The following is a 1,153,433-nucleotide window of genomic DNA, read 5'->3' as shown; positions in this document are numbered from 1 at the left end:
GTTAATAAAAATAGAGACAGTTTATGAAATCAATTGTAATATAGAAGAATATATTTTAGTCTTGGGTTTCGGCATGTATACAGGTTTTCGAGCTATTCGTTGATGGTACGTGGAGAGCATGTTTTCCGATGGGCACAGAAAAAAAAATTAGGTTACCCAGCATGAACACAGACCTAAACGTGAAGTAAAAGAATTTCGTATTTGGTTGTCTGTGATGGTGGTATATAGTGAATTTTTGTAGTGTTCCTCTTGGATTATAGATGAAGTTTTCGTGAGTTCTGTGCCATTCTTCATGAATATAACGTGTGTTATACGTCGTAACGAATATTTTCCCTCGTGTGTCATGATGCACGTACACTCAGTAAGCGACTGAAACTATAAATCTTCGGTGACGGTAAAATACCAGTTAAATTTTGCTGATTCAGTTTAGGTTAGGCTTTTTAAGTGAAAAACAAATAATGCCAGTGTATTTTTGTGGAAACCATGACTGTACTATCACGAAGCGTCACCGGGTGAAACTGTAAGTACATTGTTTAAAATCTGCTCTAGATTAAGTTATGATGGTGTCGTCACTACCGTGAATATCAATTTGGAAATGTCTACGAGTGTGTGGTTGAAAATATTTTTGAAAGACCTTTCTCAGGTAGACCTATCCACGAAAAATGCAGCCTTATAAAATGTAATGTTGACTTTAGAGATTGTAGTGGGGCTACGATTGCTTATATTTGAAAACAATGTTTACAGCTGGGATAACGAATGTGTTCACCGCACGCCACTGCTCCATACAACACGCTTCGTTCTTTTACACATCCTGTGGCCGCCGTCAAAAGTACACAATGTGTTCCTACTTCGCACTGTACGAGAAATAAAACACATCCCCTGGTGCTATCATTCACGTATCCATGTGTAACCTTCTTTCACTTTGCGTGCGTCTGGTCTAGCCAGATACGTCTGGGTGGGACACTGAACCGAGTGGAGTGACTCCCTTATTACGTCAGTACATTAACACATGTATAGTGGCGCTACCATCTCCCACAGTGTTACCACGCCGGAAGAACTTCATAATATGGAGGAATCTTATAGAAGACTGATCATCGTACAAGCTGTCTAAAAACTACGTGAAAGAAAAGGCGCAGGACTGTATTATTAGTGGAAGATAGTTACGGATAACGTGTGATTGGTTCCTAAGGATAGCTACTGACAAGAGGTGAGCCAAATAGTTACTTTCAAATATCATGTTTCAACATTCCATTTCCACTGAGGGACCAGTAATGTTTTATAAAAATAACTTGTTCCAAGTTGTTAAGCGTAGGTGATGCTGGAGTTGCCAGCTGGGTTATCAGACGTCTCGGATTTTGCAGGACAGTACAGCATTCTTGCTGAATGTCCCGCGTTCCGAACAGTTCCTATCTGGGACGACAGTTGTTCTCTATTTTGAACCCTGAGAGAAATATGCCGGTGTTTTAGAGATTTCTTTCTTTCAAAGAGGCCAGATTTTTTCACTCTTTGGATTCTTTCTCTGGTGTAAGTTCCTTGGCAAATTTGTTGTTGTTGTTGTTACGATTCTTGGGTTGTCCATCCTGGCGAATACGACGCGTAATAGCGGACAGCTGAGGTAATCTTGAGTGCAAGGCGCATTCATGTGACATTGTTAGATGTGAGAAATATTATGCTCTGTTGACTTACTTAGGTCTGAGCTGTTCATTTTTGTATTTTTTCTTTAATATCATGCAGGAATTTTATGAAATTGATTTTTAAAAAAAGACAAACTTTTAACAGCTGTTCAGAGGAATGAAAAAAATATATTGAAATCGCAAAACTGGTATGAACAATGAAGTAAAATATAAGTTCCAGGCTGTGTTAAGACATTTAAGACATTAAGACGTATGTATTAATAAACTGCGCTACGATGTCAACATAATAATAAATACAGCATTCTGAAACGAAATTGTCCGCCTCTGTGGCGTAGTGGTTAGTGTGATTAGATGCCACCCCTTCAGGACCGGGTTCGATTCCCGACTCTGCCACGAAATTTGAAAAGTGGTACGAGGGCTGGAACGGGGTCCACTCAGCCTCGGGAGGACAACTGAGTATAGGAGGGTTCGATTCTCTACTCATCCATCCTAGAAGTGGTTTTCCGTGGTTTCCCACTTCTCCTCCAGGCAAAAGCCGGGATGGCACCTAGCTTAAGGCCACGGCCGCTTCCTTGTCTATCCCTTCCAATCTTCCCATCCTCCCACAAGGACCCTGTTCAGTATAGCAGGTGAGGACGACTGGCCGAGGTACTGGCCATCCTTCCTAGTTGTATCCTCACGACCCAAAGTCTCACGTTCCAGGACACTGCCCTTGAAGCGGAAGATGTGGGATCGCTCGCCGAGTCCAAGGGAAAAACCAACCCTGAACGGTAAACAGATTAAGAAAGAAAGAAGAAACGAAGTTTACAACTTGTAGAATACGGCCCCCGTTGATTTTCTCGACCGCACATCTATCCCATATGGCAACCCTGGTCGGCAGATGAAAAACCTACAACCTGTTTTCCAGTCTTTGACCGGGTCAGGGATGTAATGAATGAATCATACATAGGCTGTTATTACGATGGGGTCGCCACTCCCAAAGTGATTTATATTAATGAGTGATAGATGCTATGACATGAGAATGGAGAGTGTTGCTGGAATGAAAGATGACAGGGAAAACCGGAGTACCCGGAGAAAAACCTGTCCCGCCTCCGCTTTGTCCAGCACAAATCTCACATGGAGTGACCGGGATTTGAACCACGGTATCCAGCGGTGAGAGGCCGACGCGCTGCCGTCTGAGCCACGGAGGCTCCTGGTCGGCAGATAACACAATGAAAAAAGTATTAGGAACTAACCCTTACCTACCCGGGTCCGGTTTTTCATACCGTGCGAATTCTCTTTCACTCCAAAAACTCTTCTTTGTTAGTTAATATGGACCCGTTCGGCAATATAATAATTCAGAGTGAAACTTCAAATAAAGTGCCCTTTGGAACGCAAAAATCACGCAATGGTTGCTAGATACAATTTGTTGAACACCTGTGCGCGTCTTACAGACTAACACAGGTAATATAAGGTGCTTGCAATTCGCGTCCACAGGTCATTACAAATGCCCAACAAAACTTCTTTGGCCGACCATGGTAGATGATGTAACATAGAATACTGGATTTTATGTTTCCCTGGCGCAGTGTTATTGTTTTGTTTTAAAGCTTGTTGGAATTCGAAATACCGGGCGAGTTTGCCGTGCGGTTAGGGGCGCGCAGCTGTGAGCTTGCATCCGGGAGATAGTGGGTTCGAACCCCACTGTCGGTAGCCCTGAAGATGGTTTTCCGTGGTTTCTCATTTTCACACCAGGCAAATGCTTGGGCTGTACCTTAATTAAGGCCACGGCCGCTTCCTTCTCATTCCTAGGCCTTTCCTGTCCCATCGTCGCCATTCGTCCTATCTGTGTCGGTGGGACGTACAGCAAATAATAATAACAATAATATAATTCGAAATAAGTAAATGACTAGAGAAGAAAATGGTTCTTGTTCTGATGAGGAGTGGAACATGAGAAGTGGTTAGTAGGTACTGCTGCCGGAGCAAGGTAGTTTAAGATATCGTCCATGCTTGCTAAGTCCTGAGGAGGTTGATACGGCTTGTGAATGTATGATCCCTTCAGAGCTCGTATTTTAGACCGAATTTTTGTAAGAGGGGTATCTTTATTGATTTCTTCGCAATATTTTCACCAGCTGCTGCGCTTCTTCTGTTTCGAGTACCTTTCTACCTGTACATTTATATTTTGAAAAAAAAAATAGTGGTTGTCCCACGTCTCGTTGGCTGAATGGTCAGCGTACCGGCCTTCGGTTCAGAGCGCCTCGGGTTCGATTCCCGGCCGTGTCGGGGATTTTAATCGCTTCAGATTAATTCTTCTGGCTCGGGGACTGGGTATATATGTCCGTCCCAACACTCTCCTCATCATATTCAGGCAACATACCACACTACCAACCACCACAGAAACACGCAATAGTGATTACATCCCGCCACAGAGCGTTGGCGTAAGGAAGGGCATCCGGCCGTACAACAGGGTCAAATCCCCATGTGCGACGCATTTTGCCCCCGCGACGCCACAGGTGTGGGAAAAAGCGGCAGGAAAAGAAGAAAAAAAAGAAGTCCCACGTGGAAGATCGTCGGAACTGTGCAAAGGCTGCTTTCCTCTTCGCGATCATCTGTGAACAGTCTTTATTCCACCATGGCGTTTCATTATATATATATATATATATATATATATGCCTGGTGTAAAAATAGGAAACTACGGAAAAACTTATTCAGGGCTGCCGACAGTGGGGTTGAAACCCTCCATCTCCCGAAGGCAAGCTGAAATCTACGTCACCCAAACAGCACAGTCACTTGCTCGGTAATTACAATTAGTAACACTGCATATCTGTCAACCGGATCTGGATATTTGGTATATTCTGGAGTTCATATTTTATTTTTCTAGCATGCGGCACCCAGTCAGCATGTGTAGTATTCCATTTCGCTTTTGGATATATTTTGAAATGTTCTGATATAGAAGCATTAAGCAAAATGCCAATAGGAAAATGGTCCGAGCTTATTGAATAGGGTATAATTGCCCTGGACATGTCAGTAGCAAGTTCTGGTGAACAAAGTACCTTTACCACCTCTTACTACCGCTGAGGGCTGTTGGTCGGGTTGAGGTATCAACGTAGGTAATCCATCACTCGTAATGACTAGAATGTCATTGCCCAATGCTTCTTGGAGTGCATTTCCTGCAAGATCGTTTATGGCGCACCCCCACACTGTGCTGTGGGTATTAACATCTCCAGAAATGACAAAGGATCCTTCAAGTTGTTGGAGTAACTGATACCAATCCGCTTTCTGGATAATGACGCAGGGTGAGCAGTATAATATGTAAAGATATTAATATGTAGGCAACTGGTGATACATGGATCCACGCTGCAATGACTTGGAAAGCTTGGTTAAAATTTTGTGAAAGTGTAATAGGCAAATAAGATAGATTTTGAGCGAGTAATAATAATAATAATAATAATAATAATGGCGTGTGACTTTCGGAGAGGCCTGGTGCAGGTATTTCGAGTTGGCGTCTGTGAGGGTGGAGTCCTAGCTGTATGAATTCTAATGTTGAAGACTGTACACACACACACACACACCCCGAGCCATCGAAATTAACCAACTAAGGTTAAAATCCCCGACCCGGCCGGGAATCGAATACGGGACCCCTTGGGCGAAAAGCCAGCACTCTTAAACATTTAGCCATGGAGCCGCACGAGCGAACAGTTGGGCACTGCCTCCGACACTATTTGATCTCAGAAATCGAACCACAATATTGGTTTAAAACCATGTCTCAGATATTGCACCAATGGTAGCATTTCTTTAAAAAACTGTCTTTATGCCACACTGTGAAATGCGTGTTCCATTGAAGTAATTTAAGTTAGAAGTCATCATGAATATTTTGTGTTATCTGGTGTCGTATTTCGTCCGGTAATGGGATGACTTGTTTGGTAGTACAAATTCCTTGTATCAGTTGAGTAATCAGGTTGCAAATATTTGTCACGAGCGCACCAAGCGGCAGTAAACGAAGATTCTCTTCGTAGGGATCGGAAGTAGAAGTCGGAGCAATTACATGGTGCGGTTGGGGTGGGTATGGGTTCGGTCCAACTGGGCCACTAGGTAATTAATGGGATTGGTAGAAAGTTATAAGGCTTGGCATTAATGGCCGCATGGGTGCGGGGGAATGCGCGATTTTTGTTGCGATAAGGGAGGGAAAGACTGAGGGCTTCATCACATCCTTTACAGTGCACACAAGTAGATTGGGTTTTTTTTTTTTTTTTTGGCTTTACGTCGCACCGACACAGATAGGTCTTATGGCGACGATGGGACAAGAAAGGGCTAGGACTGGGAAGGAAGCGGCAGTGGCCTTAATTATGGTACAGCCCCAGCATTTGCCTGGTGTGAAAATGGGGAAACCACGGAAAACTATCTTCAGGGCTGCCGACAGTGGGGTTCGAACCACCTATCTCCCGAATACTGGATACTGGCCACACTTAAGCGACTGCAGCTATCGAGCTCGGTAGATTGGGGTTCGATGCACTGAGTCTGGTAGTGTGTGCCACCACATTGGACGCATCTACCTTATGATCGGCAGAGCTTGCTAAAGTGATCGAACCGGAAACAGTTATGGCAGATACGAACCGGGGCCACATTAAGGGAATACTGCACATCATACGCTGGATATTGATACGCTTTTCGGTAAGACTTGAGAGTCGAAACTGAGAACACAAATCTGTAGTGGGATTACTATTGGTATATTATCCTTGAAGGTTCGTTTAGTCATACGTCGAACCGAGCGAGTAGGCAGGGCGTTTAGGGGTACGCAGCTGTGAACTTACATTCGAGAGATAGTGGGTTCGAACCCCACTGTCGGCAACCCTGAATATGGTTTTCAGTGGTTTCGCATTTTCACATCATGTAAATGCTGTAGCTGTACCTTAATTAAGTCCAGGCCGCTTCCTTCCCACTCTTAGCCCTTTCCTATCCCTTCGTCGCCATAAGATCTCTCTGTGTCGGTGCGACATAAAGCAACTAGCTTATACGTCGAATACGGAGAATTTTCACTGGTGAATTACTGTAGTAACTCGTTTTCCTTTCGTGAGTCTGTAGACACATCTCGGATAACTACTTGACGAGTAATCATATGCTAGGAAATGTAGAATTCAAGATGTTTATCAGTAAATAAATGTGAGCCAACTGCCATATTAGCAGCCCGAGCGGAGTCGAATTCAGTTTTAATCCTATTACGTCCGATTGAAGAGATGTCTTTAATTGTGTATCGATTAGATGGAATAACTGTATATAACATTTTACTTGGGGCCATCGAATGTAATTTTCAAACATTACTCTCCTTGAATATAATAAGGTCTGTCAGAATCAGGCTGGTAACAATATTTACTTCATTGTAATGAAATGAAATGGGAGTGTCCGAGGACAAGTTCGGCTCCCGTAGGCGACCTGCGCATCGTGATGAGAATGAAATGGTGATGAAGAATACACACACACACACACACACCCAGTCCCCGTGCCAGCGGAATTAACCAATTATGGTTAAAATTCCCGACCCTGCCGGGAATCGAACCCGGTACCCCTGTAACCAAAGGAAAGCACGCTAAACATTTAGCCATGGAGCCGGACTTCATTGTAATGGGAAGCAGTCATTCGAGGTGGAACTGTAGTGTTTGACAACATGGTAGAACCTGTTGAGGCATTTGAACTTGGTGGATCACCTGTTACCGTATTAGAACTAGTCAAGAGAATTGAACCATGCGAATTGTTATTCACTTGCGTTTGAATTAACACATTACCTGTTGAATCTTCTGGTAGACGAACTTGATTCTTGTTCCTGTTTTCAGTAGGGTCTTCTATTGTACGCTTGTTTGTGTTGGAAGAAGTTTCCATGGCTTACAGGAGAATTCAACACTTGCAAAGCACTCGCTACACTGAGTGATAAATATTGCACATATTGTTTGTCAAAGTTTTGACAAGATTGAATAGGGAGAGGATCAGCCTCCCCGTATAAACCGCTACCCATAAAGTAGATATTATTATAAACTAAATCCTAATCAAGACTTATGTCACTTAACACAGTAAAAAGTAGCAGAAACTGTCGTAAAACGAGGCCAAACGTACTACTGTGCGTATCAGAGGCTCGCTCACACGACCTTACTCACTCGAGGACAACAGCGAACTCAGGTGCAGAAGTTCAAACTTACCGAAGGCTGTCCATAACAACTGAGTTCATCGAACAGGAACAGGGAGCAAAATATGATACTATGCCTACGCGCACTCGTTTGCATTTTCCGTTGTGATAGCACATTACAACATGATTATAAGTATTGATTCTACCAGGAAGGGTGCCAAGTCATAACCTGCTAAAATAGCCGAAGTAATTGTCAAATGACGTAGGATAACGAAATGCAGGGTTGCGGAAGAACTGTCACCTGTTACAAATCTAATAGAGTTAGATGTATAACCAGTTACTGTCCAGATCCTTGGACTAATGGCCAGCGAACTGGCCTTCGGTTCAGAGGGCCCCAGGTTCAATTTGTGGCCAGGTCTGGAATTTTAGCCACGTCTGGATAATTCTTCTAGGTCGGGAAGTTTTCCCTGTAGAAAATCCAGGAAGAAGAAGAACCTGTAGTACGACCTGTTATGAGCAGGCTGGAACACGGTTATCTTACGTTAAATACCGCCCATCTCTACCCTTTTAATGTAGCTACGACGATGGAGCTACCAAACTTTTTGGAAATCAACAGGAAGTTAGGTTATGTTTCCTCGAGCTAAGACTCTCTTTGAAATACGATTGTGACCGAGTAAGTGGCCGCGCGGTTTAGGTCGCGTAGCTGTCAGGCTGCATTCGGGAGATAATGGGTTCGAATTCCACTGTCGGTAGTTCTGAAGATGGTCTTGCGTGGTTTCCCGTTTTAATACCAGGCAACTGCTGGGGCTGTACGTTAAATAAGGCCACGGTCGCTTCCTTCCCACTCCTAGCCCTTTCATATCCCATCGTCGCCAGGAGCTATCTGTGTCGGTGCGACATGAAGCACATTCAAAAACAAACAAAAAATACGGCTGTGTAAATCTATCTAAAACAGCTCTCTGGAATGCGTCTCTTTCGTGGTCGGGTTATGTTTGGCCTTCGTTCTCGGTTGTTACAAGAGCAAGCATAATGTCTCTCTTTGTGTTATTATAACTCAGTCGGCAAATTACTGTTAATAAATCTGTACAGTACAATACAAGTCATTGTGTTATTATTTACATTTATTTGTTATCACAACGTTTGATTGTACCATTGTTATTAATTAGTGTGTGTTAGTGAAGTAGTTCTTCTTCTGTAGTGTAATATGGTGTTAAGACAAGAACATGATGTATGACTCTTGCATGCTCATACTAAATATGGAGGGGATTTGACGACTTCTAGAGAAATTTCCACCGTAGGAAACAGTACAAACAGGGGCGTAGCCAAGGGGGGTTACTGGCGGTTAGACCCCCCCCCCAATGGAAATTTTACAAAAAGAAAATAAGCAGAAACTGACAATGAACAAAATAAACATTTAGAAACATAATATGGTAGAATCAACAGATTTCTTGAATCTATTTTCTAAGAAACCTCGAAAGTTGTATTTTAGACTGTAAACCTAACATACCATTCGCTGTCAAACTGTTGACCTTGATCATATTGTTCTTGTCCGACTCGTTGGCTGAATGGTCAGCGTACTGGCCTTCGGTTCAGAGGGTCCCGGGTTCGATTCCCGGCCGGGTCGGGGATTTTAACCTTCATTGGTTAATTCTAATGGCCCAGGGGCTGGGTGTTTGTGCTGTCCCCAACATCCCTGCAACTCACACACCACACATAACACTATCCTCCACCACAATAACACGCAGTTACCTACACATGGCAGATGCCGCCCACCCTCATCGGAGGGTCTGCCTTACAAGGGCTGCACTCGGCTAGAAATAGCCACACGAAATTAATATTGTTCTTGTTCTGCATTTTAATGTAAGATTTAGTAATGCACTGCAATCTGAATATTAACATAAATCACTTGTATCATTGTCCTTATAATGACAACTCATGCGCGCACCGCACACGCACAGTCACCTTCATTGTGTTCCACCATAATTTTGTAATTATACCCCACTCACCCCCATAGGCCGATCCTGGCTACGCTACTGAGTACGAAGACTTGTTTCTAGTTACAGGAGAACTAGAAATCAAAAATATAGAACTCCTAAATAATTTTTTACAGAAATAAATCTCAGTCAAACTAAAGGAATTGTAGAAGGTTTTCCAAAAAATAGATTTGTGGTCTTGCACAGGAAACAGACAAAGTGAACTGGTGTCTTCTGATGAAGATTCTGAAAGATATTATTGTAGACTGTGAAGACAGAAGACTGATAAAAGAGCTGCATAAGAATCAGAAAGTGATAGAGTAGAAGAATGTGAGACAGAAGTAGTGGGTATCGGAAGAAGAGTGAGAAAGGGATGTTGCATGTTACCGGCGCTGTTCAATATACGAGTACAGCCTGTGCCAAAAAAATGTTAGGGAAGGTTCTGGAGAAAGCAAAGGGCGTTTTAGTGGGTGGAGAATCAATGGAGACCATAAAATACGTGGATGACGTGGCGGTATTAGCAGAATCAGCGAAGTATCTAGGCCTACAAGTCATGATGAAAAATATTGAAAGAGTGGGCGAAGAGTTCGGAATGAAGGTCAACAGGTGATGAAAGTAGGGAAGGAGGAAACTGCTGTTAATATAATACTAGAGGGAAACAATTGAAGTCATTCAGATATTTGGGGAGTTTGCTAACATGGAGTGTAAGCAGTACAGAGAAAATAAGAAGCAGAACATCCATGAGGATGGAAGCTTTCAGAAAGGTGGGAGCGCTTTTGACATCTAAGTCAATCTCTATTAATAATTTAAGAAAGAGGTTCGCAAAGTGTTTTGTGTGTAGTGTGATGTAATACGGAGCTGAAATATGGCATTAAGAAAGACAGATACAAAATATTTGGAAAGTTTTGGAATATGGTTGAGGAGAAGAATGGAAAAAGTGAAGTGGACAGGTAAAATGAGAAATGAGGAAGTGCTAAGAAGAGTAGGAGAGAGAAGACTCTTGATGAAAACGATAAGAAAGAGGAAAATATCCTGCTTGGGTCACATACTACGCAGAAATTGTCTTCAACAGAGGATGATGGAGGGAGAAATAGTTGGAAGAACAGAAAGGGGGAGAAGAATAAGAATAAGAAGGAGGAGGTTTGGAATGTTAACCCATTATCAGCCAATGTCCCATTTATGGGACGCAAGTATTGTTGGCTTTTTTTTTTTTTTTTAAACTCTGCTTACAAAGTTAGGGATATTTTTTCTGTCATATTGGTCAAACTGTTTGCTGTTGCACTAGAAAACAAAAGAGCATTATGTTTAGTTTCATAGTCTTTCACCACGAGTGTTCTATCTACATATGTTCTTGATAGGTTCTGCAACTGTTCTTTGAAGATGAGCATATTTCCTTAGAGTGAATTTCTGAAGCCCATGCCGGTATCAGCGCTATAGTTCTAAGTTTTCAGAGTGCAAATGGTGCATCAGTTGCCCGTTATTTTTATATAGGTAAGAATCACATATGTTTCTTCACGCCGTCCCAATTTTGGGACATTGGTATAAATCAGTAGCACTTACATTGCTTCACTGTTGAATGCTTCATCACCTACAATGCTGCATTTCTTTGATTTTAGTACATTATATTAGCATAGTTAGAGAATATTTATTCAATAAATGTATTCTTGCCTTTAAAGTACAACACTTCGCGTTACTTTTCGTCTTTTAGGCAAATACAATGTCATATAATACACTCCTGACAGTTCCAGAGATAAGAAGCTATCTCGAATAGCTGGAAAATGATTCTCAGGAAGTGGATGATATCGGAGTAATAATTTTACCGCCTGATCCTGACGAGGAAATTGATGAGGTGGATGTGCTAGACAATGAACTTTTGGACGCTGAAATACGTGATGTAGCAGGGACATTAGAAGTATTTCGTACTGATGCGAATATAAAGAAACGGAAATAAACTTTGATTATCCACCATCGCCTTCTGCAGCTAGAAAGCAGCCTAAAAGGCAGAAAACATGCCATTTAGTAGAGATGAAGCCCACAGATCAAACAGAACATACTCAAAGTGTAGCTACAGCCAGGTGGGAAATATGTCAACCAGAATACTCTATAGAAGGCTGCTCACCAATAGAAGTTAGTCATATCATTGACAATTTACATGAAAAGTCTGTTGCTGATGTATTTGAAAAAAAAAATCTTTGGTGCATTTGGGTGTTTACAAACAAGAATTTCTCTCCAAAAACTCGTGGTGGCCACGTTTTATCCAGATGTTGGATGTTACAGTAGTAAATACTTGGAGAGCATACCAAAGTGCCAATCAAGAAGATAATGTATCTCTGCTACATGTACGAAGGAAGATATCGCTAGCGTATCTTTCTAAAACCTCAGGTTCAATACCCAGACGCAGAGGCCCTCAAAGCAACAAACTCCTAGGAGGTAGAGTAAGCAATGAAGTCAGGTTCCATTCAGGAAATAATTTCATTACACAAATTGAAACTCAGAGAAGATGCGGACATTGCAAGAAGAAGACCACAAGGGTTTGTGTACATTGCGATGTGCCACAGCACGATAAATGCTTTGTTCCATTCCACACCCGATGAACGTTAGCTGCCATAAATTTGAGTGCCTAACTCATGTTGCACATTTCATTGCAGCCGAAGGTTTATTTCTTGTGGCAGAATTCCGCTTCGTGACCAATTTTCTGCGATGCTGTGAAAATCCTATCTCAACTTTTTGTATATCCTATGGTTATAACATTTGTCAGTGAATAGATGTAGAGTCATAACATTTGTAAATATGTTTTGAAGCAATAAATGAGTGCATAGGAATGCTAAGTAACTTATTTTGCTTCTGCTATCATAAGCTGACAGTATGGGAGCGACGCATTATTGTGCGATCGCCATGAAAAGAACCGTTCCGAAGTGCTGCATCCATCGCTACAACCTCACTTCAAGGTCCAACAAAACGGTGAGTGTGCAAACTATAATGAACGTACTTCACAGTGCGAACCTGAGTGGCTGTCCACGAAAGAAGCCACTTATAAGTGAAATAAGTAAGCAGATCCTACAGTTCGCGTAAGAGTATTGTGGAAAGACAATGGAATTTTGGAACACCATTATTTTTTCTGATCAAGCGAAGTTTACACAGTTTGGAACTGGCAGGAGCAGGAAGGTATGGCGCAAGCCAAACATCGAACTTGCACCTCAATACGTAATCCCCACGGTAAAACACGGAGGAGCGAATGTGATGCTTTGGGGCTGCATGGCTGCGAATAGAGTGGGCAACCTGACATTTATTGATGGTATTATGAATGCCAGAAAGTGTGTTGCATCATAATTTAAACAGCAGTACACACAATCTTCATCTGGAAGAAGTCTTCCCCTTTCCAACAGGACAATGATCCTGAGCACTGCGCAATGATAAGCAGTGAATGGTGGTTGTACAATGCCCGAAGAAGACTTCTCACTCCACCGCAGAGTCCAAATCTCACTCCCAGAGAGAACCTGTTGGATCATCTAGGCAAAAATGTGAAAAAACGCCATGCTACTAATAAAGAACATATTAAAGAGAGACTCTCCCATGCACGGTCCAGCATATCTGAAGAGTACACCAAACATTTAGTTAACTCAATACCAAGACGTCTGGAACAGGTCATCAAAGCTAAAGGCATGCATACAAAGTATTAAGACTGTGTTTGAACAAAGACTTCGGCAAGTGTTTGAATTATCTAGTAGTGTACGAATACTTTTTGTTGTGTTAAAAGACGGGTTTAATTGTTTATTGTGTTGTGATGTAAATCTGATAGCAAATGTAAAGCGAGGTGTCTTTTCTTTATACATGTGTTTCACTGGATGTGTTAATAATTTCGTGTGGCTATTTCTAGCTGAGTGCAGCCCTTCTAAGGCAGACCCTCCGATGAGGGTGGGCGGCATCTGCCATGTGTAGGTAACTGCGTGTTATTGTGGTGGAGGATAGTGTTATTTGTGGTGTGTGAGTTGCAGGGATGTTGGGGTCAGCACAAACACCCAGCCCCCGGACCATTGGAATTAACCAATGAAGGTTAAAATCCCCGACCCGGCCGAGAATCGAACCCGGGACCCTCTGAACCGAAGGCCAGTACGCTGACCATTCAGGCAACGAGTCGGACACTGGATGTGTTTATATTAGTTCATGGTGCTTAATATATGAGCTATACGTTAAAATGTTGGTGTATGAATAGTTTCTGTGGCTACTGTACCATCGGACTGAGCAAGAATCGAACCCGCCAACTTGAGCTCTGAAGGCCAGCTCTCTACCGCTACTCAGCCCGGCAGAGAGATGATAGAAAGGGATACGATGATGATATAGCATATACTGTAGCTAAATCACCTGTATGCAATACGACGGATAGACAAGGAGTCAATGTAAGAGGAAGTGCTGCAGGATATTTAGACACGGGAATCCCCAACGCCCCATTTAACACAAGCAAAGGATTGAAATACTGTATTAGTCACGTTCATTTCGATAGACACTTTACATCTAGTGAATATGCATTTGTGTGTATGTATTGTGGGAAAGGGGGTAGGGGAGTTCAAATCCTGGTTGGATCCCAAACAGTTCCACCATCAAATAAATAATAAAATAATAAAAGTAATCGTATGGCTTCAGCTACCGTGGGCAAACATTTTAATTTGACACCGTCTGGCTGTCTGCTCGTTAGAGTCTAGGCCTACTAGATGGCAGAGTAAACGGAGTTTTAATTAATTTAATTTTAATTTAATTTAATTTAATTCATTTTCCCCTGTAAACACCAAATGTGTCACCAGAGATCTTTTGCATGCCGACATCGTACGACATGGAGCGTCAAATGGACTTTTCTCCGCCCTTCAAAAATCCGACTACCTCTGCCGGGTTTGAACACGCTATCTTGGGATCCGGAGGCCGACACTCTATTACTGATACACAGAGGCAGCCCAGTTCTACTATCAGTCATGGCAATACTCGAACAAAAAAAGGAACATAATAAGAAAATTGGGAGCAAGGTACCTTCCTTTCGTTTTTCGCACTGAGCCACAGATGCAATTACATACCAATTTTCCAAGTCCAAATAGATGTAAATACCGACTAGCCCTACCCTATAAGCCATACTTTCACACCATTTATCTCAGCGACTGGAGCTAAATGACGTTAAGCCGCAAATCCAACTCATCTCTCTCTCTCTCTCTCTCTCTGTGTATTTTTTATTTTTATTATTATTTTTTTTTACGATTTGTTGATGAACAACTTAGTTACGTCCTGTTTAGTGCCAGCTCGAAATAGGGCTACATAATTCACTGGGGGTTCTGTCATACCTATTCTTATTGTGTGTGTAACCTAATCTTATAGTGTAGAGGCGCGCGGCTGTGAGCTTGCATCCGGGAGGTAGTAGGTTCGAATCCCACTATCGGCAGCCCTGAAGATGGTTTTCCGTGGTTTCCCATTTTCACACCAGGTAAATGCTGGGGCTGTACCTTAAATCAGGTCACGGACGCTTCCTTCCAACTCCTAGGCTTTTCCTATTCCATCGTCGCCAAAAGACCTATCTGTGTCGGTGCGACGTAAAGCGCCTAGCAAAAAAAAAAAAAAAAAAACTTATAGTGTATAGTGTGCCGTGAGCAAAGCGAATCCCGACGTGATTAAAATCCTCCAAGAAAAAATAATTAAAATCAAGGCGCTGTGTTGTTTCGTGCAACCGTGCAATTGCCACTGTTTTGGCCCGAACGCCCAGCGCTATGGTTTGTATATATTATTATTATTATTATTATTATTATTATTATTATTATTATTATTATTAACAAATACATTGCAAATGGGAAATATTCCGGTGGCAATGGTCACTTACAGTAATGTAATAATAAAGTAAAGTTACCATAATTACCCAACAACAAAAACAACAACAACTACTACTACAACAAGAAGAGTATAACAAACAACTCCATAGAATGAAAATATTACAAGAAATACCACCAGTTTAACATTCTAAATCCAGCATCATCGTATACAAATCCACACACAACTTAAGTATTTCCTGTGCTTAACACTTGCGGCTTACAATACTATAGGTTGAGCTTACTACTAGTTTAACTTTACAAGTGATAATAAAGTTAAAACATAACTACCCAACAACTACAACAACAAGAGTACAAAAAGCAATTCCATGGAAAAATAATATTACAAGAAATACTACTAGGTGGAAGCACAATTTGAAATCTCGGGATTAACAATCGAGAGAACAAAATTCAGCTGTATCCTACCACAACTCGAACGGAACGCCACGAAAATCGAAGACATGATTGCATCACCGGATGAGCAACCTCGACATGAACTTGAGGATGAACTTATTCGCCGCACCGAGTGAGTGGTCCGTGCGGTTAGGATCGCGTAGCTGTGAGCTTACATTCGGAAGGTAGTGGGCTCGAACCCCACTGTCAGCAACTCTGGAGATGGTTTTCTGTGGTTTCCAGTTTTCACACTAAGCAAATGCTGGCGCTGTACCTTCATTAAGGCCACGCTCTCAGCCCTTCCTATTCCATCGTCGCCATAAGACCTATCTATGTCGGTGCGACTTAAAACAAAGTGTAATTATACACTGACTTAGCAGATGTCATGGGATAGTCGCGTAATAACGTGTGGGGCCTCCTCTGGCCCTGCGAACTGCAGTGAGACGCCGTGGAAGTGAGTCGACAAGTCCCTGGTAGTCCTCTGGACGCAGCTGACACCAAATCGTTTGCAGAGCGGCCGCCAATGCTGGTCTGTTTGTGGGTGCAGTATCCATGGCACGGAGCCTGCGTTACAGGACATCCCAGATATGCTCGATAGAGTTCATATCGGGGCTCATGGGTGGCCATGGCAGTCGTTCCATCTCCGCTGCATGTTCCTGGAACCATTCCCGGGCGACGTGGGAGTGATGTGGCGGCGCGTTATTTTGAAACACCGCAGAACCGTCTGGGCGCTGGAAGGCCAAAAATGGGTGGAGATGGTCTCCGAGCAGCTCAATATACCACGTGCCATTTAAAGTCTCTTCCAGAACAACTAGGAGGCCCATTCCGTACCAGGGAAATGCACCCCAGACCATAACAGAGACGCCAGCGCCCTGGACCACACCTTCGAGGCAGGGGGATCCATCGCTTCATGTGGTCTGCGCCATATACGGTGCCTCCCATCGGCATGGTGCAGTTGAAATCGTGATTCGTCCGACCATATCACGTTACGCCATTGTTCCAGTGTCCATCTCTCGTGACTGGCGACAAATGCGCGTCGTTGTGCCCGATGACGTTGGGTTAACAGTGGCACCCGTGTGCGGCGCCGGCTCCCATACACCATAGAACCCATGTTCTTACGGATTGCCCACTGGGAGACGTATCTAGCACGGCCTGTGTTGAATTGAGCCGTGATTTGTTGCACGGTTGCCCGTCCGTCACTATTGACAATCCGCCTCAGATGTCGCCGGTCACGGTCATCGAGGGTGGCTGGACGACCGGTCGTTCGTCTGTTGTGGACGGTGACTCCCGCATTCAACCATTCACGATACACCCTGGACACGGTTGATCGTGTGAAGCCGAATTCCCGCACCACTTCCGAAATCGCACTTCCCATCCGTCGGGCACCGACCACCATACCCCGTTCGAACGGTGTCAGCTCACGACGACGTTCCACGTTACACCTGTCACATGCACAGCTACTGCTCACAAGCTCTCCTATACAACTGCCGCTGGCACAGGGGGCGTGTGGTGCGCAGACAACACACCTGCGCATCAGTGCTCCGCTATCCCATGACATTTGCTCAGTCATTGTATATTCGCCGCTTGTCAACATCAAAAGAACACAGAGTGCGACTCGTGTAGCAACTCGCCTCAGTACATTTTCTCTAAATTTCACTTTCTTTCCACCTTGTACGTTGGCTGATCAACAAAGACTGGGACTGATTTTTTCACAGATTACTCCATTTCATTGTTTACATGATATTTTTCAAAGTAGTCACCTCCTACTTCAATGCACTTTTTATAGCGTCTCTGCCAGTCTTTGAACATATGCTGCAGACCATTCTTTGTCAGGTCCTTGAGAATCGCCTCACTTTTCTTGAGCACTGCAGCATGTAGTTCCCCCTCACACTGCTATTACAGCAGCATACTACGTACAAGTCAGTATTGGCTACACTGAGGAAGCACATTGCAAAGAAACGACCAGAGCTTTCTCGGACTGGGTGGCGACTTTATCATGACATGCACGGCCTCACGTCACAAATCAAGTCATGCAGTTTCTGGCTCGATTCAAATTACCTCTGTACCGCATCCCCCTTATAGTCCTGATCTTGCAGCCTGTGATTCCTTTTAATTCCCATCACTAAAGGCAAGGCAAAGCTTGGGGGGATTCGATTTGAGAACTCTGAAGCAGTCAGTGCTCAAGAAAAGTGAGGCGATTCTAAAGGACCTGACAAAGAATGGTCTGCAGAATGTGTTCAAGGACTGGCAGAGACGCTATAAAAGTGCATTGAAGTAGGAGGGGACTACTTTGAAAAAGATCATGTAAACATTGAAATGGAGTAATAAACATCTGTGAAAAATAATCATTCTCAGTCTTTGTTGATCAGCCCTCGTATAACTGCAACATTCGCTTTAGCACTACACTTCCTATTCCTCTTCACCATCCAACTATATATAACAACTCGCTTTTGATAGTAGATATCTCCGCCCCCAATTGCTCTTCTTTAGTAATGGTCATTTGGAAAATTACTGTGCCGAAACGGTTCGTCGTACCACAATAGGGATTGCAGCACCAGACGGCCCTTTTAATGTCCTACATGTTTGGTCCTACAATATTTTCTCCTATATAGGCGGTTTATGGCATAGATAGAGGTAAACGTTTCGATCTGGGGCAAATTTCGTACGTTTTTTACAAGATGCTAAAGTATTTTCCTCACCTAATGGACAGCTATAGTCTTGAAACCTGGGAGGCGTATCGTGGATTAAACGATCAGCATTTTGGTTCTTTGACATTTTATGGTATCTGCATCGGGTACACCTTAGATTTGTACAGTTTCTACATATTCCTTTCGTTTTTCCATACTTATTTACATGGCAGCTAAGATCATGTAATTCGACTCACATAATGACCCACGGACGTGCCAATGAACCTGCTGAATTTCATGATAACATCGATCTTATAAGTTTCCAAATAGTAAAAGTAATTATAGAAAATGTACAAAATTGACGTAAAATCGGAAAATGCAGCTCTGTCTAAGGCATACGACTAAAAGTCATAGAACCAAAGTTGAAGATCTTTCCATGGTGGGTACGGAAAGTATTGTCCATATTGCGATACGACTTACCGTTTAGGCACAGAATACCTCGAAACGAGGGTCTGCACCGTCATGATAACTGCCTCTACACTTCAATACTTTTCAGAGGTTAAAAGTTACACATTGGATTTTTTGTGGAATTTCTCCGTCAGTTGCAGGTCAGGAACTATAATATTTCCAACTTTCAGTTTTCTAGCACACATGGAAATTTCCGTCAGCCATTCTGTTTGGTGGGAGGGAGGTAAAATTTAAAATGCAGACTTTTGGAATTTTTCCTTAGGTTACAAATTAATAGATATCAGTTTGAAGAATTTCAAGGTTCTAGCTGATCTCGAAGTGGTTAAACATTAATTTCAGTGAGTCAATCAGTTAGCCTTCTGGCTAATAGTGATTCTTTTACTCTGACCAGTTCTAGACTTGGGAATTCCTTACCAGTCAGTGTCAGGGACAATGATTCTTTAGCTGAAACTCATCAATGATCTGCATTTAAGGCTGTCTCCTTTTTCCCTATCAGTTTCCCTGGTAGTTTCCCTATCAGCTGTTTATCTAAATATTTCCAAAAAAACTTGGAAATTATCGAACATTTCCCTTGATAAATTATTCCATACTCCTCGTCCTATAAATTAATATTTGTCCCAATTTGTCCTCTTGAATTCCAACTTTATTTTCATATTATGATATTTCCTTTTTCTGTCTTCTTGTGTGCTATTTGCTTTACATCGTACCAACACAGATAGGTCTTATGGCGACGATGGGATAAGAAAGGGATAGGAGAGGGAAGGAAGTGGCCACGGCCTTAATGAAGGTGCAGCTCCGGCATTTGCCTGGTGTGAAAATGGGAAACCATGGAAAACTATCTTCAGGACTGCCGACAGTGGGGTTCGAACCCACCATCTCCCGAATGTAAACTGCGCCACTTTATCAGAATAAATGTGTGTCGTTGCTATGCTAATGGTCTGTTGATGAACACCTTAGTTACGTCGTGCTTATTATGATATCGGGGTCAAGCAAAGAGAGTTTAGAAACAACACTACGGTCGTTATCCGGGGTTTCTTCATACCTATTCTTATTGTATGGGTAGCCTAATTCCATAGTGTATTGTGTTGTAGCGAGTAAAATACTACAACACTTTTGTATGATCTGGTAGTATGATGTGATTATTGTGTATTTTGTCTGTTCACTGTGTGTGAGAGAGAGAGATGGATAGATAGATAGAGAGAGAGCGTAAGTTTTAAGGTCTGTGCGTTCGTGTCCTTGTACAACCTATCTCAGAAAGGTTCTAGGACTGAGGTCGTAAAAAAATATAAAAAGTTACACTTGCAAAGTAATGATCCTAGCTCCTGTCGAAGTAGTCCCCTTGCTTATCTATACCCAATTGCCAGCGTTTCATGAGGTCTTGGAAGCAAGCAGGGAAATTGTCAACTGCGATACTTGTAAGCTCAAGTGTCACAGCCCGTTGGATGTCTGCGATATCTTCATGAACCTTTCCTTTCAGTCGCAATTTCACTCGCGGAAACAAGAAAAAATCACAAGGAGAGAGGTTGGGAGAATATGGTGGAAGTGGGACGACAGTGACAGAATGTTTGGCCAGATACCCAACAGATAAAGCAGGGTGAGGTCTTGCATTGTCGTGCAGTAAGAAGCAGTTCTGTGATTGCCACAAATTAGGGCGGCGACGTCGAATTGCTTGTCGCAAACGTTTCAAGACTTCGCTGTAAAGAGTTTGGTTCACTGTTTCACCTGGTAGAACGTACTCATGGTGAAGTAACACTTTACTGTCAAAGAATGCGATCAACATTGTCTTGTTCTCGAAGGCTGACGTTTGGCTTCTTTCGAGGCTGGTAATCCAGGACTGCACTGCAGGATTCTGCACTTTGATACTTCGTGTCGGGGTCATACTGGTAACACCAACTTTCATCCCCAGCAATAAACTTTGTTGGAAATGTGGGATCACGTCTGGCTCCATCCAGCATTTCCGCATAAATTCTTCGGCTTTCCACTTTCTGGTCGTCTGTTAGGGTGTGCGGGACGAGTATTGCATTCAGTTTCCGTTTCCCTAAATCGTCGCGTAAAATCTTATGACACACGTCGCGATTCAAATTAAGCTCTTCCGATATCGCATGCACAGTTACACTACGGTCTTCTTGCAATAATTGCCTTACATGCTGCACATTTTCATCAGAATATGCTGTAGACGGGCGCACAGTTCTGGGATCGTCTTTCACTGAATCTCTGCCTTTTGTGTCACTCGAACACATGACTTCTTGACAGTGCATCGCCTCCATATGCTTGTGGAATCATTGTCCACGCTTCACTAGGAGTTTTCCCGAGCTTAACGCAAAACGTAATGTTCACTCTTTGTTCACAATCAGCGTCCATTTTGTCACCGTCACTAAACCAAACAGTGTTGCTAAGCACAGCCCTGCCACCTAGTGCGTGTGCGTGGAATCATGGCCAAGTCCAACTCAGAACGTACACATACCAGGTAACATAAAACCAACATTTGTTCCTTTGTTCGTATTGCAGCCTCAGAAATACAACACTTGTCCCGGAACTTTCTGACAAAGGGTGTATATGGTTGACAATTGAAGGATTCTGTGATATTTTTGAGTGCTTTGTTATGTTATGTGTGTTTCTTAGAGGATGTACGGGTAAAACCTGAACCACCTGATAAGCATTCCTCATAGCCAGCAAACACCACATAGACATGATATAGGCTTTTGGGCTTACGCCGTGTCAAGAAAATAAGGTGAAATTATTTACGTTTCGCAGAGAACTGTGCTCTGTGTCATCAGAAGAAAATCTCGTCTGTCCACGGGAAAGGCTTCTTAAACAATGAATTTTTGAATTTAGACGTTATAATAGAAGTGGAAATGGTACGTTCATTCGTCACCAGATGGCTTCCCGGACGCGGTACAGCGCTAGTGTTCGAAGCGGAAGCTGACAGAACCATCAGAATCAGTATAAGAGGGTCACATAACATGTGACATAGACAGGTATATGATATTGTCACAATGTCATTGTCACAGATATCTTCAGGCATCTAAGAACCCATATTCGGCGGCGACCTTCAAGGCAGATATGATTTTTCCTAATTATCATTACAAGAGACTGGTAGAAATTATCACAGAGAGTAGAACGTGTGTCTTATTTATTGGATGTACTGGAAACGTAAAGAATTTCACCTTATTTTCTTGACACGGCATAAGCCCAAAAGCCTATACCATGTCTATAAGTACGGGCCGTGAAAGCATCAATGGCAAACACCACATAGTTCGGAACGATCCGGTAGATTGAGGTACAAACAGACAATGAGTGCAGTGACGATTGCTGGTTCTTGAAAAAAAAAATATTGATTACGGTTTATATATATATACGTTAGACTACAGTAAACAAATAGTAAATCCCAATATTTTACTCTTATATTTCTTTTGCATTTGTAATTATTTCACTGAGATCTGGGATTATTTTCACTTAAAGCTATTTTCAGCTGCGCCAGTTAGTCAAACGGGATCTGTATTTTTACTTGATATACCGGTAGTTGATTGATGAAAACAGTTGCTCACACAAATAAGTGGAATTAAACATAAACAAAATTTTGGCTGCAAATATCTTAATTCCATGTGTTTAGAGCAACTGATTTTATAGAATAAATATAGGCCTACAATTTAAGGCGCTGATTTCGATGTGCCGTGACGAATTTCCAGTGGAACAATGCCGCTACCCGCTAATGACTGTGTTTCAAGTTTGCGATACAGAAGAGTGACGAACGAATGAGCTTCTACAGTACTATATTTTGCAATGTTTGCGAAGGTCAAGAACCACTCGTAGTTCGTGAATCATTAAATATCCATGCATGCCTTAGAATAACTTAGAGTAAAATGGTAAGACCATTGAATGAACATTGGTTTCTTGGATGAGGTCTGTACCATGAGCACTGAGGCAATGATTAGTAAACGTAATGTCGATTGGCCGACCATGTCATCCGCCTGCCTGGCACACGCCTTCCAAAGCAAATAATGTATTCTCAATTCAAGAATGGACAATGTAATCAGGGATGACAGCAAAAACGACACAAGGACGTTCTTAAGTCTAATAAGAAGCGCCAGATCGACATCACAGCTTGAAGGATGCAGTGTCTGATCGGCCGACATGGCGACACGACTTACTGTCCACGAGACAGACAGAGGCATGTGTCCGATAAAAACATAGAAAAGAGCGATTAGAGAAGAAATGACTATCCGGTTCCATAACAAGTGACAATTCTAATTTTCCAGTATTGTGGAAGAGCTCGTTTCTAAATGACTATCCGGTTCCATAACAACAAGAAATGTGACAGTTCTAATTTTCCAGTATTGTGGAAGAGCTCGTTTCTGTAATTTATTTCTTCAGGCATCTAAGAACCCATATTCGGCGGCGACCTTGAAGCACTTGGAAGACATTATATTCGCCAACGAGTGAATGCTTATGGTGATATTGATCATGATAGGATTCTATGTACTTGTTTTGAAATTTCAACTTGTTTGACATAAAGTGTTCCTGTCCCACAAGTCAGTCTCTGACAACAGCCGATCAAAATTGTCTGAAAGAGGTAGTTTGTTTGCCACAAAACGGTAGTGAAATATCTTCATTGTTTATTCTTATCACCACTACGTTATGAACGTTAACATTTAAGAGGGACAATTAATCTTGTTTCAGGACATTAACAACGACTCTGGGCCAATATTGTTAATTGCTATGGGTCATTAGTTTGTAGAATAAGAAAGATACTTACAATATATCCTCATCATTCTGTTCATCAGCGCTTGTCCCGCCCAGTGGTAGGGTCCGCTCCATTTCATTCATTCGTCGGCTCTGTCGGAGTATATATTTATTCTTTTCATCTTGTGTAATCTGTAGGCCATCGTTGGTCTCTTTCTGACGACTTCCAGTGAGTAGCCCATGCTTCTGCTCGTCGCACGTGTCTTAAAAACCCGAATCGACTTTCGCGCATTTTCTCCCGGATCGGCGCAATTGCGAATTGTTTTCGTATGTCTTTGTTGGAAACGCAGTACAATCTAGACACCAGATGACCGTCCCGGCAACACACTTCATGACACTTAGTCGACGTTCTGCCTCTTTTATAGTTGGCCAACATTCTGTTCAATATAATTCTACAGGACGGACAATAAATAAGGCTATAGATCTTCGAGTTGAGGTTGTCTCCCCTACTACGACCGCAGGTGTGATGACTGTCGTCGCTTGCCACTTCAGCCAGGCCGCATTAATACTCTATTCACTTCTTCACTAAGTTGGCCATCATTACCAATCATAGATCCAATATATTTAAACTTCATCGCACGCGGCAGGTCCACGGCATCAACTTGAATGGCTTCGATTTTTATGAGTCTGACGTCATACATTCGGTTTGGAGGCCGACGGAAAGACAGGCCGTAGCGTGCACGTCACACATTGAACGTCACGTGACTGCCGGCCTGCCTAAAGAATACATTCTGAGGCTGCCGTGAGAGACTATAGTAGCATGGTAAATAAAATAAAATGAAACATAGTGTGTCTTACTATCATCAGTTGACAAAACCTATCTTACTTAAGTAAAGATACGCACACTCATAGAAATAAGATGTTGCTAATGTAACTGGTCAATGTACAAGTATATTTTGAATAACATTCTCGTTGGAAATACTGTATCTTATTGAATCCACGATTAAAGGTAGGTCTATCGTAAGCTATTTACAAGTCTTAAATTTGTTTCACTCCACATCTGACTTCAACATCGTACCTACTTAATTCTTAAGTTTATCGACATTTGTGGAAGTCACATTGGAACAACATGATTTAACATTCGACTTCTTCTCGAAATTATTGAGTCGAATTTTGTTTGCACAGAGATAGACACTTTCATGTTCGTTTAACAGTGTGTTGTTATGAGAACACTTACATTCAGCATTATTAATATCCGATTTCTCTAATTTTGACATGCTTATCTTTTGAGCAACAAAGCGCTGATTCCCAGATGACATAAAGTGATGTATGGAATCTTTTACAAGTAAAGATACTGTATGCCACATCAATCCAACTGTAAATACAACTATCTCAGATGGCAAAGTTAATTTACCCCTGTCCATTTCCTTAACAAAATCATATGATTAATCCACATCAACTTCCTTACTTAACCGAAGCCATACACTACATTATATCACATTTAAATTTTTGTATTTAAAACCGTTATATCTGCATAACCTCCTAATAAGTCAATATGGGCAAAGTGTTGCAAGAAATAACATCAATTACAAATGCTTAATCCTACTTTCCAAGTAGGAACTGCTTTGTAGTGATGAGCTGTCTAGCTGATGATTACAAATTACACTAATATTCTTAAAAACCAGAGCACCTTAAAAGACTAGAGATAGGAAGTTCATATTCAGAGGACATATGCATTAGTATGTTCCTGAAGAAATGATTAGCATTTGACCCATGTCGGCCCTCAGGTTCAAGGTCCACATCGATATCTCAGCGCACCACCACTGACTGGTAAAATGATCCTACGGCTCTCATTGTCGCTATAAACCGAAGGTAATGGATCAGTGTGACTTAAGCAGACGTGCAGGATGCCTCTTCTTCTCCTTCAGCGTGGCGCGTTTCCCTTCCGCTAGGTGTAACCGGGCCTGAAGGGTGAGAGGGGAGCGGTCATAGCCTATAAAAGGAACTGTTCCGGCATTCGCTGTATTGAGGAGAATGGAAAACCACGGAAAAACATTCTCAGGACAGCTGACGAGGGTGGGGCCAGTTCACTGTCTCCCAAATGCAGAGCTCTGTTTCAAGCCATAGCTGTTCGGCCCTTAAGGAACTTTGTAGACAAGAAATTACAACAACAACAAAATTGCTTTACATCGTATCGACACAGACAGGTCTTATGGCGACGATGTAAAGGGAAAGGGCTAGGAGTGGGAAGGAAGCGACCTTGGCCTTGATTAAGGCACAGGCCCGGCATTTGCCTGGTGTGAAAATGAAAAACCACGGTAAACCATTTTCAGGGCTTCCGACAGTGGGATAATCTGCATACATCTGTACTACTTTCATGTTTACTATCTATACGAACCTTTGGAGCAATCCAGAAGATAATCCTTATCTTCAACACTGTCATAATAATAATCTATCAGCTTGCATTCAATAGATAGTGGGTTTGAACCCCATTGTCCACCGCCCTGAAGATGGTTTTTCGTCGGTGGCAATTTTCACACCGTGCAAGTGGGTGGTGCTAGAGGCTGCTTTAATGTTTTTGTTTGCTAGTTACTTTACGTCGCACAGAGGCATATAGGTCTTATGGCGACGATGGGATAGGAAAGGCCTAGGAGTGGGAAGGAAGCGGCCGTGGCCTTAATTAAGGTACAGCCCCAGCATCTGCTTGGTGTGAAAATGGGAAACCACGGCAAACCATCTTCAGGGCTGCCGACAGTGGGATTCGAACCCACTATCTCCCGGATGCAAGCTCACAGCCGCGTGCCACTGACCGCACGGCCAACTCGCCCGGTGCTACTTTAATTAAGACCGCGGTCACTCCTTCCCACTCCTAGCGCTTTCCCATCCCATTTTCGCCTTAGGACCTATCTGTTTCTGTGCGACGTAAAGCATATTTTTAAAATATATGTACGATATTTTCATCCCTAATGTCTCTAGCAAAGGCATCCCCCTCCGAAATAAAAGTGAACTTGACAAATTTAAACAGCATATACGGGTTTTGAAATAGCCTACAATAAATTAGAAATATTATAAAAAACAAGCATTTGTAAAATAAACAGTTGAATTTAACCCATAAAATCTGTGCCATCTGTGAATATAAATAACTAGCAGAAGTGCCCGTTCTTCGTACGGGTTACCAGAAACTGGCTTTAGTTACTCATACTATCGGTGTGACTGACTTCATTAGATATTTATATCACTGGTGTATTTACTTACTATAAGTACGTAGAAATTATTTGTCATGTTTGAAATTATAGTGTAAGTATACTGCCGCTAGATAGCACCACAAATATAAATATTATTGAATGTATTTGTTTGATCCGACATTTCGTAACTATTACAAATATAAGAATAAGATTAGGTCTATGTTATTGACGGGCTGGTCGCAGTACTACGGAGATCTCCGGGGCTATTATCTTTATACTTCACTCCCTTCCCATCCCCGCCCAAAGGAGTGCTATGATCGTCTTACACAACAGTTTATTTTTTCCAGATAGTAAGTCATACAGTATGTGTATCAATTTTGGTTGGCAGTTATGCCCAAACGTGCATGCATAATCTCGCTGCTGTAGAATCCTGGAGCTGACGTTGCCATGGTTACGGCCGTTCGTTTCTTTATCAGATTCCTAGAGCAGGGGTCGTTCCAATATCTCCATAACGGTTGGTTTTAGAGTATTAACGTAGGGTTTACCGAGTTTTGTTCTTTGCGTCAAGGGGCTTAAAATGAGCTTTGTCTCGCCTTTGTACGACAAATTCGAGTTCGCCTATATTAGCCTATTATTTTTATATTTTTATATCTCTCCCGTCGCCCCCCCCCCCCTCGAATTGTTTTGAAAATGTAGCTTTCTGTAGGTGAAGTAATTTTTAAAATCGGTTTAGTAGTTTTTAGTCTATCCGTTACAAGCAAACATGCAAATGTTTTCTCTTTAAAACATAGACCAGTATAGACAAAAATGTGCTGAAAACATAAATGGAAATTTGAATTATGGTGAGATATGCGGATTGTCTGTTTTTCATGTTCTTGATACATTTCCCACCATCAAAATCAATTTCAATAAACATATAAAAAAAAGTGTTAGAGCGTGTTCTGACCACCAGACCGCTATGAATTTACCTTTTTACTTCACCCGTCGAGTTGTAGAAGGTCCATCTTTCTTTCTGTCTTTCTTTCTTAATCTGTTTACCCTCCAGGGTTTTTTTTCCCTCGGACTCAGCGAGGGATCCCACCTGTACCGCCTCAAGGGCAGTGTCCTGGAGCGTGAGACTTTGGATCGGAGAATACAACAGGGAATGAGGACCAGTACCACATCCAGGCTGCCTCACCTACTATGCTGAACAGGGGCCATATGGGTGGTGGTGGTGGTGGTGGTGGTGGTGGTGGTGGTGGTGGTGGTGGTGGTGGTGGTGTTGGGAGAGGGAAAGATTGGAAGGGATAGACAAGGAAGAGGGAAGGAAGCGGCCGTGGCCTTAAATTAGGTACCATACCATCGCGGCATTTGCCTGGAGGAGAAGTGGGAAATCACGGAAAAGCACTTCGACGATGGCTGAGGGGGGAATCTACTCAGTTGACCTCCCGAGGCTGAGTGGACCCTGTTCCAGCCCTCGTACAAGTTTTCAAATTTCGTTTGAAAGTGAAAAAAAAAATTACTATAGTTTCTGTTTACGGACCCCATCCCTCCTCTCCTTCACAAATCATAACCCCCACCGAAAAAAATTCCTGGGTACGGCCTTGGTCTCTAGCATCCATTTTGGAGAGAGAAACGACCGAGGCATTTACTCTGCAATGAATATGACCTTTCCACACTTCTCCAGTTCCATGGAGTAAATCTGACTTACTTCGCTGTTCTTCCAAAAGAGCAGTTGTTTCTCTTCAGTTGAAACTTTTACTGCCATCTGCTGAGTACCATTTAACATATCTATATTTGTACAATTTGCTTTACATCGCACCGCCACAGATAGGTCTCATGGCGACGAAGGGATAGGAGAGGACTAGAAGTGGGAAGGAAGCGGCCGTGGCCTTAATTAAGGTACAGCCTCAGCATTTACCTGGTGTGAAAATGGGAAACCATGGAAAACCATCTTCAGAGCTGCCGACAGTGGGCTTCGAACACACTATCTCCCGAATGCAAGCTCACAGCTGCGCGCTCCTAATCGCACGTCCAACTCGCTCAGTCCACTTAATAGACAGAGAACAATAAACTATACGCGAAAGTTCAGGGTGGCGAATGGGAACCGGATGTTTTTCAAATGAACAGTACTCAGCAGATAGGAGTGGTAGGGAGAGGGAAGAATAAGAATCACCCGTTGCGGGATAACGTACTATTTCGGTTATAATGGGACAGTGCTCGGTGCAACACCGCATGTTAGCGCACGAATCCCATGTTAAAACTGGCGAGTCGTTATCACAACACAGCGGACCTTTCGGCGCCATTTCAATATGGCGCAGTTATTGGCCGTAATACGATCATGAGATGGGTTAAATCTTACAAAGAAACATGAAACATAATGAAGAAGAACCCACCAGGTCCTACACGAACTGCAAGGACACCCGACAACAATGGCAGAGTGAGAGGGGCGTTCATTCGAAGCCCGAGTCGATCCCGGGGAGTAAAGCATATAGGGAGCTGCCTTGGAGCTCCGAGAGTGAAGCCCAATGACAGTGAAGTACATAGAGGGCGTGGTCAAAGGAAGGCGCGAGAAGGCGAGTTCTTTTCGGCAGTCAAATCTATCATAGCCCATTGAAGTGAGTTAGGGGAACACAGATTGTAATTGCGGAAATTTTCAGACGTGAACACTGTACAAAACTGAAACGTAAAATATATATTAAACATTAAGTTGGTGCTGTAGCTACAATAATGTCGTGTTGTGCGTAGCCTAAGTTTGCTCGAATCGGCAAAGCAAATATGTTTCTAGAATAACATTTCACACCTAATAAGGTATTAATTATGTCATATAATATGCTGTATATTATGTATATTAACTGCACTGTTATTGTGCTACTATTTTGAAGTCTAAGAAGCACCGTCCATATTGTGTAAGGATGTTTAGGTTAAATTTATGTTGTTGTCAATGTTTGCTCAGGTTTCCTGCTAATGAAGAAAGGAGAGCAGAATAGATTAAGGCCATAAGCCGGAAAAATTGGATACCTAGGTACTCATACACCAGAATATGTTCAGCACATTTCAAATTGGAATTATTTGACTGGTCCATTAAGAGAGTTATTTTGAAGGAAAATGCAGTTCCAACAATTTTTGACGGATTTCCTTCTTACCTGCATAATATAAGTGGAATTTAACAGTGAAAATTCTTCTAAAATAAAATGAGTACCGGTATATTATAATACTAGTCTACATCATTCAAGATTTATTAACCGTGGAACTTTTCAGGGGCCTAAATGATCACTCAATGGAATTTGAGCCATCTGATTCATGCTGTAGTTGAGACTTACCTTAACACAAGAATAACGCTTTTTGCCAAGTTATTTGTCAGTTGTTATACCTCAAAAGGCAGTTGCACAACAAACTTGTTCTCCTCCAAGGTCAGTAAGATAAAATGTTCATAGGTTAAGATTATGACTAATAAAATACTGTACGTAACTAGTAAACAATGTTGCTAAGTCCAGTTTGGTGATTTATTGCACATTTCCCTCAAGTTTTCAGATTGCGGTATGCCCTTACTAATAGCCTATTCCTTGTCTCTTCCGATATCTTGATGTATTTTCAGAATACTCGATTTATAGTACCGGTAGTCAGCTAGACAGAGATTTGATTTAAGCCTGGGAGTCATGAGAAACGCTTGTCCTACTCACTGGCTGAATGGTCAGCGTTGAGGCCTTCGGTTTGGAGGGTCCTGGGTTTGATTCCCGGCCGGGTCGGGGATTTTAATCGCGTCTGATTAATTCTTCTGACCCAGGGACTGGTGTTTGTGTTTGTCCCAACACTTCCCTCTTCATATTCAGACAAAATACCACACTACCAACCACCACAGACACACGCAATAGTGATTACATCCCTCCAGGAAGGGCATCAGGCGTCAGGAAGGGCATCCGGTCGTGAAACAGGGCCAGATGCACTTGTGCGATACAGTTCGTACCCGTGACCCCACAGATGTGGGAAAAGCGGTAGAAGAAGAAGAAGAGTCATGAGAAACGCTTCTATAAAGTGTAGTAATAAATCGAAAATAGGTCTGCTGGCCAGAACATTTTGTTATGGTTAATCGCGGTGTAGAAGAGCCTCCGTGGCTCAGACGGCAGCGCGTCGGCCTCTCATCGCTGGATACCGTGGTTCAAATCCCGGTCTCTCCATGTGAGATTTGTGCTGGACAAAGCGGAGGCGGGACAGGTTTTTCTCCGGGTACTCCGGTTTTCCCTGTCATCTTTCATTCCAGCAACACTCTCCATTTTCATTTCATAGCATCTATCACTCATTAATAAATCACTTTGGGAGTGGCGAACTCATCCAACTATTACCCTATATAGGCTATGATTCATTTCATTACATCCCTGACCCGGTCAATGACTGGATAACAGGTTGTAGGTTTTTTCAATCGCGGTGTAATTTTGAAAACTATTGTACATAAGTTTGCAATTTAAAGTTTCCCTTCTCCCGATAAAATACATTAGTTTGAATATATCCGAAACGTAGGAACTGCCGTGTTTTAAAGTATACCATGGTGGATGTGCCCGTTGGCTTTAAGCGATTACCACAGGGAGCAGCTCCCTGCATTTTTTTTACTCCCTGGTTGATCCGTGCGTCATCATGCGCGCGAATTAAGGATGAGCTGTGAAAGTGTAAGAAAAATGTTACCGTACGCTTCGATTTACACTTCCACCCATATAAAATGCTGTCGGTTCAGCAGCTCAAAATTCAGGACTATGCAGCCCGAAAAGACTTCGCTGGGCGTATGAAAGTGGTTATGGAAGAGGACTCACATGCAGTAATGATGAGCGGTGAGGCTCATTTTCAGTTGAATGGTTCAGTCAACAAACAGAACATCCGTTACTCTCCCCAACCAACACCTTCGCAGTATCCATGAAAAACCTCTTTACTCTGAGCGTGTGACAGTTTGGTGTGTTGTCGCCCATTTTGGAGCATTCGAGCCGTATTTTTTGAAGAGGCCGGCAAAACGATCACAGTGACTCAGAACTATGCATCCACATGCTGAATACGTTTATGTGATCGGAACTTCAGAGACGACAAATGAATATTATAACTGTTTATTTTCAACAGGATGGTGCCACAGCACATACCGCCAGAGCATCCATGCGAATTGTGGGAACATGTTCCCTGGACGCCTCATTTCGCGTTTCGGTGACGTGCCACGGCTCATAAGGTCGTACACAATTCTTGTGACAGAGATGGGAGATCCAAGGATTTTGATAGGATAGATCATAGGAGACTACGGACGAAAATGAGGGCTACTGGACTAGATAAAAGAATGATTGAATGAGTGGCTAAATTTATAGAGAATATAACTCAGAGAATTAGAGTAGGTGAAGCGTTATTATGATCCTCTAACGATTAAGAGGGACGACGACGATATTATTGTACCTTTGTATTTTCTTACGTACCGTATATAAATGCTATGATTAAAGAGGTGGAATTAAAGATAAGGCTTTTATCGGAAGATGATGTACTATATCGAGTAGTAAATATATTACAGAATTGTGAGAGACTACAAAAAGACCTCGACGATGTTGTGTGATGGACAGCAAACAATGGTATGATGAAAATGAAATGTCGTATGGCTTTTAGTGTCGGGATATCCCAGGACGGGTTCGGCTCGCCAGGTGCAGGTCTTCCTATTTGAATCCCGTAGGCGACCAGCGCGTCGTGATGAGGATGAAATGAGGATGAAGACAACACATACACCCAGCCCCCGTGCCGTAGAAATCAACCAATTAAGGTTCAAATCCACGACCCGGCCGGGAATCGAACCCGAGACCTCCTGAACCGAAGGCCAGTACGCTGACCGTTCAGCCAACGAGTCGGACAATGGTATGATGGTATACGAGGTGAAAAATCAGCTTGCAAGGTTCAACAAGGGGAAAAGAGAGGGCTTACAAGTCTGTGGCAATACCTCAGTTAGACTATGGTTCTATTGTATGGGACATATATCAGGATTACTTGATACGATAACTGGGAAAGGTCCAAACGGAAGCAGCACGATTTGTTCTGGGCGGATTCCGACAAAAGAGTAGTGGGCACGGGAGACTTGGGAGTAAGGAGACGAGCTGCTCGACTAAGCGGCGTATTCCGAGTTGTCAGTGGCGAAATGACGTGGAATGACATTAGTAGACGAATAAGCTTGAGTGGAGTTTTTAAAATTAGGAAAGTTCATAATATGAAGATAAAGATGAAATTCAAGAGGACAAACTGGGGCAAATATTCATTTATAGGAAAAGGAATTAGGGTTTGGAATTTTATCAAGGAAACTATCCAATAAATTTCTAAATTCTTTGAAATTTAAGATTAGTCCAGGTAAACAATTGAAAGGTATCTGCCACCTGGGTGGCAGTCCTAAATGCAGATCAGTGATATTGATTTACTTCTAATTTTGCCGATCAAGTGGCCGCGCGGTTTGGGTCACGTAGCTATCGGCTTGCATTCGGGAGATAGTGGGTTCGAACTCCACTGTCGGCAGCCCTGAAGATGGTTTTCCGTGGTTTTCCATTTTACACGAGGTAAATTGTGGGACTGTTCGCTAACTAACGCATCCTTCCCATTCCTAGCCCTCTCCTATCCCATTGTCGCCGTAAGACCTATCTGTATCGGTGCGACGTAAAGCAAATCGAAAAAAATCATTTCTGATGATAATAATAATAATAATAATAATAATAATGTTATTACCTTTACGACCCACTAACTACTTTTTACTGTTTTCGAGACACCGAGGTGCCGGAATTTAGTCCCGCAGGAGTTCTTTTACGAGCCAGTAAATCTACTGACACGAGGCTGACGTATTTGAGCACCTTCAAATACCAGCGGACTGAGCCAAGATCGAACCTGCCAAGCTGGGGTTAGACCTGAGCCTCAACCGTCTGAGCCACGCAAAGAAAACTTACTCCGAACAGCTTCGAGAGCTTCCTGAATGGAACACGCCTTTCCACGTTCAACGAAAAAGATCGATATCGGTCAATATTTGTAAATAACATTGCAGCCATTGAGAAGGACATTCCAAAAATGACTTCAGAACAACGCCACGTTAGGCGAAACTGAATTTTGTGACGAAAGTGATTACATCAGTGAAGATTGTTCACCTAAAACTAAACTTGGTGTTGTAAATGATAACCACGTTGAGAGTGATGTCAGTCATGCCAGAACTGTGGCGAGAAAATGTCACCGAGCGAGTTGGCCGTGCGGTTAGGTGCGCGTAGCTATGAGCTTGCATTCGGGAGATATAGGGTTCGAACCCACTGTAGGCAGCCCTGAAGATGGTTTTCCGTGGTTTCTTATTTTCACACCAGGAAAATGCTGGGGCTGGACGTTATTTAAGGCCACGGCCTCTTCCTTCCCACCCCTAGCCCTTTCCGATCCCATCGCCTCCATAAGACCTATCTGTATGGCGCGACGTAAAGCAAATTAATAAGATAAGAGAAAATGTTCAAATATTTCCAATATACCAGATATTGAGACTGCTGATCTCGATGTCGTAGGTACGTTGAGTTATTATCAATAACTTCAGTTTCCAAAATATTACGAGAAGTTTCTCGGTTTGTGTACATGTGAATGTTATTGAGTTTCCAAAGGGTTAAACGATCTCAAAGGCCAACCGTCCGTGTAGGAATCCGATCACGGAACCTTTATCGCTGACCGCGATCGCTACGCAAATGTCAGTCAGTACATGTGTATCTCTTCGATACTAAAACTAATGAGTGCTGTTATAGAGCCGATAAATGTGGTCTGCCCCATATAAATAAAGCGTCAGGTTGACTCATTGTCTGGCTGTACCGGTCGATCACATGCGATAACTTACGACTGCCGGTGAATGAGTCTGCCGCTGTGATCCTTGGCAGTGCCCCTCAGAGCTGCGCTGGTCTGGCCGAGTTAGTAGGCCTGCAGGGTTATCTGCGGCTCGACGCGATACGGAGTCTCATTCGGCGAGTGACTGTGGAGGTAGTCGGACGTTCGTTGCTCTCTCTGTATTCCTCCGTGAAGTTTGTACCTACGTCGTGTAATAAGTTGGTGTTTTGTTGTGGAAAATTCTGAACCCGTGTGTGATACTAAATACGTTTTAGGTGTGTATATCAGAATATTAACGTGTAATAGTGATGAGTGAATAATGAGCAAATTTATCAGCAGGTGAAATTTGCCGGCTTCAGTTTATGTTTAAAGAACGCATTGTCAGCAGCGGTGTGTGATACTGTAATTTAGCTGACATTACATGTTTGTTGAAGTCTCGATGGTGTAATGTGATAGTGAAAGTAGTACCGTATTTCCAATTGCTAGTCTTTAAAAGTTAAATTTACCGTTTAACGCTTTTTTCTCATATCTTGTCCTAGAACTATGAGTGTATCACGAAATCTTCCCCTCATATCGTATTGATTTGTGCGTTAAAAATATTTACCCTTATTTTTAAAAGGAAATATGAGAACTTAGCAAGATGAAAACCGAGAACAAGGTTTCTTGTTTGGTGGTATCAAGTTCATTTCTTGGAACTACCATCAACATATTCAGTACCGGTACATACAGTAGCTACATACCAATTTTATCGCGCGTAGGTTAGAATCTCGTCATAATGAAACTACCTTTTCTCACCCTCCTTCCTCTTCACCTTACTGGCCGAAATGATGCGGTATGCTAGAAATAAAAATAAAGAAGCTGTATCTCACCTGTCCATATCGTCATGAGTAATTGCATGTCCCATCAAAAGACCAAAACTGATTCTGTAGCGGGCCACAGTTAAAACTGGAGCAAAACTCTTCGTGCGTTGTTTCTTTCTCTGAATTATCCCACATTCATTCCTTGTAAATAATTGAATTACTCCTTATTTGCTCTTCCGCAGTGCTTTTCTCCTATCCTAGCACTATTTATGTATTTATTTATTCAACTTACACGAACTCCATACGAAAATAGTAAATGCACGTAAGCTAGATGTTACAACCCTTACATGAACTTTCAGAACTGTATAGGAATATTGCCTCTTAGCAATTACTCCAACTTACGTAACGGTACGCTGTAGTGTACTTGTCGAGTCAGTTTATACCTGCACTCGTCCTTCACACTCCCGTCGCGTACGTTACAGGGTCATATATTACTCATGCATTTTACACCTAAACCGAGCGAGTTGGCCGTGCGGTTAGGGGAGTGCAACTTTCATTCGGGAGATAAGTGGGTTCGAATCCCTCCGTCGCAACCCTGAAGATGATTTTCTCTGGTTCCCCATTTTCACAACAGGCAAATGCTGGGGCTATACCTTAATTATGGCCACGGTCATTACCCTCTCTTTCTTATCCTTCCGTCGCCAAAAATCTTCGATATGTTAGAGCGGCGTTAAACAAGTACGAAAAGAAAAAAAAAAAAACTAATAAAAGCCGGAGCCTAACATGAGTATCGAAATAGGCTCTTCGTTTCTTTGCAAGGAGAATAGTTCAAAATTTAGCGCCGACTCTAGTCTTCTAGATAGGCCATTTTTGTCATAGCTCTCTTCATTTAACACGTGGTAACAATTACAAGGTAGGTTTTAGAGAGTAGAGGGAATCAGTTCGTACCCTACCACACCACCATCAGACTCGACTCAAACTATATATATTTGTTTTAAATTTGAGTCTAGGCTGTTGACCAAGGAGATCTAAATCAATAAATAATATTGTTTTTACGTCTAACTACTTTTACGGTGTTCGGAGATGCCGAGGTGCCGGAAGTTTGTCCCGCAGTAGTTCTTTAACGTGTCTGTAAATCTGCCGACACGGTGTTGACGTATTTGAGCACCTTCAAATACCACCGGACTGAGCCAGGATCGAACCTCAACTTGGGCCAGGAAAGACAGTGCCTTCACTGTCTGAGCCACTCAGCGCGTCAAGATCTAAATGATTGATCAATAATAATAATAATATATAGTTAGTCGTACTCTGCATTTTGTATAGATAAATGTTGAAACTTGATAATATATTTTATTCTCGGAAACTAATTCAAGGAACGATTGAACTAATGTGTAATTATAAACTTGTACGTTAAAATAAGTCATTCAAATATTATAATTTCATACTTATTACTATTTGCAGGTCTTGGAACGTGATCGCTGGCTCAAGCCGTTATGCGAGACTTCAGTGCACCCAACAGCGTGCCCGAGGATGCAGTTTACAAGGAGGTTGTTGTAGTGGGTGAGTTATGTGAATGAAGCTGGTTTGTTCATTGAGAGGCCTAATGCTAACTATGTGCATGACGTAATGAAGTAAAGCAAACGTTAGAAAAACTAACAATAAGACGAAAAGAGAGTAGAACTGGTTATACAGAACAAAGAGAGGAATGAGACAAAGTTTCACCTAACAAGACAGTATTACAAAAAGAAATGAAAAAGTAACCATGTAAGGTAAGACTTTGTTTTAATTCACTAGTGGTGTCGGCATTCTTAGTTGCAAAATAGCACTGGAGAACATTTTAGTACCAGTATCTAGTGTGCGTTACATTCTTTAACTGCCCACGACTATTATTATTATTATTATTATTATTATTATTATTATTATTATTATTATTATTATTTCTTTTCAGAACTCAATTGCCGTGCGCCAGCAGGTTAAGAACTGAACATATTTTATTAGCGGGCACACCCAGGAAATAAACTTGTAAATGGTCAAATGAGGTATTAGATCCTTAAATCCCACTTAGATTTTATTAAAATTCTCTTTGAAAATGTTATGTTAAATCTGGCTACTACGGGCATGATTCAAACTAATGTTAATTTGGTTTCAAAGGTTTGGTGCCAAGTGGAAATAACAACCCTGCCCCTATTCATTAAGTAGACATTCAGTTAGTTCTGAATTACATATTATTAGCTACGCTTTTATCTCTCATCTCTTACCTTAAAATGATAAACTTATTTATTGGTTAAAATCCCACAGTCGGCAACACTGAAGATGGTTTTCCATGGTTTCCCATTTTCTTACCAGGCAAATGCTGGGGCTCTACTTTAATTAAGGCCACGGCCGCTACCTTCCCATTCCTAGCATTTTCCCATCTTTGCATCGCCGAAAACCTTGATGTGTAAATGTGAAATTAAGCCACTAGCAGAAAAATCTTATATTTATTCAAAAGTGTCTCGTCATTTTTCGCTATTATATCCTGTGTGTTATAAAGTGAATTAAGTGAGAGGAATGCATATTGTCCGGCAGTGAAAATTATTAGGCTGCCCTTTAGAAACTATTTGGTTCTGTTTAGCACTAAGCACAAGGTGTTGCAAAAAGAAGGTATTAGAAGTAATCTGAATTATAGCAGTTATCACTCGATCTTTACACGCAGTTCAAGGGAATGTGGTTGTACCGGGGTGAAACTGTTTCTTTACCATGTCTGTCTCTTAGGTCATCAGCCCAGAGGATGGCTGGATCCTCAAATAGCACCACCAGTTATAGAAAAACCACAAACCAATGTCAGTACCAAATGAGGCATACTAGACAAGATGAAGAGTAAAGTAGTTTTTCATTGCTTTCTTCATTGGACCAGACAGTGCTATTGTAGCACGACTAACCCTATGAGCAACATCATTCATAACACTCGGATGCACTGGCTTGCTGCGAATGTCATTACTCAGCACCATCCATACTCCAGTAGCTTCCATGTTATCACAGCCATGAATGAAACTGGGACTTCGGTGGAAGGTACATTTTTCTCTGGCCTGTTCCAAGAGATGGATGCAAAAGTACAGTATCCATCAATAAATGACATCAAGCAGTTCTTTACCATACCACACAAAAAGCGTCGCACACCGTGAGGTCTAGGCTTCTGGCAGGATAAGGAAAGGCAGATCCCTTCTACACGACCCTATTCGGATAGAGTTCCTGTGGAAATGCCAGATTGCCATTGTCGATATGCGGAGAAGCCCCGTCCTGCTGAAGGACTTGCTGTTCGAAATTTAAATCATTGATCTCACAAATGTGTGTAAATTAGACATGGAAGTGGATAACGACTTTTAAAAAAAATTTGGCTTTTGGTCCCACCAACCATACAGCCAGCAAATCATTAAAAAGTCACAAGTCACACAGTAATATATATGACAAGCACAGGAAAGAAATGACATAAATGGCATTCTGAAAATATCGCCAGAAACAGTTTCTTTCACTCCATAAACTCCCTGGATGTTCCGACATTCACAATATTTTTTTTAACGTGACTAAAATCAATACAAATGTCGGATATAATAAGAGCGATACAAAAGACAAATTATATATTTAAAACACTGTTTGAGAAATTGGGCTGAAGTCGCTTATACTCTGACAGGAGAAGGAAGAACTGGCACGCTGGTTGGAGACATTCTCGTTCACACCACACACTCCTTGGATGTTCTGACACTCACAATAATCATGATTTGTACTTTTTATAACTTGACGAAAATGAATTAAAAAATTTGAGTAAGTAAGAGAGGTACAAAAAGAGAAAGACACAAATTATTATTTAGATCAGTGTTTTTGAGAAATTCAGCTAAATTCGCGTATACTCTCTGGTTGGCAGGAGAAAGAACTGGCACACTGGTTGGAAATGGAGCGCCAATTTTAATCAACTTTGAGAACATTACTGTTCTTTCAGCACTGTACTTTGAACAAACAAATACAACGTGGTTTAAATTTGCGACACACGGAGGGTCTTACTCAAACGTGGGGGAGTCCAACACTTTTTTACGGTAGAGATGGTCAGCGTAACATCCGTGTCCGAGTCACATGCGTATAAGGGATGCAATGTGACGTCTGACAAGTTCGATGCTGTCGAACTATGGGTTGTTAGGGATATTAGCTTGAAGTGTGGCATAATATCGTCCTTTGTGCAGATCTTGTGTATTCCATTCCATTTACCATTTTCTTTGAGCTTTCATACGGATAATGGGGAGAAAGTCTGTATAAGGGAGTTGGATTGCTCGTAAGTTGGCTGCAGTTGTAGAGTACTTTCTTTAGGGAGGTGGTCTGCTGTTTCATTGTGTTCGATTCCAGCATGTCCCTCGATCTACAGAAAGTGAACTGTTATTCCTCGGAGTTCTGCGTTTCTCACTAATTGCAGAATGTCAGTGATGTACTTATTGGTCTTCGTGCTCCAGTCAGGTTGTTTTAAACGTTGTAACACGCTGAAGCAGTCTGTTAGGATGAGAATTTTCTGGAATTGTTGTGAGGTACCATAAAGTATAGCTGCTTGAATTACTAGCATTTCCGCTGTGTGGATGGAGGTTGGCTCTGGTAGAGACCGGTGTTCAGTATCTGCTGTTAATGGGTAATAGTAAGCATATCCTACTCCTGAAGTTTTGGAGCCGTCTGTGTAGATGCATGTGAACTCGGACCAAGCTGTTTGTAAGAGTGCCTCGACTGTAGTGTTCATATTCGTTCCTGAAATCACTGCATCAGATATAGAGAAAGTGTTCGGTGGTGATGATATGAGCTCATAGTCGTAGCAAAATCCAGGTACTGAGGTGCCCTTGAGTACAAGGGGGGAAATATACGTAGTTCGTGCAAACTCGTCACCAGCAATGGAGTTCGACAATTTCGTAAGTGCTGATATGGATCTATTAATCTACTAAGGATAAGTACTTCTGTAGAAAGAGGATGGTTGATCTGGGTAGCTAGGAGTAAGAAAAATATATCTGATAGCATCGTTCGTCTGATTGAAAGTGGCATTTCGATGGCTTCGACTAAGAGAGTGCTCGTGGGTGAAGAGTCCATAGCACCTAAACAGAGCATGATAGCCCGACACTGAAGGACGTCAAGTTTACGAAGAACGTATTTTGGTGCGTTGCCGAAGAAAATGCTTCCGTAATCCAGGACCGGTCGAAGAAGTGCACGATAGAGAGTTAACATAGTGGACGGGTCTGCTCCCCACCACGCGCTAGTAACAGCTCGAAGAACATTGAGCACACGTCCGAATTTTGTTGTTACGTGGTTCATATATCGACTCCCAAGTCAGACGTCTGTCTAGATACAGACCCAATATTTTTGCTGTTGTCTGAAGTGGAAATAAATATGGACCGATTCGAATGAAAGGTGATGCAATTGACTGTTGTTTCCTGGTAACTATTACCACTGAAGATGTAGCTTCCGAGAGACTGAATCAGTTTTCAAATGTCCATGTGGAGAGAGAATTTTCTGCATCGTCAAGCCATATATATATATATTGCTAGTTGATTTACGTCGAACGGACACAGATAGGTCTTATGGCGATTACGGGATAGGAAAGGACTAGGAGTGGGAAGGAAGCAGCCTTGGCCTTAATTAAGGTACAGCCACAGCATTTGCCTGGTGTGGAAATGGTAAACCACGGAAAACAATCTTCAGGACTGCCGACAGTGGGGCTCGAACACACTATCTCCCGGATGCAAGCCATAATCGAGTGAACCAGAAGCAGGATGAGTAGGCGTAGAGGCAGATATTGTCCGCATACTGGAGGATCTTAAATGTTTGGTTGGAGTAAGGTGTCTAGGTCGGCCGTATACAGAACGTGTAGGAACGGACTGAGGATGGCACCTTGTGGTAAGCCTTTCGTTACTATTCGTGGTCCGTAGTGTGAGTTATCACGTCAACGGATATATATCTTACGTCGTTGAAATAAGGCATGAATCCCACGAAGATAAACTTCGGGCAGACCCCGTCTGTGTATTTTGCGCACAAGAATTGATATAATGACGCTATCGTAGGCTCCTGATATGTCTTAAGAATAAATCTGTAAGAAATCCTTGCTCAAGAAAGGTCATCTCAATACCTGCTGTGAGGAGGCTTAAATTATTTAGTATGCTGCTTGATTTACGAAATCCATATTGAGAGGTAGATAAGATGTTGTGTTCTAACCACCATTCTAGTCTAAATTTTAATAGCCTTTCAAAGGTCTTACAGACGCAAGATGACAAAGCTATCGCTCGATAGGAAGCAGCTTCCTCTGGATCCTTCTCTGGTTTCAAGATCGGTACAATGATCTGTGTAGTCCAGTCATTAGAGAAAATACTTTGCGACCAGAAGTCCATAAAAAGTAGCAATAGAATAATCTTAGCATTTAATGGTAGGTGGACTATCATGGCGTATCGGATAAAGACTTGCTCCCAGTATCTTTCAGCGTTGAATCCTAAATATAGTTACACCTTTACCATCTGAATGAAGTAGGCCTGCGGACTGATGACAACACGACTGGGTATCGCCCGCCTACACGATGACTCAGAAAATAGGGTCTCTACGGTTTGGTATGGCTTTTGGGCAGGCGGCATCATCGGACAAGCTGTGATAGTTAATGGGAACCGATACAGAGAGATAAGAGGCTTTATTTAAAGTTTAATTTCAATGGAATGGACGTTCAAGACTTGTAGTTTCAACAGGTTGGTGGTACCTTTAAGTGCTATAGGCGCGCTAGGTAAGATCATCTTCTGTCAATGATCTCTGAATACTAACGAATTAAGTTGCTTTAAGAATAGAAGCGATAGTAATGTAAAATCTTTGTACACAGGTTATATCAGATTGACACCTGTATTCACCATGGACGACGGAAAGGAAGCGTGGCAAAAATTCATCCAAACTACATGTTCTTCTCAGACTAAAAACAGCAAAGTGAATCCCCATTCGTTATTTTATATTATGCAACTTGAAATGTCGTACAAAAACTTGAGTATAAAATAGTACCTACTAAAAATAGCAAGCTTATAATCTTGGCGCGACTGATAATATCGTGTGCTTATGGTCACTAAATTTACTATTTTTCATGGAACCTAAATCACAGGGACGTGACTTTTCATTTCAATACATCACACTTGCATTAGCCGTGATTTCGAACAAATTGCGCCTTTATGAAAAACGTGTGAATATCACTCGGTTATCGCCAACTCGGGTGTATACGTATTACATGTAAAATATTCAGATTTATAACATTATCCTTCATAGGATATATTCATATTTGCTGTACTGAATTTGTATGGGGCTTTCAGTCTGAGTTCGATAACCTCAGGGACGCCTCTTACAAGCAAGCCCTTTCCGAACGACACAGTAAATGGACGTAGATATGTAGACTATTTGTCCAAAATGATAGCCTTGTCCTACAAAACAAAGCTCATACATTTTCGAAGATACATTTGAGCTTTTCCAGTCTCGTGACGAGTGCAGTGTTTCTCTTCTGTAAGAGGTTTCGATTTATACACTTAGATTTCCGTACAGGTGAACAACCACATGGTGTTAATGATCTGGGTTCCATCGGCTTTACATCACACCGACGCGGATAGGTCTTATGGCGACGATGAGATAGGAAAGGGCTAAGATTGGCAAGGAAGCAGCCGTGGCCTTAATTGATTCGGCTATTTCTGAAACCACACATGTGGCATTTTTGTCGTTTTGAGAAAACTAAAGGTTTTATTCCACCAATAGTGGTTTTCAAGATCTGAAAAAAACGGACATGTTAAAGTGGACATTTGCCAACCATAATGGCTCTGGAAGATATAGGTCAGCTTTGAATTAAAAAACGAATTAAAATATTTGCACATGTGTTGTTTCTGCATTAAAAAACTTTTTCAGTATCTGAAGTACCATACACTTTTTAAAATTTTATACACATGAATATGATAAATAGGCACAAATATTTCACTCACTATAGGGATACTACAGTAACGTGAAAATCAGAACAGTTCCATAACACTATTCTAGTCTTCATCTTCAACATCTGAGGGAATGGCACGAACCAGTTCTTTGTCAGTTGGCTAATTGAGAATCTGACTGTAATACCATTCATAGCCACGAGTGTATATTTCCAGTTCCTTCAAGTCCTCTGTCTTGTTTTTATTAATGTAGACTTTTCCTTCGGGGTATGCTTTCGTGCTAGGAAGAGGAGTACTAGCTGTTTTAGAAAAGCTGAAGGTATTTTGCCGTGGTGTAGGGGTAGCGTGCCTGCCTCTCACCCGAAGGCCCCGGGTTCGATTCCCGGCCAGGTCAGGGATTTTTACCTGGACCTGAGGGCTGGTTCGAGGTCCACTCAGCCTACGTGATTAGAATCGAGGAGCTATCTGACGGTGAGATAGCGGCTCCGGTCTAGAAAGCCAGGAATAACGGCCGAGAGGATTCGTCGTGCTGACCACACGCACCTCGTAATCTGCAGGCCTTCGGGCTGAGCAGCGGTCGCTTGGTAGGCCAAGGCCCTTCAAGGGCTGTAGTGCCAAGAGAGAAGGGGGTTCGGAAGGTATTTTGACAGTCTATTAATTAACGCATTGGTAACTATTATCTGCGCACTTTTTATCGATAGATTTGTGTACGGGTTTGAGGAGTAAGGAGGGAGCAGTTCCGGTAGTACTGCCAACTGAATGTAAATGAAATCTGAATTGAATCGATAATATGATCGATCGATATGAATTTTGCTAAACCTTTGTTATCTTAAGCCAACAACTGTGTCACACACACATTATATAACATTTCTCGATGCAAATCTTATTCCTAGAGTGAATTTTGTAGTTTGGCTTTGCTGTGTAAATAACAACAGTACTAGTACGTAGAAGTGTACGCCAGATGTCGCACAGCGATGCATAAGCGATTCATAGTTTGTGTTTCAAAGGTTGCCAGTACGAATCTCGAAGATTGCCGAGGTCGACCAATTCAGCAATAGGGTGTAAATCTATCCAGAAAAGGTGCGCAGATAATACTTTCCCGTTCTTCTGGCAACTGTAAGAAAATGCCTTGAATGCAGAGATCTTGAAAGGCACCCTGTTTTCCTTGGGCACTCCTCGTCCAGACGAACTCATATGAGGTCTTTGAATGACAGAATATCATTGGTCACTACTTCACGAACGCTGAACCTGTTACTACATAACACTCGCTCGTTTAATGAGTTCACCGTACTGTTCGGGAGTGTACATCCTCTCTACCCTTTCGAATAACTCGTTTGATTCTGCCGAAGTCATGATCACAGTGTAGGAAGGAGTGTCCCCAAACAGGGAAAAAGTGCTTCATTGATTCAAACCAACTGACTGTCATATAAACATAATAAAACTCACAACTATGGTGTTTTTGTTTTGGCTTGCAGCCCCATCACTAAAAAGCAAGAGTTTCTTCTCAGTAGGGGGTAGTTCGCTTTCTATGTAGTCCAATAAGAAGGTATACACTTCATAGAGAGATTTATGAGCCTGTTTCTCATGATATGCATAATATTCTTCTGTATTATTTTTCAAGTTGTGTATACAGAATATGTTGACCCACACTTGGCGGAGGTAAAACACTTCTTGTACAGGGATTAGTGGATGAGGTTGATTTTGCCTATAATCGAAGGCTAGGGCGGCAGCTATCATCCTCATCAGTTTGAGGTGCTGCTTTCAATGTACCGATAGTGTAGAACTTCTTGGCACGTCTACGATAAATAATCATTTCTGCAGTCGCATTCCTTTCCACATTGTCACTTAAGAGTAGGATAACATCTTTACTTTTACATGGGCGCCCGCAGGATCTTTTCCAGGGGGGGGGGGGGGCACATTAACAATTTTCTTGAATATAAAAACCAATATAACGTCAGCAACATTAAATTGTTTACAGAAACTTCCAGTTATAACATATGCTAGATGACTGTCAGTAATTTCAGTTTATGAAATAATCTGGTATGATATTAAACAATTGAACATCAACATCTTTAGAATTCCAGGGGGGGAAGGGGCAAGTGCCCCCCCCCCCCTTGCGGGCGCCCATGCTTTAAAAATTTCACATTTGCTGCACACGTCTACTTGTAGTCTGCCAAACGTACGAGTATAATAAAAGTTTTCTAAGTATTTTCTGTAGAAACTGTATTTAACCTTATTTACATATTCGGGGTGACCATTCTCATGCATAATCTTTACATTTACATTTAAATAAAACTTCAGTCTCCCACCATAGTGACTCTCCTTAACTTCAAGTTTGGAAATGTGATTATGAATCATTACACAAATCTCACAAGAAATAGCATTGCCACTTCTGTTCATCCCTCTTAGATCTATAGGACTGTTCCCAACAACAAGTAGATTACAATGTCTGTGAACTCTTATTTGCTGTAATGCCATGCAATTTTATAAATGTAGTTTTACATACCGGTACCGCTTGGATTTTCCCATCTATTTTCATATGGTAAGTAAAGAAGTGGCTCTTCACCTTACGTCCAGAATCCGGAATAGCTTTGTTAGGACCTGCTTCACCTTCCTCTTCTGTTTCTCGAGGTTTTGGCATTTTACGCCTCCGTTTACACTCTTCTCAACCAGGCTCTGTAAATATGTATCTTGTACATTTTTACTTTCCATGGAATAAAAGTAAGTCCATAAATCAGTCTTAGTTTCTTCTGTGACTCTGGAATAACATTTGCTGGCACATTTGCACACATAATTATGAATCTTGAATCCTTCCAGGAATATATTTGCCTTTATATGACTTGTAAACAATACCTTCCACCCTTGCATTTCGAATGATATTTATCTGATATTTATCTTCATTTACTACAACTTCTGAATCAGAATCACTAAAGGTAAGGTAAGGGTTATACTGCCCGAAGGCAGGTCCGAACCTCCGCAGAGGTGTTCCTGAGCCGGAGTTTACGTGCGGTAGGGTGGCCAGTTCCTTTCCGCTCCTCCATTCCCTCACCCCCACCAACAGCGCGTGGCAACCCATCCAGCTCCTGACCACGCCCAATGTTGCTTAACTTCGGAGATCTCACGGGATCCGGTGTTTCAACACGGCTACGGCCGTTGGCAATCACTAAAGGAAGAAATCATTAATTTTATTTGACACTCCCTACAACTAAACCCAAGTAATTTTAATGAACTACTCAAGTAAATAATGAAAAATACTAATAATGCGTGCTGTTAACTTCAACAATGTATTGTAAAGTCAGGGTAGCAGCTATTGGTCACAGAACAGGGTAGCCAATGATGACAAACAATTCCCATTTACTGCAGAAATAATATATTTGCTACACATGTGTTGTTGCTGCAGTAACCAGAAAGTTCAAAACTCATAAAATTATGTGTAGAGATTTCTGTACCAAATGATGCATCCTGGTGTACTCTATACGGATACAAGTCTAACTCAAAACCGCCAAAAATGTCGCATGTGTGGTTTCTGAAATAACTGATTCAATTAAAGTACATCCCTAGCATCTGCCTGGTGTGAAAATGGAAACCACGGAAAACCACCTTCAGTGTTGCTGACAGTGGGGTTTGAACCCACTATCTACCGAATGCAAGCTCACAGCTGCGCGCCGTCAACTACACGGCCAACTTGCTCCGTATGGGGAGTCTTAAATAATATCACTTGTCATTTTTCATCCTTTCTTAAAACAGTTTACTGATACTGAATTCAGTGCTGTGCGAGATATTGCTGAATATTTCTGAAACCAGGGAATATACCGCTAATGTTATGTTCCTGTAGCTCTCCTTAAAATATCTAAGATCTCTACCTCTGCTTTTTTTTTTTTTTTTTTTTTTTTTTTTTTTTTTTTTTTTTTTTTTTTAACCGGCATCTCCTTGGGAACAACCACTCACTGTGTTTACCAGTGACATAACAATAAATAACTTTAAGCCCGTTTTTTTTATTGAAGATGGTTCAAACGAGTCGAAACATGTTTGACATTTATTACTCCATCTAACGATGGAGTTAAGTCATGTATTGAATAGGAGGACACATTAAATTTTCCTTTGTAAAGTAAATAACGATGATGATGATGATGATATACTTTTTTACAATCTGCATTACGTCGCCCTGACATAGATAGATCTTACGGCGACGATAGAATAGGAAAGGTCAGGGAGTAGAAAGGAAGCTACCGTGGATTAAGGTACTGCCCCAGCATTTGCCTAGTGTGAAAATGGAAAGCCACGGTAAACCATCTTCAGGGCTGCTGACAGCGGGGTTTGAACCCACTACGTGACACAAACCGCGCAACCACTTGCTCGGTGGCTTAATAATATACCTTTTATGTGCACTCTGTTCCTCCAGGGATTCACATCAGTGAAATCGTAGAGTGGTGACCACTGGGATTCCAGCTGTGTATGGCATTGTTTCTATTTACTCTAGCATCTTCCCTGTCCGATCTCTCCTACAACTCTTGTTACCTTCAGACGGCATTAGCTTTGAGAAGCCATGCGAGTGTTCCATTTTCACACTTTTCCCAGCCCATCCCCCCCCCCCCCCCCTACTGCTCCATCAGTCACTGTTTCGATGTTGCTGTTGCATTGTCATCTAGTAGTAAAAGCTGAACTATTGTGGAAGTTTATTAGGCTGATATTGGCAATGAGAGCCAAAGCAAAGATTTATTCCATTCCCCGGCCTTCAGTCTGTAACTGACTCAGGCTCATGATTCGGAGACTGGTTCATGGAGGCAGCTATGGCGTTGTACAAAATTTCACTAAAGGAGAACACATGCTTGGGCCATGAGACCCCCTGGTAATCTGTATACTCGACCTATCTTGGAGGGATAGGTAGTTTGTGGCGTACCGATACCAGTACTCCCATCGGAGCTCCTCTGTCGGTCTGTAGTAATTGTGATCTGTTGTGTGTTTTGTCGTTTTAAGTTATTCCAGTATAGGTGATTTGTGTACAGTATTTGTGATTAGTAAGTGTTATTGTGTACTGTCACTGGTCACCCATCCAGTGGGTGACCACGCCTAATGTTGCTTAACTGTTGTGCTTGTATGTATATTTGTGTTACGTGTAAGTGAGCTACGTGTTATATGTGTTTGTTACTTGTGTGTGACCAGAGAGATTGCGTCATTCAGTGACAATGGTTAGCACAGCATTTTGGGAATAAGATGTGGCTTGCCCTGTGTGGTGGTCCATTCTGGGTTTGCCTAGCGTAAGTTGCGTTCGGAAATTTGCAACGCAGCATCGTATGTTGTGGTTGCAGCTTAATCTTTGAGTTGGTGATTAAGTTTCTGCAGGTGTTAGATTTTGGGGGTCAGCATCTTGTGGTTTGTAGGTATGGCACTTCGCCTCGACTGTCACGGTGACCCTAAGCGGATGACCGTGCCCAATGTTGCTTAACTCCGGGGACGTGAGCTGCTGGTGATGCAGAGGTTGCAACAGCGGGCCTTATCTTATGTGTTAATTGTCTGTATGTGTGTTTGTTACTTGTAAGTACATTTAGTGTTTTATTTCATTGTTGGAAAGTTTAGTCAGGGTTAGTGAGCATGTCTTTTATTATGTATTTGGGCCGTCTGTAAATTGTCTGCTCTGTCTGGGTCGTATTGGCCAAGGGTATTTATTAATGGGTTGTTGTGTGGAATTGTAGAAATTTGTGGTTAGTATGAGTACATAATCCTGTAGGTATAGGACTTTAGTCATGTCATGTAGTTGTACTGTGGGTACGGTGTAATCTTTTACAGCTAAGTGTAATAGCCAGTTCTGTATGCTTTGTAAGCGTTCGATGCTTGTTGTAGGCAAGAAGCCGATGGCTGGGTATGCATATGTAAGGATTGGTCGTATGAATGTGGTGTGGATGAGTTTAATGTTTTTCTGCGAGGGTGGGCTTTTTCTGTGTATGAGTGGGTAGAGCATTAGTGTGTGTCTCTTGGCGCGTTGTATTGTGTTCGTTACGTGTTCTTCTAGGTTGAGTCTTGAATCTAGTGTGATCCCTAAGTATTTGTGGTTGTTGACTTGTTGTATGGGTTGGTTGTCTAGATGGTGTTGTGGTTGTTTGCGTCTTCGTGTGAAGTGAACAACTTTGGTTTTTTGCAGGTTGACGTCAATTTTCCACTTGGTGAGCCAGGGTTCTAGTTTATTTACGTGCTCCTGTATTCGGTGGGTGGCTATATCAGGGTTCCAGCTTTTTGTCATAATGGCAGTGTCGTCGGCATAGATGGCTGTTAGGGTATGTTTTATACGGCGGATGTCATTGATGTACTGGAGAAATAGGATCGGCCCAAGAATACTACCTTGGGGCACTCCGGCGTGCATGTCTCTTGTGGTGGAGTCTTTATTATTTAGGCTATTGAGACATAAAATGTGCGGTTTAGTAGGTAGTTGCGCATGAGTTTAATGTAAGTGGGGTGTAAGTGTAATTTAATTAATTTGTAAATAAGGCTGGGGTGGTAGACTTGGCCAAAAGCTTGTTTGTAGTCTAGGAATACTGCTGGTGTACTTTGGATTTGTTGAAAGCCGTGTGTATGTTCTGTGTCGCACAGTAGTTGATGAGTGGTAGTGTTGCTGTCTGAATCCGAATTGCTCGTGGATTGAGTTGTTGTTTATTGTATTTCTAATGCGTGTGTAGATGAATTTCTCAAAGACTTTGGAGATAATGCTTAGTAAACTGATAGGTCCTTAGTTAGCTGGATTTTTGGGGTCTTTTTCTGGTTTAGGAAAGCATATAATTTTAGCGACTTTCCACTGCTGTGGAAAGTTTTCTAACTTTGGCATGGCGTTAAAAATGTGAGTAAAAAAAATTACCATTTCTGCGTTAAGGTGTTTTAGTAGGGGTGCGGGGATCTAATCTTGTCTCGGGGCTTTTTTGTCGGAAAGTTTCTTGATTATGTTTTTAATTTCTGTTGATTTAAATGGTGGGGGGGGGGGGGGGGAGGGTAGGCGAGTGTTTGGGAGTGTGTAGGAAATTGCTTTTTGTTCTGTTAGAGTTTGGTTCGAAGTTCTTTTAATGTGTCTGCTAGTAGTTATGGTTTTTTTCCTAAGTTGGAGGTTGCTTTAGAGCCAAATGGTTTGGTTAGTGGGGGTGAAGGGTGGTCTGATTTGGTAAATATTTTTGTTGTTTTCCAGAGGTTGTTTTTATTATTATTATTATTATTATTATTATTATTATTATTATTATTATTATTATTATTATTATTATTATTATTATTATTTGTCAGTGAGTTTTTGTTCCAAGTGTCTTTAGTGTTTGGTTAGTTCCTTTTTAGTTTTTGCGTGTAGGCGATTGTAGTTTATTTTGCTTTGTAGAGTAAGAGTTCGTTGAAATGTGGTTCTGGCTCTGTTTTTCTCTTGGATTAATTGTATAAGATGTGGTGGTAACGTATTAGGTTTGGTGTGTTGCGGGGTGTAGCTGGCTTTTGCTGCTGTACGTAGGATGTTGGTGAATAGTGTGATAGCTGAGTCTATGTCGTTTGTGGTTGTGAGTGGAGGTGCTCTAGCTGTGAGGTGTAGGTGTCCTAGTCTATGTAGTTAGTGTTAATTATTTTGTGTGTGTTGCGTTGGTGTTTTTGGATACCTAGTTCAAGTAGTACTGGTCTATGGCCTGAGTGTAATTGTTGCATTGTGTCTATTTTTGCGTTGTAAGGTATGTTTTTGAGGAGTGCAATGTCATTCGTGTCTGAGTGTAGTGTGGCGTTTCTGGTCCAGTAGAAGGTAGGTTCTAGTGGGGCGACGATGAAGTAGTTATGTTGTATGCTGCGGCAGGGTGCGAAATCAAAAAGTGGTGGTGGAGGAGAAGGAACGTGGGGCTTAACTACTACTGTAATGTTTACTTCAGGCAGTACCCGGCGGGGCGAGGGGTACAAAATTCCCCTGTAATTTAATTACTCTCTCCCACCAGAAAAATGTAAATTTGAGATCTTTTTCTCTGAATTTTATTGTTATAACGAGAATGATAAACATTAGAACGTTATCCCAATCAGCTGAGAATTTTATGAGAGACTGTCGCTTTCTTAAGAAAAGCCAGACGAGGCGCGGTTTGTCATGATTTATTGCTTTGTTAGTGGGACCTTCCTCTACTAGGGCTATGTGTTGACTGAACAAATTTCTCGGTTTGTACCCTGCTTAAGTGAATATTGTCCTATTGTTACCTATAGGAAACACACCCTCTCCAAGAAGTACAGGAGTGGTGTAAACTCGAGCTACTTACACCAATGACAAGGGAGGACATCTTCAAGTAATTTACATTTTTGCCCGGATTTTAGATGGACTTGCCAGAGTGAAACATGAACAGTAGGCTGCAGGTGCGGAGTTGCCACTGCTGCGTTTTTTTATTGCTCAAGATCTCGCAGTCATTTGAATTATTGCTGATGTTTTTATGAAAATATGCCCAGTAAAAATCATTATTAATTTCAGTAATAAATTGTGTGTTCTACATTTTCCTGTTTATTTTATAATGAAATAATCCCCGCCGGGCAATTTTAGTGGGAGGGGGCACCTTTGAGATAAAATCGGCGGAGAGGGGGAATCCCTCCCTCCTCCCCCCCCCCCGTGATTTCGCACCCTGTGCTGTGGTCATTTGAGCGGTAAAAGCAGTAACTACAAGGTGCGCTGCATTGCATAGTTGCCTCCTCCTGCGATAGCCAATATCAAACCCCAATACAGTCTGGGTGTTTGATAAAAATAGCCTATGTAATCCCAATAAAATTCAGAACCTTTTGATCCATTCCTAAGCTCGTATTAATCATTTTAGCATTAAGACAGAATACGTCATACCCATTTTGGTATTTGTATTATTTAACGCTGCTTGTCAACGGTTCACTTCAAGAATAAAACTAAGAAAAGTATAAACTAGCCACTGATTGACTAAGAACAACAGTATTATTCAGAACACGAACACTTAAAGCAATAAAACTAACACAGTAGGCTACCACTCTGAATAGCCTATCACAAAAGCTATTGAGAGCAAGCCAAACCATGTGGCGATAGTGTCCTTAAAATGTGGCATCGTTGGGATCGTTGCCATGTAAACAAACCATTTTCGATCAGCGTTAACTCAAGTTTTCTTCGCTGCTAGCGTTAAACGTCAGACTCAGATTCTCGTGGAACCTAGTATAGATTCTAGCGGTTCCAGTTAAATATAGTAGTGAGTAGGCCTTCGTGACGTACAGGTCGTACTGCAGCTCGGATGATGTTACATGAAGAGGCGAAGAGTTTCCTACTTCCGATCCGCGCAATCCGAGCAAATGATACGTCTGTGCCTTGTAGTTAAGAAATACTCTCAAATTATGTATTAATGAGACCATGAACACCTGTAATCGTTGGATATCTCGTAAGTTACGTCTATGTTAGGAGAAGCAGGCTTAAAATCATAATTATTGTGCATTAAATAAAAATACGGAGACAACGATTGTACACAAATAATAATAATAATAATAATAATAATAATAATAATAATAATAATAATAATAATAATAATAATACGAAGAAGGCGACGAAGAATAATAATATGAATATGGTGGTGGTGGTTACTGATCATCTATGTTAGGATTGTACAGTACTTCATCATCAATAAAATGCACTGCCATAAATCTACACAACAAAGAAAATGTCAAAAGCATTACTCACCTCAGCTCGGAAAAATGCGTAAAACACACTCCTGTATTCCTCGTAATAGTTACATTTTCGGTTAGGATTTTCGTCTTGCATAAATTTCTCCTGCCCTCTTTCGAAAGAAATGGGAATATTGGTGTATAGTCACTTGCATAGTTGGATATTCGTGATGCGCACACCTTTTTTGGCATTGTGGCAATTTATTAAAATGATTAACATTATATTTCCATAAAATATGCTATATGGTTAAATTTTCAGTGAACACATTCCACGAGAAGCATTACATTTCTTGAATTTACATTACTGGTCACATGAAAATAACATACCTAACCTACAGGATGAGATATTACGGTATCTCAGTAGGAGCTGTTCATGTAAATCTTGATGTGATACATTTAGAGAACAAGTATGCAATATACTTAAAAATAAAGGTCTGTCTTTCCACAGTCACAATTATCGAAAGAATGCTCTCAATCAGTATGTATTTCATTCACAAGTGCAATTCATAACATTCATTTAGACTGCCCTAATCAGTCAACTAACGGGCTTGGCGGCGCGCTACACACAGCACGGTCTGTAGGCTACAGCACGAAGGCAGCGTGTCCATCCATTGCTTACGGTCCATCCATGCCCTATCAAGTGTCTGGCCATCTCGGCTTTGACTCAGGTAGTACGGTACCGTATCTGGCAGAAGACTCTCGTCCAGTTCAATGCGTAGTAGCCATTCAAACAAAATCAGAATAATAATAATAATAATAATAATAATAATAATAATAATAATAATAATAATAATAATAATAATAATAATAATAATAATAATAATAATAATAACAACAACAACAACAAAAAGTTAGATATTGTCGATGAATCCTGTTATAAATACTGTAGAGCATTTAAATAACTAGATTAGATATAGGCCTACATTATATTTAAACTTTTTTTTGCTAGTTGCTTTACGTCTCACCGACACAGATAGGTCTTATGGTGACGATGGGACAGGAAAGGCCTAGGAATGGGAAGGAAGCGGCCGTGGCCTTAATTAAGGTACAGCCCCAGCATTTGCCTGGTGTGAAAATGGGAAAGTATGGTGGAAGACCATACCCCCTTCTGAAAATATAGAAAATATAGAAACCTAGAAATTAACACTCGAAGTTAGTGCAGTACCATGGCTTTACCAACAACCATTTATAAAAACTCCATTTGAAAATGTTCAATGGGAGCTGACAGAAATCTTGATCTAATTTATTATATAAGTGTTATACTTTTAACACCATATGGAATTTTTGAGCTCTTTTTTTTTTTTTTACCTACACCACGGCATATTGATATGAGTGACCTGGTACCATGAGGTAGGCCTATGTATGGTGTTCTGACGTACTGGCAAATCATTCATATAAATATCAGAAGATTCTTTCTTTCTTTTTCTTTCTTTCTTTCTTTCTTTCTATCTTAATCCGTTTACTGTCCAGCGTTGGTATTTCCCTCGGATTCGGCGAGGCATCCCACTTCCCCCATGTCAAGGGCAGTGTCCTGGACCATGAGACTTTTGGGTCGGGGATAAAACTGGGGAAGAGGACCAGTACCTCGCCCAGGCGGCCTCACCTGCTATGCTGAACAGGGTCCTTGTAAGGGATTGGAAGAATGGAAGGGATAGACAAGGAACAGGGAAGGAAGCAGCCATGGCCTTAAGTTAAGTACCATCCTGGCATTTTCCTGGAGGAGAAGTGGGAAACCATGGAAAAACACTTTGAGGATGGCTAAGGTGGGACTGGAGCCCCCCTCTACTCAGTTGACCTCCAGAGCTGAGTGGACTCCATTCCAGGCCTCGTACCACTTTTTGAATTTCGTAGCAGAGCTGGGAATCCAACCTGGGCCTTGTGAGGTGGCAGCTAATCACACTAACCACTATGCCACAGTGGCAGACAAAAAGATTATATACCGGTATGTATAAATTGATTACGGTACTATTAAGGCAGACAGTTCAATAAATGGTGGTTTACAGTGAGTGTGAGGAGGAATGTCAGCAATGGTCTAAATAGCTTTCTTTTGCAACTTCAAAATATGACTTATGTGTGCACTGTTGCCAAAACATATTAGACCATACCCAAAATATACCCTGAAAAATTCAAAATGTACAGAACACACACATGCTTTAGTTACTACATGCTTCAGATGAATGAGTAGGTATACTACTCAGAATAGCCTGACACAAGAAGTTTATTATACATAAGTCACTCTTGATTTCTGAGGTTAAAAATTAGGTTTTGAGTTTTCCCTTTATTAAGGAGAAAACCATTTATTTTAAACCATGATTTAGCTATCTCAAGTGTGTGTTTGGTCAATAACAATAGTTCATAAAGATCTTTACATGTGCTCAGAAAAGTAAGGTCCTTCTGCATATAGGGCAGTACGGTATTTGTTTGTTCATTCTAATCTAATTCATCATGATCAGAAAGAGAAAGGGATCAAGGACGGACCTTAGACACCCTGTATTTCAGCACAGATGCCTTTGAGGACACCACATTTACTTCCACATACTGTGTTTGACCAGGTATGTAGGATCTAAAAATTTTAAGTTAATTTCCAGAAATGCCATAATATGCTAATTTATGAAATAGAATATAATGTGGTAGGCCTACACAATCAAAGACCCTTCTAAGGTCATAATTTCCTTCCTCAAAATTACTCATTATATAACTAATAAAATCATCCAGTATATTCATTGTTCTTCCTGGTATAAAGCCATACTGAGATTTAGACAAACGTTTATTAGACACAAAATTATGTTCATAAATTTGTGCTAGCATCACATATTCAAAAACATTGAAGAGAATAGGAACAACAGAGACTGAATGGTAGGTGGTACATTCTGTCCTATCTCCCTTTTTTGTACATTGGAACTACCCTAGAAACTTTTAGTTGCTCTGGAATGTAACCAGTTTGAAGGCATTCGTTTATGACCTTTGTCAGAACTAATGAGTGATTTTAAAATGTTGTTGGTAAAGCCATACTGATCCTTGCTGTTCGAAGGTTTCATATTATTAACTACTCTTTCCACTTCACAGTTAACCATTCTCCATTTAAAATGTAAGTACTTCTAACAGCCAGAGAGCAGGACAATTTGTCAGAATTTTACCCATAAGCAAGTTCTTTAGCCTAACTTGTTAGTAATATCTACTGTACTAATATTACTCTCTTGTATTTAAATATTATTTGCCAGATAGTTTCTGCATTCATAAAAAGGCTACTTGGAACTGACGATTTGATTATACAGTAAGTTCCTAGCATTAATCAGGATCAACAACATTCTTTTTGTGTAGTTATGTAATAGCATTTGAAACATTGGAAGTAAATTGCAAATGGTACGGTATACCGGTACCAATTCAAATTTATGTCGGTAACATATTTCAACATTCCCAACTCTTTTGGCTGGATTTTAGTATAAAAATTAAAAGCTTAGTTTAACAGTTCCACCTTTTCAATACACAATTTATGTAATGCGGGTTACATTACTAATGAAATATTTATTTGGAAACTAGTTTTGAACTAAGGTCATCATCAGCCAACAACACGAATTGCACAACATATTGAATAGTCCATAAACAATGTACATATATCACAGAAACATTGTGGTTTGACGCTGTAAAGTTGAAGATGAAACAATCACAATGGAGATAAAAGTTTTAAATTATGCATAAAATTGCATTAAAGTAGAGCACTTAGCTGCCGTTTAAGAATGATTCAATTTGATCAATCCTGATGCCGAAGATTCATGAAAATTTGTGTATCCTTCGCTACAGAGTTCTGACAGCTGTAAGTTATCATATGGTAGCAGTAGCATTTAGAAAACAATTTGTGCACAATCGGTGAACAATGTAGAATCATGGTACAATGTCCTTAAAAAAAACTGAAGGCAAAAGTTGCGCTTAAAAGTCAAATTATTTCTGTGAAGTAGGTCGAGAAGATTCGCAGTTAAATGCGGAGCGGAACAAGTGAACTGATAAATAATAATAATACCCACATCCCTCAGCCCCGCCATAAAATAGCCCCTCCTCAATAATAATAATAATAATAATAATAATAATAATAATAATAATAATAATAATAATTATTATTATTATTATTATTATTATTATTATTATTATTATTATTATTATTATTATTATTATTATTATTATTATTATTATGAAATGTCATTATTAATAATAATAATAATTATTATTATGAAATGTCATTAATAATAATAATAAGCTAAATTAGTACAAGGGTTATTGAAAATGGGGCCGATTGAATAGTAAACATAATAAAAAGAAATTAAAAATAATATAATCTGCGACTCGCCTTGCTTTGTGATGTGTTGGGCATATTGCATAACTAATATGAAGGGAAGGAAGATCAGGAAGGGAGGGAAAAAAACGGGGTAGAGCAGATCAGAGAGAACGGGGAAGGAAGGGGAAAGTGAGGAGGGGCTATTTTATGGCGGGGCTGAGGGGTGTGGGAATAGGGGTAAATGCTGTGGAAAGGTACCATGAATTGAATAGAAAATTGATTTTTGATTTGTTAAAATTTCTACAAATAATAATGAGAAGGTCAAATAGAATGTTGGATTTTTCTGAAATGTCATTAAGGTTGTAGTTTAAATTGAAATACTGATCTAAATGTATATAATAGTTTTCCATTATATCAATTATGGGGCCTTTGTTTAATATCTTAAGGATTTCCATATCTTGCTCTATGTCAGTAAAATTGATTGTAATCTTGCATGTGTTGACCTACTGCTGAGAATTTGTAGGGCATGAATATGGTCCTGAATATCTTGTGTTGAAACCTCTCCCAGTCTGTCCAACATACAAAAAATTACAATTGTTACACTTGATTCTGTAAACTCCTTCCTTCCTGATCTTCCTTCCCTTCATATCAGTTATGCAATATGCCCCACACATCGTAGCACAAGGTGAGTCAGATTTTTTAATTAATTAATTTTTTATTATGTTTACTATTTGATTAGCCCCCCTTTTCAACAGCCCTTGTACTAATTTGGCTTTTTATTATTATTATTATTATTATTATTATTATTATTATTATTATTATTATTATTATTATTATTATTATTATTTATCAGTTCACTTGTTCCACATTGAACTGTGAATCTTCTCCACCTACTTCACAGAAATAATTTGACTTTCAAGTGCAACTTTTGCCTTCTGTTTTATAAGGACATTAAACTAGAAGCTCTCTGGACATCAATGTATCATGATCCTACATTGTTCACTGCTTGTGCATAAACTGTTTTCTAAATGCCACTGCTACCATATGATAACTTACAGCTGTCAGAACTTTGTAGGAAAGGATACACAAATTTTCATGAATCTTCGGCATCAGGATTGAGCAAATTGAATCATCCTTAAACGGCAACTTAAGTGCCCTATTTTAATGCAATTTTATGCATAATTTAAAACTTTTATCTCCATTGTGACTGTTTCACCTTCAACTTTACAGCGTCAAACCACAATGTTTCTGCAATATATGTACATTGTTTATGGACTATTCAGTATGTTGTGCAATTCGTGTTTGTTGGCTGATGATGACCTTGACCTTAGGTCGAAACTAGTTTCTGAATAAATATTTAATTTAATTTAAGTATTTATTACATAAATTGTGTACTGAGAAGGTGGAAATGTTAAACTAAACTTTTAATCTTTATACGTAATCACAGTTCAATACGGACCATTCTACATGAAGTTTATATCTCTTAATGGATTTTAGTATACCGTAGTATTCTATTTTCTTGATTTTATTTCTATTTTTCTGAGATTCTAAAGTTTTCTGTTCTAATAGGTACTGTTAATTTATTGGACTGTTGATAATGTTGTTTTGAATCTTTAAACCACTATCAGTTCGCCTTCTGCCAACTAGAGTATGTTCTAAATACAATGTTCTTCTAAATAGAATTACCGTAACTTAATTGAAAAGGAGGTTGTATTGCTGGAGTTCAAACTCAAATCTACAGATTTGTTAACACCTGTGTTAACTATTACATCAACAGTGTCCAGAGCACCTTCTAGAATCAATAAGATACAAAGAGTTTCACACCAGGCAAATGCTGGGGCTGTACCTTAATTAATGCCATGGCCGCTTCCTTCCCACTCCTAGCTCTTTCCTATCCCATCATCACCATAAGACCTATCTGTGTCGGTGCAACGTAAAGCAACTTGGAAAATAAAGAAAGAGACACAGTGAATTAGTGTTGAAGATGTATTTTGGGATGCTTCTTTTTAGATTTAATATTCAAGACCATATTGGATACATTCAGATTTCAGATGCATCCTTAGGTAACAATAGTTGGCACTGCTATCGTTGTTGTAATGCACTATAGAAGCGAGTTTTATTAAAGCCGGAGTGATTTTATCTTTTAAGCTGGTATCCATTTTAATAGAATACTGGTACTCACAATGAAGACTGTTGTAACAAACTAGGTGACTACCTACATAATTTACATAGGCTACATTGTACTAAGTATTGAACTCTGTTGCAGGTAATGGCCCCTCCGGAATTGCTGTATCCCACTTACTGGCTGGTCACTGGCCCTATTATAATGGAGAACCCCATCCGGACGAGCTGCTCACAGCTAGATTGAGAGCTGCACCCCCCTCACGCTCCCTCTTGGAGCAGGATCTCCACTTCCTATCACAAGTAAGACCACTTTGCTGCAAGGTTTACATTTGCTTATTCTACGTACAGTAGATGGTTTACTCACATTATGCTGGTATAAAAGTTTGTGATATCTGAAGTCATCCCTTTTCACTTTTGACTCAGTTAATTTATAACTGTTAGGTTCTTCAGTCTACCAAAACTAATTTTGAATAAGTAAATATAAACTGCTTGAAAAAGAAACAATTAAAATAGAATGACGTGTGATGTTCTTGAAGGAACATCATCACATTCTATCAAATCACACTAAAAGTATTTAGAAATGTATAAACAGTTAGGTTTTTCTGTTTAAATCCTTTAAAACTTGAAATTTGGAACTTATCTTAAGGAAGTCCTCATTTCAACAACTATTATTATTATTATTATTATTATTATTATTATTATTATTATTATTATTATTATTATTTCCGATGAGGCTTGATGAGGACCACATGCCAATTTCAATTCAGTTCTTCATACTTTGTAGTTTTCTCTTCCGCTCCTTCCAATATTCTTTCATCCTTTCACTATGCTGTTTCCTTCTGTCCTCGGACCACTTCGCACCAGGCTTCTTGTTCAATCTTCCTTGGAATCCTTCCATACTTGCTACCTTCTTTCAAAAAATGTCTCTGACCATAATTTCTTCTTCTCTTATATTATTTCTTTCTAAATCTTTCTTTACTTCTTGAATCCAGCTAGTTGTTGCCTTTTTGTCCCAAAGGTACTTGAAAATCTTTTCTGTTAATCTGGAATCATCCATTCTGTAAAGATGTCCAAAAAATTGCAATCTCCTTTTCCTTATGGTTTCTGTTATGTTTTCTATGTTCCTGTATATTTCATCATTAGATCATAATTTTCATACTTCTGTTTTTTTCACAGGGCCTAAGATTTTTTTCATGATTCTCCTTTCTAGTACCTCAAGTTTATCTAATCTATAGTTTAGTACCAGACATTCACTTGCATATACGCATTCCAGTTTTACCACTGTAGTGTAGTGCCTTATTTTAAGGTTTTTAGACACCTATTGTTATAACAATTCTTTGTGATACCATTTGCTCTTTCCATCTTGTGTACCATTTCTTCTACTGCAGATTTGTCTAAATCATTTTCTTGAATTGTTTCTGCCAGATATTTGAATTTCATTACTCTTTTCACTGGACCAATATCTGTTGCCAAAAATTTTGGAGCATTCTTGATGTTTGTAATAAATTTTGTTTTTTCTATGGAGATTCTCAAACCTGTCTTGTTGGCTATTTCTTTCAAGAGTGATTTGTGTTGTTGCACTTGTTAGGTTTTCTGAGAATATAGCGAAATCGTCTGCAAATGCTAGGCAATTTATTTCAAAGCCTTTTTTTTTCTCCCCAAAGTTACCGGCTAAATGTTACGCTCTTTAAGCTATACGTTCCAAATTCTTACAATTTTCTCTGAAACACAGTTGAATAGAAGGAGTGACACTGTCGCCTTGCCGTACCCCTGTATTTATCTTAATAGGTTTGGATATCTCACCCATAAAGTTCACCTTTGAAATTGTGTCGGTAAGGGTTTCATGCATTAGGTTTGCCAATTTAGTTTTCACTCCAAATTCATGAATTGTTTCATCTGTGATTTCTCTATCAACCGAGTCAAAGGCCTTTTTAAAATCTACAAAAGTCGCATCTTTTGAATTCAATATCCTATGGTGAATTATGGATTTTAAGTTAAATATTGGTTCTGAACAAAATCTACCTTTTTGAAATCCAGCTTGATATTCGCCCAGTTGCTTGTCAAGTGATGTTTCTACTCTATTCAGCAATATTTTTGAGAATACTTTGTATGCAATTTGCAGAAGAGAGATGCCTCTGTAGTTATCAACCTTTTGTTTGCCCCCTTATTATTACTATTATTGTTATTGTTATTATTTTAAGGCTTTATTTTTAAGTTTCTTGTTTCCTAACTGTTCTGTATTGGTGCTACCGTCACTCCCTTGACCTACAAGCAGAACCTGTGTTAACCAGAACAAGAGGGGAGGTAGTTTTGGATAATGAAAATTTTGGATATTAATTAAAATACCATTTTTATAGTTAAGAAAAGTTTTTTGATATTTTAGATTAAGGTAAATAAGGACAATAAGTTGCAAATGCAATACTACCAAAGCGTGTTAATAAACCCAAATTTCTGTACATGTTTAGAATGGACAATGTTCCATAGTGCCTATATATTGTACTATCATTTTGAAAAAATCTTCCACTTTCTTTTGCCTTTTCTTTTCACATAGTTTCCTAGCCACTATGTCACACCACCATTTCATTAGCAGAATGTCAGAAAGTTTTGATTTGTCTTATCACAAACTGAGTTGGCAACAGAGAAAGGAAGGAGGCAGTCAAGGTTGGAATCCATGCATCCAGTTACTCATCCCCTTTGTCAAACTTAACAGTGCAAACAATGGAACTAATGAGAGGTAAAACGAACTGAGTTGGCAATAAAGAAGAGGAGGCAGCTCTCAAGTTCAGAGTCCACATATTCTGCTACTCATCTGCCTTGCCGTAATATAACAATGTTCCTTTAATTAATTTTCACGGAAAATATTTATTTTCGGACGTTTCGGTTAGATGGAATATTGGTTAAAATTGTTCTGGATAACGTAGGTTCTACTATATTACCAGAAAAGCACCTTGCCAGAAGTCTTCTTTATTATCATAAAAGTAATTAGACTCCAGAATTTTCAAAGACTGATCTCAGTATAGTTAAATGAAAATAATTTGAAAAGTGCAAGAAACCTTATTCTATGTACCCCTTGATTGTCTTTATTTCTTCCGGTATTGTCAGGTGTTTCCATGGTGATTGCAGGGCTTAGAAGGCCGATGTAACAACCCGGTGTCACTGCTGTTGGATGCACTGACTCATCCATGTGCCGATCTTGGCCTGGAGCTTCCTTCACTGCTTGAGTGGATCCACCATCCTGAGCGTTTGGTGGAACATGTGGTCCTTGGCAAGGGACCACCTGGAGGGGCTTGGCAGGTAACACAACCTATTTTATAGGTAATTGGGAGTAGTTAAGAAAATGTTCTCCTTGAAGTCTAGATAAATTTTAAAACTTTTTTTAACTTAAATGTTTATTAAGGGAAACTGGAGCAGGATATCTTTGCAGAGTTAATTTTGATCGACTGCTTGAGTGGATCCACCATCATGAACGTTTGGTGGAAAGTTAATTTTTTGCTACTTGTTTTAAGTTGCACTAACACAGTGAAGGTTTTTAGCAATGGAAGGATGGGAAAGGGATAGGATTGGGAAGGTAGTGGCATTGGCCTTCATTAATTTATAGCCTCATGTGAAAATGGGAAACCACGGAAAACCATCTTCAGGGCTGCCAGTGGTGGGATTCGAATAAACTATCTTTCGAATACAACCTCACAGTTGCGCACCCCTAACCGCACTGCCAACTTGCTTGGTGAAGACCTTTGCCTTCAACCTACTAAAGATAGATTAAAATTTTTCAGGTTTGTTCTGTGACCGTTTGCATACTTCAGTGTTGAATATTTTTATTTTCCTATTTTTTGCTTTGAACTATAATTTTTGTATATAAACTGGTCATAATTTGTTGCATAAAACATAAACAAGTGTTGTTTTCAGTGTCACATTAAAACATGTACAAGTGACTGTTTTATAACTCCTGTAAGTTTAATTTGAATATCTTCAGTAGGTTAGAGGGAAATTTTTAACTTGCGTAAAAATCTTTGCACCATACGATGGTTAATCAATGTTGGATTCTTTATTTTTCATTGTTATAATCCTGTTTACTTGGTGGAGTTCTGTAGGTCTTTCAGCCTCCTGTTTACACTCCCTTTTTCCTTTGGTAGTCAAGACTTCATTGCTTGCACCACGTTAAATTCCAAACAAGGTCTGATACTTCAGAACACCACACATTTTACAACCTTGCCTTTCATATGCGCTATTCAGTCAGATCCTCCAAAATGCAAAGTTTTGCTTGCACACACCATTCTCAAATTTATCTCAAAGACTTCTCTGTCCCCATCTGGATCTAAGGATATTGACACAGAAACATAGATAATATTCCGTTTCCTGGTACTTACTACAAAAAATATCTATGAAACATCTGTTCCAGTGCCCTGCTCATTGTAACTTTTGCATAACATAGAACTCAGAAGACTGATATTGCATAGATCCATGTTCATAACCAAACCTTTGATCATTTAACATGCTTAGAATTGAACCTTGTTAATGTAACATGGCTTCTATTGAAGCTGAACGTGTTATTTATCTTTCTTCACCCCCAAAACCAAAAAATTGTAATTTTGGCACAACCCTGCCCAGCTCTCCGTAATTTGCTCACAAAGGATCAGTAAGTAGCCAAGTACTTTTTGTCCAAGGAAGAAAGAAATATTTGCAAGATTGCACCTTTACCAGAGGTTCCAATAAGTAGGCCTAATGTAAATTAGTGTCCTGATTCTGAGGGGATGCAGCTCTTTTCAGGCACACCATCAATGAAGGTAAGCTGCATGTAACTTTCTAACCACATACCAGCCCTTCTGCCAGTCTTAAATTTCTGGTAGTACTGGGAATCGAACCTGGGCCTCCAGAGATACAGCTAATAGTGCTAACCATTATATTTTGGAGATGGATGTTTCAATAAGTGAATTACAAATTACAGATGTTGGCAGTACCTGTTAGTGAGTTGTGCAGTGATGTTTCTTTTTTCTTTAGTCATTTTACAAATTTGACTTCTGCAGGTTATGGGGGTTAATTGTCATAATTAAATAGATGCCTTCACCTTGCCATAGTATAACAAGTTTAGCTGTGTTATTTATTTGTTGAATTTTTGTGAAGAGAGGAGGAATGTAATGAAAAGAGAGAATCCCCCTCCCCCCCCCCCCCTCCTTCCTTACCATTCCATTTTGTTACCTGTTTAAAATTGCACTTACGTTTCAAGGTTTCAACAACCTTGGGAAAGGAGAATGCCAGAACTAGGAGGGTAGTGCCTGTGGTCATAATTAAGGTACAGCCCCAGAATTTGCATAGTGTGAAAATGAGAAACCCTGCAAAATTATCTTCAGTGCTGCAGTGGTGGGACTGAATCTAGTGATGTACCCAAATGCAAGCTTTATAAGCACATGATCCAAACTGTGTAACCAACTCGCACATTATGAAAAGTACAGAGACTTCTACTAGAAATGACAAATTCGGTAGATTTGCTGGCATGTAAAAGAATTCCTGCAGGACTAAATTCCAGCACCTCAGCATCTCTGAAAACTGTAAAAGTAGTAATTAGTGGGACTTAAAGCAAATAACATTATTATTAGAAATGACAAATTCTCATGGACCATGCAACATTGCCTTTGTTCATTATACTGACTTATTGTCTCATGGAAACTTGACCTTTAGAATGTGGCATCTGAAACCACAAGGACATTTTTATTTATTTAAAAAATATATAGGCTAAAATATAATTTCCTACAAACACATACCACATTTCTGCTTCTGTGTTCAGATACAGTCTGCTATTAAGTGACATTGAAGGAAATAATTTTTATTACTAATTCATTCATTCAGCATGTAATTGTGAAAAAAGAAATGTATTTGTTTTACTTCAGGAAATGGATGGTAATGTGCTGACCATCAGTTTGGGTAGTTGGATGGAATTGCCCGGACTTGATTTCCGAACATGGGAAACTTGGGATGGTGGACAAGCTAGCTCCAGAAATAGTCGAGCTTTGGTGTCATCTGTGGCTCGGTACTATGAAGACTATGTCGAGGCTCGTGGTCTGAGCAGGTTCTTCCGCAATGGTAGTGTTGTTACATCAGTTCGACCACTTAATATGGGGAACACTGTGGTGAGTTGATGTTCATTTTTCATGTATGGCAGAATTTATATATTTATGTTAAGGTTAAAAAGTTTGAGCAGAAATTTAGATTCTCTCCTTATCCTCGCTTTACATACTTGTAATTCAAAATACACTTGTTTATTAGGCTAGAGTATTATTGTATTCAACTTAGTTTCTAAATGATTTTATACATGACTGAAGTCTGTACTCACAATAAGTTTGTATGGTATGAATGGATTTTGATGCTGAAAATAATTGTGGTAATGTTCTATGATGAGAATGTGAAAAACCATTCCAGTTGATTGAATGCAGTATTATATTATAAATTAAAATGTAAGAGATGAAATGTAAGAAAGTACAGGGTGTTTCAAAAAGAATGTACGTATTTCGAATGCATATATTTATTAAACTGTAAGACGTACGAATATGAAACTTTACACACACATTTATGAACCTCTCAAGTTCAGATTACAGATATTCAATATGTCCTCCATCAGCGACACGAACAATATCACATCGATAGTCAAATTCCTCCCATACTCAGGCAAGCATGTCCTTCGTCACTGATATTATGGCAGTACGGATTCAGTTCTTCAACTCTTCCAGGTTCTGTGGGAGGGGTGGTATATAAACGTTGTCTTTAACAAAACACCACAGGAAGAAGTCGCAGGGTGTCAAATCCGGTGACCGTGGAGCCCAGCTGAGACATGCTAAGTCGCCGGCTCCTTGATGACCAATCCAATGGTTCGGTAGAGTTTCATTCAGATATTCACGCACTTGGCAACTTGTTGAAAAATGTTGTATTCGTGCAGCCTCGGTAAGAACCAGTTTTGTAACATTGCAAGATACTGCTGACCATTAACAAGGGTTTCCATCAAAGAAGAATGAGCCGTAAACAGATAATCGGGATATCGCACAACTCATTGACTTTGGGCAAATCGTGTACATGTTCAGTGACTGCATATGGGTTCTGTAGGCCCCAAATTCAAACATTGTGTTTGTTCACCTGACCACTAACATGTAAAGTTGTTTCATCACTGAACGCGATGCATTGTGCGAAAGTGTTATCATTGTCAATAGCATCAAGAATCTCATTACAAAATGCCACACATTTGCGTTTCTCATCAGTTCGCAGAGCTTGTAACAGCTGTAACTTGTACAGCTTGATAACCAACAACTGACGCCTCAAAACATGCCAAATTGTTGTTGTAGGCAGTTGTAACTCCCGACTGACACGACGAGTTGATTTTGAAGGACTATGTTGGAAAGCAGTTTCAATTCGTGCAACATTTTCTTCAGGAACATGAGGGCGGCCAGGACTCTTTCCTTTACATACACATCCTGTATCTACAAACTGTCGATACCATCTGCGAATGTTCCACCCATTCCGAGGATCAATTTGGTACCTCAACCTGAAATGTCTCTGCACTGTAATCATGGAAGTGCACTTCGCAAACTCGAGAACACAAAATGATTTCTGCTGCGGAGTAGCCATTTTAAACATACGACGGTTACCAAGCAAAACAGAAGACAACTGACATCTAGCGGCTATTAATATAAACTAGACTATGTATTCATTTCTCCAATAGCCGAGCCAAGGCGCAGCGATCGATAGTTTGGACAAAATAATACTTTGTAATACTTACATTCTTTTTGAAACACCCTGTATTTTATTCAACCTATTATGAACCCATACTAACTTATGCACCTGTATCGTGGACTTCAACAGAATGAGAGGAGAGAAAAATACAGGCAGCGGAGATGAAATTCCTAAGAGGTACTGAGGGCAAAACCAGAAGGGATAGAATTAGAAATGAAAAGTTCAGGAAAAGTACAGGAATCTTGAAACTTCAAGACAGGATAGAACAAAGCTAAATTGGTATGGGCATATGGTGAGAATGGGAGAAGAGTGTGCCAAAAAGAAGCTTTTTCAGAGAAGTTAACAGGAAAGAGAGCACAAGGAAGACCCTGAAAGAGGTGGACAGATTCAGTGTGGGAGTGCATAAAGAAGAGGGGAGGAAAACCAGAAGATGTACTTAAAAAAAGAAGATTGGTGGAGAGACAGGCAGCAATGGAGGTCCTTGATTCACAACCCGACCCAGAAAGCTGGAAACGGGAAATGAAGAAGAAGAAGAAGAAGAAGATGATGATGATGATGATGATGATGATGATGAAATTGTGAAATTGTGAAATTGTATACAGTAGACTGGAAAAATTTTTCACTTTTTTTTTTTCACTTGTTTACAAGTATGTACTGATGAGCATGACTTCTAACCTATCAGGGGTTTGAGTTTTGCCCTCTCTGAAGGTGCATACCATCAATCGGACACATACACCAGTGATGCCTTTTCTATTTTTTTAAATTATTTGTACATAACAAATGGCAAAAAGAGCCCTTCAACTAAAGGTACTCCTTCCACCCTGTCAACGTACGGTCGTGCAAGTATACTTACGCCTTGCAATACATACCCGTGGCCAAGTAGGCATTACTGATAGGTCTTTAAATGTTAAAAGATAAGCGTAGTTGCATTGTAATTCTACCGGCAGGACAACCCAGAGGGGTGCGGGCCAAGGATCTGAACTAACAACCGTAAGGACCAACCCAGAGGCTACAATGCTCAAGACAATAGGTTTAACAACTTGACTAGAACATTTATTTTACAAATTAATAACAACAAACAGGTTTGGAAGCGCTTGCGAATTAACATGCTTTTCATAATTCATAATTCACCTGTAAGGGGGACCAGCCCCATATAAAGGAGCAATATAATTCTCTTCTCCTACAAGAAGGACTAACACCAACGTAAACTACTTGGCTTGATAATATTCGAACAATGAGACTACTGGGCTGATATCTAGTTCACAAATTTTCTCAAATTATACATCATCTAAAAGTCAATATGGAGTTGACAACCCATTTAGGTACAATTCCAAGTGAATCACATCGCTTCTCAAACTGAACGCCCAGAACATTCTGGCACTTTACATTTCATTCTCTTGAGCGAATTCTTCAACTCCTACCGTGACTACAAGGCAAACATCGATAACGAAGGCTGAAGTGCCCACCAATAGCTAATGAAAACTTTAAAACAAGACGTCGAATTTAAAAGAAGTTACACTTAGTTTCAAAGTACGTTTCACAATGATAGCTTAAGATCAAGCTTGCTTGTTATCAGCACACAAACCAAAGATGCCAGATACATGGCTTTCCATCACCATTTCTTAGTTCCTCCCATTATCCTAGCAGCATTATGAAAACCTTAACATCTTACCTCCCATGCCCCCTTACGGTCTTTGGGTCGATGAAAGACAAGTGATCTGCTCAAAATGCAGCCCGGCGAGGCTTACCCTGGAGTATTATAACACACTGGAGGGTGTGATGCAAAAGACATAAGCATAATTAAATAGATACCAAACTAGCTAATTAGCACACCAACATACACCAAGATTTTAAAAAAAAAGGGGCGGGGGGGATAAAATTCATGGCTCAGTAGTAATCAAAAGAGAGAGAGAGAGAGAGAGAGAGAGAGAGAGAGAGAGAGAGAGAGAGTGAGTGTGTCAAACCACATTGCATACAAGGTATTAGCTCCAAATATGAACTATTGGTAAAACTAAGACTCTAAACGCATATTGAAATTTGAAGTTTGAAATTTTCTCATCAAACTTCTCAAGGCACTGGCAATATGTTATCTGCCTTACGTTGGATTCGGGGGTGAAGGTGTTACGGATGAGTCTGTTCCTAAATAATGTGTACGGTAAACTATTATAGTTGACTGGATGAATCAAATGGTGACTTACAAGATTTATGAACCTATCATAAATATGTAGTATACATATGCATTACCTTTCGTGAATACATATAGCACCACTTTGAGATATTTCTTTCCTACCTTCAAGAGTCTCTTAACTTTTACCATTCCTTACAGTGTTCAAGATTCTTTTAAATCACAAAAAGAAAAATATTGACAAGCATTAAATGGAGATTGTGAATTTGCAAATATTTTTTATTTATAAATATCCAAGCAGTTTGAACCCTATTGTACATGAGTATATTAGGGCAATAGTTTTGATCACTTTTTAAATTATTAAACCTTGACACAAAATTATGAAATTAAATTATTGAAGATGTTATGAATGAACTTAAGGGACTGTTTGTAACAGCAGGATTTCCTAAACAGATGTTTTTAAATATCATTTTAGTATCAGATACATCACAGTTGATGCTATGTTGATTGAAGAGCCTAAGATACAGCATAGATAAACCTGAACATTTTTATATTTAAAAGTTATCAAATGACAAATATAAAATATAAAGGTGTTGAACACAAATTGCATTGTAAACATCTTGTCAGATTTGGTGCTAAGAGAGTGAAAAAAATAAAAATAGTATCGATTATTATGATAATTTGACCTAAGGAAGCTCCTCAAGTTAATTTCATTACATGATAATCTTTCAGTATAGTTGTCTGTATTTAATCTCTGTTCTGAGCAAATCGTAAGATGGGAGAGATTTTCATGAGAATTCAAATTTGTTACTTTTACTGCATATCTGCAGAATTAGCAGTCATATTGATCTGTCTTGTGTGCGTTATAAGTGATTGGCATAAAGAAATCGTGTATATTCCAGGACAAAAAAATCACTGATCCAGAGACAGGTGTGGAGACATGTAGTCCTCCTGTCTTGTGGTGTGTGGAAGGTTATGATACAGCAAACTGCAATGCACCGTTCTGCTATGTAAGCCGCTGTGTGGTTCTGGCCACGGGTTCGATTGATCTTCCTAACCGCCTACAAGTTCCAGGAGAGATGGACAATCCTGAATGGGTTTTGCATGATCTACGAACATTGGAAATAAAGTTGGATGAACTGGTTGACCGTCATGGGAAAGACCGTGAGGGTATGTATGACTTTGCTTAAATACTTTACTTGTGGCCAATGCATTTGAAAATTGGTGCTGAGGATTATATCCTTTGTGAACATGAGAGATTCATCATTTTTTTTGTTGATTTGTATGGGTGCTAGAAGAGTATTTGTAATTGGGATAATCAGAATATGATTCTGGCAAATGCCAGCAATGTTGACAAGTGTGTGCACTGGGAGAAGGTAAACAAGCAATTCAGCTGGATGATCTCACCAAAGCACGATTGATGTTATGTCATCATGCTTATAAAGGCAAAACTTGACCTGAACTTCTGAATTCAGTAGATACATTATTAAAATAATTGGAAAGATTGCACTCTGTAACATTTTCTTGTGTCAACTTAACGATTGAGTCACATTTCTTGTGTGTACAGACTTACAAAATGAGTGCTTGTGTAATAAGAACTTCATATATTTTAATATAACTATTCGTATTACACTGGTCGTGAAAGCTAAAGGACAATTATTTATATTATAAATTGTGTTTGACTGAATGAAAAAAGGTTTTCCACATTCTTACTGTTAACAAGTGAGCACTAAAAACTATGGCTTCTAACCAATCAGGCAACTGTATTTTGCTAATCAAGTTAGAGTTTTCGAAGGAAAAGAAATGTATTGCTTGTTGTCACACTTTCAACATCTGCTGTTCACATGAAAAGTAGAACCAAAATCCTCTGATCTTAATACTGAATCCTTCTTTAGGGATGCCAACAGAACCGGATTGTGACCCAGTGTTGATTGTTGGAGCTGGACTGAGTGCAGCCGATGCCATCATTGCAGCACGTTTCCGCTCGTTGCCAATCTTGCACTTGTTTAGGCGAAGGCATAATACTCTGGATAAGCAACTACCTGAAAATATGTATCCTGAATATCACAAGGTTAGTGCACCAACAGAATTTAATTTATTTGACTGCATATTGTTAGATTATCCCCTCTGGGTCTATTGGGAAAAGAAATCATGGCCAGTCACTTGCAAGTGAATATGAATATCCTACTGATGTCTCTTCAGATGGCTCATCAACCCAATTTGCACCTTACCCCATAATGGCAGATAAACCTTGGAGTTGGTTGGTAACAGGCCATTTTTTCCCTATGTTTTCTTCTAGTGTGCTGTTCCATTGCAGTATGATGTATTCTTTCTTGATGGATGCTACTTCTCCAGGTTGGGCAATCTAGAGTGGTCTTGAGAATTCCCATTTGTCCAGTTGTCAGTATGGATGGATTTTACACTGCTTTGTGGTGGCTTTAAAGCACCATTATATCTGACCTCCAACAGTGTTTAACTTTGCTTAGTTCAGAGTGGAGTACTTGTTTTGGGACACAGTGATCAGGCATGCAGACTGTGTCTCCAACCCAACTGGAGCTTATTTTGAGTTAGCATCATCTCCATGCTCATACTGCTGGCCTACTCAAGAACGCTGACATTTGTATGTTTATCCTTCCAGGTAAAAGATATTTCTGAGACATCTTTGATGGAAGGTTTCAATCATTTTCATGCAGCACTTTTATATTGTAGAGATTAAAATGTATTTGCACATGAGAAGTGCACGTGCATGCACACTCGCTCTGTTTTCTTCCTTTCCCAAAGTCTGGGGTGTGACTACTTTCATGCAGACGTTCCTACTTTACAGAAACAAGTTTGAAATAATTTTTATTACAGTTTTTGAGACAAATTTACCTATGCTTTTTTTTTTGCTAGTGGCTTTACATTGCACACACACAGATAGGTCTTATGGCGAAGATGGGATAGGAAAGGTCTAGGAGTTGGAAAGAAGCAGCCGTGGCCTTAATTAAGGTACAGCCCCAGCGTTTGCCTGGTGTGAAAATGGGAAACCACGGAAAACCATCTTCAGGGTTGCCAACAGTGGGATTCGAACCCACTATCTTTCGGATGCAAGCTCACAGCCGCGCACCTCTAACCGCATGGTCAACTCACCTGGTAATTTACCTTTGTATGTGTAGGTCTACCCCTCTACCCCTTAGTCCCATTTCCAGATATGGAGTTGGTGATGAGACGAGATGTAACCACATGGCATGTTTTTTTGATGAGATGCCCTTCCTGTTGCCAGCCTCAGTTGAAGAGCTAGTGAAGCTGAAATGAATGATGGTGAATGAACTCAGGGTAAAGAGTTTGAAGGAATAGGTGTGGCCTATGAATAGGAATTGTCCTGTCATTTGCCTGGAAGTGAAAATGGGAAACCACAGAAAATCATTCTCAGGACAGACAATAATCTCCTGAATGCAACACTTGGCTCCATAGCCATTAACGCATGGCCACCCTGCTCAGTACAACTTTACCCATCTTAACCTCTCGTAATTCTTGACCAGTCTCAAAGGTAACGCTCTCTTACATTACTTTAAAGCTATTCTATCCAAAAATCCCTTTACAGACAGAAACATTTATCAGTGGGTATCCTCCTAGTATCTCCACAACCTTCCTGTAAAAGAGTTGGAATACAGTAATTCCCTTTCTGTAGGTTTGGGACATCTATTTCTGTCCTTGTTACAGTTTCTCACATTGACTGTTTTTATGCTTGTACATATACGATGCTTATTAGATACATCCACAATCCATAGCATAGTAATGAAAATAACAAGAGCACCCTAAAACAGGTACTGTATTAGTTATACAAGGATGTAAACATTTGAAAAAAAAACAGCAATATAATTTGTATGTTCATAGTAATAATAGCAATAAGGGTTATAGTGGTGCATTCTTAAGCTTGTTTTGCTGACATTCTGAAGTGTTACTGTTGCACCTTCACAATAGATTTTATCTTCATAGTGACTTACAAAGAATTACTGTACCATACAAACTCCTAACCTCACTAATAATCATGTTCATACAAATGTGGAGCATGAATGTTTCTTAAATTGTCTTTGTTTCTCCTGTGGTAAGTTCAATTGCCTGCTCATTTGGCCTCTGCAAGCTTGCTGCTCTATCAGCACAATTCTTCAGAAGTATGACAGTGAAATATTTTCTCTCAAATTTTTGCCAATTTACATCCTCTAAAATTGGAGCAGTTATTTTTCCTGATCCTTTTTTCATTATGATAAAATGACATTGACTTTGTGATGCAAGTTTTAGATCTAGTAAGATGGTATTCAAAGTATTTTTACTGCATTAACATTTTTTTTTTGAACAGTCCTTTCTGTTAGCTTGAAGTTAAAGCCTAGCATAACAAAACAGATAGTTCAGTTTGGATTTATAAATGATTATTGAAAATTATTTTTGAAGAGGAGCCCTTAAACTTCAGGCTGATACCAGAGGCATGATTGCCTATTATTAAACATACCTGTGTATGGTGAAAATATTTGCCTAATTTAGTTATTTAAAAAAAAACTTATTCCGTGTATCTTTTGCAATTTAAATTTTATTTTGTCGGTAAGTTCACTAAATTGTATGCTGGGCCTGTACCTTAAGGCCATGGATGCTTCCTTCCCACTCCTAGCCCTTTCCTATCCCATCATTGCCATAGGGCATATCTGTGCCAGTGCGACGTAAAGCAAATTGTAAATAAAAAATAAAAAACCCACTAAATTGCATTTCCACTTTTCAGCAATAAAAGCTAAACCGCAGGATAGTTGATAGGCTGATTGCATATTTGCAATAAAATCACAAGTTTTCTTTTTATGTACAAGAAACGTGAGAGCTGTTTCTGCTGAAAGCACATATCACATAAAATTTTGTCCTGTCACTTTATCAAGTATGGCCTAGCCTTCGTAAAAAATTTACACATTTCTCTGAGAAAGAATGATGCCATGAGTTCCATAATGCTGCGAGTCATAGCTGTTCTCCTGTTGGACATTATTTATTATTTTACAATCCATTATAATCCATTATTTATTATTTTACAATACAATGGCAATCACATCAGTGTCTTCACCTATTCTACATGAACTACAAACTAGATCCCTAAAAACTGTGTGTGGTTAATGATATTCTAATGTTGAAAGTTCTTGTAGGATGGGAATTTGCTTTATTAGATGAGACCCATCACTTTTTAAATAACATTTCATTGTACTTCTTGGATTAAGAGTTTACTGAGAGAAGAAATTAAAACTTTTCCTGTGTCAGATTCCATTAAGGGGTTCAGGTTTTTCACAGTGACACAAACGTGCATTGATGAATATCTCGTTTCAGAGGAAGCAAAGTTAGCGATACTCAATACTATATATTTTTCTTCATTTTGTATCAAAGGGGGTGGAAAGTAGATTGTGGCATCGATTTTCGGATTTTATTGCTACAAATCACCTCGAATCTCCTCTGTTAACTTCAAACTATGTGGTCCCAGATTATTTCATCAATTATTTTGCTATTTTCCTCTGGTAGTTTTGAATTTTGAGCCAAATTTGTAAAATTTCACAAAATTTTATGATTTTTCACATTGCCAAAAACAGGTGCCTCTATCAATTAACTATGAGATTGTCCTAGAATTTCCCCAGGGATCCAATTATGAGGAAGGCAAGAAAGTATTGGTTAGAGTTGGTAAATTTCAAGTCTTTACTAATTTGTGGATTAAGTAGAAGACTCTTCTTAGTTTTGTATATTGATGAGTTTTAACATACTGAAATAAATTTATGAAAGTGTGGAAATTAATACAGTTTTAAAGATCATATTTATTTAAGCACTTTCATATTAAACAAATAAGTCATAGCCACAAATGCATAATAGACCTTGTAAAATTATTTTAGGAGACAAGAAAGACTACTAGTGAAAGAAAATAGGTAATTAGACTGAAGTTAATTCTTCCTTGTTATTTCACATGGTCACTACACCTGTTTGAAGAATGTACCATGTTTATGTCTAAATGATTTTACAAGATAGAAAGAAACTCTCACCATAAACAAATTTAACTACAGAAGATATTATACCAATAAAAATGTGCTCAAATGTTTATTTTTCCACTTATCTCGCTTGAATTTAAAAATAAAATTAAATATACAAAATCAGAGTTCCTCTAAAACATCCACTTGAATAATTCCTCACTTAGACAAGTTACAAAAATCAATTCTAAGAACTTGCCTTTGTTAAAAAAGGGTATTTTTGCTGCAGTTTATTTAGTTATAGTGCTATTAAAACAATGTGCATGTTCTGACAGCTCTCAGCTTGGTAGTAGGAGGTGGCAGTTACTATGGCAACCAGTACACGCCTCCCATTTCAGCCAATCCCAGCTCGGCATGCACTCTCCCTTTTCCTACCCCCGCTGTCTTAAAGCTTCGAGAGTCGGTCGGTCCGAGTTCCACGTTGCTACTATAGTATACCGTAGCACATGTGGCTGGGCTAACAATGTCTACTTTGAGAGATATCATTGTCTGTATAGTGTGTTTTTTAAATCAATTAAATATTATAGTGCTGTTGTGTTCGTGTTAATAAGTGTATCGTTATCGAGGCTGGCATTCTAGTGTAGTGTAAATTATAGTATTGTGTAGTATAGTGTAATTTTAACACCGTCTCATTTACTGAACTCAAAATGTTGCAACCCGTTCAGAGCACCGCTAAACAACGAGGGCGACCTAGAATTCATTCACCTAGAAAAAAGGCAAGCGTAATGGGGAGGTATGGCTTCGCTATTCGTGGTCAAGCTCGCGATATGGTATGTGCCTTACAGGAATATTTTGAGGCTGAAGGGAAAAATTGAGGCCCACTGACAGACGTTAACAAAGTTGTAGAAAGAACAGCAGCAGCTTTAAAATTTCTCAAGCTATAGTAATTAGAATAGGGAAAGAAAAAGAAAAGAAAGAAAAGGAGCCTTGGGAAGAAGGTGAAGGGGAAAGAGAGGGAGTGGATGTAATTGGACCATCACATGACAGGTTATCAACACCGGGCAAAAGCCGACTCATTAAAGCCTATGAGGAAGGGGAATGAGGAGTTTGTCTTACGATATTTGAGCTGATAAAATTACTGCTGAGCCATCTTGCAATAATAGCAATGATATTTAACGTTTTTCTAACTCTTTCATGATCGCCATTAATGGATATTATTTTCCGCAGAGCCTAGCGCAGAACGAGAGCTGTTGACTGTGATGTAGTAACTCCTGCCGGATCATGTGGCAACACAGCGCTCCCACTCCTTTGCTCGGCGCCAAGTGCTGCGAACTCTCAGAACACGCACATTGTTTTAATAGCACTATAGTTGCCTGTTCATTTTACTAAAACCTTTCTAGTGGGTTGAGCTTAGATCCTAATTAACATATCAAAACACATAATTTAATTTGCATTTATAGATCTTAAATTGTTATTTCTACTGTTTCAGGTGTACCAGATGATGTCTGATGGAGGAGAAAACTATTCCTGTTACACTGCTCTACCAGAGCACAAGATTCTGGAGATAACTCCGGACCACATAGTGTACATAGAGAGTCCTGATGGTAAGGTGGTTTCACGTACTGTGTCTGCTGCTGCAATCCTTATTGGATCTCGTCCTGATCTAAGTTTCCTGCACCTTGGTGGGGATTTAGGTGTTGTACCATCACAGCCAATTGACTGTAGATCAAATCCTGTGGACGTTGATCTCTTCACCTATGCTGTTAAACGAGCACCTTCTGGACTATATGCCCTTGGACCTCTTGCTGGTGATAATTTTGTAAGGTTCATCCAGGGTGGAGCAGTTGCAATCGCGAGTAACATTCACAAGGAAAGAAAACATCACACAGTTTTGTAAAACAAATTGCAAAACATGGTCTATTACTGTGAGGAAATCTGCTGTGCAGATCCTCTACGTACACCTCATCTAACAGCCTTAACTTAATGGTGCTTGGTTCGGTGGGCTCCGAAATAAAAACTCCCAATGAGGATAAAGCTTTAATTTCACCAAAATAGAATTTTTCATCTGAAGTATTTTAGGTTAGGTTTTGTATTATTACATTAGTATAACCAGTTTTATGTTTATACTACTGTTATTATTAATAATCATTTATAAACTTTTAATCATAAAGAAACTGAACTACTGTGTGTTGCATAATTCACAAACTGGATTGTCTGTCATCTTGAATGTTTTGTGATTCAAGCACTGAATGGCACACAGACTAAACTTTTGCCTCAGGTTTGAACCCATGAATCAATTTGAAATTCAAAATTAACTTCAGCATTTCTCAGCAGACGTAAGAATTTTTGTAAATTGGCTACCCATGAATTAATCCTTATCATATTAAAAACTCTTGTCAGAAGATTAAAATGGTTTAAATACCTACTGTAGCCTAATATGTCTTTGAAAATTAAAATCCTGTGAACCAATGTAATTTTCTGCTGAAGTCATTCAGGGTAGCCATGGTTTTGATTAAGAGTACAATGCATTGTGCATTAAGATAAATTACCAACCTTTTAACTTTCAGGAGAAACAGATTGTCACAATATTAAAGCCTTGACAATTTGTTCATTTCTAACACATGGGCCAAATGAAAGGAACAACAGCAGAAGAATAAAGATGATTTTTCAACCACTAACAAGTAGTCTACATTCACTTCACTGTGTGGACTCAACTGCACCTTTAAATATTTTAAATGTTTTCATGCTAGAGACCTTGACCAAAAGCATTTGCATCCAATTCCAATGTTAACCCTCTCTTTGCCTGACTTGCATTATTTACTGTCTGCTAAATTTGGTTCTGTTTTATTCTGTTCTTTACAAAGTCTACAATTTATTTGTTAAATTATTTTTCAAGCATAAATTGGGGAATGCTGTTGAAAATTAAGGGAATATTTTAGAAATTAGTAGAGGTGTGCTGTTCTGGAATTAGGCAAACATGACAAGAGATGGTGGGTAGTAAAATGGAATCAATCACTCTATGCATGTTTGTCCACCATCTAAGGTACCGTACTTATGTCACCACAAAGCATTTTCAAGAAAGTAGCTTTAAGAGTTGGGATCTTGTATATGAAATATTTTGTTATAGTTGTGAAATATTTATATTTTAATGAATGTTAAATTGGTATTAATTATTAGGAATTTAAATTTTTCTCCAAGTGTTCAGTTTCTTTGGATATACTAAATAAGTCAGGGAAATGGGGAATGTATTTATGAAATTGAATCTTACATAAAAGTTATCTTAATATACTGTACTTAGTAAAAATTTGGTACCATTACTTTGAAGTACCGTACTGATGCTTGTAATTCCTATTCGTACCTGAACTTGGCTATATAAAAGCAGTTATGTTTTATTTTTCATTTTATAATCCTGAATAATAAATAAAGACATCAGACTGCTTTACAAAGGCACTAACAGCATGAACATGCTTAGTTTCTGATTTTTTTTTTTCAAATTATTGTTAAATAGTAAGAATCTATTTCATAATAAGAATTGTCTCTCATTTCTCTGATAAAATGTGACTTGCATATAGTGTGAGAGAAGCTGCTGTGCAGCTCTGTTTAAGAATAAGAATGATGGTGAACATTCTATCAGATCTTGGAACTGAATACAGTACTGACTGATATTCAGACCAAGAAGACATAAATTAACTGAGAGTGTGGTGGTTATAGGGGAACATTCAGAATTGTTGGCTGTGAGTTAGAATGAAGATACTGATGTCCCCAGGTGCTGTATAACATTTCCACCCTTCAAGGACTTCTAGAAAGATGTTGCATGACAATTCATTATATAAATAGTAGTTATTTTTTACATATATATTTTTTACAAAGATCTGAATTATTACGTAGTTACATATTTGTTTCAAGAACACAGTTATGTAATTGATCAGGTGGTTTTATCGAAGACTGACCAAAAACATGTATTTACTGTGTTCTTTGCATTTAAGATGTGTATGATTGTCATATTAACAATGTTAGGTTAGCAAAAAGAGACAAGAGGCAATAAATTTTTTTGCAGAATATAGAAAGGCATTGCAATTGTGGAAGGAAAATGTTTAAATTAAGTACTGGTAAAGAAAATATTTGGTTTTGTGGAGAGATAAACATCACAATATCTGCTGTTTGGTACAGTAGTATAAAGAACAAAACATAAATGGACAAAAATTTCCTGAACAGAGTTGGCAGTACCTGTTCAATCTCTTTTTGATATTTTGTGCAGTTGGTTTTAATGAAACACACTGCAGGCATGTTGCTGCTTTGTGTTCTGATACTGTAAATAACTTGCTGGATAATCATTATGTTACTACTCGTAATGTGTTTGGAAGACTGAAAGTCACACTGCTTTGTACACATTGGTTTTCCTGCATTTTTGTAGGCTTGTAAACTTCCAAACATTTTTCCAGTTTTGTACACAATGGTTTTCCTGTCATATAATTCACAAAGTACTTGGTATATAATTACATATGATGCAAATATTACCGTTAAATTTGTTTAAATATTTGTACTTGGGTCAGAAGGAAATGTAATGTACGGTATTAAAGTGTTTTATGTTTATGGTTTATGCTTGATGTGCTACAAATGTCGAAAAATATGTAGAACATGAGATGAATAAAGTGTAAACACAAAACCAAGATTAAAATGAAAATTAAACATAGCAAATTTTGCAACACAGGTGCATATGGAAAGCAGTGGCTTACCTAGGTAATAAAATGCAATAGGGGAAGATAAAACCCCACTAGGTTATAATGTAATAAGAAGGATACCTTGTTGAGAAAAATCACAGCACTAAATGAATACCTGACCTGAAGTAATCCTGATGTTTCTAACAAATACAAGAAAGATTAGAGACGTGGGAATTTTGAGAACGGCCCTTAATCAGTCCTAAACCAATTATCCTGTCTAAGAGTTTTGAACATCACATCTCTCTAGCTTTGCACATCCATCAATTGCTCCACTGTTAGAATAAATGGCCAAAAATGCCTTAGGTCTGATCAGAAATATATTTCTTCCTCTTAAACTAGATAAGGAGCCATTTTCAGCAAGACTTCAAGCAACCATTACTTCTTTGGGCTTTCATAAAAGTTCACGATGCCAGAAGTGTCTGCTGCTTTCTACATGTGTGCTAATATATATATAATATGTGTACTCTGATCTTTCATTAGTCTTGAAACTCTTAATATTTCAAGGAGAAGTTACAAAAAGGCTGTGATATAGTATTAGTAATGTAAAGAAGTAATGCTAGAATTATATGGATTATTATGTAAAATGATTTATATTGAGAGAAAAGGGTGACGATATCTAGATTTGTAGTCACATAATCAGAGACAAGGAATTATAGATATGTCAATGTTTTTCTTTTAAATATAAATAACTGTTGGGTTTTTCAGTCTAACAAAACTTTGAGTAATAAACTAGATAAGGAGCCATTTTCAGCAAGACTTCAAGCAACCATTACTTTTTTGGGCTTTCATAAAAGTTCACGATGCCTGAAGTGTCTGCTGCTTTCTACATGTGTGTTATATATATATATATATATATATATATATACTCGGATCTTTCATTAGTCTTGAAACTACCTGGAAAAGAAAGCATATGGTAACAATATTATACAGTAAAACCTCATTAAGACATTTCTACAGGGAACAAGGAAAAATGTGTTACATGAGAAAACATACTACTGAATACACAAATAAAAACTGTCCAACAGGGATATGGAAATACTAGATATGATTTTTACCACCATGACTACATTTTACATCATATATCTGTGGGTACAGTGAAAACTATATCTGTTTCAAAAGATGAGAGGAGAGTATTAATAGATGTGAAGAACACGAGAGAACAAATATTAAAAGCATTTCTGCTGGGGGTTATAAAATAACAGTGTATTGAAAGGTGTGAAAAACACCCGACTACAAATATGAAAACATTTGCACAGGGGCCCACAAAAATATAAACGTTTTATTGTAGATCACACTCTTTCCTAAACAAATGTTAGTAGAAGCCTTATATTTTGGACATGTGGGTTATTAAACATTATTTCCTGGTCATACTCTTACACAATGAATTGGAGGTTACACTTGACCATGTATGAAAGTGAGAGAATTACTTTGGCTGTCATTTTGAATCCTGACAAAACTTTGACCAACTTGAGTGATAGTCGATACTCATAGGTGACAAGTTTCAACATTTGCGCAACCTCTGCACACTTAATGATGCAGATGTCAGTCCACTTTCTGAAATATTTTTAATTTTGTCTTCATTAGTAAGGAATTTTCCAACTGTTTCCATATCCATAAGTGGGCTGTCACAAGGCATATAGGCACCATGCTAGTCAACTTCATGATTATGCTCCTAATTCAGATGTAGGCTACCATGCGACAAATACCTATTCACTACCCTTCACTGAACTACTTGGCACAAAATAAATTTCTAACATCTAACTTCTGAACGGAATGCAAAATACAAGCACAAACAGGCTGTCTGTGTTATTCCATAATCTCGGCAAACAAAACTAAACATTCCTGAGACTAAGTGTTTGCTCCCCGAAGGTGCAACTTATGTATCCAGTGAAGTTCAGGAATTCGTGGCCTTTTCCCATTATCACGCAACTTTGGCAAGGGCTCTTACTCAAGCTGGCAATCACATTACTTTCACAAGGGATGACAAATAACATTTTCAGGGTTTCAAAAAATGTGATCATACTAAGCGGCAATAGCGAAAATTTTTGCCGTGATAAAGCGAGGTAATTTTATATAGATTTAATATGATTAGAATCTGGGGCCGATGACCTTAGATGTTAGGCCCCTTTAAACAGCAAAAATCATCATGATGATTAGAATCGGGACTTCAAATTTACGACGTGCTATGCGGGAAAACATGTTTATGAGGAATGCACTAGTGAGGTTTCGGTGAAGTTTAGAAAGAAACAACTTTCCATTTCAAGTATAATAGTTTTCTTTTTCAGGCAGTTATAAATTTATTACTCAAAATTAGTTTTGGCAGACTGATGAACCTGACAGTTACAAAGTAACGGAGTTGAAACTGAAAAGAGATGGCTTCAGATATCACAAAAAAATGTAAGAAATAGAAATAAGGTCATAATTTACTTTTCAGTACAGCCAATATAAGGAAGCATTTATCATAAGAAAACAACATTAATATGTTTGTATAAACTTCATGTAAAGAGGAGAGAATACATATTTCCACAAAAATGTGTACTTAAGCACTTGAATTCTCAGAACAAAGAACAGAAGAAAGGAACTTTGCTACTTTTGAATGAGCCAATGAAACTAAACAGCTTGCTTGTTTCATGTTGTATTGTACTTGCAGCATTGAATTTACAGGTGTTAGTGTTAACATGTTTACTTTCTTCTGTACATTGGACCAGCTTAAGAGAAAACACCATCTCTACATTCATAATATGTCCAGGAACAGAGAAATAATACCCTATAATTTTGAGCAGTCCAGAATATTCTTCTTCAGAAAGACATTCCTCAAAAACAAACTACCATTTCTTGCTGGACATAATATTCTCAAAATTTTGAACATTTGTGTCTGCCAAAAATATGTTCATTTTACAACCTGGTCAAAGAGAAGATTCTCATGCAATTGCAAGTTACCAGAAGTTGAGCTTAAAAACTTGTGAACTTCCACAATAAAATATTGTGGGCTTTTGTCTCTTTGGCCTGGATGTTCTTCTTAGTTTATAAAATCGCAGACTGGTGATGAAATCCATGACTTATGATAATCCTAATTTAATTCCACTGTGACAAAATGTACAGTAGGCCTATATATTTTTAACAACTTACCTTACATCGCACACACACATAGGTCTTATGGCGACGATAGGAGTAGGAAGGAAGCAGCCGTGGCCTGATAATTAAGGTACAGAAAACCATCTTCAGGGCTGCCGATGATAAAATTATACAGAATTAAATGCTACACTTTCTTAAACAGTAAATAAACTAGCTCATTGGAATGTTTCTTACATGCAGATATGATCCTAGCAACTGAGGAACATTAAACACTGTGAATCCATTTCTAACAGTGCAGTTAGAAAGGAAGCTCTGTATGAGGTGGTCATATGAGGCATCTAGATGTGAACTCTGTAAAGTCGAAATCAACAATTTCAGGAAAGGAGAAAATTTGCTTTGCTTTCTGGTTTGTATTTGTGTGTATTAAACTAATTTAGAAAGGTTTTGAGAATCACATAACTGAAAATAAAATAAACATACAACTGTTATTTTCACAGTAAAGAAAGGATTTAATTTTGGACTTATTATGTTGCAACCTAAACCTACTGGCAATTGCCAATTCAGGACCATATGATAGAAATATAAAGGAGTTGTTTCATCTGTTTAATAAAGTATTTTGTGTTGGTAATAGTAGTACAAAGCCTTATTACAACCAAAAACTGAAGAACAAAGTATTTATGATATATCAAAACAAAGATTTTGACGATTCCTGATTTAATACCTACTTTTTCCTTGTAAAAGTCTGGTTTAGAAACAAATTTATGAATTCCGTTCCAAATTGCTAGAACTGTGGAAGCTATACAGAATAAGGTGCCAAACTGCCATGTGTGGTGCATGAGGAACTTTGGCTCCTAGAAACTTCAAAGTTTCTGCTTGCTGTAGGTTGGTATTGGTGGCATTTGCTTTAAAGGGCAAATATTTGTATCAAGTGGAGATTTTCAAAGAGCTATTTATTGCATGCATAATGACATATATCACTAAAATATTTCAAAAAACTGAATTGGCAGCTTTTACATCTAGAAGTCTTGTACAGATCATGGGATTTTAATTATCTGCAAATGCCGGGCTGAGTGGCTCAGACGGTTCAGGCGCTGGCCTTCTGACCCCAACTTGGCAGGTTCGGTCCTGGCTCAGTTCAGTGGTATTTGAAGGTGTTCAAATACGTCAGCCTCGTGTCGGTAGATTTACTGACACGCAAAAGAACTGCTGTGGGACTAAATTCCGGCAACTCGGCATCTCTGGAAACCGTAAAAATGTAGTTAGTGGGACGTAAAGCCAATATTATTATTATTATTATTATTATTATTATTATTATTATTATTATTATTATTATTATTATCTGTGATTAAGAATGTTTGTTTTTAGTGATTTTCTACATTTTTATAAATTAAACTGTTCTGGATTATTAAATGTGTGTTCTTTAAGGCCAATGTAAAGAATATATGTGAATGTATTCTCTATATGTTCATACTTAGTGTTTACTAAGGATTTGCTGAAAGCGAATTCTGTGTTTTCTTTTAATGTTCTCAGTACATACAGCACATCAGAACAAGCTGGACAAAATTTCAAAATAGAGTTCAGAATACAGAATAACCCAGGTTCCTCAAGTTAAACATAGAAACAGCATTTGCCATCTATTTACATGACTTCAGGCATGTGCATGTAAATATCAAAACAAACATTGAATTCTCGATATCAATTTTAAAAGATATATGTTAAATGCCAACATTCTCACTGATGACCATGTTCAAATCCCATGTATTATAGTAGCAGTCTATAGAAATGCAAACTGCGATGTTAGTAATAAGACGCTAGGCATAAAGTGTTCCTGTACTGCAAGTCAGTATGACTTCATCCACATATCCAATTCGAGGTGGTTCACTTACTATTAAAAATGTGAAGTTATTAACAATTCTGAGTATTTCTATCTTGAAAAACTTGGCGAACTCGTACTCTTTTCCATTTATAAAACCGAACTGGAACTTGGTTTCTGATGTCGATTTGTTCTTTTGGAATAAATATGTTCATAGGTATAACTATAAAGCAAAAAGAACTGCTTACTCTTGCAAATAAACAGAGACAGAACTGGGGAGGTTTTCTGTAAAAATCCACGTGTGATTTTCTGTTATAATATACTATTGTACAATTCTGGAATTACGTAATTCACTTTGTACTTTTTGTAATAAATCAATAGTTTTGACTGTACTTCTGTTGGTAAGTGTTTATTTCTCCCAAGTGAGGCTGGCTGAGCAGTAGCAATTGGTTAGGTATTTATAACCTGCATTCAAAGTTGTGAGATCTGATTCCAGCACTCATTGTTTACACTTAAATGTACCGGTAACCCCTTTTCAGGACAAAATGCAGCAGAAGTTCTAGTATCATTCAAAGCCAACAGAGGCACACATTTTATCATATAAGAACATACTTACTAATTTTGGTAAACAATTTAACTATACACTTAGTAAGATGGCTAGATGGTATGGGTTGAATTCAAATCATGCTGTCAGCAGCTCTGAAGGTGATTTTCTGTGGTTTTCCATTTTCATGATGGGCAAACGTCGGGGCTGTACTTTAAGACAGAGGTCACCACCTCTGTGTACCAGCGTGATGACAAGCATGTTTACTCTTCTTGAGCATCATCAGAAAGAAATGGAAGCCCTTGAGCTTCTCGAGACATGTGCTCTTGTATCTCAGTCCTAGCCCTTTTCTATCAGATTTTCATAAAAGAAATGGAGGCATTAAACATATTGCAAAGGAATGACTGTACCTTTATTGTCTGTATTCACACCCGCACTTCTATTTCTCAATGAATAGACATTTGAAATAGTCTCGCTGTAAGAGTATGATGTAACATCATTATCATAATATGCAGTTTCCAGCTGTTGGCCAGGTCTGCTTGGAACATCTCCTTTTGTCTTCCCACCACTTCTCCCTCTTCACTCTGCCTAGTCCTCTCCTCTTCTCTGCACACACACTCTTCCACGCCTTTTATCCACCTGTCTCTTGGTCTTTCCTCTTTGTCATTTTCTTGTTATCTCTATATCTGTATCCTCCTGGGTGTCTTTTCCTCTGCCTTTATCTTCATGTGTCCATATCATCTAAGTCTAGATGCCCCTATCTTGTTCTTTAGTAGCTCCTCTTTTACAATATTTCTAACCTTTTCATTTCTCCTCTTATCCATTTTTGTTACTCCTATCTTACTTCTCAGAAATTTCATTTCACTTGCCTGTACCCTAGTCATGGCTCTCTGCCTCATTACCAAAGTTTATGCTGCATATGTAAGAACAGGTACAGATTACATCCTATATATCATTCCAGCCTTCTGACACTCTTCAGGAATGCTCCTGCTTGTCTTCCACACTCTATTATTTCCTTATAATTTCTTCCACTTTCCTCTATGAAACTCTCTACCTTCCGAAGCTGTTCCTCTCCAAGTAATATCCCTCTCATAGTTCTCCCCTTTCTAGCTGCGATCACAATCTCGCTCTTTTTGGCATTAAATTTTATTCCGTATTGTTCCACCTCAGCTTTCCAGGCGTCTAACTGTTCCTGGATATCCTCATCCCTTCTTCTGAGATTATTAAGTCTTCTTCAACCTCATCACTTTCATTTTTTCTTCCTCAATTTCCCTTGTCACTTTTCTCATTAACTCGTCCATTACTACAATGAAAAGCAGAGGTGACAGAGCACTTCTTTGTCTTAATCCACTGTTTTGCTCAAACCAGTCTGTTCTCTCCCTCTTACTTTCACACAACTGACACTTCCATAGTACATCTCCCTCGCTCTTTCTATTGTCTGCTTCTCGACACATGATCATATGCTTTCTCCAAGTCCAAGAAGGACATTGGCAGATCTTTACCCTACTCATAACGATGCTCTTGTAGTTGTCTTACTGCGAATACAAGGTCTACTGTTTTCCTACGGTATGACAGTATTGTATAAAAATAGTCTGACTGCAATAGTGGCAATGATTTGAGAACTTCAAGTATTCGTGTTCCTGGGAACCAGTTGTTGATTATAATCATGTTCATGACAGTGTTCCAATGAGGTAACTTGTTTATGTACATAGTTAATTGGAATAATTGTTTCTGCTTCTGTAATGGACATCATTGTTAAATTTCTTTTTATCTGGTATCAGTCAATGCCTTCACAACCCTGAATAATAGAGAGGATGATCTTTTGGGTTTATGCTGTGCAAACTGATAGAGTAAAACTTGAAAGTTTCATGAAGCCCTTGATGCTCTTCCTCAGAAGTGAACTGCTACTGAACAAGACTCTTCTTATTACGGTATACCAAAGGGTTAGATTTTTTTTTTAACCTGATGTCCAAGGATGGCTATGTTTACACGAGAAGGAAGAGAAAAAGAAATGTATTCTGTGATTTAAAAATAAAATGGAGCATTTCCAGGGTGAGAACACTCACTAGAAACCTTCAATGTGCAATGCAACAGAGAAATGACTGGTGTCCCATGTCAAAAATTTGTGTACTTGTTGGCATTGATCTCATTAACATGAGTGCTGTTTCGAACAAAATGCAGCATTTCTGTTTCATGCTCTGCAAGTTTTTTATTTTCTTTAATATAGGCTATATTTTACATACATTTATTATAAAATAGGTACTATGTTGTATGTGAATATATGTTACATGAATTTATTTTACTCTGAGATGGTCTGCATTTATTAAACTACAATTAACGCTAGATTAAATGCATCAAATTTATCTAGGTACTTTTGTATTCACGGATTTTCCTTGATCAGAGGGTTTGAAAATTGTTCAGCTAGCATTTGAAGAGTTATGAAAGACATTAGTACTGAAAGCTGGTAATAACAATGGTGACATTTCCCATGCAGACCGGTTGACAAATAATCTACCATCTTTCAATTGTAGGAATGTAGATTGTAAGCTACTGGTACCTTTTGCCCTTTTAAAATTCTGGTGTGCCATGAATATCCTTTAAATTCATTTTTGGCTTTTTGACATTTAATTGAGTCACTGATACATTTTTTTAAATGTACGTTTACAAACCATGAGGCCTGATATATCTAGAATTCCTTCTGATGTTTTCAATTTTCATTGTTATCATGACTTACCTCAGTATCATCTTAGGCTACCTGTTAGTTCTTCTGAATAAGGATAACCTTGAAGATCTATCAAATATACCCTGTAAATGTTAAGTTTTTGAATTTAAGATTTATATGCCATATAAGGTAATGATGTTTAAGAGAATGAAAAGTAGAACTATATTTACATTTCACAATCTGACCCAGAAATGTTTGTATTTAGCACTCCAAGACTTAAATGAATTTGATGTTGATCTATAACATTTAGCAGAGAATTCAAAATAAAATATTGTATTGTGCTTACAACTGATGTTCAGTAGATGTAATCTATATTATCAAAGAATAACAAATTGTTTGTATATAACGTGAAAGATTATGCGTGCCTTATATGTGTATATAACGTACGTGTGAATAAAGGTACGTTTGTTGTCTTTTTAAACCACTGCATTTCATTTTTAATCATAACCTGCTTACTCATTATCTAATATTATGACAGGTTATTAGGAATTCGAGGCATAAGGCAAATTTTCTTTTTAAATCAACAGCATATAAAGCACATATCATTTATGAACAATTGTGAACAGACATAGTGCATAGATGTTGTTAATTGCAACAAATAGTTCCCAGGACAGTGATTAATGAGTGATGGCATTAAAGAAACTTGGCAACCAAAAGCTTGCCCAATAATTTGATCAGCCTTTCATTTTTGGCGTCCAAGAATTTAGATCTGCCTTGAGAGTGATGCACTGTCATCCATTAGGAGGGAAGGTTTGATCTATAATATGTAGGGATATACAGTGAGTCAAAGTGAAACTCGTACACCACTGTAACTTTTCTTAAGGAATGGCTCTTTTCAGGGTTGAATTTTGAGTTATTTAGTGAATTGTTGAGCTATAATTTGGAATAGGCCTAAATTGTTATCATAGACCAGGCCATACTATTACTACTACTACTACTACTACTACTACTACTACAAAATCAGCCTCTGCCTTAAGAATGCACACTGCTCATTCAAAACAGCGCATCAGAGTAGGGATCGAATAACTGGAATACTATGAAGAACCAGTGTGTTACGTACCAGCTGTATCAGAAAATGTATGAACCAGAGGAATGGCATGCTAAAGAAAAAAGTTTTCTAACTCCCCGGCTATTTCTCGCCAGTAAATGAGTTAATATTAATTCTTTCAATTACAATGGGCATAAAGCTATGATTAGCCCGTCAGGCTATTATACTCGGTACACAGCAGTAATCCCATCTATCGGAGTTCAGAGGCAGCATAAGAGACAAATAACATCACAACAAACAATGGTCAATGTAATGTTATTGTTGCTCAATATTATGCGCTTTCGATATTGTAGGCCTTCACATATAGTTTTCTTCTGACTCTGAAATACCACTCATCATAGTCTGTATGGTAAGACTGAATAAAACATAAATGATCGGAAATTGTATTCTCTGTAACTTTTGTTATGTAGTACTTTTCGATAGGGCCAAAAAATAGGTATTTAAAAATTAAATTTTAGACGCTTTCCCTAAATTACAATTTCATCCAGGGTGAATTGTTTATAGCTTAGACTGTAGTTTCTTATTCCCAGATTCTATATACCGATTTTCATTAAATTCTGTTAACCCATTTTCTCGTGGATCGGCGTCAATATGGACTTAGCAACAAAAATACAAATTCATGAATATTTGTGTTATCATAGCCGGTACGGTAAAAATGTATAAGACATAAATGGTTGGAAATTTAATTCTATATAACTTTGGTTAAATAGTATTTACTGACGCGACCACTAATAATATAAATATTTGAGAATTAAATTTTAGGCCTTCCCCTAAGCTACCATTTCATTCAGAGTGAATAAAATGATTTATAGCCTAGATTGTAGTAGCTCATTCTCCAACTTTGTATGAACATTAAAACAAGAATACCAGTTTTTAATGAGATAGGACCACTAATGACGTAAATATTTAAGAATTAAATTTTAGGCCTTCCCCTAAGCTACCATTTCACTCAGTGTGAATAAAATGAATTATAGCCTAGATTGTAGCGACTTACTTCCCGACTTTGCATACCAATTTTTATTAAGCTAGGACCACTATTAACATAAATATTTGAAAATTAAATTTTAGACCTTCCCCTAAACTACCATTTCTATCAGCGTGAATAAAATTATTTATGGCTTAGATTGTAGCGACTTATTTTCTGACTTTGCATATCGATTTTTATTAAATTCTCTTTAGCCGTTTTCTAGTGATGCGTGTACATACATACAGACAGACAGAAATTACGGAAAAGTGAAAAGTGCATCTCCTTGTTACTGTGGACATGACCGATGCAGAAATACCATTCTTTTCCAATTCTGAGAATTGTACAGACAAAACTCTTATTTTATATATATAGATTTTTATGTGTAGAACAATAAGGCTATATCTTGAATTATTAAGTCACCAAAGGCCAGTTAGCGTATCCCTTAACTTAGCAAGATATAACAGATTATTTATCTATATGTTACTGGGGCATGTCAAAAAGACTCATATAGTCCCACATGGGCAGATAAGAGGGCAGTACAAATGCTGTATGCTTGTTTCAACACCACATTCAGTTTGTTGTGGAGAGTTGTGAAGTACAGATAAGTTCCAGTGCTATCATAGGGCATGAAAGAGGACAATCTTCGAAAGAAGAAAGAGAACTGATGATTTTTCATCATAAGAGAGGAAAATCACTCTGAGAAATTGGTAAACTTGTAGCCTAAACAGGAGTCATGCAACTGTACAGTGTGTTATAGATATAAAAGTACACACAGCATTGCAAATAAAGACAAAGTGAGCGGGAGAAGAGTTTTCAACCTCAGGGAGGAACGTTGGATAGTAAGACAAGTGAAGAAAAATCCAGTGATTAGTGCTCCAAACCTGGCTGTGATGGCTGAGGAACATACCAGCAAGAGAGCACATCCAGAAACTATTTGATTTATCCTAAGGAAAAGTAACATGCCTGGATGAATAGCTAGGAAAGAACCATTTGTTACAAGATAAATAGGAAGAAAAAGTTGAGCTTTGGTAAGGTGTGTATATAGAAAAAGATTTTGACTTCTGGAAGACCGTTATGTTTGCATATGAAAGCAAATACAATCTCTTCAGATCAGATGGAAAGGTTAATGTCTGGAGGAAACCAAATGAGGAGTTGAAATCTAGTAAGTGTCAAACATGGTGGCATCTTGAAATTTACGGTCCCTTCTTCTTCTTCACTGAAAACTCCATTACAGGGCACATCTACCTGGATATGCTGGACAATTGGCTCATGTCATGGAGACCGATAGCATGAACTTCATCTACCAACAGGATGATGCTCCACCTCATTTTCATGTTGATGTTCGTGATTTTCTTAACAGCAGACTTCCAGAAAGATGGATCAGTCGTATCAGGAATTAAGATCATGCCCTTATGTCATGGCCTCCACGCTCTCCTGACCTCACCCCTTGCAACTTATTCGTATGCGGTTATGTGAAAGACCTTGCCTTTGGTCAAATTGGCAGCGACATGCTACGTCGGGTGTGGGACGCACTTGACTATAGAGTTGATGTGTGTAGAGTCACTCATGGAGCACATATCAAGCACTTGCAGGCTCATAAAAAGACTTGATGAGTTTTTCTGTCTGTCTATATAATTTTGTAATGTTACAACAAATAATAAACAAACAGAAATTTTTTGAAACCGCTCCAATAATTTGTGCGCACCCTGTATAACATTGGCAGGTGTATGACATTGACACAAGCCTGGAATGAAACATCTGGAGATGAGGAATGTATGGATTTGGAAAACACAGAGACGAAATAACTTGGAATACTTGATCAATTTACGTATTGCCAAGATAACAACCCGAAGCACAAAGCTCATAAAGCATGCATGTGGCTGCTGTATAATTACCCAAAAGTACTCGAGACACCTCCACAGTCACCAGACTTAAATCTGATAGAAAATCTATGGTATTACTTGGAAGTAGCGATAAGAAAACCCCAGATTTTGAACAAAGATGATCTGAAAATGGCTTTATGTTAAGAATGGAATCTTATTGCAAAAAGTTGGTACAATCTATGCCTAACCATTTAAGAGCTGTGAAAAGTGCTAAAGGGTATCCTACAAAGTATTGACTGTTAAAAACATTGTGTTATTAGAGATTGCTCAGGAACTACTTGAAGGTATGAGTTTTACTTTGACCTGTTTCATGCATGTTTAAGAATAATGTATTAATTTTCTTTGAAAGTATAAGAAATAGGAGTTGATTTACTTTGTAACTTAGTAGAGAAATGTGTATTTGTTAAACCAGAACAAAGACTAAAATTAAGTAATAGTTTTTTGTTGAATCCAAATAAACAAGCTTTCTTCTAGTGTATGAGTTTCATTTTGACTCACTGTAGCTGAGTTCCAATTTTGAAGTTGAGACTGAACTGGAAATGTTAAGGACAGCTTTCGAAAGGGTGCCAACTAAAGGTGAGGAAAGAATAGAGAGCAATAACTAACCAGGTATGAATACCCTTGTAGAGAGTAAAGGATCTAACTGACAACCTTAGTATGATCTTATTAGGTAGAGGAGACAGATAAACAAATGTGTAAGAGAAAAGAGTAGAATTGATGAACAGATATAACAACAATTGACAGACAGAAAGAATATGCATTGACTTTCCATGAATGAAGATTTTAGTGGAAATTTTGAATAATTAATTTTTTTTATGTATCTGCTCTCATTCACTCTCTTCACTATCTCCCTGGTGACTCCCAACTTGTTACGTATGTTACAACAACAGGTCCCCAGCCGAAAATTACATTCTTCTTATGGCAGTCTCCTTACTTATACCTTTCCTATGTTTTTCCATGGCAAATCTCCATTGTCTTCTGAATGTGATATTTTATTTGCTACACTTTCCATTTCTTCTACTTTTTATAGCTCACTCCATTTTTAAGCCAGGTCAGACCTCTTTTTCTGTCTCTCTTGAGTTATGTTAGCAGAAGTTCATAATTTCATTGTTTTATCCCTTAAAACAACAGTTTCCATTACTCTTAACTTGTAAGCTGCTGTTGTCCATCTGTTTCCTTATATACTTCTACTTTTTGCAAGCTCTTCTAGCCACATTTTTTAAAATTACAAGCAGTGGTGTGGCAGCAAGCCCTGCAGTGCTGGAAGGGCCCTGAACTACAAGGGGCCTCTGGCCATCAGGGCGCCTGCTTGATTCAGTTCATTGACAGAAATGAATACATAGGCTTCAATGATGCCAGAATTAAATTAAAAAGAACTTTATTTTAAATGAGTTATTAAATAATGTTGCAGACTTGCATTTTCCGGTCCAGCAGTTAAAGGCCAATGTGGGACTAATCTGAATCCGCTGAAATTTTTCTATTAAATAAATATAAACTGATAATGACTAATAGAATTTGGGAGCCATAAATATACAAATAAATAATTCTTAAAATTTGCCGGCTGTTGAGACTCATTTTCCAGGGTCGTTGCCTTGTAACAAGGAGATCTGAATCACTGATACCTGGAAAATAATATTGGAAAAGTAGTCCATCTGGTACTTTCCCCCACCCATAAAATTAAACAGAATATATCTTAATATCACACAAATTTACTTAATCAATTAAACCAGAATATATCTTAAAATTTGAGCATAGCTCGTCGTAATACACCCTTGAACACACATATATATATAGCAAAATAAACAGAATATAATATGAATAATTAATGTCTCTATATTATGAAGTAACTCTCTCTCTATAGGAACTCAGTTTATCCTGAAACGCATATTATACACATGCAGTCATGACCTTTTCGAAAATGGACTCCCTTTTGCTGATACCGTTGATATACTGTATTTTGGAATGGCCCAACACGTTACCTGATGTAGATATTCTTAACCATAGAATATTGTCCCACTCCAGCATCACTCTTCCTGGTTCCGTCAACTGAAGATCTCCAAAAACTCCCAACATGGCATGGGACCTCTTCCCTCAACTCGTACCAAACACTTCTCTCATTACCACAAGTATCACCTCTGCACACTGCAAGCTGCCACTTCAGACTACTGACGCGTGCTTGCACCACACTAGCCCAAGCCAACACAACAGCATCTTAAAATAGCCCAGTTCCGGGAATTTCTCTACCTCAGCTCCGTCAACACGTAAACATCCACTCGGAGAATCGTCACGTAGGTACACAACCAGGAGATAAACTGAGTGAACTAAACACGCTAGTCCCAAATAAATATCGAGATTATATACAATAATGAGAGTTCCAAAAAGAGTTACTGAGCTGCGACGGCTAAATACACACATAATTGAAATATACACATGAATAAATAATAATAATAATAATAATAATAATAATAATAATAATAACAATAATAATAATATCTGACCGGGGTTTGTCAAGTTACAATACTCCCCCTTTGTTTTCTAACAGATGCAAATGTTGGCAAAACAACACAAATCAGGTGGCTGATGGCCCAAGGACAGCTCCTCAAAATACCCATCAAATATACAATATACAACATTAGGGATCCCGATGGTATCTCCTCTAATTGAACACATTATAAGTTCCAATACATTTCCTATTAGCATCAATTAAGGAATATGCACACCTCCCTATCCTTCTTGCAACAATAAAAGGACCCTTAAACAATTGAAAAAACTTAGACATGGTCTTATCCTCAGCGTTAGATTGGTGAGGCACTCGCAACAATACTTCATCTCCTACCTCTAAACTATCAGAGCACCTATTCTGAACTATCCTAGCACGTTTCTGACCAGACTTAACCAGCGTCTCCCTAGCAAGCTGTACAAATACGTCCTGAGGAACCTCCTCCATGCTCTCCAACCTCAATATCTTGGCCAACACCTGACTTTCCGATACCATACTGTCATTAATTCTGATACTTGCACTATTAACTTTAACATCGACTTCATCCTCAACAATTTCCTCAATAACGTGAATATGACTACAATGAAGCACAAAACTACTCCTATCCACCTGATAATTAAGCTTAATCAGTTTACGTTCTTCACCAACAAGATATTTCAAAACAGCAGTATCATAGTCAATCACACACTTGGTTTCAGATAGCCAGTCATTCCCCAGTATAACGGAATATACCAGATTAGGCACAACAAGACAACATTGCAACATGGTCTGACCACCAACCTCAATAGGAACAATAACCTGACTATGAATACGATTACTCTTAGCACCAGCTGCTGTGATAATAAATGTGTTCCTCACAGGAATCTCCTCAATAATCTCACCTCTGCGACGAGCTTCCTCACAAAATTTAAAATTTACACAAGACTTATGACTCCCCGAGTCTACAAGTAATTTCTCCTTAACACCCCATATGGTAGCCTCCATAGCTGGGTTGATCAATAATTCAGACGAACCACCTTCCTTAGCACTATCCTGGTCACACAACAAATCCTTACCAACATCAATCTCAAAAGCCTCCTTGAGAACATGGATTTGCACATCAAGTGGGGATCTCCTAACGGACCTATTTAGGACATCCCGTTGGAGTTTAAATTCTGATTCTGCTGATTACCACTATTATTACCTCTCTCATCCCTTCTCCCCCTATCATTCAAATCCCTAGACTGATTACTAGAATTAAAATTCCTACTATCTTGATTCCTGAAATTAATCCTGGTTTCTTCCTGCCTATTCCCATTACCCTGATCCCTTCTGCTATAGTCATTCCCATTCCTACGATTACTTTCAAATGCTACTCCTCTCCTGTGATTATTTTCCCCCCACACTCCTATTTCCTACCTGCCTACCCAAAGAATCGAAACGTTGCAACAGCCCTTCCATTCCCTTAATGGTCTTAACCTGCTGGATGCACATGGCCAACTGAATATCTTCATTAAAATGTCTAGCCATCCTCCTAACAATATCCTGCTCTGGCAAACTCTCTTCTAAGTTCTGACTAATAGCCACGTGCACAAGAAAATACTCCGTACGAGAAATACCCTCATTACCCTTATACTTCCCACCCATAATCCTATCTCTTTCCCTACCCTGAATCTCCTCATCCCAAAACTTATCCATAAACAACTCCCTTAAACCCTTAATCTGACCTCTATAAACATCATACCAACTCCTAGCTTCACCCGTAAACGCACTTGCTAACATATCATCTACCAAGTCCCACTCTAACACACCTTCTTCCAAGCTCCTAGTAAAACGTTTCTCCACTACCTTGAGAAATTCCAGAGGGTTGAACTGCTTACCATTAAACTTAGGCAGCTCAATTTCCTTAATAATATGCCTTTGCATGCTAGAACTCTGAACATGACCTGAGGACCTGACTGATTGAATCTTTTCGTCAACCCTCTGTAATACATTTGCCTTCCATACATCAATATGACTAGCGTTCTCTCTGACCTGATGTTCAATTACACCTTGTTTACTTATCACATTGTGAATACTCTTAAAGTTATCTAAAATTTTATCCTGACATTTAGAATTATTTTCAACAAGTTTAGCTTCAAGATTATTAGCAACGTTACAAATTACTCAGTTAAATTCACTTTTATTTGATTCAGATACACCCCTAATTTCTTCAATTTGCCTATCATGCTCAGACAATTGACCATTAATTTCTACACATTGAGAGTTTAATTCCTTCCTCATCTCAATAATACCTGAATCGACTTTCTCACTTAACCTCTTTACTTGATTATCCATCCTATCACTAATTTTCTGAACTTGTTTTTCAATTTTAGCAACATTAATTTCCATTTTCTGATTATTATCCTCAAGTTTACTTTCAAGTTTCTGTGTTAACTCATCATTCTGCTCTCTAAGTTTACTTTCAAGTTTATTTGTAAATTCACTCAAAATATGAACTAATTGGTCTAGCTGCTGGTCACTACTATCGCTACTCTGCTCTGATAGAGATGACGAAGCATTGTCCCCGGTTACCATCGAATCTAACACAACATTTAAATTATTATCGCCCATTGTGGCTTCACTCTCTGAATTAATCATGTCAACGGTATAGTTTGCTCCCCCTGTTCTACAATTTATATGCACTTTCCTTTCCACACTCCTATTTCTTAATTTTAACATTAATATTTTCTCTCGTCCAACTCATCACCTTGCGTCTCCCACATACGCAAAATTTCCACAAGACATATTATACACTCCACAGCGAACAAGAAATCTCCACAACAACTGTACATATCATGAAATCTGAGAGCAACTATACCATTTCTGTGTGCATACCCTTTCGTGACTCAGATCAGTCTTGCCCCACGTTGCTAGCGACATTGAAATCTTTCTATTAAATAAATATAAACTGATAATGACTAATGGAATTTGGGAGCCATAAATATACAAATAAATAATTCTTAAAATTTGCTGGCTGTTGAGACTCATTTTCCAGGGTCGTTGCCTTGTAACAAGGAGATCTGAATCACTGATACCTGGAAAATAATATTGGAAAAGTAGTCCATCTGGTACTTTTCCCCACCCATAAAATTAAACAGAATATATCTTAATATCACACAAATTTACTTAATCAATTAAACCAGAATATATCTTAAAATCTGAGCATAGCTCGTCGTAATACACCCTTGAACACATATATATATATATAGCAAAATAAACAGAATATAATATGAATAATTAATGTCTCTATATTATGAAGTAACTCTCTCTCTATAGGAACTCAGTTTATCCCGAAACGCATATTATACACACGCAGTCATGACTTTTTCGAAAATGGACTCCCTTTTGCTGATACCGTTGATATACTGTATTTTGGAACGGCCCAACACGTTACCTGATGTAGATATTCTTAACCATAGAATATTGTCCCACTCCAGCATCACTCTTCCTGGTTCCGTCAACTGAAGATCTCCAAAAACTCCCAACATGGCATGGGACCTCTTCCCTCAACTCGTACCAAACACTTCTCTCATTACCACAAGTATCACCTCTGCACACTGCAAGCTGCCACTTCAGACTACTGACGCGTGCTTGCACCACACTAGCCCAAGCCAACACAACAGCATCTTAAAATAGCCCAGTTCAGGGAATTTCTCTACCTCAGCTCCGTCAACACGTAAACGTCCGCTCGGAGAATCGTCACGTAGGTACACAACCAGGAGATAAACTGAGTGAACTAAACACGCTAGTCCCAAATAGATATCGAGATTATATACAATAATGAGAGTTCCAAAAAGAGTTACTAAGCCGCGACGGCTAAATACACACATAATTGAAATATACACATGAATAAATAATAATAATAATAATAATAATAATAATAATAATAATAATAATAATAATAATAATAATAATAACTGACCGGGGTTTGTCAGGTTACACCGCTCCTTTCCAATGAGTGTCACGTCCTGCAGGGCTTGGTTCAGTGTCATGATATTGAGGCTAATTTGACTTCTACTTTTTGGAAACAGCTATAGTATGGTAATACATATCCTTGTCCATAAGTATTGCTTAAAACATTCCCATTTCAAGCCTCTTGTCTTTGGAATCTCCATAGGACTGTTCAGTTTGTAATATGAGTGTGTTGCTATTGGTTTGGTCTTCAATACCAGTTCTTCAGATGTCGTTTTCTGTTATGCTGAAGTCGCATCTTTAAATGAAGTACAACCAATGACGTCTTCTTAATTTGTGTGCTGTATGAGTAAATAATTTAATTTTTTTCTGTGCAAATACTGTCATCATCATCATCATCTGTAACTCGATCTGAGTATATATAACTTCTTCCTGCATACATTAACCAGTTCAACTCAGTTTATGGATGTGTTTATGATGACTAAACAGACCAATCTTGGTATAAAACATACACCCACACAAATCACACTGAATGGATGGAGGAGGGCAGGGTTGTAATTGATGGAGTTTTCTTGCTTAATACCAATATAAATGGTCTGTTATTGGACATTATAAATTTTCCAGCTACCTCATTCCTGGTTGCCAGCATTTCGTCCCTGTTGCTAAGTTGGACTCATCAGTTGGTACTTGGTACACCCACCAAGACACATGGCTAGTGCATACCGTGGAGGCCTCTGTGTAGGCTACTTGGAGCCACCTGCAGTGCCAATGCACTATGAGAGACTTTGTCTCATTACCAAAAATTGATGCCTGCTTGGCCATCAGATGATACAGATGTTGATTTCCATAGGGAACCTGAAATATTTGTCCTGAATGAGTCAATTCTTTTTTTTTTTGCTACGGGCTTTACGTCGCACCGACACAGATAGGTCTTATGGCGACGATGGGATAGGAAAGGCCTAGGAGTTGGAAGGAAGCGGCCGTGGCCTTAATTAAGGTACAGCCCCAGCATTTGCCTGGTGTGAAAATGGGAAACCACGGAAAACCATTTTCAGGGCTGCCGATAGTGGGATTCGAACCTACTATCTCCCGGATGCAAGATCACAGCCGCGCGCCTCTACGCACACGGCCAACTCGCCCGGTGAGTCAATTTATAATACCAATATACAGTAAATGGTCTGTTATTGAACATTATAAATTTTCCAGCTAACTCATTCCTGGTTGGCAGCATTTTGCCCCTGTTGCTAAGTTGGGCTCATCAGTTGGTACTTAGCACACCCACCAAGATGCATGGCTAGTGCATACTGTGGAGGCCACCGTGTAGGCTACTTGGAGCCACCGGCAGTGTGGCACTATGAAAGACTTTGTCTCATTACCAAAAATTGATGCCTGCTTGGCCATCAGATGATATAGATGTTGATTCCCATAGGGAACCTGAAATATTTGTCCCAAATAAGTAAATTTATAATACCAATATAAATGGTCTGTTAATGGACATTATAAATTTTCCAGCTAACTCATTCCTGGTTGCCAGAGTTTCGTCCCCGTTGCTAAGTTGGACTCATCATTTGGTACTTAGCAGACCCACCAAAACGGATGGCTAGTGCATACCGTGGAGGTCACTGCGTAGGCTACTTGGAGCCACCAGCAGTGCCAATGCACTATGAGAGAATTTGTCTCATTACCAAAAATTGATGCCTGCTTGGCCATCAGATGATATAGATGTTGATTCCCATAGGGAACCTGAAATATTTGTTCCGAATGAGTAAATTTATAATACCAGTATAAATGGTCCATTATTGGCCTACGCAGTGGCCTCCACGGTATGCACTAGCCATGCGTCTTGGTGGGTGTGCTAAGTACCAACTGATGAGCCCAACTTAGCAACAGGGGCGAAACACTGGCAACCAGGAATGAGTTAGCTGGAAAATTTATAATCTCCAATAATGGACCATTTATATTCGTATTATAAATTTACTCATTCAGGACAAATATTTCAGGTGCCCTATGGGAATCAAGATCTATATCATCTGATGGCCAAGCAGGCATTAATTTTTGGTAATGAGACAAAGTCTTTCGTAGTGACACACTGCGGGTGGCTCCAAGTAGCCTACGCAGTGGCCTCCACGGTATGCACTAGCCATGTGTCTTGGTGGGTGTGCTAACTGATGAGCCCAACTTAGCAACAGAGGCAAAATGCTGGCAACAGGGAATGAGGTAGCTGGAAAATTGATTATGTCCAATAACAGATCATTTATATTGGTATTATAAATTTACTCATTCGGGACAAATATTTCAGGTTCCCTATGGGAAGCAACATCTATATTATCTGATGGCCAAGCAGGCATCAATTTTTGGTAATGAGACAAAGTCTCTCATAGTGCATTGGCACTGCCGGTGGCTCCAAGTAGTCTACACAGTGCCCTCCACGGTGTGCACTAGCCATGCATCAAAGACTCATTTTGTACTCAACTTTTCTCGTTTTTCTGTCAGCGCCATAGAAGAGGCCACCCCTTATGTCTCATTTGTACATTATTTCCTTGTATTTCTCTGTATACAAATGTATCTTTCTTTGGAAAATAAACGGGGTCTAGCAGGGGGAAACTATGGTGAGTGCGATGCAGGCGCACTCTGGGGGCTCACTTGGGGGTTGTGGTGATTCCTGGGCCAGAAAACCTCTATTACCTATTCTCCTTACGTATGTACAAACATACTTCCTTGTATAATCAACACTCAATATACTTTTCCAATTCCGAAGGCTGAAGAGCCGCTCGTTCGGCTGATGGCCAGCCTCCACCTTCTGGTGAAGGAATTGAACAAACAGGCATGCAGGCATATGAGTGTATTGGAATATACACATTATCATTCTGGTGTAGACCAAGAGATTTCAACATATTCAGACGTGTTCGCGACAATCTGTTGCCAAGAGTTAAGACTGTCATAATGGGTAGTATTATTTCCTTGTCAAAAGCTAAGAGGATTAAATCTAGAACTCAGAACAACAGTCCTAATTGCAACAAGGAAGTGAGCGAGCATTTATTCTTGAACAAGAACCCTTCAGCGTGTCACAAATACGGAGAATATGTCACATTAGAGTTTCCCACACCTCGAGGCATCTTGTTGTTAAGATGTCAGAGGAACATATTTAAACGAACCGCTGCAGTGTTAGCCAATGACAAAATTAGTAAAGGACTCACAGATGCGCCAACATAACTGAAGTCAAAATGAACTCCAGTTATCTCCAGTAATAATAATTTTAAAAATATTCCAACCACCGAATTGAACAGATGGGATTTTTGTGATATCATCCCATGTTGATTAATTGTAATCTTGATGAATTACAATATAGAATTCTAGGAAAAGCCCAAGCGGTACTCCTATTGGTTAGCAATATTTCACCAGCATGGACGCTGACTTAGCGCGCGAAAAATGGAGGACAGAAATCAAGTAATATCTCCGTGATCGCCGAACGATATGAGATCAGAATATGACACGTGAATGTGTATCACCAGTTTATTAAGTAGGATAAATTAAGAGATCCGAATCCACCTGCAAGTGCCGATTTAGGATAACCAAACCCCTCCCTCTGGTATGCCCGCGGATGACCCCGGAGGGAAACCATATCGTCCATAAATAACCCGGAGATGCACCCTCACATCACCAGTTGTTACCAATCACCAGTTGTTACCAGTCACCAGTCGTGTCAGTCGTATGAAGTAGTTGAGACCCTGACAGGTGGACTCTGTAAGTCAGTACCTCAAGACGCATTCAAAGTCAGTTAGAGCTGAAAGTACGTGAGTTGTTATGAGAATGAAGATGAACAGTGAGATTATTCATAGTACCGAGTGTAAGTAATCAGTACAACTGTATGTTGAATTTAATACATTTCTAAAAGGTTTCATGTGATTGAATATAAATAATCAATGGAATGCCGACAGTACTTTTTGAAGGCAGTGTGCGGAGCCTGAAGTCAATAGTTCAAGATAGACGGTGAATAACTATCCGAGCAGGGAACTGTAGGAGCGAAGCGATCACGAGACGGCGTAGAAATACGCCAGGACATGCCGTTTGACTACCGCGATATGTGCCGGGTCAAATAAAACAACACTCGTAAAGTGTCACGACTTGTGGTTCGGGCTCAAGGAAGAATATAATAGTGAAAGTGTAATGCGTCTTTAGGCACCTATAAGTGTTTTCTTTTGTATAAATAATTGTAAATTCTTTAGTAAGGTGTTAATAATGGATAATCGCCCAGAAGTGTTTTGTTAATATTATAAAGTCCGACATGATGCACGAGTAAACCAATATGGGGGCATGAGGCTTCTCCATCGCCATGAGACAATGGAAGTCTACACAGGAATGAGTACACTAATTTGATATATTTGGGGATGTTATCGCGACAAAACGAGACTCCGGATAAATTAATCATGGTTACTTAACGTAACACATGGATCGCTTCCCGAATCCATGATTTATTTAAGATAGACGGACAAACTAATTTACATTAACATAATTATGGGTAAGACTAAATAATTTAATATTTGTTTGTTGTATATAATGTAAATATGGGATATTTCTTTCAATTATTGCATGCTGTTTGAGAATATTTTGATTTAAGTTCATTTCAAGTGTTAGATTTTTCTTTTATGCTAACCCAGTTTATTTTAATTTTTCAATCACCACGGTGATTATTTGTACCTTAGTTAGGCATATTTGTTACCAGACAACCAGATTATGAAAGTGCCAGGGTGTGTAAAATTTGTGTTTGCGTACAGAAGGTCATAAATAATAATAATAATAATAATAATAATAATAATAATAATAATAATAATAATAATAATAATAATAATAATAATAATAATAATAATAATAATGCTTTGTGAGTATGCAAGTTAAAATGAAGGAAATAATAATAATGCTTTATAATTTCACAAGTTAAAATGTAATAATAATAATAATAATGCTGTGAAAGTTCGCGGGTGAAAGTAATAATCAATGTAGAGATAACATGTGGCGTAAAAGACTTTAATTCAGGCAGTAAATTTGATTTTTTTAATGTAAATTGTTGATTTAACATTTTGGACTTTTTCATAACCATAAAAATTTGTTTAGAAGTGATAGAGGTACGTGTATAGGATGGTCACGTTACGTTGAAAGCTCAGAGTGGTTTGAGCCCATTTTTAAGGTCGGAAGCCGTGCGGGACGAAAATCCGACATCAGGTGAGAATTGAACCGTACTGTTTTTGATGATGAAATAGATAAATCTCGATGCCTAAGATGATGTAAGGTCGATTCCGGTGTTATGAGTGGCAGAATCCATGCATCGAGGATTAATTATTAAATTACATGTTTGAAGAGTTCCAGTGGAATAAAAGGGACTTCAAATGAAAAGGAAGGAATAAGTTAGCAATCGCAGGCATTGGATGTAGTTGCCCAGCCGCGATGTGCCATGGGATTTGAGATGTGTCTTGGGAGGACATGTGTCCCCATGAAATTAACGGCAGTATGAGAATGAAGGTTGCGGTTCCGAATACTGTGGTGTCCCAATTGATGTAAATCGGATCTTGGTGGGTCATAATGGGACTCAACATATGTGACTAAATTCTAAAAAGTGGAAATGAAAATATAAAACTTTCAGTTTAATAATAATAATCCAGGTAAATCTTGTCTTAAATCAACTGCTTAGTGCCAAACTAGACCGAAATTGTAAAAGCTTATGCATTAACCATAAATATCGCTAACGGTAGTGTAACACATGAAATAAAGTTATAATAATAATAATAATAATAATAATAATAATAATAATAATAATAATAATAATAATAATAATTCAAAGAGGAATAATAGGAAGAATTTATTAGATTAATTTGAGAATAATTATGGTGAGATCAATGTAAAATATTAAATCCATCATGAATAAATGATACGATAATGATAATCCCCACTGATGAAATAATAATAATAATAATAATAATAATAATAATAATAATAATAATAATAATAATAATAATAATAAATTGAAGAGGAAGAAGAAGAACTTGCAATATTAATTTTGAGAATAATAATAATAATAATAATAATAATAATAATAATAATAATAATTTATTATGAAACTGATCATTAATTGGTGCGGATTAATTACGAGGAAAATGACCCTTCATTTGAAACGTTAGCAAGTGATAGCATAAAATCATCCTGGATGATAAATGATAATAATCAAATATAATTAATGAGAATAATAAGATAATTGATGGTAATCACAAAATATGATAATCATCAGATAAAGAAGGATAATGATAATTATTTAATAATCATAGGAAGATATGACAGGGACAGTTGTCATGTGTCGAATTGGTCAGAACCAGATGTTGGTTTTCCACGTGGGAGATTGTTGGCGGTATGGGCGGACTAATCCACGGGCGGCACATGTCTTCATTGTGTGAGCATAGTAATGAACCTTTCCGTATGTCTTGTCGTAGTGACAAATGTAAATATTGTGATAAGCTTTGAGTTAAAGAGCTACATCTGGCATGTTTGTGAATCTGGAAATACAGGCTAGAGTTTGTCCGTACAATAAATTCCCGTTTTAGATACGATAACATTTCCACGGTGGGGGTCCGGCCTGCTAGAATGTACATACCGGAAGTGACTCATGTCCAACGGAACGTGGAGATGACAGTAAATAGTTACTCTCATGCCCTCATCTCCGAAAGAAGATCTCCAGCGGTGAAAAACGTCCACTCATACGGATGTGGATTCGATCCCCAGTAACCAATGGGGCGAATTCACCAAATATTTTACACTACCAGAGTAGTGAGGTGAATCCAAGTATTATGTCTTATCTTTTTCAGGATGGAAATTTCTAAATGTAATAATTGTCATCATGTGCAGTTTGCAAAATAAGTAAATAAATTGCTCCTTATTGCAATTTCAATAGGAAACAGTTTTCATATCTTTTTATTGTAGTTAGTCCAGTATGCCCATGGAATGTAAGTTGTCACTTCCCAGTCCTATTGTGGAGTCTATAATTTGTATCTATGAATGAGCCGTCCCCCTTACCTTAATTTGCATGCCCCGTTCATCCCTGTGTTCATTTGGTGCGCATATATATTTTTTTGTTATTGATTGAAATTTTTAACATTTTTTATGAACTGATCACCTCTGAGTTTAAGGCTAGTCTGGGACTCAGGAGGTGAGCGGGTGCAGTATGGTGCTAAAAATGTTGCATAATGAAAGTGAAATATTATGTGTGACAATAGGTGAGCCATATATAATACAAGTACACAAATATGTTAAAAGGTGTGGGTATAGAAGTACAAATGAGATGCTCTATGTTGTGGATCGACTTTAGTCGAATATTTTAGACACATGGTGTTTCAGATAGAATTCAGTAGGTCCTGGCAATACATTTTGGTTGTGGAATGAGTACTATGGTATTAAGAATTAACACAATATAACGTGACACTTATAGTAAAAGTATACAAGTATGTCAAAATATTCATTGAGTACATGATTCTTTCTAGAAGAATCTATGAGAAGTTGATTATATACTGTATCAGCATAAGCAGAAGTTTTGAACTTGGTGTATTAGGTAACCAAGCTATGTTGATATGAGTGCAAGACTGATTGTTGGAATTGTGCAGACTGAATATAAAGTTTTATAATTCTTCTGGAGTTGTAAATAGACACTGCGCGTGGTGATATGAATGAGTGGAACTCTCAGTTCATAGCGGAACAAATGGGACCTATTAAAATGAGAAAAAGCCAGTAAAAAAGCAAAGTATGCAGAACGAAGAATAGATAACAATGAAGCGAATGGACACTCACCTTGTGCGGCGGTGTGTGCAGCTTAACTGGTAGTGTGCAACTGATGTGAAGATGTTAGTGGCGGAAGGAGACTTTTTAATGTGTTTGTGTACTTGTATTATATATTATATTATATATGGTGAAATTTCTAGATCCTAATGGGTGGGTAGGAGATAGGGATCTGCGCTCAGATGGCCTTCATTTAAACCTCAGTGGTACGTGTAAGTTAGGAAATTTGTTTGGAAGGGTAATAGGGAGGTATATTCAGGGAAACGGGATGGCCTAGGGAGCAGTGATAAGGGAACGGGGAACAGGAAATCAAGTAGGAATGACATAAAATTGTTAGTGTTGAACTGTAGAAGTATTGTAAAGAAAGGAATAGAATTAAGTAATTTAATAGATATATATTTACCAGATATTATAGTAGGAGTTGAATCATGGCTGAGAAATGATATAATGGATGCAGAAATGTTCTCACGGCACTGGAGTGTGTATCGTAGAGATAGGATAGGAATGGTGGGAGGGGGAGTGTTCATTCTGGTGAAAGAAGTATTTGTAAGCTACGAAAAAGTTAAAGATGAGACACATGAAATTCTAGGTGTAAGGCTCATTTCTAAAGATAATAGGCAACTTGATATATTTGGAGTGTACAGATTGGGAAAGGGTAGCACTGACGTGGATTCAGAATTATTTGATAGGATAGTCAGCTATGTGGGAAACTACATGGAAAGAAATGTGATTGTAGCAGGAGATCTGAATTTGCCAGATGTCAATTGGGAAGGAAATGCGAACGACAGGAAGCATGACCAAAAAATGGCAAATAAGTTAATATGGGAAGGACAGCTGATTCAGAAAGTGATGGAACCAACCAGAGGGAAAAATATCCTGGATGTGGTGCTGATAAAACCAGATGAGCTCTATAGGGAAACTGAAGTAATAGATGGTATTAGTGATCATGAAGCTGTTTTTGTTGTAGTTAAAAATAAATGCGATAGAAAGGAAGGTCTTAAAGTAGGACTATTAGGCAGTACCATATGGCTGATAAAGCAGGCATGAGGCAGTTTCTAAAAAGTAACTATGATCGGTGGAAAACGGTAAATAAAAATGTAAACAGACTCTGGGATGGGTTTAAAGAAATTGTTGAGGAATGCGAAAACAGGTTTGTACCTTTAAGGGTGGTAAGGAATGGTAAAGACCCACCTTATTATAATAGAGAAATAAAGAGACTAAGAAGGAGGTGCAGACTGGAAAGAAATAGAGTTAGAAATGGCTGTGGAAGTAAGGAGAAATTGAAGGAACGTACTAGAAAATTGAATCTAGCAAAGAAGACAGCTAAGGATAAGATGATGGCAAGCACAATTGGCAAATTTTAGTGAAAAATGGAAGGGTATGTATAGGTATTTTAAGGCAGAAACAGGTTCCAAGAAGGACATTCCAGGAATAATTAATGAACAGGGGGAGTGTGTATGTGAGGATCTTCAAAGGCAGAAGTATTCAGTCAGCAGTATGTAAAGATTGTTGGTTACAAGGATAATGTCGAGATAGAGGAGGAGACTAAGGCCAAAGAAATAATAAAGACATTTACAGTAAGATACAAATGTTGAAAACTAGAAAAGCGGCTGGAATTGGTCAGATTTCTGGGGATGTACTAAAGACAATGGGTTGGGATATAGTACCATATCTGAAGTTCTTATTTGATTATTGTTTGGTCGGAGGAGCTATACCAGATGAATGGAGAGTTGTTATTGTAGCCCCTGTGTATAAAGGAAAGGGTGATAGACATAAAGCTGAAAATTACAGGCCAGTAAGTTTGACATGCATTGTATGTAAGCTTTGGGAAGGCATTCTTTCTGATTATATTAGATTTGTGAAATTAATAACTGGTTCGATAGAAGGCAGTTCGGTTTTAGGAAAGGTTATTCCACTGAAGCTCAACTTGTAGGATTCCAGCAAGATATAGCAGATATCTTGGATTCTGGAGGTCAAATGGACTGTATCGCGATTGACCTGTCTAAAGCATTTGATAGGGTGGATCATGGCAAAAATGAGTGCAATTGGACTAGACAAAAGAGTGACTGAATGGGTTGCTATATTTCTAGAAAATAGATCTCAGAGAATTAGAGTAGGTGAAGCTTTATCTGACCCTGTAATAATTAAGAGGGGAATTCCTCAAGGCAGTATTATTGGACCTTTATGTTTTCTTATATATATAAATGATATGAGTAAAGGAGTGGAATCAGATGATGTTATTCTCTATAGAGTAGTAAACAAGTTACAAGATTGTGAGCACCTGCAAAACAACCTCAGTAATGTTGTGAGATGGACAGTAGGCAATGGTATGATGATAAACGGGGTTAAAGGTCAGGTTGTGAGTTTCACAAATAGGAAAAGTCCTCTCAGTTTTTAATTACTGCGTTGATGGTGTGAAAGTTCCTTTTGGGGATCATTGTAAGTATCTAGGTGTTAATATAAGGAAAGATCTTCATTGGGGTAATCACATAAATGGGGCTGTAAATAAAGGGTACAGATCTCTGCACATGGTTATGAGGGTGTTTAGGGGTTGTAGTAAGGATGTAAAGGAGAGGGCATATAAGTCTCTGGTAAGACCCCAACTAGAGTATGGTTCCAGTGTATGGGACCCTCACCAGGATTACTTGCTACAAGAACTGGAAAAAATCCAAAGAAAAGCAGCTTGATTTGTTCTGGGTGATTTCCGACAAAAGAGTAGCGTTACAAAAATGTTGCAAGGTTTGGGCTGGGAAGAACTGGGAGAAAGGAGACGAGCTGCTTGACTGAGTGGTATGTTCCGAGCTGTCAACAGAGAAATGACGTGGAATGACATTAGTAGACGAATAAGTTTGAGTGGCGTCTTTAAAAATAGGAGAGATCGCAATATGAAGATAAAGTTGGAATACAAGAGGAAAAATTGGGGCAAATATTCATTTATAGGAAGGGGAGTTAGGGATTGGAATAACTTACCAAGGGAGATGTTCAATAAATTTCCAATGTCATTGAAATCATTTAAGAAAAGGCTAGGAAAACAACAGATAGGGAATCTGCCACCTCAGCGACTGCCCTAAATGCAGATCATATTGATTGATTGATTGATTGATTGATTGATTGATTGATTGATTGATTGATTGATTGATTGATTGATTGAGGAGCAGCCTCATCAGCTGCTGGCAGCAGCTCTAAAATGCCTTTGGAACTGACAAACCCATCATAATAACAGCCTAAAAATGAGTGCAAATATGGTGTAGCCTCGGAAAATGCTAGGGTGTCTCTTTCAGACGATGCACAGTTCTTCAGTTTCTGAGGGAGCTGTGACAAGTGGGTGACCACTGTCACAATGTATCTCTATGGAGACAGCCAACATCCTAACCCTGACAGACAAAACTGAATAGCTGACAGAGTTTATGAAAGAGGAGGACATAGCCATCTTTGGTCTTAGTGAAACAAAGTGGAGAGGAAGAGGGGAAACAAAACTGAATGAAGGTTAGAGGCTGTTTTACAGTGGAGGACAGGATGCAATAAATGGAGTAGGAATGATCATTAGAAAGGATCTCCTGGAATATGTGGAGGAGGTGAAGAAGATCAATGGCAGAATGATCATAGCAAGGATACAGTTTGAGACAGGAACATGAGATGTTCCACGTACATACTCCACAAACTGAAAACAAAGAATACAGAATAATTCCTTGAAGAAGCAGATAAATACATTGAAGACAAGGAAGTAATTATAATGGGAGATCTGAACACACAAGTGAGAAGAGAGAGACTGGGAAGAGAAGAGATTCTGGGGCCACACGGATATGAAAACAGAAAGGGGATATGTTCATGGACTTCTGCCAGAGCAACCAATTAATAATAGAAAAGAACATGGTTCAGGAACAAAAATAGCCAGAAGATTACCAGGTATGGATTTGGAGATAGAAGAACTAAAATATTGTTTGATTTACGTATTAGTGGGAAACGGACATCGGAAAGGTCTTATGGATGTTACAGCTTTGCCTGAGGAAGACTTTAGGGGTGACTATAGAGCAGTGATAGCAAAGTTTGAAAGTAGGCAAGGTCACAAAACTACAAGAAAAAAAGAGAAAGAAAGATTAGGTCCTGGAGATTGAAGAGAAAGGAGGTTCAGGAAGATTTCAGGAAAGATTTACAAAAACTGATACCAAAGACAAGATATTAGCCATGTTGAACAGGAATGGAATAATTCTGAGAGTGCATTTGTAAGGTATGCAGAGAAAACCTGTTGCAGAACTCAGGAAAGGTAAGAGAGAAAGAGACATGATAGAATGAAAGGTGGAGTAAAGAAAAAGAAGAAATTTTTTTTTTTTTTTTTTTTTTTTTTTTTTTTCTAGGGGCTTTACGTCGCACCGACACAGATAGGTCTTATGGCGACGATGGGATAGGAAAGGCCTAGGAGTTGGAAGGAAGCGGCCGTGGCCTTAATTAAGGTACAGCCCCAGCATTTGCCTGGTGTGAAAATGGGAAACCACGGAAAACCATTTTCAGGGCTGCCGATAGTGGGATTCGAACCTACTATCTCCCGGATGCAAGCTCACAGCCGCGCGCCTCTACACGCACGGCCAACTCGCCCGGTAGAAGAAAATTTGGAAGGAATGGTAGAAACAAATGACTGAAGAGAGAATAGATCCAGATACATGGAAGCAAAAAGAGTTTGCAAAAAAGTAGTAACCGAAGAAAAGTTGGGAAACATTCACCCAGGAAGTAAAGGAAGATTTGAACTTTGAGGTAAAAATTATTATTTGGAATTATAAGAAACTGTAGGAATGAAATGGTGAACACAGGTTTTGTGAAGATTAAAGAAGAAGTAATACTGATAAAACCAGAAGAGATAATGAACAGATGAAAAGAACATTTCAGTGAACTGCTGAACGTGAGAAACCAGACATGTGGAGACGGTATCCAGGCACCAGAAATAGAAGAAGTAACAGAGAAGGAATCAGACATTACAATGACAGATGTGGAATGGGCAATTAACTGAATACAGTACTCAAGTGTGTATGGAGAGAGAAAAAAGTGCCAGAGGATTGGGAAAAGGGGACTGTAATACCAATATTCAAGAAAGGAGATAAGAAGATGTGCTGTAACTATTGAGGAATCACTACCTTCTCCTATTTTGACAAGATGATGGAAAGGATATTGGAAAGAAAAATTAAAGAAAAGGAGAACAGTCAGTTACAAGAGGAACAATTTGGATTCAGAAGTGCAAGGTCAACAGAAGAACTCTTTTCATTCTGAGACATATCATGGAAAAGAACCAGAAATATGGAAATGATATATTAATTACTTTTATAGGCTTAGAAAAGGCATACGACAGCATCCCCAGATCAAAAGTTTGGGAAAGCCTGACTCACAGGGACATTGGCAAGGAACTAATACAGTAACAATGATAAAAACAAAATATGATAACTGTTACGGTGGTGTGAAGACAACAGTGGGTAGAACTAAATGGTTTGGAGTTAACAATGGGCTAAAACAAGGGAGTGTGTTGTCACCTTTACTGTTCAGAATGGTGATGGATGGCATCATAAAAGAATATCAATCACTACTGATCTGCATTTAGGGCAGTCACCCAGATGGCAGATTCCCTATCTGTTGTTTCCCTAGCCTTTTCTTAAATGACTTCAAAGAAATTGGAAATTTATTGAACATCTCCCTTGGTAGGTTATTCCAATCCCTAACTCCCCTTCCTATAAATTAATATTTGCCCCAATTTGTCTTCTTGAATCCAACTTTATCTTCATATTGTGATCTTCCTTACTTTTAAAGACGCCACTCAACCTTATTCGTCTACTAATGTCATTCCATGCCATTTCTCCGCTGACAGCTCGGAACATACCACTTATTACAAGTAACAACTCTGATTATTGTTCCATAATGAAGATGACGCTAGGCATAGAATCTCAAGGATAATTTAATAAAACCACCTATTCAATACTTCCCACGTTTAATGTGGTTTGAATCTACATGAATTTATGTAGACTTATCAGGTCAGGTACATGTTTCACCCATTATTTGGGCATCTTCAGCCTGTAAACAACCTTCAGGTCAAGGTTTGGGACCTTTTTAACCATATATAGTATAATATATGAACGTAATCTCTTTAAGATTAACATGACAGGATAATGATTTTAAAAATGTGAGCAAAACATAACTCTGGGTAACATAAATTATTGGTGTTTTAACACAATTAAAACTTGTCGGTCCTATTCTATCTAACTTAAAAATATATCCAAAACTAAAATGGATCTTCTTCCTCTATCATAAGTCTTGGGTAAAGAGGATATTACATACCGGGGTTCATCTGACCCTCCTATATCATATCATGTTCTTGATGTACTGTAACTAATGTCAGAATGTGTTGTCAACCACAAGTGGAGATTTAACATTATATGATATAGTTGGGTCAGATGAACCCTGGTATGTAATATCCTCTTTACCCAAGACTTATGATAGAGCAAGAAGATCCATTTTAGTTTTGGATATATTTTTGAGTTAGATAGAATAGGACCGGCAAGTTTTAATTGTGTTAAAACACCATTAATTTATGTTACCCACAGTTATGTTTTGTTCACATTTTTAAAATTATTATCCTGGCATGTTAGTCTTAAGAGATTATTAACGTTTATATATTATACTATATATTATATTATATATTGTTGAAAAGGTCCCAAACTTTGACCTAAAGGTTGTTTACAGGCTGAAGATGCCCAAATAATGGGTGAAACATGTACTTGACCTGATAAGTCTGCATAAATTCATGTAGATTCAAACCACATTAAACGTGAAAAGTACTGAATAGGTGGTTTTATTAAATTATCCTTGAGATTCTATACCTACCTACCACTTAGTCAAGCAGCTCGTATTCTTTCTCCCAGTTCTTCCCAGTCCAAACCTTGCAACATTTTTGTAACGCTACTCTTTTGCCGAAAAATCACCCAGAACAAATTGAGCTGCTTTTCTTTGGATTTTTTCCAATTCTTGAAACATGTAATCCTGGTGAGGGTCCCATACACTGGAACCATACTCTGGCTGGGGTTTTACCAGAGACTTATATGCCCCCTCCATCCTTACTAGAACCCCTAAACACCCTCACAACCATGTGCAGAGATCTGTACCCTTTATTTACAATCCCATTTATGTGATTACCCCAAAGAAAATCTTTCCTTATATTAACACCTAGATACTTACAATGATCCCCAAAAGGAACTTTCACCCCATCAACATGGTAATTAAAACTGAGAGGACTTTTCCTATTTGTGAAACTCACAACCTGACTTTTAACCCTGTTTATCATCATAGCATTGCCTGCTGTCCATCTCACAACATTATCGAGGTCATGTTGCAGTTGCTCACAATCTTGTAACTTATTTATTACTCTATGTAATACTTCTTTAGCATTAGTCCATCTGGACATTATCCTTGTAACCAACAATCTTTACATACTGCTCACTGAATACTTCTGCCTTTTGAAGATCCTCGCATACACACTCCCCTTGTTCATTAATTATTCCTGGAATGTCCTTCTTGGAACCTGTTTCTCTCTTAAAGTACCTATACATACCCTTCCATTTTTCACTAAAATTTGTATGACTGCCAATTATGCTTGCCATCATGTTATCCTTAGCTGCCTTCTTTGCTAGATTCAATTTCAAGTTCACTTCCATACCCATTTCTAACTCTATTTCTTTCCAATCTGCACCTCCTTCTTAGTCTCTTTATTTCTGTATTATAATAAGGTGGGTCTTAACCATTCCTTACCACCTTTAAATGTACAAACCTGTTTTCACATTCCTCAACAACTGCTTTAAACCCATCCCAGAGTCTATTTACATTTTTATTTACTGTTTTCCACCGTTCATAGTTACTTTTTAAAAACTGCCTCATGCCTGCTTTATCAGCCATATGGTACTGCCTAATAGTCTTACTTTTAAGACCTTCCTTTCAATCACATGTATTTTTAACTATGACAAAAACAGCTTCATAATCACTAATACCATCTATTACTTCAGTTTCTCTATAGAGCTCATCTGGTTTACCAGCACCACATCCAGGATATTTTTCCCTCTAGTTGGTTCCATCACTTTCTGAATCAGCTGTCCTCCCCATATTAGCTTATTTGCCATTTGTTGGTCATGCTTCCTGTTGTTCGCATTTCCTTCCTAATTGACATTTGGTAAATTGAGATCTCCCGCTACAATCACATTCCTTTCCATGTTGTTTCCCACATAGCTTATCAAATAATTCTGAATCCGTGTCAGCGGTGCCCTTTCCCGGTCCGTACACTCCACAGATATCAAGTTGCCTATTATCTTTAGAAATGAGCCTTATACCTAGAATTTCATGTTTGTCATCTTTAACTTTTTCATAGCTTACAAATTCTTCTTTCACCAGAATTAATACTCCCTCTCCCACCATTCCTATCCTATCTGTATGATACACACTCCAGTTCAGTGAGAGCATTTCTGCATCCATTATATCATTTCTCAGCCATGGTGGGTATATATTTATTAAATTAAATTTCTTAATTCTATTTCTAGCAGCAAGGGAAGACTAGAGAGGAGAAATAATAAATGTTTGCAGATGATGTGATCTGGGAAGAAGATGAGGAGGTGGTACAACAACAGCTGAATGTACTGAATAGAAGGATTGAACAATGGAGATTGAGGATCATTGTCAAGAAGAACTCAACAATGGTGATAAGTAGAGGAAGTAAAGAAGGAAAAGAGCTCACCATCTCTCCTTCACTTCTAGTGTTTCACATTCCTATAATGTGCCTTACACAGAGTGGGAATTGTGGAGTGCACTTGCGCTGTGCAGAGACATGGCTCCTGGACCAGACAAAATCCGCAATCAAGTGATTAAACATTTGAGTGACTGATGTCTCAAGGATATTCTCACCCTATTGAACAGACTATGGAGTGAGAGAGTATTTCCATCTCAATGGCGTAAGTGTATTGTGATACCAATTCCCAAGCCTGGTAAAGATCCAAAACTTCTGGATAATTACAGGCCAATATGCCTTCCGAATGGCCTTTGTAAGCTATTTGAAAGGATGGTTATCTGGCTTCTTGTGTGGGTCATGGAAAAGGAAGGCCTCTTGTTTAACTATCAGTGTGATTTTCTCTCTCATCGGTCTGCCACTGATCATCTGGTCAGACTAGAGAGTGCCATTCAGGAGGTCTTTCTCCAGAAGGAACACCTAGTTGCCATGTTTTTTGACCTGGAGAAGCTTACGATACTACCTGGTGATATGGGATTCTCTCCACACTACACCAGTGGGGATTTAGGAGAAATTTGCCAATGTTTACTGAGAATTTCATGTCCCTCCAGCTCTTTAGAGTCCAAGCAGGGAATGAATTTTCTCAATATTACGTTCTAGAAAATGGAGTATCTCAGGGATCCGTACCGAGTCATGCTGTTTACAATCGCCATCCACGGCATAGTTGCCGCTGCTGGCCCACAGTCGTTCCATTGCTGTATGTAGACAATTTAGCTCAATGTTACAGCTCTGGAAGGGTGGTGTTTGCTGAGAGACAGCTATAGTAAGCTATTAACCGTGTGAACAGATGGGCCCTGCAACATGGTTTTTGATTTTTAGCAGCGAAAACCTCAATTGTACACCTCTGTCGACGCCGGATTGTGCATCCTGAACCAGAGCTCCGCTTGCAAAACAGTGTGTTACCAGTGGTAGATACCTGCAGATTCCTGGGTCTCCATTTTGATAAGGGACTAACGTGGCAGCCCCACATCCATCAGCTGAAAGTTGCCTGCATGAAGAGGCTTAACATGCTTAAGTTTCTCAGCGGCACTTTGTGTGGGGCTGACCGTGCTGTGCTGCTACGTTTCTACACGGCAACAGTCCTCTCTCAAATGGACTATGGTAGTGCGGCTTATGGCTCAGCAGCAAAATCTACGCTGGCCCTTTCAAACAGTGTTCACCATAGTGGAATTAGGCTGGCAGCGGGAGTTTTCCATACTAGCCCCATTCCCAGCAGCAGTTACTTCTCATGTACGCTGCCAAAAGTTGTAAAACGCTGCTACATCCAAGCTATCAATGCATCTTTAGTACCCAATTCCACCAGAGGTACCAAGACTAGCTGAATGCCACACAGCCGGTTGGGTTTTGAATTAATCAGATAGAAACAAGACTATCAAGCCCAAGAACATTCTTGAAACACCAATTTTTTCATATCATTATAAGTGTTTCATGTTGTATGTGTATTTTTTCAACAACATATGTTTCCAGTGTTCCATGTTCCATGAACACATGGCAATTTAAGCCAGAACTATGTCTTTGTACATTTTATTTCAATGTACATATATTTCATCCAGTTTATTCAGATAGAAACAAGACTATGAGACCTAAGAACAGTCTTGAAACACCAATTGTTTCATATCGTTATAAGTGTTCATGTCACATTTATGTATATTTTCAACCAGTGCATGTTTCCAGTGTTCCGTGTTCCATGAACACAAGACAGTTTAAGCCAGAACTAAGAACTTTTTAAGTTCCAAGTACTGCTTACCATGTGTACGTTACATTTCAAGGTAATGTTTTGCAACCCATTGATGTGTTTCCAGGCAATCACCTTTAGGTATATAATTTTTTATTATGATTGTTATCAAATTCCCCTTGATTTGATTTTCAACAAGAACTGATGATGACTCCAAGGGAGTCAAAACTGGTCTTCTTATAAATGAATATATTTTACAATGTGTTGAATGGTGGAACATCCCTCAAACTCTATCTTATTAATAGCTTGTGTCGTGATTTAAATATAGATATTGGTGGTTATCTTGAACAGACTTTTAGCAAGGTACCTCCATGGTTAGTTCCACGACTGGATATACGTCTAGATCTACTCCGTGGAGTTATTTCCAGGACTTCGTTCTCCAGTATTCGGCCGCGAGACAAATCTTCACAGATGGTTCTAAAATCGGAGAAAATTTTGGTTGTGCATTCGTCACCGATGATATGAGCACAAAGATCTTGTTTCGTAGTGTGTGTACCATGTATACTGTGGAGCTTTACACCATCATAGAAGCTCTGCAGTTTGCACTGGGTGACAAAAGAAACCATTTTCTTATGTGTACCGACTTGTTAAGTTCTCTGCAGTCTGTTGAAACCTGTTTCTCACAACATCCACTGATACAGCAGATTCATGACCTTAAGTGATGTTGGCACTAGAATTGCTTTTGCATGGCTTCCAAGCCACGTTGGAATTGCAGGAAATGACCTAGCGGATAAAGTTGAATAGGAAGCGGTACCTTTACCTCCAAGACCTATTAATGTACATGCTAAAGATATTTGTTCTCAGCTACGTCGAACCATCTTGGCATCCTGGGAATCAGAGTGGTTAGCTATCTAAACTCCAAACAAGCTGAGAGCAATTAAGAAGACAACTGCCGTGTGGCGGTCCTTTTTCTGGCCTTCATGGAGAGAGGCCATAGTATTGTGTAGGCTGAAGATAGGTCATGGACGATCTACGCACTCTTATTTCCTAAAGAGGGAAGAACTCCCAGTGTGTTCTTGTGGTGCCGACTTCACCGTGGCCCACATCTTCATGAAGTGTACCAATTCTCTCACCTAAGATGGAGCCTCGGCCTGCAGGAAACACTCAAACGCATATTAGCCGATGACACGACTACTGCTGATCTCATCATCCACTTTATGTGTGACAGTGGATTAATCAAGGGTATGTAAATTACAAGTGTACTGTTACTCAGGGAACGCACGTTCTCTTTTGATTCATTAGTAATTTTTCAGCTTAATACAATAATTTTTTGTTTTATTTTTTACTTTGTTTCCAAATTCCTTCATTGAATAAATAAGTTTGTTTTATTTTAAATTTCTATCAAAACAGGAGAAAAGAAACTGCAAGCCAGAAGGGTTGTGGATTTTGAGTTTTGTTGATTAATTCCACAGGCTCAGGGGCAGGGCTTGTGTGCCATCTTCAGCATTAGAATTGATCATAGGTAGATCCCCAACCTCACAGAGGTGTAAGTACCTATAAGGCATCAAAGCAAAATCTCTACACCAGGCCTTTCTGGAGGCCACATGCTATTATTGTTTATTATTACTGCATAAAAATGTGGGGAAACACTAAGGTTTACATGTCTTGAATATTGTACTCAGCAGAAGGATGATCAAAGTGACACATGGATAGATGGCACACGAGTCGAGGAGGAAGTTTGGATTTAACTTATTTTCTTGCTGTTTGGTGATAAGGCCCGAGGCTGAATGGTCAACGTAATGGCCTTTGGTTCAGAGGGCCCCTGATTCAATTCCTGGCCAGGCCAAGGATTTTAACCATGTTTGGCTAATTCTTCTAGCTCAGGTGCTGGGTGTTTAATACAAATATTCATTTACACACAACACATCACACTAGTAACCACCATGGAAACATGCAATAGTGAATACATCCCTCAACACTGAGTTGGCATCAGGAAGGGCATTCTGTCATAAACTAGGCTTTACCCGTATTAGTGCTGACCCTAGGTAACGAGGGAAATGGTCAGGAAAGAATAATCACCACTACCTCACCTGACCAGAACTCCATTTACAATTGAATTAACTTTTCCTTATTCTAACAATAGCATGATAATGGCAGCATTCAAGCTATCAGCAACTCTTGGGCAATATACATTCATATAGTAGCAGTTCATGATCTTTGGAATAGATGTTTCCCGTCAAGACAATGAGCCACTGAACAGAAAGCCACACTCCCTCTAGCTGCACACTCAGAAGATTATATGGGACTATGCTCAGTATAGAAACAGATACAACAAAGAAAGAGAGAAACTCGCCTCACCTTTTCAATGAAACTAGGCTTTTATCAAGATGTTTGCTTTGAGACGTACTATACAAAGGATAAAAGTAATTAAGAGAAGCATGCCTAAAAGTTCTGCATTTCCATAATTTATATTATGATGTAAAGCTTTTTATTCCAGTTTGAGATAAGTATACAAACTTTTTAGCTCTAAGAATGAATAGGAATATACCTATACTTTTCCAGAAAAATAAATACAAACAAGGTTATGTAACCAGCCAAACTTATTTGAATGCACTTGAATAATTGTGCTGGGCAGAGGAGTTCAGGCAGTAGAGCGCTGGCCATCTGAGCCCAACTTGGCAAATTCAATTCTGGCTCAGTCCAGTGATATTTGAAGGTGCTCAAAACATTACACTCGTGTAGGTAGATTCACTGACACGTAAAGTAACTCCTGTGGGACAAAATTCCAACATGTCGGCATCTCCAAAAACCATAAATTTTTTTTTTGCTAGGGGCTTTATGTCGCACCGACACAGATAGGTCTTATGGCGACGATAGGATAGGAAAGGCCTTGGAGTTGGAAGAAAGCAGCCGTGGCCTTAATTAAGGTACAGCCCCAGCATTTGCCTGGTGTGAAAATGGGAAATCACGGAAAACCATCTTCAGGGCTGCCGATAGTGGGATTCGAACCTACTATCTCCCGGATGCAAGCTCACAGCCGCGCGCCTCTACGCGCACGGCCAATTCGCCCGGTCCATAAAAATTTAGCTGGTGTGATGTAAAACCAGTAATATTACTATTATTATTATTAATGTAAATACAGTACTCTTGATAATTTAAGTAGGATGGGACTGAGGCTATCTTGAATACTTGAAAATTTGGATTATACAGTAAGGGAGAACAATTTCAAAAGGGTACATAGTATTGCATATACAAATTACATCTACTGTATATAGATTTATAACCTACAATAAACCTTTGAACTAAAACTTGAGAGGAAATTGAAAGACTCTTACAATCAGAACTGGACTGAAATTCCCAAGAGTGGTTAGTACAAATGAAGAATGCTTCAAATTAAACTGCCCATCATTCTTTACCTCTGACTCCAAACCATTACTGATGATATACAACTTCCTTCTCTCTTTGTGGCTTGTATTATACAAAACTGGCTTGGTGATATTTTGCTGTATCTCTACCATATGGACATCCAACTAAGGGACAAACTGGCATTGTTTGGAATTTGTAAGAAAAAGGAGATATAGTCAACTCAAGCTCAAGCAATTTATTGAAACAAATGAATGCCGTCTTATAAATATGACCTGTTAGGGACAATAATGACAGCCAGCATGCAACTTGGCAGTTGGTCATGGAGAAAAAGACAGAACTACTTTCTGTGCAGTTGCCACATTCTCAAGAATGATGTCTCTGAGTTGTGCATTTCCCGTTTCCAGCTTCCAGGGTTGGGTTGTGAATCAAGGACCTCCATCGCTGCCTGTCTCTCCACCACTCTTCTCCTTTTTTTAAGTACATCTGCCGGTTTTCCTCCCCTCTTCTCTATGCACTCTCACACTGAATCTGTCCACCTCTTTCGGGGTCTTCCTTGTGGTCTCTTTCCTGTTAACTTCTCTGAAAAAGTTTTTTTGGCACACACTCTTCTCCCATTCTCATCATATGCCCATACCACTTTAGCTTTGTTGTTTCATAATAGGTTGAATATAATACTTTCTTAGATATCTTCAGGACATCTTGGTTTCACAAAATACCCCTTACACTCTGGTAGAAGTTGTTTCCTTGTTGTATTCTTTTCCCAATTTCCTCGGTTATCTTTCCATCTTCTGTGATCACACTTCCCAAGTACTTGAATCTTTTAACCACTTCCAGAATTTTACCATTCAGTTTTATCTTTCCCTCCCCTTGTCATAACTATTGTTTTACTTTTCTCTGTGCTTACTTTCATCCCAAATTTTTCTCTCTCTTTATTCCATACATCAACTTTTTTTTGCACTTCCGTTTCATCCTCACCCCATATCACTATATCATCTGCAAATAACATGGCTTTGTTGCCTGTCTTCTCGATCTCTGTTTAATGTTCTTATGAATTTCATCCATGACTATGGCGAATAGTATGGGGGATAGTATACTTCCCTGTCGGAGACCAGTTTCAACTTTAAACCATTTAGTTTTTCCTATACTAGTCTTCACACTACTAACACAGTTTCTGCACATAGCTCTTATCATTTGCACTTCCACTTTGTTAACTTGTTTTTTCCTTAATGTGTCCCATACCAACTGTCCGGGTACACTGTCATAAGCCTTCTCAGTGTCAATGTCATCATTGTCTTTTCCAAACTCCCACCTTTTCTCCATCATATGTCTTAATGAAAAGATCAGGTCAAACGTTGATTTGTCTTTCCTAAGACCATACTGTTCTTCTATTTCTCCTTCTAGCTTCCTCCTTAGTATTCCTTCCAATACTCTCTCAAAGATCTTAGCAACATGGGCAATAAGGGTGATCCCTCTGTAGTTATTACATTCTTTTTTATCACCTTTTTTAAATATCAGGATAATTAAACCCTTTCCCCATTCTTCTGGGATCTCTTTCTTCCTCCAGATTATTCTAAATAATCTATACAGCCACTGAAGCTCTATTGCACCTGTTGCTTTTATCATTTCCGTAGTTACCTCATCCACTCCTGCTGCTTTACCACTCTTCATCTTTTGTATGGCTTCCTCTATTTCTAACATCAATATCTCCTTTTCTTTTCTTTCCCCATTGTTTCTTCTTGCTCTTTCTCATCGACCAGTTCACGTATTTAATATTGAGCAATTCTGAATACAGTAGTATTCTTCCCATCTTTTCCGTCAATATCTGCCCTGTTTCAGTTTTTACAAATTTTGTATCTTCCCTATTTCATAAACTATTCTTCACCAAACCATACAAAACCTTTTTAATTCCCTTTATATCCTCAAATTTCTGTGACACTTTCCCAGCTCTTCCGTTTCTCTTCTTGTACTATTTTCTTACATACCTTTTTGGCTTTTTTATATTTCTGCCAATTCTCTGTACTATTGCTGGGCTATCCACTTCCTCCAAGCTATTTGTTTCTCTTTAACTGATTCCTTTACTCTGTCGTTCCACCAAGGAGTCCCCTTTTCCTTTTTCCTCCCTGATAGTCTTCCACAGGTGTTTACTGCACTCTTCAGAAATACATTTCTGAAACATGTCAATTCCTCTTCCACTCTGTTCATGACATCTTTGGGAATTTTTTTCTTCAGATCCTCTTGAAACTTTTCCCTTATTTCTTTCTCTTTTAACTTCCATTCCTTTATTTTTTCCCCTTTTTTTAAAAAAAAATTTCGTTATTTTACCAAGTCTTAATTTAGCTACAACCACTTTATAGTCTCCTTCGAAATCTGCTCTTGGCATTGCTGTCACATCTTACAGTTGTCTACGTTTCTCTTTCTCCACCAGAATAAGATCTTTGCATTTCTATCTCCCCAACCATATCTAGTTATTTTTCGACCGGGCGAGTTGACCATGTGGTTAGGAGCGCGCAGCTGTGAGCTTGCATCCGGGAGATAGTGGGTTCAAATCTCACTGTCGGCAGCCCTGAAGATGGTTTTCCGTGGTTTCCCATTTTCAAACCAGGCAAATGCTGGGGCTGTACCTAAATTAAGGCCATGGCGGCTTCCTTCCAACTACTAGGCCATTTCTATCCCATCATCGCCATAAGACCTATCTGTGTTGGTGCAACATAAAGCGACTAGCAAAAAAAAAAAAAAAAAAAAAAAAAAAAAAGTATTTTTGTGAGTTCCTTTTTATAAACCATGTATTGCCAACAAGTAATCCATTCCTTCTACAAAAATCTATTACCAAATCTCCTTTATCTTGGTTTCCATAACTATAGGGGCCAATTATCTCTTATTTTCCCTATCTGTCTGTTCCAACATGTGCATTCATGTCTCCCATTATTACAACCTCTTTGTCTTCAATACAACTTTCCAGTTCTTCTAGAAACTCTTCTGAACATTCATCTGCATTCCCCAGTTAGGGTGCAGAAACTTGTATAAAATTCTTGTTTCCACTCTCAAGTCCAAGTATAACTTTAATTATCCTGTCACTGATCTAGTCAATTTTGTCAACATATTGCAGTAAGTCTTCTCTCAATCTAACACCAACACCATTTCTTGCCATCTTTCCTTCACTCCAATATAATCTATATCCTTTCTTCAATTCTTTTTGACCTTTCCCCTTCCATTTTGTCTCACTTATTCTCATTATTGCTGATACTCTATCAGTTCTTCTACCTTGCCATTCAAAGTCATGACTTTGATGATACCATTTCTTGTGATGTCTGGCAGCCCAGTTCTCACAGTTCCCCTAGAGCACTGGGAACTGCGCGTCACTTCAGGGTGACACCCTAGCATTTTTGAGGCCTCGATTCACTCGCACTCATTTTATAGGCTGTTTGTACGATGGGTTCGCCATTCCCAAAGGCATTTTATTACCTTCTGCCCGGTTCAAATTAGGCCGCCCCTAACACGGAGTCAGACGCCTTTTGTAGCTGCTCCTCTGGAGTACAGGCGCTACGGGTTTGCCCCTTCCACCATCTCCACCATACCGAAGTCCATCTTCTCCGCCATAGATGCCATTGAGGTCTTCACCCATAACCCAGAGCAAGGGCCCACCATATTTATTACCCCTGGAGAGAGGGTGTCCCAGTATTTTAAAGCCCCCAGGAATTGGGCTACCTGTTGGTCCACAGGTTGTATTGGGTATTTCAACCAGCCCTACGTACTGTAGAGACCCCCTATCCGCCACCTGGGGACGCGCTTTGTAGGGGCCAGGTTCCCTTGGTTACTTATTGGAAGTTAACCCCACCCACAAAGGCTGAGGTTATTTGCAATATAATACAATATTACAATATAATATTTTGTTATTTGTAAAACTATTTGTTATTTATTCATCTGCTAATTTACATAAACTGTTTAGCATGTCAGATAAATTTACCCAATTCTATGTTTACAGGTATTTTGTTTTGGTACTACTTAGATCACATAAATCTCAAATTTGATGATAGTAGTAATAATAATTTACAAAATAAAACTGACTTTACAGTATTATCTGCAATAAAAATTCTGAATAAAACATTTAGCAATACATAAATGTTGAAAAATAGAAAAAGAATACAAGAAACAAAGGAAGAGAAAGAAAAATACTAGATCATGTTATGATAACTTCCCTCCATCATTGCATGGGTTTAAGGCTTATGTTGCATGCTGAAACTGTCCCTTCACCCCATTTGGCAACTGTACATATTGAGCCACTGGTATCCATTTCTCTCATGAAGTAAGCAAGCATCTTGTAAATTAATTCCCTTGCCTGTGTAAAACTGGCTGCACAAACATAAGTCACTGAATGCTAACCTCTCTGTACAAGAGGGTACAATTTGTGGATTCTTAAATGTTGTGTATTGATATTAGTGTGCATTCCAGCTGAGCTGCCAAGTTATGTGCCAGCCTTATTTTTTATATAAATATTTTTTTACAATTTGTTTTACGTTGCACAGACACAGATAAGTCTTATAGCGATGATGGGATAGGAAAAGGCAAGTAGTCACAAGGAAGCAACTGTGGTCTACCCGGCTATGTCTCAAAACTCACGGGCTAAAATTAGTTACAAACAATATAAAAACTCACGACGACAAACTGGTTGCTAAAGTAAACATTCTAATGAGTCTCAAAATTCACGACTCTGGACAGCAGGTGCTTGCGATGACCCCAGGAGGGATGAGGTGCACGGTGACTCACGCTTACCGTACGACAGGCAGGGTATACTGTGGAAGTTAATCGCCATCCCGACCCACAGGGGAAGAATAATGGCTGGTGAATTAGAGAGACCGATGTGTATTATTATTATTATTATTATTAACATATTTTGCTGTTGTCTTAAAGCTCATTTTCTTTTTTTTTTACTTTTCACCCAGAGGTCTGGTGCAGGTCTTTAGAGTTGACGCCGTACAGGCGACCTGCACGTCTGTGAGGATGAGGCCCTACCTAAAATAAAGTCTAATGCTGAAGGCGGCACGAACACCCAGTCCCCGAGCCATAGGAATTGACTCATGAGAGTTAAAATTTCTGACCCGACCAGAAACCGAACCCGGGACCCCCTTGACCCCATGGACCAAAGGCCAGCATGCTAACCATTTATGCATGCAGCTGGAAGACACAAAATTAAAGTAGGTATACAGTATTGCCCGCTGCAAGCTAAAAGAAACGGCCAGTTGATAGTACTGCGACTTAATTCCATTACGCGGCCAGAAGGCAGCAATTACTTGAATAAGGAAATTCATTTAGAGATATTTAATATCAAGACAGTTAATTCACTCATTTAGTTTCAATACTTGGATATTCACTTGGAAAAAAAGCGTACTTCTATTTTTCGTAAGAGTTCATCTATTAGCTTATTTCAATAGATCATCTACCCGACCCACTTAAACCGAAAAATATTATTCATGACGCATCCGATTATTCTGCGCAGAATAACTGAATGATATTTGAAACTCATTTGATTATTTAAATTGAATATTCATTCGATTATTTAAATAATCGGAAGGAAGGTATTCGATTATTAAAAGTATTCCATTATCCTATCACTAATAGGGTGGACATTTATCCATTCAAAGAACAACTTGCCTTGCTCGTGAGTTTTGAGACTGGCCCAGGTAAAGAAACCTGTTCTTACAAATCCTCTTCCTGGAATTCGTGAGTTTTGGCACTCGTGAGTTTTGAGACGACACGGTCTACCCAGCATTTGCCTGGTGTGAAAATGGTAAACTACAGAAAACCATCTTCAGGGCTGCCGATAGTAGGGTTCGAACCTATGATCACCCAAATGCAAGCTGGTAGATACGTGACCCAGCCATTTCAGTTGAAGCCAAAATACAAAGGTGAGTGTAATAACAACAAAAAGAGTTTCTTGCAGAAAAAATAAATATACACTTTATTATAACATTAAATAAATAAGAAGTGTAGAACAATTACATCTGAATAAATATTTACCTAAACAAAATAAAGCTATGCATCAACAGTATTACTTGCACTATATGGACATACTGTACCCTAGGACATCAATATGTATACTGTACATGCAATTAAATAAAACTTGCATACATACTCGATCACATTCACTGGATATAGAGAGATGGAAGAGAAACACAGATTATATTTAGTATAACTTACAGAAAAAAGCTTGGTTTTAGGTCTGAATTATTTTACCATGCATAGATATGTGAAATTTTCAATAAATGATGTAATCAAATGAACTTTTGAAGGTAGGTATATTTCCAAGATAATTATGATTACTGTACTTTAATGGAAACTTTCATCTACTGAAGACTTCACTTGGATGATTCTCACCACTACTATGCTACTTGACTATCAGATCCTCCAGGTCAAAATCTCACAGTAGTTTAGAAACATAATAGTTTTCACTGTTCAACAATTTTTGGTTGATGTTGTGGGTTCTGCCTGTCACTTGTAGAAATCATATGGACATTGATTGAACAATAAATTTAAAATCTAAATTCTATATTTTCTTTTAAGCAAACAGATTAAAATTTCACTTTGTGAGCCCTGTCTGCTTACAAAATACCAATTTATCAATATAGCAGCCCATTTAACACCAGTCAATTTTGGAATAAGGGACTTATGCCAGAATGACAAAGATACACAAATATGCTATGCAAGACATCCAGAGAAAAAGTTCTCTTAAGAAATATTGCCACCGCAGTACTGTCATGACTGTAAAAGTGGAAATAATATTTTAACATTTTTCATCTTCCTGACAACAAATTGAACCCATGTCTTGAGATGGGCTGCTGACATCCTACTGATGTTCAAATTCAAAATACAGTAATTTTAAATCCATAATCATAGTCAAGGAAGTTAAAAATAATGCTCAAAAGTTCCAGATTACACTGAATATACAGTGTATGTTGGTTTTTCCTACAGTTTTTGCACACTAACTCCTGAGAAAAAATGCTGAGATAGTCTCACAACCCATGTCCAAGTCCTAAAGATAGACAAATTGATACAAAATAAATTGTAGCACAAAACTCTCAGAAAAGGTTACCCCAATGTGTGTGATATGAAAAAGGGTAGACATTTACATTGGAAAAGATTGTACCTAATATCATTAAAGACTCCCTCAGCATCCTTCATTATCATAAGAGAAAATCCACAAGGGAGAGCTGCCCTAGAACAAGGGGTACCGTATGGTAACAGCATCAACTTGATAGTTATTTTCACACTATTTGGATAAAATGAGCTTACATATTTTTAAATTATTGAAATTCCCCTGTTGTACAGCTATCCCCAATCAGGAAAATTTTATGTATACATATACAAAGGAAGGGCGCATACGAGGGAATCACAGATTATAGGTAAATTTTGCACAAACGTTAAATGAGCCAAGAATAACACAACGGCCAAAACATTTCTTTCAGAAATGAATTTATGCGACCTACAAAAGGCGTTAAAGTTTGTATGTTTGAGTTGGCGCGCTTGGCTACGCAGGACTGAGACTTGTCAAGGGACTGCGCCACTGATCTTTCTTATTCCATTAGGAATTGCGTAGCACGTCATGAAGATGACGAAGTGGCATTAAGAGAAATAATTTAATTCCTGCATTGATTGTGGGTCAATAAACGCAATAGAATAGGATTGTTATGGTGAAAATAAAGGTCAATCAGTATAAGAAGGGATGTTACACACAAAAGTAAGTTACTTCTTATACTGTAGTTTATGCAACAATGATGCTCGTGGTAGAAATATTGAAAGCACAAAGTGGTTCTACACCAACCACACCTAACAAAGAAAGGATAAGGGCAAGTGGAACTTTTTAAGTCACTGCTGTCAAAACAATATTGCAAAGGATGCTCAAAGTCTCCCAGGTTTTTGGACAAGTTGATAGTTGGTGATATGTCAGAGATTGAACTTTCAAGATAGTGTTCCTCTGTGCCAAAACGATACCCATATTAAATAATTTCTTTATTAATTTATTAATGACTTTTTTTCAGTGGCGAAGTTAAGGCTCGAAGCCCTCTCTTCCACTTAACCACATACTAATCAAGATCTTAAATAAAATACTGAGATATTTAAAATAGTTAAAACTACAAAAATTAGTAGAATTGAGAATAAATTTAAATACATTACTAAGTTAATACTAAACCTAATTAATATTAAAAACTCTTAATAATTACCAATCCTCTGGTGCGCACACATTCATACTTCAACCATTCAGTCACCTGTCCTCAGCAAGTAGTCTTGGCAGGTGACCTTAAATCTTTGTAAAGAGCTAGTTTCTCTGACCTGAGCTGGCAGGGAATTCCATAATCTAGCGCCGGTCACTACAAACAATCTATTAATTTTATTTGTGCGGTGCACTGGAATAGAAAGAGAGGATCTGGAATGTGTATTTAAGTTGTGAAATGATGATAAAAAGGTGAATTTAGAAGAAATATACAGTGGCTGGCTTTCAGCTAGTACTCTAAACACCATCGTTAAAATGTGTAGCTGCCGATGTTTATCAGGCTTCAGCCATGAGAGAGCCTTATAGTATGAGGTGATATGAACATCGTACCCGATGTTGTAAATAAATCGCAGGCAAGAATTCAATGCTCATTGAAGTTTAAGTTTTTTCTCTCGTCATATCAACTAGAACAATGTCACAATAATCAAGAATAGGGAGAACCAGTGTCTGTATTAGTTTGGCCTTAAGCTCAAATAGAAATACATCCCTTTGCCGTTTAAGAGGGTGAAGTGCCCCAAAAATCATTTTAAAGCTTTTTTTTTCGTGTGATCAGACCAATCAAGTGTTTCATTCATAATTACGCCCATATTTTTAACTGTTTTACTGTACGGAATAATGTTACCATTCAGTAGGATAGGCGGGATTGCAACATTGTTTGAGCAGTTCAGTAATTTTCGTGATCCAATTATGATTGCCTGAGATTTTGTGGAGTTAAGTATAAGAGAATTTCGTTGTGCATATATACTGAGTCGTCGGAGGTTATTGTTAATATCTTGTATTGTTTCATCTAAGTCTGAAGTCTTGCAGTGTCGATAAATTTGAAGATCGTCAGCATAGAGGTGGTGTGTGTTATTTTCTGTCACAGATGGTATGTCAATGATATAAATCAAACAGTGTCAGATAATCTACGCACAAAGCCTTTCTATACTCTAAACCCATACACATCTAATGGCTGACAGTAAGCTATAGCACCAGAAGACATCATCATCAGCGGTACGGTATCTTCATTTTGTGTAGATTTAAGTCCAGAAAAGGAATCCAGAACGAGCGCATGGTATATTTTTCTTGAATACACCATTAAACCATTCGTTCACTTTTGTAGATCCGTTTTTTAAACATTTTTAATTAGTGCAACTAAATGTTCTTTACATGCTTTCCCCAGAAATATAATTTTTTTTGCTTTTGACACAATGGAACTTTTGTTTCACTGACGAAAATGGGCCCCACTTACCACTTGTCCAATACTGAACAGCCTTCCTTTTTAAGCGTATGTCAGCATGGTCTCAAATCAGATGTTGAGGGTAGGGTATGGAGTAGCGGCCTGTTGACAAATTAAGCCAGCAAGCCGTGTATACTGTGTAGCCGAGCGCGCCAATTCAAACATACAAACTTTAACGCTTTCTGGAGGTTACATGAATTAATTTCCTAAAGAAGTATTTTGGCCATTGTGTTATTCTTGGCTCATTTAACATGTGTGCAAAATTGACATAGGATCGGCGATTCTCTGGTACGCGCCCTTCCCTTGTAAGATCTCCATTCTGACAGTATTGCACATTTTTATTAGAGACTATGAATTACTGTATTCTATATTGTTTCATATTCATAGCATTATGTTCATTTATCTTTTGCAAAATTTAGTTGAAACAATTAAAAAGAATTCAGTACCCTTGAGATCACTCCTGGTAAGGAACTGATGTCACTAAGAAAATATAAGTAACAATTATAATTTTGCATGCAGGTCCAATATTGTAATCTTAAAGATAACTTTATACTGAAGCAGACTATATGCTGGCACTAGGATCCAACCTCTCCCTTCCAAATATCACATATCGTATTATATCATTAATTTCATCTCATTAACTCCTCCAATGAGCTGATGTCAGGAAGGGCATCTAGTTGTCGAAACTCGTTATGAAGATTTCATACCTGACCCCGTACAGAAACAGAACAAAGATTGGACACACACAAATGATATAACTTTACATTACCTGCAGACAATGTAATTAAACTTATCACAAATATATCTCAAAACAGAGTTTAAGACAATGTAAATCAGTTATTATTTTTATCCAATTATGTTTATCAGATGATACTATTTTACTCAATACTGACATTCCCTTCACATATTATTAAAAGTGCTGACAAGACTTATCTTTGAAACTATACTGAAGAATTACAATACTGTATTCTTAGTAGAATCAGGAGTATAACAATGTTATACTGACTCAGGTCTTTTGGCAATAATGACATAGGAAAGGGCTAGAACTGTGAAGGAAGCAGCCATGGCCTTAATTTAAGTTTATCCCCAGCATTTGCCTGATGGTGTGAAAATGGGAAACCATGGAAATCATCCTCACCATGTCTCAGAAAAGAAGATGTATGAAGACAGGAGGAGGTGGCGAGTGCTTGTACACCACACCGGCAGTTGGAAAATGATGATGACGACGATGATGAATACTTCCACTCAAGGGAACATACTAAGCATTTAAAACAGTTGTTTCTCTTGTTAGGCACCATCCCCTTTTAAATACAAGTAGAGGATGAACTGTTCTGCATACAATATATAGTTTTTGTATTATTATTTTCAAAAGGGGTTCATGCCACTTTTAACTGGGCTTATTAAGTGAACTGAGAAACAATTTAATAAATGCAATATTGTGTAATTCTTCATGCAATTTCAGCCTATTCCCCTCATCCTTTCAGCATGGTCATCACAGCACACAATATCTAAAATCTCACTAATATAAGCAAAAATATTTAAAATTTCCTTTACAGAGAAGCCTACAAATATATTACAATATTTATGGTTACAGTTACATTCTAGTTAATACATTCTTCTTTTCTTCCCAAGGAAATTGTAATATGTTTCATATAAGTTAAGTGGAAGAGAAATACATCGACTTCTATTTATTAAGAAACCTGATACAATCATAGCCAGTAATACCTGTCTCTCAGTTTGCTGGAAGACTGCTTTTTGGATGACGGCACCCTGTGTTCCGCATGACAACTCCAAGAACATTTGTTTCAGTTAGTGCATCATTCCTCATTAGATAAGTTTGAGAGTGTAGTGATGATGAGCTGTTCAAGGAGCACCAGTAACTTAGAGAAATGTGAACAACTGAAAATTTATTTGGTAGGAATGTTAAGTGAAATGCACTTGCAGATTTTCTGGCATAGGAATTCCCTACACACTAACAACAAAAAATCAGGGAGGATTTAAAAAAATTTGAGCCCCTAGGCTAGGCTCAGTTTTAGTCACTACTATTATTATTATTATTATTATTATTATTATTATGACCTTGTGTTATAATGATATTATACTGTCACTAATAGTGCAGATAAACCATTCTGTACTAAATAGTAAACTCTTCAAACATATCATACAAACACCAGGCATTCAGATTCAATAAAACATTCATTTTATTTTTATTTACAAGAAAACTCACCTAAAACTCTTTTCTTCTACACTTTCTAATATAATGATGATATTGTTTTTTACATCCTACTAACTACTTTTTGACGGGTTTTGGAGACACCGAGGTGTTGGAATTTTGTCCTGCAGGATTTCTTGTATGTGCCAGTAAATCTACTGACACGAGGCTGACATATTTGAGCACCTTCTAATACATTCTTGTCCCACTCAACTGAACTTCTGCTTGCTCCAAAACATCCAGCAACAAAATTCTACCAAGCTAGGAGACAACATCTAGTAGCTAAACAAAACATTCATGCCAATAAATGCAGTAATTCTGCTACGGCATCTAAGAGAATGTGACAGAAAAGACAGGGTGCCCGCTAGTAAACTAAATTTATTTTCCCTGTCCTTTTCCTGTGTTTTACCTGGGATATTCCACTTTTCCCTGAATTATATTTAGTGGAACATGGTACTTAAGAGTGACGCTCGAGTATGTTTGTTATACTCTGGAATCATCATCTTGAAACATATTTTGCATGAACACTTACAATGGCATGTATGTATGTATGTATGTTCAAAAGAACTTGAAATCAATGATCATAAGTCAAACATGCTAACACCTTAAAATTGAAAAAGGTAATAAATAAAGAGGTTCAACCTATTCAATACAGAAGAATAAGAAATGCAGTGATTACATTCTTATTTAATAATAAGTAGAAGTGGTACCGGTTTCGACCCTAGTCCAGGTCATCATCAGCCGATTAAAACATGAAAAACAATGCATTGGAAAAAGAAAATAAAAGATCAAGTTCTCTGCGGATCAGTAGAAGAAGCAATATAAAAATGACGGGGGTAGACACTGTAAAATTCAGAAGAAGTAAAATGTAAGTCACTTAAAAGAAACAGCGCGTAATTTTCTGAACGGCAGTATGGCACACGCAGTGTTAGGCAAAGTCTTATAATGTTTATGAAAAGTGGAGAACGTTCTTTGTCTGACCAATGAAGCAGAGAAACATACCTAAAACTGCAAAGAAGTAAGAGGGCTGTTAAGAAAGCGAGAATATGGGTAAATGGTGTGAACAGAGCGCTCACGGGAAAGGAGCCATATTTTATCAAGAACATTTGCTATCAAACTGTTGAATTGAAACTCCAAACAGTTTGTTGATATCTGAATGGACAAAAGCCTGTAAGCTACACTATAATGTCATTCCAGTGAGCACCTTCCCAGGATGAAGCCAAGATGGAACCCACAGCAGCTAATGCAGCAAGACTGAACCTCTTGCACATGTTTGTCCAAGAGGAGAGCTCCTTAGGAACACCAGATATCACAGAATCTGGACAAAGATTGCAACTGCCCTTTCCAAGCAAGGCCTGGAAGTGTATGCCACAGACAGATAGACATAATCGCCATCGACTGAAGAAAGGATCCAATTAATTAATTGAAGGAACAAGAATCCACCTGATCGATACTTTCACTTTTATTTAGCCTTAGGCTATTTCAATAGACATTAAATTAAAAGTTCAGAACATGTTTCGAATGCAGTATATAGTCGATACAGATATGAAGTGGATAGTATGCAACATGAAGAAAGGATAGCGCTGTGATCTTGGATTCAACTATCAGATTTGAAGCGCGCTCCAACCACCCTGAGGAGATAGACTAGGAAAAAAGAGCCATCTGTGAGTCAACAATAGAATATTTCAAACACTCCTACAGAATTTATAGCGTTGTTGGACTTTTAACCGGTGCCAAAGGAACAATGCCAAAATTTTGTGTGAAATACTATATCTGCAAAATTTGAGGGTTCCTAATATCGGTAGCATCCTCCTAGATGTATCAATATTAGTAATCAAGGTATCACTTCAAATTCTTCGTAATCACCTTTACAACCCACTTGGTATACTATGTCATGTTTGGCAACCCATAAACTGGGAGTCAATAAAAAAAAAAAATGTAAAACTTGAAACATAGTTGCATATCTAAACCATTTTAGATTTCAGTTTACATTTCATTTGTTGAAATCAATTGCAAAATCTGAGTCCAAAAAAGTTCTTCATAGTCAGGTAATAAAGGGTTTCTGTTTCACTCCACTCTGATAAATTAAAATGTGCAATAACCCAAATATCACTGGTAATTATTAAAAATATATTTATAATGCCATTTATTTTTTTCTTCAACGTGAAAGGTCTGTGCCTCCTACGACGTCAACCTGACATAGGCCTTTTACTGCTAGGGTTTACACCACTTAACTGGTTGACTGCCAGATTTCTCTACTGTGGCTCTAAACTTTGCATTCGGGAGATGGAGAGGGGTCGGTCCCCATCAGCTGTCATGATTATGGTTTTCTGTGGTTCTCCATTCTCCTGCAATAAGGCAAATGCCAGAACTGTTCCTAGTATAGGCCATGGACGCCAACCCTCTCATTAATAATACCAATATAAATGGTCCGTTATTGGACATTATAAATTTTCCAGCTAACTCATTCTTGGTTGCCAGCGTTTCGCCCTCGTGTGCTAGGGTGGGCTCATCAGTTGGTACCTAGCACACCTACCAATACGCTGGCTAGTGCATACCGTGGAGGCCACTGCGTAGGCTAACTGGAGCCACCGGCAGTGCCAATGCACTAAGAGACTTAGTCTCATCACTAAAAATTGATGCCTGCTTGGCCATCAGATGAGGGCGAAATGCTGGCAACCAGGAATGAGCTAGCTGGAAAATTTATAATGTCCAATAACGGACCATTTATATTGGTATTATAAATTTGCTCATTCAGGACAAATATTTCAGATTCCCTATGGGAATCAACATCTATATCAACCCTCTCATTCTCAACACATCTCCATGACCTCCACAAATCTCCTGGCCTGTGAGACAGCATCACTATCTAAGAGGCCCATCTTACCCTTAGGGAGGAATGAAAACAATTTAGTAGTAGTAGTAGTAGTAGTAGTAGTAGTAGTAGTAGTATATCAACAGGTGCTAAGATCTGGGAAGCACCTGACCTGCTCCCTTTTTATTTTTTCCATTCTCTTGTCCTGCCCTCCCTCATTTCATTCACAACAGCAACTACTTGTGTCAACAATATCACCACTATTCTCATTAGTGATGGGACATTCGATTCATTTTACTGAATCGATTCATTTGATTCCATTCACGTTACTGAATCGATACAGTGATCCGATTCACGGCAAATTAGTCACCGCTCCTACTGCATTTGTGTAGTATGTGCTGGTAAGACAGCAGCAACAGCATTCAGTGCTTGCAGCTGCCATCTGGTCTTCATACTATGAACTCCTTTCTTAAAAAAAAAATGCTAGTCACTCTAATACATCGAAGGTTTCCGGCGATGCAGGGTGGGAAAGGTTAGGATTAGGAAGGTAGCAGCCATGGCCTGAATTAAGGTACAGTCGCAGCATTTCCTGGTGTGAAAATGGGGAAACTACGGAAAACCATCTTAACGGCTGCTGATGGTGGGATTCGAACCCACCATCCCCGGAATGCAAGTGCATAGCTACGCGATACTAACCGCACGACAACTTGCTCAGTCATTTTTCTATCAGCTGAGGATTTTTTAAAATCGTCATATTTTGTATAGGCTACCCGAGATGTACAGTAGCCTGCTGGTTTTCTGATTCAACATAATGATGGTTAAGTTATTGCGTCTGTCCACATATGATTGAAGTCTTGTGCAACGATGTGACATATGAACTCAGAGAATACTGAACCGTTCTTCCCAATATAAAACAGGTACTTTTGAGTGGTCATGAGCATGACTCATAGTCATAGGGCAGGCTAGAGTCGAGTTTAATTGTCAAATGTCAACTAAGTTATAATACTAAGATTCATTAAACTAACAAATAGTATAACCTAATAGCCTACCTACTTACTAGCTACTTCATAATTATGTTTTGACTACCTTTTTAACACTGCAAATAAATCCATCTATTATTTAAACCTCTCTATAAGAAGAGGACAGTGAATGCAAGTGGGTATTATTTTCAAATGAGCTGAGCTCGAGAGTCCATTATAGCACACAATTCTTTCAGTGTACCATGGCTCACTGTATGTCTCGCTGCAGCGGAAGCTCGGCTCTCCACCAGTGTCCAGTGAGCCGATAAGGAGCCATGTGTATCTTGTGTCTCACTGAGCCGTGCTTGTTCACGATTCTTTCGCTGTGCCATGATTCACTGTCTCGCTGCAGCGGAAGCTCGGCTCCCCGTCAACATCCAGTGAGTGCGCCACTCAGCACTGTCCACTGGGAGTAAGCTGAATCGTGTGCCGTGAGCTCGCCGTTCCTGTGAATCGATTCACTTGGACACTTGAATGAATCTATACACTGCTTCGAATCATGCATTCAGTAGCCAACACTAATTCTCATATTCTATCCTGTACTGACAAAGGCTGCAGCTGAACATTTTAGCCCCATGTCTTTCTTTTATGAGTACTCTATATACACTGTCTTACATAGTAAGTCACTGTTCTCCATTTGTTTCCAATACATATAGAGTATATTTTGCTCCAGTTAGCTTTCTTACCCAAGCATTTATTTTTTTATTCACTGTGTTGACTTAGAGATCATTTTACAAACTGCCTAGAGATTTCTGCTGAACATGTTGCAAGTGAGAACAGTTGATGAATGTTAAAAGAAAGATTTTCTATCCTTACAGACATGATGTAGGTTTTTGGGCTTATGCCATGTCAAGAAAATAAGGTGAAATTCTTTACGTTTCGCAGAGAACTATAAGTACGGGCTGTGAAAACATCAATGGCAACAATTTCTATCTTTAATAAAGTAGTGCATGTTAAGACGAGTATGATATTCAGAAGGGGCACTTTAAAGTGCAAACAATTATTTAGTATTACGGTCAATACAGTAACTAGTTTGGCACTCTTGATGAATCTGTGTACATACATATTTTTAATTTTTAAGGACATATCATTATTTTACTCTTTAATTCTTTACTGAAGCAGTAACAAAGGAACACAGCCACCCAAGAAGCAGTCTTGCTGAATGCATGATACGACCATCCACACAGCAGTAAACATTTAGCTGGATGTAGCTACTGCAAGATTACCATGAATGTTTAAGGCTCTCTATGTATATTTCTTGAATATACAGTCAATTCTAAGGGTAGAACACATTCCAGGAATAGTTTGTATCTCCAAGGAAATCTATCAAATCTCTTACACCAGTGGAAAGCTACATCATATTTGTTTGTACATTTCTTCTTTGCTGTACAGCCAGATGGCATCAAATCGAAATGTCTGCACACGGTAGCTGAGGCCATACGATTATTAGTTTATTATTTTCTTTGCTGTACACATAAAGTAACAAAATATACAACTTATTACTTTAAAGAATTGTAAATCTCCATGGCCTCTTAAAAGGCCATATGATTTCAGTCTTAGAAAATATCAGCAATCCATATACTTAACGGCAAGAACCAACATGAAATTCACATTTCAACCAATTCATTTCAGCTACAACTGAATCTTCCTAATGTCACACATGCTGAACAGTTTTTTATCATTCTTCAGTTTCTTACACACCAAACATATCAATAAAATATTAGCTGATCTACAGCACCTCAGTTTTACGATTTTACAACAATAAGAATAATTAGCAATACAATTGTGACTGATGCTAAACATAGGATACACATCATTTTTCGATTCTTTCTCTGGTATGTGTCTGCTTTCTGTAGTTGTTGGTAGCCTTGCTGAACTTGAACTTGGCACATTTCTATGTTATAGTCAATTCGATCAAGAACAGTACCCTGTAAACAAAGACAAAATAAATTAAAATCATACAAAACAGATTTTAGAATGAACTCTGTATGTATATAATACATACATTCAAATAAACTTTGTGGAACCTCCCTTGCCTTAGAGGAACAAGAGCATTTACGAACCTGCAGTCTTGTATTATTAAGAAGAATATGGACTTGTTCATGGTGTGGGTAGCTGCAGTCATGTCTTAGTTTGTGAACCATGTGCAAGGCTAAGAGTCGGAATACCAGTTGGTACGGAATAGGATTGGACATCTCGGACATATTCTGAGTCACGGCCCTCCTTGTGCTCAGGTGGCAAGGACTATACAATCCACTGGTGGTCCCTAACCTGTTAGTAGACAGACTGTCATTGGGACTATGTGTTAGTAGGGTAGCATCATGCTTCACAGAAATTTTACCAAAAATGCTCAGAATGTTTTAAGCAAGCCTCGGATCTATGGGAGTAACGAAGTCCCACTTTTATTTGACAGGCAAGGGACTCCTTGGAAACAACTTGGTGAATGAAATGGAATTCGATGGGGCGCTATCAATATTAATGGGGTTTATGAAAGAACTACCTGAGTCATCTAAGAAGATGGCATCTGGATATATTAGAAGTTAATGGCATTCAGGTAAGTTGAGATAATGATGAAGAGAAGCATATCAACCACTGCTGACAGTGTTACGACATCAAAACATTCCCTCACTTCCTAAGTCACTGCACATACAAAGAAATGTAATTAATGCCAGACATCACAGCATTTGTTCGATCCTAGCCATGAGCTTGATAGATTCCAGCACGGTGAGGCATGAAGAAATTCACAGTCTCCACTACTAGTAGCATTTGTCGAACAGACATCTTTGCCTTCAATGAAAAATTAAAAAGCAAGCATATGGCATATGAATGACTCAACCATCAGATTTGAGACTGATGCAACAAAGCCCGCAGAAGTTGACGGAGGGAAAATGAGTAGATACAATCTGTGTACCCTCTACTATCTTAATAAATATCACACCACCGAGCTCGATAGCTGCAGTCGCTTAAGTGCGGCCAGTATCCAGTAATCGGGAGATAGTGGTTTCAAACCCCACTGTTGGCAGCTCTGAAGATGGTTTTCCGTGGTTTCCCATTTTCACACCAGGCAAATGCTGGGGCTGTACCTTAATTAAGGCCACGGCCGCTTCCTTCCCATTCCTAGGCCTTTCCTGTCCCATCGTCGCCATAAGACATATTTGTGTCGGTGCGACGTAAAGCCAATAGCAAAAAAAATCATACCAAAAACCTTGAAGTTGTAAGACTCTTGATTGGAGCCAAAGGCACGATCTTTCCTTACATTAACACCGAGATACTTGCAGTGATTCCCATCCATCAACACTGTAGACATCCCCACTCTTCCAAAAGGGCATCTGCAAGGACTTGTAGTGTTTGGGGTGGTTGCTTACATGAATCTCTGAATGATGTTGACATAATGCGCTCTAGCATTATCATGCATTAATACTGTGTATTCTCCAAGTTGAATCGTGTGAGAATCACATGAGGCACTAAGATCTCATCAATGTACCGTCTAGCAGTTAAGGATCGATTACAAATGACCAGGACAGGACAGATACCAAATTGTATGCTGACCAACCCTGGCATTCTGCGAGTAGCCTTCTTCTAGCAGTGTAAATGCAAATGACTGGCTTAATTCAATGACAACTGCTTCCCTGATTGCCTACCTCACCCTGCATGATCTGCCATGACTTGAAAACACTCCACTCCACACAGATTAACCTTTGCAACATTTTGAATTGAGGCACTCATACCTTTCATCTGATACTGACACTCATCCAGATGACAGTGAAGCCCTCTGTTAAACAGGACATGTTGTTGCCATTATAGTCCAATCCTCATCCCACTGTGCATTCATAAAGTCTAGTTGGGAACATCTAATGATATGACCAGATTTCTCTTTTGATCAATGCATTATTAATCTGCCTGAAATTACAGGTGACCACAAGGATCCATAATACAACAAATTTATAAGAAAGTAGGCTATAGAAGTCCTGAATAATGGAAATGAAATATAAATACCAAAACGGAAATGTGTTATTAGTTGTACATTGAGTACGGTAATATGAAGGTGAATTTGATGGACACTGCTGTGAGGGTGATGGCAGAGATGTCATATTTGCTGATATTGAGTGTGTCGCTGAAGTCGACAAAGAAAGATGTAATCGTGCCTCTGGCTCCAATCAAGAGTCTTACAACTTCAAGGTTTTTGGTATGATTTTTTTTGCTATTGGCTTTATGTCGCACCGACACAGATATGTCTTATGGCGACGATGGGACAGGAAAGGCCTAGGAATAGGAAGGAAGCGGCCGTAGCCTTAATTAAGGTAGGTACAGCTCCAGCATTCGCCTGGCGTGAAAATGGGAAACCATGGAAAACCATCTTCAGGGCTGCCGACAGTGGGGTTCGAACCCACTATCTCCCAGATGCAAGGGTTAACTACCATACATGTTTCGAGAGCTAACTACTCTCTTCTTCAGAGGTGCCAAAACATCAAACTAAATCTTTGGACTTGATACATTTGTACAAATACAGTTACCAACAGAACAATTAAATTTATATCTTGAAATAGTTAAAATATATCTTTGTGTCTCAACTGTTTACTTACTTACTATGTCTTTTAGTACAAATTTAAAATACAATAATTTCAAATCATAAAATGAATAAAACCTATTAAATTAGTCACTAAATACTAAAATTTGAAATCTGCTCTGTTCTTGGATCGTAAGTCCTTATTTACACTTAAAAACGAAATAAAATGTTTCTTTGTGTCTAAATTTACATTTACTATGTCATTTAGTAAAACACTTTAAAATAGAAAAATTTTCAATTCATAAAATAAATAAAACCTATTAAGTTAGTCACTATATGTTGAATTTAAAATATCTTCTGCTCTCTTCTTGAAATTTCTCCTTTCCATAAGTTCCAGAAAAGAAAACATTATATTTAAATTTATAATCTGCAATTCAATTACCGTATCTTATTTATTCCAATAATTGTCAATTAATCGGAAATTTCTCCTCTTAATCCTGTCTGACCATGCGAGCCATTTTAACCATCAAATTCGTTTAAAATAAACAACCAACAAGCCAACTTTTAGAGACATTTTTAATGAAAAAGACGACAACTCAGATGATTAGAGAATTTTTTTTTTTTACTTACTTCAGTTTTAAAGAAATTAAATATAAGTCAATATGGACAGGATTGAACCAACATGGTTAAAATAATAAATTTTTTGCCAACTGTCAGCATCATCACTGTTCTCGGATTCTGCTTCTCCGCACACTGCCTGCTATGTGATATTGCAGCGTTCCTTAAAACGCTGAATACAAAAGAATTATGATTTTACTCAAACTTAGTAAATATGAAGCACAGTGTAGGCACACCGAAGTGAGTGAAAATACGGAAAGCTACTGCAGCACATTCTGGAAGACGCATTCTATCATGATGCAGATAAATTGTTAATTTAAATTACTCTGAGAAATACTATTCTTTTTTAAATGTAAAGGCAGTTTTGAATTAAAAGTCTGAATTTCGGTAATGGGACCGACATTGTGCTTTGAATTATGAATTATCCATATTTCGAAGTAAACAATTTAAATAACATGCAAAACTGTATCACATGTTACCGGGAACGAGAGCTTCTTCGCATTAGATGGAATTCTGAATTAACCGATTTTGAATTATGAAGGTGCTAATGTATAATTATAGTCACTTTTTAAAAGTACCTGGTCTGCCACCATGTGAGCCAAGTCTTTGAAGATATGATTCAGATCCACAATCGATCTCACAATCTGTCGAACTTCTTGGTCCCTCTGTGCAACCATTTTGGTGTTTTCCTCTTCTAGGAGTAAGAGCTGCTGCTGTGTCATCGTAGAACCTACCCGACCACCAAACTGCTGATCAATGTTGTCCACTTCATTGTCCACCTCCCAATCGTCAGGTGACATGAAGTCTTGGCCAAAATACTGTCTGGAACGTTCTTCTCTTGAGTTCAATGCTGAAAATAAAGAAAAAAAGCAGAGAATCTGGAATTACTAATTCACCACCACTGTCTGGAGTAAAAAATTAATAATAATGATAATAATATGAGAACTCTGGTGCGGCGGAAGAAAGAATCAATGAAATGTAAAGAGGTGATGTATAAAATATACTACTGCACTGCCCAATGTTGACATATACAGCGGAGACACTGGCAAGAAGAATAAAATCCAGCCCAGTGAAATGAAAACCAGTAACTCATTTCCCTCTACAACCTTGTGGCTTGGGAGCTACATAAACATGATTCTAGTGCCGGCATCCAAACACCCGGCCAACAGGTCCTGGATCCGTTGCACCAGAGAGTGCCGAGAAAAACAGGTATCAATAAACTGTAGTGAGCACAATGAGTCAGTATAAAGCAGAAATTGTCTGCGCTCTTCGGACAGTGTGTACTGCAGAGCTTTACAGATAGCATAGAGAGCTCTGCTGTGTACACACTACAGGTTTCCAGGAGAGCGAAAAGAAACCTATCATTTTCGAGAACAAACGCACAGCCCACCTTCGTTTCTGCCCTCAAACATCCATGTAAATGACAACTGAACCTGGATACTGGCCAACAACGGACAGGAGGAGCCTCCGATAAATCAAAGGGTCCATGTTTTCCTTCGGGCCAGTGTACAGATCTAGGATTATTTCAGGTCGTCGTATTATCCACGGAGGTACCCCACTTGGTAGTCTGACAAGGCAGGGAACCGAAGGTTCATCAAACAATCTGTGACTTCTATCCATGCGTATTCCAACCGGCCACATTGCTCAAGGATAAGCAGCACACAGCTGGCGGTTTCCATTGTGGAATATGCAAGGGCAGCTTGGGTGAAGTGACATCTGTTGCAAATTTGCAGCATAGGACAGAAGCATTTGCTGGCGCCTCAGGTGTAAAGGTGGCACACCAGATTCAGCGAGCAGGCTGGCAATGGTGCTTGTAAGAAAAACTCCCATTGCCAACCTAACCCCACTGTGGTGGATGCTATTCAGTTTTGCAAGGACGCTTTGCCTTGCTGATCCATATGCTGCACTGCCGTAGTCTAACCTGGGTAAAACATGTGCCCTATAAAATCGTAGAAGCACCGTGCGGTCAGCCCCCCAATTAGTACTGCTAAGAAACTTCAAAATATTCAACTTCTTAGTGCACTGCACTTTTAACTGCCGCACATGTGCCTCCCACGATAATATGCTATCGAAAAGGAGCCCAAGAAAGCGGCAGGTGTCAACTACGGGAAGAGCGAAATTCCCTAAATAAAGCTCAGGATGTGAGTGAAGAGTGCGCTTCTGGCAAAAGTGCACAACAGAGGTCACTGCAGTTGAAAACTGAAAGCCATGTTCTAAAGTCCACTATTCCACTCTCCTAATAGATTGCTGTAATTGTCGCTCTGCAACTGCCATATTATAATCTATTAGCTTCATGTCCGTATTGATAGATACTACAACATAAAAGTAATTAATAAGTCTCCACCTTATCAATACATTAATTTATTTACTAAAGTAGTAAATTCTGTCAGTACCGGTTTCGATCCCTAGGGGATCATCCTCAGCTGACACACAAAAAGATTTATATAATTACTAAAACATCACATATGGGAGATTGTACCTTCATTAATAGTCCAATTGAATCAGACATTGAAAGACTGTTTGTTGATATATTATTTTTTTTTTGCTAGGGGCTTTACGTCGCACCGACACAGATAGGTCTTATGGCGACGATTGTTGATATATTAGTGGATTCATCTATTGGCTTAAAAATACCATTGTGTGAGGTATGTAACTTTGTTATGTCTAGGTTATTGAACATCAAGTGGATTTTACACTTGTTCACGTTAATAACATTCGGTCATAGCATTGACCAAAAGTATAGAACCTTTTAAAGAATTTTTTTTAACGGAATTTGAATTACATTTTCCAAAAAAACTTGCAGTAATTAATGAATCTTCAAAAAAGCCATGGATCACGAAGGGTATACGGATTTCAAGTCAAAAATGTAAATTACTAAGTAGATTAGCACAGCAGAGTTGTGACCAGGTTTTTTTGTAAGTATGTTAAAAACTACAAATCAGTCTATCGAAGAGTTCTTAGGATGGCTAAGATAATGCACAATAACAAGAAAGTTAAAGAGTCGTGCAATAAATCACGAACCATATGGAAGGTAATCAAGGGAGAAACCAACAGACATGCAATTGGAAATAAAGTTGCTGCCATAAAAAATGATAAGGGAATACAAATGAATGACCCTCATCATTTGGCTAATTATATAAATGATTTCTTTCTATCCCTACCATACAAACTTGAAAATGCAAATAAATCAGAACTCCCAACCTTTGTGCAAAACTCTATGCAGTTAACTCCAGTAACTGAACTGGAAGTTTTTAAAATCATACAATCTTTGAAGAACAAAACTTCCACAGGTGTAGATGAGATTCCCACAAAACTCATTAAAAAATGTGCTCCCTATCTGGTACAGCCTTTAACTTATCTCATCAATGAATCATTTTCTAGTGGTCAGTTTCCTAATCTCCTAAAAATAGCTAAAGTTATCCCAGTCTTTAAAAGTGGAAACTTACACGATTTACATAACTACAGACCAATATCAATACTTACTGTTATTTCAAAAATATTTGAATGTGCTATGAAAGATCGGCTTACTAAATTTTTAATCAAATATAACTTGTTAAATAATGCACAACATGGGTTCAGATCTGGCAGAAGTACTTTGTCTGCTTTATCACATTTTACACAGTTGGTCGTAAATGCTCTTGATAATGATGAAACTGTGATAGGACTATTTCTTGACCTTTCAAAGGCATTTGATACTGTTGATCATGAAATATTGTTGCACAAATTATATCAGATTGGAGTTAGAGGAATTGTTAATGACTGGTTTAGATCATATCTGAATAAACGATCCCAGTTTGTTGAAATTACACATTGTAACAGTAAAGGGCATAATGAGACATATCACTCTCAGGTAAAAAAGCATAGACTTAGGTATTCCGCAGGGTAGTATTTTGGGGCCTGTTCTTTTCTTGATCTATGTGAATGATCTTCCTCACAATAATCAAGTAGAAACAGCAGTTCTGTATGCTGATGATACAAACATAATTATTAATAATCCTGACCCTACATCTATAGAAACTACAGCAAATACAGTCCTGTCTAGGTTAGAATCATGGTTCAGGAAAAACAAATTAACATTGAACTTTAAAAAGACCCAATACATGGAATTCAAGGCATCTAACTACCATGACAAAACTGCCAAAAAACACAAACTTATATTAAATGCAAATGCAATTGAAAATACGTTGACCACAAAATTTTTAGGTGTCCATATAGATGAAAAATTAAGATGGGATTGTCATATTAAAAAAATAGGGAAGTCTCTGAGTTCTGTTTGTTTTGCCTTAAGGATTTTGTCTAATAGTTGTAGTGAAGAATATGTTAGAATAGCATATTTTGGATATTTCCATTCAGTCATCACTTATGCTATTGGTCTCTGGGGCTGCTACAAATCAAATCTTGATGTTATTTTTCGAATACAGAAACGAGCTATCAGAATTATATTGAGACGTAACAGGTTAGTTCATTGCAGACCATTATTTAAGAGACTAAGGATACTCCCAGTACCAAGTATATACATCAAGCAATGCATTCTACACGTGAAAAAAAAAATACTGATCACTTCAGAAAGAATTTTGACAATCACAATTACCAGAAGCGAACAAGAAATAATATTTTTATCGAGCACAAGAGTAAAACCATTGCCTTGAGACATGTAGACTCTGTTGGAATCAGATTGTATAATAAGCTTCCAAATACGATTAAAGATATTAGTCCCGTCAGTTCATTTACCACAGCTTTAAAAAAATCTCCTGCTGAGTAGCTGCTTCTACAGTACAGAAGAATACATGATGAAGTGCTGGTAATGATGCTACTACTTATTAACTTGTAATCTAGTATATAGCCTTAAAAATATGTTAATGTCACATTGACTATGTTCACATTATTAACACTACACCAATATATTTTTATTTTGTCTTGTAAATATTGGTTATTAATATTATTTAAAAAAAATTAAGATGTGCTGTCCTAACATTGAGGTATGTGGTATTTCTGTTTTTCTTCTTTTTCAAAATGTTCATTGTTGTGCATATATTATTGTTAGTATTAGGAAATCACTTGACAACTCCTATACTGTTGGCATATTTCAAAATATGTAATTGTACAGTCTATGGAAGCTAAATAAATGAATGAATAATTATAAAACTGAGATAAAGTTTACACTTATATACACTAGTGTTTGTAATTGTTGTACAGGCTTAAAAATCTATAGTATTGAGGCATATTGTTTCATTGTATCTTAAGATCTTATCTCAGTTTTATAATTAATGTGAACAAGTCTAAAATCCACTTGATGTTCAATAACCTAGACATAACAAAGTTACATACCTCACACAATGGTATTTTTAAGCCAATAGATGAATCCACTAATATATCAACAATCAATCTTCAATGTCTGATTCAATTGGACTATTAATGAAGGTACAATCTCCCATATGTGATGTTTTAGTAATTATATAAATCTTTTTGTGTGTCAGCTGAGGATGATCCCCTAGGGATCGAAATCGGTACTGACAGAATTTACTACTTTAGTAAATAAATTAATGTATTGATAAGGTGGAGACTTCTCAATTACTTTTATACTGCCATATTATGCGAGCTATAATGCAGAGCAAAATCGTCCACATATAGTGACGGTATTACTGCTGAACCAGCAGCAGTGACAATACTGTTTATGGCAATCGCGAACAGAGTAACACTAAGTACCGATCCCTGTGGGACTCCATTTTCTTGAACGTGGTATTGCAAATATGCCCTCCCTTCTCGGACATGGAATAAATGGAGGGACAAAAAATTTGCAATAAATACCAGCAAGTTACCTCAAAATCTCCACCGATGCAGGATTGAAAGGATACCATATCGCCATGTGGTGTCATACGCCTTTTCTATGTCAAAGACAGTCACCAAATGCTGTTTGTGGAGAAATGCATCATGGATAGAACTCTCCAGGTGTACCAAGTGGTCAGTGATCGAGCGAGCAGCACGAAAACTACATTGGTACTTGGACAAAAGTCCTTGTTTATCCAGACACCACACAAGTCAGCGATTTACCTCTCAAATAGCTTACACAAATAGTTAGTAAGACAAATAGTTCTGTAACTTCCTGCATACTTAGGATTTTTGTCAGGCTTGAGGACAGGAATTTCTATGCCCTCTCACCAGCGAGACGGAAACTCACCCTCTTTCCAGATTTGATTGAACACACCAAGGAGATATAACAGACTATCCTCACTAAGGTGTTTCAACATCTGGTTATGGACATTGTCTGTTCCAGGAGACATGTCCTTGCAAAGTGCCAAGGCGCTGGAGAGTTCCCACTCCGCAAAGGGCATGTTATAGTCCTCTGACGCTTGACTGGAAAAACTAAGGTGATGACATTCTGCCTCCTGCTTCAGAGCGAGGAAATTACAATGGTGATTCCCAGAGCCAGACACATCCGCAAAATGACTGGCTAGGTGGTTTGCAATTGAGAGCGGTTCAGTGACGATACTGCCTGCAATGGAAATTCCCGGTACAGAAGATGATCCTTGGATGCCCGAAATACATCAAAGTTTAGTCCACACTCGAGATGATGGAGTATGTGACATCACAGATGACACATATCTCTCCCACGAAGCTTTCTTACTCTGTCGAATAAGAATTTGCGCCTTAGCACGGAGTTTATTAAATGCTACCAAATTGCCCACAGTAGGCTGCCTACGATAGCATTTATGAATATGATGGTGTCTTTGATAGCTGTTGCAATTTCTTCGTTCCACCAAGGAATGAGTTTTCGGTGAGGAGTCCCTGAAAATGATGGAATAGACTCCTTAGCAGCAGCAAGAATAACTTGTGTTATTTAATTGATATCACCGTCTATGCTCCGCCTGGTCACGTCGTTAAAGACAGCTAGTGATGTGAATTTTGGCCAATCAGCATGTTTAAGAATCCATCAAGGAGCCTCGATGGATTTCTGTTTCATCAAAGTAAGAACAATGGGAAAATGGTCACTGTCACAAAGAGATCATTGTGTGTATTCAACCGAAACAGGGGAACCAGCGTTCTGCTGCATAGACTGACATCTATGCAAGAGTATGTCCCATAATGTACACTTAAATGAGTTGGTTCACCTGCATCCAAAATACACAAATCCAGCTCTCTTACTAATGTTTCCAACTCCCTTACCCTGGGGCAAGGCATTTCAGAGCCCCTTATATGGTGATGGGCATTAAAATTGCCCAATAGGAGCAATGGGGGTGGAAGCTGATCTATAAGGTCAGTTACATCATTTATATTAAGAGGCTGGCCTGGTGGAAAATAAACATTACAAACTGTTGCTATGACAGGCAGTGGAACGAGAACTGCTACAGCCTCCAGCGGGGTTCTTAGTGGAAACTCTTCACTATAGGTATCAGAATGGACAAAAATGCCAACGCCACCGGAAGACCGGTTAGCACAATGTCGTTCTGTTGAGTATAGTCTGAAATTTTTCAAGACCATATGATGACCAGGTCTGAGATTAAGTTCCCGAATGCGGACTATACTCGTCGAATGCTCACTAATTAGCTGGCGCAACTCAGCAAGATGCCTATCATAACTGTTACAATTCCACTGTAACAGTGACACAGTGTGGACTAAGAGAGGGTGAGTGTTAGGTTATACTTAAAACCTAAGCACTAACATCAACATCTACATTCGTAGATGTAGACGAAAGCTCAACGTCCATCCCGTCGTTGATGGATGAGGGGACCGACGCCCAGAACTTCGACGCTTTTGGTGGGCGGGATGTCCTCCTACGAGGGGAGTGCACAGGTTTTGGAGCAAGCGTACCTACTGGCGTTGATTCACACTCTTCAGATAGAGGGTGATTTCTCTTTCGCAGGAGAAGTACGAGAGTGCTCCTCTTCTCCGCCTTCTTTTCTTGTTTAGACGGGCTGGGAGATAATTTTGCAGCCCTGGTCGACGATGCTGCCTCTGCTGTCTCGGGCATGGCTTTCGTCTACCTCTTGGTGGGGGAAGACTTGGCCTTCCCCCTTGCTATGCTGGCTTAGGAGTCCCAGCTGTCATAGACTTGTTTGTGGTCGAAGGTGGGGGTGCCCCCCCCCACCCCCTTGAGCTTTTACTCTTTGCGGCTTTGCTCACAGGAGCAACAGCCGCCTTGAGCGCAGTGATCGTAACAGGTTGAGAAAATGTAAACGATGACTCTGGAAGACTCTGTGCTATCTTCGTGTAGTCTAGCGTCTTGCCGGGAGCATTCATAGAACTGAACTTACGGCGCGCTTCTTGGTAGGAAAGACCATCCCGGGTCTTGATCTTCTGGATCTTCTTCTCACTAAGATATACCAGACAGTTCTGATCTTGGGGTGAATGAAGACCAGGGCAATTAGTGCACCTGTAATGAGTTGTGCACTCTTCCGCGCCGTGAGTTCCTCTGCCACATGTACCACATATGGACGGATTCAAGCAACGAGATACCATATGCCCGAACCTCTGACATTGATAGCAGCACATGGGAGGTGAGATGTACGGCCTCACATTGCAGTGATAATTTGTTACCTTGAATTTATCTGGTAACACTGACAATTTGAAGGAGACAATGAACACACCCGTGGTAACGTCTTCGCCATTGACTTTGCGCACAATACGCCGGACATGTGTCACGTTACGGTGCTTCATGTCTTCCATCAACTCATCGTCAGTGCTCAAGATGAGATCTCGTTGGAAGATAACTCCATGAATCAGATTCAAGGTCCTGTGCTCCTCCACTTTGACAGGTCGCACTTGAGCAACCGATCAGCTTGCATGGCAAAGCACGTCTTCAGCAACAAACTACCATTATGCATTTTTTTCAGATCTTCCAGTTCACTGTAGACACCTTCTATGTGCCTATTAAACAAAATAGACTTTACCAACTTGAAGTCACTCCCATCAGTTCTGGTAGCAACCAGAAACCTAGGGAAGCTGGATCCCATTCCTTCACGCTGCCCTTGTTCCCAGGGAGTTGAACCCCTCAAGGAATCAAAAGTTAAAGACTTCGGTCGGGGACCACCTTGGGCAGGCTGAAGACGTTTTGAAGCCATGCCCGAAATCATACTCCCCGAATGCCACCCACTCTGATCAGGGGCCTCTGTAGCCGAACCAAACAACCAAGGCAATACCCACCTGGTCGAAGCAAGTATTGCCCAGGGTCCAATGTTGGAAGATGCCTAATACGGAATGATGGAGGCAATGAGCACTAGGACTCCCTTCCTCTAATCACCCGCAATAGTATGTACCCCATAGCGTGTACAGAGTAATAAATACAGGGCAATTCAAAATGATGGACCCAATTTCATAAATTTATTCTATGAAATCTAATGAACATATCATACTGTGAGATATGTGCAAAGAAAGGCACTCTCAAAGTTTAGTTGAGTTTAGATTTCATCCCACATGGTTTCATTTTCAGCCATTACGAGCGCGCAGGAAGCAAGTACAGAAAATGGCTGCGGCTGGAGAGCAGAAGTCATTCTGTGAGCTTGATTACCATGTAAACAAGTCCGTGATTAGTGTTCAATGGCATTTCCGTACCAGGTATGGAAGAGACCAACCTACTGGAAAAGCCATTCGTGCGTGTATGCAAAATTGGGCGAGACACGGGCTGCATCTGTAAGCAAAAGTCGACTGGCTGTCCTTCGACCGGGGAAGAGACAGTGGAACGTGTTCGTGCCAGTTTCGTGCGGAGTCCGCAGAAGTCCACCTACTGGGCATCGAGGCAACTTGAACTTCCACAGGCAACTGTTTGGTGCATTCTGCAAATGAAACCCTACCATTTGCAACTGGTGCAGGCCTTAAAAGACACTGATTATGCTGTTTGAGCGTCCTTCTGGGCTGATTTTCTCACATTAATGGAAGAGGATGGGTTCTCCAAAACGGTAATTTTCAGGGATGAAGCAACTTTTCATCTTTCCGGGACTGTGAATAGACACAACGTAAGGATATGGGAAACTTCTAATCCCCATCAAGTTGTGAATCACCAACGCGATTCTTCCAAAGTGAATGTGTTTTATGCCATTTCCCATGAGAAGGTTTATGGACCCTTTTTCTTCATTGAACCTACTGTGACAGGAAATGTTTTTCTTGATATGCTGCAACAATGGCTCCTGCCACAGCTCAAAGAGGATAGTGCAGATTTCATCTTTCAACTGGATGGTGCCCCTCTGCATTACCATGGCAATGTTCGGAGCCATCTCAACGAGACATTGCCACAACGCTGGACAGGTCATGCATCTCAGGAGGATCGAACTCTCATTCATTGGCCATGGCGTTCCCCTGACTTAACCCCATGTGATTTCTTCTTGTGGGGTTTCGTAAAGGATCATGTTTACATACCACCTCTTCCACTAACACCGGACGACCTTTGTGCCCGCATCACAGCAGCCATCGCAGAGATTGGCCGCGACACACTACACAAGGTTTTGCAGGAGATAGACTATGGGCTTGATGTATGTCGTTTTACGCGAGGTGCTCACATAGAACACTTGTGATAAGACTGAAAAAACTTTGAGAGTTTACCGTTCTTAGCATGTCTCACATTACAATATGTTTATTAGATTTCACAGAATAAATTTATGAAATCAGGTCCATCATTTTGAATTGCCCTGTATACAGAAAAAATAAAAAAACCAATTAATAATGTCCTTCTGGCATTCGGCTGTGCGAGGACCTATGTTGTCAGGCGCATACTACTGCACGGGCACATGGTGCTCCCACCTGCAGGCTTCCTGGGCGGTCACGAGCGGGCTTTCGGGCATAATCGCACACGTAAGAGGCCCATCTCCGAGCAGGACGCACATCAAGAATTTTGAATTGGTCTACAACTAAACCTAAAAAAAAATTTTTAAAAAAAATTAATAAATAAAATAAAGAGGGGACCGATGGTCACATGACCCTTTTAGTCACCTTCTTCAACAGGCAGGGATTACCTGTGAATGTATTCAGCCCCTTCCATCCACAGGGGTCCAACACATAATAGCAAACCACAATCCATTCCGCACCTAGGTCGCTCCTTTTAGTCGCCTTTTACGACAGGCAGGGGATACTGGGGGTGTATTGTACATCTGCGTCCCCCACATACAGGGGATGTTACCTTTTTAGTCGCCTCTTACGACAGGCAGGGGATATTGTGGGTGTATTATTCGTCTGCGTACCCCACCCACAGGGGGTCAATCTACAGAGCTTTTCTTTCTGCCACCTCCCCATTTTATAGCCATTACTGAAAATACACTTTCAGTATATGCATTTGATGGAAATATAATAAACACAAGCTTAAGTACCATCAAATGTTCTTCAGCTTCTCTGGGCCAATTAAACCTGTAATATATAATATTGTTTTACTAGCACCATCCTCCCCAGAAACAAATTTTTGCTATTTCAACAAATTCTGAACACGTCATTCATATTCAGCTTTTGCACTGACTAGAGTAATACAATTCATCAATGTAAAACTATTTACATAAAAAATTAACACAAACTTCACAGACATGTTTACAATCATTTTCACAGATCTTAACTTCTCCAGTAAACAAATCCTTTGATTTATATCACGTGTGAGTCACTTTGTTACAAAAAAAATGATTCCCTCAATTCTTTGCTCTACATGCACACTAGTACCGTTAGCACACTGCCAGAGGCGCTGTTCTCACTGTGATGACTGATCTTTTCAGTCAGAATACAGATTTTGTACTCGATCATAATCACGCTTTTTTAATACTCTACTATTGTCTAAACAGCGATATTTTAAAAATGGAACATTCGGCATATGATTTAAAGGGTGCACCATATGTGGAACAAAATGAGAAAAAGCATAATGTTCCAGGCAAAACCATACATTTGGCAACCCTATAATAGTAGTAGTAGCAACATACCCATGATGCGAACAGCACATTAAAAGTCCTTGGCTTGCAAAGGTGACTGCTGCATAGTTAAATGATCTGCAATACTGAAGTGTCACATAGCAAGTCTGACAGCATCCTTATTGTTTCACTTCATGACCTGATGTGATACCTCTCATATTAGACAGCTTTTCAGCTGGTCTCAGAACCACATTCTAGAACATACTAACTTCATAAGCTTCATCAGAGTAAGTTAACATACATGCTCAGCATTCTCTAGAAACAGTTAGTAGCGCTTCAGCTTCATATTAAACTAGGAACTAAATGATAAAATAATACTGACACTAAATATTTTGATATCTGTCTATAATTTTGGTGAATAAAATTAAATCCTTGAATTGGCCACGAACTGAATCCATCTGGGTAAGAAGCAGGCATGCTACCCTTACCCAGTAGTAGTAGTAGTAGTAGTAGTAGTAGTAGTAGTAGTAGTAGTAGCAGTAGTAGTGAGGCTATTTATTCTTAGCTGCTGCAGCCTTTGTTAAGACAGACCCTCTGAGGGGGTTGGGGATCATCTGCTATCCTTGAGAAACTGCATGTTTGTGGTGTACAAGTTGCAAGAATGTAAGGGGACAGCACAAATACCTAGACACCAAACCAAGGGAATTAACCATTTAAGGTTAAATCTTTCGACTTAGCTGGGAATCAAACCTGGGTCGTCGACCATTCAGCCATGGTGCCAGATGAAAGAGATGCAGGAGTGTCATAACAAATATCCTGAAAAATTAATCTTGATGTAACCATAAAAAAAGCATATAGGTCTCACACATTTAAGACCTCTTACATGTAAACCACCAAAGCTGGAATCTGATCTATACCCTTGAGGAAGGTGAAGTTAGCTTTCAAGGAGGAGATCACTACATAACCCTGCACTGCAACTAACTGCAACTAATTAGATCGGTACTGTGCTTTACCCATTTAGTTTCCCTGTAGAACTCTACAGTTACTCATGAATCCTGTGAGACTACTAAGAGAGACATTAGGGTGTCTACTTGAATCAATAAAGTAACTCTTAAAGAATGATATCTCTTAACGTACCTAGGTTTCATATTCACAAAGTATGGATTTAACAGTTTTATCTGCTTGAGGACATCTAACACAAGAAGGATTCACAGGTCTTGTTTCGATGCCACCTTAGTCCACCATCACCACTGAGCAGATCAGTTGTCCTTCTAAGATTTCTTCTGTGCATATACAGCAGTTTATTAGCTCTGTTGATCTGGCTCTTTTATATGAGCTTATGAGTGTCCAGCTCCTGGACTGAATGGTCAGCATATCGTTCATTGGTTCGGAGGGTCTCGTTTTTCATTCTCAGCTGGGTATTTCAGCCTATCTGGCTAATTCCTCTGGATTAGGGAACAGGTTAATACACTTCCTTCACACGCACACAACACATCACACTACCAACCGTCACAGAAACATGCAACGGTGATATTCATGACTAGAATCAAGATAGGTACCCGGCCGTAAAACTGGACTTAATCCGCTTATAGCCCTTACTCCAAGCAACTGGGAAAAGGACAGGAAGAAGAAGATGATATGAGTTGTTATGTATTCAACTGATTTCCAGTACTTTTTATGACAGCTCATCATCTATCTATTAACATTTGCCTTAACTGGTCCACAGGTAAGACCAAATACAGGCTTGGGTCCTATAAATTTTTGAGAGCCCTCTTTGGCTAATCTACCAGCACCATCATTTCTCCAAATCCCCTCGTCCTGGCACCCACATCTTCATGTCTAAACAAATGCACTACATTGCCAGACTGGCCGAAGTATAGTGTTTTATCCCTTTACACTTCTGTATTTCTTAGTATACCTTCCCATTTTGAGGTGTCAGGTACAACACACCAATTCTATTAATATCTTTTTTTTTTTTTTCAGGAGGGTTTATACAGAATTGCATGCTACGTAGCAGAACATTTACTTACTTCTAAGATACGAATTTTGGGACCGTCGAAATGCAGTAGATAGTTCTTGGAGAGATGTAACTAAAGATGATACTACATTGTACGAGAGCCGTTTTTCTTGTCGATTGCCCTCGTTACTTTGGTGCCGAACCTGTTGTATTAACCTATGAATACCACCAAACATCTGAAAACGCAAACATACAGTAATCTTATGAAGTTGTCAACCACAACGGAAAAAATAAATAAATAAATAAATAAAAATAGATGAATGAAAAAGAATATCCTAAGTTTTGAGAATGAGAACACACAATACTCCATTCCTTTTTCCTTTTTATCACTTTAGTGAAACCAAAGAAGCCTTTAATTTTACATGACTCTTGCTATTGTGATCATAACTGCAGGTTTAATGTGGAATCTAAACCACGAAGGCACAATTTATTTCAAAAATCCCACATACGTTGACTGGGGTTCAAACCATGGCTGGTTTGATAAGAAGCCAAGACAATGTCACTCAGCTACCATGTCCCTCAACAATCTTGCTAAACACCATATAAACACAACAAGAAAGTCAGAAATAAATCAATCACTAATTGTTTCTACTACATTATCGAGACTAAAATTTGAGTAGCATGCAATTGGCTATGGTGGCTGTTTTACAGATTCAAAATTAGACTTAAGGCCATACTGGCATCAGTAGTAGATGACAGTTATTAGCTCAAGGACAATGACAAATCATGGACACACTTTTCTTGATCTTTAGGCTTCTTCTCCCATCATCATTAAGATGTATATGTGGAATATAGGGGAATTTCTTAAAATAAATTCATATTTTAATCCAGTTTAGACATAAAATTTTAGTAAAAAATAAACAATGCCATATTTTATTTTTATTAATAAGAAATGATTAGGAGGAAGTAATTATGATTATAAATAGACAAAAATGTAGACTGAGAGGACAACTGGGGCAAGTGAATTCCATCATCACCAAGGAATGACAAGTATTTTATCTTCTCCAATGCTGATGGCTTGCTAAACACTAAAACATCGAATACTGCCTTACCCTAGTAATTTCTTGTGTAAGAGCTTCAATCTGTTGTTCTTCTTCTGATGAATCATCCAATGTCGGTCGATGCAAATGCCTTGTATGTAAAGTCTCTAGTTCCCGTAATTTAGCTCGCAGTCGTGTGAGGGAATACTGAGCTTCTTCTAAACCATCAACCCACTGAGGAGGCATCCGAGATTCACTACTTCTTCGTAACTCTAGACCTGCCTCAGCGTCTCCCCCAACAAGAGACATCCTGTCGCTCATATGCTGGAAATAAAATATAGTACAGAATTATAAGAAATGAAAAGGATACAAATTGAGCCTTCAGCAGAAAGACAGGAACACAAATAGGGTAAACACAATGATGGGTCAGTGAGAGAAGAGAGAGAAATAGAAAGAAAAAAATGACACTTCCCACAACTTCATACACTGCTGTCTTCAAATAGATTTGGCCTTCACCTCATCAATCCCAGTTCGTCTATGTACAATTCTAATCAGCCTCCAATGAGCTTGTTTCTGTTTCCCATTTTAATGAGGAAGGTGGGCTCTGACACTCACAGAGGGTCCATTGTGACAGATCTTCAGTCTTGATGTGGGGAGTGTACAATAAGAAGAAATACAGGAAACGAGAAAAGCCCAAAAAGTGTAGAAGACTAGGACCACAGGAAAAAAACAAAAAGAGAAGAGGAAACCAACAGGTTAATACAGTGAGTTTCTATCATTGGTTGGCCGGCAGGTGCACCCAGCTTATCTGCCTCCCAATGACTCATCACCTCCCGTTACACAGCACAGCGACAGCACTTTCTAGTTTAGGTCTATGCTTAGAACGTGTATTAAGTGTTGATCTGTCACTCCAATAGTTCTTGAGTAGTGAAGTGTTATTTTGGAGTATAATTCTCATAATGCCTCCACATGTGTACATGGCAGAGGAAAGAGTATTTATGTACAATAATTATGTGAAAACAAGAGTCTTGCAGGAAGTTGTTAGCCGATTTGTAACACAAGTTCCTGGTGTTCGCCCTCCACATAGACAGGCTGTGCGGAAACTCGTAAACAAATTGAGAGGAACTGGCTCTTTACTCGATAAGAAGCAAAGTGTTAAAAACCGTTGTCTTAACGGGGAAAAGTAAATGAAATTGCAGAAAGATTAGAACATATTCCTACAAAATCCCAAAGACAACTTGGACAAGAAGCAGCAGTTTTGAAGAGCTCAGCATGGCAGGCTACGAAAACGTTAAAATTGAAACAGCTAATGACACATTAAACTTAATTGAGGAAATTTTTGAAGAGTGTATTATTAGTACTTATGGCCGTCACGGTTTGTGACTGTTTTAACTGTTTATGACTTTTATTTATGAGGGAGCTTAAAAAATAGAGAATGCCAGAAACCCTAACATGTTCGACGAACTGAAATAACATATCCGGAGAGAAATATCCTTAGCTTTTTTCAAGCGGTCTTGCCGAGATTACCTATTAAATGTATAACCAGCTTGTATGAATGGAAGAATGAATGAGGTTAGGATTTATATTTTGTTAAATTATTTCATTATTCTGTTTTATAAAGTTTATTAGATATGTGGTTAAGTGCAAGAGAGGGCCGTGAGTCTTAACTTTGAAATAAATAAATAAATAAATGAATGAATGAATGAATGAATGAATGAATGAATGAATGAATAAATAAATAAATAAATAAATAAATAAATAAATAAATAAATAAATAAATAAATAAATAAATAAGAACTTACGCTTATGAATCGGAATGTCCTAAGATGATGCCAGAAATGTGTGGATGCAGGAGAACATTTCCATCTCCTGTCAAATGTATGAGCTTATTTCCTTAATTCTTAGCTACTAATTTTCTTAATTCCTATTTTTAAAATTTAATTGTTATCTCATGTCATACACGGATAAAGTGAGCAAAGTGCTGTTCTTGTTGCTATGCCGCAGAGCGGTGAGTGATGACTTCATGGGAGGCTGATAAGCTAGGCGCGCCTGCCGGTCAACCGATGAGAGAAACTCATTGTATAAGTAATGGAAAGGAACAAGTAAGTGCAACCAAACCATAATTAGAAAGATAGGAACATTGAAAGGATCACGTTCAGTAACAGGATAAATACCTACAATGACAAGTCAGTGTGGGAAGAGGCAGAAATAGAAACAAATCATAAGAGGACAAGGACAATCTCCACATCTACAGCTGGGCTGAGTGGCTCAGATAGTAGAGTACTGGCCTTCTGAGCGGAACTTGGCAGGTTCGATCTTAGCTCAGTCCGGTGGTACACTTCCAATAGATTTTCTATCACATAAAAGAACTCCAGCAGGACAAATTCTGGCACCTCGGCACTGTCCAAAACCATAACAATGCAGATAGTGGAATGTTAAATCAATAACATTATTATTAGAGCTGTTTACAAATAGATTAGTATTTCTGGTGACAACAAACTAGAAAGATTATAATAGTTATTTACATAACAGCCATGGAAACTGATGTTTTACCTTACAATTGAAATGCTTACGTCCAAGCCACACAGAATTTCAAAATGTCGAGTAAACTTATCACTTTATTGGCTGAAGCATACAGTATTTTATTACATACAATGGCAAATCTATTTATTTTAAGTTAAAGATTTTACTATAAATAATTTTGACTTGTCACCACTCAGACCATGCATGACTGAGGCGGCAATGACCAACACAATCAATACAACAGTAAGTGAACAAATGAAAAGCATGGAGTGTCCAAATGAACATGTTGGGAAGTTCAGAAATTCAGAGGAAATTTGAACAAATCAGAGAAGGTGTTGGTTGATAAGCAAACTGGAATTCAATCAATCAATCAATCAATCAATCAATCAATCAATCAATCAATCAATCAATCAATCAATCAATCAATCAATCAATCAATCAATCACAGATGCTTGTTAAATAAAAGTGTACAGAAAGTAGCCACTGAAGCATTAAGTGTGATTTTCCACACACTTCTGAGTCAGGAAAGAAGTAAAATTTATCATAGTATTGAATAAAAAAATATATACAATTCATGGGCAATACATACATTGAGACAGCTTGTTACACACTTAGTGTGGAGCAAGGTGGCTCAAAATATTAGCTTCTCAGCTGAAAATATTAGGATACTGCTCCAGTAGACAATAATTTATTCACTTCTTTCAGTCTGGTTCATGGTTAACCAGCTGTATAAAAAAGCCCCGAAAGGATACTCTCCAATAGCAGATTTTCTTTGAGGGTGAAAACTATTGTATTGTCCTACTTACAACATACACTAATACAAGACAAGGGATACATTATCCATGCAATATGTGCAAGACAAGTTTACTTGTAATATACTAGCTTTGTATACGTGGAATTTCTTCCAGACAAATATGAATTTCAACCAACAGTAGTTCATGTCTGGTTCCCCATAAGAGAATGGCAGTGCTTCAGCACCCATTCCAACAATTTGTGAAGATTGTCAGCATGAGCATAGCTGGCGGAAGCGACATATGGCATAACTCCTCGAGCAGATGAATAAGAGAAACATGAGGAAATTTGAACCTTGTGGTGGTAGTTCACCTATCCTTACTCTTTGCCTCCCTGACCACACCAGTAGGAAGGGTAAACCTTCCATCTCATCTTGGAGGTTTTTATAATATTGGACTATAAATTTTACCTACAATTTTTCAGACTTTGTGCTGGACATGTAAGCACCCTACGTCACAAGCTAAAAATGCTCCTTCAACAATATAAAAGTGCTATTTTCTGGAAAACTGTTAAGTAAATTAATATGCACCTTTTTTTAAATAGGAAATTTAATTCTAGATCATGTATATATGCTCCTTTTGTTTGCAAGACCAACAGTTTGCTGGTTACTTTGAATGTCTTCAGATAGGAAGGAACACTGAATTCTAAGTACATCTGGCAGCCTTCATTCTTTAGTAGGACTAATGGCTCACACAACGCATTCACTTTTAAGGATTCTTAACTCACACTTTTCTCCAACTTGTGCTTCTCTTTTTAAAAAACCATCTACTCACCTAACCAAGATATCATAAATACATATAGCCTATAAAATCACCACCATGGGTTCTGCCCACAGGCAGGTTTTCACACAGCAGCTCTCCGTGCTCCCCTGTCTTCTGCCATCCTCTTCAGATCCTTGTAAGTTCCTCCTCCTTTGATGTCATCTATCATCTTGTACCTTCTCCTTCCGCAAACTAATACTTTTAGTGCTTCCATTAACAAACACTCCCGTCTCAATAAGTGTCCCATCCAGTTCTTCTTCTTCTCTCTTATAACTTGCAGCAGTCTTATTTCCCTTTCCAATACTTTTTTATTTCTCACTCTTTCCATCCAGCTTATTCTCTCCATTCTCCTCCACAACCACCTCTCAAACGCTTCTAGCCTTTTTTCTTCTCTTCTCAATGTCCACATCTCTGCTCCAGATAATGCCAAGCTCTTACTTGACTGATATTAACTTGCCCTTTCTTGATATTTGCTGGTTTTCTTCCTTTAACAATCACCATATTCTTTGTTTTTGAAGTATTGATTCTCATCCCATACTACTCGCAAGCTTCGTTCATATCTTTGGTTTCTGCTAATAATACCATGTCATTGGCTAAATACAATCTATTCTCTTTCTGCCAATACATATTCCTCTTTTTCCTTCTAAGCATTTTCCAATAATCTCTTTGAGGTATAAGTCAAACAACAAAGGGGATAGGCAACAACCTTATCTCCATTGTAGCCTATCAAAAACTTTTTCCAACTCAATAAAAACAACATAGATTTCTCTTCTTTCTCAATGTATCTTTCTTAGCAGGCCAGTGGAATGTCTTGTTCCTTTTCCTTTTCTAAATCCAAACTGTTCGTCTCCAACCATCTATCTAATTTCCCATCAAGCCTTCTATTCAGCACTCTCAACAAGACTTAAGCTTCATGAGAGTTTAAATTGATAGTCCTATGCTCTTTACATTTCTTGGTATTCAACTTTTTCTCAGTTGGTATCATAACTGTTGCTAGCCTATAACAATCAAGAAGAAATAAGCTTTCTTTTAGTAAAATGGTGGCTAGCAGCCTTTCGGAAGTTCCACGGGTGGGAGTGTAGACGACTTAGCTGTGTTGATACTGCTACAGGGCTGAAAGCAACGGGAAACTAAAGCCATAACTAACTCTCAAGGACATGCAGCTCTCTCTGTGTGAATGAATTAATAGATGGCAGGCAGAACAACAGGGAGATGCTCAATAAATTTCCAATTTGTTTGCAATTATTTAAGGACTGCCCTAAATGCAGATCAGTAGTGACTGACTGACTGACTGATTGATTGCTTGATTGATTGACTGAATGATGTACTGATTATGGCTTCCTCCCAGTTAAATATTCCAGAGCCATTTGGATCTCCAGGTGGGGACTAAACGAGCGGGGGTAATCATCAGAAAGATGGATACTGACATTCTGCAATTTGGAGTGTGGAATGTTAGAAGTATGAATCGTTGTGTTTATATTATTGTACAAGTCGTCGTGGTAGGTTAGAAAATCAGAAAAGGGAGACGTATACACGAAAGTTAGATGTAATTTGTATAAGTGAAGTACGTCGGCAGGAAGAGTAGGAGTTTTGGTCAGGCAACTACAGAATTACCATCACCAAATCAAACAGGGGAAATGCAAGAGTTGGTTTAATAATCAATAAGAAAATAGGGCAGCGGGTAAGCTACTATGACCAGCATAGTGAACAAATTATTGTTGTCAAGATACACACCAAGCCAATGCCCACCACAATAGGGAAGGTCTATATACCTACTAGCTCAGCAGATGGTGAAGAAATTGTAAATAACCTTCAAATACCAGCGGACTGAGCCAGGATCGAACCTGCCTAGTTGGGGTCAGAAGACCAGCAGCTCAACCGTCTGAGCCACTCAGCCCGCCAATCTAAATAGGAACAAGGCACCTGGAATTGATGACATTCCCCCACAATTACTGACTACCTTAAGAGAAACCAGCGTGGTGAAGTCATTCCATTTAGTGTGCAAGATTTGATACAGGAGAACATTTTTTTTTACAATTAGCTTTACGTCGTACCGACACAGATAGGTCTTACGGTGATGATAGGTCAGGAAAGGGCTACGAATAGGAAGGAAGCAGCTGTGGCCTTATTTAAGGTATAGCCCCAGCATTTGCCTGGTGTGAAAATGGGGATCCATGGAAAAACATCTTTGCTTCCTTTCCCCTTCTAGCCCATCATCGCCATAAAGACCTATCTGTGTCACTGTGATGTATAGCAAATTGTAGGGGTAAAAAGAATAAATATATATATATATATACTGGTATTCGTGATATATGAGTATATCATGGCTCTAATAAGGAAGCTTGGGACCACCATTAAAGAAACAGATCACGAAAACACAGATTCTTTTGACTGCTGAATGCTTTATCAGTTATATGGTTGAAAGGGGAAGGGAATATCATAAAACCATAGAATTTTTTAGAAATTTTTGGTAGTGTCAACAATTGCCTACATATGTGAACATGGGTTTTCTTATTCAATTTATTTTAAAAATAAGTACAGTAATAAGCCGAATGTTAAACATGATGTGAGAAATTGGTAATAAGCTGAATGTTGAACATGATGCAAAAAATTAACTCACTAGTGAAAACCTACAACCTGTTCTCCAGTCTTTGACCGGGTCAGGGATGTAATGAATGAACCATATATATAGGCTATTATTACAATGGGGTCATCACTCCCAAAGTGATTTATAAATGACTGATAAATGCTATGAAATGATAATGGAGAGTGTTGCTGGAATGAAAGATGACAGGGAAAACCAGAGTAGCCGGAGAAAAACCTGTCCTGCCTCCGCTTTGTCCAGCACAAATCTCACATGGAGTGACCGGGATCTGAACCACGGTATTCAGCGGTGAGAGGCCGACGCGCTGCCGTCTGAGCTACGGAGGCATAACTCACTAGTATCCTGACAAAAATTTGTTGGATACAGCTAACAAGCAGAACTTTCTTAATGAAATGAAAGTGTAAGCCACAAACTAGATTTTCAGAACAGTATACACTTTTATACAGAGAATAAGTGTATATTTCTTTTAGTTATAGACCTAATCACATATTTTTTTTTTTTCTGGCAGCCTTCAGTAATTGTTCACTTAGGCTACTACCGTATTTAGCAAATATGGATGTTATACTGGGTACTGTGTGTTACAGTATGTTTAAAGGAATCGTTATTTTATTGGGTGTCAGATCTGGAACTAAGATTATGTGCTGTGAAGGTGATGAAATCATAAATTACTTTACAGGTAGGCCTACACTTAATGTTGTAAATGTCAAATGGTGGTACACTGTCAAAATAGATTGATAACTCCTTACCTAGACATACCATACTACAAACAATGATAATGTTATTTTCTTAACATCAGAGACCACTAATAATTTTATCCTATGTTCATTACGTCAACCTGCCAACCTGAGTGGTACAATCAATTACTTATTGTTCTTCTGTTTTCATTGTAAAGAGTTTGGTCCCAGATAAAGCAACTGCATTTGAGAACGCTTAAACATGAAATTGTTAGTCATTAACTACATTTAATATGCTTGAGTCGTGTTCACTCATGGGTTGAAACAAGCAAGATTGCAGTTTTATAAGACTGTTGATATCGCAGCCATAGCCACAAGGGTGTGACTTTTTATTTCATAAATCCCACATACACTGACCGAGATTCAAACTGTAGCCATTATGGTGATAAGCCAGATGATGCAGCTAGCAGCATTACTGCTCCAATAACTCCTTGCTATGGTTTACAGTCAGTTACTTCCTATCAGCAATCCTACAACACAGATTGAATGCAACACCCCTCCTCTGATACCATTATGCCCCCCCCCCCCAAAAAAAAACCCGCCAAAATACATTCATCAATATGTGTTGTTAAGGTTAACCTAACAAAATTTACTTTATTTCCTATACGCTGTCCAAGGTGTTCATTAGCAATCAACAGGTCCCAAGAAAATACGCTTACTAAAACAGTTCAACACAACAGCCACTAAGTACATTTTCTGTAAAATTTCGATAGGATTTGAAAATTATTAACTCCTATTGCAGGTATGTGTCATGACAGGAGATATGTGATTGGAAATGTAATAAAGCCTGAAGATCCTAACCTATAACCAAAATAACATATTCCTTAGAAACTTACTTGCTCTGAATATATGTGCCGACTTTGCATGGCATTATTTCGCATCAAAATAAATACTTCTGTCAGGGTTCGAGTAGCCATGGTTCCTTTCCCAAATTACAACAAGTTCATTCAAGATGATAAGGTTATTCAACTTATTTGACGTACACCAATCCAACAACTGTTTATTCGGCAGCCATATTGAACAATATCACAGCCTTCTCTACTCCATGCAAATAATTACTGTCTAATAATCAAGAATATCCTGTACCGAGCGGAGTGGCTGCGCCTGTTAACACGCTAAGGAAACCTAATCTAATAATTTTTTTTTTTTTGCTAGGGGCTTTACGTCGCACCGACACAGATAGGTCTTATGGCGACGATGGGATAGGAAAGGCTTAGGAGTTGGAAGGAAGCGGCCGTGGCCTTAATTAAGGTACAGCCCCAGCATTTGCCTGGTGTGAAAATGGGAAACCACGGAAAACCATCTTCAGGGCTGCCGATAGTGGGATTCGAACCTACTATCTCCCGGATGCAAGTTCACAGCCGCGCGCCTCCACGCGCACGGCCAACTCGCCCGGTAATAATATTATTTACTATATGCTATCCTACAGAGCTCAGTTTCCCCGGCATTTTCAAAATAAGTACCGGTATACAGTGAACGACAATGATAGATGTTTTTAATGTTGCCATTAATGCTTTCACGACCCGTACTTATAGGATTTTGGGCTTGTGCCGTGTCAAGAAAATAAGGTGAAATTCTCGATCGACTGTCCACGAGAAAGGCTTGTTTTCTTCTGAGGACGCAGAGCACAGTTTTCTGCGAAATGTTAAGAATTTCACCTTATTTTCTTGACACGGCACAAGCCCAAAAGCCTATACAATATCATGTCAAGAATGATAGAAGATTCTTGCTATCAATCTGCAAACTTGGGCTCACAAAGCCAGCTGTCTGAGTCATTCAGCCAGGTAGGATACCGTTTAACGCGTTTCACTGTTTCGTCAGTTCTTACAAGAAAAAAAAACACGTACGCCTACTAATTCTTTTCGAACTACCCTATAAACAGCTGATCGTGGTGTTGGCGTCGCTCCGCAATTTGGATGAAGTGGCGCTATTCGCACTCTAATTAATGCTCTAAGCTTTCGGCTAACACTCTTTAAGTTTACACTAGTGATTTTATATAATGCGTATTTTGAATATTGTTCTTCGCTCGACAGCCACGCCCCCTTGCTTTCCACTGAAAACATGGTGGACATTCATTCTGTTAGCTTCAGCCAAGCAGCGCTCCCACCTCTCTATGTTATCCTAGCTCGTTGATTAAAAGAAATGCACTATAAGCGGACGAAACTGTATGGTTGGTGCTTAAAACCGCCGTCTCAATCTCTATATACTGCCTGCTCTGTGCTGCGAGATTTGCGTTTACAGCGACATTGCAGATTGCAGCACTTACCGCACCCAGAACATATGTCAGTTGAATGAGAGTTCGTCCGTAAGACCAATATAAAATGAGAAATAATCCTTAACATGCTGCTAATTGAGAAGATAATGCACATACATAAAGTAACATTTCACTGTTGAGCCTGATTTAAGTTAAAGAAATGTAAAGTATATAAAATACCTTACCAGTTACAGTAGGTATATAAGGATCACCCCACTGCTGCATGGCGCATCACAATTTCAGAATTTTTCTCGACAGGGGCTTGGAGTGACACGAGTAGCGGATCACCTTTTTCAGTTCTCTTCTTACCGATATTTACTAGCAGCTGACGTACAAATTTTTCTGTCACGATTTCGCTGACCATTTGCTCGTGACCTGAAACATCGCATTTCAGCAAAGCGCACTGTGAGAGGGATGGTATCACAATGTCACGTATTGTTTTCAAAACAGGACTTGATTTTTAAAAATACGGAACAGCAGCTTCAACAAAGTCTTGCAAACACTTCACAAGGCCCACAAAACACTGTTTAGGGTATCGAAGGCCTCCCCTGTCTTGATTTCTAATGACTTGGATTAGCGCTGATGATGAGACGGGCGTGGATATATTGCTTACGCACGTGTCACATCCTAGCCTTTCTTCAACCACACGCACTAAACACCCACAAACCAAAGCTTGGGAGGCTGTTTCTAAATTTATTTCTACCGTAGCATCTGGCACACGAATGTTTTCCAGAAGGACGGTGACGTCATCGGTAAGAGCAATTTCGTCCTGGTGTTTGATTTTTTCTCATTAGGTTGATTGAAGTATTCAGTCGTCAAGGTGTCACCGCAGGCACTAACATATGCACTAGAAACATTCGCACTACGAGAAGGTATCATAAGCCCAGATTTAAGGATACGTTTAATAGCACATACTGCAGTGCGTGCGTCCGTCATATCATTAGATCCACCGCCTAATCTTACTGCACTAAACAGAGCTTCCACTGCGTCCCCAGAAAATCTTCTAGTGAGAACATAAAAGAACCCATTCTGTAACAGATAAGTCGCACATTCCACTGTAGATTTCACAGTTAGCAAGAGAGCATCTGTTGTCTCATTAGTTAGACCCTTTAGCTTTGCACGTTTTGATTCCAACTGAATTGTTTTAATGTACTCAATGAAATCATTATTCAGCCATTGTAGTCTTTTATCTGCGGGTGAATAGAAATGCATACAGTCTGGATTATTTTGCCGAATATACTGAGTTCTGTCACTGACGTCGTGGAACGTGAAAAATTTATAAATTGATTCCATAAAGCGCACTGTAGATTCCGCGTCTGAAAAGTCTAAACTTGTATTTAAACGAGCATTGTTGTCTTTCATGAAGCGAATAGTAGCAGTAACCGCTGGGGAAAACATTTGTACAGCAGAAAGAACATTCATCTTTTCCAAATTACTCGGTTCGATGTGTTTTCTCGTCAAATACCGAACAGGCTTGACAGTCAAGTCTCTCTGGAGGCGATAAACTTCTTTCACGTATTTCGAGGTGATGATGCCATTACCGCCTGTCATTTTTCTGTCTAGAAACTGAGATCTCACATTTTTTATCAAATGGCAATAGTCGAAAGTGAAAAAAAGTTTACGACTGGGATCACAAGGATGAGTCACACAGGTTCTCAGTTTTCCCCCTCCAAAAAGTTTAAACATAGAAACATTGGTTCTATGATTGTCAATCATTAATCTAAGCACATAAAAACCTGTTTCTTCAACTGCATTAATCACTTTCTGGACCAAACGGAATAGATCGGAGCCTTGTAAGCCTTTCACAAGGAAGTAAGCAGCAGGAATAGTGTTTTTTGAAAGTCCGTTTACAACAAAACACAACAGTTTATTCGCGAGAGCTGGAGATTTTCCGATATCTGTGTCGTATACACCATCAGCATTGACCACGCCTACGAACTTGTCACTGGTTCGGTCGTAGAGGAGCCGTTCCTTAATAATCATTTCGTCGGCAATCACGGTTACGATCCTCTCTGTTGGTTGGAGAGTTTCACATTCAGATTTAAGTCTTTCCTTCACTAAGTTAACTGGGAAATCCCGACACCACACTCAACATTTCCCATGTACCTGTCCAGAGTACTTCGCGATGGAGCTGACACTAGACTAGAAGTCCTCCCATATTCGTAACCTTTTGGTGATACTATTCTCCACGCCACACAGTACCTTATTGTTTGTTCTGACCACGCGGGTTTTGTCCCGTGGAAATTATTGATTTGATCTAAAATAAAAACGGCCTTTTGATCATTGTTTTTAGCTGCTTCCTTTATTCTCTTCAGATGATCAATTTCTGGGTTGTCTTCGAATTTCCTCTGTAGTCGTTTAAGTTCATTATCCTTCTTCATCAGTTTTTCTTGCAATCTCAGAATTCTCGATCGGAGCCTCTGATTTATGATTTTCTGATGACTGCTATCCTTATTACTCGGTGGAATATCGACTTGGATTGAGACATCATTGTTCACACGAATTTCGTGTTCGATATCCAAGGTATTTCCGGTTGTTAAAGAGCGCTTTTCCTCAAGGATTTGTTCTGAAGAAATATCTTGTCGCTGTCTGGTCTTTCGTGGAGCTATTTTTCTCGTTTGAAGGTAATGGGGATAATTCGGAAACTGGCTAGGTACAACATTTGGCTTCAGCATCTTTCTCTTACAGTTTTCTCCGTAATCCCCATCAGTAAAATGCAGGCTACAAACACGAGAACAATCGGATTGAATCCATTCACTACCCTTGTTTGATCCTTGCCTTGATATAGCATTTAGTCACTTTCTGCGAAGTTCTTTGTTTGAGGGGATTTCATGAAACCTCACACCTGAAGAATTTGGATTCCCTTGCTTTGATTTGCAGAGAGGAACACAACAATTCACAATTTTACAGCCAGAAGCACACACATAAACACTCGAATAAACGCGCGGGAACTGAACAACAACGGGGGTACGGAGATGACCTGGGTGCGGTAGCTGGCGCTCCTAGCGGAAGTTTGTGATACTGAGAGCTCACGCTAAGTTGCATGTAAACCGTATAGCATAGAGCAGGCAGTATGTAGAGATTGAGACGGCTGAGACGGCGGTGGTGCTTAAACTTAAGGCCTCACTCCACCGGCTGCGCAGTAGCGTGTAACTGGGGAAGATGTGTTCATGCGTGTACAGCCATGTTGAGATCACTCCTGAGGTCGCCGAGGAAATCGTAGTACGGAATACATGCATTAACTTACATTAACACACACATGAAAACACCTATCGTTGCTATTACTATTCTAAGACACGAGATAACACGCTAAGAGGTATATCTATAGGCCTATATATATTACATGTCCTGACTGACTGACTGATTCATCATCGCCGAACCAAAACTACTGGACATAAAGAAATGCAATTTTGGGGATACATATACAGTATATCAGAGTGTAGGTGCTAACTAAGGGAATTTTTTATATTCCGTCGCTAAAGGGGTGAAAAGGGGGGTGAATTGTTTAAATGATTACCTATATGCTATATCTATATCTCAAAAACTTAAAAGTTTACAGACATAAAAACTGGTATTTGGAATCTCCTTTAAAATTGAATAATGTATTTTTTCTTTTCGGAAAATCCCATTAAGAGGGGTGAAGAAAGGTGAAAAAGGGGTTGAATATCTTTTTCGAGGATACTTATATCTCAAAAACTGAAGATGTTACAGACATGAAAATTGGTATTTGGAATCTCCTTCAAAAAGAACACGTATTTCTTTGCTTTCAGAAAATCCAATTAATGGGGGTGAACAGGAGTGACAAAGGTGGTGAATTTTTAAAAAAGACTATAGGCCTATCTACAGTATATCTCAGAAACGTAACATGTTACTCGCATTTTGTGTGTGTGTGTGTGAGTGAGAGGGGGGGGGGCGTGAAAATTGGTATTTGAAATCTCCTGTAAAAGTAAAGAAACATAGATTTTTTTTTTCGGAAAATCCACTTAAGGGGATCTGAAAAGGGAATGAATTTTAAAAATGAGCATATCTCCAGTATATCTCACTAAATGAGGATTTTTGAATATTCCGTCGCTAAGGGAGTGAACAGGTGGGGGGGGGGGGGTGGGGTTAAATGTTTAAATTACTAAATATGTATCTCAAAAACTTAACAGTTTACAGACGTAAAAATTGGTATTTGGAATCTCCTTTGAAAATAAAGAAACCCATATTTTTGTTTTCGGAAAAACCGCTTTAGGCGGGTGAAAATAAGTGAAAGAGTGGTTGAATTCTTTTTATGAGGGTACTTATATCTCAAAAACAGAAGATGTCACAGACATGAAAAGCGTTATTTGGAATCTCCGTTAAAATTAAACACGTATTTTTTTTCGGAAAATCCACTTAAGGTGGGTGAAAAAAGTCAATAAATGGGGTAAATTTTTAAAGTGAGAATATAAAACCATATCATGTTACAGACCTGAAAATTGGTGTTTGGAATCACCTTTAAAAATAAAGAAACGCGTAATTTTTGTTTTCGAAAATCCATTTAAAAGCAGGGGGAGGGGGAAGAAGTGAAAAAAATTGAATTATTTTCATGAGGATATTTATATATCATAAACTGAAGATGTTAAAGACGTGAAAAGCGTTATTTGGAATCTCCTTTAAAAGTAAAGAAACACTATGCCCCCACAAAATACACTTAAGCGGGGGGAGGGGTTTCAAAAGAGACTACAAATTGGATTGAATTCCTTTAATAAGGATACTTATATCTCCAAACCTGAAGATGTTACAGATGTTAACTTTGGCATTTGGAATCTTTTTAAAACAAAGAAAATGTATTTTTTTGTTTTTTTAAAATCCACTAGAGGGGGCGGGGTAAAAAACTGGAAAAATGGTGGAATTCCTTTTTATGAGGATACTGATAATTATTTTTCAAAACTGAAGATGTTGCAGACGTGAAAATTGGTATTTGGAATCTCCTTTAAAAGTAAGAATAATGTATTTTTTGTTTTGGGAAAATTCATTTACGGGGGATGAAAAGAAGTGAAGAAGTAGTTGAATTCCTTTTTTTTTGCTAGTGGCTTTACGTCGCACCGACACAGATAGGTCTTATGGTGACGATGGGATAGGAAATGCTTAGGAGTTGGAAGGAAGCGGCCGTGGTCTTAATTAAGGTACAGCTCCAGCATTTGCCTGGTGTGAAAATGGGAAACCACGGAAAACCATCTTCAGGGCTACCGACAGTGGGATTCGAACCCACTATCTCCCGGATGCAAGCTCACAGCCGCGCGCTCCTAACCGCACGGCTAACTCGCCTGGTTGAATTCCTTTTATGAGGATGCTTATATCTCAAAAACTGAAGATATTACAGTTGAAAATTGGTATTTGGAATCTCCTTTAAAAGTAAAGGAATACGTATTTTTTGGTTTTTCGGAATATTCATCTATAAAATGATAAATTATTGAAAAATTGGTGGAATTCATTTTATGAGGTTGCTTACATATCTGAAAGACTGAAGATGTTACAGATACGAAAATTGGTATTTGGAATCTCCTTTAAAAATAAATAAACACGTGCTTTTGTTTTCGGAAAATCCATTTAAGTGGTTGAATTATATTTATGAGGATACGTATATCTCACAAACTGAAGATGTTACAGATGTGAACGTTGGTATTTGGAATTTTCTTTAAGAATAAAAAACACGTATTTGTTTTCGGAAAATCCACTAAATGGTGTCGATGGATCAACTAAGCGGAATTCAGTAGACCGAATATTTGAAGAAATTATCAATACCACCATCGATCCTTAAAGTACCAAACCTACCAAGGAACCGAAGATTGGTAGGACTGACCAGACCGTCACCAGATCAGGACGCATGGTTCATCTTCCTGCAAATTTCCTTGAAATTCGCGCGATTAAAGCCGCGGTTAACGGGTAGTCGAAAATATTTTAAATAGGGACTGCAATAGGAAACAGAAGATCCGTACGGATATTCTCATCAGTTCGCAAACCAAAATCACTCATAGCTAATTTTAAATCAAATGCCACCGGGCAAGTTGGCCGTGCGGTTAGGGGCGCGCAGCTCTGAGCTTGCATCCGGGAGATAGTGGGTTTGAACTCCACTGTCGGCAACCCTGAAGATGGTTTTCCATGGTTTCCCATTTTTACACCAGGCAAATGCTGGGGCTGTACCTTAACAAAGGCCAGGGCCGATTCCTTCCCACTCCTAGGCCTTTCCTATCCCATCGTCGCCATAAGACTTATCTGTGTCGGTGCGACGTAAAGCAAGTTGTAAAAAAAAAAAAATGCCAGGCAGAAGTAGTATACAGGGAAGTGATCCGATGTCTAAAGTGGTAAAAGCGAACCGTGAAGTGTGGAAGTCTGTGTGTTCTTTCAAATTGATTCGTGATAAATGTCCGACAATGTATCCTTAAGGTCTCAGGGAAACTTATCCATTCCAAGTAATTGATAATGAAAGGCAGCCTACACCCACTACCGTGCAGCCGTGCACACATAAAAACTGAACATACAGTATTTTGCATTGTTATTTAACAATTAACTTAAATGAAATTAAATTAAATTAAGAGAACATTCCCCGAAAACAGAAAAAACCTATCATATGCCAGGTTTATAATACGCATTTTATAGACTTGAGCATAGTAAAAATATTCGGAATTACACACTAACCATTCTTTTACAATGGAACAAGAAAAGGAGAAATTATGACTCACGGTAGGGCCTACCTAAAAAGAATTGTTCAGATAATGTTTACTAGTTTGAAGCAATACATTGTCCTCAAATTGGAAGGTTTTATGTAGCTTTATCAACCACATTTTCCGAATTCTACGCACAGGTTTTTCCAATTATTAGTACCGGTACACAGTCTGTAAGAAAAATATGAACATTTTTTCAGAGTAGCTGTTCATTTCTTAAGAATTATCCTTCGCTAAATTGGAAAAAAGGCCAAGAGTAAGAAGCCTACACGTTTAAAATTCCACGTCCACACGTTCTCTGAATCCACCATCCTATAGCCTGATTAGTTCACGATTATGGGAATTGTAAATAATTTCATAACAGTTCAATTTCCACTCTCTTATGAGAAGGCATACCAGATCCCTTCTGACAGCCATCTGTACAATTAAGAGCCGCACAAGAGTTCATAATTTTTCGCTCCACACTTAGGGCGTATCTTAACTCTCCTTTAATATTGCCCATCAATTTAACTACTGCAAACGCTCTCACTTATTCACTGAAAATATTTGACAATGTATTATTTATTACTTCTGTAGTGTATTTGCTACAACAGATCCAGTAACCGACACGATTCAATACGAAAGCACGCAAGGAACTGTAAACTTTTTCACGTGCTAATCATGCATTCAAAGCTGAAGTGCCCACAACATGGCGGTGCGTGAATGTATTCAATATTCCTCATAGCATCTGCGCACTCTGTGCGTCTAGATCAGGGCCATCCAGCCATTGCGCTCCGAGAGCGCGCCCGCGCTCGGGGAGCACTGGGCAGTCAGACTAGCGCTCCTTCCCCTACCACCACTACAGAGTGGCAGCGAGGAGACCCGAGACAGACGATGTTCGGACCGCGCTGACCAGATACGTACGTACAGTCGTGCGTCCGACGGCTTTTGTGGGTTTGTTGACATCATATTGATAGGGCTATTTTGCCGTAAAAATATACCGCATCTACAAATCGAAAGGTACTCCGATGCAAGGAATATGCAGGAAACGAAATCAAGTGCTAAGTAAAGAATACAGCAATGTGATTTATTCAAAACTGAAATTTGAACATATCTGAGAGGAAAATTCAACAACGTTTTACCGATATGAACAGATAGTACAGACATTGAGTGACTTTTGGTCAGTCGTTTTCACGAGCTTTTACTTTTGGAGCAATTAATCATCTCCAAATTGAGTAGGCCTACGATATTTCTGGACACAGCTATTCTTAAACAATTGCGCAAGTTTCTATCGCTTATTGTTGCACGATGTTTACTTTTGGTAAACTTAAGAACCGAAAGGAACACTCAAAAATGCACGTTGAGCCGAACATTGACAGAACTTTACATGCATGTTTATACAAAAGGGGGTATTCTTCTTGCGGAAAGCCGCTGCAAAGTTCTTCTAAACTTCGTGACATTACAAAGCGGTCTTTAATACGAACATTGCACTGCAGTTCAAGCAACTCTAATTGAAATAGCTGTGGAGCACTGTCTGCACTAAGAGAAAATGGTCGAACAAATACATCTAACACCGCTTGGAGTTCTGTATTCTGAAAATCTCTCTTCAAACTCTTTTTGTAATTGGCGAATTACCTGCAAATACTCATCAAAGTCGACACCGTATTTCACTGTTTCAAGCAATGGAAAATGTCCTGTGTTCCTTGCACGCAACTGGTTTTCCCACAAAATCAATTTTATTTCGAACGCTTGATTTTTTCCACCAAATCGGAGATAATGTTCTTGTCGCTCTGAAGCGAAGTGTTCAAAGTATTCAGATGAGCAGTAAAGTCGCTTAAAGAGGCCAAGTCCGCCACCCACTTAGGATCACGCAAAAGAACGTCGGGCCACCCTTTCATGTCATAAAAGGTATATATTGCATTCCGCAAGCAAAAAGCTCGATGAAGCGCTTCGCGTGGCTCAGACATCTTACTATTGCATGGTACGGGATATCCGGATACTCCGCTTCGATGTCGTCCAAGAACTCTGATTTTTTTCTTTTGTTACTTGCTTTACGTCGCACCGACAGAGATAGGTCTTATGGTGACGATGGGACAAGAAAGGCCCAGGAATGGGATGGAAGCGGCCGTGGCCTTAATTAAGGTATAATTAAGGTACAACCCAGCATTTGCCTGGTGTGAAAAGGGGAAACCACAAAAAACCATCTTCAGGGCTGCCGACAGTGGGGTTCGAACCCATTGTCTCGCGATTGCGAGCTCACAGCTGCGCGTCCCTAACCGCACGGCCAACTCGCCCAGTACTCTTTGAATTGACGGTGCGTGAGTTCATGGGAGCGAATAAAACTTACCATTCGCACAACTGTTCCCATTATGTCTTTAAGCTTGGCGACTTTTGCACAGATTGCTTCCTGGTGTATAAAGCACTGGATCGCCGCCATTAGGGTACTACCGCTCTCAGCCATGTTTAATTTTACATAGCTGAGGAACCCCGTGCGTAGACCACGAAAAGCAGGAGCTCCATCCGTCGTTACACTCGTCAACCGCTCCCATTGTAATCCCATTGACTCAAAAACACCCTCCACTGCTTGGAAAATATCGAAACCGATAGTGGTGTCTTTGAGAGCCACCAAGTCTACGAAATCCTCGGTAACCCCAAGATCGTCATCCACCCCTCAAATGAAAATAACGAGCTGAGCTTTGTCCGCAATGTCGGCTGATTCGTCGAGGGCGATGGAAAATGATACCAAATTTGCTGCCTGCTCCATTAATTGCTGTTTCATATCAACGGACATGTCGTCTATTCTGCGAGCCACAGTTTGTGGAGAAAGAGAGATTTTATCAAATTTCTCAACTAGCTCCATAGGACAAATACATGCCGCCGCATCCATTAGGCACTCCTTGATTACATTCCCTTCCGTGAAGGGTTTCCCAGCTTTGGCAATTCGCGGCGAACATTTGTAGCTTGTTCGTAAAATGGGTCCACCAACCTCGCTCTCCTCAATCATCTGTCAGACAAAAATACGGCAAGTCACAATTTTAGTATTTTTCAGATAATTCAATCATTTCTTCACTCCCATTTGTAAACAAGCATTTAAAAATTAAAATAATATTTACAGAACAGTGCTGCTTGAAATTTTCTTTCAATTCTTCCAACTTCGATTGGCGACTGGCGTCTGTCAAATCACCGTAATCATCCCTGTGGTTGGCACTGTAGTGCCGTTCCAAATTGTGCTTTTAAAAAAACACATTAAATCTCGGTGGCACACTAAAAATTTGGCATGCCCTTTATAAGCTGTACAGAAAAATGAAATTTCCCATTCTGCTTTGAAGGCTGCTGCTTCACCACTCTTTTTTTTTTTTTTTTTGTATGATGTTCAGCCATCACAACTGCGAAACTGATTTAGTTAATTAGTTACACGCTGTTAACAAAGCGCATTGGACTAGACTACAGTGACACTACACTATATGTATAGAGTCATTGTAGACTAGACTACGACTGATAGATCGACTGCTCTCTTCGGCGCGGCGGGCAGACCGCTCGCTCAGCCAGCCAAGCTTCTCCCACCACTACCTACCCCAAAGCGCTCGGAGCACTGGCTTGGAGCGCGACCAGAGCGCTAGCGCTCTGGGAGCGCTGTTTGGATGGCCCTGGTCTAGATAAGTAATATTTAAGTTTTAATTTTAAGTAATATGACTCATGTCCTTCTTGGTGTTGTAATTTTAATGGCCAACAGTGTATGTGTGGTAATGGTGTGGTAATACTGTAGTAGTAGTAGTATACTGCTAATAATAAGAGTTGGCATCTGACATTTCTTAGAGGGAGGTCCGTTTACTGCCTGCCGAGGCGGAATAAAGGGAGTGGCTGTGTGGTTGCCATGGAAACGAGGGTGGGGCGACTGCGGTTGCCATGGAGATAAAACTTCAGGGCAGCTCGTCTTGCTGGGAGTTGCCAAACCTGTCACTGTCACTGATAAGAACCTGATTGTTTGTATAAGAGTGATCGCAAATGGGACGACACCGCCTGGCCAGGTAGTCTACAACAGATCATAGCGGTCAGAATGAAGGAGGGAACAAGTGAGCCGGATGCGAGGGGTAAGAGTTTGTAAAAAGGAATGCTGGAATGTGGCAACATCGTGAAATGGCACGTGCAGTGCTCCTCCCTCCAACCTTACCTGTCAGACGCCAACTTTAGTTAAGTCTAGTATAGTAGCAGTAGTAGTAGTAGTATCGCTCGTAAGGCCTTGGTCGCCAATTATAAGCGTTTTGAATTGATGCCTCTAGGACAATATTCCACATTCCATTTTCTTCAACAGATCACATCATTTACTAGCCACTTCCTGCTAACAAAACAGAGAAATGTAATTCGATTAGAATAGGGGGAGGTGAAATTTTACATCTCTATCCGCTTTCTTGAAGACATAGTCCTACCTCAAGTTTCAGTCTCCTCTCCTAAAAACTCTATCGTTTGAAAAAGTCCACACCTTCATTCTCAAATCTCGAAAATACTTCATTTAGATTCATGCCTATTTCCTTCTTTTCAGTATACTATTTCTGTAGTTGTACTTCCTCTTAAAACAACAATCACCACCACCACTATACTATTTCCGTACACGAAGGTGCATAAACATTGCCAAACCTGCAACTAACTACAGTAAAGCTAGCAGTTCCCTACAATACCTTTGTCAGTTTATTTTCCTTGTTCTCTTTTGATTAGTGCTGAGAGAAGATGATTGCCTAGTTGTACTTCATCTAAAAATAATAATCACCATCACCAGTTGATACTGAACCGAAACTTCTTTTTATTCATGTAGACTAGTATTCGTACATTGCCGATAGATATCAAACCAACGATGTGGCTGTTGAAAAATTTATTTTCGTCGTTGCCACTATCCTCAACTGTCTTTTCAATTGGTTAACCACCACCTGTACTTTATTTTTGTGATAAACAAGCTCTAAACCACTCTTGCACATTCTCTTCGCCCTCATTTATTGTCATCGTTCCTATGATCATGGGCGCCCGCAGGATCTTCTCCAGGGGGGTGGAGCACATTAACAATTTTCTTGAATATAAAAATCAGTATAACGTCAGCAACATTAAATTGTTTAGATAAATTTCCGGTTATAACAGATGCTGGATGGCAGTCAGAAAGTTCAGTTTATGAAATAATCTTGTATGTAATTAAACAATTGAACATCAACCTTTTTAGAATTCAAGTGGGGGGGGGGGCGCTTGACCCCCGCCCCCCTTGCGGGCGCCCATGCCTATGATTTCGTACGTTTTTCGTTAGGAATGGTGTCGTATTCTAAAATATGATTCTTCACGTATATTGTGAAAAACCATCGATATATATCGAGGATGAGAATGTTATCGAAAGGGACTCGCTTCTGTATTAGTGATTTCGGATGATTCGTAAAAAGCTTTGTTAATATTCTCGAATAATCAAAAGTTTGTTGCACGTGATATAACTGCTTGTAGAATATATTTTAAGACACATACTAATACCCCCTTACTAATACAGGGCCTCTCTGCTAAACCCAGACCGTCCAGTGGCGTTTTTACTCTCGGAGACCTAAGCAGCTGTACGGGAGACGCGAGCATAGTTCTTGACCTAGTAAGGAGCGTGCACGTATTCGACCTAGCATCAATAGCCAGTCTGAATGTAGCTGTTAACATGGTGAGACAGTTATCAGTGCAACACCGTATTTTCGTTTGTAAAAGTTATTTTATTTTATTTTTGTTGCTGGGGGCTTTACGTCGCACCGACACAGATAGGTCTTATGGCGACGATGGGATAGGAAAGGTCTAGGAATTGGAAGGAAGCGGCCGTGGTCTTAATTAAGGTTCAGCCCCAGCATTTGCCTGGTGTGAAAATGGGAAACCACGGAAAACCATTTCCCGGATGCAAGCTCACAGCCGCGCAAAAAAAGTTATTTTAATTACGACTCGGCTCGACGGATGCGCGATGCATTTGTTCAGCAATTTCTTGGTGAAGTGCCACCTTCACGAGCACAGATTCACGAAATATTTGAAACTACTGGCCCAGGGCTCAATAAAATAAAAAATAATAAAAAAACATGCGCGCACACGAACAGTTTTAACAGAGGAAAAGCTAGATGACATTGGTGAGAATCTTGAACGGTCATCGAATAAATCACTCACAAAATTAGTACAACCAGTAAAGGTTTCGGTTTCTTCTGCACACAGAGCTGCAAGGCTGTTACACATCAAACCGTAGAGGTTGACACGGCCCCTTGTTTAAAATCTGCTGATTCTGCGACAAGAGTGAGATATTGTGAGTGGTATCATCATTGAATGATCGTTTATTCGATTTTCGATTTGACCACGTTGGGTTGACTTCCGGTTCGTCTTCACTTTCCGTTTCAGAATCAGCACTTACTTCACTCATAAACTCATCATCACTGCTGGACAAATCAACACTACAATGAGCCATTACACAGTACTTCCACAATCATAAAAAATCACCAAAAGATGTGAGCGACGAACGACGAGCGAAAATATATCACGCCACTACTACTCAAGGTGCGTACAACATACGATGTGTCTTCGTCAAGAGCTGAGCTCACACGGATTGCTTAGAAATGGCATGGGAACGCGGGCCGGCGCACTGGTGGGAAGCGCACTAGGGGCCGGATCCGCTCCCTCAGCATTGAACGTGTTATGGTTAGTCCACACCAAAGTTAATAAACAATGTTAACGAAACAAAGTTAATGAACAATGTTAACGAAAACATTTCTCAAGATGTTAATAAACTTTTGTTAACAAACCTTTTTAACATTGTGTCCACATCAAATAAACTTTTCTTAACAAACTTCTTTAACATTGTGTCCACACCAAAATATCTGTTTGTGAGGTTACAATGGATAGGGTCAGGAAGAAGAAAATACAGCTGTAGCTTTCACTATTTTAATGAGTGCAATTACAGAAAAATGCAGACGCAAAAGTGTGGCAAAGAAAAATATTGGAAAAGTGTTTAAAATTAAGTTTGGAGAGGACACTTAGGCCTATGTCAGAACTTTCAATTCATGATGCAGCCGGCTTTCAAAACTTTCTGAGAATGTCCCCACAAGACTTTCAGTTCTTGTTGACAGTAATTGAGTTTGAAATTGCAAGAAATGATACAAATTTGTTGGAATGCCATCTGCATTAATGTTAGACTAAGTATAACTTGAAGATTCGTAGCGACTGGTGATTCCTACCAAGGATCATGTAAGAGTGTAAGAGAAATACTCCTACACTTCACTTATGTATTTGTATGGTGTATGTGAGTTGCTTGCGATTCGACAGTCTATTTCGAAAAATTAATAAAAGAATTGTATTCCGCGCTACGAATTTGCGTGTTCTAATTGCGTCTTTGCGCATGTGCGAACCGAAATGTTAACGAAAACACGAAATGTTAATGAAAAGTTTCATTCACAAAAGTTAAAGAAATTTTGTTTATCAACATGCTCGAAAAGTTAATGAACACGCTATTTTGTTTATTAACAGACAGAAATGTTCATGAACATTGTTCATTAACAATGTTTATTAACAAAGTGAACGAAAACATCTTGGTGTGGACGCACCTTTAATGGTCATGTGAACAGTCATAACTCTCTCTATTGGTATGCAGAAAATACTCATGGTGTTTATGAAGTACCTCATTATGAAGGATGACACTTGCAGCATCTATTAGAAGGTAAGATTTTATATAAGAATGTATATGCCTAGACGCTTAAAGCAGGGCGGCCGCCCGCGACATAAGTTGGGCTGTGACAGCTGCTGCAGCGCAGAGTACAAACACCGTGCGCTTGGTCTGGGTTTATAAGACAGACCCTGTATATAAATCTGCATGTTGGTCTGTTTGTCTTTCTTTCTTTCTTTCTTTCTTTCTTTCTTTCTTTCTTTGTTTCTTCCTTTCTTTCACGTAAAATATTCGTACGGATCAAATTCGAATTTGGTAACCTTATACAGTAGCTACTTATTATCACCGTATTTCTTAAGAGGGCCATGGAGCGGTAGAAGATGTGAAGCAAGTCAGAGGGAAATGTTCACCTGGGAACCTTATAAATGAATACGCTCCCTAAATGGCTAGTCCTCTTTAAGAAATGGAGCCTACCAATTTCACTTAGAATTCAGTTTCGTAGACATTTATTGTATGCATCTTCTTCCTAACCGTAACAGTTTTCCGGGATAAATTCTGTGTTTCAATGCAGGATTTACCTGACAAAAAAAGAAAAAAAATGAGCAAACTGTTAGTCTTATCAGAAAAGAGAATATGCGTAGGATTTAGAATTAAATTTCCCATGCATATATCTATCTGCGTTTTCTTTCAAACTATACCGATTTGAGTAGGCTGTCTATAAACCAGACAGGAGGCAGAGTGTAAAGGCGTGCTTATTCACCTGGTAGGACGTGCATTCGATTTCCTGACACAAAGTCGAAAAATCTAACTTCAAATTTTAGCGAGGCACGTGTTCTTAGAGTTCACTAGACCTTCATCAGAAGTGAATTTTAGGTTAATTACTGGAATAAATGCGGCCAGACATAGAGCTAATCACTCCATCCCTCTAAGTGCCGCGGTTACACATGGTAGAGGCCTTCACTTTCCACTCCTGCAAAGGCTTTCATGGCGAGTGTGAAGATGCCTTTGCTTTCAAACAACAGTCATCATAATCTACCTGGCAAGAATAAATATGTGCTTTAATAAGTAAATAATATTTTTAATTTCCTTTTTAAACTAGGAGAATAATTACTGGTGTGAGCAGTTGAGAAGAATGTCAGGACGACACTCAATATGAGGAGATAAAGGCTAAGTTAGGAATAACCTCGATATGTGAAACTGTGGAAATGTTCATTCACAGAAGCTTGCAGACAGAACAATAAAAGGCATTACTATCGTAATATAGCGAAGATGTATGTATGTATGTATGTATGTATGTATGTATGTATGTATGTATGTATGTATGTATGTATGTATGTATGCATGCATGCATGCATCATATGAGGGCGTGATAGCCGAGTGACATTATCATTAGTTTCTCACCAAGGCGGTCGTGATTTGAACCCCGGGCAATACATGTATAAAGGTGGTTCGGTTTCCACGCAAAATTTGGGACACTTTACCTATGATCACGATGTCAACAGTCACGTAAAACTACAAGCTTACGTGCTTTCTTTAATCTATCATGTATGATACGTCGGGATTGATTAAAGACAAAAGCCGGACTGAGTGGCTCAGATGGTTGAGGTACTGGCCTTCCGACCCCAATTTGGCAGGTTCGATCCTGGATCAGTCCGGTTATATTTGAAGGTGTTCAAATACATCAGCCTCGTGTCGGTAGATTAACTGGCACGCAAAATAACTCCTGCGGGACAAAATTCCGGCACATCGGCGTCTCCAAAAACCGTCAAAGTAGTTAATGGGACGTACAAATATTATTATTATTATTATTATTATTATTATTATTATTATTATTATTATTATTATTATTATTATTATTATTAAAGACAAAAGTTGACGACCGTAGTATACCAGAATATAACACATATCCAAAACACATGTTTCACGTTTTGTAGGAAGGATATTGTAAGATTCTCCTACCTACGCTTTCCCCCGTCGGTGGGGTTGTTAGAATATATTCACGGTATCTTCCACTCGCCATAGGATGCGACTGACAGAGGTAACTCCAGGGTCTCTCTACTCGGGAGCGTGGGCTGGTGAAGTACGAGGTGCCTAGCTGTATCATACTTGTATCAGACTTCTCACTTTCAGTTGTCCTATCCGACCTCGCTTGCTGAACTCCTGTTATCCTCTAACCACGATGGTATTAGGTTTGCTAGATGTAAGGAGTCTTTCATCTCACGCTCTTGATAGTCCTTCCATTTCTTTTGCCGATACCTTCATTTTCTATGGACTGGACTTCATTTTTTTCCTCTGGTAGTATGAAGAGAAGATGATTATAACTTATCTCTTCTTGAAACAATAATCACCACTATGTAGCATATTACAACTCAAGCCTGAAGGGATTAAAAATTACACTAAAAGCTCATCTACACTGGTCAGTGAAAAGAACTTGACTCATGAAACATGATGCAAGCACGTTTCAAACTAACACAGGACAAAAAAAGGAGCTTTCCTCGCAACAGTTGGAGATAGTAACCTAGTTCAGTAATTGAATTAATGGAGGGCGAATCTAACTTCCTGACTTGGACGTTGATTGTGAAGTCAAGTGGGGAATCTTTTCTCTTTGGGAACTATTCTTAATATGGAGATGGTCCGGTACCTGTACTTTTGTACAATAAGTATGATCGACGATATCTCCATGAACACTTACTTTCTTTTTAGTGGCTTATGCGTATATGTGGCATGGCCTGTATCATATAATTTGTAACATTTTTCCACGTGACTGCATTTTACTTTCTCTGGCATGCGTTTGGCAGCGAAAGTCTTGAGATCTCTCAGAAAATATGAAGCACTAGTATTTGAGATGTTCTAACTTGAGATGAATAGTGGGGAGTGGAAAAAGATCACTGATTACAATACTGGCAGAACCAGTGATTAGCTTTCTTTTATACCTTGTACATTCCTGTATTGTTCCTGTTATTCTGTACTTTATCTTCCGGCTTTACTAAGTCGAGTTCACGAACAACTTTGAACACTTCAGTATGGACTATAGTGAAACTCTTCTCTTCGTTATTTAATTAATTTAATTATTTCGCAATTAACGTGTTTTTATTCATGACTAAGCATACCACTCAATGAAATATAATTAAAATAAGAAACGTTTACTATTTGAGGTACAAAGTGTCCCAGAATCACAGTTAAATTTTCTAGAATAGGCAACCCACAGCACATCATTAGGGTGCCGGGCTGAGTGGCTCAGACGGTTGAGGCGCTGGCGTTCTGACCCCAGTTTGGCAGGTTCGATCCTGACTCGGTCCGAAGGTGCTGAAATACGTCAGCCTCGCGTTGGTAGGTTTACTGGCACGTAAATGAACTCCTGCGGGACAAATTTCCGGTACCGTACCTCGGCGTCACCGAAAACCGTACAAGGTGGGATGTAAAAAACAATAACATTATTTACAAGATTAGGGTTTGATAAAGCAGCAGCTAATTTAAGGGCCATAAACACCTGACTATCGAACACGTGCTACAGATAAATCATACATTATAAACCGCATGGCACTACAGCCCTGACGGGCTTAGTCCTACCAAGCAACCGCTCCTCAGCCCGAAGGTCTGAAGATTATGAGGTGACAAATAGTCAGTCCGACGAATCTTCTCGGCTATTGTTCATGGTTGTCTAGACCGGGGTCATCTCACTGTCAGATAGCTCCTTAATTGTAATAAAGTAGGCTGAATGGACTTCGAACCAACCCTAAGGACCGGGTAAATATCCCTGGCCTGGCCTGGAATCAAACCCGGGGTCTCTGGGTGAGAGGAAGGCACGCTACCCCTAGACCGCGTTGCTGGCTTATTCATATATTACGGTCTTTCATGTTCCTGTTACTTTATTTTAAAGACTATCATTGGATGGCTGTATTATGATTACAAACAAAGTTGTAGGGGGTCCGCTGTCTGTAATTTCGTTTGATTTGTCAATTTTTCAGATTTCTATCCGTTGTAGGTCAACTCAAGACCGTATCATTGGCTTTTAGCTTCGTGTCTGTCTGTCTGTCTGTTTGTCCGTCTGTTCCAGCATTACGGCGAAACGGCTGGATAGACCTCGACCAAACTTCATACAGTATTTATAGTATACTCATCCAGGGGCAGGTTTAGATATGCATATCATTTAAAAATCCTGAATGAACTGACGGTTTATAAGAAAACCAGAACAGATTTTTTCAATTTTCTCTTATTACTATAGATTTTATATAAAATCCGCAGACTACCGGTATATGTGAAATGTACCTTCATTTTAAACAACTTTTGTTATGTACATAATTTCGCTTACTCTTCAAATCACGGAGAAAATTACCATTTTCTGCAGGTTTCAGGCTCTGCATTGAGTGACCGACAACCAACCCACTGTTTACCATGGCAACTTCTCTGGCTGCATGCAAGCGGGGAAGTAATGTAATAGCGTTTACGTGGTCATTGTTGTTGTTCGTTGGGTAGAAGGCAAGAGAGACGCCAAGCTGCCATTATGCGGTGTATTTCTCTCTTTATAATGAAACTTCCCATCTCCTTAGTGAATGACATTAGGCAAGTGAGCCTGCCGTTATAGTAGAAATTCCCGAACTGGATTGTGAATAGCAGTAGGAAACGTGGCCTGCCATTATCATAAAAATTTTCCAACGCGCATCGTACGTCGGAAGCAACGTATGCGGTCCTCCCCGTGGTGTTTTTCGGATAGCGCTAAGAGACATGCAATTTAATATCATCTTTTTCACGGTGTGTACAGTAATTTACGTAGAAATTCGTATACAATGTAGAATACCGTAGCGAAGCATGGGTACATTTGCCAGTAACATGTAAATTTGTTTCATTTCATTATTGTTTCTACATCGAATAATATTATTATTGATATTGTTATTGATATAATCATCATGCTTAGTATTACAGTAATAATTGCGGCCTCGCGAACAGCGTTGGTAGCAGCGGGTGACGAACTTGCATATTGCACCCGTCCACCTCCCGAGTCCCAGACTAGCATTTATCTCAGGGGTGTCGGTTCATTATTTAAGTCATCAAATATAAATATAGCGGCATAAATGAACACGGGAATGAACGGAGCAATTTAAAAATTAAAATGGGGAAGGCTCGATTGTAAACTTGAATTTAAGGACTCCATGATAGGACTAGGAAGTGACTGTTAACTTTAAAAAGGGCATCATCTAACTACAATAAAAAGATTATGAGAATGGTTTCCTTTGAAATAATTTGCCAGAAAAAGCAGTTTATTACGCCATCCGACGTACGGAACTTTGATACATTTGGCAACGATATTTAAATTTTCCACACATGTTACATAAACAAATCACTTGCTATACCGCAAGTGGTATCAATATCGTGCTGGGTAGCTTCTGAAATAAAATTACAATTGGAGTATAACTTATGGGTCGATTCCATTTGAATCGAACCGTTGTTCAAGGATATAGCTTCCTTCTATCGGGAGCCCGAGCATAACCCATGTTACGGTCGGCTTCACGATTTAACTAAGATGATGTACTCCGGCTATATACATTTTTCCGAGACCGGTACTCGGACTGGGTAATGTTTCTCGTGAATTACGAAAAATGGATTACACGGACAGTTCCTATCTTACGATGTCCAGCTGATGCTATACCACTGAATTAGTATTTATATTTTATTTACATATGATCTGAAATGTTACAAAGTAGCCTCAGTAGACTACTGCCACAGATGAGATAACGGGAAGCGGTGGGAAATACCGTGGCAATGACCCCCCTCGCATCGCGGGCGAAGTAAACAAAATGATTAATATTTATCATTCTTATTATTCAACATACGAATCGAAGGATGTTGTCACCACATAATTTAATCCACTATCGTCAGAAATATTCATTTATCCATGAAATTATCATCCTCGAAATTATTATTATTATTATTATTATTATTATTATTATTATTATTATTATTATTATTATTATTATTATTATTATTATTCAACGGTTCCTGGCACTGCCACGTTTGATTAATATCGTCATTATTATGCGGGATGCAAACACAAATGGTTATTAATGTTATTATTATTATATCCCTCTTGTGGTTATTATTATTATTATTATTATTATTAAATAGGTGACTCCAGATTTTATTATTATTATTCACGTCACTCAAGAGGTTATTATTATTAATGAACCGGTCACTTCCGCCAAATATATTAAGATATCGGTCGCAATTATAATTATTTCACTGATCAACCAACGGCATCATTACTGTTATTATTATGACAATTATTATTAATCTGACCGCGATGATTTAACATCGTCCTTACATTGTTATTATTATTATCGGTTGCATATTATCATTTAGATTCCCGTTTAACATCTTTATCAACGCTCAATTAATTAAGGCGGTCCAATCCTTTATCTGCAATATTTATTATTATTATTATCACGACATCATGATTGTCATCGCTCGTCATTACAATGATTATAATATACGATCATTTATGTGGACTCTGAACTCTCATTATCCTTAGATCCGTAGTATCTCGACGAATAGCAGTGCAGTCTATTTATTTCGTACATGCTGTCACGGGTCCGAATTCTACCCGCTATGTAACTCAGTATTTCTCTGTGACACTGCCCGTACATTTTACACTCATTTCAATATCCTAAGTGTCTCTCGTACGGAATTTATTTCCTTTTCTATCTCAATATTCCTTGATTCATTTATTTCTCACAGAATTATCAACTGACTTATTTATTCCACTTTTGACATCGTACGACCTTTTATTATCTGACTGCAGATTCTTTAACATTTTCTATCTCATTTTGATCTACGCCTTAGTTCGTTCTCCACAAATAATCGTAACAATTTGCAATTATATTTACCAAAATTTGACAATCATGGTTTCGTAATATTAGTCCTACGTGTTCCGGCTAATGAATTGCAACTTTAAGACACGACATTTATTCGTAAAGAAAAATATTGGACCGTAATTTAAACAACACGTTCATTAACATGTACGGATTATTAGCACCGATCTACTTTTCAATATTATTAATTTATCAAGTTAAATTACCACACACTTTAATTCCGAATTAAAAACGACATCCCGTCATTAAATGATTTCACCGGGCGAGTTGGCCGTGCGTGTAGAGGCGCGCGGCTGTGAGCTTGCATCCGGGAGATAGTAGGTTCGAATCCCACTATCGGCAGCCCTGAAAATGGTTTTCCGTGGTTTCCCATTTTCACACCAGGCAAATGCTGGGGCTGTACCTTAATTAAGGCCACGGCCGCTTCCTTCCAACTCCTAAGCCTTTCCTATCCCATCGTCGCCATAAGACCTATCTGTGTCGGTGCGACGTAAAGCCCCTAGCAAAAAAAAAAATTAAATGATTTCCGACAAAATCAACACCTGATCACTTAAATTTACTATTACGCACGGCTCACTAAAAATGTCCAATATCTCATGAATGATTATTATTTCCAAATTATATAAAAAAAATTCTTCTAAAAAAGTAGTTTTATTTTTATTTATTATTATTATTAATTTTAAAAAAATTAATTTTCGCCTGTTACACGGTAGTCCACTCTTAATATGTTTAACGCATAACCCCTTTTACAATTTCGATTCATTCTGGCACTAATCAATCCAGATACGGTTTACTTGGAATATTATTATTATTATCGCTTCTCACAAATTTGAACAACTTCACTTTGAAAATATGAACATACTAATCACAACAAAACACAACTGGTATGGCGAAGCTGGATTTTCCTTCAGTGTCATTACATAGCTCGTTAAAATGACAAAACAGAAAAGCACATATCGGGTCTTATTTAACTATCATAACCAAAATCAAATGAAAGAAAATTATTCTACAAATAAATATGAATGCATGCATGACTTAACGTACTACGCTATATATACAAATTTACATCTCCAACAAACTGAATACATAAAAGACCCGATTATTTACATTGTTATATTTACTACTGTCCGTGCTACAAATTTAGGATGGGGTCATTAAGCGACTCATCTTGTTACAGAAGGTAACCAAGTATGATCAAATTATTCCCATTTTTCCCAATCACGCTAACATTTCCCAAATATTATATACATTATGTACTCATCTTAGTTTCTCGGTATTCCATTACAGCTTTGCAGATGAGAGGCTCCTTTCGGCCCCTCTCTGCATTTTACTCCTCCATTCTTGATGGCGTAGTTCCACAAAAGATTTCCTGGCACATTACCATTTTACACTAATACCTTAATTATCACAAACGTTCACCATTGACAACGTTAACACTGAACACTTTAACTTTTATACAACAAATTAATATCCTAGACCCCAAAATTTAATATTTACACTATTTTAATCTTCGTCCAGTTACCGCACAATGGATCTGGACACGTACGACGAGGTGTCAAATTTTACGCCCGTCGCGATTTATGTCGTCCGACGCGATACGCCCGTTTCATACGGCACTCTTGAAGTGTTCATGATATCGGTTCGATATTGCAAAGTACAGGCTACTATTCCCTTAAAGTACTGTTCGTCACACAGTAGGTTATTTACGTACTTATTGTGGTACAATTTATATTACTCTCTTGCAGTGCAATTAATTTACTTCACTGATATTTATAACTGACAAACACTGTCCTACGTTAACTATTTCCAGTTCATGTTGCTTGAGCGCGATCACATCTTATAAACACTGGCGGATGCTCGCGCCATTAAATGTTGAGTTACTGTATGCCCGTAAAATTCGAAGTTAGCTGCGACCGACGGTTCACCTCCAGAGATTCATTTCAAGTGTGTGTTGGCGAGGATCCCTTGTCCCGTATATATGGATGAAGCTTTCTCCCGCGGATTCATTGACGTCATACCCCTGAGGGAGGGGGTGGATTTTTAATATCGGTACTTGCACTCTGAATTGGACGTTAAAATTTACATCAAATTAATCCACTCCGCTAGCATATCTCCTGGATTAAATATGAACTCCTGGTGATCACAGATTTAGAAGATACGGGTGGATTTAGCTCCTCACATTTCGCGCCTTCGGAAGCGTCCCTTACAACGTGGTCTTCGTCCAGCCAATGACATTCAAGCTGTCTGGTTTCCAAGAAATCCAGCCTCCAATTTATTTAATTTGCCAATAATTATTGATTATTTTTCCATGCGTGACATCTAATAAATTCATTACATCGATCCGTGTACTCACAATAATTTATTATTAATTACTTTTGAAGTTACGAGAATATCTCATCCATCATTCCTTAAGATGGTATCCCTGAGTCTTCCGTCAAATTTTTACGATTGGCCGGCAAGCGGTCACGTGATTTAAATCTCCACCTGCCCGAATCTAGGCTAGCGAATGTCCTCGCAGCCGCTGTAGCTTTCCATGACGTCACGGAATTTCCGTCCTGCCAAAAATATCCCAGTGCATTACTCACGTAGCGAGCTTCCTTTGTATTACCTATCCCTTTCTCTTTCTGACCAAGACTTATTTGTAGACTTGTATTTCGTTGTTCGCCAACTAATGAGATCCCCTGCTGTGAAGTAGCTAAATGTTGGTGTGTCGAGCTAATCCGTCAGGCTCCAGTCTGTCGTCCTTCCTTCGCTCCTATTTCGACATTACATATATGAAATGTTTTCAACTACACTTCTGTATTTCAATAAATGTACCATATATTATTTTATCAATCAAATCATGATTGACTATGGGCCTAAGTCACTCGGGTTCATCATATTGACTTGCCTCTACATCTTTACTTGGTGTACGTTGCGGTACCATACAAGGGGTCTAGGGTTTGATTCCCGATTCAGAACAGGTTTTTAAACGTTAAACGTGATGTTTCAGGAAGTTCCTAGAAGCGTGTCTTCCATTTTGTTTGAAGGTATCAGAATACATTTAAAAATTAGTAGGCAATACAAAACAGAAGGAGCTGCCTGGCCGAGGCGGTAAAGGCGTGCTCGGTTCGCCCGGAAGGACGTGGATTCGAATCCCCGTCAGGAAGTTGTAAAATTTAAGAAACGAGATTTCCTCTTCCGGAGGTGCATATGGCCCTGAGGTTCACTCAGCCTACACCAACAATGAGTACCAGGTTAATTCCTGGGGGCAAAGGCGGCCGGGCATAGAGCTGAGCACTCTACCCAATCACGTGCCGAGGTTACGAATGGTGGAAGCCTATACCTTCCACCCTTCCAAGGACCTTCATGGCCTGTACGGAGATGAATACAAAACAGTACTGTACATCTAAAAATACGAGAAATTACATCTTTCATTAACATACGAGCACACACAGCGCAAATCATCGAGGTATTTCTATAATATTGTAACGCAAATCATTGACCACTGAAATGACACTATGCGAACACACCAGAAACTCACTCACTCACTCATTCACTCCTCACAGACTGACTGACTGACTAACATAAAAGGGAATTACATTTAATATGGGTACACACAAAATAGAGGAAATGAACATTATCTAGTAAATGCGTATCGATTTAATGCTTTTTAAAAACTTAATTTACTATGAACATAGTACAGCGAATATTACAAACATATAAAGTACCTTCTTTAGGGAAGGTGGTGGGGTAGAAAACATCTACGATATCCCCTGCCTGTTGTAGGTAGCGACGATGAGGGGGAAAAGGGCCCTATACCTGGGAGCATGTGTTGGTGACCACGCAGTCTCTAACTTAGCCCGGAATTGTTTTGCCTTGCTTGAACTATACACCACATTTTCATGTTTCCTATCCGACCTCCCCTCTTGATGATTACATGATTAGATAATGCTTCTAAATTCTCTGAGTTCTATTCTCTAGAACTGCACTGTTGTGAACGTCGTATAGCGCAACTAACTACTGGAATATAATTGATTAATACTGAACCCATGACCTTTGTGCCCTAAGAACATTATGCATAAATTGACAATTAAATTAAAAGTTCGATTCTTGATGGCATGGATTTGACACGTGACGAGGGGGTGATTACCTTCGGTCCCACGCTCTGGGATACGTGACGTCAGCCGCACGTGTCCACGGCGGAAGAATCTCAAGTCATTTTTGTGAACTATTTCAAAGCGCGTGTACATGGCGTGACCCAAGCCAAGTCAAAAAATATAGTGCCTATCAAAGGAGGTCATTTATCCCACAAATCGAACCCGTATAAATTTTAAATGTCCATGAACACTACCGCCAGAAATGTAGCAAGTATGCTGTCACTTTCAAAACTCTTGTAATTACAGTTTAGTTAAGTCAGAAAATTTATAGAAATTTTCTTGGCGACAAAGGGAGATGCCCGAAGAGAGGGGGGTAACTGCTATAAATATGAAGGGACGCTATGACGGAGCCTCCTTCTCCTGCATTTCATGTACGAAGCGGACGATGAAGGGTTGAGCTGCTCGGTGAAATCAAACAACAAAAGTAGACTGAGTTCAACTGCAGATTTTAGCCATTGTGGCTGGGGTCTTGACTCCATGAGGAGATAGTTTTCTTGAGTGAAATAATTGTATCAGATAGAACGGTTAAGGTACCGAATAAATTTGTAAAGAAAGTAATTCGTGTGCGGAAATAAATTACAGTCCATCGTGTGCGCTCAACCAGAAAATGAAGGGCATTCCTGTTTTTATGCTTTATTCCATGAAACCTGAAGAAATATAATAATGATCTGTAAATCCATGAATGTAAAAATGGGTAAATAAAATGCCAGGGTCGCAGGTGAGCCCTATGACGAACAATGGTGTGACTACATGAGGTAGGTGACTTTCCATCTTACTACCTATTATATCTTGTTTCATGATCTCTAAAAGTGTATTTGAATGGGGATATACGACGCAGTGGTCACCCCTATTAAGTTTTGTAAATGTGAGAATACGACTAAAAGAGTCATTTGTTTTATTTTCCACTTGGATAAAATTTTGAAGTCTTGCGAGTGCCGTATAATGTTGTAAAAAGTTATTGAATAGGGTTGCGAAGTGATATCATGTCCAATGTAGATCGCCATTCCCGTGTGTGTGTACTGCCTGTATTTTGTGATGTCAAATTAAGATGTTCATTCGACGTAAATTTTTTCTGTCTGTAATTTTGACGTAAATAATTTAGAAATCCATGGTTACTCATTTTCAATCGAGTGGAAGCGCGCTGTCGGGTGAGAGTCTAGTGTGATGAATTTGGTCACGGAGTGAAACGTTTTTCTAGGTCCATTTTAAACTGTGTATGACTGACAATAAAAAGATCTAGTGGAATGTTTCAGTCATTTTTTCGTAAAAATCAAGTTATTAAAAATACGATATCATGTTATGCGAAGTTATTCATGATTAATGCATTGTGCGATATTCGACGTCGAGATTTCTAGTAAGGATTTTATTGCATTGTGCGATATTAGACGTCGAGATTTCTAGTAAGGATTTTATTCCAGTTCTTTTGTTGGTGATAGTTGTGAGTAGGGAACCGAGGTTGGTTGCCGTGGGAGTCGAAATGAGATTTGTGAATCAGGTTAGACCTGTCATTGAAGCCGGGACATGGAAGCCCGAGGAATATTTTATAATGTTGGGAATGGAAAGAAATATATAGAAATCCATAGCGGTATTAATTTGCGACGCGTATATTTATTGTGGGCATCTTGAAGCATAATCTGTGCATTTTGTCGGTTAGAATGTCGTATTTGTTTAATTGTCGGCAGAGTTTAAAAGGGAGCATTTTGTGAAGCCAGTCAAGTAGAACAAACCAGGTGTTTCATGTTACTGCCAAGCGAACTTGGGGACGAGAGGCTTCAGCTGAGAGGGTTTCGCCGTAAGATAACGGGACACACGTGGAATTGAGATTGTATTCTCGGCCGGGGAGAACTTTAAAAGTTGAATTTAGTTGAAATTCATATCCGGTAATAACCTGAGTATTGTGGAATACTGTAAATTTGTTTAATTGGGGACGTAATGAACATTTGAAACCACGAACTTCGAGTATAAGGAACAGAGTAACCAAATACAGGGTTGTCCAAAATATAGAGCGATGGTTGTGATTATGGTTTGTCTGTGAGGGGTGCGCAAAATTTATAAATGGTGGCAGGACCTAGTGTTTACAGTGCACTATGTCTTCTGGTATGGGCTAGAGCAATTTTGTTACTTTCATTGACCTGTCTCAGCTTTATTCTTGCTTTGACAAAATGAAAGTGACTGAGGTATGAGTAATGCTAGTAATGCCATTCCTTCTGCAGCCAATCCCTGCTATGAATGGTGTGAAAATATTGCTCATAGGGTCAGTTGGTGCATGCATTTCAGTGGGCTTGGCAGACTGATGTGTAATAGCAACTTGTGGCTCGGTGAGGAAAGCAACGGGAAACTACCTCACTCCTCATTTCCCTAGTACGCCTCTTCAGTGATGCCTAGGCCATCTATGACAGCTGATGGCGGAACTGTTGAGGATCCAACCAGCCTTCGGGCTGAGGACTAAACATACACATACATACATGACGAGATATGACATCGTAATTATATGGCGAGTTGTTTGGTTTGTACGTAGGTTATTAGGATATCCAAGTGTTAATAATGGCTAGGACTAGATTAGATTTAAAGTGTGAGATCATGAGACAAGATATATAACTGGACATGAATTATGTAACAATTCTTTTCCAGCCAGATAAACATCACATGATTGAATTTACATCACAGCTGCGTAGGCATTTATGAAGAAACCAGAGTCCGCGGGGATAGAAATTGTTGTTCTTTAACATTTCGTTAAATCATTTAAATTTATTTAATTATTAAATTCAGTGAAACAGCATTTTGAATTAACTTTAATCAAGCGAATAACTTGGAGATGCATTCTGGAAATCTTAGTTTGTTTTCTGGGGAATATTTAAATGGTAAAGTAACGATTAAGGGCACATATCCGAAGGAAATGGATTTTTACTGCCACAAAGTTTGTGGGCATTGCTATTGTTGTAATTATTTAACTTTGATTGATTAAGCAGTGAATGTGCTGGTGATAGTAAAGTGGAAACTTTGGTCATCAACCGATGTAACTTAATTGTGTTTAGCCTTCAGCCTAGAAACTTGGATGGTCAGGGGGTCATCAACCTCAGTGACTCAGATTAGGGCCATATGCCACTGTAGCATCATTTTCCTTGCGGTCATCATCCACAATGACTTTAAAGTAACTTAGAAGTTTAGATGTCGGTCCATGACATAGACGCAGATCACATCGATTCAATTAAGGGTCCATGTTGTATAACCACTGTGTGGCACACCGATTGGACGGCATTAATTATACCCAGAGTCCAGAGTTCGTGTTACGAGGGCTGGACCATAACGAATCACTATGATGGTACATGTGGTCTCACATGGAAGCCGAATTTAAGGATTTCCAGACTCTCCTTTCTTAAATAATTAATAATTGAGACAATGGTTTCTAGTAAGAACGCCCATAAGGCAGTTACGTCAAAGTCTCACACCAGTGTTCTGACCTTTATGTAAAAATGATTGTGGTGTCCAGTGGACACAATTGACTTCTATGATACCGTTGACATATCAGAATGCTTCAAATTTTCCTGAATAAATAGAAATCTTTTAAACAGACCTTTCATTCCAGTAGATAGATTAGAATTACTGAACCCTACCTTTACCTCAGCAAGTGACGAAGAACCCGATACGACCCAAGAGACAGATCTCATGAACTTTGCTGATAGGTAAGAAAGGTAGGTATCCCTCAGTATGGACCAAAGGGTTCAATACATTACATATTTTAGGATTACAAGTTGGGTTCCTTAGCTGAAGGATCAGCGTACTGACCTTCGGTTAAGTGATCCCAGGTTCGATTCCCGTCCAGGCTGGGGATTTTAACTTCATGTACGTAATTCCTCTAGCTCAGGGACTGAGTGTCTGGGTCTTCATGTTTATTTCCATGCACTTCCCTTCATATACATAGACTACAACACTACGAACCGCGCAACAGCGAATACATCCCTCCACATAGGGTTGGCGTCAGAAAAGGCATCAGGCCGAAAAACTGTGCCGAATCTCAATCAAGCCATGAAGTAGAAGATGATACGAACATAAGACCCACAAAAAAAGCAACGAATTAATAGTTAAAAACCGATATAAACAGAGTGGAAAACGAATGATATCGAGTTATCCCAATTGTTTTCACTGAAACGAAAATAGTTAACATTGCGGCCGACTTTTGAAATTCGCTTCGTCAGATATCCCTTTCCAGAAACATTCAATTCGGTCCTGGTGATCCGCATGTGGTCTCGAGTTCAAGATGACCGGGCTCGGGACACTTGGCACATTAGTCCATGACGTGTATGTGTGTGCTATACAATTCACTTGTAGCCTAAGGTGTAAAGTGGTCCTTCTGGGAACCTCAGTATTTAATGTCAGATTTTAGTATCCGAAACACGAGATAAACTACTGGTTTTATGTCTTTAATGATATCATTTATGTGATACTAAAACATTACCTGTTGAATTGTTTCGTAATCAACTATTTATTATGGACACATGTTTTTGGCAACAGTACTATGACGATAATGAGTTGGCTGTTGTCCCAGAGGAGAGTCAACCTCATACGCAGCGATGAAGTAAGACGTCCTAAATGTGAGAAAAATATGATGGCTCCATAACTGGGATATGAATTTCAAATCATTTGAGTAGGCAGAGACGCGTGCGAAATCCAGGGCTTAAGTAATGGGAAATAGGCTATGAAAATATAAAGTAGAATAGAGTAAAATGGAACAGAACATAATATTCTGTCCCTGACACGAGCAATTGTGAACATAAGTAAATGATAAATTATTTTAATATAGTTTCTGAGAAGGAAATTATCGAGAGGGGAAAAATTAAGGCAATTTTATTTCTTCAAATATTGCGACTGCTGAAGACGAAAGTTTGAAATTACCGAGCTCGATAGCTGCAGTCGCTTAAGTGCGGCCAGTATCCAGTATTCGGGGGATAGTAGGTTCGAACCCCACTGTCGGCAGCCCTGAAAATGGTTTTCCGTGGTTTCCCCATTTTCACACCAGGCAAATGCTGGGGCTGTATCTTAATTAAGGCCACGGCCGCTTCCTTCCCGCTCCTAGCCCTTTCCTGTCCCATCGTCGCCATAAAACCTATCTGTGTCGGTGCGACGTAAAGCAACTAGCAGAAAAAAAAATTAAAATTTGCACTTGTAATGTCATTTACTGAGCTTAGTGAAGGAAAACATATCGAACGAAATATCATTGCATTTTTCCAGTGCTGCGTTATAAGATGGCCTTAAATTCATTTCCCCTGTGGGTGGGGAGTGGTAGAACATGCTGTTTTTATTAATCGACTTTGGTGGTAGGGTAAATGAACGAGGCGGATAAAGCAAAATTACCTACGACACTAAAGGAGGGAGGGAAAGGGAAGCAAATGGGTGACAAAGACAGTTAGTTTATTATTATTATTATTATTATTATTATTATTATTATTATTATTATTATTATTATTATACAAGTTGCATTACGTCGCACCGACACAGATAGGTCTTATGGTGACGATGGGACAGGAAAGGTCTATGAGTGGGAAGGACGTGGCCGTGGCCCTAATTATGGTACAACCCTAGTATTTACCTGGTGTGGAAATGGAAAACCACGGAAAACCATCTTCAGAGCTGCCGACAGTGGGGTTCGAACCCACTATCTCCTGAATACTGGATATTGGTCGCACTTAAGCTACTGCAGCTTTCGAACTCTGTTATACTGAATTTAATATCCTTTGATATATTATTTGTATAGACTTCAATATCAGGAACACATATCACCTCAAAGCAAAGACGAAGAAACAGTTTTTGAAAACAATGCATATTAGCCTCTAAATTATGAACTTCTGAATTTGCACCGCATGCAAATAAAGGTGCAAAAAGGCAATGTATTAATATAATGTAATAGTAGTAAGATTTATTAAAAAATAAATTATCCGTCCTTCAGTGAGTATGACCGTAAAGAACCGGAAAACTTAAATTATATAATTATAATAATGAAGTAACTTTTTCTGGAAAATTTTCTGCGAAATTTTCGTTCAGTTATCCGTTTCAGGTGTAATAATGACACACTGTATATCTCTTAACTTTGGTGTCTGTTTGTCTTTTTGTCAGATTTCTTATAACTTGAAAACTATTGGATAGTTCGCCTCTGTGGTGTAGTGGTTAGTGTGATTAGCTGCCACCCCCGGAGGCTCGGGTTCGATTCCAGGCTCTGCCACGAAATTTGAAAAGTAGTACGAGGGCTGGAACGGGGTCCACTCAGCCTCGGGAGGTCAACTGAGTAGAGGTGGGTTCGATTCCCACCTCAGCCATCCTCGAAGTGGTTTTCCGTCGCTTTCCACTTCTCCAGACAAATGCCGGGATGGTACCTAACTTAAGGCCACGGCCGCTTCCTTCCCTCTTCCTTGTCTATCCCTTCCAATCTTCCCATCCCCCTGCAAGGTTCCTGTTCAGCATAGCAGCTAAGGCCGCCTGGGCGAGGTACTGGTCATCCTCCCCAGTTGTATCCCCGACCCTATGTCTCACGCTCCAGGACACTGCCTATACATGTATTTTGCGAACAGAGTTGCAATTAAGATTTATGTATCGTTCAAGGTACGTAACGCATACAATCAACTTTTTGGTAGAGTAGAATGTCTGTACGTGTATAAATTAGTGAGTTATATTCTATGAAACATTATTTTCTGCATCTTTGGCAGTTTACAAATACACCGTGTTAGAGAACTGGGGCCTGTTCCACGAACGAACTTTGCAACTTTTCACTTTACACTTTGCACTTTTCAGTTCAAATTTTGTTCCACCATCACTTTTCAGATTTAGCTTGCTAAGTGAAAGGTGAAAAGTTAGGAATCTTTTCACTTTTCAGGCCTGTTATGTTCCTCCCTTGGTACAGAAATGCAAAGTGCAAAGAAATGGAGTGAAAAGTTTTCATAAATCTTGCAAAGAGATGATTCTCTTTTCATTTGTTAATTAACAAGTATGTACGCTAGTTTCTCGGCGTATAATTTGGTTTAGTGATATAAACACGTTACGACGTGAGCTTTTGTTAGCACGAAGTAGGACAGTGATGAAGAATCCAATAAGAGAACGTACAAAGACAGGATTAATTTTCATAACCTCTTTTCGACGGAATTTCGCGAGTGATTTCGTATTACCCCAACACAGGCTGACTATATTCTTGAAATGATCGATCATTTATTGAAACATGCCACAAAAAGAAGTCAATTCCTTTCCGAAAAAGAACAAATTCTTGTATGCTTACATTGGTTAGTAAATGGTGCCCAGCTGCACGGTGTAGCAGCAATGCATGGGACATCAAAATAAATTATTTGCAGAACTGTTACCAAAATCGTAGATGTTATAGTAAATGTAATATTTCCTAACAGTACGTTGGCCTGATACTCCAGTTAATATAGCGACGGGATTTCTAATGAAGGGTGAATTTCCTTCTGTATGTGGATGTGTTGACGGTACTCTCGTTAACATTGATGTGTGTCTTCATTTGAGAGGTTATTTTTAAAGTTGCCAAAAAGGATGTCACGTTTCTCCTTGACAACTTCCAGCACAGCCAGCTTCTTGTAATAACCTTTCTTTCCCATGATAAAAACGTTAACGGTACAACAATTATACCGTCAAATTCGCTGCGAAAAGTAAAGCATTACAATCATAGAGCATTAGGCCTATACAGCTTGCTCATGGATTAAACTCATTCGGATCACTATTTGGCAAAGACGTTTCACTTTGCTAATAAATTGAAAAGTACAACCTAGTTCATGGCGGAAAAGAAAGACTTTGCACTTTGCAAGAATTGAAAAATGAAAAGTGCAAAAGTTCGTTCGTGGAAAAGGCCCCTGGTGTTGTATAAATGACTACTATTTGTTTCAAATCCGAAATACAGCACATTGTAGCACTGCTTTGTAAACCAGCGGTTAGGCATCCCACTCATCGGTGTTGTATGCGGGACACTTATAAGTAGAAAGTACGGGGCTGGAGGGCCACGTGGTGTAATGTGCATCAAACACTAATTACGGGAAATACGTCATAAATTCATAATTTATACAAGAAAATACATGGAAGTAAAAGTCAAAGGAGAAACAATGATCTAGGTTAGCATGTGAATATCTTCTGCCTACTGCACAAACAGTATCGAGGTAACTTGAAAGCACAAAGAGGTCTGGCTCTGTGGCTAATTGGTTTTTATTTTGGCTTTTTTCCAAGGTGTCCCGGTTTTGATTCCCAGCAGATTCGAAGACTTTAACCTTCATTGTTCATTTCCTCCAGCTTGGGGACTAGGTATTTATGGCACCTTCAGTGTTAGATTTAATCCTAAGTAGAGCCCCATCCTCACATACGCGCAGGTCGTTCTTGCGGGTCAACTCGAAATACCTTCACCAGGCCTCTCCGGAGTTCATACGCCATTCATGAGCCAGCCTAGATGGGTTATATGTGGGGGATTCACGTGTTCTGTTGTTGTTTGTCCAACCCTTGTCCCATTTCCCTGCGGGATCGGGTATGAGGTGAGATGAGTCTCTCGTGGCGGGTTTTTATTACCGGGTGCCCTTCCTGACGTCAACCTCATCAGAGGAGTTAATGAGATCAAATGAATGACGTGATATGTGATGGTAGGGAGAGGGTGAAACCCGGTGCCGGCACATAGCCTACTCCTGTCAAATAGCACCAAGGGGTCTGCTCAAGGCTTAACGTCTCCATCCGACGGACGAATCACCATCAACAGCGTCATATGCCCTCACTCCATATGAGCACTGCGGAGAGGTTTGGAATTTAATCCAGGCTTTTGGCACGCAATCTAGTGATTAGAAATTTTATACCACAACCTCCCCTACCCTGACGGCCAACATTCTGATGGTGACTCTTTTCGACCAACGGGACTCGAACCGGCTAACCTCGGTGTCAGACCGTTTAGACTTCAGCGCCTTAACGATCATGGCCACCAGGTGGGCGTGAGGGATTCACGTGTGTATAAGTATAATTATTTGAATGTACAACAGATCCTGTGAATATTATGTAAATAATACGTCTATGTAAGTACGGTAATTGTACTGTATACAGGCACATTCTGCAGTCTATGTAATTATTTAATACTGGAATTTTAAGTGGGGAAAGAGGCACCTTCGTGTATGTGGAGCAATGCCCTTTCTCCATTCAGAATCCCTGAATTTCGTCTACAATTTGTGGGAAATCTTAATAATAACAACAATAATAATAATAATAATAATAATAATAATAATAATAATAATAATAATAATAATAATAATAATAATAATAATAATAATACGCATTTGAATTTGCACGCAGAGGGTATGCATTTGTGATGTGCCAAATCGGGAGAAATTTTGAAGCCCCACTGCGAAGTATGAAGGCATATATTCCACAGTTAGTGCGGAACCTGTTGAGAGACGTCCATATTCCTGGAAGCTAAAAACCAACTGGGGCATGGTTTGAATCAAAGAGAAAAGATTCTGGAATGAAATCTGATTACGTGACTGTTCTGCCTCTGCTCTTGAACCTGAGTGTACGTGAGCTCAGAGCTTCGGAATGGGAACTTCTGTTATCGGAGTTTACAAACGGCAGCTTGGCAGTAAGTGCTTATAATGCTTGTCTCAAACTTCACGCTTGTATGTTTCAAGGAAATACAAACTAAGTGTTGAGGAATTTCAAGCTCAAAGAAACGAGCGCGATGCACAGATTGAAACAGTAATTCAGGTAAGGTGAAGTAACAGGTGGTGATGTATTGATTGTAGCAGCTTGAGTACGTGGAGAGCAAACATGGTAGGAGATAGTGATAACTGTATTGTCCATCAGTGAGAAATACAATAGGTACTGCCAAAAATATCGTGTCAGTGAAACAAATCAGTAGAGGAATTAGCTATTTAGAGATTGGAAAAATATTAGATCTGAATTGCAGAATTTATTGTAAGAACCGAAGGAATGACGTTCCTTAACATTTCATCAATTAATATGGAAAAGCTAAACAAGAAAGAGAGAAACAAACCGAAATAAAGGAAGGATAAAATAAACAAACAAATGAGAAACTAAAAACAAACAAACAAACACAAACCGTTACAGAGAGACACATATACAGGGTGTTAGGTGTATACGTGCAGATATTTATTGTAGCAATAGAGAACGATGTGACGAACCACTATATATCAAACTTTTAGTAATCCTCGGAAGTTATTTTCGAGAGCAAAGGGGTACGATGTTTTTAGAATAGGTAGTATGCCTTGTTCTTGTGAATGAATAGCTTTCCTTTGATAACAGGCAAGTCACGCGCCATCCCTGCCAAACTGGTTTCTGTTCTGTTTATGTTTAAGAGCAAATCTACTACTGTGACAGCTGAGCGCTCCCTATTCAATGCCACGAGATGTTACGTAATATACTTGCCAAACTGGTTTTATGTTTACGAGCAACTGACCTACGGTAACAGCTGAAGGCTACCAGTCTACAACATGTTACGTTACATTATCGCCAGACTGGTTTGTTGTTGTTAGTATTTAGTTTTCGTCTTAGGGGTTTCAGACAACACTAGTTATCGGTTTCGGACCCTGGAGATGTATTGAATTCTCAGCGTTAATACTGGTTCATTTGCTGTTACGTCCTTTAGGGGATAGGGATATCTGTGGTCGTCAGCCCTGTGATCTAGTGAGTATGGAAATGACCTGAAAACCTGTGTCGGTGCGCGACCTGTACGAGCGTGTGATATAATTATTGGTTGGGATACGCACGCCGGGACGTGAAATGCGGTACGATCCCCGTTGTGCATTGCGTAAAGGTAGAAGAAGGAAGACAGTTCCTTGCGCCAACGAACAAATGCATGGCATAGGATATCCATATGAGTAGAATCAGAATTGAATTATCGAAGCACATCGAACGTTTTGTTTCAAACGAAAAATGGACATATTATACAACTAAGTAAATTAAACGTACCTACATTTCGTGCTTCCTGCCTGGTTGAGTGGCTAAAACGGTTGAGGTGCCAGCCTTTTGACTCCAACTTCGCATGTTCGAACCTGGCCCCGTGCAGTGGTATTTGAAGGTGCTCAAATACGTCAGCCTCGTGTCGGTATATTTTCTGGTACACTGAGCTCGATAGCTGCAGTCGCTTAAGTGCTACCAGTATCCAGTATTCGGGAGATAGTGGGTTCGTACCCCACTGTCGGTAGCCCTGAAGATAGTTTTCCGTGGTTTCCCATTTTCACACGAGGCAAATGCTGGGGCTGTACCTTAATTAAGGCTATGGTTGCTTCCTTCCCACTCCTAACCCTTACCTGCCCCGTCATCGCTATAATACCTATCTGTGTCGGTGCGACGTAAAGCAACTTGTCATTCGAGCCAAGACACCACTGTGGTTCAGAATATCCTCTGGTGCTTAAACATACGTTCACGGAGGTCATCCGAAGTGGTTACCTCAGTTCGGTATACTTTGTTTCTCATGTCCCCCCAGGCATAACAATCCACTGGAATAAGGGCTGGCCAATTGATAGTTCCACATCGTCCTGTCTACCGTTGAGGAAATGTCTGCACCATCGTGTAAAATCCACGTGGTTCGGCGTAGTCGAAGCGACACGTCCTCTGAAAGCTCCAGTAACGTACTGTATCTACTGTACAGGAGCAAGATAACATTAATAAAAAGATGTAACCGACCTCCAACTACACCCATCCTGATATTAATTAGAACCGGTGCTGGAAACTGCCTTGTCCTATTGAATGGGGATATTCCACAGCTCATGAGTGGAATATAGTGGGTTCCAACCCCTCTGTCGGCAGCCCTAAAGGTGGTTTACCGTGGTTTTCCATGTTCACACCAGGAAAATGCTGGGGCTGTAACGTCATGAATGCCACGATCACTTCCTTTCCGATACTAGCGCTTTCCCGTCCCATCGTCACCATAAGGAAAGCTACACCGATCAAATTTATGCAAGTAAGGTGATTGGTACCGGTCTGAGTGTCTGAGACCGTTGAGGTCCTTATCTTCCGACCTCCAACTTGGCAGGTTCAATCTTGGCTCAGTCTGATGATATTTGATGGGGCACACATACGTCAGTCTCGTGTCGTAGAAATACTGGCACGTAAATGAACTCCTGCGATATGAAATTTCGTCACCTCAGCGTCTCAGAAAACGGTATAAATAGTATGTGGGACGTAAAGCAAAACAACGCTAATAAAAAGACGATTGGTCAAAGAAACAGACTTCCCACTGCATCCATCCAGATATTAATTGAGAGCCGGTGCTAGAGGTTGCCTTGGTATACTAAATATTAAACACTCCTTCTATAAAAATTGCCTCATGTGTCACTAATACACTTGACAGAAATTCTGGATTGAGTGCTTGATCAATTAACCAGCGGCAGAAATCCAATCTTAAATCATCACCGAGCTTGATAGTAGCAGTCGCTAAAGTTCGAACAGTATCCAATATTCGGGATGTACTGGCTTCGAATCCCTCTGTCGGCAGCTTTAAAGATGATTTTCCGTGGTTTTTCATGTTCACACCAGGCAAATGCTGGGCTGTACCTTAATTAAGACCACGGTTGCTTCCTTCCCGATCCTAGTCCTTAGTTATATCTGTCGCCATAAAACCTATCTGTGTCGGTGCGACGCACCGATACAGATAGGTCTTATAGGACGATGGGATAGCAAAGGCCTAGGAGTTGGAAGGAGGCGGCCGTGGCCTTAATTAAGGTACAGCCCTAGCATTTGCCTGGTGTGAACATGAAAAACCACGGAAAACCATCTTCTGGGCTGCCGACAGTGGGATTCGAACCCATCGTCTCCGGGATGCAAGCTCTCAGCCATGCTTCTCTAACCGCACGGCCAACTCGCACGGTAATAATAATAATAATAATAATAATAATAATAATAATAATAATAATATTTTTTGCTGCCGGGCAGAGTGGCTCAGACGGTTGAGGCGCTGGCCTTCTGACCCCAACTTGGCAGGCTCGATCTTGGCTCAGTCCGATGGTATTCGAAGATGCTCAAATAAGTCAGCCTCGTGTCGGTAGATTTACTGGCGCGTAAAAAGAACTCCTGCGATTCTAAATTACAGCACCTCAGCGCCTCCAGAAACAGTAAGAGTAGTTAGTGGGACGTAAAGCAAATAACATTACCGCTATTATTATTATCAGGTCATTAGGAGCTGAAAGGCAGGGAAGAAAATAGTAAAATATGCGTGGTGTAGGAGGAAACAAAATGAAATGTACTTCACCCGTGCCTACATCGCTCGCAGTAGTTTACTACAGGATAGTATGCGTAGGACAAGAACCAGGTCTCTTTGCGATGAGTCAGGTGTATCTTCGTTTTGTGGTTAGCACTAGAGGACAAAGTGTGACAAACAGGTTTTGTGTATAAACATCAAACATGCACAGCAACAGACACACACACGCAATGTACCCAAACCAGTACAGTGTAGAATGAAGAACTGCCATGCTGTGTTCAAGGTCAATATCTAGCGTTTTAACAAGCACGTCTTCCGTGTGTTGTGTTCAGCTTGCGCCACGTACAAGGCAATCGCGAACTGAAACTCTAGATTTATAATTTTTGTTACCGGTACTTCAATTTTTCTGCTCGGATTTATGAGAATATCGAACTATCGAGACTCAAAAGACTACATCGATTGAGAACTGAATTCCCAACTCAATACGCTGCAGAAATGGTGTATCATCTGACATACCAATGTGAAACACGTAGCAGTTGTTCAAGTGACCTCCCTGGACTACTCTGCAGGCTTCACTTCTCCGTACCCGGCGAGTTGGCCATGCGGTTAGGAGCGCACAGCTGTGAGCTCGCATCCGGGAGATTGGGGCTTCGAACCCCAATGTCGGCAGCCGTGAAGATGGTTTTCCGTGGTTTCCCAAGTTCACACCAGGCATTGCGGGGGTTGAACCTTCATTAAGGCCACGACCACTTTCTTACCATTCCTAGGCCTTTCTTGTCCGATTGTCGCCATAAGACCTCTCTGTGTTGGTGGGACGTAAAGCAACTAACAAAAGAAAATCACTTCTCCGAATCCAGTCTTCCGTAATATCCATTGGAGATCTGGCGGGCCATTTGATGGGTCGATGTAGTTCTATTCGCCATAGACCAAAGGACTGATCCAAATGATCACGCAGTAAGCGGCTTATATCAGGTGGTGGACCATCGTGTAAAAACCACATGTTTCGGCGTAGTCGAAACGGAGCGTCCTCTGAAAGCTCTAATAACGTACCTATGAGAAACTCCAGGTAAGATACCCCTATGAACTGTGCAGGTAAGATGATGATAATAATGTCATTGGCTTTACGTCCCACTAACTACTTTTCACGGTTTTCGGAGACGCGGATTTGCAGGAATTTAGTACCATAGGAGTTCTTCACGTACCAGTAAATCTACTGACACAAGGCTGACGTATTTGAGCACCTTGTCAAGTCTGGACTCAGAAGGCCAGTGCCTCAACCGTCTGAGCCACTCAGCCCGGCAAGATGATTGGTGCAGCACTGCGTAAAGTGCTGGCCTTCTGAACCCAACTTGGGAGGCTTGGTCTTGGCTCAGTCCGGTGGTATTTGAAGGTGCTCAAATACGTCAGTCTCGTGTCTGTAGATTTATTTGCATTAAAAGACACTGCGATAAAAAAATTCTGGCATTTCAGCGTCTCCGAAAACCGTGAAAATTAGTTAGTGGAACGTAAAGATATTATTATTATTATTATTATTATTAGTAGTAGTAGTAGTAGTAGTAGTAGTAGTAGTAATATTATTTTTACGGAAGTTCTAATTAAACGGGTCCATTACAGTCATCATTTTACCTATCGGTACTTGCTGTTCAGTAATAAGCCTTCCGTCCGCCTCTGTGGTGCAGTGGTTAGTGTGATTAGCTGCCACCCCCGAAGCTCGGGTTCGATTTCCAGCTCTGACAAGAAATTTGAAAAGTGGTACGAGGGCTGGAACGGGGTCCACTTAGCCCCGGGAGGTGAAATGAGTAGAGGTGGTCCGATTCCCACCTCAGCCATCCTGAAAGTTGTTTCCCGTAGTTCCCCCCTTCTCCAGGCAAATGCCGGGATGGTACCTAACTTAAGGCCACGGCCGCTTCCTTCCCTCTTCCTTGTCTATCCTTTCCAATCTTCCCATACCCCCGCAAGGCCCCTGTTCAGCATAGCAGGTGAGGCCGCCTGGGTGAGGTACTGGTCATTCTCCCCAGTTGTATCCCCGATCCAATGTCTCACGCTCCAGGACACTACCCTTGAGGCGGTAGAGGTGGGATCCCTTGCTCAGTCCCATGAAAAACCAACCCTGGAGGGTAAACAGATTAGGAAAAAGAAGAATAAGCCTTCTATTAGAAATGCCCGGCGGCAATTCCACAGTAGGTCTTTTTCCTTCGAGCAATGTTCACGATGGATGCAACTACGGTTTTTGAAATTTGTCTCATTAATAACAATTTCACTGAATACTTATAGCCTTTTCTTTCAGTGTCCACCATCCTTTCAATGACCTAAAAAGTTTATGAATAAGCATCGACAACCCGCATTGTCTATTGTCAGAAATTCATCGTAGACTGTCGCAATAACAGCACAGAAATGTTGCGCCCATATTTCATTTACTTATTAACCATTTCCTTTCATTTTGTCAGCTTGGATCACTGAGTAATGCCATTGACGTTTAAAAATCGCACACAAATACACAACACTTGATTCGCACGTATGTGCTTGTACGGATCTTCGACGTCACTGTAAGGATTCTGTGTACTTTTCACACAGAGTACCCTACACCGGTTTTCGAGTACAGCAAGTGACCTGGCACGTGAGTCATCCTCTTCTACTTGCCAAGCCTTGAGGGGAAGTGCACAACAACATGTGTTGGCCTGCGATAAGAAACAGGTTCAACAAGCTCTATACTCGGCTACTGTACTTCCGCTACGCGTGGACAGAATGACATCACCGGCGTATCCTGCTACGGCTGTTCAAAACACATTAGGTCCTGAAATATTTGGCTCAGTTATGGGCAAACTAATAGGACAAGGTAAAAAGTACATAGCATATATTATGAGATGTATTTTTCTTAGCCGACTAGCTTAATATCTGCACGTATACACCTAACACCCTGTATATTATGATATAATTGTGCTTGTATATTTCAAATTTTGGACTCATACTTCAATTTTATCTCAGATTACGTATATAAAAGTCGGCAGTTGGTTCAGTTCAATGTTTGTTTGTTTGTTTGTTTGTTTGTTTGTATGTTATAACATCACGGGCAATTTGAGTACGAAGAGAGTGAGTATGGTAGGAGATAGTGATGACGATATTGACCACAACGGCGTCAATGAGGAATACATAATTTATCGAAAATCGGAATTGAAGTTCATACATAGCCGGGTTGTGTGTTAGGCTATGTATTAGTTGATTAGTATGCAGTGGCGTAGCAATATTAAGGGGACCAAAACAGAAAACATCACATTTCTCCGATAATGTTAGTTATATCGACAAAGTGTTTGTAACAAAGTACATGCAAAAACAATTCTCCGATCTTTATATTTCATGCGTTTTAACCCTATGAATAATAATAATAATAATAATAATAATAATAATAATAATAATAGTAATAATAATAGTAATAATAATATATATATTCGTGATTGTTATTTTTTTCATGACTTACAGTTAACTGGATGTGATAATTATCAACAAAATTATTTCACAGACAGTCTATCGTTAAATGAGTTGTTCTCTGTCTCTTCTGCCACAACTCGCCTCCGCTGGCCTATGTAATTAATTAAATCCAATTTTCTTTTAATGATTTAGAAATCACGTACTGTTCACTAAGAAGACACAGGAGCCATGTACTCACACTATTTTGAGACAAACAAATCGTGTTCAAAAACTATTCTGTGTATTAATTAAGTATATTAAATACAGTATAATAAAGATTGGCTACCGTGCCTATGGTTGGCGAGAATTACTGATGAGATGGGAAATGTCTTAGTAAGCAACTTCCCACTATCGGCAGCCCTGAAAATGGTTTTCCGTGGTTTCCCATTTTCACACCAGGCAAATGCTGTGGCTGTACCTTAATTAAGGCCACGGCCGCTTCCTTCCAACTCCTAGGCCTTTCCTATCCCATCGTCGCCATAAGATCTATCTGTGTCGGTGCGACGTAAAGCCCCTAGCAAAAAAAAAAAAAGTAAGCAACTTCGGCTGGAGGCGATCATAGGTACCTACTACCATTGAGTATTCCAGCCTATTCATTAATTCAACCGTAAATCCTAAAGCTTTCCTGATGAGGAAACAACAATAAAATATTGGCTATATATAGATCAGTGAGTGCGAGGAATATGTAAGGTATGTGATCTTCTTTTAGAATATGGCCTCATGGTTCCGAGGATGTGTCGTAGAATTGACAGTGCTCTTTGGAGAGTGGTAGTATTTGATAATATTTTTGATTAGTAATTGATCTACCGGTATTAAAAGAAGCTATGCTCTAATAAATCATCTTTAAGGTATAGTTAAAATTTGTCCTTCAGATCTTTTACCTGAGGTGAAGTTTTACACAGTCATAACAATTGTACAATTAGATTTCGAGGTTGGTCTGTGGACTAAAAGTATGCATGTTACAGAGTTTGAAAATATGGTGATTTTTACACCTTGCAAGATTGTATTTAATTACGCGTTATTTGGAAATTTGGCAGGAAAAGGGTTTATATTGCTTTAATTGTATTCAGAGGTTCTATTTGCATATTTAGGAACCATACTAATGAACCTCCATTAGTCACGTACCTAGACATCCGAATACTTTCAAACTACACTGGCGGAAAAAAATATCTAAACACCAAGAAGGGGTTTGCGAGATTAACAAACGTTGGTAGGCATGTTTATACATCTGAGATGACGTTGATTCAAATTTCCCGCAAATCTTATTAGCGTGGCGCTAGTAGTGGCCCCATGACCGTGCACATCAGGTTTACTTTAAATATGGGCTATATTGTGCGAGAGCGTTAGTTACCTATGATATTGGACGGAGTGACTCTTAGTGGGTCAGGAATGCCTTTATGACGACGAAGAGGCCAGTATCACAGTTCACTGTGGTTGAACAAGGCCGTATAATAGGGCTACGTGAACATGGATTTTCCTTCCGCGCTATTGCAGAACGACTTGGCAGGAATACCTCCACTGTGCATGCGTGCTGACAGCGGTGGTCACCTGAAGGTACGCTCGCCAGAAGGCCGGGCTCCGGACGTCCCCGTGGCACCACCGAGAGAGAGGACCGCCGTATTTGGCGTATGGCTGTAGCGAAGCGGACTGCGTCTGCAGCACCAATTCGAGCGGCAGTTTGGCACCACATTGACGCAACGAGCTGTTCGAAGTCGGTTATTTGAAAGACAGCTCCGAGCCAGACGCCCTGCGGCGTGTATTCCACTTACGCCAAACTACCGTCGTCTGCGACTTCAATGGTGTCAAGTGATAGCTCAGTGGAGGATGGAGAGGAGGTCCGTTGTATTTTCCGATGAAAGCCGGTTCTGCCTTGGTGTCAGTGAAGGCCGTGTGTTGGTTAGAAGGAGTCCAGGTGAGCGCCTGCATTCCACCTGTCTACGGCGTCGACACACTGGTCCTACACAGGGAGTTCTCGTCTGGGGAGCAATTTCTTGTGACAGCAGGAGTACTCTCGTTGTTATCCCACGCACCCTGAATGCAGATGTGTACTTCCGTCTGGTGATTCGACTTGCTGTGCTGTCATTCATGAACAGCATTCCCGAGGGTGTTTTCCAACAGGATATGCACGCCCCCATGCCGCTATTGAAACCCAGCGTGCTCTACAGAGCGTCGACATGTTGCCTTGGCCTGCTCGATCGCCCGATCTGTCCCCAATCGAGCACGTATGGGACATCATTGGGCGACAACTCCAGCGTCATCCACAATCGGCATTAACCGTCCCTGTATTGACCGACCAAGTGCAACAGGCACGGAACTCCATCCCTCAAGATGATATTCGGCACCTGTACGACACAATGCATGCATGTTTGCATGCCTGCTTTCAACAGTCAGCCAATTACACCAGTTATTAATGGACCAGCATGGCACATTTTCGACGGCTTTCCTCGCGCTGATATTAACCTGTATTATTGTACCTTTAATAAATTAAATATGTTACCTCGACAAATATATTGCCAATATTTCCATATTCTACTTTGCTTATTTCATGGTGTTTGGATATTTTTTTTTCGCCAGTGTATTTACTTGCACATAATGGATGAATGACTTTATATTACATGCTTTTTGTCATAATGAATCAAACCAAACCAAACCCCATGGCACTATAGCCCTTGAAGGGCCTTGGCCTACCAAGCGACCGCTGCTCAGCCTGAAGGCCTGCAGATTACGAGGTGTCGTGTGGTCAGCACGACGAATCCTCTCGGCCGTTATTCTTGGCTTTCTAGACCGGGGCCGCTATCTCACCGTCAGATAGCTCCTCAATTCTAATCACGTAGGCTGAGTGAACCTCGAACCAGCCCTCAGGTCCAAGTAAAAATCCCTGACCTGGCCGGGAATCCATCCCGGGGCCTCCGGGTAAGAGGCAGGCACGCTACCGCTACACCACGGGGCCGGCATTTTTGTCAAAATGGCAACCAGTAAATACTGAAGTAAAATAAATATTTTCACCTGATTTTAAAATGTTATTTATATTAACTTTTTACATTATTTGTAGTTATTACCGTACATTATTATATCATAGACAAACCTGGTAATAATCTGGACAAATAGTTCTAGACATGCTTAGGATCTTATCTTCTGGAGCTGGCTTATCAGGCATTGAGTTTCCCATCTCAACATGTCCAGTAGATTCCCCTATATTTACCCTTTAATAATCATACATTTTAATTGAAACACCCTGAACCGGGAGAGTTGGCCGTGCGCGTAGAGGCGCGCGGCTGTGAGCTTGCATCCGGGAGATAGTAGGTTCGAATCCCACTATCGGCAGCCCTGAAGATGGTTTTCCGTGGTTTCCCATTTTCACACCAGGCAAATGCTGGGGCTGTACCTTAATTAAGGCCACGGCCGCTTCCTTCCAACTCCTAGGCCTTTCCTATCCCATCGTCGCCATAAGACCTATCTGTGTCGGTGCGACGTAAAGCCCCTAGCAAAAAAAAACCCTGCATGATATTTAAAAATCACGAACACAAATAGAAATTGCAGACTAAGATAAAATATTTGAAACAATACAAGAATGCTGTATACAAATACCATAGACTCTGGGCTTGAATGGTCTTCACACAGATTTACTACCAGTAAACAGGAATCCGAGCAAGTGGCTGCATGGTTATGGTTGCATTCGCTTGCATCAGCTTGCATTTGGGAGATAGTGGGTTCGAATCCTATCTTCGGCAGCCCTGAAAGTGGTTTTCTGCGGTCTTCCATTTTCACACCAGACAGATGTACCTTAATTAAGGTGATGGTCGCTTCCTTACCACTCCTAGCCCTTTTCCATTCTATCATCGCCATAATGCTTATGTATGTCGGAGCGACGTAAAGCAAATATTAATACATTGTTAAAAAAAAAAAACGTAAACAGGAAAAAACTGTCCAGCCTCAAGAGCTCAAGAAAACGAACTGGATACATATTTATATATACTATTCTGCTTTCCATCATTTTGTCTAAAATAAAGGGTCAGTTTTTTATTAAATGAAACAATAACTTTTAAAAGTGCACAGTATTAAGATACGAATACAGGATAATTTCTTTCTTAATATGTTTATCCTCCAGTCTTGAGTTTTCCCTCGGACTCAGTGAGGGATCCCACCTCTACCGCCTCAAGGGCAGTGTCTTGGAGCGTGAGACATTCGGTCGGGGGATACAACTGGGGAGGATGACCAGTACCTCGCCCAGGCGGCCCCCACCTGCTATGCTGAACAGGTGCACTGGTCGGAGATGAGAAGATTGGAAGGGATAGTCAAAAAAGAGGGAAGAAAGAGGCCGTGGCTTACGTTAGGTAACATCCCGGCATTTGCCTGGAGGAGAAGTGGGAAACCACGGAAAACCACTTTAGGATGGTTGAGGTGGGAATCGAACCCGCCTCTACTTAGTTGACTTCCCGAGGCTGAGTGGACCTCGTTTCAGCCCTCGTATCACTTTTCAAATTTCGTGGCAGAGTCGGGAATCGAACCCAGGCCTCCGGGGGTGGCAGCTAATCACGCTAACCACTGCACCACAGAGACGGACCAGGATAATTTCACTGAATATAATAAAGTAAAAATTAACAGTAACTCTTATATTTACACTTTTATTGAAAGTTTTGCGTTTTCGAAACCAGTTTTCAAAGAAAACTAAGGTTTCAATGAATTAGTATTGGAAACGTCATCCTTTATGTTAGTAGCACTGTCATATAAATATGGCCTCCTGTAGCGGTATTTGGTTTGTAATTCAGTGCTGTGTTGTATAAACTCTTACTTTTCCCTTGCATTTTTTTTCCAATTAGTCGCTTCAGTATTCGGGAGATAGTAGGTTCGAATCCTACTGTCGGTATCCCTGAAAATGGTTTTCCGTGGTTTCCCATTTTCACACCAGGCAAATGCTGGGGCTGTACCTTAATTAAGGCCACGGCCGCTTCCTTCCCACTCCTAGCCCTTCCCTGTCCCATCGTCGCCATCACGGTATCCCCTGTCTGTCGTAAGAGGCGACTAAAACTGGCCCAAAGGGCTCTGAACTTTGGAGCGTGGGTTGGTGACCACGGGGCCCTCAGCTGAGTCCTGGCATTGCTTCCACTTACTTGTGCCAGGCTCCTCAATTTGATCTATCCTATCCGACCTCACTTTTTCAACTCTTGTTCTTTTCCGACCCCGACGCTATTAGGTTTGAGAGGGCTAGGGAGTTTTTCATTTTCACGCCCTTCGTGGCCCTTGTCTTTCTTTGGCCGATACCTTCATTTTTCGAAGTGTCGACCCCTTCCATTTTTTCTCTCTGATTAGTGTTATATAGAGAATGGTTGCCAAGTTGTACTTCCTCTTAAAACAATAATCACCACCACCACCACCACCATCGTCGCCATAAGACTTATCTGTGTCGGTGCGACGTAAAGCAAGTAGAAAAAAATATTTTTTTCCAATTATCTGGGGTCGGCCTAATGTGGGTTAAGCTCAGTTTTACGGCCAGATGCCTTTCCTGTGTGAAAGGATGTATTTACTCTTTTGTGTTTCTGTGGTGGTTGATAGTGTGACGGGTTGGATGTAAATAAAGTTGAGACGATCACAAAAACCAAGCCCCCGAGGTGGAGGAATTAACCAAACGTGGTTAAAATCCCCATCCTGTCCGGAAATCGAACCCGGGGTCCTATGGACCGGATGCCCCTACGCTGACTATTCACCCAATGAGGTGAATGCTTTGATGTGTAAATATTCAGAATGAATTACTTCAAAAGTTTCAGAGATACACAGACACGAGAATTACAGTATGTCTTCTTTTGTTATGAATAATCCAATTAGCAAGCAGATGACTTGGAGAAACATAGGCGGTCAGGGATTCCTTCAGGCTTATAAACCGGGCGAGTTGACCGTGCGGTTGGGGGCGCGCAGCTGTGAGCTTGCACCCTGGAGATAGTGGGTTCGAACTCCACTGTCGACAGCTCTGAAAATGGTATTCCGTGGTTTCCCATATTCACACTAGGCAAATGCTGAGGAAGTACCTTAATTAAGGCCACGACCGCTTCCTACCCACTCCTAGCCCTTTCCTATCCCATTGTCGCCACAAGACTTATCTGTGTCGGTGCGACGTAAAACAAATTGAAAAAAAATCAGTCTTATAAAATGTTTTATTAAAATCAGCAACGAAGTCTGGGAGGAGGCAAATGTTCTTCTTCTACTTCTAATCCCTATCCGTTCCGGATGTCGGTAACCATATCGGCTGTGCTTTCTCTGCTGTGAGATTCTTGGATTAATTCTGTCGATGTCTTGAGAGTCCAGTCTCTGATGTTTTTTTAAGTCAGGTGATTCGTCTCCTGCCAACATCTCTCTTTCCGGGTATCTTTTCTTGCATAATTTCTTGAAGTAGATGGTATCTGCTTGTTTCTCATGATGTGACCGATGGTTTGAAGCTTTGTTGTTTTTACAGTTGTCAGTACTTCCTTATTCTTTCTCATTCTTCGAAGGATCTCTGCATTTTTGACATGATCTGCCCATGACACTCTTACAATCCATCGGCATAGCCACATCTCAAAGACTTTATAGTTAAGGTCCAATGTTTCAGCACCGTTTTAGAAAACAGAAAATCCATTAGCAGCGAAGAAGTCTCAATTTTGTGGCCAGTGTTAAATCACGTCTTTGAAAACGTTTTCCCATTTTGTTGAACACCGTCTTGGCTTTTCACAATGCGGAACTTCACTTCATCCAAATATCATAAGATATCTCATTAGAATTTTGACATCAGGCCCGGATTTAGAGTGCTTGGTGACCAGGACACTGCGCATTTTGTTGCCCCTCCTATAGTGTTATAAGTAAGCTGAGGACCTTTAGCCATTACGAATCATGTTGTAGCTCCCTAAATATGCCTTAAAAAGGTTAAAATAGGCACTATAAACATTTGCATGAAATGAGTTAACTACTGATTCTTCTTCTACCCCGGTGGGGTCGCGGCTGTGACCTGTGAAACACACATCGACTTGGTCCGATTTTACGGCTGGACGTACTAGCGCTGTGTGGAGGTATGTGTTTAGTATTTCTGTGGTAGTTGGCAATGTAGTATGATAGATGTGTACGAAGGGGACTGTGTTGGGAAATATACCCAGTCCCCGAATCAGAGGAACTCGACCGTGATCCGAACCTTAATTTTCTGAACCGACGGCCTCGACACTGACCATTCAGCCAAGGAGACAGAATTTGTGTTAAACATTTAAGTAAAATTTAAATTATCTCCAGAACGATGTTAAATAGGAGTATTACTCTATGTGGAAATGTCAGTTTGTTATTCTGAGAAGACAAAATGAAACCGTGCTGAAATAACTTATTCTCCAGTTGCATTACAGTCGAATAATGCGTATTTTCTAATTTTTTCGGGTTGTAAATTCATGCCTCGTTTCAGTCAGGGTATTTCTGAATCGAGAGGATGTCCCTTCAACCTCACATAATGTTTCTTCGTGGATAGTATAGTCCAATCAGAAATCAACTACATTTAATCATTGTATATAAAGTTCTGTTTTATCGTTTAGAATTCACTTATACGAGGGCTGATCAACAAAAACTGAGACTGATTTTTTTCACATATTTTTATTACTCCATTTCAATGTTTACATGATATTTTTCAAAGTAGTCCCCTTCTACTTCAATGCACTTTTCATAGGGTCTCTGCCAGTCCTTGAACACATGCTGCAGACCATTCTTTGTCAGGCCCTTGAGAATCGCCTCACTTTTCTTGAGCACTGCTTCAGAGTTCTCAAATCGAATGCCCCTAAGCTTTGCCTTTATTGATGGGAATTTAAAAAATCACAGGGTGCAAGATCAGGGATATTAGGTGGATGCGGTACACAGGTAATCTTGAATCGAGCCAGAAACTGCGTGACTTGATTTGCGACGCGAGGCCGTGCATTGTCACGATGACGTCACCACCCAGTCCGAGAAAACTCTGGTCGTTTCTTTGCGATGTGCTTCCTCAGTGTAGCCAATACTGACGTGTGGTATGCTGTTGTAACAGTGTACACACAGCTGTAACATACCATTGTCTGGTATGCGAAAGGCACGTAGAGTCTACACAATAGAGCATTACTACCAACCTACCGATACGAGAGTGCTGCCGCCTACGGACATTATACATAAAAACCCGCTCTTTTCAAGTATTTATATTACAAATAGGAAACAATCACGGAAGCTGCAAAAAAAAAATCAGTCTCAGTCTTTGTAGATGAGCCTACGTAATTAAGCTGAAGATATTCCCTAAAATGCCTATTTATTTTCATAATTGCTAAATAGAGTAAAGTTAACATATGTCCGCCTCTGTGGTGTAGTGGTTAGCGTGATTAGCTGCCACCCCGCAGGCCCGGGTTCGATTCCCCGCTCTGCCACGAACTTTGAAAAGTGGTATGACGACTGAAACGGGGTCCACTCAGCCTCGGGAGGTCAACTGAGTAGAGGTGGGTTCGATTCCCACCTCAGCAATCCTGGACGTGGTTTTCCACTTCTCCTCCTCCACGCAAATGCCGGGATGTTACCTAACTTAAGGCCACGGCCGCTTCCTTCACTCTTCCTTGACTATCCCTTCCAATCTTCTCATCCCCGACCAGTGCACCTGTTCATCATAGCAGGTGAGGCCGCCTGGGCGAGGTACTGGTCATCCTCCCCAGTTGTATCCCCCGACCCAATATCTCACGCTCCAGGACACTGCCGTTGAGACGGGAGAGGTGGGATCTCTCGCTGAGACCGAGGGAAAAGCCGAACCTTGAGGGTAAACAGATGATGATGATGATGATGATGATGATGATGGCGTAAAAATGTAGTATAGGCCTACTTACTTACTCCTCGGCGCTACAGCCCTTGTAGGGCCTTGGCCTCTCTGACGATTGTAGCCCAATCTTCACGATTGTCTATGAGTTTCGTAACGAGTTGTTTTTCCCGAGTTGTTAGCCCCGTGATCAACCCCCAACCTGGAGGACCAGGGTATCGCTCTTCGTCTGGCCTATCACCTTTGACCTGTCCGGCTTGGGTGGCCCTACCAGGAGCTTATGCTCCCGCCGGTATAGCTTTCAGGATCATTTAGGCACGCAAGCTCCCACATCGCACAAGGTGAAGATACCAGCGTGGGAGAAAATGTAGTATCAGTGAAATATGTAATATTCATAAATGTAATAGCATTAATGCACTGAATTTACAAAAGTGTTCGTGTATTCCTTTTAACATCACTTATGGTTATGATATGAGGCAGTAACATTGGTTTAAATACCTTCACATTTTATGACAAAGCCGTCGTTGTTGCTTTAGATAATGCATACAGTCTACTGTTTTCTATTTTGACAGTATTAAAATAATAATCAACTTAAAGCATAATCAAAATAATTCAGATATTTAAACATAATGTTATGCACTGTAAATCGCGGAGTATATTGCACAAGGTATTGTTGTAGCTAATTTTCTGTTGCCCTCATGCCCTGAAAATAAAACTAACAAATGCTACTAAATATTTAATGCAGAATTTGTATTTAAACCCCTATTGTATCATAAATAGTATGGTAACTTGCTTTTATCGCGATGAGCAGTGCGTCACCAAGTACTTTTCCAGTTTTCCATTGTCATGGTTTGGGGCTCATCCGATAAAATTCTCTTGCACACTGAGAAGGCCCGTTTAACATCGCAGGAAGTCACCGGTGCTTATTTTAAAAGATTATACTATAGCTCATTCCACGTTAAGAAAACAGTATTGATTTTATGGACCTACAAGGAGTGAACACACCCCCTCTGAGACAACTATAATTCCTCGTGATTAAGGAATATTATACTGTACTTTGTAAGGTATTATGACAGATTAAAAAAAAGGATGAGGAAATTTTTCCCGTGAGTTATTAAAATAACTACATAAAATTTTCCTTTTCATAAATGCATTCGTAGGGAGGAAGCACAATGGCAGTAACAGCCATCGCTTCGTTGCCTTCCTTCATTTTCCTCCTGTGTTGCTCTGGTACAAGCCTCGTGTAGTCCTTCACTCTGTGAACCGCCGGCAGCTCACTTCTGTAGTGTAGTAATTTACAGTATTTATTTGTTGCGTCTATTTCCCAGCCTTTATTGCCTGGATTAATTTATTAAGTTCAACTAAATGCATCTCCTAGCCCTCGAACCCGTAAAAATTGTTGTCTATTTTCTTCCCCAGTTTGCCTTACACTTCTGTGTTGTGGTTTTTATGTGGTGTAGTTTACCTCTGATTCTGTACAAACCGAGCTCCGTAGATGCAGTCGCTTACGTGCGGCCAGTATCCAGCATTCTGGAGATAGTGGGTTCGAATCCCACTGTCGGCAATTCTGAAGATGGTTTTCCGTGGTTTCCCATTTTCACAGCAAGAAAATTCTGGGGCTGTACCTTAATTAAGGCCATGGACGATTCCTTCCCACTCTTAGCCCTTTCTTGTCCCATCGTCGCCATAAGACCTATCCCTGTCGGTGCGACGTAAAGCAACTTGCACACACGATTCTGTTCAAACCAAAAATAGCCCCTGTAATCCCGGCGTCCCCTTTAGTTCATAAAAATAATTTGTAGCTTAGTTTCTTCCATTTTTTGTCTTAAACTTATGTGTCGCCGTTTTCCCGTGATGGTATTTAGAAGAGGCGTTCGAAATGGCAACCCCGTTGTCATAAGAGCAGTATTCTTAACATGGAATGAGCTATAGCGGGGGGGGGGGGGGAGAAATATCTTCCGGGGGCTCTTCTTGTTCGCCACTAATGATCTTGCAAACAGATGGAGAGCTTGAATAACCTAGATTATGTTTCAAGACTCCGTGGAGTTTGTTAGAACCTCGCACCAACGAAAGGCACCTAGACATCCCAGATTCTAAGAAACGATTAGTGCTGTTGTATGCAGTTGAGGCACTTCGACCTACTGTATTTCACAGACAAAGTGTTCGAAATCCCACTTTCAAAGGAATTTTAAAGCCAACTTAAGCCATTGAAATTTTTATACTAGCAAGATACCCGTGCTTCGCTACGGTATTATACTGGAATTTATAATTGAATGCTTAACATTTTATATCTAATCTGCCAAAATTCGCGATCTGACGGCAAAGTTCCTACCCTTTTTCAAGCTTTCTTTCCAGCAATCGATTTCGTACATCCCTGGTTAGCTCCAGGTATTCCGCCTTGTCAGTTGGGTCCGTAAATCATTGCCATCTTTTCCTATAAGTATTTTTAATATGGATCAAATCCTTGAGGAGATCCAGCGTGGTGTCGTCTTGGGTGCCTTGGCGGTATTGAACCCGCGGTCGGACTGCATTAGTAGTCATTACCCGGCTAGGAGCCGTTTCCAGTGCGGTCCTCACATTTTGACGACGGTCCAGAACATTATTATTATTGTTATTATTATTATTACTATTATTACTATTATTATTATTATTATTATTATTATTATTATTATTATTATTATTATTATTATTATTATTGTTCTGGACCCCGCAGAAAGATGTAAGACCGCTACTTAGCGGTAAATTACTTCTGTTAAAACTGTCATTGCTGACAATGTGACCAGCACCATTGTCGCGCGTAGGCAAGTGCCCGGGATTTCTGGCAATACGAATGATATACTTCCGTGCATTATTGACCTTATTATAGAGGCGAACAATTGCACGATCAATATCATTCCTACGGTTTATTTCAAATGTGTTAAAATTTGTATTTATATGCCAGGAGAATCTACTGTAATCTAACTTTAAGTTCTCCAAAGGAAAACAAAAAATGGCTCTTGAAAACGAACCCAGGAAAGATTAAAAATGATCGGTTTATGATCAGAATCAAGTACGTCATGAACAGTAAAATCAGTTGGTCTCAACTCCTTTTTCACCCCAGCGCCGTTAAGTTGATTTCCCTCCCCCCCCCAAAAAAAATAAGGCGTGTTTCTTTATGTTTAAAGGAGATTCCAAATACCATTGTTCACGTCTGTTACTTTCACTTTTGAGATATAAGTATCCCCATAAAAAGAATTCACTTTTTTTCACTTCCTTTCACACTCCCGCCCTTAAGTGCATTTTCCGGAAAAATACATTTTTTATTAGTAAAGGATCTTCTAAATACCAATTATCACGACTGTGACATCTTTTTGAGATATGTGCCCTCATAAAAGGAATTCAACACCTTTTCACCTCTGCCCCCCAAGATGATTTTCCTCCAAAAATGTGTTGTTTCTTTGTTTTTAAAGGAGATACAAATACCAATTTTCGCGTCTGTAACAACTTTAGTTTTTATTAGATGTAAGTATCCTCATACAATTAATTCAATTAATTTTTTAATTCTTTCACCCCCTTAATTGGATTTTCCGAAATCAAAGGAATACGTATTTCTTTACTTTTAAAGCAGATTCCAAATACCGATTTTCACGTCTGCAACATCTTTCGTTTTTGAGATAATGGTATCTTTATACAAATAGTTCAACTAATTTTTCAATTTCCCCTCCCTTATGTGGATTTCCGAAAACAAAAAATGAAGTTGTATTTACACGTTTCATGTATTTATAAGGTTAAAAATGGAGGTCCTATAAGGCCTAAAAATGCCTGAAATGCCGTTAGAACCTATATTTGCCTATATTCCTATAATTCCTATTTTTATACCTAATTTATTCCGAGAAAGTAAAATATTTGCCGATCCGTTTTACGTATCTTGAACAGTATATTCCTGAAATAATTTTCAAACAAATTCATAAAATAGGATAGCTGTAACTTTACTCCCGAAAAATCCTTAAGGACCTTCCGCAGTACTACATGCGCGTAGTCTGTGTCATTAATGTCCATTGACCTGCTAAAAACAAGATAGTGTCAGTTTTCAAGTAGTATTTTATTAAAAGGTTACATAAGTTTGCCGACTTCACGTCGGATGGTAAAATTATATTTTGCGTCGTTTGTAGCAAAGAAGTGAGTGAAATTTATTTCCTATCTTCCCGCTAAAGATTTATTATCAATTTAGTGAAACACAAATGGTATTTCAATTGACAAATGTCTATTAAAATACGTAAAACTGAAGCTGCCTAAAATATATTTTTGTAAACTATTTTTGCACTTTTGGGAGCCTATTTATAGCACTTAAATATCCGGGGTCTAAGTTATGAGTTATAATAAAGTTATAGTGCAACATTCTCTGGTTTGTGAGAAACGACGATAAGGAAACTAAATATACGATTGGATAGAATTTGGTACTATAAGGGTTAGAAACATTGAAAGTGTGATGTTGCGACGCATGAAATAAAACACGGCGCATCGCATTGAAATGTACATGACTCGGACAATCGATATTCACAAAATCTATTGTGATGTGAACAAAATGTTACTCATGAACCAACTACAACTTGTGCGATTGTAACTCGGTTTATTCATTAATTATTAAGCAAAACGTTGTGTTTATTTTTGTGGTAACCATAAAAAAATCTATGCTTAAACGTTTCCAACAAATATATCTTTGATACTCAACTTCAGAGTAATTATTGAGAAATGGGAGGGAAGAGTACTGTGAATTGCGAATTTAATACGATTCACGGGTTAATGTTTGAACAATGAGTTAATCGCAGACATCTGTAAAATTAGGATGGTGGTTGTGCAAATGTACGTCTCGTTTAGAAAGTGGTCCTGCCTGGTGTCGATTTCGATAGCAATTAGTATAAAAGTGTTCTCTTACTTCACAGCACGTGTCTCTGTCGTTACACAATGGAACGGGAGCAATGAGGCTTGTCGTGTCGTGTCGCGGCGTTAGTTTCCGGCCTGTGGTTTGGTTACTCACGTCGCGCTGGATGCCTTCCGTACCGGAGGCAGGTGGTAACGACTTTCACCTCCCACTACCCTACACTCACGACAAATACAGTCGTGAATACTGCGTTCTTGTACAAAACATACCCCCTTTTACGACTTTTTATATTCGCAGCTATAATACAAGCCGCACACACTAATCGTAAATTTCTGTGTTCAAAATGATGTTTTCTAAAATGTTACAAATAATTGTATTCAGTGCTTTATTTCTGTAAAAGAGATGCCAGAACTCTCAGGAGATAAACAGGAGAAAGAGTCAGGATTTTGTTTAACGATATGCATAATTTTTCATGCAGCACAACTTACACTAATAACACTGGGTAACATCATTTTCGGGCTTTACATGAAAATGGGTGTATTTAGATCAATTTCTAGAGCTGTTTACAAATATGGTATCAGATTTCTTGTAACACCCACAGTTTTTATGTAATTACGTAATTTTCCTTTTTTTATTTGTGCGAAACAATGTGCACTGATCGATAAAATATGTACATTAGAGTAATCGAAAACGATCAATTGCGGTAAAATCGATAGTCTGATGTCTATGTTTACAGGGGAACACTGCAACTGGTTTAGTTTCGTTTGGAAACGTGCTCTAAATAGCCATTTAATGCATATTACAAGTGCAAATCAGTCTACAAATGGTGAGTTCCTCAAGACGACAGTGTGTAAACAATCCCAACTCCTTTTGTTTCATTTGAGGCTCATTGACTTTGAAATCGAGAAGAGAGAACATAACCTCATTCGTAAAGAAAGCTTACCTGGCATATTTCGGTGTCAAGTTAGGCGACCAAGATAAAAGGTTTGCGCCGCACAGCGTGTGTCATACGTTTGTTACGGGATTAAGAAAATGGACTCAGGGGAAGCAGAAGTCGTTACCTTTTGGAATTCTGATGGTGTGGAGAGAGCAAACAAATCACACCGATGATTGTTATTTTTGTATGGTAAAAGGTGAAGGCCATAACAAGAAAAGTATTAAAAGCATTGCATATCCAAACCTGAAATCAGCAATCAGACCTGTATCACATGGACCTGACGTTCCTGTGCGTAACCCACCAGCAATCCTGCAATCATCATCGGTATCATCATCATCATCATCATCATCGTCTGGTTCTAGTGACAGCGATGAAATCTTGATAACCACAGAAGAGCTACAACCAGAGTTGCTTACTCAATGTGAACTAAACGACTTGGTAAGAGATCTGGGTCTCTCAAAGGAGTTGTCACAAAGGAGAAAAGACTGCTAGCTCCAGGTACAACATTTTCCTGGTACTGAACAAGAGAAGAAGAATTTCGTGAGTACTTCACTGAAGAGGGTCCTCTTGTTTACTGTAATAACATTGAGGGAGTAGTATCAAAATACGGAATTACATACAACAAGAATTAATGGAGGTTATTTATCGATGGAACCGTAAACAATATCAAAGCTGTACTCTTACACATCACCAATAAGTATGGTTCGATACCTGTAGCGTATTCTTACGTCTTGAAGGAAAACTATGAAACCCTTGCAATGTTATTAACGGCAATTAAGTATTCAGAGCACGAATGGATTGTATGTGGTGATCAGAAAGTTATAGGAATGCTTCTTGGACAACAGTCAGGTTACACAAAGTATCCATGTTTCCTCTGCCTGTGGGACAGCCGTAGACGTGATGCACACTGGGTTAGAAAGGAATTGTCATCTAGAACAACAATGGATCCAGGAGACAAGAATATAATATCATGTTTGGTGAAACGAGAAAAAATCATTCTGCCACCTCTCCATATTAAACTAGGGATCATGAAACAGTTCATAAAGGGATTGAATAAAGGTGACTGTTTTAAGTACATCTGTCAGAAATTCTCCTTCCTGTCTGATGCGAAACTAAAAGAAGGAATCTTTGTGGGACCACAGATACGGAGCCTTACGACAGATGAACAATTTGAGGCGTTGATGACCTTTGAGGAAAGATTGGCTTGGATAGGTTTCAAGAATGTGATAAACAGTTTTTTGGGGAACAGGAAGCACCCGGATTACAAGAACATCGTAGAAGATATGTTGATGGCTATGAAAAATTTAGGTTGTAATATGAGTATCAAGCTACATTTCCTTCATAGTCATCTTGAGACCTTTTCCCTGAAAACTTAGGAGATTTTAGTGAAGAACATGGGGAGCGGTTCCACCAGGACATGAAAGTGATAGAAACACGTTATCAGGGCAGGTGGAATGCTGTGATGTTAGCTGACTATTGCTGGTCTATGAAGAGGGACAATCCGGAGTTGCAACACTTCAGACGATCACGAAGATCACACTTCCGCAGCAAAAGGAAGAGAGTTTAAGTCATGGAAATTGTATCCTGGATTTGCCATTTGTAGAATTTAATTCTATATGTTCACAAACCAGGTAAATAATAAATTGTTTTCTGGATTCTTTTTAATTTAAGTTAGTTATATTTACTTTACTGGTGTTTAATTCCCAAACTTCGCTGTAAGTGATATTATAGATTAAGTAAATACTTAATTTGAAATTCTGTAAAATCCTTACGTGATTCATAAAATTTGATTTCAGATTAATAAACAGGAGGCAAAATTACATTACAATCACCCATCAAAACTAAAAGCCTTGAAAAAAAAAATTCATTTTGTAACTCAGTGCAATTTAAACCAGCTTCCAAACTTTAGATATATCACCATCCTCCTCGGCTTGTTTCCAGGTCTTTAGGTATCTATTGCACAATAATAACCTTGAAGTATCCATGTTTTAACACAGTTGGATCAAACTCGGTTAGAGGAGGTCCAACAGTTTTTAATGAACAACAGTGAGGTTAATGATTTCACTCACCTGGAAGACATTTTTGGAGGCGTGTTGAAATTTATCTGGGAAGATCTCTGTTTACACACACTGAAAGAAATAGCTACTGTACTCCGAATCTTAAATATTCCTTTGGGCATTTCTCCCCTGAATTTCAGATGATCTTCGAAGGTGGGAATATCTTCCCTTTCATTGAGATGAAATGTTCTTTTCAATACATGTACGTGGACCAATACAGACGCCAGGCGGAAGAACGTCCTGTTTCGAGAGTCGAAACAACAAACTCGATATGCGATGTCTCGCATGATTAAGATACTTCAGCGCGGGAACCTCATACACTGACTGACAGAGCAAATGCAACACCAAGAAGGAGTGGTCAGAACTTTATGCCAATTGCAGGGTAGACTGACGTCACTGAGGTATGCTCATGATGTGAAATGCGCCGCTGTGCTGCGCACGTAGCGAACGATAAATGGGACACGGCGTTGGCGAATGGCCCACTTCGTACCGTGATTTCTCAGCCGACAGTCATTGTAGAACGTGTTGTCGTGTGCCACAGGACACGTGTATAGCTAAGAATGCCAGGCCGCCGTCAACGGAGGCATTTCAAGCAGACATACGACTTTACGAGGGGTATGGTGATCGGGCTGAGAAGGGAAGGTTGGTCGCTTCGTCAAATCGCAGCCGATACCCATAGGGATGTGTCCACGGTGCAGCGCCTGTGGCGAAGATGGTTGGCGCAGGGACATGTGGCACGTGCGAGGGGTCCAGGCGCAGCCCAAGTGACGTCAGCACGCGAGGATCGGCGCATCCGCCGCCAAGCGGTAGCAGCCCCGCACGCCACGTCAACCGCCATTCTTCAGCATGTGCAAGACACCCTGGCTGTTCCAATATCGACCAGAACTATTTCCCGTCGATTGGTTGAAGGAGGCCTGCACTCCCGGCGTCCGCTCAGAAGACTACCATTGACTCCACAGCATAGACGTGCACGCCTGGCATGGTGCCGGGCTAGAGCGACTTGGATGAGGGAATGGCGGAACGTCGTGTTCTCCGATGAGTCACGCTTCTGTTCTGTCAGTGATAGTCACCGCAGACGAGTGTGGCGTCGGCGTGGAGAAAGGTCAAATCCGGCAGTAACTGTGGAGCGCCCTACCGCTAGACAACGCGGCATCATGGGTTGGGGCGCTATTGCGTATGATTCCACGTCATCTCTAGTGCGTATTCAAGGCACGTTAAATGCCCACCGCTACGTGCAGCATGTGTTGCGGCCGGTGGCACTCCCGTACCTTCAGGGGCTGCCCAATGTTCTGTTTCAGCAGGATAATGCCCGCCCACACACTGCTCGCATCTCCCAACAGGCTCTATGAGGTGTACAGATGCTTCCGTGGCCTGCGTACTCTCCGGATCTCTCACCAATCGAACACGTGTGGGATCTCATTGGACGCCGTTTGTAAACTCTGCCCCAGCCTCGTACGGACGACCAACTGTGGCAAATGGTTGACAGAGAATGGAGAACCATCCCTCAGGACACCATCCGCACTCTTATTGACTCTGTACCTCGACGTGTTTCTGCGTGCATCGCCGCTCGCGGTGGTCCTACATCCTACTGAGTCGATGCCGTGCGCATTGTGTAACCTGCATATCGGTTTGAAATAAACATCAATTATTCGTCCGTGCCGTCTCTGTTTTTTCCCCAACTTTCATCCCTCTCGAACCACTCCTTCTTGGTGTTGCATTTGCTCTGTCAGTCAGTGTATATATTTTTATTTCATTAACCTGGAAGGTGTTTTTATGAATCTATAATTTATAACACATGTTTCAACATAGATGTTCCGGTGCGTTACACCAGAAAAAAGTCAAATTTTATTTTTCATATTCGAAAAGCAAAAATATTGTAATAATGCAGTTTTTCGGATGAGTCAATGAAGTTCTTTGTATACAGAGGGCATAGAATGTTCTTTTACTAAAAGCTCTTTAAATTATATTAAAATATATTATATTATATGAGCATATCAGATGAAATAATAATAATAATAATAATAATAATAATAATAATAATAATAATAATAATAATAATAATAGAAATTCACCTCAAAAAATGTAAAAGTGGGACGTAAAACCAATAGCTTTATTAACAATTCACAATTATTTCTGGTGCTTAAACACTAAAATTTACTATTGATTAACTGATGCCATGGCGTATTACAACTTTGCATTCTGTTTACAACGATATCACATCCAACCTCCCCTTGCCTGAACTAACTGCGGCGAGGTGGCTTGTGTGTCCCAGTGAAGCAGATGGCGACGGTGGGGTAAGAAAGGGCCAGGAGATGGAAGAAAGCGACCGAGGCCTGAATTAATTAGGGTGCAGCCCCAGTATTTGACTGGTGTGAAAATGGAAAACCATCTTCAGGTCTACCCACAGTGGGGTTGTAACCCACTATCTCCCGAATGCAAGCTGACACCTACGTACGCAAACAGCGCCACCACTTGCTCGTTCTTTTGAAGTCTCCAAGAAAAAGACAAACGAATGTTTTTTAAAAGAAAAACAGTAATTTCAATTACGCAACTTCCTTCGGAAGCACACACGGTATATTCTGTTCTAATCTATATAAATAAAGTTGTAGGGGGTCCACTATCTGTAATTTCGTTTGATTGGCAATTTTTCAGATTTCTATCCGTTTTAGTTCAACTCAACAACGTATCAGTGGTTTTTAGCTTTCGTATCTGTTTGTCCGTCTGTCTGCTTGTCCGTGTGTTCCACCATCATAGCAAAACGGCTTGATAGATTTCGACTAAACTTCATATTTAGAGTATACTCATCCAGAAGCAGGTTTAGATGTGCATATAATTTTAAAATCACTGAATAGACTTGGGGTTTATATGAAAACCAGAACAGGGATTTCTATTTTCTCTTATACTATTGATTTTATGTAAAATTCGCAGACCGTATGTGAAACTTGTCTTCATGTTAAAGAACTTTTGTTAAGTACGTAATTTCACTTACTCTTCAAACGACGGAGAAAATTACTATTTTATGTGGGTTTCATGCTCTGCATTGAGTAATAAAAATTCGTGTGGCTATTTCTAGCCGAGTGCAGCCCTTGTAAGGCAGACCCTCCGATGAGGGTGGGCGGCATCTGCCATTGGTAGGTAACTGCGTGTTATTGTGGTGGAGGATTGTGTTATGTGTGGTGTGTGAGTTGCAGGGATGTTGGGGACATCACAAACACCCAGCCCCCGGGCCATTGTAATTAACCAATGAAGGTTAAAATCCCCGACCCGGCCGGGAATCGAACCCGGGACCCTCTGAACCGAAGGCCAGTACGCTGACCATTCAGCCAACGAGTCGGACTCTGCATTGAGTGACCGACAACGAACCTACGGGTTACTATGGCAGCGTCTCTGGCTGCTTGCCAGCAGGAAAGTAATGTAATGTCATTTTCATCATTATTCCTGTAAACACGTGGTTGTTCGTTGGGTAGAAGGCGAGAGAGACGTCAAGCTGCCATTCTGCGGGATATTTGCGGAATACCGTTGGGGGTTACAATCGTCTTCGAATAACATTAAAGGAGGCTGTTCATATTTCAACAGCACTGCGGATTTTAGGCCTTTATTTCGCACCGTAAGGTGTTTTCGGCGTTTGCTATACATTTTACTGCATTTCTCTTCCACTTACGTTTTCTCCCTTTTATTTCTTGCCTCTGCCTTGCCTCTTTAGGCTTAAGTAGTAACACCATAAGTGATTTTCTTATCTAAGATTCCCTGCACTATATCCTCTGTTACCGCTTTCTTAAATCCGTAACTCATATATTTACAATTTAGGGAGGGGCATTTCATTTCTCAATACACCCGTTTGTTATCTACATAAGTATGTGCAACATTTTGGCCCCGAAATATATCGAAATATGCAGGAAATTTTATTGACAGTACAGTTTTTTTTTTTTCGGGTTATTGGTGGCTGGATGAATGGTAAGTTGTATCACAAAACGGATAACACAATCGTTGCTCAATTTGGTCCTATGACTTTTGGTCATATATCGACCCCTTACACGTTAGACAGAGCTGCATTCCTCAATTATAATCAAATATCTCCAACTCGATTGTGCATGGCATTAGCAAAAGGGGTCTGTATTTATAATGAAAACTCCCGATCTCGATTGTGAATGTCAGTAGGCAAGTGACCCTACCGATCAATCTATTAACATACATCTGCATTTAGGGTAAGTGCCCAGGTGGCAGAATTCCCTATCTGTTGTTTTCCTAGCATTTTCTTAAATGATTGCAAAGGATTTGGAAATTTATTGAACATCTCCCTTGGTAAATTATTCCAATCCCTAACTCCCCTACCTATAAACGATTATTTTCCCCAATTTTTTCTCTTGTATTCCAACTTTATCACATTGTAATCTTTCCTACTTTTAAAAACACCACTGAAACGCATTCGTCTAATAATGTAATTCCACGCGATTTCTCCACTGACAGCTCAGAACATACCACATAGTCGAGCAGCTCGTCTCCTCCCCCCCCCACCCAACTCTTTCCAGCACAAAATTTGCAACATTTTCGTAACGCTACTCTTTTGTTGGAAATCACCCGGAACAAATCGAGCTGCTTTTCTTAGGATTTTTTCCAGTCCTCGAATCAAGTAATCCTGGAATCATACTCTAGATGGTATCTTGTCGGAGACTTACATGCCTTCTCCGTTACATCCTTACTACAACCCCCAAAATATCCTCCTAATCAATAGCAGAGATCTGTACCTTTTATTTACAATCCCATTTATGTGATTACCCCAATTTCCTTCTATTAACACCTAGGTACTTACAGTGAAGGAACTTTCATCCCATCAACGCAGTCATTAACACTGAGAGGATTTTTCCTATTAAACTCACAACCTGACTTTTAACCCCGTTTATCATCATACCAGTGCCTGCTGTCCGTCTCACAACATTGTCGATGTCGTTTTGCAGTTGCTCACAATCTTGTAGCTTATTCATTACTCTAAATAGAATAACATATATGCAAAAACGCTTATCTCTAATTCCACATCTTTACTCATGCCATTTATATATCTATAAGAAAACATAAAGGTCCAATAATACTGACTTCAGGAATTCCCTTCTTTATAATTACTACAGTAGAAACTCCCGAACTCGATTGTGAATAGCAGTAGGAAGCTTGTCCTGCCATTATCATTAATACGGTACTTCCCAACGCGCACTGTACATCTGAAGCAACATATGCGGTCCTCCCCGTGGCGTTTCTCGGATAACGCTAAGAGACATGCAATTTAATATAATCTTTCTCACTGTGTGTACAGTAATTTAAGTATAAATGCATATACAATGCAGAATGCCGTAACAAAACACGGGTACATTTGCTAGTACATAGTAAAATGTAACAACAATATATTATTTTATAATCTCTTATTTTTACAGCATTATGCATTGTTGTGAACTACTGTTGAGTGGACTGTATAAAGCAGGGCCTCTCAAACGCCCAAAATCTCACGCGTGCAAACAGCGACGCAGAGTTCCTGTGCACAGTGCATCGGTCCCGCTCGTCTCGGCCCAACGCTTCGTCTCTGGGCTACTCGGCTAAGCTTGGCTCAACTCGGCTCAACTCAGCTCGGATTTGGAGCGCTACGGAGCAAGTGAGGAAGAGGGAGACAGGGGGAGCGAGTGAGACAGGCGTGGGGAAAGAGAGAGACAGCGCTATTGCTCCAAATCGAGGAGTGGTGGGGGGATCTGCACTCTGGTCAACCAAGTGAAGTCATCTTTTGCACCGTGCACAGTGCATGCACCAGGCGCATGCATCCTGAGAGGCCCTGGTATAAAGGTTGCATTGCATGAGGTGGGCTGGTTGAAAATCACTCGGATCAAAAAATAATCACATGTATGAAATATACTGTAAATAACATACTGTACACATTGAACATTTTTCTTTTTTTATTACAATTTGCTTTACGTCGCACCGACACAGATAGGTCTCATGGTTACTATAGGATAGGAAAGGGTTAGGAGTGGGAAGGAATCGACCGTGGCCTTAATGTTCAGCCCTAGCATTTGCCTGGTGTGAAAATGGGAAACCACGGAAAACCATCTTCAGGGCTGCCGACAGTGGAATTCGAACACACATATCTCAAATGCCGGCGCACGCATTGAACATAAATTGGATGCCGTTATGCATCAGTAGACTAAGCGCCATTTCACGAAAATTGAGATTTTAGCGCCATATTGTAGAGGAAGGCTTGAACAATTTATAAAAAATTCCCCACTGCATTATAAGAGGCCGTTAATTGTTAGTAAACAGAAAACCTAAGCGACAAAGCGGGAATCAGTAAAAATGTAAATTGCATCAGTAGACTATGCGACGTTCCATTTTGCATCATTTTCGATAGTGCTGACATTTTTACGTGGTAATACATTGAGTGGTTTATCAAGTGACGAAGTTCAGCGATGTATCAATTACTTCCAAAAGTAAGAAGAAGGACAATGCTACTAATGCAGCTAGCTATGAAGGTTGCGTCTGAAAATCATTCTCTAGAATTTGATGGTGAATCTCAGGAAGTAAATCTAAATAAGTCAAGACAGGGACGACCACGGGAAAGTAGAGTTCCCTTTCACCAGGCATTAATACCTTTGTGGCCAAAAGGAAAACCTATCTCTGAAGCCAAACTAAGATACTTTGGTTCGCTGATGCACTTAATACCTGCAGATGCCAAACAATTTTACTAGAATCTTCAAGCAGATTCTGACATCGTGCATGACGTAGATGGATTTAATGGAGATCCTGATTTCGAGATTGAATGAACTGAGAGCAACAGTCTTATTACCTGTCCAATGATTTGTGTGTATTTATGGGAGAAAATATCTTTAATCGCATTTTCTGTCTCAATCAGAACAAACCTTACCCATAGGCTTAAAAATATCACGTCAATACTGTACTCTCAGAATGTAATAGGCCTATCGTGAAGGAAAATCCATTCAAAAATTGTATAGACTACAATGGCTCATGTCTTACCATTTGTATTTGACTCAGATAAGTTGAAATTCCTCAAATCAGTAAGTCATTATAGCAACGACTTTAGAGAAGAGATTCCCTTCTAGAATTTCTCCATCTAAAACTTAAAATAATGTACCGGAGTTGTGGCGCGGCTCGTGGTGGTTCAAGCACTTTGCGGGCCTTTCCAGACAGTAGGAGATTCAGTTTTTAATCATGGCTGCCGCCACATTATATTTTTTGATGTTTTACTCAGTAGATATTCAACAGTTAGGTGTTATTGGTGTAGCATCGTGATACATTATTCGCATTTGAGAAAAACCTTAAATTGCATCAGTAGACTAAGCGCCATTTCTTCAAGAAAATCTATATAGTGCAAGTATAAAAATGTTGAAATTTGGTGAGAAGGTACAATCTATTATCCTACAACACCAGTAATACCATATTTAGCAAAATTATGTTCGCTCGAATTTACACATAGAACCAAATTTAAACGCGATTATCTCGCAACCAACTTTTGGCGCTTGGTCTAGTGATGCATAACGGCATCCAATTACACCACTTAATATGCACTTGATGTATAAAATGTTTTAATCTACATGGATGTGGAGCTACAGTAGATTTGTGTTCGTCCACATGTCTCGACGCATGTCGCACCATGTCTCTCAAACCTAAGCGGAAGTACCTCACTCGCAGGTAGGTTGCCCTGCTGTTAGCAGCAAGTGCTGCCTGGCACTCTGGTGTGGACAAGTGCACTTAATACAGGGACATAACGATATTTGAACACACAGTGTACGTAGTGATAAACTAACAGAGCTCCATCTGTGATAGCCAGATTCAACACCTCCATCAACCTCACAGTTGTGTGTGCCGGTTAGATATTTTGCCTTCATTGTTGTCATTCACATTACACGTGCCTGAGAGTTTTCCTCCTAAAGATACCAGCGGAAGTTCAACGTAAAAGATGTGAGAGTATAATCGTGTCATGTTCCAAATTTGGTTGTAGAACCATGAAAAAACTTAAAATTGTTACCATCAAATAGAGAAAACATATTAGGATCCCTCTGAACATATTTAAGGAATTTAACATCAGTAGTTGAATTATACAGATTTTTTAAATCTTGTGGACTGATTACCTTTCTTGATAAAAGAGGTTTACAACTGAGTGGCATAAAGGTAGGGCTTCAGTCCGGACCGAAGCCCTTTCCTTACAAAACGCTAACTTTCCAATCACTATATCACAGTGAAAGAGAGGCTGGACTGATCTCTTTTCTTCATATAACGATGTGATGAACTCAAGATGAGAAATTCAATGTTAACTTAATTTCGAAAAAAAAAGTTTGATGCCGTTTCTTTATGAACCAATTCATTTGAAATCAAACAGTTATTGGAAATGAATTCATTGTGTTACTGTATTGTCTTACTGTGGGGAGGAGATGAGGATGAAGTTGACAAGTCTTATGAAGCATTGAGTGACATCGAGTCAGGGGCGACTGCGAGGATAGGATAGTGCTAATGGGCGGTTTAAATGCGAGAGTTGGAAATAGAACTGCAGGATACGAAAGGGTGATTGGTAAATGTGGGGAAGACATGGAAGCTAATAGGAATGGGAAGCGTTTGCTGGACTTCTGTGCTAGTTAGTGTTTAGCAGTTACGAATATATTCTTCAAGCATCAGGCTAATCACCGCTATACATGGGAGGGTAAGGGTACCAGATCCATTATAGACTATATATTAACAGACTTCGAATTCAGGAAATCTGTTAGGAATATACGTGTTTTTCGGGGATTTTTCGATTATACAGACCACTATCTGATCTGTAGTGAACTTTAGGCTTAAGTAATTACAGCATAATTCATCTTATCTAAGAATCCCTGCACTTAAATTTATCCTCTGTTACCGTTACTCATATCATCACAATTTACTGAGGGGCATTTCATTTCTCCAATATATCCACTTGGTATTTGCATATTTGTCCTATCCGGCTGTCCTCAGTTATCCTCTCTTCAGTTAATGTCAACTTTCTTAACTTTCTTCCTTAATTTCTCCATCTGTATCCGAATGCTAATCCCGAAAACTAGATTCTCTTCCCTTTGAGGAGAAATATCGAAATATGGAGACAATTTTAATTAAGGTTCAGACCTTCGTTTCGGGGTAATTGGTGGCCAAGCGGTAAATCGTATCACAAAACAGATAGCACAAACACCGCTCAATTTGGAGAGATCAACAACTTTGGTTGATAACACTAGAAGACATGCAATTCAATATAATGTTACTCACTGCTTGTACAGTAATTTACGTAGAAATTCGCACACAATGTAGAATACCGTAGCGATTCACGGGCACATTTGCTAGTTATATATAAATTAGAAGAAGGGAGAAATGATTCGTAACAGGAATTAAAATATGATAATTCCATGTACAGATAGATGAAGGATGTAGAAAACGTACGTTATAAAAACAAAAGTGGGAGAATTTATAGGCTTGTAAATGACATAAGAAAACGCTATATCGAATACACGTAACGCCTATTAGAATTAAATTAAATTAAATTATTATTATTATTATTATTATTATTATTATTATTCCGCCTTTGCTGACAGGACCTAGTGTTTACAGTGCACTATGTCTTCTGGTATAGGCTAGAGCAATTGTGTTACTTTCATAGATATGTCTCTGTCTTATCCTTGGCTTTGACAATATGAAAGTGACTGAGGTATGAGCGATGCTAGTAATGCCAATCCTTATGCAGCCAGTCCCTGCTATGAATGGTGTGAAAATGTTGCTCATAGGGTGGGTTGGTGTATGCATTTCAGTGGGCTTGGCAGACTGATATGTAATAGCAACTCTGGCTCGGTGAGGAAAGCAACGGGAAACTACCTCATTTCCCTAGTACGCCTCTTCAGTGATGCCTAGGCCATCTATGACAGCTGATGGCAGAGCTGTTGAGGATCCCACCAGCGGCATCGCTGACGGACTGAACATACATTATTATTATTATTATTATTATTATTATTATTATTATTATTATTATTATTATTATTATTATTATTTGGCACCTTTGATAAATGGTCAGCGTAATGGCCTTTGGCTTTTATGGCCCTGGCTTGGATTACTGCCTGGGCCGGGAATTTTATTTCTTAATTTTTAATTCTTCTCGCTTGAGGACTGAGTATTTGTGTTCGTCTTATTACACATTCTCTTATCAACATACAGCACACCAATTTTCTAAGCACCACCGAGCACGTAATAGTAAATACATCCTTCGACGTAGGGTTGGAGTTGGAAAGGGCATTCGGCCGTATTATTGGACCAAATCTACTTAAAGTGCTGACCCAAGTAAACTGGGGAGGAGGCCAGTAAAATTTACATATTCTTGGGGACTGAACGGTGAAAGGCATAACAGTCAATAATGAAGTTTAATGCTTAATATTATTATTTTATTATCAATTATATTATTATTATAATTTTAATCCCAATACTTCACAATATTACAATTGGTACTGAGTTCCTCTTCGGTACCAGATACAAGGAAGCAGCCCTATCTACGTATACGCATATTTACATATTTACATATTAACTATTTACAAACAACTACTGATCATTCATTCATTCATTCCTCATGCATTCATTCATTCATTCATTCATTCATTCATTCATTCATTCATTCATTCATTTGGTGGAGTCATGCAGTGGACGTTCCTTCTCCAAGAACTTCCATACGGTGTGGCAGTGGCTAATATTTCGGCTTTTTGTAGTTCTGTGTAGCTGAAAAGCTGCAGATTGAGATCTTTGAGGCTGTTGTGCAACGACTTTCAAACAGTGGCGGTGGGCCCTTAGGGGCACAGGGGCACGTGCCCTGTCAAGTTTTTGCACTCAGAATTTCAGGAAATAATTTATAATTTAGTTGGGCTACAGCCGAACAACAGAATTATTTCTACAAATATTATCACGACGAAATGTTATATTCTTAACTGGATTACGGATTTTGGTAGGTATTTAAACCCACCATGTCTTTAAGCACGAAGAGAGGATACCTTTTGTATTTAAAGAGACAAGATGTTGCTGTCAGTACGACAATAATAACTGCAGGAGTCTTGCGAAGCGAGTGGCAGGCGAAATGTGCAGCTCTGGGCACTAGACCGTCTTGTGCCCAAACGACGCGCCTGCGCATTAGAACACAGTATTTGAAGATGGTGAAAGTCCATGACAGCTGTGGGCTTGTGTGGGTGAGCGGGCGACGGGGAGTACTTCTGGTTGGGCACTCAGATCCTTGAGGCCTTCTGCAGCGCATGCGCATAGAGCAAATAACAGATCACGAGAAATATCCGCGCTTTACAAACATCAGTGTAGCCAATTCACCAATTCTGTAACTAAAGTAAATCCAATAATATTTTAGTCTTGTTTATTTAAAAATGCGTTCATATCGCTCATGCAGGGATTTAGTTGCTTTCAGATGTTTTCTTTATTAAAATAAGTTATCTTAAATGAGTTTGCCGTGTTTCTAATAGACCATTTAGCATCTGCCAACCTTATTCTTTTATCAAGTTTTGGAGAATTTTGTACTCTCTTTCCGGAAAAAATTTCGCGTCAACCGTAAACAAGTACCCGAAAGTGAACAAAGCCAGGCTCAGGACCGAACTTGAAGTGTTATATTCCAGGGTAGACGTGCGTGCGGCAGATGGTGCTGCGGCGCTTTTGCAACTTTTCCTGCGCAACAATATGCAAGACACTTTCAATGAATGCGTTAGGTTACTGAGCATCATTGTTACAAACCCGATGTCGACAGTGGAAAGTAAAAAATTTTTCTCTACTCTAAATCGAATAAAGACCTTCATGAGGAATACGATGAGCCAAGACAGACTAACGGCCCTGGCGATGCTTTCAATTGAAAGTAAAATGGTACGTTCGATTCCCGACTTCAACCAGCGAGTTATCGAAGTATTTGCTCAAGCAAAGGATCGAAGAATAGACTTAATCTAAAAATGAGAAGGTTAGTATATTCATTATTACTTGACTTGTAGGGGAACAGGTTATAAACGAAATGTGGATCAGCTTATCCCTTGCCATTTAGCTCAGTGAAATAACACTTGACCGGAAATGGAGAGGTCACGGGTTCGTGTCCCGTTTCCTTTGACCCTACCTTTCACTGTCTTTTTCCTTGGTGTTAATATCTAACTGGCACCAACTGTAAACGGGATAAGCTGATTTACAAGTCAGTTGTTAGTGTATTTATTCACATGCGCATTATAGTTATATTTTGCAACCGATACCTTAAATGTCTACTTGACTGTCCATATTATTTTATAAGTTGTGCCCCGCCGGATAATTTGGCCACGGGCCGCCACTGCTTTCAAATAAGGTCATTGCAGGCTACCATTATTGCTACTGTGACAACATATTTTCCTCTCTACGTCGCTTTACTTTACACCAACAAATCAGTGTATTTGGATATTTTCTCTGTATTATTATTATTATTATTATTATTATTATTATTATTATTATTATTATTATTAAGCAGGAAGAGAACAAGAATTGACCAAATTTCGGATGGGAAAGATGAAGAACCTGGAACAAGCAAATGAAAGCAATATCAGATTCTGGTTGGAGTCCTTTGGTGGCCACATCACGCTCCTAAAAGGAATACTGATCGAAGGGGATGAGAAATAATGGAGAAAGGAACATTGGATTCTGACTGAGTGTTGCGATTCTCTGACATCTTTGTTTGCGTGCTTTTCATGAGAAACTCCGCGGTGTGGACTTATTCTGAGAAGTTGTAGCAGCTGTTCTCTTACTTAGCACGTGAGGTGGAGTAAACAGTGCTTGAGCTCACGTCCTTCATTTGACAGGATGTCAACAGGAACGTTCTTGAACTTTTCTTCTTCTTCTTGCGCCAGCTGCTCTTACATGACAGGCGACTGACATATTAGCCTTCCTAAAATTCGTAAATAAGCAATACTAAAGTACATTTGCCAATATTTTTCTCAGTGCTAAGGCTGGACGGTGAAGCGCAAATGTACGTTGAGTCTTCTGTCTGAAAGCTACTTGAATCCTCAATAGCTACACTATCATATGTCTATACAGCCTACGAGTCACCGAAGGGATATACTAGGGAAATATTCGGAGACACTTATCTGATTCTTTCCTGACTGATCCAGAACATTTTGTTTCATATCAGTCTGCTAAGTCCACGAAAATACCAGAAGGAATTGTCGTGTCGATGTGTGAACACCTGAAAGAAGGGTTTGCACCACCTGGTAGTACCTCACCTCGTAATATATCACCAGTGAAGGGGGATCACTATTGAGCATTTATTAGGTCATAAAAATCCGAGTCCTTGTTATGACCCAAAAGGAAGTATTGGAGAAACATACAGAACATATGTGACGAATAATATTATTGCGTTAATAAAAACACAAAATGACGAAAAACATGAAGCATCTTCGCCAAAGTGCATCTGCCTATCAAATCTGGAAATCACAACCTGAATTATCTGCACGTTGAGGTATACTCTGACTGTCCACCACGTGGTTGAAGGTATTTTGCTCTGTCTTGTCCCTCTCTTCGACAGTAGCCCTCCGCGGGACATTTGAGAGGTGGGTTCTTGCGTCTTTGCAGCGCTTGTTTAACCTCGTCAGGAGAAAATCAGGCCATTTCATTCGATAGATTTGGGCCTCCCTGAGGACGATATTAGTAAGACGGGGGTATTGCGCTTGCACATTGTCGTCATGTAGAACGAATCCGTTACCCATACACCCTTGTTGATATGGTCGAGCAATGTGTTCGCTACTGTCGACTGTCGCTGAGAGCACTATGACAAGTGTATAGTACCGGAAGAGAGGGCCGACATGACGTTTCTGGTTTCCTGTTGGGCGAACGGGATGGTGTACAGGATACGTCTGGCGTTACCTTACCCTCTTCTGGTGTCAGACAAATTCTTTACTCGTCCGTGAAGTGGACCTAACGCATTGCTGTTAACTTGAAGTTCAAATGTTATCCATCTGCAGCTTACGCCACGGTGCTGGGATGTACTTGAATATGCCCTCCTTTTTTTTTTTTTTGCTAGGGGCTTTACGTCGCACCGACACAGATAGGTCTTATGGCGACGATGGGATAGGAAAGGCCTAGGAGTTGGAAGGAAGCGGCCGTGGCCTTAATTAAGGTACAGCCCCAGCATTTGCCTGGTGTGAAAATGGGAAACCACGGAAAACCATCTTCAGGGCTGCCGATAGTGGGATTCGAACCTACTATCTCCCGGATGCAAGCTCACAGCCGCACGCCTCTACGCGCACGGTCAACTCGCCCGGTAATATGCCCTCCTAGCGGCAACTGGGAATTCTTTCCCGGCTGCATTAGAGACATAAGTAACCTAAAGCTATTCAGTGGAAACTGTTGGATGTTGGATTGTCTGAGTAGACGCGGTCCTCCCAATTGCCACAAAGAGGGTATTACGCAGTTCTAGTGCGGGGTCTTTAGTTTCCTGCGAACCCTGATTCACAATTAGTGGCCATCAGTTTCTTTTGTTGACCGTGGGCGACTACTGCGAGGACGTTCTTGAACATTTTGTGTCACCTGTTTGCAGTCTTATGTTTTAATAATAATAATAATAATAATAATAATAATAATAATAATAATAATAATAATAATAATGTTATGTGCTTTACGTCCCACTAACTACTTTTACACCGAGCTCGATAGCTGCAGTCGCTTAAGTGCGGCCAGTATCCAGTATTCGGGAGATAGTGGGTTCGAACCCCACTGTCGGCAGTCCGGTGGTCCTTGAAGGTGCTCATATACGTCAGTCTCGTGTCGTGGCACCTAAAAAGACTCCTGCGAGACAAAATCTCGTCACCTCAGCTGAAATAAAAAAGGCGGCAATAAACAAAGGTACCGTACGGTAGAATTTTAACTACGACTATGCGAACAATCTCATTCTTGCTGCTTGTGAAGCTAGGGAAGATTCCAGCATTTCCCCGTAGCATATAACTGATAGGTCATCCGGCGCTTCTTTAAATTTAATGAAGGGCTTACCCTTTCAACTTTAACTAAAGCAAGTTTATCTAGTTAGTCTTCGGACTTTTAATGGGGATTTGGTAAAATGTAAGAACGTACGAGTGTTTACGCCCGTTTTCCTTCTTCTAATTTCATATTGGATGACTATTTTCAAAATTAACATAATCTTTCCGGGTACTCCGGTTATCCCTGTCATCTTTCGTTCCAGCAACACTCTCCAATATCATTTAATTTCATCTGTCAGTCATTAATCATTGCCCCAGAGGAGTGCGACAGGTTTTGGTAGTCGCACAGTTCCTATCCTCGTCGCCAGATGGGGGCTCCCTTCATTCCGTTCCTGACCCAGTCGAATAATTGGAAACAAGCTGTGGATTTCAAGTTTTCAACGTGCGAGCTTATCCTCTTGGTAGTTGATACTTAGGTTAAGTGAAAGTTCCTCTAAAGAAAGGACAATGAAATCTTATAAATAACATTCTTCATTTACATGTTTCAGTAGTTCGTTGGTAAAACATATTTTTTCCCTTTCTTTTGGTGTTGGTTTTACGCCACACCGACTCAGTTGCTTCCTGTGGTGAGTGTGGGATGGGCCTTAATTAAAGCACAACCCCAACATTTACCTGGTGCGAATATTGGAGTTCAGATCCCGCCATCTCCCGAGTGCAAACTAACAGATACGTGGCTCGAACCGTGAAACCAACTCACTCTGTTGGATATGTTTAGTTTTGCAACCCGCCTTACAATTTGTGCCAAGTTATTATTTCTAAGGAGTAGTCAAACAGTAAGGAGCTAATAGATTTGTAGCAGCTAGAGATTTTTCACGGTTTATCTATGATTGCATGAATGAAATGCGTGTGAAAAAAGACGTCATGGGGATTTTTGGAATACAAACGGAAATGACCGTGGGGCGACACTTGAGACTTGACTGCGCAAGTGTGGAAGACCGTGAAGGACAGTTTAGGATAACAATAAAAGAAATTGTGATGTTGCTCAATAATACCTACCGGATATCACTAATTTATTGAAGATATCTTGAGGCACCAAACACCAACATCAGAATTCCTGCACCCAATTTAGAGACTGTTTTGATTCCCTAACTGTTGTCATTGGTAAGCTATTACTAGAACGAACAGAAAAACTGTTGCTGAGCTAATAATAGTGTTATGACGACATAGAATACCACTTACAAATGACCAATTAAACTTTTCTGCGACCGAGAGAGATGTGTGCGCGGTTTCGGTCACGTAACTGTGACGTTGCATTCGGGAGATGGTGGGTTCGAATCTTACTCTCTGCAGCCCTGAAGATGGTTTCCCATTTTAACACCAGGCAAATGTTAGGGCTGTTACTTTGATTAAAGCCACCGAGCTCGATAGCCGCAGTCGCTTAAGTGCGGCCAGTATCCAGTATTCGGGAGATAGTAGGTTCGAACCCCGCTGTCGGCAGCCCTGAAGATGGTTTTCCGTGGTTTCCCATTTTCACACCAGGAAAATGCTGGGGCTGTACCTTAATTAAGGCCACGGCCGCTTCCTTCCCACTCCTAGCCCTTCCCTGTCCCATCGTCGCCATAAGACCGATCTGTGTCGGTGCGACGTAAAGCAAATAGAAAAAAAAATAATTAAGGCCACGGCCTCTTTCTTCCTAGTCCTAGCCCTATCCTAACCCATCTTTGCTATAAGAACTGTCTGTGTCAGTACGACATAAAACTAAGGGAAAAAGCAACCTTATCTGTGCTATTCGTATATTGAAGGTCGATTTAGGGAATGACCTCCATCTAACTGTTCAGCGTTCAGCTCTTTGGATGAATGGCCAGCGTATTGGCCTTTGGTTCAGAGGGCCCTGGCTTCGATTCCCAGCCGTCTTGGGGATTTTAACCTTAAATGGTTAATTCTCTTGACTCGGGACTGGGTGTCTGTGGTGTCCCCTACATCCCTACAATTCATACACCACACACAACATTATCCTCCACGACGCTAATACTCAGTTCCCCATACGCGGCAGATGCTGCCCATACTTGTCGGATCCCCCTGTCGGTGGGGGCGGTAGAATAACACCCACGGTATCCCCTGCCTGTCGAAAGAGGTGACTAAAAGGGCCCCCAGGTGCTCTTAACTTGGAAGCGTGGGTTGCTGACCACGGGGCCCTTAGCTGAGTCCTGGAATTGTTCCCACTTACTTATGCCAGACTCCCCACCTCCATCTGTCCTATCCAACCTCCCTTGGTCAACTCTTGTTCTTTTCCGACGCCGACTGTAGTAAGTTTACGAGGCCTAGCGAGTCTTTCATTTTCACGCCCTTCATGCTGCTTGTGTTTCATCTGCCGATACCTTCATTTTCGAAATATCGGACCCCTTCCGTTTCTTCCCTCTGATTAATGTTAATAGAAGATGGTTGTCTAGTTGTACTTCCACTTAAAAAACCACCACCGCCACCACCACCACCACCACCACCACCACCACCACCACCACCACCACCACCATCCTTGCCGGAGGATCTGCCTTACAAGGGCTGCACCAAACTACCAACAACCACATGAAATAAATTGTATTTTAGGATTTGTTTTAATTTCGTGTAGCTATTTCTAGCCGAGTGCAGCCCTTGTAAGGCAGACCCTCTGATGAGGGTGAGCGGCATCTGCCATTTGTAGCTAACTACGTGTTATTGTGGTGGAGGATAGTGTTAGGTGTGATGTGAGAGTTGCAGGGATGTCGGGGACTGCACAAACACCCAGCCCCTGGGCCATTGGAATTAACCAACGAAGGTTAAAATCCGGGACCCGGGCGGGAATCGAACTTGGGATCCTCTGAACCGAAGGCCAGTACGCTGACCAATCAGCCAACGAGTCGGACGTATTTTAGGATTAAATAGTGATATTCCTTTTATTAACGGCGGATGCATTTTGAGGCGATAAGGTTGCTTTCGGTTCAGTGAGTTCATTTTCCGCATGGCAAATAATTTACTATTATGATTGGTATTACTTTTGCGGAGGCACATGGCAGTAGCTGATTCCACTGGGAAGGGGGAGTGGGGAGAGGGCAAAAGTGGCCGGCGAAAGAGCTAACCTCTCTATTCCATTTAGTTTTACCGAGCTCGATAGCTGCAGTCGCTTAATTGCGGCCAGTATCCACTAATCGGGAGATAGTGGGTTCGAGCCCTACTGTCGGCAGCCCTGAATATGGTTTTCCGTGATTTCCCATTTTCACACCAAGCAAATGCCGGGGCTGTACCTTAATTAAGGCCACGGCCGCTTCCTTCCAATTCCTAGGCCTTTCCTCTCCCATCGTCGCCATAAGACATATTTGTGTCGGTGCGACGTAAAGCAAATAGCAAAACTAGCATTTAGTGCTGAGATTACTATTCCAAATCAAGCTTTTAGTTATACAGTGTCAAACTCCATGGGTAAATGGTTAACGTGCTGGCCTTTGGTCACAGGGGTCCTGGGTTCGATTTCCGGCAGGGTCGGGATTTTAAACATAATTGGTTAATTCCGCCGGTGCGGGGACTGGTTGCATGGGTCGCCTTCATCATCACGACGCGCAGATCACCTACGGACGTCAAATCAAAAGACTTGCATTAGGCGAGCCGAACTTGTCTGAGGACACTCCCGGCATTAAAAGCCATACGCCATTTCATTTCATTACTTCTACAGCCTCCAAATGCTTGAACGGGAGCCTTCAAATGCTTGTACGGGAATAGTTTTGTTTCGTTAAGAGATGGACAACTCTGTATATGTTGTTTTACTTCTTACGTTTGTAAGCTCTGTATATGTTGTTTTCTCTATAAGAAGTCCAGCTCTGGCTGAATGGTCAGCGCCGTGACCTTCGGTCCAGATGATTCTAATTTCGATCGTTGGTCGGGCCACATCTTCTTAATTGTTCTGGCTTGAGGACTCCGTTCTTTTTTTCTATCTTGACATATCATTTGCCTTTTCTTTAACAAGGAAAACAACACATTATACTGCTACTCACTTCAGAAACCATAGTTAACGCCAGTCGTCGAGGGTGAGCGTAGAGTTGCCACATTTTACGTGATGGTAACTTTCTATTTTTGCTCTTCTTGCCTGGTCCTTCACAGCCATCAAACCAAACCAAAGCCCATGGCGCGACAGCCCCGAAGGGGTCCGTTCACGCTGCATGTCCTTGGTCCTTGGGGTTCGAATTCCTCAAAGAAAAATGGACCAATTATGAACTGTAGAGTGAAGCCACTGAAGTGACCGCTGCTCAGTTCGAAGACCTGCAGAGTATGAAGTCTCGTGTGATCAGTACGACGAATCCTCACGGCCGTCATTCTTGACTTTCTAGGCCGTTTACCACCATCACCTGCAAAAATTATCCCTGTCTGATAATATACTCAACTTGGGAGCAATGTTTAAAAAGCTGACTCTTACTCTGACTTACAGCTGTGTTCCTATTTAGAACTAACGACATGTCGGAGGTGGTGCGAACTGTATTGACAGCCACGCCGGTGCTGCGATCTCGCCCCCACATTTCTTCGGGAATAGGTTCTGTCGGCTACTAACGCCATAGTTCCTCATTCTATAACTTACTCCACTTCCTAAAGCCCTGTACGAAGACTCAACATTTTCCACAGAATACAGGGTGGTTATAATTAAACTTGCGCTACTTGAGAGGGTCCTCTTGAAAAACGAGTGATCGTAAGACAACGAAGCTTTGTGGAAACATTTGTAAGGATATTTGGAAGAGAAACAATTGAAATAAACACATTTTAATTTCGAATGAGAGGGTAATATTTGTTAATTGCGTACCATGTTTGCGTTCCAGGTTACAGACGTTGCTCAATGTGATGACCGTCTCCATCCACGACAGCCTGGAACCGCACTAAATGTTGCTCTACTGCTGCCCGAAACATCTCAGATGGGATGTTGGCTACCTCCCTCGCTATGCTTATCTTCATCACCCAACGTGCGTTAGTGTCCTCTTGATTAACCCTGAACTTCAGGTAACCCCACAGCCAGAAATTACACGGGTTCAAATCTGGTGTTCTTCGTGGCCACGCAGTTTGGAACGATCGGCCAATGTTTCGATATTCTTCAAATCTGTTACGGAGTAACCGAGTGACCTCACGATCAATGTGAGGTTGAGTTCCATCGTGCGTCGAAACAGTTGAGTCCAAAGCACCTCTCTTCCGTAGAACAGGAATCACATGTTAGCGAAACAGATCACAGTAACGTGGTCCGTTCACACTGCATGTCCTTGGTCCTTGAGGTCTGAATTCCACAAAGAAAATGGACCAATTATGAACTGTGTCGCGAAGCCACACCACGCAGTGATTCGTTCACTATTCAGGGGAACTTCATGAACGTTCGTTGTCGTGACTATCCCCAAATGCGTCAATTGCGAGCGTAAAGGGTGCTTCATCACTCCACAAAATGTTCCATGGCCACATGTCGTCAACTTGAACCCTTGCAAGAAACGTTAGAGCAAAGTTTACTCGTATGTCTACGTCACGTGGCAACAGTTGCTGAGTAGGTTGAAGTTTATACGGATATAATTTCACAATTGTTTACAGCATTTTTTGAACGGTGGATCATGGAACGTTCAGCTGACGCGACACAGCTCATGCACTGCTTGAAGATCGCACACCCCATCCAGCATTCGCAGCCATGGCAACAGTAACTTCTTCAACAATTTGTGGCGCAATTGGCCGTTGGCCTCTTCCAGGAGCAATTCCCAAATAGCCAGTTAATTTGAACTTCCGAATCATTTTCTTCAAGCCCGGTATTTCTTTAATGGGTCGATACTCGAGAAGAGCAGCAGCTCTATTGCTTTTGTTTTGATGAAACAGCTTTACGAGTGAAGCCCTGCTCACCTTGTCCAGAACCATATTGACTGCGCAACTGTAATGCATACTGATGTCCGTGTTTCAACACTACGTCACCGTACCAGTATCGGCACCTAACGGCAAGTCATGACACTAACAATACAAGCAACGCAAATCCTGTAGCGCGCACAGTCTGAACATCATTCCTGTAAAGTTGGGTACCCACACTGTACATAGTTTTCCGTCTACACTGGCTCAAGTAGCGAAAATTTGGGTACATCCAAAAGGTGAGCGCCACGGTCACCCCTCGACCAACGTGCCACAATGGTGAATTGTCTTCTTTTGCTCCGAACTGGTGAACTTCCAGCCTTCACCATGGTATGCTATATGGTCCTTTCAGCCAATTCCGAGCAAATAAAAGGCAATTCACCATTGTGGTACTTTTACGCTTTTCCATTTTCACTCTTCAGTTTTATCAGGCCATAAGACTGGGTGTTAATGGTGGTGGTGATTATTATTTTGAGAAGCACGACTACAAGTAGAACAACCATCGTCTCTTAACATTAATCACAGAAAAATTGAGATGCACGATTCAAAAAATGAAGGTATCGGTAAACAAAGAGAAGGGGGTGTGAAAACGGAGACACCATCGACCTCAAAAACCTAATACCGTTGGGTTTGGAAGTAAACAAGAGTTGGCCAAAGGTGGTTGGATTGGAAGGATGAAAGTGATGAGCTTGACACTAGTAAGTGGTACGTAAAACTGGGACAAGTCCACGTGTACGAGACAGATCGCACCCGCGACCTCTTCAGAGTGTAGAGGAAGAGACTGAAGTTAACTACATGGTGGAGTGGATTCCACAAGAGAAGTAACAGCATAATTCAGTGTTGATCCTTGAAGTTACTCCGCAACTACTCTGCATGCAACGTCTAGTTCGCGGCATCGGACTAAATAATGGATTACTTCCTCCATTCCAAAGGATTTACATAAAACACGATACCTTAGACACTTGATTGACATGATGATGGTTTATTAAGAAGAGGGCCGTGAGATAATCCTGTTCATCTGGAAGAACAATGCAAAGTTCGACAAGAAAGAAGATAACAACCACTCAATGTACACGAGGAGAATTCTGGAGAGGACAGTCTTCACATTCTTGACTTGGTTGGAACGAAGATTTTGTGCGATGAGTATTCTTTTCTTGTCTGTCTGACTCTTGGCTAGCGTAGCGGGCTTCAGCTCAGTGGGTCCAAGCTTCGATACCTGACGGATCCGGGGAGCTTAGCGCGTCTTAATAATTTCTCTGGGTCGGGTACTGGGTTTTTGTGTTTATATTTATGCAGATTTCTTCACTTAGACTACAAACCGCACTACCATCCACCACAAAATCATGTAATAGTTAAATTTATCCTTCCACATAGGTTTGAATTCGCAAGGGGCATCTGACCATAAAACCGGACTAAGTCCACATGTGTGACACAGATCGCATCCACGACCCACCAAGGCGTGGAATAATAATAATAATAATAATAATAATAATAATAATAATATCAATTTAGAGGATAGCTTTCCCTAAAGTGGTCATTAACTAAGAAAAACGTAGCCTTTCAAAAATTGACTTCCTAGGCTGGGATCAAACCCGTGCACTTAGGGACATCAGTCGAACACATTATCAATGATTTACTGAGGCTGCCGAAATTTAAGAACTGCAGGGCTGGTGCGTGGTTAGAATGGTACATGCAGCTCACCCCTATTGGGGGTGTGCATACAAAGAACTGCGCTACCTCAGGGCGAGGACACGAGTTTACTTACTGAGGCAGCTAGTCCGGCGTTAAATAGTTAGGAAAATAAACAGAATGCAGGAAGGCAGCATTAAATTCTTGCTCTGACCAATCGTACAAAGTCCGGAGCAGATGAGGAGGCCAGAGAGGTCAGAACACAGCACTTCTATTGTCCTTTATCCCTAAAAAGAAAAGAAGACGATGATGAACGTCCTTCATTCTGATATCTGGCCGAGTCGATCAGGACTGCCCAGAAAGCGAACCATATTTTTTATGCTGCTGCCAGTACCGCAGATCTTATCTCCATTTTTTAAATTTAGCAGGTAATATTATTTGTTCTTATTTTCGTGAAGAAGATAGTTCGTGTAGTTTCATTAGATGGAGCAGAATTTTTCAGGTGCATCTCCAATGGACAATAACTGCTTATACTTTTCAAACATTTACCAGTCCCCTTCGAGAACCTTAAATTTCTGACACCGGGAATCGAACCCAAATGCTTGAGGAAGACAACTAGCCATTATGTGACGGAGGTAATACGTGAATAAAGTTGTCTTATAGTCTTTAAAGGAATGTTCGTTTTAATTTATAAACGATAGTTTAAAAAATGCAAAACTCCATAAGCTCATTCGCTTTAATTTAATTATTTACTTCATTTTTTTTTTTTTTTGCTACTTGCTTTACGTCGCACCGACACAGATAGGTCTTATGGCGACGATGGGACAGGAAAGGGCTAGGAGTGGGAAGGAAGTGGCCGTGGCCTTAATTAAGGTACAGCCCCAGTATTTGCCTGGTGTGAAAATGGGAAACCACGGAAAACCATCCTCAGGGCTGCCGATAGTGGGGTTCGAACCTACTATCTCCCGAATACTGGATACTGGCCGCACTTAAGCGACTGCAGCTATCGAGCTCGGTCTTCATTTATTTAAGGAAGAAAAAGTCCGCCTGTGTGGTGTAGTGCTTATTGTGATTAGCTGCCAGCCCCGGAGGTTCGGGTTCGATTCCCGGCTCAACCACGAAATTTGAAAAGTTTTTTTTGCTATGGGCTTTACGTCGCACCGACACAGATAGGTCTTATGGCGACGATGGGATAGGAAAGTCCTAGGAGTTGGAAGGAAGCGGCCGTGGCCTTAATTAAGGTACAGCCCCAGCATTTGCCTGGTGTGAAAATGGGAAACCACGGAAAACCATTTTCAGGGCTGCCGATAGTGGGATTCGAACCTACTATCTCCCAGATGCAAGCTCACAGCCACGCGCCTCTACGCGCACGGCCAACTCGCCCGGTAATTTGAAAAGTGGTACGAGGGCTGGTACGGGGCCCACTCACCCGCGGGAGGTCGTCAGATGAGTAGAATAGGTTTTAGTTCCCACCTCAACCATACTAGAAGTGGTTTTCCGTGGTTTCCCCACACTCCTCCAGGCAAATGCTGGGATGGTACCTAACTTGAGACCACGGCCGCTCCCTTTCCTCTTCCTTGTTTATCCGTTCCAATCGTCCCATCCTCGCACAAGGTCCCTGTTTGGCATAGCAGGTGAGGCCACCTGGACGTGGTTTCGGTCCTCCTTCCCGGTTGTATTCCCCGACCCAAAGTATCACGCTTTAGGACACTGCCCTTGAGGCGGTAGAAGTGTGATCCCTCGCTGAGTACGAGACATAAACGAACATTGGACAGTAAACAGATTAAGAAAGAAAGAAATATCAATTACACTTGCATCCTTATTGATAAATACATTTTCGATATCCACACACCACAGGATATCAATCATTACTGAAAGTTATTTTTCACTAGCAGAACTATATGATCCAGGAGGTGTGGTCTTGAGACATCCATTTATCAGTCTGTTTTCTTTATTCTGGTACTTCCTACTTTCGTTCAAAGGAAGCAACATTTGCGGGAACAAAAATCAGAATTCTACCGGCAGTAAACACCGCCTGTTTCAGTATAAATCTCTCATTAGTTAGAGTGGACATGTTCCATGCAGCTTACTAGACTAATTGATAGTTCTGTAACTTTTCCTATTTCTATATTCAGATTCATCCATTTGTATTGTCAGTTTATAGTGCACCCGCTCACTTCCTGAGTCCCAGACTAGCATTTATCTCAGGGGTGATCAGTTCGAAAACGATAAAAAAATTTATATAAAGAAAATCAATTATATATCGGCGCATCAAATGAACACAGGGATGAACGGGGCATGCAAATTTAAGGTTACGGGGGACGACTCATTCATGGATACAAATTTTTGACTCCACAATAGGACTGGGAAGTGACAACTTAAATTCCATGGGCATACTGGACTAACTACAATGAAAAGATATGGAAACTGTTTCCTATTGAAATTGCAATGAGGAGCAATTTATTCACTTATTTTGCATACTACACATGATGACAATTTTACATTGGGACACTTTCATCCTGAAAAATAAATGACATAATACTTGGATTTTACCTCACTACTCTGGTAGTGTAAAACATCTGGTGAATTCGCCCCAATTGGTTACTGGGGATCGAATTCACATCCGTATGATTGGACGTTTCACCGCTGGAGATCTTCTTTCGGAGACGAAGGCACGACAGTAACTTTTTACTGTCGTCTCCTCGTTCCGTTTGGACATGAGACACTTCCGGTATGTACATTCTGATGAGCCGGACACCTACCGTGGAAAATGTTATCGCGTCGAAAAAACGGGAATTTATAGTACGGACAAACTCTAGCCTATTATTACCAGATTCACAAACACGCCAGGTAGAGTTCATTAACTCAAAGCCTATTTTAATATTTACACTTGTCAATACGACAAGACGTACGGAAAGGTTCATTACTATGCTCTGACCATGAAAACATGTGCCGTCCGTGGGTTATTTACGTATCTACCGCTAACAATCTCCCCGTGAAAACCCAACATCTGGTTCTGAGCACTTCGACACAGGATGACTGTCCCTATCATATCCTCCTATGATTATTAAATAATATCATTACCATTCTTTATCTGATCATTATCATATTCTGTGACTACCATCAATTAATTTATTATTATCATTAATTTCAATTATAATCCTATTTTTGATTATTATCATTTGTCATCCGGGATGATTATATGCCAACCCTTGCCGACGTTTCAAACGAAGGGTCGTTCTTCCTCCTAATTTATCCGCACAACATAATGATCAGCTTCCTCATAAATATTTTTATTATTATTATTATTATTATTGTTATTGTTATTATTATATTCGTAACAATGAATCATCGCCCATTAAATATCTTAATTTCCTTTCATCATAATTATTATTTCAAATTACTATTGCAAGTTCTTCATCTTTTGCTTCTTCAACTTTTCATTATTATTATTATTATTATTATTATTATTATTATTATTATTAACATTATTATTAATAGTGGAAATCGTGATTATCGTAACCCGTAATCATCCTCGTTATAATACTTCAACTTCTCGCTCTTATTATTTTCATAAAAAAAAAGTAGCTTCATTGGTTATTCTTCTTCTCCTTCTTCAAATATTTTATTTATTATTATTACTAGTTAAAAATCTCAAATTTTTCATTTCAACTCCCAACATCATTATAATGTCCAAATATATAAAAAAAATCTTCTAAAAAAGTAGTTTTTTAAAATTATTATTATTATTAATTTAAAAAAATTAATTTCGCCTGTTACACGGTAGTACGCTCTTAATATGTTTAACGCATAACCCCTTTTACAATTCCGATTTATCTTGGCACTAAGCACTTGATTTAAGACAAGATTCACTTGGAGTATGATTATTGTTATTATTATTATTAAAAATGGAAAGATGATATTTTAATTTCCACTCTTTAGAATTTAGTCACATATGTTAAATCCCGTTATGAACCACTAAGATCTGCTTTATATCGGTCGGGACAACACGGTATTCGGGACCGTACCTTCAATTTCGTACTGCCGTTAATTTTATATGGGGACACACGTCCTCCCAAGACACATCTCACAACCTATGGCACATCGCGGCTGGGCAAATACCTCCAATGCCGGCGATTGCTAAACTATTCCTTCCAATTTGAAGTCCATTTCCTTTTTCGGAACTCTTCAAACATTTAATTCATAAATTAATCCTCGGTGCGTGGATTCTACCACTAATAACACCGGCATCTGTATTTTATATCATCTTAGGCCTTGAGATTCATCTATTTCATCATTACAAACAATACGGCTCAATTTATTTCACGCCGGATATTCGTCCCTCATGACTTCCAAGTCTAAATATGGGCTCAAACCATTCTGGGCTTTCAACATATCGTGACCATTCTAATTCACGTGCCTCTATCGCTTTTAAACAATTTTTTAATGGTTAAAATAAAGTCCAAAAACGTAAAATCAAAAATTTACGTAAAATCAAACTGATTACGCGAATGAAAGTCTTTAACGCTACATGTCATCTCCACATTGATTATTATTTGCACTAGCCAACTCACGAAGCACTGTCATTATTATTATTATACTTTGACTTGCAAACGCACAAATATTATTATTATTATTAATTAACTTTCCTTTGTCAACTCACAAACATCATTATTATTAGTATTTTAATGACCTTCCGTACGCAACACAAATTTTACATACTCTGGCTCTTTCATAACCTGGCTGTCAGGTAGAAAATATTCCTAATTAAAATACAAATGATCACCGCAGTGATTGAAAATCAAATAAATGGGTTAGCACAAAAAAAAAGAATTTAACACCTGAAATGAACTTAAGTCAAAGTATTACGAACAGCATGCATTAATTGAAAGAAATATATCCCACATTTACATTATATACAACAAACAAATACTCAAATTAATTAATCTAACCCATTATTACGTTAATATAAATTAGTTCGTCCGTCTACACAAAAAAATAAAATCATGGACTCGGGAGGCGGACCATGTTAAGTAACCATAATTAATTTACACTGAACCCCGTTTAGTCGCGATAACATCCCCCAAATATCAAAATTGTGTACTCATTCCTATGTAGAATTCCATTGTCTCGTAGCGGATGAGGTATAGGCCTTACGGCCCCACGGTGATCTACTCGTCCATCATGTCGCACAATACAAATTTAACACAATAAAACTCTTCTGGGTGACTACCCATGATTAATACCTTATTACACTATTTTACACAAGAATACTAATAACAAAAAAAACACTTATAGGTGCTCCTAGACCCCTGACACTCGCACAATATACTCTTCATATACGCCCGAAACACACGTCGTGACACATTACGACGAAATGTCGTTCATTTGCACCGGCGCGTATCGCGTCTTCAACCGGCACTTCCTGGTTTATTTCTAAGCCGTCTTGATAATCGCCTAGCTCCTATAATTTCCTGCTCGGATAGTTATTCACCGTCTATCTTGAGGTGTTTACTTCAGGCTCCGCACACTGCCTTCCAAAGGTACTATCGGCGTTCCGTTAATTATTTATTATTCAATCACATGACATTTATTAAATTCAACATACAGTTGTACTGATTATTTACACTCGGTACTATGGATAATTTCACTGTTCGTATTCATTCTCCTGATAACTCACGCACTTTCAGCTTTAACTGACTTCGAATGCGTCCCGAGGTACTGACTTACAGAGTCAACGTGTCAGAGTCTCAACTACTTCATCCGACCGGTCACAACTGGTGACTTCAAACGACTGGGGTGATGTGAGGTTCCACTACTGGACTTTTATGGACGATATGGTTTCCCGCCGGGGTCATCCGCGGTCACCTCCTGGGGAGGGGGGTTGGTTATCCTAAATCGGCATATGCAGGTGGATTTGGATCTCTTGCTTTATCCTACTTAATACACTGGCGATACACATTCATGTGTCGTATTCTGAACTCATATCGTTCGGTGATCATGGAAATATCACTTAATTCCTGTCCTCCACCTTTCGCGCGCTAACTCGGCGTCCCTGATGGCGTGCTCATCTCGACCAATGGCGAGATAGCGTGGGTCATTTCCACGAATTCATTACTTGAATTTATTACGATTACAATTAATCAACATGGGAACGATATCAGAAAAATCCCCTCTATTCAATTATGTGGTTGGAATAATTTAATTATTGTTATCGGAGAAGCTAACTGGAGTTCACTCTGAGTTTTTCTTATGTTGGTTTATCTGCGGGCCTATGATAAATTTTCTCATTGGTCAACACCGCTTCGGTTAGTTTGAAATCTCTTCCTTGTAACGTGACAACACCAAACGCCTCGGGGCGTGGGAAAACTGGTACGTCACATTCTCGGTATTGGTGATACACCTGCTCGCCCTTGGTCCGAAATATATACTCTTTCACTTCCTCGAAGTCATTACTTCGTTGTTGTGAGCTCTAGCTTTAATCCTCTTATCTTCTGGCCAAGAAACATTTTCCCCCTAATGACAAGCTTAAATGTGGCGACGGTTTGTCGCGATCACGCCGGGCTATGTTGAAATTCTCCCGTCCACACAAAACTGACACTGTATTTCATTTAATATTTCTATATATCTGTATTTATCTTCAAAAAAAACAAAATCATGAAACTAGGGCCTATCTCATCAGGGTACAATAGATATCTGCAATTTGCTGGGTGATATCCACACTAATGTCCAAAGGGTCGGTATCCTTTATTCTGAAAGTCCTTATTATCGTAATTAAAGGTTACAACTTAAAATCATAAATATACTCGAGTTCTGTGGGAAAACGTTCCAGAAAATAGAAAACTAATTGTAAAATGCTCTACTTCAGAAAATTTCTACTTCACATCACTAGTGGGAACTATCATGTAACACCTACCGGTACGACATCTCTTCGTAATATAATAAAGAGTAATGAAATACTGACCGTTGTAACTTCATAAGCTTTCTAAAGACATTGAACACCATACTGATTAGGGCAATTGAATGCTCAAAGAACTTGACCGCGGTGCGGAGTAGCAATGAGAAACAATACACAATGTCTGTAATGAGGAGATATACTGTATTTTCAGGATGAGATGAATGTAATCGTGTGGCGTGTAATAATGTTACCACGTTGTTTAAAAATGATGATTAAATATTTGTGTGATTTTCTGACACTGTAAAGGGGAATAACAATAATAATAATAATGATAAAGGGAGGAGAAGAAACATATGCAGGATATTTCTTAATGTTGTACTAGTGGGAGCGATGCTAGTCGAATGGTAGCCTTACCACGTGCAACCGTAGTAGAAGAGTTACGCTAATCCTCAAGCCAGCAGCTGAGCGCGTGATGCAATGTTTAATATGTGAGACCGAGAAGATGTATCATTTAATGAAGTCATCGTATTGAATTCTAGTATCATTGCAGCGAGCGAGTGGCTGCGTGGTTTAGGTCATATAGCTATCAGCTTGCATTTAGGAGATAATGGCTGTGTCGGCAGCCCTGAAGATATTTTTCCATGGTTTTCCATGTTCACACCAGGCTGTGCCTTACAGTAATTAACGCCTCGGACACTTCCTTGCCGCTCCCAGCCCTTTCCTATCTCGTCGTCGCCATGTGTCGGTGCGCCGTAAAGTAAATTGAAAATAATGAAGGTGATGTTTGCGTCAGAACAACGTGTTTTCATTGCGGAGTGCTATGCAAGGTGTTCTTTTGTCATGGAGGCCCTAATGTTGCAAGGGGTACGCTTGATTAGTTCCGCCAACGATCATGACTTCCGTTTTTGTTTCTAATAGAGATGTAAACCGTACTTTTGACTTGAACTTTGGAGCTTCTGCACTATTTCCTCGAGATGTTTTTGAGATGTTTCTATGATGACAATATCATCAGCGTACCTGAGATGACCGAGCTCGATAGCTGCAGTCGCTTAAGTGCGGCCAGTATCCGGTATTCGGGAGATAGTAGGTTCGAACCCCACTGTCGGCAGCCCTGAAAATGGTTTTCCGTGGTTTCCCATTTTCACACGAGGAAAATGCTGGGGCTGTACCTTAATTAAGTCCACGACCGCTTCCTTCCCACTCCTAGCCCTTCCCTGTCCCACCGTCGCCATAAGAACTATCTGTGCCGGTGTGACGTAAAACAACTAGCAAGAAAAAAAAACCTGAGATGATTGATCTTTCTTCCTTTATATCTACTGTAATGTTCAAATTAAGTCGGCTCCAAAATTGACATTACATTTAATCCTTGGCATATCCACAAATACATGCGTAAACATTGCATCATTAATATGCAAACCCACCATCATTTGGAATATGCATTTGATGTTCCGTGACCAGAAGAGTGACCGGAATGCGCTGAATCCGCGGTAAGTATTTGCGACACTTTCAGCGCACTCGTTTACGATGCCCTGACTGCTATTCTGTTTTACGACAAGAAAGAGTGACGGATGAATGAATACTGACCTCCTGTATTTCTCGGGAAGGTCAAGAATCACTTGTGTTTCGTGAACCAGTAAATGGCCATGTATGCCGTAGGGTTTCACCATAAGCTTGCAGAACTTGAACCCTTAACTAACAACAGATATAAATATGTAAATGTGGTACTCGAAACATAGGTGCATCACAGGTTCCTACTACTACGAACGTTTTGATCCTCTAGGATACAATTTTATTCAGTCAATGTGCGACAACGATTACTTCACGGCTGAAAACGTTTTGTTTTCGAACGTGAAGGAATTCTCAGAACTGAGTTGTTGTTATAGCACTCATGCCATTCCTCGAACAACCAAATTTTCGGGAAGCCATACTTCCTGGAACATCAATATATACTCCGTGGTATATCAAAATATGTGTTTAGAAGCTCGTCTATTTTTATTCATCACCGAGCGAGTCGGCCGTGTGGTTAAAGGCGCGCAGTTGTGAGCTTGCATTCGGGAGATAGTGGATTCGAACCATAGTGTCGGCAGCCCTGAAGATGGCTTTCCGTGGTTACCCATTTTCACACCAGGCAAATGCTAGGTCTGTACCTTTATTAAGGCCACGGCCGCTTCCTTCCCATTCCTATTCAGTCAATGTATGACAACGATTACTTCACACGGCTGAAAACCTTTTGTTTTCGAACGCAAAGGAATTCTCAGAACTGAGTTGTTATTATAACACTCATGCCATTCCTCGAACAACCAAATTTTCGGGAAGCATACTTCCTGGAACATCCATATATACTCCGTGGTATATCAACACAATATGTGTTTAGAAGCTCGTCCATTTTTATCGATTTTATTTTTATTGATTCCTATCCCGTTGTTACCATAAGATCAATGTGTCGGTGTGACGTTAAGGAACTTGTAAAAACAGAAATCTGATCATTCTCTTCTTATATTACTTTCCTTATTGTAAAGAAAGCAGTTTCAGGAGATCAGATCACATTTTGTAAATCATGTTAATTGGGTGCATCGATTCAAATAAAATTCATAGAGAATAGGATCTCATCTCTCTAGTATCATGGCGTCATATCCTTTGATGATAATCAGTACAACTATGCCCGACTCGTTGGCTGAATGGTCAGCGTACTGGCCTTCGGCTCAGAGGGTCCCGGGTTCGATTCCCGGCCGGGTCGGGGATTTTAATCTTCATTGGTTAATTCCACTGGCCCGGGGGCTGGGTGTTTGTGCTGTCACCAACATCCTTGCAACTCACACACCACACATAACACTATCCTCCACCACAATAACACGTAGTTACCTTCACATAGCAGATAGCGCCGACCCTCATCGGAGGGTCTGCCTTACAAGGGCTGCACTCGGCTGGAAATAGCCACGCGAAATTGTTATCATTAGTACACCTAGTACAACTATCTCCTCTTCGGCAGTTTTCCCACATGCACATGTAGATTTGGCCCTGTTTTACAGTTGGATGCCCTTCTTACCGCCGAACCTATATAAGATATATTCACTATTGCGTGTGGTTGATAGTGATGGGTATTTTGTTTATGCGAAGAGGAACATGTTGGGGTAAACACGAACACACAGCACCCAAGCCAGAGGAACTCAACGGACGTAATTAAAATCCACGACTTGTCTGGGAATCGATCTCAGAATCTTCTGAACCAAAGACCTCAATGCTGACTGTTCAGCCAAGGAGCCAAACCGTCATTAAACCAACTATTTCAAATTAACAATTATAATTTTAATTCTTTACTGAATATTATCCAAATTTTTTATTGAAAAAAGTCCAAAGACAGACATTTACAGAAGTGAAGGCACATATCGCCTAATACACTGCCTCTGCATTGTCCTACGAAGGAGGCTTGCACAGTAGCGCACTAGCCACCTGCATCTTGGAAAGGTATGGCCCGCAATCTGACGATCCAGCTGCCACGCTAGTGTCAAATACTATTAATTTCTCGATTAAAAACGCCTAAAAAGCTCGAATAGCTCGAATACTTTAATTCTAAACGTGTTACTTTATGAAATCCAAGCATGGAAAGTAACTGTTGCGGAAAGAAAGGAAAATAAAGATCTTTGAAATAAGATGTTAGCGAATAATATAGGGAGTGAGATGGCTAGAATGGATCACAAAAGAAAAGATACTGCGTCAAGTTGGTAAGAGTAGAACAATGTGATGAAATTATATTAGGAGAAGAGATAGATTGAAAGGACCCGTCTTGAGACATCCAAGGCTTGTTCGGTGGCTTCTGGAGGGAAGTGTTGAGAACTGAATAGTAGGAGGAGATCAAAATATGAATATGACGAAGGATACACATAAAGAGGAGAACTACACCAAATAATTCAATGAACTGATGATCTAAACGATAGCACATTACAATACATCATTAAAAGTCATTCCTAAGCTCTGACCTCAGAAGCGCAGTCGCTTAGTTGATCAACTTCCGTTCCCAAAATAGTTGGTTCCATCCCAGATGAGGTCGGTGACATTTGATAATGTTTCGCAACTACTTGGGGTCGGCACTATATGTGTGGATTAATCCCAGTTGTACGTGCGGATACCTTTCCTGACGCCAAATCTATGTGCAGGGATGTAGGCACTATTGCGTGTTATTGTGAAGAATTGTTGTGATATGTTATATGTAAACTCTGAAGTGTATCAAGACTAATACAAGCTCCTAGCCCCCGAAGTAGAGGAATTCACCAGACGTAGTTTAAGTCCCTTTCCCAGCTGGAGATCGAAACTGGGGCCGCCTTTTCCGAAAGCCACTATTCGGACTATTCAGCCAAGTAGCAAACTTATGTCTTTCTCGTACACGTGGTCATAAATTTCTCTGATATTTTAGGTTGTAATATACTTAGATAATGGATACTATATTTTGTTTTTTCGATCTAACGAGTGGTCTAAATATGCACTAGAACTTGGATATAATAACATTCAAGGGACCTGATAAATTGTGTCGTTATAAACGAGTGTCGTTTTAACGGAGGATTATGCCATCAGTCGAGTGAGCTGGAAAATGATATGTAGAACACAACAATATTAGGATTATTTTAGACTGAACATATTTACACTGCCTCTTGCCATTTCTTGATGGATACAGTACTTATGCATCCATCTCTTGGAACAGGCCAGAGAAAAATGTAGCTTCCAGCGAAGTCCCAGTCTCATCCATGGCTGTTACAACATGGAGGCTGTGGGGGTGTGGGTGATGCTGAGTAATGACATTCAGAGCACAACCAGTGTATCTGAGTGTTATGAAAGGTGTTTCTCATAGGGTTAGTCGTGCTGCAATAACACTTTCTGGCCCAGCGAGGAAAGCAATGGCAAACTACCTCACTCCTCATCTTTCCTAGTACGCCTCATTTTGGTGCTGCCATTGGTTTTTGTGGTTTTCCTGTAACTGCATAGCCTTTGGTGGTGCTATTTCAGGATCCAACCAGACAGACAGACAGACAGACAGACAGACAGACAGACAGACAGACAGACAGACAGACAGACAGACAGACAGACAGACAGACAGACAGACAGACATTAAAGCGGAAAATAGATATACGTGCTACATAAAATACAGTATAACATTTAATTAAAATGTGTGTTGGGGTTGGACTTTCCTGGAGCGATTTCTGAAGGTCAATTACAGAACAGGAGACTAAGGAATTTGTCTGGACGCCAACACCGACTTATGAATGTTGCAGTGACAATATAGAGCTTAAAATACGATGGGTGGTTCTTGGAAAAGCATAATCCAACCTGAGGTTAAAATTATGCTATATACGAAATGGACGAATATGTGTTTTTCGTACTGAGCAAGGCTGAAAGACACTTTCCTTATGAAGAGCATGCTGGTACCACACAACACTTGACGCTACAGACGAGGTCTTGCTTAAACCGATGTCACTATAAGTAAGTTCTATTGTACTTTAATTTGGTCACCCGTTCAAAATTAATTCAGAGCTTTATCTCTTGTTGACAAAAAAAAAAAAAAAAAAAGACTGGAAAAAAGAAAAGGAAAAAAAGAGATCCCAAGTTGTTAGTTTAAACTTGACTATATAGCGGACAAATGCAACTTCCAAATAAACTCCCTTGTCATGTGAGGCTGTCTAGCGCAACATTTACCTGTTCCAGGAGAAGTCCTACAAAGCAAATCGTACAAAGGTGAAAAATAAAATTGTTGATGTTATTTTCGTGTCAAATAATACAGTCAAACATTCATAATGTCAGATCGCTTTCTGTTAAGTCTTCAGTCTGAAGGCTGATTGGATCCTCAAATAGCACCACCAAAGTTTGTGATGTTATAGGGAAACTGCAAAAAACCGATGGTGTACAAAGCATGATCAGGAGCTATGTAGTCCGCCATTGCTTTTATTTCTGTACCAGAAAGTGTTATTGCAGCACGTCTGTCCCTGAGAGTAGTTCCTTCCATAACATCCAGACGCACAAGTCGTGCCCTAAATGTCATCACTCAACGTCATCCATACCATAGCAGCACCAAAGATGTCACAGCCATAAATGAAACTTAGACTCAGGTGGAAGCTACCTACATTTTACTCTGGTCTGTGCCAAATAAATAAATAAATAAATAAATAAAAGCTGCAAACTCATTGCATCCATCAATACATAGGTAAGCTAGGTGTCAGAAATCATACTGAGGTAATTTGATGGCAAATACATATTACATTTTTGGATGTCGAGTTTTGTATGTGACATTTGTGGATAAGACAGTCTTTGATGAGACTACTTTCAGGTCATAAGTTTCAGAATTCTCATACTTACTGTTGTTCTTATTCTACAATATTATATGACACTTTTTCTACTTTTTACAACAGTTTTTCATAATCTTAGCAGTTTTACAACTATGTAAAATGTCTATCAGCTGTCTACATTCTTATTCTCTTTTCCAGATATTAATTTTAAATTGTGAGTTGATCCTCTTCTTTATCCATATAACTTGTGCAAAATATATTGTCTTTATTGGCATTTCCTGTACTGTTAAGGGAAATATTATTTTGCAGAATCCATGCTATTGATATGAATAGCTCTGTCTATAACAATAGATTTTCGGGCTCGCTGGAACTGATATCAAACAAGTTTTGCACAATCAATACATTTTAGCAGGTAGAAGACACAAAGAAGCATTAAATTCCATTCTCAACTCTTTCTCAATTTTGGGATTGGCGAGTTTTACACTTCTCAATCTCTAGTAGGAAGTATGTTGATTCCAGAAGAAAATAAATTTCCCTTTACGTTTGCACTCAAGTTCCGTAACCCGGAAGACAGCTGCATGCCACGAAGGTATGCCAGGACCTAAGTCTCACCAAGGCGTCAGACTATTTTTACCTATCTTTTTAGAGCTCTCTGTTGACTGCGTGATTGTGTTATATAACAAAAGACTGCTCCGATTTAATCAAAGCTACCGTGAGAAGTGAAACTGCAATGGGGATGTGTCTAAAAAAAATGATCAACTTTTTCTTATCGAGTGGATCACGAATTTTATTTCTTTCTCATCACTGAATAACCAGAGCGGAATTTCTTCACGTTTAGTCTTTGACAAGGAGAGAAACAGGTAGTATTTTCATTCTCCTCTCCTCTTTTCTTGTGGAATGTGAAAGAATTTAGATGTTATGACCAATGGCGATACCTGTTTTTGTAGATATGTAGAATGAAGCTGTGGAGAGAGGAGATTACTAGGAGCTAGGCCTATATAATAATTTCGTGTGGCTATTTCTAGCCGAATGCAGCCCTTGTAAGGCAGACCCTTCGACGAGGGTGGGCGGCATCTGCCATGTGTAGGTAATTGCGTGCTATTGTGGTGGAGGATTGTGTTATGTGTGGTGTGTGAGTTGCAGGGATGTTGGGGACAGCACAAACACCCAGCTCCCGGGCCATTGGAATTAACTAATGAAGGTTAAAATCCCCCACCCGGCCGAGAATCGAACCAGGGACCCTCCAAACCGAACGCCAGTACGCTGACCATTCAGCCAACAGATCGGACGGAGCTAGGCCTATAACATATACACAACATTTTTTGTATATATTTTGTCATTTCAAAATTTTTAGCGAAATAAAAGCAGCAATGTGTTCCTTTGTTGATGACGCTTACGCATAACATTTCCTATATTATTTAAATCCAACACACATTTATTGATCCAAATATATTTTTAATTACGAAACAATAAACAAGGCCAACAAACAATTTATTGAACTTTCTACACCCCCACTTAACCACGCTATTTCCATAAAACCATAAAAAATTGTTTAAATTTTAACACCTGTTTTGCGAAACTGAATGATATTGGGTAAGGATGGTGTAGGTTGCCCTTTGGGGACCTTTGGTTTAGGAGAGTTTAGGTCGCGCCTTGGAAACCATTGGATAAGGATGGTATACGACGCGCTTTTGAGATCTTTTGGATAAGGATGTTTTAGGTTGCCCTTTGGAGATGTTTGGGTTAGGATGGTTTAGATCGCCCTTTTGAGATCTTTGTGTATGGAAGATTTAGGTCGCTCATTGCAGACCATTTGGTAGGAATGGTTTGGAAACTACTTGATAAGGATGATGTACGACGCCCTTGGAAAACGTCTGATTAAGGATGGCTTAGGTCGCCCTTTGAAAACCTTTTGGTAAGGATGGTATAGGTCGCCCTTTGAAAACCTTTGGGTAAGGATGGTGAAGGTCACTTTATGGAGGGCATTGGGTAAGGATGGTTTAGGTCGTCCTGTAGAGACTAGATCCCTTTTTCTTGGTAGATAAGAAATTCAACCGGGTGAGTTGGCCGTGCGGTTAGGGGCGCGCGGCTGTGAGCTTGCATCCGGAAGATAGTGGGTTCGAATCTCACTGTCGGCAGCCCTGAAGATGGTTTTCCGTGGTTTCCCATTTTCACACCAAGCAAATGCTATGGCTGTACTTAAATTAAGGCCACGGCCGCTTCGTTCCAACTCCTAGGCCTTTCCTATCCCATCGTCGCCATAAGACCTATCTGTGTCGGTGCGATGTAAAGCCCACTAGCACCGAGCTCGATACCTGCAGTCGCTTAAGTGCGGCCAGTATCCAGTATTCGGGAGATAGTAGGTTCGAATCCCACTGTCGGCAGCCCTGAAAATGGTTTTCCGTGGTTTCCCATTTTCACACCAGGCAAATGCTGGGGCTGTACCTTAATTAAGGCCACGGCCGCTTCCTTCCCACTCCTAGCCTCTTTTTATCACACTAACCCGTACTATACGAAATTTCTTCACGTACACTCTCTTAAGATTTACAAAAGTTGTAAGATGGATGAGCGGTCTCATCCGCATTGCTCGTTTCCCAAAACCGCACCATTCTTCTCTCCTTTCTACCCGCACTACTAGCCTTTTATATGCCAACACTACGGGTCAAAGAAGCTTATCCTTTCAGTTATCAACCATCTGGCTCTTTCTTTGAATGGTCAGTGTAGTAGCCTTCGTTTCAGAGGGCCCGGAGTTCGATTCGTTCGATTCTCGGCCAGGTCGGAGATTTTAATTTTAAGTAATTAATTTTCTTGGCTCAGGGGCTGGGTGTTTGTGCTGTCCACAAGATCGCTGTAATTCATAAATCATATGCCCGCTATCTCCCGAATGCAAACTCACAACTACACGCCCCTAACCGCACGGCCAACTCGCTCGCTAATAATAATAATAATAATAATAATAATAATAATAATAATAATAATAATAATAATAACAATAATAATAATAATTGTACCGGGAGGTACGCCTGAATGCCGCGCATTTAAAACTAGCGCCGGAATGAACTCCCCTATTGGCAAAACAGTGAAACTGAAACTATACCAACTTGGAACGTTAATCAGAAGATGTCACCACTAAAATATTATGTAATTTTGTTATTATGCAGTTGCATAACCTAAGTGAATTTCTCCTTGTTTTGTTTGCCATTCATCAAGAAGTTTGGACATTTTCCCACAGATGACACTACAAAAACTATGATCATTCACCCTGGTGCGAAGTGACATAACTTTTGATTTAAAGGTTTTGTATTCATAAGCTTTTTTTACTAATTGATGTTCATTTATTTTTGGGTTGGCAATATTTACCTTTTCTTTCCGCCAGTTTTGAGTCCAACCAATCACTAATCTCTGTAATTGATTTTCCACCTATCACAGGCTTCTTCTCGGATTCTGAGTGTTACTTTTGAAATCTACCAATAAAATTCTGTGGGTGTGTCTTGATTATTCATGAATGATCTCGAACCTTCCCTGAGGGTTTATAAACTGCGGCTTTTCACGTCTCTTTTCCAATTGATCGTCATATTACTGAGTGTGTGTGTCAAAGCAGGAGGCGGGCGGCCTCTTTCATCGGTCGGCAGTACATCAACAAGGTAATGGACACATAACATCTTTCTTTCCTGCTTACTCCGCAGTTTAACCCGAGGGAAAGGTCCGAATCGTTAATTATGTAACCTTCTTTTCTAAAAATATAACTTTCTTCCGGCTAATGTAAAAACCTTCATAAATATTTAACTGTAAATCGGAGATAGAGAGTATTATACCCTCTCGAGCTCCCCTTCATCGTGGTTTGAGGTGATTACGCTTCATAACTATTTTTTATTCTGTAATTGGTTAATGTAATTCCTATTCGAGTAGTTTGGGAATAGCCCCTGTTTCAACGGCCTAGAGCCCCTTAGGTTCTCTTAGTGTTCATATCTAGGAGTGCAGGTATACGCCTTCATTCAGTTTGTGTTTCGGGCCATTTACTTGACCTGTTCTTTTCCGCAAAGGCCCTGTAGGTTGGGTACTAGATACCCCTGTATAACATTACCTTTCAATTTGTAAGTTGTGCCTTGATAGGCGAGTGATTGTAATTTGCTGATATTGCCTTGAATAGGCTAAAAAAAAACTGAGAGCCTGTTCGCTCTTTTTCAAGGTGTTGTAATGCCTCTTGAATGCATCTTGAAGACTAGATGTTGTAATTTTGGGAGCAATTGCTCTTTGAATTAGGGGATTTCTGCCCTTGTATAAATTTGTGCTCTTTTGTACATTTGAGCTAGTAGCTCAGGAAATGTAAAGCTAGGGGCTTAAAGCCCAAAGTGTTAAGATTCTGAATCTTGGATTTTCCCCATCTTGTTTAATGATTGCTACTTGTACCTGTAAACATTGTTAAGTTTGAAGTTTTTGAAAATATAACCTTCAGTTTAAGTTTTAAATTCAATTCTTGACATTGTAGTTAGACCCATTCACACCGGCACCTTCTTTCACCTCTGCGTTCCACAGATACCCTGGAACAACAACAATAATAATAATAATAATAATAATAATAATAATAATAATAATAATAATAATAATATCATTTTATGGCCTTAGCTACCCTGTGCAGACAATGTCATTTAACGCCATTTAGGCTGCTTGCATGTCAATTTACCGAGCTCGATAGCTGCAGTCGCTTAAATGCGGCCAGTATCCAGTATTCGGGAGATAGTGGGTATGAATCCCACTGTCGGCAGCCCTAAAGAGGGTTTTCCGTGGTTTCCCATTTTCACACCAGGCAAATGCTCGGTCTGTACCTTAATTAAAGCCACGGCCGCTTCTTTCCCAGTCCTAGCCCTTCCTGTCCCATCGTCGCCATAAGACCTATCTGTATCGGTGCCACGTAAAGCCAATAGCAAAAAAAAATGCATGTCAATTTTGACGTTCTGTTCAGATGGCAGGGAAACCGTAACTCTGTTGGGCGCCTTATGGCTGAGTTTTATTTGTCTTTTGTCGGCTACATATCTAATGGGACATTGTACGGCATGGAGTACCGAAAGGAATTCCTCCCCCCACCCCTGCCCCCAACGTTCAAAAATGAGACAATTGCTGTCGGGTTTGAGCCCGCGATCTCGGGATCCAGGGCTCGTCACACCCTACCATTGACCCACGGGAGGAGGTTACTTGTTTGAAAATGCTGCGAATGAATGGTTTCTACGTTTATTTTCTCCCACAAATTTCGTATAAATCATAATTGAAAACTGCTAGTAAGAATATCTGCGAAAAATTTTAAGCGCTATCGTATCGGTGTGGTACAATATCACCACGGCAAGCTATGTTCTTTCTGAATTCCAAAGTTGACGTAATATAATAATAGGTAGATATCTCCAATGTAAGTATTTTGAAAGTCTATATGATATCTTAGCCAAAGAGGCGGCGATTCAATCGTACTAAATATCTTGCGGGAATGTATACAAGGAGTTGAGAACTTGAAGGCCAATAGTGGCTCTTTTATGCAGCGTATCGTACAGATGATCCTGTTCCCTTAAACAGCTTGGAAGAATCCACTCATTGAATATGAAAGTGCGTTTGGTGGTCTGCCAATGATAAGAGACAGGAAGATCTCTGTATTCGTTTCTCGTGTCTGATCCCATCTTGTTATCGTGTTCACGCTTCCAGTGAAGACTAGCTTTTAAATGCCAGTTATCTTTAAAGGGGTAGACAATGACCTTCGCAGATTTTTCCCTGGACCTCTGAACCCCGCCCCCTTTGAGGCTAACAACCTGATAGACCTGCGTTGCTGCAACAGGGCACGGGTTGAGTCTGGTTTTGTTTCTATTTGCCTACGCTGGAAGCGTGTCGTCTCAAAACTCACGAGTTTCAAAACTCACTAGTCTCAAAAAACTCACGAATTCCAGGAAGAGGATTAGTGAGAACAAGTTTCTCTACCTGTGCCAGTCTGAAAACTCACTAGCAGGGCCAGTCCTTCTTTGAATGGTTAAATGTCCACCCTATTAGTGATGGGTTAATCGAATACTTTTAATAATCAAATAATTTCCATCCGATTATTTAAATAATCGAATAAATAATCAAATAAAATAGTCGAATGAGTTTCAAATATCATCCAGTTTATCGCGCGGAATAATAGGATGCGACATGGATATTTTTTTCGGTTTCTGGTAGATAACCGACTGAAGTAAGCGAATAGATGAACGCTTGCGAAAATTAAAAATACGCCTTTTTCCAAATTAATCTCCAAATGTTGAAACTAAATGAGTGAATTAACTGGCTTGACATCTAATATCTCTAAATAAAATTCCTTATTTTAGTAAATGCCGCCTTCTGGCCGCATTATGGAGCTAAGCCCCAGTACTAACAACTGACAGTTTATTTTAACTAGCAGCGGGAAATATACCTACTTTAATTTTATGTCGTCCAGCTGCATGCATAAATGGTTAGCTTCTGGCCTATGGTCCAAGGGGTCTCGAGTTCAGTTTCCGGTCGGGTGGGAGATTTTAACTTTCATTAGTTAATTCCTATGGCTCGGGGAATGGATGTTCGTGCCGTCTTCAGCATTAGACTTCATCTTCGGTAGGGCTTCATCCTCACAGACGTGCAGGTCACCTATACGGCGTCAACTCTAAAGACCTGCACCAGACCACCCCGGAGGCTACATGCCAGTATTATAAATTTATGTGAAAGGTAAGAAATGCATTATATTAACTTTAAGACAACAGCAAAATATTTTTAAAATAATGATAATAATACACCTCGGTCTCTTTCATTCACTAACCATTATTTTCCCCCCGTGGGTTGGGGTGGCAGAATAACATTCACAGTATCCCCTGTCTGTCGTAAGAAGTGTTACAATTTTATATCTTGAGCATAGATCAGTTCTAAAACACGTTTTCTCAAAAAACGAAGAGGTAGGGAAAATGGATAAAGAAAAAACAAAACACAGGTAAGGGCATTAAGGGAACAGGCAGGGATCAGGCTGCAAAACCCCGTTGACGGTTAAGTTCAATTCAACACACGATGTAAGGTTCGAGCTCGCTTATTGGTCTGCCAAGGAAAACTCCCCAATCACAGTTGTCAATGTTCACAGAAATGAAGGAAATGCTCCATAGTGCAAGTAAAGTCCAAAAGGGACCGAAATTTTAAAAACTTGATATTTGTAACAAAGTCTGTGAGGAGCTAGAAAGAATATCCACATGAATATGTAAAAATGAAACATGAGTCTGCTCACCCAGCGAAACGTAGAAGGTTCCCACACAGGTTAAATAAGTCAGCACGGACCAGCCGCGGGCGATATAAATCTCCCACTGCTTACAATAGCATAATGCACACACCTGATCCCCTCTCAAGGCGAAACGGCAAGTTTATATAGGCCGGAGAGCCAGGCGTGGAATGTGCGAGAACAATGATGACGTCAGGGGGTGGCGGGGAGAGGAAGGCAAGCACACACACAGTCGTGAGGCAGACAAGGCAACAGATGGATGGTAAATGTAGCAGTCCAATCTCACTAGCGATGAATATGCACGAGGTAAGAAAACATATATATATATATATATCGGGAGCACGTTACAGAAGCGACTACAAAGGGCCCCCAGGGACTCTTACATTTTTTAAGAAAAGACTAGATAAACAACTGATAGGCAATCTGCTACCAGGGTTACTGCCCTAAGTCGGTGGAAAATCATGGGTTGTAGGGAAGCGTGAGTCACCGCGCACCTCATCCCTCCTACAGTCATCGCAAGCACCTGCTGTCAGGATTCGTGAATTTTGAGACTCATTAGGATGTTTACTTTAACTACCAGTTTGTAGTCGTGAGTTTTGATACTATTTGTTACTAATTATAGCCCGTGAGTTTTGAGACGTAACCCGCTGGAAGTTCTCTTTCATGGGTAGATTTTGACTGTTTTTTACGAAGATGGACATTGAGTCCCGTAGAACTTGGAGCAGGTTCCATGTATTGTCTAGACTGTCCCAAATTACTCCAGTTACTTGCAGTTTATGTTCCTTCCCATAACACTAGACAGATTACCAAAGTGCAGAACTGAAATACGCAGAAAATATTGCTTTAAACAAGCCCTAAGATCACTGATTGAAATCAACGGGATGATGGATGTAGGCCTATTCTAGTTGTTGGTTGGTGAAATTCGCAGACATCTTACGGATACCTCACAGATAAATTCTTCTAGACTTCTGTTCTGTGTATTTCGTAACTGGTACCCCTCAATAAACTAGGCAACTTTTAATAGAGATATGTTTTTTTTAATGAATTGTTGAGCGGTTATAGGTTGTTAATTTAGTTTAGTACACTTCATGAACTTGAGGGAAGATAAACTATCGAACGAAACGGCATCAGTACTTTGGTTTCAAAGCCACCTGAACTCTCAAAATAAATAGTTGGCGATGTTGATTGTTTACTGTCGCTCTTCCAGATGCAGAAATATGGCAGTTTTTGATGCGGAGGTAAACGTAATTTTAGTACTAGGTGAATGCAGGGGAAATTATAAAGTTGCATCGGCAGTGTTCATTGAAAGATATGACATGGAAAAGTCACATACGAAATTCAAACGACTGGAAATACGGCTACTTAAGTATGAAAGTGTAAAGAACAAGAATCGCTTAAAGCTGAACTAGCAAGTGAATGACGAAAATGCTATAAATATTGTTACGGGGATACCGTGGTGGACAGAGGTGAAAGAAGGTGCGGGCATGAATGGGTCTATCTACTACAAACAAAAGGTTAATTAAAATCTTTAAAATTAGAGTTATATTTATTTTGGGATATTTTTTTAGAAGCTAAATTTTAACAAAACAAGTCGCTCAGCAACGGAACAAGATGTCAGGCACAGAACTAGCTGGTTAGCTTAGATACAAGATAGGAGAAATCAGAAAAATCTACAAAATTGCCAATTAACGACACGAGCTTAAAGCTCCCAATTTTACAAACGTTATTTGAGCACTATTGCTCCATCCACTCAATAGTCAAGGAGACAGGTCTCCCGATTTCATTTACAGAGTATACTAACACCTCTACATGAATAGAAAGAGCATCTATGCTCTATGACTTTATCTAGGAGACTGCGCTCCGAACCTTATGCCCTTACTGCCTTCTCAAGGCCACCTTAAACGTTTACATTTATAACGAGAGCATCTTTGCTCACTAAAATGTACACTTTCCAAGCCTCTCGAGGCACAACCTACATTTTACAATTCAGACAGTATTCACTGTCTTAAACACTCAAAAGTCTGACCTCTTAACATAAATGATTGAATTTCAAAGGAGTATCGAATACTCATTCTACCGGGCTTTTGTGGGAGAAAAACAAAAACACAGGTTAAAGTTACTGGCCCAAAAATCAAAATGATGCGAAGTGGACAATTGCACTCCTTGGAATTTACACTTAGAAGCTTAAATCCCTAATTGGGCTCATGGCCCGATGTTACGGAAGCTAATCCTATGCTACAGAGGTGACTAGATGGAGAAATTTTAAGTTACAAAAGTTACAGACAGAAAACGATTATAAGGTCATAGTCACCTCGAGGTCAAGTTGATAGGGAACTCGACAGGGTGTCATACCCTCTATTCCAGAATTTTAGCTAAGTGCTTTTCGGCTTGTTTGAAATTTATATTAGAAATAGAAATTTACATCTTTGAAGATTGGAAATTTAAGATTACATTATTAAGATAGGAAACTTTCCCCTCGAGCTAGCTTTCAGAGGTTATCACATAGTTATTAAATGGCTGCCATAACATTTGATTTGCACTCCAAAAGTATTGGGTTTTCAATCTACCTTACCTTAAGCTGATGGATTACTCGATGATGGACGAGACGCGTCCGCCTCCTCTAGTAGCACACACTCAGTAAACTGGACGATCAATAAGACAAAGTGACTCGAAAAGGTGCCAGTTTTTATACCTGAGAGGAAGGTTCTAGAGAGGTCTGGGCTAAGGCTCGACACACCTCCAAATTTTATTGGATAATTAAATATGTACCAGAAAACATTGTTTAAAAACTAAATACACAAACTTTTATGTTGACTAATATCACAAGTTGGCGGGAAGAGATAGAAGTGTAGCAAACTGTGATGCACAAAGAAAGACTAATCAACTCAGTTTAGGTGACCTTAAAATAAAAAATTACTTTGGGATTTTAATAGTTCCTATTCACACCAGAGGGCATAAGTTTTTATCTGGTAGAGACATCTATAGAGAAAAGTCCAAACTTTTTGCACTAGTTGTTGCAACCTTCATATATAAGATGGCATTCTTCAAGATGGTCCATTTGAATGAACTGCGCGGGTGTACCTCTCGGTACCAACATTATTGACACTAGAAGTAAATTCACAGATAAATCAGCGTGAATTGGCCACAGTGGTATTAGCCGCGCTTCAGGACAGCGGAAATTATAAGCAGCAACATTATTATCCTGATCACATGTGTTCGAATCAAGACCTCACACAAAGAGATGTTCAGGTCAGGGTTGCGTTTTGTGAATGGTTACGTCACGTTTTTGCATAGAATGGTTCATTCTTGGAAAGCATTTATTTCGAGATGAGCAACCTTCTCGAACGTTATACGTACGTTTTAGTGGGCATAATATGCATTAGTTGGCACCTGGAAGCAACTAATTGATGAGAATTGTGCCTTTTCCTCATTGCTGGTCAAGAATGTTTGGTGTTGGATTCTTGATAACATTGCCATAGGTCCTTACTTCTTTGAAGACACAATTACTGCTGTGAACCATGAATTTTTGAAAGAAAATGCCTCTCAGTGTGAGAATAATAATATGGTTTGCTAGTGTACCCGTGAATTGCTAAACGAGACACTCGGTAATAGGTATATTAGACGTGTGAACTGTCGCCAGCTCAGATAGTGGTTTCAATGGTTTCCCATTGTCACACCAGGAAAATGCTGAACTCGTATTCGGCTTTAAACCCAGTAGCTGAAGCCATATGACTATTTTTATTCCCTGTAGTAATAGGTTGAAACGCAAATGAATTTGCCCGTTCTACGGTTGCGTAGGCAGAGTTGCATAAATGATATGGACTTTTAAAATGTACCCTAAAATACTGTATTTACTGGCATATAACTCACCAACACATACACCAAGCACTGTAATTTGTGATATGGAATATGGGAAAAGTTCCCATTTATATCTCGGATCAGCTTTTCTTTAGGTGTCAGGATCAACAGGGCAAACTGCGGCATGTATGCTTGCTCTCAGCTGGTGAAAGACAAGTAGGTAATTTTCGATGGTATGATATTTTCTGAGTCCGCCTCTGTGGTGTAGTGGTTAGCGTGATTAGCTGCCACCCCCGGAGGCCTGGGTTCGATTCCCGGCTCTGCCACGAAATCTAAAAAGTAGTATGAGGGCTGGAACGGGGTTCACTCAGCCTCGGGAGGTCAACTGAGTAGAGGTGGGTTCGATTCCCACCTCAGCCATCCTGGAAGTGGTTTTCCTTGGTTTCCCACTTCTCCTCCAGGCGAATGCCGGGATGGTACCTAACATAAGGCCACGGCCGATTCCTTCCCTCTTCCTTGCCTATCCCTTCCTTCCAATATTCCCATCCCTCCACAAGGCCCCTGTTCAGCATAGCAGGTGAGGCCGCCTGGGCGAGGTACTGGTCATTCTCCCCAGTTGTATCCCCGACCAAGAGTCTGAAGCTCCGGGACACTGCCCTTGAGGCGGTAGAGGTGGGATCCCTCGCTGTGTCCGAGGGAAAAGCCGACCCTGGAGGGTAAACAGATGATGATGATGATGATGATGATGATGATATTTTCTGGCCTAATGAGTTAGATAGAACGTGATACTGTTGAACTGGCTACAATTTCAGGATACCAGTGTAAGGTATGTGCGAGACGTAAGCTATTAGATCGAGTCCAGTGTATTACCATACCGTAATTTGCTTCCCAGCGTGACTTCGCTTATAGGTGAGTTATGGAAAAGGGTTCAAGTTGTACGGCAAGTTTTAAAACTCAAATGATTCAATTTGCGAAGAAACACGGTGATGGTGCCGCGGGGAGAGGACTTAATGTGCCGGAGTTTAATGTAACAATGTGAATATTCAACGAACAGTCACAAGTATACCCGTAAAAAAAAAAAAAAAAAAAAAATGCGTATTATCTGACGAGTGTCCGCCTCCGTAGCTTAACGGTTAGCACTATTAGCTGCCACCCTCGCTGGCCGGGGTTCGATTCCCGGTACTGCCAGAAATTTAAGAATGACACGAGGGCTGGTTTGTGGTTGAAATGGTACATGCAGCTCACCTCCATTGGGGGTGTGCCTGAAAATAGCTGCACCACCTCGGGATGAGGAAATGAGTTTTTTCATTTTTAATCTGACCAGTAGTGGTAGTAAGCCTAATTCCGCTCTGAGTTAATCATGCTACCTCCCTCCATAACATCACATGCTACCTCCCATTTTAGTCCCGAAATACTATCGTTAGGACTTTACACGAAGGAGGTATTCTATTGATCCTTTTTGAGTGGTACAGTTTTATGATACCATTCTATGGACTGTGTCTTCATTTCCGAATCGTAGTGGCGAACCCATGTCACCATGCACGACGCAGAATTTTCTCCCTCTGCGCCCTGTTCCAGAAGTTTGGAACACACGTCTTTCTGATCCTATACAGGATGGTCGAAAACAACGTCAACCCGATATATGTGCGTTAAAGGTTTGGTCATACTAATACATAATTTTACCGGGCGAGTTGACCGTGCGGTTAGGGGCGCGCAGCTGTGAGCTTGCGACCGGGAAGTGGGCTCCAGCCCCACTGTCGGCAGCCCTGAAGATGGTTTCCCGTGGTATCCCATTTTCACACCTGGCAAATGCTGGGGTTGTACCTTCATTAAGGCCACGGCCGCTTTCTTCCCACTCCTAGGCCTTTCCTATCCCATCGTCGCCATAAGACCTATCTGTGTCGGTGCGACGTTAAGCAAATTGTAAACAAAAAATTGCGCCGTTATTATTTTATTAGCTTCTGAAGTTAGCCAATCAGATCGCTTCGCGTCTGCATCAAACACAAACACACCGTGGGTTTCAGCCGGTGTCACGGTAGCGCACTTGCTATGGTGCGATCCTATCAGCTCGGGGGTCTGTATTGCAGTCTTTCCCCGGTGGAAATGTCTTTCTTCCATCGGTGCTCTCCAGCCAGTCTTAAGCCACGTTCAGATTGAGCAACACCGCCTCGTAAAGCCCATTTGAATTCGTCCGCAAAGCGAGCTGATTGGTTAACTTCAGCAGCTGATAAAATGGAAACGGCGCGAGATATCGAATTAATTTTAAAATTATTTATCAGTATGACCAACCCTTCAACGCTCATAACGCTCACGTTGTTTCCGACAACGTATAAGGTTATCAATCAACATTTTCACGACCCACTGGGAACAACCAAGCTTGTTAATAATAATAATAATAATAATAATAATAATAATAATAATAATAATAATAATAATAATAATAATAATAATAATAATAACCGAGCTCGATAGCTGCAGTCGCTTAAATGCGGACAGTATCCAGTATTCGGGAGATAGTAGGTTCGAACCCCACTGTCGGCAGCCCTGAAAATGGTTTTCCGTGGTTTCCCATTTTCACACCAGGCAAATGTACCTTAATTAAGGCCACGGCCGCTTCCTTCCCACTCCTAGCCCTTTCCTGTCCCATCGTCGCCATAAGACCTATCTGTGTCGGTGCGACGTAAAGCAAAAAAATAAAATAAAATAATAATAATAATAATAATAATAATAATAATAATAATAATAATAATGTCCGCATCTCTGGTGTAGTGGTTAGTGTGATTAGCTGCCACCCCGGAGGCCCGGGTTCGATTCTCACCTCAGCCATCCTCGAAGTGGTTTTCCGTGGTTTCCCACTTCTCCTGCAGGCAAATGTCCGGATGGTACCTAACTTAAGGCCACGACCGCTTCCTTCCCTCTTCCTTGTGTATCCCTTCCAATCTTCTCATCCTCCACAAGGCTCCTGTTCGGCATAGCAGGTGAGGCCGCCTGGGAGATGTACTGGTCCTCCTCCCCAGTTGTATCCCCGACCCGTTGTCTGACGCTTCAAGATACTGCCCTTGAAGCGGTCGAGGTGAGTCCGAGGGAGGGTAAACAGATTAAGAAATAATAATAATAATAATAATAATAATAATAATAATAATAATAATAATAATAACACAGATATTCGAAAAAAGCAAGAAATAAATAAAGAAAAATAAAAACATCTCACCCTGTAGTGACTCTAGATAGAATTATGACACTGCTACGGGGAAAAAACAATCACCATCTTGAGAATGCAGAAACAATTTATTATTTCGATAAAATTATGACAGTGCTACATAGAGAAATCACGGGCGTATATGTGACCTGACTAATGAAATGTATCGTACCTCCTCTGTTACCTCCTTCGGGTGAATGTACAGTAGGTAAGGGTTATTCTGTCCGAAGGCAGGTCCGAACCTCCGCAGAGGAGTTCCTGAGCCGGAGTTTACGTACGGTAGGGTGGCCAGTTCCTTTCCGCTCCTCCATTCCCTTACCCCCCCCCCTACCAACAGCGCGTGGCAACCCATCCAACTCCTGACCACGCCCAATGATGCTTAACTTCGGAGATCTCACGGGATCCGGTGTTTCAACACGGCTACGGCCGTTGGCAATGTACAGTATGCAATGTTAAAAGAATGCGTCAGCAAGTATGCACTGGTCTGTGTGCATATCGCTATGTTGTCAGCGGTTATTCTTTGCTCTTCAAACCGGGGCTGCTATCTCACCGTCAGATATATTCTCAATTGTAATCACGTAGGCTGAGTAGACCTAGAAACAACCCTCATAAACAGGTAAAATTCCCTGACCTAGTCGGGGATCGAACCCGGGGCATCCGGGTAAGAGACAGGCACGCTACCCCTATACCCGGGGGGCCAGAAAATAAATAAATAAATAAAAATAAATAAATAAATAAATAAATAAAAGAAAGAAAGAAAGAAAGAAAGAAAGAAAGAAAGAAAGAAAGAAAGAAAGAAAGAAGGTAATGGAATTCGAATCAGTACCGGTCGGGTAGTGAGCCAGCAGCTAAGTCACTATCACGCTCCCCCCCTCCCGCCCACCAACCACCCCCACCAACAACACAAAACTTCAAAATTTCAGCAGGTTATTCCAGATATTTCTGAGTACGCTGGAGTCGTCCAGGTTTATTTTTGTTTTGACGAGGAATATAAGGAACATACGAGTTTTCTGGTGAAAATTTAAACCCGAAACCGACTGAAATCCGGACCTCAATAATCCGAATGGAAAGCTAGAATCTAAGCCACAACGCTAATTGCTCGCTCATGATATTTAATATTACAACTAAAAGATGACTTCCCTCTGTAAGCAAGTTCGTGACTCGCTGACTAACTTTTGAAACATGTAATACTGGATTTATATTGAAAAATCTGAATATCTGCATTTAAAATGGAAATTAACATTCATTAAATAAAATACACAATCGTCGAACCTTGTCCTCACACTTCTTACCTGCTTACTTACACATACGTTATTTGAAGGGCGCCAGTTACCACTCAGTGCAGCAATAATAGAATGACAATCTTGACTATCTCTAGGGTATGGGGTAATAAGCTTACTTTTGACAACATACCATATAAGTTCTGGGAAAAGGAGATTGGCGTTCGGTTTCCCCATTAATTTTGAGGTTAAGGTATTTTACTGTCATTGAAATAATACTATGAATTCATTTGATAAAACAAAATATATTCTTTAAATAATATATAAAAATAGTGAGTCTTGTTGCGATAAAACAGATGAGAATATGAAATTATGACATTGCAACTGAACAAAACTAGGCATGAATTGGAATTCTTCTTGACCGGATATTTAACAATTTATACAAAATATATCCCTCACTGTTTCACTTGACTGTACCTTCAACACTTTGAGTGTAATTACGACGTGTTCCTTAAATCTGGTGTTTACTGTAGATGTGTCACGAATTTGGTGATGTATCCATGTGACTGCTTCTTCTCCATATCATATGACTTCTTTGTAAGTCTGGATGGTATTACTTCATTGCAAGTGGTATCCTTCGATGACTCCATGGTAAGCCTTTGCGTCTGTATCTTCAACTAGGTGACCGACCAACTTTGGCCTCACTCTCTCAATGACCAACAACTAATGGCTCATTGAGTCTTCATCTCGTTCACACAATGGCCAACTGTGGCCTCTGCTTCCAGTAGAATAATGACTGTCTACTTATCCATTTGACTTCTTCACTGTTCAGCTTCCGTTTAACTAATGACTGACGCTACAATATGCAGCCACCTTTTAGAGACGTTGCATGGTACAGCTACGTAACCTCCAGAAATAACAATGACCTGCTTCCACAACGCCTCACATATTACATGTAATGGTGTAATGGGGCTCCCTAAGAAAATCAAAGGAACAGAGCTCAGTGCTAAGTGAGCACGATGACGTAGCCATGACGTGGCGATGACTTGACAGAAATGTCAGCAGTATTGCACAATATAGCAATGTCATATCCAACATCTGATATATATAAATTCTCACTGTACATGTCTTGACTGTTATTCTACACATACGTATATATTCATACATCTAAGTACAATCCTGCAAGCGACAAGCATTGCAAAATTGAATTGAATAAGAATGATAATTACAATAATAGTAATAATATCACAGATAAAATAATAATAATAATAATACTGACATAATAATAATAATAATAATAATAATAATAATAATAATAATAATAATAATAATAATAATAATAATAATACAGATAAAATCATAAAATAATAAAAATACAGATATCATCTTGTAACGGGATTTGAATCGTTACACCTCCTCCTCTCCTCACTAGGTTGACAAGATGCATTTTGAACAAGTTATTAAACATTCATCTTCTCATCCTGCCGGATGCTCGAGAGATAAATACATTTCTAGACCAAAGATAATTCAAATGAACTGAATTTACTACTTTTATTTCCGATAGTTCGTGTTAGCATTAACCTGGTTCTTGCGAGGCGCACGATGAGGCGTGAAGCAGAACGCTTTCTCCAGGCGGCTGTGGAAACAACGGAGTGACATCGCGCCGTGCGGCTGACGTCACTGATGGGAGGAGAGGCGAGACGCAGGCATTGCGGTGGAATAACTAGCGACCACCGGACTCACCTCAATGAGAGACAATCATAGGACAGCGGTAATATCTGTGTTTTGTTAATTAAAATTGTAATTCCAGTATTTATTTTTCATCTATAACTAAAATAGAGTCCACCTCTGTGGTGTACTGGTTAGTGTGATTATCTGCCACCCACGGAGGCCCGGGTTCGATTCCCGCCTCTGCCACGAAATTTGAAAAAGTGGTACGAGGGCTGGAACGGGGTCCAATCAGCCTCAGGAGGTCAACGAGTAGAGGTTGGTTCGATTCCTACCTCAGCCATCCTGGAAGTGGTTTTCCGTGGTTTCTCACTTCTCCTCCGAGCAAATGCCGGAATGGTATCTAACTTGAGACCACAGCCGCTTCCTACCCTCTTCCTTGTCTATCCCTTCCAATATTTCCATTTTCCACAAGGCCCCTGTTCAGCAGAGCAAGTGAAGCCTCCTGGGCGAGGTACTGTTCCTCCTCCCCAGTTGTATCTCCCCGAACAAAAGTCTCACGCTCCAGTACACTGCCCTTGAGGAGGTAGAGGTGGGATCCCTGGCTGAGTCCGAGGGAAAAACCAACCCTGGAGGGTAAACAGATTAAGAAAGAAGGAAAGGCTAAAACAGAGTTTATGCTGCATTGTCAGTACCATTGCCTAACATATTGATGGTTTCCTCTGTGGATCAGTGGCAGATGATTCGTCGCACCGACCATGCGTCATCTCGTAAAGTGCAGGTATTCGGGCTGAGCAGCGGTCGCTTGGTAGGCCAAGGTCCAGCAGGACTGTAGTGTCGTGGGAATCGCATACCAATAACATAAACATCCACAAGAATGCATTAGACATTTCGTAATGTTTATATTGATAAGAACATATACACGACCACGGCCCTGTAGGGTAGGGGTATTGGGTCTGCATCTTACCCAGAGGCCCCGGGTTCGATTTCCGGCCAGGCCAGTGATTTTAACTTGGCTCTGAGGGTGCTTCGAACCTAAATGATTACAATCGAGTAGCTATCTGACGGTGAGAAAACCAAGAATACTGGCCGAGAGGGTTCTTCGCGCCGACCACATGTCATCTCGATCTGCAGGCCTTCGGGATGAGCAGCGATCGCTTGGTAGTCCAAGGCCCTTCGGGGACTTGCACCATGGGGTTTTGATTTTCTTGAGTAATCACAAATAACCAAGATTTACTTTTGTTCATGTTCAGGAAGTAGAAAATTTAGGTAAGTATTTATTATTAAATAGATTTCGTAAAAATTTAAACATACATCATACACGAGGCTAACTTACTTTGCTCCGTAACTAACTGGTTACCATGTTGGCCTTTGGCCCAAGGGATCCCGGATTCAATTCCTAGCCGTGTCTGAGATTTTAACCTTCATTGGTTAATTCCTATAGCACGGGGGTTGGATGATTGTGCTGTCTTCAATATTAGATTTCGTTTTAAATGGGGCCCGATCGTCACAGACGCGCAGGTCACCCATGAGCGTAAATTCGAAAGAGCCCGCAGCAGGCTTCTCTGGAGGGCGGACATCGTTATTACTCATTTTGTTTAGGTTTTTTTTCTCTCCACAGTTCAGGGAATATTTGGTTTTATATTGATTACAATGCAGGTGCCCGCCTCATGGCCAAGATCGTAAAGGCGTCAAGTCTGTATTGTCTGACACCGTGATTAGCTATACTGCTAATAATAAGAGTTGGTGTCTGACATTTCTTAGAGGGATGTCAGTTTACTGCCTGCCGAGGAGGGATAAAGGGAGTGGCTGTGTGGTTGCCATGGAAACGAGGGTGGGGCGACTGCGGTTGCCATGGAGATAAAACTTCAGGGTAGCTCATCTTGCTGGGAGTTGCCAAACCTGTCACCGTCACTGATAAGAACCTGATTGTTTGTATAAGAGTGATCGCAAATGGGACGACACCGCCTGGCCAGGTAGTCTACAACAGATCACTGCGGTCAGAATGAAGGAGGGAATAAGTGAGCCGGAAGCGAGGGGTAAGAATAGGTAGAAAGGAATGCTGGAATGTGGCAACATCGTGAAATGGCACGTGCAGTGCTCCTCCCTCCAACCTTACCTGTCAGACGCCAACTTTAGTTAAGTCTAGTATAGTTCGACACGCGTTGGTCGAAAAATTTTCACCATGTGAACATCGGCCGACAGGGTAAGAGAGGTGGTGGTATATAATTTTTAATCACTAGATTGTGTACCAAAACACCTGGAATAAATTCCAAACCTCTCCGCAGTGTTCATAATGGTGTGAGGCATGAGAACTGGTTTCCGCTCATGTGAGCGTCCACATAATAGACTTTGTATTTTTTTTTAGGAAAGGGGGTGGGAGGGAATGACACATGAGGGAGGGATAGGACGGGCCTATCCCAAAGGTTGTTGACAAAGGTGAATAGATGGAGGTCGACAGGGTGGCCTGTAATCAAACGGAATGGTGAGGATATAGCTTTGTTAAGAGGGCCGGACGTGTCGTTCCACGGAGGGCGGCTCCTTTTCTTCCTCACCAGAGGGAGACGGCACGGCCGGTCATTAAGATAGGTAGTTATAAGAGTGGCGCTCACATGTGGATAGGTTTCGCGCCCATGTGACGTCCACAAAGTAGATTTAAGGTTGCACTTCCTTTTGGCCCGGTTTTCCGCCCATATGAGCGTCCGCATCGTAGACTTAGTTTATTTTTATTTTGCGTCCACATGGTAGATTTAGTTCATTTTTGCTCTTTGTAACGGGAACATGTATTTGGGCCAAAAGCCTGTAATGTTCTTCAATAAATATCTGTTATCTGTTAATAAAAAGGAAAATATAAGAAATCATGTATGTCCGAATATGGAGTGAGGCCATACGACACTGTTGATGATGATTAGTCCGTCGGATGGGGGCATTAAGTCTTGAACAGACGCCTTGGTGTTATTCGACAGGAGAAGGCAATGTGCCGGCACCGGGCTTCACCCTCTACATTCCTACTGTCATATATCACGTTATTCATTTCATCTCATTAACTCCTCTGATGAGATTGACATCCGGAAGGGCATCCGGTCGTAAAAACTCGCTACGAAAATTCAGCTCATTCCGTACCCGACCCCGCAGTGAAACGGTACAACGGGTGGACATTTGATTTTAACGCAGCATCGCATCATGCAACCTTCTTGTCACACCTTTCATTGCGTTGTGCGAGTTACGATAGAGCTGTCTGCCAAGCCAGCCACATTAGAGCAGCCTGACCACGCCTCTCGCCTATGGCTCAGTTTGCAATGTCTACGTGTGTTGTTCCTCGATAATCAATAAATAGTTCATTTTGTTGAGAACTATCTAGCAAATATCATCCCAGTTCCATGGGACTAGAGACCGATGACTTACATATTAGGCTCCTGTAAACAAGCATCATCATCAATGGGACTAGAATTGTGGACGTTCAAAGAGCGTTTGTGTGAAATCTTGTGCTGCCGAAGCAAAACGCTACGATATATGCATAAAAAGTGAAATGATAAATCGATCGAACATCAACATCGTTTATATTAAATCATGAGTAAAAAATCTATCATTCTCCTATGTCTAAGGTTACACACCTTATTTAGAATGTCCGCCTTTGTGGTGTAGTGGTTAGTGTGATTAGCTGCCATCCCCGGGGGCTCGAGTTCGATTCCCGGCTCTGCTACGAAATTTCAAAAGTAGTACGAGGCTGGAACGGGGTCCACTCAGCCTCCGAAGGTCAAATGAGTAGAGGGAGGTTCGATTCCCACCTCAGCCATCCTGAAATTGGTTTTCCGTGGTTTCCCACTTCTCCTCCAGGCAAATGCCGGGATGGTACCCAACTTAAGGCCACGGCCGCTTCCTTCCCTCTTCCTTGTCTATCCCTTCCAAACTTCCCATTCCCCCACAAGGCCGCTGTTCAGCACAGCAGGTGAGGCCACCTGGGCGAGGTACTGGTCGTCTTCCCCAGTTTCATCTCCCGACCCAGAGTCTTAAGCTCCAGGACACTGCCCTTGAGACGGTAGAGGTGGGATCCCTCGCTGAGTCTGAGGGAAAAACCGACCCTGGATGGTAAACAGATGAAGAAGAAAAGATTTAGAATAGAATAGAATACTCCCATCCCCCAGTTTCGGATCTCCTGCTGCTGGCGAGGGAGTAATCATTTCTTGTAATCCAAAATGTGGTTTGATACATACATTCTTCTCCATATTCATCATCATCATCATTATCTGTTTACCCTCCAGGTTCGGTTTTTCCCTCGGACTTAGCGAGGGATCCCACCTCTACCGCCTCAAGGGCAGTGTCCTGGAGCTTCAGACTCTTGGTCGGGGGATACAACTGGGGAGTATGACCAGTACCTCGCCCAGGCGGCCTCACCTGCTATGCTGAACAGGGGCCTTGTGGAGGGATGGGAAGATTGGAAGGGATAGGCAAGGAAGAGGGAAGGAAGCGGCCGTGGCCTTAAGTTAGGCACCATCCCGGCATTCGCCTGCAGGAGAAGTGGGAAACCACGGAAAACCACTTCCAGGATGGCTGAGGTGGGAATCGAACCCACCTCTACTCAGTTGACCTCCCGAGGCTGAGTGGACCCCGTTCCAGCCCTCGTACCACTTTTCAAATTTCGTGGCAGAGCCGGGAATCGAACCCGGGCCTCCGGGGGTGGCAGCTAATCACGCTAACCACTACACCACAGAGGCGGACTCTTCTCCATATTACAACATTAAACCTTACAATTAAACAAATTAACTACTAGCAAATGTACCCGTGCTTCGCTACGGTATTCTACCTTCTATACGGAGTTCTACGTAAGTTACTGCGCACTCAGTGAGTAAGATTATATTAAATTACACGTCTTTCAGTGCTACCCGAGAAACAAAACGGGGAATACCCCATACCTTGTTTCCGATGTAAGGTGCACGTTGAGGAAATTTAGATGATAATGGGAGGCCGCATTTCCTACTGCCATTCACAATCGAGTTCGGGAGTTTCTACAATAACAGGAGGCTCACTTTCCAGCTGCCATTCGCAATAGAGATGGATAGTTTTCATTATAGTGGCAGGCTCCCTTTCCTGATGACAGTGGCAATCGAGCTGGAAAGATTTTATTGTAACCGAGAAATGTTGCGCTATCTAAAGTAAAAAAGAATCGAGATACGAAAATAAGGCATAGGATCAAAAAGTTGAAGATCACTCCAAAATGAGCAGCAGTTGTGTAATCTGCTTTGTGAAGTGACTTACCATTTACAGAACAGTTACCACGAAACGAAAGTCTGCACCGTCATTGAAATTGCCTCCATATTTCGATATTTTCCGCGGCCTAAACGTAATACATTTGAACATCCTGGAATATTCCCTCAAAGGAAAGAGTGTCCAGTGACCAAGCGAAATTATGTACATAACAAAGGGACGTAACATATAAGGGACGTTTCGTATGTTGAACACGGATTTTACAGAAAATCAATAGTATAAGAGATATGGAAGAAAACTGTTGTGCTTTCCATTCTATTCAGTGATTTTTTTAAATCATATGCATATCTAAACCTCCCTCTGGATGAGTATTACTCTACATAAGACGGTTGGTCGAGATCTATCCAGCCGTTTCGCCGTGATGGGGGAACAGACGGACAAACAGACACGAAAGCTAAAAACCACTGATACGGTTCTGAGTTGACCTAAATCGTATAAATATCTGAAAATTGGCAAAACAAACGAAATTACAGGCAGCAGACTCCCTTCAACGTTATTTATACAGATTTCAATCTCATTTCTAAATTGTAGTTTTTCCTTTAAAGTGTATATTTATTTTGTCCTAGACAGTAACAGAGTTATATAGTTTAGAACAAACATGTATCTTACCATCCCTAAGTTTTATTAGTGCTTAATTGTCTCATCAGTTTTATAGAGTTATTGTACACTTACAACCTACATTTTGAATGTATTGAATGACTGAAAGAATAAACTAGAGCCTATATGAATTGATGAGTGAGTTATTTCGTGTTTGAATTGTGCTCGTGCTTGAATGAATGAATGAATAAACACTCTCCTCGCCCAGCCACGGATAACCACCAACTTGGGAGAGAGTTTCATGAATAAGTTGATGAATTGAATTTAATGATTGGGTGAATTGGATCGAATAAATTCTCTTCTCACACAGCCACGAATAGTACACGCCTGATAGTGGATTCAAGAAAGCCAACGCTGCAGAGGTGGAAATGGAGACCACTGCGCAATACAATATTGAAACGCAGCAATATCTTCTGTAATAACCTATCTGCAGAGCACACCATCTCCCAAGTAAAAGCTTGCAGTCTGCGTATCCAACTCATTCTCTACTACTACTACTACTACTACTACTACTACTACTACTACTACTACTACTACTACTACTACTACTACCATCGAATTCGTTTTAGATATCGATTAAACATGTTTAAATTCTTTCTTTCTTTCTTTCTTTCGTTCTTTTCTTTCTTTCTTTCTTAATCCGTTTACCCTCTAGCGATGGTTTTCCCTCGGACTCAGCGAGGGATCACACCCCTCTATCGTCCCATCGGCAGTGTCCTGGACCGCGAGACTTTAGCTCGGGGTGGGGGGCATACGACCGGGGAGGACGAGGAGGGCCAGTACCTCGCCTAGGTGGCCTCACCTGCTATGCTGAACAGGAGCATTTTGAGGGTGATGGGAAAATCGGAGGGGATAGACAAGGAAGAGGGAAGGAAATGGCCTTAAGTTAGGTACAATCCCGGAATTTGTCTGGAGGAGAAGTGGTAAACCAAGGAAAAACCACTTCGAGGATGGCTGAGGTGGGAATCGAGCCCCACTTCAACTTAGTTGACCTCCAGAGGCAGAGTGGATCCCTTTACAACCCTCGTACCACTTTTCAAATTTCGTGGCAGAGCCGGGAATCGCACCCGGGCCTCCGGGGGTGGTAGCTAATCACACTAATCACGACACCACAGAAGCGGACTGTTTTAAGTCATTTCCTCTCAAATTTCTCATTTGCCACTACTCCATTTCATAGCTCACCCCTGTTTGTTCTTTTTCCATGGATGCCCTATTAGTTCTCCTTTCTTGGTTTCCTTCCTCCTCCGAAAATTGTAAAAGCAATTAGTGGGACGTAAATTAAATAATACATTTCTTTCGGCGTCACCTCAGAAGTTTTCGTTCTGTACACTCGTCTGTTGTCTGTGTCTTCCTAGTCTCATATCAGTTTACATTTGGTGGACTTCTTTCACCATGGAAACTCTATATTTTTATTCTCCTGAATGGTTAATTCTTGTTTCCTGACCTCTCTTGTCCTATTCTTGTAGTAAGTCCATAGAAGGCCATTGTTTTTGTCTTCACGATGGTCAATATCTCTTCAGATTCTTCGTTTTCTCAGCCGGAATATAAATTCAACTGCTTTTCCTGTTTAGGATTCCAGTGACTTCCTTAGATAGATCTCTTTTTAATATATCCGCGACTCCTTTATTGGATATTTGCTCCGCTGCGAGTAGGCACTCGGTTTTATCTACTTTACCGTAACTTCTGAATTTTCCTTGATGAGGGAGGGATTTGAGGGGCTGCCTGGCCGAGGCGGTAAAGGCGTGCTCGGTTCGCCCGGAAGGACATGGGTTCGAATCCCTGTCAGGAAGTCGTAAAATTGAAGAAACGAGATTTCCACTTCTGGAGGTGTATATGGCCCTGAGGTTCACTCAGCCTACACCAAAAATGAGTACCAGGTTAATTCCTGGGGGCAAAGGCGGCCGGGCGTAAAGCTAACCACTCTACCCCCATCAAGTGCCGCGGTTAACAATGGTGGAAGCCTTTACCTTCCACTCCTCCAAGGGCCTTCGTGGCCTGTACGGAGGTGTCTTTGTCTTTTGAGGGAGGGATTTGAATGTGTGTTTCTTCTGGTTTAATCTTTTTCCCATAGCTGTCTTTAATTTTTGCAATTATAATGCCCGGTTCCTTGGGTGAGTGGTCGGCGTCGAGGCCTTTGTTTCATCAGAGGGTCTCAGGTTTGATCCCTGCAGGGCCGGATACTTAACTAAGTGTGGTTAATTCCTCTGTCTTGGGAACCGTTCTCTTCGTCCTGCTACACAAACAAGACACCACAGAAGCATCCAATTGTGAATACATCCCTCCAGATAGGATTGGTGTCACGAAGGGCATTTAGCCATAAAAAAAGGTCCAGCCCACATTTGCGACAAAGTACGCACGCACGATCCCACCAGGAAGTGAGAAAAACGCAATAATAATAATACTAATAATAATAATAATAATAATAATAATAATAATAATAATAATAATAATAATGAGAAGATTACAATTTGCTCCAAGACGCACCGACACACATCGATTTTACGTTGACGATGGGACAGTAAAGGGTAATGTGCGGGAAGGAAGCGACCGTGGTCTTAATTAAGGTACAACCCCAGCATTTGCCTGGTGTGAAAGCGGAAAATCACGGAAAACCATCTTCAGGCAGTGGAGTTCGAACCCGCTGTCTCCCGAATGCAAGCTGATAGCTACGTGACGCAAAACCGCTCAGTCACATGCTCGGTACAAGAATAATATTAGTGTTATTATCATACAATAGTTACTAGCAAACTGTCCCATGACCAACGCCTTCCAAACCCCAATCCATTCGACTGCCCGCGAAGTGTATAACGGGTTGCATACTGGAAGCTAATCGCCGTCAGCAGAATAATATTGTGCCCCACACTGGTTGCATTTACTTTAAAGTACATGATATCAAAGCATACTTATTATTCTTTATCCCGAATATTATCACAAACATTTATTCTCATGGGGTTAAGAGGTAATATTTATATATTTATCTCTTTGAATTCGTTCACATTATCACTCCAGTACTGTGATAAGTTATTCTACATGCTCCATCATCTCGTAGATATATGAACGTACCTCGGTCTTTCACACTGAAGTCCAATAGACCACAGATGAATGATTATCTTCGACCTTACAAACATGCCAAGTAGAGATCCACAAACACGCGTGAACGTTCTCTGTTTACCTGTCGTGTGAATGCTCAGAGTCTTGACCGTTCCCAAGGTCTGGCGTTTCTCCCGGGGCGAGTGTCGAACTCAGGACGTGACCACACGCCTCCACATCCCAAAGCACGCAGAAGGTCACTGTCCGACAACCTTCTGCTCAAATGATGCAAGAATACGCTGAAGGGGCAATTTCTACTTGTTGACTTCCTCGTAGTAGACAATGATGTTTGAAGAAATATAATCATCTCTAACGTTTACTAGGCATGTTCTTTTTTTTTTTTTTTTTTGCTAGTAGTTAACGTACCACTAACTCATGTTTTCGGCGACTTTGGAATAGGAAAGGGCTAGGACTGCGAGCCGACCCCACGCTGTAGGGTTAGCGTGCCTGCCGCTTACCCGGATGACGCGGTCTCGATTCCTGGCCAAGTCAAGGACTTTTATCTGGATCTGAGGGCTGTTTCGAGGCCCACTCAGCCTACGTGATTACAATTGAGGAGATATCTGACAGTGAGATGGTGGCCCCGGTTTAGAAAGCCAAGAATAACGGCCGAGAGGATTCATCGAGCTGACCACACTGTACCGTACCCAGGGGTAAATACCCTCTAGGACGATGCCTCCATTCCTGTATGAACATCCGACTAACTCAGGGTTGGGCAGAGTGTGGGTTGGTTGTCGATTGGGTCAGGATAAAGTCGAAGTTCTACACTAAAATAGTAATCAATGACAGGAAATGGAGGTATAACACGAATGAGAAACAATCATAGGGGGTAAGATGGATTTATTAACAAATATCCCCGATCAAATCACACGAAAATAATTGAATAAAAAAAAATAACTTGTAAAAAATGAACTCAAAGTAATAAAATGAATCGAAATCAGAAACGTTAAATGAGTGATAATACAAATCTGACATAAAAAGAAAAACAAGTTCAATAAAGAACATATATAAAAATCAAGACTGAGTATCTTCTCATAGTCCAATGTTTATGTTGTATGGCAACAAGTGTATGCAAACACTGCCATGTGGTGTTTCGGTATGGAGTTTCACATTATCGCATCCCAACGATACGGTTTCAAAATTAAGTTACTCCCGAGAATCATCAATCTATTTCCGTAAAATCAAAGTTACATTATATAAAAAAATTACGACGGAAAGAAAAATAATTAAGACGCACTGGACGCTATGTAAGAAATGCAAAATACTAGGGGCAAATCCTACACTATATTTACAATAATTCAAATAATCAAACTAAACATATATATACATCGGATATCGAGTAAAGTCTTAAATGCTACACTGCTTCTAATGTGAATCCCGGTTCACTACAAAAGATCTAGACAGAACTAGATGAACCAACAATACATCAGCACTCGGGCTGTTCCCTTTAAAAAAACAACGAGACAAGGTATGCAATCACAAAATAATAAGGTAAAACCATCCTGTAAGAGAAAAACATATAAATAAACCTTGATGTCATGAAGAAAGCAACGGGCAACATTGCCTCCTTCTGCTGCGTTTGAGCGCTCAACAGCGCGGTCATCCGTCATGTACTTCCGGGTAGATTACGAGCTGTAAAGAAATATTGAACTCCACTACGCTAAAGATTGGATTTTGTCTCCCGTGGCCGCCGCAAGGAAATACTGTCTCTTTCACACATGCCGATAACACAGGCCAGGACTCAACTTGCCATAAGATAACGCCCATCATCAACTACACGGAAACTCCCGTATATTAATTTCTTCTTAGCATGCTTGGGCCATTTAACAACATCAGACTCAATAGTCTGGAATTAACACTGTCCATTCTGATCACAATATACTCAGAAGACGCTAAGCAGGCACACACACCTCTGCATAATTTCTCTCTATCTTGTCAAGCATACAGTACAATCGGCCTGCACCAATACATTATAATTAAGCATGCAATTATTATCTCATCATTCCTCATGAATCCTACTGGCCTTTCCACATAACGAGACGCTGTTCAAGTCCTTGGCAGACCATCAGGCAAACAGAATCCAACTTAACTTCAAAGATCTTAATTTAACAACGACGTTCCGCAGCTCCTTCTGGCAGCTTCTGTAAAACCATGCATCATGCAAAATAGCTATACCTGTCTCTCTGAATAACCGAAATAAAATGAATTGATACGTGTTTGACGTAATATAGAAATGAACCTGTCGATCTAGCCCTTCTAGCATATGTTTAAGGAAAACTCGGAATATCCTACTCTAAGTACTATATTTACAACAATAACTGATCCTATCAATCCCTCATTTTCCCAAACACCTAATCATAAATCAAAATGAAAATAAAATAAACATGCATTAATCTCGTATCCGAATCTACCATAGTGACAAAATTAAACAAATACATGCCGTCAGGCTTACTTTAAATGAAACTGAAAATTCTATCTACACTGCCCTAGTACCTTAACATAACTTACATATCATGCCATATATAATACGTGCATCTTACTTTATGATGACTCTCGGGATACCAGGATAGCAGCTTACATCCCCACTAATTTTGGGATCTACACCATGATAATCACATCCTTAACATGTGGGAATGCGCTTCCTTCCTCTGCAGGTGCATCCATCATCTTGCTGGAAAACAATTCACTGGAACACAGAAGACTATAGTTGATAATCTCTTCGCTGCTTAATGCTGCGAGCCGAAATACCCTTTCTTTTACCAAATCAGCTAACACACTGATTCACATATATATAACACACTTCACTATAAGGGTAAAATTACAGTTTTAAAAGCAGCCCACGGTTCGGTACGGAAGTTCCACGCGAATACGCGCCCGTCGCGAAATAGTGAAACACTGGCACGTTTCTACAACACTTGTTACTCAGCGGTCACTACACCGTCTTTATCGATTAAAAGTAAACTCTGTCAAAGCACAGTAAATATTACGACTGCACAATTTGAAGTATCAATGAGAACCAGTTACTATTTCTGGAATATCGCCACGTTAATTACAACCACCAGACACAGAGTTGGTACATCCGCAATGTTCAAACTTCCTACAGAGTGCCGAGTTAGTACAACCGTACTGCTCAAATTTCAACTACAGAGTGACGCTCTCCAGAGCTTGAGTTACTGAGGAAGCTTCGGTGACGCTAATAATGTTGGGGTTCCCGGGTATCTGAACCAACCACCAATCAGAGAGTTCGTCATGTATGATGATACAATACTTATTGTGATATATTTATGAAACACAGCTCAAACATTAGCAAATCTCTTCCACCAATTTCTATAATACATTTCCAAATATATCTAACTTCAGAAACTGTGGAAAACCGATTGTCTACAAAAACAGACTTTATCCACAGAACACGTTGGTCACCCTGGAATTAATATTTAGCGCGGTGTAGCCTCCAGGTTTGCCAAATCCTTAAGTTCCCATTGGCTGAAATATATTGCTTGGTCAGCATGTAATACACGTGTCGATCCTTGCCAGCGCGTGGGTAAGCTTACTTTCTCACGGTCATACGAAAATATGAAGCAACATCCAGCGACTTACAGTCTTGCTCAACATCCGGTATTAACTATCTTGGGATACGATACTTTAACATATTGGACTGTAACCTTTATAAATAAATTTCACATATTTGGTCAAATAATATTCCAATTATTATTATGGGCCGGTCGGATACGGCTCATCCTCCTCTTACCAGGGGAAAAAAATGAATATGGAATATTTATTTTTTTCTTAATGTATTATTTGACTATTTATTATCATCTGGATATATGCAATCTCTTTCCTTTAATACTATTTGCCGTCTCGCAAATTTGTATTCTCTTCCCACAGTCTATCATTATCTTGGCGGATGTTGTAGTAGATGTCAAGTAACGCATGAAAACGTCTCTGCACACCACCACACTCTTCACAATCTTCTTCTTCTGAATAATTGTCTCTTTCCATCTGCGCGAAGTTGACATTCTCCGTGTCTTCTTCCGGGTCATCTGCATCCACCATCACAGGTTCATCATTCGGGTTTTCTTCTTCTTCTCCATCATCTTCACTCTCATCTTCTGCCACCTCTCCTTCTTCTTCTCCTTCTGGGATGTCGTCTATTGTGCTTTGTTTTTGTTGTCCGTCCCTCGGCTTTCATAATTGGGAGCATTGGGATTCAACCTGTTTTCCTGTTGCCTTACACGGTATTCCCTGTACGCAACACTTTCAGCTCCGTGACATTCTTCGTTACCATTAGCTTGTATGGCTCCTCTCCACCGGTCTTCCTCCTGCCTTTTTCCTCTCAACTCTTCAACGTATTGTCTTGATTCTTCTCTTCTTTGGTCCCGATTCTCCTGGTAATTGCCTCTTCCTCCTCTGGGGTTTCGCTCCTTCTCGTCCCATCGATAATATGGTCTTCTCGGTCCACCATAGTTTCTATACTTGTATCTATAGGTCCTCCCATTATTTCCGTTTGGATAGCTATATCCTCGCTGATTTAGGCTGTTACCTTGATAATTATTTCTTCGAAACTGGTCTCTTCTGTCTCTCCGCTGCCAGTTACCATCCTGATGTACAGCACTCCTATTGGCTTGCTCATGTGTAGCTGTTTGAGTCCCTAAGCTTTGATAATCATTTCTCTTCCTTACTTTCGGTGGATTACTTCCTTCTTCCACCCCTACAGTATGGATAGCCTCAACATGCCTCAACCTAGGCTGGTTTTGACTAGATGTTAAGTCTAACTGTCTTAAAGTCAATTCCGCCTCTGCTGCAGTTTTAGCATTAGCTGCAATTAACGTTCTCTGCACTTCAAGAGGTAGTTGTCGAGAGATTGCCGCTATAATTTCGCTCTCGCTTGGGGGCATGTCTAAATCACGAAATTTTAGCATCTGAGAAATGAAAAAAGGAGAATACTTCGTTGGCGTAGTTGCCGGATATCTACGTGAATACAATTCCATCCTCAGTGATTGCTGCGTAGATACGTCCCAAAACTTTTTAAGAAATGCCTCCTTAAACTCCTCATATGTAGTAAATGTATAACGGAAAGCATTCGCCCATTCAGCCACGGTTTCGCCTAGAAATCTTTCTACTGTCCTTAATTTACGCTCTGGTGGTACCTTGTAATCTGCTAAGAAGTCATCCATTTCACGCAAGAAAGCTTTAGGTGTTCTCTCATCATTCCCTGTAAACTTCCGTGGTTTTTCTTCATTGCTCCTCATAATATTGTAAATAGGAACATTATGTGTTTCATTCGGAGTTGAACAGTGGACCTCCTGACGCGGTAACTGTAAAAGATCGCTCAACGCTACGTTATCGCTAACTTGACTGGGTGCCTTCTCTATAATGGTTTGTTGCACTGTACATTTTAATTTACTGAGTTCTTTATCCGTTCGTAAATCCAACAATTCTAACTTATCCTTCATGTAGGCGATTTCCTTCTCAACAACCTCTATCTTCACTTGATTTTTCTGTGAAACCTCTGTCCACGTCTCCAGACTCGAACCAAGTACCTGTAGATCTTCCTTGTTCCTTTCCCGATCAGCCATTATCATGTCTTTGACTTCCTTGCCTGTCTCCGCGATGTCCTCCTTCATTTCCAATCGAATCTGAGTTTCTATTTCCTTCATTCTTTCCTCAGTCTCCTTTTGCTTCATCTTAAGTTTCAAATTAATTTTGTCTTCAGTATTCTGCTGAGCTTCAGTAATTTGTTTACTGATGTCCACGGTGAACTCTTCCAACCTCGTCTCCGTGTCAATCCGTAACTTGTCAATCGCGCCTCGCTGGAGTGTAATCTCTGCTGTAGCTCCTTCTACTGTATGCGATAAGTCTCCCAGCCGCTTATCTGTGCTAGTCATGTGTTCTGTAACCCGATCGGCGATTTCCTCAACAGAATCTCTAATCTTTTCAATTTGCGTCTGTGTTTTAAATTCTACTGTATCTAACTGTTTCTCTAATTTTCCCATGCCTTCTAAACAGCATGTACGAACGAAGTCAATTTTCCCCTGTAACTCATTAGTCGCCACCTTAAGTTGTTCCTCAGTTTTCTCCGCCGCCTGTGTTAATAACTGTCTAGTCTCTCTGGACTGTTCTTCGCTTTTTTCCGCAGCCTGTTTTAACTGTTCGTCAGTCCTATCTGCAGCTTGTTTAAATTGTTCGTCCGTCCTATCTGCAGCTTGTTTAAATTGTTCCTCCAACTTACTCGAAAGTTCATTCATACGCTCCTGTTCCCTCATCTCGGCCTGCTCTGCCCTCTTGTCCATCTCCTCCAACAACTCCTTCATCGTCATCGCCATACCAAATACGTATTCGAGAAAACGCAGGGATGCTCGCCACTACCTAGTATCCTATACCGTATCTTGTGTACTCCATACGAAAACCATTTACTTTACTGAAAAGCTTCTATGATTTACGTTAATCATATATCAAGAAAACATGGCCTCAAAAATTCGCCATATAGAAGCTTACTATGATTTGGGATATTTATCTTCTGCCGCGCATAACAAACAAACGCGTTATCATAACTTTAAAAAGAAATTACAAGTATCGTAGCCCCAAATTCTTTAAATCCAAACATTAATAATTTTCCTGTCTTTTGGGCTCTAATCTAAGTACTAGACAACAGTACTGGACCATATTTACGATAAATACCTCCGACTCCAGACTAATATTCCAGCATAGGTTTACCAGTCCTGAATCATCAGCATTCATTGCAAATATCACCACCATTTTCTTAAGACTGAGGCGATCTTAAGTTCCTAGCCTTACTCTAAATCAAATAAAATTATCATTACTGGCAATTGAAATTTGATCTGCACACAAATTCCAGGCTATGTCAAGATCAACACATGTCTAAAGGACACGTCATCGACCACTTTACCTCATTAGAGAAATCTTTTTATAGTTCTCTGACTCAAATAGAGTTCCTTTATTACTACGACACGCCTTACTTATCGGCTATGTTCCTCATTCTTCCTAACATAATTTAAATCAAACTTTTTGCCGATATCCCTAACGTAATGCATTTAGATTTTACTCTGTTTTCTAAACACACGATTTCCGATGAAATCTTGCCCTTTCATGTCCGCCTACTATCATTCGTAGTACTGAACATGGGACTCTAGACTCAAGTTGTCTGAACGTTAGGTTGCCAGATTCCTAAGTTACGCCTATGGTTCGAAATTACCTATCTACCTTTCTTAAATTTAATCATTATCTGGATACCAATTATTGGTCTCTTCCAGCTTTCGAACCATGATCCTAATCCTATCTAGCCTTCGGAATAGCTTGTCAAATCACATTCACTCTCGCAAATCTTAATTTGACCTGCCCAAGTTTGTAAGAACAACCTAGACATCTTTGGGTAACACAAAAATACTCCCAGTGGGATACGAACATACGCCAAAGTGTCTATTTGCCCTTAGTTGCGGCGCCAAATATATATGTACCGTACCCAGGGGTAAATACCCTCTAGGACGATGCCTCCATTCCTGTATGAACATCCGACTAACTCAGGGTTGGGCAGAGTGTGGGTTGGTTGTCGATTGGGTCAGGATAAAGTCGAAGTTCTACACTAAAATAGTAATCAATGACAGGAAATGGAGGTATAACACGAATGAGAAACAATCATAGGGGGTAAGATGGATTTATTAACAAATATCCCCGATCAAATCACACGAAAATAATTGAATAAAAAAAATAACTTGTAAAAAATGAACTCAAAGTAATAAAATGAATCGAAATCAGAAACGTTAAATGAGTGATAATACAAATCTGACATAAAAAGAAAAACAAGTTCAATAAAGAACATATATAAAAATCAAGACTGAGTATCTTCTCATAGTCCAATGTTTATGTTGTATGGCAACAAGTGTATGCAAACACTGCCATGTGGTGTTTCGGTATGGAGTTTCACATTATCGCATCCCAACGATACGGTTTCAAAATTAAGTTACTCCCGAGAATCATCAATCTATTTCCGTAAAATCAAAGTTACATTATATAAAAAAATTACGACGGAAAGAAAAATAATTAAGACGCACTGGACGCTATGTAAGAAATGCAAAATACTAGGGGCAAATCCTACACTATATTTACAATAATTCAAATAATCAAACTAAACATATATATACATCGGATATCGAGTAAAGTCTTAAATGCTACACTGCTTCTAATGTGAATCCCGGTTCACTACAAAAGATCTAGACAGAACTAGATGAACCAACAATACATCAGCACTCGGGCTGTTCCCTTTAAAAAAACAACGAGACAAGGTATGCAATCACAAAATAATAAGGTAAAACCATCCTGTAAGAGAAAAACATATAAATAAACCTTGATGTCATGAAGAAAGCAACGGGCAACATTGCCTCCTTCTGCTGCGTTTGAGCGCTCAACAGCGCGGTCATCCGTCATGTACTTCCGGGTAGATTACGAGCTGTAAAGAAATATTGAACTCCACTACGCTAAAGATTGGATTTTGTCTCCCGTGGCCGCCGCAAGGAAATACTGTCTCTTTCACACATGCCGATAACACAGGCCAGGACTCAACTTGCCATAAGATAACGCCCATCATCAACTACACGGAAACTCCCGTATATTAATTTCTTCTTAGCATGCTTGGGCCATTTAACAACATCAGACTCAATAGTCTGGAATTAACACTGTCCATTCTGATCACAATATACTCAGAAGACGCTAAGCAGGCACACACACCTCTGCATAATTTCTCTCTATCTTGTCAAGCATACAGTACAATCGGCCTGCACCAATACATTATAATTAAGCATGCAATTATTATCTCATCATTCCTCATGAATCCTACTGGCCTTTCCACATAACGAGACGCTGTTCAAGTCCTTGGCAGACCATCAGGCAAACAGAATCCAACTTAACTTCAAAGATCTTAATTTAACAACGACGTTCCGCAGCTCCTTCTGGCAGCTTCTGTAAAACCATGCATCATGCAAAATAGCTATACCTGTCTCTCTGAATAACCGAAATAAAATGAATTGATACGTGTTTGACGTAATATAGAAATGAACCTGTCGATCTAGCCCTTCTAGCATATGTTTAAGGAAAACTCGGAATATCCTACTCTAAGTACTATATTTACAACAATAACTGATCCTATCAATCCCTCATTTTCCCAAACACCTAATCATAAATCAAAATGAAAATAAAATAAACATGCATTAATCTCGTATCCGAATCTACCATAGTGACAAAATTAAACAAATACATGCCGTCAGGCTTACTTTAAATGAAACTGAAAATTCTATCTACACTGCCCTAGTACCTTAACATAACTTACATATCATGCCATATATAATACGTGCATCTTACTTTATGATGACTCTCGGGATACCAGGATAGCAGCTTACATCCCCACTAATTTTGGGATCTACACCATGATAATCACATCCTTAACATGTGGGAATGCGCTTCCTTCCTCTGCAGGTGCATCCATCATCTTGCTGGAAAACAATTCACTGGAACACAGAAGACTATAGTTGATAATCTCTTCGCTGCTTAATGCTGCGAGCCGAAATACCCTTTCTTTTACCAAATCAGCTAACACACTGATTCACATATATATAACACACTTCACTATAAGGGTAAAATTACAGTTTTAAAAGCAGCCCACGGTTCGGTACGGAAGTTCCACGCGAATACGCGCCCGTCGCGAAATAGTGAAACACTGGCACGTTTCTACAACACTTGTTACTCAGCGGTCACTACACCGTCTTTATCGATTAAAAGTAAACTCTGTCAAAGCACAGTAAATATTACGACTGCACAATTTGAAGTATCAATGAGAACCAGTTACTATTTCTGGAATATCGCCACGTTAATTACAACCACCAGACACAGAGTTGGTACATCCGCAATGTTCAAACTTCCTACAGAGTGCCGAGTTAGTACAACCGTACTGCTCAAATTTCAACTACAGAGTGACGCTCTCCAGAGCTTGAGTTACTGAGGAAGCTTCGGTGACGCTAATAATGTTGGGGTTCCCGGGTATCTGAACCAACCACCAATCAGAGAGTTCGTCATGTATGATGATACAATACTTATTGTGATATATTTATGAAACACAGCTCAAACATTAGCAAATCTCTTCCACCAATTTCTATAATACATTTCCAAATATATCTAACTTCAGAAACTGTGGAAAACCGATTGTCTACAAAAACAGACTTTATCCACAGAACACGTTGGTCACCCTGGAATTAATATTTAGCGCGGTGTAGCCTCCAGGTTTGCCAAATCCTTAAGTTCCCATTGGCTGAAATATATTGCTTGGTCAGCATGTAATACACGTGTCGATCCTTGCCAGCGCGTGGGTAAGCTTACTTTCTCACGGTCATACGAAAATATGAAGCAACATCCAGCGACTTACAGTCTTGCTCAACATCCGGTATTAACTATCTTGGGATACGATACTTTAACATATTGGACTGTAACCTTTATAAATAAATTTCACATATTTGGTCAAATAATATTCCAATTATTATTATGGGCCGGTCGGATACGGCTCAACACGGCACCTCATAATCTGCAGGTCTTCGGGCTGAGCAACTTGGTTTTACTTTATCTTGGACTGCGAAGGTAGCGACTGTGGACTTAGTTAATGTGAAGCCTGTCCGACTCGCTGGCTGAATGGTCAGCATACTAGCCTTCGGTTCAGAGGGTCCCGGGTTCGATTTCCGGCCGGGTCGGGGATTTTAACCTTCATTGGTTAATTCCAGTGGCTCGGGGGCTGGGTGTTTGTGCTGTCCCCAACATCCCTGCAACTCACACACCACACATAACACTATCCTCCACCACAGTAACACGCAGTTACCTACACATGGCAGATGCCGCCCACCCTCGCCGGGGGGTCTGCCTTACAAGGGTTGCACCCGGCTAGAAATAGCCACACGAAATTTTAAAAAATATGAAGCCTGAGTATTAGTCTTTTATGAAAATGGAAAACCATATTTAGGGCTCAACGACTCGTACCATGCAGCCAACTCCTCGATATAGGCCAGGTTATTTAGTTAGTCAGTTATTTATTGTCCGGCTCCATGGCTAAATGGTTAGCGTGCTGGCCTTTGGTCACAGGAGTCCCGGGTTCGATTCCCATAAGGGTGGGAAAATTTAACCATCATTGGTTAATTTCGCTTGCACAGGGGCTGGGTGCATGTGTCGTCTTCATCATTTCAACCACAACACGACGTGCAGGTCGCCTACGGGAGTCAAATAAAAAAGACCTGCACCTAGCGAGCCGAACATGTCATCGGACACTCTCAGCACTAAAAGCCATACGCCATTTCATTTCAGTTATTTCTTCTTCTTCTTTATCTGTTTACCCTCCAGGTTCAGTTTTCCCCTCAGACCCAGCGAGGGATCCCACCTCTATCGCCTCACGAGCAGTGTCCTGGAGCTTCAGACTCTGGGTTGGGGGATACAAATGGGAAGGATGACCAGTACCTCGCCCAGGCGGCCTCACCTGCTATGCTGAACAGGGGGCCTTGCGGAGGGATGGGAAGGTTGGAAGGGATAGACAAGGAAGAGGGAAGAAAGAGGCCGTGGCCTTAAGTTAGGTACCATCCCGGCATTTGGCTGGAGGAGAAGTGGGAAACCACGGAAAACCACTTCCAGGATGGCTGAGGTGGGAGTCGAACCCATTTCTACTCAGCTGACCTCCCGAGGCTGAGTTGACCCCGTTCCAGCCCTCGTACCACTTTTCAAATTTCGTGGCACAGCCGGGAATCGAAGCCGGGCCTCTGGGGTTGGCAGTTAATCACACTAACCACTACACCACAGAGGCAGACCAGTTATTTATTTATTTATTTATTTATTTATTTATTTATTTATTTATTTATTTATTTAGTTAGTTCATTAGTTAGTTAAATAGCTTGTGGATTGGTATGACCATACCCAATATGAAGTTTCCTCAAATTTTACTCACTCGTTAAAGTTATGAATGGATGAAAGTAATGTATATGAAGAATTCTAGAATTTATTCCTCTAAATCCCTAGAACCGCTATTACAAAGAGCAATCGAATGACTGCTTCTTTTCTAGTCCTTTCATGACGTCTATTTATTCGCCCTATCTCATACAGTAGCTTAAAATATGTGCTGCTTATTTCATTTCTTACCATTTGTTTTCATGTAGCGCGAAAAAACAATATATACACAGTATATATATTCATCTGTTTGATAACAGACGTACGCGGTTCTTCAAATTGGTAACGATCGAAAGACATCAAATTTTCCTGTCCTTATAATCAATTGGTGAGAAAAGCCGTTAAAAAGCGGTTAAAAGTGATCCACCCGTATAATCCAATCACCATTTAAGATAGTAGGTGCCATTTTGGTTGGAAATATTTTGGTATATCAGGAAGTATCAGTACTCTGTGCTTTGTCCACATTGACAGCGTGCCCTGTCCCGCCTTCCGCCTTAGAAAGAGGATTAGAACGCTGTTGGTAATAATAGTGAACAACCTCTCCATCACGTTTCATCTCTCACCGAGCGAGTTGGCTACGTGATTTGGGTCACATTGCTGTCTTGTTCCATACGGAAGGTAGTGAGTTCGGCATCTCTGAAGATGATGTTCACACAGGGCTGTATGTACCTTAATAAAGGCCACGATCATTTCTTCTCAGTCGTGGGACGTAAACAAATTGCAAAAATAGCATTCATCTCTCTTCTTAGCCTCTACATCAATTAGCGTGTAATTCCTGTAGCCAGCGAACATTACTTGTACTTTTAACAGACTTTCAGAATGGATGCCTATAAAATGTTAACCTAAATCCACCCAGTTTTACCACGCTGGACGTGCGAGCTCTCCGGGCAGTATGCTGGAAATAATCCTTTATCGCATAAAGCGTAATTATCTGACAGACTTCGAGAGTTACAAATAAAATACTGTTTATGAATATTGAATTTTCACGACCGCACTGTAATCAAAATCGACTTTCAACCTATTAGCCGGGCTGAGTGGCTCAGACGGTTAAGGCGCTCGCCTTCTAACCCCAACTTGGCAGGTCCGATTCTGGCTCAGTCCGGTGCTATTTTGAAGGTGCTCAAATACGCCAGCCTCGTGTCGGTAGATTTACTGGCACGTAAAAAACTCCTGCGAGACTAAATTTCGGTACCTCGGCGTCTCCGAAAACCGTAAAAAAGTAGTTAGTGGGACGTAAAACAAATAACATTATTATTTATTATTATTATTCAACCTATTAGGTCGTGTTACGTACATTTTGTTTTGCTATAGGCTTTACGTCGCACCGACACAGATAGGTCTTATGGCGACGATGGGATAGGAAAGGCTTAGGAGTTGGAAGGAAGCGGCCGTGGCCTTAATTAAGGTACAGCCCCAGCATTTGCCTGGTGTGAAAATGGGAAACCACTGAAAACCATTTTCAGGGCTGCCGATAGTGGGATTCGAACCTACTATCTCCCGGATGCAAGCTCACAGCCGCGCGCCTCTACGCGCACGGCCAACTCGCCCGGTGTTACGTACATTTAGAACGTGTTGAAGAGATGTTAAGTACAGAATAAAAATGGCCAACCGGACACCAGTGGAATCCGAACCCACAACCTCCTGATTTCGCGTCAGTTCCTCTACCAATTGAGCTATGGTGGCCTAGGTCATCCTTGTTCTGTTGGAAAGGATCTAAGCTACAGGTCTGGCTACTACTGCCATCACACTTTACAGTGCGTGTAAGTTGACCGTTGAGGGTCAACCTAACATCGATTTCCATTATAATGCGGTTGTGAAAAATCAATATTCATTGACTTGGCCCTCAACTTACTAAATGCACGTAACACGACCTAATATGGTGAAAGTGTATTTCGATTAAACTGTTTCATACCAGCGTGTCGTGGCTACCTTCGATATCTCCTCGAAGGAATTAGTGAGGCTCTCAGCCGGCCTGGAAGACAAGGACAGCCTCTCCTTGCATTGTGTTTCGTCTGGTTTTCCTACGGATATTGGAAAACGACAATATTCCATCTCTAGGTGAGCCCCGAAGTTTCTAGTACTCCAGCATCAGAATAATAAAAGGATGCTGGCCGCAATGAGGCTGTTGATCAGTTGGACAGGGGCAGTGGTAATACTGGCTGTCGTCAGAGTGCCACCAGAGTCAGTGTCTGAGAAACGTCATGTTGGAGTTCGGAGTGCTGTGAATATTACAGTGGATGTAGATCGCCGTGGAGTCAATGTGTGGAATAGAATTGGAGCAGTGTTAATTGTCGTCGTTGTGAGGAATATTGTACTGCTGGCTAGCACTGTTGATTTGTTGCTTTTGTGTGACTGCTGCGTTGTTGTCAGTGTTACGTAGTTCACAGTATGGAGTGGCCACGGGAATTGACAATGCTGCCTGTGTGAGAGGCAGACTTTTTCTGAAATGGAGGCAAGGAACAGTTGTGTTTTGTGATGGCCAGTAGCCCTTGTTCGTATCTGTCTGCATGCAGCTGTTGAGTGAGGCAACTGAGCGTGCGAGGCGAAAGTAAAAGGTGGGTTGTCAATAAGAATTACGGCATTTCGGGTAATACCGGAGAGCTGTACTACCTACTGTGAGGAGAACAGTGGAGTATGGCCGATCATGGTTGTATATATATATATCCAATTTGTTTTACGTCGCACTGACACAGATAGGTCTTATGGCGACGAGGGCTCAGAAAGGTCTAGCAGTGGGGATAAACGGCCGTGGACTTAATTAAGATACAGCCCTAGCATTTGCCTGGTTTGAAAATGGGAAACCACGGAAAACCATTTTCAGGGCTGCCGACAGTGGGGTGGTTCGAACCCAGTATCTCCCGGATGCAAGCTCACAGCTGAGGGTTCCTAACCACACGGCCAACTCGCCCGGTTGTTTGTTTGTTTGTTTTTCAGAGTTCTTATAACTTGAAAAAAACTGGATGTATTTCTACCAAACTTCATATTTAGAATCAACTTGTCCTTGGGGTCCGCCTCTGTGGTGTAGTGGTTAGCGTGATTAGCTGCCACCCCCGGAGGTCCGGGTTCGATTCCCGGCTCTGCCACGAAATTTGAAAAGTGGTATGAGGGCTGGAACGGGGTCCACTCAGCCTCGGGAGGTCAACTGAGTAGAGGTGGGTTCGATTCCCACCTCAGCCATCCTGGAAGTGGTTTTCCGTGGTTTCCCACTTCTCCTCCAGGCAAATGCCGGGATGGTACCTAACTTAAGGCCACGGCCGCTTCCTTCCCACTTCCTTGTCTATCCCTTCCAATCTTCCCACCCCCCCACAAGGCCCCTGTTCAGCATAGCAGGTGAGGCCGCCTGGGCGAGGTACTGGTCATCCTCCCCAGTTGTATCCACCGACCCAGAGTCTGAAGCTCCAGGATACTGCCCCTGAGGCGGTAGAGGTGGGATCCCTCGCTAAGTCCGAGGGAAAAGCCGACCCTGGAGGGAAAACAGATTACGATACGATTGTCCTTGGGTAGGAATTAGGGTCAATATTGTTTCTAAATCCAAGAAATGACTAGGCGTTTATACGAAACCGAAACGGTGATTTTGCACTCCCACAAAATATACACAACCAAGTATAACGGAAATGTACCTGCTTTAATGGAAATCAATTTTTGTAAAACTTTTTTTTCGTGTGCATCATTTCGATAAGAGGATTAATGAGGGAGATGCTTTACACCAGTCGTTGGTTGGATATTAGGGCTCATAGGAAGTCTAAACAGTGATTCAATCCTCCCACAAAATATACATGACCAACCTTAATGGAAAACTATCAGCCTTAATAGAAATCAATTTCTAAGAATGTTTTTCTCATGCGCACCTTTTCGATAGGTGGATAACAAGGGAGATATAATTAACGGACTACTTTACAGGCTGTCATGTCATTTCAAGTTGGATTAAATGGTTTAACTAAAGAACCATTTTACTCTTTTCGATATAACATGTAATAAGAGAGGTACCGAGCTCGATAGCTGCAGTCGCTTAAGTGCGGCCAGTATCCAGTATTCGGGAGATAGTAGGTTCGAACCCCACTGTCGGCAGCCCTGAAGATGGTTTTCCGTGGTTTCCCATTTTCACACAGACAAATGCTGGGGCTGTACCTTAATTAAGGCCACAGCCGCTTCCTTCCCACTCCTAGCCCTTTCCTGTCCCATCGTCGCCGTAAGACCTATCTGAGTCGGTGCGACGTAAAACAACAAAAAATAAGAGAGGTTATCGTAAACGATTGGTTGCATGAGTCTTCAACCACAGTGAACAAAAATATGTAACCGAGAAATGGGGTGAATCACGCACAACTTCAGACCAGAACTGTACTTTTCAATAACTGTTTGATCTGCCCCATTCTGTCTCCCTCCACTTTGTTCAGTTTTATCGTACTTCACGTTGCTGCCACGAGCTTTCTTAGAAGAATATCAGTTTAATATGCCATATTAAACGTTTGATTACAGGAATGTAACTTCGCATAAATTCATGAAGGAATCGTGAAATCGACTAACAATTTCCGTGCAAAGATCGGGTATATATGCCAGTCAAATATTAAAATTGGTGTCCTATGAAAGAGTATTTCCACAAGGTTCATTCCAAGCATGTATTATCCTTTTATAAGCGGCTTCTTCTAGGTAGCACAAGTCACACGATCGAGTAGTTCTAATCACCAAATACTTGGCAGATTACAGAGTGAGGACCTGTGCTCGTGTACCTCGTGGACTTCCCCGGGATTATAAATATTAAATACAGTTTTCCAGGACATTGCAATAACTATCGTTCATTAGAGAAAAATTACTACTTTGAGAACTCTTGATATAATTTATTTTCTTAATAGCCAGGAGTGCTGTGGCTCAACTAACATCATACATACCTTTAAAGTTTTCTGGAAATTGTGAGACTAGACAATGCAGAATATGTTGTACTATTTGAGTAACTTTAACTGAACTACACATACTTTATGAACATGTATATACAGTGTAATTAATAGTCAGCTCTACAGTCCATGCAGATCCCTGGCGTCCTTCGTCACCTTCCTCCACTCCTCACGGTCATCTGATTTCCTTCTCCAGCCTTCGGTACCTGGCTTCTGGACATATCCTTCCACAGACAGCTTTTCCTAGGTATACCCTTCTCCTTCTCTCATCGCGTTTCCCAATAAATACACTGACTGACAGAGCAAATGCAACACCAAGGAGGAGTGGTTCTAAAGGGATGAAAGTTGGGGGAAAAAACAGAGTCGGCACGGAAGAATAATTGATGTTTATTTCAAACCGATATGCAGGTTACACAATGCGCACGGCATCGACTCAGTAGGATGTAGGACCACCGCGAGCGGCGATGCACGCAGAAACACGTCGAGGTACAGAGTCAATAAGAGTGCGGATGGTGTCCTGAGGGATGGTTCTCCATTCTCTGTCAACCATTTGCCACAGTTGGTCGTCCGTACGAGGCTGGGGCAGAGTTTGCAAACGGCGTCCAATGAGATCCCACACGTGTTCGATTGGTGAGAGATCCGGAGAGTACGCTGGCCACGGAAGCATCTGTACACCTCGTAGAGCCTGTTGGGAGATGCGAGCAATGTGTGGGCGGGCATTATCCTGCTGAAACAGAGCATTGGGCAGCCCCTGAAGGTACGGGAGTGCCACCGGCCGCAACACATGCTGCACGTAGCGGTGGGCATTTAACGTGCCTTGAATACGCACTAGAGGTGACGTGGAATCATACGCAATAGCGCCCCAAACCATGATGCCGCGTTGTCTAGCGGTAGGGCGCTCCACAGTTACTGCCGGATTTGACCTTTCTCCACGCCGACGCCACACTCGTCTGCGGTGACTATCACTGACAGAACAGAAGCGTGACTCATCGGAGAACACGACGTTCCGCCATTCCCTCATCCAAGTCGCTCTAGCCCGGCACCATGCCAGGCGTGCACGTCTATGCTGTGGAGTCAATGGTAGTCTTCTGAGCGGACGCCGGGAGTGCAGGCCTCCTTCAACCAATCGACGGGAAATTGTTCTGGTCGACATTGGAACAGCCAGGGTGTCTTGCACATGCTGAAGAATGGTGGTTGACGTGGCGTGCGGGGCTGCCACCGCTTGGCGGCGGATGCGCCGATCCTCGCGTGCTGACGTCACTTGGGCTGCGCCTGGACCCCTCGCACGTGCCACATGTCCCTGCGCCAACCATCTTCGCCACAGGCGCTGCACCGTGGACACATCCCTATGGGTATCGGCTGCGATTTGACGAAGCGACCAACCTGCCCTTCTCAGCCCGATCACCATACCCCTCGTAAAGTCGTCTGTCTGCTGGAAATGCCTCCGTTGACGGCGGCCTGGCATTCTTAGCTATACACGTGTCCTGTGGCATACGACAACACGTTCTACAATGACTGTCGGCTGAGAAATCACGGTACGAAGTGGGCCATTCGCCAACGCCGTGTCCCATTTATCGTTCGCTACGTGCGCAGCACAGCGGCGCATTTCACATCATGAGCATACCTCAGTGACGTCAGTCTACCCTGCAATTGGCATAAAGTTCTGACCACTCCTTCTTGGTGTTGCATTTGCTCTGTCAGTCAGTGTACTTTTTTCAGAGTCTTAGAATCTGGCATTCTGCGAACATGCCCAGCCCATCTTATTCTTCTGTGCTTGATTTTTGCCAAGATATTTGATTGTACAAACAATTTTCTGCATCTCTGCACTGGTTCTAACTCTCCAACTATTATCCTCTCTCACTGCTCCAAATATCTTCCTTAGAATCTTTTTCTCCCATTTCAGGAACCAGCCATCTTCTCAGTTGGTTATCACGCAGCGTTCGGAACTGTAACTATTGGTCTCAATATGATGATATACAGGTGTAAAGGTGTATCCGTGATGATAATTGAAGGGCTCGGTGGAATATAGTCATAACTTAGTTCTGAGTAAATGACAAATTAAAGTTCAGCGCAAATCTGTAAATCATCCACCAAATTTGTAATAACTTTCCTTGTATAAATGAACACTTGTATATGTTATAAAACATATGGGAGACAGTGAAACAACTCTTTGCCCTAGAATATGATTTAAGAGCATTTTTGATGAATGAGGTAACTAACATGGGCTTATGACTTTATTTCCCGGAAATAAATTTAAGTACTTGAGGGCGAATAAATGTTTATTTATCAAGAATAGCACAATATTAGAGAATTAATAAGACTACACTTAATTATAAAGACACAACATTTGAGAATGAACACACTTAATTTAAGAAAACACAATATTTGCGAATGAATACACATACTTTAAAGAAAAACAATGTGTATCTCAAGGGAATTCTTCCACATCATTATCTTCAAAATTATATCCTGTAAGGGACATGAAGATAAGTTGATTGGCTACAGGAATGAATGACATGAGAGACATGACATCAGTAAATTTCTTCTGGTTGACAGGGAGTTGATTTCTGTTTTTTTACTCTTAGCTGAAATGGATCATGTTCCACAAACCTTCTTTTCTTCTTGGTGCGAATGTTTGCATACTGAACTGGCCCTAATGTAGTATAACAGTGCTTAACACCTAGCTGAAAAGCAAAGCAAAGTCACCTCTGTACAGGCCATGAAGGCCCTTGAAGGAGTGGAAGGTAAAGAATTCCACCATTGTTATCCTCGGCACGTGATGGGGTAGAGTAGTTAGCTTTACGCCCGGCCGCCTTTGCCCCCTGGAATTAACCTGGTACTCATTTCTGGTGTAGACTGAGTGAACATCAGGGCCATATGTACCTCCGGAAGTGAAAATCTCATTTCTTAAATTTTACGACTTCCTGACGGGGATTCGAACCCACGTCCTTTTGGGCGAACCGAGCACGCCTTTACCGCCTCGGCCAGGCAGCCCCTGCCTAGCTCAAAAGGGTCTTTGAAATTCAGTTGAAATTGTGTAGCTTTACTGAAGTGAACTGAATCTCTAGTTGTGAATTTAGTGGGTATTGATAGCAATGACTTGAGATCATCTAAAGTTTTGAAGTCATCTCTTTTGTCACAATGAAGTTTTTTGGACTTGCTGACTTTACAATATCCACCCATTCATCTGGGGCATATACTATTGGTGATTACTCAGGCATTCTACTAACTTCAAGCTATAAAATTAGGAGTAACAAATTCAGACAATTTCAGATGAACATAGTTATAAGCCACATCAACAGAAATTTAACTGCCAATTGCTTTCACATGATATTCTATGTAAATATTATTGTTAATATTGGTAGTTCTACTAAATTATTATTCTATGGTTATTAAATCTAACGCTATTGTTCATGCATTTTCATAAGATACGAGTTATTTGTAAAGTAAGTAAAATGAGTAAAATACAGTCACAAGCCACAAACTAGAGGTTATCCATGATAAAATGTGTCTATACTCTTACCAAGTTGTCATTAGAGCTGGAACTGTTGCTTGATGGGTGCCAAGAATCATCACCATCTGTATCAAATGGATCTGACTCTTCACTTTCAGCTTCATTATTCTCAAAAGTCCTCTGAACAGGAGATAAATCCTCATTATCTCTTGATTTCGACGCCATTTTGGTGTGGCTTATGACTGTGTTAGTTCTGAAATTGTCACTACATGGCAAAGTAAAGAACTTCCACCTAACATATGCTGCCGTCTTTTATAAATACAAGAAACTTCTTAGTGTGATATTAAAGAGGGAAATTTAAAGAATACGATGGCATGAACATCTCAAAAACAACAAAATGGTGGCTTATGACTATATTCCACCGAGCCCTTCAATTAATAACATGTATTAAACACAATGTGTACATGAGAGTTGTATATTACACAATAATTTTATCATTGTGAGCGACTTTGTCCTTGCTATGCAATCGAGTAGATGATGCTGTTGTCCACGTAGAATGCAGGAACACTGAGGTAAATGAAATGTCGTATGGCTTTTAGTACCGGGATATCCCAGGATATCGCCAGGTGCAGGTCTTTCTATTTGACTCCCGTAGGCGACTTGCGCGTCGTGATGGGGATGAAATGATGATGAAGACAACACATACACCCAGTCCCCGTGCCATTGCAATTAACCAATTAAGGTTAAAATCCCCGACCCGGCCGGGAATGGAACCCGGCACCCTCTAAACCGAAGGCCAGCACGCTGACCGTTTAGCCAACGAGTCGGACAACATTGAGGTGACGCCTGGTGAAATCCTCGTTGGATGTAGATTCTGGAATGAAATGCATGCGCTGCCATTCTCGTATAGACGTGTCACAGTGGGAAGTGTCCGGCTCCATGGCTAAATGGTTAGCGTGCTGGCCTTTGGCCACAGGGGTCCCGGGTTCGATTCCCGGCAGGGTTGGGAATTTTAACCTTAATTGGTTAATTTCGCCGGCACGGGGACTGGTTGTATGTGTCGTCTTCATCATCATTTCATCCTCATCATGACGTGCAGGTCGCCTACGGGAGTCAAATCAAAAGACCTGCACCTGGCGAGCCGAACTTGTCCTCGGACACTCCCGGCACTAAAAGCCATACGCCATTTCATTTTTTACAGTGGGAAGTTGGGTCCCTCCATTCATCTGTGTTCATGGCCGCCGTGCGAGATAAGGAACCATATTCCGGAGAAGTTAAGCAAAATTCTACTCATTTAAGTCCGTTTGCCTGAACAAGTTTTACAAGCTGCTCCATTTACAACAAATGTTCCCCCGCGTCAATGCAAGCATGGCATCGGCGCACAAAGTTATGTCGTAGCCGTTCGATTCTCCCCGGTGTCGTTTGAACAGTGTCGCAGGCAGGAAGAGTTCTTGCCGAAAGATCCTCTTCAGTCTCGACAGGTGTCTTGTACACAAGGCTTTTCACATGGGTCCGGCACGTTGAGGAACTACTGTGGGACGAAATTCCGACACCCCGGCGTCTGTTAAGTACGGACAGACGTTAAACAACTCGGATTGTTAATAATTTTTGACTCGAACGTTTCCAGACTACAGTTTGTATCTCAAATTGATCTTTTTTGCCGTCCTCCATCATCCCTGAAAGTCTGTAACATCATCACGGGTACACCCGGTATATTTTGAATTTTGTATTCCTGATGATATTTCTACTTTTAAATGCAAAGCAAAATATGATCGGTTTCCACATGCTATCATTTATTTAATTTATCTTGCTATTTTATTATCTTCCGTTATTATTATCCCTAGATATTTGTAGGTTTCAAACACCCACGGTAGCCCCTGTCTGTCATAAAAGGCGACTAAAAGGGGCCCAGGGGCTCTGAACTTTGTAGCGTTGGTTGGCGACCACGGTGTCCTTAGCTGAGTCCTGGCATTGCTTCTACTTACTTGTGCCAGGCTCCTCACGTTCATGTGTCCTATCCGACCTACCTTCGTCAACTCTTGTTCTTTTCCGACTCCGACGATATTAGAGCACTCGAGGCTTAGGGAGTCTCATTTTCATGCCCTTCGTGGCCCTTGTCTTTCTTTGGCCGAAGCCTTCATTTTTCGAAGTGTCGGATATCTTCTATATTTTCCCTATGATTGGTGTTGTGTATAGGATGGTTGCCTAGTTGTATTTCCTCTTAAAACTATAATCACCGTCACTTTAAAGGTTTCAACTCTGATATTTGTTTTCCATTCAAAGTTACGCCATATTCTCTTCTTTTGGCTCCCACTACATCTCTCATTATCATACATTTGGTTCCATCTTCGTTCACTCGAAGTTGTACTTTCTGACAAGCTATAGCAATCTCTTAGTCCTCTTCTCCTTGCAGCGAGTGCTACATTATCTGCACAGGTCACCACTTGTACTTGTCTATTAAATACTGATCCCCCTAGTTTGATGGATAGTTCTCGAATCACTTTTTCTAGAACTAAATTGAAAAGGAGTGTAAAAAGCACATCTCCTTGCCTCAATCCTTTTTTTAACCTAAAACTTTCCAGACATCTCTTGTTCCATATACATGCCAGTGTTTATAAGCTAGCATGAATTGTTCTTCACACGTTGACGGGCAATACCGACTCAGAGGCAGATAGGAAATAAAACAATGCACAAATATTCACAGTGACATTAGGAAACGCAGGTTAAGATTCTATGGACACATTAAAAGTTAGCACCCAGACAGACTTACGAAACAAATAGTGGAATTTTATGAAAACAAGAATAAAGCTAAAACACACACGATGAAATGGACTGGCCGGTGAAATCAAAACTGACCTGAAACGGGCAGGAATTACATTACCAGATGTCGAAAAGTGGGTAATCTTCATATCCAAAATTCACAAATGGCAAGTTGACTAAGAGGAATGACCAAAGAAGAAGACCGGAACAACCGGGTCTGAAGGCAGAAAGGAAGTCCACAGTAAAATAATGAAAGACATATGGGCACAAAGGAAAGCAAACGCACGTCTCAAAGTACTCTGCGTAGTCCTAATGGCTTTATTCGCAAATAAATAAATAAATAAATAAATAAATAAATAAATAAATAAATAAATAAATAAATAAATAAATAAATAATAGGTCAAACTCAATGGTGCAGTATGTTTGTCGCTACCCAAATGTTTCTAAGATAGCAGATTCAATCCTGACTAAAGCGGGTGACATTTAATGTGCCCCTGTTCTTGAATGCAACACTGCTATTGGCTTCCGTCACGTTAAGTGACTCCAGTGGGATAAAATTTTGACATCCCGGCGTCTCTTAAAATCCACAATAACTGAACTGACGCTAAATAAATGACATAATAATAATAATAATAATAATAATAATAATAATAATAATAATAATAATAATAATAGAAGATGAAGAAGAAGAAGAATGGGTAATAGTACCTCACGGGGATCACTTTAAGTACCTAGTATACCCCACAGGGCGTAAACAATAATGCATTACCGAACTTACCTGCTTACCTGTCAGTAAATAACTGCAGCAGCCTAGCTGCAACCGGTAGATGGGCGTTTTGGGTTCTTGTGACGAGAGTATGTTAGGACAGGAATTTTATTCTACTACTTTAAATTACGAAATGAGGAACTCATTTACTATTTCAATATGTAATTTGGACCAAGCATATGTTTCTGTTTTCACAAATGATTTTCATTACAATAGATCGCACTCGTAGTGCAAAATATAAATGCCATAAAGGCTTACATCTATAATTTTCAGATAATAACATGAATGACGTTACAAAAACAAAATAAAATATCGTGATGATGCTTTGCGTAGGAGTCTATCTGTGAACACAAATAGGTCCCGTATATGGAACAGCACCAATAGACTTATAAAATAAAAACATGATGCCAGGATTAAGGATGTTTCGCAGAAATAAAGCTATTATTAAAGGTTCCCTCATATTGTGGGGAAATATTTACATACAAATAGCAACTCCGCGTGTTACAAACGACGACTAAGATAAACCAAACACTGAAGCTAATGTTACCCGACCACATAAAAAATACATAGGGATGTGAACCCATATCCTCTGAGCAATCCTTGTACATACTAGATAGACTAACAATACTAATCCCTTAGTACCAAGACATCATATATACAAATACACATCAATATTGACAAGTAAGTGGAAAAGAAAAGGGGAAACAAAAAGAAAGAACCGCTGTCACAAATAACTCTCTGCCTGAAGAAGAATATCTTACCACACTTGGCTTTTAAAAATGGCTGCGGCTCCCCGGGGTGCAGGGTTGGGACGTTGAACTGGTCGTCTCCCCAGTAAATCCTCCCCCATCCCACACAAAAAAATCATAAATAAGGGTGCCAGTGGCCTGGTTTCTCTGCGTTCTGGACTAACATCACAAAAGGGCTTTTAATCACGTCTTCTCTTGACAAACCAATAAGCCTGAATAAATTAGGAACCAATTCTCATTCTATATATCGGGCTCTAATAATTGACCACCACGGGCCTAATTTATTTCATATAAAGTACTATACCGTGCTATTTCTCATAAAATCACCATCGTCTATACTTTTGACGTGCTCTTGGTAGCCTCTAGGTCCAAGGTTCAAGTCCACGTTTGGGAGAGTAAAACGGAGTCAAAGATTTTAATGACACAGCCTACGATGTGGTTTAATTTCACCCGGAGTCGATCAAATAAATACATGCATATAAATCATATTCAGGCAGCATGCAAACACTACGTTACGCAGACCTATCGATCCTTCCAAATAGAGAGAATGATAGGCTACTCCAAATAATCCTCACTTACAAGAAAATTTTGTCCGATGACAGACACTAAGGAATATACTGATCTAATATTCACTAAACAACCTTAAGGAACATTAGGCACTCTTCTTCCCACCACGTAGCATACGTCGGTATCTGCTACATAAAAATATTTATACTTAACCATTTTAGTACTTTTAAAACCATCTTAGTAAATAGCCTGATGGGCTATAATCAAGTCATATACTAATACTTACAAATTTAACTACTACATTTCTGCGTAACGAACCCCCAATCCTAACACATGTTTACAAGTGTAGTTCACTTATCTATCAATTGGTGATCTGCTCATCCCTCCTTTGGGATTAGGCTATTCCTTCTTAGCCCAACATGGTGGCGATATGGTCCTGGGTCGATCCTCTCGGTCCGGTCTCCATGGATAGCTCGTTCATGAGGCCGACTTCTTGAGGGATGGCTCGTTCATGAGGCCGTCTTCTTGCAGTTGCGGTTGGAAGGTCTCGTCTCATGAAACACGGCACAGGTCTTCACTGGAATGAAATACCTAATTTATTAACAGCACAGCACTCCCGGTACTGTTATTTAATTTTTGAGACAGAAATCAGTACTCCCGATCTGCGACGTTAAAAATCATTGTTCCCCTTTATCTGCTTAACCGCGCACGAATGTATATAGGCAATATATCTACTATCTGAAATCAGCAACCTAATCGGTCGAAAAAATTGTCATTTTCTCATGCTCGACTGATTCAGACTCATAAGTCTAGCGGGAATAACACAAATGGCTTTAGTGTATACTTGAACTTCTTCCGCACTTCGCAATATATTTGCGGGGTTACCCGTGCCGCTTCATGATGAAGTCTATATGTACGGCATTGTCTACAGTCGGTTAATTAGGCACTCGCGACCTCACTGTAAAGCGTCTAAATACCATCATACAATTGAATAATTACTGGATAGTTATGGATCACCGATCCACTGAATAAACGTTAGCACAACTGCACTAATCACAGTCTTTGTCCTAAACAAAGGTTTCTGGTGCAAATACAGACACGCGACACGAACTAGCAGCAATCTCACCGTCGAATGAACAACCTCCCTCCACATCTCTCAGCTCTTATAAGGAGCAAAAGCAAAGTGACGCTCGGGAAACTCCCTCGAGACCCTCTTGAGTTTGGTATGCGGCCACTAAACAGTTTCCTACGGTGGTCGGATTATTACGTAGTTATTAATCTCGTTACTTGTTAACAGCGTTAAACGTATCATTGGCTTCTTAAAATTCTGGAGATAATTTTCATCTTTTTATTATTCTGGAAAGCCTTCAGATAGAGGAGATATCACTCAATTCCCGTGATGTGGTGAACCTGACTAATCCCGCTTAAAATATTGTTAGGGTGGTATGGTACTTCCCAAAACAAAATTCTTATCTCTCTTTCCTTCTCCCACATATCTTCTGTTTCACTTGTGCATAGCCACACCCTGCCTAGGGAATCACCTCCTGAGTTCCCGCGTTCTATATGGCATCACGCCCTTACAGATGGCGTCATGTTGCGCAATATTACTTCTGCGTTAAATATCGCTTATTAATGAATGAACAGAATGGTACACTAGGTTCAGAGATCCAAGGATGAAAATTGGGTATATTTAACATCAATGGGGTAGGAAAGTTCAAATCTCCTTAACACCATTGGACAGAACATGAATCGAACCCAAGTCTCCTAGTAAGAGGCAAGAACTCTGCACCATGGAGCTTACGCGTGTGGTGATGACACGAGAGCAATCCTATTCATAGGTGAATATTTAATAAAATAAAATAAGAGTGGACAAGAAAGGTATGCCTGCGTAAGAAGAGACTTCAACAAGTGAGTGGATGAAAGTTCATCTCTAGTCTCCATCTGACCGGGCGAGTTGGCCGTGCGCGTAGAGGCGCGCGTCTGTGAGCTTGCATCCGGGAGAGAGTAGGTTCGAATCCCACTATCGGCAGCCCTGAAAATGGTTTTCCGTGGTTTCCCATTTTCACACCAGGCAAATGCTGGGGCTGTACCTTAATTAAGGCCATGGCCGCTTCCTTCCAACTCTTAGGCCTTTCCTATCCCATCGTCGCCATAAGACCTATCTGTGTCGGTGTGACGTAAAGCCCCTAGCAAAAAAAGTCTCCATCTGATCTTCGTAATTTGTAATCTCCCAAGAAACTCTCATTAAATACTGTATATCTGTTCTTGACCTGGACTGGATATTATGAGAAAGGCCATCCGATCTGCGCTCACTTAAAGGTTACTTGTCCGACTTGACACTCAAGAAGGAAGACAAGAGTACCGATAATATTTATTCTAAGACCCAAACCTCTTAGAAATGAAATAATTATATTGCAGTGTTGTAGTACTATTCACAGGCATCCGTAACTTAACCCCTTTTCGAAAATAAAGTTGAACTGTTCCGTTTTCTTTATCTTATTAAAGCATGTAGACATTTATGGGTTAGAGAACATCATTTATATTTTTTTCTTCATGGAATAAATACACTTTCCTCTTTAATATGGTGAAAAAATGACTCTGTCTATTACTTTGAAAGTTATACATGTGAATATCCGTGTATGCCACTTGCCACATTTCTCTGTGTTCTATGTTTGTTGCTCATAACTTTCATTTTTAAATGTAGTTGTAAAGAAGAACACGTCTATGCTTTCAGAACCGAACTTGCGCCAGTGAACGTCACAAAAGCATGAGCCTTAAAACTGAAATAATTTCGAGGCAGCACGTCCGACGACAGTGTACGGTATATAATTTTAAAGAGGGAGGGCAAATGTACCTAGCATCGATCACGGTATGACGTCATCGGGTTATATAATAGTGTTGTATGTCCGGCGCTCCCTTTCTCGCTCCGCCAGCCAGCTGCACGCCCGCCTGTGTATCATTCTGCTAGCTTCGACGCGCAGCCCTCAGTGCGCGTGCCTGACCATCGAGTGTACTATAAATAGGAGCTCCCTGCCTGCTCAATTGCCCACTTGCCCGGTGTCCAGCTCCAGAATACACCCTACGTCGAGCACGGAGGCTACTCCTCTTGAAAATGTGCTTCGACCAGGTGGACTGAATTTCTGGCAGTACGAGGTTTCACCTCTGGTCACCGTTTCCTTACCTGTTTCCGCTGCCTATGTTCCGTAATTCTTTTACAAGCCATTTTCATTCCCTAACTTATGCAAGCTCCATTAGTTTCGCTAGGTGGAATTTCTTCAATCAATTGAACTTGCTTTTTAGGAATTCAGGCACTTCAACAAACAAGGACTCTCAAAGACATTTATGTTAGTGTGCCAGATAGTTCTCGACTATCAACGTGTCAATTCACAAAGACTATCTTTTCAAGATAGAAGTGTATATAAAGACTGTAAACCTGTACATATTGTATAAAGACAGACTTTTCTCAAGATTCAATATTCCTTTTTGCTTCAAAATAAATTTCAGTTATTTGTGTAAATATCATAAAGTGAAGCAATAAAAGTTGTGTTCTGTAAACTTCAACCTTGGTTACAACAAATAGTGCTGTCCATTTCTTGTACTAAAAACGCCATGTCGCACGGCCAGCAATTAATGCATCTCTAGACTCCAGAGTGGTAGCATACTATGGTCCGAAGAAGTACGAACCATTTCATTCTTTCGTATAATGTCACGACATCTAGATAATATTGGATTCGAAACTATCGAAACCGCATTCGAGACAATGGAGCAGCTTATCGAAATTCCAAAATGACCTAAATCAGCAACGTAGTTGAAATTTTTTTCGAAGCTGGAGGGTTTTGGGGAAAAATCAGGCATTTGTGAACGAAAACGAGTTAGACATTGGTTCTGAACGGGAAATAACATTTTCTTTCGTATGGTGAAACAATCTGGAAGCTTCTTATAGTAGCCATTGGAAGGAGCTGTCTTTGTTATGTATTTGGAGGGTGAGGAAGGGGCAGATACTGGAGCTACTTTCTTAACCAAACAGTTTGACACTTCCCGCCATACGGCAGTAACTGATGGATAAATTCAGCTTCTCCCATGTTTTTGTTCGTCATTCAGTCAGCCTGTGTTTGTGATCACGGCTAATACATGTGACATAACTGATTTTTCTGCTTCGAAGAGTGATTTGTACCATCTGAGGACTCTGGATCTGAAAGTGATTTGGTGGAAAAGACAAGGAAAAGGAAGCGCAATCCAAGGATATTGTCGAGTAACATACGAAAAAGTATGTAATTTCCTGTGGCTATTTCTAGCCGAGTGCAGCCCTTGTAAGGCAGACCCTCCGATGAGGGTGGGTGGCATCTGCCATGCGTAAGTAAATGCGTGTTAGTGTGGTGGAGGATAGTGTAATGTGTGGTGTGTGAGTTGCAGGGATGTTGAGGACGGCACAAACACCCAGCCCCCGGGCCATTGGAATTAACCAATGAAGGTTAAAATCCCCGACCCGCTCGCGAATCGAACCCGGGACCCTCTGAACCGAAGGCCAGTACGCTGACCATTCAGCCAACGAGTCGGACATACGAAAAAGTAAAAGAAACAAAGGCATAGCTTGTGTTTCTAAACCGGAAATATCCATTCCCGCGTGAACTTCTTGCCGTCTGTGTAAGTGCAAAAGAGACTCTTTGAGCATTACAAAGTAAAGGAAAACCAGATGTCTGTAGTGTGATAACTGTTCGGTAGACATCTCATTGTCATCTAAAATCTGGTGATGGAATCCTCCGAGATTACACTGATTTACACAATGAAATGAAATGTCGTATGGCTTTTAGTGCCGGGATATCCCAGGGACGGGTTCGGCTCGCCAGGTGCAGGTCTTTCTATTTGACACCCGTAGGTGACCTGCGCGTCGTGATGAGGATGAAATGATGATGAAGGCAACACATACACTCAGCCCCCGTGGCATTGGAATTAACCAATTAAGGTTAAAATCCCCGACCCGGCCGGGAATCGAAACCGGGACCCTCTGAACCGAAGGCCAGTACGCTGACCGTTCAGCCAACGATTCGGACATTTACACAATTATAGTCATAGGACGATAATAAAATACTTACTTGTAAAGCACCACGGATTCGGATAGTAAACTGAATCATAGCGATTATTTTTGTCAGTATCTTGTGAATGTATGGAGTACATTTACATGAAAGGTTGCTATTCGCTTATTTGGTGGAAAACGCAGGTAGATCCAAGGATTAAAATCATTCAATATACATTAGGTGTTAATAATGTGATATAAATTTATTTCCAAATTAGGAAGAAACATTCAGATCTGATCTGCTAGTGATAAAACCGGGCAAGCTGGCCGTGCGGTTAGGGGCGCGCAGTTGTGAGCTTGCATCCGGGAGATAGTGGGTTCGAACCCAACTGTCGGCAGCCCTGACGATAGTTTTCCGTGGTTTCCCATTTTAACACCAGGCAAATGCTGGGGCCACGGCCGCTTCCGTCACATTCCTAGGCCTTTCCTATCCCATCGTCGCCATAAGACCTATCTGTGTCGGTGCAACGTAAAGCAAATAGGTACCGGAAGTGATAAAATTTTGGATTCATGGAAGCAATGTTGGTGTTTTAATCCAGTTTTCTTTGACTATCTCAAAATTTACGAAAGTGAAGCTACCTGGTTATTCTCCAACCTTATCTATTATAAAATATTGCACGAAGGTAATGGTGACTGATTTCCAACAATTTGTTCGTTTCTGTATTGAATCAAGAGCCGCCTTCCTTAGCCTGAGGCAACACGCCTGACAGCACTGTAAGGCAGACAGCCTGAGTCGTCCTTAAGGCGCTCTTATTGAACTACGTGCGCTGGAAATAAAAAAATATAACAGTATCGTTTAAGGAGAAATATAATATACTTTGTACTTCTTGCCAGCTCAAATTTAATAGAATTCATATATTTATAACCCAGAAACTAAAAATGTTACTTAAAATACGTTCATTGGCATTCATGAAATAATACTCAGATTTTTTAAAAGCCTAATAACTTACTGTAATTACTTGCAATCAATTTTGTATACTCATTTTTTGGAGTTAAATGGGGTTCCGACTATAAATATTACTATTCATCGAATATTTTTGACACATTTGCTTATATCAAAAACATACTGTAGAATCTGCTATACTGTCCTGCAGAAAATATTATTTTTCTTCATAGTTAAATTTCATGTAATTTTTTGCACTATTTATGACTTTTCTAAAGCCAAATTACTTTTGTAAAGAAAAGAGCCTATAAAATGTTAACATCGTCTAGTAATCTAGTAGTAATTAGTTCAAATATCTTCAATAGTTTTTGGGTTAACTGCTGCCATCCTCAACGGTTTTCTGCCTTTCTGAGGTGCCTTCTTCATCTGATCCATCTACTGGGTGTCCTTTCACGTGGTCTTCTACCTTGAAATTTTACTTCCATAAGCGTTATTTTCAGGTTCGCCCCATCCGTTCAAAGAATGTGGCCCAAAACCTGACGAATTCTTTAGCCGACGTTAGTGGAAAGGCGTTTTGCGATATTAAGCTCGGTAATAACGGACGAACTCACACAGACGCAGCATTCTGTACCAAAACCACGTCTCAAAGTTTGTCGCAAGCTCTAAGAGTCTAGGTATCACAAGCATAGGAGAAGACGGAAAATGGAAGTGTTTTCACAAGGTGGATCTTGGTGTTGTTTGCAGTCCCCTTATTCTCCCAGAAACTCGTTAGCTCGGTCAGGAGATGATGAGTTAGAGCAAATACAGTAGAGACAGTACGCGACACTCAGTGAGATATCGAGGGACAGCTATTAGAGCTCTCTCTAGCGGGTAGACCTGAGAACTACTGATTCTGTCATAAGAGCACGTGTATTTGTGTGTGAAGTTTTTGGTGTTATTTATGCGTTTTCCGTGAGTTGACATAATTAAATAGTAGCGTGTGTCATTCCTTGATATCTCCTCTCAACATGAGGGGAAAGATATGTGCTGTGTTTGGCTGCAGTAACTATGCAGTAGAGAAGAATGCGCGGTCTTTCTTTCGCTACCGTCGTGACAAGAAAATGTAAGTAAAATTGTGTTTGCATATTGTACCCGATGCATTTACTGGACGTATTCAAAATGGCACCTACGGAAGGTAGAGGCCAGCCAAGGCAAAGAAATGTATAACAAGATATCGATATTGATGTATGCTAGGAGGCCTTGACTAACTTAAACCTACCACTATGAAGGCGGTGTACAATGGTGCAGAATCGATAGAATTGTTTTTTTAAAAAAATAAGAAGGATAAAACAGATTATTACAAAAACTGACTTGAAAAATTGACGCGGTGAGAACAAGACGTATCGAGCTTCGCACTCTAAAATAAGCAATATTGGCAACATTTAGCAAGAAGTATTACGCTGAGAACAAGAAAGTATTGAGCGAATTGAACAAATAAGCGTTAAAATACTGGAAGGAGCAAGTAAAATCCTGAAGCTTAGAATAATACGTCCAGATACTCAGACGCAAAGCCGTTTGAAAATAGGAACTTGATTGAGACGAGAGAGCTCGAGATTAAGCCACGCTGAGTGAAAATAATCACTAGGAAAACCAAATAAGGAAGCAATCACCATAAAATATATATTCTACGCAGAACTATGATGAGCTTATATTTTTCAGAATCATCGCATTTTGTCTACTGTCTTGCTGAGCAGATGATGGCTTGCTAAATCGGCATAGACCAACCTGGAGGGAGATGTCGTCCTGGCCATTAAAACCACCCGACCCGTGCGGAGGAGATCATTCTACCTGACATCCCACTGGTGGAATTTCTACCCAGTTCCTGACCCAAGGACTACGACCGCACCGAGAAGCAACTAAGGCCCGAGATATTGAATGGCGAGCTAAGTAATAGTATTAAGTAATATAATTTCTTATGTGGAGTATTACCAGTATATACAGTAGATCTGAATAGCCTAAGCATGAGATAATTAAGTGTGCTTATGAATATAAGAAAGTACAATGTGAAATATTTAAGTTGACATCTCGTTATGAGGTGATAGCGTGTTACTACATTACTTTATCCAAGGATGAAGGAATACCATTTAAAAATACGACATAGTGCAACAGCTATTTTCAAGGAATCCCGGTTAGTTAGGAAGGTTCATGCGTGATGTAGTAATAGTCAAACCCGGTTACGTCACAGAGGGACGCACGTTGAATTGGTTAAGACTAGTTACCATATTCTTTGCTGTATGATTTATTGAAAGGAAAGATACTGAATTTGGGGTTATATACGGAATTGCAAGATTAAAAATGCGTTCTGAGGAACGAATTCTGCGCTATTCATGGGATACATATCGTTGTATAATTAAGTATTGGAGGTTAAACGCGCTAGTTGTGAATGCTAAATGAGTTAAATATGAATTGAATTGGAGGTTAATGGTGAGATTTTGGAAGTGTGTATAGTATTTGAAATGATATATTGCGCAGAGTAATAGGAAGTAAAGCATATTTGATATGTTTAATATGTGATGTTGGAGCACATGCAGTGCCATTACAGAATATAAGTATGCCCCAGCGAGGAACTACAGCAAGGTACGAACAATAATATTTCGTATATTTTATTGATGTGTGAAAGTGGTTTGACTGGAATAACAACCGGTGATGAATAAATGAATACGTGATTATGTCATATTCTGAATGAATGGTTAATGCATGGAAGAATAAGCTTGTATGCAAGTAGTAACGTAATGTAGTATTGAAATATCTTTGTGTTGGCATTAGCACACATATACATATGATAAATGCTTACTGGCTGTATGTATATTGAGCTGGTATACGATACATAAGAAATTATTTAGCTAGAATAGGGAATTTATTTGACATTTACGTAGGACATCATCGATGTTTTGTTTATATGGAATATTATTAGAGTGAATACTTAGTTAGGAGCCGTAATTTATGTGGCAATAGGACCGAGGTACTTAGTGCGTCATTCAATATTTCATTTTCTTCACGCTAACCTGCACCAACGAACTCAGATACTTTTCAACATAATATAGGTCACTGATATTTGTATTCAGGACATATTATTCAAATTCAATTCATTTTCGTAGAGACTTGAACAACGTGATGGTTGTATTTCAATGAGGTATATAATTATATCGTGACTGATGGAATAATTTATTGAAATAACGAATTTCGACCGTGGCCAAAAGACTGTGAAATAATATATTCTTGTGATCAAATGTAATTTTTAAATGGAAGATAATTCATTTCAGGAATACGTTACTCAATGTATTAAGATGAAAGCTTAGTTTAGGAAATAGGCAGCGCTGACCTAAGATATTTGACTCATTGATTAAAATATTTATTTATTAAGTTGATAATCGAAGCTAATGAGACATACCTGATATTAACCATTTCTTTTGCGAAACTTGACAATATAGTAAATGTGTTTCTTGATTAGTTTCTTATATAATGAAGTGAGTTTTCATTTATATTGATAGTTAATAGTTTTATTTAGTATGTAAGGTTCTCGTTGTGCGAATATATATATATATTTTTTAATTATTTATTTCTAAAAGGATGACTGAAGTTTGCGTTCTCGAAACAATTACTGAGCGTATGGTATCGTTACTGTCTCTGCACCGCGCATGGCATCGTTACTTTCTTTGAACTGCCTATGGTACCGGTATTTCTCCTCGGACACACGTAAAACCAAACATAGAAAAATTAACCATTTTTCTGGAGGCAAGGATACCCTGAGATCTGTTTAACTGACTAGTTGGGAATTACTGTGGTTACCCTGACCCGTAGGGTGCAATATATATTCTTCCAGTGACAAAGAGATTTTTATAGTACTTCATAATCTTCTGACCTTCTCGACCCATATTTTAACTGGCTTAAAATATAATATGCATATTTTGTTGTATAGTGCAGCAGTTAACCTTCAACACCGAGGTGTTGTTGTAGGTGTGATCTGTGGGTTTTGAAATGTCACAGAAGTGATTTGGATAAGGTGTACAAGAAAGAAGGGACGTTACGCTTTTATAATAATTATAAGATCTGTTCAGATCATTTCCAGGCCAGCGACTTTAAAAATCCTCGACTATACATCCAAGGGTATGTTACATTTTTACTCTAATTGTACGTAAATATTCCCCAAAGCATCACTATCGACAACATTTTCATACTTTTCTTTCTTTTATCCCTCTTCTCCGATTAAAGCCGGGATTTTATAGATTTTCTTTTTGTTAGTAGGCTTAATGTTAAGAGGAAAATTGTCCTGCTTTAAATGTTAATTCATTGCATTATGTGTGTAACGAATGTGCCAATATTTTTATTGACAAGTGTCTTAATGTGATGATACAATGTTTTTAAACGAGAAAAAAGGCAAATATAACCGTAAAAGTTCAGGCAGGAATGCTAAAGCAAAAAACTAATGCATAAATGAAAGATCAACCCATTTCACAGCAGTCCATTTCACATTTTGTTTATATGTCTAATTTCAGTCTTTAAATAATAACCTTTTAAGTAATTCTTCATTCATTTATCCAGAATTGCTTTAGCAACTTCGAAGTTAATATCTCAATAATACTTTCTTTCTAGACGTAATGTATTTATCCATTTTCGTATATGCATTTCTATTGATATTTGAATTTAGCGCGACTTTTCAGGTCAAGTCACTAGGAGCGCCACCGTCGAATTGTCTTCCATTTTAACAAGGCTAAATCCGTAAGTGTCGCGTATTGTCTCTACTGTATTTGGTTAGAACCCCACTGTTAGCAGTCCTGAAGATAGTGTTCCGTGACTTTCCATTTTCCCACCATGAAAATTCTGGGGCTGTTTCTCAATTTCACTTAAGGGAGTGTCGAAGGCCTATCCTGGTAATGTTCAATTTAACGGATTTTCATCCCGGTTTCTCTAGAACTGTCCAAGGTAATAAAACAACATTTTGATATGAGATGGATTCGTATCTACGGTAATACATTTATTGATCTACTTTCTTGGTTCTATCTTCATTACAAATCAAGATATGTATTTTTAAATCAAGTTCTTATCTTTTAAATTTATTTATGTTTAAAAAATATTTACGATCAACCATGTGCGATATCTCTACCATTGTAGATCCATATAAAAACAATAATTCTATTAATAAATGGTAAACTTTTCAGAGCTCTAGCTTAGGTAGTTTCTGAGAAAATGGGAAACATTGGCAAAAAATGTAGTTTTTTAGAAATCACACTTGAAAGTGTACTGCCACCTACAAAACGTGGATGCTACCATGACTCTTGCCACATAAACACCCGATACGAAGTGATATAACAACGAATGTAGGCAACTTATGCAGCAGGATGCGTACTATAAATCAACATCAATTTCCACCCTCTAGAGCACGGGTTTCCAATTTGTAAGGGCTCGAGGGCCATTTTGGAAAGCTTAGTCATCTTCGCTGGCCGCACTTGAATAGGCCAATTTTTGTAAAATTCTGCGAATAGTTCAGAAGCACCATTATGAAATAATATGCATAGTTCAATTGAAATGAGGGTGTGATCATTTTAATTTCTTAAAACATTATTTTAAAATTGCATAAAAGAGTGAAATTTGGAGCCGGGATGAGTGGCTCAGACGGTTGAGGCGTTGACCTTCTGACCCCAGCTTGGCAGGTTCGATCCTGGATCAGTCCAGTGGTATTTGAAGATGCTCAAATACGTCAGCCTTGTGTCGGTAGATTTACTGGCACGTAAAAGAATTCCTGTGGGACAAAATTTTGACACCTCGGCGTCTCCGGAAACCATCTAAAGTAGTCAGTGGGACGCAAAAGTAACAACATTATTATTTGAAATTTGGATTTTAAATGTTTAAAGAAAATAAACTGTTGAGAACAAGTGAATACTTAAAAGAGGAACTAGTATTAAAGAATAATTCGTTCTGACTTGGGTCTATAAGGTGTATAAAAATTAATACGTTTTTGAACGAGCTAATAAATATTTTTTGTGACTTTTCTTCACATTATTTCTTACAGTGCTCTCGCGGGCCGCAATTTGGAAACCCCTGCTCTAGAGCAAATAGTTTCCGAGATATCTTATCTTAACTGAACAAGTGGTCACGAAATCTGGAGAAATGGTTTGTGCAGTAATATATATATATATATATATTGCTAGTGGCTTTACGTCCCACCGACACAGATAGGTCTTATGGCGACGATGGGATAGGAAAGGCATAGGAGTTAGAAGGAAGCGGCCGTGGTCTTAATTAAGGTACAGCCCAAACATTTGCCTGGGGTGAAAATAGGAAACCACGGAAAGCCATCTTCAGGGCTGCCGACAGTGGGATTCGAACCCACTCTCTCCCGGATGTAAGGTCACAGCCGCGTGCCTCTAACCTCACGGCCAACTCGCCCGGAATATATCTTTTTAAAATGTATAAATACTTGTAGTAATGCAGAATAAATGAAACATGCGTCAAATTAAAGAGGGAACTCCAGATAATAATTATTCATAAAAACTAAAAATCGACATTATTTTACCAATACTCCCGTTAAACCGCCTGTAAGTTGGACCTGGGCTGTTCGATCGATCACTCTAATTTGGACTTCTGTAAATTGATCTCTAGTCCATAGGGAAGTCTTGTGCTATTTAACCTTATAAGTAGGTCTGCAAGTTCACCTTCATCGCTCACAAAGAGAGCAGTGCCATCAGGTTGTGGTATCGCAACGTCCCTACGTATCTCTGTATTTATAGTCTACACTCTTCGCCGTGGGAGTGTTGGAGTTCTAACGCTGTCAAGCTCCCGATGTATATCGAAGACTACAATGTAACAATTACAATTTTATTTCAAGAAGTTAATTAGATTTGATAAAATTACAAGGAAAAGGATACTCGAAATATATTTATTACGATTAATTGGATTACTTTTATTTCTTCATCATCATCATCATCATCTGTTTACCCTCCAGGTTCGGCTTTTCCCTCGGACTCAGCGAGGGATCCCACCTCTACAGCCTCGAGGGCAGTGTCCTGGAGCTTCAGACTCTTGGTCGGGGGATTCAACTGGGGAGAATGACCAGTACCTCGCCCAGGCGGCCTCACCTGCTATGCTGAACAGGGGCCTTGTGGAGGGATGGGAAGATTGGAAGGGATAGGCAAGGAAGAGGGAAGGAAGCGGCCGTGGCCTTAAGTTAGGTACCATCCCGGCATTCGCCTGGAGGAGAAATGGGAAACCACGGAAAACCACTTCCAGGATGGCTGAGGTGGGAGTCGAACCCACCTCTACTCAGTTGACCTCCCGAGGCTGAGTGGACCCCGTTCCAGCCCTCGTACCACTTTTCAAATTTCGTGGCAGAGCCGGGAATCGAACCCGGCCCTTCGGGGGTGGCAGCTAATCACACTAACCACTACACCACAGAGGCGGGCCTTTTATTTCTTACTATGACGTAATTGTCTTCTTCCCGTACTCAAAAGAGTATGGAAAATGACACTTTACCGTACTGTAATTATTTTAAGCACTGTTTTATTAGACATCGCCTTTGATTGGTTGAACTCTACTTCAGAGTAATGTCAACACAGGTAGTCAGACAGATCGTGAATCAAGGAACACCAAACTTAATCTTGTCGAACTGTTTCTCCGCTTGATTGCAGCACTGTGGTTCCGTAATCATCTACAAAGAAAAACGTGTATCTGCAGTTCCCAGCTCAAGTAATCTGCCACTCTCACAATACTGATTAATGTATTGGACAATTCATTTCCAACAGAAAAATGTCGCACATATCATAAAGTTCGTATTACCTTCATTAATCCAGGACTAGAGGACCATGTTTATGACTCTGGTAGCTTAGCTGACTGTTCGCAGCTACAAATAACATCAATTTTTATGTTTTATTGTAATATAACCCCATGTAAATATCTCTTATATCTTTCATAAGAAGACAACAATAACAAAACAAGAAACCATCAATGCATGGATCAAACATGGATGATTTGCGTCGTGACGTATCAAAATTTTTTATCATTACTTTAATTCAAAATAAGTAAATTTAGCTTATAGCTCACTCCACGTTAAGAAAACCGTACTGCTCTTATGGACCTACAAGGAGTAAACACACCCCCTCTAAGACACACATAATTCATCATGATTGAGATATATTATACTGCATTTTGTAATGTATTATGAAAGATAGATAAAAAGGATGAGGCATTTTTGCCTGTAAGTTTTTAGAATAACCACATAACATTTGCTTTTCTGAGAAGTACATTTTTAGGGAGGAAGTACAATGGCGGGAACAGCCATCGCTTTGTTGCCTTCCTTCATTTTCCTTCTTCTGTGTAGCTCTGGCACAAGCCTCGTGTTGTGAACCGCCGGCAGCTCACTTCTCTAGTGAAATCATCTACAGTATTTATATTTTATGCTGGAGCTGTACCACTCCTAGCCCTTTCCTATCCCATCGTCGCCATAAGACCTCACTGTGTCGGTGCGACGTAAAGTAAATTATATATATATGTCCGTGTGTGTTTTTAGGCTCTAAATGAGTGCGTAATTGTATAGTGTTGAGAGAGAGTTATACGATAAGCCTACGTGTGTAATTTCTTTTTTTAACATTAATACTGTGATCTTTTGTAGAGACATCTACAGTATATATTTGCTACGTCGGTTTTTCTGGCCTTTATTGCCCGGAGAAATTTATTAAATTCAGTTAAGTGCATCCCTCATCCCTCGAGCCCATAAAAATATTTGTCCATTTTCTGCACCAATTTGCTTTACACTTCAATGCTGAGGTCTTTTATATGCCGTAGTTTACCTCTGATTCTGTAAAAACCAAAAAGAGCTCATGTAAATCACCCGTCTGCTTTAGTTCATAAAAATAATTTATAGTTTAGTTTCTTTCGCTTTTTGTCTTGAACTTAAATACTACATTTCACACATTTATATGCCGCCGTTTTCCCGTGATGCTGAGGAGCAGAGACGTTCGAAATATAGTATAAAATATGATATTGTACGTTTTTTCTTTTCGAAATTCCGCACGTAAACATCTCACTCGTAACGTGTAAAATCACTTTGCGTGGCATAAATGACTATTACTCAATTACTTCCCAACATTGAATATGAAAAGCATACTGAGGATGATGTCTGTTCATATTCAAATAATAAGAAACTGGATGGTAAGAAGTTTAGAAGTGGAAGGAGAACTTGTGAAAGTGCAATAGGAACTGGTTGACTGCATATAGTTTCCGCTTAGGAAGTCTTGTACCTGGCGAATAGCCGAGATAATAGGCATTTCTAAATGGACAATTGGAAACACAACCAATGACTCATCTGAGGATCACGCTTTGGGAGTAAATCCTAGATGAGGGGAGAATTGTCATGCTATCTGTCACTTTCTATTCTGCAATATCAGCATGGTGTGAAGTTTGATTTTTACTGAGTTTGGTCAGTGAAAATGTAATGGAGTGCTGTCGAATGAAGTCTGGTGATGCAGGGGGTATTAAATGAGGAAATGAAGCCTTAAAGGAATTATATGAATATTGTTACTTGTATAGTAGAATAGCTAATGATGATAGGAGTAAGGAGGACATAAAATGTAGACTAGCACAAACAAGGTAGGTAAGGTAAGGGTTATTCCGCCCGAAGGCACGTCCGAACCTCCGCAGAGGTGTTCCTGAGCCGGAGTTTACGTGCGGTAGGGCGGCCAGTTCCTTTCCGCTCCTCCATTCCTTTACCCACAACCAACAGCGCTTGGCAACCCATCCAACTCCTGACCACGCCCAATGTTGCTTAACTTCGGAGATCTCACGGGATCCGGTGTTTCAACACGGCTACGGCCGTTGACGCACAAACAAGAAAGGCCTTTTATAAGAAAAAAATGCTCTTTTCGAACATTGATATAGAAATTAGAAAGACGTTTTGGAAGACTTTCGTCTGAAGCGTGGCATTGTATGAAAGTGAAACGTGGACGATAACGAGCTCAGAAAAGTTTAGAAGCTTTTGAAATGTGGTGTTACAGAAGAATGTTGAAGGTGCGATGATGAGTCGAAATGGTGAGAGAAAAAAGATTTGGAGAAGTTTGACCAGAAGAAGAGACAGAATGATGAGACATATCTTAAGACACCCGGGTCTTGTTCGGTTTAGTTTTTCTAACCGGTCTGTGGCTGATGACCCAAACAACAAACAACTTGTTCAATGACTGTTCTTGTTCTGCCCAGCCCTAGTCTCAGGCTTATTTTGGGTTCGCGATTAAGAGGGAGTGGTGGCCAAATTGAAACTATCGTGGTGTAATTTATTGCAATGCAGAATCCTATTGACAACCACTATTCACTTCACTCTCCGAAGTTGCCAGCCATAACTTTTGAGAAAACGTTGAGTGAATATTCAAAGCATGATATAGGATAGCAAATCTAAAGAATGTCCTCGAGATTACTCGAGTCAGCACCAATTCATACATGAAGAGTATTTGGAACATCCCAGGGGTAAAAATAAACATGAATCCGAATAATGATGACCAAACGAAAGCACCCCTTCACAAGCCAATTTTGTGTTGTCCATTCTTAACACGAAGGGTACTTTGTTACATCTTAAATCTAAAAGGGACTAACATCCTCGAATATATCTTTGATCTAGCGAAATATCCCTGGTTATAAATTGCAATTATTTTGGATGAAGAAGAATATTTAATGATAGATTATCTGGAATCTGGTTACACTGTCATGGGGCTAGTATTTTGTAGATTTTCCGACTCGACATACTCATAGCTGAGGAATCATGATCCTATTACCCAGTTACATCTTCTGCTTCTCTGACTGAAGTCTATGGAGGTATTCTGGTGAAACATTTAATCTGATCCAACCATATAATTTCTGTTCTACCACCGTTCCGCTGGTGTGCGGACATTTGCGGTCACCACAACATCACGGACTTTTGCGGTCACTGAGATATACATGTGCTTACTCACATAAATTCCCCAGGAGTCACAGGAGGTGGGCCTCATTGGCTTAATCTCCGGGTATTCCCGCTAACCTGCCTGGGCTTCTGCTCGCACATCTCGAAAACAACAATTTTCTCTCGCGCGCATTATTTAGAGACAAACACCATTCTATACTTAGTGTAAGTGTTTAGTGTTGTGTGGTGTCATGGAGTTGACAGTTACTAATAAGGCAAATCGTTGTGCACATTACAACGGTTATATGTATGGAAAGTATAGGGGAAGTCAACGCGGGGCCGATGACCTTCGATGTTAGGCTCCTTTAAACAACAAGCATCATCATCATCATCATCATCATCATCATCATCATCATCATCATCATCATCATCATCATCATCATCATCATCAAGAAAGTCAACGCGGAATCGTCACCTTAGTGTGTCTGAAGGAGAAGAACAAGTCATGTCATGTTTTTGGAAACATACAATTCTGCAATTTATAAACAACGTGTAAAACATCCCATTGTATATTGTGTTGAAAGTTGGATTAGATCGGATGACGGGTTTTTGATTACCAATGTCTTAAAATTGACGCATAGTTGAAACACGTTAAGAAACGTGTACTTCTTGCGTTCCCCCTGCGATAAAAATGTTGAAATAATTACAAATACAAAACCCAACTAAACCAAAAAAGAAACCAAACCCCATCGCACAACAGCCCTTGAAGGGCCTTGGCCTACCAAGCGACCGCTGCTCAGCCCGAAGGCCTGCAGATTACGAGGTGTCGTGTGGTCAGCACGACGAATCCTCTCGGCCGTTATTCTTGGCTTTCTAGACCGGGGCCGCCATATCACCGTAAGATAGCTCCTCAATTCTAATCACGTAGGCTGAGTGGACCTCGACCCAGCCCTCAGGTCTAGGTAAAAATCCCTGACCTGGCCGGGAATCGAACCCGGGGCCTCCGGGTAAGAGGCAGGCACGCTACCCTTACACCACGGACAAAACCCAACATAAAATGAAAATGAAAATGAAGCGAGGAAAATGATGACATCATTGAATTTTCTGTAGGCCTATCGGTTATTTGATGAAAAACCTCCAAACTCGAGTACATATAACAATTTGGTAGACAGTAATCTAGAATGTTGATCTAGAACTAGCGAGCAGGAGCCCAAACAGGTTAGCAGGGATATCCCGAAATTAAGCCAATGAGGCCCACTCCCTGTTGCAGTGATCGCAGATTTTCTGTGACTGCTGGGGAATTTCTGTGAGTGGGAACACTTATTTCAGTGACCGCAAATACTCGGCAGCCGGTCCGCTTTCCGTGTACGTTTCCTTAGAAAACTACTTTCTCAAGACTAATGCCATCACGACGAATCACATGCTCAAAATATTGTAAAATGAGACGTCCAAAAATTTAGGATAGTTTGTACTGAATATCTAGTTCATTTAAAATAGTAATGTTAGGTCTTCTGGTTGTCGACAGCACCACATTTCAAAGGCATCTATCCGATTTATATCTGATGCCTTCATTGTCCACGATTGAATACCATACAGAAAAATACTGAACACCAGCATTTTCATAAGTATTAGTAATAATTAGTAAATTCTATAGGGAAGAGTTAAATTAAAAAGCAGATTAGTGATGATTTGGTGGTAATTATTATTTTAGGAGTAAGTACAAGTGGAGAACCATCCCCAATTCGAAAAATGAGGCCATCGGTAATCAATAGGAAGGGCTAGGAAGAGTGTGAAAATGCAGCATCCCCTAAGTCTTCAGACCTAATACCGTGGAGATTGGAAGAGATCAAGAGTTGACCGAGGAAGGTCGGATAGAAAAGTTGAAATCGAGGAGCGTGAGGAAAATAAGCGGGAACAATGCCAGATGAAAACTATGAACTCTGTCCCCATTAAGCTACGCTCGCAGTTTGAGAGCCCCTTGTGATTATCCTTTTTTCCTTAGTCTCTTATTACGAAGGGCAGGGACATCCCCTTCACAAGGGTAGGGATGGGGGAGTAAAGAAAAGCGGATCCGCCTGTGATTAGGCTTTGAAGCCCCTGGAGAAGAGAAAGAAAGGAAAACGTTTTTCTTGTTTTATTCGGACGATTAATTCCTTGTAGGTCAGGAGATGGAAATTTCCGAAAATACACATAAGCACTTTATACTGAGGACATCTGCTTTGTCTCTCAGTTTCTCTGTGCCAGACCGAGCGAGTTGGCCAAGCGGTTAGGGACGCGCAGGTGGGAGCTTACATTCGGCAGCTCTGAAGACGGGTTTCCGTGGTTTCGCATTTCCACACCAAGATGATGCTGGGGCTGTAGCTACGACCGCTTCCTTTCCACTCCTAGCCCTTTCCTATCCCATCGTCGCCATAAGACCTATCTGTGTCGGTGTGACGTAAAGCCAATTTTAATTGTCTCTATGCCACAATACTCCAGGCCCTATGTGGTTCAATTCGGCTCGTACAAAGCGGGTGGATGTAGCTTTGAATGAAACCTCCAGAATAGTTATAGGATGCCTGAAAGTAACCTCTTCTGAGAAACTTTACTGCCTGACTGGGGTCGTTCCCCCTGATATTCGGAGGGAAATGGCGGCAAGGTATGAGAGTTCAAACGCAGAGAACAACGGGAGATACCCTCTATTTGGACTTCGACCGCCTTCTAAACGATTAAAATCAAGAAAGTGCTTCCTCAACGTCTCTACCACTTTAAACAAATCACCAGCTACAGTCCGCCGAGAGGGTAGAATACAACACCTTTCAGAGTGGATGGTACCTCATAAACCTCCACCTCCTGGACATCAGCTCAGCTGGGCTACTTGTAGATGGTACTGGAAGATCTAGGGACAACCTCAAGAAGTAGGGGTATTTAGGAAAACAGACACAACTTTGTGATTGCGGGGGAAAACAAATTACCCCGTACATGTACAAGGTGGTCGGAAACAACGTAAACCTGGTATATGAGCGTAAGAATGTTCGACATGCTGATAAGTAATTTGAAGAAAATAATTGCATACAGTATCTCGCACCGTCGTCATTTTATCAGCTGCTGAAGTTAGCCAATCAACTTCAGATGGACTTTAGTGATGGGATGTTCGATTCATTTTACTGAATCGATTCATTTGACTTCCTTCGCGTTACTGAATCGATACAGTGATCCGATTCGCGGCATATTAGAGACACCGGTCATATTGCATCTGTTTAGTGTGTACTACTCAGACAGAAGCAGCAGCAACATTCAATGCTTGCTGCCATCCAGTCTTCTTTCTATAAACTGGTTTCCTATGCCTCATTAAACATTAAGATTCAGGTTTCTCCTGCAGCCTATCCTTCACGTCTAGTGTTGATGCTACAAACCTTTTCGCCCACAGTGACAATTCCATTAAATAAGTATATAGAATTAGATGAAAAAATATATCCAAACACAACCATCAGTAATAATTTCGAGCGGCTATTTCTAGCCGGGTGCAGCTTTTGTACGGCAGACCCTCCCATGAGGGTGGTGGCGTCTGCAATTTATATGTAACTGCGTGTTATTGAGGTGGAGGCTAGTGTTATGAGTGGTGTGTGAGTTGCAGGGATGTTGGGGACAGTTCAAACACCCAATCCCCGAGCCAAGGGAATTAAACCATTAGGGATTAAAATCTCCGACAAGGCTGGGAATCGAACTCGGGACTCCTGTGACCAAAGGCCGGCACGCTAACCATTTAGCCATGGAGCCAGATACAATCATCAATGATCTAAATTTAGAGCTGTCGTCCAGGTGGGAGATTCCCTATCAATTGTTTGCCTAATCTTTTCTTAAATGGTTTCAAAGAACCTGGAAATTTAATTGTGTTCACGGTAAGTACACAATATGAAATACATAAGTTAAAAATGAAATGCATGAAAAAATAGGTACTTGTGCAGTACTATACATGCTTATTACATATATAAGAGTACAAAACTTACGTAGTTAATAATAATAATAATAATAATAATAATAATAATAATAATAATAATAATAATAATAATAATTATTATTATTATTATTAATAATAATAATAATAATAATTATTATTATTATTATTATTATCATCATCATAGACATAACTCAAATTTTATACACTAACTTATAGTTTTCCACTCTGAAAGTCACAACTCTTTTATATATAATTACTGTAGATGTAAAAATACCTGTGTTCACAATAAGTAGCCTACATATTAAATATAAATCAAATAAATTCTCAGGCGAATTCAAATGGCCTTTACGAGGCGGTGTTGCTAAATCTACACGTGGCTTGGTCGGGCTTGAGAGCCATGCCGAGAATTGAGCATCAAACACTAACACACCGTGGGTTTCATCCAATGCCACCGTAGAGTGCTTCCTGTTCATGTCCCTCCCCTGGAGAAATTTATTTCTTTTATTGGCGCTCTCAAGTAGGTCATAATCCATGTTCGGATTTAGCAACATCGCCTCAGAAAGCCCATTAGTGCTGGCTACTGAGTGTATGATTTGAAGCAGTGTATCGATTCATTTAAGTGTCCGAGTGAATCGATTCACAGGAACGGCGAGCTCACGGCACACGATTCAGCTGACTCGCAGCAGACAGTGCTGAGTATTGCATTCACAGATCAGTGACACACACACACACACACACACGCGCGCGCGCGCGCGCGCGCGCGCGCACGGCTCATTGTCGGTACACTGGACATAGGCGGGGAGCCGAACTTCCGTTGCAACGAGACATACAGTGAGCCATAGCACACTGAAAGAATCGTACACTATAAACGACTCTCGTTCTCAGCTCATTTGAAAATAATATCCATTGACATTCACTGTCCTCTTCTTACAGTGAGGTTTAGCAGCTAATAAAAAGATAACGACGTGAGATATCGATGTATTTTTTTCAAATTACTTATCAGTATGACCAACCCTCTAACGCTCGTATACTCGGTTCACGTTCCTTTCCGACCAGCCTGCATAACTGTCAAGTATGCCCTGTCCATTGTACACTTCAAGACCTCATTCAAGTGACCAAAGAGGGAATTGCTGTCGCTGAATATATTGGATGGACTTAGTATGTCCGCACGAATTATATCTGTAAAGTGCCTTGTATTATATGTAACGTAACATGCATGTTAAGTATATTTGTATTGTATCAACGCTCTGACACGAACTAATATTAACAATAGAGAAAGATGGAGAAATAATAACGAAAATCCACAGCCTGCTTCCAGTCATTCGACCGGGTCAGGAATGGAATTAATGAAGCTCCCATCTAGCGGCGAGGATAGGAATCGTGCCGGCTGCCGAAGCCTGTCGCACTCCTCTGGAACAATGATTAATGAATGATAGATGAAATGAAATGATATTGGAGAATGTTGCTGGAATGAAAGACGACAGAGGAAACCGGAGTACCCAGAGAAAAACCTGTCCTGCCTCCGCTTTGTCCAGCACAAATCTCACATGGGCTGACCGGGATTTGAACCATGGAACCCAGCGGTGAGAGGCCGGCGCGCTGCCACCTGAGCCATGGAGGGTCAGAGAATTAATAATAATAATATTAATAATAATCTTAGGACCAAAACGCGAAAATGAAATTTGGATGAAAAAGAAATCACATGAAATCTATCAAGTCACAGAAAAAAGTCACAAATTCAATCAGGAAACGGCGATTACAATTTTATGGTCACTTATATAGAATGGATAATAACAGGCTCACAAAAACACTTTACACTTAGCTTCATCTACGAAAAATAACAATAATTGGCTAAAAGAAATCAGTGAAAACCCAAATGAAATTTGCATTCGTGGAGAAAACATTCAAGATAGAAGAAAATTCAGAACCTTAACTTACAAACAATTTTTTTTTGTAAATTCCACGCGACTAAATATAGGGTGGACTGAAGAACGTAAAGGGAACACAGCGTGAGGATGAAGAGATATTGGGAAGAGGAGAAAAACAAAAAGAATGTATTAATGAGTTCAAACGCGCTCCTTAGTTGGGCATAAGGAATTCATAATAATAATAATAATAATAATAATAATAATAATAATAATAATAATAATAATAATAATAATAATAATAGTTGTACCGGAGGTACATCTTCTCCGTACATTTAAACTGAGCGCCTTTTGGAAGGCCATCTGTGATCTGAACGTTGAACTGTGTATTGGCAGAAGTTTTGAACTTTAATCTTCAGATGTCTCTACTATCGACTTAGGTGCCCCCTTTGGTGGGAGGACGGACAGTTAATTTTCAAGGGAATTTTGGTATTTCTAAGTTTTCTAAACTGAAGTGTTTGTAGATTGCTTTTTGTGTTCTAATGTTACTAGCACTTCTATCTCTTCTTCATGAAATGATTAGCCAATCAGATAATTTGATATTTATTCGGTTAGCCAATCAAAACTGAGGTGTGGACAGGCCATCGGCCTACAGATTTCTAGAACCTTCCCCTCCGCTATAACAGCTGAGAGCTTTTGGACAATGTGGTCTTATTCATCGCTCCAGTCTAGAAGTCGAGAGTGCAGTAGTGGTAGAGGCAAGGGCAAGGCAAGGCCCACCAGCTCAAGGTAATGGCAGACATTTCTTAAATATGTGACAGCTCCACATAGCTGACTTGAGGGGAAGGTTTCAATATTCATTCTCAATATTCATTTCTAAAGCCTAACATCATTTTTTGATGTAAAGTTTCAAGAAAATCTCGGGACTTTATTCAAATCCCTGCTGGGAAACATGTAACCTAGGGAATAAAGAGTGTTCACCCTCTTTTAATTCCAATTCAACTTGGTATTGGGGTGACTATAATTTTTTATAATTTATAATAATAATATATAGGCTAGTATATAATTTGTATAATTTAAATTTTATCTCTGCTTTTGGAACTTCATATTTTTCTTCATGTGGTCACCTTCGGTAGTATAGACTCAGCCTCTGTAACTTATGGCCATAAGCCCAGATAGGATTTTAAGTTTTTACAACTGTATTTCCAAAGGAATGCAAGTGTTCGCCTCATAGACTTTTGTTTGGGGCCGATATCTTAGACCTTTTCTTTTGACCACTCAGGCCATTTAGTATGGGCACATATTGCCCCTATTTTCATAATCAAGTGTGCATCAAACTATCGAGCGGGTAAGACAGTAAAGATTGTTTTTGTAATTGTCTAATGTAAAATTTGGTGTGGAAACTTGTGCTTTTGAGAAGCTGGAATATTGTACATTTTTGAGCTCAGTCTCCTAGAGTGTAATTAAGTGGAGCAAAAGTGCTCTTTGTAATAGTGTAACTATAGAGCGACAAAACTCATCTCTTTGAAATCAACATGTCAACAATTTTCTCTACAATATCTGATTGTTTTAGGTTTTCAAATCACTATTGTTGCGAGAGTTGACGTGCTCACCATTATTCTATCCAACTGCTATTTGTTGATCGCGTTTGAAGTTAGAAAAAAGAAAGGAAATAAAATTTCAAAATTTTAGTATTTTAAAGTATGCTTCGATCTTTCTCTGTCTACCCACTCACCCCAGTACCTTCTTACACCTCTCTAATCCACGGTATCACCGTAATAATAATAATAATAATAATAATAATAATAATAATAATAATAATAATAATAATAATAATAATAATAATAATAATAATTGTACCGGGAGGTACACCCCAACGCCGCGCATTTAAATTTAGCGCCTAAATGAACTCCGCTATTGATAAAACAGTGAAACTGAAACTACACCAACTTGGTACTTTAATCAGAAGAGGTCATTACTAAAACATGATGTAATTTTGTTATTGTACTGTTTCCTAACCTGAGTGAATTTTCACTTGTTTTGTTTGACATTCATCAAGAAGTTTGGACATTCTTCCACAGAGGACACCACTAAAAACTATGTTCATGCACCCTGGTGTGAGGTATAAGAAGTTATAATTCAAAGAAGTTTTGTATTCATAAGTTTTTTTTTTCGGTTGATGTTCATTTATTTTTGGGTTGGCAATATTTCCTTTTTATTTCCGCCAGTTTCGAATCTAGCCAATCCCAAATTTCTGTAATTAATTTTCAACCTATCACTGTCTTCTTCTTCTTCTTCTTCTTCTTCGATTTTTAGTGTAACTTTTAAATTGACCAATAAAATTGTGAGGGTGTGGCTGGTTTATTTGAAAGATCTCGAACCCTCCCTGAGGGTTCATAAACTGCGGCTTTGCACGTCTCTTGGCCACTTGATCGTCATTTTATTGAGTGTGTTTGTCAAATCAGGAGGCGGGCGGCCTCTTTCATCGGTCAGCAGTACATCTACAAGGTAATGGCCACATAACATCTTTCTTTCTCGGTACCTCCGCAGTTTAACCCGAGGGAAAGGTCCGAATCTTTAACTATGTAACCAACTTTTCTAAAATGTAAATCTTCTTTCGGCTAATGTAAAAACTTCATAAAATCTTTAACTCTAAATCGGGGATAGAGAGTGATGTTCCCTCTCGAGCTCCCCGTCATCTTGGTTTCAGGTGACTACGTTTCATAACTGTTTTTCACCCTGTAACGTGGTAATGTAATTTCTATACGAGTCACCTCAGTAGTTTGGGAATAGCCCCTGTTTCATCGGCTTTTAGGTTTTAAGTGTTCACATCTAGGAGTGTAAGTTTTCGCCTCTATTCATTTTGTGTTCGGGCCATTTATTTAACTGTTGCTCTTTTCCATGAAGGCCCAGTAGGTTGGGTATTAAATACCCCTGTATAATCATTTTCCAATTGTAAGTTGTGCCTTGAGAGGCCAGAAATCGTAAGTTGATGTTGCCTTGAGTAGGCATGGAAAACTGAGAGCCTGTTTGCTCTTTTTCAAAGTTTTGTAAGATTAATGAATGCTTCCTGGGGCAAGTGCACTTTGAATTAGGGGATTTCTGCCCCTCACTAAATAATACCTCTTCCTTTATAAAATTGTAAAACTAGGGGCTTGAAGCCCAGAATTTGTAAGAACCGCTAATCTTGGACTTTCCTACCCTTGTTTCAAGATTGCTTTTGTACCTGATATGTTGTTAAGTTTGTTTTGGAAAAGAAATATAACCTTTTAAAGTTTTAATTCAATTCTTGACATTGTAGTTAGACCCATTCACCCCGGCACCTACTTTCACCTCTTGCTGCTCCACGGGTAACAACGTAATAATAATAATAATAATAATAATAATAATAATAATAATAATAATAATAATAATAATAATAATAATAATAATACGTGTCTTAAAGAAATCGAAATGCCACTCTGAAACATAAGATCAGTGCAAATAAAGCGTGAGAACTGGGGAAGATGGTACACACCAGATTATTTCACATGGTGTCTTCGTAAATACTGATGTACTTTCACTTTCTCCGGTGTATATGATGACGTTCTGTTTATAACATTTAAATTGTCATTATCTTAATCTGAGATCAGACCCTTAAACTTTCACACTTCACTCGGTGTGCACAACGCATTGCGACAAGCTTGGTGAGTGAGTGTCCCTGCGAGACGGTGGTTTCTCTTTATGCAACACAATTTCGATGTGTTAATAACTACGTAAAAATGAAATGGAAATTCTCTGGATATCATTTACCGTGATAGACAGTAATCCTACCATTACATCTTGAAAGCTAACATGGGGGAATGGTGAATTCAAACCCCAACGTCGGAAGTCCAGACGATGGTTCTTTGTCCCTTCACATTTTCATATCAGGAAAATGCAGGGACACTATATTCCTTGTCTTAGCTCATTCCTACACTAGCGTCGCCGAATGTCTGATTGTGTTAGTGCGACATTAACTCGCTAAAAATAAATTAATGAGTCTAACATTACACTTGGCTGTGTCAAAAAGTAAGAGTTGCATTATAAGTGACTTCAAGGGCATTTTGAACATAACAGGCACTTGAATTGGTTCTCCCTCACTCTCTCGAACTTTTTGATTCTTTTTAATTTTCAATATTGGGTTCTCTTTAGTTTTCGTCCGTTTCTGTTAATTATTTTCTTTCTTTCTTTCTTTCATTCTTTCTTTCTTTCTTACGTACCTTCTTTCTTTCTTTCTTTCTTTCCTTCTTAATCCCTTTACCCTCCAGGCTTGGTTTCGCCCCCGGACTCAGCGAAGGATCCCACCTCTACCGCTTCAAGGGCAGTGTCCTGGAGGGTGCCTCACATGCTATGCTGAACAGGGGACTTGTGTGGGGATGGGAAGATTGGAAGGGATAGACAAGGAAGAAGGAAGGAAACGGCCGTGGCCCAAAGTTACGTACCATCCTGGCTTTTGTGTGAAGGAGAAGTGGGAAAGACAAGGAAGAAGGAAGGAAGCGGCCGTGGCACTAAGTTACGTACCATCCTGGCATTTGTGTGGAGAAGTGGGAAACCACGGAAAACCACTTCGAGGATGGTTGAGATGAGAATCTAACCCTTTTAACTCAGTTGACCTCCCTGGGCTGAGTGGAACCCGTTTCAGCCCTCGTACCACTTTTCAAATTTCGTGGCAGAGCCGGGAATCGAACCCGGGCCTCCGCAGGTGGACCTCGTACCACTTTTCAAATTTCGTGGCAGAGCCGGGAATCGAAATCGGGTCTCCGGCGGTGGCAGCTAATCACACTAACCACTACACCACAGAAGCGGACACCATTAATTGTTAATAAATTAAAAGTATTCCTGCATGTCCGCCTCTGTCGTATAGTGGTCAGTGTGATTAGCTACCACCTCCGGAGGCCCAGGTTCGATTCCCGGCTCTGCCACGAAATTTTAAAAGTGGTACGAGGGCTGGAACGGGGTCCACTCAGCCTCGGAAGGTCAACTGAGTAGAGGTGGGTTCGATTTCCACCTCAGGCATCCTGGAAGTGGTTTTTCGTGGTTTCCCACTTCTCCTCCAGGCAAATGCCGGGATCGTACCTAACTTAAGGCCACGGCATCTTCCTTCCCTCTTCCTTGTCTATCCCTTCCAATCCCCCCACAAGGTATCTGTTCAACATAGCAGGTGAGGCTGCCTGGGCGAGGTACCGGTTATTCTTCCCAGTTGTATCCCCCGACCGAATGTCTCACGCTCCAGGACACTGCCCTTGAGGCGGTAGAGGTGGGATCCCTCTCCAAGTCCGAGGGAAAAAACAACCCTGGAGTGTAAGCAGATGAAGAAAATCCAGCAACATGGCATATTTTAACATTAAGCTTTAATAAAGAAGTATATCTCTATGGCCGTATGTTTTCCGACTTAAGTAAGTTGAAGTATAAATAAACCTTATTCTTAAGACGAAAAAAAAAATTGAAATGGCGTATGGCTTTTAGTGCCGGGAGGTGTCTCGGGACTTCAGATCGCCAGGTGCAAGTCTTTTGATTTGACACCCGTAGGTGACCTGCGCTTCGTGACGAGGATGAAACGACGATGAAGACGACACATACACCCAGCACCCATGCCAGCGGAATTAAATATGATGGTTAGAATTCAACACCCTGTCGGAAATCGAACCCGGGATCCCTGTGACCAAAGGCCAGCACGCTAAACATTTAGCCATGGACATTCTTAAGTTTAACTGTTTTTAAAATCTAATTCTTGGTGATGTTTACAAGATCAAATCATGAGACATTCAGTCGAATTGATTTATATGTAATGCAATCTAATATCCAAATGACCGAGTTCGATAGCTGCAGTCGCTTAAGTGCGGCCAGTATCCAGTATTCGGGATATAGTAGGTTCGGACCCCACTGTCGGCAGCCCTGAAGATAGTTTTCCGTGGTTTCCCATTTTCACACCAGGCAAATGCTGGGGCTGTACCTTAATTAATGCCACGGCCGCCTCCTTCCCACTCCTAGCCCTTTACTGTCCCATCGTCGCAATAAGACCTATCTGTGTCAGTGCGACGTAAAGCAACTAGCAAAAAAAGAAAAAAAATATCCAAATGATGTCAAATGAGCGGTTTCATGAGGATTTTACAGGAAAATAACCGGTGGCACCTTAGACAGTAACGAGTAATAAACAAGAACTTAATTGACACACTGGTTGGTAAAGGTTTGCCATCCCTGGTCTAGAGCTAGACAAGGAAACAAATGAATCGAGAGCAAGGAAACTGGAACAAGCTTACCAACTGACCAAGGATACCTATAATAAGAAGAAGTGTGTCTACATCAAAACTAAAATCAGGCACTGTTACACTGTAATTAAACCAGCATGTAACGGGCGAGTTGGCCATGCGGTTAGGGGCGCGCAGCTGTGAGCTTCCATTCGGGAGATTGTTGGTTCGTACCCCACTGTCGGCACTCTTGAAGATGTTTTTTCGTGGTTTCCCATTTTCACACCAGGCAAATGCTCGTGCTGTACCTTAATTAAGGCCACGGGTCCGACTCGTTGGCTGAATGGTCAGCGTATTGGCCTTCGGTTCAGAGGGTCCTGGGTTCTATTCCCGGCCGGGTCGGGGATTTTAACCTTCATTGGTTAATTCCAATGGCCCGGGGGCTGGGAGTTTGTGCTGTCCCCAACATCCCTGCAACTCACATACCACATATAACACTATCCTCCACCACAATAACACGCAGTTACCCACACATGGCAGATGCCGCCCACGCTCATCGGAGGGTCTGCCTTACAAGGGCTGCACTAGGCTAGAAATAGCCACACGAGATTATACTTATTATTATTATTATTATTATTATTATTATTATTGTTACGGACTTTTCCGTGGTAGGTAGAGGTGAAAGAAGGTGCGGGTGTGAATGGGTTTCAAGCTACGAAATTATAGTGCAATGTAAAATTAATTTAAAATTTAACAAGGTTATATTTTCTTTTCGAAAACAAAGAAATAACAAGCATGGCAGGTACAAAGTAGCAATTCAAAAGGGGTTAGTTACAATATTTACAGAATTTGGGCTTCGCGCCCCGACTTCACAATTCTTGGGCAATCAGCTCAGTTTTACCCCAAACACAAGTTTTACCAGAGGGGGAGAAAACCCCATTCATACCTAGGAGCCCTTGCTCCAAATTACACTGAAAAACTTCCATGAGGCATACAACCCAGAATTTTCAAAAGAGCCACTCGCTCTCAAAATTTAAGCCTCTCCCAGGCCACACCAAACTCCACCTTCAAGTTGTCCTCAACGGACATAAACACAGGGGTAAAATACCCAATCTACTGAGGTCTATTAAAAGAAAAGCAGGTTAATTAAATGACCTCTAAAATAACAATTTGAGAGGAGGCGAACTTGCACTCCTAATACACTTTGACTAAGACCTACTTGGCACTAGGCCGTTAATACAAGGGCTAATCCCATGCTAAAGCGGTGACTTAAGAAAAGAACAATTTGTTTACATTAACGAAAAATAGGTTGAGAAAATAAGTTCACCTCAAGACCATGTGAGTGGGAGCTCGAGAGGGTTAGCACTCTCTATCCCAATATGTCGTTTTACAAGAGAATAGATGAAAAGAGAAGTTACATTTTAGGAAAAGGTTACATGGTTGAACGCTTAGAACCCGCCCCGAAAGTTAAACTGCTGAGCTAGCAAAGAAAGAAGTTATTAATCGGCCATTACCTTGTGTTGAACGGCTGGAGAAGAAAGAGGCGCTTCCCGCCCCCTGCTATGTACTTAACACACTGAAAGATGGAACAGAAGTGGCCCGGAGACCCGAAAATCAGCAGTTTATATCCTCTCGCGGAAGGTTCTAGGCGTTAGGGGAAAGAAAACACCCTCCCACAAACTCTTTATTGGGTAGGATCCCGCAACAGATTCAAGTTGGGGGAAGATACATCTGATTGGATAGAAATTAATTTAAGAAATTCGGGATTGGTTAGGTTCAACACAAGGGGAAGAAAGGGGTAAATATTGCCAACTTAAACAATGATAGAAAGAAATTTAACAAAGAACAAACTCTTGAAATTAAATTTTCTCCAAAAAAATAGTTCTTTGACTCCGCACTAGGTTGCACTATTGTAGATCTTCAGTAGTGTCCTCTAGAAGAGAAAGTTCACACTTCTTACTTCAAGCGAAACAAAAACACATCAAAAATGACACAGTTCAAAAACTCAAAATTTTCCACGTGGTGACATCTTCTGAGACGGTAGAAAATTAATACTGTCAATAAAGTTCAGACTTCCTCCAGCAGAGGAGTTTCAACAGGCGCACATTTTAAATTAGCGGAGTGGAGGTGTACCGCCCGGTACAGACCTCCCCCCCCCAAAAGTTCCTCCAGGGATGACACATGAAATCAGTTTGAAACAAGGTCCAAGTTATGCTGTGGGTATGAAGATTGATTGCCAAAAAATTTATAAGATTTTCTTAATTTGGGGTTGATTTGGTTTCAAAATTTGTTGTTGCAGATGAAGTAAAGTCTTTATATTTGTAGAAGTTGAATTTCTGAAGATAACTTTTTATACTTGAAAGTGAAGAAAAAAAAATTTCAAGGTCCACCAAATATTGCAGTTGAATTCCCAAGTGTAGTCATTACTTATGGTATCTGTTCATGTAGTAGATGTAGGCTAAGTTGGATGGCCAGACCGGCCGTTGCAGCTTGCGTCCAAAGGAGGCCGCTCGGACCCCTCAAGTACCCTGAGATACCGCTCGCCCGCACTATGAGGGGAGCAGAGGTGTTGAAGCACGCCGCGCCCGCGGTGAACATATACAGGCTGCGGGCAAGTAGCAGTTTGTGCGCCGCACATCAGCCTTGGCCGGGAGGAGAGCTCCGGCTCGCCGTGCACACGTCGTCCTCGCTGGGGCCGAGGGGGCCCGTCCTCTGCTCCAGTAGCTGCACGGCGCGCGCGGCTGCGGGGGCACTGAAACATTAAAGCTTGGCGGCAGAATTGTGTTGGACCATCATCTTTTTTGAGGGTACAGGCTTGTGGAGAGGTTGAGGGGTCAGCGGCGTGCAAATATCCATGGCATAAGTCAAGCCACTGTGTGTATTGAAGCAGGAGACGGGAGCGTGGTAATGGCCGTGGCAAGGACAGGATGACAGTTTAACAATCGGGGAGGTTTACAAAAAATGCTTACATATAAAATAAAATAGAAGGAGCAGAATGCCTTAAGAGTGGAACTCAAAAAAAAATATAACCTTCATATTCCTATCAAATTATATGAAGCAAGTTGACACAAAATTTACACTGGTTTCACCTGGGACAGGTGAACCCTAAATATCCTCTCGGTGGCTGGATTGCTTACTAACAATGTAACCGGGGTGAGGAAATCGAGAATTATACAAGGCCCATGAAATCTGGGGGCAAGCTTGCCCGCGGGAACAAAATTTTTGACCATAACCTGGTCACCTACCTTCAAAGGGGTGGGTCTCCGTCCACGATCATACCTTTCCCTAACCTTTTCATGAGACACTTTAAGATTGGCTTTAGCCTTCTTCCAAAGATCTTTACTGTTATCCGGATCTATTGTCTCGGGTAGAATGTCATTCAGAGACCAGAGGTTAGAGAGCGGCGAGTTGGGAACAAACTTGAACATCAAAGAAGCTGGAGTAAACTTGTGAGATTCATGAACCGCCGAATTCAAAGCAAAAGCTATCCAATGCAGGGACGTGTCCCACCTGGAATGATCTTCATGATGATAGGCAATAAGTGCGGACCTGAGATTACGGTTAACCCGTTCAGCCAGAGATGGTTGAGGGTAATAAGCAGAAGTAGTTACATGAGAGATTGATAAGTCAAAACAGAATTTACGAAATAAATTAGATGTAAAAGCCTTAGCATTATCAGATACAATATATTGACACGGACCAAAAGAAGCAAAAATAGAATTTAAGCAGGTAATGGTAGACTGAGCGGTAGCCAGCTTAGTCGGAAATAACCAAGAAAATCTGGTAAAACCATCTACGCACACAAAGATGAACTTGTTAGCATTACCCTTTGACTGGGGGAAGGGTCCTACATAATCGATATACAGCCGTTCCATGGGGCGCGACGCTTGATGCGAAGACAAAAGGCCTACCTTGGTGGACATGGTGGGTTTACTGAGCAAACCAGATTTACAAGCTTTTACAAGTTCACGGATTTCACCGTCCATACCTTTCCAGATGAACATTTCACGAATCTTCTCACGAGTTTTAAAGATTCCAAGATGCCCTCCTAATGGGGTCTCATGATAATACTTGAAGATCATAGGTACAAGAACAGCTGGAACGACAACTTTCATCATCCTATCATGCCTCGATGGGCAACATAGAACACCATTCCTCAGAACATAAGGGACAACATGTTCCCCAGAAGAAAGGGTTTCCATTATCGGAGCCAGCGTCGGATCTTCACGTTGGTATTTCTCAATATCCCTAAAAAGCATGGGAGCATCTGTTAAGATGGCATTAACACCAGATAGTATGGACTCGGGAGGTGATGAACTGCCGACCGGTTCGTGGGTCTCGACGTCGTTATGAAACATACGGCTGAGTCCATCAGCAACAACATTTTCGGTACCTCTGATATGTCTAACATCAAACTGGAAGGCGGAAATACGAATAGCCCAGCGGGCTATACGACCAGTACGACGCGGCCTACCTAAGACCCAGCTTAATGCTTGATTATCTGTCTCCAGGTCGAATTTGACGTGTTCCAGATAGAGACGGAACTTTTCTAAGGCGAATAAGACTGCCAAACCTTCGAGCTCATAGATGGAATACTTGGCTTCTTGAGCCGACAAGGTCCTAGAGGCATAGGCGATAGGTCGCCTCCCTAGTTCAGTCTCTTGAAGAAGGACTGCAGCTACTGCTGACGACGACGCGTCGGTTTGGACGATGAATTTCTTCGAGAAATCAGGCATAGCAAGTACAGGGGCATTACAAAGTGCTAATTTAAGGTCTTCAAAAGCGGCTTGTTGAGAAGGTCCCCACTCGAATTTGATGCCTTTCCTACGAAGAAGGTTTAAGGGCGCCGCTCTATTAGCAAAGTTAGGAATGAACTTCCTGAAGAAATTCACCATACCAATGAACCTGGCGATACCTTTAATGTCCTTGGGAGGTTTAAAATCACGGATGGCCTGTGTTCTAGAATGATCGACTGCTACACCATCGGGTGACACAATATGCCCTAGGAATGACATAGAGGGCTTAGCAAAGGCAACCTTGGACAACTTAACAGTTAACCCAGCCTTACGAAGGCGATCGAGAACTTCTCGCAAATGATCCAGATGTTCTTCAAAAGTCTTTGAAAATACGACGACATCATCTAAATAGTGATATAAGTACTCGAATTTGATGTCGGAGAAGACCCTATCTAGTAGCCTAGTGAGCACAGCTGCCCCCGTGGGGAGCCCGAAAGGCACGCGGTTGTATTCTTATAAATTCCAGTCCGTGGCAAACGCTGTAAGGTGTTTAGACTCTTCGGCAAGGGGAATTTGATTATAGGCCTGATTCAAGTCCAAGATAGTGAAGAACTTGGCCTTACGAAACCATGAAAAGCAAGAATGAAGGTCAGGAAGGGGCACAGATTGCAACACCACCTTCCGATTGAGAGCCCTGTAATCAATGACAGGCCTGAAGCCTCCTTGGGGTTTCGGGACTAGAAAAATAGGCGATGAATACGCCGACTTAGAGGGCCTAATAATACCATCCTTCAACATCTGATCGATAATTTCTTTCAGAGCCTTCATTTTAGGTGGAGATAGCCTATAAGGTGGAAAACGGACAGGAATCGAATCCGTGACCTCAATTTTGTATTCAATAAGGTCAGTAACACCAAGAGTATCAGAGAACACCTCTGGAAATGACTGACATAATTTACGAATACTATCAGCCTGCTCCTCAGGTAGATGTCTAAGGTCTAACAACATCTCATCCTGGGTAGGCGAAATAGATGAACATGACACAGAATTACACTTTAACAAGGGAATTTTACAATTGGACGCAAATTTGAATGTGCACGACCTAGACTGGAGATCGAGCACAAGACCAGTGTGAGAAATAAAGTCAGCTCCCAATATGATGGGGCAAGACAGGTGCTTAGCCACAAACAATTTAATTTTCCAAGTAAACTTAACAATACGAATTTTGACCAGTACGGAACCTAGAATTTCTAATGGAGATGAATTAGCCGAAACATATTGAATAGAAGATGAGACGTAGTCAGGTAGTTTACAAACAGCTTTCAATTTAGAATACCATTCAGCCGCAATAATCGAACAAACACTACCTGAATCTAAGAGAGCTGTTATAGGCTCATTATTTAACTCAATCTTAAGAAAAGGAACAGGTGCGGGGGTATCCGCCGCGATCCTAAGGCACTCTTTGGGGCATTCAAAAGATGTATTCGAAGACTTATCGTTCCCTGAATTCTCGACCTTTTTGCCAGGGGCTGAGCCTTGGGAAGCAGAATTAGTTGACTCAGCCGCAGCCACTAGTCACTTTTGATTGTTGTTGGAAGTTACACCAGAAGTTGAGCAGGAGGGGGTGCTATTCGAATTGGGACAATTCTTTGCGATATGTGAGAAAGCCCCACATTTAAAACAGCCTTGTGATGAACCAGCTCCATTATTTGCCCTACTAGTTTTGATCAGAGGACACTTATTGCGCAGATGGTCAGGCGACCCGCAAGCATAACATTTACGGGGGGTGACTGATCGGCGAGGTGGAGGCCGAGTATTACTAATGGAAGGCGGGGGTTCTTTCGCGACACGCAAAGAATCGGCGTATCTAACTCCTTCCGCTGAGACGGCCAATGCTTCAAGTTCCGAGAAAGTTTGCGGGCACGCCGCGAAACACAAATATGACCTATAGGGAGGTGAAATTCCCTCTACAATAGCCTGTACAATCTGATCTTCAGGAAAATGAAGGGCAAACACCCTAGTATAAAACTTAATGTCCTGTATGAAATCAGCCAAGTTTTCATCCAAGCGCTGTACACGATAATAGTACTTCTGAATAAGGGAGGACCTGGCCCTAGCAGGGATGAAGTTAGCTAGCAAATGGGCATGGAAATCCTCAATAGATGATTGCTCGGCAATGGCTCTTACGATTTTATCAGAGAGAATACCAATAGCATACGGATAGATAATTTGCAAGATTTGACATGGAGAAAGAGAAAAAACAAGGGCATGATCCTGAAATTCCACTAGAAATCTTAAAAATGAAATTACGTCACTGGTGGTATTAACGGAAAACTTAGATATACCTCTGAGCAACATTGCCAATGGATGAGGCAAGCTACTAAACCCGGGTGACATAGTAGGTAAAGGTTTCAATGGCAAGGAAGTTAATTCAGAACGGATGTTACTCAGCGATGCACGGCGTTCAGACTCGTTGTCCAGTGGTGCAGGGATAGTTTGAGCAGCAACGGTTATTCTATTAACTTCTCCCTTAGGAGGTGCTTCCTCGCTACCTGCATTTACTATGGTGGGTTGATCAGATTTGGGAGGAACTTCCCCAGTTAACAATTGAGTGACCTTACTAGATAATTCGGAAATATTTTCCAGGAGCGTACTAGCTTCCTTCCTCTGAACATCATTCAGTTTTAGAGACAACAGATCGTTAACCCTATTCGAAAAATGATATAGCCTACCTTGCACACGCTTAATTTGATTAGGAGACGGATCATTTTCATCAAAAAAACTAACTACAGAAGCTAGCCCAGTAATATTCTCCGTGATCGTGGAAAGAGAGTCGTCAATTTCTTTCTCTCCCAAATTGGGGATAGAAATGGGTAAATCAAGGGACTCTCTAAGTTTGTTAGTGTCTATTGCAACCGTGCCTCCAGATTGCACATTTCTGATAGTTAATTCATAGATCAACTCCTCCTTACGCAAATAGTTAAGAAGGAGAACATCGCGAGGGCCGGGCATGATGACAGACCAATTTTGAAAAACTCAAAAAATTCCAGCAACTGGGAAAATAGTTAGAGTTCGGAACAAACAATATTTAGCCGTCAAAAGGGGCTAAATTGAGACCCATTCAACCACGCTCTGCTACCACTTGTTACGGACTTTTCCGTGGTAGGTAGAGGTGAAAGAAGGTGCGGGTGTGAATTGGTTTCAAGCTACGAAATTATAGTGCAATGTAAAATTAATTTAAAATTTAACAAGGTTATATTTTCTTTTCGAAAACAAAGAAATAACAAGCATGGCAGGTACAAAGTAGCAATTCAAAAGGGGTTAGTTACAATATTTACAGAATTTGGGCTTCGCGCCCCGACTTCACAATTCTTGGGCAATCAGCTCAGTTTTACCCCAAACACAAGTTTTACCAGAGGGGGAGAAAACCCCATTCATACCTAGGAGCCTTTGCTCCAAATTACACTGAAAAACCTCCATGAGGCATACAACCCAGAATTTTCAAAAGAGCCACTCGCTCTCAAAATTTAAGCCTCTCCCAGGCCACACCAAACTCCACCTTCAAGTTGTCCTCAACGGACATAAACACAGGGGTAAAATACCCAATCTACTGAGGTCTATTAAAAGAAAAGCAGGTTAATTAAATGACCTCTAAAATAACAATTTGAGAGGAGGCGAACTTGCACTCCTAATACACTTTGACTAAGACCTACTTGGCACTAGGCCGTTAATACAAGGGCTAATCCCATACTACAGAGGTGACTTAATAGCAATTTACATTACATTACGGAAGAATTGGTTGAGAAAAATAAGTTCACCTCAGGACGATGTGAGTGGGAGCTCGAGAGGGTTAAGCACTCTCTATCCCGATATGTCGTTTTAAAAGAGAATATCTGAAAAGAGTAGTTACATTTTAGGAAAAGGTTACATGGTTGAACGCTTAGAACCCGCCCCGAAAGTTAAACTGCTGAGCTAGCAAAGAAAGAAGATATTAATCGGCCATTACCTTGTGTTGAACGGCTGGAGAAGAAAGAGGCGCTTCCCGCCCCCTGCTATGTACTTAACACACTGAAAGATGGAACAGAAGTGGCCCGGAGACCCGAAAATCAGCAGTTTATATCCTCTCGCGGAAGGTTCTAGGCGTTAGGGGAAAGAAAACACCCTCCCACAAACTCTTTATTGGGTAGGATCCCGCAACAGATTCAAGTTGGGGGAAGATACATCTGATTGGATAGAAATTAATTTAAGAAATTCGGGATTGGTTAGGTTTAACACAAGGGGAAGAAAGGGGTAAATATTGCCAACTTAAACAATGATAGAAAGAAATTTAACAAAGAACAAACTCTTGAAATTAAATTTTCTCCAAAAAAATAGTTCTTTGACTCCGCACTAGGTTGCACTATTGTAGATCTTCAGTAGTGTCCTCTAGAAGAGAAAGTTCACACTTCTTACTTCAAGCGAAACAAAAACACATCAAAAATGACACAGTTCAAAAACTCAAAATTTTCCACGTGGTGACATCTTCTGAGACGGTAGAAAATTAATACTGTCAATAAAGTTCAGACTTCCTCCAGCAGAGGAGTTTCAACAGGCGCACATTTTAAATTAGCGGAGTGGAGGTGTACCGCCCGGTACAATTATTATTATTATTATTATTAAGGCCACGGTTGCTTTCTTCCCACTCCTAGGCCTTTCCTATCCCATCGTCACCATAAGACCTATCTGTGTCGTTGCGACGTGAAGCAAATGTTGCTGCTGTTTGAGTCATCAGTCCATAGACTGGTTTGCTGCATTCCACTCTATCCTATGCTAACCTTTTCATTTCTACGTAATTGCTGCATCCTACATCTGCTCTAATCTGCTTGTCATATTCATACCTTAGTCTACTCCTACCGTTCTTACCGGCTATACTTCCTTAAAAAACCAACTGCACAATTCCTGGGTGTCTTAAGATTTGTTCTATCATTCTGTCTCTTCTTCTCGTCAAATTTAGCCAAATGGATTTCATTTTACCAATTCGCTTCAGTGTCTCTTCATTCGTGATTCGATCTATCCATCTCACCTTCAGCATTCTTTTTTAACACCACATTTCAAAAGCTTCTATTCTTTCCGAGCAAGTTATCGTCCATATTTCACTTCCATACAATGCCACGTTGCAGACTAAAGTCTTCAAAAACATCTTTCTAATTCCTACATCAATGTTTGAAGTGAACACATTTATTTTCTTAAGAAAGGCCTTCCTTACTTGTGCTAGTATGCATTTTATGCCCCCCTTACTTCTACCGTCATTAGTTATTTTACTACCCAAGTAACAATATTCATCTACTTCATTTAAGACTTCATTTCATAATATAATATATTCTGCATCACCCGACTTCGTTCGGTTGTACTCCATTACTTTTGTTTTGGACTTATTTTCATCTTGTACTCCTTACCCAAGACTCTGTTCATACTATTCAGAAATTTCTCCAGATCTTCTGCAGTCGCAGATAAAATAACAATATCATCAGCAAATCTCAGGGTTTTGATTTCCTCACTTGGATTGTGATTCCCTTCCCAAATTCCTCTTCGATTTCCTTTCCTGCCTGTTCTATCTAATCATTGAAAAGGAGGGGGGACAAACTGCAGCCGTGCCACACTCCTTTCTGGATTTCTGCTTCTTTTTCAAAGCTCTCGATTCTTCTCACTGAAGACTGATTTTTATACAGGTTGTAGATAATTCTTCGTTTTCGGTATCTGACCCGAGCACATTCAGAATCTGAAATAGCTTGGTCAAATCAACATTATTGAATGCCTTTTCTAGATCTACGAACGCCATGTATGTGGGCTTGTCCTTCTTAATTCGATCCTCTAAGATCAGACATAAAGTCAGGATTGCTTCACGTGTTCCTACATTTCTTCTGAAGCCAAATTGATCTTCTCCCAACTCCGTTTCAACTTGCCTTTCCATTCTTATGTAAATAGTACGTGTTCAAATTTTGCAGGCGTGAGATACTTAACTAATAGTGCGGTAGTTTTCACACTTGTCAGCACCGGATTTCTTGGGGATAGGTATAAGAACATTCTGCTGAAAATCGGTTGGCACTTCTCCTGTCTCATATATCTTACTACTAACTGGAATAACCTCGCCTTGCTGGTGTTTTCTAAGGCAGTCAGTAATTCAGAGGGAATATCATCAATTCCAGGTGCCTTTTTCCTATTTAGGTCGCTCACAGCTCTGTCAAACTCTGACCTCAAAATTGGGTCTCCAATTTCATCAGCATCAACAGACTCTTCTTGTTCCAGATCCAAATTATCTACATCTTCACCTTGATACAACTGTTGGATATGTTCCTGCCATCTTTCTGCTTTGTCTTCTTTCCCTAGAAGTGGCTTTCCATCTGAGCTCTTAATATTCATACACCTAGATTTCCTTTCTCCAAAGGTTTGCTTGATTTTCCTGTATGCAGCATCTACCTTTCCTAGGACCATACAACCTTCAACATCCTTGCACTTCTCCTTCAGCCAGTATTACTTAGCTACCTTGCACTTTTATCCACTTAATTCTTTAATCGCCTATATTCTTTTCTGCCCTCTTCATTTCTAGCATTCTTGTATTTTCGTCGTTCATCAATCAGGTCTAGTACCTCCTGAGTTATCCACTAATTCTTAGTTGATCTTTTCTTCCTTCCTAACATTTCTTCAGTAGGTCTACTGACTTCATTTTTCATGACTCTCCACTCTTCCTCTATAGTGCTTCCTTCAGCCTTTTCATTTAATCTTTGTGCAACATGTTCTTTGAAACAATCCCTCACACTCTTTTATTTCAACTTGTGTAGATCCCATCTTTATGCATTCTTTCCTTTCTTTAATTTCTTCAGCTTCAGATGGCATTTCATGACCAACAAGTTGTGGTCAGAGTCCACGTCTGCTGCTGGGAACGTTTTGCAATCCAACACCTGGTTTCTGAATCTCTGTCTAATCATAATGAAATCTATTGGTACCTTCCAGGGTCTCCTTGTCTCGTTCACGTATACAGCCGTCTTTTGTAGTGTTTGAACCAAGTATTAGCAAGGACTAAATTTAATCGGTGCAGAATTCAGCTAGCCGACTTCCTCTTTCATTCGTTTGTCCCAATCTAAATTCTCCTACTGTATTACCTTCTCTTCCTTGGCCTACCACTGAATTCCAGTCTCCCATCACAGTTAGATTCTCGTCGCCTTTTACATATTCAATATTCTATCTATTTATATATTCTTTCGATTTCTTCATCATCTGCTGAACTAGTAGGCATATAGACCTGCACAAGTATGGTGGCAATTGATTTGGTGTCTATCTTGACAAAAATAATCCTTTCACTATGCTGGTCGTAGTAGCTTACCCGCTGCCCTAATTTCTTATTCATTATTAAACTAACTCCTGCATTTCGTCTGTTTGATTTTGTGTTGATAATTCTGTAGTCGACTGACCAAAAGTCCTGCTCATCCTGCCAACGTACTTCACTTATACCAACTACATCTATCTTTAGTCTATCCACAACGATTCAAGCTTCTAACATTCCACGCGCCGACTCGTAGAATGTCAGAACCCGTCTTCCTTATGATTGCCCCCTCTCGTGTAATCCCCACCCGGAGATTCGAAAGGGTTACTATTTTACGTCCTTAATATTTTACCCGGGAGGAAGCCATCATCAGTACATCATTCATAGAGAGGGAGCTGCATGAACTCGGAAGTTAGTTACGGCTGTATTTTCCCGTTGCTTTAAGCCGTGTAGCAGTATCAACACAGCTAATTCATGTTGAGTATTATTACAAGGCCATTCAGTCAATCATATAGACTGCTGCCCTTGTAATTTCCTGAAGGCTGCTGTCCCCCTTTCGATGAACCATTCGATAGTCTGGTATCTTGACAGATACCCATCCGATATGGTTGCACCTGCGGCTCGGCTATCTGCTTCATTGGGGCACGGGAGCCTCAGCCACCGCGTCAAGGTCGCATGGTTCGCAGGGGAGGTATAGAAAATAGTAAAGAAAAACTTGAGCTACAGAAAAAAGAAAGAACAATTCAGACCTCTACAAAAATAAAGAAACGGAAAGAATGTCTGATAGGATTAGGAAGAGGAGAATTATGTTATTTGGTCTCATAATGAGTATGGATAATATCAGACTCACAAAACAGATTTGTAGTCATGTTACTTTTTTTGCTAGTTGCTTTACGTCGCACCGACACAGATAGGTCTTATGGCGACGATGGGATAGGAAAGGACTAAGAGTTGGAAGGAAGCGGTCGTGGCTTTAATGTACAGCTCCAGCATTTGCCTGGTGTGAAAATTCTAAACCACGGACAACCATCTTCAGGGCTACCGACAGTGGGATTTGAATCCACTATCTCCCGGATGCGAGCTTAATCATGTTTACACGAGTAAGAATGGCAATCAGTGGATTCAAAGTATAAAGAGAAATATGGCAGAAATGGGAATGAAAGCAGGTACAATACAGGGCAGAACAACTTTCACGAGATTTATACACAATTTCAAGAGCTCCCAGGAGAAAGAAAAGAAGGAACGGAATAACATCTGGACAGAAGGAAAGAGGAAAGAAACAGTGAAATAATGAAGAACTAATGGCAAGCAAGAAAGGAAGCAGGAAACAAACTTAAATGAATGCAGTGGGTTATCTTACGTGTTACTAAGATGGCCAAAACCGATAAAAGAAGATGGACCGAGCTCGATAGCTGTAGTCGCTTAAGTGCGGCCAGTATTCAGTATTCGGGAGATAGTGGGTTCGAACCCCACTGTCGGCAGCCCTGAAGATGGTTTTCCGTGGTTTCCCATTTTCACACCAGGCAAATGCTGGGGCTGTACCTTAATTAAGGCCACGGCCGCTTCCTTCCCACTCCTAGCCCTTTCCTGTCCCATCGTCGCCATAAGACCTATCTGTGTCGGTGCGACGTACAGCAACTAGCCCAAAAAAAAAAAAAGAAAAGAAGATGGGACAAAGACGCCTTTTAATAAAGCAGGAAATTTGAGGTCCTCATAATTAATTAGGTTATCTTAGGTCCGACAATATTATCGTGGACTATTCGTGAGAATATTTAAGAACTTTTATTTAAAAAAACGCCAAAAGCTTGCAGTCCGTACTTAAAAAGTACCTTACACTTCTGCGCTTACGGTACTTCAGTGAGACCGCAGTTACACTCCTATCAGTTCAAGTGATAATTTTCCAAATCGAAAGCTAAGCTCCTGTGCGTTTCATTGCTTAGGACCATATTATTGATTCCAGTCAACTCACTAGTCTGCTTCCTTGATACTGTATTTTTTATTTGCTGAAGTTATACTTTTATTGAGGTGGTCAATATTACATTAGTGTTATTTATTTACTTATTTTTTTCATTCATTTTATTCATTTATTCATTTTACCTTTACTGTCCGGTTTCTGTAGAACACTAAGGTTTTAGCGAAGGATGTCACTTGAATACTTTTGGCAGTCTGTGGCGCAACACCGTATCTTGACTACAATTGGGAGGTGACAGCACCCACCAGATCGAATGGGGGTCCTTTTAAGGATGGCAATTATGAAGGGATAGGCTGGAGAGTGGAAGTATGTGGTCACGGAATACAATTAGGCACCATCCCAGCAATTGCCTCTAATTGTAGAAGGAAAGCATAGGAATCTTCTTCGAGGATAGCCGAGGTTTGGGATTGCAACCCACTTGAACTTAATTATGCTCACGGAGATCACCCAGTCCCTCCCTCGAGCCAGATTGTAAATAACTAACCGATCCGGGAATCGAACCTGAGACCTTCGGAACCGGAATCTAGATATATACGTCAAGCCCCCAAGGCGGCTATTTATTTATTTATTTATTTATCAAAGTGTGATCAGCTAGTTACGTAAATGTTCACTCAATGAAGTTGGGAGGTTTAACTACAGCACAATTGGCTACCACTTAAGTACACATGAATACAAAAATAGCCCACTTAAACGGCTATATTTGCTCTCTCTGGCGCCCATAGTGATCAAGAGGAGTTAAAATACGTCTAACGCATTACATAATTAAGGGGATGTCTAGTTTAGTGGCTGACTGTTCAACGTTTTGCCAATCGAACTTCGCGGTACCGAGTTCAAATACCGTCCGAGTCGAGAGATTTTAATCAGGAACGATTAATTTGCCTGTGTTGACCTCCACATTCCCGCAACTCACGCACACCACCACTCTTTATCACATTAACAACGCAGTTTTATTTTCGTAGCAGACTGCACCTTGCCGTCGGAGAGTCTGCCTTACAAGTCTAGTAATTGCCGCACGAAATTATTAAATTTCTTCTTCCTTGCCATTTCAGTTTTTTAAATTGGCACTATGTATATATTAAGTCTAGATTTACGGTTGGATGCCCTTCCTGACACCAACCCTATTAGGAGAGATGTATTCACTACTGCGTGTTTCTGTAGTGATTGGTAATGTAATGTGTTGTGTGTAAATGAAGATGCATATTAAGACAAACATAAACATCCAGCCCCCGAACCAGAGAAATTTACTAGACACGCTAAAATCCCCGACCTGGCCGGGAATCGAACCCGTGGCCCTCTAAACCGAACTGAAGGCCTCTACGCTGTCAATTTAACCAAGGAGCCGGACACTAAATTATTATTATTATTATTATTATTATTATTATTATTATTATTATTATTATTATTATTATTATTATTATTAAGGATGGCAGTAATAGGTGAGTGACATCATAATTGGTTTCTCAATCAGGCAGTTACAATTCTGCACGAGGGGGTCATTGAAATGAAACATAATTCCGTGCTTCATATTCCACATAAAACAACAGGTCCTGTGATCAAATGTTCCATGTTTAACAGGCATGCGAAACTGCAAGTTTGCTGTCGTTTTTCCTGTAGTTGTTAATTACGTTGCTCTCGCTTTGGTTTTGATTTAGTCCTAATGTTTCAAGTGATTTAACCAGCTGATCTATCTCTGTTTTAACTAATAATTGTTCTTGCCCCAACTTGGCAGGTTCGATTCTGGCTCAGTCCGGTGGTATTTGGAGGCGCTCAAATACGTCAGCCTCGTGTCGGTAGATTTACTGGCACGTAAAAGAACTCCTGCGGGACGACATTCCGGGACCTCGGCGTCCCCGGAAACAGTGAAAGTAGTTAGTGGAACGTAAATTAAATAACATTATTATTGTTACTATTATTATTATTATTATTATTATTATTATTATTATTATTATTATTATTATTATTATTATTAGCCTATTATTATTAAATAATAGTTCTGCTTTCTGAAGTATGGGTCCTTGGGTAAATACTAAGTGCAGTGGCCCTCGGTTCAATGGTCCCCGGGCTCGATTCTCGGCAGTGTTGGGGATTTTAGCCACGTATGGCTAATTTTTATAACTCTGGGACTGGTATTTGTGTTCGTCTTAATACCATCTTCATTTAAATACAGCTCCATGGATATATGGTTAGCGTGCTGGCCTTTGGCCACAGGGGTCCCGGGTTCGATTCCCGCCAGGGTCGGGTGTTATAACCATAACTGGTTAATTTCCTTGGCACGGGGACTGGATGTATGCGCCTTTTTCATCACCATTTCATCCTCATCACGACGCGCAGGTCGCCTACGGGGTCAAATCAAAAGACGTGCACCAGTCCTCTCCAAAGGCCACACATTTCATTTAAATACAAGGCACTACACTGATAACGACCATAGAAACGCACAGCAGTGAATATATCTCCCCGTATAGGGTTGGCGTCAGGAAAGACATCCAGTCGTAAAACTGGGCTTAGTCTACGTCAGTGCCGACTCCGGGTAATAGAGAAAGGCCAGGGCGTAACTCTCTGATCGAGAGATTTGTCCATGATCGAAGATCAACGTTATTTATGATCTTAGGAACCTCCTAATGCTACCATTGAATCTCTTTCCCGTCGTCGACTGCTGTGTTGACACAATCTCTGGCAGACGGCTTGGAGAGTAGCGCGGAGAGAAGATAGCCTACTCTAAGCGCCACTCTGTTGACTTGTGATGACTACGGGAAAGTAAAAGAACCTACCTTACTCGCCTGCGGGCCACAAAAAGTCGCACTCCGTCCTGATTATTATACACGTCGTAATATACAGTGTACTTTCACATCGATACGACATGCTGCGGGTACTGGAAGAGGAGCAATATTTTCATAACGGTTAGTACAAACTCACTCTCTCTTTTTCGGGTTACCGAGAGAGAGGGAAAATAGTCCAAGTGAAAACACAAGACCACTGGAGCTCTAGCTTTTGCTCTCAGGACACTTTCATACCTGGTGCAGTTGTGCTCTGCGTTGCCGGCGTGCTGCTCGAACAAACAATTACCTGCCGCAACAACAGCTGTTTGGGCAGCGCGCGGGGTACAAGAACTGCCGTCGCGGGTAACATAAATTCGTACGTGATCTAGTCAGTCTGCACAAGAAGTGACGGTGTTTCAGTGAAACAAGGTGATAGACGTACAAGAGTTCATTTTATCACAATAATTCGTGGAGTCTAAAAGTGTTTCTTGACCGGATAATTTTCTCCTCTTGTGCTAATAAAAGAGTGTAGCTACGACAGTTAAGAAGAACTGTTAAGGACATTTCTTTGTGAAAGATTTACGTACACAATTACGGTACTTCGCATTCGTATTTCCGCGGGCGATTTTAAATTGCGTTTACCTATCGGTACGTGTGCCGGTTCGTATTCTAACAAACCGGCTTGGTGTAACGGCAGGTCGTAGGTGCACATAATAGTGCGGATGAAATAAGCTTCAAGAGGCAAACCTTCGGATATAAATTGCATCTGCTGCGTATAAGCGTGTGAAGACATCTTCAAGTGTCAATACACTGTCTGTGACGTCGCCTACCCCGGTCTGGTTATCAAAGCACAAGGACAAAAAGGAAGTGAACGAAGGCGATTGGACTATGAGGCAACGCTGAATAAGGTAAGTGGGCGGTGGTGTTTCGAAATCTAACTGAGGCTAAATGAGAGGTTAGGTTCTTCTCTTTAAGTTAAGTTCACTTGCAGCTTACTGCAAGCAATCTTACTTCATTAGATAGGTAGGTAAGGGTTATTCTGCCCGAAGGCAGGTCCGAACCTCCGCAGAGGTGTTCCTGAGCCGGAGTTTACGTGCGGTAGGGCGGCCAGTTCCTTTCCGCTCCTCCATTCCCTTACCCCCCACCAACAGCGCGTGGCAACCCATCCAACTCCTGACCACGCCCAATGTTGCTTAACTTCGGAGATCTCACGGGATCCGGTGTTTCAACACGGCTACGGCCGTTGGCTTCATTAGATAAGAAACATCTAAAACAGTGTTTCCCCAAATTTGGGGGGAGGGGAAGAGGACATGAATAGGAGGTTTCAAGAAAAAGTTAGATCCCGTACCCAAGCGCCGTGGACAGAAGAAAGGAGGAAATAGCTGAGTGAAAGGGTGAAGGAGTACTGAACCTCCATAGGTGAAGAATGACAGACAAAAGTGTCAAAATAAATGGCCATTGCAGAATTTCGAGAGAGACAGTACATTACGAGTGATAAGCTTTAACAGCTTCATTTCAAGGAACACTAATAACGTATTGACTAAAATCAATTAGTGAATATTCAAGATAAACTTAAATATTATAACTAACTGGTCCGCCTATTCAAAACAATATATAATTTATTATATTTAGTACATGTTTCGTCCCCTAAGGGACATCATCAGCTGATAATAAATTAACATTAATATATCAGAAATACAAAATAGATATTATTAAAATTGGAAAGACACATTAAAATACTGATGTATGGTTACGACATTTAAAATAAGATCTTCTAAATTTTGTTAAAATTGTAAGTCATATGATAGATAAAACAATTAAACTGTCCATTTTACTCTTGATGATATTCTTGGAAAATACCAGTTTTGCTTTATAAAATCTTGAATGATCAATTGTTGTATTTAGCACACTTGATTTGTATCTCATGGCCTACTATGGGCCACGTTAATTCGAATTCATCTTTACCTTTTTCTAGGCTTTAATCCTCGTCCAGTACTTTATCATCCTTTCACTTTGCATTTTCTTCCTTTGCTCTGTCCACGGCACTTGGGTACGGGATCTAACTTTTTCTTAAAACTTCCTGTCGGCCTTGATCCTCGACTAGTAAGCATCCCTGTTTCTGATTTCCGTTTCTTGTATTCCCATTTCTTCCAGATCCATCTTCACCTCATGATACCAGCGCACCGTATTTTTTCTGGTCTCAAAATATCTTATTATCTGATTGGTCAGTCTTCCCGGGTTCATTTTGTATATTTGTCCGAAGACCACGGCTCTACTCTTCCGGATGATATCTGAGATCTTTTCCAACTTGAGATATAATTCTCGGTTTCCTTTCGTTCTGTATGATTCTTCCTCTGTTCTTTGGGGTCCCAGTATCTTCCTCAGAATTTTTCTCCCCACCAATTCCAACTTCTTGACCAATCCTGTTTTCGTGAGGTTCAGACATTCAGCTGCATATAGAGCTTCGGGCGGATTACTGTCTGAGTCTGCATTGATCGAGATCTTCTTCTAATTTAACATTTTCAACTAGACACTAAAGAGAACATTTTTTATTACAACAAGTCTGAAGTCTTGCGAAACATAAAATACAGAAAGACAAATATTAGAATTTTATCATAAGTTTTTTTTTTTTTTTTTGCTAGAGGCTTTACGTCGCGCCGACACAGATAGATCTAATGGCGATGTTGGGATAGGAAAGGCCTAGGATTTTGAAGGAAGCGGCCGTGGCCTTAATTAAGGTACACACCCCAGCATTTGCCTGGTGTGAAAATGGGAAACCACGGAAAACCATTTTCAGGGCTGCCGATACTGGGATTCGAACCTACTATCTCCCGGATGCAAGCTCACAGCCGCGCACCTCTACGCGCACGGCCAACTCGCCCGGTATCATAAGTTTTTATCACAAATTAATCCAATTCAGGGACTTCAAACGTAATCCCAACTAAAAGATTTTTTTAATGATGTCGGGTATTGTCAGCTTGTTCAATCACGCTACCGCATTTATTGTCGTGGGTATTTTCGTTTACTGGTATGTTATGGAGAAGAGAGGATGAGGAAGAAAAACGACATTTATCGTACCCCAGAAAACAGAAAATAGGGTACTATGTGGATGGCCAGATGTGTAAAAGAACGTTTTTATTCCTGTTTGTCTTAGGGATGAGCAAAGTATTCGGAGCGGAAATCACTGGCGGTTTCATTCCGCTGACTGTGGTGTCTGGTGACCGCTTAAAGGAGGTATATTAATACAGGATTTGTGGGGAAATTAATCGGTTCCTATGGAAATTGCCTCCTGTTAAGATGACCGCTTACATTCTTGCTTCAGCTGCATATCCCAACTAGTTAATGTGCACTTCTTGCTAGTGATTTAACGTCGCTCTAACACATCGGTGTCGCCATAAGACCTATCTGTGTCGGTGCGACGTAAAGCCCCTAGCAAAAAAAAAAAAAAAACACATCGGTGACGTAAGGATGGGAAAGGGAAGGTAGCGGCCATAGTATTAAGTAAGGCACAGCCCCAAGATTTCCCTGGTGTGAAAATGGCAAACCACGGGAAAACATCTTCAGGGCTGCCGATGGTGGGTTAATGAACTACTGTACTGTGAATTTTGAAATTTATTCGGTATTATCATTTCTGAGGAAATAAAGCATTTATAATAATGATATTGGGAGGGGTCGAGGGGGAAAATTTTGGGAACCACTGACTTAAAAATTGTTAGATACTGCGAATTTATTTCTGTTTAAGGTTTGTTTTCCCTTTTATGTCTTCTGTAATTTTATGTCATGAAATATATGTGTTGATACTAGATAGGTGTGAACTCAGAGAGGAGCCTCATGGATGCGAAGTGGCCCCGGGAAATATCGTAATTTGATAACGACCGTTCGTCCTTTTTAGCGTAGAACACGAGGTTTCGGAGGTCCTATTTAGTCAAAGGTCACACGCGCACAGTATTATCAACAGTCGTATAGCGTATCGTGTACTCCACCATAGTCATAGTAACTATAAGCCAATGTTAAGTATAATTTGAGAGTGTGAAAAATAAGCTTTTTACAACATTTTTCGTTTTATTTCCCCATAATTGCCACAATTGCCAGCCTGACAAAGACTAAAGTGAAATTACGATATGATAATATTTTAAACAAGCACAAAATGAAGCACTCTCAATTAAAAATTGTATTCTTAAAACAATATTAATTGATATTAATTTACATGATATTTAAATATTATATTAAAACTGAAATAAAGCCCGCCTGGTGGCCATGATCGTTAAGGCGTTGAAGTCTAAACGGTCTGACACCGAGGTTAGCCGGTTCGACACATGTAGGTCGAAAATACTTTCATCATCAGAATGTGGGCTGGCTGGGTAGGGGAGGTAGTGGTATACAATTTATAATCACTAGATTGCGTTCCAAAAGCTTGAATTTAATACCAAACCTCTCCGAAGTGCTCATATGAACTGAGGGCATATGACGCTGTTGATGGTGATTCGTCCGTCGGATGGGGACGTTAAGCCTTGAGCAGACCCTTTGGTGCTATTCGAGAGGAGTAGGCTATGTGCCGGCACCGAGTTTCACTATCTCCCTTCCTACTATCATATATCACGTCATTCATTTCATCTCATTAACTCATCTGATGTGGTTGGCGTCAGGAAGGGCATCCGGTAAATAAAACCCGCCACGACAGATTCATCTCACCTTACCTCGTACCCGACCCCGTAGAGAAACGGGACAAGGGTTGGAGAAAGAACAAACATTAAAACTGAAATAAAGTCCTCTTCATTTCCTTCCTTTTTCTTTTTATTATATTCTGTATGTCGCACCCACACAGATAGGTCTAACGGCGACGATGGGATTTGGAAGGAAGCGACCGTGGCCTTAATTAAGGTACAGCCGCAGCATTGGCCTGGTCTGAAAAAAATGGGAAACCAAGGAAAACCATCTTCAGGGCTGTCATTATTGTGATTCGTACCCACTATCCCCCGAATAAAAGCTCACAGACGTGCGCTCCTAACTGCACGACCAACTCCTCTGTTTTTAAATTTCCATTTGTAGATCATGATGGTTTTGAATTCCTAACAAGGTATATCGTTGTTGCGCCTAAAAAACCGCTATATGGTAATATTTCAGCTTAGAACTCTGACCAGAAATGTTCTGTCATCTAAGGTTCAGTATTGCATGAAAGAAATTTGGTTCTGTGATACTTGTGATGCGGGTCAGTATTTCTCCCCTCGACGTTGTCACATAGGGATATTTCGATGAGTAACGGCAAAATAATGGTGTGTACAGACACCACCAATCATCAAGCTTGTTATTTCAGTGGTGTTTATATTTATCTTCGTATTATGGAGTGGTTAAATTGTAGATTGCACATTTATATTTACATCTCTTTTAAACACAACTGGGTCAATTAATAATGGCGTATTAGAATAAAATAGCAATAACCAGCGTTTTTTTCTGCTAGTACTCAATGCAGCAGTGAACTTTATTTTATCAAGTTGTTTTTAAAGAACTGCGATTTAATGACAGAGGTATTTATACTAAATATTCAGGCAGATGATACTGTGTTCACGAACTGAATGTTTAGTTTTGATTCTTACATGTTTCATAGGCTTCGTATGTTGGTAACGTAGCCGAAAACAAGGAGTTGTGTTCACTTTCCGATTTTTTCTAATGTCAGACTACAGTTCTATATCCGCAACATGTGGATGTTCACGTGAGTATTGAATAAATCTACTCTAAGTGAAACCACCGTTCAAAATGAGTAAAATAAGTAGTAACTATTAGTCAATGAGCTGAGCAAGCTAAGGAAGGCTGAAGGATAAATTGTCAAATCTACTTGTAAAAAAAAAAAAAAAAAAAAAAAAAGAACGTACTGAAGAGGATCACAAAATCAATACCGAAGATTCATGGGGTCAAAAGGAAATGACTGGCCACTTTCGCAAAAACAAAAAAAAATGAGTGGATGGTGACGACGAAGATATATCGGAGTGAAAAGTGTGGAAGTTTCTCTAATAGGCACCTACATGGTACCGGCATCTTTTCTCCCAGAAGAAAAGGACTGGTAATAACCAAACCGCATGACGTAACAGACCTGAAGGCCATGGCCTACCAAGCGTCTGTTGTTCATCCCGAAAAGTGTCGTGTGGTCGGCACGACGAACTCCCTCGGCCGTTATTCTTGGCTTACTACATCGGGGCTGATATCTCACCGCCAGATAGCTCCTCAATTGTAATCATGTAGGCTGATTGGTCCTCGAACAAGCCCTCATATTCAAGTTGAAATCCTTGTCCTGTTCGGTAATCGAATCTTGCCTCCGGGTAAGAGGCAGGCACGTTTCTCCTACACCGGGGGTCGGGATTAAATAGTAATATTAATAAACAGATTTTAAATATAACAATAACACCCGAGCTTATTCCCTTGCTAGTTAAGTGAAAAGAGAAGTGAAAAATCGTCTAAGAGTGAGTTAAGTCGGATAGTAAAATACATTATCAACAAGATTTCTTTCATTTCCATACTTCCTTCTTGTCATTGTTATAAAAAACGTATTCTGCGAATTACATTTTCATGGAAACTGTTTAAATTCTTTCTTTCTTTCTTTCTTTCTTTCTTTCTTTCTTTCTTTCTTTCTTTCTTTCTTTCTTTCTTAACCTGTTTACCCTCCAGCCAGCCTCATCTGCTATGCTGAACATTGGTCTTGTGGGGGGGATGGGAAGATTGAAAGGAATAGACAGGGAAGAGAGAAGGAAGCGGCCGTGGCCTTAAGTTAGGCACCATGCAGGCATTAGCCTGGAGAAGTGGGAAACCATGGAAAACCACTTCGAGGATAGCTGAGGTGGGAAACGGACTCTACTCAGTTGACCTCCCGAGGTTGAGTGAAACCCGTTTCACTTTTTATATTTCGTGGCAGGGGCGGGAATCGAACCCGAGCCTGCGGCGGTGTCAGCTAATCACACCAACCACTACATCACAAAGGCGGACTTAATTTTTTAAATGTATATATATCTGTTTTGGTTCTAAAGAGGCGCGTATTCAGGGAGGGGTAAACGAAGTAAAGGACTTCAAAACAGCAGCTTGTCTTTATTTCTCTAATCGCGGTGAAATATTTCACGATCCGTTTCGCAAATATTATTTTGAATATTATATTATTCTGTTATCTTAACAAAACCGAGTAGAGTGGCCGCGCGCATTAATGTGCTACGGCTACAGAGCCAAGCTCTGCATTCGCGAGGCGAGTGGTTTCAAACACCACCGTCGGCTGTTCTGAGAATATTTTCACTTCCAGGCAAATGCTGGGACAGTTCCTATTCGTAAGGCACAGCCGATTCATTCCACCTCCTTACCCAATTCATCCACACTTATGTCAACTTCATTAGCTCCTTCAACATCCGGCCGTAAAACGCGCCATACCCTTCATCCCAGGCCCTGTATTAGGAAACAGAACTGCGTCCTGCAGTGCATGGTTTGTTCAGAAGGCGAGTGATTGGGGACGTTAAGTATTAAACAGACCCTTGGTGCTATTCGAAAGGAGTAGGCTATGTGCCGGCACCGGGTTCCACCCTATCCTTTGCTTCTATATCACGTCATTCATTTCATTTCATTATCTCCTTTTATGAAGCTAACGCAAGGAAGAACATCCGGTTGTATAAACTCGCTACAAAGTTTCATCTCACTTCATACCCATGCCAGCCCCGCAGTGTAGGGATAGCATGCTTGCCTCCTACTCTAAGGACCCGGCTTCAATTCCCAGCCAGGTCAGGAACTTTTTACCACAATCTGAAGGCTCATTCGAGGTTCATTCAGACTACGTGATTACAGTTGAGGCGCCATGTGTCGGTTTAGAAAGCCAACAATCAGGGCCGAGAGGATTCATCTTTCCGATTAAGACACCTCGTAATCTGCAGGCCATCCGGCTCAGCAGCGGTCGCTTGGTAGGCCACTGCCCTTTGGAGCTCTCGTGCCATGGGATTTAGTTTGGTTTGATTCATATCCGAACGCGACAGGTGTTGGACTGATAGGTAGTAAGATATCTACTGTAAGTGATTTAAACCTTTCGAGATATATGTTTGAGACGAATGACATTACTCCAACAAAACGAATATTGTATACAAAATTTCGAAATTCTGAAGATAGAATGAAACTTTGCTGAAAATACTGAAAGTTAGTAAGTTATTAAATGTTATTATGAACAATAGATATGCTCTTGATGGTTCCTGTTTGGGTGTTTGAGTGTACTTCGGGCAATTGTAGTTATAATTAAATAGAAAAAAAAAAAATACTACAAAAATCTCGGCACTCTTCATAAAACACAATTGCCTTCCAACCTCATCGAAACAAAAGATGAAAGAAAATCAGTGCGGCGTCACCGCTTCTCTTTTCATCGCAAATAAATTGTCATAGGTTTCGTCGTGTCAGTGCAGAATTGCACACTGACTGGATGTACAGAAGTACAACACAAGGAGTACCTTACCACTTCTGTTGTCCGTTGCAATGATCGTAAGTGGTCTGTTAATTGCTGCTGACCAATGAGATATATCAAAGTACAAAATAAGATTAAATTTAAAAAATAATGTTCAGGCTCGTACATAGGCATCTGTTGAAAAATGGGCACTACGGTCAAAAGTTGTCTTTCATTAATCACAATTTGAACCAAAACGGACTTTGATTCTTTTCTTTGCTATTGTTTTTACGTCGCACTGACACAGATAGATCTTATGGTGACAATGGGATAAGAGAGGGCTAGGAGTGAGAAATAAGTGGCCGTTGTCTTATTTAAGGTACAGCCCCAGCATTTGCCTGGTGTGAAAATGGGAAACCACAGAAAACCATCTTCAGGGCTGCGGACAGTGGGGCTCGGTGATTTTGAAATTTAATCAGCATGTTAAGAAGTTACAGGAGTAAACAGGCATTTTAGGAAATAGGCCTATCCTCAGCTTAATATAATATAATATAATATAATATAATATAATATAATATAATATAATATAATATAATATAATATAATATAATATAATATTTTTGTGTGGCTATTGCTTGCCTATTGCAGCCCCTGTAAAGCAGATCCTCCGACAAGGGTGGGTAGCATCTGCCATGTGTAGTAAACTGCGTGATATTGTGGAGGAGGATAGTTTTGTATGTAACGTATGAATTGTAAGAGTGTTTGCGACAACACAAACAACCAGTACCCGAGCGAAGACAATTAACTATTTAAGGTTAAAATCTCCGATCCGGCCGGGAATCAAACTCTGTGCTCTCTGAACCGAACGCCTTTAGTGTTGCCTGTAGGAAGGACGCCCCGCCGTAAAAATGGACTTAATCTACATTAGTGCCGACCCCAGATAATTCAGAAAAAGTCAGGAAAATAATAAAATGATTAGTTTTAACTGATCCGTGAATACTTGTGTTTTGGCCGTCTGATGCCGAGTTAAAAGAGAGACAATATTTCCTGGCTACAAATTCGGGAGAACCGTACGAGACACCTTGTCAACCCTATTGTAAGCGTGTTTGGATCTTCAGTAGTACCGAAGTACATATTACTAACTTAGTGAAAGTAATAGTTTTATTCTACAGTTCTCAGTTATGTGAGCAAATGCCTATGGGAACAGAACTGTCAAGAACTTTCGCTGTTACACTAATACAGAGTAGTGGAGCGTGAAATGTGTCCATCTTTAACTGGTTCTTCACTCTCTCACTCCCTATCTGTGTCACACGTGCTCAGCCCGTATCACACACCACATTCAGATATCATCAGCTTCATGCAATTCTTCCCTCCCACGATTGCTGAAATATATCGGTTCAATGGAACGAATTAATGAGTACAACTTGATAAACTTAATTGATAAATCGTTCGATAGCTTTTCGAAATCATTTTATGACACAATCTGACAGCTCGGCACTCCGAACGGCCAACCGAGCAGAGGAGCGGTGGCCGCGACTCTACGCCTCTGCATTCGGGAGACGGAGAGAGACTGGTTCCCACCGTCAGTTGTCCTGAGAATGGTTTTCCGTGGTTTTCTGTTCTCCTGCACTAAGGCGAATATCGGGCAGTTCCTAGTATAGGCCACGACCACTAGTCCTCTTACCTTTTCCGAACATCTCCATCACCGTATCATATTTATCTGGCGTGAGAGACGGCGTTACCCTCTAGGAGGCCCGCCACTCCCTTCAGGGACGGAATAAAAACTGTTTAGTACGAGTATTATTATTATTATTATTATTATTATTATTATTATTATTATTATTATTATTATTATTATTATTATTATTATAGTACCGGGCGAGTTGACCGTGCGGTTAGGAACATGCAGCTGTGAGCTTGTATCTAGGAGACAGTGGGTTCGAACCTCACTGTCGGCAGCCCTGAAGATGGTTTTTCGTGGTTTCCTATTTTCACACCAGAAAATATTGGGGATGTACCTTAATTAAGGCCACGGCCGCTTCATTCGCAGTCCTAGCCCTTTCCTATCCTATCGTCGCCATAAGACCTATCTGTGTCGGTGCGACGTAAAGCAAAATAGCAAAATTATTATTATTATTATTATTATTATTATTATTATTATTAGTAGTAGTAGTAGTGTAGTAGTAGTAGTAGTAGTAGTAGTTTGTTTTTGCTAGTTGCTTTACGTCGCACCGACTCAGATAGGTCTTATGGCGACGATGGAACAGGGAAGGGCTAGGAGTGGGAAGGAAGCGGCCGTGGCCTTAATTAAGGTACAGCCCCAGCATTTGCGTGGTGTGAAAATGGGAAACCACGGAAAACCATTTTCAGGGCTGCCGACAGTGGGGTTCGAACCTACTATCTCCCGAATACTGGATACTGGCCGCACTTAAGCGACTGCAGCTATCGAGCTCGGTGAGTAGTAGTAGTAGTAGTAGTAGTAGTAGTAGTAGTAGTAGTAGTAGTAGTAGTAGTAGTAGTAGTAGTAGTAGTAAGTAAGTAAGTAAGTAAGTAAGTAAGTAAATAAGATTTTGAGGAATATTACGTCAATTATCTCTCCGCCACCGCTCTAGAGGGGAAGCGAACGTCCCCAAGAAGGATTGCCACATGTTAGAAATGTTAATAAGGAAATCAGTTCATCAAGAACTACAAAGCATTGCATTCGTTGTATTCATAAGTTTCATGTTCTAACTTAAAAACAAAATGAACTAGATATGTTGGCTGAAAGGTCGGATTCGCTTTCTTCAATATCGAGAGTCCAGACTTTGATTCCCAACCGTCACATTTTGTTCGGTGATCGATCGAAGTTGAACCGAGTCTAAATCAGTTTTTACAGACTCTATCTGAAATAGTTTTTTTAAAAATCATGTACTTTTTTGTACACAACGAGTTAAAGCTTCTTGTAGTTTTCAATTCAACGGCTGTGAGACCGTAAGTCGGTCGAGCGGAAGAGATCGTCTGATTGTTGGCATGCTCTGAACCGCTTAGTTTCATTGGACGTCCAGCGTATTCAGGCACAGTTAACATGCGTCTACATTACTTGTTGCGATTACCGTTACCAGCAAAACGCCGTCGTGCTTTTCGTAATAAATCTGAGTGTAGGAATTTCACGGACACGCGTGCTGAAATTTTATCGCAGGACAGGATATACAGTGTACACAGCGAACATCGAATTCACAGAAATACTGTTACAGAACGGCGCAACCAACGAGACTGCTTTTCTGACTTAATTGAAGAAAAAGTCTTAATATACATTGCTTGACTATTACTTCCCAATTTATGGGTTGCCAAACACGACAAAGTATGCCATTGTAAGATAAAAAAATTCATTATGATCCGTATTGACAGTAGGCCTAGTTACAGTTGGTAGGTAAAACGGATCCACTTACGTATTCAGTACCACACTAACTAAAACATGTATCTATATTTGGTAAAAAATCAGTTACATTATCATATAATTAAATCTTTACGGCTGATGATGGCCCGAGCATCCGAAACCGGTCTCATGTACTAATTATATGATAATATAAATGATATTTGACCAAATATAGTCACATGTTTTATTCGTGTGGTATTGAATAGGTGGACCTATTTTACCTACCAAAAGTATGGCATATCAAATAATGACAGTTAACAGTGTTTGCTAAAGTAGGTTGTAAAGGTGATAAGAATAATAGGAAGTGGCCCCTTGATCGCTATTAGGAACCTGCAGATTTCGCAAATGTTTCATATAAAATTCTGTCATTGTTCCTCCGGCGCCAATTTATAGTCCATCAACTTTAATTTTACTAAACTATTAGTAAAATATATTGTCGCTATTTGTAACGTCCGCTCTAAATGCCAACAGTCTTAAAACTCAGACGTAACATTCTTATTGCACAAATTTTGCAGGTTTGTGATATAGACGGAAAGCTACTAAATGCGCAGTGCTCTTAAGAAATGTTCCAAATCTACTACAAGCTACTGCGAATAATAATAATAATAATAATAATAATAATAATAATAATAATAATAATAATAATAATAATAATATTAAACGGCCACCATCTAGAAAAAGGTTAATTTGTAAAAAAGTGTAATAGCCTTGCATCTGAGGTATATCTGAGGTATGTCCACACTAAATTTCAGCTCAATTTGTCCAGTAGTTTAGACGTTTGAGCAAGAAATAAAGAGAAACCATCTCATTTCAAACTAATACGCGATTTTTAAAATAATTTCGCAAATATTCTATTTTTAAGGTCAATATGTTGAAACAACACGTAGCAGAATGCACACTTCGTTCAGTTACACACCTTTTAGAATTAAATTATGAATAACTGAGTCTAACCGTCGTCAGCTTGATCTCCGTCCAGTTCTCTTACCGTCCAAGGCCCAGTCCATTATTCTTCTAAGTAAACTATGTTTCCACCTTCGCCTCGCATGACTCCATCTCCGAAGCGGTTGATACAGTTTTATCCACAGAGTTTATTCCTAATGTAACCATTATCTGTTCGTTTTGCTTACCGTCCTGTCATTCTTTCTACCTGACTGTTCCAGCCATTATTTATGTCTGCTGCTTCTAACTTATGAGTAAGATACCCTGAGTCCACTCAACTGTCACTCCCGTGCACCCGAGCCAGTCAGAAAACGAACCGTTTTAAAGATAGTTTCGTCTGATAGCCTGGCAGCTGGTTGAAAACAAAATTTGTAATAGATATTTTTATGTTTGTGTAACGTTTTAATAACGCTTTAAATCGGGTTATTTAAAACCCTACAGGTGTTTACTTGGTATTATTTTCCACATTCATCCAAATTTAATGCCCCATGGTTCCAATTTCAAATTTGTAGTGCGTTTTAAAAAGATAAAATAAAAATATAACGGAAATCGTAAATTTTATTTTCACTTATCCAAGACTTGTGAGGAGTATTAAAGCTGTTAATGCTCTTAAAGTTCTCTGTTAGAAATTTGAGGTCAATTAAGAAAGGAAATCTAGTAAATAATGTTTTTGGCCGACTTACTTTCATCAGGTTGGGTCAACGACAGACCATCAATATGTCAGCTATCGCCTTCATATCACTAAAGGTATATCATTGCTTAGCTGACGTAACCTAGTCTGGGAGTAAGCCACTATGTGATTATTCCACAATTTCTAAAATTATATATTTTCAGCTCTATATTTATTTTGAAATGAAACCTAATTAGTCACATGGCAGATCCATCTGCGAATAGTTTTGAAAAAATGGATGAAATTCGCGATTTAGGCGTGATGCCGTTTCAGAAGGCAGACAGACGAAATTTCATTGTTTTATGTGTAGAGATAAACAGGCAGCTAGGAAGCAACTTTCATCAATCACTTTAACGTGTTGAGTTATCGAATTTAAGCAATCTCACATGTCACATACCTCAGCCGGGAACGAACTCAATGTCTTTACGAATAAACTTGAGTGGAATTTTTAAAAGTAGGAAATAGAATATGGATTTAAAGTTGGAATTCAAGAGAACAAATTGGGGCAAATAATCATTTATAGGACGAGGATTAATAATTTATCAAGGGAATTGTTCGAAAAATTTCGTGTTCTTTGAAAGTGTTTAAGGAAAAGCTAGGTAAACAACTGCTAGGGAATCTGCCACCTGGGTGACAGCCCAAAATGCAGATCATTGATGGATGATTGATTGAACAGAGGAACAGCAACTAACCGACTGTGCAGCGACGTGGACCTTTCGAAAGATCTTCAGTCTCTCCACAATTGGTCGAGCCTCTTGGCACCAGGTTCATGGACATCAATATATGTTAGCGGTGCGAGCTGCTCAGACATGCAGACTTACGGTTTTGCTTTTGTTATGCAGACTGAGAACAGAGAAATTATGAGCTCTCAGATGGTTGGCTACTATGTCTAGTACGGTAGACCAGCGATGTCCCATGGCACTTTTCGTGTCGCCCATATACGATCAGAAGATACCATTGCTTCACACCACTCACAGGCAACGGCGGCTGGTGATAATTCTATTGGTGGTGCCACCAATTCAAAATTCGTAAACAAATCTTCCAAAGTTGCAAGTACAGTCAGTGCATATTTACCTAATCCCATTATTTAACTGTGCTATTGTACAAGACCGTTTATTTATTTATTTATTTAGGTTAAGTAACAGCATAACACCGAATTACAGAGATCCGTAATATGTATAATAGTTATTAATCTGAACTGAAAAATATAAAAACATTTACAAAGGACACAAATATATAAACAATAAAAACTGCACAATCCTATATTTCAGATATTTACATAAACAACGATATAACCAAAGGGAAATTCACTTAATATCTATTTTAACGAATTTATATATACCGGGCGAGTTGGCCGTGCGCGTAGAGGCGCGCGGCTGTGAGCTTGCATCCGGGAGATAGTAGGTTCGAATCCCACTATCGGCAGCCCTGAAAATGGTTGTCCGTGGTTTCCCATTTTCACACCAGGAAAATGCCGGGGCTGTACCTTAATTAAGGCCACGGTCGCTTCCTTCCAACTCCTAGGCCTTTCCTATCCCATCGTCGCCATAAGACCTATCTGTGTCGGTGTGACGTAAAGCCCATAGCAAAAAAAAAAACGAATTTATAAATGCTAGTTGCTTTACGTCGCACCGACACAGATAGGTCTTATGGCGACGATGGGATAGGAAAGGCCTAGGAGTTGGAAGGAAGCGGCCGTGGCCTTAACTAAGGTACAGCCCCAGCATTTGCCTGGTGTGAAAATGGGAAACCATGGAAAACCATTTTCAGGGCTGCCGACAGTGGGGTTCGAATTTATAAATGAGAAATTAATATAAATATTTATTTGACTCCACATTGAGTTTTCTTAGAAATTTCCGTTTTAAGAAAATTATTGAATAAATTAACAATTACTGAGAAAAAGTGGAGAAAACCTATGAATGGTCTCTCACCAAAGCCTTTGTTCCAAAACCTCGAATAACAACTTCAAATGAACCAGTAAGAACGGTACTGAAAGTAACACTAGCTTGCCTCACATGGGAATAAAACATAGCTATTGCAGTTTCCGTGTCACAATTTCAGTTGAAGCTGAAATTTGCGGAATATCTTACTTTGCACAAACATATATACCAGGCGGCTCGTGAGCGCCGTACTTTCTACTTACAATTGTCCCGCATGCAGTAGTGATGCATGGGATGCCTAATCACTTGTTTTCGAAGGAGTGCTACAACGTGCTGTACTGTGGAAGCTGGGAAACAAATAGCAGTCATTTTACTGCACACGTTCCATAACAGGGTGCATTTATAAATACGCCAAAGGTTCAGAAAAAAAATGTAATAGCTTACTAACTTATACACATGTAGACATTCCACTCTATAAAAGCGTTGTTTGTATGGCACAAGAACTAATACTGTTCGGCGAAATACGTGTGTAGAAGGCAGACGTTTGTTTGGAGTTTCGGCTGCATTGTCACTAGATTCTCCACAGATTAAAATGATGTCTGTGTATTCGTCGTTGCTGAACACAGTAGCCATTGCCGGTATGCAGACAGAAAATATAGTGCTGCTGTACACTAGTACATACACCAGCCTAGTACTATACGGTCGTAAACGAGGTTTACTAATCCAAGGAGTTGCATTAGACTGGTAGCGTTGAGGAACATGCTGCGAGCGACCGCCCTGTTGTTATCTCTTCATATTCTGACAACCTGCCTGCTGGCAGTAGTGCCGCTGTAAAAATTAGTTATTAGATATCCCTTTCATCATTTTTGCATGCGGGACATTTCTAAGTAGAAAGTACGGCGCTCGCGAGCCTCCTGGTATATATGGAAGGGATATCCGCTGTTCTCTATATTATTACACACAGAAATAATTTAACGACGCTATTCATAAGCACATAAAATAAACGCCACAAAGGTTAACAATGTTGCTATTTTGTGCCCGAGTTCTAGTAGGTAAAGGTAACTGTGTCGCCAACTTACATTAATGAAACAGAGCATCATTCATTGCAAAAATTCCAGATAGTTACATTGCAAATAGAGAGAGATGTATTCCTGTCGCTAATACTAGTTTTTAAAAAGTCACTATGTGTCTTTTAACACGAGAGAACGAAGAATATTTTGTTGTTAAAACGTACAGTAGTCATCAGGTACAGTGACAATATCACTATATTGGTACGCTGGGTGTTGTCTACATTGTACTTGCCATATGCTGTACTCTATTGGTTGAAATATAAAGCAGTTTTGAATTGCGCTTATTACATTCTGCACGCTAATGGATGAAAGTTGCATCACGCACCCAATGGCACTCCCGTAGCCCTTACCTACGCACACAAACGTAAGCCAAACAGTCTTTTGTTCCGTATCTGATGTTCGAAAGCGATGTGGGTGAGATAAGGCTCACATACACAGAAAAGCGCCCCAGAGCGCATGTCGATTTGCCCGCTCGTTCGAATGAAGGTAGAATAAGATATGTATACATTTTCTTCACATGTAATGTAAAATGTTCTTTAGAGGGAAAAATCTCATATTCTTTCTTTATTACATTTATTACGTGCCACACCGGCACTGCCTTACGAGCGCCCCTGTTCACACGTACACTTGAGTGGTTGTGTGCGCAATGTAGTGGGGAGATTGGACTGTATGTTAAATTTAGTAGGTAACAATTTCGTGTGGCTATTTCTAGCCGAGTGCACCCCTTGTACGGCAGACCCTCCGATGAGGGTGGCGGCATCTGCCATGTGTAGGTAACTGCGTGTTATTGTGGTGGAGGATAGTGTTATGTGTGGTGTATGAGTTGCAGGGATGTTGGGGACAGCACAAACACCCATCCCCCGGGCCATTGGAATTAACCAATGAGGGTTAAAATCCCCGACCCGGCCGGGAATGGAACCCGTGACCCTCTGAACCAAAGGCCAGTACGCTGACCATTCAGCCAGCGAATCGGAAAACTTAGTAAGTGACGATAAGAAATAGGCAGTCAGATCCTCGTAACATACCGTGAAGGAAGGTAAAGTTTCCACTTCTCGAAAAATCCCACATCAAATAAAGAAATAAGTCTAATCAAAAGAGAAGAAGAGTCCACTCCCTCGAAGATGAATATCTCGTCCAAAGAAAAGGGAGGGCCACGGAGGGCGTGTAAATGAAGAAATCCCGAGGCGTAGCTAATCTAACACCGTCGGAGTTGAAAGGGAACATGATCTGACCAAGAGTGGTCGGATACGAAGCCGGCCCAGCGGTTTAGGAGCAGTGAGCCTGCATCCGAGCTAGGTCGCGGAGTGTTACCTTGCACATGGCCAACTACCCCTACTGCTTTTACGCTCCACTAACTAATTTTGACGGGTTTAGGAGACGCCGAGCTGCCGAAATTGTGTCCCGCATGAGTTCTTTTACGTACCAGTAAATCTATCGACAAGAGGCTGGCGTATTTTAACACCTTCAAATACCACCGGACTGAGGCAGGAGCGAACCTGCCAAGCTGGGGTCAGAAGGCCAGCACCTCAACTGTCTGAGCCACTCAGTCCGGCACCCCTATAACAACAACGCAAGACGATTTCATGAGGAGAGTACTCATTGTCTTCAGGAATTGAATACAATTTTTCTTTGCTTTACTATAAGAACACAAACTTCCTCGAGTTAGAAAAGTACGCAGTGCTCAGAGAGTTGCAGAATGTGACCAATTGTTCTATCTCCCTCAGAAAGGTAAAGGGGTTATTCTTTTAAGGAGTTTACCCAAGCCAACAAGTGGGTTCGAAACCACAAAGGACTTACTAGAAGTGAATATCGCGAGGGCCTTAAGACGGTACACAACGTATCACATTTCTCTGGCACAGAAGCTTGATAAAACATATATGATCACAAATATTTTGTAGTGTAACATACTGTAGCATCTTTTTATCACATTTAGCTGTAACATAGTTCTGTGATAGAAATTATGGTCTTCATAATATTGTTGATTAGTGTGTGATAAGGAAGAAAGAAAATGGCACGAAAATTTACACATGGTCTATAGTAACTACAAAGCTTGTCCGGCCCCGCGTTCGATTCCCGGCCAGGTCAGGGGCTTTTAATTGTAAATTATTAAAATCTCTGGCCTGGGGACTGGGTGTTTGTGTCATCCTTAACGTTCTTTTCCTCAAATTCAACACTCTACTCTTCCGCAATTCCAATTACACGCAGGTTTATATGATATGGTGCAAGGAGGGGCAAAAGATCTCTATAGGTCGACGCCCCGAACAAATAGCATTACAAAAATAACCACAGAACTTTTTATTTTGTGTTATGAGTCACATGAAACGCTGTACAATTCCAAGCGCAAAGATTACAAAAGCAGGAACAAACGACTCGAAATATACAAACGCATTGCTGAAGCCATAAATATGACACAAGTTAGTTTATCAGAGAGATAATCCACCTGATAGCCACCCTATTACGGAATCAAAAGATCTAATCAGTTCATGTGGAAATTTTTTTTTGCTAGGGGCTTTACGTCGCACCGACACAGATAGGTCTTATGGCGACGATGGGATGGGAAAGACCTAGGAGTTGGAAGGAAGCGGCCGTGGCCTTAATTAAGGTACAGCCCCAGCATTTGCCTGGTGTGAAAATGGGAAACCACGGAAAACCATCTTCAGGGCTGCCGATAGTGGGATTCAAACCTACTATCTCCCGGATGCAAGCTCACAGCCGCACGCCTCTACGCGCACGGCCAACTCGCCCGGTAGTTCATATGAACAATACTTTTTTATATGATATTTGGATTAAGCAGGGATTGAGTCAGAACTCCAGTTTAAAATTGCCACCATCAGGCAGATTGTCTCTTTCAGATTTTATTTGAAAAAAGAAAATCCAGTACACGGTACATCAAGTTAGGGAGTACAAATGGTGTCTAACAATCACCAATGAATTTTTCAACGCAGAGGCCGCTATGGTCTGTTCGGGATTTTGTTTATTCTTAGGAAGTTTAGCGTCTCCTTAGGAATTGTCCCTCCAGCGCCAATCATAAGGCCAATGACTTCCCATTTTGTAATTTCATACTTCTTTCCGAGATCCTCAAGGCATGGTTTATATATATGTCCTTTCTTCTCCTCACACACTAATGGAGGCTGCCATTCATTTTCCTCTAATCTTACTGTGGGATCAATCACCATGCCCGTATCTTTCGCCCGGTCGATGACAAAAAACCAAGCGGACATTTAAACTGATGCTTACAAAACGTATTCGTTGTGAAATATCAAGATAGCCTAGTAAAGCATTGGCGCATCTATCCCGCCGACCATTAAGCTGATTGTGAAGACATTCACCTGTCTTTCCTCTGGCTTGTTTAGAAACTGCATACACATGCACTTTGCTTTCATCTCATTATTTATGTAAACTTTGCCAGCCATAAAATCAGCGACGAATCGTGTATAATTTGTAGAGGCTCTGGATTAGAGATAAATACCGAAATGGAAAGACAAAGGACATTCCCTGACTATGTGTTGGATGGTTTGCATTTTCATGTTGGAATCAGGATCTTTCCCCACTCGTGCGGTATACGGCAAAATAAGCGACACTGCAATTATTGCTCATCTGCAGTCCACATTTCCCTAGCACCAGGCACACGAAATTATATTTTTAATTGCAGATTGTTATGTCTGTGTTCAGTCTGCAATCCTCAGCGATTTAAGCTAGTCTTATAAATAAAGTTGTAGGAGGTCAGCTGTCTGTAATTTCATTTATTTTGCCATATTTTGATATAGTTATCTGTTTTAGGTCAACTCAAGATAGTATCACTAGTTTTTAGCTTTCTCGACTGTTTGTTAATTGTTTGTTCCACCATCACGAGTAGACGGCTCAATAGATCTCGACCAAACTTCATATTTAGAGTCTATTAATCCAGAAGCAGGTTTGGATATGCATATGATTGAAAAATCACTGGATAGACTGGGAGTTTATAGGAAGACCAGAAGAGTATTTTTTCAATTTTCTCTTACACCAGGGCTTCTCAGGGTGCATGCGCGTGGTGCATGCACTGTGCACGGTGCAAAAGACGACTTGGCTTGGTTGACCAGAGTGCAGACCCCCCACTCCTCGATTTGGAGCAATAGCGCTTACTCTCTCTTTCCTCCCGCCTGTCTCGCTCGCACCGTCTGTCTCCCTCTGCCCCACTTGCGCCGTAGCTCTCAAAATCCGGGCTGAGTTGAGCCGAGTATAGCCGAGTAAAGCCGAGCTTAGCCGTGTAGCCCAGAGACGAAGCGTTGATCCGAGCCACGCCGAGCGACATCGATGCACAATGCACGGAGCTCTTGCGCCTCGATCTGCACGCGTGAGATTTTGGGCGTTTGAGAGGCCATGTCTTACACTATTGATTATGTGTAAAATCTGTACACAACATGTGAAACGTTCCTTCATTCTAAATCAATTTTGTTATGTACATAATTTCGCTTACTCTTCAAAAGACTGATAAATATCATCAGCGTCAGAGCGCCATGCCAGTGGTCAGAGATACAATATGAAACTTGAGAAGCAAGGAGAATGTCACACATCTTCAGACCAAGAACTGTACCGTGCAATAAATTCGGAAATCGTCCTCATTCTCTCTCGACTTTGTTCAGCTTCATCATACTATACGTTACTGCCACGCGCTTTCGTAGAAAAATATCAGTTTGACATGTCGAATTAAACGTGTGAATTGAGCCATGTTACTTCGCATAAATTCATGAAGGAAATATGTAATCCATTGCAAATTCCCGTGCAAAAGAACGGGTACAAATGCTAGTCTACAATATATTTGCAACTAGCTCAGTGACCCCATTATGCTACACACCACTTACCTCTAAATAATAGAAAAAAGTCTTAACGTAAATCTTTCATCTCTTCTACTAGTCTTATCCTCCGAAATCGAGTCCGTTATTTTCCCGGCTAACCTGTCCTCCTCCATTCGCCACACACACACCGAAACCGGATCATACGTGCAGCTTTTACCCATTGCGTTCATTCCTAACTTAGTCAGTCTGTATCCCGTCATTGTAATTACCCTCCTGTCATTGTTACCACCAGTTTGTATCAGCAATCATTCTGCCGACTATCATGTCTGTTACTTCCAAATTACGAATAACATATCCAGAGTCCACCCAGATGCCCTTCCCGTATTGCAAACTCGATCTGAAGATATGGCGATGTAAAGATAATTAAAGAGGATTGAATGTCAAATAGAAATACAAAACTACTACAGGTGGATCATTTCAAGTATTTAGGATTTGTATTCTCCCACGCTGGTAGTATTGTTACGAATAAAACACTGTATGTTTTATCGATATATTTAATTCAGAGTTACCTAATTATTAATACATATTTGTACACACACACAATTATACTGTATTTGATAACGGATGACAACAGTACCCTAATCAGTGGATATTTACAAATTTTCTGTCCTCCTCACAGCAGTTAGTCCAGCTTGCTGGTATTACCTGGACGGGCAATAATCCTGATTGACTGGACTCACTTTTACTTGGCTCTGCACGCTCAGTTACTTCAGACAGCAGCTGCACGCAGACAGGTTCGAATATAGGGCTGTTGACTATCACAACACACGACTGCTGTTCATTCGGTTCGATTCCAGACGAATTCGATAACTTCAGTCAACATAGTCAATTCTATTAACTCACAGTCAACGGGACTGAACTACTCAACACGTATCACCTCCAGGAATTACCGAATGGAGCTACAGAGGGCTGAAAGTCCACGAGCACGTAACAGTATTGTAAGAGAAATCGAATTAATGTAGTGTGCTCGCAGTTCTGACCTACGGTATTCCGTACGAAAGATATGAGCTCTTGGACAAAATTCTCGTTACATCGATCTGCTTTCTTTTCTCTACGGGAGTAAATGTTAGATGGACTCACCATATCTTATTCATAATTTGGCAGCAATGGATATGAATGTAGCGAAAATGATTGCTGGTACAAACAGGTGAGAATAGTGGCAGAAGAGAACACCGAATGTAGTTAGGTATAAGTTCGATGGATGAAGCTCTGAGTGTAAGCCGTATTCGATGGCAGGGTCATGCGAAGTGAATGGCGAAGGATAAGTTACCTATGAGAATTATGGAATCACTCATGGGGTTAAGAGGAGCAGAGGAAGACCAGGATGACGAAGGATAGGTTCAGTTTTTCATTATTTAAAGACAACAGTTGTAGACAGGGGAGTAACGTTAGGGGCCTTTAAGGGGCCCCGCAGACTCCTCACAAAAAATTAAAATAATATACATGTCTATCTAGCTTAATGTCACTCTGCACGAAAATGATCTGGGCGGTTTTGTAGGATTAGTCGAAATAGTTTGATTTTTACCATTTGTACGAACAGGAATTGCCACTTGTTCGCATCTAGTAGCACGTAGCAGGTATTGTTTTGAGTGTAACACAGCACAGCTGCCGTCTCTGGCGATACCGCAATATATTCCTCACGAGACCTAGACCAAATCATTTAAAAAATAATTACAGCAATGTAAATTGATACCAAAATACCATATTTTAGTTAGTAAATGATACTTTATTGATGTGTAGTGTACTTGAGATTGCATTTTGCACAAATTTTGCAAAACATTTAACTTTTGTCACATATTTATTAGGCAATTGTGTAGTAACAATCAGTCAACTCAGTTTCGAACAAGCTGTCTTAGCGCGAAGTTAATCATAAATAGGCCTTATATGTTGTACGATTTGATATTTCTCAAACTTTATTTGAACTGTTTTGATTTAATTTTGTTAGTATGTTTTTCTGTGTTATAATTGAATAAATTATTATAACCGAAACTTTGGTATTGATTAGAGATTACTGTTCTGTAGGTACTGAAAAATGAAACCAATTAAATTTAAGTATGAACATCTAAGTGGTTCATGGTTGGCAGTCCAGCGTCTTAGCTGTTAAAACACTGAGGCAGTCAAATAAAACCCATTATACATTACTATTTAATGCTATTACAATGACGAATAATCTCTTTGTTCATATAACTTGAAAATATATTACATTATTTCTACCTGCTGTAATTATTTTTTATTAATTTATTCCTATATTTTACCTATATTTTTTATGAGGGGGTCCCGAAATTTTATTTTGCCATGCAAGCGCGTATTACATTCGTTACCCCCTGGTTGTAGAACTACACGAGGTCACAGAGCTAATTGAAACAGCAAACTGAGAATTGAGCAGACGCGAGCTTAATACACAGAGACTTGCACCCAGAATGCAGGAAGGCATAACAGTCTATAACGAAGGTCGATTGAACTGAATTGCATTTATTGATAATTTACGTGCCGCTGAGGCTGAAAAGCCCTTTTATGTAGCGTCTTCATATAATTATATACAGGTTTATGAACACACTATACTAAATTGTTATAATATTAAATAAAAATGTTAAACTTAAAAATGTATTAAAGTACAGATATCAAATCCAGTAAAATTAAACCATACATTATAATATAGTAAGTAAGAAAATAAAACATTGATCCTATTAATTATTTTAGACTATACAAATCTAGTGAAGGAGAACAATTCTCTAAGAAATATACATTTCTGATTGTTAGATACAAGAATGCGTCGTCTCAATGTACTGTATGATACAAAGATAACTTCGAATATTTAATTTCCCCATCTAAATATCTTCATGAAGTTTTATTTGGGGACTATAGTTCGGTGTAGATTTCAAGAAGATAAATGTTGATACACATGTTATTAACGGTACGACATAAAAGCTTCCGGAACGAATCGAAGAAGTTAGCTTGAAATTAGTTTGCTATGCAGTGCCAGCCTGGTCACAGTGCTCTGTGGTAGAAGAGAAAGCTGTCCTTCTGTCCCAGAGAAGTCTGGCGCTGTGCCGTACCAGAGAGAGTTGAGTCCGAACCCGGTACTCCATGTGTGGGAGATACAAAAGATAAATCTATTTAATCGAAATAAGTATGTTATTGCAACATTTAGCTTTATAAAAGGATAAATCACAGTAGCAGTTATATTAATGCCAAAGGTAATGGAACAGTTACAGTACTGTTCAAATGTATGGAGGCCACAATGTAAAACGACATAAAGTCTATTTATACAATAATAACAAAATTTCTCAACATCCTATGCTTATTAATAAATAAATAAATAAATAAATAAATAAATAAATAAATAAATAAATAAATAAATAAATAGAATTTGCTTTACGTCATACCGACACAGATAGCTCTTATGGCGACGATGGGATAGGAAAGGCCTAGGAATGTGGAGGAAGTGGGCATGGCCTTAATTAAGGTGCAGCCCCAGCATTTGCTTGGTGTGAAAATGGGAAACCACTGAAAACCATCTTCAGGGCTGCCGACAGTGGGGCTCGAACCCACTATCTCCTGGATGCAAGCTCACAGCTAACCGCACGGCCAACTCGCCCGGTAATAAATAAATAAATAAATAAATAAATAAATAAATAAATAAATAAATAAATAAATAAATAAATAAATAAATAAATAAATAAATAAATAAATAAATAAATAAACTAATTAATTAATAAATGGTACACGATTCCGTTACAAAATCAAGACACTCGTTAAATTGTTTGTTAGGTTTTTCGCGACGCAAAAATGGATAAAATGCTAGGATTTAGAAGGAAGCGCCTGTGGTCTCAATTAAGGTGCATCCCCAGCATCTACCCGGTGTGAAAATAAGAAGCCTCGAAAAACCATCTTCAGGGTTGCGAGTGATCGGATTTGAACCCATTATCTCCCGAATACAAGCTTACCACTATGTGACTCGAACCGGGTAGTCAACCCTCTCAATAATAGTTCGGTCTAGGGGCGGAGTTGTATCTCTCGGCAGACCTGTGCGGGGTCTGTTTATTTTTATGTTTTACTTGTGGCTTAACTTCGCACTTTCACATGGAAGGTTTTCGGTGACGCGAGAGTTTGAAAGGGATAGATTTGGGAAGGTAGTGACCACGACCTTAATTAAGGTACAGCCTGATGTGAAAACTGAAAAACATTGAAAACCGTCTTTGAATCCGTCATTTACTGGATCAAGCTCACAGCTACGTTACCTGAACCGCTCGATGGTCTTTGTTATCAATAGCGTTTTACTTTCGGTACCTCTTCTATTCCTGATACGTACATGATTTATTCACAGATTCATATTCATGTTTCTTGTTTTCTGCAAAGACACTTGACTTTGATAAATTCATTTCTTCCAAAGTACATACATCGAACTTATGGCTTTCGACGTAAAATACGTTTACAGTTTTGGAATTGTACTTAGACAAGTTGTAAACATGAGCTTTAAAATCGAAAGAACACATGCGATGATAATGTTCAATATCTCATTGTAAAGAAGAAAGACCAGGTCTGACCGGGGTCTGACCTTGGTATGACGTCATCAGACGACCCAATACAGTCGGATACGCAGTACTTCAGGAATACATTAGCGTATCCGGGATTCAATGCGGAGGATAAATTCAGTATCTGCACCCTTTTCTCAGCGTAGACATTTAGGCGCGTTTGCACTGTCCTTTGTTTCTTTCTCGAGGACTTCTCGCGGTCGACGTGATCGTGCGGTGCACAAGGCTGCCAACATTTGAACTTAAGAACTAGTGGTACATTGTTAGGTGCGGCAGCAGGGAAACTTTTGAACTTATGAAATAGTGCTACAAAGGGGGTCTGTTAGGCTTCTAGCATTACGTGGGGGTGATAGCGGCGCATTCTATGTTGGACAGTGGTGAAAAGGTGCATGCCGGCTACTGACAAAGCCGTTGGTCTAGACTGGTTAAGTCAGGTTAGTGGCAAAATCATTGGACTGTGATCAAGCAATGGGACTGTAAGTCCCCTAGCTTTACGCAGGGTGACAGCAGTGCGTTCTTTATTCGACAGGGGCGAAAATGTAACAGTGTCATAGCTGTTGGTTACGTTCAAGACGTCGATCCCCGCTGACACGAGGCTGCACACATTTTTCAAGGCTGCGAAGGTGTTATATCCTCCACTACATTAAGGTAAGTTCAATAGGAAATTCATCGCTCTACGGGCAAAAGGTCATATCTCCCAATACTCTTCCTATCCATTATTTTCCTTAAGACTGGTCACGCCTCCCAGCCACATGCGGATATTTAGTCCATTAAGTACATTATATTGTAGGAGTGCGTAAATAAGTCGTGCAAACATACATTCCTGGAGAACGGTACGGCAAGGTTGATTTTCCTTTAGCATAGGAAAACGAACACAACGAAAATTGTTCTGATGGACTGCATATCCATATGCACAAATCTTATATGGAATACCTTGTAGCAGGGCCTCTCAGGGTGCATGCGCGTGGTGCATGCACTGTGCAAGGTGCAAAAGACGACTTGGCTTGGTTGACCAGAGTGCAGACCCCACACTCCTCGATTTGGAGCAATAGCGCTTACTCTCCCTTTCCTCACGCCTCTCTCGCTCGCTCCGCCTGTCTTCCTCTCCCCCACTTGCGCCGTAGCGCTCCAAATCCGGGCTGAGTTGAGCCGAGTATAGCCGAGTAGAGCCGAGTAGAGCCGAGCTTAGCCGAGTAGCCCAGAGACGAAGCGTTGATCCGAGTCATGCCGAGCAACACCGATGCACAGTGCACGGAGCTCTTGCGCCTCGCTCTGCACGCGTGAGATTTTGGGCGTTTGAGAGGCCCTGCCTTGTAGTGTAGAGATGTGTTCACTACGACAGCTCACCCCCAGAAGTACATTTACTTTTATAACCTAATGTACTTATTTTAGCATGCGTCATTCTCCATTGCTCAAGCACATAGTAGGATTTCCATTGACTGAGATATAATGAGATATGGCGTCATTCGCAGCAAACAAGTCAAATGCATTTCGTTACCAACCCGCGCACAATAAAACCACAACTAAATATAATCTATAACGAAACAGTGTACAATTTAGAGCAACAATAATTCCATTATAATGCTATAAAACTTAGGGTGCAATTAGTAAATTTCTACTCAATGCGACGACGAGATTATACATATCAATACGGAGGGCACTTTGAACAGTTCATGATTAAGAGTTCCTTGTGGTTTCCTGGTAAGTTCTGCTCATGTGCGTTTCCCATGATTAATGTAACTATGCAGAGGTGTAGAAGAGTTCTAACATGGAAATAAAGCGTTTCCGGACCCATGTCAGTATAACATGTTTTCTTCTACGTGTGAGGAATGTGCTCTGAAAGTTTGGTTTATCTTATTGTTAAATTAATAATAATAATTAATAATGTTATTTGTTTTACGTCCCACTAACTACTCTTTTACAATTTTCGGAGACGCCGAGGTGCCGGAATTTAGTCCTGCAGGAGTTCTTTTTACGTGTCAGTAAATCTACTGACACGAGGCTGACGTATTTGAGCACCTTCAAATACCACCGGACTGAGCCAGGATCGAACCTGCCAAGTTGGGGTCAGAAGGCCAGCGCCTCAACCGTCTGAGCCACTCAGCCCGGCTATTGTTCAATTTAGTATAAGGAATAGTATACGGGGCTGATGGGCAAACATATCCCAAGACTTTAACATTAAATATCACCTAAAATAATGGACTTACAGAGAACTATATATTATTAAAGGCGAATGTACTATAGGCCTACTGAATATTTCAGCGTGAAAGTTGTAAATTGGGTAAATGAAATTCACCTTTATTGTTGTCGAACTTTAAATGAAATTCTCCATGAAGAACTGTTCCCACGTATTACCTGAAGGACAAGGTGTAATGTCACAAGCGACAAAATTATTTCAAATAACAGTATTTATGTAGAATGAAACAGGAAGAAAATTATTTCTCCACGCCATTTACTGCTTCTTTTGTTTTCTTAGTGACACTGACATCATTTCGGTAAATTATATTACGGAATAATGTACCGAGGTTATTCCAAAGGTCACAGCGCTCACTGTGGGATTAGTGACGACTTGGAAAATGTAACAAACAAACAAACATGTCAGATGAGGTTTTTTATTTACTTTTTTTACAAAATGCTTAACGTCGCACCGGCATAGATAGGTCTTATGGCGGCGATGGGATATACGAAAGGGCTAAGAGTGCGGAGGAAGCGACTGTGGCCTTAATTAAAGTACATCTTCAGAATGTCTGTGGTGTGAAAATGGGAAACCACGGAAAACCGATTTCAGGGCTACCAACAGTGGGGTTCGTACGTGCTAAGCTCCCGTATGCAGGCTGACATCTACGTGATGCAAACCACGTAGCCACTCGCTCAGTAGGGAATTTTCTGTTGTGTATCTATCAATTCACAGAACTCTTGTAAGTACTGAGACTGTCCTAATGGACTGAAGAAAATATGCATCGGGACAAGAAAAGAGCAAATGCTTATGGATTTAGAAGATTGGAGACCAATGCTTATGAAAATGAAAACTTACAACCTGTTTTCCAGTCTTTGACCGGGTCAGGGATGTACCATATATAGGCTGTTATTAGAATGGGCTCGCTACTCCCAAGGTGATTATAAATGACTGATAAATGCTATGAAATGATAATGGAGAGTGTTGCTGGAATGAAAGATGACAGGGAAAACCGGAGTACCCGGAGGAAAACCTGTCCCTCCTCAGCTTTGCCCAGCACAAATGTCACATGGAGTGACCGGGATTTGAACCACGGTATTCAGCGGTGAGAGGCCGACTTGCTGCCGTCTGAGCCACGGAGGTTCACCAATGCTTATGCATTAAACTAAATTCGTTATTCTCATGAGTTTGAAAACTCCAACGTCTGAAGTTTAAAATATTCTTTATCCCACATTCTAAGAATTTAAATCAAATATTCTTCTTCTTCTTTTAGTGTGGTTTACTCCCTCTGTGGATCAGTGGTAGAGAATCGGTCCCCTGGTCCCAATATCGTGGTTTCATACCCGGCAGAGGTAGTATGATGTTTGAAGGGTGGAAAATGTTCATTCAACACTCCACATCGTATCATGTTGCCGTCTGCAATGTATTATCGAGCATGATCAGTATTTTAAAACTACCACTGCCGAAAACGAAACTGCAAAATATTATTCTTCTCCTGTGACCTGATTCGTTGAATGAATATCAATACACTACTCTGTACATCCTTCCAGTCGTAGCGACACCTCAGGCGGTAGAGTTTTAGCCTTCTGAAAGCAATTTGGTTCGATTCTGGCTCAGTCCGGTATTATCTGAAGGTTGCTCAAATACCCAAGCCTCGTGTCAGTTGATTTATCAGCACTTACAAAACTCCCGCAACTCCTGAAACCGTGCAAGTGTTAGTGAGACAATACCAGTGTTATTGAATGAAAACCTACAACCTGTTTTCAAGTCATTGGCCGGGTCAGGGATGTAATGAATGAAGCATATAGGGTCACCACTCCCAAAGTGATTTTTAGTAATGGCTGGTAGATGCTATGAAATGAGAATGGAGAGTGTTTTTGGAATGAAAGATTAGAGGGAAAACTGGAGTACCCGGAGAAAAACCTGTCCCGCCTCCACTTGGTCCAGCACAAATCTCACGTAGAGTGAGTGAGATTTGAACCACGGTATACAGCGGTGAATGGTCGACGCGCTGCCGTCTGAGCCACGGAGGCTCCCCACCAGCTATTACGTCTTCTTTCTTTCTTTCTTTCTTTCTTTCTTTCTTTCTTTCTTTCTTTCTTTCTTTCTTTCTTTCTTTCTTTCTTTCCTGATTAGGATCTTCTAGGGATCACGTGGTAATTTCAATGCTTCATCCTTTGTTGTTCCTTCCCCTTTTCCTCTCCTAGGACCATTTTAAGCCTGTTTTCTTTCCCCTCCGACCATGGAATCCTTCCATATTTAACACTTTCCTTCTAAAAATCTATCTCTCTCTCTCTGCTGTTTCTCCTTCTTCTCCTATATTGTTTCTTGACGTATTGTTTCGAAGATGTTTGGTTAACCTGTTCTCATCCATTCTGTATAAATGCCCGAAAAATATCAATCGCTTCTTCCGTATTGTTTCTGTTATGTTTTCTGTAGTCCGATGTGTTTCTTTATCACTTCTCGATTACCAGAGTTCTGTAGTTCTTAGCGGATCAGGTATTTTCCGTATAATTCTCATTTTCAGTAATTCTAATGTATTCAGCTTGTTATTCTGTATTACACACTCACTCGCGTACAGGCATTCCGGTTTGACTACTATGTTTCATTGTTGTATTTTCAGGATTTTAGATAACAACTTTGTGTTGTAGACATTCCTAGTTACACCGTACGCTCTTTCCATCGTGTATGCCATTTTATCTACAACGAATTTTTCTAAACCGTTTTTTAAAAATTGTTTCACCCAAATATTTGAATTTCTTTATCTTCCTCAGTCGACCCATTTCTGATATTAGAATTTCTGGAGCATACTTTGTTTGCAATTAATTTGGTTTTTCCTACGGAAAAACAGGAAAATCTGTTCTGTCGGCTATCTCTGGCAAGAAATTGACGTGTATTGCAGCATTTCGTCGCAGCCGGGACAATACCTCCTATATGAAATATTTTAGCTTAGAATTTTGGCCGGTAAGGTTCTGTCATCTAAGGTGCAATATTGTGTGAATATTGTCAAGGCATTCTCGCTCTTCATAATGTATGTGCTGCGGATCAGTACATCTCTAACACATTATCACATAGGAGGTTTTGTCCCGGCAACGACGATTTGTCAGGTTTCCGGATGGTATGGCGAAATCATCTTCAAATGCGTCCGGCTCCATGGCTAAATGGTTAGCGTGCTGGCCTTTGGTCGCAGGGGTCCCGGGTTCTATTTCCGGCAGGGTCGGGAATTTTAACAATCATTGGTTAATTTCCCTGGCACGGGGGCTGGGTGTATGTGTTGTCTTCATCATCATTTCATCCTCATCACGACGGGCAGGTCGCCTACGGGGTCAAATCAAAAGACCTACAACTGGCGAGCCGATCATGTCCTCGGACACTCCCGGCACTAAAAGCCATACGCCATTTCATTTGTTTCATCTTCAAATGCTATTTCAACACTTCTGTTCTTTCTTCCCAGTTTTATTGGCGATAGCTTGTGTTCTTTCATATTATTATTATTATTATTATTATTATTATTATTATTATTATTATTATTATTATTATTATTATTATTATTGAAGAAAACGCAAAGCGGTTTCAATAAATTCGAATGCTTACAAGTCATTAGTATTGAACCCATGACTTTTACCACCAAGGGTTCAGTATGATGCTGGATCAGCACTGGAATGGAATCTGAAATAGGAAAGTGTGAGTGTGCGTGTCGCGGTCGTTTGTTGCCAAGAACCGTTTCTATAGCTGATGAAGCTCATATCCGGGCTTGGATGGACGGACGTGTGTTTATTCGCTCGCGTATTTAGAACTGTTCATAACCTGTCGCATAGGATAGGCAGGAACGCTAATACAGCGAAGAAAAGTAGACCAACTGCGGTTGCGAAGATGAAAGCGCTTGTTCAGCTTAATTGCTTCCCGTGATCCGGTCCTCCATGGATTGGGAACACTTCACATTGCTACTGTATTTTTCCTCTTTGTGAACGCTTTCCAACTGCCCTACAGTGGAAAGTGTTTTGGGCTTGACTGGGCAGAGAGGACGACCCTAGGTTTGTAGGGTAATTGTAGTTTATAGTAGCAGTAGTTGTTTGTTGTTATTGTTATTGTTGCTGGTGCTGTGTTCGTTAAGGGCATGTAGGCGTAGAAATGCATGTTTTAAGGCCCACTTTGTAGGTTTATATCTAAGAAACTATTCGCTCCAAACTTTGTTCACCTCTTAACATCAACGAGATCAAAAAAGATGAATACGGATTTACTGAAATTCGTAAATTAAACGCTCTTAAATTATACTTCTGTATTTAGTTCTTCCTACCATTGATTTCTGTTCCCTATCTGATCATCAGCTCCCCTGTACATATCAAGGACATTAACCGCGTATTCTCATTCTTTGCGTACATTGTGAAGGCCCGTAGCCCCGACTTGAGACAACATAGCACCAAGAAAATTCTGTCATATTTCATCATCTCGGACCTGAGTAAAGGTCTTCAGTACACGGATCTCTGTTTTCTTCACAGAATTGTTAATGGTACTCTTAAATTCAAATCTTTATTACCTCATGTTCATGTTCATCCACGTAGAATTCGATATAGACCACAATTCCATATTCCTCGTGTGCGCCTGACATTCCAGCAACACTCCATATTATATCTCCTTGCCATATCAGCAAAAAACCCTGCATAATACTGACATTGTTACTCTTTTCAAAACAAAACTGAAATGTATACTAAAGGAATAAGCTCTCGATTCTCTCTTGACAACCTGGCCAGAGCCTTACTAGTGACATGGGCATCATTATGTATGCTATTTATTTTGTAAAGAATTTGTTGATATTAAGTCCCATCTTTGTTAAGATTTTTCTTACTGTTAATATTTTATAGTACGAGTATTATGTAAACTGGAGTATTTCGTACCTATATCTGACTACTACTATATAAATACATTATCTCCCTTAGCTCGTCAACAGAGATGCAAATAGCAACAAATCACATTTGAAATTCGAAATTTCTGCCACTTGTTTTGGTAAAGATTTCGCAGAAGATATTACTTTATAAGTTATAATTTTTTTTTTTGCAAGTGTACTTACAAACGTATACAGACATTATTTTTCCGTGTTAAAACGAGGCAGTGGCGTACACTGAGTTACTTCTGGGTGGGTGGGGAGGGAGCTCAGTTTTAGGTCTGGTTATTCAAATGTACCGGTATTTTAATTATTTTCGTTCTATTAAACTTTCTCCAGCCACTCCCAGGTATGTCTGAGATTCCAGGAGCCACCCAGGCTCATTTCTTTTTGGACGGGTATTTAATAACGGATGCCCTTCGTGAGGTCTCGTGATTTTGAGACGTAAATGCCAACCAAGGATCAACCGGGATTCGAAACTCAGCCTTCCTTGTAGAAAGTCAGCAGCTAAGTCACTGAGTTAATCACGCCCGCTAATTAAATTATTATTCCTGTCCACAATTGTTACTATGAAGAAACAAATTAACAAAGATATCAAATTAATAATATTTATTATTATGTAGTTGTAGAGTGATTCAGATGGCACGTGAATCCTGACTCAGTCCAGTGGTATTTCCAAGGTGCTCATTTATGTCACCCTCATTTCCTTTTTGGCCGGAGATTTCATTATGGATGCTGTGTGTGACCAGAAGGACCCTGAATTTTATAAAAACGGTCGTAGAACTCCTGCGGGTCAAAATTCAGGCACTTCGGCGTCTTCAATCACCGTTAAATTAGTTAGTTGAACGAAAAACCAATATAATTATTTAATTTTATGTTATTAATTAATTGCTTACTTACTTAATTAATTAAGTTATTTATTTATGATTCGCTAATAGGTGAACTAGGGACCACGATAAATTTGAATTTTTGTTTGATCTAGTAGGTTTTCATTAGTACGCTGTGTCGAGCACGATGTTTATCCGTCCACTTTGCACCAAAGGTCCATTTCTCTTCTCGGAAAGGTCGGTGGATACAAAGTGGGTCTCGGCCCATAAATGACCCCAGCTGGTCCGTGGTACGACGGCTCTGCACTTCGACCAGCCAACCAAGCAGTGGAGGGATGGCCGCGGCTCTACCGTGGTTCCACGTCTCTGCATTCGGGAGACGGGAACGGGCTGGACCTCACGGCTGGACCCAAACGTCGGCTATCCTGAAAATGGTTTTCCGTGTTTTCCATTCTCCTGCACTAAGGCGAATGCCGGAAAAGTTCCTCGTATAGGTCACAACCGCCAACCCTCTCACCTTCTCCCAGCATCTCCTTCATCTAACAAACCTCCCGGCCGGAGAGACGGCGTCACCGTCTAATGAAAACAGTTTACTAGTAGTGGGCTCTTCTCCGGAAGTCCCAAAAGTCATGATGCTTGTTCTGAAGAGGTCTCTTTCGGAGTGCGTCATCTGATCGTAGGCCCATTTGTTCCATGTCTTTATTGACGTTGACATATAAGGGAATTGTTGTTTTTAGTTTTGAGTAAAAATGCGTTTTGTCCATCGAGAGTCGTCCATTCGTCGTAGGTGATCGTAGAAGCAGGCCCCGCGTTTGCTCACTATGTACGTGATCTTCTCTGTCTTAGCAGGGATTTTGTTATGTAGATCCCGTTTTTGTACTTTAAGCCAAGTATGCTGTGGAGAATATTTCTGTGTTCTTGCTTTAACGAGCGAGAGAAGGTTTTCTGAGAGAAGGCAAGACATTCTATCGCGTAGAGAGCTACCAGCTTTACGACATTATTATTATTATTATTATTATTATTATTATTATTATTATTATTATTATTATTATTATTATTATTATTATTATTATTATTATTATATTTTGCTAATGGTTTAAGATCGCACTAACACATCAAAGGTTTTCTCTACTCTACTCATTTGACCTCCCGAAGCTGAGCGGACCCCGTTCGAGCCCTCGTACCACTTTTCAAATTTCGTGGCAGAGCCGGAAATCGAACCCGGGCCTCCGGGGGTGGCAGCTAATCACACTAACCACTACACCACTGAGGCGGCTCTTCTACAATTCAACAATTTAAATTACTTCTTTCAAAACGTATGCATAAAATTTTAAATTTTTGCGGTATATTTCAATCTGGTCATAAAATATATCTATATACGCTTATGAAAGAAGAACAAGAATAGAAGAATACTTAAAACATTTAAAATTGAATGTAAAATATAACCATATTTACAGGTCAGTGTAAATCAGACCCATATTTACAGGTCAGTGCAAATCAAACGGAAATATACTCGCCACTTTTGTTTTGTTTTGCTATTTGCTTTACGTCGTACCGACGCAGATAGGTTTTATGGCGACGATGGGATAGCGAAGGCCAGGAGTGGGAAGGAAGCGGCCGTGGCCTTAGTTAAGGTACAGCCCCAGCATTTGGCTAGTGTGACAACGGGAAACCACGGAAAACCATCTTCAGGGCTGCCGACAGTAGGATTCGAACCCATTATCTCCCGGATGCAAGTTCACAGCTGCGCGACTCTAACCGCACAGCCTAACTCGCCCGGTCATTCGCCACCTTTAAAAGCCATGCTTTCACTAATGCTATCGGTCTGTCTTTTGTAATATAAGCATGGTAGTGACGTAATCAATTATACTCTCCACGTTCTAAAAGAGAAAATGGCATTGCCAGGCTTACCTTTCAACATACGTTGTGATATATTCCCTTATAAAAATATCAACAACAAAAAGCAGCGGAGATTGGTAACACACAACTCAACAGACGTAAAATAAATACGGCATTGAATTTGAAATAACTGTTGAGGTTATTTCCAAATGGCGTATTATTATCAACAACCGAAGTAAATACTGATGATCATCAGAGACGCAAGAATGTTTGTAAAACCGTTCCTATGGAGTTATTATTATTATTATTATTATTATTATTATTATTATTATTATTATTATTATTATTATTTCCAAGTTGTTTTACATCGAACCGACATAGATACGTCTTATGGCGACGATGGGACAGGAAAGGTCTAGGAGTGGGGAAAAATGGTCGTGGCTTTAATTAAGGTGAAAATGGGAAACCAGCTTCAGGGATGCCGACAGTGGGGTTCAAACCCACTATCCCCCGAATACTGGATACTGGTCGCACTTAACCGACTGCAGCTATCGAGCTCGGTGGAGTTATTATCAGTGCTGATTAAACACTTTACCCTCTATTGCATAGTGTTGCCTGTAGGCAACGTATATTTTTTCACCTGTGTAAATGGATAGAGATTGAGGGCAGAGGTAGTTCAGCTGTACATTCAGTCAAACACACATACCAGCGATGTCTTGTTTTTTTTTGTTTTGTTTTACATAGCAGATGACAAAACAGCCCTACAACCGAAAGTACTCCTTCCACCCCGTCAACATCCACGCGTTCCAATCAGCATTTATTTTACGTGGGCCCACCCCATCACATTACCACAGGCTTCAGGAGTACCTCGGGCTCAACCTCAAAGACATTACCGACCTACGGTCGTGCAAGTATACTTGAGCATTGCATTTACGTAGCATGGCCATTAGGCAGTAATGTTCGGTCTTTCAATGTTAAAAGCTTAGCGTAAAAATCGCGAATACTGGTATATATATCCATCCCATTATGGCAACAACATCACATACAAGTGTTAAGATATTAACCCCAGTTAAAAATTGTTGGTAAATCTAAAACACTGAACGTAAGTTGAACTTTTAAAGGTTTGAAATTTTCTTCAACAAACGGAATCGAAAAATAATTCGCGCAGTAGAGGATTTGATGCAATACGTATTGCGGCAGGACTACACCGTGCACATTTATTCACAATAAAATTGCAGTTAATTGTTTTCCTTGGTTAGGAAAAGCCAGTATAGGCAGAATATTTAATAATAGAAACATCTTAGTCAGTTCCCCAGAAAATGCCAATCGAGTGGATGTAAATTGTGAGTGCGTGACGTCACAAGACTAACAGATGTGACGTCCCGCTTGTCTCTTCTCCATGCTCACGGTTGGCCAATATCTACGCCCAAACGGTACATAATTCCCTTCTCACCCGAAATTCTAATTGTCGCGTGTGTAACTGGCGCGGCTCGTCCTATGTGTTCATGGGTTTAGTAAACCCCTTATAAAATTAAGATTGGTTTTTAATTGTAATATGATTATGATTGTCCAAGATTGAATAAAATTAAGACCCCCTCTCTCCCACATTAAACTATTTCTGACGGAAAACACTCATTGTGGGCCTAGTCATTTCTTTGATGGTTTCTAACTCTTCTCTGGCCACAAGCAAGCGGCGAGGTTTGGACTAGTTTAGATAGAGGGGCAGGGGGAAGAAAGTTGACGAAGCCCACTTTTCCGCTAAAATGAAAATAAGAATTTTAATTGTAATATCAATATGATTGTCAAAGATGGAATATAATTAAGACCCCCCCCCCAAATTAAACTTTCTGACGGAAAACACTCATTGTGGGACTAGTCTGATGAGCGAGAACTGGTACCCATATATAGAGATGTACTGGTGGATTCATCAAAATTATCAATCATCACATGTATGGCGACTGAAATATTTGGTGACACAAAATACTGTGTTAGCTTTTGAGCTAATTATAATATAATAGCTACATTATTGTAATACTCTATAACTGATCAGTTCACTGCGTTCCTTTCAGTGGCGACTCGTGAGTTTTGAGACTAGTGGCTCAGTAAGATATTTCACGTTTCTAACATTTTTCGACAAATGCCCCAAACTAGAACCTTCACGATGCTGGTCAGCTGTGTCTGTTTACCTGTACCGTCAGCAGATCGAGTGAAAGTTAAGGGAAGGTTCACATTCACGTACGAAAGTGCATCCTACCGTGTCGTGTTAATCATTTTTATCAGTTGAATTAATATAATTGTAATGAGATATTTTATAATGTAGGTGCACATTTTGTGTTTCTAGTAAATTACTTATTCGTACTTACCTTCATAAAATAAGATGAACAGCTTGATGTTTCTTCTGGAGACTGACTTTAACTAAACTTTCACTCGAGGATCAGTGCAAAATAAAACAGTTACGTCGGCCAAAATCCCTACTGTTCTTAACTCAGAAGCAGTCTGTTAACGGGAAAGAGTATTCGCGTACATTCAAAAGTAGTTTATAGCCGTTGTGCCTGGAAAAAAACCGCTATGTGATTATATTTCAGCTTAGAAATCTGACCAGAAAGGCCGTGATTCACTCTCCGATCATCTTGGTGACAAGCCAATGAATTGTCACTCGTCTATCACACATCATAAATTATCGTGGGAGCTGTTCTACTTACTGATGAACTTCATTACATCGGTATTTCTTTGTGAAGAACATGCCGTAGCGTGCACTACCTATGTAATCCATTGCGTGATGTGGAATTCTATTCAAGAGGATTTGATAATGAAGAACACCGAAAATCACATATGCATGGTACGCTGTTAATTTGTTTGTGCTAGTGAAATGGCCGCTCTTTGCTGCATATCGCATCACCATCAGTACGATACTCGTCAGCACATTCCTTATCTACCACATCTATGAATTAAACAACAATCAACAGACCGTGGGATCACGTCACTCTTCGGAGAGTTAGTGACAACCAGGCGTTGTCTCCCGACATTCCAGTGTTGTCGAGACTATCCTACTCCAGATCAGGGCCTCGCATACCTTCTTATTTCGAACACACAGTTAGGTCGGACAAAGAAAAGCGAAACTGGTTTAATGTCCAACTAGTGTGTACTCAATAGAGTTCTGCATAAACTAGTTTAGATTCGGTTCAACTTCTACCGGCCAGCGAACATAATGCAACGGCTGTACTTGGCCAAACATTTTAAAGCGGAGCGATTTTTTCCCCCCGCTATCGAAAACAACACCGTGAAGTTAACTGAACAAAAATAAATGCGGCGGTCCGATATCACACAACTAACATGGACAAATGCGTACAAAAATTATGTTTTGTTTCTAATAATAATAATAATAATAATAATATAATAATAATAATATTAATAATAATAATAATAATAATAATAATAATAATAATAATAAAAATAATTTTCGCTTTACGTCCCTCTAACTACTTTTACGGTTTTCGGGGAAGTCGAGGTGCCGAAATTTAGTTTCACAGGAGTTCTTTAACGTATCAGTAAATCTACGGACACGAGGCTGGCGTATCTGAGCACATTCAAATACCACCGGACTGAGCCAGGATCGAACCTGCCGAGTTGGTGTCAGAAGGCCAGCGCCTCAACCGTCTGAGCCACTCTTATTTAGAAATTACGCGAGTTATTTCATTATAGAAGACCAATTTCTGAGGTATTTTGACCATTTTAACAGTTTTCATATGTTTCATACCTTCTGGTATAAAGTTTACGTTTTGTCTATAAGTGTCTAGTTCTTAAGCGATAATGTACAGTACAGTGTGTCTATAGGCATTTGCGATTCGTAACTCGTAACTGTGTAGTGGTTAGCGTGGTTAGCTGCCACCCCCGGAGGTCCGGGTTCGATTCCCAGCTCTACCACGAAATTTGAAAAGTGGTACGAGGGCTGGAACGGGGTTCACTCAGCCTCGGGAGGTCAACTGAGTAGAGGTGGGTTCAATTCCCTCCTCAGCCATCCTGGAAGTGGTTTTCCGTGGTTTCCCACTTCTCCTCCAGGCAAATGCCGGGATGGTACCTAACTTAAGGCCACGACCGCTTCCTTCCCTCTTCCTTGCCTATCCCATCCAATCTTCCCATCCCTCCACAAGGCCTAGGTGAGGCCGCCTGGGCGAGGTACTGGTCATTCTCCCCAGTTGTATCCACCGACCCAAAGTCTGAAGCTCCAGGACACTCCCCTTGAGGCGGTAGAGGTGAGATCCCTCGCTGAGTCCGAGAGAAAAACCGAACCTGGAGGATAAACAGATTAAGAAGCAGAAAAATAACTCGTAACTGTAATATTAGTATGAAAACCGGGAAATCCATTCTTGTTCTAAAATATTAAATATTGCACTTTTTGTTTTATCCATATATTCTCAATGTGTTAACAAAATTAATTATAGAACTGCTCCATGGCTAAATGTTTAGCGTGCTGTCCTTTGGTTCAGAAGGTCCCGGGTTCGATTCCCGGCCGGGTCGAGGATTTTAACCTTAATTGGTTAATTCTAATGGCTTAGGGGCTGGGTGTGTGTGGCGTATTCAGCATTAGAAATCATCCTAGATAGGGCTCTCATCTTCACAGACATGCAGGTCGCCTAATTGGCCGTCTACGAGAAAAAGACCCGCACCAGGCCTCTCCGGAGAGCATACACCATTATTATATTATAGAACTGATGACTATTACTTAATAACTCAAACAGCAATATTTTCTCACGCTTAACAGCGATTAAGAAAGGCATCTAATTAATCATGTATTAATCATGTTTTATTTAATATGTCATTTCATATGCAGCCACACTTACAGAATTACTATAGACAACCAAAAGTTCATCTGAGACGGAATGACCCGAACATAATCAGAATCAGCCGGTTATTTCATTCTCTGTTGCCAGGTTGAGTGACTCAGACGTTTGAGGCGCAGGCCTTCTGATCCCAACCTGGCTGGTTCGATCCTGGCTCTGTCCGGTGGTATTTGAAGGTGCTCAAATACATCAGCCTCGTGTCGGTAGATTCGTTGGCACTTAAAATAACTCCTGAGGGAATAAATTACGGCACCTCAGCGTCTCCAAAAACTGTCAAAAGTAGTTAGTGGGACGTAAAAAAACAAATACATTATTATTACATCCTCTGTTACAGCATAGGATACTGCATCACAGAAGTATTTGGTGGTTTACCGATATGGTCGCGCGTCAGACTATTTCACTTAATCTAGGGTCTTCATAATCGATCATGAAAGCCTCTAATATCAACTGTTTTAAGGAAGGATCCTAGCGAGATTTTGGGCCTAAAATGAACTAAAAATCAAAAGTGAGATTTTGGCACTAGTAGGCACTCTGAACATTGTAGTTCATGGTGCCCTAATCTTGCATGTACGGTCATGTCTGAAGGTCCTTTGGAGACTTTTAAAACACAACAGCACTTGCAAAGGCATTAGCATGGAACGGCGTTCATTCAGTCTTTGGACAACGCTAGCCGGCATCTACTGTGTATGAGAAACTGCACGTTAATGTGGTGGAGGATAGTGTTGTATGTGGTGTGTGAGTTGCAGGAATGTTGGTGACAGCACAAACACCCAGTATTCGAACCGAGGGAATTAACCATTGAAGATTGGCCATTAGAATCTATTGCCAGGTGCTCGAATTTCTTGTTCAACTTTCTGCGTGCAAAATTCCATGGTGTGTTTCGATATGATTTAGAGGATGGTTGATATTGCACATAGAGAAATACAAACTATTCAATATCTAAGAGGGGACTCTTAGCCTGTAGTTTGCTATAAATTTCTTGTAAATCACTAATTGTTTGAAATCATGATCTGATCTTGACCTCGAGTCACCGCACCCAGCTGTCTTTCAGCGTAGTCCCATTATCATATTTAACAGTCCATTTCACTCATGATGTACCTTGGAACGCTTTCTAATAAAACTAGTTTTAGATCCAGGAAATGGGATGATATTGAGGTCTTATTTGATTGTGCTGGAGTAATACCTAACTGTTGATTTACTTTTAACACCCACAAAGGAAAATTATTTATAGTAATTTTACTTCCGATATAACTTTATATTCAATATTTCTGTTATAATTACTTTATTTGAATCAGAAATAAAGTATTTAATGAGATTATATTACCATTGCCGTAAATCAAACGGAATAACTTATAGGCAGGAATATTTACAGGAGAAATACTGGAAATAATTAAATCGAGATAAAATATTGCGAGAATTTATACTTTAGATAGATACTTTTGAGCTGTAGCCTAGTTTCCAAAACGTGTTGTGGAATTTTCACAGTCAATTTTACAATAATTGAGACTGTGTTAGGGACTCTCAATGCTCTAAGGTCAACATACTTCTGTGTACTATACAGAAATCGAACACGCATGTTTATTTATTTATTTATTTATTTATTTATTTATTTATTTATTTATTTGGTGACTATTTTACAACGTCTTATTAAAAACAATAATTAACGATCAACAATATTTTCTTTTTTTTTTTGCTACGGGCTTTACGTCGCAGCGACACAGATAGGTCTTATGGCGACGATGGGATAGGAAAGCCCTAGGAGTTGGAAGGAAGCGGCCGTGGCCTTAATTAAGGTACAGCACCAGCATTTTCCTGGTGTGAAAATGGGAAACCACGCAAAACCATCTGCAGGGCTGCCGACATTGGGATGCGAACCCACGATCTCCAGGATGCAAGCTCACAGCCGCGCGCCTCTACGCACACGGCCAACTCGCTCGGTACAATATTTTCTGAGAGATTAACTGCAGTTTCTAAATGACGTCCAATCGGCCTCGGGGTATAGGGATTAAACCTCTACGTCTTCTCAAATGCTGAGTTCAATTAGAAGTAGTTAATCCTGCTCTGAGGTTCGCTCACAAGGAACCCACCACACTTCGAGACTGAGAAAGTGAAATGTTGCTGATATCGTAGACAGTGCTAAACAATGTCTGATATGTACGCGCAATAATATTTGCAAATAAAAAAGTGTGTCCTGAAGAACACGATGGAAATTTTACCATTTGATGGTGTGCAAAGCATCTGTCTTTGAACAGGGAGGAATCATATTTAGTAAAGTGGTTCGCAAAATTATCAAAGCAGACTTTCAACTTGCAGCATTACCAGCGAATAAAAAGCAACGTTGCACTGATCACAAAACTTCACTCCATCTATAACAAAAACGAGCTCCTTCGATATGGGGAACAATTAACGAGACGGTTAATAATAATAATAATAATAGTTTATAAAAATTCATGCCATTTAGCAGCGTAGCAGCATTTTAATGGGCGGTTTCTAGGGCTAGGCAATTGTTGATCATATACAGCACCCTTGTTATAACCAGTGTAGGTGCATTCCTGTTAAATCATATTAGGTGATTATGGAGGCCACCCAGAATGCACACATCATGAAATCTGCTGCTGCCAATCCAAACCTGAAGTAAGAAAAAAGTTGATTTACTGGTGTTCTCTCCTTCATATAAGTATTCTGTGCTCTCGAATTGCTGATTTAATTTACTGATATTTTAAACACTCGCTAGCTCAATATCATACCGTAAACGAGATGTAGACTACGCAGTCATTAGCAATTCACTTTAGGAAACTCGTTATTTCAAATTGTTTTTGTTCGTAGGTCGTAAATTTTCTTCACACTGTACACTGGAAGACATGGTGGCATGTTACGGGTTTCTATAAAAGATGCATTTTCCTCAACATTAAACATACACACACACCATTTCGGCGATGCACGCCCAAAATATAATTCCAAAACTTGATTCGAACTCATCGTTAAACTGGAGGTGTGATGGATTATAGTTACGATATTAACTGCCATCACTGACCTCTCTCAAAGGCGACGGTGGTACAAAACCCTATCAATGTTCGTAAGATTTTAGGAAAGAAAAGTCACACTCCTATGGGTTTGGTACAAAGTTAAGCTGGAGATTCGATGGCTTATAATCACGATATATATAGCCAACTCAGGCTTTTTCGCCGGTGTAACCACGATTCGAATCACTATCAGCGTCCGCGAGAATTCAGATATTAATCAAGTCCCTGTACCTGGGATTCTATATAAAATAATCGGAGGGCTCATGGGTTATAATCACTATATTACGAACCATCACTGGCTTCTTACTAGGGTTATCACGGTTCATATTCCCATCAGTGCCGATTATTATTATTATTATTATTATTATTATTATTATTATTATTATTATTATTATTATTATTATTATTATTATTATTTAGTATGGCATGAGGAGGACACGGTTGCAAACATGAAGGTAAAACTATATACAAGTAATAAATATCTAGTAAAATTCACTCATGATCACTAAAAATCACAATTTAATGTCCAAAGAAGTAATCCATTTCACTGCATCGTCAGTTGTATTCTGAAGGTCTTCATATCCTCCTTTGAAGGACCGTAATGGGCATTCTGTCACAATATGATGAATTGTCTGCACTGCATCACCACAGTCACATTGAGGGCTAGGAGTTTTCCCCCACTTGTGTAGCCAGAAGTTACATCTCCAATGACCGGGCACTCTGTTCAGAGACGTCCATATCCTTCTTGTGAGGTCGAAACCAGGAGGTTTACTGCACGGATCGGTGATCAGTCCTAGCTGATCAGGGTTTGATGTAGTCCATTCTTCCCGCCAAGTTTCGTCCACATTGTACTTTGATTCATTCAACCTCTTGCCTAGTTGCCATGAGGGATGTCGAGATTTTAATCTCCCTTGCTTCTGGAAATAGCAGTCCTGATGTATGGGTAAGAAATCATTTGCAGTACCGGTACATGCTAACCATTCCTTTTTTTGGAGCTGTTAGCCTTCGAAGGTGTGGGGGAAGAATGTTGGATAATACTGGTAGCCATTTGAATGGTGCGGATTTGAGAGTGCCGGATGTTGTCCACTTTGTATCATTTAACTGGATATCAACTTTTCCTACGTGTGCACTGTTGATCCATACGGGACTACAATATACAGCAACCGAGTATACTAAGGCGAGAGCAGTTGTACGAAGAACAGTCGCAGTTACTCCCTAACTTGTACCACAGAGTTTTTTTTTTTTTTGCTAGGGGCTTTACGTCGCACCGACACAGATAGGTCTTATGGCGACGATGGGATAGGAAAGGCCTAGGAGTTGGAAGGAAGCGGCCGTGGCCTTAATTAAGGTACAGCCCCAGCATTTGCCTGGTGTGAAAATGGGAAACCATGGAAAACCATCTTCAGGGCTGCCGATAGTGGGATTCGAACCTACTATCTCCCGGATGCAAGCTCACAGCCGCGCGCCTCTACGCGCACGGCCAACTCGCCCGGTACCACAGAGTTTGTGAAGGATGTTACGTGTTCTGATTTTAGCCGGTTAGAATTTAGAAATACAATGTCACGTCTCTATGGTTCGGATTCTACGTTAAACTAATGGTTCTAGAGCTTATGATAACTACAGACCTAATTTTATCTTGTACAAGTCTGCCAGTGGGCTTGGCAGACTGATACGTCATAGCAACTTCTGGCTCAGTGAGGAAAGCAACGGGAAAGTACCTCACTCCTCATTTCCCTAGTACGGCTCTTCAGTGATGCCTGGGCCATCTATGACAGTTGATGGCAGAGCTGTTGAGGATCCAACCAGCCTTAGGGCTGAAGACTGAACATACATACATACATACATACAGTAATTGATCATCCCAGCCCATTCTACTGTTGTGTAGGGAGAGTCACCATAAATCGTAGGGGTTCTAATCCGCCGTACCGCAAATCTTACTGCCGACTCTCTGTAAGCGCTAGAAGTTATTTGCTACTTGTTCATATTTGAAGCGTAGCGCTTTAATGTTTTGAGCTCTAATGATCACGATGTCCGGCTCCATGGCTAAATGGTTAGCGTGCTGGCTTTTGGTCCAGGGGGTCGCAGTTTTGATTCCAGGCCGGGTTGGGGATTTTAACCTTCATTCTTTAAGTCCAGTGGCTCGGGGGATAGGGTCGCATCCTCACAGACGCGCAGGTCGGGAAATAGTGGGTTCGAACCCCACTGTCGGCAGCCGTGAAGATGATTTTCCGTGGTTTCACATTTTCACACCAGGTAAATGTTGGGGCTGCACGTTAATTAAGGGCATGGTAATTTCCTTTTCACTCCTAACTCTAGTTTGTTAGGTAACACATCGTCGCCATAAAACATATCTGTGGCGGTGTGACTTAAAGCAACTTGCAAGAAAAAAGGTATATGGCGTCAACTCGAAGGACGTACACCAGGCCTCTTCGGAGGCCACGCGCCATTATTATTATTATTATTATTATTATTATTATTATTATTATTATTATTATTATCAGGATGATAAAAGCCACGCGAAAGTCAAGCTTGCTTACTACTTTACTTAATAATCATAATCATAAAATGTCCTGTGGAATGGAAAGGAATACTGCTGAAACAATTCACCATTGATAAAATGAGTGGTGATAAATTTGAAAGCGATGGAGCCTTGGTGTAGGTAGGGGTGAGTGATTGGGAATGCAGATGTGGGTGGGGGGGACGACGAATTATTCGCGGTGTTACCTAACAAACTAGCTTCTCTGCACAGGCGAGGAGAGTTTATAACGGGTGAGGTCCACTCATTTGTGAATGAACAGGCCACTGAAGGGTTACTGACCCTTCTATTCATGAGAACTGCCGTGTTTGAGTTCACTGACGGGCCCTCCAGACACAACAGACATTTCGTAACCTTCGTAGAGTTCTTTGACCCAGTCTCTTCGGGGAAGAACTTACCTGAACAGCTGTGTGTTTAAGGGGAGACCCTACTGAGTTTTAATTTTTCTACAATTCTTATCTGATTTTCACCAAATTTTGGTAGTACATTGAGATAAGTAATTTTAAGCTAATTATAACATTTGAATGAATTTGAATGGATATTTTTCAATTTATAACATTTTTTTTGAAAAAAGTACATCATTTTCAAAATGTCCCATGCACAATATTTTTGAAAATATTTTCTTGAAACTTTCTTACAATAGTCACAACACATATTTTAATAATAATTGGTATTCATTTCAAAAACAATCCATTGGTTATCCAATTATTTCCATTTTTCTCGTTACACCTCATAACCATGTTAAAACCTATGAAAATTTTGGATTTCACACCCAATATCTCTGAAAATTATAATTACATTTTAAAACGGATACTAAGTTTCATGAACCTTATAATGTAGAGTGTGTGGACACAGTTTGAAGGTAATCGTGCAAAAACTGTTGTGCAAGGAATGTTTTAAACACCTGAAATTGTTAGTTCTGAGAAAAAGATAGTTTTATAAATAAACATCTGTCAAGTAATAATACCTTCATCAGAACTTCCCAGCACCTATGTTTCTCCTTCCTTAGCCCTTTTTCTCTCTTCAGCAACTGATTTTGACTGCTTCTGCTTCTTGCTAACAGTTTTTTTGTCTTCTTTACTATTCATGGCACTTTTCTGCTTCCTGTCTCTGTCACGTTCATGACCCACTTTGTAAGTGGTTTCACTCAATTGTCTGCCATCAACTGCAGTTTTGACCTCTTGACAGGCTACGGAACCCATATTGAACTCCCCCACAGCATTTACAACAGCCATGTCCACCCTTGCTTTGGAAACAAAGGTCTGTTTAGGGCATTTATGCCAAATAACAGATTGTACACTCTCATTTGGATTTTGAGTTTTTTCCCTAATACGCCTCTTCAACAAATCATCAAAAATAAGGTAACAGATGGCAGCACTAGGCCATTCCTAAACATCATGCTCAAGAATCAAGTTGAAACACAAAAGAATCTTTGAGCTATGCCACTTTATCTGCAGGGAAGTGGGCGTGTCCATTCAAACTGAAGTGCACGTGTCATTTTAACGCCCCCGCAGAGCATTTAAAAATGGCCGTACAAGCAAAAAATTATATCACAATGCGCGGCAAGGAATGAAATATCATCTGATGGCAAAATCTCATTTTCGGTTTCTGGACCATTTTTGACTGAAAAACTCAGTAGGGTCTCCCCTTAAGCTTATTACTTCACTTGATCCACAAAATTGTAATAACCTTCAAAAGCTGCACTTTATAATTCTCTCTTACACCCTACCATTAGTCATACCTTGATACCGTAAGTCACTTCCCAACGTTGGTTGCTTGACGAGATTCTTAATTGAATACAACCAAGCAATTTACAGCAAGAGCTAAGTGACCTCGAATTCAGTGTCTACTTCCGCAGGATAGCGCTTCATATCTTGAAGCGTGGGCAACATCACTGGCTGTCTGGCTCCATGGCTAAATGGTTAGTGTGCTGGCCTTTGGGCACAGGGGTCCCGGGTTCTATTCCCGGCAGGGTCGGGAATTTTAACCTTAATTGGTTTATTTCGCTGATACGGGGGCTGGGTGTATGTGTTGTCTTCATCATCATTTCATCCTCACGACGCGCAGGTCGCTACGGGAGTCAAATCAAAAGACCTGCATCTGGCGAGCCGAACTTGTCCTCGGACACTCGCGGCACTAAAAGCCATACGCCATTTCATTTCATTTCATTTCATCATTGGCTACACGCAATTTGAGAAACCTTGCAGACTGCAATCTGTAACCATCGACTCCTTCTGAACTCATCAAAATTTATATATGTGTATATTATTTTATGATTCCGAGTAGATTAGTGCAGTGCATTGCGGCACGGCCAGTTATGGTTGCCAGATCTGTAGTTAGGAGACATGTAGGTTCGAATCCCTCGTCGGCCATCTCGAAGTGTTTCCATAGTTTCCTATTTCTACTGTAAGAAAATGCCGGAATGGTACCTTTCTCCAAGTCCACGACCGCTTCCCTACCCATTCCTGTCCCATAAAATTACACATACACCCACAGATAACATCCTCACACATCTGGTACATGTAGCTCGGGGTGTACCGGAAGAGTAGGTACAGGACGGGTGAGCCCAACTAGTCCTCCGACATTTCTGGTGCTCAAAGCCATGCTCTACGGACAGTGACTAGCGTCTTGTACACACATGTCTCTTCAAAATCTGTTCTTTCAGAATTTCCACTGGAGGCCATAGCTGTATACTGACCAATAAAATGTATCTATTAATTTAATGAATGAGGAATATGTTTTTTATAATCGGTCCATAGAACTACTACTGTAAATATCTAAAGTTCAGTAATGTGTTTGACTTATGTAAATTATGATAAGATAATTCAAATAGGCGCGTTATCCCTTTCAAACCTAGTGTCAGTTATAATGTAGCCGGGATGACTAGCTTAGGTGATAGAGTGCTGGCTTCTGAGCCAAAGTTCGTGGGTTTGATACCGGCTTAGTCCGGTGGTATTTGAAGGTGCTCAAATACGCCAGCTTCGTGTCCGTAGATTTACCGCCACGTAAAAGAACTCCTGCAGGATAAAATTCCGTGACCTCAGCATCTCCTAAATCTGTAAAAAGTAGTTAGTGGGGCATTAAACCGAAAGCATTATTTTATTAGTTAGTGTATATGTACAAGAAAAATGTAGTCACTCAAAAAATAATGAAAGCTTGATTTTTATAATTTCTTCGCAGGTAGACTTTCCTCAGAAACAACTGAACCTACAGATGCAATGCTTATTTCGGATATCTAAAGGGTTTCTGCCTACACAAGAGGTATAGTACGTTTTGATAATAATTAAAATTAAGTCTGAAAAATATTAAATGCGAGGAACATACAGTACTTTCATTCAAGTTTACAACTTTTGGAAAGGCTTGTACATATTCTTGGACTTCTACGTTTTAATCTTGGGAAAAATCCTGTCACATGCGAGTACTTGATTCTAGTAAAAGATTTGGTAAACCAGAGTTCGTAAGCCTGATTGAACATGCAATAGGAGAGGCAATCTCAATCTTTTCGATTTTATACTTAATGTTATAGAATGTACTCCTACCTTTTCTACAACATATAGTCGTCAATGGTCAGAATAGCCCTCAGCAACTTTTATTGCATCTTGTACGTGGAAATGAATACAGTAGGCATATAGCAGAAATGTCAGTAAAAATGAAGAAAACACTAGCTGAATCCAGTCAAAACATGACGGTCAATAAGGTAAATATTTATCGAAGGATTTCCTTATGCACGACGTTCCTTGCACTTAATTTTTTACAATTGTCTTTACGTCACACCGGCACAGGTAGGTCTTGCGGTTACGATGGGATAGGAAATGGCTAGAAGTGGGAAGGAAGCGACCGTGGTCTTAATTAAGCCACATCCCCAGAATTTGGCTGGTGTGAAAATGGGAAACGACGGAAAACCATCTTCAGGGCTGCCGACCGTGGGGTTTAAACCCACTATCTTCCCAATGCAAGCTGATAGCTCCACGTAGCCACTTGTTCGGTGCGGTCCTTGTACATTTACCTTTTGGCACTATTGCAACTTTAAAATATCGCTTTCTTGACATTGAAACATTTAACTGGCCATGGCTGAACACTGGCTGAGGTAAATAGAGGCTTTCACGTCCCTTGAGGTTTATTGATCGTGACGCAAAATGCAAACAGAATTGGAACTTGATGTTTTATCGGATGTTGCTTAGTCAATTCGAGGAATTAGAGCTCTCTGTCCAGCTTTATCTCCACTTATTATTTCCAAATCTAAACAATTTTCGTACATACTTCTTAGAAATTAGGTAGGTATACGGATATGGAAGAAAATTACTGTTTATGCAGTGAATAAGATTTTTTTTAAATTGCATGTCTCTTAGCATTACCCAAGAAACACCACGTTAAGGTCCCAATAAGTTGTTTCCAATGTAAAGTGCGAGTTGCGGAGTTGTGATGATAACGGCAGGCTTACTTGCCTACTGCCATTCACAATCGAATTGGGAAGTTTTCATTATAACAGAAGGCACCCTTGTCTACCTGTGCGGTCACAATCTATTTGGGGAGTTTTCGTTACAATGGCAGGCCCTCTTTCCTACTTCCAGATACAATCGGGTAGGGGAGATTTGAAGAAAATTGCATGCTCCCTGTCAAATTTGGAAGGGAATTATTCATTACAACTGTAAACCCTCCTTAATAATGCCAGTTACACAGGAGTTGGAGAAGGACCCCATTCCTACTACCAGTCAAAGTCTATGTGGTCAGTATTGGTTGCAAAGCAGACACCATCCTGCCGACAGTCACTATCGATTTGTAGAGTATTAATCATAATCATATTCTAGATTATTACAAATTGACTTCAATGAATATATATAGATCGACCTACGAAAGTACTGTATATGCATGTTTACAAATTGCAGACCTCCATTTACAGATAAACTGCTGTTAAACGATACGTTATATCGACAAACGGATAAACCATAAGATGCCCCTTTTAGCGGCCTAATGGCTAATCCTATGACATTTTCTCGTATATCCTGTTTTTATGAGTTAGACTGAGCTAGAAAGTTTGAATAAGGAGGAATTTGGGTAAGGTTTTCACACACTGCATTACTTTTCGGATACTTATGTGACAGCTAGAAACAAAGAATTTAGCTCACATACGGCTACTGGGAGGGCCAATGTTCGTGCCAAATTTGAGGATTTCATCTTTCCTATTAGTGTGTCAAACTATGAATTATACGTGTAAAAACTGCAAAATTTACGTTGAATAGGGAAACGCAGCCAAATCTAACCCATAAGGGATAGAGGTACAATAAAAAGTCATAGGACCAAAGTTGTAGATTACTCCAAATTGAACCGAGATGATGCCATCCATTTTGTGATACGACTTACCATTTGGCCACGAAATACATCGAAACGAAGGTCTGCATCGCCGTTAAAATTGCCTACTATTTCGATATTTTTGGGGGGTAAAAAGTGAAAACTTTAAACATTTTGGAAATTTTCCGGCGGCTACAGACTAAAACCTATATTTTTTTCCAAATTTAAATTTTCTACCTCGTCTGGCAGATAGTGCCACTATCTTGAATTTAGGGAAAAGGGTAAAAATGAGGACTTTCAGGAAACGAAAGCTAAAATACGTATATGCAGACGGTCATTATTACATCTGAAACGGATACTGTACGATAATTTTGCCCAAATAGTCAATACACAGACGCACGGTCGTTACGATTTTATTTAGATAAGTATCATAATAAAAATACTCAACCCCTATTTCACTTCTTTTCAAGCCCTTTAAGTGGATTTTCCAAAAAAAGTACGTATTTATTTATTTTTAATGAAGTTTACAAATACCAACTTTTACGTCTGTAAACGGTTAACTTTTTGAGATATAGATGTAGGCCTACTCATTTGAACAGTTCACCCGCATTTTCACCCCCTTAGTGACGGAATATCCAAAAATCCTCCCTTAGTGAGCACCTAAATTGTAATATAAATGTATCCCCAAAATTTCATTTATTTACGTCGCGTAGTTTTGGCTGGACATTGATTACAGCCAGTCGGAGTTATCATTTTATATAGAGAGATATATCACAGTGAGTGATGTGATAGAGGCAGATTCATGTTCATCCAGCCAGCTTAATTTCAGAGGAGGGTGTTGACCGCGGACTGGTCGCACCTGGGCCAGTCATTGAGAGGTTCTGGTGAGTGTGTGTGTGAATGTCCGAGCGTCGTCAGCCAGGATATTTAAAACATGAAGGCATAAATCAGCTAAACACTAAGAGGAGACAAGGGAAAGTTATGATCTTCCCCGACTGCTTGCTGTGTTGAGTATGGGACACCTGGTCGTTATCTGCAAGAAAACGGTACCTCTTCAATGATTATCTCATGCAAATGAGCTGTCATAGATTCGTGCAGAGATCCTTTTGAACTTATATTAAAGCTCCACTGTGGTTCTGCGTAGCGTAGGATGTCCCCGCCTGAATGACTCGAAGTGTATTCCCTTCTCTCTTATGGAGAATTCAAAACTTGTATGGGATCTGGAATGGGATGCTCACAGGTTTATGAGAATAACAATTAGAAAGATTGGTTTAACGTTTTTCTAACTACGTCTATTTTCGGAGACGCTGAGTGTCAGAATTTATTTCCCGCAGGAGTTCTTTCGCATTCTGCTAAACGAGAAAACCAAACCAAACCCCTTCGCGCAGCAGCTCCGAAAAGCCATAGGGTTACTAAGATACCGCTGGGAATTATGAGGTGTCGTGTGGTCAGCACGACGAATCCTCTCGGCCGTTATTCTTGGCTTTCTAAACCGGAGCCGCCATGTCACTATCAGATAGCTCCTCAATTATAATCACGTAGGCTGAGTGGATCTCGAACCAGCCATCAGATCCAAGTAAATATCCCTGAGTGATGATTGGTGATGATTATTGTTTTAAGAGGAAGTGCAAATGGGCAACCATCCTCTATATAACACTTATCATAGAGAAAAATGGAAGGGATCCGACACTTCGAAAAATGAAGGTAACGGTCAAAGAAAGGCGAGGGCCACGAAGGGCGTGTAAATAAAAAAAACTCTCTAGGCCTCGAGTGCTCTAATACTTTCGGGCTCGAAAAACAACAAGAGTTGACCAAGGGAGGTCAGATAGGATAGATGAAAGCGAGGAGCCTGGTACAAGAAGTGGAAACAATACCAGGACCCAGCTGAGGGTTTCGTGTTCGCCAACCCACGCTCCCAAGTTGAGAGCCCCTGGGGCTCCTTTTAGTCGCCTCCTACGACAGGCAGGGGATACCGTGGGTTTATTCAACCGCCCTCAACCTCAGGGGGATAAAAATCCCTGACCTGGCCGGGAATTGAACCTGCGGCCTCCAGGTAAGAGGCAGGCACGCTACCCCTACATCGCATATTTGAGTCTTTAAATACAGCAGGACTTAGTTGGGCCCTCATAACTAGAGGTTTGCCGTCCGAGCCACTCAACCTGGCAAATAATTGAGAAGAGTGTTCGGTTCAAACCCCGTCGTCGGTCGTCTAAGATTTTGGTGGGAGGTGTCTTTTCTGAACTATTTTCCCCAAACCCTTATTTCACATTCAGATGGTGTCTAACGAGTAGCCCACGGTCACTTTTTTTTTCTTTCTATAGGATGGGGAACGGGATAGCTGACAGATAGCGCCATTGGTTTCTTACCAAGACGACGGTGATTCAACTGCTACCTACTAGACCTACTAATAATAATTTTATTGGCTTTACATTCCACTAACTACTTTTTGACGGTTTTCGGAGACGCCGAGGTACCGGAATTTTGTCCCACAGGAGTTATTTTACGTGTCGGGAAATCTACCGAAACGAGACTGACGTATTTGAGCACCTTCAAATATCACCGGACTGAGCCAGAATCGAACCTGCCAAGTTATGGTCAGAAGACTAGCGCCTCAATCGTCTGAGCCACTCAACCTGGCGATTCAGCTACCAACGAGGGAGATTTGAAATGAAAATTCACGTACCAGTGGTTTGGATTCTGCGTGAAATCGTAGTTAACATGCAAATCAACGGTCACATTAAATTGGATTTGACCGTTTTCCTTCTTTGTTGATGACGATGTTAATTATTGTTTTAAGAGGAAGTACATCAGGCCAACCATCCTCTATTAACATTAATCAGAAAGGAAAGAGATCCAGTCCTTCGAAAAATGAAGGAATCGACGAAAGTGAGGGAAGGGCCACGAAGGGCATGCAAATAATAAAAATTCCTTAGATGCCGCAAACCGAATACCGTCGGGGTCTGAAGGGAAGAGGCCTTGACGAAGTGGGGTCGGATAGGAAGTGGAAGCAATACCGGACTGTGCTCCCAAGTTGGAAGCAACTAGAGGCTCCCGTTTCAGACACCACTTACGAGAAGCATGTATTCTAGGCCTTCCAATCAGGGGGATTTTTCTTTTTCCCAAACCAGCTGTCTAACTTATTCAGTTAAGTGCTTTGCTAATTGTAACGGGATTTGTTCCTTTGTAGTCAATTGGCATTACATTTTTATTTATGTATCAAATACGAAAGTTAAAACTTAAATGGACGGTCAAGACGAGTACACTACAATTTTTAAATTCATTAATTAAGTAATTTATTTTACATACATGGTAAATACAATAAGTTTTAGTAGCATCTCTCTAGTCTATATGAACAATTTTAAGGTTGTTTTAGTCATTTAGAGTCAATTTTACTCATATATCTGTGTGTACGTATGTAGAAGCGCTTCAGTGTCATGTGTGAGATTTGATAAAATATTACGTGGCTTCACCCACTAACGAACATACATTTAAGAATATATTCAATGACTCTGCAACTATTTTTGGGTTTTTGAAACCTGGCCTTCATATACATTATTACACAGTTCAGAAGAATTAGGTGAACATGTTTTGTAACGTCTCGTATATGAACGTTAATTTGGTAGATGGATTTCCAATGGTCGAACAACATACCTTGAGACCTTAGCTACTCAGGGTGTGTGAAATCTAAGTTATACTCCATCCGTAGGCGTATCCATGCATTAAACTGTCAGGTGACCACTCAAAACAAAGTGAATAGCGGTGCATCCGTGTGTCGTTGTGAGGTACACAGACTACTGCGGTCATTTGAGCACGTTGTACGTAAACCAGCACATCGAGCAGATAATGCTACAGCATGTGTTGGTTTCTGCATACGGTGTAGGCCCTGAATTCATACTCATGCACGACAATGCCAGGGGTCATGTAGCGCGCATCACCAGAGTTGTCTTGCGAGAACTGGACATTCAAGAGATGGAATGGCCAGCAGTGAGTCCCGACCTTAATCCCATCGAGCATATGTGGGATAGGCATGACAGAAGAGTTCGTGGGTGTCCTGTTCCACCACAGACTCTCCAAGACCTGGAACAGGCTCTCATTGAAGAATGGGACCTGATACCGCAACGTGACCTCCGTCGACTTATACGGAGCATGCCACGTAGGTGCCAAGCTGTGATAAATGCTCGTGAAGGACATACACCATACTGAAGCTCTCCAACTGTGATAGAACTCTACACTGGAGGACTGTTATCACTTATTCTTTGCCTCTATTTGGACATTTCCGTTTGTGTTATGAAAATGAACGCGAATCCATCGATGTTCTTTTGTATACTTCAAAGGTAAATAATAAAGGTTTAGTTGGTAATATACCTGGGTGTGAGATATTGTTTTGTGGAGCATGGCATACGTTCAAAAACTTGTTCCCCTAAATTGTTTGAACTGAGAAACTGAACTTTTGTGATGACATTGAGTTACTTTACAAAACTTTGTTTCCATACTTAAAAAACAATATCTGCAAAAATAAATCAAAACTATTCTGTGTTTTCACTTCTCTTGAAAGCGAAGGTTTTCATCAAGACGTGTAGAGGTTGAACCATCGACAATTGAACAAACTTATTTATATAGATTTGAATAATCTCAGTTTTATTTTGTGCTATTCTGCCTGTAACCCTTCAGTTTTTAATGATTTGTGAGCATTTTTGATCATCCTCGGGTATAACTGCATATGAAGTATTCTGGAAATGTTTATGTGAATCATCCAATTAAGTAATGAAACATAAGTCACAAAAAGCTTGATCACCGAGCTCGATAGCTGCAGTCGCTTAAGTGCGGCCAGTAATCCAGTATTCGGAAGATAGTAGGTTCGAACCCCACTGTCGGCAGCCCTGAAAATGGTTTTCCGTGGTTTTCCATTTTCACACCAGGCAAATGCTGGGGCTGTACCTTAATCAAGGCCACGTCCGCTTCCTTCCCACTCCTAGCCCTTCCCTCTCCCATCGTCGCCATAAGACCTATCTGTGTCGGTGCGACGTAAAGCAACTAGCAAAATAGAAAAAAAAAAGCTTGATTAGTGTAAATTGAGGTATATTCGTGATAGAGGTAAGTACGTGATAAATATTTCATTATCATGAACTTCCCTATTGCATACCAGCATTTCAACTTTACTAATAGTTCGCTGAGTCTCTACCTACTTCATCGCTCTAGCGGACACATCAGGGTCTATATTTATTCAAGGATCACGAATATAACTCCCTTTACTTTATTTTTATTCCTTGAACAAGAGAGTAAATAATTTACCTGAAAGAATAAACGTCATCCAAGGTGCAGAGAAGTGTTGTGCTCATATGCTACGACCGCTATAATGACTGGTCTATAAATCTCTTCAACTAAAATGTGAATATCTAAGAAAATTACCGAGTAGGCCTATTTTTTGCATGAAATTTGGTAGAGATACGAAGTAAGATGTGACTTAAAGGAGCAAAAAGTGAATAATTTCTTAGCCTATAAAATCTATAAAAGGAAAAATGGCCTGTCAAAACCAGAGTCTTTAAGGAGATCATGTGAACTACATTTTGGTAGCATATACTGTACGTAACTTGAAGTCATTTGTATTACGTGGAGGTAAATGGTTAAGAATTCCAATCAAGCACAGTTTTCGTACAGAACAATTGAGCAGCCTGTTGCGTCAAAAGTGACCGCTATGTATTAAAACAAACACAGATGATGATTGTTAAGGTCAGTGTGCCGTATGATTGACTGAATCTAACTAGAGCCTGTTTGAGTGTTACAAATGTGTAAACAATGTGTACGGTATTTTCTCGGTCACCATTCGTGTCGACATACTCCAAGAATGTGCTTAAATTCTTTATTAACTAAGAAATTGTGGCATGTGTGTTATTTGAAAACAATGGGCTGTTGCTTTCCATCGCACTTAAGAACGTGCCCCTGGAGGCGATGGAGAAAGTTGTTCACGCCGGTTCGCCTTCTTTTGTTTCTCATTAGACTGCATGCAAAGTACAGGGCGCTCGCAGAGCTCACATGAAGTGACAATACAGAGGAATAGTCCAGTCAGAAATAGCTGTAACGAGTTCCATTGTTTATTCACTGCCCACATTCTACCTGTACTGCTCTCGTCCATGTGCAATAAATAAGAAACAAAGGGCTAAATCTGGAAGTTCGATTACCAAGAAGTGCATCCCTCCGTGGAATGAGACATGGTGAACGACTCCCTGTTACATCTTCAGCCGGAAGGCTAGTTGGATCCTCAATAAGCACCAACGAATTTTATATGCAGGGATAGGATTTTGATGACATGCCATCTTTCAATTGGTTCACAACAGATATTGCTAACTTGTTCAGAAATCCTGATCATAGTTCCCACATTATAGAAATGCTAATTTATTAGGTCGATTTTGTCATTTTTTGCTATTTTGTGTTTTAGATCTTAGGTTATTATTTTGTCATTTGATGGAATTTATTTTATACTTTTTTGAGATATTTTCTTACTTGTTTGAGGATATTGAAGTATTTAAGCGTGTGGTATCAGATATTGTCACAGCTTTCAAGTGAGGATGGATACAGAGACTTGAGAATCTTTACAACGCTTTGTCAATCTGGGGACTAAAGAAACTTTGTCCACCACTTACTTCTTGGAAATGTCCATATTCCAGGAGAGACACCTCCAGTTAGAGATGTCCTCCTCCTGAATAGTCGAGATTTTTCTTCACCGGGCGAGTTGGCCGTGCGGTTATGGGCGCGTAGCTGTGATGTTGCATCCGGGAGACAGTGGGTTCGAATCCCACTGTCGGCGGCCCTGGAGATAGTTTTCCGTGGTTTCCCATTTTCACACCAGGCAAATACTGGGCTTTACCTTAATTAAGGCCACGACCGTTTCCTTCCCACTTCTACCCCTTTCCTATCCCATCGTCGGCATAAGACCTCTCTGTGTCGGTGCGACGTAAAGCAAATTCTTAAAAAAGGAAAGAGATTTTCTTCTGAAGATGCAAAGCAAAATTCTCTGCGAAACGTAAAGAATTTCACCTTGTTTTCTTGAAATGGCAAAAGCCAGCGGTTTTTAATCTCAATAGCTTGTTGTTTATGTATGGAATGATGTTACTATCGTAGGTCTTCCTTCCTAACTCAGTTCGCTTTTATATTTAACATCAACACAATGTTTCTGTTCTAAGATGAAAAGTAGTGGATCGAATGTGTATATAATGCATGATCCATGAATATATTTATTTCAACATACAAAGAACGAGGAGTTTTACACTGTTCTGAACGAACAGGTTTAACTGTATTTATAAAGAAGTCTGGAAACGCCGGAAGATATTTGACAAGCATTCATGAATTTGTCACTTCGGTCACATCGTTTACGTATCTAATAGTTTCAAATGTTTAATGTGCCAGCGGCAAAAGCTCAAAGGTCTGCTACACTGAAATCCTGCTGGGATATTAAGTATCTTTCTTTTAAGAATAATATGGCCATTAAACGTACACATTGTCGAAAGGTCAAATGTTACGACTACATATCGAGGTGTTCGTGCGTGGTTTATTGCACAATAAAGGGCCATGTCGGATTTTATGTGTAGTGCTGCCAGCGGAGGAACAGAACGGAGTGCGGAACTTGTGTAACAGTTTTATAAACGTACGTCCGTCCTTAACTCTCACTTAGTATTACCCGTTATGGAATGCACCTTCGTTATACCTCATATCTGTGATAATGGAATTTCAAGCTTTCTGAATAAATACTTGACAGACTCTCATCTCTTAACACTCTACAATTCATATAGGATAGAACGTTAAACATCGTATTGAAATAAAGTGATTCGAGCGCAGAAATTAACAGCAGCATCCATTTTATCTACACGTGATTAAAACAATGTCAGCGAAGAATAGAAAAGAAAGATATAAGAAAATTAGACCAGCTATCCACTTTCAATACTAGTTATACTAAGTAGGCTGATGTTCTTATCTGAGAAGTAGGCCTACTTCATTTTTGGAATAACAGTCGGTATTTGAAGGTTGTCAAGTGCGCCAGTGTCGTGTTGTGGATTTACCCGCACGTAAAAGAACTCCTGTGTAACAAAATTCTGACACCTCACCATCTCCGAAAATTAATTAATGGGACGTAAACCCAGAAACGTTATTATTATAAGTACTGTTATTATTATTATTTTATTATTATTAATTCGTTATGCCTAGCTTAGAAACGCATTTGAACTTATTTAGTACTACATGTCTTCTTATCTTCCCAATATATCTTCATTAGTGTCGGTAGATTTATTAGCACGTAAAAGAATTCCTGCGGAACAAACTTCCGGCACCTCGGCGTCTCTGAAATCCATAATTAGTTAGTGGGACGCAAAGACATTATTATTATTATTATTATTATTATTATTATTATTATTATTATTATTATTATTTTCTGAATGCAAGCCAACAGCTATAAGTCTCGAACCACGCAGCTAACTCGCTCGGTCACGGATGTCTAAAACGAAGCCTTTCTCAACTGTAGGTCAACAATAGTGAGGAAGAATGTTCCCAGAGTTCTGTATTGCAGACTTTCCGCTTTGACCTCTGGCCAGGAAGAGCCGGAGGTCTCGCAGGCCGTATCTGAGTGCTTTTCTGCGTTGTTCTGTCATTTCTGTATATTTTCTTTTAGGTTATGTTTGCTTACTATGCTTCTAAATGTTATTCTATCTTGAATGGTTTCCTCGGTAATACCAATTTCGTCTATATCTTCGTTTCTTTCCACTAACCAATTGTTGCGGTTTGTCAGGGACAGTGTTAGGTACAGAAGTTTGTCAGCCGTTTGTTATTCATTTTGTGCAAGTGTCCGTAGAATTTTAATCACCTTTTTGCAATTATATCTGTGACTTTTTTCTGTGACTTAAATTTCCTGTGGCTTCGTTTTCTTACCAATTCCATTCTCGTATTTTGACCCCTTAGGATTTTTCTGAGAACATTCCTTTCCTTTTCTTTTCGATGTTCTTAATTTGTGACCTGCGCCAGTTATCAGGGTTTCGGAGCATAAAGTAATCTAGCTCTAGTTTTTATATAGATTTTTGTTGTATTTGTTCCAGGTGATTTTGTAAGCTCTTTGCAATTTAGCAGTTCTTTACTTCCTGATTTATCACTGCTGGTTGAATAATTTCGCCTAGATATTTGGAAGATTTTTCTGAATTCGATGATTAACGGTTGATTGTCGAATCTCGATTTAGTTCCTTCTGTACCCTGCTTCTTTTCAAATGAAGTTTGGAGTACGTTTTTAGACACTATTTCATGAAGTTTTCTTGTGGATTGGATTGCTTCTTACCTGTTGTTGGAAAGAAATGCATGGTTCTCTGCAAAAAATTTGTTTTTAAGAAGTTTGCCAATATTTTCCCCTTTAGTTTCTTTATTATTATTATTATTATTATTATTATTATTACTATTATTATTATTATTATTATTATTATTATTATTTACAGATTTTAATTTCAGACGGTTATGACTTTTCATTGTTCAGTCTACGAGTCTCAGTGAATAAACTAACCACGCCCACAACTCTCCACTGGGAACTAAGATAGTGGCTTCCTCTTCTTATTCTTCTACTATATCTCCTGCTTTGAAAACATTATTCTCTCAGAGGATTAGTGGTTCAGTGTCGCCTCCAGATTCCAAAATCACAGGTTCAAACCTGGTAGAGGTAGTGGGAATTATTGAAGAGCGGGAGAAAGTTAATTCGGCACTCCAATCGTACAGTGTCGAAATCGAAATGTTATCCATATCTGGGTACACATTCGGCGTTTATTCTACAACATTAATTAAATCTCAGCAATAGTCGTCCTCCAGACTCCCGTTGTCTCTGCTATCTCTAGAGTAAAGCGAACGTCAAACTTGATACACAGTCAGACTATCAAAGCTAAGACCAAACGACTATACAGCCATATTTTATTATTATTATTATTATTATTATTATTATTATTATTATTCCCGGAGTGAGGGGTAGCGTTCCTGCCTCTTACCCAGAGCCCCCGGGTTCGATTCCCGGTCAGGTCAGGGATTTTTACCTAGATCTGAGGGCCGGCTCGAGGTCCACTCGGCCTACGTGATTACAATTGAGGAGCTATCTGACGGTGAGATGGTGGGCCCGGTCTAGGAAGCCAAGAATAACGGCCGAGAGGATGCGTCGTACTGACCACATGACACCTCGTAACCTGCGGGTCTTTGGGCTGAGCAGCGGTCGCTTGGTAGGCAATGGCCCTTCGGGGCTGTAGCTCCATGTGGTTTATTTTTTATTTGTGTGATCTTACTGAAACAAAGCGAAGTTGACAACAGATTCTTTGCTGGATATTGATTGACGTTTCTTCTTCTTATTGGAGAATTTCTTCTTTCACTAGAAGTCTTCCGGTCTGGAGTGATGCCAGATTGAAGTAAAGATGCATATGATGACTCCATCGGATTAGACCATTGGATGTTGAAGTATCTTGTACAGACATTCTGTGATGAATGAACGCTAATTAAGCATAAATCGCATAAAGAATGAGATGGGGGTATGACGGGTGTCGAGTGGAAAACTTAAAGAGCCAATATCCGGGACCAAAGTTCTTCATGGAGGCAATGAACTCATCGTTTGCATCATCACCCAACATATTGTGCAGGTCAGTTGGATATAATGACATCCGACAAGGATAATTTGGAAGCTGTTTCTTAAGTGGTGCCTAACTAAGTCGCGCTATTTAGTCAGCCAGTAGATTCATGTAGGTACCCACCTCCGTGGGCGGGTACTTAATAAATTATTGAAGAATATTTATTATAAAATACATTTATGTACGCTGGAACAAATTATTCGATAGATTTTTCTTTGCTAGTGGCTTTACGTCGCACCGACACAGATAGGTGTTATGGCGACGATTGGATAGGAAAGGTCTAGGAGTTGGAATGAAGCGACCGTGGCTTTAATTAGGGTACAGCCCCAGCATTTTCCTGGTGTGAAAATGGGAAACTACGGAAAACCATCTTTAGGGCTGCCGACAGAGGGATTCGAACCCACTATCTCCCGAATGGAAGCTCACAGCCGCGCGTCTCTAACCGCGCGGCTAACTCGCCCGGTTATTCGATAGATTAGTGTGAAACGAACGTGACTACTAATCTTAAACTTTCCAGGAGAGACAAAGACACATTTCTGATGATCCACATATAAAGGAAAAGAGTTTTTTCTTCGAGAACCAAAACATGACATATAAAGGAGTTTATGCTTAGAATGTTCTTTAAACATAAGCAAAGTTATTAATTATGTAAATAAGTATTGAGAAATGGTGCGTTTTATCGTCACCAAACAAGCCGAAGAAAAATTATGAAGTTCTTTACAAAGACATACAACGTTTCTTTACAACCATATTATCTACTATCACTTCAAATATCCTTTTTCTCATCTGTGGGATTCCGTTTTATAATGAAAGGTAGCAATGAACTTGCTGGAAACATACGTTTCTTTCACATAAAAATGCTTACGTTTTATTAACAAAAGTCTTAAAGAGCAATACATTTATTTCACATGAATAATTATACCGTATTTGCAGTATTATACACAAGATTGTTGGAACCGAATTCCGAACTTTTTTCACCAAGTACGAGAACGAATTTACTGTCGATTGGTGTAAAAACGTAGACATGTTACGTTAGTTTCATCGAGAGGTGCCTAGCCGAGGTGGTAATTAAGCATTTTGTTCATCTGTAAGAACAATTTTATGGATTTGATATTACGACCCACTAACTGGTGTTATTGGTTTTTCTGAGCCCGAGGTGTAGGAACTTTTCTCCCTAGAAGTTCTTTTACGTATAGGCAAGTCTAACGGTACGAATCTGCAGTATTTAAGCATTTTTGACTACCACCGCTCAACCGTAAGAACATAGGTTAGATGGTAACTTCTCATAAGCAAAGATCGTGGATTAATCCCAGGGAGAGGTGATGATAGTAGACACCCATCAAGAAATTTCCAGACGATTCTTGCTTGATTCAGTCAGCTATCCAAATGTGTACAACTAGAATTTCCTCACCAGTCGATTTCCGCTGACAGGTAAGGAATGAGGGAGACGTAATGGTGACTATAAAATTCTCCTTTCAAGCACTGATGTTAAAAAACATTTCCAGGCAAATGGTGAGACAGTTCCTATTCATAGGCAACAGCCGATTCGTTCCATCTCCACACTCAATTTTAATTCACCATAATTAATTTCATCTTCATTAGCTCCTCAACTGAGGTTAGGATCAGGAAGGGCATCCGGGCGTAAAACAGTCATATACATTCACCTCACCTCATCTCCGACCCCGTATAAAGAAACGGGACTAACACACGTACAATTCTTCTTCTTCTTCTTCCTCTTCTTATTATTATTGTTAGGGGACACTTCACAAGGTACATTAATTCTAACTATATACAGAGGCAAAGGCTGAGGTCTGTAGTTACAATTACGAGTATTATGGATTTCTTTTGGTATTTGTTGTACGTCGCAACTCAGACACGTCTTATGGCAACGATGGGATAGGCTAAGGAGAGGACTACGAACGAAGTGACCGCGGGTTTGTTTAAGGTCCATCCAGTTGTGAAAATCGGAAACCACGGAAAGCCATCTTTAGTCTTCCTATAGTGGGGTTCGAGCACACTATTTTCTGAATGCAAGCTAACAGCTATAAGTCTCGAACCACGCAGCTAACTCACTCGGTCACGGATGTCTAAGACGAAGCCTTTCTCAACTGTAGGTCAACAATAGCAAGGAAGAATCTTCCCAGAGTTCTGTATTGCAGACTTTCCGCTTTGACCTCCGGCCAGGAAGAGCCGGAGGACTCGCAGGCCGTCTCTAATTGTTTTACCGAGAGAGCAGACCTTAATTATTGTATCTGAGGCCGGGGAAGTATGGGTGCAAAGTAGCGCGACCATGCTTCCTGACTGAGTCTTCCCATACCACAGTATTTCCTCGTTCTCATTTATCTCTCTCCTATCCATAAATCGTACGAACATTTTGTTGGATGAATTGTTTTCATTTTAAGCGGCTGCATTATGTATCTATGTAGAGTCATCGAAACAAAGTATTTGTATTTACTGAGCACCTAGCCGCGTGGTTTGGGTCACGTAGCTGTCAGCTTGCATTCGGGAGATAGTGGGTTCGAACCCCACTGTCGGCAGCCCTGAAGATGGTTTTCCGTGATTTCCCGTGATGGGACAGTAAAGGCCTAGGAGTGGGAAGAAAGCATCCGGTGCCTTAATTAAGGTACAACCCCAGCATTTGCCTAGTGTGAAAACGGGAAACCACGGATAACCATCTTCAGGGTTGCCGACAGTGGGATTCGAACCCACTATCTCTCGGATGCAAGCTCACAGCCGCGCGCCCCTAACCGCACGGCCAACTCGCCCGGTATTATAATTATGTCAATGAAAGAAGTGAGTAGTTGCATCGACAAGGCATTTTATTTAAAATAATACATCATCATCATCATCATCATCCGTTTACCCTCCAGGTTCGGTTTTTCCCTCGGACTTAGCGAGGGATCGCACCTCTACCGCCTCAAGGGCAGTGTCCTGTAGCTTCAGACTCTTGGTCGGGGATAAAAATGGGGAGTATGACCAGTACCTCGCCCAGTAAAATAATACATAAGAAGTGAAATAGTCAGATTATTTGAAAACAAGTGGTTTTTTCTTACATGCTTTTGACTTTTTTTGTGTATTACCCAGTATTCCAAATGTGTGTACCACTTCTTGGTGTACCAACTGAGGGTTAATTTTTCTCAGCCCGTCAAATTAGAATTTTGTTCATATCCAAGTCAACATTTCTAGTCAAGCGGGTTGGGCAGCTTGGTATTTCCCACTTGTTCGCAATCTGGACTCATTAATGTGTGTCAAACCCAAATCATCCCTTTCATGTACCCACTTGTTCGCAATCAGGACGACACCGGTCCAGGTGGCATCAGTTTTGTCTGGCTGAATAGCCAGCGCTGTACATTCTGCTTTTAAGTATCCCGCATGTACTAATGATATCTAAGAACTAGAGATGGGAATTATAGGCACGATCAGCTTAGAATGCAAACGTATTTCAACAAGGCGCAAGTCTAATCTGGCCGCTCTACAGTTATGCCGGTGAGTTGCATAAATGTTAGGGGTTTTGATAGTTCAGATCGCTTATATGCAAACCTCACCATAGAAGTGTCTTGCGGGTAGCCTATATGACACTAACGCCTCGGTTAAATACGTTTGCGTTCTAACTTACTCGTGCCTACAATTCATATCTCTACTAATAACTGATTTTCACAGGGGTATTACCGCCTAAAGGTTATTTACGTCAGAATATGAAGAGATAAAAACAGAACGGCCGCTCGTTGAGTGTTCCTCAGCGCTACGCGTCAAATGCGCCCCCTTGCGTTAGTAATCCTCATTTTCGAACGCTCTGCAGTAGGCTGGTATTTGGTACAGTAACACTACAGTTGCTATCAACATATCGACAATGACGGGGTGTGTTCAGCAACGTCGAATAAACAGACATGGTATTTTAATCCGTGGAGAATCGTGATCGGAATGTAGCCGAAATTCGCAGTCGGTTTGCCTAGGAGTTTCCAAATAGCCGCCTGCCTTCTATACACGTATTTCGCTGAACAGATTTGCAATTTAGAGCTAATGGATCATTCAAGGAACATACCACATACAAGCAACTTTTTTTTGTAGAATGGACTGTATGTACGTTTATAAATTAATCAGTTATTAAACTTTAATTTCTGCATCTTTGGCGTGTTTACAAGTGCATCTTGTTTACAGAACTTCTGTAGTAAAATGACTCGTATTTGTTTCACATTCAAGATACAGAACATCGTAGCGCTCCTTTGTAAACCAGTGATCAGGCATCTCATTCATCATTAGTGTATGCGGGACACTTATAATTAGAAAGTACGGAGCTGGAGAGCCAGCTGGTATATTGCATTAACGTTAAATACTTAAAGAAGCCTCCGTGGCTCAGACGGCAGCGCGTCGGCCTCTAACCACTGGATACCGTGGTTCAAATCCCGGTCCCTCCATGTGAGATTTGTGCTGGACAAAGCGGAGGCGCGACAGGGTTTTCTCCGGGTACTTCGGTTTTCCCTGTCATCTTTCATTCCAGCAACACTCTCCATTAACATTTCACAGCATCTATCAATCATTAATAAATCACTTTGGGAGTGGCGACCCCATTGTACCAATAGCATATGTATGATTCATTCATTACATCGCTGACCCGATCACAGGCTGGAAAACAGGTTGTAGGTGTTCATTCATTAAATACTTAAAATTTAGGAAAGTAAAATTATATACTTTAAACGAATAATCAATAACTTAAGACGACTATACTAAATGAGGGGAATATGTTAGAGAGAGAGGTCAAACGAATGCATTGTGCCTTGAGTCTATGGTTCCATTCGAGTAGATCAGATCAGTAACACGTTCTAATTCCTTGGTCGATCTATATTCCAACAAATGGCGTGATGAGAAAATGTCGATCTGTTCTATTCCACGTCCGATCTTTGATGGCCTTACGGATATCTACTATATCATTAGGAGCTAACAAATAAAATAATAGTATGAGGTCACAAAAAATACCGTGTCGAAATTTTTAGAGAACGAAAATAAATTATAAGAAGAATTACATAGTATCTCAGTCAAATGATATTACCTTGGATCGTTTCACAAGAACTGAATTTTAATATTCATCCTTTGAACACATGAATGTAAGTTATCATACAGTTTTAAAATGTACGTTTCACTTATTTTTTCTCTTTATTCAAACACATTGTATCTATCAGACTATTAACAATCAATCAATCAATCAATCAATCAATCAATCAATCAATCAATCAATCAATCAATCAATCAATCAATCAATCAATCAATCAATCAATCAATCAATCAATCAATCAATCAATCAATCAATCAATCAATCAATCAATCAATCAATCAATCAATCAATCAATCATCGAATTAGAGTAAGTCACTAGAAGAAATTCTCACATTTAGATAACACGATCAGTGTTTTCCAGGCAAATGCTGGGGCTGTACCTTAATTAAGGCCACGGCCGCTTCCTTCCAACTCCTAGGCCTTTCCTATCCCATCGTCGCCATAAGACCTATCTGTGTCGGTGCGACGTAAAGCCCCTAGCACACACACGATCAGTGTAGTTCTTTTTTATGTTCTGAAAAGATTGCTGTTGCTTAATGTAAGAGACCTCAAACACAGTGGCCAATAGTGCCGTGTACTTAAGTGTATGAAGCTTGTCTCAAAGAAGGTGAGGCACATTCATGGTAAGTGTTAAGCAAGTGTACAGAGGTGGAACTGTGAACTAGTAAAATGTCTGAAGATTTCGTGTGAAATATGATCCTCACATCTATTTAAGATTGATTATTACTTGACATGGCAAGACGTCTTTTAGACCGGATGAGTTGGCCGTGCGGTGAGGGGCGGGCAGCAGTGAGCTTGCATCGGGAGGTAGTGGGTTCGAACCCAACTGTCGGCAAACCTGAAGATGGTTTTCCGTCGTTTCCCATTTTCACACCAGGCAAATGCTGGGGTTGTACCTTAATTAAGGCACCGGATGCTTTCTTCCCACTCCGAGGCCTTTACTCTCCCATCCTAACCATAAGACCTATCTGTGTCGGTGCGACGTAAAGTCAACTGTAAAAAAATTATATGTAGAAACGTCGTTTAGTAGAGATCGATTTCCTTCTCACCGTGCCCATTTTTGTAATCCATATTGACCAACAAATCTGAATATAATATTGACCTCTCGTCTAGTATCATGGACTCAATACACAATATGGTAGAAATTGTAAGCCACATAAAACCAGTTCAAAGATGGATGATGATAAAATTCGGACCTACTTTCCTTATAAAGTACGTGTCATTTGTTTTCCGATGTTGGGCTTTCCTATTAGATGGTGACGAAATTTGATATCTTGGATCCTACTACATTGTTAAACAGGTTTCGCAATGACAGGCCGTGCAGTGATTGATAATACTGATGTTACTGCTCGACGAACAAGCAACGTTCATACGTTTCAGCCCAATCAGTATTACTTCCGTCTTCGAATCCTGTTCTACGGATCAATACAGTATATCTAAAACCAAAAAGCGAAATGTAGTCGAGTGAAGTCAGCTGATACAGAAAATATCAGATTGGGATACGACGTCTTAAAGTGGGTGAATGCTGTTTTTTAGCTGGATCATTGATTTCTGTTGTAAAGACAAAGTCTTCTCGGTGAAATATTGAAGCCTCGTTCCAATGTAAAATACATTAATTATTTCGCAATTAAAATTGGCATCCTATCTAGGGGTTGTATAATTACTTAGTATGAGATAAGTTAGGAAGACCTATAATGTAGACCAGACCAAGCCAGGAAGGTCTGTCTTAAGAAAATACCGTATTTACGCGAATAATCCACGCACCCTCACTTTAGCTAGGTTTATTTAGAAAAAATGCCAACGTTGACGCAAAAAAACGCATTCCAATTTCGTGCCTCAGATTTTTTAAAAATGTGCAGGTATTGTTCGCGTAAATACGGTAAGTTTTTTCATTTCTAACATAGATGGGTATTAGAAACATGGTAAAGACTTTTGTGTGAAATATGGACAATAACAGGTACAAGAGGAATTAGAATATTCGACTTTGCAATGTTATGTTGAGATTTTTAAAACGAGATGAGTACATCGGGCTACAAATAAAGAAATAATCAAATTGGTGAGGCGAGAGCTTTATGCTGAGATTTGATCAGAAGAAGAGATCGATTGACATGAATTACTTTGAGACGTACGTTGGCTTTTGAAGGAAGTGTAGGGAAATGAGAAGAGTAGACATCAATATTACAAAGTGACTAGAGCAGCTGTACGATGCCAATATTTATGTAAAATAAAGAGGTTAGCATATGACAGGGTTGAATGGACGTAAACAGCACCACCAAAAGCAACAACAACCTGCTTAAAATAATCAAATACATAAAAAGGAAAGCAGAAAACGGTGAAAAATGAATATGATAAGAGTATGTCGCAAATTTAGCCAGGAAGCAGAGATCCAAAATATTAACCATTAGCAAGTGTACCCATGCTTCGCTACGGTATTCTACATTGTATACGGATTTCTCCGTAAATTACTGTAAAGGCAGTGAGTAAGATAATATTAAATTGCATGTCTCTTAGCGCTATCCGAGAAACAAAACAGGGAGGACTCCGTACGTTGTTTCCGATGTAAGGTAGGCAGTGGAGAAGTTTTATTGATAATGACGGGCCATATTTCCTACTGCCAATCACATTCGAGTTCCGGAGTTTCTACTATAACGGCAGGCTCATTTGGCAACTGCTATTCACAGTAGAGATGGCGAGTTTTCATTATAAAGAGAGGCGCCTTTTCCTGATTCCATTCACAATAGAGAGATTTGATTATAATCGAGAAATGCAGCGCTATCTAACGTATCAACAAACAAGACACGACAATAAGTCATAGCACCGAAGTTGTAGATCTCTACAAATTGAACGGTAATTGTGCTATCCGTTCTGTAATACGGCTTACCGATTAGCCATCAACTACCCCGAAACGAAGGTCTGCACCGCCATTAAAGTACATCCCTATTTCAATATTTTCTGGGGCCAAACGTTATACATTTGAAGAGCTTAGAATTTTTTCTCAGAGGTTTCGGGATTAGCACTCGCAAACATACGGATTAATTAAGTAAGAAAGTAATACAGTCAAGGAAGTTGACATTAATAGAAAAAAGGATTACAAGTGAGGACAGCCGGATAGAACAAATAATATGTAAATACCAAGTGGATATACTTGAAAATAATATACTCCTGAATAAATTGTGATGGGATGAGCCGTTTCGCCGTGATGGTGGAACAAACAGCCAAACAGACACGAAAAATAAATACCACTGATACGGTCTTGAGTTGACCTAAAACGGGTAGATATTTGAAAAAATTGGCAAAACAAACGAAATTACAGACAGCGGATACCTTAAAAATGTGTTTATATCGATAAGCAGGGACACTTTTATAAGTGCAGACCTTTATTTCGAGACTTACTGCTTTGAAACTGTACTACATATCGACAAACGAATTTCACCACTAAAAAAAAAAAAAAAAAAAAAAAAAAACTAAGTGGATGTACTTGAAAATAAAATAACCCTGAATAAATTGTGATGGTATGAGTTACGGATATAAAAAGGCGGTAACGAAGGAGAAATTTAGGTGCAGGGATTCTTAGGTAAACAGATAAGAAGATGACTTATGGTGTTATTACTTAAGCCTATAGAGGCAAGCCAGAGGCAGGAAATGAAAGCGGAAAACAGAAGTAGAATATAAGTACGGCAAGCATTATATTAAATGCCAGAAAGCACTTTACGGTGTGAAATAATGGGCTACACTCCGCGGTACTGTCCAAATATTAATAGCGTCCCTTATTCAGGAAATATCCCGCAGAATGGCAGCTTGACGTCTTTCTCGCTTTCTACTCAAAGAACAACCACGAGTTTACAGGAATTATGACGAAAATGACAATACGTTATTCTCTGCTGGCAATCAGCCAGAGACGTTGCCATGGTAACCTGTAGGTTCGTTGTCGGTCTGTGGGTCACTCAATGCAGAGCATGAGACCCGCTGAAAGTAATAATTTTCTCCATCATTTAAAGAATAAGCGAAATTTTGAACGAAAGAAAAGTTGTTTATAATGAACGGACGTTGCACATAGAGTCCACGGATTTTACAGAAAATCAATAATATAAGAGAAGATGGAAGAAAACTGTTCTGGTTTTCCTATAAACCCGCCGTCTGTTCAGATATTTTTCAATCGTATGCATATCGAAACCTTCCCCGGCATAAGAATACTCTAAATATGGAGTTTGGTTGAGATCTATCCAGCCGTTTCGCCGTGATGGTTGAACAAACAAACAGACACGAAAAATAAAAACCACTGATACGGTCTTAAGTTGACCTAAAACGGATAAATATATGAAAAATTGGCAAAACAAACGGAATTACAGACAGAAGGACCCCTACAACTTTGTTTATATAGATAGATAAAGAGTGCCAGGAAGGGAAATATTTCGTTACCAAATATGGCTAAATGGTTAGCGTACTAGCCTTCTGCCAACGGGGTCCAGGGTTTGATTCTCGGTTGGATCGGTGATTTTAAACTTCATTGATTAATTGAAATGTTTCGGGGGCTTAAGTATCATTAAGAAATCATCATAGCATCCTCACAGGTCGCCTGTACGGTGGCAACTCGAAAGACCTGTACTAGGTCTCTTCGGAGGCCACACGCCATAACGTAACATGAATTTTGCTCATTACTTTGTACTTCAGTCGTTAGATAGAGAATTAGAAAATTTATCATAAAAGTAAATAAATAAAAATAAAAAATAAAAATAAAATAAAAATAAGACATTTTTGCGGCCATGTATTTGACATTTTTTCCGACGACATTTTTAAAGTACAGAAGAACCTCATTAAACCGGTCCCCATTATTCCGTACTTCACTTAATCCGGACAGCCGTTTGACAATAACACATAAATGCGATTTCGGAAAGCTCCGAAACGGATGAATATGACCAGGATGAGGCAGGTGATAATTAATTCTAAGCCAACACTTAGTGAAATTAAAGACCATCTAAACATTGTCATTAAATACGTTGAAGGTAACCACGATGAAAACATATCTTCATATTACTAACATTTGATGAATCTGCGAGAGTTAATTATTAAAGAAGTTAATGCCAAAGGAAGAAAACGAAAGATAAGCAGTTTCTTTAAACCAGTAAGCGTGTCAAGTGTGATCAATGAAGGTGTGTCTTGATTGCCATGTTCTAATTCTGTACTGCACTAGTTAATCTGCATTTTGTAGACCCTAATACTATATTACATTATATCTTGAACACTAAATAAACTTTGTATTTGTTAATTTTAAATTACTGTACTGTAAACGCTACTTTTACTGAACAGAGTGTTTAAATATGTACCTGGCTCATTTCATAAGTTATTTTGTTTAATCTGGACTTTAGATAATGTAGCTTAAAGCAAAGAGGAGAACAAATCTGAGAGTAAAAGAAGACTCCGAAATGAGGACACAGGGTTGATAAAATTAATTCGGTAGAGTCATAGCACAGATTCAGTGGAAAATAATTTTAAATGTAGAACAAACAGTCCGCTCTTTCCTTTATAAAATGTTATTATTTACATAAAGAACCCTAGTTTGAAAATTCCTATACCACAGTCACAACTTAACATCGCAAAAATACTGGTTTTGAGCGATGATGAGAGGGGAAAGTGCCGAAATTGAGATGGCAGTGTCCGTAACCTTAATAAAGTACAGCCCTGGTGTAAATATTAGAAAACCAGGAAACTGTATTTAGGGCTATTGATAGTAGAGTTCGAACCGACTACCCCTTGAATGTCAGCTTACTGCTACACAATGCGTACCACGTAGACCACTTGATCGGAAGTGATCTTAAATATAGAGCTTGGCACCTAACCGTAATAGATACACAAAAAGTACTCTAACAGGTTGCTCTGCAAACAAAGATGATCTAAGTTACGTACTCCCATTTCAAGACATTCTCTTAAAAATTCTTAACGAATAGATTTCATCTGTTCACTAATAGATGTAGGATTCGTAGGATACTTTTTTTTTGAAGACCAGTAGATTCTAAAAACCCATCTTGTCGCTAGGTGGAGCAGGTTGCCATGTCAAACACAAGGTAAGGAAGGAGCTTATTCTAAAAGGAGCAGTGCTATCCTGAATGTTAGTGCTGGCCTCAAATATCTTGTTTTAAATAAGGAAAAACTAGAGTAATTTGTCTCCTTCTTTAGTACTTCAACTCATGACGGAAAGCTCAAAGGCTAATTGCAGACTCTTTTATTAACCCAACGTATTTAGTGAAATAATGTGAATTTTATTTATTCATCATTATTTCTGAAAAGGGGCTGCCTGGCCGAGGCGGTAAAGGCGTGCTCGGTTCGCCCGGAAGGACATGGGTTCGAATCCCCGTCAGGAAGTCGTAAAAAATTTAAGAAATAAGATTTCCACTCCTGGAGGTGCATATGGCCCTGAGGTTCACTCAGCCTACACCAAAAATGAGTACCAGGTTAATTCCTGGGGGCAAAGGCGGCCGGGCGTAGAGCTAACCACTCTACCCCATCAAGTGCCGAGGTTATGGATAGTGGAAGCCTTTACCTTCCACCCCTCCCAAGGCCTTCATGGACTGTACGGAGAAGATTTTGCTTTTTATTTCTGAAAAAGCTAATTACATTATCTAAATGAACTAGATATAAAGTAACATTTTTCTTTGCGTCCATTCACAAATCAACAGTGTTTATTCCCTGACGGAAAACTAAATTAAAACATCGACAGCAACTGATGCAGAAAGAAGGAGAGTATACGCCTTTGAAATGTGGTATTACAGAAAATAACGAAGGAGAGGTGGGTAGATCGAATCACATATGAAGAAATACTGAATCAAGTAGGTGACAGGAAAATGATCTGTCAAAAATTTGACCAGATAGAGTGATGGAGTGATAGGAGGCATCGTCAGACACTCAAAGCTTGTTCAGTTAGCTTTTGAGGAAAGAACGGGGGACTGAGATCACCAGAGGTAGAATGGATATGACAAACAGATTGGAGTAGTGGTTACATTGAAATTAAAAGGTTAGCACACGATAGGGTAGCGTGGAGAGCTGCATCACTCCATTCTATGATCTAATATACCTAAGGATCAATTATTAGCTCATTGTAATACAGATGAGAATAGGAGGGAGTTGAAATTCCATAACCAATAAATCTACAATGGTTCTGCAGTTTTCTTTCATTTCGCTTCCAAGTGAAGGTGGTGTGATAGTGATTATTGTTTTAAGAGGAAGTACAACACCCTTCTGTTAACACTAATCATAAATAAAAAAATCGACTAGAGAAACGGAGGGGCCATAAAGAGCGTGAAAATGAAAGACTCCCTTGGCCTCGAAAACCTAATAGCGTTGAGGTGAGAGGAGAGCAAGGCTTCACCAGGCGAGATCGAATAGTAAAGAGGAAAGCGAGGAGCCTGGCACAAGTAAGTGGAAGCAAAGCTATGACTCAGCTAGAGGAAGTGTGGTTTCCAGCCCACGCTCCCAAGTTTATAGACCGTAGTTCCCCTTTTAGTCGCTTCTTCTTACGACAGGCAGGGGGTACTTGGGAAAATTCTACATCCCCCATCCATAGGGAGTTTCCAGATGAATACCAGGATGGAATGTAAAATATAGGCTACAATGTGTAATGAATAACAAGTACACACCATAAAACAGACATAACAGCAACACTAACAGACAGAGAGATAGACGAGTGCTGTCTTAACAAACGATAAATACACGGCAAGCGAAATGTTTCAAATTTTGAATACAGTAAAATAAACATATATTTTAACTTTTATTTACTAGTCCATGCTGCTTTTCTACACTCGCGTTCGTTTTTAAAAATTTGAATTCTGCTAGTTCATTACATGGCAGAAGAGGAGTTGCTTAATCCAGACAATGAAGGTGTGTTCGTTTCACCTATGTGAGATCAGTTAGTCGTTGATGTAGATGTTGATTCCCATAGGGAATCAGAAATAATTGTTCCGAATGAGTAAATTTATAATACCAATATAAATGGTCCGTTATTGGATATTATAAATTTTCCAGCTAACTCGTTCCTGGCTGCCAGCGTTTCGCTCCCGTGTGCTAGGCTGGGCTCATCAGTTGGTACCTAGCACACCTACCAAGACGCTGGATAGTGCACACCATGGAGGCCACTGCGTAGGCTAATTGCAGCCACCGGCAGTGCCAATGCACTATGAGAGACATTGTCTCACCATCAAAAATTGATGCCTGCTTGGCCATCAGATGATGTAGATGTTGATTCCCATAGGGAATCAGAAATAATTGTCTCTCATAGTGCATTGGCACTGCCGGTGGCTGCAATTAGCCTACGCAGTGGCCTCCATGGTGTGCACTATCCAGCGTCTTGGTAGGTGTGCTAGGTACCAACTGATGAGCCCAGCCTAGCACACGGGGGCGAAACGCTGGCAGCCAGGAATGAGTTAGCTGGAAAATGTATAATGTCCAATAACGGACCATTTATATTGGTATTATAAGATCAGTTAGTCTTCAAAAAGTGCCGGGTTGAGGCGCTGACCTTCTGACCCCAACATACCAGGTTCGATCCTAGCTTAGTCCGGTGGTGTTTAAAGGTGCTCAAATACGTCCGCCTCGTCTGGGTAGATTTACTGGCACGTAAAAGAGCTCCTTCAGGACAAAATTCCGGCACCTCGGCGTCTCCGAAATCCGTAAAAATATTAAGTGAGACGTGAAAAAATATTATTATTATTATCATTTTTTTGCTAGTTGCTTTACGTCGCACCGACACAGATAGGTCTTACGGCGACGATGGGAGAGGGAAGGGCTAGGAGTGTGAAGGAAGCGGCCGTGGCCTTAATTAAGGTACAGCCCCAGCATTTGGCTGGTGTGAAAATGGGAAACCACGGAAAACCATTTTCAGGGCTGCCGACAGTGGGGTTCGAACCTACTATCTCCCGAATACTGGATACTGGCCGCATTTAAGTGACTGCAGCTATCGAGCTCGGTATTATTATTATTATTATTATTATTATTATTATTATTATTATTATTATTATTATTATTATTATTATTATTATTATTATTATTATTATTATTATGTGGTTCATGTTTGTGGGTTACTGTAGTCACGTCCTAGTTCGTGAACCATGGGCAACGGCTGAGTGGCCTAGTAAGTGGCCCTGAGAGTCGGGATACCAGTTACTATGGAATGGGAGTGGGCATCTCGGACATATTCTGAGTCCTGGCCCTCCTTGTGCTCAGGCGGCTTGGACTATACAATTCACCGGTGGTCCATAACCCGTTAGAGGAGAGATCCTCACTTGGACTATGTGCAAGTAGGGCAGCATCCTGCTTCATGAATTTACCGAGCTCAGAACATTTTAAGCAAGCCTCGGACCTATGGGAGTAATGGAGTCCCACTCCCATTTGACAGGCGAGGGACTCCTTGGAAACAACTTGGCGAACGAAATGGAATTCGATGGGGAGCTATCAATATTAATGGGGCTTATGGAAGAAAGAAAGTAGAACTGGCTGAGTCAGCAAAGAGGATGCATCTGGATGTGCTAGGAGTAAGTGATATTCGGGTAAGGGGAGATAACGAGGAAGATATAGGAGATTATAAAGTGTACTTGACGGGTGTTAGAAAGGGAAGGGCAGAGTCTGGGGTAGGGCTCTTTATCAGGAATACCATTGCACGGAACATAGTTTCTGTTAGGCACGTAAATGAGCGAATGATGTGGGTAGATTTGTCAGTTGGAGGAATTAGGACTAGAATTGTGTCCGTGTATTCACCATGTGAGGGTGCGAATGAGGATGAAGTTGACAAGTTTTATGAAGCATTAAGTGACATCGTGGTCAGGGTCAACAGCAAGGATAGAATAGTGCTAATGGGCGATTTCAATGCGAGAGTTGGGAATAGAACTGAAGGATACGAAAGGGTGATTGGTAAATGTGGGGAAGATATGGAAGCTAATGGGAATGGGAAGCGTTTACTGGACTTCTGTGCTAGTATGGGTTTAGCGGTTACGAATACATTCTTCAAGCATAAGGCTATTCAGCGCTACACATTGGAGGCTAGGGTACCAGATCCATAATAGACTATATCTTGACAGACTTCGAATTCAGGAAATCTGTGAGGAATGTACGAGTTTTCCGCGGATTTTTCGATGATACAGACCACTATCTGATCTCTAGGGAACTAAGTATCTCTAGGCCAAGGGTAGAGAAAGTGAAATATGCCTGCAAACGAATAAGGGTAGAAAATCTCCAGGATGAGCAAATTAGACGGAAGTACATGGATATGATTAGTGAGAAGTTTCGAACAGTAGACAGTAAGCAGGTTCAGGATATAGAAAGTGAATGGGTGGCATACAGGGATGCTGTAGTAGAAACAGCAAGGGAATGCCTAGGAACAACTGTGTGTAAAGATGGGAAAAGGCGAACATCTTGGTGGAATGATGAAGTGAGAGCAGCTTGTAAACGTAAAAAGAAGGCTTATCAAAAATGGCTCCAAACAAGGGCCGAGGCAGACAGGGAGTTGTACGTAGATGAAAAAAACAGAGCGAAACAAATAGTTGTTGAATCCAAAAAGAAGTCCTGGGAAGATTTTGGTAACAACTTGGAAAGGCTAGGTCAAGCAGCAGGGAAACCTTTCTGGACAGTAATAAAGAATCTTAGGAAGGGAGGGAAAAAGGAAATGAACAGTGTTTTGAGTAATTCAGGTGAACTCACAATAGATCCCAGGGAATCACTGGAGAGGTGGAGGGAATATTTTGAACATCTTCTCAATGTAAAAGGAAATCATCCTGGTGGTGTTGTGAACAGCCAAGCAAATGGGGAGGAGGAAAATGATGTTGGTGAAATTATGCTTGAGGAAGTGGAAAGGATGGTAAATAAACTCCATTGTCATAAGGCAGCAGGAATAGATGAAATTAGACCTGAAATGGTGAAGTATAGTGGGAAGGCAGGGATGAAATGGCTTCATAGAATAATATGATTAAAATGGAGTGTTTGTAAGGTACCTTCAGACTGGACAAAAGCAGTGACTGCACCTATCTATAAGCAAGGGAATAGGAAGGATTGCAACAACTATCGAAGTATCTCATTGATTAGAATACCAGACAAAGTATTCACTGGCATCTTGGAAGGGAGGGTGCGATCGGTGGTTGAGATGAATTTGGATGAAAACCAGTGTGGTTTCAGACCACAGAGAGGCTGTCAGGATCAGATTTTCAGTATGCGCCAGGTAATTGAAAAATGCTACGAGAGGAATAGGCAGTTGTGTTTATGTTTCGTAGATCTAGAGAAAGCTTATGACCGGGTACCGAGGGAAAAGATGTTCACCATACTGGGGGACTATGGAATTAGAGGCAGATTATTAAAAGCAATCGCAGCCATTTATGTTGACAATTGGGCTTCAGTGAGAATTGATGGTAGAATGAGTTCTTGGTTCAGGGTACTTACAGGGGTTAGACAAGGCTGTAATCTTTCACCTTTGCTGTTCGTAGTTTACATGGATCATCTGCTGAAAGGTATAAAATGGCAGGGAGGGATTCAATTAGGTGGAAATGTAGTAAGCAGTCTGGCCTATGCTGACGATTTGGTCCTAATGGGAGATTGTGCCGAAAGCCTACTGTCTAATATCTGGGAACTTGAAAATAGGTGCAATGAGTATGGTATGAAAATTAGCCTCTCGAAGACTAAATTGATGTCAGTAGGTAAGAAATTCAACAGAATTGAATGTCAGATGGGTGATACAAAGCTAGAACAGGCCGATAATTTCAAGTATTTAGGTTGTGTGTTCTCCCAGGACGGTAATATAGTAAGTGAGATTGAATCAAGGTGTCGTAAAGCTAATGCAGTGAGCTCGCAGCTGCGATCAACAGTATTCTGTAAGAAGGAAGTGAGCTCCCAGACGAAACTATCTGTACATCGGTCTATTTTCAGACCAAATTGCTTTACGGGAGCGAAAGCTGGGTGGACTCAGGATATCTTATTCATAAGTTAGAAGTAACAGACATGAAAGTAGTAAGAACGTTTGCTGGAACAAACAGGTGGGAACAATGGCAGGAGGGGACTCGGAATAAGGAGATAAAGGCTAATTTAGGAATGAACTCGATGGATGAAGCTGTACGCATAAACCGGCTTCGGTGGTGGCGTCATGTGAGGCGAATGGAGGAGGATAGGTTACCTAGGAGAATAATGGACTCTGCTATGGAGGGTAAGAGAAGTAGAGTTAGACCAAGACGACGATGGTTAGACTCGGTTTCTAACGATTTAAAGATAAGAGGTATAGAACTAAATGAGGCCACAACACTAGTTGCAAATCGAGGATTGTGGCGACGTTTAGTAAATTCACAGAGGCTTGCAGACTGAACGCTGAAAGGCATAACAGTCTATAATGATAATGTATGTAATGTATGTATGTATGTATTATTATTATTCAGAAAGGTGAAAAGCTCAGAAACGAAACTTCCAATTCTGTACAAACTATGAGGTTCAGTCAACCCTACATCTGAAACGGGGCAAAAGCAGTCGGGTACAAAGCTAACTACTCTATTAGACTAAGTGCAGAGTTGGGAGTAGGAGAAGGCATTCCTCATAGATAGCTTCGCCTACCTAGTTATTCTGTTCGGGTGTTGCTTGCACTGTTCACGTAAAGTGAGACGAATTCAAACGTCGAAAGGAAGCATTTTAAAGTAAACAGATGGCGCGGAGGATCTCCTGACCAGTAACATTTACTTGCTGCGGATTAAGTCTCGTCACGTTCGCCATTGGCCCAGCGAGGGTTGCCTGCCAACAACATTTCTGTGTCAGGGACTGTGTACCGACCTTGGAGGTTTGCCAGGACGCAGGGACACTTCGTCCTTCGGAAGGGACGATGACACCATTACTTTATCAAGAATGAACTCTTACTTAACACTTCCATCATAAAACACAATAATCCAGTCTGCTCTAAGATATCCGTGCGACAATGAATTCCCTTAAAAATACTCCCGGCACCTTTGGTGATCTTATTGAGGGAAGCCAAATATCCAGATTCAAGCCATTCGGTACTGTTCAAAAGCACTTCACTAACTTCTCGTACAAGCGGAAATATGATTTCCATGGGACTAAACAAAGTTATTCACTATTCGCTTTACGGTGTGGAATTGACATACGTTTTTCTCTCTCAGACTAGTCTCTAAATGAAATGTGAGTCAGATTTCTTTCCGTCGTTACGTGAACTGTGGGAACCTTCGTAAAGTAGTGTGCTACATGTTTCCTGTATCTCGTCTCAATGCTGGTTTAGAAAGAATATTTAGCCTTATGAAAATTCCGTACGAGATGAGAGAATATTAGAAGTTAAACTAATGAAAACAATCAATTCGTTAAAATGTTTTAAGTTTTGGCATTCCTTCGACACTGAAGAAAAGAAGAAATTGCTGAAAGTGTAAACAGTTGTATTTCTTATTATTTTCTTCACACATTTTAAAGTTGGCAATAATTCAAACATCTTTAGTGAGTCTCCTACAGAGAAAAGAAAGCTTAGACTATCTCCGTTCGGGCCATGAAGGACCTCTGAGGGGTAGAAAATAAAGACTGTCACTTTTCATAACCTCAGCACTAAGTGCGATGGAGAGGTTAGCTCTACGCCCGCCCGCCTTTGCTCCAAGTTAAACTAATGTTGAAAACAAACTATTTGTTGAAAGTTTTGGCAGTAAAGAAGAGTCTGCTGAAAGCGTAAGTAAGGTGATAGTTCTTATTATTTTCTATACATATTATTAAGAACTGCAATTTCAAAATTGGCAATAATTCAAAAATCTTTAGTGAATTGTTCCTAGCTGACCTCTCTTGGTCAACTCTTGTTCTCTTCCGTCCCCGAAGGTATTAGGTTTGCGAGGTCTAAGGAGTCTTTCATTTACGCACCCTTCGTCGCCAGTTTCTTTCGTTTTCCAATTCACTCATTTTCCCTCTGGTTAGCCGTAGGAGAGTATGGATGTCCTCTTGAAACTATAATTACCACCACACCATCAGTTGATGATACGTGAATGAGTTAATCCCGTTCCGGTCCTCAGTCCTAAATTGCAATTTTTGGAATGGCCAGGAACCGAAGTGAAGGCTTCTTGTCAAGAGGCAGATGCGCTACCCCTACACTTCAGGGATGACATTTAATAGTCTAATAATAATAATAATAATAATAATAATAATAATAATAATAATAATAATAATAATAATAATAATAATAATTCCCGCCTCTTTGGTGTAGTAGTTAGAGTGATTAGCTGCCACCACAGGACGTCCAGGTTCGATTCCCGGTTCTGCCACGAAATTTGTAAAAAGGTAGGTTTATACGAAGACTGGAACGGTGTCCACTCAGCTTCTGGAGGTCAACTGAGTAGAGGAGGTTTGATTCCCACCTCATTCATCCTCAAAGTGGTCTTCCGTGGTTTCCCACTTCTCCTCCAGGCAAATACCGGGATGGTACCTAACTTAAGGTCACGGCCGCTTCATTCCCTCTTCCTTGTCTATCCCTTCCAGTCTTCCAATCCCCCCCACAGGCCCTCTGTTCAACATAGCACGTGATACTGTGGCTGGTCCTCCTCCCCAGTTGTATCCCCCAGACCCAAAGTCTCACGCTCCAGGACACTGCCCTTGAGGAGGTAGAGGTGGATCCCTGAGTTCGAGGGAAAAATCAACCCTGGACGGTAAACGGATTAAGAAAGAGAGAATAATAGTAATATAAATACTAATAATAAAAAAAAAAGTGTTTTCGGAAGGGACTTCCAACACAATTCCTCCTCGTCGATTCCCGATGGAGTCCCTTTCTTATCTTTGAGTAAGTAGTATATCTGAGTGCTAGCCAATATTTACCGAAGTTGTGTATTAAGTATTATATGATGATGATGATGATCATCATCATCGTCGTCGTCGTCATCATTGGTCTACGGTCCTAAGACTGATCAGTTGCCATAAAACATTTCCAGACTATATAATGTATAGAATATAATAGTCAGTAAATGCAATGTCCTTCTACGGCCTTAGGCACTTTCGCCACGTGTATCTAGCTCTAGAACAAGAATTACTATGCGTCTGACCATTCCCAAGTAATGGCGTTACACGCTGAGAGAATATGCTAAGAGGGAAGATAATTCACAGTGAAACACGAGACATAGCTTTCCTCTTACCTGTACTCGTATTACAATTTATAATGAAATTGCACACTACCTCAATCACTTTCATCTTGTGAACTGAAGATAATACTTTTACCTAATCATGGAAAGTGAACATATGTGATGAGGTATATCTGATCTCATCTGCAGATTAACTGCTGAATATCTTTTTTGGACGTGTTTTTACGTTACACCTAATTAGTTAGGACTTATAGAAACGATGAGATAGAGACAAGCTATGACTGGGAACAAAGTAGTCGTGGCCTTAATTAAGTTTTAGTAGATCCGTCCAGTCAATTCTTTATTGCATACGTAACAACAATGCTACTTTAAATCAATCGTACCTGTTTAGAGATTCTGACCCATTCTCTTCATCAGCGATCAAAATATTAAAACATCCATACAAACAAAGACCCGAAATAACTTATAAATGATCAACGCTGGATATTACACATCAAAAATTAGCTTAAGAATATAGTCCTATAATAAAAATAATAATTATTATTATTCAATAAAGTTGCTTTACGTCACACCGACACAGATAGGTCTTATGGCGACGGTGGGATAGGAAAGGGCTAGGAGTTGGAAGTAAGTGACAGTGGCCTTAATATAAGGTACTTCGTATCCCACTATCGGCAGCCCTGAAGATGGTTTTCCGTGGTTTCCCATTTTCACACTAGGCAAATGCTGGGGCTGTACCTTAATTAAGGCCACGGCCACTTCCTTCCCACTCCTAGCCCTTCCCTGTCCCATCGTCGCCATAAGACCTATCTGTGTCGGTGCGACGTAAAGCAACTTGCAAAAAAAAATATATATAAGGTACAACCCCAACATTTGCCTGGTGTGAAAATGGGCAACCACGGAAAACCATCTTCAGGGCTGCCGACAGTGGGATTCGTACCCACTATCTCCCGGATGAAAGTTCACAGCTGCTGGACCCTAACCGCACGGCCAACTCGCCCGGTATATTATTATTATTATTATTATTATTATTATCATTATTATTATTATTATTATTATTATTATTATTATTATTATTATTATTATAGTCCGACTCGTTGGCTGAATGGTCAGCGTACTGGTCTTCGGTTCAGAGGGTCCCGGGTTCGATTCCCGGCCGGGTCGGGGATTTTAACCTTCATTGGTTAATTCCAATGGCCCAGGGGCTGGGTGTTTGTGCTGTCCCCAACATCCCTGCAACTCACACACCACACATAACACTATCCTCCACCACAATAACACGCAGTTACCTACACATGGCAGATGCCGCCCACCCTCATCAGAGGGTCTGCCTTACAAGGGCTGCTCTCGGCTAGAAATAGCCACACGAAAATTTAAAAAATTATTATTATTATTATTATTATTATTATTATTATTATTATTATTATCTGGGTATTATCGTCCTAAGTTGTTGTAACATCCTTCTTGAAATTGTGATATGCGACACAAATACCAAAGAAGTTTTGAAGTTCTGATATGTGATCCAAACACCAGCAAGTTGTAAAAATTTGGCCACATTTTGCAGTTATCGCGATTGTAAAAATCCACCATCTTCTAATATTACTGATAAACGAGCCCGCCTGGTGGCCATGCTCTAGTTGTCAAGTCTCTATAGTTTGACACTGTGGTTAGCTGGTTCGACTCTCGTTGGTAGCAAAGATTTTCACCATTAGAATGTTGGCCGGCAGGGAAGGAGAGGTGATGGTATACATTTTCTAATCCCTAGATTGGGTACCAAAAGCCGAGGTTTAATTCCGAACCTCCCCACAGTGTTCATATGGAGAGTGGGCATATGACGCTGCTGATAAGGATTCGTCCATCGAATGGAGACGCTAAGCTTTGAGCAGACCCATTAATGTTATTCGACAGAAGTGGGCTATGTGTTGACAATGGGCTTCGCCCCTCTCTACCTCATCATCATCATCATCATCACCACCGCCACCACCACACACCCAGACGTGCCGTCAAGTAGAAAGACCTGCAACGGAGTGCTCCGGAGGCCACACGTAATGAATGAATGAATGAGTGAGTGAATGAATGAATGAATGAATGAATGAATGAATCAATCAATCAATGATATACGCATTTCTCGTCAAGAATAGCACCTAAACATCTCAGTTCAATAATGCGGTTGCAAATCATTATTTTGATATTCTTTTAAAAATAGGATTAAGGCCCTTTCTTCTAAATAGGGCACGAAACTTAAGTTAGTTATGCACAGTAAGTCATTAACATGAACGAGATATGCACTATATATGATAAGGTTATATTGTTTTCATATCATTGATTAAAATGCATCATTCATGTCGGGTATATGATTTTGGAATATACAATAGCCGAGCCGAGGCGCAGCGATCGATAGTTTGGACAAAATAATACTTTGTAATACGTATATTCTTTTTGAAACACCCTGTATTTTATGAGATAGTGATGTTCAGGCATCTGATATGTCACAAGGACAGGAAGTACCATACTTTAACATTGACACGAAGTGGTTCGTAGAAATAATGCGAGTGGACTGTTGGGTTGGGCCAGCATCCTGTCTTCCGAGAAGATGAACCATTCTGGAGATTCTTGGTAATATGCAGTGTTTCTGGAAGAAGCTTGTATGGAGATTCCTTAAAATAGATAAGTGATTTGTGGCTAATTCAAAAACAAGACAAACTGAGCAGTATTACGTCCTGTGATTTATCATCGTCGACACTCTTCGAAAGGAGGGGAACTTGAAATTAATTCCGTCATTATAACCACTGGTTCAAATTATCTTGACGTAGTATAATAATAATAATAATAATAATAATAATAATAATAATAATAATAATAATAATAATAAAGGATTAGCTCCCCAATGTGCATATAATTTCGGCTCAAGGGCCTTAAGTACAATTATTGCTTAGGCTACACTGTAATCGCTACGTTTCTTTGCTGTAGGCTGTTGGAGATTTCGTCAGTTGTGTGCACCATTGGATGTGATAATTTCTTACACTCTCTGCCACAGAATTCACACACAAACACACACACACACACACACACACACACACACACACACACACACACACACACACACACACACACACACACACACACACATATTTGCTTGTAGGTTCATGGAACAAGTTGAGAGTGCGTATCCTGAATCTGGTCACTACATTCTGCAGTTCATCATTTATATCCGTCCAGTCTGTACTATATGAAGGCGTCTGTTGTATACTGTAGAATTCTTTCTGAATTTTGGCCATTTTTCTCTTCTTTTTTGAATCAGTTGAATTCATGCTGTTGTTGCTGGTTGCTGATGGTCGTATGTCAGGTCTTCCAGGAAGAAGGTCTCTTTGAAGAGACACATAAAGTTTTTTTCAAGAGGACTGCTTTCACTTTTTCTATGCTTTCCCTGTTTCGTTCTCTCAAATAACCCCATATATATTACTAGGCGGTAGCTGATGATGGGCGTGATTTTTAGCTTGAGGAGCTTCATAGCTGTTTATAAAGATATTTTTCTTGCTAGTAGCTTTACGTCGCACTGACACAGATAGGTCTTATGGCGATGATGGGACAGGAAAGGGCTAGGAGTGGGAGGGAGTGGCCGTGGCCTTAATTAAGGTACAGCCCCAGCATTTGCCTGGTGTGAAAATGGGAAACCACGAAAAACCATTTTCAGGGCTGCCGACATTGGGGTTCGAACCTTTATAAAGATAGACGGAGCCATTCGTGTCTAGTCGTGTCTGTGTATGTCTCTCCTTTATATGAGATGTGAAGGTTATACCTATGAATTTACGGTATATGTTGATTGTAACTTTAAGCGTCCTTTTTCGCATAAAATATCTCTGTCGTTGTTTCCCAGTTTAGAGAAGATGCAATATGTAGTAGTTACGTAGAAATGAAAAGGTTAACACAGGATAGGGTGACATGCAGAGGTGCATCAATCCATTATATGGATTGATGAATTAAACAACAACAACCAATATATATTTATTTTTTTGTTAATATTTTTGGTCCCTTTTACAACGTCCTATGTTACAATCTTTAATAGAAGGGGAATGCAGGGGTCACTCTGAAGGACACCGTTCCACTGGGCAACCTCTTCTGGTGTTATGTTTCGTCCACTGTGGTGTACTGAAGTTATCTGTTAGGCTGCTCTGGATTATTAAGGCAATTGCGAAATCTTCTCCTATAAATCCTTCAGATTTTCTCAAGATAATGCTCCTGTCAGTAGTCTTGGCGTAGAATGCATCCATAGTAGTACTTGGGTCGGCGAGTGTTAGAGATATGGGTAATTATAGACTAGGAAGTTGCTATACGTCGCACCGACACAGATAGGTCTAATGGCGACGATGGGACAGGAAAGGCGCTATGTTGACTCGCGCGCTTCTTGGAGGTTAGCTGTCGGCGCGAATACATCGTGGTCAGTTGTATAGAATAACAAATTTAATAATGAAAAACAAAGATTTGATTAGGATTCGGCAAAATAGTTGAAACGAGAAAAGTAAATGATTCAGGAATAAAATAAATGAGACGAAATGTCCTTTATTCCTAATAAGTGGGGCCTAAGTCTACGAAACCCTCAAAACCCCGCGGCCTATCGCAATTTTTTCTCAATGTTGTAATTCTTCTTCTTTTTCCTCCTAATTATTATTATTATTATTATTATTATTATTATTATTATTATTATTATCATTATTATTATTATTATGACCTTGTGGGTCATATAAAATAAATATAAAATAAATCTGCGACTGTGATAGTGGAGAAAATTGTTCTTCGTAAATTGTAGTACGGTAGGGAAATAGTTGAAATAATATGTGCATTCATTCCATTGTGGAACTTGGCACGTTCGTGGCTGGCTGTTCTTGGCAGACAGATCGATGTATTTTCTAGAACAGATGCTTCACTGGAGCGTGACGGGACTCACTGTCTGTCCTCGCCTTCAATCAGGATAACTGCCTTTTTTAGTTACTATGAAGTGTGTTATTCTAACCTGCGTGCATATTTGGCATACAAGTTGTGCATTCCAGCAGTTTTACGAATTAAGCCTTAAATTCCTGACTACAAAATATTTTGAAGCCTTACTTTTTTGGTTTGCTTAGTTCAGATTGGGTTTCAGTTCGTCGTTTATTTAGACAGGCCAGTTATCGTGAGGTGATTTTTTCCAATTAAGTTCATCTAGTATCACAAATATTTTGTGGTTCTAGAGAGTAATCAGAAACTTAATTGGCGAACGGAAAGGTAGTGCTTGAGGCGTATCCGACATAATAATGTTAATGTTATCAGTCTTACGCCCAACTAACTACATTTATGTTTTCGGAGACGCCGAGGTATGGGAGTAAGATCTCCGGGAGTTTTTTCACGTGTCAGTAAATCTACCAATACAAGGCTGGCCTCTTTGATCACTTGGGATACCATCAGAATGAGCTAGGATCGAACCCGCCAACGGGCTCAGAAGGCCAATACACTACCGTCTGAGCCACTCAGTCCGGCCGTAGCTGAAAGTGTTACGGTAGTGTCCATATGTCTACTGCAAATAGGAATTTGACTCAGTCCGGCCATACCGAGAGTGTTAGAGACGTGTCCATTTGCTTACGGTAAATAGGAATCTGACTCAGTCCGGCCATACCGAGAGTGTTAGAGACGTGTCCATTTGCTTACGGTAAATAGGAATCTGACTCAGTCCGGCCATACCGAGAGTGTTAGAGACGTGTCCATTTCCTTACGGTAAATAGGAATCTGACTCAGTCCGGCCATACCGAGAGTGTTAGAGACGTGTCCATTTGCTTACGGTAAATAGGAATCTGATTCAGTCTGGCCGTTCCGAGATTGTTTGAAAAGTATCCACATTGTAATGCTAAATGAGAATTTAAACATCCTTCGCTCAAAATTAATATATAGCCATTTACATATAACGAAACCACTTTTCACAAAAAAAGTATTCTAAGACCATGTCGAATATAAGGATATCATTTCATGAAGTATTGAAAATGAAAACCTACAACCTGTTTTCCAGTCATTGACCGGGTCAGGGATGGAATGAATGAAGCAGATATAGGCTGTTAGTACGATGGGGTCGCCACTCCCAAAGTGATTTATTAAGGAATGATAGATGCTATTAAATGAGAATTGGAATGAAAGATGACAGGGAAAACCGGAGTACCCGGAGAAAAACCTGTCCCGCCTCCGCTTTATCCAGCACAAATCTCACATGGAGTGACCGGGATTTGAACCACGGTATCCAGCGGTGAGAGGCCGACGCGCTGCCGTCTGAGCCACGGAGGCTTTTTTCATGAAGTATTAAAGGTTTGTAATTTTTCATGCTGGAGCAGCGCAATACAATTATATACAAAGAAACAATTGTCTTCACTTTTTTCAGTTGTAACCCTAAAGAATGTACTTTGTATTTAAATATTATATGCGACGTGATCAGCTGAAACATCTATTTATTAGTACAGACTAATACAATCAAATTACAAAGTAAAGAGAAACATACGCAACAATGTTTCTTCTTCTTCCTCTTATTCTAGTGCTTTCTCCATTAGTAGAGGTTGACCACGATCATAGCGAAGTCTGCACGATGTTCGGCTGTCCTCATCAGCCTACTCGAATCTAGTCTTGTCGGGTCCCGTAAGTTCCTCAGTCAAGAGCGACATCGACGTCCATCAATATATATATATATATATATATAGTGGCTTTACGTCGCACCGACACAGATAGGTCATATGGCGACGATGGTATGGGAAAGGCCTAGGAATTGGAATGAAGCGGCCGTGGCCTTAACTAAAGTACAGCCCCAGCATTTGCCTGGTGTGAAAATGGGAAACCACGGAAAACCATCTTCAGGGCTACCGACAGTGGGATTCGAACCCACTATCTCCCAGATGCAAGTTCACAGCCGCGCACCCCTAACGGAAGTTGTACTTATCAGTCATCATAATATACCCAAGAAAAGCTGTCTATTTTATTTTCTTAATTGTTCACGAGTAAGTCCGGGCGTGTGACTTGTTAGCCAGAACGTTCATCAAGATTATGGCTCTAATTTTGCAGTCATCGTTAAATTAAGGTTGCATTTGTTCGTGCATAAGGTCATCGCTTTAAAGGAATGCAGCAAGAGTCTGAACACAATCCTCTAAGCAAAACGTTTTTGACGGTTCAGTCGAGTGGTTAACATACATTTGGTCTTTTTTTTTATTGATTTACAAAACTGTCTCCCAATGGAGGTAGCCCCAAAGGACTCAGTATACCCACAAAAGAATAATAATAATAAACATTAAAATTATAATTACAATATTAATATATAATAATATGATGTAAAATTTCAAACAACACCTACAGGTGTGGTTTAAGATCACGATTCAGAATGACAACTCTTCTTTAGGACTATGGTGACTATGTCATCTCGTACGGAAATTGGAATGTAATATATTTTTCTAAATTCCTAAAAAGACGAGGTACAGCACCTCGTGTTCCTATTAGTGCATCTGCTACATCAACGCATTTGAGCTTATATTTGTCCTTGAAATAATTAACAGTAGATTCATAGATAACTTTATTTTCTTTATCCACTTCCTCAGCTTATTGCAGACAACCTCGAACAAAAAGGTCAATTATTATGCCATACCTATTCAATAATATCAATTCTTTACGTAGAATATGTTTAACTATCCATGTGAATGAGGTAGTCTCTGACGAGAGTAAAGAATACTGAACAATTACATTGCAGCGGAAGGTGCGGAATTGATCTGATGAAATGTACATTCGGTATAGCCATTGTCAGTGTTGAGATTCTAATCTCGGGTTCTCAGAACGATGTACACACCTTAACATACCTGGATAATGAATTAATGGAAAATGTATGTGAAAAAATACCTTTTTCAATTCCTGAACACCATACCTTTGCTCGTTAGAATAATAAAGTTTTGTGTCAAATAAAATAAGTTGCGTCATTTTGGTGTCTGCGGTAGTCTGATGCAATAAGGTCCTGAATAACTACCTGAGAGCAGTAAGTGTGGAAAGATCTGGACGAAGCTATACTTACAGAGACATTGTTAGTATTCAGATTCTACCCTCGGGTATACCCTACCATGTTCGGAGATGTTGAACTAAAGTGCACGTGTGCTAAAATAAGTGGAATAATAATTAGTTTTTCCTGTAATAAAACAAACTTTTTTCAGTAGCTTGGAGGAGCAGGTGTATTACTACTTGTAGGTAAAAGAATGTAAAACAAACAACAAAAAGCGTGGAACGTACGTAATTTACAATGCTAAGCAGAGTTGTTCTTGAACAAGGTGAAGTTCACGTTTCACATTGATGTTCTAGTATATTCCCTGAAATCAACGTAGTTCTTAACATGGAAGTGATAACATCTGAGGAAGCTAGTCCGCGTAATTTTCAAGAATTTCTATAGACATTTTGTTGGGAACTTTCCTTATCTCGTGACCGATGTTTGAAAATCAGACCACGTAGTCGACTACTTGGGACTTCGAGATTGGAATCGTTGATTAGTGGAGTAAGATGTTAAAGATAGGGCATTTGAATATTCTATCACAAGTGATTCAGATAGTTCTGTCATCCAATTTCCCTGAAAATTTGTCAGTGTCTTATTCATGTTGCATATTGAAGAGGACTAGCGTTCCATGCTCATTGTTTCACACCTTGTAAGGCAACCTCTGAATCGTAACACAGTCTGCCACAACTTCCACATATTTTTGCTAGGACCTCCTCTTTCAATTCTCATTCTGCCCTGGGTGGACCAATTCTTGTTCTCTTCTACCCTGGAGGGATTGGATTTACGAGTCTAGGGAGTGGAGATGATTATTATTTTAAGGGAGGCTACAGTTAGATACCTCTTAACCAGGCATGTCAAGGTCACGAGCTGAGTGACAGCTCTGCGTGCACGAGAAACAGTTGTAACGAGCGCTAGCCCAGGACGTTATCAGATAGCGCAAGCCAGGAGAGGTGTACATTACACTTTCGTAAGTACGGTACTCCGTGCAATAAATGTATATGTCTTTTCATATAAGGACATAACTAATGTTGCCAATAATGCTTTCACGGCCCGTACTTATAGACATGATACTGTATAGGCTTTTGGGCTTATGCCGTGTCAAGGAAATAAGGTGAAATTCTTAACGTTTCGCAGAAAACTGTGCTCTGCGTCCTCAGAAGAAATTTAGACTGACCACCACGAGAAAGGCTTCTTAAACAATGACACTTTGAATTTGGACGTTATAATAGAAGTGGAAATGGTACGTTCATTCGCCACCAGATGGCCCCCAGGACGTGGCACAACGCTAGCGTTCGAAGCGGAAGCTGAACGAACCATCACAATCAGACTAAGCGGTTCACATACAGTAACGTGTTTGCGTAATATATGACATAACAGGTATATGATATAGACACAAGCATGGATGTTTCATTCCAGCTTCATTAAGTGAAGTTACGAATAGATTTATGTTTGAAGTTTGACAAGTCGTATAGCATACTAGTTTGCATAGGGTTTTGTAGAGATCATCAAATTACAAGTAGGGTCTTTGGTCGCCACTTCCTTGTGGCTCCTTCGTCCTAGTCGTGTGTTTATGAGGGCATTTAAATGGCTCTCCATTTTCCTGGAATATCTCACTAACCTCTCGGTCGTGTAGTGAAATAAATACAGCATTTGAAACCTTCATTGAGATATACAGCATATTACAAACGAAAGCAAACATCTAGCACTACATAGTACCGGTATTCAATTTCCTCTCACTACAGAAGTTTGTTGTTTGGTTACCTAGTCACTGCAAAACTATTGCCTTCACTTGTTCATCGTAGGAATTTTTTCTCCGAAAAGATGTTCCTGCAGAAATCTCTAGTTTTTATAGGTTTGCCATTTTTCCACCAGTGGGGCAGCAGTTATGTGCTCAGATGGTGCTCTAGTTGCGCAAAAACTCGCTCACAACGCTCGGTCACGTTAACTTTTGACTATCCCAATAAGCCTTTTGACGCACAGCATTGGTGATTTTGAAACCGTGTACTGTCCAGACGCAGCGACATTTTAGGATAGAAATAACATTTTCACACTTATTCGCTTCACAATGTTCTAGAATGTTCACTGTTTGATTTTCCTTCGCCATATATTTGTAGAAATCACTAATACGATTCAAATAACACCTCAAACGACGTGCTGCCATGACGGTGTCCAAAGCTACACTATTAGCCGCACGGCATGGCGATCTTAGTTCCTGAACATCGCGACGCTTTTGTACCACCTGATGAGGTCATGGCGAGATATGAGGCCTATCAGCAGGTACATTGAACTTTCCTATTTACAGTGAGATTTAAAACACTGTCGTCGCATGTGCTGTATAGAAGTTATTTCACTTTAAAACTTCCATATACGGTTCCGAAACTCTACAGGGTGTAAATGAAATAAGGTATCTCATTGGAACTGGTGTTGGAAGATGGTATTCTAAGTAATCATTTTTTAAAAATCTTAATTAGTGAAAGAGAAATTAAATCACAAAACTTCGATCAATATTTTCGATAAGTCAATAGGCACTGGATACTCCCCTGTGCTATACACTACGTCAACATAGCTGTCATTTTCCCACGTCGCCCTTCCTTTCAAGGCTGTGCAACGTTGAGGTCAGTGCGCTGCGACCTGCAGATGAGCCCTGAGTACTGGCTAAATGGCTTTATAAAATTATGAAATATGTGGTTTTAATTTATGGTGTGGCAAGATATACTAGAGCAAGGGCAGAACGAATGTATCGGTAACCGTTGTCTCAACCGAAACACCCAAGTTCTCGCCGTACTTCATGACTTCCACACCGGAGTTAATTACAAACATTATTTTACCCACCGTCGCCATAAGTCCTATCTGTGTCGGTGCGACGTAAAGCAACTAGCAAAAAAACCCACATTATTTTGTTCTTTAAATTGATAATTCAATTACTCAATGACTTCTACACTCACTAGCTAGACTACAAGACGAGAATAGTGGTCGTCGCTTATTATGCCACAACTTCCCTCACCAACTCTGCCTCGCCCCAACCTCCTCTAGCTACAGCAGACTTAGTTTGCCACTGCTGCCTGAAGAGTTACTGAATACTTACAAACATTGACCTTTTAACATTTAAATTTAAAGATAGCTGACAATTTATACGCATAGGTCGCTTAGAATAGTATCTTCTATCATCTGTCAAACGAACGGACCTTATTGCAATCACATCCTGTATACGTATACTACACAAAAATAACTGATATTGAAACACCAGCGATCAAAACATACAATAATTTGTGACGTTTGTCCTGTTAGGTCTGAACGGGATATATGAAGTCCCTCATACGAAGCAAGTTTACTTTATTATTTTCCTTTGTCTATAGCAGTAGTGTTCAGTGCTATTATATCATATACTGACAGAGAGAGGCGTTACTTCTGTTATATTCACATACAGATGTAAGAGTAGCTAGCGGCTGGCAAGTTAATGGCTATTATTAAGCACTGCGTGTTGTTTGTATGCAGTGTGAGCACATGTGTTCTCTTTGCCGAGATACGAATACCTATTACCATTGACCTCATTGCAGAAGAGAAAAGGTACTATGTGTTCCTCACAGATTTACACATCAGGTCAATCGGTGAAAACCCCTAAATCAGTAGCTCCCTATCATGAGTTGAATGGGTGGAGCTCCATTTGTTCCCAACAGAGGAGTAGGGAATACTGTAGATGACTGAGAGTAGGATTAGAAACCAACCCTCTCATATTTCCTCGCAAGTATGAAGTCGGCCGCCTCTGTGGTGTAGTGGTTAGCGTGATTAGCTGCCACCCCCGGAGGTCCGGGTTCGATTCCCGGCTCTGCCACGAAATTTGAAAAGTGGTACGAGGGCTGGAACGGGGTCCACTCAGCCTCGGTAGGTCAACTGAGTAGAGGTGGGTTCGATTCCCACCTCAGCCATCTTGGAAGTGGTTTTCCGTGGTTTCCCACTTCTCCTCCAGGCGAATGCCGGGATGGTACCTATCTTAAGGCCACGGCCACTTCCTTCCCTCTTCCTTGCCTATCCCCTCCAATCTTCCCATCCCTCCACAAGGCCCCTGTTCAGCATAGCAGGTGAGGCCGCCTGGGCGAAGTATTGGTCATACTCCCCAGTTGTATCCCCCGACCAAGAGTCTGAAGCTCCAGGACACTGCCTATGAGGCGGTAGAGGTAGGATCCCTCGCCAAGTCCGAGGGAAAAACCGAACCTGGAGGGTAAACAGATGATGATGAAGTATGAAGTCAATTCCTTTCAACGCATATTCTGGTATTTAAATGCTCCATGAAGAACCGACAATCGAATCAGAGATTGAAAGCTAATAGCCTGACGCCTTGAGAATGGGAGTGGCTTACTTTAAAAGTCACTGAGATAATAATTTCAAGCGTAATTATTCATTATTATTATTATTATTATTATTATTATTATTATTATTATTATTATTATTATTATTATTATTATTATTATTATTATTCCTGGCCTCTTTTAGATTGTCAACGGCTGTAGCCGTGTAGAAACACCGTATCCCGTGAGATCTCCGAAGTTAAGCAACATTGGGCGTGGTCAAGATTTGGATGGGTTGCCACGCGCTGTTGGTAGAGGGTAAGGGCATGGAGGAGCGGAAAGGAACTGTCCACAAAACCGTACGTAAACTCCGGCTCAGACACACCTCTGCGGAGGTTCGGACCTGCCTTCGGGCAGAATACACCCTTACCTTCTTTTAGATTACCTGGGATCGGCACTTTGGATGGGTTTAGCCTAATTTTACGGCCGAGATGCCTTTCCTGGCGCTAGCAACTAATTTTAACCGTGTGGAGTGGCCACGCATGTTAACGTGCTACGGCTACGGAGCCAGCTCTGCATTCAGGGGACGGGTGGGTTCGAATCCCAACGTCGGCAGTCCTGCGAATGGTTTTCTGTGGTTTTGCCATTTTCACTTCACGGCAAATGTCGGGAAAGTTCCTGTTCATAGGCCACAAGCGATTCCTTCCACCTCCTTACCTAGGTTAATTCACCATCTTTCATTTAATCTTCTGCACCCAACTAAAGCAGTCCTTAACATCTATCTTCCTGGAGGAGTACGCAAGGGGCTGAGATCAGGTATTCTCGTGTCTAATAATAACAAATATGTATATTTCTAAGAAAATTGTTTCTGTTTTTTTATATTCCTGAGATTCTTGTAGCCTAAAATATTAAAAATCGAATGATATACTTTATTACTTCTTATATGATTTATGTTTTAATTTTATTGGAATTGGTATCTGTATTTTAATTTTTACGTTTAATGTTTAATTTAATATTTTAATATTATAAAATGTAGTTAGTATATTCATAAACTTGTATTGTGTTATAAGTAGACGCTACATAAAGGGGCTTTTCAGCCTCAGAGGCATGTATATCATCATTATCAATAAATTCAAATTCAAATTCATTATTTATTCAAATGAGGTTTGCGTGAGAAAGTGCATCTGGTCGTAAAAAACATGCCATATAATTCCATCTAACCTCTTCTCAGACCCCGTATCAAGAAACGGTTCTAAGGAGCAAGATATACAATACACACAGGCCTGCAGATTACGAGGTGTCGTGTGATCAACACGACGAATCCTGTCGGCCGTTATTCTTGGCTTTCTAGACCGAGGCCACCATCTCACCGTTAGATAGCTCCTAATTTGTAATCACGTAGGCTGAGTGGATTTCGGACCAGCCCCTAGACCCAGGTAAAAATACCTCACCTGACCGAGAATCGAACCCGGGGCCTCCTGGTAAGAGGTAGACGCGCTACCCCTACACCACGAGGCCGGGATATACTGTATGTTCAGTAACTAATTTTAACAAAAACTACGGTGTGTGGCTGAAACAAGAAAGTAAGCTGAAATATATATAAAAAATGATCATACGTCAACGAAGTGCCAATATCAAGTCTGTAGGTCAGATCCAAATTGCTGGCCTGAAGATAAGTTTAAAAAAGAATAAAATTAATTGAATATTTCCACTGGGATTGTCCGAAAAAAACACTTTGCCTTTAAGAATAAATTGAACCTGTGCTTCATTGCATGGACGCTCAGAGATAAAACTGGAAAAGACAAATTGGGAAAAATCCTAGGAGGATACCGAAAGTAACCCTGCAATATATGCTCACCGGGAACAGATTTATTGGATGTTCTTTGAACAGACAGACTGCAGTGGTGGCTCGTCAAGTTTGGTGATGACATATTTAAAAAAAAAATATATATAACATTAATATAGCATTTTCCTTATTGATGTAGCCTCCGTGGCTCAGACGGCAGCGCGTCGGCCTCTCACCGCTGGATACTGTGGCTCAAATCCCGGTCAATCCATGTGAGATCTGTGCTGGACAAAGCGGAGGCGGGACAGGTTTTTCTCCGGGTACTCCGGTTTTCCCTGTCATCATTCATTCCAGCAACACTCTCTATTCTCATTTCATAGCATCTATCAATCATTACTCAATCACTTTGGGAGTAGCGATCCCATTGTACTAATAGCCTATATATGATTCATTCATTACATCCCTGACCCGGTCCATGACAGGAAAACAGTTTGTAGGTTTTCTTTTTCTTTTATATCCTCATTGTTATTAACTCATCTCGAAATCAAATAAACATAAACCTTTTTGTCCAAAGGAAAGCTTGAACGGTTAGTTTCCTGTGGAACTCTAACACTGTTTTCTGGTGTTATAAAACACGTGATTTAGGCTGTTACTGTTACAAACAAACGTACAGTAGAACAAACATCTTCGCAATAACATCGGTATTCACGTGTAAATAGAAATTTTCACCTCAGGAAAGCAACCTTGGAGCTATTAGCGGAAACAATGTTCATAGAAATACATTGACTCTCTCCCACACTCTTTGAAATGTTAGCAAAACAGATATGAATCCTGCTGTTATTCCCCTGGTTCCAGGCTGGTTCAGTTTTGACGCCCTTCGTGGTTCTTTGTCTTTATTTGTCCTATATATCCATCATCGAATGTGGCCCAGTGATCTAGAGGTAGCGAGCCTACCTCTTACCTGGAGGTCCCGAGTTCGATACCCGGCCAGGTCAAGGGTTTTAACCTGAATCTGATGTCCACTCAGCCTACTTAAAAACAATATTGGAGAAGCTATCTGACTGTGAGATGGTGGCCTGCGTCTAGAAATCAAAGAATAATGGCCGAGAGGATTCGTCGCGCTGACCATCTGTCACCTCGTAATCTGTAGAAGTTCGAGCTCAGCAGCGGCCGCTTGGTAGGCCACGGTCCTTCAGAATTGTTGCGCTATGGGGTTTGTTTGTTCATTCCTCGAAAGTGGTGGTGGTGGCTATTATTGTTTTAAGAGAAAGTATAACTGGGCAACCATCCTCTATATATTCCTGGAAAGAGTGGACCTCTTCCATTTTTCTTCTTGTGTTGATAGAGGATATTTTCCTGGTTGTACTTCCTTTTAATACAATAATAATCACCACCACCACCAAGCACAGGTATCTCACTTCCTATTATTCGTAACCAGTAGTGCCAAAACGATTATAAATTGGTAGAGTAAACTAAATGTAATTCCTAAATCCAAAAATTTGTACTGGGAGATAATTTATCCCAACTAATTGACAGAGGAAAGTTAGCTTTTAGTCTGTGTGGACTGTATTGATCAGTCTGCTGTAAAACTAATTTTAATTTCATGTGTTAACTGCATAGGAAGTACCCAGTTAATTCTTCGGAGGCAGGTCGGTTATCACTTGGCAGATGTGCAAAGATGAGTTTTGAATGTGTTTACTCAAGTCGTCCGTCAAGGACATTACTTAGGCATGTTGTTCACATAAGTGTGGTGAAGTATCAGGCAGTGTGGCGGTGAATATCGTTTAAGATATTACGACGTAACCATCCTCTCCTAACATCGACCAGAGGAAAAATGGACGAATTTCGGCTCTTCGAATTATGTGGGTATCTCCAAACGAAAGGGAAATGCCATGAAAATGGAAGACTCCCCTAGGCTTCGGAAGCGAGCAAGAGTTTAATCGTCTAATTTAATATTTTTGTAGCCTATTTTAAGCGCCTCAAATCTGAGTTTTTCATACCTAAAATTACGAGGTTTATTTACTACTAACTTATGATTATTCGGAAGCTGTATGTTTATCCTCGAAAATAGAAAGCAATGTCATCTCTGTACAGGCCATAAAGACCCTTCGAAGTGTGGAAGGTAAAGGCTTCCACTATATACGTAACCTCGGTTCTTGGTGGGCTGGAGTGGTTAGCTGTACGCCGGGCCACCTTTACCCACAGGAATTAACCTGGTACTCAATTTTTATGTAGGATGGGTGAACCTCAGGAACATATGAACCTCGGGAAGTAGAAATATCGTTTCTTACATTTTTCGACTTTCTGGTGGGGAGTCGAACAATGCCCTTCTGGGTGAACCGAGCACGTCTTTACCACCTCGGACAGGCAGCCCCCCCTTTTTTTTATTGCGAATGTCACAATATAATATGGGTGAAACGTCTGGCAGTGTAGATGTCGATAATGAATTAACGGGGATTACAACGAAAGAAGCGTAAATGTCTGTATGTTCAGTCTTCAGCCCTAAGGCTGGTTGGATCCTCAACAGCCCTGACATCAGATGTCATAGATGGCCTAGGCATCATTGAAGAGGCGTGCTAGGGAAATGAAGAGTGAGGTAGTTTCCCGTTGCTTTCCTCACCGAACCAGATGTTGCTATTACATATTAGTCTGCCAAGCCCACTGAAATGCATGCACCAACCGACCCTATGAGCAACGTTTTCACACCATTCATAGCAGGGATTGGCTGCACAAGTAATGGCATTACTAGCATCGCTCATACCTCAGTCACTTTCATATTATCAAAGCCAAGGATAAGACAGAGACAAATCAATGAAAGTAACAAAATTACCCTAGCCCATACCAGAAGACATACTGCACTGTTAACACTAGGTCCTGCCAGCAAAGGCATCGTAAGTATTCAACTGAGTTAATATCAACTGAACCTGACAATATTCTTAACTCTGTAAAACAGACAACTGCCGAATCATTTGTCCATAGATGTCCTAACTGAAGGCAGGTTGTCTCCCAGGTCCGTGTGACTCAGGTTTACACAACGCCCCCCACACTTCTCGGTCCATTCACCGCTGAAATCTGTTTGCTGTGTCATCACTGGGTACGTGTGGAGTGCTTGCTTATGCCTGGGAGTTTACTCTTCAGATAAATAAAGGGTTATTAACTTGGAAGAGCAATAGAACACAGCTCTATACGTCGCAACGATTAACAAGAGAAGTCAAATTCTAAAGAGCAGCAACAAACTGTGTGAACACAAAACTGAGCATATTTTCTTAAGTGTCTGTTTGCTCCTGTAATTAATAAACATACAGAGCAAAGTTAAAAATCAGTTTTTAGTCAAATTATGGTGTGAGAAATAAAAATATTTGTTAGAACCTACAAATGCCTACTTTGATTGGTAGCGTCTGTTTTGCAATAAATTGCACATTTAAGCACCTAATTTTTTATTTTACTTTTTTGCGTCGATAGTCATATAGCCTACTCTTTCTGTTCTGTCACACCCGATCAGTGTGCAAACTTGTGGTCACATGACCAGATATATGGAAACTTCTTGTAATGAATGGAGAAGCAGCGAAGCTGTGCTGAATTTTCTTTTCTTTTCCGTCAGCGAGGGAATTTGTTTTTTTATATATAAATTTTGATACAATTCTATCATATTATCACTGGAGGGCAGACAGCTGCTGCTAGTAAAGGCACTGGAGAGGGTGTGGAACAAAACTGACCTGGATGGTATTCCTGGATATATGGGCAAAGATTTCAGGACCTAATTCAGAAAGGTTCTGCGTAGGAAGTTTGGTTGGGAAGATATAACAGATACAAATGTCTTCCATGGAATTTCTTCAGCACGGCATTAGAGCTGTCACTGGTGGAAATGGACACGCGTAAGTATTCCCCGATCATTTCTCGTAAGATTGAGATAATTGAAACAAAATTTAATTTTATACCAGAAAACGCTGAAAAATGCTCAGTAATCAACTGTAATTTAGCTGGAGAGTAAGTTGTTTCAGTACAGGCTCATTCTGTCGTCACATAATTGTGATCATTAACGAACTGCCACTTATAAATACAGTAAAATCGTTCTTTAACATAGTTTAGGAGATATTTTTTTAAACAGTTAAGTAATTCATTTGAACCTTGTGATTGCAAGTCGCAGTATTCGAAACGCATTCGCCTTAATAAGAAACCAGTGACAATTCAACTCAGTTATCAGGCATCACGATTTCTAAGTTGCCTTCTCTTCGCCTGTTCAGGAGAAACCGGACTAATTATTTTTCATTAACATTTTCATGAATTTATTCCAGCTGGAAAGAATAAATTTAGGATGACATGTCCTTGTGATTCTACTTAAAATTACAGGTTATTCAGATTGTTGTCACACACGCTCAGTAAGTAGATGCGGATAGTTGCTGACCATATAGACCATAACCTACATTTTAAACATTTATAAAGTATTGAAAGTGACACGAGAAATGCTATCGAAGTTTAATTCTAACTAGAGGAATTAATTTTGATCTTTTCCAGTACTTGTTTCTTGAGCCCATATTCTTTTGTTGTTGTTCGTAAGTTGGCAACTCAGGTGTTCTCTTCTGTGTCAATGTGCACTAATTTGCTTTTACTGTTGGCTATTGAGTTCGCAGTTGCAATCAGCAGTATTCTGTAAGAAATAAGTGAGCTCCTAAACGCAATTATTTTTGCATTAGTCTCTCTTTAGAACAACTCTGATGTACGGGAGTGAAAGCTGGATGGACTCAGAATATCGTAAGTTATTCACAAAGTCGAAGTAACAGATACGGAAGTAGCGAGAATTATTGCTGATTCAAACAGGTGGGAACGATGTCAGGATGATACTCGGAATGAGGGATATATATGAAGCTTTACGTATAAACTGGCTTTGGTGAAAGGGGCATGGGAACGGAATGGAGGAGGATAGGCTAACTAGGAGAACAATTTACTCAACTATGGAGGGTAAGAGAAACAGAGGATGATCAATGGGACGATCGCCAGTTATTTTAACAATTTAAAGTTAAGAAGTGTGGAATTAACCGAGGCCACACAGCTAGTTGTAAATAAAGGAATGTGGAGGCACTTAGTTAATTGACAGACACTTATAGACTGAACATTTCAAGGCATAACAGTCTGAAAGCTGTATGAATGTATGATGAATATTGACCATTCCTCCAGGGACATTCTGTATATCGTCGGTTTATTCTTATATCTAGCGGGCTAATATCGTATACTACCCAATAAGGCAGTGTACTAGAGAGAGAGAGAGAGAGAGGGAGAGAGAGAGAGATCTTTTAATTTCGGGTGCGGATGGTGATAGGGAATCAGCCAATCGTTCAAATGTCCTCAAATTGGAAATTTATGTTAGTTCACAATAGTATGAAACTTTAAAAAAATATTTAATTCTATCCTTTCAGAAGAGTAGGTACACTCATTACGGCGCTGTCCTGTTTTAATCAATGGAACGCGTAATATAGTGCAGCAAGAAAATGCACTAGTGCCTTGGACACGATTGAATCTTGGAATTAGATGAAACAGAATATTGCTATCTCATCCTGAAAACAGTTTAAATGTTACACCTCTTGATCGTGGTTCGGTCTCTTCGAATAATAATGGTATTGGCTTTACGTTCCACTAACTAATTTTGCGATCTTCGGAGACGCCAAGGTACTGAAATTTAGCCCCGCAGGAGTTCTTTTACGTGCCAGTAAATCTACCGACACGAGGCTGGCGCATTTGAGCAGCTTCAAATACCATCGGACTAAGCCAGGTTCGAATCTGCCAAGTTGGGATCAGAAGGCGAGCGTCTGAGCCACTCAACCTGGCCGGTCTCTTCGAAAAATAAGACTTGATAATTTTAAAGATATCAGAAACGTCTGTGCAGAATGTTTCGCTTCATAATCGAAGGGTAAAAGTTAGAGAAGAGATTATTAAGTTGTGTACGTTGAGTCCTCATTCCGAATACTGGAACGAACCCTAACAGTCCCGATATCAGCTACCACTGAAGAAGTGTGACTTCCCCTCTCGGAGAACAATCATCAAATGAGAAATGCAACCATTCAAGCTAAGGGCGCCAATCTTTAAGTTGAAGACTTAAAGATAAAAATTTATAATCAAGCTTGGACGGACTCTTATCACAGTGCACTAATCATTAAGCAGGAGAATTAAAAATCAAAAGGCTAATTAAGGTAGATTGAGTAAAGTGAACTAGAAAAATACTATTTATTATATTTAATATGATTGACGACGGTTTAACGAGAACTGAATTTAAAATAAAAAAAGAATTTAATAAAGAATTGAATGACTCTACTTCGCGAAAACTTGCAATATCTTTAACTCGCTTGCTCACCATTTAGTCTTGTTCTGCTGGTCCTTGGGAAGCTTCCATCCTTGTAGCTGGAACATCATCGGTCGTCTTTGAGATCTCTTCATCTGCAGCTAAGTACCATTCCTGCCTTGCAAATTGCACCCACCACTAATTGGAAGATGACTTCAAAACTAACACTCCCTATTATGCTTTATCCCGTATATTGGAGATAAGCCCTAAGTCATAGTTAAAAGAACCACCTTGGGTTATTTGGAGAGGATACTCAATTAAGAATCCTTCCAACTTTACTGAAAATATTCTCTGAAGTTTCATTTCTATCTAGATTAATACTACCTATTGACTTAGACTGGTTCAAACCGGTCTTGTAGCCGAGCTATACGTACTTCCTGATGAGAGTGGCTATACACCCCTCATTCAGAATTTCTAAGTACCACGTCGTGGTAATGAAGTAAAATACTAACGTAGAATCAAACGAAGAATAATAAGTAGCAGGTCACGTAGAAGATCCAAGTTCCAAGATGCAAGATGCAAGATGAAGCCAAGAGCTCCAGCACGCCCTTTTATAACCTTCACTGGTGCTAATTACAGGTCGCTACACGTGGTCCAATCAGATGACATGTCTCTCCCCACTCCAGATATTAGAGTTGACGGGTCTTAACTCTGATATAAACAGTTCTTCTATTGGTCCATTCACTCATTATCCATGGCAACATGACGCTCCTTTGAAAATATAGGCGTTGTCCAGTTTGAATAATTCTGGTCGAAATACGGTAGCTATCGTTGGGACGCGTGAACACGTGCTCGCTTTCCCAGAACTTGGTGTCTAAATTTGTCCTTTCTCCCTCCTCGGTGATGTGGCAAGATAGCGGAAATCTACTGCAAGTTAATTTTAAACAAATGTCGCAAGAATCTAAGTGAATATTAGAATATTCAGCCCTCGTTTACAAGTCGTAGTTACAAAGTAATGAAATGATAGTGAGCAAATGATTAAACATGAATTATAATACAATTACATACCAAAATAGATATCATGACGTTAAATTTCTGAATTAATTACACATAATAAAATTAACATAATTACACTGTAACGTCTGGAACGTTACATACGCCCCCATGAGTTCTTAACAAATATCATATGAGTTGAGAACTCACACACTTACTCCCACATTGACTTGAAATACCTCTATTACCTGCCCATAACGAGCGACATTATTTTCATACAATTAATTATATCTCACTCTTTCCATCATATCTCTCTTAGACTGCTTACCATTGCGACTGTCTGTTATTTCAGTTCATCTTGAGGTTTAGATGCTAAATTATGCCCATCATAAGCAACTTTTCACTTTTGTAAAAAAAAACAAGATTACCCTAGAGAATATAACATAATATATACAATTCAGATTACAAACTCTGTCGAGTGTCTATTTGTCCTTTTTACTTCCCATCTCTCCGACATTCTTTGCTAGATAGCAGTAACACGTTCTCTTCCAATCTTTTACATTAAAAAAATGGAAAACAAATGATACAAACAATTTACACTTTTATCACTCTTTCGAATGTTTCAACCTTATCTTGAAGCATGATGCAAAACACTCCACACGAATACACACGTGATTTAAGCTCACGGTAAAATTATTGCAAGTTAGAAATGCACATACGGGAAAATTAATTATTTGCCGTCGTCAGCTTTAATTAGCCTTCTGTAACATCTCAGAAAACAAAGATATAAAATTTCATGGCCTCACATACGGAAAACAGATGATCGATCGTCAATGAACAAGCGTAAATCTACCGCTACACAAACACCTCCCTTGTTTACAAACACAACTAGGAAATACCACCACCATTGAGACGTACACTCATCCCGCTCGTAGTCTGACATAACAAGTAGCAACTTCCCCGAGTTACTGACCTATATCTTACAATCCGGTTCAGCCACCTCACACGACAGGTATCTCCGTAAACTACTAATGTTGTATGAACCATTCATTACGCTCTCGCCATCCGCTAACTTGTAAGCACAGGGTCCTAGTTTTCTATGTACTTTATAAGGGCCTAGATATAAAAGAAAAAATTTCTTCGTTACCTTATCCTCACTATTTGACAACATGGGAACTCTCACCAAAACCATATCACCTACCTCAAAGTTATCCAGTACCTTACGTTTCTGTTGCCTCTTACGTTTATCTCCAGATTTAATCAGGTTCTCCCGTGCCAGTCGGACGTAAAATTCAGCATTACGAGGTGGTTCCTCAGGCAAACCTAACACTCTCACTACGCTCTCGTATTCAATACACAGACGTATTGATCCATCAGACTTAGGCACGACAATTAAGGGATTAACATATTGACTGTTTGATAATTCAATCACATCGTCTGCTAACATAGCTTGAATTTGATCCTCTACGGCTTTTGCATATTTGTGTGGTATCGGATACCGCGGTCCGCTGAATGGAGTCTTATCCAGCACAGAAAAAGAATGTTCATACAGATGGGTAACACCAGGTTTCTCGGAGAAAATCTCCACGTGTTCACATAACACTTCAAATAACTTGTCCTTCTGGATTTCATTTAACTCATTTCTACTTACGGCTTCTTTCAAGCCACATATTCTATCCTCATGAATCCACAACTGACACAACTTCAGGCCCTTACTAGCCTCTTCATTAACTTTAGAAACCTCTCTCATTCTCCACACTGTACTAACTTCCGTTTTCCTCTGAATTTCCTCCTCAAACTTGACCTTGATATCCTCATTATTCCACCTCAAATTTAGCACTAGATCATTGTAATTTAACTGAGCCAATTTTAACGTTAACCAGTCAGATCCCAAGATAAGATCAAATATCAAATGCGGAATTACCAAACATATCTGAACGCTAATAGAATTATTAATGCAGATCGGGACAGCTACTTGTTTACAAATTTGCTTAGACTTCTTTCCAACAGCCGTAATGATGAAAGTAGACATAACAGGCATTTCCTCCAACTGAACACCCTGTTTCACTAATGACTCATACCACTGAGAACTAATACATGATATTTGGCTACCAGAATCAATCAAAACTTTAACCCACGCCCCCCAGACTTTCAATTTAACAACGGGATTGACTACTTTATTACTTGAATCTCCATTATTCTGCTCGGGTTCATACAACAAATCGTTTCTAACATCTAGGTCATATGGTAACACTTTCATGGCAAGACACTTCGCTACCTTCGTACTAGGCTGGAATTCTGACTTAACATTACAGCCTCTAGTTAGTTTAAAGGTTCCCTTTGTGTATTGACGTTGGACTCATTAGTACATTGCTCTGGCCTCCGTTGGGGATTTCCTGTCCTATATTCCTGTGCTCCGCTCCTGCTGTTCTGCTGAGGTCTGAACTGATTGCGAGCTTCGTGATTCTGTGTTCTACCGTTATGTCTCATTCCGTTGTGATGACTAAAGTTCTGAATATTCTCCGTTCTACTCCTAAGGTTACCTAACGCATCAAAACTGCCTAGTAGGTTCTCCATCTCCTGAATAGTTCCAACTTTTTGCATACAGGCCGCTTCTCTCACCCTGTCCGGAAAATGTCTTAAAAGTAGTCTTACTACATCAGACCCCTCGGTTATACCATCTAAGTTCTGACAAATCATGACATGTGCCAGGAAGTACTCGGTCATAGTGACTCCTTCATGCTGTTTGTACCTCCCAAATACCACCCTTTCTCTCTCCCGAGCTTGTATCGCTTCATTCCAGAATTTCTCTCTAAACTTATTTCTGAATTCTTTCAGGTTCGTCATCGTCTGCCTATATACCATGAACCAAGACCGAGTTTCTCCTACAAAAGCATGGTCAATATTTTCCATAACGTCTTCCCAGTCCATAGACCCTTCCTCTAGACGCTTTTCAAATCGTTTTTCTATCATCTTAAGGAAATCTAGCGGGTTCGTTTGTTTCCCATTAAATTTAGGTAGTTCAATTTCCCTAATGTAGCTATTTCCTAGACATTGCCTTCCCGTGAAAACCTGTTTATCCTTTGCCACCTGTTTTAACTGATTTTCTGCTTTCTCTATCCGGCATTCTACATCTCTGTCTCTCCTATCAATTTCTCTCTCCAAATTAACCTGCTTCTCTTTCAATGTCCTGATTTCAATCTTATTCTCTTCAGCTATCGCAAACCTTTCTTCACTTGCCCGGGTCTCATCTTCTATTCTAAGCTTTACCGTGTCAATCTCTTGTTGGACGTGGTCTTTAAATATCCGTATTTCCCCTCTTTGAGTCTCAACTCTCTTATCAATACTAATGACCTGCCTCATTACTTCCTCCCTAGTAGAGTTGTTTTCCTTCCCCATTAATTCCAGGAATTCACTTCTCTGCCCCGCAAACTTTTCTTCTACCTCTTTCCCTCGCCGTTCATATTCACTTTTCTGGTCCTCTAATCGCTTATTAAAATGTTCATTTTTTACCACCAGATCGCGTAACTGCCTACTGTGTTCGTCCATTCTCCGATTCGCTTCCTCCTTATTTTCCCTCATCTCCCTGCTTAATTCAGCTTTTGTTTGCTCTAACTGTTCTTTAAGTTCATATTTAATATTCTCAATTTTAGTGTTAGTTTGTTCTAATTCACCTTTAAGCTCAGATTTAGTTTGTTCTAATTCACCTTTAATTTGTTCCAATTCACTTTTTATTTCAGTTTTACTGTCCTCTATCTTACTTAACATTAACTGCATCATTCCCATTAACTGATCATTATTATTACTTTCATTGTTAGTGTTTACTTCCGCTTCGCCCCCCATCCTACTATCATCTGACTCCATACTGACTTCTTTCTGCTTGCCTTCACTCTCCATACTACTTACACTTCTATCTTCAATTTCCTCTACTAGACTACACAACTCTTCCTCTGAACTCAATACATTATTGCCTTTTATCGCCCGTCCACTACGCAACATCCTCTCCTCTTTCGTCTGATCAGCCATGACCCTTCCCACAATCAAACACTTCTAATGAAACGTGGATATCCAAATTTTGCCCATAATACGAATTCTGATATCGTTACTGTCATTAACTGCTCCGTACTTAATGATTTCCTCGCCACACGTTGGAGCGGCATTTATGTGACTTCCCCTCTCGGAGAACAATCATCAAATGAGAAATGCAACCATTCAAGCTAAGGGCGCCAATCTTTAAGTTGAAGACTTAAAGATAAAAATTTATAATCAAGCTTGGACGGACTCTTATCACAGTGCACTAATCATTAAGCAGGAGAATTAAAAATCAAAAGGCTAATTAAGGTAGATTGAGTAAAGTGAACTAGAAAAATACTATTTATTATATTTAATATGATTGACGACGGTTTAACGAGAACTGAATTTAAAATAAAAAAAGAATTTAATAAAGAATTGAATGACTCTACTTCGCGAAAACTTGCAATATCTTTAACTCGCTTGCTCACCATTTAGTCTTGTTCTGCTGGTCCTTGGGAAGCTTCCATCCTTGTAGCTGGAACATCATCGGTCGTCTTTGAGATCTCTTCATCTGCAGCTAAGTACCATTCCTGCCTTGCAAATTGCACCCACCACTAATTGGAAGATGACTTCAAAACTAACACTCCCTATTATGCTTTATCCCGTATATTGGAGATAAGCCCTAAGTCATAGTTAAAAGAACCACCTTGGGTTATTTGGAGAGGATACTCAATTAAGAATCCTTCCAACTTTACTGAAAATATTCTCTGAAGTTTCATTTCTATCTAGATTAATACTACCTATTGACTTAGACTGGTTCAAACCGGTCTTGTAGCCGAGCTATACGTACTTCCTGATGAGAGTGGCTATACACCCCTCATTCAGAATTTCTAAGTACCACGTCGTGGTAATGAAGTAAAATACTAACGTAGAATCAAACGAAGAATAATAAGTAGCAGGTCACGTAGAAGATCCAAGTTCCAAGATGCAAGATGCAAGATGAAGCCAAGAGCTCCAGCACGCCCTTTTATAACCTTCACTGGTGCTAATTACAGGTCGCTACACGTGGTCCAATCAGATGACATGTCTCTCCCCACTCCAGATATTAGAGTTGACGGGTCTTAACTCTGATATAAACAGTTCTTCTATTGGTCCATTCACTCATTATCCATGGCAACATGACGCTCCTTTGAAAATATAGGCGTTGTCCAGTTTGAATAATTCTGGTCGAAATACGGTAGCTATCGTTGGGACGCGTGAACACGTGCTCGCTTTCCCAGAACTTGGTGTCTAAATTTGTCCTTTCTCCCTCCTCGGTGATGTGGCAAGATAGCGGAAATCTACTGCAAGTTAATTTTAAACAAATGTCGCAAGAATCTAAGTGAATATTAGAATATTCAGCCCTCGTTTACAAGTCGTAGTTACAAAGTAATGAAATGATAGTGAGCAAATGATTAAACATGAATTATAATACAATTACATACCAAAATAGATATCATGACGTTAAATTTCTGAATTAATTACACATAATAAAATTAACATAAGGCGCTGGCCTTCTAACCCCAACTTGGCAGGTTCGATCCTGGCTCAGTCCGGTGGTATTTGAAGGTGCTCAAATACGACAGCCCCGTGTCGGTAGATTTACTGGCACGTAAAAGAACTCCTGCGGGACTAAATTCCGGCACCTCGGCGTCTCCGAAGACCTTAAAAAGTAGTTAGTGGGACGTAAAACAAATAACATTATTATTAAAATTAACATAATTACACTGTAACGTCTGGAACGTTACAGAAGTAACGAAGTAAATGCCGAGTGAAGTGGATTCCCTTTGTTTCCCTTATTGAACAAGAAAGTGCCATTTCACTCCATTTTGCTAATCCCGGTAGAGCATGCATATAAAGGGCCCTAGAAGTTATACAGTATATTGATCATCACAGGGACTGGCTGTATAAGGAATGGTTATGCTTGCAACACTCATACTTCAGTCGCTTTCTTATTGTCTGAGTGCGGCAGATTGATGAAATTAACGAACTTGTTTTAGGTCACTGTATCTCATCGCGGTGGAGCTGGGCTTATCGGCAAATTAAGATTTTCAGAATAAAGAAGATAATGTTTTAATTCTTCTTTTGATAATGCGCCAGTTACAGGGAAATGTTTTTTCAGTTAACTTAAAAATATTTTACTGATTACAGTGACACCGGGCAAGTTGGCCGTGCGGTTAGGAGCGCGCAGCTGTGAGCTCGCATCCGGGGGATAGTGGGTTCGAACTCCACTGTTGGCAACCCTGAAGATGGTTTTCCGTGGTTTCCTCATTTGCACACCAGGAAAATGCTGGGGCTGTACCTTAGTTAAGGCCACGGCCGCTTCCTTCCCATTCCTAGGCCTTTCCTCTCCTATCGTCGCCATAAGACCTTTCTGTGTCCGTGCGACGTAAAGCAAAATAGCAAAATAGATTACAGTGTCTTTATTGATTTGGAGCAATCTGCTGACATTACATTCAAAATATTTTAGCTCGCTGTAAAATTAAGATTTAATGCATACAGAACTGTCTTTCTGACTCTGTTATACTATTTGGATATTAACCTGGTGTTTAGTTTTTATGTCGGACAGAAAATGTCAGATTTAGTTTGATTTTTGCTTGTTTGTCTGTTACAGCATCGTGGAGAAACGTCTGGGTGGAATTTCACGAAACTTGGTATTCAAGGTAAGGGCAATTATAAACTTAGCTACCCATTTTATGATTCGTGTTAAGGGGAAGAGATTGAGAGAAAATCTTGAACACGAAGAGAACAAAAATATCGCTAATCTCTCCTTAAATTTTTGTTTAATGGAAGAAATGTGCGTTACTAAGGCTACAATAAACATTATTTCCCATCTTCTTTCTCACGTGCAATTTTTAGTACGAGAAATGACCAAACGGCGTGTCTTTTAGCTGGGTAAGCCGTGCAGAGAAGAGGAGGGAAGAATAAGGATCGGTAGACGCGCCTTCTTGTCGGCCCGTCTTCATGTCGCGGAATTTCTGAACCCCTAGTTCATTGTTTATGGTGTCCGGCTCCATGGCTAAATGGTTAGTGTGCTGACCTTTGGTCACAGGGGTCCCGGGTTCGATTCCCGGTAGGGTCGGGATTTTTAACATTAATTGGTTAATTTCACTGACACGGGGGCTGAGTGTATGTGTCCTCTTCATCAGCATTTCATCCTCATCACGACCCGCAGGTCGCCTACGGGAGTCAAATCAAAAGAGCTGCATCTGGTGAACCGAACTTGTTCTCGGACACTTCCGGCACTAAAAATGCCATACGCCATTTCATTTTCTTTCCATCTTTTATGGTCACTTCCCGCCAAGAAATCTTGCTGAAGGTTTTATTTTTGTGGTACTGTGTGTTAATGGTCTCTTCGTGTGAATATATTTTATCTTCAAGGACACCTATGACAGCTAATAATAATAATAATAATAATAATAATAATAATAATAATAATAATAATAATAATAATAATAATAATAATAATAATAATAATAATAATAATAATAATAGTTATTATAATATGATGTAACTTGTGTGCCCCTGTGGTCGTCGTGCTGTCTCAATGTTCAAAATGGAGTAAGTTAAGATGAAACTCCAGTGCGTAGGCTGTCAGATGTAATGATGTAATCCGGCGTGACATTTTCCCAGAGCGCCTCGCCGCGCCGGTCGCGAGTACTCTGCCGTGTCACGGGGTCGCCTGCCTTTCACTAGCGCAAGATGACCTTACAAGCTGCAACTTGGGACTTGGTCAGCATCCCTCCTTTCTCTCCGCCTTCCTATCCTAGAGTAACCATAGCAGAACACAGATCTAGTCTTATTAGAAGAACAGAACAGAAATCTTACTGCTGCCAGACAACAAAAACCTTGTTCCTGTTCGTAACTAATAAACCTTTATGTACTTCTACGTATACAGAAAGAAATAATTCCAGATTGCAAAAGAAGCATGCCATAATGCTCTCTTATCGTACAGCACAAAGGTTGGTGTTTCTATTAATAGTGATGATGGTGGTAATTATTGTTTTAAGGAGTACAGCTATACCACCATCCTCTCAACACACATCAGAGGGAAAAGATGGAAGCTGTCCGATCCTTCGAAAAGTAAGGATCGAAAGAGAACAAGAAGTGACCAGAAGAGGTCTGATATGAAAAAAGGAAACCGAGGAGTCTGTGGAAGCAATACCAGACCCACTTGGGGGCCAAGATGAGAGCCACTGAGGGTTTACCGTTTAGTCACCTTTTACGAAAAGCAGGGATGCTGTGGGTGTATTCTACTACCCCGACTCTCAGTGGGCTTCTGTACAAAATTACTCAAAGCAAAGTCATCTCCGTGCAGACTAGAAGGTAAAGACTTCCACTATATGTAATCTCGACACTGAGTGGATGGAGTGGTTAGCTCTTTGCCTGCCCGGCATTGCTCCCAGGAATTAATCTGTTACTCATTTGAGGTGTAGGATGATTGAACCTCAGAACCGTGTGTCTATCCAGAAGTGGAAGTCTCGTTTGTAAATTGTTACTGGCTCCTTTCCATAACGGCCGTGGCTCGAACCTTTGTCAGTGCATGTGGATTTTTTGAAATGACAAGTCACGTCCCTGTAAATACGGTTTTTCATTCTACTGGGGGTCCCATTGCTACTGTCTTGAAACTAATCGTCGCTAGCTTATTTTTAAGGACTGTCTGAGTAGCGTAGATATAGAGAAACTTGCCTTCTGTGTTCAATGTGACAGGACCGAATCCTGGCACAGTCGTTTTACATAGATGGTGGAGGGTCAAAATAACAGTTTACACTTCTTCTCCTATAATTTTCATTACACCCTGGAGAGGTAGCAGGTGAGATCTCTGTCACAAATATGAACCTGGCACGGTTTCGGGGCTGGATTTTCTTTATAACGCCAACCCTATTAGGGGGAATGTCTTAATTCTTGTGTGTTTCTGTGGTGGCTGGTTATCTGCTTCGTTGTATATAGATAAAAGGGTACCTTTACGGTTTTCGGAGATGCCGAGGTGCCGGAATGTTGTCCTACTGGACTACTTTTACGTGCCCGTAAATCTATCGACACGGGGCTTATGTATTCCTACTAAACTGACCCGGATTGACCCCGCCAAGTCGGGCTGTACCTTCTGATCTACTCATTCCAACTTAACAAAAAGTAACTTATGACATACGGTATGTTAATACTCTACTTAAATAGATTGTGTTATGAATGGAGTCAATATTTACTGAAAACCTAACACAAAGTAAAGAGGAAGAAGACTCACTGGCATTGTCGCTCCCGGAATTCCTAATCAGTGAGTTATCAAAAACTGTTTTCATTAGGAGTACCTATAATATGATTGAGATAAGGATCTAAACAAAGCAGTACTAGTGAAATTTAAATCATTTTTTGGGATGTATCAATTGTCTGGAATAATCATAAAAGATTACCAATTCTTTTAGAAGACACTTATATACATGGGAGCCTCCGTGGCTCTGACAGCAGCGCGTCGGCCTCTCACCGCTGGATACCGTGGTTCAAATCCCGGTCTATCCATGTGAGATTTGTGCTGGACAAAGCGGAGGCGGGACAGGTTTTTCTCCGGGCACTCCGGTTTTCCCTGTCACCTTTCATTCCAGCAACACTCTCCATTCTCATTTCATAGCATTTATTAGTCATTAATAAATCACTTTGGGAGTGGCGACCCCATCGTACTAACAGCCTATATCTGCTTCATTCATAACATCCCTGACCCGGTCAATGACTGGAAAACAAGTTGTAGGTTTTCATTTTTGATTATATACATGGATAATATTGACCTGAAAATATTTATTTTAATGTGCCAATAAAATGGAGCCACGGGTTGGTCTCTGAAAGGTTGCAGCCTTCGGTTCGAATTTAGGTCGGGTCAGATATTTTCCCCGCGTCTGGTTTATTACTTTGTCTTTGAGTATGAAGGTTTAACATGATAATGATTTCAATCCTTCTGTTGCCTTAATTAATCTTTCATCTATGGGAAGACAATAATTAATACAATAGTATTAGGAACTTAAGGGAATCTGCATAGCTATAGAAAGTGAATTAAGTGGAATAATGGGAGAGGTGGAATGGAACGACGTTCCTTGTATACCCTGGCGTTAAAGTCTCCCCGCCTCGCCATGCTGTAGAAGTATTTTAAACATTATTCACTTTACTGTAGAATTCATGAGTTGTAACTGTGACATCGTGTACATGTTTTACTATTTAAAAAATTAATATTTGCTGTAAATCTTCTCCTCCATTAATTCCTTTTACGGCTCATCGTAGAATGATCTTCGCCGCGCTATTACGGCTTCCACAAGTATAAGTGCAACGCCTACTGAAAAAACCGGATTCTTTCTCGATGTGCGAAGAAACAGCCACAGGTGGCGATAATTTTTTAATATGTTTTCCTGAATGAAATGAGGTATTTCTAGTTATCTACAACTCAATGGAAATCGATTAAATTCTGAAATAGAGATGATATGTAAATGTGATATGGCCCTGAAAAGGTACTCTTTCCTCGGAAGGGCAACAATATATATTATAAATGATATTCTCGCATATTTCTCAAATAATACCATATGTTCCCTTTGTTGACAATACTATATACAGTACGTTGTAATGTTATGTACGTAGCCTACATATATTTCAAGAACACTCTTCTTCCCGCTCTTGTAAGGTCTCCCTTCGAAAAACTGTTTATGTGTTAAAACATTATGGAACACTGAAATTCTTTACTGAACGCTTTAACAGAAGTAATTACATGGTGTAAGCTATCATGAGTGCTGTACACGTCCCGTAATTTATACCATAATTTAAAAAACTTGTCTATCAATTGCAACGAGACGGGTATGTAGTGAACAGGTATGTCTGAAATTGGACGTAACCTATCACGCATTCTGTGATACCACTTCGCCATTTTCTTTAAAGAAAAGAAATAATAATAATAATAATAATAATAATAATAATAATAATAATAATAATAATAATAATAATAATAATAGCGTATGGCCTCCGGTGAGGCCTGGTGCATGTCTTGTTATAGTAGACGGCCTATTCGGCGACCTGCATGTCTGTGAAGATGAGGGCCCTACCTAGAATGATTTCTAATGTTGAATACGCCACACACACCCAGCCCCCGAGCAATTGGATGTAGCCAATTAAGGTAAAAATCCTCGACCCGGCCGGGAATTGAACCCGGGACCCTCTGAACCGAAGGCCAGTATGCTGACCATTCAGCCAACGAGTCGGACAAGAAAATAAGTGACTGTTTGTGTCAGTCAGATACGCGATTATCTAGTGATAGCTACAGGGATGGATTTAGTTGGTACAGTACAGTCACTTTTCATAAATATGATTAGAGAAATGGACTCTGTTCTACATAAAACGGTACATTGCTTTTAAGATAGGCCTCAAGTTCTGCCTGTTGCAGAGATTTTTGCATTGAACTTGGGATGCCCACAAAAGCACACAAAATTGTTACGAGATGTTGCTCTAGACACAACTAGGAGAAATTTAATTTGTGGTAGGTTACAACTGTTCAAGGGGGGAAAATGGCGTACGTGATTCACCTGGTGTATGAAGAGTTCTGTCTGTTCTCGTATTAGTCAGTGGCGTGCACTGGGACGAAGCAAATGAAGCACTGCCTCACCAAGTTCTTTAAATTGATGTAGTGATTGTTGTTTTATTCTCTCAGGTTTCCTTTCCAGCGTTAGTGAAATCTCTGCTTGATTTAACGCTAAAGATTACACCGCGAAGCTATAGGAGTTTACTCCTACAACATTCTCCGCCTGAAAACCATTATACACAGTGTACAGTAGCTGAAGTAGCTGTCGTGGACGCATGATTATATTTTTTGTCCATCTCTCATGTTGTTTCCCAGATTCCGAAGCTCATAAGTGGGCATGCCTCTCTCTATCAGCGGTTTGTCGTGTCGTGCACGCTTCCTTACACTTTGTAGCACTTTGAAATTTAATATTGTTTTTGTATTATTGCTGATCTTGATTTGATCGCTTCCTAGCGGCATAAAAGAAAGCCAAGTATCGGGTTTCGATGTTGTAGGCCTTCACATCTAGTTTTCTTTTGACTGTGATGTTAGGACATTTAATGTAAAGCTAGTTTCCGCCAATATTGAGGCATGCTGTTTTACTCGGGACACAGGAATAATCCCTTCTATCGAAGATGAGTGGCAGCAGAGAAGACAAAACACATCACAACAATGGTCAATGTAATGTTATTGTTGATCAGTTTTATGAGCTTTCGATATTGCAGTCCTTCACATTTAGTTTCCTTCCGACTCTGTGATATTAGAGCATCTAATGGAAAGGGAGCCTTTCCTTCTTTCATGACTCTCTCCTGTCTTTTCTTCAAGCGATCGTTCCTTAAACACTTTTTTTTCTCATTTTTTAAATAATAATATTCACACTTTTTGTTGTCGATATGGACCGACGACCACGCGGTTTTACACCTTATTTTTATTAAGACAATCGTGACAGAAACCGTCACCAGCTAACAGCATTGAACAATATTTCCATGTTAGCAATGCCCGGAGCTGATATGGACTTAGACATAAATGATCGGAAATTGTATTCTCTGTAACATTTGTTATGTAATAGGACAAATAACAAGATATTTAACAATTAAAATTTCAGAACATTCCTCTAAACTATTATTTGATCCAGCCTGAAAAAATTAGTTATAGCCTAGGATCTAGTGCCTTATTACGTGACTGTACATACCGGTTTTCATTACATTCTGTTCGCACATTTTTTCGTGGTTCAGCGTCGATATGGAGTTAGCATAAACAAATCGAAATTCATTAATATGTCTGTTATCATAGACGGTACGGTAAATGTGTACACGACATAAATGATCGGAAACGTAACTCTATATCACTTTACAGACCGGTAGGTAATATGTAGTACTTATGTATAGGACCACTAATAACATAAGTATTTGAGAATTAAATTTTAGGCCTTCCCCTAAACTAGTATATCATTTAGCATAAATAAAATTATTTATATCCTAGATTGTAGAGCCTCATTCCTCGACTTTACATACCGACTTTCATTAAATTCTCTTCAGTTATTTTCTCGCAATGCGTATACATACATACATACATACATACACACACACATACATACATACATACATACATACATACATACATACATACATACATACATACATACATACATACATACATACATACATACATACAGACAGACAGACAGACAGACAGACAGACAGACAGACAGACAGACAGACAGACAGACATGACGGAAAATAAAAAAGTGCATTTCCTTGTTATTGTGGACACGAAAAATACAGAAGTAGCATTATTTTTAAATTCTGAGCAATGTGCTGACAAAACTCGTATAATTTGTATATAGTTGATAAATTTCTAGCGGAAACATGCTACAATTTCTCCGCCCATCACCAAACACTAGTAGGATACGGTCTTAGGAGAACGGGGTGGAAAAGAAAATACATTTTTTTGAAATGCAATGATGGTAAGGTAGTATAGAACTATAAGGGATACAGTATTAACAGTTTGTTGTTCTTACAGTGAAATAACAAATTATGTATATTAATATTAAAATATATCAAATTAATAGGAACATACTACACTATAGTTTATAACTAATTTCTTTAGATTAGAACCGAGTTCTTTTCCCCATTGCAGTGCGCATTTGGTGTTATATCTTGTACTTCGATTAAATTTCTTAACCTGGTATCTTAGAAATATTACGTGATTGTGCTGTATGAAGGATATTTTAAAAAGAGCTGGTATTTTAGAATTTATTACTTGTTACTTGAGTCCAGTGCTTCACCTGTCTAGCGCATGCCATTGGCATTAGTTACTTCTAATTTTCAATGAATATTAATGTACACCAGTTGTCCCTCAACCATCACCTCTTCTAACGCGATTGAAAATTTAGCAACACAGGAACGTTTCACTTACCAATGGTAATACGGTATAATTTTTGCAAGAAAACAACACATAGCAGCACGTCTCTTGTTGAAGTGTCACGAGTGAATCTCAAGGCAAGGATTAGTCATGGTAGTAAAATTTCCTCGTAAACAACCAGTCAGAGACATGTATTGTACCGTACAGCTAAGGTTCGGAGACTTCAATGCTCGGGGACGACATGAGATTGTTTGAGATGGGTTTAAAGTAGGTTATATGTTAAAGTAAACTGATACTTTTAATGAACGGGACGGTTAATTTTTAATCATGAAACACGCGACTTCCAGTTTTATGTTGAGTCGTTATTGCAGAGGTGTGAATATCAGTTTAAAAGTATACGTTTGATATTGGCCAGATTTCGATTTGCAGCCGTTGTGAAGAGAAGCTAGAGATTATGGCACCGAGTTACATATTATGTAAAATATTATAAAGTATTATTTGAAGGCAAAGTCCTAGGGAAAAAAAGAAGAGGTCGAACTAAGAAAACATACTTGGAAGAAATCAAGGAAAAAATGGAATTCAGAAGTTATGTGACGATGAAAAGAATGGCGCAAGATAGAGACGAATGGTTGTATTGACAAGGCATTGCCTTTAGGAAATGATTGAATGATTCTAACTTGAACGTGATGGATGACCTATTTAGTGCCTTGTGCGACCAAGTAAGAATTCGATACGAGAGGCAGCGGACGCGGTAATAAAAGCCAAAAAATATGCGTGATTTAACCACCTTAGCTACCGCGAACCGTAGTGCACAGGTAGCACGTTGTAGTTCTTATAGACATTACTTGTCCAAACGTAAGGTAGTGTTATTCGCAGCTGTGATCGTTTATAGTTTAAGTAATAGAAATAACACTGCCGCTAATGATTTCTACCATATTCGCGAGCATTATATAAAGGGTATAATTGTACTAAGGCCACAAAGAAGCAGATACAGTCCTCAAAACTTTTAGTGATACTTCGTTTTACGAGGGTGAGGAGTAAGGAGGGAGATATTCCACTTCCGAAAATACTGCCAACTGAATGGAAATGAAATCTGAATGGAATCGATAGTATAATCGATCGATACGAATTTTATAAACCGTCGATTTCGTGTAGGAGTTCTAGGTTGTTCCTGTGATGTACGGCACTTTGATTTTCCTCACTCACGTTCAAGCTTCACCTATATTTTGACTTTGCTGTTTAAATAACAACAGTATTTAGTGTTGCAATTATACCGCTAGCGTGTCAGAGGTTACCAATACGAATCTCGAAGATAACCGAGGTCTACCGATTCAGCACTAGGGAGCCAAAGTATCCTAAAAGTTTCGCGTACTGTAGTAATGTTTTTCATATGACTGTAATATACGCGTTAGAACTAAGACACTAGAAAGAGATTTCACCGACTTTGTCGGCATGCGGGTGCGCCGGGTCTAGGGAGTATGCGTTACCACTTTGTCATGCCAGGGACCCAGGTAATGGAAGACATGTCGAATGAGGAGATGCTATTGAGATGATGAAACTCTTCCAATAGCATTATTGTTAAAGAAGTTGTTTACTCCTTACATCCCAATAAAGAAGTCAGAAGGACTGCTTTGAATGTTATGTAATGCGATTGATTGTCTCGAGAGAACATTTCTCACGCTTGAATGGCTTTCTCTCAGCAGTAAGTCTTTTAAAAGGATGGTTACTCATAATGCAGCTGGATACGGATTATGTATTTACTGTACGTGAAGGGCCGTTATGACCTTGGAGCAGTTGTTACGCAACGTGTTGCTCCTGGCGACTGATTTGAAGAAGAGGCTCAACCTTGGCCAATAGCCTCTAATTAACTACCAGGCGCTGACACGCTTCGGGAGTAATTTGTGCGATGAATAGGATAGAGGATCATCTCATCAGACAACGTTATAGAGGTCTCTTTGTTTACACTTTCTATGAGGACAGTGGAGACATACAGAGATTGCTACTTCGGGAGTAATCTGTGTGATGAATTGGACGGGGAATCGTCTCATCAGACGTAACGTTATTGGGGTCCTTTTGTTTACACTTCCAATAAGGGCAATGAAGATACACAGATATTAATAGCAGTGGCGACCAATCCAAATGGGACAGGGAGGGCTCATGGCAAGTGTTTATTATTCCACAGCAGCGAAGACGCCCCTTAGCGTTCTGTTACCAATATATGCCTTAAGGAAACACCAGTCGACATGCAAAAATGGGTTCCCAGGAGGATATCATAATTTAATTTCATCAATTGCAAATGTTAAAATCATTCAAGCTCTTTAGGATTTTCAATCATGAAATTACCAGCGTTTCATTAAAGTGTGGCAGCGGGCTCATCATTTGGATCGCCGCACCTTTCCAAGACGCTGGTGGCTAGTGCGCCGTTGAGGAGGCTTACAGTGGTGTCTCCTGGAAACCATTCAAAATTTGTAAAACTTGCAAAAGAATTCAAGTTTACACAAACAATCCTTGAGACATATAACAACAACAACAACAACAACAACAACAACAACAACAACAATAATAATAATAATAATAATAATAATAATAATAATAATAATAATAATAGACTTTCTAAAGTGGTGCTATAGGTACTGTATAGGCGGCTTGCATACAGATTTTTACATCCAGGTAGTGCTGCTATATAATAACGAAGGATACCATGGCTGATTTAATTTTGTCGGGTAACGTCGAATTTCACCACTAGAGGTACAGTCACTAAATAAGTACATTTAAAAACAAACAAACATAAACACATCAATAAATAAATAAATGAGCACATGGTAATCTATACGTTCCTCGCACGTACACTTTCCTCAGGAACTTTTAGGTGTGAGTGTCCATAGGATTTGTATCTACGTGGGAGGTGAATATTATTTTGATGATAATTAAGTCTAGTAACAAATTAAATGCAAGGAACAACCAGTACTATTCGCTCATTCTTTTTTTTTGCAACTCTACATAACATGCCAACAGTTATGGTATGGAAAGCCAAAGGTTTTTCCCGCCCAATTTTGACACAACAACAGAATATCATGAATCATAATATGGGACTGGTTTGGATTACCGGCCAGGGCAAATAATTTAGCCTCTGTCTTAGTACCCACCATAACAAGATACATAACCAACCACCACAGATACATGTAATATTTGAGTACATTTGTCCATATAGGATTCGTCTCAGGAAAGGCATTCGGCCATAAAGCTGGACCAAATTCGCTTTTGTGACCCATTAGCGGCGATGAGGAGGGTATGGGGGAAGGGCAAAGTCATATCCTCAGCTGTCAGGTTACGAGCCTTCAGAAGTGGTGCCATTTATTCGACGTGCGAATCATTTTCGTCATCAATTTGCTGCCATTTAACGCTCAAGGACAATTCTACTAGAATCTTACGACGGTTCTGTTAACTTTGTCTGGTAAATACACAGTACGCATCAGATTAACATGCTAACAATTATGTCCTGGACTGCCAAGATGGTTTGGCAGCTCTTCAAGAATTGACTATTACGGCCAGGATCCAACCATTGAACTCGAGATCATGATTTGTATCCTCTGTCGACAGAGGCAGTTAGGTTTTTTTTTCTATTTGATCTACGTCGCACCGACACAGATAGGTCTTGTGGTGACGATGGGAGAAGAAAGGCCTAGGAATGGGAAGGAATCGGCCGAGGCCTTATTTAAGGTACAGCCCCAACATTTGACAGGTATGAAAATGGGAAACCACGGAAAACCATCTTCAGGGCTGCCGACAGTAGGGTTCGAACCCATTATCTCCCGGATGTGAGCTCACAGCTGCGCGCCCCTAACCGCACGGACAACTCGCCCGGTAGAGGCAGTTAGTGAACGAGGTTAGAAGCAGTAACAAATTCTGAAAAATGACCAGCGTTCATTAAGTATAACTGTGCTTACACTTCTTAATATAAAACGTGATCTTCTAGAAGTTTCTAATCTCCGTTGTACAAGCACGACCGAGGGAAAGAAGCACATTACCCAAAACAATATAGCGAGAGCTCTGTAGCTCAAGTTGTATATATTTTTACTATTTATCGAATAACTACGAAATTAAATAAGCAATGAAAACAAAAGCGTGTAAGAGCCACGAAAAGCGTAGAAATGGAAGACTTAGTAGCCGTCGTAAAACAATGCCATCGAAGTCTACATCAAAACGACGAGAAGCTAGGCCGTATATAGCGTTGAAGAAGGAAGTTCGTAAAAATCACCAAAATCGAGTAAAATAAGCACTCGAGAGTTCAGCGTGGTAATTAATTCCCCATAAAGCACTATGACTGTGTGTGTCGAGAGTTAAGAGGAATGAAGTTATGTTGCCCTCAAAATAATCACAACCTAACCTAACCTATGGCGCGACGGCCCATTTTCGGACCATGGCCTCCCCAGTTGCTCTCCGCCAAACTTGTCGATCTATTACATCCATCATTCCGAGGCATATTCTGGGGCTTCGCTACAGTTTGTTTTCCAAAGCAAGGTTGTTAGCCTTGCTCCAACCCCCAGCAATCCTGGAGGACCGATGTTTTCTGTTAGGGTTGTCTCCCTTAGCTGATTGGTCCCCATTTAAGCGTCGGGAACTCGCTTTCTGCCCTTACATGACTTAGCCGTGTACCTTGAAGAATGTACCCGTTGCCCAGAGGCCACGGCGAGGACGTGCATGTATCGGACTTGGTAGGAATAAATGGCATTTCCTGTGTTTTGCTAGTGCACTCCCATCAGCAAGAAGTGCACCCACAGGACCATATACTACCCCTTCGACCCCCTAATCACAAACTAAAGTAGTATAAAGTGCAACGCCACTGGATATTGTATAACTAAAAATATATTATTGTTGATTGATGAATCGTATTATATCATACGAAAGTCCGATGGAACGATTTGGATACGACAAATGCTTGACGAAATATACTATTCGCAGAAATTTGAAGGAAATGGTTATACAGTGTGGTTTTTTATATTTCTTTTCATGGAATAAATTTGAACTTCCCTTGATAGTGCACGAAATTCTAAGTGTGGAAGATTGCAAGAACATTTGGCTACTTGCATACTGTCTACTGTAAAAGACAATTCAATAAATACTGTTGCCTGTTTCAATTCGACAGTGATTCCTGCCGTAAAAGTGGTATGTGTGGGAACCATTTGAGGACAGGAAGGTTTTGGAATGAAACTGATCCACCCAGATCCCTGATACGAATCCCATAGTACATAATTGATAATGATTACATCACTGTCTTCACATCACATCATCTGGCTCTATTCAAATTAATGGAATATCTTTATCGAAGGTAGATAACTTACGATACTTGGCATCTTGCCTGCAGGAAAATGGCTCCATAAATAAAGACGTACGAACGAAGATAAACTCAGCCGGGATGAGATGGAGAGAGATCACAGGAGTCCTTTATGGCAAACACACCGAGTGTTGGACTACATCTAAAAGTGCATAATACTTGTTCTACGTTATGGAAACGAAAATGATACGGTGGATGATGGGAATTTCCTTTTTAATCACAATTAGAAACGACTCTAACTGGCAGCGTGTTGATGAGGCACTCATCGTCAAGAAGATCCGCGAAAGATGGTATTAGCGTGTTCAGGGAGCTGCAGATAAAAATGTCGCATAGATAGCTTATATCTGCAAGTCTAGAGAACAAAACCACGCGGATAACTCAAACAAAGGTGACAAAATACCACAAAGTATAACAAAAACCCTGGGAAAATTTTCAGGAATGAATTATTCTCACAGGGAGGAGAAAATATGTTATAATTATTGGTGAATTTTTCCTCGTGTGTCCGAAGACAAGGCCCAACATAATATATGTTCATTCTGGGTCAAAATAGGTCACAAAATGGGGGTTTTATTTGTCCTTATTTACCTTTTCGGCGTTGTTTGGTTTGCTTGTACGTCCTTTTTGGGTCTTAACGGCTTTCTCTGGAACTTCACCTCCTTTCGAGTATATTTCTAGCGTCAGTTCTCAATTCGAATCATCATTAGTTCATCCACTATGACTTAAACATATTTTCTGTAGTGAGAATGAAATAAAACGAAAAATTAAAATAATGCTTGAAAAGAAACAAGGGCATCAAATTATGTTCAAGGTAAGTGAAGTCATTAAAAGAGAAAATTTGGATGTGAGTGTTTTTGAAGAAGAAGAAGATCTCAGTTGCTTCAGGTATGAACTCTTAAGTGTTTTGCAACGTGCTGTTTGAAAATCGACGATCCTTTACACCTAAGAACCTGGAGATGACTATTATGGTATACTGCAAAGCCAACTGAGGTAAAGTTTCCGAATTCCAATTCCTGTAACCCTAGTGTGGTTAAGCCAAATTTGATTCCAGTTACTCTAGTTTCAATTTATTTCTCCAGGATGCCCATTGCGTATTCGATGAATTCATTCTAGGTGGAAAAACATTTCATTCCAAATTCTGCAACTACTCTTTTCACAAACACGGAATTCCTTTTTTTTAAATTATATTAATCTATAATGTCTGAAAGAACAAGTATTTTACTCATAAAGTTTTGCACTGTTATGTTGCATACTATCAGAATTTTACAGTTTAAAACATTGCATCCCTTCATTAAATAGGAAATTAAAACTAAAATTTATGAATAAATTTGCACCGAATTTGTACATCCTTTTGGCCAGTTTGTACGTCATTTTTTGATATATTTTAGTAATTTTTTTACAGGTCTCAACTTCCGAGTCCTAGTTATAACTACTCGGGTCCAGAAATCAGAATTATTGAGTTATCTATTTTTATTCACTCGTACAGGACTTATTTTACGGCTTTCTTTCTCCATTATTGAATAAATAAATGCATAATGCATTTGGCAGTCTCATCGGCAGACCTTCCAAATTGCAGATAGGATTAGATCTAAGACAAGAGATTAAAAGCTGAGACTGGTGAACGAACAATTTTTAGGAAGAGAAGACTATTTCTTTTCTTGCCTAGTACAAATATCAATCGTTAAACTAAATGCTCTTTCGCATCCTGGAGTAGAAACTCGAACAGAATCTATAATTTTCACCAAACTACAAAGTACTGGTAGTTTGACGTTGATGTTGAAATTTTGAAATTAACCCATCGTAATAGGTGACTTAACCAATTTGAGGGGAAACTGCGAAATTTTGAATTAATCATATCACGGCAACTATTGAGACGGTTCTCCGTTATTTCTAAGAAGGGAAAATAAGGAACGAACAAGTGTATCAACGAAGGGAAATAGAATACATTTTTAAATCTAAATATTAGTTATAACAACACTGTCCTAAGTATAAAGGTTTGAAATACCTAATAATTAACTTCAATTTTTAATAAGGATGAAAGGAGCAGTTTATATTTGTACATTTTTTGCCGGTATGCTAACTACATGATTTTATTATACCAGTACGGCATACCAGATCGTACCAATCCAATTACAGCACTGATGATAGTGATAACACGTGTTAACAAATGTAACTGTAACAGAAATATGTGTTAGAGTAAAGCCTGATAAATCAGCAGTTATGAATTTACGTAACGATGTTGTTATAATCTTTTATTCTTCTGTTTATATATTTCCGATAAAAGAGTAGTGTTTCGAGAATGTTCCAAACTTTGGACTGGGAAGATGAACAGCTTGACTAAGCGAACGTTCCAAGCTGTCAGTGGAGAGATGAAGCGGAATGATACTAGTAAACGAATAAGCTTGAGTGGAGTGTTCAAAAGTACGAAGATATCAGGACGGGAGGCGTTCCTTGTGGTACTATGTGGGAAAATATGTGGTTGATTCATCCATATGAACATAAAGTTAAAATTCAAGAGGACAAATGCTTCTTTTTAGGAAGAGGAAAATTTACCAAGAGAAATGTTTGATAAATTTCCAACTTCTTTCAAATGACTTCAGAGAACAACTGATAGGGAATGTGTCTCCTGGGCGAAAGCCCTAAATGCAGGTGATTGATTGATTGATTGATTGATTGATTGATTGATTGATTGATTGATTGATTGATTGATTGATTGATTGATTGATTGATTGATTGATTGATTGATTGACTGATTGATTGATGAATCAATTCCCGAACTTTTGCCCAGAGCTTTCGTTATACCCCAAGTTTTAAACACAGTCAGTCTTCTACCAAGTGATGCGATTGACCATGTTCAGTGGCTTACCAAGGTCCACAAAGTAGAACCTGTACCTACGAACGGGAAAATGCTAAGCAGAAGAAAACAGACTTCGCTTCAGACAACAACCAATTACGTCACATACAGTTCTCGCTACAGTTCTGCAAGAAGAATGGACTTCCACTACTTCAGAGATGTTCAAACAACTGGTAGGTCTCATCGACAGAGAGCTATCATTAAGGTGAATGTCAGGCAAGCCGTATAATTATCCACTACTGGGAAGTGTCACAGGGTCACTTTGTTTGCAGTCTCGAGGTGTGAGGATGTCTCTAATTTGATAATAGATATTTATATTGGCATAGTTTAATGCAGACGACAGGCGACACTGCATATATGGCCAGTGACGAGACCAAATTAACTGAGCTAATTTAAAACTCGTGTAAAAACATACCAGTGCCCGAATCAGAGGGCAGATTAACACGAAAAAGACCAAAACAATTATTGATAGAGCCAGAAAATTTGCTAGCACAGACTTCTTCAAGAAACTGGAAAACGTCTCAGAAAAGATATACCTTGGTTCTGTTGTTTCCGATTCAGGTGGCTGTGCTCCTGGGATTAAGAATAGAACGCCTATGGCTAAGAATGTAATGACGAATTTGTCTCATATGTGGAAGGATCACTTTATATCGTTCTCTCTGAAGATGAGGATGGTATATAATCTGGTATTTACAATTTTTTCTCTAATGAGCTGCGACGTGGACTCTTCGTGTTACTGGCCAGAGAAAATAGATTCCTTTGAAATATGGTGCTGGCGAAAGTACAATAATAATATGTATAAGTTGTAACAAGCATAAAAGAAGTGAGAATAATTGCTGGTACAAACAAACGCGAAAAAAATGGCAGAGAGTACTGGGAATGAGACGAGAAAGTCTCTAAGAAAAGAACTCGATGAATTAAGCTGTGTGTACAAACCGGTTTCGATGGCGGTCGAAGGAGGATTAGCATACAGTGTCAGAGACGTAGAAGGACTCAGTCGATTTCCAGAGGCTTGCAGGCTGAACGATGAAAGGAATAAAAGAAATCATTTAATGTAATAAAGGGGATTATACGACTCGCAGTCTCTCATACTAAATAAGAACGGGGAGCTGCAAGAACTCGAGAAAAGTGATATGCTAAGGAAAATTCTAGGATCACAGAAAACTACGTACAAGTCGTGAGAGAAAAGGAAATCAAGGAGGACCTCTACAAATACATCGAGAATATCAGGGATACAAGACGGAAGTAATATTGAAATTCTGTGAAGATTTGGTGAGAATGGACAACGCCTGATTAACCACAGGGAACTTCGAATTGAAGGGAACGACGAAATGGTAGAAGAAAGTCAAGGAGGACGCACGAGAGATTGGAATCATAGCAAAGTTCACCCACAATGGAAAAGAGTTCAAAAATCCCAGGAGAACCAGCTAAAGAATAGGCTCAAACTGATAGTACACGAGAACTAGAGAAAGCTAAGAAATGGAAGAATGAAGAAGTTCTGGGAAGATTTGAAGAGATTGGCCTGAAAGTCCTAAGTTTTATGCAGTCCACAGTTGTCCATGGTAACAAAATATAGTGGGGCTGCTCAGAAGGGTATGTGCTAGAGCCTTCTGTGACCAAGTATGAAGACCATAGGTTAAATATAAAATAGTCTGAAGCCTGCTATGTAGGCAGACTACCAAAAATTTCTGTAAAGCGGTATTGTATGTTACTGCCGAGTATGGCATTATTGGACAAGTCAATCATTTCTGTGTGCATCCAATTTGTCTTTTCAGGTAATTCCTTTGTTTGCCGTACAATAGTACCACCACCACCAACAACAACAATAACAACAATAGCAACAACAACTACTACTACTACAACAACAAAGACTACTACAACATCATAGTCTTACGTTATCGTGCTTTTTCTCTTTCAATTCCAATTGTGAGCGAGAAATGAATTTCGTGTCAGTTACTAATCATACGTTGTTAACACAGTGAGAATATAAGAAGTGCTATTTAATGTAGAACAAGAATACATCGCCAGGTTATAACATTAATCTTAAAGCAAGGACTTTAAAGTTTACAGTTTACAAAGCCTGTTACATCCTGTAGGGCAAGGGCCTCCCTACCATGTGCTAGGTGTAGCTCAGCTGGACACACTTGGTGAGTTAGTCCCTGTAAGTTTGTTTCTCCTATTGGGATAGGTTCTAAGCAATCGGCACACATTAATAATCACTAATTATCCTTTGTGCTTATTACAATAATCTCAATCCTAAGAAAGTTCTGACTACATGTATTACATTCCAAAATTATTACTCGTCCTTACTCAACTTGCTTTAATACTAAGAATTATTCTTTGTACTTCACTCTGTCTCTTGCAATGACCAAGTAATGACAAATTCAAATAGACATAATCTGTAAAGTCGCTTAAGGACCCCAAGGACAACATTCTAATTTTATACCATACTGAAAGAGATCAACTAATTTGTAAGTAAGAGAAAAAATATTGTTTTTGTGTGTATTTTAACATGTTAATTCCGCGATTTCGAACCACTGAATTTGACTGTATTCTGTTATTTATATGATGGTATTTCATAAGCTCGGGGCAAGATGGGTCCGCTATAAAATATTTGATCGAGCACAACGTTTCGCTATAATAATAATAATAATAATAATAATAATAATAATAATAATAATAATAATAATAATAATAATAATAATAATAATTTCGTGTGGCTATTTCTAGCCGAGTGCAGCCCTTGTAAAGCAGACCCTCCGATGAGGGTGGGCGGCATCTGCCATGTGTAGGTAACTGCGTGTTGTTGTGGTGGAGGATAGTGTAATGTGTGGTGTGTGAGTTGCAGGGATGTTGGGGACAGCACAAACACCCAGCCCCCGGGCCATTGGAATTAACCAATGATGGTTAAAATCCCCGACCCGGCCGAACCCGGGACCCTCTGAACCGAAGGCCAGTACGCTGACCATTCAGCCAACGAGTCGGACATGATTTCCGTTGACCAGTTGAAATAAGTCTATACGCTAGTTTTTGTTTGTTTTGTTTTTGCTAGTTGCTTTACGTCACACCCACACAGATAGTTCTTATGGCGACGATGGGACAGGAAAGGCCTAGTAATGGAAAGGAAACGGCCGTGGCCTTACTTAAGGTACAGACCCAGCTTTTTCCTGGTGTGAAAATGGAAAATCACGGAAAAACCATTTTCAGGGCTACCGACAATGGGGTTAGAACCCACTATCTCCGGAATACTAGATATTGGCCGCACTTAAGCGACTACAGCTATCGAGCTCGGTTATACGCTAGTTTATACAGGCCTCTTGTATTTACCAGACAACCGTTTTCGTTGTTTTATAGCACGTGTGACGCTGCCTTCGACAGTTCTTTATTCTTCATCTTTATGACATTTCAACGAACCATGAACAGATATGTTTTCTTCGTGTGTTTGTTGCGTATACGATCGTGTGGGTGTTCGAGTGTATGACAAAGGTCACGGAGATGGTGCGCTAATTACGAAGTGTGACTTATTGTTTGTGCCGTCCCCAAGGTTATAAATAGATAACCTCTTGGATTGTCTTGAACTCTTGACCCAATGAAGGTCTTCAGATGGAGAATTACTAACCTTCAAGGTTGTCAACAATGGTAAACAAAACAACCAGAAACTGTAAATAACAGTTAAAATCTGTGTGTGGTGTGTTACTTTGTGGTGATTTTCACGTCTGACAATCCAGCATTTGATAAATGCATTACCGGTAACTAAGTATGATTTTTTACGATTTGCTTTACGTAGCACCGACGCAGATAGATCTTATGGCGACTCACCGCTGCGTGATCCTATCCGCACGGGCAACTCGCCGAAATCTAAGTATGAATCAGGTTCTAAAAGTTTACCACAATGCTAATATTAAGTATTTAAAATAGTATTTAATGGAAGAATAAATTATAAACCTAATATTAAATCCTTAAAATAGTATTTATTGGAAAAATGAGTCATAAAGCTAATATTAAATATTTAAAGTAGTATTTAATGGAAGAATAAATTATAAAACGAATATTAAATCCTTACGTCGCCTCTGTGGTGTAGTGGTTAGCGTGATTAGCTGCCACCCCCGGAGGTCCGGGTTCGATTCCCGGCTCTGCCACGAAATTTGAAAAGTGGTACGAGGGCTGGAACGGGGTCCACTCAGCCTCGGGAGGTCAACTGAGTAGAGGTGGGTTCGATTCCCATCTCAGCCATCCTGGAAGTGGTTTTCCGTGGTTTCCCACTTCTCCTCCAGGCGAATGCTGGGATGGTACCTAACTTAAGGCCACGGCCGCTTCCTTCCCTCTTCCTTGCCTTTCCCTTCCAATCTTCCCATCCCTCCACAAGGCCCCTGTTCAGCATAGCAGGTGAGGCCGCCTGGGCGAGGTACTGGCCATACTCCCCAGTTGTATCCCCCGACCAAGAGTCTGAAGCTCCAGGACACTGCCCTTGAGGCGGTAGAGGTGGGATCCCTCGCTAAGTCCGAGGGAAAAACCGAACCTGGAGGGTAAACAGACGATGATGATTAAATCCTTAAAATAGTATTTAATGGAAGAATAAATTATAAAACGAATATTAAATACTTAAAATAGTATTTAATGGAAGAATAAATTATAAAGCTAATATTAAATATTTAAAATAGTATTTAATGGCAGAATAAATTATAAAGCTAATATTAAATACTTAAAATAGTATTTAATGGAAGAATAAATTATAAAGCTAATATTAAATCCTTAAAATAGTATTTAATGGAAGAATAAATTATAAAGCTAATATTAAATCATTAAAATAGTATTTAATGGAAGAATAAATTATAAAGCTAATATTAAATACTTAATATAATATTTAATGGAAGAATAAATTATAAAGCTAATATTAAATTCTTAAAATAGTATTTAATGGAAGAATAAATTATATGGTGAGACAGTAGAATGTCGAGTTGCTAGGTTAAAAGCGCATCTTAAGGAATGTCGGTACTATGTTGCAGTGCGTGGAATATTTGAACCTACATTGAACTGGCGTTTCTATAAATCTAGGGTTCTAACATGGAATGGAGGTTCATCGTACAGAAGTACATAATAATTTTTGTGTTATATATTTTTGATAGTGTTAATGTCATGGTCTGTCGTATCATACGGGTTATTAACCTTACTTTATTAAAATAAAGTAAAATCTCCTATTTCTTACATCATAAATTACCTTGTAACTATACATTCCAGAAAATCAGGGGAACATGTTTTGTAACGTATGGTATGTGAACGTTAATTTGGTAGATGGGGTTCCAATGGTACAGCATACCCTGAGACCTTAGCTACTCAGGGTATGTCAAATCGAAGTTATACTCCATCTGTAGGCGTAGCCATGCATTAACTGTCAGGTGATCCCTCAAAACAAAGTGAATAGCGGTACGTCCGTGTGTCGTTGTGAGGTACACAGACTACTGCGGTCATTTGAGCACGTTATTCGTAAACTCGCACATCCCATGAGACATCTTAACGAGGTTCAAGTCGCAAGGGCCGTCACTTTGATCCAGGAAGGATGGACTTTTCGTCGTGTTGCTGTGGATCTCAATGTCTCTCCGTCAATTATTCAACGTTTTTGGAATCGCTACAATGAGACAGGCCAGTTCACAAGGAGGGTTGGACAAGTTCGTGGACGCATGACAACCCCACAGGATGACCGATATCTGACCATATGTGAGTTGCGGCGTCGTTCAGCAACCGCCAGAGAACTGCAACAAGACCTCAGGAGGGTCACTGGAGTCACGGTGTCTGACCATACAGTAAGGAACAGGTTAAAAGAAGTGTCCTTACGACCCAGACGTCCTGTTCGAGTGCCCCGTTGAACGCAGCAACATCGCGCAGCTCTCCTTCAGTTTGCCCGTATCCACGTCAACTGGCAACTTCGCCAATGGAGACCTGTGTTGTTCACAGACGAGTCCAGATTTCCCCTGTCACAGCGTGATGGACGTCAACGTATATGGAGCTGCCGTGGTGAGCAGTACATGCCAAATTTTGTCCAGTAGGGCGACCGATTCGGACAAGGTTTTGTGATGTGTGGGGTGGCATCAGGATTGATGTCCGTACGGATCTTGTCGTCGTCCGTGGTAATCTTACCGCTGCGGGGTACATCGAGCAGATACTGCTACAGCATGTGTTGGTTGCTGCATACGGTGTTAGCCCTGAATTCGTACTTATGCACGACAATCTCAGGGCTCATGTAATACGCATCACGAGAGCTGCCTTGCGCGAAGTGGACATTTAAGAGATGGAATGGCCAGCAGTGAGTCCCTACCTTAATCTCAGCGAGCATGTGTGGGATAGGCTTTACAGAAGTGTTCGTGTGCTTCCTTGCCTTACCCTTTTTTGTGAGCTGAAACCAGGTGATTGACTGCAAGAATTAGAGATTATACCTAGGTGACCAGGGTTTGAAACAGCTCATGCTTCACTCCAAGCCTGATCTACATTGAAGTGAGATTTTAATCAGCTTCTCGTCTAGCTTCCATGAGAGATTTCTGGATCCCGAGAATTGAAGTCCATGTGTATGGGCAATTGACGATTCTTGCAGCATTTTTCTAATTAATTTTGCTGAACTATTTTTATTCGAATGTGGGGAGGATAGACATTTAATTACACTGGTAAATGCTGTAAAAATGCTCGATACTGTTAAGAGATGAAAACCAACCGGAATACTGTGATTATAAAATGTAAATCTTCTTTCATGTCATTTCATTCTTCAAGAAAAAACGTGCAGTGAATGTTGAGAAATACCCTGATTCAAGCGTTAATCAATTGATGCATACACTGTTCAATAACAGCGTTAAATAGTTAGAGGAGTTCAATTCATATCAAATTATTTGGCGAAAAGTGTGAAGGTGAAGAAGATAATAACTTTCAAATCGTCTCTCAGAATTTAATATTATAATTATGTAAACAAGTCAGCTGTATAATAATTAACATTCTCTGATTGGAGATCATAGGATACTAAGAAGGCTCGCACAACTTTCAGAAGCAGTGGGAAATATTAATTTAGAGCGACAAAGAATAAAAAATCTGGGGGGAGAGTGAGTAAAGGACCGATATACATTTTGTTGAATTTTTTATCTTGTATCTACTGCTGCTACTGCTGCTGCCAAGTTTATTTCCTGGAACGTAAAGATTCTCCGATGGCCAACTGGAAAGTTGAGGGGCTTATACACGCAGATTACAAAAATCGGATGTCCTCGTAATGTTCATTCCTATAATTTGAAGGTATAATTCTCAGTGATCTTGCTTCATTAACATTTAATAAGAGCTGAAAGTGAGAATGCTTCTCTTCCGCGCCGTAAATCAGGCGCTAGTAGTAGTTATGCCCTATAAGGAAGCTGTTATAGCCAGGTGTCGGCTCGACAGCAGAGGGACATTTGTGGAAGGAGGCACAACCTCTCCTTCCCTCACAATATGAGAGAAAACAAACCACACAAGGTGTGGCTCTTGTTGATGTGCTCCCTTGAAAGAAGCCCTAAGGCTTGTCGACTTGGTCATCCGGGCATTGATCTCCGATGATAACTTCCAGCTTTCAGCATACACGCAGTGAACAGGCAGAACATGGTTAATATTATTTCTTAATCGAGTTTTGAGAGGAAATTAATGCACAATTACTATGGAGTTAGATTAGGGTTATACGTCGAGAATTCCATGGTTTCTTAGTGCCACCCGTCTAAGAGAGATATAATGGCTCGAGCTACGTGAGGACGAGCATTATCATATATCGAGCACAAGACAATAGTCAGTCAAGACAATATTTAATCCATGGTTCGAGCACTTAAGAGAAATTCAGTAGATCATTTCTTCACAGTCACAATCTGCTACGGAACTCGAAATACTGGGTAAGTCGGTAAGGATGTTCACTTAAATTATTTTCAGATATACTTAAGGTATCAACATTCTGGTTTCATATTCTTAAGTGGTATTAAGATGTTCGTGAACAACATGCTTCCCTTCACCGTGGAATTATTAATAACCAATAATCGGTACCAATTACTTTCCTAAAATAGAACTGTACAAGTTTTATCCATCAGCACAGTTGTATTAAGTTAGACAAATTCACCGGTGTGTTTGCTTTTAACGCACTATCATTCTTTAGGGTACAAATCAATACTAGAAACTATACTTTTTCTAACGTATGCCTCCTTCAAACATCACTATTCTTTTTACTGGCCTTTTTCCAACTTCTAGTGTAGATTAAGGCCAGTTTTTCAGTTTGATACCTTTACTCACGCCAAACCAAAGAATGTCTCAATTGACAGATAAAATAGAAGGCTACATGATGCGAAAAATCATTAAAATCTGAAACGTAATTTACATGAAATAGCGCTTCAGAGTAAGGCAATCTTTGTGCTAAATATATGACGTCACACGCATACTCTGTTGTAAGATGGCGCTGTGTTGATTCGCGTGCTCACTTGGAGGTTAGTTGTCGTTGTGAATACATCGTGGTCAGTTGTTTCTAATAAGTGAGTCTACGAAGTCCCCAAAACCCTGTGGTTGTTACAATAGTGACAGCCTACCACCATTTTTCCTTCAGCAAGACTCGTCGAATGCTTTAAAAGTTTCGATGCTGCTATTATTGCACCACAGAACAAAAATGACGGTTTGTTTGCTCTCGTGTTCCATAAATTAATATAGACACTCTTGTATTGAACGTGTCTTAATCGTGGAATTAATGAAACTGAACCTGTTGTGATATTTCTAGGAGCTTCTTTTGATCTTCTGAGGAAGATTTTTCAGGATTTCTCAAGTAGATCTTTGGGATGTCCCGAAGAACCTGTTGGATTCTGTCGACAAGTATCTAGTGAGCTTCACTGCATCTCTAGTGATATCTTACGGAACATCTACTGATTTCTTTTGGAACATCTTGTATAATTCAGTAAACTAGAGGTGATCGTCTCGGTACCTTGCTGTTAAAGCTGGTCACAGCACATTACAATTGCGTTCTTAAGCTTACCAGCCATAAAGTTTGTCGTAGACAGTGTAATTATTGAACGGGCTAAGGTCAGCTAATGTTCTAAAATTTTCTTCCCCAGATAAGACACACATCTACCTCGCCAGAACACATCACATCACATTTTCTTTTTTTTTGCTAGTTGCTTCACATCGCACCGACACAGATAGGTCTTATGGGGACGGTGGAACAGGGAAGGGCTGGGAGTGGGAAGGAAGCGGCCGTGGCCTTAATTAAGTACAGCCCCAGCATTTGCCTGGTGTAAAAATGGGAAACCACGGAAAACCATCTTCAGGGCTGCCGACAGTGGGGTTCGAACCTACTAACTCCCGAATAATGGACACTGGCCGCACTTAAGCGACTGCAGCTATCGACCTCGGTCACATTCTTTTCAATACGTCGTGACTCATACCTATCCGCCATGACATCTTGCTGCTGGATACCTTGCATCATATGCGCCACGTTTGAAACGATTTGCACTCCAAACAAAAATTGTACGTTAAAAACAAGTATAATGCTGGATTTGCTTAATTTAACGCTGCTGTGCTGGTGGATGAAACCTCGGTAGTTTTATTATAAAAGACGAAGACGAAGTTGATATCGAAATCTCCAGCATTTGTAATTCCGCGGCAAAGAGGGGCATGCTACTTTACAGACCCTATAATGCCATTTAAGAATATTAAATCAGGATGTCGATATCTTTAACAAATATGAAGATATTTAATACGGGATTCCTTGTTGACGAACCCCGTATATTATGTGCTTCTAATGTCCTCTAACGAAATCGTTCAAGATATCTCAAGAAACTCATGGTTATTTTTAATGCTGTCTTACTGAAATTCCGGCAGCCTTTTAAGGTATTCTCTTGGAACAACACTAGGAAACTTTAGTAACCCACAAGGGAGCTATTTTAATCTTTCCAGCAATATATGGGAGTCTCTAAAGAATCCTTTCGTCATCTCCCGAAATGTTTAGTTATCTACCAAAGAACCTCTTTTATTCATTCTTCAAGCATCTAGTAATCTGCACCCATCACTCAGGGAACGCGTATTATTCTCTTGAGCAATACTTAATGATTTTTCGCTTGAAAACCCTCACGTGATCTTTCGAAGGACCTCTAGGCATCCTTCAAGGAAACACTTTGGATATTTCAAGAAAATTCTTGTGGCCTTTCAAGGAATCTCTTGCAATTTTTGAGCAACCTCTTGTGCTCCTTACTGAACCCGTTGTGATATTTCTAGAAGCTTCTTTTGATCTTCTGAGGAAGATTTTTTAGGATTTCTCAAGTAGATTCTTGGGATCTCCTGAAGAACCTGTTGGAGTCTATCGACAAGTATCTAGTGAGCTTCACTGCATCTCTAGTGATATCTTGCGGAACATCTATTGATTTCTTTTGGAACATTTTGTATAATTCATTAAACTAGAGGTGATCGTCTCGGTACCTTGCTGTTAAAGCTGGTCACAGCACATTACAATTGCTTTCTTAAGCTTACTATCTATAAAGTTTGTCGTAGACAGCGTAATTATTCAACGGGCTAAGGTCAGCTAATGTTCTAAAATTTTCTTCCCCAGATAAGTCTAAGACTGGTCATAACATTGAAAGACGAAGGTTGGAGAGTAAAATTAGCGTGGTGTTGCAGCGACCAAGGATAACAAGCCACTGTGATTTGTGCGGGCTGTTTGAGCCTCATCTCTCTTTATGTAATACTACATAACCTTGCTGGCAAGGCTGTTATCTCATCACAAATCACTGAGGAATTCACATATCCGCAAACAATTATCTGATGAATTTACTTTCCAATATGGAAGTGTAATCACTCATTGTAGTGGCTTAGTACCACACAAAAAGTAATGTGAAATTCATAGTTAAGTTTTTCTGAAGTACAAAATTCTTCTCAGATGGAAGACGATACATGACTTGATTGAGCGACCGATTATGTGATCACGTGCTCATGGTTACAGGAGGGGAAGAAAGTGCGGTAAAGAAGTATCGTGGAAAATTTATGGTATACTAGAACTTTCTCAGAGGTGTTCTTTGTTTTTACGACAGCCTGCATTTGATGCAGGAATAATTCAAAATAAAATAAGTTAAACAATACCTTATGGCAGTTCAAGCTAGAGGAATAATTTCTGTAATAAGGAAATAACTAGGCTCAGCAACTGGTGGTGGGGGGGGGGGGGGGGGGCGATGTTGAGATGGGTCCATGGTCAGTGATGTCCATAAAAGTAATAATAATTGTTACCGTGTTTTAGCGGTAGGTAGAGGCGTAAGAAGGTGCGGGCGTGAATGGGTTTCAAACTACGGAATCAAAGTTAATGTAAAAGTAATTTAAAATTTAACTAGGTTATATTTTCTTTTCAAAAACAAAGCAATAACAGACATGGCAGGTACAATGTAGCAAAACAAGGGGAGATACAATATTTACAGGTTTTGGGCTTCACGCCCTGACTTCTGCGATCAGCTCAGTTTTACCACAAACACAAGTTTTAACAGAGGGGCAGAAAACCCCATTCATCCCTAGGAGCCCCTGGCTCCGAATTACACAGAAAAGCCTCCACGAGGCATATGACACTCCATTTTCAAAAGAGCGATCCGCTCTTAAAATTTAAGCCTCTCAAAGGCCACACCAAACTCTACCTTCAAGCTGTCCTCTAAGGACGTATTCACAGGGGTAAAATACCCAACCTACAGAGGTCTATTACATGAAAAGAAGGTTGATTACATGACCTCTAAAATAACAATTTGAGAGGAGGCGATCTTGCACTCCTAATACACTTTGTTTTTTTTTTTTTTTTAAAACCTAATCTGGCTCTGGGCCGCTAACGCAAGGGCTAATCCCATACTACAGAGGTGACTTAGAGAAGAACACTTTACATTACATAAACGAAGAATAGTTTGAGAAAATAAGTTCACCTCGAAACAAATGTGAGTGGGAGCTCGAGAGGGTTAGCACTCTCTATCCCAATATGTAGCTTTACAAGAAAAAGATGAAAAGAGTAATTACATTTTAGGAAAAGGTTACATGATGGAAATGCTTCGAACCCGCCGCGAGTGTTAAACTGCCGACCTAGCAAGAAAAGAAGTTATTAATAGGCCATTACCTGGTGTTGAACGGCTGAAGAAGAAAGAGGCGCTTCCCGCCTCCTGCTATGTACTTAATACACTGAAAGATGGAACAGAAGTGGCCCGGAGACCCCAACATCAGCAGTTTATATCCTCTCGCGGAAGATTCTAGGCGTTAGGGGAAATAAAACACCCTCCCTCAAAGTTTTTATTGGCTAGGGAAAAGAAACCCCTACATAGAGGAAGAAGAAACACATTATTGGTGGAAAATTAATTAAAGAAATTCGGGATTGGCTAGATCCAAAATAAGGGGAGAAAGAGGGGTATACAGCCAACTTAAACCATGACAGAAAAAAATTTAACAAAGAACAAACTCATGAAATAAAAATTTCTCCAACAAAATAGTTCTTTGATTTCGCACTAGGTTGCACTATTGTAATTCTTCAGTAGTGTCCTCTAGAAGAGAAAGTTCACACTTCTTACTTCAAGCGAAACAAAAACACATCAAAAGTGACACAGTTCAAAAACTCAAAATTTTCCACGTGGTGACATCTTCTGAGAAAGTAGAGAATTAATAGAATAGATAAAGTTCAACCTTCCTCCAGAAGAGGAGTTTCAACTGGCGCAACTTTTAAATAAACGGTGTAGAGGTGTACCGCCCGGTACAGACCTCCCCCCCCAAAAGTTCCTCCAGGGGTGACACATGAAATCAGTTTGAAACAAAGTCCAAGTAATGATGTTGATACGAAGATAGATAGCAGAAGCATTTACAAGATTTCTTAATTCAGTTTCAAAATGTTGTTGTTGCAGGTGAATGAAAGTCTTTATGTTTGTAGAATTTGAATTTCTGAAGATAAACTTTTAATACTTAAAGGTGAAGAAAAATTTTGCAATGTCCACCAAATATTGTAGTTGAATTCCCAAGTGTAGTTATTGCTTATGGTGACTGTCCATGTAGTTGATGTAGATTGAGTCGAATGGCCGGACCGGCCGTTGCAGCTTGCGTCCAACGGAGGCCGCTCGGACCCCTCAAGTACCCTGAGATACCGCTCGCCCGCACTATGAGGGGAGCAGAGGTGTTGAAGTACGCCGCGCCCGCGGTGAACAGATACAGGCTGCGGGCATGTAGCAGGTCGTGCGCCGCACATCAGCCTTGGCCGGGAGGTGAGCTCCGGCTCGCCGTGCACATGTCGTCCTCGCTGGAGAGGAGGGGGCCCATCCCCCTCCCCAGTCGCTGCACGGCGCTGCGCGGCTGCGGGGGCGCTGAAACATTAAAGCTAGGCGGCAGAATTGTGTTGGACAATCATTTTCTTTGAGGGTACAGGCTTGTGGAGAGGTTGAGGGGCCAGCGGCGTGTAGATATCCATGGCATTTACTATTATGAAGCCACAGTGTAAGGTGGAGCAGGAGACGGGAGCGTGGTAATGGCCGTGGCAAGAACAGGATGGCAGTTTAACGGGTCGGGGCAGGTTTTACACAAGGCTTACATCTAAAACCAAAATATTACAGAAGGGGCAGAATGCCTTAAAGTGAAACTCAAAAAAAAATATAACCTTCATATCCTTTCAAAATAATATGAAGCAAGTTAACACAGAAATTACACCGGTTTCACCTGGGACAGGTGAACTCTAAATATCCTCTCGGTGGCTGGATTACTTAGCAATAAGGTAACCGGCGTAAGAAAATCGAGAATGATACAAGGCCCATGAAATCTGGGGGCAAGCTTGCCCGCGGGAACAAAATTTTTGACCATAACCTGGTCACCTACCTTCAAGGTGGTGGGTCTCCGTCCACGATCATACCTTTCCCTAACCTTTTCATGAGATACTTTAAGATTAGCTTTAGCCTTCTTCCAAAGATCTTTAATGTTGTCCGGATCTATTGTCTCGGGCAGAATGTCATTCAGAGACCAGAGGTTAGAGAGCGGCGTGTTGGGAACGAACTTAAACATCAAAGAAGCTGGAGTAAATTTGTGAGATTCATGAACCGCCGAATTCAAAGCAAAAGCTAACCAATGCAGGGACGTGTCCCACCTAGAATGATCTTCATGATGATAGGCAATAAGTGCGGACCTGAGATTACGGTTAACCCGTTCAGCCAGAGATGGTTGAGGGTAATAAGCAGATGTAGTTACATGAGAGATGGACAAGTCAAAACAGAATTTACGAAACAGATTTGATGTAAAAGCTTTAGCATTATCAGATACAATGTATTGGCACGGACCAAAAGAAGCAAAAATAGAATTTAGGCAAGTAATGGTGGACTGAGCGGTAGCCAGCTTAGTCGGAAATAACCAGGAAAATCTTGTAAAACCATCTACACACACAAAGATGAACTTGTTGGCATTACCCTTTGACTGGGGGAAGGGTCCCACATAATCGATATACAGGCGTTCCATGGGGCGCGACGCTTGATGAGAAGACAAAAGGCCTACTTTAGTGGACATGGTGGGTTTACTGATCAAACAAGATTTACAAGCTTTTACAAGTTCCCGAATTTCACCGTCCATACCTTTCCATATGAACATTTCACGAATCTTTTCACGAGTTTTAAAGATTCCAAGATGCCCCCCCAATGGGGTCTCATGATAGTATTTGAAGATCATAGGTACAAGAACCGCTGGAACAACAACTTTCATCAACTTATCATGCCTCGAAGGGCAACATAGAACACCATTCCTTAGAACATAAGGGACGGCATGTTCCCCAGAAGAAAGGGTTTCCATAATCGGAGCCAGCGTCGGATCTTCACGTTGGTATTTCTCAATATCCCTAAAAAGCATGGGAGCATCTGTTAAGATGGCATTAACACCAGATAGTATGGACTCGGAAGGTGATGAACTGTCGACCGGTTCGTGGGTCTCTACGTCGTTATGAAACATACGGCTGAGTCCATCGGCAACAACATTTTCAGTACCTCTGATATGCCGTACATCGAATTGGAAGGCAGAAATACGGATGGCCCAACGGGCTATACGACCTGTACGACGCGGCCTACCTAAGACCCAGCTTAAGGCTTGATTATCTGTCTCCAGATCGAATTTGACGTGTTCCAGATAGAGACGGAACTTTTCTAAGGCGAATAAGACTGCCAAACCTTCAAGCTCATATATGGAGTACTTTGCTTCTTGAGCTGACAATGTCCTAGACGCATAGGCGATGGGTCGCCTCCCTAGTTCAGTCTCTTGAAGAAGAACTGCAGCTACTGCTGACGACGATGCGTCGGTTTGGACGATGAATTTCTTCGAGAAATCAGGCATAGCAAGTACAGGGGCATTACAGAGAGCTAATTTCAGATCTTCAAAAGCGGCTTGTTGAGAAGGTCCCCACTCGAATTTGATGCCTTTCCTACGAAGAAGGTTTAAGGGCGCCGCTCTATTAGCAAAGTTAGGAATGAACTTCCTGAAGAAATTCACCATGCCAATGAACCTGGCGATACCTTTAATGTCCTTGGGAGGTTTAAAATCACGGATGGCCTGTGTTCTAGAATGATCGACTGCTACACCATCAGGTGACACAATATGCCCTAGGAATGACATAGAGGGCTTAGCAAAGGCAACCTTGGACAACTTAACAGTTAACCCAGCCTTACGAAGGCGATTGAGAACTTCTCGCAAATGATCTAGATGTTCTTCAAAGGTTTCGGAAAATACGACGACATCATCCAAGTAGTGATATAAGTACTCAAATTTGATGTCGGAAAAGACCCTATCTAGTAGCCTAGTGAGCACAGCTGCCCCCGTGGGGAGCCCGAAAGGCACGCGGTTGTATTCGTATAAATTCCAGTCCGTGGCAAACGCGGTAAGGTGTTTAGACTCTTCGGCAAGGGGAATTTGATTATAGGCCTGATTCAAGTCCAAGATAGTGAAGAACTTGGCCTTACGAAACCATGAAAAACAAGAATGAAGGTCAGGAAGGGGCACAGATTGCAACACCACCTTCCGATTGAGAGCCCTGTAATCAATGACAGGCCTGAAGCCTCCTTGGGGTTTCGGGACTAGAAAAATAGGCGAAGAATACGCTGACTTAGAGGGCCTAATAATACCATCCTTCAACATCTGATCGATGATTTCTTTCAGAGCCTTCATTTTAGGTGGAGATAGCCTATACGGTGGAAAACGGGCAGGAATTGAATCCGTGACCTCAATTTTGTATTCAATAAGGTCAGTAACACCAAGAGTATCAGAGAACACCTCGGGAAACGACTGACACAGTTTCCGAATACTATCAGCCTGCTCCTCAGGTAGATGTCTAAGGTCTAACAACATCTCATCCTGGGTAGGCGAAATAGATGAACATGATACAGAATTACACTTTAACAAGGGAATTCTACAATTGGACGCAAATTTGAATGTGCACGACCTACTCTGGAGATCGAGCACAAGACCAGTGTGAGAAATGAAGTCCGCTCCCAATATGATGGGGCAAGACAAACGCTTGGCCACAAACAATTTGATCTTCCATGTAAATTTAAAAACCCGAATTTTGACATGTAAGGAACCTAGAATTTCTAATGGAGATGAATTAGCCGAAACATATTTAACAGGAGATGAGTCATAGTCAGGGAGTTTACAAACAGATTTCAATTTAGAATACCAATCAGCCGAAATAATGGAACAAACACTGCCTGAATCTAAGAGAGCTGTTATAGGCTCGTTATTTAACTCAATCTTAAGAAAAGGAACAGGTGCGGGGGTATCCGCCGCAATCCTAAGACACTCTTTAGGGCATTCAAAAGATGAATTTGAAGGCTGGTCGTTCTCTGCATTTACAACCTGTTTACTAGGGGCTAAGTCTCGGGAAGATGGATTAGTCGGCTCAGCCGACGCCACTAGTCACCTTTTATTATTGGAATAGCTGGAATTTGCACCAGAAGTTGAGCAGGAGGGGGTGCTATTTGAGTTTGGGCAATTCTTGGCGATATGTGAGAAGGCCCCACACTTAAAACAGCCTTGTGATGACCCTGCTCCATTCCTTGTCCCACTTGATTTGATCAGAGGACACTTATTCCGCAGATGTTCAGGCGACCCGCAAGCATAACATTTACGGGGATTGACTGGTCGGCGAGGTGGAGGCCGAGTGTTACTAAAGGAAGGCGGGGGTTCTTTCGCGACACGCAAAGAATCGGCGTATCTAACTCCTTCCGCTGAGACGGCCAATGCTTCAAGTTCAGAGAAGGTTTGCGGACACGCCGCGAAACACAAATATGACCTGTAGGATGGCGAAATACCTTCTACAATAGCCTGCACAATCTGATCTTCAGGAAAGTGCAGAGCAAACACCCTAGTGTAGAATTTGATATCTTGAATGAAATCAGCCAAGTTTTCATCCAAGCGCTGTACACGGTAATAGTACTTCTGAATCAGGGAGGACCTGGCCCTAGCCGGGATGAAGTTAGCTAGCAAATGGGCATGGAAATCCTCAATAGATGATTGCTCGGCAATGGCTCTTACGATTTTATCAGAGAGAATACCAATAGCATACGGATAGATAATTTGCAAAATTTGACATGGCGAAAGAGAAAAAACCAGAGCATGATCCTGAAATTCCACTAGAAATCTTAAAAATGAAATTACATCACTGGTGGTGTTGACGGAGAACTTAGAGATACCTCTAAGCAACATTGCCAATGGATGAGGCAAGCTACTGAACCCAGGTGACATAGTCGTTAAAGGTTTCAATGGCAAAGAAGTTAATTCCGAGCGGATGTTACCCAATGACGCACGGCGTTCAGATTCGTTGTTCGATGGGGCAGAGATAGTTTGAGCAGCAACGGTTATCCTATTGACTTCTCCCTGAGGAGGCTCTTCATCACTACCTACGTTCACTGTGGCGGGTTGATCAGTTTTGGGAGGAACTTCGCCGGTTAGCAATTGAGTGACCTTATTAGACAATTCAGAAATAGTTTCAAGGAGCGTATTAGCGTCCTTCCTCTGAACGTCATTCACCTTTAGAGACAACAGATCATTAACTCTATTTGCAAAGTGATACAGCCTGCCTTGCACACGCTTAATTTGATTAGGAGACGGATCGTTTTCATCAAAAAAGCTGACTACAGATGCTAGCCCAGTAATATTCTCGACGATCGTGGAAAGAGAGTCATCAATTTCTTTCTCTCCCAAATTGGGGATGGAAATGGGCAAATCAAGGGACTCTCTAAGCTTGTTGGTGTCGATTGCAACCGTGCCTCCAGATTGCACATTTCTGATAGTTAACTCGTATATCAACTCCTCTTTGCGCAAATAGTTAAGGAGGAGAACATCGCGAGGGCCGGGCATGATGACAGAACAATTTTGAAAAACTCAAAAAATTCCAGCAACTGAGACAATTGTTAGAGTTCGAATCAAAGCAATGTTTAGCCGCCAAAAGGGGCTAAATTGAGACCCATTCAACCACGCTCTGCTACCACTTGTTACCGTGTTTTAGCGGTAGGTAGAGGCGTAAGAAGGTGCGGGCGTGAATGGGTTTCAAACTACGGAATCAAAGTTAATGTAAAAGTAATTTAAAATTTAACTAGGTTATATTTTCTTTTCAAAAACAAAGCAATAACAGACATGGCAGGTACAATGTAGCAAAACAAGGGGAGATACAATATTTACAGGTTTTGGGCTTCACGCCCTGACTTCTGCGATCAGCTCAGTTTTACCACAAACACAAGTTTTAACAGAGGGGCAGAAAACCCCATTCATCCCTAGGAGCCCCTGGCTCCGAATTACACAGAAAAGCCTCCACGAGGCATATGACACTCCATTTTCAAAAGAGCGATCCGCTCTTAAAATTTAAGCCTCTCAAAGGCCACACCAAACTCTACCTTCAAGCTGTCCTCTAAGGACGTATTCACAGGGGTAAAATACCCAACCTACAGAGGTCTATTACATGAAAAGAAGGTTGATTACATGACCTCTAAAATAACAATTTGAGAGGAGGCGATCTTGCACTCCTAATACACTTTGTTGTTTTTTTTTTTTAAAACCTAATCTGGCTCTGGGCCGCTAACGCAAGGGCTAATCCCATACTACAGAGGTGACTTAGAGAAGAACACTTTACATTACATAAACGAAGAATAGTTTGAGAAAATAAGTTCACCTCGAAACAAATGTGAGTGGGAGCTCGAGAGGGTTAGCACTCTCTATCCCAATATGTAGCTTTACAAGAAAAAGATGAAAAGAGTAATTACATTTTAGGAAAAGGTTACATGATGGAAATGCTTCGAACCCGCCGCGAGTGTTAAACTGCCGACCTAGCAAGAAAAGAAGTTATTAATAGGCCATTACCTGGTGTTGAACGGCTGAAGAAGAAAGAGGCGCTTCCCGCCTCCTGCTATGTACTTAATACACTGAAAGATGGAACAGAAGTGGCCCGGAGACCCCAACATCAGCAGTTTATATCCTCTCGCGGAAGATTCTAGGCGTTAGGGGAAATAAAACACCCTCCCTCAAAGTTTTTATTGGCTAGGGAAAAGAAACCCCTACATAGAGGAAGAAGAAACACATTATTGGTGGAAAATTAATTAAAGAAATTCGGGATTGGCTAGATCCAAAATAAGGGGAGAAAGAGGGGTATACAGCCAACTTAAACCATGACAGAAAAAAATTTAACAAAGAACAAACTCATGAAATAAAAATTTCTCCAACAAAATAGTTCTTTGATTTCGCACTAGGTTGCACTATTGTAATTCTTCAGTAGTATCCTCTAGAAGAGAAAGTTCACACTTCTTACTTCAAGCGAAACAAAAACACATCAAAAGTGACACAGTTCAAAAACTCAAAATTTTCCACGTGGTGACATCTTCTGAGAAAGTAGAGAATTAATAGAATAGATAAAGTTCAACCTTCCTCCAGAAGAGGAGTTTCAACTGGCGCAACTTTTAAATAAACGGTGTAGAGGTGTACCGCCCGGTACAGACCTCCCCCCCCAAAAGTTCCTCCAGGGGTGACACATGAAATCAGTTTGAAACAAAGTCCAAGTAATGATGTTGATACGAAGATAGATAGCAGAAGCATTTACAAGATTTCTTAATTCAGTTTCAAAATGTTGTTGTTGCAGGTGAATGAAAGTCTTTATGTTTGTAGAATTTGAATTTCTGAAGATAAACTTTTAATACTTAAAGGTGAAGAAAAATTTTGCAATGTCCACCAAATATTGTAGTTGAATTCCCAAGTGTAGTTATTGCTTATGGTGACTGTCCATGTAGTTGATGTAGATTGAGTCGAATGGCCGGACCGGCCGTTGCAGCTTGCGTCCAACGGAGGCCGCTCGGACCCCTCAAGTACCCTGAGATACCGCTCGCCCGCACTATGAGGGGAGCAGAGGTGTTGAAGTACGCCGCGCCCGCGGTGAACAGATACAGGCTGCGGGCATGTAGCAGGTCGTGCGCCGCACATCAGCCTTGGCCGGGAGGTGAGCTCCGGCTCGCCGTGCACATGTCGTCCTCGCTGGAGAGGAGGGGGCCCATCCCCCTCCCCAGTCGCTGCACGGCGCTGCGCGGCTGCGGGGGCGCTGAAACATTAAAGCTAGGCGGCAGAATTGTGTTGGACAATCATTTTCTTTGAGGGTACAGGCTTGTGGAGAGGTTGAGGGGCCAGCGGCGTGTAGATATCCATGGCATTTACTATTATGAAGCCACAGTGTAAGGTGGAGCAGGAGACGGGAGCGTGGTAATGGCCGTGGCAAGAACAGGATGGCAGTTTAACGGGTCGGGGCAGGTTTTACACAAGGCTTACATCTAAAACCAAAATATTACAGAAGGGGCAGAATGCCTTAAAGTGAAACTCAAAAAAAAATATAACCTTCATATCCTTTCAAAATAATATGAAGCAAGTTAACACAGAAATTACACCGGTTTCACCTGGGACAGGTGAACTCTAAATATCCTCTCGGTGGCTGGATTACTTAGCAATAAGGTAACCGGCGTAAGAAAATCGAGAATGATACAAGGCCCATGAAATCTGGGGGCAAGCTTGCCCGCGGGAACAAAATTTTTGACCATAACCTGGTCACCTACCTTCAAGGTGGTGGGTCTCCGTCCACGATCATACCTTTCCCTAACCTTTTCATGAGATACTTTAAGATTAGCTTTAGCCTTCTTCCAAAGATCTTTAATGTTGTCCGGATCTATTGTCTCGGGCAGAATGTCATTCAGAGACCAGAGGTTAGAGAGCGGCGTGTTGGGAACGAACTTAAACATCAAAGAAGCTGGAGTAAATTTGTGAGATTCATGAACCGCCGAATTCAAAGCAAAAGCTAACCAATGCAGGGACGTGTCCCACCTAGAATGATCTTCATGATGATAGGCAATAAGTGCGGACCTGAGATTACGGTTAACCCGTTCAGCCAGAGATGGTTGAGGGTAATAAGCAGATGTAGTTACATGAGAGATGGACAAGTCAAAACAGAATTTACGAAACAGATTTGATGTAAAAGCTTTAGCATTATCAGATACAATGTATTGGCACGGACCAAAAGAAGCAAAAATAGAATTTAGGCAAGTAATGGTGGACTGAGCGGTAGCCAGCTTAGTCGGAAATAACCAGGAAAATCTTGTAAAACCATCTACACACACAAAGATGAACTTGTTGGCATTACCCTTTGACTGGGGGAAGGGTCCCACATAATCGATATACAGGCGTTCCATGGGGCGCGACGCTTGATGAGAAGACAAAAGGCCTACTTTAGTGGACATGGTGGGTTTACTGATCAAACAAGATTTACAAGCTTTTACAAGTTCCCGAATTTCACCGTCCATACCTTTCCATATGAACATTTCACGAATCTTTTCACGAGTTTTAAAGATTCCAAGATGCCCCCCCAATGGGGTCTCATGATAGTATTTGAAGATCATAGGTACAAGAACCGCTGGAACAACAACTTTCATCAACTTATCATGCCTCGAAGGGCAACATAGAACACCATTCCTTAGAACATAAGGGACGGCATGTTCCCCAGAAGAAAGGGTTTCCATAATCGGAGCCAGCGTCGGATCTTCACGTTGGTATTTCTCAATATCCCTAAAAAGCATGGGAGCATCTGTTAAGATGGCATTAACACCAGATAGTATGGACTCGGAAGGTGATGAACTGTCGACCGGTTCGTGGGTCTCTACGTCGTTATGAAACATACGGCTGAGTCCATCGGCAACAACATTTTCAGTACCTCTGATATGCCGTACATCGAATTGGAAGGCAGAAATACGGATGGCCCAACGGGCTATACGACCTGTACGACGCGGCCTACCTAAGACCCAGCTTAAGGCTTGATTATCTGTCTCCAGATCGAATTTGACGTGTTCCAGATAGAGACGGAACTTTTCTAAGGCGAATAAGACTGCCAAACCTTCAAGCTCATATATGGAGTACTTTGCTTCTTGAGCTGACAATGTCCTAGACGCATAGGCGATGGGTCGCCTCCCTAGTTCAGTCTCTTGAAGAAGAACTGCAGCTACTGCTGACGACGATGCGTCGGTTTGGACGATGAATTTCTTCGAGAAATCAGGCATAGCAAGTACAGGGGCATTACAGAGAGCTAATTTCAGATCTTCAAAAGCGGCTTGTTGAGAAGGTCCCCACTCGAATTTGATGCCTTTCCTACGAAGAAGGTTTAAGGGCGCCGCTCTATTAGCAAAGTTAGGAATGAACTTCCTGAAGAAATTCACCATGCCAATGAACCTGGCGATACCTTTAATGTCCTTGGGAGGTTTAAAATCACGGATGGCCTGTGTTCTAGAATGATCGACTGCTACACCATCAGGTGACACAATATGCCCTAGGAATGACATAGAGGGCTTAGCAAAGGCAACCTTGGACAACTTAACAGTTAACCCAGCCTTACGAAGGCGATTGAGAACTTCTCGCAAATGATCTAGATGTTCTTCAAAGGTTTCGGAAAATACGACGACATCATCCAAGTAGTGATATAAGTACTCAAATTTGATGTCGGAAAAGACCCTATCTAGTAGCCTAGTGAGCACAGCTGCCCCCGTGGGGAGCCCGAAAGGCACGCGGTTGTATTCGTATAAATTCCAGTCCGTGGCAAACGCGGTAAGGTGTTTAGACTCTTCGGCAAGGGGAATTTGATTATAGGCCTGATTCAAGTCCAAGATAGTGAAGAACTTGGCCTTACGAAACCATGAAAAACAAGAATGAAGGTCAGGAAGGGGCACAGATTGCAACACCACCTTCCGATTGAGAGCCCTGTAATCAATGACAGGCCTGAAGCCTCCTTGGGGTTTCGGGACTAGAAAAATAGGCGAAGAATACGCTGACTTAGAGGGCCTAATAATACCATCCTTCAACATCTGATCGATGATTTCTTTCAGAGCCTTCATTTTAGGTGGAGATAGCCTATACGGTGGAAAACGGGCAGGAATTGAATCCGTGACCTCAATTTTGTATTCAATAAGGTCAGTAACACCAAGAGTATCAGAGAACACCTCGGGAAACGACTGACACAGTTTCCGAATACTATCAGCCTGCTCCTCAGGTAGATGTCTAAGGTCTAACAACATCTCATCCTGGGTAGGCGAAATAGATGAACATGATACAGAATTACACTTTAACAAGGGAATTCTACAATTGGACGCAAATTTGAATGTGCACGACCTACTCTGGAGATCGAGCACAAGACCAGTGTGAGAAATGAAGTCCGCTCCCAATATGATGGGGCAAGACAAACGCTTGGCCACAAACAATTTGATCTTCCATGTAAATTTAAAAACCCGAATTTTGACATGTAAGGAACCTAGAATTTCTAATGGAGATGAATTAGCCGAAACATATTTAACAGGAGATGAGTCATAGTCAGGGAGTTTACAAACAGATTTCAATTTAGAATACCAATCAGCCGAAATAATGGAACAAACACTGCCTGAATCTAAGAGAGCTGTTATAGGCTCGTTATTTAACTCAATCTTAAGAAAAGGAACAGGTGCGGGGGTATCCGCCGTAATCCTAAGACACTCTTTAGGGCATTCAAAAGATGAATTTGAAGGCTGGTCGTTCTCTGCATTTACAACCTGTTTACTAGGGGCTAAGTCTCGGGAAGATGGATTAGTCGGCTCAGCCGACGCCACTAGTCACCTTTTATTATTGGAATAGCTGGAATTTGCACCAGAAGTTGAGCAGGAGGGGGTGCTATTTGAGTTTGGGCAATTCTTGGCGATATGTGAGAAGGCCCCACACTTAAAACAGCCTTGTGATGACCCTGCTCCATTCCTTGTCCCACTTGATTTGATCAGAGGACACTTATTCCGCAGATGTTCAGGCGACCCGCAAGCATAACATTTACGGGGATTGACTGGTCGGCGAGGTGGAGGCCGAGTGTTACTAAAGGAAGGCGGGGGTTCTTTCGCGACACGCAAAGAATCGGCGTATCTAACTCCTTCCGCTGAGACGGCCAATGCTTCAAGTTCAGAGAAGGTTTGCGGACACGCCGCGAAACACAAATATGACCTGTAGGATGGCGAAATACCTTCTACAATAGCCTGCACAATCTGATCTTCAGGAAAGTGCAGAGCAAACACCCTAGTGTAGAATTTGATATCTTGAATGAAATCAGCCAAGTTTTCATCCAAGCGCTGTACACGGTAATAGTACTTCTGAATCAGGGAGGACCTGGCCCTAGCCGGGATGAAGTTAGCTAGCAAATGGGCATGGAAATCCTCAATAGATGATTGCTCGGCAATGGCTCTTACGATTTTATCAGAGAGAATACCAATAGCATACGGATAGATAATTTGCAAAATTTGACATGGCGAAAGAGAAAAAACCAGAGCATGATCCTGAAATTCCACTAGAAATCTTAAAAATGAAATTACATCACTGGTGGTGTTGACGGAGAACTTAGAGATACCTCTAAGCAACATTGCCAATGGATGAGGCAAGCTACTGAACCCAGGTGACATAGTCGTTAAAGGTTTCAATGGCAAAGAAGTTAATTCCGAGCGGATGTTACCCAATGACGCACGGCGTTCAGATTCGTTGTTCGATGGGGCAGAGATAGTTTGAGCAGCAACGGTTATCCTATTGACTTCTCCCTGAGGAGGCTCTTCATCACTACCTACGTTCACTGTGGCGGGTTGATCAGTTTTGGGAGGAACTTCGCCGGTTAGCAATTGAGTGACCTTATTAGACAATTCAGAAATAGTTTCAAGGAGCGTATTAGCGTCCTTCCTCTGAACGTCATTCACCTTTAGAGACAACAGATCATTAACTCTATTTGCAAAGTGATACAGCCTGCCTTGCACACGCTTAATTTGATTAGGAGACGGATCGTTTTCATCAAAAAAGCTGACTACAGATGCTAGCCCAGTAATATTCTCGACGATCGTGGAAAGAGAGTCATCAATTTCTTTCTCTCCCAAATTGGGGATGGAAATGGGCAAATCAAGGGACTCTCTAAGCTTGTTGGTGTCGATTGCAACCGTGCCTCCAGATTGCACATTTCTGATAGTTAACTCGTATATCAACTCCTCTTTGCGCAAATAGTTAAGGAGGAGAACATCGCGAGGGCCGGGCATGATGACAGAACAATTTTGAAAAACTCAAAAAATTCCAGCAACTGAGACAATTGTTAGAGTTCGAATCAAAGCAATGTTTAGCCGCCAAAAGGGGCTAAATTGAGACCCATTCAACCACGCTCTGCTACCACTTGTTACCGTGTTTTAGCGGTAGGTAGAGGCGTAAGAAGGTGCGGGCGTGAATGGGTTTCAAACTACGGAATCAAAGTTAATGTAAAAGTAATTTAAAATTTAACTAGGTTATATTTTCTTTTCAAAAACAAAGCAATAACAGACATGGCAGGTACAATGTAGCAAAACAAGGGGAGATACAATATTTACAGGTTTTGGGCTTCACGCCCTGACTTCTGCGATCAGCTCAGTTTTACCACAAACACAAGTTTTAACAGAGGGGCAGAAAACCCCATTCATCCCTAGGAGCCCCTGGCTCCGAATTACACAGAAAAGCCTCCACGAGGCATATGACACTCCATTTTCAAAAGAGCGATCCGCTCTTAAAATTTAAGCCTCTCAAAGGCCACACCAAACTCTACCTTCAAGCTGTCCTCTAAGGACGTATTCACAGGGGTAAAATACCCAACCTACAGAGGTCTATTACATGAAAAGAAGGTTGATTACATGACCTCTAAAATAACAATTTGAGAGGAGGCGATCTTGCACTCCTAATACACTTTGTTTTTTTTTTTTTTTTAAAACCTAATCTGGCTCTGGGCCGCTAACGCAAGGGCTAATCCCATACTACAGAGGTGACTTAGAGAAGAACACTTTACATTACATAAACGAAGAATAGTTTGAGAAAATAAGTTCACCTCGAAACAAATGTGAGTGGGAGCTCGAGAGGGTTAGCACTCTCTATCCCAATATGTAGCTTTACAAGAAAAAGATGAAAAGAGTAATTACATTTTAGGAAAAGGTTACATGATGGAAATGCTTCGAACCCGCCGCGAGTGTTAAACTGCCGACCTAGCAAGAAAAGAAGTTATTAATAGGCCATTACCTGGTGTTGAACGGCTGAAGAAGAAAGAGGCGCTTCCCGCCTCCTGCTATGTACTTAATACACTGAAAGATGGAACAGAAGTGGCCCGGAGACCCCAACATCAGCAGTTTATATCCTCTCGCGGAAGATTCTAGGCGTTAGGGGAAATAAAACACCCTCCCTCAAAGTTTTTATTGGCTAGGGAAAAGAAACCCCTACATAGAGGAAGAAGAAACACATTATTGGTGGAAAATTAATTAAAGAAATTCGGGATTGGCTAGATCCAAAATAAGGGGAGAAAGAGGGGTATACAGCCAACTTAAACCATGACAGAAAAAAATTTAACAAAGAACAAACTCATGAAATAAAAATTTCTCCAACAAAATAGTTCTTTGATTTCGCACTAGGTTGCACTATTGTAATTCTTCAGTAGTGTCCTCTAGAAGAGAAAGTTCACACTTCTTACTTCAAGCGAAACAAAAACACATCAAAAGTGACACAGTTCAAAAACTCAAAATTTTCCACGTGGTGACATCTTCTGAGAAAGTAGAGAATTAATAGAATAGATAAAGTTCAACCTTCCTCCAGAAGAGGAGTTTCAACTGGCGCAACTTTTAAATAAACGGTGTAGAGGTGTACCGCCCGGTACAATAATAATAATGCTATTTGCTTTACGTCCCACTAACTACTCTTTTACGATTTTCGGAGACGCCGAGGTGACGGAATTTAATCCCGCAGGAGTTCTCTTACGTGCCAAAATCTACCGACACGAGGCTGACGTATTTGAGCATCTTCAAATACCACCGGACTGAGCCAGGATCGAACCTGCCAAGTTGGGGCCAGAAGGCCAGCGCCTCAACCTCCTGAGCCACTCAGCCCGGCTCTATAAAATTACGGTTGAGTTGGGCCTTTGGTCAGCTCGGAGTTGAGGGTCGACTATCCCCCATGAAACTGCCCCCATTAGTCACAACTTGTGGAAATTAGTTATATACACTTAAATATAATTTTGGAAATGAGATAAAATATGCAATTAAAATAAGTTTTAAATGCGGTGTAGCGTCCGTACTCAAATGTAGGTTAGGTTTACTGATTAAGTAATGAATATTTTAAACCTTATTTCATGCTTCTTAAAATATGCTTTAATTAAGATGTTATTATATCAATCATTAAATGGAGATATAATAATTTCAATGTCTTTAATTGACATTAAAGTGTGATTTTGACATTACCGGGCGAGTTGGCCGTGCGCGTAGAGGCGCGCGGCTGTGAGCTTGTATCCGGGAGATAGTAGGTTCGAATCCCACTATCGGCAGCCCTGAAGATGGTTTTCCGTGGTTTCCCATTTTCACACCAGGCAAATGCTGGGGCTGTACCTTAATTAAGGCCACGGTCGCTTCCTTCCAACTCCTAGCCCTTTCCTATCCCATCGTCGCCATAAGACCTATCTGTGTCGGTGCGACGTAAAGCCCCTAGAAAAAAAATTTGACATTTGTTATTATTAATAAGGACATTCAAATACAAACGAGTGGTCGAACGTTAACAAATGGAGAAACCTACCCCACTGAACAGGGGCGCAACTAGACCTCAACCCTTCGAGGATTAACGGTAATCCGCAGGGGAATGTTTTGACCATGAGCTCAACTCGAACATGCCCAAGAAACTGATGTAAAAATCAATTTATTTTGTGAATTTGTATAGTAAGGTTCACTTTTATGTGTGTCACATTTTTTCTTTCATAGATGAAGGCATTAGAGCAGGGCCTCTCAAACGCACAAAATCTCACGCGTGCAGATCGAGGCGCAAGAGCTCCCTGCACTGTGCATCGGTGCCGCTCGGGTTGGCTCGGACCAACGCTTCGTTTCTGAGCTACTCGGCTAAGCTCGGCTCTACTCGGCTATATTCGGCTCAACTCAGCTCGGATTTGGAGCGCTACGGAGCAAGTTGGGTAGAGGGAGACAGGAAGAGCGAGCAAGACAGGCGTGAGGAAAGAGAGAGTAAGCGCTATTGCTCCAAATCGAGGAGTGGGGGGTCTGCACTCTGGTCAACCAAGCCAAGTCGTCTTTTGCACCGTGCACAGTGCATGCACCACGCGCATGCACCCTGAGAGGCCCTGCATTAGAGATACATTTTTCTTCTTCTTTGCCATCTCCTCATGGAAGGATGGCGACGTTCAAGGAATAAGTTTTCCTAGTTTCCAGCATCTGAGTTTCTGGATCGGGAATGTAGAACATTCGGGGTCCAGAATAATAATAATAATAATAATATCCGCCCACGTCTTCGGTTCCCTTCTATGGTCAGTTGTATCAGGCAGTGTTTCTCATTTCGGAAGACGGAGCCGAAATAGGCTGCGTTCCTTGGGTTTTGCGAGGATTAAGTCTTCGTATAATTTCCTGGCTTGTCGTTGTACCTCTTCGTTGGCGACGTGGTTTACTCATGGGATTTTGAACATTGTGCGATACATAGGTACAGATTTCAAAGGCCTGAATTCAGTTCATTGACAAAGCCTTTATTGTTCTTCCTTTGACACGGTAAAGCAGCACCAGTAAAACACAACACTTCACGACACGCCAAGTTTCGAATCGGAGGTTACGGTTGCACAAAACATGTTTGAGTTTCAGAAAAACACTCGTTTCAATGCTTGCTTGGTGAATACATGGAAAAATAATTATCATGACCTGTATTTACCTATTTTTGATTTCTACAAGCAGATCCTATTTCTATGTTAACAAGCACTCTAGGTATTTGAATTGTGACATTCTGTCAATTATTTATCCGTTCACTAGGATAAAGGTGATGGTGATTTTCTGCTTTTTAATTGCCATGAATTTGACCAGATGGTCAAATTTAGTCAAATACAACATCTGGAACTAGTGTTCATGAGTTAAACGCAACAAACGGCCAGTATCCAGTATTCGGGAGATAGTAGGTTCGAACCCCACTGTCGGCAGCCCTGAAAATGGTTTTCCGTGGTTTCCCATTTTCACACCAGGCAAATGCTGGGCTGTACCTTAATTAAGGCCACGGCCGCTTCCTTCCCACTCCTAGCCCTTCCCTGTCCCATCGTCGCCATAAGACCTATCTGTATCCGTGCGACGTAAAGCAACTAGCAAAAAAAAATAGAAAAACGCAACAAAATGAAGGGTTTTGACTTACCAAGAAAATTATGGAAAACCAGACATGGTTGCTGCAAATACTTGCGTCATAGGTGGGGGGGGGGGTGGACAGATTCTCCAATGTGTGAATGCAATGAGGAGGAGCAGACCATAGACCATGTCGTCCAGCGCCGCCCTCTACATTCCTACGCCGGGAGCCCCAGCGACATGTTTCATCTCAGAGAAGGTGTTGTCGAGTGGCTGTAAAACTTAGACTTGGACGTGTGAATTTGTTCAGTAGTTGTAATCACCATACGATTGACCATGAATTTAGTTTAATGTTTCTTTTAACGTTAGAGTCCTTCCTTACTTAGTTGGTGCTGTTCAAATGGAATTGAAGGTCTTCTAAATTGTCAGTCAGTAGCAGGGTGTCATCTACATAGCGGATGGTGTTTATTTGCTTTCTTACTTACTTACTTCCTCTTCATGGATTAGGCTAATAGTCTGTTCCGACCTCAGATTTCATTCCATCTCTTCATAGGACGACCAATATCTCTTCTTCCTGTAGGATGGTATTCCAGGGCAAGTTTTGGGATTCTGTCGTTATCCATCCTCAAAACGTGGTTTTTCCAATTTATCCTGTTTTGGAATATTCTTTCATTCGTTGAGAATATATTTAATTGTTGTCTTATCTCTTCATTTCGTATTTTATCTTTTAGGGAGAATCCTTTCACTGATCTTAGGAATCTCATTTCAGATGATTGTATTTTATTCCTATAGCTTGTTTTATCCACCCATGTCTCACTTCCATATAACAAAGTTGGTACAGCCATAGTCTTACAGAATTTAAGTTGAGTATCTTCTCTTACTTTCCCTTTCAGTGTTCGGCGAATTGTCCCACACATATATTGAAATCGATGAAGCTTCTTCTTCACCTCGTCATCATCATTAAAAGATATTTCACAAGCAAGGTATTTAAAATTTGTGACTTGTTCTACTGGTTGATTGTCAATTACTATCTTTGCTCTGATAGGATATTTCCCTTGCCACGCCATAACTTTGGTTTTTGTTCTGGATAGCCGAAGATTATAACTTTTACAAATGGTGTTTAATATTTGCTTTCTGTTGATCTTAATTCCTTTATCATCTTCATCCAGGGAAATTATAAAAATGGCTTCTTAGGATAAGAAAAGGATGGAGAGATGATATAACCTTGCCCCATACCGTTTTGTATCGAGATCACTTCAGTAACGAGGTCTCCAATTTTGACGCTGTCTAGTTCTAATAAGCTCCTTGAAGCTGTTTACTTTCAAGCTCAATATGCTTCAGCTGATGAATAAAAATATGTCTAGCGTTGTCAGAACTTTCTCATAAACCAAAGAAGCAGACAAAAACAATTTGTTCTTGGTCAAGACATTTCTGAACTGAAACTGGAAAGACACTGGGCGTCTCTTGCATCAAGACCGCTTTTAAACCAAAATTGAGTTTCAATGATGTTTTCCTCTAGTTTTCTCCATAATCCGGAGTGTAGACTCCTCAAGAACACTCATTTGCTATAAACGCAAAGTATCCCATAAACATTAATGCGTTGAGTTAAGGCTTGACATGGCTGTTAGATTTCCGATAGTCGAACAGGTCCTGAGACCTTCAGTTTTATTTCCACCACAGATTTACTGTAATGTCGTCTTCGAATGCTCATAGATTTTATTACCACTTAACGGCGTTTTATTTCACGTTTTCTACAGTCACTTGTCTACTCAATGTGGTATTCTTCGCTGTGTCTTGAGATCATTTCATTGTTTTCACGTCACCGAGCTCCACCGCAAGGTTATAGTATTGTTCAAAGATCAGTTTTACAACATAAATCAAAGTATTCTTATAGAAGGCAAACAACATTCACAGATAATTCGACAAATTACCAAACTGAAGGCTAGTGTTCGAGGTACTTGTCAAAGCGCGAAGGATGAGTGACACGGGTGGGTCTCTGTAATGCGTGACCCCCAGGTCACGGACAACAGCCCCTCTGAACCAGCGTGCATAGCACAATAATCTGCCTGCTCTGTCTCCCTCCGATCACTTAATCTGGCCTCACGTACAACTGTATTTCAGTCCGGAACATGTGCACAGTTGAGAGTCTCGATGATTAGCAGTTTTACCTCATCTTAATCTAAGCTCCATTGCATTGAAATCATGCCATTTTGAATCCAACCATCGTCTCTAGATTCTTCTCTGGACTGTGACGACATCTCGGATACTGCACAGAACTGAACTCTCACAGTTCTAATGTATTTTAAAACAAAACCGCCAATATCTGTGCAGTATGAAAAAAATCCTATTTTTTTAAATCAACAGTTTTAAATGGATCGCTCTGTGTGTTAAAGAGAAAATTGTTGAGTTTGTTTGTAGAGGTTAATTCACCCTATTTTCGTATTATTCTTTCTTATGTCTTCAATATTCTGATGGGCTGTACATCATTATGCTAGCTTATCATGAAAGCAAGTCATTTTTATACAGGTAGAGCAAGTCTTAAAAATTGTGCGTACAGGACTTATAAATGAAACCGCTGCTTGAACGGTTGATCGTATTAAAGAACGGAGACTAGTAATAAGACTAATCAATCAATCAATCAATCAATCAATCAATCAATCAATCAATCAATCAATCAATCAATCAATCAATCAATCAATCATTGCTCTGCATTTAGGGTTGTCACCCAGGTGGCATATTCCCTAGCAATTGTTTATCTGGTCTTTGCTTATATTTCCAACAACAAAAATGTTCATATGCATTTTCTTCCTAACTCGAACAATTTTCTAGGCAAAACAACTTTTCTATCTTTTGATGCACGAGTTAGTCAAATCAAATTTTTAAAAAATCGGTAAACTATTAGTCACATAAACAAAAGGAGAAATCAAATATTACTCAGAATTAATTGCCCTATAAAAATGTTTCTAACTCCAACTTTGATGTTGTTGACTCGCGAGAAACTTGATAGTCCCATGGGTGGGGGCGGTAGAATAACACCTACGGTATCCCCTGCCTGTCGTAAGAGGAAACTAAAAGGGGCCCCAGGGGCTCTCAATTTGGGAGCGTGGGTTAGCGACCACGGGCCTCTTAGCTGAGTCTTGGTATTTGCTTCCATTTACGTGTGCCAGGCTCCTCTCTTTCACCTATAAGCTATCCAACCTCTCTTGATCAATTCTTGTTCTTTTTTGACCCCGAAGCGATTACAGCATTCGATGGCTAGGGAGTCTTTCATTTTCACGCCCTTCGTGGCCCTTGTCTTTCTTCGGCCGATATCTTAATTTTTCGAAATGTCTGATCCCTTCCATTTTTCTCTCTGATTAGTGTTATATAGAGGATGGTTGCCTGGTTGTACTTCCTCTTAAAACAATAATCACCACCACCACCACCTCCTCACGGGAAACCTGAAGCAAACAACCACAGGTTGAAATGTGAAGAAATTCCGCACTTGCGAGACCGCAGGTAAACACTGGTATATATATTGTAATAATTGAAAATGAAAATCCACAGCCTGTTTCCAGTCATTCCACCGGGTCAGGAATGGAATGAATGAAGCCCCGATCTAGAGGCGAGGATAGGAATTGTGTCGGCTGCTGAAGCCTGTCGCACTCCTCTGGGGCAATGATTAATGAGTGACTCCTGGAATGAAATATTACAGGGAAAACCGGAGTACCCGGAGAAAAAGCTGTCTCGCCTCCGCTTTGTCCAGCACAAATTTCACATGGAGTGGCCGGGATTTGAACCACGGAACCCAGCGGTGAGAGGCCGGCGCACTGTTGCCTGAGCCGCGGATGCTGAAATCATAATTTAATAATTATTATCGTTCATTCGTAATCTGTTTACCCTCCAGGGTCGGTTTTTCCCTCGGAATCAGCGAGGGATCTCACCTCTACCGCCTCAACGGCAGTGTCCTGGAGCTTCAGACTTTGGGTATTGGGATAAAACAGGGGAGGATGACCAGTACCTCGCCCAGGCGGCCTCACCTGCTATGCTGAACAGGGGCCTTGTGGGAGGATGGGAAGTTTGGAAGGGATAAACAAGGAACAGGGAAGGAAGCAGCCGTGGCCTTAAGTTAGGGACCAACCCGGCATTTGCCTGGAGGAGAAGTGGGAAACCAAGGAAAACCACCTGCAGGATGGATGAGGAGGGAATCGAACCCCCCTCTACTCAGTTGACCTCCCGAGGCTGAGTGGACCCCGTTTCAGTCCTCGTACCACTTTTCAAATTTCGTGGTAGAGCCGGGAATCGAACCCGGGACTCTGGGGGTGACAGCTAATCACACTAACCACTAGACCACAGAGGCGGACAATACTTATTATATTTAACTAAAAATTGACCTTAGAGAGATGGTTATAGCATAAAATTAACACAAGCACTCTCTGTAAGTATGTCGGCTGATATTAAGAAGCAGCAGAGTTGTAGTAGTTTCTCTGCCGATAGATCACGGCAGGAAAGGAAATTTTATAAAGTGCGTTGTTAACTGCATTGACGAAATGTCACGGCCTGATATCAATGACAACACAGTTGTCACTATATAGACCATGAAGGTCTATAGAAGTTCACACCTTACATGACCCTGACACAAAGGTATGGTTATTTACCTTTCGAAAGGAAGTGAAAAGTGCAACTTATATCAGCCTGGAAGGTGACCTTGTACAAACCGAGTGTCGAACATCGATCCTGTCCAGCAGAGATCGAGTGTCTCTCGCTCGTTTATACATTGCATAACACTGAGCACAGTAAATTCAACAACCTTCGAGCATGAACTTTCCTGCTTCTGAGAACAGGTCCCTTCTCTGAGCTCAATCTCCAGTTACATCACTTTCAGTTTGTGATACCATAATCTAGATAGTTCGAGATGCTCCGTTTAATCCGAGTCAACAGAAGTGATATGGTGGAATGTTGCGGTAGACTGTTAACGACGGTTAAGTAGTTGTCAACAAGCCTTTTCCAGCCTGTTCGGTTCACCTTGATAGAAGTCGGATCGAACCCCAGTTAGTCAATCGAATAAAGTGATAAAAAGTCACATGGCCTTGGAATTCACTCAGCCAACAACAGAAATGTGTACCAGGTTCTTAGGTTTACGTCCCTCTAACTAATTTTACCATTTTTGGTGATGCTCAACTGCTGTATTCTTTCCCCATAGGAGTTGCTTTACGTGCCAGGTAATGTAAACAACTCGAGACGGACGTATAAAAGCTCATTAAAATGCCGTAGGTTTGAACGTGGATCGAACCTGCCAACTTGGGCTCAGAACGCCAGCTTTCGACAGTCTCAGCCATTCAGCCCGGCACTCAACAGTGTGCTAACCACTCCATCACACCGAGTGACGAGGTTACAGATAGTGGAAGCCTCTAAGGGCGTGAAAATGGAGCTCTCTCTGTGCTTTGCATACTTAATACATTCGGGTCGGAGGAGTCGATCAAGGAAAGTCATATACGAAGGATGAAAGTGAGGAACATGGTACGAGTAAGAAGAAGTAGACTCACCTGAGGGCCCTGGCAACGCCCCTGGGGAGCTTAACATTTCAAGTTAGAGAAACAGTAGAGAGAAAGTACAATTCTTACTTCTTTGTTTTGAAAAGTCTCAGTAGCTCTCAGGATCGCTTTAGTTAGAACTCATACATTTCGACGTTCATAAAATGTCTTGTCCGCCTCTGTGGTGTAGTGGTTAGCGTGATTAGCTGCCACCCCCGGAGGCCCGGGTTCGATTCCCGGCTCTGCCACGAAATTTGAAAAATTGTACGAGGGCTGGAACGGGGTCCACTCAGCCTCGGGAGGTCAACTGAGTAGAGGTGGGTTCGATTCCAACCTCAGCCATCCTGGAAGTGGTTTTCCGTGGTTTCCCACTTCTCCTCCAGGCGAATGCCGGGATGGTACCTAACTTAAGGCCACGGCCGCTTCCTTCCCTCCTCCTTGCCTATCCCTTCCAATCTTCTCATCCCTTCACAAGGCGCCTGTTCAGCATAGCAGGTGAGGCCGCCTGGGCGAGGTACTGGTCATACTCCCCAGTTGTATCCCCCGACCAAGAGTCTGAAGCTCCAGGACACTGCCCTTGAGGCGGTAGAGGTGGGATCCCTCGCTAAGTCCGAGGGAAAAACCAAACCTGGAGGGTAAACAGATGATGATGATAAAATGTCTTATTCCTTTTCTTCCTGGCCTTTTCTCAATTAACTGCGATTGAAACTTGTGTAGATTTATGCCAATCGTCCGGCTGGATGCCCTTCCTGACGCCAATTATATGTGTATTAACTATTGCGTGTTCCTACGGTGGTTTGTAGAGTGATATGCTTTATATAAATGGAGATAAATGCATTCTATGACGACCATAAACACGCAGTCCCCAAACTAGAGGAATTTCTCCATGTCCTCCCATGTCAATGGGCCTGGGTTCATCTCGACGCCTCCGATGACTAATAAAGTAGCCACTATAACTGCCGCCATCAAAAGTTCTGTCAGTCCTATTCCTTTATTAACTCCTAATTTACACTCCGTCTTGATTCACTTTACCCGATTGTGCCATCGCCCTATCACACTCCTATACTGCTGCACTGTTACGCCCATATTGCTTTTCCTGCACATCCGGACCGTTCCACGCACGTCTGCTCACTAGCTCACCTCAGCAAAGACTGACTAGAGGAATTAACTAGACGAAGTTAAAATCCCCCACCCAGCCCTCTGAATCGAAGGCCATTACGCAGATCATTCAGCCAAGCAGCCGGAATAAGTTCAAAAAATGATGATATAACATACTTACGTGAGTGAATTGGTGACGTGATTCGGATCACGTTATTATGAGCTTACATTCGGGAGATGATGTGTTCGAATCCCACCGTCGGTAGCCCTGAAGATGATTTTCTGTGCTTTCCCTTTTCCTGATCAAGCAAATGCTCAGAATGTACCGAGCTCGATAGCTGCAGTCGCGTAAGTGCGGCCAGTATCCAGTATTCGGGAGATAGTAGGTTCGAACCCCACTGTCGGCAGCCCTGAAAATGGTTTTCCGTGGTTTCCCATTTACACACCAGGCAAATCTGGGGTTGTACCTTAATTAAGGCCACGGCCGCTTCCTTCCCACTCCCAGGCCTCTCCTATCCTATCGTCGCCATAAGACCTATCTGTATCGATGCGACGTAAAACAAATTGTAAAAAAAAAATCCTACTTTCCCAATCTTCGCCTTCTTCCATTCTTCGTTACCGAAATCTTCATCGTGTTTGAGAATGTAATAAGTAATGCGTTATTTACGTACATTATACCTAATATCAGCCCCGTGTTGTAGAGTTAGGCCTACATCAGATAATTCCTGAAGTTAGGAGAAAATACGTGGTACACAGAGCACATATTTTCTGGAGAGCATACCACATACCAAATTTTAAGTCACAACCCGCAACACTATCACTACTTGGTCTTCATTGCACAGACCTTCAGGACCAGAGCTTCCTATCATTGCTGTAAATCGATGGAGCAGTCCACGGTCAAGTTTTACTTTGACATTTGCGCTAAAAACCTACTCACTGCCATCCTAGAAGTGATTTCTCAGTTAATGTTAATGATAATAATAATGTTTAATGTCTGCCCTCACAGCTATTGGCAGTCGCCAGAATGACGGAATTTCTTCCTGCAGGAGTTCTTTAGTCCGCCTCTATGGTGTAGTGGTTAGTGTGAATAGCTGCCAGGCCCGGGTTCGATTACCGACTCTGCCTCGAAATTTGAACAGTGGAACGGGGTCCACTCAGCCTCGGGAGGTCAACTGAGTAGAGTGGATTTCGATTCCCATCTCAGTCATCCTCGAAGTGGTTCGCCGTGGTTTCCTACTTCTCCTCCAGGCAAATGCCGGGATGATGCCTAACCTAAACAGCTTCCTTCCCTCTTCCTCGTCTATCCCTTCCAATCTTCCCGCCCCCCCCTCCCGCCCAAGGCCCCTGTTCGGTATAGCAGGTGAGGCCACCTGAGCGAGGTACTAGTCCTCCTCTCCACTTGTATCCCCGACCCAAAGTCTCACGCTCCACGACACTGCCGTTGAAGTGGTAGAGGTAGGATCCCTCGCTGAGTCCGAATGAAAAGCTAACCTTGGAGGGTAAACGGATAAAGAAAGTAAGAAATAAATAAAAATGAGTTCTTTAATGTGCCTCTTTTACTATGCATGTGCAGTACATGCACAATCTCTTCCATACTACGACGGCCGATGACATTGTTTTCCTGCTTTGAATTAAGCCCCGAGTTGGTGTTGCTCACCGACAAAGACTGAACAAAATGTTTGTATAGACCTATCTATGGATGTGTCTTGTAACGCAATCTCAGGTATCGCGATTCGTAAACAATAGTGGCAGAGTCAAGTCGTTCGCTGTATGAAGAAGAAATATTACGAGATAACACAAGTGCCGAAGAGCCTCCGTAGCTCATGCGGTAGCGTGCCGACCTCTCACCACCGGGTTCTGTGGTTCAAATCCCGGTCACTCCATGTGAGAATTGTGCTGGACAATGCGGAGGCGGGACAGGTTTTTCTCCGGTTTTCCATGTCATAATTCATTCCAACAACACTCTCCAATAGGGTTCCATTTCATCTTTGCGCCAGAGGAGTGCGACAGGTTTCGGCAACCGGCACAATTCCTATCCTCGCCGCTCGATGGGGGCTCCATTCATTCCATTCGTGACCCGGTAGAATCACTGGAAACAGGCTGTGGATTTTCATTCATTACACATGCCGAGTCAGATATTGATGAAATTGACATTAGACACTTCGTCAGCAAAATTTCGAACAGTCACACTGAAAATTGTGTGTCTTTTGCTGAACATAGATATTGTGACTAAATCTATTGCAGGATGTTTCTTCCTCTCCGAAAATATATACAGTAGTGCGTGCCGTAGTGGCATAAGTCCCTGCCTTAGGCGAGATTGATGGACTCATGCATGTTCTGCCCAATCAGACTCTTCATTTGGTCCACCGATCGAGTTGTGCTCGTCCTCTAGATTGACGACCATGAACTTTTCTCTCCATATCGAGTTTCCCCAACGCCTATGATATTCTGGCTATGTATACAGTGTATCTGAGGACACATTGGCTCACATAGTCGACAGTCTCGTCATGATGTTAAGCTGCCACAATATTGATATATTGCTGCGACGCGCTCTCCAGGGTATTGGACGTAGCCGTCTGTAGCACCAAATTTCCATGACATCTCCGGCTCCATGGCTAAATGGTTAGCGTGCTGGCGTTTGGTCACAGGGGTCCCGAGTTCGATTCCCGGAATTTTAACCATCGTTGGTTAATTTCGCTGGCACTGGGGCTGGATGTATGTGTCCTCTTCATCATCATTTCATCACATCAGGACGTGCAGGTCGCCTACGGGTGTCAAATCAAAATATCTGTTCCTGGATGCCCAAACATGTCCTCGGACACTCCTGGTACTAAAAGCTATGCGCCATTTCATTTTCGTTTCCATGACATCAAGGCGCTGGCGGTTGGCCGTCTTAAAGGTCCACGTTTCAGCACCATAGGTGGCGAAAGGGAAGATGAGTGTCCGGAGAAGTCTGATTTTCGTATTGGTAAGGAGGGTTAGTTTCGCAAGATGATGATGTATACAAATACGAGTACCACTTTCTCTTTCTTTCTTATATGCTTACCCTCCAGGGTTGGCTTTTCACTCGGACTGAGCGAGGGATCCCACCTCTACCACCTCAAGGGCAGTGTCCTGGAGCTTCAGACTCTGGGTCGGGGATACAACTGGGGAGGATGACCAGTACCGCGCCCAAGCAGCCTCATCTGCTATGCTGAACAGGGGCCTTGGTGGGGGATGGGATGATTGGAAGGGATAGACAAGGAAAAGGGAAAGAAACGGCCGTGGCCTTGAGTTAGATACCATCCCGGCATTTGCCTGGAGGAAAAGTGGGAAACCACGGAAAACGATTTCCAAGATGGCTTACGTGGGAATCGAACCCACCTCTACTCAGTTGACCTCCCGAGGCTGAGTGGACTCCGTTCCAATTTTCAAATTTCGTGCAGGGCCGGGAATCGAACCCGGGCCTCCGAGGGTGGCAACTAATCACACTAACCACTACACCACAGAGGCGGACATGAGTTTCACAAAATGTGAAGGAAAAAAAAAATCCTAGGAGAGGGTCCAGTTTGGAAACTAGTCCTCAGAAAGGTTAAAGTTGGCCTTTTTTCACTTTACCAAGGGTTTATAACTTCATGACGTCGTCATTCTTACTAACCAGCCGTGGTTCGCGTTCGTGCATGAGGGATTTTTGACCTGTCACATTCTTGTGGTTCAGATTCCACACAAAACTAGAGGTTGCATGACTTTGACCACGATGAACGGTTATAGAATGCAACTTGCTTGTTTTGTGACTCACCGAGGCATTATGATGATACAAAAAAAATGATGTGTGTATATAGACCTGCTACAAAAGCCTTTATCCCTAAATAATTAATTTATTGTAATTGTACTGTATGCTCATCGTGCACGCGAGATTTCACTCGACGCGGTCTCTCTGACTTGCCGGTGGCTAGCGTGCTCGAATAGCGTAAATCAAGCTCAGGATATCAGCATGTCATCGCGTGTGCTACCTTTCTACTTAACTCGTACTACATCCACGTTCCGGTCCCTATGTAGTAGGTAAGACTGCAAGTTTGGGTTTCAACTATCAAAATTTCTCTGATATTGCTTCATAATATATCATCGTCGCCCTCTTCAGTAGTGTGTGTTCCACCAAGTCGCCGTGTCCACTATGCTGCTCCGTTGTGTCGATCGTGGAACATGTTGGAGGGTAGATTTACTCTCTTCTTGCTGTATAGTGAACCAGCCCATCGTCGCTTAGATCGTCACTATGATCTCTTTTCAGCATTTCTTGTGCTATTTGTTTTACGTCGCAGCGATACAGACATGTTTTATGGTGATGCCTGATTGATACTTGAGGCTATTTTTTTTTATATATTTTGATTTAACTTGGAAGCGGAAGAGATAAATAAAATGGAAAGAGAATCTGAGTACTATACTCTTGTCAAATTAATAAACAGGGAATGGAGAAGGCCAGGGAAACTATTAAAATTATTCACAATTATAAAAAGCTTGTGGGAGAAAAAAATGAAATTAGTGCATGAGGGAAGGGGCACATGCTGCTGAAAAAAAATGATGAAACAGCGTAATTAGCACGAGTACACATGGTTAAAAGGATATTATGGGACACTTAAGCTACACATACAGGAATGCATGCTAGTATTTCAGGATGAACCAAGTCTCGGCTCTCCTACTTCGGACGACCGAAGTTGGAAGAGGGAGACTCCAAATCGACCAGTTACCCGTACACTGGTTTAAAATTGATTATAGTCAGTAGAAGAAAACATACGGAGAGTAGTTATCTCTGAAGTATCATCTCTGTATGGGTTAATAATAACGAAGTTTTGTAATCATGTATGTACATAAAACAACTTTGATTCACAGATATGGAACATTATAGAGTTTAACTCACTAATAACTAAGGCCGACAATAATTATAAGTTTAGTATTATTTTCGTTGTTCATATCTGTTCAGTTTTGTTCCCTTGTTCCTTAGGTATTGTTGTTTGTCTGCCTGTTTTATTTTCTTTGGTTTTGTTAGTTTGTTTTGGCTACCTTCTAATGAGATTGTTGGTTGTTTGTCTGCCCGTTTTATTTTATTTTATTTTGGTTTTATTTTAGTTTGGTTTTGTTAGTTTATTTGCTTTTGGCTGATGACGTACAGTGGAGTTGGAAGAGGCGGGGACAGGCCTGACCTATCTCAAGATAAAGTGTTGATTCGGTACGTCTGCACATGTAAAGTAGAGTAAAGTAGTGAATAGTGTTAGGTTAGAGGAAGTAAGTTGTCAATGAGACAGTGAAAGATGAGCCGAGTTACGGAATCCGTCTCGGCAGTGAAATATAGGTGTGACAGCCTACATGTAGAGCTAGGCAATCCGCACACATGTGGGTTGTTACAGGAAGGAGTGGTGAGGAAATAACATTGACAGCTTAAAGGGTCTATGAGGTATCGGTTTCCGAGCCTCGTGAGACATGTCTGGTCGTGACATCCCAGGGAAGGGTGGTAGCATTTCCTCACCAGGGGTGATGTCGCGGCCAGACAGATTTAGGATAGATTTAGTATATATTCATGTAGTAAAGTAGTTAGTTTAGTTAGGTGGTGTGTTGCATGTGGAGCTGGCGATCCGCCCATGTGCAAGATGCTACAAAGTAGATTTAGAAGTAGTTAAGTAGTATATTCCTTTAGTAAAGTAGTTAGTTTAGTTAGGTGGTGTGCTGCATGTGGAGCTGGCGATCCGCCCATGTGCAAGATGCTACAAAGTAGATTTAGAAGTAGTTAAGTAGTATATTTATGTAGTAAAGTAGTTAGTTTAGTTAGGTGGTGTGCTGCATGTGGAGCTGGCGATCCGCCTATGTGCAGGATGCTACAAAGTAGATTTAGAAGTAGTTAAGTAGTAAGTAGTTAGTATCTAGCTATAAACAGTCTGTGAGTGTTTATTTTATTGGAACATTGTAACTGGGCGAAAGCCTGTTATGTTCAGTTCAATAAATTCATTCATTCATTCATTCATTCATTCATTCATATTTTGATTTACGTCACACCGACACAGATATGTCTCATGGTGACGATGGGATAGGAAATGCCTAGGAAGTGGAAGGAAGCGGCCGTGGCCTTAATTAAGGTACAGCCCCGGAATTTGCCTGGTGTGAAAATGGGAAACCACGGATACTTAAGGAACCGTGGCCTTAAATAAGATACAGTCCCAGCATTTGCATGGTGTAAAAATGGGAAACCACGGAAAACCACTTTCAGGTCTTCCAGTAGTGAGTTGGAAGCCGCTGTCTCCTGAACGCAAGCTGACAACTATATGGAGCAAACCGCGTAACCAGCCTCTGAGTTGTAACACCGGATTTTGAACCTTAACACCATTAGAAGCCATTAACTGCGTGTGCCCGGGCTTCTAGTTTCTAGCAATTGTTGCCAAGATGGACCTTGACTGTTCACTCTTTCAGAAAGGTATCTGTTCAAAATAGATTACTCTCACTAGCACCTTAATAGTTCAGCACTTCACTCCAAAAAGCTTCTAGTTCCACTCATGCGCTCTCCTTTCATAAGGATCAAATTGTACTATTGCTTATTAATGTTAAAAGAGAAGGCAATATTAAATGAGACAGTCATATGGTTTAATGGTTTAATGTGGTACTCGGTGGGCCGGAAGAAGCTGTGTGTTCTGTACGACTCTCTGTTATCAGCAAATATATTCTGCAGTTGTGTTAAACAAAAAGAACAACCATACTAAGCGTGTCTGTACACTATGTCTTTAAAATCTCTGTCAAGAGCAACTTTTCTAGAGTAAAATGTACGTTTTGCTGCTTATCCCAGGTATTGCTACGGTCGCTGAAACCATTCTGGCTTGTTTTGCTTGTGGTTACGGTTTTAAAACCGGATGTTCTTCCTGTCACTATATCGTCGGTGAAGAAACAATACCTAGTATTTCACAAATTATCTTCCTATCCATTATTTTCCTGAAGACTTGTCACGCCTCCCAGCCACAAATGGATATGCAGTCCCGCAGAACAAAGTTCGGTGTGTTCATTTTCCTATGCGATGGTGTAAAGGAAAATGAACATTAAGGACAGTACACTGCAGGAGTACGTGTATATATCACGTAAGCATACATTCCGGTAAGGTTCATTTTCCTTTACACCCATGCATAGGAAGATGAACACAACGAAAATTGTTCTCATGGACTGCATATTCATACGTGGGTGTAGGCGTGACCGGTCTTAAGGTAAATAATGGATAGGAAAAGCATTGTGAGATACGAGGTTTTGTTTCTTCAACGACGGGATTCAAACTTCGGCTTTACCGGTGGAAGACCAGTAGCTAATCGAACCCTCTGTTTTCATCTTCCTTGCGTTATTCTTGCATTGCTACAGAGTCCACTGCTCGGCAGGCCGATTTCCACTTGGCTCTGTCCGTCCAGTGCATCGTCAGGAAGTGGATGAACGGAGGGTTTGTTTTCCAGCCAGAGCTTCTTGGCCTTCCGTGAGATCCATTTCAAGATGGGGTGGGATGAACTACCATCTTCCCCAAAGATGTCTCTTCGGGACGTAAGGTGCTACCACTCCACCTGAGCAAGTTTCAGCATTTTGTTCACAATCCGAACAAGATCCATGTTCTTCAGTTAGTCAGAGCCCAAGTGACCAGCGAAGCATGTGAATATTCATGGCTTGCTCATGTTTGACTGAATGTATTAAATTAATGTTTTAAATGACCGAAATTCACTTCTGATAATAACATGGTTAAACGTGCTTCGATTAAAACCACTACGTTTTCACCAATTTATGAATAAAATTCACTAGGCTATTTCATTGCGGAACTAACCTGTAGAGTTGACCATGACTGGACTGAAGAATCCTCGTTAGATAAGTATGAATAACTCTAGTTTTGATAGAAAGTTGAGATTTCCAATTCCGGAGGTGCACATGGCCCTGAGGTTCACTCATCCTACACCAAAAATGAGTACCAGGTTAATTCCAGGGGGCAAAGACGACAGGGCGTAGAGCTAACCACTCTACCCCACCAAGTGCGGAGGTTACGGATAGTGGAAGCCTTTACCTTCCACCCCTCCAGGGGCCTTCATGGCCTGTGCGGAGACGACTTTACTTTGCTTCTTGATAGAAAGTTAACATCCAAATTGGCAATCTGCGTTACTGTCTACCTCCATAGTGTAACCATTAGCGTTATTAGCTACTGGACTCTGGTACTTGGTTTTCGATTCCCGGTACTGTCAGAAATTCAAGAGTGCGGGGAGCTGGTATGTGGTTAAATAGGTACCTGCACAGGTAACATCCATCAGGGGTGTGTCTGAAAAGAGATGCATCACCTTGGAATGAGGACATAAATTTACATTTTACCTTCATTACTGTTTGAAAAGCAAGAACTACTATGGTCCGAAGTACTTTTCCTTAGCTTCTTCTCTGTTGCCTGGAGGAATCAAGAGGCAATCTTAATAAATATCAGCTACAAAGGACCACTTCCTTCGGACAGAGAGAGAGAAAGGTCTGATAGGTGATCACGATAATGAATACTTGTATTAGTAAGTGAACTTTGGAACATTAGCACTAGTATTTATGATGGTTGGGCGTTTATTACCTCTACAGACTGCAAATTATTTCAAAGGTGTTATTTCATAAGAGTATCTCATCATTTCAGTATGTAATTCACTACATGCAAGAGTAGTTTTCTACTACCTAGTTACATCATCTGATGTTTCCTTGTTTCTTTCTGTCTTTTCCTTTCAGTCGCAATATATCCCTGAGTGGCTGGTTGTAAGACGCTCTCATATTGTGCTCATATTTTTGAAATCGATTCCCAAGTACATTCAACAGGCCTTTCAAATGACTTGAATGTGAGAGACCCATATCATTAAACTTACTCGCACGTTAAAGAAACCTAGGGCGAAATTTTGGCACGCCATTGTTTGAATACACACAGTAGCCTGTGATAAATGGTGATTAAAAAGGGCAACGTGTCTGTAGACGAGGTGGAGGTTATTGATTTGAGAGGATGTATAAATAGACAACCATTTTCTCTAACACTTCCGAGAGGAAAATGGTATATGCTTGACCTTTTGAAGAATTAGGGTATCGGCAGAAGAAAGTGAATAACCACGAAGAGCATGAAGATGGAAGATTTCGTAGGCCCCCCATCCCTAATGACTTCGGGGTCGGAAGTAAACAAGAGTTGACCAAGGAAGATCGAACAGGGAAGATGAAAGTGAAGAGATTGAGACGAGTAATTAGAAGCAATATGAAGCTCAGCTAAGGACCTCTTGGCCAACAACCCGCACTCCCAATGTGAGAGCTCCCAAGATTCCTCTTCCTTAAGACAGGTACGGGATACTGTATACATATTATACCGTCCCCACCCACAGCGAGTCTGTAGCCGACCACCTCACAGTGCATCGAGATTAACACGAGGAGGTCTGTGCCCAAAGCAGTTCACAGTTCGAGAATCCAAGAATAGACAAATTCTACAATCTACAGTACAATCTTGGCCTGACTTTTGAAAAGACTAATCTCCCTACATTCTGTGATTTCCTCCGTGGCAAAACACTCAGGGCCGATTGCAGAAACGGTATTTAGACGATGTCTACGGTTAAACAATGCCTAAGCATGGCTGCCGCATTGCAGAGACGTTATTTATCACTTAGACACTGTCTGAAACCGATGTTCAACCGGTCATGTTTAAACACTGTTTAACCTCAAATGAGAGGAGTGAATCACAATTAGAGGTTATGTACCATAAAATATGTAATTTGTATGATCATGTTGAAACGGTTCCGGAAAGAAAGGTTAGTCCGACGGCCTCTCTGTGGGTCGCCCGCTGCTAAATCGCAGCAATTCGTTTGACATGCACGGGGAGATAACAATAAAATAAGATTTCGCTTTACGAGAGACTTGTTTCTTGAGACTGACAAAGTAACAGTCCGGTAACTGTCAACTTGAATGCAATTCTTGGCAACCGATATATTTTATTATGTACATGAGGTAACTTCCATGGAATTATAGGTCACTTCGACTACATACATATCAGAATTATGTGTCCCGATCGTCTGAGGGCTGTCACATATATCAATCAGGAGGGATTCACTTATATTTACTGCCAAGTAAACACACATAATAGTGAAAACTAAAAAGTAGGTTTTATGGGATTTTATATATATAATTGCATAGGTTTTCGGCAACTATCAGATAGGAAAAGGCAAGTGGTGGTGATTATCGTTTAAAGAGGACTGAGGAAGAAGAGCCGTGGCCATAAAAACAGCCCTAGTATTTGCCTGGTGTATAAATAGGGAAACTACGGAAAACAATCTTCACGGCTGCCGATAATGCGTTTCGAACCTACGATCTCCAGAATGCAAGCTACATCTATATGGCCCGTACAACACACTCGGTTACACATTACTATTGCTTCATCTTCCCTTCGTCGAAGCTACCGTATTTATGAGTAGATTACACTCGCTGTAACAACGCTATAATGAAAGCTACACTTCCCCGTACGGTGCCGTGTCGCTTTAGTGTCGATAATATGATGAGATTTAATTTCCACCGAAAGCGATACTCTTATCTGTGGGCAAGTCATGCTCAGCCATATTTGAGTAATGTGTAGGAAGACAAACAGCTGACTGGCGTTCGGCGCGCGCACCGGCGAATTTCATTGGTTGCGACAAGCAAAGAGTTGCATGAAAGATACTTCTGTATCCATTTTCAAACCAAAGTTTAAGGGATGTCTAGTTAAACATCGACTGAACATTGTTTATGCAATGGAAGATCGTGAACGATTTAGGCGTTGGTTAGGTAGACGATGTCTAAGGCTTAAAACTAGTCATCGTTTCTGCAATCGGCCCTCACTCTTCATGGTTTCGGCATTGTTTCCTCAAAATTCACCTTATTTCTCTCCATTACGCTCTTCATCATAATGGATGATAACCGTGTAGACTCTGCTATAGTCAACATGTTCGGTTAGCAAAAATATCGGTGAGATGTATAAAATTAAAATATCCTCTTTGATGTACTATAAAGCATTACACTTAAATTTCCAAGTAATTTCTCCAGAAGTAGTCTTAATTTTTGTTATTGTTTAGCACGACTAGTATTTTTCTGCGAGAAGGTAACTTTATAAAGTAAATTTATTGGTTGGTAGCTCTTTTAGCAAATAATAAAAGTGGTGATGATACCTGTTTAAGGAGCCAAAATATGTGGTATGGGTTCATCTATAAAGGGAGAGAGGAAAAGGAAAGAAGGAAGAAAAATAAGAAAGAAAGAAAGAAAGAAAGAAAGAAAGAAAGAAAAGAAAAAGTAATACGTAGTTGTTCGTTAAATCATGATTATTATAATCTCTACAGTGAAGAATTGGTCAGCATGAATGAAAATGACGACATTGCTTGACTGATATCATCACTTTATTAGAAACTTCCTTATTCATTTAATTGAAATAGGATTTGGCAAGAACACATATGGAAACTTCCCAGGAATAACAACGTTGATGGACATGTTAGCTGTTCCTTGTTGTCAAACTGTGGATTTTCCTGGAAGCGCAACTCGTAAGTTCTTGATGTAATGGGTGCCCTCACTTAGTCATCATTATTTTCATCTCTCAGCTTGTGTTTCTTGTCATAACAGCAGTGTAAATGGAATATACAAATGAAATATATATAAATTTTGTGTATTGGCCTTACATTGGGTTTGAAATTCAGTCCGAACACACAAACATCTCGAGGAAGTAGGAAGACCACGATTTGTTTACGTACTGTATATACATTGATCTTTCTCTTTCTGTATCTCAACTTTATGTCTAATACTTAGCTTGTGTCCTAGACAAGGTGTACATTGATCCTTCATGTACAGAAAGCCAACTCTTCGTATACTGTATAGCTGCCACCGTATTCTCCTTAAAGCTTAAGCGACTACAATGGTTGTATTCTAGGAATCTGCTGAAGGATTTTAAAAATTAAAACGGATAGTTCTATGTACTTAAAAACCTAGTATGAATATGGTGATGCCAGTCTTTTATCAAACTATTATGTAAGACCTGTTACTTAGACAAACTAGAATCCATCTTAAGTAACCTCATTAATAATTCATTTTCATTATAAGAACATATTTTTACAACTAAAACAATTATGAATCCAATTCTGTAAAAAATTACAAGCCAAAGAATAAATAAACTTACCTTGGGAAGACTTGATTTCCTGCTGAAGGGCAGTCAAACAGATATAGACCCAAATAAACAAAGATTAAAATCATACACGATATTCATTATGATGGTGATAATGATGATGACGATGATGATGGTGATGATGATAACTTATTTTAAGGAGAAAAACACCATTTTAAGCCCTATTTGTGATGTCCTCGAGATGAAAATGTTAATGATTCGCGAGGTGGCCATATTGGAGAATGATGGTTGGACATTCGCGTCCTGGAGTCAACGTTACAGGATCGAATCCTAGTACAGCCAGTCAGCATTTAAGAATGCTTTTATGAGGTGGACACTAGTCAAAAGATTTTCTCTCACTTAGAAAAATACCCTGCGTCTAAATTTAATCAGTCCATCGCCTCGTAACAGCATTAACAGTTAAGGCAACATTACTGTTCTTTTTAATATTTTTAAGTGCGATCATTCTCTGGATATGACAGTAAGTTCTCTTATCCCTGACAAATAGGGTGTACCAATAAAAGATCATGGAAGACAGATCTGAAATATTCTAGATTTGTAGGGCATAACACCTTAGTGACATAGTCACTGGCTTCTCACTAAGGCGCGGCGGTCCTAGACATGACCAGTAGCCTATATGTTGCTTTTTGGAAATTGAAACTCACGAGTGGTGGTGGTGGTGGTGGTGATTATTGTTTTAATAATAATAATCATATTTGCTTTACGTCCCGCTAACTACTTTTATGGTTTTCGGAGATTATTGTTTTAACAGGAAGTAATATTAGGCAACCATTCTCTATATAACACTAATCAGAGAGAAAAATGGAAGGGACCCGACACTTCGACAAATGAAGGTATGGGCCAAAGGAAGACAAGGGCCACGAAGGGCGGGAAAATGAAAGACTTCCTAGGCCTCCATACATAGTACCGTTGGGTTAGGAAAAGAACAAGAGTTGGTCAAGGGAGGTCGGATAGGATATTTGGAAGTGAGGAGTCTGGCAAAAGTAAATGGAAGCAATACCAGGACTCAGATCAGGGCCCCATGGTCGTCAACCCACGCTCCCAAGTTGAGAGCCGGTGGGACCCCTTTTAGTCTCTTCTTACGACAGGCAGGGTATACCGTGGGTGTTATCCTAGTTTTCACATACCATAATACAATCGATGTTGGAATGAAGAAAAAGATTAAGAAATAATAATAATAATAATAATAATAATAATAATAATAATAATAATAATAATTTCGTGTGGCTTTTGCTATGGTTGTGCAACCTTGTAGGCAAACCCTCCAACGAGGTAGGCGCCGTCTGCGAAGCATTGAAAACAGCGTTAGTGTGGTGCAGGATAATGTTGTATGTGAGTTGCAAGAATGCTGGGGATAGTACGAGGCAATGTATCGCTTGAACTAGTCGGGAATCGAACCTGGTATCCCGAGGACCAAAGGCCAAGTCACTGACCAGTCTGTCATGGAGATGTATCGGTTCTCGAGCCTTGTCGTGAGCTATACGGCGCGGCATTTCAAACGCTTGTGTTCTAGAATGTAAAAATTATGATCTGTCATCTGTAAGTGGAGACACTGGTTTGTTTTGTTGTAGGCAGTAAGAGGCTTCTCATTGGCTGTGATGCTGCGATATACTAGCCACAGCACCTGGTGTATCTCGACCGCACACGCCAGCTACCGGTCACTGCCCTCTGCGATGTCACTCCGGCTTCAAGAGGCAATCCTGAATGAACAAACTACTGAGGATATTGTGCCTTATCTTGTAGAAGTTGTAGATGTGAGGTGTCATCCCTCATCGCACTGTCGTTTACTCACAAGAAAATGTGGCTACTGTATAGATATCGACATTTGACTGAACTATCGAATGTGAGGCACGACTGAAAATGTAAATGTAGTGGTATATCATTGTGCTATTCAATCTGTATATCGTACTGTAAAGACATTGGGAATATTAATATTATATTTACTGCAACCGATGATGATGGTGATGATGATGATGATTATTATTATTATTATTATTATTATTATTATTATTATTATTATTATTATTCGTTTCAGCCGTCTATGAGCTGCGATTACGCATCTTCCATTGCTTTCTCGAGTTCTTTCTCCATCCTCTTTCGCCAGTATTCCTTCATACGTTGGCTTGCTCGTGCTCGTTCTTCTGCCGAGAATACTCTATTCCTCCTCGTTTTCTCATCAGCTAGATCCTTCACCTCCGCAACTCTCTGCCTGAAGTTTTTTCTGTTTGCTATATCTTCTGCCGTGATCCCACATTTTTCTAAATCTCGGTGGACTTCTTTTACCAATGGGACTTGTGTCTTCCTGTTCTCCTGGAAGGTGAGGATCCTGTTGGCGATTCTCTCCAATCCCATCCTTTTAATATGTCCGTAGAACGTCAATCTCCTCTTTTTCATTGTGGTGGTGATGTTTTCAAATTGTTGGTATAGTTCTCGGTTTGGTCTCATGATAAACGTAAACTTGTCTGATGATTTTATGGATCCAAGAATCTTTCTAAGGAACCTCCTTTCTTTCTTTTCCAAATCTAAGAGTCCCTTCGTGGCTATTGTCTGAGTTGCGTATAGACATTCAGATTTGACTATCGTGCTGTAGTGCTTGAATTTGGCCTGGAAGGAGAGTGGCTTAGATTTGTAGGTGCTCTGACATAATCTAAACGCAGTTTCCATCTTTCTTGCACGTTCTTGAATTGCTGCTTTCTCATTCATGTTTGGAGTCAAAATCTCTCCTAGGTACTTGAATTTTGTAGCCCTTTTGATGTCACTGTACTTCGTCCTCATTGTCCAGGTTGGATCAGTGGTATTTATGTTCATGTACTCCGTCTTCTCAAAAGATATTTGCAATCCTGTTTTGTCTGCTGTTTCTTTGAGGACTTCACTTTGCTTAATTGCAATTTGCAAATTCCCTGCAAAAAAGACTATATCATCTTCAAATGCGAGGCATTCAAATTTAAGCCCAGTTCTCTTGTGACCTAATCTAATTCCATTTGGAAAGTTGAATTTGCTCATTTCTTTTCGCCGTTCCCTGATAACTTTCTCTAAAACACAGTTGAACGAAATTGGAGAGAGGCCGTCTCCTTGTCTCAAACCTGTTTTGATTTCAAAGGGCTCTGACAGTTCTCCTAAAAATTTTACCTGCGATCGTGTGTTTTTTAGTGTTTGTTGAATCAAGGTTGTTGTCTTATTGTCTATTCCAAATTCCTTAAGCACTTCCATTAGTGTGTCCCGGTCTATGGAGTCGTATGCTTTTTTGAAATCCACGAATGCCATTATCACTTTCTTATCTGCTGCTAATGTCTTAATTTTGATTAAGGTCTTAATGGTAAAAATATGTTCTGCACATGACCACCCGTTTCGAAAGCCATCTTGATATTCTCCTAATTGTTTATCTATATGTCCTTCTATCCTACGCTTGAGTGCTATGGAAATTATCTTGTAGGCTACCGGCAAAATGATATCCCTCTATAGTTACTGACATTCGTTCTGTCTCCTTTCTTGTGCAGGGGGTGGATGATAGCCGCCCTCCATTCTTCTGGGATCTCTCCTGTGGACCAGATCTGTTGAAAGAGTGTTTCAAGTTGTTCCAGGAAGTTATCCCCTGCATATTTCGGAAGTTCAGCAACAACTGAGTCCTTGCCAGATGCTTTGTTTTCAAGCTTTTGATGAACTCCTTTATTTCGTTCTTATCTGGCGGGGTTGATTCATGCAGTGTGCTTTCTGGTTTCTGGAACGTCAGTTTTTCTTGAGGTGGATCACAATTGAGCAGTTCTTTGAAATATTTAGCCAAGTGTTCACAGTTCTGTTTGTTGCTCATAATCAGCTGGGTGACGAGTAACCTCGAAGTTTTGTCTTAAACGTCTAATAGAAGTTCCTGGTGTTGTTATTCTTGAAATTCTCTTCTATCTCTCTCAGCTGGTCTCTTTTGAATCTTATTTTGGCAATCTTGAACACCTTTGCTGTCCTTTTCCTTTGGATCTTAAATTCTTCGAAGTTCTGTTTGTTGGAGTCCCACTTGTTCCAAGCTTCTGATCGTCTTCGTAGAGCATCTTCACACTCATCATTCCACCATGGATGTTTCTTCTTCTTAGCAAGAAAAATTGTTTGTTTCGCTGCTTCCTGAATCTTTCGAGCCATTTTGTCCCACTCATAGGACTCCAACGTGTCGAGTTCTTTCTGATATTTCACTGCTATTTCTTCGCTGACTTTGAGTTCTTCAATTCTGTACTTCTGTATTCTGAGGGGTTTCTTTCTACGGTTACAAGGTATGGGCATCAATTTTATCCTTGTTAGATAGTGTACGGAATCAAAATTAACACCTTTTTGCACTCTGACATTCATTATTTTCTTCGGGCTGGTGGTCGCTACAGGGTCAATTTGGAATTCTCCTAACATGGAGTTAGGTTATCGCCATGTTATCATCCGCTTGGGAGCTCTCTTGAATTGAGTGGACATTATTTTCATACCAAATGATTCACAAACATCGATCAGTCTTTCACCATTTATGTTTGTCCTTTTGTGAGCCGTGTATGTTCCAACGACGTTTCGAAATGTTTTCTCTTTTCCAATCTGAGCATTAAAATCTCCCATCACGATCATGACACGTCTTTCTGGGGTTCTGAACAGTTCTTCTTCAAGTTGTGACCAAAATTCTTCTACTTTCTCTGTATTTCTGTTATCTTCATTAATTGGAGCATGAACATTGAAGGTGGAGTACAATTTGTTTCCACTTTTGGGAGTTAGTACAGACAGTCTGGGAGATGGAGATCTGAAGTCCACTATAGATTCTGTTATAGAGTTGTGAATAAAGAAGGCTGTCCCGAGTATTAACACTGGATTCTTGGTTTTCTTTGACTTCTTAACTCTGATAACTGGCCGTCCTTTCATTATTCTGTAGTTTCCAATAGCCGACACTTCATCTGAAATAAATCTTGTTTCTTGAACCGCTAGAACTTTGATCTTACATTCATCGAGTACTTTGATGAGTTCCTTTTGTTTACCAACTTTCAAAGGGGTGTTCACATTCAGTGTGCCAAAGAAATGCTTTTCTTTCGTTCTGAGTTTGCGGGGTGATGGATCCTCCGACTGATCCAAACAAGATGGCGTAGGGCCCCCAGAATCCTTTGCCCTACTTGAAGCAGAACTCTGGCCCCGGATTTTACCGGCTGGGGTACTAGATTCCGTACGTTTTGTCATCGTGTTAGTTGCGTGGTTTTAGGTTTGCGGGATAGGGTAGAACTCCATCCAAAAGGTAAAACCAAATTGGTGAGACCTGGAGTTTTAGAACAGCCGTCTCCCTAACATGGAATCCGACGCTGACCAGGAAGCCGCCCGATTCGGGAACAGTCGCGTCTGGGTTTTAAGTCACTTTTTTTTCGGGGTGTGCTCCCTTAGGTTCTTCCGCTCTCTGTGCCGTTGGGAAATAGATTCCTCTTCCGCCGCTGAGACCGTTGACCAGTTTCGCCTAGTAACCCTAGGTAGGGGCCCTATAACAGGGTGCTACCATCCGGAACCAGATGGACCCTGGATATTTTACGAGGTTGATACTCCTCCCGCTCCTCCTTCCCCATCACTTGCAAAATGAGGCCCCGGGCTTGCGACCGGCTCTGGTGGAGTTAATATTATTATTGTTGTTGTTATTATTATTAGCGGCCCCGTGTTACAGGGGTAGCGTGCTTGTCCTTACCCGGAGGCCCCGTGTTCGATTTCCGGCGAAGTCAGAGATTTTTACTTGGATCTGAGGGCTGATTCGAGGTCCACTCAGCGTACGTGATTAAATTGAGGATCTATCTGACGGTGAGATGACGGCCCCGGTCTAGAAAGCCAAGAATAACAGCCGATAGGATTCGGCGTGCTGACCACACGACACTTCGTAATCTGCAGGCTTTCGTGCTGAGCAGCGATCCCTTGGTAGTCCATAGCCGTTCGAGACTGTTGCGCCATGGGGTTTGGTTTGATGATTATTATACATACATCTTCATTATAGACTGTTATGCCTTTTAGCGTTCAATCTGCAATTCTCTGTGATTTTACTAAACTCCGCCACAATTCTTTACCTGTAATTAACTCTCTCTGTGTCCTCGTTTAGCACTTCTTATCTCTAAATCATGAGAAACTGAGTCTAACAATCGACGTCTTGCCTTTCATGACCGAGTCCATTATTCTCCTAAGTACTCCATCCTTCTCCATTCGTCTCACATGACCCCAGCACCGAAGCCGGTTTATGCGCACAACTATAAAACCTGTGCACTGCAAACCTGGTGAGAGTATGTCTCTGCCGGGCTGAATGGCTCAGACGGTTGTGGCACTGGCCTTATGACCCCAACTTGGCAGGTCCGACACTGGCTCAATCCGGTGGTATTTGAAGGTGCTCGAATACGTCAGCCCGTATCGGTAGATTTACTGGCACGTAAAAGAACTCCTGCGTGACTAAATTCCGGCACCTCGGCGTCTTATTATTATTATTATTATTATTATTATTATTATTATTATTATTATTATTATTATTATTATTATTATTATTAATTATTATTATTGGTAGTAGTAGTATTATAGTATGCCTCAGTTTGTAATTTGTCTTCTTCGAGCCTTCTTTGGTCATAACGTCTGTGCCACAGAAGTCCAGGCAATTTTCTCTTTTCTTCCGCTGTTGTTCGTGGTACACTTCTTCGTACACTTAAATGTGTGGTAGTAGCAGCAGCTATAGACGCATATCGTTTAGCGAAACTTCACTCCCTGGATAGTTCGTTGGCTAACCTCGACGGCGAGAATTTCGATGTACTGAATGCTTGCTTCAGGAAAACTACTTTTACCTTTCTGCTGGTGGCTTTACGTCGCACCGACACAGATAGGTCTTATGGCGACGATGGGTTAGGAAAGGGCTAGGAGTTGGAAGGAAGCGACCGTGGTCTTATTTAAGGCACAGCCCCATCATTTGCCTGATGTGAAAATGGGGAAACACGGAAAACCATCTTCAGGCTGCCTACAGTTGGACTACTTTTAACTTTTTAGTGTCCGTCAGATTGCTTTTTGTAAGACAGAGTCAGTTGATTTCTAGATCCTAGGTTATTACCGGAATGATTTTTGCTGGGAACATTTACACTGCTATATTTTAGTGAAGTACTTGATGGCGTTCTTAGTAACTATGGCCGCAGTAATCCTGTATTTTATGAGATTCCTTGGGGCTACGTGACGTCATCTGTCACTCCTCTGCTCCTTTCTTCTGTAGTTCATTTTCACTATCTTGTTTCTGTTTATGGATAAGTCGTTGTTCTGAGCACATTCTGTTAGTGATGAAATGCTGCTGCAAAGCGATCTTTGACGTCGATGCTACCCCCTGCCATTATCGCTCACCGAAAAAGTGGCTGCACGGTTTGGGTCACTTAGCTACCAGCTTCCATTCGATGTGTTCGAACCCCACTGTTGGCAGACCTGAAGATTGATTTCTATGGTTTCCCATTTTTACACCAAGCTAATGCTGTGGCTGTACATTAATTACGGACACGGTCGCTTCCTTCCCACTCCTATCCCATCGTCACCATAACACCTACATTTATCGGTGCGGCGTAAAGCCACTATCAAAAAGGCAAAAGTAATTTTCTTGTCAAAAATGATAAAATATATATAAACATCCTTATCGCTTGGAGTACATCATATGTAGTGGTGTTGAACAGGAGGGGAATATTTACTACGTTCTTCAGCTTATCCTAGGTATTTTTGGAATCCATAAAGCCAGTTCGGTTCATTTTAGGTTTTGACTACCTGACCCCAGGAGGCCCGGGTTCAATTCCCGCCTCTGCCACGAAATTTTAAAAAGTGGTACGAGGGCTCGAACGGGGTCCACTCAGCTTCGGGAGGTTAACTGAGTTGAGGGTGTTTGATTCCCACCTCAGCCATCCTCGAAGTGGTTTCCCGTGGCTTTCCACTACCTAACTTAAGACCACGCCCGCTTCCTTCCTTGCCTGTCCCTTCCAAGCTTCCCATCCCCCTGAAAGACCCCAGTTCAGCATAGCAGGTGAGGCCGCCAGGGCGAGGTACTGATCCTCCTTTCCAGTTATATCTCCTGACCTAAAGTCTCATGCTCCAGGACACTGCCCTTGAAGCACTAGAGGCGGGATCCCTTGCTGAGTCTGAAGAAAAAAAAACAATCCTTGACGGTAAACAGATGAAGAAAGAAAGAAAGAAAGAAAGAAAGAAAGAAAGAAAATTCCAAAGTGGGATCATCTGGGATTCGAACCTCAGCCGTCCGTATGCGCTGATCCACTGCGCTAATCACGCATATGATTATTTTCCACGATTTCTTTAATACATGCCTCGTCGCCATAAGATCTGTCTGTGTCGGTACAACGTAAAGGAAATTGTAATATATATAATACATGCCGGCCTCGTAGTGTAGGGGTCGTGTAATTGTCTGTTAACTGGAGATCTGGGTTTTATTCCCGGCCAGTTCATCGAATTTTAATTCTGGACTGGAATTCACTCAGCCTCGTTAGACCAGTCGAGGAGCTGACTGAAACAAGCAAAACGACTGAGTGTGTCATAGGGTTGACCACGTGACATTCCAGTATCTGTAGGCTATCGTGTTGCCGGGCCGAGGCCTTTATTGATCGTTATGCCAAGGGAATCTTTGTTACCTCCATACATGCCATAAAGGTCCCTGGAGGAGTGGAAGGTAAGGCACTCACTTTCAGTAACCTCGGCATTACGTGGAATAGAGTGGTCAGCACTGCACCGAGGGCACTTGTATTGAACCTGGTACTCATTTCTGGTGTAGTCAGACTAAACCGCTCCAGAAGTGGAAGTCTCCTTTGTAAAATATTTGATTTCCTAACGGGGTATCGAAACCATTTCATTCCGGGTGAATGAGTAAATACATGTCCAGCTCCATGGCTAAATGGTTAGCGTGCTGGCCTTTGGGCTAAAGGGTCCCGGATTCTATTCCCGGCCGGGTCAGGGATTTTAACTCTCATAGTTTAATTCCTCTGGCTCGGGGGATGGGTGTTTGTGTTGTATTTATTATTAGAATTCATCTTATGTAGGGTCCCATCCTCATAGACGTGCAGGTCGCCTATACGGCGTCAACTCGAAAGACCTGCACCAGGCTTCTCCGGAGGCCACGCGCCATAAATAAATAAATAAATAAATAAATAAATAAATAAATAAATAAATAAATAAATTAATTAATTAATTAATTAAATACCAGTAAATAAGATTAGAAAATATATTTCCAAATAGAATTATGACATTCTGGCATCTCATAAGATCGATAGTAAATGAAAGGAGCCTGAAGTTATTATTTCATTATTGAGTTAAATTATTATTATTTACTTTCTTGACGTCGCATCGACACAGATGGGTCTTATGACGATGATGGGATAGGAAAGGGCTAGGAGTGGAAAAGAAGTGGCCGTGGCGTTAAAGTATACCCTAGCATATGCCTAATTTGAAAATGGGAAACCACGGAAGACCATTTTCAAGGCTGTCGACAGTGGGATTCAAATCCACTATCTTCCGAATCCAGGCTCACAGCTGCGCGACCGTAACCGCGTGGCCGTCTCGCTCGGTGTTTTATTATTAAAGTTATTATTTTGACAATCAGCATTTCGTTAGATCAAATACTGCAATCTTGTGCTAAATAGTTGTCACTGTTTTAGCTGTCACCCAGTACAAGACTGAAGTGTGAACAATTCCTTTGCATAGCGAGGGCCAAGGAAAGTTAGTTAAGAGTGAAAGTGTAACACAATGGCGTTCTGTTATCCCACGAGATACACTATGTCTTTTCACCTTTTTCTCCAATTTAAAGCCATCTTCTCATGACTACACGCCTATAGACATCTGCCTTGAAATCTTTTTATCTCACTGCAACCTTTCTGTTTCCCTAAGCCTTGCTGCGATTCGACCTGTTTTACGTGTAAAACATAAAACATTTCTCTTTTAGTTTTTCCAACATAAAACATGACACTTGAGGAAATTATAGTCAAACCACGCCAATGAAGTGAAGAAATAAGAAATAAAAGAAATAATATTCTTGTGATTTAGTTGCTGCATCATTTGCTCTCCGCAACCCACTGACATTAGAGTGTACATGAGCCCAGTGAACTACTGTATGATTAAACATGAGACTTCTATTCGAAACCTGAAGGAATCTTGAGGAATGAAGTTTTGCTTCTTATTCGCCGTGACCAATTCCAGTAAATGAACGGATGACAATTTGATCAAAGTTTTCATTTTTTTAATAATTTTCTTTACGTCGCACCAACACAGATAGGTTTTATGGCGACGATGGGATAGGAAAGTCCTAGCCTTAATTAAGATACAGCTCAAGCATTTGGCTGGCGTTAAAATGGAAAACCATCTCCACGGCTGCTGTCAGTGGGGTTCGAACCCACTATTTCCCGGATGCAAGCTCACAGCTGCGCGCCCCTAACGGCAGGGCCAACTCGCCCGAATGACGTTACTTTCTTTCTCTTCAAAGGCTGTAGATTTTAAGAAAGATCGGATCATTGGAATTCTGTCCCACAGAAATTCTTTAAGATACGGGAAGCCAGCGACACGGAGTTGACACCTTTAAAACATCCTCAAATGTTGCTCATAGGGTTGGTTGATGCATGCATTTCAGTGGGCTTTGCAGACTGATATGTAATAGCAACTTCTGGCTCAGTGAGGAAAGCAACGGGAAAAGACCTCACTCCTCATTTCCCTAGTACGCCTCTTCAGTGATGCCTAGGCCATCTATGACAGCTGATGGCTTAGCTGTTGAGGATCCAACCAGCCTTAGGACTGAGGACTCAACATAGATACATACATACATACATTGATCGCAAGACGACCGGAATGGGACAGAAGACATGACAAAGTGATTTTGTTACACGACATGTGCCCTTTCACACAGCAAAACCAGTGAAAGACACCTTGAAATCGCTTGGATGGGACATCCTTCCGCATCCGTCGTACTACCCCGACCTGGCGCCATCTGACTATCACCTCTTCGCATCAATGGAGCACGCGTTCGCAGAGCAGCACTTCAGCAATTTCGAGGAAGTTAGAAAATGGCTCGACGAATTTTTTGCCGAAAAAGACAGCAGTTTTTCTGGCATGGTATTCATAACTTCCCTGAAAGATGGGTGAAGTGTGTAGAAGCCGATGGCCAATATTTTGAATTTAAAAAATGAATTTCCCTTGAAAATTGCGTGTTTTCTTACCACAGAAACCAGAAAAAAACGTATGCACACACCTGGTATACCGGAGCCGTTATCCCACCGTCAGATAGCTCCTCAGTTGTTCTCACGTAGGCTGAGTGTACCTCGAACGAGCCCTCCGGGTGACAGGCAGGATCGCTACCCCTAGACTACGGGGCCGATGTGTTTTACAAAGGCTACGTGTAATTTCTTACATGAAAAACATTGCAGGTAAATCCTCTTGTATCATGCTGGGAGGAGAATTTGAACCCACATATCATTACTACTGTCTTCCCGAGGCCGACGTCCATGATGTTCGGCAAAACAATAATCGTCGTTGCCATCAACATTGCTTGGTCTCGCTGACAGTGATGGAATAGCTATCTACTCGTAGTTGTACTTCCCTTAAAACGACATAATCATCACCATACTCTCTCGGGAGCAGAGGGAATTCCGTGTGGCAGCAATTTACCGCATCAGACGGATATTACAAGGAAGAGAGTTAGTAATGACCAAACCTCAAAACCTGAAAAACAATAAACCGATTAAATAACGACTGATCTTTCAAAAAGCACATATAAAAAATTAAATTTGAACGAAGAGTTTCTGGCTGATTTCCGACAAAAGAGTAGCGTTAAGGAAATGTTGTAAAGTTTGGGCTGGGAAAACTTGGGAGAAAGAAGACGAGCTGCTCAACTAAGTGATACGTTCCGAACTGTGAATGGAGAGATGGCGTGGAATTACATTAGTAGACGAATAAGTTTGAGCCTAGTTTTTAAAAGTAGGAAAGATCACAATGTTAAGATAAAGTTGGAATTCAAGAGGACAATATGGGGCAAAATTTCGTTTACAGGAAGGAGAATTAGGGATTGGAATAATATTTACTAAGGGAGATGTTCAATAAATTCCCAAATTCTTTGCTATTATTTAAGAAAAGACCAGGTAAACATCAGACAGGGAATTTGCCACCTGCGTGACTGCCCTAAATGCAGATCAGTGGTGATGGATGAGGTTTCTTTGAAAACCCCAGACGTAACTTTAGACTCACTCACCAACATGTGTCTTCAGTATTGATGAGCATAACAAGTATGGTATGAAGTTTCAAGTAAGTCTTAATTGGGGAGAAGGTATTAAAAAAAATCAATTTGCACGACTCAGGGTCAAGTTAAAACGAAATATACAGTCAAGACTTCCTCCTTTCACCTACACTATTTAAGCAAAACATGTACTTTGAAGCCTACATTACCAAGCTCGATAGCTGCAGTCGCTTAAGTGCGGCCAGTATCCAGTAATCGGGAGATAGTGGGTTCGAGCCCCACTGTCGGCAGCCCTGAACATGGTTTTCCGTAGTTTCCCATTTTCATATCAGGAAAATGCCGGGGCTGCACCTTAATTAAGGCCGTGGCCGTTTCCTTCCACTTCCTAGGCCTTTCCTATCCCATCTTCGCCATAAGACATATCTGTGTCGGTGCGACGTTAAGCAACTAGCAAAAAAAAAAAAAAAAAAAGCTTGCATTCGGAAGATAGTGGGCTCAAGCCACACTGTCGGTAGCCCTGAAGATGGTTTTTCATGGTAGCTGATAGCTACGTACCTCAAATCACGCAGCTACTTTCACTGTAATCCTATACAAGCCAGGCAAAGGATGATGAAAATAATCGTGACGAAATTTCCATTTATCACTTTGAAGTAATGGTAGAGGAGTGTCGAATTCCAACATCACGAGCTCTACTCAGTAGAACAGAGCCTCTCAGGGTGCATGCGCCTAGTGCATGCACTGTGCACGGTGCAAAAGACGACTTCGCTTGGTTGACCAGAGTGCAGACCCCCACTCCTCGATTTGGAGCAATAGCGCTGTCTCTCTCTTTCCCCACGGCTGTCTCACTCGCTCCGCCTGTCTCTCTCTTCCTCACTTGCTCCGTAGTGCTCCAAATCCGAGCCGAGTTGAGCTGAGCTTAGCCGAGTAGCCCAGAGACGAAGCGTTGGTCCGAGCCGAGCCTAGCCGAGCGGGACCGATGCACTGTGCACAGGAACTTTGCGCCGCTGTTTGCACGCGTGAGATTTTGGACGTTTGAGAGGCCCTGCAGTAGAGCGATCGGATTTTTGAAAGGCGGATAAATGTGTGGTAGGCATTGCATGCCGTACGATGTCGGCGGCGTAAAAGATCCCTGATGATACTGTACATTCGGTGTTTACCAGACAACGTTAAGTAAAACTCATCATTATGTTGCCCAGTAGATTTCAGCTTGTCTCGGCTACCTGACAGAGTAAAACGAAACGTTGAAACATTGTTAAATCTATCGATATCCCTTTACCTTTCAAAGAATAATGTAATCTTCTTCTTCTTCTTCCTTTTATGCCGCTTTTCCCACACCTGTGGGATCGCGGGTTCGAACTGTGTCGCACATGTAGATTTGGCCCTGTTTTACGGCCGGATGCCCTCCCTGACGCCAAAAATATATGGAGGTATGTAATCACTATTGCGTGTTTCTGTGGTGACTGGTCGTGTAGTATGTTCTCTGAGTATGAAGTGGAAAGTCTTGGGACAAAGACAAACACCCATCCCCACGCCAGAGTAATTAATCCCCGACCAGGCCGGGAATCAAGCCCGAGACCTTCTTAACCGAAGGCCACAACGCTGACTAATCAGCCAATGAGTCGGACTCAAATATAATATGGAAGTATATATGTAAATACGTTGAGTCTAGAATGAGGTCACCCCTAAAATGTCCGACTCGTTGGCTGAATGGTCAGCGTACTGGCCTTCGGTTCAGAGGGTCCCGGTTTCGATCCCCGGCCGGGTCGGGGATTTAAACCTTCATTGGCGAATTCCAATGTGCTGTTCCCCAAATCTCTGCAACTCACACACAGCACATAACCCTATCCTCCACTACAATAACATGTAGTTACCTACACATGGAAGATTCCACCCACCCTCATCGGAGGGTCTGCCTTACTAGGGCTGCACTCGGCTAGAAATAGACACACGAAATTAAATAAACTCTAAAATGCTAATCTCAAGGGTAAGACTGATACAAGTCGATGTATTTCATAAACTTGCTCTAACCCGTACCAGAAGACACAGTGGACTGTAAATACTACGGTCCAACGAGATCCATGAGGGCAAGTTGATGAATCGATGAAGTAAAATCTGATAGGAGCAGCAGGAAAGCCCTCACTCCCATCTTTATTTTTGGCACTAATCTACATCAAAACGTGGGTTACCGGCTCATCGATATTCATGAGACGTATTTGAGCATCTTGTACGATATTGTTCCCGACCGTGAACCAGGAACTTGAAGTGCGGTAGTTAAGAAGCCAACTCGAAGCCTGGCAAGAGAGTGCGCCATAAAAGTGATGTATATTTCACTGCGGGAGTCTGTAAAACTCTCCTGGTTTGCCCTGACCTTTACTGCGTCCATTTCATTGCCAGGGTCTTCCAACACATCGTCCTGGTTCTCACCATTTCAATTGGGAACATGCATCATTTTCAAAAATATTTTTTTTGAAAAGTACACCAATGAAATAGTCCGTAAACGTATTACATTGTGGTATGTTGCCTTGTTTTCTACCATTAAAAAAATATTTAATAGTGCCTTTCCGCAAGGCGAGTGAAACGGCCTCTGACGTAAGCGGCGCGCTGTGACGTCACGATCCAGTACCGCATGGAGCTCTGCCAGCCGTTGTGCATCAGCCGTTGCTAAAAGCCGATTGTTTATTATTCATGATCGCGAATAACTTCGAAATGACAGAAGAAAGGTTCATAACAGCACAGTCAGACAATCTACCATGTGTAGATGTCATCATTCTTGAAAAATGTTACTTTTGTGGCCGCAGAAATTAGCGGATAACAAGCAAGTTTGTAAGTGGCGTCTTTTATATACGTGCAATGTACTGTAACCCATAGTATTAGGATAACAACGAACCTGGATAGATTTCACATCACTTTCAACATTTCCTTCTAGACTGATTCCCCTATTAAAGAATAACATTACATTTTCGGGCTTTCAGCATTAGTAAAGTAAGAAATCGGATTTCAGCACTAACATAAACATATAGGTAGCATTATAGTACTAGTCCGCTGTGGTGTTGGGGCAACTGGCCTACCCATTTCCGGGGCCCATGAAAGATAATTAAATATCTTTGTGGAGGGAAAAAGTTAAACATGATAAAGATAAATACGACTTCATCTAGTTTTCACAAGTTGGGCTGAGTGGTTCAGACGGTTGAGGTGCTGGCCTTCTGACCCCAACTTGGCAGGTTCGATCCTGGTTCAGTCCAGTGGTAGTTGAAGGTGCTCAAATACGTCAGCCTCGTGTCGGTAGATTTACTGGCACGTAAAAGAACTCCTGCAGGACTAAATTCCTGCACATCGGCGTCTCCGAAAATCGTAGAAGTAGTTAGCGGGGCGTGAAGCCAATAACATTAATTACATTTGGCTTTTAACAAGCTGAGCATATCAGGAAAGAAAAGTGTCCTGGTTACATTTTAGTCGCTCAATACAGGAATGTCTTTGGGTGCTGTGACTTTTACTTTTTTTTTTTTTTTTTTTTGCTTTGCGTCACACCGTCACATATAGGTCTTATGGCGACGATGGGACAGGAAAGGCCTAGGAATGGGAACAAAGCGGCCGTGGCCTTAGGTACAGCCTCAGCATTTGCCTGGTGTGAAAATGGGAAAGCACGGAAAACCATCTTCAGGGCTGCCGGCAGTGGGGTTCAAAACCTTCTATCTCCCGGATGCGAGCTCACAGCTGCGCGCTCCTAACCGCACGGCCAACTCGCGCGGTATTTTTACCCTTCGGTTTATTGACTTGGCTTGTATAACCTGAAACTTAGCCTAAGTTGGATAATATTTTAAACACCTACATCACTATTTTCACCTGTGTGCAATTATGTTATTTATTTCATTAATATTATGATAATTATTATAATTGAGCATTGTTAACTTATAAGACCCCAACAGACAAGCATTGGTTTTGTGTAGAGTTATACATTTGTTAAATTCACGTTGTTTCCTTTCATGATGTACACGCCTATTCTTTGTTACATTATAGAGTATTTAGATATAGAATAAATTTCTTTACCAATTAAGCTCTTCAATAAAGACATACGTAACTGTCCCATGCCAAGATATATTGGTAGAATTAGAGCTGTCAAAATGGTTCATAACCCCTTTGATTTATTATCTTGACATGGATCACCCAAAACATAGGTTAGGTTTGGAGAATACTTTAATAATCAGCATTATTTAATGTACTGTTTATTACTTTCATATTCCAAGATGTAATTGAAGCATTTAAATAAAGCATCATACATTAAAATTTAAAGTTTTACCACTAGAACAGCTGACATGGAAAAGTGATTTGAAAGTTCAAACAAATTCATCATACGTTAAAATCTTCAAAAAATAAACTGTAGACTTTTCCGATATATCACCAGCATTTCTCCGGCTCGCCAAAATCCATTTCTCCCTAGTTTTAGCGTCTTTGGAACATGTATAAACAATTTGTTTGGTATGGTATGCGATGTGCTATTGCACATCGGAACTCTACACCATTTACAAGTTTTCTGCCTCACTGTCTGCGCAGGATTCATTTTAAGTCTAAAATATACCACTCAGATCATTATCCAATGTATAGACCTCGAATTTAACCATACTAGATACTAACGTAAAGTAGAAATACGCGAAGTGTATCCTGCTTCTCACAGCACACTATGTGTTATTTCGTCTGCTAATTCAGTCAACCTGTACGATGACGTCAGACCAATGAGATCGCGTACTTGCGTGACGTGACATTTTCGTAGATTTTTATCATGTTTGGAGTTATTATTTGTACATTCTGATCACATTTTTGAATTCTGCATGAAATTTTGAATCAGATTAGCATATTTTTAATTAAAACCCCGGATCATGCATGTTCCCTATTCGACGTCTAGGAGCAGATGAGACTCACTAAGAGGTACCAAGTTCTACACGAAGAGGTCATTGGGCAATATCTGTTCTTCTGTTTGTGGGAAATAGGATTGGGAAAGTAGTAGCAGTGGCCTTAATTCAGGTACTTGGTTGCTGTGAAATTGGGATAACATCATCTGGATTACTGATCTTAGGGTTCGAGCCCAACATCTCTCGAATGCAAGTTTCCACCTACATAATCCATACTCACTCTGTGGATGTATCCACCTTCGCAAAGTGAATGAGTTGAGTCCAAAGTGGTATCTTAAGAAAAACTGAGTATGAAAATTATTGAGAAAATTACTATACATGACTATTATCGATAAATGTATTTCTTTCAATATTTTATTGTCAATTCCGTAGACTTTGTTACTTATAAAGAACGGTACTTCGATCTGTGCGTTTCCCGGTATAATTAATTTTATCCTGTTTATAATAATAATAATAATAATAATAATAATAATAATAATAATAATAATAATAATAATATTTATTTAATTCATCAGGTATTCTTACTTTTTGGTGCCATCTCCTGTCAGAAAGTTGGTGACCATCATAAAGTAATATTATTCCCATTAAGTATTTCCTTGTCCACCTCTGTGGTGTAGTGGTTAGTATGATTAGCTGCCACTCCCCGAGGCCCGGGTTCAATTCCCGGCTTTGCCACGAAATTTGAAAAGTGGTACGAGCGCTGGAACTGGGTCCACTCAGCCTTGGGAGGTTCAACTGAGTATAGGTGGGTTAGATTCCCACTTCAGCCATCTTGGAAGTGGTTTTCCGTGGTTTCCCACTTCTCCTCCAGGCAAATGCCTGGATGGTAGCTAACGGCCACTTCCTCCCCTCTTCCTTATCTATCCCTTCCAATACTCCCATCTCCCAACAAGGCTCCTGTTCAGCATAGCAGGTGAGGCTGCCTGGGCGAGGTATTGGTCATTCTCCCCAGTTTCATCCACCGATCCAATGTCTCACACTCTAGGACACTGCCCTTGACGCGGTAGAGGTGGAATCCTTCGCTGAGTCTGAGGAAAAAACCAACCCTATAGAGTAGACAGATTAAGAAGAAGTATTTCAATGTCAGGGTTGCCCTGTCGTTAACTTTAAACCGTACCCAGGGCAATCCACATGTTTCCCTTCTATGACAAACTGTATTAGCCTGAATTTGTCATTTTTCGAAGATGTGCCCGAACTAGGCTTGTTCTACTACGTTTTTGCGGGGATTAGGACTCCGGCAAGACGAAGTATAATAATAATAATAATAATAATAATAATAATAATAATAATAATAATAATAATAATAATAATAATAATAATAATAATAATAATAATAATACAAAATTAAACTTCCTTTCTGTCTGCATTTATTTATTTATTTACTTCTTTATTTATTTAATTTATTTATTTATTTATCTATTTTTCTCTCTTCCTTTATTCAATTAAGCTCTTTAGCTAAATGGTCAACGCCCAGGCATTCAAGAGGACAAATTGGGGCAAATGTTCGTTTATACGTGTGTAGGAAAAAGAATCAGGGATTGGAATAATTTACCAAAGGAACTCTTTGATAAATTTACAAGTTCTTTGAAAACATTTAAGAAAATAGGTGAACAATAGTCCGCCTCTGTGGTGTAGTGGTTAGTGTGATTAGCTGCCACCCCGGGTTCGATTTCCGGCTCTGCCACGAAATTTGAAAAGTGGTACGAGGGCTGGAACGGGGTCCACTCAGCCTCAGAAGGTCAACTGAGTAGAGGTGGGTTCGATTCCCACCTCAGCCATCCTGGAAGTGGTTTTCCGTGGTTTCCCACTTCTCCTCCAGGCAAATGCCGGGATGGTACTTAACTTAAGGCCACGGCCACTTGCTTCCCTCTTCCTTGTCTATCCCTTCCAATCTTCTCATCCCCCCGCAAGGGCCCTGTTCAGCATAGCAGGTGAGGCCGCCTAGGCGAGTTACTGGTCATCCTCCTCAGTTGTATCGCCGACCCAGAGTCTGAAGCTCCAGGACACTGCCCTTGAGGGGTAGAGGTGGGATCCCTCGCTGAGTCCTAGGGAAAAGCCAACCCTGAAGGGTAAACTGATTAGGAAAGAAAGAAAGAAAGAAAGAAAGAAAGAAAGAAAGAAAGAAAGAAAGAAAGAAAGAAAGAAAGAAAGAAAGAAAGGTGAACAATTGATAGGGGATGTGCCACCTGGGCGACAGCCATAAATGCAGATCAATGATGATTGGTTGGAGATCTGAAAATTTATTCTATTCACAGGGTCCTGGGTTTGATTACCTGCCGGGTCGGTGGTTTCTCCACGTCTTGTTCATTCCTTTGATTCAGGGACTAGCTTTTGTGTTTGTTTCAAAACACAACTCCTCAAATACATTGAACACGCCACAGGAAAGTGCAAAAGTGAATACATCTTTCCACATAGGGTTGGTGTCTGGAAGGGCCTCCGGTTAAAAAACTGAATCAAGTTCACATGTATGACGCAGTTCAGATTTGAGACCTCACCAACGCGTGGCAAAATCACCAAAAAAAGAAGAAGATATTTATTTGTTTATTTATTTATTTATTTGTAAGCAATGTCGTGGAAACTGGAGGAATCTAAGGAAAGATCAAGTCTTACTTAGGTACTCATGCTCTCTTCATTCTAGAAATGCAATTCTTCTTCTTCTTTTTTCTTCTTCTTGTCTATCGGTTTTACGTCGCACTGACTCAGACAGGTATTACGGCGACTATGTGAAAGGAAAGGGCTAGGACTGGGAAGGCAGTGTCTCTGGCGTTAGGCCTAATTAAGGTACAGATCCTGCATTTGTCTGGTAAATAAATGGCGTATGGCCTCCTGAGAATTCTGGTGCGGGTCTTTTTCTCGTAGATGGCATATTAGGCGACCTGCATGTCTGTGAAGATGAGGGCCCTACCTAGGATGATTTATAATGCTGAATACGCCACACACACAGCCCCCGAGCCATTGGAATTAACCAATTAAGATCCCCGACCCAGCCGGGAATTGAACCCGGGGCCCTCTGAACTGAAGGCCAGTACGCCGATCATTCAGCCAACAAGTCGAGTTGTCTGGTGTGAAAATGAGAAACCAGGGAAATCCATCTTCAGAACTGTGGAACTGGGAATGGAACTCATTATCTTTCGATTGCAAGCTCACAGCCTCGAAACGCATAGCCAACTGTCTCGGTGAAATGCAATAACCTGATCATGTGTTTCCTTCATTCACTTTAATATACCGTATATATTAATAATACGTTATGATATGCAATTGTCCGACTCATTGGCTGAATAGTCATCGTTGAGGCGTTCGGTTCAGAGGGTCCTGGGTTCGATTCCCGGCTGGGTCGGGTATTTTAATCGTGTTTGATTAATTATTCTGGCTCGGGGACTGGGGTTTATGTTTGTTCCAACACTTTCTTATTCATATTTAGACAACACACTACACCACCAACCGCCACAGAAACGCGCAATAGTGATTACATCCTTCCATATAAGGTTGGCGTCAGGAAGGTCATCCGGCCGTAAAACATGACCAAATCCACGTGTGCTACACAGGGTTCGCACCCGCGACCGCACAGGTGTGGGAAAAGCGGTAGAAGAAGAAAAAGATGTACAATTCAAAACTGTAATAGGACTGCGTGCGAGCTGTGGCGCATATGTTGCTTTGGCCTTGTTTTACGGTTAGATGTCCTTCCTGCCACCAGTGCTACATGGAGGGATTATTCATTATTGTGTGTTTCTGTGCTGGTTCGTAGTGTGGTGTGTTGTGTTGTGTGAATATGAAGAGGAGTATGGTGAGACAAACACAAACGCCCAGTCTCAGAATCAGAGGGATCAGCCAGACACGATTAAAAACCGACCAACCCAAAAATCGAACTTGAGACGTTCTGAACCGAAGGCGTCAGCGCTGACTATTCAGCTAAGTAGCCGAACACAGGTATAATTAATAATAATACATGGATATTTCCCAAAATATTGATCTCATTTAATAATTATTGTTTTAAATGGTTAAACTAGGTTCAACTTTTCATTTGCAATTAAATTCCTTTATTTCTTTTAGTTAAAAAGTGTAGTAGAGTTAGTTAAATTATGCATTATTTTACCATTACAACATAATAGACATCATCAGTTAAAATATGGTGACTTTCATATTCGCTAGCTTTCCACTAAAGGGACCCTGGTTCGAATCCTGATTAAGGTAAGTAAGTTTTCGCAATTGAATGTCACGACGTAGACTTCGTTTTCTCATAAAGCGGTAAATATCAGACTAACAGCCATGCAAACCCTTCATCTTGCTTTTACCTCCAAACTGGGACTTTCTTCTCCATAGTAAAGTCGAAAATCAAACCAGGTGCATTTGGGGCGGAATGTTTATAAACTAACCTTCAGGCTACGCCGGTAACTCTGAATAAAGGTGTGGTAGAAGGTACTGGCACGTTGCTCAGATACCTACGGCTTATCCTTAGGCATAGCCGGCCTCAAACCCGATGCCGCAGCGTGTGGTGGGCTTGGCATCGTGTCCTTGAGCACGCAACTTGCGTTAGGTGCGCGTGTCGGAGGTCAATGCCGAGACTGCGGAAGAACATATGTGTCTTATATAACTCGTCTCTTTTATGACTAACACTAGTGCAGCGAAAAGAGGGAAATAAACGAGGCAATTTCTCCTTTATTACGGTGTGTATATTTTAATAATATTCCACGTGTAGGATGTGGTTGAACGAGTGTTGCTTCTTGTGGATATGGCGCAGTATTTCGTTCCGCATGTCCTTCCTGATGCCAACCCTATGTGGGGAGTGACTAACAGGTGGTGGTGGTGACTATTGTTTTAAGAGGAAGTACAAATTGACAACCATCCTCTATAAAAGTTGATACTAATCAGAAAGAAAAAATGGAACAGATCCGACAGTTCGAAAAATGAAGATATCGGCCAAAGAAAGACAAGAGCCACGAAGTGTGTGAAAATGAAAGACTCCCTAGGCGTCGGATGCTCTAATACTGTCGGGGTCCGAAAAGAATAACAATTGACCAAGGAAGGTCGGATTGGATAGATGAAAGTGAGGAGCCTAGCACAAGTAAGTGGAAGCAATGCCAGGACTTAGCTAAGGGCCCCTTGTTCGCCAATCCACACTCCCAAGTTCAGAGCCGTAGGGGCTCCTTTTAGTCACCTTTTATGCCAGGCAGAGGATACGTGGATATTATTTTACCGCCCCCACCCACAGGGGGTTAAAACAGAACACTCAGGTGGGAAGTGTAAATACTAAAGCAGGAGATGTGACCACAGCAATTATTGATCCTTTCCAAAATTAATGTTAAAATATCTACCATACTCTTATAAATTTTGGTATGACGGTCATTATCCTAGTGAACTTACTCTGAATGACAAAACTATTGGCTATCGTATATTTGGAAGTACACTTCATGATAAGGGTGTTAGTGTGACGTTAAACCAATTGCAAAAAACGAATTTGCAGTGTCTGATCGATGACAGTACCTGAAAGTCCTGTTATATATTTCTTCCCTAGTCTTGTGAGCCTGCATTTTATTGATTTTATATCCATTTTGTTATCGACAGATAGCTTGTAATAACATATGGTCAGCGTTTCGTATTTTTCTCTATATTATACAATCGTCCGCAAATAATCTGCAGTCACTTGGAATTTCGTTCGGCAGATCGTTGATACACGCCATACACAGAAGTAACCTCCCGACAAGCCATAGTCCATGTGAAACCTCACGTGTGCTACGTGTTGCGGAGTAACTTTGTTACGAAACTAAAAATATTTTCTTTAAATTATTATATTATTATTTTTCCAGAATGTTCAATACTCTACCTTTTGTAACACAACTTACGTCAAAGATCTTACCCATTCAGATGTAGATCGCGTCATAGTGTTTAGGTTGTTATCTGTCCTATGCATTATTTAACATGTATACCTATGCATATGCATGGCTTACGTAACATTCCTCAACCTCACTGCCCCCTGTCGAATACTAACTACTCTTGGATACCATATGGTGTCCAGAATCTGTTAAAAACGGAGTAATATTATTCTATTCAAGATGTTAGCAATTATGTTATTAATGTGGACAGTGTAATACTATCTGCAGTTAAAATTTCATTTCTGCAAGATGAAATAAGGGCCATACATTGAATATTATTATCTAAAATGATAAAGCCCATTGATCACATACAGGTTGAAATTAGCGTCCATTGAGAAGCCAGATAATAGCAAATCAACTCTACTACAACACGCTCATCGACATTTATTAATTAAAAAATTACGTGAAGTGTGAACTGTTTATCTGGCTCCGCGTTGATAACCCTGTTTGAAAATGCACATATTGTCGCTGATTTATTTATTTATTTATTTATTTATTTATTTATTTATTTATTTATTTATTTATGTATTTATTTATTTACTAGTAGTAACCCTAGGCTTTGTTGCACGTACAAATCACAATGTGTTTAAAAAAAAAAGATCAGTGATAAATGCACATTACCAATGAAATTGATGGTATTAATAATAATAAACATGTGGCCAATATCCATTGCGTTCTTGAAATTAAGGGGCTAAAATACATTCAGTAATATATATTTCTTCATTACTTCTTTGCAATAATTTAATTAACACTCATATTAATTCAAGTGACAATAAATCTTACATTCCTTAACAAATGAATTCAGTGTACCTTATACCTTATGAAGATGATATTATTTTGACTGGATGAAAACATGTTTACGTTTGCTGTTTTGCTTTTGAGTCTTATTTTGAACCACGAGCTCGATATTTTTTTCTCAGTAATTTTCGGTGCGTCAGATTCCCTGGTTCTCAGTTTCTGTCGTGCCCAGAATTGGCTCACTAATTCATGTTTAGTTTCATTTTGTACATACCTTTATAGATCACTATTCTTCGACTTCGAATTGTTGTTCATTCATTTCTTTTCATTTGAACGAACACATCAGCGATTTCGTACTTCTATGGCCGAATATTTATTTATTTATTTATTTATTTATTTATTTATTTATTTATTTATTTATTTATTTATTTATTTATTTATTTATTTATTTATTTATTTATTTATTTACGGTATTTAGCATATGGCTTTTAGTGCCGGGAGTGTCCGAGGACAAGTTTGGCTCGCCTGGTGCAGGTCTTTCTATTTGGCTCCCATGGGCGACCTGCGTGCCCGAGAGTGTGATAATGATGACAGAGAGAGGGTGAAAGTCAGTGTCGGCACATAGCCTACTCCTGTCGAATAATACCAAGGAGTCTATTTAATCACCATCAACAACGTCATATGCCCTCACTGCATATGAAAATTGCGGGGGAGAGATTTATAATTGAATCCAGGGCATATCACGTTGCATATCACCACCTCTCGTACACTGACAGTCAACATGCTGATGGTGAAGAACCTTTTTCCACCAACGAGACTCGAACCGGCCATCCACGGTGCCAGACAATGGATACTTGATGCCCTAACCATCATTGCCACCAGGCAATTATAGATAGATAGATAGATAGATAGATAGATAGATAGATAGATAGATAGATAGATAGATAGATAGATAGATTTGCCGGTAGTCTGTTACGACAAAATAAAACCATCCCCAAATAGACATGAAAGAGGAATGGAAAGTAAATGTTTTTCACGATCTGTAGCCTTGACACTACGCAAGTGGTTAGTTCTATGTCCAACAAACCTTGCCCCTTTTTTAATTTTACAATTTGTTTTATGTCGCACCGACACAGATAGGTCTTATGGCGACGATGGCATAGAGAAGGCTTAGGAGTGGGAAGGAAGCTGCCATGGCCTTAATTAAGATACAGCCCCAGCATTTGCCTGATGCGAAAATGGGAAAACACGGAAAACCATCTTCAGGACTGCCGACAGTGGGGTTCGAACCCACTATCTCCCGGATGCAAGCTCACAGCTGCACGCCCCTAACCGCACGGTTAACTCGCCCGATCAAACCTTGTCTGTAGGAATTGGTCTATTATTCATTTCTAGTGTGGGACGAAATAATTTCTCCCGGAATGGACATCTCGTCTCCAAATTTCTCGACTTTTTGATGGGAAGATGAATCAATGTCCTTCCTAGGAAACCGAACACGCCTTTTCTGCCTATGATAGCTAGACCCTGCACGGATGCGAATATTCGCGAATTTGGTGTCTTGGCGGTTGTAAATTGTATGACAGTGCGGATAATTTTGCTGATGATTTATTGACTTTCACTCGGGTAAACTCCTACTTTTGGTTGTGGTTATTGCTGATGATTTATTGACTTGCACTCAGGTAAACTCCTACTTTTGGATGTAGTTATTGCTGATGATTTATTGACTTGCACTTAGGTAAACTCCTACTTTTGGTTGTGGTTATTGCTGATGATTTATTGACTTGCACTCAGGTAAACTCCTACTTTTGGTTGTGGTTATTGCTGATGATTTATTGACTTTCACACAGGTAAACTCCTACTTTTGGTTGTGGTTATTGCTGGTGATTTATTGACTTGCACTGAGGTAAACTCCTACTTTTGGATGTAGTTATTGCTGATGATTTATTGACTTGCACTCAGGTAAACTCCTACTTTTGGTTGTGGTTATTGCTGATGATTTATTGACTTGCACTCAGGTAAACTCCTACTTTTGGTTGTGGTTAGGCAGAATTGTGATATATAAAGAGCCTTGAGACCAGAAAGTCGTAAATCTTCTGTCCGCAATTAGTGGAAGGAAGAAACAAAGATCAATACGTCGGGAGTTGTCGCAATACAAAATCCCTCATAAACCTGTGACTGTCAGGCCAATCGTATTACGTTTACAGATCTACCCGTTTCAATACCTTGGATGTAATATAAAACAAACCCCATGGCACTACAGCCCTTGAAGGACCTTGGCCTACCAAGCGACCGCTGCTCAGCCAGAAGGCCTGCAGATTATAAGATGTCGTATGGTCAGCACGACGAATCCTCTCGGCCGTTATACTTGGATTTCTAGACCGGGGCCGTTATCTCACCGTCAGATAGCTCCTCAATTCTAATCACGTAGGCTCAGGTCCGGGTAAAAATCCGTGACCTGGCCGGGAATCGAACCCGGGGCGTCCGGGTGAGAGGCAGGTACGCTATTCCTACACCACGGGGCCGGCTTGGGTGTAATATACTGTAGTTAAATATTTACGATAACCATTGGCGGGTGCTGATGCGGATATAATTTTGTATATCCGCGCATTGCACTAATGAGAGCCAGCCCACTACATCAACACTATAATCAATGTATATGTAATGCCTATTTCTGTCTGTCATTCACAACGATATTGAGAAAACGAGAAGATTTCAACAGCTGAAATTGGTACCAGTTGTAAGTTGTTATGTGTGTTTTAAAAACAAACAAAAAATTACTATAAACCTCTCACGACCACGACTTTACTTTTTAAAAGAAACATAATTTTCTATTAGTGAAGTCATTGTCGCATATTCGCCATAGCGACGTAGGTACACAGCCGTACCTTTGGGCATGATGTCGAACTGCCTATATCCTGGCTTCTGTTGCCTTCCACAGATATAATATTTGAGAGACCTTAAACTGGTAGCGGTTATGGGTTACAAGAACAATGCAATGATGACCATCATACTTCAACTGTTCAGAGAAAATTACTCTTTCAGTGAAATTAGTGAAGCAATGTTTTTCCATTCTGGTATTTAATAAGGTAATCGCCCACTACGCCGCGCCGCGCAGCTGTGAGAAATTTCCGTGGTCTGCTTCTTGTGAAATGAAATGACTTAACGCCCACTGCAGGGAACCGCGCCGCATCGCGCGGAACAAACTTGTGGAATTTCCGCGCCAGAAGCCTCCAGGTTTCTGGAACGGAACTTTTTCCTTTCGTCGCGCTTCTGTGGGCGAGGGTAGAAGGAAGGAATAACGGAAGGAGAATGGTTTCGTGCCGTTTCGGCAGTTGTCGTGAGTCCTCGACTAGTGCCAGCACGCTCGTACCTTCACGCGGTTAGTGGTATTGTGCAGTGTATGCCCTTCTCGGCGAAAGGTCGTATTTTCTCGCTCTACACACGGCTTAACTAGGTTCAATAGTTCATAGAATTTTTCTTGGGACATACGAAAGTAGTGGGAAAATTTACTTCGGTCCTTTAGTAGATCAGGAAATAAATGGTGAAACTCTCCGTACGTTTCCCTTTTCTCATAAATGTTGTGGACCCAAACTTTTCTTTCGCGTTTTCCTTCTTCCTCATTTGCAAGTAGCGCAACCGCAAAAAAGTCCTCCTCGGAAATGGAACTCATCTTTCTGTGTGAGCTGCACTTCCCCAAGTGGAGAGTCGCGGCGCGGTGAGGTGTGCTGTATGGGCGAAGTCTCGGAAAATGGCCCGTGGAATGTTCCACAAGCTAGTTCCGCGCGGTGCGTCGCGGTTTCCTGCAGTGGGCGATTACCTTTTAACTCTATCGATAAGCAGGAAATACACCAGCCCACCCGGTGGCCATGGTCATTAACGCGTCGGGTCTATAGGCCTACAGTCTGATACCGTAGTTCGTTGAAAATATGTTGACCATCATAATGTTGGCCTGACAGGGTAGGGCAAGTGGTGTTATAGAATTTCTAATCACTAGAATGCGTGTCAAAATCTTGAATTAAATTCCAAACCTCTCCGTAGTGCTCATATGGAGTGAGGGCATATGACGCTGTTGATGGTGATTTATTTTGGACAGCTGTATGTAGCTTTCTCAAGAGTATGCAAATCCGTAGACGTCAAAGTACAACTCCGAGCTGCAACTGCACTCAATTTGGCTTATAAAGAATTACTACAGTCCGCCTCTGTGGTGTAGTGGTTAGTGTGATTAGCTGCCACCCTCGGAGGCCCGGGTTCAATTCGCGACTCTGCCACGAAATGTGAAAAAGTGGTACGAGGGCTGGAACGGGGTCTACTCTGCCTCGGGAGGTCAACTGAGTAGAGGTGGGTTCGATTCCCACCTCAGCCATCCTGGAAGTTGCTTTCCGTGGTTTCCACTTCCCCTCCAAGCAAATGCCGGGGTGGTACCTAACTTAAGGCCGCGCCCACTTCCTTCCCTCCTCCTTGTCTATCCCTTCCAATAATCCCATCTCTCAGCAAGGCTCCTGTCCAGCATAGCAGGTGAATCCGCCTAGGCGAGGTACTGGTCATTCTCCCTAGTTGTATACCAGACCCAATGTCTCACGCTACAGGACACTGCCCTTGAGGCGGTAGAGGTGGGATCTCTCGCTGAGTCCGAGGGAAAAACTGACCCTGGAGGGTAAGCAGATTAAGAAAGGAAGAATGAAAGAAAGAAAGAAAGAAAGAAAGAAAGAAGAAATACTACAATACCTGTTTTGATTCCATTCGAATGTCGTATGAAACCTGGAAAGTGTAACTTATTTCATAAAATAAGTTAACAGTCAATTTAGAATTTCCAATTACTTTATAGATAGCAATTTCGACTGTCGAAGGCAGGCTTGTGTACTAATGTTCTGTGTATTAGACAATTATACAACACCAACTCTACTTAACTCCAGTCGTCAAAAGTATGAAATAGGAAGTGGATTTATCATCAGTATTCACAATATTATACCTTTCTCACAATACATCATTAGTATATTTTTCTTTTATCATTGCAGTTTCAATTGGGAACTCGACAGGTCGAAGAAGGAGTGAAGGAAGACGAAAGACTGCAATGAGCCCTTGGAGTTCTTCATAACACTTTTCCTACCGGTGGAGCTCAGGGTAAGTACAGTATAAGCAACAATCTTTACTACAATAGAGCTCTCATTGAGGTGGTGCTGGAGATTATTATTTTAAAGGGGAGTACAACTAGATAACATTCTCGTCTTATTATTAGTCAAAAGTGAAAGAAGAAAGGTCCCACAATTTCAGAATGAAATTATCATTAAAGGAAAATAGTAAGCCATGAAAGGCGCGAAAATGAAAGAATCCCTAGACCTCGGAAAACTCGGTGTCTGAAGATAAACAGTATTTATGTCAACATCATGCGTTACATGTACTGTAAATGAAGAAGAATAATTTATATTTTACTATCTGATATGCAGTTGAGCCTCCGTGGCTCATGCGGCAGCACGCCGGCCTCTCACCGCCGGGTTCAAATCCCGGTCACTACATGTGAGATTTGTGCTGGATAAAGCGGAGGCGGAACAGGTTTTTCTCCGGGTACTCCAGTTTTCCCTGTAATTTTTCACTCCAGCAACACTCTCCAATATCATTTCATTTCATTTCATCATTGCCCCAGAGGAGTACGACAGGCTTCGGCAGCCGGAACAACTCCTATCCTCGCCGCTAGACGGGGGCTTCATTAAGTCCATTCTTGACCCGGTCGAATGACTGGAAACAGGCGGTGGGTTTTCATTTCATGATCAAGACCTCAAGAGTGTAAATATCTATCCAGATCCTGCCGGAGGTAGAACGAAATGGAGACAGCAGATCCATGTAATGGACCCCGCAACCATGCGGAATAAACACTAAGTAAAAAGAAGAAGAATATTCTATGATTTCAGCCACAGTGGGTGGCTCTTTATGATTCTTCTTGTTGTTTTATATATGTACAATGATCTTCTTGTAATAAAACATTTCTAAATGCTTTATTTTTATTCCTTCTCTACTTCCTAACCGAAAAGTGTACGATCAATTCATGGTTTCAATTAAGTACAATTTAAAGTAGATAATACGTGCTATACCTCGGACTGTTAGGTGGTAATAGGTTAGAATGCAAAGTAATTTGGTTTGTAGGAAGTATTATGCAACCCGTTGTACCATAATGTAGGAAGAGTAGAATAAATTCAAGGAGTTCTATAGGCTGTACCCCTAATATCTATGCAAACCTCATAGCATAACCGTTGTACAGTGTAGGGTATACTTGTTACTGGCTTAAGTAAGTTTGCATTCTAACCTATCAGCACCTAATAATCCGGACTCTAATAATAACAGATAAGAGAGGGGATGTGAAAATGGTGTAATCATCGTTATAAGCGGAAAATGTAATAGTTCTCTCTTAGCATTAGAAGAAGAAGAAGAAGAAGAAGAAGAATAAGGAGGACAGATCCATTTCTAGTGAGTTACGATTTGGAAAGGAAAAAAAAAAAAACATAGTGAGTTTTGTGTTACAGGTTAGATCAAGCCTTTTGTATTTTTGGCTCAGTCTGATCGTTGACATTGACAGTGTGAAAATGACTGAGGTATCAGCAATGCCTGTAGAACCATTGTTTATGCATTCGGTCCCTTTAATGAGTTGAGTGAATAAAAGGTTTGTAGAGTTAGTTGGTGTATTACCTCACACCTCACTTTCTAGTACTCTCCAGTGGAACTGTTAAGGATCCAACAATCCTTCCATCTGAAAACTTAACCACATATACAACACAAACATATTATTGTTATTATTATTATTATTATTATTATTATTATTATTATTATTATTACCAGCCCCGAGGTGTAGAGGTAGCGGGTCTGCCTCATAGAGTCTCAGGTTCGATTCTCAATCAGTCTGAAGATTTTAATCTTGGACTGAGGACAGGAACGGGGTTCACTCATTTTCGTGAGATCAGCTGAATTGCTGGGTAATATGAGAGACAACGTATCGGATTACGGAAGTCAAGCAATACGGCAGAGAATTTCGTCACGCTGACCACGTGGAATTCCGGTATCTGCAGGGATTTAGCTGAGCAGCAGTCATATTAGCAGGTTGCTTATATCGTGGATTATTATTATTATTATTATTATTATTATTATTATTATTATTATTGTTACCGTGTTTTGGTGGTAGTTACGCATGAAATAAGGTGCTGGGTGGTGAATAGGTCTCAAGCTACTAAAGTGAAATTAATTTTAAAATTTAACAAGGTTATATTTTCTTTTCAAAATTAGGTAACAACAAATAGAACAGGTACTTAGTAGCCGAAACACGATTGACAAATATATTTACATAGGTACCCCATTTGGGGCTTCAAAAGTCAGAAACATAATTCTTGAGCAATGAGCCCAACCTTACAATGAACACCATACAACAAAGGGGCCGAAAACCCCCAAACATGCCAGAAACATTTGCTTCCAATTATACCCAAAAGCCTCCTTGAGGCAGAGACACAATTTTCAATAAAGGGCAACTTCCCCTTAAAATACAAGCCTATCATAGGCCACTCCGAACTCCACTTTTAAGCTGTCCTCCAAGGACGTATACACAGGGGTAAAATACCCAACCTACTGAGGTCTGTTAAATGACAAGAAAGTTAATACATGACCTCTAAAATACAATTTGAGAGGAGGCGAATTTGCACTCCTAATACACTTTGCTTAAGACCTACTTGGCACTAGGCCATTAATACAAGGGCTAATCCCATACTACAGAGGTGACTTAATAACAATTTACATTACATTACGGAAGAATTGGTTGAGAAAAATAAGTTCACCTCAAGACGATGTGAGTGGGAGCTCGAGAGGGTTAGGCACTCTCTATCCCGATATGTCGTTTGAAAGATAGAATAGATACCAGTAGTTTTTACATTTTAAAGGAAAGTTACATGGTGGAAGGCCTAGAACCCGCCCCGAAAGTTAAACTGCTGAGCTAGCAAAGAAAGAAGTTATTAATCGGCCATTACCTTGTTGTTGACCGCTGCCGAAGAAAGAGGCGCTTCCCGCCCCCTGCTATGTACTTAACACACTGAAAGATGGAACAGAAGTGGCCGAGAGACCCAAAAATCAGCAGTTTAAATACTCTCGCGGAAGTTTCTAGGCGTTAGGGGAATGAAAACACCCTCCCACAAACACTTTATTGGGTAGGACACAGCAACATATTCAAGTTGGGGGAAGATACATCTGATTGGATAGAAATTAATTTAAGAAATTCGGGATTGGTTAGGTTCAACACAAGGGGAAAGAAGGGGTGAATATTGCCAACTTAAACAATGACTGAAAGAAATTTAACAAAGAACAAACTCTTGAAATTAAATTTTCTCCAAAAAACAGTTCTTTCACTTCGCACTAGAGTGCACCGTTGTTGATCTTCAGTAGTGTCCTCTAGAAGAGAAAGTTCACACTTCTAACTACAAGTGAAACAAAAACACATCACAAATGACACAGTTCAAAAACTCAAACTTTTCCACGTGGTGACATCTTCTGAGAAAGTAGAGAATTAATAGCGTAGATAAAGTTCGGACTTCCTCCAGCAGAGGAGTTTCAACTGGCGCACATTTTAAATTAGCGGAGTGGAGGTGTACCGCCCGGTACAGACCTCCCCCCCCAAAAGTTCCTCCCGGGGTGACACATGAAATTGTTTGCAAACATGGTCCAAGTTTTGATGTAGATATGGAGATTAATTGCCAAAAAAAAATTTATAAGATTTTCATGATTTGGTTTGTTTCAGTTTCAAAATTTGTTGTTGCAGGAGAAGTATAGTCTTTAAGTTTGTAGAAGTAGAATTCTGAAGATAAACTTTTAATACTTAAAAGTGATGAAGAATTTTGCAATGTCCACCAACTATTGCAGTTGAATTCCCAAGTGTAGTCATTACTTATAGTAACTGTTCATGTAGTAGATGGTGATGAAGTGGGATGGCCAGACCGGCCGTTGCGGCTTGCGTCCAAATGAGGCCGCTCGGACCCCTCAAGTACCCTGAGATACCGCTCGCCCGCACTATGAGGGGAGCAAGGGTGTTGAAGCACGCCGCGCCCGCGGTGAACATATACAGGCTGCGGGCAAGTAGCAAGTTGTGCGCCGCACATCAGCCTTGGCCGGGAGGAGAGCTCCGGCTCGCCGTGCACATGTCGTCCTCGCTGGGGCCGAGGGGGCCCGTCCTCGAACCCAGCCGCGGCACAGCGCCGCGCGGCTGCGGGGGCACTGAAACATAAAACTAGGCGGCAGAATTGTGTTGGACCATCATCTTTTTTGAGGGCACAGGCATTATGGAGAGGTTGAGGGGCCAGCGGCGTGTAGATATCCATGGCATTTAATATTATGAAGCCACAGTGTGTGTTGGAGCAGGAGACGGGAGCGTGGTAATGGCCGTGGCAAGGACAGGATGGCAGTTTAACAATCGGGGAGGTTTACAAGAAATGCTTACATATAAAATAAAATATAATAGAAGGAGCAGAATGCCTTAAGAGTGGAATTCAAAAAAAAAAAAAATATAACCATCATATTCCTATCAAATTATATGAAGCAAGTTGACACAAAATTTACACCGGTTTCACCTGGGACAGGTGAACCCTAAATATCCTCTCGGTGGCTGGATTGCTTACTAACAATGTAACCGGTGTGAGAAAATCGAGAATGATGCATGGCCCATGAAATCTGGGGGCAAGCTTGCCCGCGGGAACAAAATTTTTGACCATAACCTGGTCACCTACCTTCAAAGGGGTGGGTCTCCGTCCACGATCATACCTTTCCCTAACCTTTTCATGAGACACTTTAAGATTGGCTTTAGCCTTCTTCCAAAGATCTTTAATATTATCCGGATCTATTGTCTCGGGTAGAATGTCACTCAGAGACCAAAGATTAGAGAGCGGCGTGTTGGGAATAAACTTGAACATCAAGGAAGCTGGAGTGAACTTATGAGATTCATGAACCGCCGAATTCAAAGCAAAAGCTAACCAATGCAGGGACGTGTCCCACCTGGAATGATCTTCATGATGATAGGCAATAAGTGCGGACCTGAGATTACGATTAACCCGTTCAGCCAGAGATGGTTGAGGGTAATAAGCAGAAGTAGTTACATGAGAGATGGACAAGTCAAAACAGAATTTACGAAAAAGATTAGATGTAAAAGCCTTAGCATTATCAGATACAATATATTGGCACGGACCAAAAGAAGCAAAAATAGAATTTAAGCAAGTAATTGTAGACTGAGCGGTAGCCAGCTTAGTCGGAAATAACCACGAAAATCTTGTAAAACCATCTACGCATACAAAGATGAACTTGTTGGCATTCCCCTTTGACTGGGGGAAGGGTCCTACATAATCGATATACAGGCGTTCCATGGGGCGCGACGCTTGATGCGAAGACAAAAGGCCTACCTTGGTGGACATGGTGGGTTTACTGAGCAAACAAGATTTACAAGCTTTTACAAGTTCACGGATTTCACCGTCCATACCTTTCCAGATGAACATTTCACGAATCTTTTCACGAGTTTTAAAGATACCCAGATGCCCTCCTAGTGGGGTCTCATGATAATACTTGAAGATCATAGGTACCAGAACAGCTGGAACGACAACTTTCATCATCTTGTCATGCCTCGAAGGGCAACATAAAACACCATTCCTCAGAACATAAGGGACAACATGTTCCCCAGAAGAAAGGGTTTCCATTATCGGAGCCAGCGTCGGATCTTCACGTTGGTATTTCTCGATATCCCTAAAAAGCATGGGAGCATCTGTTAGGATGGCATTAACCTCAGATAGCATGGACTCGGGAGGTGATGAACTGTCGACCTGTTCATGGTTCTCAACGTCGTCTGAAAACATACGGCTGAGTCCATCAGCGACAACATTTTCGGTACCTCTGATATGTCTAACATCAAACTGGAAGGCGGAAATACGAATAGCCCAGCGGGCTATACGACCAGTACGACGCGGCCTACCTAAGACCCAGCTTAAGGCTTGATTATCTGTCTCCAGGTCGAATTTGACGTGTTCCAGATAGAGACGGAACTTTTCTAAGGCAAATAAGACTGCCAAACCTTCGAGCTCATAGATGGAATACTTGGCTTCTTGAGCCGACAATGTCCTAGACGCATAGGCGATGGGGCGCCTCCCTAGTTCAGTCTCTTGAAGAAGGACTGCAGCTACCGCTGACGACGACGCGTCGGTTTGGACGATGAATTTCTTCGAGAAATCAGGCATAGCAAGTACAGGGGCATTACAAAGTGCTAATTTAAGGTCTTCAAAAGCGGCTTGTTGAGAAGGTCCCCACTCGAATTTGATGCCTTTCCTACGAAGAAGGTTTAAGGGCGCCGCTCTACTAGCAAAGTTAGGAATGAACTTTCTGAAGAAATTCACCATACCAATGAACCTGGCGATACCTTTAATGTCCTTGGGAGGTTTAAAATCACGGATGGCCTGTGTTCTAGAATGATCGACTGATACACCATCGGGTGACACAATATGCCCTAGGAATGACATAGAGGGCTTAGCAAAGGCAACCTTGGACAACTTAACAGTTAACCCAGCCTTACGAAGGCGATCGAGAACTTCTCGCAGATGATCTAGATGTTCTTCAAAAGTCTCTGAAAATACGACGACATCATCTAAATAGTGATATAAGTACTCGAATTTGATGTCGGAGAAGACCCTATCTAGTAGCCTAGTGAGCACAGCTGCTCCCGTAGGGAGCCCGAAAGGCACGCGGTTGTATTCATATAAATTCCAGTCCGTGGCAAACGCTGTAAGGTGTTTAGACTCTTCGGCAAGGGGAATTTGATTATAGGCCTGATTTAAGTCCAAGATGGTGAAGAACTTGGCCTTACGAAACCATGAAAAACAAGAATGAAGGTCAGGAAGGGGCACAGATTGCAACACCACCTTCCGATTGAGAGCCCTGTAATCAATGACAGGCCTGAAGCCGCCTTGGGGTTTCGGGACTAGGAAAATAGGCGATGAATACGCCGACTTAGAGGGCCTAATAATACCATCCTTCAACATCTGATCGATAATTTCTTTCAGAGCCTTCATTTTAGGTGGAGATAGCCTATAAGGTGGAAAACGGACAGGAATCGAATCCGTGACCTCAATTTTGTATTCAATAAGGTCAGTAACACCAAGAGTATCAGAGAACACCTCGGGAAACGACTGACACAGTTTGCGAATACTATCAGCCTGCTCCTCAGGTAGATGTCTAAGGTCTAACAACATCTCATCCTGGGTAGGCGAAATAGAAGAACATGACACAGAATTACACTTTAATAGTGGTATTTTACAACTAGAAGCAAATTTGAATGTGCACGACCTAGACTGGAGATCGAGCACAAGACCAGTGTGAGAAATAAAGTCAGCTCCCAATATAATGGGGCAAGACAATTGCTTTGCCACAAACAATTTAATTTTCCATGTAAACTTAAAAATACGAATCTTGACCAGTAAGGAACCTAGAATTTCTAATGGAGATGAATTAGCCGAAACGTATTGAACAGGAGAAGAGACATAGTCAGGAAGGTTACAAACCGATTTCAATTTAGAATACCATTCAGCCGAAATAATCGAACAAACACTGCCTGAATCTAAGAGAGCTGTTATAGGCTCGTTATTTAACTCAATCTTAAGAAAAGGAACAGGTGCGGGGGTATCCGCCGCAATCCTAAGACATTCTTTAGGGCATTCAAAAGATGAATTTGAAGGCTGATCGTTCTCTGCATTTACAACCTGTTTACTAGGGGCTGAGTCTCGGGAAGATGGATTAGTCGACTCAGCCGAAGCCGCTAGTCACTTTTTATTATTGGCATAGGTGGAATTTGCACCAGAAGTTGAGCAGGAGGGGGTGCTATTTGAGTTGGGACAATTCTTGGCAATATGTGAGAAAGCCCCACATTTAAAACAGCCTTGTGATGACCCGGCTCCATTCCTTGTCCCGCTTGACTTGATCAGCGGACACTTGTTGCGCAGATGGTCAGGCGACCCGCAAGCATAACATTTACGGGGATTGACTGGTCGGCGAGGTGGAGGCCGAGTGTTACTAAAGGAAGGCGGGGGTTCTTTCGCGACCCGCAAAGAATCGGCGTATCTAACTCCTTCCGCTGAGACGGCCAATGCTTCAAGTTCAGAGAAGGTTTGCGGGCACGCCGCGAAACACAAATATGACCTATAGGGAGGTGAAATTCCCTCTACAATAGCCTGTACAATCTGATCTTCAGGAAAATGAAGGGCAAACACCCTAGTATAAAACTTAATGTCCTGTATGAAATCAGCCAAGTTTTCATCCAAGCGCTGTACACGATAATAGTACTTCTGAATAAGGGAGGACCTGGCCCTAGCAGGGATGAAGTTAGCTAGCAAATGGGCATGGAAATCCTCAATAGATGATTGCTCGGCAATGGCTCTTACGATTTTATCAGAGAGAATACCAATAGCATACGGATAGATAATTTGCAAGATTTGGCATGGAGAAAGAGAAAAAACAAGGGCATGATCCTGAAATTCCACTAGAAATCTTAAAAATGAAATTACGTCACTGGTGGTATTAACGGAAAACTTAGAAATACCTCTGAGCAACATTGCCAATGGATGAGGCAAGCTGCTAAACCCGGGTGACATAGTAGGTAAAGGCTTCAATGGCAAAGAAGTTAATTCAGAACGGATGTTACTCAATGATGCGCGACGTTCACATTCGTTGTCCAATGGGGCAGAGATAGTTTGAGCAGCGATGGTTTTCCTATTTACTTCTCCCTTAGCAGGTTCTTCCTCGCTACCTACATTCACTATGGTGGGCTGATCAGATTTGGGAGGAACTTCCCCAGTTAACAATTGAGTGACCTTACTAGATAATTCGGAAATATTTTCCAGGAGCGTACTAGCTTCCTTCCTCTGAACCTCATTCAGTTTTAGAGACAACAGATCGTTAACCCTATTCGAAAAATGATATAGCCTGCCTTGCACACGCTTAATTTGATTCGGAGACGGATCATTTTCATCAAAAAAACTAACTACAGAAGCTAGCCCAGTAACATTCTCCGTGATCGTGGAAAGAGAATCGTCAATTTCTTTCTCTCCCAAATTGGGGATGGAAATGGGCAAATCAAGGGACTCTCTAAGCTTGTTAGTGTCTACTGCAACCGTGCCTCCAGATTGCACATTTCTGATATTTAATTCATAGATCAACTCCTCTTTGCGCACATAATTAAGATGGAGAACATCGCGAGGGCCTGGCATGATGACAGAACAATTTTGAAAAAGTCAAAAAATTCCAGCAGCTAAGAAAATGGTTAGAGTTCGGATCAAAACAATGTCTAGCCGTCAAAAGGGGCTAAATTGAGACCCATTCAACCACGCTCTGCTACCACTTTTTACCGTGTTTTGGTGGTAGTTACGCATGAAAGAAGGTGCTGGGTGGTGAATAGGTCTCAAGCTACTAAAGTGAAATTAATTTTAAAATTTAACAAGGTTATATTTTCTTTTCAAAATTAGGTAACAACAAATAGAACAGGTACTTAGTAGCCGAAACACGATTGACAAATATATTTACATAGGTACCCCATTTGGGGCTTCAAAAGTCAGAAACATAATTCTTGAGCAATGAGCCCAACCTTACAATGAACACCATACAACAAAGGGGCCGAAAACCCCCAAACATGCCAGAAACATTTGCTTCCAATTATACCCAAAAGCCTCCTTGAGGCAGAGACACAATTTTCAATAAAGGGCAACTTCCCCTTAAAATACAAGCCTATCATAGGCCACTCCGAACTCCACTTTTAAGCTGTCCTCCAAGGACGTATACACAGGGGTAAAATACCAAACCTACTGAGGTCTGTTAAATGACAAGAAAGTTAATACATGACCTCTAAAATACAATTTGAGAGGAGGCGAATTTGCACTCCTAATACACTTTGCTTAAGACCTACTTGGCACTAGGCCATTAATACAAGGGCTAATCCCATACTACAGAGGTGACTTAATAACAATTTACATTACATTACGGAAGAATTGGTTGAGAAAAATAAGTTCACCTCAAGACGATGTGAGTGGGAGCTCGAGAGGGTTAGGCACTCTCTATCCCGATATGTCGTTTGAAAGATAGAATAGATACCAGTAGTTTTTACATTTTAAAGGAAAGTTACATGGTGGAAGGCCTAGAACCCGCCCCGAAAGTTAAACTGCTGAGCTAGCAAAGAAAGAAGTTATTAATCGGCCATTACCTTGTTGTTGACCGCTGCCGAAGAAAGAGGCGCTTCCCGCCCCCTGCTATGTACTTAACACACTGAAAGATGGAACAGAAGTGGCCGAGAGACCCAAAAATCAGCAGTTTAAATACTCTCGCGGAAGTTTCTAGGCGTTAGGGGAATGAAAACACCCTCCCACAAACACTTTATTGGGTAGGACACAGCAACATATTCAAGTTGGGGGAAGATACATCTGATTGGATAGAAATTAATTTAAGAAATTCGGGATTGGTTAGGTTCAACACAAGGGGAAAGAAGGGGTGAATATTGCCAACTTAAACAATGACTGAAAGAAATTTAACAAAGAACAAACTCTTGAAATTAAATTTTCTCCAAAAAACAGTTCTTTCACTTCGCACTAGAGTGCACCGTTGTTGATCTTCAGTAGTGTCCTCCAGAAGAGAAAGTTCACACTTCTAACTACAAGTGAAACAAAAACACATCACAAATGACACAGTTCAAAAACTCAAACTTTTCCACGTGGTGACATCTTCTGAGAAAGTAGAGAATTAATAGCGTAGATAAAGTTCGGACTTCCTCCAGCAGAGGAGTTTCAACTGGCGCACATTTTAAATTAGCGGAGTGGAGGTGTACCGCCCGGTACAATTATTATTATTATTATTATTATTATTATTATTATTATTATTATTATTATTGCACGGTTACAATACCAATGGAAATATCCAGGTGACAATATTTGTTTACAGCAATATCGGAAATGCTAGCAGCACAAAAATCTGTGGTACTAAGGCAGAACCATATATTTCAATAAAATCGAATTTTTGTTTTAATGCCAGTAGATTTTGTGACGAAGTGTACGGTGGCAAAGCCCGGTATGATTCTGGTGCCCGTAGAATACGCTGTTCTCGAAATAAAGAATCCAGTATGTTCAGTAGATAGATACTGAGGCATGAGTGATTTGTTCCCTGAACTTGCTGAATAAATAAGAATAACACTTGTTCCTTCTTTCCATTACGTTCGCAGTCCGGCTCCATGGCTAAATGGTTAGCGTGCTGGCCTTTGGGCACAGGGGTCCTGGGTTCGATTCCTGGCCGGGTCGGAGATTTAAACCTTAAATGGTTAATTCCCTTGGCTCACACATCACACATAACACTATCCTCCACCACAGTAACATGCAGTTACCTACACATGGCAGATGCCGCCCACCCTCATCAGAGGATCTACCTTACAAGGGCTCCACCCGGCTAGAAACAGCCACACGAAATTAATTATTGCATTCGCATATGTCACTTCAATTTAAAGGTCATTGAAATACAATAAGAATCAGCGAGCTGTACCAATATATCTAGTCTAAAATTTTGTAAAATATTGCAACACGGTAACTCAACATAATAACTACAACATAATTGCAGAAAAATTGAATTAACTCGAGATTCTGAAAGTTCTTCTTGAAAGAACCTGTACGTTTAAAAAAGGACTTTAAGATTCTTGCAGGTAATGCAATCTCATTTTCAATTTCTCATTTTACTGCATTGCTTTAAGTGTAGACACTAGAGAAAGGAGATAATTAGCCTCTGTGACAAATTCTAAAAATTAAATTCAAATTGAGTTCCAATTCATCTTACTACAACTACAACTCCCAAATACCCTTATCCGTAACTTTTATCTACACGCTCGTTAATGTGATTACCCAAATGAAGATCTGTCGTTTTAATAACTCCTAGGTACTTACAAGCAATCCGCATGAGGTATATTCACTCTTTCAACACAGTAAATAAAACGAGGCGATATGTCCTCTTGGTGAAACTTACAATTGCTCTGTGTACCATCTGTAGTTCATTTATGAGCCCTGTTTGATAAAAGTCCCTTATAGCTTTCCCTTTATTTCTCGATTGACCTCACAAGCTATACCGGGTGAACCTTTGGGGTCAAATTGAAACTGGTGATAATGGGTCCACAACCAATTATACTGACATAGGGAACCAATGGTCGGAAATGCATATTTATTGTGTTATGGACATACACAGCGCACACCGCATAACAACAACATAGCCATAGTAATTGTTCAGAATGACGACCGCTACTCCCAATGCTTGCATGGCACCGGTGCATGAAGTTCTGCCGCATTCTTTCAAAGCTACTGGTGTCTGTTGTACCAGGAGACAGGCAGCTTTTACCCTAACAAGCAGGTATCCATCCGTTTCTACGGGGGTTTCATACACCAACGACTTGACGTAACCTCAGAGCAAAAAGTCCAGAGGTGTGAGATCCGGCGAACGCGCTGGCCATGAGACAGGACCTCACTTTCCAATCCACCGATGAGGGTACGTGTTGTTCAGGTGCTCGCGGACATTAATATCCAAGTGAGCTGGTGCACTGTCATGTTGAGACCAGATCCTTTCGCGGACAACAAGCGGTACAGTCTTCAGGAAATGTGGCAGTATATCTCGCAGGAACACCAGGTAATGTGGACCAGTCAAACGGGGAGGCAGCAAATAAGGTCATATTAGGTGATCTTGGACATTGCCCGCCCATACGTTGACAGAGAATCGGTGCTGGTGGCCATCGATGTGGGTGGCATGGCGTGGGGATTGTCTTCCCTCCAGACATGGCTATTGCGGCTGTTGAAAACACCATCACGGGTGAATGAGGCCTCATCTGTGAACAATACAAACTATACAAAGTTCGGCACTACAGCACTGCGGTGGATAATCCGTTGGTCCCAGTGCTTGAACACGTTCTTTATGATAAGGGTGTAATACCTGTTCCGCCAGTACTCTCCACACTGTATTCTTCGAAGTGTACGTTTCACGGGCAAGTTGACGGGTGCTTATTGTTGGGTGGTCGGCCACGCGATCCAACACCATCTCCTCAAAGTCTGGTGTTCGGACATGTCTTTGGCGGGAACCTTGGTCGGCTCTCTGTGACGTGAACGACCCCGTCTCTCGTAAGTTGGCATCCACGGAGAAAAACTTCTCCCAATTAGGATGACGCCTGTTGGGAAAGCGTTCTCTGCTTTAGGAGCACTACATTCTGTCGCACCGTACATTAAATACATGTCTGCCAACTCTCGTGACGAGTAACGTTCCATCATTGACTAGGCGTCATGCACTGTACGCAGTAACACACCTCACCATGGACACATCACAAACTGTCTGATGCAATGGACAACGAACACCAAGGATAGCGGTGTCCGTGCGGCACAGGTTAATGTGCCGGTGCGATGCATGTGGTCGTCACACGTCACACCTGCTATGAGATACGTTGTGTACACTACGTCTGTGTGGTGGTCAGGAGTGTACGCTTTTTATCACCCGCTGTCTGTTCCAGTGTACAACAGACACCCGGGATCTTTGCAAGAGTGCGGCAGAACTGCTTGCACTATTGCAATACATGCAATGAGACTTGAAGAATTACTGTGAGCTACGTTGTTGTTATGCGGTGTGCACTGTGTATGTCCATAACACAATAAATATGCATTTCCAACCATTGGTTCCCTGTCTCAATATAATCGGTTGCGGACCCGCTATCACCTGTTTCAATTTGACCCAAACGGTTTGAGACACCCTGTTTCTTCGTCTTGGTATCTTGGAACCACTGCTCTTTAGTACCTTCATCCAAAAATAAAATAGTTTGAAGGTTTCATGGCTAAAGGTATGGAAAGAAACTTTTAAACTGGGCAGATGAAAATTTTATGTTGGTCACACTAACTTAACACCGTTGAGTTGGAAGAGAACAAGAGTTGGCCAAAGGAAGTAGGACAGGAAAAATAAATTAAAATGAGAAGAACATTGTTTCCCTTAATTAAAGTAGTCGGAACTCTGCCTCGGGCTCCGTCTTCCCTTCCTTCCTGGTCCTGATAACCTCGATCTTGGTTCGTCTAAAACAAACAAAATGCGATAGTAAAATTCTTCCATCGTACAAATAGTGATTAAAATTGGATTAACTTATTGCTTAAGAGAATTGCACCGTTGAGCTGCTGCTATTGTCCGTGTTGACTTGGAATATTTTGTCACGATCTGGTTCTGAGACTAAGACTCTGAAAAAGCCTAAAATTAGAAACTTTGGAAATGTGACTGCACAAAAAGATGCTTTGCGAAAACGTTCGTTCGTAATCTGTTTTCCCTCCAGGGCCGGTTTTTCCCTCGGACTCAGCGAGGGATCCGACCTCTACCGCCTCAAGGGTAGTGTCCTGTAGTTTCAGACTCTGGGTCTGGGGATACAACTGGGGAGGATGATCAGTACCTCGCCCAGGCGGCCTCACCTTCTATGCTGAACAGGGGCCTTGTGGGGGGATGGGAAGTTTGGAAAGGATAGGCATGGAAGAGGGAAGGAAGCGGCCGTGGCCTTAAGTTAGGTACCATCCCGGCATTTGCCTAGAGGAGAAGTGGGAAACCACAGAAAACCACTTTCAGGATGGCTGAGGAGGGAATCGAACCCCCCTCTACTCAGTTGACCTCCCGAGGCTGAGTGGACCCCGTTCCAGCCCTCGTACCACTTTTCAAATTTCGGGAATCGAACCCGGGCCTCTGGGGGTGGTAGCTATTCACACTAACCACTACACCACAGAGGCGGACTTTGCGAAAACGTACTGTAAAAGAAATGATTTGGCTATCACCAAATCCAGAAAATAGGGTACATTGTGCATGTACTTTATGGCAAAATAAAAAGAAACCCGGGATCTTACAGCTTATTCTGAAAGGTATAACGAAACGAGTCCGCCTCTGTGGTGTAGTGGTTAGCGTGATTAGCTGCCACCCCCGGAGGTCCGGGTTCGATTCCCGGCTCTGCCACGAAATTTGAAAAGTGGTACGAGGGCTGGAACGGGGTCCACTCAGCCTCGGGAGGTCAACTGAGTAGAGGTGGGTTCGATTCCCACCTCAGCCATCCTCGAAGTGGTTTTCCGTGGTTTCCCACTTCTCCTCCAGGCGAATGCCGGGATGGTACCTAACTTAAGGCCACGGCCGCTTCCTTCCCTCTTCCTTGCCTATCCCTTCCAATCTTCCCATCCCTCCACAAGGCCCCTGTTCAGCATAGCAGGTGAGGCCGCCTGGGCGAGGTACTGGTCATACTCCCCAGTTGTATCCCCCGACCAAGAGTCTGAAGCTCCAGGACACTGCCCTTGAGGCGGTAGAGGTGGGATCCCTCGCTAAGTCCGAGGGAAAAACCGAACCTGGAGGGTAAACAGATGATGATGATGATGATGATAACGAAACGATAAACGGAATGATACACAAGGTGGTCATCTTACCTCAGTGATATCAAAGAGCAGACAGGAAAAAAATATTGACCAGTTTGACCAGTTCGTGTTTCAGGAAGTCGTTAAACATTAGCCTTAGGAACTGCCAACACCTTGAAAACTGGGGACAAGAAGATGATGTTCTCGTGAAAGAGAGAACTAAAAGCGTTCATAGTGAATGTTATGACAGCATAGTAAATCATATTAATTTGGTATCAGGGAGACAAAAACATTTGGTCGTTAGATCTGAGACATATCGCATCCTAATAGATTTGGAAAACGCAGGTGAGAGGCTGCAAGAAAAGGCTATCTTCACTTAGTTGGAACTTGCCTTACACTATATTTAGTATTTTTTCAGTCGGCTACATCGTTACTGCCGGGCTAAGCGGCTCAGATGGTTGAGGCACTGGCCTTCAGACCCGAACTTGTCAAGTTCGATCCTGGCTCAGTCCAATGGTTTTTGAAGGTGCTCAGAAACGTCAACCACGTGTCGGTAGATTTACTGGCACATAAAAGAAATCCTGCGGGACTTAATTCCGGCACCTCGGCGTCTCCGAAAGCCGTAAAAGTAGTTATTTGGACGTAAAGCCAATAACATTAATTTCTACATTTTTCGACCAATCTTATTGGTAGTGGTGGTGATTATCGATTTGAGAGGGAGTATAAATAAGCAACCCTTTCTCTTAATAAAAATCAGACGGGAAATGGAGAGATTGGAAGAATGGGGGTATCGGCAAAGAATGAAAGGGATATTGTGAAATTTAAAGATATCCTAGGCCTCGCAAACCCAATACCGTCAGAGAGGGAGAGGCTGAATGTATGGTTTGTTACATGAGTGAATTATTGAACTAAAGTCATCAGTATTAGCTTTGTGTTTAGGTCCGACTCGTTGGCTGAATGGACAGCGCACTGCCCTTCGGTTCAGAGGGTCCCGGGTTCGCTTCACTGCCGGGTCGTGGATTTTAGTCACTTCTGATTAATTCTTCTGGCTCGGGGACTGGGTGTTTGTGTCTGCCCCAACACTCTTCTTCTTCATATTCACACAACATAGCACACTACCAACCACCACAGAAACACGCAATAGTGATTTCATCCCTCCATATAGAGTTGGTGTCAGGAAAGGCATCTGACCGTAAAACGGGGCCAAATCCATATGTGCGCCGTAGTTCGCACCCGCGAACCCACAGCTGTGGGAAACGCCGAGGAAGAAGAAGAAGAAGAAGAAGAAGAAGACGAAGAAGAAGAAGAAGAAGAAGAAGAAGTATTAGCTTTTTGTTTCGACGGATTTATCTTAATATAGCTATGCTATTTCCATAGAAATGCCATTCTACATGCTACCGTCACTGCAACAGAACCCCGCACGTCGTTCACTTGACAGCGCACACACCGACAAGCCCAGAGGTGCGCACTGGTACATTTTTGCTGGAATGTTTTGCGAACGTAAATACATCTTGGAGCATTTCAGTCCTAAGAGACAGGGGATATTTCAATGTTACAAGTAACGTTCTCTCCAGCACTATTACATGTTTTAACGGCGTATCGGGGAAGTGTCTTCATGTCAGTATGTTTCCTCCTGAGTCCCTATGTTTTATTCTAAACTAGAGCAATGCTTTTAATCTCGGTCTAAGGGTAGGAACGCGATTACGAATGTAACGGGTCCCGTAACCGGACGGCATAAACGCTCTGCAGCTGGCCTAATGCACCTCTAAAGCATGGATACAACTTTGGAAACGAAACACTGTAATCCCACATGACTATATAATTGAAAACCTTTGCATACGCCCTGTTGGATTCTAACTACCTAAGCGTTAGTGAGGACATTAAATCGAATCCAGGACGGATCAGGGCAGATGTACTGTTTTATTTAACATATACGAATGGGATAGATTGTGACTGTGACGTGGACGTAGTGGTCAATTATAAACTAAAGGTCACACCGTGTTTTAGTGTGCCCATTGAGCTTTCCAGAGTAATGTAATAAAACTCCTCCAAATGACTAAAGAAGCTATTCAGTGGATTCACCAACTGAATTTTAAACTGTAAACTGATAACAAACTTGAGATCTGTGGACTTTTATTTACTTAAACTACGTTTTAATATATCAAAGCAATGCATTAACTTCAGTTAATCATATGCCAAGTAAATAAACTTCGAAATTCTAAAGCTACCAGATCAATGATTGACTTGTTCCATCTCTTCTTAAATTTTAATTTACGTTATAAATTTTATTTTCACGTCCTTACTAGACATAATGGCACACTTAAACCCGAAACATCAAGTTGTTAATAATTTTCCTAATCCTATTACGTTATTCATTTATTTCACAAATATTTTGGAGAGTGAGTTAAAGTCTGATTTCTGAAACACTCATGTAACTACAACACTAGTGATTGTTTTCGTTGTTGCTTTGTTTAGTGACAAAATGAGAGACTATGAAGGAGGATATAAAAGAGTTTCGATCCTTAGATGAATAAGGGTGTCGGTTAAAAAAAGAAAAGTGAAATACTCCCGTTGCATCTCCTATATAACGCCATCGGGAGTCACTAACAAAGAAGAGTTGGTCAACAGTAGTTGGGCTGATAACTTTGAAAACCGAACTACATCTAAGCAATTCCAGACTCGTTTGGAAGTCCATGGCCATCACTCTCGTCTGCGATTTCCTGGAGTGGAACTCTGAGTGACCACCTCAGTGGTGTAGTGGTTAGTGTGATTAGCTACCACCTCCAGAGGACCGGGTTCGATTCCCGGCTCTGCCACGAAATTTGAAAAGTGGTATGAGGGCTGGAACAGGGTACACTCAGCCTCGGGAGATCAAATGAGTAGAGGTGAGTTCGATTCTCACCTCAGCCATCCTGGAAGTGGTTTTCCGTGGTTTCCCCACTTTTCCTCCAGGCAAATGCTGGGATGGTACCTAAGTCCACGGCCGCTTTCCTCTCTCTTCCTTGTCTATCCCTTCCAATCTTCCCATCCCCCACCAAGGCCCCTGTTCAGCATAGCAGGTGAGGCCGCCTCGGCGAGGTACTGGTCATCCTCTCCAGTTGTATCCCCCGACCCAATGTCTCAAGCTCCAGGACACTGCCCTTGAGGCGGTAGAGGTGGGATCCCTCGCTGAATCCGAGGGAAAAACCAACCCTGAAGGGTAAACAGATTAAGAAAGAAAAAGAGAACTCTGAGTGATGTGGTCAACACATTACTTTAATTGATGCTTGTTTCTACAGGAAGTAGTCCGATGCAGGAAGTGCCCTGAACAGCAAGCAAAAGTAAACATTCCCCTCTAAGCCGTATGATTAAAAAGAACTTAATAGAAAGAATAATGGCTACATTCCTTTTGAATTAGCACCTACGATATTATGCATGGCAGAAGCAATTTCTTTGTATTAAGCAGTTTATAATGGAGAGAAATATAGCCAAGCTTCTATTCACCGTTAATTCGCAGTGTGGGTCCTGCACGTGTTTGACTACAGGTGAGTTGAACCACCGTCTGCTGTGATGTAATCTGTGATGTACAGTCGCCCCCAACAACTCAAATCACAAACACATCACAAACAGCGATCACTACGAGATTATTATTAAATCTGACTATACGAGCAGTCTTCACGAAGCGGAAGCACTCTCTTCTACACCACATAATAATCAAACGTCATTTATATATGTCAGAAGCCATCTAACTAATAATCGTTTGTATTCCAGCACGTTTTGCAGGTTGACTGTAATCTAGATTGGATATGCGGCTGTGATTTGCATGCTAACTAGTGAGATGAGTTCGGTTTGTTTTGGTTGAAAGGCACTTCAATACACACCTGGGCTCATTCCACCACCAACAAGATAAAAACGAAATTCGATAAAAATAAAAATAAAAGGAATATATCGTGTACGTTGGAAGTTACAGGCGTGATAATACTTGCCTGAAAAGTATCGGTCGACTTTCTGATATTGTGATGTTTGGGACATCACTGTATATTTTCAATTACTGAACTATATATTTAATTGATAAGATGTATATATTTAATCACTGATAGGTCATTTTTAAATTAATATGTATATATATATATATATATAGGGTTTTTATCATCCATTTCAATCATCATTTCATTTCTTTGTATCGCGGCTATAACGTATTCTGAACGAACAAATTATTGGGTAAAGTATTTAAACATCACGCATATTTATAACTTGCAGTAAATTTTCCAATAGCCGCTGTGAGGTGACCAGAGTCAGCAGGCTAATTTCAGCCCAGTTCCAGGAAAAGTACGTCATCGAGGTTACGAGAGATATTACCCTCTCCACCTCATGAAGAGACAGTTGATACATTATTAACACCCACTTTTCAAACTCCGCTTCGAGACGCTTTATTTCTGCGGGAAAGTTCAGCCTATGTGAATGAACGTAATGAAGCAACGTGATGGATTCACAGCAATACAAGGGAGAAGGGATGAGACCTCGAATCTTACTGGACCATGTGATATGGCTGATGGAAGGAGACTTTTGAACCGATAAATACCACCGACAAGGGCTGGAGAGGACATTCGGACTTTCTCATTTATATTCTTATTCATACTCTTACTACGATTCTACGTCTACACATCGGAGAAGATTTTAACTTAGTTCACTTCGCATCTGAGTATATTCTACTCAAAAGTTACTCTCATTGGGACTTGTTATCTCAACGACGAGAGGTAGTCAACGGGAGACCGGCTTTGACTAGTATAGGGCAGGAGAGCTCTTATTATGAATTTAGCTACGCTACTGTTCCGTAATACGGAAGAATACGAATGTATTCTCTCCATGAACATAACCCTTGGTGGTTTTGCACTTAAAATTAGGACTCATTACGACTTTATGTAAGGAGTACAGTAGGAAGTGTTAAGGACAGGAAATGTAGAAGTAGGACTGGAATCCAACAACAGAGAAGGCAGCCGGTACGAGATCCACATATCATCAGCTTCAAGACAACAGAGTCTACATATGGTGAGCTTATGGCATAAGTTACTGCAAGTCTTCGCGCAACAGTTCATTTTTAAAATTAATTTCATTCAATTTTTCTTTTGCTTCCGTAAGTTCAGATGTCGTTAAAACGCCGTTACGTCACGTTTTTCATCTTAATAAATAGCTGTTCTAATTTGTATTTTATGAAATGATTATTAATGATCCTTAAATTCCAAGTTAGTGTACTTAATGATTTGTGTTCCGTTCACCTCACCCCTGGGAGTTTTTTGAGTCTCATTACGCATTATTATTATTAATTATCTACTTTTGTTTTCAAGCCATAAGCTTGAAGACTGGCACCCTTGGGATACTGTTTATGGAGAAACAATGACATATCATTTATTTATTTTAATATTAAAGTGACCCGCCACGTTATAATTTTGTCATTCATCTGTGGGCCAAGTGGGTACGTCACAATATGACACCCTAAAACTAGACTGAAGTCATAGACATATTTACGTCAGAAAGTACCGGTCGACTGTTTGGGATGGCACCCTAGTACAGGACCAAAGTTATAGACGTATTTACGTCTAAATAGGTTATTTGCTTTAATGAGCGATAAGTGAAAAGACATCATCTCATTTTTTTTAAAAAAAAATCATACGCGATTTGTAAAAATAATTTCACAAATATTATATTTTCAGATACAATTTCTAAACACCGGGCGAATTGGCCGTGCGGTCAGGGGCGAGTGGCTGTGAACTTGCATCCGGGAGATAGTAGGTTCGAATCCCACTGTCGGCAGCCCTGAAGATGGTTTTCCGTGGTTTCCCCATTTTCACACCAGGCAAATGCTGGGACTGTACCTTAATTAAGTCCACGGCCGCTTCCTTCCAACTCCTAGGCCTTTCCTATCCCATCGTCGCCATAAGATCTACCTGTGTCGGTGCGACGTAAAGCGACGCGTAAAAAAATCACCAAGGTGATTACAGTTCGAATCCTGGCCGATGCACGTGAGATATTTGAAATGCAAAGTCACGTTCCTGTGATTCGGATTCAACGTAAAGTTATGATTCCTTGTTTCATGGAGTTCTTCCGAGCCGTTCTAGTCTGTTGTGATTTTAAACAAACAAACAAACAAACAAACGAACGAACAAACAGAATACATCAATCCACATTATTTACAAAATTAAATAAATAAAGCATTGACCATTATTTCCAAAACAATATGTTCGAGGTTTAAGCCACGTGCACTAAGCATTTCACTGGAAAGTGTTCTTGTATGATCACGCGATATCAGTAAGATTAGGAGGAGAAAAGGAATTATGTTTTACGCAATATTTGTATGCCCTCTCCTTAAATGCCAGTCGAATGACTGAGGGAGAAAAAGCAGTCAGGAATGCATGAGAGTAAAGAGATGGAGTAGACAAGGCATGCAATTACCAGTTGTACACGGTCTCTTTTGTCTAAACTCAGCTTAATAGTCTTCTTCGAAGCAGCTGCGGTCCAATTAGCCAGAGCAGTAGATTATCGTGGCGATGTGACCGCCAGGTCTACACTCCACCATTCAGGAAACGATACGAACAAAAAATAGGCTGATTGGAGATGCCAAGCTGTCTAGCATACCGGCCACCTGCGTGGAGGCCCCGGTCAGATTCAGACACGTGGAGGACCTCTTTCGCTCATTCATAAGCTCGACCAGCCTGCGTGGCGACTGCTGGCTTCTTGCATCACACGCTTGGTCTGCCTGCAGCTTGAAACGCATGAATCAGTGAATCATCACTCGAGCCATTACCAAGGGGATAAAAATGGATGAATCTTCTTAGGGTGGAAATAAATGGTGGTGATAATTGTTTTAAGGAAAAAGAAGAGTATCGGCAAAAGAAAGGAAAGAGCCACAAAGTAGGAGAAAATCGAAAGTCGTCCGAGGCCTCAACTTAACATTATCGAATCGGAAGAGAACAAGAGTTAACCAAGGAAGGTCAGATAAAAAACAACAAAATGAGAAACCTGGCACGAGTAAGTAGAAGCAATTCAGAACTCAGCTAGAAGCTTCATTGTCACCACTTCACGTTCTCCAGGCCTCGAGCTCTTTTCTTAAGTATATCCTACAGCATCCATCTACAGATCTTATGGAATTTGCGAACATAAAAATTTTCCTGCATAGGCCTATGGAGTGAATCCGAAAGTGTGCGTTTTCTTTGCTGTACCAGTGGTTTGCTACGTGGCTAAATGGTTAGCGTGCTGGCCTTCGGTCACAGGGGTCGCGGGTTCGATTCCCGACAGGGTCGGGAATTTTAAGCATAATTAGTTAATTTACCTGGCACGGAGGATGGGTGTACGTGTCGTCTTTATCATAATTTCATCTTCGTCTAGACGCGCAGGTCGCCTACGGTGGTCAAATAAAAAGTCCTGCAACTGGCGAGCCGAACTTGTCCTCGGACACTCCCAGCACTAAAAGCCATACGGTACGCCATTTCATTTCAGTGGTTTGCCAGACGCTGCGCAGCTGTCGCTAGTTGCCAGAGTCCATTCACCAGTCCGAACAGATGTGCATACCTACTGGATACCGTCTAATCACAGGATTAACATTAAACCCTAAATGACTTAAAATCCAGTTTACTACTATGCTCGTAGGGCTAAATTTAACATTCTTCCCATAACGTTTCTTAGGATTAGCCTGTATGCTACGGCGATACTCCGAATAGCCAAACAGCTATACTTCTTGAAATGTTGTCTCAAGCTTCGGTCGTACATAGCATAATCACATGCCGGGCTGGGTGGCTCAGACAGTTGAGGCACTGGCATTCTGACCCCCACTTGGCAGGTTCGATCCTGGCTCACTCCGGTGGTGTTTGAAGGCGCTCAAATACGTCAGCCTCCTGTCGGTAGATTTACTGGCACGTAAAAGAACTCTGGCGACACTAAATTCCGGCATCTTGGCGTCTCCGAAAACCGTAAAATTAGTCAGTGGAACGTAAAGCAATATTATTATTATTATTATTATTATTATTATTATTATTATTATTACCACACAATCACATTTCGTCTATCTACGCACAAATTGCTACGATATACAGAATGAAGTGCTTTGTCACACCTGGTATCACATTGTTCTAATGATAATAATAATAATAATAATAATAATAATAATAATAATAATAATAATAATAATAATAATAATAATAATAATAATAAACTTCCTTCAGCTTATCCCAGGTATTTCTGAAATCGCTGGAGCCATTCAGGCTCATTTTAGTTTTTGGCAGATAGTTTATGACTGATTGCCCTTCCTGACACCACGTGAATATTGAGACGAATATCTTTTTTGTTGTTTTACGTTGCACCGACACAGATATGTCTTATGGCGACGATGGGAAGGAAAGGGCTAGGAGTGGGAAGGAAGCGGCCGTGGGATTAATTAAGGTACAACCCCCAGCATTTGGCTGATGTAAAATGGGAAACCACTGAAAACCATCTTCAGGGCTGCCGACAGTGGGGTTCGAAGCCACTATCTCCCGAATACTGGATACTGGCCGCTCTTCAGCGAGTGCTGCTATCGAGCTCGGTACGAAAATCTCAACCCAGGATCGAACTGGATTCGAACCTCAGCCTGCCGGGTGCCTAGGCCAGTAAGCTAATCATGCCCCTCACGTAATAATAATAATAATAATAATAATAATAATAATAATAATAATAATAATAATAATAATAATAACTTGTCCGGAATTAAGCCCCCAATCATCCTTTTTAGATGACTTCAACGCCCAATTGTATAAGGAGTGGAAGTTCTGATACACCGGAGGCGAACATCTAATTCGTTGAGACCTGTCAATAGATGAACGAGCCTTCAACTCATTTCAAAATAAAAGAATCCTCGCCAAGTATATGACCTGCCATTCACCTGATGAACTGATTGGTGTACGTCTGGTACACAGTACCATGTCTCACCACATCATGGCGTAATTTGTACGAAGTACGGGATGTGAGAGTGCTTAGTGGTGCTAACATTGATTTGGATCAGTACTGTATCTAATTAAGGTCGGAGTGCACTTTATACTAAAATCCAGTCACAGATCCTAAACGCAGATGATCCATAAATTTTGGATCAACGAATTCAAGATAAATAAAAATGGCATTCATGTTCACCAGAAAGAGTTCGATTCTTTAGAATCACTTAAGTGAGAAGGGATATACAAGAATGTTCAGGATGCTGCTACTTAACGGTCAATTCATCGAGAGGAACACCTGTAGTGGACCGAACAGTGCTATGAAGCTCTCAAAAATTAGTATCAAGCCAGAAATCGCTGGAATGAGCAGGAAAACTTGCAAAAATTCCTCATCCGTTGTAAACTGATAAAATGATCCCTCAAGGAAAACGTCCTTGAGACCATTGAAGAAATCTTCACGAGATACAACACTTGCGACTACTACCATATTTTCAAATCTACACTTATCGGTAACCAAGCCCCTTCTTTATGTTTACAGGACGAAAATGGCATTGTTTTCTGAATAATCATGATAATAGTGAACGATTAGATCAATATTTTTAATCCTTTCTCAACTTCACTCCCGTAGCATCAACGATTATAATTCGTGGTTCATCCTGCATTTCACCCAATTCTCTTCTTCCTGACCGAGAAAAGATCACCCAAATCATTGTCTCTCTCTCCCTAACAAATCTGAAAATGGCTGGTCCCAATTTTGTTGCCAAAATGGAAGAAGTCTTTCATGATATACGGGAATCCTGATGTTCGGCCTTCAGCTCTTGTACGTTCTCTTCATGAAAACAGGCAATTAAGCAGATGTGAATTACTGCAGAAGTATCTCTCTTCATTCTATTACCTATACATTTTGTTAAAAACATTTCAAAGTCGCACTGAACCTATTGTTGACCCGCGGTTTGGTGAATATAAAGCCGGCTTTCGTAAGACCCACTCCTCCAACGAACAGACTTTTACACTGAAGACATCATCAAAATTAGATCTCTTCGCACCAAACCACTTTTATTGATTTTCGTTTTCAAGAAGGTCTATGGCTCAGTCATCCGATTCACTTTTCTAGACATCTTGAAGGGGATGGCCGTGAACAACAATACCCCTTCCATTATCCAAAAAATCTCCGACCAACATGTATTCACCGATCCCTAGATATTTTGACATTAAGGCGATGAGTTCTCATCCATTCTTTTCAAGTGTGTTCTTTTTAGGGCCATCAACGAGTTGAGAAACAGGCTACCTAATAGTGATATTAGGCTGGGTACCGAATCCAAATCAGTGAATATCGACAGCCTTGCTTTTGCAGATGACGTAGTTAGCTCTAATGGCAGATGACCTCAGCATAGCCCGCCTCCTGGTTGAAACATTACAAGAGTAGCTGAAGCTGTTGGTCTCCAGATTACCCTTGAATAAACTGAAGTAATGATGACTGAGCCGCATTTCCCGATACCAAATATGAAAATAAAAACCATTGCTTTGAGTTTATTATCGTGGAGAGATCATTTTATTTAATGCACCAAAGAAAGTCGCCCGGAACTATCGATGTAAACGGATGGAAACAGTTCTTTACCTCAGCAAACCTATTCATCAGTCCAAATTGATCTCATTGCAGGCCAAATAACGCCTATACACAACAGTGGTATGTCCTGAATCTGTACATGCTGTGGATGCTTGGCCCTCACTCCCCACGGTGAGATGGAACGGATCAAAATGAAATCGAAGAATTCCTACGAAACTCGGCGTCCTTCAAGATTCTAAGAACATGCAGAGCTGTGCTTTAAATATATATATATATATACACACACTCACATTTGCTTTACGTCGCACGGACACAGATAGTTTAGTTTAGTTATGTTTTATTTTACCTGGCAAGATTAAGGCCTTCAGGCCTTCTCTTCCATCTAACCAGGAACTGAAATATACATATATTGCATTGTATTACAATAACTAAATCTAATACAAATTAAATTAATAATAATACAAGAATGGTGAGATTACATTAAGATGAAATGAATTAAGATTAAATTAATAAATTAAGATTAAGTTAAGATTAAATTAAGATTAAATAAATCAGATATAAAAAGGGATAAATTCTTAAAACTAATATCCTACATGTAAAAAAAAAGGACAGTACATAACATTTGATTTTAAAGACAAATCGGATAAAAATTTTAGACTCTCTACCAGGACATCCATAACAATAGAATGGTTGTAAGTAGCAGCATCAAGTTTACAGATGATCCTTACTGGTGCATAAAATGTCTCCAAAGTGCTTCCTTGAAAGTGTGAATAGCGCTTAACCCCCTGATATTTTCGGGAAGGAGGTTCCACTCACGGCAGGCAATTACTGTGAATGATTTATCATAGATGGCAGTTCTGTGGGTAGGTAAAGCAAGGATGGAATTATTAGTGGATCTGGTGTTAAGACTGTGATAAGAGGATAAGTATTTGAAATATGAAGTAAGGTAAAATGGTTGTGAAGAATGAAGGATTTTATGGAGATGGCATAGGGAATGCACAGTGCGACGGATCTCTAGTCGGGGCCAAGATAGATGGTTATATGAAGGAGTTACGTGGTCATAGTACCGTAGGTTACAGACGTATCTCACACAAGCATTTTGACCACGTTGTAATCTGCTCAATAACTTGCCTCGAGCGTCTCTATAAATCGCGTCACAATAGTCGAAATGAGGGAAAACCAGACTTTCTACCAACATTTTTTTGAGTTTTTCAGGAAATAAGTATTTATACCCGCGCAGCATGTGCAATGCAAAGAATATTTTCTGGGTGATGTTCGTGATATGCGTTTTCCATGACATGTCATCATCGAAAGTAATGCCTAAGACTTTTACTGATGACGTGAATGGTATGTTAGTATTACACAACCTTATAGATGGAATCTCTGGTCGATTGACCTTCGTGAGTAGTTTTGGGTATCCAAGGATGATGGCTTGCGTTTTAGCTGGGTTTAACCTAAGCCCACATCTCAAAGACCAAGAAGAAAATGATGTTAGATCCTGATTGATTTTGTCTATGGCCGAAAGTATTAGATTTGGAGATGTATGGAGGTACATTTGTACATCATCAGCATAAATATGGTATTTGCAATGTGTTAGGTTTTGGGAGACATCATTAATGTAAATAGAAAAAAGAAGGGGTCCTAACACTGACCCTTGGGGCACACCACACTGCACAGACCGCCAAGTTGATTTGTTTATTCTATCTGTAACACACTGCCGACGGCCATGCAGGTAGGAATGCAACCAAAGGAGGGCGCTGTCCGAGAAATGGAGGGAATACAATTTCGAGAGCAAGATGTCAATGTCAACAGAGTCAAAAGCTTTGCTCAAATCTAGGAGTATTAAAACTGTCACTTCCTTGTTGTCCATAGCTTCTCGGATGTCTTCTGTGACCTTCAGTAGTGCCGTTGTAGTACTGTGTGCTTGACGAAAACCAGATTGTAGTGGGTCAAATAAGTTGTAAGTCGTCATGTAGTCTGTTATTTGTCTATGAGCGATGAACTCTAGCGCTTTGGATAAAGCAGAAAGTATGCAGATGGCTCTGTAGTCAGATGGTTCAGAAGGGGAAGCTACTTTTTTTAGAGGACGTATAATGCCCGCTTTCCATATTTCGGGAAATGTGCTGTCTACAAGGGAAGAGTTAAATATGTTAATTAGTGCAGGTAATATCACATCCAGAATAATTTTTATCATCTCTATTCCTATCCTGTCATTTCCTTTTGCCGTTGATGTTATCCGATTGATAGCAAACCTGACTTGTGAGTGGGTTGCTGGACGGAAGTAGAAGTTTTCTCTACCTGTTCGCGTCTTTGCATAATTCCCGTCTAGAACTTCCTGTTTCAGCGCTGCATTTAATGTGCAGTTAGATGAAAAATGATCGTTCAGTTTTTCCAAGGGTATATTTATTTCGTCATCGTCTCGTCCTTTGGTAATTCCAAAGCTCTTTATGGATTTCCACAACACAGCTGTTGAAACATTTGGTTGAATTAAACTGTGAGCGTGTCGTAGTTTCGCATTTCTAATCTGTTGGGTCGTAGCGTTTCTCAGTCTCTTATAGTTCAGTAGATTGTCAGGAGTGCAATGTTTCTTAACTCGTCTATAAGTAGCATCGCGTTCAGCCATTAGTGCTCTAATCTCATCTGAGAGCCAGGGAGCTGGCTTCCGCGTAACTCGAGCCTTCTTTTCAGGGGCGTGTCTATCATACAGTTCAGTCATATGTTGATTGAAGAGAGTCACTTTGTCATTTATGTCTTTAAGTTTAAATATGTCATGGCACTGCAACTGCGTCTTGTAAAAGTTTAATCTTATCAATTCTTCGTAGATCTCTGTATGAAATTATTTTCGATTTGAACTTGGGACTTTTAATAGAATAGGCCATAAATATAGCATCATGTCGCGATATACCCGGGACACTAATTTGACCGTGATGAAGAACTAATTCAGGTTGGTTAGTGGCAATGAGATCAATTAAGGTGTGTGATGTGTCTGTGTGATGTGTAGCGTTGAGAGGGAGAAACGTTAAATTGCAAGCTTTAAATGAAGTTAAAAGTTGGGTTGTCTGAGGAGAGTTAGGTTCAAGAAGGTTTATGTTAAAGTCGCCCATTATAATTATATTTGAGTAATCAGTGACTAAATCTTGTATTTGAGTCTCTAGATCGCATAAAAAACCCGCTTTCGGTGGCTTATATACTACACCCAGAAGACATTTAACTTCACTCACAGTTATTTCCAGGAACATGAACTCAGGTTTTCGCTCGTACGGACCTGGAGACCTACAGATTATTTTAGGGCGTAAGCTGGTCATAACATACGCAGCGGTACCCCCGGAGGGCTTATTTAATCTGTCGGATCTAAGAAATGTATAACCCGCCAGCTGCAGTCTTTCTATTGAGTGATGTGGTTTTAACCAAGTTTCAGAGATTAATATTGCGTGGAAACTGGGAGGCATAAATAGGGCTTTTATTTCGTCCATTCGCGCCTCCGCAAGGAGGCTTTGAGCGTTTATATGGCAAATCTTTAAAGCATTACTGTACGGAGAAAGCTGGTGGTTAATGATGTCCCTTGTCGACTGGGAATGGCAAGAAAGCTCAGATGACAATAGGTGTATGTTGCCTGCACAGCTGGTTCCAGCAACATTGGGGGAGGGTGGAGTAAGTGAAAGGTTTTGAGGAATGTTTGCAAGGAAGAGGGGAGCCTGTTCGTTTGTCTCAAGTTCGTTATCAGGGGGACTGTAAATTACGTTGTTCTCCGTTATGTTGGAGATGATTATGACAATAATGGGAATGAAATGGAAATAACAATTTACAGCGATCAATACGATAATGGCAATGTGTCAATAATGTAAGTGGAAATAAACACGACAAAAATAAGGCACTGAACCCAGTCTACCGCTACTAACACCAATCTACCACTACGGCAAGCAAAAGTAAGCTATATTACTAATTACGTTCTAATAGAGAGTTATAGTTAAAAATTACGGTATACTACAAGGTTAACTCTAAAATTAAACTACAATAGAAAGTAACAAAATGTTGTGATCATTTCTCCCGCATATCACTTTAGTTCATTTAACTGTTCCATAGTGCACACTTTAAACTTATTTGATCCTATTTTTATATTGATTACTCCATCAATGCTCCATACCTGGCGTACACCGAACCTCGAAATTGCCTCCTTGAGGACTGCGAGTCTTGTTGCAGTCAGATCCTCTCTTATTGTGACCGCCGTTCCCTTAAGGCCTCTTTTCTTGTGGAAGATTTCACTCCGCTTACGGTAGGAAACGAATTTCACTATCAGAGGTCGTGGCTTCGCACCCAGTCGTCTTCCAATGCGATGGCTCCTGTCAATGTCCCGAAGGTCAAGGTCGACACCAAGATCTCTTGCGATGCCTATTGCGATGACATCGGGATCTTCTCCTTCCTTTTCCGGAATGCCGAAAATACGGATACTTTGCCGGCGCTGGTATTGCTCCAGTTCATCTTGCTTGTTTTTAAAGTCGCTTTTGATTTTTACAAGTTCTTTGTCCTTAGCCTGAAGCTGATCTTGTAATAGTTTGACACTTTCCTTGTATTCCGCTCTTAGTTCCTGGAGCTGCAACATTAGGGGCTGTAACTGTTCGGCTACGGCTACGGCTACGGCCTGCTTAACGAGTTCTTGTATGCTGGCGCCATGCGGCGGGCTGGCTTGGGGAAGCTTCTTAGGAGCCATTATGACAACTTAGTAGTAGAACACTGATAGTTTACTGTGGTTAGCTGCACACGTTGAACTTCAGCACGAATGTAATAACGTCTTTATCACTTCAAGCACGTTGAACTTCAGCACGAATGTAATTCTTTATCACTTCAAGCACTATATCACCTGCAATTTACAATTTTTGCGAGAGAAAGTTTGCGCGCGACTAGCAGCTAGCGGCCATCTTGATCAGGTCTTATGGCGACGATGGGATAGGAAAGAGCTAGGAGTGGGAAGGAAGTGACCATGGTCTTAATTAAAGTACAGCCACAGAATTTGTCTGGTGTGAAAATGGGAAATCAAGGAAAAACATTATCTACCAAGATGAAGGAGTATTGAAAATCCAGAAAGGCTGACAAATATTTACCGTGGTCTTAAGTGACTGAAACAACATGTTAAAAAATAACAATAATAATCGCTTAGCCTGAGATAACGTGTGCAGGTTCATTCTTCTACCATTAGGTAGTTGAGTAATCCAAACTCTATTGGGTGATCTATGACAGATTTTTCATTTTGCGAGTGAACACCATATGTGTTACCAGAAATCTTCTACATGCTTTAATCGTACGATATGAAGTGTCTAATGTAGGCCTACTCTTTCCACCCTGAAGTTGGCGGGTTCGATTCCGGCTCAGTCCAGTGGTTTTTAAGGGTGTTGAAATACGCCAGCCTCGTGTTGGTAGATATACTGGTACGTAAAATAACTCCTGTGGGACAGCATTTCGACATCTCGGCGTCACTGCAAACCGCAATAGTTAGTGGGATGTAAAATTAATATACTTATTCCGTCCTTCAAAAACCCCACACCGTCGGTCAGGTTTGACCCCGGGATCTTGGGATCAGGAGGTTGACACTCTACCACTGATCCACAGAGGGAGCTTGCTAGAGTACAAAATCATTGCATCCAATGAGTGGAGTATTTTGAGTAAAGTCTCACTTGAACATATTAAGACAGTATGTGCTATTGCTACGGATAATTTGTTCTAGATTTAGGATCAAAGTTTGTCGCCTTTATACCGGTTTTATTCAATCATTAATGAGCAGTTTACGGAAAGGTGAAGGTGGGAATTGTGGTTTAGTGGTTAGTGTGATTAGCTGCCACCTACGGAGGCCCGATTTCCAGCTCTGCCATGAAATTTGAAAAGTGGTACGACTCGAACGGGTTCCATTCAGCCTCGGGAGGTCAACTGAATAGAGGGGGGTTCGATTACCATCGCAGCCATCCCTGAAGTGGTTTTCCGTGGTTTTCCACTTCTTCTTCTTCTCCTTCTCCTGGCAAATGCCTGGATAGTACTTAACTTAAGGCCATGGCTGCTTCCTTCCCTTTCCCTCGCCCATCCCTTCCAATCTTCCTATCCCTCACGAGATCCCTGTCCGGTATTGCCCTCCTCACCAGTTGTATCCCCGACCAAATGTCTCACGCACCAGGACACTGCCCTTGCGGTGGTAGAGGTGTGATCCCTCGCTGGACGGTAAACAGAATAAATAAAATATATATATAAGTATATAGCCAACGGCCGTAGCCGTGTTGAAACACCGGATCCCGTGAGATCTCCGAAGTTAAGCAACATTGGGTGTGGTCAGGAGTTGGATGGGTTGCCACGCGCTGTTGGGGGGGGGTAAGGGAATGGAGGAGCGGAAAGGGAATGGAGGAGCGGAAAGGAACTGGCCACCCTACCGCACGTAAACTCCGGCTCAGGAACTCCTCTGCGGAGGTTCGGACCTGCCTTCGGGCAGAACAACCCTTACCTTACCTATATAAGTATATAAACTAAAAGAGAGAAAAACAAGCTTTATTATAGGTCGAAGGGCTTGTTCCACTGACCTTGACACGTGTTTGTACGATGCTGTCATCGGTCAGCTCTATAACCGGCACATGTCAGTAAGGTGTGTTAGTCGGAAGATTTAGTGCAAAGGTTTAAGCACAAATCTGTAACCTGCATCACAAGTGATATGACATCAAAAGACAGTGTGGTGTTTTTTTTTTTTTTTTGTTTTTTGTTTTTTTTTTTTGTTTGTTTTGTTTTTTTCCTCCTTGTAACTGTATGTATTTCGCCAGGGGACATTCACCAGCTTCTGGTCTAATAATCGCATCAACTGTATTAAGTCCATTTTAAGGTTAGACTGGCATACACCTGTAGTTAAGGAGAACAGTTTCCTCCCTTCTACTGCTGTTGTTTTCTGTGCCAGCGAAATCCAAGCGGCTAAGAAAAAAATGGTACCTTTAATAGGCTGAAATACAATACACAATCTGCTCTATTGACTGAACCTCGTTTCTCACGTTGTAGACAGGTTGAGCGCAAGCACATACATTTCGATCGCGGAGTGGAGTGGTTAAAACACACGAAGCAGTCCTAAGGGTGCCGTTTTGTTCGTAGGGTCAAAACAACATGATTATAAGCCCCTAAAAAATTACTCACACGCTAAAGAGGAAGAAGGCTGGCTCTACGGAGAATGAAGGTATCGCCTAAGAGAAGGGGGGAGCCATTAACGATGCGAAAATGAAGGACTGCCTAGACCGGAGTCAGAAGAAAATAAACAAGTCTTGATGAAGGGAGATCTAATCAGAAAGATAAAACAAGAGGAAGTAGCTCAGCCAAGTAGAGAGACTCGACTAGTGGCATTATTGATAACCGTCCAGGTTTGGTTTCTCCCCCGGTCTCAGCGAGTATTCTCAGTATTCTGGAGCCTAAGACAATGAGACATTCGGTCAGGGATACAACTGGGGAGAAGTACCAGAACCTCGCCCAGGCGGCCTCACCTTCTATGCTGAACAGGGGTCTTGTGGGGATAGGAAGATTGGAAGGGATATGCAAGGAAGAGGAAGGAAATCGGCCATGGTCTCAACCTAGGTACCTTCTCGGCATTTACCTGGGGAAGACGTGGCAAACCACGGAAAACCACATCGAGGACAGTTGAGGTGGTAATCGAACCTGGGCCTCCGTGGGGAGGGGTGGGGGAGCTACTCGCACTAACCACTACACGACAGAGGCGGACGGTATTAGTATTTTTTTTTTTTTTTTTTACAATTTACTTTACGCCGTACCGACACAGATAGGTCTTATGGGGTAGGAAAGGGCCAGAAATTGGAAGGAAACGACCATGGCCTTAATTAAGATACAGCCTTGCATTTGGCTGGTGTGAAAATGGAAAATCATGGAAATCCATCTTCGTGGCTGCCGACAGTGGGGTTCAAACTCACTATCTCCCGAATGCAAGCTGATAGCTACGTGACCCAAGCAGCGCAGCAACTTTCTCGCTAATATTATTGTCCTACTGCCTTTCTAACTACCAACGCTTTTAGGCTAATACAAACCATGCTGTCGCAATGTTGTCCCGCGGAAATACACACACACTTCACTATATACTGTAAATTAATGGCACAGAGTTCTCAAATTAAACACCCTTATATTTCAGTGACTTTACACGGATGCGAACCTACGGTTTTCTTAACAGAAGGCTAAAGACAAGCTGACTGCGCTACTAAGGCCAGTGTATGTATGTATGCATGAGTGTATTATACACGAGTTAAACGAGATCTCCATTTGAAATATATAGAATATATGCATCCTTAGATATTTATCTTGTCTTAGTGTATTGCATTGCTTTCTTGCTCTTGATAATATGTAGCAAATCGATTCCTGCCATATTCAGTGTTGCAAACTCAGCGGATTTTCCGCCAAATTTGGAGTATTTTAAAATGGAACAGCGGATAAATTTCCCATTTAGCGGGCAGCGGATTTTTTGACGGATTTTCAAACTTCTTTTAGAGATTTTTAGCGGTAACAATCATCATCATCATCATCATCTGTTTACCCTCCAGGTTCGGCTTTTCCCTCGGACTCAGCGAGGGATCCCACCTCTACCGCCTCAAGGGCAGTGTCCTGGAGCTTCAGACTCTTGGTCGGGGGATACAACTGGGAAGAATGACCAGTACCTCGCCCAGGCGGCCTCACCTGCTATGCTGAACAGGGGCCTTGTGGAGGGATGGGAGAAGATTAGAAGGGATAGACAAGGAAGAGGGAAGGAAGCGGCCGTGGCCTTAAGTTAGGTACCATCCCGGCATGCGCCTGGAGGAGAAGTGGGAAACCACGGAAAACCACTTCGAGGATGGCTGAGGTGGGAATCGAACCCACCTCTACTCAGTTGACCTCCCGAGGCTGAGTGGACCCCGTTCCAGCCCTCGTACCACTTTTTCAAATTTTCGTGGCAGAGGCGGGAATCGAACCCGGACCTCCGGGGCTGGCAGCTAATCACGCTAACCACTACACCACAGAGGCGGACAACGGTAACAATCTCACCTTTAATCACCAGGAGAGAAAAAAATAGAACTTAGTATGGCAAATAGTGAAATTATTCCTGTTTTATTGAACTTATGCTGCATACTACCACTCGTTTTCTAGACCAGCTCTGGCCCACAGCCTCAGTCAGTACCTTATTTGTTACAATCGTTACTGTACTCTCGATGAGCCGGGTAGTGTCGTCTTTGATAACGTGTTTCTTTTGACATCAGGTTCTTTTTGGTACGTCGAAAGAAAAGGTTAAAAACTAGTGATATATTTCGTAAAGAGTAGTCAAATAAACTTTAAAAGACTAGTTGGTTGAGCTTCCCGGTGATGTCAAATACGGACGGTGCGTCTATTGGCAGTGCAATATAAATGCGAAATTGTTTGACATTAATTCTTTCCACACTTATAAAAAACAATGAGAACAGTAATGAAAGTGAAAATAACTTTCGAAATAGGTTTGAAAATTTCCGTATGGTCTTTGCTGCTGTGAACTGCCAGCATATTCTTCGAAAAAGAATAGTACCATGTGGCTTCATATGAAACCATAGGACCTCAACTCAGCACATCTGCTTCAGAGCATATAATGCGCGGAGATGATGAACTCCTGTTCTGCAACTGGTGAGTGTTGACTTAATTTATTTTATTAAAACAGCTGGTATATGCTATTTTGCTTCAGTTCGAAATTTACCGGAATTTAGCGGATTTTCAACTAAAATTTATCGGAGAAAAGATTTATGGGTTGGCTACATCCATAAAGTAGTATACAACTAATGAACTAGTCTTGTGGAATCTGACTTGAATACTTACTAGAATTAGCTCATGGCAACTTTATTATTAATAACGTTGTGCATTAAATTAATAGAACCTGCACGTAGCCATAAATGATGTGTCATAACTGAAACACAGTAAATTTCCCCTTTATTTATTTAGCGGAAGAACATTATTCCGAGTGAACAAGCACGTTACTCGTAATAGTACTGTAGTTTCATAAGGTATTCCTTTTGCAATTAACTTACAGTTAATAAGAGAATGGAACAACCATTTTATTCAGTAGCAAAGACAGAGTAAGTGTTACACGCTTCACTTCTGTTAAGATGATTCCTTTTTGAGATACATACAGTTTGAAGCAGTGGCGGCTCGTGCTATCTAATGGGAGGAGGGCGGATGTTAATTTCTAGTTTCCTCATTGGACAGGTCTTATCGTTTAAAAAAATGCATTAATAACCAGAGAAATGGATTTTAATTAATACATAGACTCACTTCATTAATCTGTTTGAAGGCTTCTTTTCTGAAAAATGGATGATAACCTCTTAGTTGAAACCAGGTATGGAAAGCAGATTTTTCAGTTGATCTCGTGGCAATAATAATAATAATAATAATAATAATAATAATAATAATAATAATAATAATAATAATAATAATAATATTAATAATAATAATCGTATGGCCTCAGTTAATTTGTGCAGGTACTTTTCAATGGTTATCGACAACTTTGGCGGTTCTCATCGCTGTTAATTCCCACATTTAACCAGAGAAGCTCTTCGTGTTATGAAGGACGAGACCAGATTTGTAAAAATTGTCAGAAATAAATGTTTTAGATGAATTGTAGATGAAGACAGAAGGAAATATGGGACTGTCCCTAGAAAACGGAAACGTCTGATACCTCCACCAGAGGTGAGCCAGAAATCACCCTCAGATCAAACGAAGTAGAAAGTAAAAAATGTTCCTTCTACTTTATCTGCAAGAAATAGTAAAATTAACCGAACAAGGAGAAGAAGAAGAATAAGAAGAAGAACTTAGGAAGATTGAGGGTATACGACAAAGGAAACAACATGAATGCGAGATAATGAAAGACCCTCTGTCACAGTGCTCGCGAATCTACAAGGTCCCTTTACTGAAAGTGAAAACCCATAAAAAAATATATATATATATTAATAATATCATGATGACCGATGTCATCGTATCTCGGGTAAGCGTGGGCGGTGACCTTGAGCTATCAGTAGCAGTGTTGCCAACTTATATTTTCAAGATCCGCTAAATACTACTAAAAATCCGCTAAAATTCCGCCAAGAAATCCGATCTCAAATAATGAGCAATAAAAATGAGCAATAATAATAATAATAATAATAATAATAATAATAATAATAATAATAATAATAATAATAATAAATGTCTGCACTCACCTGATCTGTGAGTTTCACTGGAATTAACCCTCTGCCTGCGAGTCGGCGAGCTAAAACTTGTAGGCGGTTTAGTGCCGGGTGCAAACTAGGTGAATCCCCTACCTCAAGGCCCACAGTTCAAGGCCAGTTCATTATACGGTCTTCCTTCATAGCATAAATATAAATGCTACTCTCTCACAGTTTCATTATCTGTCGTCATTCGTCAAGTAAGAGAAGTACCCTTTCCCCACGCATTACAAATTTATGATACCATGATTTCATAACATCAAATCCAAATAAAATGTTTTCCCCACGTGACTGCTAGCTCCTGATAAGAAATACGGAATAGCTTGGAGACAGACTGGAGTACACATTTTTTTTAAAAATGTAAAATGGATAAAACACTAAATTCCGCTATAATAAATCTAGAATTCCACCATAAAATCCGCTGTCCGCTAAGTGATATATTTCTCCGCCGACAGTCTTCTAATTCCGCCAAATTTAGCGGAAAATCCGCTGAGTTGGCAACACTGATCAGTAGAGGCGTCTGCATTTCTGCAGCATGCGAGGGAACCGAGGAGACATTTCAACAAGATGATAGCGCCATTGCCCGTGGTGTAGGGGTAGCGTGCCTGCCTCTCACCTGGGTTCGATTCCCGGCCAGGTCAGGGATTTTTACCTGGACCTGAGGGCTGGTTCGAAGTCCACTCAGCCTACGTGATTAGAATTGAGGAGCTATCGGACGGTGAGATAGCGGCCCCGGTCTAGGAAGCCAAGAATAACGGCCGAGAGAATTCGTCGTGCTGACCACACGACACCTCGTAATCTGCAGGCCTTCGGGCTGAGCAGCGGTCGCTTAGTAGACCAAGGCCCTTCAAGGGCTGTAGTGGCATGGGGTTTGGTTTGGTTTGGATAGCGCCATTGCAGCTGTGCACTAAGCCAGTTATTCGCTAGAAGCAATGGAAGTTATTGATGGTGAAAGTGTACCGTCAACACGATAATGCGCCACAACATTTTGCCAGAACAACACTGTCGACTATTGAGGTGGTGGTGATTACTGTTTTAAGAGGAAGTACAACTAGGTACCCATCCTCTACATAACACTAATCAGAGAAGGAAATATGGAAGGTATCCGAAACTTCGAAAAATGAAGATATCGGCCAAAGGAAGACAAGGGCCACGAAGGGTGTGAAAATGGAAAGCTCTGGGTCTCGAATGCCGTAATACCGTCGAGGTCGGAAAAGAACAAGAGTTGACCAAGGGAGGTCGAATAGGATAGATAAAAGCGACGAGCCTCGCACAAGTGGAAAAAAATGCCAGAAATCAGCTAAGGGCCCCGTGGTCGTCAACCCACGCTCCCAAGTTCAGAGCCCTTGGGGCCCCTTTTAGTTACCTCTTACGACTGGCAGGGGATACCGTGGGCGTTATTCTGCCACCCTCCACCCACAGCGGCGAGTCGACCATTGAGGAGTTTCAGCATGAGCGCATCCTTCGTCCTTCATATTCACCAGAGCTCGCATTTTCAGATTCCAGTGACTTTCATGCTGAGTGGGAAGATATTCTAAGTGCGATGAGATTAGATCGGGGTTGCATGTAGTTGTACATCCGTCGGACAGAATTTTTCTTCTCGCAGTATCTGCAAACACTGGCGTACGCGTATTAAACTAGGAGGGGACTACGTTGACCATTCCACATTCTGTCGTGAATGCTGTGTATAAAGGATATATTAAAAGTTTACCTTCGGAGGTATCTTGTAATAACGCGTAGATCGGAAAGTTAAGGATGTCGATCGGAAAAACTGACAAAAGACTAATGTAAGTAACTATACTGCTAATAATAAGAGTTGGCATCTGACATTTCTTAGAGGGAGGTCCGTTTACTGCCTGCCGAGGTGGGATAAAGGGAGTGGCTGTGTGGTTGCCATGGAAACGAGGGTGGGGCGACTGCGGTTGCCATGGAGATAAAACTTCAGGGCAGCTCGTCTTGCTGGGAGTTGCCAAACCTGTCACTGTCACTGATAAGAACCTGATTGTTTGTATAAGAGTGATCGCAAATGGGACGACACCGCCTGGCCAGCTAGTCTACAACAGATCACAGCGGTCAGAATGAAGGAGGGAACAAGTGAGCCGGAAGCGAGGGGTAAGAGTTTGTAGAAAGGAATGCTGGAATGTGGCAACATCGTGAAATGGCACGTGCAGTGCTCCTCCCTCCAACCTTACCTGTCAGACGCCAACTTTAGTTAAGTCTAGTATAGAAGAATAAGTGACTCAGCCGGGATCCGTCATGGTCAGACATACCTCTCATAATATGAGCACCTGGGGGATAGCAGGAAAGTTGTATTCGCTATACTTTCGTAACATACGGTATTTCACTGATATTCACAAGGATAATGGCCGTTGTATCACAAGTGTGTAAAGAAAATAATCAACAGCGCCTAACTGAGGAATTAATATTGTTACATGCTAGGAGAGTGCCTTCTCTTTTTAACTCGAGGACAATAGGGTGTTAATTAGCAATTCTGGTACCGAAAATGAAGGCGAGAGGAATGCGACTACTAATGATGTTCATTAAATCTACAAAAAAAAAAGCATTGAGTTGATATAAAATGAGATAGCAAGAAACTCATCAATCCTGATCCTAATAAATTAGTGGCCTAGCATTCGACGTGTCACTATGAGTCATCATATCACTTATGTTATTAGTCTTACTACCAACAACTGAAGTGGTCACAGTCAAGGGGTCATTAATTGTCAGCAATGGGGTCATTGTACAATGACAAATTACAAGTAGTCAGCGTTGTATGTCAGAGATGCATGTACTAGATAACGTTTGTTGTATAGTAGGGCCTATTACAAGAAACTATATACATAAAAATGTTCGTAATCTGTCTGTGGTTCAGTTCCTTGGCTAAATGACCACCGTAAAGGCCTTCGATTCAAAGGTCCCGGGATTCGATTCCCAAACGGGTCGGGGATTTCAACTTTGTCTGGTTAACTCCTCTAGCTCGGGGGTTGAGTGTTTGTGTTCGTCCTAATACATATCTCCATACAACACATCACACCACCAACCACCACAGAAACACACAATAGTGGATATATCCATCCACATAGGTTTGGCGTCAGGAAGGGCATCCTGCCGAAAACTGGGCTAAGCCCATACAAAGTACCGACCGCAGGTTATTGGAAAAGAGGTCTGGAAGAAGAGGAAGACTATTTTTTTAAATAATTTTGTTTTACGTCTTACGAGGACGATGGGATAGGAAAGGAATGGAAGTGATCGTGGCCTTAATTACGGTACAACACCAGCATTTGCCCGGTGCGAAAAGAGGAAACCACGGAAAAATGTTTAGGGCTGCCGACAGTGGGGTTCGAACCCACTAACCGCCGAATGCAAGCTCATAGCTACCCTAACCGCAAAGCCAATTCGCTCGGTAGACTACATATTTTAGGATGGATCACATCCTGGGACGAGCTTCAGAAATATTTCGGTATATCCTGAGGTGGAAACACGAAATGATCAACATATTTCTGGTACGTATTTATGAAGTGGACTTGGAGAAATAACTAAAAAAGAACTTTCTGGAACGACGTCGAGAATCACTAGAAATATGTGTTCTAATGCCCAGACATAGGAGTCCATTAGTCGTGGCGATGGGTGTTTGCGATGAACATTTATTTGTGCACACCATCTTTGGTTAAGAAGTTGGTTACTCCTTGCTTCAGACGCGAAGATCATTACTCGAATGTGTGTGGGTTTCTTTGATGTTGATGATGATGAGGAGGAGGAGGAGGAGGTAGTGAGAGGGTCAAAACAAATATCGGCGTGTAGTCTGCTTCTGTCGAGTCAAATTAAAGAGTCTGCTCAAAGCTTAACTTCGCCATCCAATGGGCGAACGACCACCAACAGTGTCATCACTTCATACAAGCGCTGCACAGAGGTGTAGAATTGAACCCAAGCTTTTGGCATGCAATCTGGTGATTAGGGATTGTATACCATTCTCTATATAAACTGTACCTTGCCGGCGAACAATTTGATGATGACAGTGCTTTCCGCCAGGTGGGTTTCGAACCGCCTAACCACATTGTCAGACCAGGCGGGCCATTTCCATAAATATTTTACAGTACAGGTTTCCGAAACGAATTAGGGAATGACTTTAAAAATATTGGCAAAGGCCCTAAAGGGGCATTGACTCCGTAGAACAGAGTATCGTGTATCCGTAAGTCACCGATTATTTGAAAATGTAAACATATTGCACAACAGTAATTGTAACCCATGTTGAGATGGCCAGTTACAAGGTAATCAGCAAATGTGTGTGTGTGTAAATGTCTATATGTGTGCGTGTGTGGAATACTTTTTATGTGACCTTAGCTTGCCCTCTGAACACGTGACATCCAGTGGTAGGCCACCTGTAGTTCCCAAGGGCTGTGCAGGGTAATAAATAAGAATACCCTTGACCTCCGGTGTTCAGTTCATCCTGGAGACAAATGGCAATGTACCCGCAAGACATCGGCGCTCTTTTCACGATCTTCTAAGAACTCGAGTTATCGTTTTGGATTAGTGTTGGTTGGTTCTGCTGTTTGAATCATCTTCTTCAACAGTTTTAACGTTTGTAAAACTAATAATTTACACCAGATGTGATCTCCTGCGAGAAGTAGCCGCTCATAAATATAAGACAAGCAACCATTACGACTTAGTTGGACGAGGTCAAATGATGTGTAGTAAGGACAATAATTTTCTCTAACTTTACAGTCCAACAAAATTATTTGCCAGTTATGATAACGATCATGAGAATATTCGGCGAACATTTAAGAAACGTATAACCTTAGAGAACCAAGATAACTGTGGTTCGAACTCAGTCAAAGCACATGGGATTTTTAAATGAAAAGTTACGTCCCACATAAAACTGGTGCTCTCGTGTTTATGACCACGATATCAACATTTAAGTAAAACTACAAGACTGCTTGTTTCCGAATAATAATAATTAATAATAATAATAATAATAATAATAATAATAATAATAATAATAATAATAATAATAATAATAAACCGAACCCCATGGCGCAACAGCCCCGAAGGGCCATGGCTTACCAAGCGACCGCTGCTCAGCCCGAAGGCCTGCAGATTATGAGGTGCCATGTGGCCAGCACGACGATTCCTCTCGGCTGTTATTCTTGGCTTTCTAGACCAGGGCCGCCATCTCACCGTCAGATAGCTCCTTAACTGTAATCACGTAGGCTGAGTGGACCTCGAACCAGCCCTCAGATCCTGGCCGGGAATCGAACCCGGGGCCTCCGGGTAAGAGGCAGGCACGCTACCCCCACACCGCGGAGCCGGCATAATAATAATAATAATAATAATAATAATAATAATAATAATAATAATAATAATAATAATTCTCCATAATATTTAACTAGAATTACAATGTCGGATTTTAAAAAACCTACTATCTTCATGATGTACTTCATAGTATCTCCAAGTGCACCTGTAAGCAAGGGCGCCCATACCCGGGGGCAAGGTGGGGCCGCGCCCCCCCCCCTCCCCCACTAGCTCTCAGGGAAAGGCAAAAATCTAGTCTAGTCAGGTGTTTTCCTTTCAAGAAGATGATTTAAAGGTCAGTATTACGTAGAAGCGGTAGTACCGTTCCCCACCAACAGGCAGGGAACACCGTGGGATATTCTACCACAGAATACAAATCGCCATTTATCTACCGAAATATTAAAAATACTACGTACCCCCAGGTCTGCCTCCCCCTCCCCCCCCCCCCCACCATACAAACTGTCATATGGACGCTGATGCCTGAAAGTATCGAAAGGTTAAACGTACATACGCGGATATGCAACGTCCACTTATTCTCTTCTCTATCATTGTGTCGCTAATGAATTGACAAGTGCCATTCATGAATTGGCTTCAAGCAGAATGAATGGACTTGTTTGTTTGTTTGTATTTCTTCATTCAGGCTGAGGACTGTTTTACGTCCTCTAGCTTAGCTTCTGCATATGAATCACTAGTCCTCTCAACTGAAATCGATAACATCAATTTTACATGTTGACATAAGGTCTGTAACAAGTCATTCTCAAGGGGATTCAACCAGAGACCTCCAAGCCTACATCAGATAAGAAAATGCGTGTATCTGCCTTGCAGTGCATATCAAACACAGACTGAAACACCTGAAGGTCAGAGAGAACGGACCTCTGCTCTGAGATAACATCGTTCTGTAGTCGTATTACCACTAGTAAAGCCCATTATATAACATAACTTGTCGAAGCAATTTGGGTTATCAACAGATTCGCATTTCTTGATTACAGGGGAGCAACCAACGGTAACAGTTATTAGAGGACATTTTTCCTGTCAGCTACGTAGTTGATGTGTCGTCCTGTGGCTGACAGTTTCGTGTAAACATGTGATCATGTCTTCCACAAGCCCAGCGCACTCTGGACGTTCGTTAATTATGAGTCTCGGTCAGTCCAGTCGGACAGCCATCCACTGACATCCAGAGCAAGAATATTACATTGGTTCTATGTATTTGGTCCGGACGTCCGAGGTTCGATTCCTTGTACTTATTCCAGTTGAGTGATTGTTTCCACTTTCACTTTTCTTTTATAAGTTGCTTTACGTCGCACCGACACAGGGAGGTCTTATGGCGACGATGGGACAGGAAAGGGCTAGGAGTGGGAAGGTAGCGTTCGTGGTGTTAATTACGGTACAACCCCAGCCTGATGCAAAAATGGGAAACCACGAAAAACCATCTTCAGGACTGCCGACAGTGGGGTTCGAACCCACTATCTCCCGAATTCTTGATACTGGCCGACTTAAGCGACTGCAGCTATCGAGTTCGGTTTTACACTTTCAACACAAGGAATAGTACCGTAAGCGTAAATAATCTAAGTGCCATCCGGAATAAAATATAATTATAATTACTCCAATACTTAATACAACACATGTTTTTGGTGATGTTATAATCGATAGTTAGTATCTGTGTTATTTTTTAAATCTCTCACAATGAATATTATCCACTTTGGTTTTATTAAACGAGTGCTTCTACGTTATTTTAATTGATTACCCACCCAATTCATGTAAAAATTTATCACATGTAGAATGATTGAAAACCCCAAGTATTTACCATTGCCATTTATATAATAAAAACAAATACAGTCGAGCATCAATATCTCGAACCTCTATTTATCGAATTTTCAGTATCTAGAAGTAACCTCAATTTCCTCGCTGCCTGTCCTACTATTCACGTGTATTTATTTCTCTGTTATCACGAAATTCCATTAGGCCTACAAGAGTTAATTGATTTCTCGAGGCAAATGTTTCCTCCCCAGAAGCTGAAGATAATTTGTACCTGGATGTTTGTACAACATTAACTGTGCAAAATAGCATTTAAAGTTTATTTGTTGTTCCATAACCCTTTTCTGTACCAGGCATTAAGTGCAGTGGTTGTCCAACTCGTTGGCTGAACGGTCAGCGTACTGGCCTTCGGTTCAGAGGGTCCCGGATTCGATTCCCGGCCGGGTCGTGGATTTTAACCTTAATTGGTTAATTCCAATGGCACGGGGGCTGGGTGTATGTGTTGTGTTCATCATCATTTCATCCTCATCACGACGCGCAGGTCGCCTACGGACGTCAAATAGAAAGACCTGCACCTGGCGAGCCGAACCCTTCCTGGGGTATCCCGGCACTAAAAGCCATACGACATTTAGTGCAGTGGTTATTCTTCGATCCTACATACAGAGTCAGTCGAATGTAAATTATAGTGTTTTCACAGCAATAAAGGTTGTTGAAATGAAGCTTAAGATTAAAAAAAAAACAGATTTTTGTCCAAGGTCTTAACGGGGTATGTTTCATGTTCCTCAACTGTGTGTATTCTCTCTTCAACAAGTTGTTATAATGTGTTGCAAGTAAAATGCTAAAATACTTCGAGTTTGTTTCTTGTATGGTTAAATAACACTGTATACTATTTCAAATCGTAGATACAAATGATCCGGTTGTGAGGCCGCCTCTGTGGTGTAGTGGTTAGTGTGATTAGCTGCCATCCCCGGAGGCCCGGGTTCGATTCCCGCCTCTGCCACGAAATTTGAAAAGTGTTACGAAGGTTGGAACGGGGTCCACTCAGCCTCGGAAGGTCAAATGAGTAGAGGTGGGTTCGACTTCCACCTCAGCCATCCTCAAAGTGGTTTTTCCGTGGTTTCCCACTTCACCTCCAGGCAAATGCCGGGGTGGTACTTAACTTAAGGCCACGGCCGCTTCCTTCCCTCTTCCTTGTATATCGTTTCCAATCTTCCCAAGCCCCACAAGGCCCCTGTTCAGCATGACAGGTGAGGCCGCCTGAGCGAGGTACTGGTCTTTCTCCCCAGTTATATCCCCCGACCCAATGTCTCACGCTACAGGACACTGTCCTTGAGGTGGAAGAGGTGTGATCCGTGGCTGAGTCCGAGGGAAAAACCAACCCTGGAGAGTAAACAGATTAAGAAGAAGAAGAAGAAGATACAGTACATATGATCCGGTTATGCATGCTCAAAAATCGATTATTTTCTACATCTCGAAATTTCGATAACTCGAAATAAAATTTAGCTACCGATATGATTCGAGAATCGAGGTTCGACTGTGGATGAGAGCCATCATTGGATTGTCCACAGTGATCATCGCATTTGAATAGTTGTGTTTTCATCCGTGAAATTATGTATAAATAGCGTGGCTAGGTAAACGGAAGACGGAGAAAAGATTCATCCCATCGAACTCGCAAACCAAATATAATGGGAATCGGAAGGGTGCAAAATGTTACGTCGGATAGGAAAGAAGAAACAGGTGAGGCAAGGATAATTACAGCGAGTGGATTTAATGAAACATAAAACTGCGTACCGGAGAGTGTAGAAAGGATATTTCTTCAAGAATGTATTTTACAGAAAAGTGCACTGAACTGAATCTATCAATCTAAAGTTGAACGATAATGCTGGAATTAGAGAATTATGTGAATGAAGAAACTGTAAAATTAAATGTCATAGGTCATAGGAAGTGGAGGTGGTGGTAATATTGTTTAAAAGGGGAAGTAATATACAGTCCGCCTCTGTGGTGTAGTGGTTAGTGTGATTAGCTGCCACCCCCCAGTGGGCAGGGTTCGATTCCCTCTGCCACGAAATTTGAAAAGAGGTACGAGGGCTGGAACGGGGTCCACTCAGCCTCGGGAGGTCAAATGAGTAGAGATGGATTCGATTCCCACCTCACCCATCCTAGAAGTGGTTTTCCGTGGCTTCACACTTCTCAAGTAAAATGCCGAGATGTTACCTAACTCAACGCCTTCTTCCTTGTCTAACCCTTCAAACCTTCCCATCCCCCCGCAAAGCCCCTGTTCAGCATAGAAGGTGAGGCCACCTGGGCGAGATACTGGTCATCCTCCCTAGTTGTATCCCTTGACCCAGAGTCTGAAGCTCCAGGACACTGCCCTTGAGGCAGTAGAGGTGGAATCCCTCGCTGAGTCCGAGGGAAGAACCAACCCTGGATGGTAACTAGATAAAGAAGAGGAAGAAGAAGAAGAAGAAGAAGAAGAAGAAGAAGAAGTACTGTTCATCTAGATAACAATACGCTCTTAAATCTAATCAGAAATGGAAAATGTATAAATGAAAGTCTCAGCAAAATAAGGGAATGGACAACGGAGGGCGTGAAAATGAAGACTCCATAAAACTCGGGATCAGAATACAGAAAGAGCTGACCAATGGTGGCTCGACAGAAAATATGGCTAGGGGGCTTTACGTCGCACCGACACAGATAGGTCTTATGGCGACGATGGGATGGGAAAGGCCTAGGAATTGGAAGGAAGCGGCCGTGGCCTTAATTAAGGTACAGCCCCAGCATTTGCCTGGTGTGAAAATGGGAAACCACGGAAAACCATCTTCAGGGCTGCCGATAGTGGGATTCGAACCTACTATCTCCCGGATGCAAGCTCACAGCCACGCGCAGAAAATATGGAAGTGAGAATCCTGCAAATGGTAAGTGTAACCAACCGCTGAAATTAAGAGCTCCTGGCGAATTGCCGCTTTGGACAGGTAGGATTAAGGACGGTTTTAGTTAGTATTGTTTACCCGGGGCCTTATGAACCAAACGCTGCTACGCTGACCATTCAACCAAAGAACAGTAGGCAAGCCAAATAGTAATTCCTATAATACAACTTTTTTTTTTTTTTTTACTATTGGCTTTACGTCGCACCGACACAGATAGGTCTTATGGCGACGATGGGATAGGAAAGGGCTAGGACTGGGAAGGAAGCGGCCGTGGCCTTAATTAAGGTACAGCCCCAGCATTTGCCTGGTGTGAAAATGGGAAACCACGGAAAACCATCTTCAGGGCTGCCGACAGTGGGGTTCCAACCCACTATCTCCCGAATACTAGATACTAGCCGCAATTAAGCGACTGCAGCTATCGAGCTCGGTAACACAACTTTAGAACTTTAGAACACTATTTATTTTATGCTAGTTTCTTTTTCTTGTTCTTTCTCCCAGTTTATTAGGGACGGCACTTGATATCGATTTGGCCTAGTTTTATGACGGATTACCTTCCTGTCGCCAACGTCATGCGGAGTGATGTATTCACTACTGCAATTTCCTGTACTCGTTGGTATTATGGCGTCTCGTATGCAGATGAAGAGAACTGTATTATGACGAACATAAACATCAAGGTCCGCCTCTGTGGTGTAGTGGTTAGCGTGATTAGCTGCCACCCCCGGAGGTCCGGGTTCGATTCCCGGCTCTGCCACGAAATTTGAAAAGTGGTACGAGGGCTGGAACGGGGTCCACTCAGCCTCGGGAGGTCAACTGAGTAGAGGTGGGTTCGATTCCCACCTCAGCCATCCTGGAAGTGGTTTTCCGTGGTTTCCCACTTCTCCTCCAGGCAAATGCCGGGATGGTACCTAACTTACGGCCACGGCCGCTTCCTTCCCTCTTCCTTGTCTATCCCTTCCAGACTTCCCATCCCTCCACCAGGCCCCTGTTCAGCATAGCAGGTGAGGCCGCCTGGGCGAGGTACTGGTCATTCTCCCCAGTTGTATCCCCGACCAAGAGTCTGAAGCTCCAGGACACTGCCCTTGAGGTGGTAGAGGTGGTATCCCTCGCTGAGTCCGAGGGTAAAACCGAACCTGGAGGGTAAACAGATGATGATGATGATGATGATAAACATCAAGTTCCCGAACCAAAGGCATTAATCATATACAGTTAAAATCCCCGGACTGGCCGGCAATCGAACTGGAGCACTCTGAAACAAAGGCCAGTATGCTAATCTTTCAGCCAAGGTGTCAGCCACTTTTCATAGACCGTTGTTAACCGGAGAGGGTCTTTTTATATGTGCATTTACCGCTAAGCACCGTCGCTTCAGAGGCCAAGGTCTATAAGAGCCGTTCTGTTATGGTATTTTTAAATTTCAAATAAAGAACAATTGCAGAACATTTGTTTAAATGTTCACTCCCAATTAAAGACGTAAGCAGTTCATCAAATGCGTAATACTATTGTCCGGGCGAGTTGGCCGTGCGGTTAGGGGCGCGCGGCTGTGAGGTTGCATCCGGGAGATAGTAGGTTCGAATCCAACTGTCGGCAGCCATGAAGAAATTCTATTGACACTGATGGTTCAATTTGATGTTTAGGTTTGTCTGCTTGAACACAATACTTTAATTCTTTTTTACAAGCTGCTTTACGTCGCAGATAGGTCCTATGGCGACGATGGAATAGGAAAGGGCTAGGAGTTAGGAGGAAGCGGCCGTGGCCTTAATTAAGGCACAGCCCCAGCATTTGTCTGGTGTGAAAATGGGAAACCATGGAAAACCATCATTAGGGCTACCGAAAATGGGATTCGAACCCACTATCTCTCGGATGCAAGCTCACAGCTGCGAGCCCCTAACCGCACGTTCAACTCGCCCGGTACAATAGGTATTATGGCGACGATGGGATAGGAATGGGCTAGGAGTGGGAAGGAAGTGGCCGTAGCCTTAATTAAGGTACAGCCCCAGCATTTGCCTGGTGTGAAAATGGGAAACCATTGGAAACCATATTCAGGGCTGCCGACAGTGGGGTTCGAACCCACTATCTCCCAAATGCAAGCTTTCAGCTGCGCGTCCCTCACTGCACGGCCAACTTTCTCGGTGCAATAATTTTATTCTTGACCGCAACATTGATAGACGAATTTTCGTTCTTTAGTTTTCATGTCCGTCAAGCTCAAAAACGTTTGTTCACATAAATAAGACGTGGAAAATTGAAATTGAAATTATATGTTAAAACTTCCTGCGAGATGCAGGCAACTCCTTTTTTTCTTTTTTTACGGGTGGCAGCAAGTCTGCACGTTGGATCATCAGCAGAGCTTATGTGCAGCTTCCTTTACAGAAGAACAACGATTGAGTTTTATGTCTGCTCTTAAGATAATTTATGAAATATCTCAGAACCCCGGTTAGGAATCGCTGGTGAATGTAGTCGTCTTCTATTGTTTATATCTTGGTATCCTGTATGTCCCTGTAAGAAAAAGCAACAAAAATTAAAAGGAGAAAGGTGCTTCATTACTCGATAGCCTGTAATCTCTCATAGCCTGGGGCAATACAGTAAACCACTTGTTATTTTAATTTTAATAGGTCTACCTACATGTAAATTTTATTCGTACGTAACGGAGAAAAAATTTTATGGGAGTTGCAGAAATGTTATTGCTGAGTAGAATTACGTTATTTTTTCAACTGTTTGCTTGAATCAACAGATAAATATCATGATAAATTGATGTTTGTATCATATGGATATGACGTTGAAAAAGGTACAGTGGAATGATCAGCATTAACTGCTTACTTTGGTGAAAATGAAATGGCGTATGGCTTTTAGTGCCGGGAGTGTCCGAGGACAAGTTCGGCTTGCCAGGTGCAGGTCATTCGATTTGACGCCCGTAGGCGACTGCGTGTCTTGATGAGGATGGTATGATGATGGAGACAACACAAACACCCAGCGCCCGTGCCAGAGAAATTAACCAATGGGGGTTAAAATTCATTACCCTGCCGGGAATCGAACCCGGTACCCCTGTGACCAAAGGCAAGCACGCTAACCATTTAACCACGGAGCCGGACGTTTACTTCGATAAACATTTACTTCGGTTACTTCGGTTACTTCGGTAAACATTACTAAATGAAGTTAGAGAGCATTGTTTCTGTCCTCTAAATGCTTATTTAAGAAATGAGGTGGTGGTGGTTATTATTTCGAGTGGAAACTGAGTCCTGGCATTGCTTCCACTTACTTGTGCCAGGCTCCTCACTTTTACCTATCCTATCCGACCTCTCTTGGTCAATTCTTGTTCTTTTCCGACCCCGACGCTATTAGGTTTGCGAGGGCTAGGGAGTCTTTCATTTTTACGCCCTTCGTGGCCCTTGTCTTTCTTTGACCGATATCTTCATTTTTCGAAGTGTCGGATCCCTTCCACTTTTCCCTCTGATTAGTGTTATGTAGAGGATGGTTGCCTAGTTGTACTTCCTCTTAAAACAATAATCACCACCACCAATCACCTGGAAACTGGGTAACTATCCTCTCTTAAAACTAATCAGAGCATGAAATGTACCAGATCCAAACCTTCGAAAAAAGAAGGTATCGGCAAAAGAATGGAAGGGTCACGAAGATTGTGGACATGAAAGACTCCCTAACCCTTCCGAAACTTATGTTCTCGTCGTTGGAAGAGAAAGGGGGCTAGCCGAGGAAGACTGGGTAGGAAAGATGAAAGTGAGGATCCTCACAATTAAGTGAAAGCAATGCTACACTCAGCTTGAGAACCCGTCGTCACCAACCCACGCTCCCGTATGACAGTCCTCGAGGGTTTCAACTTTTAGTCAACTCTTACGACAGATAGTGAATATCGTGAATGTATTCTACACCTTGCGCACAGACCAGATAAGGAGAAAGGTCTCGAAGGATGTATAAATGAAAAATTCCCTAGACCTTGCAAACTTGATACCGTCGGGGTCAAAGGAACACGGATCGAGCGGTATCGCCGTGTGGTTAGGGTCGCGCAGCTGTGAGCTTACACTCGAGAGATAGTCGGTTCGAATCCCACTGTCAGCAGCCTTGGTTTCCCATTTTCATACCAGGTAAATGCTGGGACTGTGTCTTAATTAAGGCCACAGCCACTACCTTCCTAATCCTAGACCTTTCCTATCCTTCCGTCGCCCAAAAACCTCAATGTGTTAGTGCGACGTTAAACAAGTAGCAAAAACAGAAAAAAAAAAAAAAAAGGAAGAACTTTAATTTGTGAAAACAATACTAGACTCACGTAGTGGTCCGTGATCACCCACTCTACACTCCCATAGATTTGCTTGTTGTACTCTTGTTGTTTGTTTGTTTGTTGTTGGGTAATTATGCTAACTTTACTTCATTATTACATTACTGTAAGTGACATTGCCAGCCGCATATTTCCCATTGGCAATGTATTTGTTAATCATCATCATCATCATCTGTTTACCATCCAGGTTCGGTTTTTCCCTCGGACGTAGCGAGGGATCCCACCTCTACCGCCTCAAGGGCAGTGTCCTGGAGCTTCAGACTCTTGGTCGGGGGATACAACTGGGGAGTATGACCAGTACCTCGCCCAGGCGGCCTCACCTGCTATGCTGAACAGGGGCCTTGTGAAGGGATGGAAATATTGGAAGGGATAGGCAAGGAAGAGGGAAGGAAGCGGCCGTGGCCTTAAGTTAGGAACCATCCCGGCATTCGCCTGGAGGAGAAGTGGGAAACCACGGAAAACCACTTCCAGGATGGCTGAGGTGGGAATCGAACCCACCTCTACTCAGTTGACCTCCCGAGGCTGAGTGGACCCCGTTCCAGCCCTCGTACCACTTTTCAAATTCCGTGGCAGAGCCGGGAATCGAACCCGGGCCTCCGGGGGTGGCAGCTAATCACGCTAACCACTACACCACAGAGGCGGACGTATTTGTTAATAATAATAATAATAATAATAATAATAAATAAAGTACAAGTCTGAGTCTTCTTCTTCTTCTCTTACAATCGCAATATTTTCTATTAACTGCTGGATCCGAAGGTACGCAGCGCTTCAGCGGGATAAATTAATATTATCAATAAATAATCACAGTTGGGAAGTAAGAGCAAAAGTAATCAAATTAGTTGTAACGATTACATTCTTAGTAATTTTTACTTGTAATTTACTTCTTGGTCCACGTCTGTGGTGTAGTGGTTAGCGTAATTAGCTACCACCCCCGGAGGTCTGGGTTCGAGTCCTGGCTCTGCCACGAAATTTGAAAAGCGGGACGAGGGTTGGAACGGGGTCCACTCAGCCTCAGGAGGTCAACTGAGTAGAGGTGGGTTCGATTCCCACCTCAGCCATCCTGGAAGTAGTTTTCCGTGGTTTCCCACTTCCCCTCCAGGCTGGTATGGGATGGTACCTAACTTAAGGCCATGGCCGCTTCCTTCCCTCTTCCTTGTCCATCCATTCCAATCTTCCCATCCTCCAGCAAGGCCGCTGTTCAGCATAGCAGGCGAGGCCGTCTGGGCGTGGTACTGGTCATCCTCCCCAGTTGTATCCCCAAACTCAGAGTCTGAAGCTCCAGGACACTGTCCTTGAGGCGGTAGAGGTGGGATCCCTCGCTGAATCCGAGGGGAAAACCAGCCCTGGAGGGTAAACAGATTAAGAAAGAAAGAAAGAAAGAAAGAAAGAATTGATTAATTTATATATTTATTTGAAACAGGTAGCCTCCTCTTTCATTTGTCAATTGAGATATTAAACATAATCGTAACATATACTCTCGGAGATATACGCGCTCTACCCAAACACTAAAAGCGTCTTAAAATTTTTCTTTCAATATACCAGTCATCAAAGAACGTAAGTCTACGTTAAAAATCAGTTATTCCCTTAAGACTAACCTCCTGTAAAGTAATTGTCATGTAATTTTACTGATTACTGATCGTAACTAAGTAAAATAAGGGAAAATAAATGAAATGTTAGAGGGCATTCGACCAGTGCAGGCTATTGTAAATAAAAAATGTGTGTGAAAAAATTAATTCCATCCCCTGGTCCATGGAGTTTAGACAGCCAAAGTAGGGGACTGCCTGTAGGGGTGAAGTACAGTGGGGACTTCGAGGGCCCTGGGACCGTTACGGTAGCTGTGAAGACCCTTCAGGAACTCTGAAAAGTGGTGGCAAAAGGGGCTCTGGTTAAGACGCAGCAGGTCATTATGCTACTTAGGTTCCAAAATGGGTATTTAAAAAAAAAAGTAAATAAATGCAATGTAAATTTTAATCTTATACCAGTTGCATAGTATTATTTGAAGTAATTCCACATACTGTATATGAATTGACTATGTTTGTAAGTATAGGAGATATTATAAGTAGAATTTTGTAAACAATATAAATTTATTAAGGATGATTTGTTTGTTTAATAGAAAAATTGTTAGCGTAAGTTGTATATTATTGTATTCTATAAAAAATTCTCTTGTTAATTTAAAATTTAGTGCTTGACAATAATGTATTTTAGTGTACCATTTGCCACCGAGGTAGACACCTCATTTTCAAATAAAGAGATTTTGATTTGATTTGATTTGATGTGATGTGATGTGATGTGATGTGATGTGATGTGATGTGATGTGATGTGATGTGATGTGATGTGATGTGATGTGATGTGATGTGATGTGATGTGATTTGATTTGATTTGATTTGATTTGATTTGATTTGATTTGATTTGATTTGATTTGATTTGATTTGATTTGATTTGATTTGATTTGATTTGATTTGATTTGATTTGAAATATTTCTCAAATAACTGTAATCGAGCCCAATTTTAGTCTTTCCATCACTGTAAATAATACTGAAGTGGAAGGTATGAGAACAAAATATAATGTTTCATACTGGATTATATTACCGACAGGAGAGAAACTTTAACCTCAAAGGGCACTAAACTTCGACTTATGTATAAAGATTGACAAATTACAGCCCGGAGTCCGGTCATTGGACTGAGTCACGTAGACCAGTCCTGAGAATGTGCCCGCTAGTCAGGCTGTTTATCTTGTAGACGGCTTGTCTGGAGCAGTGTTATCATTTTCAGACTCTCCATTACACAACACTTCTTTCAAGCGAGGTACATTCAAGCCTTGAGTTCAATCCCTTACCGTCTTCTTGGGAGAGAAAATACAATACGATGTGGCAGTAATGACCAACTGTAGACACAGAGAAGTTCTGTAACTTACTACAGCAATACAACTGACGTATGAAAGATCCATCGTTGCTGTAAACTTCAAAACTTATGAAAATCACCAAGCATTGTTAGAACAACAGTAAAGTTGTTAATAATGCTATTGGCTTTACGTCCTACTAACTAATTTTTCGGTTTCAGAAACGCCGAGGTGTCGGAATTTTGTCCCACAGGAGTTCTTGTACGTGCCAGTAAATCTACCGACACGAGGCTGTCGTACTTGAGCACTTTCAAATACCACCGGACTGAGCCAGGATCGAACCTGCCAAGTTGGGGTCAGAAGGCTACCGCCTCAACCGTTTGTTGTTAACCGGCCTGCTCGGGAGCGGAACCTCGGTCGTATAACGCAATGGCCGGTTAAATCGACATTAAAATAAAGGACCTATCCATTAATTTATAGTCCCATACTTCCATTAATAGATTTCATAATGTTTTAAACAATACTTCGAAACATATGATATACAGTTTATTTAGTTAAAGTAATCTACAGTATTAAAACATATTTAAACATAAACAATAGTCCATGTGCATTACTTGCCCTGTCCACCATACAAACCAAGTATCAGATTAATACTTAAAAAGTACAGACCTAAGGATTGTCATGTTATATCCCTCTCTGTATACTGTCTATATAGGCATTTTCGGTAGACACTGAACACTGCCAGCGGTCGACGATTGATTCAAGTTTTCAGTTTATATATTATTAAATTTCAGCACAACTGGATTTGATATAGCTTAGACTTACTTGCGTCAGTTTCTTCTCTTCCATATCTCTTCTTAGATTAACTCTTGTTCCCTTCCGGATCCGAAGACAGATTTGCAATGTCAACGAAGATTTTATGTTCATGTATGTTATGGCCTCACCGAGCGAGGTACCTTAAATCTTCAAATTGTCCGGCTTCTTCCTGTTTACTCTATGATTAGTGTTAATAAAGGCTGATAAACCCGATGCCTTGCCCTCTTAAAACATGCATTATTATTATTATTATTATTATTATTATTATTATTATTATTATTATTATTATTATTATTATTATTATTATTATTATTATTATTATTATTATTATTATTCCTTTGCTGGCGAGATGTAATGTTTACAGTGCACTATGTCTTCTGGTATGGGCTAGAAAAAAAATTTGTTACTTTCATTGACTTGTCTCAGTCTCATTCTTGGCTTTGACAATATGAAAGTGACTGAGGTATGAGGGATGCTAGTAATACCATTCCTTATGCAGCCAGTCCCTGTTATAAATGGTGTGAAAATATCGCTCATAGGATCAGTTGGTGCATGCATTTCAGTGGGCTTGGCAGACTGATATGTAATAGCAATTTCTGGCTCGGGGAGGAAAGCAACGGGAACTACCTCACTCATTTCCCTAGTATGCCCCTTCAGTGATGCCTATGCTGTTTATGACAACTGTTGGCGGAGCTGTAGAGGATCAAACCAGCCTTCGGGCTGAATACCCAACATACAACATATATTATTATTATTATTATTATTATTATTAATAATAATAATAATAATAATAATAATAATAATAATAATAATAATAATAATAATAATACAGAGCAAGTGGCTGCGTTGTTTGAGTCACGTAGCTGTCAGCGTGCATTCGGTAGATAGTGGGTTGGAATCCCACTGTAGGCAACCCTGAAGATGGTTTACCGTGGTTTCCCATTTTCACACCAGGAGATACCATAATAAAGGCCACGGTCGTTTTCTTTCCACTCCTAGCCGTTTCCTATTCCATCGTCGCCATAAGACCTATCTGTGTCGGTGCGACGTACAGCAAATTATAAAAGAATTACTGTATATAATAATAATAATAATAATAATAATAATAATAATAATAATAATAATAATAATAATAATAATAATAATAATAATAATAATAATAATAATAATAATCCGGCTCTTTGGACGAATGGTCAGCGTTGTGGTCATCGTTTCAGATTGCCCTGATTTTGATTTCCGGCCGGGTCGGGGATTCAAGAGGACAAATTGGGGTAAATATTCATTTATAGGAAGGGGAGGTAGGGTTTGGCATAATTTTCCAAGGGAGATGTTCAATAAATTTTCAATTTCTTTGAAATCATTAAAAGAAAAGCTAGGAAAACAACAGATAGGGAATCTGCCACCTGTGCGACTGCTCTAAATGCAGATCAGTATTGATTGATTGATTTAGCCATGCCTGGTTAATTCCTTTAGTTGGGAGTTTGCCGACCACCGTAGAAGCGCGCAATGGTGAAAGCATCTCTCCCTATATATTGTTGGCGTCAGGAAAAGCGTCCGGCTGGCCTGAGTGGCTCAGACGGTTTAGGCGCTGGCCTTCTGACACCAACTTAACAGGTTCGATCCTGGCTCAGTCCCGTGGTATTCAAGGTGCTCAAATACGTCAACCCCGTGTCGGTAGATTTACTGGCACGTAAAAAGACTTCTGCGGGACAAACTTACGGTACCTCGGCGTCACCGAAAACCGTAAAAGTATTTAACGGGACGTAAAGCCAATAACATTATTATTAAAGGCACCCGGATATAAAATTGGGCTTGATTTACAATAGTACCTTCTTCTTTATTTTCTTATCTCCAAGGTCGGTTTTTCTTTCGGACTTAGCGAGGGATCCCAGCTCTACCACCTCAAGGGCAGTGTCCTGGAGCTCCAGACTCTGGGTCGGGGGTTACAACTGGGATTTGCCTGGAGGAGAAGTGAGAAACCACGGAAAACCACTTCCAGGATGGCTGATTTGGGAATCGAACCCACCTCTACTGAGTTGGCCTCCCAAGGATGAGTGAATCCCGTTCCAGCCCTCGTACCACTTTCCAAATTTCGTGGCAGAGCCGGAAATCGAACCCGGGCCTCTGGGGGTGGCAGCTAATCACACCAACCACTACACCACAGAGGCGGTACAATAGTACATACCCGAAGTATTTGGGATAAGGTCGGAAAGAAGAAAATAATAAATATATATATTCGTTTACGGCCATTAGAGACCACGTTAGATAACAATTACATGTTTCTGGAAGCCTTCCTCACAGCCCAGAACTTCAGCATCCTCTCTCTGGCAGCCTGTCTTCTTTCGTCCGTCCATCCACGGTTAAGTTTTGGTTCGTCATGGAATCCCTGAAATCTGTCGATCACTGACCTAAACTTTGTTCGGTTTGAGATGTCTTCCGAATTTAGTCCCACCTGTCTGAGATCCTTTCTCACCTCCCTGAACCATTTGTCCGACACTTTAGGTCTGCTGTCTAGTATTGTGAAAATCCTTTTCGTTAGTCTCTTCTCATCCATTCTAAATAAATGCCCATAGAATTTAAGTCTCCGTTTTCTCATGGACTCAGTTAGCCTTTCATTGTCTCGGTAAAGTTCTTCCCTTCCTCGCAGCCTATACTGTCCATCCACAATCTTTGGACCCATTATTTTGCGAAGGATCTTTCTTTCAAATTTCTCAGCTTCTCTCAGTCCCGCTTTTCCTGTCATTTGGAGGCATTCACTAGCATACAGACATTCCGTTTTAATCACTGTATTGTAGTGCCTTAGTTTAGCTCGTCTGGAGATGGTTTTCTTTTTGTATATAGGATATGTCCTACGAAAAGCCGCAGCCATTTTCTCCCGTCTGGTATTGTTTGCTTCTCTTTCATTTGTTTTCAATTGCACTATTTCACCCAAATACTTAAAGCTATCAACTCTTTCTATTTTACCGTGTTCTGTCTTCAGGTACCGAGGGGCTGTTTTGATGTTTGTTATATATTTAGTTTTTTCGAAAGAAATCTGTAGTCCTGCTTTTTCTGCTTGTAGTTTTAGTACATTCAGCTGTTCTATTGCTGTGTCAGTATTCCTAGATAGCAGCGCAACGTCATCAGCAAAGGCAAGGCCATTAATCATGACACCACTTTTTGACCCTCCAATGTATAGTTGGTTAAGTAATCCTTTTCTGTCCAGTTCTTTTTCCCACTCCCGGATAATCTTCTCCAACACACAGTTGAAAAGAATTGGTGACAATCCATCACCCTGCCCGACTCCTGTTTTAATTTCGAACTGCTTGGAGTTTTCTCCCATGAACTTAACTTTCGAATGTGTCCCAGTTAAAGTCTGCTTAATAATTGCTGTTGTTTTGGCGTCAATTACAAATTCCACTAATATATTGAATAGCACTTCCCTGTCGACTGAATCATACGCCTTTTTAAAGTCTACAAAAACAACTACCAGATCCTTTGAGAGATGATTCTCTAGTACACGTTTCAGACTCCAGATTTGATCAACGCACGATCTTCCCTTCCTAAATCCCGCTTGATACTCGCCTAGTTGATGATCCACTTGTTCCACAAGTCTCCTCTGTAGTGCTTTAGAGAGTGTCTTATAAGTTACAGATGTGATGGAAATGCCGCGGTAGTTGTTAGGTTCTGCTCTATCACCTTTTTTGTGTAGAGGATGAATGATAGCATTTTTCCAATCTTCAGGGATTACCTCCATTTCCCATATCTTTTCCATTTCTCGCCTTAAACTTGTTATTGCGATTTCTCCACCACTTTTCAGCATCTCTGCTGTGACAGAGTTTTCCCCTGCAGCTTTGTTGTTCTTTAAGTCTGTAATTATTTCACGGAGTTCTTTTTCGTCAGGGGTTATTGAGTTTTCATTCCGTTGCTTTGGATCCTCTTTTGGCCATTTATTTTTAGGTTTTTCACAGTTCAACAATTTCTCAAAATATGTAGCTAATATCTCACAATTTTCATTCTTACTCACTGCCAATTTTCCATCTTCCCTTCGAAATCCCATGGTAGATGGTTGATATCCATGTATGTGCTCTTTAAAGGTCCTATAAAAGATTCTAGTATTGTTCTTCTTAAATTCCGTGTCAATACTTCGAATTTCCTCAGATATTTGATTCCTTTTGTCTTGCCGGAGGATCTTTGCTGTCTGTTTGCGTACCTCCTTGTATGTCTCAAATTTATCTTCTGTTTTATCTGCGTACCATGCTTTATAGGCTGCAGCTCTCCTATCAATTGCTACATCACAGTCTGTAGTCCACCATCGGTGTCTGCGAGTTCGTCGCAATGGTGCAACATCCTTAGCTATATTAGCCATATTCTCTCGAATTTTCCTCACAAGTCTCCATTTTCTTCTCCCGCATACGTCTTTGAAAGTCGTTTCTGTTTTCTTGAAGTTTTTCATGGTTTACTTTTATTGACGCATTCGGAGAGAGTCTCTTCTTGTTTAGCGGTAACGGCTTGAATTTTATGCGGGTCAAGAAGTGATCAGAGTCAAGATTGGCTCCTTTACGTACTACCACATTCATAATTTCTTTAGTGTTTCTCCTTGAAATTGCAACATGGTCCAGTTGATATTCACCTAGGTCTTTCCGTGGAGCGCGCCACGTTTTCTTTTTCCTTGGCAGTCTTTTGAAGTACGTGGACATTAATTTAAGATCGAATGTCTCACATAAGTCAATAAGTCTCTTCCCATTCGTATTTGTTCTGGTGTGAGCTGGATAACCACCTACTATTTTTCGGAACTGACGTTCTTTCCCAACCTGCGCGTTGAAATCACCCATCAGAATTTTGACATGATTGCTTGGCGTCTTTAGCAATTCATTCTCCAATTGATCCCAGAATATTTTCGCCTTATCAGGATTGTTTCTGTTGTCTTCATTTATAGGGGCGTGTGCATTGAATAGTGTGTATCTCTTGTTTGCACATTTCAGTGTTAGAGTGGAGAGTCTATCAGAAGGAGAAGAGAAGTCCGTTACGGAGTCAATAATCCTTTTGTTTACACAAAATGCTGTGCCAAGTTGCTGCAGATTTCTTCCAATTTTTCGTCCAGGTTTACCCTTAAAGATTCTATAATTATCTGAATCAAACGTATTAATATCAGTAAAACGCGTCTCTTGCACTGCTAGTATTAGAATATTCTGATTTTCCATTTCATCCAAAGTCCGTTTTAATTTCCCCGTCCTAAGTAGAGTCTGTATGTTGATAGTTCCAAAATAGTGATGTTTCTTTGTCCTTAGATTTTGTTTTAGGTTAGTCGTGTTTGTCGTTAGTACGTCATCAGTCTGGCTACCAGATGGCTCCGACTCCATCTTGCATGTTGGTACAAGCTCCCCGGAATCCGAAGGCTTGTTTGCGCCGCCTGGTGCGACGCTGGATTTCCATTGCTGGGTACCACCTGGGGTAGTTTTCCTTGAAAGTGTTTCCATCATGCATAATGTTACCTCATGGTAAGGCTTGGTGGGACAGATTACTCTGTCCGTGGTTAGAACTACGGTTGTTAGCCGTAGAGCCAGTTCTTCCGCCCTCTCAGCCGTTGGGAAATATCCTCATCCGCCATCGAGACCGTTGACTGCAGACCTTTTTGCCTCAGTTGATCCGCGGGTGTTTATTTGGCTAAGCCTTATTCACACCTGTCCTGCATATCTACAGGAACATTCCCTATCAGCCATATGGGACGCCCGTTTCGGGGTTGAGGCCCCCCGCCCCAGTGTCTTCCGTGAAGTTATGCCAAACACTTACTCAGTTCAGTGCGTGACCCCCACGGAAGCTAACCGGGCACGGAAATAAATAAATAAATAAATAAATAAATAAATAAATAAATAAATAAATAAATAAATAAATGAATAAATAAATAAATAAATAAATAAATAAATAAATACATAAATAAATAAATTAAATCTGCCTCCTTGGCTGAATTGACAGTGCAGTGGGTCTCGGTGATGTTAACTGTGTGTGATTAATTATTTTGACTTACTAGCGGGTGGACTGGGTGCTTTTGCTAATCCTCGAAAAGTCTTCATTTACACACAACATGCCATACTACCGGGAGTGAAGGGAGGCAGCTGTAGCCGAATTGTTTCCTCATTGTCTTAACACTTACGCGGTCTTGGTTCGAAACCCATGTGGGATTTTTGAAATGAAAACGTAACGCTCCTGTGATTCGGATTCTACGTAAAACTGGAGGTATCAACGATGTCAACAGTCAAGTAAAACTACACACTTGCTTGTGCTTAACCACAAACCACCAAAGAAGACATTATAGCAGAATACATCAACCCACATGCGGTTGTGTCAGAAAAGCTTCTGGCTTTTTAACTGGGCCAAAGTCCACCTCTGCGACACACATCACACCATCAATACCATACAGATAGGGGGAAGGCTGTGGTATAATAATAATAATAATAATAATAATAATAATAATAATAATAATAATAATAATAATAATAATAATAATAATAATAATAATAATTCAGAGTTGGCTGAGTAGCTCAGATGATAGAGCTCTGGCCTTATGGTAATAAGATAGGCTATTTGGCAGGATTCACAAATGTTATGACCGCATGCTTTGTTCTTTCTCCGAGTTGCAATATTCAAGTCAAAATGGTAGAAGAGGGTACCAAACTGCATCACGAAATGATATTTCAATAAGGTGTTTAATAATGGTGTGTATGATTCCTGATTTTAAATTTATAAAATACCAATGACACCATGTAACATTTCGCAAAATCTGAGGACTACTACCAACAAAACCAAAAAAAAAACTTACCAGAAGCCTTCAACAAGAGTATTCTACAGGTTCTACGAGCTGCCAGATGTTGCTCCTGTTGTGTCTTGTTAACGTAACATTCATTAGTGCTTCCTGTAAGCTGTTGACTGACCAATTAACATTTTAAATAGCAAAGAAACGAAACAAGGCACTGAAAAACTTGCCAGCTACGACGACACCGCGCATTAAGTGCCGGGAAGTGATTTTAAAGCTGAGAGAGCCGTCCAAAATATAACACTAAACACTGCAAACTTTTGGACTAATGCTTCATTTTACACGGAACAGGAATTTTATCGCAATTATGATTATGATTATTATTATTATTATTATTATTATTATTATTATTATTATTATTATTATTATTATTATTATTATTATTCTCTTTTGTGGTCAGTAGTGAAATACGTAAAATTTTAAGGTTTTCTGGGTGGTCTTCTCTTACCTTTCCAGAACATCCTCATTTCTCTTATTTCTCTGTTCCTTGTATACTATCAGTTTGAACCTACTCTTTCGATGCTTCTCCTGTAATTTTGAGGTTGTCGATTCGATTCCTGAACTCCTTTCTGTTGTGAATCAACTCGGCAGTGATTCCAGTCTCATCTGTGTCCTTCTTGACCTCTTAAACCACTTCGCGGTATTATTATTATTATTATTATTATTATTATTATTATTATTATTATTATTATTATTATTATTATTATTATTATTATTATTATTATTATTATTATGTTCCAGATTATTAAGTTATGGTTATGTAACCTGCATCTTAACTCATACTATACAGAAGCAATATGATCTGGAATCGAAGGAGAACCTCTTCCTTTCCGAAAAGAATGCTCTGATCGCCGAGCTTCCTGAAAGGTCATCCTGATCTGCAGGCTGAAGTATTTGCGATATACCTAATTCTATCGAACTACAGCCATAACAGAGGTGGACTAGAAGATATTTCATTAAATACTAATGTTATGTGATCACACAGATATTAGATCATGTACATGTCACACACATATTAGGACAAATTCATCAGAGGGCTTTCAAACAGAATTCTATGGCGGCAACTATTCATCTCCCGGAAATGTGGCAGCACTAGGAATTCATTATGTACGATTGAAAAAGTGATCTGTGTTTCGAAATGTTATCACTTGTTGGATCATGCGTGCAGGAACCTCTGGAAGAATAGAAGGAACAAACTTGAAATTTGACATCATCGTTTTATCCACGTACAACCTGTTTGAGTTCCTTCAAAGTAGTTTGGTGGTTATTATTGTTTTAAAAGCAAGTACCACGGAGCAACTATTTTCTCTTAATACTAAGGGTAGTGTCCAGCTCCATGACTAAATGGTTAGCGTGCTGGTCTTTGGTCACAGGGGTCCCGGGCTCGATTCCTGGCAGGGTCGAGAATTTTTAAAATAATTGGTTAATTCCCCTGGCACGAGTACTGCGTGTACGTGTCGTCTTCTTTTCATAATTTCATCCTCATCACGACGTCCGACTCGTTGGCTGAACGGTCAGCGTACTGGCCTTCGGTTCAGAGGGTCCCGGGTTCGATTCCCGGCCGGGTCGGGGATTTTAACCTTAATTGGTTAATTCCTACGGCACGGGGGCTGGGTGTATGTGTTGTCTTCATCATCATTTCATCCTCATCACGACGCGCAGGTCGCCTACGGGCGAAAGACCTGCACCTGGTGAGCCGAGCCCGTCCTGGGATATACCGGCACTAAAAGCCATACGACATTTCATTTTTCCTCATCACGACCCCCATGTTGCCTACGGACGTCAAATCAAGAGATCTGCACCTGGCGAGCCGAAGTCCTCGGACACCTCTCGGTACTAAAAGCCATACGCCATTTCATTTACTGAGGAGATATAAATATGGAAGGCTCTGATATTTCGAAGAATTATGGTGTCTTAAATACGAAAGGGAAGGGCCATAAAGTTGTACGTATGAAGGATTTCGTAGACCTCGTGTGCCTGTGCCCTCGGAGTCGAAAGAAACCCAGAGGTCGGATGGGAAAGATTAAAATATGGAGCCTGGCATAAGTAAGTAGATTTGGCAATGGGAAAAGCTGAGGGTACCTAGGTGTTACTCCTTTTAGTTGGCAAGCAGGGGGTTTCGAAATAGTCTTCCAGGTTGTACAGGGTTCAGTGCCAAAGAATTCATTTTCCTGACCTAAATGCAGATCAGTAATGACTGACTGATTGACATCACCCCGCTAGTGTCTGGCTCTTTGGCTGAATGGTCAGTGTAGTGGCCTTCTGTTCAGAAAGCCCTGGGTTTCGTGGTTTCCCATTTTCACACCAGGTAAATGCTGGGGCTGTACCTTAATTAAGGCCATGGTCGCTTCCTTCCCACTCCTAGGTCTTTCCTATCCCATTGTCGTCATAAGACCTATCTGTGTGGGTGCTACGTAAAGCAACTTGTAAAAAATAAGCCCTAGGTTTGATTTACGACCGGGTCAGTGATTCAAATCTTAAATGGTTAATTCTCTTGGTTCAGGGACTGCAACTCATACACCACACACAACACTACCCTCCCATCAGGATAACGTGCAGTTTCCCATACATGGCAGATGCCTTCCAACCCCGTCTGAGAGTTTGCCTTACAAGGGCTGCACCAGGCCAGCAATAACCACACGAAATTATTATTATTATTATTATTATTATTATTATTATTATTATTATTATTATTATTATTATTATTATTATTATTATTATCCCACTAGACATTTTGTGTCGGGGGCAATTGAAAAGTCTCGTGTATGAGAATATAATTCAATCTAAGAGCTTGTCGCTGGGGTTGCTTTCATTTGCTTACTCTACCACAGTGGTTCTCAAACTGTGATAAGCGTACCCCTAGGGGTACACCTGAGACTTTTAGTAGAATACGCGAGCAGCCTTCGGGGAAAATATTAAAGAACAATTGAAATATGGAAATAAATACGAAAAATATGTATAAATTGAGCCATGATTCGCTTGAAAGTTTCACCTAGACCACGACACATCAGAAAAATGTCACGCCATGCAGGCACACCCATCCCATTGAAATTTTTAATGGTTCGCAATGTCTGAATTCCAGAGTTAAGATCGAAAATTGTTCATCCTTACTTATTAATTTGATATTGATGCTAAAATTTAGCGTTTTGTGAAACTTTCATACAAACAGGGTACCTCATCATCATTGTATTATACTTGGTACAGACACAAACTCTTAAATTTCTTGTGATGTGTTGTTATAAAAATTTATTTACTTTCACAATATCGTCTTATTTACAATGCGTGTTTAAAATATTGGTGTGTAATCAATTAAATATGCCTCAATAATTAGCCACCTACTCATATTTTTAAACCTATGATTAAGATATAATTTTGTGGGGGTACAATGAACCATTAGCCATAAATGAGGGGTACAATAATATAATAGTTTGGGAACCTCTGCTCTAGCACAAGCCTAGAGTCTTTGAACGTGTATTGCAGAGTGAGTCCGCGTTTTTGTAAAGGATTGCAATTAAATCCATATGTATTCGTTTCATTCTCGATCATGTCATTAGTCGATTACCGGCATATGGTGTTTTAATATAACATATTTATGTTCGTCTCTCCTATCATTCTTCGAGGTTTATTATACCCGATTTTCGTTTCTGTGTTGAATCATTTTCCGAAGGTGAAAAGTTGTAGCAATGATAGTGGTGGTGGTGATGATTAATGTTTTGAGGGGAAGTACAGTGTACTAGGTAACCATCCTCTATAACAATAATCATTAAGAAAAAATTGAAGGGGTTCGATACTTCGAAAAATGAAGATATCGGCCAAAGAAAGACAAGATCCATGAAGGGCGTGAAAATGAAAGACTCCCTAGAATTTGCAAAACTAATACCGTCGGGTTAGGAAAAGAACATGAGTTGAGAAGGGGAGTCGGATGGGATAGATGAAAGAGGAGACTGGCACAAGTAAGAGGAAGCAATGCCAGGACTCAGCTAAGGGCCTCGTGGTCGCCAATCCACGCTCCCATGTAGAGCCTCTGGGGCCCCTTCCAGTCGCCAGGCAAAGAATACGGTGGATGTATTCTACCGCCCCCAACCACAGGGGATATGGTGTCATGATATAGGAAACAACAATGTGTGCATAAATACTTTTCAGGATAACTTTTCCAAACAACTCGTTTTTAAATTTAAATCATTTGGTTATGAGTATGCGAAATCTATCCAGTAGGTCGAATACAGTGCTTGAATACAGACCCCGATCTTACCGATTGTTTGATTTTTTTAAACTGGCATCTACTCCTGAAAGCGATCGACATTTGGGAATCATCCTTAATTAATTGTACGTAAAGTGTTGGGATACTAACATATAATAATTATGGTCCATTTCCTTGGCTGAGTGTCCAAAATTACGACCTTCGGCTCAGGGTGCCTCGAGTTCGATTCTCGGCCGGTTCGCGAATTTAAAGTGTGTCTGGTTAATTCCTCTCTCAGGAGCTGGGTGTTCGTGTCCTTCTTACCACACAACTTCATTTACATACAACACATCCCACGACAAACCACTACAGAAACACGCAATAATAATGCCGTCTGAGTTACTCAGCAAGGGAGATGATAAGCAGTGTCGGAATTGTAATCCTAAGGTACACTGTACTCGATTATAAATCAATGAATGCTAGTTTTTTGACTCACTCACCCACTGAATGGTCAGCATATTGACGCTTCGGATTAGATGGCCCTGGTTCGATTCCCGTTCGAGTCCTCTGGCTTGGAGAATGCGTGTTTATATTCGTCGCATTATACTTCTCGTAATCTGCATACAACACTTCAAACTACCAACCACCACAGAAACTCGAAAAAGTAAATATGTCTCTCCACGTAGGGTTGGTGTCAGGAAGAGCAATCGTCGTAAAACTGGACCAAATTAATATCAAGTGCTGGCCCAGGTGAAATGAGGGAAAGGTCAGGAAGAAGAAGATTGATATATGGGCAGTATTATAGATAATAATGGCAGAAGTAAGGAGGGCATCGTGGGTAGAGTAAACGAAACAAGAATAAATTTCTTAAGAAAATTGCTGATCCTGAACGTAGATACATATATTACGAAGATGCTTATTTAGATCAGGAAGGAGAAAATGGACAAGGACTGTTGAAGAAAAGAAAATCCCTTGAAATGTTTTATGACAGAAGAATATTGAAGTTGTGACACAGTAGATCGGGTTGGAAGTGAAATGGTTCTGAATCAAATTGGTGAGCTGGGCTGGATGATTATTGTTTCAAGATGAAGTATAGCTAGACATCCATCCTCTCTTAACAATAATCAAGGACGAGTTCCGAGACTTCGAAAGATGAGAAAGAGTCTTCGCAAGGATACAATGATATCGTCGGGGATAGAAGAGAACAAGATTTGACTAAGGTAGGTCGGATAGGAAGCATGGAACTGAGGATACTGACCTAAGTGAAGCAATGATAGGCTCATTTGGGGTCCTGTGAGCATCATTCCACGTTCTTCGTGATTAGTATTGTAGCTGATATTACATTCTTTTCCCCCCTTGTAAAACCAGTACGAATAAATTGATTTAGAGTTATTAGAGACAGTTATTTATATCAAATATTTCCTTCAAATTTATTATGTGCCTCAGTTTTTCTTTACACTATTCGATTCTGTATGTAAAAGAAATATGCCTCTGTCTTGATTCACATCATACAAGCTTAAGCCACTTAAAAATATGCGAGTACATAGGTAAGATTTCAAGCGTTCTAGACATGTGCAGAGTGGTACAAAAATATAACTTCATCTTTGTTATGAATTACTGTTCCTGTGCATCTACTGAGCGAAGTGGTCGCTCGTGTTAATGCGCTATGGCCATGGAGACAATCTTTACATTTCGGAGATGAGTTGGTTCGAACCCTGTCAAGAGCTGTCTTGAGAATGGTGTCCCCCTGTGGGTTGGGGCGGTAGAATAACACCCACGGTATCCCCTGCCTGTTGTAAGAGGCGACTAAAAGGGGCCCCAGGGGCTCTGAACTTTGGAGCGTGGGTGGGCGACCACGGGGCCCTTAGCTGAGTCCTGGCATTGCTTCCACTTACTTGTGCCAGGCTCCTCACTTTCACCTATCCTAACCGACCTCCCTTGGTCAACTCTTGTTCTTTTCCGACCCCGACCCTATTAAGTTTGCGAGGGCTAGGGAGTCTTTCATTTTCACGCCCTTCGTGGCCCTTGTCTTCCTTTGGCCGATATCTTCATTTTTCGAAGTGTCGGACCCCTTCCATTTTTTCTCTCTGATTAGCGTTATATGGAGGATGGTTGCCTAATTGTACTTCCTCTTAAAACAATAATCACCACCACCACCACTTGAGAATGGTGGTTTTCCGTGGTTTCCCATTTTTACTTCCAGGAAAATGCCGGGATAAATCTTATTCCTAGGCCACAGCCGTCCTTCCACCTCTTTATGCAATTTCCTTCACCGGCATTCATTTCATCATTACTTCTCAACTGAGATTAGCATCAGGAAGGAAATCAGTCCGTAAAAACATGCCATATCATTTCATCTCGCCTTATACCCGACCCCGTATCAGGGAACAGGACTAAAGGGTAGCCACATAAACTGTTCCTGTACATCTAAAGCTGATTTCACTGCGCCATGTTCAAGTATGAATAGAATCAAGTGGGTCAAATACGATTAATTTGAAATACTTTTAATAGTCGAGCCTCCGTGGCTCAGGCGGCAGCGCGTCGGCCGCTCGCCGCTGGGTTCCGTGGTTCAAATCCCGGTCACTCCATGTGAGATTTGTGCTGGACAAAGCGGAGGCGGGGTAGGTTTTTCTCCAGGTACTCCGGTTTTCCCTGTAATCTTTCATTCTAGAAACACTCTCCACTACCATTTCATTTCATCTGTCAGTCATTAATCATTGCCCCAGAGAAGTGCGACAGGCTTCGGCAGCCGGCACAATTCCTATCCTCGCCGCAAGATAGGAGCTTCATTCGATGCATCCCTGACCCGGTCACTGACTGGAAAACAGGTTGTAGGTTTTCATTTTCACGTTTAATATTCATGATCTTTAACTATACATCTGATACTTCTGATAAATATATATCAAGGATATTACCAATGTCTTCTGAAAACCCGTGCGTTCGTAATTCTTCACCTGCGCATAAATCCTGCATTTCTTGTGATTGTATCTACAAATTTGACCATTATTGTCCAATTGTCAATTGATGCAATCAACTGACTAATATATTTGTCCTGACCTTGTTCGTATTGGTGGTAAGCAAAACATGTCCAATATCGTTCCAGTTCGCACTTAGTTTATGCCTGCCAGGATGTATGAAATTTCTTCATTTCTAAAGAAGGAAAAGCGAAACTTCGTAAATAAAAACACAAGAGTGAAGTAAATGATAACTTACATTCGAACGAGGCGGCTGTTGTGAGTCGTGTGGTGGACTTTACGGTACTGATTGAGAGCAACAGACTGGACATATTTCTAGACCTGTTTGATTTTAATTGTAACGCTAAACGCAAATGCAACATATATAACCAATAGAGCTGAAGTTCGGCACGTCGCATTCGTACACAAAACTGGTGATCCAACGTCTGTGAACAGACCTATCTGTGTTGCTTCTTTAATTTAAATTTGTGACATAACCAAAGTCCGCCTCTGTGGTGTAGTGGTTAGTGTGATTAGCTGCCACGAAATTTAAAAAGTGGTACGAGGGCTGGTACGGGGTCCACTCAGCCTCGGGAGGTTCAACTGAGTAGAGGTGGGCTCGATTCCCACCTCAGCCATCCTGGAAGTGGTTTTTCCGTGGTTTCCCACTTCTCCTCCAGGCAAATGCCGGGATGGTACCTAACTTAAGGCCACGGCCGCTTCCTTCCCTCTTCCTTGTATATTCCTTCCTATCTTCCCATCCCCCCGCAAGGCCCCTGTTCAGCATAGCAGGTGAGGACGCCTGGGCGAGGTACTGGTCATCTTCCCCAGTTGTATCTCCCGACCCAGAGTCTGAAGCTCCAGGACACTGGCCTTGAGGCGTTAGAAGTGGGATCCCTCGCTGAGTCGGAGGGAGAAAGCAACCCTGGAAGGTAAGCAGATTAAGAAAGAAAGAAGGAAAGAAAGAAAGAAAGAAAGAAAGAAGACATAACCGAATATAGAACATTGCAACTATTATAACCTTTAACAAGGTCATCACACGGTGGTCATCAAATTGTGTTTGTGAAGCCTAATAAATTTAAGATCAGTTTATAGATTACATTTTAAGTAGATTTAGTGATAATGTAATTTTTTAAAGGTCTAGATATGTTAAGAGATTTTAGAATTTGTGAGCTGATGAAGAGAACTGAATGCTCTCGAAACAAATACTCTTGAAATGATGTAGACAATAATTTGTGATTGTGCATTTAGGTTGACAAGGCGGATCCACTAAAAGAAAAGAAGCACTAATTGTAGAAAGTAGTCACTTGATCACGAGCCTCCGTGGCTCAGGCGGCAGCGCGCCGGCCTCTCACCGCTGGATACCGTGGTTCAAATACCGGTCACCCCATGTGAGATTTGTGCTGGACAAAGCGGAGGCGGGACAGGTTTTTCTCGGGGTACTCCGGTTTTTCCTGTCATCTTTCATTCCAGCAACACTCTCCATTATCATTTTATTTCATCTGTCAGTCATTAATCATTGCTCCAGAGGAGTGCGACAGGCTTCGGCAGCCGGCACAATTCCTATCCTCGCCGCAAGTTGGGGGTTTCATTCATCCCATCCCTAACCCGGTCATTGACTGGAAAACAGGTTGTAGGTTTCTATCAGTCACTTGATCACCCCCTCCGCTACCTTGACTTTGCATCTACTGATTACTATGTCTTCCTGCATCTGAAGGGGTTCCTCACCGTCAGGCGTTTCCACGCCTACATATCGAAGTGTCAGGAACTGGCTTCCCTCGCAGGCAGCAGATTTCCGTAACGAGAGTCTGCAGAAACCTATTTCATACCGAGATAATACACTGCCTAGCTTCGAAAGCACTGAATAATAATATTGCCTCTGTACTCCAGTATACTGTATAATACAGTATTGTGGACGAGAGGGTCTATTGACGAATTATCCTTGCGTCTTAGTAACAACGTGCAAACAGGAAGCAATTTTCAAAACTGAGTCCAAATAGTAAAGGAGAAGCAAGCTTGTAGTATTATAGGCCTTTTAATCTTGTAGCCATTAGTTTTACGTTGTGACCGATGTGATTTAAACAACGCCTGAGTTGTTGAGAGACCTGTGTCTAAAACATTCAACTATAACGCTCCTCGTTCAAGAAACTTCACTGTTATCTTGGTTCACATTAGTGACAGGCCGCTTCGTAAACCATTCACTGTCGTAGGCGCAAGAAATTAATGGCGTATGGCTTTTAGAGCCGGGAGTGTCCGATGACACGTTCGGCTCGCCAGATGCAGGTTTTTGATTTGACTCCCGTAGGCGACCGGCGTGTCGTGATGAGGATGAAATGATGATGAAGACAACGCATACACCCTGCCGTGAATTGAACTCGGGACCCCTGTGACCAAGGGCCAGCACGCTAACCATTTAACCATGGAGCCGGACTGTCGTAGGCGGAATATTCCACCAATGAATATTTCAATTGAATGTCGTGGACGGAGTGTTCCACACGGTTGAAAAACCTGTTGCACGGTGGATGTAGTGCTCCGTATCGTGAAGCAGAAGTTCTATATGTGATCGTGCACATCTCTGCACTTTCCAAATAATGTACAACTACTGCTCTAGTCAAGTACAGATTTTATAATGTACATTTTTATCAAGCAATACGCTGGCTTCCGGGGTAAGGGAAAAAATTATCACCCTGAACAAATTTTCATTTCTGGCTATTGGAGTTCTGCGTAATAAATTCATTCATTTGTATGAAAACGTTCAGAAGATGGATTGTAGCAAACTGGTGACACACAAGGCATATGGGGAGAGAGCCCTGTTGATTGTTGTACTGCCGCCGCTGTAAAATGGGAGGATTCTCAAGAGGAAGATGGACCTCCATAAGAACGCCTTGATGAGCAGCAACACTTCATGAGGAGCAAGGAAAAGACATAATTACGATGTGCTATATGTGAAATGAACAATGTACGAAAAGAAACATAGTCTACTCTTGTAAGACACTTTCCGAAAAACCATACGTGCAATCTGTGGATTGCTTTGAGGCGTACTATAACAGGAAAATTCACTTAAATAGCCATGAAAATATAATAAATGTGTAAATGTATCCTATTAGTTAATGATTCAGAACATATTGTTCATTTATTTGAGTTACTGACAAAGGAATTGAAACTAACTTCCACTTCTTTGCCTTGTTGGTCATCAAAGTATTGCATTTAAACCATATTATTCAGTAACTGAAGTGTATTTCTATTTATCGTTCTTTTAAAAATATATATAACTTTCTTTCTTTCTTTCTTAATCTGTTTACCCTCCAGGGTTAGTTTTTCCCTCGGACTAAGCGAGGGATCCCACCTCTTTCGCCTTAAGGGCAGTGTCCTGGAGCATGAGACATTGGGGGTTAAAACTGAGGAGAATAACCAGTACTTCACCCAGTCGGCCCCACCTGCTATGCTGAACAGGGGCCTTGTGGGGGGGGGGGGAGATTTTAGGGATATACAAGGGAGAGGGAAGGAAGTGGCCGTGGTCTTAAGTTAGATACCATCCCGGAATTTGCCTGGAGGAGAAGTGGGAATCCACGGGAAACCACTTCCAGGATGGCTGAAGTGGGAATCGAACCCACCTCTACTCATTTGACCTCCCGAGGCTGAGTGTACCCCGTTCCAGCCCTTGTACCACTTTTCAAATTTCGTGGCAGAGCCGGGAATCGAACCCGGGCCTCCGGGGGTGGCAGATACTCACACTAACCACGACACCGCAGAGACGGACTATAACTGTTTTACTCAATTAAATTAAGCTTGTGACACACTTGGAGGGGAAAGAAATTATCATCCTCAGCAATTCTTTTTATTATTTGCCTGACATGGAAAGTGTACAAAGTTTGGTCTCCAATTAAAATTCTCGAAAGACGGAACTCATATGGATGACTATATGTAAATAACATGATTACTTTTTCTTCCACTTCATTTACAACAAGCTATCACCTTCAAATTTGTCTTCAGTTTTACTTTTATTATGTAGTATTACATAGCCGCCAGTTCGCTGCTAAGGTGTGTGTGCCCATATTTGTTTCCATTATTCAACAGTACGCTGAAAATAAATCGCGTTCCTTGACAGGAGAGATTTGATGGGATCCTGCTTCTCAAAATAGCTTCGTCATTGACATCAAATGGGATACATATACAGAATATAACCTTCCACTTCACCGCCACTGAATTTTGGTTAGCTGATATCTTTAATGCAAAAAACATCCGTTGTCAGGAAAGAGTCACGAAAAGACCGTACAGTATTATAAGACAGAACAATGGTTGGTGGAGAGAGTTTTACAGTCATGTTGAGTTGTATCACGACGCGTACGCAGACAGAAATTCAACTCATTTCTGTGCATGTAAGTGTATGACAATTCTCAGTGCTGCTGATATTATCAGAGTCAAGTCTTGAATCTGTAAATTTATACCCTTGAAATTTGAATACGATGTCTCCGGTACATGTTTTTTCAAGGGATTATCACATTTCTGATTGAAAACTTTTGCCATTGGTTTTGCGTCGCACCTAATCAGACAGATCTGTTTCCGACGATGGGATAGGACATGGCTAGGGTTGTAAAGAATCGACTGTATTCTTAATTAAGGTACAGCCTGGTATGAAAATGGGAAACTACGGAAAGCCATCTTCAGAGCTGCCGACAGTGGGGTTCGAACCCAACATTTCCCGGATGCAAGTTGGTATTGTACTCATGCTGAATTCATGTTTTATTGCGAAGATGATTACAAATTATTTTTCAAAACAAGGAGGATTAAGACAGCTAAGAGGATTGTACGAATATTTTTTTTAAAAAATGTCTAAACGACTCTGAAAGTTTCGTGAAGCTTGAGGCAGTGAATTATGAACACAAGAATGCCCATTTAAATGAGAGAAGATATTTAATTCTTTTTGCTGTAGGTAGGCCCTACTTCCTATCCTGTAACAATTTCAGTAATTTAGAAAATAGTTGTCATATGAGGTTAAATATTAAATGTAGCAAGGATAATTTGTGTGCGTCAAATTTATTGTAAGCATTGTGTATGTACGTTCAGTCCTCACCCCGAAGGCTGTTTGGATCCTCAACAGCTCAACCATTAGCTAATATAGATGGCCTAGGCATCACTGAAGAGGCGTACTAGGGAAATGAGGAGGGAGGTATATAGTTTCCCGTTGCTTTCCTCACTGAGCCAGATGTTGCTGTTACATACCAGTCTGCCAAGCCCACTGAAATGCATGCACCAAGTGACCCTTTTAGAAAAATGTTCTTCTTCTCCTTCTTTATCTGTTTACCTTCCAGGGTCGTTTTTTCCCTCGGACTCGGCGAGGGATGCCCTCTCTATCGCCTCAAGGGCAGTGTCCTGGAGCTTCAGACTCTGGGTCGGGGGATACAAATGGGGAGGATGATCAGTACCAGTCCTCACCTGCTATGCTGAACAGGGGCCTTGCAGGAGGATGGGAAGATTGGAAGGGATAGACAAGGAAGAGGGAAGAAAGCGGCCGTGGCATTTAGGTACCATCCCGGCATTTGCCTGGAGGAGAAGTGGGAAACCACGGAAAACCACTTCCAGGATGGCTGGAGTGGGAATCGAACTCACCTCTACTCAAATGACCTCCTGAGGCGGAGTGGACCCCGTTCCAGCCCTTGTACCACTTTCAAATTTTGTGGCAGAGCCGGGAATCGAACCCGGGCCTCCGGGGGTGGCAGCTAAGCACACTAATCACTACACCACAGAGGCGGACTAGCAAAATTTTCACACCATTCATAGCTGCATAAGGAATGGCATTACCACCGTCGCTCATACCTCAGTCACTGTCATATTGTCAAAGCCAAGGATAAGACTGGGGCAGATCAATGAAAGTAACAAAATTGCTCTAGCCCATACCAGAAGACAATCTCAATATCTTGATCGATCCCTTCAATGCTGTAAGGGCAACCTATGGCTTGTATAATATTTGAGATTCTGTTGAAGAGTCTACAGAGAAAGACATACTGTAATCGTGTCCCTGGCTCCGACTTTAAGTTCCACAACTTCAAGTTTGCAGAGGTACTACTTGTAAAGTCGGGATTACACGTATAGTCTTTTTCTTTGTCGACTTCCACTAGTTGTTTCGCATCAATCTCAAATACGAGGATTGGGCCGATTACAGAGTACGCTCACTTTTTGTTTTTTCGATGAGAAACATACTGTAAAATCATTGAACTAATATAAAACTCAGCGTTAAGACATTCATTTTTAGAACCACCAAGGTCATTTGAAATGTGTACCGTGCTGTATTGTTTTAGAGAAAGGTAAGTTCAAGGTCCAATTTCAAATCACTAATGGTGACCAGCAGTGTAATGTTGCGGCCCAACCAATAAGTCAAGGTCAAAGAATGGAGACCCTGACGATTGAACTTCATCTTCTGTGGATACCGCCTCTTAAAATTTAATAATACTGTTTCTTGAATACAGTAATTGCTTCAAATATGGTTTAGCATAAATGGGAAGGTGCATTATCATTTCAAATTATCTACAGTGGAATATTTCTGAAACTTAATCTTATGCTACCGCAGTCGGTTTTCTGCCTTCGTTTTGGCACTGGTGGAGGAGATTGTTGTTTTAGGAGTGAAATCAATGGAGTTATCAGCTTTCTTTAAGGCTAATCCTGGGTGAAATAAGGGAAATTCAGCCCTTCGAACAAAGAAGGTTATGAGATAAAGAAAAATGAGAGCCATTAAAGTGAAAAATTGACTTCCTAGGCAGTGGTACTAATTATTTTTGTTTTAAGAGAAAGTGTAACTAGACAAGTACCGGTAACCCTTTTTAAGAGTTACTGGAAGGGAAGGAAGAAGTGATAAGACCCTTCTAAAGATGCAGGTACTGGTAAGAGAATGCGAATGGACTTCCTAGGCCTCCGAAACCTAAAATGACCAGGTTTGAAAGAGAACAAGAGTTGGTCTAGGGAGGTAGGCCATATAGGAAACAGAGAGGAAATCGCTTGGTTAAATAAATGGAAGGATTGCCACATCCGGCCAGGGATACATCATGACCATCTCACGCTTAAAGTTGAGAGTCCCTGGGTACTCGCTCACGGAAATCTTCGAATCCCATATATTGATCATCCTTGTAATATTCTCACTTTCAACCTATATACCATTGTGTACGTAGAGTGTAATCTATGAAATATTAGGTTGCCAAGGAAGATTAATTCTTGATTTTTAGGCAACTCCAGTTGAAAGAACGTACAAAGAAACGTAATCAAGTGACGTTAGTTTCAAAAGGCGTCTCGTATTGGCACTGCCTGCACTGTAAAGTTCAATATCAGCTGGCACGCAAGTAATAGGTTGTGAGGTTGCGTGATTTCTCCATACAGGCCATCGTTTTGTCGACACCGTTGCGACAATGAATAAGCACTGAAGTATCTGAATTCTAATGAGGTTTCCTGTTGTTGATAACATGGCGTACAAGCATACCCAAAATATAAAAATTTCATATAATTAAAAATATCATAAATTTTTTTAATTCCAGTCACGTTAGCACAGTCATCTTGAGATCCTAGCTATTGAGAGCACGTTTCAGAAGACGAACAGGTTCGAATTCCACCATCGAATCCTCCTAAATTCTTTCCCCATTTAATTACGGAAGATGTGATTGTTGTTCAATGGGACAAAACTACCATATAGCCTTCGGCTTGTAAGAGTTCCGACTCCTTAAATTGGAGAGTGGTGTTCTTAGGCTATGCAAACCTAATGCCACCAGGGTCAAAAGAGAACAATTTGTGCAAGTGGTGTTATATTATGGAAGGAAAAAGCAAAATTATCGCCATCCCGTAATATTTATCGAACGAAGAATTGGAAGAGTTTCAATCCACCCAACAATTGTGAAAATATGTAATAAGTTTTAAGGAGAAATGTTGTACAAGTAGTTATCCTCCCTTATCTGTTCATGAAATAATGGAGGTCAGGCATTTCTAACGACCGAGGGCAGATTTGGTTGCTATTTTGCTTTGCGTCGCACCGACACAGATATGTGTTACGGCGACGATGGGAGAGGAAAGGCCTAGGAATTGGAAGGAAGCGGCCGTGGCCTTAATTAAGGTATAGCCCCGGCAACCGAGGGCAGGTATCGGTAGCAAGCCCTTTTTGACTTCCTCTCACAACGTGAACGTATGGAGAGTACTTATTTGTAGCATTATTACTGATCCCTTAATAGCCGAAATGAGTGACTCAGGCGGTTCCGACGCTGGCTTTCTTTAGCCCAAGTTGGCTTCTTCGTACCTGGCTCAGTCCAGTGGTATTTGAAGGTGCTCATACACGTCAGCCCCGTGTCGGTAGATTTACTGGCACGTAAAAGAAACCTGCGGAACAAAGTTCCGGCACCTCAGCGTTTCCGAAGACCCTTAAAAGTAGTTAGTGGGACGTAAAAATTATTATTATTATTATTATTATTATTATTATTATTATTATTAGTAGTAGTAGTAGTAGTAGTAGTAGTAGTAGTAGTAGTAGTAGTAGTAGTAGTATCTTGCCGGCCCCATGGTGTAGGGGTAGCGTGCCTGCCTCTTACCCGGAGGCCCCGGGTTCGATTCGCGGCCAGGTCAGGGATTTTTACCTGGACCTGAGGACTGGTTCGAGGTCCACTCAGCCTACGTAATTGGAATTGAGGAGCTATTGACGGTGAGATAGCGGCCCCGGTCTAGAAAGCCAAGAATAACGGCCGAGAGAATTCGTCGTGCTGACCACACGACACCTCGTAATCTGCAGGCATTCGGGCTAAGCAGCGGTCGCTTGGTAGGCCAAGGCCCTTCAAGGGCTGTAGTGCCATGGGGTTTGGTTTGGTTTTAGTAGTATCTTAATTAAGAGTTTTCACATAGCTTGAATTTGTGTATTGATGGGACACAAGTAAATAAACAAAATTTTGATGTTTTGTTTTTCCAACGGACATTGGGGTGATGATAATAATAATAATAATAATAATAATAATAATAATAATAATAATAATAATAATAATAATAATAATAATAACCAGAGAAATCGGATTGGGAAAAATGTAAAAGGAGCCTAGCGGAAGTAAGTTGGTGCAATGCCAGATTCAACAACGGCACTGTTTTTTTTGTTTGTTTTTTTTGCTTTACGTCGCACCGACACAGATAGGTCTTATGGCGACGATGGGACAGGGAAGGACTAGGAGTGGGACGGAAGCGGCCGTGGCCTTAATTAAGGTCCAGCCCCAGCATTTGCCTTGTGTGAAAATGGGAAACCACGGAAAACCATTTTCAGGGCTGCCGACAGTGGGCTTCGAACCTACTATCTCCCGAATACTGGATACTGGCCGCACTTACGCGACTGCAGCTATCGAGCTCGGTCACAACGGCGCTGTAGTCGCCAACCCACAATTAGGATGCCATCGATATATCTTATGCCCTCTTTCCACTGGGCCTCTTACCGGGCGAGTTGGCCCCGTACGGTAAGGGGCGCGCAGGTGTGAGCTTGCATCCGGGAGATAGTGGGTTAGAACCCCACTGTCGGCAGGCCTGGAGGTGTTTTTCCGTGGTTTCCCATTTTCAAACTAGGCAAATGCTGGGGCTGTACCTTAATTAAGGACCACGGCTGCTTCCTTCCTATTCCTAAAGCTTTTCCCATCCCATCGTCGCCATAAGACCTATCCGTGTCGATGCGAGGTAAAGCAAATAGTAAAAGCATTCCACTGGGTTGGCGTAAGTGGAAACAACGTCAATCTCAACTGGGCCACTTGATTTTGTGTTGATAAAAGCTTCTAGATCTTGATAGGTGTCCAGCCTTCAATTGGACCTTAGATTCTGTAGCTAGCATGAAATTCTTAATTAGCAAAACAATGTGCAGAAATTAAAGAGTGTAAATGAGTGAGATTCTACCTTCTTGTGGAACTGATGAGCATGGTACATGTTTGGTACGTAAAAACGCAACAGCCAGTCAGATGGTAGCCAAGTAAACAAGTAAATCAAGATGCTCGTCCAGCTGTCTGTGGACCCAAGAAGGTAAAAGATGTGCAAGTGTTCGCGACTTGCCCAACCCGCAGTCACGTGCCAAAACAAAGAATCGGCGACATTGACATTTGCTTGTGTCGTGCCCGTTGTAAATTCATAGCGAGTCTGACGCTACGAATGATAAAAGAAGAAGAGAATGTCAGAGGGTTACGAGAAATTGGTACTGCTAAAAATGTGAATATGTTACCGTCAAGATACAGGTCTACTCTGTAGAATTACCAAACATTCAGAAGTTATCTTTGCATGTATGTATGTATGTATGTATGTATGTATGTATGTATGTATGTATGTATGTATGTATGTATGTATGTATGTGCCGGGTGAGTTCGCTGTGCAGTTACGGGCGCGCAGCTGTGAGCTTCCGACCCTCTGAAGATGGTTTTCCGTGGTTTTCCATTTCCACACCAGGCAAATGCTGGGGCTGCACTTTATTTAGGTCACGGTCGCTTCCTTCCCACACCTAGGCCCTTCCTATCCTATCTTCGTCATAAGTAGAGCCCGGATTATATGTAATTACATATTCTGTTCCCATATATGTAGCTATAAGAAAAGCTACAATGTCGGCGAGTCACACTAAAAGAACCATTATTTCAGGAATTTAAAGGTTTTTTTATAGTATTTCGTTGTATTAAATTTTTTTTTATAAATATTGCATATTTTAATTATTTTGAAGGATATAACGCATTTGAATATTTAGAAAACACACTTTTTTTTTTTTTTTACTAATTTTACGTCGACTTAGTTTAAATTACACTTGAAAAGAGTTTTAAAACCTGTATTGTACGTCTCTAATTTCCGAAAATAATTTAAAGTGAGGTATTCTGTCAAAGAACCGCGTCTTTTAGCTATGCTGACGGTGCATCTCCTGGGGGTCTCCGAGCTGTGTCTATCAACCTTCTCTTGCACACACTTTGTCACATTGTTCTCCTCTCAGATTTAGTGACTCTTCTTTTGTGATCCCTTCGTCAGTCCTCGTCAAAAGCGCCTTTTCTCTTTTTTTCTTTCTTCTTCGGCAATAGCCCATGATCCACTTCCATAAAGGCCTACACTCCATACAAAAGTCTTCCGGAACATTTTTCTAATAAGTATATCTGTGTTTCATGAGATCAAATGTCCGACTCGTTGGCTGAATGGTCAGCGTACTGGCCTTCAGTTCAGAGGGTCCCGGGTTCGATTCCCGGCCGGGTCGGGGATTTTAACCTTCACTGGTTAATTCCAATGGCCTGGGGGCTGGGTGTTTGTGCTGTCCCCAACATCCCTGCAACTCACACACCACACATAACACTATCCTCCACCACAATAACACGCAGTTACCTACACATGGCAGATGCCGCCCACCCTCATCGGAGGGTCTGCCTTACAAGGGCTGCACTCGGCTAGATATAGCCACACGAAATTAAATGAGATCAAATTTCTTCTCTCTTAATAAGGACCTTCCTTGCTTGAGCAAGTCTACAACTAAATATTTCTTTGCTGGGCAATTTAAAATACGCGCCAGTGACTTCATGTGAAGTTGAAAGGTCTCTTTCTATATAGCCTATAACAACATCCTAACAGAAAGAAGGCATTCGATGATCGCAGAAAATTCGGAAAAATGTTTAGTTATTAATTGCGCCTCCAAATGAAAATTTTAACTTTCTTCGTTTTTTTTTCTTTTCTGTGTGCAAGATTACATAAAATAAAGCTTAGATATTAAGTTACATCTGTTTTATTTATTACATATTAAACTACATATTTTGCCAATTTCAGCAACATATTTATGTACATACTTCTCCTTTTTATATTGCATAAAATCCGGGCTCTAGTCATAAGCAAACTGTAAAAAGAAAATTGTATGTATGTACGTACACATTGCAGGACACAAGAACTCTCCCCTCATACCACTACTATAGAGTGTTAGGTACTCATACAGACAAAGAGATTGCAATTGTTGCCACGTTTACTATTTCGCTGTCTCCCTGTTTCCCTCGAGTTGCTCCTTTTCTGTTTTCTTTTGTCGGACAAATTGAAGAAATAAGGTTTTACAGGAGTTACCGTAAATAATAATAGTAATATTAATAATCACATGGTTCGTGGTGTGGGGTAAGTAGTTACGTCCTAGTTGGTGACGTATGGGAAATGGCTGTTCTTCCCGTCGTAATCCATTCTTTGTTAAACAATGTAACAATTGTATGGAATTATTTTTCTATGTTTTATATTCACTACCACCTCATCGACAGGCGTATATTTCTCTCGGAAGATATTTTCGTATAGGGCCTACGTGCCTGGTTTTAGGAAATGTCTGAACATTGTTTAGCCTTTAGATGCAAGACTAACGCCTTCATTATAATATTCTTCTTTCTTAATCCGTTTACCATACAGGGTTGGCTTTTCCCTCGTGCTCAGCGAGGGATCACGCCTCTACCACCTCAAAGTCAGTGTCCAGGAGCGTGTCGCTTTCGGTCAGAGGGATGAAACTGGGTAGGAGGACCAGTACCTCGCAAAGGTGGCCTCACATGCTATGCTGAACAGGGTCTTTTGCGGGATGGAAAGATTGGAAGGAGTAGATAAGGAAGAGGGAAGGAAACGGTCATGGCCTTACTTCGAGGATGGCTGAGGTGGGTATCGAACCCCCTCTACTCAGTTGAATTCCCGAGGCGGAGTGGACCCCGTTCCATCCCTCGTACCACTTTTAAAATTTCGTGAAAGAGCCGGGAATCAAACCCGGGCCTTTAGGAGTGGTAGCTAGTCACAATAACCACTACACCACAGAGGCGGACTTCATTACGATATTGTAACTTACGTCTAATTTATACAATAGTTCATGCTGTTAACAGAAGTAAGGAGCGCAGATTTTTTTCTTGAAATGAATGTCTTGCTTACGCACCGCAAAATATACTTTATTTTAATAAAAACATACAGCAGACAACCATCTCCAATTACAGTATACTTAACAAATTTAAAATATAGCAGTATATATACTAAATAATTGCATTAATGATTATGAGTTGTGCTGAGTAATGACATTCGGAGCACATCCAGTGCGTCTGAGGGTTGTGAAAACTGTTGCTCATAGGGTTAGTCATGCTGCAAAAGCACTGTCTGACCCAGTGAGGAAAGCAATGGCAAATTACCTCACACCTCGTCTTGCCTAGTATGCCTCATTTTGGTGCTGTCATTGGTTTTTGTAGTTTTCCTATAGCTGCATAGCCTTTGATGGTGTATGTTTGAGGATCCAACCAGCCTCTGGGCTGATGATCTAACAGACAGACAATGAGATTGTGTTAATAATAATGAGAAATGAATAGATGAATATAATGAAGGCAAGGATAGTAACAACTTCGTGTAATAATAACTACTTAATTGATACAAATTGATCATATTTTAAAGTTTGTTAATGCCTAAATCATGAGCCTCAGCTGATAAAGAAAATTTTGCTTGTTGCAGCCGATATCTAGCTTCATATTGTTCACGGCTATTCTGTTATACTTGCTGAAGTGGTGAGTTATTGTGACTGGCTGTTTTCACATGTTCATGGTGAATTGCTAGAGGAGTTACGGTTTCGAATAATTTTCCATGGGAGTTAGGTGTTCGTTAAATTTCCAAATTCTTTGAAACTATTTAAGGAAAGATTAAGTAAAGATTTGATAGGGAATCTGCAATCTGGACGACTGCCCTAAATGCAGAGCAGTGTTGATTGATTGATTGATTGATTGATTGATTGATTGATTGATTGATTGATTGATTGATTGATTGATTGATTGATTGATTGATTGATTGATTGATTGATTGATTGATTGATTGATTGATTGATTGATTGATTGATTGATTGATTGATAAGCACCTTTAAATGCCGATACTGCGACGAGGTTAGTACTCGCAAACTTGGACACAAGAACTGATGCCGTGTAACCGACAAAGAATACTGTCAGAGTCCCATTCATATGTCACCGACAACCTATCACGGTTGATGAAAAAAGAAACTATTTCAACCAATAATTAATATCCATTAGAAGATTTTGAACGAAATGGAAAGAGACCGTAACAAATAAGTGAAAAGTTATACATGTTTGATGGTTTCTATGATATCTATTAATCTCTTGACTTTACGACGGTGGCACGAGTATTATTGTCAAAGCTATTAGCAACACGTTTAACGCTTTGTCTGTATAACAATGCTCTAACATATCATGGCACATACAGTATCCAGTCGACTTTCATTGTCTCGCTCTCTGTTCCACTGAACGCTTGGCTGAGATCATATTATGTGTACATGTGACATAAAGGTGGATTTCTCTGCTTGACGGATATAAAGTTGTTACTTTGCTTGCATGTTATTGCTTCAGCAGGGTCACGGTATGTTTGGTGTTGTGAAGAGATACAGTACAAGAAATATGTCGTGTAGAATATGGTATGAAAGTATTGAAGCCAAAAATTACAATGAACTTACTCTTACCCAATCTTACGGCGAACACTGGCGCGCGCAGCATGTCTTAACTATAATGCACCGAACTCGTAAACTATTGCATATCCACCAACCTACCTACAGTAGGTATACGAACAACATGAGAAGAGCACTAAAGCACTGAATATGATACTGTTAACTACCCCTAAATACATCCTTGATCTACAGAATAACACCTTCACTGTTGCGGTCAGCCGTGAGTGAAACTTCCTCCCACAAGAGTTCAGAGGGATATTAAGCCTTTAAGCTTCAGTGGCGAGGAAGTACAACTAGGCAACCATCCTCTATCAACACTAATCAGAGGGAAAGAATGGAAGAGTCCGACACTTCGAAAATTGAACGTAGCGGCCAAGGAAAGACAAAGGCCACTGAGGGCGTGAAAATGAAAGAATCTCTAGGCCTCGCAACCTAATAACGTCGGGGTTGGAAAAGAGCAAGAGTCGACCAACAGAGGTCAGATTTGGTAGATGAAAATGAGGAGCCCGGCACAAGTAAGTGGAAGCAATGTTAGGACTCAGCTAAGGGCCCCGTAGTCACCAACCCATGCTCGCAAGTTGAGAGACGCTGGGGATCTTTTAATTGCCTCTTACGGCAGGCTGGGGATGCCATGAGTGTTATTCTACCGCCCTCTCCCACATGAGGAGAGACCCTGTGGGTTCCTCTTTCTATAACCTCTTACGAAAGTCACTTTTAGATTGATTTACGATTAAACTGGGAGGGGAGGTAAAAAGTAGACGCTTGGGGGTGGGGTTCGAAATTCTAGTAGTGAAAAAAAGAAGAGATCTGACTCTTCAGGGAATAATATTGTTTGGAAAAAGGAAAAGGATGGAGTATCCCTGAACCAAGCCCCATTGTGCAATAGTCCTGAAGGGCCTTGGCCTACCAAGTGACTTCTGCTCAATCCGAAGGCCTGCAGATTATGAGGTAACGCGTAGTCAGCGCTATGAATCCTCTCGGGCGTTAGTGTTGGTTTTCCAGACCTTCAGACATCTCACTATCAGATGTTCTCACCAAGGCTAAATGGACCTTGTGCAGAGAAGAAATCCCTGACCTGGGCAGTGATCGAACTCGGGACATCCAGATAAGAGGTGAGGCTGGCTTATGGACTGTCCCTAGGCCTTGTAAACGTAAAACTGTCTGGAACGGAAGAGAATTGAGTTGACTAAGGGTACTCTAAATGGAAAGAAGAAACGTGAAGAGCCTAATACAAATGGAAAAGAGGAGCTTCGGTAGATTCAGTCAGGGATCTCGTGGTCGCCACTCCAAACTCGCAAGCTGAGATCATCTTGTTATTCAACGGCGATCTCGCACTCATAAGGACGAGACTGGCTGAAATAAGTGAAACTATTTGGGGCTCGTGTCACAAGTTGGGAGCTCTTGGGGAAAGGTTTATGTGGAGAAAATGTGAATATTAAGAGAAGTAATACCTGACTCAGTTGACAGACTCATCCCACAACGTGTGAGCTCATAAGAGGCTTGGCTTCCTAGACTTATCCATTAGCTTATCAGCGGTGGGCTCTGATTTTCTAGGAATCGAGATCAAAATGATGTGTCTTCATCAGGTTTTAAGCCAAACAGATTCTCAAGAGACTAAGCAGACTGACATGTTTACACGAGAAGAGAGACCTCTTACACAGGGTCAAACCACACAGACGTCATTTCTTTTCAGATGACTACACACAGGTCATGCCGACGCAGGTATCCAACGTAACGGGGTCATTCCTCCTACAAGAAAACAGTAGATTTTCAGATGAGAAACAACAAAGAAGATTTGTTTTTGTTCACTTCCTGTCAGCATTATTTGAGAAACATATGCAGCTAAGCATTAGGGTAGATTTAATGGTACGAACATCCCTTTTTACAACTAAAATGAAAGGGACAGAAGAGGTCGGACCATTTGAAGAATAAAATGATCGCTAAAGGGCAAACGGCCGATAAGGGCGTGAAATCGAAAGAATTCCTAGGTCTTTCAAAGCTAAACAGTTAGAGTCGAAGGAAAGGAAGTTAACCAAGATCGGGCGGATAGAAGAGTTAAAATCAAGAGTGCACACGCACGCACATTAATGGTATCCGGACATAAACAATCAACACTGCCCCACTCCAGTCCTGAAAAGGAGGGGAAGGGAGTAAACAGGTAGTGCTGAATACACGGTGTGTGTATTCCGGCGTTATACTGTAACATTGTAATAAGATGGCTCCTATCCTATCACAGGTGAATCGAGGCCGTATTATTGGTATGTGGGAGGTTCACATGGACCCCAAGCAATAGCACAAGCAATACCATGCAGTCTTAAGACAGTTTGGAGATTGATAGAAATTTGGCAAGAACGAGGTGAAGAAGGATTGGTAGACCCGATATAACGCAGCTACAAAAAATTCCTAACTAGTATAAAATACTTTTCGGTTAAAAACCTCCTTTACCTCTTAATACTGTAGTTAACAGAGTAGGCTCTTTTTTAATTTTTTAATGTTAAAATGCTATTTGTTCGGGGCGTCGACCTATAGAGTTCTTTTGCCCCTACTTGCACAATGTATGAACCTGCATGGAATTGGAATTGCGGAAGTGTTGAGTGTTGAATGTAAGAAACGTTAAGGACGACACAAACACGCAGTTCCCAGGCCAGGGATATAATAATTTACAATTAAAACCCCCTGACCCGGCCGTGAATCGAACCCGGGGCGGCCGGACGCGTTGCCCCGTACACCGCGGGGCCGGACGAGTAGGCAATCTAATGCTGTACTTCAATACATCCTCCACTGTGCCCATTTCGATCACAACGAAGTCTTGTAGAGGGCTGTTTGCATGCAGTCCATGCAGCAATGCGTTAAGCGAGAAGGTAAGTCATTGTGCCTTCGACACTACCCCTTCACTCCCTTCCCCCATGTTTTGTACTGGATTGGCCTTCAACACTACCCCTTCACTCTCTCCCCTTCTTTTCAGTACTGGAGTGGGGCAGTGTTGATTGTTTATGTCAGGACACCATTAATGTGCACGTATGTACCAGACTCGACAAGGGATCCCGTGGTGGCCAACTCACGCTCCAAAGTTGAGAACCCTAAGGGAGTCTCCTCCTTTAGTGCCCTCTAAGGATCTTCAAGAATGAATTATATGCCCCTACCCTACCATTTATTTAGCTTATGGTACAAGTTAAGCACCGCACAAATTTAGTAACATTATGAAAGCAACAAATCATTTACAAAACAGAATAAATATAAAAAGTTAAAACATAAAGCAGAAATCGAGAGAGATATGTACAATAGAGAAAAATAGAAAGAATAAGAATAACAATAATAAGAATAAGATAGCTTACGTACACATGTTATGTGACCCTCTTAGTCTGATTCTGATGGCTCGGTCAGCCTCCGCTTCGAACGCTAGCGCTGCGCCGCATCCGGGGAGCCATCTGGTGACGAATGAACGTACCATTTCCACTTCTATTTTAACGTCTACATTACAAGACGTCATTGAAGCCTTTCTCGTGGACAGTCGAGATTTTCTTCCGATGACGCAGAGCACAGTTCTCTGCAAAACGTAAAGAATTTCACTTTATTTTCTTGACACGGCATAAGCCCAAAAGCCTATACAGCATCATGTCTATAAGTACGGGGCGTGAAAGCATCAATGGCAACAAGATACTCTGATTAGGTATTTAAAATTACTAGCTGTGCCCATCGTTGGCGGGTTGGCTTTAGTCATCTAGCGGAGATGAGGACAAGCAGAAGAAGAGTACACATCAACTAGTAACAGTTAGTGGAATGTTATTGTTTTGGGGGCTCAGGACATTTTAGACAATGATATTTGTTCCCACCCGGCTTGGCAGTATTAGAGCTTCCGCGACCTAGTGAAATTTTCATTCCGCCACCCCAGGTTCCCCCCTCTTCCTTTGAGTTATCGTTAATTCGCGTTTTTCCTCCCATTTTGATAGCCATCTTCATTATTTTCCTGAGCCATGTATTTAATTCAATAGTTGAAGCAAAGTTATCATATGGAGCAGTAATTTGTGGAGTAGGGAAATTATAAGGCCCCCTATTCAGCATATCAGGGGAGGCTGCGTGGGCGAGGTACTGACCCTCCTCCCCAGTTTTATCCCCGACCCAAAGTCTCACGCTCCAGGACACTGCCCTTGAGGCGGTGGAGTTGAGATCCCTCGCTGAGTCCGAGGAAAAAACCAATCCTGGAGGGGAAACAGGTTAAGAAAGAAAGAAAGAAAGAAAGAAAGAAAGAAAGAAAGAAAGATGATGGAATTGTAGCACTGAATGCAGTCGCAAGTAAATATACCAAGCTGTGCTGCAATCAGTGGAGTTGGAATAATCTGCGAACGGATGTATGTATATTCGGGAAGATATCGTTAAACAAATAGTTAAGTATTTGTTGAGACTAAAAACGGGGTCAGCAGGTGAATTTCTAGGCATAAACAAGTGTTGATGGGATTGTGTAAGAGGGATGTCCAAAGAGTGAAAATCATCAAAGACTGAATGAAAGACATACAATAATAGCACAATGAAAGACAACACTAGCAGAATTTTGTAAAAATATGTGAAAATATAGCAATTAGGAGTCAAATGTTAGGAAAGATGGAAATGAGAGGGATAATTTGGTGGCTGATGGGAGTATATACGAATAAAGGCATAAGGGGAAGAAACAAGGAAAGTTAATGCATTCTGTGCTATAAACACGTGCAAGAAGCACATTTGCTAAAAGACTGTAAAGAGACAAGAACAATTAGCGAAATAGATAGATGGGAATTTTAACTTTACACTTATTAAATAGAGAATAGAAGAAATCAGGAAGAATAGCAAAATTATGTATTTTTTAGAATAATAAATCTAAAGAAGAGAAAATACATGTAGTGAGTAGTAAGGATATGCATGGGGAGGTGTCCTTGATTCTATAACTTAGTTAAAGTTCAGGAAATACCTCATAAGTCTAATGTTGCCTAACTATTAAAGATACGTCCAAGTAATATTTATTGAATATGCATTAGTAGATTATATTTTAATTCTCTCTTGTTAATTAGAATACATTTTGGTATTTTGTATTACTGACAAAATCTAACTGCTTGTAATAGTTAAGATTACAAAAAACGAATTCTGTCTCTGCAGTTGCTGGACATTCCTGATTAAAAGAGAAGAATATTCTATTAATTCATCTTCCTGAGCAATAGGAGCTGATGACCGCGTGGTTTCTAACCTTATAATCACGACAACAATAAACCTCACCAACGCCAGTTCTCTCGTTACCTTGTTGGCTGAAGAGTATTTCCATAGACTAAGCAATAAAAATCTAAATTACCGAGCGAGTTGGCCATGCGATTAGGGGCGTGCGACTGTGAGCTTGCATTCGGGAGATGGTGAGTTCGAACCCCATTGTCGGCAGCCCTGAAGATGAGTTTCCGGTGTATCACATTTTCACACCAGGGAAATGATGGGGCTGTGCCTTAATTAAAGGCACGGTCGCTTCCTTTCCGCTCCTAGCCCTTTCCTATCCCATCGACGCTGTAAGACCTAATCTGTGTCGGTGTGACATAAAGCCAATTGTAAAAATAAAATAATAATCTATATTTGTGAACATTTCCTTCATATTCGCTCGTATGGTAAAAATGTATGAGACGTAAAACATCGGAAATATTATCTACAACTTTTCTTATACTTTTTTAGATGGAACTAATATTTGCGAAGATATTTGAAGTTTGTGCATAAAATAATAATCACGTCTGTCTGCTAGGTCATCAGCCCAGAGGCTGGTTGGATCCGCAAATAGCACCACCAAAGGCTATGCAGTTATAGGGAAACCACAAAAACCAATGGCAGAGCCCTAATGAGGCGTACTAGGCAAGATGAGGAGTGAGGTAGTTTGCCATTGCTTTCCTCACTGGGTCAGAATGTGCCACTGCAGCATGACTGACCCTATGAGCAACACCTTTCATAACATTCAGACACTAGTTGTGCTCCGAGTGACATCACTCAGCACCGCCCATACCCCAGCAGCTTCCATATTGTCACAGCGATGGATGTGACTGGGACTTCAGTGGAAGCTACACTTTGCTCTGGCCTATGCCAAGAGACGAATACAAAAGTACTGCATCCATCAAGGAATGGCAATAGGCGTAAATAATCACGAATATCCGTTATTGTTCGCTGTATTGTTTAATCACATAGCATAAACAATCGGGAATTACACCCACAATTTTGTATTGTACAAGTACCACCTACGGGAAGCGCCGTAACAATTCACGCGTGTTATTGAGCAACGCGACAAATGTTGAGAGAAGTACATGTCGTTTTCTGCGAAATGCTCCAGTGTGTGTGGCAGTAACTGGCAGCATTCACTGTCGCTCCCCTGGTGAGGAAGGAAGTCAACCATCTGGACCATTCTTCCTACCGCCCGGATTTGGCACCCAGTGATTGCCATCTCTTCGGACCGTTGAAAAATTACCTGGGTGATAAGTTATTCAAAGTGAGTCAGCGACAATACGTCTGTCCAGCATGCCGTCATGACGTGGCTCCAGGTACAGGACGCAGGTTTCTTCCAGGCCAGCACCGATTGAACAAGAATGGTGGCTATGTTCAGTAGTAATCTGTATCACTGCCCAGTTACATGCCTAACACTGTCATGGCACAACGCGACGCATTCCAGAAACTATCGGTAGGGGGTGATGATTCAGTAACTTCCTTCCCAACCACCCCAGCACAGCGCGACGATCCCTGAGTCCAGTTAGTAGGGGGCCGTGAATGATGGTGACTTCCACGTTCCTTCAAGAATTTCTATGCTTACTGTCAGCAGCAGACTTTAACATGCTTTGGCCTGATGAAAGCCAATGGAACTTGGCAGAAATCTCGGCTTATTTTATTATACTCGTTAATTAAAAGTGGCTTTAAGCCAGAGTATATAATATTTATTTATTTATTTATTTATTTATTTATTTATTTATTTATTTATTTATTTATTTATTTATTTATTTACTTTAATGTATAGTATAAAATTGGTTTCCCAGATGATGTCAAAAAAGTTTGATGGACTAAAGCGCCTGGACTTTGCCATTTACAGTAAACGATTCCTATGATTTTTAGATCTATGTCAGATTGCGGTGGTTTGAGCATGTAATTTGGATGGAACCAACAAGGACAGCTTATGTTAACTTGGAGAGAGTGGTGTGGTGGGGATTATTGTTTTAAGAAAAAGTATAACTAAGGAACCCTCCTTTATAATAACACTAATCAGAGAAAAATAATGGAAAGGATCCGACACTTCGAAAAATGAAGTTATCGGCCAAAGGAAGACATGGGCCACGAAGAGCATGAAAATGGAAGACTCTCTAGACCTCCATACGTAATACCATCGGGGCTGGAAGAGAACAAGTGCTGACCAAGGGAGGTCGGCTAGGATAGATGAAAGTGAGGAACGTGGCACCAGTAAGTGGAAGCAATACCAGGACTCAGCTAAGGGCCCGTAGTCACCAACCCACGCTCCAAAGGACAGAGCCCCTGGCGCCCCTTTTATTCACCTCTTACGACAGGCAGGGGATAGCGTGGGTGTTATTTCGCCGCCCCCACGCACACTGGGAATTTGGAGAGACACGTGGCAGGAAAACGGTGGTGGGAAAACCAAGAAACCACTGGATGGACATCATTAAAATGGACATTGCAGATCGGGGAAGGACACTGGAGAACGTCATTAACAACATAACGTATTTCAATAAGACAGTATGGAAGAGGCTCGCCAACAGTACCCGGGAAACTGAAACAGTAAAATGATGATGGTGATGATGATGATGATGATGATGATGTACATGATAACCATGAGATCACAGGGATAATCTAGGTGCCAGAGATACATGTAAGTTATTGTTCGTCTGACACCACTCAGGGATCACGTGCAGGGTAATTTAATGTTAAACCTATGGACGTGAGCAACGTTCGACCCACACATTTTCAGAGGAATCCTACTTTTAAGAATATATTAGGATGATGTTTTATATACATACGGAAGTCGAGTCATAAGTCATGGCAACTCCTTTTTCTCGCGAACAGGAGACAACATGGAAAATCTAAGATATGCATTTGGAAACGTACGGTATGTACTTGCGTATGATGCCACTAGATGGTGTATGTAAACAACAGTGTGGGTCTATGCATGCCCCCAAGTTCAGTGTGTGAGTGAGAGCGAAACAAAAAAGGAAGTCAACAAGCAGGAGCAACGATTGTATATTAGAATAGCAGTTCTCCACGGCAGAAATGCACGGCATTGCCATGCAGAGCTGCGGGAAGCATTAGGTGTGTGACTATGATCTAATCCCCAAAGTCAAGAAGCCATTACATTACGTGGACAACGGTTTGCTAACAAAGAGGACATCGTAACAGAATTTCGGAGAGAGAGGTGTCACACGTTAGCGATACACATACAGCGAATGGTATTCAGCGCCTGCCCCACCGCTGGCAACGCACAGTGGAAACCTAGGGTGATTATTTCGAAGATCTGTAACCAGTCTGTAACCTGTCCTTTGTACGTAGTCAGAATTTGTTTTCAGGCACTATGCATAAGTACATGCCCTATATTTCCAAATGCATATCTTAGATTTTCCGTGTTGTCTCCTGTTTGCGAGGAAAAGAATAGTTGCCATGACTTATGACTCGACCCTCGTATTTATCCTGGAAATGCACACACCCTTGATCGTCAAATGCAGTACCTTGTAGAAAAATATGGTAGGTGAAAATCAAACAAAAGATAAGTACAGATCAGACTACTTCTTTTTCTGCCTCCTAGCTTTTTTCCAAATATATTGGGATCCACTTCGTGGGGATTTAGTCTAGTTTTATTGCCAATTACTCTTTCTGACGCCAGCTCTATGTGGAGGGATGCATTCTCATTCCTGTGTTTCTGCGGGGTGGCTGGTAGTGCGATGTATTGTGTTTACATGTAGATATGTGTATTGAGACGAACACAAAAAGCTATTCCCCGAGTCAGCAGAATCCCGAATTAATCTCCGATCCAGCCGAGAATCAAACCCAAGGCCCACTGAACTGAAGGCCATTACGCTGGCCATTAGTTCACGGAGACGGTCTTAGTACTGAACATATATGGATCATATTTCAATCACAGGAAGAAAGACTACAACAATAACAACTGCGCAGAATACACGACCTTTTTTAGAGCTGTACTAACTTGTAAATAGCCTTTCTAAAGGACAGCGCTAATCTTTTCAGTCTTGTATTCTCATCAGACACTCTAAAAGTTGTATCGTGTCACCATGTAAGAAATCATCTGTCTCTTTTAAGTTGAAACTGACAAGACTATTTGTTAAAACCACAACTCACGTGTGAAATAAGGCATTGTATACTGTACTTCACACTCGGCAGACATATCGTATACAATAGATAGCCCCATACATATTTACGATGTCATACACCTTGAAACTCATGGGTGATAATTTAGTATGGATGTCAATCAACACTGGCCTAGAGCATGAAAAACCGACCTCTGAGTACTAATGCTTCTGACTAATGTTGACAGAAGTCTTGAAATTATGCGAACCATTTTGTCTATTTACACTGTGTTACCTGACTTGAGGACATAATGATATTTGTATGATGGGAATGATGATATGATGATTATTATTTTAAAGGAAAATACAACAATAAACATTCCCTCTTAATCCTAATCAGCCAGACTGAGTGGATTAGACGATAGAACGCTGGCTTTCTGACCCCAAGGTGGCAGGTTCGTTTCCGACTTGAACTAGTAGTGTTCGAAGGTGTTCAAACTCACCAACCTAACGTCGGTAGATTTACTAGCTTGTGAAATAACTCCTGCTGGCTAAATTTATGGTACACCGATGTCTCCAAAAGCCGCCTAATAATAATAATAATAATAATAATAATAATAATAATAATAATAATAATAATAATAATAATGAGATGGTACTCATCGAATTTTAGAGAACAAAGGGAAAGAACTGCCAAAAATAAAAAAGAATGATAAAGAACAATTGGTCACAGAAGAGGAGGATTTTCATAACTACATGAGGGACTTCTACAGAACATTTGAGAGGAGCCTCTCAAAATACCAATCACCCAGCTTGTGTTTTAAACGCAGGATTACGACAAACAAAATAAAAGAAAACATTCCATTTTTCTATAGGCCGGTTAGATGGTAGAGTAAACCTAATCTCTCTTTGGCGTCTATGGCTGAGTTTTAATTAATTTTGTCTGATGAACACCAAAATATGTCACTAGAGATCTTTTACATGCCGACATCGTACAACATGGTGTGTCGAATGGACGTTTGTCCACCCTTAAAAAATCCGACTACCTCTGTCGGGTTTGAACCCGCGTTCTTGGGATCCGGAGAAAAACAGTCTACCACTGACATTACGGTTTTCAAAAGGAAACTTAACAAACACAAAATCAAAAGTTAAGTTCATGGGTGAGATATCGGAGCCTTTCAAAGTCAAGACAGGCGTAAGACAAGGAGATGGCCTATCCCCATTACTGTTCAACTGCGTCCTGGGCAAGTTTATCAAAGAATGGGGAAAAGTACTTGCAGAAGAAGGCATTAAGGACCAGTAAGAATAGGTTATAAGAAAGAAAGCATCACTGTTAACAACTTAGCATTCGCTGACGATCTTGTGCTGTTAACAGAGGACATCAAATTGGCCATCACCTTGAAAGAGATAGCAGGGAAAACCGGCCTGCAGATTTCGTTTGAAAAGACCAACACTGAAGAAGCCCCGAAACATATTATGACCCTAGACAAGGATGGAGCAAATTAAGTTGTTAAACTCAAGCACCTTGGTCACCTTGGAGAGACTGAGATCATACAACCCAACGGACTCGATGGAAATATAAACCACAAGGGAGAGGAGTCCTCTCAGTTTTAATTACTGTGTTATAATAATGGCGTATGGCTTTTAGTGCCGGGAGTGTCAGATGACATACTCGGCTCGCCAGGTGCAGGTCTTTTGATTTGATGCCCGTAGGCGGCCTGCGGGTTGTGATGTGGATGAAATTATGATGAAGACACATACACCCAGCCCCTGTGCCAGCGACATTAACCAAAGATGGTTAAAATCCCCGACCCTGCCGGGAATCGAACCCGGGAACCATGTAACCGAAAGCCAGCATGCTAAACATTTATCCATGGAGCCGGACATTACTGTGTTGATGGGATGACAGTAATTCATGGGGATCGCTGTAAGTACCTAGGAGGAATAATTTATATCAAGGGTGAAGTTTGATAAACTGGGGTAATCACATAAACGGGATTGTAAATAAAGGTTACGGATCTCTTTATGGTTATGATGGGGGGAGGGGGTATAAGTCACTGGTAAAATCCTAATTAGAGTATGGTGGTGTCAGTATATGGGAGCCTCATCAGAAGTACTTAATGCAAGAACTGGAAAGGATTCTAAGGAAAACATCACGATTTGTTCTGGGCGATTTCCGACAAAAGAGTAGTGTTACAAAATGTTGCAAACTTTGGGCTGGGAAGACTTGGAGGTAAGGAGACGAACAGCTCGATTAAGCGGAATGTTTCGAGCTGTGAGTAGAGAGATGGCATAGAATGAAAATAGTAGAGGAATAAGCTTCAGTGGAGTTTTTAAACGCAGGAAAAATCTTAAGATGAAGATAAAGTTGTTATTCAAGAGGACAAATTAGGGCAAATATTTGTTTATAGGAAGAGGAATGAGGGATTGGAATAATTTATCCAGGGAGATGTTTGATAAATTTCCAACTACTTTGAAATCATTAAAAAATGCTAATTAAATAACTGATAGGGAATCTGTCACCTGGATGATAGCCCTAAATGCAGACCAATGGTGATTGACTGGTGAGAGAGTCAGGAAAATGTATCTTGCATTCCACTCTTCGAAGAGCACATATAACAAGAAAGCATTCTCAATTAAGACTAAGTTGACACTATCGGACAGTGATCCAACCAGAGTGCCTATAAGCTTCAGAATGCTTAGGATTAACAACCAGAAAAGACATCGAAGGAATCGAGAAAGAAGAAAGATAAATCCTAGGAAAAGTCCTCAGACATAGAAAATGCTCTGATTTCAATTACGCAGCAGCTAAGAATTTTACAAAACAAGGGCAGGGTATCAGACGTCACACGAAACGAAGAATTAAGTTCTTCGGACACTTTTCGAGAATGAGTGACGACAAGCCCAATATGAACTCATATGAAATGTTTTTTACCGAGCAAGTGACTGTGCAGTTTGGGTTACTTAGCTATCAACTTGCATTCGGGTGATAGAGGGTTCAACCCCACTGTCGGCAGCCCTGAAAATGGTTTTCCATGTTTTCCCATTTTTACGCCAGACCTTAATTAAGGCCACGGTCGCTTCCTTCCTACCCCTATCCCTTTTCTATCCCATTGTCGTCAAAAGACCTATCTGTGTAGGTGCGATGTAAAGTGGATTGTAAAAAAATGTGTTTATTCACACCAAGAAGGATCTGCAAGAAATGTACATCATGGAAAAGGACATCTATGACAGAAGCACATTCAGAAACAAGATATAAACATTTGAGGGGTTCCAAGAACCAGAAACAGTGACTAAGAAAAGACAACATTGGGTGGATGAAACGGAAGAAGTCGCAAGCAAGCGAATAAAGGAATACTGGTGCCAAAGAAAATCATAAAGAGTTATTTATGTGGTCTACAGTTGGACAAAGTCGATTAAAGATGTATTTTTTGGGGGTGAATAACAAGTCAATAAAATAGCTCTTACGCGATGATAAACAACGACACAGATGTCACTACCCCATGGAGTATCCAACCTCCCGCCACCAGCGGTGGCGCATTCAGGCCTTCGGAATTTCGGGAGTCTGAACTCATCGCGCGGGGAAAGTTGGAGTTCCTTAATACCACCAAGTAAAAACCGGAACCTAAACCCATCACAAACTTTGGGACTACTAACATCCAAACCCTCTGTAAGACCGAAAAACTTCAGCAACTAACAGGCGTCATGCAAAAGCGCAAAATTTGGATAGCAGCAGTCCAAGAAACCAGATTTCCTGATGACGAGGCTTTCGAATTAGAAGGTCACAGAATAATTAAGGGGAAGCCAACGTCTAGAAACACACATGGCTCCAGTGTCTCTGGAACGTCGATTTCACGTCAACTAGCGAACTCCTCTCCATGTATATCTTTCAGGTGTGCAAACAAAGGATATTCCCGTGTCATTGCACATGTTCCTACTAATGAGGATAACAAGAAGAACCCTGATAATACCCAAATGTTATGGCAGATGCTAGAAGATGAGATAGGCAAGATCGCAGGTCGCCATGTCAAGCTCCTGGTAGGCGACTTCAGTGCCCAAATGGGAGAAGAACGACGGTACCGAGACAAAGTGAGAGCTTATATAGCGTATAGGTGCACAAACACCAACGGCAAGCATTTAATAGAACTTTGTAAGTTGTATCAGCTTAGGATCAAGTCCACAGTTTTTTCTAGAAAACCGAAATACCGGAACACGTGGCAGTCACCGAACCCTGGTACTGATTCATTTCAAATAGACCGCGTCGCAGTCAGTGCAAGGAACAGGAAAGAGATCATTAACGTGAGAGTTCGTAAAGGATGGAACGTCGACTAGGACCATTTCTTCACCCGAATAAAGACCAAAATACTACCTAAGCAACAAGTACCTTCTAACGCATCTCCACCGAGGATTGATTCCCAGTTCCTCCATGATATTACAGAACGCTTTGTAACTGTTATCATACAAAGAGAGATGAATGACTGGAACCAACGGAAGTCCACAGTGTATGAGACCTTGAATAATCTTGGACAACCTGGAAGGAATCGACGTCGCAGATGATGGAATACTGAGAGTGTGACCGTGCAGTCGACGAGCGAGCTATAGCCTGGACGAAGTGGAATTCGACTAAGCGACAGGAAGACTTGGAGGATTTCATAAAACTGTCAAGCATGACCATTAGGCGCGTGAAGAGATGTTATGATCGGTCGAGGCTAAAAAAGTTAGATGAAGAATTCAGACAATACAACACCATAAACTTCTATCGGGCATTCAAATATAAATTCTCAGATTATAATCCGCCATGCCTTCACTTCAAGAACCCAGAAGGGAATTTGGTTACCTATAACCGTGGGAACGTGCAACTTCTGGGAAACTACTTCGACCAGTTGATCAACACTCAAGAGTCCAAGGAAAGACTACCTGTAGTAGACACAGTAGATGTATGTCTCCCATCTGAACCACCTACCTTTCAGCAAATAACTTCCACCATCAACTGTCTCAATAATAACAAGGACCCGGCGAAGATGACATCATTGCGGAAGCACTTAAGCAGGCGGAACTACAATCGCAGAGGTCATACACCGTATCGTGGTTGACTGTTGGGTGACTGGCAGGATAGTGATGACTGGAGGACAGCTCTAATAAAACCACTGCATAAGAAATGTGACCGAAGTGATGTCAACAACTACCGGGAAATATCACTGTTTCCAATAGCCTATAACGTTCTGTCTATGATTCAACGGGACAATGTGGAGAGCCAGTGTGGTCACATAATTGGTGAATATCAGGGAGGATTTAGGCAAGGACTGTCTTACATTGAGCAGATCTTCGACCTGAAAACTATTCTCCAATTAAGACATGTGAGGGGTATGAACTTCACTGTGGTATTCATTGAATTCACAAAGACTTATGGCACTATTGATCGTCGGAGACTTTTCTTAGTGCTGCAAGATCGAGAATTGGATTACAACGCACGCACCCTCATCGAACAGACTCTCACAGACACCTCCTCCAAGGTAAAATTCAGATAACTGTCTCGGAGTTTCAAGATCACAACTGGTGTGAGACAAGGAGATGGTCCCTCGCCTAATCTCTTCAATCTCGTGCTCGACAAAGATTTAAAGACCTGGGAACTTACACTGAGCAATCTCGGAATCAAACTGGTTACATAGGCCTTCGCCTATGACATCGCGATCCTAACCAACAATTATAAGGATGCTGCAGTAGCTGTTCAATCCCTACATGAGACAGCGGCGAAGACAGGAAAAGACAAAGTGCTTCGATAGTAAGCACCCCTGGAAAGCCCCTGTGACGACCATCTATGAAAAGATTCCGGTATCTCGGTGAATGGGTCCACCTCAATGGTAGAAACGGAACCTCCATCTTAGACGGATGTGCCAAACTCAACGCAGCATACCAACTGTCGCAAAACTGTTACAACAGTAAGTGCATTTTGAATAATGCCAAAATATACCATTACAAAACTGTTTGTCAGATCCCAGTTCTTATATGCTGCGGAGACCTTACTGTTGAACAGGAAAGGCAACATGGACGACCTGGAAAAAGTCGAAAAACGTATCCTCCGGAAAATTCATGGGCCAAGAGTGCTCCCGGATGGAATCTACCGACTGAAAGCGAACTCTAAACTGTACCAACAGTAGGAAACGGCTAACACTAGCATGCGACGTAGGCAGCTGAAGTTTTACGGACACCTTCTGAGAACGGACAACGACAGGCTTACGAAAAAGACCTTCTCACTCATCAAAAGCTACAAGACTGGAAGCATGTGGCCAAAATGAAGTTAAAAGAGATTAGCTTCCGCTGGGATTTCTGATACTGATGTCTCAGACCGCCCTGAATTTTGTGAATTGGTACATTCGTGGTGTCCTCTACCAAAGGTTGTTAAATCTCGCAAACCTCTTTCACAGGAAAGAAAGGAAAAACTACTAGCAGGACTCTATAGAGGTATTGGGAAGGAAACCGAGCATACAAAAAGAACTAGACCTAAGCGCTCCCGAGTGGGCTTAAATCAATAATATTTATTTATTTATTTATTTATTTATTTATTTATTTATTTATTTATTTATTTATTTATTTATTTATTTATTTATTTATTTATTTATTTATTTATTTATTTATTGTGTTTCTGAAATGCAAATTCAACCATTACAAACAGATGCATAATGTATGCACGTTAAATAGAATGCCAGTGATACTTAAACTACACACTTATTATAATTACCAAATGTATGGATAACTTACATTTCTGGTAGCGACGTTAAGTAAGTGTAATGTGAAGTATTAATTCCTGCTTAACCATAATGTTGATCTGTGCTTATCAGTGCCATAGATGAATATGGGAAAGACGATAACTTACAATATATAAAACATTAAAACGGTCTTATTGGACCTATATGTATAATTAAATTTACAAGCTTGCACGATGATTAAACAATAATGCACAAGAAAATATTCCAACATCACACATAACACAACTGTCATCGTACATTTGTAAGGAATTCAGTGAAGGTGAATGTAAATTACATTGTGAAATTAAATATGAAGTATCAGCAAGATTATTAACAATTTATAAGCAATCAATAGATCTTCGCCTGTCGTCACCTGGACTGTACCCACGATCTTGAGATTACGTGCTGGGCCTCTATCACTGATCTTCCGTGGCAGCTAGTTCGATAGGGGCGTCAACTTAAGAAGGTTGGGAACCAGTGGTCTTCGGAGTACCCTTGGTAGGATGCTTAAGATCGATGTGCTTTACATTGCGGCGCCATGTAAAGTTTTCGCCAGATTATTGGCAGTTAAGATGACATGCCTCCAATTCCGAGCCAATCTTGTCCGTGCAACAATGCGACGCACGAAATGAGATGCAAGGGTATTGCAGCGGATGTCCGCGCTTATTTGCTAGGCGAAGCTCGTCGTATTTGGAGATGCATATCAGGCTCCCAGGAGCAGTAGCCCCTATGATTACCATGCAGAAGAGGGTGCGTGGCACGCAGCCAGCGCGATCGGCCTTGCGGTGTGGTGTGAGGAAACTGCAGCGGCCTTCACACGATCCCATCGTCCCCTATCTCATCGCGGGAGTGCGTCGTATTTCCATAATTCTGCGAGTTCAAAATCCCTACTCAGAGATGCATAGAAACGGGAGCTTTCTTCCAAAAGTGCAATCTTCACCCGAGAATACATAATTTTTACGAAAATTATTTAAATTATGGAGGTACTTCCGGCTGTACATCGTTTTAAGAGGAAATAAAATTCGGCAATCATCCTCTATTAACACTAATCAGAGAGAAAAAAATGGAAAGGATACGACACTTCGAAAAATGAAGGTATCGGCCAAAGAAAGACAAGGGCCACGAAGGGCGTGAAAATGAAAGATTCCCTAGGCATCGAATGCTCTAATATCATCGGAGTCGGTAAAGAATAAGAATTGACCAAGTAAGGTCGGATAGATAGATGAAAATTGAGGAGTCTGGCACAAGTATGCGGAAGTAGTTTCAGGACTCAGCTAAGGGCCCCATGGTCGCCAACCTACAATCCCAAGTTTAGAGCCCTGGGTGGCACTTTTAGTCATCTCTTGCGACAGACAGGGGATACCGTGGATGAATTCTTCCGCCCGTACCCATAGGGGACTAACTGCCGAGAGGATTCGTCGCACTCGTCACTTCGTAATCTGCAGACTATTGGGCTTTTTATTTTACTTATCGTATGGCTTTTAGTGCCGGGAGTGTCCGAGGGCAAGTTCGGCTCGCCTGGTACACGTCTTTCTATTTGACGCCCATACGCGACCTGCGCGTCTGGGTGTGGGATGATGATGATAATGAGGTAGGGAGAAAGTGAAACCCTGTGTCGGCACGTAGCCTACTCCTGTCGAAAAACACCATGGAGTCTGCTCAAAGCTTTACGTCCTCATCCAACGGACGAATCTCCATGAGCAGTAGTCGCTCACCAGGGATTGAGCTTCATGGTGTTTGGTCTAGTATGGTTATAGCCACAGGATTCCCAGTTTAACATGGAATCCGATCCACAGGGACGTAACGTTTCATTTTAAAAATCCATATTTAATAGGGCAATATTCAAACCACGGCCGTTTTTGTGAGAAGTCGTACTAAAAAATTCTTAAATTTTTTGGTCAGTTACAGTGCTTTTTGTCGGGCTGAGTGGCTCAGACGGTTGAGGCGCTGGCCTTCTGACCCCAACTTGGCAGGTTCGATCCTGGCTCGGTCCGGTGATATTTGAAGATGCTCAAATACGTCAACCTCGTGTCGGTAGATTTACTGGCACGTAAAAGAAATCCTGCTGGACTAAATTCCGGCACCTAGGCGTCTCCGAAAACCGTAAAAGTAGTTAGTGGGACGTAAAGTGGGACAGTATCATTAAATAGACTTCAGTAGGAAATCATATGTGTTAATGTTATTTACGTCCCACTAACTACTATTACGGTTTTCGGAGGGGCCAGTTATAGGCATGTGTCTTACTAGTCTTGTTCTTTGGAATAATAAATGATAATGAACGCCGTGAAAGACGAGCACGAAAAAAGTGTCATGCCAAATACGACCTGGTTGTCATAAAATATTCATGACATGTCGTACTTTGGTTTTTACGCCTTCTCCTCCTTTAGCTACAGTAATTTGTTTTCGACCTTGCACGATTCCAAACATCATGAACTTCCTCGATTTAAAAGAATCGATGAATCTTTTGACGAGGAAGCTTTCTTACTTCGAAGTCGACAAAGCACAATATTGCTGATATAATTGAAAAAGCCACTTGATGTCCAGTTTGTAGGCGCAATACTGTATTAGCTGCTAATGGAAAACTTCGTCCACAGATGAACGATGGAAAGTTTACCGCTGCTTTGAACGAAATGCATGTCTCTAAATGCATATATATACTGATATACACCAAACCAAACCAAACCCCATGGCACTACAGCCCTTGAAGGGCCTTGGCTTACCAAGCGACCGCAGCTCAGCCCGAAGGCCTGCTGGTTAAGAGGTGTCATGTGGTCAGCACGACGAATCCTCTCGGCTGTTATTCTTGGCTTTCTAGACCGGGGCCGCCATCTCACCGTCAGATAGCTCCTCAATTCTAATCACGTAGGCTGAGTGGACCTCGAACCAGCCCTCGGGTACAGGTAAAAATCCCTGACCTGGCCGGGAATCGAACCCGGGGCCTCCGGGTAAGAGGCAGGCACGCTACCCCTACACCACGGGGCCGGCACATACTGATATATATATATATATATATATATATATATATATATATATATATATATGATATAATGTATAGAAGGTAAGTGTTGCAATTCACAAAATGGTCGTTGTCAGAGGTCACATTATTATCAGAACAAACTTTTAACTTGCACCAGTGGTATGTCGAACTCTGCACCTCAAGACTGCCGGTTCAAACCCAGCAGAGGTAGTCGCATTTTTGGAGGACAGAAAAAAGTCAGTTTGACACTCCATGTCGTACGTTGTCGGCATGTAAAAGATCTCTGGTGACACATTTGGTGTTTACCCGGGGAAAAAAAGTAAATTAAAGATCAGCCACAGACTCCCAAGAGAGATCCACTTTACTCTGCTATCTAGTAGGCCTGGAGTAAAAGGGACGTGGAAATTGTCTAGTAGCCAGAGCTAGGTGGCATCAAATTAAAATACTTTATGAAAAGAGTATTAACATTGCCCACGATCTCATGTATTCAATAATCTTACAATTGCTTTCTTTCAGTTGTTTACTCTCTGCTTTCTTTCTTTCTTTCTTTCTTTCTTTCTTTCTTTCTTTCTTTCTTACTCTTTTTACCCTCCAGGGTTAGTTTTTCCCTCGGACGCAGTGAGCGATCTCACCTCTACCGCAGTGTCCTGGAGCGTGAAACTTTGGGTTGGTGGGATACAACCGGGAAAGAGGACCAGTATCTCGCCCAGATGGCCTTACCTACTGTGCTGAGCAGAGGCCTTGTGGGAGGATGGGAAGATTGGAAGGGACAGGCAATGAAGAGGGAAAGAAGCGGCCGTGGCCTTAAGTCATGTACTACCCCGGCATTTGCCTGGAGGAGAAGCAGGAAACCACGGAAAACCACTTCGACGATGGCTGAGGAAGGAATCGAACTCTCCTCCCATCCTCTATTCAGTTGACCTCCCGAGGCTGAGTGGATCTTATTCCAGCCCTCGTACCACTTTTCAAATTTCGTGGTAGAGCCGGGATTCGAACCAGGCCTCTGGGAGTGGCAGCTAATCACACTAACCACTACACCACAGAGGCGGACTGTTTACTCTCTACTCGCGGATCTTCATGGATTTGTGTGTCCTCGCGGTATTCAAGGTATTCCTTAACAGCTGTAAGAAGTAACAAAATGGGCCTGCGTAGTCCACCTGAATCATGTGCTAGCTTAGATGATGATAATAATAATAATAATAATAATAATAATAATAATAATAATAATAATAATAATAATAATAATAATAATAATAATCTGTACTGCCTCATCTACAACGTGCAGGCATTTTTATTTTACGATTTTAGACTGCCGTCCGCCTCTGTGGTGTAGTGGTTAGTGTGATTAGCTGCCACCCCCGGAGGCCCGGGTTCGATTCCCGGCTCTGCCACGAAATTTGAAAAGTGGTATGAGGGCTGGAACGGGGTCCACTCAGCCTCGGGAGGTCAACTGAGTAGAGGTGGGTTCGATTCCCACCTCAGCCATCCTGGAAGTGGTTTTCCGTGGTTTCCCACTTCTCCTCCAGGCGAATGCCGGGATGGTACCTAACATAAGGCCACGGCCGCTTCCTTCCCTCTTCCTTGCCTATCCCTTCCAATCTTCCCATCCCTCCACAAGGCCCCTGTTCAGCATAGCAGGTGAGGCCGCCTGGGCGATGTACTGGTCATTCTCCCCAGTTGTATCCCCGACCAAGAGTCTGAAGCTCCAGGACACTGCCCTTGAGGCGGTAGAGGTGGGATCCCTCGTTGTGTCCGAGGGAAAAAGCCGACCCTGGAGGGTAAACAGATGATGATGATGATGATGATGATAGACTGCCTGCTTGTAATTTTCGACGTTCTGCTTTATTTACTATATATGATAGAGAAACCACCAGAAATATTTTAAGATGCCGATGTTGTATGATAAAGAGTAAGGAACGGACTTTTTCTCACAGTTAATATATTCAATTACCTCTACTGGTTTTCAACGGATGTTCTTGAGATTCGGAGATCGATACGCTGCCCGATCCACGAAGTGAGCCAGCGTAGTGGTTAGGCGCTCATTTCCCATTTTCAAGGTTAGAGGATCGAACTCCGAGCTAAACCCGTTATCCACACACCTCATGAAGGTTGTTGAGTCTACCAGCTAAGGCGATTACTGCCTAGATAGATGACCTGCAGGTATAGGATAATTCACTTGGTCATTCGGCTTGTTAACAAGTTCCGATTCCCTGCCTCTATTATATATATATTAGCTTTACGTCACACCAACACAAATAGGTCTAATGGCGACGATGGGACAGGAGAGGGCTAGGAGTTGGAACGAAGCGGCCCTGACCTTAATTAAGGTACAGCTCCAGCATTGGCTTGGTGTGAAATGGGAAACAACAGAAAATCATCTTTAGGGCTGTGGGGTTCGAACCCTCTATCTCCCGCACGCAAGCTTACAGCTACGCGCCTCTGACCACACTGTCATTTCGCTCGGTCTATTATCCGTAGACTACCGGCTTCAAATAGAGGTGGCCATGGTTTGATTCCTCACCAATGTTTCAAATGACTTGTCAGTTTTCTGCGGTTTGGAATCACATAAAATTAGGAGTCCCGTGGCTACAATCGCAAGAATCAAATAATGAAATAACAACTACAGGTTCTCTTGCTTTGAACTTAAAATACTTGGTATAGACAAATATTTAGATGTCTTCTTTCTTCTTTTCTTCTTCTTCTTCACCTTTTCTCGCCTTTCTGCGCAAGGCACAGAGTGGGGATTTGGCCCAGTTTTACGGCTGGATGTTCTTGCTGACGTCAATTCAATGTAGAGGGATGTATTTATTACTATTGTATGTTTAATGGTGGCTGGCAGTGTTATAAGTAGGCGAAGAGAAGTGTTTAAGACGAAAACAAACACCTAGTCCCTGAGTTAGAGGAATTAACCATATGCAGTTAAAATCCTCGCCCCGGCCGAGAATCAAACACGGAGCCTTTGAGCAGAACAGTAGCGTAGCCAGGATTGCCCGACTGGGGAGTGGAGGGTTATAGTTAAAAAATTATGATAGAACTAATGAAGCTGCATGTGAGTGTGTGGTGTGCGCATGCATGAGCGTCTTTATAAGGACACTGGTACCAGTAAATTTTGTTGATATTCAATTGCATACCTGTACATTAGTAAATCTTACATTAAAATACATAACAAAAACAATGTGATCAAGGTCAACAGTTTTACAGCGAATGGTATGTTCAGATTACAATCAAAAATCCAACTTTCAAGGCTTCTTGGAAAGATTTAAGAAATTGTTGAATGTTCAAAAGAGTCATCCCATTCAATCGACTTTCACTTGTTCATAGTTATTTTTTTATTTTATTTAAAAAAATACCTTGGAGAAGGGTTTCTAACCCCCAGTAAACCCGCACCCCCCACTTGGCTACGCCCCTGGAACAGAAGGCCACAATGCTGATCATTCAGTTAAGGAGGCGGGGTCTGCCCTTCATAAAATACTTATTAAAACCTTGGACGAGCTCTGTATCGATAACTGTTCAATTAGGGGGTCTCTGTCCTTTCAGTAGCAGTGGGTGAGGACACGTCCTGCTTACTACTCCGATGATCGAGACAGCGCGTCTCTAGCCAGTGAGGACACGGAGATGACCCCGAGGTTTGCAACCTGAAGACATGACAACTGTTTTCAAGGGACACTGCAGCAATGTCAATCAACGTTTGATCTATTATCATTCATCATTCATATCGAAATGAATAAGAAGCAAGTCGGTTGTTCAGTAGGAAAGGTCGCACAGTACTCCTTGCCAAGAGAATGAACATGACTACAATATAGTATTTAGCTTTTATGAGGCTATCATAAGTCGCTAATAATATTTGCTAATCGAAACATACTGTGCACATCTAAACACTAAGGTTGTGCATGATCATACTATAAAGTTGCAGTATTAGAAGGCTGTAAGTGCTGTAGTAGTTCCCTTCATTGAAGAAGGGCAAGTGAAGGCAATGGTCAGCTGCCTGACTAGAATGAATATTTAACCGCTGCCATTAATCTCGACTGCTGAATGAGGTTTGAGATTGACACGGCAAGATGACCAACCTTCCCTAGAATATCGGCTAGCCTTTTTATTCTGTTATGTATTTCTTTGTAGACTTTTAGTAGGTGTGTCATATATTTATTGCATAAAATATATGGCTTTTCTTTATTTTAATTTATTTTAATTTGATATGGATTTTACTCATCTGAAGAAGAGGTAACTACAATTAAAAAGGCCAAAATTCGATTACTTGGAATTGAAGATATTTTATTCTCATCACTTAAGACACTTGTTCGAATGAATGAACAAATGAATTACCGGTAATTAATTAATTTCTCTTCTGGAGTGCGACAGGCTTCGGCAGCCGGCAGGATTCCTACCCTCGCCGCTAGATGGGGGCTTGATTCATTCCATTCCTGACCCGGTCAAAAGACTGGAAATAGGCTGTGAATTTTCATTTTCATCTTCTCTTCTAAACATGGATGTCAAGAAACAGGCGAGAGGGTATTCGTTTATTGTAATCTTTATTGATACATGCAGCTGGTTATTTATAGAGCAAACTACTATTGTAGTAATCCTAAACAAAAATATGTTACAAAAAATTAATTATAATACTCGTGTATATACAGTACATAGCTTGCACGTGTTTAAGAACCTTGGCTTGCACTGTGGATCACTGGTAGAGTCTCGGCTTCCGGATCCCAATATCACGGAATCAAACCTGGCAAAGGTAGCCGGAATTTTGATGGATGGAGGAAAGTCCATTCGGCATTCCATGTCGTACGATATCGGCAAGTGACGCATTTGGTGTTTAGCCGACAAAATTAATAAAATCAAACCCAGCCGTAGATCGCCCAAGACAGAAGCGGTTCACTCTGCCATCTGGTAGAGTGAAATGGAACGTCCAAATTTACACACAGGCACCCTAGATGGCGTCAGATTCAAATGCCTGCATACGTTAGCTGATGTGAGATTATTATTATTATTATTATTATTATTATTATTATTATTATTATTATTATTATTATTATTATTATTATTATTATTATTATTATATACATGTCCTATAAATCCCTATTGGACGTATCTCTAATAATAACCCCGTGTTGATACTGTCCTGATGGGACTTGGCCTAACAAACAGTCGCTGCTCAGCCCAAAAGCCTGCAGATTACGAGGTGACATGTGGTCGAGGGCGAATGATTTTCCTGGTCGTTATTCTTGGTTTTCTATAGCTGCGACGCTATTTCAGCGTCAGGTAGTTCCTCAGTTGTTCTCAAGCAGCTGAATGGACCTCGAACCAGTCCTCAGATCCGGGTAAAAAATGTTCACCTTGGCAGAAATCGAATCCAGGCTTTCGGGGTAAGATTCAGGCTCGCTACCCTTAGACTGCGGGCCCGGTTTTTTTAGTAATGAATGAGATTTAACCGTTGCGAAGTATTTTCTAAATTTCATTTTCATCATAGGGACTCGGATACCTGAACATGAAAATCCTCATCAGTTGATAATCGTCTCTGGTTTCATGTTCTTTATATTAATCTCACTTCCCACATTCCTCGGATAATATTACACAGTTTTACTATTCTCCCTGTTTGCTTCCATTCCCATAATGAGAGAATAAAGTTCATTTTTTAATTGTACATACATCTCATCACTCATTTTCCTTGTTTCTTTTTTGTAGCGTTAGTCCTCTAGTAAGTGTACCACTTCCATATCTTTATTCCCTAAAAATATTAATTTTCCTTTATTTCGTTTTCTTATATCTTTAAACTTATGTACTCCCATTAACTACCAAAGTATCCATTTAATTTTTCTTTTAGTTTACATGTCTGTTCTTCTTATCATGTTTTTAAATTACTTTACAAAATTCTGCTTCTGCTCTCTTGCTGTTATATTCTGTCCTAATTGTTTGCGTTTCTATATCTTTTACTCTTTGGAACATCTTCTTACAGAAACTCCTTCCTGTCTTAGTTTGCTCAACTTATTCCCCAAAAGAACCTTATTTCTTTGATAATCAGTAGTTACACCACTTCGTCCACCCAATAACTCAATAACCGCCCAATAACTCTCATTTCGATGCTTCGTCAGGCGCGGATTCTCTACCCATAAAATTTCACATACTACCTCTGTATGTAGGCTATCTCAACAAGTAATTATGTGTTTAAATATGTCTGCATTCATACTATCCCTTCGCACATTATTCTTATTTCACTGTTACAGAACTACTTGGTAATTCTGTTATTATTTTACCAAATTTACTTATGAAAATGTCGAATGTTACGATTCCATAATCTGCTCCCCATTTTCAGCACCATATAATAACTTTGTTTCAACTGTTGAACTGAATACGTTTTTCTGAACTTTAAATTCGATGTTTGGCATATTTCTACTCAGTATTTGTATTCTAGCCAAAACACTTGATATTCAATTTCTTTTAGTAAGTTATAGCCTTGTCGTACCCATCTACCACTCCCTGAAAGATTGTCACCCCTTTTTCACATCATAACTCCGTAATGTCGTGGGTTAATTTTTATATTCCATTCATTATAGCAAACATTTTTTTTTCTTTAATACTGTCTTGCACCTTAATAGGAGTTGCTACGAGTAGAAGGCTTTCTAGGTCAGGATTGGAATACCTGGGTTCTTGAGACATGGAAAGAAACGCCTTTAGATTGGAAGATATCATTAATAAACCCTAAATAAATATATATAATTGGTGACGATTTACAATTTTGAGAATATCTTACTCTATTACTCCTCTTTACCTTTGACAGAATATTGAAATCCGAAAGTTGTTAGAAAGTACAGTGGTGGTAACGATTATTGTTTAGAGGAGAATTATGACTACAATAGTATTTTCACTTAACTGTAATTATGGGAGACAGAAATGAAATCTATGAATCAAACAAAAGGAAGGGAAATATCACATAAGGCGTGAAAAATGAACGATTCGATAGGACTAGTAAACCTAATAATCTCTGAGTCAGAAGAGAACATGAATTAACCAAAAGAGGTTGAACAGGAAAGGAATGTCTAACACAAGTAAGTGGAGGCGTTACCAGGCTCAGCTATAGATTCGCGGGTGCCACTCCACACACCGTGATACACCCAAATCTCTAGAACAACAATGCATATTCTGTATTCCAAAGTAAACGGGAGCTTCGAAGAGGGAATGGCGCCGAGTCTGAACTTTATCATTAAAATCCAGTAAATCACCATTTTCAGCTAGCTAGATCATTCAGGATAGCGAAGGACGTTATGGTGGAGTGGTTTTGTAAGGTTGAAGACCGGCCGTTTGCTCTGTTTCAAAATGCATTTGATTCCAATCTGTCAATGTCAGCCTCAACATTAGAATATTCATCAGGGTTCCTTGAAGCTGAACTGCAATTTGCTTGTGAGGGTGGAGTTATCCGTCACGTACTTTGCATGGTAAATAAACTCGAACTATCATCCGTGTTATCTACCTCTCTTTAGATCACTCATAAACACAGCGCCGCAATCAGATGAAATAGCTGTGAGCATTGATGAGACGTGCATGACACTCCCAGGCATAGCGGTCAATCACACCAGAGAGGAATGACCAGTGTGCACAAGAATTTATTAAACCTAGGTGCACCATGGTCACTCACACTTCACGAGTATGACAGGTCAGCTTTCAACAGGTCACCAAGAAAGGAGAAAAATATTCATCATAGTCTCAATGGTTGTCTTGGTACCTGAGAGTAATTTATCTATACTAGTAAATTAAAGTCAAATCTTTAAGAGCACCAGGACTTGAACCTGGATGTTTTAAAGTCCACTTTGTAGGTCAATATCTAAGAAACTATTTGTTCCAAGACTGTTAAACACTTCTCACATTCAAATATCAACTATGACAAACTACGGGCATAATATCAACTACCTATCTCCTCCCTCAGTATATCAACAGGAATGTAAATAGCAACAAATCACATGTTTGTACGATTTCACGGAAGATATTAATATCATAATTTGTATGTGTAAGCTAACAACAGTAGTACCTACAATGAAAGACAAATGTATCATAATATTTTACTCTATTAAAAAGGACACCCATGCCTTTTCCTCAAAATCGTTGCGGTGGTTTGTACTACATATATAGTCACTGTAGTTTTGTACCACTTGTGCCATAGCTTTTTGTACAATTTCACGATTACAAATGTATCAAAATATTTTACCCTCTTAAAATTGATAATAAAAAAAATGTATTTTCCTCAAAAACTTGGGCGGTTTGTTCCATGCAACTTAAATTATAGGGGAAAATATACTTTTTGCAAGCCTTCCTTGTAGCTTTTAGGTAATTAAAGAGGTGTATTTGCGGTTTCTCAGAAAAGTGAATCCAAAGATTTTTTAAATGTCATCATCATCATCATCATCATCATCTGTTTACCCTCCAGGTTCGGTTTTTCCCTCGGACTTAGCGAGGGATCCCACCTCTACCGCCTCAAGGGCAGTGTCCTGGAGCTTCAGACTCTTGGTCGGGGGATACAACTGGGGAGTATGACCAGTACCTTGCCCAGGCGGCCTCACCTGCTATGCTGAACAGGGGCCTTGTGGAGGGATGGGAAGATTGGAAGGGATAGGCAAGGAAGAGGGAAGGAAGCGGCCGTGGCCTTAAGTTAGGTACCATCCCGGCATTCGCCTGGAGGAGAAGTGGGAAACCACGGAAAACCACTTCCAGGATGGCTGAGGTGGGAATCGAACCCACCTCTACTCAGTTGACCTCCCGAGGCTGAGTGGACCCCGTTCCAGCCCTCGTACCACTTTTCAAATTTCGCGGCAGAGCCGGGAATCGAACCCGGACCTCCGGGGGTGGCAGCTAATCACGCTAACCACTACACCACAGAGGCGGACTTTTTAAATGTCACTTTCTGAAATAAGTAAAAATCAGTGTAGTAAGTGGTTCCTAGGCAATGCCATGCAGATTGAATGCATTTGCCCGTCTTGCAAATGGCTGACACAATAGGGCAGCTTGAAGTTCCTAGGCAACCCCATGAGTGCACAATCATTTCATAGCCTCTGTGGTGCCTATAAGCATAAATATAATGACGAATAGAAATGAATATTGTGATGACTCCCTCTGAATCACATGTTAACAGACACGGTGTACATGTTCTCTGTCGCCTGCAGCGCTGCTATCGATATAAAGACCAAGTAGGAGCGCGGCTTAAGCGGAAGTGTGTAAACAGTTTCTGTTCTTTTTCGGTAGTTTTTCACGCGCAAAATATCTGGTGTTAGCTTTTCGTGAACTGAAAAGTGAAAATTATTAAGTATTTGAGAAGCAGGACGTATATTTCGGCATAAGCTTCAATTTACTACCGCTGAAAATATGCCAATAACTTAATATGTCCTGGATCACAAGTCGGGTTGCGATAAACAGTCGAATGACAAACATTTTTTTCCATCGCAAATGATTCCAATCTGTTCTGCAAGTGGTCGAAGGCTACTCCTCGAGCAGATCTGCCTTTGAGTGATAAAAATCGTATCTGTGATCGACATTTTACCACCGAACTTATCCAAAACTATGACAGTTTCATTATAAATCGTGAAAAAGTGGAAATTTCAAGACAGAGACGCAGACTGGATCCCCACAGCAGTCCCACACATTTTTCCAAATCTTCCATCAGATGTTCCTTACACTCATGATTATTCCATACTGGACTGTTGTAGTATTAGCTCTGTATGCTCTAGTGCTGGTGATAGCACAAAGTTAGTGCTGATAATCAGCAGGCATTCATCTTTAAAAAAAAGAATTAAGCGTTTCCAGAAGGAGTTACTAGTAAGATTAATGATTAAGCTGAGCATGTTAACATATAAATTAATTTAGTTATGTAGGAATTAAGTTACATGTATAAGTATTTACGTATTTATAAGAATAATGTGGCAAGCCTGCAGAGGTTTAATATGTTTATTGCGAAATATTTCGCAACAAGTACACTAAACAGTTGACATCTTTTTTTTTAAGAATATATCTGACAATGCAGTCTTTTATGTGGCGAATTACTGAAAGAACACTTAGCGCAACTAAGCACATAAACGTTTGAGATAGTGATTACGTTACTAACGAACCAATTTCTGAAGTAACGGCCATATATCATTATTAACTGTAAAATACTTCCTACGTATTTTTCACAGATTACAACATGAAACACTACATCTTAATTTGCATCAAACATACAGTATATAGCACATAAACACAGTCATCAGTCAGTAAACACAATGCACACTACTGAAGCGCCACAGTAATGAATACACGGCTTCCAATCGTTTTTTAAACTATAAATTCCGAATTAAATCACGTCAATTTCCATTTAGAAACACATGTTCAGAGACGGCTGATCCCTATCCCTATACACCAGTGCCGCGTAGTGAAGGAACATATCAACCAGCACAAGTCGTCACACTGGATACAAGTAAGCTGACAACTAGCGCTGTATTTAAATGGATATTTAAACACTTTTGCTGCAGGAACATACGTATTATAAAAAGTAATTTTGGATTTAAGAAAGCTTAAGCTTACTCTATGGTCTATGCGAATAAATGAAGATTCAAAATGTGAATTTCTGATAACTTTTCACGTCTAGGTGTCCGTAAAAGTCATAAAACATGAAAATAGAAATGAATTAACCATCTACTGCATGAATTATTTTTCGTTTCCGTTTGGTGAAGAAAATTTCAAGCTTTAATGTTCAACATATGCTCAGGGTAAAACTTCAGATGTTGTTACGCAAGTTTGTATTATATTAATCATGGCTGACGGTGGGCGAATGGACACTCTCATTGGTTGAAGGCTAGTCCAATAAAATGTCGTTCCCATAATTCAATAGAGAGAGAAGTTATGACCAGTAAGCGACATAGAATGCCGTGGTGTATTAAGGTATGTATTAACGTTCGAAATCGCCTTTTTCGCCCAAAAATGCCATTTTAATTTTTTCACTGGAAATGAAAGCTTGAAGTCTCTACTTCAAAATGGGATATAATTCATACATATATTCCAACTGTAAGTATCCGAAAATAAGATTTAAATAGCCACGTGCGCGCGTGATAAGGGGCGTGGCTGCAGTGTCCTGCTTACATGTAAACATCTTGTCAGATTTTCTTATTCAAATTTACCTCATTGGTGCGGCTTGCCTCCTGAGTACATAGTTAATAGTTCTGACTAACAGATGTCAATACTTGTATATTCCAAAGACTTTTATTCCATTGATAGGCAACGGATATAAATAAACCTTCCTTGTGGCCAAGTGGTCTTTCACATTGTGACCAAAGAGTTTGTTTCTCTGTGAGTGTGTACAAAATGGGTTCTAAAAGCCGATGTAGAGCAAAGAAAAAGAGAAAATTTCATGGAAACAGACATAGCATGGTGAATGTCAGTGTTACTTGTGCTATCAGTATAAATAGTGAGACGGAAGGTAGGCCTAATGTAAGGGAATCATTTTCTAGTGATTCTCAGTCCAAACTTTCATCTGTAAATATTGAATCTGATAGTGTTAGTGACATTTACAATATCATTATTGACATAGAGTGCTTTACACATATATTATTTGCATTAGCTTTCCCTAGTTGCTTCAGCTGTAATACAGTTTTTTGTAAAATCCTAGAAATTCTGAGATTTGGTTAGGGAATGTCCCTTGCATTGTTTTGCAGCAACTGTGATTATGAATTCCCCAACTGACAGGAGCACTCATCGATAAGATGCAAAATTATTTGGAATTGCTTTACGTTCCAACACAAGCGGTATTCACGTCATGTCAAATGGCATATGGGCCACATTGTACCATTTGACAGCAACAAAGGACTGTCCCACCTACCATTGGTGTCCTGTAGGAACTCATATCAGTGAACTAAAGCAAATAATGAGATAGAACAATTTTAATTCAAACCAGGCCTGCCCTTTGGCATTCTTCAAGCAGTGAAGCCTATATATGAGCGACTCACCAATCCAGAAATGCTAAGTCCTTGCATGGATTGACTCAAGATAATGAGTCATTCAATGCCATGGTATGGAGAAGGTGTCCTAAGGAGACATAAATGTGGGGCTTGATACCTTAAAAATTAGGAGTGATGGATGTTGTTTGCCATTTCAACTGGGAGAACGGAGTGGAAATAGAAATACTGAAGAGGATGGGAATTGCTCCTGGCAAGTATACATCATCTGGTGTACTTGAAGCTGCTGCAGTACCATTACACAAAGGTGCAAATCAAAGTACTGCAGAACAAAAGCAGAGGAGGCAGTACTTGAGAGGCAGAAGAAAACTAAAAGAAGACAAGCAACTTCTAAAAGAGGGTCCAACCTATGGAGCAGGCAAGTTTCTAGGTGCCCAAATAAGTGGGTTATGTTCATAACTTAGTCCTAAAACTTCAGTGCTGTTTTTCTTGAATGTAACTTTTTGCACACCTTCCCATATTTCAAATAAATTTAAATATCCTTAAAATTGAGATAGAAAAATCAATGATAGATTAAATTAAAGCTAATGAATGTGGGAATGTTGTAAACTAGTACTTTGTTAATATTGTGAATATTGTTGTTGTTATTATTATTTTTATATCCATTGTAACACGGGTGATTAATTATTTTTAAACTTTTGTCAAAAATTATGTCTAGCTCACTTTCTGTTTTTGATAATTAAAAGATCCTAGTTCACAACATTCTATGAATGAAATACTTCATCTTGGTGAAAACAATTTCAAGATTATAACAATTTTGGAAATTTTATGACATTTTGAAAATTTATGTGTTTTTTTCATTAAACTAATTTTTTGGGTGAAGATAAGGCACAAAATTTTGATTGCATTATACAAAACTGTTAGTTTAATATTTTTTGTTTTATGGTATGAAACTCAAAAAAATCGGTTAAGAATTTTGGATTTTCCTTCGAAACGTTAAAACATACCTTAATGTGAAGAGAAACGTCATTGTGGTCCAGGGCTACGTCGTGCGAGTCGTCTGCGAGAAAAATAAACATAGTCCAGGGCTAACCTAACCTAACCTAACCTAACCTAACCTAACCGCGAGTCGTCTGCGAGAAAAATAAATAACCTAACCTAACCTGCGATAAAATTAAACATAGTCCTAACCTAACCTAACCTAACCTATGTGAAAACAAATGTAATTGTGGTCCAGGGCTCAACAAATGTAATTGTGGTCCAGGGCTCAGTACCATTTAGTTCCTAAGTACAGTGGTTGGCAGCATCGGCGAGTCGTGTAAGTCGTCTGCGAGAAAAATAAACATAGGACAGTCATACCGCGCGTATATATTGCCAATGAAAGCGGTAACCATGGTACTACGGCGGTACTAATCTTGCGTGACATGTACTGAAGTTCTAATATGCTCAGTGGTTTAGATATACCAGCAATTCTTAACTGGGCCTAATAGCTTAACACTCGTATGTGATGTGGATTGCCATATTGGAATATATATACGATTTTCCACGATTTTACGCTACGCTTTTAACATTTAAAGACCGAACATTACTGCCTACTGGCCATGGGTACGTATTGCAAGGGGCAAATATACTTGCACGACCGTAGGACTTCTCGTGGACGCTGGGCTCGAGTGTTTCGAAACTAGGGCTGAGAAAACAGCATAACGTAAATACGAAAGTGTAGACGTTTTTTCATCCAAGCAGAAGCATTTTTTATACAAGCAGCGACCAGTAGTTTTCGTGAGACTGGAAGTTTCCGGAAAGTCCAAATTCATTTTCAGTATCAAATCCCTTGAAAGTGTTGAGGGAAATTTTCGAGATATTAGGGAGATAATCCATTCTAATAAACAGGAATGGAAGTGTAGCCATATATAAAGGTGCATACAATAAAGAAAATAGACAAGATTCTTCCAAGCACCCTAGAAACTTAAAACTTGGTACCAGAGAATCTGATATCCTCAAGATCTCTAGAAAAAATCGAAAAATATCATAACTTACCTAGGTGATCGAGATCGGGGTGGGGGTGGAGAGGGAGTTCGAAATTGGGGGTTCGGAATCAAGAAAGAGCTCAAGTACACAATCGTAAGAATTTTGCCACAAGGGGAGAATCCTCTTTATTCCCAAAGGTATAAGTACTTTGGAACCATGTGTTTAGGTCAGTATTGACAGTAAAATTAATACAAGTATTGGAAGGAAACGTTGTATAATCGCTCAAGAAAAGAATGGCGTTGTATGTTCCTTGCGTTTTATATTTTATAACACTTATTCATGATCAAACTATAATTCACCTCCCATATGGATATCCCTAACAAACATAATACATATACGTTCGGTTCTTCTGATAAAAGTTTACCTGTGTGGAACTTATACCATGCACACATTCATTTTTTTGTGTCTGGCAAAAATGTAAAATAGACATGAATTAATGAAGTTCTTCCAGGCACCCTAGAAACTTAAAACTTGGTACCAGAGAACCTGATATACCCAGGATCTCCCGTATCTCGCATATCAATGATCCAACTACAAAACCTGCTGGATTTGACCTTTTACGAGCTCTCTGGGTCCAATTCAACCGAATATCATTATGACCTAGGCAGGTGTGCGTTAGCTTTAAACAGTACTTCTGAGACTGGAATGACTTACCTAAGGCTGATATTGATGCAGTAAATCAGACATGTAATAAATAGTGTAGCAGTGCCTATTATTGTAATTATATATCGTTTGCACCTCTGGAGGAACTATGGGCTACCACCACAGAGACTGTAATTAATAAACTCCTTCTGTTACTTCGTTCTATACTTTACTTTTCTCCTTCTCTTTTCCTACATGTGCTGTATACAGCTAATTGTGAGTCTATAAGTACTGTACTGTATCTTAATTAACATGTATATATATACTGTACACACTTTGCTACATTGTGTGTTGTGTATTCAGCCCGAAGGTTGGTTTGATCCTCCACAGTTCCGCCAACAGCTGTCATAGATAGCCTAGGCATCACTGAAGAACTGAAGACGCATACTAGGGAAATGAGGACTGAGGTAGTTTCCCTTTGCTTTCCTCACTGAGCCAGAAGTTGCTATTACATATCAGTCTGCAAAGCCCATTGAAATGCATGCACCAACCGAGTCTATGAGCGATATTTTCGCACCATTCATAACAGGGACTGGTTGCATAAGGAATGGTATTACTAGCATCGCTCATACCTCGGTCACTTTCATTTTGTCAAAGTGGTGGTGGTGGTGGTGGTGATTATTGTTTTAAGAGGAAGTACAACTGGGCAACCATCCTCTATATAACACTAATCAGAGAGAAAAAATGGAAGGGGTCCGACACTTCGAAAAATGAAGGTACCAGCCAAAGGAAGACAAGGGCCACGAAGGGCGTGAAAATGAAAGACTCCCTAGGCCTCCAAACGTAATACCGTCGGGGTCTGAAAAGAGCAAGAGTTGACCAAGGGAGGTCGAATAGGACAGATTAAAGTGAGGAGCCTGGCACAAGTAAGTGGAAGCAACGCCAGGACTCAGCTGAGGGCCCCGTGGTCGCCAACCCACGCTCCAAAGTTCAGAGCCAAGGGTGAGACTGAGACAGGTAAATGGAAGTAACAAATTTATTCTAGTCCATACCAGAAGACATAGTGCACTCTAAACACTACATACTGCCAGGAAAGGCATTTGCTACATTACGACTATGAATTTTACTACGTCACAGCGCTTCAGTATGTCTATTGTGTATGAAGTCTTTGCTCACTTCTTTGAAGTTCTTTGCTTTGCTTGATGTTACTTGGTGGGGCGAATTGCCGACTTGCGCCCATAACTCATTAATTAATACAATTATTGGTCCAGGAATCATGATATTTTACTTTCAACAAAAATCATACGTTAGGAATACAGTATTGCTCTTACGGGCGTACAACGAGTGAACTTGTGACGCAGGTGAGCTTCCTCGAAACAAGAGTTGCTGTCAAATATCTTTCCTCCTCCACAACGACTTCAGTGTGTCTTAGTACCTGCATAAAACAGCATGCGCGTGTTTTAGTTCTCTTTAGTGATTTTACGTAACTCTGTGGGAGTTTATTGCGGAAGCCCGATTTTAAAAAATGTATCCATAAGCAAATGTATGAAAGGCCAAAGGCTAGACGGCACATGGTCACCAACGCAAACTCTTAAGTTGAGTTGAGGACCCTTACGGACCCACAGAGAATACCTTGGCTATATTTTATGCCGACAACCACATGGGGGAGAGTGATGGTGGTGGTGGTGATCAGTTTCTTACGAGGAAGTACAACTGGGCAAGCGTCTTCCATTAACACTAATCAGATTGAAAATGGTTGTGGTTGGTATCCCAGACTTCAAAAAATGAAGATATCGGCCAAAGAAAGTCAAGGGCCACAAAGTTCGTGAAAATGAAAGACTCCCTAGGATTCGCGAACCTAATAGGTCGGGGTCGGAAAAGAACAAGAGTTGATAAAGTGAGATCAGATAGCATAGATGAAAGTGAGGAGCCTGTCACAAGTAAGTGGAAGCAATGCCAGGCCTCAGCTAAGGGTCCCGTGATCGCCTACCCACACTCCAAAGTTCAGAGCCCCTGGGCCCCCTTTTAGTCGCCTCTTACGACAGGTAGGGGAAACCGGGGGTGTTATTCTACCACCCTCCTACACAGGTAGCCCGAGTGACTTTTTGGAACCAACAGTGGAAGCCATATAGTGGATCACCCAACTGGGCATTCTGCTATAAAACATGTTTCTCTGTGTATTTGTAAATAATATATACTTGTATATATGTATCTAATATACGCCTCACCCATAGGGGGGTAAACAACACTTATCAGAGGGAAAAATGGAAGGCATCCATACGTAATGCCGTCGGGGTCGAAAAAGAACAACACTTGACCACGTGAGATCGGATAGGATAGATGAAAGTGAGGAGCCCTGCACAAGTAAGTGGAAGCAATGCCATGACTCAGCTAAGAGCCCCATAGTCACCAACCCACGCCCCCAAGTTAAGAGACCCAGGGGTCCCTTTATGTCACCTCTTATGACAGGTCCTTTATGAAGTAGTTCGCACGGACTGTTAAAGAACACAAATGATCAAGTTTGACTGTATACTTACGTAGAATTTAAAAAAAGTCAGGTGAAAAGCTATCAGAGGATAATTGTTTGTCGATAATAAATGAATATTCAGGAATATTTTCTTTGACCAAATAACGTAGTCCCAACGGGACACATGGAGGAGACTTGAAACATAAAACATATTTCCTCGGTTATCCCAGCTATTTCCGGAGTTTTAAATATTCTTCCTGGTGCCACGAGATTTTTGAGATAAAAATCTCAACCCAGGATCGATCGGGTTGCAACCCTCGCCCTTCCGGCTAAGCCACTGAGTATTGTTTATTCTTATATCGCTGAAATAAGACAGTACAGTATGCAGCGAGGTTGACGCGAAAGCGAGGTGTAATTCAGCGGCATCATCATCTCAGCCAAGTCAACCTACACTTCATTCTCAGAGCGCTATGCGGAAGAAAGTTGCACGAGTAGCTTGGTCGCCTGTCCGCCAGATGGTGCTAGCAGAGAATACTGTTGCAAATTGAAATAAAAGTAGTTCGCACGGACTGCTAAAGAACACAAGTGATTAAGTTTGACTGTATACTTTCGTAGAATTTTAAAAGTCAGGTGAAAAGCTATCAGAGGATAATTTTTTGTCGATAATAAATAAATATTCAGGAAGAATTTCTTTTACTAAACCACTCCAAGCTGATTGTTATTTCTTTTTAAATTTCAGGTAGTTTTCATTTTTCTTACGCTGTCCTAACTTCTTTAATCTATGTTGAACGTTTTCTGTCCTAACACGACCCTCCTGCGTGTAGGAGTACAGAATGCAGTATATCCACGGCATTTCTGCCTTTTTTTTACAATGTGTCTTACATCGCATCGACACAGACAGATGGCGATGATGGGATAGGAAAGGGCAAGGAGTAGGAAAGAAGCAGCCATGGCCTCAATTTAAGGTTCAGCCCCAGCATTTGCCTGGTGTGAAAACGGAAAACCATCTTCAGGGCTGCCGACAGTGGGGTTCAAACCCACTATCTCCCGAATGCAAGCTAATAGCTGCGCGCCCCTAACCGAATGGCCACTTGCTCGGTCATCTTCTGCCTGTTAGAAGAGGAGGATGAGAGGGACCCTCAACTTGAGGCACGGACTGGAATTCACGGAGCACCTAATTGAGCTTGGCATTGCCTCGATTAGCTTTCGCCAGACACCTCAATTTCATCTATTTGGTTTTACTTCGCGGCGAGTCAGACAGGTATTATGGCGACTATGGGATAAGACAGTTGTAGGAAAGAAACAATAGTGGCCTTAGTTAAGGTACAGTCCTAGCATTTACTTTATGTAAAATAGGGGAAACCACGAGATACTATCTTCAGGTCTGTGAACAGTGGGGCTCAAATCCACTATTTCCGAAATGGAAACTAACGTCTACACGGCTCGAACTTCGCAGCCAACTCGCTCAGTCACATCGCACCTTGGGAAGAAGAGGGTCACAAGTGCAAATATGAAATTAGATAATTGCAATCTAAGAATATCAAAACATATTAAAAATATTAAAAAACAGAATATACTAGAACTTTTAAAATCTTACATTGCACTTATTTCAGAAGTGTAATGTTGCCCTTGTGGCTCACTTCTTCCAAGGTGCGGTACATTCTCAGTGATGTATTTTAATCAGATGTTGTCCTTAGCCGGGCTGAATAGTTCAAACGGTAGAGTGGTGGTGGTGATTATTATTTTACGAGGAAGTACAATTGGGCAACCATCCTTTATTAATATTAATTAGAGGGAATAAGTGGAAGGGTTCCGACACTTCGAAAAGTGAAGATATCGGCCAAAGAAAGACAAGGACCTCGAAGGTCTCGTGAACCTAATACCGTTGAGGTCGGAAATTAAAACAAAAAAACATTTTCCCAACAATTCACATTTCCCCTTTTTAACCTCTTTGTTTAAGTTTCTTTCACTATCTGTTCCTCGCGAAAAGAATGTAAATACAGTACCTTCTTTTCGGGATTCATATTACTTCAACACTTTTACTCATTTTGAAAACTTCGTACTGACTACTGAATCCGAAACCCAAACCCTGTGTCACATAGAGCTCAGTAAAAGCCTTATCTTACCAAGACGACTGCTGCCTAGTCAGATGGCCTGCAGATATTTCAGAATTAGGCCCTATATGGCAATTATTTTGCTGATCTTTCTTCGCTAGATCCTCTGACTTTCATATCAGATATATTTTCAAGCAGTCTCATGACCATTCCACCCCTAAATCTCGAAAATTGAACACGAGGCTTCTGGTGCTGGTGGTGTTTTAACAGTAACTGCAACTAGGCAACCTTCCCGAGGATTGTGGGTAAAAGACAGGCTTCCCAATTGTTCATTGGCTGTTACCCTAGACCTAATCACACTAGTGTTGTATCATGACTATTGCACTTACATGCACCGACACAACAATGAAGAAAACAAATCAATGTGTATTAACCCGTCATGAGGGTAAAATTATAATTAGAGTTTAAAAAAATGTTGACCATCTTAATTATAACACGTAAATTTTTGATCAGAAAATTGATGTCACATTTCTAAAATCTCATAGAGGTGGATAACTCTTGAGCTGGAGGTGAAGACAGTCTGGGCCATTGAGCAGTCTCCATAAAACTGACAAGACTACAGTGACCTCTTGAAGGACGACTTTGAGAGAAGATGAACTACATGAAAGACAAAAATGAAACTCCATGGATTCACAAATGATGAACATGCCTTTTTAAGAAGCAAAGTAGGAAGTCTAGCAGATTCTTGTAACTATACCTCAAGGGGAAAGTCTCTTGACTTCGAAAATTGAGAGCATCGGTTAATGAAAATGAGGAAGCATGAAGAATGAGAAAATGAAAGAATGTCGATACAAAACCGCACATACACAAGCCGTGCAGGACTGCTGGAGGTGATGGAGGAAGATGGAAACCATCATGAGAGAACTCAGCTAAGGACCCCGTTGTCACCAGCCTACACTCCCTAGTTAAGAACGCCTGGGGTCTCTTTTAGTCACTTCTTAACGCGGCCAGGGGATACGTGGATGTTATTCTACAGCCCGCATCCGCAGAAGGATCACAGAATGGATTTTGTGCTCAAAATAGTTCAAACTCGCCAATTCGACTGTTATGACTTTTGGTGTTCAGTCTGTAAGCCTCTGTTTACGAGCAAAATGCCTCCACAATTCTACATTTGCAACGGGCTCGTTTAGTTCAACAACTCTTGGTTTGAAATCATTAACAACTGAGTCTAATCATCGTCATCTTTAAGTTCGTTCCCAACTTGGTCCTTTTCGCCTTAATGTGAGTGCTCTCCAGGCATTGTTCCCACCTTTCAGTACCAGCAAACTAGCAATTATTTTCACTACTCCCATCTACATTACTTCCAACTCAAGGAAGATAAAATATTCTCAGGCCATCCAACTTTAATTCCTGTAGAGCAAAGCTGGTCTGAAAATTTGAATTCAGAGTAATTTACGGATAATTTTGCCTGAGAGGTCACTTTCCTTACAGAATGCGGTTGATCTGATTTACGAGCTTGCTGCATTAGCTTTGCTGTACCTTGATTCCGTTTCAGTTACTGTGCTGCCATTCTGGGAGAATTCTTTTCGTATCCGTTTACCGTCCAGGGTTGGTTTATCCCTCGGCCTCAGCGATGGATTCCACCTCTACCGCCTCAAGGGCAATGTAATGGAGCGTGAGACTTTGGGCCGGGGGGATACAACCGGGGAAGGAGGACCAGCATCTCATCCAGGCGGCCTCACCTGCTATGCTGAACAGGCGTCTTGTGGCGGATGAAAAGACTGAAAGGGATAGACAAGGAAAAGGGAAGGAAGTGGCCGTGGCCTTAAGTTAGGTACCATAGCGGCTTTTACCTGGAGAAGTGGGAAACCACGAAAAATCACTTCGAGGATGGCTGAGGTGGGAATCGATTCCCCCCACCCCCACCCCCGTCTACTCAGTTGACATCTCGAGGCTGAGTGGACCCCGTTCCAGCCCTCGTGCCCCTTTTCAAATTTCGTGGCAGAAACGGGAATGGAACCCGGTTCTCCTGGGGTGGCTAATCACACTAACCACTACACCACAAAGGTGGACTCCTAGGAGAATACTCCCCTGTGGGTGGGGGCGGTAGAACAACACCCACGGTATCCCCTGTCTGTCGGGCGAGGCGCCTGAAAGGGGCCTCAGGGGCTCTGAACTTCGGAGTATGGGTTGGTGGCCACGGGGCCCTTAGCTGAGTCCTGTCATTGCTTCCACTTACTTGTGCCAGGCTCCTCACTTTCATCTATCCTATCCGACCTCCCTTGGTCAACTCTCGTTCTTTTCCGACATCGACGGTATTAAATCACTCGAGGCCTAGGAAGTCTTTAATTTTCAAGCTCCACGTGGCCCTTGTATTTCATTGGCCGATACCTTCATTTTATGAAGTGTCGGATCCCTTCCATTTTTCTCTGATTAGTGTCATATAGAGGACGGTTGCCCAGTTGTACTTCGTCCTAAAACAATAATCACCACCACCAACCCCACCTAGCAGAGTATAGCCTATACCCTAAGTACTTGAAATGATCTGTGTCTTTCAGTTTGTATTCTCTACCTGACATTCAATCTTCTTAGGTTTACACTCTCAACTGACATCACTTTTGTGGTGGAAATGTTAATTTTCATTATACTCGACCCACCCCTTTCCAAGCTCAAACGTAATTCAATACAGTCTGACATTACGACCTTGTCGTTCGTATAGGCCAATCAGCTTACTACATTTCTACCGGAACTGAATCCCTCGCTGCTGGAGTATACATTTCAGTAAATGAAATGAAATGGCGTTTGGCTTTCGATTTGACGCCCGTATGCGACCTGCGCGTCGTGATGAGGATGAAATGATGATGAATACACCACATTCACTGAGCCCCCGTGCCAGACAAATTAACCAATGAAGGTTAAAATTCCAGACCCTGCCGGGAATCGAACCCGGGACCCCTGTGACCAAAGGCCAGCACGCTAACCTTTTAGCCATGGAGCCGGACATTTCAGTAAATGATCCATGTAAACTACGATTAAACGGGGGGGATTAAGATAAAAACCTTGTCGAACCTCTGTAACTACTTTGAACAAAGAATTCATTCTGCAATCAATGTTCTAGATGTAGATGAATGCATTTGATTTTCTGTAATAACATACCCCTGAACCCATAATCGCTCAGTATGACCAGCACTTTTTCACTTGGTACTGTGTCACATTTCCTCTCTAGATCGACGAAATGATGTTCTGTCTATTTCTGAAAATGTGGTTCAGAGACCAATTCTGTGGTCTGAAGCCAATTACATGACCAGAGGAAATATCAATATTGATTGGGAGAATATAATATAGTATTAAACACATTGTGTACATACATGTTGAAAATGAGTTAGATTGGATATATACTGTATTTTTATTTGAAATTCAGAAAGGGAGGAAAATTGGCAAAGAATTATTCAGAAATATGACCCACTTGAGATTGTGACATCATTAAAATACCTGGGTATTACACTACAGATCACATGCGCATCATAGACTCCGCACATAAAGGAAAAAGTGGCGTCAGCAACTAAAGCAATGTACGAGATCCCCAAACCACACAACTTCTCAGTAGACACTGCCATGGCATGATTCAAGTCTAAAATTGTTCCAGTTGCTACGTACGGTACACAGCTAATATGGCAGAAGCTAACTGTGACAAATCTTAAAAGGCTTGACATTATAAAGGACAGGTACCTAAAGCGAATCCTTTAGTTCTGAAAATTTACATAGAACCGATTGGCATACGTTTTAGCAAATTACCCTTTCTTTCTAGAATATATAAATCTCACTTTTGGACTTCCTAACACTGTCGCATCGACCGTTGCACTTGGAAGAAAGACAGCAGAAATCCCAGCAGACCCCTGAAGGCTTCTATGAAACAGAAGTAATGAGAAGCAACGAATGGTGAGGACCAGACTACAAGCTACACCATGTCCTCACAAGATTTTGTGTCCACGGATTCCATGGAAGGATATATCTAAAACTCCAGATTCCATGTTTCGAATGAAAGGTGTAGACTGTAGCCTCTGTGGCATGACCTGCTCTAGGTATCACTCAATGGACTGCAGAAAAGAACACAACCCATTAGCACATTTGCTAAGGACTGATAAAATGTAAAAAGAAATTTCAATCTAACTCAATATTAAGATGTATGTACACAATGTGTTAAATACTATTTATATTGATTGAGATAATGAATCTGATGTTCATCAGCGAGGTCTCCGTATAGCTTGTTTTGAAGAAGAATGGTCAGGACGTACGTATTTTCTTTGTGACACGCTGTCTCTTTTGTACGGAAAATTATAAACTGTTGTACTTATATTGTAATAAAGATATCTTCACGACTACTTACAACAGGGAGTAGAGCACTGATAATTTCAATATAGGACTACCGAAAAACTGAATTATAGACATCTCATGATTCCATCATCAGTTAAGAAGAGAAATAAATTGATGATAACATGGCTTAACCCATCGTCAGAGTCATAGTCCGGACTCGCAAACTGAACATCAGGTGATTAGACGAAGCCATCTATGTTTCCCCATCGTCTAACATTTACTCCTTGAAATATTTACCTTTTATATTTGTCTTTTATTGGTTCAAGATACCGGCGTGTCATTTTATGAGGGGGGTATTATATTGCACCGTTAATTGCATCAATTTCATGAATGACAGCAAATTTTATTCATATGCTACTTAGTTAACTGGTGATCTAAATAAAATTATACATAGCGCGAAATCACGACAATAGTAAAAGCAATCGCTACTGAACTAGAATTGTCAATGCCAATAGTTTCTTAACACACAAATATTCCACAATTATCTATAATATTTACCTAATCATAAGAACTTTACATTCCTTCCAAGGTAATGAATGTCTTTTTGTTGGCACCAAAAGCAATACCTATGCCTACAGAAAATTTCGTACGAGAAGCTAGCATCAGCCTGTAAAAATAATCAGTTTAAATCATCATACTTATCATAAATCAAGAAATGTATGTACTGAACTAAAAATTCGCAAACCTGTGTTTCAATTAAACGGCCAGGCGATATCCATCCGAAGGGTTCAATAAGGAAGGATTAAAAATTGCTTACTGTGAAGACGATGAGAGGAAGAGAAGTCGTTTCCAGTCTTGCCAACCTTTTAAAGAGAAGGTAAGCTGAACAACTAACATATTATTTATAAAATGTCGATCTGAATAATTATATTTTATAATCGGAGCCATTTCTCAGTCGGCCGTAGTTATAGCCAAAGAGCATTGCTAAAGTCTGTCCTCAGATGGCCATTACATGGCCGACTGAATAGCAGTTACATGATGTATCATGCCACGGCTACAATGATCATGATAAGCCCGCATCTATTCTCTTTTATAATCAATGTCCATTCATTCTACTAATCATCAAGTATTAATAAATATTTCTTATATCTTCGTAGTATAAGATTGCGGATCTTTTAAGAATGGAAATAAAATGAAAGAAATACTGAAATTCGACTGGAAATTTCCAGTGACAATTCAGCACACTATACTCACGGGAATACTATTTAACAGCATTCTTTATCTCAGCAGACATGTCTACTGTCATAAGTTAGGTTATAATGGAGTCATGAATATCCATCACATTCGATCTAATATGTTAAAATACTGTATATTGATTTATATGAATAATTTAAGTACGATAAACATCAGCATCATGTGAGATCAGTGGAGTTCTGTGATTTAATAACCCATTTTCCTGGAGTGCTTTCTTAATGCAACACAATGTAAGTCTTTCTTATATATTTTCCCTCATTCTTGTGTTAGTCATAACATTATAAATCACTAATAGTTAAATATATTTCACGCACTTTCCACATCAATGTTGTGCAACCGAGTTTCGGACAATCATATGACTTAATGGTTATGGAGGAATGTGTGAACGAATACTGTTTATGCAGTGTATTTTAAGATTCCTTTATATTTCCCAAATATAGATAGCTATGCACGATAAAATATGCTTGTGCCTATATCTTCATCTATCTCTTGGCACAGGCTGGAACAAAATGTAGTTTGCACCGAAGTCTGTCTCATTTATGGCTGTGACAATATGAAAACTGATGAAGTATGGACGGTGTAGAATGGTGACATTTAGAGCACAACTAGTGCACCTGGACGGATAAAGCTTTGGTACCCTTCCCGCGAAAGATAGGTTAGAAATGAATGAAAGTGTAACTGCAGCCATTGACCATTATAAATACAAATAAATACAAAGGGAGTCTATCATTCTATCAAACAGAACTCTTTCAGTGATTCATCTCTCTGTCTACAGGAAATGGCATGGTATCTACTGTACCACGAGAACATACACATTCTGAATCAGGGTGATGAAACATTAACCTTCTGCATAACTTACAGTGGAAACCATGCACCGCGAATCTAATTAACTGCGTGTTGCAGTTGCTCTTTTCCAATCTTTCGATATCATCGCATCAGTGGTAAAGAAGTCGCCCCAGATTTCCGCCCTCTTTGCCGATAAATCTTGCAGGGCATTCGTGTAGCTGGAAGTGGCTGGAAGTAACAGCTTAAACCGTAGAACCTCTATGTAGTATAATACCCTGTCTGGCATGTATACAAGACGGACGGCGAGATTTTTGCTAAGGGACTTTTTGAGAAAAGTTGATTTTACCCTTGCCATGTCTAATAATTGTTTCTTTGTGAGATGTGTCTAAATGTTTTCTAGAGCATGTAGGTTACATATTATTCAACATCACATGATTCCGATGACCTCACAATACATTCGACAGGCTTGCCAACATCGGTTTTACGTTGCCTTAGACAGCTATTGAATGATATTTTTCTTGCCATGCGTACAGAGTGCGCCGCGGCCATAGAAAAGAGCTTATCGAAGGGAGTTTCTGTGACATAGATTGGCCTACAAAGTGACAAGCAAGAAAGACAGGTTGGAGGTCCACTCACGTCAAAGATCAACCATCTCACACGCCATGACAGGTTAAAACGTCGGTTTTCATATTTTCTCCGAATGTAGCAGCTGTGTGACCACTCATGATGCGAGCTCTATCGAATATAGTGATAAATATTTCCTTCATCACAGCCGGCCAGTAACAACAAAGAAAATGGTCGCATTTCCCGATTTTACACGGTATCCACTGCCTGTCTTAAGAGGAGACTAAAAGGGGCTCCTAAATTGGGAACTTGGGTTGGCAACCACGGGGCCATTAGCTGAGTCCTGGCATTGATTCTACTTTTGCCAGGCTCCTCACTTTCATCTATCCTATCCGACCTCCCTTGGTCAACTCTTTTTCTCATCCGACTCCGACGGTATTAGGTGTAGAGGCCTAGGGAGTCTTTCATCTTCATGTCCTTCGTGGCCCTTGCCTTTCTTTGTCCGATATCTTCATTTTTCGAAGTGTCGGACTGCTTCAATTTTTTCCCTCTAATTGGTGTTATTAGAGTATGGTTACCTAGTTGTACTTCCTGATTACAAATATAATCACCGCCGTCACCATCTTCCAATTTTTCCTCTGATTCGTGTTAATAGAGGATTGTTGCCCAGTTGTACTTTCTCTTAAAACAATAATCACCACCACCAATTTACACTGCCTCACTTGCAATTTTCCTATATAAGTAAGAATACTTCTTGGGGTGGGTTTTGTGGGTCCCTGGCAAGCATTAATAAAGATGTTCTCCTCTCTGCTACTGCAGGTACCGTAGAACATTATTTTTTTTCTAGACATGAGGTATGGATACCAAAGTACCACATCTGGATGATTTGAAAGGTGCTTCAATTAGTAATTTCTGGTTCAATGAGAAAATCAATGGCAAACTACCTCACTCCCCTTTTGCCTGGTACGCCTCATTATAGTATTGCAATTGGCTCTTGCGGTTTCCCTGTGTTTGTTGTGTTTGAGTCATCAGTCCATAGACTGGTTTGATGCAGCCCTCCATGCCACCCTATCCTGTGCTAACCTTTTCATTTCTACGTAACTATTGCATCCTACATCTGCTCTAATCTGTTTGTCATATTCATACCGTGGTCTACCCCTACCGTTCTTACCACCTACACTTCCTTCAAAAACCAACTGAACAAGTCCTGGGTGTCTTAAGATGTGTCCTATCATTCTATCTCTTCTTCTCGTCAAATTTAGCCAAATCGATCTCCTCTCACCAATTCGATTCAGTATCTCTTCATTCGTGATTCGATCTATCCATCTCACCTTCAGCATTCTTCTGTAACACCACATTTCAAAAGCTTCTATTCTCTTTCTTTCTGAGCTAGTTATCGTCCATGTTTCACTTCCATACAATGCCACACTCCACACGAAAGTCTTCAAAAACATCTTTCTAATTCCGATATCAATGTTTGAAGTGAGCAAATTTCTTAAGAAAGCTCTTCCTTGCTTGTGCTAGTCTGCATTTTATGTCCTCCTTACTTCTGCCATCGTTAGTTACTTTACTACCCAAGTAACAATATTCATCTACTTCCTTTAAGACTTTGTTTCCTAATCTAATATTTCCTACATCACCTGCCTTCGTTCGACTGCACTCCATTACTTTTGTTTTGGACTTATTTATTTTCATCTTGTACTCCTTACCCAAGACTTCATCCATACCATTCAGCAACTTCTCGAGATCTTCTGCAGTCTCAGATAGAATAACAATATCATCGGCAAATCTCAAGGTTTTGATTTCCTCTCCTTGGACTGTGATTCCCTTTCCAAATTTCTCTTTGATTTCCTTTACTGCCTGTTCTATGTAAACATTGAAAAGGGGAGGGGACAAACTGCAGCCTTACCTCACTCCTTTCTGGATTGCTGCTTCTTTTTCAAAGCCCTCGATTCTTATCACTGCAGACTGATTTTTATACAGATTGTAGATAATTCTTCGTTCTCGGTATCTGATCCCTATCATCTTCAGAATCATAAATAGCTTTTTCCAATCAACATTATCGAATGCCTTTTCTAGATCTACGAATGCCATGTACGTGGGCTTGTCCTTCTTGATTCTATCCTCTAAGATCAGACGTAAAGTCAGGATTGCTTCACGTGTTCCTACATTTCTCCTGAAGCCAAATTGATCTTCTCCCAACTCAGCTTCAACTTGATTTTCCATTCTTCTGTAAATAATACGTGTTAAAATTTTGCAGGCATGAGATACTAAACTAATGGTGCGGTAGTTTTCACACCTGTCAGCACCGGCTTTCTTGGGAATAGGTATAACAACATTCTGCCGAAAATCGGATGGGACTTCTCCTGTCTCATACATCCTGCACACTAAATGAAATAACCTTACCATGCTGGTTTCTCCTAAGGCAGTCAGTAGTTCAGAGGGAATATCATCAATTCCAGGTGCCTTGTTCCTATTGAGGTCACTCACAGCTCTGTCAAACTCTGACCTCAAAATTGGGTCTCCCATTTCATCAGCATCAACAGCCTCTTCATGTTCCAGAACCAAATTATCTACATCGTTACCTTGATACAACTGTTGGATATGCTCCTGCCATCTTTCTGCTTTGTCTTCTTTCCCTAGAAGTGGCTTTCCATCTGAGCTCTTAATATTCATGCACCTAGATTTCCTTTCTCCAAAGGTTTCCTTGATTTTCCTGTATGCAGCATCTACCTTTCCCAAGACCATACAGTCTTCGACATCCTTGCACTTCTCCTTCAGCCATTCTTCCTTAGCAACCTTGCACTTTCTATCCACTTGATTCTTTAATCGCCTGTATTCTTTTCTGCCCTCTTCATTTCTAGCATTCTTGTATTTTCGTCGTTCATCGATCAGGTCTAGTAACTCCTGAGTTATCCACTGATTCTTAGTTGATCTTTTCTTCCTTCCTAACATTTCTTCAGCCGCCCTACTGACTTCATTTTTCATGACTCTCCACTCTTCCTCTATTGTGTTTCCTTCTGCCTTTTCATTTAGTCCTTGTGCAACATGTTCCTTGAAACAATCTCTCACACTCTTTTCTTTCAACTTGTCTAGATCCCATCTTTTTGCAATCTTTCCTTTCTTCAATTTCTTCAACTTCAGATGGCATTTCATGACCAACAAGTTGTGGTCAGAGTCCACGTCTGCTCCTGGGAAAGTTTTGCAATCCAACACCTGGTTTCTGAATCTCTGCCTAATCATAATGAAGTCTGTTTGATACCTTCCAGTGTCTCCAGGTCTCGTCCACGTATACAGCCGTCGTTTGTGGTGTTTGAACCAAGTATTGGCAAGGACTAAATTATGATCAGTGCAGAATTCAACCACCCGACTTCCTCTTTCGTTCCTTTGTCCCAATCCGAATTCTCCTACTGTACTACCTTCTCTTCCTTGGCCTACCACTGCATTCCAGTCTCCCATCACAATTAGATTCTCGTCACCTTTTACATATTGTATTAAATCTTCTATCTCCTCATATATTCTTTCGATTTCTTCATCATCCGCTGAACTAGTAGGCATATAGACCTGCACTATTGTGGTGGGCATTGGTTTGGTGTCTATCTTGACAACAATAATTCTTTCGTTATGCTGGTCGTAGTAGCTTATCCGCTGCCCTATTTTCTTATTCATTATTAAACCAACTCCTGCATTTCCCCTGTTTGATTTCGTGTTGATAATTCGGTAGTCGCCTGACCAAAAATCCTGTTCTTCCTGCCAACGTACTTCACTTATACCAACTACATCTAACTTTAGCCTATCCATCTCCCTTTTCAGATTCTCTAACCTACCACAACGATTCAAACTTCTAACATTACACACTCCGTCTCTTAGAATGTCAGTATCCTTCTTCCTGATGATCGCCCCCTCTCGTGTAGTCCCCACCCGGAGATCCGAATGGGGGACTAGTTCACCTCCGGAATATTTTACCCGGGGGGAAGCCATCATCAGTACATCATTCATACAGAGAGAGCTGCATGTCCTCGGGAGGTAGTTACGGCTGTAGTTTCCCGTTGCTTTCAGCCGAGTAGCAGTATCAACACAGCTAAGCCATGTTGAGTATTATTACAAGGCCGTATCAGTCAATCATCTAGACTGCCGCCCTTGCAACTACCGAAAGGCTGCTACCCCCCTTTCGATGAACCATTCGTTAGTCTGGTCTCTCAACAGATACCCATCCGATATGGTTGCACCTGCGGCTTGGCTATCTGCATCATTGGGACACGCAAGCCTCCCCACCGCGGCAAGGTCACATGGTTCGCAGAGGAGGGCGGTTTCCCTATAACCACATAAGCTTTGGTAGTGCTATTTGAGGATCCAACCAGCCTTCGCACTAGAGACATAACGGACATACGATAAAACTATTCCGTTGGTTTTCCTCTTAAGCAACAAACCCCATCGCAATCGCCACAAGACTTCACATAATGCGAAAATAACTCAGTTTTCCATTTTCTTGCTTTTGAAATATCATAATCATCAGCATTTTGTGAACTTGGGAGCGTGGTTGAGCGACCATGGTTCTCCTAGTGGAGTCTGGCATTGTTTCCACTTACTTGGGCCAGACTTCTCGTTTTCATCTTTCCGTCCGACCTCTCTTTGGTCAACTCTCGCTCTCTTCCTACCCCTAGGGAGTCTTTCTTTTTCACGCCTTTTTTCTTTGCCGATGCCTTCAATCATCGAAATGTCGGACGTTTCCAAAATGTTCCCTCTGATTAGTATTAAAAGAGGATGGTTGCTCCGTGGTGTAGGGGTAGCCTGCCTGCCTCTTACCCGGAGGCCCTGGGTTCGATTCCCGGCCAGATCAGGGATTTTTACCTGGACCTGAGGACTGATTCGAGGTCCACTCAGCCTCCGTGATTACAATTGAGGAGCCATCTGACGATGAGATGGCGGCCCCGGTCTAGATACCCAAGAATAAAGGCCGAGAGGGTTCGTCGTGCCGACCACATGACACCTCGTAATCTGCAGGCCTACGGGCTGAGCAGCGGTCACTTGGTAGGCCAAGGCCCTTCAAGGGCTGTAGTGCCATGGGGTTTGGTTTGGTTTTGGTTGCTCAGTTGTACTTCCTCTTAAAACAAAAATCATCATCATCATCATCATCACCACCACCATCAGCACCTTGTACTTCTTCTATGAAATTTGGTTGATAACCTGTAAATTTAATAAATAACTTAATACTGGTTCGGTTAGAAGCCATGATGTTCGTCCTTGTATGTTTCAGTGGTAGAGTGTGCACCTTCAGCCCCAGGGGCTCTGAACTTGGGAGCGTGTGTTGGCGACCACGGGGCCCTTAGCTGAGTCCTGACATTGCTTACACTTACTTGTACCAGGCTCCTCACTTTCATCTGTCCTATCCGATCTCCCTTGGTCAACTCTTGTTCTTTTCCGATCCCGGGGTATTACGTATGGAGGCTTAGAGAGTCTTTAATTTTCACGCCTTTCATGGTCCTTGTCTTCCTTTGGCCGACACCTTCATTTTTCGAAGTGTCGGATCCCTTCCATTTTCCTCTCTGATTAGTGTTATATAGAGGATGGTTGTCTAGTTGTACTTCCTCCTAAAACAATAATCACCACCACCACCACCTGTTGACCTTCAGATTGTAAGATAGGTTTTCAAGTCTAGGAGACGAAGTCGGTTTTTTTTTTATATGTGGTCGGCCGAAATCGTGCCAGCTGCCGCTGTTATACGTAAGGCTCAAGTAAACATTAATAGTATATAAGTTAAGAATTTTTTGTAAATTTAGAGTTAGATTTTTAATTAAGAATTTAAAATCTTTGTGAGGCTTTATTTGTAATGTGAAGCTTTGAAATTTAAATTAAAAACTAGGATTAGATACTGTGTTATTTTAAATGTAAAGATTTTACTTGAGTAGTAATAGTTAACGGTACCTCGTAAACTGCAGGCCTCCGGGCTGAGCAGCGGTCGCTTGGTAGGCCAAGGCCCTTCAAGGGCTGTAGTGCTATGGATGGGTGGTAGTAATGGTTAAGTTCTTGGAACTCAAAGAATTTGTCGGTGTTTTAGTCTTTTCAGAGGAATCTGTCCTGTAATCGATAGTACACATTATATTCGACTTAGATTTGTTTTCACTTTGAAGCGTACAAAAGTGTCCATTCGGCACTTCATGTATCGGATGATCTCGCATGAACATAAATGAGGGAGAGGCGTGTACTCACGTTTAAATGTATGTTTGTCATTTCTCTATTTTTCTACCACAATTAGGTGCTGACAGTTTAAATAATTCATCAACTTACTCTGGGTACTTCTGGGGTTGCTGGTTCAGTTTGGATTTTAGTCCGGGCAAATTTATTTATCGTATGGTGTTTACATGACAAATGGTCAGAAAATTGTAAACACCAAAATTTGAAACAGATCTAAAGATGTTCTCGAATTGGATGTCCAGTCCTGACAGTTAGGTGATTACCTCCGAAGTTGCCTCATTAATCTCCTTGAATGAATCAGGGAATGCATTATCGTGAGGGGGTTATTCAGATATGTTGTGCCTGACGATCTACACATCAGTCATAGCGGAGAGTAGTAGTCCGTATTATAGCGAATTCTGTTAAACATCATCCAGAGAGGGTGAGATAAATGCGAACCAGTTGATTTTCGAAAATAAATCATTCGTAACTAAACGAACAGACGGTGACTTTTACCATTTTGACCAATCTGAATTGATTAGATTAAAGAATAATGGGATTTTAAGATTTTCCAGTTATCTTTTAATCCTCAAGCCAAGGTCCAACGAGATTCGAGCCTTAGTCATCTGAGAGGAAAACCAGCAGCTAAATCCCCCTGAGCTATCACGGCATAAGAGTAAAGGCTTCGTTTATGTTCTGTGTGTGTGTTTCTACAGTGAATAGTTTTTTTTTTTAATGAGCGACAGACTGTCATGGGATTCGAATGTAGCACTGCACCGGGAGATGGGATGAGGCATGTCCTACGCCGTCATTTGGTCTTAGGAAGTCCCCCATAGTTCCAGAGTTTTACCACAATAAACTGAAGAATATTTAGAAGGAAGAGGGAGAGGCACACCAATTGAAGTAGAAGTAGAAGATAATGAAAAATCATTTACAAAATGATCAACGATAAAGTTCAAATCTATCTCTCATCTAAGCGCATGGGCTTGTTAACGCTGATCAGCGCTTTAACATTCTGACCTTCAGTTAGCCTCAGTTTTTAGTAGCCTAAAGGAAGAGAAGTGTAGAATTTAACGATTGATGGTGGTGGTGATTATTGTTTTAAGAAGACGTATATAGGCGACCCTCCTCTAGAACTTAACTTGACCATAAAGCCGATAGATGATTTTTGAGGTACCGGGTTCATTCACAGAGAATTGATGGCTTTACACTGAAGGACTTAGCAGTCGATAATAATAATAATAATAATAATAATAATAATAATAATAATAATAATAATAATAATAATAATAATAATAATAATAATAATGTCATTCGTACGGCCTCGCCTTCCTAAATGCAAAAGTAGACCATGTGAACTCGTTACAAGCCCACACGAAAGACTTGACATGCTAAGGATAGCCTTAAAAAATCTACGAATTTTCCTTGGAATCAAACAAGCGATCTAAGACATGCGAAGGTAGGTATATCTACAATAAATAAATAAATAAATAAATAAATAAATAAATAAATAAATAAATAAATAAATAAATAAATAAATTAACTAATTAATGATGCATTGGTGGTGCAGCTACTATTCATTGAAAGAGAAGAAACTCTTGTTGCTATCGCCACCGCGGGCGTTTAGTTAACATACCATTAGAGCGCATGATCGCACGTTAAGTAAGTAAAGTCATCACAAAACATTCACTTAGTTCGTGACCTGACACTGGCTGCGGTTCAATGAAACCTATGATACTTTTTTACGCTGACCGTGTGCTTTTCTAAGCACTGCTGATTTGCATCAAGGCTCGATGACTTCAGACCAGCTGATCTCGGCAGGACAAGGTAATTAACCATTTCCCTTTTGAGACGATCGACAGGAATTGCCCCAGGTACTGAGACACTTTATACTACCTGGTACTTAAACCGGGACTCCTGTGTATTAATTTGATATTGTACGTGTGAGGAATGTTAAACATCTATGACAGCTGGAATTTAGTGTCCCTCTGAAAGCCTGATGAGGTTATTATCCTGACTGTTGTAATACTGTAGATAGGGAGAGGCTGTTTATAGCGTAGCGTGAAAAGAAGACTCATTATCAAATGATAATCAAGTGATTTGCCAGAAGGGATCCTTTAAATCTTATGCCAGCCAAGACGTATCCACTTCCTGTTGTAGCCAAACAGCATTAGTTGGTGGTTGTCGGTGCTGAAGTAGTTGGCAATAGTTCACTGACACCACGCTAACTTGCTTTGATGTTTATGATGATGATGATGATGATGACAATGATGATGCTTGTTGTTTAAAGGGGCCTAACAGCAAAGGTCATCGGCCCCGCTTTGATGTTTAAAACCCTTTCGAAAAATAACTCAGTTTATGTTACTAATTCAGGGAAGATATCTTCTTTTAAAAAAAATGGGGAGCCAAAACTAAACTAAAATATAAGTTTACTTCTCCCTTCTGATTCGTATTTATTTTTACTCAAAGTACTTCTTCTATTTATGGTTATATCAGTTTAATTTTATCCACATTTCCGCATTCCAAACATATTAATGGCCGAAAACTACTCCAGTTTATTTGAAAAATATCCGATATCACACAACCTAGTCTAATCTCCATTCTAGTTTGTCAGGTTCCTAGCCTTACTTCTTGTTACCCTCCCGTTCTCAATTCTTCTGGTAAACTAATAATTTCTCCATTCATACCATCCTCCTGTGTCTAAACTGATACTTTTACCTTTAGCTTTTTCTTTCCTTTATTTTTGGGGGCTGCGGTTTCGTCACACTATATTAAAAGGAACATGCATTTACGAAAGGAGCTGAAAAATCACATTATTTTGTCTCTTGAAACACAGCCACGAACTTAAACAGATTCATCTTGGCCTGCCAAGACAACTGCTCCCCAGCCAGGTGACTGCAGATACTGAAGTGTCACGAGGTTAGAATGACGGCACCCTTTTAGCCGTGCTTTACTGACTGGGTGCCTCTCTCACATCAGACGGCTCCATACAGGGCTGAATGAACCCCGTTCCAGCCTTCAGTCCAGGATGAAAATCGCTGGACGAGCCAGGAATTGAAACTGGGGCCTGTAGATGAGGGGCAGACACGTTACCCCTAGAGCACGGGACTGATTTAAACATATCCACATTCATTCATTCATTCATTCATTCATTCATTCATTCATTCATTCATTCATTATTGCTCTTGTTACTTCCTCCACAGAGTTCTAACTTCAGCCGTTCACCTTAACTTCGTATAATAGCTGCAGATCATTCTGGTGACAGATGTATGTTAAAAATAACACACTCTTAATCGTTCTCTTTCCCTTTTCCCAACAACTTTTACCATCAAAGATTTTGTGGGAAAATGTGATCTATAGCTTTTGGACCTAACTTCCTTTTTTCAGTCTCGTTCATCAGGTTTCAGTTTTTACGTATTTCTTTGGTAAGCTGTCCATTACTTTTCTTTTGTGTCTAACATGGTCGGTCATCCTTCTCCTTCTTAACTGCATTCAATTTTTGCTTTGTGTAACTACTCAGTGTCCAAAATTGCATAGATATGGGGTTATACTCCAGAAAAACTCAATAATAATAATAATAATAATAATAATAATAATAATAATAATAATAATAATAATAATAATAATAATAATAATAATACATTGAGAAGAAAAGAATGCAAATTCATAACTCCTAAGCCAAAAGTTCACAGGCGAGCTATGCAGACTCAGAAATGAACAGAAAATCAAAGAAGTCACAGACATTCACAGTGACAATACAAAACCTAGATTATAATCTTACTGACAAATCGAAAGAACGAACCTTGACAGACTCACTTACAAAAAACTGTAGAATTCTACGAAAACAGGATTAAAAAATCAAACATTATATCGAAGAAATAAAAAATGACATTAAATTGGCATGAATCACACATCGATTTCAAGGGGCTTTGGGGTGCCAGAATTTTGCCTGAAAAGTTACTATTATACATGTAATTAAATCTAACGACTCAATTCTCTTGATTAAGCACTCTTTATGCCAACCGACTGCCCCGGGATTCAATCCTGGTACTTTGAATAGAGAGGTCGAGTGTCTAATCAATAAGCTATGTAGACGAGTAAGCTTGTTGTTTATGGGACGTGTTTGGCAGTGGAAACATTCTACCTGTCTGAGGTTAGTTCCATTTGTGCTGCACTCCTCTCTTTCATTATTGACGCCCAGCCACCCTTGGTTAACTTTTGTTACTTTCCAACCCCAACGGGGGGACAACTGCAAGGGATTGAAACTATTACACCTCCCTACGAAGTTATAGGGATGATTACCTAAATTTTGCTCCCTAAAATTATTTATCTGAAAGCTAAGTGTCTCTAAGGTAGAGCACTAGATTTTTGAGCCAAAGTTGATGGGTTCGATCCCAGATAAGGCCTTCGAAAAGTGCTCAAACAAACCAGCTTCGAGGTGGTAAATTAACGAACATGTAAAAAAACATTCTAACGGGCCAACATTTTCGGCAACTCTGTAACTGCGGAAACAGTCAAAATAGTTAAGTATTTATCAATCAAGTGTTGCAAAACTGCACAATAAACATGGTTACTTAGACAAGAGCACTTACTTGCAATAAGCTTGTGATGGGATTCTGCAGTGACCTTGCTTAGACAAAGAGTTACAACGTCCCTCCAAATATCACTAGAGCACAAATTCGTTTTGTTTCAATAGGCTGTACTCCACGTAGTTCCGTGATCTGACCTCTAACTTTCTCCAGCGATGATCCAGTTCAAACCCACTCGTTGGAATATTCGTGAGTTCCAAAGTTGTTGGCAATTTCTCTCCAATACATCACAGCTTGATTAGCATTTCATCACGTCTGTTGACCCGTATCTTTATTTCGCATGGTCCTAGAATTCTTTGAGAAAAAGTAGAATTGTATTATTGGCTTTATTAACACATATTGCATTGCATCATGGTATAGATATTATCTACAACATTATGCGATTCTTCGGTTCTATGCCTGTGCAACTGTTTTGGAAAATCAGACTTCGGATCATCACCGAAGATCATGTGGTTATGGGGAAACCGTAATATCCGATGATGATGCCAAAATTAGGCGTATTTGGCAAAGTGAGGAATGAGGTAGATAAACATTCACTGGGCCAGAAAGAGTTATTGCTATTGAGTAGCATATTTGATAACACCACACGCACTATTAGTGCTCAGAATATTATAATTCATAAGGACCACCCACAGGTTCGAACGGGTGGAACCGTGCCGGGATTCTATCATGGATTCTTTATTTGTCTTTGAATACTACAGTGATAGTCGTCCTTCTGTGAATTGCTGTAGACCAGTACCCAAGAGTCACATCGAAGTTTACAGAGCCGATCAGCACGCTTATGAGTGCTGTTGGTGTCTGTAACTTCATTACAAATAGTCAAGGCGTGCATTTATTCGAATATTAATGCATGTGAGGGCATTCTATAAAATTATTACCCCAAAATGCCCAGGTGATAAATGCGACTTCGGTACACTCATCGAATGTGAACTCAAAAAGAACGTTAATGTTGAAAGCTACGTCGATGGCAAATTGAAACGTTTGCACATGGTTGTCACAATGGTATCCATATGACTGTCTTACGTAATGCAGCATCGGTCGGATAGACAATCAATTGTGTATTACCAAGTGCATTTTGATAGTGAATAGTCTATCACATAATTGGATTGTGCCATTTAGTTTATGTAAACCGTGATTCTTTTGGGGAAAATGCTATACTGTCTGAAAAATGCCTCGCCTAGTGATTTAATATATTTCGTAGTTGGTGGGATGAGTTTAGAACTAGTTTCCCTCCCGGAGGCCTCCTAAAGTATGCGTTCATCCTCGTGTCTACTCTAGGAATCACAGAGGAGGTGTAACTTTTCTTTGTCAGACAGATGTGTATTCAAAATGGACGGAAAAAGTTATGCAGTTACTGTTTCATCACCTTTCAGCTCACACTGGCATCCACAACATCACTGCAGGGAAATGTTCTTCAATTTCTCGTGCCCCACGGGGTCCATATTTTCCATATATATATAATTTGATTGCTATACGGTCATCAGTTGGCATTGCAACGTCTATTCTGCAACTGTGTGTTGCGCCATGAAATGATACCATCAACTTTTGTGGGCGAAGTTCTTTCACACTCAAGCTCATAGTTAAATACATTCTATTAGCAGTTTCAAACATACTTCAGTTGCATATGTTCACTAGCAATAAGAATATAGACGTCAGTAACAATTGTTTCAGCACAATGGATTTCTTATTCTTCTTATTCTTCTTATTCTTGATTCGCGTTGTTATATTCGAGCATAGTTATATGGCGCGACATTATTCCAAATTCAGTTTTCTAAGTATAAATTAAATTTGTTGAAGCTTTGAATCTCAAAAGTCCAATATTTTCGGTTGCTTCAATTGCCCAATTCTAATAATATACGCTATAACGTTTTTCTCTTGTGTCATCAAACTTGGCAATTGTTTGTTACTTGATGGCTTTGACTTGTTGTATGTGTTTCCCTTGACCACGCTGTCAGCTTCTCGTTTCTCTGTTGTATATTCCAACACCACTTCAATACTACTATTCGCTCTCATTTTCGGATACCGCTCCTGTAGCTTTGTGTATGTGTTGTATCCTCGACTGTGATAACTGCCATAGTTATTCACGCAACAGGCACGGAAAGTGATTTGCGCCGGGACGGAATTTCGAAACTAGTAACATAAACTTATCACTTTAGCGGCTGTTGTGTACATTTTTTCATACTATTGTGAATGTATTTATTTTAAATTAAACGAATTTAATTATAAATAATTTTGATTCGTCACGATGCAAATTGTCCATGTCGATCCATACATTGACGTTTTCTTGTTTGTTGTTCGTGTCTTGCTATGAAAGATGTAAGAGGTTATTTATTTATTTATTTATTATTTATTTATTTATTTATTTATTTATTTATCGTATGATATATATATACTTCTTTCAGGATAAATGTGCGTAGTCACAAGTCTGTACAATACTACAACTCTAGGTCTAGTTTTTTGGCCCAATCAACTGCTTCATCCGATGTGCGATGAATGTCCATTAGAGTTCCTTTGAAAGCTCGAATTGGGCAGTCAGCAAAAATGTGGTGGTTTGACTGAGAAAGGGCACCACAATCACAATTTGCAGAGCTAGTGCAACTTCATTTGCAGAATAGATAATCACATCTGTCTTCCATTTCTTTTCCGATTGATGATTCTCCACTGTCACTTTCTTTTCATATTATGACTCAAAAAGTAGTATCTTTCACTAAAATTATGCCTAAGATTGAGAAAGAAATTGAATGTTTCAATGTAATGTGTCGCTGTCTTCATCACTGTTGATGAAATAAGGGAGATAGTTCATGTTACGCGAGTATTTTGCCCTAGTTGATGTTAAAGGTGAATACAATTTGGTAGTCCTGGAACAAATATTTTGAATTATTCACCTACAAAGTGTACCTTAAAACATGCAGATTTCTAGCCCTTAAATAATAAACTTCATGAATAGTTGAACAAGAGAAAATTTCCGCTGCACCTTAGCATAAAATAAACATGGTCTGCTTTGATAGATCTCGAGGGAACATCCACAGGTGAAAGTATGTTATCTGTGTATCAACCACATGATCCTGCAGATAAGAGAGTTGCTGCAGGCATTAATTAACCTTCATAGCAGATTCAAGACATGATATTATCAAACGATATAAAACTTCACTATGGTTTCACTTTTCAGTTACAAAACACAAATGGACGGCTTCTGACTCAAAAGGTATTTGCTTCTGTGAAGCCGCTCAGATCTGACAATCCTTATTCGTCTATTGATATTTATCCGTTAGATGTTGTAATACCGGTTTTCTGGCAATTTGTCAGAATTCCAAATTCCTCTTGACTTATTTCCATCTTTCATGCATGGCATGTCATACTATGCACGGCTTTGCGTGGCAGTTCATGCACAATAAGTCAGTCGGCATTCATGTCACCGTAATTAGATTCACGAGGCATATAATGGGACTTTTATATAATAATAATAATAATAATAATAATAATAATAATAATAATAATAATAATAATAATAATAATAATAATAATAATAATAATAATAATCACGTCCTAGTTCGTGAACCATGGGCAACATCTGAGTGGCCTAGTAAGTGGTCCTGAGAGTCGGGATACTATTGCTATGAAATAGGAGTGGGCATCTCGGACATATTTAGAGTCATGGCTCTCCTTTAGCTCAGGCGGCTAGGACTGTAACACTCACCGGCGGGCCCTAACCCGATAGAGGAGATGATCCTCGCTGGGACTATGTGTAAGTATGCTAGCATCTTGCTTAATAGAATTTACTGAGCTCAGAATATTTTAAGCAAGCCTCGGACCTAGGAGAGTAACGGAGTCCCAGTTCCTTTTAACAGGCGAGGGACTCCTTGGAAACAACTTGGCGAACGAAATGGAATTCTATGGGAGCTATCAATATTAATGGGACTTGTGAAGAAGTAAAGTAGAACTGGTTGAGCCAGCAAAAAGGATGCGTCTGAATGTGTTAGGAGTTAATGATATTCGGGTAAGGCAGGACAACGAACATTCGGAATTCTATTCTTAGTAATAGGAACAGCTTTTATAAGCTATGTTTCACCTTGAGGGAAAATATCATTTTGAGGTGCTATAGTCATTACGAATCTCCTGTCAGCAGTCCCTTATCTTAGTACCGATCTTGCCAGTGAGTGTGAGGAGGATTTGCTGTTGATAATGCCACTCTTACTCGCTTTATTTCGTACTATCATTTATTGTGAATAAAATAGTAATAATTCATCTCCTATTCTTCATCAAACAGGGTCAAATAACCTACTAGGATTCAATTTAAACTCTGATAAAAATTCCCTTCCTCCCATTTTCCTCTTCGCATAATCAAACCACCCATTAACTATAACGCTATTAATCATTATTCAAATGTGTTTTGTGTCAATAACTATTAGAAGATCATCCTTTTGATATTAATATGTAGGCTACTACTACTGCTAAAATTATTATTATTATTATTATTATTATTATTATTATTATTATTATTATTATTATTATTATTATTATTATTATTATTATTATTATTATTTAGGGGGCTGGTTCCCTGAAGTAGAAGACCATCCAAAAGAAAAGGGTATTATATACAAAAACATCCAGGAGACAGGCAAGACACCTGAAGAATCATGTCACTGTGATTCGGATTCCACGCAAAACTGGAAGCCTATGGCTATGATCACGATACTGCATCGACAGCTGTAACGTAACACTACAAGCTTGCCTAAGCTAAAAATGGGATAGAGCTGGGCAAGGAAAGATTTTTTATTTATGTTTAGTGGTTTAACGTCACATTAAAACATCAAAGATTTTCGGTGACAGAGGATGGGAAAGGGCTAGAATTCGGAAGGTAGCGACCGTGGCCTAAAATTGGAGGGAAGAAAGAACATCAAGATGCGGGAGTACTGGGTAAATGCTAGAACCCGAAGAGGGTGACAATGTTCAATAGCAGACCTAAACACAAATAATAATAATAATAATAATAATAATAATAATAATAATAATAATAATAATAATAATAATAATAATAATAATAAGAGGGTGCGATCAGTCGTTGAGAGGAAGTTGGATGAAAATCAGTGTGGTTTCAGACCACAGAGAGGCTGTCAGGATCAGGTTTTCAGTATGCGCCAGGTAATTAAAAATAGTACGAGAGGAATAAGCAGTTGTGTTTATGTTTCGTAGATCTAGAGAAAGCATATGACAGGGTACCAGGGTACCGAGGAAAAAGATGTTCGCTATACTGGGGTACTATGGAATTAAAGGTAGATTATTAAAATCAATCGAAGGCATTTATGTTGACAATTGGGCTGCAGTGAGAAGTGATGGTAGGATTTCTTGATTCAGGGTACTTACAGGGGTTAGACAAGGCTGTAATCTTTCACCTTTGCTGTTCGTAGTTTATATGGATCATCTGCTGAAAGGTATAAAATGGCAGGGAGGGATTTAGTTAGGTGGAAATGTAGTAAGCAGTCTGGCCTATGCTGACGACTTAGTCTTAATGGCAGATTGTGCCGAAAGCCTGCAGTCTAATATCTTGGAACTTGAAACTAGGTGCAATGAGTATGGTATGAAAATTAGCCTCTGGAAGACTAAATTGATGTCAGTAGGTAAGAAATCCAACAGAATTGAATGTCAGATTGGTGATACGAAGCTAGAACAGATCGATAATTTCAAGTATTTAGGTTGTGTGTTCTCCCAGGATGGTAATATAGTAAGTGAGATTGAATCAAGGTGTCGTAAAGCTAATGCTGTGAGCTCGCAGTTGCGATCAACAGTATTCTGTAAGAAGGAAGTCAGCTCCCAGACGAAACTATCTGTACATCGGTCTGTTTTCAGACCAACTTTGCTTTACGGGAGCGAAAGCTGGGTGGTCTCAGGATATCTTATTCATAAGTTGGAAGTAACAGACATGAAAGTAGCAAGAATGATTGCTGGTACAAACAGGTGGGAACAATGGCAGGAGGGTACTCGGAATGAGGCGATAAAGGCTAATTTAGGAATGAACTCGATGGATGAAGCTGTACGCATACACCGGCTTCGGTGGTGGGGTCATGTGAGGCGAATGGAGGAGGATAGGTTACCTAGAAGAATAATGGACTCTCTTATGGAGGGTAAGAGAAGTAGAGGTAGACCAAGACGACGATGGTTAGACTCAGTTTCTAACGATTTAAAGATAAGAGGTATAGAACTAAATGAGGCCACAACACTAGTTGCAAATCGAGGATTGTGGCGACGTATCGTAAATTCACAGAGGCTTGCAGACCGAACGCTGAAAGGCATAACAGTATATAATGATAATGTATGTGTATGTACAACAACAACAACAACAATAATAATAATAATAGTAATAATAATAATAATAATAATAATAATAATAATAATAATAATAATAATAAATATTTGAAATTAAATCAATGTGGAGATGCTAGAAAGTAATCAGTACGCCAACAGAAATAGCGTAGGTCTTATTCCAAAGTAGGTCTTAAACTCTTCATCAGCGGACGAGATGGCCGTGCGGTTAGGGGCGCGCAGCTGTGAGCTTGCATCCGGGTGATAGTGGGTTCGAACCCCACTGTCGGCGACCCTGAATAGGGTTTCAGTGGTTTCCCATTTTCACACCAGGCAAATGCTTGGGCTGACCTTAATGAAGGCCACGGCTGGTTCCTTCCCACTCCTAGGTCTTCCCTATCCCATCGTCGCCATAAGACCTACCTGTGTCGTTGCGTCGTAAAGCAGATCGTACTAATAATAATAAACTCTTAATCTCTATCCCCTGAGCTATATAGAAATTACGAAAAGCAGTCATCTTAGCCATATGACAGATGATATCGAAGTTCTTGAAGATGAACTATCCACTGCAGGACTTCAGTATTTCAGTCACCAGTAGTTTTTCGTCAGTGGGTTATAATATGAAACTACCATTGTATATGAAGTGTCTCTTGTTTGTATGTGGTACCGATGAGGTATGTATATTGAGTATTCAGCCCAAAGGTTCAATAGCTCCACAATCAGCTGTCATAGATGGCTTAGGCGCCACTCAAGCGGAATACTAGGAGATTGAGGAGTGGGGTAGTTTACTGTTGATTTTCTTATCATCGAGTTAAAAACTCATTAGTCATTAGGTCATTACATATCAGCCCGCCAAGCCCACTGAAATGCATGCACAAGCTGACGCTATGAGCGGCATTTGTAAACAGGGACTGGCTGCATAAGGAATGGCGTTACAAGCATCGTTCTTACCTGAGTCACTTTCATATCGTCAAAGCCATGGATGAAACTGAGACAGGTGAAAGAAGTAACAAACTCGATTTATCCCATACCAGAAGATATATAAACAGTAGGTGTCGCCAGCAAAGGCTCGCCGATAAGGTGATGGTGGTGGTCGTGATGATTATTGTTTTAAGAGGAAGTACAAGTATGCAACCTTCCTTTAAATAACACTAGAGGCAATGTTTCTGAGCCTGCTGTCCAGCACTCGTTCGAATAACTTCAGTATATGGCAGAAGAGTCGAATAGGGAGGTATGTTGAGCAGTCGCTCACGTCTCCTTTACCCTTCCAGATTGGAACTGTTGTGCTAGTTGTCCATGCACGGGGAAGTTGTCCTGGGTGATGATCTGGTTGAATAATAATAAGTGAAAGGGATCCGACACTTTGAAAAATGAAGGTATCGGCTAAAGAAAGACAAGGGTACGAAGGGCGTGTAGATGAAAGGCTCCCTAGGCCTCGTAAACCTAATACTGTCGGAGCGGAAAAGAATAATTGACCAAGGGATGTCGGGTAGGATAGATGAAAGTGAGGAGCCTGGCACAAGCAAATGGGAGCAATATTAGTACTCAGCTAAAGGACCCGTGATCGCCAACCCACGTTCCCAAGTTAGGACCCTCTCGGACTGTTTTGTTCGCCTCTTACGACAGACAGGGCTACCGTGGGTGTTATTCTACCGCCCCCACCCACCAATCAGGTACTGAACACCAGCTGCAATATTGAGTTATTATTATTATTATTATTATTATTATTATTATTATTATTATTATTATTATTATTATTATTATTATTATTATTATTAACTCTTTCCTAGCGTTTATCCCAAAGGATGAGGATCGCTGTTTTGCTACATCTCCTCCATTTCGTCCTATTGCTGACATCTTCAGGTTTAAAACCAACGTCGTGCCTGTCGGGCTTGATATTGTCAGTCCACCGCTTTAAGGGCCTTCCACGTGGTCGTATTCCTCCCGGATCAACTTGGAGAGCTGTTTTAGCGACTGAGCTGTCCTGCCTTCTCATAACGTGACCGTAGCAGGGGAGACGCGCTTCCCGTACTTTCTCTACAATTGGAGCGACGCCAAGGCTTTGTCGAACATCTGCATTTCTTATGTGGTCACATGAAGTCAGTTCAAGAGTCCATCAACGCATCTTCATTTCCATTGTATGAAGTGTCTGCTCATGTTCTTTTATCATTGGACGACATTCTGCCTCGTAAATAGCTGCTGGGCGTACCACGGTCTTGTACATTTTTGCCTTTAGATGGTGAGGCATCTTTTTATCGCAGAGGACTCCGGTGACTTGTCTCCACTTGAGCCAAGCTGCATTTACCCGCGCTCTGGTATCAAAAGTGGCACCACAGTTCCAAGTGACAACTGATCCTAGGTATTTAAATGCATGGTTTTCTACAAGTCTTGATTATTGATTCTTATGGTTCCACTAGTTTGGGGGCCACATTCTGGATATTCGGCTTTCTGGGAGTTAAGGCGCAGACCATTCTCAACTAATTTGTTGCTCCAAGTTTGTGTTTGGCGTTGGAGTCCAAGGCGTGTTTGTTGGGCAAGTACCACATCATCCGCATAAAGAAGGGTCCAGGGATGCGATGTCTGTATGTCAGCCGTTGCTGTATCCAAGCAGAGGATGAATAACAATGGTCATCGAGCTGAGCCCTGATGTACATCCACGGTGATATCAAAAGGCGGGGAGATTCCAGCTGGACTCCGGACCGCACTAGTTGTATTGTGATTTATAAGTTGTACCCAGCTTACATAGGCTTCCGGGACTTCATGACTACGAAGAGCTTGCCAGATGAGGTCATGTGGGACTCGGTCGAATACTTTTTCTAGGTCTAGGAATGCCATGTGTACACTCTTCCGCCTCTCCCTACGTTTTTCCATCAGTAGACGTGTGGCGTGGATGGCATCGATGGTGTTTCAGCCCTTAACAAATCCACACTGTTAGATGTTACTGCGACAATGTTTCTGAGCCTGCTGTCCAGCTCTCGTTCGAATAACTTCAGTATACGGCAGAGGAGTCGAATAGGGCGGTATGTTGAGCAGTCGCTCACGTCTCCTTTACCCTTCCAGATTGCAACTGTTGTGCTAGTTGTCCGTGCACGGGGAAGTTTGTTCTGGGTGATGATCTGGTTGAAATAATAATAATAATAATAATAATAATAATAATAATAATAATAATAATACAAGCCTCTGTGGCTCAGACGGCAGCGCGTCGGCCTCTCACCGCTGGATACCGTGGTTCAAATCCCGGTCACTCCATGTGAGATTTGTGCTGGACAAAGCGGAGGCGGGACAGGTTTTTCTCCGGGTACTCCGGTTTTTCCTGTCATCTTTCATTCCAGCAACACTCTCCATTCTCATTTCATTGCATCTATCATTCATTAATAAATCACTTTGGGAGTGGCGACCCCATCGTACTAACAGCCTATATCTGCTTCATTCATTACATCCCTGACCCGGTCAATGACTGGAAAACAGGTTGTCGGTTTTCATTTTTCAATAATAATAATAATAATAATAATCTTATGAATAAAACGAACACAGTGTCGGCAGTCAAAATGACTACAGAAGATTCTATAGTATTGCTACTTGCATCAAAATGACCATCTCACCTTACTGAATGAGAGACATTTTATTGAGAAATAACCAAGCATGCGGGACTCCACCTACCATGAATCGTACCTCTGCCATACAAGTACCTATAACGGAGCACCCACGATGACAATTTCTTAGATTCACTCCCAAAACTCGGTGCTGTAATAGATGAAGGTAATTTATTGCGTAAGCCAGAATGGTTAAGATGGTTCTTTCACTTCACTAAAAGAAAGTAGACCTAATAGTCACTAAACAGTTCAAACATGACGATCATCATTATATTGCTCTTTGAACCTAACTCTAGTGCCAGTTTGAGCCTTCTAAACGTTCTCGTTTGCTCATTATCATGTAGAAGGCACAGAACTACAAACATTAAAACATTAACAACATTATTAAAACATTAACAATATTTTAATGTATTGAATAAGTTGGATACAAATTTTAATAAATTGTAATCTTGGTTCAATACGGACGAATAATGAAATTTATTAACTTAACCGAAGGCACAGAACTCAAGGATGGACGCAGTTCAAACTCAAGCCGGTAGATGGAGCTGTGCATGTCAACAAGGCACTGATAATACATCACATCGCTGAAAGAAGCGTACATTTCTTTTAAAAGGTTCAAAAATCGTAGTCGTGGGATGTTCATTGGATTTTTATTGCAAAGGGGTGATAACAACTTCTGTCTGGTGCCAATTTCAGCTGTTGAATCGTTCTCGTTTTCTCAACATCACTGCGAAAGACAGACAGAATAAGAATTTTAAATATATAACAAAACTAGTACGGTATGTAAAGCTGCCGTCTTCGACAGACGAATATTCATCGTCATCATCCACTAAAGACTAAGCCTCTTCGTTGCAACCCTTCTCCTCACAGTCCTGCCGTTCTCTTAATGTCCTTGTAGTTTTTACATCCCATCAAGTATGTGTTCCTTGGTTTTCCTCTTCCTTTCTTTCCTAGTATATTTCCTTCAAAGACATTTAATAGGAAGTCATTATGTCTCAGGAGTTTTATGTTCCTTCTTTCCATATCCTGTACCAGTCTCTGTTATTCACTCATTTCCTCTAGGTGCGGCCAGTATCCAGTAATCGGGAGATAATGGATTCGAGCCCCACTGTCGGCAGCCCTGAAGATGGTTTTCCATGGTTTCCCATTTTCACACCAGGTAAATGCCGGGACTGTACCTTAATTAAGGCCACGGCCGCTTCCTTCCACTTCCTAGGCCTTTCCTATCCCATCGTCGCCATACGACTTATACGTGTCGGTGCGACGTAAAGCAAATAGCGAAGATTTCCTATAGAAAATCTCGATTCGTCGTTTTTTCTTTTTTTTTTAGTCTAGTATGTCGTCGTCATTTTTCTCGAAATCCACAGTTCACTTGCTTCCAATGAATCTCTTTCCTTTCTTCCAATAGTCCAGCTCTCACAGCCGAATACTACTACGTCAAATATAATCAGAAATATCAAATGAACATGTCAGTGTATTTTATAAATAAAACTTACACAGGGTCGATAGTCATAATTCTTACAGTAAATGATAATGTTGCTACTTGCACCAAAATGACAGGCTCATCTCACTAATAGAGGCTTTTTTTCTTTTTTGCGAAAGAACCATGCATGTGGAATTCTACCTTGCTCCAATCACATTGCTGTGGAAAGCACGGGAGACTTATTAATGTGTCACTCTAATTACCTCACCGTAGATCTAGTTGTTCGTGCTCAGAGATTCGTAGTTCGAACTCATGGTGTTAGATAGAGCTGTGTAGTGTTGGGCGTCTTTAAATGGCGAAGTTGAAACAGTCACTTCACCGAATGAAACGATATTTTTCTTTAAAAAGTTCAAAAATCTTGGTCATTGTATTCTTCTTGTAGCAACTTGAACTGTTGAAAATTTCTGGTATTCTTAATATCGTTGTAAAATACAGACATAAATAGGGGTTTGATATATACATAATTCAGTTTAAATCTGATAAAACAGTAAAGGCGAGGAACATACAATACCATACGCTCATTCATTTTTGAGTGACTATACAATCTTAATTAATGTAATTTGGCCCTTTAATTTGAAGAACGCGATGGACCTGGTTCACTTTTTATAAATATTATTATATTATATTATATTATTATTATCAAATTGATTATATAATGATACAACAACGGTACAGAAACTGCCTAAAGAATGCTAAAGGTTACCCAGGAGCAGACATTTATTCTGACCATATATTAGTTGTAGCAGAGGTAATGATTAAATTGAAAATAGTATGGAAAGGAAAGAAGAGAGAAGAAATTAATAATTGAGAAACTGAAAGATAAAGACAAGTGTAGAGAACTAGAGGATGAGTATTGTAACAATAATACATTAGGAAATGAAACAGAAAATGTAGAAAGGAGATGGGAAACTTTTAAAAATGGGACAAAAGAAGCAGCTAAGAAAACGCTTGGTGTCAAGGAGAGGAAAAGGGCAAAGAAGGAATGGATAACATCAGAAATGATAAGTAAAATGGAGGAACGCAGGAAATGGAAAACAGTAAATACAGAAGAAGGAAAGCGTAACTACAGGAAGTTAAATAATGAATTAAGAAGAGAAACAGAAAAGGCAAAGAAGAAATGGTTGACAGAAAAGTGTGATGAGATAGAGCAACTGGAGAAAGAAGGGAAATATGACTTGATGTATAAAAGAAGCAACAAATATAGTATTCAGAGAAAAGAGAAGGAACAACAGCAATAAGGAAATAGAGGCTACAGATGCCACAATGATATATGAACCCCAAGAAATAATGAAAAGATGGGAAGATTACATAGAATGGCTATATGATCGGGACAATCGACCAAATGAAGAAGAACTTGAATTAGAGGAGGAAGATATGGTTAAAGAGGATGGTAAAGGGGAAACCACATACTGAGAAGAGAGATCGAAGCATCACTGAACGAGATGAAAAATAGAAAAGCAATGGGAATAGATGAGATTCCTGTTGAACTGTTAAAAGCGTTAAATAATGAAGGAAGAAAGGAGTTGTTTGGATTATGTAATCAAATATACATGACAGGAAAATGGCCAAAGGACTTTAGTGAAATCGTCTTAATCCCTATGGAAAAGAAAAAGAACAGCAAAAATGTGAAGAACATAGGACATTGAGTCTAATTTCACATGCAGCCAAAGTCTTACTGCGGACGCTCAACAGAAGGATATATGGAAAGCTGAATAACTTTATAGGTGAAGAACAGTTTGGTTTCAGGAGAGGAGTTGGAACAAGAGACGCCATTCAACTTCTGAGGGTGATAGGAGAGAGGTACATAGAGAAAAACAGGAAGGTTTATGCTGTATTTATTGACCTTGAGAAGGCTTTTGACTGTGTCAGATGGGACAAATTGATGACAATCCTGAAGAAACATGGAGTTGATTGGAGGGATAGAAGGCTAATAAAGAATTTGTATTTAAACCAGAGAGCAAGAGTGAGAATAGGTGATGAGTTGAGTGAAGAAATTGAATTAGGAAGAGGTGTAAGACAGGGCTGCTCTTTATCACCGACACTGTTCAACATCTATCTCGAAGAAATAATCAATGAAAGTTTTAATGGAAATAGTGGAGTTTGTGTTGGAGGTAGGAGAGTAGAATGTATAAGATTTGCAGATGATATGGTTGTGATGGGAGAAAGCGAACGTGAAATGATACAAATGTTAGATAAACTCAACATGAAACTAGAAGAATATGGAATGAGAATTAATAAGAAGAAGAGCAAAAGTATGATAATTGGAGGAAAAGGTAGAAGTTGTCATATTAGTATAGGAGGAGAAGAAATAGAGCAAGTCAGTAACTTCAAGTATTTGGGAAGTATGATCAGAGATGATATGTATTGCACAACAGAAATTAAGAAAAGAATTGCCATAGCAAAAGAAGGCTTTAGGAAAAAATCAAAATTATTTTGTGGACCACTAAACAAAGATTTGAGGAAAAGACTTGCTAAGTGTTACATTTGGAGCATAGCGCTGTATGGCGCAGAGACTTGGACATTGAGAAAGAAAGATGAGAGAAGATTGGAGGCACTAGAGATGTGGGTATGGAGGAGACTAGAACGAGTAAAATGGGAAGACCGGGTAAGGAATGAGGAGGTATTACGAAAAGTTGGAGAAGAACGAAGTATGTTACAAACCATTAGAAGGAGAAAAATGAACTGGATCGGACATTGCTTGAGGAGGGACTGTTTACTGAAAGAAGGAATAGAAGGAATGGTGAAAGGCAAACGAGGAAGAGGAAGGAAAAAATATCAAATGTTGGACAATATTCAAGGAAATAAATATTCGGACATGAAAAACTTGGCGCAGGACAGGCAACAGTGGAAGAGGTTCATCCCATGACAAGACCTGCCATAAGGCAGAACACCTAGATAGATAGATTATGCAGCACAGTCCATTACAATGTTAATATGTACCGTATTTATGGTTATAATTATTTCTTAATGCTCATTGCGATTTGTATGTGTAGCAGAGCGCACGGATAAAGCTGGTTAAAAGTAAATCAGTCCCACAATTTGATGATTCTCTCATGAAAGTTCCATTGTGCTAGAGTTTTCTTTCCATGGAATTGCTTGTTGTACTCTTGTTATTTGTTTGTTTGTTTGTTTGTTATTGGGTAATTATGTTAACTTTACTTTATTATTACACTACTGTAAGCGACCATTGCCATCGGGATACTTCCCATTTGTGACGTATTTATTACTAGTATTAATAATAATAATAATAATAATAATAATAATAATAATAATAATAATAATATGCTACAGTCAACAACGGGTGCTCTGAAATTCTGAGGAAAAAATAAATTATTAATGGCATGTGGCCTCCTAAGAGGTCTCGTGGATATCTTCCAATTTGATGTCGTATAGGCGACCTGTGCGTCTGCGAGGATGGGGCCCTACTTATAATGAATTCTAATGCTGTACACGGCACACACATCCCCCGAGCCAACACAATTAACCAATGAAGGTTAAAATCCCTGACCGGGCCGGTAATCGAACTCGGGAACACCTGGATCAAAGGCTAGCACGGTGACCATTTAGGTATGGAGCCGGACCAAAAATATAAATACACTGATACTAAATTTAATGTTACAACATTTTAGTGAAATGAATACGCATTTTTGACAAGGCTACTCTGTTGAATCATGCTACAGGACAAACAGAGACGATACATTCTACTAAACAATTCAGCTCAAACTTTGTCCGATGGCCGAGTTTAAATAAATATGATGAAAACTTTGAACAACAGACGAAAAGTGACTGGCAGAAAGTGCGTGACTCCATCTAGGAACGACAGTATCTTTAATTTTACGGATACGCCCATTACTTCAAGGTCCTCGCTATGTCTAAGACAAATTTAGTTTCTTGTAACGCAGAACCAATTAAAATTTGTAGATGCTATTTAACGTCCTGTTTTGTTGTTCCGTTTCCCAATTTATTTTTCGCGGAATTCATTGAAAGTCTGGTGAAGTTTTTTGTAGGTGAAACGAATCCCTCAATCTAAGGAATTTGTCCTTCTAGGTTAATGTATTATTAATTCATAGAGCGTTATAGAACGAAAGTAAGAACATTGCTCGGCACTACTATTTTATTCTCACTAGTTCTACTGATTTTGAGATAAATTAGTTCTTAACCTTTTATCATTGGACGTACGTACCGGTATCGAGCAAGGTAAGGTATGTGCTTGATGCATCTCTGAGTGTATTTACGGGAACTAGGGTAAGAATCACTGTTGTCACTTCAACGGGCGTGTATAGATCTGAGAATGAGGAACGTATCACAGGACAAAGAACAAGGCACCAAGCAGTCATCTGCCTGAAATAAGTGGGGAAGTCTCTCCAAAGGACATAGCAGAGATAGAGCGTCTTTAGCAGGTACCTGGACGCGGGTGCGAACTGCGTCGTACATGTGGATTTGGCCCTGTTTTACGACCGGATGCCCTTCCTGACGGTGGTGGTGGTGGTGGTGGTGGTGGTGGTGGTGGTGGTGGTGGTGGTGGTGGTGGTGATTATTGTTTTAAGAGGAAGTACAACTAGGCAACCATCCTCTATATAACACGAATCAGAGAGAAAAAATGGAAGGGATCCGACACTTCGAAAAATGAAACTATCGGCCAAAGGAAGACAAGGGCCACGAAGGGCGTGAAAATGAAAGACTCCCTAGCCCTCGCAAACCTAATAGCGTTGGGGTCGGAAAGGAACAAGAGTTGACCAAGGGAGGTCGGATAGGATAGGGGAAAGTGAGGAGCCTGGCACAAGTAAGTGGAAGCAATGCCAGCACTCAGCTGAGGGCCCCGTGGCCGCCAACCCACGCTCCGAAGTTCAGAGCCCCTGAGGCCGCCTTCCTGACGCCAACCTTATATGAAGGGATGCAATTACTATTGCGTTTGTCTGTGGTAGGTGGTAGTGTGGTATATCGTCTGAATATGATGAGGAGAGTGTTGGGACGGACACATATACCCAGTCCCCGAGCCAGAAGAATTAATCAGAACCGATTAAAATCCATGACTCGACCGGGAATCGAACCCGGAACCCTCTGAACCGAAGGCCAGTACGCTGAGCATTAAGCCAACGAGTCGGAAAAAATTCAAGGAAAGTTATATAAAGAAAAATCCCTAACTGGATCTAAACCCATCAGAGTCCTAAGTCCATGTATATTCACCACTAAGGCCACTATTTTAGCTTAGCATACTAAACAACCCTGTTCGATCTATATACAAACATAACTGATATGTATGTTTATATGTGTTTTAGCATGCCCTGAGGAATCTGAGGAATAAAAAATATTGGTGTAAGATGAGAGAAAAATATTTTTTGAGGTTTTCACAGAGTGTTACAAGCAGAGAGAAATTCCTGAGAATTTCAGCAAAGGTAAAGCAATTAATTGAGTTAGACAAGAAATGCTATGGACTGTAGCAACTACAGAACAATTTCTCTTGTAACTAACGCTTATTGATCAACTACCTGATAGCCGCCCCTATTAGGGACGCAAAAGATCGCGCTCCTAATCAGTTCATATGATTAATATTTATTTCTATGATGTTTGGATTAAGCAGGGCTCGAGTCATAACTCAAGATTACTACTGCCACCATCAGGTAGATTGTCTCTTTCAGATTTTATTTGAAAAACAAAATCCAATACATGGTTCTTCAAGTTAGAGAGTACAAATGGTTTCTAACAATCACCAATGAATTTTTCAACGCTGAGTCCGCTATGGTCTGGATAATAGTGTCCAGGATTTTGTTTATTATTAAGAAGTTCAGCGTCTCCTTAGGAATTGTCCCTCTAGCGCCAATCATAAGGCCAATGACTTCCCATTTTGTAATTGCATACTTATTTCCGAGATCCTCAAGGCATGGGTCATATATGGCCTTTTTCTCCTCACACACTAATAGGACTAATAAAATAGGACTGAAGGCAGAATAGATCAGTAAGTAAAGGAAGATCAGTTCAATTTTAGATTGGCCTGAGTAGAGGCAATCCTGGCGTTACGAATGTACTGGAATGAAAGTTGGAAACCAACAGGACCACTGCTGTGGCATTTTCTGACTTAGAAAATACCTTTGACATGGTAAATCGGAAATTTGTGTTCGAACTTAGGAAATGACTGGAAGGCCAGATACAGTACCTGTGCGTGGAAATAAAAGAACGGCAAAAATATTAGTAAAACAAGTGTGAAAAAGAGGTGCCCCCTTTCATACTTCTTCAACCTGTTTATTGAAGAAAGGATTGATATTTTGAAATAAAAAGGAATAAAAATAAACGGTGAACGTATCTACTGCATTAGATTTGATGATGACATTGCACTAGTCGCAGATTCAGTAAAGGACACGCAGGATATATGTAGTGTCAATATATGAGGGGAAACTAAAGATCGATGCTCAGAAAACAAATATTACCGAGCTCGATAGCTGCAGTCGCTTAAATGCGGCCAGTATCCAGTATTCGGGAGATAGTAGGTTCGAACCCCACTGTCGGCAGCCCTGAAAATGGTTTTCCGTGGTTTCCCATTTTCACACCAGGCAAATGCTGGGGCTGTACCTTAATTAAGGCTACGGCCGCTTCCTTCCAACTCCTAGCCCTTCCCTGTCCCATCGTCGCCATAAGACCTATCTGTGTCGGTGCGACGTAAAGCAACTAGCAAAAAAAAAAATAATAATAATAATTCTAACAGTGAGCAAGAACACCCCAAGAACCATTGTAAGAACGAAGATACGAACATCTAAAATATAACAAGTAAAACAATTCTGTTTCATGGGAAGTATTATCACTGTAGACAACAGATGTGCTTCTGAATAAGCTTTCCAAACTAAGAAATGTATTTTGACTAGTAGGCATATGGACAATAACACAAGAAATGCTTTTGTGAAGACCTCCGTTTGGACTGAGTTATTGTATGGGTGTGAAAGCTGGACAGTTGGGAAACAGGAGAGAGAGCTTGGCTAGAGGCAGTGAGGATGTGGGTATGGAGGAGTACCACCACAATGAGCTGGACTCCTAGGGAATCGAACTTTCAAGCTTTAGAAGAGGAGAATGAAAAAGGACACTCATTAAAGAGATGGAAAGGACGAAAATAAACCTGCTATGGTACAATAAGTTCTTCATAAAAATTACGAAGGAAAAAGCTGGAAAGTGGAGAAGACACAGAAAATCGTATTTCAAAAACCTGAAGAATGTGATAAAGTACAGGGACTACAACGAATGAGGAGAGCAGCAGAAGAGAGAGGAGAATTGTTACAGCGACAAGGCTTTGCCTTTAGTGTACGTGATGGTGATGACATATTCGGTGCTTATCGTACAATTGAGCTGTGGTTTATCTGTCATAAGGTGGAGTAAAGGAGAACGTCGAAATTGAGAAATCTAGTGAATGAGGCCATATAAATTATTATTATTACATTTTTTTTTGCTATTTGCTTTACGTCGTACCGACACTGATAGGTCTTATGGCGACGATGGGATAGGCCTAGGAATTGGAAGGAAGCGGCCGTGGCCTTAATTAAGGTACAGTCCCAGCATTTGCCTGATGTGAAAATGGGAGACCACGGGAAACAATCTTCAGGGCTGCCGACAGTGGGGCTCGAACCCACTATCTCCCGATTACTGGATACTGGCCGCACTTAAGCGACTGTAGCTGTCAAGCTCGGTATTATTATTATTATTATTATTATTATTATTGTACCGGGCGGTACACCTCCACGCCGCTAATTCAAACTTTGCGCCAGTTGAAACTCCTCTGCTGGAGGAAGTCTGAACTTTATCTACTGTGTTAATTTTCAAGTTTCTCAGAAGATGTCACTGCTTGGAAATTTTGGAGTTTCTGAACTGGGTCGTTTTCGATGTATTTTTGTTTTACCTGTAGTAAGAAGCGTGAACTTTCTCTTCTAGAGGACACTACTGAAGAACTACAATGGTGCACCCTAGTGCGAAGTGAAAGAACTGTTTTTTTTGGAGAAATTTTTATTTCAAAAGTTTGTTCCTTGTTAAATTTCTTTCTGTTATTGTTTAAGTTGGCTGTATAACCCTTTCCTTCCCCTTGTTTTGAATTTAGCCAATCCCGAATTTCTTTAATTAATTTCTGACCAATCAGTTGTATCTTCTCCAACTTGAATATGTTGCTTAACCCTAGCCAATAAAGTTTTTGTGGGCGGGTGTTCTCATTTCCGAAACGCCTCGAACTTTCCACGAGAGTATATAAACTGCTGATTTTCGGGTCTCTGCGCCACTTCAGTACCAACTTTCAAAGTGTAAAGTACGTAGCAGGGGGCGGGAAGCGCCTCTTTCTTCGGGCAGCAGTTCAACAACAAGGTAATGGCCGTTTAATAAATTCTTTTCTTGCTAGCTCAGCAGTTTAACTCTCGGGGCGGGTCCGAAGCGTTTCCACCATGTAACTTTCCCTAAAATGTAAAGACTCTTAGCATCTATTCTCTTTTAAAGCTACATATTGGGATAGAGAGTGCTTAACCCTCTCGAGCTCCCACTCATATTGTTTTGAGGTGAACTTATTTTTCATAACCGATTCTTCCTTAACGTAATGTAAATTGTTTCCTTCTAAAGTCACCTCTTTAGTATGGGATTAGCCCTTGCATTAGCGGCCTAGAGCCAGATTAGGTTTTAAACAAAAGGTATTAGGAGTGCAGATCGCCTCCTCTCAAATTGTTATTTTGGAGGTCATGTAATTAACCTTTTTCTCACTTAATAGACCTCAGTAGGTTGGGTATTTTACCCCTGTGTCTATGTCCTTAGAGGACAACTTGAAGGTGGAGTTTGGTGTGGCCTTTGATAGGCTTAAAGTTGAGAGCGAGTGGCTCTTTCTTGAAAATTGAGTATGTATGCCTCGAGGAGGCTTTTCTGTGTAATTTAGAGCAAGTGCTCCTGGGCATGAATGGGGTTTTCTGCCCCTCTGTTAAATCTTGTTTTGGGGTAAAGTTGGGCTAGTTGCCCAAGAATTGTGAGTTCGGGGCTCGAAGCCCAAATCCTGTAAATACTGTAATTGTACTTGTGTTGCCTTGCTACTCTGTACCTGCCATTCTTGTTATTTCTCAATTTTGAAAAGAAAATATAACCTTGTTAAATTTTAAATTAACTTTAATTTCGTAGCCTGAGACCTGTTCACCCCCGCACCTTCTTTCACCTCTGCTAATCCACCAAACCACGGTAACAATTATTATTATTATTATTATTATTATTATTATTATTATTATTATTATTATTATTATTATTATTATTATTATTATTGCCGGGCTGAGTGGCTCAGACGATTGAGGCGCTGGCCTTCTGACCCCAACTTGGCAGGTGCGACCCTGGCTCAGTCCGGTGGTATTTGAAGGTGCTCAAATACGTTAGCCTCGTGTCGGTAGATTTACTGGCACTGATAAGAACTCCTGTGGGACTAAATTCCGGCACTTCAGCTTCTCCGAAAACCGTAAAACTAGTTAGTGGGACGTAAAACGATTATTATTATTATTATTATTATTATTATTATTATTATTATTATTATTATTATTATTATTATTATTATTATTAAACACTCATGATCCTAAAGAATGACTGTAAATATTGAAGTTTACATTCAGTGTAGGGTGGTATTTCTCTGATTGTGAGCACTTACATTAACATATTGATTGAACTATGGATGATCTTGTTTCAGGTGTTGGATTAAAGCAACTCCGGCATGAAGGCTAGCCACATCACACCTCCGCACTGACACAAGTGAAGCAGACGGTAGGATAAGTTTCACTTTATACTGAAAATTATTCTTTAGAATCTCACCGGGAGGTTAGTGATTTGTTCTTTCTTTGGTTGACTGCACTCTTGCTAAATGTAGAGTGTATCTCGGTTAGTTGCTCGATAGCGTTTGTTAACTTTCTAAGGAATTACTGTCGCTAGCTCAGTGGTTACATTATAATTATGTTTGTCATGCTGGTAACACCCGCGCACGTCTGCAAGAAGCTGTGAGACGAGACACATTACAGCCATAATTAATCAATTCTTAGTGCTTGTTTGAAAGGAAAATGCACTTCCGTTGTAAAAGCCTACTAGCCTGTCTCCAAGCTGGTTCCGATCCGGGTTTAGACCGCTAACAAGCGAGGGTAATTTAAGCGGTCAATTGAATTTCTACTGCTACAGTTATGTAACTCCAAGACCTGAATTACTTCCTGCCACTAAATCCACATCTGCATTAATTGATTATATATACTCTACTAAATATATACTGACGGTGCCAATAGGAAGAGAAATGACTTCTTATAAAAACTAGTGAACTCCCTTCAGCAAACGAGTCGCGGAACACTAAGTGACTGATAGATGTTTTTCAAAATCGGAAAAGAAATAATCGCCAGGCTCTTCAGTAACAAGGGGCTATGGTAGATTTGATATGCCAGTAATGCACAGAGCTTGTGGTTAGTACTGGTACTTATTTATCACAATTCTGACAACAGAAATGTGGAAGACTAGAGATAAGGAGCGAGCCTTACGAACACAAAATATACTTCTTAGATTCTTCACTGCCCTTACCTTCCTCGTGTCCATACCTTCATTGTTCGGAGCGTCGGATTTATTTTAGTTTTTTCTTCTCATTAGTGTTCAGGAGGAAGATATGTCTGGTCGTACATCCGAATAATTACCACCACCACCCTCTCCTTGCCCATTGAAGTCGGCGTCATTGGCACGCAAGAACGTTTTCAATGGGAAGTGCGAAGTAGTAACACATACCAATGTAATTCTTCTTCCTCTTCTTTTTCTTCTTCTTCTTCTCCTTTCAAGGCCGTGTATGCTATTTGCTTTACGTCGCACCGACACAGATAGATCTTATGGCGACGATGGGACAGGAAAGGCCTAGGAATGGGAAGGAAGCGGCCGTAGCCTTAATTATGGTACAGTCCCAGCATTTGCCTGGTGTGAAAATGGGAAATCACGGAAAAACATCTTCAGGGCTGCCGACAGTGGGGTTCGAACCCACTATCTCCCGGATGCGAGCTCACAGCTGCACGCTCCCAACCGCACGGCCAACTCGCCCGGTAGGCCGTGTATGTGCCCTGAATGGACATTCCCGAATATCACTCAGGGTCGGATCTTCTATACTAAATATATACTGACGGTGCCAATAGGAAGAGAAATGACTTCTTATACAAACTAGCGAACTCTCTTCAGCAAACGAATCGCGGAACACTAAGTGACTGATAGATGTTTTTAAAAATCGGAAAATATGTAATCTGATGTCTGCGCCACTAGAGCTCCTGTTCGGCTTTTCGCCACCACGTTGCTCGAGGACGTCCCCGTACTCGCCTTGGTTCCTCAATGGCAGAGCTCTCTGTACGGGATGATCTTTATCTCAACGTTGAACTTGACTGTACCAGCGCAACTGTCATTCGTCCAGTAACATGTATCACTTTAATAATACACAGTAACGTAGCCAGGATTGACCGACAAAATTATGATAGAACATAATAAATGTGCGTGTGCGTGCGTGATGCGCGCAAGCATGAGTGTCATTACAAGGACAAAGTTTTACATTAAAATACAGAACAATAACAATAAGATCAAAGTGAGTAGTCTTACGGCAAATTGTATGTTCATATTTCAATCTAAAATCCAACTTTTGAGGATTCTTAGAAAATAGATTCAAGGGATCTGTTGAATTTACAATTATGTCTCTGTGAATGTTCAAAAACGCAAATCCATCGAGTCGATATTAACTTGTTTATTGTCAGTTTCTGTTTATCTTTTATTATTTATTTATTTATTTATTGCTAGTTGCTTTACGTCGCACCGACACAGATATGTCTTATGGCGACGATGGGACAGGAAGGGGTTAGGACCGGGAAGGAAGCGGCCGTGGCCTTTATTAAGGTACAGCCCCAGCATTTTCCTGGTGTGAAAATGGGAAACCACGGAAAACCATTTTCAGGGCTGCCGACAGTGGGATTCGAAACTACTATCTCCCGAATACTGGATACTGGCCGCACTTAAGCGACTGCAGCTATCGAGCTCGGTTAATCTTCTTTGGTGGGTCTAACCTCCAGAAACCCCCCCCCCCTTGGCTATGCCCCTGATAATATTTTTTTTTAAACCCGTTTATCAAAACATACTGTGTTTCGCATTTGCCGCCATTATTACACTGGAGGGTTCTTTGAAGCGACTTTTTTTTAAAAATATCACTGCGTTATTCATCAGGAAACCCTCTGCGCCAAGGATATGAAACTACTCTCCTCCCCGTCAGTTTTTAGTGCTGCCAGAGAAGGTCCTGTGGTATTGTTGTGGACTTGGGTCGAAATACGTATGTAAAAAGAAAGAACTTTTTCTATTATGAGCGTGGAGAAAAACAAGTAATAATCAATACTCATTGATCAGTATCTAGAAAACATGCTGTTTCCGGCAACATCATCCATGAAACCAACATTGAAGAACTGTTGAACAAAAATCCACAGTTCTAGTCCGTCAGGCAAGCAACTCAATATTGAAAACATCTTAAGGATATGAGCTACGAATATTAGGTACATAAAATCTAATATAAAGTATGAGAATATATTCTTTATTTATTCCTAACAATTATAATCCTTTTCTTAATCATCGTTTTCCGGTCGATTAAATTAGCAGTTTGCCTTTTTCTAGCGCAACGAGCACTAATGTGAGTCAATGCAGAGTTTCACTTAAGCATCACTACGAGCGCTAATGTGAGTCAGTGCATTGTTTCACTTAAGATCGCTACGAGCGCTAATGTGAGTCAATGCAGAGTTTCACTTAAGCATCACTACGAGCGCTAATGTGAGTCAGTGCATTGTTTCACTTAAGATCGCTACGAGCGCTAATGTGAGTCAATGCAGAGTTTCACTTAAGCACTTAACTACATTCGGTGTGGACATTTTTTTCAAAACGCCTGAGGGTATTGAACCAAGGAGCACATTACAAAAAGAATTATGTAAATAAGTTAGTATGGCTAGGATTTGAATCAAAAAGAAAACGCGTAAAGAAACGAGCGATTTTAGGCTTTCCGGAACTGCATTTAGGCCGGAAGTGATTTTGGATTTTTTTAGTTTGATAGAACTAGACAAGACTGAAAATTTGAGACATTTACGGTCCCTTTGTGCCTTTCCTGGCGGGACCTAGTGTTTACAGTGTACTATGTCTTCTGGTATGGGCTAGAGAAATTTTGTTACTTTCATTGATCTGTCTCAGCTTTATCCTTGGCTTTGACAAAATGAAAGTGACTGAGGTATGAGTGATGCTAGTAATGCCATTCCTTCTGCAGCCAGTCCCTGCTACGAATGGTGTGAAAATATTGTTCATAGAGTCAGTTGGTGCATGCATTTCAGTGGGCTTGGCAGACTGATATGTAATAGCAACTTCTGGCTCAGTGAGGAAAGCAACGGGAAACTACCTCACTCCTCATTTCCCTAGTACGCCTCTTCAGTGATGCCTAGGCCATCTATGACAGCTGATGGTGGAATTGTTGAGGATCCAACCAGCCTTCGGGCTGAGGACTAAACATACATACATACATATATACATACATACACGGTCCCTTTAGCCCTTCAACTTTCGGCACAATTGAGGAAACTACTTAATTTTACGTTTGTCGTAGTATGGGGACCCCCTACTTTGTCAGTTAAGAAATGTTTAAAAAGACATCCAAAACACTCACTAAGAACCAAGTGTGTTTTGTTTCACACCATTGCTATCACTATGGAATGTGTTACTTAATTTGTAGGTATTTTGAATATACCAGTATTACTTCTTCAATTGCACCTGTTGCTATTTAATGATGGATAAAGTATTGTTGAATCTGTCTTTTGAAACAGACTAGAGTAAAATATAGTGTCTATCAGTGTGTGATAGTATGAAAGCTACTGAGTAATGGGTGCCGCTGAGTAATGACATTTAGGGCACGGTTAGGACATTCAGATGTCATGAAATGTTCTTTTCATTGGGCAAGTCATACTGCAGTAACAATTTCTGGCCCAATGGGGAAAGCAACGGCAAACTATCTCACTCCTCATTATGTCTTATACGCCTCATTATGGCGCCGCTATCGTTTTTCTGTGGTTTCTCTGTAACCACATAACCTTTGGTGGTACTGTTTGAGGATCTAGGGGCAAGTAAACAAATCAGTCCTTGGAAGCTATCAAGCATGCAATCTTACCACATCCCAGGGAACTGGCTGTTTTGAGATTCGAACCTCCGACATCGCGCATTGTCCACTACCATATATCTCCCCGCCGTTTGCCATGTGAGCTAATGCGACACTTGACCTACGGCGATTACTTCTCAGCCTATACAGTACCGTGCTACCGGTCTGTGTGTCCACCTCCTGTTTTAAAATTCGTGTTCTGCGTATCTGAACTCGTTTTACGGGTTCATTCGAGGTACCCCTAATGAATTAATAATGACGCTCGCGATTCCTGCTATCTTCTAGCCCGTAAACACACATCTCATTACATTACCCCCGTTTAGGGAGAGGGACCAATATCTTTCAGAATTGTAGTAAATGTGAAGGTATGCATAAAAATGGATCACAAGGGGCTGGTGGAACATCCAGTATGTAAAATAGGAGTTTTGTCTGTACATTGCTCGGAATTTTTTTTAAAAAAATAGTTCTGTATCTGTTGTGTCCATATTAACAAGGAAATGAACTTTTTTTTAATTTTCCATCATCTCCGTCTGTATGTATGTGTGTTCACGGATCACAAGAGAATTGCTGAAGTCGGGGAATAAATCGCTACAATCTAGGCTGTAAATAATAGTATTCGCGCTGAGTGAAATGGCAGTTTAAGGGTAGGCCTAAAATGTAATTCTCAAATATCTATGTTATTAGTGGTCCTATCGATAAATACTACGTAACTAAAGTTATATATAATTAAATTTCCGATCATTTATGTCTCATACATTTTACCGTAGCTGTTATGATAACATATTTCATGAATTTTGAGTTTTATTGCTAAATCCATATCATAGCCGAACCACGAGAATATGATTGAACCGAATATAAAAAAATCGGTATGTAAAGTCAGGGAACAAGGCACGATTAAATGGTAGTTCAGGGGAAGGCGACTAAAATTTCATTTTTAAATACTTATATTATTGGTCCTATAGAAAAGTACTACATAAAAAAGTTATAAAGAATATAATTTCCGATTATTTATGTCTTATACAGTTTTGCTGTACCGACTCTGATAATAGAATTTAGACTTTTGTTGCGTAGTCTATATCAACGCTGAGCGTACTTGAAAATGTTGTTCAATCGTGTTAACTGGCGATGATGTTTGTCATGATTGTCTCAAGGTGTAAAACCGTGTGGTCATCGGTCTATATCGACAAGGAAAACTGGGAAGAAGATTATAAATATTAGAATAAAACTGTAAAGGAAGGATCGCTTGAAGAACAAGACAAGAACACAAGGGGGGACCATGAAAGAAGGAAGGACTCCCTTTACACTAGATGCCCTAATACCACAGAAGCGGATATCGAAAGCTCATAAAACTGATCAACAATAAAATTTCATTTACCATTGTTGTGATGTGATTTGTCTCTTCTGTTGCCACTCATCTCCGATAGACTGGATTACTGCTGCATCCCGAGTAAAAGAGCATGCCTGAATATTGGCGGAGTGAAATAACTTTGCACGACGGGTACTACAGCAGGTTCTTCCTAAGCATGCCTCCTATTAGCAGGTGAGCTTTGCAGATCGAGAAAAAACACGGGTCTTTGAACTTCCATGTGATGCTGTGATGAAAAGTGTATTTTCTAAATATCCTCTTTCTGACTTTTGCGTTAAAGCATGGTGTGACTAATCCGAGCTCGCCGAGAGGATAATCAAGTTCATGCTGCCCATTTCGTTTACATGCTTGTGTGAGGAAGGATTTCCAAGACGTGTGTTCATCAGAGACTGGTGCCGTAACAGACTACGTGTGGAGGCCAGCATAATACGTATGTTGAGCAAAATTCATCCTTATAAGAAAAATACTGGCTTCAGTGATGCAAGCTCAAGTATTGCATTAGTGCTACTCGTTGTTATACCTATTCCACTCACTTTTTAAAATGACAATGCATATTACTCATTTTCTGGCTTGGAGGGCTGGGCGTCTGTTTTCGTCTTAATACACTTCCTTTTACCAACACACAACACACCACACAACCAACACAGAAACACGCAATAGTGAAGACATACCACCACATAGGGTTGTCGTCAGGAAAGGCATCCAGCCGTAAAACTGGCCCATATCAAGTGTTAATCCCGGTAAAGGGCGGGTAGATTGCAATAACCACGACATATTGGTTACAGAACTGATGTTTGTAATGTTTACATAGTAAAGAATTCCTTCATACTTTAATAAAGAATTCCGATTAATAATTCTGGATGATACAATCACTACGTAGGCCTATAGAAAATGGGATCCCAAAAGCTAAATATGAATATAATTGCTAATTATCACTCTCGTACCGTTTTATAGGGAATTTCACATTGAAATTTTCCCTAGTTTGCTGGATAAAGTATTGTTGTTCAACTGAATTTTTTAAGTTATTATTATTATTATTATTATTATTATTATTATTATTATTATTATTATTATTATTATTATTATTATTATTATTATTATTTCATATGGCAAAACAAGGACACATTATAAATACACATAAATACATATAAATGAGTATGTAATTTACAAGTCAGCATTCAAAACTTAATGTCCAGACTTTTCAGCCAGTCCACTGCTTCTCTATTAATAATAATAATGCTATTTGCTTTACGTCCCACTAACTACTTTTACGGTCTTCGGAGACGCTGAGGTGCCGGAATTTAGTCCCGCAGGAGTTCTTTTACGTGCCAGTAAATCTACCGACACGAGGCTGTCGTATTTGAGCACCTTCAAATACCACCGGACTGAGCCAGGATCGAACCTGCCAAGTTGGGGTTAGAAGGCCAGCGCCTTAACCGTCTGAGCCACTCAGCCCGGCACTGCTTCTGTAGAGGCACTACGTAATTCTTGAACAGATCCATTGAATCTTCTTTTTGGGAAGTCCATAACAACGTGCTGGATGGTCTGAAGCACATTATCACAGTCGCAGAATGGGTCTTCAGATTTTCCCCACTTGTGAAGTCAGAATTTACACCTTCCATGGTTTGTCCTGATTCTGTTTAGAGATGTCCATTCTGTTCTCGGTAAGTTGAAACCAGGAGGAGCTCTACAAGGATGGTGGATTAAACCCAGGTGGTCAGGATTTGAAGAGGTCCATTCTTCGTGCCAGATCTCATCAGCATCAAAATGTGTTTCCAGTAGCTTCTCGCGTAATTTCCATGATGGGTTTCTGGACTTTAATCTCTTCGGTTTCTGAGGGTTGCAGTCCTGGTGTAAGGGCAGTAGAGGATTACTGCGACATTTCTGCCATTCTCTTACAAGAGCCAGTTCTCTTCGTATGTGAGGGGGATGGATGAAACGGGTAACCAGAAACGTTCCTAAGGATTAAGCACCTGCATATACCTACTGATTGTGATAACAACGCGCTATGCTTGTACAGTTATACAAGTAGGTGGAGAATAAAATATGTAAAGTTTCCGTCCTCGGGTATTCACCAGAGCCTGGGTTTTTACTTCAGCTGTCAACAAATAAGAGTGTGGGGTTGTTCGTCATTATAATCAAGGTCAGTGATTCTGCTTCCTTATTTCCTTAACTCACAGTCATTCCAGTCTCCACTAAAGCACGCGCAGAACAATTTTCCAGGGAAAGGTTTTATGCGAGTGATAGAATCTTAGCTCCAGGGGCTCTTATATTGGGAGTATGAATTGGCTACCACGGGGTCCTTAGCTGAGTCCTGCCATTGTTTCCACTTACTTGTGCTACTTTCATCTATTCTTTCCGACCTTCCTTGGACAACTCTTGTTCTTTTATGACCCCGACGGTACTGGAGCATTGAAGGCCTAAGGAGTTGTTCATTTTTACGCCCTTCGTAGGCGTTGTCTTTCTTTGTCCTATAAATATTTCGAAGTGTCGGATCCCTTCAATTTTTCCCCTTGATTAGTGTTAATAGAGGATAGTTGCCTCTTAAAACAATAATCAGCACAGATGGAATCCTATTCTATAAGTTTTGTAATATTCTTCGGATTGATTACAAGTGAAGTGACACGTGTCTGTCCTTGTGCACCTTTACCAGAATTCAACGAGACTTCAATATTAATTATGGATTAATGATGGTGAAAAGTAATGTTTGTATTGAGTTAATACTCTAGATCCAAAATAATTTTCCGCAGTTTCCATAAATCTCCATCAAGAGTATAAAACAATCCCCAACATTCTCCACTGTGTGTGTGTTGTCTCGTTTCTCTACACGTGTCGGATATGAAGGGAGATGAATCTTCGTAGCGAGTTCTTACGACAGAATGACCTTCCTGACATTAAACTCATCAGAGGAGTTAATGAGTTGAAATGAGTGACTCTATACGTTGGGTAGAAAGGGGGAGAGTGAAGCCCCGTGCCGGCACATAGCCTACTCCTGTCCAATAGCACTAAAAGAGGTATAGTCAAGACGGACGAATCAACATCAACTGCATCAAGCGCCCTCTCTCCAGATGAATACTGTGGAGAGTTTTGGAGTTGAATCCGAGCTTTCGGTACGTAATCTAGTGATTAGAAATCGTATGCCAGCACCTCTCCTACCCTGCCGGCTAGCATTATGATGGTGACATTTTTTTTCACCTACGGGACTCGAACCGTGTAACCACAGTGAAGAACTATAGTGACTTGACGCCTTAACAATCATAGCCACCAGGTGGAACATTGATATCATTATTATAAAATACAAAGAGTAACTTTATTTTATGTTTTGTTTCGATTAATTCCAGTTAGCCATAGGCTCGTTGAGGAATTGTACACATAATTTTGGGATGTGCCTTTTACAGATTGAGCTCAGTCAATTAGAAGGCACTAACAACAGGATGAAATTTAAATACATTGTTGAATTACTGTGCAGCAAGTATGCCTACAAAGGTAACATAAACATTAGTAAAACAAAAATAATTATCAGAAAATTGGGATACTTGACTTAGTTTAAATGATAGGTCATAAATAGAAAATATCCTATTTAATAGTAAACAAGTGACAGATACACAATAAAATGATTCAAGGAAGAAAAAGCAATAATGTTAACGTGGCCTCGCCAGGGAATGAGATAAGTAACATTTAAACTAACTTAAATTGTTATTGGATAATCTAGGGAGATATTTACAAATACGCTGTATATCTCGATAAATACCCGCCCCTGTTAATTAATAAAGACTTTATTACTTTTCTGAATACAACTCAGACTTTTAAAAATATGTGTCTTTATTGTCTATAGAATTTAGGCATTGGCAGTATTTCAAAAGTCTGGAACTGAATAAGTTGTTTTTCAGACAAGAAGATTGGGAAACATTCGTCTTCCGAGCAAGTGACCGCGCGTTTTGGGTCACCTAGCTAACAGCTTGCATTCGGGAGATAGTGGGTTCGTACCCCACTCTCGGCAGCCCTGAAATCATTTTCCGTAGCCATTTTTACAGTAGGCAAATGCTGGGGCTGTATCTTGATTAAGGCCACGGTCGCTTCCTTCCCACTCCTAGTCGTTCCTATCCCAACGTCGCCGTAAGACCTATCTGTGTCGGTGCCACGTAAAGAAAATTGTAAAATAGTAAAATAAAGAACTTCGTCTAGAACCATCCCTGCGTAAATAAATGTATTGTATATTAATGAAGTGGATTTTTTATAATAGCGTTATTTTTTTCAGCGTTGACGTCGTCCTTTTAGCATAGTCATCCTACCGGGCCATGTGATGAAGAATAGTACGTAGATTAATCTTGCACCATTAGTCAGCGGTTTAAAATGAGAACATTGAAGTGTTTCAAGGAGCGGGTTACTTCTGGACACAACGGCAGGGCGTCCTCCGGGTCGTTCCTTGGCCGCAATGAATGTGAAGAGGATGAGATCTTGTTACCTTGTCACCTGCCAAGGGCTTCCACCGCCACTTAACGCGGTTGCCACCTTTGCCCTCTCACTGACTCACCGCTACTCTTGACACATATTGTCAATCCTTCCATACACAGTGTGACCACTGGTCAAGGTAAACGATACCATCCCCCCAGATTCATGACAGTAAGGTCGAGGTGTAACAGGTTTCAGTTCGAATTATTGCTGACGACAAGACTATCCATGTTTAGACGTAATTCATTATTACACTTCTAATTTCGAAAGTTGTGGCATGACAGTCAAGCGGCCAAACTTGTAACTATAGCACCATATTGCCAATGAGAGTGTCCACGTGCTCAATGGACGCATTCACCCTATCAAAATTCGATGTTCAACCCTGTATAACATAGTGTACTCAACAAAATCAAACCACGGAAGATTTAAAAGATGGCGCTATAAATATCTCCATGAGATTAGTACGACAGTTTCTTCTTCTTCTGCCGGGCTGAGTGGCTCAGACGGTTGAGACGCTGGCCTTCTGACCCCAACTTGGCAGGTTCAATCCTGGCTCAGTCCGGTGGTATTTGAAGGTGCTAAATGCGTCAGCCTCTTGTCGGTAGATTTACTGGCACGTAGAAGAACTGCGGGACTAAATTCCGGCACCAATGCTGGGGCTGTACCTTAATTAAGGCCACGGCTGCTTCCTTCCCACTCCTAGCCGTTTCCTATCCCATCGTCGCCATAAGACCTATCTGTGTCGGGGCGACGTAAAGCAACCAGCAAAAAAAGAAATTCCGGCACCTCGGGGTCTCCGAAAACCGTAAAACTAGTTAGTGGGACTTAAAGCCAATAACATTATTATTATTATTATTTATCTTCTTCATCTGATCATTCATCGTTACTGTAAGAGCAATAATAATAATAATAATAATAATAATAATAATAATAATAATAATAATAATAATAATAATAATAATAATAATCTTATGGCCTCAGCTACCGTGTGCAGTAGTAGTACTCATCTAGGGTCTTTTTTGTCGTAATCTTTATCTCGAACCCTATTTAGTAATGTTTTTCGCCCACAGTCATAACATGATAATTGAAACTTTCGTCAATATGAGAAATTTCATGAACATTAAATTGTCAATAATAGTACGTTTATCTAAATTATTATTATACTACTGTAATTTATTGTGTTCTTCGTATATTATATGTACTTAGGAAGCAAAATATTCATTTATTTTATATTTTTGTAGTATAATAGATATTTTATGTAGACTACCGTAAGATAGTAACATAGTTATTTGTTTCAATCTATTTTATAATATTTTAATATTTTCATTTTGTGTTATTTATCTATTCACTGGTTAGGTGTAAGGCAGGGACGCGTGTCTTTAACTTTTACAATTATTATTATTATTATTATTATTATTATTATTATTATTTTGCTAGTTGCTTTACGTCGCTCCGACACAGATAAGTCTTACGACGACGATGGGACAGGAAAGGGCTAGGAGTGGGAAGGAAGCGGCCGTGGCCTTAATTAAGGCACAGCCCCAGCATTTACCTGGTGTTAAAATGGGAAACCACGGAAAACCATCTTCAGGGCTGCCGATAATGGGGTTCGAACCTACTATCTTCCGGATACTGGCCGCACTTAAGCGACTGCAGCTATCGAGCTCGGTACTTTTACAGTTAAAATGAACCATATATCTATCCATCTGACTACAGAATAATATCACAAATTAATTTATATTATCATTAGCAGTAACTACTCCAGTTATCTACCCCCACTATGAAGGGGGTGGTAATTACCGGACCCATGCACTTCTCTTTCGTTCGTTGACTGACAAGAGTCGACATAGGCTATGGTTTCCTGTGGAGCAGGCGATGGCCTCTGTTTCTACGGGACCACGAATAAGTTTTCTGAGATTACTCTCCGATACTGACTGATGAGACAGAGTGCAGTACCTATTCGCACATGTTTGAACGTTGAGTTTATCTGGAGAGTCGAATGTATGTTGTTATGTGAGATTTCACAGGTTTCACACCATATGTATGTTTTTAGTGAGTAGGGATCCTCATACATTGCTTGAGTGTACGGTAGGTATGTGCGTGGTCACCTATCCAGAGACGTCCACTGTGAATGTTGCTTAACTATTGTGCGTCGTTCGGTAGGTACCCCTCTCACAGCAAGTGTATAGTTTAATTGTAGTGTTGTGAGTGGCAACGCTCTCATTGTGCCTGAGTGTAGGTGTGTGAGTGGTCGTTATCCGTAGCTAACCACGTTATCTGTGTTTTCGGAGTTGTGACTGCTTTTTTTTTTTCCTCATTGTTGTTTCCTTTATATAAGGACTTATAGGAAATGAGGCAACTTGGTTACCGTTACACAGATGAGTTTCTGTTTGGGCACCTCGCATTTCAAGTACTGATAGACCGAACTATTTGGCTACGTAGTTTGTGGCGCATAGCTGTTAGCTTGCATTCGGGAGATAGTGGGTTAAAATCGCACTGTCAGCAGCCCTGAAAGAGGTTTTCTGTGATTTCTTATTTGCACACCGGGCAAATACTGGACTGTAATTAATTAATTAACTTACTAAAGCGACGGTCACTTCCTTCCTAATCCCATCCCTGTCCTATGCCATCGTCACCATAAAAACTTTCACTGTCGGTGCGACGTAAAACAAATAGCTAAGAGAAAGTGATGATAGTTACCGCCATATCTGTTAATTTCTGATTATCCCGAGCTGAGTGGCTCAGACGTTTGAGGCCCTGGCCTTCTGACACCAACTTGGCAGGTTCGATCCTGGCTCAGTCCGGTGGTATTTGAAGGTGTTCAAATACGTCAGCTTTGTGTCGGTAGATTCGCTGGCACGTAAAAGATCTCCTGCGGAACTAAATTCCGGTACCTCGGCGTCTCTGAAAGACGTAAAACTAGTTAGTGGGCGTAAAGCAAATGACATTAATAATTTCTGATTTGGTGTGAATAGCTGGAAGCCAACGTAGTGTAACTCGTAACACAGTATGACGAGTTGTTAACAATGGAGATCGTATTGAAGGGCAAAATACACTCAGGAGAGAAACAGAAAAGTGGAATCGAGACGTGTAAATGTGTAGATTCATTGAGAAACGGCAGTATCTTACATGGAATGTTTTAAATCACATTCATCATTTCGTAACCGCTTAAGAAGGGTGACACATAATAATACTGCGAAACTGAAATGGCGTATGGCTTTTAGTACCGGGAGTATCCGAGGACAAGTTCGGCTCGCCAGATGCAGGTCTTTTTTGATTTGACACACGCTAAGCAACCTGCGCGTCGTGGTGAGGATGAAATTATGATGAAGACGACACATACACCCAGCCCCCGTGCCGGCGGAATTAACCAATTATGGTTAAAATTCCCGACGCTGTCGGAAAACGAACCCGGGACCCCTGTGACCAAAGGCCAGCACGCTAAACATTTAGCTATGGAGCACAGTAATAAGACATGGCACAGGGGCTCATACATGCTGGATGTTTTCACCATGTGAATTTGTTTCGGCAGCATGGTCACTGTTTTCACACCAACAAGCTGTCCGTGCTGGGTGATATTCTTTTGTTTTTTGCGACCAAGTTGCCAATCCTGTGCCCCATCTTTCGGGATCAGAAGATTAAAGATAACAGTCTGGGAGCGGACTTGATGGGCTCATGGGTCAGCATATTGGTTATTGTCAGCTTAATTGAACATGCCCGTTACATTTCTAGGTACCATTTATTCACATACCCTGAAGAAAATGGAAATTGCAACACCCAGAAGGAGTGGTGCTACATTGCTGCAATTGAACGTGCAGGACGAGTGTTCAGTTGTGATTCGACGATTACACTTTCAGGTCCCTCTGACCACAAGTTTGGACAACAATCAATACAGGATGTGCCCAACACGAGCTGCAATACATTGATGAATTGTCGAGGCATGGAGTCAATAAGGCCCTGGATCGCTTCCTGAGGAATTGTGGCCCATGCTTGCTGCACTGCACGGGTCAGTTGTTCCAGAGTTGTGGGTGGCTGAGGGCGGTTTGCCAGTTGTCGACCCATCATGTCCCGCACATGCTCAATAGGACTGATGCCCGGGGACCTGGCGGGCCATTCTAAGGTTGTGATGTCGTGGGGAGCTTCTCTGGAGATGCGTGCAGTGTGAACCCGGGCACTGTCCTGCTGAAACATCCCATTAGCAATGTTCGCCATCATAGGGACAACCATTGGATTAAGCACCCTATCAACGTACTGTCCAGCAGTCATAGTGCCCTCAACAAGCACTAATTGTGATTTCACATTAAAGCCAATAGCTCCCCAGACCATAATGCTTGGTGTTGGCCCTGTGTGCCTCTCGACAATAAGATCTGGGCGGCCCCTCTCCCCGGTGTGTCGGCGCACACGATTCCGGCGATCACTGCGGGCAAGACAGAAGCGCGATTCATCACTAAAGACGACCCTATGCCATTCGTCGACCCACGTCGATCTTTCTCGACACCAGGCTAGCCGTACACGTCGCTGTTGTGGGGTCAATGGAACACCTTCTGCAAGGACACGGGCTCGTAAGCCAGCTGCACGCAGGCGATTACCAACTGTTTGTTGTGTAACGTGGGGTGCCACAGCTGCTCGAATTTGCGCTGCTGTTGCGTGGGGTTCCATCTCGGCCATCCGAACGATGCGGCGATCCTCTCTCACAGTTGTCTGTCGCGCTGGGCCTGTGCCAGGTCTACAAGTGTGGGTACCTTCATTTGACCACTGCAGCCATACACGTTGTACCGTAGATGCCTGTCGGCCAACACGTGCAGCGACAGTCCTTAGCGATAATCCAGCCTCACACAGCCCAATTATCCGAGCCCTCTCAAACGGCGACAGTTGTTGATAGCGTGCTCTTCTCTCTCGCCGAGGCATGTTCGGCGGGGAACACTTCACTGCACAGACTGCATGTCAACTACGCTACACCAGAGTCCGTATACTGGAGTTGATTCCTCCGCGACCAATCACGTGGGGAGACCTGTAGCAACAACCCAATGGGTCTGAAACTTTGATTGTTTACATACCTACATGGCATCGTTCCATATCTTGAAAATCAACACAAACGACCAATGCCTTCATGGTGTTGCAATTTCCATTTTCTTAAATGTATTACGATATCTTAGACACCACCGAACATATGAGAGTGAAATTTGGGATATAATTTTATCTTGGTTCATAAGTATCAGTTAAGAAACTTTTATCAAAAACACGAAAAATCAGCAACGTTTCGGAGCGATAGGTCTAGGGCTGCTACGATATTTAAATTCTCTGCGTCTCGCTAGCGTTCATATCCAGCGGGCTACTATGATATTTGACTCGTATACCACCCGGTGCTTTAATAATTTTTTATTAGTCGCTAGATGAGGATATCATGGACACCTCTTCGTGGTATTTTTCTGAAGGACAGTAAGGGCATCCGGCCGTAAAACAGGGCCAAACCAACATGTGCGCCACAGATCGCACCCGCGACCCCCGACTGTGGGGAAAACGGCAGATAAAGAAGAAGAAGACAGTCAACATTTAAACGTGCCTTAAGAAGGACAGAAAAATGATGTATTTTTCCTTACATGCAAAAGAAAAAGGTTTTATTAAAATAAACTCTGTTCGAAGAACGAATAATTCTGATAATAAATATTAAAGCAATGTGTTAAATGTCGGTTTTATTCCTAAAGATTTTCATAGGCATCGAGTAGCATGAATTTCTTCCTGAAAGACACTTATAAGCGTGACACAATTCTCTTAAGGCACGTTTTAATGTTGACTGTCTTCTTCTTCTTTATCTGCCGTTTTCCCCACAGTCGGGGGTCGCGGGTGCGATCTGTGGCGCACATGTTGGTTTGGCCCTGTTTTACGGCCGGATGCCCTTACTGACTCCAACCCTGTATGGAGGGATGTAATCACTATTGCGTATTTCTGTGGTGGTTGGTAGTGTAGTGTGTTGTCTGTATATGAAGAGGAAAGTGTTGGGAAAAACACAAACATCCAGTCCCCAGGCCAGAAGAATTAATCAAAGGCGATTAAAATCCCCGACCGAGCCGGGAATCGAACCCGGGACTCTCTGAACTGAAGGCCTCTACGCTGACCATTCAACCAGTGAGTCGGACTTAAACGTTGACTAACTTTATCAGGTTTTAATCCCTTTACCTTAGGTATTGATGGCCATCGCATAACTAATTGAGCCTGAACCACGGAGCTCGCTATACACATTTTATTATAAAGGACTTTGGAGAATAGTTGTTTCCGTAAATGCTGGGACACATTGCTATCGTTCAAAGATTTTAAAAAAGTGCCAGAATTTGTAGCAGGACGTCTAGAGGACGTAGGTTCTAACCCCACTGATAATCCCGAGTGAAAAATTTGATAATAATAATAATGTTATTTGTTTTACGTCCCACTAACTATTTTTACGGTCTTCGGAGACGCCGAGGTGCCGGAATTTAGTCCCGCAGGAGTTCTTTTACGTGCCAGTAAATCTACCGACACGAGGCTGTCGTATTTGAGCACCTTCAAATACCACCGGACTGAGCCAGGATCGAACCTGCCAAGTTGGGGTTAGAAAGCCAGCGCCTTAACCGTCTGAGCCACTCAGCCCGGCGAGTGAAAAATTTATTAACGTTTCTCCTGTCAACCATGAAGGGAATGCATTATTAGATGATCGTATGTGATATACATTTGTTTTACATGGGAATGTTATAAACCCACCGTCTGGCCCCTGGCTAAGTGATCAATGTATTTACCTTCGGTCCTCGGCAGCCCGAGTTCGATTCCCGAACGGTTCAAGGAATTTTAATCGTAAACGGTTAATTCACTTGTCTCTAGGACTGGGTGTTTGTGCTGTCCCCAGCATTCCTGCAACTCGCAAACTACCCACAACACTACCTTGCAGCATAAAAAACGCACAGTTTTTCATACATGACAGATATCACCCACACTCGTCGGAGGATCTACGTTACAAGGCCTGCACTAGGCTAGCAATAGCCACATAACATTATTAATGATTATATTGACATCTCACCAAAGCAGCTTGAGTATCCCAGTAAACTTTGAAATGTAATGCAATAATATGACAATTTAATTTCTGTGATTCTTGGGTGAAGCATACGACACCTACAAGAGTTCTCCATTTGATTCGATTTGCTGCTACTGCTTTTAAGTTTCTTCCAGGACTTCCCAAACGTCGTTGCCTCTGTTTCCACAATGTAACAATGCATACAAATGTACGTCCCAGCATCTATGATCATCAGAAAAAATCATACTAAATTATTTGCCTGATTGGCTGACAACTTGCCTACTATATGTGTAGAAACTGGCTTCATAACATCTTAACACCAGTGGTAAAATAAATACTTTTCCATTGACTAAAGATATATTAAGCAGAATGTATTTGGAAATATTCTGAATAACATTAATAGTAGACTTTTACTGTAGAAACTTTTCCTCTAACCTGTCATGATTCAGCATTAAGAAGTAAATTTGAAGTCGTAATATTCGACTGTGTATAATTTGAAAGAAGCGTAAGGTAAGGTTTTGGAAGGGAAACGTATAATTATATGGAAACAATACAGGCATCCTTCAAAGTGTCACTGTCGAATAAAGACACTCCTTTCTCTGTTACCTCCCACATGACAGTGGGATGTTCAATAATCGCCAATAATTGAAGCAGGACACCGTTTGCCTTCACCTGGACTCAAAGGGATGGCCGTGATCCCGAGAAGAAAGTGCGCCAAAGTAGCAAAGTAGTGACACTCGCCCGTTGTCAACCTTCGCCTGTGTAGCCTACTTGCATGCTTATTTACATATCGTATCGATATTTCTCTTAACACAATAAGAAACGCTCAAGGTCAATGTTATCCTCTACCCACACCTCCTACAAATTTAACGAATTATTCATATTTTAAAAGTAGTGCTGCTTTTAATTTACGTTCTTTTTCGGAAAACATGTTTATAAGATATTCTGTTTCGAGAGTAGTTTTACGTCGCACCGACACAGATAGGTCTTACGGCGACGATGGGACAGGAAAGGGCTAGGAGTGGGAAGGAAGCGGCCGTGGCCTTAATTAAGGTACAGCCCCAGCTGAAAATGGGAAACCACGGAAATCCATTTTCAGGGCTGCCGACAGTGGAGTTCGAGCCCACTGTCTCCCGAATGCAAGCTAATTAGTACGTGAACCAAACCGCATAACTATTCGCTCGGTACAGATTATTAGGCCCTATTCCCTCCTACAATGTGGACCTAATATTCATTTGAAGCTACTCACCAACGGCTGTGAGGCAATCATGGCAAATTCAGTAGCTTATTTCTCAGCTCACATATTGACTTATATAAAGCCATGGCAGCATTAAATGATATTCACCGGGCGAGTTGGCCGTGCGGTTAGGGGCGCGCAGGTGTGAGCTTGCATCCGGGAGGTAGTGGGTTCGAGCCCCGCTGTCGGCAACTCTGAAGGTGCTTTTCCATAGTTTCCCACTTTCACACCAGGCTGTACCTTAATTAAGGCCACGCCCGCTTCCTTCCCACTCCCAGGCCTTTCCTATCCCATCGTCGCCATAAGACCTATGTGTGTAGGTGCGATGTATAACAAATTGTAAAAAAAAAAAAAAAAAAAAAAAATAGTCAGTGGCATACATGCCTTAAAATTAATGTAATATGTATGCCGAGTAAGAACAGAAGGGAAACTGAAAACAATTACAGATAGAGAACTATGATAGAAAGTACTCTGAAAGTACAATTTCTCGCTTTGATTTTGTAAAGAACGTCTGTTATAACAACAACCCCTCCCCCCTCCAACAACAGCTTCAATTCGAATACTGACAAGTATGTCAGCACATTTTTAGCCACACAAGATGAAAATTTAATTTCTCATTTATCTCTCCGTAGGCTGGAAAAGTGGGAGGAAAATTATGCCCGGAGGCTATCGTATCCCGCCAACACATTCTGTCGCTGAGGCAAAACTGACCTTCAGTGCTTGTATAACATTGTACGAAGGGGTCAAATGGTGCAAACGTGACGGCACGATGTAAGAGTAGTGGTGGTGTTGGTCGTGGTGGTGATAATGGAAATACGACGTTTTAATCATCCGCTCTTAACTCTAGTCGTAGGAGAAAGAGTAGAAGCTTAGAGCCTTTGATGAAGGGTATCGGAAAGAAGGGAGGAGCCAAAAGAGGCGTAAGAGTGTAAGATATCGTTGGCCCTCCGCAAACCTAATATCATAAGGGTTACAAAATAGCATCCCTAACCCCAGCACTATTAGCTCTACGCCCGGCCGCCTTTGCCTTCAGAAATTAACCTGGTACTCATTTTTGATGTAGGCTCAGTGAACCTCTAGACTTTATGCACCTCCGCAACTGGAAATCTCGTTTCTTAAATATTTCGACTTTTTGAAAGAGGGGGTGGGGGAGCCTCATTAAGAGAGATCAACACAAAAACAGGAAAATGTATGGGTTGGACCAGACCTATTGAAATTAAACTTGGTACGATGACCAATTAAGACATCACAACATCGCTGCACGCCGGCCGTTAAATAGGCTGCCCACAGCTTGACAAAGTGAGTGATTCTGGTCCCAAGTGGTAGGTTTGATAGAAGCTCAGTCGATGGTGTTTGAACGCACTCAAATAGGTCAACCTCGTGTCAATAGATTTACTACCACACGTACAAGAACACCTGTGGGACAAAATTCCGGTATCTCGGCATCTCCAAAAACCGTCAAAAGTAGTTAGCGCTTGTACTAATAAAATATTATATTAATAGTTGAGAAAGCTTTCACCGAACCAAACCAAACACAATGGCGCAACAGCCCCGAAAGGCCATGGCCTACCAAGCGACCGCTGCTCAGCCCGTAGGCCTGCAGATTACGAGGTGTCGTGTGGTTAGCACAACGAATCATCTCGGCTGTTATTCGTGGCTTTCTAAACCGGGACCGCCATCTCTCCGTCGGATAGCTCCTCAATTGTAATCACGTAGGCTGAGTGGATCTCGAACCAGCCCTCAGATCAAGGTACAAATCCCTGAGCTGGCCGGGAATCGAACCCGGTGCCTCCGGGTAAGAGGCCGGCACGTTACTCCTACACCGCGCGGCTTGCGAAAGATTTCACACTACGTAATATGTTAGATTACAACCGTAATATTTTTATAAATTCATATAATGTACGTGTTCGTAAAATCTATTTGTAGAGCGCGATATTCTGTTCATGTTGTCAAAATCTCATTTTCCGTTTAAATTGTTTTATGTAACTTTAAACTATCGCTTTTTGTTTACAGTGCACACGTAATGTCATTCTACGTCATCGTCTGTTCCGAGCCGCCTAGCCACCTCTGTGGTGTCGTGGTTAGCGTGATTAGCTGCCATTCCGGCTCTGCCACGAAATTTGTAAAGTGGTACGAGGGCTGGAACGGGGTCCACTCAGCCTCAGGAGGTCAACTGAGTAGAGGTGGGTTAGATTCCCACCTCAGCCATCCTAGAAGTTGTTTACCGCGCTTTCCCACTTCCTTTTTTCTTTTTTGCTATTTGTTTTACGTCGCACCGACACAGGTATATCTTATGGCGACGATGTATAGGAAGGGCCTAGGAATGGGAAGGAAGCGGCCGTGGTCTTCATTAAGGTACAGCCCCAGCATTTGCCTGGTGTGAAAATGGGAAACCACGGAAAACCATCTTCAGGGCTGCCGACAGTAAGGCTCGAACCCACTATCTCCCGATTACTGGATACTGGCCGCACTTACGCGACTGCAGCTATCGAGCTCGGTTTTCCCACTTCTCCTCCGGGCAAATGCCGGGATGGTACCTAACTTATGGCCACGGCCGCTTCCTTCCCTCTTCCTTGCCTGTCTCTTCCAATCTTCCCATCCATCCGCAAGGCCCCTGTTCAGCATAGCAGGTACTGATACTGGTCTTCCTCCCCAGTTGTATCCCCGACCCAAAGTCTCGCGTTCCAGGATACTGCCCTTGAGGCGGTAGAGGTGGAATCCCTCGCTGAATCCAAGGGAAATACCAACCCTGGAGTGTAAACGGATTAAGAAAGAAAGAATTATAACACTACTGTTGATTTTACGGCAAAATTAAATGCAATGTATATCGGGTGGGCAAATTTAAACTGGCCAGGAAAATATTTACAACGGGATTGACGCGTGATTGACTCTTGTTAACGAACATCACAGAAGCTGCTGGCAATGGGCCTCATCTGAAGAAATGAAAAACTGAGGATCCCAAAGACCTGACTACACTTCACTCAGAAACCACCGGCAGAACTAAATACGCTTTCTTTTGGTGCTATTTGCTTTACGTCGCGCCGATACAGATTGGTGTTATGGCGACGATGGGACAGGAAAGGCCTAGGAATAGGAAGGAAGCGGCCATGCCTTAATTAAGGTACATTCCCGGCATTTGTCTGGTGAGAAATTGGGAAACCAGGAAAGGCCATCTTCAGGGCTGCTGACAGTGGGACTCGAACCCACTATCTCCCGGATGTGAGCTCACAGCTTCGCGCCCCTAACCGCACGGCCAACTCGCCCGGTAACTAAATACGCGATGGTTCGTCTGGACGCTTTAACTTCTGCACAACAGTAAATTTGTAAGGGTACGGATGCAGGTCATTTTTGATATAATGTTTCTACACGACCATCTCTTAATTCCCACTTGAACAGATAAACGGAGTTGAGATTTCTTCGGACTTCTTTCCAGGATGCTCTTCACTCGACCAATGTTTTCTGCTGTTCGAACTCTTTTTTGGATAGTTACGGTACTGTTTTTATTCCCTACAGAGCCCGTTTTACGCCATTTTGCCACTAAATTTTGCACTGCAAACATTGCTGGAGGTTTTGCCAAAACACTTCCAGTCTTAAGGAATTGCGCAAACAATTCTGCACGGGTTTTCCACGAATCGGGCTTCACATAATACTAGACAATGAACACGTGCTGTTTTATCGTGAGTACCAGCTTGTGTTGCATTCAACTGATCACTAAACACTTCTGCTCCTCTCACTTACTCACACGTAATGACACAGGGACGTACTCGGGAGATGCGCACGCGCAGAAATGTGACAGCAATCGATTGGTGCATCGAAATCGCGGTTTCCAGCATTTCATGTGATGGGCAGTTCTCCTGTTCATTAACAAAAGAGTCAATTCCGCGTCAGTCTTATAAATATTTTCTGGTCCAGTTTTATTTTGCCCACCCAGTATTAATTAATAAATCACCATTGTTTCATTGAAATCTGCGTCCGACTCCTTGGCTGAATGGTCAGTGTTGAGGCCTTCTGTTCAGAGGGTCCCGGGTTCTATTCCTGGCTGGGCCGAGGATTTTTATCGCGTCTAATTAATTCTTCTGACTCGAGGACTGAGTGTTTGTGTTTGTCCCAACACTTTCCTCTACATATTCACACAACACACTTCGCTACTAACCACCATAGAAACACGCAATATTGATTACATTTCTCTATATCGGCTTGTCGTTAGGAAGGGCATCTGGCCATGAAACAGTACCAAATCCACATGTGCTATGCTGTAAGCACCCGCGACCCCGCAAGTGGGAGAAAAGCGGTAGAAAAAAAGAAGAATTTTAACTGAAATCTGCCTGGTCCAATCCAGAGAGTTCCCTTCTAGTACGTACCAGAGGGCCATGTGTCTATCCAGAAATGTAAGTTTTGTCCCTATATGTTCGAACTTTCTGACGAGGAATCGAACCCACGTCCTTCTTAGTGAACCGAGCTTGAGCTTAAGCCAAGGTATCCTTCTGGAAAATGAACATGAGCGTAGCTCCCTCACTTCCTTTCCTGTTCGTCAAATCTCCTTGGCAACTGTTAATATAATGGTAAAGAAATGTCGTATGGCTTTTAGTGCCGGGATATCTCAGGACGGGTTCGGCTCGCCAAAGTGCAGGTGTTTCTATTTGACTCCCGTAGGCGACCTGCGCGTCGTGATGAGGATGAAATTATGATGAAGACAACACATACACCCAGCCTCCGTGCCGTAGGAGTTAACCAATTAAGGTTAAAGTCCCCAGCTCGGCCGGGAATCGAACCCGGGACCCTCTGAACCGAAGGCCAGTACGCTGACCGTTCAGCCAACGAGTCGGAAGATATAATAGTATATATAGGCTACTAGCAGTCACCCGCGGCTTCGCTCGCGTGGATTTCGTAATTTCATAAAAAGTAATCGTTCCTCGGTACTGTACTAAGACATTATCTGAAAATCCCAAAGCATAAAAGCCGAAAAATTCCCGTCTGTAACATGTTATCTCTTTTTCTTTACTTTAATAGGAAATTTCAGGTACCATTTATCACGTCTGTAACATGTTACGTTTCCGACATATACTGTAGATGTATTTTTTTTTAATTCATCCCCTTTTTCACTCCTGTTCACCCAGCATTAATGGATTTTCTAAAAACAAAAAATACGTGTTACAGGAGATTCTAAATATCAATTTTCATTTTTTCACCCCCCCCCCTTTAATTGGATTTTCCGAAAGCAAAAAATACATGTTACTTTATTTTAAAGGAGATTTCAAATACCAATCGTATTGCTAAAATCTTACGTAGGTACCATGTACGAACTGTTTTTGGAACATCAATTAAGATTAGGCAACTCCTGCGACCAACTAAGGATAGTTTGCCTAAATTGCAACAACCTGGTATCTACAGAGTTCCCTGTACTTGTGGAAAGGTTTATATTGGGCAGACTTCGAGAACGGTGTGTAGTCGCATCAAAGAACATACCAGATGTATCAGACTCAACCAACCTGATAAATCAGCTGTTGCTGATCATGCCTTAACACCTGGTCATGATGTCTTGTTCCAAGAAGTGGATGTTCTTGTCCGTATAAAGCAATATCGCCCAAGAATTATCAGGGAGGCGGTTGAAATACGTAAACACCCAGATAATTTCAACCGCGATACAGGTTACAACCTCAGTGAATCATGGCTACCTATTATCAGAACCATTAGAGAGTAATGCTTTGCTGTTACTATTCATTGTCTCTAGCATGGGGAAAAAATGGCGTCCCTTTTACATCTTTGGGCACCATTTGAAGCTTCCTTGTTGCTTTCTCCTAGCAACCATCAATACGTCGTTTCTCTTCTCTTTTGCCTCCTGATGAAGAAAGGCAAGGTTCCTTTCGAAACGTTGAGTGTATTTACAATTATTTACACGGCATAAGCCCAAAAATATAACTCATGAATAGTTACACGGGCCGTGAAAGTCTAAATGATACTATTGTAAATGGCCAGCTTAGAGCAAGTGAGTAGATTGCGAGCTAGCGGCTGGACCTCTCGCCCAGGCTACCGACGGCTTCGGTCAGCAGCTAACGGTCGAGTTAAGACATCAGAGAAGAATGGATGTGTTGCGAGTTTCACTGTTCATCCGATTCAACTCGCCTTCCATCTGCGAACATTTCGTTCCACAGTCTGTTTAGTGTTTCCGTGTAATTTGGCTGTTCCTCGCCTTTTCTTTATTCAGTCTGTGAATATTTCGTTCCGCAGGCTACACAATCGAGTTGAGATTGGGGAGGGGGATGAGTTGGGAGCTTCCCTGGTAATTTGATGCACCTCTTAAATTCCGTGTGTGAACATTTCCTTGCACAGGCTACACTGACGATTTGAGATTGGAGGAGGGGGGGGGGGTGTTTGATATTTCGATGTTAATTTCATGCACCTCAGCTTTTTTATTTAATGTTTTAATTCGTTTCCAATTTGCTTTACGTCGCACCGACACAGATCGATCTTATGGGGACGATCGGCGTTTTATAAAAAAAATCGTGTTTGAACATTTCGTTGCACATACTGCGATATAATATTACTAGTTTTCCAGAAATTTTTCGTTCTCTATATAACCCATCATACCGAGACGACGTTGTAGAACATTGCGCTCGAAAAAAGTGCGTTTATCACGTAAGAATGAAACCGACCAACAAAGATTATCGATTTATTATTCATTTAACGTATGGTTAGAGATACAGCGTCTATTGTTGTAAGATCTACACTATATACGTATGTCTAAATTGTTTATATAGTCTATAGCCTCTGGAGTCGCAAAAGCAAAGTCACTAGCACTGCCACTGTAATTTCTAGTCCTGCATTCTTTGATGATGTGCTTCACTGTCTGTTGTATAGCGCCACAGTCACGCTCAGGCGTTGGGATTCTGTTCCACTTGTAGTGGAAGGATGCACAGTTCCCGTGGTTTGTTCGGATCCTGTTCAGTGCAGACCATAGTCTATGAGGGAGGTTGAAACCAGGTGACGGCGTCTTTTTCAAGGAAGGCATGTCGGGCAGTATTTGTCGTTGAGTATCTTGTGCGATTCAGCGGAAGTTTGGTAGTTGCTGTTCCACAAGTTCAAGGCATCTCTAGTTGGTGGTTTTCTCGATCGCAGACGATTAATATTCGCATCGCCGATGACATTTCCGTAGGTTTAACCTGAAAGTACCCAACACGTGACCCCTGGGTGCTGCTAAGGGAGCAACGGCGAACAGGCGACCAGACGTAATGTTTTACCTCCTGGTCTAGATGCAGCACAGAATTACGAAGATTATCGATTATCATAGGACATAGAAACAATAACTTCACAAAGACAAAGCGAGTCATCTTTCTTCAAATTCACTCCCCAGTCACAAGTATATTACTCAGTAGACACAGACAGAATTACTAAATTCTTTACATTCTTACGGCTTACTACGTAATCTATACCCGCTATTAGTAGCGAAAACTTTGAAAACCTGTGAGAATGAAGCTATTATTTTAACTGGTTGTGTCACAGGAGAAATGGTCTTAATACCGAGGATCCCTGTGATACCTGCTGATTTGCTTTTTTATTTCAAACGAGTCAAAATCCCGGTTAGAGTTTCCTTTGGCATGACAATAAACAAAGAACAGAGTGAGCCACTTAGCGTGGCTGGAAATTGATCTCACTGGAGAATATTTTCCTCATGCACAGTTTTACGTGGCTCTTTCGCGTGGTAAATCAAAAAGAAATCTTTTCATGTTCTCTACTGGATTGAAAACAACTAATGTCGTATACAAGGATATCTTATAAGTCCTGGGTTAAAAGAAGCCTATGGTTTTAAATTCATAACTTTTCCGCCCGGAGCGGATAGCTAGTTCATAATAATATGGTCTAACCCAGCGAATTATTTCGCGGGTTGGTATTAAAATCATTGAATCTTGGAAATAGCGTATCTTGGAAACGGTGACCTCGATGATAAAACATTATTATTATCATTATCATTATTATTATTATTATTATTATTATTATTATTATTATTATTATTATTATTATTATTATTATTATAAAGGTTCTGATTCGAATATTTTGTATTTACGCACTGTTGTAAATCAAAGGGATGCGTAGAGATTTGGCGATTCTGTCCCGTAACCTTAAACTCAGAGGGTGAATTATGCAGGTGATCAGGAAACAGCTGCCTGTAGAAAAATCTTCGACAAAATTCGGTGTAATGAAAACGGTTCTTCTATTCGTCAATCGTCCTAGCGTAATTGGTTAAAGCACTTGTCCAGAGGGCTGGGAATTTTTGACGATTGTCACACTTTTCAATTCCTTCTTCTTAGATAAAGACCGCTGTAAGGGAATCTCTTAAAATTAAGGTCATTTTTATTTCATAGCCATGATGAAACGAGCTAAATTTATAATAAGTAACCGGTTATAATAGAACGTTGCTCCCTGCGGTAGATATAAATGAGGAACAATATTGAAATATTGATCTTGGCAGAAAAAAGTAAAACATTGTCAAAATTATGTCGATTGTTTATGTGAGACGGCATTGTAGGAGGCATGTCTTATTCTTACGTCACATCCTTGAGGACTCGTGTGTTCCTTCCGCCAGGCAAGTGCAGCGTATGTCCTACTCCTGACAGACATGTGTAATTCAGCATTGGCACAGACAGCCTTGGCAAATTCAACGGACTGTGACTGAATAAGTACAAGGCGAAAACAGTGTTATTATGAGTGACCGGAAACTAACAATTAATGGTATCGACTGGTTTGCTTTTTTAAGTAACATGAGGTCAAGGTGCTTTTAAAATGTTTTAAAAACCACCCTGAATAGCTTTTAAAATCTGAGAAAATTTAAAGGGAAATCTGTGAATGGAGCGGTCTGTTAGCCTTTGTTCGAAGTAAATGACGTTTGAGGGTGTTTTGAAAATGGCAACACCGTATTGTTGGCTTTCTTCACGTTTAAGTATTTCACACGCCTCTTGAAATCCATAAGAGCCGAAAGAACGTTGAGCCATGTTTATTATTATTATTATTATTATTATTATTATTATTATTATTATTATTATTTCTTAGTCCGTTTACCGTCCAGGGTTCATTTTCCCTCGGACTCAGCAAGGGATCCCAACTCTACCGCCTCAGTGACAGTTCCTGGAGCGTAAGACATTTGGTCAGGGGTACAACTGGGGAGGAGGACGAGTATCTCGCCAAGGCGGCCCCACCATGTTGAACATGGACCTCATGGGGGAGAGCAAGATTGGAAGAGATAGGCAAGAAAGAGGGGAAGAAAGCGGCCGTGACCTTAAGGTAGGTACCATCCCGGCATTTGCACGGAGAAGAAGTGGGACACCACGGAAAACCACTTCGAAGATGGTTGAAATGGGAATCAAACCCCCTTTGCTAAGTTGACCTCTTGAGGATGATCCCCCTGTGGGTGGGGGCGGTAGAATAACACCCACGGTATCCCCTGCCTGTCGTAAGAGGCGACTAAAAGGGGCCCCAGGGGCTCTGAACTTTGGAGCGTGGGTTGGCGACCACGGGGCCCTCAGCTGAGTCCTGGCATTGCTTCCACTTACTTGTACCAGGCTCCTCACTTTCATCTATCCTATCTGACCTACCTTGGTCAACACTTGTTCTTTTCCGACCCCGACGCTATTAGGTTTGCGAGGGCTAGGGAGTCTTTCATTTTCACGCCCTTCGTGGCCCTTATCTTTCTTTGACCGATATCTTCATTTTTCGAAGTGTTGGATCCCTTGCATTTTTCCCTCTGATTAGTGTTATATAGAGGATGGTTACCTAGTTGTACTTCCTCTTAAAACAATAATCACCACCACCACCATCTTGAGGATTAACGGACCCCGTTCCAGTTTCCGTACTACTTTTTAAATTTCGTGGCAGAGGCGGGAATTGAACCCGTGTCGTCTCAAAACTCACGAGACTCAAAATTCACGAATTCCAGGAAGAGGATTAGTAAGAACAAGTTTCTCTACCTGGGCCAGTCTCAAAACTCACGAGCAGGGCCAGTTCTTCTTTGAATGGATAAATGCCCACTCTATTAGTGATCGGATAATGGAATACTTTTAATACGCGAATAACTTCCATCCTATTATTTAAATAATCGAATGAATAATCAAATCAAATAATCGAATGAGTTTCATATATTTCAGTTATATCGCCCAGAATAATCGGATGCGCCATGTATAATTTTTTTTCGGCTTAAGTGTGTCGGGTTGACTGAAGTAAGCGAATAGATGAACGCTTACGAAAAATAGAAACACGCCTTTTTCCATATGAATTTCCAAATGTTGAAACTAAATGAGTGAATTAACTGTCTTGATCTCTGATATCTCTAAATAAAATTCCTTATTCAAGTAAATGCCGCCTTCTGGCCGAATAATGGAACTAAGCCCCAGTACTACCACCTGACAGTTTCTTTTAACTAGCAGTGGGCAATATACCTACTTTAATTTTATGTCGTCCGGCTGCATGCATAAATGGTTACCATGCTGGCCTTTGGTCCAAGGGGTCCAGGGGATCCCAGGTTCGGTTTCCGGTCTGGTCAGAGATTTTACCTTTCATTAGTTAATTCCTATGGCTCGGGGACTGGGTGTTTGTGCCGTCTTCAGCATTAGATTTCATCTTAGGTAGGGCCTCATCCTCACAGAGGTGCAGGTCACCTATATGGCGTCAACTCTGAAGACCTGCACCAGACCTCTCCGGAGGCCACACGTCATTATCATAAATTCATGTGAAAGGGGAAAAATGCATTATAGTAGCTTTAAGACAACAGCGTAATATTTCTAAAATAATGATAATGACACACCTCGGTCTCTCTCATTCAGTAACCATTATTCGCCTGTGGGTTGGGGTGGCAGAAAAGATTGACAGTATCCCCTGCCTGTCGTAAGGAGCGACTAAAAAGGAGCCCAAGGGGCTCTTAAATTGTTTAAGAAATGACTAGATAAACAACTGATAGGCAATCTGCTACCGGGGTGACTGCCCTAAGTCGGTGGAAAAATATGGGTTGAAGGGAAGCGTGAGTCACTGCGCACCTAATCCCTCCTGCAGTCTGAATTCGTGAATTTTGAGACTCATTAGAGTGTATACTTTTGCTATCAGTTTGTTGTCGTGAGTTTTGATATTGTTGTTGTTTGAGTCATCAGTCCATAGACTGGTTTGATGCAGCTCTCCATGCCATCCTATCCTGTGCTAACCTTTTCATTTCTACGTAGCTATTGCATCCTACATCTGCTCTAATTTGCTTGTCATATTCATACCTTGGTCTACCCCTACCGTTCTTACCACCTACACTTCCTTCAAAAACCAACTGAACAAGTCCTGGGTGTCTTAAGATGTGTCCTATCATTCTATCTCTTCTTCTCGTCAAATTTAGCCAAATCGATCTCCTCTCACCAATTCGATTCAGTATCTCTTCATTCGTGATTCGATCTAACTATTTGTTACTAATTATAGCCCGTGAGTTTTGAGACGTAACCATCGAACCTGGGCCTCCGGGGTTATTATTATTATTATTATTATTATTATTATTATTATTGTATAAACTGAGCTGCCGTGTGCAAGCACTTGATGTGATGGAATTTACGTTAATGTTATTGGTTTTGCATCATATTGACTACTTTTACGATTTTCGGGGACGCCGAGGAGACGGAATTTAGTTCCGCAAGACTTCCTTTTTAAACAAGGTAAATATACCTGTACGAGGTTGGCGTACATGAGATGTTTTAAATATCACTGAACTGTGCCAGGATCGAACCATCCACCTGGTGCTCGGAGAGCTTGCTTTCTATATATGAACCACTCAGCCTGACTAATGTCATTTAGGCTGCCTCTGTGTTAATTTGGAGGTTCTGTTTCACACTACCTGACGACAGAGACACCTGAACTCAACTGGGTGAGTTTTTCTGAATTTTCATTAATCGAATCATGATGTGCACGTTGAAATTGTCATACTATAATAATAATTTATCGAATATATGACCATTTGGCTGCAATAAAGTTATTATTAAGTTTATCGAGAAAGCACAAAATCATCGAATATATCACCAAATATCTCTTACAATGATGTCAAATGAACTCTTTCCATCCTTCAAAAACTGGACTGCATCTGTGGAGTTTCAACCCATACTACGGTATTGGGATACGGACGTCAACACACTACCAGTGATCCATAAGTCCGGCTCGTTGGCTCAACGGTCAGCGTACTGGCCTTCGGTTCATATGGTCCCGGGTTTGATTCCTGGCCGGGTCGGGGATTTTAACCTTAATTGGTTAATTCCTACGGCACGGGGACTGGGTTTATGTGTTGTCTTCATCTTCATTTCATCCTCATCACGACGCGCAGGTCGTCCACGGGAGTCAAATAAAAAGACCTGCACCTGACGAGCCGAACCCGTCTTGGGATATTCCGGCACTAAGAGCCATACGACATTACATTATCCACAGACGGTGTTGATTAGTAATTTGATTGCCACTAATAGTTTTCTACTTCCTAAACTGACGATCCTCTCTTATTTCTGTTTGCCAAACAGAGAATCATCTCCGTACAGACCATAGAGGAGTATAAGGTAAAGATTTCTACTATTTTAATCGGGGCTCCCAGGAATTCACCTCTTATTTATTTCTGTCAGCCTTTCCACATTCGCTTCCTTTATATCCATCTCCATCAGGGACCGAGAGCCTTCCAAGCGACCAACTGGCTACAGGAAGTCATCTGTTACCTCCGCAAGACGTAGGCTACTTGGAATTTCCCACCTGTTGAAATCAGGACCACGTCAAACACTTTTCACTTAGAAACAGTGCCGAAAGTAAATATTTAAACATTACAGAGTAAAACCTTTCTTCCATGGAATAGCAAGAGATTTCCGCTAAAGGTGTCATATTGGAATTTTGCTCCCTGCGGTGAGAATGGATACAAGGATGTCCACTCTAACACCTCTCTTGGTCAACTCTTGTTCTTTATGACTTCAAAAATATAACCTAATAATAATAATAATAATAATAATAATAATAATAATAATAATCCACAGCCTGTTTCCAGTCATTTGACTGGGTGAGGAATGTAATGAATGAAGCCCCCATCCAGCGGCGCGGGTAGGAATTGTGCCGGCTGCCGAAGCCTGTTGTACTCCTCTGGAGCAAGGATTAGTGACCGACAGATGAAAGAAATGATACTGGAGAGTGTTGCTGGAATGAAAGATAACAGGGAAAAGCGCATTACCCGGGAAGAAACCTGTCCTGCCTCCGCTTTTTCCAGCACAAATCTCACATGGACTGATCGGGATTTGAACCATGGAAGCCAGCGGTGAGAGGCCGGCGCGCTGCCGTCTGATCCACGAGGGGTCAATAATAATAATAATAATAATAATAATAATAATAATAATAATAATAATAATAATAATGCAATTCCAGGGGTTAAATACCCTTAATGCCCTTTTAAATGCTGTACGGTACGTTAAAAGAGACTGGAATCTCAGAATGTAGTTCCAAACTGGAGTTGTTCAACCTGTCGCGAAAGTATTAAAGCAACAGGAGTCAATTCGCTGATAATTAAGAGCTGTTAAATGCCAACCAGCTGCACCAAGTTTCTGTCTCGCACCTTTGAGTACAAGAGTACAGCCGGTTTGCAATGCCTAAAGCATAATATGTACTCATACTACAATGCCCATCTCATTCCCTCAAATTAGTAGTAGTGGTGGTGATTACTGTTTTATAATGTAACAATAGTATTGTTTCTACGTGCCGCTAACTAATTAGGTTTTCGGAGACAGCAAGGTGTCGAACGTTTGTCCCGCAGGATTTCTTTACGTGCCGGTTTGCCGGTACTAGGCTGGCACATTTGAGCACATTCAAACACCCCTGGACTGAGCCTCGGTGGAACGAACGAACTTTGGCTCCGAAGGCTAGAGCTCCTCTTTTAAATCTAATCAGACGAGAAAATGGAAGGGAACTGACTTTGTGCTGTTGCTAGCTGTCATAATGCCGGCCCCGTGGTGTAGGGGTAGCGTGCCTGCCTCTTATCCGGAGGCCCCGGGTTCGATTCCCGGCCAGGTCAGGGAGTTTTACCTAGACCTGAGGGCTGGTTCGAGGCCCACTCAGCCTACGTGATTAGAATTGAGGAGCTATCTGACGGTGAGATAGCGGCCCCGGTCTAGAAATCCAAGAATAACGGCCGAGAGGATTCGTCGTGCTGACCACACGACACCTCGTAATCTGCAGGCCTTTGGACTGAGCAGCGGTCGCTTGGTAGGCCAAGGCCCTTCAAGGCCTGTAGTGCCATGGGGTTTGGGTTTGGTTTAGCTGTTAAACTTCACTGTAACTCAAATAACTTTATGGCGATGATGGAATAGAAAATTGCTGGGACTAGAAATGAAGCGGCCCTAGCCTTAAATAAGGTACAGCCCCAGCATTTTCCTGTTGTGAATATGGGAAGCCACAGACAATCATCTTCAGGGCTTTGAATCCACCATCTCTGGAATGTAAGCTTACAGGTACATGACGCCTACCGCGCTGCCAACTCGCTCTAGAAATCTTCAAAGGAATCAGCAAAAGGAAGAGAAGGACTAACGAGACTCCCTAGGCCACCTAAACCTGTTCGTGCCGGAAGAAAGGAAAGAAGTGTTGATGAAGGGAAAACGGGTAGGAAAGATGAAACAAAGAGATTTGCACAAGGGCAAACAATTCAGACTCAGCTTTTACGGAAGAACAGGAATTCATATCAGCACATTGATCTAATTATCGAAGAATTCTTAGTCGTTAGAATGAATCCTGTCTGGCGACTGATTGAGAAACCTTCGTAAATTCCTGCCTTTCACTGATTTGCTAACTTAAGAAGTTTTCTTTATGACATCTAACGGTTCAGGGTCCATCTGTCTGGCATCCCACTGGGACAATATTATCCCACAAATTAAGGACTCCGACTTCGTGCTCAAGCACACATTAAGAGGTTTAACTTTACCTCGGCTACCCTTTCAGCCACGAACCAATAGAACTAAGTCTTCTAAGAGCCAGGTCATTGTCCAGTGGCTATGGTCTCAGGACGCTGGAGGATTCAGTTGTCAAGCATCAGTGTTATATGAAGTGATCAGCCTCATATCTAATCCAAGGTTTCCATTTTACATTAACCAAAGAAGGAAGCATTTACAAAAAGTTTAAGGTAAAACCTGGGACATTTATATGTAAACGGGACAGAAGTTTTATCGACAAAATTCTTATTGAACTTTCACATTATTTTATCTTTGTATTCTGCATTGTAATGACCCCAAACGACATCTGCTGCTTCTTCATTTATTCGGCAGAATTCGATGCCTCTTTGCCACCGTACTTCTCTGTTTTGTGTACTTTATCAAGAATTTGTGTTTCTTTTCAGACTTTCTCATAAATTTTAGGACGTGATACTTCATTAAAATGCATTTTAACAATGAGCAAGGCCTTGAGGAAAAGCTTCTCAATGTACTTGTTCAAGCGACTACACATTGCTTCTTCAGCTACCAGAAGATCGAAACAAGATGCTGCTACAGTTTACCAACTCGATAAACATCTGAGAAACGTACCCCTTCCTATGTTACCAACCACTGGAAATGCATGACTGTAAAAGTAAAAAAAAACCTCGACCAAACAATTCTCTGTGTCCTAGAAGTGCCGCTACGAAGCTTATAATATAACTATGTGTAGACAACAAAATACCTGCAAATTATAAACCAGAACATCACGTGGCGTAAATAGATCGACAAAGCGTCGCTATAAATGAGCGTGACACTTGAACGTCCCCAGAAAAATGCCTGGGACAGTGGGACTGTCTAACCCGGGAAGAACGGTACGAAGGGCACCCTACTCTAATCCTAGGGTCTCTACACTTGGAAGCGCAGACTGGTGACCATTGATCCACTTACGCCAGACAACTCATTTTTATCTTTCCTTTCCGATCTGACTTGCTCAACTCTTGATCTCTTCCGACCCCGGTGGTATTCGATTTACGAGGTATAAGGAGTTAATAATAATGTCATTGGCTTTACATCCCACTAACTACTTTTACGGTTTTCGGAGACGCCGAGGTGCCAGAATTTAGCCCCGACTCGAGGCTGACTTATTTGAGCACCTTCAAATACCACCGGAATGAGCCAAATTCGAACCTGCCAAGTTGGGGTCAGAAGGCCAGCGTCTCAACCGTTTGAGCCACTCAGCCCAGCTATAGGGAGTTAATATCCACGCCATACAGAATCTTTTTCTTTTCTTTAACCAGTTCCTTCATTCTGCAAAGTTAAACCTTTTCCATTTTTTCGCATGATTCCAGTTAAGACCGGATGATATTCTTATTTTATTTCCCTTTAAAAGCAGCCCTGTGTTGTAGCGGTAGGGTACCTGGCTCTTACTCGGATGACTTGGGTCCAATTTCTGGCCAGTCAAGGAATTATAATTCCGGTTGACGGCTGGAACGGGATTAACTCATACTCGTTAGACTAAAATGCGAGTTGTTTGATATGACAGGCAATGGGATGATCGAGGATGGGTCCGGTCAGGAAAGCCAAGCAATATGACTGAAAATGTCGGGACACTGACCAGGTGGTACTCTAGTATCTGCTGGCCATCTGACTGGACAACAGTCGTCTTGGCAGGCCATGGCTCTAATGGGTTGTTGGATCACTGATTTTCTTAATTTCCCTTTAAAACTATTGCCATTACTGCAGCTTTTTTTCCCCCCAAGAAGAAACCTGACACTCATTACTGCTCTTTGCTGAAGAAACATGTTCTTCTCTCGAATTATCAGCCTCATTTCTTTTGAAATATTATTAAATAGATTTCCACTTCAGTCACACAATAGTACTTATTGTGCGCTTCACGAAAGGATAAGGACTTTTCCTTAGCAAATCTAAAAATTTCCAATGCCACATGGGCCTTGGAAGCTCGTGGGCTGGGGAAGTCTTAACATTTCTCGGCTTCGTTTCTGACAAAGCTTTACCTCGTCAGATATTAAAATTCGAAATGACTTTCCTCCAGTGCACTTTGAGGTACTAAAAAAGGGAAACAGGAATTAATCAGTGAACTTAGGTCCATATGGCAAAACGGATCGATATAGTTTGTACCGCGATTTCTGGCTAAACTCTATTTCCAAAAAAAATAGTACCTAAATAATAAAGCTGGTCCCAATACTTTAATTTTTAATTTCATAATATTTTTAAAATTTACTGGAACCCGAATTTTCTCTCTCCTATTCATTATTGTGCATCAGACTACGCAGTCCTTGTCATCAGATCGTTTTCGTATCCTCCTTAAAGCAAAAATCAGCTCATCGCCTGATTAACCAAAGTATCAGTGGAGAATCATCCATCTCTATGATTATTGACAGACATCCCATAGTCAAATTTGAAAATATTTTTATACTGCACCGTAAAGTGTAACTGTCTAACCTGGTACGTATATTTATCAAGTTTTCTTCCCGGAGACTGGCTGGATCATCCAGTATCACCGCCAAAGATAATATCGTTTCAGAGATACCGAAAAAATCGATGACGGTGCCAAGGCAAGATAGGAGTGGGGTAGTTTGCAATTGCTTTCCTCACTGGACTAGAAATGGTTATATCAGCGTGACTGGCACCTTTCACAGCATCCAAACGCACAATTGGCTGTCTACCCTTGGCAATAAAGGCGTTCTCGGTTCATTCGGTTGAAATGGGCTGCGTTTCCTGCCGGGAAGTCGAAAAAGTATTGAAAACAGACTTCCACTTTTCTAGAGACACATGGCCCTGAGGTACAATCAGCCTACACCACAAATGAGTCCCAGGTTAACAACTTTATCCCATTTAGTGCCAAGGTCATGAATGAAGCCTTTACCTACCTCTCCTCTTCGTTACATCTTGGCCTGCACAGAAAAGTTACTTGTATAAACGTGAATCTTATTAAAGGTGTTAAAATATTCTTCATTACATGGCACTGGAGACAACAATTAATAAAATAAAAGCAGATTTTTTTTGCTAGTGGCTTTACGTCGCACCGACGATGGGGTAGGAAAAGTCTAGGAGTTGGTGGGAAGCGGCCGTGGCCTGAATTAAGGTACAGCCACCGCATTTTCCTAGTGTGAAAATGGGAAACCACGGAAAACCATCTTCAGGACCGCCGACAGTGGGATTCGAACCTACTATCTCCCGGATGCAAGCTCACAGCCGCGCGCTTCTAACCACACGGCCAAAACTCGCCTGGTAGAAAAATATGAACATTGTGAGCAGCTCAATGGAAGTCACAACAAAGTCAACTAAAATGCCGTTTTATTGGTAAAAGTTTAGGACGAATAATCGAAGTTTCCTGGCTCAGCATGTCCAGTCTCATTTAAAGTTTTGATCGCTGATCGAGGAACGATGTTCATCTGTTAGCGGAATATAATAATCGCTCTGTGTCCGAGTAATGATTCCTGTTGTAAAGTGAATAAATCCCAGAGTTGTTTGGCTTCCAGAAGTGAAAATTTCGTTTTCATTGCCTCGCAAGAAGATCAAACCCAGGTCATTCCGTTAACTATTCCCATCTTTATCGCCTCGGCAAGGTAATTATCGTCTCGAAAATATTACAACTACACACACCACCACTACTACTTACCAAACATGTGCTAAGTATACATAGCTGATGAACACAATGCCCAGAGTCCCAAATAAACTAACAACGACCGTTCTCCAAATATATTCCTTACGCAAACCAATAGTCAGTAAATTCTTGCATAAGACTCTTACAGAAACTATCCACCTTTCACCATTCCCTAAGCTTTCCTTTATCATAACTTTCCATCTATAGGGTAGGGTCAAGAAATGTCTCCTACACACATTTATCACACACCCATATCTTCCTTTACAGATCGTTTGATAATTCTCGAAGTGCTAATGACTGTTATGAAAATAAATGTAATTTATCATCTCTTAGAAAATATAAGGTTGCGGCCAGTATTATCCAGTATTCGGGAGATCGTGGGTTCGAACCCAACTGTCGGCAGCCTTGAAGATGGTTTTCCGTGGTTTCCCATTTTCACACCAGGCAAATGCTGGGGCTGTACCTTAATTAAGGCCACGGTCGCTTCCTTCCCACTCGTAGCCTTTCCCTGCCCCATCGTCCATAAGACCTATCTGTGTCGGTGCGACGTAAAGCAAATAACAAAAATCAAAAAAATATAAGGAGTGGTGGTGGGGGTATTGTCTGAACGAGGCCCAAAAGACGCATCCTTTTCACCCTGAAGGATATGCCATTGATTCGCCGTCAGGTAGTTGAGTAATTTAGAAATGTGACTTTCATTCCTGAAAGTACACTTAGCCTACAAGCAAAATGAGTACCATTGTCATCTCTGGTGGTAATCACTCGATCCCTCTGCCTGGCTGAATGGCTCAAACGGAAGAGTGCTGGCTTTCCGAACCTAGATTTGCGTGTTTGATCCCGGTTAGTTCCGTTGTACTTCAAAGTGCTCAAATATGCCATCCTGGTGTGTGTTGGTAGATGGACCGATATGAAAAAAAAAAAAAAAAAAACTCGTGAATGGCAACATTTCGGCACATGGCCGTCTCCGAAAAAAGTAGTTAGTGGGACGTAAAACCAATAAAATTATTTTTTATTCCTCTTGGAACTCAGATTATAAATCGTGGATGCCTTTACTTTCATCCACTCCAGCGGTTTTAATGGCCTTATCTTTCCTGCTTCGAAAATACATAATAGAGTGATAATGGATTTATTAGAGCGGGGACACCAGTTCGAAAACGAGTGAGTCCAGTATCTTCCACCAGAACCTCCGTAACTATTCACGCGTGCTGTTTGTCAGTTGCGTGTGGTCTGGCGTTATCGTTCAGCAACACAACGCCTATAGAAAGAAATCCAGGCCGTTTTCTGTGAATTGTTCCTCGCAAACGCTCCAGTGTATCACAGTAACTGATAGTATTCGCTACGCTGGTGAAGAACTCAATCATCTGGATCATCCTTGCTACAGCTCCGTCCTGGCACCCAGTGATTTTAATCTCTTCATACCGTTGAAGAAGCACCCGGGTCGTAAGCGATTCAACGGCGATACGGCTGTTCAGCATGTCTTCAAGACGTGGCTTCAGGGACTGGACGCAAATTTCTTCCATGGAGGGACTGACGGCTTGGTGTACCATTGAAACAAATGCTTGTATACTCGAAATCTTTAGTATCTCGTGGCCAGAAATATTCATTGCAGACAAGAAATCAGTACAGCCCTCAGAACCACCCAGTACCTGCGTACACACTCTTTCTCATTGGTCACATCCATCAAACGCGTTAACACATGCACACATCTGAAGAGTGAGGGGAGGTGGAGGAAACGGAAGTACGAGGATATCTAGCATGAACAAAACACCCGCGGAGGGGAAGGTACTTGCTTCCCCGCCTGCCCACACTTCCCACTGGCTCGACAATGAAGGAAGAGGGGAATGAAGGGAGGAACCACACGCCTCCTTCAAGGCAACAGACGTAATGTATATGTCAACTCATTGAGGGTCGAATTCTCCAGTTTTTTTTTTTTTTTTTTTGTAATTCTTGTGTGCGAGGTCTGGCTGAAATGTTAGCGATCTCGACTATGACTTCATTATCAAATGGCATCGCGCTCAACCACTGTAAGAAAGAATGACCCTTATGTTCTTCAGTATAGGCTCTGTTAAATACTATGACTACCACTACTACTACCACTAATAAAAATAATAATAATAATAATAATAATAATAATAATAATAATAATAATAATAATAATAATAATAATAATAATAATAATAATTGTTATCCTCAAAAATCAAAGTAAAAATAACCGAGCATTAAATAATTATAATTATCAGAGACGCAAGGTCGTTTGGAAAACAGTTCCTATGAAGTTATTGTCAGCGCTGATCAAACAATTAAGTGCCATATATTGGGGTGGAATTAGATCGTGCAAACTTCATCGCCATTAAATTACAGTTAATTAATTGTTTTCCTTGATTAGAAAAAGCTAGTATAGCCAGAAAGTTTAACCATAGAAACATCTTAACCAGTTCCCGAAAAAATGGAGTTGGGAGTGGCCTCTGAGTGCGTAACGTCGCAAGCCACACCTCCTGGAAGACGAACACATGTGACGTTGCCTTGGTTCTTGGTTACTTCTCCTTCATCCTCAGGGTTAGCCAAAATCTTACATGTTTCCTTTTCCACCCGGAATTCTTGTGATCGCGTTTGTACAAGAATGGTGACTATTTTGAATAGTAATGTGTATCAGCGCAAACTGTACGGATCTTCAAACACCATTTGGTTCCGTTTGTTGCATCTTGGGGTCGCAGTTGTAGACCTACTTCTCTGATATCTGCGTAAGTGGTGTCTTGCCATCGTACAGTAGTTCTGTACGGCCACGACTTCTTCTTCCTTGCACACCGAGATGGTAGACAATGCATGCGACGCTGCTGGGGTGCTGCCACTGATCTCTATACATGGATCGCTGATGGCAGGTCTCCGCTGCAGGAGAAAGTACGCCAAGTTGAGCGCGCGGTTCGCCATGTTGGCGTACCCAACCTAGAGCTCTCCTTATGGGGAAGCAATGATAATATAGTCAATTTTAAGTCGCAATTAATGGCGCATTGGAATAATTAAAAATATAGAGACATGTTCACTCAAAGCATAAGGACATTGGGATCACTGACACGTCATTCCGAGGTCAGTAAATCTCCGGGATAGCAATAAACATGACTGTATAATAACGGCCGACAGATATTAACTTAGGTGCTGAATACATGCAATTAGCGATCAGTAACACAATACGAGTGAAAACCAGTTTCTGGAAACATTGCTGTAAATTGTATACATGTATGCCACGAAAGTATGCATTCTTAAAATGATGTACCTATAAACGTAGCTCACTATACAGGCCTAGTTTCGACATATCGTAATCGGTGCTTGATAATGAATTTCTGTTTCCTGTTTCCATGAAATAAATCGCATATTATCAAATTAAAATATCACTGGAGCAAATGTACACATTTATAAAACCAGCAAATATTCAAAACTTGTCAATATATCACATTACCTGCAGCTTAATTTATTATTACAGAACTCTTTAATTAAATTCAGCTAGCAAAGCGAAATTGATAGCCATCATCAGAAATATGTAACACCAGTTAAGAGTCCCAAATACTACGAATAGTATAATGGGATAGCCCCATAAACCCACCACACTTTCCCTTCTCCCACCACTCCAGTGTCTGAAACCTATAATTATTACTGATGTAAATAAGGTCTAGAATTCCTCCAGACTTCATTTTCTAAGATTGTTATAAGGTCACGTCAATTATTTCATCGAAACCGTCAGTTTAATTATGAGAAATAAAAGTAAATCTTTACTTGCAGTTAATGTTCAGTAAAATTGAAAACAGTCGGCTGTACATCACTTCTAAGGTGTACAGTTTGTCCATTTCTCTCAAAACAGTCTTCCTCTAAGTGATCCGAGCAGAGAACAGCTGTTTTAGAAGGCTCCCAATTCTCCCGCCTGATAATCCATGATCTTAGAAGTTCGGGTCTCGAGAAAGGAAACCTGCAAAAATTAATTGCCATTTTGCTCCCGGAATATGCGAAAAAAGATACAATAAACCTAAAACTCAAAACACTACCCTAGGAAGATTCTTATGTACAGTATAAAACTCCCCGATGAAATGATTTCTCCTTCTGCTGATCGGTTCTGTTTGTACATCCATAAGCTGAACACTGCGGTATGTTAATACCCCGTAGAATGTTTCTTCATTCATGTTTCAGATAAACACATACATATTTAAATTGAATCTTGTAATCCACAAGTATACAAGGCAACGAACCTAAATTCGTAAAATACACTACTATTTACTTTGCAATAACACAGCACAGAACACCCGTGGAACTACAATCAAGAGGCCTGGCGTCACTGAACTAAGCATAAACAAAGGAAGCGCGCTCCTCGTGGTCTGTTGCACCATGCGCTCGCTGCCATCTTACTACGCCAGTCATCTTCTATTCTGCTTACTGCTACCCAAGCTACCAGCCATCCAGGTATAGAGATCAGTGGGTGCTGCTCTTATTACGCTTCCGTACCACCGAAGCCGGCATTCGTGAAATTTCTCACATTGGCGCCAAGGCACTCTGCTGCCTGATAGTGTCATAGTTCTTGTGCTCCAGAAGGGAAATACCCAAAGTCTTTATTAGCATTCTTATTTCCATGGTATGGAGGAATGTTGTGCACTTCGGTTGGTAGAGCAGCTCTCTGTGCTGTAAAGCGCAACTGGTGGTAAACTATCCTATGCACCTTGGACTTCAAACGGTCGATATTCACTTATCACAAACCTCCTGTGACCTCCCTCCATTGCATCCATGTAGCATTAATCCTTGCAATTACTTATTTGTTAATGTCACCAACAATCTGCAGACGTGGTCCAAGGAACCGAACATTATCTACTTTGGGTAAAGGAACTCCTTCAACTTGTACTATTTAGAACCTCGAGTTGGGCCGGTTTCTAATCATTCGGTTTTCTGTGCATTCGGGCGAAAGTCAAAGTGCCTTAGGTGACCATGCCATGCTTCAACTGCAAATCTTCCTTGGTGTTGGTAGTAGCAATCATAATGTCATAAGACAGTGAAGCACAGTGTAAATCTGTGAAATGATTTGTGAGTTATGCAGGGAGGGAATAAGAGTTCAATCGCAGGTTCGAGCCCTTTCACCGTCTCGGACTGCAATTATTGCAGGTTGCTACGACGATCAGTATATAATTAACGCCTGTATGTATTTCATGAACTAATAATTGCTGTCCCAAAAGGGAGGTGGATGGTGCTCTTGAAGAGGATATGCTACGTTACTTCATTTCTACAATCATTCATCAGATGTAGGCCAAGTTAACGTACTGCATTTGAGTAACATCCATCTTACATTCCTCCGTCTTCCTCTTAAAAGAGTTAAGTTACATGTGCTTTGTTTCCAGAGTTTCCTTCGATTATGCGAATTTCTTTTCTCATTATTACTGTAGAATATAATTTTCCATCGCTTTTCTGCTACATTCTGCAAACCTTTTATTTATCCTGAACATGTAACAATTTAAGCATTACTTCCAAGTTTACGAACAGTTTTACAGGAAACACCAGTTCTTTTAAGTATACTTGAAAATGGAGATAACTGTCTCATCTAATTAATTTCTAATTGTCTTACCATCCCCCGATCTGGGTTTTACGACTATAATTCAGATGGTATTTACATAGTGAATCAATTGATTAGGTGCGCCAAAAGGGTACTCTAGATCCTTGACCCTCTTCATCTGATGCCGGGCTCAGTAGATCAGACAGTAGAAGCACTGGCCTTCTGAGGCCTAGTTGGCGGGTTCGATCCCGACTTAGTCCAGTTGTATTTGAAGATGCTAAAATTCGTCAGCCGCCGGCACTTAAAACAAATCCTGCGGGACAAAATGTTGGCACACCGGCGCCTCCCAAACCCGTAAAATAATACTATCTGTATTATATCGAAGTTTTGTGATTAATGGTTGGCGCTAGAGGAACCATTCCTCTCTTTTTCGTCCAGTTCTGCAAATCATTTAATCTCAATCAGGCATTAATATAAGAAATTGTACTTACTGCCTTGAAATATTTCATCCAAATCCTGAAGAACCGCATCTCCCAAACTTTTTAATGCAACAACATCCAGTATCTCAAATGCGCTAACCAATTCACAAGTAATTACTTTTAATGTTCATCTTGTCTTGTTGTATACTTTGTCCTTAGGGGCAACCTCAAGTTGTGGAAAGTCGAGATAAATAAATAAATAAATAATATTATAATTTCAATTGACATAGATGCCAAACCATCCCTGAATAGGCAAGCCCCGTCATTGCCACACCATGGCCGGTTGGCGTCAGGATGAGCATCCTGTCGTAAAACTGGGCCAGATTAACCTAAATGGCCGCGCTGAGAAATTTTTAAAAAGGCCTGGGATAAATATGAGAAGTTTCGTGTGTTTAAGACCTAATTGTAGTAATAGTAGTAGTATTATTAGTAGTACCGAGCTCGATAGCTGCAGTTGCTTAAGTTAGGCCAGTATCCAGTATTTGGGAGATAGTGAGTTCGAGACCTACTGTCGGCAGTCCTGAAGGTGGTTTTCCGTGGCTTCCAATTTTCACACAGTAAAAATGCTGGGGCTGTACCTTAATTAAGGCCACGACCGCTTCCTTCCCACTTCTAGTCCTTTCCTGTCCCATCGTCGGCCTAAAACATATCTGTGTCGGTGCGACGTAAAGCAACTGTAAAAAAACGGGTAGTAGTAGTATTTATAGGAAACATGATCATAAAGATCAAATATCGGTAAATTGCATTTGAAAACAAATCTTAGAAATGCCTCCCACCCTTGACGGAATTATGTTTATGCCGCTGGTTTGGAATTCAACGTAAAATTGGAAATACTGAGTCTATGATACATTTATCAACAGTCACCAAGTACAACCTTACTTGCTAACCTGCTTGAGGAAATCAACGTTAATAGCAGTGTTCGACTTTTAACACCCGCTGATATGCAAAATGCTTACTAAAACGTAAGTCATACTAGATTATTTATCGTGTAGAAGAACCTTTCGGTTATCTTCTTGCATCGGAGTAACCCCCCTTGTTTGTTTTCAGTCTCTGCTTTTCATTCTTTATTTATGCATGCATGTTGAAACTGAATCCTGTGCAGATGTAAAACAAGTTTCCTTTTAGCGTTTGAGGAGCATCTTTATGTACCAACGCACTTTCACTTGCAGCATGCAGACGCGAATGAATGGCTAACTGTAAATGATGTAATTTCAAACTTAATGTGCAGTATTAAAAGGATAGGTTATTTAGAAAGTTGTGGGAACATCTTACAAAAGTAATCTAATGCATGATTGATTCACCTAATTTTCCCAATATACCCAGCCACAATGTTGTTATTTACAACTTGGAAGATTTATTGTCATTATTACAACTAGATTAGGAAGGTACCTTCTAATGTTACTTCTTCTTTCTCTACTTCTTAATCCGTTTACCCACCAGGGTTGGTTTTTTCCACGGACTCAACGAAAGATCCCATGTCTATTGAGCGTGATACTTTGGGTTGGGGATACAACTGGAGAGAAGGACCAGTACCTCGCCCAGGCGGCCTCACCTGATATGCTGAACAGGGACCTTGTGGGGGGATGAGAATATCGGAAGGGATATACAAGGAAGAGGGACCATACCGGAATTTTTCTGGAGGAGAAGTGAGAAACCACGGAAAACTACTTCGGGGATGGCTGAGGTGGAAATCGAACCCCCCTCTACTCAGTTGACCTCCCGAGGCTGAGTGGACCTCGTTCCAGCCCTCGTACCACTTTTCAAATTTCGCGGCAGAGCCGGGAATCGAAGCTGGGCCTCCGGAGAGCTAATATTATTACCGTTACTTACAGTAAATATGATTTTTTAGGACTCAGACCCGAATATCTCACTCTGCAGACGAAGTGTGTTCACTTCAGCTCGTCGGACTGACACAGATAGGTCTTATAGCCACGATGGGATAGGAGAGGATTGGGAAGGAAGTGACCGTGATCTTAATTAAGGTACAGCCCCAGAATTTTTACTGTGTGAAAATGGTAAACCACGGAAAACCACCTTCAGAGCTGCCGACAGTGGATTTCGAACCCACCATCTCCCGAATGCAAGCTGATAGCTACGGGATGCAAACCGCACAGCCACTTGCACGGTTTCTGATCAGTGTTAGGTCCTAGAATTTTGCTGAGAATTTTCCTCCCTTATTTCTCGATGTTTTCTATTTGTGATCTGCCACCAATTATATATCAGATTTTCTAATGCACAAACGGCTTCTTGTTTGACAACTGTGTTGTAGTGTCGTAATTTTGCGTTTTCGGATATAGATTTTTTGTTGTATCTGCTCCAGGCAATTGTGTATGCTTTTTGAAATTTTGCAATTCTTTCTTTATTTGCTTGCTGATGTATCTCGTTTGGTTGTATAATTTCGCCTAGGTATTTGAATTTATCTACTTAGGAGATTTTCCCCATATCTAGTGATTAGAGGATGGTTATTATATCCTGATTGTGTACCTTCCGTATATTCTGTCTTTTCATATGAAATTATTATTATTATTATTATTATTATTATTATTATTATTATTATTATTATTATTATTATTATTATTATTATTATTATTTGTTCTCTGAGAATATACGGATTTCAGACTGGATTATTATGGGTAGTAAGAGTTTAGACAAACAGTGACATCTCTAGAAGGAAACAAAGTCTGTTCATCATTCCTGTGTACTGAACTCATCTAGTTATATGTTTAGGGTCATATTTTGCTCTATCGGTTACATCCGGATTAAAGTCCAAACCTCTGTATGCTTAGTCGGATCTGCTTTGGAATTCCTCTCCGTTCCTCTACCGATCAGCAGCACGCGGTCGGCCATCGATGTACTGATGACGCACATACAGAGTAACTACAATTCTCCTCTAGATATGTTAAAATACTGCAACATATCGCCATTCCAATGACAGAATCTCATAATAACAGTATGATCGAAAAACACATTTAAATAATAATAATAATAATAATAATAATAATAATAATAATAATAATAATAATAATAATAATAATAATAATAATAATGTTATTGGTTTTAATGTCCAGTAACTACTTTTTAAGCTTTTCGGAGACCCCAAAGTGCCGGAATTTTGTCCCGAAGGAGTTCTTTAACCTGCAATAAATCTACCGACATGAAGCTGGCGTATTTGAGCAACTTCAAATACCACCGGACTGAGCCAGGAATGAACCTATCAGGTTGGGCTCAGAAGGCCAACGGTCTACTGTCCGAACTATTCAGCCCGAAAAAAAAAACCCACCACACATTTAATGCATACCATGCGATGTACTTGAAGTTAAAACAAAATAAAATGTTGTTCTGTTCTGTTTCTAATAAATCCATTAATATAACACTTTCCGATAGATGACGCCTTAGAAACAGACTCCAGATACGGTACCTTCAACACTTCCGTAACTTTTCATGATGTGCTTTGTTTAGTAACAAAGATAACAAGATATAAGCACAATGCTACTTTCTCCACTTTTAAAATAATTAGAACGACGATATTTTTATTTTTCGAACTTTACGCAAATATATGCTAGGAACAACACAATTAAAATTGCACCGGGCGAGTTGGCTGTGCGGTTAGGAGCGCACGGCTGTGAGCTTGCATCCGGGAGATAGTGGGTTCGAATCTCACTATCGGCATCCCTGAAGATGGTTTTCCATTTTCACACAAGGCAAATATCTGGGGCTGTACCTTAATTAAGGCCACGGCCGCTTCCTTCCAATTCCTAGGCTTTTCCCATCCCATCGTCGTCATAAGACCTATCTGTGTCGGTGCGACGTAAAGCCACTAGCAAAAAACAATTAATTGCCTACTTCACTTCCAAAAAACATATTTTTTGGCTGGGATTCGAACCTTAATCACGTTGGCGAAAAGCTAATGACGAAACCATTCAGCTGTCATACCCCTTCCTTTAGACTTGCGAGTTCAACTGAGAAGTTTTCTGATGTAAGGGGCAGTGGACCCGATCGGAGAAGCCATGATGTAGCCGAAGAATGACCATGTGTCACTCTAATATCTGCAGGTCATCTGGTTGGACAGCAGTTGTCTTAGCTGCTGGTGGAGATTATTGTTTTAAGAGGAACTTGGCTATAAAAACTCTCCTAACACTAATCAGTCCGGCTCCTTGACTTAGCGGTCTTCGGTTCTAAAGGACCTGGGTGTGATTCCCGGCCGGGTTGGGGACTTCAATCTGAAATTATTAATTCCTTTAACAGTCCCCAACATCCCTGTAACTCGTATACCACACCTAACACTATCCTCCACCACAAGAACATGCAGATTCTCATTTACAACAGATGCCGCCCACCCTCAACGGAGGGTCTGCTTTTCAGGTTAGCAACAACCATACGAAGTTAAATTATTTAAAAACAGTAATCACAGGAAATATGGATAACGTTGGACTTTACGAAGAATAAGTGTATATGGATGTGGCCGCAAAAGGCAAGCCTAAAACTGTCGGGGTCGAACGAGAACAACAGTTTATCATGGGAGACCGAATTGGAAAGATGAGGAGCCGGGCATAAGTAAGTGGAAGCAATGTCAAAATCATGGAGCCCTGTGGTCGCCATCCTACGCTCCCAAGTAGACAGAACTAGAATTAGCTCTTTTTCTCACCTTTTACGACTGGGAGGGTTACCATGGATGCAATCTACTGCTCTCACCCGTGCAGGGGGTGTCTCGATAAGACTAAAATCTGAATAGGTTGTGTGTGCTAGAAGATACTGTAGGTTATAAAGAAGAAAATCACCGACCGAGTTGGCCGTGCGGTTAGGGTCGCACAGCTGTAGCTTGCATTCGGAAGATAGTGCGTTCGAATCCCGCTGTCGGTAGTCCTGAAGATGGTTTTCCCTGGTTTCCTATTTTTACACGAGGCAAATGCTAGGGCCACTTCCTTCCCACTCCTGGCCCTTTGCTATCCCATCGTCGCCATAAGACCTATCTGTGTCGGTGCGACGTAAAACACCTTGTAAAAAAGAATAATAATAAGAAAATTGTGTCCCATGTGGTCATTTTAAAGTTCATCCGGTTCCATGGTTAACTAGTTAGCATGTTGATCTTTGGTCCTCACCGGGCGAGTTGGCCGTGCGGTTAGGAGCGCGCAGCTGTGAGCTCGCATCCGGGGGATAGCGGGTTCGAACCCCACTATCGGCAGCCCTGAAGATGGTTTTCCGTGGTTTCCCATTTTCACATCAGGTGAATGCTGGAGCTGTACCTTAATTAAGGCCACGGGCTCTTCCTTCATATTCCTAGGCCTTTCCTCTCCTATCGTCGCCATAAGACCTATCTGTGTCGGTGCGACGTAAAACAACCACAAAAAAAAAAAGTACAAAAGAAAAGATCTTTGGTCCAAAGGGCCCCAATTTAGATTACCGACCAGGACACGGATTTTAACCTTAATTGGTTATTTCTCTGGCTTGAGGCTGGATGTTTATGGCGTCTTCGTCCTTTTATAGGGCGTAGGGGTTACCGTGATCAACAAGGCGGTTCCTCCAGGGTGAGACCCTTGCATTTCACTTCGCTTGGGTTGACCTCTGCGAATACCCCAAATGTATTTCGGTCGCGTAGGAAGCTAGCAATGAATTCACTTAACTATTGAGATTACACGTTGTAAACGATTAGAATGATTGAAATATAGCCTGTAGAGATTTAGAAGCGACATACCGTCGTTGCGCCAGCAAAACTCGCTATGTGAAGTATTTCAGCTTATAACTTTGGCCGGTAAGTCTTTGTAAGTCTTTAAAATAGACCAAATTTCCTTCGGGGATCAAAATTAAAACATAATGTCATTTATTGACTGTTGAGGACAAAAATGACCTTACGCAGGTCACATCGAAAGACCTGCACCAGATCTCTCCGGAGACCGCACGCCATTATTATTATTATTATTATTATTATTATTATTATTATTATTATTACTATTACAACGTCATTTTTTCATTTCAATTAATTTTCGAATCACATCGTTTCTGTTCTGACTCCTGATATAATCTGATAGTACCTGTTAACTTACATATTCAGGTTGCCTAGATGTAATTATGGCCTTCAAAAATTGTACATGTATATGATGAGGTGACAAGGGATGAGACCTTTAACAGAAGGTACGCGGGTCGCGTAAGGAATGACAAAATGACCATGGAGGAAAATAAACAATTGAAGACCAGGTAATATTACAGATGAAATGTTAAGTAAGCGTAGGAGGGGGAAATGGCAGGAGAAGAATGGAGAGTGAAGCATGTTTTAGGAAGACAGAAGTTTCGGGAGAACAAAAAAACCTTGAATGAATATTGTTCAATGCTGGCGAGTAACTAGCGCCCCTACCCGACTGGTCAGTGGCAGTAGCGTGTAGTACGCTGTCCCAGGGACCCGTGGCTCAGTTGGTTGGCGAGCGCCGTGGTGGTAGGATACAGCGAAGCGTGCGAGCTTGGCAGGTTGTGTAAGAGAGAAAGTATTTTGGCTCCGTCCGACTCGCTCACTGCGAAACGTGGAAGTGGCAGGCTAACTCAAGCGAACTTAAGTAGAAAGCGTACATTTATGGAAGTGTTTCGCATTTTTAAAGTTCCGATGTCATTGTTGATAAACCATTACTACATCAATATGATTATCTCGATACACATCGAATAGTATTTGGCTTGTTAATAACCCTGTTATTGAGCGGTAAATATGTGCCAAAATTTACTCATTAATTCTATCGCCTGATAAATTATTTTTCTTTCTATCTATCCTGTTTATCTGTCTAGTTATCTTAAAATGTCACGGTAGTTAAAATGCCTATCATCTCAGAATTTGAAAGTAAATATTTAATTTCTTTCAATACAAAACGGGTTTTTACAGTGAGCAGGATCATGGACACTACTGGTAGTTCGCAAATTAAATTTGATTTCTATAGTTGACTCACGTGAAGACAAAAAGGGGCGTTGAAGAGGGGTTGTTCTATAGAATACGACAACGAAGACATTTCTGAAGTTAAGAAGAAGAGGACACAGTATTGATAGAGACAAGTGTGCAAAGTTAGTGTAAAGTGTGAAACTAGTTGTTGCGTCACCAGCTGTTGCGAGTGACCGGCAAGCACAGGCAGCGCAGCCAAGGTAAGTGAGCGCGAGTTTCACTTTTACTCTCGCCTTTAAAGTGGCACAATGTTCAGCTCCCAATGACGGCTTGGCATTTTTTTTTTCGCTAACTCGTTGAAAGTTCCGAAAATCTGAACAATGTGCTTCTTAAAATTTTCTCCAACGCTCATGGACTCAATGTACTGTAAATATTAATTTAACTTTCAATATGGTAAACATCTTTCACATACAAGAATATTGATGGTCTATCCTTGGTTAAAAGGTTCTGTATTGATAATAAGTCTTCTGCGATTAAATTTCCTTTTTTCGCAGGTTCCAGAGTTCCTCATATTTTGTTTACTTGTAAGAAAAAAGTAGACATTTACAAGCATTTAGGATTAAAATTTGTTTCACCAAATGATAACAAAATCTTTGTCTTGAACAGTTGTATTTTATATATTTTCTGTTCTTTAAATAATGACTTACTCCTATAGTGTTATTTTCTTTAGAAACACTTCTTTCTCTTTTAATCTCTAGAATGAATATCAGTGGTAAAAACTTTTCACGTATAGAAGTGTCGACAGTCTACTCATGTTACTTAAACGGTTGTGAACATTCCATTCGTTTGAGGGTTATAGTATTAAATTTTCAGTTTTTGCAAGTTTATGAGTTCTTTATAACTTGCTAATAATAATTTCGTGGTGCATCCCATGTAAGGCAAACCTTCCGAGGAGGGTGGGTAGCATCGGTCATGTACGGAAAACTGCGTGTTACTGTGGTAGAGAATAGTGTTGTGTGTTGTGTATAGATTGCAGGAATGTTGGGGGACAACACAAATACCTAGTCCCAGAGTCAAGTGAATTAACCATTTAAGTTTAAAATACCTGACCCGGACCCTTTAAATGCTGACCATTCAGTTAAGGAGTCGTACGCTAACTTGTTGGAAGTAACAAACATTGAGGAACATGCAGGAATAGAATTTGTTTCAGTAAATGACTTTTTGTTTTGTAGAATTGCGATATGGATGTGATTTAGTGTATTATCTAAAAAATTAATTTTCGATTGCCTCCTCTTAAAGTTTATTCTTTAGTATAAACTTATTTCTCCATACGTCTGTAGAGACCAGATGCTTTTAAGATAGAAGTACTTCGCTACGGGAGAGAATCCCATTAACTTAGAAAGAGGAAGACAATTAATAGTTGTAAGCCTTAGGTGTTAATATTGTTGTTCAAACAGATTCATACAGATTCTCAAAATTATGTTGGAATCACGTTTAGTTTTATATACCGAACTTCATAAGGATTAAGACACGTGTGATGTGCTTAAAAGATTAAAGATAGCTTAATTCAATCTGTGGAAGATAGCAAAGCATGACTACATACACAGTCCTGTATAAGTCTCATTGGTACCTTGCCAAGATGAGAGCGGACTTTCTTACCGTCACAGAGTTTGGCATTGAGCGATAACTCCTCGCCTGGGGCATACTCAGCACCACGTACAGAATACACGTTCTTTACTTAGCTATTTGCTCAGCGCTACGTGATGATTTGCCATGTACTGTAGTTCTTTCAAAACATACTCACGAAATAACAAATGGATCATTTCCCTCCGCGTTTGCTCATTAAGCAGTCTTTAAAACAACCCTAATTTCCTTCAGGGATCTAAAATTAAAACAATGTCATTCATTGACTGTTGAGGACCAAAATGACTTCATGATCTGTGCTTTTGGAGTCTCTGGCCCTCAGTGCCTGGGAAGTGTAATATTTAAGGTCGGCAGTTGCGGTTGCTGTTTTTAATAATAATGTTATTTGTTTTTACGTCCCACTAACTACTTTTACGATTCTCGGAGACGCCTAGTTGCCAGAATTTAGTCTCGTAGGATTTCTTTTACGTGCCAGTAAATCTACCGACACGAGGCTGTCGTATTTGAGCACCTTCAAATACCACCGGAGTGAGCCAGGGGTCACAAGGCGAGCGCCTTAACCGTCCGAGCCACTCAGTCCGGTGTTGTTGTTTTTAAGGGGACATTACAACATTAGCTTATTAAGGATGCCTAGCTGAGGCGGTGAAAGCGTGTTTGGTATACTTGGAAGAACGTGGATTCGATTCCTCATTAAAAGGTTGAAAATTCGAGACTCACTAGATAGGCATTGAAAATGTAATAACATCAGTAATTTATATGATTTTAAAAACTTGAAAAAAATCGTCCCTGGCAAAAGTAAGTAAAAACAACGTCAGAATTTAGGAGCCCCATCGTCACTACTGCATGTCCTTAAGTTTCAGATCCTGCGGGAGGTATTTTTGAAAACTACGATATATAATGTAATATGCTCTAAAACTTCCTTAGTACAATATTGCGCTTGAAAGTTTTGGAAAGTAGAAAACAAACCGAATTTTTTATCTTCTTTTTTATCTTCTTAATCTGTTTACCCTCCAGGGTTGGCTTTTCCCTCGAACTCAGCGAAAGATCCCACCTCTACTGCCTCAAGGACAGTGTCCTGGAGCGTGAGACTTGTGGTCGGGGGATACAACTGGGGAGGATGACCAGTACCTCGCTCAGGCGGCCTCACCTGCTATGCTGAACACGGGCCTTGTGGGGGATGGGAAGATTGGAACGTATAGACAAGGAAGAGAGAAGAAAGCGGCCGTGGCCTTAGGTTAGGTACCATCCCGGCATTTGCCTGGAGGTGAAGTGAAAAATCACGGAAAACCACTTCGAGTTTGGCTGAGGTGGGAATCGAACCCACCTCCACTCATTTGACCTTCCGAGGCTGAGTGGACCCCGTTCTAGTCCTCGTACCACTTTTCAAATTTCGTGGCAGAGCCGAGAATCGAACCCGGGCCTCCGGGGTGACAGCTATTCACATTAACCACTACACCACAGAGGCGGTCCCGAATTTTTTATACGGAACAAAAATGTTAGTTTCTGCGTATTGCTATTTTGCTTTTTATGTTCATAAATAAAAGTAAGTAAATTCGTGTCCTCGTCCCGAGGTTGTGCAGCTCTTTTCAGGCACACCCCTTTGGAGCTGAGATGCATCTACCTTTTTAACCCGCCTGGGCCTCCGACAACCGTTATCCAACGGAGAAATAATTATAGTAAAAAGCGCATCTGGACTGAATTTCCGAAATACGTTTTTATAACTCTCAGTATCTTCAACGAATTCTAGATTGTTATATCGTCGTCGCGCCTGCGAAAACAGCTACGGTATGTGATTAGGCCTAATGTTGTAGGAGAAATACTGACCCGCAGTACGGTACATATATCATGAAAGCGGGAATTCTTTGAAATTACTCACACAATATTGAGCCATAAAATCACAGAACTTTACCGGCCAAAGTTATAAGCTGAAATATTTCACATAGCGCAACAACGGTATGTTGCTTCTAAAACCATCAAGTTCTATCTCTACAGAATACGTTTCAATAATTCTAATCGTTTATAAGGTGTAATCTCAATAGTTAAGAGCATTCATTGATAGCTCCCTACCAAGACACCTGTGGAATGAATCCCTGTCAATGAAATTAACATTTTCGAAATAAGTAGTTACGTCTCATTAATTTGGAATACAAGTAAACATGTAGTCTCTATGGCCTATAACTTTAGGTTTATACGTATTTAAAACTCCAAATGTCATTTCTTACAATGTTTCATTACACTGTTTTTATTGTCTGTTTAATGTTGAATAAACTTTATTCTCCTTTTCCCGTAACTGGAGGTTGCCTAGATTGACAAAGCTTACAATAAAATTAATTTATGAAACTATATTTTAAAATCAGAAAAATGGAGCATTTGCAACTAAAATCATAATCCTAAAATAACATTAATCTACATTAATTTAGATGATGACGAAATGGTATTAAAATTAGCGGAGGCGGGACAGGTATTTCTCCGGGTCCTTCGGTTTTCCCTGTCACCTTTCATTTCAGCAACACTCTCCAATATCATTTCATTTCATCTATCATTCACTAAACATTGCCCCAGAGGAGTGCGACAGGCTTCGGCAGCCGGCACAATTCCTATCCCGGCCGCTAGATGGGGGCTTCATTCATTCCATTCCTGACCCGGTCGAATGACTGGAAACAGGCTGTGGATTTTCATTTTCCATGTGTAGACTCTGATGCTCATGAATTCCACCTAAATAGTTGTATAAATGGCTCCAAGGGATACTTAGTGAGCCCTTCACAACGTTTAGTCAGAAGTCATTAATCAAGTGATTGGCCAAAATTTTGTCCGCATGAGTTCTTTTAAGTGCCAGTAAATATATCGAAACGAGGCTGGTGCATTTGAGCAGAGATCGAACTCGCCAACTTGAGCCATATCCGAGGAGTTCCGTCATACGCGCACGGTATGAGTTCGTGATATCGGAACATATCCGACATAAGAGCGCAAACAGTTAAAAGATCAGTTCAGAAAGCTGTCTACTGGCCACTGCTTGCTATATATACACTCAGTAAGTCCAAAACTTGTCTTGTTTCTCTACGGGGTCGGGCATGAAGTGAGATGAATCTTCGTAGCGAGATTTTACGACTGGATGCCCTTCCTGACGTCAACCTCATCAGAGAAGTTAATGAGATGAAATGAATGACGTGATATATGATTTTAGTAAGGGGAAGGGTGAAACCTGTGTCGGCACATAGTCTACTCTTGTCACATAGCACCAAGGGTTCTGCTCAAGGCTTAACGTCTCCATCCGACGGACGAATCACCATCAGCAGCCCTCACTCCATATTAACACTGCGGAGAGGTTTGGAATTAAATCCAGTCATTTGGTACGCAATCTAGTGATCACAAATCAAATTCTTACGGTGAAATATTTTCCACCAGGTGGACTCGAACCGCCTAACCACGGTGTCAGAACGTATAGAATTGAGCCTTAACGATCATGCCCACCAGGCGGGCTGCTATCTGTACACTCTCAACTTCAATAATTCTATTTTGTTAAACCATCAAGTGTATCGAAAAATGAATAAGAAAATTTCTGTATAATGTACCGTATACCATGTATTACAGGAAGTGTGGCTTTATAAAGTTAGATGCTGTTTTGTGTTCATTTCATAGTTCTTCATGGAAGAATGCTATCATGCATTCCCTTGGAAGTTCCGTAAAAAATTAAACTACGGTATTTCAAAGAGTTTACCGAAGAGATAACATACTCATTTTTCTTTTCAATTATTTTACCAACCACCACAGAAACACGCCATTGTAAATACATCGCTCCATATAAGCTTGGCATCAAGAAGGGCATGCGGTCGTAGAAAATGCGAAACGTCTACATGTGCGATACAGTTCACAGCCGCAACCCGACCAGAGTGTGGGAGAAGTGGTAGAAGAAGAAGAAGTACAGTTATATCCAAGCCCCTACATGAAACAATGAACTTCGTTTGAAGCAGTTGGTGGACAACATCAATTCAGATATGCGAAGTATACTGAAGTTTCTTTTTTCACATTTCTTCTGATGTGCTTGTTGCAAAGAACGCATTTCTCAATCTTATGGCAGGTGTGTTAGCAGATTAGAGAGGGTGAGAGAGCCTTTAATGACTCGTATTCTTCCTGTACTCCTGCAGTGAATCAATGGAACCTTTACCTTTTCTTGTCTTTATTTTTCATCTTATTATTTAATCAAGTTTACCGTCCAAGTTTGGTTCTTCCCTCGGACTCAGCGAGGGATCCCGCCTCTGCCGCCTCAAGGGCAGAGTCCTGGAGCGTGAGACCTTTGGTCGGAGATACAACTGGACAGGAGGGCCAGTACCTCGCCCCGGTGGCTCACCCGCTATGCTGGGCAGGGACCTTATTGGGGGATAGGGCGATTGGAAGGAAGCGGCCGTGACCTCAAGTTAGGTACTATGTATTTTGTGGTTAAATGAAGTTTGAAGGTGACATATTTTTGGAGCAGGAAGTTAAGAAATAGGAAGGAAAAATTTATGTTTGCTGTTGGTTTTTAAGCACGTTTTGGGCAATATCTCATTCCCTTTACATCATATTTTCCAGCTTTTTTGCTATATTTTGGTACTTCGAGCGTGTAAATGCTTGCATATTACCAAAGATTTTAGGTAATAGAAATGCGATGCATGAGTCTCAGAAATTTAGGGACAGAACAAACACCCAGTCCCCTGAACAACAAAAATCAGAAATACTCCGGAATCGAACCCGGAACGCTCACCATTTGACCACGGAGGAATAGAATCGATTGCCAAGAAACAAGCAAAACAATAAAAATTTCAGTCACACCGTTAGTAGTTTGTAAACGGTAATATTCCTCTTGTTCAGAAGACAAATCACTGAACACTGCTCTTCCAGTCACGAAGACAATTAGTCTGCAAAGTTTGTCCAGTGTCACTTCCTCCTCACGTTTTGATCTCTTGGGGCTTGCTTCAACCAGAAGCTTTCCCCTCTCAAATCGCCGACCTTTGCTGCTCACTTTTACATAATAATCTTGTGTGATGAGCAGCTCGCGTGTTAAAGGCCAGGGTGTAGTTCTATTTGTTCTCAACAAAAGGCGCGAAGAAATTTCACATCCTTTTAGTGTATTTGAAACTTTCGCTCACCTCGTTAACATTGTTGTTAGTTTTGATGCTGCTGTTAGACCTTAGAGACTTCTTCACCATCGTCCAGTGTACTTAATGAAGTTTCGTCTAATAACCTGTGTGGATATACCACATAGATGATAATTTTGAGATTTTTGTACCATCACTTTGCCATTTACCATCGTCCAACGAAGTACAAATCATGTACCGGTAACTCTTACTCGAAAAATGGCTTGTTTATGATCTTTGGGCATCCATAGGGGAAATAAAGCCCATGCTACACAAGTCGCTACTCTTACGAGTCAGCATTATTCTCATTGGCCAATATGATTGAAATAGAGACTGGAAAATTGAGGATTTTACCGAGTCTATGTATTTACCCTTTCTTTTCATCGGCCACTGAGATGTAATAACAGTACAGAAAATCTTGCACTGAAAAACATATGTATTGCTCTGTCTTGTAAAAATATAAGCACCGAGCTCGATAGCTGCAGTCGCTTAAGTGCGGCCAGTATCCAGTATTCGGGAGATAGTAGGTTCGAACCCCACTGTCGGCAGCCCTGAAAATGGTTTTCTGTGGTTTCCCATTTTCACACCAGGCAAATGCTGGGGCTGTACCTTAATTAAAGCCACGGCCGGTTCCTTCCCACTCCTAGCCCTTTCCTGTCCTATCGTCGCCGTAAGACCTATCTGTGTCGGTGGGACGTAAAACAACTAGAAAAAAAAATATATATAAGCCTTCATTCTTCAATAAAACCTGAACTAATTCGTCCGTTATACCCACCATCTTATTTAAACTGGCACTGTATTTCTCAAATATTTCCTTAGGAACCTAATGGGGAAAAGCAACACATTCATTGGTCTTCTTTTCTCTTAAATGAATAATAAATGCGTAATACAGTATCAGATTATATTTTAGTCAGTTTTTCGTTCGTTCGTTCGTTCGTTCGTTCGTAATCTGTTTACCCTCCAGAGTCGGTTTTTCCCTCGGAATCAGCGAGGGATCCCTCCTCCAGGCAAATGCCGCGATGGTACCTAACTTAAGGCCACGGCCGCTTCCTTCCCTCTTCCCTGTCTATCCCTTCCTAACTTCCCATCCCCTCACAAGGCCCCTGTTCAGCATAGCAGGTGAGGCCGCCTGGGCGAGGTACTAGTCATCCTCCCCAGTTGTATTCCCCGTCCCAGAGTCTGAAGCTCCAGAACACTGCCCTTGAGGCGAAGAGGGAAACAACGGAAAACCACTTCCAGGATGGCTGAGGAGAGAATCGAACCCCCCTCTACTCAGTTGACCTCCAGAGGGTGAGTAGACCCCGTTCCAGCCCTCGTAACACTTTTCAAATTTCGTTTAGCCAGTTTTTAGTAGTTTATAATATTGTCCTGTGTAAAAAAATTTCAATAATTTTAATTCCGTGTCTCATTTTTACAAACCAGAAACATACATGACCTCCCCTTTCCTGTAAACTTATGGTTTTGTGGCACAGTCCTATTTTCCAGCGGATCCCTCAATTAATTAACAGGTATTGGGGAAGAAGTGGCCGCAACCTGTTTCTAGTTGATGTGAAAAACCACCGAAAACCATCTCTAGTGCGAGAAGGATTTTAACCCACTTTTCTATTTGATTATCTGATTGCAACCTGTTCCAGCCACTTCAGGCTGCCAAGTCTCCTGTTTGACAAGATTTTTCAGATGAAGTTTATATACGTTAACAACAGGGGTCATCACTAAAATGCTCTATGATGTCAAACGTAAGTGCTCTCGTGCACGGGTTCTCAAGCAACTCCAAGACGACTCAGAAAAAATAGGTGTAACTTACAATGGCTGTATACCCCTGAATGGCATTCATTTCCGGTAAAAAGTGATGTGCTGATGCCATGGTTTTTTTAACAGAATGGAACATGGAATTGTTCAGAGCTGAACTTCTGGTAGGCATTGATTTCGATATGTGATGCTGTGCTTAATAGTACAAGGTTTCTCAAAATATAATTTAAAAATGTAGCCAAATTCAGTAACACTGTAAGTGGTTAATTTTTCAGTCAAATTATGTATTCATGTTTAATTTGAATCACTTGTTTAAAAAAGTAAATATTAGATAGACCGTTTGGGATATGTGTTTTCTTGTATCTCCATACCAGTAGGCTATTTCAAATTCAAATATCGGATATTTGTTAATTTTGGACGACCAGGCCTTATATCTACTTGGTAATTTAAAATGTCTTTAATATAAAAGATTTGTACTGCCTCCTAACCACTCTACACATTAAGTGGCACTGCTTTTCAATGCTTACATTTCAGGTGTGGTATATTCATTTTATGGTATTGATTTACATCCCACCAACTACCTTTTATAGTTTTCGGAGACGCCGATGTGCCTGAATTTTTCCCCGCATTAGTTATTTAACGTGCCAGTAAATATACCGACACAAGGCTGACGTATCTGAGCACCTTCTAATACCACCGGACTGAGCCAGGATCGAACCTGTGAAATTGGGCCCAGAAGGCCACGCTCTACCGGCCGAGCTACTCAGCCCGGCGGTGAGATATGTTATTGTTGTTCTGATTTTAGGAGTGCATTTGCAGTACAGGAGAAAAATATTTACATGGCTATTGACTGCGGCATTCTTGCCCTCTGAATATGATCAGTTCGTGTGGCTATTATTACCCTGATGCATCCTTTGTAAGCTGGGCTGAGTGGCTCAGACGGTTGAGCGTTGGCCTTCTGACCCCCACTTGGCAGATTCGATCCTGCCTCAGTCCGGTGGTATTTGAAAGTGCTAAAATACGTCAGACTCGTGTGGGTAGATTTACTGACTCATAAAAGAACTTCTGCGGGGCAAAATTCCAGCACTTTGAAATCTCCGAAAACCGTGAAAAGAAGTTAGTGGGACGTAACAATAACATTATTATTATTATTATTATTATTATTATTATTATTATTATTAAGGTGAACGGAGTCTGCAGTGTATAGGAAACTGTGAGTTTATGTAGTGGAGAATAGTGGTGTGTGAGATTTAGGAATGTTGGAGAGAGCAAAATTACCTTGTCCTCTGGCCGTGGCAATTAAAACCGTTCACGACGTATATCCCACGATCCAACCGGGAATTGAACTCCATGCCGTGAAGACGGAAGGCCAGGGCGTACACCAGTCATCCACCGAGCTTGACAGCTCTTAAATCAAGTCAAATAAGAAGGAGATATCTGGCGTCTGGTTTCAGAAGAAACTAATCATCATTAGGCGATTACGTTCCGATAAAAGGCTCCAATGCCCAATTATACACTACAATATCAATGCAGTTCGTGGCTTGAAATCATTTCCAAGGCTATAGCCTTAGATGACATCCGTTAAGATATTAGAAGGAAAATGATTGGTTAACAGGGATTTTCTTAAATTTCCTGTTCTTTCAAAAGCTGTAACCTTGTAGAAGCATGTCGACAGTCCGACCTTTCAGTCCACGTTTCCTGCTCATTGGTGTTATTGACGCTTGTTCTATAATTAACAGAGAAGGTTGTTGGATGAAGTTTTGTACAATGGTGACATCATCGTTCCTGCTTCTATCAATGAAGAGACTGAAATACTTTTTAACGATAATAAGAACTTTATATTAATATAAACAATTAACCCAATATTGAAGTCGTTTTTTTGATAATCATACATCCATGTGAACTGAAGTAATTCATTGGTTTCTCTGAGGATAGAGCTTTTCTCTCAACTTAAAGAATTCTTAAATTTACTGATATCTTCGTGTCTGTTTGTCATGGCTATACTACGTTAATTTAGGATAAAGGGTTAACATGGAGATTTGGCTGGAAACTTCCGTTTCCTTCTTCAGTTGCGTGGTGATCGATAGCATGCTTAAAACGGCTGTGACCGAGAAATAGAGAATCAATTAAAGGGAAATTTAACCATACCGTTCATTTCCTACAAAATCCTACAGCTTCATATCTTGCGTTCCGCGCTTGGCTTTCGAGGCTATCCGAAGGAGAATAAATTATGTTTTTTAAAATCATAAGACCCTCAGTTCTGGACATAACAGTAACTATAATTTTTGTCTGTTCCTTTTTGTAGTTTAAGGCGTTATTTTACAGTTTGACTCATCGTTTCATCCAACATTAACATAGATTTCGTGACAAAAATCGATAACTTACAGATAACTAACACAGTCGGAATCGAAATAGAACAATAGTTGATCAAGGGAGGCCGAGCAGGAAGTCTGACATAAGTAAGCGGAAATAACGCCATACTTTTTTGAAGTCTCGTAAATGCCAAGGAGTGCGCTCCAGTAGTACGAATTGAGTCATTGAATCAGAGGACTTGTTGTTTAAGTCATAGTTCAAATGAACCCTCTGAAGTGTAATGTGTATAATAATAATGGCATGTGGCCTCCGGAGAGACCTAGTAAAAGTTTCCCGAGATGACGCCTATAGGCGACTTGCACCTCAGTGAGGATGAGACCCTAGCTGTGATGAATTCTGATGCTGAGAACGATACATACCTAACCCCAGAGTCATCGGAATTAACCAATGAAGATTAAAACCCCCAACGCGTTCGGGAATAGAACCCGGAACCCATTGGACCAAAGGCCAGCACACTAACCATTTAACCATTAGAGCCGGACAGATAAAATTCTTGTCCTCGTCCCAAGGTGGTGCTGCTCTTTTTCAAGTACACTCCTTGTAGAGGTGAAGTGCATGTATAATTTTAACCACATACCAGCTCCTACCATTCTCAAGTCTATGAATGTACCAGGAATCGAACCCGTTCCTCCGAGGATGGCAGTCAATAATGCTAACCATCGGAATTAACCAATTAAGATTAAAAACCCCGACGCGGCCGGGAATAGAACCCGGAACCCATTGGACCAAAGGCCAGCACACTAACCATTTAACCATTAGAGCCGGACAGATAAAATTCTTGTCCTCGTCCCAAGGTGGTGCTGCTCTTTTTCAAGTACACTCCTCGTAGAGGTGAACTGCATATATAATTTTAGCCACATACCAGCCCCTACCATTCTCAAGTCTATGACAGTACCAGGAATCGAACCCGTTCCTCCGAGGATGGCAGTCAGTAATGCTAACCATTACGCTACAGAGGCGGACACGGTGTATTAAACTACTATTCTTCATCCGGGTTGGACTGAATTGTTACTTTATGTATTTTATGTACACGTGCCGACGTTTCTAATATAAAACAGCATTCCTTATCAAGGCGACTCGATCCGAAGTAATCAACATTAGGCAGCTAAAATCAAGATGTACGTATGTCTCGAGCTAGAGCTCATGCGAGAGTACAAAGCAGGCCTACTCATATTAATAATAAAGTTAATCGTAAAAGAACCTCTAATTACTTAACAAGAAATCCGTAGGGCATACAGCCCCTTTGAGCCTTGACTTACTAAGACGATTGCTCTCCAACCAGATGGCCTGAAATTATTGGAGTCTAAGTGGTCAGCCACTTGCGGAGAACATTATTCAGTTCATGGAAGCTCAGACAGTGGGTCAGCATCCACTATGGTGAAACCTAGATACAGGGAGTACTTCATGTTGGTCGCAAATCTTCTGCGAGGAGGCACCACATGCCCATAGCAACTCAAGAATCGATCTAGGTCTGATCAATTTCAACGTTACCGTTCTATTGGGCCCTAATTTGAATTGAAATCCTTCCAAATAGTTTTTTTTTACAAGTTATTAACAATTTTCAGGAAGATGACAGTGAGGTCAGGGAAGGCTATATTTAATGTTATATGAAGGAAGGTAGGGCGGATTATTTTCCTGCTAGGCAGTTGATCAAGGCTACACAATACAAGGTCACAGGGTGAGGATGGACAGTTGTAGAACAAGCAACTACTACTTTACACAGGAAAGGGAATTGTTAGTTAAAGAGAAAACATGTTCTACTAGAGTTCCTCGGTAGTTTTATTGTACTCAAAGACAAGGTCTCCATTACTTGGTAACATGGGTGTAAAACGTTGAGGAAGGAAGATGAGTTATAAAAAATCATGCGAAGACATTTAACCTAATTGTGTTTGAAATGTGTGATATTAATATGGCAACAATGCATCAATGTTATATATTCAAATTAAATTATAAACGGACTGTCGATACTTTGAACATATTCTTGCCTAATATTTACTTACTAATTTTTCCACGCAAACTAGTACTTCAAGTTGCGGAACAAATTGTTTAATTTTAAGGGGTAAATTATTTACATCACTTCAAAAAACTTCCTTCACAATGCATTTAATATACCCTGCACTACCATTACTATAATGGTTTCTTTTATTTACACCAAGAACCACTTCTGATGTAAGATAAAATGATAGTATTCTCACACGTCTCCAGATCTTGATGTGTGCGTGCGTCTTCAGTTCTGTGAGTCTGAAGCAGTACGAGGGCAGGATGTTAGTGATTATGGAGACACTCTTCTCCTTCTTCTTTTATTTGAGGGATAAATTTTAAATTGAATCTACATTAGACATACCGTATAATTCTAATTCTCTAATAAAATTATGGTAGCAATTTTATGGTCTTCATTATCATCTTCCACTTCTCACAACTGCTTCTGTGGTTTTCCAGAACTCCCCTCTCTTCATTATTCAAATAATTCCGTTGAACGAAGTGCCGAATCCGATTTAGACCAGATATAATGGATTGAGAACGAGAGGATAAAAACAATGGAATTGGTAGATATCAAATTGAAAATGACAGGCATGAGAAAATGCCTGACACTTCTCAAATCGCCAGTCCATCAGATTATTCATGACTTAAGATTCTACGAAATTTACCTCCGAATGAATTTTCAGAACTTAAACATTTCTAATACTTCATCACTTGTGTTGGAGGCCAAGAGAGAATGATCATCTCTCAGTGAGGTAATTAAGTTACAGTATGCGATGCTGTCGTGTAAGATATATTCTGATCGTATATCAAAAACACTTTATTCTATCCCCATTACTATTAAATATTTAAAAGCCACTTTAAACAGTGAGCAGATACAATCGAAACTCTATATACCGTACCAAAGACGATAAACCTAAATTTAACTATTTTTCTTTATCAGACTCGGTATATTACATCAGTAGTCAAATTTTGGAGAAAACCCCGACTGAAAGACAAAACCATTGATTTTTCAGTGTTGGCGTTGACCTCTTAAAGATTATTTTGCGTAGTTACCCTGTGTTGTCGTTTTGTTGACCGATCTTTGCATTCTGTGCAAGTAGTTAGCTGAAATAAACCTGCCTACTTCAAGAACAAGTGACAAGTAATTATAATTATCTGTTAGGATTCTTGCTAACGTACATTACCAATGCTGCAGTGTAATATGTCGGATAGTTGTTCATGATGGCATGAGTGAAAAGGAAAGGAATTAGTTTGAAGACCTAATTAACAGCATGTAGTAATTTAGGTGGAGAACTAAAGCAGACTGAGCTGATTACAATGTACACGACACAATGGCAGCATTAAGTTACAATAACTTCGTCTGAGTATTAATTGAAGAGAATTTGTATTTCAAGTCAAACGATGATGAGCGTGCAATGTTGTTTTATACGTGTTTCTAGTATAATCCTCAGCTGTGAGCTTGCATCCGGGAGATAGTGGATTCGAACCCCACTGTTGGCAGCCCCGAAGATGGTTTTCCGTGGTTTCCCATTTTCACACCAGGCAAATGCTGGGGCTGTACCTTAATTAAGGCCACGACCGCTTCCTTCCCACTCCTAGGTCTTTCCTGTCCCATCGTCGCCATAAGTCTTATCTGTGTCGGTGCGACGTAAAGCAAATAGCAAAATAGTATATTCCTTTTCAAAAATAAATTCCTATAACACTTCAATAATCCCGATATAATGACACTGCTTCTTTAGCCCCCAGAAAGGTGTTTCGACTTTCGACTGTATATAATTATGTTTGTTGGTGTTCTATATACCCCACTCCCGCCCCCACGCACTCACAAACCACGAAGGTATCGAAAATTATTTGTCTACAAAGACATTAATTTTAACATCTGTTTTTTGTTAATATACTACCTCATTCCTCTTCTTACCTAGTACGCCTTATTTTGGCGCTGCCATTGGTTCTTGCTGTTTCTCAACCGCATAACCTTTAGCGGTGCTATTTGAAGATCCAAACAGCATCTGAGCTGATGACCTAACATACATACACTACGAAACAATCATCAATAATGAGGAGCCAATGAATAGGACAATATGCTAATTATTTTCTTTATGGAAGAAATTGATGACGTTAATGCAACTCTCAGTACAGTCTAACATTTAAGAGTTTCATGTGCTCAACTAGAATATCATCTAGCGAAGTGACAGCACTATATGAATAATTAATGGCAAGCGAAACCTTCGGTGTGCCAGTCATACTGGATTATACCGTTCAGACACGCCGAGAAACAGTGTTGCCAACACTTCACTGTCAGTGTAGGCAGTGAAAGTGCAGAGGAGGTAGTTGCTTGTAATACAGTAACATAATGATCCAAGTCACGGGTTTTAAAGCTACCTCTTTAGTAAGGCAATTAAAATCATAACGAGACTGTCAACAGTACATTATTAACGAAAACATAATCATCGCGGAACAAAAAAAAAACAGTTCGCTTAACAACCTAAAGCATTGCTCTTTTAGACTGCCACCATATTTGTATAATTTTGTTGAAAATTCGAATCATCTTAAAATTGTTTAAAATACAAATACAGTGACTCCTTATTGTTGCTGTTGTTCTTTAAATGGACAAAACAGCATCATACGTTTTACACTAAACCTTCTGCAAGGGAAAACTTATTAATGCGAAACACAATCGTTATGTTAGATTACACAGTACCTATATCGTAGATATTTTAAGGAACATTTTGCATCATATTTAATGCTATTGTTTTCCACACAGTGCACTACTTATACTCAATAAGTTTACCTCTTAGTAGATCATACGCAGTTTCAATGCTTCCTACGTGGTGTGTATGGGGTACTTCTCCCAAAACAACAAAGCATGCTGTCTATTTTGATACTTATTGACATAAAATTATTTCTCTTCTCCCAGTCACCATTGAATAGGACAATATGGCAATTACAATATTTTCTTTACGGAGGGAAAGTATGACATGAATGTACGCTCAGTACAGTCTAAGGTTTAAGAGTTTCATGTGTTCAACTAGAATATCATTTAGTGAAGTGACAGCACTATATGAATAATGTTGGCAAGCGAAACCTTCGCTATATTTTGAAGCCCAGCTGTAGCCTACCATAGAGGGTTTAGATCCTGATATTAAAGTTGAAATGGGGCACACACTCTTATGATGGCGACTGATCGCAGAGTGGGTTTGGATTCCAAGACAGAAGATGTATTCCCGACAAACAGGCCAAGACCGCTACTTCGAATTATTTAGAAACACTTAGTACATTAGTATACAGACGCCACAATCACACAGGTCATGAGATTTAGTGCACATTACGTACATGGGACTGTCTACCAAACTTCTGTACCGAATGGAGAACGCCATCTTTCAACAGTTTCACTCGAGCTGAAGGCATTTCTCATCAATCCGGCAGTGGCCTTTTCGACTATATACCACGAGGAAAGTTTTCCGTCCTTTATAGTATTTCGTTGTTTTATATGTACAAATTATCGATAATATATAATCAGAATTTAAGTGTCCAATAAGGAAGAATTATCCGATGTGTGACATTTTATTTATTGATTATTCTACAATATCGGCACAATTCTTTGTATTCAGCATTTAAACATCTTTAGACTAGCATATTTTTAGCATGCACAGTACATTAAAATCTTTCTTCACAATCGTTGATATACGATATGTATAGCCAATTTACTATATTATCGGTCTGTTACTTCGCGTTTATTTCTAAGGTATATGATCGAGAGTGATTGTATGTTCTAAGCGATAAAACCAGTTTATGTGCCCACTACTTCCCTTCAACCTTCAGGTAACTACTACGAGTGCTGTAAGGTGATAATAACAAATGCATTATTGGGTGTACTTGGTTGATAAACAGGAACTAATCTATAAGTATGGGAACACGAACATAAATGTGGAAAGTTCAATGTTAGATGATCAAAGGTTGAGAAATTTAGTCGAGATCAATATAATGTGGTACTGCTGTTACTGATCCATTTCGTGGACTCTGACCATCTGTAATGAACCTAGTATATTGCTTTTACAATTTTCTTTACATCATACTGACACAGGCAGGTCTTACGGAGACGATGGGATAGGAAAGGGTTAGGAGTGGTGAGGAAGCGACCCTGGCTGTAATTAAGGTACAGCCCCAGCATTTGCCTGGTGTGAAAATGGGAAACCACGGAAAACAATCTTGAAGGATGCCGACACTGGAGATCGAACGTACTATCTCCCGCATGCAAGCTCACAGCTGCACGCCCCTAACCGCACAGCAACTCACCCGGTTTAAAATATTGTATGTGTCGTGTAGGAACTGTCATAATCTACGTTATTGTAGAATTTGTGGCAGGGTGTATGGCTGGAATTATCCAGGTATAGGTTTGGTATTTGTGACTGAGGACATGGAACAAATCTATATATCGGTATTTATGTGGAGTGAACAGCCTATGTAAAATCCCAAGATATTGTCACAATTAAGATAGCCATTTTCAATCCTAGAACCTATGAACAATGCTGAGCTCTGGTGCTATGATGAAGCTGACTTAAAAACTCAACAGCGAAAGTAAATTTAAAAGAAAATTAAAAACTTGTCTGATCAGAATTCTATGAAATATATTGTGACTGATATATAGCATTGTAGATAATGTCTTTATTCGTGATGAAATTAGAGTTGTTCGTATTCTCAATACTCGTCTTTTACGCCGGCCCCACGGTGTAGGGGTAGCGCCCCTGTTTCCTATCCGGAGGTCCCGGATTCAATTCCCGATCAGGGCAGGGATTTTTACCTGGATGTGAGGGCTGGTTCGAGATCCACTAGGCCTACGTGATTATAATTGAGGAGCTATCTGACGGTGAGATGGCGGCCTTGGTCTAGAAAGCCAAGAATAACGGCCGAGATGATTCGTCGTGCTGACTGCATGACACCTCATAATCTGCAGGCCTTCAGGCTGAGCAGCGGTCACTTGATAGGCCAAGGCCCTTCGAGGTTGATGCGCCATGGGGTTTGTTTTTTGTTTTTTGGTCCTCTTTTACACTTAAACAGCATTGTATTTAGGAAGACAACACGAAAATTGTAGTGGTTGTCTGTCTGTCTGTCTGTCTGTCTGTCTGTCTGTCTGTCTGTCTGTCTGTCTGTCTGTCTGTCTGTCTGTCTGTCTGTCTGTCTGTCTGTCTGTCTGTCTGTCTGTAACGTTCCATTACATCAGGTTGGCTCAAAAACGGCCTAGGCCTTTTTCAATGATGATATTTTTGACGAATTTGTGGGAAAACTTCAGTACACTTCTCGAAAATAAACCAAGCATTACCGTACTTCAAGAATACTGGGCTATAATTCCCAAAACAAAAGTTCAAATCTCACTTCAGATAAATTCAACATATAATAGGCTAAATGCATATACAAATTCATGTTTATCAATATAAGCTAACAACTGCCACTCATGTTACCTTACTGCGAAATTGTATTCATGATCGATTAAGAATAAGCGAATCATTAATTAAAATCATCCGAAGTGGACCAAAACCAGTAAGACTCTGGGACCCTCCACTCCCGAGTCACATCATCCTATCCATTTTTCTCCTTCATGCCAAAGTTCTTATGAATGGAGTTTTCTGATTGATTGATGTCTGTGATTGACTGGTATAAACCACATCTAATGAAATATCTTCTTAAGTAATCCATGCAATCTGTTAAACAATTCAGTTCGCTTTTACCTGTTTAATGTTATATAAACTGTCCGCGACCACATGGTGGTGGTGATTAGTGTTTTAGGAGGAAGTACAATTAGGCGAGCATTCTATCTGTATTCATATACAGCAGTCCGTCGAAGATCTGTACAACATTTATTTTTGATTAATTTTCTCTCACATTAGAAATATATTAATGTGTTCTTCCGTTCGGGGATAATTTTTCACCGCGCGTCTCTGATTTATTGAAGGTAAGATTTTAGAAATAATTATTTTGTTTATCTTAGGTATTGATTTAACGCCTGAGGTATATTGCGACAAACACTTTCTCTTACTCTTAATTAGCGCAAATGAATTAACACAATAAGCCGTCATTACATTGTGTTAATCAAGTGTCATGACATACCTACCTCTTCCTTAAAATAACACCCACGGTATTCCATGCCTGTCGTAAAAGACGACTAATAGAAGCCCCAGGGGCTCTTAACTTGGGAGAGTGGGTTAGCGGCCATGGGGCCCTTAGCTGTGTCCTGATATTGCTTCCACTTACTGGTGCCAGGCTGCTCACTTTCATCTATCCTATCCGACCTCTCTTGGTCAACTCTTGTTTTTATGACCCCGACGGTGTTAGAGCATTCGAGTCATAGGGAGTCTTGCATTTTTACGTCCTTCGTATCCCTTGTCTTCCTTTGCCCGGTACCTTCATTTTTCGAAGTGTCGGATCCCTTCAATTTTTCCGTCAGATTAGTGTCAATGAAGGATGGTTGCCCAGCTGTACTTCCTCTTAAAACAATAATCACCACCACCACCACCACCACCACCAGCACCACCACCACCACCACCACCACCACCACCACCACCACCACCACCACCACCACCACTCTTCCTTAAAATAATGTGTAAAATTTAAATTATCATCATAGGACCGTCTGGTAAAAATATATTTTAGGTGTCAAGATGTAAACATCTTACGGAAGCGAAAGCTGGGTGGACTCAGGATATCTTATTCAAAAGTAAGAAGTAACAGACGTGAAAGTAACGAGAATGATTGCTTATACAAACAGGTGGGAACAATGGCGGTAGGGTACTCGGAGTGAGGAGATAAAGGCTTAGGAATGAACTCGATGGATGAAGCTGTACGCATAAACCGGCTACGGTGGTGGGGTCATGTGAGGCGAATGGATGAGTATAGGTTATCTAGGAGAATAATGGACTCTGTTATGGAGGGTAAGAGAAGTAGAGGTAAGCCAAGACGACGATGGTTAGACTCAGTTTCTAACGATTTAAAGATAAGAGGTATAGAATTAAATGAGGCCACAGCATTAGTTGCAGATAGATAATTGTGGCGACGTTTAGAAAATTCACAGAGGCTTGCAGACTGAACGCTGAAAGGCATAACGGTCTATAATGATGGTATACGTATGTATGATGTAAAAGAATCTATTTGTGACGTAGACAGTACCTTTTGTAAAAGCCCAGGATATAATAAGAATTCTGATAGTCACCTTAAGTCCTAGGACCCTTGAACGATGCAGATTTCTGGTTCTATGATGAAGCAGAATTAAAAACTTTTTCAGTGATATCTATAGACAAAAGTGACCAAAAATTTCCGTCTAGGTTTGGTAATTACCAAGTAGTCCATGATATCCATAACTGTGTGTGTGTGTGTATGTGTGTGTGTGTGTGTGTGTGTGTGTGTGTGTGTGTGTGTGTGTGTGTGTGTGTGTGTGTGTGTGTGTGTGTGTGTGTGTGTGTGATAGTGTGAAAGAAAGGGATAGGGGATATTTTTAAAAGCCTTAAACATGTTTCACTGGAACAATAAATTTTGAAGTTGGCTCTCTCCTTTACATTTCATTATATGCATAATATATTATTTGATTGCCTCTTTTGTTACGCCAATATTGACTTCTTCCTTAATTATTCATATAAACAAGTTATATAAACCACCATTATCTGTAAGATTTTTCATTTAGTATCATTTTTTACCTTCAGCGATAATAATATGGAACATTGCTTGGAGACTTCAACGCTCGGTAAAGCCAATATCCGAAGTCAGATGCTAGGGAAAAGATGTGAAGAATTTGTAACTTTACAGATATCTCTTAAAGGAATGTAATTTATGTTTTCCTTATTCATAGGTACCGTTAGCTTCTCCCATCTCTACGATGTAATCTACGGAGATATGTAACACACTTTAAACACAGTTATATATCATGTAATCATGGGGAAGTTGTTCCTTATGAAATCTACTGTATTTACATCATATGGAACCTACTAGTTTGTTAAGGTGTAGAAATGTCCTGGAATTATTCCATTCAACGTGATAATCGAAAAATATTCGTTATAAAAACTCATGACATAAAGCTATATCTTAAGTCAAATTCACGTACTTTAGTCGCCCACACACAGTTACCATTCAGTGCCAACTTTTACATATGGTTCAGAAAAGTATTATAAAGTTAACTGAGAAACTACATTACTTAATCATTTATCCGACTACAATAATTATAATTCATTGAAACAAAAGTTGTCGATCTCTCCTCAAAAATACGTTACATTTTCAAATTTGTTAAACTGATCTATCTTTACAATAAGCGAATTGTCTCTTCCGGAAAGTAGACACTTGCTCGGTTTACCTGGAAGGACGTTGGTTCCATTCCCTATCAGTAAGTCGAAACAGTTTAGAAACCAGACTTCTATTTGCGGAAGGGCAAGTGGCTCTGGAATTCACTCAGCCTACACCATAAAATGAGGACGGGGTTAATTGCACATAGTTCAGATGTTACGTAAAGTGGAAGCCTTTACCTTCCACTCACCCAGGGGCATCCGTGGCCTGAACAGAGATTCTCTTAATGATAACGCATCCAAAGAAGTAAGGACAAATTTGTATGCTTGTAAGAAGACAACTTATCATTTCTGAGAGAGGATACCAAGTCCCCCAGACGTGGGCTGACCTTCGACATATCAGCGAAAGTCTCTGATGATGTCTTAACACGGACGAGGTCAAATCGGAAGTCCAAGAAACCTCAATTACCACCGAGAAGAAGCTTCATGTTCTCTACGTAGCCGTTAGATTCGAACTTTCTTGTTGCATGTGCAGTAACGCATTGGCTTGTAATATTCTTAACACCCTCAGAGGTTTACAACTGCTGAGAACCCAGCTATGCATAAAATCATTTCCACTTCCTTATACCAGGAATTACATTCCCTTCTTGTTCTTCAGCTTCATCTAGTCACTTATATACTCATACGACTCCCAACGTATTCAAATGTCGATGTTTAGGAAGTTGATATTCTCATATTTCTTGGTACTCATTTGTATTTACCAGGAGCTTTCATTTATGAATGGGAAAACTCTTCCTTATCAATTTATCGACACTATACTCTAGCGTTGTTGAACTTAAGAGTGAAATATGACTCATTCATTGTGCATGTTCAAATAATTTAAGGCCGATTATGTACAACTCTGTACACTTCTGTACTTCTACGATTATCAGTGGCGCGCGCAAACTTTCGTCAAGACGGAGAGGGGTTCGTCTTCAAGACTAGTTATTCAAATACAATTTAACAGTATTTTAATTATGTTTCCTATTACTAGTGGGTCGTGTCTGTATTTTATTCTTGACGGCCGCTATCAGGAGTCGTTGCATCCTTTTATTGCAATTACTTAGTAGCTAGTCTTAGCAAGAATTAGCCTACGTGTTTATTGTTTAATATCTGTAAACCACATACATGTTCATTGAGTACTTGAGTACTTATAACAATTCAAGTTTATATTTTCAGCACTCGAAAGACACGTGTGTTTGGAATGCTGAAGTTTATTTTTTCTGTCATTACTTCTCATCGCAGGTGTTAGTCTGAATGTGAGAAACTAACAAAGAGATTTAATTAAAGATATGTATTGAAAATGAAAATCCACAGCCTGTATCCAGTCATTCGACCGGGTCAGGAATGGAATGAATGAAGCCCCACCTAGCGGCGAGGATAGGAACTGTGCCGGCTGCCGAAGCCTGTCGCATTCATATGGGGCAATGATTAATGACTGACGGATGTAATGAAATGATATTGGAGAGTGTTGCTGGAATTAAATATGACAGGGAAAACCGGAGTACCCGGAGAAAATCCTGTCCCGACTCCGCTATGTCCAGCAAAAATCTCATATGCCGCCTGAGCCACAGAGGTTCTAGAGATATGTATTACATTATTTTATCCTTCAATTAAACAAAAAGAAGTTCGTATGTTCAGGGAGGTCCGGGTTGGACCCGATAACCATCGCCCCCATTGCGTACCCCACTGGCTATTAAAGTCGGCCTTCATTGTTGTAGCAGATGGTGTCGATCACGTTTAGAGACCGAGATATATTGATGATTAGTTCTGTTACTCTCTTCTTTTAAAGTAGCTTCTATGAAGATGATAGAAGTGTCATAGTAGACAAAACATTGACATTCCTTTCAACAATCATGATCCACTTTGTGCCGTAAACTATCACCAAAGTTGGATGAAAGTCTTCATCTGATCCCTTTGTCACACTGATCATGTGACATTCCAATATCTATAGGCCATCTGACTAACAGTCATCTTAATAATTCAAGGCCGAAAACAAGTGATATTTGCCATGAGTTTGGACACAATTAGAGTGTATTATTGCTAGATATGTAAACAAATACGAATATCAATAGCCTGACCAATACAGAATAGTAACTGAGACAGTTCCGAAATAAGAATATATTCATTTATTCTGTTTGAGTTTAAGCTGTCCGCCTCTGTGGTGTAGTGGTTAGTGTGATTAGCTGCCATCCCCGGATGCCCATGTTCGATTCCCGGCTCTGCCACAAAATTTGAAAAAGTGGTGCGAGAGCTGGAACGGGGTCCACTCAGCCTCGGGAGGTCAACTGAGTAGAGGTGGGTTAGGTGGGTCCCTCGCTGAGTCCGAGGGAAAAACCGACCCTGGAGGGTAAACAGATAAATAAGAAGAAGACTTTAAGTTCCCCTGGTCTGTTGAAATATAATTTCGTTTTCATCTAGTTTGGAGCGTGTCGATATTCTGTGTACATTATGTTCGTGTTTCTGATGTTTCGAATACATTACCGTATTATTTCTATCAGTCACCTTGAGAAGGGATACCGATATGTGTCTCTATCAGTCTCTTTGGGAATGTTACTACAATGTGTTTGAAACATCGGGAACTTGTACACAATGTACAGAGAACTACGACATGTATAACCAGATCGAAGGACGTAATAGTATATCCAGTATTTGTTAAACATCATCAAAAGTCGTTACAAGTTATTATAATGAATTGTTTCCTTTCCTTTTTCCATATAACAAGTTCATGATAGTCAGGCATAAAGAACAAAGGCATAGCTGTGCATTCGAATGGGATAGGAAACAATTTGAGTCTACAGGATCTGTGAAAGTGAATTACATTGTGACCGAGCTCGATAGCTGCAGTCGCTTAAGTGTGGCCAGTATCCAGTAATCGGGAGATAGTGGGTTCGAGCCCCACTGTCGGCAGCCCTGAAGATGGTTTTCCGTGGTTTCCCATTTTCACACCAGGCAAATCCCGGGGCTGTACCTTAATTAAGGCCACGGCCGCTTCCTTCCAATTCCTAGGCCTTTCCTATACCATCGTCGCCATAAGACCTATCTGTGTCGGTACGACGTAAAGCAAATAGCAAAATGAATTACATTGTATTGCTCAGGACAAAACAGAGAATTCTTTGCAGAAGGTTTATCGGAATTACTGACTTCCAGATGTTTTATACCTGTCAAAATCCTCTATCAAAATCCCTCTTGAGGGGGTATTGTAATGGCTCTAAGAGGGCTGTTACCCTTTTTTTTTTTGCTAGGGGCTTTACGTCGCACCGACACAGATAGGTCTTATGGCGACGAGATTTCCCTTTTTATAAGTACGTAAATTGTCTCCTGTATACTAGAGATGTATGTAAATTGCCTCCAATTTGCCTAAAACGCCTAAACTGCAAATTCACCACTGAGTGCATATTGCACTGTATTACTTCCTTATCCACCAAAATGATGTCGTGATTGGCGACGTTTCAGTATTCAGACAAAGGTGTAGACGCACACCATCGTCATCATCATCATCATCATCATCATCATCATCATCATCATCATCATCATCAATTTAGACGCACCACCAATAACTGCGAATCATCCGTTGAAAAGGTAAGTGTTTTGAACGTAACCCATTAAAATATTTTTAATTAAGTTTATCTCTTAAAAAAATATAGAACGACACCCATTTGAATAAGTCTGTTTTGCACAAATAATTGTATTTAACAAACAACACACTTGTATTACGGCAAAAATGATTACTCGACTTCAGTTTGTAGCGACTGTTGGTTTGACATTACCGCCGCTTTAAAGAAGTGAATATTTAAGGTTTTAAGTACATTTTAAGTTTTGATGACGAAGCTTTTCTAACTGAAGCTAATCAACGTTTTAACCAAATTAAACCGCATTTTTAGCCATACCAGTATTTTTTTGCTAATTATGCATGTAAGACTATATCACTCAAAGTCTTAAGTCCGAAAATGGGAAGGAAATGTTATTACAGTGGCGTATTTATAAATAGGAAGCACTTTCACTCTCTGAGGTAAAGAAGAGCCAATTTTCTTACCGTAGGTCATATAAACAGGAGGAAATTAACGTATTTTTTGTCCTAAGGAGATAGTTTATCGTCTCCGCTTATGAGATACCTCAGCATTGGTTAATGGGCATCGCTGGAATAAAATGAATGACATAGCACTGTCTTTTGCGGGAGTTTGTTGCTAGACAGCCTTGGCAGCAGCGAGTGTTGTTCATGCCTGTCGCCAAATGGCTGTAATTAGCACCGTTCTCTCAATAACCGCGACGGGCGTGCAAAGCACATTAGCAGTGTCCAACGACTTCATTGAAATAAAGCTTTTCTTCCGTACCACTTCTACCTGAGTCTGTTACTTGTAAATATATACAATTAAGTCATAAAACAAGATAAATCTGTAGAATATAGAGAGAGTATTAATTGTATGTAATGCACTAAAATAAGACTAGCTTACCTAAGTGCTTCTTAAATATATGCATTTGTTACTTGTCGGCAAGAAAGTATTCAGAAGGAAATTAGACACCGAATTAGCAATATCAGCAATTGGCATTTGAATTTAATGGTGTAGAATTAATGGGCTTCTCATCTTCGGATTTCTTGTACCTTAGTTGATTAGAATGTGTTAATTTATGTAGAAGGAATAACTGACGTATAACTATGTAGAATCATGAGTAGAAGTTTCCTTTGGTGTTCTTGTACAGGAACGTTATTGAAAGAAGTCGACCACGGCACTAAGATTTAGTTCTATTAATTGTGTTTCGAGAAGTTAGACATTTCGTCTTCAGTTTCATCTTTTGATGTTTGTCCAAATGTTTCCTACCCTTTGGGCGTATTTTCTATGCCATTTTCAGGACTCTGTATTGAATTATTTTCTGATCCTTCTAGATTGTCCTCTTTTTGAGAAAATAATCAATTATAATTTCCTCAGTAAGGGTTCCAGGCACTTCCAGTGAATTCTTTAACAGATCTTAGAAATTTCTACACCCTGTATGTAATTATTTTCCTTTAACTGTGATCGATATTCATATTATAAAGTCGGAATATCCATAGTCTTTTATAACTTGATCTTTTTATCCTTGTTTGTAGATTTTAATTTTCAATTAGTGTTTCTTATAGTACATGATGCCTATGCATCTTAAGAAGGTTTTCTCTGCCAAATTGACACCATTCTTTTTACAGATCTGTAATTAATAGCGTAATTAGAAGATGTAATGAATCACAACACACAGAATTATGAACATTTTGACTGATTATTGATCTCGTTTGAGGATCGTTCCAACATATCCCAGAACTAATGAATGAACTAAATATATACATGTCGAACTTTAAATGTTGCACATCATAACTAAGTCAAAATTTGTAGTGAAATACACAGTCATGATATCATTAATTCCTTTGTATCTAGAATCTTTAACATTCTTTCTAAACCAAGTTATTTATTGAACTATAGTTTTGTTACCCGAAGTACTTCACCAGCATGTATATAAAAATGAACCGACATATGGGTTCTTCAAAATAATAACATTTGTGTGGTGAGCTAATTCCCTTGTAATTCAGTTCTCAGCCATAAAAGTTGTCTTAGATTTGAATACACTTGTTTATTGTCAGATGCCTTATTTTGTGTTTCTCGTTAAATTAAAAAGGAGAAATCAGAAATTACCTTCACTTTAATTAAATATTTCCGTTATAGTTTTACTACAATGATGATAAATACATTTAAAGTGAAGTCTTTTACATGATGTCAGAAAATTGGTTCCGACAAACACATTTATATTCTGTAAGAAATCACTGCTCAATAATTATTACATAATACTAAAAGTTACCAACACAACCTTTCTCTGAGTTATGAAACTCAAAAAGGGATACCAGAAGTTAGTCAGTCTATCTTGATTGCCTCATGCATTTAGACTCTGTATCTCTGTTGTGGTTACTTAGCGTGAGGTAACGACGTTCGACAACTTGAAACATTATATGGACTGGACAGGTTCTGTGACACTCTTTTTCTAACTGGTTGACATAGTTTCAGTTTATGGTCTCATCATCATGTTCTACGATAGAGTTAGATTCCCTTATGTACAACTTCACATTCAGAACTCTGCTTGGATTGTATGTGACAATTCCTTGTGAGTAAACTATCTCTGTTTTCATAGTTCAAATATTGTCGTCTAGTTTAACAAACAAATGTGATGAGTAAAATAGTTTATGTCTCTTTAGAAGAAGTACGATTGTACATCAGTCTCAGATAGTTAACGTGCCATGACTAAAAATATTATTTCGGAATTTTCTTCTCAAACTGTATGTGTACGTACATTTGAATTAAAAGATTGAATTCAAAGTTCAGTTTTGGCAAATACCCGGAAGTGAAGAATTGTGCCCTCCCTTTTACCATCATATGTTGTGTGGTTTTCATCATGATATACAACCATGGCTATAATATACAATGAGTATCATATTCTTTTGTTATATGCTACGGCTGAATAATTACATAACGCTACGAGTTTAAAATACTACTTCAGAGTGATTGATGGTAATTTCAGACATACAGGAATTTTAGATAACCATATTTTCAAATAACTAGACGCAGCTATTTTATTCCGTAGACTTTATCAGGAAGGTAGATTGATGCTTCGACGGTCTAGAATATGGGTTTATGTCGTGGGAAAGAGACAAACTGCAGGGAAACTTTACGTTCTCTAAAGTCTTTACAATACCGGGCGAGTTGGCCGTGCGCGTAGAGGCGCGCGGCTGTGAGCTTGCATCCGGGAGATAGTAGGTTCGAATCCCACTATCGGCAGCCCTGAAAATGGTTTTCCGTGGTTTCCCATTTCCACACCAGGCAAATGCTGGGGCTGTACCTTAATTAAGGCCACGGCCGCTTCCTTCCAACTCCTAGGCCTTTCCCATCCCATCGTCGCCATAAGATCTATCTGTGTCGGTGCGACGTAAAGCCCCTAGCAAAAAAAAAAAAAAAAGTCTTTACTCCGCTTCGTCAGAACTTCTGAGCCAAGTCTTCACGAAGCGGGTAGTTTTCATATGGCTTGAGTCCAAAAAATGCGTATGTTTATTTGGACGAGTTTATAATAAGAAGCAGTACAAAAATTACTAGGAAATCTTGCAACCTGAATTATTTTCAGTATTTCTATACCTGTATCATATTCAGTCTTAAGGAGAAATAAGTGACATGGATGTAACTTAATGAAATTTAGCTTGACTAAGTTTTAAAATTTTCGGTCAAATGTGATGGTACGAGAAATACCACATCCTGACTACAGTAGTCATTGCCTCCACGTTTCGTTTGAACCATCCCCTCTTGACAACCGAATAGAGTTTGAAGATATACGGCGTAACGAAATTTCTAGAAGAATAAGGTTCACTTTCATGAATGATAGGACTATAATGTCAAAATAACTTACTTTCGCTCTGTCAGAAATTTACGCAGTGTATATATTTGCTCTAGCGTTCTTATTCCACAATCGCTTGGTTTTTAAATCAGATAATATTATTCTACGGAATATTTTAGAAGGAGGGAGAGAAGCCGAAGGCTTTTCCCTATATCCATATGGTCTGAGGACCTGTAACTGATACATCATTCAGGATCTGTTTGAAGTGTATCAGACTTATTCGTATGAGGGTGATATAAATCGTGTAATATTTCTCTAGGCTAACACTGCACGATACAAAGATAATGCCTATTTATAAATTCCAAAGTATATTAATCATTTACAAATCTATTGTAATAATAATAATAATAATAATAATAATAATACAAATAATAAAATCGCATGGTCTTTAGTAGCCATGGCCAGTAGTAATGCTTTCGAGGAACCGAAATGTTCAAAACATCAACGTATTTCCCCCATATTCAAAGTTTAGTAAATTAATGGACTTTGTAAATGTCTTAAATATGTCATGGTGTCGTCAGTAATCTTTTAGTTAGGTTCGTGAATCGTTAGCACTCTTTGAATTAGGTATATCCCAATAATTTCGATACACTATGTGACTTAGAGGCATTTTTCACTTCTTCAACTATGCATTAATCAGAACAAACTTCTCCATCTAGAGACCACGAAAACTCCTCCATGTTATTACTTAGAACTGCATTACTCTCTCTTTTTTAGTTGCCTGCGTTCTTTAAGTCTTCCTGATGATGATAAACTCAGCACAGCCAAGCCTCCGTGCGTGGCTCCAGTAAGACTCTCGACGACAGACTCAAGGTCTTTTAAACGGGACCGTCTTATTACATCACTCTAGTCTAGTCTTATTCGAATTATTCAAATGCCGCGAAATAGAAGTGCTTACAGATACTTACTAATATTCGTAGTAATTCGAGTAGGGCAAAATGTTTAAATTCATATATTTTTCCTAAATTTTTCTTGACACTCCTTATCGTCGTCTGCTCTTTTTAAACGACTTTTCATTTTGTCATATAGCTCAAAACTTCAACTACAATGGATACGTTCTGTATTAATCAATAATTGCAATGTAGATACATTTGATTTATGAAACTATATGTTTATTATTATGATACATCTTCTGGAGTTAGGGCTACCTTCGTAGTTATTACTCATATATTGTAAGAGAATTCTCTAGTAGGTGATTTGAGAATGAGATGCATTAACTTGGAGATATCTAGCAAATATAAGATATGATCAATATCAATATATACATAAATAATCATATGGTTTCACGCCTCATGACGCGAGGAAAAGATCAGTTTTAGTACCGTCAAAAAAAAAAAAAATCGGGCGTGAATAGCTTATTCAATAGGTACCATTTTTTAGGAAATGTTTATTTGATATTAACTTGGCAGTGTTGTCTTCATGAATTTCCATAGTAAAATAATCTTGCCTCCTTGTTCTCAAAGTTCTCATGAGTCATATGGCTTTGTGCTCTCCCAGTACCTTCTGCTTAGCCTTGGCCTTATTCCGTTACCCGCCATCTACCACCGGCACTCATCGAGATCTGCATCTGGGGTTCTATTATTCTGTATTGCTCTGGAATCTGTAATCTGCTCGATGAAGAGTTTGACTTTGCTCAGGCTACACTGGATTGTCTTCTTTCTACTCTATCTAGAATTTCTCAGGCAGATAATTTTCATTCAACAAAGGGTTCGAAAGTGTAAATCATAATTTGTTCCTTCCGGAGTATGCGTGCAGTAGGAGCTGCAGTTATCTGAGGTGAAGAAGGTATATATATGTGTGTGTGTTTTTGTTTGTGTGTCCCACAATAACACATATTATTACATACTTGCATAAACACACAGAGCGGATGACACTGATGCACCTTTTTCCTAAAATTGATAGTAAAGACTTTGAAAATTACATTTAAAACAGTATGCATTGTCGACAAAGTCACTGGTTCCTGATTAAAATGAAGGATTAGTATGGCTTTATTTAGAAACAACAACATTCAATATTGAGTGGTTGCATTGAGTAGAAGAAAGAGAACCACGACTACAACTTGGGGTTTTGAGTCGGTAAACTTTCAGATGTATTTGCACAGTTTATCCATTTAAGCAGCGTAAAGAAATAAATAGGTTAATAATTTCGTGTGACTATTTCTAGGATGGTGCAGCCCTTGTAAAGCAGACCCTCCAACGAGGGTGGAAAACACCTGCCATGTATGGTAAACTGCGTGTTATTGCAGTGGAGAATATTGTTGTGTGTGGTGAGTTGCAGGGATGCTGGTGACAATAGAAATACCCAGTCCCCGAGCCTGGGAAATTAAACATTTAAGGTTAAACTTTCTGACCGGGCCGAGAGACGAACCCTGGACCCTTGGCCCGAAGGCGATTACGCTGACAATTCAGCCAAGGAGCCGGACAAGTGCCTGATTTCCATGTGATCTCTAGTACCGAATCTAACTGAGGTTTTTGGTGAGGAGTTGTTCATTGTATCTTCTGCTATCACTCATCTCCACTAGGCGGCGTTACTGCTGCAATTTAAGCTAACCTGTCAAAAATTTTACCGTGCAGGGAATAATAAAAGAAATATTCGAAACTATTAGGGTTTCCACAAACTTCCAAATATCTCCGGAAATATTAACTGTAGCATAAAAGCGAACACCGGCCCCTCGATTTAGGGGTTGCGTTCCTGCCTCTTACTCGGAGGCCGCGGGTTCGATTCCCGATCAGGCCAGGGAATATTACCTGGATCTGAGGGCAGGTTTGAGGTCCACTCAACCTACGTGATTACAATTGAGGAGCCATTTGCCGGTAAGGTAGAGACCTCGGTCTGGAAAGCCGAGAATAACGACCGAGAAGATTCGTCGTGCCGACCACATGATATCTGGTAATCTGAAGGTCTTCGGGCTGAGCAACCGTCGCTGTTTTAAAAGTGAACATAACAAAAATGATCCAACATCTAATGTCTAAACTTTAATAATTGGCACATTTTTATCGTACGAGCTACAGTAATGGAGATTCACAAATTTATATTGTTTAGTCCATCACCCACGAACATCGCTGACGTGGAAATAACACTGAGTCGTCTTGGTAACGAAATAACTGAGGATGGTTGTGGCTTTTGGTCGTGGCTATTTTTATGAGCTGAAATACTGTTTAATCAACTGGCCACATTGATCAGAAAAATGACAAAAAAACAAGAAGTGAAGGAACTATTTCTCGAAGAATGAGGGGCAAAAGTAATGACAAAACGGGGTAGGGTAGTTGAAATCTTAGGTCACGAATACCCTGATATCATTGAGCCGGAAGAAAACGAAGTTGTGATGACTTACAATTTTCCAAACCCAAATAACTTCAATAATAGTAATAATAATAATAATAATAATAATAATAATAATAATAATAATAACACCGAACTCGACAGCTGCAGTCGCTTAAGTGCGACCAGTATCCAGTATTCGGGAGATAGTAGGTTTGAACCCCACTGTCGGCAGCCCTGAAAATGGTTTTCCGTGGTTTCCCATTTCCACACCAGGCATATGCTGGGACTGTACTTTAATTAAGGCCATGGCCGCTTCTTTCCCACTCATAGCCCTTTCCTGTCCCATCGTCGTCATAAGACCTATCGTGTCGGTGCGACGTAAAGCAACTAGCAAATAATAATAATAATAATAATAATAATAATAATAATAATAATAATAATAATAATAATAATAATAATAATAATAATAATACACTAAGTATATTTCGCACAACTTTCATTATCCACAGATTTTCTATACGGTTAATATTAAGAGAGAAATTTGATATTTTTAGGCCCCCTTCATATTGCTCTGCCTGCTGTATAATAATAGAACGATATACATCCCAGCCCATAATCCGACTATCCCTGAACTCAAGTACCGAATATTGAGATTGCAACTTATAAATTAAGTATTGAATAGATGACTTATATATTAAGTATTGAATAGATGACTTATAAATTAAGTATTGAACAGATGACTTATAAATTAAGTATTGAATAGATGACAGTTTTAATAAATTCTTTTATTAAGAATTAAGTTCATTATTGTGCGCTGAGACATTCTGATAAGCCATTCTTTCATGTCATAAGTCGTAACAAACAAACGAACGAACAACCAGGTTTGTAAAAATTGAACTGGTCCTGCTTTCAACTTTTGTATACCTTTTACGAGATTACGAGGCAAACATTTGAAATATGCTGACAAAATTATAATTTCATTTACAGTATATAACTAATCAGAATAACATGCTACCGGATTCGTAATACAGAAGAATTTTTCATAATGCCTCAGTTCAAATCGTGTGTTGGCAAAGTCAACAATACATTATACTACCTCTTGCTTAATGCTCACTTTTTAACTGTAGCCTTAGGCATAATAAGTATTGCACGATCACAGAGCCATTAACACTGTTTTTGTACGGATGTAATATCCTTCATAAGAAGTGCAATCTTCACGCCAGTAAATGCAATGTAAATAATTTGGAATAATTATAGTATAAAAATACAAGGCAGAAAAAAATGAAAACACGGCTTTAATACACAATCGTTGCCCTAATTTCGTCACCTCTATCTCACAATACGAAGAATTTACAGTCATGGTTTCACAATGTTGAATATAGTATAGTTGTAGGCAAAGAGTGACAAATCTGATGACCCGTAGTCTGTTTCGAACCAGGGTCACTCGACTGAATATATTTTCCTTTTAACAGCCCTGTACCTCTAGAATAGCTTGTGATATCATCCTGAACCCTCAACATTTTCCTTTGTTTTGAATAACATACATGTAATCTTAACCGTTCTTGAGAACTATTTGCGTTATATGAAGGGTAAGCCTAAAACGGCAGGGAGGGTGTAAATACATTTATCGCCGACCTATAAATTATCATCCTTGATAAGTCAGCTTTTATATCTAATTATAATTTTCATATAATTTTCGAAAACGTTTATAATTTGGAAATCATGATAAGAGTATAATCATTTCGAGCCACCTCTACTTCATTTTGGTGGCTGTTGAAGTTAAGAGCTAATGTAGTCTATTATTCTTTCAAAATTACGTGTATCGCGATGTAATACAGTGCATATACACATACAATTTTGAAGAGTTACGTTACTTTTACAAATTTCTTTTCAGTATAGTAGAAGAATAATTGCATAATAGTTATATGTTATAATAAGGTCTTAAATAATGACTAGTTAACGTTATTATCAGAATAAAAGAATGAAATTGCAAAATTTCTTTATGCATGCTATGAGGAAGATGGAAGGCTAACATATCGTCCATTTATGGCATACTACTATATGTCACGTTGTGAAACAGATGATCGTACGCATGTAGGCTAACTCTTCATTATGCACAAGCATAGGTACGTTCGGTATACGAAATAAATGAAATAAGCTGCTACAACATTCTCTGTTTCCTGCTATTACTATGACTGTTTCTGCGCCTTTCTTCCTTACGTAGAAATCATAAAATATATAGAATAGGTCTCCTTCTTCACTTAACCTCGCATGCTGAGTTCATCATCCTTTTTAAGTAATTGGTATTCCTACATTTGTTTCACATAACCCTATCAAAAATGTTGATTTATCAACGCAGCTTTGCCCAGTGTTATGATTTCTAATGTTTATTTTAATCACTTCATTACAAATATCCTTCTGCTGTTGTTCGTAGCTGCTTGTACGCTTGTTGTTCCACGCCTGTAATTTTGTGACATTTTGAAAGGTCGTAATTTTAACGAGGGTACGAGGAAGTATTAAACTTTCCGCACAACTATTATAACGGCCAGATGCAGCATAGAAATCTGAAAGAATAAAGTTTAAGGAGACTCAGAATATTTTTTTCATAAAAGAAACCAAGAATTATTTGGGAATTTGCTGGTTTGGGTAGCCATAAGAACACATATAAGGTTATGAAATAACGTATCTAAAATGAAGGGGGATAACATAATCATTAATCAGAAAACTTCAAGGAGATGAAGCTAAAACGTTTTACTTCAGTATAATTTCCGGACAAAGAATAAAAATTATCCGTGATCTAAGAGGACTGGAGAGCCAATGGCGTATTGCTCTAACCTTCGATAGGTGTTTCACGAAAAGATTAATTTTACTGGGAACCGTTTTGTAGAATGTTGAGTGAATAGAACAATAAATAATTTTCGTTATATTTTATTTCATTCCTCTTCCTTCAGGGAAATTTTGAGAAGATGGAAGAATTATATTTACAAATTCATGGATAACGGAGTACAAGTTGAGAAGATAGGGCAGACGAACCATCGATGAGTGAAGAATTGTGTGTTTGCTCGGGTTGGAATCGGGAAAAAATGTTTAAATAGAATATATATTACATGTATAGACCCTCAATAATGAAAGCTTAGCCGACAGGTTGTGGAGTGGACGAGTAATATAATATATATTTATATAATTTTGTTGGTTTATTGAATATATTAAAAAGTCCACCTTTTATATTTCGTTTTCCTTAAGCCAGATTCATAGTGTCTTGAAGGAAAGAACTAGCTTACTACCTCTGCGTATAAGGAATGTGCTGGAGTGTTGATGGCATATGGAATTCCATGCTTAAGATATCCTTGGACTTGACACAAGGAACCATCACAGTAAGTGTCTGAACGAGAGAGGAGGCAAACGTTTGTAAAGTACCTCTTTGAGAATCCGTAATTGTCGAGGAACTCAAGAGCTCTCGACGCCCCGTTGCAGATATGTAAGTAAAATTACAACCATTGTTTCAGGAGTGGTAATTTAATGGTCAGCGTGCACATTCAATTTTACACTCTTGCTCTTCTTTTAAGAATGCTTGACACGGTGCATCGTGCAGTGAGACTCAAACCCTGCACGCGACTGATACGGGACTTTCACTCTCTTCTCGTGCCGCTTTCTCGAGAGCTGACGGCGAGATATCCGGAAACTGAGAGTAAAACCATCTCCCACACCACCTACACCACGAGAGACATAAATATAATCTCTCAGTTCTCAGACTAAGAATTTCATATCATTGTTAATGCAGCAAGATGTTAGCATAGTTTATTAGCCTTCTTTTCAGTATTATAACCTCAGGGTCAGATTTATCATTTGTTTGCTTTTATTTCTATTCTTATTTCTTGTACTAGAGACACTTTCTTAATCCTTTATAAACAGTCACCCGGCCCCGCAGTGTACGGTTAGAGAGCCTGTCTCTAACCCGAAGGCCCAGGATTCGATTTCCGGCAAGGTCGAGAATTTTTACCTGGATCTGAGGGCTGGTTCGAGGTTCACTCAGCCTACTTGAGAATGATTGAGGCGCTATTTGACGGTCAGATAGCGGCCCCGGTTAAGAAAGCCAAGAATAACAGCTGAGAAGATTCCTCGCGCTGACCACGCTGTGCAGTAATCGCTTCGTAGGACAATGTCGAACAGGGCCGTACTGCCATTAAGTTTTTGATTTGTTTTTCTAGAAGTCCTTATTTATTCCCTCTCTCCCCCCTCTGTATTTATTTCCTCTTCCCTCAGGATCTCACAAATTGCGAAACATTGGTTTGACGACCGCTGTGTCCCAGTTGAGTTTGCCTTAAATTTCCCAAACCTTCTTCATTTTTATACGATTGCTCTTAAAATATTACGCTTGCAAAGCGTAGACTTCTAATTTTCCCGTCTTTCACAGCGTTTCTATACCCTTATCCGATTAAAATAACAGCTTAGGCATTCAAGGCCGGCGTCTCGATAACTGGAGAAGAAACTTTTGGGCTTGGAAGCCGTGGTTCAAATGGATTACTAGCTAGTTGTAGTTTCCTCTGAAACGCTAGGAACTAATCTCAAGTTGATCACACTTACTAGCACAAAAATTGTCTTCTGTATTCCAATTATCTCGTTCTTAGAATGGTCGAAAACATTCCTCCTTTACCGGTGGTTAATGTTATCAGGGACTGATAACCTCGACTTTTTCTTTAGCCAACAGTCAACACCTTCTCTATCTTTGTGAAACATAAAAGTGAAGGTGGTGCCCTTTGTACTAGTTTTGTGTTTGTTATGTACCAAGGACATGGCTGGGGTAAAGAAGAGTTCCACTAGCAATTAGTTCTGATGAAGTCTATCCGAAAATCTGAGTAATTGCTCTGCCTTTGCGATTAATTGGTATTAAAATAATATTATGTAACGTCTTTAAATTAGACTGGAGCTGAAGGGAGGAAACCATTTAATACCGCCGTAAAGAGGCTGTATGAATTCCTTCCAAACACTGAAATAGGCAGTCAATTAATAAATACAGTATGTTGATATTATGTGTTCAACGGCCCTCCAGTTCTTTAGATGTTATGGTTCGCTGTTTATTCCCATATACTTCATAAGCAATAAGAAATAATAGAACCTTAGCTTTCCGTCTGTGAGTGGGAGTGATATCAAGCCTACCTTAAGGGTGACTAAAATGGGGCTCCAGTGGCTTTGGAATTGGGAAGGTAACCATGGAACCCCTTAGCTGATTCTTACGTTTATTTCGCTTACTAGTGCCAAGCTCCTTACTTTCATATTCTACATTCGACCTCCCTAGCTCATCTCCTATCCTCTTCCGAACCCAACGGTATTTTGGAAGCCTAGCGAATCTTTAATTCTCACGCGTTTTGCGGTCCTGTTCTTACTTTTTGTCGGCATACTTATTTTTAGAAGGGTCAGACTTTTTCAAATTTTTCTCTGATTATCGTTAAGAGAAAATAGTTGCCGGGTTGTACTTCCTCTTAAATAGTAATCACCACCACCAGCACTGGACCGTAGATTACTATTTTATCTTTCTCTCAAATCTCACTATTTTCTTTAGAGTAAGACATTTTACTTGAAGTCTATCACATTAACTTTCCATGTTACTTGAACTTTTAAAAATTGAAGAATTTCTTATTTCACAGCGTATATATATCAAGTCAAAATACATACTGTGATTTTATATTTACGCAATTACAAATCAGACGTTAGGCATTTTCCACAGCTTATTTCTAACATGATTGTCCTTTTTCTAGAAATATCAAGATAGATCATTGTCAGCCTTAACCACCTGAATCACGACAGTCTAGAATCATTTCAAAATCAGCAGCAATTATTGTATAATGTTATTAATAAGAATTAACATTAGTTTCGATTGCTGTTATTCGCCACCGAATATCACATAACTTGAAGTTTATATCTGTATTTTTACTAAAAACCATTTAAAAGGACTTTCTGCACTTGGCTGTAAATTTAAGTTATCATCACATTTAGTGCAAAGGTATGCGTGACTCATTATTAGGTTTGTTCCTGCCAGAACCACAAATAAATAAATAAATAAATAAATTAAATAAATAAATAAATAAATAAATAAATAAATAAATAAATAAATAAATAAATAAATAAATAAATCAGTCAATCGTTTTCGTTTACTCTCTGTGTCAGTGAAGTCAATGGAGGTCACAAGATGGACGAAGGTTTTATCTGGAAAAGACCTTGACTTTCTACACGTTAATTCCGCACGGTGAGAGTTCATGTCCACTGATACTAGTCGGCGAAAACGTGACCTCCTTCCTGTAGTCTAAGTGATTTAAAAATTCTCTGTTGTTGGGCGTTAGATTGGGAACTCAATTTCACTAATCGTTTGAAAGTTCTTGAGGTCCATTTAATGACTTACTAAAAATATAGCAAGTTTAATACAAACTTTATGGTAGATTCATATCAGCTGTAAAGGAATATTCAGTTCATCTTCTCCTGTTATCCATCACTTTACACACAATTCCTGATTGGAAATAGTATGTGGCTCCAGTTTTGAATAATTGGCTTGTTATTTGGATTAGTTTCGATTCAGATACATTTTACGATAGAATGATGTTTCGTTCAATCATCAGTAATCAATGTTATTAACTGTACCTACGAAGATGTGATCACCTTAAACACTGACTCATTCCATGAGAGACATTACATCTGTGATTTACCTATAATTAATTCCACAATTATATTAGACTAAGCATGAAGATAATTCACCCTTGTAATGTATTTTGTTCAAAAATGCAACATAGTGTCCTTAAGTAGCTTATTGCTGTCATCAGCGATGGTGATTGATACCTATCTCTCAATCTGTCGATTAAGAATGGGTTTTTAAAGTTTGGATAGCATCACGTCTCTTATTATAGACTCCAAGTAAACAAAATGCATGTGAAAATAATTCAGATATCAATAACCACACCAATTTAAAATTGTGAATAATTTAATTCTAAATATACGAGATTTCATTGATAATTAGTGGATGCCGTTTTATCTCAATCCTTTCCATTATGCGATACTCCACATATTTAAGTGACTTTTCAATTTTATAATGTAGTTATTTTGATTTTTGTCCGTGTATGATTACAAGTTTGGAGAACATGAATGTTTCACCGTGAAGTTCTCATGATACTAACACAGTATTTGCGTAGAAGGCCAACTATAAGCATATATCGCAATTCTGTTGAGGACGATTCATTTAGTCCTTTGAACACTAACATATATCTCTCGAACTTATCTCTTAATCCCATATAATTTCTTCTGAAAGTATTCATTGTGTCAGAGAGATACCATGACTTTTAACTAGCCTTTTTACCTATTTCTATTGAAATTCCTAATAAATGACACAATTTTCCTTTATCTGAGTTCTGCTTGGGTAGGCAACGACTATCAGTTTATTATTTGATTACCCTACGGTTATAATACTACCTTATTAAGGACATGCTCATCAAGTGAAGTTGTATCTAACTTGAATACACGTAAACTCACAGCAACATTAACTTCACTAAGTCCAATTTTAAACATATGCTGCTGTTCCTCGGCGGCAGAGTTTAGAATGTAAATCTCTTCCGAGATATAAATACAAATATAATCACGGTTAGATATATTTTATTTCAGTCTGACAATAATCCACCTTAGAAACAAGAGTAGGAGTATTTCGCTGAGAAAAAGGATAGAAGTGAACTCGTTGTATACACAGTTCATCATTTCAACCCGAAATAATTCCAGTTGACATAATTGTACGACTTCTATACGTAATTTGTAATATATAACAAAATGTACAATACTTCATGAAGGAGTAGCCTTTCTATCTTACAAGTATTGCTACTTATAGCCCCGACACCGGAAAGAATAATACATTTTTTATATTGTGCGATGTATAAATAAAGTTGTATATTACGTACCGATTTAGAAACTCCACTGTCTTCTCGTGAAGAATGGGAAAATACATCAAAGAATTACTTTGCAATCTTGTTTAGAAGAAGATGCTTCTTTTGTTCAATTATTTATGGATTATTTTAATCTAAAATTCAAATAGATTATACCGTACAATAGGCCAACATTCTTATAAAAAGCAGGAATTGAATTGTAATTTTTGAACTTGTACAATAGAGATCAATTGGTTCATATCCTCAGTTTTACCATGAAAAGCTTTTACGATTAGCTCTTGAAATGTGTACCTTCCGGGGTTATTTCTTTTATTAGGATACGAAATAGACTTAACAGACAATGAATATTCGTACTTTTGCATGGTAGAATTTTTTTCCGAATACAGTACCTTGTCAATCCGCTGAACGTTGCGATTGTTACACCTAAAGTACTTTTTTCTTCTGGGAGTATTACTGAAATTTTGTATTGAACCCGTGTACCAGACCGAAATGTTCAGTAACACTGATACAAAATGTGATAATGTCGCATTAAATCTAGGCATGCACCCTTAATATGGCTCGAAATGATATCCTGCCAAATTTCCGAATATTGCCTTTGATCACTTCAGTGTATAGAGTAATATTTTTCAACTGTTTAAGTTTATTTACAAGTGTCTGTATGTTTGCTCAGCAGCTCAAAGGCTGGTTAGATCCCCATATAGCTCCACTAACGATTATGCTGTTGTTTATGCGGTTTTAAGAAAATCGCAAAAACCAATTGTGGCGCCAAAATGAGGCGTATTGGGCAAGGTAAGGGGTGAGGTAGTTTGCCATTGCTTTCGTCTCTGAGCCAGAAAGTGCTATTTCTGCACGACTGACCTTATGAGCAACACCTTTCATAACAATTAAGACACACTGGTCGTGCTCCGAATGTCATTACTCAACACCAGCCATAGCCCAGCAGTTTCCAAGTTGTCACAGCCAGGGATGAGACTGGGACTTCGGTGGAAGCGACACTTTTTCTCTAGCCGGTGCAAAGAGACAGATGTAAAAGTATTGCATCCATCAAGAAATGGTAGTGAGCGAATTTACAAGCGATAGCATGCTTACACAGAAGAGAAGAAACGTGTTCTTTCCAGCCCAACATTCGGCATCTGTCGTCAACGAATTTAATTGAAAGTTACGTAAGTGTTTCATGGTATATAAATGTTGCAAAATACTCATGTGATGTTACTATCGTAACATTTCTAACCTGTTCTTTTATTACTTAACTTCCCGTTTTCTTGACCACCCACGTCAATTTAATTTTACTTAACATCTGATCATGAAAGAAGTCCCTCCTCTTAATCAGATTTCGTGTCAATGTTACGAGAAATTAATGTAAGACTGATGTATTCTTTTTTGGCTGATAAAGATATTAAAGGCATTGCCAAAATTTTCTAATCAGTAATCTCTACTGATTTCGTAATTTTGTCAGCTCTGGAGTGATATTCGTCTTGGCAGGTCAAGGATCTGAGTGAGTTGTTTAAACTAATGAGAGAAAATAGAACATGTTCTAATACAGGGAGTCAAGCGACCACAAAGAAACAATAAATCAAGCATAACTTATAAACATTTATAGTAAATTAATAAACACACAAAAGGAAACAATTAACGCATATAACTGACTTGAAGAATTATATACTGTTGCTAAATCTTGATAATATCCAATTAATTTACAAATTTTATTTATTTATTTATTTATTTATTTATTTATTTATTTATTTATTTATTTATTTATTTGCCGAACGGTGTGGCAGTGCGTGTTAAGGCGCTATGGCTATGGAGCAAAGCTCTGCATTCGGGAGGCGGGTAGGTTTGAACCCCATCATCGGCTGTCCTGGAAATGATTTTCTGTGGTTCCAATTTTCACTCAGCAAGAAAATGTTATTGCAGCACGATGGACCCCATGAGTTGCACCTTTCATAACATCCAGACGCACTAATCACGCTCTGACTGTCATTATTCAGCACTGTCATAGCACCTTCCATATTGTCACAGTTATAGATGATAGTGGAACTTCAGAGAAAGCTACGGAAAACATTACTTAAAGTAACTGCTGCATGTGTCTGTGAGTGGATGAGAAAATGATTAAATGGCAGACCGGCAAAGTGAAACAAATACGAATGAGTGAATGAATGGGCGATTTGAATTGATTAGTCAGCTGACTGATTCAGAGAACTAATGAGCAGTAAGAAATTATGCATACATACAATATATATTATGTTTTACATGTTATTTATTTATTTATTTATTTATTTATTTATTTATTTATTTATTTATTTATTTAGTAAAAGCCTCCATGCTCAGGCGGCAGCGTTCCGGCCTCTCACCACTGGGTTCCGTGGTTCAATTCCCGGTTACCCCATGTGAGATTTGTGCTGGACAAAGTGGAGGCGGCACAGGTTTTCCTCCGGGTACTACGGTTTCCCCTGTCATTTTTCATTCCAGCAACACTCTCCATCACCACTTCATTTCATCTGCCATTCAATAATCATTGCCCCAGAAGAGTACGACAGGCTTCGGCAGCCGGCACAGTTCCTATCCTCACCGCTAGATGGAGGCTTCATTCATTCCATTCGTCACCCGGTCAAATGACGTGGCTCCTCACTTTCATCTATCCTATCCGACCTCTCTTGGTCAACTCTTGTTCTTTTCCTACCCCGACACTATTAGGTTTGCGAGGGCTAGGGAGTCTTTCATTTTCACGCCCTTCGTGGCCCTTGTCTTCCTTTGGCCGATATCTTCATTTTTCGAAGTGTCGGACCCCTTCCATTTTTCCCTCTGATTAGTGTTATATAGAGCATGGTTGCCTAGTTGTACTTCCTCTTAAAACAATAATCACCACCACCTATATCACGCCGCTGTCACTCATATGTACTCACTTAGGAAGCAAGTGTATCCTAAATATTACAGTAGGTACGGTCGTATTTTACTAATATTAGTAAAGACAAATTCAACATCCTTAGATTAAAATAAAGATGACACTTGAATTACCTAGGTATTGCGTTTGGGGAATTTTCTTCTCAAGGGAGAGTGGCTACGATGAAAATAAAATATAGCCTCTTTCAGAGGAAGAGGAAAATATAAGTTGACCGAGGTGGTAAGACAAGGGTTATGACAAGAGAAGCAATTCATTGAAAACATTCATACTCTCAGCTTCAATAACAATATCTTGAGCTGACTAGTATGACCGTTCATTTACGAAGAAATGGAGTAATTGTATGAAATTTGAATAAAAGCCAGGTGAAAGTGTGGCTCAGAAACTGGTTTAGGAAGTAACGTTACAGGGATATGAGAAATTATTTCAGTTCCAGCTACCACACAATCCGGAAATTGAATACGGAATTCAGCTTTATGCGAAAACAAAAGGTATCCGTAATTCTGCATTCCTCTGATGATTACAACAGAGGAAAAACATTTGTATAATTTATGGTCCCAATTTAACATACATGTGTTATGAGTAAAATTATTTTATCATTCCAAGGAATGCAATTTCCTGAGCTTTTTAATGCGTAATGTATTAGAAGTATTGCCTGTTATTTGACATAATGGGAAATAGTTTCGCGAGTTACAAACATAGAAAATGAACCTAAATTCCAGGCCATGTAGACTGTAAACGGCTGAACATACTTGATTTCACATTGGTGAAGTGTGAATGTTCCCACGTACTCAGGATGAACTAGGGAGTTGTTTCTTGGGTCGATGACCTGCGATGTTAGGCCCCTTAAAACAACAAGCATCATCATCAGGAGTTGTTTCTTTTCACGCCTTTTATGGCCCTTGACATTTTTTGGCTGTGCTTTCATTCTTCGAAAGGTCGGATATCTTCTTTCTTCTCTTATGATTAGAGTTAGTAGAGAATGAGTATCTGGTTGTACTTACCCTTAAAACTATTATCACCATCATCACCATGAATTCTGTGAAGTGATTTATATATGGATGAAATAGCTATGTGTGCATATAAAGCAAAATTAAGCTGCTAAGCAGTTGCTAGATATCATAAACTACGGGGCTAAATAAAATACGTACTCCTAGTACTTTCCTATCCGTTCTTCCCTCACATGTATTTGTTAACAATATTTTGAATCTGCTACGTTAACTTATGAAGTATAAAATTGGTGTAAGAGTATAGTTGGTGATTTTTCCACTTAATATTTATTTACAAAATTTTGTTTGCCCTTTTATTCTACTTTATTTGAAAATGTATGCATCATATTATTTTGACATTCGATACATCGCTCGAAATTGAGTTCATTTACTGAATAAATATTTGAAAGCACTGGTTCTTCACGTACTTATCCTGGCGCAACTTCACAGCTAGTGTTCATCGGGATGCTCTTAAACTTCCATACATTTTACATCGTAGTGTATCACCTAGAAAATTCAGCTGACTTTGGGTCAGAAGTCTAGTCTTTGAATGAATCGACTTTTACTTGTGTTTGAAGGTCCCTTCTTTCTTCCTCTAACAACGCCCTGTGAGTGAGAGTGGTGGAATTCATCCACGATATCGCTTACTTGTCGTAAAGGGGGAATAAAGGGATAAAATTACTTGTGTTAGACTCATCACTTTCATCTTTACTATTGAACACTCCACTCCAATGGTCAGTTCTTTCTTCCTCCCAACTCCTATGGTATTAGCTTTTGTTGCTCTTCCTTTACTATCGCAGATCCTTCAAAAGATCGAAACTCTTCCATTTTTCCTCCTAAATAATATTAAGTGTGAATGGCTGCCGAGAATTATGCCCTCTTAAAACAATCACTACCACTACCTTCCTTTGGTATGCGATGACTATTTGATGTATACTTGTTGGATTATAACGTAGGTAACATAAGCAAGAAGCAAAGGTGTTGTTCTGTAAACTATTGTCAAAATGCATGGCCATGGAGTAGTCGAGCGTGAAATAGGAGAGCGCCCGAACAACTGTCCTGCAATCATTGTAGTCAGTGGTGCGCATAGAATAGAACTAACTCAGGTGCAGTATCTGGCCGACAAGATGTGCGAGTGAATGTTGTTTGAGAGGAGGAGCAGGTGCAGAAGGCCGAAAGTTCATGGCCTGAATGTATCTTCATCACCTTCAGTACTTATTACCATATGGTATTGAATGCGATGCAAATACCGGTTACTGACAGTTTCAGGCATTCATTTACCCGAGAATTATTGCGTTTTCACATAAAAACTCTGGAAATATTCGCATATTCGCACTTATGCCCTAACATTTTTTTAAATATGGCATTGTTTACGGCTTACTCTCGTGTGAAATGATAAGGTGGTATGAATTTAAAGTCGGTGATTTGTCTTGCCGATGTAGGCGTTAGGAAGATTTGAAACAGAGATTATATGCTTTATTTGAAGCAAGGAATATAGACAATGACAGTCAGAGGTGTGGGTTATTGCATGACGGTAGTATGGTCATGCAATGTACGATGCTCTGTTGAAATCACGGCGCTTCTTCCAGCATACGACTCCGAAAACGAGACCACAAGTAATTTTTAAATAAGGAGAATGAAATATTGTCCGAAATTTGCCTAAAAGACCAGCAATAATATAGCCACGTTCTCAACATTATCTTACCCTTCCAATTTTGACGACTTACTCTCGAAACCCCTTCAGACTACCTTTAACCCCAAAATAGCGGATAGTTGTCAATTTGCACAACAATGAAAACCACAGCCACCACCATTTCACTCAAAAATATTTCTGTCTGTGTGTTAGATCATTAACCCATAGGCTAGTTGGATCCTCAAATAGCACCACCAGAGGTTACGTGGTTGTATAGAAAGAGAAAAAAACCCGACGACGGTGCCAAAGTGAGGCGTTCTAGCCAATGAGAGGAGTGAGGTATTTTGCCATTGTTTTCCTCACTCAGCAAGAAAATGTCATTGCAGGACGATGGAGCCCATGAGTTGCACCTTTCATAACATCCAGACGCACTAGTCACGCTCTGAATGTCATTCAGCACTACGCATGTCTTAGCAGCTTCTATATTGTCACAATCATAGATGATAGTGGGACTTCAGTGAAAGCTACGGGTTACTCTATCCTATTCCAAGAGGCAGATGCAAAAGTATTGCATCTAAGGAAAAGAAATTCAATATAACCAAATACAAAGAAACTCACTTGGCAGTATGGGCAAAAAATCGAATATTACCAAATACAAACAAAAAATCACTTGGCATTATCGGCACTAAATATGTGAATAATACTTGTAGAAAGGCTAAAGCTATCATAATGTGACCAAAACATGTTTTCATACCAATTATTTTGGACAAAACACACTTACTGATAAAACATGGTTATGTATGCATTTATATGGCCAATAAAATTGTAATTTCGTTCACAAAAGCTAGACATGCCTTTAATTTATTTTTAAAAATGTGACCAGAATAAAAACATGGCATGTCATAGAATTCCGAGCCCCGCTTATTAGATACTCAAGTATGAAATAATAATAATAATAATAATAATAATAATAATAATAATAATAATAATAATAATAATAAGGCGATATAGGAGGAGGAAATTTGTCTTGCTGATGTACGCCTTGAGAAGATTCGAAGCAGAGATATTATGTTTCACGTGAAGCAAGGAATATTAAGGGTGACAATTTCTTCAGCTTTTGGAAGAGTAAAACGTGAACAATGACACGCAGGCAATCTAAGCGACATCAAATAAAAATTGCTATAATCGATACCTTTTTTTTTTTTTTTTTTTTTTTTGCTATTTGCTTTTACGTCGCACCGACAGATAGGTCTTACGGCGACGATGGGATGGGAAAGGCCTACGAATTGGAAGGAAGCGGCCGTGGCCTTAAGGTACAGCCCCGGAATTTGCCTGGTATGAAAACGGGAAACCACGGAAAACCATCTTCAGGGCTGCCGACAGTGGGGCTCGAACCCACTATCTCCCGATTACTGGATACTGGCCGCACTTAAGCGACTGCAGCTATCGAGCTCGGTAATCGATACTTTAGGCCAGTCTGTTAAGTATTCAGCCCTGAGACTATCTTGTTAGTCGCTTAGTCGCTTCCGACTCTCCGTGACCCCATACACCAAAGTGCGCCTTTTTTTGTCTGTACTCTTTTCCGAGGACTTTCGATATTGAGAGCCGTGGCTTCCTTGATGCCATCTATTCACCTCATCTGTTGTCGCCCTCTCCTCCTGTTACCATCAGTCTTCCCCAACAGTAAGGTATTTTCCAGTGAATCATGATTTCTCATAAAATGACCAAAGTACTTTAGTTTTTGTCTGAGTATTTGACCTTCCAGTGAACAGCCTGGGTTGATTTCTTGTAATGTGGACTTATTAGATCTCTTCGCAGTCCACGGAACTCTAAGGAGTTTTCTCCAACACATAGTTCAAATGCGTCTATTCTTCGACGTTCAGTCTTTCTTACCGTCCAGGTCTCGCTTCCATACATTGATACTGGGAAGACCATAGCATTCACTATACGAATCTTCGTTCTTGAAGTAACGTCTCTACTCTTGAAAATGTTGTCAAGGTTGGCCATTGCCTTCCTCCCAAGGAACAAGCATCTTTAATTTCATGGCTGCAGTCGGAGTCAACTTAAGTCCTAAGCGGTCACGCTGATATTATGCTTGTTATATAAAAGCCGCTTACATTACCCGCAAGGTTTAGGAGAAGAACAGAGTTGGAGAAGGGGAAAGATGGGAAGTGCTCACATTCGAAAGGATATTTTCCTCGGTTTCCGAATTGACTTTCGGTATACCATAAAAGGGACCGCTTGTGACTTGAGTTGACGCCGACTATAGTTTATCCTCAAACAACACGACCAAAGGTTATACGGTTGTGGGGAGACCACAAAAACGCTAACATTTAATGGTATCACCATAATGAGGCGTACTAGGCAGGATGAGGAGTGAGGTAGTTTGCCATTGCTTCACTCACTCAACCAGAAAATGCTATTGCAGCACAAGTAGCCCGGCCCTATAGCAAGCGTCTTTAATAACATTCAGATGTACTGTCATGCTCCGAATATCATTAATCAGCACTACCCATACCTCAGCAGCTTCCATATTGTCACAATCATAAATGAGACAGAATTCGGTGAAAGCTACAAAAATACTGCAACCATCAAGAAACAGTAACAGGCTGACTTTAAGTATATTTATTTATTTATTTATTTATTTATTTATTTATTTATTTATTTATTTATTTATTTATTTATTTATTTATTCAGTCAGCGTACTGGCCTTCGGTTCAGAGAACCCCGGCTTCTATTACCAATCTAGATGGAAGTTTTAACTCCGTATGGTTAATTCTAACGACTCGAGGAGTGGGCGTTTGTGTTTGCCCCAACATATTCCTCTTGATATTCACACAACACAACACAACACAACACAACACAACACAACACAACACACCACTCTACCAACCACCACAGAAACACACAAAAGTGAAACGTTCCCTCCACATATGGCTGGCGGCATGAAGGACATTTGGCTGTAAAACCGGGCCAAGTTCGCATGTGCAACACAGTTCACACCCACGACTGTACTGGTATGAGAAAAGCGGCAAAACAAGAGAAAGAGTACCATTTTACTATGTATTTTACGTCGCAATGGCAGGGACAGATCTTATGGCGATGATGGGATAGGAAAGGACCACGACTGGCAAGGAAGCCACCATGGCCTTAATTAAGGTACAACCCCAACATTGGCCTAGTGTGAAAAATTGGAAACTACGGAAAACCATCTTCAAGGCTGCCGGTATTGGGGTTCGAATCCACTATATCCCGAATGCAAACTGACAGCAAACTTATCCAAACCACATATCCAGTTCGGTTGGTACATCATTATCACAGAGGTAAAGATATTAAAACATATTAAAATGTTATCTTTTCATAATATGTCAGCTGCATTTAATACTGGAACACAATTTGCTATGTCTCATTAATATTGATCACAAAGACAATTAGGGAATTATAATCTTTTAAACAGTTCTTGTCTCCAACGAACTGTATTCCGATTTGGTACGGAATGAATACATCTTAGGAACAAGTCGTTGGGGTTAACACCATTTTGTTCAATTTCCGGTCCCAGAGGCTCTTAACTTGAGAGCATGGGTTGGCAACCACGGGCCCCTTAGCATTGCTTCCACTTACTTGTGTCATCCTCACTTTCATGTATCCTATCCGTCCTCTCTTGGTCAACTCTTGTTGTTTTCGAACCCCGGCGGCATTGGATCATTCAAGGCCAAATGGGTCTTTCATGTTCGCGCCCTTCGTGCCCCTTGTCTTTCTTTGTCTGATACCTTCATTTTTCGAAGTGTCGGAACCGTTCCATTTTTCCACTCTGATTAGTGTTAACAGAGGATGTTTACCTGGCTGTACTTCCTCTTCAAAGAGTAATAAGCACCTGTCAATTTTCAGTTTTGCATGCATTACATTGCTAATCGGTTGGGCAGTCGAATATATGTCTTGTGCCTTTCGCGAAGTTACAAAAAAGCAACCTACTTTTTTTTCACGAATTGGTTCCAGTTTCATTGCAGCTTGATTTAATATATTCTTTATTATAGAGTTGATTTCCTCAGAACTGCCTAAGGCAAGGCAGTAGATCTGTTATTACAGCGACCACAGTTCAAGGTACACTCGACCTAATAGCCTGCTCCACTCGTCAGTTCTCGACCATGACCTTGCTAAGCCTCACAAATGCCCTTTAGTTTCTAAAAAATATCTTCGTTCATAGTTATATGGGTATGACAAAAAGAAGTTACTGTTGTCTCCTGTCTTCGCAAAAATCATACACCAGAACTCCATCCATTCATTACCTTGAGAAGAAGCCGACTCTAATGGAGATGAGAATATTGTCTTCAGAAATCGATTTAAAGTCATTTATGAAGTCGGAATAATACAAATCTATTTTATTTAAGAATAGTAAAAGTGCAGTGTTAAAGCAGAAAATGAGGAAGTTTTGAAATATCCTGAGCACAAAGGAGGACCCCTCAGTAAGTGTGACCTCGTTAGCAGGGGCTATCCGCTGCCCGCATAGTACCTGTGTATCGAGTGTTGCTGACGAAAGACACTGCCGTTGGGAAATAAGTCTCCCAAGGCTAAGCGCTGCTCTGCCGGGAATGTAATATGGGTTTCTCCGCACACACGGCACTGCCTCGTCTGGGGTATACGAAGTATGGCTCTTGGTACTTATTTTTGAAATATTATTAAATCTTTTTAATTTACGTCAAAATGATAATATGTTCTATGACCTGAGATATATTCAGCTGTACCTACGAGTGCATTTTCATCTATTCTATCCGAGCCCTATTGGTCAATTCTTCTCTTCCAGCACCGATGGATCTGGGTAGGTGAGTCTTGACGAGGCTTTATTTTTCATACTTTTCATAACCCTTCTTTTTTCCCGATACCTTCATTTATCGATCGTTCTGAACTCCCCCTTTCGCTTTAAAGAGATGGTGATTTCCTCATTGTGCCTCTTCAGACAATAACCGTCACCATCACTCATCACCACCGCTAAAGTGTTGAGATGTGACTAAAACAAACCAAGAGGACCCTGAATGATCACCCTTTTCTGAACTAATCTGTAAAGTACATAGAAAAGAGTTTGAAAATGCGGGTCTGACTACAGCTACCATTTTATGCTCTGATCACAATTTATGTTGTTGTTTGACTCATCAATCCATAGACTGGTTTGATTCAGCTCTCCTAGACTATTCTGTGCTAACCTTTTTATTTCTACTTCATCCTACATCTGCTCTAATCTGCTTGTAATATTCATACCTTGGTCTACCCCTATCATTCTTAAAACCTACACTTCCCTCAAAGAACAACTGTACAATTTATGGATGATTGTAGCTTTCCGCCTGATTGCACTGGATTCAGATAGGCTTTCCTAGAAGTGATATATCCCTATCAACTCCACGTGAATGCTGAGATTGTTCATAAGAGATAAGCCACTGCCTCTTCGTCCTCAGTCCTACCCCAATCAACTTTGTACGGTTTGACTACACAAACAACAATCAACAAAGACGATGACCAAACTAATAACTAATTTCGATTAAACTAATATAAAAAGAACGATAAAATTCCTACCGGGATACTTTCTTAACAGCAATTGAATGTTTTCTCGAGGTTTTATGATTATACAAATCGGGTCCTTAAAATAGTAGAAGGAGCTCATTTCTTGATCTGGAACTAACCAGCTCCATTGCTGTACCTCGTAGCCAAACGAAGCAATTACCTGAACGAAAGTGAAATGCAGTAATTCTCCTGGTATTCTGCTGTGTCTCACCTTTCTTGATCAGGCGAATATGGGGACATTTAGCTTCTTCGGCTTCTTTAAACAGGTCAATACAATTTCAAAATAATGCACGTCTCAATATTCCCATATAATGGCAAATGTTGCTCTCGCCTTTAAGTAGTTATATATATTCATCGTTCATCTCTTAGTGCAAATCTTGATCGATACATGTTATAGTAGACAACATGTGAGTTATGATTTCTCAAGGACTTCTAGAATTCCTCTCTCAAATTCAGCTAATATTTAAGATTCAGCTTATGATCACTGAGACATCTTAAAGCAGGAATGCACTGGAATAATAGGCAAGTATATGGAATACCACAAGTTTAATCACTAAATAAATAACGATTATTCAAATGATTCATATATGTATCATAGGTGATGAGCAGAGATTACCTGTTGTTCAACTTTCTCTTGCACCAAACCACATATCTCAATTTACCACAGCCTGATCTTGCTCGAAATTAGGTAACTCTATAATGGAAGGTCAAACAGTATGAAGGCCAGCGACCCAACTGTTTACTTTGAACCTGATTGTGTGCGTGTATATGTAGTGGCTAAGGGAAACTTTGACACTGCTCCTCTGAATGTTTTGTGTAACCTTTAGATACAACACTCATCTTCTCCTTGCGGATAATTGAGCTTGACTCACAAGATTGTGTAAAGAAATACATTTCCTCGTGTGCCACACAAATAGACCACTACTTCCACGCAATGAAGGACAAATTGCTGGAAAGGCAGATCTGATAATGCTTAAGGGGACTCTTGGGATCAGTATTGAGGGAGGAAAGAGTGAAATTTAATTTTTTCACTTCAGTCACGATTTTGAGTGTCCTTACAGCGGATCTTTCTCGCTTACTTCGTTCTTTATTCGCATAGTAGCAACATATATATAATTAGAATGCCAAGGAAAACATAAATTCAACATATTGGCGACGAGGTACAGCAATGGAGCTGGTTAGTTCCAAATCAAGAAATGAGCTATTTTTACTATATTAAGGACCCGATTTGTATAACCATAAAACCTCGATAAAACATTCAATACCATAATGTTATTGGTTTTACGTTCCACTATATAGTTTTACTGTTTTCGGGGACGCCGAGGTGCCGAAATTTTGTCCCGCAGAAGTTCATTTACATGATGGTAAATCTACCGACACGAAGCTGGCGTACTTGAGAATCTTCAAATACCACAAAACTGAGCGAAGATCAAACCTGCCAACTTGGAGTCGGAAGGCCAGCGTTCTATCGTCTGAGCTAAGCCCATCCCGATAACACGTTTTATTGGAAGTGAACTTATAAACAATATTAAACATTCTATTCCAGTATTTGAAATTTTGCTATATGGAAGCTGATTCTATAATCCATAACAGAGTAATTGAGCAACGGTATATGTTGTGTGAGTGCATTCAGTTTGTAATTTAATTACAGGACTTAACAGGAGGGCAATGTGTGCCCGATGAGCCGTGAACGATGAGCCTCCTTCAAAGTGTCTCCGCGAGTTACGCAGTCGCTAAGTGGGTCACGAGTTTGTATTACGCACACGCCTCAATATAGCTCAATCTCTATGAAGCAACACATATTTACCTTGAATTAAGTGCCATGATTATGGTAACCAAAGAATTTGTTACATTAAGTATTATAGAAGACATCCTGAACTCCACAGGAGTATTTGATGGTGTGTTTGTCCACTGGACTAAAGATGTAAAACTTGGTCTGTCCTTTTAAAATTTGTATAGGACCAATCGTACTAAGGATATGATTCCTCCCCTTTCTTTAATTCTAAATTTAGTACATTGGATTCTAGATAAAACTTGTTCACATGTGAAGAAAATTAATATATCTCGTTTGGGAAACGATTGTCTATTTCCTATTTTAAATAAAGAGAGAAATGCGTTTCTTTCTATAGAAACACCTGAAAGTATCTCGAAATTTTGTTATTTGACCAATATTGTATGCCTTTGCTGGCAGGACCTAGTGTTTACATTGCAGGCATGGGCTATATCAGATTTTTTACTTTCATTGACCTGTCTCTGTCTTATCCTTGGCTTTGACAATATGAAAATGACTGAGGTATGAGCGATGCTAGTAATGCCATTCCTTGTGCAGCCAGTCCCTGCTATGAATGGTGTGCAAATGTTGCTCATAGGGTTGCTTGGTGCATGCATTTCAGTGGGCTAGCCAGACTGATATGTAATAGCAAGTTCTGGCTCGGTGAGGAAAGCAACGGGAAACTACCTCACTCCTCATTTCCCTAATATGCCTCTTCAGTGATGCCTAGGCCATCTATGACAGCTGATGGCAGAGCTGTTTAGGATCCAACCAGCCTTAAGGCTGCAGACTGAACATACACATACAAAATATATTTGCATTACTAAATTTGGTTTTATATCATTGTTAATAATAATAATAATAATAATAATAATAATAATAATAATTTTTACTTTTAATTTAGACTATGAACATTTTCTATGTCTAGATTTTGTTCGTCTGCCAGCTTTGACATCGTGCCAGTATATCTTAAGTCTACGGAACACTGCATTTTTTTGCTCTTCTAACAGCGGCCCCCTCTGCCTTCTTGGCTCTGATTCCACTTTAAACCACTGATACCTTTTGACCAGCCGTCCAAATTCATCTCAGTCATTGATTTTATTTTATAGATTACCGATCTGTCTCAAATCATTCTCACATTCTCAACTGTGTCGCCTTTCATTTTATTATTAAATTATTATTATTATTATTATTATTATTATTATTATTATTATTATTACTTTATTATTATTCATACAGATTTCTGACAGACGTCATTGTGTCTGAAATTTGTCCCGTGATATTTGTTTAACCGCCAGAAGCTAATGACACACGTATTTAAACACTATAAAATGCTAGCAACCCCAACCGGGATCGAACCCGCTATCTTAGGATCAGGAGAACCACAACTAACCGACTGTTTCTTTAAGGTCTATGATATTAATCATAATTATAGTTTTCATGTGGGGAAGGTTGGAAGTCACGAGCCTCCTAAACACAAAATAGAAAATTTGTTAAGTATGTGTGACACTTGCTTTATTATTGTACGGCTGTGGAACTACAAAGGCGAAGTTGAGTAGTTCGTCTCTGGGCCACGACGTTTCTCAGTGCAACGGTTAAGCTGAGGTCACTTGTAGCTGTCTCCAAATTCACTTTAGGCAATGTTGAGATTGCGCCAAGTATTGAACATCGGGTCTCCTTTCTTACCATGGAGCTGAGCGAAATCGCCAATGGCTCCACACCTAGGTGGCTACGGATCGAATCATGGCCAAAGCAGATTGGTTTTTAAAATGAAAATTTAAGTGCCTGCGGTTCGGTATCCACGTAAAACTTGAGTAGCTGGGAACCTAACCTTGGTTGCCTTCGTTATATGCAAGTGACTCTGTCCTTAGACTGTTATGCCCACTTATGGCAAATTTTCCGTAGGACTTTCTGTTGTATTGTGCTGTGTCCAAATAAAGGGTAGAAAGGTATGCTATTGGACAAAGGAAGGTGATATCAGAGATAATTCTACGAATTTTAACAAGGAGAAATTAATTACATTAATGAAGTTCGTTCTCAAGCATAATAAATTTTCCTACGACATTTTGTAGTAAAGCTAATGCAGTGAGCTCGCAGTTGCGATCAGCAGTATTCTGTAAGAACGAAGTCAGCTCCCAGACTAAACTTTCTTTACATCGGTCTGTTTTCAGACCATCATTGCTTTACGGGAGCGAAAGCTGGGTGGACTCAGGCTATCTTATTCATAAGTTAGAAGTAACAGACATGAAAGTAGCAAGTATGATTGCTGCTACAAGCAGGTGGGAACAATGGCAGGAGGGTACTCGGAATGAGGAGATAAAGGCTAATTTAGGAATGAACTCGATGGATGGAGCTGCACGCATAAACCGGCTTCGGTGGTGGGGTCATGTGAGGCGAATGGAGGAGGATAGGTTACCTAGGAGAATAATGGACTCTGCTATGGATGGTAAGAGAAGTAGAGGGAGACCAAGACGACGATGGTTAGACTCGGTTTCTAACGATTTAAAGATAAGAGGTATAGAACTAAATGCGGCCACAACACTAGTTGCAAATCGAGGATTGTGGCGACGTTTAGTAAATTCACAGAGGCTTGCAGACTGAACGCTGAAAGGCATAACAGTCAATAATGATAATGTATGTATGTATTTATTTAGAGGCAATCAAACGTGGCATCTGAAGATGAACTTTAGAGAATGTTTGGGGTAGTTTCGATTTAGTTTATATCACCTCAATTTTTTTTAAAGAATGAAACTTAAACTGAAATTATAGCGCAATATCCGCGTTTGAACCCAGTCGATATAGAAAAATCCTAGTCATAGAAGACAATGTTTCGAAGGCCTCGATTACGATATTAACCGAGTATCAGACACTTTTCCTACTGAAGTTTTGAAAATGAGTGTTAAACCAAATAATCATAGAATTTATTCTCAGCTCAGTCATCTCCGTACAGGCCTTGATCAATATCTCAGTATAACCATGAAAGAATGAAATGTCGTGTGGCCTCCGGAGAGGCCTGGTGCAGTTCTTTTGATTTGACTCCCGTAGGCGACCTGCGCGCCGTGATAAGGATTAAATGATGATACACATACACCCAGTCCCCGTGCCAGGGGAATTAACCAATTATGGTTAGAATTCCCGACGCTCATTTCTATTTTCATGCGATGCATCAATTACTTATAGTTAAAATTATTACGAAGTGTCTGTGTACAATTTTCACCCAAAAAATGTTGAAAGCTGTTGGAGACTACAACTCATGGGTAACCGGCGAACGTTTCTTGGGCGTCTAACTATGCGGTACTAGTAAAAGTGTAATTACTAGTGACGGTAGTGTTAGCACGTGAGACTGCGGCACGCTGTGACCCATTGGCCTACTTATAGCGCCAGCCAGTTTTCCTCTCGTCTGAACATCAGCTGAGCCACAACTAGTCTGCCCACACGGCGCCAAACTATACTGTGGAATATTTTAACTGCTCTGAAGCTAAAATGTTTAATAAACCTACGATGGTACTTCATGCCTATTAGTTATTTTTCATAATCAAATTCAGTTAACCATTTTTAAATAACTGCTTGTGAAAAGTTTGCTCAGATTCTCAAATGGATTCGTTCTACCTGATCAAGGAAACAGAGGCTTTTAAACATGAGTTGAGACCGAGCTCGATAGCTGCAGTCGCTTAAGTGCGGCCAGTATCCAGTATTCGGGAGATAGTAGGTTCGAACCCCACTGTCGGCAGCCCTGAAAATGGTTTTCCGTGGTTTCCCATTTTCACACCAGGCAAATGCTGGGGCTGTACCTTAATTAAGGCCACGGCCGCTTCCTTCCCATTCCTAGCCCTTCCTTGTCCCATCGTCGCCATAAGACCTATCTGTGGCGATGCGACTTAAAACAACTAGCAACAATTAAACATGAGTTTCGATAGTTATTGCCATTATCATCAATTGTTTTCAAATTTTCCCCCAGTAATTTATGTTGCTGAAACATGGCAGTATCTTGTCACCTTCATTAAAGAAAATTTAGTATTTGCTCCTGAAGGCCAACAACGAATTTCAAAAGAGCAGTTAACAGTAATTTGATATTACTCCCTTGTGATCAGAAATATAATTTAAGACGCTTGCAAGTCAAACGCAAAGATTCTTGGTATAAATCAAACTTGTGAACATTTATTTTTAGACCAACATAATGTCATTTGTTTCCTTTACTGCAATAATAGTAATAGATTTATTGCATCCAATGGCCAGTTTAGAAGAAAAGAGACAATTTAATTTTCTTCACCACAGTTCACGAGAGATCTAGTTCTTTTCGAGCAGTAGAGCAGATGATATCTGCCACCCTTACAGTCACAGAGTTCACAAACGCACTTGTTATCCGGTAGATGAAAAGTCTTAATTTTGCATATTCGGTGATGGAACCCGTGAACTACAAACTGCGTCACCGTGTGCCTGAGAGTGTAGTTGGTTTTCGTCTATTCGTTGTTCATCATTGCATTAGTGTAAATTACTTCAAGTTATTGTTTTTACTAAAATTGAGAGATATTTTGTCACTTTTTTCTACTTTACGACTGAATCGATATCCTGGAAGATGTTGAACTTTTGTACTAATATTGCAGTGTAGAATTCCAAGTAAATGTATCACTAATATCTATGATGAGAGTCCATAATTATACCCTGTCTTTGATAACGGGAGGTGCCACTGACCTTCCTACGTTCTCTCAGACCTAGATGACCCTTGAGACCACGTGCAGCACCCAAGGTTTGGACCTTTCACCAGACCAGCACTCCGCCCACACCACGCCTAACTTACCAGTGCAAGAGTACAACTCCTGAACCTATTTCAAAGATTTGTATTTAAAATATTTTTACTGAACATGATTGAACGAAGACGTCATTCGTAATTTTCATAACGACAATTAGTGTTCCCAATAATAATAATAATAATAATAATAATAATAATAATAATAATAATAATAATAATAATAATAATAATAATAATAATTGTATGGCCTTTACTATACTTGCAGTCATTTTATCTAACGGCAGTTAGGCTGCCAGCGTGTCAGTATCATCGTTCTATTTCAGTATACCAGATGGTAGAGAGTTTTCATTAAAATATAGGGCTAAGCACCGTATGCGTCACCAGAGCAATTTTGCATAACAATATGTTACTGTCATGGAGTTTCGAATGGATTTCCAGCACTCTCTGCCGGGCATTCAACCTACGATCTTGGGATTTTGAGGCCAGCACTCTACCACTGATTCATAGAGGGCAGCTCAGTATTTACACATTCACGTAATCTGATAGAGGGCAGGGGTATACGGATTTCCATGAAATATTTCGTAAAGGACCTACTGAATGGACGTTGCGTTTCAGATGTCACAGTAAAAGATGAAAGAGAAATCATACAATGTTCTGGATACCTTTTTGTTTTTCTCTCTCTATTTTTCTTTCTTTCTTTCTTTCTTTCTGACACACATACATAGTGCATAAATCGTTGGTGAACCCGGTAAACAGGGTATTATCATCCGGAATCCTGAAAAATAAGGAACATTAACGGGGAAAAAAGTAAAATAAAAATAGAAAATTCGTGGTATATAAAATACGAATAATAATAATAATAATAATAATAATAATAATAATAATAATAATAATAATAATAATCTACCACTTTTCCTACACAGTGGTAGGGTTGCAAATGAGAACTGCGCCGACCTTGGGACTTGGCTCTCTCTTACGGCCGGATGCCCTTCCTGATGCCAACCCCACACAGCGATAGGCTAATGAATCATTTTATTCCTAAAATATACATATAAATTGTGTCTGCTTTGTCGGGGCATATTAGGCAGTGCATTTAAATTGTAACGCAGTAGATTTGTTGTAAGAATCTCAATCGAATATCACATTGTCAACGTAATTTTTAAAATTTAATTTTCTTGACAATAACGTTATGATAACTACTCGTCTAAAATCCTACTGGGTACTGTACTAACTAGTTAAAAATATTGAGAATCCTTTAGGTTGCCGACAGAACGTGACGATTTCGGATAAAATTTTTGTACCATTCTATACAACCTCCTTCTTGATAAATCATACGTCAAACCGTGTATGCAATGACGTGTATGCACATTTTAAAACTGAATTCCTTTGACGATTAATTTAAAATTGATTGTTCCATCTGAGCCATTTTCCGAAAAAAACGCTTATTGCCCATTTCATGGTTTGATAACTAAAAATTGTTAAGCTGTTCATAACTTGATGGAAACGTCATGAAAATATAGATCTTGAATGTGTTATTGACTGACCAAGGTCAGAATTTACATCTAAAGAAAAAGCACTATTAGAACATGAGGTAATGGATGGAAATAATACTGTCTATAGAAAGTACTTCCACACAGCACAATGGATCGTGTACAGTGAATACAATTACCCCCAGGGCTATTATGTGGCCAACGGATGACTCAATGAATTTGCTCTTGACTCATAAGTCATTACAAGTCCTAGATTAGAGCTGATATTTTTATATTACTTAAAGCTGGAAAGGTATCAACATCTGTTCATTTACCTAGGAGGATTTATCTAGGTCGATAGACGTGTGACTGTGTCCTGACTCCAATCTTGTTTCAGAAGTATATAATTATGGATTCTCACATCACTGATTCATGTACCTGATTGGTAGATATTTAAGTTACACGGGTTTTGTATTCAGGCCTCAGGCTACGAATAAACAAAAGGAATCTTAGTTTTATTAAGAACGTGGGTTTACAATAATGAAACAAGAATATAAACGGCAAAGATGGATACTAAGTTATCCTAACGTTTGCTTACGTGATACTTTCGTGAGCTGATGATCTCGTTATTTATTTATTACTCATCTCTTTGAAACTATATAGTGAATAGGCCCAATACAGTGCATTCCATACACAACATTACGTGAAATACCCTGGAACATATTATTTAAGTTAAACAATCAAAATAAACACAAAAGAATATAATCTAAAATAAGTTCAAGATTTTTGCATGTTGTTAATATGCATGAAATAAAACGACAATGCTAAACAAACAATAAATAATTACAAATAACAGTAAGAATACTTCGTGGGAACGATGGAAAACGATGGCAGTGAAAGGGAATTACATCCGAATGCATCTATTAAAACGTGTCAATTAAAACAATGATAACAACCTTCACCAACAGAGAAAGAAGATTGTCGTACAAAGAGAACCTGAACATAAAAGAAAGAAAGCAATCCACATCTCATCGATTATGAACCTCCAGGTCGAGGAGCTTGAAACTTTACTTACTTCATGCTGTACACGAAGAGCAAAATTATCAATTACTGAATCTAATATTGTTTGGATACAATATTGCAAACATGCCCTTGAATTTCCTTCTCTGTTAAACTCTTATTCGAACTCTGGCACCGTAAAGACCGTTCCTCTTGTTATTTACATTATCAGGCTACTATATGGCAGTGAATCGTCTACCCTTGCAAGCTCATACATATTAATTTATATCACTCAAAAATCACCAAGTATACACAAGTTTTAAACAATGCTTTTCACGAACAGGTCACTCTTTTAACATTAGATTGATAAATTCTATGGAGCACTTTCAACCGTATGGGAAGGGCAGCCCTTAGCAAATAACTTATATGGCAAGAACATATAGGCTACATCCTATTTGGTACAGTATATTTCTCTGTTTAATCTTAACTGATTTCATAGGAAGAACGACTTTCACTTCTTCAGTATTTAAGCCTCACGCTAGCAATTTAATTAATGATACATAATTTGTTATCCATTTACACTTCCGTATCTGTTAAAGTACTATTTTTGAATATAAATGATTTCATTTAGATATAGTCCCATAAGAAACATAAGCTACCTTGCCACGGAAGTAAAGCCTTCGGACGCAGTCTAGAACAACAGAACGATTAGCAAAACAGGTTCGTCTGGATCTCGAAAGAGTTTAGTTGGTGATTATAAGTTCCAAGATAATTCACGATCGAACATTACTTCCGCATATTTTGTGTGATAAAACGGAAGTGAATAGTTTTATTATTAACCGTTTTCTTAGGCTCCAAAGTTGCGACAGCAGACGTCGAGCGTTTTCTGAGAGTGTCTGCGTATTGGAGAGTAATGATATGCATGTGAAGCAGAACTTTCTCTCAGATATGCTCAGACCAACACCCTAAGAGACAAGGTTGGCATTCAAAGTATAGCCTAATCTTTCACGTCATAGGCTTCCTGATATCAGTAAAAAGGATGTTACATATACTTAACATATTGAACAGAAATACATTTACTATAAGTACACAGAAATATAAGTTCACAACTCTTTTAACATTAGATTGATAAATTCTATGGAGCACTTTCAACCGTATGGGAAGGGCAGCCCTTAGCAAATAACTTATATGGCAAGAAGACCTTGACGTCTAGTGTCCATTATCGATATTGCGATTAGATTTTTGTTTTATGTGGTCATATGTTGCGTGGATGTAAATGAACTAAGATGAACATTTTCTATTTAATAATCGCTCAGTTATTAAATATTCGTTACTAGTCGTGAAGTAACCAGGAGTGGAAAGTAAAGGCTTCCACTATACGTAACGTCCGCCCTAAGAGGGATACCCATAGATAATAACCTAATTCTCATTGCTGTCACTGGCTGAGTGACCTTGGCTGTATTTTCGTTTTCAGAACTGGTTTTCTATTTTTCTCAATACACATAATTCTGGATAAAACCGAGTGAACCTTCATCGTCTCAACTAATCAGACTTCAAAGTAAACAGACTGATAATAATTCCACCATTGCATCATAATTACCCTTAGATAATGTCCGTTTTATTACAGCCTAAAGTCTTGAATAACAACAGGAGCCATTTAAGAAGAAACTCTAATAATGCAAAACGTGAAAACGCGGAAGTCAAAGTATAATACCTCTAATACACTCTGGCTATGTGCAGGCTGGAGGAACTCGCAGTATACAGACGAAGGTAGGTTGCAACCAGCTAGAGATACGGGACGTAATAGTGACATTTTGCTTGCTTGCTTGTTGTTTAAAGGGGCTCAACATCTAGGTCATCGGCCCGTGACATTTTGCAAGGTAACGGAAAGCGTGAAAAAGTAGTAATGGATTTACAGTAATGGTCCTGTAAGGGAAGAAATCGCCTCTAAACTTAAAGTGAAAAGTAGGATTATCCCTAAGTTACGGCCAAACGTTCAGGTCACACTCCTCACACGTAGACGAAGAAAATATGTTATATGTACATGGGTCCGGAAAAGCTTTATGTGCATGTTAGAACTCATTTTCTGCAACTCTACATAGTACATTAGTCGTGAGAAACATTTGGGAACAGAACGTACCAGCATACCGCATGAAACTATCTATTCTTTACATGAAATATTCGCAGATCCGGGATTCAATACGACGGCGGTTTGATGCTAACGTAGGGCGTTTTGAAGATTTCAAATTCTCCAATTCTTTGCTCATATCATGCGACGCACAGAAGGGAACCATGAAAAGCACTTAATTTTAGGAAGAGGGACTGTGGATGAGTTCCTAAACGCTGGACAGATTGCATAAAACCTGCCACCTGCTCATACAAACATGAAGACAGATAGAAAGAAATATCGTAAAAGATCATTATCCCCAAGACTGACGAAGGAAGGAGGGGCAGAAACAATAAAAAGAAGACTCGGAGGAGACGAAGAAAAGGAGCAATTCTATACCACAGCGCCTCGATGAAAATTGATTATTAACTTCACCATCACAGGAATTTGGGTACGTCCATGAGACATTAATGACATGCTCTGTAAATTACTCAGTGAGTTTTATCCACTAGTGAATCCGATAAATCTCTGCTGGCCGACAATTTCTGCCCTGATATTAATTTTTGAAGTGCTCTTATTTGTAGAAAATTGCTACGTAGCTTAATTCCCAGTTTGGAGATATTTGTCAATTAGAAGTAAAAAACGGATGATGTCTTCCATTAAATCAAATCCCCTCCGTGGTGTTCACAAGCTGAAGTTTAATATCAGAAGGAGCAGTGTTACTAAGATTATTGATCAACTCCAGCAACAATAGACGCGTTTGACGAAACCAAACTTCTGCGTTTCTTCTTGCACGCAGAAGGATTAGTGAACTTGTTTTCGGAAAATGCTCGGATCAGCATAAAGTTTCGAAGGATATTACGTTGTGTTTGTTGGTTGCATTGTTGATTTTCTATGATAATGTTGCGGGTACTAACCTTCACGTCCAGAATACTGCTTGACTATCAAGCTACAGTTGCCAATTCGTTGTGAGTAAAGGTAATTCAAAACCATGATACATGCAGTTTTCAGTTGATCTTTATATCGCAGAGATGATATCCACGAATTTATGATTTTTATTTATGAGATGATCCGTTATTTTGAAAATATTTATTGCATAGAACCTAGTAAATTCACAAAGAATAGAGTCTAGCCGGCTTTCTGTGGTCCTTGTCAGCATATTTGTAGCCAATACAAGGCCGTCTGACATGCATCCATGAAAAAATATAGCATGGTCATTTGTTCGGGTAATAAGCAGACTAAAAGCTAACAGTTTTTCATTGCCTTTCGCACTAAAGAAAAACCGTAAAACTCCATTTTATAAATACTTATTGGCTGATCAGGAAAAATTCATATTTGCCTTCGGTTGTGAGCTGGCCTCAAGAACGGATGGTCTACTTTTGACTTTATCACGCTACAGGAAATTCAACTCATTTTAATCCTGTTGTTTTAAAAGGTAGGCCTATACCACATTATTTTCTCTGGATAGTTGAGTGTTCTCCCACTTTCTGTAGTAAATCCGACTTGAATAAGATCTGCATGAAAACAGAATAACTAAAAAATCGTTGTATTTAACGTTACATGAGCTGTTAAACCTTTGCTACGTCAGCCTTTGAGATAATTAGGTTTATGATATACTGGTGGAGAAAAATTGACTTCTATGAACAACTTAAGTGTCTCGAGTATGAACATGCTTCCTTAAATGGAGATACCTGCTCATTACCTGGTGGAGAGAATAATCGACTCTTTTAAGTGCACACAGAAAAAGGACTTTGTTCTGTAGCGAACAACGTTATAACGTTTGTCATATTATGGAATATACAACTCAAGGATACTGTAAAGTAATTTTGAATTATATTAATTACAAGCATCCAAGATGAGTTTTAATGTGAGCGCACACTTTAACTCTCGGTTGTATTCGTATTGAAATTATGCGCTATTGCCCAATAAATACAGTATTTCTTACATTCTCATGCTATGTTCCCATGTTACTGTAGGAAGCAGGGATGATATACCACACCAAAAAAAGAAATAATTGTTATTTATACTAGAAAAGTATCTTCCCCTATTCAGCTATTTTTATGGATAGGAAAATTCTATAAAAATCATATTTCTGAACCTTTTTGTAATCTAAGGTATTTGACAGTTTCGGACAATAGGACACTTTCATTTATTGTAAGTTTTGATAGTTGTTATTGATTATAATATCAACATAATTTTAGCGTTCGAATTCAATTCGTTGCCTGATAAGTGGCACTGGATATAAGTTTTATTCATTTCTCATGTCGGAGATAGCTATGGACCGCATTTCCGGCAAAGGCACGAAAATATCCAGAGATAAGCTAATATATCCAGTTTACTGCTCACTTTCAATAGCCCATATCCCTTTCCCCCTTCATTAACGACAAAAATGCTTGCTGCTATCATCCATAAGGAAATAACGTGCGAATGAAGGACTGTTACCAACCTTCAGCATACAATAATATATTTGTTTCAACAACACATTCTAACCTGTAAATTATGAAATGTCGTGAAATTTTAACACGCGTATAATAAAGCATCAAACATTTAAATCTACACTGTTTTTAGGCTTACAGATTACATAGTTATTACAGAAATTTTACTTATATACCCAGCTGATTTCGATTGTCCAGGTAACATCTCCAAACGATGGTCAAGAAATCGGAGTAGAAATGATCACATCTACACAAAAGGAAACAAAACACTGTATCGTCTTTTCAGAATTTTAATGTCTAAATGAATACCTCCTAGAAAACATAATATTCTATCTCTTCAATCCAAATAACATAAAGCAGATTTGAGTAAATGAAACTAACCAGTACATATATATTTTCATAAGAACATCAGCACAGGTACTATGCACGGTGACTACAAGGATCCTGAATTTTACAGACACGCTTTTAGACGTAATGTTACAATTTCGAAAAGATAAATAAATGCACAAATAAAGAACTGCTTTGACTCCTACTTCATGGAAGGAAAATGCTATAGTTTTATTCCCAGACTCGTTCACAATGAACTCAAGGGATGTGATCATCATTATATATACTGTATATCATAAGTAATTATTCAGTGAAAAACATACATTCCTACCGGAAATGTAGGGACACCCCTGGCACCCAGTTAGTGGCAATTAATTAGTACCGGTGCTGTGTGTTGAAATCAGCGGTGAGTAAAGTAATGCTGTCAGGACACACAGGAAGAGAGAGACCTGACAGACGGCATTCTGTTACGCTCGAAGCACTAAAAGGAGAAATAACTTATACAGTGTTGAAATACTGAGTGGTCCAATGACAAAGAATAAAAGAGTGAGAACTGTCTTTCATAATGTCGAAACAGCTACGCTGTAGAATATAATGCCTAATATGTTACTTTGTTTCAACTACAATTTATTCGTGATAATGTTTGTACATTTACCACACAAATTTGTGTAAAAGTTGATTTTTTCGTGTTTCAAAAGATATTTTATAACGTCAATAAATAAATAAATAAATCAATCAATCAATCAATCAATCAATCAATCAATCAATCAATCAATCAATCAATCAATCAATCAATCAATCAATCAATCGATCAATCAATCACCACTGGTCTGTATTTAGGGCTGTCACCCAGGTGACAGATTCCATATCAGTTGTTTACCTTGTATTGTCTTCAATGATTTCAAAGAAGCTGAACATTTATGAAATTTACCTTGGAAAATTATACCAATCCTTAACTTCTCTTCCTATAAATGAGCATGTATCAAAATATGTCCTCTTGAATTCTAAATTTATCTTCATATTATGACATTTCATTCTTTAAAAAAAAAACATTATTTAAACTTATTCACCTACTAAAGTCATTACAAGCTGTCTCTTAACTGACAGTCAGGAACTTTCTGCTTATTGAAGCTGTTCATCTCCTTATTCCTAAGTCTTCCCAGCCCAAAGTTTGCAAAATTTTCTTAATACTATTTTTTTTAACAATTTGCTTTACGTCGCACCGACACAGATAAGTCTTATGGCGACGAGGTGATAGGAACGGGCTGAGAGTGGGAAGGAAGCGACCGTGGCGTTAATTAACAAACAGCCCCAGTTTCTGCCTGGTGTGAGACTAAATAATTTTGCTTCTTATAAATCCTCAGTTATATACTTTCCTTGTTACTGATCGATTCCTGAAATGTCCTTTCTGGAACTTGTTTCTGCTTTAAAGTACCTATACATATCCTCAATTTTTCACTAAAACTCATACTATTCGCAAGAGTCTATAGTTGAGTAGTTGAGAACACAATGAGGTATTTTATCCTGTTTTAGCAATATTAACTCAATAGGCAGTAAAGTGGGATGCCTATTTCTTGTATATATTACGGCTATGAATGAATGATTTCTGTCTACACTTAAAGCAGTGAACTCAGTCTTACTCATTCTATTTTAGTATCACCTCCTTGTTTTTGTTTTTCTCCATTCTTATCACCCATCCCTTGTAAAGTAAATCTTCAGTTTGAATCCTAAGCCAATTATTTTACTACAACTACGTAGATTTTGTCACGAGAGTGATGGCAGAATAAGACATCATATACATAAATAAAACTCTTATTTAAGACTAGATTTTCCATATGAAGTTATGGTTTTGACTTGGTTAGAAAGACATTTACCATTTATTCATGTGAGGTCATAAAATTTAGTGGTAGAAAAGACCTTACAAAATGTGTGATTAATTCATATAGGAGTTAGAAGAGGTTTAATACTAAGGTCATAGAACACATTAAAAATATAGCTTGCACTGTAGTTTCACCATTAACAAAATTGTGAAGGATATTCTTGTAGATAGTTTTGTTAAGTATACCACAATCCAGGAATCTCAGTGAACTGTAACTTAAACTATATACTTATTTTCAGTATAACATTAAGTGGAATACCGTATTACATATAAAACTGTATGTTTCTTAAAGAAGGAAGCCGTGTTTTCCAGCGTCGACTTGGTTAAAGAACTTTAAAGCTTCCCAGTCTGTCAAAACACTCATTATAACACATGTAGCATTATAGGCCCCTAACATACCTGTAAACACTAACTATAACACACATAACATACCTATAGTATGTATATGTTACAGGCATGTTATAGTGTTATATGTGTTACAAATTTTTGACAGGCTCGAAAGCTTTAAAGTTGCATTAAATAAAACTGTGCCTTATTTCGCATTTACTATTTAAATGTCAGAAACTCACTGCCATTTGTCCAAAGTTAATTTGAGCTTTTACTTTTGTTCATTTTTTTCGCTCTTTCGACGTTTATTTTAGTAACCCAGGAAATATATTCATATTTATTTTGATTTTATAAATTTGCCATTGTAATTGTATTTAAATTTGTGGCACTGAATTCCATCTCGTATAATTTCGCATTGAATAGTATTTTACTCTTTGCGTTTTAGATTTTCCTATACAGTATACAGAATAGAGGTTTGATCAGTAAGAGATGAATATCTCTCTTTTTTTTATTAACAAAGTAGTCGTCCCCATTTATATTTCATCTTTACCATTTATGACCATTCCCTTTCTTAGTATACCTCTCTGAAGATTTGAATGCCGCTAATTGGTTTTCGCGATATAATCTCGTTAGTACGAAGTGGAAAGCACAGGGAATATTTTATGAGAATTCATTTAAGATTTCCTTAATATTTCAAACTATAATACTGTAGGCCTCTAAGCCATTCACTAAAGGAGAAACTTGCCATCGTTAGAAACATGATGCAGGAAGTATTTTCTTCGCCTACGGCTCTGACCCGCGCTGTAGGGACACATTGCAGCGTATCGAACGAGGTGCAAATCACATCTATATTGGAGATATAACAGCTCACGATGGCATCAAAGAGGAAAAGTCTTCATTCTCTGGCGTTATACGTTGCAAACATACACTCACTTGCTTATGTTATACTAGGGCTCGAATGTTTGTGTGTTTTTATGTGAAATAAGATTGGGTTTTTACGCTTGGGGATAACAACATGAGTAAACGTAAATCAAGTTGTAAGAAAAAAGAGAAGGTACTAATCGCTGGTAAAGTAGAACCATGGTGTTCCTCGTGTAAGACCTGAAATCGTCCAAATATACAAGACAAATCAGACCTTAACAATGACAAAACATGACTAAAAAACAGGCATGACCCAAAAATTAACTATATATGGATGGCTCTTTTAAAAACCACACCAGAAAATTTTGTTTCGCAAAATGCATGCCCAATTTATTATTATTATTATTATTATTATTATTATTATTATTATTATTATTATTATTATTATTATTATTATTATGTCAGGTTTCTTAGTCACTTATTTAAATAAATTCCTGTTGTACTGGCTCAGCTGTCAAACAGATTATTATCCGAAACTGTATTCAAGTTCTCTAAGAAAATTACATAACATTTCAGAAGTCGAAATATAAGTTATTTACATAAGGTTCTGGAATCTTTATATTCACTACACAACAAAATTATGTTCCTCTGTAAATATCAGATACATCTCTGATGTCTGCTCATATGCTCCTAAATGTTTTCTTAGAAATATATTACGTATTACCCCCCTCCCCCCTGATTAGTGTTAACAGAGGATGGTTGCCTAGTTTTACTCCCTGTAAAAACAATATTGACCACGACCACTCTCAATTTGAGTGCAGGACATTGCGACCACGGTTCGCCTATCTGAGTCTATCATTGCCTCCACTTGTACTGTACTCCTCACTTTCATCTTTCCTATTCGACCTTCTTTGATGGGTTCGAACCCACTATCTCCCGAATGCAAGCTTATAACTAAGTGACCCAAACTGCGCGGCTACTTGCTCGGTTTGGACTATTAAGCAATGCAGTTATTCTGCTTGACGAAAGTGAGGAAAGAAAAACAATTGAAATACTAGTTCCGTCCATAATTCTTCAGTCTGTCGAAACTAATTCAGTTTTCATACATGTCACCGCGCGAGTTGGCCGTGCGGTTAGGGGCCCGCAGCTGTGAGCTCGGATCCGGGAGATAATGGGTTCAAATTCCACTGCCGGCAGCCCTGAAGATGGTTTTCCCTAGTTACCCATTTTCACACCACGCAAATGCTGGTGCTGTACCTTAATTAAGACCACGGCAGCTTCCTTCCAACTCCTAGCTCTTTTCTATCCCATCGTCGCCATAAGACCTATCTGTGTCGGTGCGACGTAAAGCCACTAGCAAAAAAAGAAAAGGATGTCCACCCCTTAGAAATGTCTCTTGATATACGGGGTCGGGGTTGAGGTAAATGATCTTCCTGACGCCAACCTCAGTTGAGGAGCTAATGAAGATGAAATGAATGGTGGTGGATTAAATTGGGTAAAGAGATGGAAGGAATCGGTTGTCAGGTTCGATCCTGGCTCAATCCGTTGGTATTTGAAGGTGCTCAAATACGTCAGCCTCGCGTCGGTATATTTACTGGCGTGTAAAAGAACTCCTGCGGGACTAAATTCCGCCGCCTCTGCGTCTCCGAAAACCGTAAAAATGTAGTTAGTGGGACGTAAAGCACATGACATTACTATTGGAATCGGTTGCGGCTTATGAATAGGAACTCTCCCGGTATTTTCACAGAAGTGAAAATGGGGAACCACAGGAAACCATTCTCAGGATAGTGAACGGTGGGATTCGAACGCATGTGCCTTCCAAATGCAAAGATTTGCTCCATAGCCGTAGCGCATTAACACACGTGGCCATTCCGCTCGGTGTCGAAACCAGTTCAGTATAAAATAGATTTAGAAAATGCCTGAACAGGAAAACATTTAACAACGTATTATACCTGAAAAATAAAATATTAAATTACTGTACATCAGGTATACCTAAAAATATACAATTTAAATAAATTAGTGTATAATAGGTATGCCTGGAAAGATACAATTAAATGATTTTTTTCTTTTTCAGGTATTTTCTGAATTTATTTTATACTGAATTAATTTCGACGGATGGTAAAGCCTCGCAGTTATAGATGAACTAAGTCGAAACTGAAAATAGACATCCACTATAAAAAACAAACAAAAATACTAGTTCAGGGAGACAGAAGACGTTTCAGTGGGTATTTACATTTTCATTGACCACATCAGCGATACCGGTGAAACCAAGTTCAGACTAAGGTCGGGTTGCAAATATCAAGTCCCTTTCGCTCGGCTTGGTGCTTACCAAGAGCTTTCTGAGAAACAATAGCTATGTTATCCTTGAGTACGGGCTTGGTTCCCCTGAGATACCATTAACCATCTTGTCAAGTAAGGCGTGGTTCGAGGACTTAGCTCCGGTATACACTGATACAGTTCGCTGAATACATCCACTATAGTAATCTACAGAACACGTGAGAGTTTTTCAGTGTCATTCTTGTGCTCGCCAGTGGGAGAATATGAATAAAGTAGTTCTAACTCGGGGCCATTGCCAGATCTAGAAATGTTACGTAACTGCAACTCAGAAATAAACTTGTATGTCAAATAATGATATAGATGTTGATTCCCATAGGGAATCTGAAATATTTGTGCTGAATGAGTAAATAATGCCTATAGTAATGCCTATAGAATGCTACATTACTTGTTTATGTACTAGACGATGTGTGCTTTACATTATCAGTATGCCATTACAAATTGTAATATAAGTAGGCGTTAGTGTACTTCATCTAAGCATTTAGAATATTAAAAAATGATCTTATACATTTTGGCTATTTTATATCATAGTTAGGAGTGGTGATATTAAGAGTTTTAAAATCAGAGATGTCACATTCTAATTTGTACATTTAGTATTTTGCAGCGTTTATAGGTTTTTAATTCTGCTTAGTGTTGAAAAACATAGAATTTGAGTTCATTATAATAAATGCACACCAAGCGAGTAGTTTCGCGGTTTGTGTCACGAAATTGTCAACTTGCATTCGGGAGATAGTGGGTTCGAACCTCACTCTCGGTAGCCCTAAATATGGATTTCCGTGGTTTCCCATTTTCACACTAGGCAAACAAAGGGCACGGACGCTTCTTTCCTATTCCTATCCCTTTCCTATCTCGTCGTCGCAATAAGATCTTTGTCGGTGCGACGTAAAGCAAGTTATCTTGACCAACTTGCAATTTGAAATAGAAATTGTAACCAGCAGTTTGTAAGACCATCAAACATATTTCCATTGATTGGAAATCAAGTTTTCATCCTTCATAAAGGTGGGTCTTCATCGCTGTTAGCACCCAGACTGAATTTATGAGATGAATTATTCACAAACTCTATGACAGTAACAGTAAATGCAGGATTGAATAACAGACGGAGAACAGCAGTGCTCAGCATAGCGAACATATTCCGTGCATTCACTATTAGGAGGTATGTGCTACACATAGCCCTTTTAAAAATGAACCATACTTTCAAAGCCTGCTAATTTTTTTATATTACAATATCCTTGCGTTATCTTTTCAATGAAATATGTATCCCTTAACGTACAGTAGATTAAAAATCCGTAAATACCTTCATTTCGATAAGTGTGACGTATGTCCCCTTTTGACAATGAGTGATGTAAATATGGACTCGTCTAGAGCTTCAGACCGGGCTCGACAGCTGCAGTCGCTTACGTGCGGCCAGTATCCAGTAATCGGGAGATAGTGGGTTCGAACCCCACTGTCGGCAACCCTGAAGATGGTGTTCCGTGGTTTCCCATTTTCACACCAGGCAAATGCTGGGGGCTGTACATTAATTAAGGCCACGGCCGCTTCCTTCCCATTCCTAGGCCTATCCTATCCCATCGTCGCCATAAGACCTATCTGTGTCGGTGCGGCGTAAAACAAATAGCAAAAAAAAAAAACAAGAGCTTCAGAGGTAACCTCATAGTTATTTTATCATTACTAGGAATCAATCATGATGCATGGATTAGAATATTTTCTTCCTCTAACTGATAAAGGTAAATTACTGAAACCTTCATTACCTTCTTGTGACTAACTACGTCTAATTTTCTGTTCGCAGACGCGGTGGCAATACTATCGGCGATATTGATAACATCTACAAGAAGCTCAGCCATGGCGACGTTCTCTTTCTTCAGTGTGATCACTCTCTTAGCGTGGACCAACGAACTGCACGCGGCTAGCAGTTTGGTAAGTCAGAAGTAGTAATAATATCCTTTAAAATAAATGAAATTTTAGTGCATATAGTATAAATAATAAAGATTACTCATTTTCTCGATGAATATGGTAGATATGACATAATAATTTATTTCAGAAGAATATATTCAGAAAATTCGCCGTAGTCCTTGAATCAATTGCTAAACTTAAATATGTGAAGACAAGCAAATAATAAAGATTTGCGCTTTTGCACATCCGTGAGCATGTCCTTCTAAATGTGATTTGAAGTTATAAAACAGAAAACGACGTACTAAATCAATTGAGATTACTTTTAATGTATAAACCTCTGACGAAAGAATTGAAAATGTGACTTCATTCAAGGCCGAAACGTGAGTCTCGTTCTCTTCGGACGCGTGCGTTAACTAATTCCACAAAGAAGATTTACACCCAAGTGAATTTCATTTCCACACGTTCATGCTTTGCCATACAAATACCTTTTTAAAAATCTGGATACAGTTATTCAAAACCTTGTTCCTTTCTACGACCATAGATCGTAAATGGTGAAAGAATTAACCCTACGATTTCGGAACAGGTGGAAAAATTGGTGCCATGTAGGCCCGCACATATTTGCAGTGCAAATATTTAAGAAATGCATAACAAAAATCGTAACTTCTAGTTTGTTATATTACACCATATTTCATTACTTATCTTTTCCTTAGTTCATCCCAAACATTTCTGGGGTCGTAGCAGCCATCCCGTCTCATTTTAGGTTTTGGCTGGAGTTTAAAGCCGGGTACCCTTCTTAACGCTGAGTGATTATTTAGCAGAATTTTTTTTACCTCGGTCTCCATTAGGTTGCGATATTTTGTCGTCTAAGTAGAAAGGTATCAGCAGTGTGCTCTAGTCGTCTACTTACAAAATATTTCATAATGTAATAAAAATTAAATTAATGATACATAGAAATACTGTATGCCACCTATTGATATTTCATGTGCCGTATATTGATTCAGTCCCAGTGCGTTTACATTTCCCCGACAAATTCACACATCAGTACAATATATTTATTACAAAAATAGGATTTACCATAAGAACTCTCCGCTGTAAGTACGATAGAAAGACTCATCTCATCTTGAAGAAACTTAGACACTTGTCCTTGTATTTTATTGCATGCATTTTATATAAAACAACCAAGTTTATACCATAAATCTCAAAAGTCTTGATATTATTGCCACACTGTGTTAGAATACAGCAAAGCTGTTAAGAGTTGTGAGAGGGTAAATTGAGATAAATGAAGAGAGATAGAGAGAGAGAGAGAGAGAGAGAGAGAGAGAGAGAGAGAGAGAGAGAGAGAGAGAGATTGGGGTGGGGGTTTCTTAGTAGCTGAACTTTAGCGACATGTGTATCAATCATAGGGTGTCAAACTAGTTTAGCCTTGATTTCATTTACTCATATCCGGGTCATTCTTACTGGCCGACCTCCCTTGGACAAATATTATTCTCTTCCGGTCCCGTCGGTAATGAGTTTACGAAAGCTAGGGATGCTTTCATTTCCATGCCTTTCTTTAATCGATTCTCGATTTCGTCGAGGAGTCGTAATCCCTCTTCCTTCGTCAGTTCATATCTTGAGGGATGATAACTGCATAGATTTTCTCTTAACCGCAACCCCAGCTCATTACTACAGTAAGAGCAACCATCACTAAAATAAAGTAGGGCATACAACGTTTACAGATTTTACATTACATTACATTCTTCTCTTACTGATAACCAAATGCCGAAGTCCTTCTATGTGTGTCTTTCGTGTCACTGCCTGTCACAAAGCACTTTTTCCCTCTGTTATTCCTTGCAAAGCTTGAATATTGAATTGAGCATATTTTAAACAACTTGCAGAATAATGACACACGGGGCAAGCCATGGGTGTGGTATACTGTAACAATATTCCCATACAAAACCCTGAAAAAATCAAACCTCACTTCAAATATTTTGTAAATCATCATTCACCACCACAATTAACTTCCATGTTCACTGATCGCAGGACCTATACTCACAAATAACAAATTCTGCTTTGGAACATACGAAACATTTTCTCTTGCTAGTGCTCGACTGAGAGCGACTATACGTTGAACTGCCTTATCAAGCTTATTGTGGCCCACAGGCACGTAGCGGCGAGACAGTAACCCTATTGAGAACAATGCTGTTGGAACAACACAATTACACTCTTACAGTCTCCGGGTACTGTATGAGTTCTCAAGGTGTTGAACATAGTTCTGCAGGTTAGTGTGGTAATTCTCTTTGTTTGTTGGAGAGTAGATTAGGAAGTTATGTAGTTGTTACTATAATCACTTCTACAGCCCATCAAGTTATTTCTCGCCCTGGCTCAGTTTAGGTTTCAGTCGCTGTTTAAGGCTGGATTCCATCCTTGAATCCACCAGAATTCTAAACTCAACAGTATAGGTGAAGAGATACCTTATTACTTATCCCATTATATCTTCTCTTTTCATAATGAATTGCTACGTGTAGTTCATTCATTGAATGGTATGTCTGAAATTTGTCTTATTGAAAATCCACACCCTGTTTCCATTAAGGATTGGAATGAAAGAAGCCCCATCTAGCGGTGAGGATAGGAAATATGCCGGCTGCCGGAGCCTGTCGCACTCATCTGGGGCAATGAGTAATGAATGACAGATGAAATGAAATGATATTGGAGAGTTTTGCTGGGATGAAAGATGACAGGGAAAACCGGAGTACCCGGAGAAAAAAACCTGTTTCACCTCCGCTTTGTCCAGCACAAATCTCAAATGGAGCGACCGGGATTTGAACACGGAACCCAGCGGGGAGAGGCCGGTGCGCTGCCACCTGAGCCACGGAGGCTCACAGATGTTTGTCCTATTAATCCACATAAAAACTTTCCTTTCTTCTTGTGCCTGAATGTGGAGTACCTCATCAGGACCACTAACGGGCCTCCTAACTTGAGTGTCATGCGATAGGGTGGCCTATATATTTTCATCAAAGCGTCAGATAGTTTCCCTATGCATATCACTTCAATACTCTTATACCTAACTTACAAGGGTAAAATCCCACTTTGAGGATGGGAAAGCACAACGTTGTTGATTTCTCGAAGGCACCATACAATGTCCATTTCACACGCACAATATTAGCTGCTAATGTAAAACATTGTTCGATCCTTGCGTGTTGCGAAAATAATTTGCCTCTTAATAAGAAGTTGATGAGTGAGAGATAAGGAATGCATTTCACGAAGTGGTCATCGTCAGAGTTCACAAAATGACCAAAGCAGATTTTTAACTTACACTATAAGCACGGAATGAGGAATGAATCACTGCACTGACCACAAAAGTTCACTTCATCTAAACCAGGGGTTAAGTGAACCGGGAAAACATAGGCGGCTTCATTTCATGAAGAAGTGACAGTGACCAGATCCGTTCACTTTCATGGAGAATTGATCATAACTTTTCCTTTTCATGAAAAAAAAATGAATAGATCTGGTCCATTTCACGAGGAAGTGACTAGATCCGTTCCTTTTCATGAAAAAGTGAATAGATCTGTTCGCCAAGAAGTGACTAAATCCATTCCCTTTCACGAAAAAAATGGCTAGATCCGTTATCTTTCTTTTTCATGAAAGAGTGACCAAATAAATTCCTTTTCATGAAAAAGTGACCAGATTCGTTCATTTCGTGATTAAGTGACAAGATCCGTACCGTTTCGTGAGGAAATGACCAGATCCAATCATTTAATGGAAAAGTGAACAGATCCGTTCCATGTCTTGAAAACATATTAGTTTTATCCTTGTACATTAAAAATGAATTTACAAAGAGTTAAGTAACGCAAATATGGAAAAATGCAATAATAAATGTAAAAACAGAACAGAAAAGAAGAAATACATCAGTATTAATAATTACCATATGGATTATGTTCAACAATTAGGATAATAAATATGGTGCCTGAGCCACTGGGACCTTCTTTGGATTAACGACTACAGAGCAAACAATAGGTCTGAATTCATATCATATCTTCCAGACCTAACCGCTCGTTATCAGCGTACAGTAGTTGATGGCTGTTGGAATGTTATGTCGCGCTGTCATATTGTAGACGCCGTCACTCTCGTACTTCGGTGGGTATTTGGCGTAGATAATGTGATAATTTTGTTAGTTTTACATCCTATTAACTACTTTTACGATTTTAGGAGACGCCAAGGCGCTGAAATTTCGTTGCACGTGAGTTCTTGTATGTTCTAATAAATATACCGACACAAGGCTGACGTATTTGAGCGTCTTCAAATACCATCGGACTGATATGGGATCGAACCCGCCAGTTTTAGCTCAGAAGGCCAGTGGAGTTACTCATCCCATCTGTCGTAAATAGATTTGACCTACAATGTTTTATGACTTGGTTACATTTCAGAGCAGACATGTCTGAAAAGTTAGCTGCGATATCCTGATCAATGTCTAGAGTGAGACAATGGCATCTATAAATGCTGTACAAGCTAGAATTTAATAATAATAATAATAATAATAATAATAATAATAATAATAATAATAATAATAATAATAATAATAATAATAATAATAATAATAATATGGCCTAAGCTAATATGTGCAACCTTTTATAATAATTTCACATCATCTAGGATACCTGCGTGTGAATTTCGACGTTCCATTTTACCCTACTAGATGGCCCGCAGTGTATGTGTAGGGATAGTGTGCCTGCCTCTTACCCGGAGGCCCCGGGTTCGATTCCCGGACAGGTCTGGGATTTTTACCTGCATCTGAGGGCTGGTTTGAGGTCCACTCAGCCTACATGATTACAATTGAGGAGCTATCTGACGGTGAGATGGCGGTCCCGGTCTAGAAAGCCAAGACTAACGGCCGAGAGGATTCGTCGTGCTGACCATACGACACCTCGTAATCGGCAGGCCTTCGGGCTGAGCAGCGGTCGCTTGGTAGGCCATGGATAAACACGGAATGTTCATTCACATGCCGAAAACGAACGACGAGTGTCGAATGGAGGTTATTTCACCCTTCAAAATTCCGACTAGCCGGTGGGTTTCAACCCACGATCGTGGGATCCAGAGGCTGACACTAATGATCCACAGAAGGAGCTACAATTCCCCTTAAAGCAGTAATTACCTCCATCATCGGGGTGGTGTATCATTGCTCCTTTCTTATTTTTAATAGAACAGAAGGAATTTTGTAGTTTTATGTGACTGTTGATATATTGATAATAACCACGGGGCATCCATTTTTTCGTGGAATTGGAACTACAGGAACATATCTTCATCATTTAAAAAATCCCATTTGCATTGCCTAAGATTAGAAGCCCGGTTGCCTTTGTGAGAAGCCAGTGTCGCTGTCACTCGACTATCTAACCTAACCCCATGACACTACAGCCCTGAAAGGCCTTGGCCTACCAAGCGACCGCTGCTCAGCCCGAAGGCCTGCAGATTACGAGGTGTCGTGTGGTCAGCACGACGAATCCTCTCGGCCGTTAGTCTTGGCTTTCTAGAGCAGGACCGTTATGTCACCGTCAAATAGCTCCTCAATTCTAATCACGTAGGCTGAGTGGACCTCGAACCAGCCCTCAGATCCCTGAACTGGCCGGGAATCGATCCCGGGGCCTACGGGTAAGTGGCATGCACGCTACCCCTACAGCACGGGGCCGGCATTCACTCGACTATCACGATTCCCAATAATTGTTTGGCAGCCGGAGTAGCTCAAACGGTAGAGCGCAGGCTCAGTTCGGTGGTATTTGAAGAGGCTAAAATAGGTCAGCCTCGTGTCGGTAGATTTACTGGATCGTAGATTTACTGGATCGTAGATCTACCCCGGCCCTCAGTGGCCCCAAAACCCATAAATATAGTTAATGGGACGTATAACCAACCAATAATATTCTTATTGGAATACATAGCACCTTCGCGGGAAAATTAATTCAATTGTTCTCACCGGTTCGTATCTGCAAACACTTTCGCCACTTCCCTGCCCCTTACCTCCATTCGATATCCATTATCCACTTATCCTTCGTTTCCGAATGATAATGTTTGTCCGAAACCTGAATAATATAAGGATAATTTGTATGAAATGTAGCCTATATAGGCTACTTTAAACAAAATAGCATCGGTCACAACTGTGAATTCTCTGCAATATATTTTATACGTATTAATTCAACTAGTCTTTTTTTCTTCTCCTCGGCTGAATGATAAATGTTGCGACCTTCGGTTCAAAATGCCCCGGGTTCGATTCCAATCCGGGAGTTTTAGCCGCATTTAATTAATGTCTCTAGCATGGAAACTGAGTATTTATGTTGGTCTAAATAACATTTTCTTTTTCTCACAGCACTCCACACTATCACCCACCATAAAAGCATACTGTATAAAATAAACGCCCCCCACATAAGTTAGGATTGGCATTAAGAAGGGCATGCTGCCGCAAATCTGGGCTAAAAAGTTCCCATATATTGACAAGTAATTGGGACTGCGGCTAGGAAAGGAAAATTGTGTTTCTATAAACTGATACCAACCTAAATATAATTCTTCTTACCAGTCATTTTCCAGTTACTGCATGGTTGAAAATTAATTTCATGGAACATGAATATGTATTTTTTTTTTGTAAGTTGCTTTACGTCGCACCGACACAGATAGGTCTTATGGCGACGATGAGATAAGAAAGGGCTAGGAGTGGGAAGGAAGTGTCCGTGGCCTTAATTAAGGTACAGTCCTAGCATTTGCTTGGTATGAAAATGGGGAAACCACGGAAAACCATCTACAGGGCTTCCGACAGTGGGATTCGAACCCACTATTTCCTGAATACTGGATACTGGCCGCACTTAAGCGACAACATTAATATAATACGACTACAAAAAGATTATGCAAGTTGAAAATAGGGAGTAATATTCTAAACATAAAAATGAGGATTTTTAAATTAAATACGGAATCAGATGAGTGAGACGGATATAATGTAAGAAATAAATAAGGGGACATTATTTCATTTATTTTATTTTATGTATGGTTCTAGTATAAGTCTCTTCGAACATCTCAGGACCCATAATCGACGGCGTTGATGCACTCGGAAGAAAATGTTCCTATACTTGTCTGCGAGTGAATGCCTATGATGATGATTTATGTACAAGTACGCATTTCAAGTTACCGGCGTAGTCCTTGGTGGACGGAGCAAGCATCTAGCAGATACCTCTTAGTTGGCCTCAGCGATCTTTAACAGTCCACTCTTATATAACATTAAGGGCGTGTCGGACTGGCGCCAAGGACATCTAGACTGCGTGCGACAGTCATACGCACGAGTCATGCGTAACTATGACTTCTGAGGAGGAGTAAGTTCGTGGAATCCTAGGGTAACACCTTGTAACACTGGAGTTCAGTGCCATCTCCAGGCGGAAGGTGTGCAACATACATGACTGCAGATCTGAAATTCTGATCTCAGTGCTGATATCAACTATCCTTATTGTACTCCCTCCTCAATGTGCTAAGGCTACTTGACTTGGCTACTGCAACCATCTAATTACAAATACTTAACAGCACATTCTAGTTTCCGGTCTTTGCCGTGATCGGCGCGATCTAAGTGCTATTGTCCCTATCGAAAGCTTCTCACTGCGGAAACTCCAATTCGAGTCCAAATCAGCACAAGTGATATTCTGAAAACAGACAGTGGCACCCCATTGTTTCGAATTTCGTGTTAAACCAGAGACCCCTTGAATATCTTCTTTCTTCTTTAATTTCACCTTCCCGATTTTATGAGGTGTCAGGGGAGCCCCAGATTCACTTTGGAATTTAGACTATGGTTTAAGGTTAAATACGTGTCCTGCCACCACGCCGTTGTCCTTTTGAAAATCCAACCCGAAGCCGCTGAGGAAATTCGAACTTGGAGCCTTGTAGCTGACCAGCTATTCTCTTCCCCTTTTCTCTGCGTCTATCAGTACAATGGCTACCCAACTTCTCCTCTATTTCTCTAATTCTCTATGCCTTCTATGTCCGACTCGTTGGCTGAACGGTCAGCGTTCTGGCCTTCGGTTCAGAGGGTCCCGGGTTCTATTCTCGGCCAGGTCGGGGATTTTAACCTTAATCGGTTAATTCCTACAGCTCGGGGGCTGGGTGTATGTGTTGTCTTCACCATCATTTCATCCTCATCACGACGCGCAGATCGCCTACGGGAGTCAAATAGAAAGACCTGCAACTGGTGAGCCGAACCCGTCCTGGGATATCCCGGCACTAAAAGCCATACGACATTTCATTTCATTTTTATGTCTTCTATGTAATCTATTCTCTTCTGTTCGTTTCAGTGACCCCACTATCAAAGTCGATATGCACAAGCTTGATACAACGATTTCATTTCTAATCCTTTTATTTATGAATACGCCCCTTCAATATTGTTCTCACCCGTTCGTATCTGCAAACAGTTTCCCCAGTTCCCTGTCAGGTACATCGATTCGATGTCCATTATCCACTCATCCTTCGTTTCCGAATGACAATGTTTGTCCGAAACCTGAATAATATAAGGGCATTTTGTGTGAAATTTATATAGGCTACTCTAAGTAAAATAGCGTTGGTCACAACAACTCTCTGCAATATGTTTTCTATGTATTGATACAACTGGCCTTTTTTTTCTGCTCCTTGTCTGAATGGTAAACGCTGCGGCCTTCGGTTTAGTGTGCCCCTGGTTCGAATCCAGTCCGAGCGTTTTAGCCGCATTTAGCTTAATTCCTCTAGCTTGACATCTGAATATTTACAGTATGTTGGTCTAACTAACACATCTTCATTTTCCCACAGTACTCCACACTATCACCCACCATAGACAAGCGCAGTATAAAATGAATACCTCTACATAGGATTGGCCTTGAAGGGCATGCCACCGCAAATCTGGGCTAACAATCACATGTATTTCCAAGTAATTGGGATTGCGGCTAGGAACGGAAAATTGCTTTTCAATAAAATGATACCAACCTAAATATCCTTATTCTTCTCAATCATTTTCCCAGTTACTAAAGCTCGGCCTCATTATTGGATTGAACCCAGTTTTACGGCTAAATGCCTATCCTATCTGGAGGGATGTATTAATTGCGTTTCTCTGGTGGTTGGTGTTGGGATGTTTTACATGCAAATGAAAACATGTATTAAGACGAACACAAATACCCAGTCCCCGTGTCAGAGGAAGTACCAGACGCAGCTAAGGTCTCCAGCCCAGCCGAAGGCTACTATACTGACCATTCGGCCAAGGAATCTAACTGCACTCGAATTTGAGGGAGGTTGTACCTATTTGTCAATGAATCCTTACTGAGTCCTTACTGTTACAGTCCAGGACTCTTCAACTGTGAGCTCCATACATAAGACTGGTTACTGCTGGGAATGTCACGAACGTCAGCAATTGTTAACCACAAGCCTAGCGTTTCGTCACATACTGAAAGTAATGAGCCAAGCTGTTGATATCTACCGAGCAGTTAACGCCTTGGTGATCGTATCTGTTATGCTGGACCATGTTTCAGTGTTGGTCAGGGGTCAATATGTTGTTCAGTAAAAGTTGATTGTTCTGTTTTAAACCCTGCTCCAGCCCCCGGTCCCGGAACCACATACTGGACAGAATGTGAATGAACTGAATTACGTAATCTGTCACCAACAAGACATAATAGCACTGTCTTCCTAGACTTGGCTGACTACATACAGTTTAGTATTATGTCAACTGAATTGAGAATGTAAAAACAAAACAATATTATTCTATCACGTTCTTCGTCCGTATCGTTGTTCTATATACATTATGTACAACCGGCCGATGTTTCAAATGCAGTACAGTATTTTATTTATTTATTTATTTATGTATTTATTTATTTATTTATTTATTTATTTATTTATTTATTTATTTATTTATTTATTGAATTGCGGATTGAGTCACGGGTACCTGATATTTTATGAAGAAGTGGTCCTTCGTATCATAAAGGTCTGTGTAGGTCTTACAAATTTTACTTCATTCAATTAAGTACAATCTTCAAGGTAGGTTCTTCCGCTGTGAGTATCTTTCTTCACCCTTTAAAATCCTTCCGGCACGTGAGAACACAAGCTCGCATGAAACAGTGCCCTTGATATTTGACAATGAGTGTACTTCCTGACTGAAAGGTCATGAGATCTTAATCGGGTTCAGGTACTGGTATTAACCTCGACTTTGATGGCTCTCGCTGAGGAAATTAGATTCGGATCCTTGAATATGCTCCCATCATCTGCTTCCAGAAGTAGTGAACTTTAAATGTTCACCTGTTCCTCTAAATAAGCATATTCGAACATAATACTGTACATTATATCATCAGAGATTTCATATTTCAGTTGTTCTGTACCGAAGATTCCCAGATATAAGAATATGGTTATTATACCTCATGAAACGTGTGATATGTAATCAGGTCCATGGTTTTTAACCATATGTTTAACGATTCAGATACCATTTATTTGTACTAGGACAGTCTTGTCTAACCCTTCCATTCTTAACATATTACTGTAGTATCGCGAAGACTGCAGTTGTTATCCAAATTTTATTTTATTGAATCTCCACCCATTTTTTGGTACGATGTCGACATGTTTTTACGGCCTGATGCTCTTTCCGACGCTAACCTCAGTTGAGGAACTAATAAAGATGAAATAAATGATGGTGAATTAAATTGGGTAAGGAGGTACAAGGAATCGGATGTGGTCTGTGAATAGGAACTATCCTGGCGTTTGTCTGGAAGTGAAAATGGAAAACTACAGGAAGGCCGACGGTGAGGTTCGAACCCACGCATCTCCTGAATCCAGCCCGGCCTCTTGGCTAAATGGTTAGCGTGCTGGCCTTTGGTCGCAGGGCTCCCGGGTTCAATTCCCGGCAGGGTCGGGAATTTTTACCATAATTGGTTAATTCCGCTGGCACGGGGGCTGGGTGTATGTGTCATCTTCACCATCATTTCATCCTCATCCTCATCACGACGCGCAGGTCGCCTACACGAGCGCCAAATCAAAAGACCTGCATCTGGCGAGCCGAACTTGTCCTGGGACACTCCCGGCACTAAAAGCCATACGCCATTTCATTTTCCCCCCCGAATTCAGAGTTTGGCTCCATAGCGGTAGCGCGTTAATACGCGCGGCCACTCGGTTTGGCCAGTATTTTTTGTTATGAATATGTCAGTAAGAATCCTTCATTACAATTTCGTTCTTACAGAGGCCCAAACACCCTTTTCTCATTATTCATCGCCGCACATCTCACTTCCTGAGCGTACATGGAAGGAGGGACAGGTTACCTAGGAGACTGATGCTCATGGTTATAAGGGTAAGAGAAGAAGAGGTAGATATAAGAGATTATTGTTAAATAATAAAGGATTTTGAATAAAAAGACGTGAAAGCAAAAGAGTCCAGTGCCAGTACCAAACGGAGGTTTACAGACTTGCTCAGTACATTCACAGAAGCATGTAGCGTAAACACTGAAAGGCATGAAAGCTCATGATTAAAATACAGCATACATAGGTTTATTTATTTATTTATTTATTTATTTATTTATTTATTTATTTATTTATCCACCGAACGTTTGCTGTGAATGGGAGCCCCATCATCAGCAACAACTTATGCCTCTCAGCCCTGAAGACATTTATCTGAGGTCTCCCATACACACAGCAAACAAATACCGAAGCTATAAACGATCGACATCTTCCCTGTCCTAAACTAGTGCCAGCGAAAACGCAAATGCGTTAGCACAACGTTGAACTGGTAGCATTATACTGTAGCCAATAGACTAAGTCTGTATGGTACGATGTCGGAGATGAGGTGAGATGAATTTATATGGCATGTATTTTACGGCCTGGTGCTCTTCCCGACGCCAAACTCAGTTGAGGAACTAATGAAGGTGAAATGAATGATGGTGAATTAAATTGGGTAGAATGTGCCATGAATGCCAACGTAATCTTCCTGAAGATTAAACAAATACAGAAGTACTCCAAGTTCCTGATTATAGCGTCAAGTTTGAAAGAGAATATAAGAATTGCCTAAGGGAGGAATGCCGGTACTAAAAGATAGTCTCCGTGTATAAGAAGCTGAAACTCAGAACAATGCCCTGTGCTCACCTATCACATTCCACAACTGCAAATGGTAGCTTAAGAATAGTTATACTGTGGATAGCAATCTGTATATCCGTTCACTTGTCCTGGCGCCTCTGCCTCACAGGCCACTCCAGCTGCTGAAAGCAGGAAGGGAAGGGCAAGGAGAAAGGAATATCCGAGTGTGGAGTGGTATTTACCTTAAGACGTAACCTTCGTAGCCCTTTATGGCCATCCGGGCAATGGTTCGCGAATTAGTGGCTGCAGGCCAAGTGAACGAGAGAGAAATGGGGAAAGTAAGAGTGAAAGAAGAACAATGCTACCAGTGGATGGGCTTCCCAAGGTCATCGCTCTATATGAGGCAGAGTGCGCTGTATGTGGGCAAGAGAAAGTGACAGTCCTTTCTCCAGGCGGGTCGCGAGTTCGACCCATAGACCGGACGGACTAGCCAATCGGCTTTCAGATTATAGTCTAAGCTGGACATCTGGCACTCTGTGAAAACAACAACAAAAACAACAACAGTTAGAACTCGTTATACTTATTGACTCCATATGTAGGCGAGAAGATTTCAAACTGAACATCCATTTCTATACAATAAGACAGGGTTTAAACATTTAAGTTGAATAAGTGAGTTGATTACGCGGTATAAGTTGTACATCTGTTTGCTTGAATTCGGTAGATAGTAGATTCGAATCTCACTGTCGACAGCCCTAATGATGTCTTTCACCGAGCTCGATAGCTGCAGTCGCTTAAGTCCGGTCAGTATCCAGTATTCGGAAGATAGTAGGTTCGAACCCCACTGTCGGCAGCCCTGAAGATGGTTTTCCGTGGTTTCCCATTTTCACACCAGGCAAATGCTGGGGCTGCGCCTTAATTAAGGCCACGACTGCTTCCTTCCCATTCGTAGCCCTTTCCTGTCCCATCGTCGCCATAAGACCTATCTGTCTCGGTGCGACGTAAAACAACTTGCAAATGATGTCTTTCCGTGGTTTTCCAATGTCACATTAAGGAAATGTTAAGGTGTATCTTAATTAAGGCTATGACCACTACCTTCCTAGCCGTAGAACTTTCTAATACACAGAATCGCCAAAAACCTACACAGGCATTGACCAAACGCAGTTAAAATACCCGACGCACGTCGAACCTAGGTCCCTCTGAATCGAAGGCTTCAACGCTGACCGTTCAGCGAAGGAGCAGGACAATTTATTGAAGAAAGACAGCTGTGACAATCTACTTAATCTGACCAGAAGCAAGTGCCAAATGAAAGGTTACAAATAACCATACAGATACCACAGCCACGCTTCACTCACGCTAAGAACTGCACACAGGGCTCTTGATAAGACGTGAGGCAACACCATTATGTGGGGGTGGTTGCCTAGTTTTACTTTCCCTTTAAACAATAATCACCACCACAATAACATACCTCTTCCTAGCGTTTTACCAATTTTTTTTTCGGTCGGCCCGAAGAGACTCTGCGTCTCCACGGATTGGTGCATGAATCAATGTTAACGGAGGACATTTTAAACATTTTATGCAAGAAAGAGTTTCATATGGTACGCTAGTATGTTCTGTTCTTGTTTGTCTCCCGTGATTAATGCACTATCCAGAAATGAGTTCTAAGCGTTTCTGGACCCATGTCCATATTGTACACGCACTTTTTAGTGATAGATTTTTGTACTCGGTTGAGGCGTAAGAAAATAGCACTGCCGGTTCCGGTAGTACTGCCAACTGAATGGAAATGCAATCTGAATTGAATCGATAATATGATCGATCGATAGGAATTTTCTAAACCTTTATTATCTTACGCCAACAACTATGTCACACACACAATATATAATACTATACAATATTTCCCGATGCGAAACGTGTTCCTAGCATGAATTCTATAGTTTGGCTTTGCTGTGTAAACGACAACAGTACGAGTACTTAAAGTGTATGCCAGATGTCGCACAGCGATCATAAGCGATTCTTAGTTTATGTTTCAAAGGTTGCCAATACGAATCTCGAAGATAACCGAAGTCGACCGATTCAGCACTAGGGTGTAAATCTATCGCTAAAAAGTGCGCAGATAATACATCGTATTTTCTCCTTCTACGTATGAGGCTGCCCTTCCTGGCGAGACCTAGTGTTTGCACTGTACTATGTGTTCTGGTGTGGGCTAGAGCAAATTTGTTACTTTCATTCACCTGTCTCAGTCATATCCTTGGCTTTGACAACATGAAAGTGACCGAGGTATGAGTGATGCTGGTAATGCCATTCATTAGGCAGCCAGTCCCTGTTATGAATTGTGTGAACATATAGCTTGTAGGGTCAGTTGGGGTTGGGAGACTGATATGTGATGGCAACTTCTGACTCACTAAGGAAAGCAACGGGAAACTACCGCATCCTCTCATTTCCCTAGTATGCCATTTTAATGACGCCTGGACCACCTATGACGGCTGATGACGGAGCTGCTGAGGTCCAAACTAGCCTCCGGACTGAGCACTCAACATACAACAACATACGTGTGAGAAATGTATCCTCGCCTTATTATTACACCCTCGCTTGCTTTATTGTACAGTAGAACATGGTTATAAGTAAAACAAGGAGTTGCAAACAAGACTGACAAGTGGTCCAAGTTGAGACACTATGCACTAAAAACTCCAAAAATATGCATGCATATGTGCACTAAAAATTTTGAAAGTATGCACTAAAAATAAAGCGAAATACACATACCAAAGGCATTATTTAATTTTAACTCAGTGCGAAATTGATAAACATGTTTCATTCCTTGCAAAATGATGCAGTAGGTTATCAACTGTTTTTCAAAGTTTTCAGGGGTCAGTGACTTCCTGTTGTCGGACAGAATTAATTTCTACGCTGAAAATGATCGTTCTACGTCGACGGACGTAACTGGGCAACACTTGTACAGTGGCACTGACTGCTTAGAACATTGTTCTGGCAAAGACTGCCTGATTCCACTTATGTAGTTGCTTATGGATTGAATGTCAGAAAGGAGGACCTGCCTGCGACACTGAAAGCACTTTCCTTGATCAGGGAAGGCTTCTCGTGTTGCCAAGGGAAGTACAATATATATAATAGAGAGTTCATTAGATTTTTCATTTTGATCAGAAATCTTAGATAATCGATCACAAATCATAAGAGAAAGAAAATACTGTATATGCGCTAACGTTCAAAATATGCATTTGTATATGCACATATGCATTTTTTTAAATCCGGGCCCTAGTAATGTGAGACAAAAAGTCCTTCACTACTGGAATCAAGAATACATGATCCAGATACTCAACTTCTTAATGCTTCTCTATAATCAATACCACAGGGCCATAAATCCCAGACTTAAACCACGCCAAGCTTTTGCTGAGCATCGGAGTTTTCACGATACGCACTGACACAACTAGGGAATTTGTTCACACTGTCATTATTGAAGTTCACTATTAGTTACACACTGAGTTTGGGCCTGTAATTATGTCACCCACAATGGACGCCGCCTGATTGAAGGGTTTGAAGCTCGTATCTCTGACGCCCATGTTGCGCCCAGCACGTGGGCTGTTGTCAACTTCCTGCTCTACTCCATATGAAGCTGCTTCAAACCGCAGTGTGGGAATAAGGTGTGGTGAGTTAGTTATTTGGGTGGGTCGATGAAGCGACACTCCACATAACAGTGAAAGTGTTCACCAGACGACCTTTGGCATTGGAACTGTAACGGCATCTATGGGCGTAATTCTTCTCCATTCTGCTTCTTTATTCTTGGTTCTTCTGATACAAACAATTTCGTAATTGCGCTTTGAATTTTCTTTGTGATAATTCTTAAACGAGTCCACCAGTTATGTCATACACCAACTCAGACAGCTTTACGGTGATGATTGAGTGGGAAAGGGCTGGGATTGGGAAGGAAGGTGCAGCCTGGAGTGAAGATGGGAAAGTACGGAAAAACAATCGTCAGGGCTGCCGATAGTGGGGTTCGAACCCACCCTCTTCCGAATGCAAGTTTACTGTTACACAGCCCGAACCGCCTTGGTATACTTGGTCTACTTCCCAGATAGGCGACCTACATGTTGGTGTTCCACGTAGTCAGCAGAACGGCACCATCAGCCATATTTCTTGGCTTTCTTGACTGGGTCCGCTGCTTTTCTTATCAGACAGGTGCTTAGTTGGTCTCGAGAGGCTGAGAGGTTTCTAGCCTTCAGTCCAGAATTAAAATCCCTGTACTGGCTGGGAAACGAAGCCGGGGCCTTCGGGGAAGAAACAGGCACGTTAAACCAACACCACGGGTTGAATTATTAATTTCTATTATTGATACAGTTCACCGTGTATTTATGAGTGAAGATGTTTACTGCAGTCTAGCAGTTAACATTGTCGACTCTACTGACCCAGTAGTATTGGGTTTGATTCCATCCTTAGTAAACATTTATAATTGATAGTTGAGGACATGGCTGACCTCTCCTCGTGAAGTCAACAGGAAGTTGTTTGATACAAGAAGTAGCGCCCCTGGCCTAGAAGCTAAGGTTAAACCTGAGGATGTCGTACCAGCCACAGCCACTTGACCTTCGAAATACCCAAGCTTGAACTACACGCCAGTCACCTTTGATACTACTCATCACTTTTTTTTTTTTTTTTTTTTTTTTTTTTTTTTTTTTTTTGCTATGGGCTTTACGTCGCACCGACACAGATAGGTCTTATGGCGACGATGGGTTAGGAGAGGCCTAGGAGTCGGAAGGAAGCGGCCGTGGCCTTAATTAAGGTACAGCCCCAGCATTTGCCTGGTGTGAAAATGGGAAACCACGGAAAACCATTTTCAGGACTGCCGATAGTGGGATTCGAACCTACTATCTCCCGGATGCAAGCTCACAGCCGCGCGCCTCTACGCGCACGGCCAACTCGCCCGGTACTCATCACTTTGAGACTAGTGTAATTGTGAAATAACGTTGTTTACCATCATCGTTGTCGTCATCATCTCATCACTTTCGTCCACCAGAAGATTGTTTGGATCCTCTGAAGAGAGATACTGAGTCAGAGTTACCTGCGGTAGTTTTCGTAGTGCTTCTCAGATGGTCTTCTTCTTCTTCTTAATCTGCTTACCCTCCAGGGTCGGTTTTTGCCTCGGACAGCGAGGGATCCCACCTCTACCCTCATAAGGGCAGTGTCCTGGAGCGTGAGACATTGGGTCGGGGGATACAACTGGGGAGTATGACCAGTACCTCGCCCAGACGGCCTCACCTGCTATGCTGAACAGGGGCCTTGCGGGGGGGATGGGAAGATTGGAAGGAATAGACAAGGAGGAGAGAAGGAAGCGGCCGTGGCCTTAAGTTAGGTACTATCCTGGCATTTTCCTGGAGGAGAAGTGGGAAACCACGGAAAACCACTTCGAGGATGGCTGAGGTGGGAATCTAGTCAGTTGACCTCCCGAGGGTGAGTGAACCGGGTTCCAGCCCTAGTACCACTTTTCAAATTTTGTGGCAGAGACGGGAATCGAACCCGGGCCTTTGGGGGTGCCAGCTAATCACGCTAACCACTACACCACGGAGGCAGACAAGTTTACTCATATAATTTAATTTATTGAATTTAAACAAAACGTACAGTATGTTTGTGCGAATTCAAAATAGAATCTGCCTACGTCACGTTTAAAATGACTTGCGCTGCAATGCCACGTGGTTTTGACAATGTGATCAAGATTTAATTATTTTCCCTCAAAAATTTACAATATAAATGGCATTTTTCTAACCACGAAGAAAATCCCACTACTTTATTTCATTTAAATACAAAGGATTCCTCTTTCACCCCACCCAGTATCATAATAAGACAAAGGCAGTAAAAATGTTATTGACTAAATACGCCCCACTAACTACTTTTACGGTTTTCGGAGACGCCTTGGTGCCGGAATTTAGTCCCGAAGGAATTCTTTTACGTGCCAGTAAATCTACCGACACGAGGCTGACGTATTTGAGCACCTTGAAATACCACCGGACTGAGCGATGATCGAACATACCAAGTTCGGGTAAGATGGCCAGCGTCTCAACCGTCTGAGCTGCTCAGCCCGGCAAAGATAGAAACAAGGAAATGGCGTGACAATAATCACTTTGATGACGGTTGTTATTTCAAAATATAAGTTCCCTGAGGGAACCCATTGCGGTTCTTATTGTTTGTTGTCATTATTGTCATTTAGTTACTATAGATACTGCGTTATTAATTTAAGTATTAATTTGGATGCTATTTACTCCAACTTAACAAACGTTCTTTCATAACTTTGTTGGCTGAATGAGCAGCGTACTGGCCTTCGGTTCAGAAGGCCCCGGGTTCGATTTCCGTCCGGGTTGGGGATTTTAACCTTCATTGGTCAATTCCAGTGGCTCGTGGGCTGAGGTTTTGTGCTGTCCCCAACATCCCCGCAACTCACATATACCACACATAACACTATCCTACACCACAATAACACGCAGTTACCTACAAATGGCAGATGCCGCCCACCCTCATCGGAAGGTCTGTCTTACAAGGGCTGCACCCGGCTAGAAATAGCCACACGAAATTATTAATATTATCACGACTTGTATGGGTTAGCATTATATTTAAAACAATACTGTAAAAATATATTTTAAAAAAATCGTGCGAGGTTAAGCGTAAGAGAGGGCGAAGAGCACTAACTTTGTGAAGACATAAATACATAAATAAATAAATAAATAAATAAATAAATAAATAAATAAATAAATAAATAAATAAATAAATAAATAAATAAATAAATAAATAAATAAAATAAATAAATAAATAAATAAATATTTTAAATAAACAATAGCTGAATCTCTTCATGCCTATTAGTCTGGCTCCATGGCTAAATGGTTAGCGTGCTGTCCTTTGGCCATAGGGGTCCGGGGTTTGATTCCCATCAGAGTCGAGAATTTTAACCATAATTGGTTAATTTCTCTGGCATGGGGACTGGGTGTATGTGCCGTCTTCATCATCATTTCATAGCTATCACATCGCGAAGGTCACTTATGGGAGTCAAATTAAAAGATCTTCCCCAGGCCTCTTTGGAGGCCACATGGCATTGCATTTCATTTATGCCTATTCATAATTTTATACCCAAGGAATAGTTCTATTGCTTGGCTTTCTAACTGATTGAAGCCTCCAATCTCAATTAGTGTTGACTCAATTTCTCCCGTCTTATCGTTTCTCAACAACGAAATGTTGTGTGTTGGACAATAGTCCTCTCCTGACAGTAATATTTATGACCAGGTGGGACTTCCTGTTCCCCGAGGATCGTGGGCGAAGCAGGGCATATGCCATATAGTCCATGAGGACTGGTCTAAAAGACTAAGATCAAGTTTCACGACATTCTCTGGTGTCACGCGACCTACAATAGTGTACAGTGATATCTACCTTCACAATCAGTGCTCCACATAAGCCCTGATTTAGGAGGCAGGACACTAGCCTTTCACTAAAGACTTGAAGGAAATGTTTCTTTCAGAAAGACTTGGTAATAATAATAATAATAATAATAATAATAATAATAATAATAATAATAATAATAATAATAATAATAAACCGGTATGCCTATACGCAAGTGAATGTCTAGTACTGAATTACAAGCTGAATAAGTTAGAAGTACTGGTAAGAAAAATTATATGGAAAATACTCAGTCCGCTAGGAACTACAGAACTCTGGAAAGAGGTGATTGATGTTTTTGAACATTTGTACAGAATGGATGACAACAGGTTAACCAAACAGATCTTCAGATATCTTTGGAACAAGAAGTCAACAACAACCTGGATTCATGAAGTCAGGAAAGGTTTGGAAAGGAACAATATAAGAGAAGAAGAAGCAGCAACAGAGATAGAGATTTTTAGAAAGGAAGTGTTAGTCCGCCTCTATGGTGTAGTGGTCAGTGTGATTAGCTGCCAACCCCGGAGGCCCGGGTTTGATTCCCGGCTCTGCCACGAAATTTGAAAAGTGGTACGAGGGCTGGATCGGGGTCCACTCAGCCTTGGAAGGTCAACTGAGTAGAGGTGGGTTCGATTCTCACCTCAGCCATCCTGGAAGTGGTTTACCGTGGTTTCCCACTTCTCCTCCAGGCAAATGCCGGGATGGTGCCTCACTTAAGGCCAGGGCCGCTTCCTTCTCTCTTCCTTGCCTATCCCTTCCAATCTTTCCCCCCGCAAGGCCCCTGTTCAGCATAGCAGGTGAGGCCGCCTGGGCGACGTACTGGTCATCCTCCCCAGTTATATCCCCGACCGAAAATCTCACGCTCCAGAACACTGCCCTTGAGGCGGTAGAGGTGGAATCCCTCGCTGAGTCCGAGGGAAAAAACCAACCCTGGTGGGTAAGCAGATTAAGAAAGAAGAAGAAAGGAAGTGTTAAAAGTGAAAGGTTTCCAAAGTCGCGAGGGAAAGAAAACCGGCTCAAAATGGTCCGAGGAGAGGAAAAGGAGACATAGTAAGTAGATGAAGGAGTATTTGAGGAAGAAGAAAGAACAACAAAAGATGAAGCATTCAAATTGTCACGTGGTCCCTAGAGGACCCTGACGGAGAAATAATAATAATAATAATAATAATAATAATAATAATAATAATAATAATAATAATATGAGCAAAATAGGTTCAGTGCAGTCCCAACTTTAAATCAATGAATAACCGCTACATTTGTTCAATCTATTTTGATGACTGTTGTTTACTGTATAATTCTATTAATATAGAGCAGTTAAAGGTTACTGTTTTTCCTGATTTATTTAATATTACTTTTCATTTCAAGCGGGAATTTATTTACTTTTCAGGTGACGAGAAGCAGGCATATTTTTGTGTTATTGATTTTTTTTTTTTAGAGGCCTGAATACCTTTGGTAATCATTTGTTAACATTTTTGTGTACGCAAGAGTGTTTGTACACGGGTAGGGTTTCTAATAGTAGGGATAGTGTAGTTGTCTTTTACCCGGAGGCCTTGGGTTCGATTTCCGGCCAGTCCAGGGATTTTGTTTTTGGGCTGCGTGCTGAATCAGGGATACCTCAGCGTCTTGAAACCACCGAAGGTACTGGCAGTGGACCCGGTCACAAAAGCCAAACAATAGGTTCACGCTGAGGATGTTGTAACACTGACCCTACTGTAGTTTCTGCAGGCCATCTAGATGGGCGGCAGTCTTCTTGGCCGGCAGAGACACTAATGGGCTTTGGATTACGGATTGATTTGTTTCTGCAATAATACGTGTTGACGTAATTATGTAAGAGTTTGAGTGATGTATTTAAGGAATCGAAGGAATGTGCGAAAACGGAATAAGAAACATGAAAGAGCTTTCCAACACTATGTCCTGTTTTGTCTTGTCACCAGTTCTTGCCATGATACGAACTTCCTCTTCAAACAATAGTCACCATCACCACACAGTCCTTTCCATGGTGGACAAGCGAACATTCTACTTCCGTCACCTTGTGTGAGGGTGGTATGAGCTTCCCGTGTATCGTCTAACAACAAAGTGTGGCTGTAAGAGGCCAGGTTGATAACTCGGTTGCGTTACTTTCCTCTGATGAACGTGTCACAATAGATAGTGAGTAGATAGTAAGTTGTCGGCCCAGTTTAGACCTCTAGATCGTGATCATATTCAAGCAGTACCAGTGCGGCGACTGGGCTCGTCGCTTCCTTTCCCTACGGCTGGTTTGACACGCAACTTTTACTTCCATCTTCGTCCCGTTACAGTTCCCAGATCACTCTCTCACTTTCTACGTCATCTTGCGTTACGTTGCATGTTTGACAGCCGGCACCGCCAACAGACCAACTGTCACCGCCAACACTGAGACATTCAACTCATGCATCTTCATCCGTATAAATCCGTCATCTTAAGGGAAGGGATAGCTGCCATTGTTGTGTAGATATCATATCACGACTGAGAGAACAGATAATTGTTTAAAAAGTTCGTCAGCACTTGTAAAGGCTCAGACATCGTAGTCAACAGCCCATGTGTTCAGTACTTAGCCGCGAATATCTGTTGGTAATAATAATGGCATGTGGCCTTCGTGCAGGTCTTTCGAGTTGACTCCGTATGGGCGACCTGCGCTTCTGTGGGGATCGGCCTCTACCTAAGATAAATTCTAATGCTGATGAATTACGAGTATCACGACAGAAACAAACAAAACAAAAGTGTTTCTTTTTTACCAGTTGTTTTACCTCGCACCAACACAGATAGGTTTCATGGCGACAAGGCGAGAGGAAAGTGCTATCAGTGGGAAGGAAGCGGCCGTAGCCTTTATTAAGGTACAGCCCCTAGCATTTGCCTGGTGTGAAAATGGGAAACCACGGAAAAACAATTTCAGGGCTGCCGACAGTGGGGTTCTAACCCACTCTCTCCTGAATACTGGATACTGGCCGAACTGCAGCTACCAAGCTCGGTAAAACAAAAAAGTGTGAATCTCTTTTAAGTATTAGCATTATTGCCACAGACGGCTCTGCAGTGTAGGAGTAGCGTGCCTGCTTCCTGCTCGGAGTCCCCGGGTTCGATACCCGCCCAGGAAATGTTACCTGATTCTGAGGGCTGGTTCGAGGTCCACTCAGCCTACATGATTACAATTGACGAGCTATCTGACGGTGATCTAGTGGCTCCGATCTAGAAAGCTAAGAATAACGGCCAAGAGGACTCGTCGTGTCGACCACACAACATCTCGTAATCTGCAGGTCTTCGGAATGAGCAGCGGTCACTTAGTAGGCCAAGACCCTTCGGGGCTCTTGCGCCATGGGGTTTGGTTTGGTATTATTACCACAGCTAAAGAACGCGGCTATCAAATGGAAATTAAAAACAAGCTCGCATATTGATTCGAGTAATATTACTTTATGTAACCTGTAGATAGAAATATAAGACTTGTAATACTTGCACATAGTGTTATATGCCACGTGGTTTTGCTACTCAAGGCCTAGAAGTAATTGGCTTTATTACATGGAAGGGAACAGAGAAACGTGATCTTTTCTTTCGAGTAAGTTCTTAAACAATCCTTGGTTGAAGTCACGATTATATCACGTGTTGATCGGATCCAAGACACCAGAGCATCAGATATTGTCCCAACAACAATGAAGTGTGCAAATGCCATCCTCAATCGTACAGAAAGACAACAGGAAGTTGATCAAGAAACTTGCAACAAGTAAGGACAGCACCGGCTTGCAGAGCCATGTCCTTGTTCCGGGTTGTTTACCGCTAGAACTCGCGTCCTTCACCTTCCCAACTTGTTCAGCTACAAATCCTGCAACACTCAGACTTAGTATTTCATGTAGAGAAAAACTTTATCAGTACCATTCTACTTTACCCTAGAAATACTCATAGAAGAGCTCGTAGTGTCCACTATTATTATTATTATTATTATTATTATTATTATTATTATTATTATTATTATTATTATTATTATTATTATTATTATTATTATTATTATTCGTCTTGTGCCTTCTTCTCACAGAAGTCTGGTGACCTTCATGGACTAACTATTCGCGTTTCACACTTCCTATTTCAAGGTTATCACATAAGAATATCTTATTCTATGTGTTAATACTGCAACTACTAGCTTCAAAGTATTCCGGGGATCAAAATTTCAATACCTTGGCGTTTTTCATCTATACAAATGGAAGTACGTAAAAATGACATTATTTTCCCCTCAATTCGCGAAGGGGAATGCATGTAATACAAAGAGGGGCTTGTGCTTCATTGGTAAAAACAGTGTATCCGAGCTGTAGACACTCGAGGACACATCCATTAAGGCTCAGAGTATCGAGACAGTCCATACCAAGAATGGGTCTAGAAACAAGAGTTCTGGCGCGCCCGTAACGATGTCGAAGAGTTGAACCATATTATAGTACCTCGGTTGTTTCACCTCGAAAGACAGGCTCCCAAGAACCGGTGTCCCAAACATGGTAAGCCGCTTACCTTGATGGGCGACAAACATACTCGGACAGGACGGAACAGTATATCGGAACTATAACAACGAAACTGTGACAATCAGCATGGGCATGTATAATACCTAGATACGGTGAAATCTAAGTTAATTCCATTTTCTCATCGTACAGATTCTTTCCTAATATTGTATGCAGTTTTTCAAATTTTAGACGTAGACATTATAATGCTGTAGAGAGCAAGTTATGAACTCTAGTTCATTCCTTTATTCCTTACATGGCCCCACTTGTTTTCGCTTACCTGTACAGGTCCCGCAAATCACGAATGGTCTCTGTAAATTTAAATAAGAGAATTAAGAGTGATTTTTGTAGAACAAGAGTTCTGCTTTTTATTGTGCAAATTATAGGAAGGGTGCGATCAGTCGTTGAGAGGAAGTTGGATGAAAACCAGTGTGGTTTCAGACCACAGAGGGGCTGTCAGGATCAGATTTTCAGTATGCGCCAAGTAATTGAAAAATGCTACGAGAGGAATAGGCAGTTGTGTTTATATTTCGTAGATCTAGAGAAAGCATATGACAGGGTAGCGAGGGAAAAGATGTTCGCCATTCTGGGTGGGGGACTATGGAATTAAAGGTATTAATTATTAAAATCAATCAAAGGCATTTATGTTGATGAAAATGAAATGTCGTATGGCTTTTAGTGCCGGGATATCCCAGGACGGGTTCGGCTCGCCAGGTGCAGGTCTTTCTATTTGACACCCGTAGGCGACCTGCGCGTCATGATGAGGATGAAATGATGATGAAGACAACACATACACCCAGCCCCCGTGCCATTGGAATTAACCAATTAAGGTTAAAATCCCCGACCCGGCCGGGAATCGAACCCGGGACCCTCTGAACCGAAGGCCAGTACGCTGACCGTTCAGCCAACGAGTCGGACATTTATGTTGATAATTGTGCTTCAGTGAGAATTGATAGTAGAATGAGTTCTTGGTTCAGGGTACTTACCGGGGTTAGACAAGGTTGTAATCTTTCACCTTTGTTGTTCGTAGTTTACATGGATCATCTGCTGAAAGGTATAAAATGGCAGGGAGGGATTCAGTTAGGTGGAAATGTAGCAAGCAGTCTGGCCTATGCTGACGACTTGGTCTTAATGGCAGATTGTGCTGAAAGCCTGCAGTCTAATATCTTGGAACTTGAAAATAGCTGCAATGAGTATGGTATGAAAATTAGCCTCTCGAAGACTAAATTGATGTCAGTATGTAAGAAATTCAACAGAATTGAATGTCAGATTGGTGATGCAAAGCTAGAACAGGTAGATAATTTCAAGTATTTAGGTTGTGTGTTCTCCCAGGATGGTAATACTGTAAGTGAGATTGAATCAAGGTGTAGTAAAGCTAATGCAGTGAGCTCGCAGTTGCTATCAGCAGTATTCTGTAAGAAGGAAGTCAGCTCCCAGGCTAAACTACCTTTACATCGGTCTGTTTTCAGACCAACTTTGCTTTACGGGAGCGAAAGCTGGGTGGACTCAGGATATTTTATTCATAAGTTAGAAGTAACAGACATGAAAGTAGCGAGAATGATTGCTGGTACAAACAGGTGGGAACTATGGCAGGAGGGTACTCGGAATGAGAATATAAAGGCTAATTTAGGATTGAACTCGATGGATGAAGCTGTACGCATAAACCGGCTTCTGTGGTGGGGTCATGTGAGGCGAATGGAGGAGGATAGGTTACCTAGGAGAATAATGGAATCTGCTATGGAGGGTAAGAGGAGTAGAGGGAGACCAAGACGACGATGGTTAGACTCAGTTTCTAACGATTTAAAGATAAGAGGTATAGAACTAAATGAAGCTACAGCATTAGTTTCAAATAGAGGATTGTGGCGACGTTTAGTAAATTCACAGAGGCTTGCAGACTGAATGCTTAAATGCATAACATTGTATAATGATAATGTATGTATGTATTATATACATATTCCCATTAGCATATAAAACAAAGAGAAATTTTCGCTAAAATACTCCATGCACTGTTGTGCCACTACTGATATTGACCATATTTAGAAAATTATTAACACAACAAAAATAAGACAGTTCTCAAAGGTTACATTGCATATTTAGGAACCATGCTTATAGGTAGGCCTTAATACATAGCTGTATTTCACCAAAATGTTTACAGTGAGGTATCTAAATATCAACATTTAATTTTCTTACTTACTAATAATATGATTTTTTTTACACTCCTTGTAATCATGGCAACCTGAACATTTTGTGGGAATATTTTTCGAATCAGATAGTAAAATTTGGCTTCACTCGAAATATTGTTTCCACACTCAAGCAACGATGGACATACGATAGGCAATTTGTTACTTTTTTCTCTAAGAAAGTACCAATAAGAGCGTTCGAAATGAAGTTTCAAAATGTTATTTGAGGATAAATGGCAATATTCTACAGCCTTTGGGTGAAGATGAATTACCGTGTGTTTTGAAATTCTCGCTCACCAGCCACCTTTCCCTTATCCCGCCAATTGATCGTAAGACTCATAATGGACCCAAAAAAAACCTGGATGTGTGATATTCCACCAATGACTTCATGAGTCGCGCTTTGGGCGAAACGGGAATTAGAACATTTTCGTAACATTGGGTTTTATCGGGATAATGCAACATTCTATCTGCGTGCTTCTGTGTAAAGTTGACTTCTTCCTTTGCTAGGAAGCCTGAACATGCAGTGTGCTCACATAGTCTACTCCATGGAAGCATTTAACAAAGTACTGACAGTGAAACGTGGTGCGGTTGGACGATTTATTTTATTAAAGAATCCGAGACAAATATGTCCGGCTCCATGGCTAAATGGTTAGCGTTCTGGCCTTTGGTCACAGGGGTCCCGAGTTCGATCCCCGGCAGGGTCGGGAATTTTAATCATCATTGGTTAATTTCCCTGGATCGGGGGCTGGGTGTATGTGTTGTCTTCATCATTTCATCCTCATCACGACGCGCAGGTCGCCTGCGGGGGTCAAATAAAAATACCTGCACCTGGGATATCCCGGCACTAAAAGGCATACGACATTTCATTTCAGTGACAAATATAAAGTCTTCGACTTTTTAAAGATACCGTTACTGTGACTGCTCAGCGTGAAAGCAGTATCAACAGAAAAATCTTGCAGATATCTAGACATGTCACTGTAAACAAAGAGTGAGACCAAAATACGTACATAGAGCATTGGGAGTTCATTACAACTCCGAGTGCCGTTTAATCTTATCCTTACAAACCGTTTAATGGACAGACTCTTAAGTTTATTCATCTATGTATATTAAAAAGGGGCTGCCTGGCCGAGGCAGTAAAGACGTGCTCGGTTCACCCGGAAGGACCTGGGATCGAATCCCCGTCAGGAAGTCGTAACATTTAAGAAACGAGATTTCCACTTCCGGAGGTGCATATGGCCCTGAGGTTCACTCAGCCTACACCAAAAGTGAGTACCAGGTTAAGTCCTGGGGGCAAAGGCGGCCGAGGTTACGGATAGTGGAAGCCTTTACCTTCCACCACTCCAAGGGCCTTCATGGCCTGTACGGAGATGACTTTGCGCTTTGCTTTATGTATATTAAAAGAGTTTACTAAAAACAGCTTTGGCAAATCCGTCCGACCGTTCTACTGGACTGATCTGCTTCATTTCTGTTGTATTCTCTCCGGAATTACCTGCCAGTCAATCATGAGACATTGATAGATCTCTAAATTCATCCAACTTTGATTAACCATAAAATCGAATAATTAAGTGATCACTCGAATAATTGCAGGAGAAGGCTTACACTAACCCGCAATACTTAGCAGGTTGCTAAGCGACTAACACTTTCATTAATATTCTGATATGTAATGTTCACCCTTAGTAATGTCATTGCATGCAGCCATGTTTGATTACTAGCTGTCAAGCCAGAGAGTATTCACTTCCTCTGATGATGGAAGAATACTATTCTCTGATAGATACTCTTTGGTTGTCTGACCTTCTCCAACTTCTGAATATACTCAACAGATGGCAGAACGTTCCTAAGAACTTACATGCTGCTAAGAGATGACAGCCTATGCACGTACAGACGGGAAGGTGTCAAGTCGACTAGTGCAGGGACGAACTCTTTAAAAAGTGGGTATCTACTTACCCGGACCAGTATTCGGTCACGGCCAATTGTATGTTACACTATCTCGGGCAAGATCGTTTGAAAAGGTTAAGGTCCAGATACGGCCAAATGGTTGAAGCACAGCGAATATTGTATGGAAAGAAGTGTTAGAATATATATTACGAATGAATCAGTTATTATGTATCAGTATTAAATATTCATAAACTATAGAAAAGGGCAGGCAAAACGATATTACTGCGACACGCATATCAAGACGAGTTATCTGATCTATAAGGAAAGCTGCACCGGGCGAGTTGGCCGTGCGCGTAGAGGCGCTCGGCTGTGAGCTTGCATCCGGGAGATAGTAGGTTCGAATCCCACTGTCGGCAGCCCTGAAGGTGGTTTTCCGTGGTTTCCCGTTTTCACACCAGGAAAATGCTGGGGCTGTACCTTAATTAAGGCCACGGCCGCTTCCTTCCAACTCCTAGGCCTATCCTATCCCATCGTCGCCATAAGGCCTATCTGTGTCGGTGCGACGTAAAGCCACTAGCAAAGAAAAAGAAGGAAAGCTGCAAAGCAGCTCGGGTCCACTAGTTATTTATAAATGTATTAATATAATCGAAATCCTTTTCTTCTTCTTTTCCTACCGCTTTTCCCACAAGTGTTGGGTCGCGGATGCGAACTGTGTCGCACATCCTTTTAATGGTAATAAATAATATTTAGGCAACTCATTTCTTCAGAATTTAGTTTTACCGGACGAGTTGGCCTCGCGGTTAGGAGCGCGCGGCTGTGAGCTTGCATCTTGGAAATAGTGGGTTCGAACACTACTGTCAGCATTCCTGAAGATGGTTTTCCGTGGTTTCCCATTTTCACGCCAGGCAAATGCTGGGGCTGTACCTTAATTAAGGCCACGGTCGCTTCCTTCCCAATCCTAGGCCTTTCTTATCCCTTCGTCGCCATAAGACGTATCTGTGTCGGTGCGACGTAAAGCCAATTGCAGAATTCAGTTTTAGTCATTTGGGTTTGAATAAACGTTATATAACCCAGCTAAAATTTAGAAGGAGATATCGTATTCTGACTTTCCACAGGTATTTTAGATTCTACAAATTTTACCCGGGTAGAGCTAGGGTTCTCCCCCCCCCCTGCAGTATATACACCCATGTCACCTGTTACAACTTACGCAACCGGGCGAGTTGGTCGTGCGGTTAGGGGCGTGCAGCTGTGAGCTTGCATCCGGGAGATAGTGGGTTCGAACCCCACTGTCGGGAGTCCTGAAAATGGCTTTCCGTGGTTTCCCATTTTCACCCTTTCATGTCCCATCGTCGCCATAAGACGTATCTGTGTCGGTGCGACGTAAAGCAAATAGCAAAGAAAAATTCCGCTTAAATGGAACATATTGCTAGAATATAAAATTGTTGATACCCACCTCAGCAATTGTTTCGACTACGCCAATGTATTCCCTAAGAATGAACTATCTCCGTACGAACACACTGAAAATACAAAATCGCTATAAATACAATAGTTTGAAGGATATTAGCATTCAGTGAGCAAACTCTGCGTCGTATATGAATTGTGTAGAAGGGGATTAACTTACACTTTGTTTGACTTCTAACCTATTTTTTATTACTATGACAACGGAATGCCTTAGGCTAGAAATCATACCTTGCTGTATTGGCATAGGTCATATGTGCGTCCTTTAATATTGTGGAACACGATGTATGTAACACGTCTGCGGTTATTAACATATGCTAATATTTACTTGCGGTGATCATGTAACTGTGTTATTTAGCACTACTACTCCATTGGAGCCGGTGGCTGCTTTGGAAGAATCTTCTCCATTCATATCAGTTTAACATTTCCTTATTTAAGCCAAACATATGCAGACATTAAGAAAAACATCGAAGCTTCCATTTCATGGGATTACTTCCCTCTGCCATGACGTTGTCACCTACATCCGATATTACACAATGTCACCTCCTTTCTTCACGTCTCTACACCGCTATCTCTTACCATGGTTTTCTTGAAGAATTTTCTCGAACAAGGTCGTTCTAACTTACCGTATCTATTCTTGTAAATTTTCTTAAGGTATTTATACATCAGAAAACGTTCTTTCTTAGCCATCTTAAGCAGTTCATCTAATGGAGAGAATTAATGCTTCAATTCTGTCTCTCACATAGTTGCATGCATTCTGTGATTTCTTTAGTAAATTATAATAGAATGAAGTTTATTCGCTTATTAAATGTGTTACCTACGCATGCAATACACGTTGTAAAGGAAATTAAAATTATATCCTATATGTACAAACACATACTCAGAATAATATATCATTTCCATTTACAAACTCATTAATTGCAAATTATTCATGCACTGAGGAAAAGGGATGCATGATTAGCCATTTTTTAAGCTTTCACCTGATTAATTGAATGGCAGTATATTTTAGTTTGAGAGCAAAGATTTCAAGTGAACAAAGAAAGAGCGACGACTAGTCTTTAGTAGGCTATAACGGGAAATATCAACTTAGTTAAGTGATTTGTTCTTGTATTTGTGAACATCACTTCTGAGTTTGATTTTATTGATTTCTCAGTCATCCTAAGAAGTAGATGTAGAAAAAAATGTTTTATCAAACTGTTTAGCATATCAATTACATAATAACATTTTTCAGAATGTTATTCTGTCCTGTGTACTGTAAATCTGCAGTGGCAAAAAGAAATTTAAATAAATAAATAAATATACTCATAGATGTTTTTCATAGTTCATTTTACATTTGAAACATCTTTCACTGAAGTAATTTCACGTCAGATGCCGCCCACCCACGTTGGAGGGTCTGCCTTACACGGGTTGCTCCAAGCTAGCAATAGTCACACGAAATTACTATAAATTAATATTGTATTACTTATAGAACAAGCACATAAAATATTAGCATTGTCTCGACAAAAGAATTAACGTTATATATATATATATATATATATATATATATATATATACTTTATAACACAATAAAACCTGTCGTTCTTGAGTGATTAATTCATCAGTAGATCGTGCTGCAATTAAGGGATAACAAACTTACATAAATATATCTACGGAAAAATTCATACATCAACACCTATTTCGTGCTATTTTTAATTGAGTTGTGGTGAAAGGACGATTGAATTGTGACAGATAATAAGTACTTCTGTGGTATTTTATATCGCGCACCTCACCAATTACTGTAGAAAGAAGAGGAAAGTCTTTGAACTCCAGATAACTGAAATTTCGAAAGGATTGAGATCAAACATGATAGAAGGTACTTCGCAGCAGCTGGTTCACACTTCAATTATAGGGAGTCTCATAAAAGAATTAACAGCTATGTGTAGAGATTTTGTTTCCAGTTGTTTACTGTCACAAGGGCTGGTGGCGTAATTTTTGGTTCGCTTACTGGACTGTTCTTTATGTGTAGTTTCAGAAACGGTTCACAGCTTTCAGTTTCCTTTTGTCTTTCGTCGGTAAGAACGCTAACTGGTTTGAAATTATTGGACAGTTTAGCAGCCACTGGTACAGATATCAGCGAGCTTAATCAGAATTAATTCTAAGTGGTGAGATTCTTTACGTTGATCACACTGAAATGTTGCATTTGCACTGCTAGTCTCTTAGTCGCGAGTTTATATGTCTTGATTTTCTATGTATATTTCCTGGTTTGTTTGTTTGTTTGTTTGTTTGTTTGTTTGTTTGTTTGTTTGTTTGTTTGTTAGTTTGTTTGTTTGTTTGTTTGTTTGTTTGTTTGTTTGTGTCTGCAAAGATCACATCTCTGTATACGGCAATTGAAACTTTCTACTAGGCCCAAAAGTTCCGTGATGAAGTGGGGAGGACGTTTAATTTCTCAAGAGAGCTGTGACTATTCCCTCATTGGTCATATTTAATTATTAATTAATTTGTATACTGTATGTATGATTGTTTTATATTTTTAATTTATTTACGCAAGATACTCCAACGTAACTATACCGCTGATACAGAAAATTGCAGTGTGTATTTTTGTGATATGTATGTATGTATGTATGTATGTATGTATGTATGTATGTATGTATGTATGTATGTATGTACTGTGTGCATGGTCGGTCGGTCGGTCGGTCGGTCAGCCCGAAAGCTAGTTGGATTCCCATCAGTTCCACCATCAGCTGTCGCGGAAAGGCGAGGCGTCACTGAAGAGGCATGACCAACTAGAAAAAAATGTGGAATGACATAGTTTGCCGTTCCTTTCCTCACTGAGCCAGAAAGTGCCGTCTGTAATGGATACACCAATTGATCCACCGAGCACTATGGCATTACCAGCATTATTCATACCTCAGGTGCTTTCACCTTGTTAAAGCAAAAGATGAGACCGAATCAGACCGATGAAAGGAACAAACTTGTTCTAGCCTGGTTCAGAATACAATTATTCGATCAGTTAAAGCTTTTGACAAACAACAGAAGTGTTCAATATATTACAGCACAATAACCTGCAACTTGTCGAGAAAGTTAGTATGTTCTTTGACAATTGTTATTTCATAATTTTATTCGTAATAGTGCCCCATTTCTCTTGCCGTTTGCAATGTTTTCCTACTCTTTAAGCAAAGCAAAGTCTTCTCCATACAGGCCATGAAAGTCCTGGGAAGGGTGGAAGGTAAAGGCTTCCACTATCTGTAACCTCGGCACTTGGTGGTGTAGAGTGGTTAGCTCTATGCCCGGCCGCCTTTGCCCCCAGGAATTAACCTGGTACTCATTTCTGATATAGGCTGAGTACACCTCAGGGCCGTATGCACATCTGGAAGTGGAAATCTCGTTTCTTAAATTTTTCGACTTCTGACGAACCCACGTCCCTCCGGGTGAACCGAGCAGGCCTTTACCGCCTCGGCCATCCTACTTTTTAAGGTACTGTGAAAGCTAAATTTTATGTTAGTTGTAGGATATCGTTTAAATATATTATTGTTTATTTAGAGGACATTTGCTATTGTACTGTAAACAGACATTGGCATCGGGATATCCTTTCATGATATTGTAATGAATTTTATAATAATAATAATAATAATAATAATAATAATAATAATAATAATAATAATAATAATAATAATAATAATAATGTAAACTTAAGTGTAAAATTACACAGCGCGTGGTCTCCAAATCACAGAAGTTAGATAACATCAAATTCAATACAGAAACGAAAAATACTTGCAGTTTGGAGATTCGCAACTTTTTCGGAAGCTTTCCACGGAAAACTATGTACGCAAAACAACTAGTAAAATTCCACACACATACTCTCCTTGTGAGTGTGGACACTGACATCATTCGCTTCTTACAAAGACAGCAAGTGAACCGTGCAGATTTCCTTTCAATCTACTATATATAGAGTGAACGTAAATGTTTTTGTGGAGAGAAGTATAAATACTGTAATTAATCTGGAGCCCAGAGCTGCTGTACATCCACTCTCCTCTGACCTTGGATACGGTTGATGGCATATCATGCCGGCAGTGCCGGTATAAACGGAAGTGGGCGCCACATTTACCTTCGTGATGTCGGTAGTGAGTTTAATTAACACGTCAACCGTTTATGTTCATTAAAGTAAATACTATCTCTTCTTCTATAATCCTTTACTGGGTTATTGTACCCGGTATACGAGTACATACTTTTACAATTGCAGGGGAAGCACCGTTACATTCTCCTCTGGATGAGAACTTTCTGATGTCTATAGAAGGTAAGTAGAATTAGGAGTCCGTATGAGTGCCTCTCTAATCAAAAAGTAGTAACAAGCAGCTGTAGAGTTTAAGAATTGGGGACTGAATTACAGGGAGAATGAATTATTATTATGAAATGAAATGAAATGTCGTATGCCTTTTAGTGCCGGGATATCCCAGGACGGGTTCGGCACGCCAGTGCAGGTCTTTCTATTTGACTTCCGTGGGCGACCTGCGCGTCGTGATGAGGATGAAATGATGATGAAGACAACACATACACCCAGCCCCCGTGCCATTGAAATTAACCAATTAAGGTTAAAATCCCCGACCCGGCCGGGAATCGAACCCGGAACCCTCTGAACCGAAGGCCAGTACGCTGACCGTTCAGCCAACGAGTCGGACATTATTATTATTATTATTATTATTATTATTATTATTATTATTATTATTATTATTATCAATAAATGCATTGCACTTTCTCAACATACAATAACACAGAAAAAAATTCATTAAAACACACAGACAATAACAAAAAAAATAGAACACAGTATTAGATGAACACTATACCAAGAAAATATGAAAAAACAAGAAGTTACATAATAATGAAAGAAAAGGATTAACAAGAACGTAGAATGCATCAAAATTAAAGATTACTTAAGAGTGGTGTAACATAATTATAATCAATCGCAAAGGGATTCACACAAAATATAACATAAAATCTTATATTACAAGTAACGTGACGGAATAATTTTAACACGCTTACACAATTCACACAAGATTTACTGCGTATTGTTCAAATAGTCCGCCTCTGTGGTGTAGTGGTTAGCGTGATTAGCTGCCACCCCCGCAGGTCCGGGTTCGATTCCCGGCTCTGCCACGAAATTTGAAAAGTGGTACGAGGGCTGGAACGGGGTCCACTCAGCCTCGGGAGGTCAACTGAGTAGAGGTGGGTTCGATTCCCACCTCAGCCATCCTGGAAGTGGTTTTCCATGGTTTCCCACTTCTCCTCCAGGCGAATGCCGGGATGGTACCTAACTTAAGGCCACGGCCGCTTCCTTCCCTCTTCCTTGCCTATCCCTTCCAATCTTCCCATCCCTCCACAAAGGCCCCTGTTCAGCATAGCAGGTGAGGCCGCCTGGGCGAGGTACTGGTCATTCTCCCCAGTTGTATCCCCCGACCAAGAGTCTGAAGCTCCAGGACACTGCCCTTGAGGCGGTAGAGGTGGGATCCCTCGCTGAGTCCGAGGGAAAAGCCGAACCTGGAGGGTAAACAGATGATGATGATGATGATGATGATTGTTCAAATATTAATTACTGGATCATAATAATTACATCACAAAAATATATTTTCGTAATTTAAAATAGTTTTAGACGTCATATTTTATCGTATTGCCTAATTTTATTAAGATTTTGAATTTTTTTCATTTTCAATTACAGTCATAGAATCGGTGTATTTTGTAAAACTTTCCAATAAATTTTTAAACTTATATTATGATTATCAGCCCGCCTGGTGTCCATGATCGTCAAGGCTTTGACGTCTAAACTGTCTGACACCGTGGTTAGTCGGTTCGACTCCCGAAGGTCGAAAAATATTTTACCATCAGAATGTCGGCTGACAGGGTAGGGGAGGTGGTGGTATACAATTTCTAATCAATAGACTGCGTGCCAAAAGCCCGGATTAAATTGAAAACTTCTCCGCGGTGGTCATATGGAGTGAGGGCGTATGACGCTGTTGATGGTGATTCGTCCGTCGGCTGGGGACGTTAAGCCTTGAACAGACCACCGTGGTGCTATTCGACAGGAGTAGGCTATGTGCCGGCACCGGGATTTACCCTCTCCCTTCCTACTATCATATATCACGTCATCCATTTCATCTCGTTAACTCCTCTGATGATGTTGACGTCAGAAAGCGCCAGAACAGATTAATTTCACCTCATACCCGACTCCGTAGAGAAACAGGACAAGGGTTGGACAAACAAACAGATTATTATTATTAATGTTATTATTATTATTATTATTATTATTATTATTATTATTATTATTATTATTATTATTATTATTATTATTAATCCCAGTTAAGCGCAGTCAACGTTTCTGGAAAGTTTCTTCCATCTTGCTCGGTCTCATATATAATTCAATCGCTCGAGTTGGCCGTGCGGTTAGGGCCGCATAGCTGCGAGCTTGCATACGGGAAATAGTGGGTTCGAACCCCACTGTCGGCAGCCCTGAAGATGATTTTCTGTGGTTTCCCATTTTCACACCAGGAAAATGCTGGGGCTGTACCTTAATTAAGGCCACGGCAGCTTCCTTCTCACTCCTAGCCTTTCCTATTCCATCGTCGCCATAAGACCTATCTGTGTCGGTGCGACGTAAAGCCAATTGTAATATATATATGTAATTCTCGGCCAGTTTGTGCTCTAAATCCTCTCCCACATAATCCATTTACGGTCTCCTTAGTCTTCTTCCACTTGGTCCTTCACAACATTTTAAACCATAGCTCTTCTATTTAAACAAATCCCCATTTTATGACGTGACCATAACAGTATAATCTTCTACCTTTAAATTTCTTCAATAACTCGATCACTTCCACGGTGTTTCGGATACTACGACAGTTTTACGGCAGTTATTGCACTAAATAAAAATATCTGTAGAGAATGACCTATGAGCGAGTCATACTAAACTAAAGGACTGTCCCGTTGTACTTCAGAGATTACTCGAGAGAAAGAAACCTTCGTGAACTCTAAACAAAACAGTTTTGCTCCGATTTGCCTATCCACCAGCTTGAGGCAAAGAGAAAGTACTCTCGTGCAATTTATTTTGCCAGCTTGGCACGTTCGCTTCTCGAGTTCATTCCTATGGCAAATATGCTGAAGCATTTAACATTCATTCTACACAAAGATTGCAGAAAGCCAGAGGTGACTTCATCAACCTGTCCTAAGAATGTAATTACATTTAATATTACTTTAGGTATGCAGTTGCTGGGATGAGTGGCTCAGACGGTTGAGGCGCTGGGCTTCTGAACCGAACTTGGCAGGTTTGATCCTGGCTCATCCGGTGGTATTATTTGAAGGTGCTCAAATACGTCAGCCTCTTATCGGTAGATTTACTGACACGTAAAAGAACTCTTGCGAAACAAAATTCCGGCCCTTCGGCGTCTCTGAAAAACAAAAAATGTTGTTAGTGGGACGTAAAGCAAATAACATTATTATTTACAGTTTTTCAGTTTTATTTCCTCGTCTTAATCTGTAAACAGTACAGCTTATAAGCTGTATGTGCGTCTGAATAAGCCTGAAAACTTTTCAGAAAATATTTGTCTAGACTGTTTTGTGTATTACATGCCTAAGTTAATCATTCTGTAAGGAAAACTTTGTATAAGTCAAGGTTAAGACGATTCCGTCACGTAAAATGGCTCGAATTGCAACGAATTGCTAGAAAATAGCTGGAAACTTGAATTGGATGGAAGAGAGCCAGGGGTAGGCCAGGGAAAGTAAGATAGATCAAGTGAAATAAGATATAGAATATAGGTAATGATATTAGAACTAGCAGGAAGAAACATATTGAAACAACCAACAGTGGAAGGTGACTAGTGACGGTTCGTGATGATGATGACGATGATGATGATGAATGATGAAAAAGAGGAGGAGGAGCAGCTCTACACCATAGTTATGCAGTTTATCCAATGGCCATCATCAGAAGACTTGAAGTTACGGAACCCTATGGTAGATTATTTTGGTTTGATACTGAAAAAATTAAATTTCAAAATTCACAAAAAGGAAATATTGACCTTGGCGAAATATTCATTATTCCTGTAATTTCAGGAGACTAAGGAGAAACTTTCGGATGCTAGACAGTAGCGACTGATGAATAGGAGAATTGAATATTTAAGAGGTTCTGATTTTAATTTATATCAAAGTGGATCATAGATCGAAGATAGAAAATAGATCATACAATGGAAATGTCTGATCGACTGTTTTGCTAGAGATATGTTTAAGTAGTTTAAGTAGTTATGTTATTTGGAATTCTTAAAAAAGAGTAGGAAGTTCTAAGAGTAAACAATGAAAAGCTTCAATGTTTGTTTATTCTGTTGTGACGTTTTACTTCTAAAATCATCACTGCCCTCCTGTACACGACTTGTGTTGCATGATGAGCGGGCAAACAACCTTTCCGCTGAAGAGTATTACATAACGTTGACAGGTATACTACTTCTGTGAAGTCCTTGGCATAACCGCGGGCATTAACTGAAAGATTTGCGGTGGAGAGAATGTCTTCCATTAAGTCGTACCACACAGGGGACACTTTATATAACTAATGTATTCCAGCATATGTCCGATGGTTTTCCTGGATACAATGTGTGAAAACATGCGAGAAAGCTGTGCCTTCTGAAGAACCTCAAAAGATGTAAAAGATGGCCGTTGATCGAATCCCGGCCAGTGGATGTATGATGTTTGAAACTAAAACTCACGTCCCTTTGGTTTGGATTCCCAATAAAACTGGAGGTCCTGTGGCTATGATCATGCTATCAACAGTCACGTAAAACTTAATCCTTGCTTGCTCGCTTGGAAATGTATGGAGAAATTACGCAGTGGATTCATTTTAGGAAGAGTATAGAATCAGAGTAATGATGACCATGTCTTGTATTCATCTTTAAGTTGTCCACTTGGTTATGAAAATATAGGTTCAATGAACGTTATGTTTGGAAATTTAACATGAAATGTACTACTTGTAAGACCTATGCTTTGTCATTCAGGTGCAAGCTACTTTTGCTGACTTTGATATAGGCCTAGGAACCCACTGATTTTCACCATTGTCGGTGGTCGGATCAGTTTCATGCTTTTTACTGTTATTTTTAGACCCATCTTCAACGAAATAAATAATATAACTGAAAGATTATCGTCTTGAAAACATGGCAAATTAAGCATTAGTTTTACGTTGATTGTTGATGTGATTATAGTCCCGGGGCCCCGCCTGCATTGGTCAGGATTCGAACACCTTGAAAACAGTAGCCACATGTTACAGAAATTCTAATATCTATAGCAGGCTTCCAGGTTACTTTAATGTTTATTGACGTCTATCCGGTAGAAGCAGCGTGCACGTTAGAAATAATTGATTCAGTCTTCCTGAATGAATTTTGAAAGACTGGATCATTTTATCCTATGATGTCACCTACAATTGCTGACGGAAACGTTAATAAATATTCAAAGATCAACATGGCCCAACAATCTGAAATTACTTAGCTGATCGCGAAATTATTCATCCGTATACATTATAAATTCAGGTGTGCATATTTTTCTCAGAATTCTTGAATAGAATGTTTTTTTCCGATGTAATCAATGAGTGACCTTCCATTCGTGGATAATACATGACCGCAGTTGTATACAAACATTCGTCATTGTGATACGCTCTTCGCTTCCCTCATTCCTAGCCGATCATAGATCACGAGAAGCACGTTTTCCACGTTTGCAAACCAAGGTGACATCAGCACACATACACACACACACACACACACAAACAACGAACAATGTTAATGCTGTCTCATGCAACTGTTGACAACTAGACTGCGGAAAAAGAGGTCTTTCGATAGGTAAACACAGTCAGTGGATCTGACATCCATTAATCACAATTGTTGTCGGAATAAGCATGCAAAGTTTAGAAACTGCTAACTCACAGTTATTAGCCGATTGCTTGGTTAATAGGTACATTTGATACAGAGAAAACAGTGAGCAAAATAATATTGATTCGTTTAAAGGACACGACGTTCTGCTATTGTTCTTTCTCTGGAAGTATGTATGGTAGGTTTTTTTTTCCGACTTTTAAGCCTGGTATATTCACATTTAAACCAGAACACCACACCAGCGTTTTCTCAATGTGAGAGCTGAAAAAGAACGAATCGCACTCATACTAATATACAATAAGTACGAATGTTGTTTGTAATCAAAATCTTCTCTGGATTGAAGAACTGTTTCAAAAAGATTAAGAAAACAGAGATCAAATTCGTGTAATACTCAGGACATTAAAAGAAAACCTGTTATTAAGTCACAGGTTCCCCAAGTAGCATCACCGAAGGTTGTGTGCTTATAGGGAAATCTCAAAAGCTGAGAGCGGCTCTTATCGAAAGGCATTTTAGGCAATATGAGGAAGCAGTTTGCCATTGCTTTCTTCACTGATCCAGGAAGCACTATTGACATCCTCTCATAGCATCCAGATGCTCTCCGAATTGCATTACTCAGCGCTATTCATTCCAGACTAGCTTCCAAATTGCTACATTCATACATGATTTCTCTCTCTGTCAGACTCAACGACATGAAAGATATAGACTGCTATCTGCCGACCATCTTTGAATCACTTTGAACTTCTGGCAGCCATGACACTTGTAGGCAAAACAAACGACAAGTGTCATAGCAGAGTGACGGTACTTGTATAGACGTATACGTTAAATTCGTTATTCTTTGTGTTTCATGCAGTAAAACTGGCCTTAGTTATGATAAAAATATATTTAAAATATATATATTAAATGTACAGTAGAAGTTGTGTGATGACAGTGTTTAACGAATGTGAAAAATTCATTTGTGGTTATGTGACAATAGACTGTTGGTTGTAAGGTAGCTCCAGATTCCTGTAATTAACAATATTTAATGAAATAGTGTTGAATGCTCAAAGTAAGTAGGGGGTTACGGTACACAAGCCAACCATCGCCAGTTCACTCGTAAGTGCCGTGAAATGCTATTAGATATGTTCATTATGGAACAGTTTGCTAGGATATGTCAGCTGTTAGCCCATATAAAAATGTAAACTAACAAAACCTCAAACTAATACAATAGGATGAAATGTCTGATCACCTTGTAGGTACTGAACGCAAAAATACAAAATTAATACACCATAAACCATATTATAAAACACAACTTCTATTAAAAATATCACTTCATAATTGATATAATTTTGTACTCTATTGTACTACAGATAGAAGAGTTTATGCTCATTATAAAAAACCTAACTAAATTAATTGTACAAATATACACCATATTTTACACTGTGTTCTCTATATATACACAAGCAGGCCTATTCAAAAGTAGATTATAAGTGCCATCTGCATAATACTTAAGGAACAATTTGCATTGATACCGTGTCAGCTGTAGCCTATATAAAAGTGTAAACAAACAAACTACTTCTAGTATAGTAGAATGAAATGTCTAATCCTCTTGTAGATTTTGAACACAAATATACAAAAGTAATATACCTTAATATTATAAGCACAATTTATGTTGAGTGAAAATATCACTTTATAACTGACATAATGATATACTGTTTTGTAAGTGCCTACCTACTGTAGAATCTCCAAGTACAGTTGAGACAGTTCCTGATCATAATAAAAAAACTAAAACTAAAATAATTGTACAAATATACACCATATTTTATACTTTGGTATCTACATACACACACAAATAGGCCTGTACAAATGTAAGGGGTTGAACTTAATATCAGATTATTAACGGCTAGTTCAGTTAAGTACAAATCAGATAATTAAAACTAATACAATATCTCAAATGAACCATAATTTAGATTTCCCCCTGTGGTTGGGGGACGCAGATTTAGAATACACACATGGTATCCCCTGCCTGTCATAAGAGCCCACTAAAGGGGGCGACCAAGGGAAGATATTAAACCCATGTGATTAGTACCATTATGTGCAGAACACCATGGGTCGATGTTACTTGCGACTAGTACCACCTTGCGAGGAAAACCACAGGTCTACGTTACAAAGAAGCAGTACCATTATCCGAGAAACACTACAGGTCTGGGTATTGTTTGTGATAAGTGTCATCGCGTGCATTCCACCAGTCGGTTCCACTGTGTTCAGAATGGGACTGTGTTACCTATAAGTAGTACCACGTTATAAGGAACACCATAGGTGTACATTGCCTGTGGTTGGCATTACTTTGTGAGAACAACAACAGGTTTGACTGGCGCCGTGATAAGTACCACTGTGATGAAAACCATGGGTCTGCGTTGCCCGAGAGTAATTCCATTATGTGAGGAACACGATGGATTTGTGTTGCCTGTGGGCATTACCGTAATGTGATACACAATGGATCTAAATTGCCTATGATTAGTAGCACTATGTGAGCAACACCATGGTTCTGCATTGCTTGTGAGTAGAACCCTTATGTGCAAAACACCATAGGTTTGTGTTACCTGTGAGTGGAACCATTATGTGTGACATACTATGAGTCTACATTACTTGTTATTAGTACCCACCAATATAATAATATGAAATTTAGTGCCAATGATAGTACCATGAGCCTACGTTACCTGTGATTAGTACCACTATAGGAGGAACAACATAGTCCTGCTTTACCATTGATTAGTTTCCTTAGATGTGAAGGGAAGTCAAACTTTGAGGGTACAGCATTATCCTTCAGGTATTTTTTGTCATTAGCATACCTGAAAAACATAAATAGATTTGAATTAATATTGTTTATGTGCTGTATTTTACTAATCTTTGATGCCAGTTAGAGCAGTAATGAAAGAAAAATGTCATGGCAGTTCAGTTCTATCCCTGTTGGAATCTCAGTTTACTGGTTTCTCTGATCATAACTGAAGTGGCCACTGTGGTGGCTCAGTTGTTAAAATGCCTGCTTAGGTTAAAGCTGCTGTCAAACCTAATTACCAGGTTCAGGATTTTAGATGAGATTTTCCTTTAGCCCCTTTTTGATAAGTGTCTGATAAGTAATCGGTAAACTGTTTCACCATTAAGGCTTTCATCTCATTATCACTGACTTTAATCCTGTGAAAGACCTAGCAGTTACAACAGGAGCTTAAAATTAAATTCATTAATTCATAAATGAAGAGTTTAACTTCTAGATTGCATTTATTTTACATGTTAGGCTCCACATATTGGAGGAGCTAAGCATCTTTCCCCTAATAAGAGTTTATATTGCTGTAGGCTAATAATAATTTTTACCTGAAATATAATGTATAAAGTGATCTGAACATAATCTGCTTGCATTGGTTGGCTCCCGGTGGTCTCTCCTTACTGCAATCAACCATTTCTTTAACAAAGGTGTATTGTTCAAAGGAAACCTTGAAGGAAAAAAATGTGTCATGATTAGAATGGCCTATGGGATATGAAATTGTGTTTAGGCCTATACTGAAATAATTCGCAAAATACCTAATTGTTCATACATACTTGTGAGATGTAACGTTAATCCCTTTCTGATGGCGATTGGTGCAGTTAAATGCTGCGCACGACGTGGGCATCTTGAAAAATAAAAACTCGTATTTTTACAACATACTGCTGTTCATCTTCTTCCAACCAAACGGCCGCCAGATGTTTTGGGCTTGTTTCATTAAAAGTCTTTTAATTATTAATGCCAACAGTGTCTTCAAAACGTCTGGACTCGCTATTTTTAAATAGGACTTTATTTTTGCAACAAAAATAACCACATCTACTCATGAACTGATAATACGACTGAGGCTAAAGTGACACGCAGCTTGACCAGTCTCAAAGTGTCAAGTACTCTTGCCTACAACTGTCATGGCGGCCGTAGTTCACTGAGCTTCAGACAGGGGCGCTGTAACGAGTATGTTTAGCAGTCTATATATCTTTAATGTCGTTGGCCAGACTCCTCACTATCCTACCTCTCTTGGTCAACTCTTGTTCTTTTCTGATACCGATGTTATTAGGTTACGAGGCCAAGGGAGTCTTTCACTTTCACGACCTTCGTGGCCCTTGTCTTTCTTTGGCTGATACATTCATTTTTCGAAGTGTCGTACCCGTTTCAGGATTTTTTCCCTCTGATTAGTGTTAATATGTAGAGGATGGTTGGTAGTTGTACTTCCTCTCAAAACAATAATCACCACCACTCTGTCTGTCTCTCTCTCTCTCACTCTCACTCTCTCCACCTGATTATACATGCACTCACAGAAAGGGAACGTTTGCTCATCAAGTTTACGATTCTCCTGTCGCTAGTTGTTTTTGTACATGTTTTAGAACCTTATCTCCCATCAAAGCAGCCTCTCCTGCTCGCCCATGTCTTCTTTCTACGTCTTCTACTCTCCTTGGCCGCTCAATGGAAACAGCTTTCTGTGCAAAAGATTCTTCGTCACGTCGTAGAATGTTTCCGTTCCAGCGTAGTTGTTTCTCCTTCATCTTATCACTGGTCAAAGTAACATCAAAGGATCTTCGTACATGCTCACTGTTCTCGCAGAGTAACGCCCACCGAGCATCGCAGCATCTGCAGCTCCGTATCGTACATTCACTGGTCGTACATTTTCCATTTTAGCCGATCATTGAAACCGTACATGAGGGCGTATCTGATAACATAAGATAGGCCTACCAGTCAGAGATAACGATTTCATCTAGCCGACGCTGATCATCGTTGATTGTGCCATCGGTTGTCATGACAGAGAGCCGAGAAATGTATTATTTTTAATTTAGAAATATTTGAAGAAATATAAATTCAAAAAATTAGAAGAAGGTGTGATGTTGAACCTGAAATCACAGAGACTAGCTTTTCCATACTGTTGTTGTCATAGAGTAAACTGGCATCTGATGAACACTGAGCAGTCTATGCATGTTCGACGTTTATTATATCACAGTAACAGTACTCTAATTACATAATAATTCATGACGTATTCAGTATAAATCAAAGTATGCGTGAGAGAGAGAAAGAGGGAGAGATTATCGTTTACGTTAGGTAGAGCCAAGGTTATAGGATATGGAATGCGGTCCTCAGTGGTAAGCGTAATATTAATTATAAAATATGCATGCAAATTTCCCTTACATATTACATCAAATTGTGTATTAATAAATTTCTTTAGTCCATTTCTATATGTTTAGTACTCCACTTTTTTCATGGATCTTTTAAACAATTTCTTTTACGTCTTACGGCGACAATGGGATAGGAAAGCGCTAGGCGTGGGAAGAAGGTAAACGTGGCCTTCATTAAGCTGCAGCCCCAGATTTTTCTTAGTGTGAAAATAGGAATTAATGGAAATTAAGCACTCCTGTATTCACTTATTTTCTGAAAGATATACAGTAGTTCAAAACCAAGCTATTTGACTTCTGGAGACTATATCTACTTGAAGCAAACTAACTGTAGGGTATCAAAATCTGAAACGGAGGACGCGTACTTTTTGCATTCCTAACGAAAATGTTGTGCTTCTAACATCTTGTCACGCGATTTGATGGTAATCCATCAATATTGTTTTTATAACTCGGCGTTTGATAGATCTGCAGAACGCTTAATAGCAAGCTCATTCTGGTTTCCTTTTATCTGAATATTCAACGTAGATCTATACTGTATATTCTTCCTCCATAATTGGCAATGTATAATGTTAATAAGTCAATTTTAAATAGCTTTGAACATACTTTACAGGTCTGTAACCCGAGGCGGATTTAGAAAGGCGATTTTTATCTTCCAGCTGCTCGGTGATGTGGTGATGATGGTTGATTTAAGGGGAAAAAACATGATTAACAGCCTCTTCTACCTCCTCTTTCGTGATGGAAGATAGTGTTAACTCCCAAAATGGAAGAAGTAAAACTTAATAACGATTAATCTTGAGGTTGAATATTTATGTAGGAAATATTTTTGCAGTACCGGAAGTGAAATCACTCTCTCCATATGGTGAAAATGCGAATGCTACAATAGAGTATGGGCATTTCCTTATACAACCAATGTCACCATAAAACATCAGGTTTACACGGATCTAATCAATCATAAGATGCATCAATACAGCCTTTCGTGGTAAGGACATATCTTGAGAATAATACCAGTCATTGTCGCAAACACTGCCAAATATCAGGATGTGAAATTGAAGAGCTCATGGACGATCAAAACGATGGCAAAATACAATCATCAGTGGTATAAGAACTGTCCAATAGCGTCCAAAAATCGGTTTACAGAGAAAAGTATTGTTCGAAATCAACGAAGTGGACACTACATCAATGAAAGAACGCTAAGAAAACATTATTGTAGTATCATTCTGTTATTAGTCTAATACAATCAAATTGACGTCTATCGGTGTGTTTGTTTAAATATGCCTCATGATTGAATGGTTGAAAATAATTCCATGAAGTTTGGTATTAAACTTCATTTGTGAACTAGATGCAGTCATAAGTAATGTTATTTCGAAATCTTCAAGCGTTATATACGATATATAATTCTATACCATTATAAATATACTAGTCGTAATAGTATGTATTTATACCATTGAATATAGAATAGTAATAATTTCCTTTGGTGGTTTGTTTTCTTTGGGTTTTCTCATCGATTACTTATAAACTGTATGTGTCATCGAGACGGGATACATACAATCCGGCCCTGGATTACTTCCCCAACCTAACACGTGATTTATATGAGTAAGTGCATTCGTGTAACTTATTTCTGGGATAAAGAACTATACATAGGTCTACTCCTTTCTACATGGACATCAAAAACAAATATTAAATCAACTATCACTCCAATAATTATGTAATAGTATTCAAATGTATTACCTGCACAGTCAGTTTTAATTAATAGTCAAAATAGGTGCACATAGCTAGTGAAGAACAGTTACTTTGTGTAGTGTAAATGTCATTCAGTTCACACTTGTGCGGTTTCTATGTACTAGGAATCTACACCGAGAAAGCTTTTTCAGCCAGTCAGCACATTAGCACCTGGGAAGGTGTGGTAGAATTGGCATTTCTCTTCTGCAGTCGTCCTCACACCATATTTCTTGAGTCTTGGTGCAGGCTCGACAGTGACCCTCATGAGGAGTGGTCGAGGATTTCAGAGACGGTATGCATCCTAACAAGCTTTACACACACATCGCTATGTCGTGCTGTCGCATGTGGGAAGAGGTTACTACCCATCAGTTATTCCTTCCACGTTAGGTTGAATGAAGTATTTATTCAATCGTTTTTAAATGGTAATATTGCTATGTTAAGACATGGAAAAACAGCAAGAACCCGTGGATGAGTTGCTCTTCTTGTATTTACCGCGTCCGATGATCAACATTATTCAAACTTTTCAGCCAGTCTGCAGTTTCCTCAAGTTTTCTTCCTCTTTCTGCAACCATCTATTCCTGGAACGTCCTCTATTTTTCCCACCATCTGATTTGCCTACATTTTTTTTACTTCTCTTTATGTTTCTATTCCTTCAACAGGTTCCAACCAGTCATTTGTACATTTTTCTTGATTTCTGTCACCAAATCAATAGTACTGTGTAAAACGTTCTCAGTTTTTCGTTTCTTCTGATTATTTATATATATTAATTATCGTTTAACCCAAAATGGCATTCCATCTTGGAATTATGAAAGGAATACTTTGTAATCTGAATATCCCGGATCATAGGAGACATTTCCAAAATAGTACGGTGCACACATCCAGACCCCGAACCAACGGGACTGCACCTTGTTCGTGACCCTTAGTATTTTCTCCGATTCCCAAGGAATTACTTACACCCCTTCTCATATATTTCTCCCCCTTCATCCTTCCGGACGAACCGACCTCGCCTTTTCGCCCCGGGTGCTTACTTTAATTTATTTTTAATTGTGATTGTGCTTCGAGGAATGTGAGGATATGACAGAAAATGTCGTTCTGTCTTCGTTAATGCGTTTTATTTAAGCTTTTAAGCTTGTTTGTTTAAGTTGTGTTCAACCGACTGGGAAGTTTTTGACGAAGTTAATACTGAAAATTTTCTAACTAGTCAGATGTGCTACAGACCATGAGGTTGATGGAACCAGAGATCATGGGTTCTGTGACCCAGAGGGAAACTTGCAAACGGCCTGGTAAAGTGCTCACACATCCTGGCCAGTGATACAACTCAACCTGTCGTCCTTGGAGGCAATTAAGGAGCGCAGGTTTGCTCGACTTAGCCTTGGCCGTACAGCGTGCCCCCCCAACACTTACCTCACTACATAACGGGAAACTTTCTCAACAACTCTGTTTGGTACCCGGCAGGTAGATTGAAAATCTCTATTGTACACACGACTTCACTTTTCACTTGCTCCACTCCAGGAATTTACAGATCACATTCGGGATATAAATGATTTATTGTGGAACCATCAAACCAAACCAAACCCCATGGCGCGACCACTGCTTAGCCTGAAGACCTGCAGATTACGAGGTGTCGTGTGGTCGGCACAACGAATCCTCTCAGCCGTTATTATTGGCTTTCTAGACCGGGGCCGCCATCTCACGGTCTGATGGCTCTTCAATATTATAATCACGTAGACTGAGTGGACCTCGAACCAGCCCTAAAATCCAGGTAAAAATCCCTAGCCTGGCCGGAAATCGAACCCGGAGCCTTCAGGTAGGAGGCATGCACTTTACCCATACAGCACTGGGCTGGCTGTAGAACCATCAACTTCCTGAATTTACAGGGTTGCCACTGTGGACAAAGTGATAATAATAATGTTATTAGCTTTACATCTCACTAACTACTTTTGCGGTTTTCTGAGACGCCAAGGTTCCGGAATTTACCCCTTTGTGAGTTCTTCTACGCGCCAATAAATTAACCGACACGACGCTGACGTACTTGAGCACCTTCAAATACTACCGGACTGCGTCAGGATCGAACCTGCCAAGCTGGGGTAAGAAGACGAGAGCCTCAACCGTCTGAGCTACTCAGCCCGGCTGACAATGTGAACTAATACAATACAGAACACAGGCCTACATCCCTTAAGTGTTATTTGTCTGTGGAAATATATTGTGTACTTCTGGGTATTTCTATCTGTAGAGGTGGCATTTTACAGCTCCCAATGGACTACGGATTACATTAAGCACGATGTCTTGTATTCCACTTTTCACCAAGCCAAAGTTCTTCCAGAAATGCAAGAAGAATTCTGGTACAGTACTACATGCCCCAAGGATCAGTTCAATCACTTCAGTCTCTTGTATGAGGTATTTATTTTTTATAGAAAGGGACTGTCGGACGGAATGTAAATATTCTTTTTTTGTGTGTGTCTGCTTCTTCTAGCTGGCCTTTATCATGCTCAAACCTGATGGTCGGGTCTATTATATAGCCATTCTTCTTACTATTTTCAAGAGCAATCATGTTTATGTTTACCCAGTGCTTCATTGGAATTGAAATTTATGAGATACTTCCTTTAGCTTCACTTCTGGAAATTCCAGTGGAGTGAACAGTGTGAAAGATTATGTTATGCTACTTCACTGTTAGAAGATGCCTGCCCGCACCCCAAGCTTGGCCTTTCCTCTACTTCGAGTTAAAAATTAGTCTGAGAAATCCAAAATAGTCGTGGTTTTAGTCCTAATACTTCACCTGTCTACAAACTCGGATAGTACGATTGTAATAATTATCATTTTAATGACCTAATAAATGCCAAAAAATACACAAAATGTTTAAAGGAAATATTTATTTACTTAAAATGGGAACTGTATACCTTGCCCACACTTCATTTAATTTGTAAAAGGAGTGAATATAACTTTTAAATATCATCTAATAATAATAATAATAATAATAATAATAATAATAATAATAATAATAATAATAATAATAATAATAATAATAATAGGTCATTCACATTTGGGAAAATAATTATTATTCTTCCCCCTCCCTGTATTTTATTGATATTAAGTCATTTTTACAAGCAATATACCGCAGCATCTATGTACCGTCATTATTAGGATATAACTATCTGAAAAGATAATATGTTCGCTATTAGGTAATCAGACGTGTTAGTGGACATATCATAGATAAAGTGCATCTTCTATATATTTCAATATTTACCTTATTCCACGTTGCAATAGGTGACGGTGATGATACGGGGTTTTTCGTTTGTCTGCCATCATGTTCTTGTTAATCGAGTATCTCCGAATCGAGTACAGACACTTCTGATGTAAGGATAGGGCCTAATCATGTTTATTCTAAGCTCTAAATAAATACTTCCATAAAATTTCGTCTCTGAATCTCAATACGTGTTTCATCTTAAATTTAGCTACTTCTAAGACACGACAGCTGCTGGGTGTAGTGCTGACGTGTCTGTCTCTTACTTGGAAGGCCCGAGTTCGATTTCTGGATCGTCCAAGGATTTGAATTCTGGATTCAGGGATGGAACGGGGTGAGACCAACTGAAATGCCTGATATGTGACGAAGTGGCTTCAGTCATGAAAATCAAGCAAATACCTTCACGCTAAACTCGTGGAACTCGAATATATACAGGCCATCTGGCTTGACAGTAGTCGTCTTGGTCAACGATGGTCCTTATGGTCTGCGTTTACCGCGGGATTTAAGGATTATGAGCTTCCCTGTTCATTCTTTCCTGTTGTTGATTTGTGTATGGACTCTTAGCTTTCAGGAGTTTGAAGGATTGAAGGCGGAAATAATTAACATGATAGAGGGAATAATGCAGAGTATATTCCGTGTTGGGCTTGTAATATGCTTTTTCATAGAAAATTTAGCAGGATTTCAGGGAAGTTTCCCAGAAAACAATGAGTAAATGCATAGATTACACGTATGGTGATAGTATTTGATTTTTTACAATAGGTTTTACGTTGCACGGACACAGATAGGTCTTATGGCGACGATAGGATATGAAGGGCCTTAGGAGTGGGAATGAAGCGGCCATGGCCTTAATTAAGGTACAGCCCCAGAATTTTCCTGGTGTGAAAATGGGAAACCACGAAAAATCATCTTCAGTGCTGCCGACAGTGGGGTTCGAACACACTATCTCCCGGATGCGAGCTCAAAGCTGCGCGGCCCTAACCGTACGGCCAGCCCGCCCGGTAATAGTATTTAGGCCTGACTTACAGTTTGTCGTGTGGAAAACAGCTGATTGATTGGAATGCACGTGGCATTAGCTGCCGGCCATGTGGATAGTAGCTGATTGGCTGTCGAGCACATGGTAACAATATGAAAGAATCCTTTGAAGGAAACTAACCCTTCCACCCTTCTCCACACATAGAACAATAAAAAACATAAAAACAAACGAAGAAGCAGACAGGATATCCCAAATAGGTCACATATTTACATATATAAACAAATAATTTGACAGACTCTTACTTCAATATTAAACGGATAAACCGTATAAATTCCGAAGCGAATCTCAAAACAAAAGAAAACAAAGCAAAATTCAACATTTTCGCTCTTAATAGGATTTTTCTTAAAATAAATGTGTCCTATGTGTATTTTGGTATAAAGTTCTGGAAGAGCAAGGCGCAAATCCTTGGGAGGAGGGGAGCGAGGTTGGTGGCGGTGAGAAGAGATATTCTAACAGAAGCTCAAGGAAAAAGGAAAACACGAGAAGAAACTAGAAAATAAAAGATGAAGTAGAAGTAGGAGTAGAAGAGGGAGTCGAGAGTAGCGTTCTTAGTGAAGGAACTCTCATTTCAGTTGAGATTCTTAGGTAAAACAGAAACTCATTCTGACTAACTGATGCCCAAGGTATTTATCTCTGTAAGGGAGAGAAGGATTTTCTGTTTTCACTTGCTCAGCCTTCTTATCCTTTTTCTTATTATTTGAAGTTTTTATTTTCACTCGTGTAATATAGACCAGTGTAAGAATAAGAATAATTACGGTAATGAATTCATTTTCCAGCTGCGATCTTTATTGGCATTGTTTCTTGTGGCTTCCTATTTTGGCTCTAACAAATACTGTGATGTTAACTTCCCTAGATCTCTATAGATTTTCCTCATACTCTCTTTGCTGGACTGTTGAGGTTTCTCTGCGACAGGTTTGGAAATCACCACTGTTCAGAGGTCCGACGTTCGACTTCTTTTCCTACAGTAGCTCCTTGGGCGATCATAGCCTCGAAATCTCCAGTTTTACGTGGAATCTGTACAATAGGATCATAACTTCCCATTTCAAGAACCCCACGTGCATTGGCGGTTATTTTTAACCGTGGCCGCTTTTATGATAAAGTGGCGGTGTATCTCAGCTATTACACCCTTGCCTCCTTTAATGGCGTAAGGCATTTTTCCTGAAAGTAAGTCTAAATTAATTCCATCATCACAGATCTTAAAAAGACATAAGTTACCCTACCCGCGATTGTCGTTAGCAAAACAATCCTAACCACTAAATATGAACAAATAAATAATGATATGGCATCTACTTCTCTGGTGCTCAGTTCACCTGGAAGTACGTGGGTTCGATTCGCCGTCAGGAAGCCGAAAAGTTAAAGAAACGAGATTTCTACTTCCAGAGGTGCATATGGTCCTTGGGTTCACTCAGCCTACACCAAATATGAGTACCAGATTAATTCCTGGGGGGGGGGCAAAGGTGGCCATCAAGTGCCGGGGTTATGGATAGTGGAAGCCTGCACTTCCACTCCTCAAAGGGCCTCCGTAGTTGTACGGAGCTGACTTTACTTTGGTATCAATTTCTCTGTAATCTGCTATAATAATAGTGTTAAGAGTCACAGGAGTACAGGAATTAGGATCTTTAGTGTGCTATTAAAATGATAGTGGAACATCTGAGACCAACTGAGAAATGTAATTGATTAGATACTTGTTTCTTACGCTCAAGAGCGAAATTTCTGTACTCTGGAAGTTTAAGGTGTGTTAAATGCACTATTTCTAAATACATTGCCTCGGGCTGCCAACACTCCTTATTGAAAACCACTTCTACGACTATAATTTGTGCTAAACTCTACCTTAGAAAGTGAGTTCTGTTTAGCTCCCAAACCGAGTTCATAGCTGCAGCTTGCGGAACAGACATAATTCGCATTTGTAATGCCAACACTGCTCTACATAGCAATTGCCAGGACCTCCTGAAGTAACTTAGAAGGCTGAGCTGCAAACGCAGTTAGGAAATCATCTGAACCAAGATAACATAACGTTCAGTGCAAGGTCCATTCGTAAGAGGGATACCTAAGTGTATCTTAGAAGCTCGACAGTGAATTCAGTCGGCCAGCGACAGTCGGCGAATGACATTGACGAGACTAGCCCATGACGTCACTGTCTTTCACGTTCTTTCAGATCAACCTTCTGATTTCTGATCATCTTTACCTTTTTTAACTTTATCAGTTTACTAATAAATGATTGTTCATAAAGGAGAAGACTGCGATCTGATATTTTCTCTTGGCACAACCTAATGTTACTTCATGTACAGTACTCTTTCTGGCACATAAAGTCCCCGAATATAAGCACGACTAACAGGAAAACCACTTTGTCTTGGCTTTGTACATGGATGATTATTTTTTTCCCCAATAAGATGGTGCACTATTATGGTTTTAGAACGAATTTAAATGATAGCATTCATTACAGATTGTTCTGAACCGAGCGGAGTGGTCGCGCTTGTTAATGCGCTACTACTATGGAGCCAAGCTCTGCATTCGGGAGACGCGTGGATTCGAACCCACCATCAACAAACCTGTGAATGTTTTTTCGTGGTTTCCTATTTTCACTTCCAGACAAATGCCTAGTTCCTATTTACAGGCCACAGCCGATTCCTTTCACCTCGTTACTCATTTTCATTCACCATCATTCATTTCATCTTCATTGGTTCAACTCAGATTGACGTCGGAAAGGGCATCCGGCCGTAAAACCAAACCATATACATTCATCTCACCTCATCCCCAACTAGAGCCCTGCACGGATGCATTCAGAACCCACTGCAGAACTGCAGTTAAATATTTACAATATCCGTGGATAGCCATTCGCGGATGCGGAGCGGATGGGAAGTTAGTGTCTTGCCGGATGCAAACTGTTTGGTTGTGCGGATAATTTAGCTGGTAATTTCTAAATAATGAAATTTATTAATTTTCACTCCGGTATACTCTCATTTTTGCTTGTGGTTAGGCGACCCTTGATATTGGTATAGAAGAATGGTGATATATAAAGAGCCTTGAGACCATAAAGCCGTAATTCTCGCCTAAGTCTAACTGGATCCTGCCCTCATTAATGGAAGGAATAAAGGTAAATACTTCGGTAGTTGTTGCAAGAGAAAATCCCTCATAAACCTGTGACTGTGAGTGGTCTGGTGCCAGGTGTCAGGCCTATTGTATTATATAAACAGATATATCCGTTTCAGTACCTTGGGTGTAATATACTGTAGTTAAATATTTACAATATCCGTAGATAACCATTTGCGGATGCGGGTGCGGATGAAGGAAGTGAGGATGCGGATAATATTTTGGTATATCTGTGCAGGGCTCTGTCCCCGAACCCGCATCAAGAAACGCGACTAAGGAATGGACATACATAGGGCCTACATAAACTGTAGATTGTTCTGAATGCTACGTATAATTTTCCTGACAAAACAGAACTTCGCAAGTTGTTGGCGAAGTGTGCACTAGACAAATGTATCTTACTACAAAGAACCATAGCACGCACTGGGTGTACAAAATTTGGCACATTAATTTTCCGTACAAGAGTACGCTCAGTTCTTGTGTCACACATGGATGAATAAGAGTCACGTCAGATCAAACAAGAATGATTTATACAAGTCGTCTTATTAGTTACGAAATATTTGAATGTTGCCAGTTTTAGTTTGTTCCACTTTCAAAACGACATTATATCCAGGACACGACTTTCCAAGTATCATTGCGTATTTAAATATATTTTTGACCATTTGAAAGAACAGTTTGAACGTAAGCCTTATGCGATCAATTTTTGTTCGTAAATACACTACAAGAAATTATAGTTTGAATTTTAATTTTAAACTCAGAACACAATATCTCTTGATTAATTCACTGGAGTAATTCTCATTAGTCGCACAATTCGTTCACATCAACATTATTCTGCATGTACTCGACGTCTTCGTTTACAAATGCAGGACCGGGCGAGTTGGCCGTGCGCGTAGAGGCGCGCGGCTGTGAGCTTGCATCCGGGAGATAGTAGGTTCGAATCCCACTATCGGCAGCCCTGAAAATGGTTTTCCGTGGTTTCCCATTTTCACACCAGGCAAATGCTGGGGCTGTACCTTAATTAAGGCCACAGCTGCTTCTTTCCAACTCCTAAGCCTTTCCTATCCCATCGTCGCCATAAGACCTATCTGTGTCGGTGCGACGTAAAGCCCCTAGCAAAAAAAAAAAACAAAAAAACAAATGCACGAACCTTTCGCAACTTAGATACATTTAATATTACATGTCCGAAATCTCCACTGAGTATGCCCGATGAAACTTTACTTCTTAATGCTATTTCTCGAAATACTGGTTTAAATAATAATTTAGAATTGTTACAATATCATAATTCATTAAATCTACTTTTAATGATGGTGTTGATTTTCATGTGATGAATATTACACAGCCTGCGCTCAATATTCTACTTCATGTCTTCTGAAGTAATAGGGTAGCCCTCACTTTATTTACCAGAAACGCACTTCAGGGAGCTACATGATCTGTGACCAATATCTAACTTCGAAACATTTGCTTCGCAAATAAACGCACACAGCGAATAAATAGGTCTTAAAGGCGCGTTTGTAAGTCGATCGCTGTGGACAGTGTGTAGTACCTGAAGGAACACCCTGTATTGGGCAAGGTAAATTTCTGCACAGAGGTGGTCGGCTGTACGGGACCACGCCCAGAACCTGCTAGTAGCCAGTGGCTACTCACTGTCTCGCCCGCACTCTTTGTCTACAAGCCACTTAGCTCTAGATTTCTTATTTACTTAACTTCATATTGTCTTAACGATGAAATCATGTTACCTAAATCTAGAAATCAATCAGATATTTATATTCCTTAACAATGCAGGTCATGCAACTGTTTTTGCAGCTGCCAGTGTAAACGAGAACAAAACAAATGTACCAATAATTTAACACGATTTGATTGCATATAGAAGTGAAAGAATACATTCTTTTAACATATTTAAATCGTTAACACCTCAGTTTATCGTTGTTTTTTTTTTAAACTCACGTTATGAGTTTGCCTAGAATGACTGAGACTAAGAAGAAACTTGATAATATCATTGTTTTGCCCTTAATACAACATTTACCGTCACCATCTCAATACAAATGTGGTCCTAATTGTTTTGAAAAGTACAATTGAAGCAGGAGTAAAAGTTGATAAAATGTTATTTTATAAATTTTTATGAGGTAATGGGTTGCAAGGGGATGAGAAGTGGTGATAGATGAGTGATATTATCGCTGGCTTATCACCAAAGCAACCGTGGTTCAAACCCTACCCATCTATGTGGCATATTTAAAATCAATATTCACGTCCCTATGGTTAGAATTGAACGAGCAACTGAAAATCACTGTACATTATCACAGAATCAAGAGTCATGGAAATTTTCAAGCTCTCTTGCTTGTATAGAATGGGTTGATTAATTAAGGAGTGAAAATTTCAAATGAAATTTCTCGATAAAGCTGAAAGTAAAAGATTGTGACAGAAGAGTAAGTGCATTTGGCTACACATTTAACAGGCTCATCAACCGGTATACAAGCCGTTAATGTAGAGGGAACAGGATCTTGTTTATGTGCATGATTCTATTTAAAATTTTAAATTCTTCTTTAATTTTTCCTTCGAACTTCTAGAACATTAATTAAATTATCACCGAGCTCGATAGCTGCAGTCGCTTAAGTGCGGCCAGTATTCAGTATTCGGGAGATAGTAGGTTCTAACCCCACTATTGGCAGCCCTGAAAATGGTTTTCCGTGGTTTCCCATTTTCACACCTGGAAAATGCTGGGACTGTACCTTAATTAAGGCCACGGCCGCTTCCTTCCCACTCCTAGCCTTTTCCTGTCCCATCGTCGCCGTAAGACCTATCTGTGTCGGTGCGACGTAAAACAACTAGCAAAAAAATTATCACCGGGCGAGTTGGCCGAGCGGTTAGGGGCGCTCAGCTGTGAGTTTGCATCCGGGAGACAGTGGGTTCGAACTTCACTGTCGACAGCCCTGATGATGGTTTTCAGTGGTTTCCCATTTTCACACCAGGCAAATGCTGGGGCTGTACTTTAATTAAGGCCACGACCGCTTCCTTCCCACCCCTAGACCTTTACTATCCCATCGTCGCCATAAGACCTATCTGTGTCGGTGCGAAGCAAAACAAAATTCTAAAAAATGTAATGTTTTTATTTCTCCTTTTAATTTGTTTGCAGGGTATTTTAATCATATTATTCTTCCCGTTTAAAATAGCAATCATCTCACCAGCAAAGAACAAGAAAGAGTATTCTGCATTTATACGTAACAGGCTTGATTAGATTACCTACCATTCTTCCTATGTCAAGTATAAGATATTAAGATAACTTGGACATGTTTCAGGTTCGTAAATTTAATTCAAAAATGTAATAATTTTGATTGGTCTAGCTCATATGGTTCCTGAGAAAAGTGTATGTAATGAGTGTAATAATGTAACTTTCGGAAAAGTGTTAGCGGGCAGCTAACGGGGAGTGAGAGTGGCACGTCATATTCAAATAGCCATTTAAAATACACTTTTTTTTGCAAGAGAAAACATATATTACGTACATTTTTGGATTTAAGAAAGCTTACTCAATTCAAAGAAGTGGAGATCTAAAATGTGACTTCTTGTTGAATTTTCACAGTCCGTTACAATAAAGAGGCATTCTGAAACCTTACCCAACGTTGTGAATATATAGTAAAATCGTTGGTACTACATGTATAACAGTTTAGTTAGATGAGAGGAAGACACTTTGAACGAAAGGAACATACTTGACAGATATAAGTACTGGTATTGTAATGACAAACACGGATTGTTACACCCTGTATCTGCCTTTCACGTAATTATGCATCGATGAGTTTGTTTAGATTTCCCACGTTTATAGTCGTTAAGTATATTTACTCACACTGAAACTTACATACACTGACACATTCGAAGAGAGCATTATACGTTTGAAGAAAATGAAATATTTATCTAAGAACATTCCAGGAGCTCACTAATGTCATCTAAATGCTAGATTAATGACGTAGTTGCATAGAACAAACAGTTGTAAATGAAATTTCAAACACATTTCATTCTGTAGCAGTTTTCCATAAACCCAAAGTCAAGAGAACCATTTATATTTTTTGTTTCATTATCCCTTGCAAGCTGGTGTTTAAATTTACATTTAGAAACTAATTATAGTTCACACTTCAATTGATGCATTTATTAACATACTGTATGTACCAAATTATTAGAGTAAATTGTGTGATAATATGACAGACACCTTGGAAAAAATTAGCATACACAAAAGAAGGAAATCAGACAGACTTACAGACAGAGACATTAAGTTTTTGTTGATATACGTTAGCTCTAACAATTACTGTATGATGGAAAGGAAAAATAACTTATTAAATGTGCTTGCAAATTTCTCAAGTCGACGGCTAGAAATGACTGATCGGCTCTTACAAAGGTTGTTATTATGAGTTAACTTTCTACGCGTATGAGAATCAGACCAGTTCTCAACTGCATGACTTGTTTAGAGGAATGCAGGCTCACTTCCACTTGACAATTACAAATATGGTGTGATTACGCAAATTAATGTCAACGTTTTAGGCATACATAATTTTTAGACAGATATATTAAACTTTCTTTCAAATTCTAATAGTCGTGCCTTGGGTTGCTCTTAAAGGAATATCGTTCATATAAATGAGGCATTTTCTGTACTGATAAATACGATCGGAGGTGACTTGATTTTAATATAACTACCATTATTTTGTCTCGCTTTCGTCAAGGACGTTAAAAATTGACATATCGTCGTTCTGCTTCAAAATACCGTTATGTGACAATGTTGTCGGAGAAATACTGACCTGCAGCACATGTATCACTTGAAAAGAAAATTCGTTGATGTAGTTCATGCAGTACTGAACCTTAGATGATAGAAGCTTTCCTGACCAGAGTTCTAAGTTGAAATATATCATATAGCGGTTTCTTCTAGTCGCAACGACGATATACTTATTTTGCGCAAGTACGGTTCCAGCAAGAGAAATCTCCATTACTACCTTCATCTATTACATTAACACAGTTGAATGATCAAGAATATTATCGTACTGAGGTCACACCTTTGCTTATCAGTGATGTAGAGGACATTATTACCTGTACGTAGGTAGCTTCACACTTAGATTAATGTTATGAATTAGTGTATAATGTGAAAGTAAATCAGCTAGTTAGATGTGATCGTAAATTTCTTATATCCACGGCTATGAATAAATGTTATCTAAGAAAAGCCTTATAGCGAGGTTGCTGAATAAGCAAAGTCTTGTTGTTTCGTTAATTCCTTCACGGCTAGGAATACTAGTTATGATAGTCTTTAAGGCTTGTACTACAAAGTGCCTAATTTCTTGACGGTACACTGAATCCTCTGATTTGAATCATTAGAAGAAATCATAATGTTCCAAATTTAAGACATTTGTAGTTTTTCTTGCTTTATCCAATATGAATTGTTACAATATGAGGTATAGTTTAACTGCACAGAAGTATTGGTATTTTGTTGCGTATGTGGTATATTATAAAATGAAGAGGAAGTCTTTTGTTATACAGCATGGCCAGACACCATACTTATTGTTAATGCCATGTGAAATGTCGACTGTAAAAAACGCAGCGCATCGACTGATAACTCGCACTTTGTGCTCGATTTCCACTGTGGACTGAAACTTGGAGCATAACAGTTAACAGAATCCAAAAGAAACCAAAAACTGTGAACTTAATAAGTAAGAACAATGCTTTTAAACTGGTTATCGCAAAAATAAATATATTTCTTGTCTATCACACTGTTTTGAAATAGGGACTAAACTGGTTTCACAATGATATAGCACTCTTACGGCATAACGTATTACTGCACGTTGAAAATCGACTGCCAAGTGTGAATTGACCTTTGAGCTACTAACATTTCTTGGGCCTCACCCACGAACTTGTACCACAAGTGATGAGGAAGCTTGCGTGTCCCAGTGATCCTGACTGTGATTCTGACGGGTCTGGCCACTCAGGCGACTCAGTGGTAAGGAACCAAACAAATCACCATAACAGACCACTGAAACACCATGATGCTGGGCAGCCATGATATCAGTGCGACTGATATCTAAATGGACGATGTACGCCGGAAGCCCTGTTTGGACACTGCGAAGGGCTCTTTTTCAGCCCTTAAGTGAGCAGCTCCACTCGGAGACTATTAAACTATGGGCTTTATACCTCAACTCTCCAAAAATCATAAAATTATAGGATTTTTTTTTTTTTTTTTTTTTTTTTTTTGCAATTTGCTTTACGTCACACCGACACAGATAGGTCTTATGGCAACGATGGGATAGGAAAGGCCTGGGAATGGGAAGGAAGCGGCCGTGTCCTTAATTAAGGTACAGCCCCAGTATTTGCCTGGTGTGAAAATGGGAAACGACGGAAAATCATCTTCAGGGCTGCCGGCAGTGGGATTCGAACCCACTATCTCCCGATTACTGGATACTGGCCGCACTTAAGCGACTGCAGCTATCGAGCTTGGTAAAATTACAGATGAGAAATAAATACAATAAAGACGATATTTAGAAGATGACGCTTGACGCTTGGAACATAAGAATTTTATTTTGGAATATTAGGACTCGTCCGCCTCTGTGGTGTAGTGGTTAGCGTGATTAGCTGCTACTCCCGGAGGTCCGGGTTCGATTCCCGGCTCTACCACGAAATTTGAAAAGTGGTACGAGGGCTGGAACGGGGTCCACTCAGCCTCGGGAGGTCAACTGAGTAGAGGTGGGTTCGATTCCCACCTCAGCCATCCTGGAAGTGGTTTTCCGTGGTTTCCCACTTCTCCTCCAGGTAAATGCCGGGTTGGTACCTAACTTAATGTCACGGCCGCTTCCTTCCCTCTTCCTTGTCTATCCCTTCCAATCTTCCCCATCCCCCGCAAGGCCCCTGTTCGGCATAGCAGGTGAGGCCGCCTGGGCGAGGTACTGGTCATTCTCCCCAGTTGTATCCCCCGACCAAGAGTCTGAAGCTCCAGGACACTGCCCTTGAGGCGGTAGAGGTGGGATCCCTCGTTGAGTCCGAGGGAAAAACCGGACCTGGAGGGTAAACAGATGATGATGATGATGATAATGAATATTAGGACTCTAGGACAGAGAAATAGATTAGCGTAGCCCTCAAAGTTGGAAGACTCGGACAGAAGTAAACTTGACTGCAGTCATTCTTGTATCCTCTAAGCTCCACAAGGTAAGGTAAGGGTTATTCTGCCCGAAAGCAGGTCCGAGCCTCCGCAGAGGTGTTCCTGAGCGGGAGTTTACGTGCGGTAGGGTGGCCAGTTCCTTTCCGCTCCCCCATTCCCTTACCCCCCACCAACATCGCGTGGTAACCCATCCAACTCCTGACCACGCCCAATGTTGCTTAACTTCGGAGATCTCACGGGATTCGGAGCTCCACACGAAGCGGAAGGAAATAAGAAAATGTAAGGCAAAATTTTCCTGCCATTTTATTATCCATTAATACCCTAAATTCAATTGTATAAAACCATAAATACACAACAATTATTTAAAATTATTTTATGGCCAACAAAAAATCTAGTGTTATGAGCAATTAGAAGTTATTTCACTTCACTGTTTTCTTCTTTTCTACTATAAGTAATAACATCCTCTTTAAACCTTGACACTTGTACTACCTCCATCTTATTATCGGACTTCCTCTCACACCTACCTATGACGTCTACGTCAGCGTCATCATGTGAATGTTGCCAAAAGGTTACTTATATTGAAATAGTGCTGTAAGGAATTCGAGACAAGTAAAAGGCGAGGAGATTGAGTAACTGCCCGCAAGCTCTCGGGATATCCTGCCGGTGTGGTGGTGTAATACCCAGCCAGGATACACGGTCTAATCTTCCCTTCGTTCTGTAGTAGACTTTCATATTTATCAACATGGAAACTCATATGATACTTCACATTTCGCATAAACTGACCTTCTGTATACTGTAATTATCTTCGTGGCCCTACGGATATGGCAAAACTTCCTCAACCCATTAAAGCCCAGTATGTTATTTTGAAAATAGCGCTTTAATCCTAAACATATCAAGATAATAGTACATGTATTAATTATTGCATAAAGAAAGATATTCGCAATGTATTGATCAAGTAATCAACAGGTCGGAGTTATTACAATATCCTGCAACAACTCCCATACTTTCAGTAGCACAAATTCGGCAGTGTTCTCGTATATTGTTTTCTAACTGCTAATCTAAGATGAAGATATAATTAGCTCCTTAAAATAAATAAACTAATTCCCAACTAGATTTCTACTCAGTGAGTTAATTCGGAGAGATAGCATTAACCAATTCGGTTAAGCAAGAAAATACCAGTTGATTTGCCTGCAGTTCGCAGCAGTCAGTCTGCATGTGTACAGTATCATTGTAACTGGGGTATTTTGCAACACACTGCAGTTAAAACGTGTTATTGGCAGTAGATTAAGACAGCCTGTTTCATTTCTTGAGGCGTACGTGGATAATAAACACGGAAGTTGTTGGCTGTTATTTCGACATGGCCCAATCATGGAGGTTCAATTGCCAAACATTTTAACCAGCTTAGTACTGGTTCCACCCTCACTATATTTAAGGATGTTATGTTCGAGAGAACTCTTACATCACTGCCTTGCATATTCCGTACGACGAAGTGAGACATTTCTCTGATTTTCTTTTCGGGCTGGTATATTGTTGAGCGTCGTCAGGTTCCTGTTTCCCAGTGATGAGCAAAGCAAATCACTGATGGGGTAGAGTGATTAGCTCTACGCCCGACCGCCTTTGCCCGCAGGATTTAACCTGGAATTCATTTCTGGTGTAGGCTGAGTGAACCTCAGGGCCATGTGCACCTCCGGAAGTGGAAATCTCGTTTCTTAAACTTGACGACTTCCTGACGGGGATTCGAACCACGTCCTTCCGGGCGAACCGAGCACGCCTTTACCGCCTCGGCCAGCCAGCCCCTTTCCCAGTGATAATCGTTGTTTTAATATGTTCTTTCTGGAACATCATGATTATCGTACACAAATTATTACAAAATAATAAGGTCATTTGCATCACAGGTATTGCAGTTATTAAGATTCGGATGCTTTTCATATTTTCAACGTAATTCTAAGTTAAAATCAACGAGTTAACGGGTTATGTGATTTTTTGGCGATTCTTATATGTTAAACATTACTAGTAATTTTCATAGTTTTGATCATATTCAGTCATATTACGCTTTGATTAAAGAACAAAAGGGAATGATGTGCTAAGTGGAAACGAAAAATAAGCCTCAATGTTCAAAATCAGTAACTACTTGCAAGGTAATGACGTTACTCCTCTGATTTAACTGTGTTTCAATACGGATACGTGATATCATTTGGCGTTGCTGTATGTTGAAAAGAACTTATTACTGTGAGTTTAGAGAGTTTTTGGATGTTTTAAGGTTAATGTTCCCAAACTGGAGATTAAACAATAAACACTTGTCTATGTATAAATGCATAGGTTGTACGAGTAATATTGCTTTCATTTCTGATATGGTTCTGGCATTACGTTGGTAAGAGAAATTGACTAAGGATATTATTTAGCAACTCATCTCTTCAACATGCTTTAGAACTTCAGAAATGACCTTGATTGAGGCTCTTAGAAGAAGTCTCTCATTCGTGATGACGGAAGTGATCTTGACAAGCTAAGAAAAATGATTCCTTACTTGAGTAAAAGTTGTTCTCTGAGTAACCGGTTCAAGTTGAAGATTACTAAAACACATACGGTTACTTACGTAGCAATTACAGCACTATTAATTAAAATGTGTGGACCCCGTGGTCTGCTTCTTTGAGCTAAAGGGTAATGGTAGAGTGGTATTATTTTACTCAGAAGAAAAAAGTCTTAAATCAGTTATAGAATTAAATATGTCATCAAAAATTAAAAATTATTACAGCTGAATTTTTGAAGTTATCTGAAATATTTATGTATAAAAGTGTGGAGTATTGTCTGCAATATAAAACTGCTAGTGGTTTTACATCGTACCGATTCAGATCTGTCTTATGGCAACAACGGTATAAGTCAGGGAAGGAAGAGACCGTGGTGTAAAAGTGGGAGATCATGGAAATCCGCCTTCAAGGGTACCGACTGTAGGGCTCGAACCCACGGCTCATGAATATGTAATGTGAACGATACGTTGCCAAATTAAAAATCGTATGCATGTGGAAGTTTTTATAAAGAAAACTATATCTCAAAAGCGAATTCTTCAACTGAAATTCAATATGGTATACATTCTATTCTCCAAGCAGTACCATTTACCGAAAAATCTGTACAGAAATGCGGAAGCTTCAAAATTCAATGACTATGTCCATTAAGGGGGGATGTCAATGAGAATGGTTGAAAATTTCGATTTTTTGAAAATGGTGTTTTTTGAATATTTGGGATGTTGTTTTCATCTTGTGAAATGTTCATGGTAATATCTTTTCTAGAAGTGGCTGAAAAAATTACTGTTTATGTGGGTGCGCGAATGTATCGCACCAAGTTTCAACCTACTCTGTTGCTTTTGGATGCCCCAAGGATGACTGGTGTAAGTACAATATTTATAGAACAACTTACAAACAAACATTCACTCCCTGAGGCGTTATGAATGAAATAAAGCCAACATTCAGAGTTCTGGCTGACCCAGAATTACTAAAAAAGTGTATTCATGGGAAGACACAAAATAATAATGAAAGTTATGACAACCTAGTGTGGGGTCGGTGTCCAAAAACTACATTCTGTGGACTCAAAGTGTTATGTATGTTTATGATGCTCTGTTGTGGTTTAATGAGGGAAATAAAGGCAGAATTGAAGTTCTAAGGCAGGTAGGACTGGAACCAGGAGTACATACTATGCGGATATTAAATGAAATAGATCAGAAGAGGATTGCAAAAGCTGAAGCCAGTCTACCAAAATTACAGCAGACTGCAAGACAACACAGAAGATCAAAGAAGAGAAGGCAAGAGGATGATGAAGAACACTATTCCTATGGAGGAAATTAATTCTCTGGCTTTAAAAAACGAGTATTTTCATACTGAATGCAAAAAAAATGTAAACCTTCATTTGTCACAGTCACATTTTTCAAAATATTTTGTACCTTTTCTCAGCACCTATTAGAGCCAGAGTAATGTAATTTTCAGTACTTGCTTATAGCAACACAAAATCCCTTAGAAACTAGAATAAAGAGACTACAGTTATTAGAAACCAAATTATGGGGTTATTATGAACTGAAAAATGGGGTTGAAAAAATTTTGGAAATTAAAAATTTAATTTCTACCCAGTCATTTCACTCAAATACAGAATTCTAGTTCCCAAAACTAACATATGTTTGTAAATTATGCACAACAAATTTCATAGTGATATGTCCATTGGTCTTGGGAGAAAGGTGCACTTTTGTTACAATGGATTTTCTAAAAATGATATCAACTTTTTGACCACACTGTATAATATTTCTAACTGTAATAAAGCATTTAGACTTACTAATACCATTATATTACATGTGCAGAATATGAAAATTCTATCTTGAAAAACAAGCCCACAGTGATTTTTTTTAAACAAACACTGAATTATTGTTGACATCCCCCCTTAAGAGCTCCTGGACGTGAAAAGCCATTAAAATTAGTTATTTACTCTTTTAAATGTAGTAAGCTTTCCTGAATCCAATATTCCTTCAACAAAAATATATTTTAAATGGCTATTTATGTATGGTTGCACCATTGCCACCCCGTCAGCTGTTAGTAAATATTACGGTGCCAAAAGTTACATCCTTAAATCAATTCAGGTGCTCTTTTCTCAAGAACCAGAAGAGGTAGAACGGATGCCTAAGAGCTACAAGAAGGACTTGCAAAAAGTATACTTTTCCTTAAAATATTAGTAAGGATCTAATTATCTCCAAAATTTTGACGAGAATTTCTTTTTGAGAGCCCATTTTAATAGAATCAAATACATTTTTGGGTTTGTACATCTTTATATAGGTACTAAGATAACTAACTTGCAAAAAAGTAAGCATTGCTAATTGTACCTGAAGTTGTGGCAGAAATTTGAATGTTTAAATTTAATATACTACTATTTGCATTCCTGCTGATGAACTAAGGAAGATATACAGTATATAGTTGCTCTTATGCATGTATTTTGTTGTAATAAATGTTCATCGGTGATCAAAATTTGGCAGTCTTAGAGAAAATATTTTCTTAGATATGAATCTACAAGATGGTCCTTAAAACATGTAGCTCTAAGGGGTAACCAACACCTTTGACCGACCAAAAATGCGATTTTTCAATTAAGTTTTTTCATTTAAAATTGAAATTTTTAATTTATAACAGTGCAAATGTTTTGTTAATATCTCCAATACTTTTGGAGTTCTGACCAAAAACGTGAAGCCCTGTCACCCAAGCAAGCCCTTTATCGGGAAGTTTGTTGCTCGTTTCGCGTAACGTTCGTTTTTCAGAACCGTTTTCCTGATAACTCTGAAATTTTCAAGACATTAAGATGAAATTTTGCATGCATGTATATTTCATAGAGAATAAGAAGATGTACTAGAATTATTTAGCTGGCTTCACTGGGTAGTTATTTAAAAAATTCAAATGAAAATTAATGAAAAAATTGACTACTTGAAAATAAACTTCATGAAAAAAAAATTTGTACTTGGTATACTTAACTGATTCTAGTACATGTTGTAGCTATAACATTACTAATCATAATAAAAAAGAATCATAGAAAAATATTCATGTATTTGGAAATTATCGGGGAAAGAGCAAAATAGTGGCTATGATACATCACCCTTTAGAATAATTAATAATATGTGTACTGACATAGGTTTATGTGATTTCTGAATATGTAGACAAATTACTAAGGAATAATGTGTTTGTTATACTACGTTTCCTTTTAGTATTCATGCCCATTGCTGTGGAAAAAAACGTTTTAACACACCCCATTTTTCTATGTTCAAAGGTGCAGATCCAGGTGTCCTTAATTCATTTCTATGACAGCAACTCATTCAACCTAATACTCTATTTTTATCACAGGTCCCTAGTGGCTGTACGAATAATAACGATGATGCATTACTCAGCTTAGTCACCGAGCTCTATTTCCCTGGCCTGATCGGCCATATGCATAACTTTTAAATCCTGTAGTTCATTACTGCTGGTCTTCAAGGTTAAACGCATTGTCTGCATCAGACAAGTCAGTGGCTAATTCTCTTGGCGCCGCTCTGAAATAATTATTGGCATCAGGCAGTACCGTTATGGGTCAAAAACACTCTTTCTACCACAAGACGTCTTAAGTATTCTGTACACGTTTTGGATAACGTAAGGGCAACCATCATCCTAACCTCCAACGAGAGATCATCAACCGCTCATATTATCCTTGAAAAGTTTTGTGTATAGGTGTTCGTTCCTTCGTCTTCCTTAAACTGTTTAACCTAGAGCGTAAATATATTCTCAAGCAAATGGTTTGGTTGACCTCAGAGGAACACAAAGAGAGAAACAAAAAATAAATCTTAATTGCCGGGAATGAATTACAAGTAAGTTAGTGTATCATGATGGAGGACTTTGAGGTGCTTCCGAGGATAATTACTTTTTAGTGACCCGAGATGCGTTTATAATACGAGAATGACGTAATAAATTTGACATTGAACACTTTCTAATGTAAGCACGTGGCATCGAGTATTGTAACACAGAAACAAAGATCGGAACCAAACTCAGTGGTCATGGAATATTCCTTATTTCTTGTGGAGAAAAAATATCTTGAATCAATAGTTCAATAATAAAGAGAGCCAGGCTGAGTGGCTCAGACGGTTGAGGCACTGGCCTTCTGACCCCAACTTGGCAGGTTCGATCCTGGCTTAGTCCGGTGGTATTTGAAGGTGCTCAAATACGTCAGCTTCGTGTCGGTAGATTTACTGGCACGTAAAAGAACTCTTGCGGGACTAAATTCCGGCACCTCGGTGTCCCCGAAAATCGTAAAAGTAGTTAGTGGGACGTAACACAAATAACAATATTATTATTATTATTATTATTATTATTATTATTATTATTATTATTATTATTATTATGACCAGGGGCATTTAAAACCTAAACGATTTCTAACCTCATGTAAAATGCTTTAACATGATGTTCTGTTTGAACTTTTTTTTTCAAATTATGGGGATCTCTAGGGAAGAAGAAGTAAGCTTGTGGTTTTACATGACCATTGATATCGTAATCATAGCTACGGGACTTCAAATTTTACGTGGAATCTGAAACACAGGAACATGAATTTTGATATAAATCCCCACATGCATTGGCCTGGTTTCACACTAGGTTCACCTTGGTCTGAAGCCAGTGACAATTCCATTCGTCTACCAATCCCCCATTATTTTTGTTATTATTGTTATTACCACCAGGAGAGATAATCTATAGTATTTTTCCTTTGACAACCTACGCGAGTACTGTAATTTTCTGTATGGGGAAATACATTAGTGGTAAAACGGACACGTAATAATCGTTTGTAGAAGACATTTTTCGATTTATAGGATGCATTCTCTGCAGTTTCTTTGATATCTAATATACTTTGGTTTTAATGAAACTCTTTCTGATAGCCCTTATTAACACCGTTATAAACTACAATGCCTCTTCATGAACATCACTTTCAGCCTTTATTTAAAAAGGATCTAATGAATTATAAGAACACAACATTTTGGAAGAGGAAGATGCATCAGCACTCGTAATTAGCTTCTGTTCAGCTTCATAATCAAGTCGCTTACGCTATTTTCAATGGGGAAGCAGACTAATTACTGCAACACATATGATCTTTCCTACAGAAGTATCGTGCTACTACTGAAAAGGAAGAGGTTCACCAGACAGCCCCAAGGAACACATTTGATTGTCAAGAATTTTGACATTATCACTATAATAACATCACACTATGGTCTGTCTTCAAACCTGACCTTGGCCCTAGGGAGCCTCGTGGTTTCCGTTCTTGAAAGTAAATAATGCTTATGTTGGATGAACACGGTGCCTATAAATTCTCTCACTTTCTCCCGTCGGTACATCCCACTCATTGTACACTACCACTCCACAACTCTTCCTCAATAATCTCTTTTAATATGTTGATGTTATCTCTTAAAACTATAGGCTGTTGTGTAATAAATTCGATTTCAAACTTACTATCAGTGACGTTTAGCAAGTCTTAGCAAGTCATTAAACAGAACTCTTTCGGTTTTGTATGACTTGTACTTTCATAGACCTTGTAATAACGAAACATTTGTAATTGAATTTCGATTCTGTGATAGTATTAACTAACAGTAATGAACTCCACTTCACTCACGACTGTTGGCAAATTATTTTCTGGCCACCGATACTTTCAGTATTTGTTCCGTCCTTGGCGAGAGGTGTGAAAGTGAAAGATATCAACCCACGACCGTTCGACGAGGACGAGGAGGGTTAATAATTTTAGTGGCGATGCTTGGCGTCTGATTGATCATCACATTTCTCTTATTCCCTAGAGAGTGAACAACATCTGGTACAAACGCGTACAGAATAAATTTCTTTCAGCTTATCATAACTATTTCAGCGGTCACTGGAGTCGCCCTGTCTCATTTCGACCTTTTTCGAATGACCTGCCTGACAATAGGTGATTTTCCAAATGAAAATTCAATCCTAGGATCCACTACCATTCAGATCTCTTCCATATGATTTTAAATCAGAAACTATCCACTGCCATCTATATAATAACTATTATGCACTATAAATTTAGTCGTGTTTGATTAATTCTTCTGGCTCGGGGACTGGGTGTTTGTGTTTGTCCCAACACTCTCCTCTTCATAATAACACATCGCACCACACTACCAACCACTATAGAAATACGCAATAGTGAGTACATCCCTGCACATAGGGTTGGTGTCAGGAAGGGTATCCAGCCGTAAAACAGGGCCAAATCCACATACATACATACATACATACATACATACATACATACATACATACATACATACATACATACATACATACATACATACATGCATACATATATGTGTGTGTGTGTGTGTGTGTGTGTGTGTGTGTGTGTGTGTGTGTGTGTGTGTGTGTTACATTTTTCATCCGCAACTCCACACACGTGTGGGAAAAACGTAAGTAGAAGAAGAATCCGAGGCACCTGAGGCAGAAGCTATTTAGTAGGCCCTGGTAGGTAAAAAGCTCCCCAACGGTGTGATGTACTTAGCATGGAAATCAGTAATTTAGTTGATATACGGTAATTTATTAGTTTTCCAGTCTTTTGAAGCACGACATATAACAAAGCACTATAACATACTTGTGAAAATAAGTTATTAAGTGAGGATTCTTATACCTTGACTTGACTTTGTTTGGAACTGTACTGAACGAAATGACACAGATTAATTAGTCGGGAAGGGTACTGAATGAGTTTCTAGTCGTGAAGCATGTGGTCGGAAGTGCAGCAAGGAATACATCTCCAACAAGGCCGGTTGAAGACAATAGTGGTTTGACCAGCCCACTGACTGAGATACAGCACCGACTAATTGGCACACTACAGCATTGTCTTATGGTAGGAAAACCACTTCTTACTGCACTGTCTAGGTACTGTCATTTAGCATGTTTCTGGTCGCTGCTATTTTTTTGGTTTTACTGCTCATGCGTTCATGCACCAGTATACCTACGTTTTAAAATACACGAATTCACTTAACGGAGAAATTCATTACTTACGGGGAAATTTTGCAGAGCCTCCATGGCTCAGACGGCAGCGCATCGGCCTCTCAGTACTGGGTTCCGTGGTTCAAATCCCGGTCACTCTATGTGAAATTTGTGCTGTACAAAGCGGAGTCGGGACAGGTTTTTCTCCGGGTACTCCGGTTTTTCCTGTCATCTTTCATTCCAGTAACATACTCCGATATAATTTCATTTCATCTGTCAGTCATTACCATAGAGGAATGCGACAGTCTTCGGCAGCCGGCACAATTCCTATCCTCGCCGCTAGATGAGGGCTTCATTCATTCAATTCCTGACCCGGTCAAATGACTGGCAAAATAATGTCGATTTTCGTTTTCACGGAGAAATTTTACATTTCCTGATTTAGTCCTATCATTGCTACATCGTTGTATAAAAATCAAATAATATATAGTCCGGTGCATAATCCAGATATCTTTGGACTTAAATTACCGATATTCGAGAAATTCTGTTCAGCTAATTTCCCCTGATGTAACAAACAAACAAACAAACAAACAAACAAACAAACATACAAACAACCGACTAACCGACCAACCAACCAGCCAACCAACGAACCAACCAAGAATCGAACTGAGCCTGCTTTGAACTTTTGTGTATCTAATCCGAGATAGAAATTAAGTATGAGGCAAACATTTGAAGTTTACAGACGATAGTATAATTGTAGAAATATTTCTAGAAACATTTGAATTATACAATTGTTCGTCCGCAGAAACACTATTCTAATATCTTCAGATATTTTAAGATTACCGAACGAGTTGGTTGCACGGTTCGGGCCATGCAGCTGTTACCTTGCATTCGGGAGATGCTGGGTTCAAACTCCACTGTCGGCAGCCCTACAGATGGTTTCCGTGGTTTACCATGTTCATGCCAGGAAAATGCTTATGGTGCACTTTAATTAAGGTGCCCTACCCCTGACCTACCCCACAGTCTCCATAATAAATTGTGTTGTCGGTGTAATATAAAATATAATATAATATAAATGGAAAAAAAGCCTTGAATTCATAAATGAAATGCTGTGGACGAGAACGTTTAGTTTCCTGAATTTCACCAACATAAGTGGTGCAGTCGTTCCTATGACGGCGGATTCGATTTTGGGCAGAGCTCAGTGGTATATGAGGATATTTGAAGGCAGGAACTCCGTGTCCTTGACTTCCAGCAAGTTAAAGAATTCTCGTGGAGTGAAATACCAACAACCTGAATTCGATTCAAATTTATAAAAGTTGAAAGGGACGTTAAAGAAGTAACTACAATATTATTTGACCTATTATTATTATTATTATTATTATTATTATTATTATTATTATTATTATTATTATTATTATTATTGCCTGCCCTGCGGTGTAGGGGTGACGTGCCTGCCTCTGCACCGGAAGACCTGGCTTCGATTACCGGTCATGTCAGGATTTTTACCTGGATCTGAGGGCTGGGTCGAGGTCCACTCAGTCTACGAGATTAAAATTGAGAAGCTATCTGACGCTGAGATGGCGGCCCCGGTCTAGAAAGACAAGAATAACGACCGAGAAGATTCGTTGTGCTGACCACACAGCACCTCATAATCTGCAGGCCTTCGGGATGAGAAGCAGTTGCTTGGTAGGCCATGGCCCTTCGGGCCTTTTGCGCCATGGGGTTTATTATTATTATTATTATTATTATTATTATTATTATTATTATTATTATTATTATTATTATTATTATTATTATTAACTCCACTAATGCGCTGTGTAGTGTTCGCCCTTTCAGCATTCATCACGTGAGATAAATGTATGAAATACTCATGCACTGGCCGGTCAAACGTAACTAGTGTAGTGTGTGTAAAGATGAATTACCTCTTCTGGCCAAGTGTTCAATGGAAGATTGATCAATCAATCAGTGATCTGCATTTAGGGCTGTCACCCAGGTGGCAGATTCTCTGTTAATTGCTTACCTAGCCTTTGCTTAAATATTTTTCAACGAAATTGGAATTATATCGAATATTTCCCTCGATAATTTATTGCAATCCCTTACTCCTATTCCTGTATGAATGAATACGAGTATTTACCTAATATGTCCTCTTCAATTCCAACTTTATCTTCATATTACGATCTTTCTTACTTCCGAAAGCTCCAATCAAGCTTATTCTTCTACTTGTCATTCCACGCCAACTTTCCACTGATAGCTCGAAACATACTCCATGGTAAAAAATTAAATAGCGTATGGCTTTTAGTGCCAAAAGTATCCGAGGACAAGTTCGGCTCGCCAGATGTAGGTCTTTTGATTTGACTCCCGTAGGCGTCCTGCGCGTCGTGATGATGAAATGGTGATGAATAGACCAATTATGGTTAAAATTCCCAACCCTCCCGGGAATTGAACCCGGAACCCCTGTGACCAAAGGCTAGCATGCTAACCATTTAGCCATGGAGCCGGACTACTACATGGTCAAGCATCTCGTCTCCTTACTCCCAAGTTTTCCTAGCTCAAAGATTGCAGTATTTTCGTAACACATACTCCTTTGTCGGAAATCACCCAGAACAAATCATGCTGCTTTCCTTTGAATTTTTTCCAGTTCTCGTATCAAGTAGTCCGGGTTGATTTCGAAGTGTTCTTAACCTGTTATGTGGCAAATGAAGGCAATGTAGCAAGCATAGTTTCATTATCCGTATTTCTTCGGAGAAAAGTCACCGATCGAGGAAATGCCTCCATTATTCATTTGAACCGTAGACTGAGTCGACCAGGAGTCAAGTGTCCAAGTCCTCCTTATCATATCGTATGATGAATATCTGCAGGTGTGATAATGACAGGGTACATAAATGAGAAATACCACTCAATCACTCTCTCATCACGATATCTCAGTAATCACCAAACCGATGGGAATGAAATGGGTACCGAGGTTTTTCTTTGGTCATATGTAAGAGCCAAGGAACACTTTTAGTACATTCAACACCTAGGGGATGAAAATAGCGGGGTAAAATCCACAAGAAATGAGAACTGGAGAATGTTTCGCAATGATAGGTCGCAGTGGTGTTCCTTTGGACATTTTAAAGACTGAAGAATTTTGTCTTTCATTCTTTCTGATATTCAAAGGGAAACTCAGATTGTATTAGCAAAAAATCTAGTGCAAAGAATAGGTAATTCTGCCAGTCTAATAAAATCTCTACCATTATTATTGAATTGAATTTCGAATTATTAACTTCATTAAGAGGTAAAGGCAATTTCCATTGAATCATCTAGTATATCCGAGTTGCGATGGTGAGTTCTGTACGATGGGATACCCCGAAGAGATGTAGCCCGGGGCATGTTCTGCTACTCCCCACCTCTAAACAGGTCGTATTGCGTTCATCGGATTATAATTATAACGGAGTTATTTTCTCTTGTCTCAGTGGATTGTGAAGATCTGATAAGAGAGCGTAGATCAGCATTTGAATGTTCCGTCCATTAACCTTCCACAAAGACAATTTAAATTTGTGCACTAGAAAATATCATGATATGGTTCTCTCCGTCATTTACAAGAAGCATATAATTGAATGGTGTGTCTACAGTGGCCAGAGCATCGTGAACTTCCTCCATATGTTTAGGTATAGGTGGTAAGTTTCTTCGTTTCGTTTAATTCTGCTTACATCATTACTCATTTAACTAGGCGCAGTCAGTTCTAGGAGCTGCCATTATTTCCTTTCGGTCATGATTGTGGTACCCACACGCAGACATTATCTTGCGCAGAACAAGTCTTATGTGTGCACATCTACTTTTGACCGCGCTGTCTTAGTTGACACTTACGCCATTATAACTTACAACTCGCAATTATGCACCCTTCTCATTGTACTTGGACAGCATATTTACTGATTTTACCTCTTCATGGAATGCCGTAGTCACACATCCTCATACAACACTGAAGAGAAGACCGAACCCGTTGTCACGAACGGTAAACCGCGACTCCACTTCATGCTAAGTAGACTCCCATACCTTCCCTCCTCTCCAAGTTCATTAGCGAGTGCAGGGAATCTTGCAAGCAATAACCAGGTATGCGCAGCACAACCCGTCCCGAGCCACCTTAGTTCATTTCAGCACACGTTTTTCTGTAGTAAACATGAAACTTAATAAACGATGCATGCAGAAACCTAGCCGTTAATCATTTTTTCAGGGCTCATTATCCTTTGTAATGAGATCTTGGTCCAAGCTAACGTCCGACTTGACCATAAGGTGGGATTCTCGGTCTTGCACGCGCACAATTCGCCAGTTGTTTAATTTTACGAGCTACATTACCAAAACTCAGAAGTTTTGCGGCACATCCTTTCAGAACCACTTCACTAATCGGAAGAGATCAGCCGTAAAATATGTAAGAAAAAACCTGTGCGTATACATAGAGGAACTAATCTTGAAAAAAAAACTGTATAAAATGCGATAGGTAGAGGTCATTTCCTTAAAAGACAAACACGAAACAACGAGTTAACTACTTTCCCCAAGGTTATCAGCATTAACTATAGTAATCAACGAAATAAATGAAAGATATAACAGGTTTCCTCTGGGAAGACCCTGCGATTATATTGCTACAAGAACATAATTATTCTGTTCAAAGAAGAATGTGCTGATTTTTTAGTGACATCACTGGTTTCTTATCAAGATGACTGCAGTTTGAATTCCGACCGATACATATGAGATTTCAGGAAATGAAAAATCAACTCTCTGTGATTCGGGTTCTATGTAGAAATGAACGCCCCAGAGAGCTACGATGACGATATCAAGAGTCAGGTAAAACTGCAAGTTTATCTGCACTTTCATTCATTTCCGTTCCTTACAGATTCAATTTTTTCTGAAAATGACCGGGTCAGAGATGTAATGAATGAAGCAGATATAGGCTGTTAGTACGATGGGGTCGCCACACCCAAAGTGATTTATAATGACTGATAGATACTATGAAATGAGAATGGAGAGTGTTGCTGGAATGAAAGATGACAGGAAAAACCGGAGTACCCGGAGAAAAACCTGTCCCGTCTCCGCTTTGTCCATCACAAATCACGGTACCCAGCGGTGAGAGGCCGACGCGCTGCCATCTTAGCCACGGAGGCTTTCAAATTTTTCTATTCAAGTATAATGTAATATCTTAACGCCAGGCTGCTCAGCCTGGTGGACTGTAATAATTAATTTAATAAAGTGATGCAGAGTGCGCCGCCATAGGAAAGGATAGAGCAAGTGGATTACTATATAGTTCGAATCTTTTGCAAAGGAAGATCAATCACGGACTATAGTTACTTGTGCGAAGGTGGACCTTATTCACAGACAGTGGATAAAATAATGTAGGCCTACCTTTTCGAGCTTTGGGATTGTGATGGCCTCGTGACTTTTAGTCAATATACTTGGAGGCTTTTTAAATGCAAAGTAATGTGCCTGTAGTTGCAATTCCGCATCAAACTGGAGTTCCCATGACTCTGGTCACGATATCAACAGTCCCGTAAAACTAAGAGATTGCTTTTCCGGTTTCTTGTTTCTTATACCCCTCCTTTCTCTGACACTTTTCGCACACCCAATAGTGGGGAGACACGGGTTTCATGTATACCCAGTTTTACGACTCGATGCCCTTCTTGGCACAGCTCCATCGTTACTATGTGTTTCTGTTTGGACTGGCAATGTGATATACAATGTGTAAGTGAAGAGGTATGTACTTTGACGAATGCAGACATCTATTCTCTCAGACAGATGAGCCATATGCAGCTAAAAATCCCTAACCCGGCTGAAAATCGTCCTCAGAACAGAATGCCGCTACACCGACTATTCAATAAAGGTCCGGCTTCTCATTCACTGCGAAGAGTAATTATTCCAGGTACTCGTCACACAATCTGGGAAAGAGAACTATAATCAATGCCATCCAAACTGATCATGAACATTTTAAAATTGATAAATTTTGATATAATGTCTAGCATGATTCGATCATCTCGTGCACGAGACGAATTGCGTAATTCTCTGATGTATGAACTAACAAAGAAGGCGGCGTACAAAACGTTGATTGTAATATCCTCGCACAGTTCCGGTTTGCACCGGCCTTGCTCGTGGTGTTCGAACCACGCCTAGACCGATACAGTTGAAGGAGGCACTCAAAATGGAAGGGCGACCTGTTACGTTACTGGTCGTTTTATATTGGTGCGCTTCAAAACTTTTAGTCTCTTTCCCCTCCTTATTCATAGACAATGTTATGCGGTTGTACTAGGAAGCCATAATTAAAATATTCAGTTACAGGCTACTAAATGATCGCCGAATATATTAAATGCGGTTTTCCCCAGATTCTTCCAAGTGCTGGAGAGGATGGGATATTGATCGAAATTCCATGCCCAGATATTCTAAGCACTCAATTAAATGAGGTCACAGAGCTAGTTAGAGGATTGTGGAGGCGTTTGGTTAATTCACAGAATATGTATGTATGTATGTATCTATTCAAAAGTACAGTACAATATTCTTTAGATCCTAAAATTAACATCAAAAAAACACTCCTTCAAACTTTCGTTAAAAATTTTGAACAGTTTTTATGAAAGCGTCATGAGTAGAATATATCTTTTATAACAATGAAATGACACAAATGTGTAAAGAATAAATTTTACTTATAATACGTCTCCATCCGATTTTAATCACTCAGGTTCGGATGAACTCTCAGTTATCTCAAACCTAAGGGATTAAGCTCGGGCGTACTGCTATTGTGTTATTAATATTTCATAGGTTGACTATTTACACTGCGTTTATAATTATTGTTACTACTTATTTAATTCTTATAAACGATTAAAAGTTTCCCCGACAGTATTTAAAATATCCAAATAGCCTATGATATCCGGAAAGGCCTGATTCAGGTCTCTCGAGTTGACACTCATGGGCACCTGTGTCGGAGGAATTCACTTATGAACCCGGGAAGGAATCAAACCTGGGACTCCTTGGGCCAAAGGCCAGCGTGCTAAGCAGTTAGCCACAGAGCCGGTCACAAATAGATAATTAAAACCTGTACCAGGTAGCCCATTAGCGCCGGTATGAAAACAAATATAGGCAACCATTCAAACAGGAGAGCACGAAACGTTTTCTATACTGAAGTACGACGAGTTCGTCAATTTGAATCGCGCGCCCGGAAGTAACGAAGTAACATCATTTTCTCGGAAAAAATTATCCGCCAATCCAATTGCACTATCGTTCTTAATATAACACGGAGAACTTACCTGGTTCTTTTTGTCAGTATAGTTCTGATACACTCTATATGGAGGATGATTGCGTACTTCCTCTTAAAACAATAATCACCACCATCACGACCTACCAGTTGATCCGGGCCTGCTACGAACTTAAAATTGGTATGGGGTTCTGGAAACGAGTGTACTTATTTAGGAATAAGGATTACCAGAGGTGAAATAAAATTCCATTTGTCTGATTTTATTGTGGAAAGAATGCTAAAGAAAGTAATACAATGTAGTGTATAATGTAATTGAAAGTGTAGTGTCTAGATGGGACATTTGCACGCAAAGTATCACTATCTCTAAGATGAGTGAGGGGAAATTTTCTTCTTAGAAGCCTGTAAGCTGCCATTGTGCTTGATTCGAATAACGATAATAACGATACGGTTAGAGAGCTTAGTAACGGCGCTACACAGGTTGATTACAAAGACCGTTGCACTAGCTCCCTCTACAAATCGGTATATATTGTTGGCCTCCGGATCCCATGATCATAGATTTGAGGCAGCCAGAGGCACCTGCATACTTGAAGGGCGGAAAATAGTTCGTTCGGCGCTCCATGTCGTGTGATTTAAGCATCTAGAAGATGGCAATTAAGCTCAGAAATAGTTCTCCCAATAGAGTTCTGTTTTTCTGCCATCTGGTAGAGTAGAACGGAATATTTAAATTGACACGTAGGCTGACTAAAAGACGTCAAATAAAACATGACTGCACACAGTAGCTGAGACCATGCAATTACAATTATAAGTCTATTTTTATTTATGTTTTTATTCATTGATTTATTTTATCAATTATGTAACATAGTCATTTTATTTTATTTTATTTTATTCTTCTCTCGTTTTCGCCAACTAAGGACCGCCTCATTTAATCTGTTTTTGTCTTCTTCTGTGTCCTTTAAATTTTGCTCAGTACTCTTGCAGGCGAGTCCAATGTCGTTCCAGTCCAGTCCACAGAGCACCTGCTTTTAGTTTCGGTTTTCTCTCGGCAACCCAAGCGTGAATGAAATTTATCATCAAGGGGTTCCTCTACTGAATGTCTTCATGAATGATACCACTTCTGGGAGCACCCTCTTCAGCTCGGTGAACCAGGTTCCCTTGGTTTTATTATCTAGAAAATAAATGGTCAGGTGACCACAAAAATAATCTACTTTTTCAGAATCGCGTCAGTGATCTTCTTCACGAGCAAATATAGCTTTATGACTTATTTCTTTATTTTATTATAATGTTATTCATAGCCTGTAACATGAATACGTAGTGACTTAACTCCTGACCACGATTTTCCGAGTTCGAATACCAGTAATATGATTCTTCGTCTGAAGAAGCATTGCGGAGTATGGTTGGTCATCCGGCTTAAACCACTGGTCAGGACCTAAATTTAATCAGGGAGGCTCATGTCACATATTCGCAGTAAGTTAAATTTGTATATATATTTATTTAATTTCTTATGCTCCCATTTAAACAAACTGCACGTACTCTTTAAGATATCAAAAACTCTGAACCATGACCTACAACAGAATATTATTCAATGAAGGACTAGATACGATTCTCTAAGGTCAGTGAATCAAATCGAGGTCTCTACCCATTCATATCACAGAGCTCAATGAACTCCGTCACTGACTATCATTCTAGTCTTAATTTCATGACAGTGCTGAATATCGATCCTGATGTTTCCTTGACAGAAGCTTGCTGTGTTAACCGTTAGATTATAGTGGTGGAGTAGGAGTTTATAAAAACTGATAAGGAATGTCTTTAGAAACAACCTAGTAATAATAATGATAGTAGGAGTATCAGAAGCTTGCAACATAATGACCACACTGTGTTTTTATAGCTAAAACAATTATGCAATATCGAGAGCAACTCCAACACACCCATGACTTGACCTGGATTTGAATGGCGGACCACCTTGTCCCTAACTTGACAACTACTGTATTTATGCGGGTGGGAACTTCCTTGAATATACTTTCTGACAGAGGATCTGTGCAACAGAGAGACCTAGAACACCTTGACTTGCACATCAAATAGTGGAAATCACACTGTTCTTACACTTGTATTTCCATTATATAACATTCTGCTTAAAAGAAGTGTTTTATATTGTGTAATGTCTGACAGCTATGCATAACAATGACGTGTTCCCAATTACCAGACTAATCTAGTTCATACATTTCCTTTAAGTTGTTATTTATCTACAAGTCATGAACAGCGAAAATTGGACATGATTTCTCAGCTTCTGTCTATTACCATCCATACTTGAAAAAGTAATAGGAAAATAGAACACTTCAAACAAACAAATGCTTCTTAGAGGTAAAATGATCTGAGGCTCCATTAAGTACGTCGTGGCTCAGTTTGGCATATGTTTGACCATTCATTTTGAGACCTATACAGATTTTACACAGATGGTACGATTACTTCCACGTATTTGGGCTTGACTAATTTCTTTCAGCTCTCCTGTTTGACATCCCTTGGTCAACGGTCACCCTCTTCCGAGCTCGATTATTGAGAGGTCTAGAGTATTCACGTTTCTCACTTTTTGGCCCTTTCTCCGCAAAGATCGAGGTGCCGGATGTTTTTCCCGCAGGAGTTCTTTTACGTGCTGGTAAATCTACCGACAAGAGGCTGGCGGATTTGAGCACCTCTTTATACCACCAAACTGAACAAGGATCGAACATGGTCAACTTGGACTCAAAAAGCCAGTACTCTACCGTCTGAGGCACTCAGCCTATTATTATTATTATTATTATTATTATTATTATTATTATTAGAGAATGATAATACTGTTGTTATCGCATGAAATAAGCGCGCGAGCTGGCTACGCGGATTGACTTACGTAGCTGTGAGCCTACATTCGGGAGATGATTGGTTCGAATCCCATTGCCGCCACCACCAGCTCTGAAGATAGTTTATAGGGGAATCCCATTTTCACACCGTAAAAATCTTGGGGCTGTACCTTGATTGACCTGTCTGTGTCAGTGTGACATAAAGGAGACTGCAAATATATATCCAATGAAATAACAAGCAGCACCGCCTAATTACGTCAAACTGGTCCAACCTTTTATTACCTACCTACCTTCTCTTCTTTCAGTGTGCCGTATCAGGTCTACCTGACATTGGCAACCAATGTGTTGTGATGCTGGACATTTGGTCTATTTTAACACAAGTCCAGAGAAGCACATCGTGCAGCCAAGCGCTCGTTGCCTACCGACTCGGCGACAACCGTCTATCCTTTCTTGAAGGATAATAAGGGGAAGGTAGATTATTTCCTCTCAGTACTTATCCGTTTAATCGAATTGCCTACATTACATTCAGATTCCTTTGTTCACCCAACCGACGTCTATCCTGCTCCCGACATTTCTTTTCAAGTTTAAATAAACTAACATTATAAAAAATTATTCAACTATATTGTTGTTTGACTGAATGTTAGTGTTTTTTACTTAATGTTATAACAACGAGGACAGTATTCTTGGTTCTTGTCATATTTGCTGAACCTAATTTGCATGAAAGATTTCGACATCTTATTCTGCCTCCCAGCATTGAATAGCTCAATAGAAGTCTCGGGTGGGGCCAAGTCAAAGTAACTTTCCTTTCACTTTGGCTGGCTGCTACCCAAGGGTAGGCATTTCCTCCCTGAGCAAATGATGAAGCGTATCCGCTAACCTTCATATTTCTTTGAGAACCGGAAGGGGCATTGATAGGCAACCCGTACTGAGCTATATAATGAGTGTCACATATATTGCCATAGCCAGGCGTTAGGTGATGAAAAGGTTCTTATTTTTTATCGATGACTTGTTCTATAGGAACGCAGTACTTTTATTTATTAATTAGCTCCCTACAACGGTATATTGGCAGAGTGACAAATTTTCTTTCTTTCTTTCTTTCTTTCTTAATCTGCTTACCCCCCAGGTTTGGTTTTTCCCTTGGACTCGGCGAGGGATCCCACCTCTACCGCCTCAAGTGCAGTGTCCTGGAGCGTGAAACTTTGGGTCGGGGGATACAACTGGGAGTATGGCTAGTACCTCGTCCAGGCGGCCTCACCTGCTATGCTGAACAGGGGCCTTGGTGGGGGATGGGAAGACTGGAAAGGTTAGACAAGGAAGAGTGAAGGAAGCGGCCAGGGCCTTAAGTTAGATACCATCCCGGCATTTGCCTGGAGGAGAAGTGGGAAACCACAGAAAACCACTTCTAGGATGGCTGAGATGGGAATCGAACCCACCTCTACTCATTTGACCTCCCGAGGCTGAGTGGACCCCGTTCCAGCCCTCGTACCACTTTTCAAATTTCGTGGCAGAGCCGGCAATCGAATCCGGGCCTCCGGGGCTGGCAGCTAATCACACTAACCACTACACAACAGAGGCGGACATGACAAATTTTACTATTTCAAAATGTCTAAGAAGGGAGTATGTGCGATTCGACATATTAAAAAATTGGGTTTCATGTTATTATTCATCAAGAAGACATTTAACGAAGATTTATATGCAAATGATTACAGATTATTTGAACCCATTCCTTAATTTCCTAAACCACCAAGTCTATACAGAAACAGTTTGTGAATTACAAGTGTGAGAAGAACTTGTCAATAAATTTTGAAATTGTTCACCTGGCCCCTGTAAGAATGGAGTGTGTAAATTTGTCTATCGGTCATTGACAGTAAGACATTTTCTCGTCCGGCCCCGCGGTGTAGGGCGCAACGCGTCCGCCTGTCACCCGGCGGCTCCGGGTTCGATTCTCGGCCGGGTCAGGAGTTCTTAATTGTAAATGATTAATATCCCTGGCCTGAGGACTGGGTTTTTGTGTTATCCTTAACGTTCCTTTCCTCATATTCAACACTTTACACTTCCGCAATTTCCAAATACAAGCAGGTTCAAAACATATGATGCCAGTAGGGGCAAAAGATCTTTCTAGGTCGACGCTCCGAACAAATAACATTTTAAAAATTTTAAAAGACATTTTCTCGCCAGAAATAGCTCTCAAGGGAAGGACGTAAGCTGTCCCTGGAATTGCACAACCAGAGCAGGAGGAAATGATAGAGCAAAGGCTCCATCTTGGATATGTGTAATTCATTGTGTGCAGGGGACAAGGGGAGCGCAGGAAAAACGTGTCAACTGCAGTAGTAACGAAAATCACCCGAGATTTTTTCTCACAGAGAATGCTCGGCGTAATGCATAAACACTGTCATTATGGTGTCATGGATGTCGTTCACTTTGGTGAACAGTATAATGCAAATGAACAAGCGTCTAATGTTAGGTAGATATTTAAAATGAGCATGCCGTATACGATAAATTAAATAATAACGTTTAGATACACTATGTAAAAATATTAAACAAGATATGTGTTTATGATAAGATTAATTAAATGCTACATAACATATATAGACATGTTCAATGCTCAATGCTGCAAAACAAAAACATGCAAGTCAAAGAGTAGGCTGTGTTCCACGTATAATGAATTCTCGCAGTGCATTGGTTCCCTTTAAATATTTTAATTTTAAGAGTTTATAATTGTATACGCAATTGTAATATATTACTTACAAAGTAGTGTAGAGTCGTTTCTCTCAAATGCACAACTTCCATTTTGCATTACAACCACACATTTGTACTTTTTCCATGCAATGAACGCTCAACTGATGATCAGGGGTGTACGTAGAGCAAAGTCCCCTGAGACCATACTGATAGTGTTTATGCATTCTTTTCTCCTCTCCACCTTGTACGTTGCACGCAATATTTGGGACATATCCATATTAGTCTGTGCTCTATTATTTCCACCTATATCGGTTATGCAATGCCAGGACAGTTTGTGCCCTTGTGAGCCATTATATTCAGGGTTGACCATCTCGAAAAACCTATTCGCTAACTTTCATTCTTTGAGATCCGAAAGGAAAATTGATAAGCAATCACTACGGGGCTATATAATGAGTGCCCATATATTGCCATAACCAGACGTCGTGGTTATAAGATGAAAGAAACGTTGTTATATGTTGTTCTTCATTTGGGTTGTTATTAATCTTAAATGAACCCGGAATAACAAAAAATTATTCTCTGTAGCCACCTCGAAGATTCCAAATTTAATCACGTTCTAACCGAGTCGGCAGAGTGTATTATGGATTCACAGTTATTCGACTTTCGCACAAAAGGCCGCACGCAAATCACATTCAGGTTCTTGATGTTGAATTATTATCAGTAAGTTGAGAACACAAGTGTAGCTACTGGTAAAACTTAGTTTTACAAGCTCTTTTGCACTAGAGGAATAGAATAGTGGCATATTTATAGAGAATGTACTTCGAAGAATAAATTTCCTGGTACATCATATATGTTGGTTGTACCTATCTTGAAAACGTTGATAGCTGTGTCTATATGCATCAAGAATTAACAATATTTGACAAGAGAGGTACTATTACCTAAGGAATTAAGAGGTATTAGTAGGTGTATAGATCGTCCGACTCATTGGCTTAATGTTCAGCGTTGATGTTGAGTTATTATCAGTATGTTGAGAGTGTCAGAAGGTCCCGATTTCGATTCTCGGCCGGGTCGGGGATTTTAATCACGTCTGATTAATTCTTCTGGCTCCGGAACTGGATTTTTATGTCTTTCCCAACACTTTCCTCTTCATATTCAGACAACGCACTGCACTACCAACCACCACAGAAACACGCAATAGGGATTACATCCCTCCATAAAGGGTTGCGTTAGGAAGAGCATCCGGCTGTAAAACAGGGCCAGACCCATATGTGCAGCAACAGATGTAGTAAAAGCGGTAGAAGAAGGGGAAGAAGAATAAGTAGGTGTGCAGGTCCATTCTGTGTGAAGCTGGAGTAAAATCAACACACCGCAGTTAGACCTTGGCCCGCCCCTGTGGCTGCACGTCAGTAGAGGAATGTGGCTGGCTAGCTATTAGGGAAAGGGAAGCTTACAACATTAATGGTAGAGGAATGTCAAGGTTTCCCAAAGAATCAACCCTGATCTAATTAAATAGCCGAATAACTGAAGGTCATCAACATCGCCACGATGACTGGTTCTAAAGATGTGTTTAATCTCGTGACGACTGGTGCTGAACATTTGTACCTTTAACGTAGACTTACGATCCTGCAGTGGCGGCGATAAGGACCCCGCGGCCCCCGCGGGGCGGTGTTGCCCATGGCTTGTGAGGGGCCCATGACTGTTTCCCAATTCAGTAGCTGAAGAGTGATTTTACATATTGATGAAGCTACAGCACACAGCACAGTATTTTTTGTGTTACATAGAATTATTCCAAACTTAGGCCGTCGTAGTGCAGAGCTTCTTTTATTAATAGGAGTATGGTAGTTATTTGTAAAAGAATGTGGGTTTCCCAACCTCTTTCAATAATAACCATCCCTTTCTGCCACTCGCAACAATCAACAAGGCTTTTGAAGTAATTATCCAGTTCTGAGAACCCAGCAATCAGCGAAGATGCGATAACAAAGACATCATCCTTATCTAAACTCTAGATACTGGAGTTCCGAGCCTGTTTATAACTCTCGGCAGTCAGTGTAGCTAAGTAGGCTTACGATGGATGGTTGAGTTGTAAATTATTTGGCCCTAGGAACGAGATCATTTCTTAATATTGAGACGGTCACCGCGTTTTGGTTACTATAATTGGAATATGAATTTCTTGTATGTGTGTGTTCGTACTATATAAGTGTATTATTTTAATTCGTTCGGATTTGAAAACTGAATTATGTAATTATTATTATCATCATTAGCGTTGCGTCGTTATTGTTCATTGTAATAACACACAACCCTGTACTACGAAATAAACTTGTAACTTTCCTTAACAGGAAATGAGGGGCCCATTTTCAATGATTGCGGGTGGGGGGGGGGAGGGTGAGCTTCTTAGCGCCGCTACTGGGTACATATCAATCAATCAATCAATCTATCTATCTATCTATCTATCTATCAATCAGTCACTACTGATCTGCATTTAGGGCAGTCGCCCAGGTGGCAGATTCCCTATCTGTTGTTTTCCTAGCCCTTTCTTAAATGATCGCAAAGAAATTGGAAAATTATTGAACATTTCCCTTGGTAAGTTATTCCAATCCCTAACTCCCCTCCCTATAAACGAATATTTGACCCAATTTGTCCTCTTGAATTCCAACTTTATCTTCATATTGTGATCTTTCCTACTTTTAAAGACACCACTCAAACTTATTCGTCTACTGATGTCCTCCCACGCTATCTCTACTCTGACAGCTCGGAAAATACCATTTAATCGAGCAGTTCGTCTCCTTTCTCCCAAATTTTCCCAGCCCAAACTTTGCAACATTTTTGTAACGCTACTCTTTTGTAGGAAATCACCCAGGATGAGAAAGTATTTAACTTACGATTATGGTTAATGTCTCAATTGGCAGATAAAAGAGGAGGCTTTCTGTTGCAAAGAATGAAAAATCTGAAAAATCTGAAACGCAGTTTTTATGAAATAGCGCTTCAAAGTAAGGCAAAATTTGTCCTAAATATGTGACGTCACACGCATACTCTGTTGCAAGATGGCGTTGTGTTGACTCGCGCACTCAGTTGGAGGTTAGCTGTCGTTGTGAAACATCGTGGTCACTTGTATAGAATAACAAATTTAATAATGGAAAAGAATTTTTTTATTATGATTCGGCAAAAAATGTGCGAAAATAAGAGTTGAAATGAGAAAAGTGAATGAAGAAGGAATAAACGAAATGAAAAGAAAAGAGCGTAATAGGCGTTACTAAGAGAAACAGAAACAGCGAAAACAATTTAATAAGTAAGTCTATGAAACCCTCAAAACCCTGTGGCCATGACAGTAGTGACAGTCTACCGCCAGTTTTTTTTTTTCTCAAACATAAGAAGCAACGCATGATTTTGCTCCTTTATGCTTCATCTCTGCCACAGAAGAGAAATGGATGATACTCCGTTAATCAACACTGTTTCTACAATTTCATTGAATTATGTTTACAAAGACCTGAACGGTTGGCTACGCAGAGATGAACAGGTGCTAGAATCAAGAGGAACCAATATAATCTAAGGGACCCATTCTATCAAAACCAAACCCCATTGCACTACAGCCCTTGAAGGGCCTTGGCCTACCAAGCGACCGCTGCTCAGGCGGATGGCCTGCAGATTAAGAGGTGTCGTGTGGTCATCACGACGAATCATCTCTGTCGTTATTCTTGGCTGTCTAGACCGGGTCCGCTATCTCAATTCTAATCACGTAGGCTGAGTGGACCTCCAACCAGCTCTCAGGTCCAGGTAAAGATCCGTGACCTGGCCGGGAATCGAACCCGGGGCCTCCGGGTAAGAGGCAGGCACGCTACCCCTACACTACGGAGACGGTCTCATTCTATCATAGTAAAATATTCAAAATAAAATACTGTATTTCTTTAATTTTCTTTCTGTCAGCGGTCTTTGTAGAGGTATGTAATCACATGCGTATTTCTGTGGTGAATACTAATGTAGTGTGTTAATGTGTATTACGGTGGACACAGATACCTAATCTCCGGTCAGGTTAATTAGCTACACGCCACTAAAATCCCTAACCTGGGGCCTTCTGAAGCGACCATACGCTGACCATTCAATCAAAGAGCCGGATTCAAAAGAAATCATCATAGTAATCAGCCCATCGGATGGTTCGATGGTTGCCACTCGTCTCCTGTTTGAAGACTGTCGAATCCAAATCTGGCAGTTTCAATGGCCACTTGAGGGTGGACTACTTAAATCACAGCGATGATTTGTTTCATCGGCACGTTTTAGAGTCCATTTCACCGTAAAATTTCAGCTTCAGCGTCTATAAAAGCCATCTCCCAGTTAAAGTGATGTTTATTTTACGTTCATCATTATTATTATTATTATTATTATTATTATTATTATTATTATTATTATTATTATTATTATTATTATTATTTTAAACATTCTTGTGCAAAAGTGGAAATCTAGAATTGCAATGACGAGAATATAATCATTCTTTGTGTCCTTTTATATTTCTTTATAATAATGATCATCAGTTAACCATGCGAAAGTAAGGCTAATTACCTTACTAATCACTTTCACACAAGGAAGATACATTACCTTGTAATAAAATCTCCCACCGTGGATCATTAGTGGAGTGTGGCCTGCGGATTCTAAGATCGAGAGTTCAAACCCCGTAGAGGTAGTCGGAGTTTTGAATGGAGGGGAAAGTCCATTCTCCACTCCATGTCGTACGATGCAGACACGTAGAAGATATCTCATGATACATTTGGTGTTCATCCGACAAAATGAATTAAATTAAATCTCATCCATAGGCAGAGTAAAATAATAATAATAATAATAATAATAATAATAATAATAATAATAATAATAATAATAATAATAATAATAATAATAATAATAATAATACTGCGATAGTAGTCTTTTGTCAGTCATTACTCGCCTTAGTGAAGAAGTAATAATAACAAATAGTTATTTTTAGCTGAGTTTTCATGCTAAACGTTAGATTCTCCTTGTAATTTGTCCAATAAATCTACAAATTAATGTCTAGTATTGACAACCAGTCCACAGCATTGAGAGCTACAGAACTTCATGTAAGCCCATCAGACCATCATCAGAGGCATCACGAATATTTAATAGTGATTTGCTACGCTGGTGGATTATCAATTTAGGGCGTGTTGTAACCAACAAATCTTTAATATTCTTGTTTAATTGTGAATGTATGTGGTTTGAGGAGTGGGAACGGCATTTTTAGTGATGACATTCAGAAAGAGTCAGTACCTACGTGTTATGCAACTTGAACTGTATTCTCACTAAACTTTCTGGAATTAGAATCCAGCTTCTCTTCTTCCGTGTTTTCCTCGTTTGCCCAAGTGACCTCTGAAATTAGAGTCTATTAATTGCCATGCCTATCACCTGGTAACTCTTATTCTTCAAATTCATCCTCATAGATTGTAGTGATCAGTACTCTAGGAGCGTGATGCAAAGGAAATTGGATGGTAATGAACATGCATCTACTAGCCCATGGGGGCAGGTAATTAATTACAACGTTACCAATAATGAAATACCACTTGCTGAACCAGTTAGTATATGGACTCATTTGTTATAACTAAATCAGTACATTCATATAAATCATTATCCTCCTTCGTTGCTGTGGTCAGTTGTTAAATCTTTGATACAGTATTTTCAATTAACTTCTCTTAAGTACTGACAGTCGTGGTAATAATTCTTTACCTGTGAATAGACTCTTGTTGAATAATAAGCTACCTCATTAAAAGAGATATCCAGGTACAAATGAGTATTTTTTAATATTTCGTGATTTTAGAGATACGTAAGAGAACATCCCGCATTTTTGGGTACAGTGTTTATGTCCAGAGGTGATTTTGCACGTAATAATAATAATAATAATAATAATAATAATAATAAACACCAAAAAAGCTAGAATTTCTAACGATGAATATATGATTATTCTTAGTGATGTTGACTCTTCTTCTTCTACCACTTTTCCCATATTTTCCACACACTGGTGAGGTATGGATTCGAACTGTGTCGCATATGTGAATTTTTTCCCTGTTTTACGACCGGATGGCCTTCTTGACGTCAACTCTATGTTGAGGGATGTAAAATATTTATTATTACGTATTTGTGTGGTGGCTGGTAGTGTGGCGTATTGTGAATATATGAAGGGGGTGGGAGGTGTATTAGGACAAACACAAATACCCAGTCTCCGAGCCAGGGGAATTAACCAGACGTGATTAAAATCTTCGACTTAGCCAGGAATCGAACCTTGAACCCTCTGAACCGAACGATCAGTCACCTATGATTTTAGCTGCGTGGGAAGACTGATTGCCTCGGACTGAGTAGGAGCACACTAGTGACCTTGATAATCTATACGTAATGTAGGCATATACAGAATGACGGTATCTTACCCGGACGAAGAATATAATAGCAGTTCAATAGAACTTGCCAACTCTACGATATATGTTGCTTTGGTCTTATCTCAAACAAGCTTATTCGTTAGTAAGGGAAACATTTAAGTAACTTAATAGATAGACAGAAAGTTCCTCATTGTTGAATACAGGAGAACATTAAAAATAAATTAGATCATTCTTCAATTCTTCTTCGGTTGACGGGTTTAATTGAGTGGTTTTGACAAATAATTATGTTAACAAATATAGTACTCCACATAACGATGTTTTATGTAGAAATTCTAAAATGCATTGCGAACGTAATTCATAAATATCGTGCTATACGATCCAGCTGCACTATATCAGGTTTAGCTAATTAATAAGAGAATTATACTTTCCAAATATTGGAAAGATTTCTCAATCAGCAGCAACTGGTCTTTGAAGTGAGTGACATAAGCACTCGAATTCAGGGTGCAAAGTCATTCTCACACCTTTCACTTTCATGGAGTGCATTACAAATAAGTACAAGACTTGTCCAGAAAGTGAACCTGACTGGGTTTTAAATTATGTAAAATGGAAATCTATTTTTAAAACATTTTATAACTACGAGCTTTATTGTATGCGGTTTTTCAACCAGCCCAGTACGCGCTGGTAGACAGGGTATCTAGATTTTGGGGCTTAACTAACCAGTTTAAACGTAAGAAAGTGGCACTGAAATGAAAGAATTTTAATATCTTCAGCAGCAGTAGTAGTAGTAGTAGTAGTAGTAGTAGTAGTAGTAGTAGTAGTTGTTGTTGTTGTTGTAGTTTTGTTGTTACTGTTGTTGTTGTTGTTGTTGTTGTTATCGTCATCGTCATCGTGTAAGGCTCATGGTGAAGAGGTAACGTTCTTGCGTCTTACCTAGAGACCCCGGGTTCGATCACTGGCCAGACCAAGGATTTTAATACTCCACTAAGAACTGTTGATTTGACAGGCAGCAGACCCAGTCACGAAAGTCAAGCAATATACTGAGGATGTCTTCACGCCAACCATGTAGCATTCAAATATCTGTAAGACATCTGGCAGGGCAGCCGTCATCTCGACAGACCACGGCGCTTGTTGGGGTGCATGTGCCATGGGTTTGTTCGTTTTTATTATGATTATTATTATTAGTAGTAGTAGTAGTATTTGGAACTACGTGTCTCTGGAAACTTCAGGCATTATGCTATGATAAAGGTTTTTGATCGTCAAGATATCCAATATCATCTTTTGCAAATGCTGCGACAAGCATATTAGGCCATAAAGCCACAAACTGGGGCGACACTTGGCAATGGCCTTCATTTCGCCTCTGTATTGAGTATAGGTATACTCCCGCGATTATTTGCCCTTGGCTTGTGGAAACTATGCCATCAGACATTACTTAACTTGTAACTGGGCCAATAGCTCGGGCAGAGCATAATTTCTGCTTCATTATGCGTGATCTTCGATTAGCCAAAACGCCATTGACCGAGTGTAATACTTCACGTTGCTTAACACATACTAGCAGCTTCTTATAATAGGAAGATCAGTATACAGTTTAGGCTGCTTGCACATCAGTTTCGAATCACCGGGCGAGTTGGCCGTGCGGTTAGGGGCGCGCAGCTGTGAGCTTGCATCCGGGAGATAGTGGGTTCGAATCCCACTGTCGGCAGCCCTGAAGATGGTTTTCCGTGGTTTCCCATTTTCACACAAGGCAAATGCTGGGGCTGTACTTTGAGTGAGGCCATTCCCAGGCCATTCCTAGGCCATTCCTATCCAATCGTCGCCATCTGTGTCGGTGCGACGTAAAGCAAATAGCAAAAAGAAAAAGTTTCGATGTTCCGTTTCACTCTTAACAGATGGCAGAGTTATCATAACTCTATTGAGAAACCTATTCTTAATAATGGCGTGTGGCTTCCGGACAGGCCTGGGGCACGTCTTACGATTTGACGCCGTATAGGTGACCTGCGCACTGTTAGGATGGGCCTACCTAAAATAAATTCTAATTCTGAAGACGGGACAAATACCAAGTCCCTAAGCCGGAGGAATTAACTAATGAAAGTTTAAAACCCAAACTGCTCGGGAATCGAACTATGGACCTCTTGGACCAACGGCCGGCATATTAACCACTTAACCATGGGTACGGACAGCAACTTATTGCTGAGATTTTGTTGATTTTGCCGGGTAAATATTGAATGGGTTACGAGAGATCTTTTAACATCCCGGTTTCGAACAACATGGAGTGCCGAATAGACTTTCTTCTGCACTTCGAAGATCCGATCACCTCTGTCGGGTTTGAACTTATGCTCTTCCAATCCGGCAGCCGACACTATACCACTCATCAATTAAGGCAGCAACGTAGCTACATCCTAAAAAATAATATTAAAATAAACAAATAAATAATCTTCCTTTTACTTAGGACCATGTTTATGTGGCATAGTTTTCATATTCTGTGGCTTGTGGTTCCTTGAGTTTAAATGATATGGTAAACTCACCAACAATTCAATAATATTTACCGGGAGTAACTTTTTTATTATATATTTTTATTGTCAACATAGTATATTACAATACATATAATTCAAATACAATATACTTCAAACGAGAAGATTGCTAAACAACAAACACACACCTTTTGTGAGTCAATGACTAACTGGAGTATTCTATGCCAGCGAACACAATATACTATACAATAAGTGAATAAAGGAGCGAGAATTTACATCAGATACACATTCCCTGCCTACAACAATACACACCAACCAACCAGCGTCACAGTAATCGGAGCTAAAGAAGTAAAAAGTAACACAAGCTAACCCATATAACGCGTGCACCACTGTGAACGTTCGCGTAGGAAACGACACTCTTGTGACAGAGAGAGAAGTTTTAGTAGTTACACTATTCACACAGTTGCATAGTTAGATGACTGCTACCAGTTTATTAATAAAGTCTCCAAGATAGAGCTTCTTCTGGGGGGACGCGAGGGCTTTGTATACACTAACACTGATGTCTGCGAAGAGCTCATGTTTGGTGTAGGGTCTTTTGGCTTGTAACACACAATGTACATAAGTGCCTAAGAGGAGCACTATAGTATTATTTAACTGAACCGGTCGCAAGCTAAAGGTAGGTCGAATTGTCCACTCAGAGGCAATATAGATCTTGGGCTGATTTATGATGGAATGTAGTTTCACTTTAAATTCACTCCACACTTGTTGGGTGACGTCACATTCCTTCAGTCTATGTTGGATTGTATCCCTAGGAGCTCGGCAAAATCCACAGGCGGCGTTGTCCTGCATATGGATGCGATGGAGGTTGCTATTTGTAGGAATGATATCATAAACTACCTTATACCACGTATCACATATTATCTGAGGGAGAATGTGATTTGAGATGTTCCGCCAGACGCGGTTCCAGTTTATTAACATCGCTGTCCGAACTATTTTCGGGGCTTGATATTGCTGTGTATGCACATACGTATAAAGTTTCTTCGTTGTTATGTCTGGAGATAGGAGGAGACTACGAGGAACGTAGCTTTTCTCACATCGCATATATCGTGCATGTGGCGCGTGGTGGTGGACATCGTAAAATGCTGGCGGGTTCTTAATCTCTTCCGGTTTACACATTCCCAGTAAAAAATTGCCGGATCTGCGGTTGTCTGCTGCTTGCATCATTTTGAGATTCCGTAACAAGAAGAGCACTTTACTTTTAAGCTGTACATCAATAAGACCAAGAACGTTAGTTAGGTTATTTATTTGAAGATATATTGCATATCTACTGCACTTGGTATTACATTTACGCCGGGTTGAGCAGCTTAGACTGTAGAGCGTTGCTGGCCTTTGAGCACAAGTTGCTGGGTTCGATCCCAACTCATTTCGGTGGTATTTGGAGGTGCTCAAATACGTCAGCTTCGTGTTGATAAAGCCTACTTAGTGGCACGTAAAACGAATCTTCTGCGACACGAAATTCTAGCACCTCTATATGTCTCCGTAAAAGGTAGTTAATGGGACAAAATAAACCGTATTATTATTATTATTATTATTATTATTATTATTATTATTATTATTATTATTATTATTATTATTATTATTATTATTATTATTATTATTATTATTATTATTAAATATTGCATAGTAAATATTTGTTTCATCACTCATGACGAAATTCAGTCACCATTTAGAGGCTAGCTATTATAATCGGACGTCTGATGAAAAGATTTAAATACTACTTTGAGAAATTCAATGAACATGGAAATTCACAAATTACTCCTATACTGTAAAAAATCGAGCATTAAACTTGTTGAATCGTGTAATCGTATTACGTTTGACTGAATGAATAACAGAAATTGTACCTTTCTTAGTGGAAATTGTATCATTCCCATCAAGAAAGTAGTAAATCATAGCTTGCACGCTAAACCTCGCATATTAGTACATTGTAACATGTAACTTGTAACGTGTGAGATTTCTTTGAATGTGTAAATTAGGAAACTAAAACCATGCCTTTTACTTAAACACGAATATTTTAAAAAAGACAGACTTTTATTGCGATTACAATACCTCTTTTTATACTGTACTCTAGTCAACATTTCGTGTGAGGAAAGCTTCGTATTCACAATCGAACGTCACTGCTCCTTTGCCGTGCTGCTCGACTGTGACGTACGCTTTCATTCAAGCCAACCCTGCACCCAGCTGTGCAACTCTACTCTATACTGCTAATAATAAGAGTTGGTGTCTGACATTTCTTAGAGGGAGGTCCGTTTACTGCCTGCCGAGGCGGGATAAAGGGAGTGGCTGTGTGGTTGCCATGGAAACGAGGGTGGGGCGACTGCGGTTGCCATGGAGATAAAACTTCAGGGCAGCTCGTCTTGCTGGGAGTTGCCAAACCTGTCACTGTCACTGATAAGAACCGGATTGTTTGTATAAAAGTGATCGCAAATGGGACGACACCGCCTGGCCAGGTAGTCTACAACAGATCACAGCGGTCAGAATGAAGGAGGGAACAAGTGAGCCGGAAGCGAGGGGTAAGAGCATGTAGAAAGGAATGCTGGAATATGGCAACATCGTGAAATGGCACGTGCAGTGCTCCTCCCTCCAACCTTACCTGTCAGACGCCAACTTTAGTTAAGTCTATTATAGTCTCTTGCCACTCCAGTATCCGCATGTCATGGTACAGGACAGCAGTCGTCTTGACAGGGTTTAGTTTTTTTTGTTGTTGTTGCCATTGTATGCTCTAATTTAGGAGGTGCATTGACTTAGTTTACTTCCCCTCCACACGGAGGGCCGAGATTCGAATCTCGGTGAACACTAGGGTGAAATTTTCACCTGAGCACTCACTTAGCGTTCGGAAGACCATGTGGTTTTAAAGCACTGTCTAAAACCTAAACAGAGACTGGATGGCCCCGCGACTTCAGAAATTATTGGCATAAGCCCGAAGTAGTTTTAGGGAGGAAAAAGGGAGCTAATGCAGTGACTATGTCCCAAGTCGAATCCTGGTGATTTTGAGTGGGATTTTCAGTTCGACCAGAAAGGGCATCCGAGCAAGACCGGATCTGATTCGAGATACTCATGACCGTTCATAAACAATGTTGAGGGGAGGGACTGATGATGCTGGAAGAGATATTTACTGTAATTTGAAATATGAAATGACTAACATAGTTACATAGTTTCGTGCTGTCATCAAAGATTGTCGATGTTTTAAATTATTATATCAGCACCTACCTACTCATCACAGCCTTCGACAATCCAAAAGCTCTCTTACGATAAAATTTTCTTGCGTTGACTCTAGATTCTGTATAATGCATTTGTAATAAATAGACTAGCACATTTGAAATAGATCCAAGAGAAGGATTATCATCAGGACATGGTCTATTACCACATGGAAATACTCCCAGGCTCTCGTGTCTGTGAGACGATTGTGATCCTAGCTGAACCGGCCATTGGTTCATCTTACTTTTGCCAATTGCCAGTCATCTTTCCTGTCCGACCTTCCTGGTTCAACCTTTATACCGTACTAGATCCGTATGTGTTGAGTTTGTAGGACGTAGGAAGCCAGCCATTGCCCAGCTTTCTTGATCATTCCCTTTCATTGCCCGATGCTCTCATTTTTCAACGTATTTGACACCTTTTAACTAATGTGTTAGGGGAGGAATGTTCTTCTCATTTTTTTTACCTCAACAATCTATACACCACCACCACCAGACAGCTTCCATCACCGAGGCCAAGAATGACTGTATGGCCTCCAAAAGTCGCTTCATATCCTTCCTGACAATATGTAGACGTACATCAAGTGGAAGAAATTCTTGCTCCGTAACTTTCTTACGCTTTCCACTGCGGTAACGACAGTTAAAATCTCTCGTCAGCCGGCGCACACAAGACTTCATAAATAAACATCTTGTCCTTTCTCATCGACTTCTTCTGAAAAGTGACAGATGAGGGGATTATGATCATTTAGCCATTCAAAGCCACGTAAATACTTTCTTGCTTGGTGTCTTACCAGTACTGTTTTATTCAGTTTACACTTCAATACATATCTTTATCAGATATGCAATGCATTACACTTAAAGCATATGCCTCAGTTAATTTATTTTATAGTTTACCAAACATTACTTACACATCTTGTTGAGTGAGTAAATTTCACTTCCCTGGTGTAGTATAACTTACCGTTGTTTTCTAAGGAATTCGTCACAGAGCGATACCAGCTCGGCCTGGCACAGAGTGTGGTCAGAAGCCATGACAAAAATTATATGTGGCTTGTGTAATCCGTGCCGCGCCATGGAGCCATGTCGTGCGAGCGCTTGTTACTGGACTCAGCAGACCTGAAGAAAATGAGATGCCACGTACAAGAAACAATACCAACTCAATGAAGCGTACAACGCAACAAGACGGCTTTCAACCTGTAGTGGGCGGTGGGTTTGAAACTTGGTGAGGATGGAGCATGAATGACTGAAGAGCACAGCATTTATGTGTCTGATGTCCGGTTTTTTGATGGGTGAAATTAACTTGAATTAATATTAACAATAATGCCTACACATCTCATGACAATAAGGCAATACAGGTAGCACTCCCCAAAACTGGCCTCCTCCGATCGACCCTGTCGCTTATATTTCCTTACGAAGTTCCTAATTGATTATATGGTTGAGCAACTATGAGGAAGAGCTTGAGGAACTAGCCTCCATTCCCTCTTACCCTCCCTCTTGAACATGCAGCGCGCTGTTTGTGACCAAGTGCCTCCAACCATTTACAATAGTGCACAGCTCAGAGCCATCTGCTACTCATCATCATATTCATCACTCATCACCCTGCCTAGTGGCAGGGTCTACAAAACTTTTTTCAGCATATCCCTGTAGTTTCTGAGTTCACAGGAATTTTCGTCTCATTTTCGATGTTGAACACACGTTAAAGACGGATGCACTTTTTAACCCCTCGTGATTTTTCAAGTGAAAATTCAAAAGCGGAATTTATCACTCTACCGTCTGGGAAAAAGTCGTTAGCTACTGTAAGCCACTACGCTTCTTCTTCTTATTATTATTATTATTATTATTATTATTATTATTATTATTATTATTATTATTATTATTATTATTATTATTATTATGTATTCTTCTCCCAGTTCAAGGATCGGTCTGCAAAAATGAGTCTCTTCAATTTTTGTCTGTCTTTCGCATCTTCTTCCCCAAGTCCCAATCACATACAAACGAATTACTTCTGTGTCACGGAATACTCGACTGGAAAAAATTGTATTGTAATGAAATGTTGTGATATTCAGGGAATGCTTGCCTTCTCCAAAAATGCAGAGCTGCTTTAAAATAATACAATTTCATTGTGGAATATTAATAGCAAAGTTACAAAATTTCCGGGTAGAAGAGTGTGAACGTAAGACTCAGGTAGCCAGTCTTCGTAGCCGCATCTCTTTGTCTCGATCTGTCATATATTTGAAGGCCAAGTTCCTCTCCCTAAAATATATTTTTATTCACAGTATAGAAGTCCTCAACTAAGGCAGTTGAATAAAATTATTGTCACGTTGTAGCATTTCATTCTAAAATGCCATCTATGAATTTCTTTGTAATGTGTCGGGAGCATACAATATTTAGAGCCATCCCATTGTCCTGAAAATCTGGAAAATTCCGTGAAAATGTCTTAATGCTCAAAATTATTGAAGATTCCCAATAGGTTTTTGTTAGTGATATATACATTTCTAATTATTATTTACTTCACTTACCTCCTCAGGGCATCCGGTCGTAAAAACTCGCAACGAAGATTCATCTCACTTCGTAATCAACCGTGCAGAGAAACGGGACAAGGGTTGGACACACAAACTTTACTTACTTCCTTGGAGTTACTGCTCTTGAAGAACCTGATCCCTGTCGACCAACAAAGCGAACCATTCTTCTATAGATGTTGCCAGTCTCCTCCAGTTTCGTATACTTAGCTTCTGGGTTTGGACGCCCATGGAGCGACTGACCTCTGGTTTTGACTGAAGTACTTTATTCGGTATTTGGTATACAGTGTTCATTCATCTTTTGGACATGCTCTAGCCATCGCAGTCTTCCAGTTTTCCCAATTTGATGATCTGAAACTATAGTAGGACTATTATACATAGTTTTTAACTCTGTGTTTCTCCAGACATCGTTTTCACAGACTGCTCTATTAATTTTACAAAAGATTTCTCTCTCAAACATTCAGCCTATTTTCATATGTTTTAGTCGTTATCCATTAACCAAGCTTCAGATTTACATGGTACAGCTGATTGTATAATGGTCTTGGATTGTAATAAGAATAAAACAGTTCAGATGGTTTTCCGGAAAGGGGGGAAAATCGCATCTAGTGACAGAATACAATGTGGAGGGGTGGACCTAGACATTGTGAACTCGTTCTCATATCTGGGTGTCACTTTACAACCTACGGTCACCTCATTTAGAATTCACGTAAGAGAAAGATCTTTAGCTGCCATCAGAAGCATATATGACATTACAAACCCGAGTAGACTATCGCTAGACACAGCCATGGCCTTATTTTACGCCAAGATCCTCCCAGTTCTCACATATGGTATGGAACTTATTTGGGAAAGACTAACGGTGTCCGACCTTCGGACTATTGAAAATGTAAAGGCCAGATTTCTGAAACGAACACTGGGCATCTCCAAAATGTCACCATCACGACTTGCGTATGAATTATCCAAGGAAACGTTTTTACTCGAAGATTTGAAAATGAGAATGCAGCTTCCACATACGCAGCAAGAAAAGGAAGTTCTCCAAGAGCGAAAGAGGAAACAAGCAGAAATCAGCCTGGACTTTTACTCAACTGATGCTATGATTGACCGCAGCTGGACCGGTCCAAATAATGGCATGAGAAGTGCTTTGAATAGGCTGGCGGTACATGGGTTTCACCATCGTCTATGCCGGCGATCAGGCTTCCATGAACCATCTCTACATTGTGTGTGTATGTTGTGTGACAAACATTGCGATCGCTATCACTTCAGCAAGTGCAACAAAAGAACAAAATCTTTACTAGAATATGCGAAAGATTAATGTATTTTAATGCACATTTGTGCGCTATTAAATATATTATTATTGTAATAGCTTTAATTGCCTTGTCACCACATATATCTGAGGAGTTGCTGGAAAATGTAATAGCACCAGTTGCCAGAATCTCTTTAATTTACTGTGGTACCTCGTTGTTACAATTTCACCAAGATATTTAAGTTGGTTTACTCAAATATCGTCCTAAATCTTTCACACACCTCCATTTTGATATGTTTCTGGTATTTATCAAAACGTTAGCATTGTCCTGGTTGATCTGAAGTCCATTTTTTGCAGTTTCTTCTTTCAACTCTTTCAAATTTACCGAGAAATATTTACAACTCATTAGCAAAGGTGAGATATTGCGTGGTTCTGCTAAATATGGTTCATCTTGAATTAAGAGGTAGTTTTATAACTGCTTTTTGGGCAATATTAAATAGTATCGCCGATAAGGATCGCCTTACTTCAGTCCTTGCTTTATTTTGAATTCTTTTGAGAGCTCGCCTTGTAATCCTTGAGTGTCATTTTCACTAGGTTCACCAGCTGTCTAGGTATTCTCAGTTAAAGCATCGCCGGTAAAATTTGTCCTCTGTGAATACTGTCGTAGGCAGCTCGGAAGTTTACGTTCAACTGATGGAGTGTAATGTTTTATTTATTTATTTATTTATTTATTTATTTATTTATTTATTTATTTATTACCGTTAATACTTTCATATTATTTCATGATTGAGCTGTTATACATTAATAATAATAATAATAATAATAATAATAATAATAATAATAATAATAATAATAATAATCATTTAAGCTGACTGCAATGGCTAACGTAGCTGTGAGTCATAATATATTATTTTAATAACAGAAAGAATACGAGGTCGTAAGTTGTAATGAAGGACTACGGTTCTAACTCCGGCATCCGTTGGATATTTTCTCGTTTTTATTCTGCTCGTTTCTTAACATAATTGCAAATTATTGTGTACAGATTAGCTACAGAAGAAAGAAATTGGAAAGTAACATCCACAGGATGAAACAGATGTAATGTAATGCCTGTAACACAGTTACATAACGTCTTTAACGGATACAGGTGGGTTATTGTGGCATGAAGATCCGGCTTGCATGAAAGAAGAAATGTGTTACAAAATATAGACTGAACACCCTCAATAACAAGAAATAAAATTTCCAACTGGAACGACAGTCACGCCTCTCACTTTCATTATGTTATCCTGCGGTCATCACGGCTGTAAAATACCGTTAAATGTTAAGAAAACATACATACATACTTTCTTCAGGTTTTAAATCTTAGTGAATGATCGTACACTTTATTATTATTATTATTATTATTATTATTATTATTATTATTATTATTATTATTATTATTATTATTATTATTATTATTAATAAGTTGCGTGAAAGACTGAGGCTAAGCTTGTTCAAAATGCAAATGGTTAAGTATATAATACCTCATGATAGCTTAAAATTGGTTTATCATTCACTTGTTGAGTCACTTATATCATATGGTGTAAGTGTATGGGGATCAGCTTCTGTTACAGACATAAACATGGTACAAATGTTACAAAATCGCATTGTCAAAGCATTCTTTTGGTATGAAAACAGAGGAATATTTAGCTTAAGTGAGGATATGTTAGCAGGGATGTACCAGAAGGAAAGGTTCTTGAGAGTTAAACAACTATATATGTACAACATAATTAAAGAAAATTACTGGAAGCCACAATATAGAATTGTTAATGAACATACACATGGAACAAGACTGAGACATATAAGTTATTTTCAGGTCATGAGGTACTACAACAAATATGGATCCAGAACACTGCAAGTTGTAGTTCCTAAATTTTTGAACAAGTTGCCCTCAGAATTGACACACTTGAAAACCAAATATCAACTAAAAAACATGTGAAACTATGGATCATAGATAATAAAATTACAGTTTAAATATTTGTTCATGAATGAAAAATGTACCAAAGACTTATCTACTTTGAGTGATACTTTCAGGGATTAAGAAAAACTCACACCACAGGACAAAATTACAATGCTAATGTAAATATACATACCTTATTAATGTTGTAAACAGTAAGGATTGCAACATTGTATATAAATGTGAAACAACTACACCGGCAGATAAGCACATCAAGTGCTTTGCAGGTGTAAATAATTGCAAAGATAATGTATAATATCCTACTGCATATTTGCAAATGTATTTTAGATAAGTTATAAATAAATAAATAAATAAATAAATTATTATTATTATTATTATTATTATTATTATTATTATTATTATTATTATTATTATTATTATTATTATTAAATGAAACACCGAGCTCGATAGCTGCAGTCACTTAAGTGTGGCCAATATCCAGTATTCGGGAGATAGTAGGTTCGAACCCCACTGTCGGCAGCCCTAAAAATGGTTTTCCGTGGTTTCCCATTTTCACACCAGGCAAATGCTGGGGCTGTACCTTAATTAAGGCCACGGTCGCTTCCTTCCCACTCCTAGCCCTTTCCTGTCCCATCGTCGCCGTAAGACCTATCTGTGTCGCTGCGACGTAAAAGAATTAGCAAAAAAATTAAATGAAAGTATAATATCATTGATTTTTCTATCCCACTGACTACATTTTAGGTTTACGAAATATTGAGGCGCTGAAATGTTGTCTCGCAGGAGTTCTTCGACGTGCCGATAAATCTACTGAGACGATACTGGCGTTTTTGAGCAACTTCAAATACCAACGGACTGAGGTGAGATCGAGTCCGTCAACTTGGGGTCATCAGCCCGGTTCCTGCAAATATATTGGCACTCTTAAATGCCAACCGACTTTGATGAGATTCAGTTCACAACATGTAACAATATAATGAGTTATAGTACTTTGAACGACTTTGGTTATGATTTGAAATACATTTGTAGAAAAGACCCCATTAATTGTTTTTCGTGCGCTTTGCGTTCGTGACTGTCTTTAGAGCGAAAGAAGTCTATTTAATATTTATACTAACGGTAACATTTGACCTCACGAAATTGATCTCTTAGTCATCGAGAAAATTGCCGTGCATGCTTTAAATGAGTTTCAACCACATTCTGTAATTATGCGGAACACCCGCGTTCTATTAATAGAATGCATTGCTCCAAGAAAATCAGAAAAAAAATCGTTGCAATTCTTTTCTTTTACTGCAGCAGAGTGTGAAATTAAAACTAAATGAAGTAAATAAATAATTAGAACTTAATTTACACAAATTCCTGAGATCATTGGAGATATGAAGATGAAGATGAAAAGTGATGTTTTTTTTGTTTTTTGTTTTTTTGCAATTTGCAATTTGCTTTAGGTCGCATGGATGTTATGGCGACGATGGAATAGGAAAAGGCTAGGAGTCGGAAGGAAACGACCATGACCTTAGTTTTGGTACAGACCCAGCTTTGCCTGACGTGAAAATGGGAAACCACGGAAATGAACCCACTATCTCGTGAATGCAAGTTGTTAGCTACGTGACCCAAACCGCAGCCACTTGCTCGGTGAAGCAACAATGAAAACATCTCCCTCCCCACATAGGGTTGGTGTCAGGAAAGGTATGCAGCCGTAAAGCTGGACTAAATCGATTGGGTGCCTTATATACATTTGGTTTGTGTTACGTTTCATAGATTTCAGATTGTCGTGTTTAAAATAGTGCAGGGAGGCACTGGTCTGTTACTTGGTGTGGAATGGAAACTAATAAGTCGTGAAGTCAAGTAGAAAGGAAGAAAAGTAAGCATTCGGAGAAAGGATCTCGAGAATCCCTGCCAGACAAACGTGTCCACTTTCACTGTGCTGGGCGCCAACATAGTATCGCACAGTAGACTGGCTGACTTGCAACGGGTCATGCAGACAGGTAGATGAGTTGCCAGATTTAGACTTGCACATTATAGAAGCACGTGGAGTCAGAAAGGGAATCCAGCCGTATAACCTGGCCAAGACCACATGTGTGACACAATTTCCACCCACGGGCCCACCAGAGTGTGGGAAATGTGAAAGAAGAAAAAATGAAGTGCGTATCTTGAACCAATCAAGGTATAATTGGTCAATTTTTTTAGATGAATAATTCAAGTAATTTATTATTCTAGATTTCATTGTTGCTACATGTTCTTATTCCTCCTCTTCTTCTTCTTTTTCTTCTTCTTCGTCTTTGTGGTCTTTTCTCAATTACTACCTATGGATTCACTCCAGTTTTCTTTCTCACCAACACTTTTACGCGTTTCTGCGGTGGTTCGTACTGTGTTGTGGTGTGTAGATGAAGTAGTGTGTGCGAATGGCCTAACCCGCTAATGTTCAATTTGCTAACTTCATGACACATTTTCTCAAGAACTACTTAATGCAACTTAATGAAACTTTTGCAGGTTACTTTTGCATGAGTTCGTCGCCATAAGACCTATCTGTGTCGGTGTGACGTAAAGCAAATAGCAAAAGCATCTTCTACATGATACATGTACTTACTCATCTAGTTTGATTGAAGTACATATACTATAAGTTAGGGTAGACTTTCTTTATCTGTTATACTATTTTTTGCATTTTTCCTTAATTGTTTTTACATATTACTGCAAATATACAAGCTATCTCTACCATTCTAGAGGTATGAACTATTAAAAATTCAAGAGTTTATCTTTCATAGTTCCTGAGAAAATGGGTTATTTTTCTAAAAAAAAGAGTTAGGAATAATGTTGTTGTTTTTTTACGTCCCACTAACTACTTTTGACGGTCTTTATGGAAACATTTAAGAAACAACATCAATAGTACACTAGCGCAACAGCACAAGAACTGAAAAAAATTACACACGTAACACCAAGAATATCACATGCACAACATAAACAAGAATCACAACTCTTAAGCCAGTCCTCCTAACTTATGCAGCAAAGTTTCCAGTAGAATCTAAATAAAACCACAGCTTTGTAGACTTTATGGTTCTTGAGATAATAATATTTAACTGACCAGTTATTTAAGAAATCCTAAAAATGCCCTCTGCAGCTTATTAGAATTAAATTAAATAATATATACTTCCACTCAGTCAAATTTAATAAAACGTACATGAAATTTATGCACAAATTTCAAATAATGTTTCTGCATAAAAAAAACAAAAAATTACATTTTCAAAAAATGTCCATTTATACTCCCCTTAAGACTAATACAAACACTTAGTCTTCGAGTCGAAGAAATTAACCAGACGCGGCTGAATTTCCTGGTCAGGACGGGATTCAAATTCGAGACCCTCTGAACTGGAGGGTGTTACGCTAACCATTCGGTCAAGGAGCCGGTCTCCCTACGTCGTACTATTATTATTACGGTATTATTATTATTATTATTATTATTATTATTATTATTATTATTATTATTATTATTATTATTATTATTATTATTATTATGAATGAAATGAAATGGCGTATGGCTTTTAGTGCCGGGAGTGTCCGAGGACATGTTCGGCTCGCCAGGTGGAGGTCTTTTGATTTGACGCCCGTAAGCGATCTGCAAGTCGTGATGAGGATAACATGATGATGACGATACATACACCCAGCCCCCGTGCCAGCGAAATTAATCAATTGTGGTTAAAATTCCCGACCCTGCCAGAAATCGAATCCGGGATCCCTGTGACCAAAGACCAGCACGCTAACCATTTAGCCATGGAGCCGGAGATTATTATTATTATTATTATTATTATTATTATTATTATTATTATTATTATTATTATTATTATTATTATTATTATTATTATCGTGACCTATAATCATGCATTCCGGAGAAAGGGAGATTCTTTGAACACCACCATCGGTCATTCCTGTAATTGTTTTCCATACTCTCTTCATTCAGTTCCAGGAAAGTACTGGGATTGCATATTTCTCATACTACGGTCGCGTCATATACTCAATTATAAAAGTATCTACCAGTACAGAACCATAATATTAAGGGATACGTATTCAGTACATATTGGACGTCAGTAGGACTGATTGCCAATGATGCCCTTTGACCGTAAATGAATTCATAAATCTATTCCCTCAATTGAGAGTTACTGCGGTTGATTTGTTTCGTAAAATAAACATGATACTGTTCACCTTTATACAAGAATGCTTTTTTTTTTTTTGCTATTGGCTTTACGTCGCACCGACACAGATATGTCGTATGGCGACGATGGGACAGGAAAGGGCTTGGAATGGAAAGGAAGCAACCGTGGCCTTAATTAAGGTACAGCCCCAGCATTTGCCTGGTGTGAAAATGGGAAACCACGGAAAACCATTTTCAGCGCTGCCGACAGTGGAATTCGAACCTACTATCTCCCGAATACTGGATACTGGCCGCACTTAAGCGACTGCAGCTATCGAGCTCGGTAGAATGCTATTTGTGCTTCTTTTGATGCTAATAAAGTAGTTGGACTTCCTTCGTAGTATAATGGTTTCAATAGCAGATTGCTTAATTATAGGGTTCTTTCCCTTGGAGTTCACAGTATGGCATGAGTATTATATAATGACCACGGGGTTTCGACAGACGTTGATATTTTCTTAGAATCTCACGATTTGTGAATCGTGCATGGCGTTCACGGAACACCAATTGGATCTGGAATTCCTTCCATTTATTTGCGGACCTCATGTTCGACGTCCGTTGGATAAATAAACAATACATTTTGCTGACCTAGAAGCTGTCTTATTGAGTTGTTAAAGGTGTGCTTGCTCGCCCGGAAGGACGTGTCTTCGATTCACCATAAATCAAAACATTTAGAAATGAGATATCCACTTCTGAAGAGGTTCATGGCCCTGAGGTTTACTCAGCCTACACCAGAAATGAGTACCATATTATTCTTGTGGAAGCAAACCGGGCGAGTTATAGAACTCACCACTCTATCCCATATAATGCCGAGGTTACGGTTAGTGAAAGCCTATACAGACATTGCTTTTCTGACATATGGATACTAGGTTTGAGAAGCCCGCATAGGCTCTCAATGTATTGCCTTTCATGACGCTTCCTTTTTCAATTGTTCGGAGCTCTTCCTCTTCCGCTTTCACTAACGAGGGTGGATGAACTTGTTATTAATGTCTTGTAAACAGAAAAAACAATATCCACCCAAGTCAGCTGTGAAATAGTTTTTAAAAGCCATGGTACGGTCTCGTGAGGCTATTCACTAGGTCGGGCCGTAAAAAACTGTCAGCCTATGAAGCACTTATTGATCGAAGTCAGCGTCTGTTCTCTTGCATCGAGCGAGATTCCTCCAAGCTGTAGGCTTGCATTCGGAAGGTGATGTGTTCGAACCTTACGATCGGCAGCCTTAATTAAGGCCACTGCCTCTAGTTATATTCCTCTCCATTCCAGAGGCGCTGAAATTCTGTGATTTACGTGATAGTATGACATTATATAAACAATTAGAAAGATTGAAGCTATTCTGTGAACGCCTCGACAAGGTGAAAACTTAAACCATAAATAACTTCAAGAATTTGCTGCATTTCCAAAGAGTAACTTCTTTTCGTCGTTCGCTATACTCGAAATGCTGTAATTTTTTGGAGCGTAAAAATGCTATTTCAGGACATTAAATTACAGACTTCATTAAAAAACACTACAAATGTTGCATTATTAGCCGTAAAAGTTAAAAAAATAAAAGAAAACATTCCTGTGAAAGAAATGCTGTATTCAGTCTTGTATTTTAATGAAATTTTAAGTTTACTTTTCATGTAGGCCCTAAAAATGCCTTCAACGCACTCTCGTATCATATTCATATTTTTAAAATTAATAAGAATATTATTTTTTACTGATCTTTTGTTTTGAGTATAAGATCAAATATATTTCTAATACTAGTAACAATGCTTTTAGTTTTACGTACCCCGAGGTACTGGAAAAATTGTCCCACACGAGTACGTGCTGGTAAATCTACCGAGACGAAGCTGGAGTATTTGAGCAGCTTAAGACATCACCGGACTCAGTAGCGATCAAACCTGCCAAATTGGATCAGCCTCCACTCTACCAAATGTAAGATCTTTAAGTTGTCTTGTAACTCATTCTTCATTCATTACAACGATTTTTACAGTTTTAGGTTTCATTTTCGCGGAGAAATAAATAAAATATGCCATAGTGGATTGTCAGGACCAATTTAATAAGGCAATTTTGGTTTCATTTAATCTCGATAATTTGTTAAATTTAAATTTGGATCAAATCTTCGACTTAGAGTTATCAATATTCTACTGTAATTGATTTTCCACATACACATACCCATGAATACAGATCTCATGATCAATTCATCCCTATAAATTCAATTAAACAGAAGTTGGTTAACTCTACTTATGGCAGACAGTAGTAAAAAGAAAAAGAAAACAGTGAAGCTACTTCATCTCAGACCTCTCTAAAATCTCATCTAATTACAATTTTCTGCATATACAGTATAAATTTTCTGAACTGAATAAGAGACAGACGTCTATTGCAATAAGAGGTCTATATGCAACATAGCTGTGGGGATTTGTGTTGGGGAATGAAATCTTCCTTTTTAAAGCCCACTACCGTCATAAATCACCCCCTGCTGGGCAATAAAGGAGCTAGGATATCAATCGTATGCCGGTTTCTTTGCGGCCGGCTGGGGATCTGTAGCCCGTCTCAACTATACAACCAGTTGGCCTAACTCTCTAAGGAAAATGCCTCAACATCTGCTGGACGTTATCTCTTTCGAGTGTTACTCTCAGTATTCTATCAGAATATGCGCTACAAATCTCACTTGAAGAATCCCAATGCTATTTTTGACATCCCTCAATGTAGTAACGGATAGTTACAGTACTTTTCCAGGAAATTTACTGTGCAGTAGCTGATGATGAGGGAGAGAGGAAGAGGCAAGATAGTGAACACACGATGCAGCTGGACTAGAGCACCTACACTTTCACCGCCACTCAGCTGATCGGAACAGAACCAGTTCCAAGCGCACGACCTTCACTGTTACGCGCATGCGGTATATTAAAAAGACAAGCAATAACATAAGCAGCACTTTCTATATCTGTAACGCTGCAAATAAGATAGAGCTCCAGCGTCATAGTTACGGATGTTTGCAAGTTAGATTAATGGTACCACAACACCCGAGGAAACGTACAGATACCAAGCACTCGAGTGATTTACTTCTTAATTTTTTACCTTTGATTCTCTACAATAACCTACAGCTTAACTATAGTCTATTCTTCGGGAGTTTTCATTTATCATGTCCATTTTTATTGTTACCCGTCTGCAGACAGACCTGACTTTCTACGCCTTAGGACTAGTAGGATTAAGTACACTGCAGATGAGATAGTGTTCGGCATCACGGAAATATTTGTTTCCTTAAGGCGACACTCCGGAGATAAAAATATATTTTTACCTAATGCATGGGTTTTCACGAAACTTTGTGGGAATGTCACCCACATAAAAGTAGAGAAATCACGAACATTTCTTTCATTTACAATTAATAGCTTTTCCAAAATAATTTCTTTTGAAATTTTAATTCCATTTTTTCATGAAATTTAATTAACATGTTAATGTAAATTCGTATTTATGTATATAATACTTCTTTCAAAAGTACTACGTATCGATTTTGCTGTACATAATTTATATAAGGAGATATATCATACTAAAGTTTCTGTAATTTTTACATTCAAAAATTAAGGCCTTAAAAATCCCTACCACTTGAAAAAATCTGCAATCAAAAATTGCATACGCAGGTTTCTTAATATAGCTGTGATACATATACCATACAAATTTTGCTACATTAGGCAGAATATAATGGGAGAAAAGTGGGATTTAAATGTACAATTATAATTGGCAAACAAAGCATTATTACAGTGACGAATTGTTTAAATTCAGCGAAATAACTTCGTAACAAGAAAAACGAAACTCAATCCTTTCAATTTCAGTTATAAAAAGTTCACCAAAATGAGCAAAACATCGCTTTTTATCTCCGGAGTGTCGCCTTAATTTAGCGAATGCTTAATGGTAAGATTTGCAGACCCTATAATTGGAAGATATGTTACTTGATAATAATAAAAAATGCTACTGGTTTTACGTCACACTAACTTCTTTGTGGTGTTTTCGGAGACGCCGAGGTGGCGTAATTTTACTCCGTAGGAGTTCTTTTACGTGCCCGTACACCTACTAACACGAGGCTGACGTATTTCAGCACCTTCAAATACCACGGGACTATATCGGAATCGAACCCACCAACTTCGGGTCAGAAGGCCAGCGCGTAAAATATCTGAGCTACTCAGTCCGGCCAGGATCGGCATCGGGGGGGGGGGGTTGTACTTACAAAATGATGGTAGAGTGACTTGTCACTGATATAAGTTAATTACAGATCTGTTGGTTCTACAATTATGTCTCTGCATGTTTATTTAGTTTATTGTCAATTTCTGTTTATTTTCCTTTTGTAACCTGGCCAGGTGAAATGTTATTTAAATCCATTTACGAAATCCTCGTATTTATGGTAGTGTAGAATAACATTCACAATGCTCCAGTTGTAAAGGCTGACAAAGAGTGTTTAGTGACTCTTACCCATCCAAATCTGGGATTGCTTCCACTTGCTTGAAGTATACTTCCTCCTTCATTTTTCTTATCTCCCATTTCATGTGGAGTCTGTACTGCTGTGAGAATGTGAGCTGTGAATTGGGAAAAAAGGAAAATGGTTCAAGGATTGAAGCGATATTTTAGTATTTGCCTGTAGGCAGCAAAATGCAGTAAATTCAAAGAAAGTCATAGGCGGAATAGAAATCCAAGATCACCATAGTCCGTGATCGAACCACTAAGCTAAGATTTCTGAAGTCCCTTAATGCAACCCTACGTAAACTAATGCAAATTGTTACGATTATTATTATTATTATTATTATTATTATTATTATTATTATTATTATTATTTCTTCGCTGGCCTTTTCTCAGTCATCTAGGGTCAACAATAATGTGGGATAAGCCCAGTTTTACGACCGGATGCCTTTCCTGACGCCAATCGTATGTGGAGGGATGTATTTACTATTGCGTCTTCCTGTGATGGTTAGTAGTGTGATGTGCTGGATATAGTTGTGTACTAAGACTATCACAAACACCCAGTCCCCGAATAAGAGGAAATAATTATACGAAATTAAAACCCTAGACCTGGCGGGAATCAAACCTGGGGCCTTCTGAGCCGAAGCAGTACACTGACCATTAAGCCAAAGAGCCGGTTTTATTATTATTATTATTATTATTATTATTATTATTATTATTATTATTATTATTATTATTATTATTATTTCAGATTCATTCCTTTCAGTAGGGCTTTCGGTTTAGGATCTACTCGACCATGGAGTGGAAGAAAAATAGGTTCTTCATCCGATATACGGGGTCATTTTATAATGGAATGGAAACGACAAGATTATATGAGAATTGATAAGCATGCAGGAGAAGGGTGTTAACGAACCTGTACTCGTTATCACCTTGCAGCAACGTCTCTAACGAATGTAGGCGTCTGCACTATTTAGCTTCATTCAAGACGCTCTAACGAGACGGGCTCGAAATGTTCGCTGCCTAGTAAAGTCGCCTGAGAACGCGCGAGATATGCTACTCTGCATGACATGCATAAAGACAGTAGGAGGTGATGGTATACACCGCATCGTTCGCTGTACGGTACATACCCTAAGTGGCAAGAGCGAGCGAACAAGCAAGCAAGCTTGTAGTTTTACGTGACTGTTGATATAGCCTGGAGACGCCTATGTTTTACGTGGAATACCAACCGCAGAGATATGACATTCCATTTCAAAAATCGTGAATGCATTGGCCGGGTTTCTAACTGCGACCACCTTGATGAGAAGCCAGAAACAATTTCACTCAAGTATCACGTCTGTAAATTCTTAAGATACGCCCACAAATAATGAGATGTGAATGGTTTTAAATGAAAATGATAAGCATAATAATAACAATAATAAAATACTAATAATATAATAATTTTACTTGCCACTAGCTACATTTTTATGAATTTCGGAGACACAGAAGAGCCGGAAATATTGTCCTCCCGGAGTATTTACGTGTTGGTAAATCTACCGACTCAAGGCTGGCGTATTTGAGCATTTTCAAATACTACCATTCTGAGCCAAGATCGAACCTGCCAACTGGCGTCAGAAATTAAGTGCTCTGTAGCAGCAAAAAAAAATGAACATAAAATTTCGCAGGCTTCACAAATCTAAAATAAACAGAGTCGGGGGAGGATAAAGGAGCGTGGATAGCAAACCAAAGCGAGGAGAATGGCATGAGTAAGTAGAAGCAATACGAGACTCTGCCTCTCTAGTAACCAACTGACTGTAGGATTTCTATAGACCGACGGTACGTACAGACACCCCACATATACTGGACATGGGCGGGGCTTCATGGTGGGCCGGGATTAAGGCCAACTGTCCAATTAGTGACAGCTGCTCCTTATGATACTTGTAATCATGCATACTTGCTCATACACTCACCTATAATCTGACCTTTCATCAGGCTACGTTTTGTCCCATAAATATTAGTTTAAATGACATCCTTCTGACGATGAGAGTAATTTTCTGATGCGTCATTCTCATGATGAGTGTAAACAAATGTTCCACTTAATTTCCAAATCAAGTTATGAATATGATTACAAACAAGAAGTGCCACGAGTCATAAAACGAAACTTAGTGACCATGAGAAAGGCTCAAATCTTTATTGGTTCAACGTAATCAAGACATTTTTCCTGTTCCCATATGATGCAAACGTTTATTCATTTTCGATGCTGGTGGTATTAGGTCTGCGAGATCAAGCGAAATTCTTCCTTCCTCAGTTGTTATAAGGAGCTGACAACGTAATCGTTATCACAATATCCTTTTAATATACTGCTTTAAAATGAGACGCATACTTTCTTCAGGGTCTCATAACTTGTGAGGCATATTTAGATAATGGAGGTCCTGTATGAGACTGGCATTGCCTCCACTAACCTGCGACATATTTTACTTTACCCGTATCATCTCTCTTAGTCACAATTTATTCTCCTCTGACCCCGATGTCACGATGTTTCCGAGGGTTAGAAACTCCTTCACTTTAACGATGACAATTGTCATTCTCTTTTTATGACCGAAACCCTCCTTGACGAGAGGTCCCTCGGTCTTTCCAAAGAGATTTTTGCCAAGGTGTCCTAATCGCAGCTTCTTGTTTTAGATGCTGATTCGTCATCTTCCTTCCCTTTTTGAGTTCAGATGGTACCTGGATCCTCCTTCCTTCTATCCTTTTTTCTTTCAACCTGGCCTTCACTAGCATCATTTAGTAATCCATTCCTTCTCAAATCACACTCCATCCGGTTGGCTTTTCTTCGTAAAATCTCCTGGAGAATAGTTTCTTTCTCGTTTATTCTCCTCAGGACGTCCTCATTACTCACTCGATCTAATCACTATACCGTTTCTATTCTTCTTCAGTACCACTTTCCAAAACTATCCGGGCATTTATGTTCCTTTGCCCTGAGATACCATAGTTCTGCTCTATACCGAGCGACTTTCTAGACGTAACACTTCGCTAGTTTTCTCTGCATCTCCACGTCCAACTTGCTTCTGAGAAGTATCCTCGTTTTTCATGAAAGGTGCCTTGGCCATAGCTATCCTTACCTTTACCTCCTTGGTCTTTTGAGCATCGATCGTGGTTTTGCTTCCCAAGCACTTGAAATACCTCACACTCTCCAGTTTTTGGCTTCAAACTGTAATGTTCACCGGTTGTTCCCTCGGTGCTACCCGCATTAACTTTAAGATACATAAGTGATGACTATGCTATGAAAACCATCCAAACGATGCAACATCAGCTACAAGATGTATTTGGGATTCGGAAGTTGCGTGCCATAAGTTGAGAGAAAACCAGAAATGAACTATGGTATGTAAACAAATTAATTACATTGTGGAAGTGATCGAGCGTGGTTCGCCTGCGGTCCAGGCTAAGTAGGTTGCTAATCAACTAGGGTGTGTTCCTTAAGGCTTGGGATCTCCTCTGTGCGTGGTCCGCTTCTCAGTAATTAGTGTACAGTCCGGTTGCTCGCGTCGGCTTCCTACTTCCTGCTACGTAGTGCGTGCAGGTACTTTACATAAGGCAAGGCCTTCCGCATGTGTGTGTGTGTGTGTGTGTGTGTGTGTGTGTGTGTGTGTGTGTGTGTGCGACCCTTCATTCGCGAAAAGTGGGGTGACAGGAAGCATGTCTCACTGAAATAATGACCTTGTCAAAAGAGCTCTGCCTCGCCAAATTTTGAACAGTAATCTCTTCACTTTATTTTCTTTATTAACCTTGGCGCAAGCAATTCTTCCTCCTATTATAGTCGGCGTCACTTACCGTTTGTCCTAAAGAAGAAACCTTACTATATATCTGTCATTGCTACTAAAGCTAGAGAGTTATAGTTATTTCATAACCATTGGGTTGCATTCTTCGTTACCCTCACCATCCATATAGCGCAGGGACTTGCATACCAATACAACTTAAAGTTATCCTTTAACTCACATGTTGGCAGTATTTTTCTCAATTTGCGATGAGTTGAATCATTGCCAACGTTCGTGAAAGTCACTACTGGAGATTTCGGAGTGTAGTATAATGATGAAGTATTATATTCCGCTAGGATTGTAAGGCTGTCTGGAAAATATCAGGTAAATAGAATAGCGACGTGTATGAACAACGTATTTAATAATCTAGTTAGTGTAGGATTCCATGGCAAGTTCCATGAATAATGGACAATGATGGATAAGAAAAGTTTGTTAATTTCGTTGTTTTACCTCTTGAGATAAATATTACCGGTAAGTTTCTCGTTCTTCTCTTACGTTAGAGGCCCATTCAGTGATTGATTTACTGAGCTCGATAGCTGCGGCCGCTTAAGTGCGGCCAGTGTCGAGAATTCGGCTGGGTTCGGACCCCACTGTCGGCAGCCGTGACGATAGTTTTCCGTGGTTTCCCATTTTCACACCAAGCAAATGCTGGGGTTGTACCTTAATTTTTTTTGCTAGGGGCTTTACGTCGCACCGACACAGATAGGTCTTATGGCGACGATGGGATGGGAAAGGCCTAGGAGTTGGAAGGAAGCGGCCGTGGCCTTAATTAAGGTACAGCCCCAGCATTTGCCTGGTGTGAAAATGGAAAACCACGGCAAACCATTTTCAGGGCTGGCGATAGTGGGATTCGAACCTACTATCTCCCGGATGCAAGCTCACAGCCGCGCGCCTCTACGCGCGCGGCCAACTCGCCCGGTGTGTACCTTAATTAAGGCCATGGCTGTTTCCTTTGCACTCCTAGCACTTTCCTATACCATCATCGCCAGAAGACCTGTCTGTTTCGGTGCGACGTAAAAAAACTTGTAAAAAAAGTCATTGATTTGCTCTCTGCGAATGGGAAGATCGTGGTGACTTTAACTAAAACATAATGGATAGCTGTACAATCTCCAATCCATTATCACGGAAGTACATTCGCCACGCTCGGAACCTGGCTACTTGGTGAAATGAGTTAGTGGCCTCATCTGGTCACGTCTCGTGTTCATCTCCTGCGTGCGGCCCGGGTTGGGTCTGGTGTTAGGTAATAGTGCCTCAGGGAGAATTCGCTCGCTCTCAGATTGTATAACGGACCTACCTGACCGGAAGACTGGTCTAATGGCAGTGGTCTCACCTGTCACCAGTTCGAGACCGGCCTACACTGTGATTTGCATCGGCACTGTCAGCGCGGAAACTAAATGTCTGCCGCCAGTTTCTGTCTGATAATATCTGCCAAAATTACTTCACTCTTGCGATACTTCTAATTAAAATGTCATAACCATTCCCTTAACTGTGAACAGAGTAGAACAGTTCTCGCACGTCTGAGTGCCCAAATACTCAGGGGAATGGTGAATTCCAATTTTCCCGTCGATCATCTTTGAAATGACGTTCCATAAATGTTCCATTTCGTCTTTAGTTGAAAGAGACTTTTAGAGGCTAGTTCATTGCGTAAAACAGAGCAAACCAGAGTAACACAGAATTATCAGAAATTTCCCTCGCGCAATAATTTAATATTATAGGCTACTGTCCATCATGACGTCGAAGTAACAAGAATAACAACCACCATGCTCAATAATAATAATAATAATAATAATAATAATAATAATAATAATAATAATAATAATAATAATAATAATAATAATGGCGTGTAGCCTCCGGAGAGGCCTGGTCCAGGTCTTTCGAGTTGACGCCTTATAGGTGACCCGCACGTTTATGAGGATGGTGCCCTATTTATGACAAATTATTATGCTGAAAACGGCACACAGACCCAGCTTGCGAGCCATTGGAATTAACCAATGAAGGTTAAAATCCCCAAACTGATCGGGAGTCAAACCCGGGACCCTTCGGCCGAAAGGTCAGTACGCTAAACATTTAGCCATGGATTCGGACGTAATAATAATAATAATAATAATAATAATAATAATAATAATAATAATAATGGCGTGTAGCCTCCGGAGAGGCCTGGTCCAGGTCTTTCGAGTTGACGCCTTATAGGTGACCCGCACGTTTATGAGAATGGTGCCCTATTTATGACAAATTATTATGCTGAAAACGGCACACAGACCCAGCTTGCGAGCCATTGGAATTAACCAATGAAGGTTAAAATCCCCAAACTGATCGGGAGTCAAACCCGGGACCCTTCGGCCGAAAGGTCAGTACGCTAAACATTTAGCCATGGATTCGGACGTAATAATAATAATAATAATAATAATAATAATAATAATAATAATAATAATAATAATAATAATAATAATAATAATAATAATAATAATAATAATAATAATAAAGCATCCCTTCAATTGCTGGAAATTTTAAAATATATCGAGACTCGGAATTAACTTCCTTAACTTGTCGGAAAATAACGACACCGAAATGTCACATTTTAACCACTTCAAATGACGACAACCTCAACCAAGTTTAATCCCTCTGGGTGCGGGGAATGAATAGAGTCTCGCGATCCCCTACGTGTCGTAACTGGGTGTCTTAAGACCTCACAACATGGGAGTGTGTGCGGTCACAGAGTCCATTGCTGAGTCTGACATTGATCCTACTTACTTGTCCCCAGGCTCCTCTCATTCATCTTCCCTATTCGACTTCCCTTGATAGCCAGGCTTAGCAGCTCAGGCGGTAGAGTGCTGTTCTCCTGAGCTCAAGTTGGCGGGTTCGATCCTGGCTCATTCCGGCTGTATTTGAAGATGCTCATATACGTCAGCCTCGTATCAGTAGATTTACAGGTACGTTAAAGAACTCCTGTGGGACAAAATTCCCACACCTCGGAGTCTCCGAAAACCGTGAAAGTAGTTGTTGGGACGTAAAAACAATAACATTATTATCATTACTTCTCTTGATCAACTCTTATTCGAGGGGACGTGATAGACGAGTGGTTTCGTCTCTGGCGTGTGAATAGGACAGCCGTGGTTTGAATTCCGGCCAAAGCGTTTGGTATTTTTTGACATGAAAGGTTACGTCCCTGGGGATCCGATTCCACGAAAAGCTGTAGGCCTATGACTACTGTATGATCAAGATGTCAACAGCTACATAAAACCGCAAACTCGCATTTTGCTTCCTTGCAACCCTTGTTCACAGTTGACCCCGATTGTATCACGTTTTTGAGACCTAGGAAATCTCTCACTTGTGTCCTGTGTGCATTAATTTCTTTTGATGATACCTTCTTCGAAAGGTTAGACTTATTTACTTTTTTCACTCCGATTATAGTTAAGAGGGAATGGTTATTTGGGTGAACTTACCTTAAAAAATAATCAGCATAATTTGCTATACTTGAAATATAAAAGCAACGACTAACAGACTGTGTCACTAAAATCAGTCGCAGGAAACACTGGTGATTAAAATAGTACAATAATATATAATTTAAATATGACATCTGCACATTTACGCTGTATATACACAACTTGTCCATGGAGCAGTAAGAACATATATTACATGTGTATATACTCCATATTCATTGTCATCAACATTTCTGCCTTTAACATTATTTGTAACTCAGAATACACGGAATATTTGTTTATGTAAGAGTTTATATTCAAGATATGATTCTTAAAGTCGTAGACAGAGATGAGACAGACAGGAATAAGACCCACGAAAAATACACATTTTATCATCAAAATCGAAGAATTGAGCATAGGGTTATTAATTCTCTCTTTTTCATTTTATTGTTATAGTTTTCTGTATTTTGACGGGACAGGGTACAGGACTAACTGTGAAAGATTACTTTGAAGTGAGAGAGTCCAGCTTGATTTGGTTTAAAAGATGAAATATTTTGTGCCTTAATGTTCTGGCTATTCAAATAGGTATCTTGTTTATTGGGCAGATGTCCTTAATTGAAATGGCATAAAAGTTCTAGGTGTTAATTACATGAGTGGAACGAGCGCCAGGTCCTTGTCTGGTTCGCTTCTTAACGCTATAGAACCTTGAGGCAGTCCGGAAGCAGAACCGCGTGGGTTCCTACTGAGCGACCTTTCTGTCAGCCTGCACAGTTAACCTTGCAGAAGGCTACCGTGCTGCTCGAAAAACTCGTTAATCCTGAACCATCTATATAGGCACAGCCATGTGGAATTACAGGTTACTTGATAGTCAATCATTTGGTTTTATCGAGCAACTTTACGTAACGGTCTGCTCAAATGTTCAACTGATTACAAATTAAGACTATACGCAATTTCAAGGCCCCTACCTTCTTCGTCTTTAAGATCTCAAACTTATCTTTTACTAAGGAATTAAATGTTAAAACAACTTTAAATGTCACAAATCTTATTGGATAAAAATCAAATTATTCCTTGCCGACTTCTTCAGTTGGTCAAAAGGAATAGCTGTATGTTTGTATTTATGGCCACGTAGCTATCAGCTTGCATTTGGGGGATAGTGGGTTCGAACCCCACTCTCGACAGCCCTGAAGATGGTTTTAAGTGGTTTCCCATTTTCACACCGTCTTCAGGTTGTTCCTTAATTAAGGCCACTATCGCTTCATTTCCGTAAACCTTTCCTATCCAATCATCGCCATAAGACCTATCTGTGTTCGTGCTACGTACAGCAGATTGTAAAGAAATGTTTGTATTTATAAAATATGTTTGATGGAGGAATATTTCCTTCTAATTCTCAATGACAAAGGGACGAAAATGTCTAAAATAAGTTTCATTTGCCATTCGGCTTGAATGTTGAATATCAATAAGATAAATGTGACCAAAGAAATTAACTTCCTAACACAGGCTTTTGACAACGCTGGGATAAGACAGGGCTAGGGCTAGGAAGGCAGAAACCATGGTCTGAAGTAACACATTGTCCCAGTACTTGAGTGGCGTGAAAAAACCCACAGAAAACCATCTTCAGGGCTGCGAGGGTGGGTTTGGACATACTCTCTTCCGAATACAAATTTACAGTTATACAACCTGCACCGGATTGCCAACTCTCTGGGTGAACCACTGAGAGATCAGTGGGGTGAACAAAAGTCTAGTCATCGCAAATATAAAAGAACAAGAATCCATCTGAAATATTGAAAACTGATTTCCTTGAATGTGTTTTAGATTTCAACAAGAGCTTCAGATATGTGTGTAACATATTTGTTTTGTTTCTATCGAGAGAGGATATTCATTGTCAACAATACTTCTATCTTTAGAATGATTTATATAGCATTCATACTTAAGTTTTGATAGTAGAAAGTCATATTTATGACTAAAATAGTTTCATGTCGGCCATTCATCCTATGCATTCGAATTCTAATCTTGATTACTCATACGTCAGATTTGTGTTCAACAAATTAGGGGGTGGGGAGTGGAAAGGCAGTTTTCTTTTGAAATCTCGGAACTCCCCTGCCAATTTAATTCAAGAAACACTACTGTAGTATATGTTCATACATTTACAATCACCCAGATTTCTGATGTGCCTATACATTCCTATTCCTCGGTTCAAGCAGGGGTTGAAGCATAGGACCTGAAGCTTGGTTTGAGTCAGGCTAAGAAGATTTAAATTTTTATTTTGAATTTTTAAAAAGTTGAACCGATTTTTCTTCTAATGGGCTGTCTTGCTGTTAATTCAAGCATTTTCTGAATAGAATTTGAAACGTCCAGGCAAGAATATCAAGCTAATTTTGGTGGTGATTATACCACTTAGTATATGATGAAGACATTTGAAGTACAGAACAAAAATGGACACCAGCCGAAACCTGATTTCGACCGATACTCTTAACGATTGTTTGATGATGACCTAGGTCATCCCTATTCTTTTTAAAAGGAAAATATAGCCTAGGCCTCCATAACGCAGTGGTTGAGCGTCCGACACGAAATGGGAAATGTTCAATAATTTTCCAATTTCTTTGCGATCATTTAAGAAAAGGCTAGGAAAACAACAGATAGGGAATCTGCCACCTGGGCGACTGCCCTAAATGCAGATCAGTAGTGATTGATTGATTGATTGATTGATTGATTGATTGATTGATTGATTGATTGATTGATTGATTGATTGATTGATTGATTGATTGATTGATTGATTGATTGATTGATTGATTGATTGATTGATTGATTGATTGATTGATTGATTGATTGATTGATTGATTGATTGATTGATTGATTGATTGGGAAGGTCGTAGGTTCGGTTCCCACCTGTGTGCGATTTACTATTGTTGTTCTGTACCTACCACCTCTACGGCATGTACTATAATATGTACTCAGCTCGACCTAATAAACAAACAAGGTCAGTTAGTTACTGGATTTTACTTTTAAAAGAAATTCTTACTAAGCCTCAAGATAAAAACTTCATTCAGGTAAAATATATTAAGTGAGTTTATTTGTTTAACCAGTGGGATAAGTGAAAATTAAACAAGTGAAATGCACTAAGTCTACATTAAGTTACGTTATTCCATATTTCAAAAGCCGCTTGTGCCAGATAAAACACATTGAGTCATTAAGTCAGTGACATGTTTTGATAAAATGTTTAGTTTAATTTGGTTAACTATGAAAAGTATAATTTCAGGTACACAGCGCTATTCTAAACCCTCTAAAAAACGCATGGCATACTTTTAAGGAGGCTCTGAGAGGAAATATTGGCAACTAAATATTGCACAAACTTCCAAAACTCTTGCTTTTTCTCGAATGTAAGATTTCCTGTACACCCATGATATATTGCATTTCTACTTTATAAATAAAACCAGTATGCTTGCCACAAAACGGTTAGAGGAATACTGAGAAGGACACATAATTTATAATAGCGGACGTATAAATCAATAGTGAGGTGGGATTCGTAGAAACGATGCACTAGTGGCACCTGACTATGCTGTCATATCTACAGCCTGAGTTCTGTGAATTACAAACTAACGGTACCTTGGTAACCTTCCAAGTGGCTCTGACAATATGAAGCTTTCATGTCACTGGCTGACTGACTCAACGTGGGCAGCAGAGCCAGAAGTTCAACAACTCTAGCACTGTATAACCGTAGGATAATTAAAATTTGACAGAAGTCTAGGAAGTGCTTTCTTCAGAGAGCTGCACCATTTGAAACACAACCTGAATTACGTCGCGCAGCATCTTAGTAAAACAAACTGAGAGTCAGGATATAGACTTTCACTTCAACGAAAAACCTGTGCATGGTCAAAAGTTTCCGTTTACCACCTGAAAGGCACTGAACCAAGGTATAGAAGCAATATGGTGAAGAAGTCTGATGCGAAGGGAAATTACATTTGCACTCGGGAAGACCTCAGCAACTGAATTTGGAGCAGTAGGATTCTGGAAAAGAAAAATCTGATCCTTACTTTCCAACGTACGAAGAAGAAGAATTTCACAAAGACGATACAGGTGTTCGTATTATATTCATTCGACAGGCCTGCTTAATGTAGATCTGACTTGATTCAAGCAAAGCTATGGATGGTCAAACACGAAACATCTCCTTTCCAGAAATCAAATAAATGTCTCACTAAAGGAAGTACGTGGATATTTCACAAATATGTCCTGCGAATCAGGATGTTACAGTATCTATTGTAAACTATTTTCGTAGCTCAGTCAAGTGATATTTGAAGGGGATCAGATACCTGAGCCTTGTTTTAGTAGATTTACAGGCACGTAAAAGAAACCCCTTGATACAAAAGTTTGACACCTTGGCGTCTCCGAAAACAGCAAAGTAGTTAGTGAGGCGTAAAACAAAGGACATCATTATCTAATCTATTTGCCATATATCTTGGCCTTCAATTACCATTCTTACTCCCTACATTTCCCTCAAAATCCAACAGTACAGGTTTTAAATGTCTAACGATGTTATGTCCTATCAGCCGCTTAACCACCATCTAACCAGCCTAGCTGTCAGATATTAAGTAAAAGTTTCATTATTTTCGTAAGCTTTTTATATATTTAATCTTCTGTTATGGTCTGTCTTTATGAGACGTGGCAGTTATAATGTTCTGCAGTGCTCTGTCGGTGCTTTCTCTGAATTATTCAGCAAACTTCATGTCAGGGCATTAATGTTTGCTCTTTATCCATGAAGTGCACCTCCTTTCGAGGCATCTCTAACCCTGGTCGTTTCCCTCGCTGATGTCTGAATATGCTGGCATTTCTTATTCCATACTATGCGGTAGTAAGGAAGTAAGGAGGACATAAAATATCGACTAGTCAAAGCAAGAAAATAAATTTGTTCACCCCAAACATAGATATGTGTGTTAGAAAATTGTTTCCGAATTTGTTGTTTAGATCATAACACTATACGAAAGTAGCTAGTGCAGAAACGAAGAGAATAGAAGGCATTTAAATCTGGTGGTACAGAAGAATGGTGAGGGTAAGGCAGGGAGATAGGTTCACAAATTTATAGGTAACTGAATCGAGATGGTGTGACGAGAACGACTGACCAGAAGAGGAGATAACTTGATTGAATATATTTTGAGACACCCAAAACTTATTAGCTTTCTAGGGAAATGTAGGAAGTAAGAGCGACCGAGGCAGAACAGAGCATGAATCTAACATATTAGATTAGATTAGATTAAATATAGGATGCAGTAGTTACGTAAAAACTAAAAGGTGGCCACAGGATATGGTGGCATTGAATGACTGAATTAAACCAGTCTAAGGACTGATGAACCGAACAGCAACATCCTAAAGCAACTACGATATCATCGCCAGCGCCCAAAATACGACCTGCAAATTGGCTTCACTTTATCACCCGCAAGGTTTCCTTCACTTAGCTCAGAATTAACCTATGATAGGCTGTGGCAATCAGATTGTAGCTTCCCCTCATATTACGATTGTGAGAAGGGAAAATGGAAGTGATCAAACTTAGGGTCATAGACTGTACTAGTGTTCGCAAAATGCGGTATTGCGAGATATTCTCCTGAACATAGGCAACAGAAGCAAGACGTCGTAACACACACCTCCTGGCTCAACCAGTTTACTTTCCAAGTCTCAAGTAACTTTTAAAGGTTTCTGAGTAATAAATAAGTGCTGCGTCTCCTGGGAAGTTAAGCTACGAATCTTAGAGATAGATGCTTTAGTGACTTCAAACAATTGGAAGCTGATTTCGTGCACTTTGCAAATCATTTGACTATAGACGTAATGAAAATTAAAACTTTAAGTACCGGGCGAGTTGGCCATGCGCGTAGAGGCGCGCGGCTGTGAGCTTGCATCCGGGAGATAGTAGGTTCGAACCCCACTGTCGGCAGCCCTGAAAATGGTTTTCCGTGGTTTCTCATTTTCACACCAGGCAAATGCTGGGGCTGTACCTTAATTAAGTCCACGGCCGCTTCCTTCCCACTCCTAGCCCTTTCCTGTCCCATCGTCGCCATAAGACCTATCTGTGTCGGTGCGACGTAAAGCAACTAGCAAAAAAAAAATACCTTTAAGTTGTTCACCTGGTAGAAAGCAAGTATAAAGATGATTTTGGTTTAGATACATTTAAAAATATTGTCCCTTCTAAATACCCACTTGCCGGGCTGAGTGGCTCAGACGGTTGAGGCGCTAGCCTTCTGACCCCAAGTTGGCAGGTTTGATCCTGGCTCAGTCCGGTGGCATATGAAGGTGCTCAAATTCGTCAGTCTCGTGTCGGTCGATTTACTGGAACGTAAAAGAACTCCTGAGAGATAACATTTCGGCACCTTGGCGCCTCCGTAAACCGTGAAGGTAATTAGTGTCACGTAAAGCAAAATAACATTAAATACCCACTTCTCACATCATTTGCTGTAAGAATCACAGCTATGTTCGGGTCTAACTACATTTGTGAGCAGTTTATTTTGCCTTCAAAACATAACCAATTAAAATTACTAAAGAGAACCCACTTAGCAGATGTCAGCCTTCGTTCATAATTAACAGTGGCTACTTATGAGCTAACAGCTAATTTCGAAAGCCTCGTGAGACAAGATACACGTTCCAGGTTGACAATGACTAAAATAGACAATGAAATGAAAAACCAACAAAATAATTAAATACAAATGAATCGAGTATATGCCAAGTCTCCTTCTGTTTCTCCTTCTTCAATCATGAGCTATGTAGCCTATATTAACTTGGAACCTGTTTTACGCCCGGATGCCCTTCCTGACGCTAACCCTATCTGGAGAGATGTATTCACTATTGCCCCTTTCGGTAGTGGTTACTATCGTGTGTATATGAAGAGTAATGTATTGTGACAAACACAAACACCCAGTCCCCGAGTCAGAGGAATTAACTATACACGATTAAAATCACCCAAACGGCTGGGAATCTAACCCGGGATCCTGTGAACCGAAAGTTTCGAAGCTGACCATTCAGTCGAGTACCCAGACGAGTACTGTACGAACGTAATACTTACGAGATTTTCATTCTTCCGTGGTTTCCCATTTTCACACTAAGCAAATACTGAGGTTGTACCTTAACTAAGGCCACGGTTATATCCTTCCCACTCCTAGCCCTTTCCTATCCCATCGTCACCATAAGACCTATCTGTGTCGGTGCGACGTTGTTGCTGTAAGAAGAAATAATTCCTTCTTTGTATTTCTGTGTCGTGCACACAGGCAATAGAGACGGTGTTCACAGTCCAGCTCACCGAACGAACCCTATCTCTAGCGGCAAATATTTACTATACGTCATAAATTTGTGACGTTTTGTGACCACTGGGCCTCTGGCCTGAGCAAGGTGAGGAAGTGCAACTTCACCCTCCAGCAAGACTCGTACTCCTCTCTTGCACTTCCTGGAAACACCTACTGTACCATGGTCCATTCACTGCAGGCAATGCAGGATGAGAACATCGCAGCCTCCACAATAACACGGAACTATAACCCTGCGACCCTACACTTCACTAACATGGAAACGCAATTAGTCAATTAGCGACGTTATGGTAGAAAGTTGCGGCAAGATTTCTCTAATTAACGCGTTAAGTTAGATAATAGATGTGTGTAGTGTGTAACATTGGATCACATTATAGTTTCTTTCACACATTCCCCACCCACAATTATTGATGACCACCGTACTACAAATATGTCTGAAACCGAGCGATTGTTACTGTTAGTTCGCACTCGAGAGGTGGTGGGTTCAAACCTCACTTTGAAGATGGTTCTCTGTGGTTTTCCTTTTCTTTACACCAGGCAAATGCAGACGTTTCGTCGAAGGACAAATAGTCCACTTTCCATGTTTCTTTTTATCCACTCCATATTTTGTTACATATTTCTTCGTCAAAAATATTTTCGTCCATTTCGTCCACTCGTTAATTTTGTAGTTTGACAATAATTGCAAAATAGATATCGGATAATATTTTGAATGTTTGGAAGTCTAATTATTTATTACCTTGCTCCCTAGCTGAGTGAATATCAGCACCATGTCCACCTCCAGAATTTGCAATCTCATTTCTTAAATTTTTCGACTTCCTTTCGGGCGAACCGAGCACGTCTTTACCGCCTCAGCCAGACAGCTCCTTGAAACTGACATGGCTACCGTTATATTTCTTTCTTTCTTTCTTTCTTTCTTTCTTTCTTTCTTAATCCGTTTACCCACCAGGGTTGGTTTTTCCCTCGGACTCAGCGAGGGATCTCACCTCTACCGCCCCCAAGGGCAGTGTCCTGGAGCTTGAGAATTTAGGTTGGGGAATGGAACTGGGAAGGAGGACCAGTACCTAGTCCAGACGGCCTCACCTGCTATGCTGAACAGGGGCCTTGAGGAGTGATGGGAAAATCGGATGTGATAGACAAGGAAGAGGGAAGGAAGCGACCGTGGCCTTAAATTAGGAACCATCCCGTCATTTGCCTGGAGGAGAAGTGGGAAACCACGGAAAACCACTTCGAGGATGGCTGAGGTGGGAATCGCTCACCTCTCTACTCAGTTGACCTCCCAAGGCTGAGTGGACCCCGTTCCAGCCTTCGTACCACTTTTCAAATTTCGTGGCAGAGCCGGGAATCGAACCCGGTTCTCCGGCTGTGGCAGCTAATCACACTAACCACTACACAACAGAGGCGAACCCATTATATTTTTATATGCCTGAATAGGATTCAGATACATATTGTAAATATTTGAATGCCACATACGGTACATGCAAGGCAACAGTTGTTACATTTTCAAAAGGTGGTTGAAAATCATTAGGAAAAGGAATGGATACTTTCTATCCGTTGTTGTATAACTATAGTGTTAAAATATTAAGGCATGCACTTAAAAATTAACTTAACATTCACATCTCCACGTAAACTGTAACAATTTTATTTTTACAAGTAGTTTTACGTCCCACCGCAGATCGGTATTGTGGCAACGATGGGGTAGGAAAGGGCTAGGGAAGCGGCCGTGGCCTCAATTAAGGAACAGCCTGATGTGAAAATGGGAAACCACGGAAATCCATATTCTGAGCTGCCGACAGTGGGTGTTCAAACCATCTCCCTAATGCAAGCTCATACCTACGCGCCCCGAATCCCACGGCCAACTCGCTCGGTTAACCATTTATATTTGCATTTATATTGCTATTATAGAATAAAAAGAAGTGGACAGATTGGGATAGGAGACAATGGTTGAATTTGAAGTGGACGAAATGAGTTGACTTCCTGACAGTGAACGGGAAACATGGATGGAATGTCCTGTTCTGGACGAACTCACATGGGCTAAATTTGACATGGTCTAAAAAAAATGTGACGCAATCGGTGGACATAAAGGAAGCGGAAGGAATATCAATGGTCCGAAATGTCCTGGAACCGCTGGGGCTGTACCTTAATTAAGGTCATGGTCGCTTCCTTCCTAGTCCTAGCCCTGCCGTATCCCTTTATCACCTAAAGACGGGTCTGAGCGGTGCGACTTTAAATCATTAGCTACTGTGCCCTCTCAACACTTTCTTCCGCGCTGAGGAGCGCTCAGCACGTATTTCCTATCCAGTATGCATCGGTTACTGCTCCGTTACTCAGGACGAGGCAACGGGATTGATCGCGCGGTACAAAACCTACACCGCGCACGCTGCCCGTCCTCTGGTTGAAAACCTGTCATGATTGTCCTGAAATGGATACTTCATGTCTGACATTTCCATCAAGCATCACGATACATTTATAATTCAAATGAGTTGCACAAATGTGGCTTTCAGTTCAAAAGTTTATTATACTATGCATCAAAGTGAAAGGTACTTTGTTAACAGAATATGTTCTCTTGTTTCAGGTCCATGAACATATGAGCACAACGGAGTTGCGACATGTGTTCCAGGTTGATTCTCACGAACAAGGTAAGATGAACTAATGTTTGTCCAGCCCTTGTCCCGTTTCCCTACGGGGTCGGGTATGAGGTGAGATGAATTTGTCGTGACGTTTTTTTAATGACCGGATGCCCTTCCTGACGTCAACCTCATCAGAGGAGTTAATGAGAGATGAAATGAATGACGTGATATATGATAGTAGGGAGAGGGTGAAACCCGGTGCCGGCACATAGCCTACTCCTGTCGAATAGCACCAAGGGGTCTGCTCAAGGCTTAACGTCCCCATCCGACGGACGAATCACCATCAACAGCGTCATATGCCCTCACTCCATATGAGCACTGCGGAGAGGTTTGGAATTTAATCCAGGCTTTTGGCACGCAATCTAGTGATTAGAAATTGTATACCACCACCTCCCCTACCCTGCCGGCCAACATTCTGATGGTGAAAATTTTTTCGACCAACGGGACTCGAACCGGCTAACCTCGGTGTTAGACCGTTTAGACTTCAGCGCCTTAACGATCATGGCCACCAGGCGGGCTGTAAGATGAACTAATGATATCTAATAAACATACACACGAACATATCCATTAATATACTGTTAAGTGTCCGGCTCCATGGCTAAATGCTTAGCGTGCTGGCCTTTGGCCACAGGGTTCCGGGTTCGATTCCCGGTAGGGTCGGGAATTTTAACCATCATTGGTTAATTTCGCTGGCACGAGGGCTGGGTGTATGTGTCGTCTTCATCATCATTTCATCTTCATCACGACGCGCAGGTCACCTACGGGTGTCAAATCAAAAGACCTGCACATGGCGAGCCGAACATGTCCTCGGACACTCCCGGCACTAAAAACCATACGCCATTATTACTGTTACTGCAAAATTACTGCAAAATTATTAGTTTACCTAATAAACGAAAACAATTCTTTGAAATAAGACAATAATGAGAAAATTCTTAAAATAAGTAATCTTATGTAAATATATTATTGGGAAGAGCGAAGTTAATAGAATTTAATGCAGCCAATGGCCAAGAAATAAACACGATATTGTACATTGCTTATTCACTACAAAATGAGGTCAACGACGTTGTTCTTTCAGCACACTCTCGAAGATGGTACCGATCGCATTGTTTCTTGCACAATTTGCAAGTACAGTCATTAGTAGGGTCGTGATGTCTTGTCTTGTCGCATATTTTGTGATGGAATCCATGCACAGCGAATCGCGTCATTATGTGTCGCAGGTCGTAATTTGGACGTTGCCAATCTTGAGTCATCATAGCATCCGTGGTGTAAAACGTGCTCCATATTTCTTTCTTCTTGTCGTGTAGTTCTTGTAACGCACTCTGATACACAGGTGTAGAATGTAATAGCATCCATTCTCGAAGATCCTTTATAAAGAACCTTTCTCTCACCAGCTCATATACCAACCGTGAGGGGGTAAATTTAGATACGCTGAGTACTCTTTTTAGATACATTGCCTTGATCTTTTCCAATTCCAGAAGATTGCTCTTAGAAAGATGGTTCCATATTAGCTGTAATCCGTAACTCACAATAGGCGAAGTTAAGTCCAATAGCTTAGTGTGAAATAAACATAAGTACAAATCTTAAAGTTTTCTGGAAAGACAAAATTAAATCTTTAAATACAAAATTGTTGACATTCCACATTTGGAAGAAAGCAAAATTATATCTCTAAGAACCAAATCGTCTCACATAAGGGAAATATTCTTTGTATGAAACATGTTTAGAATTTTCTTTAGAACAAGCAAAGTCATTAATTGCACTGATAAAATTACTGGTACGTCTTTGTCACCAAACATGCCGAAGAAGAAATATGGATTTACATGAGGTTTTGCTTGTCTTTAGTAAGAAATAGGAACTACAAACTTTTCTTAACTAATCTTCACTGCTATCACTACATCTATCGTCTTTTTCATCTGTTTATCGAGCGAGTTGGCCTTGCGATTAGGGGCGTGCAGCTGTGAGCTCGCATCCGGGCAAATAGTGGGTTCGCACCCCACTGTCGGCAGCCCTGAAGATGGTTTCCCGTGGTTTACCATTTTCACACCGTAATTAAGATCACGGCAGCTTCCTTCCCACTCCTAGCCATTTCCTATCCCATCGTCGTAATTAGACCTGTATCGGTGCGACGTAAAGCAAATTTGAAATTTTTTAAAACATCTCGTTTTTTTAATAACTCGTGTCCTCATCCCGAGGTGGATGTGAAGGTGAGCTGTATGTACAGTTTAACTATATACCAGCCCTCCTGCCATTCTTAAGTTGTGGTAGTACCGGGAATCGAACCCGGGCCCCCGAAGACGGCAGCTAATAACACTAACCGTTACACTACGGAGGCGGACATGTAAAAAGATGGTAAGTACATTTCTGTCACTTTAAAATGTTAGAAAGGAACGTTCAGCAGGCTGTAAAATTTGACGATGAGAAGTGGGTCAGTTATCTCCTAACCACAACATTTTTCATTCCGTACACTGAAGGGGTACTGTGAGCCTCTTAGAGGGTAACGTCCTCTCTCACGCCAGGGACATTAGTGGTGGTGATTTTTGGTTTGGAGAAGGTGAGGTAGTTGGCGGCCGCGACCTATAAAAGGATCAATTCAGGAATTTTCCTTGCGGGAGAATGAGAAACCATGGAAAGCCACTCTCAGGACAGCCGAGGTGGGGACCAGCACCTCCGACTTCCAAATGTAGAGCTGCAAGACTGATAAAACTAACCGCTATTAAGCCGAAGCAGAAACATAATCTACTCGAGGAGTTATCTCCTATGTATCCCTCACTTAAGTGAGCGAGATACCTGGGATCCTTTGGTCCCCCTGTGGGTGGGGGCGGTAGAATAACAACCACGGTATCCCCTGCCTGTCGTAAGAGGCGACTAAAAGGGGCCCCAGGGGCTCTGAACTTTGGAGCGTTAGCTGGCGACCACGGGGCTCTTAGCTGAGTCCTGGCATTGCTTCCACTTGTGCCAGGCTCCTCACTTTTCATCTATCCTAAACGACCTCTCTTGGTCAACTCTTGTTCTTTTCCGACCCCGACGCTATTAGGTTTGCGAGGGCTAGGGAGTCTTCCATGTTCACGCCCTTCGTGGCCCTTGTCTTCCTTTGGCCGATACCTTCATTTTTCGAAGTGTCGGTTCCCTTCCATTTTTTCCCTCTGATTTGTGTTATATAGAGGATGGTTGCCTAGTTGTACTTCCTCTTAAAACAATAATCACCACCTGGGATCCTTTGGACCAAAGGTCAGAATGCTAATCATTTAGCCATGGAGCCGGACAATACGAGTACATCGTTCTACTTCCCCTTCAAACAATATTATCACCAGTCGGCAGTTGCAAATATAACATTGACACGTAGATATTTAAGTTATGACGTTTGAAGGTCACAATGCCTGATTCATAATTTCTGCAATTCTTCATACTTCTTCGTCTAGAACTAAGGTCTACAAATCAAATCGATATACTTCCACCTTTCCTCCCTTCATTTGCCTAGTTATTATTATTCTCTGAACAAAATATACACTACTTTCTAATCTTTTATATATGTTGATTTATCTTTCATCATAGAAAATACCGTCTTTGGCAGATGCGTATTTACTCGAATTAAGTATAGACAATAGACATGTACCTTTAGAGGATTACAAAAAGCGTATTTCTTTACTTCTGGGATTAGAATTCCTTCAACTTTCCCGTAGCTCCTCATCCCCGGCAAGGCCGATGAGTTTCCTATTGATAGTCTTAAAAGTTGTTTTCCTCAGGCTACAATACCGTAACGTGAGATTATTTTCTACACATGAGTCATTTATAGATGTTATCTTCATTTCTTTTCAAGTAATAAATTTTCTTCATTTCTTAACACTATAATGACATCCAATTCGAAAGGCGCGTAGGTTGTATTTCTTTCAACTGTCTTCTTATACGGAACGGCCTTTCACTTTCAAAAGTGATATCATCTTTATAGCCTCTCATGACAAGGGATAACTTGTTCATTGTGTCTCACGAGATGTGAATATGAATTATATTAAACATCATTCTCACCTGAAACTTGTCTAGTATATCTCATTTCCTCTCCCATGTCAACTTAATGATAGAATAGATTGAATAAATAACACCATCTCAATTTACGACACGAAGCACAAGACACAAAACACAAAACAAGCAAAATAACATAAATATTACAAAATTGCAATATACTTAGCGTTATTATTTATGTCTGTTTGTGGATCAGAGGTTGTGTGACCGCCTTAAAATCCCGAGATCGTGGCGTTTGCCTCGTGTGAAAATGGGAAACCGCAGAAAACCATCCTCAAGTTTAGCGACGGTGCATTTTGAACCTATCTTCTGAATGATAATATGTGTAGTATTTCATTATTATTATTATTATTACTACTATTATTATTATTATTAATGGGGCCCACTCAGCCTCGGCAGGTCAGCTGAGTAGAGGGAGGTTCGATTCCCACCTGAGCCATCCTGGAAGTGTTTTTCCGTTGTTTCCTACTTCTCCTCCAGGCAAATGCCGGGATGGTACCTAACTTAAGGCTACGGCCGCTTCCTCTCCTCCAGGCAAATGCCGCGATGGTACCTAACTTAAGGCTGCGGCCGCTTCCTTCCCTCTTCCTTGTCTATCCCTTCCAATCTTTCTGACCCCTCACAAGGCCTCTGTTCAGCATAGCAGATGAGGCTGCTTGGGCGAGGTACTGGTCCTTTTCCTAGTTGTATCACTCCGACCCTAAGTCTCATGCTCCAGGACACTGCCCTTGAGGCGGGAGAGGTGGGATCCCTCGCTGAGTCCGAGGGAAAAAGCCACCCCTGGTCGGTAAACAGATTAAGAAAGAAAGGCGATTATTATTATTATTATTATTATTATTATTATTATTATTATTATTATTATTATTATTATTATTATTATTATTATTTGCACTTTTCGCCAACTCTGGATGCATTATCTCGTTATTGTATGTTATTAGCAGAGTATGTTCAAGGTTTTCTCATTTTTGTTATGCGCAGTAGTTTCCCGTGTGAGTATACATATTTTTCTATGTACACTATTTATGAAAGCTGCAACACCAAGAAATGAAACACGCAATGGAATTGAATCTTATACCACAATACACAAACGATTACGTTTACAGATCTGCAATGACCTTTGATCTTGAGTATTCAGTATTTTGTATAGCCTCCACGCGCTGCAATAAGAGCCTCTAAACGTAATGGCATGGAATCAAAGAGTTTCTAGATATGTTCATGGAGAATTTCCCCCCACGCAGTATGCGAGTCCATAAATCATGAACACTGATTACTCGAGGTCCGTGACGAACAAGTGCCGAACAACCATATCCCAGACATGTTCGATGGGTGACATGTCAGGTGAACGTGCAGGTCAGAAAAGCAATGGTACCCGTCGTTCTTCGAAAAAGGCTTGCATATTCCTCGCCACATGTGGCCGGCCATTGTCCTGCTGAAATGTGCATGTGGAGTTGCCTAAAGATGGGAGAGTACCTCCGGTTCTAAAAAAGCACTCATGTACCGGTTGCTGTTCAGATTGCCCTTAATACCTAGAAGGCGAGATCGGCTGTATGGCGTAATCTTTCACCTTTGCTGTTCGTAGTTTACATGGATCATCGGCTGAAAGGTATAAAGTGGCAGGGAGGGATTAAGTTAGGTGGAAATGTAGTAAGTAGTCTGGCCTATGCTGACGACTTGGTCTTAATGGTAGAATGTGCTGAAAGCCCGCAGTCTAATATCTTGGAACTTGAAAATAGGTGTAATGAGTACGGTATGAAAATTAGCCTTTCGAAGACTAAATTGATGTCAGTATGTAAGAAATTCAACAGAATTGAATACAAAGCTGGAACAGGTAGATAACTTGAATTATTTAGGTTGTGTATTCTTCCAGGATGGTAATATAGTAAGTCAGACTGAATCAAGGTGTAGTAAAGCTAATGCAGTGAGCTCGCAGTTGCGATCAACATTGTTCTGTAAGAAGGAAGTCAGCTCCCGGACGAAACTATCTTTACATCGGTCTGTTTTCAGACCAACTTTGCTTTACGGGAGCGAAAGCTGGGTGGACTCAGGATATCTTATTCATAAGTTAGAAGTAACAGACACGAAAGTAGTGAGAATGATTGCTGGTACAAACACGTGGGAAAAATGGCAGAAGGGTACTCGGAATGAGGAGATAAAGTTAGGAATGAACACGATAGATAAAGCTGTATGAATAAACCGGCTGCGGCGATGGGATCGCATGAGGCGAATGAAGGAGGATAGGTTACCTAGGAGAATAATGGACTCTGTTATGGTGGGTAAGAGAAGTAGAGGGAGACCAAGACGACGATGGTTGGACTCAGTTTCTAACGATTTAAAGATGAGAGGTAAAGAACTAAATGAGGCCACAACACTAGTTGCAAATAGAGAATTGTGGCGACGTTTCGTAAATTCACAGAGGCTTGCAGACTGAACGCTGAAAGGCATAACGGTCTATGATTATTTATTTATTTATTTATTTATTTATTTATTTATTTATTTATTTATTTATTTATTTATTTATTTATTTATTTATTTATTTATTTAATTATTTATTTATTTATTTATTTATTTATTTATTTATTTGTTTGTTTGTTTGTTTGTTTGTTTGTTTGTTTGTTTGTTTGTTTGTTTGTTTGTTTGTTTGTTTGTTTGTTTGTTTGTTTGTTTATTTATTCAGCGTATGGCTTATAGTTCCGGTAGCGTCCGAAGTCACGTTCGGCGTACCTCGTGCAGGTCTTTCTATTTGAAACCCATGGGTAACCTGATGATGAAAAGGTAGGGAGAGGGTGAAATCCGCTGTCGCACATGCCTATTCTTGTCGAGTAACATCAAAATGTCCGCTCAAAGCTTAACGTCTCCATCCGATTGGCGAATAACCAATCAATAGCGTTTTATATATATATATATATATATCCAAATTAACACAGCGGGCAGGTTTGGAATTTAATATAGGCTTTTGGCACGCGATCTAGTGATAGGAAATTGTATACTACCACCTATTCTATCCTGCCGGCCAATATTCTGATGGCGATTATTTTTCCAACAACTGGACTTGAACCTGCTAATCTCGGCGTCAGTCCATTCCGGACATAATGCCTGAATGATCATGGTCATCAGTGGTAAACTTCGAAGCTCGTTTCTTTTCAGCTGACTCTGACAAGATGTATCTGTTAATCTCTTTACTAAAGCGGAAACCCCCTCAAGTAAAACAGTTTATGCCAACAGCGGTTGCCAGCTTAATATATACTTCGCGTACTGTTCATGAGAGAGCTTTGAATGGAGCAAGATGGATAAGAGGGAGATGATAGTTAAAGAAGTTTCGGCTTGAAGTGTTTATAGAAATGACGTGCATCGTCTTTGAATGGATGTAGACTTACTGGCTCACGTGTATTCTCTGAGCTCCTTCAGCGCCATTAGGTCCATACCAAAAGAACTAAAAAAATAAAACGCAACCTCATTGAGTTAATTACGTGGTACCAATAATGAAGGTATAAAATTATACTTTGGTGTGGTGCAGCCAGTTAAGACAGACCCTTCGACGAGGGTGGCAGGTATCTGGGAAACTGTGTGTTATTGTGGTGGAGGGTAGTGGTGTGTGTGTGTGTTGCAGAGATATTGGCGACAGTACAAACATAAGCCAGAGGAATTAATTATTTAAGGTTAAAATTTCCTACCCGGCGGGAATCCAAACCGGGGCTGTCTGAAACGAAGGCAACTACGTTGGCCATTCAGCCAAGCAGCCGGACATCGTGAAGATGAAAGCTTCAAATTAAGAAGATGGTGAGCTGAACCCCATTGCCGATACTTCCCCATTTTTATCATCATTTCCGGCTCCCTGTCAGACAGATCAGCTTTCAATTAACAGGATCCCGACTTCGATTCCTATCCAGGTCGTTGGGTTTTAATTGTGAACGATTAATATTATAATGACGAATAGGTATAACTTAATAAGACCTCCTTAGCTCGGGAATTGTATATATGTGCTGTCCCAAATTTTCTCAAATTCACCACAACACAATACATTACAATACAGACGCCACCCAACTTCACCGTAAAGTCCACTGTACGTTGCCATTTCCAGGCCAGTAATATAATTATGCACAAAATGTCATTCATTACAAGAGAAGTGCCACTATTACTACCATCCCAGTTCAAGTCCGTTCTTATCCTAGAGTCAACGAAATCCTATCGGTGCAAGTGCGATGTTTAATTAATTATTTATTTAATCCTTTTACCCTCCAGGGTTGATTTTTTCCTCGGACTCAGCGAAAGATCTCACTTCTACCGCTTCAAGGACAGTGTCCTGGAGCATGAGACATTTGGTCTGGGGATGAACCTGGGGAGGAGGACCAGTACCTCGACCACGCGGCCTCATCTGCTATGCTAAATAGGGACTTTGTGGGGGATGGAAAGATCGGAAGGGATGGGCAAGGAACGGGAAAGGAAGTGGCCGTGGCCTTAAGTTAGGTACCATCCCGGCATTTGCCTGCAAGAGAAGAGAGGACACCACGGAAAACCACTTCGAGGATGGCTGAGGATGGAATCGAGCCCCCTTCTACTCACTTGACCTCCCGAGGCTGAGTGAACCCCGTTCCAGCCCTCGTACCACTTTTCAGATTTCGTGGCAGAGCCGGTAATCGAACCCGGGCTTCCGCAGGTGGCAGCTAATCACACTAACCGCTACACCACAGAGGCGGAAATATTGTATGGACTGTATTTTCAAAAAAATGTAAAAAAAGTCATTCAGACGTAAGATCCAGGTTAAAATATTAAGGGTTAAGGTGATTGCTTTAATTGTAGTTTTTTCATGTACCAAATGGCTTGGTACAACCTGGCCGATATTTCCCTTGTATAGTCGCTCAAAAAATAATGAGCGCTTGGTGTTGTATGTTCCTCGCATTTAATAATTTGTCAAACTTCATTTTCATTATTATAAAAAAATCATTCACCTGCCACGTACATACAAACCCTCTGCATACCCAAAACAAACATTATATCTGTAGATTCAGTTGTATGTGGAAAAAGTGTACCTGCGAGAAACTTAATACTATGCACTCTTACTTTTTTCAAGTGACTGTACTCAAAGTCTTTTATTATAATTTTGTGGCTGAGTTTCTAACACTGTTGTGGGTGTTCGAAACTGATAAAATTGTGGTAAAGCTGAGCACGTTGGCTGTGTGGTTCGGGACGTGTTGCTGTAACTTTCATTGAAGATATGTTGCGTACGAGCTTCTCCATCACCAAGCCTGAAGATGGTTTTCCGTACTTTCCTTCATTTACACCAGGCAAATGCTGTGGCGTCCGCCTCTGTGGTGTAGTGGTTAGAGTGATTAGCTGCCACCCCCGGAGGCCCGGGTTCGAGAGCTGGAACGGGTTCCGCTCAATCTCGGGAGGTCAACTGAGTAGAGGTGGGTTCGATTCCGACCTTACCCATCCTCGAAGTGGTTTTCCGTGATTTCCCACTTCTTCTCCAGTCAAATGCTGAGATGGTACCTAGCTTAAGGCCACTGCCGCTTCCTTACCTCTTCCTTGTCTATCCCTTCCGATCTCCCCATCCCCTCCTCACAAGGCCCCTGTTCAGCATAGCAGGTGAGGCCGTCTGGAACCTATCTGTGTCGTTGCGACGTAAAGCAGATCATATTATATATCTGTGGTTTATGTCTTACGTAAAATACCGGAATTTGCTTGGACTTCAGAGAGAAACCCCTTAAACCCAGCCTTAGGATGGCTGAGAGTGGGACTTTAGTCTAAAAAATCTCTTATTTTGTGTATCTGAGGCGTACTCCCCTTTGAAATTACCTTTAAACTAATCTTATATCCATAGGTGAATCGTAAATCGAACCCAGTACCTCCCGGCTTGTCGTTTGCTAAATTGTGGTCATTGGAACAAGGAGCTGACACAGCTGACACAGCTGACACGGAAATTTCTCACTCTGGTTCTAACTGCTGTCGATGCACTCAGAAAGCAGCTGACTTCAAGGTCATTCAGGCGCTGGTTCTTTGACATTGCTGAGCTAAGGACGTTGGCGGATGCTCCGTAACATAACATAGATGTGTAATTCAAAACCATAGTACCTTGTCAAAGGAATAACCTCTTCTCTATCCCTGGTTCCTGTTTTAACCAACTACTGATAGCATTACCACCAGATTTTTCTCTTTCATGGATGATTTATTCTTCAAAATTTCACTGAATTTTCTTTGTGTTAATATCGTATTGTATGAAAGAAGTTTTTATGAGAAATATAATTAGTTAAGGGTGTTCCCTTCTCCACCTATCATACACATCGTTTTCTCACCAAGTTGGCCGTGGATCGAATTCCAGACAATGCACGCTGGGTTTTTAAAATGAAAAGTCATGTCTCAGTGGTTCGTATTCCACGTAAAACTGGGGATTCTATAGCTATGTTCACGATATCAACTGTCACATAAAACATTTTTTACAGGTCTTATGGCGACGATGGGATATGAAAGGTCTAGGAGTGCAAAGGAAGCAGCTGTGGCCTTTTTATCTAGGGTGAAAATAGGAAACCACGGAAAACCATCTTCAGGGCTGCCGACAGTGGGGCTCGAGATTACTATCTTCCGAATGCAAGGTCACAGCTGCGCAACCCTAACCGCACGGCCAATTCGCTCGGTCACATAAAACTACAAGCTTGCTTTTCTCTTTGCTTTCCCGTCTTTCTTGGTTGCAATTTTTACACGGTACACTCATTCTTGGAAGTGTCGTTGTCGGAATTCTTTAATAATAATAATAATAATAATAATAAGGCCGCCTCTGTGGTGTAGTGGTTAGCGTGATTAGCTGCCACCCCCGGAGGCCCGGGTTCGATTCCCGGCTCTGCCACGAAATTTGAAAAGTGGTACGAGGGCTGGAACGGGGTCCACTCAGCCTCGGGAGGTCAACTGAGTAGAGGTGGGTTCGATTCCCACCTCAGCCATCCTGGAAGTGGTTTTCCGTGGTTTCCCACTTCTCCTCCAGGCGAATGCCGGGATGGTACCTAACTTAAGGCCACGGCCGCTTCCTTCCCTCTTCCTTGCCTATCCCTTCCAATCTTCCCATCCCTCCACAAGGCCCCTGTTCAGCATAGCAGGTGAGGCCGCCTGGGCGAGGTACTGGTCATACTCCCCAGTTGTATCCCCGACCAAGAGTCTGAAGCTCCAGGACACTGCCCTTGAGGCGGTAGAGGTGGGATCCCTCGCTAAGTCCGAGGGAAAAACCGAACCTGGAGGGTAAACAGATGATGATGATGATAATAATAATAATAATAATAATAATAATAATAACTACTTTTACGGTTTTCGGAGATGCCGAGGTGCCGCACTTTTATCTCGCACGAGTTCTTGAGCGTGCCATTACATCTGCCGACAAGAGGCTGATGTATCTGAACCTGCCTAGTTGAGCTCAAAAGGCTAGCGCTCTACCGGCCGAGCTACTCAGTCCGGCTGAAATTCTTTTGTTTCCTTCTGCTGCTAAGGCACTGATAATCTCATTCTCTTGTCCTCTAACGCAACAATCACTTCCAACACCAATAGTGGTATTTCCACCTTTCATATAGCTGTAGATGTTACTCAAGTGAATACTAGCGGAAAATTCTGCTTCTGAGTTTTTTCCTGTCTATTTTACGTCTTTCTTAACATATGCAGCTTTCTCGGCACCTCTGGTATAGGAAAGTGGGGCAATAGTAAGGTAATTACGGTACAGCCCGATGATTGCTTATTGTGAAAATGAAAAACGGCGAAAAACCCATCTTCAGGGCCGCCGAAGGTGAGGTTCAAATCCACTATCTCCCGAATAGTTACCAAACCATACCACTCGCTGGGTATCAGAGGATATGCTTAGAAGACAATATAGAGCAGTAGCAAGCCCATCCCTACCTGGAGTTGTTCTTATTATTTTTCTTCTGCTGCTGGTGCTGCTGCTAAACATAAGGTAAACGACTATCATGAGGTAATATTTCCTATTTTTGCGTTTCCCTTATCCGAGTTGCCGTATCATTCTGAAGAATCCTTTACAGTTTGGATCCTCCCTTGTCAGAAAGTGTAAACAAACTTTTATCAACTCCCAGCAAATCGACTGTTGCTGCTGCTAGCATCTCATAAGTAGTCCCTCTGTCGATACAAAAACATTCTATATAAATAAAATAAAAGCTTAGTCTGTACTTATGGCCTTATTCTTCTTCCTGGCTTTTCCCCAGTTTATTGCTGTCGGTATTTGAAGTGGGGGTGGGGGGTGGATTTAGCCCAGTTTTACGGTTGGGTGCCCTTCCTGACCCCAAGCGCACGAGGAAGGATATATTCACTATCGCGTCTTAGTGTGGTGGTTGGAGGTGGTGTGCTGTATGTAGATAAATACAAATGCATTTAAGACAAACATAAAGACCCAGTCCCCGGGCCAGAGGAATTAACGATACGCAGTTAAAATCCTCAGCCCGGCCAGGAATCGAACCCGGGGCTCTCTGAACTGAAGAGTAGGACACTGACCATTCACCGCGGGAGCCGAACTTGGTAGGAACTTTATTGGCTCACAGAAAATTTGGTAGTTGATCATAAGTTGTCCATGTGTAGAGGTGAAAAATGACACTTTTAGAGTTAAAGCTACAACATGTTGGTTCATTCAATTTAAGGGGATAATACTGGGACATCAAGGATACGATAGGCCAACACCAGGTCTGAAGATAGTGCAAGCACACCCGAAGTGCGAAGGACTGGCGGCGTATTCAAGAAAATTTGATAGACGCGTCTATAATAAGTCTTCTTTGGCTGCGTAGTGGTGATGAAACCAATAGCTTTGACTGTTTTATGTCTCTTCTCCGGCGTTTCTTTAATATATGTACAGCAGCTCAAAATTTAAAAAACAGGAATGAGCGCATGCTATTGTATGCTCCTCGCAATTAAAATGTATTACAATTTCAACTGTTATCCAAATATAATATCCGCCTCTATGGTTTAGTAGTTCATGTGATTAGCTGCCACCTCCGGAGGATCGGGTTCGATTCCCGGCTCTGCCATGAAATTTGAAAAATGGTACGATGGCTGGAGCGGGATCCACTCAGCCTCGGGGGGTCAGCTGAGTAGAGGGGGGTTCGATTCCCACCTCAGCCACCCTCGAAGTGATTTTCCGTGGCTTCCCACTTCTCTTCCAGGTAAATACCGGGATGGTACCTAACTTAAAGTCACAGCCGATTCTTTCCCTCTTCCTTGTCTATCCCTTCCAATCTTCCCATCCACCCCACAAGGCCCCTGTTTAGCATAGCAGATGAGGCCACCTGGGCGAGGTTTTCGTCCTCCGTCCCAGTTTTATCCCCGACCAAATGTCTCACGCTCCAGGACACTGCCCTTGAGGCGGTAGAGGTGGGATCCCTCGCAGTGTTCGGGGCAAAAACCAATGCTGAAAGTTAAACGAATTAAGTAAATAAATGTTTAAGTAAATCTATGTCAGTGACAGCATAACTGTTTATAATCAACTAGCGGCCACTGCACCGTGTGAATTATGGTCTTGTTATATTTCTCGTTACCATTAGTCCAACCGGAAGATCGAAAGACAATTAAGAGGTCTGCAAGTGTCTCGCACCGCCGTGATAGGGATTTCTTGCATGTAAGGTCACACAACGGAAAGCCCCTGGTACCGCATTACGTCACTGTCGCCCACGCCGTTACATGATATGTCCATAAAGATAAATTAGGGTCGATTACGTTCGGTGGCCATTACTATGGCAGCTTTCGTTTAGTCTGAGTTAATAGCAGTAAATACATTACGAAATTCGCTTGGAGCTATTTCTGAACAGAGACACACATGAATTTTTGGTTTATGTGGGCTTTAAGATCATGGAATGAAAATGAGCTTGATGGATGTATTCCATTTGTCACCAATGAATTCGTAGACATCCATCTCTCTTTCATCTTTCATCTAACCGCCTTTGCTCGACTATTGTTCTCTCTTCTTCTCGGTGGTACATGGTTTGCAAGACCCAGGAAGTCTTTTCATTTCTTCGCCTTTCGAGGTTTTTCCAATAATAATAATAATAATAATAATAATAATAATAATAATAATAATAATAATAATAATAATAATAATAATAGATTATCGAGCAGTTCGTCGCGCTGTTAGGGTCGCGCAGCTGTGAGCTTGCATTCGGGAGAGAGTGGGTTCGAACCCCACTGTCGACAGCTCTGAAGATGGTTTTCCGTGGTTTCCCATTTTCACACCAGGCAAATGCTGGGGCTATACCTTAATTAAAGCCACGGCCGCTTCCTTCCCACTCCTAGCCCTTTCCTGTACCATCGTCGCCATACGACCTATCTTTGTCGGTGCGACGTTAAGCAGCTTATAAATAATAATAATAATAATAATAATAATAATAATAATAATAATAATAATAATAATAATAATAATAATAATAATAATAATAATAACTATCTTTACGGTTTCCACAGATGCCGTAGTGCCGGAATTTGGTCTCGCGGGATTTCTTTTACGTGCCAGTAAATCAACCGACATGGGGCTGACGTATTTGAGCACCTTCAAATGCCGCCGGACTGAGCCAGGACCGAACTTGCCATATTGGTCTCAGAAAGCCAGCGCCTTAACCATCTGAGCCACTCAGCCCGAATTTTTCCCTAGTAAAAATTTTATCTGAGGATCCAACCCATTCTCTTCCTGTATCACGTTGTTTTGAATCCTTTAAAATAATATATTAAATGCTATGGTGTCCGACCCATTAATCCAAATTCATGGGTTCGATTCTAGTCAAGATAGAGGATTCCTTAGGGTATCCGAAGATCATGGCACTCCATGTCATTGAGGGCTGCCTAGGCGAGACGATAAAGAAGTGCTGACCGAGCTCGATAGCTGCAGTCGCTTAAGTGCGGCCAGTATCCAGTATTCGGGAGATAGTGGGTTCGAACCCCACTGTCGGCAGCCCTGAAGATGGTTTTCCGTGGTTTCCCATTTTCACACCAGGCAAATGCTGGGGCTGTACCTTAATTAAGGCCACGGCCGCTTCCTTCCCAGTCCTAGCCCATTCCTGTCCCATCGTCGCCATAAGACCTATCTGTGTCGGTGCGACGTAAAACCAATAGCAAAAAAAAAAAGTGCTGCATTCCCTCGGAAGGGCGAGAGTTTGACTCCTCGTCAGGAAGTCCAGAAATTCAAAAACGAGATTTCCGCTTGGACAGGTGCACAGCACTGAAGTTCACTTAGTCCACACCAAAAATTAGTACCAGGTTAATTCCTACCGGCAAAAGTGGCCGGATATACAACTAATTACACTATTCCTGATCAGTCATAAAAAAATCGACCAGAGCGTTCCACAGTCGCTGCTAGAGCGGAGCACAATCGGACCATCGAAATTGGTAGGCAGGCCGTTTAATGACACCACTTGAGAATGTCTGCAACCCGTTAGCTGAGACAAAACTACTGCTACCATTATTATTATTTTAGTGTCCCCCTTCTCTTTCATGTTCGTTACCCGACCTCCCTTGATCACTTCTCTTTTTCTTTCGGCCTCGATAGCACAAGCTTTTTCATGGTCCATCGTATATCTATTAGGCCACCTGTGTTGGTAACCGCGGGGTCCCTAGCTGAGTCTGGCATTGCTTCCACTTACTTGTGCAACCTCCTTACTTTCATCATTCCTATCTGTCCGGCTCCATGGCTAAATGGTTTGCGTGCTGGCCTTTGGTCACAGTGGTCCCGTGTTCGATTCCCGGCAGGGTCGGGAATTTTAACCATAATTGGTTAATTCCCCTGGCACGGTGGCTGGGTGTATGTGTCGTCTTCATTATCATTTCATCCTCATCACGACGCGCAGGTCACCTACGGGAGTCAAATCGAAAGACCTGCACCTGGCGAGCTGAAATCCTCGGACACTCCCGGCATTAAAAGCCATACGCCATTTCATTTCTTTCTTATCTGACCTTCCTTGGTCATCTCGTGTTCTCTTCCGGCCCCGACGGTATTAGATTTGCTAAACTTAGAGAGTCTTTCATTTTCACGCCCTTCGTGGCCCTTGTCTTTCTTTGCCGATATTCTCATTATCAGCAGGGTAAGAAGTCTACCATTTTTCCTCTGATTAGTGTTAAGAGGGGATGGTTTCCCTGTTGTACTTCCTCTTAAAACAATAATCACCACCACCACCACTTCACACCGTAATCCTACCTCTTTCCCTTCGGTATTGAGAGTGGATGCTTGTTACGATGTATTCCCTTTAAAGCAATAATCACTACCACCATCACTACCACTGCTATAAATTATTTATCAGAATTAAAGTGATACAACATCCGTACTGTCTCCACGAACAGCGAAATGTTAACACTGGGACGATAACATTTTTTGATTGTCAATGTTAAATGAGTTTCTTATGTTGTGCATCTGTTGCAGTGCCACAGTACGAGGTTGTGAGACTCCGGTCGTTCACCAAGCGCAGTATACAGGAGGGTACACACTCAGTTCAGCTGTCAGCGTTCGGTCGAGACCTTCAGCTGAGACTGCAGCGCACCTCGGGACTGTTCAAGGGCGATGATGTGAGGATGTGGGCAGCGGATCTGAACAGCACGTCGCCGCATCAGCTGGAGTACACCGAATTGCCGAAGGTAAGTTGAAGCGCGTTATCTATCTTTTTACAATTTGCTTAACTGCGCACCGACACAGATAGGTCTTATGGCGACGATGGGATAGGAAAGGGCTAGGAATTGGAAGGAAACGGCCGTGGCCTTAATTAAGGTACAGCCCCAGCATTTGCCTGGTGTGAAAATGGGAGAACCATCTTCAGGACTGCCGACAGTGGGGTTCGAACCCACCATCTCCCGAATGTAATCTGTCTGCTACGTGAACTAAGCGCTGCCACTCGCTCGGTTCTCTCTATATTAACTTTCCGGCTCAATAGCTGAGTGGATATCGTGTTGGCTTCAGTAATTGGGACCCTGGGTTCAATTCCCAGTAGGGTCGAGGGATTTTAATCGTAAACGGTTAATTCCCTTGACTCGGAGACTGGGTATTTGTGATGTCCCCAAAATATCTGCAACTTCAGTACACACAACACTATCCTCCACTACACTTAACGTGCAGTTTCATGTAGGCCTACTTGGCAGACGCTGTCCACACTTAGCGTAGGGCCTACCTTACACTGGATAGACCTTGCTTGCAACAGTCACAGTATAGTATTATTTTTATTATTATTAGTACAGTCTTATTATTATTATTATTATCATTATTATTATTAGCTGTGAGCTTGCATCCGGGAGATAGTAGGTTCGAATCCCACTATCGGCAGCCCTGAAAATGGTTTTCCGTGGTTTCCCATTTTCCCACCAGGCAAATGCTGGGGCTGTACCTTAATTAAGGCCACGGCCGCTTCCTTCCAACTCCTAGGCCTTTCCTATCCCATCGTCGCCATAAGACCTGTCTGTGTCGGTGCGACGTAAAGCCCCTAGCAAAAAAATATTATTATTAGCTACCTTAACTGTTGCCGTAGGATATCCCCTCTCGGCTGGTTTGCGTTTGACTCCTGACTTCACCTCGACTTGACTACTTTCAATTTTAGAACAATAGCGAGAGGCTATGATGAACTACTTAAATAAATTTTGACAGTGGAATTTTACCGGAAAGAATACAGCTATAATTTGGTGCATTTAAGCATGAGATTATTTTACTCATTCGTTTTTCTCATCTGAATTTGACAGTACGTTATCCAAGATATCCCTTTCCGATAACTACTGTACCTATCCTCATCGCGACTATTCCTTCTTCTACGGGTTTGACAGGTGTTTTCGAATTGGTACGATGGTTATAGGAATTTGGAGTTCAAACACCTGCTTCGATGGTTAGCACACGGGGTGGAGTTGAACTGGACCGCCGCTAAAATATCAAAATCAAGGATCGAAGAAGCCTTATCGTCCTCTCATATATTATACCAACTGCCCCAATAAAATGACACAGGTTAATATAGTAAATATATGTGGAGGCCTTTCGTCCTTGTATATATGTAGTGGCCTTTAGGTGAGGATCGCCACTTTTGACCCGATTGTGTCTTGTCACATTGTGAATATTTAAATCCCTCATAAACGACAAACTTGTGTACACTTCTACTAGTACTACACTGCACTGAGACTGTCTGAGAACTGACACTGAGTCGGTAGTTGGGCCCTCGAGGGTTGCAGTTACTGCGTTGTCACAGTTACCTTCATCTGCGACATATCATCATTTCACACGGGCTGAGTGTTTAATAAAAAATGTAGGCCTGATGCAATTCAATAAACTTTGACCCGTTCCTAAGCACGTGTTAATAATTCCAATATTTAAGACAGAACAAGTCATTCCCGATAAATAAGATCACTAACAAAATCATCTGTTGCTGACAATAACCTCAACAAATGTGCATGTTAAATACAGAATAGAACTGTACAACTAGCCACCGATTAATAACCAATAACGAAAATAATATTCAGAAAACAAACACCTAGATACATAAAGCAGCAATAGCTAACACAGTGCCGCTCCGAATAACATAAAAAAGCGACTGAGAGTGGCGATAGCTTCCTTACATGTGGCATCTCTGCTACCGTTGCCATAGCAACAGACCATTTTCGAGTAGTGTTAGTCAACTTTTTCTCGCCGGTGGCACTAAACGTCAGAGTTCAACTCTCGTGGGTCCAACTATAGAAAAATGAGGCAGTTGTTGAGCGATGGGGGATATAGGTTAGTAACCCATTCCGGAATTCCTGCCAACTACCCGTCGGACCAGTTCAGTCGCGACCTTTCGTTATGGAACAAATATATATTTTGGAATGTAGTTCGGTACTACCCGAGCTTGACATTCCCCAACCATCGCAAATGTACTCTAAATACCGTTTCCTTTAAGGATAGATTTACTGACACTTCTTCTCCCCCCTCCTCCTCCCCCTCTTCATTGTCATTCCTGGTTATTTTAAACATACTTCTTACAAACTTGATCACTACAGCCTGAAGTTTGCTACTATATACAGTATTTTGATGGTCGTGCATCTTTCTAATCAAGTTAGTGAATGATAAGGCGCTATTAAAATACGGCGAATGTATCAGTTGTTCGTATTATACCAGCCAGAGCATAGGACAACTACTACTGATGGTGTTGCCTCAAGGATTGCGAAATGTGAAACCCTTTCTCATGTTCTGATTCTGAGCTCGATAGCTGCAGTCGCTTTAAGTGCGGCCAGTATCCAGTATTCGGGAGATAGTAGGTTCGAACCCCACTGTCGGCAGCCCTGAAGATGGTTTTCCGTAGTTTCCCATTTTCACACCAGACAAATGCTGGGGCTGTACCTTAATTAAGGCCACGGCCGCTTCCTTCCCACTCCCAGCCCTTCCCTGTCCCATCGTCGCCATAAGACCTATCTGTGTCGGTGCGACGTAAAGCAACTAGAAAAAAAAAAAAAAAAGCATGTTCTGATATTTGGTGATGCTAGTACAAGCTTAACGAAACTCGTGTCATCACACTGGCTGACCAGCAATTACCAGCGCCTTGTCGGTAAAGGGTTTCAACGTCTGTGAAGAGGAGCGTAGGCTGATACCGTACGCGCACCTTTTAGCGATACATGTACACCCTAGTGCTGAATAGGTCGACCTCGAGTATCTTCTAGATCCGTATTGGCAACCTTTGAAACACAAACTATGAATCGCTTAAGCATCGCTGTGTGACATCTGGCGTACACTTTACGTACTAGTACTGTTGTTGTTACACAGCAAAGCCAAACTATAGAATTCATGCTGGGAACAAGATTCGCATCGAGAAATGTTATATAATGTTATATAAAGTGTGTATGACACAGTTGTTGGCTTAAGATAATAAAGGTTTAGAAAATTCATATCGATCGTCATATTAACGATTCAATTCAGATTTCATTTTCATTCAGTTGGCAGTATTATCGGAACCGTGAGAGCGTCCTCCTTACTCCACCAGTCCGTGCAAAGAAATGTCGCTAAAAGGTGAGCGGACTATACATAACTGTTCTAACTATCAAGTTCTAGACCCAAGAAAGTCAGCTTGAGGAAGTCGATACCACCAAGAAGTTCATCTACAGACCAAATTGCGATTCCTTTCCAGAAACTACCATCTCGAATGAATGACTATCACCGGTTTAATGTTAAGAAGCACAGGGATCATTCTTATTTTTTTTCTATTTTTTAAAAGATTTGGTCACACTAAAGCCTTCATAACCAACTCGCCATAACATTATTCAAAGTTTCCATTAGCATATACGGGCCATGCTTATGGGCCTTAAGACATGCAGTAATTGTATACAGATTTCACTTAGATGTTCTAACCTTCGCCAGCACCACATTTCAAAAGAATCGATTTTCTCTCTATCTTTAGTATAAAGTGTCCACGCCTCTAACTGCCTATATGAAATTTTGCATACGAACCAACAACGTGATTTAACGTACTCTGTCGCCATGCCAACCCGCAAATGCTGTGGGAATATTTTCAAATTCGTATGCAAATAAATAAATAAATAAATAGGAATTCAGTATGCTCGAAACAGTTCTCTGCTACTCTAACTACAAGCTCCGTTAGATAGCGCTTATTTGAAGATCAAGTCACTCACGTCTCTGACGTCTGACTGCAGATACGCCTGCTATTAAACGTTTCTCTTTTAAAATACCGTGTCTTAAATAACAGTGTAGTATAAATGCTGAGAGAGCTTCCGCTCAGAACGAGTTTGTCATAAACACACGTACTCGGAGCAGATCTCGCTGCTATTATTGTTTCGCTTACGTGTCTCGTCGGTAAAGGAACTTGCGAATATCACGACTCTTGCTAAACTTGCTACAAATTTGCTTGCTCTTTAAAATACAGGCTTTCCATACGTCATATTATTTTCTTTGCGCTTTTACAATCGTGACTTTCGCGAAGCGAAATATGTATTTCGTAACTGTATTTCAGCAAAATAGAAAGAAGAGAAATGTCCGTCGCTGTGGTGCATCAATTGTCATAGTATATTCTGTATTCTATCTTCTAGGGACGACCAACGACCACAGGACCTTCCTGAGACTGCGAAAGCAGAATCTAGCACTGCTTGCACGTACAGTACTTGAGTCAGGCTCCTCGCTTTGATCCTTTCCATCTAACCTCCTTTGTATTTGTGATCCCGATAGTATTAGATTTTCGAGGCCTTGGGAGCCTTTCATTTCCACACTTTTCACGGTATCTCGCTTACCTTTTACTATATCATCATTCATCGAAGGGCTGAAACGCTTCCATTTTCTCCTGCTATTAGAGGTAAAATTTAAAATAACACTGTTATCATCACGGTGTGGTATTGCTTCCATTTGTTTGAACCAGAATACTCCTTTCATTTTTCTATCCCACCTACCTAGGTCAACTGTTGTTTCCTTCTATTAGGTTTTCAAGGTCAGAGACTCTTTCATTCCCACCTTTTCCATGACCTTTTTCCTTTCTTTAGCCAATACCGTATTTTCGAAGAGTTAGAACTGTTCATCTTTTTCATATTATCACTGGAAAGGAGGACTGATAATCACATTAAATTACAATCGCTACCACCACGCTCTATTTTATATGCAATTTAAATGTAATTAAACAAAGAACGTGATAGCCCTGTGGCATCGCCGCTGGCTCCCCACGAAGGAGGTCCTAGTTCGCATTCCGGTGAGTGCATGTAAGGTTTTTGAAATGATATAGCGATTAGGATTCCACGTAAACCTGCAGCCCCACGGCTACGGTCATGATATCAACAGGCACGTAAAACCACAAGCATGCATGTTTCATTATTATTATTATTATTATTATTATTATTATTATTATTATTATTATTATTATTTATTCATTTATTTATTTATTTATTTATTTATTTATTTATTTATTTATTTATTTATTTATTTATTTATTTATTTATTTATTTATTTATTTATCGTATGGTTTTTAGTGCCGGCAGTGTCTGAGGATATGTTCGGCTCGCCTGGTGCAGCCTTTGTAAGCCAAACCCTTCAGCAAGCGTAGGCGGCATGTGACGTGTATGGGAATTATGTGTTTTTATAGTGGAGGATAGTGTTGTGTAGTGTGTCGGTTGTAGGAATGTTAGGGACAGTACAAACACACCGACACAGAACCAGGCGAATTAACCATTTAAGGCTAGAATCTCCGACTTGGCCGGGAATCGAACCCGAGGCTCTCTGAACCGAAGGCGACTTCGCTGACCGTTCAGCCTAGGAGCCGGGCATAATAATAATAATAATAATAATAATAATAATAATAATAATAATAATAATAATAATAAATCCATCTTCAATGTCCGGTTCCTTGGCTGAATGGTCAACGTCAGAGGGCCCCGGTTTAATTCCTGACCGAGTCAGGAGTTTTAGCTGCGTCTGGTTAACTCCTGTGACTCGGAAACTAGGTGTTTGTGTTTATATCAATACACACATTTTCATAAACGCGGGACACATGCACTAGTGAATACATCCGTCCATATAGGGTAGGCGTCGTGAAGTGCATCCAGCCGTAAACATGTCCAAGTCCATGCATGCGACACAATACTCATCCGTGATCCCACCAGGATGTGAGTAAAGTGGCAGAAGAAGAAATGTGCACTAATACCTGTTCATAAGTTATATATTTACAAAATGTACATGCTATAAGTAAACACCGAGCGATGTGACCACGCGGTTAGGTCACGTAGCTGTGAGTTTGCATTCGGGAAATAGTGGGCTCGAAATCCACCGTCGGTAGCCCTAAAGATGACTTTCCGTGGTTTCCCATTTTCATACCAAGAAAATATTGGAGCTGTACCGTAATTAAGGCCACGGCCAATACCTTCCCAATCCTAGCCCTTTCCCATCCTTCCGTCATCGTAGACCTTCGATGTGTTAGTGCGACATTAAACTACTAGCAAAAGAAAAAGGAGTGAACATAGATCTGTCGGACTTAGACCTTTATCCTTTTCTTAGACTGGCAGATAAAAGAGGGTAAATGTAGCCTATGCTCATGGAACAGAAAAACCAGGAAGACTTAAAGTATGAGATGTTCATAAGACGTCTACAACTTGCGTTAGCTGCCGAGTGGAAAACGCCCACTATTCCACTGAAATTAGGACTTATCTGCGTGATAATCAGGACTAGGATTTTGATGACATGTCATATTTTAATTGGTTCTCAACAGACATTGCTAACTTGTACATAAATCCTGATCATGGTTCCCACATTGTAGAAGTGCTCATTTGTTAGCTCATGGTTTGTCATTTTTTGCAATTTTGTATTTTTAGATAATTTTTCTAAAATACGTCATTATTTGATCGTTTTATTGAATTTATTAGGCTATTTTATACTTTTGAGTCATTTTCTTGCATCTTTGAGGATTTCTGAAGCAGATATGCGTGTGGTATTGGATATTATCGCAACATAAAGTGAGGATGAGTACGGAGACTTGAGAATCTTCACAACGCTTTGTCAATCTGGGGACTAAAGACATTTTCCTCATCATTTACTTCCTGGAAACATCCACATTCCAGGAGAGACACCGCCAATTGGAAGTCTTCCTCGTGAACAGTCAAGATTTTCTTCTGAAGACGTGGAGCAAAATTCTCTACGAAACGTTAACAATTTTACCTCATTTTCTTGACATGGCAAAAGCCCAAAAGCTTATTATAATGTCTATAACATAAATATAGGCTATACCGACTCGACTGATACATTTCTTTCTTTCTTTCTTTCTTTCTTTCTTTCTTTCTTTCTTTCTTTCTTCTTATTTTCTTTTTTTCTTAATCCGTTTACCCACCAGGGATGGTTTTTCCCTCGGACCCAGCGAGGGATCCTACCTCTACCGCCTCAAGGGCAGTGTCATGGAGCGTGAGACTTTGCGTGGTGGATACAATTAAGGAAGAGAACCAGCATCTCGCCCAGGCGGCCTCACCTGCTATGCTGAACAGGGGCCTTGTAGGGGGATGGGAAGATTGGAAGGGAGAGACAAGGAAGAGGGGAGGAAGTGGCCATGGCCTTAAGTTAGGTACCATCCCGGCATTTGCCTGGAGGAGAAGTGGGAAACCACGAAAAGCCACTTCGAGGGTGGCTGAGGTGGAAATCGAACACTCTCTACTCAGTTGACCTCCCGAGGCTGAGTGGAGCACGTTCCAGTCTTCGTACCCCTTTTCTAATTTCGTGGCAGAGCCGAAAATCGAACCCGGGCCTCTGGGGGTGGCAGCTATTCACACTAACCATTACACCACAGAGGCGGGATTAGTAAATTAATTGTAAAAGAATCATTTAATTGTTTTATTTTAAAAAGATTTTGGATCATTTTACTGGATTTATGCCATCATTTTATATACCATCTTTTAAACATTTTTAGGTCATCAAAACCCTGTACCTGGTGATAATGTATGTAAATCACTGCTCAAACTGTAGTTGAATTCCCAGCAGAATCGCGTTGTACTATCCGTGATGAAACTCATATACTTTACATCTAAATAATCCTCTATTTTGTCGTACTGATATCTAAATATACCGTCTGAAACAGTAACAAAAAGTAGCAAGGATAAATAGCTTGTTGAAATGAAACACTTTCATTCGTAATTGTGTTAAAAATTTTCACTCACTAACTTCACGAATGTTTGCTCTTACTTTCAGCAGCAAGAACCGTGACAGAAGGTTATTGAAGCATTACACATTCTGTAACACCGTTAGAAAAAAAACTATGTAATACCTCCTGGTACAAGGGAGTTTTGTTTGAGGAAATACAATTTCGATTTTTGCGTACATGATTATTGAAGGATAACATGCTAGTTTCCTTTTCTCCTTATAGGCCCTTAAGCAATCCATTTCTTATCAGTAACTATTTACAAGAAAGTCAACTTGTAATTTTCGCAAGCGTGAGATACAGACCATTGTTAACTTTTCTTTGCGTAGTTAAACTGTATATACGAATGAATCTTGTTCCTTGTTTCCTACCCTTCTTTTTATTTTATTTATTTATTTTTTTTGCTAGGGGCTTTACGTCGCACTGACACAGATAGGTCTTATGGCGACGATAGGATAGGAAAGGCCTAGGAGTTGGAAGGAAGCGCCCGTGGCCTTAATTAAGGTACAGCCCCAGCATTTTCCTGGTGTGAAAATGGGAAACCACGGAAACCATCTTCAGGGCTGCCGATAGTGGGATTCGAACCTACTAACTCCCGGATGCAAGCTCACCCTTCTTTTTGCAGTTGTTGAAGAAAAATGCCTATATAGTGCACTACTCGCCGAACCAGTCACTGACTATTTAGTTTTTATTTACAGTTGCAATAGTAATGCTATTCGGTGGAGGAGAGTGACACACGTCAATTAATAGTAATTAGTGTAATGTTGTTAATGATTAGTTCCAAGGGTTACGTCTCCGGATCCAAAGATTGCCGCTTAAGTGCGGCCAGTATCCAGTATTCGGGAGAGAGTAGGTTCGAACCCCACTGTCGGCAGCCCTGAAGATGGTTTTCCGTGGTTTCCCATTTTCACACCAGGTAAATGCTGGGGCTGTAACTTAATTAAGGCCACGGCCGTTTCCTTCCCAGTCCTAGCCCTTTCCTGTCACATCGTCGCCCATAAGACCTATCTGTGTCGGTGCGATGTAAAGCCAATAGCAAAAAAAAAAAAAAAAAAAAAGATTGCAGGTTCAGAACTGACAGCTGTTCCACTTCCTAAGTTATTTGCAATAACGTCAATCAAGTTGGTCTCTATCAAAAAAAGCTGCCATGACATAAAATGTTCAGTATTAATTTTCAAGAAAGTCTTATTTGAAATATTTCTAAGAGAAAGATGTACAGTCCCCCGTGTTAATGCCGCTTCCTCCTCTGAATATCGCAACGTAATAATTTAGTTCAGCATCTAACTCGACACTATTACAAAATAGATGGCGATTTTATTCAAGTATCCTCCAACAAACACGTGCACATACATACGTACATACATACATATATACATACATACATACATACATACATACATACATACATACATACATACATACATACATACATACATACATACATACATACATACATACATACATACATACATACACACACACATACATACAAACCCAGGGTGCTGCAGCCCTGATGGGCTTTGGCTTACCAAGTGACAGCTGTTTAGCCAGAAAACGCAGATTATGAGGTGGCGCGTGGTCAGCGCGACGAATCCCGTAGGCATTTATTTTTGGTTATCTAGACCAGAGCTGCTATTTCACCATCAGATAGCTCCTCAATTAATCTCACAACAACTGAGTGGATTTCGAACCAGCCCTACGAAGGTGTGTACATTTTCATTTTCCGTTCTGATTAGTGTTAGGAGAGGATGGTTGCCTCTGTACTTCCCCGCTAACATCACTAGCCAGCCCTCAGATCCGGGTAAGAAAACAATCTGACCTGGGCATGAATCGAACTCACGGCCTCCAGTTGAGAGACAGAAAGACCGCCGGGCTGAATACCTCAGGCGGTAGAGCACTGTCCTTCTGAGCCCGCTTAGCAGATTCGATCCTGGCTAAGTCCGATGGTATTTAAAGGTGCTCAAATAGGCCTACATCAGCCTCGTGTCTGTATATTTACTGGCACGTGAAAGAACTCATCCTTGACAAAATTCTGACACATCGGAGTCTGTGTAAACCATAAAAATGTGGTTAGTGGGTCGTAAAACCATTATTATTATTATTATTATTATTATTATTATTATTATTATTATTATTATTATTATTATTATTATTCCAGTAAACTCCTGCTTATTCGTGCTAATAAAGGGGAGAACATGTACGAAAAATCTAAATATATGGATAATCCAATTCAGTGAAAAAATATTGCCAACATAAAAACTTTAAAACTTGGCAAGAAAAAGTTTATTTTGAGAAATACTGTGCGATATTTCTTTGTTCGTGAGCTGTAGCTGTGCTTTAGTTAAGGCCATGGTCGCTATCTTCCCAGTCCTAGGCCCTTCCCATCCGACGCCGTCAAAAACATGTTAGTGAGAACTGAAACCACTTGTAATGGAAATGTATCACAGTGGTTTTACACTGTTTGAACAATTATCGATATAGAACTGACTTCCTGATAAAGACTGAGACACACGTTGGCCTACAAGGGAATCGAACACTAGCTTTTGTCTTCATTTCACACCTAATCCTATCCTGGTAGGACTGTAGAACCCAAACTGCATTGCTAGTAACACACAGCTCAAGTAACAGATGTAGGCTGTGCGACATTAATTTCGAGTAACCAATTGGTAGTTGAAAGAAACAGAACGCACGATATTCTAAATCAATGAATGACGCACAGTCGAACATCGATATCTCGAAACTCCATTAATCGAATTTTCAGTACCTCGAATTTCCTGTCATCTGTTCTGGTCTTCACGTGTACTTATTTCTCTATTACTTGAAATTCAATTTCACGAATTTCTCCATTATTCGAAGCAAACATTTTCTTCATGTGAGCTAAAAATATTCTGTAACTCGAATTTTGTACATTAACTGTGCAATACAACATTTAAGGTTTGTACACTATTGTTCCTTCACGAAGCCTACTACAGTACATTTTCACACTAGAGGCTTATTTGTCCACCCCCACTGTTTTTTGTTTTACAAGTTGTTCTACGCGCCACCGAAATAGATAGGTCTTATGGTGACAATCGGTCAGGAACGGGCTAGGAGTGGGAAAAAAGCGGCTGTGACCTTAATTAAGGTACATTTGCCTGGTGTAAAAATGGGAAACCACGGAAAACCATCTTCAGGGCTGCCGACAGTAGGGTTCGAACCCACTATCTCCCGAATACTGGATACTGGCCGCACTTAAGCGACTGCAGCTATCGAGCTCGGTCACCCCTAGTGTGTTGTCCGACTCGTTGGCTGAACGGTCAGTGTATTGGCATTCAGTTCAGAGGGTCCCGGCCGGGTCCGGGATTTTAACCTTAATTGGTTAATTCCAATGGCATGGGGGCTGGGTGTATGTGTTGTCTTCATCATCATTTCATCCTCATCACGACGCGCAGGTCGCCTACGGATGTCAAATAGAAAGACCTGCACCTGGCGAGCCGAACCCGTTCTGGGATATCCCGGCACTAAAAGCCATACGACATTTCATTTTACCCCTAGTGTGTTGACTACAGGCAGTTGGAGCTGTTTGAACGCTCTCCTGGATCGTCACTAGACCAGATGTAAGTGCACCGACTGTTCTTCGATCCACATACAGAGTCAGTCGAATACAAAAGTTTTTACAACAATAATTTTTGTTGAAACCTATGTTGGTCCGCCTCTGTGATGTAGTGGTTAGTATGATTAGCTGCCACCCCCGGAGGCCCGTGTTTGATTCCCGGCTCTGCCACGAAATTTGAAAAGTGGTACGAGGGCTGGAACGGGGTCCACTCCGCCTCGGGAAGTCAACTGAGTAGGGGTGGGTTCGATTCCCACCTCAGCCATCCTGGAAGTGGTTTTCTATGGTTTCCCACTTCTCCTCCAGGCAAATGCCGGGATGGTACCTAACTTAAGGCGACGGCCACTTCCTTCCCTCTTCCTTGTCTATCCCCTTTTTTTTTTTTTTTTGCTAGGGGCTTTACGTCACACCGACACAGATAGGTCTTATGGCGACGATGGGATAGGAAAGGCCTAGGAGTTGGAAGGAATTGGCCGTGGCCTTAATTAAGGTACAGCCCCAGCATTTGCCTGGTGTGAAAATGGGAAACCACGGCAAACCATTTTCAGGGCTGGCGATAGTGGGATTCGAACCTACTATCTCCCGGATGCAAGTGTCGATCCCTTCCAATCTTCCCATCCCCCCGCAATGCCCCTGTTCAGCATAGCAGGTGAGGCCGCCTGGGCGAGGTACTGGTCATCCTCACCAGTTATATCCCCCGACCCAGAGTCTGAAGCTCCAGGACACTGCCCTTGAGGCGGTAGATGTGCCCTCGCTGAGACCTAGGGAAAAACCGACCCTGGAGGGTAAACAGATAAATAATAATAAGAAGAAACATGTGTTGAAGAAAAGAAGCTTGAGGGTGAAAAAAGGAAGAAACCAACGGATTTTTCCCAAGTTGTTAACGGATATATCTGTGGCTTGGTTCTAAAAGGGCCAATATCATTTTTTATCGAAATTGAGATATAAACTGATACAAACGCGTTTTATCCTGGCTTGCGATATGTTAGAAGGGCCAATGTCTCTGTTAAGTACTAAACGAACAGTTAACGTTTAATTAAATGAGCTCTTACCAATAAAGTTAGATTACCAATAAAGATTAGAGACCGGGCAATTTTTAAAGAATACGATAGAAAAAATTAGCATTTAATAAGGCGACTTCCACAAAGAAAGTATAAAGTTATTTAAGGGTAGTTGTTGAAAAAAGTAATTGGAAAACTATAAGCAAAATTTCAAATGCTCATAGCTCAAAAACAGGTTTTTTGACATTGGCCCTTTTAGAACCAAGCCACAGAATTATGTCATAAGCTCCTCTACTGTATAAATTCTGTCTTCACCCACTTGCTATAATAATAATAATATAAGAGTTAAATTAAAATGACAAAATACTTCGAGTTAGTTTCTATACAGTTAATTAACACTTATGACAGTATTCGACTGCATGCAATCTTCAACGGCGGAAACTCTCTCTCTAAATTTCGGTAACTTGAAATAAAATTCAGCTCCCTCGGTGATTCGAGATATCGAGCCTTGCCTGTATATCACTCCCGTCTAGACGATACATTATACATAGCAACTTCTGTGCGCTGGCAACACCTACAGTACATGAGATCAAAGCGGTACCAAGTGACTATTAATTATAAAGAAAATCGATAGAGTCCATAAGGTGATTTTAATGAGACTGGTTTTCGCATCCCACGTAGGCTACTACTACTAAAGATGAATAACCTGACCGGTATTATTCAAAACGCGTACATTAATTTTGCTGACCACGTCAGTTGTGATAGCTTAACTCCATGTACTAATGGTTGAATGCCCAAGTTGCTTCTAACACACACACCGAGCGGATTAGCTACACGGTACGTGCAGTGTAGTTTGCTTTCGGGAAATAGTTGGTTCGAAGCCCACTATCGGCAACTCTTAAGAGGTTCTTGTTGGTGCTTTCCCATTGTCACAGCAGTCAAATGCTGGAGTAGTATTTTAATTAAGGCTACGACCTCTTCCTTCCTAGTCGTAGTCCTTTCTCATTCCGCCACCGAAAAACTGTTTAAGTGGCGTTAAACCACTAACACAAAGAATCGCGTAACATATTTAACAAAAGCATGGCAAATAATGTTAATAATACATGGAAACAGATTTTCATCCTTGTAAATCTCATTATTAGTCCAATTCAAATGACATCCCTACACCACAGCAGTATGCCTTAAAGGCGGACACAATGCAGCTCAGTGAGCAGTGCTCCACCTCAGGCAGGTAAAGGAGCTCTGACGGAAGATACAGGCCTAACAGCTGCTTGTACGGCTGTCATTTACAACTAGTGAAGGGGTGCGTATCTTAACAGATTTAAATTTTTTATTGTACCTAATGTCCCGTTCTATTCAGTGCATTAGATTGTGGCGTAGAAACAAAATAAGCTATTTTGTATACAAACGCCGTGTGTTACGAAAATACGTTTAATTATGTACATTTCATTAGGTTATGTGTAGGAAACAAAACGTAATTATTTTAACAATGTGCTAACCAAATACTCCTTTGACTACTACCTGTACTCATAGAAATACAGCAGGCCAACATAAAAGCTTGTTTAGGAATACAGCGTAGACAATGAACGATAAAAAATGAACTATACTATTGTAATGCGTAAACATAATATGCTCAGCCATGTACATTGCTGTGGCTTTGCTTGCGCCTGGACTTCGCATATCGCCATCTAGTCTTTACAGCTTCAGAAGCTGTTAGAAGTCAGCTGCTCTCCGCTCTTCCCCCTGTGGGTGGGGGCGGTAGAATAACACCCACGGTATCTCCTGCCTGTCGTAAGAGGCGACTAAAAGGAGCCTCAGGGGCTCTGAACTTTGGAGCGTGGGTTGGCGACCATGGGGCCCTCAGCTGAGTCCTGGCATTTCTTCCACTTACTATTGCCAGGCTCCTCACTTTCATCTATCCTATCCGACCTCCCTTGGTCAACTCTTGTTGTTTTCCGACCCCGACGCTATTAGGTTTGCGAGGGCTAGGGAGTCTTTCATTTTCACGCTCCTCGTGGCCCTTGTCTTCCTTCGGCCGATATCTTCATTTTTCGAAGTGTCGGATCCCTTCCATTTTTCCCTCTGATTAGTGTTATATAGAGGATGGTTGCCTAGTTGTACTTCCTCTTAAAGCAATAATCACCACCACCACACTCTCCGCTCTTCCCGTACTCAAGCCATTAGCTCAAGGAGCGGGACCCTCTCATTGCCCGCCTATGTTCTGAAATGATAGAAGCTTCAGTTATAGAAGAAGAAGCAGAGTCGGAAGAAGAATTGTCATTCATGACCCCCGCAGTCTCTAAAATGTTAACAACAAACTGAACTTACCTAGAAGAGTGAAACCTCTCATTTAGGGAAATCGAAGGCTCGTATCAATTTGTCCGCGTCTGAGAGGTGTCCTTTATTGGGAGAGAGGTGGCCGAATCTAACTGTAAATTTGTAACATGCACTTTGTACAGCTTCCACTCTTTAAATTAAATTGGTTGCTTTAACTCTTGAATTTTGCAAAATTGTACCTGTTTGCGTACAGAACTTATCTGCAAGCAAACGAACACTTCATGCAGTTTTTTTTTTTCACGCATTCGATAACGTTTAGAGACCATGGCACTCGAGACATAACAAATGAATAGAAAACTAAAGTTACAGTATGTGTCGAACTCATCGCGTTAGCTGGACTTTGGACCTGTCAGTCAAGCAACTTTTTATGACTTTATTCACCCGCGGTACTGAAGGACTTTAAGGTATAGTACTCCGTGGTTGACTAGTGAGATTGGATCAGAAATGGCAAAGCGTGACTCATGGTACAGAAGGTTTAAACGAACGGGTAATGCTAATGACTTTGAAAATTACCGCGTTCTCCGCAACAGGGTTAAACAGTTAATCAAAAACAGTAAATATAAACACATATGTCAAGTATCAAAATGCAAGAACTCGACAGAAATATGGAAACAATTACGAACAATGGGTATAGGTCGAAAGTTATTAAAGCAGGCGCCGAATGCATCCCTTGATGACTTAACTTTACACTTCACGTCGGCCTAATCCACTGTAACAGCAAATAATAATAATAATAATAATAATAATAATAATAATAATAATAATAATAATAATAATAATAATAATAATAATAATAATGTTTCTTCTATGCCAATTCAAGATACATTTGTGTTTAAAGAGGTTGGTATAAATGGCGTAAAACGAGAGTTATGCATTCTCTCAGATCAAATGCTGCTGGACACGATGGCATACCTCTGTCTTTTTACAAATATATCATTGGCGCCATTCTGCCGATCGTAACACACATTATTAACTACTGTTTAACCCAAGGAATTTCCCCTACGGCGTGGAAGGATGCCCTCGTCATCCCAATCCCGAAAAAGGATGGACCCAGTATTCCTTCAGATTACCGACCAGTTTCTATCCTACCACCCCTGTCCAAAGTGCTGGAACGCCTGGTTCATGAGCAAATCCTTACGTACTTGCATAAATATGCTTTACTCGACTCTTACCAATCACCCTTTAAGAAAAAGCATAGTACCATGGCAGCTCTGCTGAAAGTGACAGATGACATTAGATATGCAATGGACAACAAACGAGTGACAATACTTACTCTTTTAGATTTCAGTAGCGCATTTGATACTGTCGATCCTACGTTGCTTCTTCCCAAATTACAGTCCTTAAACTTTAGCCAGAAAGTGCTGCAATTTTTATATTCTTACCTCACAAACCGCCGGCAGTGTGTGGTTGCAAATAATAATAAATCAATGTGGTGAACAAAAAATGTTGGTGCCCCACAAGGGTCAGTCCTTGGTCCTCTCCTGTTCACTTTATATATAAATGATATCACAAGATCAATTAAGCACTGCAAGTACCATCTTTACGCTGATGATCTGCAAATTTATTACCACACTAGAACTAATAATAAACAACAAGCAGTATGTAATGTTAATGCTGACCTTGAGCAAATTAATGGCTATGCAATTAAAAACAACCTTAAATTAAACCCCCATAAAACGCAAGCCATTATCATCGGTACATCAAAGAATCTTCACATCTTAAAACAAAATTGCATTCCTCCCATAACTTTAAATAATACTGTTATACCTTATTGTGAATCAGTTTCTAACCTTGGAGTTATTATAACGGAAACTCTAAACTGGTCAGCGTAAGTTAAGAATATCTGTGAAAAGGTTTATTGTGGCTTGCACCCCTTAAAACGGTTCAGAAATGTATTCCCTCGATCGCTAAAAATTCAACTTGTTCAGTCATTATTATTTCACATTTTTGACTACTGTGATGTAATTTTTACGGATATAACAAATGAATTAAGCTTGAAACTACAACGCACTCAAAATACTTGTCTTAAATAGGCTATGGATTTACGGTATAACGCTCGAGTTTCTCCCTATTATAAACAATTATCTTGGTTATGACTAGACGATAGGCGTAAACTACATTCAAATACTCTTATGTACCAGGTACTTTCGGAAGACATCCCTGCTTATCTCTCCAGCAATTTTCGTCACCTTGGCTCTTTACATCTCCATGATACTCGCTCAGTGTCCCTCCTAGAAATACCTGTCCACCGAACAACCACATACCATCGATCATTTACTATCACCGCTTCGGGATGGTGGAATGCTCTTCCCAAAGACGTCAAGGATGCTGCATCAAAAAGCATATTTAAAACCTCTTGCCAGCAGTTCCTCGTTAAGTGCTTCCAGCAAGGTACCTATATGAATGGAACGAGTGATTGTGTGTGAAAATGATATGAGATTATTGTACATTAAAATAAGATATTGGGTTAATATGATAATTTAAATTAAAAACATCCGTACTGTATTTACAAAGTAGAAGTATCCTTAAACATAGCTAGTAGTAACGGAATTTAATTTAGATGTAGTATTGCAAGGATACAATTAGTTGAATTTCATTTAACATTTTTATTAAGCTTACTAGTATTTCCGTTCGTATTTCTTTCGTTGTGTACTGAAATGAATATTTTTTCAAATCTGTATTATGTCTTAAAAATTAGTGTTATTTGTAGTTCTTGGTATTTTAAGTTAATCAGTGTCATTGTATTAACAAATAATAATATGTATGTGGTTAAGTGTAAGAAAGGGCCAATAGCCCTAACTTCCCCACAAAAAATAAAGGCTTTTATTCCATCTACAGAACTTTATTATCTTTCTATCAATGCAACACATTACTGTACAGACATTAAAACTATTTTGTTTTTCATTTTTATAACACACAGTACAGTGTGTTAGGTCTCTAAGTCCCAGCTCTGTCTGTAGTCAAGAGGATTCTCAAACAGCTGCCCCCTGCCCGTAAACGAAAGATATTTTTTTTTTTTATAATTATTTGAATATTATTTCAGTTGGGACATAAAAGCTGTCCGTATTTTAGGACTGTTCGTATCCTGGGAGTGTCCTTGCGGAGTGGTTTCGCTGAAGTGTACTTTAGTCCGATTAGCATATTTTATTCACTCAATAGCCGCGAACAACGGATCTGACCGAAGTATGCGACCTTGCGCAAAGGAAGTGAGGTCTCTGTGCACCTGATAGAGATCGCTCAGGCAGTACAATACTGTATAACGATATAAGAAGGAGTATGTAAATATCAATGAGTAATTATGGCTTTTGTTTTGAGAGCCCGGCTAATTTTCTGGTGTTTAGCTCCTAAGGTCGACTTGTCTGCCGGCAGCTCCAGCAAACAGCGCTCATGAGTGACGGCCTACTCCGACATGAGACTGAAGATGTCCTTGGCGTCGTGTACACACAGTACTGTTACATTATTGTATTGGTGGATAACACGTTTCGTCATAACGCTATATACAATAAACAATGGGGCAAACATTGCTGCATTCTTCTGAAAAGAGCCTTATAGACTGTGTTCGTCCTTTAATACTATTCCAATGCATTGTTCAATTCTTCAGTACCGAGTGTTTTTCTTCTCCTATTTCTGTATTTGCAATGTAACCACTTTTGGGATTTACTACTTACACTCTCGTCAGGTCAGCGTGGTCAGCTTAGTGGCCTTCGGTTCAGAAAGCCCCGGGTTTAATTACCGGTCGGGTTGGGGATTTTAACTTCGTATGGTTTATTCCTCTAGCTCAGAGACTGGGTAATTGTGTTCGTCTTAACACACATTTTCATTTACATATAACAAACCCTACCAATCACCGTAGAAACACGCAATAGTGAATGCATCCCTCCACGCAGGGTTGGCACCCGGAAGGACATCCAACCGTAAAACTGAGCCAGATCAAAATAAAACAAAAAAAACACACAATGCCAAACCCAAGAAATCTGTAAAAAGCTAAGAAGAAGAAGAAGAAGAAGAAGAAGAAGAAGAAGAAGAACTTACACTTGTGGTGAGAAAACAATTTCCCGTGTTTTTCTTCTCCTCTGAGTTTTTTTTTTTTGCTAGGGGCTTTTCGTCGCACCGACACAAATAGGTCTTATGGCGACGATGGGATAGGAAAGGCCTAGGAGTTGGAAGGAAGCGGCCGTGGCCTTAATTAAGGTACAGCCCCAGCATTTGCCTGGTGTGAAAATGGGAAACCACGGAAAACCATTTTTAGGGCTGCCGATAGTGGGATTCGAACCTACTATCTCCCGGATGCAAGCTCACAGCCGCGCGCCTCTACGCGCACGGCCAACTCGCCCGGTCCCTCTGAGTTTAATGACCCTTCAGTTGCTATCGATCTTTACTGCAACGTGCCAGTAAATCTATTGACACGAGTCTCCCGCATTTAAGCCAACTAACGACTCTGAGATTCGATCCCGAAACCTTTGGTATAGAAGATAAGCACAGAAAACAATTGCGCAGCACATTTGGTCTCGCAAAACATTTGAAAGAACGGGCGAGTTGACCGTGCGGGTGTGAGCTTGCATCCAGGAGATAGTGGGTTCCAATCCCACTGTCGGTAGCCCTGGAAATGGTTTTCCGTGGTTTCCCATTTTCACACCAGGCAAATGCTGGGGCTGTACCTTAATTAAGGCTACGGTCGCTTCCTTCCAACTCCTAGGCCTTTCGGTGCGACGTAAAGGCACTAACAAAAAACATTTGAAAGCAGTTGATTCAACGGTTAGACGCGTCGATCAGTAATCTTGCATCCAGCATGAGAATAAGACCCACCTCTTCCTTGATGAATGATAAAAATACAAGGCGAAGGAAGAGTAAAGTATAAAAACAAAGCGCCGTCCGCTACTGGGTTCTTAGATAAATAACACACTTTTTTAAATCATTGAGCGAGTTAGCCGTGCGGTTATGGGCGCGCAGCTATGAGTTTGCACTGTCGGCGCCCCTGAAGATGGTTTTCCGTGGTTTCCCGTTCTCACACCAGGCAAATGCTCGAGCGGTACCTTAATTAATGCCACGGACGCTTCCTTCCCACTCCTAACCCTTTCCTATCTCATCGTCGCCATACGACCTATCTGTGTCGGTGCGAGGTAAAGCAACTTATCAAAAAATGTAAAAATCCGATGTAATAAAATATATGATTGTTCTTATAAACATATTTGACCAAGTGAAGTATAAAAACAAGTAGACCTAATTCTTTAAAGTCCATTTTTATGACTTTATTCACCCGCAGTGGACTTTAAAGTACAATACTACTACAGAACTTTATTATCTTTTTATCAAGAAAATATCAACTGGGGAATTTAGATTTTAAAAATATCTGTTTCATTTCTGATGAGAAAGTTATCTACTTTCACCGACCTGTCTCAGTGCCGGCCCTGTGGTTTAGGGGTAGCCTGCTTGCCTCTTATCCGGAGGCCCCGGGTTCAATTCCCGACCAGGTCTGGGATTTTTACCTGGATTAGATTTGAGGAGCTACCTGACGGTGGGATAGTGGCCCCGGTCTAGAAAGCCAAGAATAACGGCCGAGAGGATTCGTCGTGCTGACCACACGACACCTCGTAATCTGCAGGCCTTCGGGCTGAGCAGCGGTCGCTTGGTAGGCCAAGACCCTTCAAGGGCTGTAGTGCCACGGGGTTTGGTTTGGTTTGGTTTGGACCTGTCTCAGCCTGATCTTCGGCATTGATAATATTAAAGTAAACAGAAGTATGAATGATACTATTAAGAGTAAGTGTAAGAAAGTGCCCAGAGCCCTAAATTCGCCACCAATAAAGACGATATCTGTCCATCCATCCATCCAACTATCTATCTATCTATCTATCTATCTATCTATCTAATAGTAGTAATGCCATTTTTTATACAACCAGTCTCTGTGAAGATATTGAGACATTGGGTCTAGGATTCGGGTATAATAGTCGTGACCTTAATGAAGATACAGCCCTAGCATTTTCCTGGAATGGAAATGGGAAACCACAGACAAACATCTTCTGGGTTGATGTTCGAACCTACCACCTCCTGAATCCAAGCTCACAGCTACACGACCGATACTACACAGCAGCTCACTCGGTATGAAGGATAGGGTGGTGTATAGGCCTACATTTCAATGGGATTGTTAGACTTATAAGGAGGGCTCAGCGAGGAAAGCAGTAGGGGAAACTACTATTCTTCCATTCCCCTAGTATGTCTCCTGAACTTTGTGTCACAACTGATGATAAAAGTGCAAGGGAACCGACCCGGTTTCGGGTGGAAGACTCCATGTATAACGCTATGAGGGCTATGAGGATTGTTGTACTTCCTCTTAAAATAATAATCACTACCATCATCACTGATAGACGCTTGGGAACATCCTTTCCGGTCAGTGTCAGGACTGACACATTCTGGTCTAAAAGTACAAAATCATATGGTCATAATAGTGTGAGGGTTAGAGTACTTGAAAATATGAGTTGTTGGAATTTTGCTAGAAATACATGTTTTATCGTGTATTTTGTATCATTTCTTTTCTCAAGCACTAGACGTACGCAATTATCTGGCCTGCCAGTATTATTTACGAATATAATGGTCATTATTTTCTCTTGCTGTTGCAGGATGAGGAAGACATCGGTGAGGTGTACCAGGACGAAGAAAACGAGGCAGCTCTGCTTCTTCACCGGGACCGATCAGACGGCGGGCTACTCATGGTAAGTGTTCAAGTTCAAGTTAATATTGTTTCGATAGATAAACTAGCAAACCTTCAGCAAACTCCGTTGGTAATATTACAGAAATGGCTAACTTCTATTCATATACGGTATATATATATCTCTAATTTCTTCAATCAGATGAAAAGGATATGATTGTTTTTGTAAACTAATTGGATCACATATCGGCCCCTAGCGGGCTTACCCCTTATGGGGGATGCCTCGGGTTTGATTCATGGCCAGATGAGGCATTTTTACCTGGACCTGAGGGTTGGTTCGAGGTCCTCTCAGCCTACGCGAGAACTATTGAGGAACTATCTGACGATGAGATAGCTGCTCTGGATTAGAAAGCCAAGTATAACGGCCGACAGGATTCATCACACTGGCAACGCGTTACCTAGTAATTTTCAGACCTTGGGACTGATCAGCGCTCGCTTAGTAAGCCAATGCCCACCAGATCATGAGATTGTTTGGATCAGATGGAGTATAAATAGCCTATATTATTGTAAATACATTATTGTAACACGATCACGAATAACTTCATAATTGTTTCCAAGAAACTTTGGATCAAATGCGACAGCATGCTTTGTTGAACGTCGGTGTTAAGAGTACCATCTTCCATTTTAAATCGCATAAACCTACTCAAAGACTCGGAAACCAACGATAATGAAGTTTAAATCCAGGCATAGCGACTTCAAGTGACCGTTCTCAAGAAAGATTTTCTGGGAATATGTTCTTACTCAGTTCAGAACAATTGACGGCATTGTACGTCATGCGAATATCCCAGTCATTTTGTATATTCTTAGAAAAAAATTGAAAACGTGTACACATTGTCATTACGTTGGCATATGGGAAAAGGATTTGGCTGCATACTGCACGAAAAGTGATCCAAGGGTGAGAGTTGGTAAAACTAAGTCACGAAATAGTTTTCTAATGGCATCTGCTTCATCTTTGTATTTTAAGCGAGGTAAACTGTTTTCCTGTTCTGAATAACTACAGTGTTCGTATGGAGTGGCCTGTATTTGTCTCCAGATTGCATAGAAAGTCAACAGAAACAGAGTAGTACGGGATTTTTTAAATAGATCTCTCCTCCCAAGACACATTTAGTTTCGCTGTTCTGTTGACCGGTGACTCTCTTGCTCGTTACTAGCCTTTTATGATACTCACCAGACTGAGTGGCTCAGACGGTAGAAGTACTGGTCTTCTGAACCCAGTTTGAACTTTCGATCCCGGCTCAGTCCTATGGTATTTGAAAGTGCTCAAATAAGCCGACCTCATGGCGGTAATTTACCGTCAGGTAAAATAACTCCTGCAGGACATAATTCCAGCTCCTAATATTCCTTGAAAACCGGAAAAAATGGTAGTTAGTGGGACGCAAAACCATTATTATTATAGTACTGTCCTCGTGTTAAATAGCTAGAAGGTCTGACCCTTTGGCTGAATGGTCAGCGTACTGGTCTTCGGTTCAGAGGATCCTAAGTTCAATTCCTGGTCGGACCGGGGATTTTAAATGTGTATGGTTAATTACTCTTGCTCGGGGACTGAATGACCGTGTTCGTTTAATACACTTATCTTCATATATAGTCTATCACGCCACACTATCAACCACCACAGAACACACACAACAATGAATACATTCCTCCATAAAGTGGTTGGAGTCAGAAAGAGTATTCGGTCGTAAAACTTGGCCAGATCTACATCCATCGTCGAACCCAATAAATTGGATTGGGGAAAAGGCAGGAAATAAAAAACGATGTGAAAAAGCAAGAGGACAGTTTCTGCTTTTCATTTTGGGTATCGTATTTTTTTCTTTCTGATAACCTTCGAGGACGTCACTCAGTTAGCCTTAGCACTTGAGGTGGAGTGGTCGACGTAGGACGGGCAAGGAGGTGAGTGACTGGGTGGGCACTTAGTTCACATTTTAACCGAATGTTATTCTTCAGTTCATTCATATTTTCTTTTTCTTTTTAGGTCCCTATTGTCAACACACAATCAGGTTCAACTTGCATCAGTATAACTCCACCTCCTAATCAAGAAAGCCATTATAATGTGGCATCATCACAACACTGTTTTATGTACAATATGCACATAATTTTATTAGCATAGCCACTTACGGTGTTTTATAATTGACAATTCGTTGTTTTGAACAACAGTTTTAACACATGCTTTTAATTGGACTTCATGCTTCATATTATGTTTACGCTGCACCATTTTAACATTGAAGATTGACAAGACGCTATCACGCTGCGTCACAGGATACACAGACTTTGCATTTACTTATTTTAATGTGTCCTCGCCTTATTTGTAATGTTATGTATTTGTATTCGTGACTGAAGATGTCCTATAAGAGTACGAAACATGTTTCACGAGTGTAATTTAATGTAGTCTTTTTAATAAAGACAATTACAGTATTGTAAAGGTGGAATTATAAAATCTAAATTTTCACAAGTTGATACTTTGACAATACGGGCTCTAATATGAAATTTATCACGTGCAATTCTGATAACTTAGACCTAAAATTTATATTCCCGTTTCACAGAATTGAAGAACTATTATAAGGACTTATAACGAATCAGCCTTATGATGTCATACGACGTTATAAGATTAAATATTTGTAGACACATTTCAAGATGCACACGTTAGTAGGCCCTATTGCTCATTACTCGAAAGGCTTTGGTCTGGAATTGATTTGAATTTATTGATAATGTACATGCCACTGAGGCTGAAAAATCTCTTTATGTACCGTCTGCATATAATAATGTACAGGTTTATCAACAAACTAACTGAATGTTTATAATATTAAAGTATTAAATTAACATTAGCTTGAATAATCGAACCCAGGGACTCTGCGTAAGAGGCAAACACGCTACCCTTCCACCATAAGGCTAATTCTCTTAAAATTCTCGTAAAAAAGAATACATCTGGTCTCCCTACTAAACACAATGTGCTTACGAAGTTTAAAAATAAACCTACTCCGCTGACCTTCCTTACTGTGCTCCATATGTAGTTGGAGTCGATCGGTTGTGGCCGTATAATTAATGCCAGGAGCAAAGTATCTTATTTATTTCCTCACCATGTGTGGTAAAAGTTGTTCACATTTATTTAAAATCCCCAGTCTGAGATTTAATTACTATACATCATTTAAAAGGAGGCGACTGGCTTGGGCTGAACGGCGCGTTGACCGTTAAGAAGCGGTGAAAGTAATAAGCGGCGATTGTTTTAAATAAAGAACTGTCCATATATTGTTATCAACGTCGTATATCAGGAACTCTGATTGATTAACTGATTGATCGCCATCGCCGGTGGTAGAGGGGCTGTCAGCTAATGTTGGTTAATACCTTACCGTTTCTCCTCTATAATTACTGATGCTAGTGGTTTATACAGTAGTTATTTTATATCTGCTATATTGCAGTATGTGTTGCCTCCAACCCCAGTGGATGGAGGGGTAGAATACGTTATACCTCTGCCAGTCGTAAGAGGTGACTACAAGGGTCTCTCAACATGGAAACTTAGACTGGTGACCACAGCGCCCCCAACTCCGTCTAGCATTGTTTACACTCACTTGTGCCAGACTGCCCAATTTCGTCTTCCCATTCACTCCTTGTTCGGTCAATTCCTGTTCTCTTCTGACCTCGACGGTATTCGATTTTTCGAGGCATAAGGGGTCTCATTTTTCTCATCTTTCATGTCCTGCACTGTCCAATACTATCATTCTTCGAAGAGGTGGAATCATTGTATTATTATTATAGTTGTTGCTATTGCTCCAGTAGTTTCTGTTAGGGGCCAGGGGCTTGAGTTAAGCAAGTGGTAAGGATGATTTGAATGTGTTACCATAATTTACTTTCTTTCCTAATCCGTTTACCCTCCAGGGTTGGTTTTTCCTTCGGACTCGGCGAGGGATCCGACCTCTACCGCCTCACAGGCAGTATCCTGGAACGTGAAACTTTGGGTCGGGGATACAACTGGAGGGGAGGACCAGTACTTCATCCAGGTGGCCTCACCTGCTATGCTGAACAGGGACCTTGTGGGGGATGGGAAGATTGGAAGGTATAGACAAGGAAGCGGCCGTGATCTTAAGTTAGGTACCATCCCGGCATTTGCCTGGAGGAGAAGTGGGAAACAACGGAAAAGCACTTCCATAATGGCTGAGGTGGGAATAGAACCCCATTCTACTCAGTTGACCTCCCGAGACTGAGTGGACCCCGTTCTAATTTTCAAATTTCGTGGCAGAGCCGGGAATCGAACTCGGGCCTCCAGGCGTGGCAGGTAATCGCACTAACCACTACACCAGAGAAGCGGCCCATAATTTACTTATTTGGAATAAAAGGTACCTAGAATGGCAAATACATATAACTGAATAATTGCTAAAGTTGATTCTAATGTTAGTAGAAGTATTTGAGCAATTAGTAAGAGAGAGAGAGAGAGAGAGAGAGAGAGAGAGAGAAAGAGAGAGAGAGCGTGAAGAGAACCGACGAAAGGTCAGTGTTTCGGGTTAAGGGTCTTCATGATTCCTCTATTAATTTAGTGCATTTAAGTTAATAAAAATATAAGATATAAACTTCTGTCTTATGTTTTCAAAACATATGCTTTGATAAGCTTAATACAGTAACTAATTTATTAGATTGTCTCAAATGTAACCAGTCTGCTCACCGTTAAAATACCTTGCAGCTATCTTTCATCGTGTACATTGACAGCTTTTTTCTTGCTGAGGGGTTTATAACTGTTATTAACATCGAAGCCGGCCCCTCGGTCTAGGGATAGCGTGCCTGACAGTCACCTGGAGACACTGGGTTAGATTTCCGTCCAGGTAAGGGATTTTTTTTTACCTGAATGTGAGGGCTTGTTTGAGCTCCACTCAGCCTACGTGAGAAAAATAAGGGGCTATACGACGGTGAGATAGTGGGCGCGCGGTGTATAAAGCGAGGAATAACAAGCGAAAGGATTCGTCACAGTGACCATGCCTCACCTTTAATCTGCAGGTCGTCGGACTGAACAGCGGTCGCTTGGTATGCAAAGGCCCATCACGGCTGTAGCGCCATGCGGTTTGGCTTGTCACTAACTTTCATATTGCCGTATCGTGAAACGTCCCCATCCAATGGCGTCATATGCCTTCACTCCATATGAACATTTGTATTTTTTTTGGCACACAATCTAGTGACGACCTGGACAGGGCCAAATGGTGTCCGGCCCCATGGCTAAGTGGTTAGCGTATTGGCCTTTTGGCCTTTGGTTGAAGGGGCCCCGGGTTCGATTTCCACTGGCTCGGGGACTGGGTGTGTGCAGTCCTTAAATAGAAAATAGAAGGAACACTGGGGAAGAATGAGAAAATAAGGGAAAAAAATCAGTAATTAAAACAGAAGTAAAAAAATCATGTTAAAACTTGTGAAAATGTAGCCGAATAGCGGACCCCATTTGATAGGAACAATGCTACGAAAGAGTGGGGGTGTCTAGTGATAGTAATTGTATACCACCATCTCTCCTACATTGCCGACCAACATTCTGGTGTATTCAACCAACGAGACTTGAACTGGCTAACCTCGGTACAGACCATAAAGACCTGACGCCATCAAGAGAAAAGAGGAAAAATAGTGTATCTGAGCACTGCTAAATACCAAACGACTGTGCGGCGAATCAAACACACAACCTTGAATATACGATGGATGCACTTACTACGCAGCCATTTTTATGCTATTTGCACGTTGTGTTGTAACATCCTGATAACAATACATCAACTGCGACCCCTTTACGAAAGTATCATTTTCAAAGCAAAATACCTGAATTACAGTGATCGTATGCTATAATTGCCATGTCTGTTACAAATCCCCATGATTGATTACAAAATTGCTACCGTCACCACTCACTAATTATGAAGGTCGATTCGATTCGCCCTTGTCACAGTTAAGCAATGGACAAGCTCGGCTGGCGAGGCAAATAGCTTATAATAGAGTGAAGAGTTGCGTTAAGAATGTACTGAATCGTTGACCTCCAACAAGGTTCTGTCGAGGAAATTTGATTATAACAATGGAATTACGTTGATTTGACAAATTGTTACGGCTTCCCGTTCAAAGACCGGATCTATAGTCAGCATGAATCTTCACTGACTGTATGACATGCGAAAGAATACGAATTTCGACCTTTGAGATTTGTAAAAGCTTATTCAGTAATTTTTAACTTCAGTTCTTAAGCTTTCTTGAGCTAAGGTCTGTATCCCTAAAATTCGACCAGAAAAATACATACAGTACCTCCTTTTAGAATTGTCTGCATATCAGCATTTCGTTTAGAGAGGTCCCGAGTTCAATTCCTGCCCGGACCGGGGTTAATTGTAATTATTCTCTCTTGGGCACTCTGATGTTTGTGTTTATCCCAATACATGATGATGATTAGGGTTGTTGTTGTTGTTGTTGTTGATAATGATGTTACCGAGCAACTGACCGTGCGGTTAGGGGCGCGCAGCTCTGAGCTTGCATTCGGGAGATAGTGGGTTCGAACCCCACTGTCGGCAGACCTGAAGACGGTTTTACATGGTTTCCCATTTTCACACTAGACAAATGCTGGAGCTGTTCCTTAATTAAAGCCACGGCTGCTTCCTTCCCACTCCTTGCCCTTTCCTGTCCCATCGTCGCCATAAGATCTATCTGTGTCGGCGCGACGTAAAGCACGTTGTTGTTGATGATGTTGTTTAAAAGGGGCCTAACACCTAGATCAGAGGTTCTTAACCTCGGGTACATAGATCACCAGGGGGTTCATGGATTCACTATAATTTTAACGTTAATAAAAGAAGGATATCTGAGAATTTTTATTCTTATTAATGCATAGTAATAATTAGAAATTGTATTCGTAGTAATGCATAGTAATAATTATAATCACAGTTAAATTGCATTTACCACCGCATGTTTTTCACCGGGCTCAGGCGTTAGAGCGCTGACCTTCAGAGCCCAACTTGGCAGCTTCACCTCGGGGTCTCCAAAAAGTCGAAATAGACTGGATATCAAAGCTTACCTTACTTTACCTTTAAAAAAAAGCACTCCACAGCCTAAAATTCTTATTCTTGCCAAACAGCAAAACATTTTCATTGAAATGAACTTTAAGTCTGAATTAAATACTTTTAATTACAGTAAACTTTCTATTGATTATTGTATTTCATTTTTATATAGAAAGGTCATTTTTTTCATGGTAAAGGCTGAAAAATTTACTTTTTCTGTTAAGAATGTTTCCTTTATTCATACGTCACAGACAGTACGGGCCGATCCTTTTTCAATAAAATAAAATAATATATTTATTACCTGAAAAGTTGTGTTTATATGATTATGTTTATTTTTATAAGAAGAGGGTTCCTTAGGCTTCACCAGACTTTCAAAGAAGTCGGTGACACAAAAAAAAGGTAGAGAACCTCTGGTCTAGATTATCGGCCTCTGTCACAATACACACCTTTTTCACATAACATTCAAAACAGCACACTACCAACGATCACAGACTTATGCAAGAGTGAATACATTGCTTATACAGGATGATGTCAGAAAGAGCACCTGGCCGTGAAACAGAACCAAGTCCATATGTGCGGCACTTTTCACACCCAAGACCCTACCAATTAGTGGTGGAAGAAGAGTGATGTTACAGAAACTCCTTTTGGTCCTTCCAGAAGGAAGCAGCGATGTTGTGGCGTCTTCGCTTTACTTAAGTTACACGCTAGTAGCCTGGATCGACCGATAGGGGGAGGGAGTGGTATAGTTACAAAATGATGATGGAGCATAATGAAGGTGCTTGTGAGTGTGTGGTGTGTGCATGCATGAGTGTCATTATAAAGACACTATATACAAGTAGATTATATTGATATTCAGATTGCAGTGCCGGTACACTACAAAATCTTACATTAAAGTACAGAACAAGAACAATACGATGAGGAGAACAGTTTTACGGCGAATGGTATGTTCAGATGACAATCTTTGAGACTATTGAGACTTCTTTAAAATAGATTCAAGAGATCTATCGGTTTTACAGTTATGTTTCTGTGAATGTTCAAAAGAGCCAACACACTGAATCGACTTTCACTTGTTTATTGTCGGTTTCTGTTTATTTTCTTCTGTAAAAATTCCAATGCGAGTGGGAATTGTAATCCATAGTAACACCTCCTTCGCTCCTTTTCCCACAGGGTGCATTAAAAGCTCATATCCCACCGTGGTATTTGTAATCACGGAGTGTGCAGGTTTGATCTCTGCCGAAGTCTAGAACTAAAGTACCTAGCGCCATGCCTCTCATTCTCTGAGATTTTCTTTATTAAATGGCGTGTGGCCTTCAGAGACGCCTGGTGCAGGTCTTTCGATTTGACGCTTATGGGCGACCTGCGCGCCTGTGAGAATGGAACCCTAAATATGATGAATTCTAATGCTGAAAACGACTCACACACCCAGCCCCCGAACTATCGGAATTAACCAATGCAGGTTAAAATTCCCAACCCAGTCTTGGACCAAAGGCTAGCACGCTAATAATTTAGCTTATAGAGCCGGACATTCTCTGAGATGATGAGGCATCAGTAGACCTCGTCGTCATCGTCACTTTTTATGAAGAATATTGGTCTTCTTTTATAGAACCATGTCTCAGAAAAGGAAAGGGCCATTAGAGGAATGAAAACCGAACGAGCGGCTGCACAGTTCAGGCCGTGTAGCTGTTAGGTTGAATTCAGGAAATGATGGACTCGAACCCCTCTATTGGTAGCCCCGAAGACGGCTTTCTGTGTTTTTCTCTTTTCACACCAGACAATTGCTGGGGCTGTACCTTCATTAATTAATTAATTAATTAATTTCACTCAGCTGGAAGGAAGTTGTCCGTGAAACTTGCACTTTTTTGTTCTGTAAATCCAATGACTCAGCAGCGTATAAGGCTAATACTTCTGGCTTGAACAATCAATCAATCAATCAATCAATCAATCAATCAATCAATCAATCAATCAATCAATCAATCAATCAATCAATCAATCAATCAATCAACCATTGATCTGCATTTAGGATAGTCGCCTAGGTAGAAGATTCCCTATCTGTTGTTTACCTAATCTTTTCTTAAATAATTGCAAATAATTTGGAAATTTATTGAACATTTCCCTTGGTAAATTCTTCCAATCCCTGATTCCCCATACCATTAACGAGTGTATATTACGAGGTTACTTTTCGTATGTGATACTCATTGAAAGTGATTTTATTACAATGAAATCAATAATCAATGAAAGGGCGTTAGGAAAAAAATACCGTTAAAAACAACGGCAGGGTATAAAAGTAATTTTAAAATTAAATTCGATAAATAAAACGGCTTGATAGAGACTGTACCCTGTGTACTTCTCTCAAAAACGCCGGCGCCTTGTGCCTACTATATTACGAGAACACTACTGTAAATGCTGGGTTATATGGCGGTTTATAACCGGTGTTTGGAAACCAAAACGCTAAAATCAGTAAAATTAAAGTCCGTTCGGTGTTCGCCACACGTTTTATGCTAATAATGACAATTTCTTGCTCAACTTGAGCTCTGAAAAGACATATAAAAACAGTTCTTCGTCGCTTGCGTTAGAATGGTGAAATGATCTCACCTCATCCATCTTAACACTGTGGTTATGCAACTCAAATTTGAGAACACGTTATCGTCACGAGACAAGTACAGTATCAGGTCAAGGATAGAGATGCTGTGTGGCGTATTCAATGGCCCAAGGCCCTGGTAACAGACAGCGGCACCGCACTAGAATTCCCATACTCATCCATGGAACGCATGCTACAGCATGTTCCTATAGTTATGGACATATTAAGACATACGTCACTTCATCCTCCAGCTTACCCACTTTTTTATACCTACCATGTTCACGACCTCCGTACCTGTCGAAGACACAAAGTTTACAATGTTGTCTAAATACACATCTTGAAGTGCATGCAACATATCATCCTACCAACCACCACAGAAACAGGGGCTGGTGAGTAAATCCCTCCACGTAGGGTTGGTATGAGGAAGGGCATCCGACCGTAAACCTTGGCTTAATCCACGTTAGTTCCGACCCCAGATAATTGGGAAAATTATTAGAAAAGGAAATGTATTTTAATTATTCTTATTCTTCTGTTCGATTTTGGCCACTACGTATCACGGAGTAACAACTCGGTATCCTCGACCATCTTTTCCCTCCACTAGTTTTGATCTCAGCCAGTACAGCTTTGTTCGTTGACTTATCTCCTTCATTATGTTATCAGAAAAGACCACTTTTGAAGACGCATTTTTTACTTCTACTCGGGGTTCTCTGAAATCTGAAACTAATTGTTGGAAGTGGCTCCTGTTTTGAATGTCTTTCTGACTAATGTCCACTCTCTCCATATCGAAATGTATCTCCATAAACCACCCGGGAACAACTTTTTCATCTTCGAAATGTGTAAAAAGCTTTCGAGTCAACCTTTCTTGATTCATACGTGGGAGATGAACATAAAATTTTATTCGTCTCTTCTTCATCAACTCTATAGTGCCTTCAGTCTCTTTGTATAACTCTTTGTTAGGGATTAGTCTCCGCTGTCCAACAAAAGATCTAGGACCCAGATTCTTAGGATTTTTCTTTCTTCGCCAGTTGTCCAGCAATCCTCTTCTTGTTAAATCCAGTGACTCAGCAGCGAATAATACTTCTGTCTTGAAAAATCAATCAATCAATCAATCAATCAATCAATCAATCAATCAATCAATCAATCAATCAATCAATCAATCAACCACTGATCTGCATTTAGGGTAGTCGCCGAGGTGGCAGATTCCCTATCTGTTGTTTACCTAGTCTTTTTTTAAATAATTAGAAATAATTTGGAAATTTATAGAACATCTCCTTTGGTAAATTATTCCAATCCCTAACTCCCCTTCTCATAAACGAATATTTGCCCCAATTTTTCCTCTTGAATTCCAACTTTATCTTCATATTGTGACCTTTCCTACTTTTAAAAACACCTCTCAAACTTATTTGTCTACCAGTCATTCGACGGAATCTCTCCACTGATAGCTCGGAACATACCACTTAGTCGAGCAGCTCTTCTTTCTCCCAAATCTTCCCAGCCCATACTTTGCAACATTTTAGTAACGCGACTATTTTATCGGAAATCACCCAGGAAAAAAATCGAGCTGCTTTTCTTAGATCATAGTGTTATAGTGCCTTAGTTATGTTCTCAAACTTAGTGATGTGTGTTGTACATTTCTTTCAATCTGGTACGCTAATTCCATCTTCCTGATTCTTGTCTTGATTGCCTCCTGCTCTAAGCCATTAAACTGGATCATCACACCAAGATATTTGAAGCACTTGACTTTTGATATATTTTCTCCTGTTGTGTTCATGATTAATTATTAATGCAGTTTTTAAAAAAATATCGTGCACATTATTTGCACTCGCTATCATTGCATTCAAATAAAACTAATTTGTACTGTACATCTTCTGACGACGGGATGTATACTTCAGTGCCAACCAACAATTTATCCCTCTTTCTCAATCTGTCTTACTTCATGTTTCAAGCTCCTCTTCGGATCATACAACATGAGAATCATCTTTCACTGATGCTAATTACATGCTTAAGGCCTTGTTTAAATACAAGGAGGCATTATTTTGAAATTTGGCATCAATCCATAGAGGATGTAAGTACAGGTACTGGAGGTCATCAGAGCTGAACAGGAAGGCGCCAACGATCTGGGTACCACATCCGAATGCCTATGAGACGGTGCGCCAGGAAATCCCGTCTGAAGTCATCACTGCAGTATTTGATATTCCCTTCCTTCTGGAGTAAGGTAAACACTACATGAAGTGATTTTTATGAAGATATCTATGAAAAGTGAAACTTCGGGTGTCCCGTATAGCTCACTATGAGTGTCTGGGAAAGTCAGTCAACCCGCATCATCTGCGACAGTGAATACCCCGAGGAGAAATCGTCCCAATGCCCACATGTCAATGTCACAGGTTACAACACCTTCACTCATTAAGGCCATGGCTAATACTTGTTTCCGTCAATAACTACTTGCACCTCTGATGATAGCCGTCATTTATCTAAGATGAAAAATGACCGTACAGGTCGTGTCGTAATCGCCAGTCAACTCAGTCAGGCGCGGATTAAGCACTTATTGGTTTGTCACACAAAATTTTCGGTACCTCGGTGCCTCTGAAAACCGTAAAAGGAGTTAGAGGTACGTAAAGCCAATAACATCATTTTTTGTTTGTTCACAAAGCCACGCTTTTCAGTGTCGGCTTAGTTAAAGTAACCTGTAAGTTTGTTAATCAGCTAAATACCAGTTACACATCTGTAAAATTGGAGCGTGTTTCGTTCTATAATAGCATCCTTAGAATCTTTCAGATCACGTGTTTTCATGTATATATGCATATATGTTGTTTATGCTGTGTAAACTTGTCGATGATCATGAATGAGTAATGTGATGTTATGCAAGCCTATGGTCAGTGAACAATGTAAGGAATCTTCTACAGCTGTTCAAAGAAAGAATGGACGCATGGCATTGCATAAGTTCTTCGCAGGTACAGTTTTATCAAAAGCGATTGAACCTAGGGATAAATAATTTCGTGTGGCGAGTGCTAGCCTTGTAAAGCAGACCTTCGGACGAGGGTGGACCTCACCTGCTGTGTACGGGAAGCTGCGTGTTAATGAGATGAAGGATGGTGGTTGAAATGAGTTGCACGGATATTGAGACAGCAGATACATCCAGTCCCCGAGAAACCATTTAAAATTAGAATACCCGACCCCGCCTGGAATCGAACCCGTGACCCTCTGAGCTGTAGGTCACTACGCTGACCATTAAGCCATGGTGCCGGACAAACTCGTGTCCTCGTCCCCAGGTTCTGCAGCTCTTTTTAGGCACACCCCCAATGTACATTTTTAGCAATATAGCAGCCCTCCAGGTATTCTCAAATCTCTTGCAACACCAGGAGCCAAACGTGGGCCACCGAGGACGGCAGCTAATGGTGTTAACAGTTACACTGCAGAGGTGGACAACCTATTGATATCATGTGTGTTGTGGATATCCGCAGGATCTGTACCTACATGGGACGTGAATTATATTTGATAATAATTAAAATTCCCACTCCTTCTCCAAGTAAATGCCGGGATGGTATCTAACTTAAGGCCACAGTTACTTCCTTCCCTTTTCCTTGCCTATCCCTTCCGATCATCCCATCACCCACAAGGCCCCTATTCAGCATAACAAGTGAGGCCGCCTGGGTGAGGTACTGGTCCTTCTCCCCAGTTGTTTCTCCGACCAAGTGCCTCACGCTTCAGACGGTAGGGGCGGAATCCCAAACTGAGTTCGCGGAAAAAACAAAACCTGAACGGTAAAGTGATTAAATAAAATAAAACAATAAAAAGACACTGTCAGCAGCGCTGAAGATGGTTTTTCGTTGTTTCCCATTTTCACACCAGGCAAATGCTAGGGCTGTTCCTTAATTAAGGTCACGGCCGCTTCCTTCCCACTCCTAGCCCTTTTCTGTCCTATCGTAGCCATAAGACCTATCTGTGTCGGTGCGACGTACAGCAACATGTAAAATAATATATCATTCTATTATTAATATTTTTAAAGATATGTAGGCTTATTTGTGTTTTATAAATTTGATTTAGTGTTCGATAGACTGAAAAACTTAAACGTTCTAATAACGTTACTGTTAGGCCTACAGGTGACGGTTATTTGTTCGGAACATTTATAACTGGAATGCATGTTTAATATGTCCGACTCTGTGGCTAAATGGTTAGCATGATGGCCTTTGGTAGCAGGGGTCGTGAGTTCGTTTCCCGGCAGAGTTGGTTGTTTTAACAATAATGGGTTGATTCCTCTGGCACGGGGGTTCGATGTACGAGTCTTCGTCATCATTTCATCCTCATCACGACGTGCAGGTCGCCTACGGGAGTCAAATCAAAAGACCTTTATCTGGCGAGCCGAACTTGTCTTCGGACGTTCCCGGCACTGAAAGCCATACGCCATTTTGTTTATCACCTTTAGTATACCAACCGAAGCCATCTTCGTGTAGTCCATTTTAAGTGTTGGAGATATGGAAGCCAGAGGCTTCCACTATCCATAACCTCAGAACTAAATGAGATAGAGTAGTCAGCTCAATGTCCAGCCTCCGTTGCCCCAGGAATTGACCTGGTACTCATTTCTCGTGTAGGCTGACAGAAACCCAGGGCCATGCGCCTTTCCATTAGTGGAGATCTCGTTTTTAAATGTTCTTCCTGAACCGAAGACCGTCTCAATGGCTAAATGGTTAGCGTACTGGCCTTTGGTCACAGGGATCCCGGGTTCGATTCCCGGCAGGGTCGGGATTTTTAACCTTAATTGGTTAATTTCGCTGGCACGGGGGCTGAGTGTAGGCTATGTGTCGTCTTCACCATCATTTCATCCTCATCACGACGCGCAGATCGCCTACGGGAGTCACATCAAAAGACCTGCATCTGGCGAGCCGAACTTGTCCTCGGACACTCCCGGGGCACTAAAAGCCATACGCCATTTCATTTTTCCTGAACCGAACTCATGACTTTCGAAGTGGACAGAGCACATCTTTACTGCTTCTCCCCGTTAATACACTGTTAAGATTATAAAAATAGAGAATGTTGGTAAGAAGTCAGATGTGTACTTTTCTGTCGTTGGTAATTTGCCGTTGAAGGTTATTACTGGTGACGAGCTGTTGACGGGCGGTTGCTTCATGTTATCGGTTGGGTGTATAGGCATCCCGCACAACACCATTAAGTTGCAAGGACTTACTTTCACTCTCGCGCATTTAATATGGCAGGACTGGGAACGTCTTCCACCGCCTTGGCTAATGTATTGATAGATACAATAGATCTACAGAGTACAGGACGGGCTAATTGATGTTTTATTCCTATTGGGGTCAGATCTTACTAGGAAGGAGTTTGAAAGGCAGAGGGCAAGGGTCTTCAATTTGCTAGGCTTATATAAATTGAACTCCTGTTTTCCAACAGTATAGTCTCCCTTAAGGGAACGTTGACACCGTGAGAAACGTGCCATTGTTTTACAATGTTTTACAATTTACGTCGCACCGACACAGATAGGTCTTATGGGGACGATGGGACAGGAAAGGGCTAGGAGTGGTAGGTGGCCTTAATTAAGGTACAGCCCCAGCATTTGCCTGGTGTGAAAATGAGAACGGAAACCATTTCCAGGGCTGCCGACAGTGGGGTTCGAACCCACTATCTCCCGAATACAAGCTGATAGCTACGTGACCCAAACCATGCGGCCATTTGCTCTGTAAGAAACGCACCCCACTGCCGGCAGCCCTGAAGATGGTTTTCCGTGGTTTCTCATTTTCACACCAGGCAAATGCTGGGGCTGTACCTTAATTAAGGCCACGGCCACTTCCTTACCACTCCTAGCCCATTCCTTTCCCATCGTCGCCATAAGATCTATCTGAGTCGGTGCGACGTAAAGCAACTTAAAAAAAAGAAACCCAACTTAATGGAATAACATGACATCAACATGAACATTCAAAGAATGAAAAGGTATGAAAATGAACATTTCTCTAACTAAAATGATGCCGGTTGGTAAGATATTATATGAGAATTGAATGCCAGGTCTGGAATACAGAATTGTAACAAGTGGATCATTTCAGGTATTTCGGGTGTGTATTCACTCAGAATGATATGGCACCAACATGATCACTCACAGAACGAAAAAGTATAAAAATTAAATTGAATCAAGGAGCTCCAAATCTAATGAGGTGAGTTCCTAGACGAAGCTATTCGTAACATAGTTCTGTTTTCAGACCGACTTTGTAACACGGGAGTTACATCTGAATGAACTCATAATCCATGGTTGGAGGTTAACAGACATGAAAACGGCGAGAATGATTATTGCTACAAACATATGGGAACAATGATAAAAGGGCACTCACGGTGAAAATATTAAAGGCTAGCCTCGGAATAAAATCGATAGAAAAGTTGTTCGTATAAAACGGCTTCGGTGATGGAGTTATGCCAAGGAAATGGAGGAGGGCCAAGAAGAATAATGGATTTGGCCATAGAAGGTAAGAGAAGAAGTGGGCTACATGCGAGACGTGGTTTGGACCCAGTTTCTAATTATTTCTAGGAGAAGACATCAGGGTGCTTGTTGCAAATGCAGGGTCATGGAAAAGATTAATTTGTTTACAGAGCTTTGCAGAGACTGAACACTGAAAGGCATAACAGTCTATAATTAAGGTGTGTATGTATGTGTGTATGTATGTATGTATGTATGTATGTATCTATGTATGTATGTATGTATGTATGTATGTATGTATGTATGTATGTATGTATGTATCAGGTGTAACAAAATTCAGTACTCAAATTTCGAAGGATAATAGAAGAGATCCAGAAAAATATATTTTATTAAATAGCCATACGTCGGGAATGGATAATTGAGGTATTTTTAATGTGATTGTGAATGAAGCAATATAAGTTCATTATTTTGATATGACTCTACTTGAGTTTTTTGTAGGGGCACTTGAAGAGCCTGGTGTGACTCGAATTGATCGGAGAAATAGCTCGTTACAGAGCTTGTGATTTTTTAATAGAAAAGTCACGACTGGTAAATTGAATACCCACTTGGCGAAATAATATATATATTGGAGAAGAACAATGAGTGATCAGAAATCTAGTAAATAACGAACTACCACGCAAATGTGATGATTTTTTCTAGTGGTTTAACGTCGCACTAACACATCAACAACGTTCGGCGACGCAAGGATCGGAAGGGGCTAGGACTGGGAAATCAGCGGCCTTGGCCTTAATTCAGGTAGAAAGCAGCATTTGCCTGGTGCGAGAATGGTAAACCGCGGAAAATCATCTTCAGGGCTTCCGACGGTATGATTCGAACCCACCATCTCCCGAATGCAAGTTCACAGCTACTTGACCCTAACCGCATGGCCCACTGGCTCAGTAAATACGATAAAGAGCTTTTAGTTTTCTTCTTCCTAACCTTTTCCAAAAAAAATGAAATGGCGTATGGCTTTTAGTGCCGGGAGTGTCCGAGGACAAGTTCGGCTCGCCAGATACAGGTCTTTTGATTTGACACCCGTAAGCGACCTGCGCGTCGTGATGAGAATGAAATGATGGTGAAGACAACACATACACCCAGCCCCATTGCCAGCGAAATTAACCAATTAAGGTTAAAATTCCCGACCCTGCCGGGAATCGAACCCGGGACCCCTGTGACCAAAGGCAGCATGCTAACCATTTAGCCATGGAGCCGGACACCTTTTCCAAATTAGCTGCGTTAGGTGCTTTGTATGACTTTAGCGCATTTTTGCGGCCGGATGCCTTTCCTGACGCCAACACTATCCAGAGGAATGTGTTCACTATTCCGTGTTTCTGTGTTGGTTTGTACTGTGATACGTTTCATGTAAATGAAGAACTATATTAAGACGAACACAAAAACCTATCCTCCGAGCTATGGCAATTAAACAAAAACCTTAAAATCTTCAACGCGATTGGGAACCGAAACCGGGGCCCTTTGGACCAAATGTCACCACGCTGACCATGCAACCAAGTAACCAGCCGAGAGCTTTTGCTATTTAAAAGCGAATTATTTCAAGTTTTGCAAACATCCAACATACCTGAAATTTCAACTAGACTTTCCCCGATTGTAAACCGTAATGTGGATAGGGAGTGTCTTCATTAAAACTGGTCTTCACGAAAATGTAAAGTTCTAACGTGACTTGATTTAGCACTTGAGGCACCCATCGATGCGTCCCAACCCATTGTTCTTAAATTGCATTATGTAATAAAGAAAGTCTCGTGACATAAGCAGCATGGTCCTAGTGAAGGCAAATTCTACAGTGTACTGTCGACAGTTGTAAAAACTTCTTTGCTTGTGTAACTAATACCAACAGTGATGTACTAGTTAATTAATTAATTAATTAATTAGGTGCAAGCCTGTCTATGTCAGGAGGAAGTGCTTCCAGAATAAATGCCGCCATACCTCTTCAATGGAATGTAGTTAAGAGAATGAATACCACAAAGACCAACCTCCAATTCTCTACGTGTTATGGATCCAGAACTGCAAAGAATAAGAATTACAGCCTCGAACTCAGTGGATGTCAATGAATGCTGCTATACACGGATGAGCAATTGAATTGAAGATGGCTAGTAGTGTGTAGCGCCTTCTTCTTTCGCTCTGATAATGGCAGTGACGTGGCGTGACATGGTCTTCACAAGATATCGAAGGCAGTAGGGTAGGGAGCAATACTGTCTCGTGATCGCTGTAACATCCCTTCCATAATGCATGGAGATTGAGTGGAGTAGCATTCAGGGCTCACAGATCCCTGTCTAAAACATCACAGAGGTGCTCAATAGGATAGAGGTCGGATGATCTTCAGGACTAGGCAAGCATCCTCATGTCTGTCGAGTGCCCATTGAAACAATCGGCCACAATTCGGGAACGATGGGCCAGTGCATTGCCTTGTTGCAGGTAAAGGTAAAAGTATCAGGGGTCCCATTTCATTCCAATTGAACAGTCCTCATACGAGGATACCGCCACCACTGGCTTAGCTGTAACCGACTGGCGCGAGAGACTCAGTGTCTCAGGTCAACCTTACTTTCTGGTATAGTCTCTGCCACCTTACCTTTTCTCCCCTGTTAATACCTTTAGTTTCTAACTGTTGGATTGGACTCAGTGTCACTAACCATACAGTTTAGGGACCCTACTTGCCGATGCGATGTCTTGCAGTTACTGTTAATCTTGCAGGTTGGCACTATGTAGTATAATTTTTGTCGTGACTTGCGAGATTAAACAGTACTGCCACAGCCGTATTATAAAAATCACTAGTGTTACATTTGCGAGTGCAGGTCGTTTTTATTTGACTCCCGTAGGCGACCTGCGATTCTTTATGAAAATGAAATCATGATGAGGACGACACATATACCTAGTCCCCGTTCCAGGGGAATTAACCAATTATGAATAAAATTCCCGACCAACCGGGAATCGAACCCGGGACCCCCGGGATCCTTGGAGCCGGACAAGTAAACTCGTGTCCTCATCCTGAGGTGGTGCAACTCTTTTCCGGTACACCCATTTTAACCACATGCCAATCCTCCTGCCATTTCGGGCAGTACCAGGAATCGAACCCGGTCCTCCGAGGACGGCAGCTAATAGTGCTAACCGCTACGTTACAGAGGTGGACGGTCCGACAAGTAATAGTAAATTTCAGGAAGGGAGGTAAATTTACACCAAGCAAACGCCGAATAATATGGTTATAGTAATGCGTATATAAAAATAAAGTTAAAAGTATATAACATTAAATTAAGTGAGGTAGGAGAGAGTGTTTATTTCCTTAATTTCCCATTGAGTTAGAAAACCACTGGGCGAGTTGGCCGTGAGATTAGGAACGCGCAGCTGTGAGCTCGCATCCGGGAGATAGTGGGTTCGAACCCACTGCTCATCAGTGCCTGATAGAGAAGAGTGTTCACATTAGCTGTAGTTAAATGACTAGAGCGCGGGACAGTAAGAACGAGTGGGGAATGAGGGACAGAGATCTACGCGACACTTTTCTTATTGTTTAAAGACTTTGCGTAAAAACTGCTATGGGAATATGTTTATAACATTTTGAACTTCCTAGCTCATCGAGAAGTTAGTAAAGGAAAATACTCGAACAGGCCCACAGCTGGACAGAAAGCATAATGGATTATATATTATAATATACAAATATCAGAAGAACTGCTACAAAGGATGGGTATGCATCTTAACAATTATAATTTTACTGATGTTCCTTTAATAGCGAATAAAGAAGTAATACGGCCTCAGCTACCATACGCAAGGATTTTGTTTTTCTTAAGTTAAGAATACCTAAGAGTTAATTTTGACGGTGTACACAGAATGAGAATAATCCTTGCTTTCGAATGAAATCATTAAGCTGTTAACGTTAGTCAAGAGAAGAACTACTACAAAGGATGGGTATGCATCTTAACAATTATAATTTTACTGATGTTCCTTTAATAGCGAATAAAGAAGTAATACGGCCTCAGCTACCATACGCAAGGATTTTGTTTTTCTTAAGTTAAGAATACCTAAGAGTTAATTTTGACGGTGTACACAGAATGAGAATAATCCTTGCTTTCGAATTAAATCATTAAGCTGTTAACGTTAGTCAAGAGAATGCAGTTACCATAAATCATTTTAAATGTGGCGCTACTAAGTTATAATAAATGTCTGCTGGGAAGATTAGATGTCGGACTTTGTAGTCCAGGAGAAGAACTAGAAATAGGTCATTAGTAAGTCGTCCGAAGGAATGCTATGTTTTGCAGAGACGTACGATACAAAAATTAACTCGTTGAATTTCCGCTCGCCAGTTAAAACCTTCCTAATATACTTCACAACATCTAAAACATCATAAAAACACGTCTCCGCTATGATTTCTGAACTAAATATTGTCAATTACTGTACATTTCTCCACGTTTCTCCAATAAGGTGTACGTAATGTACGTTATTTTTACTATTCCATTAATTCATCACTTACTTTTCAAGTGAAATGGAATTTAATTTTCTAATTTATAATGATGAATTCAGCTGTCGAACGTATTCATAATCTTTGCTTGTTTAATTAGTATTATTAGTTCAGTATATGGTTATATATACTGTAAATATGACCGAGCGAGTTGGCTGTGCGGTTACATTCGCGTAGCTGGGAGCTGGCGGGTTTGAATTCCATTGTCTGCAGCTCTGAAGATGGTTTTCCGTGGTTTCCTATTTTCAGGCCAGGAAAATGCTGGGGCTGTACCATAATTAAGGCTACGGCCGATTCTTTCTCACCTTTTCCTATCCTTGCTTCGCCAAAAACCTGGATGTGTTAGTGTTTAATTGTTAGTAGTCGATTATTAGTTTGGAATAACTTAGTAATATAGTATACAATATTATTAGTACTAATAGTGCCCGGCTCCATGGCTAAGGTCCAGGGTTTCCCGAGTTCGATTTCCGGCCGGATCGGGGATTTTAACCTTATTGGTTAATTCGGATGGCTTGGGGGCTGGGTGTGTGTGCCGTCTTCATTGTTAGAATTTATCATAGGTAGGGCCTATTCTTAAAGATGCGCCGATCGCTTATAAGGCGTTTACTCGCAAGACCTCTTTTTGGAGGCCACACGCAATTTTAAAAACTACTAATAGTGCCATAGTCTGCTTAATTTTTGTGTCATGGAGTATAGAGATGGAAGCAAGTTTGAATAAGGTCGCCTTTGGTACCTCATGCTTGTGTTCATACGGTCTAGCAGAGTATCAAGTATGCGCTGTATGTTATCCTACTGTAAATTATGCTCCAAATCACGAACATTTGGACATGGAGGAATCTGGCGTCTCATCCATATAATGCAATAATATTGACGTAAACTAAGAGCGACATCCTGTAAGTGGGGCGAAGAAACCCTGAAGTATGAAATAATAAATAAATTAAATATATATATAAATATATATAAATAAATAAATAAATAAATAAATAAATAAATAAACAAGATGAATTGGCTATAGATAGAGGAGTTACTTCACGGAGCAAATTGTGAACAGCCTACTGTGGGCAGCTGGGTGGCAATGAAGATGACTGCGAAGGATGGTAGAACCGGGAGAAGTTCCGTGGCAACACAACAGTCTTACGAGTATACAGAATACTAATGAATGGAGTTCTTCAATAGCTATATATCAACAAAAATTTATGCTTACATAGAGCTATGTTAAACGCAAATTTATTTTATTCAGATTTTTTAAAACAATTAAGAGATATAAACGCTCTATCAGAAAGGATCCGGTCAAAGAACATCTTCCCCATAAATTATAGAAACTTGAATCGTAATTGTGACAACTCGCTGGCTGGCCTTGAAGGTTGAAAAGACGCGTCTCGACCATTTCAAGGCTCTCACTCGGAACAAACGAAATGTCATGGATCACAGCTAAATCTACTAGCTGGGGGCAAGGAAGAAGATAGAGCACAGAGACAGAAGTGACCTACTCATTACAAGTTCGATGAGTTCTTAGGTTAGCAAGGTCAACCTGTGGACTCCAAATCGCACCTCATTAGTAATTACAAGGTCGTGATTACATTATAAAACAACATTCATTCCATAATGTGTCATTTGTCAGGATGTCCTGACACTGACATGTCGCAATGTTCTCTTCAACGGAATGTTAAAGACAATGAGCTTTTTTATATAACTGTGAAATGCAAAGTTGTAGCATCACGCTTGGAGTTTCTCTCTGGTTCCAAGAAAGTACCTTTATATTGACGGAAAGTTCTGTTAAGTCTTCAGCCTGGAGACTGGTTGGATTCTCAGATAGCACCAGGAAAAGTTGTGCATTTATAGAGAAACCGCAAAAGTTGACATCGGTGCCATATAATGAGCGTACAAGGCATGAGAAGGAGTGAGGTAGTTTGCCATTGCTTTCCTCACTGGGCAAGAAAGTACTATTGCAATACGACTGGCCCTACGAGTAGCACATTCCATAACATACAGACGCACTAGTCGTGCTCTGAATGTCATTACTCAGCACTACGCATACCCTAGCAGCTTCCATATTGCCACAGCCATGGATGAGACTTCGGTGGAAGCTACATTTTCCTCTGACCTGCGCCTGAAGACAGATGCTATGATGCAGTAACCAACAAGAGAAATAGCAACAGGCGAGAGAAGCAAAGTAACATTGTATGAATCTTCTTTTACGTTATATATAAAAAAAAAAGGAAACATGGTGCTACAGAACATATGGGCCTTAGCCTGCCAATCGACCGCTACTCAGCCCGAAGACATGCAGGTTACGAAGTGACGTATGGTCAGCGTAACGAATCTTCTCGGCGAGTATTTTTGGCTCTCTAGACCTGCGCCGCAATCTCATTGTTTTCATGTAGGCTGAGTGGACCTGAGACCAGCCCTCAGATACAGATACACATTCCTAAACCTGCTGGGAGTCGAACACGATGCTTCCAGGCAAGAGGCAAGCTCGCTTGCTGACCGCGGGGCCTGCGTTATTCTCCAGTTTCATAATAACTTCCCCTACATTTCTGTCCTTATGTATAAAGCAGATTTTTAGCTTACACGGCACATAGTAAATAACCTTAGTATTGTATCGTGTGCAGCGTCTGTTCGAGCAAATTTTGATGTCATCTTATGAGGTTTGTTGCGCCCGGAATTGAACTTATCGTCGTTGCGCCTCGTAATATCGTTATGTGACAACGTTGAGGACAGAAATACTGACTCGCAGCACATGTATCATTTAGAACTGAAATCATCGTTGATACTGTTCAAGCAATAGTGAAACCTTAGATGACAGAACCTTTCAAGTCAGAGTTCTAAGCTGAAATATTATCACATAGCGGTTTTTTCAGGCCCATCGGCGATATACCTCCCATTTTTTCTTCCGGTTCTCTCTTATTTGGGTAGCTGCTATACATTTCAGTCCTGCCTTTTCTTCCTTCCCAATGTTTCCAGCTGATATTGTTACTGTTTCATCTACGTGATATTCTTGTTTTCTTTAAAATATCTGTAGTTTCTCTTCTTTGCCTTTGTCACTCATTCCTGTCTTTTCGTAAGATGCCTCTATTGAAGACCGTTCCATTGTTCATAGCGCTGTTAATAATGTGTGCCTTTTTTGATTTGTAATGGCCCATGTTTGTGGTCCATGGGTTAAAATGGCACAATGCACTAGCTGGAAAATTTTGTTCTATGGTATCGTGGTCTTACTGTTTTTGGTACTCGTGAGTGTTTCCGAACACACCCAACTTAATCATCTTCGTCCAGTTTCAATATCCTTATATTATTTTCCGATTGTCACCTCTTGTCCTAAATATACATATTTTTGAGCATTCCGTATTTATTTTCCGTTTATTGGTATGTCTACCTATTGTGGACTCATTACTTTTTGTCAAGGTTTATTTTAATACAACATATACTCATTTTTTTAATGCTGTAAGCATTCCTCTAAGGTCTGTCTATGTAATCAGCCATTACAACAATGCTGTGAACGAATCATGAATCTGAGAGTCGTTCGCTATTGATGTTAATCATCCCCCGCTCCCTCAGTGGTCGGTCCAGTCTAAATACTCAAGACTCATTCTAATACTATATTATTTTCATATTTTAAAAGGATATCCACCATTAACCCTTGTATGTGATGCTACTCATGCAGAAGTTTCCATCGCAGATCAGCTGGAAGTATAATCATGCAGCATTTTAATGTACAAAAACAAGTATTTGCTCGTAGGTAAAAAGGACAAAGTATGTGTCTTGATTGTTATACGACTTTTAAGGGGATTTTGGATTCTTAAAACCAAATATTTTGGTATCCATATCTATATTTACAACCTTAGAAATTAAGTTATGTAATTTCCTCATTAAATTGGTGAATCAGTTGTTCAGAGACTCATTTTCGAAAAGAGCTCATTTTTTTTATTTTCAAATACAGATAAATATAGTGTTCACGCGCTTCTCTGGAAACCCTTGCAATTTCAAAAATAATTCACAGAGAATACAATGGCCTTAAAAAAATTCATTCTTTACGGTGGACAGTGGTTCAGAGGCCCTGCAAACCAAACCAAAATCTCTGTCTACTTAAGTTAAATCCACCCATTTTGTTCTGGACTGTTTTTTCAATAATCTATTTCATTTTGCCTCCCAGGGAATTTGTAGTAACTCTCTTTTTGTAATTTTTAAAACACATCCGCAAAAGAGAAGAAAAAAGTATACAGTAGAGTAAGAAAATTGCGAGTTCACTGGCGAGCCATTGGGAGTCATTTATTTTCATGAGGAGCAAAAAATGAGCAATTTTTTTTTATGGATTTTAAAATAGGAGGAATTGACCTACTTTCAGAGGGAGATCCTGAGCGACAGAAGATGGCAGTAAAATTAAAACTCTTAACAGAAATATTACAGTAGATATTCTATATCGTACGCCGATTACAATCACCACCACCACCACTTAATTCTGGTTCAGTGAACTTAAAATAGATGATAAACAGGGATATAAATATTTCGAAAGTTCTCTCTGCACAGGTTTCCGAGATACAGGCATGTCCAAAACAATTATTAATTTTAAAGTTGCCAAATTAGACTTTTCAAATCCCCTTAAGACGATGCAAGCACAGTTTCTGAGGATATTCTTTCTCTTCAACTTCATCGTGATTTCAACCTATACTTTCTGCTTGTTAGACAGGCCACATTACTGGCAATGCATCTGGCCAACGTAATAGTAGGCTTTAAAGCTATGTGTAGTATTTGAGAGGGCCATGACCAATGGAGCGCGCACGAGCAAGCAACTGTAGCAAGGTCTCAGCTTCTTACACAACACTTATGGAACACCTCCTGGACATAAACAAGTGAAGAGAAACCTATGAGCATTAAAGAGAAATGTAGCATATCTAATAGGTACCACATCAGGTGTTCTCGACACTTGTTCCTGTTACAGTTTTCTAGAAACAAGTAATTGTTAAACGCAACGTGTACGTACTAAATACAATTGGTAATATTCCATTTCTTTCTTTTTCAATCTCATATGAAAAATTGTTTCAGAGAGCATTTCTACTATTTTACTAACGTATTTTTTTTTCTCCTGTATCCTGTTAGGTTTCCGACCACCAGGCTGTTATTCATTTTCCTAATTCTGAATAAAGCAAAGAAGCAAGCTTACTTTTTTCGCTTCTTTGAACATTGTGATCATAAGCTATAGGACATGTAACTTAATTAATAGGGAAATGCGAATCACGAGTATGTAACTTCAAATATCGAAAACTATACATGGAACAATCGAGATTCTGTGGCAATAACTAGCGACGATATCATAATATCACACCCACCATCCTGATTTCACTATTATTTGTAAATTGAGTTGGATTTATTAACATGAATTAATTGGGCAAAACATTGAGTCTAGCATTCACTCCTATTGTTTTGTTCCATGTTCCTTCATCGTTCTCATCCAGCCTACCATGGTCAGCTATACTTCTCTTCCGAGCCAGGCAGCGTCAGTTCCGATGCGCCTTGGTCATGTTTTCCCTCCTTTTGCGATCCTTCTCATCTTCTAGAGGATGTCCTCAAATCTCTGAGGGGTCAAAACATCTTCCATCAGGATCTCTCAATTTAGTAAAGTATTGGTTGTGATCACGAAGTTCTTGGTTTGATCTGCTACATGTTCCAGGATCTTAACTTTGATCTTTCTTATCCGAACATCCTTTGTCAATGCTCATCCACCAGCGTTTACAGGACCCAGGAAGTCTTTCATTTTCATAGTTGTAAGCCTATTTATTTTAATTCTCTGGCACATTGTTTTTCAAATGGTTAAACCTCTTGCGAGTAGAGGTTTATCTTTTTCGTTTTTACCTTTGCTAGCTTTTAACGTCGCACCAATTCCGAAATGTTTTTGACGCTGATGGGATAGGAAAGGGCTATGACCGGGAAGGAAACGATTGCGACCTCATCTAAGGTATGGCCTGGTGTGAAATTGGGAAACCACGGAAGACCATCTTCAGGACTACCGATGGGGTGTTTCGAACCAACCATCTCCCGATGGCCCATACAACGCAGCCTACTCGCTCAATTATTAAAATAAGACGAGTTGGTTATCTAGCTGTACTTCCTCTTAAGACAATAATCACCACCACCACCACCACCACCACCACCACCACCACCACCACCACCACCACCACCACCATCACCACAATTCTCTAATGATTTCTGTTAAGAGAGGCAGAGAAACCCGTTGTTTTGCCCATTAAAACCACAAGCGCCATTCAGTTAAACAAAAAGTACATCGAATGTGGTAACATCTAATGCATCACCTTTTATATTGTCTTAGGAAGAGCTCTCTGTTTTCTGCTATACACAGCCGAATGAGTAACGATATAATTTCCTCGCCATCACTTTTTGTTATACCGTTGTGATTGTGAAAGATTTATGTGGCTATTACCACAGCAGATTCGCTACACTTGTTATACAATTTCACGGGCGTATTGAACTACCACCAGTTCATTATGACTGCACACAATTCACATGAGAACATTTCTCAATCACCAGTTCCAGTTCGTGCAAAGTGAAACAACACGAACACAACCTAAAAGTCACAAGGAGATGCAGTTCATGAGCAGCATGCATCGCATGTCAGCTACTAATTCAATTTATTGCTCTTCCATCATAATCTTCAGGTATTTTCACTGCGAAATGAGGTTACGCAAATCAGAATTACGGTTTATGATTTACAAGGAGAACGTGGTCCACAGTTAAATCAAATTTATCACTCACTCAATCAGTACAGATAATCGGGCTCTATGGCTCAATGGACGACGTAGTGGCCTTTGGATTTGAAGGGTCCCAGATTCAGTTTCCAGCAGAGCTGGGGATTTTAGCTGCGTCTGGTGAATTTCTGAGACTCGGCGAATAACAGTTTGTGTTGTATCGAGTTTTTCATTTACACCCAGCACTAGTGGATCTATATAGTTAAGTAAAATGCAAGACTTGGAATGGAATAGGATAATGGATGAAGAGTGATGAAAAGAAGAAATAAAAATGGAATCACAGTTTTCTCACTTGGATGCATCTGGGAAAATGATGATGATAATGAAAGGCCAAGATTAGCATGTAGAAGATAATTCAGGTGTAGAGATCATCCGAATATAGAGATCAAACCATGACGAAGATAACACGTAGGATCTTGTTGAACCGATGACTCAATCAAACAATTTTTAAGAGCAGAAATTTGCGCTGAATTTGAAAGCTATCACTTTCGTCTCGTGGCACGCAGAAATTCTGATCGTGCTTACAGTAAATCACCACTCACGAGCATGCTAACACATACACACACGTCTTAATTAATTACACTATTGTGTTAATGTTAGTGAACAAAGTATTACAACAAATTACCGTGGTAGGTGGGTATATATTTAGTAGTGACGATGCTACATGAGTACAATTCTTGTTCACACTGCTTCGGGTTGTTTTTCAACTATGAAATGGGCATCATCAATCAGATATATTGCCTGAGTGTTGAAATATAAATCCCCCTAGGAAAGAAATGCTAATTCCCCAAAACCACTTGTGATAACATGGTCGTACTACACATCCGGCTACGCCCTCGCGAGAGCAATGAATTACGCTAATGATATGCTGTAAGATCTGTTTCATAAATGGACTATTTTTATGCGGACGGACCAGAACATATCTCTCGTCCATGCTGTTCTTGTTCTTGCTGCTTCTCGTCAGGAATTTGGAACATCGTAGACTACAGCCTCGTCATCTTCATTATCGTCATAGGCATTCACTCTGGCGAGTGAAATGATGTCTTCTGAGTGCATCAAAATCTCTTATTCTGGACTTTACATGACTGAAGAAACCAATTCCAGAACTAAAAGCTCTTTCTCAATGCTGGTATATTAAAACCACGAAAGCTCGTTGTAGTAAAACCTGAACTTCTTGAACTCTCTTTTACCGGACTCGGGTCTTCGTCGTTGTTGTTTAAAACGTTTCATGGCCTTCATATACATTTTGTAATCAAAACACTAATGCTGACATTATGAATGGTTTTGGAAATTAGGCCGAGAAAGCAACCTCTGGTATCCGTCACAGCCAGTCCCGAAATTCCTTGCTGAGCACAAATTGGCACAGCTATTGTTGAACCTCCATACTATCCTGATATGACTCCATGTGTCTTTTATTTTTTCGTCGTCTAAGAAAAACGCTGGTAGGAGGACAGCATAAGAACATTGTTAATGTCTAAAACGATGACACAGTGTTATACTCGTACTTTATACGTGAGAAGACTCCCTGCTCACCTGTGTAGGTCTGGTGCCTCTACTGATATGTATACATGTAGTTAAACTGAGGCTAGGATTCGGATAAATTGACTGTGACCTATAATGTTAGGTACCACCTCGACTTGTCACTGGAAACAGATACAAATCGATACAAATCTCTGTTTGATCCATGCAATTTATGCCATACTCAAAATAAAAACAATTCAGCGGGAATTGAATATTTCTTCGATACCGAAGAAATTTACATCTATATTTTAATGTTCCGCAACTTTGATTAAGATTAGGAATTTTTCACTTTTCTTCGTCTCAACGCCACAAATCTTGAAGTTTCATCTCGTTCAGTTCAGATGTTAAATCTGTTATTACTATGTATTTTCCCCATGTGTTGTGCACCTTACTTCAGTTATTCCTCCATACAAGCTAGGGGTTTTGCTTGTTCATCATTCGGGCGAGTTGGCCGTGCTCGTAGAGGCGCGCGGCTGTGAGCTTGCATCCGGGAGATAGTAGGTTCGAATCCCACTATCGGCAGCCCTGAAAATGGTTTTCCGTGTTTTCCCATTTTCACACCAGGCAAATGCTGGGGCTGTACCTTAATTAAGGCCACGGCCGCTTCCTTCCAACTCCTAGGCCTTTCCTATCCCATCGTCGCCATAAGACCTATCTGTGTCGGTGCGACGTAAAGCCCCTAGCAAAAAAAAAAAAAAAAAAAAAATTGTTCATCACTGTTTTACAACTGGGACAGTAGTAGGTCATATTTATGAATAGCGAACTTTTGCAAGTTGCAGATAGGTCTTATGGCGACGATGGGACAGGAAAGGGCTAGGAGTGGGAAGGAAGCGGCCATGGCCTTAATTAAGGTACAGCCCCAGCATTTGCCTGGTGTGAAAATGGAAAACCGCGGAAAACCATCTTCAGAGCTGCCGACAGTGGGGTTCGAACCCACTATCTCCCGAATACTGGATACTGGCCACACTTAAGCGACTGCAGCCATCGAGCTCGGTAACTTGCGAACTGAGCACTGAAAATGCTCCCCTCCATTTTCTTCCGCAGAGTTATAATTCACCCATTTTCCCCGAAACAGCTCCATAATTACTTCGTTATGGAACTAATGTGATGATGATGATGATGCTTATAACAATAATAATAATAATTGTTACGGAGTATAGTGGATGTGCAGAGGTGAAAGAAGGTGCGGGGGTGAACAGGTCTCAACATACGAAATTAAAGTTAAGATAAAATTTAACAAGGTTATATTTTCTTTTCAAGATTAAGAAATAACAAATAGAACAGGTACTCAGTAGCCGAAACACAATTCGAAAATGTACAATTACAGTAATTACAGGATTTGGGCTCCGAGAGCCAAACACACAATTCTTTTCTATAAGCCCAACCTTACGATATACAGAATTCAACAAAGGGGCAGAAGACCCCAATCATGCCTAGGAGCACTTGCTCCTCTTTACACGGTAAAGCCTCCTCGAGGCATACAACAACTCAATTTTCAAGAAAGAGCAACTCGCTCTCAAAATTTAAGCCTATCAAAGGCCACACCAAACTCCACATTCAAGTTGTCCTCCAAGGACCTGAAAACAGGGGTAAAAATACCCAACCTACTGAGGCCTATTAAGTAAAGAAACAGGTAAATTACATGGCCTCTAAAATACCACCTTGAGAGGAGGCGTTCTTGCACTCCTAATACACTTTATATAAAACCTACTTGGCACTAGGCCGTTACTGCAAGGGCTAATCCCATACTAAAGAGGTGACTTTTAGAAGGAAACAATTTACATTACGTTAAGGAAGAAACGGTTGTGAAAATAAGTTCACCTCAATGCAATATGAGTGGGAGCTCGAGAGGGTTAAGCACTCTCTATCCCAATATGTAGTTTAAAAGATAGAATTGATACTAAGTGTCTTTACATTTTAGGGGAAAAGTTACATGGTGGAAAGGCTTCGGACCTACCCCGAGAGTTAAACTGCTGAGCTGACAAGAAAAGAAGTTATTAAACGGCCATTACCTGGTGGCTGAACTGCTGCCCGAAGAAAGAGGCGCTTCCCGCCCCCTGCTACGTACTTTACGCACTGATAGATGTTACTGAAGTGGCCAGGAGACCCGAAAATCAGCAGTTTATATACCCTCGTGGAAAGTTCGAGGCGTTTCAGGAATGAGAACACCCTCCCACATAAATTTTATTGGTTAACGACGAAAACCCCTACACTAGATGAGAAAGAAACACCCTATTGGTGGAAAATTAATTACAGAAAATTATGATTGGCCAGTTTCAAAACTGGCAGAAAGAAAGGGTTAATATTGCCAACTTAAACAATAACTGAAAGAAATTTAACAAAGAACAAACTTATGAATTCAAAATTTCTCCAAAAACATAGTTCTTTCACTTCGCACTAGGGTGCACAATTGTAGTTTTTCAGTAGTGCCATCTGGAAGAGAATGTCCACACTTCTTACTACAGGCAAAACAAAAATACATCGAAAACGACCCAGTTCAGAACCTTCAAAATTTCCAAGTAGTGACATCTACTGAGAAACTTGAAAATTAACATAGTAGATAAAGTTCAGACTTCCTCTAGTAGAGGTGTTTCAACTGGCGCAAATTTTGAATTAGCTGCGTGGGGGGTGTACCACCCGGTACAATAATAATAATAATAATAATAATAATAATAATAATAATAATAATAATAATAATAATAATAATAATAATAATAATAATAATAATAATAATAATAATAATAATAGAGGTAGGAAATCGGAACCTCGTCAACAAGCGGAATGACCAAGGCATCGTGTCTGTCTGTCTGTCTGTCTGTCTGTCTGTCTGTCTGTCTGTCTGTCTGTCTGTCTGTCTGTCTGTCTGTCTGTCTGTCTGTCTGTCTGTCTGTCTGTCTGTCTGTCTGTCTGTCTGTTAGGTCATCAGCCCAGAGGCTGGTTGGATCCTCAAATAGCACCACCAAAGATTATGCAGTTACGGGGAAACCGGAGCAACCGATGACAGCGCCAAAATGAGGCTTACTAGGCAAGATGAGAAGTGAGGTAGTTTGCCATTACTTTCCTCTCTGGGTCAGAAAATACTATTACAGCACGACTGGCCTTATGAACAACATCTTTCATAACAATTAGATGCACTGGTTGTGCTCTGAATGTCATTACTCAGTACCACCCATACCCCAGCAGCTTCCTTATTGTCACAGCCATGGGTGAGACTGGGACTTCGGTGGAAACTACATTTTACTCTGGCCTATGCCAAGAGACAGATTCAGAAGTACTGCATCCATCAAGAAATGGTAGTAGGTGGAGCAGGTCATCTATCTAGACAGTAATCGCCTTAGCAAGTAGACTCAACAACCTTCAAGGGCTGTGTGGATAGCGGGCTTAGTTCGGAATTCAATCCTCTAACCTCGAAAATTGGAAACGAGCTCCTAACCACATACACTAGCTCAGTAGAGTATCGATCGATCTCCGAATGTCGAAGCTGGTAGACGTAGTCGAATATTTGAAGGGCGGGAGAAAGTCCGTTCGTTACTCTTTATCGTACAATGAATGTGTGTATGTTGGATATTCAGTCCGAAGGCTAGTTGGAACCTCCACAGCTCCACCAACAGCTGTCATAGATAGCATAGGTGACACTGAAGAGTCATACCAGGGAAATGAGGAGTGAGGTAATTTCCCGTTGCTTTCCTCACCGAGCCAGAATTTGGTATTACATATCAGTCTGTCCACCGAATAATCGGCATATTAAAAGATCTCTGGTGGTTTCCCTGTCATATAGTTGAGTGAAACAGAACGTCCAAAATGGCATTAAATAAAGATGCCTGCACATAATAGATAAGGCCATACACATTATTATTATTATTATTATTATTATTATTATTATTATTATTATTATTATTATTATTATTATTATTATTATTATTATTTCGACCGCCTAGCTACATAGCCAGTTGCATATATTTCAGGTGGACTACGCAGGTCCAATCACATTTTGTTACCTCTTACAAGTGTTAAGGAATACCTTGAATACCGGGAGAGCACACACATAACCATGAGTAGCCGCGAGTAGAGAGTCAACAATGAAAAGAAAACAGCTGTGAGATTGTTGACTGTTTCTTTTTTTTTATACAGCATGTGATTAATAGTTCATCTTAAGGATACAAACACCGGGCGAGTTGGCCGTGCGCGTAGAGGCGCGCGGCTGTGAGCTTGCATCCGGGAGATAGTAGGTTCGAATCCCACTATCGGCAGCCCTGAAAATGGTTTTCCGTGGTTTCCCATTTTCACACCAGGCAAATGCTGGGGCTGTACCTTAATTAAGGCCACGGCCGCTTCCTTCCAACTCCCAGGCCTTTCCTATCCCATCGTCGCCATAAGACCTATCTGTGTCGGCGCGACGTAAAGCCCCTAGCAAAAAAAAAATAATAATCTTAAGGATACAAACTGAGTTCGTACTTTATGGTCCTAATCTCTAGTTCCGGATCACAATGATTTGAGTCCAGGCCATGGAGCAGTATTTAGCGTTTTAGTGTCCTTCGAATAATATTATTGTAACCCCCGTCTTCCATACCAATTAAGGTCATATTTCAAAACAAAATTCCTGACAGAGTTTTATCCGGCAGTATATGGCACGTATTCCTTCCTCATCGAAGTATCTCTCGCTCAACAGCCTACGTCTGAGAAAGTTGTGTGACGAAATCAATAGTCTAGCCAGTACATCCAGCTATTGTAGTGAATGTTTGCATGGCTGCCAACATACCGTGATATAACGAGGGACTTCGCTACTCTGCTATGGCCATTCACAACATCCAGGGAAAGAACTTTCGTAACATTTTACCGGATCCTCCCTTTCTCGAGCAAGTTATCGACATAAAGCATCATTATTACCTATGCTGCAACGTGAATTTAATTCGTGACTGGTCAGATCAAATCCTTTACCAAGGGTTGTCCAGATTAAATGGTAATAGTAGGGAGACTGTAGGAAGATGGATTACACTCATATTTATCTGGGTCTAAATAAACTCTAGCCAGTACTTAACTCATGTAGGGAGAGTTCCGTATACTAATAATAATAATAATAATAATAATAATAATAATAATAATAATAATAATAATAATGTCATTGGTTTTACGTCCCACTAAGTACTTTGAAGGTTTTCGGAGATTATTATGCCCCAAATACTTAGGCAAATCTGTTAACAGAAATGCTGTGTCGCGTAGACTACACTTGTTACATGTTGAAATCTAATTTTATACTGTGCTTCTAAAAACACTGTCCAGTAGACGGATGATTATAAATGGACTGCTGGACAGTGGTTGATTGATAAAGCACATACGGATTAACCTGGAATTTCTGAACCATATGAACAAAGGTACTGAAGTTCAGGGCCGTTAGCTAGAGACCACACACATTCTGGAGGCCTTTTTTGCAGCCCAAAATTGCTGCATTTGTTCCCTGACAGTCTGATTTCTCTCTTCCATCCATCTTCTGTTTTGATTTTGTTACTTTTGGAAGCCCTTGAAATTGTTGATTTTTAATTTGAAAGGTGCTCAGTTCGAGATGCCTTAGTCCAATCTCTTTGAAGTCCTTTTTGACCGTTTGCTTTATAGTCTAGAACTGTATATTAACAATTTTTTTCGTCAACTGCGGTTCTTAATAGAATCAAGAAAATAAAATTACAATGTTTCAGCCGTATAATACGAAACAGCAAGTACCAGCTGCTTCAAGAAATAGTCCAAGGCACGATAAATAGAAACATGATATAGGTCGTCCTATTACAGTATGTCGTAGCTGAAAACTTGAGCCAGTAGTGTGGACTGGACCATCCCACTTATTTTTATCAACAGTAAACAATAAAAATACGACTGATTGCCAGCCTTCTACGAGGACAACTCACTTAAAGAATAGGAATCTCTTTTGAGTTTTTCACACGAGTTTAACTAATAATTTAGAAGACTAGGTTGTACTGTATGGGCGTGCGAGTCTCCTAAAATCTTCTTTTTTTGTGTGTGTGAAGCATTAGATATACGTGCTGCACAATTGTAAGACGATACTCTTCTTTTTTTAAAAAATCTTGGCTTGCTGACCAGTTTCACCGATCCTAAATTGGGCTGAAAACTCGTCAAGGTTAGCAAGACATGGAATGGAGTCTTTATCAGAAGGTGATGACCCTCTGTAAAATAACAGTGTACAAGAATAGCTGGCTACAGTCCCAGTATAGCCAACAGACTTTCACTGGCACACTGATTTCTTTAATAACAACACTTCGTTACAAATAATCCGTAGATAATGTGAAATGTTCATTAAATATGTAAATTGTAATACAAACCAATACATTTCATCAGGCTTACTTTTCTGTTAATTTTTTAACATTATTTTTATCCCTACTCTCTTTTAGCATAAAGAAAAGTAAATATTGTCTGCGTATGCATTGGTTATTTGCACATACAATGAAATACAGACTGAATAAACAAGGAAGGCCTAACACACTAACAATTACTTAATGATTGAATCATCTTCCCAACGCTATCATTCATTCACTTATTCATCCATCCATCCATTCATGAATCATTCATACAAGAGGTCAGTCTTCAGAATTCAACGAACTTGTGCATCAAGCTGTGAAAGAAACGGTACATCTACCACCTATAGGGTCATGATTTTTTTGCATTAATGTGTTCGGTTTCGCGAAAAGGAAATAACTTTTTCGCGTTATTTCGCAAAATAGAGCTAACCCTATAGCTTTAATTTTGCGTTAATCATTTCCTAAAATTATTAATAAAAGTTTAATTCCTGAGGTTTGTGAATTATTTATGGGAAAGATAGATACATACAGAGAAACAATATTGATAATCATTCATGATTCCTTATCTAATTTGATTAGAACTATAATACAGCCCTAATCAAGATGGCATAACAAATTAACCTGTCGCCCTACATGGCTTTAGGTTTCACCTTATATGGCGGTACTATTAAAGGATTTTATAGAATATTGATATGAAGAAATACGTCTGTCTATATGAGAAATCCTTATTCTGTGTTCTATTTCCCTTCACGCACGTGATATTGGAATACAATTTCATGAATTTCGCTTCAATTTCGCACCTGTCACAAAAGAAGTAAATTTCGCTCTAAACTGGCTTTGTCGCTTTAATTCGCGAAAACAAAATCACTAATTTCTTAACCAGAACATATGATTCGTTAAGATATCTCAAATTCGCTTCAAAATATTTCTTGTCAGGCTTATAGTTAATGCGAAAATATCATGCCTCTACCTACAACATACCTGCAACGGATGTTTGTTCTCAGCTACACCGAACCATCTTGGCGACCTGGCAATCGGAGTAACTAGCTATCTAAATTCTCAACAAACTGAGAGAAATTAAGAAGACAACTGCCATGTGGAAGTTCTCTTTCCGGTCTTCACGGAGAGAGGCTGTAGTTTTATGTGTGCTGAGGATATATCATGTAAGTTCTACGCACCCTCATTTCCTAAAGAGGGAAGACCCCTAGTGTGTTCATGTGGTGCCTATTTCATGGTAAAACATATTCTCTCAGAGAGTGTCGATCTCTCTGGCTTAAGCCGGTACCTTGGCCTGCCAGTTACACTCGGACTCATACTAGAGAATGACGCGATTTCTCCTGATATCGTAATTTACTTTATGTGGGAAAGTGTACTAATAAAGAACATCCGATATTTCGGTCTTTTTGTGCGTGTTTAGCCTATATATTATATACTCTTTATTTTTAAAATTCATAACTGAATACGTATTTTGTGTTTACTTTTATTTTTGTTAACATTTAGCTTGTTACCAAGCAGTACTTCCTCTTAAAATGACAACCACCACCACCATCTCAAACCCGTTTTCACTACTGAAGGATCGGACGGACAATTTTGAGAATTCAAACTCATTTTCAGTAATGAAATACCAGACAATTTTGAGAATCGCAGTTCACTAATGAAGCACCGTACAACTTCATGAACCCAAACATATTTTCACGGATGAAAGATCACATAACTTCGGCGATAATTCAGTGTCCACTGATAAAAGATCGTACAACGAGAGATCAAACACATTTTCACTAATACAAAAGACCGTATAACTTAGAGAATTCATATATATTCATTGCAATCATTCGCATTAGAAAACTGTAGTAGAGGCGGATGGGGTACATCTGACACTCTCGCTGTTATTTTGTGTGAAATCATTATGAGTAATACATTATGATTCTATTGAATATCCTTATGTATACGATTATCATCATCATCATCATCATCATCAGGAAATATATCTTCAGGGCTGCAGACAGTGGATTCGAATCCACTATCTCCCGAATGCAAGCTCTCCGCTGCACGCACCTAGCCCCATGGATAACTCGCTCGCTGGAAATTGATAGATGATTTATTTTACCTGGAAAAGTTAGGGAAACTTGTCCCTGTTTTGCATTTAACCACTAAATACATAATAACTAATAAATCTGAAATTGTCCCTTACCCAACTCTACTATCTAATATACTGCATAGTAAAGAATAATATGTACATGCCCATTCTTATTCTTAATAAATCTATGATAATGATTTTTGCGAGTTATTTATTCATACAGTTCCAAAATTTCCGTTTTACAATTACATTTCATGTTTGCTAACGTGTTTTCATTCGAACACCTGAAGGGGGATTGCGGGCCACCTAGAGGGTGACGTCTCCCTGGCCAAAACTTCATGTTAACAGATTTAGTGTTCTGTACCTACTCTTCAGTAAAATCTGTATATGATGTTATATCGCTAGTACGTCTCCAAATAGGTTCCTCATCTGTGATCAAGAATTTTCAGTAAAGTTCCTTCTTCCTCGCAACTATACCTGTGATTGTTTGACCACTCGTAAATGGTATCTCATACACAAAGCATGACTATAATTTAAAACAAGAGGAATACTCATGCATAGTAAAATTCTCTGCCATGTTACATAATGAGATTACTGGGCGTAGTGGAATGATGTTCACAATTTCCCTTTCCTGAATTCCAGCGAGCACGGGTTAAGTCATTGCGATGTCTACGAGAGATATCATCATATACAGCGGTTTTTGTTGCTTCATGTAAGGGACTTGAATATCGTAGTGGATGACATTTGAATAGCTTTTTCTTGGGGATCTTGGAGTATATAAGGTTCTCTAGTACCAAAATTTAAGTTTCAAGGAGGTCTCGAAGTGCCTCACTGATCCATATCTGTTTTCAATTTCATACCTACCTCTATAGATCTAGATTCACTTTCCATTTATTAGTGTAGACTGACAGGTAGGCAATAAAAATCCCCACATGACATAGTCTGACAATGGTACGAAACGCCCAAGCAATGCTTTTCGTTTAGAAACAGGTGGAAAGGTTGATATAGCAGCGACAGCGTGGCAACGTAGAAAGTTCGGCGCAGAGGACCTGGTCATCGCTTCGTCCTTAAGTCACGAACTTCTCAGTAATGAACTGAATAGTTGAGTTAAACTGAGTATAGTCCGGCTCATTGGCTGAATGATCAGCGTAATGGACTTCGATTCAGAGGGTTCCAGCCGGGTCGGAGATTTTCATCTTAAAAGGTTCATTATCTTGGCTCGGTGACTAAGGGTTTATGCTGTCTCTAACATCTCTGCAACTCATACAGAATACAAAACATTATCCTCCACCACACTAATATGCAATTTACCATACACGACAGATGACGCCCACCATCGTCGGTGGTGGTGATTGCTGTTTTAAGAAAAAAACGTGATGATCAGGCCCTGCAACAACAAAAACAGTATAATACTAGACTATTTATTGCAGCTGGAATGTTCAACCCCCTGTGACGAGTGCAAACACTACTCTTATTTGCAACACTTGCTGTCATCAAGTATACAAGCCAACCATACTTCGTCAGTTGCGGACTATTTTGATACAATCACCGTGAGCAATTACTGACACGACTGCTTGAAATGAATCTATTTTATTATTTCTACTTTACAGAACCACTCGCCGCTATTTCTTGTGAACACAGTATTTTTTCTTCTATCTCTTGGAACAGGACAAAGCAAAGTATAGCTTCCACTGAAGTCTCTCTCTTTCATGGCAGCGACAGTATGGTAGCTGCTGAGGTATGGGTGGTGCTGGGTAATGACATTCAGAGTACTGCTGGTACGTGTGGATGCTGTGAAAGGCATTATTCATAGCGTCAGTGGGGCTGCAATACAATGTTCTGGCTCAGTGAAAAAAGCAATGACAAATTACTATACTTTACTCATCACCTTACCTAGTAGCACTGGCACGGTTTACCCTGTAATTTCTGGTGCTATCTGAGGATGCAACGAGCCTCCGGGCTGATGACTAAACAGACAGACCTGGAGAAAGTAAGTGCATTAGATAGTTTACAGGCAAGAAATTATTAATATCTATTACAGTTTTTACGTAAAATCACCGATGATTTTGGAGACAACAAACTGCGATTTCTGAGATAAAATTAATGACCAGTCTAACACTTTAACTCATCCTTGACATTTAAATTTTAGTTTCTATGCCAATATCATACATTATTCATGAACTATGAGGATATGTTTTACTTTTTATACCAAGACGATAACGAGTAACCTGACTTACCTTCTTAAAAGTACCAGTTGCAAATGCTCAAGGAATATCTTTCATCCTACGGATGATACAATCCATATTTGAGCCGGTGACCTCGGAAGATGAATATAGAAGTTCCTAGAAGTGTTACTTACCGGACCTGATCCGAAGTCCTTGTCAAACCTGAAAATTACGTAGCAGCTATCACAAGAGTTCTTTAGATTAGTCCACAGCCATCACATAAAATAACAGAATTCTGCGGTCTGATCACAACATTCTGTAGGCTCAGATTTGGGTGCTGCAGTTCTAACAAGTCCCCTCCTCAGCTGAATTATGTTTCTGAGTAGTAAAGATAAACCCAACGACAAGTGAGTTGGTGACGCGGTTCAGGCAGTGTAGCTGTAACTGGTGGGTTCAAACCTCATCATCGGCAAAATTAAAAATGGTTTTAAGTGGTTTCTAGTCAGATATAGCTGCTGTGAATTAAAGCCTCACCCTCCATCTTCTCAGAGTTGTCGAAAAGCTGTGCTTGTTAGGGCAATATTAAATAACAGTAGTTAGGGAAAGAAAATGAACCCATGATATGAAAATGAGGTCTCAACCTGAAATCACTGTCTAGAAGGTAATTCACCGAGTTTTGTTTTAAGAGGAAGTAAAACTAGGCAACTATCAGGGATTGCTTAGCCGAGGTGGTAAAGCCATGCTTAATTCGTCTGAAATGATGGCGAGTTTTGATTTTCCGTCAGGAAGTCGAAAACTGCCAAGTCTACATAGTCACGTGACCCTTAGGTTCACTCGACCTTCAACAGAAATAAGTGTCAGGTTAATTTCTGTAGACAAGGGTGGCTGACACAGAACTAACTACTCTGTTCCACCTTGTGTCGTATTTATGTATAATGTTAGCCTTTACCTTCCACTTCTCCAGGGGTTTCTACGGCCTATGACGGGGGATGCCTTTCCTTTAAACAGTTTCGTGTTCTCATAAGACCCAAATATGCTGAACATTCGTAACCTGCTACTGGGGTATGATGTTGCACTTACAATAACCTGTAAAATCAATACATTTGTTATCAACTATTTCCTATAGTAAGGATCTTAGAACTGGTTTTCTTCAACAACAGCTCGCACAGTAATAAAAACATATCAGCTCTACCGGTGATTCAAACGGTTGTATAGAAACTGAAGTATCCCATAGCGGGGTCGAAATACAACAAATTTCAATACGAACTTATAATCTAATACGAAACCTGGGAAGGTCAAAAACGACATAATAGAAAATTTATTTGATTTCCTTTTCCAAAATTCTGTACGTTCCTATAGAATGCAGAACTGACAATGACAGTCGTTTGTGCTCACACTGAAGTTATACACTGAATATTGTATACATAATCTCTTCGAATTTTCATTCACCAAATGCCATTCCTAGATTTTCCCTTACGCAGGGTTCCGTCCTAGACTATAAGTTCCTATAAACTGTTGTATTTTGACACCTCCTTCTGAATCGCCCTGTATGTCATACTCATTGTACTTTTCTCCATTAAACTTTTTGGGGTATATATAGATCTTTCCCCCACATCTCTCGACTTTCGTATCCTCTCTCGAGTTTATGGGTTTCGCGCATTTTATATCACCTTTATTTTCCGTCCAGATTTCTGAGGCATACAGTAGCACAGTCCATACGAATATATGTAGGATCCTTATACAAGGGTAGAGGTTGAGCTTTTTGTTACACAGTAACATATACTGTAGTGCTAAACAGTGATGGGTATTCATATAATACCCGCCATCGTAACAGTTTGTTATTTATTATTATTATTATTATTATTATTATTATTATTATTATTATTATTATTATTATTATTATTATTATTATTATTATTATTATTAACGAATGCATTGCATTCTTGTATACAATAACAAAGAAATGAAATTAAATTAAAACATACATTGCACAGTAGCCAGTTGTGCAATAAAAGGATTATTTTGAAACCTATATATTACAAGAAACTATAACAAAACAAGAAGCTACATGATAACGAAAGAAGAGGACTAAAAGAACATGGAAAATACTTTTTTTTTACAATTCGCTTTACGTCTCACTGACACAGAAAAGTCTTATGGCGGTGATGGAAAAGGGAAGGGCTAGGGGTGGGAAGGAAGGGGCCTTAGTATTTACCTGGTGTGAAGATGGAAAACCACGGAAAACCATGCACAGGGCTACCGATAGTGGGGTTCAAACTCACTATCTTGCGCCCTTAACCTCACGGCCAACTCGCTCGGTGGAAAATATAGATATATAAAAATGACTACTGTAACATAATTACAATCAATCGGAAAAAGTCACGCGAAGTATAACTTGAAATGTTTCATTACAAGTAACGTGATTTAATAAATAGCAACGCGCTTACACAATAATAGTATAAATAAAATATTTTAGTATAAATAATGAAGCATAATAATCACACTGCAATCGCATGGTAATTCACACATAACTTAAATAATTCCAATACCTTAACATTACGATTTGCCGTAGATTAAGAGGTACTGTACATGACATGGTATAAGGGGCAGTCAAATGAAAACGGGTCACCTTAATATAGTAGAATATTTCGTACCTCAAAAGTAATCACAAGATATGTTGAGACATTTACCCCACTGGAGGATGAGACGGTTCTTGAAAATGCTGGTGGGTTTTTGACGGAACCATATCTGTACGCAGTCACATACGTCGCCGTCCGTTGCAAATCGATGTCCACGAAAGTCTTTCTTCAGCTCGAGCATGGGGCCACAGCGCTATGAAGACACGCTGCAGAAACTGAGTTGCCCCATAAAGTCAAACGCCCAGACATGCTGTCGAATGACATTATCCTTCTTTATGGCAACGCCCGCCAATTCTGTGAGGAATACGCTTCAGAGAAACCCAGATCCCTTCCCGTGCGATTTTCACATTTTTTTCAGAGCTGAAGAAAGATATTCAGGGACATCAGTTTGCATCGGGTGACCATATGTGTGACTGGGTACTGATGCTGTTCTGGTGACAGTCCACCAGCATTTTCAAGAATGGGATTGGCTACTTCATCCCCCAATGGTATAGTATAAAAGCCTCAAGAGTTCTGGTGTTTACTTTTGAGGTACGAAAGTTCTACTATATTCTTTGGCAGCTGATCAGTTTTCATATGATTGCCCATTATATTTACAACGCCATCACACAGAACTTTTATTTATTTATTTATTTATTTATTTATTTATTTATTTATTTATTTATTTATTTATTTTTTATTTATTTATACTTCCTACAATGATAGGCTGCCAAAATCTGACGAAGTATACTATAGCACTTAAATATTGAATGTATGTCTAAACATGAAGAGTCTTCTGGAGTTAGTCCTTCTCGTATGCACTACTATAGAAGTGATTTCTAACCATGGACGGAGGCTTTAATGGCCAAGACTGCTAAATCACAGTATAGGTTCTTGGGAATGTCCACATTTTTGGAAAACTAAGAATTTTGATATGGTTCCTCTTCCTCCGATACAGATGTTGTATGGTTCTTTGAAGTAGCTGATGGTTGGTTCATAGGTGGCTCGCTTCTCTTCGTCTACCTCTGCTGGCTGACTGGAGTCAGCCTCACATCTAATGCTGGGGTCTAGAATATATGCAAAGTCCTTTTCTCGGTCAGTTGCGATTATATCTATTCTCCGGTTGCTTCCAATGTCAGCAACACATGCCACTTCTTCATGTACTTCGTAACCTTTCTGGGAGAGTGCTGCTGCAATTCTAGATCTTATTCTGTTGTGCCTAACGTTTTTCGAAGAGGCTCTAAGAACTGTACATAGATACTTCAAATCACTGGCAATACTACTAGTTTACGAACGATACAAGCAGTGTAATCATGTGGTCGAACTTTGGACATCCCTTTCAGAATTGCATAGAAGCAATCCTCTCAACTCTGAACTTTACGAGTTGGCTGCTTCTTGGCAAGTGAAAGGCAGCGCCTCCGGCCGCACGATGACACTGCCATCCGGTGTTTACAGTCGCCTATAATGATTTTAGCACTTACCACTGAGGTTGTGATTGTGAAGTGCTGCCGGTCTAGACCATCCTCAGTCTACAAAGAGGAGTTTCATAATCATAACCTAATAATCAGCTGGAGAAGGTAGAATAGAGTGACAAAATACCTTCAAGCTTCTTGATAGCTCATCAGTGTTTACAACTGGCCTCATAACTTGCTAATAGGGTTGAAATCGTTAAGATAGTAGACGAAACCCTAAAAGCCAATCAATGGGCCAGCATTAAAATCATAATCGCTGTCTACAAGGTTTCTGGTATTGTACAAACGTGATTCATCCGAAAAAATCTGTGATGACATATGCTCCATATTTGAAGTTTTCTTTGATTCTACTGTTTCACGTTAGCTATTCTACATGTCTTCGACTGTTTACTGAACAACTTACAACCATAGGGTTCGCTCCTTTTGAATTGGAAGTCCTTTTCTTATTTTCCTCCTTCTCCTCTTCTATTTTGGCCGTCTAAGGACCACGCACAGTAATCCATGCATTCAACTTCGTACTTATTTTAACATAGGCATGTTTTTGGACTGGGATCTATTTGAAATCAGCCTCGTCATCAGTTTGCTGACATCATTGTAACCATGCCAACCAGTGTTCATTCATCTTTGTTTAATAGGTCATTAGCGTCCTCTGAACGTTGTTATAAGAACACAGGCTTCCTGAGAACGAGTAACATCGTATTTGGTGGCGATAATAACATCGATCTGAAGTCACCTGGTCAATAGTTCCTCTCCTTCATGCTTGATACCTTCGCCCTCGGATTAATTATACAACGCGCTTTCCTTCCCGTTTCCATAGTCATCGTCATTACTTTCATGATCAAGAGGGGATGAGTAATACGCAGTTTTGAACCTTATAATAACTATCACAACGACGACAACCACCACCACCACCACCACCACCACCACCACCACCATCACTATCGCTGGTTGACTGGTTATCATGACGACTGAACAATATTTCACGTCAGCGATGTTCGCTGTTGCTGGACTTGGCAGTAAACATGTAAGCTCATGAATTTATTCTTTATTATAGTTTGCACGGTAAACAGGTATACGATATACAAGATTAGAAATATACTTTCCTACAAATTATGTTATTTGCACTATTTTCAAGGAACTGCTATTTGCGGAGATATTTAAAGTTTTCTAAAAGATGTAATAATCGTGAATATCTCCATTATTATTCCTCGTTTGTAAAAAAACGCATGAAACATAAAAGATTATAAATTATATTTTGTACAAATACTTATTTACATTTTTGGATACAGTTAACATTAATGGAGATATTTAGCATTTCCTGTTTTGATGCCGTTAATATTCTTCTTCTCCTGATTATTATTATTATTATTATTATTATTATTATTATTATTATTATTATTATTATTATTATTATTATTTCTTCTTCTGTGATCTGCTTGAAATAACTCTGCCGATGTCTTAAGAGTCCAGTCTTTGAACCTTTATAGCAAGGTGATTCGCTTCCTGCCAACACCTCTCGTTCCGGGTATCTTTCCTTATAGAATTTCTTGAAGTAGATGGTATCTGTGTTTGTTTTCATGATGTGACCGAGGTATTGAAGCTTTCTCACTTCTACAGTGGTCAGTACTTCCTTATTCTTTCTCACCCTCCGAAGCATCTCTGTATTTGTGACGTGAACATTTCACTAGTTTCTTAACCTAGCATTGAATCCTTTACTTTATGCTATTCTAGCAGAATTACGGTTTATTTGTTGATAGTAAAATGTTTTCTTTTACATATAGAAAATATGAAATGAAAAATTCTTCCTTCCTCCTTAGAATGCCCAGGGCAACAGGGCAAAGCACTCGCCGCCTGCCATCAGTTCACAAGTAATACCGAACATTTTAGGCGTAGAACATATCAGCTAAGTACTCGGCCTTGCTCTTGCAGGAATTAACAGTCGGTGTTGTAGAATGCTACTCGAACCTACACCATTTGAAAGATGCGTGCTTTGCTACGTTCACCACAGCTTCTTGGATACACTTGCTGCGCTGTGTATTAAACAAGAAAGAGAGGAGGAAAGCCAGTTACCGTCTTCGCTGACAGCCACCTTATAGTTAAGGAACCTTTACACAGTCAATAAAAACACACCTTTCACAGGCACATTTAAATGATTTTTTCATAATTTAATAATGGATTATCGCTACAGATGGCTTTTTTTAGCATTAGAAATTTATTATTATTCCTTTAAAGCTAAGAATTTAGCATTTTAAAATTTAAATTCAACATTTTCTAGCGTGTGTCCGCCTCTGTGATGTAGTGGTTAGTGTGATTAGCTGCCACCCGGAGGCCCAGATTCGATTCCCGCTACAAAAAAGGGGGCTGGAAAAAGGGTCCACTAAGCGTCGGGAGGTCATCTGAGTGGAAGGGGGTTCGATTCCCTCCTCAGCCATCCTCGAAGTGGTTTTCCGTGGTTTCCCACTTCTCCTCCAGGCAAATGCCGAGATGGTACCTAACTTAAGGCCATGGCCGCTTCCTTCTCTTTCTTGTCTATCCCTTCCAATATTACCAACACCCAACAAGGCCCGTATTCAACAGAGCAGGTGAGGCCACCTGCGCGAGGTAGTGGTCCTCCTCCCCAACTGTAACCCCCGACCCAAACTCTCACGTTCTATGACACTGCCCTTGAAGCGGTAGAGGTGGTATTCCTCGCTGAGTCCGAAGGAAAAACCAACCCTGGAGGGTAAACGGATTAAGAAAGAAAGAAATATTTTCTAGCGTTATTTAATTTATGATAGCATTTAGAATTTTATAGTGTTTTACGATGGAAGTGATATTTTCGAATAGAGAGTTGGATGATAAAAAATATAAACGTATCAACTGCTGGACATTCTACATTTTACAGTTAAAATTTAAGAAAATACTGAAGGATAATATATACTTTTGCCGCGTTTGTGACGAACATTTCACATTTATCGCGAACATCTGTATCACGTCTTTTGTAACATCATCAAAAGCATAGAACTTCACATTCAGCCAACAGAACAAAACTAAATACAGAACTGCTAACTGTTTCATACGAAATTATGGTGTATCTGCTACAACACAGAGAAAATCACAGCAAGAGACATGAACGATATTAAACAGCATAAAAATGAACTATTATCATAATCTGCGTCCTATCGCTCCGAAACCTCTTGTTCTCACTCTCGAGGATTTAATTTTTCTTAGTTGTTACTTATTATCTAAAAGGAACGTCTACGCTAAATTTCACTCTCACTGGCTTGGCAGTTCTTTGGAATTGTGATGAGTGAGTGAGTGAGTGAGTGAGTGAGTGAGTGAGTGAGTGAGTGAGTGAGTGAGTGAGTGAGTGAGTGAGTGAGTGAGTGAGTGAGATTTCGAATTAATTTATGTAGAAGAAATTCATACCAAAATAAGTGTAGTGTATCATATCAGTCTGTTATTTTTTATATGTATTTATGAAGAAATCAGGATGGTCTTATATGGTATCGTCTTCCTTTTAACAGCCTGATTTAAAGTTCACTTGCATGAGGCAACTGTAACCTGTTCAGATGAGACCAGCACATCCACCCAGTACTCGCTCTTCGTAGACCTTATAGATTGAAATAGGTCAGATAGAGATCTCACCGGTTCGTTTCTAGTAAGCTAGTAAAATAAGTTCCGTGTCCTTGCAACAGCTTTTTTACGGACACTCCTTCTAAGTAAATGTGCGGTGTTTAATTCTTTTTTCTTCCTTTGTTCTGTCAAAACTTAAATATCTGGCAGGACTTTGATGCCGCAGATCGTTACGCTGCGGAAATGAACAAACATTGAAATGAAAGCTATGGAATGTTGCATTCCTTTAAAATGTACTGTGCTCTAATAACAATGGAAGGTCCTACTTATAGGCAGGAAAGTGTCAGTTGCCCAAATGTGTTACATGTTTTCAGAGAACACATTTGTAGATGATCTCTTGTAAGCTTCCAATCTTCAAACGTTGTTAATTAAAAGTTCCATGATTGAATACCAATGCAGTCGCAGATACTGTGTAGAGATGAGAAGAATGCAAGAATGAGGAATGTGGCCTGGAAGCCGAACTTCCTGTTCTGCCCAGACAGATCGGCTCTTATCTGCTCGTATCTGCTACACGAAAACATTGACTCACACTTCGCAGTTTGCTGGATTACAACTGACAAGAGCGAAGAGCTGCCAGCAGAAGAGAATATAAAGTCGCCTGGACAGTAGCAGAGTTGCTATGGTAACCATTGCGTCACTGGCTCTGCTGGTGAAAACCCCTTCGCCCCGTGCCTCACCGGGCATGTGCATTCTTCTGATCTCCCAACAGTAGTTGTGGTGATTATTGTTTTAAGGGGATTTACGAAATAATAATAATAATAATAATAATAATAATAATAATAATAATAATAATAATAATAATAATAATAATAATAATAATAATAATAATGCTATGGTCTCAGCTATCGTGCACAGGCACTTTGATATGACACGATCTAGGCCGACTTCGTGTCACTTTCGACGTTCCGTTTTACTCTGGTAGATTACAGAGAAATGGGCCTATGTTGAGCGATCAGTGGCTTAGTTTTGCTCATTATTTTCAGGTTAACGCGTTAATATCTCACCACAGTCATTTTGCATGCCGATATTGTACGGCACGACGTTGGTCGAAAACATTTTCACCAACAGAATGTTGGCCGGCAGGGAGGAGAGGTGCTGGTATACAATGTCCAGTCACTAGATTGCGTGTCAAAAACCTGGATTAAATTCCAAACCTCTTCGCAGTGCTCATATGGAGTGAGGGCATATGACGCTGCTGATGGTGATTCGTCCGTCGGATGGGGACGTTAAGCCTTGAGCAGACCCCTTGGTGCTATTCGACAGGAATGGGCTATATGCCGTCACCGAGTTTCACACTCTCCCTTCCTACTATATATATCATGTCATTCATTTCATCTCATGAACTCCACTAATGAGGTTGACGTCAGGAAGGGCATCCGGTCATAAAAACCTGCCACGACAGATTCATCTCACCTCATACACGGGACAAGGGTTGGGCAAAGAAAAAAAAACATTGTACGGCACGAAGTGGCGAATGTAGGGCCTACTTTCTTGCACCCTTACAAAATCCCATTACCTCTCCCGAGTTTAAAACCGGAGGCCGTCACTAGCACTGATCCACAGAGGGAGGGGGGGTAGGGGCTAACGAGATAACCATGGCTACTTACTCAGAGTCATAAGGGAAAGGGGAAAAAGTCCAGGCTCTTCTATCCGGCCTCCCTTACTCTACTCCCGAACTCGACGGTATTACCAACTACTTCCTTGTACCGGTATTAGTTTTGTGAGGCCCGCAGTATCTTTCATTTTCACGCTCTCCGTGACTCATTCTTTCTTTGGACCATACCTTCGTTCTTCGAAAGATCGGAACTCTTCCATTATTTCCTCTCTTTAGTGCTTTACATGAGGGGCTGCCTGGCTGAGGCGGTAAAGGCGTGCTCGGTTCACCCGAAAGGGTGTGGGTTCGAGTCCCCGTCAGAAAGTCGAAAAAATTAAGAAATGAGATTTCCACTTCCGGAGATGCACATGGCCATGCGGTTCACTCAGCCTACACCAACATGAGTACCAGGTTAATGCCTGGGGGCAAAGACGGTCGGGCGTAGAGCTAATCATTCTACCCCACGAAGTGCCGAGGTTATCTTCTACCACTCTCAGGGCCTCCGTAGCCTGTATGCAGATGATTTGCTTTGCTTTTTTACTGTTTTACTTAGTTGTACAGAACTTCGACTTTAAACAATAACCACCATCACCAAGAAGCAGTTTTGCCCTTCGAAGAATGAAATTAGCGGTAATTATTATTATTATTAATAATAATAATAATAATAATAATAATAATCTGCATGGTATGAGCTTACGGAACTGTAATCTTGCATTCGGGAGATGGTGGGTTCAAATCCCCAACATCAGCAGTTGTGAGAATTTTTTTACTGTAGATTCCTAGTTTCACAGCAGACAAATCCTGTTCCTGATTCGAGCCTTCTTTCGCATTCCATTGCCGCCGAAAACCTATATGAGTAGTGCGACGTTAAACCACCAGAAAAAACCTGTTATTGGTTTGACGTCCCACTAACCCGACGACCTCTCAACTTGGGAGTGTAGGTTGATGACCATGGAGTTCTAGATGATTCTGGTATTTCCTCCACTTACTTTTACCAACATCCTCACTTTCATCTTACCTATCCGACCTATCTTGATTAACTCCTGTTCTCCTCCAACCCCAACTTTATTAGGAATGCGAGGCTTACGGACTCTTTAATTTTGTACCTTTGTAGCTATTCTCTTTCTTTTGCCTGTACCTTTATTTTTCGACTGATTGGATACATTTTTCATTTGTCCTGTAATTAATGTTAAGAAAGGATTGTTGCCCTGTTTTACTTCCTCCTAAAACAATAATTACCACCACCATCACTACTTATAGGATTTTAGGAGATGCCAAGGTGATGCCATTTTTTCTCGCAGTTCTTCTGCATGTCGGTAAATATACCGACACGAGGCTGTTACACGTGACCTCCTTGAAATATCACCGCTCTCAGCTGGTATCGAAACGGCCAAGTAGGGCCAAGAAATCTAGCATTTTACAGTCCGAGTTATCGATACAAGAAAGGGAGTTCATTGATCTTGTAAACCCAATACCGGAGTGGTCTTGAGAATAAGAGTTGACAGTTTGAGGTCAGACAGAAAAGATGACGCGAGAAGAGCTGACACTAGTAAGTGGAAGAGATGCCAGGATCACATAGAGGACCTATTGAAAATTAGGACCGATTAGTAAGATTTACATTTAAGATTGCTGAAATGCGAGAAATATGTGTAAGTAGATATATATATTGTACCCTTGGAAACCGCAAAAGTCTTGTATTTTGACGTCCCATAAAATCTATACCAATTGAACAATTTAAAAAATTTAAACACGGAATTATTATTATTATTATTATTATTATTATTATTATTATTATTATTATTATTATTATTATTATTATTATTATTATTATTTAATGATGCCTTTGCTGGCAGGACCTAGTGTTTTCAGTGCACTATGTCTTCTGGTATGGGCTAGATCAATTTTGTTACTTTCATTGATCTGTCTCTGTCTTATCCTTGGCTTTGACAATATGAAAGTGACTGAGGTATGAGTGATGCTAGTAATGCCATTCCTTGTGCAGCCAGTCCCTGCAATGAATGGTGTGAAAACGTTGCTCGTAGGGTCGGTTGATGCATGCATTTCAGTGGGCTTGACAGACTGATATGTAATAGCAACTTCTGGCTCGTTGAGGAAAGCAACGGGAAACTACCTTACTCCTCATTTCCCTAGTACGCCTCTTCAGTGATGCCTAGGCCATCTATGACAGCTGATGGCAAAGCTGTTGAGGATCCAACCAGCCTTAGGGCTGAAGACTGAACATACATTATTTAATGCCTAGGCTCCAATTAGTCACGGATCCTGGGACAGCATCACAAACACATCTTATTGCTCATTGAATGTTCTCCACAATCCCTGATTAGGTTACATAATCTTACCAGTTTCTTGCTTTATTCCATCCTGCGTTTAATTATCCAATAAATGTAGGAAATATATTGAGTAGGTTTCTAGTCGATAGAAGTTAATGAATATCGAACTCAACAGAATACACAGAGCGCTCACCTGCATGCCCTCAAGCTGATTGTGTAACATTGAGAGAAAGGAGCCGTATAGGAAGAGTTCCCGGTTCTAATGGCACACATACTGCAACTCTTTCTATTTGTTGTCTATTATCACATTTAGACAGCCTCACTTACTTTCATTCAGAACCTTCTAACAGAATGGTAACGATATGTAAGAATAATTCAAAGATGATCTAAAAAAGGACCGACGTAAAGTCATTTTCGTACAGACTATGAAGGTCCCCCAAAGCCCTTGGAGAAATGGAAGTTAAATGCTTCCACTATCCATAACCTTAGCACTTAATGGGATAGTTTGGTTAGCTCCAGACACTTGGAAGACGTCACGAGCTAACTATTAGAGCCACCATAAATCCTAGATAAACCGGGCGAGTTGGCCGTGCGTGTAGAGGCGCGCGGCTGTGAGCTTGCATCCGGGAGATAGTAGGTTCGAATCCCACTATCGGCAGCCCTGAAAATGGTTTTCCGTGGTTTCCCATTTTCACACCAGGCAAATGCTGGGGCTGTACCATAATTAAGGCCACGGCCGCTTCCTTCCAACTCCTAGGCCTTTCCTATCCCATCGTCGCCATAAGACCTATCTGTGTCGGTGCGACGTAAAGCCCCTAGCAAAAAAAAAAAATCCTAGATAAGTACCGTAAGATAGGTAGATAAATATTATATTGACTGTTTTTGGTTGGAATGTGATTTAATTTCGTGTGAACATATTGAAGAGTGAATTTATCACAAATACTACATATCTGTCAGAGTCTTTATAGCTAACCTCACGATTTCTCTAAGCGTCGATTGACATATAAAACATCTTTACCATAGTTAGGTAAATAGATAGGAGTCTGCTGAAGTGATGAAACCAAGGCTACCCATAGTCAGTCAACATATTTATAATTCATTATTTCCCCAATCACTATTTCTTTTGTAAAGGAAACGCTTTCTATCAGCTGTACAGAACATCACAGAAACCACTCCACCAGACAATTTACGACGTTATAACACCGCCTACAGGATACATTCTAAATGAGAATTTTAGTAAGAGCTACAAAATGTTATTCATATATTATTCATGAATCTATAATAGTTTTGGCAGCATATTCGATATAAAATACTCGATACATGAAGATATTGAATGGTCAACGAGAATGTAATCAACCGGGCGAGTTGGCGCGTAGAGGCGCGCGGCTGTGAGCTTGCATCCGGGAGATAGTAGATTCGAATCCCACCATCGGCAGCCCTGAAGATGGTTTTCCCACTATCTCCCGATTACTGGATACTGGCCGCACTTAAGCGACTGCAGCTATCGAGCTCGGTACCGACGATTTCAGGGTAACAGTTCGAAAGTGAAGTATGGTCTCGGGTTAAGGTACGGGAGTGTGAATGCAGTACACTTGGAGTTCGATTGCCGGTCAGGCTGACAATGTTTACTGAATGGTAAATGAACATGACAGCCCCTGAGGTGTAGTGGTTAGTGTGATTAGCTGCCACACCCAGAGGCCCGGGTTCGATTGGCGGCTCTGCCACGAAATTTGAAAAGTGGTACGACCGCTGGAACGGGGTCCACTCAGCCTCGTGAACTCAACTGAGTAGAGGGGGGTTCGATTCCATCCTCAGTCATTTTCGAAGTGGTTTTCCGTGATTTCCCACTTCTCCTACAGGCAAATGCCGGGATGGTACATAACTTAAGGCCACGGCTGCTTCCTTCCCTCTTCCTTGTCTATCCCTTCCAATCTTCCCATCCCCCAACAAGGCCCCTGTTCACCATAGCAGGTAAGGCAGCCTGGGGGAGGTACTGGTCCTTCTCCCCAGTTGTATTCTCGACCCAAAGTCTCGCGCTCCAGGGCACTGTCCTTGAGGCGTTAGAGGTGAGATCCCTCGCTGAGTCCGAGGGAAAAACCAACCCTGGAGGGTAAACAGATTAAGAAAGAAAGAAGAATGTAATCAAAATATATACGTAATGAATGTATTGACTTATATGATAAGAATGAGTTACTATTCAGAAAAAAATCTTCACCGCAGTGGGATTCGACCTCCACCGTCCAGCTTTCATAATGCACTGCGTTACCCCGAGGCCACACATCACTGTCAAGCTTTGGTATTCAGATACTGAGCAATACAGTTCGAAATAGAAGGGAGCTGAAAAATTCATTCTTGCTGATAAGTGTAAGTATACGGCCGGGCTAATTGGAACACGTCAAAGGCAACAGTCGCCCGACCCCAGATGTCTTAAATACGTGGAGGACTCTACGCCGGTTTATCCAACATACGTCCTACACTACGACTATCCGGGTTACCTACCTCACAGACGAATGGTTTTACTTTCAGTCCAACCCTCGAACGCAGTCCTTTACTCATATCGTATTTCTTTCTAACCATTTCCAGTACTTCCCTTCTTCAGACTTGTTTCTTCGTGTTCTCGCATCCATCATATTTCAGACAAGCATTTCCAAGTTTCTCCAGTCCTGCATTCCGACGGTATAAAATTATCTACTCAGTCCTTACGTTTAGCTTCCTGTTGACCGCTCTGCTCCACTTACTTCCTTGACACTCTCTTACTAAAAGGCTATATCCATTTGATATTCAGTAAAAACCTCACTAGGATTCGCACTGCAGCATTCACTATCCACATTCCAGCGTGTTACCCCGAGACTATACATTACTGTAGCGCAGTGGCATTAAGATCTTGGGTAATGAAATGTAAAACAGAGTGGATCTAGTAAGAACCACTCACACAAGTACAACGGATTTGGTTTAGTAGGCACAATACCACTGTAATAATATGATGAACTGAATAGGATCGAATTATTTCCAACGTAGCAAAAACATTTTTTGCAAGTTCTAATTCGCTCTCAGTATTTAATACACTGCTAGTACTGCTCCAAAAGTAAATTGCATAACAGAAAATTACCGGTATAATGGGCATTCCATTAGATCATCATCATCATCATCATCTGTTTACCCTCCAGGTTCGTTTTTTCCCTCGGACTCAGCGAGGGATCCCACCTCTACCGCCTCAAGGGCACTGTCCTGGAGCTTCAGACTCTTGGTCGCGGGATACAACCGGGGAGAATGACCAGTACCTCGCCCAGGCGGCCTCACCTGCTATGGTGAACAGGGGCCTTGTGGAGGGATGGGAAGATCGGATGGGATAGGCAAGGAAGAGGGAAGGAAGCGGCCGTGGCCTTAAGTTAGGTACCATCCCGGCATTTGCCTGGAGGAGAAGTGGGAAACCACGGAAAACCACTTCGAGGATGGCTGAGGTGGGAATCGAACCCACCTCTACTCAGTTGACCTCCCGAGGCTGAGTGGACCCCGTTCCAGCCCTCGTACCACTTTTCAAATTTCGTGGCAGAGGCGGGAATCGAACCCGGACCTCCGGGGGTGGCAGCTAATCACGCTAACCACTACACCACAGAGGCGGACCATTCCATTAGATGCTAATTAAAAATCCCTATATTGTCTACAAAATAATATTATCAATAATAATCCGCCTCAGTGGTACAGTGGTTAGTGTGATTAGCTGCCACGTCCGGAGACCTGGTTTCGATTCCGGGCTCTGCCACGAAGAAAAGTGGTACGAGGGCTAGAACGGGGTCCACTCAGCCTCGGGAGATCAAATAAGTAAAGGGGGTTCCATTCCCAATTCAGCCATCCTCGAAGTGGTTTTCCGTGGTTTTCCACTTCTCCTTCAGGCAAATGCCGGGTTGGTACCTACTGTAACTTAAGGCCACGGCCGCTTCTATCCCTCTTCATTGTTTATCCCTTCCGATCTTCCCATCCTCCCACAAGGCCCCTGTTCAGCTGAGCAGGTGAGGACGCTTAGGTGAGGTACTGGTCCTCCTCCCCGATTGTATCCCCCACCCAAAGTTCCACGCTCCAGGGCACTGCCCTTGAGGTGGTAGAGGTGGGATCCCTCGCTGAGTCGTAGGGAAAAACCAACCTTCCTAAACGGATTAAGAAAGTAAATAATAATAATAATAATAATAATAATAATAATAATGTCCGCCTCTGTGGTGTAGTGGTTAGCGTGATTAGCTGCCACCCCTGGAGGCCTGGGTTCGATTCCCGGCTCTGCCACGAAATTTGAAAAGTGGTATGAGGGCTGGAACGGGGTCCACTCAGCCTCGGGAGGTCAACTGAGTAGAGGTGGGTTCGATTCCCACCTCAGCCATCCTGGAAGGGTTTTCCGTGGTTTCCCACTTCTCCTCCAGGCGAATGCCGGGATGGTACCTAACATAAGGCCACGGCCGCTTCCTTCCTTCTTCCTTGCCTATCCCTTCCAATCTTCCCATCCCTCCACAAGGCCCCTGTTCAGCATAGCAGGTGAGGCCGCCTGGGCGAGGTACTGGTCATTCTCCCCAGTTGTATCCCCGACCACGAGTCTGAAGCTCCAGGACACGGCCCTTGAGGCGGTAGAGGTGGGATCCCTCGCTGTGTCCGAGGGAAAAAGCCGACCCTGGAGGGTAAACAGATGAATAATAATAATAATAATAATAATAATAATAATAATAATAATAATAATAATAATAATAATAATAATAATAATAAAGGGAGCACTAAAATTACCTAAAAGTAAAATACAGTGTGTCATTGGCCTAACTCTGTTTTATGCAGTTAAAATCTGAGAAGTTGGCCGGGAATAGAATCCAGAGTCTCGTGGTCTGAAGACCAGAACATTGATCATTTATCCAAGGAGTTACACAGGAAATTACAATTCAGACATCAGAAAATGTTCCGTAAATTTCGAGTTAATTGGAAGTCTGACAGACTATTGTCTTCCTTAGGGCAAATAAGCTGGATGTGAGTGGCATTTCTTAAAGTCGAAGTCGTCAACGTTGGTACCATACAGCTTCGTAATACCTCATACTTTGAGGCTGAGTGAATCTCATACCATACCTTTTCCGAGAAAAGCTGCGAGACTGGGCTGGGAATGGAATGAATAACTATCCATATTTTCCTGAATATCGAATTAAGTTCTACATTACATAGAAATGAGTAATACTTTATCTTCATCTGAATCAAGTATCTGAACATTTCAGATATTTTGAACAAAAAGAATTAAAAGAGAGGTCACTTCAGTCTCCGTAACAACCTGCAACGTAGCAAGACTGTTTCGATGCATTTTGTGGGCGCATGCAAAGCGAAATTCTGTAAATTTTCCGAATTCTACACCAAAGTCATTGAGCAAGTGCTGGAGGCTTGTTTGCTGTTTGATTTATCTCGCATCGGCTCAGACAGGTCTTATGGTAACGATGGGTTTGGGCAGGGCTAGGATTGGGAACAAAACAATCGTGGCCTCAAGCATTTGCCTCGTGTGAAAATGGATAAATACGGACAACCTTACTCAAGACTGTGCGATTCGAACCCACTTTCTTCCGAGTTCAATCTAGCAACTACACGCCTCGAATGCACCGAGTGAGTTGGCTGTGCAGTTAGAGTCGCATAAGTCTGAGCTTGCATTCGGAAGATGGTGGATTCGAATCCCACCATCGGCAGCCCATTTTCACAACAGACAAATTCTGGGGCTGTACCTTAGTTAAAGCCACGGCTGCTATATTCCCAATCCTAGCTCCTTTCCATTTTTTTTACAATAGGAGTTGGAAGGAAACGGCCATGACCTTAATTAAGGTACAACCCCAGCATTTGCCTGGTGTGAAAATGGGAAACCACAAAAAAACCGTCTTTAGGGCTGCCGACAGTGGGGCTCGAAACCATTATTCCCGGATGCATGTTCGCTGCTCCACGCGCCTAACCGCACGGCCAACTCACCCAGTTTTCCCATTCTTCCTCGTCGACGTGTTAGTGCGACGTTAAACCACTAGCAAAGAAAAAAGATGAAACAACGCAACCAGCTCGCTCGTTTAAAAGGCTTGTATTACTTAGTTCTAAATCCCCATTATTTCCGACATAGTACGTAGCAATAAGCTGCGTAAGGGAAGAAATGAAAGTAAGATCTGTCATAAAGAACTGAAGAATAAGACATTTTTTCTTGATTTCTTAGCGCATGAATGGACGGATGGGGAGAAGGAAGGGGCATCATTATAACGGGTTCCGTCGTGTTTACCGAACTGTACTCTCCCAGTGGTTATGTAAGAGCAGATGACCTCAACAGTTTCCCCGGTATATCAAGTACAATACACAGTTCAACCACAGTGCGGTTCGTCTTACTCCTTCAGATGTCACAAACATTTCCCGCGCAAAGCCTTATCCCTTTCACTTCCATTATTATAAAACATCTCAGGCACAGCACCGGCGTTCATATGCCATTCATGTGCTGTTCTTTCTAATTCCCAACAGACAGTAGTTCTCGTAAGGTTGTCTATAAGTTGGAAGGTAGTGGGAGGAAGTGGCATTAATCAATATTGTACAATTTTGCACAAAATGTCCAACTTGACAAATAAGGGGCGATTTCTATGGAAATGCAGTTGACATATGCTTCTAATGTCTGTTATCACCATTTTAAATTTTACTTGCTGAACAACAAGTTGTGCTATTTTATTGAAGGTTTAAAAATCTGTGTACGCCCATTTAGAGACCAACCATTAATAGATCGCCAGGTCATTTGCGGATAGATATAACTACTCCAAATTAAAGTACAGTACAACACTACTGCAGGCTAAATAGGCATTAACCAAACAAACATTGTCGGGTTAATTAATACAGCAATAATATTCAGGAACGTAACTGTACAACGTATTTAATAATAATAATAATAATAATAATAATAATAATAATAATAATAATAATAATAATAATAATAATAATAATAACGCAAGAAATAAGCGTAAGGTTACACTGCAGTTGAAATCATGTAAGTTTACTCACGGAAAGGCGAATATTGCAAACGTAAGTAACAACTATCATTGTTGCCAACTTGAATAGTTAGTTATGATAACCACCAAACATTACGAAAGAACAGTAGTCTATCTGTATGTAAGTAGCAATAACTGGCATAACCTTACCGCAGCATATTACAATAATAATAATGTTATTGGCTTTACGTCCCACTAACTACTCTTTTACGGTTTTCGGAGACGCCGAGGTGGCGGAATTTTGTCCCACAGGAGTTCTTTTACGTGCCAGTAAAGCTACCGACACGAGGCTGACTTATTTGAGCACCTTCAAATACCACCGGACTGAGCCAGGGTTGAACCTGCCAAGTTGGGGCCAGGAGGCCAGCGCCTCAACCGCCTGAGCCACTCAGCCTGGCAGCATATTACACATAAAGCTAAATATGTAGCAGTGTTCTTCATACCGTCGCATGAAAACAAATAAAAATATCATAATGACATTAATTAGGGAGATGTTCAGGTTCACTGAGAAATTTGTGCCGTGACTCATACAATGATTTTATTTTAATCTTTCTTTCTTTCTTTCTTTCTTAATCTGTTTACCCACCAGGGTTGGTTTTTCCCTCGCACTCAGCGAGGGATCCCACCTCTACCGCTTGAAGGGCAGTGTCCTGGAGCGTGAGACTTTGGGTCGGGAGATACAATTGGGAGGAGGTCCAGTACCTCACCCAAGCTGCCTCACCTGCTATGATGAACAGGGGCCTTGCGGGGGGATGGGAAGATTGGAAGGGATAGACAAGGAAGAGGAAAGAAAGCGGCTGTGGCTTTAAGTTAGGTACCATCCCGGCATTTGCCTGGAGGAGAAGTGGGAACCACGAAAAACCACTCCGAGGATGGCCGAGGAGGGAATCGAACCCCCCTCTAGTCAGTTGACCTACCGAGGCTGAGTGGACACCGCTCCAGCCCTCGTACTACTTTTTCAAATTTCGTGGCAGAGCCGGGAATCGAACCCGGGTCTCCGGGGGGGGGGGTGGCAGCTAATCACACTAACCACTACACCACAGAGGCGGACTTTAATTGTAATACTGTTAGAATCTTATATATCAGTTGCATTTTGGAACCATAATAATGTATTTCATGATACAAAAATATGAACGTTGGTTTTAGTTCAACTCTTGAATCACGAAACATTCTGGCAACTTGCGAGTTAAGAGATGGTGGAGCGGGAGTGTGTCATCGCTGTAAGTTATGGGTGACATCATAGAATACAACCAAAAGTCAGAAAATCGCTATAAATTATCTTTTTTTCGTATTAATTGAGAAGAAATGGTAAGGTTTCTTCCTTAGGAACTAATCTTGCTCGTCAGGCAACACCGACTCACTATACCATATGACCAACATAGACGCTTGTATTTGATAGTATATGTGGTAATGATGAAATACAATGTAATTAAAATCATTTAATTTAACATAAAAATAAGTTTATCTTTGTGGTGTTTTGGATTAATCAAAGATCTGTACTTTCCTATTATTTTGCTCTTTTTAAGTAGAAATCACTGACCAAAGAACATATCTGTCTTATGTTGCAGGAAGGCACGATAGGGCACGACTTAGTTTTGAAGCCTGTACCAGCCCGAGTTCGACAACACCTCGATGACAACGATAAGGATGAATCCGACGATGAGATGTTCCTGGATGAAGAAGGCGAAGACATAGCTAACGACGTAGCCGTGAAATCGGGATTTCCTCTAAGGAGAGATCGACGGAGTGCGTCAGTCAGCCCACATCATCACATAGTGTATAGGCGGAGTGGTGCAGAAAACAAGATGGAGGCACTTAGCGACTACGGTCGGTATTCAAAATGTTTAAAATTAAATTTTCACACATAATCCCAAACCTAATATTCCGAACATTTCGAGTGACTGTTTTCCCGAAAGCAAAAACTCCCTAATCGTTTCTCCTGTGTCAGTTTTACGAATATTGATAGCACACTTTGTACGGAAATAATTACCCCCTTACTTATAGTTATCTTAAGAAATCCCAGTGAATTTTACTTTTTGGCACATGAGGTGTAGCCATTAGAAGCATTTAAGAATCATTTTTCTACTTGATATAATTTTGTGCTGAACATCCATCTTTGAAATATTGAATAACTTAAGTCGTAATATCACCAAACAGATCACACACCAACTCCACGTACTTGCGAATTGCTGTCTGCGGCGTAACATAACAATAAGATTATCTAAAGTAAATGCAAACAGCTAGGGAAGAAAACCAACCAGAAACCCATTGGTGTAGAAATAAGGAAACGAAAGTGGGGTAGATAGGACACACATTAAGAAAACGGGTGGGGCAGTTGAAAATTCGGTCTTAGAATAGAAACCAAAATGAAAGAGGAAGCGTAGAAGATCTAGGAACACTTGGAAGCGAAGAGTTAAAGAGGAACTGATTGCAATTGGGAAACCATGGAATAACGTAAACTACATGGCTGCACAACATTCCGAATGGAGAGCATTCCTGATTGCGATTTGCTCTACAAGGAGAAATATTTATACTGTATTATATTAGAATAGATCGGAAAACCAGGAATGGCTTTCAGCGTCGAAAATGATAGTGTTAAGTTATTGAAATATTGTAAGTTGTTATTAGTTCATGTCCAGTCTTCACTCTAGAAAAAAATTTCTTCAGCAATATTCTCGATTAGTTATTCAGATGGTTCGATATTTGAGAAATCGGATTCGAGGCAAAGACCATTCGAGAAAATACATTCTGAACAATGATCGGTAACATTCAAAATTATGAATTTATGGTAATATTTTACCCACACGAGGATCAGAAAACATTGAATTCTTCGAATATTTTCAAGAGAGGATCTCACTCTTAAACAACTTAGCGATTACATTGCCCACTAGCGAGAACCATTAACCATTCTCAGAGACTATTCGAGCTTTTAACGCTCACAAATACATTCCACCGCTTTTCAATAATAATTTCACATGGAAAGAGTGACTGTCCAACATTTTGCTAAATTAATTAGTATACGAATACATAATATTAACGATATTGTTGATGTGAAGCCATTGCGATAACTCAGTGGATGAACTATTCACCATCTACTCCGGTGGCCGAGGTTTAAATTAGGTGCGTGTATGTTGCAGTTATGTACTTGCACATTCACGTTGGGAAGGGCAACTAACACTAAGTCCCTGCTCAAAATCGAATGATTCTGACGACTCTAGTGACCGTAGAAAACTAGGATATGTTGATGGAGTTGCTCAACAACACCATATTACGTTAAGACCATTTCTGCTCATTAGATTGACTTCCATTCCTGTCAACGATGAAATAATAAATAAAAATTTAAATAATTTTAGCCATCGAACAAATAAGAGATTGTTCTTACAATACTTGTTGATTAAGTTCTTCTTCAACATAATTTTACTGCCATACTATTCACAACACTGTAACTGTGTTTTTATACTGTCCAATATTCAAGAAAGAGAGAGAGTTATTATATTAAAACAAAACTCTCAATCCTCACAATGAAGGTTTATGCTAATATTTCTTTTATTCCTATTGTAGCCTTCATGGAACCAGATCGTCTTGCGAAGCGAATGCGCAAGAAGAGATCAATCAACAAACGGGAAGCACCGTACGTCATTTATCCCGAGATCTTAGTCATCGTAGACTACGACGGTTATAGGTATGTACCACTCCAGATTCCGCAATTATAATATTAAAAATATAGTTTTAAACATAAAAGTATAATTTCTTCATAAAGTAGTGGTTATTGTATAAGAGGTAAAATGGTCATAATGTTACAACGTGCCTTCCGCCCGAAGCTGAACAGTTGAATAAATTAGGACCAGTAAGACATAGAACACATAATTCCTCTCAAATATCTTCTTTTATTTCAGGAACATGAAACAAGAAGTGAGATATTTCATAATAACAACAAGACTAGCAGTCTTTGTTCTAGTCGTTATGACCACCCTCAAGCGTCCCATGCAAACACACAAACTCAGGAATATACAGCACGAAATAGAATCACTGGAGATTATCGAATTAATTAAACGAACATTCATAGAAAATAATATAATATTCTGATAAAAACTAACGCAATTTCTTTTGCAATGAATCCTCATTAGTTATGAATTGTTTAGAGTTCTAAGTGAAAATTTTCGTCGTTTTCTTTTTTGGTTCGTAGCTGAGTTAAGATTTACTAATTTGAATCAAACACTAAATCATATAATTCAACATAGTCCGTGTATATTTCATTATGCTATTAGGCAGTAGAACATTTTTGTAAAAAATGTTTTTAAATATAACACTGATATAGGCATTAAGGCGATAGGATGGCCAATTTATTTCACAGCCATTTCTTAGCTTCTAACCCAATAAAGAACATACGATTCAAATCTCATTGACTGCAATGCGAAGTTGCCTTTATACCGGCGCGCATTGTTTTCAGAATACGCTGTTATCCAGATAAAAGTCAGCTCCATTTTTTCTGTCAGCTAGTCCAGCTGCATTCCTTAGCCTTTCTTTCAGCCCAGTTTCACAATCTATATATGGGGTGTAATTTTATAATGCGAAACACAATAAATATTGAAGAGAAGTTGTAAGGAACGAATGGAAGAATTACCTGACTTGATAGTTGCCTGCGTTATAGGGCCTATGTCTGTTCAGAATTTATCGTATTCAGTCCATCAGAACACAGACCTATCTCTTCACACCTGTATGTTTCTTTTCTCAACGTTTTGATATATTTGTCGTAAATTGTAAATTGCAACTTTCTATTGCACACATGTACGTGAAATTCCATACTCACTTATTGTAGAAATGACGTGAGATTGATCTGTTAGCAAGTAGTTTTGTATGTGTTATCGCCTGTGATTATGCAGCCACCATTGCGTTATTATTTCGCGTGTCAGTATCACTGAGCTTTCACTAATGACCAATACACAAAAGGCTATCGTGACCGGGGGAGAGAACAAAAGTGTTAGTATCTTTGGGAGGGTTACTCGTGCAGCTTATTTATCTTCTTCGATGAACTAAAAGTCCCACGTTCATTTCAGAATTACTTTTGGATTGGAGTATAAAAATAGCTGTGTAGTGTTTGTGCTCTAAGATCTACACGCCATTTGTTGCAGGTTACATGGAGGAGACAATGTACAAATCAAGCGGTATTTTGTATCCTTCTGGAATGGAGTGGACCTCCGGTACAAACTACTAAAGGGACCAAAGATTCGCATCAGTATTGCAGGAATTATCATATCACGGGTAAGGAGAATCTACATGGCCAAAAATTGGCTGAATTATTTTATTTAATCTCTGTTGTCGTAAAGAGTTAACAGTTAACTTTATAATGAGAGTATTTATCAAAAACTTTCTGAATGAGTATGAAAGATTGCCAAATAAAGTAACTTTCTTCTTCCTCATATTTTGAAGCTGTAACAGAAGGTATAACAACAACCAAGTGGCAATGTCATTTGCTTATTTCAGAGGAAGCCGTGGTTCGAAAGGGAGCCATTCTGTATGAATTTCAACATGAAAAATCACGTCCCTGTGGTTGAGATATGTACAACTACAATCTTGTTTGATTAGAAGCCATAACGTTCATCGTTGCCTAGTCAATATAATAATTTAGGCTTTCCAGTTGGTTAAAAAGTGATACATTTTTAAAAAATTGAGTGGATGATCAATATTTTAACATACATTAGGTATAAGTAAAACAAAAATCAATCACATCAATTATTGTTCAGAATGCTGACATGAAACTCAAATGCGAAACATAAAAGAACTTCAGTAATTAAATGAAAAACTCAAAGTCCAGGAAATAGATATATTTTACGTTTAGGGGAAAAAGAGGGCTCACATATTTCGGTCATCAATAGACGCTCAATTTTATGATGAATAAAAGTATTACATTTTGATGCAAAAATGGGATTGATTTCGGTGTTATTGCATGCATTTAAAATTGGCATTATTGTACATATTTATTTAGCATATGGCTTTTAGTGCCGGGAGTGTAGATGTACTTGTAGAACAAAACATGCCATTCTTTGTTCATTAGTGGTTTTTTGTAGTTCTAGTGTTATATGTGTTATAATTCGTGGTTCAACAGTCTGAAAAGCTTTAAAGTTGTATTAACTCAGTCAAAACCAAAACATACAGCTTCCTTCTTAACAGACTGACTTTCTCTGACGTGAAGTTTGTTCTATTTTTACTAAACCATTGCCTATGGTTGGTCTAATCAATTTGGACACATTTTCTAAATAAATATATACAATATCAGCAGTGGAGAATCAAATTCAACAGATTTACTTAAGAAAATCTATAAATGCTAAATTTTATTGTTGCAGGGACGAGATGCCACACCTTACTTGGAAAGGAATCGTGTAGGAAGAGATGCAATTGATTCAGCAGCAGCACTTACGGACATGGGAAAGTACCTGTTCCGAGAGAGGCGGTTACCGGTCTATGACATAGCAGTTGCTGTCACCAAGTAAGAATATGGCCACCTGCCTTACAAACCACTGGTGTGGGAAAGAACATGAGGATTTAGGAAATACTTTTTTACTATGAACCAAATATGTAAATGCTGCCCATGAACAACTTAATTCTGAGCATAACAGGCAATTTTATATCTAAAAGGAAGGTTGCAAGAGATAAAGGGGCTCATAATAACGATTAAATATTTAAATATTTATTTAAATAAATATTTATTTTACTATAATATGCATTTCTTTGCATAGTTTTGCCTTTGATAACTTCTCTTTCTTGAAGAAATTTCAGGCTATGTTCTGATTTAAAAAAAGTGTGCAAATTTATAGCACTGAGAAAAGAATTACTTTTTGCAATAACTGGTATAATATGGTTCTTTTATTTCATCTTTAAACTCATTACAGTACTCTATAATATAGTCTTTTGTAGGGCTAGGTTTCACCAGCTGATGATTGCATTCTTTCGAATAGTTCCAAGCCAACACACAAATCCCAGCAACATTAATATTAAAAGTTGTAACAAAAAATAATATCTTTCATATCAGATAGCTCCTTAATTGTCCTTATAAGGCTAAAATTTCCATTCCAGTTCCTCATACCAAAGAAAAAACTGAGTCTGAGATGGGAAACGAACTAACTGCAGTTAGTCCAGAATGATGAAAATGTAATCTAAACCTGTCATAATTTTCCTCTGGAGTCCAAGGCCTATTTATCAATAGCTGTCTTCCTTCAGGCAATATTGGGAGTAATGTGTTAGCATGGTGAATCCCATTGCTAGCAGTCAACTTTCATTGTCAGTATGAGATAAATAAGTGAAAATGTACAACAGTAATAGTTCATAGCATTGTCTATCATGATAGTAAAGGAAGTCATGTTTCAAAAAGATCTGTAAGTATTAAGTCTCACTAAACTTAAGTCAGTAGCACTGTACACTTCATTGCACAAAAACTGAACAAATTCTTGTATGGAAGAAGCAGAGTCAAACTTCCTAAACCTCATTCCATGCTATCGTCAAACGCAATAAAATATTTAGTGCCATACTCTTTAATATACATTTGTCCAAAATACACTTTGCCAGTAAACCTATGTAATTCTCTTATGTTAGAAAAGTGGCAAGTAGCTCTTAGGACAATTTGCAGTAAATGTTTATCATTTTGAGTGGTTCTAAAATTGTTGAAGTGCACCCTTTTATTGGCAAAGTATAGGAATTCCTATGATAATGTGCTCCTTCCTTCCAGTCATGCTTGCATTCAGGCATTTCAAAATTTTCAGCTGATCATTTTTTATGTCAGAAAGCATATATTGATAACAGGACATTTAGGAACACCACAATGGCACCCTCAGCCATAACCAGGTAAAGTTTTGTTTTAAGACCTGAATATATCATCACCATGATGTTCCAAAATTAACTGGGTGCCTCTGTATCAATAATTGAATGGATTGACAATTAAAGCAAAGTACAAGTATCTTGCTGCACAACATAAATAGAACTGTTTCTTCTCTGCCTTATTGCAAAAAGGAACTTTTTTCCTGTGTAACATTATAGAAAAAACACTACAATGAAAAATTATTGTTTGACTGTTTGGACAATACTCAAGAATAATTATAAAAGGCTTAGTTAAAAGGAATGAGCCCCTTTGTGTCCAGTAATGTTCAAATCATCTAACCAATTCTTCTTACCTCTTTGCTATTTAACAGAATATTCCTAAACATTTCTGTGTTATACTGTAAACAGAACTGAGCTGAAAATGTTCAAAAGTTCCAGACATTAGCTACAGAGTAGAGAGTGGTCTTGCCCTTGCCAAGTTCATTGTTCCCACACTCATTCTCTAATATATTATGTTGTACCCTGGTCAGAAATGTGGAACTTTAATTTCATGCTCTAGGAACACCCAATGTTTTCAGCTCAAATCTCATCAAATTTTTTAAATTGAATACAGTTATTTTCTTTCTTCATTATTCGTAGATCTCCACTAATTTTCCTCAGTATAAATTATTCCTTTAATATGCTACTTTGTTAATCTATTCAGTAATGTTACTTAGGTTAAAATCATCTAGTTAGAATTTATTCATGTGTTTTTAATATAATCTTTCTCTCTTCTATATGGTATTCCTATTTATTTGCTCTTCTCTTTCATTTATTATTTCTCTTTCATATAATCCAGTTTTAATACTTATGTCTATATTTATTATATTACTTTAATTTCCCTTATTTGTATATGTTCAGCATATTCTTGAACTGTTTTAACATTTTTAAAGTATAAAAACATTGTCTTCTACAACTTCAAAACATAAATTAAGAAGAATAATGTTATGATTCATTTATATAATCGGTACTTGAAGTGGGACGAAAGAGGATGTAGCTCGATTATTCTTCAGGTATCTCTGGCTCTTAACCCTGTCAAATATTTGTGACTATTAAATGCATAGTATTTTAAAATAGTCATTATTAACTTATCAACCAAAACTGCTCCAGGCATCCTAAGTGTGAGTTAGGTATAGGGTGATTACAACGGTAGATATTCTGTCATTATTTGATTAGTGAGAAATTACATTTCTCATAATTTTGTGCACTGTTCATTTCTTTGGTGAATTAGAGCCAGAAGAGATTAGGTTTCATGAAGTCACAACAAACTAGATATCTCTAAGGTAATTTATTTCTGCTTAAATAGATTAGTATATGTACACTGAAATAACTTCTATTCCACTGAAGATATCAACATTCTGGTTTCTTATTCTTAAATCATATTAAAGGGCTCTTAAAACGTGCTGCATTTTTCCATGGGATTAACATAGGTATTAACATTTTCATTCAATCCGAGGTTCATTTGATTGTTGAAAGCGATGTTAATAAGCTACCAAATGCTTGCTAGGCCTATCATGGATCTTTGCATTAATATTTTGTTATGCACTAGCTGGTTGATGCCTGACATCTATAACAAATGTCTGAACTGTTATAATAGATGGCAAAAAATCAGAATGGTTTAGAACAGACAGAGGAGTTTGACAAGGAAGTGTACTTTCACCAGTGCTCTTTAATATAGTGATGGACAACATTATGAGGAAAGTTCACCAAGGGTCAACAGCAAATGATATGAAAGTTATAGCATATGCAGACAATGTAATGATATGGGAAGAAAATGAACAAAAATTTGAAGAACAACTAAATACCTAGCAGAGGGCAATTGAAGAAGCAGACATGCAAATAAGTTTGATGAAAAGTGAGGTAATGAAAATCAGTAGAGAAAACAAAAAAATGAAGGATGTTAGGTGTAATGAAAAAATTCTTAAATAAGTAAATGCTTTTAAATACCTAGGAAGTAAGCTAACTGGGAAAGGAAGCATCAAGGAAGAAATTTTGGAGAGGATAGGAAATTGCTCAAAATTTTATTACTGTGTACAAGACATAATTAGAAATTGGAAAGTACCTAACAAAGCAAAAATCATGATATATAAATGGTATTATTTGCCAATACTGACCTATGGAGCAGAATGTTGGTCTTGGACAAAAAAAGATCTGAGTAGATAACAAGCAACAGAGATGAAATTTCTGTGAGGGATCCTGTGTAAAACAAGGAGGGGCAAGATAAGAAATGAAACCATACCAAACACACTACAGATCAACCCTCTAAAAGAAACTATGGAGAGAAATAGACTGAAATGGTTCGGCCATGTCAAAAGAATGGGACAAGAAAGATTACCAAGAAGAGCTCTACAATGGACAGAATCTGGAAGAAGATGAATTGAAAGACCACGAACAAGATGGAAGGATCAGGTGGTGGATGACATAAATCGGAGAGGACTACAGTGGCAGACAGTAATGAACGATAGAATGTGGGAAAAAGAGAAGATTGGAAGAGGCTCTGTGAACGACCTGCATACGCAGATATGTATCAAGAAGAAGAAGGGAAGATTAACATTAACTTCATACTTTTTTAATAGAATTATAGTAATTTCTGATCCTAGCAGGAAATTTGCAAATTTACCACTTCAAGCATGTTATTAATTCACACATGAGGCAATTAATTTTTGAAATATCGATAATACTTCCATTTACATTTCACTGGTTTTGCCATATCAGACAGTAGTCTTAACTAAAGCTTTATTGTCTCTATTTTGAAAATGTCATTCAACCTGTTAACTTGACAGTAGCTGGCACATCACTGGAGCAAGTCCAACACTTTAAGTATCTCAGCAGCATATTTGATCACAGCTGGAACAGTGTTGTTGAAATTAAGTTCTGGACTGAACAGGTAAGGACTGCATTGAAGAGAATGAGCAAACTTCTCTGTGACAGGGACTTTAAGATCAATCTCTTTGTTTACTTTGGTGTTACGTATTTTCTGTCTTACTTTATGGTGCCAAAACTTGACCCTAACAGAGAACAGAACCAAAAGACTTTGACCCTTTGAGATGTGGTGCTACCGACACTTGCTCAGAATATCACAGGTTGACAGAGTACATAACACTGAAGTACTCCAACACCTGAACAAAGGTGCACAACATCAAAAAGAAGGAACTGGATTACTTTGGCCATATTATTCAAAATGATAAATATAGAATCCTTCAGCTTACAAGATAAAATTAAAGATAGGGGGAGTAGGGGAATCTACGAGAATGGTATGGGCTCAGTATTCCCCTCTTTTCCAAGTTGCTGAGAACAAGAACCAGATCACTCTGATGAGAGCCAACATCTGATGGGGATATAGTACAAGAAGAAGAGGAAGAAGAAGAATACAGTTGAATAGAAAAATGAAAATAACACTACAGAACTGAACTGCTTCATTCAGAATGCAAGTTAATAATATCCCAGTTAGATTTAATTGGCAATGATCGAAGTGGACTGGGCATTGGAATATACTACAGTATCATCTGTTTAAGTGTTATGACACTAATGGGAATTTTGCATGTAAATATGTTTTAGGCAATGGGATTTTTGCTTTATGTAATGAAGACACTAGGCCTATGCTGATTTGCAGCTCACAGTCACTCATTGGTTGATTGTAGGTGGAATTAAAAAAGACCAATGGGTACCAATGAACTGGAGTGGATAGAGAGGAAAGCAGTTAGGTATGTTGTGGGAGATTACAGAAAGACTAGCAGTATTAGTGTCATGCTAAGGAAACTTGGGTGGAAGAGTTTAACAGAAAGGAGGTTTAGAGCAAGATTGGGGATATGTACCTGGCATACACAGAGGAAAGTACTTAGGAGGATACTGGAAAGAGATTAAAGACTGAAGGTGTTTATAGTAGGTTTGATCATGAGTCTAAGATAAGATTAAGCCAATGGCAAAATAACTCGGGCAAATATTCGTTTGTGGGAAGCAGGGAAAGAGAATGGAACAGCTTACCAAAGGGCATCTTTAACACTTTCCCAAAAGATCTGCATTCATTCAAATGTAGAATGAGGTCAAGGCAGGAGAAAATTAGAACTCAGTGGGAGACAATATCATAGTATCATAAGTGTAAATATGTTTATATGTATTTCTTATGATTTTGCCACTGGGGGAAACAACCCATTTGCAACATAAATGTTCTGATTCTGATTTGAAAAGGAACTTCCCAATTAGTGGTCCTCCTATTAATATTTCTGTTTTATTATGTATGCGAAATGTTCATCATCAATGGCAATACATATCTGTAGCCTTTTCTCTATAGATGATGCCACAGACCAAAGAATTTCCCTTGATATTGCAGCACATGCTGTGATGTTACTGACCAACACCAATCTATAAATATAAACCTACAACTCCTGTTTTTAGTTCACCTGTCATAACACACTGTAGACCCAGGGGATACATAACATGGCACTTACAAAATTACTTTAGATTACAAGGAAACGGCTTACTTTGATAGTGAATGCCATCTGATATGGCAAGACCGCTCTCAACTACTAGCAATGCAAATTGAAGTATCATTCATATTTCAAAACGTAATTTTTCAGTGTGTGAATTGACTGCATGTCTGAAGTCATAATAGTACAAACTGTTCTGCTGGTGCAAGAAATTACTGTAGTACCATTTTAAAAAATGAAGTTTTTGTCAATATCTTTGTTATTAATAATCCCATGAGAAAAGTAGCACAATGTTGCATGAGCCCCTTAACACCATCCAATAATATGAAAACATAATATCAATATCCTTAATGGATAAGAAGTTACTTTAGTGTAATATCTTAGGTAAATAACCCTGCATATAAAATATTGTCTGTGCGGTTAGGGGCGCGCGGCTGTGAGCTTGCATCCAGGAGATAGTGGGTTTGAATCCCACTGTCGGCAGCCCTGAAGATGGTTTTTATAACAGGCTAATGCTGGGGCTGTACCTTAATTAAGACCACGGCCGCCTCCTTCCAACTCCTAGTCATTTCCTATCCCACCGTTGCCATAAGACCTATCTGTGTCGGTGCGACCTAAAGCCACTAGCAAAAAAAAAAAAAGGATGGCTAACTTTCACCCCTTTGTTATTTATTGGAACAGTACGTGAATACCAGTGTCCTTAAGATTTTCTCTCTATAATTAGAACAAAATTCATAACATTTGCTACAGAATGCAGAGTAATTTTGTCTTCTATATAATATGTTGACATGAAATAGTATTTAACAGTGCATATTTACACTGTCAAATGTTTCACCCATACTATGATGTGGTATTTCAAGGAGAGTCCACACTAGAAACATTAGATAATACTGTAATGATAACAGCTGCATAAGCTCAGTTCCATATTAGTATTCTACTGCAGCTTAAACAAGGTACAGTTCTGTATTTTGAGAATGAACTAGATGACTTTCCATCCCACTTTAAGCCCTGATTATAACAATGATTACATATTCCATTATAATAATCCATAATTTCCATCTTCTTCAAGTAAAAATCATCAAAAGTAAATGTTTTTGAATCCATAAAGAAAGGAGAATTGAATTGAAATAAGATTCAATGATCTTAACATATAGCTGATGTCCATAAGAGAAGGAAGCTTTGGATGTTTTTATTTGCCACTTCAGAGATACCCTTTACTTAAGGTATTCCTTCATTCCTTCCTTCCTTCCTTCCTTCCTTCCTTCCTTCCTTCCTTCCTTCCTTCCTTCTAATCTCTAGGCACGTGGAAGTAGCTAATCACCCATCGCTGAAATTCTACACACAGCATGGACTCAATATTTTATACTACAGTATTTCATTTTTAGTCCCTCTCTCACTTGATGCGGCACCTTCCTCTCTCTCCCCTATACCGGTATTCTTTTTCTTCTTCAAATTATTTTGTGAAAATTGTTGCTTTACTAAGCACTTGGTAATTCAAAGAAATCTCTTATTAATTGGCGATTCTATTTCTCTCCGTCCCCCTTCGTATACTGTACATGTCAAATAATTATATTTTATTTTCTGTTATTTATTATTTTAAATTTCATTTATTGATTATCACCATTTTAATATTCATTTATCAGAAACCAGTCTCAGTCTGTATTATTCTGCACGTTTACCTCTATCTGCTAGTCTCTAAAATGACTGTTTCATACTTTGTTTCAGTATAATCTATAGTTTTTCACTCTCATTCTTTTAACATTTCTAAATTCAGTTTTTACCTTTTGAGTCTCCTGGAGTATCCTTTCATCACCAAGTGCTAACATATTTTTACATTAACCTTGTCTGAAAGCATGAATTAGATAATACGTCTGAATGCTCTTCTAGGGTTTCCTGTTTTATACAGAATATTCCAATGCTTCTTTAGTAACTATTAGTATCCCAAATATTTTCTGTGCTTACTGGATCTTTATTGTAGTTGCATGCTTTTCAATTAGGTACTATCATTAGGCCTACCAATGCATTACTGTTGTCAGTAAAAACTAATATTTATTATTTTATTCCCACTAGCTTTCTTGATTTTTAACTTTACCTATTAATTAAACCTTCATCAATTTAAATAACAGTAATCCCTCTCCTTTAAATGAATTGAATGGATTTCATATTAATCTGTCTGCACATTGACTCATATTTTTCATTGTATGGAAAAGCTTCTTATTTGCCTTATAATCAGGGTGACCATATCTTCCGTTTTCACTGGGACAATCTTGTTATTTTATTTTGTCCTTAACATTGGTTTTCCAGTCAGTCTCATTCTCAAAACAATTTTATTAATTAGAAATATATATTATTTTACATTTTGATAGCGGATGGAAATGTAAAGTTTAATGATCTGGTATTTTATATACATAAACTCGCTAAAAGACCAAGGAAATCAGTTATTCTTAAGCTCTGCCTTTTCTCTTTATTTCAGTGACCTTTTTCCAGATATCTTATTTATGTTTTGAATTATGACTTACAAAGATAGAATATAGTATTATTTCATCATACCAATTTTTAAGTTAATGAAGTTTTGGGCTATCGAGAAAAATAATATTGATTTTTAACTTTATAATGCTGAGGGTTGGTGTATCCCCTTTAATGATTCATTTAATGTTGAGTAAAATAAAAACTTGTATGAAAACTGCAGAAAAGTGACTAAAATGTTGACATATCTTGTAATTCATAACTAAATGAACTATGGCAATTGTTTGTTGTTTTCTTGATACCACATTAAAAATAAAATTTTGAGAACATATGTCCCATTCTGAACCTTCAGAAATATGGTCACCCTACTCATAGCATGAAAATGAACCTCACTTTGTTCTCTGCTGTCTAATTAAATGCATTCTCAAAATTATAAAACATATTTGAACTTTTCTATAGTAGTTCTCACTAACAAGATGCATGTCAGAGAAACTCTAGATGGCATTGAGATAAGTGCCTAAATGTATCATTCTATTAACTGAGCTTCTCTTTCCATTAACGTTTCTCATCATATACATATTATCATTGCATTTCACTTATTGCATTGTAGAGAATGTTTCCTCATGTGTATTACAACTCTGTGTATATTACATCTAGTAAACAAACAAAAGTGCTTTACAGTATTTCTATTACTGCATTGCAAGAAAATAATTTATAAAAATAACTTGCTTAAAAGCCAGTTTCTCATAGTAAATTTCTTTTTTTAATATTAAGTTACACCAGACTTTCAATTTAGCCACTCCTTTGTCTACCTGTTTCTATCTATCTATCTATCTATCTATCTATCTATCTATCTAACACACTGGGCTAGTTTACTAGTAGTTTTACTACTAGCTAATACTGGCAATCAAGTCAGATGTTAAAGAAATTCTCTGAATGTGACTTCTATCTTCTGTGGGTATTAGGCATGATGCAGAAAGAGGCTTATTGCATATGGGTGTGAGACTGTTATGTGAGGAAATAAACAACTTAGAAGATAATGAAGAAGAAAACGGAAGTGTGTTTTAGACTGATTAAGAACAAACTACACAACTCTGCAGATCTAATCAGAGAATTGGCAGACATAGATCCCAAAGGTTATAGGAATATTTTGAGGATGGTAGAGTCTAACTTTGAAAAACTGCTTCAGATGGTGTCATATCTGACAAGAAAAATAAGCAGTGCGATGACTGATAAGAAAATCAAGATGATGATGATTATTATTATTATTATTATTATTATTATTATTATTATTATTATTATTAATATTATTATTAATATTATTATTATTATTATTATTATTATTATTGACAATATACATTATTTATTCAAGAGTATCAGATTAATTTTTACTTAGAAGTAAAATGTGTATTAATGGTTTTAAAAAGATCATTTTTTAATTCCTTACATTTGGGTTTATTCATCAGACAGTCATGTTAAATATTACAGCTACAGTAGAGTCTCGCTCATCCGACCTTCGCTTATCCGACATTCCGTGTTATCCGACACTGGTAGACTTAATTTGAACTTTAGGTGGAGACTAAATTCAGGCACACCCGCTGTGGAGGGTGCGACTATGGGACAAGCACTGGCCTGACCGCTGGCGGTAGGACAGTTTTTTTCTCAAGGACAGGTGCAGTGAGTCATCAGTCATTGTTCATTGTAGTATTGGTTGGGTGCGGATGTTCTAGTTTTCATATCCTCTGTGAGTATAGCGAGTAAATGGAAGAAAGTGATTGTTTCTATAGAAGACGAGTGCATTAAAGAGACTGGACAAAGGGGAAATTCTTCAAAATGTGGCTCCAGATTATGGATGTTGGATGTGTTACTGTGGCAGACTGGAAAAAACAGAGGGAAGAAATTTAAAAGTGGTGCTCTACCAGAGCAGAGAAAAAATGAAAAATGTGAGTCCGAAAAAGTAAGTGAAGCACTATTTATTTGGTTATCTCAACACCGGGAGAAGGACCTGCCAATATCTGGCCCCATTCTACAGGAAAAGGCTGCGTATTTCCAGAAGGGGTTTAATGAAGGGGGCCCTAATTTTCCTGCCAGTGCTGGGTGGCTTGATCGGTGGAAAAAAAGGTACGGCATTAGGCAGCTTAATATCTGTGGAGAAAAGTTTCCTTTCGTAAGACATCTGGAATGTTTTCGTTCAATACTGTATGTACTGTACAATTGAATTGATAATTCAATAAACAGAGTACCGTAAAACATGTCATTGTTTTAGTACTAGAGTATAGCCTTGCTGATTGTTTCAGTTCATTTTAGAAGTTATTCTGTATTATCCGACATTTTCGGTGATCCGACGTACTCCAGGTCCCGTTTAGGTCGGATAATCGAGACTCTACTGTATATACGATAATGTCCTATGGGAAGATAGCACAGTGTAACAAAAGGTAGACTAACTGTGCTCTTTCCACAGTTCACCTTCAACATCATTCTAGTCACAGATGTTGCACAAGGCGTGCTATAAGACTTAAAGTCCGTGTTGGTTTGATGAATGATGAGAAATCACAGCTTCATTGGTGGAGAAGTCAATGAGAGTGGTATTTAGGATATTCTGGTGAGATGGTGAATCAAGGCAATTGAGTCATTCAACTGATATCAAATTTATCCTGGAGTAAAGCGAAGTTCCTGACAGGTGATTCAGTTGGTTGCTAAATGTTTAGCAAAACTGTCATACTCACCTTCAGATGTTTAAAGTCTGTGATTTGTTATCTACTCTGTTTTAATGAATAGTCAACCATGTTGCTTGCAGAGTGAGTCAAACTATACTATTACACAATTAGCTGCCAGTAATCAGCAGGGGGCTGTCACTCAGGTCGAGGCATGTGATATGATATCACTAGCTGCAAGTAAACCGCTTGCCAGAAAGCAATATCATCCCCGTTTTTGAGTGTCACATTTGGCTAGTACCGGTAACTACCGAGACCTCATTGCTATTAAACTAGCTCAGTGTGCCACAGGCTTATCTATCTACACTATCCAATCTCTCCATCTTTCGGTCTACATTCTCTGCATTTTCTTATCTTCATTAACAATAGAATCCTGTCTCTCTCACAAAATGTCATTTCTCTCTCTTATTATTTTCATATTATTCTGATTATCTCTGAATTTATAGTGACAGTTTATATATCTGATATTACATAGGATTCAAATCTGAATACAGTAATGGCTAATATCCTTAAAGTTTAGCCACTTAAAACTGCAATATACAGGTTATCATCATCAAATATCGGATAAGAAATCATCGGTTACTCAAAGCTTCTACGAAGGTTTGGTTGACTTCTAGTCAAGTAAACTCCATCTAGCTTCCTTTTATGTTTTTAAGCCTTTTTTGTGTATTATTATCAAAGTATAATGCATTGCTATAGGTCTGTGCACTTGCGTAAGAATCCTCCCATGACAGTGGTGTTGCTTGCTGTCTAGGTATGACATGTGCCGCCGCAGAAAGGGCGGGCGTTGTACCAAAGGAACTGCTGGTATGTGAACGTCAAGAGATGCCCATATTCTCCTGTATATACAGTTGTAGAGTATTGTATAGTGGTAGTGGGTGGTTGTGTATGCTAGATATATGCAATTAACAAAATGGGCTAGTTGGGATTGTAAAGCTCAGTATATCTAAGAGAACTTCAGGCCCTATTACAAAAATAAACATTCTTGTAACTATTACTAATCTGCTGCTGAGTAAAATATTGACCAAGAATTGTCTACCACTAACATTTTTTCAGTAAGTTATCTTAAATCTAACATTTGAAATATGTCTGCCTCAATGATCGAGCACTATAAAATAAATGTCAATATTCCAATTATTTTATTTATGATACAAAAAAATTACAAGTAAGACCTTGAATATCAGCATAACAGAACTTATTAATATTTTAAAAGTGAATAGATGCTATTTTAGTCTCAGTGGCTCAGTTTTTATGTAAAAAGTAGGTCTTAAATTGCTGATTATGTTTTCATAATGTCAAAAACTGTGCCAATTGGACCCTTGACACTTTGACACACTTAATCACAGTGCAAATAAAATTGAATTAATAGAGAAAAATCATGTATGTTCTGTATGATGTAACAATCAGTAAAATGTAACAAACACTTATCATGGAAGGGCTAACACAACAATCCTGTGGCAGTAGAGAATAAAACATACCGGTATTGTGTTAATTGGTAAAAACTTGAAAGCAACCAAATGGACATCCAATGAAGCGATGGAAAGAAAATGCAAGACCAGAATGGGCCACGTGGCCCCATACTTGAAGGATGATGATGACAATGACGATGATGATGTTAATTGGTAAGGAAAGGCATGCAGTGAGTGATAAATATTAATCATATTTGTCATAAAGTAAATGTTTACCATGATATATTTTAACAACTAATTCCGTATATGGAATGCATCAGCTTATTTCTGTTCAAAGAAGAAATCAACAAAATCAGCAGACCATATCTTGATGCTTCTGATAGATAATGCAATGAGCTCATAAACGGGTAAAGTTAAGCACTAAATTCCATATTCTATGGCTTGATTTTTAACTACTACTGTTGTTGTTGTTGTTGTTATTATTATTATTATTATTATTATTATTATTATTATTATTATTATTATTATTATTATTATTATTATTGTTGTTGTTGTTGTTGTTGTTGTTGTTGTTTAGGTCATCATTCCATAGACTGATTTGATGCAGCTCTCCATGCCATCCTATCCCACGCTAACCTTTTCATTCTACATAACTGTTACATCCTACATCTTCTCTAACCTGTTTAAATAAAGCAGTTTTCTGGTATGCACCAACAATAATAATAATAATAAGAAGAAGAAGGTGCACTCAGTTGAGCATAGTACAGAATATTATCATTTAGACTTTCACGGCCCGTGTAACTATTCATGAGGTATATTTTTGGGCTTATGCCGTGTAATTAATTATAAAAATGAGTGTGTTTTTATAATTAATTACATGGCATAAGCCCAAAAATATACCTCATGAATAGTACAGAATCTTAGTCCTTACTGTAGTCTGTGATCAACTTTATTCTTTTCGTGCACTTTAGTATGTGGTATGTGTCACAACTTTTACCGCACAACACACATGCTATCTATGTCTGGTTTGTGGAATCTCTTGTTAATACACAGCTTGTAGTGAAAGCCGTGTACTGAAAGTCTGGCTATTACATGTCTTTGCTTCTGGCTCTCTCTGGTCCAGGACTTCTCCACCATAGCAGGCGAGCTGTAGAATCCTGGCTGTATTTCTTCTCTCTTCTTATTCTGTTTCCTTAGTAGCTCTTGATATAGTCCTGTTGATGGTAGGTGGTGTTGGATCCTGGTGTCCTCTATGAAGTAGGTTTCTCCCATTATCTCATATAGGAGTCATGATGAGGCTGTCTTCTCTGCTCCCATTGCTCTTTTCCCAGATGATCTGTGATGATCGGGGCTATTGCACTTCTCAATAGTGCCATTACTGTGCTAATAGACAGATTCTTAATATTCTTAATGAAGTACATTGCCCTGATTGCTGCTGCTGTTCTTCCTTCTATGTGAAAACTATATGATGATGCTGTTGTTTGCAGTGTAACCCCTAGGTATTTGAATTTGTTAACTCTCTGTAGTGGAGTGCCTGAAAACACTATTTTGACAGTTGCTGCTGATTTTTCACCCTTCCTAAAAGTCATCTGTACAGTTTTCCCTTGGTTTATAGTGACATCATTTTCCCTGGCCCAATTCTCCAGCTTGTTGCATCAAGAATGATGAGATCATTTCTACACTAAATGATCTTGTATGAACTGTTTGAAGATCAAACCAAACCAAGCCCTATGGTTCAACAACCCTGAAGGGCCATAGCCTACCAAGCGACCGCTGCTCAGCCCGAAGGCCTGCAGGTTACGAGTTGTCATGTGGTCAGCACGACAGATCCTCTCAGCTGTAAGAGGCAGGCACACTACCCCTACACTGCGGGGCTGGCTTTGAAGATCAAAAAACTGGAAACTAAATAATAATCAGATGTTAGCAGTTATTTGCTGCAAAAATTGAGCCACTGTGACCAGAATATAATTTGACTTATTTTGTTTTTGAGTTTCTATTAACACCTAAATATTACTGAAGTTTCTCATTTCAATCAATTAAACTTGTATTACCGTTCTCAGTTCAATAATTTGAAGTTCTCCTAGATATATGCTAGAGATGGTGCTAGAGTGGGGATAATGTGATGATTTTTTTTTTTTCCCTTATATTTCCACCTCCAGAAGAAGATGTGTCTTTATGCTTGCTTCTTACAGCTGTTGGCATTTTAGAGATATGGCTTTTTTTTGCAGATTAGACATGTGCAGGAGACAGTTTGCTAATGACGTGTGCAACCGAGGTACTGCAGGTAGGTTACTGTATTTGTTGTGCTCAAGCTTAAGTTGGAGAAGTGACATTGCCAAAACTGAGTAGATAGCTTGGAAAGTCTCCTAAATCAGTTAAATAATACATTTCTCAGCTCAGAAAATAACTTTGAGTGTCAATAATATGCTGTACAAATTATTTTTTAAACATGATGTATTTTAACACATCAGCTTTATACCCATTAGGACTAATAATTATAACACTGTGATTTAATTGAGGACACACTATACTTTTATAGGTACAAAATTTTACCAAACATAATTAGACTCCACAATTATTTTCATGCTCTAATAATAAATATGCTATAGTCATGCACACTACTTCCAAACAAAGGAAAATAAAATAGAATGTTTAATCTAAAATAAAATTTAGATTAAGTACTCTAAATAAAATACTTGGTAACTGATCAGTACCAGAGATTACCTCTCATTCTTATTCTACATCCTTGAAGTATTTTTCAAAATCTTAGTAATTCAGAATGCTGACTTACCTGTTCTAAACAGAGTCAAAACTCGCTGAATCTTAGTTCACTTAAATACTTAGTTGAAAGATTAATCTATTTTTCTGTGATGTATTATGCATAGCTCAACCTTACAAACCAGAATGATTAAATATTGACTTCAGAAATATTTTTAAAGACAGTGATGAAATTTAAATTGAACAATCTCAGTTTCCATAATCATAAGTAGGCCTACAAAATTTACACTGCCAATATGCTGAGAAACCTACATTTTTTAAATAATTCAATCACTCATCTTCTTAGCATTTGAATATATTGAGTATTATCCAGTCCAGATTAATTGAAATAAGATGCATGTCACTTCTCTTATTTAAGAAAAAAATCCATGTATAATTTTATAAAATTTTAAAAGTTAAAAGCTACCCTCTAAAATAATATGCCCTGAAAAAAATTTAACAGAACATTCAAACTCAAAAATAAAATTAAACAGTTTCACAACTTTTTCCCTCTTGAAAATCTTTTTTATGCTAACCAAGACTGCACTACAGACAAGATATGACACAAAACAAGAATTAAACTTTTCAGTAAACCTTCAATTGAAAAGAAGTTATACCTTCATTAAAAAGATCTTCCACATCAGCAGTAATTCCAGGAAAGGTACCATTTCTGTCTATTACTTCTCCTCATAAAATGGAAGTATAATCATTATTATACAAAAAGACCTTTTCTATTTGAAGATATTTCAACAATTGACTTTTCTCATAATTTTCTAAAAAACAAATCTCTAAAAATCTCCAGTTATCTTTTAAAATAAAAGCACTCAGACTTTGGATGTTTTCCTACCTGATTCCTAAATATGTCTTAGCCCATAACCAGAAGATGAAGAACAAAAGTACACATAGTTGAAGAGCATATTTCCAAAATGTTGTAAAGTACTACCATAGGGCAAGAAAAAAAAGAAAATTTTACATAAGAAGCATGTTGGCCTGTGTATAATTTACAAAATATTTCAGATGAAGAAGAGCCTGAGTATACAAAGGACAAAAAAAGAACTTGCAGATTTACGTGACAGTAGAATCTAACCCACAAGGAAATGACTTTTCATTCCAAACATCTGAAATGTATTGCTGGTGACCTGAGATTTGATCTGCAGCCAACTTAATCAGAAGCCAATCACGCGACTATACCGTCATCCTCTCACCTCCGAAAGACAACGGAGAGGGAGAGCGATAATGGTGTACGGCAGATAAAAATGCTAAACATATTTAGATATTTCAGTAACAAACAGAAGTGCCAGTGGATTGGTACAGTAGTTAACTTCATAGGGGCAAAAGACCCACATGGGTCGACACCCTGAACAAATAACATTAAAAAAAAACTTCATAATTCGATCGAACTTAGAAAATATAATTAAAAATGAAGTGCTTTTAATAGGATGTAACGGTTTAGTTTCCAGTTCATCCAGTTTGTTTTTATTAGCTACGTGTTCAGGTTTGGGTAATATCTTTAGAATACCCCCTGCGGATGGAGGCACCTTGGTGTACATGGGGTCATGCCCTTTCTTCATTAACCATCCCTGTTTTGAATGAACAATTTATAGAAAATAAATAATAACAATAATAATAATTTTCTAAGTCCCTTTGCTCAAGTGTGGGACACAGATGTGCACCTGCCATTTCTCCCTGCCAGTATGCACAATACTTGTTTCTCAATGTCTTTCTGTTGAAATTCTGTACACTCCTCTGATCTCACAGTCTTCATCAATCATTTCCTTGATTTTTGAAGATCTTTTTTCTTTCACTTCTTTTTAAAAGTATCTTCTGGCCATGCCACTTAAGTCTGTATTTCCACATAAAGCCAATCATCAACTTGATTACCACCTCTTTCCAGATTACAACTTCCTTATCTTATATTCATCATCTTTTGGTTCATTGTTCTCATGAATTTCATTTCTGTTGCTTAAATTTTGCTGTTGTCCTTGCCTAATACAGTACAACATTTTCAAGCCATACAAATATGAATAGGATAAAAATATGCATTTTCTTGTAGCCTGTTGAGTATTACTAATAGACAGTATTGTCCTTTGAGAAGATGCTTCCCAGTTAACAGTATACATTATCTTATTCAATCTTTATAATGACTATTTATGGAACTGGTACTTGCAACATTTAAGAAATGCACTCTTCATATCTACAATTACATTTGAGACAAAGTGACTTCTAGACATTTGCCTTCGACATTTATGCTATTGACTTTGTTCTTATTCTTGTTCTCTCTGTCCTACTGTGGCCTTCCAGGAAGCAGGAGTGTAAGGTAAGCTGAGCTTTAAATTACAGCAAAAGAGGAGAAAATACCCTGCTAAACTTCTGCTTGCATCAATATTCTTTTGTCAATTGACTGTTGCAAGAAATTGAATAGGAATAGCTGCATAGCAGTTATGCATAGTTGCAAATTCATCCACATGAAATGTTTCTATAGTCAAGATACTTTTAGTGATTCTTACACTTCATAGAATTTTCAAAACCACAGAGTAACAAAAGCTATGATGTAAATGTTCACAAATATTTTACTGAGTTTGTTTATTCATTTCAATCAAAAATGTTACTGTTTCAGAAAGAATATCAACTCAGTAGTTTATTCAGATAACTATAACACAGTCCAAATGTACTTTTATTTTAGATATTAGTGATAAAAAAGTTTTTAAAGGAAAATAAAAATGAATATAAGGTAGTTTGGTTAGTTTCTGTAAACTTTATACTGCTACGAAGATAAGAAATCTTGTATCAATGGGCATAAAACTGGAGGAAGGAAATTTCCAAGAATGCCCATTGCTCCTGAGACTTCATTTTATTGAAAAGTAAACTTAACATAGCAAAGTTACACATGGACAGTTATCTTAATTTTAATATCCCAGAACTCTGCAGAGAGTAAAAATAAGATTATTTAATATCAAGGCTTGAAGCATTGATGGATTTGGAGAAATGTGATATTCTCAATGATGATGATGATGATGATGATGATGATTGTTTAAAAGGGCCTAACAACTAGGTCATCGGCCCTGTGCTATTCTCCAGGAAAGCCTAAGAGGCTGTCACTTTTGTTTGGAGATCGAACATCCACATACAGTATTCATAAAACAGATATTGTGTAGGCCAAAATATATGGAGAGCACTAGCTAACTACAGTAGGTAAGGAAACATTGGTTGAAAACATATGAGAGGAAGGAAATTACATACAAATCAACAATTATTTGATGAAATCATGAGGTAAATAACAGAGAAAGAAAAGTCATACCCAAGATTTCATACAAAACCTCTAGATTTGCGTGATATTTCCTTTCTTAATGTGTAGGCCTATTCTCTCCGGGGGACCTTACCTAGTAAATCTCCAGTTTCCATCTGTTTCATATACATGTATATATACTCTGCTCTTGCTTAACATTTAATAAAATAGAGGTAGGCTATTTCACAATAGCTACTATTTTAAGATAGAGAATTAGTACCTGGAAGTACCATTTTGCCAAAGAAAGAAATCATCGGTAAATGATAGGGCGTATTAAAAATTACAGCAATAATTACAGAAAATTTTTGTTTTTCTGAAAAAGTCATAATAATTCTATTAATACTGGTAGTTTAAACCTGCTGTGCAGTATTTCATTTCTGTATCAACTAAGACATAAAACTGATGAATATTGATGCAAACATGATATTCTAAGATCCAAATTGATATGTTAATTCCTACTAAATGTATGCTGCTTAAAAATATCTATATAACAAACTAAACGGGGAACTTAACACGAATGAAAATAACCAATGTGAAAATGTTAAAACAACTGACCATGTGCCTGGCCTTAATACCTAATGTGCTTGAATGATTACTAATGTTGTTTAACATGAAAAATAACAAGAGTTATTAACAAGAAACACTAACAAGTTAATTGTTTTGATGGTGGGTAATGTGTTGAACAGAGCCTTAAAAAAAAGTTGCAGGTTTAACATTTTTAAAATGAAGCTGCATTGGAAATGTTGATTCAAATTGCTTAAAAATAATACAATCAATGGCTCTAATATTACTCACTTAAACAAGTATGTTTATAACTTGAATCAAGAAATTTCTAGCTTTATTTTTTGCTCTCATCAAAAGCTACTTTAATTTACAATTGCTAACTTGTCAGTAGCTCTTGATGAGAAAATTCAAACTATTTCTTTTAAAAAGATCTTCTCTCTTCTGTTCTTTCACTTAATGCATATTTAAGAAAAAAGGTAATTTAAAATGATTTCTAAATGATGCATGATATAAATTCAAAATATTAACATTTTAAATGAACTGATAAATATTCCAGCATATTACAAGTAATCATATTTTCTTCAAGGTTTTTCAGTTTTCTATGTTACTATTGAAGCTATCAAAATAATATGATGTATAGAATTTTTAGTAAATACTGGTAATCAATTAACTTGATTCCAGCCATCTGCCAGGTCAGGATGAAGATGCTCCAACTAGTGCCAAGCAGTAGGACTATGCTATCTAGCATAAACCTTGGGCAATACCAAATAAATAATTACTGAGTTTTACTGGGAAGAGACTAATATAAATCATAAAAAACTGGAGATCCAGACAAAAATCTGTCCTCTGCTTTACTCTTGAATTATCCATTTTAAAAATGATTTTGCTCACTTTGTAGCCACAGGCTGAAAATATGGTTTACATTCAAAGAAATGGAAATTATTAAGTAAAGGACTTTCATTTAGCAAGTGTATCTATCATAGGGACCCCCTTCAGCAAACTACCTCTCTTGCTCAACACAGTCAGGTGCCACTGCAGTATAGACTGTTACGAAAGTGACTGCAACAAGTAAGTCACTTACGGTACAGAAAATCCTCCGAAACCAGGTTCACAATTTCTCAGACACATTCTTGAAGACATTAAAATACAATGTTTGATATAACATTGAAAGAATTCTAACAGAAAATTGTTTTAAAAACTTTGGAGTATAAACTGCAGATGTAGACGAACCCGGATCTAGAATTCTGTAATTTCTCACAACATTGATCCAGGTATGTAACTATACATCTTAACTAGATTTTACATGAAAAGTGAGGTTTCCTTACCATTTTATCTCTTTTCTTGTTTCCAAAACAGATAACAAAATCATTTTCTAAGCAATGAATTGAAAACATTTTAAAGTAGGATAAATGGCTGGTCTGTAATCATATGCCTGGGAAATCATGGTACTGAGAAAGTTGACTCTGCAGTATAGCTTGCATTCAGGAGATGGTAGGTCTGATTTCCACTGTCAGGCAGCCCTAAAAATGATTTTTCATGGTTTCTCATTCTTATACCAGGTTGATCCTTATTTAAGGCCATGGCCAATACCCTACCAGTTATAGTCATTTTCTATACCAGCATTGCTGGAAAGATACTAGCGTTGGTATAACTTTAAGCAGAAAGCAAAGAAGAGAAAACCTTACAGGCCTAGGTAAGTTTTACCACTTACAACTTTTCAACAAGCCTGTTTGCCAGTGGCCACTTGATCTACTGACTGGAAGGAAGAACTTGTAAGAGAAGTCCTTGTGGTTAGTAAACTAGCTAAATGAAAGTTCTGTATGTAGAATCACTGTGAGAACATTTAAACAAAAATTTTAAATATAAGCTTGTATTAGTTTCATCACATATTGCTGACTGATAAGCTTCAGTAGTAAAAATTAATGATATATTTAAGAAATTTGAAAGAGAGACTTCATAAAAAATATTCCAATATACACTAAGCGGCACGAAAAATGCAACACCCAATAAATGATGTGTAATTATTGTGTAATTATCTATTTAATCAAACTGAAGCACTTCAACCAATTTTTTTAAGATGGGGTATGTTATTGGCATTGCTTTGCGAGAAAACAATGAAGTGTTGATTGTTTATTGCACTACCCTCAATTGTTTTTTCCTGCGCAATCTGGAAAATACATTGCTAGATGTGAGCCAATAATGTCTTCCTGCTCTTGTAGCGCTTATTGTTGTACCTTTGATTGTTCCTCTTTCAATCATATGTGTTTGTAGGATCTTTCTGTGATTGTCTTAATCAGCTATCTGGAGTAAACATGCCGTTAACCCCTGAACGAGCTGTGAAACCTGTTGCTCTGGTAGAAGACGGTCCATTACGTTGCAGAAATGTTGAGAACTACATCTTCCACGATTTCCAGACTCATACCAAGGTACAGGGAAACTGGAGACTTTGCAAGGAGACCAGGATCAGGCCCAAGAAGAGCAACATCGGAGAGAGATAACCGCTTCTTACAACTTCAAGTTCTCTGTAACCATCACACCACCACCATTGAAGCACGAAATCAACTCCGCCAAGTTTGAGGGGTCAATGTTAGTAACAGAACAGTTTGAAGAAGACTGGAAGAAGCCAATCTTAAGTTCAAAAGACCTGCTGCGGGTCCGGAACTAACCAGAGAACATTGCACAGCTCAACTACGTTTCGCAAGGGAACATCTTGGCTGGACAGTACAACAATGGCATCAAGTGTTGTTCACCGATAAGTCGCGATTTGGCCTCCGATCACCTGACAGAAGAGAGAGAGTCTGGAGAAGGCCAGGGAAAAGATATTCCCTTTGCACATTCTCATTCAAGATGCTTTTCCAGGGTGGTTCTGTGATGGTGTGGGCAGGAATCAATACAGCTGCAAGGACGGATTTGGTCTTCGTGGAGAATGGGAACCTTACTGCACATCGGTATGTGGAGGAAATCCTTCTGGAGCATTTTGTGCCTTATATATATTATAGATAATAATATACGAGAACTATCAATACGGAAAATGAAACTAATACATCAAGAAGCATTTTGTGCCTTTCACTCCATTGGTGATGATTTTACACTAATGCACGACAATGCACGCCCACATGTTGCGAGAATTGTGCAAGAGTTCTTGAATGAAACAGAGATTCATGCTATGGCTTGGCCTGCTGGAAGCCCTGATTTGAATCCTATTGAGCACATTTGGGACCAGCTGGGGAGAAGAGCCTATCAGCACTATCCAGAGACCCTACAGGACCTACAGAACGCCCTCCTGGAAGAATGGTAGATGATTTCTCAATACCGGGCAAGTTGGCCATGTGGTTAGGGGTGCACAGCTGTGAGCTTGCATCCGGGAGATAGTGCGTTCGAACTCAACTGACGGCAGCCCTGAAGATGGTTTTCCATGGTTTCCCATTTTCACACCAGGCAAATACTGGTGCTGTATCTTAATTCAGGCCACAACCACTTCCTTCCCATTCCTAGGCCTTTCCTATTCCATCGTTGCTGTAAGACCTTTCTGTGTCTGTGCGACGTAACGCAAATAGCAAAAAAATTATTTCTCATCAGGACATTACCGTATTAATCAGGAGCAAGCCTGAAAGATTGAATGCCGTCATTGGTGCAAGAGGTGGCGATACATACTTTTGAAGATGCGAACAGAGGTCCCCAAGATCGTCTCTGAGGTCTGTGAAGTGAAAGTGTGAAGTGTATAACATCAAAACAGAAGTGCATTACTTTTATGAGCTTACTCAATATTTTCTTGAAATGTGCATACCTGGCTTAAATTTGTTCAATTTGTTTATAATTATCTTTTCTGTTCATTGTTAGACACCTAGATGGGACCGTACCACAATATTCTGTCATACAATAGTGGAATAGTGTCATAAAAGTGTCATAAAATAAATTTCAATCTTGAAATAAATTGAAGTGTTGCATTTTTTGTGCCACTCAGTATAAAATTGTTTATAATATCATGGAACAAAAAGGTATAGCCAAACTTTCATAACACATTCCTCACATGTAAAAGAAGAAAATATGATATCCAGAAATGCTTTATTTCCATGTTAGAACTACATTTTCTATAACTCTACAGAGTACATTAATCATGGGAAACACATAGGAATGAAATGTACCAGCATAGCACATAAAACTCTTCCTTACATGAAATATTCAAGATGCCCTCTGTTAGCATTGATATAATATGTATAAACCTGCCATTGCAGGGACACATCAGCATATCCAGAATTCAGGGGACCCATGTCCACGTAACGTATTTTCTTCTTCCACGTGTGAGGAATGTGTTCTGAAAGTCTTGCCATACCTTATTGTTGCATTCTGTATGACTTGGAGACAAACTTCACACACTCTCAGTAATTGAATCTGCTGGATCACAGTGGCAAAACTCCAGAAATGAAGCAATCACATGTTTGATCAACCTAAAATCCTGAGACTGTTCATACAGGAAAATGCACACACTTTAAGACAATTCATTTTCATTTTGACATTCTGTATCTTAGTCATTTTGTAAGTTTGAAATTGGTACATTCCTCAGATAATATTAAATAAACTATTTTTTCAAATGATGAAATTCATAATAATATATCACAAAACAAATAGAAAATAAAAATATGTAACACAAAGTTTAACATTTAAATCACTGAACTAATATTAATTTTGTCTCAAATAGGATTCGCCTACGTGGGAGGAGCATGTGTGGTGAATAAGCGTCTCGAGAAGGTTAACAGTGTTGCCATCATTGAAGACACCGGTGGTTTCTCTGGTATCATTGTTGGAGCCCACGAAGTCGGACATCTGTAAGTTAATCTCATAACCATGATTTTGAGAGCTCTTAAGACAAATCATTCACATTCAATGCACTAATGTACCTGTAGCATATAGAAGACTGGATGAGCATTGTAGTTGATCATAAATTTGCAGAATTGAACACCAAAACAAAACACAGTAAAGCACTTAAATCAAAATACCATCTTGGTAGATTTACTCTGGAGTGTTAAAGAATGCATATTTAGGGGAAGTTCTGGCATTCTAGTATCTTTTAAGGGATATTAAACACACAGTGTTAACATATCAGTGTAAAGTAAAATTTTAAGTACAGTATATTATAATTTCCAATCTTACGGTAAATATTAAGAGTGTAATTTCCTTTGGTTATGATCATCTAGTGCCAGCCCTGTTATCTTCAGAAAGTGAGCTTCCCTCTTACAGGGAGTCCCCAAGTTTGACTACCAGTTTGGTCAGATTTTTACCTGTTTCTCAGGGCTGGTTCAAGGTTCACACAGCCTGCGTGAGAACAAACGAGAACTTACCTGACTGCGCGATAGTAGCCCTGGTCTAGAAAGCCAAGAATAATGGCCAAGAGGATTTCTCACACTGGCTGTATGTCACCTCATAATCTGCGGGCCTTAGGGTTGAGCAGCAGTTGCTTGGTAGGCCAAGGCCCATTAGGGCTGTAGTGCCATGAGGTTTGTTTGGTTTTGTTTATCATCATCTAGTGCTGGAAATAGTCTCTGTGACCAGTCAGCATTCTAATCTTCTGATTGTAAAGATCGATTCCTGACCAAGCTGTGAGATTTTAATCACATATAGATCAAGACCTGGGTGTTTGTTCTGTGGGTATCTTCTTTGTGATCTCCGGGCACAACTTACAATGAGCGACAGTAAGTTTAGTGTTGATGGTGCTTTGTGATCACTTGATACTTCCAAACTCACAGAAAGATATGGTATGATAGAATACATGGTAGAATATATGGTAAGATAGAATATGAGATGGTGAGCTTGAGGAATCAGGTTCTCTCTGCTCACTGCATGTTCACTGGTTACAGTTTTTGCATTTGCTTGAAAATTGTTTAAATTTATAAAGAAAATACATAAATATCCTCTTTGTATTGATAGATTCACATTCATTTACCTCTCTCCAGAAATACAACAAACTGATGATTAAAAATTTGTTCTTTCAAGGTTGGGTGCTGTACACGATGGTTCTCCACCACCAAGCTACCTGGGAGGGCCAGGAGCTGAGAAGTGCCGCTGGGAAGATGGGTACATCATGAGCGATTTGAGACACACAGAGAAAGGATTCAGATGGTCATCTTGTAGTGTAGCATCCTTCCATCACTTTCTCAAGTGAGTTATGAGTTCTCTAAAACTTACAGCTCCACTAACAGTGGTCACGGCTTTACCGTTGCACTGCAGCTCTGCATTCAGGAGGCAGTGGGCTGTTCCCACTGTCGGCTGTCCTGAGAATTGTTTTCCGTAGTTTTCCACTCTCTCCACTTAGGCGAATGCCAGGGCAGCTCCTTTTATAGGCCATTACCGCTCCCTTCTTACATTCTCCACTCCTCAAATCACCGCAACTCATCTCCTGGCCTAGGCACACCAAACCATACATTTCAGTAGTATTTGAACAATGATTATTCTTTTCGTCGCTGGCTGTAACTCGATCCAAGTATGTATAATTTCTTCCTGCATACATTGACCAGTTCAACTCATTTTATGGACGTGTTTGTGATGACTAAACAGACCAATCCTGGCATAAAACATACTCCCACACAAATCACACTGAATGGATGGAGGAGGACGGGGTTGTAATTGACGGAGTTTTCTTGCTTGTTGCTTGGCCTCTTGATGTCTGTGGCATTCTCTTTCAAACAAGTTGACAGTGGTGGATGCAGTGTTCTGCCACAGTGAACGGTCCACAGTACATTCTTCCCATGTCTGTACTGTATATCTATACCAGTTGTCTTCATGATGTGTTTCAGCTGGTCCTTAAAACGCTTAAGAGGGGCTCCATGAGGTCTACTGCCGGAGCAAAGTTCACCAAAAAGAAATTGGCGGGGAAGCCTGGTATCACCCATGTGATGAACATGGCCTAACCATATCAGTTAATGAGCGATGATTGTTGCCTAAATGCTATTTAGCTGTGCTTTGTCGAGAACTGCTGTGTTGGTCACATAGTACTCCCACTTAATATTCAAGATGAATCTCATTTTCTGTTGGTGGAAACGCTCAAGTATTTTGATATTACGGTGATAGAGTGTCCAAGTTTCACAGCCGTATAACAGCATGGAAATGACAACAGCTTTGTACACCATGACTCTGTGCATTAACCATCCAAATGCTGCATAAGTGATCGACCTGTTCCAGTGTTGTGTCCAAGATGGAGATATTGAACTCAGGGAGAGTTGATCCTGGGGCAGGTTGTGCAAGAACTTTTTTTTTTTTTTTTTTTTTTTTTTTTTTTGCATTAAGGGCAAGACCAAAGCAATCACATGCCGTTTTAAAGCAGTTGACTGACTGTTGTAGTTCTGCAGGTGTTAGAGCAGGAGATGCGGTTTCATCGGCATACTGCAGTTTTATCACCTGGGTAACCAGAGTACGTCTTTATGAGCTAAGTCTTGCCAGATTGAAAAGCCCTCCATCAAAATGAAATTTAATCTCCAGGCCTATGTTGTTTGCAGATGATTCATGCAGCATGGCAGCCATGTACAGTGCGAAGAGTGTAGGAGCAAGCACACAGCCTTGTTTCAATCCATGAATGACTGGAAATGAATCTGATACTGAGTTACCATGAAGAACCTGTCCAGACATGCAATCATGAAAAGCTTAAACCAATTCCACATAATGTTCAGAACATCCAAAATGTCTCAATACTTTCCACATAGCAGATCTTGGTAGTGAATCAAAGGCTTTTTCCATATCATAGAAAACTAAATACAGAGGCTGCTCTTGCTTTCTGCATTTTTTCTAGAGTTATCTAGTACAGAAGATCATATCCGTTGTGCCTCTGGAGGTTCGGAAACCACATTGAGACTCAGGCAAAATCCTCTCTGAGATAACTCAGAGTCGGTTTAATAGAATTCTTGCGAGAATTTTACCTGCAATTGACAAAAGCGATATACCACGGTAGTTCCCACATACACTACGATTGCCTTTCTTGAAGATAGTGATGATGGTAGCATTCTTCAAGTCGTCAGCTACTTTTCGAGTTTACCAAATCAAGAGGATGAGTGTGAAAAAGTCTAGTCTTCAAGGGTATACCTCCATTCTGTATCATTTCCAGAGGGATGTTATCAGTATCAGGAGCCTTTCTTGGTTTTAGTTGATTGAGTGCTTTGGTGAAGTCTCTGTATGTAGGTGGAACTGCCATCCATGGTTGTTGGGGCTGCTGAGGGACATCATGAAGAAAGTCCTCAGCAACATTGAAGACGCGATGTAGAAGCGCAGAGAAATGTTCCTTCCAACACTAAAATTTCTCCATTATCAGTTTAAATGATGGAGTTGTCAGCAGTCTTCAATGACCCCGATGAAGATCGAATTGGATCATATATCTCCTTTCTGTCAGTATAGAAGTTTTGCAGGTCACATGCATCAGATAGTCTTTGCAGTTCTTCAGCTTTCTGTTGCCATCACTTATTCTTGATTTCCCTCATTTGTGCCTGACATTTTCCTTTAAGTTCCAAGAAATGTGATTTTTTCACATTGGAAGACAGATCTTGAAGATAGGGTAGATGGGCTTCCCGTTTGGCATTGATCAGACATTTAATTTCATTATTTTCATCAAACCAGACTTGTCTTTTTTTCCCTCAAAAAACCAATTGTTTCCTTAGCTGACTCAGTGATGACCTTCTGAAGCGTGGCCCATTCCTTATTTGTACTATCACTTCTGACTGGATGACTAGCCAGTTTGTTTGAGATTGCATTTCTGCAATCTGTAGCAATGGATTCAATTTGAAGTTTAGAAGTATCAAATTACTTTCGGGGAAGGTTGTGGATGGATCTTTTTACTTTGTGACAGATTGAGATTCTCAACCGGCAAAAAAAGGAGCTTATGATCTGTCCAGCAGTCATTGACGTTTCTTATGGTCCTTGTAACAAGGACATCTTTTTTTATCACATTGCCTGGTGATGATATAGTCAAGGATGTGCCAGTTCTTTGAGCGAGGATGCATCCAAGTGGTCTTGTAGCGATTAGGCAGACGGAACTGTATATTAGTAATGAAGAGTTCATGTTCAGCACATAAACCAAGGAGCAGTAGACCATTGGCATTACAGTTGCCTAGTCCATGTTTTCCAATCACATTGCCCCATAATTGGTGATCTTTACCAACCCTGGCATTGAAATTGCCAAGTAGTAAGAGTTTGTCTCTTGGTGGTACTTTGGTGATGGTAGTGCTCAGCAGGTTCTAGGATTGGTCTTTAGCTTCTACGTTAGCATCCAAGGTGGGAGCATATGCAGAGATGAGTGTCATAGATTTGGCTCCAGGGAGTGGGATTCAAAGAGTCATAATTCTTTCACTGACAGCGGTTGGACTTAGCTGATAATCATTCACCAATGTGGTCTTCACAGCAAATCCCACACCATGAATGTGGTGTTCTCCCTCATCTTTTCCCTTCCAGAAGATAGTGTAGCCTGAGCTGAACTCCCTAAATTTACCTTCGCTGGACAGTGTGATTTTACTTAAGGCAGCAATATCAATGTTAATTCGTCCAAGCTCATGGGTGACAAGCACGGTTCTTCTCTCAGGTCTGTTATTGTCTTTCAAATCAAGTAGGGTTCGAACATTCCATGTTCCTATAATCAAAGTTTTGGCAATCTTTGTTTTACGACCGCATAAGGGGTGACCCGCTGAGTGCGACCTCCCAGCTGGCTGAGAGTGTGACTACCGATGTTTAGCCCACATTTTCTAGGACCTTCCCCATTCAGCACGGGCAGTGGTGATCCTAAATAGGTCTGCCCAAACACAGATGTAGGACCGAATTCCTGAGTAGTCACGGGGTCTCAGAAAGACAACCATCACACATCTGCTGCCAATGTACATGTCTGAACTAGAGGATTCCAGTTTCACCCGAAAACCTGCCTCCACCATCCTTATCCCATCGCCGTTGGACTTGAGTTGAAAGGGGTGACAGCAGGAAAAAGTGCCACAAGCAGGATTTTGTTTAAGGTGGATCGCAACTTGCAAGGAAGTGACCCACACACTATGATCTCGGAACTGTACCCTGCAGCACAAATGAAATGCGACATGCAGGTTCTAGTAACACGACTACAACAGACTGCTGCAGACTCAAAATACCACTGAGTTGCGTCTTCACAGCCTGTCATGACCTCATCTGTCTCCACGACCGATGAGAACCACAAAAAGGAGGTTCCTCCGTCTGTTTTGCTGTTGGGCCAAAGACATAGATGATGGGTTCCAGTGTCATTTCCTACACTGAGGGTACCATCACCCCACCCAAAGGGACTCATCCGTCCCAAGTCGTTGGCCCCTATGGGGGGTCGAGTTATTCATCGCCGCTCAACACTCGGTGTTAGCTGTTTTTACAGCTGGTTGCCAAGCCAGCTAACCCTCCTCTCTTCCCATTCCGGGCTTGGGACCAGACAATGGTGGAGTTATGATTATTCATAAACCTATAACAAAATAAATGACAGACAATCATATCACTTCTTATAAATACTTCAGCAACATTAACTAAAACTCAGCTACAGAATCTGTCTGATTAATCCTTGTACATGCAAATGCTCCAGTGATGTACTCAGCAACTACTCAGCAAAACTACCGTAACTACTCAGTGTCTGAAATGCATCCTACCATCCCTCCCCTCCATAATCAGTATGGTCATCTTGCAGTGATGACAACTCAAGAACAGTGAAACAGCAGTGGCTGCAGATGCATTCTTTAATTTTCTTAGTTGTGTTTTTGTTATGAAGTAAGACCCATGTATTTTCAAAAAAAAAAAAAAAAAAGAAATCTTTTATTTCACCAGCATTTGGGAAAAGAAACATCATTGAATAGTCTAGTGGCCGAGTATAGTAACTTTACAATATTTTTCTTAATCTGTTTACCCTCCAGGGTCGGTTCTTCGCTCGGATTCAGTGAGGGATTCCACCTCTACCACCTCGAGGGCAGTGCCTGTGGACTTTAGGTCGGGGATACAACTGGGAAGGAGGAACAGTACCTTCCCCAGGCTGCCTCACCTGCTATGGTGAACAGGGGCCTTGTGGAGGGATGGGAAGTTTGGAAGGGGCAGGCAAGGAAGAGGGAAGGAAGTGGCCGTGGCCTTAAGTTAGGTACCATGCCCACATTTGCCTGGAGGAGAAGTGGGAAACTACGGAAAACCACTTCAGGGATGGCTGAGGTGGGAATCGAACTCACCTCTACTCAATTGACCTCCCAATGCTGAGTGGACCCTGTTCCAGCCCTCGTACCACTATTCAAATTTTGTGGCAGAGCCAGAATTCAAATCCGGGCCTCAGGGGATGGCAACTAATCTCGCTAACCACTACACCACACAGGCGGACTGTGACTTTATAATGTTAAGATCAAAAGTGTTTGAGTGACATAACTTTTAAAGAGGGCCTAGGATCCATCACTGATAATGAATGCTCTGGTAGATCTGTGACTCTCTATTCAGCAATCTCTCAGAGCAAAACAGTAAACATCGATATTTTATGTTTTTGCAGGGGTTCATCCATCACAAGCAGTCTGAGATAGGTACCTTATCATGACAATAGCCCTGCACATTGATCCCCAATGGTCTCAGAGTTTCTCATTAAACATGAAATTTTGGTAGACATGATGTAGGCGTGAAACTCTTTACATTTCACAGAGAAATTTGCTCTGCATCTTCAGAAGAAAATCTTGACTGTTCATGAGGAAGACTTCTATAACAACTAGCAAATGTACCCGTGCTTCGCTACGGTATTCTACATTGTATACGGATATCGACGTAAATACTGTGCGTGCAGCAAATGAGATTGCATGTCTCTTAGCCTTATCCGAGAAATAGCATGGGGAGGTCCACATACGTTGTTTCCAATGTAAAGTGAGGGTTGCGGAGTTGTGATGATAACGCCAGGCTCACTTGCCTACTGCCATTCACAATCGAGTTGGCAAGTTTACATTATAATTGCAGGCCCCAATGCCTACTGCGCGGTCACAATCGATTTGGGGAGTTTTAGTTACAATGGCAGACCCATTTCCTACTTTCAGACAGGTTACAGTTGAGGAGTTTTTATTATAATACCAGGCAACTTCCCTACCACCAGTCAAATTTGAGTTGTGCAGTTATGATTATAATGACAGTCCCTTTTTACTGCAGCTAGCCAGCTTACTGCCAGTCACACAGAATTAGTGAATTTCCATGAAAATAGCAGGCCACTATGCCTAATGCTAGTCAAATTTTAGATTGGAACATTTGTTTATAATGGCGGGCACCCTGGCCTAGAGCCAAACACAATAGAGTAGGGGACTTTCGAACAAAACTGCATGATCCCTTGCCTTCTGCAAGACAAATCGAAAAGTGAATTATTCATTAAAATCGTAGGCCCTCCTTACTAATGCCAGTTACATAGGAGTTGGAGAAGGACCCCATTCCTACTGCCAGCAGTCAAAGTCGGTGTAGGGAGTACTGATTACAATAGCAGACACATCCTTTCTCGATCGCTACAAATCGACATCAATGAATATATATATACAGATGGACATACGAAAGTATATGAATGTTTGCAATATTGCAGACCTTCATTTACAGATTAACTGCTGCTAAACGGTACGTCATATCGACAAAGGATTGTACCGTAAGGCGCAGTATTTAGCGATCTAAATGGCTGGTCCTATGATATTTTCTCGCATCTAATCTATTCATGGGTCAGATTGAATCAAACACGTTGAATAGGTTGAAATTTGTGTAAGAATATCTTACATTGCATTACTTTTCGGATAATTATGTGACATAGCATTTGGCTCACATATGGGTACTGGGTGGGCCAATGTTCGTGTAGAGTTTGATCATACTATCTTTCCTGTAAGTGATTGAAATGATGCACATGAGAAGAAAAGGTTTAGAAATTAATTTCCATTAAGGCAGGTAGATTTCCATAAAGTTTGGTTGTGTGTATTTTGAGGGAGTGCAAAATCACGGTTTCGGTTTCGTATAAACCCCCAATTAGTTCAGGGATTTAGAAACAATATTTGCCCTAAAACCTCCCAAAAGGACCGGTGGATTCTAAATATGAAGTTTGGTGGAAATATATCCAGTAGTTTTCAAGTTAGAGAAAGACAAACAGACCAACAAACAAACAAACAAAGAAACAAACAAACTAACTAACTAACAGACACCAAGGAAACCTACCCTTGGACAGATGGATGCTATATATAAAATTTGGTTCAAATATCTTGTTAGTTTTCAAGTTGTAAGAAGTACGCTTTACACGCACCCGCTCTTGCGTTAAGTCCGCTGGGATTTGTACCGAAAAACGGTCCGTTAATGATATCTCCCTTACTAAATCCTGTTATCGAAATGATGCACATGAGAAAAAAATGTTTAGAAATTCATTTTCATTAAGGCAGGTTGATTTCCATTAAGTTCGGTTGTGTATACATTGAGGGAGTGCAAAATCACGGTTTCGGTTTCGTAAAAATCCCCACTCAGTTCAGGGATTTAGAAACGATATTTGCGCTAAAACCTACCCAAGGAGAGGTGGATTCTAAATATGAAGTTTGGTGGAAATATATATTTAGTAGTTTTCAAGTTATAGAAGGACAGACAAACAGACAAACAAACAGACAAACGGACAAACAGACAATCAGACACCAAAGCTAAAAATGATGCAGATGGTCATTATTACACCTGAAACGGTTAACTGTACGGAAATTTCGCCAAAATAATCAATGTACAGACACACGGTCGTTACGATTTTATTTTTTGCGCTAAAACCTACCCAAGGACAGGTGGATTCTAAATATGAAGTTTGGTGGAAATATATCCAGTAGTTTTCAAGTTATAGAAGGACAGACAAACAGACAAACAAACAGACAAACGGACACCAAAGCTAAAAATGATGCAGATGGTCATAATTACACCTGAAACGGATAACTCTACGGAAATTTCGCCAAATTAATCAATGTACAGACACACGGTCGTTACGATTTTATTTATATAGGTGACGGATAAGCATGAGCACGTTGAAAAGTGCAGACTTCCACTTCGAGATTCATATCTCCTAAACGGCTTATGATATTAAGAAACGGTTTGCGCCATCGGACGCCCCATTTATCGCTCTACATGTTTGTTTCTAAACCATTTCCTCGTATCTCCCATATAAAGGGGGTAAATTGAGATCAAATTTTGAATAGGGTGAAATTTGGGTGCATTTTTAACATTTTACATTACTTTTCCCCTACTAATGTATAAGCTAGAATCATGAAATTTGGTACACATATGTCCCTTAATCGTGCCAATGTGCGCACACAACGTGATGATCCTATCATTCTTATAAGTGTGTCCAACAATGAAATATACTTGTAAAAATCACCAAATTTACGAACAATCCAGAAATACGGCCAAATTTAACGTATAAGGGACAGAGATACGACAAAATGTCACAGGACCAAAGTTGTAGATCACTCTGAATTGAAGCGACGTTGTGCCATCCGTTTTGTGATACGACTTACCGTTTAGCCAAAAAATAGCTCAAAAGGAATGTCTGCACAGTCATTAAAATTGCCTCCATATTTCGATATCTTTGGGGGGTAAAAAGTGAAAAATTTGAACATCTTGGAATTTTCCCGTCGGTTAGGGACCAAAAGCTATAATTTCACCAAATTTCAATTGTCTACCTCGTCTGGCAGGTTGTGCCGCCATTTTGATTTGGGGGGATAGGGGATAAAAATGAGGAAATTCCCGAAAATTTTTAAGCCCACGAAACCTATAGGTTATCGTTTTGGATATACTATACGACTGTGTTCTTATGCTGAGCCCAAAATTTGAGCCACCCCAGCGTGCCCCCTTCAGGGAATTTTGAGAATTTCCGATTTTTCTAGGGATCCTGGGGTCATCAGTTTCCTCCGTACCAAGTTTCAAATTTCTGAGATTTCTGGAAGTGCCTCATTAATTCACGTCTTTTTTCATTTTTAAATATTTATATATACATCGCTCCAGCCCGACTTGCTTTTATATATATAGATGACGGATAAGCATGAGCACGTTGAAAAGTGCAGACTTCCACTTCGAGATTCATATCTCCTAAACGGTTTACGATATTAAGAAACGGTTTGCGCCATCAGACGCCCCATTTATCGCTCTACATGTTTGTTTCTAAACCATTTCCTCGTATCTCCCATATTAAGGGGGTAAATTGAGATCAAATTTTGAATAGGGTGAAATTTGGGTGCATTTTTAACATTTTACATTACTTTTTGCCTACTTATGTATAAGCTAGAATCATGAAATTTGGTACACATATGTCCCTTAATCGTGCCAATGTGCGCACACAACGTGATGATCCTATCATTCTTATAAGTGTGTCCAACAATGAAATATACTTGTAAAAATCACCAAATTTACGAACAATCCAGAAATACGGCCAAATTTAACGTATAAGGGACAGAGATACGACAAAATGTCACAGGACCAAAGTTGTAGATCACTCTGAATTGAAGCGACACTGTGCCATCCGTTTTGTGATACGACTTACCGTTTAGCCAAAAAATAGCTCAAAAGGAATGTCTGCACAGTCATTAAAATTGCCTCCATATTTCGATATCTTTGGGGGGTAAAAAGTGAAAAATTTGAACATCTTGGAATTTTCCCGTCGGTTAGGGACCAAAAGCTATAATTTCACCAAATTTCAATTGTCTACCTCGTCTGGCAGGTTGTGCCGCCATTTTGATTTGGGGGGATAGGGGATAAAAATGAGGAAATTCCCGAAAATTGTTAAGCCCACGAAACCTATAGGTTATCGTTTTGGATATACTATACGACTGTGTTCTTATGCTGAGCCCAAAATTTGAGCCCCCCCAGCGTGCCCCCTTCAGGGAATTTTGAGAATTTCCGATTTTTCTAGGGATCCTGGGGTCATCAGTTTCCTCCGTACCAAGTTTCAAATTTCTGAGGTTTCTGGAAGTGCCTCATTAATTCACGTCTTTTTTCATTTTTAAATATTTATATATACATCGCTCCAGCCCGACTTGCTTTTATATATAGAGATGACGGATAAGCATGAGCACGTTGAAAAGTGCAGACTTCCACTTCGAGATTCATATCTCCTAAACGGTTTACGATATTAAGAAACGGTTTGCGCCATCAGACGCCCCATTTATCGCTCTACATGTTTGTTTCTGAACCATTTCCTCGTATCTCCCATATTAAGGGGGTAAATTGAGATCAAATTTTGAATAGGGTGAAATTTGGGTGCATTTTTAACATTTTACATTACTTTTTGCCTACTTATGTATAAGCTAGAATCATGAAATTTGGTACACATATGTCCCTTAATCGTGCCAATGTGCGCACACAACGTGATGATCCTATCATTCTTATAAGTGTGTCAAACAATGAAATATACTTGTAAAAATCACCAAATTTACGAACAATCCAGAAATACGGCTAAATTAAACGTATAAGGGAGAGAGATACGACAAAATGTCACAGGACCAAAGTTGTAGATCACTCTGAATTGAAGCGACGTTGTGCCATCCGTTTTGTGATACGACTTACCGTTTAGCCAAAAAATAGCTCAAAAGGAATGTCTGCACAGTCATTAAAATTGCCTCCATATTTCGATATCTTTGGGGGGTAAAAAGTGAAAAATTTGAACATCTTGGAATTTTCCCGTCGGTTAGGGACCAAAAGCTATAATTTCACCAAATTTCAATTGTCTACCTCGTCTGGCAGGTTGTGCCGCCATTTTGATTTGGGGGGATAGGGGATAAAAATGAGGAAATTCCCGAAAATTTTTAAGCCCACGAAACCTATAGGTTATCGTTTTGGATATACTATACGACTGTGTTCTTATGCTGAGCCCAAAATTTGAGCCACCCCAGCGTGCCCCCTTCAGGGAATTTTGAGAATTTCCGATTTTTCTAGGGATCCTGGGGTCATCAGTTTCCTCCGTACCAAGTTTCAAATTTCTGAGATTTCTGGAAGTGCCTCATTAATTCACGTCTTTTTTCATTTTTAAATATTTATATATACATCGCTCCAGCCCGACTTGCTTTTATATATATAGATGACGGATAAGCATGAGCACGTTGAAAAGTGCAGACTTCCACTTCGAGATTCATATCTCCTAAACGGTTTACGATATTAAGAAACGGTTTGCGCCATCAGACGCCCCATTTATCGCTCTACATGTTTGTTTCTGAACCATTTCCTCGTATCTCCCATATTAAGGGGGTAAATTGAGATCAAATTTTGAATAGGGTGAAATTTGGGTGCATTTTTAACATTTTACATTACTTTTTGCCTACTTATGTATAAGCTAGAATCATGAAATTTGGTACACATATGTCCCTTAATCGTGCCAATGTGCGCACACAACGTGATGATCCTATCATTCTTATAAGTGTGTCAAACAATGAAATATACTTGTAAAAATCACCAAATTTACGAACAATCCAGAAATACGGCTAAATTAAACGTATAAGGGAGAGAGATACGACAAAATGTCACAGGACCAAAGTTGTAGATCACTCTGAATTGAAGCGACATTGTGCCATCCGTTTTGTGATACGACTTACCGTTTAGCCAAAAAATAGCTCAAAAGGAATGTCTGCACAGTCATTAAAATTGCCTCCATATTTCGATATCTTTGGGGGGTAAAAAGTGAAAAATTTGAACATCTTGGAATTTTCCCGTCGGTTAGGGACCAAAAGCTATAATTTCACCAAATTTCAATTGTCTACCTCGTCTGGCAGGTTGTGCCGCCATTTTGATTTGGGGGGATAGGGGATAAAAATGAGGAAATTCCAGAAAATTGTTAAGCCCACGAAACCTATAGGTTATCGTTTTGGATATACTATACGACTGTGTTCTTATGCTGAGCCCAAAATTTGAGACCCCCAGCGTGCCCCCTTCAGGGAATTTTGAGAATTTCCGATTTTTCTAGGGATCCTGGGGTCATCAGTTTCCTCCGTACCAAGTTTCAAATTTCTGAGATTTCTGGAAGTGCCTCATTAATTCACGTCTTTTTTCATTTTTAAATATTTATATATACATCGCTCCAGCCCGACTTGCTTTTATATATATAGATAGATGACGGATAAGCATGAGCACGTTGAAAAGTGCAGACTTCCACTTCGAGATTCATATCTCCTAAACGGTTTACGATATTAAGAAACGGTCTGCGCCATCAGACGCCCCATTTATCGCTCTACATGTTTGTTTCTAAAACATTTCCTCGTATCTCCCATATTAAGGGGGTAAATTGAGATCAAATTTTGAATAGGGTGAAATTTGGGTGCATTTTTAACATTTTACATTACTTTTTGGCTACTTATGTATAAGCTAGAACCATGAAATTTGGTACACATATGTCCCTTAATCGTGCCAATGTGCGCACACAACGTGATGATCCTATCATTCTTATAAGTGTGTCAAACAATGAAATATACTTGTAAAAATCACCAAATTTACGAACAATCCAGAAATACGGCCAAATTTAACGTATAAGGGAGAGAGATACGACAAAATGTCACAGGATCAAAGTTGTAGATCACTCTGAACTGAAGCGACATTGTGCCGTCCGTTTTGTGATACGACTTACCGTTTAGCCGAAAAATAGCTCAAAAGGAATGTCTGCACAGTCATTAAAATTGCCTCCATATTTCGATATCTTTGGGGGGTAAAAAGTGAAAAATTTGAACATCTTGGAATTTTCCCGTCGGTTAGGGACCAAAAGCTATAATTTCACCAAATTTCAATTGTCTACCTCGTCTGGCAGGTTGTGCCGCCATTTTGATTTGGGGGGATAGGGGATAAAAATGAGGAAATTCCCGAAAATTTTTAAGCCCACGAAACCTATAGGTTATCGTTTTGGATATACTATACGACTGTGTTCTTATGCTGAGCCCAAAATTTGAGCCACCCCAGCGTGCCCCCTTCAGGGAATTTTGAGAATTTCCGATTTTTCTAGGGATCCTGGGGTCATCAGTTTCCTCCGTACCAAGTTTCAAATTTCTGAGATTTCTGGAAGTGCCTCATTAATTCACGTCTTTTTTCATTTTTAAATATTTATATATACATCGCTCCAGCCCGACTTGCTTTTATATATATAGATGACGGATAAGCATGAGCACGTTGAAAAGTGCAGACTTCCACTTCGAGATTCATATCTCCTAAACGGTTTACGATATTAAGAAACGGTTTGCGCCATCAGACGCCCCATTTATCGCTCTACATGTTTGTTTCTAAACGATTTCCTCGTATCTCCCATATTAAGGGGGTAAATTGAGATCATATTTTGAATAGGGTGAAATTTGGGTGCATTTTTAACATTTTACATTACTTTTTGCCTACTTATGTATAAGCTAGAATCATGAAATTTGGTACACATATGTCCCTTAATCGTGCCAATGTGCGCACACAACGTGATGATCCTATCATTCTTATAAGTGTGTCAAACAATGAAATATACTTGTAAAAATCACCAAATTTACGAACAATCCAGAAATACGGCCAAATTTAACGTATAAGGGAGAGAGATACGACAAAATGTCACAGGACCAAAGTTGTAGATCACTCTGAATTGAAGCGACATTGTGCCGTCCGTTTTGTGATACGACTTACCGTTTAGCCGAAAAATAGCTCAAAAGGAATGTCTGCACAGTCATTAAAATTGCCTCCATATTTCGATATCTTTGGGGGGTAAAAAGTGAAAAATTTGAACATCTTGGAATTTTCCCGTCGGTTAGGGACCAAAAGCTATAATTTCACCAAATTTCAATTGTCTACCTCGTCTGGCAGGTTGTGCCGCCATTTTGATTTGGGGGGATAGGGGATAAAAATGAGGAAATTCCCGAAAATTTTTAAGCCCACGAAACCTATAGGTTATCGTTTTGGATATACTATACGACTGTGTTCTTATGCTGAGCCCAAAATTTGAGCCCCCCCAGCGTGCCCCCTTCAGGGAATTTTGAGAATTTCCGATTTTTCTAGGGATCCTGGGGTCATCAGTTTCCTCCGTACCAAGTTTCAAATTTCTGAGATTTCTGGAAGTGCCTCATTAATTCACGTCTTTTTTCATTTTTAAATATTTATATATACATCGCTCCAGCCCGACTTGCTTTTATATATATAGATGACGGATAAGCATGAGCACGTTGAAAAGTGCAGACTTCCACTTCGAGATTCATATCTCCTAAACGGTTTACGATATTAAGAAACGGTTTGCGCCATCAGACGCCCCATTTATCGCTCTACATGTTTGTTTCTAAACCATTTCCTCGTATCTCCCATATTAAGGGGGTAAATTGAGATCAAATTTTGAATAGGGTGAAATTTGGGTGCATTTTTAACATTTTACATTACTTTTTGCCTACTTATGTATAAGCTAGAATCATGAAATTTGGTACACATATGTCCCATAATCGTGCCAATGTGCGCACACAACGTGATGATCCTATCATTCATATAAGTGTGTCCAACAATGAAATATACTTGTAAAAATCACCAAATTTACGAACAATCCAGAAATACGGCCAAATTTAACGTATAAGGGACAGAGATACGACAAAATGTCACAGGACCAAAGTTGTAGATCACTCTGAATTGAAGCGACACTGTGCCATCCGTTTTGTGATACGACTTACCGTTTAGCCAAAAAATAGCTCAAAAGGAATGTCTGCACAGTCATTAAAATTGCCTCCATATTTCGATATCTTTGGGGGGTAAAAAGTGAAAAATTTGAACATCTTGGAATTTTCCCGTCGGTTAGGGACCAAAAGCTATAATTTCACCAAATTTCAATTGTCTACCTCGTCTGGCAGGTTGTGCCGCCATTTTGATTTGGGGGGATAGGGGATAAAAATGAGGAAATTCCCGAAAATTGTTAAGCCCACGAAACCTATAGGTTATCGTTTTGGATATACTATACGACTGTGTTCTTATGCTGAGCCCAAAATTTGAGCCCCCCCAGCGTGCCCCCTTCAGGGAATTTTGAGAATTTCCGATTTTTCTAGGGATCCTGGGGTCATCAGTTTCCTCCGTACCAAGTTTCAAATTTCTGAGATTTCTGGAAGTGCCTCATTAATTCACGTCTTTTTTCATTTTTAAATATTTATATATACATCGCTCCAGCCCGACTTGCTTTTATATATATAGATGACGGATAAGCATGAGCACGTTGAAAAGTGCAGACTTCCACTTCGAGATTCATATCTCCTAAACGGTTTACGATATTAAGAAACGGTTTGCGCCATCAGACGCCCCATTTATCGCTCTACATGTTTGTTTCTAAACCATTTCCTCGTATCTCCCATATTAAGGGGGTAAATTGAGATCAAATTTTGAATAGGGTGAAATTTGGGTGCATTTTTAACATTTTACATTACTTTTTGCCTACTTATGTATAAGCTAGAATCATGAAATTTGGTACACATATGTCCCTTAATCGTGCCAATGTGCGCACACAACGTGATGATCCTATCATTCTTATAAGTGTGTCAAACAATGAAATATACTTGTAAAAATCACCAAATTTACGAACAATCCAGAAATACGGCTAAATTAAACGTATAAGGGAGAGAGATACGACAAAATGTCACAGGACCAAAGTTGTAGATCACTCTGAATTGAAGCGACATTGTGCCATCCGTTTTGTGATACGACTTACCGTTTAGCCAAAAAATAGCTCAAAAGGAATGTCTGCACAGTCATTAAAATTGCCTCCATATTTCGATATCTTTGGGGGGTAAAAAGTGAAAAATTTGAACATCTTGGAATTTTCCCGTCGGTTAGGGACCAAAAGCTATAATTTCACCAAATTTCAATTGTCTACCTCGTCTGGCAGGTTGTGCCGCCATTTTGATTTGGGGGGATAGGGGATAAAAATGAGGAAATTCCCGAAAATTGTTAAGCCCACGAAACCTATAGGTTATCGTTTTGGATATACTATACGACTGTGTTCTTATGCTGAGCCCAAAATTTGAGCCCCCCCAGCGTGCCCCCTTCAGGGAATTTTGAGAATTTCCGATTTTTCTAGGGATCCTGGGGTCATCAGTTTCCTCCGTACCAAGTTTCAAATTTCTGAGATTTCTGGAAGTGCCTCATTAATTCACGTCTTTTTTCATTTTTAAATATTTATATATACATCGCTCCAGCCCGACTTGCCTTTATATATATAGATGACGGATAAGCATGAGCACGTTGAAAAGTGCAGACTTCCACTTCGAGATTCATATCTCCTAAACGGTTTACGATATTAAGAAACGGTTTGCGCCATCAGACGCCCCATTTATCGCTCTACATGTTTGTTTCTAAACGATTTCCTCGTATCTCCCATATTAAGGGGGTAAATTGAGATCAAATTTTGAATAGGGTGAAATTTGGGTGCATTTTTAACATTTTACATTACTTTTTGGCTACTTATGTATAAGCTAGAATCATGAAATTTGGTACACATATGTCCCTTAATCGTGCCAATGTGCGCACACAACGTGATGATCCTATCATTCTTATAAGTGTGTCAAACAATGAAATATACTTGTAAAAATCACCAAATTTACGAACAATCCAGAAATACGGCCAAATTTAACGTATAAGGGACAGAGATACGACAAAATGTCACAGGATCAAAGTTGTAGATCACTCTGAACTGAAGCGACATTGTGCCGTCCGTTTTGTGATACGACTTACCGTTTAGCCGAAAAATAGCTCAAAAGGAATGTCTGCACAGTCATTAAAATTGCCTCCATATTTCGATATCTTTGGGGGGTAAAAAGTGAAAAATTTGAACATCTTGGAATTTTCCCGTCGGTTAGGGACCAAAAGCTATAATTTCACCAAATTTCAATTGTCTACCTCGTCTGGCAGGTTGTGCCGCCATTTTGATTTGGGGGGATAGGGGATAAAAATGAGGAAATTCCCGAAAATTTTTAAGCCCACGAAACCTATAGGTTATCGTTTTGGATATACTATACGACTGTGTTCTTATGCTGAGCCCAAAATTTGAGCCCCCCCAGCGTGCCCCCTTCAGGGAATTTTGAGAATTTCCGATTTTTCTAGGGATCCTGGGGTCATCAGTTTCCTCCGTACCAAGTTTCAAATTTCTGAGATTTCTGGAAGTGCCTCATTAATTCACGTCTTTTTTCATTTTTAAATATTTATATATACATCGCTCCAGCCCGACTTGCTTTTATATATATAGATGAGGGTCTGAATTTAAGAATGCTTTACCGTTGGTCGCTATAGTGGTATGCTCATTTATCACCAGAAGACTCATGACCAATTGAGATTTTCTTCTGAAGACGTGGAGCAAAGTTCTCTGTAAAACGTAAAGAGTTTCATCTTGTTTTCTCGACACAGCATAAGCCCAAAAGCCTATTCATGTCTACAAGTATGGGCTGTCGTGGTTTCCCATTTTCACACCAGGCAAATGCTGGGGCTGTACCTCAATTAAGGCCACGGCTGCTTCCTTCCCACTCCTAGTCTTCTCCGGTCCCATCGTCGCCATAAGACCTATCTGTGTAGGTGCGACGTAAAGCAACTTGTAAAAAAAAAGTATGGGCTGTGAAAGCATCAATGTTAACTTGAAATTTCAGTGTTTCAATATTCTGTCTATCCACCTGCTTTAGCCTTCTGAGATTTTTACCTCTTTCCAAGGATGAAAAAACATCTGAAGCAAAATTAGCAAATGAGGTAAAAGCAGCATTGCAGGAGGTATTATGGGAAAGTGCAAAAGGTAATTTTCAGCAGTGCTTCCATAAGCTTTAGCAATGCTGGCAGAAGTTTATACAGTGAGTTTCTCTAATCGGTTGGCCGGCAGGTGTGCCCAGCTTATCTGCCTCCCGTTGACTCATCACTCCCCGCTCCGCGCCATAGCAACAAGGACAGCACTTTATCCTTGCATGACATGAGATAACAATTAAAATTAAGAAAATCAGAATTCATGCAGTTCATGTACTACAGTTACCTTGTATGGTTTCAATTATAAAATTTTCACAGCCCGCCATGCTGAGCTCTTCGAAACCTCGGCTTCTTGTCCAAGTTGTTTTAAGGGATTTTGTAGGTGTATGTTCTAATCTTTCTGTGACTTCATTTACTTTTTCTTTGTTAAGTACACTTTTTTTAACACTTTGCTTCTTATCAAGTAAAGAACCAGTTCCTCTCAATTTGTTTAAGAGTTTCTACATGGTCTCTCTATGTGGAGGGCGTACACCTGGACATTGTGTTACAAATCCCCTAACGACCTCCCTGCGAGACTCTGTTTTCACATAATTATCATATATAAATACCCTTTGCTCTACCGTGTACACATGCGGAAGCGTTATGAGAAATATGCCCTGAAGTAACACTTCAAAACTTGAGAACAGCTGGAGTGACAAATCAACACTTATAACATGTTCTAAGCACAGACCTGAACTGCAAAGTGCGGGCATTCCCAAGCTGTCCCTGCGCTGTATGTTGGGAAGTGATGAGGCAGATAAGCTGGGCGCGCCTGCTGGCGAACCAATGAGAGAAACTCACTATGCATTGGTTTTTTAAAGTATTCATAGTTTATATGTTTCTGTCCATTACTTATATTGAACAATTTTTTTCTGCCTTTGTGTTTGTTCTCTGTCCCTAGCCCTCTACCACATAAATTGATCTATCTTTTAGTCTCTTCCCTTTTCCTGTATTTATCCAGCTTTCTTGTTATCCCACCCTTTTCACATGAAGAATGAAGATCTGCTAAGATGGCCCCCTCAGCAGGGGGCAGAAATGAGCTAATTGGGTTCTGAAAAGAAATTGATAAGAATAACTGGGATTGATGAGGAGAGAACCCATATGTTTGAAGATGTGAAGATTCTTGTCCCTTTGTGTTCTCTTGTTAGTCCTAGTCTGTCTGCCTCCGTAACATAACGGTTTGCACTATTAGCTGCCGTCCTTGGTGGCCAAGGTTTGATTTGTGGTACTGCCAGAAATTTAAGAATGGCTGGAGGACTAGTATGTGGTTGAAATGGTACATGCAGCTCACCTCCATTGGGGGTGTGCCTGAAAAGAGCTGCACCACCTCAGGATGAGGACACGAGTTTACTTACTAGTCCTGGTCTCCTTTTCTATTGCTCCCTCTTCTAATGCTCACCTGTCATTGTGCTTATCCTGTTTATGTTCCTCTCTTTCTATTCATGACTTGGCAGCCCTCAGGCTTTTTGATCCTACCTCAAATACGAGGGCTGTTTAGTGTTTTCTTTTCCGATGGGCTATAAAAAAAAGACATATAACAAAATTTTGTCACTAAAAGTTTATTAGTTTCATACTTATTTTTCCACATAATCACCAAAACTATATAGGCATTTTTCGTATCGTGACACCAGGTTACCAATGCCCTCTGCAAAGAAGTCAGCTTTTAGTGATAAAATCATTTTGTTATGTCAATGTGGAGGAGCCCATTGGAGGTTGAAAAAAAACAGCCTTCGTATGTTGTTCTCCTGTTAACTGATGATATTCATTATCAGCCTTGTCTATTATTAAACCATAAGGAAGTTCCCCATTAGGAGTTAATATTCTTCTAGGGTTAGCCAATAGATAATTTTGATTTTACTATTTTTCTACAGTGGAGATACTGCCACCTGCCTTTACAACTCTCCACATGAGGATGAATCCCTGCCCAGAGTTCTGCCTGGTAAATTACTTACACTGGACGCTCAGTGCAGAAAAGATCGAGGAACAAGTGCTTGCTTTGTAAGTCATAACTGTGTTCAGTTAAGAATTTGTAGTGAAGTACTGAGTAAAAAGTAATATAGAATGATAATAAACAAACTAGCATTAGACTAACATAATCTGACAGTAAATTTGCCTTCTAGTTAACAGAATATTTATTATAATATAAATATTAGTACCTGTACTATATATAATTCAAACACAAGTCACACATGCTGACTTGGCATTAAATCTGAGTACTATTCCCAGCTCTATGTTTCTCATGAATATGATTCTAATGGTCAAGGATTCTTAAATTTAATGTTCAATAACAGTCTTGTCAAAAAGTACTTAAAGTAAAAATTATTGATCTCTTCACTGTGAGAATTAAAGAGAACATATGGACAAATTTAAGGAAAGCAGAGAAAAGTCCACTTAAATGATTAAACATGTCATTAGAAAGAAATGGTTAAAAATAAGTTTGTACTTAAAATTGATTCTATTAATGGTTGTTCAAGATAATCTTTAGAACATAAAATCTGTTCCATTTCTCTAATATTAAAAAAAATTGATTGGAACTGTGTGTATGTGTTCTATTTTTAATTCCTAAGTATAAATCTTAAGTTACAATTGATCATTAACTTAAATTAGAAAATTCTAAACTGCTTCATAAAGTAACATACAATGCTTTTTACTGTTTACAGAAAGATGACCGGGTATGTGCCCAGTTATTTTGTTTTGATGCTGGCTCCGGTTACTGTGTCGCATACAGGCCAGCAGCGGAAGGCTCACCTTGTGGTGATGGACAGGTAAAACTTTTAATAAAAAATCAGTTAAGAATAATTTCTACATCTAAAGCAGTAGAGGATCATTTCCCGTTTCATGTTGAAAACTCAATCTTATAAATAAAATTGTAGGGGTTTGCTGTCAATAATGTCATTTGTTTCATCATATTTTGATATATTTATTATCCGTTTTAGGTCAGATCAAGATCATATCAGCAGTTTTTAGCTTTCGTGTTTGTTTGTTTGTTTGTTTGTTTGTTTGTTTGTTTGTTTGTTTGTTTGTTTGTTTGTTTGTTTCACCATCACGGGTAAACGGCTGAATAGATCTAGACCAAACTTCATATTTAGTCTACTCATCCAGGAGCAGGTTTCGATATACATATCATTTAAAAATCACTGAAGAGACTGGGGGTATATAGGAAGTCCAGAAGAGTTTCTTTCCAATTATCTCATAAAATCTGTAGACTATTATGTGAAACGCCCCTTCATTGTAAATAATTTTTATGTACTTCAAACGACGGAGAAAAATACTATTTTCTATGGACTCCATGCTCTGCAGTCATTGACGGACACCCTCACAGACCTACAGATATTTGAATGATCCATAACCAGAGAAAATCAGATGATGCATAGTATTTTTCTCGGCTTGAAAAATAACCCCACCAAATGTAACTGAACACCAAGGAAACATGATGTAAGACTTTTCCCTTAGGTGTCAGTCAGTCAGTCTGTCTGTCTATCTGTCAGATTATCTATCTGTTTGTATATTCCAAAGTGGAAAACTGTTGGACTTAGTTCAACTAAACTATGTATGTGGAATCTACTCACTCAAGGTTGTATTATCAGGTGAATATGATGTCATGGTAATTACATGAAGTTGGTAGATTATTCTCAAACATTTTCATTAACGTTAGGTCAGCATATGACAAACGTTTAAGAATATGTTATTTCCATTCCTTTGTGCCATGCAGCCTACATATTTATCATGTGACGGATAATAACGCAGATGATTACAAAAAATTGGATTTTTAGTCCAAGTCTTGTGGGATATGTCATGCATGTCACTTCAAGATGGGTAATGGGAAAAACTAAAGAGCCATTTTACTCTTTTCAATAGGACAGATATTAAAGGAGGTATCTTCAACGTCAGAGCACCACTCCAGTGGTTGGAGATACAATATGCAACCTGAGAACCATGGAGAATTTCGCACAACTTTGGACCAGGAACTGACCCGTACAATAAATTCGGAAATCATCCTCATTCTCTCTTGATTTTGTTCGTCTTCATCATATTTCACATTACTGCAACATGCTTTCATAGGAAAATATAATTTTAACATGTCACATTAAATATGTGAATAGAGCCATGTTACTTTGCATAAATTCCTGAAGGAAACATGTAATCCACTACAAATTCTCATGTGAAGAATGGGTACAAATGCTAGTAAACAATAAGTTAGGTTTCTAAAACTCAACAGGAGTTAAAATTTAACATTCAAAGTGGCTAGAAATTATTTTTTAAATTTATTTATAATATGGCTTTTAGCACTATTAACCTGTCTTTATTACCAGTATTCTTCCATTTGTATTTACATTCTCACAGTCCGATTCTCCCCTTCTTATATTTAACCAGTTCTCTCCTCCCGTTACACTTCCCACATCAAGAAAGATAAATTCTTAAGAATGGTTTCCTCAGTGAATATGAATGCTCACCCACTAGATGAAGCTAAGAAGCAGAAATGAGCTGATCACAGGATGAAAATGTGTAAAGATATGCAGTTTGTCCTTGTCTTCTTTGTTCTTTTTTTTTTTCCTGGCTCATTTCTCCTTTTCCTCTGTCCTTATTAGCCTAGAACTGTGTTTATAATTTTGTTGCTCCTATCAACTTTCCCAGCTTTCTATCTTTGATAACACATAATTGTACTGTATTCTTGTTTGTTCCAATTCCATTACCGGGCAAGTTGGCCGTGCGGTTAGGGTCACGCAGCTGTGGGCTTGCATCCAAGAGATAGTGGGTTCGAACCCCACTGTCGGCAGCCCTGAAAATGGTTTTCCGTGCTTTCCCAATTTTACACCAGGCGAATGCTGGGACTGTACCTTAATTAAGGCCACGGCCGCTTCCTTCCCACTCCTAGGCCTTCCCTATACCACCGTTGCCATAAAACCTACCTGTGTCAGTGCAGTATAAAGCAAATGAAAAAGAAAAAAAACCTTCATTTTGGTTCCTTTTCCTATTCTGTGTTTATCATGGGTTTCTTGTCTTCCACCATCTGTATTAAACTTTGTTTCGTTTTGCTTCTCATTCCCCCCACCATTCTTCACTTCCCATATCAAGAATACCCCCTGGGTGAGTGCAAATTTTTCCCTCTTGAGGAATAGAGAAATGGAAAATGTACCAATCCTTGGGACTGGGCTTTCAGTACACCATCGACTGGTTACAAGCACACTTGAATTTTCATCACCAAACGATAGAACATCGGTGCTTTCCTTCAGATGCAAGAATAGGGGGATACTCTATGATTAACTTCCACGCTCCTACCAATGACTAACAGGAAAAACACAGAAATGACAAACCAGTACTGGGATGCCCTTGAGGAAACCGTAGACAAAGTACCAAATCACCGTACAACTATATTGTTAGGAGATTTCAATGCCCAGATCGGTAGAGAACAGAAATACCAGAAGATTGTAGGAAGATATCCTGCCCATAAGAGAACCAACACCAATGGGGAACGCTTAATCAGTGTCTGCACCAAATATGGATTACTTTTGATGTCTACAGCTTTCAAACACCTTCCCAGAAAGGCAATGACATGGCGATGCCCAAATAGCATGATGGGTGAATTCCAAATTGACCACGTAGCAATAGAAAAGCTGCACCACAGGGATATTATGAATGTCAAGGTGATACGAGGAGCCAACATTGACTCTGATCACTACCTGTCTCTGGTTAAAACAAACCTGAAACCACTAAAAAAGACCACAGGTATGTTGGCAAAAAACACAAAGATCCCTAGGTTTGATATCACCAAACTCAAAGAAGACAGCACTAGTTACCAAGAGAGACTGATTCATAATACCAACAGGATTAACACATCTGCAAAATGGGATCAACTTAGGGATGCCATAACAGTAGCGGTTCAGGAAACAATCCCCAATAGACCTAAAGGGAACAAGCATCCATGGTGGTCCAGTGAATGTGATAAAGCTATAGAAGCTAGGCGGCTAGAATGGATCAAATGGAATGTACATAAGAACGAAGCTAATTTACAAGTCTTTATTGCACAAAGGAAAACTACGTCGAGCATCATAAGAGGGGCTAAGAGGAAGCACAACCAGAAACTGATTAAGCAAGCAGAGGAAGATTTTGTAAGGAATAACTCTAGAGATCTATACAAGGGCCTCAAGCAAAAAACAACCCAATTCACTTCCCCTGCCTTACGTCTCCAGAGACCAGATGGATCCCTGTGTCTTAATGACAGCAATTGTACCAAGACCCTAGCTAACTACTTCAAAGGACTCTTAAATGCAGAAGAAACTATTGAACGTCTCCAAGTTACAGAACCAACTAACCCTAATACTGAGTTTATCCCTCCTCCAACCTATGAAGAAGTCAGAGATATAATTAAATTACTCAAGAATAATAAATCTTCTGGGGAAGATGGGATGGTAGCAGAAATGCTAAAACATGCCAGAGAACACACCTTCAGGAGCATACATAAAGTAATTCTGGACATATGGACTAGTGAGAGGCTCCCAGATGATTGGACGTCAGCCATTATCCATCTAATCCACAAGAAGGGAAGCAAACCAGATCCCAGTAACTACAGAGGAGTATCACTCCTTGCTGTTACCTATAAGATATTTTCCAAGATTCTGGAACACCATGTAACAAGACAGTTGGATAAAGAGTTAGGAGAATATCAAGCAGGGTTCAGAGCATCGAGGTCCTGTACCAAGCAGATACAAAATCTGAAGACCATCTTTCAATACAGCAACTCAAGAGCCCGACAATGGGTAGCTATATTTGTCGACTTCCAGAAAGCATATGACTCAGTAGACAGAATTACTCTTTATAAGACATAAAGAGAACTAGGACTTAACGACAAGATCAACAGGCTGGTGCAAGCTACCTTGCATAATACCACAGCCAGAGTAAAGTTTAGAGGACAACTCTCGGAGAGTTTCGCCATTAAAACAGGGATGAGACAAGGAGATGGCATCTCATGCATATTATTTAATTACGTTCTGGAAAAGATCATGAGAGAGTGGATGAGATTCCTTCCAGAGAACACTGGATTATGGATGGGAATTAAAGCCGACAACCTAAGGATACCATGCCTAGCCTTTGCAGACGATCTGACTTTATTGGAAAATGACATACAGGAGGCTACTACTCAGCTCCAAACACTACACTCAATAGCGGCTAAAATGGGTCTTTTGATCAACATAGGAAAGACCGAGTTTGTTACTAACATCAAAGATGCCCCTGGAATGATGAGAGACAGTGATAATATCTACATCAAGAGAGTCAAAAGTGTAAAGTACCTTGAGGAATGGTTCTCAGAGGACCTCAGCGAAACAATGGCTCTTGAACACAGGAGACTCAAACTAGATAAGGCTTACCGTGCCTGTAGAAAACTATATGCTTCAAAAAATCTGTCGATGAATGTCAAACTAAGACACTACAATGCAGTAATCAGACCTTCAGTCCTCTATGCAGCAGAGTGACTATATTTAACTAAGAAGACCCCACTAAGAGCCCTCAAGGTACAAGAAGGAAAGTTTCTGAGACGGATAGTGGGACCAAGAATTATACCAGATGGAAGCCAATGGTATCTACCAAATCATGAGCTATATAAACACCAAGAAAATCTCATAGATGCCATCAGAAGAAGGCGACTGGCTTTTTATGGACACCTATCCAGAATGGACTCAAATAGGTTTACCCATAGGATCTTGAAGGCTGCCAACAAGGGCAATGCTACTGGATTCGTGTGGATGAAACAAGTGGAAAAGGAACTTTCAGAACTCCATATAAATCAAAATGACATAGCTGATCGGAGTAACTATAATACAACTCTTAAAACTAAATCCTTTGTAACATCCCTCACAGAAGTTACCCACAGACCAAAAGACAAGACCAGGAAACGGTCTGAGGAATGTAAGATTGAATTTAGCTGGAAAATAAAGGACTATTGGGCCATCAGAAAAGCTCGAGGTACCAACAAGAAAACAGCTGCCAAACCAACCACTACGAACACCAATTGTGGCAAACAACGACAATGACATCAAGAAACAGCTAAAACACAAGCACCATGGTCCATAGATGGCCCTAACGAAATTAAAAAAAATATATAATACCCACAGAATGGTATTAGAAGTAAAAAAGTAACCTACATTACATAATTGGAATTTATAAAATAGTTAATGGAAATAGAATAAACAAGAGTGTAATAATTGGAATTCACATGTTACAGAAAGAGAAGAAACATTTCTTTGAATATAAATGAAAGATAGAAAGCCATGATCAGTTATTTTGTTGTTTTGATGGTAGCTGCTTTCTTACAGAGCAGCAGCTGACAGATTACCATTTGGTGACGGCCAAATCCTATACTGATTCCTAGCATTCAATAATTTATACTGACTAGAATTTAACTTCCTCATGAGAACCTTGTATTGTTTTCGAAACAGACTTTCAACGTATTAGGTCGTGTAACGTACATGTAGTACGTGTTGAAGAGATGTTAAGTACAGAACAAAAATGGCCAGCCGGACACCAGTGGGATCCGAACCCACAACCCATAACCTCCTGATATTCAATATTCATCAAAATTCAATATTCACTTGTATTGTTTACTCTGAATTACTGATTCATTAATCTCATTCTGAATGTTTTTTTCAGTACTGTCTGAATGGGCGTTGTGTTGCTGAACATGAAAATATCATCCCAGATTATTCTCAAAACACACCCTCCTACATAAGACGTAACGATGCTGATTCAGCGGCCACACAGTCGAGACCTGTATATGCTAATCCCCCAAACATCACCAGGTAAGGATAGCATTCTTATTCATTTCTGTTTTTTTCTGTAAATACATAAAAGTAATTTGAGTAGTGAAGTGGTGAAGGAATATGCTAAGTAGCTGCAGTTAAACTATCAATAGATTGACTCAAGTCAATGAATTTTGTCACATCAAAGAATATTTTTTGCACCAGAGAAATTTGGAATTCATCTGTATAAAGAATACCGTACTTATACAAATTTGATTAATTCCATTACGAAATGTAAATAATTGTTGCATGGGCATTATAACCAAACTATGCTTAAAAACAGCAAATTTGACAGCTTTCATCACATTCAATGTTATTTGCTTATATGCATGAGTTTTCTAAAGATGGAGCTTTTAGAAGATCATTTTAAGTTGTTGAAAGTTTTATATTGCTATCATAAGCCCACCTGGTGGTCACAATCATTGAAGGCATCAAGTCTATACTGTCTCACACCATGGTTAGATGGAAGAGAAGGCCCAGAGGCCTTAATCTTGCCAGGTAAAATAAAACATTACTAACTAACTAAGCTGGTTCAAGTCCTGTCGGTGGGGAAAAAAAAAATTCACCATTAGAATGTTGGCTGTCAGGCTATCACTAGATTGCATGCCAAAAATCAAAAATATGGACTCAGTTCCAAACCCCTCCACATTGTTCATACAGAGTGAGGGCATATAGTGCTGTCAATGGTGATTTGTCTGTCAGATGGTGTCATTAAGCCTTGAGATGACCCCTTTGTCTTATTCGACAGGAGTAGGCTATGTACGACAGCGAGTTTTACCCTCTCCATACATCATCATCATCATCATCATCATCATCATCATCATCATCGTCGTCGTCGTCGTCGTCGTCACTACCACCACACACTAAGAAGCGCACGTTGCCCATGTCATGGGCATAAAATAGAAATACCTGCACCAGACCTCTCTAGAGGCCACACACGATTATTATCAACTACAGCCATTTGCATACGAAGCCAATGAGGGCAACCATGTGGTCAGCTCATACAAATGCCTTGCATGCTTGTATGTACTTTTTTTTTCTTAATTTACGATTTAGGCTTGTATAGCACTTCTATAAATGAAATGTGGAATAATATCACTATGGTTATAATTTCCTTTGGTTGTAAATTGGAAACGTATATTTTTATGTCAAAGAGCACACATGCCCTCCAATGAGAAGCACCACTAGAGCAAAAACGAGGCTCATGGATATGCTGAGAAATACTAATACATTGTCAGGAAGTTGTAAATTATATTCACATAATTTTGAAATCACTTGAGATAGTTGACACATGACACAGTATGTTAATATGAAAGCAGAAATTAGGCAGTTTTAAACTAAAAAATTAACTACTACCATTAATTATTTAATCCTCTGTCAATGATAAAGAGGAAAAATACCTGTGCATAATTTGAGAAAACCAAAACTAACAAAGAAGAAAGTAGAATGCACACTACCAAGTGGGTTGGCCATGCAGTTAGGATTGTGTGGCTGTGAGCTTGCATTCGGGAGATGATGGGTATGAATCCCACTGTTGGCAACACTGAAGATGGCTTTCCATGGTTTCTCATTTTCACACCAGGCAAATGCTGGGGCTGTACATTACTTAAGGCCATAGCCACTAGCTTCCCATCCTTGGGTCGCCGAAAACCTTTGATGTGTTAGTGCAATATTAAACCACTAGCAAAAATAAAAATAAAGAATGCATACTTAACACAATCTACACAGCAATGAGGGTATGCAGCGCACTAACATTAACGACTTGATGCCTATTTCCCTATTAACAAGCTCTCCACACTGGACGACATCAAGTTGTTTTTCCGACTGAGGTGCCAGTTTATTGTTTTTATTTGCGTCATATGTATCTTCTCCATCATTACCTAGGTAAGCCTGCAAGAGGTATAATAACTTCTAATGAAAGAATTAATGATAAGCAGTTCACATATGCTGTAATTAGAAAACTATATTCCAAAAGCTCCATCAACAAATGTACATTTAAAACTGATAGAAATGCAGTGTGTATGGAAAGTAAATTCATTAAAATAATGTGTATGTGGATGCTTCAAAGCACAAACTTTATCACAGGCAATTTTCTACAAATTGAAACATGCACAGATAACATCTACAATTTGTTTCCAAGATTCAATTGAAAACAGATAAATATTTGTTACAATTACTACTGTATTTATTAATATTTTATATTTGTGTACTAATATGTGGTAAATAATGTTTGCAACTAATCACAGGTCACCTTGGGATGAATTCCGGAGCACAGGAAGTTCAACAACCACACCTTTCCCATTTTACAATCCCACTTCCACAACAAGATCTCCTTATAACTATTACAGTTCAACAACACAAAATCCATATACTTCCACAACACAGAATCCATACAGCACCACAAACAGGTATCAGTACTATACCTCAACTACACAAAACCATTATGATCAATATTACAAAGCAAAAAATTCTATTGGTACCACAGAACATCCCTACAGTTACAAATATAACCAGTATTCAACTACAACGAAAAATCCATATGATTTTAGTAACTTTGATAAGAAAAATAGTGCCAAAAATAGCTTAAATTCTAATAGTGATATCTATGGAAGTAGTACAACAAGAAATCCATATGCAGTGTTTAACTTCTATTCAAGCACTACAAATAAACCAAGCCAATACAATAATGTATATCAGAGCCAAACAACAACCAGAAAATACCAATCCCATTATTTTTCATCAGCATCAAACAATGAACCGTCCATTATCAACAGAACAAACAGTGAAAGCAACATCACTGGAAATGGTAAGTTTGGTCCGATAGTGTGACCTGCTATTACCGTACTACAGCAACTGACTTCCATTTCTTTACACAATACTACTGATGTCTTTCATCTGTAGATCAAAAACAAAATTATTAAAATGGAATTAAAATGCTGCATCTTTCATTTCTAATAAATAAAAACATAAATAGATCAATAAAAAGATTCTTATTGCGTGTTCTACAGTCCATGTCTTCTCGACACTTTGCCTATTAACAAAATACAAATTGCTTTCATCTTGAATGTTCTATCAGTTCTTCACTCATATTTCTCATATTCTTTCAACAATTAGTTATTTAACTATTTATAGTAAAAATGTTGTCTCTTCTTTGCTTCTTTAAAAGTTTTAATGAGATGATACAATTTTTCTGGAGTCCCATCATTTTAAATAATTCAGTTCTTTTGGTAGCCTACTTTATAGATTGAAGCATTTCAAAGTGCAGAGAGAACTTCCAGTGAATCTCTATGGTTGTAAAAGACATTCATTCAGTCATATGTAAACTGACCAGATGCCCTGTATTATATGAGATGCCTAAATGTTCTATGTTTCTAGATTCACTTAGCCTACATAATCAGTGAGTTGGCAACTATGCATTCAAAGAATTCTGCAAGTTTGTTGATGTAGAGTATAAAAAGTTGCTTGTGCTTGGTTACAGTAGTTCATGATAGGCTTGATGGGAGCATACAGAGAGTACACAATTCTCTGAACCACTGAAATAATTTTTGAAGTCAGAAAAACTGCTCAACAATCCTGAAGTCCTTCTTTGAGAATCCTTGTGTATAAGTTGTTCTTATGTTCTTGCACAGGGAAAACAAGTCACTACTGAAGAAAATTCACTCCTCAGAAAAATATGTCCATGATAGGAATGTATGAATTACATTAGAAGTGTTCCATATTTGTGTTCCAGAAATCTCGTCAGTTCAATGATATGGGTGTCATATGAAAACCCGTATTGTAATTAAAAATCTTCAGAATTTCAAGCATCTATGATTAAAATTTACCCCACTCTATTAAAATCTATTACAAATGGTGTTTACAGCTTAGACTATCAATATCATTCATCATTTGGCATTTCCAAGATGAAGTGAAGGTTGCAAGTTATGAATCTCATTATAAACTATATTGAATTTCAGAATATAGAAGTTACAACATTAATTAAACCACCTTTCCAATACATAACAATCCTTATCATTATTTAGGGTATAACCATTATACAGATGTTAGAACTAGAACATGTTTCATTTATACTTAGTAAGCATCATCAGCTAGTAAGGGCTTAAACCAAAGATAGATCAGGGCCCTGTACCCGGTTCATGTAATATAAAATGTTCCATAAGGTCTAATATTACATTGATAAAAAACTAATTTTAACAATTTAAAACTGGTCAATAAGACTATATTGTGTCTATTAAAAACAAGTGGTAACTATAAAATTGCTGAGATACATACAAGGTGAGTGAAATGGAAATGTTGCAGTGAGTTACTGTAAATGATCATTCGTATAATGTTCGAGATCATGACGATCTTCACACGGTGGCTTTTGAATGCTTATAAATAGGAACAGCCTTTTCCAATAAGAGTGGGCTGGTATGGATTTACAAGCTGTGATCACATTCACAGATTAAAATGTAGTCAGATACGTAGAAATCACATGATGGGTTGGTTGAAAAACGAATGTTGTGAAGATAGTTGAAAATGTCACCTGAATCGGCGTGAGCACAAGGGACTTCCTCACGTTGTCTTCGACCGTTATTATCGCGTGTTGGCAATCTGTTATCATGAGCTCCAAGTGGGCCCACGGTCGAAGACAATCTGAGTCCCTTGTGCTCACGCCTATTCAGGCAACATTTTTATCTATCTTCACAACATTCATTTTTCAACCAACCCATCATGTGATTTCTATGTACCTGACTACATTTTAATCTGTGAAGTGAGATTATAGCTCGTAAATCTATATCAGCCGACTCTTATTGGAAAAAACTGTTTCTATTTATAAGCATTCAAATGCCACCGTGTGAAGATCGTCATGATCTCGAACATTATACGAACGATCATTTACAGTAACTCACTGCAACATTTCCATTTCACTTACCTCATACGTATCTCAACAATTTTATAGTTACCACTTGTTTTTAATAGACACAATATAGTCTTATTGACCGGTTTTAAATTGTTAAAATTCATTTTTTTAAATGTAATATTAGACCTTATGGAACATTTTATATTATATGAACCGGGTACAGGGCCCTGACCTATCCTTGGTCTAAGTCCTTTTCTAGCTGATGATGCTTACTAAGTATAAGTGAAACATGGTCCTAGTTCTAACACCTGTATAATGGTTATACCCTAAATATAAGGATTATTATGTATTGGAAAGATGGTTTAATTAATGTTGTAACTTCTATATGAAGTGAAGGTTCAAAGAGTAAAATAGTGACATCTGAATTGAATACTGAGCAATTCGCTAATTCTTTCCTTTTACTCATTCATACTAAAGTAAGTACTGGTTGAAAGTGTAATACATATCCAGAAAAAGAATGTATCATCCCATACTCTTAAAATATATAGATAAAATAAATATTATTAAATTCTTAAACAATATTCTTTTAAACTGAACCTTGTTAAAACACAAAACTCATTAAAAACCTTAAGTTAAACATCAGCTAAACTGACTACATATACCCAAGTACCATTTTCATTCCTATCCTTTACCAAGTTTACCTAGTCACAGTTGTATATACTTGTACATAAAATGCATGTCTGGTGCTGGCTATATTCTTATATAAATGTCTCACATGTATTTCTTACTCACAGAGCAATGATTTGCAGTGTGTGTTGGTGAATGTGCTTGAAAATGACTCCCTCTATGATATCTTAACAAATCATAATGCAGTAATGTAGTGACCATTGGTCTGAAAGCTTTTTCATGTTCATCAAAGAATTGCAAAATTCATCTCCTTCCATAGCTTTTCCCAAATCCTGGAGCAGATTGCATCACATATGTGGAATTGGCCCTGTTTTACGACCAGATGCCTTTTGTGATGCCAACCATCACCATCAAGTGCTTTGGTGATTGTTGGTAATATAGCGTGTTCCATGTATTTAAAGAGATGTGTATCAGGAAAAAAATGATGATTGACTGATGTTTGTTGTTTAAAGGGGCCTAACATCGAGGTCATCGGCCCCTAATGGTACGAAATGAAACAAAATTAAATGAAAACTTAAAAGCCCAAAATCCTCCACTGAGCAGAATTCAAAGCATGAGGAGGAAGAATGAATGGATGGATGGACGGACGGATATGAATTTAAAATGATCAGTGGATCCGACACATAGTGCCTCACATGCACAGAAGCTGGCACAAAACAATAGTATTACTGACCAAGGGACTGCTTCTATAGCACGATGCTGAATCGATTATGCTTATAGTCGAAAGGGTCCAAAATCCAGGTCATCGGCCCCTCATAATGGCATTGATCGTTAGGAAAGTAGAACCATGCTATATGTAATGTTGCGGTACTAAAAAAAAATAGCGGGGGCTCGCGGTATGCCACACATTATGGTACTAGTCACAGTTAGTGTAATGCGCACATGTAACACAGGCCTATGGTGTTTCGCACATTGCGGCGCTATTTACAGGCAACGCAAACCTATAAAGGCAACGCAAACCTATGGCGTTCCTCACATAAGTGGACTAACCAGAGGGACTCGTACTATACCGTGAAATTCCTCACAAAGTGGAAACTGAGCATAGGTGAGGCAGAACCATGATGTCACTAATCCCATGATGTTGCTCATATAGGGGTACGAATTACAGGTACTGTAGGACCCACCTCCTGATTCACACACTGTTGCTACTAATCACAAACCTAATGCATACCTAACATAGTGGTACTACGCGCAAGTAAATGTGACCCATGGTGTTCCCTGTATGATGGTACTAATTACAAGTAGTTTCATGGTTCTAATTGGATCATCATTTGGTCGCCCCTTTTAGTTGTTCTTACGACAGGCAGGGGATACCGTGGGTATATTCTTCCTCTGCGTCCCCCACCCTCAGGGGTGTTTTGTGTTTGGTCCGTGAGAGGTATTTTATTTCCCTCAAATCCACCGGCAAGCCGGTTAGGACCCCCCTATCCGCCACCTGGGATGCGCCACGTGGGAGTATCACCTCTCCCCCTGCTACGCCAGCATAGTAGGTTCGTGGAAGAAAAAAACCGTACACATAGTCCTTGAGTCAGAGGTATTACCCAGACGTGGTTAAAATCCCCAAACCAGCTGGGAATCAAATCTAGGACTCTCTGAACTGAAGGCCATGCCACTGACCACTTAGCCAAGGAGCCAGGTAAAGTAAATGCATAATACTTGCAACAAATAAAGCTGAATAAGGAAGAGTAACTTACCTAGGTAAGAATATGTAAGTCTCATATATATAGAAGAACAGAACAGTGGTTCTCAACCATTTCTTGTTCATGACACATTATCCTTTGAAGTGAGTCCCTGCAGCACCCTAATGTACTAGTTGGCAACTCCGCATGAAGCTTAGTCTTGAGGGTAACATCGTATAATATTTCGCCAACATCACATTCATTAAGTACGAATGGGTGTGCATGCCTTATACTGTGTTCACAGAATCCAAAACCGATCACTCTCTGGAGAAAGAAGAGTAAGTAACAAGTTGAATTTCAGTCATACTGAACACTTCAACCAAAATATCATAAACTAGCTGTAGTACCCAGCTCTGTTCGGGTACTTTTTAGAATGTTTAGTTTTAGGATTTGTATTACCTGTTTGAAGAGAATTTTTGTAGATTTCTTTTTTGTGAAGTTTTTAATTTGAGATTTTAAGCAAACCTTGGACCAATGGGAGTAACGGAGTCCCGCTCCCATTTGACAGGCGAGGGACTTCTTGGAAACAACTTGGCGAACGAAATGGAATTCGATGGGGAACTATCAATGTTAATAGGGCTTATGGAAGGAAGAAAGTAGAACTAGCTGAGTCAGCAAAGAGGATGCATCTGGATGTGCTAGAAGTAAGTGATATTTAGGTAAGGGGAGATAATGAGGAAAAGATAGAAGATTATGAAGTGTAAAGAGAAGGGCAGAGTATGAGGTAGGGCTGTTTATCGGGAATAACATTGCACGCAACATAGTTTCTCTTAGGCACGTAAATGAGCGAATGATGTGGGTAGATTTGTCAATTGGAGGAATTAGGATGAGAATTGTCTCATTGTATTCACCATGTGAGGGTACAGATGGGGATGAAGTATATAAGTTTTATGAAGCATCGAGTGACATCATAATCAGGGTCAACAGCAAGGATAGGATAGTGCTAATGGGTGATTTCAATGTAAGAGTTGGAAACAGAACTGAAGGATATGAAAGGGTGATTGGTAAATGTGGGGAAGATAGGGAAGCTAATGGCAATGGGAAGTGTTTGCTGGACTTCTTTGCTAGTATGGGTTTAGCAGTTACATTGTTCAAGCATAAGGCTATTCACCGTACACATGGGAGACTAGGGGTACCAGACCCATAATAGACTATATTTTAACCGACTTTGAATAGAGGAAGTCTGTTAGGAATGTACCAGTTTTCCGGGGATTTTTCGATGATACAGACCCCTATCTGATCTGTAGTGAACTAAGTATCTCTAGGTCTAGGATAGAGAAAATGAAATCTGTCTGGAAACGAATAAGGGTAGGAAATCTCCAGGATGAGGAAATTAGACAGAATTACATGGATATGATTAGTGTGAATTTTTGAACAGTAGACAGTAAGCAGGTTCAGGATATAGAAAGGGAATGGGTGGCATACAGGGATGCTGTAGTAGAAACAGCAAGGGAATGCCTAGGAACAACTGTGTGTAAAGATGGGATAAAGTGAACATCTTGATGGAATGATGAAGTGAGAGCAGCTTGTAAATGTAAAAAGAAGGCTTATTAGAAATGGCTCCAAACAAGGGCTGATGCAGAACAGAGAATTGTACATAGATGAAAGAAACAGAGCGAAACAAATAGTTGTTGAATCCAAAAAGAAGTCCTGGGAAGATTTTGGTAATAATCTGGAAAGGCTAGGGCAAGCAGAAGGGAAACCTTTTGGTGGACAGTAATAAAGAATCTTACGAAGGGAGGGGAAAAGGAAATGAACAGTGTTTTGTGTCATTCAGGTGAACTCATCAATAGATCCCAGGGAATTGTTGGAGAGGTGAAGGAAATATTTTGAAAATCTTCTCAACATAAAAGGAAATCTTGCAAACAGCCAAGCTCTTGGGGAGGAGGAAAATGATCTTGGTGAAATTACGCTAGAGGAAGAGGAAAGGATGGTAAATAAACTCCATTGTCATAAACCAACAGGAATAGATGAAATTAGACCTGAAATGGTGAAGTATAGTGGGAAGGCAGTAGAGTTGTAAGATTAGCATGGAGTGTTGGTAAGGTACCTTCAGATTGGACAAAAGCAGTAATTGCACCTATCTGTAAGCAAGGGAACAGGAAGGATTGCAACAACTATCGAGGTATCTCATTGATTAGTATACCAGGCGAAGTATTCACTGGCATCTTGGAAGGGAGGGCACGATCAGTGGTTGAGAAGAAGTTGGATGAAAACCAGTGTGGTTTCAGACCACATAGGGGCTGTCGGGATCAGATTTTCAGTATGCGCCAGGTAATTGAAAAATGCTACAAGAGGAATAGGCAGCTGTGTTTATGTTTCGTAGATCTAGAGAAAGCATATGACAGGGTACCGAGGGAAAAGATGTTCGCCATACTAGGGGGCTGTGTGATTAAGGGTAGATTATTAAAATAATTCAAAGGCATTTATGTTGACAATTGAACTTCAGTGAGAATTGATGGTAGAATGAGTTCTTGGTTCAGGGTACTTACAGGGGTTAGAAAAGGCTGTAATCTTTCACCTTTGCTGTTCGTAGTTTACATGGATCATCTGCTGAAAGGTATAAAGTGGCAGGGAGGGATTCAATTAAGTGGAAATGTAGTAAGCAGTCTGGCCTATGCTAACAACTTGGTCTTAATGGCAGATTGTGCTGAAAGCCTGCAGTCTAATATCTTGGAACTTGAAAATTGGTGCAATGAGTATGGTATGAAAATTAGCCTTTTGAAGACTAAATTGATGTCAGTAGGTAAGAAATTCAACATAATGGAATGTCAAATTGGTGATACAAAGCTAGAACTGGTAGATAATTTAAAGTATTTAGGTTGTGTGTTCTCCCAGGATGGTAATATAGTAAGAGGGATTGAATCAAGGTGTAATAAAGGTAATGCAGTGAGCTAACAGTTGCGATCAGCAGAATTCTGTAAGAAGGAAGTCAACTCCCGGACGAAACTGTCTTTACATTGGTCTGTTTTCAGACAAACGTTGCTTTACGGGAGTGAAAGCTGGGTGGAATCAGGATATCTTATTGATAAGTTAGAAGTAACAGACTTGAAAGTAGTGAGAATGATTGCTGGTACAAACAGGTGGGAACAATGACAGGACGGTACTCGGAATGAGGAGATAAAGGCTAATTTAGGAATGAACTCGATGGATGAAGCTGTACGCATAAACCGGCTTCGGTGGTGGGGTCATGTGAGGCGAATGGAGGAGGATAGTTTACCTAGGAAAATAATGGACTCTGTATGGAGGGTAAGAGAAGTAGAGGGTGACCAAGACGACAATGGTTAGACTCAGTTTCTAACAATTTAAAGATAAGAGGTAAAGAAGTAAATGAGGCCACGGCACTAGTTACAAATAGAGGATTGTGGCAACGTTTAGTAAATTCACAGAGGATTGCAGACTGAACGCTGAAAGGCATAACGATCTATAATGATAATGTATGTATTTAGTTTCATGTTGAACTATTTCCTTGTGGTACGGCAGATTGTCTTGGAAGTAGTTGATCCTGTTAAACAAATAATAAATGTAAGTTATGACTGTATGTATTTAGGCGTCGCACTATAGATATGATGTACACGATTCCAACTGCCACTGGAACTGTCACCAATCAGCCTTGGGTCCCCACACACTATCGAATCAACATGCCTCTTGGTCACTTTGGATATTTTCTTCTTCACCCCTTCTGAAACCCCATGCCAATGGAGGCTGAACATAGACTTAAATGGTATCCAGAGTGTCAGGATTCATCTCAGTGCACCAGAAAATGATGGATTCTACACTAATATCTCTCATTTTTGATTATTTGTACATGTCATCCCTTCCCCTATGGGAGCTAGAGATGTCTTGATCACTCAGTATTTTTCCAGATATTAAGTCATATGTGTACCGAGTTTGCTTGAAAGCTATATTGGAACATACATACATCAATTTATCCATAATCTCAGCAAATTTTGGACATACTTTTTCATCTCTTCTCAATCACCATGACGATGGAGGCTGAATTTGGACTTAAATGGCATCTCAGTAACCCAGAAAAGTACGGATTCAACACTAATATTGGTCGTTGTTTATTATTTTTACATGTTTCCCCCTCATCACCCCTGACCCAAAGGATGGTAGGGGTTTATAATTCATACAGAATTTTTGCAGATAGTAAGTCATATGTGAAATTCAGTAAGGAGGTATAGCGTAGTGTGGTGCTGATATCTCCATAATGGTTGGTTTTAGGACCTTAAAACATAGTTTTTGGTCCCATAGGTACTTAAGTTTTGGTCTTCATGTTGTGAGGCTTAAAATGAGCTTAGCCTCTCCTCGTATAACAAATTCGATTTTTTGCCTGTATTAGCCTATGTTAATGTGCCAAAGAGACTAAACCAAGGGAATGGAGAGGGCTATTAAAATTTCTTGTAGACAGGGTTACCCAAGAGTGCTGAAGGGTGTATACAAAATTTGGTTCAGTTTGGTGGAACAGTATGGATTTAAAGCAGAGGGGAGAAAGGTCAGTGATGGAAAGAAAACTGGAAAAGGATGGAAATGGTGGAGGTATCTAATGTTCAGTGAACTTCAGATTGGGCATTGTATAATCTTAGAATGCATTTTCCAAAGTGTGACTGTATAGCACTGAAACAGATGTAACTCATATCCTCTATGAGTTACCGAATTATTGATAAGGTGAACTAATGAGAACTTGATCTCATTTTCCGTCCTTCAAAAACTTGACTACCTCTGCCGGGTTTGAACCTGTGACCTTGGGATATTTTCATGTAACTGACAATTTTTTTTTAATGCTCAGAGCATAAGCTTGAGCTCAGGAGATCTTTGAAGAAAATAAATGTTAAATATAATCTTCAGCTAGTGATTCCAAGGACAAGTGGTGGCAGTAGTGGTTATTGTTTTTTAAGAGAAAGTGCAGTTGCAACAACCATCTTTCCTTAACTCTGATCAAATGGAAAAAATCTGAAGACTTAAGACCCTATGAAAATGAAAGGGGAGGGTATGAAAACGAGAGACTCCTTAGGTCTTGTGAACGTAACACTGGTGGGATCATATGAGAACAAGGGATGACCACGGCAGGTCAGAGAGGAGAGATGAACGCAAGTAGCCTGGCTCAAGTAGGTACTCCCAAGATGGCAGCTTCTGAGGGCTCTCTTTTAAGTCACCTCTTAGAGGCAGAGGATACTGAGGATGTATTCTACCATTTTGCAACCACAGGGATTCTTAGGACAAGAACCCATGAAATATTGTATCTATTGCCAACATTGTGATTTTCTTTGTCTGAAGTGGTCTACATGGGATAGATATAATTATTCACACCCAGGATTCACTTTGTAATGATAGCCAAATTTGCAACAGAAAATGCTCCAATTAAGTAACTCATTTGAATAGTTATTTGTTGAAAGGGTGCAAGTCCAAAAATGCTAATTTTACAGGAGGAACAAAAAACTGTTTTTCAGCAATGCTATTCATGTTGGAACTTTCTTTTTCATACCAAAAATTTGTTTTGACACACAACTTTATATTATATCTGTTTTTAAAGTGTTACATTAATTTAGGTAACAAACAGTGCCTTAATTTACCTTGGGACTTATGCCCTTTTAAAAAATTATGAGGTTTGAACCCATGAAATATGCAAAAATGAGAAAGTGTGGCTCCAGTAACCCGAGGATAAGCTGAAGAAAGTTCTTACTATGATATTTGTACCGGTACTCTTGAAAAGTTTGCTTGAAAAGTCACATAAACCACATTTTATTGACAGAAAAATAATAAAATATTTTAAAAACATGTTAATGAAAACACAAACAATATTATTATTAAGGTAAGATGTAAATTAACATCTTATTTTCCCTAAGAGCATGATCAGACATATTGTGCAGTCAAAATTAATATGGTTAATGTTTGAAAAATGTCTTTTAATATTTGCAACCTCAGAATGTTAATTTATTATTTCTTCATAATGTGTCTGTAATTTTCTTCAAAGGTGCTCAAATACGACAGCCCTGTGTCGGTAGATTTAGTGGCACGTAAAAGAACTACTGCGGGACTAAATTCCGGCACCTCGGCGTCTCCGAAGACCTTAAAAAGTAGTTAGTGGGACGTAAAGCAAATAACATTATTATTATTATTAATTATCTTCAATATATGGGAGAGTTCGAATCCCACTGTTGGCAGCCCTGAAGATGGTTTTCCGTGGTTTCCCATTTCCACACCAGTCAAATGCTGGTGCTGTACCTTAATTAAGGTCATGGTCGCTTCCTTCCCATTCCTAGGCCTTTCCTGTCCCATCGTCACCATAAGACCTATCTGTGTCGGTGCGACGTTAAGCAAAAAAATTTATATGGGAGAAGTTTTTCAAGTTTAATGACAGTTTCTCTTTAAAGACTAGTTTAACCTTTTGTACTGGAATTCTTAAAGCCATTTCAACATAAAATGATCTGTTTGTGGTAGGAGAACACATATTAAAACAATGCGACTTAACAAACAGCAATTCATTTGTTTTTGAAGTCAATGGAATTAAGAGTACCGGTACAAATATCATAGTAAGAACTTTCTTCAGCTTATCCTCGGGTTACTGGAGCCGCACTTTCTCATTTTGAGATCTGGCCAGGAGAAATTCCTGACACCACATGATTTTTCAGGTGATGATTCCAACCCAGGATAGACCAGAATTCAAACCTCGGTCATCCAAGTGGAAACCCAATAGCAAAGCCGCATTGCTAATCCCACCCTCCTGTAAAATGTACAAATATTATAACAATAACCAAATCAGCATCAAATTGTTTCCTGCATGCCTGAATGTAAACAAGCTAATCCAAACATGTATATGGTGGAGGATACATATGGTAATGGCATCTAATTTGTACATGTCAACATCCTCTTCTAAGGAATGCATGAAATATTTTATTCATTTGTCATATTTATAAGAATATTTTTGAAAACAAATTGATGGTAATATTAAAAACATGTTTAATAATTATATGTCATTATTTATTTTAGCCAAGTAACCTGTGTATCAATTAACTGAAAAAAAAACCCGCTGCATGTAACATTTGCCTGGAATTCATACATTTTGTATGTTGAAGTGAGGTAAACATTAAAGGGAGAAGACAACATTCTTGACCAACATCAAACAGCACCCACATGGATGACAGTAGAGAGAGAAAGGATTTGGAAAGTGGAGAAATTTAAATATCTTGGAGAGTGGATGGATAACAACCTGTCAGAAAAAGAGGCACTGCCATTGAGCAACAACAAGATGAACTTGGTGTACAAGCTAACTCTGAAATCAATCAATCAATCAATCAATCAATCAATCAATCAATCAATCAATCAATCAATCAATCAATCAATCAATCAATCAATCAATTGCCACTGACCTTCCACCCACATGGCAGATTCCCTATCATTTGTTTATCCAGTCTTTTCTTAATTGACTTCTTCAGAAAATGTCTTAGAGTTCCTTAGTTTTTTCAATGGCAATTTTACAAAATTTTCTTTAGAATAATGACAAGATTTAAATACCATCCACATTATGAACTTCTCACCACCGGTGACAATTTTAAATAAAAGTTACAGATCTCTTCATATGGTTATGAGCATTTAGGGTTTGTAATAAGGATGTAAAGGAGAGTGTGTGTAAGTCACTGGTACAACCCCAACTAGTGTAAAGTTCTAGTGTATGAAACCCTCACCAGGATTACTTGATTCAAGAAGTGGAAGAGATCCAAAGGAAAGTGGCACAATATTCTGTGGGTGATTTCTGACAAATGAATAGCATAACAGAAATGCAGGAAACTGTGGGCCGAGAAGACTTGGGAGGAAGAAAAATGAACAGCTCGATTAAACAGTATGTTCCAAGCTGTCAATATAGAGATGGCTTGGAATGACATTAGTAGACGAATAAGCTTCACTGGAATTATTAAAAGTAAGGAAGATTGTAATATGAAGATAAAGTTGGAATTCAAGAGGACAAATTGGGGAAAATACTGTTTATAGGAAGAGGAATTAGGGATTGAAATAATTTACCGGGGGATATGTTTGATAAATTTCAAATTTCTTTGATATTATTTAAATATTCGTTGTTTTCTTGTTGTTGTGAATCTGTTTGCTAAAATCGCCATTGCAAGAACTAAGACATTTGCGAAGAAGTTGATGAAACATTTGTTTTTGTTGTTGTTGTGAATTTAAAAATAGTAATAAGAATTTTCAGGACTCACAAGAAAAACAGTTAATTATATTTATTTAATCATTATGAGTGTTGGAAGAAAAACTTGTATTTTGGTATTGGAGATCTCCAGTAGTGTGCTTGTTGTAAACTTGAAATCTGGTAAACAACTTTTGTATCACCCTGTATTTGCCACGTGGAGGCATCGATCACAAAATTGCTGCATTTTGCAATCAAAACCTCTAGAATATGTTGTCCATATGACCACATCATGTACTGTATTTTTATTGGTCGAAATAATGACAATTTTTATTGGTGAAAATTTCGAGTCGAATCGTGGTGAGCTTCCCTGATTGGCTGTTTGCGTTTTCTCAATTTCCGGCCATTGGCTCCTTGGTAGGAGCAGGGTTCTGGTCCGTGTCATTGGTTTTCGTACGTCCTCATGGTCGGACACACCTTGAGGGTGGTCCGGTCAGCGGCTCCAGTCTCCTCCGGGTAAGCATGTTTTCTTTTCTCGAATATTAAATTAATATGTAAATTTATTTGTTTCGGAGTTTACCTTAGGCCCTGGTTTTCCCCATTTTGTTTTGTAATACCTTAGCTCGTCAGCTAGGCATATTTCTTTGTTTTGGAGCCAATTCTCTTTTATTAACCTTTTGTGTAATGTAAAATTTAATTTTCCATCCAGGTTGCCTTCCGTAGTCCAGCATCAATTTAGTGTACACCTGTTGAGCTATGCGTCTCTCGCTGCTGCGTATTAGGAGAGGACAGCAACTCTAAAGGCCTCTGTGTTAAATTTTAAATTCCATTGTCATTTTCTTTGTAAACTATTGATAATAATCTGTAAACTCTTTTTCTATTTGCCTTGTAAGATGGTTGTAATTATGTTTATATTCCCTGTTAAATTTTCCTTGTGAATTTCATTGTCAAAGTTATGCTCACCTTTTTAAATGTAATCAGATGGTACCCCCCTTTAGGAGCTGGTCACATTAATTTTAGCACATATAAGACAAAGTAATAAAATAATAATCAAAATAACAAACCTGAAGGGACATATGTCAGCCGATAACACACAAATAAAAACATCTCAAATTTCAAAAGCATACCCATGGCTAGAAGCAAAGATAAGCAGGATTACCAACATGACAACTAGAGAAATGATGTGGGAAAGCAGACTGGAAACCCTACAGAGGACGTGATCTTATGTGACGTTGTAGGGAAAAAGATGTGAGAGCATTTACCCTTCAGTCTGGTTTACTAACAATAAAAAAAATTAATAAGGTAGAATAACAGTAATTAAAAGGTAACATAATCAATAAAGAAACAAGTTGAATCAAACGGTGAGGTTCCTGTTGATGGTTCTTCCAAAAATTAAAATTGCAATAAAATATTATGATTACATTATCATTAGTTTACAAAGAAAATGACAACGGAATTTAAATTTTAATGTAGAGGCCTTTAGAGTTGCTGTCCTCTCCTAATACGCAGCAGCAAGAGACGCATAGCTCAACAGGTGTACACTAAATTGGACTACGGGAGGCAACCCAGATGGAAAATTAAATTTTACATTACACAAAAGGTTAATATAACGGAACTGCCTCCAAAACAAAGGACTATGCCTAGCTGACGAGCTAAGGCATTACAAAACAAAATGGCGAAAACCAGGATCTAAGGTAAACTCCGAAACAAATAAATTTACATATTAATTTAACATTTGAGAAAAGAAAACATGCTCACCCAGAGGAGACTGGAGCCGCTGACCGGACCACCCTCAAGGTGTGTCCAACCGTGAGGATGTACTAAAACCAAAGACACGGACCAGAGCCCTCCTCCTACCGAGGAGCCAAAGGCCAGAAATTGAGAAAACGCAAACAGCCAATCAGGGAAGCTTACCACGATTCGACCCGAAATTTTCACCAATAAAAATTGTCATTATTTCGACCAATAAAAATACAGTACCTTGTATGGGCATATAGACAACATATTCTAGAGGTTTTGATTGTGAAATGCAGCGATTTCATGATCGAAGCCTCTATGTAGCAAATACAGGGTGATACAAAAGTTTTTTACTAGATTTCAAGTTACAACAAGCACACTACTGGAGATCTCCAATACCAAAATACAAGTTTTTCTTCCAACACTCATAATGATTAAATAAATATAATTAACTGTTCTTCTTGTGAGTCCTAAAAATTCTTATTTCTATTTTTAAATTCACAACAACAAAAAGACAAATGTTTCATCAACTTCTTCGCAAATGTCTTAGTTCTTGCAATGGCGATTTTAGCAAACATTTACATAAATTCACAACAAGAAAACAACGAATATTTAATTGACTTTTTCAGAAAATGTCTGAGAGTTCCTTACCTTTTTCAATGGTGATTTTACAAAATTTTCTTTAGAATAATGACAAGAATTAAATAATAACGTTTTGCAGAGAACTGTGCTCTGTGTCCTCAGAAGAAATCTCGACTGTACATTTCCACTTCTATTATTTCGGCAATAGCTGAGCACGCTCTATCATTGGGTCATGATGTCATGTTCCAAGATGATCGAGCTCTTACCCACACTAGACACTACCGGTCCAGGATTATACAGAAAGCTGTGGAAATACATAGAAATCCTAAAAATTTCAACCGGGACACCGGCTATCAATTACGTAATACCTGGTTGCCAGCCATTAAGAATTTACGTACGTAGTTTCCTTCCCTGTCCCTTCACTATTGTTATTTTGTCTCGGTGGTTTCCAAATTCATACGTTCCTCGTCGCCAGATGTTTCATTCCAGGATTGTGTCTATATCATACACCTGTCAATATCATATGTTACGCAAACACGTTATGTGAACCGCTTAGACTGATTGTGATGGTTCAGTCAGCTTCTGCTTCAAATGCTAGCGTTGTGCCATGTCCTGGGGGCCATCTGGTGGCAAATGAATGTACCATTTCCACTTCTATTATAACATCCAAATTCAAAGTGTCATTGTTTAAGAAGCCCTTCTCGTGGACAATCAAGATTTCTTCTGAGGACGCAGAGCACAGTTCTCTGCGAAATGTTAAGAATTTCACCTTATTTTCTTGACACGGCATAAGCCCAAAAGCCTATACAGTATCATGTCTAGGGACTCTCTTCTCAATAGTCCCAGTTCTTTGTCATAGTACTGTACTTAAAAATAATTATTCAAGCCAGCACTTAGCAGAAAAGAATCCAAATACAGAACATCATCAATTCAATTCTAGCATACAGTAGCTCTAATAGAAGTCAAGCTATAAAATAGAAATCACAAATACTGTAAGCAATTTTGTATTGTATGCTACATTCATTGCCTTGTGCTGCTAAAACTGTAGTATAATAATCAACAATGATAAATGGGATTAAAAGTCAGGTTGTGAGTTTTACTAATAGGAAAAGTCCTCTCAGTTTTAAATACTGTGTTGATGGGGTGAAAGTTCCTAGGTGTTAATATAAGGAAAGATTTTCATTGGAGTAATCACATGAACAGGATTGTAAATAAAGGGTACAGATCTCTGCACATGATTATGAAGGTATTTAGGAGTTGTAGTAAGGATGTAAAGGAGAGGGCATGTAAGTCTCTGGCAAGACCCCAACTAGAGTATGATTCCAGTGTATGGGACCCTCACCAGGATGATTCGAGAACTGGAAAAAAATCAAAGAAAAGCAGCTCGATTTGTTCTGGGTGATTTCCAACAAAAGAGTAGAGTTACAAAAATGTTGCAAAGTGTGGGCTGGAAGGACTTGGGAGAAAGGAGACGAGCTGCTTAACTAAGTGGTATGTTCCAAGCTGTCAGTTGAGAGATGGTGTGGAATGACATTAGTACACTAATAAGTTTGAGTGGTGTTTTTAAAAGTAGGAAAGCACACAATATGAAGCTCAAGTTGGAATTCAAGAGGACAAATTGGCAAATATTCGTTTATATATAGGGGAGTTAGGGGCTGGAATAATGTACCAATGGAGATGTTCAATAATTTTCCAAATTCTTTGCAATCACTTAAGAAAAGGCTACGAAAACAAAATATAGGGAATCTGCCATCTAGGTGACTGCCTTAAATGCAGATCAATGTTGACTGATTGACTGATGATAATAATAATCGTATGGCCTCAGCAACCATGTGCAGATATTTTAATTTGATGCCATCTGGCTGTATTCTCGTCAATTTTGAAGTTCCGTTTTACTCTAGGTCCACTAGATGGCAGACAGAGTAAACCAAATCTCTCTTGGGAGGCGTTGTAACTGCACATGGTGTATCTAAAATGTTCATTGAATAGTGCCATATCTGAACAACAACATGGTGCAGGTGCATGCATCTGGCTCTTCAGAGATCTGGCGAGAAGCACCACCCTGTTTAGGATATTTAAAACCAGGAGGATAAACCCACTGCGGTCAGTGAAAGCTAGTCATTGTGAGAGGTAGCGTCACAATACAATGGAGCAATGCATAAACATCAAGTTCTATTAAAAATTTGGAAAATGGCAACAGAGATGCATGAAACATTGGAGCAAGTTTACAAGAGGAAAGCCATGAGCAGAAAATGCGCCTATGCACAGCACGATCCATGTACACCAATTCCTGGTTCAGTGTGGTGTGCTTGTTCTAAAGCATCCGCCATACTCCCTGATCTGGCTCCTGCAAACATCTTCCTATTTCTTTGCCTGAAGAGGGTCATGAGAGGTGCTCATTTTTTGGACGTGGTAAGCCATCCGAGATCATGTGACAGCCTTTTTGCAATTGATTCATGAAGAGGCCTTTGCTGACAGTTTCCAGAAGCTGCATGAAAATGTGATTCTTTTGAATGCCAATAAAGGAAATTTTTTTGTATCTTCCATTTTGTTTAATTTCTGATAGCATTCAGGAACATTTTAGGCATATCACATATGCTTTGTTTGGATAGTCCAAACATTTCCAAATCTGAACAGACCATAGCCCCAATTAGTTTGGATCATGAGGGTTCTACAGCAGTACTGTACAGTAGTTCGGAAAGAGAGATGAAATAATTCATGATTTCCCTGTAAGTAAGGAGTGCTTTGTCTTTATCTTTATACAGTTATAAATAATTTTTGACATGAATCATTCTTCCTAAGTCACAGCTGAGTAAACATCAGAGGTGAGCAACAATGACAACATAGCTAATGGTGTTGATGCATGAAACATTTAATTGTCACAGCTGCCTCAGACCAACATCAGTTGATACAAAGTACGACTGGCTGGAATAGCTCTATTTTTGATCAGAAGGGAAGTTGCAGCATGCTAGGAAAAATCTAAGGCCATAACAAATGAAAAGCACCTCTGTGTGGACATATTCCAGCACATGTAAAACTAAACTCTCAAAGGAGTTTCTTCTAGAATACCCTAGTTCTCAACAAAAGCCCAGAAAGAACCGAAATACAACTTTGGAACACCCAAGCTACACAGCTGTCTGCATGGTTACACCTGGAAGAACAGTTCTCTTCAGGTCATGAGTAGTAGCATTACGAAAATGTTGCAAAGTTTGTGTGGGGAAGACTCAGGAGAAAGGAGATGAGCTGCTTGGCTAAGTGGTTTGTTCCAAGCTGTCGGTGGAGAGATGGTGTGGAATGACATTGAATAAGTATGAGTGGTGTTTCTGAAAATAGGAAAGATCATAATATGAAGATAATGTTGGAATTCGAGAGGACAAATTGGAGCAAATATTCATTTATAGGAAGAGGGATTAGGGACTGGATAATTTACCAAGGGTGATGTTCAATAAATTTCTGAATTCTTTACAGTTATATAAGAAAAGACTAAGTAAACAACAGATAGGGAATCTGCCAGCTGGGTGACAGACCTAAATGCAGGGCTGTGGTGATTAGTGATTGGTGTGAATGGAAAACCTGGATAGCCCTAACAGGCTTCAAACAAGAGTGGAAGGATAAAGAGGAAATATGCAGAAATGTGAATAACTGGGAGATAATGATTATGCACTATGTACATGTATTGTGGAGAAACTCATACTATGAGAAATCTTATGCAATGCCCCCTGGCTCCTGTAATTCTGCAAGTAGCACAGTACAGGGCCTGCATAGTGTAATTTGTATTATGTTTTCTGTACATACTTAACTCTTGCTTTGTAAATACCTACTGTAATTGTTTAGGCCTATTGCTTTACAGAATATCTCTTTATGCTTCCATGTTGAAATGTTCTGGTATAAAGAAAGAAAGAAAGAAAGAAAGAAAGAAAGAAAGAAAGAAAGAAAGAAATTAGAATCTGAGGAGAAGCACCTGAATGATGTTTTTCCCAATCTTGTGTAATCAATTAGTAAATATATTTTGACCTCAAAATGCTTTTCAAAATGATTAGCCTAAAGTTAAAAAGATATTTGTTTATATTGGTCTTCTTTTCTTTACACTTTAATTAGAAAATGCAATGGACTCATTATCTTTGGTAATGATAACTAATCTAATTTTCATTTCCTTTACAGCGGCAGACACTGAATGTGAAGACAAAGCTACCAAACTAGGTGGAAGCATGACTTGCCGTGAATTTCTATCACATTATGGTTACCAGTATTGTTCATACCAGTACATGCGACGTAATTGCTGTGTGTCACAAAGGGAAGTCTGTGACAGGAGTCGAAGGAAACGGAGATGAACTAGTTAGGTACCATAATACCACCAGCGAAGCATGGCGGCAGATTGCACCACTCACCGATATACGTACAATATTATTTAACATTTTCCACATCTGGTTTGTCCTTGAACTCTTCAATGATGAAGGGAGAACCCTCTTAACAGTAGGTATGTCAGTAAAGAATCTAAAAACATGGTGAAAAACATGTTGGTAATCACAGATTCTTAAAAAGAATAAATAAAACTTTTCCTATTATTATAGGAATTTTACATACTGATCTCAGATAGTAATAAAGAATTTCAGTTTATAAAAATTTATAAACAAATTCACTTTAATATGAATACAAAAAACAAAACAACAGTGTAATATTAAGAGACCGTATGTTCAACACCATTATAAGAAGAAACAAGTCCACTATGGAACTTAATTTAAGAGAGAGACTAATTAGTTCCATAGTACTGTAGATCTCGTGTGTTTAAAATGAGGATAAATATAATCTCCACTTTTTTTATGACATAAGATTGATGATACCTGTTATGATTAGAGGAGAGAGAAGTGTCCTGTCAAAGTGCAAATGTGAGCCAGCGTAATGATTCTGCCAGATGTGTTACTTTCATTGCCACTTGAAAAAGACAGAGAATCCTGTTTTAAATTATGCGCACAGTGCAATTAATTGTTATATAATAACAGGGACCTGTCAAATACATTTGGTGCTATTATTTCCTTTCCATATTTTTTATAGCTGTGACATTTCTCAAAGAGATTAAAGTCTCTCACTGTACATAAAAGTAACTATCTTTTAGACATATCAGTATATCAAAATATGTACAAGTATGGTGCAATAACCAGAAATAACTCAGACTTATTTTTTTAAATGAATTGCAATGAAAATTTGTGAAAGTAACAGTCTTAAGCTGGACAGAAAGACATATTACTGGTTATGTGGACTGACAGTGTATGAGTATTGCAATGGACATTAAATATTTCTGTTCAGATTTTGATAATGGCAGTTGCAAGTTCATTTAAGGAAGGATAAATCTTGCAAATCAAACATTGTTCTACCACACTCACAGTATTGTTAAAGATGATGTATAGGGAATTAGAATGTACATAGTGAAACAGCACATAATATTATAAATAGCTTTCAGCATTGTACAGTTCAAAGCTTAAAAAAAACCACAAAAAAAACAGAGACATTGGCAAAATTTTACTGATTTACAGCAAATATATGCCAGAAATCCATCATCACAAAAAACAGACTGCTTAGTCTTGCAAATAAATTAATGAATGTATAAAAACATGTGAGACTATCATAGAGGTAAGAAATGTAAGTAACAGTGGCCTTAAAAAAACGTACACGAAGAGATGTTCGACAAAAATACTTTGTGAAACGAATTATATTAATTTAAGTAACGTTTTGTAGAGCTGAAATTGTTTTATATTTTTGAAATGTTCTTTTTCTTCTTGTTGTGCTTGTGAATGAGAATGTTTGTATGTGTGTGTGTGCGTTAATGTTTTAAGATGAGAAACTATTGTTCTAAGGTATTTATGGAATTCATTTTTCAAAGCTTGGGATCTGTTTCTTATACAGTAGTTGTGCTAGATATACAAAGAACTTTGAACAACCAGTTTGTATGTCAATTTATGAAGCCACTTTTGAACAAGGCAGAGGTTAAAGTAAACCTTTAACTTATTTCAATAATTCTTATCAGGATTTACAAGGCTGAGCATATTCTTGATTTAAAATTCCATACTTATCTTTACGTAAAAGCCAATGATATGCTTTGAATATTATTAAAAATTTAAATAAACCCAAACAATATTAATTTTTTAAATATTTTATTTAGCATATAAGCTGGTATATTAATTGATGAACTCCATTTTCTTTTCTAGACTTCTGCATTCTGTGCAAGGAAATTTTCTTGCCATTTCCAGGCAACATTATTTACCAAAGTTCCTCTTTAAAATATAAATATAATGTTCGTCAAAAATGTAACAAAGTTTTATATCTCCAGCAATTTTTAATAGAATCTGAAAGATTTTTATAAAGCAAGGATCAGTGACTAAAATGACTGCATTTACATCTTTTTTACATTTAGTTCCTATTCTCTGTCATGTTCATTGCTTCATACTAAAGTGTTCAAAGTATTAGCCACGAAGAAACTGCATTTAGACAGTCCCTTTATTGTATGATGCAAAGGATACATAAACTTCAATCTTCCATACAAAAGAAAAAAAATGGAAAATGTATTGAATAAGAGATGTTGAAGAAAGATAAATAAAATATTGAAATTCTACACTTTGCAACTTCATTCAGTTCATTTCTCCACCTTTATTTAGCAGTTTTTCTGTATAAGCTAATGATAGACAAGGTAAGTGCATATCTTGGTCCATTTTAAATGTATTTTTTAATAATTCAGTTATTAACATGAAACAAATATGGAGACATGTTTATTTAAAAACACTGTACATAAAATTCCTATAATATTGATATTTGTTTATTCATTACTAGCAAAATACCCATGCTTTGCTATGGTTTTAAACTGAAATTTATTATTCACAGTTTTACATTTTGGAGAGCCCACTGTCGGCCGAGCTTGTAAAATACACCCTCAGTTTGTACGTCAAATGGTTTTGGGGGAATGATTATTTATTTTCTGACCTAACACTCACCTGAACCCAGTACAGAAGAATTGGAATGTTTTAAACCCTATCTTATTAAACATCTAGTACGTAAAAGCAGCCATTCTGTTAAATTTTGATTTTGTACGTTGGACAGTAATGGAGGAATGAATGCTTTTTTATTAACTTCCAGGATATAGAATACCATCCTTCATGTAAAATTTTAAGTCATTCCTGAAGCAGTTTTGGAAGTGGATATTGGGTTTTTGAGATACAACTACTGTCTAAACCCCTTAAGGGAGAAATATTTTGAAGTATACAGTATTTTACACTTAGGCCATTGAGAGAAGTAAAGTTACAACTTTGTATGTCAAACGTTTTTGAAGGGATGAATAATTTCATTTCCGAAGCTTACTCAATTTAACACTTTAAGGGTGGAGCATTTAAAAATATTTCCTATTTGATACCTAGGATTTAAAGTATATACCACTATGTGGAATTTTGTCTTCATACGTTAAACCGTTTTGGAGGAAGGAATGAATATATTTGTTTTCAGATCTTAACCCCCATTTAACTATCTGAGGGGTTAAATTTGTTTCAAAACTTATGTTATTTAACACGTAGGATATCATTTGAAATTTTAACTTTAACTTCGTAATTCAAACGGTTTCATATAAATGCATATTTTTGTCATAATTCCTCACCCCACCAGTCAAAATCCCTTAGGGGTGTATTGTTTTAAGACCTGTTATTATTTAAAATCTAAAATGTATCGGATCAACCATCATGCAAAATTTTAAACACGTGTATCAAAGACTTTAGGAGAAATTAATATTTATGTCATCAGAATTCGCCCCTAGTTAAAACCCCTTAAAAGGGTGTGTTGTTTTAACACCACTGCTTAGTTCAAATGTAATACATATAGGAGTATCATCATGTGAAGTTTCAACCTCGTACATCAAACGGTTTCAGATAAATTATTATTTTTGTCATCAGGCCGCAAACCCTGGTTGATACCCTTTAACAATATGTAGTTTCAAGACAACTACTTATTTAAAATCTTAGATATATAGGAGCAACAATAATGTGAAATTTCAACTTTGTATGTTATGCAATTTCAGAGAAATAAATGATTATCATCGGATATCACTCCCCAAACAAAACTCCTTAGGGGTGAATTGTTTGAAGACCACTTCTTATTTAAAATCTAAGACATTGAGGAGTAACCACCATGTGAAAATTCAACCTCGTTTGTCAAGTGATTTCAGAGAAATGGATAGTTTTGTTATCGGGCCTCATAACCACACCCAGTCTAAACCCCTTAAGTATGTATTGTTTTAAGACCACTTGTTATGTAAAATCTAATCTATTATTTACAGGAGCAATCATCATATGGAATTTCAACCTCATAAGTCAAAGAGTTTCAGAGATATGAAAATTTATGTTTTTAGGCCTTACACCCCTTCCCTTTAGCAATGAAATATCCAAAAATCCTCCCTTAGTGAGCACTTACACTGTAGTATAAATGTATCCCCTGAATTTCATTTCTTTATGTCTAGTAGTTTTGGTTCGACAACAGGGCGCAAAATCAGGAAAAAGTGGTGGGGGGGAGAAGGATTGTAGGGCTTAACTACTAGTGTTTACTTTGAACAGTATATAGGGGTATATAATTCCCTTCTAAGTAAATTACCCCCTCCCCTTAAAAATGTAAATTAAAAATATTTTTGTTTTATTCCGTTGTTATAACAAAAATGATGTTCAATGGAAAATTATTCCCGGGTTTCAGATGGACTTGCCAGAGTGAAACATGAAAAAAAAATAGTCTCCATGTGCGGAGTTGCCACCACTGCGTTGTTTTATTGCTCAAGGTCTGCCAGTCATCCTGTTATTTCTAACTTACGTGTATTATTGTTGATGTTTTCATGAAATATGCACAGTAAAATACATTGATTTCAATAATATATGTGTTAAATTTTCCTCATTTTATAATGAAAGAATCCCCTCTGGGCAATTTTAGTGGGGGGGAACCTTTGAGATAAAATCATCGGTGGGGGGAAAACCCTCCCATCCCCCCCACGATTTCGCACCCTGTTCGACAATGATGAATCAGTCAGTCAGGACATTATTTTATTTATACTGTATACAAACTGTATACTGTATACAAACAACAACTTAAAATCAACATTTTGCACATAGTCATTTGTCGTGTGTAGGAAAAAGTGAAAACTCCTCTGTGTACAAAGGCTTGGGGCACTCGCTCATTATGTGGTGGACCCTCTGCCTTTCAATTCTACAGTTGCACTGTGGTGGTGGCAATTTTCCCTACTTATGGAGTGCATTAGCACATTTGCCATTACCAGAGCACATTCTGTTGGTCATCCAGTCGGCTCTAAGGCTGCCCAAACCCAGGCACTTTCTTGGAGATGAGCAGAAGTTCTCAGCATTGTGAAAAGCAATTTTTCAGCCACTCTTCCTTCCATGCGTTGTGGATGCTGAATTCACCTCCGAGAAGTTATTTTGTAGTGGAGATGGTTGGGTGTCTAGACTTCAATCTTTGTTGTACTGCATGAGCTATATCTTTGAAGAGAGGCAACTGACAGTTAAAGATTTTCTGATATTCATGAAAAGGGGTGATGTTTCGTCGTACGATTGGAGGTAGTACATGGTTCAAGACAGGTAGCCAGTATATAAACATAAAATAATAATAATAATTTACACCACCTTTCCAATACTTATTTTTCCTTATATTTAGGATATGAACATTACAACTGGTGTTGTAAGTTGGGATATGTTTTGCTTAACTGTCGTAAGCATCATCAGCCGAAATAAATCTTAGCCTAAAGTTTGGTCAGGGCCCCGAACCTAGTGTCCTTAAAATATATGATACCCTAAGATTCAACATTTACATTATAGAAAATCAAATAGGCTTAAAACTAGTGTGAAAACATATAACAATATTCGACATGGCTAAGAGAAAAACACACAATCGTGTTGACAGAGGTTACAAACATAAAGTACAACAGACAGCTGGTAGTGAAGTCACTAAAATCACATAGGATATCATTGCTATCAGTCAATCAATAAGAATGTTCATACATAAAAATGATTATTTTTATGCTCATTGGAATGAAGAAGGTAATTAGAATGGTTAACTAATTAAATCTCATTCTTGCATAGACACATTAGTCGGGTACAAGAAAACACATATTGTGGTTGATTTGGAGTAGTAACAATACAGGATTGATCACGCCTGAAGTTGCTTATGGGTAGAGGCCAATATCCATTTCCTTCAAAATGGTTAAAGCCGAAAACAGGCGTCCTCATTTTTAATAATAATAATAATGTTATTTGTTTTACGTCCCACTAACTACTTTTTAAGGTCTTCGGAGACGCCGAGGTGCCGGAATTTAGTCCCACAGGAGTTCTTTTACGTGCCAGTAAATCTACCGACATGGCGCTGTCGTATTTGAGCACCTTCAAATACCACCGGACTGAGCCAGGATCGAACCTGCCAAGTTGGGGTTAGAATACCAGCGCCTTAACCGTCTGAGCCACTCAGCCCGGCCTTCCTCATTTTTACTGGGAGTTCAAGATCATAGATGGAGAAAATAAGACGCAATGAGCATGAATTGAAGTCTGAAAAGAAAAAAAAAAAAAAAAAGATGTACTCGGTGCTTTGAAAATAGAGTTTTCAAAAAAGAGAGTCTAAGACCGCTTACCTCTTATGTTGGAAGAGCGGTGACTGGTCACATTAGCCGCTCGAGGGGGTCTGGTAAACGTCTGCCCATTGCTACGTGTGTTGTATCGGTGTGCTTGCTTGGGCGGAGAGCAAGTTGGGAGGGAAGGGGTAGGCGTAACAATGAGAGCGCTAGAAGTTGGCTGCGGAGTTGTATTATGGGGAGGGGGTAAGATTATGACCGGAGGGATATTTAAAGGTTTATAATTGAAAGTTTTGTGAAATTATTATAATTTATATCAAAATTAGTAAGTAACTTGGGGACTTGTTCACTTAACAGGCTATTGTTCTCAGAGACATCATTCCAATTATTATTATTATTATTATTATTATTATTAAAATGTTGATCCAAAAAATGTATTTTCCAATCTGGTCATTAAGCTGCTTTTATTTACATATTTAATAATGTGGAGGTCCTGATCAATTGTAGAATAATTGTGGCTGGAATCCCTCATATGGTTGCTCATAGCCGAGTATTTTTTATGCTTTAAGGCATTATAATGTTCCAAGTATCTAGTTCTAAAACTAAGGCCAGTTTGCCCGATATAAGAACATTCACACTGGGGGCATTTAAGTCTGTAAATACCAGACTTCGAAAATTTGTCCTGCGAAGTATTTACCGAGTTGGAATTTAAGAATATGTTCCGATTAGTGTTGCGGGTTCGGAAGGCAATTTTGATATTATGCTTCTTAAATGGGTTAGTAACGCTGTATATTGCCAGGTTAGTGAAGGTGAAGGTGGCAGTGTTTGCTCTTTTGGGCTTGTCTGGACTTAAATTTGTGGCATTTTTTGATTTGATTTTACCAATAATCTTGTTGATCAGGTTAGGTTTATAGCCGTTAATTTTCGCAAGTTCTTTTATGTGATTAATTTTTTTTTCCGGTTAGAAGGGGATAGTGGAACATTTAGTGCTTGATAAACTAAACTGTACAAAGTTGCTTGTTTATGAGATTGAGAAGAGACCCATTCCTTATTTTCAAAGCAGCAGCGGAGGGCTTTCTGTAAATTTGAAAAATAAAATTATCATTGGCTCTGGTCAAGTTTAAGTCCAAGAAGTTTAAAGACTTGTTGATTTCGTCTTCTTTAGTGAACCTGATATTGCAGTCAAGGTCATTAAGGGTCTTTAATATGTTATCACTATTATTATGGTGTGTTTCGATGATGGCAAATGTGTCATCGACGTATCTTAGCCAAAGGTGTCAACACGATTGTGTGGTTTTCTCTTAGCCATGTCGAACATTGTTATATGTTTTCACACTAGTTTTAAGCCTATTTGATTTTCTATAACGTAAATGTCAAATCTTAGCATACCATATATTTTAAGGACACTAGGTTCAGGGGCCCTGATCTAACTTCAGGCTGATTTATTTCGGCTGATGATGCTTACGACAGTTAAGCGTATTACAACACCAGTTGTAATGTTTATATCCTAAATACAAGGAAACATAAGTATTGTAAAGGTGGTGTAAATTATTATTCTTATTTTAATGTTTATAATCTGACATCCAATATGGTCTACAATGAGATTTATTACTTGTAATGTAAGGTAGCCAGTACTCGGGAGTAGATCGTATTGTCCCACTGATAATACACATATCATTCAGTTGCGTGTTAACTCTTCTCTGTTGAGCCAACCTGGACCACAATACTTTATCATGCTGAGTGCTAAGACCCATGAAGTGCCTGCTGAAGATCTCCAGCTCATTCTACATAATTTAGGTAAAATAATACAGTAATTTACTTCTGAGTTTGGCTGCAGTCTTCATTAGATGTTGTATACAAGAAAGTTTCTTACCTAAGTTGATCTCTAGGTACTATCCTGTACCTGCAGTTCTTTCATGCATTGCCAAATAATTTTCCTTGATACCTTGCAACAACAGTCTTTCTCAAGGTCCAAAAATACTAAAAACAGAGGTTTCTCCTTTTCCCAGTATTTGAACATCAGCATCCTAACTGCAAAGATGAAGTCAGTTGTTGCCCTTTCTGGTCAGTCATACTGTTCTTCCTCAATATTTTGAAATATTTTCTAATAATTAAAAATAATATGTACTTTTTCAATAATACAGTACCCTGTACCAGCACAGGATTCTTTGGAATGAATAAGGGAGTGTACAAAGAGTGATACATTGGATAATTACAGGCCCGTCAGCTTGACCTGTGCTGGATGAAAGCTCTGGGAAAGCATTCTTTTTAATCATATTAGCAGGGCCTCTCAAACGCCCAAAATCTCACGCATGCAGAGCGAGGTGCAAGAGCTCCGTGCACTGTGCATCGGTGCCGCTCGGATCAACGCTTCGTCTCTGGGCTACTCGGCTATGCTCGGCTCAACTCAGCCCGGATTTGGAGCACTACGGCGCAAGTGGGTAAGAGGGAGACAGGCGGAGCGAGCGAGAGAGGCGTAAGGAAAGAGAGAGTAAGCGCTATTGCTCCAAATCGAGGAGTGGGGGTCTGCACTCTGGTCAACCAAGCCAAGTCGTCTTTTGCACCGTGCACAGTGCATGCACCACGCGCATGCACCCTGAGAGGCCCTGATATTAGACATGATTGTGAAATTACTTAAGTGGTTTGACAGTAGGCAGTTTGGATTTAGTAAAGGTTATTCCTGTGAGACTCGCTTGTAAGATTCCAGCACGATCATAATCATAGAACCCTTCAGGATGGTTATAAGCAAGCACTCTCCAAGGCTTCTCGTCCACTGGAAGCGGAAACCTGTGAACTGCGAGTTTGGATGAATCTCTGCGAAGTCTGTACGTCCGAAATCATGCATAACGCTATCACCCTTTGGCTGAGTATTTGGCCGAGTTATTTAGTAGGTATATGTGTGAGATGATGGCATCTTCTGAAGATTGTGTGATCTCTATGCATGAGATACACCTTTGCTAGCAAGAAGAAGAGCTCAGAAAAGAAGATGGGAGTGGGTAAATGATGTTATCGAAAAGGCAGATGTTTGGGAAATTTTCACATATATGGGCTGATCTGGAAAAGGCAAAAGACAGTACTTTGGTTATGTTCGCATGACATGTGAAGCATTTCAATACATATTACAAAAAGTACAATATTGGTGAAGTACAGTAACTTTCAAGAAACTGTTTCACCTGAAAAACATCTAGCTGTAACTTTGAGGTAAGTAATGTTCATTTTGAAATGGGAAACTGGAGAATTTCTCCCCTGCTACTTATTTTTTCCAATTTTAACATTCATATCTTACTTCCCAACCAGGCAAAGGAAATCTTCACTTTACCCAGAGTATGTTTTGTAACAGCGAGAGTTAATATAAGTAGCAGAAATGATTCTCTCTCATCAGTGTGATAAAGCTTGGTTCGAGTGGCCACAGCACTTGGGAGTATGTGTGGAGTTTTGTTGTCAAGTCACAGAATGATAACATTTATCTTAAATGAGAAACTTCATCTTTATTTTCTATAATTCGAACACTGGAGGCAATGATTTTATATATATTTATATATATAAATTTTCTGGCACACATTATAACATTATTAACGTGTCTGTAACTTACCTATTTATTAGCACTTATAAGGAAACTGGTAATGTTCAACAATAAAACTGGTAAGTTGAAACCACAGAACTATTTTACTTTTTCTTCTTCTTCTTCTTCACCTCGCTAAGTAGGCATAAATCACAGTGTAATTTTCAGGTCAGTCCCAGCCACTGCATTCTGAATGCGACCACAAAGAACACAATACACAGCGATACCACAGCTCCTTATCCTGTCCGTATTCACCACAAACTAAGCACATGTCAACATCAAATGGATTAATGTCATCTAATTCATTGTCATCA

The 1,153,433-nt window shown here is 40.2% G+C and overlaps 3 protein-coding genes across 7 annotated transcripts; 2 read left to right on the top strand and 1 right to left on the bottom strand.

Moving 5' to 3' along the window:
* Positions 1 to 34,806: 34,806 nt before the first annotated feature.
* Positions 34,807 to 88,585, top strand: LOC136866385 (oxidative stress-induced growth inhibitor 1). The gene is made up of 8 exons (XM_067143288.2): positions 34,807 to 34,984; positions 36,971 to 37,069; positions 59,631 to 59,788; positions 62,612 to 62,782; positions 65,374 to 65,613; positions 70,232 to 70,499; positions 71,225 to 71,400; positions 76,779 to 88,585. Exons 2-8 carry the CDS (start codon positions 37,003 to 37,005, stop codon positions 77,184 to 77,186), a joined length of 1,488 nt encoding a protein of 495 aa, XP_066999389.2. The 5' UTR covers positions 34,807 to 34,984; positions 36,971 to 37,002; the 3' UTR covers positions 77,187 to 88,585.
* A 48,425-nt stretch (positions 88,586 to 137,010) lies between these two features.
* Syx16 (syntaxin 16) lies at positions 137,011 to 164,066 on the bottom strand. The gene is made up of 5 exons (XM_068227075.1): positions 163,872 to 164,066; positions 155,693 to 155,944; positions 154,654 to 154,816; positions 141,389 to 141,660; positions 137,011 to 137,613 (listed from the first exon to the last, which is right to left on the bottom strand). The coding sequence occupies exons 1-5, from the start codon at positions 163,950 to 163,952 to the stop codon at positions 137,431 to 137,433; spliced, it is 951 nt and encodes a 316-aa protein (XP_068083176.1). The 5' UTR covers positions 163,953 to 164,066; the 3' UTR covers positions 137,011 to 137,430.
* A 302,200-nt stretch (positions 164,067 to 466,266) lies between these two features.
* Positions 466,267 to 1,145,573, top strand: sona (sol narae). 5 transcript variants are annotated; one of them, XM_067143283.2, is made up of 18 exons: positions 466,267 to 466,290; positions 558,851 to 558,956; positions 840,864 to 840,991; positions 967,233 to 967,296; positions 983,678 to 983,889; positions 1,005,407 to 1,005,499; positions 1,064,964 to 1,065,222; positions 1,066,957 to 1,067,077; positions 1,068,528 to 1,068,657; positions 1,069,740 to 1,069,882; positions 1,084,491 to 1,084,546; positions 1,093,509 to 1,093,635; positions 1,094,801 to 1,094,965; positions 1,114,375 to 1,114,501; positions 1,115,164 to 1,115,268; positions 1,121,150 to 1,121,298; positions 1,123,545 to 1,124,104; positions 1,143,128 to 1,145,573. In XM_067143283.2, the coding sequence occupies exons 3-18, from the start codon at positions 840,917 to 840,919 to the stop codon at positions 1,143,295 to 1,143,297; spliced, it is 2,556 nt and encodes an 851-aa protein (XP_066999384.2). In that variant the 5' UTR covers positions 466,267 to 466,290; positions 558,851 to 558,956; positions 840,864 to 840,916; the 3' UTR covers positions 1,143,298 to 1,145,573. The 5 variants fall into 5 exon arrangements, with proteins under 5 accessions (XP_066999384.2, XP_066999383.2, XP_066999385.2 ...); XM_067143282.2 differs by lacking the exons at positions 466,267 to 466,290; positions 558,851 to 558,956 and adding exons at positions 768,562 to 768,826; positions 769,059 to 769,257; XM_067143284.2 differs by lacking the exons at positions 466,267 to 466,290; positions 558,851 to 558,956; positions 1,084,491 to 1,084,546 and adding exons at positions 768,562 to 769,257; positions 1,081,608 to 1,081,660.
* The last annotated feature ends 7,860 nt before the right edge of the window (positions 1,145,574 to 1,153,433 follow it).

This window comes from Anabrus simplex, chromosome 3 (genome assembly GCF_040414725.1).
Source record: "Anabrus simplex isolate iqAnaSimp1 chromosome 3, ASM4041472v1, whole genome shotgun sequence".
Classification (NCBI taxonomy): Eukaryota; Metazoa; Arthropoda; class Insecta; order Orthoptera; family Tettigoniidae; genus Anabrus; species Anabrus simplex.
The sequence above is the reverse complement of the archived record's forward strand: the minus strand, read 5'-3'. Positions and strand labels throughout refer to the sequence as shown.

Bases quoted from the DNA above. Each gene is read 5' to 3' on its own strand.
- sona (XM_067143283.2), top strand. From the start codon at position 840,917: ATGGCGACGTTCTCTTTCTTCAGTGTGATCACTCTCTTAGCGTGGACC. The intron at 1,093,636-1,094,800 runs GTAAGTTAATCT...TGTTCTTTCAAG, and splicing joins GCCCACGAAGTCGGACATCT to GTTGGGTGCTGTACACGATG. The intron at 1,121,299-1,123,544 runs GTAAGGATAGCA...AACTAATCACAG, and splicing joins AATCCCCCAAACATCACCAG to GTCACCTTGGGATGAATTCC.
- LOC136866385 (XM_067143288.2), top strand. From the start codon at position 37,003: ATGCGAGACTTCAGTGCACCCAACAGCGTGCCCGAGGATGCAGTTTAC. The intron at 37,070-59,630 runs GTGAGTTATGTG...ACTCTGTTGCAG, and splicing joins CAAGGAGGTTGTTGTAGTGG to GTAATGGCCCCTCCGGAATT. The intron at 59,789-62,611 runs GTAAGACCACTT...TGGTGATTGCAG, and splicing joins ATCTCCACTTCCTATCACAA to GGCTTAGAAGGCCGATGTAA.
- Syx16 (XM_068227075.1), bottom strand. From the start codon at position 163,952: ATGGCTACTCGAACCCTGACAGAAGTATTTATTTTGATGCGAAATAAT. The intron at 155,945-163,871 runs GTAAGTTTCTAA...TTTTATTTCCAG, and splicing joins GGCACATATATTCAGAGCAA to CATATGAGCGACAGGATGTC. The intron at 141,661-154,653 runs GTAAGTAAATGT...CTTTATTTTCAG, and splicing joins CCAAAATTCGTATCTTAGAA to CATTGAACTCAAGAGAAGAA.